Source organism: Puma concolor, chromosome D1, assembly GCF_028749965.1.
Source record: "Puma concolor isolate L17-30 chromosome D1, mPumCon1.1.hap2, whole genome shotgun sequence".
Lineage (NCBI taxonomy): Eukaryota > Metazoa > Chordata > Mammalia > Carnivora > Felidae > Puma > Puma concolor.
The window spans coordinates 74,982,139-76,135,571 of NC_141676.1; the positions used below are offsets into that span (position 1 = coordinate 74,982,139).

At 41.5% G+C, this 1,153,433-nt stretch overlaps 4 protein-coding genes across 8 annotated transcripts; 2 read left to right on the plus strand and 2 right to left on the minus strand.

Annotated features, from left to right (window-relative positions):
• Window positions 1-162,368: 162,368 nt before the first annotated feature.
• Window positions 162,369-837,132, plus strand: FAT3 (FAT atypical cadherin 3). Of its 4 annotated transcripts, XM_086678557.1 has the most exons (29): window positions 162,369-162,624; window positions 309,948-313,256; window positions 472,146-472,460; window positions 646,704-646,765; window positions 705,919-706,233; window positions 708,564-708,774; window positions 709,244-709,312; window positions 717,749-717,888; window positions 731,803-732,078; window positions 734,567-734,777; window positions 739,713-743,786; window positions 747,065-747,261; window positions 748,080-748,233; window positions 750,481-750,714; window positions 771,624-772,013; window positions 774,585-774,799; window positions 776,003-776,140; window positions 777,349-777,492; window positions 780,809-781,006; window positions 784,101-784,899; window positions 796,595-796,729; window positions 798,898-799,055; window positions 806,648-807,116; window positions 822,006-822,159; window positions 824,097-824,752; window positions 828,039-828,152; window positions 830,451-830,510; window positions 831,083-831,118; window positions 831,748-837,132. In XM_086678557.1, exons 2-29 carry the CDS (start codon window positions 309,965-309,967, stop codon window positions 832,368-832,370), a joined length of 13,839 nt encoding a protein of 4,612 aa, XP_086534683.1. In that variant the 5' UTR covers window positions 162,369-162,624; window positions 309,948-309,964; the 3' UTR covers window positions 832,371-837,132. The 4 variants fall into 4 exon arrangements, with proteins under 4 accessions (XP_086534683.1, XP_086534680.1, XP_086534681.1 ...); XM_086678554.1 differs by lacking the exon at window positions 709,244-709,312 and having other exon boundaries at window positions 162,492-162,624; XM_086678555.1 differs by lacking the exons at window positions 830,451-830,510; window positions 831,083-831,118 and having other exon boundaries at window positions 162,492-162,624.
• Window positions 837,133-854,586: 17,454 nt separating this feature from the next.
• On the minus strand, window positions 854,587-857,232 carry LOC112865315 (elongation factor 1-alpha, oocyte form-like). Its single transcript, XM_025928365.2, has 7 exons — window positions 857,089-857,232; window positions 856,719-856,898; window positions 856,161-856,457; window positions 855,896-856,046; window positions 855,320-855,576; window positions 854,924-855,158; window positions 854,587-854,798 (listed from the first exon to the last, which is right to left on the minus strand). Exons 1-7 carry the CDS (start codon window positions 857,230-857,232, stop codon window positions 854,680-854,682), a joined length of 1,383 nt encoding a protein of 460 aa, XP_025784150.1. The 3' UTR covers window positions 854,587-854,679.
• A 38,844-nt stretch (window positions 857,233-896,076) lies between these two features.
• Window positions 896,077-909,095, plus strand: MTNR1B (melatonin receptor 1B). Its single transcript, XM_025928836.2, is given in 3 exon segments — window positions 896,077-896,416; window positions 907,591-908,025; window positions 908,028-909,095. Coding segments are annotated over 3 exon segments (1,092 nt in total). The 5' UTR covers window positions 896,077-896,193; the 3' UTR covers window positions 908,462-909,095.
• Window positions 909,096-1,016,407: 107,312 nt separating this feature from the next.
• On the minus strand, window positions 1,016,408-1,068,903 carry SLC36A4 (solute carrier family 36 member 4). 2 transcript variants are annotated; one of them, XM_025928110.2, is made up of 11 exons: window positions 1,068,712-1,068,903; window positions 1,056,785-1,056,908; window positions 1,055,288-1,055,378; window positions 1,054,007-1,054,095; window positions 1,052,649-1,052,744; window positions 1,050,197-1,050,281; window positions 1,044,777-1,045,004; window positions 1,042,758-1,042,856; window positions 1,035,944-1,036,113; window positions 1,026,324-1,026,493; window positions 1,016,408-1,020,947 (listed from the first exon to the last, which is right to left on the minus strand). In XM_025928110.2, the coding sequence occupies exons 1-11, from the start codon at window positions 1,068,761-1,068,763 to the stop codon at window positions 1,020,640-1,020,642; spliced, it is 1,512 nt and encodes a 503-aa protein (XP_025783895.2). In that variant the 5' UTR covers window positions 1,068,764-1,068,903; the 3' UTR covers window positions 1,016,408-1,020,639. The 2 variants fall into 2 exon arrangements, with proteins under 2 accessions (XP_025783895.2, XP_086534684.1); XM_086678558.1 differs by lacking the exons at window positions 1,054,007-1,054,095; window positions 1,056,785-1,056,908; window positions 1,068,712-1,068,903.
• Window positions 1,068,904-1,153,433: the final 84,530 nt, after the last annotated feature.

A 1,153,433-nucleotide genomic window follows, 5' to 3' on the forward strand; every position in this document is an offset into this window, starting at 1 on the left:
TGAGAACCAACTATGCACCAGGCACCATGCTAAAATTTAGAAATATAGCTATTAACAAGCCCACAAAGAACTCAACACCTAATGTGGAAGGCTGAGATAATGCAAGTGATTCATTTAATAACTTCAAAGAAATCCTTGAGAACAGGTTTGCAAATTGATATTTGGGAGTAAGCAACTCCTTAGCCAAAACACCTTGGGTCTATACCTTATAGGATCTTATTCATGAGGTCATTCCACATTCTTCTTAGGTCACTTATGATACATATAATGAGATCTGAAGCCATAGTGTTTTGAATTTTGATCAGATGAGAGACCAGCTGGTATGAGAACAGACAGGAGAAATGATAGCACATTGTCCCCTCTGGTATCTAGTGGCAATTCAATTGTGTCTCATTCTCACCTCCTCTCGCTCATCAAAAGATAACTTCCCGTTAAAGTCCAATAAAAACAAATACAAAATTCCATTTTTTTGCTAACTTCACACAAGGCCACAGATGTTACTTGCATGAATGCCTAATAAATTGCTGACTTTCCACAATTTTGCCACCCTGACTTTGTCCACACGTTTTCCAGTTGCAATCTCAGGCATTATAAGAACATGTCCTGATTCCCATATTTTAAAGCAATTGTATATTTACGATGTAGGTTGCATATGGTTTCATGAAAATTTTTGCCTGAGGTAGAGAATGAAAATTGCCCTTTATTGAGGTTTTAATTTTTTTTTTAATTGAGATTTCTGTTGTTGTTGTTGTTGTTGTTGTTCCTCTGTTTCTTTCTGTTATGGTGAGTTTTTGATTAGGAGATTTGGTTTTGGTTTGCTGAGGGCTTTTCTCAGAAATTTCACAGTCCAACTCCAGGAGGTGGTGTCTTTCAGCATTTCCCATATGTCAATCCTCTGTCAACTTAGGACAAAAAATTAAAATTGAACCAGATGACTCACTTTTATCAGAAAATGAGCTACACTTTAAGCCTAACTTCTGTTAACTCCACTGGGAAGGGGGAGGTAAAAGTCTGTGAAGAAAGGCTTCTTAGAGACAATGAAAGATATCTAAAGTGGATCAACAGGACAAGCACACCCATACCTCGTGTTTTCTGACATGAACAGACACTTTTGCAGCACAATAGCTTATATTCACAAGATGTCGGGCTATTGAAAGATTTCTTCAGACTTTTTGAAATCTCTCTCTAATGAGAAATTAAAGCTAAAAGAGTGATAGTATCAGAGAGATTTTTTTCCCCTCGTTTCTTTAGCTTGAGAAACAAAATCCCTGAACACTCTTTTGTGATTGGACTTATTGACCATTTCTGGAGGCTCAGGGGAATTTCTTTACATGGCTGTTTAGAAGACTCAATTCAGGTGGGGAAGGTTGAGAACTGTCAGCTAACCCATCCTCCCTCAGGGAGCGTTCAAAAGGAAGAAGAGAGTGAACACTGATACCCAGCACTTAGGAAGTGCTATTCACCTGGGTTCAGAGGTTGCTTTACCTCGACAATACCTATTTTCATTTATTGAGCAACTGCACTCCATGAGGCACCTGATCAAGCACTGACCCAACTGAGATTTCAGCTCCTAAATCATAAAAAGGAGGCAGAAAGCACAAAGGTAGAGATAGATGAGAACATGCAAATGTAATTCACCTAATCATCCAGGAGTCCTAGGTAAGCCATAGGGAGCCCACATTTTGTCTCCTTCTCAGATGCATAAAGTATAAATGACCCACTGTAGAAATTCAGCTTACTTTTCTTCCAAGTAGATAAGCAGGCAACCATGCAGCAGCCTGATTTGTGGAAATCTAACATATTACAACTCAAATTCATGCATGCCCTCAGACTACATTTACGATTCTAAGGCTTCTTGTCTTCGAATCAGTGATATGACCTAGTGTCTGGGGCCTACTGTGTGACCGGGAAAGACCCTGACTGTCTCATTCATCATTATGTCCCCATACCTGGCACTGTGCCTAAAACACAGTAGAGTCTTGATAAGCGGGTGATGAATGAAGGAAAGAAAAAGGGAAAGTAAAATAACCCCAAATTATTAACAATATGTGCTGTATGTCACTTTTTTCTACTTAATCAGGATTCTGTTGGTTTCTGTTTTGACTTACCATTTTGTCTAATATGATAAAATGGAAGTTTGGATGTTAAGGAGTGTTTCTCTGTTTTGATTTTTAGATTAGGGCTGAGGGCAGACATCATAAATGTGGTATTTTTGTCCCTCCCGCTGTTAGCCTCCAGCAGGACTTTCAGCTTCCCTCTATTCCTCTTTTCATGTTATGTCTTCTTTCTGCCCCAACAATGTAAACAGGCCCATTTTTTTTCAGAAGGAAAAACCTTATATAAGAACACAGCTATCAGCACCTATTGGGCAAACACCTCCATGGGCCAAAGCAGTAACAGAACACAGGTGATGTTCTGGCCACCTCTCTTCTTCCACTGCTTCGGCACTCTGGGGACTCACTGTTATATCTCAGGGGAGTAAGGCAACTACCAGAGCCTGCTTCCCCTTTTTCTCATTCCATGTCCCCTACCTTTCCCCTCCCTCCTCTACTTTTTCATGCTCTTTCCTTTCTTTCTCCTTCCTCTTGGCCAGAGTGATTGCATCTGTTCTCAGGCATTCCTCTTCTCCCAGGAGGCTAGGGAGCACAGGCTGGTGCAGCTGTCTTTCCTAATCTCTGTTGCTCACCTCCCCTAAGTTGTTTACCTCATTCACATCAAAGCATGAGAGACTTAGGTGGCTATCCTAAAGATGAAATTTAGATTTCCTTAAGCCTCTCCTTCACAAAAATCTCTGCCCATCAAGCTGCCATGATAGCATGCTCTCTTCTTAACTTGCTCAATATTCTATCATTTCTTCCCTGAAGCAACACTGTAGAAGCCGATTATAGAAAGGTCCATGCAATCTGTGATGGAAGGATGGACTGCTTAATAGATTACTTCAGTGTCAACCAATATAGTATACTGGTAAATAGAACAGACTATGGAGTCAGACTGCCTGAGTTTTATTCCCAGATCTTTATTTATTAGCATTAATATTTTGAGCACATCCCTCTTTATTTATTAGCATTAAGACTTTGAGCACATGTCTAGGGGTGCCTGGATGGCTCAGTAGGTTAAGTGTCTGACTTCAGCTCAGGTCATGTTCTCACAGTTTGTGCGTTTGAGCCCCGAGTCAGGTTCTGTGCTGACAGCTTGGAGCCTGGAGCCTGCTTCAGATTCTATGTCTCCCACTCTCTCTGCCTCTCCTCTGCCCCCACCTCTGAAAAATAAACATTAAAAAAATTTTAAAAAGGACTTTGAGCATATTTCTCAGGTTCATCATTTGTAAAAGGAAGATAACTATAATACCTATCCTAAAGAGTTGTTGTGATCATTAAATAAGCAGTTAGATAGAAGATAGATAGATAAATAGATACATAGATACACAGATAGATAATAAAGAATAGTCCTTCACATTTGGAAGCTGACCTGGCACTCACAGGTAAGACCTGTTACTGTCCTATTGGGCATAAAAAATCTCAAAGAATACTAACTTCAGACAAAGTTATTCTGAGACCATGAGAGAGTAAGAGCATAGCCACTTCATAATTTTGTCTAAGAACAGACAAAAACAAGGTCACTGTGCTGCCCATAAAATGCTAAATATCCCCCCCACACACCACCCTTGGCTAAAATGAGTGACTGCTATTTCTTTACCAATGACAGCTTTACTCTGGCTCCAGTCTCCACTCCCCAAAGACAAGATTTAATGAGATACTCGATCGTAAAATTGCCCCTGCTTTTTGACAGCATTCAATTTAGCAGAAATTCCAGCTTTCTTAGACCTTCTCCCAAATCTCTCAATTGGATCCTAAATTCTTTAAGTTTTTTCTAACACCCTAGTGTTGAGACATCCTACCGTTCCCTTCTCATGTTCTCGCATGTTCTCCCTTTTTGGCAACTAGTAATAAACTCAACTTGTTCAGCTTCTGGTGTTCCTGTGGTCTTTGGCTGAAGGGCACTGATGATAGATGGATGAGAGGCACAGAGAAGGATAGTGCCTGCTCGGCCTGCTAAGCATATCACACGAAGTGTTTTAAAGTCTTTCCTAGCACTATCATTATCCATACCTTGAGAATATTAAGTACAGGACAGGGAAATCATGTGCAACATAAGAACCAAGAAGGAGATTCGGAAGGTCAGGCCTATCAATCAAATAATAAGAATAAAGCATGTGTCTAGGACAGAAAGTCAGTACCAAGGCAATGAGACAACTGGGTAAGCACCGAAGAGCAGAGAGGCATTTTTGGTCAATAAACAGAGCATACTAGAAGTGGTAACACAATGCCTCGCACATAGAAAGCACACAGAAATGTAGCTATTTTTTTCATCATTTTCATCAAATGTTTAGGAAACCACTTGGAAATAAGATGACGCTGGCCCTCTGTTTATATGGTAGGAGTCCACAAAGGACAAGAACACTCTTTCTACCCAAAACAGTACATGACTAAGTACCTGGAGGTTCTCCTTTCAGAAAGCTCTTGGCATTTATGTCTGTAACTGGAAAGCACAAATATGTTTTTGCACAGCAACCATATCACTGTCATTTGGCATTCTGTGGTACGGCCCGTGACAGCCATTTGCAGTGTAAATTCGAGTCACATCCCAGCAATTTTGCTATCACTCTTACTGTAAAGTCACCTTGCAGGTTTCCTCTATGAGGCTCTGCTTATTTTTCAACTTTATTGCTAAGCTGATTTGTTTTCCATTTGCTTATTGATGAATTGCACTGTTAACCAGAAATATTTGTTCAGTGGCTAGTAGCAAGTCCAGGGAATCTTTGCAGGACAAACCTTACCAGCTGGCAGGAGTAACAGGCAAAACTCATGTGGATCCAGCTCACATTGTTCATTCCACAGCCTGTGTTCCAGGCACTTATCAATTTATTCCACTGATAAGAATGGCAAGCTCACAACAGTCATGGGGAGAGGAAAACAATATATCTCTGTCCATTATTTATTCATGCCCAAGCCACATGGATGAAAAATACTAGCCATTAACACCAGAACAGCAATCTTTTATGATAATTGTGCCATTGCTTTCTGTACCATTCATTCCATAGTGTACCGCATACAGCAAAAAACGGTAGTTTGGTAATTAGTTCGCAGCGACTCCTCCAGAGCGTAGGAGTAGAGATCAGAGTTTCTGGCTTCTCATGTCAATATTGTTGGTCTCAAATAAACACATAGGGTAACTCACTTCACATTAGTTGCCAGGATTAACAGGAAAAAAAATTCTATTGCTTTCGCATCCCTCCAAAAAATACTCACTATTAATACCTTAATGTATTTTAAATATTTTTAACGTCCATGGTTTGTTTCACACATAAACATTTATATATACATATGTGTGTATACATATGTGTACGTATATGTGTATATGTACGTGTCGTTGTATTTTCATCATACATACAATTTTAAGAAAAACGTTTTCCCCATCTAATATATATGTTCTGGCCATATCTTCCAAGTGTTTGGCTGGAAACTCAGGGAATACCTTTATTCTACCCATATACATATTTTTTTTAATTTTGCTTTTTCTTCACATGCTTATTCCTCTTTTGTATTAAAAATGCAAAAGAGGGGCACCTGGGTGGCTCAATGAGTTAAGCGTCCAACTCCAGCTCGGGTCATGATCTCATGGTTCATGGGTTTGAGCCCTACACCAGGCTCTCTGTTGTCAGCACAGAGCCAGCTTTGGATCCTCTCTCCTCCTCTCCCTATCCCTTCCCCACTTATGAGCCTGTGCATGTGCGCTCGCTCGCTTGCTCTCTCAAAAATAAACATTAAAAATATATTTTTTTAAAAACGCAGAATTTTACTCTGCCCCTTTCATAATGTGTTATATCCCCAAAATACATGCAGTTTTGTTTCATTGTTTTTGTTTGTTTGCTTGTTTGTTTGGTTTGTTAGTAGATTTCATCCTTACATCAGTGATAGCTCCTGTTTCTCAAAAGACCTTACTTAACGACATCCCGGAGAAAAATCATTCACATAATTGCCAACACAGCGGTAGCAATTTCAGTACTGAAATCTTGTATTTCTGTGTGTGCCATTGTTTAAAGGAGGATAGTGTTGGCTAAATTTCCACATGGGTAGACGTGGAGAGATCCTGTAAGGGACACATGGAGAAACACTTATATCAAATAAGGTAGAGATCACAGTGGGAGATAATGTGCAAAGACTGGAGGGTGGGGGGGAAGTGCAAGGAAAAAGGTAGAACTGAAGAATAATTTATCAAAAAGAAATCTAACAACCCAAAGGAACACTGTAGCTTGTTACACAGGTTCCCATGACTGGAAAGGATTAGAAAAGTTCCTGTATAATGAAGGGGCAATTAGAGTGAGTTTAAGGCAGCCTTGTTATTTATGATTGAGCAAGGTCAACGTGATTAAGTCTCTTCCATTATTTATAAGTTTGTATGTAATTACTATAAATTCTAGGTGTTTTGTATATTATAATAGACCTCACAGTAATGTTATTTTAGATCCTCTTGATGTGTGCATCTGTTCCCCCCAAAATTTCAGTCATTAAACCAAAAATACACACAGTATATTCTGACAGTAATCAAGAGAAAGAGCAAATAATTTTTGGCAGACTCAAATTTTTTCAAAAGTGTATAGTATAATGAAAAGCATAATCACTTTGATTCTCTATCCTTTGCTTATGGAAAACAATTTATATATTTATTTTTAGAGAGAAAGAAAGAGAAAGTGCAAGTGGGGGATGGGCAGAGGGAGAGAGAGAATCTCAAGCAGACTCCATGCCCACTGCAGAGCTAGATGCCGGCTCGAACTCACAACTGTGAGATCATGACCTGAGCTGAAATCAAGAGTCGAAAGTTCAAGCAACTGAGCCACCCAGGCACCCCTGGAAAACAAATTTAAAAGCAGTTTACATCAAACTCTTGACTTGAATCTTTTTTGGAAATGTCTCTCTTGGTGGCCACTTATAATTTAACACACAACTCTTATGATTATTGTCAATGTTTGTGACTAAATGAGTCAATTGTTCAATCAGCTACAGCACTGAAATGTAGGCATGAACAATGAAGGAGCACTCTCCTCCAAATTTGCATGACTAACATTTCCACTTTGATGGGAGAGTTAGCTTATAGCATCTGTTTCAGACACATGAAAATTCAATTAAACTATCAGCTATCAGAACTGCCGTGGAGCAAATATCAACAGAGGAAACCATGACCTAATTATATTATGAATTTTAAACCAGAGATTAAAGCTACATTCCAAGTTAAGTCACATTGACTGACTCATTTCCCAGAAAGCTAACAAATATTTTTGAAATAAAATATTCTCTGGAAATATAGGCAAAGGAGAATCTTCTCTAATATATTACTAGTTTTTTTTACTAGTTTTTTTTTACCAGATCCTTCTAAAAATACAATTTATTATTATTTATTACTATTATTATTATTTTGAGAGAGAGAGAGAGCATGCAGGAAGGCATGAACGAGGTTGGGGGGAGGGTGGGGAGGGGCTGTGGAGCAGAGAAAGAAAAAGACTATCTCAAGCAGGCTCCAAGCCCAGCACAGAGCCCAAAGCAGGGTTTGATCCCACAACCCTGGGATCATGACCTGAGCTGAAATCATGAGTTGGACCCTCAAGCGACTGAGCCACCCAGGCACCTCTAAAATACAATTTATTATTAACAAATTTAAAGCTTTAGTAAAAGAAGCTCAGACATTGGAGCAAGAGACAAGAGGTTAAATTGGAAGACTGAGCAAAAATTTCTACAGTTTTGCCCTAGCTAGTAAGAAGGACATTGAATCAAGACTTTGACAGCCTTGAAACTCTATTCACACTAGCTCTGACTACAAAGGAAAGCAGATGTGCTATGCGTGAGATCAGAGAAATGGTAGATCCTAGCATGAGGGAATCCACCCAGGCAGAGCTAAAACTAGACAGTCTGTGTGAAGACATGCCACCATACTGGGAGTTTCTTCCATTGGAACTTAGCTAAAGAGTTCAAAAGAGGTTACCTGTCACTCTTCCTATTTAAATTATACATGTAGTTTGGTCACAGAGGCATTCAGCCAACACCAGGAAGTGGAAGCCTTAGAACAAGATAGAGCACCAGAGGCCGGCCACCATGCTCACTGAATATACCAAGTAGAGTCTTGCCTACCAAGTCTCAGACATGGAGTCCTCTCATCCTCCCTGACCTACAGTACTTAATGAATTCTACCTTATTTACTGATTGATGTTCAAAATTGTTTAGTCTCTTCCTAAAACAAATGACTAAAATAGTTACCTAAGGACAAAAGATTTTACGAAGTGACAAGTCTCAACCAGACAGAGTTTTATTCAGCATTAATCAAGCAATAAGACCACGAGTGTCACTATTGTACATACTCATCTTATGTCCCCAGTGTTCCAGCCAGACTGGACATTTTACATTGCTCAAGCACATATGTTTGTCTCCATCCCCAAGCCTTTGCTCATGCTGGCTGCTCGTCCTATGCCAGATATGCCCCTGTGCGTCTTGTGTACCCAGTCAATTCCCATTCTCGCTTTAATATCTAATTAAAATGTCTAACAGCACACTGTTACCTCACAAACTCTCTTATAGCCCCTAGTATACTGTATTTTGACATATATTTGTCCCTGTGCTTTTTTGATTGTGAACGCAGTGACAAAAGAGATCTAAGAAAGATGAATTAATTCATGTGATAAGGTCCTCTACAGAAGAATCTTTAATTGTTCTGGCCCTTAATTAGGGTAGGAGTATCTGGGGGAAGAAAAAGGACTTACTTCTATTTCCTTGCCTAGACCCTTTTCTTAAGAATGAGGAGATCAAGCTCCCATTCCACCAAGGAATAGGAGCAAATACACAGGACAGTCCATTATACAAACTGGATACACGTGAGGGGGAAAGCACAGTTAATACTCACAGAGGTACTCATGTGTTCAGTTTCTTCAAAGGACACAACACCATGAAAATGAAGACTGCAGACTAAATCCAGACTATTCACTCTGGGGAGTTTATCAGAGCTATAACAGACACCGGTTGACACCTATAACAATAACCTAAGGATGAAGTCTGAGCCCTGGGTCAAACAGAATCTTTAAACTTTGTGATCATGGCACACAGAACTGGATAATAAAAGTTTGTGCCTACTTCAGAACTGTTAACAAGAGCTAATGAAAACTTTTAGCATTTTTCCATTCCTGTATCATTCCATATTGTCCCATCTAGTATTTATAAGTCATTAAAAGAGTTGAACTGACAGAACAAAGCAGTTACCAGATTTCAATGGAAATAGATTAGGGAAAGCGAGAGACCTACCATCTTCATAGAGACACTAATATTTTTTTCTGCCTACATGTTCATGGCAAATCCTATTTGAAATAAGATCCCTGGAGCCAGCAAGCTTGTAGGTGGGTTGTGGGAATCTTAGCAATCATTAAACTCCATATGCTTCCTCGCTGCTGCTCATGTACATTGTATTTTTGTTACTAGGCAATTTTTTTTTCATTGAAGGAAAAGTGACTCTAGCTCCATGCAATTTTTAATATGTAAAAACCCAGAAAAAAGATCATTAAGATTTTGATAAAAATTCTTGTAAATATATGATATCCTGGGGCACCTGGGTGGCTCAGTTGGTTAAGTGCCCGACTCTTGATTTTGGCTCAGGACATGATCTCAGGGTTCATGAGATCAAGCACTGACAGCACGGAGCCTGCTTGGAATTCTCACTCCCTTTCTCTCTACCCCTCCCCTGCTTGCTCTCTCTCAAAACTAAAATAAATAAACATTTAAAAAAAATAAATGAATAAACATATGATATCCTGTTTTTTTTCTTATATATCTTTGATTACAGAGAGTTGTCTACATTCTCAGTCTATTATCCCTTTCCTCCCAATCTCTCCTAAACCCCACTCTACTCAGGGTTTTGCTCTGTCTTCCTCCATTCTTCTCAAAGTAACCAATGTGACCTCCATGTTTCTATGGAGCTAGTGGGCAATTCTTAGTCTTTATCTTACGGATTTGCCAACAATGTTAGATACAGCTGATCCCTTTCTCCTCCTTGATATACTTCCGTCACCTTGCTTCCCGAATGCCACCCTTCCCTTGTGTTCCTTCTTTTTCTCCTTTGCTAGCTACTTTTCCTCACCAGCCTTTATCACTGGAGTGGTTCAGGTGTTTATCAGCCTTTGCTCCTCTTCCCCTCTCTATTTGCACTCATTCCTTTGGCGATCTTACCTAGTCTCTTGAGTTCTATGTACCCTTTGCATGCCAATGAGTCTCAAACATGCACAAACATTGCAATCATGGCACAAAATTCTTTCCCAAAGTCCAGACTCATCTATCCCCTACCTATTCAACATCCCCCCTACATGTGTCTAATAAAAACGTCATGTTTAGGGGCGCCTGGGTGGCGCAGTCGGTTAAGCGCCCGACTTCAGCCAGGTCACGATCTCACGGTCCGTGAGTTCGAGCCCCGCGTCAGGCTCTGGGCTGATGGCTCGGAGCCTGGAGCCTGTTTCCGATTCTGTGTCTCCCTCTCTCTCTGCCCCTCCCCCGTTCATGCTCTGTCTCTCTCTGTCCCAAAAAAAAAATAAATAAAAACGTTGAAAAAAAAAAATTTTTTTAAAAAAAAAACGTCATGTTTAACATGTCTGCAGCTAAATCTTTGATCTTCTCCCCCAAATCTATTTTATCTTCAGCCTTCTCTCTCCCTGTTGTTAGCAATGCCATCTGTCCATTTGCTCAGGCCAGAACTTAGAGGCGTCTTTGACTAATTTCTTTCTCTGGCTCCCACATTCAATTAATCAGCCAATCTTTTTGGCTCTACCTTCAAAATATTAATCCAGAGAAACAATCATTCTAGAAATATCTACAGGGAACAAAAACATTGTTCATGGTACTGAAATATAATTTAAGAATCACTCCATGCCCATGCTTGCATGGATTTCTATGCCATGTAATGAACCCAGTAAACAAACTGCATATGGCACCTGGAACTATTGTTTTTGTTTCTTCTCTGAACATACTAAGCAAAAGAAAATTAAGTTTTGGTTTAATCTCTGCTTTATTTTTTTCTAAATATCTCTCTCCACTGATGCTAATGTACCACAGCTAGTTCATTATTAGAAATTGACTATTTTTTTCTCCCAGAAGAGCATAACACTATTCATTTGGAACTCCAGAGAGCCTATTAATACAATTTAAGGTATGTGAGGATAATCAAGGGCATATCATTTTTAGCTTAGTGTGCTTGCCAGGTAATTAGTAAGAAAGAAATCATTCGTTTCCATCTCTTACTACTGATGTATTTCTCCTTTCTCTCTTTCTTGTTTCCTGTTTTCCCTGTATATATAAAACACATTTTTCATCAGATAGGGGTACACAATTAAAAACAGCGGATAGTAACAAATTCACCTCCATGTTCTAATCTATTCAGCTAACATACATGATATGCCAGGCACTTTGCTAGGCACTGGAGATTCAACAGTGGTCAAGGCAGATGTAGCTTCAGTCTCTCAGTACAACTTAGTCTAGGGACAGCTACAGTCAGAGAAATAGTCTATTTACTACAGTTGAAGATCTGCTGAGATAGGTGAGGACCAGAGTGTCACAGGAACGCTGACTTGAGCATTTCAGCAATGGCCTCTAAGAGAAAGCAACTTGCAAGGTATGGTCTAAAGGATGAGTAGGAAGAGTCCGTTTGTCAGGAAGGAGAGACTACTGTTTTAAGGAAAAGGAATGTCACATGCAAAGACCCAGAGGTGAAAGAACACTAAAACACACTGGAAGTTCAGAGTGTTCAAAGAAGCGGTAAGGAAAAGAAACAAATTTGGGCCAATTCTAAGAGAAGGCAAAGGGCCTGCACTTGATAGTAAGAACTGCAGATAAACCATCTCAGTCTGCTCAGGCTGCTGTAACAAAACTACCAGAGACTGGGGGCTTAAACAGCAAACACTTCTCATAGTTCTAGAAGCCAGGAAGTTCAAGATGGATGCACCTACAGATTTGGTGTTTGGTGAGGGCCCATTTCCCATTTCAGAGATGACCATCTTTCCTTTGTACTCTTACGTGGAAGAAGCTTCAGGGGAGCTCTCTCCCTTTTTATAAGGGCCCTCATTCTATTCATGTGGGTTCCACCCTCATGGCCTAATCACCTCCCAGAGGCCCTAGCTCCAAATATCACCACGTTGGGGTCAGGATTTCAACATACGAATTTGTGGGACACACAAACACTCAGTCTCTGGAAGAAACCTTAAGCCTGAAAGTGAACAACCCAGTTGTGTTTCAGAAAGATCACTCTCACGTCACTGTGAAGAAGACACAAACAAAGGGGCAAGATTAGAAGTAGGAAAACAGGTAACAGCTAACATAATCTTGGAGAGAAATGATGGTGGTCCGAACAAAATGAATGAGAATACAGATAGAGATAAGAAACCAGAGAGACCCCACAAATTTGGATCATTGTCAAATAAAAGTGTGGCTCTCTAGGGGATTTTAAATTCTAGCACATTCCCTCAGCAGCACTTGTGGAGCACCTCTTATCAAAAAGGCAAACCATTATCTGGAAACTAAGACCCAAGGAAATTAATGAAATTAATTAAAGTCACACAGATAATTACTGGTATAATAGAGTCTAGTATAGGTCTTCCAGTCCAGTGATTACAGCTCAATGTTTTATATGTAACAATGCTCAAGCTATCTCAATAAAATGAATTCGTATCTATGCATCCAAAATGATACAAAAGCAAGGTTAGGAACTACAATGTTTAAAGTGAGCTTAATTCTGATCCTTATAATTCGCATTTTAGAAATGTAATTTGGTTGCACACCTTCCCTCAAACAGTCTAAGTCCCTTTGAATTAGGCTGTACGTACAACTGTATCTCCAACCAAGAAGAGCCTAATATTGTTTGCCAGAGACTGCCTCCAGCCATGCCACTCAATTTGGTACAGCCATCAGCAGACAAATTTATCACGTACATTAACCTGCTGCCTTGAGTGGAAGGTTACTGAAATAATGACTAGGAGTATCAAAATCATGAATAAAATATGGGAATTGGGATTGCAAGTTATAAAGTTCTCTTATCAAGTCTGCAGCCTAAATGTGCTCTCAGAGGTGGTGCTCCCACCTCGGGTGACACAGATGAATGATGACACTTATTTTAAAAAGAGAGAAGAGCAGATTCGCACCTTAGGTTGAATTTTGTTGGCGTTGTTATCAGTTGGATCCAAATAAAATGTGTTAATTTTTCTGTGTTTTCTCAGAGTTCACTTGTGAAAATGGAGATGTCTCATAGAGAAGAAAATAAGAAAAAAGTGAAGATAAAATAGGTCTTTTCAAGAGACAGAAGTATGGCAAGTAAAAAGAGAGGATATTTGGGCTAAAATCAAATTCTTCTTTGGACCAAGATATAGTCTTAGTTTTCTTAGACAGAGTGAGGCATGGAAAATACAAGGTAATTTGTTGGGATTATAAGTGGTAGGTGGAGAAGAAACTGGAGTATTGCCCTGTACAAAGTGGTGGGGCGGGGGTGGGGGGGTTAAGTTTAACATATAGAATGTATGTTTAGACTCCTGGGTTGAATTACCTAGATAAGCTTTGACAAAGCTGTTAAGTATTTTTTAACAATTCTGCCAAATCTCTCCAAATTCAGTCATGATTTAAACACTACAGAGAAGCTAGCAATTTCATAGGGCACCAAGTCTTACCGAAAGAGTCCAAAGTAAGCCAAATTTGACTGACCCTTGCCAAGAACCTTGCAGAGGTTTTAATCACAAGAAGGTCTACTGGAGATCAGCCCGACTTCCTGAGCAATTCTGTAGTGTTTCACCTGGGAATCGTCTTTTGTTTGCAAGTCAGTGCTGGGTAAATTTCTATTTGGCGGAGGGGGGGGTGGAATTCACCAATCCATTACTTATTTTGAAAGTGTGATTATTCATCTTTGAATTTGGATCTTTGTACTTAGTAAAGAAAACAATCAGGCAGGTAAAATAATCACGTGCATAAAATGAGAAAGAATGTTTGTATATATCTCTAGGGAACTAAATGCTTGCAAGCACTTTAAAAGCACCCCTTTGTACATTAACATAAGAATGTCAGAGTGGTCACAGTCAACTCAAAGGGAAATGTCCAGTTTTACTCCACATTACTCAGAACAGACCGTAAAAAGATACTTGCTCCTTCTGATATCTACCTCAAAGTTTATGGATTAAGAAAAAAGGTCCTAGATCCTGTTTTTAATTCAGGAGGAATTTGTTTCATCCCTTTAACAGTCTTATTATATTTTCATCTATAACTCATCGTTTAATGTTTCATTTAATCCTTATAGAAACACTAAAAAATAGGGATTAACTTATCCTCAGGCTGGAAAACCAGATAGCTTCATCTGGGAATTTATTCATTCAACAACTATTTATTTGTCTGGTTTTTTGGAGGTCATACAATGAATAGTTGAAATTGTTGCCAGATCTAGTTTGGAAAGTTTTGGAGTCAGACTGACTTGTGTTAGAGTCTCCCGGGTTTACTAACTTGGTGAATTGAACAAATTTCCTAAATCCTTTGAGTCTCAGTTTAATAATCTATAAAATGGGTTTAATAATAGTACTCACTACCTACCTGGTGACAAAATGTTTATAAATTGTTCTAGTGATGGCCTTCAGGCGCCCTTCAATTCTAGGAGCCCTTCAATTAATTGCACCCCAAGAGGAAAGAGACCCACTGTTGTTAGATCAGCATTTATAAGATTTTTTTGTTTGTTTGTTTTTGGCATTGAGCCATTGAAAGGAGTCATTTAGCATTAAATGATCCTTGTTCCTAGCTTGACCTCATTTTCTTCTTTATTTCTTCCTTTGGGGAAAATACCCAGGGTTTACTTGTTCTTATTATCATCCTCGCTTTGCCATCTCTCCCTCTCTCCCACCGCCACTACCGCATTCTCCTGAATGCTGCAACAGTGAGGAAATGAGCCTGGGCCAGTTCAGCTCTAGGATCAAGGGATGCCAACTCTCTTGGTTTGTCTCTAGCACCACTTCCCGTGCCTAATTTGTTTTTGGATGTTCTTTCCTCCCACTAGTGAGAAAGACAGAAAGCGCTGGTTTGGGCTTGGGGAAAGTATCAAGAACAAGTCTTGCATTGTTTTCTTTCTGGGCTACTTAATCTTAAGTAGCTTAGGGAAAAAACAGCCCTCTTTATGGTCCAGCTTAACTTATTGGACCAAAGTCTTAAATAATAAAGGGTTAGTGTGCCCTGCTTTGACTTCTTTTTGCATGGACCTCCCTCAAAGACTTCATACCAAGGAAGCAAGGCTGCACCAAAGCTGAAGTCTTGTGATCCTTAGTGTTTAGCCTAAGAACACCATAACCTTCACTATTATTTCAATCCCTGCTACAATTATTAATCAACTATTTGTCTCCTATTCTTAAGTTCTGTGATATGGAGGGAAACTCAGGAATTTAGTTTGTCTACATGTTTTATGATTTTAATGACTACTCTCACTTATAGGAGCAATGTTGTATAAAAACAAATTAATTTTATTCTTTTAAAATTTGTTTTAAGTTTATTTATTTTGAGAGACAGAAAGAGCAGAGGAGGGGCAGAGAGAGAGGTAGAGAGAGAATCCAAAGCAGGCTCTGCGCTGTCAGTGCAGAGCCTGATGCGGGGCGCAAACTCACAAACCGTGAGATCATGACCTAAGCCAAAACCATGAGTTAGACACTTAACTGACTGAGCCACCCAGGCACCCCAAAACAAATTAATTTTAAATCCCTCTTTCTTATTATCAGATAATTTACAATGTCGAACATATTAAGAAAGACTTTTCTCTGTATAATTATGTTTCACTGGAAATAATAATACTGTATTTTTATAATACATATTCAGACTTTTCACTTATTTACATGGGCCTTTCCCTAGTTAATCCTAAATAACATTGTATTGATTCATAGGCTTTTCTTTGACTTATACTCATTCTAATCTCAGCCTCAGTTTTCTTATCCCTAAAATAGGAATAACAGAAGAGTGCTTATTTCCTGGTCACTTGGAACTCACTAAATAAGAAAAAAAAAATGCTATGTTTGAATAAGATGTTTAACGTGACTGAATGAGGCATGAAGTAACAGCCATACACTTAGACCTTGAGTAAACAAAATAATACAGACATTTCAGTTAAAATTACCTTCTCATTAAAGACACTCTGCTGACACAAGCCGTGTTCCAATTGTGGCAAACTTGATTTTATAATCAAGTATTAGCCTTACGGGTTTTCCCAGCAAGCTATAAGATTTCAGAGTATCACTTTTAGGTGTATAATCAAATGCTATAACCCAAGACAGTCAAGCGGTTTTAAAAGGCATTCATAATACAAAGTCTTTCTAAATTGCTGTTTTTAAAAGATAACAGCTCTGAAAATGAAAGAGGCTCAAGAGATAAGATCTAATCTGATGGTGAAGAGATCCAAATGTCTTTCTAAAGATCAAGTCATTGAGGTACCAGGCATATAGCAGTGGTATTCTGAGATTGAGATATCCTTTAATTTAACAAGCATTTATTGAATGCCTAAACACGGCAGGCCAGAACTGAACTAGACTCCAGGGATACAAGAACCAACTCACTGTGACTCCAGGCCTCAAGAACTCCTAGTCTGGTGGACAGGGTTGTGTATAGTACAGTGGGGTAGGGACAACTATTCACTGTCTATGCCTGAGGACGGAGAGTAAACTGGGCCTAGTTCAGGGGAAGTTTTATAGCATGAGTCATATATTTCCAAATATGCTTTCCCAGGTAGTAAGAGAACTGATGTAAAATTGAGTAATTTCTTGAGGTGTGGAGAAACAAACATTCATATAATTTATCTCATTTAATTCTCCCAGCAAACCTCAGAGGCAGAATTGTTACCCCTTTCTATAGAGGAAGTGATAGAGATTCTGTGGCTAAAAGACTGTTCCTCACAATGTGCTAATATGTGGCAGGCCCAGATGCTTACCCAGATACAGCTGATTTCAAAGCTCTGTTCCTTCTGTTGTACCACGTGGCTCCTCTGCAAGGGTGTGAATATCAAGCTGTGTCTGAATAGTGTCTGAGCTTCCAGAAAGGAAAACTGACTCCTGCTTCAGAGGATAGACCTAGTAAGTTGCTCAAATTGGCTACAGCAGAAAAGACAGTCAAAACCTTAATATAGGACGACACACTAAGAGGTGTATGAAAGAAGTTGGCTGCCAACAGATGGACCATGTGCACTAATTTGCCATCCTTCCTTGTCCAGAGTGTTGTAACACACCGGGGTAACTCTAATTACACAAAGGGGTAGAGCAATGGTGATCACGGCTATGCATAAGATTGTCCATCACATGAGTCACAACAAATGTAAAGGTGATAAAATACTGCATCTCAACTGTTAGCTATGTATATAAGCCCTGGGTCTGTGTCCTGTTCACTGGTGTAAGCTCAGCACCTATCACAGTGTCTTCATACAATAGAGTTTCAATACTTGTTGGAGGAATTAATGAATGAATGATAGCAGCAGACAAAACTCCATATACTTAGTGCAAATTATAAGTCAGGTTTTTCTTTCTCAGTCTGATGATCTGAGGCCAGAAGGTGGGCCTCCAAGTAAGCCCTGGACTCTGATTGAGGAGCTCCTATTTACCTCCTGGGAATACCCACAATCTTCCAGGTGAATTCAGTGTCTTCATATAATTTCCCCAGAGCTCAGCTGCAGCACCTGTTCAAAGGGCAGCCTCGATGCCTGCCTCAGAATTTAAATACCTAGTGGCCCTGAGTATGCTCTGTAAGCTCTGCTTTCTGTCTATGCAACCTAGTCTGCAGATCAGCATAGGTGAATTAATGATGTAGTGCATTAGTGCAGAGATTCAGAATCTCCATCAGCACATGCTGTCTCTCTGCCTCATCAATTCCTAAAAATAAATCTGTCATGGTGAAGAAGCAGAGGACTCATCATAGGACCCACCTGATGTAAAAGAGAAGCGGGGGCGGGGGGGGGCAGTAAGGGAAAGCTGACAGGCAGGGTGCACATGTGTGGGGAGAGGTTTATGTATGCATTAGGAAGTATGAATCTCAATATATTTAGAAGAGGTAAAAATAAACATGTCAGTAAGGTAATGTGTGGTGTGGGAGAAGCATGGACCTTGGTGACCAACAGGCTTAAGTTCAAATCTTACCTCTAACATTTACTTTGTCATGTGACCTTGGACAGGTTATTTCACATCTCTGGGCTTGAGTGAAGTTATCTTCACATCTCTGGGCTTAAGTGATCAATTGTATATACCTTCATGGGTTATGGTAAAATTTAATTGAGAGAATTATGTAAATCTAATGACAAAGTGCCTGGCACTTCACAAATACTAGTGACTTTCCTTATTCTCCCTCCTGAAAGGGGAAACATCCCTTACTAGTATGCTTCTTAATTTGGGAGCCTTCTCCTCTCCATTCATCCAGAGCCATTTTCACCATTACCTAGTCATTAAGAACCATATTAACAACCCCAACCACCAGAGTGACTTTTCTGGTTCGCTATTAGAGACATCACTCATCCTGTCTTGACTGTATCAGAGATACTGAAAAAGCCTCCACCATAAAGCAATGCCATTATTATTTAGATTGTCACAGTACTTTCCTATGAGGCTGATCATGAGAGGAGTGGCTTCCATGTACAGAGTTGTGATGAGGGAGATAGAATTTCACAGTAATTAGGAATGTGGAATTTGGGGTCAGAACCCCTCTAAAATTTCACTCTACCACATTCTAACCATATGACTCTGGAAAATTTATTTGACTTTTTTTTAAGACTTTTTATTTAAGTAATCTCTACACCTAATGTGAGGCTCAAACTCACAACCCTGAGATCAAGAGTCACACACTCCACCAACTGAGCCGCCTTCTTTAAGCTTAAGTTTCTTTTAAGCTTCTTTAAGCTTTATAATCTCTATAATATAGGAATAATGATAGTATCTATTTTGCAGAGTTGTTGTGAGGATTAAATGAGATGTTTATGTAAAATAGCATTAGAGTCATACCCAACCCATGTTCGTTTTTATTGTTACATAGCTGATGCTCCATGGAGACTTTTCTAATGCAATCCTTTCAGCCCAGGGCAGTTGAGGCAGCTGAAACTCAGAGAAGTTAAGGAAGTGTTCCAGATTCTCACACTCTTTTCATTTCTTTATTGATTGCCCCTCCCTCCATAAGGCAATTCTGTCAAAGCTGCCTAGAGCACGGAGGCTCCTGCAGCGTGGACAGAGAGCAGGTGTAGGAGCTGCGAGAGACCATTTAAGCAGTCGTTACTCCACTTATCAGCTGCACAAGGGGGCAATTCACTTCACCACTCTGTAAATGAGAAGGTTTGACAAGGTGTTTGCTAAGGTCACCCCTGGCTCTGACACACAGATTCCATGTGACAGGTTTGGAGACAAAGAAGCACACTCATCTCATGGGACCTCAGTGGGCCTAACCGATAGTGATGACATTACTGGGATCATCGCCCTGCTTCCCTCACTATTCCATTCACCAGGATGGCCCTGTCATCCCTCTTCCCACAGGGAACTAAATGAGGTTCTCATTATAATTCAACTTCCTCATCTGGAAAAGTATATTCCCAAACACCAATCATGTTTCCATATGTACAAAGAATAATTCATTTCCTCTTTTTGCTTCCTTTGATTTGTCATCTTCAGTCTGGGTTGTCACAAGGTAGACTTCCTTGAATATTTTCAGGCCATATCCACTAAAAATGATCACAAGAGTCAGAGGTTGTAAATATTGAAATCATAAATAACATTTTGAATCCTAATTCTAAGGACAGACTTGAATTGCACTGTTTCTGGGAAAGGGTTCCCACATTTATACTGAAATGGCATGCATAAAAATAATATTCGATGGGGGATGGGCTAAATAAGTGAGGGGTTAAGGAGGGCACTTGTGACGAGCACTGGGTGTTGTATGTCAGTGATGAATCACTGAATTCTACTCCCAAAACCAATATTGCACTATATGTTAACTAACTAGAATTTAAATAAAAACTTGAAAAAAATAGCATTCAAGATATTTTGTTTAAATTAAAATTCTGATAATCTCATTACACTGGCACAAATATATCTATTCCTTTGCTATATTTAATATGTATCGATCCCTCACCATGTCAGGCACTGTGCTAAGAACTTCTTAGGACCTATCTCATTTAATCCTTAGAGCATCCTGGGGATACTAGAACTATAATTAATTCCATTTTGCAAATAGGGAAACTGAGGCTTCGACTGGCTAAGGGAAAAAAAATACCCCAGATCACACGGAGACAACGGAGATAATTAGATTCCTAATTCCACGGAGATAACGTGGGCCAAGTTTTGAACCCAGGTGTGTCATATTCTAAAGACCGAGGTCTAAATGGTTAAGCTATTCTGCCCCCATCTGTAGTCTTTCATATTTTTATATAGTGTCAATAACAGTGGGCATGAGGTTCTTTTCCGGAATCACTTGAATTAGTATTTAAAAATGAAAATAACAATGAACGTCAACATTGTCAGCACCGGGCTAAGTGCTTTACCATCACTCTTATTTGACCTTCAAAATACTGGTGTAAGGTAAAGAACTACGCATGTCTCCATTTTGTAGATAAAGGAGCAAGCTCCAAGAGGTTATACACCCGACATGGTCACAGCACTTAGACATGGCAGAGCCACAATTTAAATCAGATCTGCCTGACTGTAAAGCCCAAGCTCTTAACTCGAGCAATACACTGAATAACATTCTGATAACACTAAAATATTCTCCGCTTTCTAAAAGGTGCAGAGATAGCAAGAAGTAGTGGGACTTCCTCCAGAAGTGGTATTTCTTTCCATTTTCACCTGTTATTATTCAGGGACTCTGAGCTTTCAATAAAGGCCTAGGACCTCTGCAAACCACAGACGAGATTACAAGAAGCTCTGGTGAGAAAGGGGCTTGCGATGGAAGCCATGCACAGCACTGCTTCAAATGACGAGGCCACTAAGAACTGTCCACATGGAAGCCCCATGGAACTCAAGAGGAAGGCACAGAAAGTGATTCCCTCAGTTTGGCTCCTCAGTGACATCTTCTACCACTAAGCAAGCCAGAAGCTGCCCCTCGTGGATTTCCATGTGGGTTCTCTATTCATACCCGTTCTCTCCATTGGCAGAGATGGTCTTCCAACTATTTTTTCCAGAAGTTTAGGAGAAGAAAAAATTCAACAAATGCCCACTGATAGAGTCTTGAGCTCCACAGACAATGTCTGTGAAAGAAATGATAAAGAAAGTTGTAGATGTGGGCTTCCATCTCTGTTTTACCCCTTTCTAAGCATGTCACTTCACCCTTTGAATAGCAGGTTTGTCATCTATAAATATGGGCAGTAATGTCCCTCTGAAGACCTTGGAGGGAATGAGATAACCGACACAAGACAGTTGGAGCACTCTTTTCCCACTTTAACAAAGAACACAAATTCTGGGCCCTCATGCAATGGCTACCTTTCCTCACGGACACACATCTCTGAAATTAGAAGACATTCTAGTCCGAAAGACCACAAAAGCTGACTCACAGCCTTGAAAGCTGCCGAGCTATCCAGTGGTACTATACACTCTACATGACTTTATGGCAAGGAATATAGCCATATTCCTTGTAAAATCATCGGTTTAGAGCCTCCTGTCCAGCCCCTATTAATTTTCCTGCGCAGACGATAAAACGGAAGAGAGCTCGATAGTGCCAAGGCTTCAGACAGCAAAGGCAAACTCCTCCTCAGCTGAATTCACTTACACACAGATTATGCTTAAACACTGGTCATTATGCAGGCCTAGATAAGATTTCCAGATGTGCACATTTGGGAGACCAATCCTGTGTGTTGGAAGACTGAAGTGAACTGTGTTTTCACTGATGATAAATGATCTCTTCACCCATGGAATAACTCTCAGGAAGATAGGGACGAGCATGTCTGGCCACCACAGGGCTAATCCCCAGTTTTTAGGCACATGCGAGGCTCCTTTCTTGGCTAAGGCAAGACCCTCATCCATCAATGGAGGGAAATCTGTGTTTTTCAATACTTGAAGTTACTTCTGAAGCTTGGAATGCAGGATGGTGGGACGGCTAGAATTCTGCATCAGACCCTAGTGTTGCCTCGTGTTATGCAGGCTCTGAATCATTCAAGGAACAAAACACTACCCTTTATCTCCTCTGCTACTTTTTATCCCACTAATAAAACTGGAGTTGTAATAGTGATACCTGTGTCTAAGTATAGCAAGGGCTAGGGTTATGGAGCACAGTTCAGCCAGGATGGTAAAAGCATTTTTCAAAATATAGTTCATCCATTCTCTCAACCTTCTTCCACTCTCATAAGCCAATTCTTGAATGCTAAAATTATTTGAACAGGCACAGAGCATGGTGCATTAATAAATGATCAAAGGGTGTGCATTTTCTAATGTCCCTTTGGCCTCAATAAAGAAACTGGCAAATATTCCATTAACCACAACCCATGAAGTCATTTTTTAAACTTGAAATATATTTCCCCAATCTCATGCTGGAGGTGGGTCACCAGGATTGCTTACTTTATGCACTTGAAAAGTGGATCCTTAAAGAAAAAGGTTGAGATGGATTATTTATGAACATGTGTAAATTATGTAGTGACTTCATTGAGATTTCTGGGACTTCTATGAAGTGGAATGTCCCCTGTGGTGGCCACATCTCATTTAAGCCATCCGTTTCATCTTTTCCTTCACTTCAGAGAGTTCTCATATTTTAAGGTTCACTTCGAAACAATACCTCATTTTGAAATGTAATTTAGAAATATATTTATTATTATGTGTTTCTGTGTAGCATTAAATACTGCTATATATATATATATATATATATATATAGCATATATATATAAAGAATCCCACACAACAGGAACCAAGAAAAAGGAAGTCATACCCAAGAGTCACCTTTCATTTACGATAAGATGGGCAGGGGTTGGGGGGGTGGTGGGGATAAGAATATCAAATGAAATCAAAATACGGAAAAACAATGAGAAAAATTGGAAAATAATAGCCATGAAAACTATATGTGGCATCATTCTCCTCAGTGCTTTAAGGCACTTATTATCTTCCACAAAATCAGAGTATTACTAGTACTATAATACTAGTAAGTACTACTAGTATTACAGAGTATTATCATTTCTACTCATTAGCCATTTCAGGAGTAGAACACTGAGGAACATAAACTCACACATCGTACCAATCTTACATAAGTGAATCACTTACAAATCAGCACTAGAGATCTGCAAGAAATAAACGTAGTATTTTCATCTCAGCTGCAGAATTGGAAAACAGGAAGTCACTGTGGCCCTTGGTCAGTATTCCAAGGGACACAATCCACATAAACAAGAGAACATTCTAAAATGTATTTGTGTGGTTAAACTCCATACTTAATATATGCATATCGGTACCCTATTACACAAATAATATCTACATAGGTAATATATCAAAAATATTGTGTAAAATTAGTCATCACAATTTTTGGAAATGATTTTAATATTTAATAATAAAGGAGTATATCCATATAATAAAATACCAAGTAGAAAATTAAAAATAGCATTAGAGGCAAATCTTTATTAACATGGAAAAATGTTTTTCTTATATTGCTAAGAGAAAAATAAAACAGGCCTCAAACAGTACTTAAGTTGTAGTATTTTTATAAAGAAAAAGCATGGAAAACCCTGACAGATCATACATCAAACTTTAACAGTAGTTACCTTTGGTGGTAGAATAATAGCTGATTTTTGTTTCCTTTGTAAATCTCCATGTTTTATAATATTATCATGTTGAGCTTTACTATAGCTGTAATTAGGGAAAATTTGCAAACCACTTTTTAAAAGTAAAAATAAAAATACTTTGTAAAGAGACCACACCCAGTAGTGATTAAATGAATTATACAGATTCTGGGTACTCTCTTCTTGAACCAGTCAAATTTTTCACCATGTTAAATATGCATTTTGATGCCTTGATGGTCAAGTTCAAATTGGGAATATCATCATCTGAAGAAGCCTTTTCCTTAATTTTCAAAATGAACAGGGACTCTAACATGAACATTTAATGAAGGTTTATCTATAGTTCTATAACTCAAAAGAATTGAGATCTGAAACATATGAGGAGGCACAGCATAAGGTTTTGAGGTTGTTATCACTCAATGTCTAAGTTGAATCAACAGTCTAGTTTAATCCAACCAATATTTACTGAATACACAATATATGCCGGGTACTCTGCTACGTGAAAGGAAAACAAACATGAATAAGACATGGTCCTTGAAACTCACAGTCTAGTGTAGAAGGCTGTGTGTGCTACAGGAAAGAAGACAGTATATGAAATCAGAGAACAGGTATCCAAACCATACTAAGGACTGAGAGGCAATGAAGATTCCCTGAAGGACATGACGTTGAAGTGAAGAATAAATACAAAATGAAGCACATAAAGAAAAAAGGGAAGATCACTCCAGGCATAGGGAACTGCACCAAAAAAAAGGAGAGAGAAAGAGAGAATTAAAAAAAAGACAAATATTTGAGTTATGTTCTAGCAGGACTCGTGATGCAGGTAGTGGTGGGGATAAAGGCTGGACAAGTAGGCACAGGCCAGATCTTATACTTACTTGGTTATGAAGGGAAGGAAGGGCTTGGGATGGAGGGTGAGATTTATGATGACTTTCAAATTTTTTTTAACGTTTATTTTTGAGACAGAGAGAGACAGAGCATGAACAGGGGAGGGTCAGAGAGAGAGAGGGAGACATAGAATCTGAAACAGGCTCCAGGCTCTGAGCTGTCAGCACAGAGCCCGACGCAGGGCTTGAACTCACGAACCACGAGATCATGACCTGAGCCGAAGTCGGACACTTAACCGACTGAGCCACCCAGGCGCCCCTATGATGACTTTCAATATCTTGGCTTGGATAGGTGGTTCCATGACACCTCTCACTGAGATAAGAATAATAATAGTAATAATAGTGTACACTTCTTGAGATCTAAAAACTTGATAGGACCTGTGCTAAACACGTTCACATATTGGCTCACTGAAACTTCCTAACAAGCTTATGAGCCAGGGTGATGCTGAGATGCTGGGAGATAGTAAATAGAGGCAGGTGAACAGGCTGGGTGGGAAGAGCAGACATTGAAATCAGGTTTAAACACACTGAGGGGTGCCTGGGTGGCTCAGTCAGTTAAGCGTCTAATTCAGCTCAGGTCATGATCTCACAGACCATGATCTCAGAGATAGTCACCATCAGGCATCAGTAGGAATGGCTGTAGAAAAAGGCAAAGGGCATTTATAAACAGTGTTGTGCTCTTACTAGTGACCTTAAATTGTTTCCACAAAGTACATAAGCTATTTTGAAGGATGTGTGCTTTAGAAATAGTATTTTGATGGGGCACTGGATGGCTCAGTCAGTTAAGCATTCAACTCTTGGTTTCAGCTCAGGTCATGATTCCTTGGTTCACGGATTCGAGCCTGTGCTGATGGTGCAGAGCCTGCTTGGGATTCTCTCTCTCTCTCTCTCTCTCTCTCCCTCTCTCTGCTCTTCCCCTGCTCATGCTCTCTTTCTCCAAACAAACAAACTTAAAAAAAAAAAAAAAAGAAATACTATTTTGTCAATTTTGTAGAGAACAGACTGGGGGAAAGCCTAAAATGCAGACAGGTAGACCTCTGTGAGTACCTAATGTAATAATTCAAGGTTGGCTAATGAGGCTTGACCTAAAGAGATGAAGATGACTTAAAGTGAAGGTAAAGATTGGGAGGAATGGACATTTTAACATTATATAAAATTAGCAAAAAAGGAGAGAAATATCGAGTGGGCAACATGGTTCCTAAACATCTGATAATACCGTTCATTAAGAGAAGGGAAACAAAATAAAGAGAAGAAGTCAGCATGGAGTTGGAACAAGAATCGAGTATTGGCTCATATATGATTAGTTTACATGTCTATGGGTCATCTCACTGGAGATTTGCAATGAGAGGTATGCACAACTAGATTTCAGGAGACCATTATGGACAAAAGATGCTGGAAGCTATCAGAGTAATGGTTGATAAATCTACTGCTAGGCCTGTAAATGGTAGAACCGGAATTCAAAAACAGATGGATTTGACTCCAAATGTTCCATTCTTCCTTCCAAACACTCTCGCTCCCAGTCATGCTGTCATGACCAAGAGTAACTCTAAGCCTGATTAAATCATTTAAGAAATCTACACAAATGGGAAAAGAGAAGGCATAAATGAGAATCCCGAAGAACATCAATATTTAAAGCTAAGTGGAGTAAGGAAATACAGAAAAGAAAAGAAGGAAGACCAGAAAATGTGGTTTCACAGCCACAAAGAGCTTAGGGTTTCAACAAGGACTACTGCCATAGAAAGCGGTAACATAAGGACTGATAAGTTTCCATTGGATGGAGTTAAATGAAGGAAGGCAGTTGTGACCTGGGGATGGCCTTTTCCATGGAGAAAAGGGATGAAAGGCAGATTGCTTCCTGTTGAAGATTATACATGTGAGGAGAAAAAAGATAGCTTAGAGGTGAAGAGAGGGCAAGAGACAATTAGCAAAATAAGGTAAAGGAAAGATTTTCTTATGATTTTGTTTTATACTCATGGAGGGACATGAGATTTTTAGTGAGAGAAAAGGAATGGCAGAAGTTGGAGAAACAGGCCAGAGGAATTAACTGATGAGTTGAGTCTCTCAGGGAAAACAGGTGCCAGAACAAAAATGGTGGGATTAGTTTCCACTTCTTGGAGCCACCTTTCGTCTACCAAGATGAGAATGAGACAAAGAAGGGGAGAAGGCAGATAAGACTCTTCCCCCATATACAAGTTAACCACCACTAATGCCACATGAATTGTACTACACTCACCAGACCCCATGGGCTTAAAGATTACTTAAAAGAGAAAAAGGAAGAGACCTTAGGCATTATAATTTTCTAAAGCCTGTAACATGCGTAAATAAATTTGTTAAATTATTTCCTAACCACAGCATATTATTCTAATTGCTAATAGTCTAAGGAAAAAATCAAGAAATCAACAAGTCAACATATCAACTCTCTCATGAACCCTGCTGATCTTTAAAAAAACAGACATTTTCTGAGGCCAAAACAATAATTAAAATCATAAATATGTATTGCTACATCAAGTCAAACAATTGGAAAAGGCAAACTCATTAAGAACATTTTAATCATCTCATTACTTCTGTGTCATAGTTGTATATAAATAATTTTAATTGTTCTACAGTTTAAGTGAAACATTTCAAAAACACAACTTGTTTTTTGTGTGTCTTTTTTCCCCAAGGCAAAAGCAGAACTTCATTGAAACTGGGGTACTTCCTATGGGATAAACCTTTCACAAGGAAATAGGATATGGAAAGGCATATGGATGAAGTGACATTTTGGTTTAATTATTGAGACCACTGTACAAACAAATGCTGTGAATAACAAAACAAGTCTAATTCCAGGTTGCTATAAACAGAGAAATGAAAATCCCATCCACAGATGATACCTCTAATACATGATGCTGAAAGTGGCCTTGGAGATTCACTTCTCGTTACCTTCACCTCACAGAGTCACAGGCCTCTGAGAAAGGGATGGGAAATATACCCATTCATCCACAGTGCATCAGCAATCAAAGGAATGGATGGAGGCAGCCATACAAAGCATCCATACATCACCCCTCTCTCCATCTCTCTTCTCCTTCCTCATTGCCCCTCTGTAGGCCGGTCATCAGTCTTTGTTCCTGACCTCAGACACAGAAAAAAGGAGTAGTTTTCCAAAATGACAAATAAATATTCACACTGAGATTCAGTCTTTAGCTTTACAATGTATTGCATTATGTTGCACCACTGGCCTCCAGCCCGGTGCGACAAGATGTATTTTCAGAGGTGGTGGGCAGTGGGGATAATGGGAATGAGGCCTTGATTCACATTCACCAGAGAAACAAGCAAGACACCTCTCTTTCAGTGAACCCAAAAGGGTCACTGCCACAAATCAGCAGAACTCTCATCCCATGCAGAACAAGGCAAGTATTCATAGGAGACGAGTGGTTGATATATCTCTGTGCACACTGCAAGCCCAGATAAAGGCTTCTTGCTTTCATATATTTTTTTTAAAAATTCCAGTCTTCTCAGCAGCCCAAGGACTGTTTAAGAAATATGCAGATTTTAAGTTTTCTTTTTATAGACTTGAGAATAAATTCTATGTACATTAAAAACATATGTGGCCATCACTTTCCACCCCATCCCACCAACCATGCCTTTACTAATAAGCCAACACAAAGGCTAACCTAACCTCTGACCAGACCAGGGAGTTATTTCGCATGGAAAAATACGTTCAAGAATTAAAATTCACTGCTTCCTAAGGCAAGAAACCTGAAGGTGACAAAGGAGTTTAGCTTCCGATGGCAAAACAAAACATGCTTGTGCCAGGTGGGGAACAAAGGAACAATTTTTTTATTCAGTAGCCAAAGTTGCTGAAGCGCCCTATGGAAGAGATGGCAGTTCTATTCAAAAGTGCTAGTAGGCCCAACTTTGGCAGAAAGCTAGGCCATCCTGACCACCCTCTCAGAGCCATCTCACCCTCACACCTATGATCAGAGGACACTCACCCATCAACCTGAGACGACCTGCCCAGCAAGTGCTCTTCATTCCCGAGACAGGGCAGGGTCACTGTCAGCCCAGAATTGTTTACAACACCTAAGGAAAGCCAGAGGAAACCTGAACAGTGCCTTAACACTTGCTCATTCATTCAATCAGCCAGTTAGCAGACAATTCATCTGAAAACATTTACCAAATACTCATTACGTGCTTGTCACTGTACCGAAAACTGGTGAGAAGAAGAGGCACAACTGCTCCCCCCAAGGCTTACAGCTTAGTGAGATCAACAGGTTCTGATGTAGTAAAATAATTTGGGAGCTCTGCATGCTCAAGGCTGTGGGCTCTGCTTTTACCTGGGATGGAGTGTGGGGGTAGGGTGGTTTGTCAGCAAACACAGCTCTGAAAAAGTTAAATGTGAACTGAGATCTCAAAAAAGGAATAGGAGTGAAGTAGGAAGAGTGTCCCAGGCAGACAAAAGAGAGCATGGAAAAGCCCTGAGATAGGAAGGAGCGTGGGATAGGCAAGGAACTGACCCAAGGGACTGGAGAGCAGAAAGGCAGAAAGGAATTCAGAGTGGACACTCAGTAAATGTTTCCAGTGAGCAAATAATGGATGAGAGAACACATGAATGAACAGGTGTCCGGTTACATAAGCATCCAGCATTCCAGCCATTCATTCACATAAGGATACTCAGGCAAATTCCACCTGCTTATTTTCTTTTGACTTCTCCCAGTCTACCTTTTTAAAATTCAAGTTTAACAAAAGTAGAAAAATTAGAGAAAGAAAAAAAGAAGCAAAGCAGAGTCATCCTTTCCAATATCTCCAAACCGAGATCTACCACCATCATACCACAGGAGAGAAGTGTGCCAGGCACCTTGTTAGGGGCTTTTAATGCACATTATATTATTTAATCTCTACAACAACCTCATAAAGTAGCTATTATTCCTCCTATTTTTTAAGATAAAGAACAGAAAGGTTTATCTACCTTGCCAAAGTCCTGAAACATAAGCATATGCTCTAACCTTTAGATCAGTGATTCTCAGCCAGGGCCAATTTTGCCCTCAGGGGAATATTTGGCAATGTCTGAAGACACTTTCAGATACCACTGACATCTAGCAAGTAGGGGCCCAAGATGCTAATAAATGTTCCGTAATGCATATGGCACCCCTCACAACAAAGAATTATCAGACCCAAAGTATCAGTATCGCTGAAACTGAAAAACTCGGCTTTACACCATTCTGTCTTTGGAAAAAAAATATATACTTTTGCATCTCAATTCTTGCACTTACCAGCACACGTGGGGAACTGTAACACCATTAAATGGTGGTTTTATGTCAAACTGTTTACTCTCCCCAAGAGTAAGTACAGTACATGGCACAAAGTAGATGCCTAGCTATCATATGTTCTTATTGCTTTTGAAGTTAGGTAGTTCAAATATGGCAAAGGGAATCAGTGACTTCCACTGGAGAACGGCTATGGGCAATAATTTCAAGGCTGAGTGTCATGCAGTAGCCGAAGGCCTCGTCTCACCCTCTGGCACAGACCTTTCCTCCTTATGATCAGACTGCCTATAAACATTCACGAGAGGGACCTTGCCAAGACAGAAGGAAGAAAGCCAGGATGGTAACATTTAATATCCTCAAAAGGTAATGGATTTTTCAAAAATACACCTATAGGGACAACATGGTCTCCAGGGAAGAATCAACTTCTTCATCTACACTGGAGATTAAAAAGACATTATGTAAAATGGCACAGACACTTGGAAAAGCAGTTTGTCAGTTGACCCAGTATATACCCAAGAGAATTGAAAACATATGTCCACACGAAAACCTGTACATAAATTGTCACAGCAGCACTACTCAAATAGCCAAAAAGTGGGGGTGGATATTTTCAACTGGTAGATGATTTTTTAATGTGGTATATCCATACAATGATATATTTTTCAGTGGAAATGTACTACATATGCAACAACATTGATGAACCTTGATATCATTATGCAAATTGAAAAAAGCCAGACACAAAAAGACATATATTGGATGATGCCATTTATATGAGATTTCCAGAATAGTAAGCCCACAGAGACAGAAAATAGATTCACAGGTGCTAAGGGCTGGGGCAGAGGAAATGGGGAATGACTATAAATAGATATATGTTTCTTTTGGGGGTAATGAAAAGGTCCTAAAATTAGATAGTGCTAATGGTTGCACAACTTTGTAAATATACCAGAAAACACTGAATTGTACACCTTAAAAGGGTGAATTTCGTGGCATGTGAATTATATCTCAGTAAAGCTATTTACTAGCAAAAGGCGTTTAAAGTTTTTTACTTGCTTCAGTGATAGGATCCACCATTATTCATGCTATTCTTGGTACTGTATCTTAAAAAGTATTATTGTTTACCTTTGAATAGTAATTGAGTGATTACAAATTCATTCGGAGATTTCGTGACTAAAGGGCACTGCTTCTGAAGGTGACTTTGCCTGCCCACTTAAGAATGCAATGTTCTTCAAGATTTCCCTTTCTGGTATTTACAAAGTTAGGTATTCATTTGCTTTCCTCAAGAGTCCACCTCTTCAGCAATATCACCCATTATAAACTTGGCCTGGAGATGTTACAGGATCAGATTAGACAGAACTGAAAGCTAAAAAGGGGACACTTTATGTTATTTGATCAAATATCTCTAACATTTCCTTGCAATTTTTTAAACACTTCGCCTACAGTGAGAGTACCTGTTTTATTTTCTTTCTACATCAATGCTCAAATCCTTCAGGATTACCAGGAAAATTGTATTTTGAAAAAAACACATCTACTGTCAATTTCAAACTAATTCTAATCTCCTAATGTTACCATCCTAGTGTTCATTAACCACATCAGTGGGAAGAGCTTTAAAGATTAAAATTTGAAGGACACTAAGATCCTTCCAACCTTCACTCTTTCTCAGGAACCAGAGCCTTCCCTTCATCCTCCACCTCACACCCTCATCAGTCAAAACCATCCAGGGAGGGAACAAAGAAGAAATAGACCATTTGATTTCCTTAAGGTCCTTTTCTGAGCACAAAATGTCCACTTCTTCCATCCATTCAGCAGAAAAAGGAAAGTCTAGCACAGAGCAGGTAAGTGGATTCCAAGATTCTAATTTACTTCCATAGCCACAATAAGGACTACAGGCAGACACCAGGGCCAATGGATTTTGTGGACCCTTGGGCAGTTCCAGGATACCACCTGGAGCTCTAGAGTGCTTATGACATCTGTAGGCTCTGTGGTGCTTGAAGATGTAGGAGCTCATGGGACATCTTTTCACAAAAATACAGAATCTCATAGTTGTGAAAAAACTAAATACGAAGTTTTGAATTTCTCCTCCAAAAGTAATTATCTAGCCCTCATTTGCATTGCACCATTAATGAGAAGCTCATGACATGGAAGATAATAATTTGAACTTCATTCCCTGTTTTGGGATTAATGAAACCAAAATGAAGAGCATATTCTGGTCTAGACTATAATTGTAGTTTTATCTTTTATCGTGTGATTATTACCACTATTATTTTCCCCCGACTGCCTTTCTGTCATTATTCCCATCTTCCCTCTCAGCAAAGCATCATGGATCAGACAAAAAGATAGAAATGCTGTGTTAGACCCTCTTTCCACCTCGAGCCCTGAATTTAAGTACCCGAACAACAAAGCAGGGCAGCTGGTTAGCAAACACTAAAGAGTGCCACACATCCTTAAGGAAACTAAGCAGAGAGCTTGCTGCCCCCTAACATTTATCCAAGAAACAGAAAGCACCAAGCTATGATTGCCTGATGGTTTGAGTGCCACAACTCAGAAGCCTGAGTGCAATCCAGCCTCTCTCCTTGAGAGAAGGCCTTAAGTAGGTATGGGACAGAGCACACATGAGCACATAGAGATGACTCTGAGCTATGGCACCAATGCATATTATCGTGTTTCAGGATTTCATTTAGATTTAGGGAGAGGGAGATTATTTATTTAATTATACCTTATATTAAATGGCCCTAAACTGGATGAGTGGAAGGAAAGAAAAATCAATCTCATTTTTACTGAGAAACTACAATATGCCAGCCCTGCTGCGAGACATAGAACCATTCATTCTTCAGAAAAGCAATGACTACACCTAGAGATGGAACTGAAGCCTGGGAATTGAGCCAAAACCCAAGAACCTGCTTAGTTACTGACGTGCTCTCCAGTGTTCATTGTCCCCAGAGGGAGCAGTCAGACCAACTGGTGTCAGCTGCCCCATGGCTCCCTGGAAGTCTCTTGTTTTAAAGCCTGTTGCAAGTAAAATGACTTATGTAAGCATCCTAAAAAAAGCCCTAATTCTGAGATGAACAAATCCAAGAGGAATTCCTTCTACATGCTTCTAACACCAAAATGAAGCACAGAACCCCAAATTAGCCACTCCTTGAAACCAGTAAATTGAGCACCACATCAAGAGTCACTACTCTATCCCTGGGACAGTCTATGTTCTCTATATCCTTCAGTTAATATTTACTGAGTCCTACCATGTGTCACCCATTGTGATACAAATAGGGCATTTTATAATAGATAAAAATTAGTTTTGTGTCTTTAGGAATGTATACTCTTTTAAGGAGGTACAAACACACAGCCAGCTCTGCAGGTTAAGACGTTGCTGAGGGTTTTAATGGAATGCAAATGGCAACCTAAAGAATGGAGAGATTAATTACTATTTTGAAGCATCCAGAAAAGCTTCCCAGATCTGGACATTATTAAAAGCCCAAGATTTTTTTAAATCTTTTTCTTTTAAGTTTATTTATTCCGAGAAAGGAGAGTGGAAAAGAGAGAATATCCAGCAGTCTCTGCTCTGTCAGCACAGAGCCTGACGCAGGCAGGGCTCGATCCCATGAACTGTGAGATCGTGACCTGAGTTGAAATCAAGAGTCAGACGTTTAACTGACTGAGTCACCAGGCACCCCAAAAGCCAAATATTTTAAGGCAGTGTAGTACATCCCCTGTAGACAACATAGCATAATAAAGGCAGTGTAGTACATCCCCTGTAGACAACATAGCATAATAAAGGCACAAAAGTATATCGTATGTTTGAAAAAATCATGTGGATGAATTATTTAGGAAGGGAATGTCATCCTAAAATGTTCAGCCTTGATTTGTGAGGGGACAAAAAGCCAACAAAGCCCTTGAGCAGTGTGTTAACATAATCAACACTATATTCAAAGCTAATGAGCCAGGAGAACAAGGGAGGGCTTAACAGAGGAGGTGACTTTTCAGGTAGGTCTTGAATACTACTTCAGAAAATAAGAATACTGATCAAAAGAAAGGCAAAGACCCTTCCCTCGAAGATGAGTAAAGACACAAAGGCAGCAGAGCCCAGGGCACATTTTAACAACATCCTGGAATCTAGTTTACCCAGGTTTTAGACAGTACACATGACAGGAGGGTTAGAAGCAGATCATGAAACACCTTGCATCCAAAAGCAAAGTGTTCAGAATTTTTCAACAGATGCTGAAAAGCTACCAGTGTTTTTGCTTGGATTTTGTTCATTAAAGTTTTGCTTAATGAGACTGAAACTGACAGCCTGAGATAGAAAAATTTAGAGAAAGACAATGGAAGAGAGGAGATCAATGGAATGTTGTAATAACAATGGCTAACTTTTATCGAACACATAATTACCTTTATGTGCATTATTTCATTCTTCACCTATGGGGGTCAAAGCTTATTTTATCTGAGTTAAGGGAACTAAGCATTTGAGAGACTGAATAACTTTTACTATGGCTCACAGGTAGAAAACAGCAGAGCTGGAACACAATCCCATTCCATCTGAAACTGTATCTCCAGTACTTAGGATAGCTCCTGACATAACGGTAACTATCTAACAAAAAATGGGTGAACTACTTTTGTTGAACCATCTCAACTCTGAGGCCTAGATCCAATACCATCTATTAAAAAAAAATATTTTCCTAATATTTTCAGCTCAAAAACGATATGTTTTTTGGCATCCCAACTCTATGGATTATACTAATTTGGGAGTATGTCCCACTCCAAGTTTGGGTGGGTAGGCAAGACATGTACTTCATTTATCTTTGCAGTTCTCACAAGATGTCCACCACACTGTCTACTATAGACAAGAGGCTTGATAAATATAGAATTAATGAAGGGATGGATGAATGAGTGAGTAGCATTTGCTAAGTGGTCTCCTCTCCATTTTAGCACAGGTAAATTTCAATGACGTTTCATGAAACACCCAAGGCATATAATTGACTCAGGATTCTCAATCAGATATTTCCTTCCATTTTCTTTTCTGATGAAAATCTTTATTGGTTGTGACTTAATTTAATCCATTGCATTCATATTCTCTTTATAGAAGCCCAGGGGCTCTAAGGTGGTGGGTTCTGTTTAATTAAATTTAATCAAATAATAATGATCTTTAATTTCCTAAAATCAGGATCATCAAGCATATAAGAGGCCTTTATTTAATGCAATTTTATGACGATGTTCTCATTTCTGTGTTAAGAGATACATGGATCGACTAGGTGTCCTCACTGTGAGATTTAGTGGAACTAGGAAGTCTCTTTATTTAAAAATAACTCTCATACTAGCCCGCTCCACTCACTAAAATTCCAGCACTGATATCTTATTTCTTTGGGTCAGCAAGGGATTCCTTTTAAAATGCAAATGATTCATGTCAGGGAAAGCAAAACCTTAAGTGACCCTTTGCATCTCTTTTATCTTTTCTGTGCAGGGACAAAGCAAACTAGTATTTATAGATGAACATCTACACACCAGGCACTGTACAAGGCACTTTACAGACATTACTTCATTTAGTATTCACATCTCTGTGAAATATTTCTTCATTTGCAGATGAGAAACCCAAAACTCAAAGGCGATGAGAAATTGGACAAAATCAAACAGAAAACAGTAGAACTGGGATTCTGGATTTGCTATTTCTAATTCAATAGTTCTTTCTTCTTTTTTATGCTGCCTCATCTTTGAGAGAATGAAGTTGTGAAAGGAAAAGGGGGGCATTATGTTGTAATGCAGTAATATGGTAGGGCTATAACAAGAGACTGAACTGCCAGTGGGCAACGGGAGAGATCAAGGGGATTCTAAGAGAAAGGGGAGTCGTTATAAAACTTATTGGCCATAGAATGCTCTAGGCCAACTGACTATAGAGGATGGCTTATAGGTAACTAATTTCAAAGAAAATACTTGCTGATAAATGTCAGCATTTGTCCAATAAATCATATATTAGAAATATACAAATAAAAAGGTACTATTTTCTTTCCATTTAACCTTTGCTTTTAAACCAATAAATTGAGAGATTTTCCCAAAATGTTAACATTTTTGCACACCATCCATTATGAACTAAGTGTTTATGAGGGGAAAAAAAAACTTTAGAAATCTACAGCGTGGATTATGAAGGCAGAATTGGAAAGTCTCCAGCCATATGAAAAATTCACCAGGCTTTTTATCTGATTCAGAATCACAGACCTCTTAACCTGTTTCTGAATGATATGTGACATTTGGTCTGAGTCTTATGGATCAAACATGCCCCAAAAAAGGCTGCCCTGGGTAAAACACACACAATGTTACAGCTATATGTTCAACTTTAATGCCTTTATAGAGATGAATCAAATCAGTGTGCATTTCTGCCAACTGCAGTTTCTTGGCGGCTTTTCACCTTTAATTTTAGAAAAACTCACCTTGCAAAAAACTGTGATTTTTTTTTTTATTTTTCACTGCAAATTAATTCTTCACTCTTAATTTTTATGCTCACTAATAATTGTTGTAGGATTTGGGGGAGGAGAGGGATTGTCAAGAAACTAGTGAAATCAACAAATTTAGAGAGAAAGAAAAAACTAGATAAAACAGAATATAATTTCATCCCCGACTTGTATTTTACATCTGGATGAATTGCCTCAACTCAAGTCCTCCTGCAACACACCCCAATGAGTGGGAGGTGGCTCTATTGAAACACGTACATCTTTTTACGGCCAATGTACTGAGAGTTGTTGCTTATAGAGACACCACAGGATCAATATTGCAGGGCACCCCAGTGTACTATATTATTGTTAACATCCTGCTAGATTTCCATTTAATTGTGTTCTTATTTAAAATGTCTGCTGCACCTGCAGCTGACTTGATCAGTATTAGCTATTTGCCTGGTGTCGTGCACATTCATGAACAATTGAAAACTTTAGAAAAAACGTCAGAAAAGATACACAGATCATAAATCACAAGATGATAACATCTCACATGAAAAGAAAGTCTCTGAGAAAACAGCCCCAGTGATGTAAATATTGAATTTACCAGCCATGCCATATCCCTATGGAGGCTGGACAATAGGTTGTTTCTTAAATGGCAAAAGGGATGAGCTCTCTCCTTTATCTGTATTCACTTTTCCTTTTATTTCATTCCTGGGAAAGAGAAATGCCAGAGGAGAAGCTTAAAACAGATTAGACTGTGAGTACTGTATATAGGCTATTACATCATAACTGTCTTTGAAAACTCTCAAACAGCTGACCTGTTTATATTACAAGACAGGGTCAATTTCCATTCTAGCGACTCTTTTGAAGTTTGTGAATACTAATGGTCTCCCCAGAATGCTGGCTTTAGAATAACAGCAATTGAACCATTCAGCCTTCTCTGATGCAATCTTTCTGCAGCTAGATAGGATTCTATACATGGATTTCATTGAGCCACACAGCTTGGCATGATCAAAAGCTTTGCTGGAGCCATCAGTAAATGATGTTTCAAATAATAAAGTCACAATGATGCCTACAGTTTCTACTCTAGTCACTGAGGCTGTATGTATGAGCATGGATGTGTGTATGTATGTAACAACAATGCCACAGTTTTGCTTCTGTTGGAATGCAGAATGATTAAACATCAAAATGAAATAACAGGGTCATTTTCATAGTAAATGTCTGAGAAAGAGAGAGCTCCACAGCCACACAGAGTGCTAAAGAAACTGGTGTAGCTGTGGTGTGAGCAGGACATGGATTTGACTTCCATTGCTACATCTTTCCAACAATGGGAAGTCAAGCAATTTATTTGACCTAGGCCTCTGATGCCTTATTTCTAAAATGCAAATGACATCATCAACCTGAAAGGTCATAATGTAGAAGGGATTTATATACAGCAGCAACAACAATAATAATAGTGATTAACACTCTTTGGGAAATTATTACATGCCAGGCACTGAACACTTGACGTGCACCATCTCAAACCAATCTTTCTTCACAAGAGCCTCATGAAGTAGGTACCATATTTATCCCCTTCCACATATGAAGAATCTGAGACTTAGAAGATTTGTAGAGATGAGCAAAAGGCCATTAATACATACCTCTTAAGACAAATCAAATAAGCTATGGTTTTCTACCTCAACAGGTGCAAGTCGGCGCATATTTTTAATGGAAAGGCTGTTCTAATCAACATTTTACCTTTGAATATTAGCAATAGAAGAGACCTTAAATTACGTGCAGTCCAACACTCTAAAGTAGGAATTCAGACATCCTCATCCCTTGTCACCATCCTGGTCACCATCCTGGTCAACACCTTTAGCACCATGAAGCCCAGCCCCACAAACCAGCCTATTCCACGTATGAACAGCATTCCCTGTTACAAAGAATTTTCATCTACTTCCCTTTATACTCCACCCAATGGCCCTGTAAAGCTAAACACTGACCCTTCAAATATTGAAAAGTAGCTTCTTATTTCCTCTAATCCTTCATCAGGCTGAGCATCCCCAGATTCTCAACTGTTTCTCCTTAATCTCCTCACAATCCTAAACTTCTCTGGTTTGTCAATGCCCCCCTGAAAATATGACAACCGAACTCTGGGCACTTTAGTTTGTAAGGGTAGTTTACAGTTTTATAAAGGAAAGATATCAACTCCTCTTATTTGCCACAATCTATATCGAAAATCAGATTCCAGATATTCGTCCCTTCATAACTCAGCCTTCTATTGAAGATTTTACCACCACTTCCATTTGCAATAGAGAGGCCTTGCTATTCAGAGGGCGGCAAATTATGAATTATTTAAATTTTATTTAAATACTTTCCGAGTTTAATCTCCTTCAGCCAGCTGGGCACCAAATGCTTGATAGCTTCAGTTTTGTACTGGCAGGTGAATCAGACACAGAGTCTTCCAATGGAAATACTGACTCTAAAAGCTTAATCACTGAAATTATAATTTACTCCCTTTAGGGCAGGAAGGGGACCTGAATTAAAGACATTTCTTCCTGCAAAGTAAGGGATTCATTTTTTTATGGCAATGGTCTCAGGGTTCAAATTGATTAAAATTTTATAGCATTTTTTTCTTTCACTTTGATACAGTGAAATAATGCTCCAGCTCTATTGTTATCTGGACACATTACTTTGGGCAATTCCTCTACACGTCAAGTCCTCACCTGTGAAATGGGTAGAATATTTATCTAGCCAGGTGTGCTCTGATGATTAAATAAGAGAATACAAAGGTGTTAGTATGATTACCACTGAAAGGGAGAAGGGGCCATGGGGGGAAGAAATGGAGCAAGAGGAAGAGGAATAAATTAATACTCAGGAAGGGGAAGCCTATCCCTTTCTGTGGGAAAAGTCATGAAGTTAATTTTTACTTAACAATGAATTATATCTGTATGGTTGTTTTGCTTTCACTTACACCTCTCCATTCAACCTCAAAACAATCCTATGATGTATATAGGTCAAGATCCATTGTTACCACACTTGACACTTAAGGAAAGAGAGGTTGAGGGAGGGTGAGTACCAAACCTCCAAGATCACGCAACCCAATGAGGCAGAGCCCAACTAGAAAGATTTTCTAACTCCAGAAAGAGCTGTGGAGTAGAAAGAGCATGCACAGTCTGTCTACAGACCTGGTCTGCCACATACCAGCTGCATGTCCTGAGATAAGCTATTTGCTAACCTTGTTTACTTTCATAAATTGCTGATAATTACTACCTTTCCCAGTCAGGCTACTTCAGAGAATCACAGTCAACAGGATAAGAAGATGCAGTGGGTAGGGAGGATACAGATGCACGTGTTCAAAGAATGAAAGATTTATTTTAATGAATAGGCTCACACAACTGTGGGGGCCTGCAAATCCTAAATCCACAAGGGAGCCCAGTGGGCTGGAAAACCAGGTAGAATTTCTATGTCACTCTCTTGGGGCAGAATTCCTTCATCTCCAGGAAATCTCAGTTTTGCTCTTAAAGCATTCAGTTGATTGGATGAAGTCCACTCACATAACTGAGTGCATTCTCCTTTACTTAAAATTAACTGATTGTAGATGCTAAGCACATCTACAAAATACCTTCACAGTAACATCTAGACTCCTATCTGACCAAGCAATTGGACACCAAATCCTAACCAAGCTGACACATAAAACTGATTATCATGCTATTTCACAGAGTTTTTTTTTTTTTTTTAATTTTTTTTTTTCAACGTTTATTTATTTTTGGGACAGAGAGAGACAGAGCATGAACGGGGGAGGGGCAGAGAGAGAGGGAGACACAGAATCGGAAACAGGCTCCAGGCTCCGAGCCATCAGCCCAGAGCCCGACGCGGGGCTCGAACTCCCGGACCGCGAGATCGTGACCTGGCTGAAGTCGGACGCTTAACCGACTGCGCCACCCAGGCGCCCCCCTATTTCACAGAGTTTTTGTAAGTTTTAAAAGATAAACTACGCATCTCGTTCAAGGTGGTAAGCTCTATAGATCGGCACAGGGCGAATGGGAATCCAGGGGTTGCTTGATTCAGACACAGGATATCGGGACAGAATTCCCATAAGAAGTGAAGCTTCATTAGGTCCATTCACCTCTTCCCAATGTCTACTCGGGAATGAATCCAGGTATGTGAGGTTTGAAGCTTCTACAATTTGGATGTCCTTCTTTAATGGCCATAAAAATAGTCACAATCATTACAAATTTAAAGTGCTAAAGCAAGTGAGAAATTATACACAATTTGGCCAACATGGAAGCATATCTTCTTTGTTGTCTTATGTCTACTTATTAAAGAATGGAGAAAATCAAATTAAAAGTTAATGAAATATAAAAGGAAAGCACACAAGATAAGCACTGAAATCAATAGAAACTGGTTTGACATGAAGAAAATTGAAACTGTATTTTTCAGATCATACCCAAGGCAATAATTTATTAAAAGGAAGAGATGAATTTTGAATAGCAACCATAAATAGACTTCTGGGTTGTTTGATAATCCAATTAATGAAAAGGAGTGAATCATATGAAAACATTGGCAAAAGATTTTAATTTCCTGCTGATTTGATACTTAAATAACAAAACTATCATGCTATTTTTTTTCTGGGTTTTGTAATGCTTCAGCTATTCTTCAGCTTTTAGTCATTTGTGTTTAAAACTGTATACACTGCAGGGGCGCCTGGGTGGCTCAGTCGGTTACGTGTCCAACTCTTGATTTTATCTCAGGCCATGATCTCTTGGTTTCGTGGGATAGAGCCCTGCGTCCACCTGTGCACTGGCAGAGAAGCCTGCTTAGGATTCTCTCTCTCTGTCTCTCTCTCTCTCTGCCCCTGCCTCGCTTGTTTGCATGCTCTCTCACTCTTTCAAAATAAATAAACTTTAAAAAATGAAAATAAAAAAAAATTTGTATACACTGCATTATTAAGAAACTTTCTGATAGTAAAGGACTTTTTTGACCAGGTATCACTGAAAAATCCTCACATGGCTCATGTTTAGAAGGATTTTCCACAGACCACCTCTCAGCTCCATGCATATGAAATCTTGCTTCTTTTCCACTACCCATGTATTTCTAGTGGGTGCTGGGTGTACAGGGTGTGCTCTTACCACAATACCATTTGCAGTTCTGAGCTTTGGTTTCATGACACCAGTTGGACCAGCACAGTGGGAAGCAGGAGTGTTCCTGGGAACTGTTCCCACACCAGGGTGACTAGTAATTACTTAACTTTACAGAGAATTAACTGTGAGCTACATGTATATGACCCACTAAATTGAAACCAAAAGCATCCTCAACTTAGCCTCCTGTTAGCTAGATACCAAAAATGCCATGGCCTCTCCAACATCTCTGGACAAGAGGGGAAGATGGGGGATAGCTGGAGCAGAAATCCTTTTAGTTAAAATATCTTACCCTTCAAAATTATACTATATATAGTATAGTATATAAAAGATAGAACACCTGTGGAGTCCCAGGTGCTTTAATTAGAAGGCTTAGATGACATTTAAGTGTTGCCTTTTTTTTTTTCATTTTGTTTAAAACTTTTAAGCCTAGCCATTTTGTTACTAAATAAAATATTTATTGGGTGCCTATTCATTGCTCAAAACTGATCTAGTTGCAAAGGGTACAGAGTGAGCAGTAACAGTCCCTGACTTCATGAGGTTTATAAAAGGTGTGTTACAACCAGGTGATTGCAACCAGGCCGTTGAAAGTGAAGGGCTCTGAAGCTTAAGCTTCATTAGCTTCATGTAAATCAGCCTCTGCCTAGTGCAAAAATAATTTGTTTTTCCCCAAATGGAGAAGATTTTTGAAAAAGTGTGTGACATCTCTGCAACACACATTAGCTGGCCTCTTAGTGCCCTGTCCTTGCTTTTCATATACAGGTAGCCCCCAACCCTCAACTGAGCTCTAAACCTCATGAAGTCAGGTACTGCTCACTCTGTACCTCTTACAGCTACATCAGTTTTGAGTAAGGAGTAGGCACCCAATAAATATCTTACTAACAACATGACTAGGTTTAAAAGTTTTAAACACAATGAAAGGAAGGGCAACACTTGAAATGACTGTCATGACAGCCTTCTACTGAAACCTGGGGTTCCACAGATGCCGCAGTTTTTTATAACTGCAAACAAATTACTCTAAAACTTAGCAGCTTAAAACAATAATCATTTATTTTCACTCAAGGTTTCTATGGGCTGGGAATCTGGTGCAGTCAGATGGTTACTGGAGCTGGGTCATCTCAAAGACTTCTCCATTCATGTGTCTGGTACCTGGGCTGAAAGAACCCAACAGCTAGGTTGCAGCAATTTGGGCATCTCTCTCCATCTCCCTCTCTCCTTCTCTCCACCCCCCTTCCTCTCTCTCCCCTCCCTTCCTTTCCCTCTCCCTCTCTCTCTCCCGTCCTTCCCTCCATCATTCCCTCTCTCTTTCTCTCCCTGCCTTAGTGTCTTCCCCCGCTCTTCCTCACTCCCTCTCCCTCCCTTTCACAGGCAGACTCAAGTACTCACTCGTGCTCTCTGGTTTCTCTGCATAATCTCTCCAAGTAGGCAGCTGCTAGGGAGCTGGACTTAATGTTAGCTTATGTTCTCAAGGTGTATGGCCCAAGGAGAAGGGCCAGGTGGAAGCTATTTTGCCTTTTATGACACAGTCTTGGAAAACATGCAGCCTCACTTCCATTCCATTCTATTGGCTGAGAGGGTTACCAAGATCCCCCCAGTTTTAAGGGGTGGGAACATAGACTCAACCTCCTTACAGAGGCATATTAATGTCAGGCATATTTATTGTAAGTAGATCATCTGGGATAAGATATATACTGGTATGGCTATTTTAGGAAATATAAACTGTCCTATAGGAGATAGAGGTTTCTAAATTTATAAGCATTTTTTAAATAATGGAAATTTTTTGGGCTCTTGCTACTAGCTACCAGCTATTGTTCCTTTGGGGCCAGATCACTGGGTGCCCCTGCTAAGGAAACAAAGCATTGCACATAAACATTGAAATGGCCTTGCTTTCAGGATGCACACTGGTAGATGATGTTACACCTCAGAGTAGATGAAACATGTGATTTACTGTGGTTTTCGAAGTGCCTTCTAGAGTTCCACACAGCAGCCCTCTCTCTCTCTGTTGCCACCGCCATTCAATACAGGGTGGCCAAAGTGAATGACTAATATTAATACAACACAGCTGTATACTGTATTGTTTGTGTCTCCTCCAAATTCATATGCTGGAATCCAATCTTCTATGTGATTAGGAGGTGTACTAGGAGGTGGGGCTGTTTGAAGGTGAATATGTCACAGGTTGAACTTTCATGAATGGAAATGGCACCCATTTGGAGACCCCAGAACGCTCCCTTGACTCTCCTGCCATGTGAGCGCATAACGAGAAGTCAGAAGTCTATGAACCAGGAAATAGGCCCTCACCAAATAACAAACCTATCAGACACTTGCTCTTGACTTCTCAGCATCCAAAATGGTGAAAAATAAGTTTGTGTGGTTTATAAAACATCCAGGCTGTTGGTGGCAGCTCAAACTAAGACAAGCCCTATATTCTATTTCACCCTCTGAGGATATAATAGGCACATCTTATGGACCTCCTCAGATTCCTGGACTCATCTCCTTTGTTGTCACCTGGCACTGCTGAGGCAAAAACAACTATGCAGATCTGGGAGGTTCTGCCTCCACAAGCTGAAGAACCTCATTCCTCTAGTTGCTAACACCTCCCACCACTTCTACTTCAGACTCCAATAAATGGCCACGCAACAGGATATGGGATCTGACTTTGGGAGCAGCTGCCAGTTAATGCCCTGTGGGACAAATCGTGACCAGCTGCAGACAGGATACAGAAGGGAACCAGCAGATAAATTCCCTCTTCTCTCTTCTCACTGATGGTCAGTCTGTAAGCACAGTATTATTTGTCTGGAGAAATTCTGCAAGGCCAGACTGGTGCACCTGCCGTAGATCATGCTGTAGTGCCTGGCACAGTACTGCATTCTGTTACATAAATTCTCTTTCTTACCTGCTACACTTCCTTTTTCACTCTCAATGCTCTGGGATGACATCCCCCCCAAAAAACACAGCAACTAATCCTTTACTCAGGCTCTAACCTAGGCTAAGACTGAAACCATTCTTATTATCATCATTGTCTTCATTTTAAATACAAGAAAACTAAGACTCATAGAATTTTCTAACATCTCGCTGAGTGAAAAACAGTACTTGAAATAAGCATTTTTCCCCCAACTACAAAGTTCACATTTTATTTCCTTTTTCACCATGCTACTTTTTCAAGAAGTATAGCACATAGGAAAGCTGGAAAACAGGGTTGTAGTCCTAACCGCAATGGTGGATTAAATAAACACTGGAAGTAATATAAGAATAATATTAATAATTAGTAAATAATAATAGCTAACAATTGTTAAGTCATTACTAAGTGCCAGACTCTGTTCTACCTAATTTATACATAATTTCTTTAATTATAGAAGTTACTTTATGATTTAAGTAGTATAATCATCACTACTTTATAGATGAGGAAAATGAGACACAGAGGTTTTCTACCAAAGGTTCCACAGGTACTAAGTGATGGAGTCTTTGTATGTCTGTCTGCCTAGCTGTTAAATGTAGACATAACTCCTCTCATGCTTACCTCACAGCACTCTCATAAAGATTTGACAATGACATAAAAATGCTTAGAAAAGTACAAATATGAAGCAGCTTTAATATCTTATCTGTCCTTTTGATAAATGGAGTAAAATATCCATGTGCATGCAGCATCAGAAAGCAGGTCTTCAGGCATGATCTTCAGCCAACAACAGGCTCTACCTGGTGTGCCATCTGGCTCAGTCAGTAGTGCACAGGACTCCTGATCTCAGGGTTGTAAGTTCAAGCCCCACGTTGGGTGCAGATATTACTTAAAAATAAAATCGTACACAAACAGGTTGTATCAAGTAGAACCACATTCCCCAGTAGGCATTAACCAGGCATCCATACTCCTATGCGTAAAGGCACTCTCTCTCCTATCTTAAGATCTCAAGTACACACAGGGAGCTTTCTGTTCCTCCTCTGAGTTCAGCATACCCATTTCCTTTTGATTTCTATGTATTCTAAAGATCACATTATATCAATAAAGATCACTTAGAAGGAATCATAAATCACCCTCAATCTCATCACCCTCTCAATACCTAGGAGATTAGGTGTTTTCATACGTGTGATTTCCCTTTGTCCTTACACATGGACATTTTTTACACAGTTGTAACTATAATGCAGGAAAAATAGTTTTATTCTACTTAATATTACAGGATAATTTTTAACCTATCTCTAAAGAATTGTTGTTACCAACATTGAGTAGTTAGTAGAAAAGAATTTCATCATTAATTAGTCTATTTTCACCATGAATTTGGCAACAGACAAAATCAAGGCAATGGGCAATCCCTTACCAACCCATTTTCTAACTCCACTGAATCTGACCTCACCACTATCTTAATTCCCAACCCTACAAGTGCATCACTGCCTAATCAACCTCACCCTAATTTCTATGTGGGCAGGGACCATACCTGTGTCATTCATCTGTGCTTTAATAAATCACCTGAAAGTGTTCGACACTCAAAATTTCCCTTCCCTATACTTCAGAAATTGCTCAAAATCCCATTACCACAGCATTTTACATGGAATTTCCCTATCAGCTGCATCACCCAAAAGCACACAGCAGAATGCTCGATTCACGTTAGAAGTACACATCATGGGCTGACTATATTTGAAAAGAAATTAACTTTGAGATCACTGCTTAATTATACGTGCAACCTCATAATCTGGCTTAGGTGGCAATCACTATAGTTTCCTTCTAAAAATTGAAAATGTAACATGCAAATAAAATGTAAATTGTTAAGCTCTCTGAGGGCAGAGACTGTTTCTTTGGTCTAAAATCTGATAGTAGTACTGCTCCTGCTTTTCTTTTTTTTCAGCAATGTTTGCGTGGTGTAACTTTTCTTTCTTTCTCTTATAACATACCTATGTTATAATACTTGAAGTGAATTTCTTGTAGCCAGTGTATTGTTGGGTCATGTTTTTTATCCACTCTGGCAATTTCTGTCTTTTAAATTAATTAACTTTAAACTATTCACATCAATTAGTGATATGGTAGAGTTGAAGTCTGCCATTTTTTTCCTTGTTGTTTTCTATTTCTTCCATTCTTCATTCCCGTCTTCATTTTCTTCTTTCCTGTGGGTTATTCAAACTTTTTTTCTTCAGGATTCCATCTTGACTCATATTTAGTGTTTTTGATATATCCCCTGGTTTAGTTTTCCTCGTGGCAGTTTTAGGTATCACAATATGCATACATAATTTCTCTTGGTCTACTGGTATCCACATTTTACCACTTCAGTGACACAGAAATCTATTTTCAAACTTCCTTCTTGTTAAATATAATTATTTTAAGTATTTCCCCTATATACATTGAGAACCACAACAGATGTTTATAATGTTTGCTTCAATCATTAAATACTATTTAAGAAAATCTCATGAGGATAGTCTATTATATTTTGGTTTATTTGTACCCATGCTGATGGTCTTTTTTTTCCTTTCTGAAGCTCCCAGCCTTCTTTTGCTATCATTTTCTTTCTGTTCAGAGAACTCCCTTAACCATTCTTCCAAGACAGATTTTCTAGCAACAAATTCTCTGTTTTCCTTCATCCAAAATTTTCTTTCTTTCCCCTTCTTCCAGAGGACATTTTCACTGAATACAGCACTCACTCATGACTATTCTTTTCTTTCATTACTTGAAGACTGTTGCACTACTTCCTTCTGGCATTCAAGGCTCCAGATGAGTGACATACTGTCATTCTAATTGGTCCTCCCCTATAAGCAATGAATGCATCTTTTCTCTCTGCTGCTTTCATTTTTTCTTTATTTTTTAGAAGTTTAATCATGATGTGCCTTGGCATAGGTTTCTTTGCATTTATCCTATTTGAGGGTTGCTCACCTTGAATCTATAGGTTTTTGTCTTTTGCCAAACCTGGGAAATTTTCATCCATTATTTATTTAAATTAATACCACTCTTGTCTCTCCTTCTGGAACTCCATAATATAAATGGATATTACACCACAGGTTCCCTGAGACTGTTCATTTTTATTCAGTCTACTTTCTCCTTTCAGATTGGGTAAATTCTATTGACCTATCTTCAAACTCACTGATTCTGTCCTGTCATCTCCATTCTACTTTCTGATCTCATCCAGTGATTTTTTTTTCTTGGTTATTTCAGTGTTGTATTTTTCAGTTCTCTAATTTCCATTTGGTTCTTTTTTAGAATATGTCTTTCTTTGCTAGGTTTTCTATTTTCTTAATATGCTTCAAAATAATGATTGAGACTTTTTTTTAGTTGAAGTATGGTTGACACACAATGCTACATTATTATTATTTCTGAATGCACACTATAGTGATTCAACAACTCTATAAGTTATGTTGTGTTCACCACACACGTAGCTACCATCTTCCAGCATACACTATTACAGGACCATTGACTATATTCCCTATGCTATACTTTCATCTCCGTGACTTATGCATTCCATAACTGGAAACCTGTACTTCCCACTCTCCTTCATTTGTCATACCTATCTCCCCTATAAGGCAACCCCTCTTGGAACCACCAGTTTGTTCTCTGTATTTATGGGTCTGTTTCTGCTTTTTGTTTGTTTGTTTGTTGAAGCATTTTTTGATGGCTGCTTTAAAATCCCCGTCAGGTAATTCTGACCTCTGATTCACATTGGTATTGGTGTCTATTGGCTGTCTTTTCTCATTTATGCTGTGATTTTCCTGGTTCTTGGTATGACAAGTGATTTCCTATTCTGACATATTGGATATTATATTATGGGATTCTGGAGTCATTTAATCTTTTGGTTTAGTACTCAGTCCCTCTATTAAGGTGTAGCATGAGGACCAAATGGGCCCCACCATTACCATCTAGCAAAATAGGGGTACTGATTCACAATACCCCATAACAGAACAGTGGAGTGAACATTCAGCTCTCCCTTAGTCTCTGCTGACTCCTTTCCTTTAAAAACAAGGCACTAATCGTCAACTGCCTTATTGTCTCCAAGTGGAAGTGAAGATTAAGACCCCAATTGGGCCCAGCTTCCATCAAGTAGGAGTAGAAGGCTGACTCACACTTTGTTGCAGCAGAGTGGGGATGAGTCTCAGCTCCCCAGTGTATCCCACTGACATGGGGTGGGGAAAAAAGGAGAATGAAGTCCTTACTACCCTCAATTTGCACCACCATGTTCATTGATGTCATATAGGGGTAGAGACTCAACTCAGCAATAGACCCAATAACACCAACCTGGTGGGAGAGCCAGAGTCCTACCTGGGTCTGCTGGATTGGGGATGGAAGACCAGTTCACCAATACCATCTGGCGTGGGGGAGGTGGAGTACTGACACCTGCTCCTTCCAAGTAAGGAATGGAAGAGAAGGGCTCTGCTCCACTCAGCTGATATCAGCCAGTGGCAAATTGGTGCACAATATTTGCTTCCATGGGGAAGGGACTGAGAGGTAGAAAGAAAGATCAGTTCCTCTCTGGCAGGCTGAAACTATGGAGAAGAAATAGTACGGTTTTTCTGCTAGCATTTGACTAGAGTAAGGTTAAGTACTGCCAAAAAGAGTTCCTATTGTTAGGCTAGCCTTTTCTTGGTCCTTTAGCTAAGGGAAAGCTAAGGCCTTTCCTGGAGATTTTTGTCTGTGCTTATTGGTGGTTCTGGGATGGAGGTTTCTGCAGCACCCTGTTGAGGATATGTTGGAGGCAATAAGGAAACCCAGGGAACTTATCAAAATTTTGTTCCTCAAGTCCTAATGTCCCAAGGCAGTCCACCTTCTTCTTTCCACTTTGAGAGTCTTCCTGACCTTCTTTGTCATGTTATAGTCAGGGCTTTTAGTTGTAAGAGGGAGTACCTGTGAGGAATAAGCTACTCCACCTTGACAGGACCCAAGAGACTATTTCTTATTCTGCAAGTATCTTTGTATGTTATGAAAGTACTTGGCACACAGTAGATATTTTGACAAATATTTAGCCTACAATGAAGGAGTCACTAATGCAAAGATGGATATAGTACAATCCTTCCCTATAGTAGTTTAGAGCTGGATTCTCTCGGTTCTATGTTTATGTTTTACACCTGCCACTTACCAGTTTGGGCAAGGTCGTAAACTCTTTAAGATGTATTACCTCTAAAATGGATATTCTAATCATTTCTGTTGGAAGTAAATGGTTTTCCCCAATTCTTATGTTTCTTTCCATGTCAAAGTGGCTTCATTAACATGTCAGTCCTGGCCTCTCTTCCCAGTTTCTTTCTCTACCCCAAGCAAGTGGGGTGACTGCTTGATTGGTGAGTTTAGAAGGAGAGACTGAAAGTATATACTGAATTTCTAAATTATTCTAACTTATCTACACAGGCATCAACAGCACTGGTTGGGGGCATGTCTCACAGGGAGGATCAGAGAGGACTGTATGTCTCCACTGGGCATCACATGTCCAGGGAGACAGAAGGATGCGCTCTGCATACCCAGTGTCATTAAAATGGATTATAGGGGTGCCTGGGTGGCGCAGTCGGTTAAGCGTCCGACTTCAGCCAGGTCACGATCTCGCGGTCCGTGAGTTCGAGCCCCGCGTCAGGCTCTGGGCTGATGGCTCAGAGCCTGGAGCCTGTTTCCGATTCTGTGTCTCCCTCTCTCTGACCCTCCCCCATTCATGCTCTGTCTCTCTCTGTCTCTCTCTGTCCCAAAAATAAATAAACGTTGAAAAAAAAATGGATTATAAACTTCTGTCTCTCCTAATTCATTGTAAGGTTCTTGAAACTAGCAAGGAATATTCAATAAATACCTCTTAAGCAATGACCAAGAGCCAGAGATTGTGTCGCTAAACAAAGATGAATTATTTAAGGTGCCTGCCTTTGTGTAGCACATTGACTATTTGGGAAACTGAAAATATAAATAGTAACAAGCAAACAACCTCTTAAGTGCTATAACAGAATTATGAAAATATGGTGAATTGAAACAAAAGTGTGGAGAGCAGGTAAGCTTTCACAAACATGGTCTAATTAACCCAGCATCAGAAAAAAAAGAAAAAAACACCTGGGAAGTTAATTATAGTAATAATCACAATAGTAATAGTATTGGGCACTTACCATGATGAAGTGCTGAGTGCTTTACATGGACTATCTCCTTAATATCAAAGTAACCCTTTAAAGGACATACATCCCTACCCTCATTCAGGGAAGAGAAAACTAAAGCATAAAGGGGTGAACAAGCTTTCTTGAGATCACACAGGTAGTTAATGATGAGTCCACCCACCCCAAAGTCTATAATCCTAACCAACAGAAGACATTCTCCACTCTTAAAATGAAGAAATTAAGGCTTAATTTTATTTAGTTTTACATCTCCAGCACTTTACCACATGCATGGCAAACACCAAGCACTCAATAACTACCAGGGGATAAAAATAAGATAGGAAAGGAGAAAAGAAGGGAGGCTCTTTGACTTAGAAAAAAATCATCCATCAGAAAAACAGAATGATATATTATTGTGGCTCCTGGTAGTGGTATGACTGTTGTCACCAGGAAGCAGTCATTGAAGGACAATATATTTGTAAATATTTTGAGTTCTGATTTATTGTAAAAAGGGCAGGCTGAATACACAGCTGTGTGCACTCCTATATATTTGTTTGGTCTATAAATAATAGCAATGTGGTAACAGTCCAGAGGCTACTCAGAAAAAGCACTCCTGGGTGACTTATCTCACCCTAAACAGCCAGGCTTCTGAGACCAGTCTACATGACAAAGCAAGGGCTTTCCATTCTAGCTGACCTTAGCCAGAGAGTCAGGGCAACACAGACGACACAGGTCAGAGGAATGACCAAAGAGTTGGAAAATAGAAACAGTGGTCAGTATTTGATTACCGTTTTTTGTTTTTGTTTTAAACCATTTTAACTCTCTGGAGTTATATTCTCTATTTCTTCAGAAATATTTCTATTTCTTCTTCTATTCTAAATCTTCTATTTCTTCAAATTCTATGAATTTGAATTGTTAACACCAATTAGAATTAATTCTACCTCTCAGAGAAAATGTAAAAATAGTTTCATTATTTCTCAGGGCATTTCTTCTGCCATGCACTATATAGGTGTATTCTGGCATGTGCCTGTCTGATGTTCTAAATACACACACGTTATAGGTAAAGGCATGTTGTTTTTTAAATTTTATTTATTTCTTCACTCCTAGTTTCTTGCATAATAAAGATATAAAATGACACATGAAAACTCCCAGTAAATGACTGAGAAATTGGTAAGTAGTCATTAAACATTCCATTTTTCCTCATGCTACCCAATCTAGAGACTGAGTATTTTAGCCAGAAGAGAAAATAGGATTTAACCTGTTGGCAGCTTCCTCCCTGCTTCTCTCCTCCCAATCCATCCAATCTTCTCCACCTACTTCCTGTTTATCTTCTTAAAAGCACATTGGGCTGCTTATTTTCTAAAGCTGTGCTTTCCCATACAGTAGCCTCTGGTCATGAATGTCTGTTTACATTTAAACCAGTTAACATTAAATTAAAAATTCAACACTTCCTCCCCACTTGCTGCACTTCAGTGGCCAAAAGTCTCAAGGGGCTAGTGGCCACTCTACAGACAACACAGAGAACACTCACATCTTCCCAGATAGTTCCCTTGGATAACACTGCTTGAAAGACTTCCTTCTGCCCCCAGGTCTTAAGGTAACACCTTTATTAAGAGTCTGACTCCTGCTTACCCCGGCATACATCTATGTTTTAAAATGCACACACATATCTGCTGTGATTTCTCAGAATAATCTGGAGGCAGGCACAGGGCTGGTAGGAAATGTCTAGGGGACTGTTGGTAAAGGGGTTGACTGATGAAAGTGTCTAAAATGTGACTACGCCCCACATGAGAATAGGCTCCCCAGGACCTGTGCTATTTGAGCAATTACATGTCCAGGGTTAGATGATTTGCATTCTGATGGGGTTGAGGGGTCAGGTCAAAAAAACAGTGCATCTCTCAATTCTTCTCCTAGGATGTGAGGGATTGTGTGTGAATCATTTATATGCTCCCCATAAATATTTATAGAAGATAATATATATGTATAGATGTATGTATATATTTACTCTATGCATATGGTTAAAATTCATCTACATTAGACTTGAAAGACCTAATGTTTGCCATACTAGAACAACTGTTATGCAACTAGAAATCATTCTGCAGGAATGAGAGCAGGGAGGATGCCTTTGCCGAGGCAGAGCAGCCAGGGGTGTGCAGCTAGTGAACAATATGGCTTTTCTCCAGCCATTTTTTTTTTTCCATCCAGCCACTGCTGATGCAGAGATTCATTGCTGTGACACTGTAAGTCTTGCTGTCTACTTCATCGGGGGGATCTCTCTGATTGTCAGGCTGTTCCGTCCTCTCCATTCCCATTGTAGGAATGAACCACACCATTGTTTTTATCAACCCACTTAAATACCAGTGTAATGACAAGAAAAAATATCCTCATTGAAATAGGTTGATTTTCAATGTGCTTTTATCTGCCTGAAATGGAAATCTTGCTTCATTATTATTAATTTATTGAATGCTTACTGTATACAAGACTCACTCTATCCTTTACCTTATCTGATCATGACAATGCCCTACAAGAGCACCACCAGTAACATATCCATTTTAGAGATGAAGATATTAAAGCTGAACTAAGTTAAGCTCTTTTCAAAGATCACACAGCAGGTAAGTCTTAAGATTCTGGCTCAATATGAGGCACATCATTCTAAGAAGCTGGGAACGTGGGTGAATTAGGATGGAGGGAAGGGAACCTGATGTTGTACATCTTAGTGATTTATGTTTGCAGCAGAACTGCCACTGTCTTGGGATACTTGTCTATGTGGAAAGGCCATTCGTGCTCTAAACTTGACACTCACTCAGGAGCACACATTCCTGCTCTGTTATTTCCCCACGGACATGTTCATTTCCCAACTAGTCTTCCTTTTTGGCTCCAAAACTGGGATTGCGCACAGTAGCAGGGCTGGACACTAGGTTTTTAGATTGGTGAATTCCCTGTGTGCTTCCCTTAATTTCTTCGGCTTTCATTTTCACACCCTTTGAAAGAGGCACTCACAAATACTCAAACAGAGCAACCAAGAATTGAACCATCTATGGCTTCAGATAAGATTATTCACAAAGACAAAAGCCTGGAACATTTAACAAATGCAAGTGTAAGCAGCCAGTTCAGTCTACGAGGGGCAGAGAAAATAGATTGCAGTGTCAACTTAATCAATGGTTCATCGCTGTACTTTTTCAGTGCTTGAACCTTATTAGGATTGAGGCTGCATTGCTCAGCTGAAAATCAATCTGGAATTTTTCAAACAGCTACAAACTGTAGAAATAAAATTGCAAATAATTTGATGACTTCTCCCAGTACCTTGGGAAAATCCATGCAGAACTAAGTGGGTGTGGTACATGGATGTGCCTCTGGCTGAGGCTCAAGGGCAGGAAAAGGATGAGGAAGCCAGTGGAATCCATGTTGGGGTTCCAAATTCAGGGCAAATTGACTGAACTCCTGTCTGAGCTCAGTTTTGAAGATGCAGTGACTAAACATAGTGGTATGAATATTAGACTCTCTCAATACAAAAAGTGACTTCAGGCTAAGGTCGGAACAACAGAACATACACAAGTTCATAGAGTTTCTCTTTGGAACCTGACCTAGCATTTAGAAAGGCTTCAGGGATGATATGGATTGCCAGGACAAAGGGAAAGAAGAGAAGAGACACTGACAGATGAAAGGTGAGATAGTCTTAGTGAACCTAAGCAGGCCACAGTGTACAGAGACTTATATGTCTGGCCCCAATTAGCTTGTGGCTGAATATATGATAGAATGATGCTCAATGCGGACATTAGAAAATAATTTCTAAAGTTTTAAGATACAGGGAATCCCAAAATGGCTAATAGGCTCATAAGTATAAAAATAGACATACTTGCATTGTGGCTAAGAAAATGAACCTTCATATAAGTGAAATCTGGATTAAATACTGCTCCACCATTTAGTATAGGACCTGGCGAGAGGTACTCAACCTCTCTGAGTCTCAATTTCATAATTAACAATGCTAGCACTTCCCACCTCTCAGGCTTGTTAAGAAGATAAAAACGAAATCATTAAATGTCTAGGACCATGATTGGCATGTAATGCATGGTTCCAAAGGGTACAAGTTGATGCTATTACTGTGAGGAAAAGAAAAAATACATTTTAGACTAGGTCATTGTTATGAGTTGAATTGTACCCCTCCCCCAAAAATATATGTTGAAGTCCTAACCTCTGATATTTGTGAATGTGATCTTAATTCTAAATAGAGTATTTGCAGATATAATCAAGTTAACATGAGATCATTAAGGGAGGCCCTAATCCAGTATAGCTGGAGTCCTTATGAGAAGAAACAGACAGACATGCACAAAGGGAATATAGAAGAGACACACAGAGAAAATGACCATGTGAACCCGGAGACAGAGATTGGAATTATGAAGTCCTTGAGGATGCCAGCAGCTGGAAGAGGCAAAGTTTCACCCCACAGAGGTTTCAGAGGGAGCGCAATCCAGCTAGCATATTGATTTCAGACACCTGGCCTCTAGAATTATGAAAGAGTAAGTTTCTCTTACCTTAAGTTACCTGTTTTGTGGCACTTAGTTATGGCAGCTACAAGAAACTAATACTGTCATAATTCATACCCAAAGAAAGTCTGTTTAGCGGACATTTAATTCTCAGTCTTAACTAACTAGAGTCACTTTGGTGCAGTAGGAAAGCTCACAGAAATACAGAAAGACTGCAAAGTTTTGAATGCTGTAATTTTGAAAAAAATTGTGATTTTTAATATAGTTATAAGTTTAAAAGTATGGTACAGTTTATTGCATTAGTTAGCTCAGGCTACCAAAACAAAATACAAAAGATTGGGTGGCTTAAACAACATAAATTGATTTTCTCACAGTTGTGGAGGCTGGAAGTCTGAGATCAGGGAACCAATAAAGTCAGGTTCTGGTGGAGACTCTTCCTGGCTTATAGATGGCCACCTTCTTTTTTTTTTTTTTTTAATTTAAATTCTAGTACGTAACATATGGTGTGGTACTGGTTTCAGGAGTCAAATTTAGTTATTCATCACTTACATATAACACCCAGTGCTTGGGGCACCTGGGTGGCTCAGTCGGTTAAGCATCCAACTCTCAATTTTGCTCAGGTCATGATCTCACAGTTCATGGGATCAAGCTCCTCATCAGGCTCCTTGCTGAAAGCATGGAGACTGCTTGAGATTCTCTCTCCCCCTCTCTCTCTGCCTCTGCCCTGCTCTTTCTCTCCCTCTCTCAAAATAAACATTAAAAAAATAATTAATACCCAGTGCTCATTCCAACAAGTGCCTTCTTTAATCATCCCCATCACTTATTTAGCCCATCCCTCCACCTACTTCCCCTCCAACAACCCCTTCTTGCTGTGTCCTCACATGGCTTTTCCTTGATGCCATATGAGAGAGAAAGAGCAAGCTCTCTGTTGTTTCTTCTTATAAAGCCATTAATACCATCAGACCAGGGCCTCATCCTCATGACCTTACCTAATCCTAATTGCCTCCTAATGGCCCTGTCTCCAAATAAATATCATCACATTAGGACTTAGGGCTTCAACATATGAATTTGGGAAGGGATGCAATTATTTACTTCATAACATACGTGTTGAACCAGCATGCTATATATTATTCACTTTCTCCCTCAAATATATCATGAGATCAGGTTCACATACCACTTTGGGTGAGAGGGGACAGAATATGCCCAGTGGTTAATAAGACATGGTCTCTGCCCTCAAGCATCTTACAGACTAATGGAAAAGATAGTTTGTTAACAGAACACTACAATCTAATATGGAAGATACAGTGCTGGAGGTGAGCCTGTGGGACAGCAGAAGAGGTGCAGGGAAATGTTCCTGCAGTGGACCCCTAAGTCCAGGGAAGGGGTATGCCTCATTCCTTCTCATCCATTCAGAGCACAGCATATTGCAAGTGATATGATTAGTGTTTAATAAATACTCATTGAAGAATAAAGAATAAATGAAGCATATTGCCATTAACTAGAACACCAAAATTCCTTACCACCAAGGATGATATGCTAGAATTTCATTATAAATTCTAAAATGTAAATTGAGTTGTCGTATAGGAAAAAACATAGAACTAGGAATCTAAAGAATAGGTTTTATTCCTCACTGCCTTAAACTAGCCCGGGAACCTTGGATAAGAGACTGGAAAGAATACATCTGAGAACAAAGGGATTCATCCAGCCCCTGTTAGCTCTAAAACTATAATTCTGGGATTCTCTTCTTAGATTTCATCTGAGGAACATTATGAATAAGATCAGGATTTCTAAAAGTAACTCATTACTCTCTGTATGGTAAGAAAGGACCCAACGATCCAGATTATAGCCACAGACGTTTGCTGAATACAAACAGTCAAATGTTGGTTGAATGTTTATAAGTAGTATAATGCAGAGGTGCCAATGGATTTTATTCATTCATTTGAAAGTATTTATTCAACTATTACTAAGTATCACTCTAGGTACCAGGTAATGGTATATGAAATATATGTAAGTACATGTATATAATATTATATATATATATATATATATATATATATATATATATATATATATATAAATTTTTAAAAATACTAAAATATATTTCTCCTGAGCAACTTTCTAAAAGGCTTTTTAAACTTTTCAACCTGACTGCTCTGTTGCCACAATCTCACGTTAGCAGTGCTCTATGGAAAGGAATTTCCTCTAATGCTTTTAGTGTTTGGCTCTTATATCTGAACCATGTGGTTATTGTAGTTGATAAAAGCCAAAAATAGTTTTATAAAATGCAGCCTCTTTATTCCCCTTATAAGTTGAAAATTCTTAATAAAGTTTCATTCACTTCCAGTTTTTTTGGAAGAATATTTTTAAATTCTTCCTGAAGTCAAGTCCATCCCAGTATCAATGAAGGATCGCTTCCCAGCCTTTCCTACACCCTAAAGAGATAATGAAGCTTAAATATACAAAGAAAATGACAGCCCAAGTCTTGCTCCTCTCTGTCCTTGCCTTAGGTTCCAAAGAATCATAGAATGTTAGTGGTAGAGTGACCAGAGGGCTGATTTAATCCGACTCCTTCATTCTGCAGATAAAGAATACCTAGAGGAATGAATTGATTACCCAAGGTCTTTCAGCTAACTACTTTGTGAGGTTGAGACCATCTCCCAAGTCTCCTTACTTTAAGTTACAGTTGCTCCACTAAACCATGCAGCCCCATTGCCCAGTTTCCTTTTTGTCCTTCACATGGCTTAGCTCATAGATGTGGGCATTCTGAGATCTTTGTCATGCATTCAACTGGTTCATATCTGTTTAGATCAAGGGCCAGAAAACTTTTTCTGTAAAAGGCCAGATAGCAAATACTTTAGGCTTTGAAGGCCATATGGTCTCAGTTGACATCCTCTGTTGTCACTGTAGTGCAAAAGCAGCCATAGACAAAATATAAACAAATAACAGTACCTGTGTTCCAATAAAACTGTATTTACAAAAACAGGCAGTGAGCTGCATTTGGCCAGTGGGCCATAGTTTTCCAAACTCTGGTCTAGATAGATTTGTCTTCCCTACTCCTGATCCTAGAAGGCTACTTGTCAGGATGAGAATGAAAGATACCATCTTTCTTCCCTTATTGTAAAAACAAGATCTTAAGAATTTTATACATTAGTTCTACAGAAATCTATTGAACACCTACTTTATGGGAAAAGAACAAATGGTAAAATATGCTGCGATAATAATAATAAGGTATGATATCTGTTGAGCACTTACTATGTCCCAGCTGCCAGGCAAAGTACTTCATGCACATGCTTCTCATTATCCTTACAAAACCCCATGTTACTGCTAAGGAAAGTAAGGCCTAGCAGGAGTAGGAAACTCATCCACAGGCATACAACTAGAGAGTTGTAGAAGTAGGATTTGGATCCAGATATGCATGGCTCTTATCACTGTCACTGTCTGACTTCCTGAGATGTTGGGGAACCTGGTCTCATGTAACAAAGGAGGCATAGCTCTAACCTGGGGTCCGTTACTTAGGAGCAGGAATCCCCTCCCCCATCTATTCTTCCACCTCTGCTCTTGTTTGGCAATAATTTGTGTTCCCAGAGATAGCTGTGAATGGCGTGAGTTGTTGAATCAAAAGAACAACAGCAAACTATGGTGATATATTAGTCTAAGTTTCAAAAAAAAAAAAAAAAAAGGTTAAAAGCCTAATTATAGACCTTTTATTTTTTCTAAAGGTTTCTTTTTCTTCTGAAAGTTTATTTATTTTGAGAGAGAGAGAGCAAGCGAGTGAGCAAGGGAGGGACAGAGAGGGAAAGAAAGAATCCCAAGCAAGCTCCATGCTATCAGCATGGAGCCCAATGTGGGGCTTGAACCCATGAACCAGGAGATCATAACCTGAGCCGAAATCAAAAGTCAGATTCTTAACCAACTGAGCCACCCAGCCAACCCCAAATTATTGACCTTTTATAAATATATATCAATCAGTCTTTCAGTTTTTCCATAGGTGTGATTTGTCCACTCACTCTGCCCCACACAGTGCTAGGCACGGCTAGTCCCTCACACAAGGAAGACTTTGAAGTCCTAAGGTTTAGCCCTTACTCTTCAGCTATTTAGTCAAGAGAACTTAGTCCAATACCTGTGATCCTTACATTCCCCTTAAGTAAAATGAGGGAGTTTTATTTAACACTGACCAAGGCTCAGATCGTCTTCTTACTGAGTCTACACACATGCAGCCCTCCGGATTTGACTATTCTTCAAAGAACTATCTCTGCTCCATAAGGTTCATGTGAAGGACGTTTCTAGGGACCAAAATTTAACTAGGAGCACCAACTTAATACAAATGCAACTGCATTTGTGTGAGCACACATATGCATGTGTTTGCCCAACACTGTAATGCGATAGTTAAGAACTCTGGCTTGGGCATCAAATACCCCTGGTATCATGTCTTTATTTTATTGCTTTTTGATTGCATGGGCCCCTGCAAAGGGAGGGTTAAAGTGGACTGGACAACAGGTCTTCTCTAGCTAAGACATGAGAAGGGAAAGAAATGGAGGTGAGGGCACTGGAAGCTTCACAGCGTAATAAATTGAAACACTGGTGACTATAGGGGAGATGTCAGATCCAGATAAATAAAAAAAGGAAATGAAATGAGTAGGAAGGCAGTGAGCTCTCTGTCCATGGGAGGACTCAAATAGCAGCTGGACAATCACTTTTTGAAAATTATGAAAAAAGGAATTGAGTTACCAGATAAGAGTACAGCCCGATAGACTCCAAGATCCCTTCTCTGAAATTCTGTGACACTAGGGTGTATGAAATGGATTTGTTTGCTTATCCTCTGTCAAATATATAAGTAGTCCAAGGATCATTTGGGTTTAGTTTCCATTCTCTCGGAGTATCATGAAGAGCACTCAGTAGACATAGCCTTTCAGCATGCCCGAAGGGCATTTTCTTCCTTCCTTAGAACCCAGATGACCCCTCAAGTTATTTGTCCAGCATGTATGCAATGTCCTTGAATTCACTTTCTTTTCAGGCAAAACAGACTGAGAGTTGTCCAAGTCGCTCCATGGAGTTCTCAATGTTCCCTAACTTCATGGTCACAATCGACAAAAGTTTACATTGCTATTTAGAGTTTTCCAGTCACTAATCAGAACCCTCAGTGGAATGAGCTGCCTCTACAAGGTGTGGGCCCTCCTCACTGCAATGTAGTAGTTGGATAAATACTCTTTCATTCAATTAGCAAGTCATACTGTTGCACTTTCTAAATGACAGGCACCGTACAAACCACTGGAAATACAGGAGCCACTTGCCATTAGCCCTTTGTACCCCTAGTTCCCAGCATTAGTGCTGTGATTGATAATACCTTGTGTCTGGATCTCTGTGTAGGCAATGCCAGCACTGAATGGAACAGAGAGAAGCATCATTACTGGAGCCAAGTGTGATGTGATGAAATGGGATGCAGTGTCAGCAGTAAAAGTACATGAGATGATGTTCTCTCCAACAGGCGCATCTCTATTTCTGACTTTTTTTTAGCTGCTTTGAGAGGCTTAGCAATAAATTGTCCAAGAATGTATGTGTCCAAGCTTTTGCCATGTCCTTATCAAAGTCTGCCGTTTGAGCTCTGTTTTGGAACTTGTCCATTCCTCCCTACAGATCATCCAACTAAGTAACTCAAAATTCTTGAGGAAGTGTGTGGGGCTCACCTCCAGCTATCATATCCTCTGACTTCCCTCTCAGATTTCCCTTTACATGATTCCTAACAGAACAGAGCTGGAATAGCAATCATAATAATAGCAACAATAGTAACTGTGGTGTATGTTGTTGATTGATACTCAGTACCATCCCTACATTTCTCAGTTCTCCCCTCTATTTGCAAGGACCGAAAGCCTAGAACCTGTATTTTTGATATTCCTCTTCCTCCAAGATGTATGCTTAACCAATAACGCACTTTCACAAGATCTGTAAAACATAAAAAAAGAAATACAGGCATGGACAACACAGCACTTCGCCAAATGCTTTCTAGAAAATCCCTGATAATCACCCATTTCCATGATGCTGGCAGCTGAGATCACAGGTAGTGGCTTCTCTGTGAATCCTGAATATCAGTGTGTTCTGAAACCCAACAGCAGCCGTCCTAATCTTCTTGCCCCAGTTCCTCCAAGTCATGTAAACCTCTCTCTGGACCAAAACTATAGATCCTAGTGGGGCTCATCTAAACTTTGACAAGTCTCAGTCTTGAAGGAACCTAAGTGTCAGAAAGGACAGCATAGCAGGAACTCAAGTATGGGCAATAAGACTGGGATACAGTGACCATTTGAAGTGGTCAGAGTAGAACAATGACTGATAGAAAGTAAGAACCCTCTGGGGCGCCTGGGTGGCGCAGTCAGTTAAGCGGCCGACTTCAGCCAGGTCACGATCTCGCGGTCCGGGAGTTCGAGCCCCGCGTCGGGCTCTGGGCTGATGGCTCAGAGCCTGGAGCCTGTTTCTGATTCTGTGTCTCCCTCTCTCTCTGCCCCTCCCCGTTCATGCTCTGTCTCTCTCTGTCCCAAAAAAATAAATAAAAACGTTAAAAAAAAAAAAAATTAAAAAAAAAAAAAAAAGTAACAACCCTCAAAATATGAAATGTGATGGCATGCTCTAGCAGCTTCTTGGCTACCCCTTTTCACACCGTGCTAGAATCACACTGGGATTGTTCTCAGAGACTAGTGAGGAGATAAATTTTGATGTGGGTGTCAGGAGGCCTCAGTTTTAGAATTTGTAAAAGTGAGAAGACAGAATTTAGACAGTTTATCATTACCATGGCATGCTTTATTCTTTTCCCTTATCATTGAGCCATTGTGTTGTACAGAGAACCACAGGCTACAAAAAAAATAAGCAATAAAAGCTATAGGGTGTGTTAGGTAGGGTTCCCTAAAAATTTAGTCAAGCGATTTATTCAGGATGCATTCTTAGGAGAAGGATTAAAAACTAAGGATTAAGGATCAAGGATCAAGGATTAAGTCCTTCCTTCTGATGTCACAGGGAAGTTCTGGAGAACAAACTGTACCACATAGTTAGCCCCACCTTGCAGCAAGTGAGATGGCCTCTTAAATGACCATGCCAATGAGACTTCTGCCCCAAAAGAGGGAAGGAGGGATAGCCTCCAAGGTGAAGTGCTCCATGTTAGTCTAAGGTGATTCTTTAAAGAAGGAGATAGCCGTGAACTATTGCCAGCCAACACTCTCAGCAGGTGGGTTATGGGTACCCTTGGTGATTAAAAATATCTGGGCAAGGCCCCAACAGCATCCACTTCAGTTCACTGCTTACAGCACTTCGATCCATTTGTTTCCTACATTAAGTTCACTCCTTCTGAGTATAGATTCTTGAATTCTCATGTGTCTCAATTTCTTAGAGAACTTACAGGAAGATGGTGAATTGAGATGAACAACATCTGCTGCTGCTGCTGCTAAGGCGTAACTGATACTCATTATCTCTAATTTCTGATGTCTGTGTTAGATTTTGCTCCCCTTGGGCCACAGTTCTACTGGTCTAGGTGACTTGTCTGATGCCTTACCATGAATTCTCATCCCTAGGGCTCTAAAATCCTGGTTACTATGCTCTGATTAGACAATGGTTGCTCTATTTGTTAATTTGAAATTACAAGTGGGCATAAAGTACCAAGAGATGCCTAAGTGGATTATCTCTATGTTAGGCATATTCCTCCTTGCCTTCATTATGTATAAGGAATCCTATCACCTCATGATAATCAGGGTTAAATACCTCTGCCACTATGGTAGCTCCTTTCTTTGGTTGATGGTCAGCTGGCTTGAGGATCCCAAGGTGACCATGAGGCGGCCATAACTTTAGATTAGGAGTACTCTTACTATGTCTCCTGGTAGAAACAATCCCCTCTGGGACCTAAGACCTTTAAACCCACAGAGCCTAAATTTGCAGGAAAAGTTTGCAAAAATTCCACAAATCGTTTACAGGGAGTCAAAATGAATGGTGCCATTTTTTTTTTTTTATTTTTTTTTTCAACGTTTATTTATTTTTGGGACAGAGAGAGACAGAGCATGAACGGGGGAGGGGCAGAGAGAGAGGGAGACACAGAATCGGAAACAGGCTCCAGGCTCTGAGCCATCAGCCCAGAGCCTGACGCGGGGCTCGAACTCCCGGACCGCGAGATCGTGACCTGGCTGAAGTCGGACGCTCAACCGACTGCGCCACCCAGGCGCCCCGGTGCCATTTTTTTAAGCTTATTTATTCATTTTGAGAGACACACACACACGGCGGGGGAGGGGGGATGAAGGGAGAGCACACACAAGTGGAAGAGGGTCAGAGAGAGAGAGAATTCCAAGCAGGGCTCAAACCCACAAACTGTGAGATCATGACCTGAGCCGAAACCGAGTCAGATGCTTAACCAACTGAGCCACCCAGGTGCCCCAAGAATGGTGCCATTTCTACTTCCACTCTTTGCTTCTCAGTCCCATGTATTCTACCTATTGGGAACATAATAACATATAATACCATTAAGGTATATACTGATAACACTCCATCTTTGCAGGTGTCTTCTCAAAGCTGATGTTCCAGCTATGACATCAGGAGCTTATTTTCATTGTTCTCCCAAGCTGTAATCTTCTGGATGCTATAGTACAAGGTAGGAGCAGTGGATGCCACAGCCATGGGCTGCTTATGTCCAAGCTTTTGCAAGCCATCCCAGCACTCAAGGTCCTATGCCAAGGTGCTAAGTGCTATGTCACTTAGAGTGCCCCCAGTACAGATACACTCTCCTTATCTAGCTTTATATTCTATTCCCCCATGATCTAGCATTGATTCATTCACAGGTATACTCTCCAGTTCCTGCCAGTACATGTGAGCCTAGTCCTACAGCTATTTCAGCATACAGTCCTGTCCTGTCTTAGTAGGTTGGTTAGGTTATGCTGCAATTTGACTTTAATTATGCATATGGAACAGAGGAGGTAGGACAGATCCCAAAGTGTCTTATAAGGCTCCTGCTTCCTTTGAAGTCTCTCATAGTCTTCATTCAAGGGGGTTAGGGGGGCAGGATTCCAGCCCAGATGGTTCCAAGGAATTTGGTGATTCCAGGTTCTCAAGTGCATCTACCAGCTATCCCCATCCCAAGGCTCAGAGTCTGACTCATTCCCTAAGAGGGCCTTGACTTTTTCATAGAAGACTTGCCTAGGCTGAGGTTTCAGGCCTCTCTGAAGTTCTGCTCTCTTTTGATAAGTCTTATTCCTGACCCTCAGCTGTGGTTCCCCTCTAGCTGTTGGAGATGAGGGCTCTTTTTGAAAACTTCCAATAAAATTCCCTGCCTCTCACTTGGCTTTAAATTGCTGATGACTGCATCCAAGACTGTCACTTCTCTCTTGAATGAACTGATGATGCTAAGAACAACTATCTACTTCCATAGTCTTTGGACTGCTATTTCCCTGCACATCTCAAATGCCTAATACAATGCATCAGCTAAAGCAACTCTTCCAACCCCAGCTCACCTCAGGCAACCTATGCCAACCTATACCAACCCCAGCTCACCTCAGGCAAAGGTGAGCTACCTTTGTCAGAGATTATCTTAGCTACCTCATGCCAGAGATTATCAAGACCCCACTTACTACCAGTGACAGGAGTCCTCATTGCCATCCAGCCAGTGAGTGATCCAACTCCAGAAGCCCATCCCAGGGCCATCTGCGGTGCAAACTGACTCAGGTCTAGAAGCAGAGCCCAAGAACAAAAATTGGAGCGCTCTCAAGAGAAGTGCCAGGGAAGCAGGGTCAGGAATAGGACAATTTCTAAGCAAGAATGTTATCGCATCTAAAGATTAGCATAGATTTGATCCCACAGGCACACTCTGGAACACGAACTGCACCACAGAATCAATCCTATCCTGGGGCAAGTGGACCAGCCTCTTAAGCACCTATGCCAGTCTATCCCTGTCTGCAGTTTGCAGCAGGTGAGCAGGGGAGCACAAAGCAATTGCAGCTTACATTTAGCCAATGGTACTTCTCTAGAGGGAGAAGAGCTATAAACAGTGATCAGCCAACCCTCACAGCAGTTGGGGAATGAGGTAAAGGGGATCTAGGCTGGGCCCAACAGCATCCACTACACAGGAAAGGATCCTGCTCAAGAAAATGTAAAAGCTTCTAACTGAATTAGTTATTAATTTGTTTCTAAATTTTAATAAGCAGTCACCAGTATGGGGTGAATTCCTTATCACTAGAGAGGTATGATCTGAGCTGGCTGGCCATTTGGAACTGGTAAGGAGTCAGTCCGCTGGGTTCTGAGGTCCCTTCCACATCTGAGATGCTATTATTGCACTTCAGTGGGGAGAAAAGGAGTCGGAAAAATGAATGAGGAAAAAAGGGAGGTTAGAAGAAAAAAAAAAAGAAAGCAGAATCAAAGCCCTAGAAAAGAGGTCATTTAGCTGGAGCCATTGAGCATGGACAATTTTGGATTGCTTAGGAACCCCTGAATTTGTACGCAAACTTCTGTGTGAATGGGAGTGTGCTTTTTGCTAGGAAAGTAGTCTATAGCTTTCATCATATTCTCCAAAGGGTCTGTGCTATAAACAGAATTAAGTGAGAGAGAAAGGCTCCTTCTTAGAGAAGCAGAAATCCCTCACTGGAACTCCCTACATACTCCATGGCTGAGTTTTCCTTGTACTGTTTTGAAAATGCATTAATTGAATTTCTACAAGAGGAGATTGAAATCGAAACACCAGAGAGTAAAGACTGTACCTGATGTTCTGCCGCATAGCTTACAAGTTTTGGACTGACGTTTTTTCAGGACTAGTCTTCCAATGGAGAAAAGGAAACCAAAGTAACTAAAGACATTTCATTTGTGCTGAACTAAAACAAGGCCCTTCCTGTTGAGTGTCACAACCCTACCATAACCCGTGCCTTTGCCACATATATTTTGATTCTGACTCTAGTGAGAGAAAGTTCAAGTTTGGGAAGAAAATTACAAGAGGAATAAGGAGGAATCGCCTCAGAGGACAGAAAAGTCCTACTGTAGAGATAACATATTTCTCCGGAATCCAATAAACCTCAGCTCTGTGTCAACAGCTCACAAAACCAGGAAAAGACACGTAGTCCCTGTTACTCAGTGAGAAGCCCCCCCTCATGATTCAGCGGTGAGGATGGGTCTGACCTGCAGGACTTGCCCTTATGAGATTTTTATTATGACAGCATTGATTCGCTCTACTGGATAGACTCATGGAAGGGATTTTATGGTTTATCTCAACGACTTCCTCATTTTACCAATTAACAAGCTGAGGCCCAGAGCAGAGAAGTGTCATGCTTGAGAGTGGCAAAGGTGAACCTAGCCCCAGATAATATTGTACAGAGAAGACAGCTGAGATTCTTAAACTAAGTTGCCTCAGGCCAAATCCTGACTCTGCTGCTTATTTGCTGACCTGCAGCAAGCCAGGTAACCTCAGTCTACTTGCCTATAAAATGGGGACCAGGTTATTGCAGATGGAACGAATTAGTTCTTGAAATCGCTTAGCACAGATCTGGTATATGGTGAAGGCATAGTTAACATTAGCTCTAGTATTGTCATTTAAACAAAAGTCACCTGACTCTGAATCCAGTTTTCTGTTCAATGAAGAACAACAGGATTCAAATTTGGAATATTTCACCTATTAAATGGGACTTTTTGGACAGGTGACTTAATCTCTCTATAGACTCATTCCCTTATCTGGAAGGTGACAATGATAACATGTATATTGCATGCAACTGTGTGAGGACAAAACAAAATAATGAGTGTAAAGCACGTCACATTTAAGAAACACATCACTTCCCTGAAAGGCTTTGATTTAGGACTTCATATTGTGAGAGAGAAGAGGGTAAAATGGTAGAGAACTCAGAGACAATTAATGATTATATCATTTTTATGCAGTGGGTTTGCTTTTACCTGTATCATCTTCATTACCTTCAATCCAAAACCATGTCTACTATTAACCCAACTTTACAGATGAGGACAAGAGCGTCAGGAAGCTTAAGGAACTTTCTGGTAAGTCTGCAGTGTTAATGTGCACCAGCGTCGGGAGTCCTGCTGAGGTGCCAGGTCACAGAGTTTGTCCACCCCACTCACCAACGCTGGCGAAATGGGGAGTTACCACCACACCCCCAAGCCCCTTCCATATGCACTGCTCTGTGCTAGGCTCTGAGGGGAATACAGACACAGGAGGAGTGAGAACTACCATTGTCAGGTGCTCCTAGATCCAGGTTTTAACAATGTTATTCCATTTAGGAAGACATGACATCCTGTGAGCCTGGAAACCAGTTCCAAGAGGACAGCACAGTGTCTCACTGTCTTGTGTTTCAATTCAGCACTGTCTGATTTTTTTTTTTTTTAATACTAAGGTAAGCAACAGTGGTGAAGAGGCTCCTGGGTCTGTCCACACAAATGTTGACTCAGTCACCATCCCTCAAACAATTGTATTAAGTAAACTTCGAGGTGAGGAATGAACAGCCAAAATCAATTGGAGTTGCACAGTCCACATAGGTTATCTGCACAAATATTAAAATGCCTTCCATGGATTTGGAATTAACTTCTAATCCTATGAAGAGTGATGTCTGGAATTCATTGACCACCAGTCCAGAAGCCATGAGCTGGATGTACCAGCACCAACCCAGATCTGGCTGTGGACAAGTTGGGCTTAGAAAATCAGCTTATCTGAGCTGTGAAAGCATTGCTAATTTAGCCATTTCTTGAAGAAACCACAGTTGTTATAACTGTGATGATTAGGCTGATGTGCTCCTAGTGAGCTCCTTTCATATCATTGTCTACGTATTGCCAACACATCATTTTAAAGAGTAAAAAAATAATTATACCCACATCATTGGTGATTATTTTAGCTACACACATCCACATAAATGGCTTATTACCATATTAATAATAATCAGTACATGCATGTTACTTTTCCAAAGGACATTGAAATGTTTTCTTTTATCCTGACAACTCTGGAAATTGCACTTGGGTTGTTATTCCCAATTAACAGATGAGAATGGAGAGAAATTCAGTGATTTTACCCAATATTACACAGCTGAAAATTCAGACATACTTAAGGTGGTCCTGAGTGTTTTTACCTAAAAGCTACTGCTATGCTAAGATACCAGATGTTAATGTTCAAATATCAGTTTGCTCATCTGTAAAATGGGGACATAATACTATTAAATCATAATATTGTGAGGATTAAATGAGATCATTCAACTAAATCACTTAGAACAGTGCTGGAAACATTATAAGGACTCAGAAATTCTAAATGCATTATTAACAGTTCATAGATGTAGCAATGGACTCAAAAAGCAGGAAGGTTCAGGTCCTGACCTAATACTTTATAACTGCATGAGTTGCAGATATGCCTAAATATAATATATTAAATAGGATTAGGTTATTCTTGCACTACTAATTTCACAAGATGTGTGACATAAGTGGAAACGCTTTGAAATTTGCAAGGTCCTATGAAAATATCAGAAGTTATTATATTAGTGCATAAAAACTCATCAGGCAGCAGAAATAATACTAGTTAACAAATACTGGCTCCTTGCACACATGCGAGACACTGTGCTCAGTGCTTTATAAGCAGACTCCTTTGTCATTCTCACAAAGACCTCAAAGGGCAGATACTAACATCCCCATCCAATGGATGAACATGCCAAGGTTCAAAGCAATTAAGTAATTTGCCCAAAGTCACTCAACAATAAGTGATGGATGGGATAAGACCTAAAATGAAATCCAAATCTTAAGTTTAAGCTCTTAAGCACTATACTATAAAGATGAGCTGGTGAACTTTATAATGGTGAAGAAAGGCTCAACAATAAAAGAATAGCATTCTTTTATAAATGCAAGGATCATTTACAACACACCAGTGAGACTGAGTAGATAGGCTTTGTCTGGCCCTGAATGCATTGTCAGAAAACAATAAATTACATTTAGCTAAATAGCTTTGTCATCTTCACATATGGACATTCTCCCCACTTGGGGGTTCTACTGGGGAATCCCAAACTGATTTCTTTAAAAAACCTACCTAAGTATTTGTACCTCTTTCAACTAGAGCCCACCACTTTAAAATGAAAACAAGACAGTATTTAAACAGCGCCTCTCTCCCTCTCTGACCAGGGTATTCTAGAGAAGGAAATTAAAATGCCATTTCAATGGGGAAAAAATTTGAATCTTTAATCTTGGGTATTTCAATCTGTTCTTTTGGAGCTTGGCAGTATTACAAACTTATTGGCATGTTTTTTAAGGAAAATACTGTGGGAGGTCCGATTGGATTTATTTTTACATAGTCATACCCCATCACCCCTATTTAGATGAGGTCATTTTGGAGGGATATTTATCTTTTAAAACTCAAAAACAAATCAGAATATTTTTTCTTTAAAAAAAAAGTTTTCAGTGCATTTTAATAAGGCTCAAACTGTCTCCCTGTGAGTTTCCCTCAAGTTATCCATTTTTAATTGTCTTTAGATCTTGGCATCTTGACGCCATGGATAGGAATTGTGGCTCTGTTCTGCCAGTCTCTCCCACCCCCTTCCTTGTATGCTCACTGAAATAAGCTTAGCAGCCATCTGCATCTCCGTGTGGAGGCAGACTGAATGTCAGCCCTCCTGCAGGCTCCGCACATAAGAGAGCTCCAGAGGACCTGCTGGTCTTGCACCCAAACTGCCGTCCCCTTGCCTGGCTGTCTTTTCCTATGAATATTTCAGCGCTTGGGTTGCCTGGGCTTCGGAAGCCCTTTTGTCTCAGTAGGGAGCAGAAGACAAGCTCCATAGAGGGTCTTTTTCTTGCAGTTTGAGAACTAGTATTTAGATCGGACTAAAGAGCAGGCTCCATTATTGTCTCCTTGTAGGCTAGAGAGACTAGATATTCATGCTAACCTTTAGGAAAAGCAGAGGAGAAAAGTACAGGTTGGGCTGAATGTTAAGTAGAAGAGAAGGATAGAAAAGGGAGAGAGGACAGGATGAAGAAGGAGGCTTATGGAGAAACGGTTCAGAAAAAGGGGAGAATCTGAAGGAGGAATGAAGGTAGACAAAAAGAATGTAGGTACTGTGCCTAGTGTTGAGATTGCAGTTGTAGGTATATCTACAGTCAGGAGAAGAGAAGTCTCTGAGAAGAGACATGGAGGAAGGAAAAGAAAAATAAAGATACCTGTAATGCCTACTATGTACATACCAAGCAGGTGTTTGGGCTTTTATATCCTCTCTCATTTAATCTTTACTGCAGTCCTATCTGGTAGGTATAAAGAAAATTAGGTTCAGAGTAATTCTGAAAGTTATTTAAATTTTCAAAGCTAATAGCAGAATCCAATCCTTACTGGTCATTATGTCATCAAGCAAATATTTGTTGAGTACCTTATGAAGAGATTCCCTAGGCTGTGACAGTGGTCCAAGAAAGTGATGTACAGTTTCTGCTCTCCAGAACCTCACAACAAATTGTAACAGACTTATCTGACAATAGGATGAAGCCTAGCCTCAGGTTGACTTGGCAGGGCTCACAGTCTGAAGAAGTCCATATAATAGAAACCAGTCTCTGTGTTTCAGAATCAAGTTAGGAGCTTGTTCTAGGTTGGCTAGAATGTCTCTCAACTCTTTAGATTGTTGATGGAAGTTGCTTGGATGTAGGGCTCATGTGTTACTCAGTTTTCTCTTAATCTAGAGATATTTTATTGAGGTCAATGCTTCCCACACATACGAGGGCAAACATCAGCAAGATGATGGGCCAGGATGCCCTAATTCTTATCTCCCCTACAAAAACAACAAAAACAATAAATAAACTACAAACTGAAAAAAAAAAAAAGGCTGTGGCAAAGCTCTGGACTATGAAAGAGTAGGAGAAATCCTGCAAAGCTCAAAAACTTAGGATAGCTGCATAGACAAGTATGGGAAATGGTTTACCTGAACCACGGCAGTCCTGAGTCCAGAGCAGCTCAGTGTCCAGAAGGATGTCCACGGGGAGAGTTAACCCCAAAAGGAAAAAGGAAAGCAGGAGAAACACAGAAAACCTCATCGCCACTGTGAATGCTTGTAGCCCTTGCTACTGAGGACCTCCATGGTCTTTACCAATGCAGAATCCAACTGATGGAGCCGCCCAGAGTCCCCATCACTGCATTCCCACCCCAAGGCTGGAGTTGTTGTTACAGTGAGACCTGCTCCCAGAGACTCTAGTCGCTGTCGTGAACCACTGTCAGGTTCAGGACACCACAGCACATCGCCATCTATAGGACCAGAGTGGCCACTGCTTGGCACCCCACCATTTGAGCCCTAAGTCAAGGCTTTAACCTGCCCAAACTGAGTCCAAGCTGCCAATGCTCTGTATCTTGCCCTCTGGCTCCAGACATGAGGCTTCAATGGACCACTGCTAGGGCCATGCTGCTGCTATTCTATGACTGCCTCCTGGGTCCTAAGTCACAGCTTGGACACAACATCACCAAGCTGCACTGCCGCAGTTCAGTGCCCCACCCCCAGAGGTGTAAGTTGCAGCTTTGACCCGTCATCACCAGGGAAAGCTGACATTGCCCTGTGCCCTACCCCCTGGGTGTAGCTTTGACTCTCCAGCTTAAAGACTGTGCTGCTTTGCTGGTGCCCTGTCCCCAACTCACTGGGTTTTAAGATCTGGCACTGACCCACTCTCACTGATCTGTGCTATTCCATCTTTGTGTTCATCTTCCTGGGTCCTGAAGTGAAGCTGGGCCTAGCAACAATGGCCTGTGTTGTTGCTGCTCTGAGACCTACTTTCTGAGTCCTGAGCTGGGGCTTTGTCTAGTATCACTAGGGCCATACTGCTGATGCTCTGCACCCTGCCCATAGGCCTAAGCCACCACCACACTCTGTCATTCCAGGGTCCACGCTGCTGCTGCACCTCTCGCCCCCAGCCTGAATCACCGCAGAAAGCCCCAAAGCCCCAGGCCCCAGACCCCAGTTCCCAGGAGATGTACACATGCCTGCACTTCTGGCACCAGTACCACCACTGCAGCACGTGTACATGTACCCCTTCTCCAGACACCATGGTAGTTCCACATGTGCCTGATGCCAGGCCACTGGCTCCACTGCTACCTTGAGTACCAGCACACTAGACCTGGCACCAAGAGAGATGTCCTCATCCAGAACTTCCTCCCATGGACAATAAAGAAGAAGAGGCTAACCCACAAGCCTTTACCACTGAGGACACCAACAGCCTTAAGCTACCACTGCCATTCACAGGACCTCCACAGTCTTGGACACTGAAAAGACCCATCGTCTTTGCCAACACTGACCTAAGCTGACAGAGCTACATGAAGACTCTGATGCTACACTCTCCCCAGAACCAGAAACACTGCACTCCAGCCAGCCAGCACCCTCTCAGCCACTTTCAGGTGAAAATCTTTCCCCACTGAAGCCAGTCCAAATACACTGCACTCAAATGTGCAGATATCAACACAAAGTCACTAGGAATATAAAAAAAGTAAAAAAAAAAAAAAAAAAAAAAAAATGACAACCCCAAAATGCCAAAACAATTTTCCAGTTAATTGACCCCAAAGAAATTGAGGCCTGTGAGTTACCAGAAAAAGAATTCAAAATAGTTATGTTATGGAAGCTCAGTGACATTCAAGAGAACACAGACAATTCAATGAACTCAAGAAAATGATGTATTAAAAAATTGAAAATTTCAAAATACAGAGAAATTATAAAGAAGAATTAAACATATCCTGCACATGAAGAATACAATAAATGAAATTTAAAATGCAATGAAGAGCTTTAATAGTAGACTCAATCAAGCATTAGAAAAACTCTGCAAACTTGAACACAGGTATCTTGAGATTACCCAGAGGGGGATGGAGAGAAAGAAGAATGAAAAAGAGTGAAGAAGGGGAGCCTGGGTGACTCAGTTGGTTAAACATCTGACTTTGGCTCAGGTCATAATCTCACAATTTGTGAGTTCAAGCCCCACATGAGGCTCTGTGCTGACAACTCAGAGCCTGGAGACTGCTTTGGATTCTGTGTCTCCCTCTCTCTCTGCCCCTCCCCTAATCACACTCTGTCTCTCTCTCTCTCTCAAAAATAAATAAACATTAAAAAAAAAAAAAAAGGAAAAGAGTGAAGAAAACCTACATGAGTTATGGGACACCATCAAAAGAAATGATATTTGCATCATGGAAGTCCCCGAAGGAGAAAACAGAGAAGGGAACAGAAAACTTATTTAAAAAAATAATGGCTGAAAACTTTTCAAAGCTGGGGATAGATATGGCCTTCCAGATACAGGAAGCTTGGAGAATCCCCAAAAACATCCAACCCAAAGAATTTTTCACTGAGACACATCATAATTAAACTCAAAAATCAAAGACTAAGAGATTTTTGAAAGCAGTAAGAGAAAAAAAAAAAAATACTCATCATGTACTAGAAACCTGAGTAAGACTATCAGCAGATTTCTTAGCAGAAACCTTACAGGCCAGGAGAGAGTAGGATAATATATTCAAAGTGCTCAAAGAAAAAACTGCCAACATAAAATACTTTACCCAGCAAAGCTGTCCTTTAGAATCAAAAGAGAGTTAAAGACTTGCCCAAAGTTGAGGGAATTTATCACTACTAGACCTGCCTTACAAGACACAGAATTTCTTCAAGCTGAAATGAAGGGACACTAATTAGTAATATAAAAATATATGAGAGTATAAAATTTGCTGGTAAAGGTAAGTAGTGATATTCAAAATACTCTAGTACTGCAGTGGTAATGTACAAAACACTTTGAACTCTAGCATAAGTTAAATGACAGAATAGTTAAAAATAACTACAACTGCTATATTTTATTCATAGGCACACAATATAAAAAGATGTAAATTGTGATATCAACAACATAAGTGTGGAGAGTGGGGCAAGTAATGTGCAGAACTTCTGGTTGTTTTCCGCTTAAAATATGCTCATGACTATAAGATGTATTATGAAATCCTCATGATAACTACAAAGAAAAAAAATCTATATGAGACACACAAATGAGAAACAAAAAAGAACAAAAGCATACAACTACAAAAAAAAATCATCAATACATAAATACAGCAAAAGAGGAAGAAAGACACAAAAGACTACAAAACAATCAGAAAACAATAAAATAGTATAGTAAGTCCTTACCTAGCAAAATTACTCTAAATGAAAATTGTTTAATTTCTCCAATTAAAAGATATAGAGTGGCTGTTTTTTTTTTTTTAAAAGACCCAACTATATGCTGCCTACAAAAGACTTGCTTAAGCTTTAAGGATATTCATAGGCTGAAAGTGAAGAGATGGAAAAATACAGTTTGTTCAAATGGAAACCAAAAGAGAGCATGCATGGCTACAGTTATATCAGAGAAAATAGGCTCCAACTCAAAAGCTGTAACAAGAGACAAACTTCACTATAAAATGACAACGGGGTCAATTCATCAAAAGTATATAACAAAAATATAAATATATACATACCCAATATCACAGCACATAAAGATATTAAACAGATCTGAAGGCAGAAAGAGACAGCAATAAAATAATAGTAGAGGACTTTAACACCACACTCTCAACAATAGGCAGATTGTCCAGACAGAAAATCAATACAGAAACAATGGACTTGAATAACACCATAGGCCAAACAGACCTCACAGACATACAGAATATTCCAACCAAGAGTAGCAAAATACACACTCTTCTCAAGCATACCCAAAACATTCTCAAGGACATCACAAAATAAGTCTTAACAAATTTATGAAGATTGGAATCAGATCTATTATCTTTTTCTGACCACCTGCATGGCACTAGAAATCAATAACAGGAAGAAAGCTTAAAAAATCGTGGATATGTGGACATTAAACAACATGGTTCTGAACAACAAATGGGCCAAAAAAGATATAAAAACGGACATCAATAATAACTTGAGGCAGACAAAATTAGAAACACAACATACTAAAATTTATGGAATGCAGCAAAAGAAGTTCTAAGATGAAAATTTATAGTAGTAAATGCCTACATTAAGAAAAAAGAAAGACCTCAGATGATCTAACCTTAAACCTCAAGGAACTAGAAAAAAAGAAGAACTAAGCCCAAAGTTAACAAAAGGGAGGAAAAATAAAGATTAGAGTAGAAGTAAATTAAATGGGTACTAGAAAGACAATAAGAAAGGTCAAGGAAACTAGGAGTTTTTTTAAAAGTTAAACAAGTATGATAAACTTTTAGCTAGACTGAGAAAGAGACATGAGGCAAATTACTAAAATTATAAGCAAAAGTCAAGACAACTGATATCACAGAAATACAAGGGGTCATAAAATACTGCTATAAAAATGATATGCCAAAAAATTAGCTCATTTGTAGAAGTAGATAAATTCCTGGAGGCATAAAACTTAGCAAGACTGAATCATGAAGTAATAGAAAATCTGAACAGACCAATAACTAGCAAAGAAATTGAATCAGTAATCAAAACTTTCCCAAAAAATAAAGGACCAGATGCCTTCCCTGACGAATTGTACCAAATATTAATATGAAATGAATTGTACCAAAGAATTAATACTAATCCTTCTCAAACTCTCCCAAAAACTTGAAGAGGAAGGAACACTTCCAAACTCCTTTTTAGAGGATCAGCATTACTCTGATACCAAAGCCAGACAAGGGCACTACAAGAAAAGAAAATTATGAGCCAATATCCCTGATGAACACAGATGCAAAAATACTCAACAAAATGCCAAGAAACTAAATGCAAGAACTTCAGGAGCACATTAAAAGGATCATACACCATGATCAAATGGGATTTATCCCTGGTATGCAAAAATGGTTTCAATCAATAAATATGATTTACCACATTAACAGAATGAAGGATAAAAATCATATAATCATTTTAATAGATGCAGCATTTGACCAAAACAAATTAAAAAAAAAAAAAGCATTTGAAAAAATTGAACATCCTTTCATGTTAAAAACTCTGAACAAATTAGGTATGGAAGGAATGTACCTCACTCTAATGAAGGCCATACATGACAAGCTCATAGATAACATCATACTCTATGGCAAAAAGATAAAGCCTTTCCTCTAAAATCAGGAAAAGACAGGGATGTCCACTCTTGCCACTTCTATTTAACAGAGTACTGGAAGTTCTAGACACAGAAATTATGCAAGGAAAAGAAATAAAAAATATCCAAAGTAGAAAGAAAGAAAGAAAGAAAGAAAGAAAGAAAGAAAGAAAGAAAGGAAGGAAGGAAGAAAGAAAGAAATTATCTGTTTGCAGATGACATGATCCCATATTTAGAAAACCCTAATGTCTCCACCAAAAAAAGAAAAAAAAAACAAAACACTTGTTAGAATAATTCAGTAGAGTTGCAGATACAAAATTAACATACAAAAATCAGTTGTGTTTCTATACACTAACAATGAACTATCCAAAAGAGAAATTCAGAAAGTAATCACATTTACAATAGCATCAAAAACAATAAAACACTTAGGAATAGATTTAACCATGGAGGTAAAATTGACTTCAAACTGTACTACAAAGCTACAACACCCAAGACAGTATTATACAGGCATAAAAACAGAACCATGGACCTGTAAAACAAAATACATACACCAGAAATTAACCCACTCATATATGGTCAACTAATCTTTCACAAGGGCACCAGGAACACACAATGGAGAAAGGATAGTCTTATATAAATGGTATTAGGGAAACTGAAAATCCACATGCAAAGAAATAAAGCTGGACTTCTGTCTTACACCATTCACAGAAACTAACTCAAATGGATCAAAAAATTTAAATGTAACACCTAAAGCCATAAAAGTTCTAGAAGAAAACATAGGTGAAAAGCTCCTTGATATTGGTCTTGACAATGATTTCCTAGGTAAAAACACCAAAAGCATAGGCAACAAAGTTAAAGTAGGACTACTTCAAACTGAAGAGCTTCTGGGGCGCCTGGGTGGCTAAGTCGGTTGAGCGTCCGACTTCTGCTCAGGTCATGATCTCACGGTCCGTGGGTTCGAGCCCCGCGTCGGGCTCTGTGCTGACAGCTCAGAGCCTGGAGCCTGTTTCAGATTCTGTGTCTCCCTCTTTCTCTGACCCTCCCCTGTTCATTCTCTCTGTCTCAAAAATAAATGTTAAAAATAAATAAATAAAATAAACAAACAAATAAATAAATAAATAAACTAAAGAGCTTCTGTACAGCAAAACCTGAGAAGAGGTTAATGTCCAAAATACATAAAGAATCCATACAACTCTTGAAGGGATACATGCACCCCAACATTTGTAGCAGCATTATCAACAATAGCCATAGCCATATTATGGAAACAGCCCAAATGTCCATCAACTGATGAATAAAGATGTGGAATGGAATATTACTCAGTCATCAAAAAAGAATGAAATCTTGCCATTTGCAATGATGTGAATGGAGTTATGGTGTATCATGCTAAGTAAAATAAGTCAGTCAGGGAGAGACAAATACCGTATGATTTCGCTCACATGTGGAATTTAAGAAACAAAAGAAATGAATATAGGAGAAATAAAAAAACAAGAGACAAACCATGAAAACAGGGTCTTAACCACAAAGAACAAACTGATGGTTATCAGAGGGGAGGTGTGTGGGGGCTGGGTTAAACAGCTGATAAGGATTAAGGCGGGCACATGTTATGATGAGCACCAGGTGTTGTATGTAAGTGATGAATTACTAAATTCTACATCTAAATTCTACTAAATTCTACACTGAATTCTACAACCAATATCACACTGTATGCTAAATAACTGGAATTAAAGTTAAAACTTAATTAAAAGGGCACCTGGGTGGCTTAGTCACTTAAGCATCTGACTCTTGGTATCAGCTCAGGCCACGATCTCAAGGTTCAGGAGTTCAAGCCACGCATCAGGCTCTGCACTGACAGTGTGGAACCTGCTTGGGATTGATTCTTTCTTTCTTTCTTTCTTTCTTTCTTTCTTTCTTTCTTTCTTTCTTTCTTTCTTTCTCTTTCTTTCTTTCTTTCTTTCTTTCTTTCTTTCTTTCTTTCTTTCTTTCTCTCTCTCTCTCTCTCTCTCTCTCTCTCTCTCTCTGCCCCTCCCACATGCACATACTCTTTCAAAGTAAATAAACAAACTTTTAAAAAATGTAATTAGGGGCGCCTGGGTGGCGCAGTCGGTTAAGCGTCCGACTTCAGCCAGGTCACGATCTCACGGTCTGTGAGTTCGAGCCCCGCGTCGGGCTCTGGGCTGATGGCTCAGAGCCTGGAGCCTGTTTCCAATTCTGTGTCTCCCTCTCTCCCTTCCCCTCCCCCGTTCATGCTCTGTCTCTCTCTGTCCCAAAAATAAATAAACGTTGAAAAAAAAAAATTTAAAAAAAATGTAATTAAAAAAAAGAACTCATACATCTCAATAGCAAAAAAAGCAAATAATTCATTTTTTTAATGGGCAAAGACCTGAATAGACATTTTTCCAAAGACATACAAATGGCCAACAGGTACATGAAAAGTTGCTCAACATCACTAACCATCAGGTAAATCCAAATCAAAACCATATAAGATATTACCTGTTAGTATGACTATCATCAAAAATACAAGAGCTAAGCAATGTTGGCAAAGATGTGGGGAAAGCGGTAGTAGTACACACCATTGCTGGGAATGTACATTGGTACAGCATTATGGAAGACAATATGACAGTTCTTCCAAAAATTAAAAATAGAACTACCATATGACCCAGCCACCCCACTCCCCGGTATATATCTGAAGGAAATGAAATCGGTATCCAAATGATATCTGCACTCCCATGTTCATTGCAGCATTATTCACAATAGTCAAAATATGGAAACGACCTTAATGTCCTTCGACAGACGAGCGGCTAAAGAAAAAAATGGATAAAAGAATAGATAAAATGAGATACTCTTTAGCTACTAGAAAGAAAGAAATTTTGACGCTTGCAACAACATGGGTGAAAGTGGAGGGGATTACACTAGGTGAGATAAGCTGGGCAGAGAAAGACAAACAAATGCACAGTGTCACTTATGAGTGGGATCTACCAAAAAAAAAGTCAATTTCATAGAGACAGAGAATAGATTGGAAACTGTCAGGGGCTGGGGGGACAGGAAGTCAGAGATGTGAGCTAAAAGTTATAAACTTACAGTTATAAGAATAAATTCTGAGGCTCTAATGTACAACATGGTGACTATAGTTAATAATACTGTGTTGTATATTTGAAAACCGCTGAGAAGATATTTAGTGTTCTCACTGTAAAAAAAAAAAAAGTGAACCATGTGAGGTCATGGATGTATTAATTATCTTCTTTTAAAGTGTATTTATTTGTTTTGAGGCAGAGAGAGGGAGCGAGTGGGAGAGGGGCAGAGAGAGGGAGAGAAAGAGAATTCCAAGCAGGGTTCGCACTGTCAGCGCAGAGCCTGATTCAGGGCTCAAACTCATGAACTGCGAGAGATCATGATCTGAGCCAAAACCAGGAGTTAGAGGCTTAACTGACTGAACCACCCAAGAGCCCCAATTATCTTAATCTTGATAACCATCACAACAGATATGTACATCAAATCATCATGTTGTACACCTTAAATACATAAAAATATTACTCAAATATGCCCCCATAAAATTGGAAAAACAGAAATTTTAAAAAAGAATAGGAACTGAGTTGAGCTACAAAAAAATAAAGAGATCTATTTCATACAAAAATGAAGAAAAGAGAGGTACCTGGGTGGCTCAGTCAGTTAAGCAACCAACTCCTGGTTTCAGCTCAGGTCATGATCTCACGATTCATGGGATCGAGCCCCGTGTCCGGCTCTGTGCAGAACCTGCTTGTGATTATCTCTCTCTTCTTCTCTCTACCCTTCCACTCATGCTCTCTGTCTCAAAATAAATAAACTAAAAAAAAAAAAAAAAAAAAAATGAAGAAAAGCCAAGGGCTTTGGTATGCAGAAAGAAGAGCCACAAGCTCGACACTCTAGCACTTGTCATGTGCTAGGAAAGACAGAGGTCTGCAATGGCTGAATCTAAGAAAAGGGAAGAATCAGAAGGAAAATTATAGTAAGGATTTTAGATTTTTATCCTAAAAAGAAGCCCTGCAGAGTTGTAAGCAGGAGAATTATGTGATCTCATCATTCATACATGTTCAAAGGATGATCTAGGCAGGTGGGGAGAAGGGTAGACAGAGGAGGCGAGAGACTAGTTAGTTGACCAAGTCAGTAGTCCCGGTGATAAAAGATGACAGCTGGGACTGGTGGTGGCAATGGAGATGAGAAGTTCAGATAAAGAACGTATTGTAGTAGCATAGTTAGTGGGACTGTCTCATCAATTAGATATGGCAGGGTGGGCAGAACAGAGAAATAGATGATTGCTCAGTTTCTGGTTTGAACAATACAGTGGAAAGTGTTGTATTCACTAAGACCGGGAGGAGAGGTAAGAAACACAATTTTTCATTAAGTTATTGGCATGTAGAAACAATAGTTCTTTTTGGGAATTTTTACTTTGAGATACATTAATTAAATACACTAGTGGACACGTCTAATAGGCAGGTGGGTATATAAGTTAAAATTTAATGGAGAAACTGGGGCAAGAAGCACAAGTTTTCAGCACATACAGCGAGAAGTGTAAATAGATGAAAGAAGTCATCCAAGAACTAAGCCATGATGTATTTCAACATATAATAGGCCAAACGGAGAAGAGGGAGCAAGCTCAAAAGTCAGGAAGGAATGACCTACAAGGTAAGAAGAAAATTAGGAGAGTGTGATGTCAGGAAAGCCAAGAAAAGAGAGTGTCTCTATTGGAAGGGTCAGATGAGTTATCTACTGCTGAGAATTTGTGGAAAATGAGAACAAGAGGTAGAGCTATTGAATTTGGCCAGATAGAGGTCACTGGTGATATTGAAAAGAGCGGTTTCCATGGAGTGTTAGGTATAGAGGACTAATTAGAATAGTTTGAGGAAGGAAACAGAGAAGAATGAGAGGCACAACATGACTCTTTTGAGACATTCTGCTTTGAAAGGGAGCAGAGAAATGGGGCAGTTTTTAGAGATGGACCTCAGTCAAGAGTAGGCTTTTCTCCCCCCTCATAATGCGGAAAGTCTGAAGTTAGGTTTCCCTGACACGAGAATGCATGCGCAAGGACATTATGAAGGAAGTGTCCCCAAAGATAATAGTAAGGGAGTCAGGGAAACAAAATGGGGAGGAGAGGAGGCCCAGCAAAGGTGGGATCTCTGACATAGTCCTGCTGAGTACAGCTTCAGCCTAACGCACCAGGGGAGCTGTGTGGTGTAAGGTACCTTCAGAGCTCTCCATACCAGAAGCAGGGAATGCTGGACTCTCACAATCATTCCCCACCATCTGCCCCCTCACATTGCTAATAACTTCTAAGTACTTCTGGATTTCTGAGAGGACATTAGAAATGAACGAACAGGGAAGTGAGTAAGGAGCTTACTGAAGAAAAAGGAAAGAAAGGAGGAAGGAAGGAAGGAAGGAAGGAAGGAAGGAAGGGAGGGAGGGAGGGAGGGAGGGAGGGAGGGAGGGAGGGAGGAAGGAAGGAAGGAAGGAAGGAAGGAAGGGAGGGAGGGAGGGAGGGAGGGAGGAAGGAAGGGAAGGAGAGGAAGGAAGGGAAGGAAAGGAAGGAAGGGAAGGAAAGGAAGGAAGGGAAGGAAAGGAAGGAAGGGAAGGAGAGGAAGGAAGGGAAGGAGAGGAAGCAGAGCTGAGAAGTGTACCATCTAAGAGATGGCTGTTCTCTCTTGAAAAAAGTTAAGTGGAGACCTGACATAGACTCTGTGGGAACCTGTCTCCATTTTGCAGCATGAAATTTCATTCCAAAGATATTTACTGACCACCTACTTACTACCTGCTTGTCAAGAATCCTCAGTGTTGATTTGTAAGCAAGGATGGAACCTGGGCCTTTCTGCAATAAGCTGTGTGGTTTCCATAACGGACAGAAACTTATTATATACCATCCAAAGACAAAAACCTGTAAGTATTGAAGGGCTTTAATTATGCTTCAACAGTTATTTTTTTCAACCTCATACCCTGAGTACTTGCCTGGAGTTCACTAGAAAGTAAATTGTTTTCTTCCCGCCTCTAACCGGAAATAAAGATTTTGCAATGCAGACTATTATGACAGCTTAGTTGTTGGCATGAGCGAGATAATGGATTTCTCTGCTCCCACTGTTCTATTGATGGAAGAAGAATATAGCTAACACTCACAACTTGCAGGAAGAAGACAAAGGCATTACGTAGGCTGATTTCATATACTCCCCAGCTCTAAACATGTATTCAGTCCCCAGAATTGTCCATCCTGCTTGGTGCTGAGACTACAGAGATGAATAAGACAGCCCCTACCTTTGGTAGGCTGGACAAAATCCAAAAGTAATACAGAAACATAGAGCACCAGCAAACATCAATCTAAAATTATGTGAATTCATCCCCATTTCTCTTCCATCCTGACAGAATTGCTCAGCCCAGTAAATTAGCATTTACTCTGAGCCATATTGTGACATAAAAATTCCTTAGTGTCAGTTTTTGATACCTTCTTCCTTCTCCATAGCCAGGACTGTTGTTAGATTTTAAAATTCCATTTCCTTAAACAGGCCTGTCAAGCTGACAATGCACGAGCAGTAATAAGGCCCAGAACAGTTCGAGCCTACCTTGAGACCCAGCTCTGTAAATATACATGGTTTCATAGGCACCTAAGATTCAGTGTTTTCTGAGCACGTGCAGATCCCTCTTTCTTTGTCAGTTTCTGGACACAGCCTCAGGCAGCTTTATAGGACCAGGCATTTCATCACAGTGATATGTGGACATCATGAGAGGGAAGGACAAGTCCATTGCCTACTTCATAGAACTCTTTCAGTGAGAAACATGGCCCTACATTGGTCAAAGCTGGAACAGGAAGGCTCCTTCATCCCACAAACATCATGGAGTTCTGTTAGTAACACTGTGATGTGCATGCCCTCCCCCACCCTTCAGAGCTCAGGTATACACAGTCCCGCTGTCAGAGCACTGGCAACTACAATTGTTTCCCAGGACTCTTGTGACACAGTGTACCACAAACAACAGAATTGCATTGTCTCAGAGCTCCGGAGTTTGGGAGTCCAAAATCAAGATGTGTGTGGATTGGTTCCTTCTGAGGGAGGGCTGTGAAGGAAAATCTGGTCCTGGCCTCTCCCCCGATTTGCAGATGGCAATCTGGCTGGGTGTTCACATGGCCTTCCCTCTACACCTGTCTGTGTAAAAATGTCCCCCTTTTTATAAGGACATAGTCATACTGGATTAGGACCCACCCTAATCATATCTTAACTTGATCATCGTAACCTCTGCCAAGACCGTATTTCCAAATAAGGTCACATTTACAGGTATCAGGGTTTAGGACTTTGACAACTTTTGGAGGGACACAATTCTAACCATAACAGCAACTGAGCACTTGTCGCTAAAACGCCTCCTGAGATTGCCCTCAGCTAAAGACAGGGACCTCTCCTCCCAAGTCACTCTCCCTTCCCTGCTTCAGCCCACATCCTATGACTGATCAATGCAGAGAGTAAAAAGGCCTGAATCCCCTGCCCCAATTCAGGGCAACTGCAGGGTCATCCCAGCTCCAAGACTCCCTGTAGTGGTGGCAGAGATCTCTGCCTGGCCCTTCTTTCTTCACTTCTCCTACAGGCAGTAAACTGGAAAACACACCCCACTAAATTTCCTGCATGCAAATAACCAAATCAGTGCCCACTTCCCAGGTCATACCTCTTGTAGCAGGGACTCTCTGAGCCTGCCCTGGGCCAGTGATGCTGGTGAATCAAAGGCAACAAGACAAATGGCTGCCCTCCAAGACTTTCCTCGATGGCAGAAAATGTTATAAGGTACAGAACCAAAGGCTTACCTCAAACACGTCCTGCCTTTGGGACCTCCATTCTCTGTTTTGTGATTTGTCTCCCTTATCTGCTCCTCTCCCAAATCTCAAACAATGGTCACATTCTTCTCTTCATGAACTGTGCTTCTATAAGAAAAAAATAAAGAGGAAAAATAATTGTTAATTAAGTAGGATTGAAAGCTAGGTATTTTGCATATGTGATTCCATTTAACTCTTTCAACAACCCTGCACATTGCCATTACAAATGGAGAAGGTGAGATGCTTGGAGGACCAGTGACGACCAGCTCTTCTGGCTTGTAGTAGAACTAGAAGAAAGGAAATTCAGGGACTTCCAATGTCAAAGCCTGTGCTCTCTCTACCACACCAGTGGTTCCCAAACTTGCATTACACAGGTCAGTAAATTAAAAACAAAAAATTGGCAAACAGAAATAGAGCTGGCAACTTTGGATGATGCCAAAAACATTTATTAAATGTAGAAACTACCATTTCATAATCAAAGGGACATTCCAACTCAGAAACTTTTGCAAAGACTGAATCACAAAATAGAGGATAAGCACTTATAATTAAATGAATTTAGCTTCATGGAAAATACACCACATTGCCCTTCATTTTCATTTCGCTAAAGATTCGTGAAAATTTTCTCAAGAACCAGTACAAATCCTGAACAAAGAAAAAAAGGGATTAGAAATCATTTCTAATAGATTTGGAATTTGTTTACACTGAAGTGAAAATGACCGCTCTGGGTTACTTAGCAAAATATTTTGAGTGTTTCAGAAGATGTATCCAACCTAGCTTTGATGTGATCAAACATAACTAAGGACTACATGGGAATGTTACATTTGAAGAAACAAAGTGAAAGCAAAAGGAAATCATATTTTATAACTTGGCTATTTTTCCCCAGGTCTCAGAGCTCCATCAGAACTCAAGAGCTGGCAAGGGTCCAGTTTTCAATCAGAAGATTTTCTTTCGGCTCTATCCATTCACATTTGAATGCTGAAGTTACATTCAACAATTTTTATTCTGCCGTCAGTTATCTCTGACAGGGAACAATAGTTAAAATTCACATGTTAGTAACTGAAAGCTTGTAACATCACAGCTTGGGTTTGAAATGTATACATTCTATAATGCTTGCTGCACATTCTTTCTAATTATTTGGAGGCAGTGTAATGAGCTAATATATTCAGTAGCAGCAACAAACATGTCGTGTGCAGAAACACCACGGGCTTGCATTCACGAGCGTCCTTCATTCTGGGTGCTCTCGAAGCACCTCATAGATGTCGTAAGAATCAGCCGCCCACCAGCAGATGCCTCAAGGGTAAAAACCCTTGTGTCTGAGGTTTTAGCAGCGCAGAGAGCACACTGCAGCATTACATGGGATGAGGCCCTAATTCCCCAAGTATTACAGATTTAGAACTGACGTGAGGTATTTCGTTTGAAGAACAGAAGTATTTTAAGAAGGCTGAGTGCAATTCTGAAGTGGCAATCATTCCTTACAAGCAGCTTGTCATAGCAGAAAGAATGAAGTCTCAGGAGTTCATCAGAACTAAGCATGCGTCCCAGCTTCACTCCTTATCCAGCAGAGTGACCCTGAATATAACCTGCTTCCTCTTTGTAAAAGTGGGAGTGATAACGATACCTTCCCACAAACTTGCTGTAAATATCGAATGAAAGACTGCACCCAATACATGACAGTCATTGTATTTTATCTATAAAATGGAGGTATCCTCAATCTCAGATATTGTGAAAATAAAAATAATAAAGAACAGGTAGTGAGGAGGTACAATGTGCTGGGAAATGTGCACGGCGCTTTCCACATATTATCTCACTGAATCCTGACGATAAACATATCATTTTAACAGGCGAAGAAAGTGAAATCCCCGAGAGAAAGTGACACATCCAAAGTCACTGTGCAGTGAGGGTCAGGTGGTACCCAAATTTGTAGTGTTTAAGTGCATAGATGGACCAAACAAATGGTATTCAGCTGATCTCTTTAGAGAATCTCATCTCATCTCCCTACACCCATTCACATCTCTGGCAAATTATTCTGAAGGGATTCAAAGTCAAAGTACACACTGCACCCTTAAAATTTGCCCTCTCCAGAATAGCTCCAATTCCATACAATGCACCAAATCATCATGGGGCTCGGGCAGAGTGCAAACACTGTTGCAGGCACCGCAGGCATACCAATGTTTTTGAGAAGCAGGTCCAGTGCTGTCTTGTACCAAGGCTATAATCACAGCTAATTAACACACAGGTTAGACTGAGCTAAACATGATAAAAGAAGTATTACCAAAATTTTATGGACTCAAAGGAAAAGCAATTAATTCTGCTTGGGAAGAGAGGGAAATCTACAGAGTGGGAGGAGCATTTCAGCAAGCCTCAGAGATAGTACCCTCTCTAAGCCATCCCTGATTGCGGGTGAGGAGTTCATTCCTTCAGCTAAGCAGTGCCCTCTTCTAAAATGTAAACGCCTCTTCCTGGAAGAGGAAGGTATTACATCTCTTACACAGGCACTTTTTTTAGATCATTTTCAGCTGTGTCAGCAGGCTCTGGGAATGTCGGCACACAGGGCCCTGGGAGAAAAGGAGCACCAGGGCAGGAAGGAAACAGGAAACCACACACAGGTGAGAGGCACAGTGGGCAACCTTCAGTGAGTTCGCCAACATGCAGGACTATTAACGTGGAGCAGTGACCGCTGCTTTCTTGGCAGAGGCACAACACCCTTCCCAAAAGTCATGGGCTGGAATATCAGAAGCAGAAGTGTATGTTAGAAATGTGATGGGACATTTCCAAATGGCATCTAAGTTTTCAGTTCCAGAGTCCATTTACAGGAGTTTAACTGGAGTCGTCTGATTTCTGCACAGTATGCAAGAAACTGGGGCAATGCCCTGTTAGGGGTCTTCTCAGCTCTCCTTAGCATCTTGTTGCATAAAGGCTGTTCTCTAGGAAATTTACTTCATTTTCAGAGGGTAACCAACATATCATTTTTTATCAAAAAATCTGCCTGAAGCTATAATAATGTCATAGAAAGTATGAGTTTGGAAGCCAAACAGGTGTGGGAATCTATTTCCTCTCCACAGCTAAACCTTGCAGATTCCTAGCCGTCTGGCCTCTCGCAAATTAACTTTTCCAAGCTCCAGTTTCTTATCTGTAAAGTGTGAATTGTACTGTCTACCTAATAAGGCTAAATACAAGATATAAAATAACATGCAACACTAGAATATAAGTCACATGAGGGCAGAGATTCTTTTTTTTTCTTTAGTGCTGCATTCCTGGTGTCTAGAACATTGCCTAACATTTACTAAATGAATGAATCAATAATAACATCCACTCAAAACCCACTTGTGCTAGGTTTTGTCCTAGTAACTGGATTCCTGTAAACAAGAAATGAGATGGTATCTACAAAGCATTAGGTAGGCTAAATAAATGTTTCTCTTTACATCTCAAACAAGAGCAGTGGATAGGGAAGAGAGAATCAACCCAAACTTTATTAGTGCCTGCCCTACACTCTCACTAATGTTCTGAATTGATCTGGAGGAGGTTCTCACCCAGATCCCAACCCTTTGATTCCACCAGCTGCTGTCCCTTTATCAACAACTGAAAATCCTTAGATCCTGATTCGAGCACCGCCCCACTTGCAAATCAAAGTGAGCCTTACTTAAAGCAAATTCTAAACGTCTTTCCCATAAAAGGCTCACCTTGAAATAGAACTGATTTCCTGCCAATGCCTATTTTGAACAGACATATATTTTAAGCTCCTCAGGTATGTCTTTAAGTCTCCAGCATTCAGCAAGGCATTTAGCAGTGTTTTGCACACAGCGAGTGCTCAGTGAGTGGATTTTTTCTTAGGAAAGAAAGAGGGGAGGAGGAGGAGCAAAACATGGAGAGTGAGGAGAGATGGGGAGAAAGAAAAGAAGATGAGGGAGAAGGAAAGGCAGGAAGGAAGGATCTTACCCTTGCTTGTGTGCCTATCTGTCCATTTAAGTTGCTCAGGGCAGTAGTTCTTGAACCTCAGTGCACAGAATCACTCAGGTAACCTGTTGAAAATGCAGATTCCTGCCCCCACTCCCAAATATTCTAATTCAGCAAGGCAAATCTCCCCAGTCATTTCTGATGCAGGTAGCCTGGGGGCATTCTTTTGAGAAGCACTGCCCTAGGAAAGGCATGATAAAGGCTGCTGCAAAGAAAGGAAGTCGTTAAGGAATAGACACCCCATAGACTGAATTCAAAAACCTCAGGGACAAGGAAGGGAGTGGCTATTTTCTTTGAAATTTCACCACTGCAAAGAACAGAGTTAAAACATTGCTATTATTACCACGCTATATTCTTGCTAAACATTACAAAGTGTTCTCCACTGCCAGTAAGATAATTTTAGGAAGACACTCCATAATCTGGGTGCCACTACTTTGCTAGCTGATCCCTTTCCTCACGCATTGCAGGCAGAAGGATTCATGCATCATCCCTAGCATACTACAAACACCCCCTCTACATCTACGGTAGAATATTAAAGAGTTGACAAATAATTTCCACAATTGGGAGTGACTTAACACTTAGAATTTCTTCAAATCCAAGGACTGATGGCACCTCAGACTTTTGGACAGCTCCTGATATCCTGTCTCCTAAGGCCTCTGAGCCAGACTCTCAGGACTTCCCGGCAAGCCTATGAGTCCTAAAAGCCTTCAAATAAATTCTCCTTTGCTCAAGTGATTGAGAGTATTATTGTTGATTTGAATCAAAGAACCCTGACTCATACATATTCTTCCCTTTAACCTTTATTTTCTGTACCTTTCACTGGGCACCTTACATATACTGCGTTATCCCATTAATTTTTCATACACCTCTGAATTTTTCTGCAACTAAATGCAAGCTCTTTTGGAACAGAGGCTGTATGTTATAATTCTTTATGTGCCCCCACTAAAGGCCTAGGATAGTGTGTTGAATAAAACATCTGTGGTTTGGTTGGGTAATTGCCTACCCCCAGAGGTACAAAGTCACCTTTCTGGCCTCAGCATAAAGTGTCCCTAACATTCTGACATCAAACTAGTTCTGGAATTTTCCAAGTCATTAGTAATCCTTTGCCAAGCCAATCTAAACTGTGATGGACAGGAAGCATTCCTGTCTGTAACATTTCCCTGGTGCCGTTGCTTAATAAAGATTGCAGCCCTGTGAACATCTGCTTAAAAACAAAAACAAAATGCCTCTAGGGTAACTTGATTTCTGATCTTCATCAAGATGTCTTGGATTCCAGCACTCATGGGAGCATTAGCAAACCCCACACTATAATTACAGAATGCTAAGCTACCCTTTTCCCTGTTTGGGAGGTAAAGGGTGGCCTTTCAGTGACACGCCCTCTTGGCAGTTCTCCAGGCTCCCTTCTCTTGCCCTTTTCTTTCTAATTACCCAAAATATGTACTCTTCTGTACCCAGAGTACAGAATGCGTACCAAGGCTGCTTTTCATGAGTGAAAGGACACTGTTAAGTCAAATGGATTTACTGTGAACGTTGCCTTTCTAATTTCCACATGGAAAGCCCACAAAAACACAGTCTCTAACTAAAATACTGTTAGTTTGCCCTTGGCAATACAGACAGTCCCCAACATACAATGGTTTCACTTAGAAACTTTTCAACTTTACAGTGATGCAAAGTGATACGCATTCAGTAGAAACGGTATTTCTAGTTCTGAATTTTGATCTTTTCTCAGGCTGGCAATATGCGGGGCAATCCTCTCTCTCAATGTTGGGCAGTGGCAGCTATATCCAGTGCACAGTCAGCCTCATGACCAGGACGGCCAACACCTGATACACTTAGAACCATTCTGCACCCATACGGTTTTTCACTTTCAGTATGGTATTCAATAAATTACATGAGACAGTCAACACTTTATTACAAAGTTGACTTTTTGTTCAATGATTTAAGGTACTGTGAGTGTTCCGAGCACATTTAAGGTAAGCTAGGTGAAGCTGTGCTGTTCGGTAAGTTAGATGTACTAAATGTATGTTCGACTTATGGTATTTTATTGGAGTATAACCCCACCGTAAGTCAAGGAAGATCTGTAATTTCAGGTATTACGTAAAAAGCTATTTCTTAAGTAACTTCATGTATACTTTAAAAGTACCCATTTTGGGGGTGCCTAGGTGGCTCAGTCAGTTAAGCATCTGACTCATGATTTTGGCTCAGGTCATGATCTTGCAGTTTGTGGGACTGAGCCCCATGTCAGGTCTCTGCACTGATAGCATGGAGCCTGCTTGGGATTCTCTCTCTCTCTCTCTCTCTCTCTCTCTCTCTCTCTCTCTCTCTCCCTCTCCCCTGCTTGTACACACACTCTCAAAATAAATATATTTTTTAAATGTACCCATTCCTTAATATAAACTGATATTTGGGGAGGAAATGGTGAAGAGATTTGGATATAAGCAATTGCTTCGGAATCCTGTTCATATACCCAAAAGCTTACACCCTTTCTTTGCAGAGACTCAGGGATATAACAAGCAGATACATAGATATCTTTGCTGTATTCAGTCTTGGAATATACTTTCAAACATTTTTTAGTATTTTTCAGTGTAAGAATAATCCCCTTTCCTCCCACTTCTCGTCATTTTGTCCTTTAATCCCTGGGAACCCAAAAGAAGGGAGTCTATATGCATATACTAATAACTTTCAAGATTGAATTTAATTTTTTGACAAGAAAAAAATGTGCTCAAGCCTGAAGCAATCTCAGGGATATTTTCCACTTTCAGGTGACATTTCTTCTAGGATAACCTAAGAGAATTCAGCCTGGGGTTACATTAAGAATAAACAAAATATCTTCTAAAGATCTTAATGCTAAAACTCAGACAGTGAGTGACACAATTTAGACTTCATAAGAAATCTGTCTCTATCAAGAATTCCTTAGACAACCAAGTACTACATTTAGAGCTCTTATTCTCTCAACACAATTGAAAGTGTCACATGCACAAGAAAGCCAAAGTTTTTTAAAATCCTAAGAAAACAATGTGACAATGTCTTGCCTTCTACTTCTCACTGCTTATTACTATTATTATTGATAATAAGCATTTCTGTTCCACTAAAATATTCACATTACCCCTTACAGCCATTCTATCTATAAGCTGCCATTCAAACCCTACATGAGGTGAATTAGTTTTATCCTGATTTTATTAACAATAAAACAAAGACCTCAAGTAAATAAGCTGCTCCTTCTGAAATGCTTTTACTAAGAAATCAAAATTCATATTTTTATCATATGTTAATACTCTAAAAACACGATGTAGATAAAAGCACAAAAAATTCCACTGATAGTGGGATAATGATTTTTCTGCAAATATCCTCAAAGGTAGTCTCATAAATCTAGAGCTTTAATTTCTTTGCAATTGTATTCAAGGAAACAAACATTAACCTTGTATCCAGGCTTAATTTAACCCTCTTCAAGCAACTGTCAGAAACCTCCTTGGAAAGGTCGGGGTTTATTTCTAGAAATTATGACAGCTGAAGTCATGTGTGACAGAAACTTTCTTTTACTAAGAACAAGGTAGAATTCTAACTACGAAGTCAACTGTCCCACCAATGTATCACCAAAATACAGCCACTAGCCACAGATGATAGGTCAGTAATATATGGGGTGCAATTTTCAAACTTGTATATTTATTAATACATATTCCTAATGAAGCCCCTAATGCTAAGAGCAGAGCTACTGGGTTATACCCTCCCCCCTCCCCACCTTTTCAATGTCAGTTCATAATTGAGTGAAATACAAACCTTTGGAGAGGAGCTGGGGAAGATGGCAGAACAGGAGGACCCAAAGATCAACCCACACCCATGTTAAACTAGATATCACTCATATCTATGAAAAAAACAAAAACAAAAACAAAAACAGAGAGCAATCCGAAGACTGACACAATAAATTCCACAACTAAGTGTACAGAAGAATCTACATTCTGAGAGGTTAGGAAGGGCAGAGACAGTGGTTAGGAGCTGCCTGGAGGTGGGAAGGAGCTGAAAGCATAGAGAAAGGAAGGAAACGGTCCCTTGTGCCAGGGAGATCACAGAGGGAAGACACCTGGCTTTGAAAATCAGGGGCGCCTGGGTGGCGCAGTCGGTCAAGCGTCCGACTTCAGCTCAGGTCACGATCTCGCGGTCCGTGAGTTCGAGCCCCGCGTCGGGCTCTGTGCTGACCGCTCAGAGCCTGGAGCCTGCTTCCGATTCCGATTCCGTGTCTCCTTCTCTCTCTGCCCCTCCCCCCTTCATGCTCTGTCTCTCTCTGTCTCAAAAATAAATCAACGTTAAAAAAAAAAATTAAAAAAAAAAAAGAAAATCAGAGGGGCTGAATTCCATGAAGAAATGTATAAGGAGCAGGACAAGGAGCTTGGAGCTTTAAAAGTCAGCTGACTCCGCACTGGGTAAGCTAGTAAGGCAAGTGATAGCTAAGTTTCCACCCTTAAAAGGACAGCAAACCACAGAGATGCAACACAGAAGGGACAGTTTGCACGCCTGGGGCAAATGGAAGGAAGATCTATTTATACTGATTTTGGAGCATGTTGGGGGACTTCTCTCAGAACAGAGGAACTAGTTGGCAGGTGCTGTTTTCCTGCCCCACCCCACAACATAAATACAGAGCCACCAGCAGGAGGCAGCACTATACAGACACTTGCTATCCGAACTGCTGACCGTGCACCCATCCCATGCATTCTCCTGGAGACCCTCTCACTCCAAGCCTACTGGCCTTGGTCCTGGGCTAAACACAGAATTTGCTAATGCCATGTTTCCAAGCACCCTGCCCAGCCACTGTGCACACAGACACCACAGGACCCCACCTGCCAATGCTGTGACTCCAGCTTCAATGTTTCCCAGGAACCCAGACTAGGACTAGTAGCTCAATGCAAGTTTTGCTAACACCACCGCCCTGCTCCCAAGTCCTCTTGTGGTCACACCCTCTCAGAGCTGACCTGCCTGGATCTCACTAACACCACAGACAAAGCACAGCCCACAACAGGCAGAGAGTCAATGAACACATCTGGACTGAAAGAAGTAGTGAATCAGACAACAGCAGGACACAAGCAACACACACTACTCAAGTGCCAGGTTCTGGCGAACAGGGGGTACTACACTGCGAAGCACTACAGGACCTCTTCTTCATAAAGCCACTACTTTCTAAAGCAGAAGATATAGCTGATTTCCCTAACGCACAGACAGACAGAGAGAGACAAAATGAGGAGACAGAGAAACATATCCCAAATGAAAGGACAGGACAAAATCACAGCAGGAGATCTAAGCAAAACCAGTAATAAGTAATATGCCCGGTAGAGATTTTAAAGTAATGAACTTAAAGATACTCGCTGGACATCAGAAAATGGTGGAGCACATCAGTGAGATCCTTACAAAGAGATTAAAAAAAAAAAAAAAAAACACACACACATCAGAGATGAACACTCAATAAAAGAAATTAAAAATATAATAGATGGAATAAATGTATGCTACAAGAAGCAGAGGAACATATATGGGACCTGGAAGATAGAGTAATGGAAAGCAATCAAACTGAACAGGTAAGAGACAAACACTACATAATGAGAACAGACTTAGAGAACTGAGCAACACCATCAAGCATAATAATATTCACATTATAGGGATCCCAGAAAGAGAAGAGAAACAGGAACAGAAAATTAAATAATAACAATTAAATTAAAAATACAAAAATAAATTAAATATAAATATAAGATGGCAAAAAAAATGTGATAAAGCAAGAATTTTAAAGGTTGCAAGAGAAAAGAAGGCAGTTACATACGAAAGAAACTCTATAAGCCTATCAGCTGCTTTTTCAGCATAAACCTTGCAGGCCAGAAGGCAATAGTAAGGTATATTCAAAGCGCTGAAAAGGAAAAATCCGCAGCCAAGAATAATATATCCAGCAAGGCTACCATTCAGAACAGAAGGACAGCTAAAGAGTTTCCCAGGCCAAAAAAAAAAAAAAAAAGTTAAAAGAATTCACGACCACTAAGCCAGCCATATAAGAAAGGGGAACTCAGGAGTGGAAAACAAAAACCATAAGTACGAAAAAGAAAAAAAACATGAAGCAAAAAAGGGGAAAAAGTAAGTATTTCTGTAAAAATCAGCTAAAATAAGCACAGAATAAAATGATGTCAAAGATGTTCTCAAATGTTGAGGGGACAGGAGTAAAGAATGGGTTCAAAATCAAGCAACTATCAGCTTTATGTAGGCGGCTACATGCAGAAGATAATATAAATAAACTTTATGATAACCACAAATTAAAAACCAGTAATAGATACACAAAAAAATAGGGGCACCTGGGTGGTTCAGTCTGTTAAGTGACCAGCTCTTGGTTTCAGCTAGTTTGTAAGTTTGAGCCCTACATCAAGTTCTGTGCTGACAGTGTGGGGCCTGCTTGGAATTCTCTCTCCTCCTTCCTTTTTTTTTTTTTTTTTGCCCCTCCACCATCTCTCTCTCCCTCAAAATAAATAAACAACTTCAAAAAATATGTGCAAAAAATAAAGAGTAAGAAATCCAAGTATTCCATTAAATAAAGTCAACTTATGACACAAGAGAACAAGAAAGGAACAGAGATGAAATACAAAAACAACCATAAAAAAGTAACAAAATGGCAATAAGGACACACATATCAATAATCACTTTGAATGTAAATGGACTAAATGGTGCAATCAAAAGATACAGACAGAATGGATTAAAGAAAAAAAAACAATACCCATCTATATGTTGCCTACAAGCGACTTATTTCAGAACTAAAGATACATGCAGACTGAAAGTCAAGGGATGGAGAAATATTTATCATGCAAATGGAAGTGAAAAGAAAGCCAGAGTAGCAATACTTACATTAGACAAAATAGACCTTAAAACAAAGACTATAACAAGGAACAAATAAGGACACTATACAATCATAAAGGGAACTATCCAACAAGAGAATATAGCAATTGTAAATGTACATGTGCCCAAAATGGGAGCATACAAATACAGAAAGCAGCTAATAACAAACATAAAGGCACTAACTGATAGCAATACAATAATATTAGAGGACTTTAACACCCCATTTACATCAATGGATAAACTGTGCAAACAGAAAATCAACAAGGAGAGAGTGGCTTTGAATGACATAGGACTAGGTGGATTTAAAAGATATATTCAGGACATTCCATCCTAAAACAGCAGAATACACATTCTTTTCAAAGGCACATGGAATATTCACCAGAATAGATCATGTATTAGGCCACAAAACAAACCTCAACAAATTCAAGAAGATCAAAGTCATACCATGCATTTTTCTGACCACAAAACTATGAAACTAGAAGCTAACCACAAGAAAAAAAACGTGGAAAGCACACAACTACATGGAGGTTAAATAACATGCTACTAAACAATGAGTGGGTCAACCAAGAAATCAAAGACAAAATCAAAAAATGCATGGAGACCAATGAAAATGAAAACACAGTGGTCCAAAATCTTTGGTTTACAGCAAAAGCTGTTCTAAGATGGAAGTTTATACAGGCCTACCTTATACAGCAAGAATATTCTCAAATAAACAATCTAAACTTAAATCTAAAGGAAATAGAAAAGGGACAACAAACAAAATCCAAAAGCATTAGAAGGAAAAAAGAAATACTAGAAAGAGAAACCAAAAAACACAAAGAACAAAAAACAATAGAATGGATCGATGAAAACAGAAGCTAATTCTTTGAAAAGATGAACAAAATTGATAAACCCTTAGCCAGACTCATCAGAAGAAAGAAAGAAAGAAAGAAAGAAAGAAAGAAAGAAAGAAAGAAAGAAAGAAGAGAGAGGTCTCATATGAACAAAATCAGAAGTGAAAAGGGAGAAGTAACAACCAACACTACAGAAATACAAAAGATTATAAGAGATTATGAAAAATTATATGCCAACAAATTGGATAACCTAGAAGAAATGGATAAATTCCTAGAAACAAATAACCTCTCAAAACTGAATAGTCTAAACAATCTTGAAAAAGAAAAACATAGAGGAGGTATTACAAATCCAGATTTCAGATTATAAAACAAAGCTATAATAATCAAAGCAGTATGGGACTGACACAAAAATGGGTAGATCAATGGAATAGAATAGAAAGCCCAGAAATAAACTCATGTTTACATGATCAATTAATCTTTGACAAAGGAAGAAAGAATATGCAATGGGAAAAATACAGCCTCTTCAACATATGGTGTTAGGAAAATTGGGCAGCAATATGCAAAAAAAATGAAATTGGGCCACTGCTTACACCACACACAAAGATAAATTCAAAATGATTAAGCGCCTAAATGTGAAACCTGAAGCCATAAAAATCCTAGAAGAGAACATAGGCAGTAATCTCTCCTACATTGGATGTAGCCACTTTTCTCTAGATAATGTCTCCTAAGGCAAGGGAAACAAAAGCAAAAATAAACTATTAGGACTACATCAAAATAAAAAGCTTCTGCACAGCAAAGGAAACAATGAATAAAACTAAAAGATAGCCTATGGAATGAGAGGAGATATTTGCAAATGACATATCCCGTAAAGGGTTAGTATCCAAACTATATAAAAAAACTTAAAACACTCAACACCCAAAAACAAATAATTCACTGAAAAAAATGGACAGAAGACATGAACATACATTTCTCCAAAGAAGAAGTATAGATGGCCACCAGACACATGAAAAGAATGGTCAACATCACTCATCAGGGAAATGCAAACAAAACTACAATGAGATATCGCCTCACAACTGTCAGAATGACTAAAATTGAAAACATAAGAAACAACAGTTGTTGGAAAGGATGTGAAGAAATAGGAACACTCATGCACTGTTGGTAGGAGTGCAAACTGGTGCAGCCACTGTGAAAAACAGTATGTAGTTACCTAAAAAAGTTAAAAATGAAACTAGCCTATGATTGCAGTAATCACACTACTGGGTATTTATCCAAAAACATACAAGAACACAGATTCAGAGGGATACATGCACCCCGAAGTTTATAGCACCATTATTTACAACAGCCAAGATATGGAAGCAGCCCAATTGTCCATTGACAGATGAATGGATAAAGAAGATGTGGTATATAAATGCAATGGAATATTATTAAGCCACAAACACAAACACATACACAAATTAAATCTTGCCACTTGCATTGACATGGATGGAGTTAGAAAATATAATACTAAATAAGTCAGAGTAAGACAAATACCATATGATTTCACTCAAATGTGAAATTTAAGAAACAAAACAAACAAGCAAAGAAAAAAAAAAGAGAGAGAGACAAACTAAAATACAGATTCTTAACTATAGAGAGCAAACTGATGGTTACCAGAGGGCAGGTGGGTGGCGGGACAGGTGAAATAGGTGAAGGGGATTGATGGGTACTGAGTAATGTATGTAATATATGGAATTGTTGAATCATTATATTGTACATGTGAAACTAATATAACACTATACGTTAACTATATTGGAATTAAAATCAAAAACTTAGGCAAAGTAAAAAAAAATAAAATAAAGACAAAACTTTGAGAGAGAAGTGGTGAAGCAAGCTTTGTTCTAGATATCTCTTGTAGTGATGGTGAGCACTTTCCACTAGCAAGAGGTAATATATTAAGCATTTACACAGTGTATGACTTATAAAGAGTACTAAATAATTGATAGATAATTGAAGTAAAGTTGAATAGAATCTCAGAAAGTCTACTGTACCAGATTGAGTTATTTACAGTCTTTTCTGTTGTCTCTACCTGTTTCATGTCATGTAATCATTATACCAAGTATATTTGCATTTGTGAACAAAGAGAGGAGTCATACCACCTCTACAGCCCCCATGTATCTAGTCCTATTTCCAGTATAGACGACCAGGGCCACCCCATGGCCACACTGCTCACTGCACAACTCCAGGCAACCCTCCAATGGTCACCAATAGGAGTGGCCCTTCCTGGAGGCTCACCACATGATAACCCTACAAAATTCCTTTCAAGCATGAGGCCCTCAGGACAGATGTAGCTTTGATGACTCTTTCTGGATTAGGGTTCAGAGTCTGTCTGGCTTTTCCTGTCCTGAGGAGAAAAGGAGATGTAGTGTTAGGTCTTTGGGGATCATCTGAATGAATGTAGTGACAAATGTGAATGTCAGTCCCAGGCTGTGACAAGGGCTTAAAGCTTCATAGAGGACTCATTCACCACTTCCTGACTTAACTGGTCCCTTTCCCGGAGGCTATTATGCCTGCCATAGGGGCCTTCCCCTTACTGTTATCTCCTCCAAAACCTAGGGCAAAAGGTTAAGTAGGATCTTACTACTATTAGCTTAACTGCTCAGTCTTAAGAAATACAATAAGCTAATCATCATTTTGGTTAGGTCATGCTGACCAACATGAACAAATGGGGGGGGGGGGCGGGCGGGGTGGTGTTGTTCTATTCATCTGAAGTGAAGACAAACTATTTGAACCCTAAATACAGTGTTTATGACTTCTGTTACTCTTTGTTAGTAAGGAAAGATCATAAGAATACTGTGTGAGAACATTCTCAATATATAGACTGATACTTATATTGCTTTTCCTCATCCTCTAAGTTTAAATTCTTGCAAATAGAATTTTAAAAATATCTTTAAAAAAATTTTTTTTATATAACACCATACAGGAAACATTTGCTCACTCCACAAATAATGAATACTTTCATAAGTGCCAGGGAAATAAAGACGAACAAGACAGACACAGCCACTGCCTCAAGCTGATAATAGTTTGTCTCCAGGATCTTGAAAGGAATAAAAGATTTTTCCAACCTGTATACTTCCTGTAAGGAAAACCATCTCATCCAATGTTAATCCCATAGTAGGAGCTCAGCAATGGTTCATTTATGATAAAGAATAATCAGTCCCTCATGACACTGATTCAGTATTCCAGAAATGTCACTATTTAAACGTGTCCTCCATTTTTCCATCTCTTCATATCAAAGTGACAACTGGTCTCAGCACCTGCAAGGTGCACAAAGGTAACTTACTAAAAGTGTAAACATGCACTGATCAGCATGCAGAAGATCTAGATGCTGACATTTATTTTGTCTCTTCTTTCTGGGTGGCACTGAAGTCCCATAGAGAAGGAAAAGCAAAAGTCTGGGTTGGATTATAGAGAAATGGGAGCCTAAAAGTCATGAGCAAGCAATTGATCTCTCATCTACAACATTAATCCTAGCACTTAAGTTACTTAAGTAAAAACTGGGGACGTCTTTTAGGCTTCACTGTGGAGCCCCAGCACTCTAAGATCCCAGATATTTGAGATTCAGAGGTCTGTTATAGCTTAAAATATTTCTCAGTAAAGGGATGCCTGGGTGACTCAGTCAGTTAAGCATCTGACTCTCGGTTTTGGCTCAGATCATAATCTCATGGTTCATGAGTTCGAGCCCCGCTTCAGGCTCTGTGCTGCACTCTGCACTCTCTCTCTCTCCCTCCCTCCCTCTCCCAAAATGAAGAAACTTAAAAAAAATAATATTGCTCAGTAAGTTATAACCCCACATATAGGAAATTACCCTAGGCCTTCCAGTAGGACTCCAAGAGTTGAAATTCACTGAGGTCCAACTGTTCTGTTAAACTTAACAAGGGTGGCCTGTTTCTATGGCCAAATACCCTTTGTTCCAATAGGACTTATCTTCTCAATATATCATGCCCTTTTGTAATTCAGGATACATTTGAGGTTTATCAAACCCGATTCCATCACCACCACCATGAATACAAACACATGCACACACACCCCACACACACATTTTTCTTCCTATAGGAAATCCTTAATTATCCGTAAGGGCTCAGACCAAATATTCCTTCTTCTGTATCAGTGTCCTACAGGCAGAGCTCCAATATAATGCTGTTCATATTTCCAGTTTGAAATTTAACACATGATATTGTAAGATAAATATTTACATCCAGGTTCCCCAACTAATCAATGAATTCCTTAAGGATAGAGACTGAGACCTATTTATCTTCTTGCCACAAAGCCTAGAACACAGTAAGTGCTTAATAAACACTGAATAAATACAAACATGGTTGAATGCAACAAACCTACCCTATCCTAGAATATTTCATAGGCCCACCACCACAAGGGTCACCTGTCAGGACAACCATCCTCAAGTGGAGCCAGTTTACTTTGGATCTAAAGTTAATCCTTAAAGGGTCACTCTGAGAACATCTAACTCTCTATGGGTTTAGGGATATTAGTAGAAGGTGTAATTTTTTTTTTTTTTTTAATTATGATAGATAGATAGATGATAGATATTCCAAGAAGCTCTGGGGCTTTGCAGAGAAATATGTGGATTTAAAGGAAAAGAAATATTCCATCTCCGGCACAACCTCAAGTACCAAGAGCTGATTTTTCTTAATGAAGTGTTAAAGTGTCAGCACAGACCAGAACACTGCTGATTTGCATACTCCTTGGTTAATAGTATTAAACTAGGATTGCATGGATGTTAAATCCTGTTTATGTTAAAGAACTAAAATGCTTGTTAAGATTATTGATTCTTTTTGGAGACTCTTCATACAGAGTAGACTAGTAAATTAAAGGTGGATTCATTTGATTGCTCTGGAATGGTTATAATTCTAATTTTCCTTTTTTTTTTTTTTAATTTTTTAATGTTTATTCATTTTTAAGAGAAACAGAGTATGAGTGGGGGAGGGGCAGAGAGAGAGGGAGACACAGAATCTGAAGCAGGTTCCAGGCTCTGAGCTGTCAGCACAGAGCCCCACATGGGGCTTGAACCAGTTAACTGCAAGATCATGACCTGAGCCAAAGTCAGATGCTTAACCGACTGAGCCACCCAGGCAGGCGCCCCTGCAATTCTAACTTTCAAATAATATTTCTTCATTGTATGTTCACTGGATACATTTCTTCATTGTATCCAGAAACTAAAAGGTTGACTGGCCTTGAATTTTACAGACAACCTCTTGGTTCTGAAAATTCGAGATTTTGTGTACACCAGAGAGTTAATAAGCACTGGACCCAAAGTCACTGAACCCAGCCATTCACTGTTGATCACAGAAGTACTGGGAGGCATAAGTGCTAATGAACATACTGCATCACTGTTTTTTAAAATACAGTGTAATTACCTTCTGGAACATGCTGTATCAGCAAAGTACCTTAAACAGAAATGCAAATGTACAAATAGTTATATATATTAATTTAATACATAAATATTTACATAATATTATATAAAATCATATTATAGTGTATTTATTTAATATTGATATCTGACATTTAAATATTTAAACATATTTATATAACTTATAAATAATATATTTATATAAGTTATATATTAGCTTAATATATAAGTATATATTAAATTATATATTGTATATACATATTTATAATACATAAAAATATATAAATACTTGATACATGCATTTAACACAATGTACAATGAGGTTGCAAGCTGTACTGATGATAAATACAAATTCATACGTGCATTTTATTTTCCTCCTGTTAGTATTACACCCATATATTCATCTGGAACTTCAAACTTATCAACTCAACAGCCACAAAAGTTACTTTTCATCTTCTTTTTCCTCCTCCCATAGCCCTCTCCCTGTTCGGGTCAACAGCTACCCAGTGAACCTGCGAAAGTCATCCATACTTCTCTATGTCCCTCATTTCCCCACACTGCAATGAATTACTAAATAATTCCAACTTGACCTCTTTAATGTTTCCCAGAAGATACCTTTTGTTCTGTTCCTACAACTACTTCCCTGGTTTGAACCCTCCTCATATCTCCTGAACATCCCTTTCTCTCCAGAATCTGCCCTCCAACCAGTTACCACCATGGTTCATCCAAAATCCTGATGTTTCCTTGGTTTAAAACCCTTCAAGGGGCACCTGGGTGGCTCAGTCCAGTTAAGCACCCTCCTCTTGGTTTTGGCTCGGATCGTGATCTCCAGGTTGGTGAAATTCAGCCCGTGCCAGGCTCCATCCACACTGAGTGGGGAGCCTGCTTGGGATTCTCTCTCTCTCTGCCCCTCCCTCCCTCACGCACAGGTGCTCTCTCTAAAATAAAACGAAACAGAGTAAAATAAAAGAATAGAATAAAATAAAATAAAATAACCACACAGAACCTTCGACGACAGTACATTACTCACATGACAGGTTCAAGCTCCCTAACAAACCAGGAAAGAAGCGTCTCTGCTCACCTTTCAATCTCATCTCCAGGAACCGCATGTCTTGCTCTTTACATTCCAAAACACCTAAGTATTTATGCTCCTTTACACAGAGCATGACGGTTTTTGTTTGTTTTACTTTTCTGGATTTTTTTTTTTTTTTTTTTTTTTTAAATTCTGAGCCGTTCCTCAGCGTTCTTTCCTCATCTTGGCCTTGGGGATTTCAAGACGGAACTCAGATGTGTTCTCTATAAAGCCTTCTCTGACCTCTCAGGTTTCCTTCTAGGTATTCTTCTCCTCTTCACGCTTGGGTCTGGCGTCGTTCTTCTCCCTTACTGCTTCCTGGCATGGTGAGGGGGAGGTCAGACCCCGGATCAGGATGAGCCCTCGGAGGAGGCCCCTCTCCCACCCCTCTGCCCTCGGGGTGACCTTTCCGCTCACGCCTCGCACAGCCGGTGTCATTCTCCAGGAGGCGGCCGGGAGCCCGGAGACAGCAGCTTGCTATTGACACCACCTGGACAGGACACGTGACTCAGCCCCTTAAGGTGACTCAGCCCCTTAAGGCCTCCTTATAAGCGTTGAAGACTCTGGCGCGCAGGTGCAGAGGTTTACGCAAGTTGCGTCGGCCCCAAGACGAGCCCGCAGGTAAGTTCCCTTACTAAACCTGCCACGGACCTATCCAGGAGCAGCCTCTTTCTTTAGCGTGTCCTTGCCCTCTGGGTACGGGACCGGTTTGCAAACCAGCAATTGGTGAGCCAGCCGGGGTTGGCGGAAACGAGTCTTGGGGAAGAGGCCTCTGTGGGGGGAAATCCCGAGCTGGCCACCCACCTCTGTGTGGGGAGGGGTGGCCCGTACGCTAGAAGCTGTGGACCACCCTGGGACACCCCCAAAAACGCGCTTGTCTGAGGAACTGGGCCGAGCCCACTGCCGCAGAGAAGGGAAGCGCGTGGGGGCCACGGTGGGCTGGCCTCTAAGGGGGCAGCTTTGCGGGCTCCAGATGCCCCACTCGGGGCCGGAGCTCGCGTTAGAAAGGAGGAAGCGCTGAGGTTGGAGAAGGGCGGGTGCCCCCTACTCCGCTGGCTTTGGGGCCAGCAGACAAAGTGGGAGAGTAAGATAATCATCTGGGCAACTTAGCCTGCAGTTTTGCAAAGCTGGGCGGGCCCACGGGGGATTAAAGCCTGTGCATTTGGGACAAAGCCTGATTGAGCGGCCAAGACGAGGATCCCAGGCAAAGTGAAGAGAACCAAAGGAAGGATGTTGTGTTGATTGACAGCGAAAGGGAGGAAGTACCCTGTGCCATCGGACCCCTACTGCAAAGAAAATGTTTAAATAGGCATTATCCTTGACTTCTGATAATAGAGAAATATACCCCAAAACTCCTAGAAGACTTTCATTCTTTCTCTGTCCCTTGAAGATATAAATCTTACCAGGTCTTTGAAAGGTAAATACCCCAGGAGATAACTAAAAACACTGCCCACTGTTGCCTGAGACTAGACAATGTGCTTCATGAAGGTAAGAACTATATTTGTTTGTTGATCACATCCCCTAAACCTAAGATGTGGCCTGGGAGACACTTGTTGAATGAATGAATGAAGCCATTCTTGTTCACTTCTAACTTCCCTTAAGAATTTTTTTCAGCTCTTGGGGCACCTGGGTGGCACAGTCTATTAAGCCTCTGACTCTAGATCTTGGCTCAGATGAGGATCTCGAGGTTGGTGAGTTTGAGCCCCGCCTGGGGCTCTGAGCTGAAGGTGCAGAACCTACTTGGGAGTCTGTCTCTCCTTCTCTGCCCCTCCCCTGCTTTTGTGTGTACACGCACACTCGCTTGTTCTCACACACTCTCAAAAATAAATATTTTTTAAAAAAAGAATTTTTTTCAATTCTTAGGCAGGAGTGACCAAAGTTCTCGGAGCTGTTCTTGCCTCATTCTTTTCTACACTATTCATCTACTTCACAAATGCTTCTCTTATACCTTTCCCCTCCCTGCTATTTTATGGTTTTTAAAACTAATTTCAGAAATTAACAACTTCAGGATGGTCTCTATTACCTCTATTTCATTAGCTCTAAACATGGCTGCACTTAATTTCCTACTGCATAGGTCTGTGCAATCCTAGAATATACTGCTCACCTCTCTCACACGTACATAGTGAAAGTACTTGCTTTAATTTTCTCTCTCTCTGCTTAGTTGTGGAGGAAAAGGACCAAAAAAACATTCTTGGCTTCCTGATCTTTGTGACATGAGTTCCAACTTGAGTACATCCTGAGAAACTCCCCCACAAAGCAGAAATAATTACCTCCTCCTTAATTCTTGTATTGCATTATGTGACACAACAATGAACAAGATACAATCCTGCCTTCAAAGGGTATAGATGTGTGAAGAAATAAGACAAGAAACCAGACAACTGCAGCCCAGTTGTGGAAAACATTGTAACTCTCACCAGGGAGTTACTTTGAGAACTGGAGCCCCAAGGACAGGGAGCTGAGGTGCAGGAGACCTGCCCATCTCCCCCAGAAGTGGAATTCTGCTCCTGCAGTGCTGTTCTCCGCCTTGTGCCCAGCGCAGGGGTGTCTGCAGGTGCTCTGGCAGTGATCAGCATGTGTGTTTCAGCCCTTCAACCACAAAGCAAAATAAGCAAGTCGCAGGCACGGCCTTAACGGGATTGCCAGTTAAGAGGGTGGTTAGTTCTTGGGATAGAATTTTAGGCTACTCAAAAGGGATGCACGTCCTCAAACTCCTAAATGTACTTGTTTGGGAGAGTGTCAAAGTTATCAGACCTTGGTTCAACTCAGTGCACGGCTCAGAACAATAGCTCTCTTCTCTAAGAATCGTAAAAGCGGTCACAACTGAGCCATGCCTCAGAAAAGAGCAGGCTCACTTAAGTGTGTTAACCAGCTGGTGTTGCAGTTAATAAAACCTTGAAGCTGTTGCTTAGAAGCCTTTGATGGGAATGGAGAACTTAGTAAACATTTATGCATACCTTTATGTATGTATGCATTCGATAAACACATGGAGAAACCACTGTGTGTCAGGAAATGTACTAGGACATAGGGAGACAATCATAAATAAAACATAACCCCTACCACCAAAGGGTTTACCGTTTAGAAATTCGGGTAGCCTTCAATTATAATATGCACATGGAACATGTGGGAGGGTTTGAGAGATCCCCAGGTTTGAGAGATCACGGAAAGCTTCCCAGTCAAGTCAGCTTCCACACCCAGTCTTGAAGTGATTAAAAAAGGGGCTTAGGACCCAACCTCGCATTTGCTCTCAGTTAACTCAGACTTGTGGGGCACACCCCTCTGCCTTAACTCTGTACTGCAGAAGTTCTGGCGATCCTCTCCTGAGATGAATGGAGACGTGTGGTAGAGGCACAGGACAGGGCTGGATTCGTTGGCTCACATGTGTGATAGTCTTGCTAAATGAGTCCCAACTGCAGTGTTTACTGAATATATTCTTCATTGAGACAACAAACCTCTTCTCTAAACTTGAGGCATAAAAGTCTTTGTTTCACCTCTGGAAATCTGCATCTACTTGTGCATGATTGAGTGAACCCAGAACAACAGAGAATGAAAGTACTTATCAATAACCTTACTGATTGGTTCTGAAATGGAGACTATTCTATGTTCTGGAATGAATATACTTCATGTTTTTCATAAAAAAAAATTTTTTTTAATGTTTTTATTTATTTTTGAGAGAGAGATAGAACAAGGGACAGAGAGTGAGAGGGAGACACAGAATCTGAAGCAGGCTCCAGGCTCTGAGCTGTCAACACAGAGCCCGATGCGGGGCTTGAACTCACAAACTGCAAGATCATGACCTGAGCCACAGTTGGACGCTCAACCGACCAAGCCACCCAGGCGTACCTATGTTTTTCCATAGGAGGGTTTCAGTGTTGTTTTATTTGATCTGTTTCATTGGCTTTAAGTGACAGCTTAAAAACCAGGCATATACATTTAAAAGTACTTCACCAAACAGCTGCCTTCTTTCCCAGCACAAAATCTTTCTGTAACCATTTGAGTCACTACAATTATGGATATATTTTGTTTGTGATGGAACTTTAAATTGTTGAGACTAGAGGAGCCCAGGTGGCTCATTCGGTTAAGCCTCTGACTTTGGATCAGGTCATGATCTAGAGGTTCCACCCCATGTCCTGCTCTGTGCTGACAGCTCAGAGCCTGGAGCCTCCTTTGGGTTTTGTCTCCCTCTATCTCTGCCCCTCCCCCACTGTACCCTGTGTGTCTCTCTCTCAAAAATAAACATTAGGGGCGCCTGGGTGGCTCAGTCGGTTAAGCGGCCGACTTCGGCTCAGGTCATGATCTCGCGGTCCATGGGTTCGAGCCCCGCGTCGGGCTCTGTGCTGACAGCTCAGAGCCTGGAGCCTGTTTCAGATTCTGTGTCTCCCTCTCTCTGACCCTCCCCCGTTCATGCTCTGTCTCTCTCTGTCTCAAAAATAAATAAACGTTAAAAAAAAATAAAAAATAAACATTAAATTGTTGAGACTAAACATTAACCAAAATTTTTCAAAACGGATGCCTCACAGGGTGCCTGGGTGGCTCCACTGGTTAAGTGGCCAACTCTTGTCTGCTCAGGTCATGATCTCATGGTGGTGAGATCGAGCCCAACATTGGGCTCTGTGCTGAGAGTGGAGCCTACTTAAGATTCTCTCCCTCTCCCTCCCTCTGTCCCTACCCCACTTGCATGTGCGTGCGTTCTCTCTCTCTCTCTCTCTCTCTCTCTCTCTCTCTCTCTCCTTGCTCTCAAAAAAAAGCGGGAGGGGAGATGCCCCACAAAGTGATTACTTGGGTTATCCCCAAGGGAATAGTATTGAGGTAAGGGCGGGCTCTGTTTTTTACTTTGAAGATTTCAGAAGTGAACGTTTCGTTTTTGTAATACAAAATACAGTAAAGATGGAGGCTATAACTGCCAAATTTTTATTCTGTGATGAGACCCAGGAGAAAATAATATATTTCTCATGCCTGGGAACATTTCTCTTACAAAAGATATAATGATAAAGATATTCTATATTAACTAAGAGTCCAGGTGCAACATTGGATTAAAAATTAAGCTCATATGTTATTATCATAATCCCCCTTCTCCATGGGTGTCAGAGGGATAGCACATGGAAGCTGCTACATTGTCAGCAAGACAGTCTTAAAAATAAGTGAGCAGATATTGTACAAACATCAATTTAATCTCCCAAGTAAATGCCACCTGCACAGACATCACTCCATTTATGAGTCAAATAGGTGAACCTACAAAGCACATTCTGTTCTCCAAATCTTGGAACTATGGGCTCTTAAAAGAAGAACCATAAAAATTCATGGAAATATTTGTAAGAGCAACATAAATCATGTGACATAGGTATTGTTTTTAAATCAAGTCTACTCTCCATGACTGGGCCAAAGTCCTTGAAAACATATATTGATATCAGGGAAACTAGCTGAGTTTGTGGAAACAGACATCCAAAACGGGACTTTGTGACAGCAACAAGATTATTGATAATTTAATCTGTAATGGATTGAACTGGAAGGAATGGCAGAAGCAACATGCTGAAATAGAATCATGATTAGGTTGGTTAGGGGCTTAGGCAGTGCATACTACCATAAACATTGCTGGTCCAGGGAATCCGAGAGTGAAAGTTCTAGTAGTGCCTTTGTCGCTAACTACAGACTCAGGAAAGACCCTTCACTCTGTTATAGGAGGATGTGCTTGTCCTTGTTTTTGTAAGGCACAGAACTTGAGGGATTCAACCAAGGAGTTCTTGGCAAGCACTTGAGAAAAATCAGAGCTCTGTTGGAAGGGAAATAGCATCCCAACCTAAAAATACTCCTGCTTCCCAAGCCTCTGCTGAAATGGGTTGGCCCTCTGACTTGGCAAACGTATAAGTGAAGCTCTTTACTTGCGTAACATAATGATGACTCTGCCTCTTTCATGTCTAGTGTCTAAAGCATAAGGGTTTCACATTAGCCAATATCATGGAATAGTTGTTAGGGAGGTCAATCATGAGTGGTCTATGAGCCAGCACCTGCCTGCTGACAGCTAGCTTAAGCCATCTGATATTTGAAAAAGATGGTCTAATGGGTATGCTAAATACCCTTTCTCCTAGATTCTCCAAGCTCGCTGCATTTTAAGTTAGACCACCAAGAAGCAATGTGCTTGGACCAAATTATCTCAGTTCTCCATAGAAATGCCTTTGCTGATTGATGATGTAAGATTTTGCCCTGAGCCTTTACAGAGGGTCGATATGAAAACTGTCTCATCAGTATTTCTGTTGTTTTTGTAAAGCTGTAGCCAGGCAATGTCCCCTGTGCTTGCAAATATCAGTTTTTAAAGGCCCCACAGAAATTCACCTCATTTAACTTAATTCCAAGAAAAGGTTTGTTTTTGTCTGTAAATGTGTATGCTTTCATTTGTCTGTAGTGAACATTGGGTAACTAATGAGGTTTCTTTTTAGAGCTACATTCAGACTTACTTTAGAGATTAACTCACCCTAGGTTTATGGCACTATCTATTTTTGGGGGGAGGGCAGGGTTTAGATAGCATTTCTTCTGTTGCAGTCACCAACTATCCATTTTACATGATGTTTAACTTGGGAGCTGCTTTCTATCTTTTTCAAATTTTGGAGGCATATAGCTGAGAGGGTAAATACAAAAAGAACCACAATGCGCTGAACACTTACCCTGTGCTGGGTAGTTACATATATAACCTTGGGTGATATTAAGTAACACCATAATCTTTTTTAAAGATAAAGTTAGGGTATGTCAAATAACATAATCAATGTTAGAAAGCTAGTAAGAGTAGAGCTGATAATTAGCCCCAGATCTTTTCTAGGTTTGTTCAAAGTATGTGCTCCTATTGAGGACTCTACTGTATATTTATTAAATATAAATTCTTAAAAAGAAGCTTATTTTGAGCATGATTATTAAATTAAGTACCTAGTCTCCTTTGCAGTACTGTTGTGAGAGTAAAATAAAATTTAAGTATGAAAGTACTTTGAAAGAATTTTAAAATGGTACACAAATGTGAAATGTTTTATTGTCTGTTACTTCATTATACATATCATTGTAAGATTTGAATTTCTGTATTAAAATCTAAGGGTCATGTGTGAGTATGCAACTCTACATCGTGAAGCTCCCCAGTTCATTACAGTTGACCCTTGGACAGCACAGATTTGAATCATGCAGATCATCTTATACATGGATTTTTTTCAATAAATACAGTACCGTAAATGGATTTCCTCTTCCTTATGATTTTCGTAAGGACATTTTCTTTAGCTAACTTTATCGTAAGACTATAGTACATAATACATATGACATACAAAATATGTGTTTACCGATTATTTATGTTATCGGCAAGGCTTCTAGTCGACGGTAAGCTATTAGTAGCTAAGTTTGGGGGGCCAAAAGTTATGTGTGGATTTTCAGCTGCACTGGGGTTGGCATTCCTAATTCCCACATTGTTCAAAAGTCAACTTAACATTCAACAATGATTTTTAATCAAGTGGAAAGCCAAAAAGCGCTTTGATAAAAGTCCCTCAGATGTAAAACACTTTACTGAAATTCATTAACAAATGACATTCTAAATTAAACTTGAGCTCATAACATTCCTATCCTAGTATAAGAAATTATTCTTATACCATACATATAGCACCTTCCTATTAGCTATGTGAAACCATCCATTTGGAGATCCTACAGTGGTCTTGTGGTCTTGTGACCTGCAAACAGGTATTTCAAAGAAGACACATAGAGAAAATAGTTTTTTCCTATGTCTTTTTTATTTATTTATTTTTTAATGTTTATTTATTTTTGGGACTGAGAGAGACATAGCATGAATGGGGGAGGGTCAGAGAGGAAGGGAGACACAGAATCCAAAACAGGCTCCAGGCTCTGAGTGGTCAGCACAGAGCCGACGTGGGGCTCGAACTCACGGACCGCGAGATCATGACCTGAGCTGAAGTCGGACGCCCAACCGACTGAGCCACCCAGGCACCCTGGTTTTTTCCTATGTCTTAAGAAACAGCCTCAGACTTTATGAAATGATCAACCACCTCCAAACACAGATAAGAACAGTCCCTTCATTCGTTACCCCAGCCTGAATCCTCAGCCAATAAAGTACAGCCTCATCATGCTTGATCCTATTTCATTAATGCCTCTCTCTCTGTCTCTCTCTCTCCTTATTTCAGCACTTTATCCTTCCAGAAAATGACTTTTGCTATTTCAACACTTGATACTAATTATATTTTTCATGTTGTGTTAGTTCTACTTCCTCTGGCTTGTCAGTGAGAAACTATTTTAAAACATACTGCGTTATAAACCATGAATATTTTTCTAAGCATCAACTGCAAGTATAGCACAATGAAAACATCACTATAATGGGAAGAGTCTAGTACTGTTTCATTATTAAGAAGGTAAACAACTCAGGAAGTCGAATGCAGTACTGAGGAATATTTAAATAAAGCTTAATTCCTTCAGTAGGATGTTTAGCAAACTACAGACAAATTATCTTCTCTATCTTATTTTTAACTTAATGATTTGCAAGAATCTTCTCACCTAACTCTTGCCCATGCTTTGTCCTCACTGGTGGTTGGGGTGTTCATCTTACTTTTGTTTGTATTTTTAGAGGTGCTTGGACACCTGCCAGATCAGATATTACATGGTGAGATGTGTCATGGAGGCTTCTGGTGCTCTATAAATTATAAATACAAAGGAAATAATAATAATATGTGACCCTTATATCAGAATAACAAAGGCAATTCTCTTGCTGACACTCTGTTAAAGTGGTAGACACAAAGTTTGGGTTGCAGAGATGAGAAGTGCCACCTCTTTCTGAGGAGTATGTCTAATCCAAAAGACCTATTGAGGGACTACCTGTTGAGCAATGTTGGCATATTGGTCTGGGAAACTTCACGACTCCCCTGAAGCCAATGCAAATGCAGAAAAATAGCAAAGAAAAATAAGGGAAAATGTGACTATACCTGAAAGTTCTCTTGTCAGGAAGTAGAGCCTGAGGCACAGATTTGGATGCAATCTGTAAGTCAGAGAAGGAAGCAGAATGGAAGAGAGAAGCAAGCAAGGACATGGTGTCAAGTGAAGTCTAGCAATGCCCTGATGTGTTAGGGTTAGGCGAGACTCTAGAACAAAACCTGGCAGGATTTTTCAGTAAAGGGCCAGTTAGCCTTTCTTGCAACTACTCAGCTCTGCCATTGTAGCATGAGAGCAGCCACAGACAATAAAACAAATGAGCCTGGCTTTGTTCTAATAAAACTTTATTTACAAAAACAGTCAGTGGGCCAGATTTGGCCCCAGAGACCATAGTTTGATGATTCATTCTCTGAAGTATAAATCACACCACAGAATTGTCTGACCACCCCAGAGGAAGGAGTTTGGCCTTTACTACTCTGTACCCACCAGTCATCAGCTGTGGAGCCAGGGCAGGGGTGCTGCCTCAGCCCCCAAGGTAGTTCTCTCAACTAGGATAGTAGTTCCCAAACTTCACTCTGAATCAGAATCACATGCAGTTCTTTAGAAAACACATTTCTGGGCCTCACACATTAGAGTGATTCAGCAGTTCTGGATGAGAGTCTGAGAATTTGCATTCTGTAGCAAGTTTCCCAGGGAGGTTAATGCTACTTTTTGGGAACCACTGAGATCACCAAGTTCAGACAATTCTCCAGACAAGGGGCAGTTGTGAGCTGTTTTCAACCAACACTCAAAACAGTTAGAGGCCTAATGCACTGAGAGTAGCACAGTAGGACATCAACAGCATCTGGAACAACACTTTGACAACTTCGCATCAGGAAAGATACAGGCCTTTTAAAATGTACCTCTGATAAGGAAATGCTTATTCATGTCCGTTCTCTTTTTGATGGGGCTGCTCACTCTCGAGCTGCCTTTGCCTAGCCTATTCTGACCCAGTTATTTCTTACTACTAAGTTATATCCATCTGAGTATGTTACTTATTTATGTGTGTTTTCCACCATGTGTTTACTGATGCACTCACTGATATTGGTTGGCATACTGATCTTTGTTAAATTCTAATCTCCTTGAGAGCACAGACCATGTTTTCTCCTAATTTTATAGCTATCAAGGGAAAAGAATTCTATGCACTTCACGGCTGCTTTGAATCAATATTTCCCTAGGGAAAATGAAACTCATAGCACATAGAAAATAAGAATTTCTTTATTTAATTCCTCTCCAAACTTCTTATTCTTAACCTATATTTCTGTTATCATAAAATATTTTCCCAGGGGTGCCTGGGTAGCTCAGTCAGTTACGTGCCTGACTCTTGATTTCTGCTCAGGTCATGATATCATGGTCGTGAGATTGAGCCCCATGTCAGATTCCACACTGAGCATAGAGCCTGCTTTAGATTTTTTCCCTCCTTGTCCCTCCACCCCTCCCCTGCTGGCATGAGCATGCATGCTTACTGGCTCAAAAAATTAAAATTAAAATAAATTAAAATATATTACCAGACAATTTACATGAAGATTATAAACATTGACTCTCTCACTAAATTTGTCCTTATACATAATATGGCCCAAGGACTAATGCCTGCCTGTGAGCACTCTAAGTCTGGCTCATGGTTTCATTGTTAGAAGACCAAAGCAGAAAAAAAACCTCTTAATTTGTGCCTTATGAAGTCAGTTGTCTGAAACACATGATTTTGAGGGCAAAGAATAGATCACTGTGTGGTGAACTGTGTATCTAAATCTCGATTTTATCTTTCTTGCTATCCTTGAAGACAAAGTCGAGAAATGAGGCTTGCAGTTCTGACTAGTTAACTACTTACCCAGTTTCTAGAGTGAAGTTAAGTCTACCTAAAGGATAATGATTGATGGAGTTATTTCAACCTTAAGTGTTCAAATAATAACACACAAACACAGTAGGCCAAGAAGTAAATACTGAGGCAGGATGCTGGCTCATTTGGCCAGAGCAAGAGATGGGGAGTTGAGGGGCTAAATAAAATGTGGAATATTATATTCTATCAAAGCAATAAAAACTACAGTAGCAAATCCAAACCAAAATGTTTTGAGAAGCACTGAACTGAGGGTCAAAAATCAGGCAAATGAACTAAAAACATCAAGTGAGTAAGAGCTAGATCATAAGCCATAGGTGAAGCCAAGATTCAAATAAAAAACCAGTAGAATTAGAACTCAAGAGGTCATAAAGAAAGGAAGGCTAAACATAAGTGATGACCAAAAGAAAATAAGATAAGTACTCGTGACATGTGCAGCTTTTCTTCAGGTATGAAGGCCTAAATGAAAAGCCAAGCCAAAGGCATCATTTGTAGTGCTGAACATCAGCATATATACTTTACAATCCAGCAATACCACTTGCAGATGTATAAGCTAGAGAAACTTACCAAGGTGCACCAACAGGTATGATTAAGAGTGTTCAAAGCAAGGTTATTCATAAAAACAAATAACTAGAAACAACCTGAATGCCTATTTACGGGAAAATGGATAAATGATGCTATATTCACATAACAGAATATTATACATCAGGGGAAATAAATGAACTGCAGCTACATGCAATAATATAAATGAATCTTAAAAATATAATGCTGAGTAGAGAAAGCATATAAATCCTGCTTCCACTTAAGCTGTTGTTCCTGTCCTGATGACAATAACAAAAACCAGATAGTATACAAAATCATAACTTTTCTTGAACCCTTCAGGGAGCTGAGGTCACGAGGCAACCACAAGAATTGAATTTCAGAAAGAGACAAGCCCTTCCAAGGAGAAATAAGACATGGAAATTATTTTACCTTTGCCAGAGCACAAGCAAAACACAGAGCTGCTACAAAAAAAGGTAAGAAGAAATTAGCTAAAGTATTAACAAATTTCTAAAGGCCACATATGGGCAGCATATAAGTTTAGAATAAGTAATAATTAAAAGAAAGTAATCTGCTTGGATTAAGGCACAAAGCACCATCCATTTCCCTTGACCTGTCTTTTATAAAAAGTAAAAGCCTGGGACACCTGGATTGCTGAGTTGGTTAAGGGTCCAATTCTTGATTTTGACTCAGGTCACAATCTCAGTAGTTTGTGAGATCGAGCCCCATGTTGGGTTGACAGCGTGGTGCCTGCTTGGGATTCTCTCTCTCCCTCTGTCTCTGCCCCTCCCAGTTCATGCTCTCTCTCTCTCTCTCTCTCAATAAATAAATAAACATTTTAAAAAAGGTAAAAACTTTAAACCACTTGGGGAAGGGCAGCAAACCCTCTGTTCCTTGGGGTCACAAGGGAAGAGATAGAAGCAAAACCCATCCTTCTTTGAAGGAAGAATATAACACTTCCCTTCCTGCCACCAGAAACCTGCTTGGGGAAGAGGAGAAACAAGTTGTCTTCCCAGGAGAGAGAAAGGAAAATCTTTATGTCCAGGGTCCTGCACCAATATATAGCAGAGGTCTGCTACTCTAGGGAAAGGTCAGGAAACCCTTCTGCCTAAAACCTGCCACAGACACAAGACAGAGTGTAGTTGCCACAAGTGGAATTGGCAGGCACACTATACACACCCCATCCTCAAGGTCCAGGCACATAGATCCTGGCTAAAGATCAAAATCAAAAAAACCAAAATATCCCCCAGTCCCACAACCTAGCAACAAGTAACGAGCAATAGCAATCTACCCCTAAGGAAGGGAAAAGAGAGTAGAAAGAGAACTTTGTAATATAAGTATACAGGGACTGCTAAAAGCTGAGAGTAGAGATGAGGCACAGGAAATAACCCTCCAGTACTCCAGTCCACACAGTAAGATGAAGGTAATGGCTGTTCACTGCTGGAGGAACTCAAAGCCCATGGTGCACTAATAATAACTATAGCAGCCATGGCACAGAAACCCAATTGAACTAGTGACTAGATTGACTCAACCCCCAACACTAATAGTCTGAGAAGATCCAAGTCCATTTCCAGGAATAAATGCTATTGCCTCCAGTCTCTGCTGTCTACAAATGATGTAGCACATTCAATCAAAAATTATTGGCTGGCTGTGGGTAGAGCATGCGACTACTCTCGATCTTGGGGTTGTGACTTCGAGCCCCACATTGGGTATAGAGATTACTTAAAAAGAAAAAATATATATATTAAAAAAATTATGAGACAGACCAAAACAACAACAAAAAAGAACTATTGTCAAGAGATAAAGTAATAAATAGGATCAGAGAAAATTCAGGTGTGAGAACTCCTAGACAACAACTTTGATTAATATGCTAAAAAATCTAACAGAAAGGTTGAGAACATAGATTTAAAAATGAGGGATTGTAGGGGCACCTGGGTAGCTCAGTCAGTTAGGTGTCTGACTAAGGCTCAGGTCATGGTCTCTCAGTTTGTGAGTTTGAGCCCCACGTCAGGCTCTGTGCTGATAGCTCAGATCCTAGAGTCTGCTTTGGATTCTATGTCTCCCTCTCTCTCTGCCCCCCGCCTCCCCACCTTGTGCTCTGTCTCTCACTCAAAAATAAATAAATGTTAGAAATGGGGGATTGTATGTACCAGAGAGATGGAAACTATTAAAAATGTCAATTATATATTGGGGCACCTGGGTGGCTCAGTCAGTTAAGTGGCCGACTTCGGCTCAGGTCACGATCTCACGGTCCGTGAGTTTGAGCCCTGCGTCGGGCTCTGTGCTGACAGCTCAGAGCCTGGAGCCTGTTTCGGATTCTGTGTCTCCCTCTCTCTGACCCTCCCCCGTTCATGCTCTGTCTCTGTCTCAAAAATAAATAAACATTAAAAAAAAATTTTTAAAATGTCAAATATAAAAGCTATAAATAAAATTTTGATATCAGAGATAATTCTTTCAACAGACATATCAGGACATGGTATATGGCTGAGGGAAGAACCAGTGAACTTGGAGATAGGTCAAGAGAAATTAGCCAAACTTAAGACAAAGATGAGAGAGAGAGAATCAGAGCAGAATATCTAAGAGCACTGGTGGAATATCACATAGTCTAACATATATGTAGTTGGAGTTCTTGAATGACAATTGCAGACTTCTCTTCAGAAATATTGTGACCTAGAGAATATTGAGACCTGTGATAGAATATCATAATTAAAGTGCTGAAAGTGGGGCGCCTGGGTGGCGCAGCCGGTTAAGCGTCCGACTTCAGCCAGGTCACGATCTCGCGGTCCCTGAGTTCGAGCCCCGTGTCAGGCTCTGGGCTGATGGCTCGGAGCCTGGAGCCTGTTTCCGATTCTGTGTCTCCCTCTCTCTCTGCCCCTCCCCTGTTCATGCTCTGTCTCTCTCTGTCCCCCAAAAAATAAATAAACGTTGAAAAAAAAATAAAAAAAAATAAAAAATAAAAAAAAAAAAAAATAAAGTGCTGAAAGAAAACAATCTGTCAGCCCAGAATTCTACACTCAGCAAAGTTACCCATCAAAAAGGAAGGTGCCTGGCTGGCTCAGTCAGAAGAGCATGACACTCTTGATCTCAGGGTCATGAGGTCAAGCCCCACATTGGGTTTAGAGATCACTTAAATAAAAACTTTAAAAAAAAGGAAGGCAAAACAAAGACTTTTCCAGAAAACCAGAAGCTAAAATAACGCCAGTAGATTTGGATGGCAGTAATTTTAAACAAAGTTTTTTAGGCAGAAGGAAGATGGTATCAGATGCAAATTTGGATCCGTGTGAAGAAATGTAAAGCATCAGAACTGGTAAAAATGAGAGTAAATATAAAGACTTTTTTCCTTATTTTTAATAACTTTACATATATATATTGTTTAAAGCATGAAAAGTAGCAATATACTGAAGGGTTTGCAGCACATGAGAACTAAAATGTATGACAACAATAGTGCAAAGAGTGGGAGGGAAGAAATTGTTATACGGTTCATACACTCAATGTGAAGTAATATAATGTTATGTGAAGATACACTATAATGAGTTAAAGACTTATATTTTAAACCTTACGATTATCACCAAACACATTATAAAGGTGATTTAACTAAAAAAAAAAAAAAAAAAAAAAACAAGTGGAAGGGAAGTACAATCCAAAAAATGTTTGATTAATCCAAAAGAAGTCAGGAAAACGAATGGATGAAGAAGATGTGGTTTATATACACAATGGAATACTACTTGGCAATGAGAAGGAATGAAATCTGGCCATTTGCAGCAACATGGATGGAACTGGATGGTATTATGCTAAATGAAATAAGCCAGGCAGAGAAAGACAGATACCATATGTTTTCACTCATATGTGGATCTTGAGAACCATAACAGAAGACATTGTGGGAGGGGAAGGGGAAAAAAAAAGTTACAAAGAGGGAGGGAGGCAAACCATAAGAGACTCTTAAGGACTGAAAACAAACCAAGGGTAGATGGGGGTGGGGGAGAGGGGAAAGTCAGTGATGGGCAGGGAGGAGGGCACTTGTTGGGATGAGGACTGGGTGTTGTATGGAAACCAATTTGACAATAATATTAAAAAAAAAAGGGTGAGGAAAAGCAGAAAAAAAAAGAACAAAGAACAGATCAGACAAATAGAGAGTAAGATAGTTTATTTAAGTCAAACCATACCAATAATTACATAATATAAATCGAATGCTCTAAGAATGATAATGTACAAAAATTTAACTATAACATGATAGCATTTTTATAAACCTCAAAAATGAGCCAAACTAAATAATACCATTTCTAAGAATATATTTATATGTATAAGTATTTATTTATTTTTTTTAATTTTTTTAACATTTATTTATTATTGAGACAGAGAGAGACAGAGCATGAACGGGGGAGGGGCAGATAGAGAGGGAGACACAGAATCAGAAGCAGGCTCCAGGCTCTGAGCCATCAGCCCAGAGCCTGACGCAGGGCTCGAACTCAGGGACCGTGAGATCGTGACCTGAGCTGAAGTCGGACACCCAACCGACTGAGCCACCCAGGCGCCCCTGTATAAGTATTTAAAATATAGGGTCAACTGAGTGGCTCAGTCAGTTAAGCATCCAACTCTTGATTTTGGCACAGGTCATGATCCCACAGTCTTGGGATTAGGCCCATAATCGAGCTCTGTGCTGAGCATGGAGCCTGCTTAAGATTCTCTCTCTCTCTCTCTCTCTCTCTCTCTCTCTCTCTCTCTCCCTCCCCCTCCCCCTCCCCCTCTCTCCCTCTCTCCCTCTTTTCCTCTCTCTCTCCTTCTCTCTCTCCCTCTCTCTCTCCCTCTCTCTCTCCCTCTCTCTCTCCCTCTCTCTCTCCCTCTCTCTCCCCCTCTCTCTCTCCCTCTCTCTCCCCCTCTCTCTCCCCCTCTCTCTCCCTCCCTCCCTCCTTCCCTTCCTACCTCCCTCCTTCCCTTCCTACCTCCCTCCTTCTCTTCCTACCTCCCTCCTTCTGCCTCTCTCCCCAGCTTATGCTCTCTCTCTCTAAAATAAAATAAAATAAAATAAAATAATAAAATAAAATAAAATAAAATAAAATATGAATAACAAAATTCACAGAAGAGATTACTTACAGAAAGAGACCAAGAACATAGAATTTGAAGGAATAACAGCAGCTTCAGTGTTACGATAAAATTCTGGTTCTTAAATTGGGTGTTGAGTATAGATTACATTATTATGCTTTGATACTCATATGCTTTCTTATATTTTGTAATGTGTATTAAATAAAATATTTTCAAACAGAAGATTGCATAAACAACTAAATATAGGAAGGGACCTCAAAGTAAGGTAGACTGATTTTCAAAAAGTAAACAAAGAAAGCGTTTTTAAAACTATACTAAAGTGACAGGTCCCATAAGAATTTAGTTCAACAAAAAAATTTTTGAACATATATTCTGTCTGCAGGAAGCTGAGCTATGCAGTGGATATAAAATTATAAGTAAGACAGCATTCCCAAAATGGACCGCTTACAGCATAGTGAACAGTTTGTTGTCACATCTCTATCTGAATATAATACGTGGTTTGAACATACCTTAAAATGCCCCAGTGGTGGGAGCACAAAGAGGGAGTCAGTGAAGATACAGATGAGATCAATTGGCCATGAGTTGATAATTTTTGAAACTCTGTAATAGGTATGAGGTGTTAATCTATTTTTCCACATCTATATATGTTTGAAATTTTTCCTAAAAAATGGTTTTATTTTGTTTGTTTTACAAAACTATCTGGTTCCATACTTCTAAACTAAAAATAAGATGAGGAATTGGTGAACTTTTTGATCAAAAAAGAAAAAAACGAGGTGACAGTTTCATGATTCCAAAGTTCTTGACAGGCTAGAACAATAGGCTAAATAAAAAAAGAAGAAACGAAATAGAGATGCAAGAAAAAGAAACAAAAGACATACTCATTGGAAAGGAAGACATAAAACTGTCTCTACTTGCAAATGACATGATTATCTATGTAAAAAATCTCAAAGAAGCTTCAAAAAAGCTATTAATTAGAGAGTAGCAAAGTTGAAGAATACAGTGTTAATATAAAATGTAATCATTTCTGCATACTAGCAGTGAATAATCAGAAATTTAAATGTTTTGAAATACCATTTTCAATAGCACCCCAAAAATGAAATATTTATGTACAAATCTTACAAAATAAGTGCAAGATCTATTTGCTGAAAACTACAAAAGATTGTTGAAAGAAATCAGAGAAGATCTAAATAAATGGAGAGATACACCAGTTCACAGATTGAAAGATTTGAAATTGTAAGTAAACCAATCCTCCACAATCTGATCTGTAGATTCAAACATAATCCTAGTCAAAATCCCATAATTTTTTTTTTGAAATTGACAAACTCATTCTAAAACTTATATAGATAGGCAAATAAACTAGAATACTCAAAAACAGTTTTGAGAAAAGAGAACAAAGTTGGAAGTTTCATGTTACCCGAATTCCAAACTTACTATAAGAGTATATCTTTAGGTTCTGATACCAATTCCAATGTGGGTGTCGAGGGTCCCCACACATACAGCTAGCAGTGTTCTAACACCAGCTGAGTAGCCTACAATTTAACCCAACTCTGACAGTCTCTACCCAGAGATAGCATCAGACCCCACAGATTGAGAGGTCAGTCCTACAAGACTGCCCCACACATGCAACTTCAGACACCAGTCACAAGCCCAGATTGCTACCTATACTTCTGACTAACTGGCTATAAATAAGAGAGTCTCAAGACCCCCTCCTAAGGTTTGATTAATTTATTGGAGTGGTTTACAGAATTCAAAGAAACATTTTTCTTACTGGAAATATCAGAGAGACATTTTACTTATGTCTTACTTTACTAGATCATTAGATCAGATGCATAGGGCAAGGTGTGGGGAAAGGGTATGGAGCTGGAGGTGTGACACTGTCCCAGCTCCACGTGTTCACCAACTCAGAACATCTCCAAGCCCAGTCCTTTTGGGCTTTTTTGAAGGTTTCATTACATAGGCATGATTGATTGAATAATTGGCCATTGGCGACTAATTGAACTTCCAGCCTCTCCCCTCCCTGGAGGTGTCTGGGGCGGGACTGAAAATTCTAACTCTCTAAATGATATGATTGGTTTCTGTGGTGACCAGCCTTCATCCTCAGGTGACCTAGGGGCATTCCACAAGCCACCTCATTAACATAACAAAAGACACCTTTATCATTCTCAACACTTAGGAAATTCCAAGGATTTGGGAAGCTGTGAGCCAAGAACTATGGAGGAAAACAAAACATGCATAAGAAATATGTTTTAGTCCTCTAAATGACCAAATATATGTTTTTATAAATCAAAATATCACACTATCAAAGTCAAGAGAGTCTGGTGAGAGAGTACAGACATAGTATAAATAAATGGAACAGAAGAGTCCAGAAATAGAAGCACACACATAGTATCAATTTTTTATGAAGGTGTAAAGACAATTCAGTGGAGAAGGGAAAGTCATTTCAACAAATGGTGCTGAGACAATTGGATAATAATGGGGAAAAATTGGGTAAAAATGCGTTATGTTTTAAATGAACCTCAATCCATACTTCTCACCCTACATAAAAATTAACTCAAAATGGATCATGACTTAAATGTCAAACCTAAAACTATAAAATTTCTACAGGAACACATAAAGGAAAAGCTTTGCATTCTTGAAGTTAAACATGATTTTCTTAGATATAACACCCCAAGCACAGCTCATAAAAGAAAACATTTGAAAAATTGGAACTTCATCAAAATTAAGAACATTTACTCTTCAAAAGAAAATATCAGGAGAATGAAAAGATAAGCCACAGAAAGGGAGAAACCGTTTATAAATCACATTTCTAATAAAGAGCATATCCAAATTATGTAAAGAACTTTTAAAATCCAATAATAAATGGAGGAGATATTTGAACAGACACTTCATCAAAGAAGATATAAAGATTTCAAATAAATACATGAAAAGATGCTCAATATCAGTAGTCACTAGAGACAAAATAAAAACCATAGTAAGATACAACTATATACCTATTAGAATCAAATTGAATTTTTTAAAAAATCTGAAAATACCAAGTGCTGACATGGATGTAGACTAACAGGAACTCTCATACATTGCAGAGAGGAATGCAAAACAGTTCAGCCACTTTCTGGAAACATTTTGGCAATTCCTTGCAAATTCAACATACACTTAACAAGTAACATAGAAATCCCACTACAAGATATTTCTCCAAGTGAATGAAAACCTATGTTCAAACAAAAAGAAGGGCAAAAATGGTTATAACAGCTTTATCTGTAATTGCCAAAATCTAGAAATAGCACAAGTGTCTCTCTACCGGGGAATGGATACACTTGATTATAGTATATCTGTATGATGGGATAATAGCAATGAAAAGGAAAAAACACTGGGTACATTCAACAAGCTGTAACTGAGTCTCCAATGCATTATACTGAATGAGAGAAGCCATAGTCAAAAGCCTTTATACTAAATGATTTCACTGAAATGACATTCTTGCAAAGGCAAAACTATAGGGGCAGAAAACAGCAGTGGTTGCCAGAGGTGGGAGTGGGAGGCTGGTTGGCTACATAACTGTGGTGGGGAATGTCTTGGAGCAATTAAAGTTTTCTTTATCTAGATTGTGGTAGTGGTTACATGGCTACATAAATTTGTCAAAACGTGCAGAACTGTACCATAAAAACAGCAACCTTTACTATAATGAAATTATGCCTAATTTTTTTTCTGTTAAAAAAATCCCCCTCCCAAAATATAGTAGGGATAACTATAAAATATTTAGATTCACAAAATTCATGAATACAAACATGAAGAAGATATGATTTAATGTATATCCATGTAGAAAAGCACAAGAAATAATTGTAAAATCTATATGGATAAACACCTGGCATGGTTGACCAAGAGTCAGTTAACTCTTAAGAGATACACAGATTTCAAAATAAGGCAGGGACAAGTACCCTATTATTCTGTACTACTGAGACTCATCTGAGGCATTAATTCAAATCTAGGCCCAGGTGGTAGGAGGGATGTGAACCAAATACCACTATCTACAATAGAATGGCCTTTTTCCAGCCAGTGTGAATTCACCAACACTGTGTTCAAGTAGAGAACCCTGAAATCAATTTCCAAGTGACTTAATAAGCCAGAACTTTAGGAATTGTTTCCTCCCTCCTCCCCAAAAAGTATCAATAAAGCACCTACTGTGGGCCAAGGACTGTATAGTCATGGTAATATGACAGTAAACAGATAGATGTGTTTCCATCTTAGCAAAGACCTAGTTAAAGTTATGAAACTCTTTTCTCCAAACTGCAAAACCTATAGCTAGGAAAGTAGAAATGCAGAGAGCAATGCTTCCTATTTTATTTTAATTATGTCCAGGAAATCCTCAGGTGTTTTCAGTGGGAGGTGTAGGAGAACCACTAGGGATAGTGCCAGATATTACTCAGGATTAGTAATTTCAGAGCTGTTACCACTCCTAAGCTCAGAGACAAGGGAAGACAGGATCACCAGGGAGTCCTGCAGAAGACCATCTTAAGAGCAGCAGTGACTTGTGTTTGAGAGGGATAATGAGCCCAAAGAGACTCCTCAGACAGACCTGGGGGAATAAACACCCTGAGCCCACCCTTCTGCCTCCTTCCCATCTCTAACTAGGACTCTCATTGGCCAAACCAACTCAAAGGCCCAGGGAATGGGGAGCAGATGATATTATCTATCTTAGAAAATGGTAAATGGCGGAGAGTTAAGGTAGAGAGCAAAGAAAAGGTAGCCAGCACACCAACTATGATGCTTTTCATTTCTCTTGGTTAACACTGCTTGAGCTCTTTCCATCAAAAGACTTGATGCATCTCAGCTCTGGGAAGTTTTATTCTATTTCTTTTATACCTTCCTCCCTTTCTTTTCCCTTTGCTTTCTGAATGCTTTATTTTCTCATTCTGCAGCACTTCACTTGTTATCTTCACCAAACTGTAAACGTCTTGAGGGCAGAATCCACAAATTACTTACCTTTCTCTCTCCTACACTACCCAGCACAATAGCTTGAACATGAATGATACTGGGAAAATGAGTTCTAAATTGAATTAAGTCTAAGCAATTTTCAGTTTCAGTGTTGGTTGCTGTACAATATTTTATCATGAGACTTTAGAAGAGAAAGGCTTGCAACAGCATATACTTTTCTCTCTCTTCTGCAGTTTTGCTTTGATATCTGCACTGATACAGGGAAAAAAAAACAAACAAATGGGGTTTTGTTAGATTTTTAATTAGGATTAGGAATGAATGTATATTCCCTTTATTCACTTAAAATGTACACTACATTAAAACATCTAGCTTTTTAATAAGAAAGTAGTAAACAAACAGTAATGACTAACAAGTTATTGAATTTACACCTAATTTTCAATATACTGGAATTTTTTTAAAAGACACTGCTGAGATTCTGTGTTACAATTTTTTTTTTTAATTTTTTTTTTCTTCAACGTTTTTATTTTAGGTTATCATGGTGCAATCCATGGGTAGAACCCTTCATCACCATTTTGTTGCTGTTGTTTACAATTTTGAGTTTTTCAATGCCAAGATATAGTTAGTCGAGTTATTTCTATCAGAGGAAAATGGAACATGTAAATTCCCATACTGCTTGGAGTCAGAAAGACCAACTCCAACCCAAGCTGTGCATTCTAACTCTACCAACCACCAGCTGATTGAATATAGGCACAATATTACCCACAAACTTTACATTCCTTACCCACAAAATAATACCTTAGATTATTATGACAATTAATTGAGATAATTTTGAAAATACCTTACTAACAGTCACCATGCCAGGAAGACCTATCCTCACATATTTTACAGACTAATGGAGAAGATAGCCAATTAAAAAAGGAATCAAACTAAAAAAAATCTATAGAACATGCTAGATTGGGGAAATCTATGGATGTATGGGAGTAGAAAGTAAGAGAATATTATTTCAATGGAGGTAGAATGTATAATAATGAATATAACAAGTAGCCTAGGTCAGGAAAAGTATATTGGAGGCAGATGGAATCTAATGTGTCTGGCACTTGGTGGGTGCTCAAAAAATGGCAGCAAATATTATTCAAACACTTGATGCAGTACTGGGTGCCAATGCAACCAGTAGATTGGCTAAATGATACTCAGAAGCAATGAAGGAGCCCCTGTCCTCCAACTGGGCATTCAAAGCCATTCTGTGGGGGGTTGTTCTTCCCCTGCCCATTAGATGAAATCTAGGCAGTCTCCATAACTTGTTCATTCCCTCTTATATGTACATACATACATACGTACATACTACATGCACTGGTTACTATAATTTCAAAAAATAGTCTTATTTCAGTAATGTGTCTGTTTCACTATAATAAAGTCATCCAAAGTCAAAACTTCTCTCTTCCTCATTCAGAAGGATGGGTGTTGGTTCACAACCTAGGGAGTTCCAGGGTAAAATTGGAAACCAAGCAACCCCTCTGTACTTAGGGCAAGGAAACACCAAAGAAAACTGTAGGCCACTCCAGACTGGTAGGTGGCAGGGTTGGCAATTGGGAGAACTTACTTAAGAGACTTGTCCTGGGTGGCTGCAAGATGAGTAGATGTTCACACCCACCAGCCAGAATCTGAAAAGTTTATATAAAGACCTCAGTGGGGTTCAGTCAGGTATACCATCCAGAGGGTCTCAAAGCACATTGCTCTCTCAAGTCCTTCAAAATGGCTCCAGTGGAATGGTGGGTGGAGCATACAGGCCAGGGACATGGGAGGGAGGAGGAGCCTCCAGTTGCCAGGGCCACTCGAGGGTCTGGCTGTCATGTCCTCTTAATAAGCGACAATGAGGGGAGCACTTTTTACTCCCCCCCCCCCGCCACCCCCACCCCCGCCTTCTACCAACCCCGGGCTGCACATGCTTTTCCAAGTTGGAAGCCAAAGCAGAGAAAAGAGGTAGGGAGTAGGAAAGGTGTTACTTTCTGACATTACGAATCTACTTTTGGTTTGCTCTGGACTTGTTGCAAGTCTAAAATTAAGTCTCTTTGGGGTTGGCAGACGTTTAGACTGGATTCCTTGCAGACAGTGTCATTGCTGGGATCTTTCACTTCAGTTCTCACAACTGAGGCGACGCTTCATCTGCTTGTTCCCATAAAATCCCCCATCTGCATGATCTATGCCACGCAGACTCTCCCTTTTGAGGACACATCACTCTTCCTTCTTCAAGTCATTTCAGAACATCTCTGGGTGGATTTTGTCTCATATTGTCCCACATCTGCTCAGCAAGCAGTCATCACGCATCCTTTTGCCAAAGGATCCTTTTGACAAACTGAGAGTTCAGGCTTCCCTAACACAGCTGCCTCTCCTCTGCTGTGAACACAACTAACCAGCTACAACCTCATAACTGTGGGCCTCTCTACGCTTGGCCCAGGGCCTACAGAAGACTCGGGTCAGTTAGTCTGCATGGTTTCCTCAAAGCAATTCTCACTCAACGTGGGGTGAGTGGGTACAGAGTGGGGGGGGGGTCCCAGCCTTGGTGCTGCCATAGCCTTTCTACCTACATTCTCTAATTGCTACCTTATTATTCTTCTAAAGGTGGGTGTTGATTCAAGGGCTACATAGCTGGAGTTGGAAAACTCTTTTGTGGATCTTGAATAGGTGGCCTGGTACTTCACTCCATTATAGAAATAGAACGCAGCTGTTTGCCTCTGCCAATTTGGGGCCTCAGCCAAAACCAAGGCAGGAATGCTCCTTTGTAAAAGTCCTGCAAACCATAGTAGGGACTCAGTTGAATGATTGTCCAGCAGCGGTTTGTGTGGGCAAAATCCTCAGAGCAAGATAAGCAGATACTACAAAATAAAGTGACAAGAAGATAAAAATCTAACACACACAGAAAATAAGTGTTTCAACAAACCCTACTGGGGAAGACTTGAGATAATAACGGGATGATGAACCTGACCCTAATAATAGTTACTAGTTATTAAGGGTTTAGTCCTTTCCAAGCATGGTGAAAAATACTTTATAAACAGGATCTCTCTTACTGCTCAAGCAACCCTATATATTAAGTATTACTGTCTTTACAATTCATGTAAGCAAATCAAGGCTGAGTAACCTTTCCAAGGACAAACATCTATGATATTGTGTGTAGTTTGTTGTTGACAAGTATGTATTTAAGCTTATGTATTGGATGCCCTCCTGAGGTTCCCATAAAGAATATTTTAAGATATTTTTAGAGGGAAGATTGCATTTGTGAGACCCAAATGGCACTTACAATCCAGGTTCTGGAGCTCAGAGAGCACAGGTCAGGTTAGAGGCACAGTAACCAGAGAGTAACTAAATCAGGTCTATCCATATTTGAGGTGTCCCATTGCAAAAGGACTTTTATTTTTAGAAAAGAAACTGAAAGTTATCTTTACAATTTATTCAGAGGCCTCATAACTCAGATCATCTAAGATATAACTTCAATATAAGCTAAATCACTTATAACCAGGTTTTTCCCCATTTATAACACTATTTAACCCCTAGCCTCATTCATGGTTTAAGCAAAAGCCATTTTTAATAAGTAGGGGGAAAAATCACATACAGGAAACTTATAAGCTTCTAATAATTTTATGCCAATAACTAGCTAGTCCTTGAAGAATTTCATAACGTGGTGTTTCCAATGGTTCCTTGTGACTTGTCAGAAACCCTGAATTTTCCTTCTTTCCTCCCTCTAGTACTTTCCAAGTCTCTTTTGATTTTCATGTATCATGTTGCCTATCAGATATATTCTTTAATTTGCTCTCTGAGATTTTAAATTTGCTTTCTATGTTAGTTACCAGAAAATATGCAGAGAGATTCACCTCATCTTACCACACTTTGAAGTACTGAATATGTATAAACAAATTAAAAACAAAAACAGAAACAAAACCCGACATCCTGAAGCCTAGTCCTTCAAGGCCAAGCACCTGCCAGTCCCTCCAGTGGATGCATCCTCTTTGAAGAAGGAAGGGCTCCATCCACCTAATGGTTCAAGTCATTCCATCCATACCAAAGGACACCTCAGATATCTCCACCTACCTCTATCATCACAGAAAACACCCTGGTTCAAACCACCAGCATCTTCCCAATCCTCAAAGTGATCCCTTCACTTGTGTCCCTGCCTCGTCCAACCCTTTCTGCAAATAACAGCCACACAAGGGCTATTAAAAATATCAATGGCATTCCATGCACCACTATTTGGAACCTTCAAAGGCTTCTCATTACAATCAGAATAAAATCTAATCTTCTTAAAATTGCCTATAAAATCGTACATGGACTTGCCTCTGCTAATCCCTCCAATCATATGCTGACCATTCCACCCAGCTTTTATCCCAATTTTCAGTGTTTTCTGTGTAATGTTTCTCTCTCCCACTAGACTATGTGTTGCATGAAGGGGGCCCATGATGGTTTTATGCACCACTGATCATTTGACTGTCCCAAAATACCACCTGTAGGTTCTCCATAACTTTTTGTTAAATAAATAAATAAACTTAAGTAAAAATTGCTATAATCAGTAGGAAGTATTCTATTACATGCAGCCAGTAAAATGGAAATTACAAACACAATAGAGAAATGTTTACAATGATATTATGTGGGGAAAGCAGAATAGGAAACATTATGTAAAATACAGTTGCACATACCATTTACAGTATGACTAACATAATTTTTACAACATGTATATGTTGTAGATATGTATCATATTTATAATACAATTGAGCCCATTAGAACATAGAGTACACTTGCATAGTTTTTAAACTAATCCTGGTTTTAAAGAGAGGGAGATCTATGTAAACAATTATAAGAAGTGTCTGCATTCTGAGGTGGAAACTAGAGTTTATCTTTAGAGCAGATGATTCCTTTTGTTTGGAAGGAAATATTTTGGTGGCCCTTTTGGTTACACTCAATGAGGCAAAAGTCCTCTGAAATAAGAAGATGTGTGGAACATAACTGCTCTGCGTAATAATGAGTTTGCCTTTGATGTAGATAGAGGTGTATCTCTGTGGATTGCCTTTCCTTTTTGAAAAACCTCCTGAGCCTACGCTCCCCTCCTCCCCTGTGGGTAGCAGTGAGTGGAGGGGGGCAGTCTTTCGAAGATGCTGGAACATGAAACTGTGTAGAAACACGGCCTAGGAAATAGTATGCTAAGGCAGCTCATGACAGCTTCTAAGACCCAGCTGTTTAATTTTCAGGGATTTTGTGAGATCATTGTAAAGTGCAGACGTTATTAAAAACTCATTACAAAACCTTACAATTAAAAAATTTTTACTAACAAGGTAACAAATATTCAAAACCCACCACTTCCTGTTTTATTATATTGTACTTATGCTCTTCAAGTTGCTTACACCTCTTGTATCAGGAGGGTGGAAATATTGTACAATGTTTGTTTTCGTTGTTTCACTTTTGCTATATTCCTTTATGCAAACCAAAATACCAACCAACATTTATGTCAGGACCACACGTTTTGTCAGTCACAACCATATGTTTTCTATGGGCACAAAAGTTCTGCAAAAAACAGTGAAATCAGGGGCACTTGGGTGTCTCAGCTGGTTGAGCATTCGACTATTTCACTATAATGGTAATTGTATTACACATCCTTTATATCAGTAAATTTAATAATTTTTTTTTCAACGTTTATTTATTTTTTTGGGGACAGAGAGAGACAGAGCATGAATGGGGGAGGGGCAGAGAGAGAGGGAGACACAGAATCCGAAACAGGCTCCAGGCTCTGAGCCATCAGCCCAGAGCCTGACGTGGGGCTCGAACTCACGGACCGCGAGATCGTGACCTGGCTGAAGTCGGACGCTCAACCGACTGCGCCACCCAGGTGCCCCTATATCAGTAAATTTAATGATAAACTTGATATATGAGTTTATATATATACACATCCTTTTTTTTCCCTGGAGAGCCAGTTGTTGAACCAGCTGGGTCAAAGCCACTTCTGTCACAGAATGGAATATGTGAAAGACTAAGCCTTCTTTGGGATACATAGAAACTTTTTAGAAGGGGACCATAACAACACACTGCCCTCCCGACAACAGGGGTGAGAACTCCAACTATTGGTATTTGGGGATTAAAGGTGAAATTAAGTCCTGAAGCCTGAGACTATCTGGTTTACTTGTATTACCTATACATAACACGTACGTGCGTATAGACAGGGACTAGGCTGTGATTGGAATCATGGCCTATAGCATGGTGGGCTGGTGAGTGATTCTGTCTTATTTGAAAGTTTGTTTAATTATCTTGAAAATATATGAAACACAGTCACATGATTTTCAGAGAATCATTTGTCTCAAAGATTTAAGAGATATGCAAATTAAGATTTGAAGTCTAGCTTCCCACTTATAACTAATATGGGTTAAATAGTTGGCCACACTGATCCTGTGGCCCATCTCCAAGGAATAAAATCGCAGCCTGGCTCACCAGGTAATTATGGGGAATAAGCAATGCAGTAGCTTCGTACCATAACTTCTTAAAAGAATGACATATGGAGCAAAGAACACTCTACATTATAGAAATAACTAGAGGTAAAGCTAAAGTGTACTTAAATCTATTATGTTTCCTTGTGCTCAGTTGACATTCTTTATCAAACCTGATGCTTTGAAATATCTATGATCTGTCTCTGGACAATCCTTCACTAATTCTCCCAAGTGTCATCTCTGCCATTAACTTTGAAAGTAAGAAATGTATTCTAATGAGAGTGTTAATTATAGAAAGTGCCTTATGTCCTAACGTGGCAACCTTATAAATCAAATGCTTTGCACTCTATGGCAACAAAGCTACAAATTTGCTCATTTCACAAGGCCAAAATTAACAAGCAGAATCTCCAGAAGTGACACCAGGGGATGTGGGTCCTATCACTGCTCTGAGAAATCTGGAAGAGCTCTCCTAGCGTAATGACACTTGATTTCTCATATACAATTTTTACAGAAAATAAATTTGTGGCAATGTTTTAAAATAATTGCATTTTCTAGATGAAGATAGTGTCAAATTGACATTCCTATAGGTAAAGGAAGGTTACAACTCACCAGGGAAACTGTTATTTCTTTTAATAAGTGGCCTTTTACCCTCTCATTATTTTTGTTACCTCTAACTGGTGTCAAAATGAGATCAGTAGCACATCCTTACCTCATAGCACTCTTGTAACTATGAAGTGATATATGGAGTGCTTAGTATAGGCACACAATACACACTATAGAGATGTTGCTATATTATTATTATTATTATTATCATTATTATTATGAGGAGGAGGAGGAGGAGTATACATGTTGGCTATGAAAATTTGATGTCAGCTCTATACTGCCTGATGTTTTCCCAAAGTACATTTTTACTATCCATCTCATAACTTTATGGCAGGCCATATCTTCCCTAGCTATGTTCTCTTGTCTGACTTCTTTCTTTTTTTTTTTTTTTAATTTTTTTAATGTTTATTATTTATTTTTGAGAGAGAGAGGGAGAGAGAGACAGAGTGAGGGTGGGGGAGGGGTAGAGAGAGAGGGAGACACAGAATCTGAAGCAGGATCCAGGCTCTGAGCTGTCACCACAGAGCCCGACATGGGGCTCAAACCCATGAACTATGAGATCATGACCTGAGCTGAAATCAGATGCTTAACTGACTGAACCACCCAGGTGCCCCTGACTTCTTTCTTGTTACTTCATCTAGACTTCTCCAGGATTCACTGGGCACCTCATAGAAATTAGAAATAGATATTGAGGGGCCCCTGGGTGGCTCAGTCAGCTGAGTAGCTGACTCTTGATTTTGGCTCAGGTCATCATCCCAGGGTCATGGGATCAAGCCCCTCATGGGGCTCTGTGCTGAGCATGGTGCCTGCTTGGGATTTCCTCACTCTCTGTCTCTCTCTCCCTCTCTCTCTTTCCACCCTCTCCCATCCTTCCTTGCTCTCTCTATTTCTAAATTAAAAAAAAAAAAAAAAAAAAAAAAGAGCGTTTGAGTTCACTAGTGGTATCCAGGTAGCAGATCTTCCAGGATTTTGTGCAGTTAGATTTTTCTAAAGCTCTATAGTATGCACCTGATTGTTTCTCAGGTTCTTGTGTAATGGCCACCTAGAGAATGTTATTTTTGACAATTTTCTTTCCCTTATTTTGTTTCTTTATTCATTCTTCTTAACTCTAAATATATAATACTGTTTTTACTTGGTGTAATTTTAGAACAAATGGCAAATTGTTTTAGAATTGTGGAATGAAATGAGAAGAACCTGACACATTGAGATGTCAAGACTCTCACTGTGGCATTGCAAAGCTTCCATTGTGAATCTCTCTCAGCTCTCCACCACTTTATGTCATTTATACTCAAGTAATGGCCACATCTGCATTGTTGCTATTTTTATCTGTCTACCCTTCCCACTTGCAAAGGGTCAAGTGGCATAGGCTGTTGAACTATCCCATCACTCTGGATGCTGTCATGGTCTGAGGGTGGACATGTGACCCAAACAGAGCTGATTTGTGTTCTCTGAAGATTGAAATTGATGCTAAGGGAGATTGTCTTCTTATCTATGGGATCACTAGCAGTGAGAATAGTTCAGGTCTAGAGTCCTCTTCCTCCATGCAAAGAAAGCCTTGCCAGGGAATTCAGTAACTTTTAATTAAATGAAGACATTATCATTTGTTGTATTGGTAGGATATGCCAGGCACTGTGCCTGGTACTTCAGTCTTATTCAATCTTTGTAGCAATCTTTTGAAATGAATAATATCTTTTCACTGGTAGATGAGATATTCTGGATTCAGAGAAGTTGCTTGCCCCACACCGAATTATGCTTAACTGTCCATCACATGACATGATGATAAACAATCTCTATGAAAGTGAATCTCTCTCCTGCGGTGAGAGCAGCACTGGGAAGAGACCAAATCTAGCCCTGTTGCTGCCTGGAAGAGATGGAGTACTGCCTTGAAATGTGCCCACTCCACAGCTGTGACGACAGCTGCCACAGTCTAATTGCTAGGCTGTGTCACCAGATATGCTAGTAGGGGGAAGAGAGCCTGAATGTTGCATACAAGGATTTAAAGCAAATGCAGGCCAGCGCATAACCCCTGTATCCTTCAGTCCTCTAGAGCTACCAACACCATGGTCAAGACATATAAAAAAAAGCAGTGATGCAAGGAAACTGACAGATGCTGTGAATGAGTTACAGTATGCTATGGGTTTCCCATGAAGTTGAAAACTGCCTCCTATTCTGATTTCTATAATGTCATTCTCTTGGTTTGGGTTTTCCTTAGATAAAATGAGTGAATTCTCTTTTAATGAATTTTTCAAAATATAAAAATAAAACATCTTCCCCTCTAAACATGTACACGTGCTATGTGCGTGTATACACTACCCCCCTACATACACATACCTCTATTTCTCCTTTGTTCCTCTTTCATTGCTTGGTAATTGAAATTCTTCCAGACATTGCTTTGTCTAAGATTCTACTTGTTGTGCTTCCTTGCCTGACTCGGAGCATTGCTGAAGGCACAACTGGAGTAAACCAGGGGAAAACTTTGCCTGTCCCTTTCCTCAGCTCCATGCAAGCCCTGACCATAGAGCATGGCAGTGGTTTACGCTAGATAGTTCTTCCAAAGGGAAGGGTCATTCCTTTTCCCCTGCTCAGAATTCTCCTTTCAAAAGCGCTTTCCGCTGGGAGTTTCTCTAAACATCTCTCACCTACTTCAATTTTGTCCCATTTCAAGAGGACTCATTCTAAAGGTCTCTTCCGTGCCTCTCATTTTCTTCATCTGCTGCCTCACTGTACTGAAGCCTTCTTTCTATTGCCATTCAAGTTTCAGTGAAGAATATGCAAACAAAATGTATCCTCACTTGCAATGCTGTTAGCAGGCTGCCCATGGTGGCTCTGGACGAATGCTGCCCCTGAACTAATCTTTCCTAGAAAATCCTTACCTTACAGCATTCGTTATAGGCCAGCTGCTGTGCTAAGTACAACAGGCCAACTAGGGTGAACCTCAAATGATCCTATCTGATAGTTGTTATTATCATTTGCAGATTAAGGACCCATGGTTATAAAAGAGAAGCATCTTAATCAAGGTCACAGAACAAATGACTTTGTTTGGATCCTAACCTCAGTCTGTCTGATTCCAAAGCCCACGTTGGGGTGTGTGTGTGTGTGTGTGTGTGTGTGTGTGTGTGTGTGTGTTTGTGTTTCTTTTATCTCTTTGTTTAACCTGGGCATCTTGTGACTTCCCAAGGGAAATACTGGAAATTTGATATCGGAAGGCCTGAGTTAAAATCTCTGGTTTGCACTGTGGACTTGGATTTCATTCACCCTTTCTGAGTCACCATTAACTTCCTATACCACCTACAGTTCTCTGAGTCTGCCATGTCCTCTTTGTCTTTGCTCCTTCTTCCTGGAATGCCCTCCCACACACTCCATGCTTAGCTAAGGACTACTGCCCTTTAGCCTTCAGCCCTGATTTCCTCTAGGCTAGATTATCTCCACCTCAAAGAAGCTCTGTATGCCTCTATGCTCACCTCTGTCAGGTGCCCCATCAAAATGCACTGTAAGCATCTCCTCCCTTGCATGATGTCCACATTTGTTTGGTACCAGCATCTTATCAGTAAACCATGTTTTGATGTAGATCGAATGTGTTCTACCAATATATGTACGTATATTGTATTTATATATATGTACATATATATGTATTGTATATATATATGTATTTATAAATCATTTGCAGTATTATCTTTCTGACGTTTAATGCATATTGTAAATTCATACAGAAAATACAAACTTTAATATGAGAAAAATTTTAATGATGTGTTCAATATTTTGGTAATTATAATGTCTTCAGACTACCAATTTGCTAATAGTTTAGGACACAATTTATACTTGGGGCAAAGTTCATCATTAAGAGAGTGGAAATAAATCAGTATTTCAAATAGTCATCTTGGTATTGTATTTTTACGTGGCTTCTCAACACATCAGAATAGTTTGGCATTATTTTTAGCTCCTAATGTGGCTGACAAGAAAAAATGTCTGCCTTGCCATTTTTTACTCTTTGCTTATGTTTGTGTTATTAGTACTGTCTTCAATCCATTCTTTCTTTGAAGGGATCTTTTTAATCCAGTCATAAATCCACTTGGCAACACCCATTTGACACAGTAAATGGAAGCAATAGTAAATAAGTAAGGAAAGAACCTCTCCTGGCTCCTAACAGGTGTAGAACTACTACTCTTCCCACAGCACACTCCCACCTATCCATGGAACAGACTGAGGGCCCAGGAAGAGTCCACACAGCAACTGGGACAACCTGATGCATGTCCTTCTTTAGACAAAAAGTAACAATAAACAGGACACCTGGTGGCTCAGTGGGTTAAGTGTCTGACTTCAGTTTAGGTCATAATCTCATGGTTCATGAGTTCAAGCCTGGCACTGGGTTCTGTGCTGTCAGTGCAGAGCCTGCTTCAGATCCTCTGACCCCTGTCTCTTTTCCCCTTCCCCCCCTCCTCTCTCTCTTTCAAAAATAAATAAACATTAAATAATAATAATAATAATAAGCACCTGCCTCCACCTTCAGAAGACCACTGCTCTGGACAAGGTCCTAGAGGGCAAGAGCCATGTTTTCTTCAATTCAATCAGAGTTATTATTATTATGATAATCATAAATAGTCAAATTCTGTTACCCTTATTAGTTAATCTGTACAAGAAAACTACCACTTGGATATTGTTATGACTCCCAATTTACAGATGAAGAATGTGAGGTATTGAAAAGTTAATTAACTCGGCTAAGGTCACACTGCTAGCAAGTGATAGATTTGGAATTTGAACCCAGTTATGAGGCCTTCCAATCCCATTTTATTCTTTTTTTTTGGTAATGTTTATTTATTTATTTTGAGAGAGTGAGAGTGAACAAGCAGGGGAGGAGCAGAGAGTGAAGGGGAGAGAGAATCCCAAGCAGGCTCCACACCACCAGCACAGAGCCCAGTGTGGGGCTGTATCCCATGAACCATGAGATCATGACCTGAGCTGAAATCAAGAGTTGGACGCTTAACTGACTGAGCCACCAAGGCACCCTCGAACCCATTTTATTCTTAATGATTTTATTCTGCCTCATCTGTGTGTGTGTGTTATAATGCCTTACATATATTATATAATGTATATAATGTCTTACATATTATATATGTGTGTGTGTGTGTATCCATCCATCCAATCTTCCATCCATCTATCCATACATCTACTCATTTATTCACTTATTCAACAAATAATTATTCAGAACCAAGCAGGGACAAGGTGTTGTTCTAGGCACCGAGGATACACCAGTGAATAAAGCAGACAAACATTCCTGCCCTTAGTGGGGAGAGACAAACAACACATTTAATAGATAATTAACTATATTATGTTCAAAGGTGACAAATGCTATAGGGGGAAAAATCAGGAAAATAGGGATTTTAGAATATTATGGACGTATAATTTTAAGTAAGATAGGTAAGGAAGGCCTTGCAGACAAGGAACATTTGAACAAAGACTAGGAACGAGTTGAGTGAGTGAGTCACAGGATATTTCACAGGAAAGCATTCTGAGTAGAAGGAATAGCCAAAAGTGACGAGGCAGGAGCATGACCAGAATGTCTGAGGAAGAGTAAGAAGTCCACATGGTTGCAGCATGGTGAGTGTGGGAGACAGAATCATGAACCCCTAAAGACGTCCACGTTCTAATCCCAGGAATTTGTAACTATGTTAACTTACACAGCAAAAGTGGTTTTGCAGATGTGATTAAGTATTTTGAGATTGGGAAATTATCCTGGATTAGCTGAGTGGGTCCAATGTAATAATAAGGGTCCTTGAAAGGGAAAGAGGGAGGCGGAAAAGTCAAGAAGGAGCTGTGGAGGGACATGATTTAAGATACATGGGCAGCCTCAGAAGCTCAAAAAGGCGAAGAATGGATTCTAGAGCCTCTAGAAGGATGTTGGCTCTGCCCAGAGAGACCTCAGATGCCCAGAACTATAATTTGTATTGCTGAAGCCACTAAGTTTGTGGTAATTTGCTAGAGCAGCAATAGGAAACTAATACAGTGAAGAAGAGGGAGAACAGTAGATGAGATCAAGGACATCACTAGGGTCAGATCCTGTAGGGCCAGTTGGGCCATTTTAGAAACTTTAAGTTTTATTCCAGGTGAGAAGATGACCATTGGAGGCTTTCCACACAGAAGGTATGTGATCTGAGTTACATTTTAAAGGATTCTTATGCCTGGCTTTGTAAGAAAGTCTAAGGGGAAAAGAGCCTAAGAGACTAAGGGCAGTGAGGGAGGAAGGATGTCTAATTTGGAAGCAGGAAACCAATTGGGAAACCATTGAAATAATCCAGACAACAAATGATGGTAGCTTGTCCCAAGGTGGTAACAATGAAGAGGATGAGAAGTAAGCACATATTGGAAATATTTTTAACATAGAGCCCAAAGGATTTGCTAATGCATTGGATATGGAATATGGGATATAAGAAGGAATCAAAGATGATTTTAAGGTTTGGATCGAGCAACTGGAAGGTTGGAGTTGCCATAAATAAGCTGAAGAACACCTTAGGTATAGGTTTAGAGTGGGAGTAGGAAGGTCCAGTGAAGATCAGGAATCCATTTTTGGATATAATAAATTTCTCATTTGCAGTAGGCAGGTGGAACATTATACATTTATATTTACGGTGATTCCTGATACGATTGAAACTATTCCTATCATCTTCTGGTTTTGATAATTTTCACTTACTGTCTTTTTCCTTTGTTGTTCTTGTTTAGCCATTCTGCCTTCCGTTTGAAGTGATACTTTTTCTACATCCTTTTTAAAATTCTCCTGTTGTTATGGATAGTGTAGAAGACTTTTTTTCTTTTTTCTTTTATTAGACTTTTATTCTTTACTGTCTACCCTCAAAATTTTAGCATGTGTTTCTAAATACTTCTAAGAATGTCTTGCTATTTCTGTCTCCCAGCCAACTTGGGGACCTGGGTATGTTTTCTGTTTTAACTATATACTGAAGATCTTCTCTCATCTTGGCACTGCTCACCTTTCTTATTGTAGTTACCTAGCGTTTTCATTTCGATGTAAAAAAAAATTCAGTTATATTATAACTTCTAAATTTCCCAACAGTTTATCAATTTCTGTGTTTGTCAGTGTTTCTGGCTTTTCATTTCTTCCTTCTAGTTTCATTTTTCTTCTTTCTGGGATGTCGTTTTGATGAAAGTCTAAAAGTAATAAACCCAGAGTCTTTTTATATTTGGACGTATCTCTTTTTTGCTTTTATTCTGAAGTGGTAGTTTATCTGGGTATATAAATCAGGGTAGATAGTTATTTTCCTTTAGAACTTTGGGTTAATGTTCCAGTAGACTTTTGGCAAATAATTTAGCTGATGAAAAGTATTTTTTCAATTTGGTTATTGTTCCTTCTAGGTAATCTGTCTTCTTCTTGGATAGCTTTACAGATATTCTTCTCATCCTTAAAATTGTGCTGAGGTGCATATTTTAATTTTTATTCATCCTTGTCGTCATTCAAAGTATACTTCAAATCTGAGGACTCCTGTCATTTTTCTGACACAGGAAATTTCTCCCCATCATCTTTCCAAATATTGCCTGTAAGGCACACCCCCAGGGTCTCCTTTCCTCTCTGGCTCCATTCCATTACACAACAGGAATTGATTACCTGGAGTTACAGAACATAGACAATTTCCTTCCATTCTCTTTAGTCTCTTCTTTTGCAATTTCTATTAGGCATATTTTTGTTAAAGATTTAATTTTTAAGTAATCTCTACACCCTATGTGGGGCTTAAACTCACAACCCTGAGATCGAAAGTCACCTGCTCCTCTGACTGAGCCAGCCACCACCCCTCCATTAGACACAGTTCGGAGCTTTGTGATCTATCCTCTATCTTCCTTACATGTTTTCTTTCATTCACTTATTTTTATTATGAATGCCATACATACAAACGAATATTACTATGGTACATAATTTATAATATATTGGTACTCATGTATTAAATAATCTGCTTCAAAATATAAGAAATAGGGATGCCTGGATGGTTCAGTGGGTTGAGCATCCAACTCTTGATTTTGGCTCAGGTCGTGATCCCAGGGTCATGAGATTGAGTCCTGCGTCAGGCTCTGTACTGAGCACGGAGCCTGCTTAACATTCTCTGTTCCCCGGCTCTGCCCCTTTCCCCTGCCTGTACTCTGTCTTTCAAACAAAAATAACTAATTAATTAACTACTTAATGAATTAAAAAATAAGTCATAAACCTTTAAAACCTTCTATTACAATATTTTCCAGTTTTATTGCATCTCCCACAAGAAGTTAACTCGTATTATGAATTTTGTATGTATAAGTTCTTGGTTTTTCTTTACAATTTTACTGTAGATTTATATATCCCTAAAATAGTTTTGCACATTTCAAAAATGCATATAAATGGTATACCCTGTGTACTAGTCTTCTGTATCTTGCTTTTTTTTTACTTAATATAACTATTTGTGACATGTATTCACATTGATGAGTGTATCTTTAGTTTATTCATTCTCACTGCTGTATAATATTTCATTATGTAAATATATCACAATTTATTCATTTTCCCATCAATGTACGTTTGGTCATATGCTATTGCAAACAGTGCTGCTGTAAGTATTATTGTATAAGCCACCTAGTGAACACGTGCAGGAGTTTTTCTAAGGGGTATACCTTAGAATTGAAGTATCTCTTAGTGTATTAGAATTTCCAGTGATCTATATCCTCACCCACACTTCATATCATAAGCCATTTTAATTATTACTAATACGATAGGTCTGAAATCACATATTTTTCATTTTCCTGAATTACTGCTAATGTTGACGTCTCTTTGTATACATGTTCCTCATAGGTTTCTTCTTCTGTGAAGCCTATTATGACTTTTGTTTATGTTCTGTTGATTTGTTGCAGTTTTCTTGTTTATTTGTACAAGTTCCTTTAATAGTGTCAGTTTTAGACCTTTGTGGATTTGTTGCTCATACTTCCTCCCAGTTCATGATTTGTCTTTTCACTTTTTAAATATTGCCTTTGAATTTTAAAAGGAAGCTTTTAATTTCAATATTTGTTTAATCTCATTTCACTGGCTACTCTCCGATGAAATATCAAAGAGAATTCATGACAGTGGCACCTTTTTCTATTCCATATGTTTAAAAGAATGCCTTACTATTTTACTATAAAGTATGGTATTTTCTGTAAATTATTTTTATATCCACTTAGTTTTGTTTTATTTCTACTGTGCTTTAAAAATATCATCCTGGCGATGCCTGGGTGGCTCAGTCGGTTAAGTGTCCAGCTTCAGCTTAGGTCATGATCTCACGGTTCGTGGGTTCGAGACCCGCATTGGGTTCTGTGCTGACAGCTCAGAGCCTGGAGCCTCATTCAGATTCTGTGTCTCCCTCTCTTTGTCCCTCCCCAGCTTGTGCTCTCTCTCTCTCTCTCCCCCAAATATAAACATTAAATTTTTTAAAAAAAAATATATCATCCTGATCTTTTCTTCATAATAGGGATTTTTTTTTCATTTTCTCCTTTAAAAACCATGAGCACACTTATTATATAATCTTTATTCAAATTCTTTATTCAAATTCTTATTCCTATTTATCCTGTGGTAAATCCCTCCTCCATTTGTAAACTTTTGGATGTCCTTGTTAATTGTTCTGTTTGTTTTAAGTGTATTTTAGATTTGGGGTTGCAGCTTAAACTCAGTAGAGATGTTTCTGTTACTCTCTCCCTCTCTTTCTCCCTCTCATTCTTCTACTCCCTTTCTTGTTCCTTCTCCCATCTCCTCTTCCTACCCTACCCTGTCGAACCTTTGAATTTGCTTTCTGCCAACCCTTTGGCAGGACTGGTAGCCAGCTTGACTCCCTTCTTGGTCCTGAGGCTGCAACAATGTCTTCCAGCTTCCATAGCTGTGTAGCTACATATAAACTCCATCCTAGAAGACAGATGACATACTTTTTCAACATTATTTCACCAGTGGCAGAGGCACCTCTGCCACTAGTTTTAAGCAGTGAGTTTGGGGGCACCTGAGCCACTCAGTCAGTTAAGTGGCAGACTCTTGATTTCAGATCAAGTCATGATCTCACAATTTATGAGTTCGAACCCTGCTTTGGGCTCCATGCTGATAGTGGGCGGAGACTTCTTCTAATTCTCTCTCCCTATCTCTCTCTCTGCCTCTCCCCCTCTCAGGCTGCTTTCTCTCAAAATAAATAAGTAAACTTAAAAAAAAAAAAAAAAAGCACTGAGCCTGGCTTAGGTCTCCACTTCTCTGAGAAACATTTTCAGTCCAGCTTCCTGCATAAACTGGATTCCTGGCTGACTCTGCCTATTTCCGAACCAGAGGCTGGGAGGCCAACAGGACACCCTCTCCGCTTTACTTTTCATTTATTTTGCTTATTTCATTTGTGACTATGGACTTACCTTGTTTTCAAGCACAAAAATCTCTTTAAAAATTTCTCATTATATGTGTTTTTTTTTTTTTTTTTATTCCTATCTGGGGGAGAAGGTAGTATTTAAGTGCACAAATTACAACATTATATTGACATAAGTTCTCTTATCTTTGTCTTCTTAGTAATGAGCACAATTCTCCACAAATGATTGATGCATCAACGCAGACATGCAGGATTCCCTTCAAGGAGAAAATAATGCCTATCTTACAACACTGTCTTGAGGCTTAGAAGTAGTCGGCTCTGACTCTTGCCTTTGGTTTTTGTATTTTTCAGCTAGCTTTAAACTATCTGAGTTAGTACTCTGAGGAATGTCTGATTGTTAGACAGGAGTTTGTGGGAGGAAAAAGATTGCACAAAACCTTCCTAATCTGAGCTGGCTTCTGCCTGAGGGCAGATTTTGGGAGAGGAGTCAAGTGACTTCATAATTGGAAGAGAGGCGTGAATACCAGACTCATAAAGGAAGCCTCCTGGCTCTGGAAATGGGAGAAGGCTGTGTGGGAAGGTTAAAGCCAGATCTTCTGGGCTAGAATAAAGTGACATGTACTGTGTAAAAGAATTTGAAAAAGTATAACCCTAACCCTGTAATATGGGGATTAACAATCTGGAGACTTCCCTAACCTCTCTGTGGTCTGGTCTACCCATACGCAAATCAGGGGGAGAAAGTTTGTGCCGTCCACAACCCCATAGCGCATGTTAAAGAGTGGCTGAGAGTACCTGCAAAGCATTCTCAGCTTCCTGGAGGGAACAAGGGCAGCAGAGGGTATATTAATTTTTAAGTGTTTTTATATTAATATTATTAGTAAAAGGTTCAAAATATTCTTTTTATGAGCCCTTCTGATTTAGAGGTGTTTATTACACGTGCTCTACAATTCGGTTATTTATATTGCTTTTCTCTAATTTTATTTTTCTCATATGTAACTTAAAGAATTTAATAGGAGAACTTGGTTAGGAAAGGCACTAAAACTCACATTCTCTTTTTTACACATAGTAAAACTTAATCCTCCGGGGGTAAATATATTTTAAATATATTTGTATTCACCATAAGGCAAAGCTCTGTATTTGTCTCTACTCCCTCTTTGAGCCTGAGAGGAATCCCCATCTATGAGGTGTCTTTGGGGTGTTCTGAGCAGAGGCTGACCCAAGGCTGTAAGGACAGCCATGTCGAGCACCTGGCGTATCTGCCAACCTGTTGCTAAACCTATGTTTGGCTGCCAGAACCCTCTTCCAATAAATAAAAATAAATGCATACATGGAGGAACCAGACACCATGGAAATAATCTTGCTCAGTTTGAAGGGGGTTTTCATGAACTGCAATTTTCAAGAACAAGAATTTGCCTCTGAACCAGCTTTAATAATGGAAATTGAAATAGTTCTAAAGACGAGAGGAAGATTAGTGTGTTTGAATACTCACAGAAAGATGTATTTCCTAATGGGAGGTGACAGGTATGAAATGAGGCCACAAAATTGTTGGCATCTATAAATATATTATTTATATTTCTTCCTGAATCCAGGTACCATACTGTGATTTTTATCCAACAGTTAAAAAGCTGTGAACCCTGATAAATTTAACCAAGAGCTATTATACTTCTATCATTACAAAAAGAGACCCCTTTTATTGCTTGAGTTAAGGGTCTGTCCACTGTCATTTTCACCCTGATTTCTGTGAGGTTTTCATCTGTAAAACCATATAAAGGGTTGAACTTGACATAAATTCTTCAGAGTTGTAGGCTTTGTACCATTTTTTTTTCCTGCCCTTTAATCGCTTTCATATATTTTACCGTGATTCCCGCAGAATAAGCCAGTCTGATCTGAAGATCAGACTGTTCTAACCACTTGCTTGTGTTGCAGGAGAGGCAACATTCCCGTTGTGGGTCGAATTGTTAGTTGATTGGGCCTAAAGCAGGGGAGCTGGCTGTTAGGAATGTCTAGCACACACCACTCTTTCTCGGGTTGTGCATATCATTTGATCTTTACCACGGGCTTAGGAAACGGGAAGCGTCGTCTCCGTCTTAATAAATGAGGAACCACAGGCTCAGAGAGGTGAGAGAACTTGCCCAAGGTCACACAGTAAACAAGTGGTACGAAGGAAATCCCAACCCACATCTTCTCGACTTCAAAGACCCCACGAGATCTTCATTTTCCAGTATGAGGGCTCAGAGTGGGGCCGCTAGAAGGAGGTTTTCAGCTCTCTTTGTTCTTTTCCTTTCAAGTTCCTTGAACTTCCAAAGACAAAGAGCAGATGCTCAGTGTGTGGACTAGACCCAGAAGTGCACTTTAACTCACATCTTTGCCATGGGGACAGTTGGACTCTGCGAAAGAGCTTAAGTAGCCACTCTATCTCCTCCTGATGGTCCATTTCACCAGCCCTGTGAAATGCTCTCTCCCCACAACAGCAGTGCTCTCTTGCCACCATTCGGGTGTCCCGCTGGCCACCCCTCAGGTTTTTATTCTCAAAGAAAAGCCTCATCCTTTAAACCTCTATGGTCAGTCAACAGATATTTACCAAAGGCCTATACCAGCCAGAAACCATAGCAGAAAAGGAAGATGTAAGGACAGATAAATAATACACAGTTCCTGTCCTCCAGAAGTTTACAGCCTTGGCGGTGGGGGTGGGAGAGAGGTGTCCAAACAGGTAATCAACTACAATGTGACAAATACCTTAGGAGGGCCATGAAACAGGGAAGATGAGAACACGGTAGAGTGAGAAATGCACTCTCCCTATGGTATTTGGATCAGGCTTCTCAGAGGAGGCGAGATTTCTATTGAGGTTGGAAGGTTGAATAAGAAGTTAAATCACTGAGGAAGGGAAAGGAGAGAATTCCAAACAGAGGAGTTGTATAAATAAGGGGAGAGAGGAGTAAACGGGCATGGGAGTGGCGTGGCTGAGGTAGAGAGTGAGGAGCAGAGCAGAGGGCTGGATTGGTTTCTAATGACTCTTGTAACTGAGCACCAAACACTGGGGTGGCCCACATAGCAGAAATGCACTGTCTCACAGCTCTGAAGGCTAGAAGTCTAAAATCGAGGGGTTGCCAGGGCTACACCCTGTATAGTCTCTAGGGAGGATCTCTCCTTGCATCTTCCTAGCTTTTGATGGTTGCAGGTAACCTTTGGTGTTCCTTAACTTGTAGTTTCTTCAGCCCAGTGACATGGCCACCTTCCTTGTTGTGTCTTCAGATCGTTTCCCTCTGTGTGTGTCTGTCTCTGTGTCCAAACTCCCCCTTTTTATTAGGACGTCAGTCATACTGGGTTACAATCTACCCTAATGATTTTATTTTAACTTGATCACTATTGCAAAGACCCTGTTTCTGAATAAGTTTATGTTCTGAAGTACTAGGGGGTTGGTTAGGACTTCAACATATCTTTTGCGGGGGTATCCAGTTTAACCTATAACATAGATTTAAGACTGGAAAGGGAGGTTGAGAATCATCCATTCGGTAAACATTACCAGTCACAGACCATGTGCTAAATATTTTTCTGGAGAAAAAATAGTTCCTGTAAACAAGATGCTCAAACTTATTTGAGCTATGATACAATGATCTTAGAGTATAGAAACTCAAAGAGCATTGTGCCACTCAGCTATGTAATTGATCACTCCAAACTTGGCGGTTTAAAATAGGAATCATTAGGGGCACCTGGTTGGCTCATTCGGTTGAGCATCTGACTCTTGATTTCAGCTCAGGTCATGATCTCATGGTTCATGAGTTCAAGCTGACAGCACAGAGCCTGCTTGGAATTCTGTCTCCCCCTCTCTGCCCCTCCTTCACTTGTGCTTTCTTTCTCTTTCTCAAAAATAAATAAATATTTTTAATTAAAAATAAATAAACATTTTAAAACAAAAACAAAAAATGGAGCTTTCTAAAAAATAAACATAAAATAGGAATCATTAATTACTGATTATGCATCTGGAGCTCTCCTGGGGGTCAGCTGATCTAGTCTGCATTCATTTGGGGAAGCTGTTTCAAGTATCTCCCATCTTCCTTGGATCAGTGGGCCAGTTGGGACTTGCTCTTCTCCTGACAATGGTGTGGAACAAATGGAAATAAGCAGGAGCTTCACTTCTATTCATATACCATTGGTCTAAGTAAGACTTATAGCTGAGCTCAAAGCTTAGAGGGGACAACTGTAAAGTCACATGGCAAAGGAAACAAATAGAGAAAAGGTGAAGAATCGGGGGTGATTTACCATATGGACTCTGCAGTCAAATAGACCCGAAGTCATGTTTGATGAATGGAGATTAGGTAGATGGATAGACAGAGAGATAGGTAGGTAGGTGGATAGATATTAAATCCTTATTTTGGTAGCTGGTACGTATCCATTTTAACTTCCTTTATACTGGGCAGTAACTTGCTTTTGTAGAGTGTTTGATGTCAAATTCTGTCCTTTCTTTACTCCTTGTCCTCTTAATCTGTTGTTAATTTGTTGTCAAAGAAGTAAAAATATGACATTTAATTTAAATAAGGACTGATAATGGTATAATATTTTCCCAGGAGTATGCTGAGGGACTCTGCCTAACCTGGTGGTGGGTATCACTTAATCCATCACAGTGAGGTAATAATGGTGGAATTTCAGGCATGTCTGACAGACTGGGGGCTAGCCATAATCTTCTCACTAACCTAGATAGGCAGTCACCTACTGCTCCTGTATATAAAGCAATTATGATGCTAAGGATACAAAAAACTCTCTGTGCTTATTTCTCCTTATCAATCATCACCCATTGAGGGTGATGCTAAGGGCTGCCAGGATGCCTTATAGAAATGGAGATTAAATCTAGGCTTTGGGGCCATGTCTACCTCTGTGCTCTGACAACAGCTTTATGCTGTTAGGACTCACTCAGTGTTCTTCCCCCATCATAATAGTCATTAATGTCATCCTCCCACCAAGTGAATGTGTGCTCAGCCTCACTGCCATGGCACCTCCCACAGACCCAAAGTATGAAGACATCTCTGGGCTTCTATTGGCAATTGAATTACGGAATAAAACATACCAATTCTTGATCTGTGAAAAAGGTGAGGATCTGGATGCCACTGTGCTTCATCAGGCAGAAACACACTTTTGCTTTTATGGAGAAAAAAATTTAAAAGGAGGAATAAATGACTCTTTGTGTTCACTTCTAATAACTGGCAATTTTTTCCTTTAACTTTAAAAGTAAAGTATGGTCATAGACAATTAGGAAAATTCCAGAAAGATATATAAGAAGAATAAAGACCATCCATAATACCACCACCTGGAGATAATCACAATTAACATGTTAGTGGGTGGGGCCCCTGGGTGGCTCAGTCAGTTGAGCATCTGACTTCAGCTCAGGTCATGATCTCACAGCTCATGAGTTCGAACCCCGTGTCGGGCTCTGTGCTGACAGCTCGGAGCCTGGAGCGTGCTTCAGATTCTGTGTCTCCCTCTCTCTCTGCCCCGAACCCACTTGCATTCTGTCTCTGTCCCTCTCAAAACTAAATACACATTAAAAACAAAAACATTTAATGGGGTTTTTTCATGTCACCCTTACATGTACATAAATACACATTTTACATAAAATTAGGTCACAGGGAATAAATGGATTATTTTTATTCATCTTTAATATTGTGGACATGAACCCAGGTCATTTTCATTAAATATTTTTGAAGAATGTGATTTTTAAGTGTGTAGGCTAGTCCAACAAATAAATTGATGCCTTTTTACTTTATATTTCAGGTTATGACGTTTGCTATCCATGAGTCAAAACTCAAGGCCTAATTTTTTTTTTTTTAATTTAAAATTTTTTTTTCCAACGTTTTTTTATTTATTTTTGGGACAGAGAGAGACAGAGTATGAACAGGGGAGGGGCAGAGAGAGAGGGAGACACAGAATCGGAAACAGGCTCCAGGCTCCGAGCCATCAGCCCAGAGCCTGACGCGGGGCTCGAACTCACGGACCGCGAGATCGTGACCTGGCTGAAGTCGGACGCTTAACCGACTGCGCCACCCAGGCGCCCCTCAAGGCCTAATTTTAAGGAAATTCATTGCTAAGATGTTAAGCTTCCACTTTCAATGTTTGCCATAACCTATGTCCCTCAGGAAGTGGAGCCTGTGGCAGAGGGTATGTGTGCTATTAATTTATTGGGAACACAATTCAAGGAAGCAAGAGTTGGGGGGTGGCGGGGAGGGGGACAAGGAGAGAGAAGCAGAGAAGGAAGGAGAGCCCACACAAATGCATTATCAGGCTGATCCCCACAGTACTGTCCAGGAAGCTGTATAACCAGACCCTCAAGATCATCCGTAGGAAGATGGGAAAGAAGAGACTTTATCCACAGGTACCCATCTCCCGTTGGACAAAGATTCACAGCAGAGTGTTCATTCTCCTGTACGTCGGGGCTGCACCCGCATGGACACCCGGTGGAGTGTCTTGTCTCTGGCCTGAGGCAGTCTGCATGAAGTCCTGGGAGCTGGTGCAGAGTGGCAGCTGGAAAACACACAGGCAGATCTCAAGTGGTGTAGAAGAGGCGTCTGCCATAATGCCTCATCTACTCTGCACTTGCAAATTTATAACTATTTAACACACAAAACAAGATAGAAAAAAAAACAATAAATGTTATTTAAAAGAAATATTTTACTGTTAGTCTTATGATGTTAGGAGACCAAGGGAAGAGGGAAGAAAACCAGAGGGGAGGGTTGGTGTATCATATCCTGGTAGGGCATTTACAGCCACCTGCCATTTCTTTCCTTCAAAATCCTCCCCAAAATAACCTCTCTGGGATGCCTTTCTCTATTTATTCTCCCTGAATGAGCACTGTCTGCTTGGTGCTCCCCTGGCATTTTTGCACTGTCTTCATACCGTAGTCATGACAATATTGTAGGATGGATTCTCAGTTTAACAGGGTAGAAATTCCCAAGGATGACTGTTTAGTCTTTTACATATCTATGTGCACTTAAAATTGTGAAGTGATCGAAAAACAGAAGTTTAGAGCTAAGGGTACTTCATTTCAATACGTAAATCATATCAAATCCCCATCCTGTAAATAGCAACAGTTGGGACAGTTCGTGGTCATGGAGATAACTTTGATGTGGCAGTAGGGCCGGGAATAAGGTAGCACAGGTATACAAATGTTTTATCCAATAAATGCTGCTTGATCACCTGCTCATTCATGCTAAGCATGAAAAAGGTATACACAAGAATCAGATACAACTCTTTATTTCAAAGGTTTAACAGTGGAAAAAAGAGTATTCTCTACATTTGTTAAGAACTCAGAGTGCTCTTTAATAGATACTAACTAGATGTTTACAATAATTTTTTTTTTTTTTTAATGTTCAGGTATTTTTGAGAAAGAGAGAGAGAGAGAGAGAAAGTGAGAGGCACACGTAGGGGAGGGGCAGAGAGAGAGTGAGACACAGAACTCAAAGCAGGCTCCGAGCTGTTAGCACAGAGCCTGAGGCGGGGCTTGAACCCGTGAACCGTGAGACCGTGACCTGAGCCCAAGTTGGGTGCTTAAAGAACTGAACCACCCAGGCACCCCAATTAGGTGTTTATAATAAATAACTCTGGGGAATGAAGGGTAAGCCTCGGGGCTCCGGAGTAAGATGTAGCTTCAACTTTGGTTTTTCCAGCAGCGGTAGTGGGGTGGGGGGCATTCCAAGCTTCACTTCACTTACATAAAAAGGAGAATAGTGATAAAATGAACAACATTCACTGGGTTGCTCTGAGGATAAAATAATATATGTAAAGCACTTAGCACATTGCCAAACATATAGTAACTCCATGAATGTTAACTGTTTTTATGTTGTTCTGGTTTCCCATTGAATTTAAATGCATTGTTCAGGATCATATGCCACAGCCAAGACTGGAACTCCTGTTTTCTGCTTCCCAGTCTAGTGATATTTCCTCTGATATATAACAGGGAGGAGCATGGATGCTGGCTCCAGACTTTCAGCCCTAACATCTAGCACAGCATTTTGCGTGTAATGGATAGTTAGTAAATACTGGTGAATAACGGACTGGCAGCAGTTTCCAAGTAAAGATTACAGAGTTGCTAATGTATAAATAAAATAAAATGTACTTCAGTGCTTTGCTTGGCATTGCTTGGGAGCATATGAAAGACACCAAACATAGTTTGTTCTCTTGGTCAGCCATCTGGTGACAAAAAATGTAGGTGCTCAGATCATGAACAATTCCTTCAAGGCCACATTTTGCTTGAGCAGAGTGGACCTGTGCACAGAAGTGTTGAGGACATAATTCTAGTTCTCATCATCTAATCAGGTAGAAAGCATGAGGTGATGGGAGTGGCTAAAGGAAGAAAAGGCTTTTTGCTTTGGGCTAAGGAGAGACGTATGGCTGACTCTGGAGCCCAGGCATCTGGGGAGGAGAAGTGGTTCCTGGGTCACCAGGGTCTGACTCATGCAGGCAGGAAAGGTGCAAGTAATTGAAGTCCAGCCCAACTGGAACAGAGGGACAGATGCTTCTCTGAGAGAGAGCCAGTGGGATGGAATCCACATCCTGAAAGGTTTACCTGTGCTTATTCTCTGGAAAATAATGGTTCTGGAAAAGCACATTGTTGGAATTTTTTTCTATTTCATAACCTAAGTATGAAATAGAAATATAAGTATAGAATATAAATACCTACAGGGGACTTTCTAGTCACCATTTATTATCTGCTGTATGCCGTGGACTGTATATATATTACCTCATTTAATCCTCAATTCTCTTACTTTCTTGGGGCATTGGAGCTCAGAGTAGGGGATTTGTTTGTTTTGCTCACCACTATATCCCTGGTGCCTAAAACAGTGCCTGGAAGAGAAGGTTCTCAACAGTTTTTGCTGAATGTCTGAAAAGAATAGAGAACACCACTATATCCCTGGTGCCTAAAACAGTGCCTGGAAGAGAAGGTTCTCAACAGTTTTTGCTGAATGTCTGAAAAGAATAGAGAACACCATCCAAACCTAGAGCTCAGAAGGGTTAAGTGACTCGCACGTGCTTGAAAGTAGGGGGTGGAGGCTGGAACCTAGATCCACCAGCAAGTCCTGCCCTCTCAGCCACTGCCCAGTGTTGCCCAGCCTTCCCGTTTCAAAGCAGATCACACACCGCCACCATTGGTGCCCTCAACACTACCTTCATCTTGTCACTTCTGAATTAAAAATCCTCGATGTCTCTCAGCTGCCTTAATGTGACATTCAGACTCCCTTGCCTAGCATCTTGCCCAGGACCTTGAAAATCTGGCTATCTGTCACAGAAAAGTAGCCCAATAGTCTCGCTACCCCTGGAACACGGTTTATGCATTTCTGTTCTCAATCTCTCCCTTTATATATGTCATTGGACATTACCAATTCCTCCTGCCCACCTCTCTGGATCCCCTCCTGTCCTTCAGGTTTCAGCAAAAGTTGAACCTGTTCTATGAAGCTTTTCTGACTATCTCCATGTGCAGTAATTTCTCATTTCCCAGAAATTAAAAATTGCTCATCATGTGCCCTACTCTCTGGGCAGTTGGTAATGTTCCTTATGATTCTGGTCTTGGTTGTGTTCCTAACTGGTCTTTGTTATACTCCTATGTCACTACAACTCAAGTGTAAGCATACTGAGAGCAAGGAACTTGGCCAGAAGCAAGCAAAGCAAATACTATGTCTAACATATAAGAATTATAGGTTGAATGGTTAATGCAACTAAATATTTTAGGTTATGCTAGCTAGATGGCATATGTTTATATATACTTATATATGCAATATATATGTTATGTATGTTATATGTTTTATCATGTTACATGTATGTTATATGTGTGTAAGGTTATTGATTTAGAACAAAAAAGGGCTCTCTTATCCTGATACTGTAAAATATCCCTTCCCTTTCCCGTTCCTTTGCTTCCTCATCCTTTTTGGTTGGGAGGGTCCTTTATGGGTCCCTGTCACAAGGCAGAGACTGCCAATGTTGGACGATAGCATGCAGGGTCAGAGACTTTGTGAGACAAATGCAGGTTTGAGGCTGGACTGGAGTTCAAAGATTCCGGCCAAGATTTCAGGCGGGCTCCCTTAAGAACTATGGACATTTGAGTAGCAGATTATGCTGCAAGATTACTGCTGATGCAGTTTCTCAGTGACTTCAACAGGGACATGAAGGAGTGCCACTCAACATGCCAAGCCAAATTAGGGATTGGCGCTGTGAAAAGCAAGGGTTAGAAAAGATTGTTATTTCTCAACCCTTGTTAATGCAAAACCACAATGATATGCTTCTTATACTTAAGATGGAAGGATCATTCAGACTAAATACGACTGTTTCTTCCAAGTTAATCAATTGCTAGGCAAATGCTAATAAATCTGACGAAATACATGCTGTGTTAGAGCGGCGGTAGGGAGAAGCCATCTCATTCCTGCACTGGTGCAGGCTGCCACAATATGTAAAAAGCCTGCCCAAGTCTGTTCTCAGAAGGGCCATTTCTAACCCCTTTGGGGTAAGAGAATGATTTGTGCTGAGCAATCGCTCAGCAGCTCTTTCTATTCCCAGAGGAATCCAGTTGCAAGCACCAAGGGAAAACACATACCACGGGGGAAAAAAAAAACCCTGAAGACTGCTCAGGAAGCAGACTGGGGCCCCTACACCCTGAGAGACAGAGGCACACTCCTGAGATCCTAGGCTGTTCTGGAAAGGTCCTTCAGTTAGTTGTTCACTTAAAAAAAAAAAAAGGTCCCCCTTTCTCTGAACAACAAAGGCAACTTAGGGACCTAGAGACTCTCTGACAGGGAGAGCCCCTCTGGAAAGGCAGCAGGGTAAGTATTCGACTACATCAAATTACTGCTGACTTGTGTTCTCCAGCACGGTAGAGGTGACTAGATACAAATAGAGCGGGTGTAGGCTCTTTGAGGCAGGACTATGTTGCGTTAACCTGTATGCCCTCTGCTTCTGGAACATAATAGGCACTCATGAGTGTTTATGGAATGCATCTATGCTTGCGCAAGTCAACAAATGGGCTAATAAATGAACAAAGGTAGTTGTCTTTTTCTATCTTGTATCTTATTGAGTATTAGTCCAAGATTATCAGAATGTTGTTACAAATCCTCTACTGTAGCACTCAAATTTACAGTAATTAAAGACTAATGCTTCCAGAATTCTCTATAGCTTCCAAATATTCTAACCATAATGGACTAAAAGCATGCATGTTTACTCAAAGTTTTAGAATAAAACACTCCACTCCCTGCTAAAAAAAAGAAAAAAAGAAAAGGAAAAAAAAACAACAACTATGCAATTATGATGTGACCTCTAAGTGTTATTTGTCAGTATCGAGACCGGGCCAGCTTCCTTGACTGTGACCACTAATAAAAACACACTGTGTGCTACTACCTCTGGGAGCTGAAGGATGTTCAACAGATTTGCAGGAGATTTTCACACTGCTGTGGCCTCTCTGCTAGCTTCCAGGAGCAGCACTCCAATACCTTGTAATGCCATTACTGTCACTCCCAAACAAGCTCAGAAATATGTACTGAGAAATGAAATTTTCTTCAGACATTCCTTCACCGAAGCCTTCCAACTCAGAGAGATAGAAGGTTCTATCAGGCGAGTCGATTTTGTCTTAAAGGCAAATAAAAAGTTATTGGCACGAGGTTTCAAATATCGCAGGGAAAGTAATACTTGTAGCATGGCTTAAAAAAAAAAAGTTACTAGTTTGTTTTAGGCGCAACCTGGAGAAAAAGAAAAAACTTTCTGTGTAACTCCTTAAGCATTCTTTCATTTTTGGAGATGCCTAAGCCATGTAAGTAATCTGATTACTTCTTAAAACCCAAAGGATTACTTGTAATCACTTGCCTCAAAATTCCCGTCTGAAGGCTTCAGAAATTGTGTGCCCCCGTGACTCTGACGGCAACAATATACGTGAAAGCAACACACTTAAATCGTGCACAACTGCACTTGATGTTGACAGGAAAATCAAAGGTGCTGAGGTGACCTGCCCCACATCCCCTGCTGTGATTCCAACAATGGGGAAAGACACCCAAAGTGGACCCAATGCTGGGCTGGAAAGCACTTCCTTCTCTCACTCACATGCCACGTCATAGTAGCATCAATTGTAGTAAGGAGGGTGTAGGAAAGAAACCTGTGAAAGGGCCAAGTAGATGCAGGTACCGATTCTGTTTCCTTCCTGAGTGGTTCATTTCCCCTCCCTGGCAGGTCTCTGGTTGGCTTCAACCTGAGGGGAACAGACTAGAATGTTTTTAGGATACTTTGGATGGTTTTGCCACCAGCTGTGCTTACCTAAGCAAAATGAATTGGTTAATTGAAGCAATTACCTGGCAATTCAAGTCCAAACACCTCCCCATGAGAAGCAAAGGAGGATAATTTGGAGTATTTGCCAAATTAGGCTAACTGAATACATCCTGAGCACCAATTTAAAGGTTGAGTTAAAGAAGTGTGGCATTTCTGTCTTTGGGGACACAAAATCAGGCTTCACATGGGCTTACCCAGAACTGTGAGCACATGTGTATATGTTAAGAGTAAGGAAGATCTACGTACAGGAATTAAAATTCAAACACTTTTAAAAAGTACACCTGAAACTAATATAACACTATATGTTCACTATAGTGGAATTATTATTTTTTTTTAATTAAAAAAACAAAAAAAGGCGCGCCTGGATGACTCCGTCAGCTGAGGGTCTGACTCTTGATTTCGACTCAGGTCATGATCCCAGGTCGTGGGATTGAGCCCCATGTTGGGCTCTGTGCTGAGCATGGAGTCTGCTTGGGATTCTCTCTCTCTCTCTCTCTCTCTCTCTCTCTCTCTCTCTCTCTCTCTCTCTCTCTCCCTCTCTCTCTCTCCCTCCCTCCCTCCCTGTCTCTGCCCCCCTCCCTGCCCCTCTCCTCTCCCTCACTCTCACTCTCTCTCTCTCAAATTAAAAAAAGAACAATGAAATAAAATGTTTTTTGAAAAAAGAAAGAGTGAGGAAGATCTAGGCTAATGGCTCTCAAATTTTAGTGAGCATCAGAGTCACCAGAAGAATTTGTGAAAACTCAAATTGCTGGGCTCCACCTCCAGAATTTCTGGTTCACCAGGTCTGGTGTAAGGCCTGGGACTGTGCATTTCTAAAAAGTTCCCAATTGATGCAAACACAGCAGGTTCAGGGACCACATTTTGAGAACCACTGAATTAGGCTTCTCTCTTTCTCTCTCTCTCTCTCCCCCACTGCTCAATAAGATGAAAGCAATGTGAGCCTTCCTATGGAAATTCCATTCTCTCCCATCTCTTGAAAATCCAAACTACTACTAAGATGTATTTATTCATTCAACAAGTGTTTTGTTGAACATCCATCGTATGATGCTTATCTTGGTGATAAAGAATTAAAGACCAGTCTGTATCCTTAAGAGGTTTCCAGTCTGGTGGAGAGAGGGACAACACCAGATGAAGATGAGAATGAAGTAGTGTGAAAAGTGGTACAGAAGTAAAGACCGGGTACCACTGGGAACACAGAGCTCCACTTGGACTGGAGGTCATCTGCCTCTCTGCACATAGTAGGCTTTCAGCATATGAACGAATTATGTGCCAATTCAGCAATTGTACAAATACTATATAGTGACCCAATCTGCCCAGTGGGAAATGTACTGAAGAAGTAGCTTGTTTCAAATTGACTCCTGAATCAGAGCCAAAAGCAAAGAACTTTTAATCACTGCAAATCTGGTTTGAATTGAGGCTGGTAGATTTTGAAATGAAAAAAAACTGAATCCTATTATCGACTCCTTGAACCTGCTACTTCCTCATAATCTGTATTTTTTTTCACTTTACTGAAAAGCAACTCTATTTGGTAAGTAGTTTTTGGGTGAACAAAGTTATCAGGTATGAAAATAGATGATGTTCTTCCAGCTTCCTTTGACAAAAGCCCTGGGCAGGAGAGAGGCTGGTTCTCAGTGGCATTTTTGTTATGCAAATAGTCTGATGCAGCTCATTTCTTAAAAACTACAGTGACATTCATGGCTAACATTTGGCCGGGTGAAATGGAACAGGCACTAGCTTGCTTAGCTGAAGTATTCAAAAAATAAGGGTAAATAGACCTTTTTGTGAATCCAAAATGAAAAGGGGGGGGGGTCTGTGTTCCTTAATTTAAGGCAGTATGCCAATATTTATATTTAATAATACTTAGCTGATTCAATTAAGATCAAGTTAAAAAAATCAATTGCTACTATTTGTTCATCAACCTCTTAGAAAGGCTTTTTTTTTCCTTTGCTTTGGTTTTGGGGCTCTTTAGTTTAGGTGGATTTCTTTTTAACTTTCCTTTCTGCATTAGTCAATGAGTAAGTTAGAAGACCATGTATTTCTTCCTTTTAGCAAGTAGACAAAAGTCTCCATGTTGTGCCCAGATGATTTTTTGAAGGTATACTAGGGAAGTAAATAAAGACTGAAATAATAAGCAGCTGTGACATGTGGGCAAATTAAAAGACAGTGAGGCAGATAAATTCTACTTTTCTAAGATTTTATGGAACTTACAATAAATGATTACCTCATTTTTATATTACATAGCAACTTTCCCTTTTCCTTAAATTAAGACGTAAAGGAGTGTCTTAATTTACAAACAAGTAATGTTCCAAATGTCTGTAGTTTTAAACTTGGAATGCTTTTCCCAACAGAAATATGTTATAAATTGTGGTTAACTTGATTAGCCCACATAAGCATATTTCATTCATAACCTATCTAATGTACTGAAATATAGGGGCAGATAATAAGCACCCATAACTAATAATTTTAAAAGCAGTGATTTGTAAAACATTTTTCAAAATTATATTTTAGAGAGAGAGAGAGCTTGTGCAGTGAAGAGAGGGAGAGAGAGAGAGAGAGAGAGAGAGAGAATGAATCATAAGCAGGCTCCACACTCAGTGCATAGCCAGATGTGGGGCTCGATCTCACAACCATGAGATCATAACCTGAGCAGAAATCAGGAGTCTGATGGTCAAATGACTAAGCCATCCAGGTGCCCCTAAAAACAGTGATTTCGAATGAAAAATTCTAAAGTTTCCTCAGGATATTTGAGGAAAAGGTTTAATGAAAGGTCAAAAGGATAGATGAAAACTTTGGTGAGGATGTTGAAGTGAGATCCTGAAACTATTAATAGCTTAGTATTTGATGACATTCGTCATTTATAGGATTATGTCAAAACATGTATCAGGTGTAGCATTAGATATCCTGTTTACATATTGACCATGGTTAGTGTTGAACTTCAGTTTAGTATAGTTTATAAGTATAGCTTATAGAGAGAGGAATGGGAAGTCCTCCTTTCTGAGGTGGTGGTAATCATTAAACAAACAACTTGAAGGGCGCCATGGTGACTTAGTCCATTAAGCATCCGACTTTGGCTCAGGTCATGATCTTGCAGTTTGTGAGTTTGAGCCCTGCATCGGACTCTGTGCTGACAGCTTGGAGCCTGGAGCCTGCTTCAGATTCTATGTCTCCCTCTCTCTGCCCCTCTCCCGCTCACACTCTGTCTCTCTGTCTCTCAAAATAATAATAATAATAAAAACATTAAAAAAATTTAAGCAAACATCTTGAAGCATTCATTTGTAGCCCTGTGTCTGTTACATTTCTTTATATGATCATTTAATAAATGGTGATTCCCATTGGTTTCAAGATCCAAGAGAGCAGATATCTTCTACATTTTTGATAACCAATATATCCCCAGCACATAGCAGAAAGCCAATTACATAGCTATCTGAGAGTATTTTTTGAGTGAATGAATGAATGAATTGAAAAGAAAAAAAAACGATTGGCCTAAAGAATATACAATTGTGTTAAAAATATAGATGTGTTGGGGGTGCTAGATGGCTCAGTTGGTTAAGCGTCTGACTTCGGCTCAGGTCATGATCTCGTGGTTCCTGAGACAGCCCTGCGTGGGGCTCTGTACTGAGCATGGAGCCAGCACTGCTTGGGATTCTTTGTCTCTCCCTCATTCTCTGCCTGTTCCTTGCTCACTCGCTCTCTCTGCCTCAAATAAATAAATAAACATTTAAAAAATATAGATGTGTTAAAAGTGAGTGTCTGAAACTACATTTATTATTACTCTCTCTGTTGTCAAAGAGGGGAGAATCATAGGGCCAAAGATAGGGATATAAAAATAAATTTCCCCAAGGATGAGAACAGTTGGTAAGACAGTTTTATTTGGTGAAAATCAAGTAGTTATGTCTGTCCAATTACGTTTGGTTGTTGTTTCAAAATAAGGGGGATTGGGATGGATCAGCCTTAGGATAGTTCAGGAGCAAAGAAGGCCCCATGCAGCGGTGTGCATACCAACGGCAGGACAGCAGGAGAATTCTGTACAGTATGCAGGTGATAGGTGGGGTGGAAACATTAACTGTAGAGAATTAAAAGAGAAAATTTAAAGAGAAAAGTCAGTCTGCTTCTTGGTATGACTATATTCCTGCAATTCTAAAAGATGTCCGTGATAAAATATTCCTCTGCAACAAGATATTTTTTTGGTGTAATTACTAAAAAATCCTGAAGTTACTGTTGTTTTAATTTGGTTACTGTTGAGTTTTAGTTTGGAGTCTGTAAGCTCCAAATTAGCACATTTTAATTACTTATCTTTTAATAAGCTTTGTAGTCTATGTGGAAGTTAATTCAGAGTACTTCTGCTTGTATACTGGGTCCCCCACAAAGGTGGCCTTGCCGGCAAATGCTTGTTTTAACAGTGAGCTCTTAAGAGTTTGGAATTATCCAAGTTCATTTCAGGTACAATTTGTACTCCTAACCCCGGAGGTACTACATATTGCTTCCTTTAAATAGCAGACTTAAAAAAGCAATGTTAACTCAGTAAGTAAAAACTTGAGGAAACAGAATTTGAGCTCTGGACTAAATTTTTTCATGCACAACATTTTCCTTAATCTGGATTTTATGGAGGGACTTTGGAGGGACTTGAAACCTACTGAAACAGATGCAAAAACGTATGCATATGTGTGTGTGTATTTTTAAAACAAGATTCCATAAGTTTAATCAAAGAGATCTGTGACCCCCCCCCCTGCAAAAATAAGAGCCACTGGGATAAAGGGTATCCAATCTATCTTTTAGATTCTTCCATGTTTTATAAGGAGGAGGAATGAGCATAGTCAAATGAAGAAACATTTTTCTATAAAGTATTTAAGTTACAATTATGGTTATATATGAAGTATATGGTATATATTATCTTAATTATATGGTGTAATTTTGAAGGTGAATTTGAAATCTAAGGAGACTTATTTATTAAGGAAGAGCAGAAAAAGGACAAATAAATGTTCCCATCCGGTTAATATACAGATATAATGGATTGCATGAGACTGAATATCTAGAACATTGTTATTTTGCTGTATTTGAATAAAAGTCTGCCCTGCAGCTATGTGGATAAGAGGATGTCATATCACAATCATAAAATTTTAGCATGGAAGGTATAGTGATAGACTCTGAACTTTTTTCTGGCTTCTAGCACTGACTTTAAGCTCAGAAAAAACAAAACAAAACAAAACAAACAAAAAAAACAGGTGCTTTCTTTGTCTCTAAAAGAATAATAATAGCTAAAATTTGTTGGGTGCTTAGTATATGTTGAGCACATGCTTTTATGAATTATCTCATTTATTCTATTGTTATTTTTTTAATGTTTATTTTATTTTTTATTTTTTAATGTTTATTTATTTTTGAGACAGACAGAGCATGAGCAGGGGAGGGGCAGAGAGAGAGGGAGACAGAGAATCCGAAGCAGTCTCCAGGCTCTGAGCTGTCAGCACAGAGCCTGACGCGGGGCCGGAACTCACAAACCGCGAGATCATGACCTGAGCCAAAGTCAGATGCTTAACCAACTGAGCCACCCAGGAGCCCCTTTAATGTTTATTTTTGAGAGAGAGAGAGAGTGTGTGGGGGGGGGGGAGGGGCGGAGAGAGGGAGACACAGAATCTGAAGCAGGCTCCAGGTTCTGAGCTGTCAGCACAGAGCCCCACGTGGGGATTGAACCCATAAACTGTGAGATCATGACCTGAGCTGAAGTCAGACCCTTACCTGACTGAGCCACCCAGGCACCCCCTTGTTTATTCTTATAATACTGTTACCGGATAGATACAGTTATAGGTCCTCGATTACATTTAAGGAACCGAAACTTAGGGAAGGTGACTTATCCAAGACAATGCAGGCTGAAGGTGTAAAATGAGAATTCTAACTCAGTCTCCCTCCTCCAGGGCCTGCTCACTTAATGATCACCCTAAACTGACTCCTTGTTATGATATAACTTGAGTTTATCTGTTTTCAAAAAATTGTATTACCAGAGTTTTTTGACAGAAGCACTCAAGTTGATAAGCACCTATCCTTTGACTGAATACTTCCAGGGAAGGAAATTCCACCACTTTCCTCAGTGGACCACTGTGGTAACAAACTCGTCTGTGAAGGAAACCAGTACTGAATGTTTGTAGAAGGTTAACAATAAAGTGGGCATTGCCTCAGATATCCTGCTGGACAATTACTTCCCAGATCATTGATTTTATGAACACAAAAACAAAATGGGATTAATAAGAAGAAATCTGGGCAGAATGTAAGTGATCACCAAGAGCAGCCAGTGTGTGTGTGTGTGTGTGTTTGCGCGTGTGTGTGTGTTTGCGCGCGCTATGGGGCATTTTGAAAAATCATTTGACTATACCTTGATATAAATATTTCAATTGGTGGCATATGTTTAGCCTGGGATTGCCAGAAAGTAGAGCCTGCCTGATACAAAGACTTACTGAACATACTTTCTTGGGGGGGGGGGGGGTGTGATCCCAGGGATGGAACCAGCAGAGGATAAAGAACCAATACAAGGTTGTGTTGCCATGATGGCCACTGCCTTAGGTGACTGGCTGCTTAATTCAGCAAGACCATTTGAGAAGATCTATGTAACACACTTCAGGATCCTTTGTCAGAGGATAAAAGGGGGAGCATTTATCCATGGGCCCCCATCTCCCATTAGTCAAAGATTTACCATAGGGTGTTTAGTCTCTCATGCTTCTTTCTGGATTTTAGTCTACACCAAAGCTTCAACCAAGAAACCTCTGGGTGGGAGGAGAGATGTAAGAGAGGTCTAGGGCGAGGCACTGTCAGACTGTATTTGTGTGAAGCTGGCTGGATCCCACTTAGAACTGACTGCTTTTGCAGTGCCTAAAATAGACAGGTAGACTCAGAGGATTTGAAATGGTACATATGAGGTGTGATATAGAAAGTAACATTATTTTTTCAAAGATTCACAGTTTTTCACTTACTGGCCTCCTTTCCACATCTGATATGTCATACTCATTGGGCCTAGCAGAAGAGTCTCAAACTTTCTTTCTATGTTCATTCTTATAATATTTAATATTTACTCATGTTGATTGTGTCAGACCTTGTGTAGGGAACTGGCAATAGAAATATAATTTTGATCAAGAGATTCTCTGCTATCGTAAAGCCTACTGTATTCTCAAGTCTGTGCCTACGACAGTACTAGCACCCAGTAGGCATTTTTTAAGGAAATAAAAGAGTCTCCTAATACAATCAGTATTAAATGAGTATTAAGTACTATGGAAGTCTTAAAGGACCGGAGGGATGGCCCACTAGATAAACCACTCTATCATCCTGGTAGGAAATCTCTTACCCACTGGCTATAATGGCTTATGTCTGCCCTGGGAGTAAAGACTGTTTACTTTATTATCAATGTACTGCCTTGGGATAGGGAGGCTGAAATTTAGACAGATTTCTGTAGTTATCTGTAAGGTGCCTCCTAGGCATAAGAGAACATTCTGAGGAGCTGGAATCCGGGAGCACCAGCAGCAGCAGCAGCAGCAGCAGAAAGCGGTGGCGCCCACACCTACACATACCTGGCAGTGTTCCCAGGCAGAAGGTGGAAGATGTCCTGTCTCGTTGCCAGATCTCCTTCAACATCCCACTGGCCAAAGAACCATCAGCTGACTCCTACCCAAGATGCCTGTTTTCGGGAGCCAACTTGTCCTCGCATTCCACAGAGGCACTCAGGTGGGAAAGACACCGATTCATTAAAATTTCTGCTACACAGTTAGCTGCATTCTGTGGTCCAGGGGAAAATGCCATGCCAGAGACATATTTGTATGATAATGAAGTTTTCAATGCCTTAGGAAGATGCTGAAATAAAAATAAAATCAGAATAAAATTATTCAAATGATAACATTTGGGAGGGCAGGTAAGTCCTTCTGGCCTTGCAAGTGGTTCCCCTTCACTGCAGACCCATCATCTGACCCTCTGTGACAATGAAGCCCGAGGTTACATCATGCCGATTACCTCCGCGAATTAGCTGATGTATGGGGACCTGTCAGTGTTCTTTAGTATTCACATTAAACTCTCAGGGCAGAGTGACCAGAGCATGCCAGTGCTTTATGGAGCAGTCAAGGCAGCGAGGCTGCTGGAGGCTTTCAAGAGGAACTTTCCACCTGTGGGGAGTACCCGGGCCATTGTGTAGTGGCATCAGGGCAGAGGCCCCAGGCTGGGAGCTGGAAGGAAGGACAGATAAACTCAATTGGCTCTTCAAATGAAAGGGCTCACTCTAGTGACTGAGCACAAAGCGCCCCCCCCCCCCCCAACAACCCCTACCTCACTCCCCAAAGGGAATTTCATGGTTCAGAAGGAGTAAGGATTTCTTGTGGAGAATGGATCTGCAGGCCCAGCGCGCCTCTCCCCCAGGTACCAATGGTAGTGGAGTCGAAGAGAAATCGCCTGGGAGAGAGCATCTGAGGCAACTCCCCTGCTGGTGTGCTGCTTTAGGGACAGATGTGCATTGCTGTGTGTGGGGGGAGTAGGTGGGGAGGGGGAGGCTGGTGCTAAGACTGCCTCTCTGCTTTCAGGGGAAGAAAGGCAGAAGTGCGAGGATACACAGAGCGGGACGAGCTTGGGCTCCAGGGCAGCCGCGCGTGGACGTGTGGGTGTGGTCTGGGAGTACTAGGAGAGGTGCGGGAGCAGAAGTTACTGGAACAGGCGTACTGGCAGGTTGGAGTTGCAACTCAAGCCCCAGATCAATCACTCATTCTATTCAAAGGACTTTTTCTTTTCGACAAAAATGTTGATAAACGCTTTGGAGTCAGAGAAGGAGGTTAGAGAATGCTCCTCGTTACCTTTTTAGTCTAATCCTACTCGCTTCTCCACAGGGAATCAGAGGACCCCAGGATTCAAAAAGGTGCAAAGTAGTAAGTAGGAGCCCTGTCTGGGAAGCACATTCGGAATCAAGAGGCACAACCTTTGATTGTTTAATCCTCACGTTACAAACTAACCTTGGGATCTTAGATAAGCCACTGTAACCTCCTTGTGCCTCAGTTTCCCCATCTGACCTCGGAGAGTATGGTGAGCTCCATCCCCGCGCCTGGCTGGGCCACTGATCGGGCTGAAAGCGGTGTGTGTGCTCTCCCCGAAGCCGGCACCACGCTCCAGGCGAGGCAGGGAGGCACGTTGGTGTTCTCCTCGAGCCCCGAGAGACTGGTGGGGGAAGACTCGAGCTCTAAAATTAGTCCAGCTTCCAGGCCCTGCGCCGGGAGCGCCCTCCAGCTCGCCGCGCCTCTCCCACAGCCCCCTCCCCGCCCGCCCCCTCTCCCCCCTGCGCGGCGCTCCGAGATCGCGAGTCAGCCCGGACGCCGAGGCTTCTCTCCCCTTCGCCCTTTTCGCTCGCGGTTTGGGAGGAGGAGACAGCGAGAGAAAAGCGAGAGGGGGCGACGAGAGAGGGGCTTGGCTGTGCGTCGGCGTCGGCCGTGATGGGGAGCTGGGAGCAGCGAGGCGGCGAGCAGTAGCGGCGGCGGGGCGGCGGCGGCGGCACGGAGCAGACAGGAGAGCCGGCACTGCTCCCGGCAGGCTGCGCTGTGATCTGCGCTTCGGATTGGGAATTCGCGCCCCGTCCCCCTCCTCCCGCTGCCGCTCTCCTCCTCCCGGCTTCCCTCCTCCGCCTGCGAGCCCCCCGAACGCCTAGCGCCTCTGCCCGCGGCTCCAATCCCAGAGCGCGCGCGGCGGGCACTGCGGCGGCGGCGGCGGCCGGGTGGCCGGCTCGCTCTGGGCTGGAGCGCTCGGAGCGGAAGACCACGGAGGCAGCGCCTAGTGGAGCCGTGGATCGCCGGCGCAGGCAAGGGTGCGTGGGGATTTTAGTGTGATTATTTGGCTGCCGGGTGCACCGGCTGAAGCGCGCCTCCGGGAGCAAGCTCCAACTACCATGTGCAAATGGGCTGCGAGGTGGGCTCGGGGAGGCGAGAGCTGGCGGAGCGCGTGGGGGAAACTTTTCACCTTGTAAAGTTCCTGCCTCGGCACGGCTCCGAGCCGCCGCCGCTGCCGCCGCCAGGAGGGAAGAGAGGTTCGGTCCTGCGGCAGTAGCCGGGAGGTTGGCATGGAGAGTTGGCTAAGTTTGGGGGTGAGGATTTGGGGAGGGCCGCGAGGGGGCTTGCGGATCGGTGCACCTATCCCTGAGTCCCCCAAGCCCCGGCTGCCGGTTGCAGGTGGATGGATGAGAGGATCCAGGCGGCTAGCCTATTTATTAGTTAGCCGGTAGCTTTCGGGCGCAGTGGGGAGGTTCAGATGCCGATGGATGTACTTGGGCGACCCGGAGGCCAAGTTGGGTCGTTGCTTGGCAAGGTGCAGTGCGGAGCCGGGGGGCGGGGGCGGGGTGTGTGTGTGTGCTCAGACTCCACTTTCTCCGGGGAGAGGAAGGGGTTTCTTGGACAGTTCACAGGTCGGCTCCACGCTTGACTCCGGCTTGCGAGGGGTAGTGGGCAGGGTGAAATGTTATGAAAGGCAGCGGCTTTCGGACTAGGGCGACAGCTTTTTAACAGAGTGGCTGGGTGGGAGGATTTTTTCTGCTACCTTCACAGGGAGACGGAAACAGAGCGCCTGGGGAGAGTGCATGATTTTTGGCGGGCGGGCGGGCTTGCACGCGTGAAGGTTGCTTGTCTTTGAAAAGAAAGCTGCGCGGGTCTGAGGGTACTGGGGGTGCGTTGCCTCCTTCCTTGGGTCGGCAGGCGGGAACGCGACGGCGCGCCAGCTCCGCGCTGGGGGCCCCTTGCCGGGCGGGTGTGGACGGTCCCCTTAACCAGGACGAGAGTGGGTGAGGGGGCCGGGGTAGGGGCGGAGGGGAGCGGCCGGGAGGCGGCAGAGACCGCCGGGACTGTCTTCGCGCGGCGCGCAGTGCGCGCCAGGATTCCGCCAGTGGGGGTCGCTGAGCTAAAGTGCATCAGGCCCCCGGGCGTGCGCAGGGCTGCGAGCCCGGGTATTTTTAGCGGTGCCGTGGTCTAGTCCTCCCTCCTCTCTCCCGCTGACTTTTGTCGCGCGTGTTTTCCGAAATGGTTAAACATTGACCTCGATTAGGCTTCGCGGAAAGCAACTTTTATTGTGCAGTTTCCCCTGCTCCGCTGTCGTGGGCGGCGGCGCGCTTGGGGCTGAGATGCGGGGGTGGCGGGAGTTTGTCTGAGAGCTGGGGGAGCCTCTAGGGTAGCCTGCGACAAGAGGAAAGGGGGGCGCCCCGGACGTGTGTGTGTGGTGGTGGTGGCGGCATCCTGCGGCTTCAGCTCCTCGCAATAATGGGGGCCAACTAGGCAGTGGAAGGGTTCCCTGAATGGATATGAGAGAGCGAGGCTGCGGTGACCGGGTGAGGTCGCCTTTGGGGGGGCTACGAGAGGCTTCCCGGCGGGAGAGGCGCCTGCGGCCCGGAGCGTGGGCGGTCGGCGGTGGCGGTCGGTAGTGGCGGCGGCGGCCGGCGCCTGGCGAACTCGGCCCGCCTTGGTCCCCAGCCGGGTCTCCTGCCGCAGCGCGCCGACCGGGACTCCGCTTCTGGTTTGGGCGAACCTGCAGCAGCGGCGGCGGGAGGAAGGGAAGCGCGGACCTTGCAAATCATTGAAGACTCTTTTCTCCTCCCCGGCCCTCCTCCCGCTCCTCCCCGCCCCCAGACTCCGGCGCGTTTGTTTTCCAAGTTGGATCCCACTTCCATTTACAAGTGTCAGACGAACCCGCGCGAACCTCCCCCACTCACCCCGGCCCCAGCCAGAAGGGAGAAGGGGCGGGGGGCGAGCTGTCTCCTCAGCGCTGGGGGCTGCTCGATGCTCACATCGGAGGGTCCTCGGTTAAGAAGATACACATAAACACGAAACCCAGACCGTTCCTGGCCACTTTGTATTCCGTCGCTTTTCTCTTCCTAGCTTCGGACGTATTAATTTTCTGGCCCCAACGCTTGTTTTTTCAAAGGCGAGTCGCGGGCGGTGGGAGGAAGGGGGCGGGGGAGCAGGCCGACCAGTTCATCACGGTGGATTTGTGCTTCTGGCTTTGTTGCTAGGATTAGATTCTCTGCGCCCAGGCCGAGTTAAAATAGATGCGGAGACTGAGAACCGGCCAGAAAGACTGCAGACGACTTTGCCTGTGATCCAGGCGGCAAGTTCAGGTGGTGGAACGGGGAAGCCCGCCATCTAGGAATTGAGGACTGAGGTGCCCCCTTGCCGGTGTCGATCAAAGAGAGCCCAGATTTTGGCCCTACCTTCAGGCACTGAACTTCTCTTAACGTTTACCAAATGCTTGAATGATGTTATGGTTTGTGACGTGAAGATTTGAATCTGAGAAGCGTAGGAAGGGAGGGAGGGGCTGGAGGTGAAAGAAAGGGGGAGAAGAGATTGAGAGATGGAGATTCTGCAGAATCCTGGAAATTGCACAGAGCCAACTGTTTCTGCTTGCCTTTCTTTCTTTCTTTTTCTTTCTCTCTTTCTTTCTTTCTTTCTTTCTTTCTTTCTTTCTTTCTTTCTTTCTTTCTTTCTTTCTTTCTTTCTTTCTCTTTCCTTTTCTCTTATTCCTAAATTGGAGCAGTTAAGCATCGAGAGAATAAAGAACAGCCAAGAAAACCAGGGCGCCAAGAGACAAAGACAAAAAATGCATAATAACTTTAGCTTTGATGTGCCTTTTTCCCCTCTAATAGGATTCCGGTGGGGGAAGGGTTTTTTAACATTTTACAAGGAGAAAAGTTGTCTCTTAGAATTAAACCGAATGCTGATATTTAATCATGAATCCTTGTGGTTGTCTTTTTGTGACTTAGACAATGAATAGTGCTGGGGCCAGTTTCTATGCACAGTGCACTGGGATGAGAAAGTTCCCAGAACTGTCCAGTTATAATGTCTTCATATCTTAACCACACAGAGAACTCCACGTGAACGGCAGGCAGCTGGCTCAGAGATCAGAAATCAGTCGCTGCTGGGCTGGGTCCATCTCTTGTAGCTGCAGGATTTTCACAGCCAGTGTTTGTTGACCAGTGACTGGCTGTCAGCCCCCCACCCCGCTTTCTTCTCCCACATTTTATTTATTTTGGTTCTTGGCGGAGTCATTTCGGGAATTCTTTTAAATAGGACCCAGTGTATCTGTTAACTAGCAATTACAGTTATGCTGAGCTCCTCAGAAATGAAATGAGTAGCAATAAGCAGGGTGGATGCCCACTGACCTGTATGCTCTATGGTTATTTTGCCAGCTCACAGCTCTTTGTAAAGCGGCAGCTCTTCAGGCTGCTCACAGAAGAACATTTTGATGTGTCAGGTTATGTTATCCTTGCTTTCTTCATATGCTGCAGAATGACCTGCTGTAATCTGGCTGATGAATTATGTCAAATAGAAAGAAGTAGGCAATTACTGGTGAGGAGAGAAAATATAGTCATTACCAGCTGGTCCTAGGAGTGCTCCCAGTGGCTCTTGTTGTGTTGTTCTGCTATATTTATAGCTCACAATGCAAATAGGACCATTTGTGGAGTTGGGTGTGGCATTCGATGATACCCCACATCTGTCCGGTTAACTAGTGGGTGGGCTTTACCTCTGGGCCAAGAGGGAAAGGATAGTATTTGGGGTGTTTGATTTCTTCCATTTTGGGTCATTCTTAGGCTCCTTCCTTGGGCAGGAGCTTTGAGTGGGGAATCATCTGATGGGATCAGGTGGGCTGGGCCATTTGGATTGATTTCCTTTGATTGCTGGGGAAGGGCTATTGATGAACCTTTGTCTTTGCTGATTGTGAGAAACACCAAGGAGCAATAGAAATTTAAAAGAAGGGATGTGACAGACCTAGAAGGAGGGCCTTGTCTCCTGTCCAATCCTTCCTGCAGAGGAGAGAGCCCCTGATTTCCACTAATGTTAAAAGTGTTAAAGGAAGAAACGTGTATATTGCTTTGCGTATTGATTAAATTTTCTGAGTTTTCAGTCTCTAAATGTTGAAGATATCATTATGAGGATTTTTCTGCCCAGTTATGGGGGTTGGGTCTTTGTTTTGTGTTTGTCCTTTTGATAGATACTTGCTGCTTAGGTGACTTCCTGGGCAAAGACCTTGAGGGTACATATCTTTCTAGGTTTGGCCAACTTCATTCTACAAGCTTCTTAAACTCACTGATTTTCAGTCAGTTGAAGAATATCTACTTCTTTAATAAAGCTCTTCTCTTTCTTTGTTTACATTGCCTCCTTTTCCCCAAATTTCTTTCTTTCTTCCTAAAATTTCTAATAATTTTAGGACAGCTTGCCTTTCCTTAAAGAAATAAAAATAAAAAGATTCAGTGTAATGCCACAGGTTGAATTTACTGAGAACATATTTGACACTTGTCTAGTGGCTTCCAGCCAGTTTCTGGTCTACCAAAATAGTCTGTCAGTTACGTGTAACAGTGACAAATGACCATTCTAGTGGCTCTGGATTGGAATGGCACTCCCAGGTTAGTCTTCATTTTAGCTTGTTCTAGGATTGAGATATATTTGTATGAAATAGAAGGGTTGGAATTTGAGAATGGATTTACTGGCATGATGCTGGTCAGAGAAAATAGAGAACACATTTCAAAACGGAATGATCCAACTCCTTGTATAATCAAAGTGTGTTACTTCCCTCACTGGGTGGATGTGTGTGATTTTAGAGGCCTGGGAGGAGGCCTGGGGAGGGTTGCGGGATTGTCCTCCCTTAGATTATGTTTTATGAGAGTGTTGCCTTGTCTGGGCAGAAAAGTCTTGCAGGGGACATTGAGAGGGATCCTAGAAGAGAATTTGGTATTTCACCTTTTTGAACTTTCAGGCTTCCCAGACTGGATGACAGCCTCTATTTAATAAAGGAAATTTGTTTAATTAACTTTTGCTCTTGTATATCTTATATTTTACCCCTTTGTGTTTATTCTGTGAGGTCACATAGAATTTAAAGTCCTTTCCTTTATTTTTCCTTCACTTTTCTTTTTTCTTTTTCCTGTTTTCTTTCTCTTTTTTTCTTTTCTCTCTTCAAAAAGTTCATTTCTTTTGCGTCCGAGTCTTGATTTTGGTTCAGGTCATGGTCTGAGGATCCTGAAGTTCCTGAGATCAGCCCCATGTTTGTGGGGGCTCGTGCTGACAGTGGGCAGCCTGCTTGGCATTCTCTCTCTCTCTCTCTCTCTCTTTCTTTTTCTTTGCCCCTCTCCCGCTTGAACTCTGTCTTAAAATAAATAAACATTAAAAAATACATTTGTTTTAACTTTCTTTTCAGTATATTTACTCAATCTACCTCCCTTTACAAGGCAGTGGGCAGGATTCAGATATATCCTTCGTAAAAGTAAAATATATCCTTTGCTTCCAAAGGATAGATACCCATGTATGCAAACTAGAAATCAACACATGGCCATGTTTATTAATTGACAAAGAGTGTCACTGAACAGGGTCCTAGAGGACGAGGGAGAGATTAATATGAGCTGAAGTAAACTTTTAGGAGGAATATAAAGTGAATATAATCCACTTTAGTAATTCTTAGTGAAACCTAATATGGGCAAGATACTACAAAATTAATTCTTTCATTTCTTTAGGACAGGGCTCCTTCTCTGGAAGAACATACTAACAGAATAGGTCAAATAGGCTGTTGGAATGTTATTCAGTATTTTGGGAAGGTACCGGGAATTTATTCAGGCCCTTTTCTTCATTATCCTTTTGTGCCCCCCCCCCCCCAACTTCAAAGAGGACCCTTAGGTGTTTTAATTGTGTCTGGGAGCCTGCCTGCAGGTGCATGGGCATGCCCCCACTTCCTCTCCTGCATATACACACACGGGCTCTCTAGTGGTTGTATCACCAATTCTGGGATTTTTAGTGGACTATTGGAAGTATCTAAAAAGTATCCATGTAAATAAGCTACCTTTTAGGAGACCCTTTAAAGAAGCATTCATTTTTGCTGTTTTCATAAAATTTAATGGGTTGTTCCTGGCACTACCTATTATTATTCATAGGTGACTCCTTGAGGCCTCTCACACCACCCAGCACTCCCCAAAGTAGTCCTAAAACAGTTCTCAGCCTTGACTGCACTTTAGAATCCCCCAAAAGCTCTGACAACCACTGTGCACAAGCTGCATCCAGGCCATTTAAATCAAAATCTCTAGGGGTAGGGTCCAGGCATCAGTATCTTTTAAAGCCTCCCAGCAGATTTCATGGGGTAGCCTCCCTGGAGAAACTCCACTCTAAAGGTTGTGTCTCAGGTATGGAGTTCGACTCTTGGCCAGAGCTCCTGGACCTCAGGGAATTGGAATGAAAACCAAGAACACTTGTGGTCTTCATTCTCCTGCTGGGAATGTAGCCCCTGAGAATCTATGCTGAGCAGAAGTGGAGCAGGCCTGGTCCTGAAGGAAGTAGCTAGAGGTTCAGGGCCTCCCCCCTCCAGCGTGTTTTGGTTCCCAGTTTGCCCGTGGGTAACACTCCTGTTGCTAATGTGGGTTTATCCTCCATTTCACTCTGCTTTGTCTCAGTTCCTTCTCCGGATGGTAATCACAGCTGGTCCAGGAGCTGATAAATGACATTTCGAAGGCTTCAAACATCTCCAGGAATAAAAATTCTTCCTCCTTCTATATTGGACTCTGGCTCTGGGGTCTGCTTTTATGTACTTCTGAATTCAGGGGATGAATTTAATGTAATCCATTGATGTTTGCTCAATTCTCTTTTTATTTGTAGGGATTACAAGAGATGCGTTGGATTAAAATAAAAAAAATGAATCATGTCCTCCAGGAACTTACAGTCTACTTGTGGCTAAAGATGTGTACACCTAAGGAACAAACATTTTTAATGTGGGAGGTTGAAGGAAACCTACCAAGTTTAGCAGGCATGCTCCTGGCACATGCTCGGAAGAAACTTCATTCCTACAGTCTGATGTACTTGGCATATTCTTAGTTCTCTGTTTTCCTCTGAGGCTTCTTTAGGAATCTCAGAGTTAGCTTTGGCACAGAGAACTCTGAGGTGTTCTGTTCTTTAGGAATTCAGCATTCAGCTCTGTTACTCACTTTATAACATTAAAAAAAAAAAAAAGGTAAATAGTATGCATGCTAATGCTGGCTTCCAGAACGTGAGTGAAAAGGCTAGAGCCTTGGATGTTCAGCATGACTTGCTGATATCTGTACTTTGCAGGGCAGTTGCAGATAATATTTCGGTTATTCTTTATTTCTTTTCTTTTGTTGAGATGTCAGAGATAAGCCCAGCCGTTGAATGAGGCACAGATATGAAAGGTTAACTGGAAGTTTAATTGTAACTTCAGGACTTCAACTAGATGAAATTCCAAATAATCTGATAAAAATTATAGCCTTTCAGGACCGGGGAAGGTTAAAAAGTGAGCACGATGGAGCAGAGATTATGTTTCACATTTTGAAAGAAACCCCAAATTATTAATGCTACTAAATATCGTTGAACAGTACTTAACACTTATGAACATCTGAAAGCATGCCAGATAATACAGATTAAATCTAGTGACAAATGTGCTTAATGACAGTGTAAATATCATTTTTTTCTACCAGATAAACATGGCATGTGTGTGCCCACGTGTGTGTGTGTTGTTCTTCAAAGGCAGAATGAGACTGTATCTTTTTTTTTTTTTTAAGTTTACTTATTTATTTTGAGAGAGACAAAGATAGTGCAAGTTGGAGAAGGGCAGAGAGAGAGAACCCCAAGCAGGCTCTGCACCACCAGCACAGAGCCTCATGTGGGGCTCACACCCATGATGCCATGAGATGATGACCCCGGCTGAAAACAAGGGTCGGACACTCAACCGACTGAGCCACCTAGGCACCCCAATAGATTATATCTTGGAAGAAGTGGTAGAGGGGTACGTTGGTCTTTTCTGAAACCTAGACCATCTATTACAAATGACATTTTGTTGATTTTTTTAAGTCTCTAAGTGTATGATTAATAGTTTGGACATCTGAAAAAAACTATTTTGGGCATCTGAAATCTGTTTCTAAAGCTGCAGTTTAAAATGTTGTGTTTGGCTCTAAGTGGTGGCCAAATGATGGCAGTTGGTTCTGTGATTGGTTGAGGGGAGTGTTGTGTGATTCATGTGGTTATAGTTCCATGCCAGGCCAGGGTTTATGGCTACGGTTTCATAAGATTGGCCTGGGTGTAGAGACTCTTAGTGGAAAGAAATGTACACAGGAAAGTGAGCCACATACAGATAGATGACCTTAATGTTGCTAGAGTTATGGACAAAGTGGGGTGTGCATCGTTTCTACATTTCCAAAAAAAAAAAAAAAGTTTCATAATAACAGTTTCAATCAGATGAATCAGAATTCAGAAGTGTGTAGTAATCTCCTTTGAGAATTTGGTACCTATCTGATAGGACTGTAAAGGCATTTCAGAATGTCAATTAAATGGAAAAATATGCCTGGAATTGAATATAATTAAGAAATGTTGAAGTCTGGTGTCTACATATTCAGACACTGTAGTAGATGGTTTAATTAGTGAACCAGGATTTGGATTTATTGACAGAAGGTCTCTTTCTCATGGCATGTTTCACTCATTAAAAGCTCATAATGTCTTGGATCTTTTTAGCTGTTGGAACTTGATCGTTTGCCATTTTGTGCTTCTTGACTTCAGTGATGTGTGCTTTTTTTTGACTTTGCAACTGATTAGGATGATTTCGCTTCTCCCATTGATGCCCATCCCCATGGAGTGAGCCCATGATATTTTCTAACATTATGAAGTGTCACCAAAACATCAGGCAGGGCTTTGTACCTATGAAAAACAAGGAATGAGAAGTGAAACTAATAGTGGAATTTTTGCTCTAGCAGTTTAAAAGTAGTTTGTGAGATTAATTTCTTCTTTGTTAGCCCTTCATTGTATTTATCTGATTGCAGAGTTTACAACCTACATTTCTCAGTGTGCTTTTCAGTTTTATGGTTGATGGGTTACTGGTAAAATGATTTTTACTCCAGATTGTTGGCATGGAAAAGTTTCTAATCATATAAGAGATTGGGAATTGTTTTTTTTTTTATTTACTTTTTTATTATGAGAGGGAGAGAGAGTACACACGCAAGCAGGAGAGTGGGGTAGAGAGAGAGAGAGACAGAGGGAGAGAGAGTCTCAAACAGGCTCCATGCTCAGGTGGGGCCTGATGTGGGGCTCAATCCCATGATGCTGGGATCATGACCTGAGCCGAAATCAGGAGTAAGACACTCAAGTGACTGAGCCACCCTGGTGCCCCATTTCTTTTTAAATATACTTGTAGGATATATTTCTTTTGGAACTGCATTTGATAATTATAAATGCTTGAAAGTACCACAATTAGTAAAGAAATAACTTGGGAATGTTAACAAGGGAAGATGCGAGAAACACAGCTCACCAAATCCTTGAGGATTTGTCACTACCTGTTTACAATTTTAATTTTAGCTGTCTCTTGTAATGGTCTTAATGTGAACAGCTAGTTTCATAAGATTGCTTAATTCCTTGTCTTCCTAGGTACATTTCCAAAACTAGGAGCTTAAAAATACCCTATCATTCCATCTTTCTTGTAGATGTAGCAGCGCCTTCGTTGTCTGGGTGATCTAAGTACACGTTACGCTGTTAGTCTTTCTGAAGGCCTGTGTCAGTTCTTCAAGTCCACGCTGTTGTTGGCAAGAATGTATTGAGTGCTCTAATGACCTGGGACTGAATTTGTCTGAAGCATATTTAAAAAAGTGTGGTGCCTGACCCTTGAAAAGTTGGCTTTCTCAACTGGATGATGTTTACCCAGGTAGGCCCAGAAATGGAGAGAACACATGGGTGCTCTAAGTCAGAAAGACCACACAGCATCTTTTATTAGGTTGAAGTGACCTCATCTGCTTGGAACAGCCTGGATTAACAATGAGACATAATCCCTCATTTACATTCAGAAGGCAACTCCCACAATGAGGAAATTATGCAATGTAGGCAATTGATTGGGAAGTGTAAGATGAAAACATATTATATTGCCGAATCAATTTCCTAGATCTTCCTGAATTATCCAGTAATTGGATAATCTTCTTTTCCTTTGGAAGGTGTAGATTTCTGTATGGGTAATTATTTATGTTCGTCACTTTATAGCCAAGTTTTATTCAGTAGTGCACACAGTCTGTTCAGTTTATACTCTCTATATTTCTGTTAAGTAGGTAGGATTAATAACATATTATACTCCCTCTTCAAAGAGAGAGAGGGAGATACAGGTATTTTATGAGATATGCCATTTTCGTACAGCTCATCAGTGGTTATTATAATAATCAAGGTGAATAAGCCTAGATTGCTCTTATACAATAGATACGTTTTTAAACATGAGTGCAAATCATATTTTTCAAAGCAAATCACATTTTAAATGCATTCAATTAGGGAAAACTCACTATTTAAGCAGATCCCGGGGCACATTATCTTATACGAACATTTTGTTTCTCCTTAATTTGCCTTTTTTTTTTTTACTTTAAATTTTTGTATATCAAATTCCTTGGAGGCAGGAGTTGTCCACGTATGAGAAGTATATTTTATTTCAAATATGTGACGGTCTGAAAATTATAGTGTGACCTTTTCCTTCAGCACTACTTTGAGGTGAGGGATCCAATGAGAAGCCAGAGGGACAAGAGAGGGATGGGACAGAGTTAGGATAGAAAAGCCCACCTCATTTATGGAGAGGTTGAGGAAATGGTAAAGCTGAAGAGTTCTGGGGCCATTCCTACCCAGGATTACACTTCTGATAGTATCAGCTGTTTCATGAAGATACGAAATAAGGATCACTCCTTGTCCCAGACTTTGGAACGTCCAGAAAAGTATCCCCTTGTTGCTCAGGGCTTGTAACTTTCTACTGTCCACCTTCTTACCTTGTGCTCTCCTTGGTGCTTGTCGGCCCCTTTATATGTGCCCACCCTGCCCAACCCGTGTAGTCACTAGTCGGAGCCCTGTGAGCCCACTGCCATCTTGAAGATTGGATTAAACCTTACCTCCTGTATTGCTTTTCCACATCTCTGCACTCACGTCCCCACTACAGTTTGTATTACTGTTGTGGCACCTAATACCGTCTGCCTTGTGATGAAATTACCTGTGGTGGTATCTCTTCCCCACTATATACCATCATTCCCTGGGCTGAGGAGCATAACTTAGTCTTTAACCCCCACTCTTATTATTGCTGGATGTTTGAGGTCCATATAATATGTTTGAGGTCCACATTTTCTACTGAAAAGAAAGATCGTCCAGGCATAGACACCCAGGTTCTTGGTTGGCTGACCTGTCAAAGCTGTGGCTCTTTCCTGTGTCTGTCTCTCTTGTCTCTCTTCCCTTCCCTTCCCTTCCCTTCCCTTCCCTTCCCTTCCCTTCCCTTCCCTTCCCTTCCCTTCCCTTCCCTCCTCTCCTTTCCTCCCCTCCCCTCCCCTCCCCTCCCCTCCCCTCCCCTCCCCTCCCCTCCCCTCCCCTCTCCTGTCTTTATATTGAGAGAGAGAGAGAGTGTACACAGCAGTGGCAGAGAGAGAGAGAGAGGGTGAGAGAGCACTGTGAGCATGGAGACTGATACGGTGCTCGAACCCACAAACTGTGAGATCATTACCTGAGCTGAAACCAAGAATCTGCTGCTCAACTGCCCAAGCCACCCAGGTGCCCCTCTTTCCTGTACGTTTTTAATGAGTGTGGTGAATACACCAAAAAGGCATGTTAGATACATCCAGATATCTGGTCACCTTTCAGTAGCACCACTTTGTTTTCAAGGAGGTCTTGATAGAGGAATTTTTACGTAATGATACATACGCATGGAAATTAATGTTCACAAAGGTAAAATACACTGGGAGGTGTGAGCACATTTCAGTTTTGAGCCTTTTCTGTCTTAGAAAAGCATAAAATACATACATACATAAGAATGTTGTTATTACAGGGATCCTTGGAGTCTTTCTAATTTATATTTAAAAAATCAAGTCATTTGTAGACACTTGTGCTATAAATATTGTTATACTAAACTACAGTTAACACACTATTCTGATGTATACTGAGACATGAAGGTTCCCAAGGGTACTGTTTACTCAGTTCTGACCTTTGTGGGCAAGAGAATCTTGCTTTAAAGCATTGGATTTACAGTGTCAGGCACATAGTGTGTATAAATGAATGTATGAAATTACCTGGCACATAGTAATAAAATAGATTAAAATGCAAGTCTTGTTAAATTTCAAATACCGGGGCACCTGGGTGTCTCAGTCAGTTGAGCGTCTGACTTCGGCTCAGGTCATGATCTCACAGTTCAAGAGTTTGAGCCCCGCATAGGGCTCTGTGCTTACAGCTCAGAGCCTGGAGACTGTTTCAGATTCTGTGTCTCTGTCTCTCTCTGCCCCTCCCCCACTCATGCTCTGTCTCCTTCTGTCTCAAAAATAAATAAACATTAAAAAAAATCACATTAAAATAAATAAATAAATAAATAAATAAATAAATAAATAAATAAATAAATTCCAAATACCTACTTTTTGTTTTTGTTTTTTCCCCCTGTTATATTGCAGTAAAGCATTATTTGAGGGGCAGGCTGGTAAAATCAGCAGATGAACAGGTGTGCGTTTTGGGATTGTCACATATAAAAAATGCTCAATTACTATTTCTTGAATGAATGGAAATTGGAAAAGGCCGTGTCTGTCTTTTAGACACTTTGTCATTCTGTGAGCTTAACAAACAAAATCTCATTAACACCAAATCCACGGGAGCATGAGAAGTGTGTAATGCTCTTAATTTCTTATTAAGTGATTTGTGTTTATTGAAAATTGGCTTGAAGGTACACTGAACATAATTCATAATATTGGATATAGGTGGGCCTAGATTCTTGAATCTTTTCCACACTTAGAATGTGCTCTCACAGTTCAGTATTGAAATAGAGGGTGAGAAGAGTGATATCTTATTTCTGGAAGGATTTACTGAAATGAGAAGGTGACGAGTTAGACTTTGGAGACCCTTTTCTTATGCTCCTGTGTCTTTTAGGTTTGTGTGATTATTCCAGGCCTTTATTTCTCCAGGCACACTTTGTACGTACGTGTCTACAAGCAGATGAGAGAGAGCGAGGGCACTTAGGGGCTGGTGGAGGCAAATGTGAATCCCGTTTTTTCCCTATTAACTCATGAGGCCTGCTGGGTAGCAGCAGGCATTACCAGACATTTAATTGTGTGCTAGGTAAGGCTGGCACAACTCCAGCATCATGGTGGAGCAAGAATTACACTAATCAGCTGGGATATACTGCATATATTGATTAGAGTTGGATTTTGTTATGCAAAAAAAAATCCTTACAAATAGTGGGAAAGTAATTGAGAGTAATTAAAAAGGCAGAGAGTTAATTCACAGTTCTTTAGTTGAAAAGGCATTTTGATCCTTTGCTTCCATGCAGATTTCTGGGCAGGCCGGAGCAGTCTGAGCGCTGAGTCTAAATGGTGTGATCGCTGTCACCACTGAACTGGAAAGAGAGTAAATGGGCAGGCTGCAGAGATGAATCACTGGTGACCAGATTCCAGCAGTTTCTTCGTGGTGGCTCTTTGCTGCTGGAAGCCTTCTTCTTTGTGTGGGTCCGGGGGCTTTTCATTTCTTTTTCTTGGCCTCACTAATAGCTTTTGGTTATTATTAATATCCCTGATGGGAACTGAATTGGGACCCCAGTATCCTTGTGAACACTGTGGAGAACATTAAACTGTGCTGGAATTACCTGGGACACCAGCATGTTTTGTCAGTGGCTTCTGTCCTTCCCCCAACTGAGAAGGCTTTGTAGCCATTTGCTGTCATGGAAAACGCTTCATCTGTGAAATGATGACCTAGATGGAATGGTATATTTTCACACTCTTTCTTGCCTCCTGGACCCTTGAACTCATGGACAGTGCCTGCCACACAACATTTGCTTCATGAATATTTGCTGAATGGATAAATGAATGAGATGCGTAGATTTTTGATGCTGGACTGATTTAGCATCTTTGGGTGAAGTTCTAGGTGGTGGCTGGTAGAGTTCCAAGAGTCATTATGATCTGAGATCCTAAATAACCCATAGGAAAGGGGAAATGTCAGGGGGAGAAGAAAATGGCTAAGATCTACTAAACATCTACTGCATCAGGCTTTTTGTATATATACTTTTATCCCAGCTTTGACTGTGTCCTAACAGGTGGATGTTAGCATCAATATTTCATAGGTGACAAAGATATGGTTAGGAATTGAACCAAGGTCATGGAGCTTAATTGGCAAGACCGGGATTGGAACCCACAGCTCTTGTCCTCAACCAGAGCTCCTCAAATGTAGCCACACAAATCCTTGTACTAAAAGAGGAGGATGGTCTCCTACTCTCAGAGCTTGGTAGTAGGGTGCAAAGATAGACCATAGATATCAGTCAGATTTCTTTGAGGGCAAGTATTTTTTCTAACAATTTATGTGACTTTTACAGTCTGTTCATAATGTCTTTATTTCAACGTGAAATATTTTAAATCACTTAGTTATCAATATACTTAAATTTTCTACCCCAAATCTTTAATCAAAATTGATACACCTAAAAGTTGCTCCAAGTATATCCTCTGGGACATCCTTAGAATTTCCATGTAGAGAGAACCAGAGGTGGCAAGTGTATTGGAAGAGGGACTGGGGAACCTATTGTGAAGTTTTGTTTCCATAGCAAGTAGAGATTTTACTTCCATTGCATGCTTATTTGCCAGGGCCTAGGCTGTTAGAGATGGGAAGGTGCTAAAACTCCCCGTTTATGCAGGAACTCGAGGACCAGTGATGTAACTGCTCTTAATCCAAGTTTGAGGAGAAGCCCAGAGCCTTATTGCCCGGCATTATTTGGGTAATAATACGGACGACAATGACAAATACTATGCATATGGTTAACTACAAAGGGCTGTTTTATGACCCCAGTTTTACTGTAGGGATAATCAAGTGTATGGGAGAAACTTGAAAAAAGGAAAATGTGGATAAAGGATCCTGAAAAACAGAACACTTCCAGGCTTCCTGCTGGTCAGTAAGCATTGAGTCGATAGAGTATTGAAAAGAAGTTCTTGACAATGTTAGTAACTTACATTTGTTTATTTACAGTTTCTTCATGTGTTTTTGTATTTGTTAATAACTAACATTGAGGAGAGGCTTATGCATCTTACCTCATTTATCCCCAACAACCCTATGAGGCAAGAGCCATTATTATTTTTTTTAAATAAAGTTTACTTATTTATTTTGAGAGGGAGAGAGCAAGTGGGGGAGGGACAGAGAGAGAGAGAGACAGGGAGAGCGAGGATCCCAAGCAGGCTCCTCACTGTCTGTGCAGAGCCTGATGCGGGGCTCAAACTCCCGAATCCTGAGCTCGTGACAGGAGCAAAAATCTAGAGTCAGACGCTTAACCAGCTGAGCCACCCAGGCACCCCAAGGCAAGTACTATTATTATCTCTATAGATGAAGAAATTGAGGCACAGAGCTGGTAAATGACTTGACCAAGGTGACATGGCTTTTCCAACATGTGCTCTTTACTCCTCTGCTGACCCGACAGCTGTTTCTCTCCCTGGTGGAACTCTGAATTCCTGGCCTGTCCCAGCCTTACTCAAAGTTACAGTGACCCCATAGTGATCCTGCTGGAAGCTTGGAGTCTTCTCCAGACTACGCTGCCCGTGAAAACACCTGCCAGTCCATGGCAAATATGGTTTCATTTTTTAAAAGTTGAGTGTGTACCCAGGTCAGCAGGAAGCAAATTGAATGCATCCAGAGAGTCATGGCAACGGTATGGATTCTCCTTCTTAGAAATGACTTTTCCCTTCCAGGCTAGTCTGATAACACAAAAGAAGATGGAAATGTTAACCAATGCTCAGTAAATGCGGTTATTACGATGCTCTGCCTGAGTCATTTGCCACTTGCCGGAACTAACTTCAGAATAGTCGTCGGGATGTCCTAAGTTCTGTTACGTTATTTCTTGGAGTGGGCTGTCAGATTTCCAGTGACTGCCAGTCAGGCAGGTTTCCAGCGCTGTTCTTGAACAGGACAGGTTGGATCAAAAAGCCGGAAATCTGCTCTTTTCTGATTTTGGCTTCTCAGCTGAATGTAAATACAAAGATGGAAGATAAAATGTAGAAAATTGCATTAGCATGATTAGGGGTCTTATTTGCATAAAAGAGTCTTTGAATCACAATTACCCTCTGGCTTTGGACCCTGCTTTTCTCTCCTTTCCTATTATCCCGTCCAAGGTCATTACTAAAAGGCTTCCTATTTCATGGAAGAAGACTCACTGAAATATTAATTTCATTGCCTGAAGTAGATTCATATGGTTTGGTGAACAACTTGAGGTTCTCTTAAAATCACAAAATAAGAGAGTTATCTTTCATGCCTTTGGAAAGGTGGTTCAGGAGTTTGAGTAACAGGCAGCTAAAACTTTATTTTGCCTGTCTTTGTGATAGAAATGAGTAAAAATGTCTATGTTCTTTGGCAATTAATGCAGGGAAACAACCATAACTGGGTAAGTTGCATGTTCAAGGCATCAGGGAGGAGGTTTTTTGTTTTATTTTGTTTTTGTTTAATTGCACTGTGACTGGGTTTGAATTTGGTGTGTAGCACTCTGGGAGAGAAATGAACTGGTGACACGTATCCCCGCCCCCCCTTTTTTTAAAAAAATATAGATAGAGCTTGAGTCTTCAAGATTTTGTTGAATGCCTTTTTCATTTTGTAAATCCTTTAACACAAACACTTGATTTCAATTCTGTTTCATTATTTTCTTTGCAGCCTCAGCTGTATGTGTAATTTAATCCAGTATATTAAGAAGTTGCATTCCTTCAATGGTAGAGGGAAAAAGCCCCCAATTTCTCTTAGTATTAGCTAGCGATAATAATACTTGCAAGCACAATTCCTTAAAACAAAATAAGACAAAACAAAAACAGACCCCAAACTGTAACTGAAGGCTTTTGCATCATTATAGGCAACAGCCTAAGGCTGTTGTAACAGATACACTTTGATGAGAGAGTTTGGCTCATTTTATTGATGTTTTGTCTGTTGTGAGTAGACATGCATTATTCTTGGCCCAAGTAACATCTATCAGTTGACAAAAACCAGCAACCTACTTACCTGGTCTCACTTTGGAAATATCCTTGAAAGTTGTTATTTTACTGTTGTTGTTGTTGTTTTCAGATGGTTTTGTTCCCAGAGTGACTTAGTAGCTCTCTGCACAGCTACTTTCCAGTCTGTTTTATAATCTATACTTGTTCCCCCTTCCCCGCGCCCTCCCCCACGCCTGAATTGCTGGAATCGTTTCTGTTTTACTTTAAAACGCAGTTTGCTTAATGTCACAACAACATAAAGCATGGATTAGAAACAGCATTGCAGTTTCAGACTTAATGCCTTTGTGACATCTCATTGCTATGCAAATGAGATTCAAGGAGGTCATCCCTTTAGCAGTAGCTCTAGCCCTGGTATCTACTTGATATTCGTTGGCCAAACTTACTAAGCATTCATTACAGAACTAGCCTAGGTGTTTAACTCCTTGCTGGCTTTGAACCTGCTATTCTGAGGCCACTGAGCTGAACAGCTCCTCCCTCCGGGTGTGTTTTCATTGCAGGGACCTCCTTGCTTCTCCCCTCTGCACTGTGGGTACCTCAGGAAATCTAATAACTCATATTTGCAAGATACGCTTGTTTGTATGCCAAGACGTGTTGGAAAAGCTCATTTGTGATGTTTCCCTTGCTGTCTCAAGTATTTTTATCACTGTTAAATGTTGTATTTTTAGTTAGATGTTTTATTCACTTGCATCTGGGACAAGTTCCTGCAGGTATTTCGTAGAAAATGGGGGTCTGTGCTGCTAAGTGTTCATGTAATACTTATTTTAAAATTAATTGTCTGCAATTCAAATTTGATTTCATCTGATTTAACAGCTGTGTTAATAGTAAGTAGTTACTGAAGGTGGAGGAAACTGATTTTAATTCAGTAAGAACCAGCTATCTCTAATGAGTACAGATTATTGCTGGTGTTTCATTTGCTCAGGTAAAAGATTTTTTTTTAACTCACTAGTTTGCTAGGTTGTTTTTTTTTTAATGTGGTTATAAAAATATCCATTTCTTTTATAATGGCAGTTATGAATGAGCCTTTTGTGGTTTGAGCAACTGGCCATATATATTTTTTAATGTTTATTTATTTATTTTGAGACAGTGAGAGAGCAAGAGAGAGTGTGTGCAAGCCAGGGAGGGGCCGAGGGGGGGGAGAAAGAGAGAGAGAGAGAGAGAGAGAGAGAGAGAGAGAGAGAGAGAGGAAGAGAGAGGGAGAGAGAGAGGATCCCAAGCAGGCTGTGTGCTGCCAGATTATGACCCGAGCCAAAATCAAGAGTTGGACGATTAGCTTAATGAGCCACCTAGGCGCCCCACAACTGGCCATATTTAAATGGTTAACTCATTACATAATTATTCTTTTAGTGATTATTTCAGTACAGTGGATTTTCTTTACACACCTGCATATGCAGTGCTCTTTAGACACTGAGTTTGTTCTGAGATTTTGGCTAAAATAACCACCGACTTAAAGAGAAACACGTTACACTTGGGGTAGAGGCTTAGGAACTATGGAGAAGAATATTGATCGTACTCACTAAGGAAGATCTCCTCCACATTAAGAATTGAAACGATGGCATTGCTAGAAGGGATGATTCAAGCAACTTTGTGTTTTGGTACTGAGAATTCTAGAATGAGGTTTGACCCTTTTCAAGGGATTAAGAAGGTGTCTCTGGATTAAGGTATTGCATCAAATACAGATATTTTTAAAAGATGCTCCTTTGGCCTTTTATAAACCAGCACCTGACTAGAAGTGCCTTATCTGACTGCCTTCAAGGGATTAAGAAGGTGTCTCTGGATTAAGGTATTGCATCAAATACAGATATTTTTAAAAGATGCTCCTTTGGCCTTTTATAAACCAGCACCTGACTAGAAGTGCCTTATCTGACTGCCTACTGGTGTGAAGGACTGCTCAGACATCTGATAATGACAGGTTATCTTGAATTGTGCTGAGAGAGGCATTACTCCTTATGATTTTGATCAAGGGCAGTAGAAAACTATGAGTAGTTAAAATAGTGGAACAGTATTTGCAGGGCCAGTTAAGTGCAACTTCAAAGGGAAGGCTTAGAACCACCCTTTTATGTGGTTTCCCACCTCTTGTCCTCTTCTTTACTGGCTCTTAAGTATTCACGGAGACCCTATTATCCTGTGACCTCTTGCTGGCTGCTGGGAGGGTCAAGGAGATAAATACAACACTATTCTTGACCTCAGGGAATTTAAGGTGTGAGCATGAGGTAAGGCCTACTGGTAACCGTTGAGGAGTAGATAGTGATTTTGCTGTAGTGGGTGTGTTCTGCTGGTTTGGGCACAGAAGTGTCCTCTCTGAACTCACCAGGGACTTGGTTTGTGACCTGAGTCTTCCAGTCAGCTCCCGGAAAGCAGGACTCTCCGTTCACAGTAGCACATCCCGGTACAGGAGCCGAGGGTGGCTTGTTATCCAGTAATTACCACTTGAAAAGCCAAGGTTCTCAACTTTATGCTTCTGATATATGCTGGCAATTCTTATTTATTCACAGAACAAGTAGTAGAAGGAAATCTTATTGTCTTTAGTAGATGTGTTCTGAGAAACAATGTGTGGTTTGTGATGAAGTCTTTTCACTTAAAAAAGCCTTACAGGTTATACTTTTGTAGAGAAGCAAATATAATTTCTGAGTTGTAAATTTGGATTTACTGAAACAATGCTGGAATTTAAAGTCAAGGGGTAGTTAGTGGTATTCGATTTGCAGATTATCTTGGTACCTGGCAGCTGCCTTTTTGCTCTTGTCTTCCTTTTTCCACCTCAGCCAGATGTTGAGGGCAGGACTGGTTGAATTGAAATCAACCAGTATTGATTAAAATGAGGAGAGGAGACAGAGGTAGAGTATGTATTAACAAAAATGAGAGAAAGTCTGAATTTCATTTGTCTCTGCTGTCATTGTTTCCATCACCACAGCTGATTCCATGGACTGTGTTCAAGCGTGGGTGAGTTATAATAGCAGTAAGTTTTCTTTGGGGGATTTTGGAGAAAGTTTTAAAAATGAGTTTGCTCAGAGTTAGATGGAAATGTTCTCTGATGGAAGTCTTGATAAAAAAATGTTCATGCTCTATGTCTTAGGAAATTGTCTTTTTTTTTTTTTTTTCTAATTAGTAAGCTGTTAGAATTTTTTTTGTTTTTAATTGGTAGGTCAGACATTTTGCATCCTACCCAATTCATTGTTTTAAAAGACTACTTTCTTGTTACAAAGGATGCTGGTCAATAGAATACACTCACTTTTGTCATCAGAGTTCACAGACCCAACGTGGAAGAGTTCTTCCTGGAACCTTGGCTGGCTAATGGGGTAAAATACTACCAGATGAGCCTCAGTGCTTTGGTTTGTGGTCTGGACCATGAGCCAAGGACGTTAATTTTAGGTCCAGATTCCAAACCGTGAACTTTTTCACTACATATCGTTTTTTTAAAAAATGGACCCAATTTTTATTAAAATACCTTTCAATAGTAAACTTCAACCGTGTTACTGCTCAGTGTATATAAAGGTTGATAAAGATCACAGTTTAAAGAAATGAGCATCCATGCATATTTAATGTTTTTCTTATCATTCTATTGTGATTCATATCGCAGACTGTTTCTTATACACACACTAGATTAGAATGTTCCTGTCTGCCATACAACTTTTCCCTCGGTTCCACGCCAGGGTCAGAATCCCCTTTTCTGGGTACTTAGAAGAGGCTTTTGAAGTAGCTCAGCCCCCAAAGACTTTGCAGATGTTAACTGACATGAGAAGAGGGAGACAGATTTTTGAAATGTGAGATTTTGAGGTGATCATATTGTTTTGCACTGTGTTTGTACCATTGGCTTCCTGAATGAACTCTGCTACTTCTGGGTAAAAACTCCTTCGTGTTCACTTTATGGCGTGCATAGCATTGCTAGATTGAATAAATTAAAATACAGATCTCTAGTTAAATTTGAATTTCAGATAAACAATGAACAATTCTTTAGTATAAATGTGTCCCAAATATTGCATAATATACATTTTTATCTGGCACCTTGACTCCTGTACAGATCATAGCTCATCCTATAATGTAGAGAAAGGGTTTGTTGACTGAACAGGAAGGGGCCTCCAGGTGGAGGTATCAGGTAGTTGAAAATGCTAATTTCGAACACAGTAGAGCTTGCTTCAAGAGTCACCATCTCATGCATGTGTGGTACTTGAAGCCCTGGAGATTGTCCAGTGTCATCGTGTGGAGCGGTGGTTCTTAAATGGGAGTTCAGCATCAGTCACTTGGAGGGTTTGTAAAACATATATTCCTATGCCTCCCTCCATTATTTCTCATTTATTAAGCTTCAGGTGCAACTCAAGGACTATATTTCTAACACGTTCCTGGCTAATGTCAGTGCTGCTGGTCTGGGACCACACTTTGGGAGTCCCTGTGTAGACTGTCTAGAGAGGTATCGGCAGATGTTTTATGTAAAGGACGGGATGGTACGTATTTGAGGCTGTGGAGGGCATACCGTCTCTGTTACAACTACTCACCTCTGCCTTGGTAGCTTGAAAACAGCCATAGGAGATATGTAAATGAATGGGGTGCAGCTCTGTTTCAACAAAACTTTATAGAAACATGCTACTGGCCCCATTTGGCCCATAAGCCAGCGATGGTTTGCAGTCCCTGTTCTAGGGTGAGAATTGGTGAGAGTTGAGGTCGTTCAATTTTAAGAATGGGGAAGAGGAAAAGGAACCAGAGAAAGAGCAATCTGAGTACTGGTGGGATACCCAGGGGAGGGGAGCCACAAAGCCAAGGAATCCGATTTTCAAGAATGAGAGCACGAGTCACTCTCATCTTCTGTTGCGGGGCAATCGCGGATGCAGCAGTGGCTGGCTGCTGAAAAAGGCCCTTAGATTTGGAAGTTAGGATGTGATGCTGACTGCTGAATGGAGTGGTGGAGGGGGATGCCTGCCAGATGGCAGTGGGCTGAAGTGAGGGAAGAGGTGGAGGCCACATATTGGGAATACTCTTTCAACAAGTGTGGCAGTGGAGGAAAGGAAGGAGTTGGAGCTGAATGAAGCCTAAGAAGAAAGTTGGGTCTGGGAAGGTGTGTGTTTTTTTGTTGTTGTTGTTGTTTTTTCTTTTTAGTATGAACATAAGTGGAAAGTGAGTACAGTAAAACCTTGGATTGCGGGTAACTTATTCTGCGAGTGTTCTGCAAGATGAACAAACATTTCTAATAAATTTTAACTTGATAGATGAGCAGTATCTTGCAATAGGAGTAGTTCGTGATGCTGAATGTCACATGATCACAACTGAGCCCATGGTTCCTCTCTCTCTCACTGTGGGATTGTGAGTGATCATCTCCCATGCTCAGATGCTCAGTCTCAGGCTGCGGTGTTTGACAGAAATCAGTGATTTTTCAGAACGTTGGAAGGTGCCCACAACTGACACTAGTGTATTTTTTTTTTGTCACTTTAAAGCACCTATGGACAGTCCTTTGCTTTTCCATACAAGGGTAAGCTTAGGAATGCTTTGATTCATTCTAGGTGAGACTGCCTGTAGATATAGACCCTTTCCTCTGCTGCCTTATTGCCAGTTACATTAAATACAGTATATGACAAGAGTTTATTAATACTGTGCTGCAGTCAACATCTGTGTAGGCATGTACAATGGTCCCCATGCAGAAATAGAGTCCACTGAGCCAAATAGCAGTGGTTCTGTCAATGATAGTCAAAGTCGTCCTACACAATAACCCTCTTCTCTCTGGTCTTCCTCGCAGCAGCTACGAAGGTTTTCAAAGGTAACTGCAGGTTAGTTTGTTTATTTTTCTTTATAGTTTATATTTTCTTTATTTGTATTATGCTACAGTATTATAATCTTTTTTATATGAATATTTTTGGGTTGTGGAACGAATCATGAGAAATTTCCCCATAAATAAATAAGAAATAATGGAATCTTATTATTTCTTATGGGGAAATTCGCTTTGATACACAAATGCTTTGGATTACAAGCATGTTTGCAGAATGAATTATGCTCACAAACCAAGGTTTTGCTGTGTATTTAGAGGTAGAGAGGAAAGAGCCAGTAGAAACAGAAGCCTGGGCACCTGCTGTCTCCTAAGAAAATGGTGCCCCAGGAGTTGTGCAGGGTGCATTGAAAAGGGAACAGATGAAAATACAGGAGAGTGGGGAGAATTAATGAAGAAAAGTTCTCAAAAGACACAGGATGGGAAGGGATGAAGCCAGCCTTGCAGGGATTGCACCTTGGACTGCAAAAGGGGAAGTTCTTCTAAGACAAGAGAGGGTGAGGATCACTCCATGCAGAGGAAGGAAACTAAGAGCATTCCCAGAGGACTACCTCTGTTCCTTTGGGGAAGTTGGAAGGCTAGAGTGAAGAGATTATGGGAAAAGTAGGGATCTTAAGGAAATTAGTGAAGTAGACAATGAGGCACAGTGTGCCAAATAGAAGTATCAAGTTTGCCAGGCAGCATTGAGGGCTCTACTGGGGTTGAAGCTCATTGATCAGTGCACGTACATCACCCTGTTATACAAAACTCTCCTCTGAAGCTCTCCTCTGGTCAGTGGCAGCCTAGGAGGCCGTAGAAAACAAAACGGATGGAGGGGTTATTCAGAATGGCAGGTTGGCAAAAGTTATGGGTCAGAATGACATGGAGTGATAGAATTTAAGATGCTCGTGAATGGGAATATTAAGAAAAACTAGGGGTACAAGGGAATGAAAGTAAGAGTGGCTCCTGTGTCACAGGCTGAAGTCCTGATAGAGATGAAGGACAGGTTTAGAGAGAGATGTGAGGGGGTTGGAGAAGATTGGAAATTATGAGAGATGTTGGGATTTCTTACTGGTTTCAGAGATGGGGCATCTCCAAGGAATGACAGAGACCAGGCTGTGGCTGTGGAGTTAGACTTTGAAGGAGAGTTGAAGGCTGTGTTGTTTGGAATTGAGGTGAGTATGTTGGGTAGTTTAGCAGAGTGACCTTGAAATCATGGAAGGTGAAAGTAGGAGAGGAGAAAGCTCTTGCCACAGCAGAGAGACCTACTCCTCCACCTGCCTTAACCTTTGCTGCCTAGTTGAGCCTCAAAACCTTATCTTCTATTTTGATTTTTTAAAAAAATATTTGTAATGTTTATTTTTGAGAGAGAGAGCAAGTGAGGGAGGGGCAGAGAGAGGGGGACAGTGGTTCCGAAGTGGGCTCCACACTGACCACAGAGAGCCCGATGCGGGACTCCGATCCATGAACCATGAGATCATGACCTGAGTCGAAGTCGGATGCTTAACTGACTGAGCCACCCAGGCGCCCCTTCTCTTGTGATTTTTATAAGGCCCCTAATTTTTGCACGATTTTGTCTGCTTTTGCCATTGCTTGGTGTGACCTACCTCTTTCTGTGACTACCGAAGCAATTCGCCACACATTTTCACTCTCTCTTCATTGTTTCTACCTGGCAGAAGCATGAAGAAATAGTTCAGACATATAGGGGACCCTTCTGTTGGTAACTTGAACTTCTGTGACTGTCCTTTCCAGATCAGAAGGGAGTCATTTTCCAGTCACCGCTATAGAAGAGAGAGTAAGTCTTCCTGTCTACCAACGGTTACTGGTTATTAGGTATTGCTGAACATTTGCTATCAACTTTGAGTCCGTTATTATAGCTGACTTCTTTGAAGAAGTCTTTCTGTCCTAAAGTATTTGGACTCTTCTGTCTTTATATTCAAGCTTCTGATTTCAGATTACCTTCTAAAAACAAGATGGATCCCGTTCCATGAAAAAATTCAAGCTCATGTAGATGACAACTTTAATAAATGAAATAAGAATAGCACTCAAGTGAACACTTAAGAAGAGTTTACAACAAATGGTTAAAATGGTTTCACCAAAGAGGACCCTTGCTTCAAAAGAATTGGATTATCTCTGCATTGCTCTGGTCCTTTCTTCTTTTCCTCTCTCTCTTACCATACAACCATTTTCTTTTTACCTACAGGAAAGGGGACTAGGTTTTAAATTTGTCTTTGTCTTTGAAGCTTTCCTTTTTTTACAAGAATGGCTTGATTTATATCTCATATGCTGCTGTATCAGTTGGAAAATCACACAAAACGAATTGGAAGAGTGTATCATTTTTTTGTATTTGAATCAACACATCTCACGCTAGATTTCATATCTCATGCAGATGGCATTACCCTCCGCATATTTTCTTTCCAGTTTGGAATTGCCAAAGGAGAGATGTAAATATGAAAGGTAATGGATGTTGGAGAAAGATTATTAGAATAGCTGTCAGATGTTATGAATACCCTATCTGTTTTGCTGGAATATATACAAGTTTACCTTTTGACTAAATCTGTGCAGAAAAGTTTACCATGTGCTTGACATCCATCATTATTTTTGAGAGCTAAAACATTAAAAACAAACTTAAACTTAAAAAAGAAAAAGCCCCAAAAACCTCTAGTCAACTTTGTTTTTTAAATTGTCATTGTGGGAACTGATAGATATTGGTAAGAGAGGCACAGCGCATGGGGTAGTACTTGGCAGTCTGATGTAAGATCTCAAACCCTACTGTGCAAGGACATTTCCATGTACATTTTGGTAAGGCGTAGAGTTTGGTATTTAAATAACCTGTCATAGATAGTTTCTAAGGGGCAGAATGAATTTCATTTAACATAACTACATTAATGATACTGAAAAGATACAAGAATCATGGAGTGTTAGGACTGGAAGAATCTTTAGAGTGAATCTGATTTAAGCCCTTGTTTTACAGATGAGCTGAGGTTCAGAAAGGGCAAATGAATCGCCCAGGATCAACATAGCTAACTAGGGACCTAGCGAGGGGCTAGAATTCAATATTCTAAAATCCGAATTCTGTGCTTCATCACCAAATGGCTACCTGGATTTAAACACACCCGGCGTTTTCAGCATCTAAGGCTGGATTTTAAGGTTGCAGCGGGCATTTTGGAAGACTTGTTTGTGGTTTAAAAGTAAGTTAAAATACTTGCATTTTGCTTGTGAAACATGGAAACATTTTGGCAGCTGCGTCACTTTGGAAACAAACATTATCACCTCGGCTGAACTTGCAGGGAGTAATTTAGATAAAAATGATGAGCTGAAGGGGGGAATGGGAGATCGTAACAAGGCAGCCTGTGTTTGTAAGTACAGACACACCACCTGTGACTCAGAAGTGAAAGCGCAGAGGCACATGCAATCTGAAATGTGTCTCTCACTCATCAATCAGTGTTTATCAGAATTGGAGGTCTTAGTAAGTGAACTGAATGCTTTCAATCCAGGCATGTCAGTAATTGCCATCGACCAAGCGTTCTGTCACACCTGCCTGCTTTTCTTTCTTTTTCTCTTTACTTCATTACATATTGATTGACTTCTTGGGTTTTACAAGTTCATAAATCACCTTCTTTTAAGAGGCTTTTTGGCTTTTGTGTGTGTAGACTGAGAGTGCTGGAAAAGATGGATACTCGAATTGCAGTAACAAAGAACTTCATCTTCCCTCCTTCAGATTCATATGCAAGAGTAGAGCATCAAAAGGTAGTGTCATTATGATGAAACCGATTTAAAAGCAGTGCAAACACCTTGTAAAAACCTGGGGCACTGGCAGCAGCTCTCCTGTCCTCTTGCCTTGCACACATGGAAGCCATTGGAGGGGGCTGGAGAGACTTTACAACCAAGAAGAGGTTTTAATATTCGTTACATAATGAGAGGCCACCCTTGCTAATAATGGCGGATTATTACCCAATTGCAAATCTATAATCCCGGTACAGAATAGAATAGATTTTCATCTGTTTTGGAGGTTTACGTTTTATATTGCCTGCAAAAGAATAATACGTGAGTTGGTACCTATTATCTCTTTTCCTAAAATTTTCTGAATGCATAAATCCTAGGAAATGAAGTTTTGTTATCATCATTTTCATGAAAAAGTTCATTATTTTCTCTGCTTATAAACATTTTAAATTCCTGGGTCCTGGAACATTCCTTACTTGCTGTTTTGGGATACAAACTGATATACGAATCCTATTTTTAGTATCTAAGTGTTTTTGGTTATAATATAAACCAGTTGTAGGGCATTTTAAATTCTTGTTTTATAGATGAATCCTAAAACATTTGTTTTTTCCTGTTTACAAAGCAGACTTATATACGAACATTGAAGGGATGGTTTTCTATTTTCGACATCTAAGCATTTTTATTATAATATAAACCAGTTATGTGAGACTTTTTTCTGGCAAGACCTATGCAGTTATACAATATTAATGCCCATTGTCCTCTTAAATAACAAGGAAGTCAACTTTGTAGGTTGGTAAGTCTAGTATTAGCAACAAAAAAAATCATATTCCAGGCAGTTTATAACAGTTGATTTAATTTGGAGATACTCAGTCATTCCTTTCTGAATTAATTTAATTTCTGACAGCCAGTTTAATACATCAAAAGGGAAAAAAGAAAGAAAAACTGCATTTGAGGATGTCTGTAATTAATAGAGCTGACTTCTGAAGAATGCCAGACTGTTAAACCCTTACATGTGAGAAGTGGCTTATTCTGAAGGGAGAGTGCTTTGAAAGAACAAAACAATCGAAGCTTGAGGAGAGGGTCTCTGAACCGATTTCCACTTTGGTGATTCAGAGTCATTGCTTCTATGTTCTCTGTGGGGATGAGGCAGGGAGGAGGCCAGGAGAGGCTCTGAGAATAGCTGTCATTTCTTAACAGAGTTTGCAAACAGAATTTATGGGCATAAGTGTGTCTTTTGCACTAGTTTAGTAGAGTGACATTAACTTTCACAATGTTGCTACATAAAGTCAAATCAAACAAAGTGATGTGATAAAGCTAGCCATATTTATTGTGTATCAGTCAATTTCTACACTACATGTGGTGTTTTCTTGAGACAGTTTTAGTAAACACAGATCCAGAGAAATTCCCTTTATTTTATTAAAAAAAAAGTTTTTTTATGTTTATTTTTGAGAGAGAGACACACACACAGAGCGGGAGCAGGGAAGGGGCAGAGAAAGAGGGAGACACAGAATCCGAAGTAGGTTCCAGGCTCCGAGCTGTCAGCACAGAGCCCGATGTGGGGCTCAAACTCACAAACCTTGAGATCATGACCTAAATCGAAGTGGGACGCTCAACCGACTGAGCCACCTAGGCACTCCAGAGAAATTCCCTTTAAAGCACAATCTAAAAAACCCAAATGAAATATATTTCAAATACTTTATTTTAGTTTACTTATTTATTGAGAGAGAGCATGAACGGGGAAGGGGCAGAGGGAGAGGGAGAGAGAGAATCCTAAGCAGGCTCCACGCTGATGTGGGGCTCGATCCCACAACCCTGGGATCATGACCTGAGATGGTATCAAGAGTCAGATGCTCAACCAACTGAGCTACCCAGGTGGTACATTTTTCCAGTACATTAGTTAGTAGCAGGCAGCATGAGTGTTTACTGAGCGCCAGTACTGTGCTAAGTGCTGCATAGATGGTCTCATGTAAGCTTCCTCACCTCTGGCTTCTGAGGTAGGTACAGATGAGCAACCTGAGCCTCAGGGAGGCTAAGTAACTTGTTGATGGTTGCACACACAATTAGTAATAGAACTCAAGTATGTCAGAGACAATAGCTTTCCTGTACCAACTGTGATGTATGTCATGTTACACTAATTGAATTCATCCAGGTATTTTTCTTAATTTCTTCAGGAACATTTAGAATGGTACATTTAGACGAAAAAGCAGGTGCTTAGTTCCTACATCAATGAAAATTAGTTGATGAAATTATTGAACTAAAATGACCTCGTGGTGATCTGCTTGTAGATCTTCCACAACCAGGTATTTTTCCCATCCTAGTTACCTTACCTCTTACTTCTCCAGTAACGTGCTGAAGGAATTCATGTTTATAGTAGTATTAATTGAAATCTAATTTAACAAAGATAAGTCTGCTGGATTAAGGCCCACAAGTTATATTTAATAATTGCAAATTACTTTTTTCATTAATTTGTTGAGTAAATAAGCAAGGAGTGCCTGTTCTGTATCAGACTTTTTGAAGAAGCAGGAGATATGTGGGAGACAAAGACAGGCAAGGTCCTGCCCTCATGAAACTTATATTTTTTGCAGGGGAAAGATAGCTAATAAACAAGATCTGATTTGCTTTTATCCATTTTTGAATTCTCGATGACCTAGAAAGACCCTGTGAACAAACTTATGCGTCGAAAGTGCTGTTGGTGTACTTGTCTCCACCCATTTTGCTTTAACAAACTTGAAAGTTCCACACAAAGAACTCACTGATCACTTTCAACGATGTGGCTAGGTTATCTGGGGTTTTATATTATTCCATTTTTAACATTTATCACTTTATGAAATATGAAGGCTCTCAGGGCCTTGACCTGATCAGAAACGTGTAAAGGGATCAGAAGCCACTTGGCTGGAGGAAGCTTCCAGAGAGGCCCCAAGGAGTCAAGAACCACAGATCTGGGGAGAATGAAGTGCCAGAAGGAAGAATGAAGAAAAACATTTATTGACTTTGCCTAAGACCAGTTTTCATGTGCCATCCTTGGGACCGAGAGCTCGATCTACTACGTTGTGTATCTGAGTTGGTGTTGGGTAAGTGAAATGGCATCAGATGGGCTGAAATCCTTTAGGCTCAGCTGCCCGTGTGACCATTTCAACCACATTAGCCAACCGTGTTGCCCCAAAGTGACATCATTAAACAGCAGCAGAGTGAGGACTAGAACTTTAGGACCATTTTTCAGGAATCCTGTGCTTGCGGATGTCTCTCCTTTGAGGTGACATCAAGGAGAGAACAGTCTACCTCTAAATCATGTCACCTGAACACCTCGATGAATTTACTTGGCCGCAAGTACTGCATTGGGACCATGTATCATTTCCTTTCCTTCCTGCTGATGTTTCTGGACTCCATCCACTTTAGTCTCTAGCAGTCTCATGCTGTGAAAGCCATTTCCTAAGCCATGGCTTCCAAACCTGGCTGTGCCTTAGGACCAGGGGAGTTTTTATACACAGATTTCTGGGTCCTGCTGACTTAGGCCACTCATTTGGCTGAGAAGAAGCAAGTAAGTGCTGATAAACCTTCCTCCAGTAGCTATCTGTAGTAATTTTCTCTGAACTCCCCACCAAGAATCTGCCGGGAAGACCTCTCTTCACCAGCCCCCTTCCTCCCCTCTTGTCCTGTAGAACTTTAGGTAGGGAGGAGTAAGTTAACAATATTCCATTGTGCTTTTCTCAGGGACTTGACTGTCACCCAGACATCAGCAGTCAAGCCTGAGTATCTCCTGCTCTTTCTGTAATTGTTGCCCCACTTTTCTTCTACCACTGCTTTTTTGTCTGGGTCAAGCAGTGGTTTTGCAGGAACCTGGGCTCCTTGTAGACTCTCTCACCTCTCCCCCATTGCCCAGGGAACAGCCTTGCAGTGTATCTTTTATTCTCTTTAGGCAGTGTGGGGAGGCCCTGGGCAAGACCTTCATAAGTTTGGCCAAGTTTCTCTCTGTAATGCTGAAGCTGGTCCTCCCTGTCCCCTGTTGCTAAGTGATCTGGGTAATGTATACACACTCAGTGGGGAGCACAGTTGGTCCTTCACACGAGTATAGGGCTGTATTCCTTCCTATCCTCTCTCACCCTCTGGACAGCTTCTGCTTCCCTGTCTCCTACCAAAGCACTTCAGATTTGGTCTCTCCTCTTTTTTTTGGTTGGTCTCGTTAGTTGATCTGTCTTCTCCTTGGTACATTTAAACATGTCATGCAAAACACTGACTTCATGGTTGAAAGCATTGTCCTTTATTCTTATTCATTCTTCCTGCTTATTTCCTTGGTTTCTGCTCTGAGTTTTTCCTCTTTGGAATGGGCCTCATTTGCCAAGGGCACCTAGGACATATTTATTGGCTCTTTGGAAAGGAAACCAACTGGAAAGCTTAAGCATAATTATCAGTACTTGGGATTTATAGAGAGTTATTTCTTCACAGTAACTCACGTTTCTTTTAATGTGAGGTAATTCTGTTCTTAGACACAATTGTAACCATGATTTAGCCATATTTTTTTCCTCCCAGTTCTCGTTTAAGAGCTAAGTCTTAACAATTCCTTTGTGAGGAATTTGTTTACTGCACAGATGTCCAGGTAGTGGTCCAGGCTGACAGCAGATTCACTGAATTATAGAATCTCAAGTTGGAGGAGATTTAGAAAAGATTTCCAGTCTTTACTATCGATGAAGTCTGGACTGAAAAAGATCACATTGCAGATTTCTAGATCGCTCTGAGATTTAATTCATTTGGGTTTGGATACTTAGACTAATTCAAATCAGGTATTAGTAATTCTCTAACCTTTAAAGCAGTGGCATCTTTTCTTGACATTGAAATCCCCCATGGAAGGTACAGATTTGAAATAGATAAAAAATGAAGCTTCTCTGGTTGCAGGGGGAACGGGCTTTGTACGCTGGTGGGCTCTGGGTTAAAGGTTTTTACATTATCTCCTCATCCATTTATCTGGCATACTGCGCTTCTTTCTGAGAGATAGAAGGTGGGGGAGGCAAAGTAGAAATCCATGACTCTGCCCTCTCTCTGTCATCTCTTAAAACTATACTGCGTTGTCCACACCCAGGGCCCTATTCTCCACATCCAAATATGGGCAATACAATGAAACAAGATTAAAGAAATGTTAATATCCTGAGAAATCTCACAGAAGGATCCAAGAGCCTAAATTTTATTTTATTTGCCAGACTGTTCCTAAGATAAAACATTGTATTAATGCATTTTAGAAAGATTTTAAAGGACAAAGTATAAAAAAAGAAATTTCAAAGAATTAAGTTCCTGTTGGCTGGAAATACTAACCCCTGCCACTGAGCATTTGAGAAAAATAAGGCATTCCTTTATATTAGAAATTTATATATGAAAACTTTTAAATTATTAGGCAAGGAGGAGTCTTAGGTAAACTCCAAGGCAATGTTGGATGCCAGGTTAGAAGACAGCTGTTTAAAATTTGGGGGCCAGGGAAAGCATTTTATGACATGTTACCCTATTAAAATTTTGTAGGAACTTATCTAATTTCTAGACATACAGAGACAGCCAGAGAGAGGTAGAAGGAAGGTTGGCATTTTGAAACTTTATTGGCAGCCATCTTGAATATTAAAAATGCAGGCAGTTGGCTGAACAGTTTCACTGGGCAGGACTTGGGAATCCAAATGTTATAGAAACAAATCCAGTGGCCACTTTGTGTTTATAATTTTTTTTCAATGTTTGTTTATTTTTTATTTTTGAGAGACAGAGTGCAAGTGGGGGAGTCACTTTGTGTTTAGAGATGCCACGGCTAAAGTTAACCCTGGCTAATAGCCCTGTTAGCAGCACCAGAGATCTGTGTTTCCTTGTCCTCCAGATCAGGATGGGTCCCTTGCTGTATCCTTTCACAGGCTCCTTCAAGAGGTTGCAGCACTAATCCTGACTTTATTTACCTAATTATTTATATCATTTAAAATTTTAGGATTTCTTTGGTAAACTTTATTTAATTATGTGGATAATTTTTAATTTTGGATTTTTTAAAGTATATTTGTTTATTTTTGAGACAGAGAGAGGTAGGGAGGGGACAGAAAGAGAGACAGAGGGAGAATCCCAAGCAGGCTCTATACTGTCAACACAAAACCTGATGCAGGGCTCGAACCCATGATCCGTGAGATCATGACATGAGTTCAAACCAAGAGTTGGATACTTAACCAACTGAGCCACCCAAGCACCCCAACTTTAGGGTTTTTTAAATAAAAATTTCTCATTAGTTTATAAACATCTTGTGAGCAGATACAATGTTTGTCTTCATGACTGAATTCCTACTACCTAGCACAGTCCTTGCCAATTAAAAAGCATATTGAGGGGCGCCTGGGTGGCGCAGTCGGTTGGGCGTCCGACTTCACCCAGGTCACGATCTCACGGTCTGTGAGTTTGAGCCCCGCGTCGGGCTCTGGGCTGATGGCTCAGAACCTGGAGCCTGTTTCCGATTCTGTGTCTCCCTCTCTCTCTGCCCCTCCCCCGTTCATGCTCTGTCTCTCTCTGTCCCAAAAATAAATAAACATTGAAAAAAAAAAAATTTAAAAAGCATATTGAATGAATGAATGAATGAATGAATGCTGAAACAATCAGATTTTTACATTTTCATTAGTGAAGAGGAGCTATTTTGGGCACTTTGGATATTAAGGAGGAAGTTTAGTGGAGTAATTAAGTATATGCTGCTCTGGGTTGAGTGAGGCTCTGCAACTCCCCGAATCTTAGGAGACTGGGAATTTACTTAACCTTTCTGTGCTTTAATGTCCTTTTCTGTAAACAGGTGATAATAATAGCACCTACCTTTTAGAATTTTATGATTATGGGGCGCCTGGGTGGCTCAGTCAGTTAAGCGTCCGACTTCGACTTCAGCTCAGGTCATGATCTCACAACTCGTGAGTTCGAGCCCCGCTTCGGACTCTATACTGACAGTTCAGAGCCTGGAGCTTGCTTCAGATTCTGTATCTACCCGCTGTCTCTGCCCCTCCCCCACTCACACTTGGTCTCTGTTTCTCAAAAATAAATAAACATTAAAACTTTTTTTTAAATAAAAAAAAGAATTTTATGACTATGAGGGATCTGGCAAATAGTGGGTGTTCAACATTTGAGGAGTGGGTTAAGTATGAATGAACCTCCTTTAAAACTAGCTCTTGTCAAACACTGATCTAAAAAAATATAAAAATCTATTATTTTTTTCCTAGATACTGATGTGTGATAATGGATATATTTTTGTTGTTGAGCCTAAGTGACACTGAGTATCTTTGGTGGTTTTGTTTTACCTTCTTTCGTCATTCTGCTTTGAAAAGACTTGGCATCTGTTGGTGTAGCAAATAAATCCTTTGTGGAGTAGGGTGTGTTGCTTCAGGAGGAATGTGGGTATCTGGTAGGGACTACTCTAGGACGAGTGTATGTTTAATTCACACTTAGTGTTAAAATGCTCATGGTTTCCCTTAGCTACAGAGGCAATGCCTTAAATATTTGGAATTTATAGTCAGGAAATTTATAAGCGAGCAAGATTATATATGACTCATTTGTAAGCTTTATATAAAGCATTTGGGGTCATAAGATAAAAGATGTCCTCCAAATTTATGGTTGTTAACATTATAAACAAGTGAGGAGATAAATAAAAAAGGAATAGAGAATAAGAAAACTCAGTATAAAATTAAAACAAAACAAAACAAAAGTCAAAAAACAGCAACCTGGGCATCACTTGGCATGTGTGAATTGAGCCTTTTCTAAATACAAGGTGCTGTGGCTCTATTAGGTTTAATAGTAATTTAAGTGCATTTAATACCATTAACATTTACTATGGATTTACTCTGGGCTACAGGATGTTTTGTGGTAAGTATTTTGAAAACAAATTTTTAAAGCTTTTTAAAATTTTTAATTGAAAAACTTTTTTAAGTTTATTTATTTATTTTTACATTTTTAAAAAATCTTTATTTATTTTTGAGAGAGAGAGAAAGAGAGAGACAGAGCATGAACAGGGGAGGGTCAGAGAGAGAGGGAGACACAGAATCCAAAGCAGGCTCCAGGCTGTCAACACAGAGCCTGACATGGGGCTCTAACTCACGGACCGCCAGATCATGACCTGAGCCGAAGTCAGACGCCCAACTGACGCAGCCACCCAGGCGCCCCTTTTTTAAGTTTATTTATTTATTTTGAGAGAGATAGCACACAAATGAGGGAGGGGCAGAGACAGAGAGACAGAGAGAGAGAGAGGTAATCCCAAGAGGGCTCTGCACTAACAGGAATGCAGGAACTGAACTTGGGAACCTTGAGATCATGACCTGAGTCAAAGTCAGATGCTTAACCGACTGAGCCACCCAGGCGCCCCATGCTAAGTATTTTTTGTATGTGTTGTGTCAAGATCGTCAGAGTTCTATGAGGTAGGTATTATGATGCCCGTTTTATGGTTCAGAAACAGGTTTAGAGACATCACTTAATTTGTCTGAGATTATAAAGCTAATAAGTTGTGGGGCCAGAATTGGAACCCAGATCTGCCCTGATTCCAGTGCTGTTCTCTTGACTACAGTTAAGCTCTAAATCATACGGTCTCAGACTTTGGGCAATTTGGATTCTTTGTAACACTAGCAATAGGTTACCTAGGTTGCTGATCAAACCTTGCTCTTTTACCTTACTAATTTGTTGAGAATTTTAGAAGTTGGCAGCCTGCTTTTGAGCATTCTGGTGGTGAAGAGAAATTCCAAATGAAAATCTCAGGCCCTGGCTCAGAAGTTGTGACTCCTGAGAACGACGATACCAAAATTCGTGCGTGTTGAGGCTTGCTGGGGAGAACAGCTCTGGCAAGGTTCACTCAGAAATGCATACAAACCTGATGTGCTCTTTTCCATTTGTGCCTAGGATTGTTTTACCCCACTGCAAAAAGCAGAGATCCTGGTTTTCATAGCTGTTTGCAATTTCAGCTCAGGTCTTGTTATAAAGTTTACATTTAAAGCTTTACAGTGGTACCAGGTTCAGGCTAAATTTGAAAGTAGCTGTGGAGGAGGCCACTTTAACATTTCCCCAGGGAAGTGGACTGGAAAATTGCTGGAGAGTGAACTGTAGGGAACAGCCTTGAATTGGTCTCTTGGGTTGGTCATAATTACCTAATGGATTTTCCATCTCTCAAAATTTTAGGAAGGAAAAAAATTCCCTTTAAAAAGTAACAACAAGAAAGTGAAACCTACATGCTCATCCATTTCTCCTTAGAACTGTGAACTTCTGCCCTCCTGACTAGCCTTTGAAGAATGAGTGTGTACAGGGATAGACAAGTCAGGAAGGACGGGTGGAAGAGAAATCAGATTGATATGATAGAAAACTCACGAATACGTAGCCCCATTTCCCCCCTTTAAATCATTGTTGAATGCTAAGATTCAGCTCCTTTCAGGCTTGCTTTGGGTGCAGCTGGAACTGTATTTTAATGAACAATATAACCTAATTATGACTGAGCATTTTATTTTTCCATGGTCTCTAAAGGTATCGGTTGAGTGACTTAACTGTTTGCACATCAGGGTTTCCTGGTCAAAGGGGCCTATTATGTAATCAGTTTTCACCCAGAGCACTCCCCTCTCTCCACCCCCATCTCGCTTAGAAATTGTATATGGAACCAGGAACAGTGAAGCCAGCCCCCTCCACCTGTCCCGGATATGTCCCAATACCTTTTCTATTTTAATGTGGGTTTTCTTTTCTATTATTATTCGGACTGCCCCAGGATGACAAAGTATCTCCTCCCTCTTCTGCTTCTCTGACTTTTATTATTATCGGCTCGTGTGTGTGTGTGTGTGTGTATGTCTGTGCTTGGTGCCAGGAATAAATATACTCCTATAGAGGAAGCCAGCCTCTGGGATCCCAGATGCATCCATTGGAATGGTGCATGTGAGTGCTTGCTGTGTGCCTGATGTTTTGTTAAGTCTGAGATGGACCCACAGTGAAACAAACACTGACTCGCTGCTTTCCTGGTTGGGGGAAGTAAGTGAGTTAGAGAAGAAATGAAAACACCAGGTATACTATGGTAAGAGCTGTAAGGGATCAAAATGCTATGAAGTTCAGACAAGGGAGATTTCACCCTGGCTTGAAGGGTCTTGGGTGAGATCATTTCAATTAGCTCCGGTCCTGGTTGTGCCAAGAGATGTCCCAGCTGGGCACCACAGTGTGAGCAGAGGCCCAGGACTGGGGAGCACAGAGGTGACTGGCAGGGAGCAGGCATGGTTTCATTCGATTAGACTATTGGTTGCGTGGAGGATGGCATGGGGGAGAAAATTGGAGCCAGATTTTGAAGAGTTCTGGATGTCAGAGAGGGAGCTTGGACTTTATTCGTTAGACAGTAGAGCTTCACTGAAAGAATGTGAGCATTTTGGCATCATTATGAGAACCATGATCAGTGTAGAGTTATCTGGAGGTAATGTGGTGTAAACAGTGTATTGGAGGGACATGGGGGTAGAAGGAAACAGACACAGAAGAGGCAGGTGTGTTTTGATGAGGAGTATAAGGAATGGACCTAGAGCAGGTGGGATGGAGATGGGGATCAGAGTACCAAGGACATTTGGAGGGAGAGTGAACAGTTGAGCCACTGATGAGGTGTAGGGGAGGAGGATTAGAGTTTGGATGTCAAAGAGAACAATAGTGGTGTTAACAGAATTAGGTGAGAAAAGAGGAATGCAGTTGGTGTGTGTGTGTGTGTGTGTGTGTGTGTGTGTGTGTGTGTGTGTGTGTGTGTGTGTGTGGCGTTGGGCGATGTTGGGCAGGAAAGAACTGTGGCCGTGTGATCTGACTTTCCCTTAGCTGTGTCATCTCGGGCAAGCAGTGTCACCCTTCCTAGCATTCTCCTGCATCTTAAATTCATATGACTCACTATTCCAAATAGTATCTGTTTGAGAAAAGTAGAGGATGGAATTGTTCAAGTAGTTCTCAGAAAGTAAGAAAAGGGAAGAACAGGAAATACAGTATGGAAATCTTCTGAACTTTCTGCTGCTGCGTAAGATTTAGACTCTTGACATTTAAAGCGGAAAGATACAATTTAAATGAATGACAGAAGGGTCTGTTAATTAGTGAAGAGGACGTTTTCCCCTTTGACACTGAAGATGGCAATAATTGGGGGTAGCACCTATACTGGCCATATTTATAATCAAGGCTAATTGTTCAGTGGGTAATAAATAGAAGATGGGTTGAAATTTCTAAAGAGACCACACCGATGGACATGTAGTGAACATTACAAACTATAAAAAGAGAACTATAGGTCATGTTCCTGTCTTACCTTTACATATGGTAGATGACACAAGAAGTCTACCTTGCAGTGGTGGGATAGGTGTATTTGGTTCTCAGAACTTGGCACTTGAGGAAGAACCAAAATCTTTCTCTACATCTCATAACTTGCAAATTATCTTACGGTGTCTACATTACTTGAAATTTTGTTGATTTGAAATGAATTGGAAAGGAACCAGACCTATCATTGAAAACTAATGGACTGAGCCTTCCTAAATGCTGGAGGAGACCAGAATGGCCTGCCCAGTCTTTAAAGGAGAAGGTTTTCAGCGTGCTTTCATCTCTTCTTCCTTAGGCTCTTTGTCTTTTTTCTTTTCTTTTTGTTCCTTGGGCTATTTTTCGTGTACGGGATGGAGAGCAGAGGATGTGGTCAGGGTGTTTTTAAGGTGGACTTCAGTTTGCCCTCAAGTTTTTCAAGCATAAGACAGTTTTCCTTAACCAGGGATAGGATCTATTACACCCCGAGCTGCTACTATTTTTGCCTCAGGAAAGTGAAGCTGAAGTTGAAGAGGTTTGTACAGCTGTCATGCAGAATTCTAAGCACTCATTTTATAAAACCTGTCAGTGTCACCCGGTTTCTTGGGCAGATGCAGCCTTGGGCTATGGCCTCTTTTCCTGCTACCCCTCTTCCATCAGGTTTGTTTTGTTTCCTGTTAGGAATGTTTCAGATTTAGCTTAGAAGCCGTGTGTGTGTGTGTGTGTGTGTGTGTGTGTGTGTGTGTGTGTATGTGTGTGTGTGTGTGTGTGTGTATTTTAAACATATTCATTTGTGTGCTTGGACTTTGACTCCTGTTTGTCTTCCAGGAGTCAAATACCAAAAAACAAAACAAAACAAAACAGAAAAGATCCAGGGCTCTGGAAATTTTGTCCTACAGGGAAAAGGAAGAGCAGAAATCCTTATCAGCTTTCTTATCTGGTTATAAAAGTGGTAAGGCATGAAATTGGAACAGATGGCATAAAAATAGCTTAGACTTCTCTCCTTTAGTTGAGTTTTGCTGACAATTAAAGAAAAAAATCTTTGTAAACTCCCACTTGCAATGGTTCTTTTAAGGGCCTTTAAGGCCCTGTGGGTAAATGCATCAGTGTAACACGCTCTTATCCAGGTATGTTACAAGAAGAAGGCCATAAACTCCTTCAGGACCCAAGATCTACACTGGAAAGGATTTTTTATGTATCTGTAATAAACAGATGGTAAAGGTAATGTATCACCTGGTCCCTTATCTGTCCCGAAGTTGAGACAGTATAGTTCCCATCTTAGGTTGTACCTGAGGGGGGAGAGGCAATAAATGGCCTATCTTTGACGAGTTAAAGTGGACACTAGAATATCCTTTAACAGAAGAGGAGAGAAGATTTGCGAATTGCAGGCTGAGTGTGCCAGCATATAGGACATCAGATAGACAGCAAAATAACTTAAGTAGTGGGTATCCTATTTGCTTTTTGTCTGCACATATTAAGTAGTATGAATAGCTGGGAAAAATTGTTATATCATTATCTGTGGGTAGTGTGGTGATAGTTTATTATAGGGCAGAGTTACTGAAAGAGAAGGAGCTGTATCATTACTCATATTAAAAAATGCTGTGACAGTGTACTACTTCAGATGAGTGTTGTTTCCATAAATCATTTCAAATCCCCATACTCAGGGGATTTTTGAAAAGATAGTATTTTCAGAGACAAAATTACTTCACTTTCATCATGGGAGGAATTTCAGAATGTAAGGAGGAATTCACCCAAGCAAGAAAGCCATTTAATGAGTTCATATCATTAAATAGGAAAGGTAAGGAGGAATATGTCCTGTTTAAAGATGTCTTAAAGTAACTCTCCCCAACCTGGATCCTCAGACCTCTGAGTAATTGGAATGTGTGACAGACCTGCTTATTTGTAGACTGAAGGCATAAAAACTGGATTCTTCTCTATTTTTTTTTTTTAGTTTATTTTTGAGAGAGAGAGAGAGAGAGAGAGAGAGAGAGAGAGAGAGAGAAAGCACGAGTTGAGGAGGGGCAGAGAGAGAGGGAGACACAGAATCCGAAGCAGGCTCCAGGCTCTGAGTTGTCAGCACAGAGCCCGATATGGGGTTCGAACCCAGGAACTGTAAGATCATGACCTGAGCTGAAGTCAGACACTTAACTGACAGAGCCACCCAGGCACCCCAATATTTTGGCTGTTAAAATGACCTCATACCCACAGGGTTGAGAATTGTTCTCTAAGGTGAGGTATTTTAAGAACAAAGCTTTTGTTCGTTCTCACTCTGTTTGTCTTTTAATTTGGCTGTTTTCTTTTTTGTGGAATTTACCTCCAAGAATCTTACTACGTGACATTTCAGTCCAGCTGAGAATAGCACGGCCAAATTACAGCCACTGATTGGACCCAGTTCAGTGCAACATATAACCTAAGAGCCTTGTAGCTTCCAAGTGTTTGTGTTATTCCAACCCCTTGGTGGCTTACACATTAATACTTGATTCCTCAGGATATTTCTTTCTAAAAGTGGAAACGCCACAACTAAGAGTTAAGTGCAGTGTACTTTGAATCTCCAAACCATTAGCTCTTTGACCTGCTCATGCTGGCTGGATGCCAAGATATCTTAGCCATTCCTTTTATTAAGGATTCTTCAAATTAATGCCTTCTAATTAATATCCTGTTAAATTTATTTTTTCCTTTCCCCCCTGAATCCCAGGTTTTCTCATTCCTATATTGCTTCTTTTTAATGTATATAGACTTTTTTTTCCTTTGCCTTTTTTTAAATTAAAAAAAAAAAAAAACTTTTTAAATGCCTAAGTCTCTGGAAGGCTAAATGGACTCAGGCATTAATTTGCTTCTGTGTAACCGGAAGAAACTTGGACAAAGGCCACCATGTTAGATTAGCTTTTGCTTACCAGAGGCATCTGAAATGATGGAATAGTGATAAGAACCTTCTGAGAAGGAGCATTTAATTGGAAATTCTACTACTGAACAGATTATAAAATAGGAGACCTCTTTAGCTGCCTTCTATAGGTAATAACTGCTCATGGGTGGTTTTAATAGGTTTCAGAATTCCTTGTCTCTCCTTCTCTTGTATTTTTCTGAAAGTAGGCAGTCTAGAAGTAGTTTCAATGGAAGAACAAGTATACACCCACTTTTACTTGCGTTCAGAGATGTCTCTTCACATATCAAGCTCTTTCCATCAGCTGATGAAACCTTAGCTCAGAATTTGGGGAATCAAGCCCTAAATGGTTATGAGATACTTTTAAGGCATTCTTGGTGTGGCCCTTGTCAGAGCTCAGAAGAGGTCATCAGACCCTTTAATGATACATGGAGAATCTCAGGAAATCAAACAAACCTCTTTTTCCATCTAGTGGAATTTTTGCTGGTCCTTAATGAGTAGGGCAGAGCATGATATGTTTGAAATAATTTAAATGTTAAATAATTTAGTGAAATAGTTGAAAAAAATTTTATTTTTATAATTATTTGGGAATTTAGTACATAACCCTTCTTGAGAAAATTATAGATGATTCCACATGGGACTGTGATAAGACCAAGATCAGAAAACATCCCCATAAAAAGGGTTTGGGTGGTGATATCCGTGTCTCTGAAGCTACAGTACCTGGCCAAAAGGCAAATTATGTAAATGCTTCTGAAGGAGGACTGCCAGTTCTGTCCCATAAGCAACAGAATAATAGAGGTATAGAGAAGTAGGGACAGTCACTGTGGTCAGAGTAGCTACTAAAATGCAAGTATTCCTCTTTGAGCCCTTCTACGCCCATAGCAATGTCTTTTATCTTCCTCTTCTTTTCCTTCTTTATTCCTCCTTACTTCATAGCTGGTTGCTATGCCCCACATTGTCTATTGTAATAAATGGAATATTAGTCCCATGCACCTGGGAATCCTTGGTGGCCTTGTTCCCAGTATTCCCAGTGCAGTGCTGAGGGGCTGATCATTTGTGTGGTGGATGGAGCACCTCTGTGTTAACTCTGCCAGGTTTCGTGTGCTCCACCTTTCCCCAGGTTCTGTCCATCATTTTCTTTTTAATTCATTTAACTTGGTCTTTCTCAGGGTTTTGGGGTCATATAAGAGCCTGGAATTTTATATATCTTTATACACATACATACATACACACACACACTGTGTGTATATATATATATATATATATATATATATATATATATATGTATACACACACACATATATATACACATATATATAATTATATATACATATATATATACACATATACACATATATATATACACATATATACAATTATATATACACATATATATAATTAATTTGTTGAAAACTATTTCATATCACCAATACTGTGGTAGTAGTAACCATATCACTGCATATAAAGCTTTTAAACTGTTTAGCCTTCCTCTAAAATTTCCTTCCTGATGTCTGCACAAGATATGAAGTTTGGATCTGCTAAGTCAAATTCCATTTATTCTAAAATGTTGTGTGATAAGAGTGGTTGGTATTTGAATATAAGTCTATACACATGTTATAATTTTAATTTCTAATTCTAAATGCTTGAAAGTGAACAAATCATGAAACATTTCCCCAGTGTGTCACCTGTTAGTATTGATCATTTCCTACTTTGTTTTGCTTTTAATCTTCTCTCTCTCTCTCTCTCTCTCTCTCTCTCTCCCTCTCTCTCTCTCTTTTTTTTTTTTTTCATCTTGACTTAACTTTTCTAGTGACATTTCTCAAGCTCCCAAGAGCAGGGGTCTGCGTTTGATATTAGCTTTTAGAATGAAAGAAAGCTGACATATACTGACTGAACAGCCACTGTCTTCTGGGCATCGTGCTAGGAGGCAGTGTTCAGGGAAGTGCTGCAAGGCTGGTATCATTACCTCCATTTTACAGATAGAGAAGCTGACCAGCAGAGTAATTAAGTACCAGAGACACATAGTTATGTTTGAGCTACTGACCAGTCACTGCCAAGCCCACAGTCTCATTTTACCATTATGAGATTTTACCATTATGCCACTTTATCTTGTGTGTTCTAGGTGTCATTTTGTTGACTTTAGCTAATTTAATTATACAAATGATAAGTAATAGAAACTTAGGTGTCATTTAATTATACAAATGATAAGTAATAGAAACCAGGGTACTTTGACATTTACCCCTGTCTCATGACAAGCCGAGGGACATTATACTAATGCAGATATTTACTTTAGATTTGAATGTGGAACAACTTGAGACTTATATTTTGAGCCTTGTTTTCTTTTTTAAAATTGAAGGGTAATTGACATAGAGTATTATGTTAGTTTCAGGTGGGAAACCTAGTGGTTTGACATTTACATACGTTATGAAATGACCACTATAATTTTAGTTACTATTTGTCACTATACAAAGTTAGCACAGTGTTATTTGCCCATATTCCCTGTGCTGTGCATTACATCCATGACTTACTCATTTTATAACTGGAAGTTTACACCTCTTGATCTGCTTTACCCTTTCACCTACCCCCCAATACCTCTCTTCTCTGGCAACTACCAGTCTGTTCTCTGTATCTGTGAGTCTGGTTTTGTTTTGCTGGTTTCTTTTGGTTTTTTAGATTCTACAAAGAAGTGAAATCACATAATATTTGCATTTCTCTGATTTATTTTACTTACCCTCAAGGTCCATCCATGGTGTCACAAATAGCAAGATTTCATTCTTTTTTATGGCTGACCAATATTCCATTGCATATATATGCCACATCCTTATCCAGTCATCTCTTGATGGATACTTAAGTTATTTCCATGTCTTGGGTATTGTATATAATGCTGCAGTGTATGTAAGGATGCATATGTATCTTTTTGCATTAGTGTTTTGTTTTCTTGGGGAGAAAAAATATCCGTAAGTGGAATTTCTGGATTGTATGTGGTTCTGTTTAAGATTTTGAGGAATCGCCATGCTGTTTCACATAATGCTGCACCACTCACTTTACATTCCCACCGAGAGCGCATGAGAGTTTTCTTTTCTCCATGTTCTCGCCAACAGTTATTTCCAAACCTTGTTTTCTTTTTGTACGTGTTCCAGGAATTCCACATGTGAATACAACATGAAATATGGTTATTTATAGCATAAGTAAAATGTGTATTGAAATGGTTAAATTGTAGAAACCAATCTTGGGTTGTTTTAAGGACATTAAAGTGCTTTCTGCCCCTTGCCCTATAGAACAAATTGTGCCTTTAGAAGGAGCTTAACCAGTCATTCAGCAGACCCTATCACATACCATACCCTTACTGTGGGTGAATCCAGGTTGCTATGACAATGGAAATATTTTTCATTTTCTTTTTTTCAGAATATAAACACATGAAACTTGAATATTGCTTAAGTTTGCAATTTTCTATTTATCTTTTCTGACTTCGTGTGACAAAGACAAAGAGGTGAGGAAGACACAAGCCATTCATCTTCAGAGTTATGCAATTGTCTCTCCCTCCCACTCCCAGCTCCTAGTGGAGGTCCTGGCACTAAATGTGGCTGTCACTAGGCTACGCTGACATCTTAAGGGCAGTTATGGAGAGAGATCAGATGTCTTTCCTTACTGTTATTATTCAGAGATTAACGTGTGTTTATTTCAACTTGGATTTGAAACCCCACTCTCCTTGAGTAAAGAGGGTTCAGAGTCAGAGATGCTCCATGACCCTTTTAGATTGTCGGGACTTAATTCTGCGAGTATTCTGTGGAGAAAAAAAAAAGCAGAAGACAGGAGAAACAAAACAATTGCTAAGCCGAGAGTCTAGAAATTACCACCGCTCCCTGAAGGTTTTGGTCTTGGGATCCCTTCTTGGGGACCCACAATGCTACTGAAGATGACCACTCAGGAGTCAGAGAACTATAGATGGCTCAGCATGTTTTGGGGTGTCCAGGAGCTGAAACCCCATATTTACTTAAAAGATAGAAAACTTAGTGCCTTCTCCTTCACTAGGCTAACAACAAAAACTGTTGGAGATTTTAAAAAGAAACAACTCTGCCTTGTGCTTTCATGCATCCTCTCCCTCCAGTACACCCTCTCTTCTTTTCCTCCTTCCTTCTCCACCCTCCTGTTTTAACTGAGAGCCAGGCACTGTACTGGGCACCACAGATACAATGGTGAATGGGGTTGGCCTTTTTCTCTGTCTTCATAGGGCCCCAGTCTCATGGGGAAGACACAGGAGTAAACAGGAGGTTACAACCTGAGACCGAGATTTGTTGGACAGGGCAAGGGGTGCACCACCTCTGGGGAACACCTGTGGTCCTGAGAAGACTTCCCAAGGGATGGCTAAGGTCTTGGGGAAGGGCGGGAGGCTCCAGCATCTCTTCCCTCCTTCTTTCCCCTTTCCCTCCATCAATTCTCCCTGTTTTGGGGCATTAACTTTAGCAGTTGTCCCAGCTGAAATTATGGCTTCAATAACTACTTTTTATTATTAAACATAAGACATGGTTTGTAATATTCTCCTCCAAATCTTTAACTTGGAGGGAGATTTATCTCCGGTTCTAAACGTCTCTTTTAAGGAAATACTGACTAGTTTTTCATTAAGAGAAAGGGGTAATAAATAAGGTACATTTCTTTTCAAAATTTATCAAAGTAGCTCCCTGAGCAATTCATGCTGTTTATTTCATTCTCTAGTTTGGGAATCTGGCCTCATAATGAAAAATTGTGTCCAAATATCTTTGAAACTGTATTTTCTCTTTAGTATGGGCAGCAGCTAAAGAAGTGTCTTCAGAACCAAAATGCTATTTATTCCCTGTTTGACACGTACAAATCCTCCTTGTTAAAATGTCATTAGGGAGGCATATGGAGCTGTATGGTCTTGGTTGATAGGTACTTTTCAGCTTTTATCACTGTCTCTGTCAGAAAATTAAGTGCAATCGAGGGTGCTTTCATTTCTTTTTAACTCTAGTGGGTATATTTTGTATTAGGGAATATAGTACAACTTTTTGCCTTGGAGAAATGCATGTCCCTTTCCACTCCAACAACTTCAGCTCTCTGGTGGTTGTGGCTGAAAAAGCCTCTTTTGCCCGCCCTCTGGTTGAAAGCAAGAATTGTCTCAAAGACTCACCTCATTTCTGTTGTACAGAGAGACTGTATCTTCTATTAGTCGGGTGGTTATCTCCTAGAAGGTTTATGGAAACCCCATTTGAAAATTTGGGGATGCTTTTTGGGTGCCTCTTCCTGATTTCACCCTGATGATTTTCATTCTCTGTGATTCATGCTCATAATTCTCTGGTAATGCTGGCACCCACAGAGCTGTATTCCAATGGCAAATGACCCATCAGCACGGTCTGTGTGCCGCCCCATGCTGATATAAAGCTGCTGGGAGGACCTTGGACTTTGCCAGTGCCTTAATCTGGTGTGGAAGGGCATGGAAAGGCTGCCTGCCTGACAATGCCATACCTGTCACCCACCACTGCTCCCTGAATTCCCACCGTGCTGATTCTTTATATGACTCATTTATTGAAAACATCTACTGGAGAGGAGATCTACTTGGCACCTGTGAGTTTATCATAGTATTTGTTACTCAAGAAGGAAGAACTGGGACAGAAAACAAATCCTAATTTATTTATTTATTTATTTTTTGTATGCGCCTACACTTCTCAAAGATGAAAACGGTGTAGAGGTTGCTCATTGTAGGGACATTCCTTCAGGTGTGTAAAAAATTTCTAATCACATACCAGAAATCTAAATAGTTAATTAGTTCCAATGAGTTAACCTTAAGTATAAAAAAGAAATGGTAGGTTTCTTTGGACTGGGGACCGGGGAGAGAACACAGAGCTGGAGGTCTCCTTAGCAGCTCAGAACGTGCACAGAGTTTGGAGAGGGTCCTCGGGCTGAGAGTGGCAGCTTGGGAGCCATCATCACTTTGAGGAATGAACGGCCAAAGGGTTTGAATGTAGGGAAGAAAGCAGTGATGGTGATGGGGAAATGATCCCAAAGAAATAGATGTACCAGTTAGCCCTCTCACTTCCTGCCCATTTCTTGTATCTTCTGATTAAGTGGCTAAAACATAGTTTTACCTAGAACTATATTAAAAGAAAGTTAAAAAGTCATGTTTAATTCTGACACTTCTCAACAGAAGCCATTGGTTAACATTACTTATTTGGAGATATTCCTTTTTTAGGCTAGCATCCTGAAATTCTTAAGGAATCTGAGTCTGTGAAAATCCTTTTTGGGACTGCACAAGTATATGTGCCTTGCAGAATGACACATATGGGCATTTCTTTGTTAGGCTCTGGGGAGCAGGGTCTTCAAATGTTGTGCAGTTGCTTAGATGACTGAAAATTGTGGTCCTTCCCCCTTCCATGTACATTACCACCGGTATAGGCTTTTAGAGTATAAAGAGAATTTAGTTGTCTGCCCTAAATCCCTCATTTAAAAAAAAAAAAAAAAAAATCAGTTCAGAGAAAGAAAGGGACCAGGAAGAAACCCTGGTAATAAGCTCTGTTCAGGTTGTTAATTTACTTAATCCTAGCCCTGAGGGATACCTGTTATCCCCATTTCACATGTGGGGACACATATTCACAGAGTTAAGGAGCTTGCCTGGGGAGATGCGGAACTAGGCAGAGGAGTGTTTAAGTTTAGATCTTCCTTGGGGTGCCTGGGTGGCTCAGTCGGTTAAGCAGCCAACTGTGGCTCAGGTCATGATCTCATGGTTCCTGGGTTCGAGCCCTGTGTTGAGCTCTGTGCTGACAGCTCAGAGTCTGGAGCCTGCTTCAGATTCTGTGTCTCCCTCTCTCTCTGCCCCTCCCCCACATGCACTGTTTCTTTCTCAAAAACAAATAAACATGAAAAAAAAAAATTCAACTTAGATCTGCCTAGTGCTAATGTTCCTGCTCTTTCCACTACCAAAATTAAGGCCATTCTGCTAATTAGTGATCAAGAGAATGGACTGGAACCCAGGCATCTTAACCCCCTAAGCAGTGATCTTTTCAATACCTTGTAATACTTACTTGTAATACTTGGAAGAGTTTGAACATACATGCCAGTTGTCAAAGAGATTCGTATGGAATTCCTTTTCTTAATTTTATAAAAAACAAAAAATAATTTCCTTGAGACTGTTAATTCCACAATTCCCTCTCCTCTTTTTAAAAAAGTTTGGTTCTTTGCATAGAAGCTAATTGAACTTTCAGACGCATCAGGAACTCAATTTTAATCTCTGGTCACTCTTCAGTGTATATTTCTTTTCCGTTCAGATGGTAAGTATGCAATTGCGGTTACCCTGATTAATGTTTTACATATTTCCCCAGGCATTCATAGAGAATTGACTAAAATATAAGTTACCCTTGGCTTCAGAAACTTCTGGCATTTAGAAACATGCACAAACTATACCCCTTGGTGAACAGTGTTCCAACTTACAATTTTCTTCCTTTTAAGGAAGAGTTGGGGGGCGGAGAAAGAGAAGACATTTTCAGGGGAGATTTTGGTTACAATAAAGAGAGACTGTGGTTTAAAACCATTACTTTTTTTCCACCTCAGCCTTTTACTCTGTGTGGGAAAAATAAAAACTGGTTGTGTTCAGGTGTTTTTAACATGACGAGCTGGAAGGGGAAGCAGAATCAGCTCTTTTCTCCTCTTCATCTCACAGCAAAAATATCACCATATCTTAAATTGCCTTGGGTCAGAACACTGTTGAATTATTCAACGGTTGGAACTGGTAGAATTAGAAGATTCATTAGACTGAAGGTCAGAAGTTAAGTTAAAAACATTTCCTTATCGTTATGATATGACTCGCAATGTTGACAGATTCCAGAAGGGCCGCGGGAGCTGAGATGTGTGGTCTTAATGAGCAGGAAATACTCTCTTGCCTGGCCAGTTAGCCCCCATCCATGAAAAGGTGCCCTGAATTCAAATCATTTCAGTCTGTGTTCGGATCTGCAGTCAAGTGTGTGCTGAGTGAGATTCCTCCTGGTTCTTTTCATGGAACATTAGGTAAGAGTGAAAATATCCCATTGATTTATTTTCATTTTCTTGATTTTATCCACATCCCATGAAAACATGAATCTGGGTCATATGATTTGGACAAACAGAGCTTGTTGCTGTTCAGTTAATCTTCAGGTTATTTTTCAGAAGAGCCTATGGCTTGGAGTCATCAGATGGGAATTAGATTGAGTGGGATTTATCCTTAGAAGTGACGGCAGGGTCGCCTGGGTGGCTCAGTTGGTTAGGTGTCTGACTCTTGATTTCGACTCAGGTCACGATCACACAGTTTGTGGGATTGAGCCATGTGTCAGGCTCTGTGCTCATAGGACAGAGCCTGCTTGAGATTCTCTTTCCCTCTCTCTCTGCCCTTCTTGTGTGCTCTCTCTCTCTCTCTCAAAATAAATAAACTTAAAAAAAAAAAGTTCTGGCAAAAGAAAGGATATCAGTTCTGTGCACGTGCAGAGTACCAGGAGCTCTTGGGCAATGAAATATTTACCTACCTTCTTCCTCATTCATGTGTATGTAGTCGGTACTTAGTGTTGAGTATCCTCATATGGGCAATGGAGAAGATGATTTTCAGAAAAGAACACATGCACTCTGCTCTCTTGACTTGTCTATCCATGGTACCCCACTTTCCCTTCCCATTTGGCAGCCCACCAGGGAGGTTGGGCTTTGGGGGGCATTCTACCCCACAGCCTCTAGTGCCACCCGAGTATTCACTTCTTGCGGTTTGTTGACATCACTTCTTTTTAACATGTTAAATTATTAGTTTGAACGCTTCAGAAATAATTGATGGTGAAGCCATCTGAGGAACAAGATGTTCACTTATCACTTTGGCTGTGGCCACTTTTTTCTCCATTAAGACTCTTTTTCCACAGGTGATTGATGACATCTTGTTGATCCTAAGCTGCCAGAGGGGGTGAGATTTCTCGGCACCATTTGGTATAGATGACCGCTTCCTTCATCTTAAAACACTTTGATTTCCGGTCTTCACTTACTTTATCCTCCCCTGGTTTTTCTCCCACCTTACTGGCCATTCTGAGAAGGTCTTTATTGAGTTCTTTTTTGACCCTCCTCCCCATCTGTAAATATTGAGAGTATCTCAGGACTTGAACTTGGATCTTGTTCTCTTTTTATCTACATTCTTTTTCTTTACCTTTAGTGATATCATTTATTCCACTGGTTTTAATACCGTCTATAGATTAATTACTCTTAAGTTTATATATCAAATTGACCTCCCACTTGGATGTCTAAGGGATATCATCTACATACATGTCTACAGAGAACTAATGTTCTCTCCGTCACCGTCCTGAAACCTGCTTTCACCCGTCTTTCCAGCCTCCATAAATGGTACCGCTATCCATGCAGTTGTTCAGACTAAAACCCTAGGAGTCATCCTTGGTTTCTCTCATTTCCTTATTTCCCATATCTAACCCATTAGCAAGTCCTGTAAGTTTTACTTTCAAAATATATCCCAAACCTAACCACTTCTCACTGTGTCTGTTGTAACAACCCTTGTTCAAGCCATCTGTATCTCTCTCCTAGACTATTGCAGTGGCTCCAGTCCAGATGTGCACTACCTGCCTCCAGTCTTGCACTTTTATAGCCCATCTTCCACCCCGAGCCAGAATGCCTATCAGGCCGCATCACTATCTTGCTTAAAGCGTTTCAGTGGCTTCCTGTTGCTATCAGTCTAAGATTTAAATTGTTACCATAGCCATGAGGTCTCACATGACCCGGTTCCTGTGTGTCTCTCTGATTTCATTTCTCTCCACTGTCCTACTGGTTATTGTGACACTGGTCTTCTCTCTGTACCTTAAACCTCTGGAATGGCCTGCCCCCTGACCTTTGGCTCTGCTGCTTCTGCTTCCTTTTCCTTAGCATGATCCTATTCCATTTTCTTCATATACATTTCAGTACTTTAAGTGATCATGTTTATGCACTCTACCTTCAGTCTTCCATCACAAGAACTTCCTGTCCTTGCGGGCAGGGAATCTGTCTGTTGGATTCACTGCTATACTCTTAGTGTCTGCAACAGTGCCTGGAAAATAGTTGCTGCTCAATAAACAGTGGCTGACTATATTTGCCTCTGTAAATTCTGGAACTCTTTTGATTTATCCTTTAAAGAGAGAGGTAACAATTCCTTTGATATGCTGGACTGAGTGAATTGGATTTGCCCCATTCATCTGAATAAACTATCTTGCCAGATCCCATTAATCTTTTCAATGTGACTTGGCTCTTTCTGTCTTCCTCTAGGTACCCATTTTGGAAGTAGATTTACTTTGATGTTGCAAAACTCTTGTCCCATTTTTAACCCTTGAGTGACAACTCTTGGAAGAAGTGTATACTGATTCCTTGCACTTCTTTCTTGGCTTGGGAGTGGTTTGTCATGAGGCTGTGTTTTTTTGTTTTTTTTTTTTTTTCTTTTTTCACTATATGGCTGTATGAGAATTAAGAACACCTCTCCCAAGCAATAATTGGTCTCCACCTTACTTCTGCAGGGTTACAGAAGGAAAAATCCGTGGCTTATTCATCAAAGAGAGCCCTCTTTTGATGTTTTTCTAAATTCCTGCCCGTGTCAGATGTGGAGGTAATGATGGGAAGGAATAGCGAAGCCACTGAAACGGCATTAGAGGAGAAATTGGTGGGGCGATTAGTGTTGTACATTGTGCCCTGTGAAGTTTATGCTCCCATAGAAATGAGAGTCCCACCTGGTTGCAGATCACCAGGCAGTGTAGAAATCAAGTAGGTAAGTCTGTGCCAACTTTCTGGTTAAGGATTCTCTGTTCCAGCATAAACTTCGCATTCCCATGGCATGATTAAACTACTTTCCAAGTCCCTAATACGTGTGTGACATTTTGTGAGTTATTGAGTAGTGGTGGAAACAGTGACTGGAAAGATGAATGAGATGTGGATCATGTGCTCAGGGAGCTCTTAATAAATATGAAGATAGCTAACATAAAAATCAGAACACAGTTTGGGCCAGAAGAAGAAGAAAGAAATGCAGTGGCCACAGTGCAGCGGGCTTTTAAGGTGTGTGTGTGTGTGTGTGTGTGTGTGTGTGTGTGTGTGTGTGTGATCACATGTAGGTTGGAGGGGGATGGGAGAGAATGAAGAAGGAGAGCTGCATGGAAGATGGGTTATTGGAAAAGCACATGTTATATGGGGTTGGATAACCCAGGGAAAATGTGCTCCAGATGACTGAAATGTTAAAGGAAGGGTAATCCCCAGGCCTCCTTCACTTCTGTTCTTGTCCATGACCTTGGACAACCTTGTTAAGGAAAGGATCGCCAAGGAAGCCTGCTTAGACCTTTTGTAGAAGTAAGGTCTGTTGAGCCGAATGAGATATTCATCTGCAAACCTGCTGTCCGACTGCCAAATGGAGATCTGACCCTGTATATTGTCCAGTGTTGTGTTTATCCCAGGGAAACTGGAGGAAGCCCACCCCATGGGACCTGGGGGGCTGGTTTCCTGTACATCAGATTTTCACATCTCACTTTCTATCAACATGCCATCGCTTGGTTCCCCCTGTACCGCAATTACCTCGTACCTATTTTTTAATGTTAATTTATTTTTGAGAGAGAGAGACAGAGGGAGGGGGCAGAGAGAGACAGGATCCAAAGTGGGCTCTGGGCTGATAGCAGAGAGCCCGATGTGGGGCCTGAACTCACAAATTGTGAGCTCATCACCTGAGCTGAAGTCACACGCTCACCTGAGTGAGCCATCTAGGTGCCCCATCATACATATTTTTTAAATTGATCCTCTGTTTTACTTAAATCAATTCCCATCCCAAACAGTAGTATCTGTGAAATCACAAGTCTGATGTCTAGTGTTATGTTTTCCCAAATTATATACTACCTCTGTTTACCTCATGTATTTTATGCTGTTACATTATACTAACGTGTTGTGTTTGTTTATAGAGAACTTGTGTCTTCTGCCTTTTGAAACCATTTCAGTTTTTGGGGAAAAATAAAATTACTTCTTCAACATCTTTGTAGCATTCCTATTAAGACCTTCTCCTTCATCTCCCTCCCAGCTCATCCCCCACCCCAGCTTCCAGATTCTGTAACATTCTGAGCCTGCAGGGATTGTAGAGGACATAATAAAAAAAGATCTTGGGTATTTTAGGATTTGAAGTGCAATGAAAGGAAATTACCGACACACTGAATCGCCATTTAATGGGAGATGGTGATATCGATCTGGTAATGTTTCTTGCGGTCGTAGTTGTAATAACTGTATAATATCGTACACTTTATCAAAATAATTTAAAAGCCGGCAAATGAAGTTGTTATGGAGCCTCTGTGTAAATTGAAATGCAAGTCAGAGGGTCTAGAAGTTGGTGCAGGAGGAAGAACAGAAAGGCCTAGAGGACAAAATTAGAGGAAGACTAAAGCTCTGTAGCCAGATTATATTTCTGAGGATTCAGTAAATGCTTACGTGGGGCTTGGAGTCAAGGACCCTGTTATTCTACAGAGGGCAAAAAAACAATGCCTTCATCCCCTCATTTGTTTTAACCATTATTATTCTTTTGAGCTGACGGAAGTTAGCACACAAAGTTGCTTGATTTGTAGGATATGATTATGTTTATTAGAACATTTCTGGTATAATAAACCGACTTTATGAGGGGTCTGCTATCAGCAGGTTGCAAGTTAGTGCGTAGCTCGACACATTGGTTTTTATAGCCCATAATGAAATGTCTACTGTTATCAAAATTTTAATGAAAATTATGATGGTATTTCTCAGCTTCCTTATTAAAAAATCAGGTCTCAGTATTTCTAAAACTTTCATTATTACTTTAATCAGTTTGTACTCCCATTATCTTTCTTGGGCACTAAAATTCTTAAAATTTCAAATCTCTTTTAATATCCTTTCTTCACATGCATAATCTAGATCATGATTATAGATAGAGAAATGGTTGGGCATAATTAAGATTTGTCTTTCTTTTTTTTTGGAAAATTAGCATAAATTGGAGAAAACACTCTCCCTGTGTTCCTTTACTCGCACACGACTGCCCTGCCACCCTTCACTTTGTTTCTGACACCAGATGTGTGGGTTTTCTGCACACCAAGCAATTCTGACACCAGTTGGGTGGCCTCCAATTCAATTCCTGTAGGTTAAGGGCTCAGTCCCACAAGACAGCCCCCACTTGCCAATTACAAGTCTCAGATTGTCACCTGTCACCTTGGGTTCAATAATTTGTTAGAATGACTCAACACAGGGAAATATTTACTTATGTTTGTTTATGGGCTTATTCTATAATAAAGGATACAGATGAACATCCAGATGGGAGAGATGCATGGGCAGGTATGTGGGAAGGGATGTGGAGCTTCCTTGCCCTCTCTGGGTATGCCACCTTCTCAGCACCTCCACATGTTCACCAAGCTGGGGGCTCTCTGCACCCCATACTTCCAGGGGGGGGGCAGTTATGGAGGCTTAATAACGTAGGCATGATCAGTTATTAACTCAGTTTCTAATCCTTCTCTCCTTCCTTGAGTGTGGGGAGGGGGGTTGTGAATTACAAGCTTCTAATCACAGCTTGGTTTTTCTGGTGACCAGCCAGAAGCTATCCAGGAACCCACCAAGATTTGCCTCATTAGAACAAAAAACACCCCATCACCTAGGAAATTATAAGGGATTTAGGGATTCTGTGTCAGGAACTAGGGCCAAAGACCAGATATTAGAACAAAAGATATTCTTAGTGGTCTTATCACTTAGGAAAATTACAAGGGTTTTGGGGGCTCTGTGCTAGGGACCAGCGACAGAGACCAATATATATATTTCCTATTATTTCACAAAGCAGCTACTCTTGTTATTACTGTAACAATACTGCACAATCTTGATTTGGGGCACCTAAGTGGCTCAGTCTGTTGAGCTCCCGACTCCTGATTTCAGCTCAGGTCATAATCTCAGGGTTGTGGGATTGAGCCCAGTGTCAGGCTCCATGCTCAGTGTAGAGCCTGCTTAAGATTCTCTCTCCCTCTGTCCCTCTCCCTGGTTCACGCTCTCTCTCTCTCTCTCTCTCTCAAAACAAAACAAAGCAAAACAAAACAAAACAAAAAAAACCCTTGACAAAACCCTTGATTTGGTTTCCAATTAAAATTTTCTGATAACTTGGAGGTTCACTAATATTTGATTTTGAATTATTGATACAAAGCGGGGGGATTTGTCAGAATTGCTTGGTGTGCAGAAAACCCACTTCAGGTTTGACCACTTCAGGTTTGCTTTCAAATCTTAGCTTTTGTGAATGTGATACATTTGTTACAAAGTATTCTTAAATAATTAAGCTATCGAGGATTTATTCTTCTAGAAAACATTTTGGCTAAAAGTGGACATACATTTTTAAATTTTAAAAAACATTTTACACTTAGTGGAAAGCTTTATGTTATTTCATTAGATCTCTGTGCTTTTCTTTCCCCAGTTTAGGGACAGAGCTATGTAGTATATTGATCTTAATATTACCTTACCAGTCTAATTTTACTCATGTATTTAAACCCAGAGGAAAACAGAATGCTGAGTTCTTCACCTTTCCTGTGACTCTGTCAGTACTCACATTTTTCTAGCCTTTCTTATACATTTGTTTTGCTGTGCTATTTGCTTTTATGAATGTTTAATAGAGAGAGCTTTCACAGCTGTTGGAAGCCCTCACATCCATATGAAAGAACAGCGACTTTGTAATTGGGATTGTTAGGAGACATTTTTCCAACAGGGGCCCATTTGCACACATACGTGATGGTTACTTGCATATTTTAGTGTGTATGTCAAGTATTTAATGCAATATACATAAACACAGCAACAATACCAGGAAATTGTGCTGCAGTATGGGCCATGATTTCTTTAAAAATTATTTTGAGACCCAGAGAGAAAACGATCAGGGGAGGGGCAGAGAGGGAATCCATCCTAAGCAGGCTCCACACCATTAGTGCAGAGCCCGACGCGAGGCTCAGTCCCACCAACCATGAGATCATGACCTGAGCTGAAATCAAGATTCAGACCCTTAACTGACCGAGCCACACAGGCGCCCCGGATGGGCCACGATTTCTAAGCCCTTGCTGCTCCAGTCTTCCTTCCGGGCACCACCCTGCAAACAAGAGCCTCTCCACTCTCCATCTGTCCATGCGGCGTGCTGTAATCCGGTACCAGAACCTCTTTCCTTGTCTCATACTGCACTGGGGCCATCACCCTCCCCAAGATTTACCTTCTTTCTTTCTCCCTAGCAATCCATCCAAGTAACTTTTCAGTTTCAGCCACTTTCAATATTTAACTTTCTCACCATATCAAATTCAAACTTTTGTGTATGGATTTCAAATGATGCCGTAATGCTCAATCTCTTTTTCAACCTTTTTTTTTTTTTTTTTTTTTTTTTCTAAATACCTACAAGCCTCCCCGTTCATCTCTGGTTCCACTGATTGGCAAACACGCTATGCTTCTTCTTTCCATGCCATTTAGTTATGACTCCCTTTCCCCAGCTTTTCCAGAGTGTGTTTCTTTATTGTTCTTCATTTCATCAAAACCTGTGTATTTTCCAAAGTCTGACTTGATTCCTCTCTTCATCATGTATCCTAAATCACTGCTTTTCCTCACTTTGGAAGACAGCGTGTCTGTGCCACCAATTTAACATTTATCTACTAATTGATTACTTTTCGGGAGCACACATGCTGTGTAAAATAACTAATACCTCTGAATGTTCGTTTTGATGATAATGATTCTTAAAATTGAGACTTAAGTACATTTATGCTTATGAATCACAGCCTTTTATAAAGTTTCCTAATTCCACTTTTCCAGTAACCTTCCTAACTTGTAAAATGAAGGAGTTGGATTGGGTGCCTCATCTTTAGAATATTTTCATAATTAAAATTTGAACCAAATCGGGGCACCTGGGTGGCTCAGTCGGTTGGGCCTCCAACTTCGGCTCAGGTCATGATCTCATGTCTCATGGGTTCAAGCCCTGCATCAGGCTCTGTGCTGACAGCTCAGAGCCTGGAGTCTGCTTCGAATTCTGCGCCTCCCTCTCTCTCTCTGCCTCTCCCTGCTTGCACTTTGCCTCTCTCTCTCTCAAAAATAAATAAACATTAAAAAAATAAAAAAAAAAAACAAAACGAATCAAATTTAAGAGTGCATTGTTTGTCATATGTTTATGATACCATATGTGTAATAATACCTATAAAATAGTAGTATTTTCAAAAAGAACCCATATGTCATTAAATCAAGTTTTGAATGCTAAAAGAAGGCTACTTTGCTGTCATACTTCTTCTGCTAAATTGTAGTTCTCCTTGCTCAAATCTGCAAGGGCAGTAGTCCTGAACAAAAATGTTTTCTTTAGCGCAATCTGTTCAACAAAACAATATCTGAAACACTAATCATTTTTATTTCTATTAACATTCTCATAGTCTGCCAATACATTTTTATCAAAGTAGTCACAAAATTGTAATGCCATAGAAAGAGCTGAAAGTGACTTTGAATATCAGTTTTAACCAGAATTTTGACATATTCAAGACCCTAAGTAAGCATTTCGCTTTGGTCTGTGTGGTGTAGCAGATTATTGCTGAAAATATTCACTCCCTTCCCTCATCTCCACAGTAGTGTATTTTCTCATTTTGGGATCTTGGAATTGGCCATTTGACTTGCTTTGACCTCAAGGTTGGTGAAGTTGGCTACCTGTCCTTGAGGACTGGTATGGTCATGTGACTCCCTTTGACCAGTGGGACATTAGCATTCATGACACAAGAAAGGGCGTGGATGCTGTCTTATGCTTTGCCGTGGCCATGAGCAGAACTTCCCCTTGGATAGCTAATTCCTCTTGGTGCTTGGGTGCCTGAATATGTATGCGTAGGGCAGACACAGCCCAATCTGCAATGAGGAATCAAGCTTAGTTGACACACAGCTTAAACCAGAGGTGCTCACCTGCGTCGATCAGAGCTGACTTGGGGACTCATGAGCACAAGAATAAGATGCTTATTATATGTCACTGGATTTGGGTGGTTTGTTATGTAGCATTATTGCAGCCATAATATAGTCTCATAGAACAACCATATTTGTTATTAAATAATTTCTATTTGTGACAGAAACTTTCTTAACTAACCCACTGAAATTCCTTTCTGGGTTCATAGACACTCCCTTCCCAATATGAAATATTCAGACTGGTGCCCGTGACTCATTGATTGCCTGCAGCTGGTAGCTTACTCTTTGGTGTGCCCACCAGCTGTTAGGTGCTTATAAGAATAAGTTTTAATTGTGCTCAAACTGGCTGATACCATTTGGACTTAAATGTTTTAATTAAATATTATGTAAATTAGTGTACTGCATCTTCATAAAGATAGTTGTTTCTGGGAAACTAAGTGAAATGCTGGGAAAAAGATAGTTTCCAAAATATTTCTGTCAAATTAGGCAGGTGAGATAACTGTATGAGAAGGGAAAAGACTGTAACATCTAGAAGTTGCTGTATAAGTTCAATTTACATTAAAGAATGGCTATGGGGGGGCGCCTGGGTGGCGCAGTCGGTTAAGCGTCCGACTTCAGCCAGGTCACGATCTCACGGTCCGTGAGTTCGAGCCCCGCGTCAGGCTCTGGGCTGATGGCTCGGAGCCTGGAGCCTGTTTCTGATTCTGTGTCTCCCTCTCTCTCTGCCCCTCCCCCGTTCATGCTCTGTCTCTCTCTGTCCCAAAAATAAATAAACGTTAAAGAATGGCTATGGGGTGTGGGTGGCTGAGTTGTTTGAACATCTGACTTTTGATTTCAGCTCAGATTATGATCTCACGATTGGTAAGATTGAGCCCCATGTTGGGCTTTGTGCCTGCTTCAGATTCTGTCTCCCTCTCTCTCTGCTCCTCCCCAACTCTCTCTCTCAAAATAAATAAAGAAGCTTAATAAAAAGATAAAAAGAGAAAAAAAAGAATGCCTAACTGGGAATCATAAGGAGTGACCTATGTGTGTCATTTAACAGCTGAAACAGGTCTTGGTTCTTGTCAAATGATTGGTGAATAGAGATATTTATGTATTTTATGTTAGAATTGTATGTTAAAGACATTATTTTTTACTTTAATCACCTTTTTGGATTAATTGACCAACTATTGGATTAGAGAGCACCTTTGGGATATTCCCTTAGAGTTTCTTCCATGTGAAAAAATGTTGGTACATTCATGAAATGTTTTGACTGTATTCCTCATGTTTGTGCTTCACTGTTGTCCTGGTAGGTCTTACAGGTCAGCATATATTAGGATGTTCTGCACATTTAGAATTTGCTGATTCTCTTTGGATTTCTCATATTCAGTATTAAGGGTCATATTTTTTTGATTGTCAAATCTAGCAATGCTCATATCATCTGACTAATGGAAACTGTTAGGGGTGGACAACTTTATAAATATATTCTCTGTATATTCTTCATGAAGTACATAGTATGTGTATGAATGTATATATGTTATATATATATGTTATGTATATATATGTATATATGTTAACATATATACACTTAAACACATACTATGTACTTCATAAATTTCATTTGTCTATTTATATATACATATGCACATTTTCCCTATATAAGCAAATTATAAACAATGGTGAAAATAAGTGGAAGAATAAAAACAAAATGTGACTCAACTCTTTAGTTTTGAATCCTGCTTGCACAGAGTTAATTTGCAACATGCAATGATTCATGTTAGGTCCATCCACCCCTTACCCCCCAACCCCCACACCTCACCACAAGTGCCAATTAGAAAAGAGGGGCGCCTGGGTGGCTCAGTTGGTTAAGCGGCCGACTTCGGCTCAGGTCATGATCTCGCGGTCCGTGACTTCGAGCCCTGCGTCGGGCTCTGTGCTGACAGCTCAGAGCCTGGAGCCTGTTTCAGATTCTGTGTCTCCCTCTCTCTGACCCTCCCCTGTTCATGCTCTGTCTCTCCCTGTCTCAAAAATAAATAAAATGTTAAAAAAAAATTAAAAAAAAAAAAAGAAAAGATGGAGAGAGTTGCCTGGGTAGCTCAGTCTGTTGAGTGTCTGACTCTTGATTTCCGCTCAGGTCATGATCTTATGGTTCATGAGATCGAGCCCCTCATCAAGCTCATGCTGACAGCATGGAGACTGCTTGGGATTATTTCTCTCCTTCTCTTTCTGCCCCTCTCCCCCGCAAAAAGATATGGAGATAGAATGAGGGACTTTTTCTGGAGAACAGCCCATCTCAAAAGATAGTCTATCTCAAATATGATAAATATCGTGTTTGTTGATTCAGTGTGCCCTTTTTACTCCTGTGTGTTTACACTGTGGATGGCTTCCTGTGTTCTGGTGGGTACTATTGGATGCTAAGAACAACAGGAATGCTTGGAGAAGAGGTCTGAATTCAGAAATGTGCTTACCAGGCAGATGAAATCCTAGCATGAGTGGTGTAGAGGTGGGTCCAAGGAAAAGTAATATCATTTAAAATCATACTACTGTATCCTTTACCTGAGACTTTATAAGCCCTTTATACTGTGCATAAGATGACCTTAGGGCGTGCAGGGCCCATCTGCCTGCTGTCCAGGTATGACCCGCCCCAGTGTGTGGCTCAGGCTCTCCCTTTACTGACTGCTGGTGAGGCCATCATGGCCTCCATAGGTACAAAGGGAGGATGTACATTCATTCAGAGAAAAATCTTTAAGGTACTGAAGACATTTATTCTGTCAGAAGTAAGTGGGAGCGTTGATAATTTTTGACATTTTTGGAGAGAACCTGAAGAGCATATTTGACATGAAGGACATGTATATTCCCCCTATAACTTACATCAATCCATCTCAAATGGAAAGGGTCAATTATACTTCTCCCTGATAGGAGTACTTCACTGTCTTTGAAATCAGTGATCAGTTTATACATTCCAACAGTTTAATATCCTTTGTGTGTATCCCTTTTTGTACATTACCATTGCCTTGCTTCGGGCCGTTCTTAGTATGCTCCTTGATTATTACAGGAGCTCTCAAGGGCGTCTTTTCTGCTTCAGTGTATCCCCATCTGTCATTGCCATAAATGTGGCCTCTTTAAATCACAGATATGATCATGTCCTTCTTTTCCTTAAAATATTTCAGTTTCTCATAACTTACCCCACGATGGAGTCAAATCCCCACAACACTGCTTCCAAGACTATTTATGTTTATGATTTGGTTCTTGTCCATCTCTTGAGCCTCATCTCTGTTCAGCCACTCCCTTACCCTAACGTACACACCTCTTTGATCTACCTTTACTAAATTACTTGACGTTCCTGGAGGCTGTCATGCTGTTTTGTGACCATGAATCTTCATACACACTATTCCTTATGCCAACACTGCCCTCCCTTTCCATTACTTTACTTCTTTTGGTTCTTCAAAACTCAAGCCTATTTGAAATAAGCATGTTCTCTTTGACCTAATAACTCCACTTGTACGAGTTTCTTTTAATGAAACAATTTATGTGTAAATATGTTTATTGTAACTAGCAATAATTGTACTAGCAAAAATACTGTATTTGGACTAACTTAAATTCCAATAGTAGGGCAATGGCTTAGTAAATACTATTCAATATTGCATAGCCATTAGAGTGATACTTCTGTAGATTATTGATAACATAAGAGAAGATCTATAAAATAATATTAAAAGCATATGAAGCACAAACATGTATATATATTCTCATTTATATGTTTTAGTATATATTTCATGAGGAAGACGAGAGAGATTTTAAAATATCATTGGCAGGAGGGGTGCCTGGCTGGCTCAGTTAGTAGAGCATATGGCTTTTTATCTCACGGTTGTGAGTTCAAGCTCCACATTGGGACTAGAGATTACTTTAAAAAAAAAAAAAAAAGAAAAGAAAAAAATCACTGGAAGGAAATACCTTAAGAATGATAGAAGCTCTTCGGGTGGTAGGATTATTTTATTTTGTCTTTATATTATAAGTTTTTTGTATTCCAAGTTTCTCTAAGTGTATGTGTAGTTTACAATCAAGAGAACATTTCTGATTAAACACACACAAGTGGATTCAAGGATCCACCCACCTGGGAAGTCTTCCATGAACTACTGATTGGGATGCCTCTCTTCATATTCTGAGGGCAAGGATAAGTCTTAAATGACTTTTTCTCAGTGCCAAGCACAGTAATTGTTTTGTGGTAAGTGCTCAGTCAAAGGTAAATGAATCAATAAACAAGAAATGAAGCCTCTTCTGGAGTTAGGCAGACACCCTAATCACTCACTGGCCCCCTGTGTGATAACAGGAGCCCTGGAGAGCACAGAGACCTGTGGAAAGTGCTTGCTTGTCTGGATTACTCCTTTTCCTAGAATTTAAACTAGAGTCTTATATTCAAGGGTCCTACCGTTCTTTTTTTTTTTTTTAATTTAAAATGTTTTATTTATTTTAGAGAGAGACAGAGAGAGCACAAGCATGAGGAGGGACAAAGGTGGAGACAGAATCTGAAGCAGGCTCCAGGCTCTGAGCTGTCAGCACAGCCTGATGTGGGACTCGAACCCAGGGACTGTGAGATCATGAGCTGAAGTTGGTTGCCTAACCACACAGGTGCCCCGATGGTCCTACCATTGTAGTCCCTATCCCCCACCCTCTGACCTGTCCAAACTGCCCCTTTTCTCAGGTCTGTTTCAAATGCTGTCAGCTCCTTGAAGTTCTTCCTGATACCTCTCTTCTAGTGAGAGATTTTAAGTCTCTTTGGTTTGTCTCCTACCCTGTATCAGTTGTTTTTGTCTGCACCTTCTCTGTCAGAAGTCTGGAAGGATCCTAAGGATAGGAAGCATGCTTTGTTTAGATTTCAGCATTTTACAGTGCCTAATGATATTTTTGCATACAGCTGATGCTCTGTAAATGATGGTTACCTTGTGTCACCAATTCTGCCTTATGAATTTTTCTCACTTGGGCTTTCCCTGACCAGTCAATGTAAAATTGAACACTTTGCCCTGGAACTGCACATGTCTCAGATCTGGTTTTTATTTTATTTTGCTGTATAGTGATCATCACCATCAGATACACCAAGTAGTTTACTTACCAATTTCTTTGTCACCTCCAATCGATAATAGAGATGAATATTAGTTTTTTTCACACTATCCTGAGAGCCTATGATTGTGTCTGGTCCATAGAAGGTATCCAGTAAATATTTGTGGAATGAATAGTTGAAGGATAAATAAGTTCAGTTCCATTAACTTCAACAAGCAGGTACCAAATGCTTACTGTTTTGTAAAGCGCGACAAAAAGAACTGCGGATAAATCAAAGATGCTTCTCGTCCACAGAATTATTTTTCAGTCTCATATGAGAGAAAGTTTCAGAGACATGATACAGCATGAACTTTGATAAGTGCGATGATAAAAATGTTGATGGTGTCCAGGGGGAGTCTGAGGAATAGGAGACCTAATTCCCACTAACTCTACGTATAGAGACTTCTTGAAAGCTGTAAAACACGAGTTGAGTCTTGAAACATGGGTAAGATCTGAAGAGTAGTAGAGAAGATTGTGGACATGTGCATGGCCGGAGTGAGAAGCAAAAGAAGGAGCTGGCAAAATGAATTCTGAAGACAGTAAGGGGTCATTTGTCTTCCTTATAAAGAAGGGGATGGCAAAGAAAACAATTTGAAATTTTACTTAAACTCAGGCACATCCTTGTGGATATTGAGCAAGGCAATGTTGTAAAGCCTTGGGAAAGGTACTCTGTAGTGAGGGAAGAACCAGGGATAGGAAGAAGTACAGAAAGTAGAGATCCCTTGGGAAGCTACTGAAATCCGCCTCATGTTCCTTAGTAAAGGGCTGGATTCCGTGGTGGTGGGTATTGTATCTGTGAAGCTTGAGAGTTTACGATGTGAAGTGCTGCAAACACACGTTTTGAAGATAGAACTGGTACAACTCAGCTTCTTACTCTGTTTCTTCATTTATAGAACAAGAATAGTAATTCTGTTTGGCTGACTCTAATGAGGCTGTTTAGAAAATATAAATTAAACCTTGTTCAATATTAACTTTTTCTATGAATGTAGGTAATCTCAGCACTGGACAGGACTTCAATAACCAGCTGTACCTTTTACCCGCTGCATTTACCTGAAATTTACAATCCTGTTTAACTTCTACAAGTTAAGCCTTTGAGGTCAACATGCCTATTCTTGTTTTATAGATGAGAAAACTAAGGTATAGAGGTTGAATGATTTCTCCATAGTCACATACCAGTGAAGTTATAGGGCTGGTACTCGAACATGATCTTTGGAATCCTACTCCTGTGCAAATCCCAGCTCAGTGCTCTGTCTGTACAACCCAGACCAATTCTCTGGAAAATCTTGGTGTTATCTCCCCAGAAAATATCACACCGCTCATCATTTTATTTCCATTAAAGCAAAGTCATATCTGAGACCTCCTTATCAGTGGCAAGTTTGCCCCCTGAGTTGGGAGGCGGTCAGGTTTTCTACTTGACTTGTAGTTTGGAGTATTATAAAGTTCATCAGTCAAAAGTTTGGACATGAAACCACCACCTCAAGCATTAAATCTTAAATCATTCTCTAAAGCATCCTCGGTGCTGTGACAGTCAGGGAAGCCTGTTTCTATCAGGACACTGGCTCTGTTAACACCTCCTAGATTCTCCAATCATTAGTTTTCACGGGTTGGTTTCAGAGAGTTTTTAGCCAGCAGTCAGTGAATGCCCCAAAGAGTTGAATACAGTTTCTTTTGCGGCTTTTACACTTAATGATGGCCTATTCACTTGAATAAGCTTCTGGTCTCACCTTCAATTCAGGAACAGCTAAGTGATATACTTCTCCTATCCCTTCTTACTGAGATCGGAATCCTGGTGCTTTCTGGAAGTTTTTGTTGAAATGGGCTTGCATAAAGTGAGAGCCGCAGGGTGAGTTTGATATGTCATTCATTCATCCATGCCTTCATTCCTTTATTTCACGGACTGCTTTTTGGGCTAGTCCTCCTTGAGGGGCAGGAACTAGATACTGACCTTGCCTTAAAGTAGCTTAAAGACCAGAAGGGGTGCTAAGACCTCTTCCTTGAAGCCGTTGCTCACCCATCGAAGCAGATGATATTCTTTCTTTTGTGTCTTGGGACACAAAAGGGTTTTTGGGACTTTAATAAATCTCTCACCCTATTGTATTGCATTACTCTACTTCCATGTCTCTGTGAGTGTCCTGAGGGCTTGGAGCAAAGTCTATCCATTTATCTCTACCTCCCTAGTATCAGACACAGTACAGGATAGGTTTTTAATAACTGTGTGGTGGATAAATAAATAAATAGGAAGTTTAGGTGCAGAATAACCCTGGGAGGATAGGAAGGAGGTGGCATTTTGGCTTTCAGGGATAGATATATAGAAAAGGGGAAGTCTTCACAGCAATGGGGTGCAGTGTATCAACGATATGGAGACGGAGGTTAAGGCCTCTGTGATTCCAGAAGTGATTCCTTTCGGATGGACTGTGGGGTTCACAAAAGCGGGGACATGGAAATAATGTTGGAAAAGGAATATCTCATTTGTTTCTATTTCTAGATAGATTTCATTGCAAGGACAAACTATAATTTGTTTATCCACTCACATGACAGTGGACATTATTTGGTTGTTTATAGTTTTGACTGTTACAAATAAAGCTGCTATGAACATCAAAAGAAAAAAAAAAACATAGGACATAATGCTGGAGAAGGTGGTTGGGGTCCAATATGGGTTTTGCAGAGGAGGCAATGAATAGCCAATAATGTTACTGCTCACAGGCCTTTGTGCCACTTCTAAAGAGTCCATCTCTTGGGTTTTAAGGGAAAGAAAGGTAAGGGGAAGAATATCATGTTATGAGGATTCAGGCCTGAAAAAATTTGACGGAGCTTAGGGCTGGGGATGGCTAAGATGGAAAGGTAGCCAGGGCTCTTGGAATGGGCCCATCTTACCCTGGGGTTGTGTGTGTTGTTTTCAGTTGTCAGTCTTCAGGCATGCTATGTTTGGACAAACCTGTATTGGATGTTTTTTAGCTGAACTTTGCAGAGGATGAGTGCTAGGAGGACGTCACTGCTCTACCCCTTATTAGCTCTTTGCACATGCCCCCAGCATAGTACCTCAGCTGTTGTCCCAGGAATGACTGCAGGTCAGTCTTGGTGGCAGACGGCTGCCACTGGCTGATGCTTCTTCGTTTCCCCACTTGGAGTGCATTGTTGGCACATGGAAGAGCCTCTACAAATATCCCCTGAGTGGAATTGAACTGCTGAAGTAGAGCCAAAGATAGTTTTACTCACCTCGGGGACATCAGAAACAGGAGATTTGTCTAGACTCGAGTTAAATGCACACGGCTCATGGGTGATAGAATTTTCTGTTAGGAAAATAACATTACAGGTATTATCTTCCTGGTTTCTTTATGCAACGGGAATGGGAGGGAGCAGAAATAGGGGGGTAGCGGACTCTCATCAAATTAGTAGTTATCTCTGGGACATGAATTAAGGAGTGTCCAGGAAAGTTGAGGTTGTCTGGTGGAGTCAGAGACTGATGTCTTCCATTTTTAATGGAGTAGGAATGGGAGAGTGCAGAGTATTCAAGTCAGCTCTGTGGGCTCTGCTGGGAATTGCATGTGCACAGCTGAGATTACAACTTCTGAAAACACATGCAGTCTGTTTGTCTTTCCAATTAGGCACACACTTGTATGCATGCCCAGCTTTTAGGAAGGAGAAGCTGCTATCTATTAACAAGGTGGTATTATTGTTATTGTTATTGTTATTATTATCATTATTATTATTTTGCCAAATGGTTAGGCTTCCTAGAGTGGAAGTAAATTGACTATGCTGCCTGAGCTTTTATGTGTGGTGGGATGTGAAGGGGCTAGGAGACTGGGTAGAAATAGTACACCTTACAGATTGAGAAGGGCTGGCCATGTTCTGTTCAGAGGCTTCGCCCTTTTCTTGCCACTGCACTGCAGCTCACTTGAGGTGTCTAGTCAAGTGGCTGATCATCTGTGTGACATCTGGGGACCGGCAGTTAGGTCTCCTCTGTTTTTATGAAATTATCTATCTTAGCCAAATTTGAAATTATTTCCTTTATACTTAGAGGAAATCAGTCATCTTGGCAGAAGACTCCTATGTGGTTCCGTTGTGCGTGTCAGTGTTTTGTCTCCTAGAGGAGGCATTTGCATAGTTGTAATTCAGTGCCAAAATTAAGAAAAAAATCTTTTTAACCAGTTATATATTTTTGTATGTGTGTTTAATTGAGGCAATTGAGGATGGAAATGGCAGCGTCACTTATTTGGGTGCTTCTATGTTTTGTTTTCTAGAATGTTCCACCTTGCTTCTCCCTGCCCCTTCTCAGAAGATAATGGGTGTGGTGGGCAGGGTGGCAGGCAGTGGGTAAACAGCTTGGCAGCACTCTTGAGTGCCACTGCTAATGCTCTTCCCCGAGATGAGAGTGTTGGCAAAAATTGCTGCTTAACAACAGCGTGACTCCCCTCTTCTCCCTGGAGACTGACTGCTTCCCTTTGCTGTTGGCTCGGGGCTTTAGATCAGAGACGGTTCCTAATGGGAAACTCTCCCCAGTTTTGGCAGCGGGGATACACATCGCTGGTGATGCTTTGTCATTCTAGCAGCTGATTTATTGTAGAGATTCAGTATGCGGTGCCTGTGGATTGGAAAAATTCAGAGTTCAAGTCTGTTTTATTGACTCCTAGGCAGGCAATCACTGCCAGTGACAGGATCAGTCCAGGGTTTTTGATTATTCTAAATCTCATGTCGCAGAAGCCTGGATAATCTAGCAGTGAGTAATGGATGTGAGTGCCCAGATCCTGGAAATAGCTTTGAGAAGCCTTCCCTTATACACACGGAGGGAACTTATTACTCCATTTGCTCATGGAGTCCTTTGAGTAATCAGCAAATAGTTACTGGAGTGGAATGGGTCATGTTATTCAAATATAGAATGTGTTTGGGGGTAGCCGTTTTCCTGAATGACCACACTTGAATTAGCGATAGTCTCTGAAAACTAGTTCATTTAGAAAAGCCTCCCTATGCCCTTGTCTTAATAATACATAAAACACTTAAGGACACGGTGATGAGCGTTTTAGTATCGTCATAGCATAGAAGAAAAAAACCAGTCACTTTTTGGTTCTGCTCTAAGAGCTCGTTTGCCATTTGCTAGTAAGGCTTGTGGCATCTGTTAGAGAGAAGAAGCTGCTTCGTGGTTTGGGCTGCACGAGGGATGTTGCCTCAAGTACTCAATGCATCAGACTGTGACTTCCTGTTGCCTTGTTACTCCCTCTTGAGCGAGAGACAATATGTGAAGAATTCTGATTACAGCTCAGATCTTCAGCGTTAAGAAGTTGCCCTTTGAGCTTGCTCAGTAAATACTGATTAGTTGCAAACCTTCAATTTTGGCCCTTCACCACCCAGAATGGTGCCTAGGTAGTGAAGAAAAGTGCTTTTCCCACTGCAGAAGCACTTTAAACAGTAGATTCTTTTGCGGGGAGACGAAAATAGGTTTCCTATTGTTCAAATGGGTGTTTTAAGTGCTTTGCAGGTGTATCTTAGAGAATGGAGGTATTTATTTTTAATGAGAAGAACTGAAGAATAAAAACAATCACAGCCTTGGAGAATTGCAGATCAAAGCTTTTTTCATTATAAAACAAATGAGGGCCTCCGTCCTAGGAGCTAGTAAATTCATTAATTTTTAATAGAGGAATAGGCTATAAATGGTAATTTAATTCTTGTGGGAGAAGATCATTTAAGTGGTGTTTAAAAATCTACATACTTAGGTGGTTTAGAGTGAAAACCTGCTGTGATATCGAAGGTAGTAAATGTATGGTGCAGCTAAGCAACTTGTTCAGAAACACTAAGGGTCCTTTCTAACTGTTCTCTTCCTACTCTGTGTACAGTATAATATGGTGTACTATAAGTCATATTTAGCTCTTGTTTTGGACCTGGGTTTCCTGTCTTGCTGTTTGAATCAGAAATGCCTCTATCAAGAAGTAGAATTGTGTGCAGAAATAATAAGCAAATCCCAAACCTTCCAAATCTTACACATTTTTTTTTTTTTTTTTTTTTTGCAATTGGGCGAGATCCCTCCTCACCCTTCCAATACTTGCGCTCCTCTCTGAGTGATCCACATGCATTCTTTCTTTTAATCAACTAACTAACAGCCATGATATTTATTTAAGAAGCAAGCCCTGCTCTCCACGAGTGGCCTTGTTGAGTTGAATTCTGTAAGCTGCTTGTTTTTGCGACCATGGACTTACCTCCTTATCTTCGTCAATGTTGTGGTGCTGACTTGGAAAGAGTCTTTTGGCTCCGAAGTCCCACATGCGCCAGGGGGCAGTGGAATTTGGGGACAGTTGTTAAAGTGAACTGACTTTGGAGCCATCTGGCAGGCACAGAAAAGTTGCAGAGCAAAGGAGCTGTCTATGATACAGACATGTTCATGGAGGCACGCATTGTAAGACTGAAGGCGCTGCTGGTCTGAGAAAGGACTTTGGAGAGATAAGATGAATTGTGAAGTCAAACAAGTGTCGAGGCAGAGGAAGCCCTGAGATCCTCTGGTTCGGTCCCCTGTTTTGGAGATGAGGAGACTGTGGCTCAGAGTGTGTCAGAGCATCCCTGGAGCCTACGGCTAATCAGTACCCAAGTCTTCTGTCCTTTAGCTCTGCTGTTGGCTTATTTATGCATTTCCTCATCTAAAGTCTTCCCCGGAACAAGGCAGCACATAAAGAAGTGAATGAATTCACGCATTGTGTGTTTTAACATGCTCATCCTTATCAATCTGTTTGTTTATCCGTATTATAGACCTGCACGTGTTTGCCTACCCCGTTTGCCTTTCCTTTTCTACCCCTCAGATGTGGAGTTGTAGGAAGATGAGAACCTTGTTTATACTAAAACAAACTTACAGCATTGGCAATGCCATCATGTGCCCAAGAATTCTCAAAAAGTGTTCCTAGGGGATGAGTCTCATCCGTCAAATATTTGCATGTTTTATTTTCTAGGTTTGCTGGACCACACCGGGCTAGCTCTTTGGTGAGGGGTAGTTGGTGTCCTAGGTTACTGCCTTCTTTTCTGTTCTTGTGAATGTACTGACAACTCCACCTCAGAACCGCTGAAGCCTGAACAATTATCTGCAGTTAGCTTCATCTGTGCTCTCAGGGCTCAGGAGTCAGAGGGCAAGGTCAGGCCCCGACACAGAGGTGCAGGGTTGTGGAATCGATCATCGACAACCCTTCTGGCATCCATCCGAGAGCCTGTGTTCTCTAAATGATCTCTATGGCCGTTTTAGTCACATATGTTGGATGGCAGTCTGGAAACTTCCACTGTTTGAAGGGTTAATCTTGCAGGTCTGATTCCTAGGTTTGTCCAGGTGGGGGCAGTCAGTTTTCCTTGCCTCTTACCTGTGTTTGGCTCCAGGCTCAGGTTTGGGGGCCCATTTCTGACTCTCTTAAATCTTAGTAGAAACTTCTATTGCACTGTCTTCCTCCTGCATTCTTCTCTGCTTTCTCTTACTTCCTAATGGCATGCACATGTGTTGGAATGCCTCTCAACATTAAAAAACATCCTTCATTTGATTTTACGTCTCCCTGCAGACATTGTACCATTTTATACACCCCTTTTCAGCAAAACTGCTTGAAAGAATTGCTTATCCTTAATTCTTTCACTTCCTTTCCATCCAGTTTCTCCTAGCTCCCAGCCAATCAGATTTGTGGCCTCATCACTCCACTGGAACTGTCCTTGGCTGTGTCATCAGTGACCCTCATTGCCGTATCCAGTGGTCAGAATGCAGCCCTCTTCATTTGAGCCGTCAGTAGCATTTGGCACAACTGACCATTCCTTCCCTCTTCCACAAGACACATTCTTCATTGAAAGACATACTGGTTTCCTTTTTGACATTCTGCAGGGACCTTCTTGGCCTACTTGGCTGGTGTCTCCTGGTCCCCTTATCACTGACCATTGGAGTGCCCTGGGATCAGTCCTCTAACCCCTTCTCTTCTAAAACAAGACACACTCACATAGTGATCTCTTCCAGTCTCATGTGTTTTTTTTTTTTAAAGACGATTATTATTTTTTAAGTTTATTTATTTATTTTGAGGGGCAGAGACAGCACAAGTGGGGGAGGGGCAGAGAGTGAGGGAGAGGGAGAGAGAATCCCAAGCTGACTCCGAGCTGCCAGTACAGAGCCCGATGTGGGACTCGAACCCACAAAAATGTGAGATCATGACCCGAGTCAAAACCAGGAGTTGGATGCTTAACCCAGGCACCCCAGTCTCATGGCTTTTAATCTCATCTGTGCGTCCTAAATGTAGAGCTCCAGCCTGACTCTCTCATGCTCTAGACTCCTGTACTCAGGAGTTTATTCAACATTCAAATGGGATCCCTAAAGAGCATCTGAATCTTCACATACCAGTATGGGTCTCCAGGTCTTTACCCCAAATGCTTGACTTTTTCTGCCACCTTCTTTGTCTCATCTCAACAATGGAAGTGCTAGCTTTCTTCCAACTCAGCGTCTCCATGATATAGACATACTATAATACATTGTAAATTTCTAATCATATAATTAACTGTATACGATTGTAATATATTGCAAATATAATTAACTGGTTTTCTTGCTTCATCACTTCTTTGCTGTGGTCTATTTTTAACACTTCACTCAGTAATATTGCTAAACACTGGTTTGATTGTATCTTCCCTCTGCTCCAAACACTAATGGCTTCCTATCTAACTTCACAAGGCCTCTGCAGAATCTGGTCCCTTGTTTTTCGCAGATTTTACCTTTGCCGTTCTGTAGCTCATTGACTCTCGCCACACTGCCCTTCTTCTCATTCCTTGAGTGCACCAGCCTGTTCCCAGGCTGGTGGGCCGTTTGCTAGATCAGCCTGATGTGCTCTTCCCTCACATGTGTACATGCTCACTCCCTTACCTCCTTCATATATTGATTCCATGTGGCTTTCTCCATGACAACTTATCTGAATGGCCTGTTGAAAATTGTCACCTGCCCACAGTGCTGCCTATTGCTTTTTACTGCCCTCTTTCCATGCTCCTTATTAGCATATATTTTTGGTTATTACCTTCCTTTTCATTCTCCCTCTACTAGAATGGAAACCCCTTGGGGACAAAGATTATCATCTGTTGTTTGTCTGATCCTGTATCACTAGCTCCTTAATGGTGCTTGACCCATAATAAGCCATCAGTATATTGAATAAATGAACCAGTACTTTCCAGCAAAATCTGCCTTTTCATGGCCCAAAGGTTCTGTTTTCTGTGGCGTTAGTATTTAATGGGGGATACTCTAAGCTTACCAGCACAAGGAATGGATTTAGTTTATATGGCTTTCTTTAGCTGCACACCAGCCACCTTGGAACACCAATGTGATTTCTCTTGTGCAACTTATCAGAGAATTTTCACATAATTACTGTAGTGACGTTACAAATGCTCATTTGAAAGGCTTGGACTTGCAAAGATATATGAGAAGCTGAACCCCCTCAGCTGTCTTTTTAAGGGACCCGAGAAAAAATATCTAACATCTACTGAGAATTTACTCTGGGTTATGCTTTGCTAAATGCTTTTTATTATCTCTGTCTGTGTCTGTCTTTCTTTCTGTCTCTGTTTCTGCCTCTCTCTCTCTCACACCATACACCTGTGAGGTAGGTGAATATTTTTTCCATTTTGTACATGAAGACCCTGAAATTCAAAGGTTTAAGTAACTCGTCAAGTTCAAAGGTTAGTAGGTAGCAAAGTCAGGAGGCATCCAAACCACTCTGCTCTGTTGGAGGGATTGACTTTTCAGGTGTTCACTGAGGGGAGCTTTCCTTTCTTCTCAGGCGTGTGCTTCTGTGTTTTTAGGGAAGCCTGATGCTTGCACTTGGGAAATCAGACCCAGCCAGAAGAGTAGAGAGATGGCAAGGAGAGAATAGTGTGTCCTCAAGTTAAGTTAGAATGGCATCCAATCTGTACCCTCAGTCTTGGGGCCTACCTGTGTGCTTCAGGCTGGGGAGGGGAGGAACATTAGCTAGTTGGAAACCCAGATGGAAAAAGGAACGCAGAGTCTCTGTCTTTCCTGGACAGGGATATAGCGTGTGCAGACTACCTCTGTCTGGACAAAGAAATCTGGTCTAAATGCATATTCTACTCTGATGGCCAAAAATTATTTCTGCGTTCCTGGTCTGAGCCACAGAGAAAACCCCAGTGTATTCAGGTCTCCGAAATCACAGGAATTCAGAGCTGAAATGCATTTTAGAGATTGCGTAGCACTTCTCTTACCACGAGTGCTCCTGCCATGAAGAAGACATGAATTCTCTACCACATTGCTCTCTTCCTCTCCATGGACCTTTGCATGCTCTGCAGTCTCTCCTGTTAAACTTTCCCACCGTGCTCCATGGCAAAGTCTATTTGCACTCTAAGATTCAGGCCTAGCAGAGGGGCTTCTGGGTGACTCAGTCGGTTAAGCATCTGACTTCGTTTCAGGCCGTGATCTCGCAGTTTGTGGGTTTGAGCCCCATGTAGGGCTCTGTGCTGACACCTCAGAGCCTGCCGCCTGCTTTGGATTCTGTGACTCCCTCTCTCTGCCCCTCCCCTGCTCATGCTCTCTCTGTCTCTCAAAAATAAATAAACATTAAAAAATTTAAAAAAAAAAACAAAACAAAAGAATCAGCCTAGCAGAGAGAATACAATTGAAAATTTGCAGCTATTTTTTTCAAGAGAAAGGAAGGACAGTTAAACACTAGCATGGTTTGGGCTCAGGTCATGATCTTGTGGTTTGTTAGTTCGAGCTCCATGTCAGGCTCTGTACTGACAGCTCGGAGCCTGGAGCCTGCTTAGGATTCTGTGTCTCCCTCTCTCTCTGTCCCTCCCTCACTTGTACTCTGTCTCTCTCTCTCTCAAAAATAAACACTAAGAACAACAACAACAACAAACCAGAAGCATGGTTTGCTTTTATGTTTATGGCTTATTCCCTGAAGCAAAATGTTAATTTATGTAAGTAATAGTTTATGTGGATGCTATCATACAAAAGTATGGTCCAACTTTTAATCCCTTTTGTTTATTACAAGGCAGAATGTAACCAGGGATGTGAAACCCAAACAAGTGTATTTATGAATAGATATCGATGGCCGGTAATCAAAGCAGAGCCTGTTGGTTAAACATATTTTTAGATTAATAATAAACAGAATAATAATTGTTAAATATGCTAAGTGTGTATGTTTAGCATAAGTGTGTGACTATATCGTATGGGTTTATCAATATTATCCTTAGGGAGAGAGGGGATTAGGTTATTTTTTAATGAATCCAAATGTCCAGCAGTGTATTTTCCCTCAAATTTTAAACATACCTCCAGTGGTAGTACTAAAGCCAGGGCTGTTGAACATGACCATGGGGATGGTAAGTGAGGTGAAACAGCTGCTTTTGTCTGTGAGGAAACTTAATTTGTGTGACACTTATTTTCTGCCTTCTAGAAAATTAGCATGCATAGTTTTAAAACACAGAGTGGAGATGCTACAGTATTTATTAAGCAAATCTAGTTTATGTCCATGCATATCTGTGTGTATAAAAGATTTTAGACTATACTACATATGGCAAACATTTATGCACTTGAGATGACACTTTTATTTAAAAGGGACATGTAGGGGCCCCTGGGTGGTTCATTCAGTTGAGTGTTCAACTCTTGATATCAGCTCAAGTCATGGTCTCATGGTTCATGGGACCGAGCCCCTCATCAGGCTCTGTGCTGATAGCAGAGACTGCTTGGGATTCTCTCTCCCTCTCTCTGTGTCCGTCCCCTGCTTGCCCTCGCTTTCTCTCTCAAAATAAATAAGTAAACATTTAAAAGGGACCTGTAAGTGGTGGGGAGGTGGTAGGGAGGAAGGGTACTGGCATTTATGGTATCCATTGTGTATCCATTGTGTATCCATAATGGTATCCATTGTGTACCTGGCAATGGATTAGATGCATGCTTTGTGCCCAGGCCAGCATTTCCTACTGTGCTCCGAAATCAGAGGTATTTTAAGGGCACAATGATGGGCCTGGAATGTCCTCAACTCTTCTCAGTTAAATCAGTTTCCAGTGACCTGAACTGATGGAAGAGAGCAACACTTTGGGAACTGTGGCAGGTGATTTCTCAGGACCTTTCTGGTTTTCTGAGAGACGGGATGGAGAGCAGAGATGAGGGTAAGGCCTTGGAGGAGGGATGAGGGCTTCCACTTGCACTGTGGCCCACCCTCCTCTCTGTTCTTGCCTCTGGGAGGTTGCTGGGCAGGATTTCAGCCTTTTCTTTTGGAATGTCAAGAGTCTTTACCCTGTGTGGTTTTTTTTTCTTTCTCTTAATTCAAAAGTAATGCAATTATTGAAAATTCAGAGTAGATGAAGCAGATTTTAATCATACACATAACCACCTGACCCTTATATCACCACTGTTACCATTTTGAATTGGAGACTGAGATGTTACAGAGTTCTTTCCTTATCAAATTTGAAAATACAGTACATACCCTTTTACTTAACATATTAGCTATCAGTTTTCTTAATTGAGCAATTGAAAAATAATGGCCAGAGAGTGATGTCACCAAAATGGTGAACTACATTGTTCCTGACTTCATTCCCCATCTTACGAACAACTAACAAGAACAACTTACGAACAAGTTCCTGTTCAGGAACAGGATGTCATGGAGAGAATCCTAGAGCACGGGGTCAGGCTGCAGCATCCTCTGCACTACAGAGACCCAGACAGAGTGCATTAGAAGGGTAAGAGAAGCAGCTTCACATTGATCTCTTCCTCCCCAGACCAGTGCAGCACCTTGCAAAGAGATGTCCCCTGAATCTCCAGCTCCTCCAGTAAGAAAAGAGAACCCAGGGGGACAACCAACCCCTGTCCCCCAGTATTGGGTTTGCTTTGTGGGAGCCACTACTCTGATCTTGCACCATGGGGATTGCAGGGGAATCTCTAGGAACCACCACTGGGCATCTGACGGTGACAGAGAGGTGGGGAGAGGCTTATAACAACCAGCACTTGGATCTTGGCAAACTGAGTTCATGCCTGAAGTACTCAAGTAGGAATTCCAACCAGTGGCTTTGCTCATTTGCAGAACCAAATTGGGGGCTCACTCTGACCAGGGAACTTGGCGGGGTGCAGATCTGCCTGATTGTGATCCTTAGTAAGATGAGTTTTACAAGCCCTATATCTTGGTGTGTCCACACCCAGACAAGGAACTGAATCACAGCCCCACTCCCTGTAGAGAGTGCCTTCCAGCCCCATCTGACAAGAAGGACTGGTGACAACTTCTTGCAGGTGTGGAGTCTGGCAGTTTTTGAGCCCAGAGAAGGGCAGGCAGAATTGATAACTTGCAAAGCAACCCAGTGACCCTGTTCAGCCCAGGAACGTGGGGTATGGATTGGCTTGACCTTTACTGGCTTTAGAGTGGCTTCTCCCAACTGCACGAGGCCAGGGATTCTAATTCATAGCTCCACTCAGAGCTGAACACAGCCTCTCTGACCAGAGAACCTAACCAGAGCACCTGGGAAGCTGCTCATTCATCGCCTGATGTACAGTGGCACTTGAACAGAGAGCAAAACTTATGGCTTCCCTCATCTGGAAAGCAAAATCAGTGGCCTCATCTGTACTTAATTCCCTAATTAAGTGCACTCCCTGGCCTGATTTGGGCTCCCAAACAGGCTTCGGGTCCCATCATGTTGCCTGCCAGGGCAGAGAAGGTAATGCACAGACCTAACTATTACTAACTATAGTACCCAGTTCTGACCATCTAGTAAGCCTGACCAGAGAATCCATCCTACTGTAGAGCCCATCCTGCAGCCTCACTTGGGTATGGAACCAAGCCAGCATCCAACCAGCTGTTCTCAGCCAGATGTGCACTCCGCCATCCCCAACCTCAGAGTTCAAACCGTTGTCTCACCCCAAAATAGACCATAGTGGCATGTCCCAAAGATATTACCAACAGACACACTGAGAAACCCAAACTGAGTTGACTGGTAGAAAGTTGTCTCTGCCAAAGCAAACCTACAAAGACTGAAAGAGGAGGCCAATTACTCAAATGTGCATGTTATCAATGCAAGGAATCAATGATCACAAAAAATTAGGTAAATGTGACAGCACCAAAAGAAGCAAATGAAACTCCAATAACCTTTAAGAAATGGAGATCAGACAAAGAATTCAAAATAATCCCCTAAAGGACGTTTAAGGAACTATAAGAACACAGATAATTAAAAGAAATCAGGAAAACAATGCATGAACAAAACAGGAAGTTTGACAAGGAAATAGCAACCATCCAGCAAACAAACACTAAAAAGGAAGTCCTAGAGTTGAAAAATACAATAAATGAACTGAAGAATTCAATAGAGTTTCAAAGGTAGAGTCAACTCTGCAGAAAAAGAACTGGTGACTTGGAGGATAAGACATGAGAAATAACCGTTGGAGGACTCCATACACTCAGAGAAACAAACAGAGAAAACAACAACAAAAAGAGTGAAGAGGGGCACCTGGGTGGCTCAGTCAGTTAAGGGTCTAGCTCTTGACTTTGGCTCAGGTTGTGATCTCACAGTTCGTGGGTTCAAGCCCCACACTGGGCTCCATGCTGACAGCACAGAGCCTGATCAGGATTCTCTCTCTTTCCCCCTCTCTCTTTGTTTCTTCCCTGCTTGTTCTCTCTCTCTCTCTCTCTCTCTCTCTCTCTCTCTCTCTCTTTCTCTCTCTCAGAATAAGTAAACAAACTTAAAAAAAAGTGAAGAAAGCCTACAAGAATTATGGGCCACAATAAAAAGAAACAATATTTGTGTTATGGGAATTGCAGAAAGAGAAGAGGAAGAAAAGGGACAGAAATTATATGTGAAGCATATGGGCATGGAAATCCATATCCTTGAGGCCCAAAGGATGCCAAATAGATTGAACCTGAATAAGGCTACACCAAACACATTATAATTCAGTCATGAAAAGTCAAAGACAAAGAGTTTTAAGACCAGGAAGACAAAAGAGAGAAGTTATATATGAGAGAATCCCCATAAGAAATTGGCAGATTTCTCAACAGAAACTTTTCAGGCCAGGAGAAAATGGGATGACATACTCAAAATATTGAAAGAAAATAATTGCAACCAAGAATTCAATTTCTGGCAAAGCTGTCCTTCAGAAATGGAGGGATAAAGACTTTCGTAAATGATGGAAGCTGAGGGAGTTTATTACTACAGACTTGCCTTACAAGAAATGCCAATGCTAATTCTTTGAGTGGAAGTAAAGAGCACCAGCTAACGTCATAAAAATATTTCAAAAAGTAGTGTAAGTCTCATTGGTGATGGTAAATATATAGTCATAGTTAGATTCTGAAATATGGCAGTAGTGATGCAAAATTTACTTACAACTCTAGCTTAAAAGTAAAAAAAAAAAAGCAAAAATAATCATAAATACAATAATCTGTTATTAGATGTACAATGTAAAAACATGTAAATTTTAGAAACATGAGGAAGAGGAGAAGTAAAAGTATAAAGTATATGAATTCTATTGAAGTTGTTACCAGTTTAAAATAGGGTGTTATAAGTTTAAGATATTTTATGTAAGCCTATTTTATGTAAGATATTTCGCACAAGGGAGAATCCTGTAGTAATCACAGAAAAGAACATGATAAAGAAGTCAGTGCATACTGATACCCAAAGACATCAAAACACACAAAAAAGACAATAGGATAAGAAACAAGGAACAAGGAGTCTACAAAACAACCAGAAAAAAAATAACAAATGGCAATAGTAAGTGCTTACCTATCAATAATTACTTTAAACATAAACAAATTAGGGATGCCTGGATGGCTCAGTTGGTTAGGCATCCACCTTCGACTCAGGTCATCTCGTGCTTCTTGAGTTCGAGCCCCCTGTCAGGCTGTGTGCTGATAGCTCAGAGCCTGGAGCCTGCTTCAGATCTGTGTCTCCCTCTCTCTCTGCCCCTCCCCTGCTTATGCTCTGTCTCTCCCTCTTTCAAAAATAAACAAACATTAAAAAAAATTAAAAAAATAAGCAGATTAAATTATCTAATTAAAAGACGGTTGAATGGATATAAAAATCAAGATCCAACAGTATTCATCTTACAAGATACTCACTTTAGCCTTAAAGACACGCATTGACTTAGAGTAAAGGGATGGAAAAAAAAAAAAACATTTCAAACAAATGGTAACTAAAGAAAAGCAGGGGTAGCTTACTTATATCAGACAAAATAGACATTAAAAATGGTGGGAAAAAAAGGGACAACGAAGGTTATTATGTAATGATATAGAAGTCAATACATCAAGAAGATATAATAGTTGTAAATATTTATGCACTCACCACCAGAGCACCTGAATATATAAAGCAGAAACTCTAAAAAGAGAAATAAGCAGTAATACAATAATAGTTTGGAACTTTAATACCCTGCTGTCAACAGTGGATAGATAATCCAGACAGTGAATTAATAAGAAACAGTGAATTTGAACAACCGTATAGACCAAATGGACCTAATAGACATTTTCAGAACATTCTGTCTAGCAACAGAATATACATTCTTCTCAAATGCACATGGAACATTTTCTAGGATATCATGTTAGGCACAAAATAAGTTTTAGCAAATTCCAGAAAATTGAAATCATACGAAGCATCTTTTCTGACTACAGTGGCGTGAAACTAGAAATCAACAAGAGAAAAACTGGAAAATTCACCCATGCATGGAAATTAAACAATAGTCTACTGAACAGTCCATAGATCAGAGAAGAAGCTAGCGTAGAAATAAAAATGTTTCTTGAAATAAAAATGGAGACACAAGATACCAGAACTTAAGGGATCCAGCAAAAGCAGTTATTAAAGGGATGTTCATAACCTACATTAAGAAGCAAGAAAAGATCCAAATTAACAGTTTAACTGTATGCTTTAGGAACTAGAGAAAGAACAAACTGAGTAGAAGAAAGAAAATAATACAAAGTAGAGCAGAAATAAATGGACTAGAGAACAAAAAGACGTTAGAACAGTTTAACCAAACTAAGAGTTGATTCTTTGAATTAAAAAAAAAAATTAATGTTTATTTTTGAGAGAGACAGAGAGAGAGTCAGAGTGTGAGGATGGGAGGGGCAGAGAGAGAGGGAGACACAAGAATCTAAAGCAGGCTCAAGGTTCCAAGATGTCAGCACAGAGCCCAGCACGGGGCTCAAACTCATGAGCTGTGAGATCATGACTTGAGCCCAATTTGATGCTTAACCCATTGAACCACCCAGGTGCCCCTAGGGTTGATTCTTTGAAATGATAAACAAAACTGACAAACCCTTAGGTAGGTTAGCCACAGAAAAAGGACAAAGGGCCCAAATTAACAAAATTATAAATGAAAAAGGAGACATTACAACTGATATCACAGATATTCAAAGGATCATAAGAGGCTACTATGAACAACTATATGACAACAAACTAGACAACCTAGAAGAAATGGAAATTCTTTTAGAAATATACAACTACCAAGACTGAATCAGGAACAAATAGAAAATATGATTAGATTGATCACAGGAGATTGATCACTCACTGTGGTTAAGTAGGATTTATTCTGGAGATGCGAAGATGGTTCAACATACAAAAATCAATCAATGATATATCACATTAATAGAATGAAAGAAAGGAACCATATGATCATCCTAATAGATATAGAAAAAGCATTTGATAAAATTCAACATCCTTTCATGATAAAAACTCAAATTAGGTATTAAAAGAATACATGTCAACATAAAAAAGGCATATATGACAAGCCCACAACTAACATCATACTCATTGTTGAAAGGTTGCAAGCTTTTCCTCTACAGTCAGGAAGAAAGCATAGGTACGTACCCATTCTCACCACTCCTTTTCAACATAGTACTGGAAGTCCTAGCTACAGCAATCAGGCAAGAACAAAAAATAAAAGGTATCAAAACTGGAAAGGAAGAAATAAAATTGTCTCTATTTGTAGATGGCATGATTTTATATAGAGAAAATCTTAAAGACTCAACCAAAAACTGTTAAATCTATTCAGTGAATTGAATTGTTTTAGGGTACAAAATTAACATACAAAAATCAGTAGTTTTTCTGTACACTAACAATGAATTTTCTGAAAGAGAAATAAAGAACTTGATCCCATTTACAGTAGCATCAAAAACAACAAAATACTTAGGAATGAATTAAAGTAAGGAAGTGAAAGATCTCTATTCTAAAAACTATAAGACAATGATGAAGGAAAGCAAAGAAGACACATATAAATGAATGATATCTTTTGTTCAGGGATTTGAAGAGTTTATATTGTTTTAATGTCAACACTACGAAAAGCCATCTATAGAATCAATTGTATAGATTACAATCCCTATTAAGATTCCAATGGCAGTTTTTATAGAAGTAGGAAAAACACTCCAAAAATTTATATGGAACCACAAAAGACCATGAATACCCAAAGAAATCCTGAGAAAGAAGAACAAGGAAGGAGCCATCATACTCCCTGATTTCAAGCTTGTACTATAAAGCTTTAGTCATCAAACAGTATGGCACTGGCATAAAAACAGACACATAGGCCAATGGAACAGAATGTAGAGCCCAGAAATAAACTGAAGCATGTAAGGTCAACTAATTTTGACAAGAGAGATAAGAATAATCAATGGAGAAAAGACAGTCTCTTTATGAATAATGATGGAATAGTTGGATATTCATATGTAAAAGAATGAAACTGGAACAATATCTTATACCACTAACAAAATTAATGCAAAATGGATTAAAGACTTAAATGTAAGACCTGAAACCATGAAGTTTTTAGAAGAAAATGAAGGAATAAAGCTCCTTGACATTGGTCTTAGTAATGATTTTTTGGATATAACCCCTAAAGTCCAAGCAACAAAATAAAAAATTAACCAATGGGATAATTTGACAGCGGGTTAAGATCCAAAACATAGAAAGAGTACATACAATTCAACAGCAAAATAAAACAATTAAAAAATGGGCAGGTTGTCTGGCTGGCTCAGTTGGTAGAACATGTGACTCTTAATCTCAGGGTTGTGAGTTCAAGCCCCACATTGGACATGGAGCCTACTTAAAATTAAAAGAAAAGTAAAGAAAAGGAAAAGGAAAAAGAAAGGCAGAGGACCTGAACAGACATTTCTCCAAAGTAGATATACGAAAGGCCAATAGGTGCATGAAAAGATGCTAGTCATTATGGAAATTGAAATTAAAATCATAATGGTATACTACCTCACACCTGTTAGAACAGCCATCACCAAAAAGTCAGGAGATAACAAATGCTGGTGTGGATATGGAGAAAAGGGAACCTTGTGCATTGTTGGTGGATTTATAAATTGGGACAGCCACTGTGGAAAACAGTATGGAGGATCCTCAAAAAATTAAAAACGGAACTACCATATTCTCTAGGATTTCCACTTCTGGGACTATATCCAGAGGAAATGAAACACTGACTTTATTATTTTTTTTCAATATATCAAGTTTATTGTCAAATTGGTTTCCATACAACACCCAGTGCTCATCCCAACAGGTGCCCTCCTCAATACCCATCATCCACCCTCCCCTCCCTCCCACCCCCCATCAACCCTCAGTTTGTTCTCAGTTTTTAAGAGTCTCTTATGCTTTGGCTCTCTCCCACTCTAACCTTTTTTTTTTTCTTCCCCTCCCCCATGGGTTTCTGTTAAGTTTCTCAGGATCCACATAAGAGTGAAAACATATGGTATCTGTCTTTCTCTGTATGGCTTATTTCACTTAGCATCACACTCTCCAGTTCCATCCACGTTGCTACAAAGGGCCATCATTTATTCTTTCTCATTGCCATGTAGTATTCCATTGTGTATATAAACCATAATTTCTTTATCCATTTGTCAGTTGATGGACATTTAAGCTCTTTCCATAACTGGGCTATTGTTGAAAGTGCTGCTATAAACATTGGGGTACAAGTGCCCCTATGCATCAGCACCCCTGTATCCCTTGGGTAAATTCCTACCAGTGCTATTGCTGGGTCATAGGGTAGGTCTATTTTTAATTTTCTGAGGAACCTCCACACTGTTTTCCAGAGCGGCTGCACCAATTTGCATTCCCACCAACAGTGCAAGAGGGTTCCTGTTTCTCCACATCCTCTCCAGCATCTATAGTCTCCTGATTTGTTCATTTTGGCCACTCTGACTGGCGTGAGGTGATATCTGAGTGTGGTTTTGATTTGTATTTCCCTGATGAGGAGCTACATTGAGCATCTTTTCATGTACCTGTTGGCCATCCGGATGTTTTCTTTAGAGAAGTGTCTATTCATGTTTTCCGCCCATTTCTTCACTGGGTTTTTTGTTTTTCGGGTGTGGAGTTTGATGAGCTCTTTATAGATTTTGGCTACTAGCCCTTTGTCTGATATGTCATTTGCAAATATCTTTTCCCATTCCATTGGTTGCCTTTTAGTTTTGTTGGTTGTTTCCTTTGCTGAAACACTGACTTTAAAAGATGTCTGTACCCCCAAGTTCATAGCAGCATTATTTACAGTAGCCAAGACATGAAAACAGCCTAGGTGTCCATCAGTAGATGAATGGATAAAGAAATTGATACACACACACACACACACACACACACGCACACTGGAATGCTATTTAGCCATAAAGAGAGGATTTTGTGACAATATGGATGGCCCCAAAGGCATTATGCTAAGTGAAGTAAGTCAGACAAAGACAAATACTATATGATCTTACTTGTATGTAGAATCTAAAAAAGGAAAGGACCGAACTCATAGACAAAAATAGATCAGACTCTGATTGCTAGAGGTAGAGAGTGGGGAGGAGGGTCAAATGATACACACTTCCACTTTTACAATAAATAAGTAAGTACAAGAGATGTAATGTACAATATGATGACTATAGTTAACAGAGTTATAGGATATATAGGGAAGTTAAGAGAGTAAATACTGTGAGTTCTTATCACATGGAAAAATTTCTTTTTTCTTCTTAATTTTCTTTTTATTTTATATGTATGAGAATATGGATGTTAGCTGAACCTATTGTGACAATTGGACAATATATGTACATCAAATCTTCATGTTTTGAGGCATCTTTATGCCTTAAATTTATAAAGCGATTTATGTCAACTATTTCTCAAAAATGTGGAAAAATGAAGAACCTTGTTATTAAACATTTATAGTTCTTAGGAAAGAAATAATGGCTATGTGGGTAGAGAGAAGCCTCAAGAAGAGGACTGGGAGCCATTCTAGTGCTCACAGCCCCTGGAGACCGAGTATCAGAGCATGTAGGAGAGAACCCCAGCTCTTTTGATAACAATAGTGCCACACAGCCCTGTGTTCATATAGCTGTTTAATCCTGCAGAAAGTCCCTGATTCTTGTAGTGTTACTAACAGTATATAAAGGAGATTCTCTCTTGTCCATGTTAGAGATGAGGAAATGAGGCACTGGACTATAACCACTTATTTTTAAATTTAGTTATTTATTTTGAGGGGGCTCTCAGAGAGGGAGAGAGAGAATCCCAAGCAGACTCCATGCTGTCAGTGCAGAGCTGACTCTGGGCTCGAACTTACAAACCATGAGATCATGACCTGAGCCGAAATCAAGAGTTGGACACTGAACCAACTTAACCACAGCTCCTTACTTCAAAGTACCTAGTTGGATAGAGATCCATATTTCTAATTTTTTTTTTCAACGTTTATTTATTTTTGGGACAGAGAGAGACAGAGCATGAACGGGGGAGGGGCAGAGAGAGAGGGAGACACAGAATCGGAAACAGGCTCCAGGCTCTGAGCCATCAGCCCAGAGCCTGACGCGGGGCTCGAACTCCCAGACTGCGAGATCGTGACCTGGCTGAAGTTGGACACTTAACCGACTGCGCCACCCAGGCGCCCCTAGAGATCCGTATTTCTAATGCAGTAGCTTTTCTATGACATTATTACGTTCATCAGTTTCTTGCTGTCTTAGCTTGAGCTGTCATAACAGAATACCATAGACAACAGAAATTAATTCTGTCACATGTCTAGAGAGCTAGAAGTCAAGATAAAGGTTTTGATAAATCGGTTTCTGGTGAGAGCCGTTTTCCTTGCTTGCAGATGGTTGTTTCTTCCTTTGTTCTCCCGGGGGCCTTTTCTTGATGAGTGTACATGGAGAGGACAGAAGAGTGAGGGCAGAGAAATCGTGAGTTCTCTGGTGTTTTTTACAAGGACACTAATTCTACTGGACCAGGGCCCCACACTTATGATCTCATTTAACCTTATTTACTTACTTATAGACTCCATCTCCAAATATGACCACACTGAGGATTAGGGCTTCAGCATATGAATTTGAGGAAATACAACATCCAGTCCATAATACCTGTTGAACAAACATTATTAGGTATCTACTGCTGTTGTGCTAAGTGGTCTAAGGGATGACACAATATCCACAAGCAATTGCCACATCATGCTATAGTGGAATTAAGTGTGAACCCGCATAGGACTATATATTAGGTAGAATATCCATTGGGAAGAGATGTGTGAATTACACCTTGAGAGATGAGTATATCTCAGGCAAAAGAGGATATCGTAATCGAGGGTTGATTCTATGTTGCTGTCTACCGCTAGCACAAAGAAACAGAACTTTGTTTTGTCTTTGCCTCTTTTTTATTTTGTTCTGTTTAACATCATTTTGCTGGATTATATGAAATTTTGTGAATCATACAGGTGCTCTACATTGTCCCCCCCCCCATCCGTTTTGGAAAGGTGAAATATGAATAAATAAAATGCAGAGCCTGGAGTCCGGTGGTCATGATGATGTTAATTCCAGGCATGTACTCCTGTCTGTATCTCTCTTCTAAATTCAAGTATTTAGTAGAGCTTGCATAATCTCTGTCAATCCCTATTGATCCCTCGTACTTTAGTTTGCTTGCTTTATTCAGGGGCCATAAGCATGGCTTCTTCTCTCAAGGTCTTTCTGATCACTTTGCGAGAGCAAACCTGAAATCTTAGCTTGCTAAGAAAAGAACATCACAGTGCCGGAGATTTTCTGTAAAATGCATTTCTTGGGTCACTGTCTCATTTACTCATTCAACTCACATTTACTGAGCATTTACTACTTGACATAAACTCTTCTAGGTGGAAATAGTGGGTACAAGGTAGAATAAAATAATTCTTCACTTGGAGATGTGTGTAAGCTAGCACAGGGATGGAAAATACTGTTCAGCTCATACACAAACTTGGTTCCAAAGCTGTTAGGAGTACCTCCATTAAAGGTTTCTAAGGCTGCCTTCAGACTTATCCGGGAGGCTGTACTAGATTAGTGGTGTCACTGTGGGCCAGGGGCAGGAGTTGAGCAATGGACAGTAGTGTTATATGTTTGCCATCCTGGGCTGGGCAGTATCTAAAAACAGTTTTTTCACTGTATTATGGATGCAGAGTCAAGCAAAATGCATCTTCTCAGTTGGAAAAAGCATCTCTGAACATGACCAGTTATTTTAGTCTTCTGAAAAGAAGACTCTTTGTCTCCTTCCTGTTTAAATTTTGGGTTACAGTTGGGAAATTGTTCTCTTCTTGAGAGAGCAATCCATTGTCAGCAGAGATATATATTAATGTGTTCCACAAAAGTAGGAGATGAAGCCAGCTGTTGTGCTGCCTGTGAAAAGAAGGGGCCTCTCAAACCCTTGACTTTGTTTCTTTCAACACAATAATTACCATTCTTGGATGCACAAGAGAATTACTTTAGGTATTTTTAAAAACCCAGGTCCCACCCTGGACTGGTAGACTCTCTTGAGGCATGAGATTCTAATGGGCAGTCACGGTTGAGAGCTACCATCCTACCAGGTCAAGTTCAGGTTTGGTTGCTTGGATGTTGGTCTGGTGCAGTTGCTCCTGGCAAATGTGGGGTTAGGAAGGAAGGAGTAGAGGGAGAAGGCCATGTCAGTGGTTGTCCTGGTTCAGTGGTCAGAGGCAGACTCAGAGTATATAGATGTAATCGAGATATTTTTGTTCAGCTCTAGACCCACAGCTTTGACAGTATCCGCTGAGTTAAAAATTCAGAATTGTAGTCTTTGGGAAGTAGCACAGAGCTGTGGTTAAGAGCGTGTGGTTAAGACCATAGGCTGTGGATTGGAAAGAAGTGAATTCAGATCCTGACTTTTATACTTAGCAGGGGCATGGCCTAAGCAAGCTACTAAATGTTATCCTGGCTTAGTTTCTACCTCTAAGAAATGGTGGAATAATAGATGCATTTAAGGATTGCATAATGGTTACAATGAGACTGTGCCTAAAGCACTTTATCCTACCAAGTACACAGAGAGGGCTCACCAAACATTGGTTTTTGTGGTAGCTGCATATCTAGTGGAGGGTCAACCAGAGATCTTGGTCCCTGAGTATCTCCACAGCACCAGCAATGCTGGGGTGCCACAATCTATCTAATGACCAAGGGATGGGAAGCAAGTTTAAGAACGTGCTACTGGTTGAGTGCTATCAGGCCCAACTTGTCATAGCCCATGTATTTCATGGGCCTTTAACAATCAGTGGCGTAAATGGATGAAATAGTTAATAGATGTTTTGAAGCCCAGCATGAAATGGAGGTGATCTCAGTGGCTAGCGTGCTTTTTGTACTTTGTCAGCGACCTCCTTGTTTGTTAGGATGGTGTGCAAAGGGATAGCTCCATTACACATACTGTCCTGAGTAATGACAGTCCCAAGGCCATAGGATTCTCCAGGTTCAGAACCTAGAAAGAAGGTTCTGACTTCTTTCTTGGATTTGAATGTGCTTCCTATGCTAAATATTTAGACCACTCAATGACCCAGAGCAGTGCATACTAAGTGGTCCCTTGCTTTTGTTTTAGTAACGGAATATTCTGTACGCATCAAAATTACCCAGACTTCAAATGGGCAACAAAATTGGAGCTTGAATTTTAGTGATCTTGTTTCTGACCTGTTCTCCAGAAACAAGCAACACCAAGTATGAGGAGCAACCAAAGACTGGATGGTCTACAGCACTGGAAGAGTAGTTGACCAAATGTAGTTTATCAGTGGCAAATCCTTCTCCTCCATGAAGCTCTCCTTGAATCCCTGTCCCTTCTTCAGGCAGATGCAACATCTTGTCCCTGAAGTCTCATGATATTTTGCTGATATTTTGATGCCAGTTTTTTCTTTTATTGAAAGTATTTATGTACATATCTCTACAAACGTTTTATAGGAGAGGAGTTGTATTATTTTTGTATCCCCCTTAACATGTAATACAGAGCCTTTTACATCCTAAGTATTCAGTGTTTATCAACTAAAGTATATGCTTTGGATGCAATCACAAGAAATGAATTTGTACCATCAAGACTCATCACTATAATCCTGACCATTGAATGACAACTGTCACTTATCCTCTGTCACTTATTCTTCACATGTGTGTGTTGTGTGTGTTTAAGTAAGCTTCATGCACAGTGTGGAGCCCAGGCTTGAACCAGTGATCCTGAGATCAAGGCCTGAGCTGAGATCAAAAGTCGGACACTTAACCAACTGAGCCACCCAAGCGCCCCTATTCTTCAGATATTTAATGGCATTACTGATAATGAGACATTTTAGATTCTTAGAGTCTTTGATACTTTACTTTTTAAATGTCCACTCTCTAGACAAAACCTGTGGCTAAGAGCAGTGGAGAGCATCCACCATTATTTTTTTTCCTTCCAAATTCGCAACGGGTATGTAAGCATGCATTTGCAAACATACTGTTTTCTGTGTTCTGCTGGCATTGGAGTGTAGTTATCATTTAGAATTCTCCCACCTGCTTCCAGATGTCAAAGGGGGGAGGTGGATTGCTCTTGAGAGCTCATCAATTCTGCTTCAGTGGACGCTGGAAAGATGCATGATGTAAATTTTCTTTTGAAATCTTAAATTGTTCACAATCTGTGGTAACGCTTGCTTTATTTGAATATGTTGGAACGGTGGGATGGCAGTGATTTGAGTTAGAAATTCTGTCCAGCAGAAGCTGGACATAAAAAATGAGCATATGCCTGCCTGGTGGTAAGCTCTTTTTGGAAGAGTAAGCTTGTTTTTGTGTGCACAACAAGGAAATGGGGGTGGTGAAGACATCCAGGATAAGACAAGTGGTGATTGACAGCCCAGCTGGTGGAGATGGGTAATTGGAAATTCATGGCACATAAATCTCCCAACACTTATCTTGAAGCACAGGAAGAGAGGAGATCTGAGCATGGGAACGTTTAACTCTTTCAAAAGGATCTAATAATGTAGCAGATCTTTAAGTTTTTCATTTTAACTTTAATTAAATTATGGTTTTCTGTCTTACAGAGATAAATGCATTCTGCTTAAGGAAATGACTCTGGGTGCAGTAAATGGAAATCTGTAGAAATGTTGGAGAACTTCTTCGTTTGTTAGTTTCCCAAGAATATGCGGCCTTGTCCCATGGGTCCCCTTCCTTTAGAGAGCTGTGGCTTCCCCTCTCTTGATGGGTTTCTGATTTCTCTATGTACAGTGATATCTTTTTTATGTGTCTTAGCTCTCTGATTTCCAAACTAGTGTTTTATGAAATGAGGTGGTATTAAATCATTAGCAAATAACATGAATTAAAAATAGCATAGTGTAAGGGATCTTTGCTATGCTTGTTGAAGTCTCTTGCTTTTTCTGATGATTTAATTTTTGGTTTGACATCTTTGAGCTGGACAACTACTTTTCATTATCTTCCTCATGATAACACATTAGACTATTAAAGATGGTGATTAAGTTACCTCTTCTAATTTTCTTTTTCAAAGGGAGACAACCCCTTATCGCATACATAATTAAACTTTGTAAATCCAACAAAGTTGAGTGCTTTGGATTTATCAGGATATGACTGAGATTGGCAATCTCAAGAATGTCCAGTTCATATCTGAACTTACTCCTTTCTGTACTTGAGATGGATCTTTTAAACGAATGGATCTATTTTATTGGCTGGGCTTCCACTGTCTCTGCTCCATTTTTGTTAATATAAAGACACTTATCTAATCTCAGTGTCTTGTATGCTTAAAGATGTGTGGCCACATCTGTGTTATTTCTGGCTGCCAAAGTGTTGCATCTGTTGCAATGCCAGAGTTCCTGCTGGTGAACAGAGCTCCTCTGTAGGGGGCTGACTCTCTAGATGGCTTCCACGCTTCCATGAACATACTGCCCTGACATCTGGCTGAGGCCTGAAAAGGGAGTAAAGATTGGAGAGGTACACTTGGGTACACAAACAGAAATGAAAGTAGTTACAATGGTGGGGTATAGAATGGGTTAATTAATCTGAAGGAATGGATTGAGTTTTAGAAGTGTTGGATACTTGTGTTAGGCATCCTTGGAAATAAGGACAAAGTATGGTAGCCTGATGACCTGAAGCCAGGAAACCCAGGTTATCATCTGAGCGCTTCCAGCAGCAACCTCGTTACCTGGATTGAACTAGGTTTTTAAGATGAGTTGAGAAAGAGTTGGACTAGATAATAAAGTATAGTAGGGACAAAAATGCCATAAACTTTCTTCCCCTATTCAAGGCGACTTTATGATTCTGATGTGTGAAGAATATGTTATCTCACACAATGCTCCTTGCTGTGCACAGAGGAAGAAGACAATAGATACATATGGATTGACTGATTCAATGTGGAAGAGGTAATGGCAGGGGGGTGGGTAACAAGGAATGGGTGAAGACTTATATTTGACAATCACAGCAGGAAACCTTTAGTAGAAGTGATTATCAAGCTTTTAAAACCGTGTTTCATGTCTTAAAAAGCACTGTAATTAATATATGTCTCTTCAGCGAAGGAAACAAAAAGCCACATCTTCATTTAAACAACATCAGCAGCAGCTGTCAGCACTACCAATATAGGCTTTATATGGGAAGGCTTCCGGGTTCAATGGTAGGTTAAGTTCACTTTTGTCATCCTTAAGGTCTGTTGTGAATTGTAAAACCTTTGATGGTCCCCATACCTACAGAAAGAAGTCCAGTTCCATAGCCTTGTCCATTCCAACCTTCACAAACTGTCATTAACCTGTCTGTCTACTCCTCATCCCATTCATTCAACAGATATTAATGGGCTCTATGTGCCAGGCCTTGTACAAGAAGCTCAAGATTCAGATTCAAACAGATTAAGTTTCCTGTTGTCAATGAATGAGCATTCCAACCATGGATGAAAACATGAAACAAATATGTGCAATTAAGTGCTTAGATGTGATGAGAGTAATTTCTGCAGGGTGCAAATGTGAATCATGGATGTGTCAGACATTTTCTTATTCCGTCTCTTATTATATGTCCTGTCCCCAGAACGTTGCTTCCCACACTCAAGTACGAAGGGGACTTTATAGAAATCGTCATGGACTCTTCCCATTGGTGTTTGCGTGGGTGTTTGGGGGTGCCCTTGCTGTGTCACCGTGTCGGTGCTGCCTGCTACACGTGGGAAGTTTAAAGGCAGAGGATTTGTGTTGTTGGCTTTTGTGAAGAGTGGGAGCTTAATGAGAGTTTACAGGAATGCGGGCAGGCTGTTATGGCAGACTCTGCAAGTGTCCTGCCCTCTGTCTTGATTCTTCCCAAATCTTTGAATTAATGACTCAGTCTCAGAGAGGCCTCCGACTATGTTATCTAAAATAGAGACTTCTCCTTATCCAAGTGTCTATTTATCACTCTGTCATGTTGGTGCATAGCACACATCACTCTATGAAACCATTTCTTATTTGCTTTTTTTTTTTTTTTTTGCAACTAAATTTCAGCTTTCTAAGAGTGGAGATCTTGTTACTCTGGTTCCTCTGCTGGATTATGTGCAGCCAGAACAGTGTCTGACCCAGAGAAAGGCTTCAGTATGTATTTGTCTAATACATGAAAGACATTTTGTTTCCTTTTTTACCTGGTTTGTGTTTTTGATAAAGCGCATGTTTTTATTATTAAAAAATAAGCTGTTTATAGTTTTTCACAGTGTTTTCTTCTCTCTCTGGGCTTGAGTTCTTCTGCTTCCTTAAAGATAACGGTGGCCAGATGACACATTTGGCACGTTCAGCTCTGTGTCGCTGACCTTTCGTGGAGTTTTCCTCAACAGGTGCCACACAGAAAATGAGTTCTTTCTGTATCATGGAGTCCCTAACCCTCTTTTCCTGTGCTTTGGGTGTCAGGGCTGGGCTTCTGATTGCCTTTGTCTTTCTTGACTGTTTGTCTCCATCAAGGCAGCTGGCTAACCCTGATATATGAATTATATTTGAGAGGGAAGAGAGTGAGTTTCTTCTTTCCTCAAGAACTGCTGACCATTCCTTAAGGAAAAAGGACTTGGAATTGAAGGGAGTAGATTGGGTAGATGGCAAAGGAGAGAATGCTGTAGTGGATAAGCATGTGACTGAGAAATTCTGAGGTTCTAACCACTTGAGCGTCATGAGTCCCGAGGGCCCTGCTCACCTGACTGGAGTTCTCTCCTGACCCCTGTAGAACCTGCTTCTCCTCACATAAGGAGGAAGCAACATAGGAACAGAATGCCCCACTTCTGGGCCTGCAACTCTCTGCCAACCTGTCACCCTACTTTGATAGACTACATCTGGGGATGGACAGTGGGGTAAGGGTGAAGAACTAGCTTTGCTCGATGCTGAGTCCAGCACCATTCTCAGTGGGGTCAGTTGTACCTACTGTTCTCAGCTTTGGGACTCACAGCAACCAGTTAAGCTCTTATTTTTTTGTCTCCCTCTGCTGAGTGAGCTTACAGTGTGTTGCACAGTTATTACACTGGAACAGGAAATCACAATGATTAAAATGTCAGATGTCATGACCGGATCATCTTTTTGGGCCTCATATTATGTGTGTGTGTGTGTGTGTGTGTGTGTGTGTGTGTGTGTGTGTGTGTTACGCACGTACAAGAATACACAAAATCTCCCACCTCTTTCCATAGAACCCAAAGAAGCGCTGAATCATTCAGTGTACAACCTAACTCTGTAGAACCTCCTAGAATTCCACTGGCACATCCTAATGAAATGTCAGTGTTAACCTCTCTTGTCTGCTCCTGGGATGGAGATGCATGCAAACACACACACACACACACACACACAGACACACACACACACACAGATACATCTATACCATAATCCCCTTACATAAGAAAATATCTTTGCCTTAGTTTTCACTGGTGATCATTAGCATAAGTGGTACAGACTTCCAGACACAAGATGAAAGTATTTTTCTACAAAGTTTTAAAATACTATTGGATAACATTCAAATCTCCTGGTGGTTTTATGTCACAGAAACTGAAATTCTGAGGGAAAAAAATGGCCTTTGTCTGTAGCATGGCTATATAATGAACTAGAGTAGCATTTAGTCAGCTGAAAAACTCTGGCAGTTTATTGTGCAGATGTAAATTGTAATTATCCACCTAGCGTTTTCCCATGTTAAGCTTGTTATTGAAAAGGTTGTTTTGTTTCCTAAGTTTTTTTTTTTTTTTCTTTCAGTCTTGGCACCATTTATGTGTATATTAGGTTTAATTTAAGGAAAAGATGGAAAAAATGCTAAAACCAATTGGTAGAAATCACTCCTTTGTGGAATATTATCTAACCTCTATAGCAGAAAAGAAGGTACTGCATTTATAAACAGTCTCTACATTTATAAACATTTTTTTATGCTGGCAGGAAAATCCAAACAGAATTCATAGACCTGTTTTGAATGAGAAATAGTCTCAAGTTGGAATTTATTATTATAATCACTGTTTTTATTAATCATTTAACAAATGTATAGTGTTGATTAATTTTCTGGCAGCGTTATGTTAATAAGATTTCAGGGAAGGAAAAGAAGTCATTTCAAGAATGTGGGTTTAGTTTAATTTTATTCACCAAAATGGTATTTACTTAGTAACAACTATGGAAATCAGTACAGACTCGGGCGTTGTTGTCTTCTGTTTTAGTGCAGAGCTAATGAACAGAGCGGGTGCTTGTGGAAAAATAGGTTGGTAGAGCTATCCGGGGTGTGAGTCACAGGGGTGCGTTCCGACCTCATTAGAGTGTTTGCAGTTTGGATCAAAGATGTTTAGTTTCTACCGTAGTGTGATGTGTCCATGGATGCTTGGTTGAAGTGAATTAATGAGGAGGATTGAGAGCCCCTGTATAATTTCAAATTTGTGCTGATTCTTAATGCACAGATGAGGAAACACCTTTAAGTGGAAATCGGTTTACTGAGGAGTTTCTTTATAAATTTGGAGGTAAACATTTACTTTAAATTCGGAGTAGTCTGTTGGTACCAGTTTTTAAATTCTGTTGTGTTGTTTTCTCTTCCTCTCTTTACTACACGATGATGGGGATTTTCTTTTACCTGTTGGTAAGAATGCAGATCTAGATATCTTACACCAGCCCTTGTGGTTATGTCTTGTGAGTATCTTGAAATAAATACCATTTGGATATTTAACGCTTTGACGGCCTAACATAGTCTTAATCACTCTAAGATTTGAAGAATTGAGTCCTACACGTTGACATTGCTTAAGTATTTTGCTCTTGTAGAGTCTAGACAGGCTTTGAAATTCTGGTCATAAAAATGAATTTAAGAATAATAAATTTATTGCTTAGCTCAGAGTTCCAGTAACAGAGCTTAGGTGCTGAACTACCTTTCTAATTACTTTCTCTTATGAAATATTTATAGTTTGGGTTGGATAGTCAGAGGAACAGTGGTGTCATATCAGGGAGTGGGTTGGATTCACCTCATCACACAATCATTTCATTTTGGATGTAAGTTTCACACCTGGTGGTGCAAACCTTGAGTAAATGTTGACAGCCCATTGAAGTGTAATTTAGAGGGTTTCAGATTCCAATAATAAATAATACATATAGACTTCTTTTTAGCGATTGTATAGTTAAGTAAAGATTTCAATTGGAAGCCCATGGGATTTGACGTTATACTCTGGTGTTTCAGTGATTTTAAAGACCGTTTGTAGAGTATATACCTGGGAAGTAAGGGAGCTGTGTAATGTGGTTTTCCAGCCACTTTCTGACCTTTTCCTCTGAAGACTTTTTCCTTCCTTAATCCTCTCCAGGTGGTTTTCTGGTCCTCTGAGGCATGCCTGCTTGAGGAGTGCGCCTCAGTACACCTCTCCATCCCATCGGTGCTCAGAAGGGGTCTAGGTAGCTCCTTTGTCAGCCTCCAGTTTTCTTCCCGCGTAATAAATCAGGATTCCTCCCGGGTTGGGATGTCAATGCCAGAGTGATTTCTCTGGGAAGTGATTAACCAGTTTTTTGCTTCTTGCCCTTTCCAGCAGAGTGTGATATAGGCCCGAACTTCTGCTTAACACATGCGGGAGAAAGGATTGGTGAGGACTTGTGTACTGGGTGAGAGCATGCCCTGGTTTCGGTAACAGCTTGGTCATCTCTTCCTAGAATGAATATCTACCCTTTGCTTTCACAGAATTTCCTCTTGGCTGTTTATCTTTCTTCATGTGGTTTGCATGACTGAAGTTTCCATCTAAAGCTGGTATGTTAGATCAGCTCTACAGTTGTCTCTGTTGTTTGTAGATGTGAAGGGGCGAAGATGGCTGGTACCTGGCTCCTGTCTAAGATCTGGACACGCTACAGTGGGAAAGAGGAGGTCTGTCCTGTTCTAACTGGGAGGACATGATTTGAAGAATGAAAGTTAAGAGGACAGCCTCAGTCTGGGACTAGAGAAACTAGATCTTCCACTGACCTGGAGGGGGTGAGGTGAGGCAGGGCCAGGGCCGAAAAGAAGTAAAGGCACAGAGGAGGTCCAGTGTAGGTATGGAGGTCCCTGCGCAGGGAGATCTGATTATCAGATACAAGGTGTCAGTGGTGGCCAGCCTGTGGGGCCTTTTGTCAGGCAGTTGCATCATGCTGATCCTTTCAGTGGGTCAGACCAACCCAGACATGACAACTAAATGCAGTATGCATTGCTGAATTCAATTCTGGACCAGAAAAAGACATGAATGGGACAGGTTGGCCAAGTTTGGTTAACAGACATTTGTAAGAAAAGTTACCCATTTGTTTCAAAGTTCTCTCATTATAAACCATAGTTGCTAAAGGGAAACTGATGACATTTCTCTGTGCTGTGTTTTGCTCATGCCCTCTTCTTTACTGCAGTGGAGCTGCTGAAGAATCTTGAAATGCCACCAGAAGGTTGAAAGAGAAAGGTTCAGAATTTTCACATCATCAAAAAATTGGTTGGCACAGAGAGGTGCTATTTTATAGATACATCAACTGTGTCGGTTTGGGGGTAATTCAATTTTTATATATTTTTTTTCTTTTAAAAGTCTCTATTCTAGAAGGGACAGTTCATTCTTACTGTAGTATTCAAATTGATAAATGTAGACAGAATAATGGAAATAGGAAATCATCATTTGGCCAATACCACAGCAGTAATTATCTACAGGCAAGACTCATCAATAGGTATTAAAGGTAGTGGGTGAAAGCATGATGAGAAATTGTATGTGTGCATAGTCCCGAAGGGTTTCCCCACAAGGAATGTATAAGTTTAAAAGGGAAAATGGTAATTTTACAGCGGAGAAACCTAACAACTGTCACTTTAACTAAATGATCAGCCAATAATAAGACATATCAATATCATATACCTCTTGATATGATTCAGGAGAAAGGGAACATCATTTCTATGACATTCTTTCCGAAAATACACATCCTGAATTAATCATGAGAAGATATTGATAAACCCAAATTGAGAGCCATTCTACAAAGTAACTCGCTGGTACTCTCCAATAACAAGATCATGAAAGACAAAGGTAGACTGAAGAAATGTCACGGATAACAGGACACTAGGAGACCTGACAAGTAAATGCATTGTGGGTTCCTAAATTGCATTCTGGACCTGTGACCTGTGACAGTTGGCAAAAAAATGAGTAGTCTGTCGATCAAGTAATAGTATAGCATCAATGTTAATTTCCTAGAATTGCTATATGGTCAACATGCTAGATGTCAACATCAAGAAAAACTGAGTGACAAGTATATGCAAACTCTTTGAACTAATTTTTCTCCTGTTTTGTAAACTTGAAATTATTAAATAAATAAGAAAATAAGTAAAACTGTCCTTTCTTTAAGAGACATTAAGCTTCACTGAATGAATGGATTCATTAACTCCCTCCTATCTTGTCTCTGCACACACCCTCACCTTGCTAAGAAAATAAAAGCCCATGGAGTCTTCCCTTTGATGTTATCATTTTGAATATTCAGACTGTATTTTTCTAGCTGCTCAAAGCACTCTCTCCTCTTATCACCACCAGTAAGAAAAGGTATCACTCCAGTGTAGAAAGAAGGAAGTGCCTGCTTTCCCCAGGAGCTGGGTCTTTCCACCCTCGAGGTGCCTATGGAAGAAGGCATTGATAGGAGAGACATATTTACTGTGAAGTCATTGAAGCTTCAGCTTTACAACCCTTCATTCTCAGGGGCTTCTTCCAAGCTTCCTACTTAGTTTTGAATTCATAATTTCATACCTTTTCTTAAAGAGAAACCTCCAAATGGCATAAGCCTCAGGTCCCACAATACCTGGAATGCTCCTACTTAATGGGAATCTTTTGCCTGGGGCAGCTCCATAGAAGACCACACAGCCCATTTACATCCTGGCAGCAGAGAAGAAAACAACATCAAGCGGAAGCTAGAATAGAACATTTCAAAAGTTTTCCTTTGTTTGATTTGGCTCACTACCTGGCTAGGCAAAATTACAATCAAGTAAAGCAAAAATACATGCGAATGGAAAGCATCCTCGTAAGCAGGCTGAAATGGAGCACGTTTCATCAGAAGCTCAGCTGTGCCACAGCTGAAAGATCACTGTGCAGAGCAGTGCACTTTGGGACACTTGGAAACAACATTGCTTAGACCATGACTCGGAATTGCAACTGTAAACACCCGCTAATACTTGCAGGCTTGCCACTCCCCAGTGAGGCCGCCAGTTCACCCCTCTTCATTGTATCTCTCAGATTCTCTAACAGCCCAAGGTTCTTTAGCCTTAGATTTTGAAGTACCAGACCTCACAAGAAGAGTCAAATTATTCATATGCAGAAATCTGTGTTAAATAAAATACAGGATCAAGCCAAGGAGCATGAAATTTGGAGTTGGTGTTGACAGCCCCTCATTCCTATCACTTATTAATTTTATTTCCCTCCTCAGCTTGTGTCATTGCCTATAAATTATTTAAACACAGGTTTTCATAGTCTGTGCTTTAACTCTTTTAAGACCTTTTGTAACACATGGGAATTAAAGACCTCTTTCTCTATGAACAGTTTAAATTGAGCTTATTCTTATGGAAATGTGATCTTTAGTAATTTTATCAGAAATATATATATATATATATGTATATATATAGTGTTTCTTTTTTGTTTCTTTTTTTTTTTTTTTTTTTTTTTTTTTTGCTTGCTATAAATCTAGCTGTTCCAGCCCTGAATTTATCATGGGCATTTTATTTTTCTGGTCACGCACTTCTGAAATCAGAAGGTTGGGAATTACAACACCAGAAACAAGGCACTCATTTTGAAGTTGCCCTCTTGTCTCCTGACTTTCACAGTTTTTTTTTTCTGTGTGTGTATGTGTGTGTGTGTGTGTGTGTATTTTTGGAAAGTTTTACCACCATCTCTTTCTTTCACAGGGTTGGTTAAGTACATTTCCAGAGTAAGCAGAAATAAAAAATTAAACTAGTTGAGCTAGAAGTGAAGCATTGTTTTTTAAAAATCTTTTAATGTTTATTTATTTTTGAGAGAGAGAGAGAGAGAGAGAGAGAGAGAGAGCCACAAATTGCGAGTGGAGGAGGGTCAGAGAGAGAGGGAGACACAGAATCCAAAACAGGCTCTGGGCTGCTATCTGCTGTCTATCAGCACAGAGCTCAACACGGGGCTCAAACTCATAAGCTGTGAGATCATGACCTGAGCCAAAGTGGGACACTTAACTGACTGAACCATCCAGGTGCCCCAGAAATGAAATGTTGTTAAAGGAAGAGCTTTGGGGTTGGACGTCCCTCTTGAAAATGGTTTCTTGTTTCTTTGTTCTTTCTTTCTTTCTTTCTTTCTTTCTTTCTTTCTTTCTTTCTTTCTTTCTTTCCTTTTATGAAATAATTAAATCTAGCAATGTTGTTTTTGATATTGTTTTATTTTTGGGCTTTGGAAAAAAAAAACAGTGGTTTGATAACAAAATGAAAGCAGAACTAAAGAGAATGCCATTAAAAAAATTTTTTTTAATGTTTACTTATTTTTGAGAGAGAGACAGAGACAGAGACGGAGCATGAGCAGGGGAGGAACAGAGAGAAAGGGAGACAGAATCCGAAGCAGGTTCCTGGTTCTGAGCTGTCAGCACAGGGCCTGATGCAGGGCTCAAACCCACAAACCATGAGATCTTGACCCAAGCCAGTCAGATGCTTAACCGACTGAGCCACCCAGGTGCCCCAGAGAGAATGCCATTTTTAAGGGAGACTTATGAAAGTTATGAAAGTTATTGGGGGAAACCAAGTCAGGTTTACCAGACAAGGTTCTCTAAAATGTATGAGTGAATCATTTGCCAGAACATCAGAATTATGTTATGAAGAACCCAGTAGCCATTGGAGTCGCTTGTGAGTTAAAGCTTAGAAAACCTCACAGAAGAAACAGCGTGCAGGCCATCAAAGACTTGAGGAGGATACAGGAGAGATGATTACATTGACTTCAGAATTCTATTATACTTAAGGGTTTTTTTTTTTTTTCAAGTTTATTTATTTTCAGAGAGAGAGAGAGAGAGAAAGTGGGGGAGAGGCAGAGAGACAGGGAGAGAGAGAGAATCCCAAGCAGGCTCCCCACTGCCAACACAGAGCCCAACACAGGGCTTGAACTAGGGAACACTGTGATCATGACCTGAGCCGAAGTCCGATGTTTAACTGACTGAGGTGCCCCTATACTTAAGGTTTTAAAATACGTTCAACCGACTCATAGTGCCCGTATCTGTTCTCACTTCATGTCTGAGATGTGTGTGACTGTCTCCACCCCCAGCCTCCCCAGTTTGGCTGTCACTCTACAGAGGAAATGAAAAAGCAGCAGACCCAGTTTCCAGGCTGTTTTATTTTATGGAGATGCTAAAAGGCAGCTTATTTATATTGATCATACCAGGGAGCTAGCCAAGTATGGTGTTAATTGGGTCCTCTGGAATTCTAAACCCCTGGGACCAAAAGCTTTCTAGGAAGGAGGGGAAAAAACCCACTAGCTGTATAAAAATGAAATCCAGGAGCCCACGGTGTCCCAATCACTGGTGATTTGGCCAGCTCCTTTTGTATCCAGTCGCTTATTTCAATTAGCTTGTTTTGTGTCATGTTTCCCCACACCCCCCTTTCCTGCAAAGCTATGAAGCCTTGTTTTGAAAACTGCTGCCCCAGAGTGCACTGGTTTGGCTGTCCTGTCCTGTCCTCATTGTTCTAATGCTCATTCCATATGTGGGTCACATACTAGTGCTCTCCCCCACCCCCCACCCCTCCACCTCCCTCAGATCCCTCCAGCCACCTCCTCTTCTGTTTCCCTCCTAGTCCATGCACTAGCTCTCTGGCTCTCCTTCTCCTACTCTCCCCCCACCCTCCAGTCCTCTCTCTCTCTCTCTCTCTCTCTCTCTCTCTCTCTCTCTCTCTCACACACACACACACACAACTTTTCTCCTCTCAAGAGGCAGAGGTTGGGGCCAGATCCTTTCAGGAGCTTGCAGACAGAGCCATTCAAACCGAAAAAGCTGGCTGCTGTGCATTTAGTTTACGGCAAACACCACTTCACTGTCATGAAAGTAATTATTCTGTTCCTCTCCCTTTTTCCCTCTTCCCACCCCTTGCTCTTTTCCCCTCTCTTTTTCCAGGACAAAGGTTTTTTAAGAAACTAAGATTGCTGCTTCCTTCTGCCCTCTCATGTTACCGTGGTAGCGAGAATCTCAGACAGTGAAGGATGGAGCAGGCAGGCTGGGGTTTTGCGCACAGTTCTTTGGGGGCTGCAAAAGGAGTCCACCGAGAGATGTGCGTTGCAAGCATGCCTGCCGAGTTTCTTATGCTGGTTACCTGTCACTTACTCTGACGACTAAAATGTAAGGACTTCTGTAATCTGCTGCCGCAGAGAATTGGTACCTTGTTCTATTTCTAAGGCCTTCAACTAATTGGCTCTAGAGAGACGATTGGAATGAGAGTTTTTGCTTGACTTCTGTAGCTTATCCTATTAGATCTCTCTGATTCTTTGAACATCTGAAGGAAAAATAAGTTTGGCAATCTTATGGTTATTGACAGAATGTCTGTTTACATGTCTTTGAGGAAAAAAAAAAAACAACTTTTGATTCCGTGATGTTTCTTTTTTTCATTTAAAACTTTTCATTTGCCAGTGAAGAGATGTGGTATATATGTGGTCAACATTTTCAATGATTTCTGTAAACTTTGGGTGTAGGAGTTATCTCAAACAACATAAGAATATTTTAATTCAACAGATTGTATTTTTATGAATTAAAAATTATAGTGCATTTGAGTAGTCAGAGTAACAAAAGTCTGAGATTGTTTAAATGAGTAGTAACGTTTACAATGATTGGTCAGTTACTCTAGCATGGATAGATATTAATAAACCTAAATCACCATTGATGCCTCTTTTGTTTTACATATGTTTAGAGGAAATTTTCTTTTTTCTAAAAAAAATTTTTTTTAACATTTATTTATTTTTGAGACAGAGAGAGAGAGAGAGCATGAACGGGCGGGGGGGGGGTGGTCAGAGAGAGAGGGAGACACAGAATCTGAAACAGGCTCCAGGCTCTGAGCTGTCAGCACAGAGCCCGACGCGGGGCTCGAACCCACGGACCACGAGATCATGACCTGAGCCAAAGTCGGACGCTTAACCGACTGAGCCACCCAGGCGCCCTGCCCTTAGAGGAAGTTTTCTGAGAATTCAGACTGAACTACAGGCCAAAGAATCTTATGAATAAGAACTATTATAAAAGTGTATAGACCTTAAGTTTATTCTATTAAAGTCACCTACTTAAAGTACATGAAACTAGAATATCAATTGCCTGTTATCTCTGGGAAAATTTTACCTTTGGTTAAGAAGCATAATTCCAAAAACAGATTATACATCACTATGGAATTTGTACAGTTGGAAACCAGCTGAGCTTTATTGAACGAAATGATTACACCTTATTTTCTTTAGTGGTGGTAATTTATGGAGACTCTTTGGTAGAAGTGTAGGATGTATTTTATTGGAGATGGAGATCCCTTTAATGATATTTTCTTTTATGGCTGCTACTCAGGGCGTGGGATGTATGTTGCGATCAGGCTCTGTTTATCAGTCTGTCGCATGAGCCATAAATGAAGGAAAGGTATATGTTTGGATACCCAACTTAAGTCAGCTTATTTTATTTATTACTTTATAAAATTTGGGTCGAAGAGCATGTGGGAAATGTTTCCTTCCAAAGGGCATGCTGATGCATCTGCTTAAACCTGGTGATACTAACAAAACAAACTGGATTTTTTTTTTGTTAGTGATTGATTAGACTTTGAGAAGAGAGAAATAATGTGGATACTGAGGAAAGATGGTGTCTGTGAAGGAGAAAGGTTTTATTTTTTTGACCCTGACTCAGAGGTTCTTACTGGAACTACCAGAGATTGAGTAGGTACAGTAAGGCCTAGATTTTAAAGTTTCTGTGCCACAGATACTCACCCTGATTCCTTATTGTCCAGGGTCTTTGTCAGTACGTCCCTCTCCTTTGTGTGTCAGCGGGATGGCTTTACATTCCATTCAAAATCAATAGACTGTAACTCAGATGAACACATACTCATGGAGACCTTAAAAGTTTTCCTTCTCATGTTTTGTCCCAAATATCTCCTTCTTAATACAAAGAAAGAAAATGAACAAGAGAAAAAAACCCACACCAGATACTTCTTCATATGCAATTTTTCTTCTCTTCCAACTTTTCAAACTTTCTAAAATTCCAACTGGATTTATCCCTTCCATAAAAGGTGATACCTTTTCATGTGTTAAATCAGTGACTATCAACCAGGGGGTGTTCAAAGGACTCACCTGTGAAGTATTTAAATAGTGCAGGCTCCCCAGGGAGTGTGTTCTGGAAGTCTCTATCCATGCCTGATACATGGTACGTGTTCAGTAATAGTCACTGAATGTTGATTACTGAAATGTTTTCCAGGTAGATTCTAACAGGCCTCATTGGATAAGATACTGCAAAATCTTTCCCTCTTCCTCTTTAGTTGAAATTGGAGAGGAGCACTTTCTAGCTTCTGTGCTTCCTACTGAGAAAAGCAGGCCTCTTCTTTTACAGACGTTTTTGAAACTCTGAAAGTAAATGAATCACCCTTAAAAGGCTAGTAGGGCCTTCTGATCATTTCCCACTACCCAGACAAAAAGGATTAATGTGTACCCAGTCCCACGACTCTTAGGAATCTCAAAATAATATCATGGAGAGAACCCAACAGATTGAAAACATTGTCTTTACATATGTATGTTTTTGAGTTAGATGTATTTTCTTACGTGGACCAGTAGGAATGTGCTTCTTGGATGCTAATTATTGTGTGTCTCCCATATAACTCTTAAGGCACCCAGGTTGACAGTGTTCCCCATATCAGATGAGAGACTGGAATTGGTCTGTGTCCGGAGCATTTGATTTTCTAATCAAAGCTTCTCTCTTCCAGTATTTTCTCTTAGACTGAGTCTTGAAAGATTATTAGTCCCTAAGCTATAGGAGCAAGACCTTTAAAAAAAGACAGTTCAACACCCCTATGTTTATTTGTAATTTATTTGTAAAGCATTATTTGTAATAACCAAGAAACAGAAGCAACCCAAGTGTCCATTGATACATGAATGGATAAAGACAATATGGTATTATATACAATAGAATATTACACAGACGTAAAAGAAGGAGATCTTGCCATTTGTGACAGCATGAATGGACCTAGAGAATATTATGCTAAATGAAATAAGTCAGGTAGTGAAAGACAAATGCCATATGATATTATAAAACACACACACACACACACACACACACACACACACCAGAAAGAGATTCATAAATACAGAGAACAAACTGGTAGTTGCCAGAAAGAAGTAGAATTGGGGGATGGACAAAATAGGTGAAGGGTGTTAAGAGGTATAAACTTCCAGTTATAAAATAAGTAAGTCACGGGGATGAAAAGTACAGCTTAGGGAGTATAATCAATAATATAATAACATTGTATGGTGACAGATGGTAACTGTACTTACCATGGTGAGTATTGTGTAATGTATAAATTGATCACTGTATTGTACACATGAAACTAATATATTGTATGTCAAGTATACTTCATTAATATATATTAAAAAATGATGGATTTTTAAAAGAGAAAGTTCAAACAAGATACTAATATCTTAATATTATATGTAATATCAGGACTTGAATTAGAATAGATGATCCTTAAATCATTCCTAGATTTCTAATCTTTGAATTTTAGTCTTCATTTCTTTTACAAGTTTAATCAACTCTCAGTAGAGTCAGGTCTGCTATAACACTTGTTTTGAAAATGAGAATTTGTCACAAAGTAACTAATATATTAGAGAACAAACATAAAGCAAATGGTTTGCTTACGTGACATTTCTTTCTAGAGAAACATTAGATGAATGCAAGAAAGTGCAGCTTGTTGAAACCCACTAAGGACTACCCAAAATGCACAGGTGTGCACATCCCAGTCATCTGTAGCCTTAATTGACCTGTGTATTATGAGCCTCACCCACACCGACATTTGGTGTTACAGCTTTCTGTTTGGTATCAGATGATACTTGTACCATGCTTCAGAGTAACTCACAAGATGCACCCCTTTCTGCACCCAATTCTCGGTGCAAACTCTAGGTTTTTTAGTGAGGTAAAGTGCCAGTTTGATATGTGTTAGATGGTTAAGAAATACATCAAATACAAAACATTGTAGTTTTGATGTGTTTCTTAACCACTTAACACGTATAAAATAGCTACCGTTTTTATTAAATCCTGTTTAAAAAAAAAAATGTTACTCGTATCCTTTTGGACTGCTTTACCCCTAACCACATGTTCCCCATAAACCTTACAGTCTTTATTGCACAATTTGCATAGCACAGAGATTTTTAGGAACACATATGTTTTGTTGTAGCAGAATTGGCTATAATGGGTTTTGGCATGATACAATTCTTGGAAGCAAGGTGCTGAGGACATTTAGCATATCCTAGCTTTGTTTTCTGTGAATGTGGTCAACTTAACATGCTTTTACCTACTTTGCATTTTTTTTCCCAGTGGCTATAGGATGGCCTCAGAATAAACATTTTTGAAACCTCCAAACCTTAGGGAAAGTTGTATGACATTCTCAAAACTGAAGACCACTGCAAGATGATTAGATATCTGGTCCAACCCTAGAAATAAGAATTTTGTTGTCTTGGCTAATTAGAAATTAAGATCATTGGATCATATCATTTTTCACAGATTCTCAGGTTCAGGTTAAAAAATGGAGATGGTGGGGTACCTGGCTGGCTCATTCGGTAGAGCATGTGACTCTTGATCTCGGGGTTGTGACTTCAACCCCCAGGTATGGTGTGGAGTTTACTTAAGAAAATTAAATTAAAAATTAAAAAAACAAACAAACATGGAAATGGTATCATACTTTTTTGGTAAAAAACTTTATCAAATGTAATCATTTTTACATTTACCAAAAAAATCACTAACTCTTCATTGTGTGAAACCAGGAAGAACACTGGTGTGGTTTGGTAGAAGGGAAAGGAGATTTTAGCCTTCCGAAGTGAGAGAGAGGGAGTATAGACTGCAAGCTTGTTTGTTTGTTTTTAGCGTCTGCTTATTGTGGGCCTGGGAATTGGAGTTTGGGCTTTAGTTTCTGATTCTCCTCAGGGTTCTGACTTTTGGCCAAAGCAGTTACAGCCTGATGCTGTTCTGAGTATTCTCTTGCCACTCTCTGCCTGTTGATGTTTGTTTCCCCCCCTGAATTTGCCCTCCAGCACACCGCTGAAGTTCTCCAGGGAACGGAACGGGATTGGGGCTGAGCTGTCCTGGGTGCCCCGCTGGTTTCTGGCTGTGTCATCTGTCAGGCCACAAGGCCAGGCTCTTTTGTCCGGAGTTGTAAAATGGAGCTTCTCTCCACCTCCTCTGCGAGAACTTTTTCGTTTCAAGTGCAGCCATTTGAAAGCTTCTGGGCACATCAGGTTGTTAGGGAAGGTCAGAGGATCATGCTCAGAATTTATTCACTTGGCTGGTGTCTTGAGCATTATATACTTAGAACATGTTTATTGTTATTATTTTTAATGTTTATTCATCTGGAGAGAGAGAGAGAGAGTGAGTGTGAGCGGGGGAGAGGCAGAGAGAGAGAGAGGAGGAGGGAGAAACCCAAGCAGACTCCTCAGTGTCAGAGCAGAGCCCAACACTAAGCTCCATCTCACAAACCAAACTGCGAGATCATAAGCTGAGCCGAAGTCAAGAGTCGGAGGCTTAACTGACTGAGCCACCCAGGAGCCCCATCTCATGTTTATTCTTAAACATACCGTTAGGGGTTGTGTACTCCCCCAATTCATATGTTCAGAAGTTCTGACCCCAGATGTGACTGTTTGTGGAGATAGGGCTTGTGAAGAGATTGGTAAGAGTTAATGAGCTCATAAGGATGGAGCTCTAATTTGGCCTGGCTGGCGTCCTTTTGAAAAGAGGGAGAGACACCAGAGCTCTCTTTCCCCTCTTGTGAGGACACCATGAAGAGCTGGTTGTGGTCTGCAATCTCAGAGGAGAGTTCTCACTAGGAATGCCAAGAGCCGGCATTTTGATCTTGAACTTCCCGTCATCCAGAACCATGCGAAATAAATTTCTACTGTTCAAGCCACCCAGCCTGTGGTTTTTTGCTAGCGTAGCCCATGCAGAGTGAGACACATATACACACACACAGTTTCATTTGTAACCTTAATGGACTTCCAGTTGAAGAGAGGAAACATACGAAACATTGATGTTGGAATACAAATATTTGACAAGGAGCATGAAAATGAAAATCCAGCTAATAACCTTGAGATTGTCCTGGGCAGATGGATCCTTAAGCTGAGTGGATCAGGGTTCTTAAGTTGCATATCATATCAGTTGCTAAAAATAGAAAACACAGTGTCTACTCCATCCCTTGGCTCATTTGTTTTGTTTCTTAAATTCCACATATGAGTGATATCATATGGTATTTGTCTTTCTCTGACTGACTTATTTCACTTAGCATTATACTCTAGCTCCATCCGTGTCGTTACTAATGGCAAGATTTCATTATTTTTTTTTATGGCTGAATCATATTCCACATTTTCTTTATCCATTCATCTATCGATGGACAGTTGGGCTGCTTCCATATGTTGGCTTGGCTATTGTAAATAGTGCTGCTGTAAACATAGAGATACATGTATCCCTTTGAATTAGTATTTTTGTATTCTTGAGTAAATACTCCATAGTGCAATTGCTGGGTTGTAGGGTAGCTCTATTTTAACTTTTTGAAGAAACTCCATACTCTTTCCTAGAGTGACTGCACAAATTTGCATTCCCTCCAACAGAGCACAAGGGTTCCTTCTTGTCCACATCCTCACCAACATCCTCACCAACACCTTTTATTTCTTGTGTTGTTGATTTCAGCCATTCTGACAGGTGTGAGGTGACATTTCATTGTAGTTTTCATTTGCATTTCCCTGATGTAAGTGGTGGTGAACATCTTTTCATGTGTCTGTTGGCCATCTGGATGTCTTTGGAGAAATGTCCGTCTTCTGTCCATTGTTTAATTGCATTATTTGTTTTTTGGGGTGGTGAGATACATAAGTTCTTTATATATTTCGGATGCTAAACCTTTATCCAATATGTCATTTGCAGATATCTTCTTCCATCCAGTAGGTTGTCTTTAAATTTTGTTGTTGTTTCCCTTGCTGTGCAGAAGCTTTTTATTTTGATGTAGGTCCAATAGTTTGTTTTTGCTTTTGTTTCTCTTGTCTCAGGGGACATATATAGAGAAAAGTTACTGCAGCTGATTTCAAAGAGATTACCGCCTATGCCTTCTTCTAGGATTTATATGGTTTCAGGTCTTATATTTAGGTCTTTAATCCATTTTGAATTTATTTTTGTGTTTGGTGTAAGGAAGTGGTCCAGTTTCTTTCTTTTGTATTTTGCTGTCCGGTTTTCCCAACACTATCTGTTAAAGACATGGTTCTTTTCTCCTTGAATACTCTTTCCTGCTTTGTTGAATATTACTTGACTATATATTTGTGGGTTAATTTCTGGGTTTTCTATTCTGCACTGTTGATTTGTGTGTGTATATTCGTGCCAGTACCATACTGTTTTGATTACTACAGCTTTGCAATATATATAATGCCATTTAAATTTAAATTATAAGCATATCATTATTTTTCTTATACACTTAAAGGAAATTAAACCCCATATATTACTTATTAAATGGGGAAAGGTCAAAATTTGTCTTCATATGTAATGAATATTATTAAGATTGTATTAAGTGAACTTCTATGATAAAATCTTTAATGATGTATTGATCTCAGATGAATGCTTGATTTTAAATCCCTTATCATATACCATGCAAAAAGGATAAAATGATTAAAAGATTTCCTAAGGGGGTTCCAGTGATTATACACTATGGTGAAAACACAGAAAGAGTTTCTGAATAAAAAATGAATAGACAATGCTAAACTGAAAGAGTCCCACAGGCCTCTGTAGAGGCTTCAGTTTTCAGATATGTCGTGAACAAAGCAGATTTAGGAATACGAAAATGGAGAGGAAGAAGAGATTCCTTAGGAAGTGTAAACAAGACACCCACTTGGAGCTCAGTAAGTACAGAAGGTCTCATTCAGCTGAAAAAGAGAGAGGTTTCAGTTCTCAGACACAGTCTGCATCCTAAGATAACAGACTTGTTGGCAGAAGGGTAACTGTTGGATTTTGAAGAACTATGTACAGAATACATATTTATTCGTTGCTTTGATTAAAAACAAAACTAATCTACATGTCTGTTTTTCTATTCACAATGGTCCTCTTAATGTCATGCCAAAAATATGCCCCCAGCTAGCCATGCTTAACAAGTTGAATTGGGGATGGTTTACCTCTTGAGTACTTCACAATTAACTGCTTTGGTTAGTCTTGGCAAATTATGTAACCAAATTGTTGATCTGTTTTCTAATGTCTCTACAAAATCATGCTGAAAAAAAAGGCATGCAAAGTAAATTGCAGCTGGAATTGCATGATACCCACGTTCTCTTTGTGTGGAAGGGGGAATGATTACATCACTGTTTGGAATCATTCTATTTCAGTCAACTTTTTGACCATGGGTCTTGGTTAGGGGTTAGTATGTGGGACCTATATGCTGCTGTGTGCTAGGCTGAGTAAACTCTTTATTAGTCTCATTGGAGCTTTCAGGCAATGATTTCCCACATTTAATCTTTCTCCACTGCAGAGCCAGGCTTCTTAGGAAAAGAGATACCCAGGGTTTAATTTGAAGAAAGGAGGAATTAACCAGTAATTGTTCCAAGTAATCCTAGTGATAGGACATATGGAAGATAGAGCTGTGCTACCAAAAAGGTGGCACTTCTTGGTAGGAATTGGAGGAATTGGAACTTTAGGAATGATGATTCTGAAGGTGAGTAGGTGGGTGGGTAGGTAGGTGGGAAGGAATGAAGGAGGGGAGGAGGGAAAAAGGGAAGGAAGGAAGGAAGGAAGGAAGGAAGGAAGGAAGGAAGGAAGGAAGGAAGGATGGATTAAGAAAACTAAAAGCATGCAAGTTTAAAATGTTTCCCTCTTCCTCCAAACACAAAGCATAGAGATCCAGGCAAACTCTTCCTCTCCTTTAGTTGTATCTTTTTGTTCTAAGGAATATAATCGTTATTTATTTATTTTTAATGGAAGTTCTTTTCATTTTGGCTGCTATTACTGAGTGACCTTTGGCAATTTTGCTTGAAAAAAACTAAGGGGTTTGGTTGTTTGAAAGGGAGGTTGCCTGGTGTGTGGGCTAAGGTAACCTTGCCTAGAGAGGCTGGGTGGGTGGTGAGGTAAGATACTGTTTGGAATTTCAGAATGCAAGTGAGTGTTTGTTGAGCAACAAATAAATAAAGCCTTGCTCTCAGGTACCGGTGATGATCGAGTTCTCTTTACTGAGGTGGATGAAGTGTGTTCCAAGTGTCTGTGGCTTCTTCATGGCTGTTAGTAGCTGTATGCTCAAGACTGACCAGTGAGGCCTTACACTTTTTTAGGAATCACAACTTTTTCAAATCTTTTCCTGTCCTCAGACTTCAAGAACTACATGATGTATAGGGGATGTGGTAGAATAAAGAGTTCTGGCCCGAGTCAGGAGACTGGCCTTTGGGTGCAATCACTACTCTTAATGGACTGCTCTTGAGTAGCTCCCTTTCCCTACGTGACCTCAGCCTCATTAAGCTTTAAAATATGGTGCCTTGATTCTAGTAGTCCTTGCTATTCTGTTTGCATTTATGAAGCACAAAAGCTCCTGCCTGTGATGGCGTTTGGCCCGAAGTGACTGGAGTGAAAGAGTTATTCCAAGCCATCTGCCACGGCTGGAGTGTTTTTTCTTTAACGGCAATTGGCTGCCTTTACCTGGAAAATGCTTTGCAAACCCCAACTCTTATAACATCCTATAGTATAGAGGACTCACCATGTCGGGTGCTGATTTCTAGAAATGGGCAAACCGAGATGGAGAGGGGTAGTGTGGCAGCCTTCACGATGTCCCATCCTGTAGTGCCTTGCTGGTGAAGCAGGAAGCAGTCTCCTCTTTGAGGTTGCCTAAGAGAAGTTAGCATTTCCCTAGGAACTACATGGCCTTTTGTGCCTCCTCTTCTCCTCCCCCTCCTTCTCCCCTCCTTTTCTCCTTTCACTTAGTCATTTCCAAGCATTCTCCCAATTTTGCAGCTCTAACCTTATGTCCTTAGCCATGGCTGTGTGTTTTGAAAATAAAGGATATATGGAGAGAGGAAGACATGGAGAGAGTTTTAACCCAGTGAGATTTGTCTTTTAGGGTGTATAAAGTTCTAAGAGAAGATCCCTCCTTTTTTCCAGGTTGTTTATTTTAGCTCTAATTATCTGTTTCCCCTCTGCTCCTCGGACTCCTGGTAGACAGGCTCTTTGAAGAAAAAGTCCAGCTTATGGAGAGACGTTCCTTTGTTCAGAGAATGAACACATTGCAGTTTCTTGGAGTTGAAAGATCCATAAAGTAAAAGCACTATTTTTGCTAGAGGTATTCGACACCAGTGACCAATGCAAAGGTCTTTCCTGAATTAATACAAGCTCTGGGAGGTCTCTGTGGAGCTTCAATGTTTGGGGACACTGTCGGGGGACACTGGTAGTTTTGAATCTTGATTAGCCAGGAAAAGAGGATTGTGGTGAAAGCAGGCCAAGGAGGTACACGCTGGTCCTGTAACCACATCCCCAGCAAGAGCATGTGATCAATGTGGCATTCATTAATTCACTCATCTGTTCCCCGTGGTTCATGGAGCAGTGCCCTGGCACTCTCCTGGAGCTGAGGCTGCTGTGTCAGTAAACAAAAGGAACCCCCACCTCTTCTCCTCTCCTGGGACCTTCATTCTAATGGGGGAACTTTGGTCACTTGCTTGTATGTACACAGACACACAATCTAAAACAGGATGTACTCTAAATGGTGTCTGAAAAGAGCTGGGCAAAGGACACAGGATCTCTGCTCCCACATAATCAGCATGTTTCACAAATAAGGGGTAGACCGTCAAAAAAGTCTTCCCCTGGGTAGGTGTTAACGGTTTTCTCTAACTCTAAACTCTTCCTTGATAGGGTATAATTGGTTAATAACCTGGAATGGGTCAGGATGGCAAGTAGTGAAACATACACATTCAACAGGTGACATGAAATAATTGGAAACTTGCCAAGTTGTAGACCTCGAAGAGATTTTTGTTGTATGAGATTTTAGGCAACAATGAACCGTTTTTGCTTTAACTCATGTTGTTTAAAAAAATTTCTTGTAAACTGCTTTCATCCCTTCTTGGGTTCAGTCTGTGTAGTACTGTGAATCTTCATTTGAACAGCTCCAGCAACAAACATGGATTCGTTTCATACCCTGTGCAAAGTGTTGCTGATACAAAAATAAATAAGAAATGATCCCCACCTTTAAGGGCTTATAAAAATGAGGATTTGGAAGTATTGTGGAAATCTGCTTCTGAAAGTCATTTTTTTTTTTTGCACAATTCTGCAGGTGTATGTGTAGGAGACAGTGAAACAACTCTGTGTATATCCAGGGAGCCCTCTTGCAATAAGTTTGTACTATAAACATGTCTGCTGGTGCCACTTACCAAATCTAATCAAGTATATATAAAAATGAGATTCTAGGGGCGCCTGGGTGGCGCAGTCGGTTAAGCGTCCGACTTCAGCCAGGTCACCATCTTGCGGTCCGGGAGTTCGAGCCCCGCGTCAGGCTCTGGGCTGATGGCTCAGAGCCTGGAGCCTGTTTCCGATTCTGTGTCTCCCTCTCTCTCTGCCCCACCCCCGTTCATGCTCTGTCTCTCTCTGTCCCAAAAATAAATAAACGTTTGAAAAAAAAAAAAGTTTAAAAAAAAAAATGAGATTCTAAGAATATGAGCGTTATGGAAACACTGGATTTGCTTATATTAGTGTTTATTGAACTTTATTCAGTGGGAAAATGTTAATAGTTATGGGGGAGGGGGAGAAAGTGGGAAGACAGAAGGATTTTCCATCAATTGAGTTTGGCAAACATTGGGCTGAAGAAAGGAAGCACTTTTTTTTTTTTTAAATGTGTGATTTTCCCTAACTTTTAATTTGCTGATATGCCTTGCAAATCTCCAATATATGTGACAGCGGTAGTTTCCAAATCTTGCCTTGTAATCACAAATTCCCAGGCTCCATAGACTCACTGAATCAAAATTTGGGGAGGTGGGACCTGGGGATTTTCATTTAAAACACATTTGGGAGGCTACCTTTAGGTAGGGAATTAGTCTGCTCCTGCAGTGGTCTGAGGCACCTTTGAAGTGCAGAATGCAGTATTATGCCCCAGCTTATTTAATAGAACTGCTTTTATCCAAGAAATACATGTTGACATTTATGAACTAACAGTTTAGAAAATGCTGGCCCATGCATTCTCTTACTAAAGCCTGAAAGAAAAAAATGGTCCCTAGAAAATTTATTGGTTTGGGACTTTGCTTGAGTTGTGTATGTTACTTGTAGTGGTTGTTCAGATAACGCTAAAGATCAAGCCCATTTTCTGAACCCGCACTGATGTGTTTATTTATTATTTTTTAAAGTGATACTTATTTAATTATATTATCCTTAGACTTTTTTGTTTTTTTACAACAGACATTCCTACAGAGGTTGAATGGAATATGCAGTAAACTTTGTTTTGTTCTCTTACTTTGCTAGGGAATAATACTTAAAGTTGTTTTGCATTTAAAACCCAAATCCCCAGAGATAGGAAATTTTGTAATTAAGGCGTATTTGCTTAAGTCTGGGCATGAAATAGATGCGTCTTCAAAGAGAGGAGAGAGTGGAGGATCTTATTTAAAAAATGCTTGATCGTTTTTAGGACTGGATTCTAGAGTTTTCATTTATTTTGCCGGGGGATTACAGTGGCATAATTAGTTAGTGATAAAAGGAGGCAAATAGAATATAAAAAATACTAGTCCTGAAAAGAATTTTTCTAGGGGGAAAAAAAAAAAACTGGGAAAGCCCTCCACAGAGGTTTAATTTTCTCTTCATAAACACCTGCTGCCACATGTGAGAGCACGGCTGTGGAAAGGCCTCAGCTCACTGTAAATGGACATCCCGGTGTGTGTGGACAGCCACCACAGCACAGGGGTGTGACCGTATCTTGAATGGTGATGATAAACTGCGATGGTAACCCTGGTCACGACAGCCATTAGCATCAGATGAAATCTAAATACAACCTTCTTTTCATTTTGAGTGTTCTTCGGTGTGGGAATGTTTTTAGAAAACTCACATTTGAGTTTCTGCTCACTTCCTTCCAAGAGAGTGGAAACCAGATTACCGCTTTAGTTCAAGCGGCTGGACCTTTGAGATTATAGGTGCATGAAAAGGCTGTGGACATTTTTGTACGGCCATCATCAGAAACCTTAATTGGTAAGGTGCAGATTCAGGCTAAATGTAGGCTTTGTCTTAAGGCCCAAGGAAACCATGTGAATGTCAGATAACAAAGTGCCATAACCATACGTGAATGGTGGCCTCTAACCCATTTTGTGATGATTGTAATGGATCTAAAGATCCTCTGAAGAGAAGATCAGTTATTTCCGACAGTCCTGCAAGCTGGATCTCTCCATAGGTTAGACGGGGGTCCTTACTGAAGACAGCCACCAGGAGTTTGAAGATGATTCTTGCAGAGATATCTTAGGAACCAGGGCATTTAATCTGATGACATTTAAAGCCCATTTCAAGCATGTTAGGTGTATCATGTCAAGGCTCTGGGGAGGTATCTCCGGAATCTAAACAATCTCTGGGGATTGTTGTTTGACATTTTGGGGCAGGTGGGAGTCCTACACCTTGTGAAGTCATTAAGGTGCAGTTATGACAAGCTTGACTTGATCCTTTGTGATTTGCCTGCCAACCTTGACAGCCCCAAACAGTTGTAGGGACCTGGAGATACTTCTTCTCTGGCTCCTTGTCACACAAACAGTGGAGATATTCTGCTCCCTGTGGCTCATGCTGCACGAAAGAAATTTTTGCTGAGGAAAGGTAAAAGGCCCTCAGGTTGACAACTGCTGTTAAGTTAGAAACCTTGGCCCTATTATCGATGATTCCCTAGGTGCACAGAATGAGGATAATTCCTTTTCTTCTTCTTCTTCTTCTTCTTCTTCTTCTTCTTCTTCTTCTTCTTCTTCTTCTTCTGCTTTTTCTTTCTTTACTTGTGCTTTAATTGAAGGCAGACATTTTCCTCATGCTGACAGGTCGCTCCTTATCTTAGCTCCCATTTGACATGTGGCTGCAATGGTGCTTTTGGAAATGCAGGACTATGGCATGTCTGAAGCAGCTTGAGCGACATAGATGAAGGGTCATTCATTATTTGTGGGCATGTGTACATTTCTTTTGTGCATGCCAGAGCCCTTGTAACTTAGGGTCTGGCTCTGAAGCCATATCCATTGTTGGCAAAATAGTTTAAAATGGGCACTGCTTTTTGATCGGGAGCATAATATTACTATGATCACTGAGCACCAGGGTCATACAGGGTCCATCATAACTAACTATGTGATCCAGAACAAGTCATTTAACTTCTAAACCCCAGTTTCCCCAGCTGCCCATATGAGAAAACTGGCTAATTAAACCTACCCCATAAGGTTAACTTAAGGTGAAATGAGACAGTGATTTAAAACACCAGCGTCAGGTACATAATAAGTACTTTATAAATGATACTATAATTGTTGCTTCAAGTTAATGGCACTAACTCACATAAAATATATGCATTTTTTATCTTCTTGGAGAACAGGGGTCTTTTATTGACAGTCTTTGTGATAAATGATATGGATACGAAGGTTGGCTAGAATTTCTGAATTAATGCATCTGCTCTCAGGAAATTATCTTATGTTGCTGGCAATGATTGAAAACAATAAAGAGATTGGCACTTGTCAGATAAGCAAGGTTTAAATTACTGGAGGGCTCATTTCTTAAGTCTTTGGCTATTCCTTAACTTCTCTTTTTTACCTTGGTTATTGTTAGAGTTCTTTTCCTCCGTAGTTATATATAAATACATTTTATCTAATGCCTCATTTTGTAAGAAGATAGAAAATGTTTTTATTGTTTAGAAATGCATTTGGCAGCCAGTAATAGAAAACCCAACTATAGCATCTTAAACAGATAGAGGATTATCATTCTAATTTAACAATAGTCCAGAGATGAGTGGTTGCTAGCTTTAGTTCAAGACTTCGACAGTGTTAGGGTGAATGTTTCTTTGATTGTTGTAGATTTCCCTCATTTTTGTCTCCATCTGGTTGCAAAATGGCTGTTGCATTCTAGATATCACATCCCCATTCAAGGCAGGAAAAAAGAAAGCAGAGGGAAAGGTCATGCTTTCTGCCATCTCGTATCTGAAAAACAAAAAATTTCACACCCTCGCCTCCTTCTTCCATATATCTGCTAGTTTCATTGGCCTAAACAGCATGATTTCCTAGCTGCAAAGGAGAACAACAGTTATCATCACCTGGGGTTGGAGATAGGCTCTCAAAAGATTTATGGTATTATTTAAGCAGTAATAGGATAATGAATATTGGGTAGGCAAAAATAGTAATATTGCAGACCCCAGTTTAGTTTTATGCAAACTGTCTTACGAATTAGAGGAAGTAAACATCAGGGGAAGTGGCTGAGCCCAGTCCTTCCAACCTCCTTCCTGTGAGTTGAACATGCTTAATGTCTGTATTATTTATTTGGTGTGATGGGCAAAGAAGGAAATGTTTGAGCCAGCCACTTGCCCGCCCTAGTCTCCATCCTTGGCCTCAGGACAGTTTGTCTTCTCCTTATCACATCTATCAGGATGATTGTAGTTGATCGTAGATATAATGGATGTGATATTGCGCCATGTTTGATAATGGTTGGGTGATCACAAAAAGGCATCTGAACAAATAAATAAGCATGAGACCTGTTTTCCTGACCCAAACTCTTGGGACCAGGCACAGCCCCTGGTGTGTTCTCCTTGTACCATCTGTAGTCATCAAGCAAGAGCCCACCCATCCCCATCCCTACTCCCTCCCCTCCATCACCACTCCCCTTTCTGCTCCCATCCCCACTCCTTTCCCACCTCCACCCTCCCTACATTCCACCCCTACCCTTACTTCATCAGAAACTGGGACTTTATTTCCTTTTGGCTTATTTACTTCCAAGACTCACTTAGAAATAGGGACTGGGGGACCTGAGTGGCTCAGTCTATTAAGTGCCCAACTTCAGCTCAGGTCATGATCTTGTGGTTCACTAGTTCTAGCCCTGCACTGGGCTCTCTGCTATCAGCAAGGAGCCTGCTCTGGATCCTCTGTACTCCTCTCTCTCTGCCCCTCCCCCGGTTGTATACACACACACACACACACACACACTCTCTCTCTCTCTCTCTCTCTCTCTCTCTCTAAAAAAAATAAAATAAACTTAAAAAAATAAACAGGGACCTATATTGGCTCAATATCTAGATTCATGAATCAAAGTTGAATAATTCTGTAATATTTTTAAGGGCTAAAGCCTTCCTGGAATCAGCATTGAGTAGCCTAGGACAAAGTGGCTGCTTTCTTCGCCTGATACTGCATTTGAAAAGCAAACTTGAAGTTCACTTTTCTTTACTCAGTTATTGTTCAGGGCGAAATAGGCATAACGGAAACTTTCAGATATCCCTTGCGCAGTGCAGATAGCTTTCCAATAATATTTGTGAAAAGATATACAGTTGCTTTTGCTTATCATGCAGCTTGCTTCTGACTTTTTCTTTTCTGCATAGAAAGAAAAAAAATAAGACTTCTGTAGGCTTCCTATTAAAAGGCACCTGAGCTGAATGGAAGATTTCCTTTTATTATTATTTTTTTCTACTTGCAAAGCCAGGAGTCAAAACCATAGAATCAGAGAATTCAAGTTTCTTTATAGTTCAAGCAGAGGGAAGCAGAGAATGGACAGAAATAGGTCACATTGTGTTTGCAAGACCAGGACAATGAGGAATTTCTTGGAGTGGTCAGACTCTGATGGGTTCTTCTTTTGGGGAAGAATGTTTCAGAAAATTCAGAAGACAAGATTTATGATGTAGGGCAGCCTGCAAAATACTTAAAAAACACCAGTCAGTGGTTTTTGTGCTTTCGTAGTAAAAGGAAATTATTTGGCAATTTTCTTTAATCATTTGTCAAAAAAAAGACAAGTGCCTTTTCCCAAGATTATTAGAAGGTGGATTAAACATGTCTGTGCGGTTGCTTGCAGCCTTTAAGTGGCGTTCAGCTGTCACTAACTCTCACACGCTTAGGACAGGGAGAAGGCAGCAGTGCCCTTGGCTGAGAGCTGCACCTCTAGCCTCCAGTTTTGCCAGTTGCTTACTAGCCATTTGGCAGTACTTGGAGGAAGTCACTTAACCTGAGAAGGTTTTCACCAATAGAACAAATGGGACTGTTTGGCTTCTTCAACTTCTAAAATCAGGGTGTTGCCCTCACTTTGGGGGGTGCAGTTTCAAGATAATCTCGAATTCTTGGGTTATTGCTCGGGTCCTAAACAGATACAGTTAAACCTTAGTTTGCTAGCAGAATGCATTCCGGAAACATGCTTGTCATCCAAAGCCCTCATATATCAAAGCGAATCTCAAGAACCATTGGCTCAGCTGTGATCATGTGACATTCAGCATCACGTACTATTCATATTGCAAGACATCGCTCGTGTATCAAGTTAAAATGTATTAGAAATGTTTGTTTGCCTTGTGGAACACTTGCAGAACAAGTTCCTCACAATCCAAGATTTTCTGTAGTAAAAATGAGGAGAGGGGAGGTGGTGGCTTCCATGGGTCCCTGTATCTCCCTGTCTTTCCCACAGGAGGACAGGCTGGTACCCGTGAAGGCTATGCTTCCCAGTCTTTCATGGTCTCAGTGTTCCATGGACTCTCCTTCTGGTTCTTACTCCTCCTCCTCCTGGGATTTAGGGACATTGTCCCCTTTCCCTTTCTTCTCAGTTCTGCCCAGAGATGACATGCTTTTGAACTCTTCTAACCACCCGGGCATGCCCTCCTGCTGTAAAATGCCACTCCCTCCCCTGGCAGCTTATCCACTCCCTGGACACAAAACCAAACTCAGCTAGTTGCCGGATGATCTGATTAAAGTGTTGGACGTTAGGTTGTCAGATGGTGCTGAACTTCAGCAGGGGTTTCTGCCTTTATGGAGAGCATCGTGTCCCCCTGAAAAGGATCTCCAGTTGGTGGGATATGGGGAGGAGATAAGAACAACATCCTATAGACTCCTGCTAAGTGAAATAAGCCAGTCAGAGAAAGACAAATACCATATAATTTCATTCGTGTGTGGAATTTAAGAAACAAAAGGGGGGAAAAAAGAGACAAATCAAAAAACAGAGTCTTATGTATAGAGAACAAGCTGATGGTTACCAGAGGGGAGGTGGGTGGGCCGTGGGTGAATGGGGGAAGGGGATTAAGAATGTACTTACAGAGTTCAGCTCTGAGTGATGTATAGAGTTGTTGAATCACTATATTGTACACCTGAAACTGATAGAACACTGTACGTTAATTATGCTTGAATTAAAAAAAAAAAAAAGAACACCATATATGATGCTTTGTCCATTGCAAAGGCTTTCATATTCAAAATCACATTTATCACAGTCAGCCCGTTTTATCTATTCCATTTTAACCATCGAGACTCAGAGAAGCTGAGCTAAAATTTAGTTAAAAGTCATCTGCCTAAAAAGTGAGCAACCTAGAACTTGCACCAAGTCTCCCCACCTAGGGTGCTGGCCTCTGTAAGAGCCAACTCTCCACAAGTTCTTCATCCTCCTCTTCCTCTTCTTTGTCCCTGTTGAGTCAAGTGTACTGGCCACGGGATCACCATAAATTTCACAGACTTGCTGACCTTAGAATATGACTCCTGAGTTAGCCGCAGCTCAAGTATGTGTAGGCTCAGCTTTGCAGCCATAAAATATCTGCGACCATGTGCTTTTTTGGCTTTCCCCATCTTTAAAAAGTGGATTCAGTGAAGACAGGTGTTGAACCGTGTGGCGTAGAGAAACGAGGATATCTTATACCGTGACCTGGGCAGTTGTCCACTGGGTGACAGAATGTAACATGACAAAGAAGGACAGTTCAGTGGGGTGATACAGGACCAGCACCTGTTTTCATGCTCTAGAAGACTGTGTTTAAATCACCAGGTAATAAATGACAATTCTTCATTCTTCAAATAGCATTCTTCAAACGATTCTTTATTCTTCAAACAACAGACAATATGAAATACAACGTAAAATCTCTCTCTTACCCAATTCTAATCTCTCTCTTGGGTTACTTTGGAGTGCATAGTCTTCCAGATCTTTTCCTCTACCATGCCAATGTCTTTATGTATACATTTTAAATAATAAATCCCAGTTGCTTTAAAAAAATCTTTCTCTTTTGGTAAAAAGAGACTTACTTGATTTCTCTTAATGGGTACCTGATATTCACTGCATAGACTCACCAGAAGGTATTTACTTTTTCTTTACTGGAAAACATTTAGGCTATCTTCAGTTCGCCACTATTATAAATTATTCTTGCTAAAAATATCATGAAGGTATTTCTGTGGACTCAAAGAAGTGACATTGCAAGGCCAAAGACTATTTAAAATTTAAATTTTAAAATTTAAAAACTTATTTTGCTTATTTTTATTTTACTTTATTATTTTTTAAAGTTTATTTTTATTTATTTTGAGAGAGAATAGAGAGCAAGCATGAGAGGGGTAGATAGAGGGAGAGAGCAAGAGAGGATCCCAAGCAGGCTTCATGCTGTCAGCACAGAGCCTGACATGGGGCTCGAACCCACGAACTGTGGAGATTATGACCTGAGCCGAAATCAAGAGTTGGACCCTTAACTGACTAAGCCACCTGGGTGCCCAAGACCATTTAAAATTTTAATAAGATCTGTTCAATTATCTTTCAAAACTATCATCGCAAATTATCCTTCTACTAGCATTGTTTGAGAATCTACTAGAATCTTCTTTTGCCAACACTGAGGAAATTTTATATTCATTTTTGCCAATTTCATGAACAAAAATAGGATCTTCTTCTTAAATTTATGTTTTTCTTGTCCTGTGAAGATTGTACATTTTTTTTTTAATAGTTTTTGTTTCGTTTTTTTAGGTAATCGTTTTCCTCTTAGTGGTAACTAATGTTCTTTCTGGTCTGCTGTTAGTCTTCATTTAGTTTACAGCATCTTTTGCTGCTCATAGCTTTTTAATTTGCATGTGGTCAAATATATTAGCCTTTTCCTTTATGACTTCTTATTGTGTTGTCTTTAAGGAGGACTTCTCCCTGCCAAGATTATAGAAATATTATAAAATATTTTTTCTAGTACTTTTAGAGTTTTTGTTTTTTAAACTTTTGTTTGTTTGTTAAATTCCTGATTCATATCTAACTCCAGGGAGACATCTAATTTAACTTCAAAGTTCTAAAACGACTATTTTAGGGAAGAAAATAAGATATAAAATTCACCAGAAAACTAAGTAAACTTTCTGGTGGCCCAGGATTGGGAGAACCATTCAGGGTGGAGTTGGGGATCCAAATCACCCACAAAGTGCTGGAGTCCCCTGAAGTCACTTCCCCACTGAGCTCTCAAGTAGCTGTAGACCATCTCCTGCCCCTATTTTAAATTCATCAAAGCATATTTTTGGACTGGTCCACGTGTTTATTGATTAATGAGAGATACTGAGCCAGTCACTGGAGTTGGTTCCTCTGAAGACAGTGTACAAGAACAGCAGCCTTGAGGACCAAGAAGATGCTTGCTAGGGGAAGCACTTTGAGACGAAGGAGAAAGTTGAGTGGAGTACAGCAAAGACCCTCATTTCGGCTGGATTGCAGAATGTATATTCCATTTCACATGGATAAAACCCACCAGTAAGTCGATGTGTTGTTGACGATGAGGAATGGGAAGCCAGCAGAATTCACGGAAGATGTGTACAAGTAAAGTGAGTGCCTGAGTGGCTTAGGGATCATCCATAGATGATTGGCTTAGAGGACTGCTTGTGGAGGTAATGGGGTCAGGAAGAAGCTCATGCGGCGGGAATTTATCCTCAGCAAGTCTTGCTTAAAAAAACAGAAAGCAGCGGTGAAGTTTTGATCTATTTTGAGTCTCCTTCTCCTCGAGTTGCCTTTAGATCCATGAAAGGAAGCAGAAAAGGATATTAGGATGTGCTAGACGTGGCCATCCCAAAGGTCAGAGGTGAGCAGGGAGGAAACCATGAGTGTCGCCTTCTGTCAGAGTGGAACAGCCATACACAGATGTGTGTTACATCACAAAAAAGGCATTCAAAATTTGTCTTAAGAGAAATTTCCCAAGATTGAATTTTCACTAAAACATAAAATTATAATGTAAACTAAAATCTACTCAAGAGAAAGTAAACTTCTTCATGAATTACTGCGTGTCTTTTCTGTCTTGAAGCATAACAGAGGTTATTTTGTTTGGTGTCTGTAATAATTGGTGGCCATTCTGAGGCAAGATGTTGTGGGATGTTGTGTCCTTGCTTAGGGCCCTATGGGTTCATTGATTCGCCCAAGTCATTTAACCTTTCCTGAGTCTCAGCTTTCCCACCTTAAAATGAGAAATAATGTCAGCTTCTGAAAGAAATAATGTCAGCTGTGGAGAAAAAGCTAGCTAGTACATATAAAAATTAACCTGAATAATTTGGAAATCCCTGTGCAGATGAGAGGTTATAAAACATACTAGAGCTATAAATGGATGTGAACTTTTTAGGACATCTTTCTGATACAGGTCAAGTTGCTTCTGATAGGAGTAAAATATTTATCTTGATTCATTGTGCCCTGAAGTATTTGACATTATAAATACATTTTAGGGGCGCCTGGGTGGCTCAGTCGGTTAAGCGGCTGGCTTCGGCTCAGGTCATGATCTCGCGGTCCGTGAGTTCGAGCCCCACATCGGGCTCTGTGCTGACAGCTCAGAGGCTGGAGCCTGTTTCAGATTCTGTGTCTCTCTCTCTCTGACCCTCCCCTATTCATGCTCTGTCTGTCCCTGTCTCAAAAATAAATAAAAACGAAAAAAATATATTAAAAAAATACATTTTATTTTTTTTGAAGTTTATTTGAGAGACAGAAAGAAAATGCAAATGGGGAGGGACAGAAAGACAGAGGGAGAGCGAAAGAATCCCATCCCAAGCAGGCTCTGCTCTGCTAGCACAGAACCCCACGCAGGGGTTTGAACCCACAAACCATGAGATCATGACCTGAGCCGAAGTTGGATGCTCAACCAACTGAGCCACCCAGACACCCTATTATAAATACAATTTGAATTGTATTTTCTGTGCTATAAAGGAGGGTGTGGCAAATTAAGCTTTCCAGGGCAAAGATCCCATTGTCTCCTTTTGTTTATCCCTCGGTGTTCCGATAGCATAGTGCTTGTGTACATAGAAGACACTAAAGAGAGATTTGGTGATGGTCACAGGTCATCATCACTGAACTATGCTCCTAATTTATTTGCAAGAGGAGAGTTGAGGTATTGGTACCCCTCATAGTGCTGGTTGGAATCTCCTAGTGCTTCTGTATTGCTTCTGCACCAGCTCAAATTAAAATACTTGAATATCAAGGGGCTCCTGGGTGGCTCAGTCAGTTAAGTGTCCAGCTTCGGCTCAAGTCATGATCTCATGGCATGTGCCCACGTTGAGCCTGGAGCCTGCTTCAGACTCTGTGTCTCCCTCTATCTCTGCCCCTCCTCCGCTCACACTTTGACTCTCTGTCTCAAAAATAAACATTTAAAAAAAATGCTAGAATTCCAGATGGATTGTCATAGAGTTTCCCTCCCCCTCTCATTTGGGAAGATGAAGGGCTGTTTAGAGACCCACACTAGAGCATCTATCCAGCTTCTGGTATATTCTCAGTTACCTGCCACAAAGGCCTGTGACTCCGCATTTGTTCCAGAGCTCACATTTCTAAAAACTAGACCTTGGAGAGAGGGAAATGGATCTTGACAGGCAATTTCTGAATGAGTACTAGGCTTTTGGCTTTCTGCTTTCATACATCCTTAAGAATTATTTGTGCCTAACACAATCTTGACAGTTAAAACCTCAAGCCATCCGAGTCCTGAGGATGTTGCTGGGGGTGGAATACTGCCTCTGAAAGTTGGGGGCCAACTGAAATTCTTCCTGCTGTGCTTCCGTTGCTGGGCACCTATCTTTCTTTGTTTCCTGTCTGGGATAGTAAACAGAGGGTAATGGTTGCACAAGCATCCAGTCTTTTGTGATAGCCTGGGAGCTTCATGCAAGGAGTTCTGAACAGTTTGCAAAAGGGAAACTATTGTTGCATGTCCAACAACAGCAACAACAAACAACAAAACAAAACAAAACCCATGAAAAACAAAAACCTTTCCTGTTCTAGCTTGTTAGTTTTTTCCAAGCCTTTGTGAGTCTTGCCTATCTGTGAGTCAGAACCTTGATAGTTTCTGCAGTCATAAACTGCCAGGTAGTATTGAATCTTACACACTGGGTGATTTTGTAGGAGGTTCTCACCTGTGCTTAATAAACTTCAGCCTCATCTGAACACATTTCTCGCAGTTGGTAGAAATCAGGCATGTTCTGAAAGTCACACATTGAGGTAGCTTAGTACGTTTAATGTTTTAAAGGAAAGGTTGAAAATTCCCAGCATGAGCAAACTAACAGACTAACCCCAAAGCAGCTGTAGTGTGGAGGAAAGAGAACTGAAAGACAAAGTAGACCTGAATTATTTTCCTAGAGACCATTTATGACCTTCAGCTGCCCCAAATATAGAAAGATTTATGGCAGATTTCCTGTCTATAAATCGAAGATTTTTTGGAAATCTCACAAGACTCCATGTATGCTGAAATTAAAATAAGTATATTAAAATCAGCATTTCTAGATCGTATAATTGCAGAATTCCACATGCACTTATGGAAACCGCTCTCTCCCCTTCTCTGCTTTGTTGATGTCCTAACAGTTGCCGGGTCAGCCTGTAGGGGAATCAAGCACAACTATCTTGGCTCTGTTGCCCTCTGGCTTTTGACACTGGGCAAGACATTTCTCTCATCCTTGGCCTCCTTATCAATATAATGAGAGACAGTCTATGCATTAAATTTCAGGGTGTTTTCAGATACATGATTTCATAATAACTCCATGAGATAGATGAAGAACAGGATCGGATAGTAGGAAAAAAAACATTTTTTTAAATTGAGGTATGATTGACATATAGCATTGTATTAGTTTCAGGTGTACAACATGACTATTTGTATACACTGTGAAATGATCACCACCATATGTCTAGTTACCATCAGTCACTGTACAGTTACAATTTTTTTTTCTTGTGGTGAGAACTTTGTGGGTTTACGCTTTTGGCAACTTTCAGGTATACACTACAGTGTTTTTGGCTGTAGTCGTCATGCTACTACATCCCATGGCTTACTTATTTTATAATTGGGAGTTTGTACCTCTTGATCCCCCTTCCCTGTTTTTCCCAACCCCCATCCTTCCTCTGCTCTAGCAACCACCGTTCCATTCTCTGTACCTGTGAGTTTTGTTTTAGGTTGCTGTTGATTGGCTTTGTTCTTTAGATTCCACACGTATGGTATTTGTCTTTGTCTGACTCCTTTCACTTAATATAATTCCCTCAACTTCTATCTAGGTTGTCACAAATGGCAAGATTTCATTCTTTTTTATGGCTGAGTAATATTCCATAGTATGTGTGTGTATCACATCTTCTTTATCCATTTATTCATCAAGGGACACTTTGTTTCAATATCTTGGCTATTATGATAATGAAGCAGTGAACATAGTGAACATATCTTTTTGAATTAGTGTTGTCATTTTCTTTAGACAAATACCTAGTAGTGGAGTTGCTGGGTTATATGGTAGTACTATTTTAAATTTTTTGAAGAACTGCCTTGCTGTTTTCCATTGTGGCTGTACCAATTTACATTCCCACCAACAGTGCTCTATTCTCCACATCCTCCCCGATCCTTGTTATTTCTTGTGTTGTTGTTGTTGTTGTTGTTGTTGTTGTTGTTTTGATAGCCTCTCTGACAGGTGGTATCTCATTGTGGTTTTGTGTTGCATTTCTTTAGTGATGTTGAACATTTTTTTATGTGCCTGTTGGGCAACTGTAGGTTTGCTTTGGAAAAATGCTTAGTTAGGTCCTCTGCCTGTTTTTTGATCTAATTTTTGTTATTGAGTTTTATGAATTTTTACATATTTTGGTTATTAACCCCTTATCATATATATGATTTGCAAATGTTTTCTTTTAATCAGTAGGTTGATTTTTAATTTTGTTGATGGTTTTCTTTGCTGTGCAGAAGCTTTGTAGTTTGATGTAGAAAACATAGGCAATAAACTTGACATTGGTTTGGTGATGATTTTTTTGGACCTGGCTCCAAAAACAAAGGCAACAAAAGCAAAAATAAACAAACGAGAGTTAAAATGTGTTGTCCAGGGTCACAAGGCGAGCAGGATACAAGTCACATTTACTTTCCAAATTCAGTTTCTTCAGCTCCTGCTTTTCTGAGGTTTACGATAAACTGTAAGGACATGACATTGGGTATTGGACAAAAATATGCAAATAAATGGAATACTTTATTGCTTCATTGTTATTTATTTCAGTAAATATTCATTTGAATGTAGCTATTATGCCTCCAAAAATGTGTAATTGTTTTATTATTGAGAACATTAGCACTTTTGGAAGAAGGCTTTAAATATCTGATAAACATAGCAAATATTGAATAATGTGAAGTATTTTAATGAGTTTCCATTGACTTTAGTTTGCAAATTATTGTAATGTAGTAAAGTAAGGAATTTCTTGTTAGTGGGACTGACAGGAGTGTGTGTGTGTGTGTGTGTGTGTGTGTGTGTGTGTGTGTGTGTGTGTGTGTTTAAACATCTCCAACTATATTTACAGCTTCTCAGATGCTGTTATTGAATGCTATACACACTTGTGTAAATAAATGTTAAGAAACTAAAGCCTATAATAAAATACTTTATCGTGTCAGATAAAATGTATACTTAGGAGTGCTATTTGAGATAAGTTTTCAGCTTATCTCTAGATGTAGTAGATCATGAGTAATTTAACATTATTTAGCACTCCTGATGCCCAGTTAAACATTATCTATGGTTGAATGGATAATGAAATGCAGTGCACATAAGGTATGTTTTCTTTCTTCTCTTTTTTTCTAAATGAGAGTTCCTTCGAAACCTCTCTCAGATATTAAAAGTCCTTCTCTGATCTGAATAAATATTTTCTTTTCAGGCAGGTCATATATTCTAGTTTGTTTAACAAAATAAAAGCTTGTGGCAGAGGCATATGAAATGCAGATAATGGTAAAATAGCAGTGGACATTGCCCCCCAGGGCAGGTGCAGAGTGTTATTTTAGCAGTAAACCCCTCCTTATTAAAGTCTCTGTCACAAGGCTTTAGAAGCAGCTGATGTTCTTTTGAACCAAAGTGGCTATAAAAATGGCATCCTCAGGGGCGCCTGGGTGGCTCAGTTGGTTAGGCGGCCAACTTCGGCTCAGGTCATGATCTTGCGGTCCGTGAGTTCGAGCCCCACGTTGGGCTCTGTGCTGACAGCTCGGAGCCTGGAGCCTGTTTCAGATTCTGTGTCTCCCTCTCTCTGACCCTCCCCCGTTCATGCTCTGTCTCTCTCTGTCTCAAAAATAAATAAACATTAAAAAAAAATGGCATCCTCACATTTTTGCCTTGATCATGGGCTGAGATACTCCAGTAGTGAGATGCTAACCTTCTTGTTTTGGCTTTGTAAAATTAATAATACAGTGAAAACTAAGTGAATAAAAAAGTGAATTTGAACAGCGCCTTAATAAAATGGAGTTTTCTCTCCTGTATTTCTCAGATTCAGTCATTCTTTAATTTGTTGAACAAAGATAGTATTGAAATATAACAAGGGGGATTGGTAAATGGAAAAATAATACATTAAACAATAATGCATATTTAAAATACTAAAGGTGAGATGAATTAACTTGACGAAAGGCCATTCTGTTTTCTTAAGCTAGTCTGTTCCTAACTTGTTGTTCCTTATCAGACCTCCTTGCCTCTTTTCTATCTACTCCCTCAATTATATCCCTCAAGCACTAGCTACAAAGCTATAATTTTCCTGAAGCGGTTCTTCCATCATGAGTCTTCCATGGTCAACAAAACAGGGCAGGGAGCGGGTTCCACAATTGCCTGTGAGTTAAAGTTCATGGTCTTTAGGTTGATTTAAGGTTTGGAGACCTACCTTTGAATATATATATATATATATATATATATATATCTAGATATATATATCTATCTTTCCTCATATATATATTTCTTTCCTCATTATCTCTTCATGATGCCTTCAGCCCTGCTAACCTGGGTCAGTGATTCAGTGGCCACACACTTTCCCACATCTGTGTCATCTGTGTTTTGCTTCTTTTGTTTCCTCTGGAGTTGGAGCCAAAAAGATTCCAATCAGTCATTCGAATTTTTTCTGCCTCCTGTGACCCACCCCAGATGAGTGTATAATGCTGTGATGGGTGACAGCCTGGGCACTGAAGTCAGACACACTCAGTTTGGAAATTGTAGCTGTGCCTAAGTGAGAACATGGGCAAGAACCTTGAATTCTTCAAACCTCAGTTACCCCATCTGTAAAATGGACATGGTGATACTTCATGAATTTATTGTAAGAATTAAATAAAATAATATAGGTGAGGCATACATGACCATAATGCCTGGCATTTATTAGGCACTCAGTAAAATATTATTAAACGCCTCCTTATCCATGATGTTTCTCTGTTTTCCTACACCTGCACCGCAATTAGCAGCCCCTCTGCATCCCCCTAATCCATTTTATCCTTACTCTGTATTACTTGCCATGTTCTGTTCCATGTTTTCCTTGAAGTTGATCTCTGCTAGGTGGTTCACAAATGTTGAATTAAATTGAGTTGCTGCACCAGTGTACTTAATAACGGTGGGGTTTAAATGATTTCATTATAAAAGAAATGGGAGTTTTAGCTAATTAATGGTTCTTAGGTCATGCCCCAAACTCAAGAGTCATATTTTTATAGTATAATAACTGGAAATTGAGCTGAAAATAAGCAAAATTGAAGGATAGATACTTAAAGTGTAAATAGCGGGGAGGTCTGAAGAGGTCCAATAGCTGATGGAAAGTCATTCAACGCAGAAACATGTCAAGGGTGTTTGGACTTCGGCACCACTGGTTGAGCTGTGGCCTTTGTAGAGTTATAAGTATTTACTGTAACAGTGATTTCTCTGCGTTTTAGGTTCTCATTAGATCATACAAGCAATGTTATGTTTCTATTAATCAGCAGTTGACTTACCTGAATCATTGAAGTTCTATTAAAAGAGTGAAGCCATCCAGTGAGGCAGCAGCTGGCACTGGTGGCCAGTGGCCAGGAGAGAGGGGTAGTGAGTGCTCAGTGTTTGGCTGTCACCTCTATACCTCTCCTCCTCCTCTTTATATGGATGTGTTTTTTCTCCCAATCCCCTTATCTGGTGGGGAGTTTGGAGCCACAAGTCCTGGAACATAATCAGAATTCTCCAGATTCTCATCTTGGAGTATCAAAGATGAGGGGAACCATGAAAGTTTCTTTCCAACTTTGTGTTCAGATTATCAACCTCCTTACTTCTACCTCTAAATATATGTCTTAATGTAGCGGTCTTTTTTTCTCCACTGAGGCACCAGAAAGACATTTTTTGACGACAGGGCAAGAGTTCCGGAGTGCTCTCCAGTTAGGTTCTACACACTTGAGCCATAGAGCATTAATAATACTCCTCCTAAAGATCTCATTTTTAAAATTTTTTCTAATGTTTACTTTTGAGAGAGAGAGAGAAAGAGAGAGAGAGAAGGGGAGGGGCAAAGAGAGAGGGAGACAGAGGATCCAAACAGGCTTCACACTGTCAGCACAGAATCTGATGCTGGGCTCAATCACCACCTGAACCAAAGTCAGATCCTTAACCGACTGAGTCACCCAGGTGCTGTGTAAAAGATCTCTTTAATCATGACCCTTCCCTTATCCCTTTTCCCTCTCGAAAACAGTGAAAAGAGAGAAAACCTTTTTTTTTTTAATGTTTATTTATTTTTGAGAGAGAGAGACAGAGCATGAGCGGGGTAGGGGCCGAGAGAGAAGGAGACACAGAATCAGAAGCAGGCTCCAGCCTCTGACTTGTCAGCACAGAGCCCCACACGGGGCTCATACCCATGACCGGTGAGATCATAACCTGAGCAGAAGTCAAACACTTAACTGACTGAACTACTAAGGTGCCCTGAGAAAAACTTTTAATTTTGCCCCAGTTAATTGGTAAGACATTAAGGTTGAAAGTTGAGTCGCTAAGCCAAGTAGTTGACCCGTATTCCAGTATTTATATATTGCCTTTTCTTCTCATTCAGAGTTACTTCATGAACCCAGGAGAGTAATAACTTAAGGAAGTAACACTGGTATATTTGGTAGATTATGAGAACTGTTTTGCAAATGCCATGTGACTTTGTCGGGACCCACTTTTATCAGGACTCATTTTATACCCCCACTTAAGAGGCTCATCTGTTGCCTATGATTTTCTTTCTTTCATCATTTTTTAATTTCAGTCATCTGTAGAGGGATTCCAGAGAGTGCTGTTGATAAAGGTGTGATTCTTTCTATGAGTTTGGAGGGCACAGCCTCTGTTCAAGTAATACCATTCATATCTAGCTTATAATTCTTTCCCTGGTAGAATATGAAAACACCACCTTGAGGAGAAAAGATAGCTGCTTCAATTATGGGAAGACTTTGAAACAGCCCCAGGCGAGCATTTGTGAAACCTGTTCAGAGCTCTCCTCTTCTGTCAGTGAAGAGCTGACTCAGATAAGAATTGGTCACAATTAAATTAGGCTTATGTGAGGGGATGTCAAGCTGGAGGGACTGCCCTGTATGTTCACCATTGATTAGACCTGGTGGAAATTCTTATCCTGAAAGGACCGTGTGCCAGGATCTTGATGAACTCTGCATATATTAGAAAGGAGAAGCGCTTACCACGTTGGAAGTCTGAGGACGGCACGGCAGGAACATTAGACACAAAGCCATCTCTGTCACCTGCTTACTTTGAATATCCCCGAGAGTTACTCTTAGCCTATTTCCTCCCATCCCGCGTGCTGGATCCATCTTCTGTTGATCTACATGCTTGTTTTTGTTAAAAAAAAAAAAAAAAAAAGGCAAAAAGTCCCTAAATGTCTCCTTCCCTGCTCAGACACTGAATGTATGCAAAAATCCCAAACGACTTGAAATTGAAGGTTTTACTCCTTGAACTTTTTATTGAGGTTTCAGTAGTTGATTATGGTTTGCTTGACAGGCAGGGGAGTTTTGAAATTGATCGGATGATGGACGGAAGGTGATGTATTGGAGTTATTGTGTACTTCCTGGGGTTTGAGTAAGGTAATTGTTTGCAGTTGTGTAGTTTACAATAACTGCTCCTCCCACCCCTCCAAAAAGACTGTGGCTCCGCTGAAAATCCAAGATGTTCTGCATTGTATGGCTGAATGTAAAATCGGACTAAAAAAAAAAAAAAAAAAAAAAAACATAAAAGCCCTGACCTTGAAGAAGACTAATGTTTTATTAAGAAAAATTATTTTAGGGGCGCCTGGGTGGCTCAGTCAGTTGGGCGGCCGACTTTGGCTCAGGTCATGATCTCACCGTCTGTGAGTTCGAGCCCCACGTCGGGCTCTGTGCTGAGGCTCAGAGCCTGGAGCCTGCTTCAGATTCTGTGTCTCCCTCTCTCTCTGCCCCTCCCCCGTTCATGCTCTGTCTCTCTCTGTCTCAAAAATAAATAAACATTAAAAAAACTAAAAAAAAGAAAAATTATTTTAAATTGTGATAAAAAACATGTAACATAAAATTTACCATCTTACTTACGTGTACAGTTCAGTAGCATTAAGTATATTCCCATTGTTTTCCAGTTGTAGGCTGATGGCTTTGGCATGGTCCTAGTGCAAAATCAAGTGGGCACACTGTGCCACCGAAACTGTGACTATGTGATAGAGAAAAGTTGTGAGGAACTGAAACTAACGTTGAATCAGTGGAGAAGGAAGAGGTAGCTAAGCAAGGTCATTCTAAAATCTCCAAAATGAGGGGCGCCTGGGTGGCTGCAGTCAGTTAAGCATCCGACTTGGGCTCAGGTCATGATCTCAAGGTTTATGAGTTCGAGCCCTGCATCTAGCTCTCTGCTGTCAGCACATAGCCCGCTTCAGATCTTCTGTCTCCCTCTCTCTCTGCCCCTCCCCTGCTCACGCTCTTTCTCAAAAATAGTAAGTAAGCATTAAAGTGAATGAATAAATAAATAAATAAAATCTCCAAAATGAGATAGACCCCACGTTTCAAAAGATCGATCTGATACAGTACCTATATGGTGTTATGCCTACGTGATCTGTACATGAACTGTGAAGGGCAAAATTATACAAATAATTTATTCATTAGCTTCACATTTACTTAGTGGAGGGATTATGATGATCTATACCAGAGCTGATTTTTTTTTTGCCGTTTTTTATAAAAACAAATAAACAGTATCTATTCGGTTGTGAAGCCAAATAATCTTAAACTACCAAATAATGTTTCCTGACTGCTTCTTAGTTAGCGGCGTTTTGAATCCAAATAAACACTTGAGTGGGAAAGGTAGGGTCATAAACTCTATGGCTTACATCTAAGATTCTAGGAGAGTATGATACATAAGCATTCTCTCTGTACTTCTAGAAACTTGTTTTAAATGGTTTTTAATGTTTGTTTGTTTCTTATTTATTTATTTATTTATTTATTTATTGAGAGAAAGGGAGAGACAGAGTGCCAGCAGAGGAGGGGCAGAGAGAGGAAAACACATAATCTGAAGCAGGCTCCAGGCTCTGAGCTGTCAGCACAGAGCTCAATGCGGGGCTCAAACTCACGGACCGTGAGATTATGACCTGGGCCGAAGTCTGACACTTAACCCACTGAGCCATCCAGGTGCCCCTAAAAACTCATTTTAAAGTATAATAGTATTATAACTGTTGATTTTGGTCTGGAGCTTGTGTTCTCATCCTGGCCGTGCCATCAGCTAACCCATGCGATGAGTACTGAATTCTGACCACCAACATTTCACTCCCCGTAGCAAGGCGGCTGAACTGAACTACTTCTGAAATTCCCTCCTCTTAACGTCCCTAAGTCTGGAAACACCAGCTGTCAACTGATCTTAGATAACACAGCAATGCACAAGGTCTGGCAACGTGGTGCATAATCGTTCTGTGTTGGCTATCATTCCTCTTTCCCAAGTCAGCAAGTATCTATTGAATGCAGATTATATGGGAGGTCTTTTGTTGCCTAAAATTTTGGTTAGGGATATTTAATCCAAGTAATTTTTCACTAATCATATCGTTTGTTCTTTCACCTGAAAACACAGAAGAAATAGGAGGATGGTATGGTTACTCTCATGAGGCCGAGAAGTAGCATCTTTCTTTCTGACGTGGAAGAAGGAAGTTCTTGAGGACAATAGTGTAGCCTAGTTGATTCTTGGAATCAAGAATGAATGAATGAATGAATGAATGAATGAATGAATGAATGAATGAATTTATTTATTTATAAGTGCTTGGCATACAGACTTTTCTGTGGCTAAACTCTTTGTTAATAATATTTACTCTTGTCTGTTGGCATTTGCTAATAACACATGGACATTGAAAAGCAAACTTCTGGGCTTACATTTGTAATGGTGAAATGACATTTGCTCATAATGGTCAAACCACTAGGGCTTCTTTCTTTAGTTAAAAAAAGGGGGGGGTAGTGGGACAGGCATGTTAAACACAGCGACAGAAATCTGTTCTAAAGGAAAATTCAGATCTGAACCCCTTAGGTGCAATGGTTTGGTAAAGGTTAAACAAACCTTCTCTCACTCATGTGGGACTTTAAAATAAATTTCATCTAAATTCTCGTCAGCTTCCCTGTACAGCTGTCCCTAAACATCTGCTGTGGATGCTCAGAATGGCTGCTTCCCCCTTTCACAGTTTACTTAGGCTTGTGTAAACTCTTTATTTGTAATACATAATTAGTGGCAAAGTATACTTGGTTCTTAACTACATATACTCAGGGGGTGGACTAGAGAGAGCCCTGTTTACGTGGATTGCGAGCACGTGTTTGGTTTAAGGCTTGTTGGGGGTAACAATCACATTTACTTTCCAGTAGTTTCCAGCTGTTGATATTAAGGGGTGTTCGAAAATCTATTCAGGGTCTTGTAGCTTGGGGTACAACTGTGGGAGGTGTGTTTGGTCTTTCCATTCAGGGCAGGGTTTGATAGCCCTGCCTGTACACTGTGCTGCCCGGTAAAATGGTCCCCCCGCCAAAGCCGTGGAAAAGTGAGGCTGCTCAGATGCTTGGGAGGCTGTGGTCTTAGTAGTCATGCAGAGAAAATTATGTAAACCTCTAGAGAGGTGGCCCTCTATTGACCTGGAAAGATCCATCTTGCAGGGTCTTGATTTTGTTGGCAGAATAAATGCTTCTGTAAAGAGTGAGATCCAAGTCGGGTTGGTGGAAAACTGGAGAACATTAGTCCTTGGGAGCAAATGGGGATTCTAGCTGTCAAGGTGACTGATGGCCTTGCCACACGTGAATACTTCCTGGAGAAATCAGGTCAAATGGTTCCACCACTGAAAAGTGAAGGTTTCTTCATTCTGTGTTGTGGATGGGAGCTCAGAAAGCAGCCAGGTTCATATTGTGGGAATGGAAGCCATCCCAGCCCTAGCAGAGGGGAGCCCAGTTCTCAGCACCAATACCCAGAGCTGATCTCCCTGGGGCTCATCTGGGGACCATCTCAATGGCAGCAGAACAACTCTGTGCAGTGTCTCTACTGTGAACCATGCTCCTTGGGAAAGGTTTCTTTCTATATACTTGGCTCTACCCTTCTCGATATAGTTGCCCTAGTTCCTATAATCCAGTTGCAACATCAGCGTTATGGGTATTTTATTTTATTTTATTTTATTTTATTTTATTTTATTTTATAGTTTATTTACTTATTTTGAGAATGAGAGAGAGAGAGAGTGTGTGCATGTGTGAGAGAGAGTGGGGAGAGGCAGCAGGAGGGAAAGAGAGAGAATCCCAAGCAGGCTCCACACTACCAGCATGGAGCCCGATGCGGGGCTCAAACTCACAAACTTTGAGATCAGGACCTGAGCCGAAACCAAGAGTTGGACGCTTAGCCGACTGAGCCACTCAGACACCCCATTATTGGCTTTTTAGACCAGATAATTGTTTGCTTGGGAGGCTCTCTTGTGCCTTGTAGGATGTTTATCAGCATTCCTAGCCGGTAGCCACTAGACAACAAGCAACTTGTCCTTATTGTGACAACAAAACATATCTATTGAGGACAATTGAGAATCACTGCTCTAATTCTACATTTTCTGGGGTTTCCTAAGACATTTATAGTATATCCAGTAACAAATATTTATGGGGTACTTATTATATGCCAACCAATACATTTGGTGTGGAGCAACAAGGGTGACCGTAAGAGACAGTCCCTCCCTTCAGATAGTTTATGGTCCATTTGGAATAACATATTAATCGAATAGTCTTACTAAAATAATCAAAATGGTAGTAAGTGTATGAAGGAAATGTTCTGGGTGCTGTGAGGACATACAAGAGGCCATAGCTGATCTTGTGGATCAGAAAGGTGCGCCCTGAAGGGTATTGCAACTGAGATAATTGGGTGCGTGTGTTTCCGTGATGGGAACCAGGATGGGAAAAGAGCGGAACTCAGGTGTAACAACGTGAAGAAAACACCTGAGGCAGGAGGTGGGGTGCCAGGAACTGAGGAAACACCACTGCGGCTGGAAAGGAGAGTGATGAGAGATGATAGAAAAGAACTCAGGGCCAAATATGGCAGAACCTTCTCAAAATGTTGACAGTTTGGTCCTTTGTTATCCTGAAGGAACAGGGAAGATGTTGTAGTGTCTCATCAGGAATAGGACCTACTCAGGTTTTAAGTATGTCACTGGTTGGTTGTACTGGAACACCGTGGAAGGGCAGGAGTGATGCGTCAGCTGGTCAGGAGGTTGAGGCTGTAGGGTTACTGTCCTCTCGTGCCAGACAGCACCTGGACCTTAGTGACACTCTCCTTTTCCTCATGGGCCATGAACTTTGATCTACTCTGCCTCCAAAGCCCTGGATTTGAACTCACTGAGTTCTTACATATTCATTTTCTTTTTGAACTTAGTACATTTGGCTGCTTTCTCATGTCTGGCTTTTAGTTTCAAAAATGATACTGGGATTCCAAGAAGGGGGGTGAGGGAGTGTCTCAGGAAGCCATGTCATTAGCCACACCCACTCCACGGGATCTTAATTCTTTCACAGTTGCAGTGTGGTAGCATTTGCAGAGATGCTGAGAGTACTTTAGTAGGTCTTAGCCTGAGCTCACCTGGTCAGCCTTGTCTGTGTGTACGTGCAGGTATTCTCCAAAGATAGGCTCTGCCCGTGGCCTTTGCCTTTCCTTTGTGGCAGCGCCTCTGGAGTGCAGAGTTCTTGTCGGGCCAGCTGTGATGTGCTGAGTAGTCTCCCACTTGATCCACTTGTGGCTTCCTTGGGAGAGCAAGCCTGTCCTGGACCTAGTATATGAGGCTCGGGTTGGCCATGCTGAGAATTACTAACTAGGTCCTCGGAGGTTCTCTGATAACTCCTTCATCTCATATCTACAGAAATGTCTGCAAATGTCTTGCCCCTCTAAAGAAATAAGTTTTCTTCAGCGAACCTCAGGACCCCACCGATGCCTGATCCTGTAGCCTTGAGGTTTTAGTTGAGATGGAGAATCATTGGTGCTCACTTGTTCTTGTTTGACCTGCTCTAAGGAGTGGACCTGTGTGTCGTCCCCTGTGGGATTGAACCTGTGACCCTGGTCTCATTAGCACAGAGTACTAATCCAGGCCACGTCATCATAAACCATCAGTCAGTAATAAATAGCCTTAATGGGGAGTGCGGGAGAGCTGAAGGGACCAAATTTGCATTTTCGCCTCGCTTGCTAAGGCATGGTTGTCGGAGATGGCAACATGAGGAGACGTGACTGACAAGATTTCTGGACTGTCAACAAACTTCCAGACGGCATTTCTTAACTCACACGTGAGCTCTTTGAAATCCCGGCAACGTTTCTTGTTGCCTGGTTCCAGATAATCTTTGCCTCCTCCTATAATGTAATTCCTACCTCTCTCCATAGTGTGTTCCTTTCCCATATGTCAAGCTGTTTTGTTATCTCTTCTCCCTTTTGAGTTTATCGGGATTGCTGCCTGAGATACCTTTTCCAATTCTCACCCATTTCCTGATATATTGTTTCCTTATTTCCTGCACACGTATTCCTTGTATTCTTTTTCTCCCTCCTTATCTGCCTGTTCCCCAGCTTTTGTGACGTGACACACCGAGTGTTAGCCTGTTGTTCAGAGTTGCGTGTGTATCTCTCTTCTCATTATGTCCATTTAGCAATTCTATATTGTGTATAATATACATAGAGCTCAGTGCTGCTGCCTTACATTCTGGGGAGACATTTAGCCAGACACACAGACATTTCCAGAACTGCCCTTTGGAGCCTCTGATGTGTTTTGTCCAGAGTAAGAGCTGGTCCCATGTGTAACCTTGGAAAAATTAGGGATGGAATCATATTCTCCCAAAAGTCATCCACAGTCTTGAGGATGTTTTGTCATTTGTCACATCTTTTGGCAGTTCATATGTTTTGGGAAAGGGAAGCCTGATACCCCCATGACCTTATTTAGGTCCTAGCGCTCTGTGTACATCACCCCCAACCACAGCCTTTGCACAGATTCTTTTGCTTCCTTCTTGCCCTAATATTGCCATCACTTATCACAGTAGGAAAGGGGGGGTCCTGAGGGAAGCTCTTCCATGTTATGATTTCCTGATTCCTGTTTTTTCCTTGAAGGAGAATGACTTTTAAAGGAGAATGGCAGTTGGGATGGCTAAAAGGATGTTAACTCTTGGAGGCAGGACAGACCACAGGGACTTAGCACAGCAGTAAATGAGGATTGTGTCAGAATGTAGCAAGCCGAGGGCATCTTTTTCCTTCACCTGCATTTTGCCCCCCCCCCTAACTACTGGAATGGACACTGCTTAAAGACATTGTTCCATCTGAAACTATCTGGGTTCTTTTCTCTTTCAGGAAGTTATTCCATAGTAAACGGTGTTATTTGGAAAAGGTGTTTTTCCCCCTTGCTTTACTTCTTTTTTTTTTTTTTTTTTTAATCTTGAGCATAAGCGAATACTAATGTATTTACCCTTTGCTTTCTGTCAGCAAGGCCCACCAGAGAAAAATTGAAATCGTGCATTTTTCTGGAACATTTTCTCAGACAGCCAAGCATAGGAGCAAATTATATCCACTCCATACATTTTTTTTTCTTTTACCTCGTGACGAATTTCTTTCTCCAGAGGGAGAAATGATTTTTTAAAAGGCTTGAACAACATGCTAATCTTTCCTTCTGATAGCCCCTGGTTGAATTACCCCTGAATTTGAAGCATTTACTGATGAAATGATACTTGACATTAACCAGTGTTGTATGGAAATATTTCTCGCACCTGGGGAGAAAATAAAGGAGGGTATTCATAACACTGCCGCTGTGTGGCTGAATCTCCCATTTCCCTCAGAGCCACCTTGAATTACACTTGTTTCATGCTGATTGACTTTTCTCCTGAGACACTTTTAGACAATAGAAAGATTTGCACCACTGGAAAAAATTAGAATTCACGGTATTATAATAATGAAAAAGGTTGGGTTTGGGTAATGGTCTGCTTGGCTGGCTGGCAGAACCAACTGGAGGCTTTGGTGTGGGATTTTGTCCTTGTTTAGACTGACAGAAGGTGATATATCGTGTCCCTGTTCATGTAATACTCTTTCTGCTTGGGGAACTCTGCTTAGACTTAGGACTCAAGTAGACAAGCAGGATTTTCCAGGGAGGAGCAAAATATGAACGTGGTTTTAGGTTTTGCATCTCAAGAGTATTTTGGATTTGGCAAACTGCTTTTCAGCGTTGACTTTGGTGATAATAGATTGCAAAAACTATGAAGCTATGTGGTTCATTGTTTAACGTTAAAAAGGTTCTTCCCCTCATGCCAGTCTTTGTTGTTTATAGGACTATCAAAATTCTGTGTGTGTGTGTGTGTGTGTGTGTGTGTGTGTGTGTGTGTGTGTGTTTTAAAGATTTCATTTTTGAGTAATCCATGCACACACTGTGGGGCTTGAACTCTCGATCCTGAGATCAAGGGTCCCACGCTCCACTGACCGAGCCAGACAGGCGGCCATGTTTTTTTGTTTTTTTTTAATGAGAAAAGAAAAGTGCATAGCAAACCACGGAACAGTTGTCTCATTCTTCAGTTGGAACACGGAGATGTGTTTGTATAACAAGTATTGAAACCATTTCTTCAGGGATAACTCCCAGCTTATTTGAAATGAGAATCCATACCCTGTGATATGGTGTAGGAAGAATAATGAACTAGTCTGAAGAATCCCTGAATTGCATCCCACCTCCCAAGCTTTGCAGGCAGTCGTTTGACCTGTCTGGGCTACAGTATCTAGCTTGGACTGTGTCTCCCCAGATGTATTCCAGAAAACACTCTTTTTTCTCCTGCAGGTGGCTATTGTGGGGGTGGGGGGAGGAGATTCATGATGAAATAGATTTTAGAAGTTGTGTATGTTATATCCCTTGCAATCCCAGTTTACATAGTATATTTGTGTGTGCACCATGAATTCTGACCATGTGCCAGGACACTTTCCTTCTGCTAGTGCAAATAGACAATATACACTATGGTTTCATAAGGACACAGCAAAGCAGGGGAAGTTATTAGAAGTGACTAAGGATGGGGGCGCCTGGGTGGCGCAGTCGGTTAAGCGTCCGACTTCAGCCAGGTCACGATCTCGCGGTCCGTGAGTTCGAGCCCCGCGTCGGGCTCTGGGCTGATGGCTCAGAGCCTGGAGCCTGTTTCCGATTCTGTGTCTCCCTCTCTCTCTGCCCCTCTCCCGTTCATGCTCTGTCTCTCTCTATCCCAAAAATAAATAAACGTTGAAAAAAAAAAAAATTTAAAAAAAAAAAAAAAAAAAAAAAAAAGAAGTGACTAAGGATGGGGGACGGGGAACATTTATTTTGGACCTTACAAAAGACTCCAAGAAGTTCTAAATTAACAAATCTGTTTACCATTGCTCAAAATGCATTTCCTAAACTGTTTTTTTTTAGTTGCACACCTATTCACATGTCATGAAGTAATGTATCATGGGACACAGTTTGGGAAATGGTGGACCAGGTATTTACCCAGGGTCTGTGAGCTTTATAATCATAATTCCTGATTTGTCCAATGCTCATTTTGATCTTCTCCCTGGAGCATGTTGTGAAGTTACAGTGTATGCTGACCAGACACATTTCACTCCACATTGATCCAATTTTTGCCTTTTTCAAAGCATTTTGTTAGACAGATACTGCAAGAAGGAGATGAAATGAGGGAGCTAACTGTCCAGTATGTAATTTAAAGACACACGTAAGTAACTTTAATACAAGGAAGAACGTGCCATCAGAGAGGTACAGTTAGGTAAAATACAGGCAAAGTTCAGAGCAGTCGTTCTCAGAGTACGGTTGTCCTAGGACTAGCATCTCCAGGGAACTTGCTAGAATTAGAAATTCTTCACCAACTGGACCATAAACTCTGAAGTAGAGCCTAGCCCTACCATGATTCTGATGTTTGCTAAAGTTTAAGAAACACCACTTTAGAACTGGAGCTCACTTTTGAATGGGAATCTCTGGGATTGCTTCATAGAGTAGGCAGCATTTTAGTTTCATCTAAGAAGATGAGTAAAATGTGTAGACATGAGCAAATAAAGACCTGTATTCTTGGACCTGAGGTAGAGACCTGAGGTCCAATTTAAGCTTTTTTACTGGCAAGCTGTGTGACCCTGTCCAAATCACTTAACCCCTCGCAGTGTGTTTCCTCCACTTTAAAACCAGGGTGTTGGACAAGACAATTTTATGACCCTTTTGACTGTAAAACTCAGTGAGTTTACATGGCCCTGGTTCCATATATCATGATATAATCTGAATAATGGCATGACATGCATTATTTGAGGCCTGAATGCCTAGTATATGCTCTTCTGCACTCTCCAGCCACAATGGTTTGTATTAAGAGAACTACAGAGTAAACATTTTTTCTTCTCTTCAGGCAGCCATTAGCATCAGCCAGAGAGTAAAACTTTATTCCCAAATGTGTCATACAGGCAGTCTATAACTGATTTCAGGAGCAAGGACCCAGAACATCAAGTAGTGCCATGAGGACGGTAATTTGAGCAGTGTCAGAATAGGCTGCTCTGGAAGACAGGGTTTAGCAGTATCTGGCTGTTCTGGGACTCGTCACAGCAAGGAGAAATCCTGCTAGAACTCCTCAGGAATTAAATGCCAGGTCTGAGGAGGAGCTCACTAATGCAGCTGTAGTTTCCTGACTTTTAAAATATACACGCAGGCATTGGATATGTTACAGAGCTGTGGCAACAGCCCTTGACCTGTGCCACCAGGCCAAGAAAGCACTGACCCCAACACAGGGTGGGATTCTGGGGTCTGTGAAAGGGTGGCTTTCATATGAGGGTTGGGCTACCCCAGGGGTAGTCTCCCTCTTGATCCTTTATCCTTAACCCCGTTTTCATTTGTTTTCTGTTTTGTATCCCTGCTTCTGAACACCTTAATAATTGTAATGTCAGTTAATGTTTATGGAGCATTTACTCTGTCTGAGACACACTTGCAAGCCTGTTACATGACTGTGGGAACTCTTATAATCACTATTTTATTTTATTTTTTTTTAATTTTATGTTTATTTATTTTTGAAAGACAGAGACACAGAGCATGAGCAGGGGAGGGGCAGAGAGAGAGGGAGACACAGAATCCAAAGCAGGCTCCAGGCTCTGTGCTGTTAGCACAGAGCCTGCTGTGGGGCTGGCTCAAACTCACGAACCGTGAGATCATGACCTGAGCTGAAGTCGGACGCTTAACTGAGTCACCCAGGTGCCCCAATTTTATTTTTTTAATGTTCATTTATTTTTGAGAGAGAGAGAGAGAGAGAGAGAGAGAGACAGAGCATGAGTGGGGGAGGGCTGAGCGAGAGGGAGACATAGAATCTGAAACAGGCTGCAGGCTCCAGGCTCTGAGATGTCTGCATGGAGCCCAAAGTGGGGCTCAGACCCACAAACCATGAGATCATGACCTCAGCCGAAGTTGGACACTTAACGACTGAGCCACCCAGGTGCCGCTATAGTCGATATTTTAAAGGTAAGGAAGCTGAGACTTAAAAAGGTTTAATTATCACCCCAATGTCCCCCAGCAGTAAGTGACAAAGCCTGGATTCAAGTCCGGTTTCTCTGACCTTTGGGTCTACTATAGCAATCATTTGTTTTTAGTAAAGAAAAGACATCTTTACCTTTGATGTGGCTTTTGCTATTGGAAAAGAAAATGTCTGAGGAGATTGTAAATTCCTCCCCATCCCTATCTTGTGACTCACAGATTTTGTCTTCTCTAAAAACCGCCTTAGTTAATGATCTTAATAGCTAACCGTTGTATACTTAACCATGTGACGTGAACTGTTTTTTAGATGCTTTATATTTATTAACTCAAATCTTATTTGGTAGGCACTATCATTCCCATTTTAGGGTAGAAGAAACCGAGGCACAGAGAGGTTAAAGAACTTGCCCAACGTTACACAGCTAGTAAATGGTAGAGCTGGGATTCAAACCCAGGCAGTCAGGTGTCAGAGTGTGTGCTCTGGACTCACCGTGCATACAGCCCTTGTGTGGGTGTCACGGGCTCTAACACAGATCATCTTCATGCAGGACGCAGTGAAGGGGAAGCCCGGCAGATATGGACTTTGCTCTTTGTTTTACGGCCCATCCTGGCACATTTCCTAAGCACTATCTCTGTCTGCCAGTAAAACCCTTTCAAAATATGTAAGATAAGAAGAGATGGAGTGAAAATAGAATGTTTTTGTAAGGTGCCTTTTCTGCTGTTCAGAAACCTCAGCTGTTTAAGGAGGCCAGTTTAATGCTGGAGGAAAACAGCCTCACCAGGTGACCAAAGCAATCAGTGGCATGTGCTGAGTCAAGGCGCTCCCAGAGGCGTGGCCCTTGTAAGAGCTTTCTTGGCCCTTGGGGTCACTTGCATTTATTCACCCCTGGAAAGAAAAATCTGCATGCCCTTCCGAGTCTCGGTGCTAAGATCCGCTCTCTCAGAGCTCACTGGGCAGGGGGAGCACATCTGACTGCTCTGAAAAATAAATGTCTCCAAGATTGATGGCCTGATGATTTCTTTGGAGATGATATCAAAAAATATTGATTATGTTACTAAGTTGTACAAAATAGGCTCTGAGGTTGGGAACTAAGTGCTTTGTTTAAAATAATCCAGAAGCAGGATAAATCAATGTGCAGAGCATCTAAAATACCATAACTATCATATTGGCTTTGCAAACAGCTTGGCTTCAGTGTGGAAAGTGTACTATTTTTTTTGAAACAGCTTAACAGTTGTCTTAGCATGCTAAAAAAAAAAAAAAAAGAAAAAGCCAGAATCTTATTCTGGTGTTTACTTTGCAGAATTTTACAGAATCCCCCACTATCAGGCTTCATTTATTGTCTAAATCAATGGGTAAAACTGCAGGGTTTTGTTTTTTTTTAATGTTTATTTCTTTTTGAGACAGAGAGCATGAGTGGGGGAGGGGCAAAGAGAGAGGGAGAGAGAGAGAATCCCAAGCAGGCTCCACTCTGTCCGAGCAGAGCCAGACACGGGGCTTGATCCCACGAACTGTGAGATCATGACCTGAACTGAAATCAAGAGTTGGATGCTTAATTGACTGAGCCACCCAGGCTCCCCAGAAAACTGCAGGGTTTTTTAAAATCAGTTGGTGCCAGATAGGACTATTTTTTTTCCCCAAGACTAAAGATCCAAAACCTGATGACCCATTTTGGTTTCAACAACGGAATCTGACAAGCTTAGTCCTGCTCAGGTTTTTGGAGTTCAATCCAGATTTATGCACGCAGTGATACTGTTCCACTTCAGTGTGGTTTGTAGTATTTCCTATTCACATTGAAGACCACTGATTCTATTTTATAAGGAAAACATTGCAGCAGTGTATTTCGCTGAAAGAAAAACTCAGTCTGCGAAAGTACCACTTTTTGAATAGTGAAATCGAATGATATTTTTTTCATGTTATGACAGCATTCTGTGCTTTGAAGGATTTACCAGAATGGTTTGTAGAAGTAACTGTCCCCCAGGGCACTTAAAGGTTTATTTACAGTTAACTACTTAGAGGAGGGAGCAGCACCAGGAAAATTAATAAGGTGTCAGAAGACAGCCATCGCTGCCATGTGACGATAAACCTCATCACTAAGATTGTTACATAACTCAAAGCAAAACTAATTCAGTTGACACACGTTTCCATTTGGGATGAGTTCTGAACCTGGGAGTCCTGAGACCTGGTATGAGTGAATCTCTTCAATTTTCTGGGTCTTAGTGTCCTCATCTCTTAACTCAGGAGATCAAATCAGATGATCTTTAAGGCTTCTCTGAGTTCATATAATTTCTTGATTCTGTTTCCTGAGGTAAGACGTGCGTATTTTCTGGGATTTGGAAACGGACCATGTTAAAGGCCTCTGGGCCTCTGGTTACATCAGTAACTTAGTGCTCTGTTTAGCAAAGCGGTATGGTGCCCTCCTGCATGGCATGTACTATGCTGGGTGCTGTGAATAGATTGGTGCACAAATGCACCTCCTCTCTTCAGTCAGGGTTTAAAATGGGGGTGGGGAGTGAACTAAGAAAAGTTGATTTGAGCTGAATTTACCATCAGGGCTGTTTTCTTCCCTGATGACCATGGAGTCCAGACTCCATGGGCAAAGCATCAGCAAAAGCTGTGCCCTCGGCACAGACCAGCAAGTGAGAGGTGAGGCAGAAACAGAATTTGTATTTCCCTGGAGATACTGGGAGTAACCCCAGTTTTCTAGTTTGCGAGACTATACGTGGCCTTAGATCGTTCCCTAGAAGGGCCTTATCTCCTTCTGTTATGTCCCTAGTGAACCTAAAAATACCTCCTCTACTTTGGAGCGTTCTCCAATGATGAAATAGAGAGTCTATTGAGTGACATGGAGTATTAATAAAGCTTCTCCTGGTTTGTATCTGTGAGCCCTAAAGAGGGCTCTGTCACCCCAGGTGTCAGATGAGTGTGCTCCACGAAGAGGAAGCTCTAATTGCACTGGTCCCAGGGGGCTCTCCATTTCTCCTGGGTACCACATTTGAGCCTTGTGCATCCAAGCTGCTGCTTCTCACACTTAGCATGTGAACCATTTCCTAAGGACGGACAGCCAAAGCCATTGCACGTGAAATTAACTTCTCTCCTTTTATAAAAAGTTATCTCGTCTTTCTGCTTTTCATTTGTACTGTCTATTCTGCTCATGAAACCCCTATATTAAACTGCACTCTTTCTACTTGCGACTCTATTTCCCGACTTGCTTCAGCAGATGATAGCAGCAAATCATATCTCATTCTCAGTCAGAACCAAGAAAATACATGCCAAGGAATTTGCTTTAGAGTCTTCTGTAAGGCAGGGTTGGAAAAAAAGAGATGAGAAAGCCTTGTGGGGGTCTGGGGAGGGCTTAGGTTCTAATCCAGACTCTGCTACCAGGAAAATGAATATTCTCATCTACTAAAAGGGTGTTATAACGTGTGCCTTGCCAACCCTGGGTAGGAAAGTGTTCTATAAACTACACAAATAATTTATAATAGTTTAAGATGTTAAATTTCTGTGGGCTATTTTTCAGCTGATAGCCAGCTGGTAATTGTAACTAGTTTAGAAAGGAGATAACCAAATAGAGTCGTTAGATGGGTTTCATGCTTTTTTATCAATGATGAATGGTGACTAGTTCAACAGATTTAAATTATGTCATAAGTGCTTCTAGAGGGTCTTAATTCTTGGTTACAGGTAATTTAGAGAGAATGATGATGTGATGGGGAAAAGCATACATTTTAGGAGTAAGAAAAACCAGCGTTTGGGACCCTGCTCTGCTCCTTACCTGCTGGGAAACATTGATGGAGCCAGCGGTCCCACCGTGCAGGTTAACTTCTCTAACCTGCAGTTTCCTAACACGTAGGTGGGTAGAACCACTTAGGGCTGTTGTAAGGATTAAACACAACAAAGGGGAGATGCCGTATACAGTGCCTGAGTCAGAGAGTGGACAGAAGCGTTCATTTCCCATCCCCTCTTATCTCCACATTCCCTGCAGAGGAGAATGTGAGGGTCCCACAGTGGCTGTTTCTTGGTGGAAGAACTCCAAATTGGGGGATTCTAGAAACCGGAGCTGTGAGAGTGTCAATAGACTTAGCTGTTCCTTGTTAAATTAGCCCTTTATCCACCCTCTGTTTTAAATACTGGACAGATTTTATTGGTTAAAATAGGGAAGTGTTTTTATTTCTTAATCTATGTAGTCATGGGGCTGTGGTAAATATGAAAATTTAATAGTGACTGTTGAAATGAATTGGAAGCAATTTTTAAAATTAGTTTTAAGAAATAAATCTCATATAATTTAGATTTTTCTGGCACTTAATCTTTCTTACCTCCTGTGTTCTGGGTAGCATGGTCCACACATGGCTATCACTCAGATTATGTACCTCCTTAGGGATTGTCATCTCTTCTTTCTTTATTCAGCCTCACGGTACTGGATTATGCATAAATCTTGATCAGTTTTGAAGTCAGCACAACAAAAGATGATAATGCCTTATAAGAATTCTTTTAAAAGTTCAGTTGTAAAGGTAATTGTGTAACCATTGATGAGCAACATTAATTGGAAAAATATTAGAAAATACAAAAACCCCTAGCTCCCACAACTCAGTTAGTCCTTTTTATTTTTACTTCTTTAAAGTTTGTTTATTTTGAAAGAGAAAGAGCGTGAGCGGGGGAAAGGCAGAGAGAGGGAGAGAGAGAATCCCAAGCAGACTCTGCACTTAGTGTGGAGCCCGATTCAGGGCTCAGTCCCACGACCCATGATCAGTCCCACGATCATGACCTGAGCTGAGATCAAGAGTTGGATGCTTAGCTGAGTCACCCACGTGTCTCAGTTCTTTTTAACTGTAAATTTGAAATTGTGCATTTAGATATTTAAGTAATAATAGAATCATAACCACACATACTGATTTTTAAAATGTTTTATTTATTTATTTTGAGAGAGAGAGAGAGTGACAGCAAGGGGGGGGGGGCGGAGAGAGAGGGAGAGAGAGAATCCCAGGCAAGCCCCACTCTGCCAGCACAGAGCCTGACAAGGGGCTTTAACTCAAACCACGAGATTGTGACCCGAGCCGAAATCAAGAGTCAGATGCTTACTGACTGAGAAGCCCAGATACCCCCACATGAATTGTTTTATGATCTTTTTTTCCACTTAGCATTATATCTTACCATATTTGAAAATATACATTTTAAAAAGAATTATTTTTAGTAGCTGCGTAGTATTTCACTATATGAATGCACTAGAAACTATTTGATAAGCAGTTAGTGGCTTTTCAATCCCTTTGTCTTTTAAACTTTACTGTAATTTTTTATTGTTTATTTATTTTGAGAGAGACAGGGAGACAGAGAGAGCATGTGTGAGTGGGGAAGGGCAGAGAGAGAGGGAGAGAGAGAATCTCAAGCAAGCTCCATGCTGTCAGCACAGAACGTGACATGGGGCTCAATCCCACGAAACATGAGATCATGACCTGAGCCGAAACCAAGAGTTGGAGCCACCTGGGTGCCCCTAAACTGTACTTTAAATGTACACTTGTCTATTTCCACTGGATAATTGCCTAGCAGGTAATTCTAAGTGACAGGTAAATGCATTTTTTAAGGCTTCTAGTACATTTCTCAATTGACCTTCGGAACGCAAGAAATCTTGTCCCAACGAACAATTGCGGCAGCAGCGTAAAAGTGGGATTTAAAAACCCAAACAACATCAGGTTGAACCCTAGTGACTTTGAATTTCTTGCCGTCTAGTACGATGAGGTTTCTAACTTTTTCTTGTATTGATGTTTTGGTAAAAAAAAAAAATTATAATGAAGTTTTTAAAAAGCACTGTTTCTTCACGGTGCATTCCTACACCTTCTCCCACTTTTCTGTAGGTTAATTTATCTTTTCTCTCTCTTTCTCCCCCCCCCCCACCCCATTCCAGGATGGAGGTATGATACGATGGATATAACTATGGGATACTGTGTGGGTACACGGCCTCCTCCTTCTTGCCTCATTCTCCTGCTTCTCAAGCTTTTGGCCACAGTCTCCCAGGGGCTTCCGGGGACTGGGCCCCTGGGCTTCCACTTCACACACTCCGTTTACAATGCTACCGTGTATGAGAACTCAGCAGCAAGGACCTACGTCCACAGCCAGGGTAGAATGGGCATCACCTTAATAGATCTGTCCTGGGATGTCAAATACAGAATTGTATCTGGAGACGAGGAAGGCTTCTTCAAAGCAGAGGAAGTCATCATTGCAGACTTCTGTTTCCTCAGAATAAGAACTAAAGGTGGCAATTCGGCCATATTGAATAGGGAAATTCAGGACAATTATTTATTGATAGTAAAAGGTTCTGTCAGAGGAGAGGATCTGGAAGCATGGACCAAAGTGAACATACAGGTTTTAGATATGAACGATCTGCGACCTTTGTTTTCACCCACAACATACTCTGTTACAATCGCAGAAAGCACACCTTTAAGGACTAGCGTTGCCCAGGTGACAGCAACAGATGCCGATATCGGCTCCAATGGAGAATTCTACTACTACTTTAAAAACAAAGTTGATCTCTTTTCAGTTCACCCCACAAGTGGCGTCATCTCTTTAAGCGGGCGGTTAAATTATGACGAAAAGAATAGGTATGACCTGGAAATTTTGGCTGTGGACCGGGGGATGAAGCTCTACGGAAACAACGGAGTGAGCAGTACTGCGAAGCTTTATGTTCACATTGAACGTATAAATGAACACGCCCCAACTGTCCACGTGGTCACTCACGTTCCTTTCTCACTGGACAGAGAGCCGACATACGCTGTGGTGACAGTCGATGACCTTGATGAAGGGGCCAATGGAGAGATTGAGTCTGTTTCCATTGTCGCTGGGGATCCTTTAGATCAGTTCTTCCTGGATAAGGAAGGCAAATGGATGAATGAGTACAAGATTAAGGAGAGAAAGAAGGTTGACTGGGAGAGCTTTCCTTATGGCTACAATCTCACTCTTCAAGCAAAAGATAAGGGGTCACCTCAGAAATTTTCAGCAGTAAGGATAGTCCACATTGCCAACCCCCAAAGAGACAGTGTCCCAGTTAGATTTGAAAAAGAAATGTATGATGTGAGCATTAGTGAATTTTCCCCTCCTGGTGTTGTGGTTGCTATAGTAAAATTAAGTCCCGAACCGCTAGATGTGGAATACAAATTATCTCCTGGTGAGGATGCACAGTACTTCAAAATTAATCCTCGGTCAGGTCTGATTGTCACAGCACAGCCACTGAATACTGTTAAGAAGGAGGTTTATAAACTGGACGTGACAAACAAGGAAGGAGATTTAAAAGCACAAGTTACCATCGGCATAGAAGATGCGAATGACCACACCCCAGAATTTCAGCAGCCGCTGTATGATGCTTTTGTGAATGAAAGTGTTCCGGTGGGCACAAGCGTTCTGATGGTTTCAGCTTCTGATAAGGATAAAGGGGAGAATGGGTACATCACCTACAGTATTGCCAGTCTTAATCTGTTACCATTTGCCATTAACCAGTTTACAGGTGTTATTAGCACAACTGAAGAATTGGATTTTGAATCCTCTCCAGAAATTTACAGGTTCATCGTAAGAGCCTCTGACTGGGGTTCGCCATACCGCCATGAAAGTGAAGTCAATGTGACTATTCGAATAGGAAATGTCAATGACAACAGCCCTCTTTTTGAAAAAGTGGCTTGCCAGGGTGTTATTTCCTATGACTTTCCAGTTGGGGGTCACATCACAGCTGTCTCAGCAATTGATATTGATGAACTTGAACTTGTAAAGTACAAAATCATCTCTGGAAATGAACTTGGTTTCTTTTATTTAAACCCAGACTCTGGTGTTTTACAGCTTAAAAAGTCGCTGATGAATTCTGGCATCAAAAATGGTAATTTTGCCCTCAGGATTACAGCAACCGATGGAGAGAATTTTGCGGACCCCATGTCTGTTAATATTTCAGTCCTGCATGGGAAGGTGTCTTCAAAGAGCTTCAGTTGCCGAGAAACTCGTGTGGCTCAGAAGCTGGCAGAGAAGCTACTCATTAAGGCAAAAGCAAATGGGAAACTGAATCTGGAAGATGGATTTCTCGACTTTTATTCAGTTAATAGGCAAGGGCCACATTTTGACAAGTCATTTCCTTCTGACGTGGCTGTGAAGGAGAATCTGCCCGTTGGTGCTAACATCCTGAAGATCAAAGCCTATGATGCCGACTCTGGCTTTAATGGAAAGGTGCTATTCACAATATCTGATGGGAATACGGATAGTTGCTTTAATATCGATATGGAGACTGGGCAACTTAAAGTCCTTCTGCCTATGGACCGAGAACACACAGACCTCTATCTCCTTAATATCACCATCTACGATTTAGGTAATCCACAAAAATCTTCGTGGAGGTTGCTGACCATCAATGTGGAGGATGCTAATGACAATAGCCCAGTCTTTCTTCAGGACAGCTACTCAGTTAACATTCTTGAAAGTTCAAGTATTGGTACTGAGATTATTCAGGTGGAAGCCAGAGACAAAGACTTGGGTTCTAATGGTGAAGTGACTTATTCAGTCTTGACAGATACACAGCAGTTTGCTATCAACAGCTCAACTGGAATCATTTATGTAGCCGACCAATTGGACCGGGAATCTAAAGCAAACTACTCCTTAAAAATAGAAGCTAGAGACAAGGCAGAAAGTGGCCAGCAGCTGTTTTCGGTTGTCACTCTTAAGGTTTTTTTGGATGATGTCAATGACTGTTCCCCGGCTTTCATTCCCAGTAGCTATAGTGTGAAGGTTCTTGAAGATCTCCCTGTTGGCACTGTCATTGCTTGGCTGGAGACCCATGATCCAGATCTTGGGCTAGGGGGTCAAGTGCGCTATTCTTTGGTCAATGACTATAATGGGAGATTTGAAATAGATAAAGCCAGTGGTGCCATTCGCTTGAGCAAAGAGCTGGACTATGAAAAGCAGCAGTTCTACAACCTCACGGTTCGGGCCAAAGACAAAGGACGACCGGTCTCTCTGTCATCTGTTTCCTTTGTTGAGGTGGAGGTGGTGGATGTCAACGAAAACCTCCATACTCCCTACTTCCCAGACTTTGCTGTCGTTGGATCTGTAAAAGAAAACTCACGCATTGGAACAAGCGTACTGCAGGTGGCTGCCCAAGATGAGGACTCTGGGAGGGATGGAGAGATCCAGTACTCCATCAGGGATGGCAGTGGTCTTGGAAGGTTCAATATAGATGACGAGAGCGGTAAGTTTAATATTTTGTGCCACAAGTATTGTTTCACCTCTCACGAATTGTAACATTGGAGAAGAGAAGGAATATTCTCACACTGAAATAGAATGACAAATGAGGTTGCATTCGGTGCAGAGATGACACAAGTAAAAGCTTTATCTCAGAATGCATTGGTTTGTGAGAAGACATGTTTATACAGTGGTGCTAACCATGGTTTTCAATGGGAATCCCTGTGTTTTGTTTCTCTTGTTCTGCACTATTACCAGCTTATCTTTTGATAAGCGTAAGTAATTTTCACCTCTGTTGATTGCACTTCTGACCTTCACTAAATTAAAGGGCCTGATAAAGTAAATTACATTTGAATTGGCTTTAAATTAGAAGTGTGAAATGGATTTTCAGATGGATCTTATACACCAGTCTTTCCCTTTCTAGTAAAGCTTTGCTGGAGTGATATTGCAGTAGTTGCTTTCATGTTTCACAGGCACATCTGGCCTTTGAACGACAGGCATTCACACTGTGGATACTCAATTAATATATGGCAGTATGCTTCCGCCAGTGTTTTCGTGATCGGCTAGAGGGGGCATGTTGTGGATTTTGCTGATAAAAATTGATTTTAAGATTTTATTTGTAAGACTTGATTGTTGTATAGAGACATTTTAAAATATCGGGCAAATTTACCCCAATATTTTCATTGTCCCCCACCCATTATATTCACACACACACACACACACACACACACACACACACACACACATTTTCTGTTCTTGTTATTGTCATTTATCTTTAAATGTACATGTGCCCGGACATGTGCATATGTGTGTGTGTTTCACAATTAGCACTGTGCATTTTCTAGTGTTCTTCAGATTGTAGTCATCTCATGACAGGGGTTGTGTCTTCTCTATTCTTGTGTAAATGGTAATATTAGCACTTCACAGCTTTCGGGGTACATTAATATATATTAACACACTGCAACACTCACTGGGTGCTTTGCTCCCAGTAAGGATAATGATGATGAAAACAGGTAGTGATGATGAAAACAGGTGTTATTATAGTGATAGAAAAAGAATTTGAGGAATTGTATTAAATATTGGATAGAAGTTGCAAAACTGAATGTACCATCACAAATTTAAACTGTGATTTTTATATACATGGACTGTAATTATGGCCAGTGTAAATTGTAAAATTGATCTCCATAGCCGTAATGAAGGTAAATGTCAAGAAAATTGTGTTATGATTTAGCCACACACTCTATTTTATTATATATCACTTTTCATTCCACTGGAATGTATTTTCATTTTTGAAATACAAAATGAGAAGGGAAGGGCAGTATCTTTACTGAGTGTCTACTTTGTAGTAATACTTTGCACTGCTACCAGTGACTTCATGGAATACTTAAGGTGGGCACAACATTTTATGAAGACTTTTATAGTAAGGTCTTATTTAATTCTCCCAACCGCCCCATGAGGTACAACTAATAATCATCAATTCATGAACTGATAACGCAGAGAAGATAGATGATTTGGAGCCTCATTTCAAACTCAGCTCTAAGTAACTGCAGTATTCTATGCTATCTTCCATTTAAAGACATGTATGGACTTCCTCATGTTCCTAGATACACTTGAATTTGGTGTTGATCTAAAATCTATTAGGTAATAAGTGTTAAACTGTTTTCAAAGTCCTTACAGCCCTGGGTTCACTGACTGATGGCACTGGCCCTTAGTCACCCTTTCTTTTTCAAAACTCTCAGTCTCATTGTTGGTGGCTCTCCAGTGAGAGAAGCTTATCGTTGGGACTCAGGTGGATGTGTGTAAGGTAGGTCAAACAGGAAGGGATCAGGTGGAATCATTAACCGCTGCTCCCTAGAAGACTACATCAGCCACGTTGAGTTGTTTGTATTTGGAAGTTTCGTCTTGGTGTAGCTTGATGCAGGGAAGAGCAGCAGCAATATGGTGAGAGTAGCCTAGATTTTCCCTACTGGTACCATGTTATTTTGTTCTCATCTTGCGTGTGATTTCAGAAAATACATGTATTGTTTCGTCTGATGATATAGCTTCCTTTGTAATTCTTGACTCCAAGATTTTGGTATCCTTTGCCTCTATGTAAAATAAACAAACAAACAAAAACAACAACGCACTGCTCTTTGTTCCGTTAGATTCTGGATTGTATAAAATAAATTTTGCCATGGATGATAATATCGCTACTTATATTTTGACATTGCTTTGTTACTTAAAATGCTCTCACTGGTAAACATTAACTCCTTTGGGTGAAAGACTAGCTAAATGAGTTGTGGGAGGTCACAGACCCGTTAGTAGGATATAGATGGATCTAGAACCCACTTGTCTCCTCTGTCCTAACTCGGTGTTCCTTTCTTTGCATTCCTACACATTCTGATTTACTTCCCCAGAGAATTTTTAATTTTTAAAACTATTGCAGCAGTTTTTATTTATTTATTAACAAAATTTTTTTAATGTTTATTTTTGAGAGAGAGAGCCAAAGACAGAGCATGAGCAGGGGAGGGGCAGAGAGAGCAAGAGAGACACAGAATCCGAAGCAGGCTCCAGGCTGTCAGCACACAGCCTGACGCGGGGCTTGAACTCACAAACTGCGAGATCATGACCTGAGCCAAAGTCGGACACTTAACGGACTGAGCCACCCAGGTGCCCCTATTGTAGCAGTTTTTTACCCCCTTTACGGATTTTCCCCCTCTCTTAGAAAGTATAACTATGTTTTTCTTTCTGTTATAGAAAAAAATACATTATGGGACTGGGTGTTGAAATTTTTTATGAATTTCAGAATTTCCGTGTAATAATATCCTCAACCATCTTACTTTCTCCCCTTTCCCCTTCTGTTTATTTTAAAATGCAAGCCCAGAAAACTGACGAGGAGTGATTGCCAGGACGTGTGCCAGGGGGATTCTGGGGTTGAGGAGAATTTTGGCCAATGTATGTCCAACAGGAGAAGTCATCACCATGGTGCTGTTGGGTTTGCATTACCGTTGAAGCTTCCATCAGCTCTTTGCCTCCAAGTGCTAAAAATCATGGCCTGCACTCCTGACAAAATGAATGGCTGTTTAGCCCTGCAGCTGTTACTGAGTCTCAAGTCCAGACTCTATTGTCTTCCTTTGGTCCTTTTGGCATGGAGTGGGCTAAACTTGTTTGGGTTTTTGTCTTTCAAGAACCTTTAAGTTAGCTGCCAAAGGTTATTTAATGGCTTGCATTGTCTAGTGGTTCTCAAACTTAGGAGTGCACATGAATCAGCTGGAGAATTTGGTAACAAATACAGATTCCTGGGCCCTTTCCCCCAAGATTCCGATTCAGTAGGTGTGGGGTAGTAGCCCCGGGATCTTCATTTAAGCCCTCCAAGCATTCCTTCTATAGGTGCCTTGGAAACCCTACCCTGGATTTACTTGGACTCCTTAGAGACTGTCTCCCAGATTGTATCTTTTCTGCAAAATCTTTTTCCGTATTCTTTTGAAAGGCAGGAAATTGAGCTCATATTTTAGATAAATTTCCTTCCTAGTCAAGTTTTACAATCTGAATAAATCTTCTATTATTCATTAGTGGTGATAGTTTTCTGAATGCCTTCCCGATGGATCAAAAATCTATTTCTGTGCTTCGGTAATTGCTGTGCTCCTGTTTTGTGAAACTGCATATGCCGGGATTAGTTGATCCATTTAGTAGTTTTATGTTCTTGACTTTTTTTTTTTTTTTTTTTTTTTTTTTTTTTTGGTGCTCAGCGAACAAAACCATACCTTTGAAATTTTTTTACCACGCACAGGCATTTAATAAATGTTTAATAATGTTCACAGTAAATGGATTAACTGGGAGGCCCCCAGCTACAGTGGATTTGATCACAATTTAAATTACTAGTCTGGAAGATGCAATTTAATCATTTTTCCTTCACAAAGAATGCATTCTTATTCTTTGACACAACAGGAATTCATATTCTTGACGACTCAGAAGTTTTAGAAGGTTTAGAAAGAGCACATTGTATTTTTTTTCAACTGTGATTTTCTATTAGGTTCTTTTGTAAGCTGCAAACTAGAGCAATGATTTCATTGTTTTATTTATCTGAGGTTAAGGAAATATTTTAATTGGGATCAACACTTTCTAGTTCAGCGCATTAGTCATGGATGATTGGGGAGATATTTTTGCCGTCCATTATTGCTCATTATATATATTTTTTTCATTTACCAAGTATCTATTATGTGCCGGCATGATGCTAGGGGCTTTGTGGGTGCTGTTTCTAATTGTCACAGGAATCCAGCAAGGTGGGGGTTCATGAGACTCATTCAATCAGGGTGACATATCTAGGAGTTTGTCAGAGCTGGGACTGGCAGACTCTAAATCTCTTGTGAGCTCCTCTCTTTGCCACATTAGCATGCTAGAGTAACTTTGTTAAGCATGCGTATTAGGTTTTTTTGTATTATTTCTGTGTAACAAACAACCACAGAATCTAATGGTTTCTGGAAACAGACAGCTCTTCTCCTTGCTCCCAAGTCTGACAGAACAGTTGAAGTAGCAACTGTGGTTTGAATTCTAGCCTGCCCCACATGCCTGCTGATGCCAGCACCCGGGTGAAGGAGTACCCACATTGTCTGGGATGTGCTGTTTTCCTCAGGGTGGAGGTCAGGGCTCAGGAGGGCTGTTGGAAGCTTGTGGTGCCTCTTCAAGCCGCTGCTCAAAACTGACCCACATTCCGGTAGCCGAAGCAGGCCATGGGGCCAGGCTTGACACTGGGGTGGGGCACAGAATGTTTCTTTTATGGAGGAATGGAGAGGAGGGAAGAATTTCTACATACTAATGCAGCCTGCATCCTGGCATGAGATACAGCAGTTCTCACCACTGTCTCATAATCTAACATTAATCACGTGCTTACTTATGTGTAAGGACAGGGACAGGCACCTAGTGACACAGAGCTACAAGTGTAAGACTTCGGTCTTCTGTGGTGGGAAGTTTCCCAGGCCGTCTGAGAGGTCAGAATGCAGCTGCAGGTGGTGATGCTGGTGGCCATGGCCGCAGTGGTTGATATTTACTGAGCACCGTCTATGTGCCAACTTCTGTGCAGAATGCTTTATGATACTCCTGTCTCGTTCAGCCACACCACGAGGTAGGCACAGTTGTTTCCTTATTTTCATACATTTGGTGTCTTAGGAGAGGGAGTCACATGCACAACACATGTGCATCTATATTGACCTTTCTTTAATTTGAAACTCCAGCCAGCATTTCTCCAACGTATGTGAGCATAGAATGCTCTCTTTATTCCAAATGTTTGCATAGAATCGGCTGAGGCTTAGGAAACCTAATGTGTGGTTGGATTCAATCGGACACCCAAAAGAGGCTTCTCACACTTCTCGAACACTGTAAAGTTAATTATCATTTATTCCAGCAGTAAGTAAACATAACTTTGTAATTGCGTTCTGCGTCTGTACTAGCTGTCTCCCATTTACCTCTCCAGACCCATTTTCCACCCTTCTTTCTGCTTTGTGTCAAGGTGCCTCAGTTCCTTGGCCAGTGGGCTCTTTGTTCCCTGACATCTGTTGGTTCTGCCCCTGGGAACGTAGAGAAGAAGAGAGTCAGGGCAGGGGATATATCCCTCTGATTCTTTCCACCCCGGCTACTGTGGCCTGGCTGCATCTCTGTTGGGGGTAGACACAGCTCCCTGCTGTTCCTGACGCTAGAGACCGCATCATTGCCCCTAAATCCTGCCCACACCTTGGTAAATAGTCTGTTTACTAAACGCTCCCCAATTACCCTGTTGGAGTGTGTGCCTTCTGTTCTCTGTTAGGACCCTGACTGCTGCAATATTTTTTTATGTAAAGATTTCTAAAACAGATTGTAAGTTTAAAAATATTTCTGAGGCTGGTGTTTTCCAGCAAATCCTGTCCACCCCGGTTTCTGCGGTGCTGTGTGTCGGCACATTTCACTGGAGGCCTGGAGAAACGGTAGAGAGAGAGTAATTACCCACTGCTTTCATTTTGCGAGGAGAGAAAATGAAACCAGAGGACTTCGGGTCCCCATCTAGTTAGGCTTTCCATCTATTGTCTACAATGAGCAGACGGTTTTTGCTTTCCTGAAGACCATCTCCCAACAGACAGAGGAAGAAGGGATATGGCTGGATGGTGTGCTACCAGGATCTTTCAGGCTCTCAAATGTTGTGATGCTGTACCTTGATCTTCTCCAGTGAGAAGGACACATTTCAGCTGGTGGCCCAGGGAAGAATAATACAATACAGTAATAGGGTAATACAACTGAGTAGCTTTTGTTTACTTAGTTCAACTGAAGGGTTGTTTGCCAGCACCAGTGCTGAGCCCAGTACTCTTTTATCTCTAGTCTCTAATCATCAGGTAGTCCACAGGGGGTGAATGAAAACTGGGAAGGAGAAAATCTGTGTTGTGTGAAAAATGAGGAGCTTTTTGTCACTGAAGAAACCATTAGCCCTAGCCCACATATTTAAAGGGGTGGGTAATTCCCATAGTAGCACGTCTCTTACATAATGTAATAAAATATAAGCTTCCTTTTTCTTACATTCAGAGGTGCCAGAAATCCTATTTTATCTTCTGGATGGCTGTTAATCTTTCCAGCTTCTTTCCCCCAAACTTGCCTGTTAACTCCTCTTTGACAAGCTGAGCAGTAATATGGATGTTATTTGCTGACTTTGGTGCAATTCCTGATCATTCAAGACCAAATGGCATTCTCCGTCCTCATTCTTTTTTCAAGGCGATATTTTTACCTCCACCCACCAAGATCTAAAGAGATTCCCTGAATTCTGGCCCAAGCTTGCCCTGAAAATTTCCCCTTGGGATCAGAGCAAGCAAAGGAGGGAAGGAAGTTATAATCTGTGACAGCAGAAACTTTTCTTGGCTCTGGAGTTTTAACCTCAGCTCTAGACTTTTGATCATAATTATTTAAGAGAAAAAAAATGTTTCCCGGAGGATCCCTGAAGACTGTGCAACATTCAGATGAACTTAGTAGCTATCATATAAGCCAGGTGGGAGAGAGGATTAGAAGCTTCTGGAAAATAATGAACAGCATGTTTTTATGACTCTTTTCAGCAGGGGCCTTCTTCTTGACCTTTTCTTAACTGTTGGCTGAAGGCAATTTAGGTTTTAATGGAGGATTGTTGGTCCAAATCTGTAATTATGTCTGTGTTGCATATCAAGTTTGAGCTGCTGTTATTCCTGGGCAACTAGTAAATGATAAAAATAATGACCATGATGAAGAGGAAATACAAATAGTGTGGCAAACCAATGACCTGAAAATCTGTGTGGTTCTTTTCTCTGAAATCGGTCTTCCTTTTATATCAATAATGGAAGTTTTCAGTGGCTTACCTGGCCCTTCATGTCAGGGTCCCCAGCGCCAAGTGATGCTGAATTATTTTTATTTCTTTTTTTTTTTTTTAATTTTTAAATGTTTATTTATTCTTGAGAGAGAGTGAGAGAGAGAGACAGAGCATGAGTAGGGGAGGGGCAGAGCAAGAGAGGGACACAGAATCCAAAGCAGACTCCAGGCTCTGAGTTGTCAGCACAGAGCCCGATGTGGGGCTCGAACCCACAAACCATGATATCATGACCTGAGTCGAAGTTGGACGCTTAAGCAACTAAGCCATCCAGGTGCCCCTTATTTTTATTTCTTAAATTAACAGAGAGTAAAACTTGAGACGCCTGGTAAGCAGAGGTTACGAAAACTATCAAACGATGACTTCATCTATTAGTGGTTCTGATTTCAGATAGCTTGCGTTTCATATCAGTCTTCTGGAAATGTTTTTTGCAGGTGTTTTGTATGCACGTGAAAGATACTTTCATTTATCATTACATTTGGAAGAATTATAGAGTTTGATAAATATTTATGTGGTGCCACTACATTCACAATGCTTCATTGAAAAGAAAATGAAATGAAAACGAAAATGGGCTGTAGTCTGTATTTTTAGCTCGCCAGTTTTTCTGAAAGCATGTCTTATCGACAGACAGAATCTACAAAGAGTTCTGTGTAGGATTCAATTCAATTTATATTAAATTCTGGGCACCGGTATATGACTTACTGAATATAATAGGAGTCTCCAATTTTCTCTTTGGACGTTGGAGGATTTAGTGGCTCCTCTAGGGCCACTCTTTGTGATTAAGTTCACATTTTCATTTGCATAACATAGTTAATATTCTAGTTGCTTTTAAAAAGCAGTATGGTGGCGAGAATAATACTGAGGTAAAATAGCGTATGGATATGAAATGTCTTGAGTCAGAGTGAATAAAAGTGGGAGCAATTAAGCTAAAAAATTGAGGTGTACAAACACACACGCAAAGATACTATGGTAAAAACATAAAGCCTTTGTGGTTTACCCCCAATATCTATAAAATACAGCTTAAACAACTTTTATAGTTTTTTTTTCTCCTCCACTTGCTTCCTTAAAAATCTGCCTTTTCCCCGTTTCCCTTCTTCCTTTTTTCTTGCCACCTGTTTTTTTTCCCTCATTCCTACATTTGTAGTTCCCTGATTCCCTGTGGGCACTGGTGCTTAGCACTCGAAAAGGATGCTGAGATGATTAAGTCAAGGGCTAGCTGTACAGACAGAAAAGCATGTAATTGCAAACCGTGTGATGCGTAAGTGACACAAAGTAAGTGAGTGCCTTGTGGTAGCCATCCATCATGTTTATTGTGGCCTCAGCATCACCCTTTGGCATTGTGGGATGATTTTTACAAATTCCAATTGGAGACAAGACAGAATGAGAGATAACCAGAGCATTACAGTGAGAGTTGATGATGATATATAAGCAAGGCTTAATTGTCAAGGAATGCCTGACCCCAGAAACGGATCCAGGTTTTGTAAGGCTTGAAGTACCTACCTTGTATCATTTGTTGGTTGCCTGCTTTGAGAAAAAGTATAAACATTCATGACCATAAAATTACTGCATTTGTTTGAACCGAGGAAAGAAGTCACATCAGTTCTTAAGTTTAAAACTCAACAAATACCACAAATGTCACAAAATTCAGAAAAATAATATTATATTTTGTTGATTAAACTCCTGACATACCTCTCATACTTCCTTTCCCCTACATTTTTTGGTTGCATGTTTGGCTTGATTGACTCTTCATGGGCTAACAATTCTGTAATTGTTTCTATAGAAAGTGAAGAAAGATTATTTAGTTTTCCTCCAGTGCTAGTTGATTGAAATTTGTTTTTTATTGTTGAGAGTTTAGACATGTTACTCTGTGGTCATGACTTGTTACTGGTAATGCTATGTAAATTTTCTACGTTGGTGTCAAATTTGAAAAAAAAAATCTCGATCGAGTTTCTTTTTCATATGAGCTATAACAGACACATTTGCTGTTAATACTGCTACATGTCTGTGCTCGGTAAACAAAGAGTCCAGTAATTTCCATTTCTGGGAATCTAATCAACAAAAGAAAAAGATCATGTTGTGTTTATAATTTGTGTGCTGCATTTCAGGAGAGAATTCTCATTATGACTCTGTAGGCAAGAACCAAATATTCCAGTTACAAGCATACATATCTAATGACTGGGGAATTTTCCACAAGCTAGCTCTGGCTCCATACATTTGAGCTTGGTTTCTCCTCCCCCCACCGGAATTGTAGTCCCAATTCTGCCCACCACAAGATGTGTTCATATAGTGATGCAAGTTCTAGTCCTTCATGTCCATGCTAGACTGCCAGGTCTCTTGGTTCAGTAGGTGGTAGGAGTGTTTTTGGAAGCCATTCCTGCACTGGACGGCTAGCAACAATTTATCTATAGCTGGGACTGATGGGGAACCACATAAATGTATGTCACTGAATGCAAACCTAATGTATCTTTAACTCCATTTTCTCTTATGCCTGCAGCCACTCTCCTTGATGATGCAGAATGTAATAGAGGAGTTGGAGGGGAAAGAGAAAGAAATTTTAAATTGTTGTGGTTAAAATATATTACTTTTGCAAAAAATGAATAAAAATGTATAACCATGTGAATATTGCTAGGGTCCTCCCTGGGGCTTAAGGTTTGCCTCAGATAGCTACATGTTAAATGGGCATCTGCCTAACAATGCTGGTAAATGAACATTTTTCTGAAAGAAGTAAATCTTCAAGGTCAATGGAGGGAGTGACTGAGCTGGACCAGGCTGCAAAGGCTAGTCCTGACTTGAAGATTGGTGCCAGTGACACCCGGGCCAGGTTTAAGGTCTTTATCCCTCTTGGCTATTATTGAGGCAGTAGATAGACCACGCAAAGGATATAAGATCAAGGTTGCATGTGAGTGGATCTGGCTCCCTGGTGTGTCCCAGTATCTCAAGAAAGTGCTCTGGAAGTTCTGTAGCCAAAATCTGCAGGGTCAAGAAGTTTAGAGTCTTGGGCTCACTGCCTTTTTGGAACAGTTGGCTGGCGAGACAATTGCATTGTTCCTTGGGCCTACTCTGTTTCATAACACACGTTTGGGAATTGAATAGTAAGATACATCGGGATCCGGAAACAAATGAAAGGGGCCTCTGAGACCTGTCCTAGCAACTGTTGGAGTTCTTTCATTTAGACTCATTATCTATACCCTAAAAGCATGACTTGGAGTTTTCCCCTAAATCACGAGGGATTTTGCTGAGCCATAATGTCCACATCATTATTAAAATTGATTATGGATCATCGAATTTATGACTGTTATAATGTATACATTGGTAGCATATCTCACAAGTGGATAATTTTCATCCCCATGGCCTGCTGACTTTGGTAGTATGCTTCTGATTTCATTGACTAGAACGTTGATAAAGCCCTGCAATTATTTAAAAAACACATTGACTTAAGGTCAGTTTTGATAAGGAATTCTATACTTGGGATATCATATCAGACTTGAGGCAGTATGAGGCCCTGAGATCCTGAATGAGTTCATGGAAATGGAACACAAAGTTAAAAGTTTTCTCCTACAAATCCACCCTTGCCCTCATGCATATCCTACAGCTCTCCCCAGATCTGGGCGGTGTTCATGTATTTCTTTCTCAACCCTTGAGGATACTTCTAAAGGAGTGTTTACCACATGGTTAAACTGAATGAGCTTGGAGGGTTGCCTGGGTGCCTCAGTCAGTTGAGCACTTGACTCTTGATTTTGACTCAGGTCATGATCCCAGGGTTGTAGGACTGAGCCCCGTGTCAGAGTCCATACTGAGCATAGATGAGCATGGAGCCTATTTGAGATTCTCTCTTTCTCTGTCTCTCTCTCAAATAAAAACAAAACAAAACCCATGAAATTGGAAATGAAAACACAGTGATATGTTTTTGGACAACAACTTCATAAAACATTGTTGTAGTTGCTAAAAGTGTAGGTATAGTCTTATTTGTCTGTGGTTTTAGCCTAGAGGGCAAATACTCAGAATTGGAGTGAGTGAGAATTCCATTTATAATGACTAAATTCTTGTGTTTCTTAAGTAGGATAGTGTAGGCACTCAAGGGTGCTGATGCTAAGTCAGAATTCTGTATTCCACAGTCATACAGCATGACTGCAAAACTTATAATAATACCTTGCTAATTGAGAACTTCAGAATTTGGTAGGATACACTCAAGAACTAGGATGTAAGCAAAAAAAAAAAAAATTGCTGTTGGGGACCTTATAAATAGCCTATTGAAAAATAATTTGCACTGACATACCTGAACTCCTGTTTTTTGCCCAGACCTTATTTACTTTTACTTTGCACATAATTCTAATAGCTAGACTTCCTGATATCTATCCTACTGTATTTTAGAAATTGCAAGGGGGATATTGCTGTAGAAAGGCTTAGTAACAACAGTGAGAAGTAACCCTGGCAATCAGACAACAAGAGAAATAAGTAGCTAACCCCTATTGTGTGTTTGTTATATGCCAGCCACTAAAGAAGTGTTAACTCATTTACTTCTCACAAGGATTCCATGAGGTGGGTACTCTCGCTATCCACATCTTACAGATGAGGAATCAAAAGCTTGATTTTAAACGACTGTCTGAGTTTTCCCAGACCTGGTAGAGCTGGGATTTAAATGAGGCAGGCCAGTACCAGAGTCTGAGCTCTTAATCACTACACTTCAGACACTCTCTGGATAAACAGCCCTAAGTGTCTCCTTAAGGGCTGAAACCCAGAGGGAGCCCTTCGCTTCATTACTATGCGGTGTAATAGTTGATCATTACTGAATAGCCCCAGTCATTGTAGAGGCCCCGGTTCCCTAGAAAACAGACCCTGGGGCGAAAGTTACAGTGGAAGCTAATGTTTTATTAAGGGTGCAATCCCAAGGGAACACGGGTGCTTGTGGAAAAGGAAGCCAGGTCTGAAGGAAGGGACACCAAATACAAACTGGTACGTTATTAAATTGGTTACAGCTTCCCAGCAACATCCAGCACGTTTCTCAGTCTCCCCGTGTGTGTCCAGGGAGGCCACATAGAACTTTTGCATCTTGGACCGCTCGGCCTGGGCTCGGAGGGGAGGACAAGCGGTTCTTCTGTGATCTCTTTCCCATTTTTGACCTCTTACGGATCAGCTTCACCACCCTGGGCATTAAGTCCTCAGCTCTTCTGGGTTGTGCTTGGTGTGCCTGGGCAGCTGGGGAGCTGTGTTTGTTGGCAGGTCTCCCTTACCAGTCAGTGCCTTGGGGGAGCTCATTTCTCTGCTGTGGTAGTGGGAGTTCCTGTCCGGAGGCTAGGGAGCAAGTGGGGGCCTGGAGGGTGGTAGAGAATCACCACCCGAGCTGAGTCAATCTCGGCACCATGCAAATTGGGCTCAGGCAGCGAAGTTCAGTGCGTTTGGAAGTTTTCATCAAAACAACACGTAAGCAGAACAAAACTCAACCCATAAGATTGTGATGGCTACCTGGGCACATGCTCTTAGAACATGCAACCGCACGGAAGGATACGTCTCCCAAAGGCTCTGATTTGTCAAGGCATTACGATTCCCGTTTCTCTGGACCCTGGCGTGCTTAGATCTACAAGGGAAAAGTGCCAGCACTTTGTATTCTTCGATAGATGTGGAAAAAACATCTTTTTAGTATCTCTCCTTTCTTGTGAGCATGTGACAACTGAGTGCTATTCTATCAGATGTGCCTGCATGAATTCATGGGCTGGAAGTGCAGAGGGAGGCAGAGAGGGAACCAGATGTGGGAGATTTGTGAGTTTTGTCTGCTGAACTGACTGTCCTGTCTTCATTCCTCATCACAGTGTAATGATCACCTTCTTTATCCTCCTCATCAGCATCACCACCATCATCGAGTCCTTATGGAGAGTCTTTCTGCTAGATAGATACTCTGCAGGCTGTCTCACATACTTGAGCTCACTCAATCCTCACATTAAACTTATGAGGCAGGTACTCTTACTATCGCAGATTTATGGATATGGGAACTGAAGTTTAGAGAGGTTGAATAACTTGCTGGATTGCACAGAGCTAGGAAGTAACAGAGCCAAAACTTCAGCTCATGTTGTCTGACTCCACAGTCCTGACACTGCTCCTGTGGTCTGCATGTCTGGGCCCTCCTAGAAAAATGCCACCCTCACCCCGCTCAGTGCATCCCATTTTCTCACGGGCCTTCGTTGCTAGGAGCTTAAAGGGAATATCTGCAATATCCAATCATTTATTGTAATATATGTTGTACATTGTATATATATATATATATATATATATATAATACATTGTATGTTATATAACATATAATGTATATACATATATATAATATAATGTATATACATATAATACATTGTATATCATATAACATATAATGAACATGTAATATAGACTAAAGTGTTTTCAGCATAATAAATACATGATATACTATTATAATATAAGGTACATCATGCAAAATAACATAACATATCATAGTAGTATATATATTCTACATAATTTATGGTATATATTTGATATTACAATATATAATGTCATATGTTATGACATATCATATACAGTAAAATCTTGGATTGTGGGTAACTTGTACTGTGAGTGTTCCACAAGACAAGCAAACATTTCTAATAGATTTTAATTTGATAAATGAGCAATGCCTTGCAATGTCAGTAGTACATGATGCCAAACATCACGTCACCGCAACTGAGCCAATGGTTCTTGAAATTCGCTTTGATATACAAGTGCTTTGAATTACAAGCCAAGCCTGTTTCCAGAATGAATTATATTCACACACCAAGGTTCTATGTATGTTATATATGTTGAGCACCAACTATATGCCGGGCAGTGTTCAAGGCACTGAGTTAGACCAGTGAGCCAAATGGACAAAATCCTTTTCCTTGAAACATTCTAATGGGGAAGTAGATCATAGTCAAGATAAGTATAATGTGTAATATGTTACATGGGTTTAAGCGCTAAGCAGAAAAATAATGAAAGTAAGGGAGAAAGAAAGCATACAGGTGGTAGTGGATTCCAAAGAATGCATCACCAAGGAGATGACCTCTGGATTGCGTCCTGAAGGAATTTTATATCTATAAGCTGGTTATTTCAACTTGGGGTCAGACAACAAAAATGGTGAGCAAACTTGGTTGATTGCTTCAGACACCCTCAGCCAAGTACTCTTAGTGATTAACAAAAAAAACTATTGTGAACTACCTGTAGAAGAATACAATATAAAAGACAGAATTATTATAAATGCAGATTATTGAAACACAGAAGTATCCTGTTTAAAAGTATTTTCCAGTTAGTCAAAAGTCTTAATGTCAATGACCCTGTCTCAAATTCCCTTTCACTCCAGCTCGTCTGCCCCATAAGAGAAACAAGTTTTTCACTCCCCCCTCTCTTGTTAATTACACTTATTTCCTGTCTTCCTTCTGGAGTCCCATTTTTCTGAGTACTGTTTTGTAGCAATTATACTTTTATTATTGTCAGCTGTATTGTCTTTAGACCTATTGGAATGAACTTCTGGTGTGTCAGGTGTGATGTCCCAGCTGCTGAAGCACGGAGACTTACATCTTCATCAGGAGGGTAAGAAAAGTGCAAGTGTGTTGTCCTATTTAAAAATAAATACACATACACGTACTCTATGTAAATTACTGACTGTCAAGGAATTACAGTAATTTAGTTTGCTTTCTGCTAAGATTATAATTGAACTGGATTCTTTTTTAGAAGTCCAGTTACCTTGGAGTTTATTTAAACTAAGAGGAAAAGGACAATCTTTTCATGCAACACATACTTGATTCTTTAACAGTTGTGACAAATAAGAAAGAATTGTGGAATGCTGCACTTGGGATCCACACAAAACACCAACATTTTGGATTGCACATAGTTTAAAGAAATGTGACAAATACTTTTTGAAATACTGTAATAGCCGATACATGGAGGCATGCCTTAGGGGGGCACATGAATGTAATTTATCAAAGAAAGATAAATATGACACTGAAACTACTTAATTTCTTTAAAATCACTGAGCAAGAAAAGCGACATTGAACTTCCATACTGATTATACATCTCCTATATGATACCTTGACTTAAATCCAAGGGTAAAAGCTATGACTCTCCTCCTCTGTTTTTGGTACACAACTGCATGGTATGCTTGGATGACTTTCCCCCTGGATTTTACCCGGGAGGAGCCTTTTCAATGTTTTATTTGAAAGGACTAGGTTTGGCACTTTTGTAATGAGACCACGAATGTTCATAATTCTCGGGATCTCAGGGAGATTCATATTCTTTTTTTTAAAGTTTATTTATTTTTGAGAGAGAGTGAGAGAGCAGGAGAGGGGCAGTGAGAGAGGAAAAGAGAGGATCCCAAGCAGACTCCACACTGTCAGCACAGAGCCCGACTTCGGGGGTCGAACTCATGACCATGAGATCATGACCTGAGCTGCAGTCAAGAGTTGGACTCTTAACCGACTGAGCCACCCAGGCGCCCCAGGAAGATTCATGTTCTTTACAGCACAGACTGTAGCTCCCATTAAGCCAGCCTGAGAAAAATGTTGACTAATACAAAATAGGCCAGTGAAAACTATTACCTCAGATTTCTCCAGTTAATTTTGTGCATCAACTTGTGTAACCATCTTCTTCATGTTGGTTTCCAGTGCCATTACCCCAGTCACCATTTCTGCAAGAATACTGTGAACCTCGTTTACGTGGAAAATTAAATCCAGGTCATGGACATTTTCAAAAACTTGTCTAATGTTTCCATAAATACCTTGAGTTCCAGGGACATTATGAAAGGTTTTCAGTAAGCAGGGAGAGATGGGTTTGGGGGTTAGGTCTGGATACACGTGGTTAGGAAATCCATGAATCATGGGCTTCTTGCATGATTGAATTAGATCTAAAATGTCAAGTTCACTCTGAAGAATCTACACAGGAGACAAACTATAATGTTGCATAGTGTCTATCCATCAGTTTGTTGTCTGATCCTCCATTTAACAGTCCTCCTTCTATGAGATCACAAACATGTTCATCTCTCTGAAATATCACATGGAATGTTTCCCTGGAGATTTTCTCTTGCATGTCTTCACTGTAGGGCTGGTAGAACTTGGAGAGCTGTGTTTCCCTTAGTTGTTGAAGGTGAGGATCACCTTGGCCTTGAACTGGATTTTTAAAAACTCTTTGATGATTCTTTGGAGCATGGTTAGCCCAGTGCCCTGCGTTGACAGTTGAGGAAGCTGAGACTTACTGAGATACATGGCTTTTCCGTGGCCCACGGCTGGTCAGGGAGCTTTGAACTCAGAACTTGTAAACAGGAGTACTGTTTACTGTTGATGGTTCAGAAGATGTTTTTAATGCCTTCGGTTGTCATCATTAACCCTATTTATTACTGAGAGGTATGATTACTGGCTTGGCTGTAAGAAACACCACCTCTTACTAGAATGGCCGATGTCGAAGTTGACTATTTGTGCACCTTATACATGAGAGGTTTTTAGATGATTGTCCTTTATGGTATTTTACAGCTTAATATGTTACATTCTATTGTTTACTGACCTAAAAACATCATATATAACATTTGAAACAAAGATGAAAGCACACTTTTTTTTTTTAATCACACATCCTCAGTTTTTATTCACAGAACTATTTAAATTAAATCATTAGCATGTGCAAACACTCCTTTTCCCAAAGTGGTTTTTCTGCTCTGCAATTATTATGTTGTTTTGGGTAAGATAAATAAACCCAACATTAAAACATTAGACACTGAAATGAGAAACAGTAGCATTGTCATTATAAATTATTAGGGAGCCATTAAAAACATTTTCGAACACAAACCATCTCCCTGTGGCTCCTGGCAGGGTGTGCTGAGCAAAGCTATGCCCCGTGGTACTTTAGCATCTGCGCGTGAACTCTGGGTGTTAAAAATTCTCTGCTGGGATCAACTGGCCGCCTCTTAGCTTGAGGTGGGTGGGGAAAGAGAGGCTTTTGCTTTCTTTTGTTCTGATCAAAACAATGCACTTTCTCCAGCTGTGAGGTCAAATTTGCAGCCCTTTCATAAAATTAAATTGTCTGCTTTGTCTAATACTATTTCAGGCAGTTCTGTTTTCAGGCAGACAGAGTTGCCTTGGGAAAGCCACCCGTTTGGGGAGCATGCATGTGGGGTTGGCTCTTGGGCAAGTGGTCAGTCATTCTGGGGACCTCAAATGCTAAGTTAACATGCAGAGCTTGCCCACCAGGTTTGAGTAGATGGCTTGTCACTCTCAAGAAGATTCATCTCGTAGCAGAGGAATATTTCCTAGTCAGCACATGGGATTCTTAATAAAGAGGTCGGAAACACCAGCCTTGCTGTGTTTTGGCTTCTCAACAGAAGGTGAAGGAAGATCAGGAGTTATCTGTCTTTCTCAGATGGATCTTAAAATCTCTCATTTTAGGAAGTGAAGTGCATTTTTGTTTGCTTGGGTGTTCGTTGTTATTGTTTTCTGTCTTTTAGTGTTTCTGAGTTGCTCTGACTTGGCAACTCTTGAATAGACATATGAACCCCAAATAATCGTACTGAGAAATGCAGAAATTATGGAGCAAGAGGCTATTGGATTTCCATAAGTAAGCAAATATATCCTAAGAGCTCATGGGTGAAAATTGCTTTTTATTTAATGAGTCATTTTTATTGGAAGGTAATGATTATGTCCAGGCCATAAATACAGTGTAAATTCCCTTCAGTGGACATTAAAAAGATGACTTTCAATTGGAAGCAGCTCTAAAGGCTTAAGAATATTGAAGCTACAAAATTTCAAACCTATGCCTTCTGCACTGTATGTGTATGAAGAAATGCGTGAAACCCAGCAAGAGCTCATGTGCAGGAACAGATGTTTATGACCGGGCAGCAGCAACTTGAAGAGAACACACAGTGGTGTAATGGTGAAGAGTTGTTTTTTTTTTTTTTTAATTTTTTAATGATTATTTATTTTTTAAGAGACAGAGAGAGTGTGAGTGGGGGAGGGGCAGAGAGAGAGGGCAGCGGTTGCAGTGGGGGGCGGGGGGGTGGGCACGGACACAGAATCAGAAGCAGGCTCCAGGCTCTGAGCTGTCAGCACAGAGCCCGATGTGGGGCTCAAACCCATCAGCTGTGAGATCATGACCTGAGCCAAAATTGGATGCCCAATCGACTGAGCCACCCAGGCGTCCCAGTGGTGAAGAGTTTTAAAAAGATGATTGCATGTGTCATCTTATTTTATTGTTATGGGCACCCTATGAGTGATCTCTCTCTCCCCATTTTATAAATGAGAAAACTGAGCTACAGGGGGTGGGGGTTAGTGACTTGCCCAAATACCTTCTTGACATGTCATGCTGCCTCTTGTGTTTACGAAGGTGTGAATTTTAGCACTGGCAATTTGAGCAATTTGTTGTTAAAGTCTGAATATATTTTCTCTCAGGAGCATTCATCCAGGAGCAAGAGTTATTGCTGGTGGTTAAACTTACTCATTTGTATAGGATAATTTTTAAAAATTCTGCTGTGTTCCTGCTATACATGGGAAATAAAAAATGTCGTCCGGTTATTTTAGACCCTATTTAGACTATGCATCTGCGTACTGTCTGCGTTTTCTGTTCAGCTGCTCAGAGAGCAAATGGTAGAACTTTTCCAGTTGTGTTAGCTGAGTATTTGTCTTATTCCTTCTTGATCGTAAGCTCCTTGAAGGCAGGATTTATTTCTCTAAATAAGTACGCACCATTGTGTCTTGTGCCTTTCCCAGTCAGAGCTTGGTGCATGATCACTGCTCAGTAGGTACTTTGGTGTTTTTTTTTTTTTGTTTGTTTTGGTTTTTTTTTTTTTGGTACTTTGTTTTTTTAATGTAAAGGGGAGAAGTCTTTTTTTTTTTTTTAAAGTTTATTTATTTTGAGAGAGGCAGAGACAGCATGAGTTGGGGAGGGGCAGAAAGAGAGTGAGAGAGAGAAACCTAAGCAGGCTGTGTGCTGGCAGCTCAGAGTGCAGGACTGAAACTCATGAAACTGGGAGTTCATGACCTGAGCTGAAACCAGGAGTTGGAGGCTTAACTGACCGAGCCACTCAGGTGCCTCTTCAGTAGGTACTTTTGAAAGGAGGAAGAGTAGGAAGGGCTGGCTGTGTATATCTAGCCGCCGCTCTTTGTCTCTGTCTCATTCCTTTCCAAAGGTCGGATTAGATGGAGACATGTTTCCCAGCCGTCAGCTTCGCCTCTGAGCATGTGGGGATTTGTTCCATTACCTTCTTTGTTCTTGTGTGGTTCAAAGCTTTGAATAATGTATGTGTAGATAAAGGAAATTGAGACACAGATGATCCAGTCCAATACTGGAGTTTGAGGTTTATTTTTTTCCCAGCCACTTAAGGTAATGACAAAAATAATGATCACAGCTTACATTTAAAAAATATATTTGATTTTCAATGATTTGCAGTACATCTCATTGAGCCCCTAGTAAGTAACTTATGGCTTCTTCCTTCCTGCCCTAATAGACCCAACAAAATGTCCTCAGAGCTGCCCCTCACTTTCTTGTAAACTCAGTGATCTCAGATTTCCAGTGCTTTCTGGTCACCTGGCTTGTTCTTCTCTTACAGTGTGTTTAATGCTCTCTTGGCCAGTTCTTAGGCTGACTCTTTATATTTCTATTTTTGGACATACTGTGTCCTCAACATGCTTTTTCTTATTATCTTTCTTCTCTTCTATATTTCAACCAGTCCCCATAAACCGGTTATTGGTAAGTTCTGCTCACCAAGCAGGTCCCCCTTCAGCAGGTGCTACCTCCCAGATCCTGTTTGGAACTTTGGGTTCATTTCAGGCAACAGTTTTTCATATAAAATGTTCCATGCTCTTTTGACTGTGCCAAGGGCCTCGAATTTCACTACTCTCTTAAAGATTTTGCGAATATATTCATCTTCAAGTCCTTCATTTTCTATTTTATATGCATTGACCTCTTTTGGTATTTCTTTGCAAAAGTACTTTGGTGTTTTTCCAAGTTAGGTCTTTGGACTTGTCACTTCCCTCCTGCCCTCCCATCCATATGCTGTCTGTAGCCAATGCTTTTCTGACTTCCTTAAAAATATTCTACCTTCTTGGGACACCTGGATGGTTCAGTCAGTTGGGGAATCTGTCTTTGGCTCAGGTCATGATCTCGCAGTTTGTGAGTTCGAGCCTTGCGTCGGGCTCTGTGCTGACAGCTCAGAGCCTGGAGCCTGCTTCGGATTCTGTGTCTCTCTCTCTCTCTCAAAAATAAATAAACATTGGGGCGCCTGGGTGGCGCAGTCGGTTGAGCGTCCGACTTCAGCCAGGTCACGATCTCGCGGTCCGGGAGTTCGAGCCCCGCGTCAGGCTCTGGGCTGATGGCTCAGAGCCTGGAGCCTGTTTCCGATTCTGTGTCTCCCTCTCTCTCTGCCCCTCCCCCGTTCATGCTCTGTCTCTCTCTGTCCCAAAAATAAATAAACGTTGAAAAAATAAATAAATAAATAAATAAATAAATAAATAAATAAATAAACAAACATTAAAAATTTTTTAAAAATATATTCAATCTTCTCTTTCATTCAGTCTTCTTGTTCACTAAGAAATATTCTTTCTTCTTGAGAAAGCATAGTGTTTAGCTTATTGCACAACTGGTTAATTTGTACTAAATGAGTTATTTTATATACAGCACAGAGCACAGTGTTTCTATTCCTTGTATATTTATTCCAGGTTTCCTCATTCCAAAAGGAATGTAATGGGCATTACTGATTCTTGCAGCAACTGCCCCAATACCGTCAGACACTCATAAATTTAAACACAAAAGTATTCAGTTATCCAACATGGGCTCATTTACCAAGCCGTGGCTTCATTTTTCTTCTGGCACGTAGCACACATCACTTCTGACGGAGTTACCCTGTTGAATGGGGTGAGGAACATAGTCCCCATGATCAAGAAATCATCTCTTTTGTACACATCAGGCAATTCGAAGACTGTTTGGTGGTAATCCAGACCAAGGGGGATTATTCTGTTTTGCCTTTGTCAAGATCACTTCACTGGACTGTGGATGAGAAGAAAAAGCCTGAAACTTTGGGTTAAGACTGTTCATTTTCTGATCGCTGGGAGACTTTTATGGATCAATAACAGAAAGATTTGCAGGTCAGCTCTTGGCTTTGGTATCCATATCTATCTGTAGTCAGGGCCAGAATCTTCACAGATGTGACCAAAACTATCCTAAGTACTAATGAAGAAGAATCAAGCTTTTTTCCTTTAGGTTTGAACTTCATGTTTGCTACCATTCCAGAATTGCTAACATGACTAGAATAGGGTCTTTGGAGTGGAAGCATGTAGGCATCTTCGTTCTATCCACATGAGGAAGAAGCTCAACAAGAATCAGACTAGGTTCTGGAAAATTGATGTCCTAGAGTGGGGCTATGAGGTTAGGTGAGGTTGAAGGCCAGCTGGTTAGGTCATTAACTGGAAGAACATTTAGAGGAAGTAACTATGAGAGACAAGATGAATAGTGCTATTGCTTGGTAATGTCGTTGGGTTGGAATGCCATCATGTAATCAGATTCTGTGTGTGTGTGTGTGTGTGTGTGTGTGTGTGTGTGTGTGTAGGTGTGTATGTTTAAGGAGGCTGGCTACAGGTGAGGTTCTGTTCTCAAGATAATTGGTGTTAAATTTTATACCAGGGATTATGTGTAGGAAACGTTAAATTTAAAAACAAAAGTCAATGCACCTGTCGCATAACAGTGTCTCACCTTCAAAATCCCCATTTGTGGTTAACTTTTGATATTTATGGTGCATCTCACTAATGCCTGGAGCAAACAGTTTGGAGCTGGTACGTGAACATTTCACTTGCTCTGGGCGCTCGGCATTTTGTGGTCCTTAATGGGTTCTGTATGCCCGTCATTCTCTTCCAGCGAAACTTGGCCGTCTGCTTGATCTGTCAACTGTAGTTTACACAGCTGTTTCTTTTCTTGAGCAGCCCAAAGGAAATCATGTTGTGTATGCCCCACATGTGAGGTGGTGCCCATGTGACCTTCACACCCACCCTGTGAGGCATAAGTATTCCCACTTCAGAGACAAGGATACACAGCATAGTTGAGCTCTCTTCATAGAGCTGAGACCAAACCCAGATCCCTTCACCCTTAGGCTGGCTCTCTGTGGACGGAGAGCCTCGTGGTGGTGCTTCAGTCTTTGGTTTAGTAGCTAGAATTCTTCTGTAGGTTGGAAAAGGTACAGAGTCACATTTTCACGAGTGGATGGTGTAATACAATCCCACTGCATGCCCTCCTTTCCTAGCTGACTTCTCACTGTTAGTGAGCTGCTGATGAAATATTGTCCTTAGGGCAACCTTGGGATTTTCCTGCTTTTGCATTTGTTTTTGTTTTGTTTAGGTGAAATTCACATAACATAAAATTAGTGATTTTAAGTTTTATTTATTTATTTATTTATTTATTTATTTATTTATTTTTAATTTTTTTTTCAACGTTTATTTATTTTTGGGACAGAGAGAGACAGAGCATGAACGGGGGAGGGGCAGAGAGAGAGGGAGACACAGAATCGGAAACAGGCTCCAGGCTCTGAGCCATCAGCCCAGAGCCCGACGCGGGGCTCGAACTCCCGGACCGCGAGATCGTGACCTGGCTGAAGTCGGACGCTTAACCGACTGCGCCACCCAGGCGCCCCTATTTATTTATTTATTTTGAGAGAGAGAAGTAAAGAGTGTATGTGCATGGGGAGAGACAGAGAGGGGGAGGGAAGGAGAGAGAGAGAGAAGCCCAAGCAGGTGCCACACTGCCAGCACAGAGCCCGGTGTGGGGCTCGAACCCACAAACCATGAGATAGTGACCTGAGCTGAAATCAAGAGTCGGATACCCAACCAGATGAGCCACCCAGGTGCCCCTAAAATTAACCATTTTAATGTTATCAGTTCATTGGCATTTATTACATTAATAATGTTAGACAGCTGCTGCTTCAGTCTAGTTCTGAACTCCCCATTCCCCGCTTTCTCCAGCACCCGGCAGCCACCGGTGTGTTTTCTATCTTTGTTTTCGTTTTTTGTAAGCATGGAGTGTAGCCATACTAAAGAACAGGGTGCAACATGATATAATTACCCCAGTGTTAACAGAGAAGGTGGGATCTTAGGGACTGGGATTTCTTTTATGTTATCATAAATCGAGGAGGTGAGTTTGAAGAATAAATCCTCATCTTGATTTATCTTCCCTTTAGTGATAAAAGAAAGATGTTAATTTTCTAAAGCACCTTTGATCTGACTTTTAAAGAAGTAAACCCATATATTTTTGTTCAAGCGGATAGGCAGCTAGCTGAAAGATAATTAATTGATGAACATTTTTTTTTTCATTTTAAACTGTAAATTTCCTTTGGTGAATCCTAGTGGCAGTCTGGGAAATTTATGGATTGATCTTTCATTTGAAGTACCCTGTTCCATTTTTTTTTCTTTAAGGGAAATATTTTTGAAATATTGAATGTTCATTATGGGAAGATGAAGTTATCAGGTATCAAAAAGAGAAGGAAGGAAACCTGAGATGCTGTTTTTTTCTCAAAACATAGGAGGTTGTGTCCTTTCAACAGAATTTTTGCTTTATGAGTTTTTGTTGCTTCATTGTAGTACTAGTTACATTCAGAGGGCCTGATCTCATAAAATGCCAGAATATCAAGGAGAAAATTGAACTCTTTGGCTCAAATCAATTGCAAATTATGTTAGGAGACAGCAGACTTCCCCAAAATGCCGCATGTAAAGTGGCAGGAGCTGGGTTTTCTCTGATTCCCGATTTTAATATCAGCTTCCAGTATTTGATAGTAAAAAGAGGTGGCTTCCCACTTATTTTTAATTTCCTCACGTTTGAAAGTTGCCCAAGTCTTATCTGGCCCTTACAAGGGGATTTCAGAACTGGTTAAAATATAAAAATGACTGAAATTCTTCATGGGGGGGTGGTGTCAGCTGGCGTGTCATTTTCTGGAAGAAGCAGTATTTTATTCAGTTTTCATTTGGTAAATCTGGTTATTATTAAAGTGATCAAGCTCATGTAGTTACCTTTTCAGGTGCTCTTTCCCAGAAGGGCTTTACGGAGGGGAGACCAGTATGAGCTCCTGCCTCACAACCGGGACCCAGAAAAGTCGAACTGCCAAGTGTTTCCTTTCCACCCAAGTGTCATTTGGCTTTAATCCTTCTGCCACCACCCCCAGAATTGCCACCAATTCTGTCAGCCTCCAGCTTGAATTCATTTCCAGAGCTACTGCTTGTTTTTTTGTGTTTTTGTTTTTTGTTTTTTTCCTTTTCGAAACCATAACAATAACAACAACAGCAGTAGCAGCAAACTGCTTCCTTGTTTCTTTTCCTTCAGGTTTTGCTAATCTTGAGATAGCCATAGTTTGATGGCCTTCTTTGTGTATGTATCCAGAAGGATGTTTGGGGACACACCAGATTACAGGTCGGGATCTACTGTTTCAAATGACTGTGCTGGTTCCGTGTTTCTTAGAGTAGTCTGCCATGAGTCAGCAGGTGGGGGGGGCGGGGGGCAAGCATTTGCACTGTAAACCAGACGACTCACTTTAAGTCAGATGATCCTGATCTAGGTGATGTACACACCACACGTTGAGAAACACCATCCTAGCCTATTGAAGTCATTTAGGGCCTCGCTTTGTCATCCGGCATATTTCTTGTCCCTCCCAGTTCTGAGTCATGTGAAAATTTGGTGAGATGTCCATGACCTAATCCCAGTCATTAGGAAAAATGTTGACAGATACAAGACTGAATTCAGAGCCCTGAGGCAAGCCACTGGAGACTTCTCTCCAGGTTGACATTGCCTTGTGTGTACTGAAATTCAATCAGTTTTAAACCCCCTTTTCCCGGCTTGTCATTCAGCCCACATTTTCTCTGTCTTGTCCTCTGGGATCTCATGAGAGATTTTGTCAGATACCTTGCTGACAGCCAGCTAGGCTAGATCTACAGAATTTCCCCCACCCAACCAGTTTAGCAACACATTTTTTTTTAAAAAAAGGAAAGAAGTAAAGAGAAGGCAAAATAATATTTTTAAACAGGAGAAGAAAAATAAGATTAATTTGGCCAGCTATCCCTTTTCCTCTTGATCCAAAGATACAAATTTGAACCAGAACTTTGTTTTGGGTATTTTCCCTGGAACACTCAGTTTATAAGATACTTCTCAGGGGTCACTACAGCCTGACAAAGAAATGCACATGCACTTTACGGAGAGGTTTCCCCTCCCCACAGGAACATGTGCAGACATAAGTGTGACAAGTCATTAATACCAGCCTCCCTCTTTGTGTGACGGGAAGTGGGGGGTGGGCATCTTTAACCCTGCAGCAGTTATTCTGGGGAAGGGTACAGAGATGGGCATTTTCCAGCAAAAATCTCGGAATGCTTGAAACTGGTCATCTCTCTCTCTCTCTCTCTCTCTCTCTCTCTCTCTCTCTCTTTCTCTCTCTCTTTCTTTCTTTCTTTCTTTCTTTCTTGTTTTATTATTTATTTTTAAGAGAGAGAGAGCATGCATAATCAGGGAAGGGGCAAAGGGAGAGGGGGACAGGGGATCCAAAGTGGGCTCCATGCTGGCAGCAGAGAGCCCGATGTGGGGCTTGAACTCTCAAACCACCAGGTCATCACCAGAGCTGAAGTTGGAGGCTCAACTGACTGAGCCATCCAGGTGGTCCCATCCCTCACTTTCTTACCTGAATGCTTCCTCCTTCCATTATTGCTAAGTGGCCCTGATACTTTATCTGTCTCCCTTGTGCATCAGGGAGGAAACAGAGAGTTACTGCTTGAATGAGAAAGGGAAATCCTGTAGCACATTTCAGTGACAAAATTATATTTCTCAAAGAGTTTGTTCCTAGAAAAAGGAAAGAGGGCAGTGGGATTATGTGTGTCTCTGGATTTTGAGCGTGAAATCGCAGAAAAGAACTTTGACTCACGACTGGTTTAAGCTATTCCTCCCCGAGCCCTGACCCCTTGATGTGGTGATTCATTGTGAATATCTGAAGCAAGCTGGATTTAAGCACACACAGAAGCTGGACTCTGAGGCATTGGGGAGATCAGGCACTGCCATCATCCCTCGAACATCGAGAGTTCAAAAGCACTGCCCTTCTGATGTATAGATTTAAAGAGTGGGGGAAGCAAATTAACGATACTCAAAAGGAATTTAAAGTGGAATTAATCAGCGCATTGGAAGACACCGGGAACTGTTTATGGATGTGCTGATGTAGACAAAGCAGCATTGGCTTTGTCTGGAAGAAGGAGTGGCGGGGGGTGGGGTGGGGGTGTTCTTCTCTAGCTAATTAAAACGGACTTATCTGTAAATTTAGTTATTCATAAAGCTTGCTTCCACAGAGCTGCTGTTTCTCTAATAGGATGGGAAGGCTGGGTTTCTGTCAATGTGGGTCAGCCATGTGATTGAGTGACCCAGATTTCTACACACACCCAGAAGACAGAGCAGAGAGAGGAACCGCGAGCTCCAGGCTGCACAGCTGAGCGTGGGGGTGCACCTAGCGCCTACTTCGTGTGCTGGCGGCAGACCTTGAACCTGAATATTCTCACTGAGAAATCATGTAGTTTCCGCCTAAGAAAGCAGCACCGACCACCAGGTCTTCCTGTTTATTCTTGACCACGTTTCCGTCTAAATTCACGAAGGATCTTGTGAGCATTTAAATTATGGTAGCATCTTTATTGGCTGTGGCTGTAGCTGGGATAGCTAGCAGCATGGGGAGTGGGCTTGTGTCCCCGAGTGTCCAACACTGGAGAGTCTGGAAGTAGACTCCTGCTGACTGTAGACAGCGCATTGCATTAGCATTTTATTATCTCTCTGCACATTTTCTCTATAATGTAGCAACTGTTTTCACTGCGTAATCAGCCAGATTTTTTTGTTGTTGTTATAAATTAAGTTCAAGATCACGTGGCTCAATGTGGAAAAACTAGAAAACATGAATAAGCAAAAAAAAAAAAAAAACAGGAAAATTAGAAAGTGAGAAAAGAAAACGCATTCTTACTGCTACCACTCAGAGATAAACATTCTCGTTATTCTGAGGCAATGAGCAAGAAGATGGTTTTGTTCAGTGGTTAAAAGAAGGGGTTCTGCACCAGGTATTACATGGAAGTGTTGAGTTACTGTATTGTACAGCTGTTACTAATACCACACTGTATGTTAACTAACTGGAGTTTAAATACAAAGTTTTAAAAGGTGTGTGGGGAGGTGCCTCTGGAACCAGCTACCTGGATTTAAATCCTTTTTGCCGCTTCTCAGCTGTGGGACTTGGGAAAATTAATTGATGTCTCTGTAGCTCAGTTTCTTCTTTGATAAAATAGGGATGCCTTCCTCAAGAAAATGCCTTGATACACTTAAAAGACTTTGAACATAGTGAGCATTGAATACATGTCGCAAAAGACGCTGAATGATTGTTTAGGCAGGATATTTCCCGTGCTGTACGTGGTTGTTTATGTATCTGGTCCCTAGTCGATTGCCTACAGCAACACTGAAAAAACATAATGCGGCTTGCTGAACCCAGTGCATGCAGAGTAAGTACCATATAAGAATTAGTTATTATTATTGAATGGCGCATTATTGGTATTCATTAGATGTTTGCTGAATGAATGGATGCCAGTCACTGCCCTTGGGTAGTTTAAACTTGGGAGAGAAGAAAGTGAAGATTCATGAAGCAATAGTGAGCCACTTGGTATCCAATTGGAGGGGAGAGCTCTTGGGGAGCTGTTCCTTTTGGGAAGTTTCTTTGTTGTGTTCATTGGATTAAACTGTTCCCAGTATATCCTGACTGTTAGATCAGAAACCAGAGCTGGAACAAGATCGTTAAATCACAGAGTGGGAAATACGCTATGGTGTTATTCATTTAACCTTTTCATTTTTTTCTGCAGGCATTTCCTGAGTGCTTATGGAGTGGCAGGAACTGTGTCAGATTGAGCAGATCCAAAGCCATTAGCAAGAGGACACACTTTTGTTAGCGAAACTCGAAGGGGATTTATAATGTGCTGTGAGCCAACAGTGCCCAGGATGTGGGAGCTCATGTGTGTATGTGTGCATGTGCTCACACGCATGTGTGTGTGTTGGAGGCAGGGCTGTCAGAGCATTTGTCCCTCCCCTCACCCCAGAAGGTCCGGTTGGAGCCAAGTCCGAATAAGGGACTAGGTGTTAGCTTTGCATGGTAGGTGGGGCTCATTATAAACCAGACACAAGATTAGCATTTGCAGAGATTGAGGAGAAGAGAAAACTAGGAAGATGAGTTCTCATCCTTAGTTCAGTATGAACAGACATTTAAAGTGAGGCGGGGTATGGGTCTTTAAGTTCAACGCTGACTGGGGTTGGTAGCCATTGAATGATTATTAAGCAGAGTGTGACATGATTAGAGCTGCATTTTAGAAAACTAGCCAAAAACCATGTATGTGTGGAGTAGGGGGATGGGGTGGAGCCAGGAAGACTAATAGGAAATCCAGAAAGGAGGGGCTGGAGTAAGGGTGGGGTGAAGGAACTGATTTGCTAGGTATGACACAACCAATGGATGTGTGTGTGTTGGGTGGGGGAGGGTGGGGGAGGGGTGATTAAAAAGGAACTACTAATGGTTCTCCACCTTTGGCTTGTCCTGATGTGCACAGAATGGTGAGACTTTATTTAGATTAACACTAGAGGAGAAGGGTCAAGGCTAAGGTGGGAAGATGATGTCCCAGTGGATTGTGACAAGCCTCTGACATACCGGAAGGAGCTTCTGAACACGAATGGCAATAGAGGAGCAGCTAGTGTGGAGGCGGTGCTACAGAGCAAGGATTTCTTCATGTAGATGATCTTCTTTTAGTTGGATCAATATATTATCTCTTGATTTTTCCTCATTAAGTAGCTTCGGGAGTTACCAGCTTACATTAAGTTCTGTCTTCTTAGAGTAATTGCCCTGTCAATAAAGAACCATGGTACGCTGTCCTTGTTTTAAATACTGTACAAAGATCTTCTCTGGTGAAGGGAATTAATCTGAACAGCTAATTTTCATTTTTGGGCTTTTTGCCAGGCTATTTGAGGCAGCTTTGAGAAGCAGAGAGAAATAGATGAGCACTGACTATAGTTTTTGATGCTTTGGCTCCAAGCTGATAAGGTAATGAAATTTTTATGATTTCAGCATGGTTTTGCGGACATGTCACAACTATTTATCTATTTTTTTGAAAGTAAAGGAAATACCAGTTCTGAGAGTGAACTGTGCTCTCACCTTGTAGCTGCTGGATCTGGTGCTGCCCTTTAGACCCCAACACTTGGTCAGGTCATTTTAATACACTCTTCGGGGAGATGCCTCCTGATGTCCTGACCATCACTGAGCGGGTGGAAGGTAATGCTTACTGCCCATTTGTTCTAGACTGCTCAGTGCCTCCGTTCAAGTTATTTCCTGGAAGAGAAATGGTGGGTAAGCAAAATTCAGAAAAATGAAGACGGGACTATAACTTATTTCTTAACTATCACCAAGTTACAGATTTCAGATATGGCAGGATAGAGAATTAAGCTCATGTTTCAAAACAACATGTATTTAGGACTTATTCTTGTGTACCAGCTATCGTGGGAAGTTTCCTGCTGGGGGTATAAGAGGCTGCATATGTAAAATAGGAGGGGTTAGTAGTCCTGGAATGACTGGAAGGATTAATAGACTGAAGAAGCCTATTAATTTTCTGTGTAAGGTGGGTTTCCAAACAAAAAATGCAAAGCAATGAAAAAGTATTGTAATAGAAGGATATCCAGAAGAGTTTGGGGGTTCAGAGCATAACTGCCTGGAAAGTGCTAAGAAATTCTTTTCTGCAGGAATTTGGGCAGTCTACATGCTCCTTTACCTTGTTTGAACCAGATGGCGAACTTGTTGAAGGTCATGTCCCTTTCCCTGAACTGGACTTCCTTTGTATTTTATCTGTGCTTCTTCGAATGCCTTTGCTGCTTTGGCTTTGTATTGTATTTTTCAGTTAGGTATCTTTTCTCCTACACTCTCCTGGAACCTCTTCAGGGCAAGATTCCTATCTTTCAACTTTCTGTTCCCTGCCATGCCCAGCAAGTGCATACTAACCCAGGAAAGTTTTCATTTTATTCTCCAATTGCCATAGATGTTTTTATTAGTCCCACTTTTATAGATAAGAAAATTAAAATTCAGAGCATTGGAAACTTTTCCCAGGGTGTCTTAGTTTGGGCTCTCATATCAGAATACCGTAGACTGGGTGGCTTAAACAACAGAAATTTATTTTCTCACCATTCTGGAAGCTGGAAATCTGAGATCAGGGCATCAGTATGATCAGGTCCTGGTGTGAGCCCCATTTCTGGGTTGTCTTCTCTGTATGTTCTCACATGGCAGGGTGAGGAAGGGTGAGAGAGAGGAAGCAAGTTTTCTCCCGTCTCTCGTCTAGCACCTGTTCCCATGGGGCTCTGCTCTCATGACCTAATTATCTCCAAAAGTCCCATCTCCAAATACCATCCCACTGGGGATTAGGGTATCCACATGTGAATTTTGAAAGGACACAGTCAGTCCATAGCACAAAGGTCATGCAGCTAGTTAAGTAAAAGCCAAGACCAAACCCAGATGAGGCTTTAACTCTTAGACTCTTTTCACTAAACTGTCCCATTCACTAGCATCACCATACTTGGAGAGAGGTATGGGACTATCCTTGTGGAAGCTCTATGACAGTGGGCCAATACACATAGGAGCCCCTATACTTTAGCTTGCGTTTCCCAGAAGCTGAAGTCAGGGAGGTTATATGAGGGGAGCAAAGAGTGTTGGTATGGGGAGAGAGGAAGAAATTCAAGAAAGGAAGGCAACCAGTAAAGGACATTACTAGCCATTGACCACAGTGAAAAACTAGAGCTCATTCTGAAGGTTACTCTGGGAAATGGTATAAAACACATTTCAGGATTATTCTGTTCAAGGGTGAAGGAGTTGAGGTATTGAGGTGCCATGTTCATTGAGTCATTAGTTAAGGGCTGCTGGGGCATGGGGGAGATTGATTGCCTAGCACATTGAATCTGCTGTGAGGTGGGCACAGTGGCTTAATTAGTTCCAGAAAAAACCCTCAGACCCAGAGACGTAGCGGGAAGTCATCCAAAGAATTCTAAGATGGCCAGGTCACTAGGTTATCAGTGGGGGTACTGACAGTATCTCCTAGGCCTGCCACTCTCCTTGCATGGATCCAAGCTCGTAGATGTGTTCTTTAGGCACTTGGTTTTTGCCATAAGGGATGTAACAGTAAAGGCTACTGTTCCCTGGCCTGAAATTGGACTGAAATTATACTACCCCCATGAATGCCCACAACTTCACCAAGCAAGTTATTCCTATTCTTGTTTTACAAATGAGAAAAGAGTGGACCAACTTAAGGTCTAGGTTGGGAGAGAAGGGTTACATGCAGGGAAAGTGAAATAAATACAGATTTAAATAATAAAGATTCCTGGTATTAGATATACTTCAAGGCAGAACATGCTAAATTGTCAAGTGCGTGGTATGTAATAAAAACTAGTATTTAGTGAGTGTTATGCATGTGATAGTCTTGATGAAGCATTTTATAATAATTTAATCCACACAGTCACAGTTAGAAGTGACTACTATTACCTCTCCCTTTTCCTGATGATGAAATCAGCACAGAGACATTAAATGCCAATGATCACATATTAGTAAGCGTCAGAGTAAATGTCAGGACTGTTTGTTTCCAGTACTTAGTCTCCTAAATCCTATGGAATTACAGCAGTGTAACACCCTGAGATATAAAAATTTGGAGTTTTTCTTTTTCTCTCTGTCTAATGTATGGTCCTTCTGACCAGCTGATGGTTTTCACATTGCCATGTGGCAAATTAGGGACATTCTAGGCAGGGAGCAGAGGAAGCAGGAGGCATGTCCATAGAAAAGCAAAGAAAGCAAAGGGGGGAAGAAGCTGTTTTTTAAATTTTATTTCCAAAGTAGGCTTTTGAAGGCCACATCAACAATGAGAGTTTTAAAAGAAACATTTTTAACCTTAAGAGCTAACTTTTGTTGGCAGAAGAAAAGACTCCTGAGAATAAAAAAATGAAGGTTTCTGAAAAAGCTGGCCCTAGGATTATGCCATGAAAATAGATTGGAAAGGGGCTGGATGGAGGTTTAGGGGCTTTCCTCTCCCCTCTCCGTCCTCCCAGGACATGTAGAGGAGGAGCATGAGTCAGGACTTGAGCAAGGAGGAGGGGTCTGGAGCCTGCAGTGATGGGGCTGGACCCCCAAAGAAAGAAGTGCAGCCAAGTGTAGAGAGTGTGGCAAGCACCAGCCATGGCCATCTCTGGGAGCCAAGCCCAAACCTACTCTCTTTCACCTTTGGAATGGGCGCCATATGTCATGTGCGTCAAGGAGCCTTGGGGGGCTGCTCACTACTGCTTCTCGGGCCTTCACTAATGGCTTGAATGCATATTGCTTCTGGGTCCTCCCCTAGAGCCAGTATTTCTTGCCCTATGTCCTGAGAGTCCCCTGAGCCTTGATTTGAACCACCCATTTGGACATTGCCCTTTTCAAGACCCAGGATACTTAACACCTCACAAGGGACACATAGTTCTTACCTGTTTAGCACTGATTATATTTCAAAAGGAGAAGTGAAGGATATTCTAAGATGGCTCCTGGATGCAGATGGGATCAAAGCAGGACTTTGAAGGGTGGATAAGAGCCAGGGGGGACTAGGGGGTAAGAGGGGCTTTTGAGGAGGTGGAACAGAGTGAGCAAAGGCATGGGCATGGGAAAGCAGGATTAGTGCTATGGAAGTATTTACGTCCTGTAGTTACAGGTTGGGGCTAGAATCTGGCATGGGGTCTTGAATGTGATGTTATGGTTTAGATTTTAGCTTCTGGACACTGGGGAGCCATTGAGGCTAGATTTTGCTTATTTGTTGATAATGGCCTGGTGAAATCCTTTATGAAGCATTTTACACAGACCTATATTCAGTTAATATCCAAAAACAACTCCAGAGTCTAAGTAACTGGCCTAAGGCTGCATTTCTAGGAAGAGGTAGAACCCAGATTCGAATTCTGGGTTTCTCTACATGAGACAAAATCTTGTGCCTTTCCAGTTCTACCAAGCTTCCCTCAACCACTCCACCACCCTTGGTAATGCTTGACCCACAAGTAGTCAGACTCCAGACTCTCCTCCAAGGGGACAGATTGCTGAAGATCCCAGTGTGTTCCTGCAGCCTTGCCAATGAATGTAATTCCCAGCACCACCGTGAAGTTGTTTTAGCCTGGTTATTCTCAGGTGGTGTGGACCCTTATTCTCCTCATTTCAGTTTTGACCGAAAAGTGAAATCTGTGTCGGTCATCCATAAGTTTTGGCCCCGAGGCTGTGGGCATATAGTTCTTTATCTCGATATCTTAGTTTCTGGATCTGTGCTTTAAAACAGAACTGAATGTGTTATTTTCTCTTCTCACTTCTTCAGAGTAACTTAGTTCCAATGGAGGACAATTTGTATGCTTAACTGTAAGTTCTTATTATTTATATGTGGTTTAGATCTGTATTCTGTCAGCTCATTAATTTGTCTACTTTCCGTTCAGTTAATGACAAATGTGGACTATGCAAATGTTTGACATTCAAAACAGACAGCTCGGCAGTTTTGTGCTTTTGGATCATTTATTCACTCCATCTTGGAGATTTATCTAAATTAGCATGACAGTGACTGCATTTTCTTTCACTTGTACCTGTCCTTTCTGGAATTTTCCTTGGCACCTCAGAGGTAGGAATGGGATCCATTAACATCAACAGGCTTTGCGATCCACAGGACAAGTGTGCTAGTACTCTTCTTCATCGATGAAGAAAAACACAGCACACGGAAGGTACATTGCTGTCTAGTGGAATGGGGGTACTTGCTTGGAACGCCCAACTGTGTCCATTCCATTGGCATTCGGCATCATGCTCAAGTTGGAAGTAACTCAGACTTCTACCTTCAGATAATCCTACTCTTCTCCCTCCTCCCTTCTCCTCTCTCTTATCTCTTCCTTCCTCCCACCTCCCACACACTATATTCCGGTCAAACTGAACCATGTTAATTTTCCAGAATGTTCCGTGTATTTTTGTTTTTACCTCTACACATCTGCACATGTTGCTATTCTTGTTGTTATTAATAATAATAACTATAGTAATGACAATAATGACTATCACATATTGAGTCCTAAGTTCTTTACTCACATTTTCCCACTGAGTGTTATTATTTTCCCTTTTAAGAACAAAATTTCTGGCAGACTCTAAAGCTGTTCTCCCTGCGTCCGCTGTATTTCTCCCTAGTCACCTGGGTGATCACAGTTTATCTTTGGGACTCAGTGTGCTGCCTTTCACACACAGTCTTGCCACACACACACCCAGTCTTTACACCAGCCTATACCTTATTGTAGCGTGATGCACACTGTGTCGTGTTGGCCGGCTTATCTCGCTAACTGCTTTGCTAGAGTCAGGGTCCACATCTCTCTTGTTTGGTATTATGCTTCCAGGTTCAGCATAGTGCCAGGTCATCACTGCTCAGTAAAGGTGGAGTGAATGACTGAAAGTGATTCAGCACATATGGAGGGAGAATGCGCCACAGCTATTTTGAGGTTGTGACTCTTGAAGTTTCCTCCCCTCCTAGCCCATAGAGGGTGATCAATAAATATTCGTTGACCAGCTGAATGAGTCTGATGAAGATGAATCTGAGCAATCTGTGACAGGAGCTTTTGGGACCTGGCAGTGCTAGAGGCTGCCGGGGAGATGCAGGGGGCTCTGATTCCATCTCTCAGTTGCTAACAGGCCATCTTTTCTTTAGCTGTGAGTTCGGTGGGGGGCTGGTGGTGACTTCCTGTTATCTGAATGGGACCTAAATATCAGAATTATGCCAGCAAAGAACAAAATAGTTCTGCATTCGCTACTCCCTTTCTAGCTGAGTTTATACCATTAGCTGAGTTTATACCAAGGTAGACATCTGATCTGGTGTGTGCACGTATGCATGTGTAGGCACACTGGCACACGCGTGTGTGTACGTTCATGTTCATATGTTTGTCTGTGGGGATCGGCAAGGGGTTCTGTTTTGCCACCAGCCTCTCAGGGAAAGGCATTGCTGTCATCACAGTGAAACATGTGGCATCAAAGCAGCAGCGGCAATTATGCCACCATTTGGATGTCTGTGCTATGGCAGCATCTGCTGATGCTTTGAGACTCTTCCGCCAGGGTTTCGCCTGCCAAACCACCCAAACCATATGTTCTCATCAGCAGTAACACCCCCGTCACCAAGTCTTTTAAGGGTGAGGCATCATAGATCAATGGCCGACACATCTCGGTCGGGATAAGCACAGCTTGTACTTTGCTTGGCTTTGATAACTGAGGGGAGGGGGTGGGATGCCTTGCAATTTTGGCTTCAGAAATAATAGGTAGTAAAAAATAATGTTGAATTTACTTCGGCTCCACAATAATTGATAGTGTAATTTATGGATTAATTAACGCCAAAGACTACAGTATTTTTCCAAGACCCCATCTACTGTCTTGTTGTGGTTAGAAGCATCCCTAAAGCAGAATAACATTGAAGGACTTCACTTAGAAGTAGTTGTTTTTCCTATAGGGCAGAAGAGAATTTCTTAACTTCTGGTCGGGGAGGATTCTACTTTCCATGGGCACCTACACATGAGTTTTATATGCTACTGATTTGTTATCTTGCAGTATTTCAGGAATTGCTCTTGGTTGCTTTCTAGTTGTTTAAGATGTGTACGTTTTATTTTCTACCCCATCTTCCTCCTAAAAAAGTGATAAGCCTGTTAAGGTAAGGACTACATATTTTCTTCCTTTCCACTCCTAGGAACTCTTACAGAGTTGGGCTGAGGAGGTACCCAGTAAGTTACTCACTCAATGGAAGAATAACATTGACAAATAAAATGCATTTAGGAGGCGATACAGTGGGGTCAGGTCACCAACAGATTATAAACATTTAAGCTTTTATTGAACTACATGTAAAAGGAATTAAAGCAGAAAACTCTTTTATTCAGATTCAGTTAACAATCCTTCCGGAGTTTCTTGGATGATCTGCAATTAGTAGGAAAGTAAGTATTTTGTTTTTTGGTTTTTTTTTTAAATTAAAGTTCTTTAATATATATGCCATAGAGTATTTGTACCTACCTATACTGATGAAGGCTACTGGAATCTTTAAAAGGGGTAAAAAGTTTTTAGTACTTTTCCCCAATTTTTTAAATTAAAACACAATAAATACATCTCTAGAATTCACCTCTCATCAGGGCACGGATGTTGTGTTTTGTTTTTCCGGCACCCTCATTGGCTAGAAGGGTGCTGCCTGACGCATAGTAGGTATTGAGTATTTGCTGCATGAGTGACTGAACCCCGGATCCTTTCTAAAATTAGTTGAGAGTGGTATAAATAACCGTTTTGGTACTTAGTTTAATGCTATTAATAACAATATTTTCAAAAGTACTAAATATTTTTTCTCTATAATAGTTTCCCTACGTATATACCCTTTATATTCTTTACCAACTTCCTGTTTTGTCTCTCTGTAAAACTAAGACTAAGAGTTTAAGGAGGCATTTGAACCATATATATTGATATATTGGCATTAGCCAGCACTTAGAGTCCCACCTATTACCCTGTGGGTACTCAGTATATATTTGTTAAAATATCGCAGCCTGTCTGATTGATGGTCACTTCTCTTGTATACATGGACAGCTTTTTGTTTATTAGTATTTAGAAAATAAGACTCCACATGTAGGCCCAGGCCTTTACATCTTACCAATGCTCGCTAAGAGTCCTGGATTCTAGCTTTACCTTATTTCTCACTGTTCTACAAAGATGCTTTTTTTTTTCATGCCTTCTCTTTCCTCCCTACTTTGCATCCTTATGGCCCAGATTCAATGTCACCTTCTCTGGTCCTGGGCATCTGTGATTCTTTGTTTCTCCTTCAGTGGGAATATTTAACCAACCACACTGTCGTGTATACTCACCTGGGTGTCTCTCCCTTTAGTTGTGGAGCCTGGGCAGCCCAAGGAAACTAGCTTTTTCACCTTTGTATCCATTCCTTTCTCCCTTCCCTGACAACAGTTGCACACTGACACGTAGTCAGTCCCCTGGCACATTTGAGACACTGTAAATGTTTATAGAAGGAGGGGGTGACAGCTTCCCTCAGATACAAGGGTAAGTTTAAATCTGAGTTGCATGTAATAAATCCGAGGGGAACGGAGCATATCCATGAGCCAGGCATTTTACAGTTACCATCTCATTTAATTCTCAAAAACTCTGTGTCATGAATCCACTTTATTTCTGAGGAATTGGAGATGTTGGACTACTGAATATAGTGTTGGAGTGTGAATGCTTTGTTTACTTACCTAAACCCTTGTCACCCCACAGGTGTTTTATATGGGTGAGAGGGCAGAATTTAAGAGCCCGTCTGCATATTCTCATTCATCCTGGCAAGGGGAGATCCAGTTCACATGTAGGGATAGAGCCTGGAGTGGTTTGCTGCCAGTGAGTATTGGGTATTGGGGTGTGGTAGGAAATGGCCCCCTCTCCTAGCCCAGAATGAACAGCCAGGGACCCTGTGGAAGTCCTGTGCTTAGATGGAAAGCTGCAGCATGAATAAATCATGCTGGCATGTCTCATCTCAACATCCTGTTCTTATAACAGAATAAGTCATTAGGTTTCTCTTTTTTTTTTTTTTTTTAAGTTTTTATTTTTGAGAAAGAGAAAGGGGGGAGGGGTAGAGGGGGACAGAGGATAAGAAGCAGGCTCTGCGCTAACAGCAGAGAGCCCTGTGTGGGGCTTGAACTCATGTACCGCGAGATCATGACCTGAGCCTATCCAACTGAGCCACCCAGACACCCCTTTTTTTTTAAGTTTATTTATTTTGAGAGAGAGAGCATGCTCATGCGCGCGCGTGTGCGCGCGCGCACACACACACACACACACACACACACACACACACACACACGAGCAGTGGGGGAGGGGCAGAGAGAGAGAATCCCAAGCAGGCTTCACACTGTCAGAGCCCGAGGTGGGGCTCTATCTCACACACTGCGAGATCATGACCTGAGCTGAAATCAAGAGTCTGATGCTTAACTGACCGAGCCACCCAGGTGCCCCAGGTTTCATTTTGTTGCCCCTTTGACACATTTCTTGGCTACCTACATTTACAAATACCTGAGATTGGGTAATAATACAAGTTTCCTTAGTTAATAATATAATATAATCCTGTATTATAGGAATTTTGTGCCTGCCACTTAACTTGTGTCACAATATGCATTACAATAACAAGGCTAAAACTGTTTACAATGTGCTCTTTGATTTGGCCCCTGTAAAAAGAAAAAAAAAAATCAACTGGGATTTTTGGGATTTGGGCATTAAACAATACATTTGCCCAGATGTTAAAAGTTAATTTCTAAGGGATGGGGAGATCTTGTTTACGGTATGTGAAGGAAGCTTAAAGGGAATTAGTTTAATTGTGTAAGAATATTAAGCAATCTTCTGCCGTCTGCTGTCAACAGCGCATGGGTCCCTTAAGGTCTGCTTTTCCATTACTCTGATTTTCTCCCTGTCTGGATGGAGTTCCCAATATCATTAACACGCCTCACATAGTTTCTTTTGAAGCTTGGGCTGGGTTAAATCATCTTACTTATGCAAAGTGGATTGGCTAAAACCTTTTCCCAAATACCTGCCAAAACCAGCTTTTTTTTGTTTCTCTTGCAAGAGACACATGGCTGGTCTCACACAGTAAATTACCAGATCGTCAGCTTAGTCTATTTAATTGTGCCGCTCTTTTCACCCACCTTTCCAGAAAAGCTCATTTTGTTCAAGAACCACCCTCTATCCCCCACCCTGCAAACACTCCACCTCTCTTCCCTTTTCCCAGAATATTTCCTTTTGCCTGCTTCCTGTTTTAAGGGGATCGCCGGGCTAGATTTCAATGGCGGTAGATTTGCCTGTGTTATGGAATGCTGTTTTACAGACTTCTTTTGACCACAATCCACGGTAGGAATTAAATTTACCCTGTGGCCCAGAATACACACCCACATCCACACCCACACATGCTCCACAGAGGCTTTCATGAAACAGTATTGTATTAGTTTCCTAGGGCCATTGCCACAGTGTACCAAAAACTGCATGGCTTAAAGTAATAGAAACCTATTGTGTCGCGGTTCTGGAGATCAAGGTTGGCCTGGGCTGTGTTCTGTCTGATGACTCCAGGAGATTCTTGGCTTTGCCCCCACCCAGCTTCTGGTGATCTGTGGCTTGTAGATGCATCAGGCGGGTTGCATGGTGGTCTTTTCCCTCTGTGTCTTCTCATCGTGTTCCCTCTGTGCTTATCTGTCTCTGTGTCAGATTCTGCCCCCCCCCTTTTTTTTAGAATGACACCAGTCATATTAGATTAAGACTCATCTTAATAACTTCATTGTTACTTGACTACCTCTGTAGTGACATTAAATCCAAATACGGTCATATTCTGACGTTCTCAGTGGGGGATACCCCCAATTAGGGTGCCCCCATACCACTTTGGGGGGGGTCACAATCTAACTCCTAACAACAGCCAACCTTTAAATAATGCCTCAATGTATATTCCATTCTCTCATTAAAAAATGTTGGCTGCTGGGGTGCCTGGGTGGCTCAGTCGATTAAGCATCCGACTTCGGCTCAGGTCATGATCTCATGGTCCGTGAGTTCGAGCCCTGCGTCGGGCTCTGTGCTGTCAGTTCAGAGCCTGGAGCCTGCTATGGATTCTGTGTCTCCTTCTGCCTCTGCCCCTTTCCCACTCACGTTCTGTCTCTATCAAAAAATGAATGAATGTTAAAGAAAATTTTTAAAAAATGTTGGCTGCTTCTCACTAAATTGATTTCATGTCAGTTTGAAGATACCGGTTAGAGTACTTCTGAATTTGAACCATTTCTTCTCTGATTTTCTGTTTTCTCTTTAAAAACTGGAGGTTTAAATCCTTACTTTCCAGGCTTGTGGTGAGAATTAAGAAGAATATATGAAAAGGTACTGGGTAAATGAAAGATAGAAAAAAACAAAGTAAAAATGAATAGGAAATTGCAAGCAGTACCTTTCAATCTGTTCAGTGAAGCCACATAGAATTTGTCGTTTCTAAATGAAATGGACAGAATTCTTGAAAATGTATAGGTGACTAAAATTGACCCAAGAAGAAATAGAAAACGTGATAAGATAAAAACCAGAAAAAGATTTCTAGCTCGAGCTGTGACATGGGGGAAGAGGCTGGAAGCTGTTACTCCCAACATTATAACAACAACAAAACCCTGGACAGACTGGAAATTGATATTCTTGAGATTTGGTTATCTGGCACAGAAACCACCAGATGACATAACTTGGAGGAAATTTTTAATGGTAACTTTGACAAATTGCTGGAAGCTGAATGCAGACAAGTGGGAGACTGAAAAGCTCCTAGGGAACATGGTCTAAGTGGGTTACTATACTTTGACAAGTATGTCTGGAACCCCACCAGGTGCTCAGGGAAAGGATCCAAGTAAACTTCCCACATGGCGCTGGTCATGAAACCTTCTCAGACTCTTCTCCCTAACAAAGTTCTCATCTCCAGGGGAAGTTACTTCTCCAGAGGGCAATTCTGAAACCTTATTCCAGCCAAAGGAACAGAAAATAGGCCCCACTTCAGCTGCCTCCAGCCTTCCTGTTTTACCTAAGGGAAAAATCAATAATGGAAGCCATGGTCAATAGAGGAGAGAGTTTCAAGGAAGTATATTGGGAATGTTTTAGCTAGGAAAGGGACTGGGGAGGGGGGCAGGATAGAAGTAAAGTTCTGCTCTGGAGAGGAAGAAAATACTGAAAGTCACATCCTGAGACATAGTCATAGTCCACTAAGATGGAGACTTAGAATTTGAGAATACCCCCTCCCCCACACCAGTCCACGACACTAACAAACCTCCAATAATAACAGTGCAGTGCAGCTAAAAAAAACTGCACAACACAGCCTGTCTCTCAGAAGCAGAAAAAAAGGAATCCCCAAAGCCAAGAAGGGAGGAACAAAGAAGCCCACTATTGGAATTTGAAGACTCAGGAACCAGTAGCCACAACAGGCATTAACACAGGCCATCTCCCAGCCAGATTAATATAAATTCTCACACTAAAGATGCCTGTTTACTTCAGTTCTTATTATCCTGTACAACATGTCTGGCTTTCAGTAAGAAATTATAAGGCATTCCAAAAGGCAGGTAAAAGAATTTCTCCCTCTCTCTTTCTCTCTCTCTCTCTCTCTCTCTCACTCACACACACACACACACACACACACACACACACACACACAGTCTGAAGAGACAAAGCAGTCATCAGAGCCATACCCAGATGTGATACAGATTCTGCAATGAACAGAGAATTTGAAATAATTATGGTCAATATGTTAAAGGTTCTGATGAAAAAGTAGGCAACATGTAAGCTCATGTGTGGAATATAAGCAGAGAGGTATAAACTCTAAGGAAGAATAAAAAAGAAATGATAGGAATAAAAGCAGTAACAGAAATAAAGGATGCCTTTGATAGTCTCAGGTAGATGTAACATAGCCAAAAAAAAAAAAAAAAAAAAAAAAAGGAATCAGTGAAACTGAAAAGTCAATAAAACTTAAACATAAAGAGAAAAAAGAATAATGTCCAAAAACTGTGGGACAGTGTAAAAGATGTAACATACCTTTTAAGAGAAAATGAGAGAACAAGACAGAACTATTTGAAATAATAATGATTGAAAAGTCAAAACCCTTACACTCTCTTCCCACCTACAACCTTGCCTCCTTCATTAACAAGTTGCCATACCCATGTTTTACATGCAAATTTACCTAACTTTCAAGATGTACATAATCCATACACACACACACACACACACACACACACACACACACACACGTACACGTATTTTAAGTTTATTTATTTATTTTGAGAGGGGGCCAGAGAGAGAGAGAGAGGGACAATATCACAAGCAGGCTCCACATTGTCAGTGCAGAGCCTGATGTGGGGCTCAAACTCACAAACCGTGAGATCATGACCTGAGTCGAAGATAGACGCTTAATCGACTGACCACCCAGGCACCCCAGAGCAAGATGTCTTATTACATTGATCTTCTGTTTGGGTTTTTGTTTCTTTGTTTTATTTTACCCAGTCTCTAAATTTCCATCCTCAGTGTTTTCTTAAATTATTCCATTCCTAGATTCCTCACTGATTAGCTGGGTTTCCCTGAGCCAGTCTTACTCCCTCTTATTCCATAAAAAGGAAGATTGCTCTTTGGAACACAGAGAAGGCTTCCAGAAAAAGCAAGTTAAATACAAAGCATTGCAACATGTGATTGTCATGTGGATATTATAGGCCATAAATACAGAGATGAAAGCCAGGGGATAAGGTCTAGGAAATAAAATAAAGGAGTTAGATTTGAACTGGACCTTAAAATTTAGGGTTTCCATTTGCAGAGGTAGAACTGATTTCTGAGGGTGCTTTAGGTCAGGACCACAGCATTGTTAAAAACGCAGAGGTGGGAATTTGTAGGTCCTGGTCAGTTTGCTCCTGATGGAGGGAAAAATTTGTATTGAGGAGCTGTGTAAAATAAGTTTGTTATGGATTTTATACTCTAAAGAAAAACAAGTAACAGTATTAGAACTTTCATGTATGAATTTATTCATTCATTCCTTTATTCAACAAATATCGATCATCTCTTCTATGCCAGTCCCTGTGCTACCAGCCAGAATACAAGTATTAAAAGGACATGTTGCTTGTTTTAGGGAGCTTTGCAACTAGAAAGACAGATGCGTCTGTAATAATACACACTGTGACAGGTGCTATATGGTGGAATGTATGACTATGTATAGGAGACCCAGAAGAAGGAGTGATTAATTCTGTCAGGCAAGAGGAAGAAAAACAAAGAGCTGAGAGAATGTAATCCCACATAAACTACCCTGGATAACGGAGTAGATGATCCATCTTTGTTAAATCCCCAGCACTGTTTCTCACTGAGAGCTCAGGGGGCGTAGGAGGTCTTCCATCTGTGTTTGGTCAAAGCCTGACCCCACTGTGTGTGGGTCATGGCCTCAGAAGCCAGTATGGCAGGTGCATGAAGCTGGCTGACTGGCAGTTGCTCCATTTACTGCCTCTTTCTGTTTTGCTTCATGGCCATTTCTCTCCAGGCAGAACTTTCCTGTTTGACAGACAGGTGTAAAGGTTCCTCATGTGTATGTTTGTATCACTCTTATGGTGGGAGCCTTCCTGTTGCCTTCCCATGATGCTCTAGAGAAGCGAAAGGTCGAACATTGTTGAACAGTAACTGCTGTGCTGTGAAGTACACTGAGGCATGGCCTCTCGCAAGACTTTATGCAACCAAAGAGGTTTATTCGTTGGCAAGAACTTGCTCTATCATGTGGTCTCATCAGATACTCTTTTGAGTGGTATCTGAGGATGACATGAGAATGATGCTCCCATTCATACATTAAGATCCACTAATCAGGGGGGTCTGGGTGGCTCAGTTGGTTAAGCCTCTGACCCTTGATTTCAGCTCAGGTCATGATCTCATGGTTGGTGAGTTCGAGCCCCATGCTGGGACTCTATCAGCACAGAACCTGCTTAGGATTCTCCCTTTCCCTCTTTCTCTCTCCCTCCCCCACTCATTCACCCCCCCCCCCAAATAAATAAACTTAAAAAAAAAGATCCACCAACCAATTGGAGAACTCTTAGAAAAACATGTTTGAGGGGTAGTGAAAGTAGGGAAAGGAAGTGGCTAGGAATGTTTTGTCCTTAGGTAATTTGCAGAGATTTAAAATTTTTCTCTGACCAGTGACAGTTTGCTCTTTTTTGTTTTGGACATTCCCTAGTTTCCTAGTTAAACATATTAACATTTTGGAAACTTTGAATATTTCAAGAAATATTCTTGAAATTTGAAATATGCCTTGTTATTGCAAAAGCTAAAAAAAGAAAGGTTCGTGAGTACCTGTTGCTTGATTTATATAATTCTGCTTATATATTCTTCTTAGTCTCTGCTAAGAATTCCATTTTTGGTTTTTAATCTGGCAGCAGTAGAATTATAAAAGGACTCTTAACCATTTGAGCCATGCATTTTATGACTTTGTCTTAATGTTTCTACAGAGATTGTCTCGTTCCTTGAGAAATAAACTGCTTTAGGAGTTAGTGGTGTAGAAAACAGGAACTATTTTATTTCTGGTTCCTTTTGTTACTCCAGTCCCTGAGAAAAGCATATTTGAGTAACACGTTATACACTTCCTTTCTAATTGTACTTTGAGCACCTAAGGGATCCTTAAAAATTCCTTCGTAACTAATTGTTCCCTTTCTCAAATAAGTACCCTAGTGCCTCCAACATTAGAGTAAGCAAGAGAATAGCATCTCATTTCCCCAAACAGTCTGATTTCCTTGCTTCGTGAACCCCATTAGTTTGCTGGCCTGAAAGCTGTACAGGCTGCAGTGGACTTCCAGAATTATTTCCAACGGGAAAGATAACTTACGTGGCGTCCTTCCAAGCATACGCTCCTCTGTGTGAGCCTAGCCTGGAGGAGCACTTTGATTTCAGCCCCTTTTCCAAGAACCAGGAACAGCACATCATAGTACATCCCCAGCGTGCAGGTTCCAGGTGCCTCTAGAGTCTAAGCGACTGTGATATCAAATGTGGTTTACGTAGATGCATCCATATAGGCGACGACAGACTTCTCCAGGTATGTGCCTTTTACCTGAGTGGCCAAGGAATCCACCCTTCAGAGACTGAAGAGGCCCTGTGGCTTCCTCACGTTATCACGTGACTTTTATTCAACGTTTATTTATTTTTGGGACAGAGAGAGACAGAGCATGAACAGGGGAGGGGCAGAGAGAGAGGGAGACACAGAATCGGAAACAGGCTCCAGGCTCTGAGCCATCAGCCCAGAGCCTGACGCGGGGCTCGAACTCGCGGACCGCGAGATTGTGACCTGGCTGAAGTCGGACGCTTAACCGACTGCGCCACCCAGGCGCCCCATCACGTGACTTTTAAAAGTTTCTTTTCATATCTTAGAAGGCTCGACTCCTGGAGAGAGGCAGAGAAAAGGGCTACGGAAGGCTAAACTTTCTGAAGTTGAAAATTCTTCTAGCTGCCAGAGACCAGTCTCATGGGTGCTATCTCTGCTCAGGCTTACACCGGGTGATTTTATTTGATAGAAAAATTACTTGGGAGATGTTGCAAGAGAGCGAGAGAGGCAGATTGTGTGTTTAAGAGAAAGATAGGGAGATAGAGGTTGACTAGTAACACTTAAGGGGTACTTTGTGAGAAAATGCGTTCATCTGTCCCCCTTTGGTGAGGGATCAGATACCAACCACTTGCAGCTGTCGTGCTGGGAGATGAGGGTATAGTGGAGAGAAGAAATAATGCTCACATGTTATTACTTCGTAGGTCTCCAAAACATCTAGAACTCTGCCTAGCACATAGTAGGTATTTAACAAATATTTATTGAGGGAAAGCGTGAATAAATATTGAGAATATATTTCTCTGATGTCGACAGTGTGTTATTTTTTTTTTTTTTTTCAGTTTTTCAGGGATTTGTACCTTAGCTTTCATTCCTCTGTTTAGTGTCGTTTGCCTGCATAATCCTTGGTTGATTTGAGAGGAAATGCCCTTGATTAGAGGCCTATAATAAGTCAGGACTGATCAGATTGAAATCTAATGTAGGCACCTAATTTAATGAGGAGAGAAAAAATTACCCAAACAAGAGCATGTGTAATTATGCTAAATTTCATGACTTCGGGGTCATAAATGGATTTTTCTTGATGTTCATCTGACACGAATTAATTCCAGTTGTTGCTGACTGTTAAGCAGCGACTTGTAGGGTCCTTTATAATAAGAGGACATTAATTCCTGTTAAATTATGATGAGCCTCCTGCGGAATCATACATTTTATTCATATGGATGCAGCTAATAAGGAGACAACGAAAGACCAGGAGGATCAGAAGGAGGCTGTTGCTGCAGAAATCGAGGGGGAACGAACCTTTTTAACCCATGAGGCAAGGTGGCGGCAAGGGGCTTTAGGATGGTTGTCTTAGTCGGCTTGGGCTGCCAGAGCGAAATGTCACAGATTGCAGGGCTTAAGCATCAGACATTTATTTCTCACGGTTCTGGAGGCCAGAAAGTCAAGATCAAGGTTTCAGCAGGATTCAGTTTCTGGGGAGAGCCGTCTTCCTGGTTTGTACATTGTTGCTTAGCCCTCACATGGCCTTTCTTCTAAGCATGGAGAGAGGGAGAGAGAGGGGGGAGAGAGAGAGAGAGAGAGAGAAGAGAGAGAGAAGAGAGAGAGAAGAGAGAGAGAGAGAGAGAGAGAGAGAGAGAGAGATCTCATCTCACTTTAGAAGGATACCAGTACTATTAGATAAGGGTCCCATAGTTACTGACCTCATTTAATCTGAATTATTGCATTAGAGGCCCCATCTCCAAATACAGTCACACTGGCTATTAGGGCTTCAGCATAGGAATTTTGGGGACACAATTCAGTCCACCGCAGTGGGATAGCTTCCGGTTTTGAACTCCAGTTCTTTTCTGCTTAGCTGTTTGGACTCTGGCCAGTTGCAAAGGCTCTAGGAATCTCGGTTCCTCTACAAATGCCATTGGAGTAAGAATCACAGCTTGAGTTGGGAGAATACAGTGAATTAAATAAGTGTGTGGAAGATCTCGCCCAGGACAGGACCCATAATGTCCACTTTCCCCATGCCAGCCTCCACATTCTTTCGCCCCATGATGCCCACTCACATATTGTCCTTCTTTGTCTGGTGAGGCTGGGTTCCAGGTTCACATGCACATTGTGGTGTTGAGGTCCCTCTCGGTGATTGGTGGATCATATTCTGGGAGGGCAGACAAATCTTCAGAAGCATGGTTTAAATACAGAATGTGTGACGGACTCTCTGTGTAAGTTGTGGTGTTGAGAAAATGGGAGGATTAGCAAGCACATTAACTCCAAGGGAAATTATGGAAGGAGTGGCATTACGGAAGGCATTTTTAATGATTTGAGTAAATGAGAGAGTGACCTTGATTCCATTCTTTCAAACTATGGGATTAGGTTAAGGGCTCCCTTTGATGAGAAAATAAAATGGAATAATTTTCAGCAGACTTCCATTTTAAAATTCTGCTCTTTCAATATTTTTCTTTAATAATCCTGTCAACTGTTAATGAATTAAACATTATGTGTAGAAGTGTTGTTTTTATTTCCTTCGCTGCAGATAAGTCTCATGAGAAACGATTCTGCATCTTCTCTGGGCTTTCTTCTTGTGGCATTTCAAATTGAATTCCTCTGACCAAGTATATAATTCTCCTTATTCAGGATTTGAGGGTGGATGTTCATAAATGTCACTACAGTATATTTCCTTTCTTTATTAACTGGAACTAATGAAGTTTTTGTATATATAATATATATACATCACTACAGTCTGAACATTGACACTTTTAAAGAGATAAAGCATTTTTCCCTCCATTTCTTTGTGTTGAAGAAAAGAATTTCATCATGTGTTATTCCAGCTGCCTTCTAATAAATACCTATGTAGATTTCCGTTAACTATGCTGTTTGCGTCCCATGTATTAAGCCCTCTAATGAGCTAATATCAGTCCTCCACAACAGTTTATCTGGGGCATTTCCTCAGTTCAGCAAATGCATCTTCTTTCCTTCATTCAACCTCTGGAGTAGGTTGTCACTTGCTATTTAGTGTGTCAGGAGGGTGGAAAGTAAGCTGTGCTTTAAAGTGCTATCAAATTATTATCATTTTTTTTTTTTTTTTTGGTCCTGGTTCTTGTATTTGGTATTCAAAAGAAACCCTTTATTTTAGGGCACTGAGTACAAAATTAGATCAGTTCCGTAAGATAATGACCATATTTCACAGTTATGACCCAGTGTGATTGCTGGGTAGTGCTTATGGCATAGAGTCATATTTTTTATTTTCTTCTGTGTTTTGCCAGCCTCAGACAGCTTTTTTTTTTTTTTTTTTTTTTTTTTTTACTGGCGGTTGGGATAACAGATCTTTTAATTTTCCTGAATAGAGTGTAGTGGAATGGACATAATCTTTCTGACTGCTAAATCATGCTGGAGCATTGGTTCATCTATTCATTTGTGAGAAGAGGTAACAAAGAGCATGCATTATTTGATTCTAGGAAAAGGAAAAGAAAAATGGCACAGAATAAATAAGGGTGAAGAAGTAAGGAGTAATAATTTTATTTTTTTTTTTTTAATTTTTTTTTTCAACGTTTATTTATTTTTGGGACAGAGAGAGACAGAGCATGAACGGGCGAGGGGCAGAGAGAGAGGGAGACACAGAATCGGAAACAGGCTCCAGGCTCTGAGCCATCAGCCCAGAGCCCGACGTGGGGCTCGAACTCACGTACTGCAAGATCGTGACCTGGCTGAAGTCGGACGCTCAACCGACTGCGCCACCCAGGCGCCCCAGGAGTAATAATTTTAAAAGCCCACTCTTTAGATTTCTCTTACTTAAGGATCTTTTAACGATTATGACCATATCTGCTTTGTGGAGAGTGGTCAGTGATTTCTTTTTTTTAATCATCAGATGTACCGCAGGTGTGGGATTCCACAAATCCAGAAATCCTTTGTACGTTTTACTGCCCTGGCTTTCTCACCTGCATGCAGATTGCGTTATGTGGCTGTTTAAAAGTTCACTGTACTTGAATTTTTTTTATGGTGTGTGTGCGAATAATCACTCTGGGACTTGTCTGTTGGTGGGGAGAGTGGAGCACTCACCGTGCTTTTGAGGCACCTGAGGGATTATGATGTCCCAGAGCCGGGCATACGATCCGACACTTGACACTTACCTTTGCTGGGTCGCCTTGAGTTAACCTGAAGCCCAAGAGGCTTCCCCTGTTTTTCTTTTTCATTAGAGGTTTCTTGTTTTTGCTATTGTGTAAATTCTTGTGTCATATTTTTCTTTTAGTTCTTAGCCAATAAGTAAGCTTAGTAGCTGATGGGAGGGAGGGGTGAGTTTGCTGAATAATTTTCCAGATCAGTTTCTGGCCCAGACTTCAGCTGCACCCAGCGTGATTCCAGACATGCCAGGTCCTTATTTGCTCATTGACCTCCCTGGCCTCCCTGCCAGAAACAGGCAAAATAAACAATAAATAAAAAATATGGCTCTTTTCCTGCCATTTTCTTGGAATATAGTCTTGGGGACATAAGCCAAAAGTCTATTCTAATGAGGAAAAATAAACCTTGTGGGAAGGAAGTTTTCATACATCACACTAGATTTTTTTTTTCTTCATTTTGAACGTAAGGTACAGTTGGTATATGTGACAATTTCATATGCATAAACCGGCGGGTCTTAAAGCTGTGGAGTCACTTAGGCAAGGAAACAGGATAAAGAAATACATGAGAAATGATAAAGGCAGTGAAGATGTGTAGTCGAGTTAGAATGACCCACTTTTAAAGGAACATGTTAAAGATGGTCTTTCATAAGCCCGCCGTGTTACTGGCATCGTGCTAGGACCGTAGAGACATCAAAGTTGAATCAGACCAAAGTCTAGTAGGAAAGTACATGAAATTCTGAGTTATAGGAACAATGACCAATGGCTTGGGAAGTACAGATGCATTTTTATGAGAAGGAAGAGTAAGGAGCGATTGTGTCGAGGTTGTTTCTTTTGCAAATGTGTCTATGGGCCTGCTCCTTGCTGGAAATGCGATTTCACAGGCCCCACATGAACCTCTTCTGGGCTGGGGCCCAGGAATCTGTATTTTGATAAGCCCTTCAGGACATATCGATGCTCCCTCAGATTTGAGAAATATTGGTTCTATTCCATGTAGAAAGAATAAAGAGGTTGTTGGGGGAGGTGGCATTTACATTGGGCAAGGGAAGCCAAAAGAATATGAATCGGCTTTGCCAGAAGGCGAAGTTTGCACAGTCCTTAAACTGCCTCCGAGTTTATTGTCTCCAACTCTTAGAATGAAAGATCTATCTTATATGTAATCTAAATTCATCATGCTTTCCCATCATGCTGTTTCCTCTGTTTTCATTCTCAGTGGAATAGTGAATCATGGTGATCATATTTTGTGTAATAGTCTTTCCTATATATCAAGGAGAATATTAAGTTCCTCACTGTCTTTTCTTCCTCAGGCTAATTAATCCTCATTCTTCAGCCTATTTTCTTACCTTTGAACCCTTTTATCATTTTCACTGCTCTTGTCTGGGCTTTCCCCAAATTTTCCATCTTTCTCCAGAGTTACAAAGACCCAAACCAAAGTGGTGCTGTGTTGATGTCTTTGCTTCTGCAGGAGAGTGAATGGATATTTTAGTCCCCACACGTCATTTTCCTTCATGAGAATTTACCTAGGGAAGTAGCAGAGTATAGGGTACCATTTTTAACGTATCGTCCTTGGGCTCATGGGGGACTGGAGATTGTTCACATGGGATACTTAGATCCATATCAGTACCAGCCATTGTTTGGAGACTCAGTAACTATAATGGTTCCCACATAAATACACTCCTTTTTGTATCTTAATGTACTTTGCTGTAATGGAGACTAGTAAAACTCAAAATGTGCTGTTTCATCTTGTTGGATTTTAATTTTTTTTAATGTTTATTTATTTTTGAGAGAGAGAGAGAGATAGAGCATGAATGGGGGAGGGACAAAGAAAGAAGGAGACACAGAATCTGAAGCAGGCTCCAGGCTCCGAGCTGCCAGCACAGAGCCCTACATGGGCTCAAACCCATGAACCGTGAGATCATGACCTGAGCTGAAGTCGAATGCTTAACTGACTGAGCTACCCAGGCACCCCTGGATTTTCTTAAAAGAGTAAGAGTCCAACTCTTCTGATGGGAACCTATGCAATTTAAAAAAAAAAATGTTTATTTATTTATTTTGAGAGAAAGAGAGAGAGAGTGCACAGGGGTGGGACAGGGAGAGAGGGAGAGAGAGGATTCCAAGTAGGCTCCACACCATCAGCATAGAGGCCAACATGGGGCTTGAACTCACAAGCTGTGAGATCATAGCCTGAGCTGAAATCAGGACACTTAACCGACTGGGCCACCCGGGTGCCCCAGGATCTATGCAATTTTTAATGTCAACAGAGGAGCCTTTGTGTTTGAGAACGCATTTATTGGGGCGGTAGGTCAGACATTGAGCATGGTGGCCTGTCCTCATCTGTACAATAGGGAGAAAAGTATCTGCCTTTCATGATACTGATTGTGATGGTAAAGTGGTTACTGTATGTAAAAGAACACAGTAGGTGTTCAGCAAATAGTAGTTTATTAAGTATGTGTATTGACTGGTCTCAAATGTGACTTTTAATCCACCATGAGTAATTGTTTGGCTAGAGTATGTAGATAGTAACTGTCAAATGGGGCCACATTTTTCTCTAACTACGTGTCTGTGTTCTCATCACATTCTTGTGTTTAGGTTTCTGTGGGTAGGGGATGGAGGAAGGGTTCCTTTCTGAGAGTTTTCTCAGTCTGAGTTGGCCTTCCTCATACTGTATCTTGCCACCAGAGGCCCCTTCATACTCTACTGGATGCCTAGAATTTCTGCTTTTCCTGCTTGAACTAAAAGCAATAAAAGAGAAATAGATAGTATGAGATGGGTTTGCTGAACAGCACAAAGTTGAAAATTTAAGAGTTTTCTATATAATCATTGGAATTGTTGCCAAGAACATTATTTCCATACATGTTGACAGGCAGTAGAGGAAAATTTGTGACCCAGGAGTCTTCAGTGTGTTGAAGACTAGATAAATAAATGTTCTTAGTAGACTGAGGTGAAGGTGTGGTTTGTCTCAGTAGGGCCTCCTGTGAAGGAGATGCCGTTTTCTTGGCCCAATATCCCTGTCACCGTGGGATCTGTGAGTACATGCCGGTAACATTGGCATTGGTTGTCTTTTCAGCTGTTGCTGTAGACGCAGATGACGCCACACCTGTCTTCTTGGTTTGCCTTGCATTCTGTGTGAGGAGGTCTGAGAATGCCCTGGCATGTATGCTTCTTTGATGAGTGACTGCTCAGTTAGTGAGGCTCAGCTCTTATGATTCCCCTTACAACAGAATTCACCTGTCTAAACACAAGCTGGGTGAGAGCACGGTCATTCCCCATGCCTTCGATTCATGAGCAGGGAACGAAAACCTCTTAGGGAACCAATACTGCCCCAGAAAACTAGTGAACAAGTGACAGTCTGGTGTTTGAGGAGAGACTCGGAGAGATGCTCCTTGGTTTGGTGATCCAGCTAATACAGGATACTTGAAGTTGATTAGAAAGTTAGACCTTCTAGGTGATTTTGCTTTTGTCCAGCCCCAGCACTGGTGGTTTTCCATTGCAAAATAAAATGTAGTTACTTTCATAGAATCTTATTCTAACTTTAGCCTGTCTTTTCTAATTTCTCCTTTTTAAAGCATTACATCAGTTTTGTATTTCTCTGCTACCTCTTGGCCCATGAGAAATACAACACATGGGCTTAGATGGTTTTCTTGGAAACACGCTTGACAGAGCTGCATGTAATAAAAGCACAATTTTCTCCGCAAGAGAACAAAATACACTACCCTCTCGCATCTGGGCTTTAAAAATATCTAAAGAATACACTTACTTAGATAAATTTGGCTTGTGTTTTAATATTTTTGTGGTGACATCTTTGCTTCAGAACATTCCCAATTGAAAAATACAAAACTTTCTTTTCCTGACGCTCTGGGGCAAAAATAGATTCTTCTGCCAGTTTCAGTGTGAATAACTGTGGTGTCTATTTAACTTGTTCTCTTTGTGAGTTACAAGCCTAGAATATTTCTGCCATTTCACATGTTAAAATGCATTCTCATTGGACTTAATTTATTCAGCAAAGAGTGCTGATGGCATTCCCTGGACTGGTCAGCCGTTTGGCTGGTTATATGCCTTGAGTCCTGCATTCCTAGATGGTTGTGTGTTCTTGGCATGTCCAAATCAGAGTGGGTATAGAATCAGAATCTTTAGAGTGGGAACAGATGCCCCATGCCGTTAGCTAATCTGTCCTCTTGCATCATCACCAGGGCAGCAGAATTTCATTTTATTTATCTCCTGTTGGCCACAGTTTCGGGAGAGTGAAGTCTCACTACACCATATTCTCCCTCCATGCTTCAAATATCAATGGCTGTGGTTTAGGAAGATGCTATCATAGTTGAAAAAAAGACATCTGTAATGTCAGAAAGGAACAAAAGTATCACCGGGAATTAAGTCCATGTACCGGCAGGTGGTTCGAAGCATCTGGAGTCTAGTAGTGACTTTGGGGGTCTCCCTGGTACCATTGGCTTTGCAAGGTCGAAATTGGCCCCTGAACTGTGCTTTGTTTTAGCCTCTACCACCTTGAAGGTGAGAAAGGATGTGAATAACTGTATGGGTAAATGTACTTATCTTCTAGTATAGAGTTTTTGCTTTGTTTTGAATACTGTTCCTTAAAATTCAGAGCAAACCATCTCTATGCACACAGGATCCCTTGAAGCTTTATTTTTAAAACTTTCTATGTTAATGTTAATGATAATTTATGCAAATAAATAATTCAATTCGTGTTTCTTATACATTTTTCTCTAATTAGGAAAATGGATAAGCTGTGTTTACTTCAGGTTATGTAAGAAGAGCAAGGCCACCTGAATCCGATTATTTCTCAATTTTGTTAGTGCTCTATCCACTGCACAAGACTGTCTGCTGGAGATGCAAACAGTTCACATAAACAGTTGTCACCGGTCCCTTGAAGGCAGTTAACATTTTAGCAACCCACCCAGAAATTTTGCCTAATGGGTGAGATTTTAGTGAGGCATGAGGTCGCCTGTGAGATGCGCTTCTTATTAGGTCCCAGTTCAGAGGGCAAACACCCAGAAGATAAGACTCTCTCTTGCCCACTCCTCCAGCACCCTTCGCAGGTGCAGATCTGTCTACATCCTGCTGAGAAAGATTGATGTGTCTGAGCTTCGGTTGGAGCAGAGGATGGGACCAGGACAGATGCCGGAGGTTAGGCAGTGTCCTGGGGAACCTGGCCAAGGCTGCTTGGATGTGTGCCTTGGAAAATACCAGCGATGCAGAACGATCTCGGGGCTAAGCAAAGGAATGGAGGGTAAAAAGATATTGAGGCAATTGTTGGGTTCTGTAGGTTTAGAAATGACTTTCTAGTCATTATTGCTTTTGTCTGACCTACTGTTTTGATAGTTCTTAAGAATCTGTCATGATTTTTTTGTTGTTGTTCAGTTCCTGCTTTAAAAATGCTAACATATTGGGGCACCTGGATGGCTCCTTCGGTTGGGCGTCCAACTTCAGCTCAGGGCATGATCTCACGGTTCCTGAGTTCGAGCTCCGCATTGGGCTCTGTGCTGACAGCTCAGAACCTGGAGCCTGCTTTGGATTCTGTGTCTCCCTCTCTCTCTGCCCCACCCCTGCTCACACTTTGTCTCTGTCTCTCTCAAAAATAAACAAAAATGTTTTTAAAAAATTTAAAAATGCTAATATATTATGAAAGCTATTTCTAAGTCACAGCTGTGGGGAACAGTTCACTGTCAGCTAATGACAGGGTTGTGTTTCTCATTAGATAATTAAACCCATTGTAGGGATTCAATTTTGAATTGTACACACTCAAATTCATCATAAAAAATATTTAAACATCGTGTACCTCTTAGGTATCACACTGATTCTGGAAATACCAAAATGGGAAGAAATGGACTCTGTTCTCCCAGAAGTACCAGGAAGTAGGAAGACAGATAGGTAAACCAACAAGTACACTCCTACAGTAAAATAATACAGTGCAATAAAATACAAAAGCGTGGTGAGCGAGGGTAGCCTCAGAAATGCACAAGGTAAACAATTAGCATGCAAGAGGTCATGGTTGACTTTCCTGAGGGAGTGTGTGAACCAGAGACATCTTCAGAGAGGAACTGATATCCGAAGGGATTTGACAGGTGGACAGGAACTCACCGGAAGGGGAAGAGGAGATACACAAGGGAAAACATGCTGGTCAGACCCACAGCGTGAGCAAAGTTGCGTAGATGGGCTCTTCATGTACCCCATTCTTAAATCACTCTTGATGGGGAAGAATATTTAGAAATAAAATTATAAAAAAAAAAAAACAAACTGAAGTGATAGAATGACTTTAGTGATAATGGTGGATTATTTACTGCTCCCTGTGGATCTTTAAGAGATAGCTGTCCTTAAACTTAGGCGAGAACCATTTTTTTTTTTTAATTTAGGAGAGAAAACAATAGCAGGTTTAGCAGGTGCGCAGTGAATACCTATTGCGTGAGTGCCTGGGGAATTCTGAAGTGGGAATTGTGGCTTTCTGTCAGTCAATCACTGACTGGGGTCGTAGCCTTAAGCGTGTCACTTAGTGGAGTCTTGCCTTTCTCTTGATCAAAATGAGCTGTTTGTATGTATAAGTATCAAATTCTCTTCCAAATCTGATTTCTTCACCTATCAAAACACCTCCTAATAAATGTTGACACATCAGAGAGAATAATTCATGTGTCTAGAAAATTCCCTCATACTGGATAACTGAGGTATTATTCCATACCACTTAGTAAACTCATCACTTACTCAATGTGTTGTACATAATGGTAAACTCCTACCCCCAAAAAGCCAGCTTTCCCTAGGCTAGCAGAGACATTGATTTAAAAAATAATAGAAATAATTGCAACAACAACGGCAGCAACAAACTTCCGTGAATGAGTTCAACAACTTCCTCTCCCTCCAAAGGAGAAAGCAAACCTTTCCTTCCTAATAGCACCAGGCATCTCGTAGCCTCTGTGCCTTGCTCCAGTCCTCACTCCCTTTCCAAGCATGATTCTGCACGCCAAGTCATCAGAAGGTGATGAGCATCTTTTGCAAAAACACAACTTAGACCAAGTCAGCCTCCCTGTGCCTGAAGAAGGTGCCCCAGGACCGTCTGAAGTGCTCATTGACCCCACTGCCCCGGGGAGCTCACCAGCCAAGAGTGCTCATCCCTGCCTGTCCTGACAGGTGCATAATATGGGTTTGCGGAGGGAATTTGTTTGGATTTTGTTTTGAATCCAAGTTCTTTTTCAAATAAACTGGGTTTTTTTTTGTTTTTTTTTGTTTTTTTTAATTTTAATGGACCTAACTTTGGTGAGAAATGCCCTACTGGTGTGGGTGACTAACAAAGATAGAGCCTCTGCCCTCAAAATACTTTTGGTCTGCAGAACACAGACATGCCTGCTATAGTTTTAGCACACCGTTGGGCCTGGAGAGAAGAATGTTTTTATAATATCTGGACCTAATTGGCCAAACATCCATCTAGTTTTTAAAAATTATGAACAAAACAAAGGAGGTTTTGGAAGAGACTTTGGCCTTACTCACCAGACTCCTCATGTATTCACTGAATGAAAGAAAGCCCTTGAATGCAGGCTTCTTGTTCCCCTATCTCCAATTAATATTCTATCTTAATTTTATTAATGTTTATTTATTTTTGAGAGAGAGAGAGACAGAGTACAAACAGGGAGGAGCGGGGAGAGAGGGAGACACAGAATCCGAAGCAGGCTCCAGGCTCTGAGCTGTCAACACAGAACCCGACACGGGGCTCAAACTCATGGACAGTGAGATCATAACCTGAGCCGAAGTTGGACACTCAACCGACTGAGCCACCCAGGTGCTCCATATTCTGTCTTAAATTCTTAGTGCTTTCTATGGGAACTCCCTTGGAAATCAGAACCATTATTGTGACCACTGGATTTTATTTTCCTTATGTACGCATTCTAATTAAAAAACAGCTTTCCTGATAATGTCATCTTTTTAATCCTGTTAAATTTTCTTATGTTTCATGGTGGTGTGCCCAGGTGTTATTTTCATCTCTATGTAGCATTTTTTTGTTTGTTTGTTTTGAGGAGGGAGATCATCTTGTTTTTGTTTTTGTTTTTTTAATGCTTATTTCTTTACTTTTGAGAAAGAGACTGAGAACGTGAGCAGAGGAGAGACAGAGAGAAAGGGGAATAGGGAATCCCAAACAAGTTCCATGCTGTCGGTGCAGAGCTTGATGTGGGACTCAAACTCACAAACCATGAGATTATGGCCTGACCTAAAATCAAGAGTCGAATGCTTAATTGACTGAGCCAACCACGTGCCCCTCCGTGTAGCACTCTTAAAAGGTTAAGCGACTTTCACAAAAGACCTGGCTCCCAGGAAAACCTTGTAATCGGTTGCAGGTGATGGGCATTTATATTGACCTACAAAGATCCAGGAAATTCATAAGACCCAGCTTTTTAAACCCCATTTGTAAGGGTGCCTGAAGGAGAGAGTGTGGGGCTTAAAAACACTGAAGATCCCTATGAAGATTAATTATAAGATATAAAGCAGAGATAGGAGAGTATATTTCTTCTGGACTTTGAATTTCTTTAATCCCCAGGAGTGTTGGGCTAGTGCTTATCTTCATATTGGATTAGCCAACCAATGGAGGAATTTTGAATTTCTATTTTCTGCCTTTCAAATAACTCTATGTTTATGATTGGTGTTACTGGTGTATATTTGTTTACCTCCAGCTGTGTACCTGTCACCACAGCCAGGGTCCCTGATTTGCCGTAAATGAAGTAAGTGACAATCTGGAGCTAGTGAGTCAATTTTAGTTGTACTCTCTTTAATTTATTTGAAAGACTTCCTGCCATCCCTCTGGCTAAATGACAACATCACATGTAGACCCCAGGAGTACTCACCTCTTCGAGTCTTTAAGGAAGGGGGAAAGAAGCTTGGTTTACATGAAAGATCATTCTGTTTATGGTGGATGAAGCAGGAGAAACACGCAAAGTTCATTTAGATTTTGAGCCCATTCTGATTTCTGTAGTTGATTGTAAGCACAGGGATGAGCAGAGTCTAGTGTGTAGGCTGGCCACCTGATTTTGTAAATAAAGTTGTAATGGGACACAGCTTTTGCCATACAAGCGCAGAGATGAGTAGTTTCCACAGAAACTATGTGAATCATAAAACCTCAAATACTTACTATTTGGGATGCCTGGGTGGCTCAGTTGGTTGAGCATCTGACTCTTGATTTCAGCTCAGGTTGTAGTCTCACGGTTCGTGGGTTTGAGCCCCAGGTCGGGCTCTGCACTGACAGCATGGAGCCTTCTTGGGATTCTCTCTCTCCTTCTCTCCGTCCCTCCCCCACCCCCCACTCCCAGATAAAGACATAAACTTAAATACATAATTTTTAAAAATTAAAAATAACAAAATACTTCTTATTTGACCTTTAACAAAGAGGTTGACAAATCCATCGTAGAGCCCCTGCCCTCATCTCCCACCCAGTTTTATTACCTAGTGGGATTTCACATCCAAGTTCTGGCCCTGGAGGATTCAGCAGTTCCAGAAGACTTGGCCGGAATAGGCTCTGGTGGGCCTTTCCACCCTTGGATGGGGCATGGGGGCAGAGAGAACTGTTCGTCTTAACTAAATCCTTACTAATAATTTAAATTCTACCTATTCCAGGACTTTGGCAGCCTGATTCAGTAAATCTTTCCTGTCTTTCGTTTTTTTAAACAAGAGGAAAATACACAAACAGATTAAAGTACACTTAGAAACCCAGCTGCCTTGTTTCTATGCTCCCAGAGGAGCACTTGATTTCCAATTACACTATTTTTTCCTTTTGATCAAATTGCTAAGAAACAGTAACTCAATTGATTTAAATGATTTCTATCACACATAGCCTTTAAGACAAGTAATCGGTTTTATTATGCTCAGTCATAACGATGGTATTTTACTTCTATGAATCGTATTTTCAGCAGAGCTCATAAAATACCCAGTTTGACTTCATTTATTAACTTTCTCATTTTCTATGAACTGATGTTTTCCTGTCTCAGATCATTTTCATGCCTGTTGATATTGCATAACTCAACAGAAATGTGTCTTTCAAAAGAACAAACAAAATCTTCTTTCAGGTTTGGATAACTAATTTTATCTCAGTATATCTTGAAGAATAATTTTTTCAGGTTTTTGTTTGTCAGAGTTCACTTATGTTGTAACTTGAATATCATTTTGAATTGAATTGTATCAATTCCTGTGATTTGCTATTTAATGGTTTCTAACTGCTGAGAGCCTAGACATTTAAAAACATTTTCTATATTTTAGAACAGAAGATATGGTTCAGTTTTCATTCACTTGGCTCTTGTTGTCAACAAAATTAACTAGAAAAAAATGTCTGGTCCTATATTAATTAGTTTCAATTTGATGTTTAATTCTCTGTTGAGCCCCTTCCAGTCTGTTGCTGAAGCAGTGTAAGCCTGCATAAGGCATCTGAATTATATTTTTTTTTTTTGCTTCCTCCTGTTTTATTGGCAAGTGACCGTGCGTATGGTAATTGAGCAATTGTGTGCTTACATGGGTTTATGGAATTTGCATCAGCAACTTTTGGAGATCTTAGATTTTTGTCTCTAAACAGACTTGAAGGGAAAGCTTTCGGGAAACACTGTCTTTTGGTTAAAAATATAGCTTGCATTTTATTGAGTGACAGTCTACCTCAAAACATTGGAGATGCATTTCTCTTTTCTCTTGGCCATATCTTGTGTTTTTGTTCTCTTGAAGCTGAGGCAACTCGCCATTTATAAGGGGGTGGTGGATGAAATACAGATGAGAGGGAAAGTGTTTACCCAGTCCCCAGGCGGAGGGCCCACGGCAAGCCAAGCCTGTGCAATCATCATTAGAGCTTCTCTTTTCCCATAGCTGCTGTTTTCTCCTCCCTGTTGGACAAATGAAGATACTGAGTTAAGAGGGTGAATCAACCTTTGTCTGAGTCACCCAGCAAGTGCGACAGGTCAGAGTTTTGAAAGCGGATCTAACAGACCTTGCAACTCGAGAGCTGTTCCTATGCTCTTCACCCACCTGTAGCAAATCTTTATGTCACGTTTTCTTTGGGCTCGCTGGTCAAATTGGATTGTGCCATCAGGAAGGCCACCTAGTTCTCCTCCATGGGAGCCTCTTTTCACACTGATATTTCCTCCTTGTGTGAGTACCAGCCCATTCATTCCTGAACTCAACCGTGCTCCTGAACTCCTGCTCCCTGCTTCTTGCCTGTTCCACCTTGACTTTCCTTCACTTTTTCAATAAGAACAATGCTTGATGGGAAAGTGCCTGTATCAAACTTGGGCTCCTCTGGTTGAGCCAAATCTATCCTCAAGCTTTTGGGACCTGTTTGCAATACAAACATGGGATTTGGAGTTTATTCTGTTTGCAGCTGAGAGCTGCAGGGACTTGGCGGCAGGGGAAGTCATGTCTTGCCTGTGCCTGGCACAGGCAGACAGGAGATATTTACTTAGTGGCTAGTGATCAGAACTGGACTTTATGGGTCCTCCTGCCAGGGAATTAAATGGAGCAGGAGGAGAGTGAAGTTAGAGGCAGTGCAACCCAATGGGATGCTGGTATCGCCCATTCTCCCTCCTCTCTGTATGTAGGACTCAGGAAGCTGGAGATGCACTCCCGGAAAACACTCTAGAATTGTATTCCTACATGATGCCTCCTGTTTCCTTCATTTACGTTTAGGGGAAACAAAACCAAAGACTGTGTGGAGTACAGACAGAGTAAAATCTCTGATATGCATACTTCCCTCTTTCCCCTCCCTCTCACCAGTGTGTCCTGAGACAGGAATAAACACTGCAAGCCGGTCAGCCCTGCATTCCTCTAAGTCAGTGCTTTCCAAACTGAGTCATGCTCCCATCCATGGATCATGCAGTGAAATTACTGGGTGGCAGAGAGCATTTGAAATGGCACATTATACAATATAAAACAGCCCATGAAGGTCAGTTTTGTTTCGTGATATGAAGTATATTTCTTGTTGTGTGTCTCTAAGAAGTTTGAAAAACAGAATTGTAAGTGAAAAGAGCTCATTACTTTGGAATACCATAAATCTGTCTTTAACTCCGCTTGTAAAGTGATCGTGTAATTTTTCATCCCAGCCAGGACACATTTCAGAGGGAAAGAGGTGGCTCTTAATTACATGAAACAACAGGTGTAAACCAGGACTTCCTTAAACTACTAAGAAATATGGTTACTCTTCCTGTGTTAGCCAGGGTTCCCTAGAGAAATGGGACCAATGATGTATATACGTAGAGAGATAGAGAGATAGAGAGATATCTCCCACTGAGGTAGAGAGAAAGATAATAATTTTAAGGAATTGACTCACATGAATGTAGTGGCTGGCAAGTCTGAAATCCATACTTCAGGCCAGCAGCAGGCTAGAGATTTAGGTTAAGAGTTGGCGCTCCTCTCTGGAATCCACATTCCGCTGCAGGGCAACAGGCTGGAAACTCAGGCAGGGTTTCTATGTTGCAGACTTGAAGAAAATTCCTTCTTGAGGAAACCTCGGTCTTTTCTTAAAAAGCTTTCAACTGATTGAATGAGGGCCACACATATATGGAAGATAATCTGCTTTACTCAAAGGTTATTAATTTAACTCTTTATCACATATAAAAAATGCCTTCCCAGCAACATTTCGACTGGTGTTTGGCCAAAGAACTGCCCACCATAGCTTGGCCAAATTGTCGTATGAAATGAACCATCATACCACTTAAGCAGGAAAAGCAATGGATGAACACACATACACAGCTTTCTTTAGTGTCCAGAGGCTGTGCTGAGGCTGGGCACCTTTCCAGGACTTTTGTTGTGCTATTTACTTTCATTCCTGGTTATTAGCAATGAACCTGTTGGATATTGCCGTTGTGACCTTGTGGCTTCTTAAAATGATTAAAAAAAGGTTTCATATCTCACTTGGTTAATTTAGATAGCTTTTTAACTAGATGTGAACTATATGTAAATGCATTTAATTTTTTTAATGTTTACTTTTGAGAGCAAGAGAGAGGCAGAGCATGAATGAGGGGGAAGGGGGAAGGGCAGTAAGAGAAGGAGACACAGAATCTGAAGCAGGCTCCAGGCAGGCTCTGAGCTGTCAGAACGGGGCCCAAAGTGGGGCTCGAACCCATGAACCGTGAGATCATGATCTTAGCCGAAGTCGGATGCTCAACTGACTGAGCCACCCAGGTGCCCCTATGTAAATGTATTTAAAGTTATTTGAGTATTTCATAAAATGTTTTTTTTTTAATTTTTTTTTCAACGTTTATTTATTTTTGGGACAGAGAGACAGAGCATGAACGGGGGAGGAGCAGAGAGAGAGGGAGACACAGAATCGGAAACAGGCTCCAGGCTCTGAGCCATCAGCCCAGAGCCTGATGCGGGGCTCGAACCCCCGGACCGCGAGATCGTGACCTGGCTGAAGTCGGACGCTTAACCGACTGCGCCACCCAGGCGCCCCTCATAAAATGTTTTTATGAAATATTTCATGAAATATTTGGAGAAAAATGTTCCTGAATAGCTTGCCTTCTAGGGACACAGTTTATCCTACAGAAATTGCCACAAGAATACTTTATAAGTAAGTATTCAGCAACTTGCCATTTCTCTTGTTCCACGTTAAACTGTGAAGGGTCTGTGAAGGGTCCAGAGAGTTGTGAAAGCTTTGATTCTTATATAGTGGCAGGAACTAACAATTAGGCATCTTTTCCCTACATTTGACTGCCAACAGAGTAGCTGGTAAACGCTCAGCCGAAATTTGGCCTTGGTGAGGTCTTTGAAGAAGGAGAAAGAGTTCCTCAAAGTTCCATAGCAAAAATGTCAAAGCAAAACTCTTGTCCTTTCCTCGTTGCTGACCTGACAGTCAACCTAGGGCTGAATGCCATAAATTTTGCATTTTTTTTCTAGTGTTAGAAGGATTGCTTGCCAAGTATAGAAAATTTGGGAGCTATTAAAGAAGTGTGAAGACAGAGAAGAAGTTGAAAGTGATAATTCTGATCCTTTTGCAGTGTGATCATGCACTTTTGTTTTTTCCCTTCCATCTTTTTTCTGAGAATTTATTTATGATCGCATTGGTATGTGATGGTATGCTTCTATGCCTTGTGTTTGTCAGGTGACTTCGTAAGGTAACACTTTCCAATGACAATAAGTGCTTTATAAACATTAGGTGTATGGTCTGTATAATACTGTGACATATGGGCATGTCACACTTAAGTTGTGTAGAGTTCTTCCCTGTTGGACCTTCACATTGTTTTCTTTCTTTTTTTCTTTTTTCTTTTTTTATTTTTTTGAGAGAGTGTGTGAGCAGGGGAGAAGGGCAGAGAGAGAGGATCTTAAGTGGGCTCTATGTTCAGTGGAGAGCCCGACATAGGACTTGATCCCACAGACCTGAATATCATGACCTGAGCCAAAATCAAGAGTCAGATGCTCAGCCCACTGAGCCCCCCAGGTGCCCTCTTCACATTGTTTTCTAAGTATTTCCCATGGTTGTAATAATGCTGCAGCAAACAGTTTGTGAATGAAGCTTTTCTGTTTTGTTTTGTTTTTTTGGGGGGTGTGTGTGGGGGGTTTAAAAGATCTCTTTCTGGTTGCTTTCAAATATTAGGGATATGACATTACTACTGGGCCCTGCTTGCTTTGGGTCCTGACACTGGCCAGAGAAGGCCCAATCCTCAGCATCCTTGGAGACCTTCAAGGAAGGCTGAGCTACTTGTAAGTGGCAACGAAAAGCTACTTCATAGGGGAAGCCGTTAACTTGGGTTGAGAAGTTTGAACTTCAGAGGATGCTGGTCAGAGGAGAGGCACTATCAGTCTTGGGGTGGCTCCCCTCACCATGGAGTAATGGAGGCTGCTGAGTCCGGAACTCAGAGAACTCATAGTCCAGGAAAGTAAGGTAGAGTGCAGTGGAATTGCCTTACTGGGGCTTCTCATGGTCCCCACTGGCAGTGTGTCACAAATGTGATGTTTAACCAGGAGGACGAAGGGGATCTGTAGCTCCCTTAGAATCTCATGTACATGTATGTTTATATCATCTCTGCTGACAGCCAAAGTACAGTAAGGGCTCATGTCCTATGTGGTTCTTTCTACTCTTTATGAATGAGTGGTGAATGTAATCTTCAGCAGCAGCTAGTCTGAAGGACCCTCAGTTTGCCCTATTTCTATATCATGTGGTCAGGCAAGATTGTATTACCACTCTAGAAGCCCTTGATCATGATGCAATTTGGAAAGACCTTGAGTAGGATTCAAGTACATGGAATCCCGCCCACCTCTTCCTGCTGCTGCTGCTGCTGCTGCTGCTGCTGCTGCTGCTGCTGCTGCTGCTTTTTCTTGAGGTATAACTGACATACAACATTCTATTAGTTTTAGGTGAGCAACACAATGATTCTATGTTTATATATATTGTGAACGAATTACCACAATAGGTTTAGTTGACGTGAATCCCTCCTGCTTCTTCCAATCTAGAGGCTTTGTCCCATTCTGGAGACTTTGATGCTGGTTCATAGCACTGGTTCTAGAACCAGATAGATTTCGACTTAAGATCAGTCTCCACTACTGCCTAGCTATGTAACACAAGCTGCCTGATGCCCTGGGACTCCTCCTCTGTCGCATAGATATGTAACATCTACTTCTCAAAGTTGTTTCAGGGATTGTATAAACATAGTGTACTTCGAGCAGTTCACACATTGCTTGGAATATGCTGAGTATTTGTTAAGTGAAGCTATTTGTATTCTTATTAATGGATGACTCAAATAATTTCTTTCTTTCTTTTTTTAAGTTTATTTCTGAGAGGGGGGGGGTGGGGAAGAATGCAAGCAGGGAAGGGGCAGAGAGAGAGGGAAACAGAGAATCCCAAGCAGGTGCCCTGCTGTCAGCACAGAGCCCTATGTGGGTCTCAATCCCATGAACTGGGAGATCACGACCTGAGCTGAAACCGAGAGTTGGACGGTTAATCGACCGACCTACCCAGGCACCCCTGGCCCAAATGATTTCTAAATCAGTGCCACAGTGAGTGCTCTTCCCCAGTGTCTGTACTGTGACTGGTACTAACTGACATTAGAATCATAACAAACAGCCAAAGGTGAAAACACAGTTCTTGAGGACTTTATTCTTTAAAATTTTCTCTCCCTTCATATTTTATTTGTATTTCCATGATCTACTCTGTGTCTAGTACTGTGGTACGTGCTGGGGATTTAAAGTTGAATAAAATACCATTTCTGACCTCCTGTCATTTTTGCAGTTCAGTGGTTCCCAGATTACTAACATATAAATGTGTAAATTAAAGCAATCTGATGATGCTCTCCTTCACTTGTGACACACCCTAGCTATTCACGGTTCTGAAAGGCTCTTTGTCCTCTGTTTAATACTCCAAGTTATCTCAGCTTTGACAAGCATCCCTTCTTGAAGGAGTGGGTTCCCACCTTTCAGAGTTCAGACACTGACTGTCAGCTTCTCATAACTTCAAGGACTTGGCTCTTCAGAGCCCGGTTCCTTGTCACCTGAGTGATTGGACTGGCGTTAGGCACCCACTTTTCTAATGGGCAAAGAGGACCATCTGCTTCTCAGATCCTTGAGCAACGTCCCATCAAGAGAAGCTTCTGGCTTGATGCCCCGAGCCAGCTTTGAAGTCCATCTGTTCCATTTTGGCCTCTGAGTTCCCAATTTCTGACAGTCCCACTTTGATATTCAGGTTCCTGTTCTGTGTTGCTTTGCTTCCTGAGCACAGCAGCCCTCAAATGAAAAAATCACGAGGAGGCATATTTTTGCAATTGCTGTGGAAGCCTCTGAAAACTTCAGTCTTGCATGAAAAGTAGTTTTATGACACTAATTCCCCGATGCTATTTTCAGTGCTGTCTTTGCATTTTGGGTTAATATTTATGCTGCCATTGTTGTCATTGAATTGATCATTGAGAAGTAGTAAGAACAACCGCACTTATCCAGTGTGTTGCTTGTGATTTTTCATCCTGTCTCCAGTGAACTTCGAGAACAAAATCTTATTTACTTAAGTAATGTTCTGAGTAGGCAGCAAATAAACCCTCATCCTTATTTTGAGGGATGCAAAAGGCTTGAACTCAGATGCATGAAATATTTAAAAAACTCTAAAATCTCATAGCGTATTAGAGTTGAAAATACGTTCACGGTTATTTAACCTACCTTCACTCATTTTACCAGTGAGAACACTTAAAGCTAAGCTGAAGTTTTGCCTACTTGTGAAGTACATAGTGACTGGGGGCAGAAGGAATGGGTTTGAATCCAGCTCCCCCTCTTATTAACTATGTGACCTTGGGCAAGTTTTTTAACCTCTCCAAGCTTCATATTCCTCATCTGTATGAAAGGGGAAATTATCTCAGTGTAGCTTACAGAGCTGCTTTAAAGTTAAGTGAGATATGCTTGCCCCTGGTTAGGGCACTTTGGTAATCGTTAGCTATTATTGTGATGGAGTATGGAGAAGGGCAGGCACAAATCCACTCTGAGCCGCAGGGTGAAAAAGGAACACGTTTTCAACAGGTGTTAGTGGTGGGTGATGATATTCCAGGAAGGAAGGACGTACACAGAGGCAGGGAATTGAGGGTCTTAATGGGAACATTGGGAGTAATCCAGCTTGGCTCGGCTGTGTGGGGTCTGAATGCAAGAAAGGAGAGGTAAACTCTGAGAAAATAGTGGAAACCTGATCATGGACGGTCCTGAATGCCAGGAGGTGGAATTTAAACTTCAATTATTAGTTTGGGGGAAAGAGGAGGGGTTGCTAGCTGGCTTTAATGGCTGTGTGTGAGAAGACAGACAGGCAATTAGACTGAGGCTAAGGGAGAGTAATAGGGTGATGATATATGCGGGGGCCGGGGGGCAGGTTCTTTTTAAAAAGTGGAATTATGATTAATCTGGCAGTGTATGTTGAAAACTTAAAAGTTTTTTAATTGCCTTCCTCTGTCCTGGAAATTCTAGTTTTAGTAAAGTATACAGAAACAATGGTTTAAAATTAATAACCTAATATTCGATAATGGTGATTTGGTTAAATAATGATACATTTGTATAATTTAATATTATCTAGCCATTAAAAATGGTATTATTTATCAGCATCAGTCACTAAGATAGTGCTAAAATAATTTGGAAGGTATAAAATATTATGTTATTGTGATCTCATTTTAAAAATATATGTATGTGTGTAAAGGCCTATACTTTCATTCAGGCATCCAGAAAGGGTCTAAACCCAAATGGAAACAGTGGTTATCTCTGCGTGGTTGTGTCATAGTTGATTTTTTTTTTTTATTATAGTAAAATGTACGTAACAGGAAGTTTACCATTCAACCATTTTTTTCCAGGTCTTTCTTTTTAATGAAAAAAAATTTTTTTAATGTTTTTATTTATTTTTGAGACAGAGAGAGACAGAGCACGAGCAAGGGAGGGGCAGAGAGAGAGGGAGACAGAATCCGAAGCAGGCTCCAGGCTCTGAGCTGTCAGCACAGAGCCCGATTCGGGGGCTCGAACCCACGAACTGTGAGATCGTGACCTGAGCCAAAGTCAGACGCTCAACCGACTGAGCCACCCAGGCGCCCCTAGCATTTAACCATTTTTCAGTGTGCACCATTGTGGCACTGAGTGCATTCATGTTTCTGTGCCATCGTCTCCATTCACCATCTCTTGAACATAGGCTGTTTTTTGTGTGTGTTCTTAATACTTTTATGTGTTGTTTGAATTTTTAAATTTTGTAGCCAAAACACAATTTTAACTTAAAAATACAAAGTGAGGACTTGAGACTAGCTAGGATACTATTGCCTTGATGCAGAAATCATATCCTGACTCAAGATTACACAGTTGGAATGTAAAGGAAGTGCAGGAACTGAGAAGGCCAAGTTGTCCTAATGTTTTCATTTATGGTATTTTATCAGCCTAGATTAGATGTTGCTTTTCCCTGAGATAAGTTTGGGCTGCCAAGTTTATGGGGGTAGGGTGAGACTGAGGTGCTACTGGGGTGAGCCAGGAGATTGTAGCACGATGAAAAATGTGGCTAAACTGCCAGATCCATAACCAAGCTGGTTGGGTGCACAGTTGTACCAACTTCAGGAACCTGAGGGACCCAGACCTGGGTAAGGTTACGTCTATGATAGAGACATAGATAGAGGGAGAAGTCCCTGTGTTGGCGTATGGCTGACTGTGGGAGAGCCTTTCTTGGTGTTAGCATCAAGAATCTCACTGTGGATTTCATGCTGTATAATTAGATTCTCTGATGTTTAAATTCCTTCACCGAAGGAGCCTTTGTTGCACAAACATATACAAAAAGTCTCAAAGTAACAAAACATAAAACTATTTTATTTTTAGGCTCCATTTCTCCCCAGAAACCCAGTCCTACTCCTCTGTATCTAAATGGAGTCTGCATGATGTGCATGTAGGAGGAGGTAGGAGGAGATGTGATCTCTGTCCAGATGCACCAGGAATAAATCCTCCTGCATGCCTTTCTTATCCCCTTTTCTTCTCACACATCCCTAGCACATTATCTCAGACAGAGAACAGTTGGGAATTGGCTGGACCACTGGAGAGTTGTAAAAGTCGTGTTATGGAGGAGCATAGACAACGGTCTCATGTGAGTCTCAGTTGGCATCTCGGAATGCAGCTAACACTCATGAGATTCCTATAGTATGCCAGATAGATATTGTATACATGATGTGATTATTTTTAAAAAAGGATAAGCCAATGTATTTCAACTAAGAAAAAGTGCCAAAAAACATTTCACTTATTTCTCCCACCCCCTACCTCCTGCTGCTAGCAACCACCACTCTGTTCTCCATATCTGTTAGCTTGGTTATTTATTTATTTATTTATTTGCTTAGTTAGTTAGTTAGTTAGTTAGTTAGTTAGTTAATTAGTTATATTTTGGTTCCACATTAAGAAAGATCATACAGGGGCGCCTGGGTGGCTCAGTCGGTTGAGCATCCGACTTCAGCTCAGGTCACAATCTCGCGGTCCGTGAGTTCGAGCCCCACGTCGGGCTCTGGGCTGATGGCTCAGAACCTGGAGCCTGCTTCGGATTCTGTGTCTCCCTCTCTCTCTCTGCCCCTCCCCCGTTCATGCTCTATCTCTCTCTGTCTCAAAAATAAATAAATGTTAAAAAAAAAAAAAAAGAAAGATCATACAGTATTTGTCTTCCTCTGTCTGACTTATTTCATTTATCATAATGCCCTCCAGGCCCATCTGTGTTGTTGCAACTGGCAAGAGTTCATTTGTTTTTATGACTGAGTAATATTCCATTATATAACTGTGCCACAATTCATTAACTCATTCATCTGTCATTGGGCACTTATGTTGTTTTTGTACTGTGGCTATTGGAAATAAGGCTGCAGTGAACATGATGGTACATATATCTTTTAGAGTTAGTGTTTTCATTTTTGTTTTTCAAATAAATACCTATAAGTGGAACTGCTAGATCATGTAGTAGTTCTAATTTTAATTTCTTGAGGAACCTCCATACTGTTTTGCATTATAGCTGCACTAATTTACATTACTGCCAACATTGTACTAGGGTTCCCTTTTCTCTACATCTTCACTAACCTTTTTTGTTGTCTTTTCAATAATAGCCATTCTAACTGGTGTGAAGTGGTATCTCAATGTGGTTTCAATTTGCATTTCCCTGATGATTTGGAATGTAGAGCATCTTTTCACGTACTTGTCATCTGTATGTCTTCTTTGGAAAAAATGTATATTCAGGTCTTCTGCCCACTTTTAAATTGGGTTATCTTTTTTTGCTATTGAGTTATATGAACTATTTATATATGTTGGATATTAGCTCCTTCTCAGAAATATGATTTGCAATATTTTCTCCCACCCATTAAGTTGCTTTTTAATTTTGTTGATGGCTTCTTTTGCTGTGCAGAAGCTTTTGAGGTTGATGTAGTCCCATTTGTTTATTTTTGAGTTTATTGCTTTTGGTTCTGGTGTCAGATTTTTAAAAAATTACCACCAAGACCTCTGTCAAGCAGCTTATTACTGCCTATAGTTTTGTGTAGGAGTTTTACACTTTCAGGTCTTACATTCAAATTTTTAACCCATTTTCAGTTCATTTTTGTGTGTGGTATAAGATAATAGTTCAGTTTCATTCTTTTGCATGTGGCTGTTTAATTTTCCTAATACTATTTATTGAAGAGACTATCCTTTCATTATTGTATACTCTTGGCTCTTTTCTCTTTTTAATTGACCATATATGTGTGGGTTTATTTCTGGGCTGTCGATTCTGTTCCAATGATCTGTGTGTTGTGTTCTATAAGCCAATATCATGCTCTTTGAATTACTACAGCTTTATGATATAGTTTGAAATCAGGAAGCATGATGCTTCCAGCTTTGTTCTTTCTCAAGATTATTTTGGCTTTTCAGAGTCTTTTATGGTTCCATACAAATTTTAAGATTATTTGTTCTATGTCTTTGAAAAGAAGGGAATGTTGAGAAGGGTTGCATTGAATCTTTGGCTACCTTGGGTAATATGGACATTTTAACAATATTAATTCTTATACTTCATGAATATGGAATTTATTTGTGTCTTCTTCAGTTTATTTCTTTACTATCTTATAGTTTCAATATAGTTTTTTTATCTCCTCGGTTAAATTTATTCCTAGTAATTTTATTATTTTTTATGAAATTGTAAACAAGATTGTTTTCTTCATTTCTTTTTCTGATAGTTAATTATTGGTATATAGAAGTGCAACAGAATTTTGTATGTATTGATTTTGTATCCTGAAACTTTACTAAATTTGTTTATTAGTTCTAACAGCTTTGTGTTGGGGTCTTTAGGGTTTATATATATAATATCAGGTCATCTGCAAATAATGATCATTTTATTGCTTCCATTCCAATTTGGATGCTATTTATTTCTCTTTCTTGACTAATTGCTCTGGCTAGCATTTCTAATACTATGTTTAATACAAGTGGCAAGAGTGAGTATCCTTGTCTTGTCCCTGATCTTGGGGGAACAGTTTTCAACATTTTACCATTGAGTTTGTCATCAGTTATAAGCTTATCATATATGGCCTTTATTATGTCGAGATATGTTCCCTCTATACCTACTTTGTTGAGAGTTTTTATTATAAATGGTGTTGAATTTTGACAAATGCTTTTTATGCATCTATTGAGATGCGTAAAAGATTATATGATTTATATCCTTCATTTTGTTAATGTGGTGTATCACATTTACTGATTTTCAGATGTTGAATCATATTTGCATTGTTGGACTGAATCCCAGTTGACCTTGGTGAATGAGCCTTTTAATGTATTGTTAAATGCAGTTTGCATCCATTTAAGGATTTTTCTAAATCTATGTTTATCACAGATGGTGGCCTGTAATTTTCTTTTCTGGTAGCATTCTTGTCTGGTTTTGTTATCAGAGTAATACTGGCATTGTAAAATGAGTTTGGAAGTCTTCCATCTCTTCTATTTTTTGGAAGAGTTTGAGAAGTGTTGGTATTAATAATTGTTTAATATTTTTTAGTGTTTGATAGAATTCACTAGTGAAACTGTTCTGTTTGTTGGGAAATTTTTTATTACTGATTCAATTCCATTACCAGTAATCAGTTTGTTCAGATTTTTCTATTGCATCATGATTCAGTCTTGGTAGGTTGTATGTTTCTAGGAATTTATTAATATCTTCTGGGTTGTCCAATTTGTTGGCATAGAATTCTTCATAGTAGTCTTGTATGATCCTTTGTGCTCTCGTGCTATCAATTACAACATCTCTTTTAATTTTAATTTTATTTATTTGAGTCCTCTCTCCTTTTTTCTTGATTGAGTCTAGCTAGAGGTTTTTCAATTTTATCTTTCCAAAGAACCAGCTGTTAGTTTCATTCATCTTTTCTGTTATTTTTAGTCTCTATTTCATTTATTTATGCTCTAATGTTTTGATAATTCCTTCCTTCTGTTAACTTTGGGCTTTGTTTGTTCTTCCTTTTCTAGCTCCTTGAAGTGTGAAGTTGGGTTGTTTATTTGAGGCTTTCCTTGTTTCTAGGTATGGATCACTATGAACTTCCCTCTTAGAACTACTTTTGCTGCATCCCATACATTTTGGTATGTTACATTTCCATTTTTATTTTTCTCAAGGTATTTCTTAAATTTCTCTTTTGATATGCTCTTTGACCCATTGGCTGTTCAGTAGCATGTTGTTTAATCTCTATGTATTTGTGAATTTACCAAATTTCTTCATGTAACTAGTTTCTAGTTTCATATCATCGTGGTCAGAAAAAAAATGCTCAATATGATTTCAGTCCTCTTAAATATATGATCTGTCTTGGAAAATTTTCCATGTGCACTTGAAGAGTGTGTATTCTCTTGTTTTAAGATAGAATGTTTTGTAAATATCTTTTAACTCCATTTGATCTAACATGTCATTTAAGGCCAATGTTTCCTTATTGGTTTTCTGTCTGGATGATCTATCCATTGATGTGAGTATATATGTTTTTAAATTCTTTGTAACAGGCAGGCTCTAGTGCCTCTGATCTAAAACTAAGAGAATGGAGAGCATTTCAGCATTTTTCTTTCATCTACTCTTCCTTATTAGGTGTATTCATTATCATTCCACATTGTGAAAGCCAGGGCTCTCTGTAAGATAAGAAAATAACTCTGTAAGGAAGAATCTTTCAGTAAGAAACACATGGTTTTATTTAGGGATATTTCTTTTTTGGGGGGAATTTTATTTTATTTATTTATTTATTTTTATTTATTTCTTATTTTTTAAAATTTACATCCAAATTAGTTAGTATATAGTAAAGCAATGATTTCAGTAGATTCCTTAATGCCTCTTACCCATTTAGCCCATCCCCCCCTCCCACAACCCCTCCAGCAATAGGGATATTTCTAAAGTTCACCTGTGTTCACAGACAGTTAATGAATACTTACCACATAGAAGTACATTTGCTCTGTTGGAGGTGAGAACAGAGATGACAGGGTGTCTGCCCTCCCAGAGCTCATAATGTAGACCCCGGATTATAGTCAAAGTAAATATACATGTAAACTTTATATATGAGATGTGCTGGACTGTACTGTTGAGAGGTACACATTTCTATGGTTAGTGCAACTCTTCCTGGTTGATTGCCTAAGGAATATTGGTAGAGGTGAGCCTGGTCTTGAGCCCTGAAGGGTAGGTAACTTTGATAAGGTGGATGTGCGTAAAAGGTTTTCTGGATGGAGAGAATGTCCCCAGTCAAAGTGCAGAACTGAAGATGTACAACATGGCGTTTAGATAATGTTGTATCTTGGGTTCCCCCAGAAGCTCTGGGAAATAGCTTGCAACAGCCTCAGATTTATCTCACCTGAGGGTCAAGGAACCTGTGTCGACAGCTCTCACTGGTTGAGAATGACTTTCAGGGGCTGGCTCTTCCAGTTTGCCCTGCATAGGTGGAGGGTGCTTCTGTGACTAGAATAAAAATTCTCAGGTGGTGTGTGGTGTTTGTAATTATAACCTTTAGCGTGTAAATTAGAAAGAGAATAGAATATTGAAGTGCCACCATTACCTTAGTAGTCGATGGTGGAGGTGTCAACTGAAGAAACGGGGGGCAGAGACCAAGTAGAACTCCATTAGTGACTTGGGAGTCAATAATGGGGAGAATTTCAATAAGGAGAGAAAGTCAAAAGGACAGTAATATTTTACCAAAGGATAGTAATAATTGTGCTCTCAGACCCCAAACTATCTAAATATGTGTTAACCTGAGTGGTGTAATGGAACAGGCTTGCTCTGTAGGTTGGTTCCAGTTCTGGCTCTGCTCTTACCAAGCCATGTGATCTAACCCCTTCTGCATCCCAGAGAGGTCCCTTCACCTTTCCGGGTCTCAGGGTCTCAGGCTCCTGTTGTGTACAGTGAGGTGGTTGTTTCCAATCTCTCCTGGCACTAAGATGCAATTTGTATGGGTTCAAAGATGTGGCGTGACTCCTATCTCACTACTTGTCGTTTATTAAGTTCCTAAGTTTATTGCATGTTAAACAGAGAAGTAATCTAATTTCACAGTTAAATAAGAGCTAATTTAAATTACTTTTGAAATGAAAATGTTCATAGAATAAATTTGCTGGGTCTAATAAATGAACTCTCAAGCGTTTCCTCCCCACCCCCACCCACCCTGCCATCCTCCACTTTGTATCTTCTCTCTCGGTCTGCTCCTGTTTTCCTACCTCATTTTGGACTCTGGAACTATTTTTATTTAGTGTTGCTTTATCTTTATCTATGGCTGTTTTGGCAGCGGGAATTATATCCATTTTCCTGACAGAGTTTTACGTGGAACATGTGTTTGAAAGATTAATATAAGCAGTTGCTTCTGAAACAATTTAATCTTGCTTTCCATAGTAATGAAAAATGAATAATCAAAAGCAGTAAATTGTGTCTGGAAGATAATAAATACTTCTTCAAGCATTTGAGCAGTGACTGTGAAATATTGCTGACCCCCAGTTCGGGAGGGGTAAGTATGACCAATTGGGACTCCACAGTGGGTGCCAGCCTTTAATATCGGTCTTCAGCTGCTTGATTCATTTCATTGCTCCCCATGAGGAGCCGGGGAATCTGCTGTCTGTCCCACTGATTTAAAACTGAAAGTGGCATCTCATGCCAATTAGGGCCGTCTGTGTTTAAACTGCCATGAATGAAACAGTCTTTGTCTTTTTCTGTCCCTTGACAGAAGTGGACCTGGGTTAGGATTTGAAATATAGATAGTAACAAGCAAATTAATTGTAGATCCAGACACTACAGGCAGGTAAACTCCTCTGCGTGTAATGGGAAAAACCTCATCGATTTCTGGAGTATGGGTTCAAAACTTGACCAAACTCTAGAAAGATCCCTCAGAAGCTTACTTTACTTATAACTTTCCCATCTTCTGCCTGCACATTCATGACTCGGGGTTATTTTACAAATGAGATGTTTTACAAGTTAGCATACCTCTTTAATTAGGCATTCTGTGAGGTATCGAAGTCCTGGCTTTTTTTTTTTTTTTTTAATTTTTTTTTTTTTCAACGTTTTTTATTTACTTTTGGGACAGAGAGAGACAGAGCATGAACGGGGGAGGGGCAGAGAGAGAGGGAGACACAGAATCAGAAACAGGCTCCAGGCTCCGAGCCATCAGCCCAGAGCCTGACGCGGGGCTGGAACTCACGGACCGCGAGATCGTGACCTGGCTGAAGTCGGACGCTTAACCGACTGCGCCACCCAGGTGCCCCCTTTTTTTTTTTTTTTTATGCAAAACCTAGGAAACATATTTTCACATTGCTATGTGCAATGCATATATTCAGATTGCTATGTGCAATGCTACCCTAAATAATAAATAAATAAAACAAATGCATCTAGACTCTCTCTGTCTTGAAGAAACTTAAAATTTACTTGACAAATAAGGATAATGTACTTCACAGAGCAGCCATGAGGCAGAGACACCTAGAGTTTCCTGCAAAGCTGATGGCAGAGGAAAATGAGACATGACCGTGGCCAAGCTTCTTCACTACTGAACCAAATAGCAGGATGCATCCTCCTTGTCTGAGGAAGCTCGTCAGGCAACGGTCCGTGTCTCATGTAGTAAAAAGAAACCCAAGTTGCGTCAGGTTCAGTTGTTTCTGAATGCTACCTATTAGTTGAGATACTTGAACTGAGGTGTTGGATCTGAGCCTCAGCAGCCTTTAATATGGAGATAAAACTTCCTTTCTTTTCTGTTTTCAAAAATTATTTCTAATAAATGAAACAGTGTGATATATATAAATGCATTTTGAAAACTGTATAGTGATAGGCAAACACAAATAAGGGTCTGTCTCTTGATTGACCTGCCAGAAGTTGATTCCTCTTCTATGTCTGTTTTGGTCTTATTGTAATTGTAAACATTACTACTTAAAAGGTTTAGGCAAAGGGTGCCTGCGTGGCTCAGTTGGTTGAGTGTCCGAGTCTTGATTCATCAGGCTTGGCTGAGTGTGGAGCCTGCTTGAGATTCTCTCTCTCTCTCTCTCTCTCTCTCTCTCTCTCTCTCTCTCTCTCTCTGTCTTTCTCTGTCTCTCTCTCTCTCCCCCTTCCTCTGCCCCTAACTTTCTCTCAAAGAATAAAATAAAATAGAAGGTTTAGTCAAATATTTTCATGTCTTGTACATTTGCACGAGTTTGTGTTTCAAACCTACAGATGTAATTCTGAGACCTCCTTCATCAGTGAGAGGCAAATCAAGTTAGCAAACCAGTCTTTTGACAGAGGAGAGGTTCTTCCTAGTTTATTGTTTCTAAAAATAAGCTTTCCTAATTTGGTACAGCTGTTGGGGAGCAGAGATGGGATGTCGGTAGCCGAAAGTCCCCAAGTGCCTGCTATATGCACTGTATTGTCAAATGTTTGCAGAGCTACTGAGAAAATTCCTGGCATATGTGTTTTGTGCTAACAACTTAACACAGCATGTTTTTTTTTTTATTTTGTTTTTATAGAAATGTTCAGGTTCTCCTGGAGTCTTTTGAACTGTTGCCAGTATATGATTTAAGCCCTTGACTTGGCCCTGAGAACAGAAGTTGAAAACCAAAGATGAATAGCCATGTGGTCTCTTACACATGAGAATTGTCCAGTTAATATTTCAAATCACCAAGGCCAGTCTAGCAGGAAGCACGTATTTTATTTTCATTCTAAAACATTACATTTTGAGATATTTCCTGAAGGGCTTTTGCAAGAAATCAATCCATCGTATGTGGGAAGATGCTATTTCTCAATGAGCTCCTTATTTTTAATCACTTGTTCCGAAGTGTCATACTGATACTGGTCGTATAACAATAAGAAGAAGAAAAAGAAGAGAGCAGAAGGAGAAAAAGGAGGAGTTAGGAGTTGCTTATTTTATTGTATTTTACAAAGTGATTTTATGTGTTAGTAGCTAATTTAACACTTAAAACATCTCAGTGCGATCATTGATTTCACACATGAGGAAACTTAGCTTTCTTTAAAGACACAGTTTCTGAGGCACCTGGGTGTCTCAGTCGCTTAGGCGTCCGACTTCGGCTCAGGTCGTGATCTCAAGGCTTGTGAGTTTGAGACTTGTGTTAGGCTCTGTGCTCACAGCTCAGAGCCTGGAGCTTGCTTCAGATTCTGTGCTCCCTCTCTCTCTGCCTCTCCCCAGTGCTCTCTCTCTCTCTCTCTCTCTCTCTCTCTCTCAAAAATAAATAAATGAACTTTAAAAAAGAAAAAGATAATGCAAAATATAGTTTGTGTTAGTTATTAGAATCACACTGATTTTTAAGAACGTATGACGCAGTTTACAGAGGTCAGAAAAGAGTGCTCAGTGTATCTGTGGCAGTCATCAGCAAACAAGCCCTTTCCTTTCTCAAAGATACATCTTCAGGAAATTAGCAGAATGTGTGTAATTGAAATGTAATGACTGCACCCTTTCGATGGTTTCTGTCTTAGGAGGAAAGTGTTCTATCGGTTTAACGTACACAATAAAAATTCTAAAGTCACAGACTGGTATGGGTTGAATTCTGCCCCCCACCCCTGCCCCATTTGTATGTTGAAGTCCTGATCTCTGGTATCTCAGAATATAACTGTATTTGGACATAGGGTCTTTGGAGCAAATTAAATTAAAATGAGCCCTTGGGATGGTCCCTCATGCAAACTGACTGGTGTCTTTATAAAAAGGGGAAATTTTGCCTCAGACCCACATAAACGGAAGACGGTGTGAAGACACAGGGAGGAGATGGCCATCTGCAAGTCAAGGAGAAAGGCTTCAAAAGAAACCAGCAATGGCCTTGGACTTCCCAGCTTCCAGAACTGTGAGAAAATAAAATGTGCTGTGGAAGCCAGCCTGTGATACTTTGTTGTAGCAGCTCTATGAAGCTAACACACTGTTTTAAGTCAGTAGCTCTCAAATATGGGTGCATTTTAGAATTACTTTCCTCCTTTCAACAAGACTGATGCTCAGGACACCATTTCAGAGAAGTAGGGTCAGCATTATTAGGGATGGGACCCGGATGGCTGTGTTTTTCAAAACTATGCAGGAGATTCTAATAAAGTTTAAGTTGAGAATCACTGATGTACACTGTCCTTCCAGAAGAGTTTCCAACCGGTTCCTTTCAGGAAAGGAAAACGAATCTTTCGTTGGCTCCTTATTCACAGAGCAAAGGAAGACCCCTCACACAGGTCAGTAATGGTCCAACCTGGCTGATCTTTAGAATCATCTGAGGATCTAGGGTGGATGTGGGGTGAGAGGGAGGGGAGGGGGGTGATGGGCATTGAGGAGGGCACCTGTTGGGATGAGCACTGGGTGTTGTATGGAAACCAATTTGACAATAAATTCCATATTAAAAAAATACAGATTCATAGAAATTCTGGTTCATAAGTCTTTGGAGCTCTGGAACAGGGGACAGGAGTTTGTATGTTTGAGATGATTTATATGTGATTTATATGTGATTTTTCAAATTGAGAATGGCCTAATATTTGTTTTTATGCATGCACACATGATACACACATAAATGTGTGCATGTATGCACATACTGTCTTCAACAAGGAAAAATTACCTATAATGCCACCAGCAAGGAGCTGGTTCACACTTCTGGTCTGTGATTGTTTCCTTTGGTCTTTGTTTTGTTTTGTTTTGTTTTTCATTAGACATTTCAGTGATGAGAGTGTTAAGGACACTGGGAGTGATTTTCACAAGTAGATGTGGAATTTCATGGTTTGGTGTTTTGTAGTAATGACCTCAGGTTAATCAGTATTTTCTCTTTTCAAAACCTGCTGTTAGGGCAAAAGGTCTGATGCTAACAAATTATGTGGTTCACAACTGAAGTGTAAATTGAACTAATTCATTTGTTTGCTAATCATTCCTCCTTATGAATATAGTAATCAGCCTCTTTGGGGAATACACCTGTGCAGTCATGTGTACGTGCAACAATTCATTGACCTGAAATCACTGATCCCCAGCCAAAGAAGTTAAGATCAGATTGGAAGAAAAAAAAATATGGAAAGTTAAAATAAATGTTAAAATAATAACTGACCTGTGGCAGGAATGATACTGAATGCTATTATTCATAATCTCAAAACAACTCTGTGCGATATGCTACTCTCCCCACTTCACAGATGAAGAAGTTGAGGCCAGGTCCGAGTGCCTGTGCTGGGAAGTGGCCGTCAGTTTGATTCCAGAGCCCATGCTCTTAACAGTTATTCTTCTCTACTGACCCAAACCTTACCCAGCAACTCCTCCCTGGGCCCTTATCTAAATCTTTTTTATACTCTTTTAGACCTAATTCTAGCAAGCTTGATTTTTAGGTTTCCTAACAAATCTCAGGTTAGAACGAACTTCCTGATCAACATACTAAAGGCCAGCAAGTATGAAATAAATACTTTTAGGGTAATTGGTCCCTTTATATAGTTCTCTTGTCTTCACCTACAAAAGAGTTAATAATTATGATTTCCTGGTATATAGTAGATTTTTTTTAATAAACTTCTCGTGTATTAAATTATAAAGATATCCATATGTCCATAGACTATATCCATAATCTCATCCCGACACAAAAGCTATTTTTCTTTTGCTTACTGTCTTCTAGTCTTTGACTGCCTGGTGTTTTTATCTCATTGCAAATTGGCATATATGTTTTCCATAATCAGTTTTTTACATAGTTCCAAGTAGTTGTAGGTAGCCATCAAAGTAAATATCTGCACATGGTCCCTTGATATATCTGGATTTATGATCTTATGTCTTAGCATTGTAATGCTTTCTGTTGCCTAAAATCACGTAGAGTGCAAGCTTTCTGAAGCTGACTGCCCTTTCTAAAATTCTTCTGTAAATCTGCAGAACGTGGCATACTGCAAAACAAATTTGGTAGCCAGTAAACATTGAATGTAACCCAATAATTGTCACTAAAATACCCTTCAACCAACTGGAAATGCTACACATATACACACACATGCTTGATATATGTATATGTATAGATGTATACAGGCAGTGGTTTCCAGCACACGTTTCAGAATTATGCTCATTTGGAGGAATAACCTTGGTCCAGTGTTCACTCCCTGAGTCACCGGGGGAAGCGACTTAATTTTGTTGAGCCTCGGTTTTCTTTTCTCTGAAGTGGGGACAAGAATATCTACCTGCAGGTAGAGATTAGATCAGAATAAAGGTAGTGGCAGGCTAGCCCACTGGAACGCCCAGGAACAGCTGAACAGTGTTACACGGAAAATTTGATTTACCCCAATCTGAAACTGTATGAAGCAAGAATGCATGTTTTTATGGGCGTCTCCCAGCGAGAGTGTGACACAGAGAAAAGTTTCTCCGGCCCTACCTGGAAAGTGACAGAGACACACTTCCGGTGAGTCTGGGTGAGGTTTCCCTGTGTAATGTCACCAGAACAAGGGTCTTCATGTATGTGTGTCCACCTACTGCCGTGAGCCAGGACCACTACTCAGGGCTGTGGAAATGTTTCTGGAGGAAAAGTCGAAAGAAAAACACCAGAATGGTTTCTTTCACCCAAGGCTAATCCCATGAGCAGTAGGAGGGAAGGGTCTTCAGGCCTAGCCAGAGCAGTTTTAGCTTTGCCTTATAAAACCTTGCAAACATAGTGACCAGAAGGCAGGATTTGGAAATAGGTTCATGTCAATTTGAATCTGTATGAGTTCATTCTAGAGCTGAGGGAGGGCTTGTGGAAGGTGGTCAAACAAAGTCATTCTGGGACCACGTGGCCTGGGTTCGACTTCTGGTTTAGCCACTTAGTTATATGACCTTGGACAAGTTTTTGCTTTTCTGTGGCTGATTCCTTGAATTGTAAAATGGGGATAAGAATAGCACTTACCTTCTCGGGTTGTTGTGAAGATTAAGTAAATTAATTTGAAACTGTTTAGGACAATATATGGCAAAAAAAAATACATTCAGTAAATGTTAGCTATCGTAATCTACCTCTGGAGGGCTGAATGGCCAACAGTTTTTCTTGTCCCCTCTTTTTTTCATGATTGCACCTGGGTTTATGTGCATTTTTATTTGAGAGGTTTCTAATTTTCTGGGGGAAGATAAATATATGACATTATGAATGATAAGTCTTGGACCTGTTCTGTTATTAAATGAGAGTTGTAGGAGGGGCACCTGGGTGGCTCAGTGTCCAACTTCAGCTCAGGTCATGATCTCACTATTCGTGATTTTGAGCCCTGCATCAGGCTCTCTGCTGACAGCTCAGAACCTGCTTCAGATTCTGTGTCTCCCTCTCTCTCTGCCCCTCATCCCCTCTCAAAAATAAACATTAAAAAAAATGAGAGTTGTAGGAATAGTTACTTTATATATTAAGAATTGTTTATCGTCCTTACTAATCTTTAAGATGCAAAATCTGCACCCTATTGTCATGGGTAGCAACAAACACATTTGCAGGCAGAATAAAATTCTAAACAGGCACACATTTCTCAGATTAGAACGTGAGTTAGTTTTTAGCAAAGGTGTTTGCTCAGGATTCCAATTGCATCTCTCGTTCTCTGTGATAAATTCATCTAACCACAGCTGGGGTTTTGGGTAGGTCTGGACTCCCTCCACCTTCATTAATTTATTGTCCTTGTTGCCTGCTGAAAGTGTGCTGGAGGAACACAACTGTGCTTTCACGCTTCCTTTCTCTCTGCTCTTTTGCATTCTGAGTCTCGGGGATTTGACTTGTCACTAAGCCCAGTGCAGAGCCACTGATCTCTGAATTCTGCTAAGTTTTGCCTGCTGTTACTTGAAAATGTACTACAAGGCGCACAGATGTTGCTACCCAGGTAGTTCCCAGGGGCAGCGTGCCGCCCTCTGTCTTGAGTCTGGAGGCGTGTGTGCCTGGCTGGCACTGTGGTGCCAGCCTGCTCCGGTCACCGGTGCAGCGGGGAGTATGAGATTTCATTCAGCCAACATTTAGTGCGGTTTTACGCTGGGTGGGGCTTAATGCTAGGCGGCTTCACGTGCCTCTTCATTTAGCCTTGCAACATCCCAGTCCCTATTTTCCAGATTGTTGGGGGTGCTTGAGGGAGATCCACAGAGAGAATCAATCTCCTCAGCCTGAGTTCTGGACAATTTGAGAAGTAAAGCAAAAGAGCAAACATGGAGGCCAAAACATCATCTTTATTGTAGAGACACTACGTTGGCAGGTGTAAGTTAGTGTCAGAGCCAAACGAGCTTGCAAAGGTTGAATCCCAGAATTAGATAGATGTACACACCAGTTACAACATCAGTGGAAGCCTTCTCGCCTGTACCCCTGACCCCAGCCGCACCTGAGCTCTGGGATGGGCAGTTGGAATGGGCTTCACTGTGGGCAGCTCAGCCCCAAGAGGAAGAGGGGTAGGTCTGGTTGGAGAGCATCTAGTTATTCTCCCCAAATGTGCTAAGCCAGTGAATCCCCCCCTCCTAGAGATGAATGGAATGAGTCAAGGGTTGGAGAGAGGCCAGGAGTTTATTTACAGAAAATATGTCTTTATGAAAACCAGTGTGGAGTAAAGTTCAGATGCAGGAACTGGGGCACACGGAGACCTGATAACTTGCAAAAATCTTCAACAGCTGTGCAGCTGTGGAGCTGACATTTGAATATGGTTTTTGTACTCTTCCACCTTCGGCGGAGTTAGAGATTTTCTCCAAAGTGAAACATTAGAATTTTGACAGAGGACAGAACTGTGAGTCGTCATTTATTCTCTAGAATCCAAAACAAGATTTTACATAAACTATCCAAGAAGGATAGGTGGGGATTTTCTCCCTTAGGTATGCTGAAACCACGGTGCTTTTTGTTAACTCTCTGTTGAAAGTTCTAGTGGCCTTATCTTTCACAGTCTAGGCCACTTGCTTCTCAGGAAGATATCCCGACCACTGGACCTTTTCCTCCAGAAATGACCTGGTGGTACACCAAAGCCCATGTTTGAAAGACTTGTTTTCGGACCCCTGACTGTTTGGAAACCAGCTTCCTCCCCCACGCCTTGTCTTGCCCAGTTATAACTATCTCCTTAGCCCCAGGCAAATGCTGCCCCAATACCAGTGGGCTGGGACAACTGTCTGTGCATGAAGCCCCTGACCCGATGTGCTCGGCATCGGCACATCAGCTGAGGGCGTGCTCTCCATCATCAGACCTTATTTTTATTTTTATTTTATTTATTTTTTTTTTTTAATTTTTTTTTTCAACGTTTATTTATTTATTTTTGGGACAGAGAGAGACAGAGCATGAACGGGGGAGGGGCAGAGAGAGAGGGAGACACAGAATCGGAAACAGGCTCCAGGCTCTGAGCCATCAGCCCAGAGCCTGACGCGGGGCTCGAACTCACGGGCCGCGAGATCGTGACCTGGCTGAAGTCGGACGCTTAACCGACTGCGCCACCCAGGCGCCCCAGACCTTATTTTTAAAACAAACTTCTCCTTCACAATGTGATTATCATGATGTTTAGTATTTAAAAATTTTAATGGAATGTTTCAAGTTTTGGAATTGGATGGCTGAATGACATTTTCTTTTAGGGTGGCTCTCAGGGCTTCCTGCAGGGTGGGACCCTGCTCTTCAATTGTGTTCATATTAAGAGTTTGGCTTCCTTGTGGCTGTGTGTGTGTGTGTGTGTGTGTGTGTGTTTGGGAGGGTGTGTGTGTGGAGGGATTTATGGGTGCGATTCTGCTAGGAGGCTTCCTGGAACATCATTATGTGTGAGCTACATAGAGGCCCTGAAGGAGACAAACTCTCACAGCCTCTGGTTCCCATACAGGTCTTATGAACCATACACGGCTGGAAACAATTAGCGCCTGTGAGATTTGGAAAGTAAGGAGGAAAGAGGTAAATCTTGTACCCAGAGTTAGACACGGGAACTTGGAATTGTGTCTTCTTCCTGTGAATCCAAAGTTATATTCCAGAAGCCATGAATCCCAAAGTCTGCCTACGTCTTAGGTAATGATTTTAGGAACCTAAACTGCCCTTTGCCTTTATGGCTATGCTGAATTGGTAATACAAATCTTACAGGTTATATTCTCAAAATACTATTTTTTATTAATTTTTAATTTTTTTTTTAAATTTTGTGTAGGCTCCACACCCAGTGTGGGGCTTGAACTCATGACCCTGCGATCAAGAGTCCTATGCTCTACTGGCTGAGCCAGCCAGGCACACCCCCGTTCTCAAAATATTATTAAATAGATAGATTTACATTGTTTAGAAACTAGTCGTTCAGGATGGCCGGCTTTAGTTGCAATATTGAGAATCCTGTAAACTTGGGCTCCCAGACAGGTATTCCTCAAGAAGCCAAGAAGTTTTAAAATAGAATCGTGATCCCTGCTGGTCAGTCTCTTGAAATTTGCCCTACAAACAGTTTTCCCAGAAGTTGTCGAACAGCTTTTATTTAAAATTCTACAAAACACTTTCTTTCGTACTTTTTCCTCTTTCTTGTCCTTATGGGTGAAACAGTGGATAAGCAGGAAGGTTTAAGTGGTTTTGAAAGAGACTGTAAGCACTTGCCTGTCTGGCAGAAGCTGTGGCTTTGAGGGACTCGGGAAAGAGAGTTGACCTCCCCTAATGTGGCGAAGACATGTTTCCTATTTACGGCCAGGTTCATTGTCCGGTCACTCTGGGGGAGCTTGTCCTAAGCAATTTAATTCAGGTTGTGAAGCTAGTGAACCTTCAGCAGAGCTTCATGGATAAGGTTGTAACCAGCCTTCCATAACAAGTCCTGTCTCTGATTCCCTTGAGCTAGCGTTATTCTTTGGACTGTCAAACTAGCACCTTTGGATATTTCTATGACCTTGAAAATTAGAATAATTAAGTTTCCTCTGGCACAGCGGGACTTGATATGCGTAATTAACAGCAGCCAGCAGTCCCTGGAGACCAAATTTATGAACGACATTAAAGAAGGAAGAAGCAAACCTTTTTGAATGAGGGGAAGTGAACGTTAGTTATGTCAGCACGGCAGTATTTGGATGTTACTTCTATGCACGTAGATGTTTCTCTGAAATTTTGTAATGCATTTTTCCCGTTATTTTTCTGGTAGCACATGTCATATGAAAGAGAGGGAAAGTGAATAATTGGCAACTGAATTAATGAACAGAGGCAGGAACTGAGAAACTCCTTTATAGGGGAGAAAAAAGTCAGTTGCGGGCTACATTAACTTTTTTGCAACAAAAACGATTTTTAGACCATGGTAATTGTGTATTTACATTTTATGTTCCTAACTTGGGACCGTGTTTAGCATGGACTGGTCACAAGTACATGCCTAAAAAATGTGCAACAGATGTGTTTGAGTCTATGTCTTTTTAAAGATTTTTTTCAGACAACTCTGATTCTTTACAGCACTGTTTTCTCTGAAAATTTCTTTGAGGATACATAGAGAGAGAGGGAAGGGGGGAAGGGAAGGAGAGAGAGGCAGGACAACCAATTAAGATACAGTTCTTTTTACCTATTGGTTGCTCTGAGTATGGGTGTTTGCTTTTAGCCAATGGGAGTTGAAAGATTAGATAGTAGCTACACTCTCACCCAGTGAACATTAGCATTCCATCTGTAAATGCTGTCTGCTGATAAGCTCCTGTAATGATGAATTCTTCCTCTGGATTCACTCTAGCCTTTATTTCATGTTAGAACTAATACCAAAACGTATGCAAGTGATAGTGTCTGACTGTTCATGAAGATAAAAAAAAAAAAAAAAAAGAGTATCATTGTGACTGGAAAACCATGGATTTTACAGTGACTTCGGACACCTTCAAGCAAATGATCAGGTCTCCAGTAGTAAGACCAACAGGTGATTAGAGATTACTAGAAGTCCTTGGCCATTTGTTGCTCAAGTGCTGCTTTTCATATGTTCACTAATAAAACCGAATGCTCTAAGTTAAATATTGATCATGTACTATTATGTACAGTGTACGATGTCCTCCCTGTTCTTTGGGTCTTTTTTGTTGTGCTAGTCACACTCCAAATTCTCTGCTCCTAAAACGAAGACTCATCTTTTTGTACCTCTCCAGATTCCAAATTAAGAGTAGAGCCATTTCCCAAACTTTTTCTGGGAAAAAAAAAAGAGTTCTACAAGCAGCTCAACTAACTACCCAAATAACTAACTAAATGAAAATAGTATGATCTAATGAGTCTGAGAATCACTGACCGCTAATCTTTAAGAATCAGAATCCACATAAACATAGAGTAGTAGCTCTGTGAAGTCTTGGGTAAAGAAATTTGCTTTATTTAAACTTAAGTTTTGACTACCGTATTCAATATGATAAAAACTGTGTATATAAATAGCTAACATTTATTGAGGGAGTTTATTGGCCAAGGCATTATTTTATTGCCTCTCCCTGCTTTTTAATGTAACACCTATTAACCGTAAGTAACATGTGAAGCCATCAAATGCCCATTTAAGGAAAACAAACTGTTGTACTCTTGGGCATGACTGTGGAGCTCATGGTCTAAATCCACATTACCCAATAGATATATAACTGCATATGTAATTTTAAATTTTCCAGTGAAAAGGGCAAAAGAAAAACCCATGCGAAAATAATTTTAATAATAAAATATATCCAAATTATAAAAGTAGTTTTATACATGCTCTGTAAGAGCATGGGATTGCTATGTGCCTCTGCATCCAGGAATCTGCAACCTTCTGGGATCAGCTGACACTGGGCACAGTCGGGGTGGGGGGGGATGGCTGTAGACTAACCATTAAAGGAGAATGGGCCCTTTTGGGGGAATATCTCTGAATAATATCCTTGACACCAGGATAGTGTTCAAATGCTTTCTTCTTCTTGTGAATGTGAAGATTATAGCATTTCTATTTTAAAATTGGGGGATAGTTTGAACCTAGTCCTGGAGAGTCAAAATGATTCTGAGTGTAGTTTCAGTGTATCCACGCCTTGCAGCTTCAACATGATGACTTTCTCTGTTCCCTGAAATTGTGGCTCTGACAGGCTCCTGCTGCAGTCACTTCATTAATCTGCCTCTAGCAGGACACCTGTTCACTTCTGCGCTGTGTCAGCTGATATCATGCGGTAGTTATGCTGTTAATTCATGGGCTGGTGTCTTCCAGGCTGAAGCAAGTCTTCCTGTAGGTAGTGATCTGGGAAATCAAATCAAGGAGACAGGGAAAACATTGACGATTATCTGCTTCTGCTAGCTTGATTATATGATATGATTTTGGGGAGGAAAGAATACCGTTTGGTGAATATGGTCTCTTTCACTGGGCCACTATTCAGCAGAAATTTTGTTACTTGAATGGTAGTGTAAAATATGAACTCTTTTTTTTTAAATTTTTAATGTTTATTTTTTTGAGAGAGACAGAGAGTGAGCAGGGGCAGAGGGAGAGGGAGACACAAAATCTGAAGCAGGCTCCGAGCTGTCAGCACAGAGCCTGACGCAGGGCTCGAACCCACAAATCGTGAGATCATGACCTTGGCCGAAGTTGACACTTAACTGACTGAGCCACCTAGGCATCCCTAAAATGTGAACTCTTGAGTGAGATTTAACATGACTTAAATCTAGCCCCACTCCTTACTTAGGGATCTTGATGTTACTTAACCTCTCAGAGTCCTTCCCTGTGTGATGGAATAATTATAGAGCAGCGTCATAAGATGTAAACTCTTAACCCAGTACTCAGTAAATGTATTCACTGCTCTGTTATTTAGTAAATATGTATCAATGCCTGCTTTTTACTTAAAAATATGGAAAAGCTTCTTGAAGAAAATGGTGTTCTAGTTCAGCTTTGTGTGGGAGGAATAATGAAATAAATACAAATAATATAGAAGGGTGCTCCGGATGGGGGAGAATGCTCCATGTGTGGAGTGGTGTGGTTTGAACCCTAGAGCTCTGAGAATCTGCAAATGAAGATTTTTGGTTTTGAGTTCTTTTTAAAAATAAATTATTTATTTTGAGAGAGAGAGAGAGAGAGAGAGAGAGAGATCGGAGGGGCTGGGAGATGGAGAGGGAGAGAATCCCAAGGAGGCCTCTCACTTTCAGTGCAGAGCCCAACACAGGGCTTGATCTCATGAACCGTGAGATCATGACCTGAGCCGAAATCAAGATTCAGACACTTAATCGACTGAGCTACAGAGGTGCTCCACTTTTCAGTTCTATGTGATATTGTGATTTCTGAAGGAATTAGACTAGAATCTTGGCTCTAGTACTTCTTAACTGAGCAACTTTGGGGAAATACTTGACCACCTGTCTTCTTCACCTATGAAAGTGCAGATAACAGTAGTATCTGTTTCATCAGTCACTGTGAGGAATAAATAAATATAGCATATCAAGTACCTAAAATGGTACCTGGCTCATGGTAAATACTCAGCACTAATTAGCTACTGTCTATAATAATCATGTTATTACTTCGGGAATTTATAGTTTCACTGGGGAAGCATACTTTGCACATGAAATAATAAGTAAACTGTGACTTATTGCCACATGTGTGGTGTAACTAGCCCAAACCAATAATTTCCAACCTTTTCACCTTCAGATATCTTCTCATCTTTTTTTTCCCCTAATAGCAGTTAAAAAACAAAAACACAAATGCTTTAATTTTTTTCTTATTATTAAAGCAGTAAGGGGCCCCTGGGTGGCTGAAGTTGGTTAAGCGTCTGACTCTTGATTTCAGCTCAGGTCATGATCTCACAAGCCCCGCATTGGGCTCTGTGTTGGTAACATGGAGTCCACTTGGGATTCTCTCTCCCTCTCTCTCTGCCCATCCCCCACTCACATGTGTGCTCTCTCTAAAAATAAATACACATTTAAAAACAATGAAAGAACATTGTAGATAAATTATAAAATATGGATAAGCAAAGTGGGGAAAAATGAGGCCCATAGTGATACCACTCAGAGATAACTGTGGTTAATATCTTGATGTATATAGCTTTTCATATCTTTGTCTTTGTGTATGCATATAAGGATTTTCTAAAAATGGAATTATACTATCCATATTGTTTGTAACTATTATTCTAGTTCAATTTGTGAATGTTTTATGTGAATACATGTCTCTGAACAACAGTTTTTTTTAATGACTAAATACTACTCTATTGTATGGATGTTCACTCACCAGTTCCCACTGCTGGATGTGTAGGTGGTTTTGTGTGTGTGTGTGTGTGTGTGTGTGTGTGTGTGTGTGTGTGTGTGTGTATTTGTCATGGCAAGCAGCCGTATGATGAGACTATCTTATACTTAAATGGATGCGACTTGTTATAGTGCTTTGCTTGACCTACACTTCTGAGTAAAGACGATGGCCATGGGTCTGTCGTTGGGAGATAAGGGCCAAGATGGAGTTGTCATCCACTTCTTGGGCAGGGGAGGGAGAACTCAGGAGCAAGGCAATCCCAAGCAGCAAATGTAAGAGTGGAGGGCAGGTGGAATATAAACTGTATTATAGGAGAGAGCAGGCAGGACAAGCAAAACAGAGCCTGTAGTTCCTGTAGATGCAGACTAGAAAGAACCTCCGTTACCAGTCAGACCTATTCTCCAGTGCCAGTTCCCTGAGTCCTTTCCCTTTGGGTCTATGAACACCCTCTGTGCGCTGGGCTATCTAGAGAGCAAGTATTGTGAGTGATAAATACAGATAGGTCAAGAGGAAATGGGAGAGTCCCGGACAGGAGAATAGCATGTATGATCTGCCATGGCTTGGACCCATGAGTTCTGAGAAGCTGATAGTGCATCTTCAAGGTTGCGATCACTCTGAAGAGCTTCTGGTGGCTGCCTGTGAGTTGCTTTGCAAAGAGGACCCTTGCCCACCAAGGTTGCCCAGAGAAATGGGGCAGAAAAGCTGATCAGCAGACATCAGTGGATATCCTTGCCTTAAAAAAAGTTCATCTAAAATTGTCTTATCCAAATCAGTCTAATCTCCTAGAATAAGACTCAGTTTAATGTAATTATACATTAAAATGAGCAGCTGAAACATCTTAGGCCATTGGGCCAGAATTAAGCCAATAGTCTACCTCTCTCTCACCTGGCTAGTGGCTAAGAAAAAAGTCTCACCTTCTTCTTCAAAACCTCCCACTGATGACTAGAAGAACATCTCTTGTTTTTCCCAACATGGGACCCATTCCTAGGTGGCTTCCATTTTTTTTTCTTCTATCATAAGCAGTGCTATGATGAGTCTGTAGTATTCCAGCTCAGTTGTTTTTAAATATTTTAACTAATGGAATTTTACTGTATTTTTGCCCTGGGGACTTGAAGCACTATGTAGAACCATGCAGGGCTAACTGATAAATAATAAATGCCATAATGCCCATTAAGTTATATTTAGAAGCAGTGTTTCCCTTGCTCTTTGCAGGTTCTGACATTTACTTGTACTCTTCGCCTCTGTGTACATTGGTTTATTCAACAGCATTTTCCATGGAAACATTTTCTTTAAATTTCCAGACTCCTAACATATATTTTTCTCTGCCATTTACTCAGTAGGGAAGAATGCTCGCTCAAGAATGAGGTCCTGCTTGTTTTCTGTAATTTGTCATGAAACTTTGAGAAACCCAGTGCTGTTATCTGCACCCCTTATTTCTGCCATCCTCCTTCCCAGCCACAGCAGAGTGACCTTTGTCTTCATTTATGTCCCTTACCTGCTAGGTTTCCAAAGTGGTGTCAGCCATCGTGACTGTCATTTTAAGGATGGATGGCTTTGCATTGGCTTCTCTAAAGATGTTTTATGTGGTAGGCTTTTATAGCGTGTGATATACTAGTGAGAGAAATGACAAGAGGCAACACTGTTTTTGCATGGTCTTGAGCCTATGAGGCTGAGCTGCACCCAGGCCCATAGAGAACACAGGAGTCCTGGCTACGATACCATCAGTGTTTAGCGTGTAGCCTTCATTCAACAAGATTCATCAGGTTACAGTGTATTCGCCTTCCAGAGGTCAAACGCTGGCACTTGACTATGGTTTGCTAAATTTGAATGTGGACAAAATCTACATCTATTTTTGACAATGTGCGAAGACCATGGATTCTGTTTCCCCATATCAAAAAGGCATGCACAGACAACTTCGAAATGCAGCCAGTCCTGTGTTGCAATCCTTTGACCCTTTCTGCAGCCTGGTCTGCTGGCATACGGCCCTTGGGCCGTACAAGGATTGTGTTTGAGCACAGGTGCCTGAATGAGGCAGCCCTGGGGCTTGTGAGCGGGTAGGATGTTGGCTCTTCAGAGAGCCTGTTGGAGCCGTTTCAGACACCTGGGGGGCTTGGTGAGTCCCCTCACCCTGGAGCATTGCAGGGGGCCAGAGAGCTGCTCTTACAGTGCCCATGGGGCAAAAGAGCATGGAATAATGAAAAGTGAGGAGTGGCTTTCCATGCCTGGCTCAGCTCCTTGCTAGCTTTGCAGCTTGGTTAAATCTGACCATGTCTCGGAGCCTTAGAGTATTCTGGTAGTCTCTTATTACGGTGGTAACGCTCTCTCCTTGCCCGTGTTCCCGGGCTATTGTCGGGTTCTGTTAAGCAAGCTCCTCACGTTCTCCAAAACTTTCTCTGACTTCACCGTCTATGCCTGGAGCAGAGGAGATGCTCGAAAGCAGTTGACAATCGAATGAATGTAAACTCCTACACGGGTAATTTTGGTCAAACCTCTTCGAATCGGCGCAGATGTAGTCTCATTCACTTCCTGCCCCTTTGAGAGTAGAGCTGTCGCCTCGCTTGCTTAATTGGGGGAACAGCCAACAGTGTTTTGATGTCACCGTGCCTCTATCTGGCCAAACATCAAACCCACATTTCCCTGGGGATCAAAATGGGAATCTAGCTGTTGCAGGACATGACGTGTTTTTGCCATCGCTTCAAATGCTGGTTGATCTTTAACTTTGCGTGCCTCGTCTGCATGCCTGGAGCTCCTTCAAAGTGTGATATTGAGCAAAGAGGGGCTATGGCTAGTGCAAGGCAGAGAAAAAATATGTTTTCCTTTGTTTTGTCTTTAGCCCAGGCTTTATTGCTGCCAGAGACCTATTTATTAGCCAGCTTTAAAAAGCAGCTGTTCTTGGTTCTTCTTTTTTCCTCCAGTGATGCCTGCTTTGGATAGTTGGGCACAGCTTAATTTTAGCAATGCCCTGTAAAATGAGTTCTGGGAAATAGATTTTGTATCTCTATCAGAGGTTAGAGAAATGGAAGCATAAATATTGAATCCACATATTAAAGAGAGGGCAGATAATTAAGCTCCTGCCTGGTCCCTGGCAGCTTGTTGATGTGTTTTTATTTTCTAGTGAATAAGTGATGGTTTTCAAAGGGAGGTGCCATTTGGGAAATCAGATCTCTGCTGAAGCATAGCAGTGATCCCTGCATTGTCATGTTTCCGTACAGGTCCGGCTCTAACCCGCAGGCAGGCGGCGGCGAGGCCGGACTAATTACACAGCTGTCAGAATCCCACAAATGAATGGACCCGGAGTACTGCTTCCTTATCTGTGACAGTGTTTGTTGATTTGGATTCACTTTTTTAACCGTGGTATTTTAACAGGCAAGAGAGCATTCACATGCTGTTGAAGATCTTCTGAAAACCGCATTAGGCAGTATATTTGTACCTGCTTGTGGCCCCATGATACAGAGCTTGCGACCAGCCTAAAACCACCATTGCTTGTAAGACAAATAGATGACATTTAGAATCATGCTGAAGGGCAGTGACCTTAATACCCTGCAGAAACATACTTGTTTCAACACATACACCAACACATACTCAACAACACATACACCCAGTACCTGTACGCTCATTAAATGTATGTTACGGGTGTCATCTAGCTAAAGTACAGTTACGGTGTAGACATATAATGGGAAGCTTTATGATATAAGACGTTTTTCTGTGAGTAGCGAAGGGCACTCCTCTCTTGATAAACCATCCTCACTGCCCTGCAGATGTGTTGTGAAGTCATCCAGAAACCTTTTGGTTCTGAGCTGTATGAACCAGAGAATTGTTTGAAGGGCCATCTTTCACTTAGCCATATAGGAGCCTGTGGCTATAGGAAAAACTAGTAATGCTGACCCTATCTTTGTTTTTATATATATATATTTTTTAATATTTATTTATTTTGAGAGAGGAAGCATGTGAACACAAGTATGGGAGGGGCAGAGAGAGAGAGAGAGAGAGAGAGAATCCTTAGCAGGCCCACACTGCCAGTGTAGAGCCTGTTGCAGGGCTTCATCTCTTGAACCGTGAGATCGAGACCAAAGCCAAAAGAAAGAGTTGGATGCTTAACTGACTGAGCCATCCAGGTGCCCCCTGGCCCTATCTTTAGTTAAAATTTGATCTTTTGTTTATCGTGCATTGCAAAAATTTTTAAATATTACATTAGGACATTATCCATCTATGGATGATTATGCAATTGTGGGTTTTTTGGGGCACCCTCTTCAGTTTAGCACCTGGGACAGATACCTTACTTGCCTCACGCTTCCTGGCCCCTAGGAGGGTCCTCCGCATTTGTCTGTGAGGTAAGAGGACAGAGATAGGAGCTTTACCCACCTGTCCCTGCTGCACACTCTCTTTTGCTCCCCACTAAGCCTGGTCGTGTAATGTAACGAAATCACATAGTCCCCACAGTCATGGAGTTAATGGTCTGGAAGTAATGATAGGCAAAATCAGATTAAACATATTTATAAAATCAGAGTAAACACATTTGTAAGAAATAGTGTAAACACTTTTATATATATATATATATATATATATATATATATATATATATATATATATTTTTTTTTTTTTTTTTTACAAAATGCAAAGCACCATGAAAAAACAAGCACATTATGGTGAAGTGAAAAAGCATGGCAGGTGTAGGGATGGAGAACCCAATTCAGAGGGGTTAGAAAAAGCCTCATGGGGGCGCCTTGGTGGCTTAGTTGGTTGAGCATCTGATTCTTGACTTTGGCTCAGGTCATGATCTCACAGTTTGTGGATTTGAACCCCACATCGGGCTGTGCACTGGCAGTGTGCAGCCTGTTTGGGGTTCTCTGTCTCTCTGCCCCTCCCCTGCTTGTTCTCTCTCTCTCAAAGTAGATAAATAAACTTTTTAAAAAATAATAAAAAAAGAAACAGCCTCATGAAGAAGCTGACATTTACCTTGATACCTGATGGAAAGATGCCATCACAATACGGGATAAGGGAGAGAACTCCAAGCAAAGGACACTGTATGGTGTCTGGCTGAAGAGCCAAAGTTAGAAAAAAACAAAAGGTTGGCTGTTTCAGTGAGCCAATGAGTGGCAAGTGGGACAGGGGTATAGTGAAGGAGGTGGTGCAGGAGAGAGGAGGCAGAGTCAGAGCCAGAGCCAGGGGCCAGGTTATGGAGGTCTCTGAAGGTTGAGATCAGAAGTCTGTCTAGAGGAGTGATGGAGTATGGGAGTCATCTTCTCTGAACAGCTTTCACTCGCTCGCTCTCTCTCCCTCTCCCCATCTCAGCTTCTCCTCTTGCGGTACTGATCATTTACAGTAGAATAAATGCTTGTTTATGTGCTGGAATCCCTTCTAGTTTGAAGAGTCCACAAGGACAAAGAACGGGTCTTGACTCTTCACTTGTGTTTCCTGTGCCTGGCATGGGGGCTCTGTCAATATTGTGACATAAGCTAATCTTTAGTGACGTGTGGTAGGCAGAAACCAACCTGGCTGGAAAAAAAAAAGAAGAAGAAGAAGAAGGGGATGACCTGGTGACACTCTCACCCTTTGGAACTGAGGCAATCTGTCCGAAAAGAGATTTGGGGCTCAGGAAAGCTCCTTGCTGTATCGCCGGGAGTGTTGGGACCAGAATCCCATACCCTGCATAGCGCGTGTTTTTTTATACTGTATATGTTTTCTCAGTTAATCTTCTTTGCCCTGGCTTATAAAGAAAATGCCAGCTCATCTCAGCTTTAGGGAGATTTTATCTGGAGTGTTAAGGCAGATTCATCATCCTTCTGTGTTTAGAAATGGCAGAGGAAGGTGAAAGCAAATGAGCAAACACCAAGGGGAAGACAGAACCCAGAGGAAAGTGGAGGGCCACTTAGAGAACTCCCGCACCCTTTTTATTCTCTGAGAAAGCCCAGGATGCTTTGGGAACACTTTGCCAGTCACGCCTTTGCTCATGCTGCAGAGTTCAAAATCTAAATTATTCATTAGCTTTCAAGTTTTAACATCCTGACGCAGTGACTGATTCCCCTTGGTTAATGCTTTTCTTTAGGAATTGTGTTCTATAGCGAAGACATGGAAACAACCTAAGTGTCTGTGGATTGGAAAAGACCAATGAATAAGAAATTGTGTATGCGTAGATATCTAAAGAAAATACATATATAGAATGGAGTAGTATTCATCCACAAAAAAAGGAAATGCTGCCATTTGCAACAATGTGGGTGGACCTTAGGGCATTCTGCATAAGTGAAATAAGCCAAACATAGGAAAACAAATATATAGAATCTTATATATAGAATCATCTACGTCAACTCTAAAAAAAAAAAAAAAACTCATAGAAACAGAGAGGTGATTGGTGGTTGCCAGGGGCTGTGGGGTCGGGGAAATGGGGAGATGTTGGTCAAAGGGTACAAATTTCTAGTTATAAAATCAACAGGTTTTGAGGATGTAATGTACAGCATGGTAACTATAGTTAATGATACTGTATTGTATATTTGAAAGTTGCAAAGGGAGTAGATCTTAAACTTCTCACCACAGACACACACACAGACACACACACACACACACACACACACACACACACACACACACAAAGGTAAATATATGAAGTATGGATGTGTTAACCAACCTTCTTGCAGTGATCATTTCATAATATATAACATATATCAAATCATCATGTTGTACACCTTAAACTTCCATAATGTTAACTTTGTAATTATATCTCAGCAAAGCTGCAAGAAGAAAGAATTGTGCTTTAGGAATTGAAATTGTGACAGATTATAAAAGGTTAAAAGAGTATTTGTCTTATTCCCTGTCCAACATTTCATGTTCTCTTTTGTCTCAGAAAGAAATACTACTTTCCTGCAGCCAAATCTTTTGTCCATTTGGCACCTTTTGTGCCCATTATTTTTTCGTTCCACAAGCACATGTTGGTGTCTTCTGTGGGCTGAGAACTGTGCTAAGCACCGAGATCCACAAATCGCATGGCGTTCATGGAGAGGCCCCATCCTTGCTGGTTCATGGGGTGACAGAGAGGGTTTCGATGTGCTTGAATGCATGGTAGAGTGGGAAGTCTGTTTTTCATGAGTATTTTGGGAAGCTTCACAGAGGAGCAAATATCTGTGCCAGCACTTAAAAATCCCTAACAAATGTGTACGACTGGCCAAACTTATGTACTCTTTGCTAATATAGTCTCTGGAATAATGTAGCACAATGGTTAGGAGCCCTAGTTCTGGGGGAAAAATGGCCCATGTACAGTTTCTAGCTCTGTTAGCTGACAGCATGTGTAACCTTGTGGAAGATTCTGAAATCCGGATTCAGGTTCCTTCTCTTTAAAATGGAGGTAATGCTAGAAGCTACCTCGTACAGTTCCTGCAAAAAGAAATGAAATGGCCCATGTAAAGCACTTAGGGTAGTAACTGGCAATTAATGTCTTCAATAAATGGTAGTTATCTTTATTAGGGTCAAAACTGACCTGGGAATTTTGTTAAAATATACCAGCTCTTGGGTCCCACAGAGACTCACTCCATCAGCCTCTCTAGGTAATTTCTAGAATCTCTGTTTCCAACAAGCACCCCAGGTTCTTCTTACACAGGCACTTGGCACCCAAATCTATACTGGGGCTTGTCAACGCTGGGACTTTACAGTTAGCAGAACAGGGGCTTGAACTGCAGTTCTCAACCCCTTCCTGTTTGTGTGGCTTTGGACAATGGTCTAAATTCTCTGGTCTTGATTTTCTAACTTGTAAAAAAGAAATAATACGTACTGAGGTTTTGGTGAGACAACAGGAATGTCATGACACAATGAATGTCACATACTTAGCACATAGTAAATGTTCAATAACGCTTGGCTGCTAGTCTCATAAGTGTGTGCCATCCACTGTGTTAGAAGCTGGGGATATGAAGACAATAGTCATCTTCAAGTTTGCCATTACAAGAGCAAAGGATGACTAGTGCTTTAATGAAGAATGGCACCCAATAGTTGGAAAGGTGTAATAATTAGAGGGGCATTTAAAAATCACCTAGTCCTGGGGTACCTGGGTGGCTCAGCTGGTTAAGCATGTGCCTCTCTATCTCAGCTCAGGCCTTGATCGCAGGGTCATGAGTTCAGACCCTACACTGGGCTCTGTGCTGGGCATGAAGTCTACTTTAAAAAAAAAAAAAAACACACAAAAATCACCTAGTCCTATGTGGTGGAAGGATGACTCCTTTAACACTCCCTGCAGGTGCTGGTTATCTAAAAGGCACACAGCACTGTCACAGGTGCTCGCTCTTAAAGCAAGTCATAGCCTGCCTCATTGTGTATTGTAATTATTGTTCCTTGTGGATAGATTCCTCTGGGTCCCTGTAGAGTGAGTCTCATCTTGGTTGAAGTTGCCATCTTGAAATATCTGAAGAAAGATGTCATATCCCCTTGGATTTTAATTTTCCAAGTCAGTATCCCCAGCTACATCATTTTTCTTTCTCATATAGGATGATTGGGGCTTCCTCCATGCCTTCCTTCTTTCATTAGCAGGAAACCCTTTACCCACAAGGGAGGGTCAGGGAACAGCTTTCGTGGCATGGATGCCTCCACAGAAGTACATGTAGAGCCTCTTAAAAGGCCCACGTGAGAACTGTTTCTCACTAGAAATAATACCATGGCATCTGATGATCATGGATCGACCAGTAGTGCTAAAGTGGGTGAATCTGATGCTTGTGGAAGAACATTGAAAAGATGAACAGGAAAAATAAGTGCTTCTGAATGGTCCTTAGAATATCCCCAAGACTTAATCTAAGGCTCCGATTTCTGTTTAAAGTTATTTCTTTGGGATGGTGAAATATCTCGGGCATATAAAGCTCGTCTGACTTTGTTCTACTCACAACAAATAAAGTGTGCTCTGGGACCTGTTTGAGAGGACAATGCCATTTAAACCCTGGGAGCTAATGAGAAGGCCAAAGCATGTATTTGATAAGCTTTGTCATCTTTTTGTCTGCAGATCATAGACCTTGCATTTTAATTTACTATACATAATGCTTTCTTAATGAGTTCCAGTGGATGGCCATTGAAACATACCAGAGCAGCTGCTGACGTGATTAAGGGGAGGGAGAGGATGGGGGGGGGGGAGCATTTATTTGATTTACGTGATATGCAGTTAGGGTAACTAATATTTGCAGCCAGGGTACAATAACAGCAGGGAAAAAAAATCTTCAGTATTACTGTGGACAGGAGAAAGGTGCTAAATCAATTTATTTTTCCTATACGTGTGAAAACTACTAATTGCAAGCTAATGGAATTGCATTTTAAATGTTGAGTGTCTTGCTAGAATATGGTTTGCTTTATGCCAGGAAGTTCATAGTAAGCCAATGCAATTATCAGAATTATTTTTAAAGTGAAAATTGAGTTGAAGCATCCTAGTACTGATTTTGGCCATGTTATAAAGCACTGTCTTCAAAAAACAAGCGTGGCTTTGATGGAAGAGTAGAGAAAAGATTGGAGATAATTCCTGAGAGTAAACCATGAGCAAGGTCACAGATGTAATCGCCATGGTCACAAGCACTTGTTATGGGGCTTTAGTTTTAATAAGTGTTGAAAAGCACTTTAATGTGTATCACCTCATTTGATTCTGTTAACAAATCTATACAGTAGATATTATTGTTCTCATCTTCCAGATGAGAAAACTGAGGCTTTACTAGCTTAATTAATATCCAGCGTAGGGATCATCAAACGATGATTTGAACTCACTTTCTGAGTCTAAATTTCTTTTTAAGAGATAATAATACCTGTCCTTGGAACATTGTTGTCTCAAGAAAAGAAAAAGTTATGTTATGAAAGTATTTGTTAAACTGTAGAGTACTATCTATATGATTATTACTGTCATCAATTACTTGGTTAAGCCAGAAAATAAGAAAGGAAAAGTGGAAAACAAGCAATCAAAACGCGGAAATTGAGTGGTGTATATAAATAAGAGGAAAATGTTTCTGGATCTTGAGGTTTTAGAGTTTTATCTCTGGGTTCTGATGATTCAAATCCATCACTTCTGCCCCTGGCATCTCTCAGCGTCCCTCCCATTGTGCCTGTCCACTTGGCCTGGCCAGATTGCCATGTCTTTGACTTCTTCCTTAATATCTTTTGACATGTATAGTCTAATGCATAGTATAACTCTTCTCTTCCACGAACACACACACAGACACACACACCCGTGCACACTGGGGACCCTGTAATTATTATCTTGTTTCTTCCATTAATCCTTCCCTTCCTTGGGTTAAACAGAAAAGTCATGATCCCAGCTTCAGTCCCTACTCTGTGTAAAGATGCAAACTCATGACAGCCCACTCATGCATCCTCAGTGCCCTTATCCCTTCACCTGAAAATAATTTAGTTAAACACACCTGTTTCATGTGCCCAGAATGAGCCATTCACTTGACGAGTGTTGGTGAGGGCCAACCTTACCACCGTGCCCTCTAGTCTGGAGGCAATGGCATCGCAATTTTTAACATTTGCCTGGGATCTCACTGTTTCTCCAGCCTTAGGACTGCAGCATTTTCTTTCTCTTCCCCTGTTAAAAGAAAAGAATATACAAATGTTAACATAGGTTCATTGCCCTCTATCAAAATCCTTGGGGTCAAAATTCAGAATAATCCAGAATTTTTAAAAGGCAATATGGAGGGGGCATATACTGTGACATATGCGTGACATCCTCAGCAGGGTCTAGGGCAGCAGTATGTAATCAAATACTTTAATATTTCAGTGGCAAAACATATGGAGAGCCACTCTGGTGAACTGAGTATAATAGCCTCACATTGGATCAGGTTGGGTTTAATCATTAAATGGTTTCTGGTTGGATCAGGTTTTGCAGTTAAATGAGTTTTCAGAGCTCTTGGGATTTTAGAACTGTGGCTATAACAGGGATTGTAGCCCTGTAATAACAGAAGAATCACTATATATAGTAATTGTCCATACCGTTGTGCCTTGTTATAGAAATTTGACCTTCCATTTTCTTTTTCATTTTTTTAAGTGTATTCATTTATTTTGAGAGAGAGAGAGAGAGAGAGAGGAAGTGTGTGCACAAGTTGGGGAGGGGCAGAGAGAGGGAGAGAGAGAGAATCCCAAGCAGGCTCCACACTGTCAGTGGAGAGCCTGATAAGGGGCTCAGACTCAGGAACTGTGAGATCATGACTTGAACCGAAGCCGGATGCTTAACTGACTGAGCCACCCAGGCATCCCAACCTTCCATTTTCTAATTAGAAAACAGTATATATTTTATTATAATAAAATGTACCAAATTGGAATATGGTTGGCCTAATTTGGTGCTTTATGAACTTGATAGAAGTCCTAGAGAGTTCTGTCTATATACCCTTTCTTATAGAATCTATAATGCACTGGCTCTTGGTAGATTCAAGTAGAGAGGTGTAGCATAATACCCTACCCCTTTCTCTCTGAGAGACCGAGGAAGGGTCAGCACAAAGTCAAAAATGTTGGAGGTTGTGAGGGGTTTTAGACGTTTTGTGCCAATCTTTATAAATCATTTTTCTCCCCTGATCATTTCTTTCTCCTGGATGTGAGGCCACAGCCAAACTACCAAGGTGTCTTATCATTCCAAAGTCATTTTCAAATATATTCCGAGTTTTAAAGCTGAATAGTAATTTCTCAGCATGGTTTCATTGTCTATTAGGGTCATAGCTTAACGGACCAGAGGACCGATCAAGGTCATTGTATATGTTAGTGATGATTAAAAGAGAAAAAGCAGGCATGTGGGATCTTGATTGTTTCATTGAAAAACCCCAAATTGTTCAGGAACTCATAAATTAGCCCCATTTAATGTTTATAAAGATAATTAGGGAAAGATTGCTTCAAAGTAATAACTGTTATAAAAATGAGCCCTTTTTAAAACCCTGATTTATAAAGCACTTATTTGCCTTCAAGAATTTTGGGGGCTGATTTATAAGCTGATTCGCCATCTGTCTCTTCTTGGCAAAACCAGAGAAATGGTTGGATACTATTTTAGGAGCTAGATTAAAATATTAATTGTGTATTCTACATGAGCAAGAAACAGGAGGAGGTAGCATTTTTGCCTTTGACTATGGGTGACTCCTTTTTATAAAGTAGCTTTTAAATTGTCCTACTTTGTGATTGGTTAAGATGAAAAAATATATTCTAAATAGAAAAAATAAAGCTTGAAAACAAGTGGTGGTGTTAGTAAGCTAGCAACCAAAGCTTTAGAAGTTTCACTCAGTTTACATACTGTAGCAATTAAATGTCTGGGGCATATTATCTGTTGATGCTCCAGTTCTAAGTGCAGAAGAAACTGCTGTGTTCCCGGGATTAATATTTTCCATTGATTGAGTGCCTCCACCATGCCACACATAAGGGTTATTTTCACGATCACTAAAGGTCTAGTAGCCATGCAGGGTTGATACTGTCCTATATCACCATTCTGATGAGGGGGAAATTGAGGGCAAAGGGGCTGAGGATTGTGCCCAAGACTGCCCTCAGCTCTGTCTGACTATGAAGGATATTCTCTCTCTTCTGTTCCACACTTGACCTTGATTCTTTGAAAAGTTTGGATAACTATAAGCAAATATTTTATAAACTAAAAACAGTTATACCAATGATCCAGACCATCAGACTTTGGGATCCGGGTATTTTAAAATTGGTGTCCTCGGGGCACTTGGGTGGCTCAGTTGGTTAAGCGTCTGACTCTTGGTTTCTGCTCAGGTTGTGCTCTCACAGTTCATGAGTTTGAGCCCTGCATCTGGCTCTGTGCTGACTGCAGGGAGCCTGCTTGGGATTCTCTGTCTCTCTCTCTCTCTCTGCCTCTTCCTTCCACCTCCCTCTCAAAATAAACATTTTTAAAAAATTAAAAAAAATAAAGTTGGTGTTCTCATTCTGAATTGATGTCTTTTTACCATCAGCCACATAAAATATGTTCATTTTCTAACCCTCAGAATTCAGTTCTAGCTGTATTTTCTGCTCAACTCTGTCTTGACTCTCCTTAAACTGTCCTGAAATGTAAGCATAGACATAGAAACCATATGCCTCCTCCATGACTGGGGTACAAATTGCCTTTCCCATTCCTTGTCTGTTTGTCTTAATTGTCTCATCTGTCTTACTTAGATTGTAAACCCTTTGGGATACACTGAGGCCTGCTGTATGTGGAACCCACAGAACTTCTCGGGTTATTATTTTCCATTAGGTGAGACAGCAGTGATCTGAGGGTGATCATTTTCTGTGGGTTTGGCTGAAATATCTGGCCTGGGGATATGCATCGTGTACACACTGGTCTTATCTGGTGCCTCCACTGTTCCTTGTAATCTGGCGCTTTTCAAAATTGTCTCATAGGTTAATTTTCCTCTGATAGTCTAATTCTGAAAGAATCTCCCTATTATGTTTATGTGCATAGCTCTAAAGTATTTCATATTTGTAGAAATCTTAAAGAAAATATAGGAATAAAAAGAAGGAAATCTACTTTTACCTATAAACTAACAATAATTTCACTTGCTGTCATATTTTTCTTTGAGAATTTTTGCAACTTGCCTTTTTCATTTTATGTATTTTTAACATTCTTCTATACATTAAACATTTTCATATAAATGCTGGTTTTAATATCTGCATAAGCAGTGTATGGATATGTCAATCCCTTTTCTCTGCTGGAGAATTTCATGTTTTTCTTTTTATGGTTATTATTTAAGTATACTGCTTGTAATATTTGTTTTTATAAACAATACTTTGATGAACATTTTTGGAGCCTAAATCTTTTAACATAGCTTTTATTCCTTTCTTAGTTTTAATGCATTAAGTGTGATTTTTTTGATCAAGGAGTGTAAGAGTGGTTTAAAAGCGTTAATACATAGCCCTAATATGTTTTCTATATTTTTTTAAGCAAAGGATCAGGATCAACATGCAAAAAGAAATTCTACAAAAAACAGTCCAATGGAAAAATGGACAAATGTCTTGACTAAGCATTTTACAGAACAATAAACCAAAATGGTCTGTAACCATGAAAAGGTGCTCACCTTTAGTAGTAATCAGGGCAACAAATTAAAATTTCGCATCCATAAGGTTGGCAGAAATGAAATTTGGCTCTCACTAAGTGGTTTTGAGGTTATAAAGAAACTCACGCACTACTGGGGAAGGTGTAAATTGTTTCAGCTTTAGAAAACAATTCACCTACGTATCTCCTGAAGGAGATTAGAAGATGCACTTAGCTAATCAGTGCTGGAGAAAACTCTCCTGGAAGCTCATGCAAGTGTATTACAGTGTTGCGTCTCATAGCAAAAGGCTGGAAACATCTTATAAGTCCACCTCTGGACAAATGAAGAAGCATAGTGCAGTATATTAGTGCAGTCGAATACTATCTGTGTATATGTGAGGTGAATAAACCAAAGCTACATTTATCAGTACAAATAAATCTTTTTTTGTTTGTTTGTTTACTTGTTTGTCTACTGATTTATTTTGAGAGAGGGAGACAGAGCAAGCATGAGTGGGGGAGGGGCAGAGAGAGGGAGAGAGAGAGAATCCCAAGCAGGCTCTACACTGTCGGCCCAGAGCCCGCTGCGGGGCTCAAACCCATGAACCCACAACCGTGAGATCATGACCTGAGCCAAAATCAAGAGTTGGACGCTTAATTGACTGAGCCACCTGGGCACCCCTCATTACAAATAAATCTGGAAAAAAACATGTTGTTGAGAGAAAAAGGAGGCTTCAAAAAAGCCTGCTTTTTGTAGTTTATTTATATCATTTAAATAATATTTAAAACATACAGAAATTATTTTGTATTATTTTTGGAGATATTCACATTGAATAAATATATCAATATGCGTGCATGAAGATGAGAAATTCATGGTGGTGATGTATGGAGGGAAATGGTGTGGAACGTCTGCACACGGCTTTCAATTATGTCTGTGAAGTTTTAGCTCTTTCTTAAGCGAAATGAACAGTACAGAGTGTATGTTATATTACTCCTCTACATTTTTTGGTGTTCTGAAATATAAATGAACAATTTTACTTCCCCCAGCACTAAAGTGATTCTCCATTCCTCCTACCCTTCCCGGCACCGACCACCCCATTTCTGACAGCAGTTTGGTAACTTGGTCTCCACAGCTTAATTTGGAATATTTTCTACCTGTCTTGACAGGTTTGACCTGATGGATGGATCCACACTCCCTGGTTTAGACTGCCTTATGGTAACCACCAAGCATTTTGAAGATACTGGCAACAGCCAAGTGTATTTTCTCAGACCATAGAACATATTTTTCACTCTAAAAACTCCCTGGCCCTTGTAGACTCCCTAAGTGTTTCCGGCTAAGGTAATACAAGTCAATGCATGTTGTTGAGTGTCTATCATGGGCAATGTACAGGGCCCTGAAGCCCTTGTGCCACTGAATTTTTTGCGTAAAAACTGAACTGACACCTTTGTAGAGTCTGAATCCACTCTTCAGTGTAAACGGAATGTAACCATCATGACCTCCAGACTGCCTGCCACCTCCGTTTGCTTCCCCTTTATCCTGTGACCGGAGGCATCTTGGTAAAGCTCTTATCCAGGCATGCCAATGCCGCAGATAAACCCTTCTAAAGATTCTCGATGATGTTCTGCTACTTAGCTTGGTATTGGAGGCTGTCCCGATCTAAGCCCTCCCTGCGCTCCTACCCAGCTCCTGTACTCTATAGGCCATATTGTGCAATTTTGAGAAGGCTGCTTCCTCTCCCATTTGTCAATGACTTCCAGTTGGTTCTTCTGCACGTTTGAATTTTTTTTTCTTTTATCTATTTGGCAAACCCCACTTATCCTTCAAGATTTAGCTTCAGTGTAAATTCCTGGGGAAAGTCTTCCCTGTTGCTCAGTGTTTCTCCCTGGTGTTCCTGAGTCCCTGTGCATATCAACATCTGCACACTTTGCCCCTCACTTGTGACTCTTTGTGTGTGTATCTATCTCGCTAATTAGGATTATGAGCTTCTTAGAGTCACAGACTATGTTCTTCATGTTTGTACACTTAATTGGTGCAGTACTTACCATGGAGCAGGTGCTCAGTAAATGTTTGTTAACTTAATTGGAATTAGCAATAATCTCAGTTGTGTGTGTGTATGTGTGTGTGTGTGTGTGTGAGAGAGAGAGAGAGAGAGAGAGAGAGAGAGAGAGAAGGAGGATGTGCAGAGGAGGCGGGTGGGTATGGGAGAGACAGAGAAAAGAAAATGAGGAAGAGATGAAATGAGTCAGCATTTCATCTTTTTCCTCTGGGAAAAAGATCTTTCTTAGTTGATGACAATTATTTTCAAGTTCTTTCCACTCATTTGTCCTATTGGAATGTCGCCTACACATTTAATAAATACATCTTTGATTCCTTCGTCTTAGGCATCAATGTAGGCAGAAGCAGATTGCATTTTAAGACTTCTTCCCGCATCTCCAAGTGCCTGGGAGACACTTGCTTTCATTGGTTTTGATTGAGGTGAAATACTAACTCCTGTAGCCAGGATCCTAGTCATCATGTATTTTCTGTCCCATGAAGGAGATCGAGAGGGCTTTGGTCAGCAAGCCCTGGCACAGAGGAAACACCATGTGAACATTTTCTGGCAAGAAATTCACATAAGATAGAGAATGTATGCCATTTCTGCTGTCCTAGTCCTGAATGCTGTGAGTTCTTCATGGGCCTCATGTATAGAAAGACTGTTAAAGAGCCTCTCAGGCACCCGTAGGATTTTCTGTACCTGCTGTCACTTAAGGACGCTTCTGATGCCAGCATGCTCACGAAGCTGGGAATCCCGAACATGGCACAGATACCATGCTGTTAGGTGATGTTAAATCTAACTGGAGTATATAATGTTTGATTGTCAGAAGTTAAAGGAGCAGCCTTTTCCTTTGGGCTGAAAGAGGTTCTCCTGGATTACTCCAACGGTCTCTTAAAAACTCTGCCCTGAGGCTCACTAGTGGTTGTTCCCACACAAGTACAGTGTCATTTTGCATTGGGGAGGCTCCTAGCCCAGGAAATAGGCTCCTAGCCCAGGAAATAGCCCTCAGCTAAGGAGGAGTGGCTGTGCTAGGGACATATTTCTTTATTGGAAATTTATTAATGGGAGGAGACACAGTAGAGGAGATTCACATACATGATCCCTAAAAAGGGTATGTATAAAATATAAAGAATGATGAAGGATAGATTAACTCCTGTGAAATCCTGGAGTCACGACGGCTGACTCTGGGTCTGAGAGTCATGCAACGGCACAGATACTACCTGAACTCGGCACAACTCATGAGTGAATGTGTTCTCTGTGCTGGGAACACGGGGCCAGCGGGATGGGCATCGTCGCCCCTGCCCTGCAGGTGCCCAGAGTGTGGCCGAGGCCAGAGGCCTCAGACACGGGGTCAAGATATGATGAGCATCTGTCTCAGTGTCAACAGGAGACTCTGGATGTCTAGCACAGCATGGCTGCTATAAGCCAGGGGCCTTCAGAAGGCTTTCTAAGGCAGAAATCAGAAATCAGAGTTAAAACTCCAGGTCTGCATGGGAGTTGTCAACGGAAAAGGTAAAGAGAAGAGTGTTCCTTTTGAGTTATAGGTAGTGCCAAGGTTACGGCTATCAGATGACTCCTAGGCTGGTGACAAAAGATGGTTAAGAAGCTGAAAGGTGGGCGAAATACCGGACGTACCTGAAAATGTGCTTTGCTGTCTTTATAAGGTGTTATTCCTCACTAGTTCCATTCATTGTTGGTTCTATTTAGAGAAGTACAACTAGTCATGTCATTCCTATGACCTGCACCAGGAGCACTGCCCTTCCTGTGTGCCCACTGGTCTTAAATAAGTCTTCCTTTTCCAGCCCCACTTGGAATGGATGGCCGTTTTAGGTCCCATCTTTGTGAGTCTTGCTTGATCAAAGGCTATTTTTGTATGTGTACGTCTCCCCATTTTCATGGTGCGGTCTTTGAATGTGGGGATTGTGTCTCTCTAGTCTCTGGGATGCTTATGCCTGTCTCTATGGAGATTCTGGGATTCTCTGCATCTTTTCTTATCCTTGTGATGTTTCTAGTGACCCCTCCCAAGTCACTTTGTTCATCTCCTGGCAGAGAACTCCATATCCCAGCAGCACGCTGCTGGCTATTTTGTGTGGGCTGTCTATTTTTTGTCTTTGGGTCACTGATGAACAATGGACATGGACACAGCCTAGGATGCCTCTCTGGACTCTTCTTCTTTGTGGGAAGCCCAAGGTCAGGGCGATGGTGAAAGAGCTCAGAGAAAACCTACATTTATATGAGTGAAAAGCTGGCTATATGCCCCATACAGAGACAAAGCCTTACAGTTTTTAGTTCCTAACTTTACAAAATACTGACATTCTTTGTTACTTTTTCAGCAGTCATTTGTTGACCAGAGGAAGATAAAACAAGAAAACAAAAAGCTTTAGCATAACAAAGAATACATGACAATATCCCAATTCTTAAAAGTTTTGATTATTATTAGTTCACTTATTTCTGTCAATGCCTTTGAAGTGTGTTATGTAAAATCTAAAGATATGAGCTAGAATCATCATTGTCAAATACAAAATGAAATTTATTTTTAGGGAGGCATCTCCATAAAATCCTTATAAAAAGGCCTTTATTGAGAGAGCAGGTCATAAAATCAAGTGAAAAGGAAAAAATGAAAGACCAAAGGTTAATGTGAAGCAAAGGAGGAAGGTTAAGTGATTTATGAGACAACTCAAGTGAGAAATCAACTCCCTTTCAAGGTTCACATGTCCAATGGAGACACCAGGCCACCAGGAGCGATTAGTGAGCGTGCATGTACAAATGTGTATGCGTGCACTCTGGGGGAGGGGAGAGGGTTCCAAGATTGGAACAGTGACTGGACTGGGCAGTAAAGAGGTATCTATGGAGTACTGAGCATATGACTTGGAAGACAGGTAAAAAAGAGGAGAGTCTTTTCCCTCTTTTGTGTAGGCTCCATCACCATTGTTTTCTTGAAGTCACCTGACCAGTTCAGCTGAAAGGAGTTGATCAGATGGAAACGTCAGACTGATGATATCTCATTTATGTAAACCCCATTTCATTTTTTTTAAATATAATTTGTTGACCAGTTGGTTTCCATACAACACCCAGTGCTCATCCCAACAAGTGCCCTCCTCAATGCCCATCACCCACTTTCCTCTCTCCCCAACCCCCCATCAACCCTCAGTTTGTTCTCAGTATCCAAGAGTCTCTTATGGTGTCAACCCTGTTTCAAACGCGTTCATCAAAACCATCTGAATACATTTGGGTCATGAGAAGAATTACATAAAAGTCAAATCTGCCTGTGTGCTCCACGGGCTATCTCTTCCTACACAGGCAGAATGAGGGTTTGGAATTTTACGGGACTTAACAGCAGAGCAGCACATAAACCACACACTGCATCCCTGTAAGCCTGCAGAACGCACAGAATGAGGCGGTACAGGAGATGCTGTAGAAAGTGGGGACGGATGATTCCCTCAGAGTGTATTTAAATGGAAGACATTTAAATACACAGACTCTGTCAAAACACATTGAGTGGGCTGTGTGGTAGGTACACAGCTCTGTGAGAAGGAAAACCTAAGCCCTGCCCTCATGAAGTCCACAGACTTCATAAACTAGGACACCAGAAGAGCATGGGGTCTGGAGAAGGAAGTCACATTTGCTAAAATGTGCCAGGTGTTACGGGTACCCCGCACTGGAAGATCAAGTTGAAGAAAGTAGTACAGCAGTGCTAACAACTAATTATGTTTGCTCTGGAAACCCATAGGAATTTGCCCACTTCAAGTATATTTGCTGTGACATTCTCCTCTACTTGTTTATTTCTTCTGCCGCCTGGACCACCACTTGAGGCCTTTTGTGTAACCAGTTACTTCATATTTTTCAGACTGCCAGCAGCCGAAAGTACTAATGTAAAATGTAAATGGCATACTTTAATTGCACTGAAAATTCCTCCATATGCTACCTTTTTTGTTTCCAAATACCTGATGGAAAGTTCATTGATGAACTTTATTAGTGAATCCAAAGGGACCATAATTGGTCTTTCGTTTATTATTTTTAATTGAGACTGTCTGACAGCTTTATTTAAAATACTTTCCCACAGAAGAGCGCCGGGATTTCTGTGGTAACTTGAGACTGTTGGTTCTGTATAGCAGATGACAATGTAGATTTCACCGTTTGGGGGTTTCTGGTGTGAAGTGTGTTTTTGTTCATGCTCGATGTAAGTGGCAAACACGACATTCTAAAAATACAAACCGTCAGACTTTAGGGCATTGAATAAAAAGGTACAAGATGAGATAGGCGACCTAATCCCCAAGAGACTGTGGCTCCCCTCTCTTTCCTGGATAATTCTTGTACCTATCCTTTTGTAAGCACTTGCTCTTATAGATACGTCTTTACTTTAAATGTTCTACTTCGGTTTAAATGTTCTTTCCCTAAGCTTATTTATTATCTTGCTGGAATCAACTGCTTCCTCAGTCCTTAAATCTACATTCCCTGTAGCACTTAATGTGTGTTAGCGCACTTACTTCTTTTCTTGTCTATGTGCAGGCTTGGATGGGAGTTTCCTGAAGGGAGAAAATGTGTTATTCAGCTTTCTAGCTCTTATACTTAACACAGCTGGTGCCAGACCCCAGAGCAGATGCCCAGTGAATGTATAGGCTGAATTTGTTCAAGGTTCACTGAGTTCTTCTCTGTCTGTATTAGAACATGAGGTCAGTTAGACGGCTCAGGGTATGCAGGTCACGATCAGCGTCGACCTTCGGTAACTTACAAGAGAATGCTCGGGGAGGTCTGTCCTAATAGCAGCGTGGCATGGGCTTACGAAACCATGTGGCTCATTAGAAGTCAGTGGTACTGTCCCTGGTTATAGCCTTTAGTACAGAAGCTAGAAGGCCTCATATACCTATGAATAATCTAGCCAGGCACATTTCTTTCCTGAAGTGTCCTTGGGGGAAAAATTACCTTATAGAAAAGTTGTTTAAGGCAACTAGCTATAGGTTAAGCGCTGGCTATGTGAAGCCAGGCAAACATTTTAAAACAAACGCTTTCTTAGGCCTGGAAAATACTATTCAAGATATTTACATATTCAAGATACTTACTTTGAAGAGAACATTTTGAGCTGGTGACTGAATTCATCACTTGGGCTCTCTCTTGAACCAGCTTTACTCTTGACTCTAAAGTTTCTATAGATGATAGCATCATTTTCCCCATTACCCAGACTTGACATACTGGAGTCCTTGTTTTCTCTTTAAAAAAGAAAAAACAAACCTTACTAAAATTCTTTATTTAGTCAGGTACCATATTCTGTAGGTTTGAGTTCAGCATGTTGCTTGGTGTTTAGCTCTTTCTTCCAATTCCACCATTGTTGTCCTTTGGCTCAGCTGGTCCTAGTTGACTATCTGTTATTGCCTACACCATGAATCCTAACCCCCTTGCTTAGGTTGTAGCCTGTATGCCTGGAGTGTTACCACATACCAGCTGAGGGTTCATGGGGGTGTCTGTGAACATCTTTGAAACCCAGATTTTTTCCAACAAAAAATGAGATCAATAGTAATATCTAACTTTTGGAAATGTTGGGAGTATTCAATGAGATAATGTTGGAAAAGCAATGGTAACAAGACTGGCTCAAGTTTAGTAATTGGAAGTGATTGGAATCAACTCAGCCATGTCATTAAGACTCAAGAGATGGTGATTTGTTAGGACATAGTCAAAAATAGTTATTCATGGGGTGCCTGGGTGACTCAGTCGGTTAAGCGTCCGACTTCAGCTCGGGTCATGACCTCACAGTCTGTGAGCTTGAGCCCCACGTCGGGCTCTGTGCTGACAGTTCAGAGCCTGGAGACTGCTTCGGATTCTGTGTTTCCCTCTCTCTCTCTCTCTGCCCCTTCCATGCTCATGCTCTGTCTCTGTCTCAAAAATAAATAAAAACATTAAAAAATAGTTATTCAAAAAAACATATCATTTTTATTTATATACTTCACTGACCTTTAAGTGTATGACATTACATCTGTAATAATGCTATACAGTTTGGCTCAACCTACCCCTTTTACTGCCCTGGATTGCTAGTTTTCATTTTTATAGATCTTTTACTTTTTCCCAAGAAGATACAAAGTTCTTGTAGACAGAAACTGGATGTTCTACTTCCATTCACATGTAGCACATGAACTGGATGAACTTGGTAATATTATGTTGACACTAGACCTCCCAATATGGCAGTTTGGGTGGCTCAACCTAATAATAAAAAACCTGTATAGGCTGGTTGCTTGCTCAATAATTAAATCTGTATGTTTTAAATATTTCCCACTCATTTAATTTCAGTAGGAAGAACTTACCGTGTTTTTGTTATTGTTTTTTTTTTAATGCAGAATCTGATTCTGATGAATCTGGTGATGGGTCTGAGGGGCAGCCTGAGATTTGCACTTCTTTTTATCTTATTGTATGAATTTTTTTAATGTTTACTTACTTATTTTTGAGAGAGTGTGCACCTAGTGGGGGAGGGGAAGAGAAAGAGAGGGAGAGAGAGAATCTCAAGCAGGCTCTGCACTGTCAGCACAGAACCCCAAACAGGGCTTGGCTCACAAACATTGAGATCATGACCTGAGCCAAAATCAAGAACCTGGTGCTTAACCAACTGAGCTACCCAGGCACCCCTTTTATTTTTAATTTGAGAGAGAGAGAGAGAGAGAAAGAGAGAAGGAGAGGGGCAAAGGGAAAGACAGAGAGAAAAAGAGAGAGAGAGGGAGAGAGAGAGAATCTTAAGCAGGCTCCACACTTACCTTTGGAACCCACCAACATGGGGCTCTATTCCATGACCCTTGGATCATGACCTGAGCCAAAATAAAAAATCATTTGTTCAACGAACTGAGCCACTCAGGTGCCCTGGGACTTCCCCTGTTAAAAAGGGGAAAAATTTGGAGGCAAAAATACCTGCAAACATTTGTAAGAATGTATACATTGTTTAACTCCTATCAGTCCAGTTTGAAAAAACTATGTTAACTTTGCTTCTGGTCAGTATGGGAACCTGCCCACTTTAGTATTCACACACATACACACACAGACACACACACAGAAAAGAACACTGAAGGAAATGCATGAAAGGACCTATACATCTAGAGACTTGAATTTGACTCCAGCTGACTAATGATATAACTTTGGTCAAGTCATTTGTAGGCATCTATTTATTCATCTTATAAACAGAATGTTTAGACCAGATGACTTTCACAGCATCTCCACCAATGAGATTCCTCAATTTGTGTAGGACTCTTAAAAATACTGAGAAATTTTCATGGTAATCTGTATCTATAACAGTTGGGAGAACTGGTTTCTTATGGACTTTTGTGGCTGTGTTAAATTTCTTTTTCATTGGAGAAGAATAGCCATCAGTTAATACTGAAAATTTCCCTCTTGCTGTATGGGTGGTTCATATGGCTGCTGTGGCAGAAGCCAGCTCTTGGACAGAGAAAGGTAAAAAGGCATGAGTTCTGCCACCCACAGATCAGGTTTGCCCCCGCCTGGAAGGCTGACACCCCCACAGTTGTGAGGCTTGGCCAGGGGAGACAGACTGAAAGAGGGGGTAGTGGGCTCTTCCCATAATTAAAGGCAGTGGCAGGGGGTGCCTGGGTGGCTCAGTCGGTTAAGCGGCCGACTTTGGCTCAGGTCATGATCTCGTGGTTTGTGAGTTCGAGCCCCGCCTCGGGATTTGTGCTGATAGTTTGGAGGCTGGAGCCTGCTTCGGATTCTGTGTGTGTCTGTCTCTCTGACCCGTCCCCTGCTCATGCTCTGTGTGTGTGTGTCTCTGTCTCCCAAATATAAATAAACACCAAAAAAAATTTTTTTAAGGTGGAGGCAAAAGTCATCTGATTTTTCAATTGTGTGTAGTGCTTTTAACTTCTGAGTATGCTTTTAGTTGTTATCACATTCTATTCACTTACTCCGCTCCCAGACATTTGTTGAGCACTTACTGTGTGCCAGGCATTTGGAAAATATACAATAAACTAACAATTTCAGATGAGTTGTAGAAGAAGTTTGGGGTGCTCTGGAAGCATGTAAAGACTGTATCTTGGGATGCCTGGGTGACTCAGTCACTTAAGCATCCTGATTTTGGCTTAGGTCATGATCTCATGGTTTTGAGATCAAGCCCCATGTCAGGCTCCATGCTGACAGTGTGGAACCTGCTTGGGATTCTCTCTCCCTCTCTCTCTTTTACCCTCCTCCACACGTGCATGTGCACTCTCTTTCTCTCGCTCTCTCTCTCTCTCTCAAAAAATACAACAGTATATCTTAGCTTATGTTGTTCCTGTACAAAGGCTGCAAAGCTGCCTATTGAAAGAAGGCCAGTGTGCCTGGAATACGAGGGAGATGGCTACAGGGTGTGACCGGTACTCAGTAGAGGGTCTTTTAGGTCTTTTGATGGAACTGGGATGTTACCCACGTATGTTAGTGATTTTCTTCCCTCAGGCAACCTCCTGAGATAAACAGAAAAGATATTACAACTCCAGGGGTGCCTGGGTGGCTCAGTTGGTTGAGCATCAGACTTCGGCTCAGGTCATGATCTCACAGTTGACGAATTTGAGCCCCGCGTCGCTCTCTGTGCTGACAGCTCAGAGCCTGGAGCCTACTCCAGATTCTGTGTCTCCCTCTCTCTCTGCCCCTTCCCTGCTCATGCTCTGTCTCTCTCTGCCTTAAAAATAAATAAGCATTAAAAAAATTAGAAGAAAAGATATTACAACTCCCATTTTAGAGGTTTCATAAATGACTGTCGTACAGCTAACATGCTCAGTGTCTTGCTCAAGGTCATGGTATACCCCAAAGTTTTAGAATGCTCTCACTCTCAACTCGTTCATTCATTCACTCTCCTTTAGTAAATATTTATGAGTGCTAAGACCTCTGGCGGAAGGCCTGTGATGAAGGCTGAGTATTATATGCTGCATTCACAGAATCTGGTAAACATGGGAAGGCCTCGAATGGCCTAACTGGAAGTTTCTCTCCTACTCTGTTCATGCAGATAAGGTCCCCTGGTCAAACACTCCCCCTGACCCCCCTTATCAGAGGGACCCGGCACAGTTCCTGCTAATCCCGGCAAGCCTACAGAATTGCTCAGATAAGTCAGTCACATTGTGCTGTGAGAAACCAGGCATTCCACTTCCCTTGGTGCTACGAAGCTTGCCTTCCATGGCTGCTGGTTGTTCCCTGTGTTCACAAGTACAGCCCCCAGGAGGCTCTGCATGGCATCCAATATCCTCCTCCCGACTCTGAGTTTATGTGACTAATGAAATGTTGTCTATCTTGTCTGTCCACTGTTGAGTGTCATGTACCAGCCACGTCCATGACCCGAAGATAGGAATTCTTCCCTTACCAACACGGTGAATAGGAAGCCATTCAAACAGTGCCAGAAACAGACTTTAAAGCGAGTAAGTTTAAGGAGTTGATACATGTTGGTGTCAGCTGCCTCTGTATACCTTGAATTATGAAGTGAAGTAATAGTAGAAGTTTTGTCTAGAATTAAGGGAAGCGTTTGCCTCAGAGGACTCCCACTACCAAAACTACACTGGCGAGTTGTGTTGTTGGTGTTATTTGAATGCAGCCCACAAGGTGAAAGGCAAGAGGCACAACTGACTTTATGTTCTGTGTCTGTGCTTAGTTCACATGAAACCAATTTTCTCGTTTCTTCCAACAATACCAGCAAAAGGTAGCTAATCTGCCGTGCATTCTCTTTCAGTAGCATTATATGATGTAGGTTGGATTTTCTTAGGAGATCAGAAGGGCTCCAGGGTCATGTAAATGGAAGTAAAGCACATTTTATTATGACTCTAAGTGAATGTAAATGCTTAGTTATAGGCACAAGGGGAGGTGACCAGTTGTTGATTCTGACTTTAATAAATACTTTCATTGAATGCTGTGTAACCAAAACATACAAATAAATAAACCATGTGGAGTGAAATCATTACTTCATAGATGAGGTGCTTAGAGAATATGTTTAAGGAATTGCTGAAAACATTTGCTGTGGAGTGAAGTTTAGGGAAGCTGCTAAACTATTATACTCAGTCCCTTTTGTTCATCCAGACCAGTGACAAGATGCTATTGTACACTTAGGAGTTTCTTCCTCGAAATGGGTGACTGAGAGTGCGTCGTGGATAAGAAACTCAACTGATGATCAGGAAGGAAGACCGGGATTGTCAATGTAATCCTGGCTTCATTGTAGCATTTGTTAAATTGATGTCCCATCTGTGAGTATGCACTGCAAAGAAAACACTAAATTATTCCAATCAGTTAAACTGGAGTCCTGCTGTTTTCATCCCTTGCTCATCTAAATAAAGTATCTGGGCACTCATGATATTTAAATTATGTATAGTCAGGAAAATTATGTTTGTGTAGACTGTTTGCCTCTTTATATTATATATTGGGATCCCGTGATGTTTTTAGCTTTTCATTATTGCTTTAGAAATCAAATCCCAAGCCTTAAAAAAAAAAAAAAAAAAAAAAAAAAAAACAAGCAGAGCATAAGCTATGAGGTTATAGGAAGTTATAAATTCAAGGGAAGGGTGTATTACTTATTTTAGTACATTTGTGCATGAGTCCAGTTTATTTTATTTAAAAAATGTTTTGAAGAGCGTTTATAGTTGAAGGTGGATTTTGGTTTATTCATTTGATATTATTCTAGGAACACTGAAGAGTAATGTTATCTTGGTTCTGAAAATTTCTCAGGATTTTTAAGAGGCAAATTGACTTACGAATGAATTGAGCCAACGTCTAAAATATGTGTCTCATATTTGCAGCTCTTGTGCAGATTACTGTACCTTTTTGATTTCTCTCCTTTGTGAGATTGCAGAGCACAGGAGGCTTTAAGTTGCTGGCCAGGAAGTAGAAGAACACCAGATATTTGATTCTAGCGCCCAGTGGGACATGTAGGAATTGGACTCTTGGGAATAAGACTGTTAAGAAAACCTCAGCATCTCAAAATCTGCGACTTAAAATAATACTAAAAAAAATCATTACAAATAATTTGTTAAAACACACAAATATGCAAAGCATAATTTTCACTTTATTTCATTCCACAGAGATAACAACTTTTAATTACTTTGACACTTACATTGTTCAGATTTTTAAAAAATGAATTTTACTTAGAGAAATGGGATGATACTACTGTGAGTATTGTTGAACTTGGTCTTTTTACTTAATTATACATTTGGACATCTGCCATGGCCGTGCACAAAGATAGATCTCATTCATTTAAAAACAGTAAGGATACCATAAGCCCTGCTTTTGTTAGTGAACATTTGGATTGTTTTCCATTTTTCATCATTTTCCACATTATTACAGTAGGTAGTCTTTCCACTTATGCGTGTATCTCTGTGCATTAAAATTCTTATAGTGGAGGGGCATCTGGGTGGCTCAGTCAGTTAAGCGTGGGATTTCGGCTCAGGTCATGATCTCACGGTTCGTGAGTTCAAGTCCTGCATTGGCCTCTGTGCTGACAACTCAGAGCCTGGAGCCTGCTTCGGTTTCTGTGTCCCCCTCTCTCTCTGCCCCTCCCCTGGTCACGTTCGGTGTCTCTCTCTCTCTCTCTCAAAAATAAATAAACATTTAAAAAAATTAAAAACAATTCTTATAGTGGATATTATAATTTAATAATAACAGCAGTAGCTGTTGGCAACTTTTGGGTCCTTACCAATGCGACAAGGATCCTGCTGGGAACGTATATATAGTATTCCCTTCTGATCCTTATGACAACATTACTAAGCAAGTTCTTTTTTTTTTTTTAATTTTATTTATTTAGTTTGGGGGGGGAGGGGCAGAGAGAGAGAGGGAGAGAGAGAATCCCAGCACAGAGTACAAGGCAGGCTCGACCCCACAGACCATGAGATCATGATCTGAGCTGAAATCAAGGGTTGGACGTTTAACTGACTGAGCCACCCAGATGCCCCTTAAGCAGGTTCTTTGAGTTTCCCCATTTTACAGCTGAGGAAACCAAGTCTTAGGGAAATTCAGTAACTCCCCAAAGTTATGTAACAAATAAGAAACAGAATCGAGACTGAAACCAAGGTCTTTCTGATTTTACAGCCATCGCTGCCCTTCTGGCTCCCATCACCACGTCTGTATCAGTATTTAACTTGTTTTGTACAAATGCATCCTCTTTTCTCAGCTGGGGCTTCTGTTTCACATTCCTCTCTGCTCTGCCATTCTGGCAGCCTGGTATAGAAGTCACCATAACCTCTTCTTTAGCCCTCAGATCTGGAGACAAGCCAGAGCAGTCAGTTTTCTCGTTTGCCCCTTCTTCAACTCCATATCGGGCTCTGTTGCTGAGGCTGCATTCCTGGTAGAAGGCAGAGCCTACCTAGGTCTGAGAGAGGGAGAGGGAGAGTTCCCTGCAGGTTTCTTGGATTTATAATGCCTTTGCTGTGAGCCAACAGATTCCAGCTGACCAGCAATCTCTGAAGCAGTCGCAAAGAGCAGCTGTCATCATAAAACGGGAGGGGGGGGGAAGAGTAAAGAAAAATTGCTTCATGTACAACATGGAAAGAGTCATAGATACTCTTTGATGATTAGAATTATACTGGTATAACTGGGTAGTGGGGGCAGTCACGTAAATGAATTGGGAGACGCTAGCAGGTCATTTGGTAAAATTTATATGGCAGAAATAACCACCATGCTGTGCCAACATTTGGATGAGCTGCATGAACTACAGTATGCAGAAAATACAGTATTTGAATGACTTCTGGGCATCCTGTGGGAGGAGTGCATTTGTCTGGAAATTTTCTGTGTGTACATCATGATCCAGCTCCTTCTTGATCTTCCCCGCTTTCCACAGCAAATACTACTTCTACCTTTTATTTTCTTGTATTACTTCTAAACAAACTTGTTTCCTAACATTTATTTTTTTGGCTCACTGTTGGTTAGACTGTGAGGTCTGTGCGGGTATGAATCCTGTCTCATCCATGTTTTAGCCTCACCTATATTTTCCTCCACAATTTTTGCTTCCTTTCTTCCATTTATACCCATAGAGGTACAGTGATGTGTGTGGAAGATACATCAGCTTCTCTCACCAAGTCATACTCTGATAGAAATTTTTCTTCCAGAAAGACCTAGACTCTTGCATATAATCCGACACACGGATAATGTTTATTTATTTGTCAAATGTTTACAGATGAGGTAACGGATGCTCACAGTAGTTCAATAACTGACTTGTCCGCTCAGTCGTAGAACTCAAGTTGCGATCGTCTGTCGCCATGATACAATTCCCAACTCCTTTGCCGAGTGGAGGCAGGTACTACTATTCCCATATACTAAGATGAGGGGGGTATGCCACATGTCGTCATCCATGTTAGTGATCCTAGTCATTAGCTAGCGAGACAGATAGGTAGTCAGGGGCATACAGAGTTCTGTCACTTCTTCAATGTGAACAACTGCATCAATTTTCTACAAGATTATCTTTTGTCCCAAGGCATGTCTTCTTGGCATAGAGCCCCCAAGCTGGCCTTATGTCTAGGCTACATGAATTATACAAAGAATTCTTGTTACTTACCAGGCTCCATTGTGATATTTTCTCCCTAAGCAGTTTTATTTTTTCTTTGGTTTTCTATTTTATTTCCTTTCTTAGGCTAGAACTCTTAGGCTAGAATTCTCAGATTGGGCAACATTTACCCATGTCTAGAAGTTTCACTAGTATTTGACCAGTATAAGAAAGAGAGAGGGGTGTCTGGGTGGCTCAATTAAGGTTAAGCGTCAGACTCTCGATTTTGGCTCAGATCATGATCTCACTGTTGGTGGGTTTGAGCGCCATGTCGGATTCTGCATTGACAGCACAGAGCCTGCTTGGGCTTTGCTTCCTCTCTTTCTCCCTGCCCCTCCCCCACTTGGGTACTCACATGCACGCGTGCTCTCTCTCTCTCTCAAAATAAATTAAAAAAACTTGAAGAAAGAAAGAAAGAAAGAAAGAAACCAACCAACCTCTGGAAGATACCGCTTAAAAGATGTTGTTGATGAGAGCTCCTGTTAGCACCGGGTGCATAAATACAGGGATTGCGTGCAACTCAAAAGGGAATAGACCTGAAAGAAAAGGAAAAGTACTGGGGAACAATGGAATATAGCCTTCATTAGGCATCCTCAGAGAAGGAAAAACAAAGATTTAAAATGTTGGATGATGAAAGCTGATAATAAAAATGCATTCATTTTATCTTATGTAAATTACTGAGCTACAGAAAAAAAAATCAAATCATTTAATCTAAACCCTACAGCTTATTGGATGTAAATTCTATTAGAAGACTGAGTCACTCTTGCTATCTCTTTGCAGAGCAATAACTGTAAATTTCACCCTATATGTTTGCTTCTACATTGCTTTCCCGGCTAATAACCACCGTTAATAATATTCTGAAATCAGACACCCAGGTTGCTAGACTGTAGTTTGTCTATAGGTGAACAGAATTTATTTGTTCATAAAGAAGTTAATTGGACAAGTAATTTTTGAGAGATGTCTTTGGAAGTATGTGTGCATTGAAAGGGAATGAGCAAGTTTTCACATATATATTTATACAACCTAACAGTTTATCCTGTATGCAATTTTTGGAAAATAAGATATACAGGTCAAAGAATGTGGACGTAAGCTTATACGTGAGCTCCTGTAAGGGAAAAAAACCCGAAACGGATCATTTAAAATATCCCTTGACTCCAACTAAAGCAATTCTTCAAATTAAAAAGAATCTTGTAGGTGTCATGTGTAGTCAATACTGTAATGCAAATGGGGTATTTTAACTCCTTGGAATCCTAGTGTTGGGTTATATGTGGGCTCACTACTTACTCTTTGGAAACTGTGGCATGTAGTAATTTTTTAAATAAATGTTGAGGACTGAAGAAGTTGACTTGTCTCCCCTACACCCCAGCTGCTTATTGGCAGATTTCACTTTGGAAGACATAAGGGAGGTTGGAGCATCCCCAGTGTCCTGAGAAAAGCCCAGAGAAGTCATCTCTGAAGTAATGCTGCTCTAGAGACAGAAAAGGACCACACTGCAGTTGTAGTTAGACATTTGAAATAATTGGACCACATATTGACAGACTGGCTTATGTTCATCATCTTAATGGGGACACCAAATCCAATAAACTGCACAAAAATGAAAGGGCCCAAACACCAAATTAGCATCTGAACAGCTAATTCTATGGTCATGTATATATTATGGGGATGAAAACATTTGTCCCCATCCTGCCACCCCCCACACATAAACACACAAATTCATACGTGCTAAACAACCACAGGTCCCGTGGGAATTTTTGTCCGCTGCTGGAGCAAATCAGAAAGGCATGGAAACAGTTCTCGGTTATGAAGAATAAAATCGCAGCTTTCATGTACACTAAGAAGTGTACTGTTTTAAAATAATCATTAATGAGTTGATGAAAGGGCTTCTGATTGCATAACTGGCTAATTGCAACCTTATCAAAACTGTGGATCTTTTCGTAGATTCATACCGGTAGCTCATGAACAATTAATTCTGAACATATTCTGCATGCAGGGAATAGAAGGTAAGGCTCGTAACACTGTAGCTGTTGAACAAAGGGATTTTTAGGTTGACACTATACACTGTAGTAAGTAGGAGATATGGGAAAGATATGGATAATTTCCATGAATTCCTCTAAGGACTCGTATGTGAGATAGAGGAGAGTCTGCTGTTTTTTTGGTAGACTCATCTTTGTTTTGCTTTAATTTGCTCTCGGAATAAAACACTCCAGAATTGTCCTTTGGGGGGCTGTTACTACGGATTGGTTAGTTACTTTATTGACTGTGTATTAACATTCTCTGAACTACGTGTTCTGCCTGTTTCTTTACTAAATTATACTTTCCAAACTAGGCAGATGGCGGTGCCTGATTCAGAAGGACATTTTGCTGTGCTTTTGTTTCACACACGAGTCTGCCAGTTTTGGGGGCCATGTCCTTCTCCTGTGTCAATAGTCAGTAATGAGAGATCAAAGTACCAAGTAGAAGAGAAATAATACAGAATTTGGTTTCATTCATTCTTTAGTTTATTCTCTAAGCATTTGGTAAGCACTTTCTTTGTGCCAGATTCTATAATCAAGTGCAATAAAGAAGCCCAGATGTTGTGTCTTTCATCTTTGCCCTCCCCAAATAACATGACCCAGGACTCTATAACCGATAACTGTAAGCTTGCTGTCCTCTAGAAGTTTCATCATGTCTTCATCCCTGTTCCCTGAGTCTTTGTTTTGCCTTTGCAAAACTCATTCAAGGGATTTCCCTAGACAAAACAGTTTTCTTTACACAAAGATGAACCCTGACCTTTACCTTTAGGAGCACAGAGACCTGGAGGGGAAGTTAAAATTAGTTTTCCTGTATATTCTACCAAGATCTTGCCCTAGTGTCCAGCTCCCTTCTGATTCCTCCCGGCAGGTGTTCTCTTAAGTGCAGAGCTCTTTCCAAATGTTGGGGGAGTGTAACCTTGATTGGAGAAGAGGAAGGGGACAGGACAGAACAGAGGAGAGAGAAGGTCAGGGAATAAAAGAGTCATTCATTGCCTCTTTCCAGAAGAAGTTTCTCCTCCCCTTCCCCAGTGCAGTGATATATGGCCTCTGTCCCCAAGGAGTTTTTAGTCCAGTAAGGAAGATAGAAAATTAAGTTGACAATTACAGTATTGTGTGATAAGTGCCAAAAACCTAAGTTTCCACAGATTAGGATCCCCACTTAATAATTGTTTAGAAACTTCCCTCAGGGTGTTTGTATGGCTCAGTTTAATCTGCTATATATATATATATATATATATATATATATATATACATACATACATACATACATACAGGCAAGTATAGTTACTGAGCCCTGGAGGGTATACCAACCATTCAGGAAGTTCCATATGGAAGATGTTATTCTAGCAAACGAAAGGAGCCTGGTGGTGGCTCATTTCCAGTACCATAGGAGATTAAAAACACAACAACAATTAAACAGCAAAAAAAGCAACTCATAATTTAGTGTTGCCATTGCTATTCTAGGTAATGGAGAAAAAAATACACCCTTCTCAAGAGCAGGATTTTTTTAATCTATAATATTTGAATTCTTGAATCAGGAGTCATTTATATTATATGGTCTAATCTCATTTTACAGAAGAAACTGAATCCCACAGATGTTCGTAACAGTAGCCTACATTTACTGAGCACATCCTTTGTGTCAGACATCCAGACATAGTTTACACTGATGATCATTTAACTCTTATAAAACCCTAAATTCTAAGAAGTAGTTTCTATGGGAATGCCGTGATATACGGAAGAAAGCTGAAGCTGGGGCACCTGGGTGGCTCAGTAGGTTAAATGTCCAACTCTTGACTTCAGTTCAGATCATGATCTCATGCTGTCAGCGCAGAGCCTGCTTGGGTTTTTCTCTCTTCCTGTCTCTCTGCCCCTCCTCTCTCTCTCTCTCTCTTTCTCTCTCTCTCTCTCTCTCTCTCTCTCTCAAAATAAATAAATAAAAATTAAAAAAAAAAAAAAGAAGCTGAAGCTACGTGAGGTTCAAAAACTTTCCTGAGGCCACACAATCTAGAAAGTGGCTGAGACTTGAACCTGGATCTTACTGGCTCCAAAACCTATGCTCATGACCATTCTGTTAAACTGCACATGTAAGACAACTACTACAGCTCCTGGTTCTTTTGGTCTTGCCTTCTAAATGTCTCTCAAATCCATAATCTGGACTAGTGGTTCTTTTTTTTTTTATTTTTTTAATCTTTATTTATTTTTAAGAGAGAGAGACAGAGCATGAGCAGGGGAGGGGCAGAGAGACAGGGGGGCACAGAATCTGAAGCAGGCTCCAGGCTCTGAGCTGTTAGTACAGAGCCCCAGGAAGGGCTCGAACTCACGAACTGTGAGATCATGACCTGAGCTGAAGTCAGACACTTAATTGACTGAGCCACCCAGGTACCCCTGGACTAGTGGTTCTTAAGCTTGAGTATGCTGCACAGTTATCTGGAAGACTTGTTAAAACACAGAGTACAGGGTCTGTGTGGACTGACTCTAAGGTGATCCCCCACAGTCCTTGCTTCCTGGTGTTCATATCTTGATATAATCCCCTCCTTTTGTGTAAGGGATCTGTGTGTGACTTGCTTCTAACCAGTAGAATATAGCAAACATGATAGGGTGCCCCTCCCATGATTATGGTACATTATATAAGACTGTTTTGCTAACAGATTTGCTCTGGAGACACTGTAGGCCTGATGAGGTATGCATCCATGTGGAGCAAGCTCATGTGACAAGGAACTGTGGGCAACCTCTAGGAGCTGCAGGTGGCCTCCAGGACCTGAAAGTAGCCTCCAGATAACAACTAGCAAGAAGTTGGGGCCCTCAGTTCTACAATAACAAGTAAATTAATTCTGCTAACCAAGTCAATGAGCTTGGAGGCAGATTTTCCCCACTTGAGCCTCCAGATGAGAACACAGACTGCCCAACACCTTGATTGACACCTTATGAGACCCTGAGCAGAGGACCCACCTGGCAGTGCCTGGGACTCCTGACCCACAGGAATGACAAAATAATAAATATAGGCTGTGTTAAGCTGCTAAGTTTATAGTAATTTTTTACACAGCAGTAGATGACTAATATATCCCCAGAGTTTCTGATTCAGTAGGTTTGGGGTAGGTCCCAAGAATTTGAATTTATAAGAACCTCTGTGGGGTCAGTAATGCTGCTGGTTCAGAGACCACACTTTGAGAGCCATTGGCCTAGACCCTTGACAATTGCACTGTAGCCTACTTGTTTTCTCATATACCCTCTGAACCTCTCTGCTTCATTTTCCACACTGCAGCCAGAGGAGTTCTTAAACACAAATCATATTACTGCTACCTAAGAGCCTTTCCGTAACTTCCCACTGCTGTAAGATGAAGACCCAAATGCTCTGATCCTGCAGCCACTCAAGCCCATCTCCCTTCATTCCCTTATTCTCTCCCTAAGCACACACAGGGGCCTCCTTTCCTTTGTTCACTTTCCCTTCTCTGCCTACAACCCCTCCTTCCCTACAGATGAACTCTGTGCTCCTTTGATGGACTCATACTCACTTCCAGCTCTAGTGTTACCTCCTTAGCAAATCCTTCTCTGGCATCAGTCTGGGTGAGGAGTTTTGGTAATACGTTGACTTGGGGGTTAAAAGTGTGGCCTCTGCACTCCATCTGTCTGGGTTTGCATCTCAGCTCCACCATTTATCATCTCTGGAACTTGGGACAAACCAACCTCTGTCTGTCTCCATTTTCTCAACACTAAAGCATAACACTGAGTGTAGTTACTTCATCAAAGGAGGAAAATTAATACCTTCTACATTAAAATGAAGTTGTGGTAGTAGATTACCTCATTAAGTTAGAAAAATAAAATGGTTTTTTAAATGTTTTTAATTTTTTTTTATTTTTAATTTATTTATTTTGAGAGAGAAGAGAGAAATATGAAACAGAACCCCAAGCAGTCTCCACACCACCAGCACAGAGCCCAACTCGGGGCTCAAACTCACGAACTGCAGAATTATGACCTGAGCCAAAAGCAAAAGTCAGACACTTAACCGACTGAGCCACCCAGGTGTCCCTAAAGTTTATTTATTTTGAGAAAGAGAGAGAGAGAGAGAGTGCCCCATGCCTGCACATGGGTGGGGGAGGGGCAGAGAGGGAGAGAGAGAGAGGATCCCAAGCAGGCACTGTACCGTCAGAGCCCAACACAGGGTTCGATCCCACAAACTGTGAGATCATGACCCGAGCCGAAATCAAGAGTCAGACGCTCAACTGACTGATTCACCAGGCACCCCAAGAATCAAATAATTTAAATGCATAGAACCTGTCAGGCACCTAGTATACTCTCGGTAGATGGTGATAGTAGCTGCTTTTTGTGTTGTTATTACTGTCATGATTCTTATAGAACCATATTCCTTTACTTGAAATGTTGCATTTGTTAGTGTGAATGTCTATCTCCCCTTGTAGGTTATAAACTCCATGAGAGTAGGAACCACTCTTGCTTCTCATTTCAACCCTGGTGCTTTCTGCAGTATCTGCACAGCATGGACAGTCAGAAGATATAGTGTATATTTGATGAGTGAATGAATAAATGAATGAATGAATGAATGAATGGTAATGGAGTCAGGACCCCATTCCAGGAGGCCTATTCCTGGATAAATGTGTATTTTTTCCACTTGGGTGGAATGTAGTTTGCAATGTATTTCAGTCCCGAATTGTGCCAGTCCTTGAGCCTCACCCTTTGCCCGCTAGGTTGTGGTAAGATCATACAGAGAGTGTATTAGGCTTGTCCTTGAACTTGGGTTCCAGTGGACTCTGTGCCATCAGATATAATTTGCTTTTATCACGGAGCTTAGAGAAGAGGTGGTCTTGAGTAATTTTACTTAGGTCAAATACGTGAGCATCTTCCCTTCTTGAGATTTTCCTTCTCACTTCAGTGCCTTCCAAAGTAGTAACATGTACTGGATGCTAATAGGACATCATTGCTCTAAACCAAACTATATTAGCGTCTCTCTGAGGTCAAGTACTGTGTGTCCCAAGCTCGGCTTCTGTTCATCAGGGCAGGTCGAAGTGCCGGAACATACATTATACCACAGCTCACTTTGCAGTGTGTTGGAGCATAGCTCCATTCTGTTCTTCATTCCAGACAGAGAAATGCATTTTGTAGATTTTTTTTTTTTTTACTTTATCCTGAGAGCAACAAAAGAGCTGGCCCAGAAAACCAAAGTCTACAAGGTTCTCTGGAGACTTTCTCCCTCCCTACTTCATTTCATTAACCTTTCTTCTGAAACTACTTTTGCATGTCTGGGTTTAATTAAGAGTTTTTGCATGCAGAACTGGAAAGAGCCCATCTCTCCCCTTGGTTTATTCCTTCATCTGATTTGGGTTGAATGTACACATTTTTTGAGAATTAATTATAATTGCTTTTGACAAAAGAAATAGCTATTTTTTATGTCTACAGATCCTTAATGCTGGCTTATATGCAACTAATGATGATAGCCATCGACATAATCAGTTCTAATGGTCTCTACTGTCTACCTAGTTTTGCATATAGGAATGTAATTCAAATTTCAGAAAGCCTGGGCTGAATGGCTCTTTGTTCTGTGTTTAAAGCATTACTTCAGTGTTCATTGGAAAGAGGTCTGTTATTGCAAACTGGATTTGAGTCTCTACTTTCCAGCTCTGGGAACATGGGGAGAGCCTTTAGGTCTCTTAGGCTGTCTCTTCGCCTTTTTGGTAACACTGCCCTGAGCAGTGGGGGCCACTGAAATATATCATGTGTGTGAGAGGACTTTATAAACTGTGAAGTGTTCTTTACCTGTGATTATTATTCTAATTCATATTGTCCTCACAGGGATTTTCTGAATTTGCTTGAATGCTACATTCAGAAGAGAAAGCTCAATTTTTATTCCTGATTTTTAAAATTCTGATGGTAACACTTTGCAACGGCTTAGCTCTTAGAATTTACAAAGCATATTCTCACACATTAATCCATTCCTAACCTTTGGGTGGAAGGGGAAAGGGGTTCTTGCTAGGCAGCTTGATGTGTATATCTCACTTAAACCTTATAAGAAAGTCAAAATTAGCTCCATGAGAGTAGGAACATTGTAGATAAGAAAACTTAAGATCAGGTTATACAGCTTGAACTCGGGTCTTTATAATTAATCGTTCTCTTGTCCTTAGGCATAGTTCTCTTCTGTGAAGAAGATTGTAAATAATAAAGTACGAGGACTTGAGTTTGCCAGAGTGGAGCACTCACTGTACAAATTTAACTTTTTTAGATCTTAACCTTCATTTATATTAGCAGAGAAACATGGAACTAGAAAGTACCTTCAAGAATTTATTGCTCTAGGGGTGCCTGGATGGCTCAATTGGTAGAGCGTGTGACTTGTGATCTTGGGGTTGTAAGTTTGAGCCCCATGTTGGATATAGAGATTACTTAAAAATAAAAATAAAAATCTTCGAAAAAACAAACAAATAATAAGTTATTGCTCTACTTAAGATTTAAGGCTGGGCCACTGTAACCAAGATACAGAACTAGCCCAAGGATAGTCTAGCTCAGTGGTTCTTAACTGGTGATGACTGCCCCTGCCCCTGCTTCAACATTTGACTCTATCTGGAGACAGCTTTTATTGTTGCGACTGGCCAGGTGCTATTGACAGCTAAGTGGCTAGAGAGTAGGGATGTCACCAAACACTACAATATATATAGACTTCCCTACCTTTCACAACAAAGAATTATATGGCCCAAATGTCAATAGTGCCGAGGTTGAGAAACCTTACTGTAGCTGGTGGAGTCGGGGAAGACTTCCTGGAAGAACTGGGGGTTTATTTTTTAATTGTTTTTAAAAAAATGTTTGTTTATTTTGAGGAAGAGAAGAGAGAGAGAGAGAGAGAGAGAAAGCATGAGGGGGAGAGAGGCAGAGAGAGAGAGAGGGAGAGAGATGACTCCAAGCAGGCTCCATGCTGAAAGCTCCATCTCATGAATCACAAGATCATGACCTGAGCTGAAATCAGAGTCAGACACTGAATAAGAGTCAGACACTTAACCGACTGAACCACGCAGGTGCCCCCAGAACTGGGGGTTAAAAGACTATGAAAAATTCTCCAGGCAGACAAGGGAAGGAAAGGACATTCCAGATAAAGGGCGTGGCATTTGCATAAGGAGGGAGGCCTGAAGTTTACCTCCCAAGTAGGAAGTTTTTATCTCTTTGGCATTTTTGTAACATTTCTGGGAGGAGAAGTAGCAGGATGACACGAAGAGCAATGTGCTAAGATCTTTTTTTTTTTTTTCCGACAGTAATTCACATTGGGAGTTGGATTGTAAACTTATCTTGTTCCCCGGAATAATTCTCTCTGCCAGACAGCCTGTGAATATCATCACCAGTTCTTAAGAGGATCATGTGGAGATTACTCTACAGTAATGATACAGACAGATAATCAAGCCCAATGTCAGGTCTTTGAGGACCTGTGCTTGTTTCCCCTCGGTGGGTGTCGGTACGAATTGAATCACATGTAGGTGAACACTCGAACACCTGAGCTGAACACTCTTTCCTTGCCCCCATTAGTGTCTCCTGCGTGGTCTAAGTGCCAGAGAAATTTGATGGAGCAGTGTGCAGAAGTGGTACTCAGCGTGTTCTTATGTAGTAATCCAGGGCTGTGGGTCTCTAGCCAGTGCACTTTGCTAGCCTATGTGCCTTTGAACAATATACATATATACCTTTGTATTATACCACAGCTTCAATTCGGGTAAAATAAATTACTTTCAATGTATTGATTAACTCTGTGTGTGTGTGTGTGCGTGTGTGTGTGTGTGTGTGTGTGTGTGTGTGTGTGTGTGTGTGTCTGCATGCTAGCAGACCTTGGTTCGAATCCTGGCTTTAGCTTTTCCTTGCTGTGTGACTTCTGGCCAATGCCTTCATCTCTCTGGGCTCCAATTTCCACATCTCTAAAATGGAGATCATAACACTCAGCAAGGTTGTATTTACGATTAGATGGGATGCAAAGAATCTAAAACAGTGAGAGTAGATATGCTCAATAAATATCAGCTTTATTATTACTGCTGTTGTGGTGGTCACAGTGTCACAGCATTGGAATCTCTGCTGTGGAGGATATGAAGGTTGACAAGATGCATTCCTACCCTTTGGTGCTCATGGTGAAGACACCCCCTCACCAGCCCGCCAAGACAGTTGTTAATGCATAATCCTGCCATCTCAGTCTCGTAACAACCCTGCAGCAGCAGTGGCTAAGACTGAGCTTTGTGACCTTGGGTAAGTTACTTAACTTCTCTGAGCATCACCTAAGGATTTTCAAGAACTAAATGAAATAAAACATGTAGAATTCTTGGCACATGGTAGACACTGAACAAATACTGGTTCCCCTCTCCCTCAGGCAGTCATCACCAAGATGTTCTGTGGATTTTACTGCTGGCAAAAACAAAGGAGGTTAAGTAAAAGTCAGGGGTGAGAATAAGGGGAATTACACAGTTTTTGTTTTGTTTGGCTTTGTTTTCTTTAAGTTTTGCAAAATATTCAGAGATCCTTCCGTCCCTTAAGCTTCAGTGATTTCAGATGACTTGTCATTCTCCAAGGTGAAATTTATTTTTCTGCTTTGACCTCTAGACATCTCCAGACATTTCTCAGAGATGGTTTTGACCGTGGATGGAGATGTCTCAGCCCCATCTGCACCAATCCTGATTATGTCCCCTCCAATCCCAGCTTGAGCACCGAGAATTTCTTCTCTGGCTCAGTCGCTTCTGCCGTGGCCTATGGGTGTCTGCTTGCACTAGACCCCCAGAGATGGACAGAATTTTCCTGTTTATGCCCAGAGTTCCTGCCATTTGGCTCCTGGCCTTATTCCTGAACACCTTGTACTGCTTACTGTCCCTTGAATATGTGAATGCTCCATTCGTTCTGAGTGGATTACCCGTCCACCCACAAGAATGTCATTTCCAAGCCTCAACCCAGAAAACTTTGCTCCCTCCTCTAATTATAGCATGTGTGATCATTTTTATTGTAATACTTATATCGCATGGTTAGTTTCATGCATGTCCCCAGCAAGGTTTTGAGGTCTTAGGGCATAGGGGCCATGAAAAATGAATCTTCCTTGAATCCACAGCAACTGGTACAATGTAAGTGTGGAGTGGGTGTGTCCTGATGCATCAAATTAAGGAGACTGGGAGTGAAGCAAAAAAGCCACAGAAACATGCTGAAGGATAATGGCAGGAATGGGACTGTGATAAGATCCCTTAGACTTCATGCTCCTCTCAGTGCCAGTGGGAACTGACCACATAGGAAGTAAAGATACCAGGGATTCCAGGGTTTTCAGAGGCGGAGCCAGAGCCCATGGTGGGCTGGGAGAGTGGTCTAGGGGAATGAATAGGAGCCACACAGGCCTGGGGGCAACCTTCATCCCATCACTTAATAGCTCTGTGACCTCATATAGCTTGTTTTCATTCTCTGATGCTAAATTTCAGTTTGGGTAGCGGTGTGGTTCGTATCTTCTACTTAGAGATCGTGCATTTGGCTCATAGTAGACACTCCATGAACTTTCATGAATATCCGATGTGGGAGTGACTTCCCGTGTCCCATGCCTGTATCTGTTGCGTTGTCCCCGTATACTGCATCTACCCTGTTGTTGCCATTCGTGTCAAGCACTGTGGTGAGCACTTTCCATACATTTGCTCGTTTCAGTTTGCCCTCAATAGTCTTGTAAGATGAGAGCTTCTGTCGTCATACATATTATACTGAGGAAGAAACTTGGGGATTGGAGGAAGTACATGACTTGCCCAGAATTTCCCATAAGTAATGAAAATTTAAAACCAACTAGTCCTGGGACACCTGGGTGGCTCAGTCGGTTCAGCATCCAACTCTTGGTTTCATGAGTTGGAGCCCTGCGTCAGGACTTACAGTGTGGAGCCTGCTTGGGATTCTCTCTCTCCCTCTCCCTCTCAGCCCCTCCCCTGCTCATGCTCTCTGTCTCTCTTTCTCTCTCTCAAAATAAATAAATAAACTTAAAAAAAAAAGCAACTAGTCCTAGTGTAGCACCTGTGTTTCTTGGCATTATCCTGTATCTTCTATTCCAGGTTGTCAGGAAATACCTGTGTGTTTTTGTGAAGCTGTCTGAACTCTGCAAGCCTTCACAGAACATGTGGAAAATACAATTTCTATCTTTAAAAAACTCTGTATTTCAGGTCCCCAAATCTAGTCAGGAATGGACCACAGGGTTCGGTAATTCTAATACATTAATAATCCTAATACATAAATTATATGCTTAAATGATGAGACATCATTGAGCATAATTTCAGGGCAGCATGAAAACTGGTTTAGGAGATGGATTTTTGATGTTGTTCTTTGAAGTTCTCAGGTTAAAAGAAATCTATGCCATTTTGCAATGTAAAAAAATCAACAATCTAGTATGGTTTTTTTTTTCCTACTGATCCATAACCTCCTCAAGGATAGGTCCTTTCTTCCATTTAATAATAAATCATTGTATTTGTCTAGCAAATTATACTTTCCAAAGTGCTTTTGTAAACTCATCTCATTTGCTTCTCCTAGCAACCCAGCAAGGTAGGCAGGGCAGAGGATATTCTTCATGAATAGGTGAAGTGGCTGAGGCTCTTAGTGAGGGGAGCTATCCAAGGTCACAGGAGTAATTGGTGACAGAGCTGGGGATAGAATCCAGGTCTCTTGGCTCAGTGTGCATCTTCTCCCAAATGCCTATTTCAGTAAGATCAGACAGCTGCAACAATTTGTACACAATGAAATCTTCAACAAATGTTGACTGGCTGATTTGGCTCAAAACAATTGAAGAGATTTTTCACCATGATTTCCATTGTTTTTCTAAAGTAGCTTAGGAATGCATTATCTGTAGTTTGCCCGTGTGCAGAAAAGCAGAAAGCAAACCACTGATCAGTCTTGAAAGTTGTTTCTTCAGACATCTGAAAAGTTTTCAGAGCAGGGAAGTTTGTGGTTTCTGTTCAATGGCACTTTCCTCATGCCATTTATATCACAGGCTCTCGTCTCTTCAGTCATCACTGGAGATAATCTCCCTGTAGCTAGTACAGTGGAGTCCAGCCTCATATTGGAGAGTATGTCCATTCGACCCCAGGGACTTCTGAGATATAATGTCCACTAGAAGGTTCTGAGAGAGTAGTAAAATTAGACATCCAGTACACTATTTTTTTCAGACTCTTGGATAGAGTAATTTAACAGAGTTCTTTGTGGTACGAGCCACATGAACTAGGGATGATTCACTCATTAGTGCTTAGCTATCTGAACCAAATTAGCTGGTTTAAATCAGAGTTCAAGAGACATTTCCAAGTTTTTTGTTTTTTTTTTTTTTGATTTCTATTTTGGTAATATAAAATCTTCATTAGACATCTGTTTTCTCTGGTGTTGACCCATACACAAGATTAACACTGACAATTTTCAATGCAAAAATTTGGGGATTGTAGATCAATTAAGTCTGTTGTGCAGAGTATTGGTGAAGGTTTGGATTAGGGGCACTCTGCCAACATATAACCATGCTGTCCAGCTGTCCCATCTGACAAATGGATATTTAATAAAAGCCAATGGATTATACATGTGTAGCCTTTTGCTTAAAGAATATTGAGGCTGAATGAAGATTTTGCTCATGATTCTATCCCCAGTGCCCGGCACACAGTCAATAAATTTTTGTTGCATGAATGTAACGTTGTGTTGTCGACCTTTGCCTTCTGCTCCCCCTGCTTCTCCGCCTCACTGGTGCTGCCCCGTGCCCAGTTTTTAACCCTGGTTTTCTCCATTACAAACATGTCATCCTTTCTATTGCTTCTTAGAAAATCTCTTCTCCTGCCGCCCATCTCCTACTTGGTGATCTTATTTACCCTATGAACCCAGATCACATGTTCTTCCTCTGTGATACCTTCTGTGACACCTACTCAAGTCAGTTTGTAACGTGCCTCTCTTTGCTAGACACACACTTCCATGGCCATGGCTATGACTGAATCACTTCATTGTCATATATCTGTGGCAGTGTTACTGGGTGGACTGGGGAGACCTTGCACCCGGTAGCCTCAATCCAGCTCATCCAAAAGATGTTGCCAGAGTCTCCTGGTCTAGTCATGAGAAAGAATTCAAGGACAGACACAACACAGTGTGTAAGTAGCACAAGCAGGAAAGTTTATTAAAGTGAAGGTATACTCTTGAGATATGACAGCAGCTGAGTTCAAGGGAGAGATGTGCCCCTAGGGTTTGGGTTTCTATCTTTAATGGACAGTTGTTAACAAGGGGGTGGAATATTCATTAACTGAGGCAGGGATTTTTTGGAAGTAAGGTTACAAGCTTTCTTTTCCTTATTTGGTCAAGGGTTTCCTGTCAGGGCACACTTGGGGAGGAGATTTTACTATGTTCATATAATATGATGTAGGAATAATATGAACTTGCACATACTTTGTCAGCCATCTTGGTCCTGTCTGATTTGATCTGGTTTCTTGTGGAGTGCCTCCAGGACAGGCCTCTGACTTCCTCATCATTGGCCATGACTTCCCGTTGCTGGCCTTCAGGTCTCTGATTAGAACCCAGCTAACTGTCTACTCTAACAGTGACTGTAAGTTCTGCTAGGCTGTCCCCACGAGTGCAGGACCTCTGTTCTACTCACACTGGAGTTCTAATTCAGGTAGTGGTGGGCACACAGTAGACACTTGCTAACTCCTGATTGGGTTGAAGGAAGGAAGGAACGTATTAGACTTGCAAACAACTTTACGAATGGAGAAAGGGATTTAGTCTTTTAAATTCTGAGAGTTAAATTTGATGAGACCCTCCTGGGCCGTTGGGAAGAGTCTTAAGAGAGCACTGAAGGCAACACTCCAAAGCTGGGAGACGGTCAAGATTCAGCCTGACATTCGCGGTGATAATCATAAAAATGATTCACATCTATTCCATATTCCATACCCTTCACAGTGATTATGATAACACTTAGAATGCCACAGCCTGGCCCATGTTCAGCTCCTTGCTTGGTTTGAGCATGTTTTACACTGAACCTGACTTTGCTGATAGAATTCAGTAGCATTTTCCTAGACTTGATCTGGAATTCTATAGCCTAGTTTGGGTCTCTCTGGTGCTTGTTTCCATAGGACCCTGGGCTGCTTCTTCCATAATGAAATAAGTGTGTTTCTAGGGTCACACTTCATTGCACTTTGCCACAGCAGCATGCTAAGTTTCTGCATCCCTCTCCCCAGCCTTCTCACAGCATCAGAGAAGGGACCATGGCAGGCTCTGTGCTGCCTGGCCCCTAAGCCTGAGAGCATTTTTGTTAGATAAATGAATCTGTATCGGGAGGGTTATTTTTATAGAGGGAATGCAAATCAATGCTAATGTCCATGCATTTTAAATACTACCAGGGGGTGCCTAGAGCAGGGCTTTGGCTGGAAAAAAAAAATATTTTAGCATGGAAAATTTTACCCAAATAAAAACTAAAGTGGATGCAGCTTTTGCACATACATTTCTCTTAACTCCCCTGTGAGGTGGGTGTCGTTCTCACCTCAGTGTTATGAAGGAGGAAACCGAGGAGGCTCTTGAGAAATTTTGTTGTTGGCTGGAGGTCACACAGCTGGTCAATGACAGCGCAGACCTTGACCCAAGTCTGTCTCCGGATTTTATGATCTGACATCATCTGGTAATTATTGAGGTGACACGGCTTCAATTGGTCAGACACCATGGATCAATAGGACAAGGATGCTCTGTAAAGGAATCCAGGTTGTGGTCATTTTTGAAAGGTCTTACTTAAAAGCAAAAGGTGGACTAAAGGACTTTTTTAAGTTTCTTCTCTCTCTCCTGCTCTGCAATTCGATGCAGCTTTGTATGACTTGCAATCTTGAATACAGCTAGTGTGCCTACAATGGAGACTCTTCTACAGGTAAAACACACATGAGCACTAGAGAATCTGGTTCTGTCATCCCTTTTAATACTTTTAAGTTCATTGCACAGCTGTTTAGGAAGGGCCTTTGTTGTGCGGGGAGCAGTCTGCAATGCCCTCGGGAGCACAGCTGTGCAGCAGGAAGGGGCAGACAGACCTGCTTCTGCCCCCAAAGAACTTGCCCTCTAACATTTTACTTACTATAGCTGGAAAGCCTACTGTTAAAAAATAACATTAAACTTCCCATGTTTATAGAGTAGTAGTCATCGGTGCTATTCTTTTTATATTCACTTTGTCTTTTTCTTTTTGTGCTATTTTGGTATCATTTAATTAGGAAACATTTGTTGAAGATCCACTGTCTTCTTGACACACAGAATTGATGACTACGTGACCTGTGGCCTCGGATAGATATGTACAAAGGGAAAGTAGCTGTATAGTCTGTGAGTGCTGTATGAGTGGTTTGCAGAATTTACTTTGGAGGTCTAGTGGATGGAATTACTAAATCTGCTGGGGTGGGGGCAGGGGGCAGGGAGGGAAGATAAGAATTGGGAAAGTCCCAAAATGGTGTGAGCCGACCTAGTCATTTTTGGAGTGGTAGCTCAAGACCATATATTTTATCACGTAATATAAAGTGCAAATGTCACTTAACTATTCAGATGTTAATTTTACATGACACTGAATAAAGTTTTGCTAAATAGTACCCAGCAGAGTATACCTTCAGTATCTGTGGATTTAACATCAATGATTTTGATTAATCAAGAACTATTTTATGGGTTCCTGATAGGAACACTTCCTAATCTTGCTGGGAATCCATGCATAATTACCTGGCTTTGGAATGCTTCATGGAGGCAAAGGACTTGGGGAGTGAGTGTGTCCAGCTGACTGTGCAGCTGTCACATCTGAACTTGTCTCTGTTGTTCCCCATGTCATCCTGAGTTGTCTTGTGCATGAGCAGAGCTGTGATTGCTTTGTTGAAAATGACCATCATTTGAAATATTAAATGCTGAAAAATTTAGAAAGGTAGTTAACTTGTGTTCGAAGAGAATGCACAAGGGATGTCTTTCCTCAGAAGAGTGCTAGCATAGAACTAAAAGAGCCTGTAAAATCATCTGAAACTTGGGGTGTTAATGTAGAGTATCCATTCTTTTTACATTGTGTCAGGGGGCCGATGGACGTAGAAATTTTTGGTGTTAGATTGGGACTGTACTGAAGCATAAGGAATTTGCTGTAATAGAGTAAATAATGTTGTGAAATTCAAAATGCCTTTAAGCTTCCTTGGGCTTTCATATTCCACATTATATCCACAGACTGATACAGTGCCTATAATGTAATAAATGCTCAATATACATTTGTTGTCTGGAATTAAAAAGTCTTATGGACATTAAAATGCTAACACTCATCACACACATTACATATTTATTTTTCATTAAAGGATCAATTCCCAAAGATTTTTGGGGGGCTAGATAGCATGTCTTTAGATTAAATGGTTATATAATTTAGTTTAGTTTGAGATATCTTATTATTTAGAAGGTATCTGTTTTCTTCTAGGAACATATTTGTGTTGGAGATTAAAAATATCTGTATCTATTAGGACAGCATTGACGGTCTAAAATTCTGGCCACCATGATTAGGCAGATTGTAAAAGAAATTTGGAGGAAAAAAATACAATGAAATGTTTCAAAATAGTGACATCTGTTAACTCACATTCAGTGCCTAATGTACATTTTTCCTTTATGTTTCTCTCTCTCTCTCTTTTCCTGAAAATATCCTTCCCTCAAGTTTCCCCCTTATCAGAACAAAGTAGTAAGAGGTAATTTTTTCAAGCCAAATGACAGAACACACATCAGCATTCAGGAATGAGGTTTTTGCACTAGGTAATAGTGTAATCGGTTTTGCCAGCAGCAGAATGTACAATCCTATTAGAGATGGGGAAAAGGAAAAGTATCACCTTAATTTACCTCTAGGCAATAGAGCAATAACTTGGGGTGCCTAAGGCTGCCTGTGTAAAGATACTTTAATCATGCAGTAAAAACATTTTTAGTCTGCTGCCTGCTTTAGATGAGGGAAGACTCTCCTAAGTTAATAAATGAAATTCATTCAGCATACAGTCTGGCAATGATGATATACTATTCTTAATCTTTGTCAACATTAAATCTGTTAAAGAAATTTAGCAGACTAGAATGAGATCAGTTTCCCCCACCACATTCCCTTTAAAAATTGGACTGTGGTCTTTGGATTGGGCTGATACTGCACAGGAAGGAATTTCTCCAAAAGGAAGGGAAGCCAGGGTTTCATTCCACAACCTTCAGACAGAAGCTGCTTTCTATTGTCTTGTACCTTTGGGACTGAACTCATTATAGTAACCATCAAAGTAGAAAGTCTTCAGCTGGGGGTATTTCTCATGTTTGCTTTCTGGCTGTATGGGGAATGTGATCTTTAATTAGTTCAGGATATAAAATATTGCAAAGAATTTCCCAGGCACACTCTGCTTTGTCGTCTAGGTCAGCAAATGCAATTCTGTTTTAATTGTGGCTGAGCTATTGTCTTAGACTGGTATTCCTAGAGTGCCTTTTACCAATTAATGGTAATATACTACTGGGAAATCATGTTGCTTTGTGGAAGCTCGTAAATAGCAATACCCTAATAGGCTGTCTATTAATAGTAATACAAAGTCAAGGACCTAATGCCATTAAATGGTGGTATTCATGTGTGAAAGCCTTCTAGCAACTACTTTAAGGAATTTCACCAGTCAATTGTGTGTGTGAGTGTGTGTGTGTGTGTGTGTGTGTGTGTGTGTGTGTGTATGTATGTATCCATGTGCACATGCGTGTTTTCTTCCTGTCTCTTTCTCTCTTCTTTGTCTGTCTGTGGGGCTCTTTTCTACTATGAATTTCCATTTTCTGTCAACTCCATGATTGATTGGGTTCAGGGAAGCAACACGTGCCAGTTGTTGCCTTTGAACCTACACTTCAGATGTGTGGCGTTTTATTTCCTCTCCTGCCTCTTGGCTTATCATCAATTCTAGCAGTGGATTTTGACATGTGCAAATTAATAATCATTCAGTAAAAATGAATATGGTGACCTTTGTGCCCACACAGTGTACTAAAAGGAGAAGGATGTGGTGCTCATGAACTCGAGGAGTTTACAATTTAATGAGAGAAGCAAAAATGGATGCTTTTGTGTGTATCTATATATTTTTCCATCTGTCTCTAATAGTCTGTCAACTTATTATAGTCTAATGTAACCAGATGCTTTTTACATTCGCATGTGATATACTCCTGAGAATAGTAGTTAATTTTATGGAAGACAGAATTAAGAATTGAAGTGACCTCTCTAGGCTGGAAAGCTGAGCCGAGAGCAAGGCAAGAAAATATTACAGGGATAAAAATAAAACTTTAATTGAGGCTCAAAAATGTGATTATACAAATGCAGGATGGAAAGATGGCCCAGCGGTTCATATGAAAAACACTTGGATATTTTAGTGACCAGAGGCTGGAGATGAAGCAGAGTATGAGATGGTTTCTTTCCAAGAAGCCTAATGCAGCCTCTGAGTACAGTGATAGACAAGTGTGGGTTTTAAATGAACTGGTTTTCCACAGCTCTGTCCAAACAGGCCACATGTGTCAGGGGTATTGCATTAAGGGAGATTTTCAGACTCAGTACCATCTAGGAGAAGATCGATAGTATAGGAAGAAATGGATAACAGCTATCTCACGAGAGTGAAGTTCAAAGACAACTCAGAATGTTGACTCCAAAAGGGAAAAGGTAGAAAGGAAATAAATTCATTTATTGTTTTAGGACTTGTGGAGTAGAAGAGGCTTAGTGCATAAGCTGTGTTATTTCAAGGAGTGAGAGTGAAGACAGGCAAATGTATGAACCCAGTGATCACAACTGCCTATTGGTAGCGTGCAAAGGCTTGGGAAGTAGGGAGCTCATGGGTAGTGAGCCTTCAGATGAGACCGAAAGGATACTAAAAGTTGAGGCCTGCCATCGGTAGATGCTTGCATTTGATGATCGTAATACACTTAACTGTGTTAAGGTTCTCAAGACATGCTACACTCAAAAAAAAAAATAAACTTAAAAAAAGAAAACCCTCCCCCACTCTCTCGCTCTCAAAAAACAAACCTAAAAAAAAAAAAAGACATGCCAAATGGACATGAGAGCAAAGCCTGATTCTATTGCTTACTAATAACGTGATCATGAAAAAGCTACTTCAACTTCACACCTGTTTCCTCATCTTTAAAATAATTGCCTTGGGGCACCTGGGTGGCTCAGCCGGTTAAGCATCCAACTTCAGGTCATGTCATGATCTCGTGGTCTGTGGGTTCAAGCCTTGTGTCGGGCTCTGTGCTGACAGCTCAGTTCCTAGAGCCTGCTTCCGATTCTGTGTCTCCCTCTCTCTCTCTCTCTGCCCCTCCCTTGCTTGCACTCTGTCCCTCTCTCTCAAAAATAAACGACATTTAAAAAAAAATAAAATATCCTCTCCAGCATCTATAGTCCCCTGATTTGTTCATTTTAGCCACTCTGACTGGCATGAGGTGATATCTCAGTGTGGTTTTGATTTGTATTTTCCTGATGAGGAGTGACGTTGAGCATCTTTTCATGTGCCTGTTGACCATCTGGATGTCTTCTTTAGAGAAGTGTCTATTAATGTTTTCTGCCTATTTCTTTACTGGATTATTTGTTTCTCAGGTGTGGAGTTTGGTGTGTTCTTTATAGACTTTGGATACTAGCCCTTTGTCTGATATGTCATTTGCAAATATCTTTTTCCCATTCTGTCGATTGCCTTTTAGTTTTGTTGATTGTTTCCTTTGCAGTGCAGAAGCTTTTCATGTTCATGAGGTAGCTCATTTTTGCTTTTAATTCCCTTGCCTTGTACCCCAATGTTTATAGCAGCATTTTCAAGAATAGCCAAATTATGGAAAGAGCCTAAATGTCTATCAGCTGATGGATGGATAAAGAAATTGTGGTTTATATACACAATAGAATACTACTTGGCAATGAGAAAGAATGAAATATGGCCTTTTGTAGCAACGTGGATGAACTGGAGAGTGTTATGCTAAGTGAAATAAGTCATACAAAGACAGATACAATATGTTTCCACTCGTATGTGGATCCTGAGAAACTTAACAGAAGACCATGGGGGAGGGGAAAGAAAAAACAAAAGTTAGAGAGGGAGGGAGCCAAACCATAAGAGACTCTTAAAAACTGAGAACAAACTGAGGGTTGATTGGAGGTGGGAGGGAGGGGAGGATGGGTGAGGGGCATTGAGGAGGGCACCTGTTGGGATGAGCACTGGGTGTTGTATGGAAACCAGTTTGACAATAAATTTCATATTAACAATAAATAAAGTAAAATTAAAATAAAATAAAATAAAATAAAATAAAATAAAATAAAATAAAATAAAATAAAATAAAATAAAATAAAATAGATTGCCTTAAGTACAGTGTAATAAGCACTCAATAAGAGGTAGCTATTATCGCTCTAACCTTTTGTACCAACTCGTCCTTCTTTACTTTAACCTGAGAAGTCAGTTGAAGGTCAGCTGGTGAAATCCGGATGTAGTGCTCAGTTCACATTCCCTTGGTAGTGTTAGCCAGGATTCAATCTGTCAGCTGAATGTCAAGAAGTTTGAATCAGAAACTGTGGCAACAACAACAAAGTTCCAATCTGCCTTCATTCATTCTATCCACAGGACGTGGAAAGTGATATTGGAATCTTGCAACTTCATGAAAATTCCTGAACTATAATACTCACATTGCCTTATAAAACAATAGTAATGATTTTAAAACAATAATGTTAACAGCCGTAATTGCTAACATCTAATGAGTGCTTATTGTGTACCAGGCACTGTGCTGAACCGTTTAAATACTAAACAATTAGTGTTCCCTACTACTTGCATTATAGTAGGTGGGTTAAACATATTATATATATTCTTTAAGACTCACGTACCTTCAGAAGGTGTCATCCCCACTTCATAGATAAGGAAACAGGTGGAGAAGTTATTACTTTGCACAAGGGGACATCACTAATAAATGTCAGAGATAAAATTAGAATTTTCACCTGTATTTTCACTGTGCTTCCTGACTCCAGAATCAGGTCTTTCTAGTCAATTCATCAGCTGTTTTCCACCTGCTTTGGCCATGACCCTCAGTAAGAAATATATTTAAATACGTGTTGTGTCACAACACACTGCTTGCTCCCTCACATTCTGTCACACTTACAAAGCACCATTCATCCTTTTTACACACGACACATTCCAATGTTTCCTATTCTGTTGCATTTCATTTTAAAAAATACACAAGTCAGACCTATTAAATTGATTTTGCATCTTACTAAGTGATCTTTACTAACTGTAATTTTCAAAATAATGCACATGTGCTCTTTGTCTTCCTGTAGGAATAAAAATTCTCTGCATTGGGTAAATTATAGTACTCATATATGTAAAAGGATTTACTTCTTACTCTTTTAGATGGTCCAATGAAACGGTGTCATTTCTTAACGGCAGAGGTTATGGTGAAGGAGAAGCACATTATATGAATCATGTTGTCCAAATGAATTACTGCTGTCATCTGAATTAAAACAGATACGTTGTTCCAAATCAGAGTCCTAAGTGACTTGAACATTTCCATTGGAGATGGTGAATTATTATGTAATGGAAGCTAAATAGTTGTAGTTTTTCATTTTAAAACACCCATAGCTGTCAGGTTCAGATCACACACAAAAGCCAAGTTGTGCCATGAAAAATACCGTGTGAGGCCCGGAGAGCATACCGATTCCGCCAACGAGCCAGACATCTTGTGAGGTCAGTGCTCAGACGCAGGCATGGAGGGAACAAGTTTAACTTACTTTTGTGATTTTTTTCCATTCATCTCTTTTGGATGCTTCCCAGCGACTACGCCTATTTGTTTAAGGGGCATTTGAAACCTTTCTGGTCTCTGCTCGAGGCTCAGCTCTGAGAGCAGAAACAGAAGGAAGGTATTCCAAAGGTCCGTTGGGTGTGAACAACTGTTACTTTGGAGTTTAGTATTCATTCTCTGTGGGAAATCAGGCAAATGGCTGATGAGCTCTGCCCAATAAAATAAAGCTTTTTTATAGCTGATTTTAAAATCGTATGTTGGCCATGTCTTTGAAGCATTCCCTTAACTGGCTAGGAATACATATATTACACTTTTGCCTCTTCTTCCTTGCTCTAATTTCTTTTTGTACAAGGACAGTTATCCTGGTGGGCTCGAAAGTCTTCCTGACAAGATTTACTTGTTAGCATGTTCCCTGGCAGGACATTTCTGTGAATGGCTGCAGTTCAGGAACATTTATTTCCCTTTCATCCAGTACACATTTGCTGAGTGATTACATGTGTCAGAGGCAGAAAGCACAGAAGATGCATAAGACATTGCCCCCCTTTAAGACACTCGCGGAGGGGCACCTGGCTGGCTCAGTCGGTGGACCATGCAGCTCTTGATCTTGGGGTTGTGAGTTCAAGCCTCACGTTGGGTATAGATTATTTAAAAAAAAAAAAAAAAGACTCACAGAGGTATCCAATTTATAAAGAAAATTGCAAAGTAGTGTGTTAAATGCCATAATAATGGTAGATATAAATATACCGGTGTGAAATAATGGCCATGTCTATTTGGGAGGTTGATGGCTTCAGAAAGCAGGAAGTGCTCAATTTCTGTCTTAGAGGTGGGGGAGGGTGGTTCTTCCAGGCAGAGGGAACAACATAGAGCAATTGCATGCTCTGTGAGGCAGGGAGAGGAAGGGGACAAGGGTGGAGAGAGGAGTGAAAGCCTCGTGGAAATGGCCGTGGCCGTCCAGTGGAGGTTGTCCACGTTCACTTGCTACCTTGTTTGAATTGGCTCTGGACGCTGGAGCACCCGTCTGATCACTTCCAGGCCAGGTTTTTCTGCAGAGACTGACTCTGGCTGGCGCTCCCTTTTATAGTTGTCCTTGGACTTGCTGAGACTTGCTGTTGGAGACTGAGCAGATGGTACACTGATTCGTGACTTTGGGTGTCCGTTTACGTCTCTGGTCCCAGCTCCCGTTTGTGCAGCAGATGCATTTTTGAGGAGCCGAAGCTGAAAGTGCCAGTGCGCTGCTGCTGTGCCGCATTGCCTTCTCTATGCCGCCTCTGCCGCGAGGCCAGGTTACAGACCCACGACTGCTGCAGCTTTGTATGGCTTATGTGAATACGGTGCCAGTTGGTGACAAGCTTAGATTCTCTCAGCTGGGCCTCATGCTAATTTAATTAAGCTTTGCTTTTAGCAGCTCTTCCTGTTTCCACTCTCCTGAGAACTAGGTGTATTTTTTTTTTTTTTTTTTTTTGGTTTTCAACTCGTTGCCACATGTTGCACACTGTTGATGGATGTAACAAATTATAATAATTCTTGGCTGGGCTCTTCGCGCACAATCATCCAAACTCCGTTGGTGATAGAAACACCATGCAGTCATTCAACAAATATTTATTGTTCATGTACTGTGTGCACAAGCTGCCAGGTGCCCTGTAGGTGCTGGAGTCTGTGTTGAGTAAGGCAGGCAGAATCCTCTCTGCGCTGGCAGGGGGCGGGGGGGGGGGGTGTATTACAGTCCAGTGGGGACATAGACATTAATCCCATAATCAAGAAAGATCACATGTGATGAAACCCACTCCTCAAGGAATACTTCTATGACTAGAGAACATGCCTAAGTTTTGAGCAGGCAGCTGGTCAGAAGTGGCCCTTAATTCAAGAATTCCTTCATGCAACTTACAATCCGGAGTGATCTCCCAAAACTCCAGGCTACATCTGCAATCTCTTTTAATACCACCTTTCCTGTGTTGTTCCTTTCTGTTGCAACTTTCCATAGGGACCTGGAATTTCATCTCTGTTGGACTCTGAAGAGTTAGATGCACGAAAGAAGGAAGGGTGGCTATAGCAATGTCCCGTGAGAATCCAGGAGCCATCGTTTTTTGGACACCTTCCGTCTTTTCTCTTTCATCTTAGTTTATCCGTATTATCTGACCAAGAAGCTATCCTAAGTTTAACCTAGAACTGCTTGGGTTGAATGAGACCCTCTGGATACCAGTCTCATACATCTTTATTTTAGTGAAGCAACTTTCCTTTAGATATTGGATATTTATCAATAATGTACATACACTGTCTGTACCTAGCCTCAGAACCCTTCATTCGACTATTTGCACACATTTTTAAAAATTTTTATGTTTTTATTTTATTTTGAAAGAGAGACAGAGTGTGAGCAGGGAAGGGGCAGAGAGAGAGAGGGAAACACAGAATCCGAAGCAGGCTTCAGGCTCTGAGCTGTCGGCACAGAGCCTGACACGGGGCTCGAACTTACGGACTGTGAGATCATGACCTGAGCCAAAGCGGGACGCCCAACCAACTGAGCCACCCAGGTGCCCCTGTTTGCACACATTTTTATTTTTTTTAATTTTTTTTTTTAACGTTTATTTATTTTTGAGACAGAGAGAGACAGAGCATGAACGGGGGAGGGGCAGAGAGAGAGGGAGACACAGAACCGGAAGCAGGCTCCAGGCTCTGAGCCATCAGCCCAGAGCCCAACGCGGGGCTCGAACTCACAGACCGTGAGATCGTGACCTGAGCTGAAGTCGGACACTTAACCGACTGCGCCACCCAGGCGCGCCATGTTTGCACACATTTTTAAACAGCATGCTAATATAGTATCATACTATAATTTTTATATTATCTTGAATTTTAACAGTAGTACAGATACCACATTGTTACTCCCTTTATTTTGGAGTTCCTAAAAGAGTGGTTTCTGATTCTGTGCATATTACTTGCCTCACATTGTGGGCCTTGTCTCAATTAATGTTCTTACCAACAGGAGAAAAATCAACATGATTTTTCATCTCCGTCTTGAGGAAACTGCATAGCAATTTGTTCACAAATCTCAATAATTTGTTCTAAAACTAACATTTACCTGTATTGCTATTTACACAGCTTGGAATTGCTAAGCACATTTAAACCTAGACATTCAGAAAGAGCTATCCTATCTGCAGCATAAAAGTAGCAACAGACTCATCACACAGTTTTCCCCTCCTCTTTTACTTTCCTAGTGCAAGTCAACATATTTACCCAAAATGCAAGCCTTGTGCATAAGCAACCTTAGCTGAAGGGCTATAACTACTTGAGGAGTTGTCTTTTGTTTTCTTGGCAAAGCCGGGCTAACAGAGTGAGTTAGTATTTGCCTGTGTCTTGTCAGTGCCTCTGGTACTGTCCGCAGAGCCAGTGGGCACATTTCGTCTCAATTACAAATAGAAGATGAATGCAGGGTGGTGTGTGTGTGTCAGAGGTTAGAACCATTTAGTAGGATGAAATGCGAATGAAAATTGGAAAACAATCCAACATATCTATAGAAGATGAGAAAGGGAGAAACTCAATTAGAGAAAACCATACACTTTCCTCCTTCTGGGCCTGGGTTTCTTTGCACTATTGAAGTTGCTTATTTGGTTTTAAATAGGAAAGCGAAGAGTTTATTGTTTCCATTGTGCAGAAAGGTAAGGTGGTTTCAAGGATTTCATTCATGTGCTCTAATGCTTATGTATAGTCTCTATAACCTAATCAGCCTGACTTAATTACCTACGTATGGCATTGTCTGTGCGATTTTGACAACACTGGCCAAAGGAAAAAGCAATTTTGTGAGATTTAACCTTGAAAGGGTGAAAGAGAACAGAAGTTCTGTGGGGTGCTTTTCCCATGATAAGCTTTTATAAACTTGTCATAATAAAATGCGATTGTGGGTTTTTAGCCCACAAATAGGAAGAACAACAACAATGCTAAACTTAGACCTGGATCCATCTTCTTTGTTTGGTGTGTGTTTCCCTTCCATTACCTAGAATGTGTTTTTGCCAAGGGAATAAATTCAGCTATTTTGGTATCAGATGTGCAGTTATCTGTGCAACCTCAGTAAAAATATTTTCTTGGTAAACATCAAATCAGCTGTGAAAGTCAAGAGTGCATTCACTTGAGAAAAGAATAAGTGAGCTGTATGCTTTCATTATTTTATTAGGAGGTTACTGAAGGCTGTGCTTCTTCTGGGGTAGTAGGAATGAGATTTCTGTCTGGATGGATGGATGCGCCTTACTTACTTTTCATATTCGGATATAGGAGACATAAAAAAAAAATAATATGAAAGCGTTCTCTCTGACTTGGAGACAGAGATCCCCCAAAAGGAAAATTTCCACAAAGCTTCAGCATGAAAGGAGAGAAATTCCAGTGGATCAGACCCATTTTAAAAAGTGGACTTTGGGGCGCCTGGGTGGCGCAGTCGGTTAAGCGTCTGACTTCAGCCAGGTCACGATCTCGCGGTTCGTGAGTTCGAGCCCTGCGTCGGGCTCTGGGCTGATGGCTCAGAGCCTGGAGCCTGTTTCCGATTCTGTGTCTCCCTCTCTCTCTGCCCCTCCCCCGTTCATGCTCTGTCTCTCTCTGTCCCAAAAATAAATATTGAAAAAAAAAAATAATAAAAAAATAAAAAGTGGACTTTGGTCCAGCCTACACTGCTTACGCATGATCTTTTGTGGACACGTGGGTGTGCACACAGACTCCAAAGTTTTTACCTTGGTCACCTTGATGTAGGGAATCTTTATTGGAGTCTTACTTTCTTGAAGGTGAAAAGCCTTTTCCAAGCAAAACTCAAATTCCCAGTCCAAATGAAGACTCGTGGTAGCTAGTCTTCTAGAGACCCCAAATGTTCTTTGTGCTGAGTTAGAGTAAATAAGAGTAAATAGAGTAAATAAGTCTAAATATTGGATTAAAGTATGACTAATATCTGACAGCACATCCACCTGAAAATATTCTTACTTGAGGAGCTAAAGGTTATGTTCTGACACTTGATTGAAAAATCCCACGGCACTTTTCAAGGCTGAAGACTTTGATTTTGTGGACAAATTTTAATTTAATTAAGGTTGTGCCTTATGTACAGTCTGTCTTGTCAACAACATTTTCAGCACCATCTCTCTGTCGGCAGTGTTTTGTCTTACCACAAAAACATGGCCTTTTGTTGTTGAGTCAAATCATTAAACTACGATGAGGAATGGTTTGAAGATTTTTATTTACAAGGTCTGCTGCCATCTCCATAGATGATAAACTTGTGTATTGTTTTTTACTTTTTCATTTTCCTCAACAGTAATACAAATCTTGTAAAAATTTAGTCAAAGATAGGGATCAGAAACCACCGGTGGGTATATAATTGGTAGAAACTTTGCGGACGGCGGTTGATTCTCTTTGAGCCACCAACTCTACTTTTAGGAATTTATCCTAAAAGATAATTTAAAAAAAGATGTAGTTACAAGGTTATTCATCTGTACATGAATTATAATAGTGAAAAATAAAATACGACCTAACAAATGACCTAACAACAGGGGCTTCCTTGAGTAAATGATTAGCATCATGCATTTCAGCATTAGCATACTTTTAGGAATTTATCCTAAAAGATAATTTTAAAAAAGATGTAGTTACAAGGTTATTCATCTGTACATAAATTATAATAGTGAAAAATAAAATACGACCTAACAAATGACCTAACAACAGGGGCTTCCTTGAGTAAATGATTAGCATCATGCATTTCAGCTCAAGCAATATTGTTTGAGCACCTAGTGTGTACTAGGTATGCCACAGTGCTGTAACGGGGAAAATCCTTGCACACAGAGAGCTTACATTTCCTTGTGTTTGTGGGTTAGTGGCAAGTGGGCATCACTACTAAACAGTCATTAAAAGGCAATCTCATGGAACTATAGCTATTGATGTGGAAAGATGTTCAGTAAGCAATGGTGAACAAGGATCTACAATTACAGAGAAATAATGCTGCTTTAAGGTGACAATAATATAGAACTAAGGCAATGCACTAAGGATATTAACAGTTATTATCTCTAGGCCACAAGTGAATGAGTGTTTTTTTTTAAAAAAAAATATTTATAGTGTATAATTTCTTCTTTAATGGAGTGTTAAACATTTTTTAAACACAAAGATTTACCTAATTACCAATGTGAATGCTACAAAACTTCCTGCGAGGCCAAAGATCGTTCCTTTGTTCTTTGTTCCTTCTTTCCTTTCTTTGTGACTATCTCTGTTTTCCTTCCTTCTTCCTCCCTTCTTTCCTTCCACCTTTCTGCCTTCTCTCTCTGTCTCTCTCTCTCTCTCTCTCTCTCTCTCTCTCTCTCTCTCTGTCTCGTCAATAACTGAAACATGGAAACAGAAAATAAGTTCAGTTTCCCTCAGATAGCTATTCCTTTGTTTGTGTACCATTGCTAAAAGAAAATATTTCTAGGAGCACCTGGATGGCCCAGTCTTAACCGACTGACTCATGATTTCAGCTCAGGTCATGGTTTGTGGGATCAAGCCCTGCGTTGGGCTATGTGCTGATAGTGCAGACCCTGCTTGGGATTCTCTTTTTCCCTCTCTCTCTCTCTCTGCCCCTATCCCACTTGCATGGTCTCTCTCTCTCTCTCTCTCTCTCTCTCTCTCTCTGAATATAAATATATAAATGTTTTTTAAAAAGAAAATATTTCTAGATATCTAACCCAAATCCTTTGTAGTGAAGGTTGTGCTTATTTCTTCTTCTAAAGAAATAGAATCTAGCTAATTGCTGCCCTTCATGTAAATGTAATAAACCTCCATCTTTTCAGACCCTTAACAAAACCACTTTTCTTGACTTTATTTTTTTATATTGTTTGAGAGCATTTTCCACTGCTTTAGATTTCACCCTTCTATTCTAGTCAGCTGTGAGGCTCTCTATCCTTGCGCTGTGTATGGTACTTATGCTAATTAGCACAGACCACAGACAGGGTTTGAGGCTGGGAATAATCTGTGTTACAGGAAAGGAAAAAAAACAACAACAACACTGAATGCAAGCTGATGTATTGCTCACAGTCTGGTATGCTGTCTGCTTCCTGTTTCCAGGCTGTTGGTGCTTGGTGGCCCACTACACAGACTAGAATTACTGTACAGAGAGAATAGGTACGCATTTTGAGTCTGTTAAAAACTGGTCCCGAAAAGTTCATTTTTTTAAAAAATCAAGTACCAAATATATGTTTACCAAGCCCCTAGAACTTCCTGGCCAGGGAGGCTATCAGGCATGCAGCTAAGATTTAGAATTCCTGAGTTCCAAACAGACAAGGAGAGCTGTCCATTTTCATTAACTCCAAAGAAAAGCTTGAATTCAGCCCACAGCCCTTTGCCTTAATCCTAGGAGCAGCCCTCCAGCTTCCAGTCTTGGGAAATAACATGGAATGAAGGCGGCTTGCATTTCAGTACATAATTGTTCCCAACAACTGGGTTGTGGGTCTTTCTTCTCCTCCTGCAAAGATGAAAGATGTCTAATCAATAAGAGTCGGCGTGAAGAGGAGGGAGCAGAGTAGAACAAAAGTGTCCAGGGTGGATGCCAATCTGTGGATGAGAGCCCGCGGAGAGGGAGCGCCTTGCTGACGTTTTATCTGGGAGCCTGAGGCTTTGATTCTGACTGCCTACAGTGTGTACCTGGGAGCAGTGCAGCATTTATGTGCATGATAAAATCAACTGATGTCTTCATCAAGCTTTGTTTTTGCTTCAAGTCTTGGGGATATTACCATGACACCGTCTGCATTCTAGGTAGCAAAGGGACGACCCCAAACTAGACGTAGTTTTTAAGAAAAATTTGTCTTTTAAATGGGATAATTCGCAGATGGAGCATTGAATTTCAGAGCAAGTTAACTATCAATTCTGCGTATACATTCAAGAAGTCTAAAACCAATGACAAACACAACCTATTCCCATTTTATTTTGCCTATGGATCACAAGGTAGCAAAAATCTAGTTGACTTACGTTTTTTTTGTTGTTGTTTTTGTAATGTAGGTATTTTTCAGCCTGCTTGTCTAGAAAGACTCTGATATCCCAACTTACCCGCCATTTGCCAAACGTTACGATGCTATCCTTCATTTACTTACTCAATGTTTATAGCATTCCCTAGGATAAAGGGACAAAAAGAAAGTGCTAAGGAAGAGGCAGAAGAGGTAAGTCCCAGCCCTGGCTGGCTGAGTGGCGGGGGTTTCTCGGAACCTGAAACCTCCTTGAAGCATGAGGAGGACAGAGGTCATTTGTGGAGGCATGGACGGAAAGAGCAGCACGTGCAGGTGTACACAGAAGCAAAGGAGGAGTGGACATTCAAGGAAGACTCGGTCCTCCAGTGCATTCTATCTCAAACCAGTCCAACATCTGAGAATCTTCTGAGAAGATCTGAAAATGAATTCTGAATAACGCATCACAGCAACTTTTAGAAATTGAGGAAAGCAATGAAACTATTGAAGTTCTTATCATCAAAGAGCTGATACCATCCCACTGTGAGGAGCACATGGGCATGGAATTGCCTTCTTTTTTCATGATAATGGACACATGTGGATAGATCAGCGGGCAACTCCTGTAATGAAAAGAGTGTGTGACTCCTTTTCAGTGCTCTAGATTCCCGGGCTGACTTTGCCACTTGATTAGCTGGACGATTCACTGAAAAGCCCCAATTTAAAAAGGGCATTGAAGTGTATGTTTACATATGTTATATGCCAAGCATGTGATGTAGAAGGTACATAATATATATAAGATATATGCATGTATTATATGTCCACACTAAGTGTATTTGAAACATTTTAAATATCTGAGATTCTCTCCACTCACAATTTCTCTGTTCATCTTGCCTCATCCCATTTCAACTCATTTCAGTTGTGCCGTATATTTCAGACTGGTGGCAATTATAGATACAACCACGGGAGTGCATTGAGTGACCCTGGTTGGGCCTATGAGGATAAAATCCCCATTCTTCCCTAATTGTTACCACCCTCTGCTCAGAACAATGATGCCTGTTAAGGCATTAAGAGCCTTATGCCAGTCCAGGGGTGAATCAGAACAGAAAGAACAATACTGTCCATATGATCCTGCTGCGGGCAAGCAAGGGTTGGATAAAAATGGTTATGGATTCCATGAAGAAATCCCATGTGTTCTCAGAAGTGAGTCTAGCAAGAGTTTGATTCTGGAAGGAATAATCAGTTTAAAAATGCCCTTAGATGCGAACCATGGGGGTAGCTGGGTAAAGGGTGTGCAGGAACTCCCTGTACATTCCCGTGTACCATCCTGTGATAATCATTATTGCAAAATAAAACAAAAAGTTAACAAAATTTTTAAATGCACTGAGAATTGGAAGGTAGTGTTTTGACTAATCAGAAATGATAATTAAATGTATAGGCACAAATAAACAGACTCTGAAGGACATCTACAATGAATACGCCATCAGGTTTGTTTTTTTTTTTTTTAAGTTGCTTTGTCTGTTCTTGTTTTTGGGTTTTTTTTTTTTTTTGGTTTGTTCTTTGTTTTTTAACTGTCTCAGAATCTACATTACTTACCTTGGTAAGGGGTTTTTCATCATGTGATAAGCTCCCCACACCCAAAGCATCCCCCGAACCATTTTTGACAGAACTGTTGGGGGCTTGGGGGTGTCATTTGTTTGGAGCAAGATGTCATGTGAGACCTAGGATGTGGCCTATGGGGATATGGCTGGAAAGTAGATAAGGTGAGTAACCTAGCATGTAATGGTCACCTGATTATGAACAGCTCCATACAATTGTTCTTTCATATTAAATATTTAGAGCTTATTCAATGAGAACAATGTGTGTATGTGTGTGTGTGTGTATGTATATATATATATATATATACATATATATATATATACACATATATATGTATGTGTATATATATATATGTATGTGTATGTGTATATATATATATATATGTGTGTGTGTGTGTGTGTGTATTTTCGAATATTTTTGAATGAAAAGGAACAATTATAACTAGCATGTGATTCACGCTGGGGTCAACTAATTCCAGTTTAAGCTGTGCACGGTTCTGTAGCAATTAATTAATTACTGTTTGTGTATCTGCTTCTACAACTAAATAAACTAAATATTAAGATGCCCAAAGAATTCCAGTCCTCCATTGCCCTTATTATACATCAAAGAAAGATGAAATAAGAAGAGAAAAAAAATGTATAAACATGAACATATCTCAAAAATTAAAAAAAAATTTAAAAACCCCAATTGTATTTTTAAAGAATTTTTTAAATGACATTTTCATACGTATCAGCATAAATTCAAGCATCTCCATTGAATCTGCTTTTAGCATTTCCGTGGTAGATGCAAATGGGAGGGTAGGATGTATCCCCATCTGGAATATTCCACCTGAGCTCTTGCCACTGAACTGCACTATCTGGAACATGCTAAAAGCTCACTGTGGATGGTTTATCTTTTTTTATTTAAAGTTTATTTATTTGTTTTGAGAGAGAGAGAGAGAGACAGAAATAACACAAGTGGCAGAGGTGCAGAGAGAGAGGGAGAGAGAGAAAATCCCAAACAGGTTCTACACCACCAGCACAGAACCTGATGTGGGGCTGGAACTCAGGAGCTGTCATGATCATGACCCGAGCAGAAATCAAGGGTTGGATGCTTAGCCAACTGAGCCACCTGGGTGGCCCTGGTTTATCTTTTAAGTAAGATTTATTAACCGCCCATTTCTACCCCCCCTTTGGACACACTTGTGAATGGACAGATATTCATGTCCTATTGATTTCAGAGGCAGAGATGGGGAGGCAGAAAGGACTAGAAGCCTACATGGCACATGAGGACAGAGTTCATAGATTGGAGAAGAAAAACCCTGGAAAGAGAGGATCATCTTCTGATATTTGAAGACCTATCACAGGTGAATGGTGGTTTGCGGACCTGTTTTGGTTTATTTGATATCTGAGCAGGGGTACAGGTAGAAATAGCATTCAGAACTAGAGAGAGAGTGGCCTCAGTTTGAAGAACTTCCTGTTAGCTGAAACTCCCTAGTAAATAATTAGGGCCCTGTCACCAGATTCAGAGCAGAGGCTGGGTGTCCCATCAGAGATGTTGTGGGAAGGATGCTTTCACTAGTGGTCAGTAATACCTACCGGTCTTTGAAGTCCCTTGCAGGTCTGATCAAGTGAGACTGATTTATCTCATCAGTGAATTAAACTAACCTACTTTTGATTGGATGTCAGGAACTAAATGCCTTCATGAAAACAAATTTATTGGGGTGCCTGGGTGTCTCAGCTGGTTAAGCTTCCACTCTTGATTTGGGCTCAGGACATGATCTCCTGGTTTGTAAGTTCGAGCCCCGCATCTGGCTCTGCATTGACACTACTGACAGTGTGGAGCCTACGTAAGATTCTCTCTCTCTCCCTCTGCTTCTGCCCCTGTCCCCCTATCTCTCACAATAGATAAACAAATTTAAAAATAAATAAAAACGAAAAAAAAACAAATTTATTGCATGCCTGCTCTATGCCAGGCACCAGATAGAAACTCTCATAGAGCCCATTTTCTGTAATGGGCAGATGAAAGGAGGCTCCTTTGTGGAGATCAATACTGCTATCTGTATTGAGATCAATTAGCTAACAATACTGTGTTAGCTAATGGACTAAGAATATGCATTTTTTTATACATCAAAACAAACAGACTCTCTTTGCAGAGAATTGATACTTTTTTAATATTCTGTAAGAATAGACCAAGAAGGACCTTTTTAAATAATTTTTTATAGTCAATATGGAGGGAGACCTCAAACAGGAAGGTATAATACTAACTTAATATGGTTTGCTCAATTAATAACTCTGTCAGTGGGAAAAATATCTTTGGACATGAAATACTATGTGGATTTGATATGTTTATGTATTAAGAAGACAATATAATGTTTTGGTTGACAACTGGTCTCGAATTTGACAGACCAAAGTTTGAGAACTAGATTTTCTATTTACTGGCTGAGTGATCACTGGCAAGTTTCTTAACCTAAATCTGTTTTCTCATCTGTAATAAGGAACTAGAAATAGTAACTACTTTATGAGTGTTTGGCACTAATAAGTATTCGCTGAATGAATGAACAGCTAAGACATTTTAATGAAGAATGCATTTATTGTACCTTTTATAGTTCCAGGCACACAATGATCAAACAGTGATAGCTATAGAGGTGTTGATAGTGATGACAGGGGTTGTAAAATTGTTCCTATTTGGGGGTAATGTGATCATCTATATAGAAAATGACATGGAATTTGTAACAACTCCTTACAACTAATAAGTGAGTTTAACAAGGCTGCAGGATATAAGATAACATAACAAAAATCAATCATATTTAATATACAAACAACAAACAATTAAAATTAAAATTAAAATAATAACATCATTACAATAGCAATAAAAATATGAAGTTCCAGGGGATAAATTTGGCAAAAGATGTACAAGGTCTGTGTACTAGAGCTCTAAAGCATTGTTTAGAGAAATAAAAGAAGACATAAATAAATGGAGAGATACACCATTTTCATGGATCAATGGACTCAAAGTTGTTAAGATGTCAGTTCTTTCCAAAATGATCTACAGAGTTAACACAATCCCAGTTAAAATGCTAATAGGTTTTCTTAAATTTTATATGGACTCTAAAGCTGATTCTACACTTCATATGGAAACACTAAGGATCTGGAATAGCCCAAACAACTTTGTAAGAGATGAGCAAAATTGAAAGAGTTAACACTTCCTGATTTCAAGACTTACTATGAAGCTACATTAATTAAGACAATGTGATACTGATGCAAACATAGCAAAATAGATCAATGGAACAGAATGGAGAGTCCAGAAATAGACTCATATATACATGATCAATTGATTTTTGACAAAAATGCAAAGGCAAGTCAGTGGAGGAAAGATCATCTTTTCAATAAATATGGCTGGAACCATGAATATCTACATACATTAAAAGAAAAAAAAGAACTTAGACCCATATATTGCACCATATATAAACATTAACTCAAAATTGATCATAGATATAAAACCTAGGACTATTAAATTATAGAAGAAAATGTAGGAGAAAATCTTTATGACCTCTTAGATGATTTCTTAGATGCACCAAAAGCATGATCTATAAAAGAAAAAAAAATTTTTGATTGGATATCATTAAAATTAAAATTTTCTGTGCTTCAAAAGCTATCATTAAGAGAATGAAAAGATAAGCAGCAGCCTGGAGGAAAATATTTGAATATCACATATCTGATAAAACACTTTTAGCCACATATAAAGGACTCTTAAATCTCAGTAATAAGAAAACAAACACCCTAATCTGAAAAATGGATAAACAATCTGAACATTTATCCAAACAAGACATACACATTGAAAATAATCACTTTTAGGGAGGGGTGCCTGGGTGGTTCAGTCGGTTAAGAGTCCACCTTCTGCTCAGGTCATGACCTTGCGGTCCGTGGGTTTGAGCCCAGCGTCAGGCTCTGTGCTGACAGCTCAGAGCTGGAAACCTGCCTCAGATCCTGTGTCCCCCCTCTCTCACTGCCCCTCCCCCACCCATGCTCTGTCTTACTCTGTCTCCCAAAAGTAAAATAAATGTTAAGAAAAAAAAAGAAAAGAAGCAATTTTAAAGATGCTCAATATCAGCAGGAGGATGCAAATTAAAATTACAAGCCACCACTGCATAGCACTGGAATGTCAGAACTTAAGGAAACTTACCACACAAAGTATGCCAAAAGTGAGAATGTGTAACAACTGGTATGTTCCATATTTACTGCTAGTGAAGTACTTGCACATAAAGCTTGCATAGGAATGTTCTTAGCAGTTTTATTTGTAGTATCTAAAAACTGAAAGCAACCGAAATGCCCATCAATAAGTCAATGATTGAAACGAATCTTGGTATACTCATACAATGGAATACTTTATGATTTGTCAGTTATACCTCAGTTTTAAGAAATTAACGCATGGTGGTTATCACAAAACTAAGGGCTCATTACATGGTTTTGGTGATCTTTGGGCAATCTCAAAAGTGAGTTTTTGCTTAATAGGAAAGGTCATGTGGGCTTACATTTTTAGTTCTGACCATGTCATAATTAGCTATGAGAACATAATAGAAAGCAAGAAAATGCTGTCACTGGGCATTTGTTGTATTAGTCAGATTAATGTGGAGCCTTGGATGAATCTGAGAATAATGATTAACACATTTCAGGATCATTCTTGTCATTTTTTCCTCAAAATTTTAGAGCATTGGCCTGATCTCTGAACATTTAAGTTCCAAGATACTCATCCCCACTTCTAGTTAGTGACTAAATATAGCTGTAAATATTGTATTTTAATCGGAAAGAATTCTAATTTCTAGAGGATATATCTGATCCTTTATTTAAAAATGAAGTAAAGTTCCACTCATATTTTAATTGGCATTAGTGGATGTCTTTCATCTAAGGACTTATCAAAATCATTTTGTAAAATATTTTTTAATGGTTATTTATTTTTGAGAGAGATAGCATGTGTGAGCAAGGAAGGGACAGAGAGACAGGGAGAAAGAATCCCAAGCAGGCTCTGGCTGTCAGTGCACAGCCTTCCGTGGGGCTCAGTCACATGAACTGTGAGATCATGACCTGAGCCAAAATCAAGAGTCGCACGCTTAACCAATTGAGCCACCCAGGCGCCCCTCAAAACCATTTAATGTCCAAAGCCTGTGATATACTATCTTCCAGTTTGACAGGTGCAAGAAAAGGGAATTAAGTGACTTCCAGAGATCACAAAGCAGGTCTGTGTGTGTGTGTGTGTGTGTGCACCCGCGCATGTGTGCATGTGCTTATACATGCATGTGAGTGTTTGAGTGCATGCGTGGTAGGTAGTCAGCCAAGATACAAACAAAACTGACCCAACTTCTTTGATTTTGTTGTGTTGTGTTCTCTTTTTAGTGGTCTTATTTTACTATTTCCCAAATAGGCCAGTTATTTTCACAAAAAGGTATGTCATGGGCAAGTCACAAAGACTAAGAAAGAATGCCACATGAACAGAGAAGAGAGAAATATCTAAGACAACAGTCCATGCCAGAAGTCTCTCCTCTCAAAATTGTCCCTTGCTTTTGAATGTGGTTACTATTTGTAAGGCTTCCAGTACTGCTTTTGATTCACATTTACATAACATATTCTCAGCATCTACTGTGTTACAAGTATTTTGCCGGTTTCTTGACATACATTTAATTACATGACCACTGGTTACATGTAATCATGATTACATGATTAAGCTAGACTTCCTTGGTTTAAACACCTTGTCCATGGCCAAGTTTGGTAGTACTCTACCAAACAGGTAGATTTACAAAACAGTAAATTCAGGAGTCTGGATTTGAAATTAGAGCTTTTGAAGCAAACAGACCTGAGTTCTACAATTAGCCCTTCAATCTTGGACAAGTTACCTACTCACACTTGAGACTTCCTGACCCATCCATAGAAGACAATTATAAAGATCATATTACAGAGAAGCTGTGTTGCAAGCTTCACAGCACATTATAAATGCTCAGTAGATGCTATTTCACTTGCCTCCTACCCTCTTCTGGTGCTAGGTTTTTTGCCCTTCCTAGTATATCAGTCCAAACCAGTACAAAACCAGAGAAGACAGAGTCCTCCTGGCTGTTGGCTGTGCAATTTTCCCCTTAGAGCATATCTCCTCATCAGAGATCTGTCTTCTCAGCAAAATTATGAGTGCTCTGAAGACAGAGATCTTCTCTCAGTTATCACTGTTCTTCCAGTGTCCAGCACAGGGTCCGGTAGATGCTTATGAATTGAATTGACAGATCTCATGCCCAGCTTCTCAGTGCTTCCCATGCTTCCCATGCATCTTTAGAGCATTCTTTGCAACCCATGTCCTGCATCCCAGGTCCTGCCAGCCTACTCTATGTCTCCATTCCAGAGACTGCTTGCTTTCATGTCACCTGACCATCCTCTGACTTGAAAAGCTCTAATCCCCCTGGGTGCCAGTGAAACCCATGTCTGCACAGTGTCTCATGGCTGTGACTGCTGTGAGTGTTCCAGAAAGCTGGCCACGGTGTCTGTGGTAGGCCTGAGCCTTATAGAGGTGCTCATGTCTGACCCAGTCTCCGGCCCTCTAGCCTCTCTGGACCTTAATGTCATGTTGACGTTCTACACTGTCTCAGCCCCTTTTATAAGGCTGCCTGTCACTCATTTAGTCAATGGACACATAGCATTATGTTTATACTCATTGTGTTTTACTCTTCCTGCTTTTCTCCCTACCCTGTTATCTGCTATCTGTCCTCCTAATGCCATATTGGCATTTCTATTTTGACATTGAGATAACACCCATGAATCTATAGGAACCCATATTGTCTTATATATTTCCATTGAGAATATTTAAGATTATCTAGTACTGGGGTGCCTGGCTGGCTCAGTTGAGAGAGCGTGTAACTCTTGATCTTGGAGTTGTAAATTCGAATTCCATGGTAGATGTAGAGACTACTTAACAATAAAATCTTAAAAAAAAAAAAAAAAAAAAAGATTATCTTTTGTCCCGTTGCATAACAGTATGCAGGGTTCTTACCTGGATAACTTTGGAGCTGAATCTTCACCATCAGTTAGGTTCTCTCCTTTTGAATAGTTTAGTTATTCTGAGTTTTGGGCAACTTTGAGAATTACAGCCCCACTGTTTCTGGACAGATTCCCTCCTCTCTTCCAATTGCCGTACTTGGCATTTTGCTTACGTAGGGTCTGTAGGTCAAACTATGTGCCTAATACAGTCTGAACTTTGATGGGAATACAGAGGACAGAGGATCCAGATCTATTAGAGATTAGAGAACGATTTCTTGACTTTTTCCATGGCTTTCTTTTTGGGTATAAGGATTTACATGAATTGCATGCCTTCCACAAGTATCCTGACTGCTGTTAGAGATTTTATAAGCCAAGCCCAAGTTTTCCCACCACAGTGAAAATGCTTAGGCACTCCTCTATTAAGTTTCTGTAGCCTGGTGATTTGAGTGAGGGCTGTGAAGATATTCAAGAGCACTGTGTTTTCTCTCCAGCTTTTCTGGCAGACATCTGATTTCCTGGTTGGCACTTGTTTCCACCATGAAATGGGAAAGGTGAAGGGAGCAGATCGGGCATTTTTCTGCTTCTAATTTAAAATGATTGTCCATGAGTATCTCTCAGAGTAGCTCAGAATTTATTTAGCACCCTCGGTAGAGTTCTTGAGGGGGTAAAGATCACTTAGAAAGTGTGCTCATATGGCTTCTTCTCTCATTCTTTTGGAATAACTGTGACATTTGGTTTTCAGGGAAACCGTGTGAAGGAGGCTTATATCTTTGCATGCAAAATATTTTCCATCCTTACTGGCAAAAGAACATTTGAAAAGTCTTTTTCATTTTTGTGAACGAACAGATAAAATAATTTACCCTGGGAGAGCTTTCCCTTGCATGAGAAATAAACTCAGTATCAGGTCAAATGGAGATACTGACCTGATATTGCCCTGATTTCCCATGCATCACGGGAAGTGTTCTGACCTCTGGCCTCCTCCCTTCCCATTGCCCCCTATTGTCTTCTCTGTGTGTGTCTTTGCATGTGCATTGAGATATGCCTATTCCCCCAAATTCAAATAAAGTATTTGTGAATGTAATTAGACTTTTCAAATGGAAGAGGAGCTATTTACTTAATAAGGTTTTGTGGAAACTAATTTTCTTCTGTAAAGAAAAACATCTTAATTGAATCTTGTGTTAAGGACTTTTTTTTTTGTATGCCAAGATTACTTACTACCTCCTCCCCCCGCCCCCAAATTTGGGACAGTTTACTTCATCTCTTCCAGTTTACTGTAGCAGTCATGTTCTCTCTACTTTCTTTTAGGAGTCATCTCTACAGCAGACATTCTTGATCGAGAGACAACAGGGTCATACTGGCTGACCGTGTATGCCACAGATCGGGGCGTGGTTCCACTTTATTCCACCATTGAGGTCTACATTGAAATTGAAGATGTGAATGACAATGCCCCACTGACCTCAGAACCTATCTATTATCCTGTTGTCATGGAAAATTCTCCAAAGGATGTATCTGTCATTCAGATCCAAGCTGAGGATCCAGACTCCAGTTCCAACGAGAAACTGACATACAGGATTACAAGTGGGAATCCCCAGAATTTTTTTGCCATCAACACCAAAACAGGTAAGGAAATGCTCATCTGACTTTTTTTTTTCATTGGTTGTCCAAATTTTAAATCCATCAGCCTGACACTTGCTTATTTATATTATTTTGTTTTTCCCCTTAACTTATTTTATTGTGTGGAGAACAACATTCTCTTTTTTTTCTGGAGGTAGTTTCTGAAAAGGTGTGCATTCTACTTGGTATGTTCTGGCTGGTATTGTGTTAACTTTAGCTGATACCAAGGAGAAGTGATCTAATGGAAATTAGAGGCTTTCACATAAAGCTTTAGATTTGCTTTACTCATAATAATAAAAAGGAGTTCCCAGGCCACTCAGTAGACCAATTGCCCCCTTTGTCCTTCTTGGGAAATTACGTGGCCCATGCTGGGTTCTGTGGGTAAGCTGGCCTTGTGACACCTCTACTTCTAAGAACTTCTTTTTTGTTGGACCTAGCTTGCTGTAAATTTAAGCCCCAGATTGTTTGCAATTCCTAGACTACCCAAGAGTGAAGTATCAAAGTTTAGAAAAACTTCCAGCGTCTCAATCTTTACATGAAATGTACCACCTTTAAATTTTCAGGTCTTTTGATTAAAAAATTGTACTGACAACTTAGTTTGTTGGCTAAGGCTCCGAAGGGGCAGGTGTGTGCATTCTGAGACAAGTACATATACCCGGAAAGGTCCCAGACGTTCCTTGTTTCTCTTGTGATTTGCCTTGTTGAGATCTGAGCGGGAGAGTCAAACACTCAGTGAGAGTTGTGATGGGTAGAGTTTGAGTTAATTGAAACTTAGAAGATTGTAAAGCAGGTGCTATTACTGCCTCATGCTGGGCAAGTGCATTGACAGTGGTCATAAGTTAGGCTAATTGATGTTTGCTGGTGTGGATGGACATACTCAGCGTTCCTAACAAACCACTGATGGAGCTGATGGTTATTTCCCCTGCTTCTGTTCGTTTAAGTAGGAACATACAGCTGACCCCATGCATTTTATAAATGTCAGCTTCCCATGAACATAATTTGGAGAGAATGCCAAGTTTCTTGGAAATAATTGATTGTCTCTAATTATGAGTGGGTCGGTCCTCTCATTAGGCAGAGCCTCGCATTCTAATGGTGTTGAGTCACTGTTTGACCTGCATTTCATTATTAGACCAAGAGTGGTCATCAGCTATCTGTGTCGATTGAAGTCCACTGGAACTTGAAAGAGAAGACTCAGAGGCCAGCCCAGCCTTTATGAGCCATGTTAAGTAGGGGAAACTGCCTGGGCATCTGAGGGACCCCTGAGCTGTGCTGGGAAGCTTCTCCTGATTCACTTTCTCACTGTAGCTAAGGGCTGTGTGGAGTGTGGTGACAGAGAAGTGAATGCAGATACTTTAGAAGGTCAAGAGAGAGTGAGCACATTGACAAGGTGTGACAGTAAACATGTTGAGGACACAGAAATCTTCACAATTCACAACCCCCGTGGAATCTGAAACACCCCCAGTCACATTCTGTCTTCCCTCTGATTCCATTGCTACTTGAGTCCCTCATGGTGAGTGACCACCCTCTTTTTCATAGGTTAAAAGACACGGTAGAAGGGAGGATTCAACTGTTCTCCTCCACTTACTGCTAAAAATATTCTAGAATAAAGTCACAGGGAAGAATGTGGGTTGCATGTGAAAAACATAGGCCACATTATATACGGAGAAGAGCATATAGACTTATGTAACTAAAGTTGTCTTCTGTGCAGCTTTTAGAAGTTTACATGAATTGTCAGAAACCCCTGTATTATCACAGTTTAGCCTATAATGTGTAAGAAGGCCCTTAATCATATTTATAATTTATCTGTCCCTGCCATAGATTTAAAAAAAAAAATTGTGCCAGGAATGACATTTTAGACTAACATCTAATTGTTTAAATCTGTAGCATTACTTTGTAATTCTCAAACACATGATGAGAAAATACTGGATTTTGTTACTTCTTCATTCACCAAACATTTATGGTGTCTTCTAGTCTCCAAATATAGTCTAATAACTAGAGATATAAACTTAGGATATGGTCCAAGCCTTTCCAGGACCCAAAGATATAAAAAATTGAAAAAATAACAAATATTTATTATATAGTGAAGGAGTACAATAATTGATTATGTTGGAGGAATTTCACTCAACACGGTGTTGGCAAGAGTGATGGTCAGGGAGTGCTTCATGGAGGAGGTAACATTCGGGAGTAGAAGTCCTGGTGCTTCATTCGATAGCTGGGAAACACCATCAACCACAGCAGGGGAAACAAACCAAATCAGACACTCCTGACCTCACCAGCTTTTGTGAACTTGGGAAAATTATGGAACCTCTCTGAACTTCAGTTTCCAGTAAGAAAGGATTGTTACCAGGAATCCTCTGTGAAGTGCTTATCACAGTGCCTGGAACATTGAAACTCTGCAAAAAAGGTGGTACTCCATCCAGTCCTCCTTAACTCTGATTACAGACGCACCATTTACTTTCCCTGGATCTCTGGTTCTTATCTGTAAAAGGAAAATGGCATTGCTTACTTCATTTTTCCCCCTTTTTTTTTAAACATTTTTTATTTTATTTTTGAGACAGAGCATGAACAGGGGAGGGTCAGAGAGAGAGGGAGACACAGAATCTGAAACAGGCTCCAGGCTCTGAGCTGTCAGCACAGAGCCCGATGCGGGGCTTGAACTCACGGACTGCGAGATCATGACCTGAGCTGAAGTCGGCTGCTTAACCGACTGAGCCACCCAGGTGCCCTGGCATTGCTTACTTCACAGAGCTTGCTCGTGAAGACTGAAAGTCGTGGTATGTGTGAAGGTTGCTGGTAAACTACCGAGCTCTGTGAGAGTCATGTTGTTACTATCCTTATTTCTATTAAGATTCGCAGAACTGCAAGCCTGGTGAAGCTTCTATGTCTACTGAGCAATCTTTAACCAACTCAACAAACTCTCTACAGAGACGTTTTATTCTTTAGCATTTCTTCCTGTCTTTCTAAAGCCATTTGTCAGAGATAGTTATTTCTCCAGTATATTTAGTAAGGATCTTTGCTTTAGATTTTTGCAACTGGATGTAGACTGACCTTTTATTCCTTCCTTTGTGGTAGAGCTGAAATTTATATAGAGTTTCGTTTTATTTTGTCAATGTGCTACATAATAAATAAGATTTAAATGATTAATGCACACCCAGATAATGTCAATACTTTCGGTCCATAGCTTGCAGTAGATAACAGATGTCCACCCAGGAAGGGAGAGAGATTTCTCTGTTGAACACTGTTCTCTAACCCAAAAAGCCTTTTTTCCCCCCTATCATACTAAAACCATGTAAAATCAGTGGTCTGTGGACCTTCTTCAGTAATTTCTGTGGCTTAAGAGGAGAAACCAAAGCAGTAATACTCTGAGGTCCTTTCTGAGCTGTACAGAAAACCCTTGATTAACTCGAGGCTGAGCAACTGAGTTCAATCTAATGCTGCTTCCTTGTATATGTATGCCTTAGCTAGTAGCTGGAGCCCTACCAACATGTTCTGAGCAGGAGACACCCATCAGGCTGTTGTTCCCTTGCCTCTTTGGGCAAGTAGGAACTCAAATGCTTCCTTCCAGCCCTTGTAAAAAAAAAAAATCCAGGCTGGCCATTGACTAATCTTCCAGGCTCAATTGGGAAACAGGTGTGAGAAGTTCCTCTATGGTTTTAGAATGTTTACTTTAGTTGTATCTATAGTATGGAAACCATTCGTGCCAGCATTTAGTAGAGCACTCAGTAGATGTTAGTTGTTATTGTTACTGTTAATAGTCATCCTGTATTCCCCACTAGAATAAAGTTTGTGTAAGTTGCACACATACTGCTTTACAGCTCCACTGGATTTTGAGGAAGGCATACTTGAAAGGCAGCAGTGTTTTTCCTTACTACGTGGTGTGTAGCACTGGAACCTTCCATTCATGTTTATAAAGTGTATTATTGTCTACTGCTGCTGCTGTTTTATTTCAGTTTTTTTTTAACGTATTTACTTCCTAATACAAAGTCACTTTTTAAAAAATTTTAATTTATTTATTTTTGAGAGACAGAGAGAGATAGAACATGAGTGGGGGAGGAGCAGAGAGAGAGGGAGACACAGAATCCAAAACAGGCTCCAGGCTCAGAGCTGTCAGCACAGAGCCCGACGTGGGGCTCAAACTCACGGACCGCGAGATCATGACCTGAGCTGAAGTCAAATGCTTAACCAACTGAACCACCCAGGCACCCCATTTTTCACAGTTTTTTTTTAATTTTTTTTAAGGTTTATTTATTTTTGAGACACAGAGAGACAGAGCATGAACAGGGGAGGGTCAGAGAGAGGGAGACACAGAATCTGAAACAGGCTCCAGGCTCTGAGCTGTCAGCACAGAGCCCGATGCAGGGCTTGAACTCATGGACCGCGAGATCATGACCTGAGCCGAAGTCGGCCGCTTAACCGACTGAGCCACCCAGGCACCCCCACAGTTTTTTTAATGTTTATTCACTTTTGAGAGAGACAGCGAGAGAAAGAGCACGCAAGCGGGGGAGGGGCAGAGAGAGAGGAAGACACAGAATCTAAAGCAGGCTCCAGGCTGAGCTGTCAGCACAGAGCCTGATTCAGGGCTTGAACTCATGAACTGTGAGATCATGACCTGAGCTGAAGTCACTTAACCGACTGAGCCACCCAGGCGCCCCTCTACTGACCCTAGGTGTTGCAGGATGGGAGATATAACAGAAGCATAAGATAGTTTCTCAGAGATTTTATTCTTATGGGAAAAACAGGACCGTCACACCTACTATGTACTTTAGCAAGAATATAAGGCAGTTTGTAATAAATAAAGGGTCAGACTCCGTGGAATATAAGGTGTGAATAGGGTAGCATGTCAGAGGGGGCCTGGAGCAAGGACTTCGCAGACCTGAAGTGAGCCCGGAAGAATTGGTCCACCTGCAGAGAGAGAAGCCAGAAAACTACCAAGGGAATATAAACAAGTTAAGCTGACCTTGAGAGCCCATCTGCTGCTTCTTGAGCTGGCTTGAGAGGCATTAAACCATTAGAAAAAGATTTTTTAAAAACTCATAAATGTCTGGAGTGTTCTAAGATATTAGAAGTAACAAACATGTGTATCTCTTTCTTCTGGTTTTTAGTTTGGTGATACTTGGATTTTTAAAAACCTTGGGTTGTGTATCTTTCCTTTGAGAGACCGACTTAAAATAATACTTTTAGAGGGGAAAAAGCATACATAAGACCCCTTTATTGTCTTCCTTTGCCTCTCTTAAACGTGCATCCAGGATTAGGATATGCTGCTGTGAGCCTGTGTCTGAAAATGATCCTTGCTTCCTCCAGATCTTCTGCTGGTTGATTATCCAAGGCATTGGCTTTCTGAATTCCCTCTTGTGCTTGTGATGTCTGTCTCCCTTTGACCCGTGCTTTGATCACTGGCATTGCCACCTGTGTTTCAGTGGTGATGGAGCGGAACTCTGATTTCCTTTTGAGCATCTTGGGATTATCCTGACCGAAATGCACTTTATGTGTAGGTACACATACCTACGCATAGGTACCAGGGCACCCACCAGGTGGGTGGAGAGGAAGAGCTCCTCTTCAAAAGTGTGTCTGCTATAGGAATACCTCAAATTCTACTTTCATCCATCGGTATCTTTGGATCTAGACATTTTTCCCCTATTAAAATGGGAGGGGTAGCTTATTAAAATACTGGGTGTCCTCCGTTTTTTCGTCAACCTCAAATTTATCAGCCTGCCTTTTGGCATATGGTATTAAGACATGGTGGGTAAGTAAGCAGGAAGGATAATAGAGGGAAAAGTCTAGACCACACTTCGGCTTCATAATAATCATCGGGCAGTCTTGTTAGGCTGCAGATTTCTGAGGTGGAGCCTGATAACTTGCATTTCCAACAAGTTCCCGGGTGAGGCTGATGTTCATTCCCTGGAGAGCCTGGTTAGCAGGGCTCTAGACTTTAGTATCCCAAAAGAAACAAAAGAGGGCGGTAACACAGTGCTGAGACATAGAACTGAGGACAAGGGAGCCCATCTTGTAATTTATCCATACACTCTTGCCTCATAGTGCTGGAGTTTTGAGGTGTGACTATGAATCCAAGGTGCTCTCTTTACCCACCCCCAAAATCAACTCTCATAACCTTGCTTATCCCTTGTGTTTTATGAAGTGGAGATAAATGAAAATCCAGTCTTTTTAATCATCCATGGGGAAACCATCACTGATTCCTAAGACTTACGGTTAATGAAAATCTGGGTTGTATAATGTCTGGATACACTTGTATTATTTCCAAATACACAGAATGCAAGCAGCAGTTGTTACTAAGTGGAAGTCAGACCTACTTTAATGAATAAACAAACATTTGATGTTAGTATGTTGTTAGTTCCTAAAATAGCGGTACTCAGAAATAATTTATTGTCTTAAGTAACCTAATCCTTACGTTTATACACAGCCCTGATTGGTGGTAATCTGCTTACAAAGCTACCTTTTCCTGGAAAGCAGGACCCTTGCTTTATGTATAAAACCAGGGACTAAAAGGAAAAATCACAGAAGGTGAGGGACAAGGGTACAAATATTAGTGCCTTTTCTTCAGAGTGAACACTGTAAAAATCTCTTGTTGCCATCTCTTATTCCTTATTCCTTCCTAATGGAAAACTAAATTCTTCTGAATGGGTAGAAATGGCCTGTAGATGAGGAGTTGATATTCACAAGTACAGGCACAAAGCAGATAATGTAGCGAATGAGTATGTATGAAACTGTAAATCACCCTCGCTCCTTCTTTCAGCCATGAAAGGAGGCCTTGTCCTATAGAACATTAAATTGTGTTCATTTAATCCAACAAGTCCAGTAGAACAAATCGGGCTCATGCAGATTTATCACAGGGGGTTATTTAAATTCAGCGGTGACCTTTGCATCCCTGTGAATGTGCTCCAAATGAACAAGGACAAAGGGAACTTTTCTGCACCGTCATTATGTTCCCTGGGAGGCTGTGGGTTTCCCATTTTGATCAACTCACCACTGTGGGCTGAAGGGTCGGGGTGGGGGTTCTGAGGGTGCAAAGGGCTTGGTCAGGGCTGGCCATCGCACCGGAGAATATGTTCTTTCCTGTTGTGGACTCTGCCTCTCCTTCCTCTGGCTTGATTTTGTTTGCATGCTTGGCTGTGAGTGTAAGTGCTAATTTCAGAGTTTCTCAACCTCAATACTGTCAACATTTTGGACTGGACTAGTCTCTTGTGGTCTGGGCTGCCCTATGCATGACTGAGCAGGACAATAGCTGTGACAGTCAAAATACCTCCTGGCATTGTTGAATGTCTCCTTGGAGTAAAATTGCCCTCTTTGAGAACCACTGAATGAATGCAGAATATTTTGCAGGACTCTTCTCCATGTGACCCTTACGAAAGCATCCTGTACAAAATGAATGACTGGTTAAAAAAAATAGTGTGTACATCTATACCTATACCTATATATATATATATATATATATACACATACATATATCTCATTAATAGTAAAATGAAGTAATGTAAATATGGGAAAAATCGAAAGCTGCCTCTTACTTCCATCTGACTCCAGGTTCTTTGTGTCTTAAAGGCTCTGAATATTTGAAATCAACTCCATTAGAAAAAGAAGAACAAAACAATAACAAAACTTCAAACAGAATGAATGTGGATAAAGTTATCCTTTTCTCTCCTCTAAGTCTTTGGAGAGGATTTGACTGAAACAAAATTGTCATCAGAGTCAGTTTTGAACAGCATTCTTCAGAAGGCAGCATGAAGAGATTATTTTGAGGGTTCCAGGGTTTATTCCCTTGAAATGCTTACACAGCTCCAAATCCTGTTTCTGCTTAATGTCAACCTTCAGATGGATAAATATGGGGATAGTTCCTTCCCTGGAATAAAGGTGGATGAAAAAGAAAAGAAAAAAAAAACCTTTAGACTTCCGTTGAGGATTCTGTAGTCATGTGTGTACATTAGGGCTTTCAGAGGTGTCTGGCATCCCTCATAAGTATGCCGTGTTCGTTCACAAGCCCCCCAAAACTGGTACATTTGTGGGGACTCAGACCAGTATCCCAGATCACCGTCTTTGGATACATCATAGGATTGGAAAGACTTAGCTAAATAGGAACTGGTGCCCCCATCAGTAATAAAGAAGGAAATCTTTGACCTCCACCTCCCCCCAAATTAAGTCAAGTTTCAATGGACAGGATTGCTACTTAGGCAACAGTATACATTTTTTCCCATTTAGGACATTCACATCTTTGAGTTAATGCAACTGTTACTTGGGAAAAGGACTTCATAAAACCTAATGACAGTGAGGGATGGGGAGATTTGGTAAAAGGGAGAGAGGCTTGAGCAGGCAGACCTGGAGGGAAGAGGATGATGCCGCTGCCTGGTTAGGGACCCACCAGCTGTGTAGGTGGCTCAGAGGTGCCCCCCACCCCCAGGGGGCAGGGTGCTGGTCATTCAGTGTGGCTGGTAGTGTTGCTCAGTCTTCCAGGCTGCTCCCCTGTCCTGCTAACCCACGGAGGAGGGGCGGGGAGGAGGAGTGGGGCAAGGGGCAGGGAGGAGAGGTGGGGCTCCTAGATATCCAGCCTGCCCCTGGGGCTCAGCTGTTGGCATAGCTGCACTGAAAATTACAGGGGATTATTTGGGAGGGAGTAAATAAAGCAGATGATAGAGTTGTATATATATGTATTAAAAAAAGAGATTGATTAAGGTCATAAATTTCTCTTTTATTTCTTCTATCTGGGCATTAATTCCACAGCACTAATTTACAGCATTGGTTTATTACTTTCTTCTGTTCTGAGAGAAACAGTGAATTTTAATTGAAACCACTGTTTGCTTCTCTGCATTCTTCCCCGCCACTGTTTGGGAGACTCTTGGATACTACTCCTTGGGCATGTGCCTCTCTCTCCCAGGTATGATGGGATGGTGTGGGAAGAGGAACCTTCACCCAGAGCATAGGTCTGCTCTGTGCCCCCAGCCATGCTGGTGTTTGTAGCTTCCACCACAATCCTGGAAAGAAACTGGGGCTCCGGACTCCTGGGCAACTTGCCAGGGTCACCCAGCTGGTCAGCGCACAAGTGTTTGTCTGATTAATGATCCATAATGCTAAAGACAAAGGCTATGTAATTTGAAAAAATGGGAGCAAATTCAAGAAACACTTTAATGACCCTAGAACCTTGGGGGCTAGGGAAGTCTTTCAGATGATTGTACGCACACTGTAAAAACAGGTGTATTACGGGTTGAATTGTGTCCTCACCCCCACCCCCTACACACACAAGATGTTGAAATCCTAATTCCCCTGTGTTTATGAATATGATTTTATTTGGAAAGATGGTCTGGGCAGATATAATTAACTTAAAATTGGGTCACACTGAATTAGGGTGGATCCTAATTCAGTACCCAGGATCCTTATTGGGAGAGGAAAATCCGGACACAGAGACACAAACACAGGGAGACATTGTGAAGATGGAGACGTTGGCATCATACTGCCACAAACCAGGTAATGCCAAGGATTGCCAGCAACCGCTGGAACCTAGCAAAAGGCAAGGAAGGATCCCCTGCCCCCAGAGACTTCAGAGAGAGCATGATCCTGCCTGGGCCCTAAGTTTGGACTTCTAGCTTCCACCGCTGTAGCTTGTGGTTCTTTGTTACAGCAGCCGTAGCAAACTGCTACAAACTGCTGCAAGGTGCAGTCTTGGGGAACAGATGGGAAGACTGAGCTCTCCTCAGGGGGTGAGGGTGGTGGGCAGAGCCAAGGATCCCTGATCCCCAGTGCAGCGCCCTGCAGCGCCCTGCTTACTAGACCAGATGTTAACACTATTAGCAATTTTTACACTAGTCAAGCCTGACTTTCAAGTCAGACAGTCCGTTTTTGGTTTGTTTTGCAGTTGTGATCTAGTTAAGTTTATTTGGTGATTCTAAATGGGATGAAGATTTTTTTTTAATTTTTTTAATGTTTACTTTTGAGACAGAGAGAGACAGAGCTTGAGCGGGGGAGGGAGACACAGAATCCAAAGCAGGCTCCAGGCTCTGAGCTGTCAGCACAGAGCCTGACGCGGGGCTCGGACTCGTGAAATGCGAGATCGTGACCTGAGCCGAAGTCGGACGCTTAACCGACTGAGCCACCCAGGCGCCCCGGGATGAGGGTTTTGATGAGGGACTGGTGTGACATCACATCACTCTAAAAACTTCCAGGTCTTCTGGGAGATCATCCTCCGGTGGCGCTTTCATGCTCCTCAGGGCCTGTGAGGCCACCTGGAAGCTACTGTTGACTGGCACCTGGTGTCCCAGTGGTGAGTCAGGAGCTCATGAGTCTCACTCATTTTGTCATTTCTCAGTCTTTCCAAAAAAAATGTTTATTTATTTATTTTGAGAGAGAGAGAGTGCATGCACATAGGAGCAGGGGAGGGGCAGAGGGGGAGAAAGAGAGAATCCCAAGCAGGCTCCACACTGTTAGCAAAGAGTCCCACGCTGGGCTCCATCTCACGACCGTGAGAGCATGACCTGAGCTGAAACCAAGAGTCGGACGCTTAGCCGAAACAGCCACCCAGCGCCCCGCATTTCTCAGTCTTTTAAAGCAAATTCTCTGGAAGCACTGTTCTTTCAAAGCGCTGGAAGTTTCTACCCGAAAAGCTAATACAGGACAAAACATAGTTTCACCATTAACCTTGAGAGCCTAAAGTCCAGTTCTAGTATTGTTACCACTTTGTATTCTAGTCTTGTCATTTCCTTGTCATCTTTGAATGACTTTGTTCCTAGCTTCTGGACATCCTTGCAAAAATGTTGAAGTGTTTCAGAAATCTATACATTTTATTCACATAGAGGTAGATCGTTCTAGGAAAGCACATGGACCTCAAACAAAATTATAAACCCAGCATGTAGTGAATTATTGATCGCAGTCTGATTCTATTGTGGCAAACTGACAAATGTTTGTTTCGCGCTTTGCTATGCATAGTCGTAGTTAGGGTTCACAAGAATGCAGGGGAGGAGACAAGCCAAACGGAGTCGTGCTCAAGAGCCTGGACACTAGAATCAGATGTCTTTGCATCTGAATGCGAGCTCTACCATTTCTTAGCTGTGCGATGTTGGGCACATTACATAACCTCTCTGAGCTTCAGTTTCTTCCTCTGTGAAAATGGAATAATTCTAGTAACTAACCAATTGGCTTGCAAGCAAGATTAAATGAGTTAATATATATAAAGTAGTTTAAAAAGTACGCAGCATGTAGTAAGCTCTCAATAAATGTTAAATGACGTCATTTTCACGTATAGAGTTTGTTTTACTGAAGTCGACGTCCACATTGTATGATTAAGGCCTTAGAAAGTTGATGTTTTCAAAGTACAAATAAATGTAACACTTTACCTATGGATTCATTAAATTTCATCTTGTTAGATTGTGTCCTTCTGCCCTGTTAACTTCTGTATATGTGACTGTCTAAGATGTAGCTGAAAAGTGAACTGTGATGGGGCTAAATAGAGAGCACTCTCTTAGGTTTCTAGAAGCCTCTCTCCCTATTTTAGATATGTCTACTTACCAAGAATAAACTAGCAAATGCCTTGGAAAGAGCCCAAGTAGCAGTAGTTGGGTTATCCAGATTTATTTTTTTTTTAATGATTATTCATTTTTGAGAGAGAGAGACAGAGTTCGAGTGGGGAAGGAAGGGGCAGAGAGAGAGGGAGACAGAATCCAAAGCAGGCTCCAGGCTCTGAGCTGTCAGCACAGAGCCTGACACAGGGCTCAAACCCATGAACTGTGAGATCACGACCTGAGCCAAAGTCGGATGCTTAACTGACTGACCCACCCCAAGTGCCCCTGGGTTATCCAGATTTAAAAATAAATAAATACATTTTAAAAAATTTATTTATTTATTTTGAGAGAGACAGAGACAGCGCAAGTGGGGCAGGGGCAGAGAGAGAGAGAGAGAGAGAGAGAGAGAGAGAGAAAATCCCAAGCAGGCTCTGCGCTGCCAGTTGCAGAGCCAGATGTGGGGCTTAAACCCAGGAACTATGAGATCATGACCTGAGCCGAAACCAAGAGTGGGACACTTAACTGACTGAGCCACCCAGGCACCCCCCTTGGGCCCAGCCTCTGCCACTAACTCCTTTTATAACAGTGGACAAGTTTACCTCATTCCTATAGGCCTCGGAATCCTCACCTGTAAATCAAAGAATTAGAACAAGAGTCGAAAGTATCAGTACCTGACTCACGTGCTGATACTCTGTTTTTTCCTGTCCACAGACATCATTAATTGATTATAACAGCCTTTCATATAATGCTCGCACTTGGCATCCATTTCAACCTAACACCGATGGGAAGCCGGTATGAGGAAGGTATTTATTTGCTGTTGAGGGCTCTGAGACCCTCTCTACCTCTGATAGTCCTGGTGTCTATAAAGGACCGTGGCACTGAAGAGAAGGGAAGGGGTGCTGATGCCAGGGACGGAGTAGAAGTAATTACCCAGGACTTGGTGGCTCTGAAAAGAGGTGAACGTGAGAGGTGCAGACAGCCTTCACAGAGAGGATACCTTGTTGTAAATAACTTTGGAGATATCTGACCAGCCCATATCATCACCCCTTTTCTCAATTCCCTCAATCCTTCCTTCCCTGACGCTGGATCAGGATTCTCTCTTCTGAGAATCTGTTATGGGCATTCAGAGATAATCTCTTGAGGAGCTGTAAACCTGAGAATTACAGGTGCATGTTTGTGTCCCTCCAAAATTCATACGTTGAAACCTGGTGCATGAAGGTGGGGCCTTTGGGAAATAATTAAGTCCTGAGGGTGGAGCCCTCAGGAATGGGCTTAACGCCCTTGTAAAAGGGACTCCAGAGAGATTCCTCTCCCTTTCTGCCCTGTAAGGACACAGCTAGAAGATGCAGTCTTCAAGGAAGTGGGCCTTTACTAGATACTGAACCGCTGGCATCTTGACCTGGACTTCTAGGCTCCAGAGCTATGAGGAATAAATTTCTGTTGTTTATGAGCCAGCCAGCCTATGATATTTTGTTAAAACAGCCTGAATAGACTGATACAGTGGCTGTGTGCAGCAAACAGCTGAGGCACAGACAGGCAGACAGACAGGCTCTGATAGGCTTGATCCTGAAGACTTTTTGATAACTGGTTCTAGTGTTGGTGAAACTCAGCTGTGCTCTTTGCCGTTAGGTTCTCTAATGTACCGTGTAGTAATAGCACAAACTTTGCTATCAAAGCTTGAAATGGGTTTCTCTTTATGCAAAGGAAAGGGCCATGAGAGACTGTTGCTGTAGAAACGAAGTCAGGAGAGAGGCTCAGAAAAAAGGAATGTTCTCTAATGTTGGTTGCTGCACAAAGGTTAAAAACTATAAGAGCCCTGTAGTTTTGGTAATTAGGAGTGAGATCAGTGAAAGGTATTTGTCTTTATAAGTCACGTTATTTCTGGGATTTTTCATGTACATTAGTTTGAACGTTGACCAGCACTTTTTATCTTTCGTTTATGAAATTCTGTGAGTCGGGACCTAAAATATGTGTGATCTCCAGCATGTGTTTGAATTAAGCCCTGTCTCTATTAATAATTCTTAGATAGATATGTACTGTTTTAAATTGTATCTATAGGATTCCATAGGAAAAGTAACCAACGATTCTGTTAAAAGTGAATTATGCTATTTTAGACAACTTTACTTATCCTTAACCTGTCTAGGAATTCACCCTGTGAAATTCTCCCAGTACAGCCAGGAGAAGCATAGATTTACTTCTCATTTGGAGCCCCTATCTCACTCACCTATCAGCCATCTGACAGTGGACAAGTTTTTAACTTCTTATGGCTCAGGTTCCCCGTCAGTAAAATGAGATACTAACTGAGTTGTGAGGACTCAACGGGCTCATGTATTTTATAAAGCATTTAGCTCAGCCTTGTACATATGAAGTGTTCAACAGATACTATTATAGTTAATATTAAATGCATTCAAAATTCTTGCCTCTCAACAGAATTTGCTCGTAAAGAATCCTTTCTTGAATTTGGATGAAGAATATGTCTGAAGAAATGTGTGAAGGGTCTCAGATATATATTACATGTTTATGTTTCTTGAGTGCCTTCTGGATACCAGGTACCATGCTAAGCAGGGAGGGTCCGATGATGGTAACGCAAGGACCCTATCCTGTAAGATCTCATAGTCCAGAGTCGTTTCACCATGAACGGTTATTTATTGCTATTGTCACACAGCTTTAAAATGAAGAGATTAAGTAAATAATATCAAGGTTCTTTATGGGATTTTTTTCTGGCAATAATAAATGGTGATAATATTTATTGGTTGTTTCAGGAAGGAAAACATCTGAGAACATGAGCGAGGAGATGTAAAATAAATCCATCATGTTAGAAACAGACTGTTACATGCCGACAGTGCTGAGCCTTTGCCAATGCACCATTTTTAAATATGGTGCCATTGCCGGTTCTTCAGTTAAGCAAGACAAATCCAATTTTACCTCCTACCACTTAAGTTAATTTCTCTTCTCAGTAAAATTTCCCATTTTATAAAGACATACTTCATCTTGGCTATGTACATACTAAATTGTTCATTTTTTACTTAGTTAAATTGTTTTCTGTCATAGTGAGAAATGCTTTCCTCTTGAAGAAATGATGTTCATGCCCGGGAAATAGGGGTATTTATTAAAATGGTTTATTACAAAACTAGATTTAGACATATTTCTGTAATTTTAGTATTTAAGTAGTTTTAGTGCCCAATGAAATGACTTTCGGTGTACCATGGGCTTTGATAATCAGAGTCTCCAAAGTCTCGCTCTCAGACTTTAATCAAATGTAGTTGGTAGATTTATATTTGCATGCATGTGTTTAGAAATATTAGAGATGTTTTCAGTGGATCTCCATTAACGCATTGCTGGGTTGTAATGACTAGTGGGTGACTTAAATTATCTTGTGCTTCATCTCTCTGATCTAATAAGCTTTTATGGATTTTGGATTCTGTGCATAGGCATGGGAGGGACGTAAGGAAATAGAAAACGTCTGGGACCTAAAAGAGCAAACAGGCTTTTTACAAGACAAAAACACTTCAACAAGTCAAAACCTGGGTGGAAGGTGCATCCTGGGCTTGTCACTGAAGTTGAGTGCTGGAATTTTAATGATATCTGGTAGCTCCTGAGATGGAGGAAATATACATAAATGGTTTTCTCACATAACTGAAAGTCAACATTTTAAGTGCCAAAACAACAATTTAAGAAAGCAACTATATTTCTGTACCACTTTCCAAAGTGTAGTAAATGTGTCTTCCACTTTTCCAGAGTAGCATACCGAGCATGATGGTAAAAGCAGGTCTGGCTTCATAGGCCTGATACCTTTACAAACATAATAGGACCCGTGCCCAGAAGGGCCACATGCTTGGTTTAATGCTCTGCTGTCATTGTCTGGAAATTTTTAATAATTTTTTGAACAAGGAGGCTGGCATTTTCATTTTGCACTGGGCTCTGCAAATTATGTAGTTTATCATGGATACCGAGTTTCCATTTGGACTGTTAATTACTGTGAGGGGCCATCAAATGCAGGAGTGTTTGGGTCCCTCACTTGAGCTCTCAGCTTCCCGAGCACTCACTTCTGTTATCAGTATGCTTCTCTCTTCCAGGGCTCTGCCTTCTAATTTGCTGCTTCTCATCTGCCGAGACATCATATAAATAAGGTATTAGAATAGTAAGTAGGCTGAGAACCACTAGGCTCTGGAAGGTGACCTTGAAGGCTCCTCCCACAAAGAGAAAGTACCACACCATCAGTACCCAGGCTCTGTGGCATTTATTTCAGGGGTCACACACTATTTTTCTCCTCTCCTGCATTGACTGCATTGGTGAAGAGGCTGTGTCTGTATAAAAACCGGGTGGGACCATACAGTTCTGGTGCATTTCCATTAAAGGAAATGTTGTTATAATAGTTGTAAAGAAACTATTTTAAAAGCCCACTTTTCTTAAATTACTCACAGACAGTAAAAAGGTAAATGAAGTTTCTTTTGATGAGATTCCTTTATATAACTCATATAAACTATGAAGGCTTTATTGTTGACCATTGGATTCCAGTGGTTTGTGTCCCTTCAAATTGTCCATGTATCTTGAAAGTAGGGCTCTTGCTTGGCATCCCCTTGTCCTGAAATGAACCATGGCATACCTTTCTGACACAGGTCACAATTGTTAGGTTTTCTCTACAATTACACAATTTCATTTTTCACTGTCTATTTAGACTCCTATTGGCTAAATACGTGGATGTTTTCTGCCTTCCAACATTTAAGCTACCTGCAGCAAAAGGAAGGAAAACCAAATAAATGTTTTCATTTTCAGGCCATTCATGGTATAGGAAATGTGCTGGCATTTGTATAACAAGAAAATAAGATTCTTCAGAGTGGGGAAAAGGTTGTCACTAACTCATCATCCATTTACTCATATATTTATTAAACATTCAGTGTTGTTTATTGAGCACTTACTGTGTACCAGGCACTATGGCAGGGGAGTAAGACAATTGATACTCATTTCAAAAACAGCGCTTTACACACAGGGATGCTTTAAGGAAATAATGAATGAATCAATGAATCAATGAATGAATACATGCTTTGGAAAATATGTGTCACTTATTAATATTGCGCAGGGATTTCTGAATTCCTTTTGTAACAAAACCGCATGTGCAGCTTTCTGAAATCCAAACAAGGCTGAAATTTCCTTGACTAGTTGCTTTGGTTTAAACTCCCATTTGGCATTTGAACTGTTTTCAAAATGTCATTCTGGATTTACTTGCCTCTGAGGAATTAAAACAGATTTTACATTGACATAGTCTGCAAGTTGTCAGAATGAACACAGTACTGGAAATTTCCTAAGTGTTCAGATGGAAAATTAAGGGGGCATTAGTCACTTTTTCAATCAGTTTATCCTAGGTTATGAAAGCACTTTGTGTATTATAGCATCAATTCTGCCAAGACTTACTTAACATTAACCGCAACGGTTAAAGGTGTGGGCAGGACCACAACAATGTCACCGTGAGCTTCTACTGCCTTGCCACTGTCCTTCTAATATGTTTGATATTAATGTGACTTGATATGTAGGGGAGAAAGCAGGCAATCATTTGGGAAGTGTCTGCTACTTTCATAAACAGGAAAAATATGGGAGTTGGTCTTTGCTAATAGATGTCAGAATAATAATTGCTATCCTAATTGTAATTTACATGATACTTCACAATATTAAAACTCTCACATACTTTATCTGTGATAAGTTTAGAATAACATCTTCTACAAGATGAAAGTCTGCCTAGGGAACCTACAGAAAAGTTCTGTAGAATGAGAATTTTATATCTCAGAACGAAAAGCAACAGACAAATCTAGGTTACTAAACTACCCTACTTAGATCCTTTATTTTCAAGGAAGGCCAGCCATTGTATTGATAGTTAAAATAAAGAAAGGAGTGGTGGTTTAAGTGGGACCAGATTTCTATAAAGCTTTTGAAGAACCAAATTTTAAAGTAGTGGATTGGGGCGCCTAGGTGGCTCAGTTAGTTAAGCGTCTGACTTAGACTCACGTCATGATGTCATCGTTCATGTGTTCGAGCCCTGCATCAAGCTCTGCACTGTCAGCTCAAAGATTCTCTCTCTCTCTCTCTCTCTCTCTCTATCTCTCTCTCTCTGTCTCCCTCTTCCTATGTCCCTCCCCCAATTGTGCCCGCACACGCTCTCTTTCTCTCTCTCCCTCTCTTTCTCTCTCTCAAAATAAATACATAAACATAAGAAAAAATGTAGTGGATGGTGTGCTTAAGAATTCAGTATGATGAACTCATAAATAAATTCAACATGTTCTGGCCTTTAATGAGTTGATGAGAGTGTGCCTTGTCTTTTGTATTAATTATGAATTAATTCAACAAACACATATGAAAAACTCTACATCAGGTACTGTGCTAGGTCCTGGGAATACAGGAGGAGTAGTATGTCATATCTCAAGGTAGGCAGGGTCTGTCTGTCACAGCTCACTTCCTGTGGCCTTTTGGTTCAATTTTTGAGGTGCTTCATTTCATTTTTATTGATTCATACTGAACAAATGGCTCCTTACCCTTTATGGCTTTAATTTCCCCTGCATCCTAGGTTCTTTGTTAAGACAAGCGTGATTGTAAGTCCACACCATGATGCACTCAGGGAGCTTCTCTATGTGTGAGCCCCACTAGCCGTTTTGCAGAGAGAGGAATCTCAGATGGGTCTGTTTCGGTGCACAATTAAAATTTAAAATGTCCTCGTCTCTGAAAGGCTGTTGGTAGGGAGACCCTGGCTTCTTTTTAAAAAATGCCGAGCCATCAGTCTGTTATAACTGCCAGTCTTACATGACAGGGACGAACTGTGCTATCATCATCTGACCTGCCCCTTCCCAACTTAAGAAGGAAATTGCATTGTGAGAGCTGGGCTTTGAACAGGCTTGCCCTTAGTAGAGGTGCTCAGCGCCCTGTGCCCAGCCAGGAAAGCTCTCAGGATTGGCAAAGACTCCTGGCGTTTCCAGAACACAGAGCCCTCCTCTGAGTGCAAGAGGGACTCCCCAGCTTTGTCAGCCCTCAGGGAGCTCCTGCTAGAGTGTGGGTGGCCATTCACGTGGTTAGGCTCTCCTAACTGGTCTTCAGACAGATACGTGCCAGACGCTGTGCCAAGGTCGTAACAAATCTTCGCGGTGTCAGAGGCATGCACTGTAATTCATGTTCGGTGTTCTGCAGATGCTCCAAGAAGTTCAGTCTCACTCTGGCAAAGCCCAGGTTCTTCTCTCAACTGCTGTGGGCGGGTCTGATCTGCCCTCTCTTCCCCCCTTCCCCCCCCCCCCCCCGTTCACAACTCACTCTTCACTGCCCTCCTTAGGTCACCTGAGCACTGAGGCACATTCTTGGCCGTGGCTCCTGCTGGCTCTGCTGCTTGGAATGCTTCTCTCCTTGATCCCCACATGACTGGATCTCTAGCTGCCTTCAGGGCCTTCCTTGTATGTTACCCTCTAACACAGCCTTTTCTTGGTCACCCCACATGCTATTGCAATTCTCGTTCCCCAGTGCCCCTCCCTTGCTTTATTTCTGTCTTTAGTGCTTACCACTAGCTAACAGCCTGTATGTAATCTCTTTAGTTTGCTTGTTCTTTATTTCTCCCGCCAGAATGGAATCTCCACGAATACAGGGCTTTTGTCTTTTTTTGACTGTTGTATATTCTGCCTTGAACAGGGACTGGCAAATAGTAGGAACTTAGTAAATATTTGTTGAATGGATGCATGAATGGATGGATGAACTAGTCAAAGAGTAAATTTGCCAGAATTCTCACTCAGAGATTACAAGTAATGAGGTCAAATTTGACTCACTCTGTCTAGAAGCTATGCATTAACCTTCCACACCAGGAGGCCAAGGAGTAGATAAGATTTTAAACTGGAGCTCAATCTTTTTTTTTCTGTTATTTTTAAAAATTTATTTTGACAGAGACTGTGCAAGCAGGGGAGGGGCAGAGAGAGAGGGAGGGAGAGAATCCCAAGCAGGCTCTGCACTATCAGTGCAGACCCCGATGCGGGACTAAAAACTCATGAACCATGAGATTATGACATGAGCCGAAATCAAGAGCCGGACGCTTAACCCACTGAGCCACCCAGGCACTCTTGAAACTCAGTCTTTAAAAATGTGTATGGGGCACCTGGGTGGCTCAGTCGGTTAAACATCCGACTTCAGCTCAGGTCATGATCTCACAGCTCGTGAGTTCGAGCCCTGTGTCAGACTCTGTGCTGACAGCTCAGACCCTGGAGCCTGCTTTGGATTCTGTGTCTCCCTGTCTCTCTGCCCCTTCCCTACTTGCACTCTGTCTCTCTCAAAAATAAATAAACATTGAAAAAAAATTAAAAGCGTATAGATGTTGGCAAGTTGATCAGGGAGAGAAAATACAAGGTACATATGAAGGTGTGGAAGAAGAGGCCTCCAGGTGCATTCCTTTCTCCACTGTCTTCGATTGGTTTGGGAATTTGCTTTGACAAGCATCTATTTAAAGACAGCATTTTCCCTGCTCAGTCATGGGTGTTCCATTGCTATATACCCAAGTCATTTCAGAGCCAGCTCTGGACGTGTTGTTGCTTAGAAAATAACCTTTCCATCTTGAGATTATAACTGATAGTTGAATGTGACCAGGCATTTCTAAAATTAAGCGTTTGATCCTGGAAACATTCACAACTCTACTTAGAGAAATTGTTACTTTTTTTTTCTCTCCTCTTTCCACGTGCCTGTTAGATTTTTCCATACGTTGTTTATAATAACTTTTCCCTGTGGTTGAAGATAACAGATTTTTGCTTTTAATTCAAGAAATGTCATCTGCTGTAATGTTTTGCAACAAGATACTTTCCAAGTTTCAAAGCGAGAGTGTGTTGTCGGATTGTGTTTTTGCATGTGAAACTCCAGCAGTGGTGAAAATTCCCTGGGACTGCAGTGTGAGGCAGGTCTGCCCTTTCCATCCTTGTCAGTGTGTATAAGTGAATGTAAAGGGTTTTTTTTTTTTTGTCATTTTAATTTAAATTCAGAAGGAGTCTATTTGTATGATAATCATAAGCAAAGGAAAACAGTGTTTCATTCCTCTCTGGGATTTGTTTTCTGACATCTCCACATTCCCTAGTACTTTAACCTGGCAACAGCATATTAACAGCGATTCATTCTCCGTATTTTACCATGTAGAACAGTACCCAGAAGATTAATACATGATGAAGAGAAGGAACTAAGAAGGGATGGTGAGGCCATAATTAATTTTGCTTTCATACACCATATGCTAGTGCTTCCTGATCTAAACCGAAATTAGAGTCACTGTAGAGTTTTCGATATCAAGGAAAAAAGGATCGTACACAGTGAAGCACAAATAACATTGACCTTTTTTTAATGTTTATTTATTTAGTTTGGGGGGGGCATGCTCAGACTTGGGCGCAAGTGGGGGAGGGGCAAAGAGAGAAGGAGAGCAAGAATCCCAAGCAAGCTCCACGGTGCCAGCACAAAGCCTGACTCGGGGCTCAATCCCACAAACAGCGAGGTCACGACCTGAGCCAAAGTCAAGAGTCAGACGCTCACCCACCTGAGCCACCCGGGTGCCGTGTAACATTGCCCTTCTTTCAGAGATTAAATTTTCAAAATGAGGGTGTAAATGATATTCTCATTGTTTGGATTCATTATTTTTCAACAAGGATTTTTCAGGGGGTAATTTTCTTTCTGTGAGCATAATCAGGAAGGAACCCCCCTCACTAACTGCTTGTCTGGCATGCCCTGAACTGAAGGAAGACAGACAATTAACGAGACTTATCTCCCAGTTCAGTTGTTACTGCATGTTCTTGTCTTAAGTGAGAGAGTCCCGAGGACATGGGTTATATCTTCAGTCACACCAAATGATACTTATTTGTTCACAAAACCAGCTCAATTAGATTAATTTCCCTGGATGATCCACGAATACCTAAAGGTTTCCTCAGATCAGGGGGCTGGTGCTCAGATGCCTCCATGGGCAGAGAACTGACGTAAAGGAGTGATATGGATCCTGGTCAAAGAGCGGTGTGGAAAACAGGGTATGGGCTCTGCAGTTCTAGTGGAAGCTTTACGTTCAACCACTGAAGGTGGCCAAGTGGACATTCCCTCCCTGTTTGAAAGGAGGCTACTGCTGTTTAATCCCAAAGGGTGACTGAGTCTAGAATGCTGTCCTGGAATGGCCAGATGTCTTCCTTTAAGAGATGCTACAAATTACTGTTTTCATGCAAAATCCCTTGATTGATATAGTGTTACTTCAAACCTAAAAAGAAGTAGTCCTTTGCACCAATCTGATGAATAATGCCTATGGCATTAACATTGACAGGTCTGAGATGGAGAACAAATAGAAGCCACCTACAAGTATAAATATTTAAAAATAAATAAAACTGTTAGTAAAGTATGTTCCATCCTCCACTTTGACAAATATTCAAATCTGAAAGGCAAGATTTGAAACTAGAGTTCTCTAAGTCCTGTAATCACCAGATGAGGCAGCATGGAGAAAGCAGACCCTGCCTACTTTCTCTTCTCTTCTGTCTCCCAGTGCATGTGTGTGGACAACCCAGGCCACATGTCCAAGCTCTGGTCTCCTACCCTCTAACTCTCTAACCCCATATGAATGGCTTTCTTTCTCTCTCTCTTTTTTTTTTAAGTGTGTTTATTTTGAGAGAGAGACAGAGAGCAAGCATGAGTGGGGGGGGGGGGGGGGTGGGCAGAGAGGCAGGGAGAGAAAGAGAATCCCAAGCAGGCTCCTCACTGTTAGCACAGAGCCCAATGCAGGGCTTGGTTCCACAAACTATGAGATGAGCCGAAATCAAGAGTCAGTTGCTTAACCAGTTCAGCCACTCGGGTGTCCTTAAATGGCTTCCTCTTAACCAGTCCTGGGCACTGAGCAAGTATGGCCTGCCCAACGAGAGTGAATTCAGCAAAGAGAGTCACTCAGGCCCTAGAAACAGGCCAGGTAGTCATCTGGGCAGAGAATTCCAGAATACTTAGAGTTAGTGCTCAGTCTAGGATCTAGACTTTAGAATATGAGTGGATGGCCATGCACGGACACCAGGTGGGCACATCTCCTTGGCTCCTCGGTCTCCTGGTTTTGTGGAGAGAGGCATAGCCAGAGGACCAAAGATGTCTTCTGCATTGTGGAGGCAGAGGCTTTGGTGGTTGGGATCAATGGGCAGTGTCTGAGCCCTTGATTTATAGAATATTTGCTCCTGATGAGATCTTAGACATCACCTTATGAGTCCCGAGCTATGAGAGGCAGTACAAATTCCTCTGGAATCCCAGGCTTTTTAGTCAGACATATTAGATATATCTGAATCTAAACCCATTTCCAAACAGTTGCAGGTCAGTGACATGTAACTTAGCCTTGGTTTGTTCCTTAGAAAAATGGAGATGAAGTACATTTTATTCTGGCATATCAAGGGCTTTTCTGATCAATGGTGGTTACTACTTTTGCGTAATGGTTCATCCTAATGGAACATATACCCTGGGGAACATATATTTCATGTAACTCTCTCTCAGCTACAGCTGTTTGCTTACGCTCTTCTGGTTAAATTCAAGGACAAGCTTAGCTTGCCTTTCTACTTCTTGTACTTATCTTTCTTGTACTTTCTACTTATCGTTCGCTTTTCCATGAGAAAAAGAATGACAGAGAAAGGAAATTACCAGGACAATGTTGTTAAACATGAAAAATTTCGTGGCTTTTCTCTGAATCTGATGGTGATAACTTCAACTTCTAGAATCTTTATTTTCAGAGCTATGTGTAATTTCTAAAATTAATTTGCTCATAAGACCTGGCACATAGATTCTTGCCTAAGTTTCCCTGGAAACTTGCATGCATGTAACTTTTTTGAATCACTTCAATGAGAGATTTTTTTCAAAGATAGCTTCTTGTTTTTGTTTTAGAAAGGAAGGAGAGAAGAGACGGAGAAAGGATTTCTTTACTAAAAGGAAAATATTTTAAACACAATTTAAACCAAAGGTCTTCATAAATTATAAGACTGGCTATTTCAGTGTGTGGTTTAGAATGTAATTCTGAAGTAAGAGAAGTTGGCCTTCACAGCTTCCATTGGCCATCAGCAATGGCCATTGAGTGTTGGCATCAAGCATATATTCATTTTATGTAGTATATTAAGTCAATTCCTTAAAAAGGAAAGTCTGGCTAATTAGCCTGCCAAGATCATAATGCTAGCTGTCTGGTTCTAAGGCTGTACACTCCTGAAAACCCCATTATAGAATACTTCTTTTATGTGCAGAATAGTTGTAAATGCCTAAAAATGTCTTAATTGCCTTTTCATCTTGAAAAGGTAATAGATATTATTGGATACCCACTTCCTCATAGACTAATTTACGTTTTTCTTATCTTAGGCATTGTTCCCCTCCGGGACATCTTGATTTTAAGACAAGCAATAACCCATATTTTGGTACAAGCAAGAGATATAGTTGTATGTGAGGATATTTCAAAACAAAAAGCCTGTTAAAAATGTTTTTTACTGCTTTAATTGTAGAGGAACCATTTAGTTTTATTATATTAGAGATTAAGATTTTATTTTCATTCACTATCAGCCTGTCATTGAAGTACTTTTCTCTCTTCATAAGTTGCATGGCTCCAGTGCTTTGGAAGATGGATTATGTAGTGGATCTCAGATAATGGTAGGAGAAGATATATGAGAATGTTATGATTTGGGCATTTCATGAAGGTATAGGTTGATGATGATGATGATGATGATGATATGGTAATTTTTTAAATGAGTTTTTTAAAAATATTTTTTAGCATTCATTCATTGTTGAGAGAGAGACAGAGCTTGAACGGGGGAGGGTCAGAGAGAGAGGGTGACACAGAATCTGAAGCAGGCTCCAGGCTCTGAGCTGTCAGCACAGGGCCTGATGAGTGGCTCGAACTCACGGACTGCGAGATCATGACCTGAGCTGAAGTCGGACGCCTAACCGACTGAGCCACCAAGGCGCCCTATGATGGTATGGTAATTTTTATTCTAGTATATCTTTGCCAAGTATTCTTAACAACAGCTATTTTATACTCTGAATAACACACCAAAGTTTTTGATGTTAGTATTATTGTGCCCAGTCTATCACCAAAGAAAATGATGTTCAGGAATCTAACTTGCCAGGGTCACTGAGTTAGTAAATATCAGGGTCAGGACTCAAGGTCAGATTCACGGACTCCAGAGCCTGTGTTTTTGTCCAGCATACCACGGACAGAAAGATAAGTGACAGCCAACATATTTTAGTAATAGGAACTGCTTTACACATATGCTCTCATTTCATTTCATTCCAACAAGCCAGAGAAGGGTTTTATGATTAGCTGCATTTTATAGATTAGGACACTGAAGCTCAGAGAGTTTTACAAATGTGCCCAAGTCATACAGCTTGTAAATTCAAGAGCTGGGACATACTCCAGAGCCTCTAGATTGCTTTGCCTTTTGACCAGAAAGTAGAAAAACCTTCAAGAATTAAAAGCCAATTTTTGTTTTAAATCACTTTCTATGCTATTTAGCAGATAACACTAGAGAATTAAGCCATACACAAAAACAGACACATAGACCAATGGAATAGAATAGAAACCCCAGAACTAGACCCACAAACGTATGGCGAACTCATCTTTGACAAAGCAGGAAAGAACATCCAATGGAAAAAAGACAGTCTCTTTAACAAATGGTGCTGGGAGAACTGGACAGCAACATGCAGAAGGTTGAAACTAGACCACTTTCTCACACCATTCACAAAAATAAACTCAAAATGGATAAAGGACCTGAATGTGAGACAGGAAACCATCAAAACCTTAGAGGAGAAAGCAGGAAAAGACCTCTCTGACCTCAGCCGTAGCAATCTCTTCCTCGACACATCCCCAAAGGCAAGGGAATTAAAAGCAAAAGTGAATTACTGGGACCTTATGAAGATAAAAAGCTTCTGCACAGCAAAGGAAACAACCAACAAAACTAAAAGGCAACCAACGGAATGGGAAAAGATATTTGCAAATGACATATCGGACAAAGGGCTAGTATCCAAAATCTATAAAGAGCTCACCAAACTCCACACCCGAAAAGCAAATAACCCAGTGAAGAAATGGGCAGAAAACATGAATAGACACTTCTCTAAAGAAGACATCCGGATGGCCTACAGGCACATGAAAAGATGTTCAGCGTCGCTCCTTATCAGGGAAATACAAATCAAAACCACACTCAGGTATCACCTCACGCCAGTCAGAGTGGCCAAAATGAACAAATCAGGAGACTATAGATGCTGGAGAGGATGTGGAGAAAGGGGAACCCTCTTGCACTGTTGGTGGGAATGCAAATTGGTGCAGCCGCTCTGGAAAGCAGTGTGGAGGTTCCTCAGAAAATTAAAAATAGACCTACCCTATGACCCAGCAATAGCACTGCTAGGAATTTATCCAAGGGACACAGGAGTACTGATGCATAGGGGCACTTGTACCCCAATGTTCATAGCAGCACTCTCAACAATAGCCAAATTATGGAAAGAGCCTACATGTCCATCAACTGATGAATAGATAAAGAAATTGTGGTTTATACACACAATGGAATACTACGTGGCAATGAGAAAAAATGAAATATGGCCTTTTGTAGCAACGTGGATGGAACTGGAGAGTGTGATACTAAGTGAAATAAGCCATACAGAGAAAGACAGATACCATATGGTTTCACTCTTATGTGGATCCTGAGAAACTTAACAGGAACCCATAGGGGAGGGGAAGGAAAAAAAAAAAAAAAGAGGTTAGAGTGGGAGAGAGCCAAAGCATAAGAGACTGTTGAGAACTGAGAACAAACTAAGGGTTCATGGGGGGTGGGAGGGAGGAGAGGGTGGGTGATGGGTATTGAGGAGGGCACCTTTTGGGATGAGCACTGGGTGTTGTATGGAAACCAATTTGACAATAAATTTCATATATAAATAAAAAAAAAAAAAGAGAGAGAATTAAGCCATAAAAGAGATGCCAAAGTGTCTGTATGTGAGCTCACCAAACCAAAATTTCCCAGTGGGTCCTTTTATCTGGTTGTGTGAGCTGTGGTGCGGTGTATTACCACCCAGCTTACATGTATAGACTTCCTGCCAAACAAGAAGAACCATCAGATTGCAAGCTGTGCTTTTCTAAATGTTCAGCGATGAGAGTGGATAATTATTAATATTATTTTGTGATTGATTTTTCAGAGGATCTATCTATCTATCTATCTATCTATCTATCTAAACACACACATACTGTCTGAAAATTCAGGAACTTTTTCAGGGAAATTTTCATAGGTGTTCTCTTTCTCAGGTTTCTCTCTTGTGACTTCTCTGCATTAAGCAGTGATGGCCACTGGGAGTGTTGGCCAAATCTGCTTCCCTGCTGACCTGAGTAGCCTCTCTGCAGAGTCCCTGCTAAGACAAAAATTCATAAACAATAGGTGGCCATTGCCAGCAATTTTGAACACAGCAGTCCTGGTCCTTGGCAGCAGTAACCAGCAATTGGCAAGCTATTACCCAAATCCCCTGCCAAGAGAAAGCTAGGACTTTTGAAATTACCTTGTTCCTTTCACCTGGTTGCCACATTTCTCTCCTTTAAAAAAAAATAGGTTTTGTGTGTGCAAGTATGTTACTTTATATCTTTCATGCTCAAACTGTCCTTGGCACAAGTATATTTGGGTCTTTATGGTTGCTTAGAAAAATGAGTGCCCTTCTATTCAGAAATGCAATTCTTTACTTGGGTATGGGATTTGATTTGCGAGTCCTTGCGTTTTGATATTTTATCGGTGCCTTAATTGAAAATTATAAGAAGATAGATTGTATATGTGGGTCTGTGCTGTATATCAACATGTTAAGCGGTAAATCATACTTGATTTTTCCTTTTAGTGCAAGCATCGAGTCAAAGGTATTTAGAGCTTATGCAACATAGCCTTCCCATGTTACAGAGAAGAAAACTGAGATATACAAAGTTTAATCGACCCACCAAAAGTCATGAACCTATTTTAATTCATTGGGTGTTCATTGACCCCCTGCTATGTGTGGAAGGGGGTGACACTGAGGTAACAAAAAATTAAAAATATTTTGAATATGGTATACCTATATTTGTTCAGTACATAAAATATAGCATAACTCTGGGTGTAATTAACAAATAAAATAGTAGAGGTAATAGTTAATTTAGTTGAGCAGAGGAGAGCTCAACATGGTCCAAGACATCATGGAAGATATAGAACCTGAACTCATTCAGTCATTTATTAACTCACCATGGATGTACTCATTGTTTACCATGTACCAGGCACTTCCCAGATTTGGAGGATAGCCCAGCAAAAAGGTGCATGTGGTTGCTACCATTATGGAGCTCAAGGTCCAGTGGGGCACACAGGTAGATGGGGAGAAATAGTGATGAGTACTCAGATGAGACAGGCTTTTGTGAAACTACAGACTTGGGGAGCGATGAACCCAGATTCCAAGAGGCTGGGGATGGGTTATGTATAAGCCAATGGAGGTGGGATGAAAGGTATTCTGGGAGGGAGCCAGCATAAAGAGGAAGAAAACATGAAATGTCTGGGGAAGAGCCATGTGTTGGGCACTGTGCTAAATACTTGCTATGCGGTGTCTGTTTTAATTCATACAACAGTGTGAAGTGGTGTGTGTATTGTTAACTAAAGTCAACTGACTTGCCCAAGGTTACATAGCCAGCAGATGGAGGAGCAAGATTCTGAGTTAGGTCTGTATGATGTAGGGGTGCACCTTTAAGAAACCACGTACAGAGAGGCACCTGCGTGACTCAGTCACTTAAGCATCCAGTTCTTGATTTTGGCTCAGGTCATGATCTCCAGGTTCCTGAGATTGAGCCCTGCATGGAGCTCCATACTGACAGTGCAGAGCCTGCTTTGGATTCTCTCTCCCCTACTTTATATGCTCCTATACCTTGTGCCCATGAGCACACTTTCTCTCTCTCTCTCTCTCTCTCTCTCTCTCTCTCTCTCTCTCTCTCTCTCCCTCCCTCCCTCCCTCCCTCCCTCCCTCCCTCTCTCTCTCTCTCTCTCTCAAAATAAATAAATAAACTTTAAAAAAAAAAAGAAACCACTTACAGAAAAGGATTTTAGTGAACATATGAAATGAGGCTTTCAACATGGCTTGATGTGATGATGTGTCTAAGACAGTGGACCACTGGAGTATCCAGGACCTTAGATGTTCCAGGAGACAGTCTTTTTGGCCCCAACTGGGAAGTGCCCTTGAGTGCTAGTACATCTTGCTTCCCTCTCTGACCTCTTTCAGGGGCATTCCAACTAAGTCACTTCTGTAGTGCTAAGGTCCCTACCCACCCTCATTTATTGCTTGTCACCTGCTCTATGAACCAGCACTTGTTTTCTGCTCTTTTCCTCCTGAGCTACCACTTTGATCTGACCTCTGCTCCCTCCCCCTCTGAGAGTTCACCAGCCTCAATCTCCGAACATGGCCTGGTCTCCAGATTCTTAAACTCTGTGGCCCAGATGGGGCTGAACATCAGACAAAGTGTGTTTACCTGTCCACCTGTTACCTTCTATGTGTGTCTCCGTCTGATTCGTTGGGGACAGGGGTCGGCCCCGGTGGTTTCTACAGACCAATTGGAGGCCAGCAAATACCTGCAGCTTCAGCAGATGTCTGGGTTCCGTCTGGGGGTCACCTCTGAAAGAATCTGTCGTTGAAATACAAAGTTTAAATCTGTGTGCTTTGAGACTTTCCAAATCTCTCTACTGTAGGAAAACTGTTCTGTCAGTGCCAACCCTTTAAAACGTGGGATCAAATTCTCCCCTGCCATAGTATTTAAAACAGGGAGACCTGTTCCTTTGGTTTCCTCACCCCGATCTGTTCTATTACTGCAACTGGTCTAGGTGATTGTGGTCCCTATCCAGTGGTGTGTGTGTGTGTGTGTGTGTGTGTGTGTGTGTGTGTGTGTGTTTTCTCAGCAGCAAACTTTTCTTTAACCTCTCTTCTATAATTTGGATAAACAGAGTTTTCAAAGCCCTTGCAGTCTAGGCTCCCATATTTTTCCATATTTTACAGTGACTGCTTGATATTGCAGAAACAGAAGGCAGGCAGGGCATTTTTCTTTTACAATTTTGTATTATGTTGGAACACTCAAGGAAGCCATTTCTTAGTGAAACTGCTACACTTGGTCATGTTATTACAGGAAGCACATTATGGGCTTGTTGTCTTGACAGTGAAGCATCTTTAGACTCAAATTTTAAATTACTCATGCAGGTAGGGTTTGTTGCTGTTCAATAATAGTTCTCAGGTATTGTTTCAAATTTTAGGATTTTTCCTAAACTCTTACCAAGTCAGAGTAGAATGTGACAAATTTAGGGAGGTGTAAGATACGCCAGTTTTCATGTCTCAGGGCAAATCATATTTTGTCTAAGTGCAGCCCTCTTGCCTTGGTATGCTCAAAGAAATTAATTTGACTGTTTACGATGTTATTTAATTTTCAATAATTATTCAAGCATATATAACTACAGACATCTATGTAGTAGGCAGATGGATCAGCAATTGTGCATGTAATTAGAAATAACCCTTGAAATACAAAAGTAGATTTTAATATTCAGCATCTAAAGAATTGCTAACATTACAAATTGCCCATACCCTGGGGTTGCAGCCAGTGATGTAAAAATTTAAATGTAAAAATTTAAATGAAAATTTCAGCCTTCTCAGCACTAAACAGTTACTGAATTACAGTGGAAAATCATGGCGAAACCACTTAAAGGGACACTCGTTCTTTAACATTAAAATGTGATGTTTGTAACTAATTAAAACAAGTAATTTTAAATAACTTAGATTTGAGTGTCTCTTTTCATAACAAGTCACACACTGAAATGAAAGAAGTCAAATTTAAGAATCATATTAGTAAATACCAGCTTACTTGAAGATTCTTACAGGGAGAAAAACAAAATAATTCTGTTTTCTGTTTTTAAAATGAAGGCTAGTGCTCTGATTTACTATTGTCAATAAATATAAGGAGTGTACTTCATTTCTTGTTGAAAGAGAGAGACAGAATCCTCTGGTGAAATAAGTTCTGGTTTTAGATTAGTGGGTTCTGGATTCAAGTCCATGGTCTTCTGTTTATAAGATGAATAACTTGAAGCAAATCCCTTAATCATAAAGTCTTAGGATTTGTTGGTATTTTTGCCATACTGGCTATTGTTTTCTTTTAATAATATCTAACATGGTACTTAACACCCTCATAAGGTACTAATAAAAATTTAGTGAAGAACGGAAAGAGGAACTAGAAACCTGGAGGGGCATGAAAAAAAGAGACAGAAAGAGAAAGAAATAGAAAACAAAAACAAAAACAAAAAAACACCCCAGTCTTCAAGGAATTAATACTACCACTTTATGGCTTTGTATAATATTGTAGCTAAAAATTAATATTCCAGTTGTATTTTTGCAACTATAAGCATCACCCCTTTATACTTCAGCCAAAGGCTAGATCTTGCTCTTTTACCAGATGTTTTCCACTTTCTCTTCTCGAAGTAGTTTGTGGACTTCCTACTTTGTGCCAAGAGCTTTGTGAATTAACAAAGATGAGACACAAATACTGACTTCAAAGAACTTAGAGTTTGAAGAGGTTGATTCTTCCAGAAAGAAATTCAGAGGAGGAATACTCTGATGTTGGGGTGACCAGGCATCTGTTAAACTTTAGAATGTGGGAAAACCAGAGGTTTATGTGCAATATAATGAATGAAGCTGAGCTTTTTCCACCCTAGGAACAGATCTAAGCCCTAGGGGCACTGATGGAGACCTTGAGAGCATAAATTCTAGAATCCACTATTTCTTTATCATTGTGCGAGGCAGGGTATGATTTGTTTCAGGAAAGAAAGAAAATGGAGGACTTCGCAGCATTGTCTGTTTCAAATCCTTAACTAGAAGAGGCAGCGGTACAATGCAAGTAGAAGGAAGCCACCACTGGCTTAGTGGATGATGTCAATGCTTGTAACATCTACAACCTAACTCTAATCTTACCTCCACTAAACATAACCTGTAAGTCCAGAAGTATGTCCTGCTAAGCCCTGCTTTTGTCCCAGACCTTGTGTTTTCTGTGGCCCTCATGTGCTGGCTACAAGGCAAAGAAGTCCCCTTTCCTTTAGAGGAACCATGTGCTGCCATGTGTCATGGTGTGCTGATGCCAGTCTCTTTGCTGGCTTTGTGCACTTCCATGACCATCACTGGAGAAACATCTCTGTGCCTTCTGATCTGGCGTGTCTCTTGCACAGAGGCTCATAATTTGGGGGAGTGTTACCACTGGGAATTGTAGACCTGGGAACACCGTTTTATTCATTCATCTGTCTATGCTAACGCACCAGTATCTTAGAAAGAGAATATCTAAAATTACAGAGGCATGTTTTCAATCCTGTGGTCATAATAAAAGCTGTGAGACTAAAAAAAAAATCATCATTTTAAATTTTTCCTATGATACCTAGAACCAGTTGTTTCTTTAGACTGAAAATTTGTAGGGATTCCACCAATCCAGATACATTTTCTCTACCTGGAAAACAAGATGGTTTGGTGAGATACTTTTGAGATTCTGCCCTGATGCAATAGGGGTGGTGCTGCAGCATTAAAGATTTAAGTAGCTGAGAGTGTGATGAAAAAAAAAGGTTTCCTTTGCTTACGGTTAGGAGTAATATTCTTGTGCAACTTTACATTGGAAATAACTTGAGCTGCATGCCATAAAATTAGTTTTAAATGGAAATGGGAAGTTCTGGTTGTTTGAAGACATTTTCCTTTTTTATTAAGCCAAGTGCCGTCTGGGATAACAGTTTGTGCACCTTTAACTCCTGGGACAAATTTGTTTTTTTCTTTAAGGCTTGTATTGCTTTGTTCATTCGGGCATGTCCAGGCCACCTGCTGGTCAGTTCATTCGCAGCTAACACCCACAGCCCAGTGGAGCAGGAAGCTGCTCCCTTATCGCTACCCCTTTGTGCCTTGTGTTCTGAGCAGAAAGGGAGAGCAGTGGCCTGTGTTGACTAATCCTGGCAGCCTCTTGTCCTCCTCAAGGCTAGTCCAGAGCGAGACTCAGCTCAGTCATTTGCAGAGTCAGCAGTATTCACAGATTCATTTGAGAAGTTTATGTCATTTTATGTCTCTAATCAAAAGCTCACAAATACACGTAAATTACCTCACTCACCCCAAACCCTACATTTTATCATCCTTTTCTGTAGCCTGTTGGTTAAGAATTTGCACTTTGTGTTGACAACCTGGCTCTGCTACTATGGCTTTGGACCAGGCAAGTTAAACATAAACCCTGAAAGCCTCAGTCTGCTTATTTAAAACTGATACCAAAAATAGTATTGTCCATGCTGGGTTATGGTGAGGATTAGGTGGGGCAATGCATCATAGTGATTAATTCAGGATATAGTAAGGACTCAACAAATTTTATCTGTGATTATTGTTGTCTTTCTGAGTTTAGCCATAGCCAGCTCAGCCCACTGTAGAGGACTTCACTTTTCTGGAAACCATCTCAAAAAGAGGTTATTCTATTCTGCATAACATGGAGGAAGAGGATTCAAGGTTAACTTGTACTCAGTCTTTTGACCTAAATTACCTCCTTTTTTTTAGTGGTTATCTATCAGTCTCTCAGATGTTTTCTCACAAAGTGTGCTCGCTGTACCTAGCTTATCATCATTTTCTCTATACTTGCCCTCATCATTACTCTCAGGGCCTACATTATTTTCATCAATGATTATCAAAAGTTCATCATTTCAAATGAAACCATTTCTCCACTCTTTAATTCATTTACATGCCAAAGCTAGTGTGTTTTCATCAAGTCCTACCCCTGAAGCTGAATTCTCACAATCCTTCCATTCACATGCCTCCCTAACCCCGGCCCCCACCCACCGCCCCCCCTCCCCTCCCAAAGTATTAAGGTCTTACACAGAGCCTGGCGCTCTCCAAGGTGCTGAAACACAACAAAGAACAATACCATCATTTTATGAACATACTGCTTCCGACACATCAATCCATAACTCTGATTGACTAAAGTCATCAGCTTTGTCTGCTACTTTTAGGCTTCCAACCCCATTAGGGGAAGGAAAAGGCCACAGAGTTGGTAATAAGCTCTATTACAGATCATTATTCATAAATGTCCAATGTTTGGCACCATCAGAGCATTCACCTTGCATTGGATTGTAACTTTCTATTTATTTATCTGTCTGCCAGCTAAACGCAGAGCTCCATATACTGTTTCGTATGTTTCTGTGCCCCTTAGCCAAATTTGCCTTAAAGTAGGGATTTAATTAATATTTGTTGAATTCATGCCAATTAATGCATTTTCCACTTTCAACTTTGTAACTAGTTTCTGACTGCTGCTTAGCAGACTCATTTTTTATATTTTTTAATTTTTATTTTACCCTGTATCGTATTTCTTCTAGTTTTACTTTCAAGCTTTTCCACTGCCCTGCACTCTTCGCCTCTCCATCTCAATTTGTGTGGAGGAATTGGCTCATATTTATCAAGGGTGTTTATATCACTTATGTGAGTTCCCTCACCCTCCCTTTAAGTTGGTTCTACCTTTACGTCACCCCACTACCACACATTATGAGAGGCACTGATAGGGATCACAGGGTCCCTCTTCCTCCCAGTACTATCCTTCTTCCTGATGCTTCCTGCTGTGCTTAGATCAAAGACCTGCCAAATAGCACAGGTGCAAAGAAATTTGTTGCATTTAACTTTTTTCCTTCCCGAGTTGCTGTCCAGAGGACTGACCTTTAAAGCAACTAAAAGTCTGCATTTTGAATCTGCATCTTCACTGCCTGGTTTGGGCCTTTTGGACTGTAACCAACCCTCAAGCCAGACATCAGTCCTGATTTCTCTCCTATTTAACCTCAGCTTCCTTATTTCCACAACCCTACACTTGACTTTCCAAGATGGGATTGGTTCATTCTTGATCAACTTGGTGTCAATGTCAGGCCTACCCTGAACCCAGCTACGGTGTGCTGGCAGTCTGCAGTTCTCTGCCCCAGTCAGACTGCAGGAAGCCTTTATAAATTCTGGAGCAGCAGAGGGGGTGATAAAACTTGTGCTTTGGTAAGGCTGTCCTGTTTTGGAAGGGAAGAAAATAGAATCAGATGAAGCCTTGAGAGGTCTTGAAATCTTGGTCTCTGATGTGCTAAGAACCTAGAAATGTTCTGAATTTAATGCAGAAAATAAAAAAAGCTTATCCTCTGTTCCTGAGGGGTGACTTATTTTGGGGTAAAGATTCACCAGGATTGCCTTTACAAAATGTGAAAGTTTCATTGGCCTGAAGGCTCTTACCACATATTTTATGGGCCTTGTTTTGGAACGGCTTCTTTTATTTGGCCAGAGTATATGTGTCATGCTATCATATCAAGCACTTGCTGCCAGCCTCCGACTTGTGAGAAATTGTTCAAGATATGGAGCATTCCATAAAGTGCTATCATTCTCTAAGACAGGCCTGGGCTTGTCTGGTGTGCAGAAGACTCAGATCTCTGGAAGAGACCGGGGTATTTTCTGTCCTCCTAAAGTACTTGGTAGTCAGCGTGCTTATTCCAGGAAGTAGAATATTCCTAACCACTGGTAGGAATTTATTGTAATAACTCCAGAAAATGTTTGTTTAGGTAAGAGGAAATTTTATTTTCCTGGAGATAAGCTCTTGACTAACCAGCATTAAATTACATTTCAAATGGTCTCTCAGAAGCCAAATTGTGAATGTAGTGTGATGTGTTCATATGTATAAGAGCGTGTGTGTGTGTGTGTGTGTGTGTGTGTGTGTGTATGTGTGTGTATCTAAGCTGCTGAGTGTTTAAACCTGCTTTTGTATTTTGAGGGTTATTTCTAGTAGGAGATGAGCCTGTCCAATTTATCTCTGGCACTGAGCAAGCCCTATTTGTCTCTGGCATGAAACAGGCTTAGCTCATCTGGTGCCGTCTCTGGTTATCACGCTACTCAGCAGGGGTAATTTGTTTTGTTTTATTTCTGTCCCAAAAGGTAATTAATAATACAGGGACAAAATTGTTTGTATGGTGTTTTTATATCTTTGATTACCCAAAGAAGAATTTTTTAGGAGGCTTTCCAAATAGCTGCTTTGCACCTGACTGGAAAACTACTCTCCTCGATGACAAAGAGCTCACTTTTGGAAACCTTCCAGTGCCTATTCCTTCACCTTCACACATCTCTAAGCCCCGTTTAATGTGGGTCAAGGAGGATTTCAGAGAGTATTAAAACACATATCAGTGAGTAGTCTTTGGTGCATAGTAACACTGAACCAGAGTCTTCATTTTCCAGCACAGTTTTCTGGCTTCCACCAGTGATTTGAAGAAATCCTTCAGAATGCTATTACCCACTAGGTAATTGTGCCCTATTCTTTCCATACATCTGATTTAATCTTTCTAACAAAACCAGGGAAGTTACTACTGTTATTCTCCATTCCAGAGGTGGGGACAGCTGGATGTTGTAATATAGTGTTTAAAACTGCTTTGGGGGTGCCTGGGTGGTTCAGTTGTTAAGCATTTGACTTTGGCTCAGGTCATGATTTCATGGTTCATGAATTCATCATGTGAGTTCGAGTCCCGCTTCAGGTAAGGAAACATGAGCCCTGCTTCAGGTGAGCCTCACTTCTCTCTGTCTCTGTCTCTGTCTCTCTCTCTCTCTCTCTCTCTCCCTCCCTTCACCCCCTGCCGTTCACTCCTTTGTGCCCTCTCTCTCTCTCTCAAAATAAATAAAACCTGCTTTTGCATTTTAAGAGTCTTTTCACCCAATCATAACATCTTAATCACTATTCCAGGAGCGGCAGACTCCACGGTCTGTGGGACCTATAAGTTGGGGTTGTAGTTGATTGGAGAGCGTCTACTTCTCCGTTAGGGGGTGCCTGGTGGTTCACTTGGTTAAGTGTCTTACTCTTGGTTTCATCTCAGGTCATGATCTCACTCTTGTGATTTCAAGCCCTGCGTTGGGTTCTGTGTTGACAGTGTGGAGCCTGCTTGGGATTCTCTCTCTGCCCCTCCCCCACTCACACTGTCTTTCTCTCTCTCAAATAAATAAAATAAAACTCAAACAAAAAGCTGTTAGTATTCTGTACTTGCTGGTAGTTGCAAGGGAACAGTGTGGACCACTGAAATCAGATAGTTCTGAGTTTTCAATACAAACTGGAAATCAGGTACTCTTCATTATAATTCTGTAAGTTTGTTATAATTGTTACTCCCTTTTTTCCAGAAGAGATAAACTGAAGCTTAGAAGGAATAAGTAACTTCCCCAAATATTCAATCAATAAGTATTATAATGGAGGGCACCTGGGTAGCTCAGTCAGGTGAGTGTTTGACTTTTGATTTCAGCTCAGGTCATGATCCCCAGGCCGTGGGATCAAGTTCCATGTTGGGCTCCATGCTGAGTGTGGAGCCTGCTTAAGATTCTCTCTCCCTCTGCCCCTCTCCCCACTTGTGTTCTTTCTTTAAAGTAAAATTTAAAAACAAGTATTATAATTGGAATTCAAACCTATGTTTGTCAAGTTCAGAACCCTATTATGTACTTTGTTGTGTCCATTTCTGTGACGTCATGTATATTTTCACCCTCACCCACTGGCAACCTCTAGCTTACTTGTTTTTGGATAAAAACTTTATGAAGATATAATTCACAAACCTTACAATTCACCTATTTAAAGTTGTATAGTCAGCGTGTTTGTATTCACAGTCACACAACAATCACCACGATTTAAGAACATTTACATCACCTCAAGAAGAAACCCTGTAACTTATAGCTATCACCTTGCAGTCCCTTTGTGCTGCCAGCTCTATGCAACAACTAACCTACTTTCTGTCTCCATATATTTGTGTATTGTGGATATTTCATATAAGTTAAATCGTATAATATATGGCCTTTTGTGATGGACTTCTTTCTTGAACATAATGTTTTCAAAGTTCATTAATGTTGTTACATGTACCAGCACTTTCTTTGTTTTTTTGGCTGAATATTATATGCGTGTACCACATGTTGCATATCCATCAGCTGATGAACATTTCTGTTGATATGGTCATTATGAACAATGCTACTATTGATGTCAACTTTTTGCATGAATATATATTTTCATTCTCTTAAGAACATACCTAGGAGTGGAATTGCCAGATCATATGGGTAGTCTATATATAACTCTTTGAAGAATGCCCTCTTCTTTTCCAAAGTGGGAAATGCCCTCTTCTCTTCCAAAATGACCATTTCACATTCCCACCAGCAGTGTATTATGCAAGTTCCAATTTCTCCACATCCTTGTCAGCACTTACTATTATCTGACTTTCTGTTTTCAATTATCCAACTGGGTATTATGTGGTGTCTCATTGTGGTTTTGATTTAAATTTGCTTAATGCCTAGTGGCGTTGAGTATTTTCTCATATGCTTCTTGCCTATTTGCACATCTTCTTTAGAGAAATGTTTACTTAAGTCCTTTGCTCGTGGTATTGGTGTCATATCTAAGACAAATTGCCAAATCCAAAGTCACAAGAACGTACTCCTGTGTTTTTTTTACTTACTTGTTCTAAAGCATATATTTTGATGGGTATATCCCATGATTCTAGAATATTGAACTATCTTTTAGAGTACTGTTCTGTTACACATAAATCATAGAAACTTAGGTCATCCAGTTTTAGCCGTGGAGTTTTAAAGGTGTCTTTACTTCACTTCAGACATCACTTTTGTTCATTAAGTGCACTGAGTGTCTCTGCTTGGGGCTTTGCTGTTGTTCATTGGGTAAATTTTAAATGAGTTCTACATTTTACCTTCTGTGTTTTATCTAACGTTTATTTTTTTTTAATTTGTTTCTGTGTTTGATATTTCTATTGTTCTCACAGAGTGGCCTTCTAAAAACTTTTGCAGAAATACAGAAGTATTTACTGCAAAAACTTTTCATGTTTCAAAACTTTCTGAAAGAGGCTTTTAGAAAAGGAAGAATACCTATCAATGCACTACCTTCTCATAGTATCAACTTTTTTGACAGAATCTTTAAAAGGTGTTTTCAGACTGATTAGAAAGCACTTATCAGTAGGAAAGAAAATTTCTCTTTCAGTTACTTAATAGCCAATCTGAGGCATTTGTAAGGAAAAATCTCCTAGTTTCACAGATGTTTTTGCCACTGCAGTACCCTAGAATGTACAGTGTGGCTGACACTTTTGTAGTTATACTTCTTCAGTGTTCACAGTTTTCCCGATCCTTCTACTTTTTGTGTGTATGCATGTGTGTTTCCATCATGATGCTTTTATCTGCTTTATCTGCCTTATGTGTTACTAATGTCCCGAGAGCTCTTTGAAGCAAAGTATGTCATTGACTAGGATAAAGAGTCAACTTTTATTTGTTTAATAGCCATAAAATTTCCACCAAACTCCATGCAGTTCAAAGTATCTTAGAGTGTTGGCCTATATCTTCACATGTAGGACTTTATCCAAACCCATACAAGATCGCCTTTCAGAGTTCCCACAAATTTGTTCTTTTGTTCTCTCAGAGAGGGTAGTAAATTTGTTTCCATTTGGCATCAACCATTGGATAATTTTAAATGTCTCTTGCCCATGAAGGAAGAGTATTTGGGGATGTTGATTTAATTGTGTCTATATTCATTCACTAAGTTGGGTAATTAAATCCCCTGTCCAGGGCAGTCATTACCTTTTATTCCTCTGCCCTGTTATCTGCATGCTTTGACCTCCCCCCAGCAGTATCAACTGAGCCCTACCTGGCTCTGTTTAACTCTGATCCCCACTTTTCAGACTTTCACCAGCTAACATTAAGCTTTTACAAATACGAGTTAGTCCTTGGATATTTATATTCTTATGTAATGTGTGTATATGACTGCATCCTATACAAGATAAATATTTACTTCTTATTTTAATTAATGTTCTCCCAATTACTCCAGTGCTATCCTGAGTATAAATTGAGAGAATTCCTATGAACAGCTTTGATGCCTGAACTATATTTGGAAAGAGCTGGCGAATGGGGCTTCTGTCTCCTTTTTTATTGCAGGTTCTGCCTCTGCTGTCTTCCACCCATAGATGCTTCTCCCCCAGTTCCAATGGCATCTGCAGAATAATTGCTCAGGAAATGTTTTCTAATGGGTTTCTGGGAGCTTACTTTATTCTTTGAATATAAAAATAATCCTCTGTACATAATACTGGCTATAGAGACGCAACAGAAAATCTGTGAGTTGGAGGGACTGGAGGTAATCATCATGATTTATGAATGTGACAGTCTCCTAACTTTTGATCACATACTCCTCTCAGTGAAACGTTTTCGAGCAGGCACCCCAGTATTTTGTGATTGGTTGAAAATATCTGTCAACCAACCTCGAAAACTAAAGGGGTAACCAAATACATTGTTTATTATTATTAACAGTAATAGAAGTCCCAGTTTTCTCTAAGTTTCAGCCAAGAGATATGAATAGGGATAGGCATCATGATAAATTACTCATTTGAACTGAGAAACTAAAGAAATTTTTAAGACTGACTTTCCCTCAACCTAACCTACTTTGAAAAAAAATTTTTTTTTCAACGTTTATTTATTTTTGGGACAGAGAGAGACAGAGCATGAACGGGCGAGGGGCAGAGAGAGAGGGAGACACAGAATCGGAAACAGGCTCCAGGCTCTGAGCCATCAGCCCAGAGCCCGACGCGGGGCTCGAACTCACGGACCGCGAGATCGTGACCTGGCTGAAGTCGGACGCTTAACCGACTGCGCCACCCAGGCGCCCCCTAACCTACTTTGAAACGCAACTTAAAACTGAGCCTATTCAGTCAATACAAGATATTACTGAGTGTCTGCTTGGCCATTTGTCACTATTCTTAGCACTGAGAATACAGCAAAGAACAAATAAATACAGTATCTGTCCTTAGGCAAATCATCCAGTTAGTACGGGAGCAGCAGAGTGGAGCAAGCAAAATGCATTTTGTAATTTCCAAATATGTGTATTTAACACCCCCACTATCAGAAGAATATAAATTTTACTGATATTTAATATGCAGATTAACATTGGCGCCAGCTCCAGTCCATGAGTTAGGAGGTGATCTGCCAGGAGTTGTATTTACAGTGTCCTGAAGGCATCATCAGACACTGAGGAAGTGGACTATTGAGCGATTTTTATATTGTGCATATGCTTCAGAGTGAGCCAAAAATGTATGTGATGATGCATCGTTGTGGTTAATGCCAGCAATGCAAAGAACAGAAAATGTGTCCCTATCAGGCCCCCATACACAAAACCGTAACAGAATCCTAGGCCGCAGTTAGATCATTGTGACCAGACTGATTATAACGTGGTCATTAAAACCTTGAGTAGCTGTCTGTTGTTAACAGGATAAAGTCTATACTCCCTGGCCTGGCGTAAAGGAAACTTTGTCCTCTGGCCTTAGCCTGCTTTCTAGTTTGTTAGCTCCTTTTTTACACTTGCACATGGCTTAAATGTCTTCCTCACCCTGTTTACCTGATGGTTTCCAACTTGTCCTTCAAACCTCTGCTGAAAGATTGTCTCCTCTGTGAAGTGATCCTGGGCATTTCCAGACAGTTACTCACACTGTGCTCTGACCTTCAGTGATATCTCCACCTAGATGCCTGTCAACCTTCCAGTCAGTGTATTTCAGTGATCTTTTCTCTTCTCTTGTGAGCTGGTGGCACCACCCTCTTCACATGAAACAAAAGTAGTTTTGCTTTGGGCGGCATTGTGGATAGAGCCTGACTTCTTTCTTTCTTTCTTTCTTTCTTTCTTTCTTTCTTTCTTTCTTTCTTTCTTTTCAAATTTATTTATTTATTTTGAGAAAGGGAGAGAGCACACAGGTGAGAGTGGGGGAGGGGCAGAGAGAGAATCCCAAGCAGGCCCCTCACCTGGCAGCACAGAGCCCCACGCAGGGGCTTGAGCTCACGAACTGTGAGATCATGACCTGAGCCGAAACCAAGAGGTGGATGCTTAAGGCTGAGCCACCCAGACTTCTCTGGATATATCCTGATTTTCAAGAGTTAAAAGGTCTTTTTACCCCAGTGTGTCTACCCCACAGCTGTCACTTGGCTGAAATTCACTGAGCAGATATCCAAGCCCTCTGTTTACAAACAATGGATAAAGAAGATGTGGTGTATATATATACAATGGAGTATTACTCGGCAATAAAAAGAATGAAATCTTGCCATTTGCAGCTACATGGATGGAACTGGAGGGTATTATGCTAAGTGAAATTAGTCAGTCAGAGAAAGACAAATATCATAAGACTTCACTCATATGAGGACTTTAAAAGACAAAACAGATGAACATAGAGAAGGGAAACAAAAATAATATATAAATGGGGAGGGGGACAAAGCATAAGAGACTCAAATATGGAGAACAAACAGAAGGTCACTGGAGGGGGTGTGGGAGGGGGGATGGGCTAAATAGGTAAGGGGAATTAGGAACCTACTCCTGAAATCATTGTTGCACTGTATGCTAATTTGTATATAAATTAAAAAAATAAAATAAGATAAAAAACAAATAATGTAGAAGCTTCTAATGGATGCGGTGTGACCCAGACGCTAAGGGAGGGTTGGTGTCAGTCAGCCTGGGAACAATCCTAGCTCTACCGCACACTACTCCATAATTATGTTACTTAATTGCTGTGTGCCTCAGTTTCCCTTTCTGTAAAATGAAGAGAACAGACACACCTATCATACAGTGTTTTTACGTGGTAGGAGGAATATGATATTAAAGGCAAAGCTCTTAGAACATTCAAGAAATGTAACTACTATTGTATTGTTACAATGCAGAGTCTATGCAAGTGTACCTAAGTATACTTAGCCTTCAGTCACAGTACAAGGGATATGGCATTTATGTCATTATGTTCTTGCTTGTTTTGAATAAGGACGGAGAGAAGTGTCAACCATAGGAAGAAGAGTAAAGAAATGTGAGACTGGGACACCAAAAACACTATTGCCCCCATTTTCCTGTTGTACCAGTGGGAAGTTTAGCTAAAACACTGCTTTTCATGTAACTTTTGTGGTCACAATTCTTGTTTTATCCTACAGAAGTGGTTCACTTTGCTCTTGTCTTCCTGAGAAATGTAGTGGACACATCCCTGCTCAATTAAAGCCCCCCCCCCACTTTTGTTTGATCATTTTGCGTATTTAATAAAGCTAGAATGCTTGCTGCTTCATTAGGAGCCTGGTATATGCTGTGGGAATTGTAAGCCTTTACCATCTCAGTGGCTCATCTCAATAATTGGTTGGAAAAGTGATTTCCAACAGCTCATGCTTTCTGGAGCCACGACTGAGCATTTCATCTCACCACAGGCCTCTTCGGCAACCTGTGATGTGTTATTGCTCTCTTTTGTCTGACTATATGAATCCTTTAATGTCGCCGGCAAGGTATCTGAAATCCATCATTTCTGTTGGAGATGGGCGTTGTGGTTCGTGCGTCCTTAACAGTTGTTTTGACACCATGTAGTAAAATTGGATATGGACTGTTGAGTAAGGGACAAAGTGAATTTGCAATAGTTGTCTAGAGTTAAAGACTGTAACTGATTTACGTTGAATTCATCTGTATTCAATGGCAGCACTTTTCAGATTTGCCCTGTAATACTACTAATAGATGCACATGTTGTTTCTCTCCTCTAGACTGTAAGCTCCCTGTAGGCAGGCCTGGTCCTTGATCATCCTTATGCTTGAACACAAAACAGTTTCAGCGTATATTACTCCTCCATAAATGTCTGATGGTGGACATGAGTGAGAATCTAAGCATGGTGTTGGATGGTAGTTAGTGTTGTTACCTTGGGAAATTTTCATAAAGCTTGATTATGCAAATTGGCAAACATGTACAAAAGGAAAGAGAATGGGTAATGAACTCCTATATACCCATCATCCAGCTTCAGCAGCCGTCACTGGGTAATCTTGTTTTATCTGTACCCCTGGCATTCCTTTCTCCCATCAGACTATTTTGCAGAAAACATACAGGAAAGATTTTGACACTTATGTGCAGATAATTTAGTAAATTAAATAAATACACAGCTTATTTTGCATTGTCAGCTTTCCAGAGATATTTCCTAAGAGCAAGCTGTGCGTTGGCATTTTAATGCCGCTGATTCAAAGAGTCACTGTCCCTCTCTATTTGGTCCCTGTTAGACCACACAGAACCAGTCTTTTCTAAGGTTTCTCAAGATTCTCATGGTTGAATAGCTAGCGGAACTAAACTACCAGCAAGGTGTAATTTCAGTGTCAGAGCCTGGAAGCTTGTTCAGTTGTTCATTCCTTCATTCTCTGAGCATGAAATTCCTGTCATCTATAGGGTGCTTGATAAAGGTTGTTGATTTGTAATTATTCTATGCCCAGGGCTGTCCTGGGTGCTCAGATTAAAAAAGCAAACCTCTTAGCTCTTTTTGAAACTCTGTAGCTAGAAGCATTAAGATCTTTTAGATTCTAGCAAGAGAACCTTGAAGGAAAAACTGAAAGGAGGGGAAAGAGATAAAGACTAGAGCATAGAAAAGGGAACAGGATGAACAAGCTAGGTGTAGTTGAAGGGAGGCTCCCGAAGGATTCCCTCTGCTGTTCCTTAAGGATGAGGCCTCTTCCTCCAGGCCTGTGCTGCTCAGTTCTGGGACACAGGCAGTCATGGCTAAGAAGCACAGGTGGCCAGTGGCTGCTTTGGGGGCTGTGACAGTCTGTGACAAGGGCCAGCCATGGCCCACAGGACCTGTACCCCAATCCTAGCCCACAGCAAGTGCCTTTATACTACAGTGGAGCTCAGCTCAGCCTGTGGAGCCTGAACATAAAGGTTGCCCTTCCTTCCTTCCTCCCTTCCTTCCTTCCTCCCTTCCTTCCTTCCTTCCTTCCTTCCTTCCTTCCTCCCTTCCTTCCTTCCTCCCTCCCTCCCTCCCTTCCTCCCTTCCTCCCTTCCTCCCTTCCTCCCTTCCTCTCTTCCTCCCTTTCTTCCTTCGAGAGAAAGAGAGCAAGAGTGCAAACATGAGCGGGCGAGAGGGGCAGAGAGAGAGAGAATCTTAAGCAGGCTCTACACTGAGCATGGAGCCCAAAGAGGGGCTCGATCTCCCAACCTTGAGATCATGACCTGAGCCAAAATCAAGAGTCAGCCGATTAACCGACTGAGCCACCCAGGCGCCCCAGGGGTTGCTCTTTCATAGAGTGAATGTCACTACCGTTCAGTAGCATCTTGTTTCTCTTTGCAATTTTCACCATGACTTCAGATAAATTTTGTAAAATGTCACATTTGAAATTTGAATATGTGATACTGTTGCCAACTCACTGTGTCTTTTGCACAAGCCCGGTAAGACAAGCAGGCGGCTGTCACTTTTCCCACCTCCATTTCTCTTTCCTTCTCCATCGGTATTTAGCTCCTCTTTTCTGGTTCTTGGTTTCCTTTCCCTGACTCTTGCTTTTCTTTTGTTGTTCCTTCCCCGCATTGAACTTGCTCCCACATTGAATTTTGTTCTTTTCTCTTCCTGTCCCTCTTTGTGTTTTCTCCTGGCTTTTTCGTTGGGTGACTCTCTGAAAGCATTACGGGGATGGAGCATTTATGCATGTCTGAAAATGTCTGAGAACTTCAGCATTGCCTGTCATATATTTGCATTGGAAGGAGAGCTTAAATTGTTGCTTGGCTCTTAGGGCCCTAATAGGTACCTGACCATAAATTCCCTTGTTCATTCAGTGTTGGCTGAGTGTCTCCTGTGTCCCCAGCACTGGAGATTCATATGGGCGTGAAGGAAACACAGCCCCTACCCTTACAGGGCTTACACCTACTGTGTCTGATGGTGAAACATAATGCCCCTAAAAGATACCATTCACTGTAAAATTTAAATTGAATGATCATACTAGAGGTATGCAATTTTAAGGATATTATTTACTTAAGTTACTGTATCATTCCATCAACAAGTTTCATGGGTAATTTTTATGGGCCAAAAGCTGATAGATTCTGAAATGAGATTCAGCCTGAAGCCAGTCAGGATGAAATGATAACCCTGAGCATCTGACGATGAAAATAAAATGAAATAAGCACTACAGAGAGTTCAGCATTTTCTCATCCACGCACTAAATGTCAAGGGATATTTTCAGGAATATGGCTCTCTGTGCTACTCGAGCGGAGTATTAATATCTGACCATGGTTTTTAAAAATCTGTCAATACTGTAACCTTAATAATATAGTTAAATGAAAGACAGCATGTGGCGGTGCCTCATCATAACCACTGACGTGTCAGGAGAGGTCTAAAAATTAAAGACCTCATAGGAATAAAAGAAATAAAATGACTGTGTACATTGAGGCACTTTTAACTAGTTAACTAGTAATTGAAGTAGCTAATTGCTAAACGGGTGAGTTGTCCTTGTTCAGCCCGTTCTGTTACCGTGACAACGGAACCCTTCATCTTCCTTGATATACGTTGAATTCTCAGTACTTATAATGTACGCATTTGATTTTCTCATGAGCTAACCGATAAGCATGCAGTATCTTGCTAACCTAATTAAGAAACTGATGCCGTGTAAAAGTGCCTAGAATACAGTGAAAAAGAAAAGGCAGATTGTTGGAAATCGATTCATGTCAAAATTGAGAAATGCCATGACTTGGTTTTGGCAACCATGAATCGTACAAAATTGAGCTGGTTTTATCTTCTATCTTCTCTTCCAGTTCCTGTAACTTTTCCCCACCTTCCCTGTAGATTCACTGTGTTAATTATTGTGTTCCAGGACCTATGCAGGTAGGAAAGTTACAAAGATGAAAAAGAAGGCCCCTGTTTCTCATAAGTCAACAGACAGTGGGGAAGCATCAGCTCCATTACTGTCTTGGGTTATTGATGTTTATTTTTTTTTCAACGTTTTTTTATTTATTTTTGGGACAGAGAGAGACAGAGCATGAACGGGGGAGGGGCAGAGAGAGAGGGAGACACAGAATCGGAAACAGGCTCCAGGCTCTGAGCCGTCAGCCCAGAGCCTGACGCGGGGCTCGAACTCACGGACCACGAGATGGTGACCTGGCTGAAGTCGGATGCTTAACCGACTGCGCCACCCAGGCGCCCCAGGGTTATTGATGTTTAAACACATGTGCTGCATGCGCTGCAGAGCAGCAACCTCTGCCTCTCCTCCCTGGCCCCTAGGAGTGACTATGTTGGTGGTGAATAGAAGTTTCCCAACGAGATTACATGGTATCCCAGTGGGAAGATTCTCCAGGACTCCTGGAAACATCCCTCTGCTTTCTGTTTTGTTGGAAGGGAAGATGGGCAGCCAGTCATTACTGGTACATGTCCAAGTCCTAACCCCGCTGCCTGTGAATGTGGCCGTATTTGGAAGTAGAGTCTTTGCAGATAATTGAAGTAAGGACTTTGAGGTGAGATCATCGTGGATGTAGGGTGGCCTCTAAGTCCAATAGAATGTTCTTACGAGAGAGAGAGAAAGAGAAAACATAGAAACATCCAGAGAGAAGAAGGTCATGTGAAGACAGAGCCAGAGACTGAAGTTAATGCAGCGCCCAGCCAATGAATGCCAAGGGATGCCATCCGCCGGAGGAAGCCAGGACAGAGGTACAGAACAAATTGCCCCTCACAGCCCCCAACGGAAACCACCCCTGCCGACATCTTGACTTGGGAATTTAGCCTCTGGATCTGCAAGAGAATACACTTCTGTTGTTTTAAGCCTCCAAGTTTGTGATAATATGTTGCACAGGCCAATTAGAAAAACTAATAAAGAAAATTGAAATCATCTACAATGGAAGTTCTCCATTTAGCCACGACATAGAACTGGCACATTCCTCTCAAGGCAATTTTAATAAAAGAGCAAAGGTTTTCGTCAGGCTGACATTCCTTGAACCGTCCCAGGGGCCTTCAGAAGAAAGAGGAATTTAATTTATGTCTCCATGCCGGTTGAAAATAGTGTGGCAATGGGTGAGGCTGGTCATCACACAAAAGTGCCACACTCCTGTTTACAAGTGTTAGGGTCTCTCAAGACCAAAGATACACAAGTATCTGAGATGCCACTGTATTCAGAGAGAAACAGGAAATACAAATTGTACTCCGAACTCCCCATTCCCACCTCAGACTTGGAAAAGAGTTTGAAGTGTGTTCATGGTGCATGCAAGAGATGACAGAAGTTTCCGCTCCTGTGAGGGTGGGCCCCTGAGTCTCTCACTGGACTAGGTGGCTTATGTTGGAAATGAAACGAGTCCTGTGTCCTGCTCAGCCTCTAATTTGCACCTCTGAACCTGGGGTTTAACTTGGCAGGACTTTGTTGCTTTGTCAATAAAATGGGGATAATAATGCCCACCGCAGGAAATATTGCTCACTGGCCTACTTCACAGGAGGGGAAAGCAGCTGTATTTCTTTCTTCTCCACGGTTGACTTGTTTTTCTCTAATACGACCTGTAAATCTTGAAGTGGATCTTTTTTCCTCTTACTTTTAATGGGTTTGAGACTGTGCCAAATTGTGGTGAGCTCATAGCAAATGCCCTGGGTCTTTGGCATACCTCTGTATGTCCTGTGCGTCATGTACTATTTTTAGTGTTGATGGCTAGCATTTGGGGAGCATGGCTTCATTTTAGGCACTATGCTAAGTATTTAATGTTTATTTTTTATTTTCTATCTTACAGCAACCCTGTGGGGAGGGGGGAGTGATGCACTCATTGTCCTCTCTACTCGGGGGGTGGGGGGGGAAGGAAACAGGCTTTGAGCGGTTCTGTCATTAACTCTAGATCCCACCCCCATGAAAGGAGTGAAGTTGCTGGCCTGCCCTTGGGCTCAAACCTGCTGGGTGGTTCCAGAGCCCAAGCTTGAGCCACAGAAAACAGATTATTATAATGCCTACGACTTTTTTTTTTTAATTTTTGAATTTTATTTTGAGAAAGAGATAGAGAGCAAGCAGGGGAGGGGCAGAGAGACGGGGAGACAGAATCCCAGGCAGGCTCTGCACTGTCATCACAGAGTCCAGTGCGTGGCTCGAACTCACAAATATAAGACCAAGACCTGAACTGAAGTGGAGAGTCAGATGCTTAACTGACTGAACCACCCAGGTGCCCCTACGACTTGCTTTTTAAAAGTGGCCTATCACTGCTATCTTTTTACCTTGATTTTTCTCCTCTATTAATTATTTCTACTGTGATTTTCCATGTATATCTTTCAGCTCCTTCATGAATTCTGAAGGACAACATGTAAGACTAACACAGGTGATATAAAGATTACTTGAGGATAATATAGAGAAACTCTAACCCAGCGTCTGACCCATGAAAGGCACAGAATAAACCCTATCCTTTTGGTTTTCCATTTGGTGCCACCCCCTCCCCCCAACTCCTGTTCAGTTTCTTCTTCATGTCTCAGGCAACATGATAAACTGATTGCAAATCATGTGGCAGAAACAATAATAATAATGATACATTGTGTGTGAGTCTGTAATTAGATGTTCTAAAATGAATCAAATCTACATTTAACACTGTTTCTGTATTTTGTCTCTCCTACAATTTAATTATCTAAATATAAAATATATATAGAAGTCTCTTCTAAAGACCTTGCAAAGAATTTTTTTTTTTTTTTTGGAGGATGGGTGAAGGGGTTTTCTCTTTGGCAATGTTAATGTTTCTCTTCCATCGTTAGGCCTGCTTCCTATCTGTAAAATGGGGTTGATAATAATTACTCCACAGGGTTGTCATTACAGTCTAGCGATAAGAACATATGCTAATAGCCCCATGCTTGGCACTTGCAAACAGTACAGTTTTATAAACAACGTGGATAAATCTTACTTGCCTCTCTCCTCTTCTTCCCTGGGAGGGTCTCCTGCCCTCCTCCTCCTCCTCCTCCTCCTCTTCAACAATTAAATGAGGCAACTAAACAAACAATTAAAAAGAATTAATTGTTTTTTAATTCAAATGTGTTCATAAGCAGAAGGAAGAGGCTTTTCTCCAGGACTGTTAGCAGTTTTTTGAGACGAGAAATGAAAAGCTAAAAGTTGGGAAGAAAAGATACTAAAAGAAAGATACTTGTAAGAATCAGAGATCTTGCCTTTTAGGTTGTACTAAAATGTGCCACACTTAGTTTGAGGTTTACATACTAATTACTTAGTCTAATAATTGGTTGTCATAAAATGAATTATTAATTGGGAGTTTAAAAATGCGCGCTGTTCCTAAGTACATCTCTGCCAATGTAGGTAATTGCTTAGACCTGGCATTAGATCCTAAGGCACATGCAAATTATCAGGAGTAGTTTCTAAAGGGAGGACTTGAGGTCCTCGAGTAGTGACTGAGACTGTAGCACCCTTCCCTGGTAGGCAGCTTTGTCACAGAGTTGCAGCCACTTGTCTGTGACTGGGGACTCCTTACAGTTAATTCCTCGCGAATATTTAGTTACCTGGCTAGGATTCAGTTACTTGTTGGTCTCGACCTTAACATAACCTTGCCTGTGTTACTAAATAGCCTCTTGCGGTGAATTTTGGGGGATGGTTCATACAAACGGGTGGATTGTATCACAAGTAAATTTATAAATATTCAGCCTGAGAGGAGAGGTCATATTTCTGTGTCATAGATCATGTGTTCATTCTCTAGAAGGATGTACACACTGTTCTTATTTCAGTAAGTAGTTTGTGAAACACTTCTATGCCATTGGGATAATCCATTCAAATTCTAGCCTCTGTGATCAAATACTAAAAATTTGGGCAAACGCAGATTTGGGCAAAGCACCACTCTAAGTTTGCATACTCTGAAAACTGTCTTCTCTGAAAGTTGGCAGCAACTTCAAGGCAAAAGTTCTAATCATTTGAGCCCTTGTCACATGGAGGAGGGAGCAAAATAGGAAGAACTACCCCCTTCCTGCACTTGGTAAAAGAACAGCTTTAAAAAAATACCAACGTAAAAGCTTTTTTCTACAACTTAGATCTTGCTTTTGATAACCACCAAGAAGTGAAAGAAGGAAGAAACAGGACACTAATTACAATAAAAATTTTTAGCTTTCTCAAGAAAGAGAAGATGCTTTAGAAAAAAACTTAATATTGTGGCACAAAAATTAATGTTCCTGCAGGCAGGCTCGCTCGAGCTCCACAAAAAAATTCATAGGGCATCAGAATGTTGGGAAGTAACCAGCCACTTACGAAGGAGAATGCAGATCTATTTGTGATACACATTTTTTTTCTTCTTGCAATATAATTTTTTGATTGTTTCATTTCCTTCAGTTGTGTCTTCTGGGAAAGCTGGGAGAGAAAGGAATTGAGATTTAGAGAGAGAAAAGAAAGAATACTGAACTAGAGAACACACTGAAAATTAAATCACTTGCAAGTAATATATATGTGTGCATATATATATATATATATAAATATATATATATATAAATATATATATATATAAATATATATATATAAATATATATATATATATATATATATATATATATATATATATATATATAAAATAAGTCAACAGATACTGATGGTATACCTATAGTATGCACAGCGTGATGGGACACATAGGTAGTTTGCAAACTCTAAGCTTTGCATTTAAAAATTATATGCAAGCTAATAAACTGTTGACTCAAACAGATACTGAAATAGTTGCCAGGAAATATCTATTTGAATATTAAATGTCAATGACAAGAAAAAAAAAAAAATGGTAATTTGACCAACACTGACTAGTAGCCATTGTTCACAGGATTATCTCACCAATACTGCCTAATAGTATTCATAGGATTACTTCTCTTTATTAACAGATTTTATCTGTGCTAAGTAATTTTATTTTTTAAATTAATTTATTTATTTGGAGAGAGAGAAAGACACAGCGAGCAGGGGAGGGGCAGAGAGAGAGGGAGAGGGAGAGGGAGAATGCCAAGCAGGCCCCAGGCTGTTAGTGCAGAGCCCAATGTGGGGCTCGATCTCACAAACCATGAGATCATGACCAGAGCCAAGATCAAGAGTCAGATACTTAACCATCTGAGCCACGCAGGTGCCCCTATGTGCTAAGTAATTTTAAATAATTATATAGTGCATTAAAAATTCAAGGGCATCATGGTGGTTTGCTCATTCATAGTGATACCTTCCATACCCAGTTGGGAAGTGTTGATTTACCCCATGAGTCACATATTGTTATCAAGACTATTTTGCAAAACAAAAACCCAGAGAATATAAGTGATCAAAGTCACACATCTAAGAAGTGGTGAACAGTGTCTTTAGATTACAGACCACATGGGCTTTCCATCAAGCAATGTCGCCTGCAATACAGTTACACAGTAGTTCCTATTTTGATAATGGACTGAAAATTTGAGAAAGTTATTACATAGCACTATCCCCCAGCTGCATTAGGTAACAAACAGCCTGGGATATGTACCCCAATTCTTGCCCCTGTGTTAGCAGTCTGTCAAACCTTAATCATGTTATCTTTAGAGGCCTCACTTTCCCTGTTTATAAAATAAGGAATAATAAAACCTTCCATCTCTCAGGGATGAGTGTTATAAGGATACATTAGATCACTTATGAGAGAAGCTTGATATTCTTTAGAAGAAAAGTACATGGTGAAGTAACATTTTTCACCATAATCATCCAATATGTCATAAAAACCAATGCTGGAGATGTAATTAAGTATGTGGCTTTGACAGAGGAGTTGAAAGGAATGAAAAACTGATGAAAATAAAAATAGTTATCTTGGTGACTGGAATGGTTATTACCTTATAAGGGCATTTCTGAGCCCTTCGTTCACTAAGACAGTTCTTTATTAAAAACCTGATGAGTATCTGTAGCTCCATTAATTGCGTTGCAAGCTAAAATCCAGACTAATCTGGGAGTCAGATTTGTAACATAAATATCAGTGCTCTGTTCTTATTAAATTGCTATGTCAGGACCCTACAACAAATGAAATATTTGGAAAAGGTCAGGAATGGATCAGTGAAAATGATTCAAGAACAAGGAGGCAGAAGATTCTTCGGGGAAGGTTGGAAAGAGAGAATAAAATAGAAGACAAGGCTGAAGGATGAGAGAGAGATAGGAGAGGAGGATGGTGACGGGAGGACAGAATGAAAAGTAATTGGTTTAAATTATGACCAGAGGATTATAGCTAGTGCCCAGGGGAGAGTCTGATGCATGTGAAGGTTGTAAGCTAACTGGAAAGTACTATTGATTGAATTCATGAAATCTCTTTTTTTCCCCCTGGATATATATTTAATAATAGGCCACCTTTCCATCTCAGCAAATTGCTAGAGGCTGTGGATAAGAGGATACGTAGTTATGCCCTAAGACAATTAAATTTGGAGACAGAGCTCTTCAGTATGTGGACTCTGTCACTAGAAGAGCTGTGGTGTTTCAGGACCCCAGTCAAATACTATTTGGCATTAATTAATGAAAGATGTATGTTCCATTTTCAAGAAAAAAATAACACAGTTACTCTTTCTCATAGCTACAGAATTCTGACTATTTTAGCAATGGCTCCAGACAATTCCACCTATAATAAGCACCATTATAGAAAGATATTGGAAGTTATGGGATTGTTTATATGGTATCACCTTATGAAACAGCTTTGTCCGTCAAATGGCAAAGAGTATTGGATGCCTTCTTTGAAAATCATCAAAAGTTTCTAAAAAGTAGTAATTATATAATCTCTGAATATTTCCATATAATTAATAGGCTTTAAATGCACCAGTAGAGTTAGGGTAAACAAATAATTTGGCATGGACTAGAGTATTACATAAGCATAGTTACTCAGGGTACATTATATGCCTAATAACTGCTTGAATTGCTTAAGGCATGTAAAGCAGCCTTTAATCTTGTTTTTGTCATTTTTGATAAGTTGGCATGGAAAAAACATAGAAGCTTTTTGTTTGTCTGAAGAAAAAGATTAGGTCAGGCCGAATCGTGACTCATATCTCTTAGTGAGGTTTCTGCTTCTCCTCTCACCTCTGGTTTTGTTTTTCCAGCAAGTTCCACAGCATCCTTACTTAGATGCCTTGGTACATTCTGGAAACAGTGTGCCGTTTCATCCACTGACACTATGCTGACTTTTTGATGTCACCTTTGTTTGAAACGCTCTTCCCCCAGCACTAGCTAAGTCTATTAAAATCCTACTCTTTAAGATCCAATTCAAAAAACCCATCTCCAGTTTCCTCCTCACCCCCAGTTTGGTTAAGACAGTTTCCTGCCTTGAGTGTATCCATAATGCCTAGCTCATGCCCTCTCCTGGCCTTATCAGAATCTGGCTGTTTATCGTTCTCCATCTTTTGGGTTTTTTTAAGCATTTTTTTAAATGTTTATTTATTTTTGAGAGAGACAGAGCACGAGTGGGGGAGGGGCAGAGAGAGCGAGAGACAGACAGACAGACAGACAGACAGACAGACAGAATCTGAAGCAGGCTCCAAGCTCTGATCTGTCAGCAAAGAGCCTGACATGGGGCTCAAGCTCAAGAACCATGAGATCATGACCTAAGCCAAAGTCAACTGCTTAACCGACTGAACCACCCAGGTGCCCTTGTTGTTCTGTGTTTTATCCTCAGTCTTCCTCCTTTTGATAAGGAGCATTTTGATGTCTTACTTATATTTGCCTTCTTTGCAAAGCCAGGAACATTATATTGAACATAATTAGGTGCTCACTTCTCTCCTGTCTCCTCTATAACCACTGTATCTACAGTCCTGTTTTAACGTTTTATTTTTATTTTTCAGACAGGGAGAGACAGAGCCTGAATGGGGGAGGGTCAGAGAGAGAGAGGGAGACACAGAATCTGAAACAAGCTCCAGGCTCTGAGCTGTCAGCACAGAGCCCGACGCGGGGCTCGAACTCACGGACCGCGAAATCATGACCTGAGCCGAAGTCAGATGCTTAACTGACTGAGCCACCCAGGCGCCCCTACAGTCCTGTTTTTTTATGCCTTTAAACTGGATGTCTTCTGGCTGTTCTCACTTTCATTATGATGGTCTGGGCTTCTTTTGGTGATTCATAGCTCAATTCTTACCCCAGCTACCTCAGTTGAGCCTGTTTGGATTCCTTGGCAGTCTTGCCCTGCTGCTAAGCTTTGGGAGCCCATCAAAACCCCACAGCTGCAATTTGGTCTCTCAGAGAACTTGTCCAACCATTGCCTTCTCCATCCTATTCCATCTTCCCATGTTTGCTTTGAGGTTCCTAGTTTCTAACTTGTTTCCACATGCTTAGGTTTGGCCTCACCAGCTGATTCCATCACGTCTTTGCTGCTGCTGGAAGCTCTCGGCTTTGTCTTCCATTTCAGTTCTGCCCAGCAACTGCTCTTGGCTCTACTTTGCCTGCATTTGTTTCAGCCCAAATGCAAGTCACCATCTAGCACTCCCCAGATCCTAGCAGATCCCAGAAGTTGGCTGTCCTTCTTATAAGAAAGGGGATTATGGCCCCTTGGGGCGTAGGAAGTCAGCTTCTACATTGGCATCCAGCACCCAGTATAATCTGCCCTCATCCTATCTGGGAAATCTTCTTTGCCACATCCTGTCAAATAGGCCTCTTGTCTCAGCTGGGCTGTTCTTGATGACCCTTGAGGATGGCAGGCTCATTCCCCCTTGGGGCGGCTGCTTACACATCTAGAACAGTCTCCTTACTCTCACTTTTTCAGCAGTTCCATTAGGACTCAATTCAAGATCTGTTCTATGATTGTTTTTGTCCAGCAATTCAGGCCATCTGATTTTTCCCCCATTCTCACCCACACATTGCGTTTATGATTTGGGCCTTGACTGAATTGCCATCCTATGTTTGTTCCAGGAATGGGTATCTCATCTCACCAGCTGGTTTATAAAGTGCAGGAGGAGACGCACTGAACTTCTCGTTTGCCATTGTAGCTTCTTCATGATACTAGATGTTCTACATGCATTATCTAACTTAATCTACACAACTAGGGTTACCAGGTAAAATATACGATACAAATATCAAATTCTGTAATATACTCAGTGACTATCCTAAATATTATTCGGCGTTTATCTGATATTCAAATTTAACTGAGCATCCTGTGTTTTAGTTTGCTAGATCTAGCAACCCTTTACACACATACCTAAAAGATCAGTATTTACCACATCCATTATTTTGTAAATGAGGAACACAAGGCTCAGTGACATTTAGTGATTTGCCCAGAGCTAGATTTCAGGTGAAATTGGTTGGCTACAAAGACATGTGTTCCTTAAGTGTTATTCGTAGCTTAATAAATGGAAAACAATATGATGGAGCATAAAATGACATGACACCCTTCAAGATAACCTAAGTTCCACTTTGTTTTAAAGGAATGAATTATATAAGCTCTGAATCATCTTCAGGTCTTCTGTTGCAAGGATAAAAGTCCTATTCAGTAGCTGGAAAATTCATTTCTCTAAATATTATTTTAACATTGGAATGAACCTCTTCTGAGCATAAAAGCAAAACCCAGGTCCAAAACTTAGCCACAATAGGTGCTGTAGAAAGCAGTGGAGATAAAATATATTGTATATGACAAGGCACCTTTTAAATACTCTTTAACAATTTTGTGTTTCACTTAATATATTTCCTGTAAATACTGGTTTCCTTATTGGACTGTTATTACAGTGAAATCACATTAGCACTTTGCAGAATTTTTTTTTTTTTAACCACCCATCTCCTACAATTACATTAAATTAAATTTAATTCTGGCTCCCTGTCTAAAAGAAAATACCTTTGCATTTAGTGGATCTAATTAGCATTACATAGACCTTTCCCATTCATGGAGACAACTTGGAATATTCCCTTTGAATAGAGAAACTCTTCTCTATTAATGAAGAACAGGGAAAAAGTCCAGGGAGCTTTACAAGATAGGCTTCTCCTTTCTTTATCTTTCTTTCTTGCTGGGTGAAGGCAGGTATTGGGTGGAAAGCTTTGCTCCGGGCTGGTCTATGGAAACCAGAGTAAATGCAGGAAAATGGAGATCTGGAGCTTCTCAAACTAAGGTACTAATATGTTAGCTCAGATATGACCAAGCTAAGATAACATTCATCTGACACATAGCCTGCCTTTAGGATCTTTAACAAAACCACAGAGTGTAAATGATACATCTTTTCAGCCTTCTTGCCTCTTCGAGTCTTTCCCTCTTTTTGCCCACAGCTCTGATGATGACTTTTGGTTTGGAATGTTACTCAATTCACCCAATCCTATCTCTAAAGCTTCCAAAGGACCTCATGTACTGTTCAAACTCAGACCACGCCCCCACTGTCATTGTCTTCAGCCTTATCTGAAGCCAATGTTCTGCCTAATTTGTCTAAAAAATTTTTTTAATGTTACTTATTTTTGAGACAGACAGAGCACAGGACAGGGAGGGGCAGAGAGAAAGAGGGAGACACAGAATCTGAAGCAGGCTCCCGGCACCAAGCTGTCAGCACAGAGCCCGACATGGGGTTCCAACTCATGAACCACGAGATCATGACCCAAGCCGAAGTTGGACGTTTGACTGAGCCACCCAGGTGCTCCAATTTGTCTAAAATTGTAATTAATCCCAGGCAGTTCATCATCTGAAGATTTTCCTTCCTTCCTTCCCTTCTTCCTTCCTTCCTTCCTTCCTTCCTTCCTTCCTTCCTTCCTTCCCTTCTTCCTTCCTTCCTTCCTTCCTTCCTTCCTTCCTTCCTTCCTTCCTTCCTTCCTTCTTTCCTTCCTTTCTTCTTTCCTTCTTTCACTAGTTGGAAGGAATTTTAGAACTGGGTTACCTGACTCTACTTGCCTACAGAATGTGGTTTCAACAGCATACTGAAAACCAGACCATCAGTAGATGAAATATTTTAATTGAGACATTGAGGTTAGACAAAGTTCTTACCGATACTAGGCAAAGAAAAATGCATTTCTTATAATGATCACCCTCAGATAGAAAAGGGTTTGAATTCCAGCTCTGCTTGGTGCTATCTGGGTGGCCTCAGACAATTTTCATGAACTCTTTCTTTGATTCTCCCTTTCCTTGTCTAAAAAATTGTGATACAATACAGCTGCCTTTCTGTATTTCTGCGACTATTAGAGGAAATTATGTGGCTTGGTTAGTTTTAAATCTCCATAGATAATAGCTATCATTATTGTATTTATTATGTGTGATGCTTGGGATCAGATGTATTGTTGCCCTCAGCAGCCATATGGTTATAGCTTCATCACCTCCCTCCCAGGACACAGCCACGTTACTTTCACAACATTGTTCATCATAGTGGTGGTCCTTGGGTGACCCAATCTCTTTATGTTCAGTCATTTTTAAAAATGATTTTAACTGCCAGGCGCCTGGGTGGCTCAGTCGGTTAAGCGTCCGACTCTTAAGTTTCAGCTCAGGTTATGGCTCATGGTTCGTAAGCTTGAGCCCTGAGTTAGACTCCAAGCTGACAGCACAGATCTTGCTTGGGATTTTCTCTCCCTCTCTCTCCCTCTCTCTCCCTCTCTCTCTCCCTCTCTTTCAAAATAAATAAATAAACTTTTTTAAAAAATTGGTTTAACTGGGATTCGTGGAATTTATTGATGTGGTTTTTATGGTACGGAAAGCTTCTTTTGCCCCTTGACATGTAGCTAAGTCAGCTTCTGAAGGCTAAGCAATGCATTTGGGGCAGCTTTTTGGCCTTATCATTTTATCACCTGAATGTGCTTGTCTTAGTCTGCTCAGGCTGCTGTAACAGAACCCCATGAACTGGGTGACTTATAAACAACAGGTATTTATTTGTCACAGTTTGGAGAAAAGAAATATGGGAATTCCAGGATCATGGTGCCTGCAGATTCAGTGTCTGGTGAGAGCTCACTTCCCCTTAGCCACCTTCTCACCGTAAACTCACAGGGCAAAAGGGCAAGGTGTCTCTCATGTCTCTTCCTGTTAAGTCACTAATCCTCTTCATGAGACTCTGCTCTCAGAACCTAATCTCCAACCAAAGTAAACATCAGCACGTGGGGGAAGCATGTACAGATTTTGCGGGTACACCAACATTGAGTCAGTAGTACCTCCTGTGCCCATTTGTGTGGCAAAGGTGAGAGCATCTGCTGAGTGAGTATTCCACTCTGTGGCCATGCTGTTGCCATCAATTAATGAAAGTTTTTTCCAGGAATATGAAATAGAGGCTGTCAAACAGGTCTTCAACAGGCTGCTGGCATCGTGGTGATGATGGTAAAAAGGGAAATGTTACAAAGGAGTAAGAATGCTTGTATTTTGATTCTTTGATAGTCCCTGATCCTCACAGAGGGGTGTGTGGTAACTATTTATAAATTATAATATGTCTTTAGGGACCACTTTATTTTTTAGGCACGCTGAGGAATAGTTTCAGTAAATTGGGGAGGGAAAAAAGACTGATTGGAAGATTAAGTCATTATCTCAGCTGGAGGACAGTATTTTGCCTTGAGCTGTGTTGTGAACAGTCTGTGGAATTTACTTAGATTATTTAAGCTAGAGATTTGTAATTTAAATTGATACCCCTTTGTATTTATATAGCGGTTCTCATTTTAGGAAAGCTAACTGCTGAAAGAATACCTTATTTCTAGGAAAGAAAATAATGAAAATGATAATAGCAGTCATTGACAATGAAGTTATAAGTAAGAATAATTAATATTTGCAAATCTTTGATAACCGGGAAAGCCTAGCTTTTTGCTAACGGCGTGGACACTCTACAGAAATGAGAGACAGGTTTGAGAACAAGGAGTTAGGGATGGATAGGATGATGAGTCTCATTCCCAGTGTTTCAAATTCTGGTGACTGTAAATTTAATTTTGCACGATCTTTCTATACTTTCCAACAGCTGCACTCTTGCCAGGACATCTAAAGGTAGAAAGCTTGGTTGAACTGATTTGTGTCTTAAAATGGTTGTCTCAACGGTGACATCTTTTATAGTTGTGCCTTAAGGAGAGAAATTATGAACTTATATAGATAAGTAATAAAATAGTTAGTGTTCAGTTGTTCTGACAAAGTGCCAGATGCTGTTCTAAATGCTTTAAATATATAACATATTAGTCCTGTAAAATAGGTGCATGATTTGTGTTTTAAGGATAAGGGAAAACAGAGGCTCAAAGAGGCAGAGTCAGTTTCCACATTTTTGTAGCTAGTAAGTAGCAGAATCAAGACTCAAACCCAGGAAAGTTGATTCCAAAACCCATATTCTTAGTCATTATTCTCTGCCATCTCTTTTCTCTTCCTCACCTTCTTCTTTTTTCCTTTCCTACCCGCCACCAATTAAATGCATCTACCGCTACAAATTTTTCCTTCCTTCCTTCCTTCCTTCCTTCCCTCCTTCCTTCCTCTTTTCCTGCCATCTATTTCAGTGGAAAACAAGCAGGCCTACCTGAAGTGAGGTGACTGGGTGGGACTGGACTAACTCAAGGAAGGTTCCTGATCAAGATACCCCACTTGGATCAGAGATGGAGGGAGGAAGGAGCTGAGAAAATCAGTGGCTGGTCAGGTCAGTAGATGAGATTGGTGGCATATAGGGTTATTGAACAAATAAGTAAGTGGATAATGGGAGCCTGTTTTGTCTTGTTTTGTTTTGTGTTTTGGGGGTTGTTTCTGTTTTTGTTTTTGTTTCACTATGAAAGGAGATGAGAGGATAGTGCAAATAAGAAAAGTGGAAGGCTACACTGACTCTATGATGTTGGATTGTAACTAGAGGTATCAGTACATTTTCAAGGTATATACTGGCAATAGGCATACCTGAGCCCAGTCTGCATCATCAAAAATGATAAGGTCATGGGACACCTGGGTGGCTCAGTTTGTTAACTGTCCAACTTCAGCTCAGGTCATGGTCTCACGGTTCGTGAGTTCGAGCCTGTGAACTCTGTGCTGATTGTTCAGAGCCTGGAGCCTACTTTGGATTCTGTGTCTCCCACTCTCTTTACCCCTCCACCGCTCACTCTCTCTCTCTCTCTTTCAAAAATAAATAAACATTTAAAAAATGATAAGGTTGTGAAGGTCAAGAAGGACTGAAGAATGTCTTCCTGACTGAAGAAGAGGAAGGAGTTGTGACCACTAAGTGCCACATGTGATCCTGGATGGGATCCTTTTACTGTAAAGGAAATCATTAGAACAATTAGTCATATTTGAATGGGGTCTCTAAGTGAAGGATGTAAGAGAGTTCTTTGTACTCTTCTTGCAGATTTTCTGTAAATTAGAAATTATTTTGAAATCAAAATTGAAAGAAGGAAAGAAAGAATAATGGCCAGGATAATAGTTGTTACTTGCTAGTTCTTTTTGTCAGTAAATTTAAAATTTTGGAACTTAACCAAGTCCCCAGAATCAGATATTATTAAATTCCACTGACTGTGGATTAAAATGAGTTTCTGTTAATTACAAATAATGAGTCTGAAAATAGCAATATTTTTATATCCTTTCTTTTGGGAACACACTTTGATTCAGTGAAATACCATGCTTTTAAGAGATGGGCTGCATTTCAGCGACTTCTTTCCCTGAATTGCTTTTGTAAAACCATGTTTCTGAATGATACTAATTGGAGAGATTTTTAGAACAGAAGCTCTAGGTAATTAAGGGAAAGGTGTTTTCCTGGTCTTAGAATAATTTCAAATATTAAAGGTATGGCAGAAGTAAATTGTACCAAGCTATACAACTGATTTTCTATTAGTATATATTTATCTGGATGTAGCCATGAGAATTTCTACAGCTGATTTTCTTTTCATCACTTTCTTCCAGAGATGGGAAAATCCCAATATGATATTTTCTAAGGCTTTTTTAAAAATGTTAAATTGGGCTCACTTTTGCAATCCTCTTAAATTCAAATGAATTCATTAAATTATATTTAGGATCCTCAAGACAGGGACCCTGATCTGCAGAAAGTGGAATATTTAATCACACTAAATTGGTTATTAGTATAATTTTATTACAGCAGATCCCATGTACCTCCTTTTCTGTTGTGTCCAACAGCCAGAGTGATTCTGTTTTTTGTTTTTTTGTTTTTTTGTGTTTTCATTTTTTACTATTATTAAAAAGATGCTGTGGGGTGCCTGGGTGGCTCATTCGATTAAGCATCTGACTTCAGCAGGTCATGATCTCACCGTTCCCAAGTTCCAGCCCCATATCGGGCTCTGTGCTGACAGCTCAGGGCCTAGAGCTTGTTTTGGATTCTGTGTCTCCCTCTCTGTCTCTGCCCTCTCCTTCTTGTGCTCTGTCTCTCTCGCAAAAATAAATAAACGTAAAAAGAAAATTAAAAAACAAAGATGCTGTGATCATCATCTCTGTAAACAAACCTCTTTTTATTTTCCCTTTGGAATAAATTGCTAGAGACAGACTTGCAGGTCAAAGAAAGGCACGTTTTTGAGGCTTTTGATAAATAATGAAAATTTATTTGTAGTCACACAAACTAAAATGTCCCCTATTGAGGTTAGCTATTTGTATTATTTTCAATATTAAAAATATTTAAGTGTAGCCTATTTAACTTACCAAAATAAAACCTTGATTTTGAATATTTCGTTGTGTTTTTAGAATGGTGAGTCTGTTGACCCAGACCCCATCATGGTACCTGAGAGCCTAGAACTCCTCATTCGTGGGAAGGCTTCACAGAAGTTGGGAGTGCAATCTCTGACCCCTGAAGAGGGCCCTGGAGGGCTAATGTGGGATTTGATTCTCCTTCCTTTAATAACACTTGCCACTTCTTGCCAATTCTTTACTTATTTGCTCTTTTAGGTATAGGCCTAAAATTAGAGACCAAATCTCCCCCTTTACATTTAAACCTTTACCTAGCTCTATCTAAAGCCCAATCTCAACAAGGAACAAATGTTTATTTTTCCCCAACAGTGGAACTGTAGCAAAGCTGGCCAGGAACATTGCCTAACAGCCATCCACTTACTCAAAGTCTGGTGTAAAATCCCTCATCACTTCTGAGTCACCTAAAGACTTCCAGGACTTTGGCAGTCGGCTACCCACTTTGCTTCGTCCTCAAGAGGATGACCATTTGGGTGTAAGAATCTCTGTGTTCTGATCTTTTCCAGTAGATTTGTGCCCAAGACTTAGAGAAAAAAAATATTTTCAACAGTAGTTGAAAACTATTTACCTTGCGTCCATTTTTAGAACAAGAATGTTTCTAAGGATGGCCTCTGTTGCTAATTTTTTATGTCATTTTAGAACAAGTGTCTTAACCCTTATTAAGACTCACAGATTTTTCATTTGCTTTTTGCAATAAGCTGCTGTTCCAGGACAGAGATGAAATGTTTTCTTTTTCCAGTAACTTGCTAGTGCGGTACATCCATTAAATCCAGTTACACATGTACTATTGTTATTGGCAGTGACCTCATTGATTAATTACAGGCTGACCCTCCTGACAAGTTCCTACTGATTTTACTTCCTGAGTCATTAGTTCCAGTGTTTCTTATGCAGTTGGAGTACAGGAGGCTTACAATAATAGTCCTGCTTTGGAACACTCTGTTCTACCAACATTAATTAACAAAGCACTTCATTGAGGAAAATGGGTAAGTATTCTGTCACAGATGAAAAGGTTTAAGAGACTGGTTCCAGACCATTCAGCAAGTCACTAGTACCCATCAGAGGGAGGAGAAAGAAATCAGTTATTCTTTTTTAACACATCAGCCCGATGAATCTGAGTGAAGGTAGACAAAGATCTACAGAAGAGCAAATAATATGTGGCACATTTCCCATAAAATATGATCGTAGCTTTGTCCCCATTCTGAGGCTAGACAGAAAGGCTAAATGCAGCTACCTTCCTTCCAATAGTTGGAGGGCGATTTATATTAGGGAGTTAATGAGGAATTATATTAGTCAGGATAAAAGTTAAGCTGACATAACAAAGAAACTCTCAGGTACAGTGGCATAATGAAGACAGAGGATTTGTTTCTTTAATGTAACAGGTATGAGGTGACAGCCCAGGTAGATGGGGTGGCTCTGTTCCATGTAATAAATCATGCACTAAGAATTTTCCGTCCTGTGACCCACTGTCTCCTTGGGGGTATTCTTTATCTCCATGTTTGAAGCTAAGTCATAGGCATGTCCATGTTCTAGCTCACAGAAAAAAAAGAAAGTCAGGAATTTCAGGGCATATGACTGGACTTTTACGATGGAGATGACCTGGAATTTGAATTCCATTGGCCTGAACCAGCCATCCCCAGCTGTAAAGGAGGCTAAGAAATGCATGTGTTTTGGGGCTGAGTGGCCGTGATTTTCCATTACTGTGGAGGAGAAGAGACAGTGGAAAAGTGGCAGTCCCCACCATAGGTTCGTTTCCTAGAGCACTTCTCCTGGACTATGGAAAGTTTTGTCAAACGTCCTATCACCAGCGCGTGTAAGCACTCAGTGTATTTTCACTGAATGAGTTGATTCAGGTGTGAAGACATATGGAAAGTTCTAATCTACAGTTACCAAGCCCTGACCCTCCCCCTATGTGGGAATACACATCATCTAAGTACAACTGTCTCCTCATTTATTTGCATTGCTTTCTTAAGCCTAAATCTGCTCACTTGCTCAGCAAAGTGGATATATCTTATTTTCTGTACTCGAGTAAGCTTATCTTTTTGAATGACTTTTGGTGGTCTCTCTGTCTCTCTGTCTCTCTCTCTCTCTTTGGTCACATAAACGGTGTTCCTGATCCCCTCGGATCTCAGTAACAGAGATGTGACACGTATAACTGAGGCCTAATTGAGGCTATTCATATTGTGAGGCTGCTGTCTACTTCTATATCAACCACCGTTTGTCATAGAAAGGATGCTTAAATACAGGAAATCAATCTTGTACCATCAGCAAGCACATGGAATACAAGCCCGCTACATAAGACCAATATAAATGGATGCCTAGATGCCCCTGCTTCTCCCAAATTCAATTTTAGAAGATTTTCTAAGTGAGAACAAACGTCTCTCCCTATAGAACCTCACCTTTTCCTTTACTGTGTTGTTCTGGTGTCATTTCACATCTCCTAGGAAGTATTCTTCAAGCAGCTGCTGTGATTCACGTGCTATGTATGGTTCAAGTGCTCAGTGCATGAAAGCTGACACACACAGAATTTATTTTTAGTCCAGGGAACTTACTCATAAGTGATATAATTGCCATATACACAATATGCTTTAGGAGCATGGAGGAGACACAGGTTAATTCAAAGTGAGAAAGTGGCAGAGGCTTCTTGGGAGGAAGAGTTGAACTTGACCTTTAAACCTTAGAGGAACACATATAGTAGGAAGGTTGTTACTGGTTCAAGAGCCCAGCTACAGAGATGCAGAAAGTTTGGAGAGAGTGTGTGAGCATGTTTGGAGGTGGTGGAGGGTAAGTGAGACAAACTGTATTAAGTAGGTAGAAGCCAAGTCATAAGTGGACAAGTGTCTGGAAAGTTATATAACAGAAAGTGGTCAGGTTCATAAAAGTACAATTTCTCATCATAAAATCAAATTCAGATTTTAACTGGCCATCGCTCCTTCTGCAATACCCTAAACACAGCCTATATGTAAAAAGGTTAGACGAAAGAGTGCTCAAAAACTGTTTATTTATCCATAGAATAGTCCTCTGTGTTGTGCAGTAATCTTCTAGTTTGGTCAGTGCAAATGTGTCTGTCTTTCTTTCTTTCTTTCTTTCTTTCTTTCTTTCTTTCTTTGTCTTTTTTTTTAAGTTTATTTATTTTGATGGGGAGCACGCATGAGGGAGGGGCAGAGAGAGCGAAGGAGAGAGAGAATCCCAAGCAGGCTCCTCACTGACAGCACAGAGCCCAACAGGGGGCTCGAACTCACGAACCTGAAGAACATGACCTGAGCCTAAGTTGGACACTTAACCGACTGAGGTACCCAGGTGCCCCTGCAAATGTTTCAAAAGCATTTGCTTATTGAGCATTCACTACAATAGCTTATCTGCATTCAGTGTATGCTGGGCATGGTATGCTGATAATTGAGATAAAAAAACAAGGGGTGCCTAGATTGCTCAATCAGTTGAGTGTCAGACTTCAGCTCAGGTCATGATCTCACGGTTCACGAGTTCAAGCCCTGCGTCAGGCTCTGTGCTGACAGCTCAGAACCTGGAACCTACTTTGGATTCTGTGTCTCCCTCTCTCCCTGCCCTTCCCCCACTCATGCTGGCTCTCTCTCTCTCTCTCTCAAAAATAAGCATTAAAAAAAAGAGGTTTGTTTGTTTTTTTTTACTTTTTCCCTATGACCTTTCTTTTTCTCTATGTCCTTTCTTTTCCTTAATCTTTTAATAACAATCTTCCTCCATCTCTGCTTCTGTGGTCAGAGGAGCTAGGATTTTGACACAGACCTAAGTGTGCTAAGTTCGTTACAAGGGAGAAGGGCGAGAAATCGGGAAGAAGTCAACACAACACATTTCCACTAGGAGTAATTCAACCATAAGCCCAACTGGGTTGACCTCTGTGTGAGTTCTAAATTGAGTACAAAAGAGGGGAAGCTAAAGGCCTGCACTTTTTAGGGTGGAGTCTCCAAACTGCTAATTCAAATTCAAGACCTTTTGAAAGAATTCTATTACCAACCAAATGTAAACTTACCTGCCTTAAGAACAAAACAATAGGGGCGCCTGGGTGGCGCAGTCGGTTAAGCGTCCGACTTCAGCCAGGTCACGATCTCGCGGTCTGGGAGTTCGAGCCCCGCGTCAGGCTCTGGGCTGATGGCTCGGAGCCTGGAGCCTGTTTCTGATTCTGTGTCTCCCTCTCTCTCTGCCCCTCCCCTGTTCATGCTCTGTCTCTCTCTGTTCCAAAAATAAATAAACGTTGAAAAAAAAATTAAAAAAAAAAAAAAGAACAAAACAATAAAACCCACTTAAGTACTTGGGATGGCCTGCTAGCTTTGACAATGTGGTTTTGGTGACCTCAGATCCTCTTAGGCTGAAGTTCAGTATTCCCTCATCTCTGAAATAAGTGCCAGAATAATTTAACAGTTCCTAACGGGCCCTCGTGTTTTCACAAATGGCTTCTGCGTAGGGTTGGCTTCCACAGCACAGGCCTTCCATACATGGGGCGCTATAATAGAGGAACATTCTGGGAGACGTGATTTTGGAAACATTCAGGAAAACCATGGAATCTATTCATGTATTTCTATCAATCCGAAGAATCCATTAGCTTAACATCGACAACCACATCACAACAACAGAAGCATAGCAGTGAAGACAGTGTGTTATTGACGTCACTCTTAATCTCCTTATTTCACCTATAATGTTATCTTCTCGGAAAGTTTTTTAAATGCCTAATGCAGTTTTGCTGTTGCAGAGGCTAGTAGGGATACCAAGGCAATTTTGGCTGCCCTATAAGCACACCAGCTGTGTGCAAAGCTCATGACAGGGGCTTAAAATATTCTCACCCCTAAAAAGGTATAGAATTTTATCATTTTAGCTGGAGGAAGAGAAGCGAGCATCTAGCTTCTGACGTGTGAATTGTCACAAAGGAAAATGAACGGTTTCTATGTTTCTTTGGACTTGTTTCAACAGTAGTTAAAAGGAGAGCACACTATCTGGCCGTTTATTCAGCACACTTTCTTAGGCTTTGGGCAGGCAGAGTAGGACAGACATAGTCCCTGCCTTCAAGTCCTTCATAGTCTTGTGGTCAAGGAACATATAAAATTTTTAAACTTGTCTAGTCACTAATTCTTTCCTAGACAACAATATTGCCTGGAATAGATCAGGAATCTTATCATTCGTATTTTTAAAGAGTAGCTATATTTAAAACATTCATTATATTTTTGGGACAGTTGGACATTTGGCTACTGACAGATATTTGATGACATTAAGGAATTATATTTCTTTGGGTATAAAAGAAATCGGTTTTGTTTCTATGGACTTGATGTTTTTAATTGTGGCAAAATACAGTAACATAAATGTCACCACCTTAACCATTTTTAAGTGTATAGGACAGTAGTGCATTCACATCATTTGGCACAGACATTCAGAACTCTTTCCGTCTTGAAAAATCGAAACTTTATACCTACGAAGCAGCTCTCCATTGCCTTCCCCCACAGGCCCTCGGCAACCAGTATTTTACTTTCTGTGTCTATAAATGTAGCTCTTCTAGGTATCCCATGTAAGTGGAATCATACAGTGTTTGCCTTTTTAAGACAGGTTTATTTAACTTAACATTATGTACTCGAAATTTATCCGTGTTGTAACATGTTTCAGAATTGCCCTCCTTTTTAAGGCTGTATAATATTCCATTATATGGATATAGGCCATTTTCTTCATCCATTCATAACGTATGCTGACACCTGGGCTGTTTCCACCCTTTGGCCATTATGAATAATGCTGCCCTGAGCATAGGTATACAAATGTCTCTTGCAGACCCTCCTGCCAACTATTTACCCAGAAATGGGACTTGTGGATCATAAGGCAATCCTATTTTCAGTTTTTGTGAGGAACTACCATACTGTTTTCTATAGCAAGTTTACCATTTTATATTTCCACTAGCAGTACACGAGGGGCCCAGTTTTTCCACATCCTTGCCAACTGTTATTATTTTCTAGGTTTGTTTTTTTTTTTTTTTTTTTATAGTAGCCACTCTAATGGGTGTGAGGTGGTCTAATTTGATTTTAATTAGCCATTTAGCAAATGTTTATGGAGTGCCTACTGGATAAAAGAACCCGGGCTAGGTTGTGTGGAACTCTGAGAATGTTTCCTTTATAATCAGTTGACTGATTGACCGTTGTCCAGTGGCTTCTGCCAATAGTCAGGTACATTCTGTACCTTCTACATCCTAGAAGAGTAACTAACATAAGGTTAAGGATTTGCAACGCTGACCATGTTGCAAGAACTAGCCCCCTGTCTTTTTTTTTTTTTTTAATTTTTTTTTCAACGTTTTTATTTATTTTTTGGGGGACAGAGAGAGACAGAGCATGAACGGGGGAGGGGCAGAGAGAGAGGGAGACACAGAATCGGAAACAGGCTCCAGGCTCTGAGCCATCAGCCCAGAGCCCGACGCGGGGCTCGAACTCACGGACCGCGAGATCGTGACCTGGCTGAAGTCGGACGCTTAACCGACTGCGCCACCCAGGCGCCCCAGTAAATACATTTTAAATATAATCTCCTCCTAGGCTTAGGACTCTTTTCTCATGTATATAACATGAGAAATATATACTGTATACTGTATACTGTATACTAAAAGTATACTGTATACTTTATACTGTATACTTTTCTCATGAAGTCTTAAGACAGGGGGCTAGAGGGTGGCGCAGTCGGTTAAGCGTCCGACTTCAGCCAGGTCACGATCTCGCGGTCCGTGAGTTCGAGCCCCGCGTCGGGCTCTGGGCTGATGGCTCAGAGCCTGGAGCCTGTTTCCGATTCTGTGTCTCCCTCTCTCTCTGCCCCTCCCCCGTTCATGCTCTGTCTCTCTCTGTCCCCCAAAAAATAAATAAAAACGTTGAAAAAAAATGTTATTAAAATGTATTTACTTATCTCTTACTGGAACACATGTTCCAGTTATATAACAGTGTATATAACTGTTATATACAGTTCTGTATAGGCCAGAAAAGCCAACTGCCACAAAAAATGATGACCAGGTTTGATAGGTTTTCTTACAAAGCACTGTTTCAGCCACGTGTGTCTCCACTTGTTGGTCGTGATGTCAGACACACAAGGTCCCTACTCTACACTGCATGCACACCCTTAACAAAAACAGGAGGAATGGGAACCCCTTTCCCTGACTCTCCTTTCACCTCTCTTTAAGCAGTGGGATGTACCACAGTGAGGGATCAGCACTTAGAACCAGAATGGGTGTAGAGGCAGGAGTCAAGGACCTGGGGGTGGGTGCACACTCTGGGAACTTCTAGATGTCAATCATTTAACTTGTATATCTGCATAAGAAAATGATTTGATAGTCTTCCTTGTTCCCTACGTGTTCAGAACGTGAAACCGAGGTCACTTTTCACCTCTGGGTACTAACTCCCCTCATCCCTTAGTCACCCTTCACTTTGTCAGTGAGCCAGGCTTGTACTGAACACATCTCTGCTGACAGTTGGTATGGGTCAGGCACTGTGCTGGGCACGGAAGATACGGTGGTGAAAAAGATAATAGCATCTGAACTCATGGTGGCACTTAGGGTCTGCTGGTGTTTATGGATTACTTATAAGGAAGAGCCTCTTAGTTGAACGACAGCCTATACATTTTGCGGTAGTATCCCAGATTGCTTTACCATAAAACTCAACCCCCTTTCCCCATCCTTGATATTTGTTGCCAAAATCCACAGTATGCTTCAGAACTCTTTCTATTTTGGTAATGCTTCTAAATGGGTATGAGGAGAATTGCTAACAGGAAAAAAAATACATATATACGTATATATACAAATACAGATATATATCTGTATATGATAGGGTCCACTTTCTAATATACCATTAGAAAAAGCACGCATATTAAAGTACTCATTCATATATTTATTATTTCTTTGGAGCTAGGAATAAGGATCATCTTGAGGACCACATATACTCCACATAAACCATGTGGGCTCCTTAATTTCACTCCCCCATTCCCTTGTAAGATGAATGCTTCTCTTCGGTAGGAAGGATGGGACTTGACAGGGATGTGAACCTCTTGGTTGAATCTGATTTTAACAGCGCATGAGCTCAGAAGGGCTCAGAACAGGGTGGTGGAGGCAGAGTCTGCGGTGAAGCAAGTATTGAGGAGCCACTGTCCCCACTGAGGCTCCTCTGAGAAGCTTCCGCTCCCCAGCCTGTGTGTCCTCTTTGGCTTCACCTTAGATTGAATTTCTGAGAAGGCTGGAATCTGTTGAATTGAGTACAGGGATGTGGGCAACTGAACAAAAAGTGTTTTATTTATTTCCTGACAGACTTTTAACAGGCTGTGGTTATAATGGGAGAGAAATGCATTCTGTCCACAACACAAATTGCTTTTCTTCTCGAACATTATAGTGGTACTTCCTGGCCCAGGATTTCCATGGTTGTCGAATTTGGTCTCTCTTTTGTTGGTTTGTGAACGAAGAAAGAAAAGAACAAGACCTTTGTAACCCAAATAACGAAGTAATAATTAAGTCCTTTATAAAGGCAAGCTTATTCCCACATCTGATTCCAAGGTACAGGACATACTTTCTCATTAGGAGGCATTTTAAGTACTTAGTGTAGTGTATCAGGCATTAGAAAGATTAAATAAGTATGATCTCATTCATAGGAAGCTTCACCCCCGAGACAGACACCTTATGCACATACAAGCATATTCTCAAATGGTGTTAATGTTAAACAGTAATGGTGCTGGTCAGACCCCTTAGACTAACTGTCCCACCCCCACTATCATGTTCTCATGTTTGAGATGCACGTTCCCGGGGCCTGGAGAGGGAATTGACACTCACCTTTTATTGATGAACCTAGAGAAAGAAAGAACTTTGAGCAGAGTTTGTGTGTGTGGCCCAGGAAAGATTTGGGGGTCAGGGTGGTTAGGAGCTCATTGGTGTGAGAAGGCTCAGGAGAATGATGTTTCCCAGGTCATCCTTACAGGGTGACCACTTTTTGATAAGAAATATACTATATTTTAACTTATATTCCCCCTTAAAACTTCATGGGGCACACCTAGCCATGTCAGGTCGGTACATGGGCTCCCCCCCACGAATGTTCTGAAAAAGAACCTAACTCCTTCTCCAACCCCACCTCCCACCACCAAATCTCACTTTCTGAGGAACACCAGCAGCAACTCTAGAACTTTGGTATAGGTTGGGTTTATTGAGAGCATTCAGATTGGTAAGGACTCTAGGGACTTGCCTTGGTCCATAGTTTTAGAAGCCAACACAACATTTTATTCAGATGGCAGTACATTCAAGGCGACTCATGAGGCTGATGGAGGTTGTGAGCACCATGCTTTGGTGAAGTGCTCTTCTGAACTGGGTGGCCTACAGACATTATGCTTTAGCACACCAGTCCAGCACCTATTTCCTCTCTCACGAGAAAGGTAGCCATCTTGTTTTGACCCTCTTGTGCAGAGTGCAAGAGAGCGAGCCCTGGGTACAGTAAGAATGAGCTTCTTTCTCTATTCTTTTGAGTCCCATACCATGCTCTTTGGTATCCAATTATGAGAACAACAAACTTTCTTTCCTCCCAACTTCTAAGCGATCATGATTATCAAAAAGTTTTGATGAACAACCGACATCTGGCCTCAGTTCTGTCAGACATCTAGCCCTCACAGTACCACTGGCTGCTGGTGCTCTGTTCCCCCCAGTCAGGCCATCTGGGTTCTCATGAGTCTGATCACAATTACTGTGTAGTTCTTTCTTCGTGTGCCTATCCTGTATTACTAAGATTTTGTGAGTTTCTTTCCCAACACTCCTCCTCTTTGTCACTTGAATGACCAACCTTGACATCTGTGTGTTTTGTGCCCTTCACTTCTTAGCTTAGCTCTTCTTTTTTTCTCTGTGCCTTTTCCTTACTTTGCTCTGTCCCCTCTGTCACCTCCTACAACCTCCTCAATATTCTTTCTCCTTATACCCGTCTCATTGCATCCTTTTGGATGTACTGATGGTTTATAGAGTGTTTTCATAAATTAGCTCGATTGCTGAAAATTTGTGTGATGTCACATATAACTGGGTCATTTATGGGTAGTGTTCTGGTTAGAAATAGACTCAAGAGAGGTCTTATAGCTGCTTCAAACTAAAGCTTAATGATAGATTTTACATGATGATCCATAAGATCTTTTCAAAGTAAACAAACACCCCGTTTTTTCTTGTTAACATTTTATTGAGCACCTACAAGTAACAGACAATTTATAGGATATCATTTTTCCCATTTTATAGCTGATGAAACTGTGAGTCAGAGTTTAAATTGTTTCTCTAGACTTACACTACTGGTGAAGGGACAGAGCCGGGATTTAAACTCTGGTCTTTGTGGCTTTAGCCAAGTCCTACCATCTGTGTTATGGAGGCCTGTTCATGGATAGAGAATTCTTGGTTTTTAGAAGCCCATTTGACTATTTCTCAAGCAATCTTCCTTAACTGTGTAGATGCATGAAAAATAGGAGTAAAGAGTTTAAATATCCCTTGCCTCCCTGGGAGATTGCTGAAGATGTTGACTCAAAGTATATTCTGGGAAATGTAGGCTGTTCCTCTGAAGTAGTACATGTTATTGATAACGGGTTACAAAACTAAATGACACAGGGATGCATGACTAGTCTTAAGTTTAAAACTAAGTCTAACATGCCAGACCAATATGAATCAAAAGGAGAAAGGCCTTTGGGAAATTGTTTGAATTATTAAAGCAAAAAGGAAAAAAAAATGCATCAGTAACCCATGGGAATAAAAATGGCCTCATTCATTTAAAAGATTTGTATTTTATTTGGGAGTTTCCTAAGAGAACCATCTCTGCAGGAGGAAGTTTTTCTTAGAAGCTCATGGTTGGAGAACAACTTTGAAAATCCATATTGAAGAATCAGATAGGGGGGAAATAATCAAGCGTGTGAACTTGCAGTATAAAGGCTAGATAGGACTTTTCTTTTTAAATGGGTTTCTGCCATTTCAGAGAAGCATGTTTTTTCTATGCCGTGAAGATGTTCACATAGAATTCATCTGCATAATCAAATATGTAGAGCTTACTTTGGTGCACCCTGTGTAAGTTTCCACAGGGATTTGAGGCATTATTTGAGCTTCACAAAACTCTGTGAGGGAGAGAGTGCATATATGTATTTTCACCTAATAGCTGAGAAAACTGAGGCCCAGGAAGTTTATGTGATTTGTAAAACATCCAATTAGAAAGAGGCAGGAACAATAGAAGCCAGGCTTTGGGAGGTATCATGGTGCAATGGAGAGGCTGAAGGACTTCGGATTTACACAGTCTGCAGTTGAGGCCTGGCTCCTCTGTTTACTGTTGGCTCACCTTAGATGGTGATGATGATAGTGATGATGATGATAGAAAAGACCTAATGGAATGATTATTAGGTGAAGAAATGATCAAAAAATACACAGCATAGTTCCTAGCCCAAAATAAATGTCAGCTCTTCCTGCAGTGGTTTTGACTTCTAACCCTGTGCTCTGTCCTCCATACTGTCTTGCACCTGTACTGGCCGGAACAGATGCTTCCAAGAATAAGACATGCCCTCCGGACTGCTTCATATCCAGAGACAAGAATAGTCCTCTGCTATTTCTCACCTCTCCGTTTGGTGTTACTATCCAGGAAGTTAATTTCTTTCCCAAGAGAATGGTCTCGATATCCCAAGAAGAAACATTAGTATAACTAAAGTTCACACTTCCCAATCACCAAGCATCACCCCATCACTATCCCAGTAAATATCAGACCAAACTGTTGTCCCTTAGCAACATGACCCAGTGATTGCAGAAATTAAATTACATATCCTAGGCTGGTTTACCAAATAAATAGTACCATCAGTAAAATTACATGTCCAGCCCTGTGCTAAGCATACAGTGTAAGAATGACTTATTTATTTGACCTCATTAGGAAAGAGGTGCCTTACCAAAAGAGGGGAAATCTAGACAGCTGAAATCTCTACCTTTAAACGCATATACCTCAAAGAACTATCTTTGATTGTAACCCTGTCCAGGATATATGATACTTTCCTGGGGCTTTTAAAAAAAAAACTTTTTAAAAAAAAATTTTTTTTAACATTTATTTATTTTTGAGACAGAGAGAGAGCATGAACAGGGGAGGGTCAGAGAAACAGGGAGACACAGAATCTGAAACAGGCTCCAGGCTCTGAACTGTCAGCACAGAGCCCAACGCGGGGCTTGAACCCATGGACCGTGAGATCATGACCTGAGCTGAAGTTGGACGCTTAACCGACTGAGCCACCCAGGCGCCCCTCCTGGGCCTTTTAAAACTAATCATGTTCTTGTCAGAAAGTGCCAAGTTGCTGGAATTGTTCCTAAAATAAGAGTATGCCGATGCTTAGTGAGGCCCAAGAAGCCTCTCTTCCAAGCTAAGTGCATGAACGTCTGATTCCACCTGACTTGCACAGCTTAGAGATGGTCAAGGTTGCTGCTCTCAAGGGATTTAAAAGCCAGCTGGGGAGAAAAGACATATTTCTACAGCTGAAACAGGACAAATAGGTTTATATTTTGATAGTAAGTATATTAGGAATTCAGATTAGGTGAAGCCATTGGAGAAGGCTTCATAGAATAGGGGCTAGCTAAGCTAGACTCCAAAGAACTACTTAGAGTTATATATTCACTCACATGCTCACTCATTCATTCATTCCTTCAATAACCATGGAGTATCTGTTAGGAGTGAGGCGATGTTGCAGAAGACATAATAAGGAAGCCAAGCAAGGTTTCTGTTCTCATGGAATGTGTATGTGAGGATAGAAAGACAATAGACACATAAACAAAAAAGAAACAGGAGCATATCAGAGGGTCATAGTTGCTGGAAACAAATGGGGTAGGCAACTAGTATACAGAGAATGATAGACCAGGTGAGGGCATCATGGGCTACACTAGGGAAGGTGGCTGGGAAAGGCCACAGCAGAAGTGAGGTTTTAGCTGAAACTTGAATGGTCAAAGGAGAAGGCCATGGGAAAACAGAGAAACAGAATGCCAGTAAAGGGAACACAAATGCAAAAGATTTGCGCTGGAGTGAAAGCTGCTGAGACAGGAGCCGGGGAGGGGAGGGATCTCCAGAGCACATGGGAGTTTAGATTTTATTGTCAGTGCAACAGGAAGCCAGAAGGTTTTAAGTGGAGAGTGATGCAAACCAACTGGTTTTTTTTTAATGTTTATTTATTTATTTTGAGAGACAGAGAGTGAGCAGGGAAAGGGCAGAGAGAGAGGGAGAGACAATCCCAAGCAGGCTCGCACTGTCAGCCCAGAGCCAGAGGCAGCACTGGATCTCACAACCGTGAGATTATGACCTGAGCCAAAATAGAGAGTCACACGCTTCACTGACTGGGCCACCCAGGCACCCCAAAAACCAACTGTTTTTTTTAAAGGTTGCCTGGTAGCTATGAGGAGAAGAAGGTGGGGGTGGGGGCAGGAGTGGAGATGTATGTAAAGACCAGCAGAGCCATTCCAAGCAGGCATCTTCAAAGAAAAAAAAACAGAGAGAGAGAGAGAGAGAGAGAGTTGTGGGGAGATAGTCTTAGAAGAATGGCAAGGGATATGAAGTTGGAGGGAGGGGCATAAATAAGTGTGTAGAATCTTAGAATGGAATCTGGTCCATGTAGAATAAACTTCTGTAGTTTACAGGGCTACATTTCCCTGTTTATCCTTCTGCAAAACAGCTTAGGGTTGGTATTCACACCGTTAGTGCCAAGACTTGATTGCCTCTGAAAGTTCACATAAAAGAAATTACACAGCACCCAGTTTTTCATTCCAAAACAGCCAGCTATTAAGCTCTCCTGGCCTGTGAATATCGGGCTTTGGAAGACAAATCTGGGCTGATTCCAACCAGGTATTTAGAACACATTTGATTCTGCTTCTCTCTCAGCAAGAATAATAGCTTACATCTATTGAGTTTATACTGTGTACAAGGCACAGTCCTCCATGCTTATGTGTATTATTTTATTTAATGTTCACATCTCCTTCATCCTGCTTTTGCAGATGAGGAGACGAGACGGACACAGTCGGCTGGTTAGCCTGTTCAAGGTGATAGATAATGAGAGGAGGTGTCAGGATTTGAACCCAGGGTGCTTGGCTACTGAGTTGGTTCTATTCACCACTCTCCCTCCCTCAGGCCTCATTGGCTGATGCCATGTTTCTGTGATAATATTTAGGGATATAAGTGTGGATAAAGCCTGTGGCAAATCAAAGAGATGGACACGAACTGCCACTCAGTGCCCCTGGAAAGGGCTTGCCATTCAGCTCAGCCCCCATCTGCTTATTTTTCTCGTTGTCAAACAGCTCCTGTAATCCACTCCGGCCACAAAGTGGCTACTTCCTTAATAGAAGTATGGCAGATGTTTATTAAAATAAATAAATAAGGGGAAAAAAAAGAATATAGAGCAAGCTTTCTCAAACAAAAGACTCATTGGACCCAGTGTCGGGGAATTTTCATCTCATTTATTTGTTGGCACTGACAAGGTATCAGCCAAAAAATAAAAGTAATCATCCTGGCAGCTTCTACATGCTTTTCAACAAAGATTTTATAGCCTTGTGCTATCAGGAAGGTTCATATTGCAAAGACTTCATTACTTTCAGTGTGCACACTGTGAGATGGGGTGATAAATCATTAACCCAAACTTCGCTAATCAGACGAAATGTACAGAAGTCATGTTGCAATGGCTTGTGTTGTCTCAGTAATTCCCAAAGTTAAGGTAAGCTTCACTGGGCTTCCAGGTCATTAGTGAGAATTGCAGGCTCGCTCCAGCTCTCTGCCCCTGCCAGTCTGCCCCTGCGGTGGCTATATGCTCGTCACATGCTGCTCTGGGAAAAGCATTGCCAGGACCATGCAATTCCATTGTAACTTCTGCTTCCTTCCAGATGACTAGACTGTATGTGAGTGAATTAGGCCAAGAGCCCTCAACTCATCAAACTCAAAATGACAGGAGAATAATGAACTGTGTTTGTTCATCTGCAGTTGTCAAGGTTAATTCCTTGGTCATTTCACTAAAAGGTTTTTCCTTTTTATTAGAGCCCCATGAAAGAAAACTGGGCCTCTATTTCAACAAGGAGTTGGAATTTCAGAAGGGCCGCGTTTCTCATAAAGATATAAATTGAGGGGGCGCCTGGGTGGCTCAATTGGTTAAGCATCTGATTTTGGCTCAAGCCTTGATCTCACGGTTTGTGAGTTCAAGTCTCACTTGGGATTCTCTGTCTATCCCTCTCTCTCTCTCCCCCCCTCCTCTGCTCGTGCTGTCTCTCTCTCTCTCAAGATAAGTAAACTTAAAAACAAAAAACAGGTATAGATTGAACGTAAATCATTAGACATTTGGTTCGAAAGCTTCTTATTTCTCCCCTCAGAGCCCTCACTGGGATCTGCTACTGTCCCGCTGATCTCTCCGTGCACCCAGGTCTTACTTCATCTTTGGGTTGTGACAACAGCTAACACCAAGCTTTGGACGTAGTCCATGTGTACCGCATGTTTGTGAAATTGAACACTTTTGAGCAGCTCGTCAGATTGCACTTCAGTAACTAGCATTGGATGTAGAGTACCAAAGAGAGGCACGGTTTATGCTTTTAGCATCCATTTTTTCTTCTAGACTTGCAGCTATTCCTAGGTCTCTGTTTTCACGTGGACTAGATTCTCGCGTTCTGCATCCTGAAAACAATTTTTTTCTCAATGCTTAGTCTCAAGGTACCCTCCCACCCACTGATATTTAAAAGGCCGTGATATGCCTCATATGTGGCATTTAAGAAACAAAACAGATGAACATAAGGTAAGGGAAGGAAAAATAAGATAAACTCAGAGAGGGAGGTAAACCGTAAGAGACTCCTAATGATAGAGAGCAAACTGAGGGTTGATGGAGGGGAGGTAGGCGGGGAGATGGGCTAGATGGGTGAGGGGCTTTAAGGAAGGCATGTTTGGGGATGAGCATTGGGTGTTGTCTGTAAGTGAATCACTGAATTCTACTCCTGAAACCAGTACATACTATGTGTCAACTAACTTGAATGTAAATTTTTAAAAAAGGAAAAAAAAAAAAAAAAGAAAATGCTGTGATAGGCATCAGAATTCTCTTATGTGGAGGAGCCCAACACGGTTTTCACTGACAATGAAGTGGATATCGTATACATATTTCCTTGAGGTCCCCCTCAGTATTTGCATGTGCTCAAGGGTTCTGTTTAGTTCTGTGTGTGTGTGCCCATCCGCTGTCCTGATGAGCTTTCAGTATTCCAACCAGAATATATCTCCCAGAGGAACACTGCTGAATAGAGAGTAAAATGTTAAAAAAAAAAATGCTTTGTTAAAAAGTGAATGGTAGTATATAGCGGCCAATTTGCTGGTTAAGGACTATTTTCTTCCTTTTTATTATGACTTTGTGCTTGAGGAGTACAGGTTAACCTTACAAATTACATTATATTTAATTATACTTTAATATCTTCTGCATCTCCCGTTCTAGGCTGGGAATCATGAAGAAATCCATGCCACAAGAATTGTTCTTTCTGTGGGTGATTAACTTATAATCCTCCCTGGGTGGCCTCCAGTCCCACAGTCTTTCCCCCAAGTTGAACCATGCTGTACTTCATAACCACATCACTGTTCCCAGAAGGATGTTTCCTTCCATGACTTAAGCTGTATGTGGGGATTTTGGCATTCACTGCCCTGTGGTAACTGGCCCTGTGCATATACCCATCCTATATCATCTCACCCTGCCCCCAGCAGTGGCATGGGGCTTCAGGAGGACTGATCTCTGCTCCCTTGCACCTCTTACTGGCAAGACACCCCCATTCCTCAGACAAGCTGAGGAAATACTCAGGTCCCATATGGTTGGAGCGGAGGTCTCATTGGGAGGCAGTCGGGGTTCAAATTTGGGCTCTGTTATTATGAACTGAGTGCCCATGAACAAGCTATTTAAACATTTTGAACTTGGTTTTCCTCATCTGTAAATGCAGTGCTTCCTACAAGATGTTGATGATGATGGAAAGGAGGTGAGTATGTAAAGTGTCAAACACAGTGCCTGGCCCACAGTACCTGCTTGGCGTGTAAAACTTCCAATTTGTGAAGCTTTCCCCAGTGCCTCCAGCATTGTTAATGCGTTCTCCCACCAACTCCCACTCTCAGATCTGAGTCATGAACTTCCTAACAGGCAGAAGCCTGGATTTTGTCTTCTTTTGAACTCCCGCATGCCACCTAGTCTGATAGACAAGAGGGACCTGACAAATACTTACTGACTCTTATCTAAGTGACAAAAGCAATCCTGCCTCTTCCTGCTGTGGGTATAAATCAGCAGCCTGTGCTTCAAAGGAGGCCATCCGGGAGTACCCATGACCGTGCTTCTCTAACCTCTGGCGTAGGCTCTGCTGTGGCTGGGGTCATGGGGCTTCCTCCCACTGTATTTACCAGGCACTGACTCTTACCAGCTGTGGGCATGGCCCTGCAGAGCAGTGAGGAGCCTAACAGGCACGACATCTGCCTTCTGACAGGTTAGCATCTGGAGAAAGGGTGCTTTAGTGTATACACGTTAGTGTATGTATTGAGGGAAAGGAAGGGGTGCCATGGGAAAGAAAGAGGGCAGAGAGGACTAATACGGTTTGGAAATTCAGAGAAACCCCCCTCTGAGTGGTTCAGATGACATACTGATAGTTAAAATGACTTCGAGGTTACTCTGTGTACTCTGAACACATCACAGAAATTAAACCTCATGCAATAAAATTGCTACTATTACCGTTTTTGCAAATGAGAAAACTAACACTTCTGGAGAGTAATTCTTACCGAAGGCAACCCCTGTGAAGAGGCCGAGCCTGGGCCTAAGCCTGAGTGACCCCAGCCCCGGGCCCACAGTTCAGGGATCAATCAATTTGTAATGCTCTTTGCCAAGGCCTGCAAGCACAGGTTTTGGAACAGGTGACCTGCCGGGGAAGCCCGCTGGAGGGGAACACACTGGAAATTCAGTGAGTGCAGAACGTCATCGTTTTAACCAACCACCCCTGTTCTCTCCCCGTTTCCAAGCTGAATGAGTTAGCCACGTGACGAGGCTTCTGCTTTCTCCCCTCATTAGGCTGTCAACCACTGGTGACTGCTTCCCCTTCCTGAACTCCGTTCCTGTTTACTTACTTCTGTTAAAGTCAAGACAGCATCAGGGTGGTTTCTCTGTTAAACCAGTTGTGCGAGTTCTGTTACTGTGCCTCCTAAGTCCATCCAAGGAGCTTCCTAATGAGGTTTTTTATCTTTAAAAAATTACCAAGCAGAAAAGTCTGTTCTAGTTTGGGATGGATACGCATCATCCCTTCCAGGCTCATCCAGTGTGCCATCATCCCTCCTCCGACCTGGACCGGAGTGCCACCCGTGTGTCTTGCACGAGAATGGAAATGTCTCTAGGTCAGAGACCTGGCACCCCATAGAGCCCAGTGGTTGGGCATCGCCCGGAACTCTGCCAGGCAGAGGTGGTCTGCTCTGGGCTGCTCCTGCCTCCCACCTCTCCCTTCCAGCTCACCAGTGAGCAAATATTTGCTGAAGATGATAATAGCAATAATGAAAACACGTCCATTTGTTGAGTGCTTCCTCTGTGTCAGTCATTCCATTACCTGCTTTATATGCATGGTCTAATTGAATTCTCGCCACACTTTTCTGAAGTCGCTATTACTAAATCACATTTTAGAGTTGAGGGAACTCAGGGAACTTAGAGTTGAGGGAACTGAGACTCAAGGCGGTCAACCAGTTGGCTCAAGACTCAGACCTGGCTCTATCTGAATCCCAAGGCTGGTTCTCAATCAGTTTTTGTGGGCTTTGGAGCAGACGGGAGTGGGAAGGACCCATGCATACCTCACTTCAATTTCTTATCGTTTGGTTCACTGTGGGTACCCCTTCCCAAGTGAATGATGAAGCGGGGAGAATGGAGGATATAACAATGACCCTACCACGTTGCTATTACAGAGAATCTCTAGGAGCTTCCTAGGTCTTCGTGCTGTCCCCTCCAATCCACCCCACCATTAGCAATGGAGAGGTGGAACCTATAATCACATCCCACTGATGTCCTTCATTTTCACCTGTGTAGTCTTTGGTAATGTTTCGTGTCTCTTGGTTGAAAAGATTTCAGTGAGAGCCCCATTTGTGTTTTTGGTAGAAGTGAATTTTTCTGTGATGTTAAGGGTTTTTGTTGGTGATCAGTGAAAGTACTCACTGAAATTTACCATGCGCTATTTTCCCACAGAAACCCATTATTTCTCTTGTTGTCTCTCCCCTCTTCCTGCTCCACCCTCGTGAGTGGGGCAGGGTGGCTGCTGAAGTGGAGACTCAGAAAGACAGGGAAAATGGCTCTAACTCAGGCAACCAGCTGACTTCATCTGTTACCCGTTTGATCCCAGAAACATGGCAGCAACTCCATTGATTAATTTTAGTATTAAAATTCACTTTTAGAGAAAACTTAATATACCATTTGGTTAATAACAGAATATTTTATCTTCTTACGGAGGTTTATCTGTTCCCCCCACCCCACCCCGCACTGTTTCCAAGCCAGCTTTGAAGCAATTGTTTAGGAATTTCTTGCATATATGAAGGGATAATTATTGCTTTGCTGTTCAGTCTTAAAACAAATTAACCAAGCAGAACTATATTTTAAACATGTATTTAACTGTGAGATAAACAATTCAAATGTCGAGAATCCTTTTGAATACCACGTGATTAAAACTGCCCTCATATTTTATGTAGTATACGTTATTATAATCTTGTCTTCGTATGTGAGTCACATTATTTAATCAAAAAATGATTTACTGGTTTTTCATTTACCTTTAAAATGGAAAAGGCAACAGTTTACTTTTCTTGCTGATTCATTTTTGAGGCAAGTTTTCTGTATACCCATGACTAAACATGAGTATGTGTTTGGTCACCCTTAATATTACTGGTTTCCCTATTCTGTATGTAGCTCTGTCCAATTTCCTTTATCCTGATAAGACTTGGGAACAACATCTCTCATATCTACCTAAATTTCCTTAGATATGTTGGTCAAGTAAACAGAGTGCCATCCATTTTTGAACGCTTATTTTTTTTTTTTTACCTTGAAATGAAATACCATGACATCTAACATTGTGGTTGAGGTTTTAAGTACGCTCAGGAAATTAAAAGCTGGGATCCCTGCAAGAACCATGAGATAATGATACACGGATGATAAGTATTACAAATTTCCACATATATCTGAAAGAGCTGAATCATCACTGCCTTTTAGCTGTGAACAAATACCAATTCCCTGACCTTAAAATCTTCAAACGTTAAGTGAATGCATTTTATTTCCATTTCCAGTGAGTTGTTTGAGGCAGTATTACACACATGGGTTCTGATGGGTTTTATATTACCAGGATATTGATACTTGCCAACACTCAGTTAATTTACTTTTCATTTTCTACTCCTTACGGAATGATATGCTGTTAGTTGTTACTTTTCAATCTTGTGTTCACGCTTTCATATTGCAATTACTCAGCTTTTAATAGAAAACTAAATGGAAAAATCCTGCCTGGGTGTGAAATATGTGAATTTGCAGGTAACATATTTTCTGCCTGTTTCTTCTTCTTTTATCATACCTCAAAACTTCTCCAGTCTATCTCCTCTCTTCTGACAGCACAAAGACAGCTTTTCGAATGGGCTACTGATTGCATAGTAGTTTTCCTGGGTAATTATGCCTGTAACAGGGGCCTCTCTGTGGCTCAGTCAGTTAAGCATCCGACTTCTGCCCCAGTCATGATCTCACAGTTTGTGAGTTCCAGCCCCGCATCTGGCTCTGTGCTGACAGTGCCGGAGCCTGCTTCGGATTTTGTGTCTTCTTCTCTCTGCCCCTCCCCCACTCGTGCTCTGTCTGTGTCTCTCAAAAATGAATAAATGTTAAAAAAAAATTAAACAAATTATGCCTGTAACAATCAGAGAATTAAAAAGAACCTTGTAAGGGTGCCTGGTGGCTCAGTTGGTCGAGTGTCCAACTTCGGCTCAGGTCATGATCTTCCAGTATACGGGTTCAGGCCCTGAGTCAGGCTCTGTGCTGACAGTTCAGAGCCTGGAGCCTGCTTCTGATTCTGTGTCCCCCTTTCTCTCTGCCCCTCCGCTGCTTGAGCTCTGTCCCTCTGTCTCTCAAAAATAAATAAACATTAAAAAAATTTAAAAAGTATAAAAAGAACCTGATAGTGCAATAATGTTCTCCATGAAAATAGAGTCCTGAGTTCTGCAATTAAAAACGCCTCACAGCCAGGGCACCTGGGTGGCTCAGTCTGTTGAGCACCCGACTCTTGCTTTCAGCTCAGCTCACAATTCATGAATTTAAGCCCCCTCATCTGTGCTGTGCTCTGACAGCATAGAGCCTGCTTGGATTCTCTCTCTTTCTCTCTGTCTGCCCCTCCCCTGCTCTCTCTCTCTCTTTCTCTCTCTCTCTCAAAATAAATAAATAAACTTAAAAAAAAGTCTCATATCCACCCCGGAAGTGTTTTAGTGCAGCAATCAATGCCTAGGATTTGAATAGCATCATGGCTAGGGAGGTGGTAGTAACAGGGAGCTAGTCAGCCAGGGAATCCTGAGAACCTCCCGTTTGCAAGAGCCTGGTGGAAAGATGGGAAGCAAACTGTTGCCATGGCCCCGGTTTCATGGCACAGAGCAAGGAAGGGAGACTATTAAGATAAATGGGAAAATTTCCCGGAGGTACCTCCTGATTTTTCATTTTTGTGTCTGCGGTTTATGAATGCCACTGTTTATGAACACAGCTGTTTTGTTTTGCATACATTTTGAATGATGTATCCTTGAGCACTGACTGAGCAAAGAGGTCCTTTCTTTCCCACTGATATCTATCTGTGATTGCTGAATAATTAACTGTGGGTCATTCAGCTCCCAGAACTCTAATGCACTTGCTCCATGGTGTTTCTCTGCTTCTTCCAGAGCAGAACTTTTAAGTAATACCTTCATAGTAGCCAAGCACTTACAGGGGCACAAAATGGGGATGGGAGAGTTTCTAGCTAATAATCAGCATAAAAGTAGGTTACAGCTTGCTTGGAACTTGCACATGGCTGCACGTACGTGCTTTTTAGGAGTGAGAGTTGCGTGTATGTTTGCTGTGATGCACATGCGTCTGGAAACTGTTTCAAATGTGTACTTCACAAATCCCTGGTTGAGTCTCAGTTTGGATTTGCTTTATGAATTCATGAAAAACAAGTGCACCAAAAGCTCATTATAGCTCACGTTACTGTCTAAGCTGAAATAAACAGTGAGCAAAACAATGTATTTTGGTATCAAAGCTTATTTGGGGATTTTAAAAAATAACAACTAGATATCAGATGCACAAGTGAAAAGCAACAATTATCAGGGCTGAAAGTCAAACATTGCTCATCTTGGGAATAAAAGACACACCAGAAAGACACACACACACACACACACACACACACACACGTGCGTGTGTGTGTGCGCACATGCGTGGAGAGAGAGAGAGACAGTGTGTGTGTGTGTCTGCAATTTAAGCACATCGTCCCCTAGTGATGCCATTTCATTTGCACTGTACAAAAGGGCCCAGAAACTATTTCATTTGTTACCAGTTTGTAGCTTCAGACATTGGATAATTGACATTGAACTAGTTAAAACTGGCAGACTAAAGTTATCCCTTCTTCTTAGTAAGTGAAACAAAGGAATATTTGTTAAGTTTGAAACTGTTCATAATTCTAGAAATAAATTCCCATTCAGGCTTATTTTTTTCTACTAATGGTGCACAAAGCATTTTTAAGCAGAATCCTTTTGAAATTTTTTCCCTTCATTCAATGTAAACTCTAGCAAGTCAATGTTAAGTGAAAATTTGAGGCAATTTAATTGTGATTGAGCTGACATTTACTGTTGCACTGTTATGAAGGATTGCTCACTAAATTAAACTATTATACTATGTTAGTAGTAAAAACCATATAAGAAGCAGTGTTTCCATCATCCTCTCAGGAAGTGTTTATTGAGCATCTAGTTTATGCACAGTTTTTTGTCAGGCATAGATTCTTTCTAAGGATGTTATCTTTTTAAATTTTGTTTTAGATTCTAATGGGATTCTGTAGAGTAATTCTAATGAGTTCTGTCTAGTCTTTAAAATAAGTTTGTGTGATCTCTGATAACATTTATTTATGCTGTAATATATGTTTGAAAAACATGCACCTATGCTTTTTAAAAAATATTCTGAAGTTCAATCATTTCTATATTTCAGACCAATATTTAGGCCTAACTTCTCTTTGTTGGTCTGTTGAGCGTCTTTAAATGTTTTTTTTCTTCCTTTTAAGATACAGGCTTCAGATCTTCCTCTTTTTTTATTTAAACTTTTTTTTTTTTAGTTTATTTATTTTGAGAGAGAGAGAGAGAGGGAGAGGGAGGGCAAGCGAGCAGAGGAGGGGAAGAGAGAGGGAGAGAGAGAATCCCAAGCAGGCTCCACACTGTCTTTGCAGAGCCTGCTGCAGGGCTCGAACCCACGAACCCATAAGATCATGGCCAAAATCAAGAGTTGGACGGTTAATGGACAGAGCTAACCAGGGGCCCCAGATCTTCCTCTTTTTATATGCAAAATCTCAGTGTAAGTATCTCACCCTCAGGGAAGTTTTCTTTGGCATCTCAGGTCAGGTTGGGTTTCCCTCTTTATGATCTCACAGCACCCTAGATTTCTTTACACACTTACCATAATGGAAATTATGGGGCGCCTGGGTGGCGCAGTCGGTTAAGCGTCCGACTTCAGCCAGGTCACGATCTTGCAGTCCGTGAGTTCGAGCCCCGCGTCAGGCTCTGGGCTGATGGCTCAGAGCCTGGAGCCTGTTTCCGATTCTCTGTCTCCCTCTCTCTCTGACCCTCCCCCATTCATGCTCTGTCTCTCCCTGTCCCAAAAATAAATAAACGTTGAAAAAAAAAAAATTTAAAAGAAATTACATAATTAAAGATGTTTGTTTAGTGCTGTCTCCCCCTCTATCCTAAAAGCTTCATAGGACAAAGACCATGTTTATTTTGCTCACTGACAGTGCCTGGCACATAGTAGGCACTTAATGGATATTTATGGAGGGAATAAGCTCATGAGCGAATGTGCAAAGACCCTAGTGGGCTTCAGTGCTCTGCCTCCTTCACATGAGATGTTCTTGTCTGAACATACTGAGTAGGAGAATATTTCAAAATCCAGATTTAAGAATAGGTTAAGCCAAGTTTACTTTCTTAATTGACTTTAAATCTCCAACATGTCCTATCCTGATGGCCTTTTTTTTTTTTTTTTTTTTTTTTACTTCTGATCTTTAATAGGCTTTTTCTTAATTCAAGGAAAAGTTAGTGACCATCCAAACAAGACAAAGTGACTGCCGTCTTTCTGCCATTTGATATATTCCTGTGCGGTAGGAATAATTGGGTGGGGAGAGAGACCACACTTCAATGGTCTCAACAGAGGTTATTCAGAAAATATCATGAGGTGGCCCAAAAGCCAAACATCAGTACACCTCCTAACAAGAGTTGAGATTATACCTGAGACTGTGTAAGAAAGACTCACGAGTACATTTGCTCTCTCTGTGTGACTGTCAGCATGTTTCTTAACTTGCTTGTGCCTCAGTTTCCTCATCTCAAAAATGGGGAAAAACGTTAAGACTTACTTAGTACAGTTTAGGTTGTAGTAAGTTGTAAAGATGAAAAGAGGGAATATATTAAAAGTGCTTAATTAACACAATGGAAAACCAGAGAGTTCATTTCAAAATTGCTTTGCTGAGGATGAAAACATGGAGCCCAAAAGTAATGAAGTGTGAACAAATGAACTGAGTTTACAAATATTACAGTTAACTTCTAAGCCAACTTTGGATTGATTTTAAAAGCAATGAGAAAGAAAAGGAAACACCTGTAACTCTTAATCACTGTTTTTTATTATTCATTTTTTAAAATCCCATGAACATGCACGTGTATGAGAGCGTGCACACACATCCATTTAACTACGTACCAACTCTTCTCTTTCTTTACTCCTTGGGGTTACTCTTCAAACCGCATCTTTCAGCCTCTCTCTGGGAACTGGCCAACAAAAATGAGGTAGCTGATTCCCTAAGAATTTTCTTCATTGAACGTGTCAGACAACTTGATTAAGAAGCTTATAATTGGTACTCTGGGCATAAAATGAGTGAAGGAGTATGCCTCTTGTTTGTTTTTTTAAATTGTGCAGTTTGATTGTTTTGAGTATATTCACAGAGCTGTACACCTGTCACCATAATCAGTTTTAAAACATTTTCATCACCCACAAAAGGAACCTTGTACCCATCGTCGGTCACTCCCCATTTCCATGAAATCTCTTCAGTCTTCAGCACCAGATATCTACTTACTATCTTTATATTTTTACCTGCTCTGAACATTTCATATAAATGGAATCATACAATATATGGTTTTTTATGACTGGCTTTTTTCAGTTAGCATAATGTTTTTAAGGGTCATCCATGTTGTAGCAGGTATCAGTTCTTAATTTCTTTTTATTGCAGAACAGTATTTCATTCTGTGGAATATTGTATTTATCTATTCATCAGTAGATGGACATTTGGATTGTTTCCATGTTTTTGTTAAAATGAGTAGTCCCTGTAAAACTTTTTGTGTGAATGTATATTCTCACATCTCTTAACGGCTATACCTAGGAGTGCATGTGGTCATACGGTTACGCTATGTTTACCCATTTTGAGTAACTGCTAGACTCTTTTCCAAAGGTGCTATGCCATTTTACATCCCTATAAGAAATATGTGAGGCGAGTTCCAGTTTTCCCACATCCTCACCAACACTTGTCATTATCTGTTTATTTTGATTCTAGCCACACTGAATTTGAAGTGGTATCTCATTGTGGTTTTTATTTGCATTTCCCTAATGGCTAATGCTGTTAAGTATCTTTGCATATGCTCATTGACCATATGTATTTCTTTCTTGGGGAAATGTCGATTTAGATTCTTTGCCATTTTTAATTGAATTGTCTGTTATTTTATTATTGAGTTGTAAGAGTTCTTTAGGTATTTCAGATACAAGTTTTGTGTTTTTTTTACGTTTTTATTTATTTTTGAGACAGGGAGAGACAGAGCATGAACAGGGGAGGGTCAGAGAGAGGGAGACACAGAATCCGAAACAGGCTCCAGGCTCTGAGCTGTCAGCACAGAGCCCGACTCGGGGCTCGAACACAGGGACCGCGAGATCATGACCTGAGCCGAAGTTGGCCGCCTAACCGACTGAGCCACCCAGGCGCCCCAAGTCTTTTTTTTAATCATATATGACGTGCAAACATTTTCTCCTAACCTATGTGTTATATTTTAACTTCCTTGATTGTGTTCTTTGAAGAACAAAGGTTTAAAATTTTTATGATTTCGAATTTATTTTTTGTTTTGTTTTGTCACATATGTTTTTGATGTCATATCTAAGAAGTGTTCACCTAATCCAAGGTCACAACGATTGAATCTGTATTTTATTCTAAGATTCCATTTGAGTCTTTTTCTTTTTTAGATAGTCTTAGTAGAGATCTAACTTTATTCATTTGCATGTAGAGATACTTGCCCCAGAACCATTTGTTATATAGATTGTTCTGTTTCCACTAAATTATCTTAGTACATTTTCTTTCCTGATATCGAGATTAATTGTATTTACTTATTTATTTTTATTTTAAATCTAGTATAGTTAACATACAGTGTTATATTAGTTTCAGGTGTACATCATAGTGACTCAACAATTCTATATATTACTCAGTGCTCATCATAAGTGTACTCTTAATCTCCATCACCAATTTCACTCATGCCCCCACCCACCTCCCCTCTGGTCACCATCAGTTTATTCTCTATAGTTAAGAGTCTCTTTTTTGGGTTGTCTTTTTTCTTGGTTCATTTGTTTTGTTTCCTAAATTCCACGTGTGAGTGAAATCATATAGTATTTGTTTCTGACTGCCTTATTTCACTTATCGTCATACTTTCTAGATTCATCCATGTTGTTGCAAATGCCAAGATTCATTCTTTTTTTATGGCTGAGTACTATCCCAGTGTGTGTGTGTGTGTGTGTGTGTGTGTGTGTGTGTGTGTACACATATATACCTTTTTTATCCATTTATCTACCAATGGACAGTTGGGCTGCTTCTATATATTGTCTATTATAAACAATGCTGAATAAACATAGGGGTTTTTGAATTAGTGCTTTTGTATCCTTTGCGTATACCCAGTAGTGGAATTACTGGATCATATGGTAGTTCTATTTTTAAATTTTTGAGGAACCTCCATACGGTCTTCCTCAGTGGCTGCACCAGTTTACATTTCTACCAACAGCACACTAAAATTTCTTTTTTTCCACATTCTCACCAACACCTGTTGTTTCTTGTGTTGTTTTTAGGTATGAAGTGGTATCTCATAGTTTTGATTTGCATTTCCCTGATGATGAGTGATGTTGAACATCTTTTCATGTGTCTTTTGACCATCTGTATGTCTTCTTTGGAAAAATATCTGTTCATATCTTCTGCCCATTTTTAACTGGATTATTTGTTTTGGGGTGTTGAGTTGTTTAAGTGTTTTATATATTTTAGATACTAACCTTACCAAATATGTTATTTGCAGATATTTTCTCCCATTCACTAAGCTGTCTTTTAGTGTTGTTATCTGTTTTGCTGTGCCAACGCTTTTTATTTTGTAGTCCCAATAGTTTATTTTTGCTATTGTTTCCCTTCCCTCAGGAGACATGTCTAGAAAGATGTTGCTACAGCCAATGTCAGAGAAATTACTGCCTGTGCTTTCTTCTAGGATTTTTATGGTTTCAGATCTCACATGGGGTCTTTAGTTCATTTTGAGTTTATTATTTTTGTGTTTGGTGTTAAAAACTGGTCAGTTTCATTCTTTTGCATGTAGCTTCAACACCATTTGTTGAAGAAATTATCTTTTTCCCATTGCATATTCTTGCCTGCTTTGTCAGAGATTAATTATCCATATAATTGTGGGTTCATTTCTGAACTCTTTTCTGTTCTATTGATGTAGGCATCTGTTTTTGTGCCAGTACCATACTGTTTTGATTGCTACAACTTTGTAGAGTATCTTGAAATCTGGGATTGTGATATCTTCAGTTTTGTTGTTCTTTTTCAAGATTGCTTTGGCTATTGAGGTCTTTTGTGGTTCCATACAAATTTTAGGACTGTTTGTTCTAGTTCTGTGAAAAATGTTGTTATTTTGATAGAGATTCCATTAAATATGTAGATTGTTTTGGGTAGTAGGGATATTTTCACAATGTTTGTTTTTCCAATCCATGACCATGGAATGTCTTTCCACTTGTTTGTGTCATTGTGAATACCTTTCTTTTTTTTTTTTTTTTTTTTATTTATATATGAAATTTATTGTCAAATTGGTTTCCATACAACACCCAGTGCTCATCCCAAAAGGTGCCCTCCTCAATACCCATCACCCACCCTCTCTTCCCTCCCACCCCCCTCAACCCTCAGTTTGCTCTCAGTTTTCAACAGTCTCTTATGCTTTGGCTCTCTCCCACTCTAACCTCTTTTTTTTTCCTTCCCCTCCCCCATGGGTTCCTGTCAAGTTTCTCAGGATCCACATAAGAGTGAAACCATATGGTATCTGTCTTTCTCTGTATGGCTTATTTCACTTAGCATCACACTCTCCAGTTCCATCCACGTTGCTACAAAAGGCCATATTTCATTTTTTCTCATTGCCACGTAGTACTCCATAGTGTATATAAACCACAATTTCTTTATCCATTCATCAGTTGATGGACATTTAGGCTCTTTCCATAATTTGGCTATTGTTGAGAGTGCTGCTATGAACATTGGGGTACAAGTGCCCCTATGCATCAGTACTCCTGTGTCCCTTGGATAAATTCCTAGCAGTGCTATTGCTGGGTCATAGGGTAGGTCTATTTTTAATTTTCTGAGGAACCTCCACACTGCTTTCCAGAGCGGCTGCACCAATTTGCATTCCCACCAACAGTGCAAGAGGGTTCCCGTTTCTCCACATCCTCTCCAGCATCTATAGTCTCCTGATTTGTTCATTTTGGCCACTCTGAATACCTTTCATCAATGTTTTCTATTTTACAGAGTATAGGACTTTTAACTCCTTGGTTAAGTTTACTTCTAGGTATTTTATTATTTTTGGTGCAATTGCAGATGGGGTTGTTTTCTTAATTTCTTTCTGCTGCTTGACTATTGGTATATAGAAATGGAATAGATTTCTGTGTGTTGATTTTCTATCCTGTGACCTTATTGAATTCATTAATCAGTTCTAGTTGTTTTTTTTGGTGGACTCTTTAGTGTTTTCTATATATAGTATCATGCCATCTGCAAATAGTGAAAGTATTTCTTCTTACTTACCAAATTGGATGCCATTTATTTCTTTTTGTTGTCTGATTGCTGTGGCTATGACTTACAATACTATGTTGAATAAACTAATGAGAGTGGACATCTTTATCTTGTTCCTGACCTTAGGGGAAAGACTCTCAGTTTTTCACCACTGGATATGATGTTAGCTACGGGTTTTTCATATATGGTCTTTATTATGTGCAGGTATGTTCCCTCAAAACCTACTTTGTTCAGAATTTTTATCACGAATGGATGTTGTACTTTGTCAAATGCTTTTTCTGCATCTATTGAAATGTTTTTTTATCCTATCTCTTGTTGATGTAATGTATCATGTTGATTGATTTGTGAGTATTGAACAAACTTGCATCTCAGGAATAAATCCCACGTGATTGTGGTGAATGATTTTTTTAATGTATTGTTGGATTCAGTTCGCTAATATTTTGTTGAGGATTTTTACATCTATGTTCATCAGAGATATTGGTCTGTAGTTTCCTTTTTATGGAGTGTTGTTTCAGTGTTATGGAATGGTTTCAGTATCAGGGTAGTGCTGATAGGCCTCATAGAATGCATTCTGATGTGTTTATCCCTCTTCTATTTTTTGGACTAGTTTGAGAAAAATAGGTATGAACTGTTCTTTAAATGTTTGACAGAATTCACTTGTGAAGCTGTCTGGTTCTGGACTTTTGTTTGTTGGGAGTTTTTTGATTAATGATTCAGTTTATTGCTGGCAATAGGTCTGTTCAAATTTTCTATTTCTTCCTAATTTAGTTTTGGAAGTTTATATGTTGCTAGAAATTTCTTCTAGATTTTCCAGTTTGTTGACACATACTTTTTCATAATATTCTCTTATAATCCTTTGTATTTCTGTGGTGTTGATTATTATTTCTCCTCTTTCATTTCTGATTTTGAGTCCTCTCTTTTTTTTCTTCTTTCTTTTTTTGAAGAATTTGGCCAGAGGCTTATCAATTTTGTTGATCTTTTCAAAGAACCAGCTCTGTTTCGTTGATCTGTTCTAGTGGGGTTTTTGTTTGTTTGTTTATTCCATTTGAGACATATTCCTCTCTTTCCTCATTTTGTCTGACTCTCTCTGTTTCTGCGTGTTAGGGTAGTCAGCCACATGGCCTTATGAAAGAGAGGTCCTGCAGTGTGGTGTCCCCTGCTCCCCAGAACCTGGCACTTCAGGGGTGTCTCCTATGTGTGATGCATGCATCTTGCTGTTGTGGCTGGGTCACTTTGCCTTTAGTCCAGTCATCTGCAGTGGCTCTCTTTGCCTGCAGGGGCAGGGTTTGGTCCCTGTACTGTTAGTTGACCAGTCTGAGGTCCCCTGGGGCTTCATTTGAGTAAGAGCAGACGTTTGGCAGACATGCCATAACACTGAATGCAAGGTGCTTTTCTTATTTTGTCCCCTGAGAAGCTGTCATTTATGGACAGGACCTGCAGTCAGACCAGTTTCGTGTCCCCAGCCCACTGCTGGGACTGCAGTCTGACTGGTATTTGTGGTTATCTTTCCCTCTTCGTGGGGCAGGAGTCACTCTGGCATGAGGCTGCCCCTGTTGGAGCTCCTTGAACACTGCCAGGCTTGTGGTACCACTTTGGGTGGGCTCTGGGCAAGAGTGTGTTGGAGGAGATGGGTCAACAGAAGCACGCAGGATGAGGGTGGATCACAGAATGTTAGGAAGGTTGAGTCGGTCCGCTGAGGGAGGAGACCTGGAGCTGAGGCCTGGCCAGAGCGGGCAGGTCCATAGGGGAATGTGAGGATGTGGCTGTGGTTTAGCAAGTTAGGTAGGGAGTGTCATCAAGGGCCTGTTTGGGCTGGGGGGGTGGGGAAAAGAAATGGTGCTGACAAGGTCCTTTGTTCCTAGAGAAGTCTCTTAAAGATCCCTGCCCCTCTAGCACGTGTTTGAGATTAGTAAACAAATCTCTTTTGTTGAGTGCTGCTTCTATGTTGTATTTCCCAGTAGCTGTTTGTTGTGCTGTCTCTTTAAGTGTGGGGACTCAATTTTCCCTGCCCCTCTTGGCTGTCCCAGAGCCAATTAGCAGGTTTTCAGTTTGTTGGTTGTAAGAACTCATGAAATTCAGCTTCTTTGGTTTTCAAACCAAATGTTATGGGGATTTGGCTTTCCTGTGTGGCCTCCCCAGTATATGAAGCTATTTCTCTTCCTCTCTCCTTGCCTGAGGTGTCCCTCCCTGCCCTGGACAGTCCCACAGGTGGAAGTGCTAGTCTCTACCCTTCCTGCCCTCCTCTTTGCTGCCTCTTTTCTACATTTAGCTGTGGAGGGTGTGCTTGATGGTCTTCAGGTATTTTTCTGGATTATTTACACTAATGTGAGTGTCATGTGAGAAGGTGAGGTTAGGATCCTCCTACTCTGCCAGAAGCCCCCTGTCTTGGCACTTTTGCTGCCAATCAGTTGGTCATTAATGTAAGGGTTTATTTCTGGACTCTCAATTCTGTTCCATAGCACTGTAAATCTGTCCTAATGCTAGCGAGTTTCAAGGTCAATTTGTTAATTTCTGTTTTTTTTTTTAATGTACTCTTTTTTTTTTAATGTTTATTTAGTTTTGAGAGAGAGAGACAGACAGACAGACAGACAGACCGTGAGCAGGGGGAGAGGAAGAGAGAGAGGGAGACACAGAATCCCAAGCAGGCTCCAGGCTCTGAGCTGTCAGTACAGAGCCCTACATGGGGCTCGAACCCATGAACTGTGAGATCATGACCTGAGCTGAAGTCAATGCTTAACCAACTGAGCCACCAGGTGCTCCTCAACTTGTTAATTTCTTGAAGAAAAAAAAAAAAGGAAAAGAAAAGAAACAAAAAAGAAAAAAGAAAGAAAATAAACCAGCTGGTATGTATTGTTTGAATCTTTAGGTAATTTGGGGGAGTATTGCCATCTTAACAATATTTAGTGTTCTGATCTATGAACAATGTATATCTTTTCTATGTCTTTAATTTATTTCAACAGTATTTTGTAGTTTTTAGAGTACATGTCTTACGCTTATTTGTTAAACTAATTCCTAATTATTTCATTCTTTTTGATGCTACTGTGGCTGGAATTACTTTTTTAATTTCATTGTTGGATTGTTTAATTGTAGTATGTATAGAGAATTGATTTTTTTTGATATATTGATCTTGTACCCTGGAGCCTTGCTGAATTCATTAAACTCATTAGCTCTAATGTTTCTTTGTGGATCCCTTTGGGTTATCTGTATATAAGAATATGTCATTTACAAATAGAGATAGTTTTACTTCTTCTTTTCTAACCTTAATGTCTTTTATTTCTTTTTCTTGCTAATTACTCTGGCTAGAATCTCCAATAAAATGTTGAGTTGAAGTGGCAAGAGCATATGTCCTTATCTTACTTCTGAACTTAGAGGGAAAGCATCCAGCCTTTCACCATGAATTTTTATGTTAGTTGTGTTTATGTTTTTTATAGATGCCCTTTATCAAGTAGAAGTCTTCTCTTCCTAATTTGTTTAGTATTTTAATTATGAAAGGGTCATTGGATTTTGTCAAACCTTTTCTCTTCTTTTTAGTCTATTGAGATGATCATGTGATTTTTTTTCTTTAATCTATTGAAATAGAGTATTTTATTGATTGATTATTGGATGTTAAACCAACCTTGTATTCCTGGGATAAATCTCAATTGGACATGTTGCATAATCCCTTTTATACTTTGCTAGATTCAATTTGCTAGCTTATTGTTGAAAACTTTTACATATATATTCATAAAAGATATAATTTTGTAGTTTCTTAATGATGGTTGGTGTCAGGGTAATACCACCCTCATAGAATGAATTGGGAAGTGTTCCCTTCTCCCATAATTTTTGAAAACAATTGTGAAGAATTGGTATTAGGTCATTTTTAAATGTTCAGTAGAATTCATCAGTGAAGCAATTGGAACTTGGGCTTTTATTTAATGGGAGGTTTTTTTAAAAAGTATTAGTACTATTAATTCAATCTTTATACCTGTAGGTGTATTTGGGTTGCCTCTTTCCTCATCTGTCAGTTTTGGTAGTTTTCTTCAAGGAATTTTTTGTTTATTCTAAGTTATCTATTTTTTGAAATATATTTTTAATTTTGGAAATGCCTTGGAAATCTTCATAATTCTCCATTATAAATCCTTTTGTTTTTGTAAGGTCAATAGTAATGTCCCCTCACCCCACCCCCACCCCTGCCTTTCATTCCTGAATTTTGTAATTTGAGTCTTCTCTGTTCTTGTTCTTGGTCACTCTAGCTAAAGGTTTGCCCATTTTGTTGATCTTTTCAAAAAAACAGCTTTTGTTTTGTTTTCCTTATTTTATTAATTTACACTATTATCTCTATTGTTTCCTTCCATATGGTTTTAGGTTTAGGTTTTAGGTCTTCTTTTCCAGCTCCTTAAGGTAGCAAGTTTAGGTTTGATCTGAAATTTTTCTTTTTCTTTTTTATTTATTTTTTAAAAGTGTATTTATTTATTTTGAGAGAGAGAGAAAATGCGAGTTTGAGAGAGAGTGGGGGAGGGGCAGAAAGAGAGGGAGAGAATCCCAAGCAGGCTGTCAGCTCAGTGTCTGTCTCAGGGCTTGATCTCACAAACCATGAGATCGTGACCTGAGCCAAAATCAAGAGCTGGATACTTAACTGACTGAGCTACCTAGGTGCCCCTGAAATTTTTCTTAAAGCACTTTTTAGCTGCATCTCACACATTTAGTCTGTTATACTTTTGTTCTCATTTATCTCAACGTACTTCTAATCTCCTCTGCGATTTTCCACTTACATAAGGAACTCCAAAATTCCCTTCTATTTTTTTTTTCTAATTTCATTCCTCTTTGGTGAGAGAACATATTTTGCATGATTTTAATATTTGTAAATTTATTGAATGTTGTATGGCCTATCCCAAAGAATGTTCTTTGTGTTGTAGAGAAGATTGTGTAATCTGTTGCTGAGTGTTATGTAGGTGTCTCTCTTTTTTTTAATGTTTATTTATTTATTTTGAGAGATAAACAGATAGAGAGCAAGCAGGGGAGGGGCAGAGAGAGAGACAGAGAGACAGAGAATCCCATGCAGGCTCCAGGATGTCAGTGCAGAGCTCAATGCAGGGCTCAAACTCACACACTGTGAGATCATGTCCTGAGCTGAAAGCAAGAGTCTGATGCTTAACCGAATGAGCCACCCAGGCACCCCAATTTCTCTGTCAGTCTCCAGCAGTGAACTGTGTGTCAGACCCAGCACCAGGCTCTCATGTGTCTCTTTTTATAAGGGCACTAATCCCATCATGAGGATTCTACCCTCATAACCTAATAGCCTCCTAAAGACCCCACCCCCAAATATCACATTGGGCATTAGGGTTTCAACATACAAATTGGGGGGGAGGGGGGCTGGGGTAGATACAAACATGCAGTCGATTACAATTACCATCCTAAATCAAGGCTGTATCTTGAAAACTACTCCCTGATATGATCCCAAAATTTAATTCTGCCTTTTATCCCTATCAGAACGCCTCCTTCCCAGTCAACCAGAGAATGCATTTACGTATGTGGTAGGTTCATCTGGGAATCAAGAGTACCCAAAAAAAGAGACATAGAGCAAAAGAATTCTTTGTCTTGTGCAAGAAGTCAGAAGAAAAGAAAAATTAGTGTTAAGATCTTTGGGAAATAACTGTTTTTCCCAAGGGATTAAGTCACCAACTTCATACAAACACTTCTTGTTTGTATTTCATTCCCAAATCCTCCTCCTTGAGATGTGGAAGCTCATTCAACCAGATCAATTCTTTTGTGGAGGTAGAGAGAATCAAGTGTCCCACAAAGACTTTCGGCAGAAGCTTCACTGTGTGATCTGGCTCACTCCTCCAGATGCCGCTGCAACATCATTAGTTTCCACAGCACATGTAGCTCCTGACCATCTTCTTTCCTTTACCCTTACTGATCAGCATTGTTCCTCTGCTTGTTTCTGTGGGTTTTTTGGTTTTGGTTTTTTTTTTGGGGGGGGGGGTTTGGTTTTGTTTTTGTTTTTTAACTGTGAAGATGTATCCTTCTAATCCATGCTGTTCTGTGAGTGTTGTGATTCCTAAAGTCTGTGCTCTGAGTTGCTTGGGTTCACCTGATACGAATGGCATGAAATTTGTCGGAGCATATAAGAAAAACCAGCCTGAATGAACATTCAGTGTTGTTTCTCATGGCTTGATCTGCAGAGACATTCTATCAGAAGCCCCTTGGGTGCTTATTTAAAAATCAGATTTTGGGGGCACCTGGGTGGCTCAGTCTAAGCATCCGACTCCGGCTCAGGTCATGATCTCGCATTGCATGGGTTCAAGCCCCACATGGGGCCCTGTGCTGACAGCTCAGAGTCTGGAGCCTCCTTCAGATTCTGTCTGTCTGTCTCTCTCTCTCTCGGCCCCTCCCCCACTCACACTGTTTCTCTCTCTCTCTCAAGAATAAATAAACATTAAAAAAATTAAAAATCAGATTTTGGCACAGTAGCTTTGTGTTGCATGCCACCCACGAATCTGCATTTCAACAACCCACATAATTCCAAGGTATTGAAATTTTATTTTTTTAAGTTTATTTGATGTATTGTGAGAGAAAGAGAGAGAGCATGCTTGCACAAGTGAGGAAGGAGCAGACAGAGAGAGAGAGAATCCCAAGCAGCCTCCACACTCAGTGCAGAGCCTCACACGGGGCTCTATCCCACGAACTGTGACATCATGTCCCGAGCTGAAATCAAGAGTCAGATGTTAACCGACTGAGCCACCCAGATGCCCCAAAGGTATTGAAATTTTAGACCCACAGATTTAGGGGCTTGTTGAATGGGTACTCCGTTGTAAGTAACAATTCAGCCCTTCTCGTTAGCCCCTGGTTAGTTTTCTCTTAGCACCTTAAAAAATTTGGTAGAACATAAGCATGAAAGAGTTCCTGAAATTGGCGTCTCGTATTAATGCAGTTATCTTTTGTAGTAAATATTATTTATTGGTCATAGACAGTATTCCCAAAACTTCCTTGCTGAGCAGTTCTTTGTAGGCAGTAGAGGGTGTATAACGCCAGGTGTTTACACAGGCAGAGAGACGGAGGGTGAGACCATTGTTTGAGTGAGATTTGATTGTGAATCCACCTCGCTGCTTCCTCAGCCTTGACTCCTGGGAGCATTTGAGGTTTTGCTTTGTGATAAGAACCACGCATGCTGTGTGTATTTATATATCAACCTTCAAGTGGAAGCATCAGACATCAGAAGTTATGCGTGACCTGTTTTCACAAGATTTAGGAAGAAGTAGAGAATAATCAGCTAAAAGAAGAGGAAGGAGGGCTTCTCAAGTGCAGGGTCACGTAGAGTTCTCGTCTGAGTCCTAGTAGTTTCAGAGTGAAGCCACAGAGGTTAATAAAAAGGAGTTTAAATCTTCTGCCTGAAATTATATTCTTCTTCCCCAGTACTCCCCGTAAGAAACTTGGCTGCAAAAGTAGCCTCACGTTTGCTTCTGCTGTGTGAACCAGCTTCCTCCTAAAGACTTAAAGGCCCTGTTCCTGGGTGGTTTCCATGCTCTGTGGGACCCTGACCAAGTGCTGATCCCCAGTGGCCTCCCAGCAAGTTTGGATTCAAAGCACCTCCCCTAACAAGACGGTCCCCAGGGATGTCTGGGTCTCTCTCACTACTCGCTCTGGAAAGCCTTGGCGTGCAGCCCTGACATCATCTTCAACATTTAGAAAAGAATCTGAACACAGTCTGTCTCTGTCACGCCGACCCTCCTCAGTTCCATGTAGCAGCCTAATTAAATATCGCAGAGAAGGAAGTATGCTTCCCTCAGTGATCTGTGAGCTTACTGAACAGGGGGATCTTTCTTATTCACTTTCATAATTTTCATCTTCCCCCTACTACCTGCCTTCCTCACCCCCACCCCCTCCAATGTGCACCATACCGCAGGACTCGCAGTACATACGTGCTTCTTAGAATTACATGGAGTTGACTTGAATCCGATTGGTCCTAATTAGTCTGAAGTCAGATGGATCCACAGAGGATATGTGAACTCATGTTTTTTGTTATGTGTACTGTAAGAGAATGAGAACATGCCACATCCGTGTTGTATGAGGACAAGATAATCTATCCCTCGTTTACTGCTCTCTAAAGCATCCTAAATTGTGGCCGAGGGGAGAAAGATACTGTGATTATTTTTGAACTATAACATTTTGAGTGTTACAGAATTAGTATTGCCTGCTTTTAAATATTACAGCTTTTTAGTGTATGGAACAGATATGTGTGAAGCTCTTACCGTGTGCCCAGCGCTGTGCTAGATGCCAAAACAAACAGGGATACATAGGTGCACAAGTCACAGCCCCTGCTCCTAAATTGTTCACAAGCAAGACACGATCACAGTGCAGTCTAGTAAGTTTCTTGACAGAGCTGTGCACAGGTGCTGTGGGGGCATTTGGAGATAATAACTAAGCCCAACTGGGGTCAGAGAAAGCTTCACAAAGAAGCCCTTGAAAGTGATGACCGCTGGCTGGGGGTGGGCAGTATTTTGCTTGGTGAAGAACAACAGGGAGGGTGTTCTCTGCAGAGAGAGGAACATGAACGAGTTCATGCAGGTAGATGAGCCTGGCAGCCTTAGAAAACCATGTACGGATGGAACCATGGATTTGAGGGAGGGAAAATTACCCGGATGAAAGTCTAGGAGAAGTTGTCCAAATCAGATCCTGAACGGTCTAGCGTGCAGAGTCTAGGCCAAGCACACTGCCTCGATCCTGCTGCCAGGAGGTACACATTGAAGGCTTAGAAACAGGTCTGCATTGTAGAAAGACCACCTGGGCAACAGGGAGAAGTGGAAGATGGAGAGATGCGAGGCCAGCTGACCCGCGGGAGGCCTGTGGTGTGATCCACATGAAAGATGATGTGGTCTGAACCAAAGTCTGACAATGGGGTAGAGAAAGTGAACAGAGTCTAAAAATCTCTCTCTCTCTCTCTCTCTCTCTCTCTGTTTCTCTCCCCCCTCTCACACCCCTACCTCTTGAGAGAGACAAATTGAGAGAGGAAATGCCACTGTCTGGCTTGGTGGGTGTTCTAGTTTTCTAGGGCTGCTGTAAAAAGTGCCACAAACTGGACGATTTGAACAGAAATTTATTGTCTGGCAGTTCTTGAGGCTAAAAGTCTAAAAGTCTAAAATCAAGGAGTCAGGAGGATCATGAGGGAAAAAGCCTCTCTGCTTGGTGTGCAGTTGGCCAGCTTCCCTTTTCGTCCCTTCATGTGCTTGTTCCTCTACGTATATCTGTCTCTGTTTCCAAATTTCTTTTTTAAGAACATCTCTGGGTGGCTCAGTCGGTTAAGCGTCTGACTTCAGCTCAGGTCATGATCTCACAGCTCATGGGTTTGAGCCCCATGTCGGCTCTGTGCTGACAGCTCAGATCCTGGAGTCTGGTTGGGATTCTGTGTCTCCCTCTCTCTCTGCCCCTCCCCTGTTCTTGTGCTCAATTTCTCTCTCTCTCTCTCTCTCTCTCTCTCTCTCTCTCTCGCTCTCTCTCTCTCTTCCTCTCTCTCTCTCTCTCTCTCTCTCTCTCTCTCTGTCTCAAAAATGAATAAACATTTTAAAATTTTTAAAAAAAGAACATCAATCTTATTGGATGAAGGCCTACCCTACCGACCTCATTTTAACTTGATAACCTCTGCAAAGACCCTCCGTCTCAATAAGATCACATTTTGAGGTACTAGGTGTCAGAACTCCCAACATAGTTGTTTAGGTGGATATAGTTCAGCCCATAACAGTGGATGTGGGGCCATGCACTGAGAACGCAGGAGAAGGAGATTTGATGGATGAAAATCAGTTTCATGCTATGCTGCCCATGCCACATTTTGCTTAAATATATTATAGTATCATAGTCACATAAGCTGCTTGCTTTTATGACTTTTACTTTATGCCTTTGCAGCACCTTCGTTTCTGTGTTTATCTGGCTTTATTGGCTTAGTCTTATTACAGTGCCTGAGGGGGTGGTGCTGTGGAGAAACCATGGGCTGTCCAGCTTACATATGGGCTGTCACATTCTATGGCATCGGAGACATTCTTCTTGGATGACATTAATCCATGTTTCAAGTCCCACCACCACCACCCCCCCCCCAGGATAGTGACTGTCATTGCTGAGAATGACACCTGAGGCCAGCAAAACCAGCTTCTAGAAGCTCTCCACAATCGTATTGTCAGCTGGAGCTCCCAACAAAATGCAGCCCAAGAGCCCCGAGAGCAAAGATGTTGCTGTCAAATTTAGCAGCTAAATATACTCAGACACCACACTGATTCTATAGTTTCCCCAGTTGTCATCGGCTATGGTCATTCAATGCTCTTTGGGGCCAGGTAGGGTGGGTAGATTGTCAGCCCCTAAGTCAGTAAACCAAGTATCTGTCCTTCACCTGTTTTTGGTGTTTTGTTTTGTTTTGTTTTGTTTTGTTTTGTTTTGTTTTGTTTTGTGGTAAAGCCAGATACTCAGTATTGCCCAAACCTGGAGACATACTTAGCTTCACCCCAGGCCTGAGATTCCTCTCCTCTCTCACTTTGAAACATTGGGTCCTGCTGAAGGCAGAGATGAATTGTGACCCAAAGAGAAGAATCACATCGGGTAGAGGACTGCCTGGCTTTAATTAAAGCCCTGAAATTGATGAACACTGTGAGCGACTTGCCAAATTACCTGACAAAATGATTTCCACAGGAAACTCGTTGTTTTCAGAAAAATGCAAGAAAGTAGTCAGAGCTTTGAAGCGAACCAAACAAATGACATCCTAATGGAGGATTAGCTGGAAGATGCCTGAGGTTTGGAAAATGACCAAGTGTTACTCTGGAAAACTCCTTTTATTCTAGCCCCTGGAGCAGCCCCAAGGCCTGAATTGAACTTATCTATGGTAGTTTTTCTCCACAACTGAAAATAAGTGCTGGAATTGAATTTGCCTAAATTATTATTATTGAGAGTTAATTTTAAAGAAAGAAAATTGAGATTGTAGTTTCAAAAGTTGGGATTGAACTTGGTAGCCTGATGTGATCGGGGAATTAAAAACAAAAACAAAACAAAACAAATCCTGGGGCTTTTTGGGTTAGAGAGGTGCCAAAACAGAATGTGTGTATATCAATTTTCTGGTTAAGCAGAAAGATTTTTTAGATCAAGGGAAAGGGAGTTTGTCGTATATCCCAGTTTTTTTGTTCTTCCAAAAAAGAACCTTGTGTTTTCCTTAATGAGTTCATTTGCCAAATGACTCCATGGCTTCTTTTTCCGATACTTGCTTGGATTCTTTATTGGGCTGATTATTACATCCCATAAGACACTAAAGTTTCTCGTACATGGCAGCTTCAGAATGAATGGGAAGTCGTTCAGGAACTTGGTCCTGATGGAGACGACCTGGAATGATGGTGAAGAGGTTTGGATTTTTCTCCCCAGCCCAACAAAGCATTAAGGAGCGTGTGGAGGAAATGAGATTGTGGTCACGGGACTGGCATGGCAGGTCTCCTCCACTCCGTTGGCTCTGCCACCTGTTAAGGTTGCTTATTTTATTTCTCCTGGTCTGTGTGCATGGTACTTGTTCTGATATGGAGGGTGCCCCATCAGTAACGCTCTCCATGCCAGTAAGAGTTACTTGATGCAACTACACTTTTAATTCATCCGGTGACATATACTTAAGAAGAAAATGAGTAAATTTTACTAATGAAGCTGCTGCATTGCTGAGATAGGCATGGACCTCCTCACCCTGTGAATTTTAATCAGTCTGTAAATCCCCATTTATTAGTGATAGGTAATCTACAGATGTCTTACTTTTTAATGGCCCTCTGAGAAAATTGAATGTTGTTGAATCATTGGGGTCTTCTTTGATATGCATGTAACTCATGTTCCCATTAATCACTGCTCGTCACAGATTAATGAGAGAGACCTCTTTATACAAAGATTGGTAAGGAAGACGCACACAGTGATTTCAGTGGCCCTCAAAGAGCAAAAAAAGTCAGTGGCTTGAGTCCGAGGGGAAGGTTCTGTTGCATCCAAAAGATAAATACAGCCTGAGAAGTACAACTTTGAGATGGGCTGGGGAAGGGTGGGAAGAGGCAAGTGCCTCCTCTACAAGTGTCACTATATGACAGTTAACAGCAGGGAATCCTTTAGGAAACTGTTCCCTGGGATTTAAAAATTTTATCATGGGGCGCCTGGGTGGCGCAGTCGGTTGAGCGTCCGACTTCAGCCAGGTCACGATCTCGCAGTCTGTGAGTTCGAGCCCCGCGTCGGGCTCTGGGCTGATGGCTCAGAGCCTGGAGCCTGTTTCCGATTCTGTGTCTCCCTCTCTCTCTGCCCCTCCCCCGTTCATGCTCTGTCTCTCTCTGTCCCAAAAATAGATAAACGTTGAAAAAAAAAAAAAACTATTAAAAATTTTATCATGTACAGGCATCTGGGTGGCTCAGTTGGTTGAGGATCCAACTTTGGCTCAGGTCATGATCTCCCAGTTCATGAGTTCAAACCCCATGTTGGGCTCTGTGCTGACACTCCAGAGCCTGGAACCTGCTTCAGATTCTGTGTCTCCCTCTCTCTCTGCCCCTGTCCCGTTCACACTCTGTCTCTCTCTCTCTCTCAAAATTGAATAAACATTACAAAATTTTTTTTTAAACTTTGATCATGTAAAATGGCCCTTAAATCTTGAGGAATTTATAGCTGAAAGATGTGAAAAGAGGGGTAAGGAAGAAGGGATAGAGAGCCCACTTAGGAAAATAATTTATCAACAATAAATAACAAGGATTATAGGTCACAGAGGGTGTGGGGTGGGAAGAAGCTGTGGTTTGAGAGCCAGACCAGCATGTGATTCAATTCTCATTTCTGTGGGTGGAATTTACTCTCTTTGGACTTTGGTTTTCCCAGCAATAAAATGACTTACCTGGACAGGTTTTCTTGAAGTCTTCCCTTCCTCTAACAGTCAGTGCTGATAATGTAGAGAACAAAATGCGCATGGCATTGATAAATAGGGTGACAGCATTATGAGGATGAGTTGACATTAATCATGAAAGGATTATGGGAAGAGGTCCGGTATGAACAGCTTCATAAGTGGACAGACCTGTGCAGGAGGATGACAGAGGCAGTGAAGAGAGCGAGGGCTTTGGAGTCAGAGAATGGGTCTGAATCAATACTTGCGCCTACTGTGTGTCCTGGGGAGTGTTTTTTGCATAGTCACCATTTCTTCATTTGACCCACAGGATAAATACAGCCTTCCTTATTTGGTTGTTGACCAGGATAGCTCAGATATTGGATGTCCGGGGCACAGCACGGTGTCTGCACATAGTGGGCCATCAGCAGTGGGGCTTTAACTTCTGAGTAATGCATATGTGCCCTGTGTCATTGTCACATTTAGCAAATATTTCCTAAAATTGTTGTTGTTTCTTTTTGAGAAAGAGCACGCGAGCAGGGCAAAGGGGCAGAGGAAGAGAAGAAGAATCCCAAGCAGACTCCCTGCTCAGCTCAGAGCCTGACACAGGGCTCAATCTCACCACCCTGGGATCACGACAGAGCCGAAAACCCAGAGTTGGATGCTCAACTGACTGAACCACTCAGGCGCCCCTAAAATCGTTGTTTAAATAACTCTTAGAATGTAAATTTTATCACACATTCAGTAGGGAGCTTACTATTTCAAAGGAATCTAGCTCGATTCTCTTCATAAGGGGATTTTTATAATGCTAATTACCTATTCATAATTTTATCTGGCTTATTAAGTTTGGCTTCTGTTCTTTGGCATTTTTTTAAGTGGAGCGAGCCTGAAAGCTCACTAATATCTTGCTTCATTCACATTTGCCCTCTTTTGTGAGCAGCTGTGATGATATGTGATGACTGACTTCAAGAAAAATGCCTTTGCCCTCCTCTCTTGAAACATTAAACTGGGGGAAGCTTTTCTTCCAGCGATTATTCTCACAGGTTGAATGTTCTTTAAATTGCAATTGACAGAGTGCTTAGTGAAATGCTATATTTAGGAACTATTGTATACCTATGTCTATTATCTGTGTTTCCATTTCTTTTCCACAAGGCGGGTGTTTCCATGGAAAAAGTGCATTTGTTGCTTAGGAGATTGTCCACTCTTGTCTTCTTGCTTATCTTTCCCATTTAATCCCAGACAGGTTTGTAATATCACTCACAGTTGCTGTGGAGACTATTATGATGTCATGTGTGTGGAGCTATCATTTAAGGTGGTGACTTCGCAGCCAGATCTTCCAAAACAAGAAGGGTGAATGCACATGCGTGTGTACACACACATACACACACGCAGTGCTCTCCGGAAGTCTTCCTTGAAGTGATAGTACCGTAGACTTTTTGAAGGGAAAAGTGCATCAGATTTTCTTTTCATACTGTAGTCGAACTTCTATTCTGTTCTCAGACAGCTTGGCTTCTCAATCATTCAGGATTAAAATAGTGACAAGAGAAAGGATGTACAACTTTTCTAACATAAGATACTTCTAAAACTGCAGCACTCGATAGCAGACCCAATTAATTTGTAGCATGCACCCAGATCTTTCCCTACAAGCTGGTCATTCTTTATTAATCAGTTTAACTGGAAATGAATCAAGATGTGGATTCAGTGAGAGAATTCAATTACTCATAACTGTGCTAGAAATTTCATTCTCCTAAAGGGAAAATGAAAGGAGAAAAAAGACTAACATTTTATTGAGTTCTTACTATGTGACAAGTAGTTAACGTGCCCAAGATCTTCTGCCTTTTCTCTCCTGACACCATGACCTCCCCTTTAGCTCCCGCCTGACACCAGCCTATAAATAAGCTTGAGTGTCTCCCATGCTGATCCCTGCTTTCCACTCCCATCTAAATCACATTCCTGCCCCATCTCGCTCCTTCTGTTTGTTGCCATGTGTCTTGAGACAATAGTCTGTTCCCAACCAACCTTTACATCAGAGTCACGAGGGGAGCCTGAGAAAGCATGGATTCCTAGGCTCCCCTTCAGAGGTTTTTGATTCAGAAGATTCAGAGTGTGGCTAAGATATCTGGTTTCTTTTTTAGCAAGTACCCTGGGTAATTCTGCTGGGCTGTCAAGTATTGGAACGCTAATCTTTACTCATTCTCTCTTATTTCCTCTCTTCCTATTCACTCATCAGCCCTCCTCAGTCTGGCTTCCATCACTCTCCTGTCAGTGACAGTGTTTTTGCCAGGGTCACCATGGTCCTTCCCAGCTGCTGAGTACAATGGCATGTTGGCCCGCTGTAGAGCACTGGACATGGTGGACCACTCCCACTTTGGAACTCTCTCCCCATTTGGTGGTTGTGACACTGTTCTTGCCCAATCATCTCTCCAGCCTCTTTGTTGTCAGTTCCTTCTTGGTATCCTTTGTGGATTCTAATTCTTCATCCTATCTTTAAATGTTGGGTTTCCCCCCGCCACCCCAGGATATTATGCTCAGCCTTCTAATCTTATTTCCCTACAGATGCTGAGCAGTTTCATCTATTCTTGTGGCTCAACTACCAGATACATTGACCCACATGTACCTACAACCCCACCATCTCTTGCCTAAACTTCATAGATACCTTTGTGTCCTAGACACATGTGTTCCAATGCCCTGTAAGCTCCTTACATTCAGCTTGTTCAAACCTGAGCCTATGGTCTTCCTCACTAAACCTTCCACTGCATGTTTTCTCCCGGGAGAGATCCCACTGTCAGTCAAGCCAAAAACTTGAACTCACCCTGCTATAATTTTTCTGACCCCCAACATTAAATATTACCAAATTCTCCCAGTTTTTCTCCAAATATATGTATACGTATGTATGTACACAAACACACACACACATACACACACACACACACACACACACACACACACACACACACACACAGTGGTTTCCTCCAGACTTCAGCCCTTTATTACCCCTTGCGAGAGTCTTCCTCCAGGTTCTCCCAGATATCTAGCAGGAATTTATGTTCTCGGTACCCTTGTTAGATGGTTAGCTCCATGAAGTTAGAAATATGGTTTCTTCATGCTCTATTCTCAGCATCTAGCTGAATGCCTGGCAGGTGATCAATAGAGTTAGATAAATGAAAGCATGAGCCTTCCAGCACACAGCCTCTTTGGAAATTCTTACTTACAGATCAAACCTATAAAGCAATGAGCTTGAGGGCTAGAGTGTTTAAACCCCAAATTGCCAGCAACCATGTTGGTATTGGTATTAAGTTGAGAATTTTGCAATTTATTTTCCTCCTTCGGGTCCTCAGCACCAAACTAGGTCAGCTGGAAACTTTTCCTCACACTGAAAGAGCCAGCTATTTTGTCTCGAAGTGACAAAGTTCACTTTAGAGAAAGTGTGGATTCATTGCCACAACTCTCATCTTTACAGTGAGTTGCTCAGATTTGTATATTCTCTCCTGATCTATTCAGATTAGCAGTGAATTACAGGCATGGTCAGTGTGGCTTGAGTCTTCTCTGTCACAAAGGGTCACTATGGCAGTCTTGTCAATGAGCCTCTGATTTCCCCCGTTGGATCTTTCACAAAGTAGGAATACTTCTGTAATAAAATATCATTAAAAATTAAAACCTGTCATTCCGTTTCCCCCCGGGTACATCACACACAGGCAGAAAGCAGAGCTCAGGACAGTGGGCACTTATCCAATCAGCTGATGACTTGGGAGCACTGAGAGCCTCCATTTTCTTTTTTGACATTATGGAAGTCACTCAGCTTCCCTCTGACTCTGTGACACCATTGGTAAAACCTGCTGAGTTTTCTGGCCCTTCCCTGGATATCTGCATTATGTATAAAAGCATTTGTAGTTTCTTGGAGGAAATATGTCAACCTGAATAAGTGGTGATTAGTATAGCCATGGGTGATAGGTGACATTTGAAAGTCTGTGTTTACAGTTACTGTTTTTAGGATTCCATTTGCAGTGTTTTTCTGTGCTTCAGCCACTCCCTGTGAAAGATCATGGACATGGAACATGTGGGAAGACTTGTAGGCTAGTTTGCTGCATAGCCTGCCATGTAGTAAATATAACCATCCTAGCAAGACCTTGACTAGCCATGCTAATGAGGACTAGGCATGGTATGGATAATTTAAACCTACAGATAATGTAAAAATCTCAAGTCACTCGGTCTTATCTATCTTTTCCTGCTGTCAAATCGGCAGTCATTTGAATTTTACATTCTATTCCTTCCCAGTACGCTTTCATGAAAGGCACTAATGAGAGGCAAAATGGCCAAGAGGCAGGCGGGTTACTGGAGAAGGAGCTGTAGCTGGGGGATGAGCTGAGGCAACCACTGGATAATCAGCTCCTGAAAATCAGCTTCAAAAAGCATTATTAAACTCGTCTTGACTGCTCCTGAAAGTTAGACAGTCATTCTGTTCTGCAAGGCATTAACTGAGGCCTCCTCAGAGTCAGGTTCTATTCAGGGGTATGCAGGAAGAGAGAAGTCGAGAAGGTAAACGAGACCTACACAAAAGTGTACATCAATTCCTACAATAGAACACAGCCCCTGCTCAGTGTCATAAGGGAAGTTCCATGTGTTGGGGGCTCAGAGGCAGGATCCTGGCAGAGTAATATTGACGGATTTCACCTCCTGGCCTGTAAATTTATCCTTCCAGATTTCACTATGGATGTGTAATCAGAGGTTAATTCCTATTCTGGGCCTAAGGTCAGAAAGCAAACACCTCTCTTATTCCTCAGTCTTTGGAGAAACACATGTCTTAGAGCACATGGTAGCAGGGTCCAGTAAGTATGTACAGTTTTTCTTCACTGCCTCTGAAAAAACATGTTTTAATTTTTTTAATATGTGTTCATTTTTGAGAGATGGAGAGGGAGAGAAAGAGAGAGACAGATAGAGACAGAGCACAAGATAGGGAAGGGCAGAGAGAGAGGGAGACAGAATCCAAAGCAGGCTCCAGCCTCTGAGCTGTCAGCACAAAGTCCAACACAGGGCTTGAACCTACAGACAACAAGATCATGACCTGAGCTGAAGTTGGACACTTAACGGACTAAGCCACCCAGGTGCCCCAAAACATTTCCTGTTTTAAGGGACATTACCAGCTATGCTTATTCTTTCCACATTTTTCCTAATTTTGCACCTGCTGCCTTCACTGATAGTAATTAACCAAAATCTTTGTTTTACAATTTACTGGGTTTACTTAATAAAGTAGTTGTATGTTCCTGGTTATTTTCCTTCCTTGTCTGATACTTTATGACACATTTGTGGGTTGACTAAATGTCACCAACTCTATCCATAAGTAGCTTCACAAACAAAAGGAACTTTTCACTTATAAGGGGATTACAATTGAGGGGGTTTTAGTCTCTTGTGGGTCAGTAGTTTTTAATATAAAAGAGAGTTTTCCCAGTTTGGTATAAGAGAGTCCTGGCTCCATATGGTCTTAGACAGCCATTTTTTTGTCTGCTGAAAATTTCTAGATAATAGTTTGATGGTTATATTTTCCAGGCCAAGATAAGCCAAATATGTTTTCAGAGAGTGACTTTAAATGCATTCTTCATTTTCCAGCATTCTAAAAATCAGGATAATGCTCCTGTGAACTCTACAAATGTCAGTGATTGAGTGGAGAGTCAAGGTAGCCAATAGAACGATGAATAATTTCACAGGGTATCATTCCTCCTCTCTGTCCTCAAATTCGGGAGACTGACACGGGGAAAGGAGAACAAAAGGTTTAGGCCTAAGGATGAAAGGCAATGAACTCCCCCTTTTAAACACGACATTGGTCAGCAAACCATCTTCTATCAGCCTTTTTGTTCATCCTGCTGATGAGCCTTGGAGGTAAAGGAGGAAATACATCACTTGATAAATATGAATTTGATCTGCTGATCTCCTTTCCAGTGATGTTCTTCCAAAGAAATCATCAATGGGTGAAATTTAAAAAATAGAGTAAAATTGAACATGTCAGGGTTCAGTTGGGTTCATCATCTGCCTGTGGAGGTCACTATTTTTACTCCCAGAAAGAAAGATTGACTTATCTTTGTCTGTATAGATGGGGTACTATGCCAGGTGCTGTGAAATGAACCATTCTTCCTCTCAAGGAGCTTGGACTAAAACAGACAGGTACAAGAGCATGTAATGATCATGGTATACCCATAACTTTGTATCCCTTCTGCCAAGGAATCGAGGCCCTCTGTCCCCTGCTTGCTGGAACATTATGTTGTAAACAGCCATTTTTATGACCATGGGAACCCTGCACAGCCCAGGGCAGATTTGGAAATGCACAGATGCTAACAGTAAAGTCTTAAATGTGTAGCGTTTCAATACAGCAAAGCCCTAGATAAGGACTGGTGTGACAGACACTGTGTTTCTAACCTACCACTATTTCTTCCTGCCATTTGGAACCCCTGCCTATTTCTTATACCTGCTGAGAGCTCAAGTCCCCCTTTATGATATGTTTTCCTATCTCATAACCCTCACAGTCAGGCAACAAACTTGTACTGTCAGGAGTGTATCCATTATATCTCATTTAAATCTCTATCAGTGTTGCAGCTTAATCCTGTTTCCTACTGGCTGACCTCCAGTAGCATAGACAATTGCCAGCCGGAATTCTGTGCATTGGTATCTTTTCCTGTGTTGAAGATTATTAATCATCACCATCTTCTATCAGCTATACAATTCATGTTCCTTTGATTTTTCCTCATAAATTTTATTTTCTAATCCTTGAATTATGTCCTGCTCATCTACTCCAGTGGGTAGAGTGTAGTGCTGTACAGGGCCTCAGCAAACCACGTGAGATCTTTCCTAGGCCCTCTTCAGCCGGTGCCAGTCATGCACTCTGAGGACCTGGCAGCCCGCACAGAGCGGGAATGACACAATATGAGCAGTGTTAAGGACTGGATGTTTGTGCCATGCCAAAATCCTAATCGCCAATGTGACAGAATTTGGAGATGGGGTCTCTAAGAAGGTAATTAGGTTAGATGAGGTCATAAGGTAGGGCCCTAACCTGGTAGGATTAATGCCTTATGAGAGGAAACACCAGAGAGGTCACTGTCCACTCACGTGCACTGAGGAAAGACCATGTGAAGACACAGCAATAAGACAGCCATCCACAAGCCAAAAAAGAGAGTCCTCACCAGAAACCAACCATGCAAGCACCTTAATCTCAGACTTCCAGGCTCCAGAACTGTGAAAAAATAAACTTCTGTTCTCTTTCCTTTTTTTTTTTTTTTTTTTAATTTACATCCAAGTCAGTTAGCATATGGTGCAACAATGATTTCAGGAGTAGATTCCTTAATGCCCCTTACCCATTTAGCCCATCCCCCATCCCACAACCCTTCCAGTAACCCTCTGTTTCTTCTCCATATTTAAGAGTCTTTTATGTTTTGTCCCCCTCCTTGTTTTTATATTATTTTTGCTTCCTTTCCCTTATGTTCATCTGTTCTGTGTCTTAAAGTTCTCATGTGAGTGAAGTCATATGATATTTATGTTTCTCTGACTAATTTCACTTAGCATAATACCCTCTAGTTCTATCCACATAGTTGGAAATGGGAAGATTTCATTCTTTTTGATTGCTGAGTAATACTCCATTGTGTGTGCGTGTATATATATATATATATATATATATATATATATATATATATGTATGTATATATACCACATCTTCTTTATCCATTCATCCATCGATGGACATTTGGGCTCTTTCCATACTTTGGCTATTGCTGATAGTGCTGCTATAAACATGGGGGTGCATGTGCCCCTTCGAAACAGCACACCTGTATCCCTTGGATAAATACCTAGTAGTGCAATTGCTGGGTTGTAGGGTAGTTCTATTTTTAATTTTTTGAGGAACCTCCATACTGTTTTCCAGAGTGGCTGCACCAGTTTGCATTCCCACCACCAGTGCAAAAGAGATCCTCTTTCTCCGCATCCTCACCAACATCTGTTGTTGCCTGAGTTGTTCATGTTAGCCGTTCTGAGAGGTGTAAGGTGGTATCTCGTTGTGGTTTTGATTTGTATTTCTCTGATGATGAGTGATGTTGAGCATTTTTTCATGTGTCGGTTGGCCATCTGGATGTCTTCTTTGGAGAAATATCTATTCATATCTTTTGCCTGTTTCTTCACTGGATTATTTGTCTTTTGGGTGCTGAGTTTGATAAGTTCTTTATAGATTTTGGATACTAACTATTTATCTGATATGTTGTTTGCAAATATCTTCTCCCATTCTGTTGGTTGCCTTTCAGTTTTGTGGATTGTTTCCTTTGCTGTGCAGAAGCTTTTTGTTTTGTTGAGGTCCCAATAGTTCATTTTTGCTTTTGAAAATAAACTTCTGTTCCTTAAGCTACCCAGCCTGCAGCCCTTTTTGGCAGCCTGAGCAGACAAATGTAAGCATTTCTTGGACAGTCTGCACTGCTTCTCTGTGACTCAACCCTTACAGAGTTTGTTCCCGAGCAAGCCTACCATGATGCTTAGATTTCTTCTCCCTATCATTCTGACCTACTTCTCTGGCAGACTGTTTAAGACAAAATTTTCAACAGGACATCTTCTGGTCACTGATATTGAGGAATCCATCATATGCAAGAGTTTGTTGAACCAGGCTTTTACTCTGTGCTGTCATTAGCCTTCCACTGGAGTTGGTTTAATCTGTAGTACCTTTGAATGTATTTCAGAGTAAGCCATATCATGAGGGCATTCTACTTTATTATTAAAATATCAAGAATCACTGTCTGATGAGGTCTTCAGCATTATGTTTTAATTATATATAGAGAAAAAAGAGTCAGGGTGTAATTTAAAAAATGTATTTAAATTGACTTTGAAGCACCTTCCAGCCATTTGTTCAACAGTTAAACTCCCCAGAATGCCTGCTGTTTTTGCTCTAATTTTTGACATTATTATCTTTCTGGAAACAGAGCTGCTATTTAACTCAGCTAGTACTGAACAGAAACTGATTATTCTCTTTTGATGTAACTGGAGTGACTTAAATACTCAGTCTTTTGTGTTAAGGGAAAATTAAAGCAGAGGAGAAAAGTGTTCTGTCTTACAGCTCAAAATAAATATTTCAATATGAAGTGGCTATAATTTCGTTAGGAAAAGTGCATTGGGTCATTGGGTGTTCTGTAACAAAGCCTTAGAGACAGATGTTAAGCGGTTCCTACCGGGCTCTTTGTTCTTCAGAGATGCAAAGGCATACTTTGACTTTGGTCGGGATACATGATGGAGCAGAAGGTGAAGCTAAGTTATACTGAAGACTCTTCTTATAAATCAGAGACTTGTCATTACCTTATCCATAATCCATATTCCTGTCAGAGTTCTTCAGAAATTACAGTGCTTTTCAGTCATCACATCTTAAAGTACTTACTATATCAGGGACAACTGTGGCTTCAGAGATTCAGGTAGAATTCAGACAATTAGATCATCCTGAGTGTTGGGCAGTGAGTTGTAGCCTCTCTCAAAACATCCTTGGGCGTTTACTAGTTTCTGAGGAGCAAAGATCCAAGAATAAAGATGAAATAAATGAGTTATAAAAAAAAAAAAATGATAAAGTCAGCAAGATTCACAGAGCCCCTTGGGCTTTCTCTTGATAGCACAGTTTGGAATTCACTGAAGACTAGGCTTCAGAACTCTTCCTTTTGTTTAGATGAAGGGTGCAAACTGGGTTGCTCATAAGCCTGTTTCATTCAAAAGAACCACAGTGACAGTCCAGCTGTATCCTTTTCATTCTTCAGATGACTTAATGACCATTCCTAAGTAAAATTGAGTTATGTTGGCTACAAATATCAATATCACCCAGGACTTCGATGCCAGTCCCATCTAGCCTCTCTACTTCGACATCTGGCTGTTGCAGCAAACTCAACACGCACCGAACCATTCGTGTTTTCTTCTCAGAGCGATCCCTCCAACCTGGCCATTTCTGTCAGCATTCAAAGGATCTCTCACTCAACTACAGCAAACCTTTACTGAGTACATATTCAGTGTCAGGTATTACATCAGGATAGTCAGGACCAAAGTGAGAAAAGAGATAGGGCACGAAGATACATGAAAAGGAAAAGACAGGCCCTGATCTGATGAAGCTGACAACCTGTCGAGTAGGTGGTGTGAGGCATGCAATGGATAATTGAACAACCAGTGTTCCATTGAATATTGGTTTATGACAAAATACCAAACTTCTTACACATCCTTTCTTCTTAAAGCCCCATCCAAATCTATTGTCTTGTCATCTTAGGATAAAGACATTTGCTTTACTAACAACAAAATAAAGACCATGTACCCTGCCTCCTATCTTGCCGGAAAGATTGTTGCTTTCTCTCACTTTTACAATGAATCATGACAAAGAATAATGATAACTATATGATATCTCTGTCATTAATGGCACTGAAGTCACCGATGCTTTCCTCACAGCAGGCCTTGACAAATAACAACACAATTTTCATTTTCACTGGGTAGCCAAGCAACTTACAGTCTGGCATCAGCATATGTTGTTAAGAGCTGTAAGAGCTGTGGGCATTTTGTGAGTGTTCACCTCCATGTGGTTATGAAAATCTCCCAAGAAAACAAGAGCAAGGTAACTGTGAATAATGGGGTTTATCTTACCTTGCTGAGCTCCTGAATATTTTCTGTACTGTGGAAATAATTCAAACTCTATTATATGTCTGGGTAATGATACCTCCTTATTGTACATGGAGCTTTTGTTTTTAATATAAATGAACTAGCATGTCAGGAATATGAAGCAACTGGAAATAAATGTGACTGTCCGCAACAGCTGTGAGTTGTAAGAATATTCCCTTTTTTACCTTAATATATTGGAAGTTCCTCCTTCAGGTGACAGGTACTATTGAGGTTTGGGAAGCCCATGTCCTTCATGTTATGTTTGGCACATTTAGTGGTATGGATCACAGTCCGGTGAAAATATGAATCTTATCACATGGATTTTATTGACCTCAATTTGCAATAGATGTTACTAAAATGCTTTTCTGAAAAGGTTGAGAGATACTCATTTGATTGGGTAAGAGGGTGAGCATTTGCATATTAAATTTAAGCTACATTAAATACTATGGACAACTGGGGCGTCTGGGTGGCTCAGTCGGTTGGGCGGCCGACTTCGGCTCAGGTCATGATCTCGCCGTCTGTGTGTTCGAGCCCCGCGTCAGGCTCTGTGCTGACAGCTCAGATTCTATTTCAGATTCTGTGTCTCCCTCTCTCTGACCATCCCCTGTTCATGCTCTGTCTCTCTCTGTCTCAAAAATAAATAAACAGTAAAAAAATTAAAAAAATAAATAAATAAATACTATGGACAACAAATGGGCATGTGTATGCAAGTATATACATAACCCTGAACTCAGTGCAATAAAGTAGTCAGAGTCCTAACCTAGAACTTTTTTTATGAGCATTCTTTACTCTTGTTTCCATGTCAGTTTGGCTGTTCTAAGATCTCAAGTGTGTCCCATTGTGACTGTCCATCTTGATAATATCTCTGTGATTCTCCCTTTACCTCTAATTGAATTGAGTAAGTTATGCTGTGTCATAAGTTTGGATTTCATGAAGTTCGTATTTTATAAGTAGGGAAAGCAATGTTATGCATTGTGGTGTGTAAATCTAAGTGAACAAGAGTTCTGAAGTCTGGTTTCTTCTACCTCTTTCTACGCATTTGGACCCACCGTTGACTTTGCAGTTGAATTGGAAACTTATTTAGCATGAATCCCATGCTAAATAAGTGTCAGTGACAGTTTTAAGAAGTCATGAAGACGTTCTGATGTGAATTTTGCTTTTCTGGACTATACCTATGAAGGAGTAAGTGAAACTGGACCAATTGTGTACAGCTTATCTGGTTTCTAATATTCATTAATCCTTCATCCAAATGGTCATCCTGATACAATAAAGCAACTCAATGATCATTGGTCTGGGGGTGACCAGTTTATTTCAGACTATAAGGGCACTCGTTCATTGATTCATTATTAACCTCTTAGAGCCCCTACTAGTAGGATATAAGCCATGTCTAACTAAGAAGGTGCAGATCTCATACTCCCAAGCACAACAGCAAATCTTCTTCCCCATGTACCCACATTTCTTCAGATGATCCCATTATAGTTATTATAACATGATAAGTGTATTCATACTAATAGCCTGAGGCACAGACACAAATGAATGAAGCCAGGCTGCCTTCCAGATCAAATCCCCTCTTGTCCTGGAATCAACTCTCTAGCCCTTTCCTAATATGTGAATCAGCATCTGGATGTGAGGGGGAGAAATGGTAACAGCAGTGCCATCACAGGATCCTGAGAGCTTCAGATTTAATATCTACTACTCTAGAGCAAGATTCCCTGACACTGTCTTTAAGATCTCCCCCATTCTCCTTGTGTTGGGGAACAAATGAACCTAATTGCTCTGATCTAATAAATTATACTTTAAGGATCATGAATACCCACAATACTGGATGCCTCTTCCTTCAGATCAGATAGCATGATAGCATCCTGTAGTTCTCAGCAGATAGCTCTGCAGTGTGGTTGTGAAAAACCCAGTATCACATCTCAGTGTTTGGAAAACTGGACAGCAACATGCAAAAGAAAGAAATCGGACCACTTTATTACACCATACACAAGAAATTCAAAATGGATTAAAGACCTAAATGTGAGACCTGAAACCGTAAGAATCCTAGAACACAGGCAGTAACCTCTTTGACATTAGCCATCGAACTTTTTTCTAGATCTGTCTCCTGAGGCAAAGGGAATAAAAGCAAAAATAAACTAATGGAACTACATCAAAATAAAAAGCTTCTGCACAGCAAAGGAAACAATCAACAAAACTAAAAGGCAACCTACAGAACGGGAGAGGATATTTTCAAATGACATATCTGATAAAGGGTTAGTATTCAAAATATATAAACAGCTTATACACTTCAACAACCAAAAAACAAATAATCCAATTAAAAATAGACAGAAGACATGAACAGATATTTCTCCAAAGAAGACATACAGATGGCCAACAGACACCTGAGAAGATGCTCAACATCACTCATTATCAGGGAAATGCAAATCCAAACTACAACAAAGTATCACCTCACTCCTGTCAGAATGGCTTAAAAACACAAGAAACAACAAGTATTGGCAAGGATGTGGAGAAAATGGAAGCCTAGTACACTGTTGGTGGGAATGCAAACTTTGCAACCACTGTGGAAACAGAATGGAGGTTCCTCAAAAAGTTAAAGAGAGTCCCAACCTATCATCCAACAATATACTACTATTTACCCAAAGAATGTAAAAATACTAATTCAAAAAGATATATGCATCCCTATGTTTATAGCAGCATTATTTACAATAGTCAAGATATGGAAGTAACCCAAGTGTCCATCCATTGATGAATGGGTAAAGAAAGATGTGAGATACACACACACACACACACTTACAGGCACATACACACACATATAGAATATGCAATGTGTACAATGGAATATTACTCAGCCATAAAAAAGAATGAAATCCTGCCATGTACAACAACATGGATGAAGTTAGTATAATGCAAAACAAAATAAGTCAGAGATAATTACCATATAATTTCAGTCATATGTAGAATTTAAGAAACAAAATAAACAAGTAAAGGGACAAAAAAAGAGAGAGGGAGGCAAACCAAGAAACAGACTCTTGTGTGTAAAGAGATAAACAAACTGATGGTTTACCATAGGGCAGGTAGGGCAGGGAAATGGGTGAAATGGGTGATGGGGATTAAGAAGTGCTCTTGTGAGCTCCGGGTGATTTACAGAAGTGTTGAATCACTATATTGTACACCTGAAACTAATATAACACTGTATATTAACTAACTGGAATTTAAAACAAAATATATATATTTTAAATCAGTATCACTTCCAGGGCACCTGGGTGGCTCAGTCAGTTAAGCATCTGACTCTTGATTTCTGCTCAGGTTGAGATCTCACGGGTTCATAGATTTGAGCCCCTCACAGAGCCTGCTTCCTGTCTCTGCCCCTTCCCTGCTCGTATGTCCTCTCTCTCTCTCTCTCTCTCTCTCTCTCTCTCTCTCTCCCCCTATCTCTTTCTATCTCTGAAAATAGATAAAAATTAAAAAAAAATAGCATCACTTTTTTCTTTCTCTTTCACCCTCCCCTCCCCCTCCCTCCCCTCCTCCTCCTCCCCCACCCCTCAGGCTGACCCTTCTCTTCCCTCTCTGTCTCCCTCCCTAACCCACCTGTCCTCCCCACTCTGCTGAGAGCCATTTGATATCAGAGCATGGTGCCTGAGGATATACTTGGGTATAGAAATACCTCTGCAACAGAAATGTCTAAGAGTTGTGTGAATCTACTCAGCCAGAAAGGAGCATGAGTTTGAGGGCCTCAGACGTAGAAGGTTGGGGGAAACTTCTGCTTCTGAATGTATTTAGTCTTTCCTTCTTTACTAGCCAGTTGTGGTATAGAGGTAGACTCTGTTATTGTTGAGAATTACCACGTTGTCTTATGAGCTACATGGGTTGTATGTACTCACACTTAACCACTTTACAAGTGTGTTTTCTAAAGTGGAAGTTTAATCATCTTTAGGAAAGGGCTTGGCTATCCTCAGACTCATGACCTTGACATTGGAGTCTTTCATGGTCAATACCAGAACACATTCCTCCCACGCCTACATATTCCTCCTTGCAATGCCCATTCTGTCACTCCCCCTGTCCAAACCTTACTCACTTCTTTAATACCTCCCAGTTCCCGGAAGTCTTCATTTTAGTATCGTGATTGTTTTTGTCGTTTTCAGTCTTCAAATAAATTAGGGCAGGGAGTTTGGAGAGGCCACATCAGGAGTCCTGTCACCGATTATGAGTACACAGGAGAATTCCACAACAGATTTCAGGTTCTCCCTGCCCCCAGGGCTACTATGTACTTGTTAGGGTCAGGAGCTTGGAGCCTAACAGCTGAGGGGCGGAGGCCAATCACTCCTGTTTATTGTAACAAATGCCAGCTTGGATGAGTCTCTTCATCTCACTGAACATGACATTTGCTTCTGTATCTGAAAAATAGATACAATGATACATTCCTGCGGGGAATTCTATATGGACTTGTTAAATGAGATAGTGCATGTAAATAGTTTCTCCTGGTCCAGAATCATGGTAAATGCTCAGTAATTATTAATTATAAACATTATGGCTGTTTATTTTTTTGTTATTGATAGAACAGATTAGAAATATATAAGAAAGTTTTACTCTAAATTCATATGAATATAAAATAAGGACATGGAATTGCAAAACAGATTATATGAACCATTACTCTATGTCCCATGCCACATCTTTTTGTATATTTAAAAAAAATTTTTTTTAACATTTATTAATTTTTGAGAGACAGAGACAGAGCGTGAGTGGGGGAAGGGCAGAGAGAGGGAGACACAGAATCCAAAGCAGGCTCCAGGCTCCCAGCTCTCAGCACAGAGCCCGACACAGGGTTCAAACCCACAAACTGTGAGATCATGACCTGAGCCGAAGTCAGACGCTTAACCGACTGAGCCACCCAGGTGACCCTATCTTTTTGTATATTGAGCATACTACACCTTTACATTAGAATGTGTATTTTATTAATATAGGTAGCTCAAATTCTTTTAGGTAACCTAAGCTAATTTAGTATTTAATGATTCTTCCTGAATAAAAGATAGCCCTGTATTATTGTCATTCTACTCAATTCACATGTTAGGGGCCCAGTGTAATTATTTCTTTCCCCCACATAAGCCGCAGTTGTTGAATGCGGTTGATGAATGGGTCACAACCTCTTATTTTTCAGTCCCACTTGGAAGCCAAGAGGATGAAGGAATTTATGTCCCTTGTGATAAACCAACACATTCACCATGTAACCCACACATTATACTAGACAGACAGATAGATAAAGATGAAGACATAAATACAGATTAAAAAGGTACATGTTATTAACATACTTGGGGCACCTGGGTGGCTCAGTCAGTTAAGTGTCTGACTTCTGCTCAGGTCATGATCTCACAATTTGCGAGTTCAAGCCCCGTATCAGGCTCTGTGCTGACAACTCAGAGCTTACAGCCTGCTTCAAATTCTGTGTGTGTCTCTGTCTCTGCCTCTACCCCACTCATGTTCTTTCTCTGTCTCAAAAATAAATAAACATTAAAAACACACACACAAAACACACACACACACACACACACACACACACACACTGCATTAGTTTCTTAGGACTGCTGTATTAAATGATTGCATATCTGATGGCTTAAAATACCAGAAATGTATTCTCTCACAGTTTTAGAGGGCAGAGATCTCAACTCAGGGTACGGTAGGACTCTGTTCTCTCTCAAGGCTAGGAGAGAATTCTCCCTTGCTTCCTTCAGCTTCTGGTGGTTCTGAGTTCCTTGGATTGTGGCTCATAACTCCAATTTATGCCTCTGTTTCCAGATGGCTTTCCCCTTGGTGTTTCACATCCCCCCTCTGACTTTTTCTTATAAGGACACTTGCCATTGGATTTAGGGTTCAGATAATTCAGGATGATCTCATCTCAAGATCCTTAACTTAATTATATATACAGAGATTCTTTCCCCAAATAAGGTCCCCTGGACAGGTTCTGAGGAGTAGGATATGGACCTATCTTTTGGGGAGCCAGCCTGCTATACACAAATTCTAACCATTCTGCATACCTGTCATAACCACTCTGATATTCTATCATTTATGTTAAGTTTGGAAGTGAAGTGTGTTACTATTAGTTTTAAGCACAAACAAAATGACAGCTGTTCGGGTGGCTGAAAAGTTGCTTCAACATACTGATTACAAGTAAGATGCTTAGATGTAAAACACCTGGGGTTGAAGAAGATCACAAAGCACATCCTGGGAGTCTTTGGAGGAAGGCTGGATTCTCATGAAAAGCACTGGTCCACCTGGGATCGCATGTCTGTCCTCCCAAAGGCGGACGGCTATAGAAAGTCGTGAGATGCATCTGTCTGCAACAGGGGCCTGTGAATCTTCCTTTGTGATTTGCCCCTGTGAGACCTCAGGAACTAATCTGAGACAGCCCTAGGTGCAGTGGAGAAAAGGTTTCCTGCTAGATCTGCCCTGGCCGTAAGCCTCATCCTCTTTCCCATCTTCACCCGCACCGTCATTGCCTTTGGGCCTCTGAGTCCCGTGACTCAAAGATGCCCTCACGCAGGGGCAGGGCCAGCCTTTCGTGGTTACCTGCAAATCCCAACAAGTTGACAGGTTGAGTCACCATGAGGACACAGAGCTGATACAATTTGATATTTGAACTTCTGTGCAAAACTGAACTGTCATGTCAATTATTGCCCGGCCCGACACACCAGCTCGACGGGCAGGAAGCCCACTCTGCTAGGCAATGTTAGAAGGTTATGTGGATTTCCTTCTAACCAGAGAATTGAGACTACATTTAAATCAGCAAGAAATGCTTGTCATATTGCAGGCCTGGTTGCTATTGTTTTTCCCCTTTCATTTGCAACTTTAGACAAGGGCCCACAGTGACACAGTACTGACTATTAGAGGAGAGGATGGGTTGAACATGTCCATATGGCACGGTGACATGGCTTCTCCTACCTCACTCTTGGGAGGCAGCAGACTATCTCATGCCTGGCACGTCCTCCTGGATTCCTCCCTGACAATTAGCCAGAATAAGGCTTTCCCTAGATGCCTGGAGTTCTGGAGTTATTCCCATGGGGGAAACTCTTAAGAACACTCTCCTTCCCCTTTACAGAATAGAACAAAACCCAGCTGGAGAGGGGAACGAAACTAACCCTTACCCTGGACCAGGCTTTGCACCTGTGTGTTAATACATTCCATCCTCATAGTGACCCTGTGAGGAGCTATGAATCAGTAAACGAAGTAGAATACATGATGTCAGCGTCAGGGTGCTTCTGACTTACTATCAATTGTTACATAGCCTCAGGTATGATTACCTGTGAGGGAGCCAAGTCCCAAAGAGGTTAAGTTACCTGGTGAAGATTTTCTGGGCCAGGCTGAGACTTGAACCTATGTTTGCCAACTCTTTGCTCTTTTTCCTGTATCAGGTTGCAGGTTAATTAATGCAGATATGTTGGTCCTGCCTGGATTCAAATTCCTGAGCTCTGGACCTGCAACGTCAGAAGCAAGAGGGACATTCGAGATGTCAAGCAGCCTCTGTCAGTCAGAATACCCTGCAGCGAGCTGCCTTGGCACCCAAGCTTCTGTTCAGAGGCTTTGGCACAAGCCCCTATTAGACGGTGCAGTGTCTGGAAAGTCTGAGTTTGTAGGGTGAAGACCGGGTGTGAGTCCTGCTTAGGCTTCTTACTTGCTGTATGGCTTTGGGCAAGTCCCTCAATGCCTCTGATAAGTCTTGTGCATCTGTAAAATTAGAATAATACACCCATCCCATGCTTCCAACAGGAGGCATGATGGTGGCATAGATACAATGTAAGAATTGCGCTCCCTGGGGGGCCTGGGTGGCTCAGTCGGTTAAGCATCCAACTCTTGATCTCAGCTCAGGTCACGCACGATCTCATGTTCCTGAGTTCGAGCCCCACATGGGGATTCTCTCTCTCTCTCTCTCTCTCTCTCTCTCTCTCTCTCTCTCTCTCTTTTCCTCCCTCTCTCTGTCTCAAAATAAATAATAAAAAAAAATTGTGGTCCAAATGTTCAAGTGCTATTATTACAAGGAGCTGCGTGGACTCATAGACTCTCTTGCATTACAAACCCCCAGCCATGATCACAACTGTGAACGTGTCAGGCGGGCACAGAAGCCCAAGATGCAAAGTACACCACAGCGGTGCGCACGCCCTCCAGGCCATCAGCACTGCTCTGTGCACTCTGACTCTGGCCCAGTCTGCATCTCTAATGCCTTTTAACAATGACAACAGTGTTTGCAAGGCCGGTGTTTTATTGACACCTGAGCTTGCATAAATCACCTTCCACGGTGCATAGCACTAAGTCGATGCCTCGGAAATGTTTGTTGAATGAATAGAAGAATGAATGCATGCCTCCGAGATTCTTTTCAGTGAGCTCCGAGGTTACAGCTATCATATCACGGAGGCTAATGTGCTGACCTAGCAGCCATCCTTGTCAACGCCTGGGTGCCTGAGCTGCTGCCTGCCAGGTCAGCCCAGGGCGGTCTCCGGGCTGGAGGGCCAAAGTGGCAGTCTTAGAGCCATCCTTATGTCAGGCGCGCCGGGGTGGGGGGGGGGCATCTCTGAAGCCTGCGTTGACATTTAGCCCCCCTCTGTAGTAAAGTGCCTCCCTGGTGCCAAGCACCCACTCAGTTGCAGTCCATCATCTGGATTTTTCCCTCTGTCAACTATTTTTGTATTTTGCCCTCTGGACCAGTAATCATGATGCTACGTTTTGAGATGTCAGCCAGACATTCTGAATATTCCTGACCCTCCTCACTGGGAGCTGTTGCAGGAGAGGTGCTTCCGGATACCTGTCACCATCCATGTTTCGTCCTGTCACGGAAGACACACGTACCCCCTGACAACCTCTAATCCTTGGCCTTGCGCCTGAAATAAAAATGATTGCTTCCTAACACTCCTTCTCACGGACCTCTCGCCGGAGATAGATTTTGATGAATTCTCTATTATGAGTTGACTGGCACACGATTACGTCTCCTGCGCCTTGCAGTACAGAGATGTTGTTACCATGTGACTTGACTGTCCCGAGGCCAAAAATCCAATAAAGATGGCACGCCAGCCTTGTTACGTGCACTGCTACTTTCCCACAGCCTGTCGCCAGCCCAGGTATTGCACTTTGGGGGCCGGGTCAGAAGCTAATTGAAATGGCTACCACATTGCACCTTGCAGAAAATCCTTTCTCTAACGTGTGTGACTGGTTATGCTTCCATGTAGAAGTCCTTCTCTTCTGCTGTGCAAAGCATAAGTGGAAATATAAAGTTTCAGGGAACGGGGACTTTATTCTTGATTGGAGTGAAAATGTGACAGAAACAGGACTCTCACGAAGAGAGTGCGTCAGTGGATGTCAGCACTTTCCTCTAACAGAGTGATCCATTTTTAAAAAATGTTTTTTGTAGTCCTCCTTCACTTTATTTACTTCAGTCCGTGTGAAGAAGTTTTCGGAGTAGATGGCAAAGAACAATTCTTAAAATGTGTGAATACCAAATGTAAGATAAAAAAACATAATTGCAGTTTAGACTTCAGATTTATTTGAAAAGGGGATAATGATAGTAATTACCCAGTTTGAGTTTTGTAGAAGGCTAATTAGATCCCCAAAGCATTTGTATGCACAAGGAAAACCATAAATACAAAAGACCATCTGGTCCTTATCAGCTTACAACACTAACACTGTCTGTAATTATTTTTTCTATATTGTTTTGATGTTGACATTTTATGAAGCAATACATTTTACCCTGGTTAGGGGTAACCTACATTTTTGAAAACCTGGGGGGCTGCCCCCTTTGTCCTAATAAAATTTTAGGACTCCGCAAGAAAAAGAGATACTGTTTTTGAGAAACAGGTAAACATCCTTTCATCACAACCATTGTTCCTGAAACGTGTTGTTTATAAATTTCTCTGGCTTATCTGACTTGTCTTGTTAGTAACTAAGTCTTCCAAATACTTGGATTCAGTTAAGTTCTTCGGCTGTTGTTTTGTTTTAGGTGAAATTGAGAATGACACATTTAGCTGTGTTGTGCGAGAACAGAAATGCAACATTCATTAGTCACTTTCTATAGTTAACACTGTTCCTGGCAATTTGAATATTACAGAAGTAATGTTATTTGTTTTCATATTCATTGTCTGCGCCTCCCACTAGAATGGTAGCTTTAAAAGGGCAGAGACTTTTATCTTACTCGTCTTATTGTGTCTCTGGCTCCTACATGGTAGGTCCTGCGTGGTTATTTGTTGAAGTACAGGAGTGAATGAAATAGACTACATGATTTCAGCCCCAGGATGATATGATTTGCTATCAGCTGTTATGTAATAAACCACCTCCAAAATTCAGTGGCTTAACAACTAACATTTCCTTAGGTCTCAGGATTTTGTTGGCCAGGAATTTGGACACGACTCATCTGGGAATGAGTGTTGATGGAGCTCACTTGGTGGTGTTCAGTTGGCAGATAAACCGATCTAGAGGGTCTGAGAAAGCTTCATCATATGGCTAGTCCTTGAGAGAGATGGGTAGAAGGTTGGGATCAACTGGGACTGTTGATCAGAGCACCAACCTGACCTTCCCATGTGGCTGAGGCTTCCCACAGCATGGTAACCCTGAGTTCCAAGAGGGCAAGACAGAAGTTGCCAGCTGTGTGAGAGGATGGGCCTGGAATCGGTGTAACATCATTTCCACCATAATTCATTATTTAAGCAAGTCACAAAGGCCAGCTCAGATTCAGCGAGAGGGTAATTTAACCCCTCCTCTCAATGGGGGAAGTAGCAAAAATAACCACAGCCACCTTTAACGTACCGTACCGTCTAACTGATGAGAAAGGCATGCTAACTGAACAACCTTAAAACAATAGTTAGATAAGAATGGGAAGTCCCACATATATAAACTGTCCCGTGGATGCAGAGTAAGAAAATCTGCATGATGAAGGGAGGTTTTGTGGAAGCGACACATGAGTTTTGAACTGAGCCTCGAAGAAACCATGAGATTTCAAACCCTGAAGATAGTAGAGGGGAGGCATTCTCAGAAAAGCATGTTTTGCTTAAATCTGGGTGTAGAACCAGGATTGTCAACACTGATGACATTTGTGGTTCTGGCAACTGTCAGTTTGCAGTAGAGATAAAAGCACGTGACCGTCACCATTTATTTTGGAAAGGCACTGTTGGAAGCAGAATATCCAATTTCCCATTGCAGTTCTCTAAAATGCTGGTTACATTTCTCCCTATGCAATCCTTTGTTGAGAGTTACCTTTTGGAATCATGCTAAGAATAGATTTGTGTTAGATCTGTTCTGCCTTCTTCTTTCCGATATGAACTAGGACAATTCCTCTTTTCTTTTTCCTATTGGTTTCTAGGAGGCTTAGACCCCAAATTGAAACTCAGGCAATTATGTCGAACCATCCATTTGACATTTTTGCAGTATCTCCGTGACTTTGATCCTAATGTTTTAATTCTCCTCCTGCTTTGCTAGTTCATTGTATGAAGTTTTGGCTTTTAATCTGCCTCAAAAATTGCCCACAAAATAAATTCAGCAAACGTTTACTGAGAGCTTATGCTAATCCTTAGAGTTAGAAAAAAATGATATATAAATAAGTATGAACAAATGACTTACCTATAATTATGAACAAATGATCCTTACTTAAAAAGAATTACATAGTTTCACTGGGGATCCATGTAGAGGAGGATGGGAGGAACAGCAGCAGATTTGAGGAATGGACTTTAGATGAGGTCGTTTCTTTTTTCTTTTTTTGTTTTTCTTCCAATTTTTATTTAAATTCTGGTTTGTTAACATATAGTGTCATATTGGTTTCAGGGGTAGAATTTAGTGGTTCATCACTTAGAATAGGACACCCGGTGCTCATCACAAGTGCCCTCCTTCATGCCCATCACCCCTTTAGCCAATCCCCTGCCCCCTCCCTCTGTCAACCCTGTTTGTTCTCTATCATTGAGTCCAAATGAGGTCATTTCTTAAAATAAGATGAACAAGGTGAGTTGTGCTCACCTGACTGAGTTCTTTCATGCTAGAATAAAGACTCTTTTCCTAATTGGAAAATTTAAAAAGTCCTGGCATCAATATGATGAAGTATTTCAAGCTCCTACAATGTGCACTTTTTTTCTGAAGAGTTGAATTTTTCATGGATATTCTCTTCTAAATTGTTTCCTCACTTAGAGAGTAGGTCAGAATTCTTATGACATTTTTCAGTTCATCAGCATTGAGGGCCCAACGTGAACAGCAACTTCTGCTCGGGGTCTGGGAGGTATCAGGACCAGTAAAATACATTTTGTACTTCCAGCAAGCTTACTGTAGAGTTGGAAAGACAGTTCTTTAGCTTATTAGCAACCAGGAGCTCATCAAACTGTATTTCCCCTATCATATTTCTGGATCTTAATTCCCCTGGCTTTCTAAACAAGGAACACAGGAAATAGTAGACATTCGTCTTATGTTTGATGAGGGAAATAGACTGCTCCAGCATGCGCAGGGCTTCTTAATAAATGTTAAATGTACAGAACAGGAAATTACTGAATGAAATGATAATATGCTTATTTCCCATGATATACATTCACCCTGTGAAAAAGTATGCCCAGTGTCATTTCATTGGTACACCTGGATTTCAGTAGGTTACTTTCACCTCCCAGGGATAGAAATGGCCTAAACAGAGATTTCAGTAGAAAATTTGCCTGGCCATGTCTCAGGAAGAGAAAAGTGGTCAAGAGACCAAGGGGGATATTAGAGGTAGAGAAGACATTTCTGTCTTCATTCTGGTGGTTTGGTTGGCCATACTATGTTCTGATGAGTGGGGGGTAGAGAAATCAGAAAATTCTTTCTGGGTTGTAGAGCAAATAGCAGATGAATCAAGTAGCCATATATTAGTTTGGAGGCATGTTGCTTTCTGCAAAGAAGGTACATGAGGATGGTTACTTGAAGGGTAACTATAGTCATTGACACCACTGAAAACCAGACAAGGCACTATAAAAAGCATGCACATGGGTGACATCTTTGACTGCTCGGAACTATGGTCTATAGCTGATGCTACGATGTGCTGTGCAGCCCCCATTTCTTCTGCTTCCGGGAGTGCTGGCAGCTGATGACTCCCTGTTGACTCCAGCCCTAGGAATAGCCTTAGCTAAAGAGATCCGCCTCATCCTCTCCAGGGACAGTCCACATCCAGGGGTACACAAAGGCCTGCCCCCGCCTCAAGGACAAACAACTCCACAGGGTCATCCTAGCTCCCAAGAGCTCTTTGGATCAGCAGAGGCTTCTGTTGCATTTCTGTTCTCCCACCTGCCTAATCCCGCTCCCGTCACAGCCCCACGACTGTTTGACCCCACCATGCCCTCCAGTGAACTTCCTACCCACGGATCCTTATCTTGGTCTGCCTCCTGGGGTAGCTGAGTCCAACACATAGGCTATCTTCCAAACTGTGTCCCATGACCAGGATCCAGCAAACAATGATAAAGTCTATGCTTTTTGCCAGGGAATCACGGCAAGGGCGCAGATACACCTTTCAATAAAGCCTGTGGCTTCAGACTCCACTGTCTGAAGCTCTCAAGAAACAACAGGGATCAGCCAGGAATGCTGCAAGCGTCTCTGGATTACTTCCTCTGGAAACGAAGGCTGGCTCTCCTTTCCTTCTGTTCCCATCCCTTTTCTCCACAGTCCTGTTCTGAGTGTCTCCACCTCTATTTGTCTTTATAACTCAGCTTCATGTACCTGCCCAGTGAGGCAGAAATGATGATATTTGTCTTTTATATCTACTGTGTGGAAAAGTGTCTGGACGCATGATGAAACAGGTCCCACTCTGGGTTGTGATGAGGACCGGCATTTCTCACTAATTATAACGAATATAGGATCGCTGGATCTATTGATTTCCATTAACTTGTGCAGAGTTATGAATTTCAAAATGGAAATCCACAGCTATAGATACCTTAAGACACTATTCTGTAGCAAGCAGGACTCTAGAGAGCACCATAAAAATCAGCTTTTGATGCTCGTCGGAGGGTTTGTGACTTAAAAAATTGCTTGTGCTCTCTGCAAGTGCTCCCCAGTCGTACTTTGCAATACTGGGCTGATTGAGGCAGAGGCTACTACTGAGTTTAATGCAGAGCTCTAGAACTCTCCTAAGGTAGGCTACTTTCTTCCTTTACTCCTCTTTTCTTTTAGCTGTTGTTGAGGAATGATCTCCTTGTCATATTGCCAGGAGGTTCCTGTTCCGGACATACATCAGCCATGTTTTGGAAAGATCCTTTCCAAAGCTACAAGGCGGGTATTGGCATCTTGGCTGAGTGCTTTGTTTGACCCTCATCTCAGAGGGCTACACAACTTGCCTGTAATGCAAGGAATATCCAAAAGAAAGGAAAATGGGCCTAGAAATGTCCCAATGACACTAGGTTGGTGTGTCTTAGATATGTTTTGATGTCAGAGATCTAGATATTAGATGGCTAGAGATCAAATTACAATCATGGGTTCTTTCTTCATTATCATATCTCATCTAGTCAGAAAGTATTTGTTGAACACTCACTTTGTATCATCATACGTATGTGCCTCCTTTCCTTTCCTTTCCCCTTCTCTTTCTCCCTTTTCGCTTCATTTCCGCAACAAATAAATGAGGAAGAAGTCAGCCCCATCCAAGAAGACTGCTGGTTTCTTATCTTTGTGCATGGAGAAGGGCAGTTTTATTAGTACACCGAGGAGAGATCAGACATTAGAGACCTAGTGGCAGGTCCACAAGGAGCTGGTAAGAGTCATTTTCTGTCATTACAGTTGAGTATATACCTTTCTAATGACCAGAAAGCTGGGGTCTGTCCTTCCACTCGGGTATGAGAATGCTGCTAGAAAACAGAGAAGGGGGCACCGGATGGTCTTGAGAGATACTTGTTCCAGCCTCTGGTGAAAACTAACGACCCATTCCTTGTGCTTTATGAGAACATACCTTTCTGTTGGCTTGGGCCTTCCAGACACTGTGTTTGTCTGCTGTGTGCTGACAAAAGTTCATACTCAGTGTTCTTTTTCCTAGGCTCCCCACATACCTCCGTCCTTCTGTTTGCACTCATGACGCATTGCCCTTCTCATCTCAATGGATAGCTGTCGCCAAGTCCATGTACTATCGTTTATCGATTAGGTATGGAATAGTGGTTATTAGCACAGACACTTTAGAATCAGACAGCCGTAGGTAGTTGGCATGGCCACATTCGTGCTACTCAAGTAAAATCACTGAACACAGAGTAGGCGAAAAATGAGAGCGGTTGGTTCTCATGAGCTGGTAACAGACGTCATCGGCCCTAGGATTGAGCCCAGGATCCATCCCTTGCCAGCCCTGGGGAACATTACTTATCCTCTCTCTCTCAGCTTCCTCATATGTGGCATGGGGTTGATATGAAAATAATTGCCCTAAAGGGTTAGTGTGAGGATTCGATGATAATTCACATATAGAATTTCACTTTGCAGGGGGAACATCCTAACCATTCAGTGAGGGATAGTCAGTCGCCCAGGCACACTGGGCACCTTATCCGCATCAGTAATCCAGCTTTCTCCCTGGAATAGGCATTCCTTCTGGTGAATTTCCAGTGTAAACCAACCCAGTTCATGATGTTGGTTCCAGATGAGTAAAGGGACTGACCTCCTTTGAGTTAGGGGACACACTTGGCTGTCAGCCCTGCTCATGTCCTGTAGCTCCCTCATCCCATTTAGTTATTAGCCAAGAATTGGTTGTTAAATGACTGCTGTTCATAAAAGAGTATGTTGTGCTAGATAATGTGAGGAGAAATACCTGAGCAGGTGTAGACCTTGCTCAAACAATACAGCCTAGTGGAGGGGGGCAGACGTGTACAAGTAGCACAGCATTGGGATGCTGGCTGGGCTGAGGTAAGTCAGGGCAGCCCTGTTTGTGCTACAGGGTGATTCCTCCCAAGAGGGCCCCTGGGCTTGGTCAATGCACCCATCTTCAGAGACAGGCAAAACGTGGAATATTTGCTGGTGTGTGAGCCCTGCCTCAGTGTGTAGTGCAAAAGCCCTACTGCTCTCCTAATTCCTTCCAGAGCTGTCTGTTACTTTAGACTAGGGACTCCATGGTGTCTTTTAATGTGAGTGGAAACTGTTGTTTTTGTTTCAAAATCAAACTGCATGCCCTGACTCCACAGAATTCCAGCCCAGCTGGTTAGGAGTCGAGAGGTGCACACTAAATCCTTTGAAATGATGCTGACGGTGAGAGCAGATGTATCTGAAGAAAGAGTGGTGGCTCCCTGCCCACTTCTGGGTTTCCCAGGTTCTCCTCTGGTCTGTTCACCTGGTCTGTGTTGTGTGGGGAAGAATATCTAGAAGGCCAGCATTTGTCTCCTTAGGCCATGCCAAAGCTGTCCTTGCCAACTTTTTTCTATCCAAACTCTTGAATTTCTTTCTTTTTTAAAGAAGTTTATTTATTTTGAGAGCGAGAGAGAAATTGAGAGCATTGGAGGGGCAGAGAGAGAGGGAGAGAGAGAGAATCCCAAACAGGCTCTACACTGTCAGCATAGAGCCCAACACAGGACTTAATGACCTGAGCTGAAAGCAAGAGTCAGATGTTTAACTGACTTAGCCACCGAGGTGCCCCCATACTTTTGAATTCTAAGAGAATAAATACTGTTGCCTGACATTCAGGGGAGGCTTTGGTTGAAAGGAATGAAAGTTGATTTTCATCATTTTAATGGTTTGTCTTCCTGTCCAGACTGTAAACACTTTGAGAATAAGGGAAGTCACTCTTGTCTGCCCACCCCTAAGGGCCATTATTGAGCACAGGGACTCACTATAGCCATTGCAGCAGTCCTGTGACTGAGGTATTGTTAAGATGCCTCTTCCATGACTGCTGAAACACAGGCTCTCTAACCTCCCCGACTCTCCACGGTTCCGTCAGGGCTGAAGCCAGGGTGGCCTGACTGCAAAGCCCTGTTCCCAAGGCCTGTGCTCTGACCACCCCCCCCCCCCCCCCCCCCGCCCCGACCCTGCCGCTGGACAGCAGCCACTGCCTCTGACTGCTCAGATCCAGCCTGAAAGGACCTTGGCTCTCATCAAAGCTATAATCCAATCACAGACATTTGCCTGTCTAGGTAAGGAGGTCAGATATTCAAATTAACTTAATTTTAAAATATTTAATTTCACTACGCTTTTAAAGCTATCAAACTGATTTTGCTTTCAAGAATTTACTAAGCCGCTTTGAAGAGAGAAACGTATGCAAAACTCTGGTCCACATTTTCCAATAAAACTCGTCCCGTGTCCCTCAGAGCTACGAACGAGGCTTTGATTAAAACTCAGAAGCGAGTAGCTTACCTGGGATAAAGAACCTCCCAACGCTATAGCTTCTCCTATTCTCTCCTGGTTCCCCAGGAGCCTGTCTTCTTCACATGAATGTTTCCCTTCACTTTAATTGCTCCTCCGAAACAGAAAAGGAAAATGGGGGTGGGGATCTGAAAGCACTTGGCTGGGAAATGATAGCTCTTCTCTGGTATGTATGTGTATTGGTGTAACAATTTTGCATCTTCCATTGAAATGTTAACGTTGGGAAAAATTCTCCCCGAAGTGCTTGTCCTATCTCTTCTGTCCCTGGCTCCTGCCTCTCATTTCCTCTGCTTATGTCCTGTGTTTGGCTCACAGGCTGCTGAAAATCTCCTTCTCTGTTTGTCATCAAGTGTGGGTTGTGTACATGTCTTTCAGGATCCTATTAATATGTCCTCCTTCATGAAGCTTATTCTCATCCCCAAGCCAGAAGTTATTCAACCTGCTACTGTCCCAATGGCCCTGTCTGCCACTTCAGTGGCCCTCATCTGCTATCTTGTGGTATTACCAGTTGGAGGTACTTCCTGAACACCACTCTAAATGGATGGGTAGGCTCCTTGGAGGCTGGAGTCCTGAATCATCTACGCAGCTCACCTCCCTACCCATATGATGCTTTGAATATTTTAGTGCTCGGTAAAGCTATCAGATCAGATCTCTGCTTTCCAAAAATGTTTTAAAGTATAAACATGCTGAGGAACATCCAGAACTCCCTCTCCTAAAGCCATTGGGTGCTCTTGCAGTATTAAGAGACAACAGGATCTGGTTCACAATAGATCTTAAATCATTACCTTGATCAGTGTTTCTGTCTATTGTGGTTGGAAAGTCCGGTTCCTTGTTATTCCTTCTTGCTAGGAACAAACCTAACAAATTGCATCTCTTCTTGGCTGCCAAAGTATGGGCCTAATTAGCATTAATTCCTCAGTGAATTTTAAGTATAACCACTTTCTTTTTTTATTTGTCACTAAAATAGATTATTTGTGCTGCCTCTAAAACAGGCCTCTTGTGGCTTTAGAAGAAAGGACTCCTACGCATATTGCCCACCACTACTCAAAGCTTTCCATAAATCTCATGGAGATATTGCAAAATTTCTAAACCTTTTGATATTTTGTCTTAAAATTGCTTATAAATTACTGAATTATTCCACTTTAAGCCATTGTTTCTTTCTTTTCCTGTGGCATATTTTCAGATTAGTTTAAATATCTTTCTTTGCCAGTGATGGCAGAAATCCACTTACTTAAGGAACTTTAGATATTATACCCTCTGCAGCATTCAGGAGATAAATTGATGAGGAATGAACTCATTATACATTTCCTTGGGAATCCCAACCCACTGGAAAGGCAGCAACAGTATCAGTTTTGTTAAGCTACTTATACCCAGCACCTGGAACAATTTCTGGTACTTTGTAGACACTCAGTAAATATTGGATGAATGAATCAGTGAATGAATGAGTGAGCCAGTGATGACTGACCTTATCACTTTGTGCCCATGGATAGATTGCTTACTTCTTTCTTCTACATTTATTTCTTTATCTATGAATGGGGTTGTTGTCAGGACAAGTGTAATAGTTGTGCAAACCTCTTAGCACAATAAGAAATAATAAATGTTTGTTATTTCTGTTGTTATTTCTCTCCGCATTTTTTTTCCTCATCATTCCATCTGTCTGCTCCAGTTCATTTAGGCTCAGCTGTCATGTTAAATGGGAAATGCCCTCACCTGTCTCTGACTTTCCAGAGTGTTTGCCTTGAACATGGCATTTACCGCTCTCTGCCTTGCATTCAGCTAGTCAGCATTCTTTTAGTGCCCACAAGATACTGGGCATTGCTCTGGGTGCAAAGGTATTTAATTTTGTAAGCTATTATTGCTTTGTTTCTGAAGCTTGACTGGAAGCTTCTTGAAACTAGGGCCGATGCAGCATTGTAACCTCACATTGTCCAGCAGGACACCTTGCATTTATTCCTATTTCATATATGTTGAATTAATAGGTGGATGAGTGAATTACCCTAACTGAATCTTAAGGAACTAGATGCACTAAATCTATCCCATTCTGTCCGTCACTGCATTTCTTGGGGCCTCAGGAAGGACTGGGCTGTGAGATGCTTGAAATCTTTGCCTACACAACAGCAAAGGCCTGCACACCTCTGAATTGTGGGTGTATGAACCCCTGGAGTTGAGTTGCTTGACCCCACATTTGATTCAAGCCATTTACTCTGCTCTCCTTGACAAATGTTTCTACTGGAACATGTGATCACTAGATAATCTTAGGTATAGAAACAAAATTATAGTGTTCAGTGGTATGAAGATAGAGCTGGGTTGTTCTATTTCCCTTTGTCTCAACTGTAGTATACAGAGAACCCACTGCTGATGATTTCGATCTGTTCCATTAAAGTCCACTCTATTGCTGGTCTCATGACCTAGTGGCTCCAAAGTGGTTCCTTGCCCTGAGCTAGGTCCATCAGCCACCAACATATAGATGTCTTCTTTTTTGCTTTATTCTTTGCACCTTGCAGGCATGTACTTTTTCCCTTCATATTTGTTTTTATATTCCAAGCCACATGCTCATTGGAGATAGCCTATCTTTTTGATGTAATGACACAACCCAACCACCAGATACGGACATAAAACTCCCACTGTGATGGCTTAGACCACCATTAGTTCTGCTATTTTGCCATCCCAATAATGGATTCTCAAGTTTAAATTTACTTTCTAATTCAGAGCAATCATAGTTTTGCTAATTACTTTAAATGGTTTCTGTGTAAGAAATACTTAGCATTAATGGCATTCTTTAGATTTTTAAGAGTGAGTTACAGTCATTAATTAGCCAATTAATACAACATCCCTGGGTGGGAGACTTTATCAGCCTGGATTCCATTTTATAGATGGAAGAACCGAAACAGATTGACTCAGGCTTGCCCATTGGAGCTCCATCATTTACCATTTATTTCTCTTCCCCTCCTCCACTGCTTATTTTACCACATGTTCCTTCCTCCTAAACACCTGGCTTGCAGATTGCACTGTGTGTGTTTCTTTGTGCGTGTGCATGCGTGTGCGTGTGCGTGCATGTGCGCACATAGTGGGGTGGGGCAAAAGGTAGGGAATAGCTATGGCACAAAAGAAAACCTGATGACCACCACCAAGAATTAAGTTAGAAAAGATCATACCCTAGGAGAGAAGATGGGTTGAAACAAGAACTTATATTGCCACAGGGAAGTCACATTGTTAAGCATTTTTCGGATCTCTTTGTATAAGACATGCCTGTTTTCCCGTGGCATTGCCAAAAGACCCACTACCACCTCCAGAATGAGATTGGGCTGATCCTCTATTTGCCCATCCCCAAAATACATCTCCTGTAGTGCGTCCAGTCATGTGCCTGATAAACAGAGTGAGAAAATTTTGCTGAATGAAGCACGAAAGGGTAAATTTATCCATTTGATGTTTCTTGAGTAATAGTTTTGCTGGCAAAAGCTCAGTAGGCAGCATTTGATTATTATTTGCATAGTGGGTACATAGAAAAGGAAATAGTGGGGGCAGCCCTGGACTTAGAGGCTTCTGTTGAGTTTATGGTGAGGGCTGTGCAGTCAACATCTAGAGTATAGAAAAGCCCCTTCAAGGCACCTGGGTGGCTCAGTCCATTGAGCATGCCTTGATTTCAGCTCAGGTCATGATCCCGGGGTCACGGGATCAAGCCCTGGGTCAAGCTCCGTGCTCAGCATGGAGCATGCTTAAGATTCTCTCTCTATCCCTCTGCCCCTTTCCCCAGCTCGTTCTCTCTCTCTCTCTCTCTCTCTCTCTCTAAAATATAAACAACAAACAAGTCCCTTCAGTGAGACTGTGAGAGGAGATGTCTTCATTACAAATGATGGCAGGAAGTTGGAGTGTGGTGTGGAATTTACACGTCTTCTTTGAAGCCTTCCCAGATGCATTTCATAGCATTTTGTCAATTTTGTCATTCAACCAAATAGTAGAAGACATATTTATCAAATTTTCAGAGGGTACAAAGATAAAAGGGAAAGCAAATACTTTGGAATACTGCATCAGGGTTCAGAGAGACCTTAGACAGCAAAAAATAGGCTGATGATATCTAAATTAGTAGAAGCCAGATTCAGATTCAGCTCTTGGCTCCAAAGCATGTACCCTGTTAGACCTGAGAAATCCATCACAAAGGACCTGATATTCCCAGTACATTTTTAGTGGCCAGATAATATCTGAAATTCTATGTCCATTTCTGGAGCATATAGACCAGTGCTGTCAAATGGAAATATAATATGAGCTCACTCTATATATTTTCAAATTTTCTACTAACTACATTAAAAAGGTAAAAATGAGAGTGCCTGGTGACTCAGTTAGTTAAATGTCTGACTTTGGCTCGGGTCATGACCTCATGGTTTGTGATTTTGAGGCCCACATCAGGCTCTCTGCTATCAGCACAGAGCCTGCTTTGGATCCTCTGTCTCCCTCTCTCTCTCTGCCCTTCCCCCACTAGCACTCGTTCCCTCTCTCTCTCTCTCTCCCCCTCCCCTCAAAAATAAACAAACATTGAAAGAAGGTAAAAATGAACAGAAAACATTTATTTAATAATAAATTAATAATTAGTTAGCAATTTTATTTAGCTTAATGCACAAAGCATAATTTTATGTATAATGATTATAAAAGTACTAATGAGATTTTTATATTCTTTTTCATGCTAAAAATTGTGTCATACATTAAGTTTCTACCCCCAAATGCGGGTACGTACAGTCATTAGTCAAAATTCAGTGTGCATTTTACATTAATGGCACATCTCAATTTCAGTGCTGTTTTCATCAGAAATACTTCATCTGTATTAAGATTTCATAAAATTTATAGTTGAAAAAATGGATTCATGTATCCAAGTTGTTCCAAACATATTTAAAAGTTTTCCCAAAATGGAATCAAATGACAGTTTTTAAATTTATGTTGAAACTATTTAAAACTAAGTAGAATTGAAAAGACCACTGCTGAACCGGCTACACATCGCATGCTTAGTAGCCACGTGTGGACGGTGGCCGGCATATTGGATGCTGAGGGCTGAATTCAGAAGCACTCCCAGCGTGGGTGTTCGACTGAGGCAAGGTCTTAATCAGGAACACAAGGCAGAGCAGAAGGAGTTGGTTGGCATCTGTCAGGGACACAGTGGAAGGAAACTGAACTGAATAGCCGCTACCTTGATCTGAGTTCATCCAGTTTGGCAGAGACCCCATCCGGTGGTCTTGATGTGCTGCCTTCCCAGAGGCCTTTGCCCCAGTGCTAAGTTAATAAAACAGGGCCTGAACATCTCACTATGCCACTTGTTTTCTCAATTTCTTCTCTAAAAGTAGACATGATTATCACTCCTCAAGGACCCATTCCATTTTCTGAATAGATAAACCCTCTTTTGGAGAGACAGATGGCTAGACCTGTTCCATCCGCTGAGCCTATCTACCTTTTTAAATGAGTTGTGAGTGCCTTACAGGTAAAGTGCTGGAAGCAGTTCTTGCCTTCATTGTCTTGGCCATTGTCCTCATCCTCCTCCTCCTCATCCATGTCTCTATCTTCCCTTTCTCCCTATCAGTCTGTCAGGCCCTCACTATCCAAATGGAACTCCTGTTCTGGGGTAGAGGAGACAGAATTCTCACCTATCTAGCTATGGAGTTTATGGAAAAGGAAAAAGAAACTAAACATACCAGGCATTTTTACCTAACCCTCATGGAGGGAAGGCTGGTAGCTCTCCCTTCCCTCTTTTAGAACAGTCGAGAAAACTGAGATTCACAGAGGTGAAATAGCCCAGGACTGCACGGCAGGGCTCAGATGTAACCCCAGGCGGAGCCTGACTCCCAAGTCCATGCTATTTCTGCTATACATTTCTATTGGAATAAAGCTCTTAGGGAAGGTAATGACACATCATGTCCTCATTGTCATATGATTGTGTCATACATTAAGTTTCTACCCCCAAATGAGGGTACGTACAGTCATTAGACAAAGCAGCTGGTACCAAAAGTACTTTCTCGTTCCTTGGTTATAACGTCATATCCCTGAACATCAAATAAGAATTCTGCCTTCACCTTCTCTTCCTAAGAATGCTCACAAATATTATATCCTAGTTTTCCTCGTTGTTTCCTCATAATTACCCCTATTTGGCTGATGAAAATTTCAGGAAGTTTCTGAGAGGACAAATAGTCCAGTGTTGGTGTCGGAACATTGGTTTCCTGAGGAATAATATCTCAGGAGGGCTGCTTGCTGCCTGGGTTCAGGCTCCCTGTTGTAAAGTCAAGAGCATAACAGGAAAAAAAAAAAGTGTGAAGCTGATGGTAAAAGATGGCCTCGTTCCCAAAACGTGAGTGACGAGTGCTGATTGACAGTGATGAAGACACATTGCAGGGAGTAGCCAAGCGGGAGAGATGATGGAGCACCTGCCAAGTGCACTCAGAAATCTCAGACTGGACCTCCTGCATGTGTGGACACCAACCCTGGGCACATGGCTACTCTTACATAGTAACTGAGGAACTGGGAACGTACGAAGGAAAAAAAATAGAAGCGGCTGCCAAGGCTTAGACCAAGAAATGGGGCTTTCATTCAGCCACACGTTGAGAGTATGGTTGTAACCTCCAGGTGGCATATCGAAAAAACATGAGAGGAAAATGAGGCAAGACTTAGTGTAACAGTGATATGCACCACTTAAGGATTTCTTTTGGGGGGAGGGGTCTGAAAAACTGTAGGGAGCTCCATATGGGTATAGCATATAATAATAAAAACCCAAATAATTCATTGGATTTCTACTGCTGTTTATTTATACAAAGCGTTTTAGCATCTAACCTAAGAGTAAATTGCTGATTTGAAATAGATGAACATTTGTGCTGAGGGGCAGGTTTTATAAGGTGTCCTTAAATTTTGTTTTTAATTTTATTCATTTATTTTGAGAGAGAAAGTGCACACAAGTGGGGAAGAGGCAGAGAGAGAAGGAGAGAGAGGGAGTCCTAAGCAGCTCCATGCCATCAGCACAGAGCCTGATACAGGGCTCGAACCCATGACCCATGAGATCACGACCAGAGAGCCAAAACCAAGAATCGGATGCTTTGCCGACGGAGCCACCCAGGCGCCCCTATAAAGGTGTCGTTAAATTATGAAAGAGATGATTTCCTAGATTAATGTTCGACTGGATAAAGATACCAAGAGCATTTAATTTTCTTTGACATCTTACCACGTGGTGGGGGCTGGGGTAGCAGTGGCAGCAGCCGGCAGGGGTGGGTAATGAGATAAGCAGGCCTTATGCTTTTGAGGTTCAGAGCAGAGGTGTGTCCCCTAAGATATCCAAAAGTGATAACCAGTCCTATAGCCAACAGCAGTCATGGTTACCCCAGACTCCATCCCACTTGCTAATGGTAGTCACTTTTTGAGAGTGATGGTAATTTTTGTGAGTTCGTGTTATGCCAGAGGAGAACGGGGAATGAGAAGTTTGGTTCTCTCATGCTGTGATTTAAATTGTGGTCTTAAACTGTGGACTTGGCCCTTCCCTCCTCTGTGTTTCACAGCTTTGAGGCAAAGGTAAATAATAAATTCAACTGTCGCTGACCTCATGGGGTGAAAGGCTTTCATCATATAGGTTTCACCCAAAATTTGCTCTGAAACATCATAAAATATATCTTGTTCGAGATTATGCCTTAAACAGCAATAGCTGTCCTCACTGTGGGGCTTCTTTAATATTTAGATCCAGTGACAATAAGAGTGGTATCAACAGACTTAGTAAAAGTTAATCTTTTAAAAAATGTTATTCTTGGGGCACCTCGGTGGCTCAAGCTGACTTCAGCTTAGGTTAAGATCTCACAGTTCGGGTTCGTGAGTTTGAGCCCCACCTTGTGCTCTGCATTGAGGGCGCGAAGCCTGCCTGGGATCCTCTTTCTCTCCCTCCCTCTCTGCCCCTCCCCCACTCACGCTTTCCCTCTCGGCCGTCAAAGTACATAAAAATTAAAAATAAATAAAGCTAACTAATTTGGATGTAAATTAAAAAAAATAAAATTGAAAATAAATAAATACATAAAAATAAAACGTTATTCTACTTTCCTTTCTATGTCCACATATATATTTTAAGCTGGGCACTTCATTATATAAGTACATGATAACGAAGCAGAACTAGTCATGGGATTGAGCTGAAGAAATGTGCTGAGTGATATTGGAAGTGGCTCAGAACCCAAGAGGAGCTGCTTGGAGTTAGGACAGGAGGCAGAGGTGAATAAGGGTAAGGAGAGGTAGGTCTTTAGGGAGGGCCTATGTGGTAAGCTGTTCAGGCACAGATTGTCCAGGTTCACATTCAACGCCCAATTACATCTGAGTCAAAAGTATGAATAAATATTAATGGAATAAATTTGATAAATTGTGGCCGCATGAAGGGGATAGAAAGGTGTGTGGTCTTTTGAACCTTGGTCGTAGTCCATAATGTGTCCGGAACTGCCCCACAGCTCTGAGGGGAGATGTTGTTCCCATATGTGGTGAAGCCTTGAAATGAATGCAATTCCAAGATCCACATCCTGCCTGCAAGGACCCCCTAGAGTCATGAAGACAGTTTCACACATGGATTCCGAGGCATAATGGATAGGCATTAAAAGTGTGTGGTTGGCAATGCTCCTATATTGCACTGGTGGTTTGTGTGGTTTTTTTTCTTTTTCTTTTTTCTGTTAGAGCATGTTGACACATGTCCACTCAAATAAATAAACGTTCCCATCTCCACCGATCTGTTTGGAAGCGTCAAGAAATTCACATGGGGGGGAACTCATTTGTCTTTAGAAATTGAAAAAGCAAATGTTTCAGAAAGAACTGGAGAGACAGGAGGGGCGTTTTACAAATGGTCAATAAATCAGCATCTAATTTTTTACTAAAATAAGCACCGGCTCTTTATATAGTCCAGTCGGAGATTGTGAGAAAGGAATTATAAGATGGAGAGACACAAAGAATCTTTGTGCTTTGTTTGACAGCCGGGAGATCTTCAAGCAGATGTAAGATGCGTGCCCTACACATCTGTGAATGTGGGTGATCATTATACAGAAAAGTGGCTCTCCTTGTAGCCAGGCAGATGATCTGTGTTTCTCTTACCTCTGTACCGATATTATTACTGCTATTACTGTAATTATTAGAATGCCATTAAGAGGACTGACCAATATAAATATGGAAGGAGCTATATTTTATGAGCATAATCCAACGACATAGCTATTCATGTTGACAGTCTGCTTCTAAGTTGCTAGTGTCTTGTCAACTAATGTGGAGTGCGGAGGGCATCTGATACCCGGAACCATTATCAGGAGCAGACACAGGTGTGGTATGAGCCTTGCACAAGCAGAAACTAGGCGTAAACAGTTGGGGGCATAGAGTGCGTCTTCCTCCCTGTTTCCACCTCCCTAACTCTTAGGTGGTGAGAGAATTTACAAAGAAATAGCTGCCTCTACTCTGAGGTCCACTCCTGTTTAACCTGATCCCTTTAGAATTAGAGGCTGAGTTACGTTGTTTTCTGGGAAAGATAGTAAACTATTGACAGCTGAGGTGACAGCCTGAATTTAGCCGTCCGTGGTCAGGGTTGCAAGTGCTTGGGCTTTCATTCAAGGAGCAGTAATCGTTTTTAAAACATTTAATGAGTACACAAACACGAAATCCTCATGATTAATTTGCCACAGAACACACATTTCCCCTCTTCATGTGCCCTGCACACGGAAGTCTTGATCCTCGGGTGTGGCAGGAGGGGTCGGGACCAGGAGAGAAGCCGGATGAGACCAGAAAAGAAGGAAGGTCTAATCTGTGCAATTTTGTCAGTTCACTAAGTCATTTGTCATGTTTCATCACGTCACCCGGAGTTCTCTGTTCCTTACGGGGCCCGAGTGATCAGCCCTGAAGCTTTTAGCTTCCAAGGTGATAGCAAGACTCTGTGTAGCCAGGAGCAGAACACAGATGTCATATGCTCTAAGCCCAAGGAGAGAGCCATTTCCACTCAGCATGCCTTTATTAACATGTCCTATAGGGATGGTCCCGCTTCAGATAAACCCCCAGTCCAGCACAGGACTGTGACTTACGAAGACGGCGGTAGGGCAGGCTGGAGAGGGTAACGTGCATCAGAGGCGTGAGCTCCGTCTTCTGGGAACCCAGAGGAGGACGTCGTTTATCATTGAGGGGTGCCATTCGGGGAACACATAAGGCCAAGATGGGATTTGGGATGAGACCTGTAATGGGTCAGATTTCAATCAGCGGAGTGAATGCGGGCAGGAAGGGAATGTTACGCGGAGGAGGTGGCAGCCACTACCTAAGGATGTGTTCAGGAAGCAACGAGTGGTTTACGTGGCTCGAGAATCCAGGTTTAAGGCGCTAGGCTGGAAAGAGGTGGAGACTAGACCACGGTGGCCTTTGAAGGCCTAGATGCGGAGTCTGTGCTGGATTCTCTGGGCGGTGGAGGAGCCAAAGGGGGTTACTGCAGGAAAGTGACAGACCTGCAGCTCGGGAAGAGAGCAGCTGCTGGCGGACTCCAGTCCCACCGCCACCACCACCGCCTGCTCTCCTGAGCTGGAGACCTGAATGTCTAACTGCCTCTGGAGTAGCTCGATCAGGATTTCCCATGGAAAATCTTGCGTCCACCATATCCCAAAGGTTTTACCACTCTAAACTTAATCCTCCTTTTTGGAAAACAGCACATCTACCCACCCAGTTGGTCAAACTAAAAGAAAAAAAAATCTCTTGGGGCGCCTGGGTGGGTGGCTCAGTTGGTTAAGCGTCCGACTTCGGCTCAGGTCAGGATCTCACGGTTCGTGGGTTTGAGCCCTGTTTCGGGCTCTGTACTGTCAATGCAGAGCCTGCTCGGATCCTCTGTCTCCCTCTCTCTCTGCCTCTCCCCTGCTCATGCTTTCTCTCTCAAAAATAAATAAAAACATTTTTTTTTTAATTTTAAAAAAAGAAAAAAAATCTCATCATCCTTCAGTTCCCGTCTCCCACTTCCCACATCAAACCAGTCATCACATCTGTTAGATTCTCACTCCCACTTCATGAATCTGTTTAATTCCTCTTACTCAAGGCCACCCCGTTGCCTCAAAGCCGGCCTGCATCAGCCAATTCAGTTTTGGTTTTTTTGGTTTTCTGGTTTTTGGTTTTTGTCCTCCCCAGTTCAGGCTTCATGAGGCTGCTAGTCTGAAGACAGATAAGCTCATATAACTTGGAGATTCTAAAATCACCACTGGCTCTCCATTACCAAAGGATAAAATCCTGCTGTTTAGGGTATCAAAAACAGCCAATTCAATTTGGCCTCCTCTACCTTTTCTCCTTTCAAGCCTGATACCTCTAATCAACTCACCCGCGACCCACGCGTGCGTGCGCGCACGCGCGCACGCACACACATCTGGCCTTGTGTTTTCCATTTGCACGTGCTTGTTTGTGTCTTCATGCTTTCATATAAAATGCATGCTCAGTATGACATGCCCTTTCCCTGCTTGGCAAACTCTTATGCATCCTTCATAACCCAACTGGATTCTTTCCCTGTTTCCTCTTGTTAGTAGTTCACTGCTGTATGCTCCAGCAGCACATGGTGAACAGAGTGGGTAGGTTAGCATTCTAAAGCTGTTGCATTTTAACAAACTAATTCTTCATATCTGTCTCTCCCACCAGGCTATGAACTGCTTTATGGTAGTGATTCAGTCTGAGTGATATTAGTTCTTTTGTCGTCTAATCCACAGGAGACGCTAATAAATGTATGTGGAATGAATGAAGGACGGGGGTGACCACAATCAGAGTCTTGGCGTGTCATTGAATATTGATGTCCCATTTCTTAACTAGGCTCTCAAGTCTCCTATAAGTTTACTTCTTATTTTTTTCTAAAATGAATCAGAGATAAAATATCTAACACATTGCACTTGGTGACTGTGTCATTTCCACCAATACTCACACACACACACACACACACACACACATTTTTAAGAGATAATTTACATTTCTTTAAAGACTAATAATGACCGGGGGTGCCTGGATGGCTCAGTTGGTTAAGCGTCCAACTTCAGCTCAGGTTGTGATCTCATGGTTCATAAGTACAGGCCCCACATCAGGCTCTGTGCTGACAGTGCAAAGCCTGCTTAGGATTCTCTCTGTCCCTCTCACTCTTCCCCTCCCCGACTTGTGCTTTCTGTCTCTCTCTCAAAATAATAAAATAAAATGAAATGAAATGAAATGAAATGAAATGAAATGAAATGAAATGAAATGAAATGAAATAAGATACAATGTAGCTTACCTATCAGGAAATATGTAATTAACTTGATATATATTTCCATCCCAGAATTTAAGAAAAAAATTGTTTTAATGTTTGTTCATTTTTTGAGAGAGACAGCATGAGCATGGGAGGGGCAGAGAGAGAGGGGAGCACAGAATCTGAAGCCGGCTCCAGGCTCTGAGCTGTCAACACGGAGCCTACCGCGGGGCTTGAACCCACAAAGCATAAGATCATGACCTGAGCCAAAGTCGGATGCTTAACCGACTGAGCCACCCAGGCGCCCTTCCATCCCGGAATTGTAAACACGAGGTTGACTTTTGAGCCTTTAAGAAAATATCTTTCTTATACAAAATATTCAAATATTAGAATGTTTACTTATTCGCTTGCCATTTGAAGTGGGCATTCTTATTCATTTCTGTTAGTGCCTTCCCCATGCCTCCCCCCCACCACCTACACTCCCAACAAGGGTAGATGGCTTATTTGTTTTGAATCTCGTTTGCAGATTTTGATTTAATGAAGAAGGAACAGTATCAATTCGGTCATATTTTTGGTCTGAAATTTCTACTCTACAGATCCCCACCAAGGAGTCACATTTGCCTCATTTGTCACCCATGACAATTGCCATGCTGAGTTGTACTCAGACTCCTCCAATACCTCGTTAGGTCATTTTTATCCAATTATGTTCTACAGTGAAAATCACTTTAATGCTGTGACACAGGAGAGCTTAGAAGAGTCTCTGTTTGCCTCAGAAGTAGAATGAAGATCCCCCAAACCTCCCACAAATGTACGCAAGCATTTGTTTTGACTGCCATGGCCCCACCATACCTGACCTCACGTTATCACTACTGTGCTGTTGCCAGAGAGGAATGGTTGACCAGATGCATCTCACGCCATGACGTTGTCAAGTACAAAAGAATGATTCAAGTAAAAATCACAGATTTTTGAAAATTTAACAAGTACCAGCTATAGTTACATTCATCTGGTTCAACTGACAGCAAGGTTTCTCTTTTTAATTAATGAAAAGAGGAAAGAAAATACCCAAAGTAGGAAAGGCTAGTGATAGCAATGGATACATTTCCCAGAGAGCCCCTGAGAGAGTTCTAGGGTTTCTGTCACTTGCCTGAACTGAGTTGTGGCAGAAGTGATGTCACCTCAGTTGCTGGTCCCCGAAGCCCTAAAAATTAATGACCAGAGATCGGTCAAGTGTGAACTCAGTTGTCCTCACGTCCTGGTGTGAGCTCCAAAGTCCTGGGGGATGGTCTGTATGCACATATCCTCCTTTCTGACTCAGTATGGCCCTCCCTTCTCTGTTCTTCTCCACCATGCCACCCTGAGAACCTCCCATTCGTACTGTTATGTAGCCCCAATCTCTTGAGGATGCTGGCATTTGCTGTGGTGGGGAGATGCAGGTTGCTGTAACTGGGTCTTTCTTTTCTTCCACTTCAAAATCACTTGTACTCCAAGCTGACCTTTTACCTTTTAGCACTGTATTCTGAAACACCACGTCTGCTTCATTTGATGCGAATTTTATGACATTGCCTGTTGGCAGGTTGCTGCTTTAAAAAGAGGCTCAAAAATAGTTGAGTTTTAAAAATAGTAAAAATAGTGAACCAGGAACATCAAGGTCGAGAGGAGTCTAGGTAAAACATCCGTGTGTGAAGATGGAATTGATAAGCACATTAATTTGGCAAGATATAGATAATGCTTGGTAGATTGATTTATCCATATTTCGTTTCTAAACAGATAAATCCTAAGGGCATTCAAGATATATCCTTAGGGGGCAGGTGGCTGGTGCAAAATGTTCTGTAAGGTAAGAGATGGCAGTATGACACAGCACTTGTGGGGGGGAGGTAGGAGAGCTGAGAGGTAGTAGTCCAGCCTTGTCATTGACTGCAGGAAGCCTGCAGAAGGGGCAAGAGCCTGAAGCCGAAGCACAGAGGTTATCCTGGGTCAGCCCGAAAGTGGCCCAGACCCCAACTGCTCACGTTCCGTGGCCACCCAGAACTGCACGGGAAACTGAGGTGCCTAGCCCAGCTCTGTGCCCAGGAAGAAGAGGGAACCGGCTATGGTGAGCGGCCGGCTATTGCCAATGCAGGACCAGGGGCCAAGACGCATCATCTCTGGGCCTCTGTTCACTCACCTGTAAGACGAAGGAGTCATATCCAAGGTTCTGTTTGTAACTCTGATGTCTGCAATTCCAGCTCAGTGGCAGATCTGATTCTGCTTCGCCATTTGCAGTGCCTTCTTAGAGGAATTTTCCAACACTTACATTTAAAACATCAACTAAAAGCTGCTGAGAAGCGGGCTACAGGGCTTGCGTTCCATCCGACCTCTTCCCTATTCCCATCACGTGGGATGAGGTGGGCTTTTCTTGCTCTCCCCTCCAACCCCTTTGCCCTTTCCCCTCTTCTACTTAACTCCAGCAGCCTTGTAAACAAACACGACAGAAACAGAAAACCAAGAGGACATCAGCACATCACCATCACCCCTCCCCTCCAAGGTAGTTTTGAATACGGGCCAACCCCCTTTAGGATGGAGGCCAGGCATTCTGGCAGATCCCTTTGGAATTTTGAAGCCACAGTGCTGACAGTTGAGCCTGTGGTGAATGGGCCTGCAGAGGAGCCAGTGCTGATTAACGACATACACACAAGCTGCCCAAAGAATGTTGGCTCTTGCTGGGGCGGTGATGTCATCCCTAGCAACAGGTGGCAGCCCTCTTTCTCTGAGCGCTCCTTGAGAAGGTCCTAGTGTTCCCAGTCATGAATGAGGAACAATAAGGCGACCACAGGGTTAACTGCCACTTTCACTTGCTCTTTTGTGGAGCTGGGGCCTTTCCCATAGAAATGTCATTGGCTTGAACTGATTTCTTTTTTTTCTGCTGCCCAAATGTCAGACGCTCATATAAAAGTGGATCATGAGCAACTTTCACCACCAAGGCCTTTTCAAAAGCAGCATAGTGATGTGTGTGCTTTCCTTGTGCAAATAGAAGTGAAGCCGCCTCTGGGAAGGGTAGTGGGACGTGAGCCTGCCTCAGGCTCCCCATTAGAAAAGATCATCAGGGCAGCATGAAACCTGCATTGATTGCTAGGCCGGGATTTTGCCTTTCTGTCTCTTCTGGTTTGGGAGCACAACATGTCTCCATGACTGGGTGGCAGGACAACAGAGTTAGAAGAATTCCCTTGGAGTTCTTACAGACAGTTGCCAAATGGGACTTCCTCATAGTAACCTGTGTTAAGATTGAGGTTGGCTGAACGTGACCTAAATTGATAGCTCTCGATCCTGTTACACCAGAGCCTTTTACAAATGTGCACATCCCTGGTACCTTCCACGTACTCAGGAAGACGCAAGGGAGAATGAGACATGATCCTTCCCCACAGAAGATTTCGTATGTCAGGGATTTGGTGTGTAGGCCTGGGAATCTCTGTTTATGGCAATCTGGGTGGTTCTCCTTCACACTGGCCTCAGGAAGTGGTCTGGGCCTTCTCGGCAGAAACAGAGATTGCAGTCAGGGTGGAAAATAGCATGGGCCTTAGACTCGCACAATGAGGGTTTGAATCTGGATTCTACTGTCTGCAAGCTGTGTGACCTTCTCAAGTCATCTGAGTTTCCTGAACATGGCTTTCCATTATCTGTAAACAAGGAAAATAGTTTCCTCCTCGGGGATCATTGTGAGGTTTAGAATAGATGTGTGTCACGCTCCTCGCCTGTGCCTAATGGAGGGTAAATGTCTTAGCAAGTAGGTCTGTCTTTACACGAGGCCTGTTTCTTCAGTCTCTTATCTGTAAAATGTGAGGGTTCGACCACATGACTTCTGGGCACCTTCTAAGCTTTAACATTCCGTGGCACTACCCTGGCATTGGTGTCGGTTTTCAGAGGGGGTTGTGTCCAACACGTTCCCCAGCCTGGGAAGGAGTCCCTTGGCTACACTGAAATGTGGAAGGCATAAACCAAGTAGCGCAATGAGGCATCAACACCGAAGGCCGTCCGTGTGCGGACATAACTGTCTTCCGTGACTTTCATTTATAAGATTATCGGGTTTCTGTAAAACCTCCCTGGATTTCCAAGACACCTTTTAAAGTACCAACAACCATGATTTATCTGGATCCTTTTTCAGCTTTTTTATGGTTTCGCTCTATTCAGTGCCCTGGGATAAAGAGTCGAAGTTGACTCTTGCCATCTCAAGTAATACTTTCTTTTACTTGTTGTAGGACCCGTTCTTTCCTCTTTCAGAGCTCGAGCTTGGTTTCAAACACACAGATCCCGGCTCCAAATCTTTCTGGCTTTGTGATCTCACACAGTCACTCAGTAAGCTGAGCCTCTAGAGTGGTGACCACAAAATCTACATTGAGCAATTGCTGTGCAAATTAAATGAAATAACTTGTGTCCTGTGCTCTGCAAGGGAGCTCAACACACAAGAGTCCCCTTCTTAATTTCATGTCCATTGTGAATCTACAGGTTTTGACCACATCCCTTCTTGTGCCTGTTTCTCCCAGACCTAGTCTGTCTTACACAGAATTTACACTTTGGACCCATTGATCACCAGTTCCTCAGTACTTAGCCTGTCTTTGTTACGGCCCACATGAGCAAATAGCCCATTTGCCCATTCTGGGTTAGGATAAGATGATTAGCCCTCTTAATCAGAGGCTGGGTGGCAGTATGACAATGTAAAGAACATGTGCTTTGAAGGCAAGCAACCCTGGCTTCCAAGGTTACTGGCTACCAGCCTTAGGGAAAATCATTTAACTCTGTCCCTGATCCATAACATGGGAACAATCATGCCAGCCTTGCAGTGTGATTGTGGAGATTACATAAGAGCATGTAAATGAATTAGCAAGGCAGCTGGTATTAATGCCATTCAAAACAGGCAGCATGGGCTATAGATGGAAAATAGATCAGAAGTGAAAGACACAATGTAAAAAAATTGTTTCAATGTTTTTATATCTTGAGAGAGAGACAGAGAGACAGACAGAGCGTGAGCAGGGGAGGGACAGAGAGTGAGGGAGACACAGAGTCCGAAGCAGGCTCCAGGCTCAGAGCTGTCAGCACAGAGCCCGACACAGGTCTTAAACCCACAAGTGAGATCATGACCTGAGCCGAAGTCAGAGGCTTAACTGACTAAGCCACCCAGGTGCCCCTCAAAGACTCAGTGTTACCAACATCCGGCCACGTGACTGGAGAAGAACCATTTAACCCTTCTGTATCTGTTTTCTTGGCTGGCAAAAGGCATAATAATTCGTCTCATATGGGTACCATAGTGGGGTTTTCTGGCAAAAAGGAGATAACATAAAAGTGGTGTCAGAATTTTTATTAATGCTCTAATTCTTCTTTTTGGCACTTCCCAGAGGTGGCTTTTCTTCCTAATGACTTAGCATCTGCTTTAGAGACATGCTTTTGAGGCATGGGAGGTCTCCAGTATATCTTCAATGAATATGTTTGTGGTAGGCATTTTGGTTGAAATTACTGCTTTTCATTCTGGAGCATTCCTTCAAAGTAGACTTCCCATTCACAAATTTCCTTTGACTCGATGTTAATCAATATGAAAACCAGTTAGACAAAAACACTGTGCAGCCTTTGCTAGATATGGATCTGCAAACGCCTTACATGTTTCTTTATTAATGAAACACAGCAAATCGCATCCTTTTAGAGGATACTCGAATTACCTCTGGGAGGAAGTACTTTGTTAATGAGCTGAACTGCCTTGCTTAGGAGGATGAGTTGTGTTGACATATCAGATATCCTTTTGAGCCAACGCGCCTGAGTGCCTGGTTATTGAGGCCAGACAGCGTTTCATGACACAAGTTTCCTGAATTCCATCGCCTGAAAGTATCTGTAGCAAAGCGGGAACTAGATTATTTACACTGTGATAACATCTGCTGAAGAAATGGCTTGAATTTCAAAAGAGAAAAAGTGTTTTATAAATGGGTCACACCTGTGGCAGGAAAGCGAGACAGGTTGGGGTGGAAAAGTGTCTGGACACAGAAACACTCTGTGTCTAGTCAGAGCTTACTCACTGGACAACAGGAAGTATCAGGAAGCCTCCAGATCCCATGCTGATAATCAGTCACATCACTCCCTTCCTCAAAAACCCTTAAGTAGCTTTCCATTGCTGTAAAAATAAATTAAAAATAAAAAACCCCTGAACTCAGCATACAAAGCCCCTGCCTGCCCCTCCAAGCCTCATCCCAACCCATTACTCACTGGCTTGCTCTTCTGAAGCCACACTGGCCGTCTTGAATTTCCACTGATTCAGCAAGCTCTTTCCAGCCCCAGCTCGTTACCACACGCTGGTTCCTACCTACGATGTTTTCTCCCCACTCAGTTTGACTAAACTGTGGCCCAGCCTCCGGAACTCACCTGTAAGGCCTCTTACTCAAAGTGGCCTTCGTTGTACACTCCAACTTATATGAGGTCTTCTTTTATCCATTTTAACTCATTCGCTGGTTTTCCTTCCAAGCACTTACTGTACTGCCCAATCCTGTATTTGTGTGCTTATTTGTTTCTGACTAGACTGTATTTTCTGTGAGGGCAGGGATCGTATCTGTTTTGCTCCTCATTATATCCCTTTTTATCTGAGTAAAATGCTTATAGCAGCAGTGGTTTATTAGTAACTCTTAGAATGAATTAATGAATGAATGAGATATTTGGCAAACAGGACAAAATATACAGTGGGTGCCCTCTTATCCCCAGACATATCAGCCATCTAATCATGGTTCACTTGACCTGGTATCACCATATTTGAGAGACCCCTTTAGGGTCAGTCATCCTGCCCATTGTTAGATGGAAAGTCTAACAGAAGCATCTTGATAGCAGAAATGGATTTTGCAATGTTTCCAATCATTGGAAACCCTGAAGTAAATACTGCAAAGACTGCCCTTTGCTTCAAATGGTTGTGGTTTCTGATGGATCGAAAGTCTCGGGCAACCATATTGTTGTTTAGTCCCCAGTAACCTACATAACCTGGAAGAATGAGGGCAGGTCTCAGTACTTAATTAGAATTGCAAACAAACAGGGGTGCCTGGGTGGCTCAGTCGCTTAAGCGACCGACTTCAGCTCAGGTCATGATCTCACGGTTCGTGAGTTCAAGCCCCGTGCCGGGCTCTGTGCTGACAGCTTGGAGCCTGGACCCTGCTTCAGATTCTGTGTCTCCCTCTCTGTCTCTGCACCTCCCCCGCTCATGCTCACACTCTGTCTCTGTCAAAAATAAATAAAATTTAAAAAAAATTTTTTCAAACAAACAAAAAATGCCAGTTGTTCCCACATCTTATACAGATTGGAGACCTTGTTAAGAGGAGAATGGCCACAATGGAACATGGTCTGAAATCCTTGAATCAAAGTGAGGAACTGGAACAGAAGGATTATTCTTGAAAGACAAAGGAGAAATCTAGTGTTTGCCATTAAGTATTCAAAGAGGTACTGTGTAGAACAGAAGATTTCTCTGTGTTTTGCTGGAGGGCCACACTAGGAGGACATTACAGGCATATGCATTTCAATCACTACAAGGAGGACTGGTGGTCCCTTTTGGGATTCAGAAGTGAAGGATGATCTGTCTTGAAGCTGAGAGAAGAATTCAAGTAGAGGCTGGTTGACCATCTGGTAGGAATATTACAAAGAATATTCAGGTATTGATTCCGAGATACGCTCTAAAGGTCTTTCCAGCTCTAGGAGTTGGTAATTCTTATTCTGCTTGGGGTTATTGTTAAAAACCATTTGTTAGTTTGATTTGGCTTTGGATTTAGGTAAATTTAGGATTTGGGATTAGAAGGTCAGGCTAATTTTCTAAATTTAGTTAAAAGGGGACTTAGATTGAAATTAGGGGCACCTGGGTGACTCATTTGGTTGTGCAGTCAACTTTTGATTTTGGCTCCATGATCCCAGGGATGTGGGATAGAGCCCCATGTCAGGCTCTGCATGAAGTGTGGAATCTGCTTGGGATTCTCTCTCTCTCTCTCTCTCTCTCTCTCTCTCTCTCTCTCTCTCTCTCTCTCCCCCTCCCTCCTTCCCTCTGCCCCCTCCCCTATTCATGCTCACTCTTGCTGTCTCTCTCTCTCTCTAAAATATTTTTTATTTAAAAATAAAAAAAAAAAAAATGAAATTAGATTATTTCCTCAATGTTACATAAACAACTCATACTCAGTACTCTACAAATAAGTCATAACCTAGAAAGCTTTTTCCAAGTGTTGTTTTTATTTGTATTTTTACTGTTAAGTAGTCAGTTATGTTCAGTTAAGCAAACACTGATGAATGCCTACTGTGTGTGTTCATCCTACAAATCTTTATTGCATATTGACTCTGGGCCAGACTGTGTTAGACAATGAGAACATAGTCCTTGTCATTAGGAACTCACGGTCAAGTTCTAACAAGTATGTCAGCAATAATAATTCCTGCACTAAGCGCTCTGATAGATGTTTGCATATAGCAGTATGTGAGTGCAAAGAACATTATAGAAGTCACCCTGTGTGAGAATATGGGATTAGGATGTCTTCCCACTATAGGTGAATTTCTAGGAACCCAGATGAAAAGAAGGATGAGACTTTTTTTTCTCTTCCATAAGTTTGCAATTAAATTGGTATTTTGTCCAGATGATGCCTAAATGTTCACAAGGTGTTACGTTAGTTCTTTGTGTTAGACTCTCACCTTATTTTCTTAGCTCTGATGGGATCACTACATATTATCTTTCTACCTAGTCTGGACTCTAGTCCTAGAGCACTCCACAGCTCCCAAGGGCTCTAAGTTCCTGACATTTAGGACAAGAAGAGAAAGGAAGAGATTTATTGGTGTGTGCTGTAGTGCACGGGGAAGCATGCATCTTAGTGCAAAAACATTGCAAATATGGGGTCAATATGTGACTACTCTCTTTTCTCCCTTACCCACCCCAGTGCTGCCTCTTGGTTCTGAATTGTGCTACTTTACCTTGTTTCTTAAAGGTACCAAAGGATCTTTAAAAATATATAATCAAGGGTTTTGGAAAGAGCAAGATAAATAAGTTATGTTCATTAGGATGTCTTTATAATTAGCACCTCTTCTGGGAATGAGATCTGCTAGGTTTTATTCCTTTTTCCTCTTCTGAAACTGATCTTCTGACTCAAGTTTTCTTATCATTTTAATGGTGTAAAAATGTTACCCTGACAATGGAAAGAGATGACCTGAGAATTTATTTCCTACAGCTTGAGTAATTGAGAAATGTAATTCTCAAGCAGGAAGCATGAATGTTACTCTCTTTGTGATCCTTGAGAAACACTTATCTTCCATTTGCTCTACTGAGAAGCCAAACGAGCAGTACGAAAAACCCTTCTCCTTAGGTTCAGAGAGAGTCTCATTCGTTCAATTGGAGAAGGGAAACAGTTCCTAAATGCACAGCTAGGTCATTCAAGAATGTACTCTTTGTGTTTGTGTAGTGGTGAACTTCTTGGTACAGAATAATAAGGACCTCAAGTCCATCTCCGCAGAGCACTTAAACTTAGAACTCAATGGGTAGCAATTAGGAGAAATTTAAAGCATACCTGGGAGGCTCCAAAAGTAAATATTTCTCTGGGCAGATGTGTTATAGCTGAATTAACTGGGTGTTTGTGCAACAGCAATGAATCGGAGAGATAACAGTCTTTATTGCCTGTAGATGTAGTGATTTCAAAATACAAGTGGTGTTAAATGTTCCCAGTAGAGGTTCAAGCAGTTTGCTGAGCAAACCATTGCCAATGCCAGGTTATAATCATACTGCCTTGGGTTATTTGTCCAATTCTAAGTAATGAGGTTCCCATCACCCTCCATTTGAGGTGTGTTTATCTTACAAGAACTTGGGTCAAGTTGAACTTAATTTTCACTTGACCGTTCTCCACTAAGAACCCATTCCTAGAGGAGTAAAACAAGATTCATTTCCCTCATATTATTCCTTGTTTAAAGTTTTTGCAGGAGAAAAACAAATGATCTCCCCCTTTAGGTTGATTGGGTAATTTGGGGTCATGCCTTCAGCCTCTTACTGATGAGAAAGCTATAAGCAGGGTGCTGCTGTCTGGATGCTCTGATCTTTTCTGCTTTCATCCGGAGACCACTTGATGGGAGCAGCCTTTTGTGAGATCCCTTTCAGGGTATAGTAACGGGAGAGGGGGGCAATGAGTGTAGAGATTGAGGCTACAGGGGCCAGAGAAAAGAAATAGGGAATGCCTGTAAAGCAGTGAGCAGCAAATGTATGTACTGGTTTCCAGGAACTGCTACCTTTGCCGTAATACAATGCATTTCAGCAAGATAAAGGCTGTACTGTAACTGGAAGCGGTTTAGTTGTGGTCCGACCGAGGCCAGGATAAGGCAGGTATTCACATGGGCTCATCACTGACTATGCTCCAACCCTCATGCTATGTATGGTCGTGATTGATATTTCTAATAATCCTGTAAGGTTGATATTATAGGAACAGATGAGGAAACACAGTGTGTCCAATGTCACATGGAAAGTAAGTAACAGACCTTGGGCTGGAATCGTCTCTCTGATTCTGGTCATCTTAATGTAGATATGGCTGAGGTCAACATGATTGCCATGAGGGCATTTCACACTCTGGCACATAAAATAGCAGGCATTATACCCAAAGGGTCACGCATGAAAAATTCCTGATGGTGATGATCCCTGGTGCATAGCCTGGAAGCATTCACTGCATTTTTGTGGAGTGAATCAGTGAATGGGATGAAATTTAAACCAGGTTTTGAAATGGGGAAGGCTAGAAGTATGTGTTAATCAAATCATGACTATTTCACAGATTGTGAAAAGGTTGGAGAGTTTATCATTACATACCCTTTTTTATTTACATCTCTATACTGAGACCTGAAGTATACGAGACTCTAATCACTATCCTATTCTTGTTAAAGTACTACTTTTTATTTGAAATAGCTCTTTGAAAGTTGTCTTACTTGGATCCTCCCATTTTTATTACTTCTCTCAACTGGTATCTGTGAAAGCACTGTGCCCAGGCACAGTACACAGGAAAGTCAGGGCTAGTAAAAGGCTGAGCTCTGATCACAAAAGACCCTGAACATCAGGTTGAACTGGGGTTTTACTCAGTAGGCTACTAAGTAATGGTGGTAGAACAGTCATGGATGATGATAAATGGATGAGCTGTGTGGTTAGATAGCTATTATTATACTGTTACAGATGCAGACATTGAGTCACATAGTGGTTGTATGACTTACATGAGAGTGTAGAGTATCGACGGGGCAAACTGAGAGCCTTGTTCTCTGCACTCTGGAGCTTTCTCCACCGCCTTCAGCTGCCATCTTCTTACCAAATGCCACAAACACCTTACCGCAAAACAAGGATAGGGCAAAAGAAAAGAGATACTTGGAAACTTCTGCCTATTGAGTTGCTGCAAAAGACCCTCGTTTATCCAGGTGGAAGAATACAACTGAGTAAAAGGGGTGTGGAAGCAAGTGATGCTTGCCCTGAGGAACAGAGAGCTGTTCTAATGATCTCATGTGCAAGAGGTTGAAATGAACTCTGAGATTTGAATTCCATCCTTTAACTCTAATAAGATCAGATTTCTTACCCTTCACAGTAACCTCTTTGGTGTGATGGTAGAAGTTACACCCATCTCCCTCAAATTTCCTGCCCAGCAGGGTGCTGACCTCCATGCACTGCTATGCAACCAAACTTCTAACTGACCTTCTCTGTCCTGGTTCCTGGGTTTTTGAAAGAGAATAGAAAATTCTTAGGTTTTCCTGAACTTCCATACATCCCAAGCTCTCTATTTTCGAACTAACAAGTTCATTGCTTAGCAGTTACAGGTAATTAGGTAAAATTCTAAAAGTGAAATATATTTAATAGCGACATGAGAGAATACTTGGTAGGTGCCTTTGTCCACATCTCATTTCATATTCACAGTGGTCCCATGACACAGATAGGAGCATTCCCTTTTTTTGGGCAAAGAAACTGAAGTTCAAGGTGACTTGAGTCACCTGCTCAAGATCATTTAGCTGGAAACTAGGAAGGCTTGGAAACAAACCTGGATATTTCTGGACTTCTGTCCACTGTCCTTCAGACTAGTTCCCAGATGGAAGGCTTCTTTTAGTCATAGACTCAAAACCAATACTGAAAACATTTACTATGAAAATTATAAAAGAACAAACAGAATGCAAAATATTTAAGTGCAAGGACAGGAGGACTTCAGCAATGTATTTTGCACCAAGTCATTCCTTCTTCCATTCAACAGTCATTTATTGAGGACCTACTATGTGCCAGGCACTTTTCGAGGAACAGCAGGTATGGCGGGGCATAAGACAGGGACTCCTATTTTTTGTAAGACTGGCCTTCCAACAGAAGGAGATAGACAATAGATAAGTGAACAGGGGTGCAAATAGAATAAATTCAGACAGATACTGTCAGAAGAAAATAAAACCAGAGGGGAGAGATTTTTGTCAGGGTGACCAGAGAAGAGAAGTTTTCTCTTGCTGAAGAGGGGATATTTGAACTGAGGTCCATGTGATTGATAAAGAAGATATCAGCCATGCAGACATGGGCATTGGGTACATGGAGAAGGATGCTGCTAAGGAAAGGCCAAGGTTAAAGGCCTAAAGCAGGAATAAGCTTTCCATGCTCAAGGAACAGAAGAAATTGCAGAGTAGCTGGAACCTGGTGATAAATATCAATACTTTGGTGCATTGAGTTGAATTTGTTAAGTATGAAGACTTTATTTTCAAAAGAGTAGCAAGAGGGGAGCTGATGGAGGACCTAACCTAAGGAGAGAAAAACTCAGAGAAGAACTAGAAATCCAAATGGTGAAGGTCTTGGCAGAGTTTTTAGGAGAAGCATGACATTTGGATTCCTTTAGGATCTCCTTCGATTGATAGGGGCTGAGGGCAGGGTGGGGAGGCATTGACATTTACCTGGTTTGATCCTACAACAGCAGTTCAGTGGCTTAGGACAAAAACACTGTCCACACATCAAATTTGCATTTTTCTGAAGCACTATTTTAGTGGAAAGGTTGGATGTGGCCCCAGACCCACTGGGAACTAAAAAGCAAGTGTAGACTCTGTATCTGTAGATACTTTTCCAGTAAGTGAAATAATGAATGGGAGGTAGAATAAAATATGGAGATGAGAAAAACATTCTGTGCTTTTTCAAATATTTTTGTTAAATGACCAAGTAATTTTTAAAATTTTTTAAAAATTTTTAATGTTTATTTATTCTTGAAAGACAGAGAGAGAGCGTGAGCAGGGGAGGGTCAGAGAGAGAGGGAGACGCCGAATCCAAAGCAGGCTCCAGGCTCAGAGCTGTCAGCACAGAGCCCAATGTGGGGCTCGAACTCACGAACCACAATATCATGACCTAAGCCAAAGTCAAACGCTCAACCGACTGAGCCACCCAGGCACCCCAATGACGGAGTAATTTTAAATGAAATGGCAGAAGATCAAATCAAATAGGAAGAGGAGTCTCGTATCCTCATAGTTAAGGATAAGGATTCTGGAATCAGATAGCTTGATCAAGTTTCAAATCTTTCTCACTAACTGTGTAGCCTCTAGCAGGTTTTCTTGGTTTTGCTAAGACTCAATCTCTTACATCTGAAAAACGGGGGTGGTAACAGTGTTGAGCAGTTTAGTAATGGACATTTAGAATTGTATTATAAGTATTGCCTATAAAGTGTTAAACGTATCCTGGTCACATAGAGAGTAATCAGACAGTGCTATCAGTTGTTAGCTAGATCAGGGAGAAGCTGACAGGAGTTTTTAGAAATGTGTGATTATGTGAGGAAGACAAAAAGAAGCCATAAAGCAGTTTCAAATGTTTTTGACCAGTTATTACCTCGTCAGAGCTAAGCATTATGGAATCTGATAAGTTGCTGCCTCTCTCTGCACCTTAGTTTCCCCATCTACCAGCCAAAGCAGATGCCAGGGCAAGAGAGCAAATGCTCTCACATGCATCCTGCCTTAACAATCTGTTTGATAAGTTAGTCCCATAGAACTGGCACTCGGGTGCGATCTAAAGCTAGGGTGACCAGTCCTCCTGGTTTGCCCAACACTGAGGATTTTTGTGGAATGTAGAACTCGAATTTTTAAGGCTAAAATGGGACAATCTCTGGCAAACTGGGATGGTTGTTCCCTGTGAAAAAGTATTGCTTCCAAGAGGAAGCAAAGGGAGTGGTGAGGAAAGACTCTATTTCAGTGGTGCATGACTGGCGTTCTCCTAGCATCCCCTACCCATTTCTTTGTTAGACTCAGGTACTGGCTTATAATGTGGTCTTGGCCTCTTTATTGTGAGCCTTACAGGGAAGGAGAGGAGACTTTTGCCATTGGCATCTGCAGTGCTGTTTCGTGACATGTAAAAATATAAAACACTTCCATGTTAACAGTTAAGAGAACACCTTGCAGTGCTGACTGAGTGACCACAAGGTATTACTTTCCTTCTGTTCCCAATCATAAGTAACATAAAATTCCAGAGTTTCCCCTAAGGCTTCTTGAAGTAACTCTGAGACATAACTAGGGTCCCTCTTGCCTGTATGTTTTCCCTGTCCCACCAGAATATGGTGAAAGGCTCGCCTATCTTTGTCCACCTCACAAACTTCTCATTCCAACCCAAGAGACCCCATCCTAGGAGGCCTCTCCCTGTACCTCCCAGGTTGAGTTCAAGGCAGACCCCTCTGTGTCCATGTTACCTTTTCTCATAATTCTACCTGAGCCTTCAGTGCGTTGGCTATAATTATGTATTCGCTGCCTGCTCCCCATGACTCCCAGCCTTCTCTGAACGCGGGTGCCCTGGTGCAAACTCAGCAGTGGGACTAGACTATACGTGCTTCGTGTTATGTTACAAACCCAGAGCCCAGAATGGCTATTGAGACTGTGGAATGCATCCTGCGCTCTTTCCCATCCACCACTTTGGTTTGTTAATGCAAAGCCTTCTAACAATTTTCTTTTCCATGGGAAAAATGAAACCCATTAATATAATTTCAAACCTTAGTCTCTCCAGCTTGCGCCCCAGGTTTCCAGGTTTTCTAGTGCCAGGGCACAAATGTGGCTCAAAAGAATTAAAATTGCAGCAAAATTAAATAATCTTGTTGAATGGATGCTAAACCAGGCGCCAGTTCCGTGACATGTAGCATCGAAATGTACAAGTAGTAATTATCCACTAATTACAACCACAGTAGAATTGAGCTCATTTTCACTGAGAAAGGACTGACACGGTGTTGTGAATGGTTTAAAAATCCAATCTCAGACTCTGTCTGCACAACCATTTGTTCAAAAGATACTGAATTTCTCCAAGTACCAACAAAGAAGATGACATTTTCTTTTCATCTGGGTGGCATGTTTATTTGGCTAGTTGGTCTTTAAATGGGTCCCTCTTGTATACCCACCCATTACAAGCTGTTAGCCCCAAAGGGGGAAGATGTAGAAGAAACATTTGCAACTGTGCTTCTGGCCCCTCTGCTGACTTCATGGGAACAGATGGCAATCAACTTTGGCATGACAAGGAAAGGAGGAAGGAAAGAGAGACAGAGGAGCCTGAACCTAAGTGCCCAGCAGACCCACCAGCAGCGACAGCCCTTAATTTTCAGTTTGCCAGGTCAGGTGCCCCATTTCAGGTCAGCCATCTCTGTTCTCATCCCTGAAATAGGAGGAAAACCTCAATAAGCTTTTGCCCCCTGTACTAAGGGAACCTGTAAAAGGAAACCAAGCAAATAATTATGGGATATGCTGGTGAAGGACACAAAATTAGGAGTCACACACAGCTAGCCACTTAGTAATGGAGCTCTCAAATGACATATATTTATGTTGGCTTTCTGGATAAATATGGAATAAACAAGCTCTAGGGACAGATTCTGTGGCAGTCTTCAAGACCTCCCACCTCCCCCACCTCCCCTCCCCAACCTCCATCCCCCAAGCCATCATTTGCTGCCCTTTGATTTTTCCCCAACCTTACTCCTTCAATGATTCTCTCTTTCTTCTTTTCATTTACTGAACAAGGAGCTAAAATTGCCACCCAAGTCACCCTTTGGATAAGACAGGGCTGAGGTAGCCTCTTAGCACACTCCTTACTAGATTAATGGTTGCATTCTCAAAGAATTAATTCATCAGATTCTAGCCAGGAGTGTGATCCTACAAGAACCTTTGACTTGTCCTCCATTTTGATATTCACTATGGACCTAGAGAAGTCAGGGGCTGGCTGCTTTTTGCAACCTCCCCCTCTCTGTTTCTCCCTCCCTCCCCCCCCCCCACACCACACTTTCAATGTTATTTAGGAAGTGAAACATGGGCTGAGCCCTCTCTGACAGACAGGTTAGCAACCCTACTTATATGTGACAGGTTCTTGGATACATAATATAATTTAGTTAAACAAAAACTAAGGCAAAAGAGAAATAAAATACATATTAGAAAGAGTCAAGAAAAACTCATTAGCATTGGCAATCTGCCATTTCCCCCCATTAACCTCAATTAACCACACAGACTCCAGACGGCTGACATATGATATAAAATAACATGGCTTTATGAACTTGTAACATTTTATGTTAAAAACCCAAAATAATAATTATCACAGCACATAATTCCATTTTGAATTTATTTTTAAGGTTTCTCCAAAAGACATGGGAGCTTTTACAAGCTATATAATATAAATGCTGAGTGATCATTCCCATGTATATAGACCGTTACCTGCTTGGGGTGGTGTTACATGTGCATACACTCACCCATTTCCATACACATTTTCAGTAGTATGGTTTATTCATCCAATAGACTAATATTGATTGATCACCATCCATATACCAGACACTGTGCTAAGCATGGAAGATACAAAAATTAACGTAGGTTCCTATATTCTTTTAATGAACATTAAATGAGTAAACACATAGTTGCCCTAGAAGGAGACAAACATGTAAACGGAATACAAAGTGATAAAGCTATAATCATTTATTTACAAAGTCCTCTAGAAAAGACCATAAGGAGTGTACAAGTCTTCACTGAATAGATATAGCATTTTTCCCAAAGAGTTCTAAAAGATTCTAACCCCTCCTTTATTTCCACTTATATTTATAAAGGAAAAAAAAATATTGTACATTGCTCCTAGTGAGAAAAAGGCAGTTGCCCACCCCATTAAGTTTTGCTGTTACAGAGGAAGAAACTGAGGCACACGACATTTTTAAAGACTTGCACAAAGTTGCTGTACTGATGAATGATTACACACAAATTTCAGCATTCTTGTAGGAGTTGGGATTTTTTTAAGTTTGTTTGTTTGTTTGTTTATGTGAGAGACAGAGCATGAGCCAGGGAAGGGGCAGAGAGAGAGAGGGACAGAGAGTCTCAAGCACTGAGAGACAGATTCTGTGATGTGCTAACAGCACGGAGCCCAACATAATCTCAGTCTCACCAACTGAGAGATCATGACCTGAGCCAAAACCAAGTCAGATGCTTAACTGACTGAGCCACCCAGGCACCCCAATTGCAGGAGGTGGTACTTCTTCCCAAAGCACAGAAAAAAAAAATGAAATTCCATTAATTCATATTCTCATTGAAAAGGATTTTACAGCATTTGAAAATGCAGATTCTAGAATATTTCAGGAAACAAGCATTTACTGTTTGCAAATAAACACATAAGGTCAATGCAACTATTAAAGTGTTGCCAAACAAAAGACCTGGTTGGACGGACTCTAATGAACAGTTACATAGGCTATTTGCAATTAGAACATCAAAATGGTGGCTGTTAAAATTAACTTGCTCTGCAAATGGTTTGTCTCAAGTATATTAAATATTCCCCTGGGACCTTTCCACCCTATTAATTTACCTAGGTAATACAAAGCTAAACTTCAACCAGCCCCAGAACTATTACAAATTTCATATAGGTGGAATGAAAAACAGTGAGGTTTTACAGTGTATTTGTAAATTTAGGACAAAAAGAAAAGATTGAATTACGTGGAAATTAACTGAAAAATGTGTGATATAAAAAAGGCGGGGGTGTGTCAGTCTTCTGATAACATTCAAAGCTCTCCATGACAAGTGATATTTTTCCTGGATTTTTAAAAATTGGATTTCAAAACATTGCTCCTACCCAAGACCTTGTATAAATCACAGAGCAAAGAGGATCTTAAAGAATGCATGCCTACAAAGCATGTGTGTGTTTTCAAGACTTTGCACATCCTCTGAGTAATTTGCACTTGATCCAACCTTCTGATTTTATCTGTCATGTGAAAACAGATGTGGAAACAAATTATTTGCAGTGAAATCATTTCTAAGGGAAGTGCAGTGGTTGTTTTCACACCTCTAGAGTGAGTAAGAATTAAAGAACTTTATGGTGTTTGTTTGAATAACTGGAAGGGAACTTCAACTTCCATGGACTTGGTTATGAAATTTCTAGACGTTGTCAGAGGTGACCAATCCGAAGATAATAAGGTCTCCCTCTTGAATATAATTATTAATAGCATCCCGGTGCTATGAGGACTTTTAATAAAAATGAGACATAATTCACTGCTTTTTTATAGAGTTACTTCAGTTTTGTAAACAGCCCGCTAAGTGCAAGGTGCTGTGCCAAGAATTTCATCTGTATTGCTTGCTACCCAGACTGTGATGGAGTTAAACCTATCCCTGTTTCAGAGACCACAAGACTTAGATCAGAGAAGTTGCATGACTTGTCCTTGGTCACACAGCTGAAAAATAGGAGAGCCAGGATTTAAAACCAGATTTACCTTTTCTGTTAATCTGTCATCATGCTCACCTACAGATTTGCTGCTTTAACTTTTTCTCTAGCTTTAGAGTCTTATTCTCCATTTAAGGCTCAATACGAATTCAGCATTCAGTTTCTTCCCTTATCTTTTCCAATCCCACAATTCAGCATTAATCTTTCCTTTTTCAGGGCACCCCGACTTGTCCAGGGTATTAGCTCACACCATGTATCTCGTAGTTATTTGTATATGCATCTCTCGCCCTCACTGGATGTCATGGGGGCCAACATAAAGGCTAATTGCTGTATCCTCTGGTTTCTTCCCAATGTGCCTTCTGTCCAAACATGCTTTTGTGGTGAAGAAGTGGCCTTACCACAGAGGAAGTGTTTACCTCTGCTACCTGAGGGCCGGATGGAGCTGGGAGAGGTGTAATGTGGCACAAGAAGTTGCCAGAACAAAGAAGTCAAAACTGTAGCTGAGATAAACCACTGTATTAAGGGAAGAGACAAGGCATTCATCCAGTATAAATCAGAATAAACCTGGAAGTCATGTGGTTTATCCTTCACTGGGTGGATTCAGAATAGAACTTGTAGAATTCACTTGATGACACACAGGAGACTAGGTGTCAGGGGCCCCATTTTATTGGCCTTTAAGTTCTTTTATATTTTAAAATTGAGTATTTTTCATTGTGGGGGAAAACTAGACAATTTAGATAAGCCAAAAAAAAATTAATTACCTTAACCCCATCATCCAGCAATAGCAACTACATATACAGTGATCCTCACCCTTGGCTGAATGTTAGAATTGCCTGGAGTTTTCAAAAAATCTCTGTGCTAGACCTCTGCCCATCCTGAATCACTCAGAACCTCTGGATGTGGGACCCTGGCATCTGTGTATCTTCATGCTCCCCACATGATTCCAAAGCACAGCCGAGTGTGAAAACCGGCAGCAGTCTAGGGCCAGCCTTCTCAAAATGTCGCGTCTGTACAAATCACGTAGGTCTGGGAGGAGCCTGCAGCTTTGCACTTTCAGCCAGCTCCTCCGTGACGCTGATGCTGCTACTCCTTGCCATACTTTGAGCTGCAAGTATATATAATATCTTCTCGATAAAATTTAATAACGTGTGGATGAAGGATTTCTGATAAGTAAGTTTTTGAACAAGATACGGAAACTGTAGGCATCAGTTTCTTCCTCTGTCAGGTGATGGGGTAAGTAGTAGACATTTTACAATTTCTGTTTCCCAAATGTTTAGACACCTTTGAGGAGAAATCTCAAGATGGGAAGGAAGCACAGTTAGACCTTTGAACACATACGAGGCTATGGGCGTTATTTCTGGAGATAATAATAGTAACATTATTTGGGCATTTAATATGTGCCAGGAACCAAACTAAGCATTTTAAACCAATCATTTAACTTAACAAGCCTCATTTTACCAATGAGGAAGCTGATATTTAGAGAAGCTAATAAGTAACATGCTGAATACCGTGCAGTTGACTAGGAGTGGGACTGAGATGCAAAGCCGGAGGGTCTGATGCCAGAGCCTGAGCACTGGTTAGAGTCCTGCTCTGCACCATGATGCTTCCCAGACTGGACAATCCCTAAGACCCATCCAGATAGTGTCATTTAGATTTCCAGCCAGTACTTCTTCCTTGTTTTGATCATCTAATATTCAGAATTCTTCAAAAAAAAAAAAAAACTCTTGGCAGAAAGAGAAAGGGGGAGATGTGCACCATATTGCACATCTGAGCACACACATCAGTGGTATGTTAATGGCACCTAAATATGGCATCATTTTATACAACATCCTTAATATTGGTTCACCATCTGTAGCTTAATTTCTCTGAAGAAATCCAATACGGCATTCAAGGTTTAGCTAAAGCGTCTAGAGACTTCTTCAGGTGCATAAATAACTTCTTCATCTAGGCCAAACCAGAAGGCAGAGCCAGAGGGCTGTGTGAGGTTGGGAGGGAGAGCCATGAGGATTGGTGATGAGGAGAGACACTGAGGGAAGAACAGATGGGACTGGGAAGTATCCAGGTATCCTGGCAAAAAGTAGACTCGCACACAACGCCTCTGGTCCTGTGTGTGTGTACATGTGTGCATGTGCATATGTGGGTGTGCGTGGCAGAACCACTTGGTACAAGAGAAAATTAGAGAAGATGCCTTTGGAATATTCTCCACCATACAACATCTTCATTATTCCTCCCTTGTTGGCCACTATCTTATCCTTCGCCCTGATGACAAGTTGCCTTGACCCAGATCCCCTAATCGACCTTGTCTGTAATGAGTGGTACAGCAAGGGGGCAGGGCTTGCCTGAACCCCAAAACTCTCCCTCTGGGCTGTGGGCAACAATATCTGTCAACTAGGCCTGAGCTAAAGGTGCAAGATGTGTGCCCACATCGATACTTTTCCTGCACAAGCTGGATTTTTCCCCTTTGCTACCTGTAGCTGCTACAGTGTCCTGTATCCAAGGAGGAAGTATTTCTGGCAGAAGAATCCTGCCTGCGATTTCCCTGCTGCTCAGGCAGAATTGAGAAATGCCATCCGTTGGCTTACAAAGAAAATGAAACTTACCTGTTAACAGAAAATCAAGAGCTAGGAACCACGTTTGACCCACAGGGCCTTCATACTTGAGATGCATCCTCATTTACACAGTTTAAAAGCTTATGTTGGCATGTCAGAAACCACTATTTATAAAGAAGAGTTCAAGTTGCAGACGAAGGCCCCATCAGTGATTTCCCTGTCAGATTTTCTTAAGAAAATTTAATCGTAGCGCTGTGCGCTCAGTCAAGCAACTCCAAAGCTTTACACCTCATGAAACCGCTCTTACTTAAGAAGGTTGTCTGATGGAGCCAGTTTCCAGATTATTTTTTTAACCCCCTCATAGCTGATGTTTGAGCTCTTATATATTCTTCATTTCTGTTGGTTCTTTTTAAAGAAATACTGTTTAGTCTAAGAACACATATTATCTAGTTGTCTGTGTGTGTGTGTGTGTGTGTGTGTGTGTGTGTGTGTGTGTGTCTATATTTTAGAAGGGGGAAAGGCAGAGGGAGAGAGCAAGAGAATCTTAAGCAGGCTTCAAGCATAGTACCAAGCCCAGTGCAGGTCTCAGTCCTGTGACCGTGCGATCATGACCTGAGTGGAAATCAAGAGTCAACCATTCAACTGACTGAGCCCCCGAGGCGCCCCCTAGTTATCTTTTTAAAACAAACTTAATAGCTGTCTTCACTCCAACTTTAATTTTTCCCATAAAAATTTTTCTGTTTGAATTTGCACTTGCCCTGAAATTTGCACTTATTGTGTGTGCATTTCATTCTCTCCAAATTCAGTGCATGGCCTTATGTCCATGTGTAAATACTGCAGGCCACATTTTAAGGCTTCCTGATGAGCTGAATTGAAAAGTAGAAATGAAACAGAAGTTTTAGATTTTGGAATCTTATGGAAAACACAACACACGTGTGGATAACTAAAAGGTTTTTTTTTTTTTTTTTTTCACTTGAAAACATACACTCAGAGTTAACTGTATTTTTATTTTCCTCCCTTTGAGAGATATGTGGATGCTTCAGTGCTGATTTTGGGCAGTGAACAAAAACCATCAACAAAACAAAAAGACAATCTATTGAATGAGAGAAGATATTTGCAAATGCTGTATCCAATAAGGGGATCATTTTCTAAAGATGTAAAGACTTTGTGGATAAATAAAAATCAGAATCCTGCCTGGCTGACTCGTCCATGTCCTGCTCAGCTGGGCTCAGGCCCACCGAGAAGAAAGTGGGGTCAACGAAAGATCAGAAAATGATCTCCTTTTAATGTTTTTGTGTTACAGAGTCCTCATGCTGAAAACAGACTTAGGACATTCCCAGATGAGGAGAACAGGCCCTAGAGAAAATATGTGATTGCCAGGAATCTCATATCCAGTAACTGACAGAGCTGAGACTAGGGCCCAGATCCCCTGGTCCCCACGCAGGTAGCTTTGCCACCACTGCACAGACTCATCTGCTGTGGAGCCAGTGAGAAAGCTTCAGAGTTAGCATCACTGGGTGGGGAACGATGGCTCAGTCATTGACGACCTTGCTCAAATTATTTAACTCCATTTCCTTCTTTTTTTTTTTTTTTTTTTTTTTGGTTTCTTTCAGGATATTTTTTTTTATTTATATATGAAATTTATTGTCAAATTGGTTTCCATACAACACCCAGTGCTCATCCCAAAAGGTGCCCTCCTCAATACCCATCACCCACCCTCTCCTCCCTCCCACCCCCCATCAACCCTTAGTTTGTTCTCAGTTCTCAACAGTCTCTTATGCTTTGGCTCTCTCCCACTCTAACCTCTTTTTTTTTTTCTTCCCCTCCCCCATGGGTTCCTGTTAAGTTTCTCAGGGTCCACATAAGAGTGAAACCATATGGTATCTGTCTTTCTCTGTATGGCTTATTTCACTTAGCATCACACTCTCCAGTTCCATCCACGTTGCTACAAAAGGCCATATTTCATTTTTTCTCATTGCCACGTAGTATTCCATTGTGTATATAAACCACAATTTCTTTATCCATTCATCAGTTGATGGACATTTAGGCTCTTTCCATAATTTGGCTATTGTTGAGAGTGCTGCTATGAACATTGGGGTACAAGTGCCCCTATGCATCAGTACTCCTGTATCCCTTGGATAAATTCCTAGCAGTGCTATTGCTGGGTCATAGGGTAGGTCTATTTTTTTAATTTTCTGAGGAACCTCCACACTGCTTTCCAGAGCGGCTGCACCAATTTGCATTCCCATTCACAATTGCACCAAGAAGCATAAAATACCCAGGAATAAATCTAACCAGAGATGTAAAGGATCTGTATGCTGAAAACTATAGAAAGCTTATGAAGGTAATTGAAGAAGATTTAAAGAAATGGAAAGACATTCCCTGCTCATGGATTGGAAGAATAAATATTGTCAAAATGTCAATACTACCCAAAGCTATCTACACATTCAATGCAATCCCATCAAAATTGCACCAGCATTCTTCTCGAAACTAGAACAAGCAATCCTAAAATTCATATGGAACCACAAAAGGCCGCGAATAGCCAAAGTAATTTTGAAGAAGAAGACCAAAGCAGGAGGCATCACAATCCCAGACTTTAGCCTCTACTACAAAGCTGTCATCATCAAGACAGCATGGTATTGGCACAAAAACAGACACATAGACCAATGGAATAGAATAGAAACCCCAGAACTAGACCCACAAATGTATGGCCAACTAATCTTTGACAAAGCAGGAAAGAACATCCAATGGAAAAAAGACAGTCTCTCCATTTCCTTCTAAGTGAAGTCAGAATAGTTCTTGTTTCTTGTCACTGTGAGATTAAATGAGAGCATGTATATGAAGTATTTAGTACAGTGGCTGACACATAGTACTCAACAAATGTGGGATACTGGGATACTATTATTTGTCTATCTCTCTCCATAAACTCGGTAGAAGCCAGGATGTGGGAAGACCATGGAAATGGCCACAAAGCCCCTGTGTATAATACTGAAGACTAAAAATCTTTAATCAGCAGCTAAAAAATAAAAAACTAAAAGGCTGTCAGGAATTGTTCTCTAAATACCTCCAACTGTCAGTATAAAAGAGGGTTCCAAATGTTGGGAAAACATTGAAATTATTCAAAGAATGAAATAGAGTGTTCAGGTAATTTTAACTCCCTTGATTTGGGACCATTATGTCCCTTCTGTATAAAACACTATTGAGAGTTCTAGATGCATTCAAACAACTTTTGCTTGGTACCTACAATGTGCTAGCTTCTATGTTAAATACCAAGAACACAAGGCAAATAAAATCTGTTTTTAACCCCTTTACTTGTATTGTGTTAGGAAAAATGCCCTAACAAATGGAGCTTGGTAGTATTGGGTGCTGTGATAGTAGTATTTCTATGTTGAACAACTGTGATCAGCACTAATCTAGGTTCCTGAGCTCACCTGGTGAACTACCCAAAATCTCTGCCTTCTTGCAACTGTGGTCTAGAGGGGGATCCTGACCACAGATGGGTTACATAAAACATGGAAGAGGAAAAATCAGACAAGGCTTCACCAAGAAGGTGATGTGCCAACTGTCTGGAAGGATGGCGAGGGGTTTATCAGATAGCTGGGGGTAGACACAGGGAAACGGAAAGCAGAGGAAATGCAGAGGAAAAAGACAGACTAAGCACTAATTGTGGCTCACAGGGCTGATCATTCTAGTTGTATTTTTAATACGAAACTCAGCTTCCAACAGTCCTGGAAAATTATGCTGAAGCAGCTAAGACCTGCACTGCTTCAAGTAGCACTTAAAGAAAATGTGAATGTCACGGCAATAGATTGCACAGCTGTGACCCAGGACACCCACAGGGAGAGAAAGCCGGGGAAAGATGTCATCTTACAAGTATCACTCCTCTGACCATAACTGCTTAGAACACTGTTAGTTCTCTTTGGAACAGGCAGCGACATTTTTGTGCTCAGGCTGTTTCTCAGAGAGCTTGTGAGAGTCTCCTGTCTCCACAACAAAAAATCAGAACTAGTCATTTTTTAAAGTAATTGCATGGTTGCAGCCATATGCTCTCCCCCCTCTTTGGTGAGTATCATTCATTTAGGACTGGCGTAATTCCCCTCCTAAATTGGAGGTTTGCATATGTAATTATATCAAATGATGTGTTTGTTTATATCTCCAAACCACATTCAAAAGCTCGCCTATGATTTATCTTTGAAATTCAATTTCTTCATGTCAGTCCCCAATTTACTGTGCCCAATGGGTCTATAGTTACATGTGTGATGTACACGCCTCTCTCCTGCAGAGATTCCACAATGGGGTTGCCTTCCACGGTGATGAATCAGAAGAGCTGAAGAGAGGGGGTGCTCTGTTTCTATTTTAAGGCCCAGCTACGTTCAACTACAACCGTTGACCATTTTGATGAATTCCTCTGGACTGTGAGGATGGCTCAGTGCAGTCCTTTCTGACTATGAGAAACAGTGCTGCTAAGGACCATGGCTCATCCAAATGTGTACCTTTTAAGAGAAGAGAGATTTTGCCACTTCTTGCTGTAGGTGGTCCTGTCTTGATAACGGGGATTATTTCTCAGTACAAGTAACTACCAGTTGTGGCTTTGACCTAAAAGTGTTCTGTTCATTATTTTTATGTTCCTGACTCCCCAGGGCCAAACCTGATTGCTTCATTCATTCCAGCCCCTCTTCATGCCTGATTCCTAAAGTAACTTATCCATCCATTCCTTCATTTTTAAGTGTCTGTCTTCTCCAAACATGAGAGGCTTGTTAAACTCTAAAAGGCAGAGCTTATGATTTTTAAACAGCTTTACTGACATGTAATTTACATGCAATGACATTTACCCATTTAAAGTATACAAGTCAGTGGTTTTGAGAATACTTTGGGAACTGTGCAACCATCACCGCAACCTGTCATGGTAGAGCATTTTCCTAACCCCCAGAAGAAACCTTGTACACTCTAACAGTGTTCCCTGTCCCCCACCCCACCTCATCGGATTTCCTACTGATTTTCACTTTTGACTTAGATTTTCTTTTACCTGCCTCTTACCTTATATTTGTGAGAATAGAGATGAGATAATGGAAACACAGAGCACTAAAGCCTACAGAGGTTTTCCTGCCTTTCTTCCAGGAACAGAAGCTGCTTGGCTGTCTCAGAGCTCCAGGTTTACTGTTGTGTATACTTTAGACTTTTCAGGAAGCCCATCTCCTTCTCTGTCAGCTGATAAATAGGTGAAAAACACATCCTCCTGCTGGCAGGCAGATGACAGGAGAGCCACACTGCTCTCTCAGTTCCACATATGCATTGTGCAAATAAGTGGCTTTCCTTAAAAAAAAAAAAAATCACCCTAAGAATAATCAGGAGAGGAAGCTGACCTCTTCCCCGTGCATAGCACATCACAACGGGCTGTGGCTGAAATGACACAAGTGTCCTCAGGGGAACATAGGGCAAAGGGCTCCTGGTCTTTTGTGCCTGGAAGAGCAGCAGGCAACCAGCACTGCCAAGGCTGACAGCCCTTTCATCCATTTATAGCCTCCATATAACAAGTGTTTCTCATTCCCATTGTGACCTCTAACAGAGGATGCCCCCTGAGGAGGTAGTGAGGTTCCTGAAAGCCTCCTTTCCCTTTCCGAGAAGACACTTACTTCTCACTTGGAAAGAGCCTTCGTGACATATGACCTTGTCGGATAGGATGGTCTGAAAATGAAGGCATCACATTTGTGTGTTAGACCCCCACTGGTCTGACCACATTGACCCTTAGTCAATACAAATCAGAGAGCTGTGCCCCCTTTATTCCTCCTTTATCACCTCACCCACCAGTGCACTCTCACACCATCTCCGCCTCCCTCTGGTTCACCCCTTACCCCCTGCGCACACTGATTCAGATGCTAAAGCATTTCAGTATATTTCATTTTTGGATGTGGCTTGGCAGAAAAATTAATGTCAATAAAAATTCACAGTGAGATTCAACAAAGGATAGTGAAATTGTGTAGAGCCATCTTTTAGAATTAGAGAATCATCTCAGGCATCATCCCAAGAGACGTGGACACAGTAAAGGAGGGATAGAGTGGGGCACAGAATCTGAGTTTTTTAATTTCTCAGGAGGTTCTGATAGGCAGCTAGGGAAGAGAAGTTACTGATTCTCCCATTTAAAACTTTTGATATCAGTCTTCTCTCCATAATCTTGGACAGTAGCTCATCTTTGTATCCCAAGAGTGCCCAGCACTGTGTCATTCACATGGAGGCACTCAGTAAGTGGTTTCAAATGAATACTAAAGGCCTACACCCCCAGTCCACCTACAAATACTCTCTCTACACACAAAACAATACCTTCCTGGGGCACCTGGGTGGCTCAGCTGGTTGAGCATCCAACTTTGGCTCAAGTCATGATCTCACAGTTCGTGGGTTCAAGCCCCATGTTGGGCTCTGTGCTGACAGCTCAGAGCCTGGAGGCTGCTTCGGATTCTGTGTCTCCCTCTTTCTCTACCCCTCCACTGCTTGCACTCTGTCTCCTTCTGTCTCTCTCTCTCTCTCTCAAAATAAAACATTAAAAAATTAAAAAAACAAAACAAAACAATTCCTTCCTAAACAAACACATTCTGTGTCAGCAGCAAAACTGAAGATTAGTATATAAGTAATCTCTTCCACAGCAACTTTTGTTAACTGATTATTAATGAAATTCCTATTCTTTGTTTTAGATCAGGGGTAGGTGGGCACCAGGGCTTCAGAATAAAAAGGGAGACCCTTCTCATGAAGGAACTCTGTCCACTTGTCTAGTGGGAAACACACACGCATGCACACACACACATGCACACACACACACACACACACACACACACACACACACACACACAGGTGAGCAATGGATTATAGCATGGAACAAAGAACAATGATGGAGGAACATACTGGTTGTGTTGGGACATAGCAAATGGGCACCTAACCCTGGAAGACAGGTCATCTCTCTAACATCTGAGCTAAATTGGAAAAAACTAGAGGTGAAGCAGTGGGGTGGGACATGCTCTAGAAAGAATTTATGGAAAGCCCGCTCATCAGGGCCGTGCAAACACAGGTTTCCCTCCCATGAGGAGTGTGGACAGATGAGAGTAAAGGGGAGTGGGGCCATTTTGTAAAGAGCCATGCCACCCCCAATGGGATTTTATTAGGAGGGTCCTTTAGCCTCCTGTGACCTCTCCTTAGCTTTCTCTAAAATCCACATGCACCCACCACCACATGTGTTAGAACAAAAGCTGGTGATTACAGCTTTATAGTGGAGGCTGAAGTCTAGGATTGTGATGCTTCCTGCTTTGGTTTTCTTCTTCAATATTACTTTGGCTATTTGGGGTCTTTTGTGGTTCCATACAAATTTTAGGATTGTTTGTTCTAGCTTTGAGAAGAATGCCAGTGCAATTTTGATTGGGATTGCATTGAATGTGTAGATTGCTTTGGGTAGTATTGACATTTTGACAATATTTATTCTTCCAATCCATGAGCATGGAATACTTTTCCATTTCTTTGTGTCTTCTTCAGTTTCCTTCATAAGCTTTCTATAGTTTTCAGCATACAGATCTTTTACATCTTTGGTTAGGTTTATTCCTAGGTATTCTGTGGTTCTGGGTGCAATTGTAAATGGGATCAGTTTCTTTATTTCTCTTTCTGTTGCTTCATTTTTGATGTATAAAAATGCAACCGATGTCTCTACATTGATTTTGTACCCTGTGACTTTGATGTGGTGTATATATACAATGGAATACTACTTGGCAAAGAGAAAGAATGAAATCTTTCCATTTGCAGCAATGTGGATGGAACTGGAGGGTATTATGCTAAGTGAAATAAGTTAGTCAGAGAAAGACAGATACCATATGTTTTCACTCGTATGTGGGTCTTGAGAAACTTAACAGAAGACCATGGGGGAAAGGTAGGGGGAAAAAGTTACAAATAGAGAGGGAGGGAGGCAAACCATAAGAGACTCTTAAATATAGAGAACAAACTGAGGCTTGATGGCGAGGGGGGAGGAGAGGGGGAAATGGGTGATGGGCATTGAGGAGGGCACTTGTTAGGATGAGCACTGGGTTTTGTATGGAAGCCAATTTGACAATAAATTATATAAAAATAAATAAATAAAAGTAATAGTAGCAAGGTTAAAAAAAAAAAAGCTGGAGGTCATGAGCTCCTCAGCAGATCTTGGCAAAATGTCTTTTCCATACTTCACGTACCTCACCAATGTTGGGAGTGACCTTTTCACGTGATTTTCTCTGCTCTTTTCTGTCCATTGGCTTAGGTCATGAAGCCAGCCCAATCCATAGTCTCTTGTCTTCAGGGACAGTGTAGAGTCAAGAAATGGAATATAAATTTGACCTCCTAATTGCCATTTGACAATAATAATAATAAAACCTGCAAAAGACAAATTGATGCAATAAGCTGGGCAGCCTTGAAGATTCTGTCTTCTCATTGCCTTTTCTTTGTCTTTATACTCAAAGGGCTGATTCATTTATGGGAAACTCCATTCGAAGGAAAGATACAGAGATATTTCCCATGTGGATCTTATTTTGTGTAAAGATTTAAACACATAAAACACAATGATAAAATTACGGTGTGAGGTCTTCCATATATAAGAGTTATTAAATTTGAAATAACTATGTGTACAAGGAGCTATTACGGAAGTAACCTTCTTTGTCAAGTGTAACAAAAAATTATATAAGCATAAAAACGTTAAATAAGAAAGTGCTGTTTCACAGACTGATTCTAATCAGCATCAACAACCTATTAATGTTCAAGAACTCTGAAATCTTTAATGAGGTTCTTACTGTAGAATTTCAGTCATATGCAAATGAATCATTGACATTCCTCATTATCGGAAAAACAATGGTTCTTTAGTGAATTTTTACATCCCCAGAGTGATGACAGTATCTCACTGAGGTAAGCAGAGCCAGAACAAATTTTGCAGGTTTTCTTTGTGTAGTTTATTTTGTTTTAAGAATAATTTGGAAACATCTCGATTGTCACTGGGGATTGGAGAGTTACTGTTCCCCATCATTTTTGCTTTTCCTTTAACTGAATTTGCTTCCCGTGCTCAGTAAGCTACTTGCCCCAGATATTTAAAAGTCAAATATTCTCATTTCTACGCAGGTCTGATTACAACAACTTCAAGGAAATTGGATCGAGAACAGCAGGCAGAACATTTTCTGGAGGTAAGTGCGTAGAGGGAACTGGCATTCATTAAAACTGACTTTCACTAAACTTCTTTAACCTTCAACATAAACTAGAACTTTAATACATTTGAACAGTGGATTCCAAAATGAAGAGGTCTCTGTTGGGCTGATTGGTTTTGAATGTGGAGATTTGGGGTGCATCCCTCTGAACGCACTCGTGAGTGCCAAGCAGGGGTGGCAGACTGGCCTTCTCCTAACTCTGAAAACAAGCAGATGCACCAACATCTCTGCCTTGACTTCAGCCCCTTTGTCAGCCATCAGAAAGGAAAGTTCAGGAGCAAAGCCCCGTGAGCCTCCGGGGCCTCGGATGCGGAGAGAAAGAGCAAAATGCTGTGATCAGAGTGAAGTACATCATTTGTGAAGACGCGAGTTGCTTTGCTCCTCGTTTCTTTTCTGGGGAGAGGGTTGAGGAGGGGAAGTCTGCTAGTTGATTCACTGCCCGAGACTACTGTTTCTGAAACCATAAAATGTACTCCTATAATTCATTAAGACAGAAACAGCAGCAATATAAACTGTAAGAGCATTATTTCTGGAGGAAAAAAAAAAACGCCATAAGGCAAGAGATGAGAAAATAGATATGAAAGCGCTTCATGGAACATTCTTTCTATACATATCGAGTATTTTTATTGGGAAGCTTGAAGTCTGGGTAGTGTGTGGCACTGTGATTTAGGTGTGACGGTCTGGTACAGAATGGATGACAATGCTTGGAAGTTAGGGGGTTGTTAAGGTTTTAGCACAAATCTGTGCTTCTGAAATGATCTGTTAGTCCCTAAGAATCATTTACTGGAGTCCACAGATCCTACACACACACGCACACACACACACTCTCACACCTTTCTCTCCTGTTGTTTTCCTTTAAATCAGTTAACCAGCATTGATTTATTCAACAAGTACTGCACTAAGAATCGGTGCCTGTGGATGCTGGGACTGCCTTGCCATGATCATGATTAGCTTGAATGGATAAAAACTGTTTAATTGCGCTGGACCTCAGTTTCCCCTACTGTGAAGTGTGACAATTACTGTTCCTTATACCTCAAAGGATCGCTAGTGGGATCAGTCCTTATGTTTTATGCCAAAGTACTGTTATCTTAAAGCATTACACATAATAAAGGATTATTATGATGATCATCAGCACTGTGATAATCCTTTTAAAACATTGCCATCATCTCATAAAGATGAAAGACTCCGGGCTGCCAAAAAATAATTATTATAATTCTTTTTTCAAAATCATACCGCTGGGCTGCGGTTCGTTTCTGGTCCAGAATAGAGAACATTTGCCAAAATAATAACACCTTATGTTGTATTTATGCGCTTCTTTTCTTTGCAACAGAGTCCAGGACTCCTGGGGAGGTTGTGTTCTCAGACAGTTGAACCCATTACCTCCCAGCAGGGAAAAGGAGGGCGTCTCCTTAGCTGGGGCCTCTGCCGAGGTCACTTGCTGCCTTGTCCCTGGAAAGGCGGTGTCTTCAGGAAGATGTGGTGCGGAGTGTGACAGGAGGGAAAAGTGCTCTCCAGGCATCTGAATTTACTTCCCAGAAGAATCCTTAACAGTTGTGCATCCTTTACAGACCTACGTAAATACTGACCAAACATTTTCGTTCTTTAGATTAACACAGATGGATCCGGAACATCATTTCTCAGTACCTGGTATTAATCATCCTAGGGAGGCAGTGCAGCATAGCAGTTGGCAACCTCTTAGGGTCGTTGGGGAAAATAGGCGTATAGCATCCCATCTGGTGTCTGCACTAAGAAGGTGCTCGGTAAAGTGGAGCTGTAACCATTGTGGTTTTAGTTATTATCGTGTGGTGTCATGACACCTAAACCTCCTGAACATTCTGTTTCATCTCTACACTCCAGGATAGTAGCTCCAAGGCAGCTGACGTGCAGAAAGGAACCCCAGACCATAGCTACTTGATTTGGCCCAGGTCTCAGTGTCTGCCCTATGTGCTGGGGATACAGAGTAAACAGGAAGGGACAGGGGGCACATAATAAATAAATAAAGGCTATAACTCCAAATACAAGCTTTCTGAGGCCACTCAAGGAGGGTCCCATGGTAGTGCCTGAAAGTGGGAGTGGGAGGCAACGTCTGGTTAGGAGAGCCTCTTGAGTAGGTGACATTTAGTGACAGGAAGCCAAGATTCTGTTCAAGGCCAGTATGAACACCTAGGCCGGTGTGATCAAGAGTTTAAAGATGGAGGTGGGTAAAGGTGATAGGAAATGGAAGTTGCAGAAAGCAAACAGGGCTGTAGGAAGGATTATGCATCTTTTCCTGAGCACAGTGGAAACACATTAGCTGGGAGTAATAAGATATGCTTGCCCGCATAGCTACTCAGCTGAACAGAGGTGGGCTGGGGCAGGGCACAAGTAGCAGGGAGGTTCTGGGGGTGCTTCTGTAGGGATCCACATGAGAGATGATGATGTGTTTGGATGAAGGTTATTAAAAAATAACTAGAGAAGACAGAAACAAACGTAGAAACAAACTTTGACACCTCTCAAAGCAGACTGTCTCCACTCAGGTAACTGCAAAATGGGGTGGAAGGCAGGAAGCTTTTACAAAGTGAAGGATAAAGAACACGGAAGAGAAAATTTAAAAATAACTGACTGGCAGGGGCCACATGGCCAACGTTGTTTGGGATAAGAAAGAACAAAGAAGTAAGGAGAGAGCCCAGCATTGGCTTGGCTTTTGGGGATCGAGTGGCTGGATATACTTGGATTCTGGTCAAGCGAAGCATTTACAGGGGGCACACAAGTTATCTAAATTTCAGTTTGCTGATGTGGCACCTCGAACAACAGTGGTTCCATCTTGGGCCCAGAAATTTATTTCAACCAGGGTGAAGGCAGTGGCTCAAAGCAGCAAACTGGCTTGTCTGAAGTTTCAGGGTGGAGATTTGAAAACTGTAGGTCAGCTGAACCATTTCAACTTGCCCTCAAGCACCCACCATTTCTCTGCCCATCACCCAGGATCCTCATCATTTGTGCCTTTTCTTTTAGTCACCCCTCCCGCTGAGGTTTTCAAACACTAGATAATCTGTCTTCCTCTCTCTCCGTGTCTCTCTCTCTCTCTCTCTCTCTCTCTCTCTCATATGCACACTCTCCTGCTCTCGCTTTCTAAATTGTACAATTCTTGGTCACAGTATTTTTTATATTACTTTGCTGTGATGGTTTCAGTGACATTCATTTCTTTTTTCTGAATGGATCATGGAAAAGATATTGCTTTAACTCAGTCCTCCAAAAACTGAGTAAAATAACATCATTCAGAGTGCAGAATCGAGTTCTCTGCTGTACACAGATTTTTGTAACTGCTGTTCCATTGTGTGAGTTGTAAGTGCTGGGTGTGGGTAATTAACCTCCTGGAGAGCCTTTAATTGCCAAGATAACCCTATGCTCCTCTTAAACTCATATTAACCTTCTGGCTCTATTTCATATCTCTCCTTCCCAATAAAATAAAATTGACTCTTCCTGAAAAGGACCCATTTAGAGGCCGACCTGGCAGACAGGTTCTTTGCTAAGTTAAATTCTGAATAGGTAACCAGGAGGACATTAGTGATTTGTTTCTAGTTTGCATTCCCCATGATAGAAGGGACTTTAATTGGATACTGCTGGTACTCTGCCTGTACATTGATTTAAGATGTTAGCTTGGCCATCTATAGGCTGTAAGGGTTTTTTGAGTCTGTAAGCATTCATCTTACATCTCTGACTATAAGAGGACAGTTGCCATGATCAGAATCCAAGGGATTTGCTAAAGAAACAAGACCAGCAAAGAACGGTAGAAAGATTCACAAGTGCAGCTTCCTCTTCTTTGGTGAATTCTCCACATTAGATCTTGCCTAATTTCAGGTCTGTTATGTGTAAACATTGGAGTGATCTTCTCTCCTGACCATAAAATATGGAATTTTTACCCCACTTGTTCAAAGGAATATACATTCCTTCATAGCCTTTTATGATTGTAACAGAGGTAGAAGGCTAATTCCAGCAAATAGGTGCAGAAAGTTGATAATGGATGCATAAACTAAACGGTGAATTAATGTTTTAGCTTAGTGGTTACGACTTTAGCCCTGATTACCTCATTATTAGAGAAGGCAGCTGCAAAAAGGAAGAAATGTACTAATTTCTCTTACGTTATAATCATTTATGTATATGACCTACTAGGTTTAAGCCCTTTGTGGGCGTGACATTTGATTTACCAAGATGGTGAATAGATGTAGTGTGGGAGAGCAGAGATGTTAAATTCAGGCAGGCCTGAGATTATAGTTTGGGACTGCTCACAAGGCTTAGACACCTTCTCCTCACGAGCAAAGTGGGGATAATAGTCCCTAACACAGGTGTGTGTTAGTCCCTAACTCTTCTTGGTATGAAGAGTTAATAACTGTCGGGTGGAAAGGCTCAGGATGCTGACTGTCAGAAAGCAATTGGTCCATAATTGTCAGTCCCAAGTACCTTACTTACTTCTCTCTGTATTCAGAGTATCTGGTCTAGCACCTGGGAAACAGGGAGCACTCAATAAATGCCCTATGAATGAATGATGATTACTCTAAGAGGCCTTTGTTTCACCCTACATGAGGTGATGGACAGCAGTTTAGCACACGATGACGTCCATGGGCTTGGAGACAGAAACAATGGAACACGCTGTGTCTTCCCGTCTGCCTTACCAAGTTAACTTTGATCCCCCGTTTCCTTATCTGTAAAGCGGGGGTCAATGATCCCTACTTCTTCCGATGAACTACACAGAGGGCCTGGCACGCATAGACACTGCTGAACCATTGTCTGTCCCTCCCTCTTTCCCATCCCCTCCCTTCTCGCCTAGTCCTCAACAAACACCTTGTCAATTCCCTTTCTTTTTCAGTCCTGGCCCCAGTATTTTGAATAGCTTCTCACAGTTCAATTATTCTTAAAAGATATATCCACTTAAATAATCCTATAGTCCCGGTTTAATTATGTGTGAATCTTTATCTTGCTTGCTAAAAGAGTATTATTTTCCTCCCTTTTGATCTTAAAATGCTTCTCTGTTCAGGGCTGGATGGTTCTGATAAAAGTCTTCCAAAGAGAACAGAGAGCGTATTTTATTTGCAAATCAAAAAAGATGACAAGGCCCAGTCACCAGTATAAAGACACAGGATGGGAAATTACGTTGTGTGTGTGCGCATATAACTTGAAGTAGCCCAGAGAAGGCGGTGAGATTTTAGAGTGCAGTCGGTATTAATAACAAAAAAAAATTACAGACTGATACACTAGATCTATAGGAATGTAAATTATTTAGTACCTGTCCCTGTAGCATACTCATCCGTTGTCCTCTGTGAGGTACACCTCACATGACCATTTTTTTCTTCCTGTTTGAAATTCTCATCCCTTTTTGTGGCTGTATCTTCTGAGAAAAAAAAAATCATGTTCTTTGCTAAGTTTTTGTAACATTTCCTCTTGCCTTAGGATGCAGATTGATTTTTTTGTCGGTGACTACACATCCTTACAGGTTTCTTCCTTTGTCAAGCTTCTGCTCTGGAGATGATGGCCATTTCTGGTGGTGAAGGATTGCAGGCCTGTTTCAACGCATTAAGCAGTCCGCAGTTGGGTAATTTACCTATGAGAGAAATGGAAGTTTCTCTCAGTAGGTCCTTCTTTCTGCCTCCTTCATGAAACTTTGCAGGAAGTACCGGGCGGCCCTTCAAAAAAGGTGGTGTGTCCAACCACGGACACAGCACCTGTAGGACACACTGGCCTCGGAGGGAGGGTTGGTTTCTTCTCATAGCCACTTCGAAAAGTAATGAAAAGTCACTGGTTTCCTCCTGTCTGGCAAGCTTTATCCCATGCTTGTTCTGGGCCCGGCACTGGGCTAGGCACAGCTTCTGTTACTGGACCTCACATGTTTTGCCCCCTGAGCATTTTTTCTTCACCTTTCACACCGAGGTCACTAGAGTCTAACCTGCCGATTATTCGTGAGCTGCTGGCTTGGAATTAAGGGGCTGTTTTCCATTCGTATCATCCAGACACTTCTCCCGCCCGCATTCTACAGATGCAGAAACTGAGACAAGGGACGAGAGACCCAAGATCAAATAATCACTTCATGGTGGCGTCCAGTACATGCCTTCCTCGCTTTGTAGAACAGTGTGGCCCTGAACATCCATCAGCACATTGAAACATGGCAAATCAAATCATCTTTTCCCACTCTTGTTTTATTTTTTAGAGTTTATTTGTTTATCTTGAGAGAGACAGCGATGGTGTGAGTGGGGGAGGGGCAGAGAGGGGAGTGGGGTGGGAGGAGAGAGTGAGAGAGAGAGAGAGAGAGAGAGGGAATCCAAGCAGGCTGCCAGCGCAGAGCCCGATGTGAGGCTCGAACCCATGAACTGTGAGACCATGACCTGAGTTGAAACCAAGAGCCGGTCGCTCAACTGACTGTGCCACCCAGGCATCCCTCCCACTCTTGTTTCACACCAGATTTACCCAGGTGTCGGGTCAGCCCACCCTCAGGCATCAGCATTTTATGAGCATGAGAAGAGAAGGTTTTCTCTTCTGCTCTTCAGGTATCCATTGGCTCCTCCCTCAGCTGCTCCTCGGTGCCTGCGGAGCTCTGGACAGGGGCTGTCCCTGCGGGGCACTGCCCCAAGCCCCACGACAAAGTCCGCCTGAGAGGATGCTGTGCCCGCACTGTGCGCACCAGCTTGGACTCCAGCAGAAAAAGAGACCAAGGGTTACAGGCTGAATTGCCTATGTTGAAAGTCATACATTGAAGTCCCAAACCCTGCCACCTCAGAATGTGACTGTATTTGGAGTCTTTAAACAGGAAATTAGTTTAAAATGAGGTCATTAGGGGAGGATCCAGTATGACTGGTGTCCTTATCAGGAAAGGAAATTTGGACACGGGCACATTCAGAGGGGAAATCATGTGAAGACGCAGGGAGAAGACAGCCATCTACAAGCTGAGGAGAGAGGCCTCATAAGAGACCAGCCCTGTCAGCACCTTGACCTCAGATCTCTAGCTTCCAGAACGGTGAGAAAATAAATTTCTGTTGTGTAAGCCGTTCAGCCTGTTGTCATTTGTTACAGCTGCCTGAACACCCTACTACAGCAGGCAGACTCCAGTTACTGGCCCACTCCTGCCCCTTTCTCCTCACACTGCCCCCTCACAAGCCTACTTGATTTACCGAGGCACTGGGGCAACTACAAACCCAGTATAGGAAGAAAAAGCCTCCACCTAACTATGGTTATCTCCACGTTCCACACTCCGTAACTACGATCACAAAGCAGCCCCAAGTGAAAATTCCTCAGAGAGAGCTCCCTCACGGCATACGTTGGTTTCTACCTGCTTCCCTGCCCTCAGGTACCTACCTTTCTGAGTGCCTGCTTACTCCACTGTCTGCAGTGAGGGTTTCTGGCCCATCTTTCCCAGAAATCCTGTCTCTTAGCTCAGGAACAGACGTGCCCCTTTCGATTTTGCTAAACCACCGTCGTTCTTATGTTTCAAATAATGCCCCAAGAGGGTGTAAGCAGGCTAGTCAGGGGTGGCCTTTGGCACTGCAACTCCAGTTAAATAAGGAGTACTGGTGGCGGCAGTGATGCTGATGGGTGGTAGTGTGCTGGGGGTAGTGGTCCTGGGGCGGTGGCGATGGTGGCGTGATGGCGGTCAAGGCGATGGTGATGGTGGTGGTGCGTGTGCATGTGTACTTGGTGCGGGAACACGTGCAGCTGAGGTGGGAGCAAGGGTTGCCATTCCAATTCCTGCGGGACAGTCCAGGTCGGTACCAGCCCTGAAGAACGATCTTACGTGAGATCTTCCCGGAAGTGTGAATTGCGTATATATCAATGTGTTTTCCCAGCTGACCAAAGAGTACATATTGAATGAGACACACACACATTTTTCAAAGCAAATATTAGTGCTCAGAGGTGGTTTGCTCAACATGGAAATTGCGGGCTAGCCCCACGACTGGTAATTGAGAGGCACAGCATGTATACGGGTGGGGGTGGAGAGGGGAAACGTGGCAGGTCTCACCTGCCCCTTCTGAAGAGGCTCAGCCGGTGACAAAATGGAAGCAGGCAAATCCGGTTTCATCAGAAATTCTGATTTTTCCCAAAACAAAACAAGGAAAAACCCCCAAATCAGATTTATATGTCAAATCTCCCTATACGAAAGTTGACACCTCCATTTTATTTAACACCGTGTAAGGCAATGAGCTTCTGGTTTACAACATTTGATATAAGGGAGGATTTCTTTTCTTACTGCCTCATAATTTGTAATCCTCTCACAATAGAGTAAATAATTCACATATATTGTAGAATGCAGTTTGTGTCTTATCCTCTCTTTGCTGCACATTTTTTTTTTCACAACGTGCCCTTTTGAACCCATAGAAATACAAGAAATGAGCCCAGGGCTGTGTCTGAAGAGACCCTGTTGAGGTTGGGAATGACAGCATGTGAGGACTTGGTTAGGATCTCAGTGGAGGGCCACCTTCCCACCCTGTCTTCATCCGAACCGGGGAAGGGAAGCATTGCTTTGGCTCCTTGGATTACACAGAGTCGCGAGGGCATCATGCCTGCTTCGTCTGCCGCTGGCAGTTTTTTCCTTCTTAGCTTCATTTGTCTGTGTCCCTGGTTAGCCTCCAAGTTAATAATCTGCAGTCACTTTTGTACACTAGGAGACTCGTCTGGAATGAGTCCTTGATTCTATAAATAGCCACCTCTAATTTATCTGGTTTTGAAAGCTTGGATTTGTTTTGTTTCTCCTCAAATCTGAACACTAATTGGTCGATCAACAGTAAATGAAACCTGTTCCCCTGGACCTGGGAAGGTCTGTCCATCCAGTGGTCCGTCCTACCTGGAAATGGAAATGAGACTGCTTTTTGCTCCCAGCTCGCTGGTGGTGCAGGCGGGCAGATAACTGCTCCAGGCGGGTCACAGCTTGTTGTGCTGGGCCCACAGGCCACCGGGAGCTGGGGCTCTGTTTTTGTTTTCCCTTGTGAATGGTTTCTGAGTGTGATGCTATGCTGCTGCTTCCTTCCTGGGCAAGCACTGATTGGGTCCTGGCAGGGGAGGGGGCAGGAAGGGGGGGCAGGGGAGGGGTAGGTGAGGGAAGAGGGGTGGCGGAGAACCTCTACCCTGTAGATCTGGTGTCACACAGATCCTTATCCCTTCCTCACACGGCTCGGAACAATCATGATGACTCTCCACGTGAATCACACATCCCAGAAGCCCGGGCTGACTTCTCCCCCTAGTGCAGTGATGATAAATTGACCCTCTGCCCTGTACTTCCAAAGCTCCTTTTCGCTCTTTTTCCCTTGTGTTGCTTTCCTAGTTTGTTTTGTGCAGCACACTCTCTGAGCTACAGAATGATCTGTCCAGTCTGATTTCATTTGGGCCCTTCAGAAATCATCCAAGCTTGTGCCTAACGCCAGAGGTGTATGACCCAGTTGGGCACGTTAAGTCTGTCTGCGGGAAAATAAAAATATAATGGCGGCAGGTTCAGAACATGAGATTCCAACTCAAGTGCCTCTATTAATAAAACGGAAAAACTACTTTGGCTTGCTTCCTGCTTGCTGCAGACAGCTTTGTTCAAGTGAGCTGTGGTTTCAGGACCTTCCAAATGACTTGCTTCTGTGACAAACCGGGGGCTACCAATCTCATCTATTGTGTGGCAACGTTGTTTTAGCAAAATGCGGAGAGGGCTGTCAGCAGGATGCAGATCACTGTAAGGAAGATAAGTCAGGACAGTCCTGGATGTCAGAACCAAGGAAAATAGGTCGATGTGTTAGGGCAAATACCATCAGTTCCTTTGAAAGTGAGAAAACCTATAATAAGTTTGGTTATTTCATCTTCAGGGATGTAGCACTGTATGTATTTTACAATTATTCAACCTGACTTAGAAATAAAACATCTCTTATAAAACAATGCCCTTTGTACTACAAATGTGGATAGAGACAGTTAAAGCATAGGATTTGAAGACAGACCTCACCACTCACTCACCTTTCTTTATCTAGCCTCAGTTTCCTCACCCGTAAAATTGGGATGACGGTGATGATGATGATGCTAATAATAATAATAATAATAATAATAATAAAACAGGGGCACCTGGGTGACTCAGTTGGTTAAGCATCCAGTTCTTGATTTTGGCTCAGTTCGTGATCTCATGGTTCATGAAATCAAGACCTACGTCCGTCTCTGTGTTGACAGTGCAGGGCCTACTTGGGATTGTCTCTCTACCTGTCTCTCTGTCCCTCCCCCGAGTCATGCACTCACTCGCTCTCGCTCTCTCTCTCTCTCTCTCTCTCCCTCCCTCAAAAATAAATAAAATTTTTTTAACAATTTTATTTATTTTTGAGAGGCAGAGAGAGACAGAGCACGAGCAGGGGAGGGCCAGAGAGAGGAAGACACAGAAACCCAAAGCAGGCTCCAGGCTCTGAGCTGTCAATACAGAGCCCGATGAGGAGCTCAGATCCACAAATCGTGAGATCATGACCTGAGCCGAAGTCAGACGTCCAACCGACTGAGCCACCCAGGCACCCCTAAACTTAAAATCTTGAAAAATAATAAACAACAACAACTTCCTAGGATTTTGTGAGGATTGGCATGTTGCATGTATACTGCACTTGTTAAGTGTTTAGCGTACAGTAGCTCTTATGATTAGAAGCTTAAAATTTTTCCTGGTGATTCCTGAAACAGTCCTCTTGTGGCAGAATCCCGAACACATGCTACACTATGTGAGGCCTTGTATCTTGAATTTTCTCATGGTTGTTGAATATACTTAAGGTTCTTTAATGAGACGGCATCTGTAAATGTACCTAGCATAGTTCCTGGTGCATGGTATGCACGTAAAAGAGTATTAACTCCTTCCTTCCTTTTCTGAAGAGGAGCCCGAAGTTTCAGAGCCTTCTGTGTGCCAGTATCCGTTTAACTGGATCAGGACTGAGTAAGTTGGAACAGCTCATTCTCCTAAGATAGGCTGTATGAGCAGTCAGCCGTGGGTCTGGCCCAGCTGTGAAGAAGGTCACTGGGCCTCTCGTCTCCAGGAAGGAGAGTCTCCCTGGCTTTCTGAGTCAGAATCTGAGAGGAAATGAAGGCACCCAAGCTGAGAGCTCTAGCGGTCCTGGAATCCAGGGACTCCATAAAGTAGTTATTCTTGAGATTATCTTGGGACAGATAGCTAATTTCTCTGGTTGGCTGTCTCTAGGCCCACCCGGTCTTCCCACTAACTCCCATGCTTTCTGTGGAATTATAATCCTTTTAAGGCTTTAAATTGTGTTTAGTTGTTGAGAGAGTAAGTGTGTGTTTAATGTTGAAACACACATTGAGATTTTTTTTCTGCTTTATTCAGATGTCAACACGTCAGCTGTGAGGAAATCGTAAACCGGTCAAGAGTAGTCAGGAGAATACCCGGTGACAGATACCGTAATTCCAGATTTATTGCCCTTAGGCATTTCAAGCTGTGTCCCTTCTGCAGGCCGTCCTCATCTCTCTTAGCAGGCTGCAGGATGAGCTCCCCAGAGATTCCGCATCATCTACCTGCCTGGCCCTACCTTTGACGAAGGTCCATGGTAGGCTGGAGGGCCAGAGCTGAGGAGAATGCTCTTTGTAGTCCCATCACCTAGAACAATACCCGGGACATCACAGGCACTCTGTGACTGCATGGTGGTTGAACCTTCAGTTTCAGGCTATAGGTAACCCCCAACCCGGATAATCCACGCCTGCCAGGTTACAGTGATCGGTACTGCCCAGAATGTTCCTCCGTGAGAGGTTTGCAGGCCTCCTGTGGAACCAGCTGACATGCGGAAAGGGGAAGGGCCTCACCCCAGGGCCACTTGCCAACCCCGGTGTGCTTGGAGCCTAAAAGCAGTTCCTAAATCACATTTACCTCCCTGAAATCTATCATCCTCAGTAGGTCGTAAATATATAATTCAGAAGGAAGATCATAGATTTTTCATAAGGCACCCTGTTATAATTCCTGGCATGCCACTGGACACTTTTAAAGACGCTGATAAATCTTAAAATTGGACGTGGGGCTAAGCTCCGTGTTAATGTATACTTTGCTGTGATGTGATTGAGATACACCCTACTTCTAGGATACTACTTTCCAATAAAATTTTAAAAGTTCAATATTTTTAAAAATGTAGGAGTTCTCATTAATAGCCCTCTTAAGAAGCTTTATGAAGACATTCTGAAGTAGGCAGCGAGGACCCACGGAGCAAGGGCCTTCTGACCAATCGAGCCCTGTGTTCTGAAAAAGCAGAATGTCCTCTTTCTCCACATAGACAGGGTCTTAATTTGTTCTTGTCCTGTTTTTCAATTGAATGCAGTGAGAAAAACTTTTGGTATCCCTTAGCTTACCATATAAATGACTGTGTTTTTCTCTTCTCGGTGTGGGGAACAGCCTCTTTGCCATTTGAGAATAAGTTTGGGGAAGTTTCACCTTTACATATTCCATCATTACCATCCGAAGGCCTTAGATCTGTCATTAGGTGAAAGAGAGGTCAGAAGGTCTACAGGTAAATTTAGGGCAACATGACAGCCTTTCCAGCAGAGGGACAGGGCTGCAGCAGATGCTCTTGTGGAATGCGGGAATTAGAGATGCGCTCATTTGGTTTCAGCTAGAGAAGATGATAGGGTTTTTATGTAGCGTTTTTACAACAGGAGATGTTCTGTCTCTATCAGCAGTAGCCAGGACATGCTTGTGCCACGTTGGGATGAAGAATTACAAATCTCTCTGTGCGAGGCCGTGACAGACCCATGATGTGTGCTTTGATACATGCACAAAACCATTTACCCATCTTCAAAAATGATGCTTCCAAGAGCAACTTATTTGAAAGTTCCTGTCATATCACAAGGACATCAGTATGTAAGGAAGAATGAACTCAGTGTACAATGGTTTAAAGCACGTGTATGTACAGCTCAGCGAAAGGAAGAAAATTAGGGTCTCTTTTAAAACTCTTCTTTCAGAAGTTACATAGGGCCTGCAATAGAATTATTAAAATATAGGTATTTCAGGGGCGCCTGGGTGGCCAGTCGGTTGAGTGTCCGACTTCAGCCAGGTCACGATCTCGCGGTCCGTGAGTTCGAGCCCCGCGTCGGGCTCTGGGCTGATGGCTCGGAGCCTGGAGCCTGTTTCCGATTCTGTGTCTCCCTCTCTCTCTGCCCCTCCCCCATTCATGCTCTGTCTCTCTCTGTCCCAAAAATAAATAAACGTTGAAAAAAAAAAATTTAAAAAAAAAAAAAAAAAAATAAAATAAAATAAAATAAAATATAGGTATTTCTAATTATACATTGATTAGAAACATGTAACTATGATGTGCTAGAAGCATGTAATACATAATACATGTTCACTGTAAACCACAGAGGCAGGGAGAGAGGAAGAGAGAGATACAAGCCAGAAGAAAATTTTAACGCTCATAATTTCCCCATGCAGTGATGATCACTTTTTACATTTTGGGGTGTGAACTTTTAGAACATGTTTTGTATTTATGGATATATAAGACAATACTGCAGAAAATTTGTCAAAAAGATTGAAATAATATTACACATATTATTTGTAACCTTTCTTTTGCATTTTCCAATTTATTATGGGCATTTTTCTTCTTTTATTTATTTTGAGAGAGAGAGAGCAGGGGAGGGGCAGAGAAAGGGAGAGAGAGAGAGAGAGAGAGAGAGAGCGAGAGAGAGCAAGCCTGATGTGGGGCTTCAACTCATGAACCATGAGATCATGACCTGAGCCAAAATACAGAGTCACATACTTAACTAACTGAGCCACTCAAGTGCACCTCTTGTGGGCATTTTTCTATATTACATGTGTTATTATTACTTTCTTTTGTGCTTGTGTGAGATCACATTAAACAGCAGTCTGTGGTTGCTTTCTAGTGACCTTAAGGAAATGGACCACCCATCACTTTTTCTGGAAGACTGCACAGGTACAGCCTAGCCCCTAGCTCCCCTGTTCATACTTCTGTAAGTTGATTTGGTGCCCGCTTACAGACAGGCATTTGCTTACCTCCCTCTGCTTATAGACTAGCTAAAAGAAAAACCCTGTACGTGATCTAATATCATTTAACAGATGTTTTCATACACTTGACCAGACTACACACAAATATGAGCAAAAGTCCTTCCCGTGGCTAGAGTTGTGATATTCTACCTCATAGCATTCACTTATAGAAGGAAAAATTATACAATGTAAGACAATTTTTACAAAAATATCTCTGAAACACTTGAAGAAAGACTACTGCCTATTAACCCATGTCGTTTAGAAAATTATATCAGAAACCTGATCACAAAACCTAAATATGGAACCTTAGACATCTGAACACCTTACCCACACATGTGATCTGCTTTCCTCTCTTCCACTCTAGATGCATGTTCTACCTTACAATACTTTCTCACTGAAAGCAAAATGGTACCCTGTAAGCAACTTTTCCACAAAAATGCAGTAAATCCCACAGAAGCATAAAATTTCAGCATTAAATAGTACCTTGGAAAATATCTAATAGACGATGGACTATTTACATCCCAAACTAAAGATCTGGGCAAACATTTGCCAAACGGGGGCACGCAAGCAGCATTCACATTTGGCATAGCTGTCTGCATTCTCTGCTGGTGGCAAGTTGTGCCGTAAAAAGAGGGAAAATATCCAAAACAAACTCTAGCCAAGGCTTGACATGTCTCTGAGAGGGCACATACGCCTTCCCACGTGGAAAAGCCAACTCCCATCAGATGTGCACGCAGACCCAGTAGCAAGAAGGGCCGCCTGCTTACACATACCACATCACTTCCAACTTGGAGCTGTTCAGTAAAGGGACTCTGGAAAGACTCTGGTGCGCATGCCAAGAGTAAGCCATCTCTGTACTTAGAGACACTCCACGTTCAGATAACCCCAAAACGTGGTTGCTGGTAAGAAAGGGCAGTAAAAATAATATGCTTCAATGAAATATCCCATTCCTAGGATAAGTATGTAAATAAATATGTAACTAATGAATATGCATCTGTTGTGAGACTGTGGATTATAGGGTCCTTAATGACTATTTTTGTTTTCCCCCTGACACTTAGGTTATACTTATTAGACTCACAGTAAGTACTGGCTAGATTGTATTGAAAAAAAATGTTCTTGCCCCTCCTCTTTGTTGTGGTTACACAGAGGAAGGAGAAAATGAATCTCAACTCAGTTACAGTGAGTTCTTATTCAGGAGGAGCTTTAGTGGTTATATAAGGCCTGTGTCTGGCCATTTCCAGCAGTCTAATATGTAACATTAGACATCTGACAAGTGGCAAGTCTAGTCCAAAAACTGTAGGAGGATGGACCATATATGAGGCTGCCTGCCAGGAAGACAAATGTATCTTGCTCCTCTGTCTATACAGTTCAACTTCGTTATGTCATTCACGCTAGTGTCACTTGGCCCCAGAAGGACAGAGGACATTGGACTCTGGTTGCTTCATTAATGATATTATCTGGAGATGCCTACATTTCCAAAGGCCAGACATAGCATACGAGGTTGACATCAGCACTCTGACCCGTTTGCATGTGACACTGAATGCTGCTGATTTCACACAGGTGTGCAGGAGTAGGGTCTAAGAGCAGATAAGGAAGGCAAGCCAGTGAAAAGTGCAGCTGTGGGCAGGATAAATAGGCCCAGAGATGGCTCCTAGGATCAGGAATAAAAGGTGAATCTTTGAGAAGGGTGCTGCCCTTGACTGCCACAACGGAGGTTTGAAGCAAGAGTTCAAAACCACAAAGAATTTAAGCAGAGGAAAAGCATTGTTCCCACTGCTTTTCTGTTCTCTCCTTGATTGTCATACATTTCAATGGCATCCAGATGTTCCATTATTTTAGCTACCAACTTGGGAAATTACGTTGTAGTTACTTTCAAAGTTGTCAGAACACTAAACTCAACAATGACAGTTTATAACCCATTTTCTCTAAAGTGCTTAATTTTTTTTTTCTTATAACCCTGATGGGCTGGCATTTAAATAAAGAAAGTCAGGATTCTGAAATTCAATTAGTTTCTGTATATGCAAAGTTATTCTTTGAGCTCATCCACATGTATATTGGTTCTTGCACACACATATTGAGTGTACCGTACTTTAACTCTTCCTCCATTTGGGTCTAGATTCGTTAAAGATAGGAAATTTGCTTCATGCTTTAACTTCGGATAGTTACGCTCTTTAATTTTAGACTAAACTATTTAAATTCTTTTGGTATTCAAATGTATGCATTTTTTTTCAGAAAACTGAAGGCTAGTTAAAAAGCGGTATTATTAATTTTGAAAATGCATATTCCCCATTTGAATAAAAGACATACTGGTATGTATATCATATTTTACAACTGATTTATTTAAGATTTCTCAGAAAACTCCATTTGTAATTTCCAGTTGCAAAGGGATGAAGTTCTTCAGTTTAGTGCCTGCAGCATTCTTATGGTAATTTGGAAAATGGGAGACTTGGCCACATTCATAAATGGTAACTGTAGAAAATCGGCCACTTTCAAATCAAACAAAAGCATAGAGGACCTTGCGGATACTTTTGAAAAGAGGAGACTATTTCTAACAAGTCTAGTTACACTGTCTATTCCTGAAGCAGATGAATGAGAGAGTTCTTATAAGAGTATTGCTGTTGCTTTTTGTATAGACTGCTTGTATTATCCGTCTGCACCATACTTAGCACCCTGTTGAACTCAATAAATATGCAGTGGTGATAATATTATTGCTCAGAATTCATTTAGCACTTTCACATCTTTTAAGTGTCACAATGTTCTGCCTACTAGGTGCAGGGAATTTTAATTTAATGCTCATTCTGAGGCTCAAAGCTTGGAAGTGTAATGACCCATGTGACATAATCCTCCGTTCCAGCAGGACAGTTTTGGAGCAAAGCCATTGGGTTTTCCAAGGATTCATTACAAAGCAGAGAAATCTTACTTCCCACACTACAGTTCAGGGGCTCAGTGTACTGGCTTTCCCAATCTCTACCTTCCAAGCCATGCACATTGTAATTCTTCAACAGACACACACAAAAAAGAGAAATTGAGAAAATTTACGTATAACTTTGACATTAAATAGCTCTGACCTGGGGCGCCCGGGTGGCTCAGTTGGTTGAGCGTCTGACTTCAGCTCAAGTCATGATCTTGTGATCTGTGAGTTCGAGCCCCACGTCAGGCTCTGTACTGACAGCTTAGAGCCTGGAGCCTGTTTCAGATTCTGTGTCTCCCTCTTTCTCTCTCCTCCCCTGCTCATGCTCTGTCTCTCTCTTCTCAAAAATAAATAAACGTTAAAAAAAAATTTTTTTGATAGCTCTGACCAGCTTCAATCAAGCTGTGCCCATGGTAGAGGTTGAAATCAAAATCAAATGGAACTAGAATGAGTTTGTTTGTTTTTTATGTGTATTTGTTTATTTTGCAAGAGTATACACACATAGGAGCAGGGGAGGGGCAGAGAGAGAGAGAGAGAGAGAGAGAGAGAGAGAATCCTAAGCAGGCTCTGCACTGTCAGCACAGAGCCCAACACAGGGCTCAATTCCACAAACCATGAGCCAAAATCAAGTCAGACACTTAACCGACTGAACCACCCAGGAGCCCCTGGAATGAGTTTTTTTTTTAATTTTTTAATGTTTATTTATTTTTCAGAGAGAGAGAGAGAGAGAGAGAGAGCATGAGTGGGAAAGGGGCATAGAGAGAGGGAGACATAGAATCCAAAGCAGGCTCCAGGCTCCAAGCTGTCAGCACAGAGCCCAAAGTGGGGCTCAAACTCACAGACCGCAAGATCATGACCTGAGCCAAAGTCGGACGCTCAACCGACTGCACCACCCAGGCACCCCATGAAATAAGTTTATTTTTTATCAGGACAACCAAGTTTGCCTAATTCAACTGTTATGAGACTTTTGACAATCTGACAGTTTTCACCTATTTTTTCCAATTAAATTGCATTTCCTTTTGGCTTAATACAAACTATCCACAAAGAGTTTTGGTACCAATAATGTCCTTGATACCTGACACAGTACTTGGTATCTAATAGGCATCCTGGAACTCTTTAGTTGAATGAATGAATGAATGAATCAATCAATCAATCAATCAATCATCCATACGGGGAAATTCCCAACTGTTCTAGAAACCCTGGTCTTGGTTATTTTATTGCTTCTTTGAAAAGAGAAAACTGTCAGGGTTTCCTGACAAAATCCTTAACTTTTTCTTGTATCTCATTTGAGGCTCATAGGACAACTAGCCTACTTTTTAGAAATCTAATTTAGCAATAAATATAATAAAATTCTCTGAGAATATCTAAGTTGATAATAAATCTATGTAAATTATCATTTGTGAAAATACACAAACATTTTGTGTGAGATTTGTTTAACAGGCCACGGTCAATGCAATAAATAAATAACTATGGAGACATATGTGTGCCTATGTACACACACATGTGAGTACTTACAACACATAAAACATAGTAATGACACTAAAGGTTACCCAAAAGCAGTTGGGGACACCAGAATAGCACAGTGAAGCAGTAGTTAACTGTAGGGCAATACATAATAAAATTACATGCCTAATTGTGAGAGACAACCTATATGTCCAATAAGAGTTAAGGGTGGGCTGTATCAGGGAGGACTTATCTGGAAAGACGAGAGACTTGACCTGGGCTTTGGATAAGAGGAGGAACAATGTAAAAGAAGAGAACACGCATGATTCAAGTGCAGACCTAGAGAGAGATGCACATGGCACCCTTGGCCGACTGTGATAGAGCAGCCTAACTGCCAAGGGAAGTAAGATCTGGAGAGGAGTGGGGGGCCGGGGGAGACTGAGGTTATAGTTTGGGCTAGAAACATGAAGTGCAGAGAAATGAAAGGTTTTTCGGCAGAGTGTTGACATGATGTAAATCTCCTATACAAAGATCATTTACCTGGTGAAAGAGGTCTTTGGAATAACAAAGAGACTAGGATCAGACCAGCCAACTGGGAGGCAGATCCAGATGTAAGGGAACTACAGGTACCGGTGTATACAGGTGATACTATCCAGTCACAGGAGGGGGTATCTGTAAGATGAGAGACATGAGAACATGGGCAAAGCTTGGGGACTGGATGGGAGACTTAAGGGAGGAACAAGGGTAGTTATTTTCCACAGATGTCAAAAGCTGGTATTTAGTTGTGGGCCTGTAGAGATACCGTAAGTGTGGTTGGCTTCATCTGGTTTCTTCTCCCTTTAAGTAAAGTGACATGCCATCACGCCAGCCACTACTTGCTTATTTAGCTGCTTCTCATTCACCATCAGAATATGACCTCAGGGTTGATCTACCCTTGTGCAAAAAAGAAGACTTCCGTAAGCATTAGAATTGTCTTCTTTTTTATTGCAAGTTTACACGATTTTAGCTTTACTCATTTCTGTAAGATTCTTGACTCTGCCTGCTGTGACCACTCTGGCAACTGCAGTGTTTCTAGCACAGATGAGTTTGACTTAGGGTCCATATGTTATAATTTTCTTCTTCACTGCATGTGTACTTGGGACTTGACCCTGAGGTGGAGACGATTCACTCGCCACAGCCACTCTGTCTGATGAACCCATCATCCCAACTGAATCGCAGTCCTGTAGAGATGGAATCTAAAGAGAGATTCATTGAGGGGAGGGAAGGGAGGGAAGTTTCCCTTTTATAACTCTAGGAGTGGTCTAACAGAGAAGAGAAGCCAGTGGTACATTTGCATAGCTGGAAGAAGCCCTTTGTTATCAATTGGAAAGAGCCTGGGTGTAAGTTCAGGCTGGCCAGGGTCTGAACCAAGATTCCTGCCATCTATTTGCTGAATGACCTGGAAAAATTCATATTCTATGACAGTTTCTGTATCCTCGGCTGTAAAGTAAGGGATAATAGCAGCCACCTCATCGGCTTGTGGTAAGTGCTATGTAAAAAGCGTATGTAGACGGAATAGCAGAATGCCTTGCATATAGGAATATATCAACTATTATTAGTTTCCTTCTTCTTTAAGGCAAAATCCCTGCCTGTTTCATTGTCCCTCACACCTAGCACAGTCCTAGCATAGTCAATAAGCATTTTTGCTCAGAGGATGCAAAAGCAGAAGGGCATTTTGAGAACTACACAGAGCAGCAACATCCATAGTCAAATACACTTATTTGCCTTCCAATGAGGAAACCCGATGCCACACTTCAGCTAGCATGCATCCCTATAACTGTGGGCGTACGCATCGTGCTTCTAAAGGTGAGCCGTCTTATCCCATCTCACAAGTCTGTCAGGACGTTCATGATGACTCACCCTCCTACAGATCGGGGGGCTAATTATGTTATTAGAATGTCAGAATTATCTGCAATGGCTCTGTCACCCACCTAACAAGAGAACTAAGTTGATACTGCTGTGTTCAAAACGACTATAAAAAATGTGAGTGATGTATGAGAAGATGTATGAACATATATGGAAGATTTTTTTCAAAATGTTTTATGACAGACTTTTTTTTTTCTTTTATCCCTGTGCCTTAGCTATTATATTGTTCTTCACTTAAAATTCAGTTCACTGCTACAATAATTCCTTCAGTGCCAAGGATAGATGGGTTCTGTGCTCTGTGTGATAGGGACAGAAGGTGAATAGGACTTGGCCCATTGGGACCGCTGGCTCTCACTTCTTATACGGTAGAGGAGCCCTTTCTCAGGACACAGTTGGCAATCATAATATTCATCCAAAGATTTTTTACTCACATTATAATGAAGGGGGTAAACTAGGCAGTGCAAAAATGGATTCAGCCTGATAGTCACGGTGGATTGTAAAAATGGCCACAAATGTTGGCAGTCCCTCTTTATCAAGAGGTGGAGACTTGGCTTGGTGACTTTTGCCGGGACCAAAAGCATCCAGCAGAAGTGATGTGAAGTTTCTGAGCCTAGTCCCAAGAGACTTTGCTTCTGTTCTTACTGTGTTTGTGTATGCTGAGACTTTGCCCTATTTTCATGATGCGATCACTCCTCGAGGCAAGATGGACCTTCCATCCAAACTTTGGTTTGAATGCCAACTTGCGATGCCACGCAGGCACCAAGATAGTATGAAAGGGCTTACTACCCAAGTAATGCGCTGCCTGGAGGCAGAAGGTTGAAGTGCCAAGCTGGTTCAAAAATGGCTTGAGAAAGTAGGGAAAGGAGACTGGCTCGGGGTTATATGGTGGTTGGGCCTGGGGTGAGGTCTTCTGCCCTGGCTAGACAAACAGGATTTGAACTTCTTACATGCACCAAAGGTAGGAGTACCTGAGCTTTCTTATCAGCTTGCCTAGAGGGGAAGACAGTGTGGTGGGGCCTGCAAGCTGTCAGCAGTCAAACTGAAAAATGCAATCAAGTTCTTTATTACTCTTTTTTTTTTTTTAATTTTTTTAACGTTTATTTATTTTTGAGACAGAGAGAGACAGAGCATGAACAGGGGAGGAGCAAAGAGAGAGGGAGACACAGAATCTGAAACGGGCTCCAGGCTCTGAGCTGTCAGCACAGAGCCCAATGCGGGGCTCGAACTCACAGACCGTGAGATCATGACCTGAGCCGAAGTCGGACGCTTAACCGACCAAGCCACCCAGGTGCCCCTCTTTATTACTCTTTATTGCAGGTGTCTTCATAGCCCTTCTCACCTGAAGTTATCTTGTTTTATCTTATTTTTATTTATTTAAAGAGAGAGACAAAGCGCATGCAAGCAGGGAGAGGCAGATAGAAAGAGAGAGTGAGAGAAAGAGCGAATCCCAAGCAAGCTCCCAACTGTGGAGCCCTATGCGGGGCTCAAACTCACAAGCTGTGCAATCATGACATGAGCCGAAATCAAGAGTCAGATGCTTAATTAACCGACTGAGCCACCCAGGAGCCCCTGAAAGTATCTTTTTTTTCTAATTTATTTTTATTATTCATATGTGTACCCTCTACAGAGTATAAACTGAGTAATGGCTGGAACCAAGTCTATATTGTTCTCCACTGAATCTTACAGCCTCTGGATTAGTGCTGGATAACATAGTAGATGCTCATTAAATACTTGTGTCTGAATGAACTTCTATAAGTGAACATTACTTTCTCTGTATCCAGTCTTGATGCCCAGGGGCTTATTAAAGAACAGTTGCATGGCAGGTGATTCTAATATTCTTAAGTTTGAATGTCCTGCTCTGCATCTCTTGTAAGCTGATACCCCAAAGGAATGGTTGAGAAATACTAGCCTTGGGTTCTTCTCTATGCTTTGAGCTATATCCTTATATGGAATCAGATTGCCAGAACACCATATACCTGGATCCGGTTGCTCCAGCTTCCCATGGAACTATGTGTACAGCATTATGTTTTTTGGTTTTTATTGTTGTTATATTACACAGCCATGTCCACCTGTCACTGAATATTTTGTAAAAGTGTCCTCCAAGTTATTTACCATCTCCTAGAAAAGACCCTTGCAGCAGAATCTCACAGATTAGAGTTGGGGCTAAGGGGCTTCTCCTCTATTCCATGAGGAAGTTGGCCTTCTATTATAATGTTTATTTTATTTTTGAGAGAGAGCAAGCATGAGCAGAGGAGGGGCAGAGAGAGGGAGACAGAGGATCCAAAGCAGGCTCTGTGCTGTGAATGCAGAGCCCGATGCAGGGCTCCAACTCACAAACTGTGAGATCATGACCTGGGCCTAAATCAAGAGTGGGCTGCTTAACTGACTGGGCCACACAGGCCCATCTAATGGCCATCCAATATAAAACTCACTGCTATGCTAAGTGGTGATAGCTTCCCTTAACCTAGATGTATGCCTTCATATTATCATCCCTACCACACTCACACCCCCAGCTCTTGTCATTGTACTTTTCTTTCATTATATACACATTATATACATATATACACACACACACATATACGTATACATATACATATATACACATATATATATGTTTGTGTGTGTGTGTGTGTGTGTGTGTGTGTGTGTGTGTGTGTGTGTGTATAAAGATGTTTTCTCCAGAGACATATTGGAAAAAAGTCCAAGGAAGACTTTCCTTTCCTTTGCCCTTCCCCTGTTTAAGGGAAAGCTGGTGCCTGGGGAAAAGCTGAGAACAATGCTGTTAGGTGACTTCATCAGAGAAAGAAGTGTTATTCACCCTTATGTCTCCCGTAGCAAGTTTTCAAGTGGTCAATAAATATTTGTTACATTACTCTCCCTTGAGGTTTTTTCCATACCATAGGGGCTTAATTAATGTCATTTAGGGCCAGAATGTATAGAATTTATGGATCTAGAATTTAAAATACATCCATGTTCCAGAGATATTTCAGCGCTATCTTTTGAGAACAATAGAGGTTGATTTTCTTTTTTGAGTGTTTTTCATTTATTTTTGAGAGAGAGAGAGAGAGAGAGAGAGAGAGAGACAGCGAGCACGAGTGGGGGAAGGGCAGAGAGAGAGGAGGACAGAGGAGCCTAAGCAGGCTTTGTACTGACAGCAGAGAGCCTGATGTGGGGCTCGAACTCAACAAACCGCGAGATCATGACTTGAGCCAAAGTCGGATGCTCAGCCGACTGAGCCACCCAGATACCCCCCAACTTTGTTTTTAATGTTTTTTTTTAAAGAGAAGTTAATTTTCATCTGTATCCTCTCACTACTTAACATAGTGCCTGACTTTTAGGTCCCTAAAAACTTCTGGAGTCATTATCTGTTGACCTTCAGGAGTACTTTAATATCTCTGAAACTATGGGATTGGTTCTCTTCTTGGTGGTACATGGAAAATGACATAAGAACTCACTGCGAATGTAGTTGTTTTAACCTATGATTTAAAATGTGTTAAAATGGAGCACCTCGGTGGCTCAGTCAGTTAAGCATCCAACTTCAACTCAGGTCATGATCTCATGGTTTGTGGGTTCAAGCCCTACTTCAAGGTCTGTGCTGACAGCTCAGAGCCTGGAGCCTGCTTCGGATTTTGTGTCTCCCTCTTTCTCTGCCCCTCCCCTGCTTGCACTGTGTGTGTCCCTCTCTCTCTCTCATAAATAAATAAACCTTTAAAAAAAAAACTTTAAATGTGTTAAAATGCAATCCAGTTGACCTTTTCTTTAGGAAACAGGTGGGTACCCATACAGTGAGCTATTGAGAGAGTTTCCATAAAATGAATCTATTGGCCTGATTTTTCATTCCATATAGTGGGAGCTATGTTTTCTTTTGAGATGTTGGGACTGTGAAGCATTTATGAAGAAGGACTTGCAGTTTGGCAGGGGTGCAGCCTGGGGTGGGGGGAGCAGAAGTGTTCCCCGACACCTTGAGAATCTGCAGCACATCCACTGCTCTGCTCCTGTGTCCCGTTTTCTTCATCCCCATTTCTAGAGTCCACACCCCAGCTTCTGGACCTTAACTCCTCTCTACCTTAACAGCAACTTGAAGCGTCTTGATAGCCATCTAAATTTGCTTAATTTTGTTTTGTAGTCAGTAGAAATGAATTATTATTAAACTATACTGGGGCTTCAAATTTGAAATCTGCTAAATAACCTCTTTTTTGAGAGACAGAAAGAGAGCGTGTCCGGATGCGCAGGGGGAAGGGCAGAGGGAGAGAGGAGTCTTGAGCAGGCTCCGCGCTCAGAGCAGAGCCCTGCCGGAGGCTCTTTCGTACAACCCTGAGATCATGGCCTGCGCTGAAATCAAGAGTCAGATGCTCCACTCACTGAGACATCCAGGTGCCCCAAAACAAGTTTTCTAAGGCAAATACTACTTAATCTCAGCATTTGTTATCCTCTTAGGATTTCTGGGTGAGAGTCCAGGATTCTCAATGCCATGGGATTGCTTAGTAACAAGACAGCATGTGTGTTGCAACATGGGCTAATTGGGCTAATGCAGGAAATATGTTATTATCAATGAAATAGGATGTTCAAGTATCTTATCAGGTACTGATGACAGAAAAATAGGAAGCAAAAAGCTAAGTCTTTTTGTGGGGGATGAAAATATTCAAAATTAGATTTTGGTGATTGCACAACTCTGTATATATACTAAAAATCATTTAATTGCACTGCTGAAACAAGGGAACTCAATGGCATACAAATTCTATCTCGATTTCTATCTGATTTTTTTAAAAAAACTGTATTCTGCTAAAGGAATAAAATAATGCTTTAATTTATATTTACTTATAAAGTCATCAGTGATCCCAATAAACCTTCAGTTGAAACAACTAGTAATTGTAACATTAGAGGTATAAACATCAACTGCCTAAGGAACTTTCTTAAAGTTGTGGCTTGTCTTTGGCTGTGGCCGCATCTCATGACATACAAATACTTCACCCTTGATGTTCATGCCAAAGGCAGGTGTTTACCGAGAGCCATTGTGATAGGAGCCGCTCCTTGTATAAAATGTAAAGCACCATTGCATCAGTTGACCTATTTCCCTGTAACAAAACTTAGTGGCCTAAAACAAGAACCAACTTATTTGGCTCACAATGTTTTGCTTTTTGTTTTGTTTTGTTTTGTTTTTCTTTTTCCAATGCTCACCAACTGGGCCACCCAGGGACCCCCTGGCAGTTTTATTTTTAGGATTAACAATGGGAAACAAAAAGCACCCCTATCAAATGTCCTCAGATATTGAAAAATTAAGTTTTCATTAATTAAAAGCAAAATCCACATATTTCCCAAACAGCATCTATTTTACACACCCCATTCATTATCCAAACTTGACATAAAACATTAAGAAATAGAAAACAAAAACAATGCTTAGAATAGCCCATATTTCTCAGGGTGCCTGGGTGGCTCAGAGAGTTAAGCATCAGACTCTTTTAATTTTTTTTTATTGTTTATTTATTTTTGAGAGAGAGAGCACGAGTAGGAGAGGGGCAGAGAGAGAGCAGGAGACACAGAATCTGAAGCAGGCTCCAGGCTCAGAGCTGTCAGCACAGAGCCCTCTGAGAGGCTCCAACTCGGAAACAGCAAGACAATGACCTAGGCCGAAGTCAGACACTTAACCAACTGAACTACCCAGACACCCTGAACATCAGACTCTTGACTTTGGCTCAGGTCATGATCTCACAGTTTGTGAGTTTGAGCCCCACCTCGAGCTCTGTCAGGGCAGAGCCTGCTGGGAATTCTCTCTCCCCTCTCTTTCTGCCTCTACCCCACTCATGCTCCCTCTCTCTCTCAAAATAAATAAACATAAAACATTTTTTATAAAGATGATTTGCCCTTGAGTGTTATTAAAATACAGTCATAATATTACACATGTATTAAATTTTGGATTAATCACCCCGCTGGAAGTGGCAGCAATAACAGCAGCTATTGCTAAAATTGTTTACATATTGCTTTTGAGTTTTGCCACAGATTTATCTAACAAAATTTCTTTGTTCTCCTAAATTGCACATCATTAAAGGGGAGCCTAAAACTACAGGAGCAGGGCGAACTCAAGATGGGATTAAAATTATGCTGTGTTTAGTACCCATTGGGCTATTGAGGATTGACTCCATTATGATTTGTGTTCTGATTACGGTCATTTGCCAGCTAGAACTCTTCTCACAGCAATGGGAAAAGTTAAGGAGTAATTCCAAAGCATTCACATGAATATAACAAGAAACATAAGTCAAGAATGGGAAATAACACCCTAAGCCCTATTGACTCATGTCAGGAAAGAAATTAATAAAATCCACAGTCTTGGGTAAGCTGCCCATCAAAAGGAAAATCAGCAGCAGGAAATTGTCAAATATGATCTCACAACCTTTATTAAAGATAGGAAACCATCATCCCACTGCCAATTGTCCCTAAGAGAGGACAGTCTATAGGTTGAGAGCAGAATGCCCAGGTCTGGGCAGAAAAACCACTCAATTCCACAAACATTTGACATTAGCTACGTCAAAACTAAAGACCTGTGTCCATAGCCATTGACATTTTCTACACTCCAACTCTGAAAATCCTCTTCAGGTTCAAGCTTGAGTCTCAGAAAAATCCATCCTCTAACTGCTTGTAGTGTTCAGTTTGATTTCCTGTCCCTAGGCATCCATTTTCGTTAAACACAGCTCCCACTGTGATGGTGTTAAATTAAATGCCTGCTTCCAAGCTCTCTGATAAAGGAAGATAAAAAACAAAAAGTACCTTCTTATTTTAGAAGTGTTTTGTGGGGCAGCGGGGCTGGTGGTGACTGGGTGGCTCAGTTACTTGAGACATGGACCCTTGATTGCCGCTCATCATGACCCCAGGGTTGTGGGATCGAGCCCTGCATCAGGGTCTATGCTGAGCATGGAGTCTGCTTAAGATTCTCTCTCTCTCTCTCTCTCTCTCTCTCTCTCTCTCTCTCTCTCTTTCTCTCTCCCCCAGTCTGCCCCTCTCCCCCACTAGTGTTCTTTGTCTCTAAAATAAATACAAACAAAGGAAAAAAGAAGTGTTTTTTAAGTGATTCTATAGCTATAAAAGTCTTGTATCTTAAAAAGTATCTTAAAGGCCACTTTCTGTGTGTAATTTTACCTCAGATATAGTTGTGATGTTTCTAATAAAAGCATTAGGCAAGTTGCTTAGAAGTATGTTAGGTTAGGATTATCAAATGCTTTTATTTTTTCTTCAAAACAGAGATTGCTTTTCTATGCTGTAATCTTCAGGTTAATAGATTTATAGAGACTCCGTTTCAACATTTCTGTCTCCTGAGCCATGAGTGCAACAGTGACAAAAGCCTTGCCAGGGTACCACACTGAAGATATGTGCTATCCCTCCATTATCCCACTATAAGCAGACATTTTTTTTTTATTTTAAAAATTTCTATTTAAAAATTTTTAATTAATTACCAAAATAACTGGTATCTAGAGCCTTCACTCACTTCACCAAATTTACTAAAATGCTCGCTATAAAGTTTACAGACCTTCACATTGGATGGAATTGTTATAACAGCTTTGACAATTTCTAAGAAGTCCTAGTTCAGAGATTCTCTTTTCTGTATCCAGCATTTTAAGGATAATTTACCTTCTCAAAACAGGTAAATTACAGGCTGTTTGATTTCCTTATCAATGTGCTTAGTCTTCAGAAACATACGCTATAGTCAACAACCACAATTTCAAGGTAACTTCCCATATATTTGTCCTATTTAGGAATTTATTGAGGAAAGATCCGGAGCAACCATATCAATAGGAAATTGTGACATTTTGATTACCCATTGTTAGAAATGCAAATCTTTAGCTGATTTACCCTTTGAATAATTGGTAAAAGAATAATAAAGTGCCTAATTTGAAATATTTTTAATGACAGTGGAAGGAAGACACTCAGATGCCCAGAACAACCTCTTGACACATGATATGATCAAATTTAACAAGTGAGTTGCCAGAAGCACCAAATTAGGGCCGATAAGTCATTCCGGTTGAGAATATAAGAATCGTTAAACTCTGAAATAATAGAAAATGACATTCAAAAACAACTAAAGAAATCTAGAATGTCTAAAGCCATTTCATCTCAAATGAGAAGCTCATTTGTTATTATCTAGCAACCGGGGTATATAATAAATGGGATATGTCAACTTGGTAACAGTGGGTAGACAAGATTCAACATGAAAAGTAAAAAGTGCCCAATGCAATAGAAAGGAAATAAGGATGGGATTGCTCAAAATATCAGGACACTATCAAATTTATCTTAATATTAAATCTATTCAGTAGAAGTCTAAATCACTCTGGTTCTTAAGTCTCAGTGAAATGAACATTCACTAAAATGCTGCTCAAGGCAAAATGTTAAAAACAGTCATCTCATCAAATAAACGTTACACAATTATTTATCTAGAGTTGTAATAAGTACTTTTTAAAAAATAAAAAGTGTGGTGTGAAATGAGAGGGTTATTTATAGAAGAGGCCCTCATTACTAGAACTTTTTTTTTTTTTTTTTTTTGAGAGAGAGAGATAGAGGACGAGTGGGAGAGAGGCAAAAAGACAATCCCAAGCAGGCTCTGTGCTATTGGCATGGAGCCTGACTTGGGACTCGATCTCATGAACCGTGAGATCATGACCTGAGCCAAAGCCAAGTTGGTCACTTAATCGACTGAGCCCCAGTTACCCCACTAGAACTTTTTATGTTCAATTGGTTTGCAATTGGAAATTCTGTAAAATAGGAAATGAGGTCTCTGCCTGCTGAAACAGACCAGAAGCCAGGAGTCCAGTGTCATCGCCACACCAGGTGTTACAGGTGGCAGGTTGGGCAGGGTCAGGCACAGACCAATGGCCAAGAGGGCACTGACAGAGGACCAAGGGTGGCCTTCTTTAAAGTCTCTAGTGTTCACCTTGTGCAGGAGCCCTTTCTGGTTTTCTCACATGACCGAGAGATAATCTTTGTCTGTAAAGTGACACCCTAGACATCCCACATGTACCCCACCTGTGGCTCCTAGCTTCTCTCTGCCTGCCACTTGCTGTTCTGTGACCACTTGCCAACCCCCCACCCCTGATCCTATTATCCTACTTCCCTTTTCTTGTCCTCTTGATTTTTATCCCTGCTCTCTGTCACCTGCCACACTTCTTTGGGTTTTCAGCCTTTGAGAAAATTTGCTGGCCAGTCACAATATTGCTATGCCTCTATAGGGAAGGACCGAACCCCTAAAATTCATTAGATATTAGCCTTTGGGTCTCTGACACTTTTAAGGGAGCGTCTTCATGTTACTACAGTGTTCTAGAGCTTTTATCCCCAGGTAATCTTTTTTAGAAATGTAAGGATTGTCAGAGTGTAGATTTGAGGACACCAACATTTGACCTTAATTAATACTAGAAGACAGATTATCTGTATTATTAAAAGGCGTCTTGAATATTTAGGGTTTGTTGGGAGAAAAGATAAATGAAAAACCAGAGATAAAATCATGTATACAATGTGAATAAGACATATCTATATCTATATCTATATCTATATCTATATCTATATCTATATGCGTATCTATATATACACTCTGTAAATAGCTATGTTAAAAAAAAAACTCCTGATCAAAGTCATCGAGAGGAAAATTATTTTTATTGAATATGGAAATATGTATGAGAAAACTAATTGATGGCTTGCTTTCTGGTTGTTCTCAAGCATAGAAATATTTCCAAAGCATGGCGTAGATCACTGGTTCTCAACCAGGGTCAGTTTTGTCCCCAGGAGACATTTGAGAATGTCTACATTTTTCGGTTGTCATCAGATTAAAGGGTGGGGGGGGGGCTCTGGAGAGGATGGATATCTAGTGGTTAGAGGCTGAAAATGATGCTTAAACAACCCCAAATGCACAGAATAACCCCCCAACAACAAAGAATTATGTGAGCTTAGATGTCAATACTGCCCATGTTAAAAAATGCAGGCATAGGTAAGGACAGCTGGGTGGGTCAGCCAGTTGAGCGTCCAACTCTTGATTTTGGCTCAGGTCATGATCTCACAGTCGTTGGATCAAGCCCTGCATCAGGCTCTTTGTGGAGCGTGGAGTCTGCTTAGGATCCTCTCTTTTCTCCCTCTGCCCCACCCACACTCTTGCGCACTTGCACTCTCTTTCTGTCAAAATAAAAAAATAAACTTTAAAAAAAATAGAAAAAATTGCAGGCATAGGTCAACAGCACCCATCTTTCATCTCTATCTTGTAGATAGTCCCAGCTTTTTTCTCACTGAGGGGCACAGAGATATGCAGGCTTTACAGCATGTACATTTAAACCAGGAGGTCCAGCATTATTTCCAGTGACCCAGTTTCACTCTTACTTCTTGGTAACCTTCACAAGGCAAATGGCTTTCATATCATCTCAAATCTAGGGTAATGAAAGCAGCTTGCTCTCTCTCTAGTGGCTCAAGGATTTCTATGAACCCTTAGCTTCAATCTTCTGGGAGAAAAAAAAAGGATTATGGACTATAAGAGGACCCCCAAGGGAACAGTTGGTGTTCCTTCATCTGTATCCTCTTTTTATATCTCTAGCTGAATAGGAGTTTGCTTTTTTATAAATATAATTTAAGGGTGGTATTTTTGTCTCCTCAATAAATTAAATTAGGGCATAATGCCAGTACCTAGCATAATGGCCACACATAAAAATCAGGTAATAAATGTTTGTTGAATCAATGACTTTAATTGTATTGTCCAGAGTTTTGTATACAAGTTATAGATCATAAATTCTAGTTGCCTGTAGTTTCTTGTCACCTTCCTCAGAATTATTCTGTCATCTGAATTCAATTTTACTTCTCCCATTGGTTTTATCTTCATCATCTGGGGATCTGTTTTTCACCCAGTTAGTCCATTCATCCATTTACTAATGGATGAATTAGTAATTCATTCTGGTAGCCTTGCCAGAAACGTGCAAGAGACCTGTCTTTCAGGAATGTCGAAGTAAGACTTGAGTAAAGACAATATCTATTTCAATTATACAGAGAATATGTGGATGTTAGAGGAATCTATTCGTTGAAAGATTGAAATAGAATTTGAATCATAGAGGAGGAGCTTGTGGAAGTGAAATGGCTCTGGGTACGCTCCTGAAAGTTGGGTGGGGTTGAAACAGGTAATTTTTCGTCCATCATTCACTCATTCAGTCATTCAGTAAGCATATCTTGAGTGTCTTCCATGTGTCTAGAGATACAAAGATGAGTAAAAGAGCTCCTGATTTAATGAGGGAAAAAATGGACAGTCAACAAACCTCCCAGGATAGTTTGATAAGTTCCATCCAGAGGATTATAGAGCAGGCTTGCTTAACTGGTGGAGAGGTGAAGGACAGCTTCCTGGAGAAGAAAACCACTGAATTTATTGTCTAAAATGATTGGAGTCCATCCCAGGAAGAAACTGAGCAGAGTGTCCCAGCCATAAAAATCAGCAGGTTCATTGAGGAGGAGGTAGATGAATGGAACCTAGACGAAGGAGAGACATGAGGTCCAGAAAAGGGCAGGGACAGAGGGAACCTAGAGTGGCAAAGAGAGGAGCAAAGCTGTATGTCAACAGGCGTCATGTGCCAAGGAGAGAGTTAGACTACAACTGGGAGCCACTGGAAGAAACAGACTGCTTGGTAAACTCTTGGTAGATGAATAAATAATCCTGTGTTCCAAAAAGTTCGGGATGAAGATTCAAGTGAACTTGGTATATTCTGGGGTTATTGCACCAGGCCAATGTTTCGAAGTTCAGGAAACCAATCTGAATAGGTAGCAGAGATAAGACTATAATGTAATTTGGTAATCATGGTGGCCTTTTACCTGCAACCTGATAGAGCATTTTAGCACCGTGTGTACAATGTCCTAAATGAGGAACAGACTTGAAGCTTGTACACCAGATATGTGAGTGTTATTTACTTACCAAACCATAGACCAGGTCTAGGGGAGAGCAATAGGCACAAATGAAGGGATGGATAGCAGTCTTCTCCGGAAGGAAGAACCGACAGAATGAAAAGGAGGAGGGAGAACTTACAAGGGGCTGTCAGCTTAGGTGAATGAGAGTGTGGTGGTTCCTGGGTGAAATAAGCAGACGTGGTTTGAGAGAGAGGAGAGTTTGATGCATTATGTGTTGATGCAAGGGAGCCAAACAAGTGGAACTTCCCATTTGGACCTTGGAGGTGTGTAGCAAGATTACATGTAAGACATTGAAGCTGGGGCTACAGATTAGGAATTACCAAAACGTAGATGATTCTTTCAAGAGCAAGTAAATGCTTCCCTGTCTTCTTTATGTCAGTTTTTGAAAGTTTTTGTAGTGTTCAAGAGCTGCTTTAGTCTGACATTTGCTTAACAGAGCAGCACTTGTAAGTATCCTTTTTTTTTTAAGTTTATTCATTTTTGAGAGAGAGAAAGAGAATGGGGCAGGGGCAGAGAGAAAGGGAAAGAGAGAGAGTCCCAAGCAGTCTCCATGCTGTCAGCGTAGAGCCCGATGTGGGATTGAACTCACAAACTGTGAGATCGTGACCTGAGCTGAAACCAAGAGTTGGATGCTTAACCGACCGAGCCACCCAAGCACCCATCCTGTTTCACTGGTGCTACTACCTCATAAGCCAGCATGTTCTTAGCCCCATTGTGATAAATTGACACCTTTGGAAGCTACGTGAAATTTCCTAACCTCCGAAGCCCCCCATGAGTGTCTGATGTTTTCATGCACAGAGGAGCATCAATAGTTTAATTATGGTGGGAGATCTTAATACTGATCCCTGTGTGGGGAATCAACCTGCCTCTTCTGGAGAAAGAACAATCTCTAGTGGGGAGAGAGAAGCAAGCTGAGGTTCAGTATGGTGTCACTTATGTCAGTGAGACCCTCACATATTTGAGAGCCTTACATGTTTTAGACACTGGATTAAACACTGAGGACACAGTGAGTTCTTAAGGGGCCAAGTCAAGCAAGTAATCACATGGGCATGGATAAGGGCTCAAAGAAAGGTCTGTGCCAAAGGCTATAAAAGCACCAGAGGAAGCAGAGGCCAACCTCATCCAGGGAATTAGTGTAGAAAAACCAATCATCTGAACTGAACCCTGAAGCTGAGTAATATATGCTTCAACAGTTAAATGAGATACTGTCAGTTGGCACCAAATGTGTATACTGAACATCTAGTCTGTGTCAGGCACTGTTTGGACACTGAGGGTATAGCAGAGATGAGACCGTCACAGTGCCGGTCCTCATGTAGCTTGGGTTGAAGTGGGATGAGGTGGACAGGATACATGTTGAGAAGTAGAAAAATGTCGTGGAGTGACTGAGGCTGTTGCTTTAGCAAATGTTGTCAGCAAACGGCCCCTTTGAAGAGGTGTATTTGAGGTAAGATGAGAAGAAGAGGGCAGGTAGGGGATGAGATTTACAAGTTGAAGCAACAGTAAGTACAAAGGCCCAACCAGGACTGAACTTGGTATTTTTCGGGGAAAGAAAGGTAGCCACTGTGAGTGGCTGGAACCAAGTTAATGGGTAAGATGGCAGCAAGTGATAGAGTTGGGGGAGTGGTAGAGGACTGGCAGTTTATGTAGGGGACATACGAGACATAGTTAAGAAAAACTCTGTATTGTACTCCAAATGAAATGGGGAGGCATTAAAGGATTTTACACTCAGAATTGGCACTCTATCGAAAACTCCCAGGCTGGAAGTCGAAAGCTGGGAGTCACTACTCCATGGATAGTTTTTGAAGCCACGAGACAGAGTATGTACACAGAATAGAGAAAAGAGCTAAAAGCTTCAGGTGGTCCAACATCCTAATAAGACTGCAGAGGTGGAGGTAGTGAAGGCAGGGGCAAAACATGCAAGTGATGGTGGGAAGACAGTGTTTCAAAATGGCGGTAGTCAGAGGTGTCAGACCTCTGACTTGAGAAGCCAAGTAAGATGAAGACAGAATGGATCATTGGCTTTGGCTAGTATAGGGCATAGACGACATTGATAAGGTCTGTGAACATGGACCTGTGGAGGCAAAAGCTCAGTTAAATAGCGGAGGATGGGGTAGAGGAGTTAGGAAGTAGAGATAACAAGTAGACCAACTCTTTTGAAGGGTTTTGCCATGAAGGAGAGTGAAGAAATGAGGCAGTAACAACAAAGGTTTGAGTTAACAGCCAAAGGTTTGAATTAAGGAAGGTTTTCATTTTTTGGTTTTTTTTTTGTTTTTTTGGCTTTTTTTGAGGTAACTACTATGAAGGCATATTTTTGTTTCTAAACGAAGGATCCAGTACTGAAGGAGTTACGTTGGTGATCCAGGAGAAACAAGGAAATTGCAGGGGCAAAGCCCTTGAGTGGGTTGGAGGGGAGTCCAAGCTGAGTCGGGAGGGGATGAATGAGGGGTGTGGCAGGTGGTGAATGTGTGCAGAGAACTAATGCATGCGGGCTCATGAGTAACGGGGCTGTTTGAGCAGGAGTCCACAGGAGGTTGGCTGGGGTAGGAGATGATAATCACACAGGGTTATGTTTGAAACTGAGATTCAGAAGTGTTGCAGTTATTGGTGACGTCCAATCTTGGTTTTTATGTTATAAATAACATCTAGGCTACATCTACATTTATATCATAAACTTATTTACCTAACTTGTCATGATTAACAAAATATTCATTCAGCATATAAATGGTAGTTGCATTGCATGCAAATTTCTGAAAATTATAGTAGTTGTAGAGGTTATGGTTCAGGAATGTCAACACTTGGTATAAGAGAGTTCTAAGGACCTTACAAAGGCAGAACCCTTGAGCTGGAAAAAAGAGGAAGGAAACAACAATGAGATACACACTACACGCCTATCAGAATGACTAAAATCCGAAGCACTGACAATGGTGTTTGTTGGTGAGGATATGGAGCAACAGGAGCTCTCATTCGTTGCTGGTGGGAATACAATATAGAAGAGCCACTTTGGAAGACAGTTTGGAAGTTTCTTACAAAATTAAACTTAGGATCCAGCAATCATATTTCTGAGTATTTACCCAAATGAGGTGAAAACTTATGGCCACATAACAACCTGTACATGGATGTTTATAGTGGCTTCATTCATAATCACCAAAACTTCAAAGCAATCAATATGCCCTTCAATAGACGAATGGATAAACACACTGTAGTACATCCAGACAATGGAATGTTGTTCAGAGATAAAAAGAAATGAGCTATCAAGTCACAAAAAACACAGGGAGGAAACTTGAGAGCACATTGCTAGGTGAAGGAAGCCAATCTGAAGAGGCTGTATGCTATATGCTTCCAATTATATGACATTCTAGAAAAGGCAAAGCTTTGCAGACAGTAAGATGTTCAGTAGTTGCCAAGATCTTGCAGGGAGGGAGAAAGGGATGGGTAGGTAGAGCACAGGGAATTTTTAGGGCAGTGAAACTAATGTATAGAACACTGGAACTGTGGACACATCAATATTCATCTCTCAATCCATGAAATATACAACATAAAGAACTCTAATGTAAACGAGGGACTTTAGTTAACAGCAACATACCAATATCGTTTCATCAATTGTAGCAAAGGCACCACACTAATAAAGGATATAAATAATAGGGGAAACTGGGAAGAGGAGGCAGTATGTGAAAACCGCACTTTTCAAACAACTTTTCTGTAAACCTAACATTACTGTGAAAAAATAAAGACTACTATTTAAAGAAGAAGAAGAAGAAGAAGAAGAAGAAGAAGAAGAAGAAGAAGAAGAAGAAGAAGAAGCAGCAGCAGCAGCAACACGCTTGTTTCCTTAGAATATAGTAAGTACTCAGAAATGAAAAAAAAAAAAAAAAAAAGCTGACCAGTAGGCAAGGAGAAAAAAAGAATAAAGTGTGTTTATTCCACAAAGAAAGGGTAAGTGATGTGTACAAAAACAGAGGAGGAGTGGGCATGGTGTGCAGGTTTGTTGGGCAATCATGCTGAAAATGTTGGCAAGCAAACGATCATATTTGCTTCACAAAATGCTCCCTGAGCCTGCAGTGAAGAATATGGATTACAGCCGGAGCAAGACCACATGAAAAGAGACAAGTCAAGAAGCTATTGCCCTGGTCTAGAAGAGAATGAATGGGATCTGAACTAAGGTGGGAAGGGATAGAGAAGCGGAGGTGCCTTTTAGGTTGGTTTGGATGGTAGAGTTCAAAGAACTTGGTGGCTGATTGAATGTGTGAATAAGCAGGCACAGATTCTAGAATGCCAGCATTTAGGCACTCCCAGCGGAGTCTGAGCAAATCATGTCTGACTCGGGGCATGCATATCTCACCCCACTTACTGCTGAAGGATGAGCCTGATTTTTCCAGCACCAAAAATGCCCTCCTAGATTGTTTGCTTGACACTTTGGGAAGTAGCATTAACACTTTCAGGTCACTAGGGGGCTAATCATAGCCATTTTTATGATTGTAAAATGGAATTGCAGTTCTGAGAGAATCATCCCTGCAGTTCACGCAGGGTTCTTTCTTAGAAGAGGATTTTGCTATCTTATAAGGACAAAGCCATTTACGTTAAGACCATTCCATGAGGCCAGTATCATCAAAAACATTATTTTTATGCAGCTTTTGCTCTCAAATTCTGAGCCACCCAGCCCAGAAGTCCTCTGAATACTAAATCCCCTATTCATTGCAGAGGCTATGTGTTAAACTAGTGGCCGTATGAATGAATGATTAGAAAGATTATGGATGGACATAGATAGATAGATAAATAGAGATGGATAGAAATTGATAGCAATTAATGTTCTGTTTCCATAAACATGTTAATAATTTTTTATTTTTTTCATGTTTATTTTTGAGAGAGAGAGACAGAGAGCGTGCGAGCATGAGTGGGGGAGGGGCAGAGAGAGAGAGGGAGACACAGAATCCGAGGCAGGTTCCAGTCTCTGAGCTGTCAGCACAGAGCCTGATGCAGGGCTTGAACTCACAAGCCTTGAGATCATGACCTGAGCCAAAGTGGGACGCTTAACCAACTGAGCCATGCAGGTGCCCCAAACATGTTAATAATTTTAAAGGAAAATTACAAAAATAATTAATATAATTTAAAAACCACTTTTAAATTATTTTTTAACTGTTAAAGGAAAATGATTCAGTAACAAGCAAACTTAAATTTATTAAACATCAGCTGCATGCAGGGTACTGTTTTAGATACTTACATACACTACTAGACTCACAGTTCTTGGCTGTGCCAATTTACATTCCCACCAACAGCGCACGAGTGTTCCCTTCTCTCCACACCCTTGCCAACAATTGTTACCTCTTGTCTTTTTGATGGTAGCCATTCCAAAACACATGGGGTGATAGCTCATTTTGTCTCTAATTTGTATTTTCCTGATGATTAGGGAACATCTTTTCATGTACCTGTTGGCCATTTGAGGTTCTTCTTTGGAAATAGTATATCATATACTTGGAAGTCGCTGAGAGAGTAAATCTTAAATATTCGCACCACAAAAAAGAAAGGGCAGTGATGTGACGTGATGGAGGTGGGGGTTTAAGCTATGGTGGTAGTCACTTTGCATGTCGAGAGGGAAACAAGCTCTCTCCTGGGAGCAGAGCTGGGGGATCTTTTCCCTTTGTATCCCCAGTGCCTACCGGGGAGGTAGTTGGTGCTCTAAAAATGTCTGCTGAATAATTAACACAATATTTCATTAATTCTAGTAAAATCTCTGTGAGATGATATTGCTCTTCCCATTTCACAGCCATAGATATTGAGGCATAATTTAAATAACTTGCTGAAGGTTAGTGCAGCTCAGAAACAGTGGAAGAACTTGGACTGGAACCCCAGCCTATGTGATCCAGAAGCATTGTTTTTCTCTCCACCATCATGGAGATGGCTCTTTGAGTGACAGAGTGATCCTACTTAACTTCGGCACAGTTCCCTAGTTGGGGACCAAGTTACTCTTTCAGACCATGGAGAAGTCTCATTATTTTGGCAGCCGACTTGTATGTGCTGGCTCTGACAATTTCATATCTCCATCTGGAGCTGCCATTTGAGAAGAATAAGCAGAGAGCCTGAGCCCAGGTGGCCCCAGCCTACCAGCTTCATGAAATGAACGAGATAGTGATTTTCATGACCCCTGCTTGGCAAGATGCTCACCAAGTCCAGATGTGCACCCTCCGCAGGGCACACTGTAATTCCTCACCCACTGGCCACCAGACTGCGTTCAGATAACCATGAAAATGATTCCCATTGATTCAGTAGAACCCAATTACACTGCTAAAGAGTGAAATGGAGTAGAAGAATGGCATTTGGAGGCAGAATTGTTAAGTAATAGAAAATAAATAATGCCAATTGACCCTTTAGGTGTTTGGTCAGACCCTCATACGACTGCTAAAAGAACGAATTCATTTCAGAGACTTGCACCTTCATCTCTGAATCACTGCCGGAGGTTATTAGCATTGTCCCACCAAGCTCTCCAGGAAGCACCCAGGCTTCATTTAGCTACTGACACTGTAGAAATTTGGGCTTCATAGAGAAAGTCATAAATATAGCAACACCCTACCCTTTTGAAAGGAAAAGATTCCTACTATTTGAACTATAAAGTCCATTTATTTAAAAGATCTGTCACTCAGATGCAATTTCAGTCACTTTAGGGTGGTCTTTTATGTTTTCCTCCTTTCGTACACGTAGAGAGGAGCTACGACCCTCCCACCCTTACCCATCTCATTGATGTCTTTAGAAAGCTGGAACCAGGCTCTGATTACAGACCTTTGTTGCCATAAAGAGACAACAAAATGTGGTTAAGGAAGAAGAAAGAGCCTTAACTATGAATTATTTTCCGCTGATGGCTAATTTTTTTTCCTCTTATACCTTTCCAAAAAGGTGGCAAAATGACATCCACTTACAGTGTATTTAATTGCAACTTTCAAAAGACTGAAACAGTAATACCTCACCGACTTCTCAGTCACAATTCAAAATGTTTGGAAAAGCAGAAGATGAAGTGTACTGTCAGCAGAAGGGGAAGACACTGGAATTTTGAGTAATCTGCCAGGTCCACTGATTACACTCCATAACAAAGAGGATATACCGGCCCTTGATTTTAGCGTCTGATTTCTATTCAGCTGGGGTCCTTTCATTACAAACAGGGTTTCTCTCTGGGTAGCCATAGTATTTATGGGCTGAAGAATAGCAAAGAGCATTTTGTTCTTTTATAATGTGGTGATGTCAGATGCAAGTCATTTGATCCTAATCCCTACCTGCAGAAATCCAAAGGCACATTAAGGGTGTCACCCAAAGCTTCTTCCCAAACCACTGGGTATGTGCATGTCTACACCACTGTGTGTGCCTGGAAGCATATTCATAAAGGAACACATGGTATAGCCATGTGAATAACAAAAACTGATGACCCAGCCATTAGATAGGAATTTACCTGCTTAGTTTAATTTTTATACAGACTTACTAAAAACGGGCAGTCAGAATTCTCAAGTCTATTTCAGGAAGCTTTTTAAAATTCAGCGGAATAGGGGCGCCTGGGTGGCGCAGTCGGTTAAGCGTCCGACTTCAGCCAGGTCACGATCTCGCGGTCCGGGAGTTCGAGCCCCGCATCGGGCTCTGGGCTGATGGCTCAGAGCCTGGAGCCTGCTTCCGATTCTGTGTCTCCCTCTCTCTCTGCCCCTCCCCCGTTCATGCTCTGTCTCTCTCTGTCCCAAAAATAAATAAACGTTGAAAAAAAAATTTTTTTTAAATAAAATTCAGCGGAATCAATTACTGAAGTTTGGGAAGCATAAACTCGAAGTCAGAGTATGCATTACTCACATAACTCACATAACTGAAGTCCAGGAGCAATGCCATATTAGGGATAGCTCAGCTGTGTAACAAGGCTGAAAAACCTAGTCTTCTGCCCTGATGTCCTCAGTGTCAGGTCACCCAGAAACTGGCACCCCTCTTGATTCTAAGAAGTGAAAGAGAAACAACTAGAAGTACGTGCTCCCTTGTTCACGTCGACCCAGAGATTGTGGGTCAAGGGTGCTGAGAATAAATGGCAAATAAAATTGGTTTCCTATAAACCCATTAAAAAGGTGTGCAAAACCTATGATTTTTTCTTCTATAGCATTTTGTGAGAAATACAGGTCTTAAGGATAAGCAGAACCTTGAGAAATCTTCTGGGCAGCCCTCCAAAATGATACAAATACATCACTCCAGATAGATTTGAAAACATCCCATTTTATGAAGAAGAATTCCATAATCACCCTATAAAAAGAGAAATCAATGATACGTATTCCTTTTCCAAGACTTTGATTTTCTAAAAGTAGAGGGCATTCTTTTTTTTTCAATTTTTAAAATACATTCTTTTTTTTAAATTGTTTTTAATGTTTATTTTTGAGAGAGAGAGAGAGAGAGAGAGAGACAGAGAGCGAGCAGGGGAGGGGCAGAGAGAGAGGGAGACCCAGAATCCGAAGCAGGCTCCAGGCTCCGAGCTGTCAGCACAGAGCCCAATGCAGGGCTCAAACCCACGAATTGTGAGATCATGACCTGAGCCAAGTCAGACGTTTAGCCAACTGATCCACGCAGGTGCCCCAAGGGCATTCCTTTAAAATACCAGGTTCCCCAGGATACTTGGATGGCATTTAAAATGACACCATAGCATAGACTGAGTACTTTTGTACACAGCCCACATAGAGAGCTGTCCCCACTTCCGTTATCCCTTCCTTATTTGTCAACGTGCCTATTATCTATCTCTTCTAGGCAGCAAGCTCATGTAGGGGCTGAGACCATGTTTTCAGTCATGTTCATCTCTCTCTCCCCCACAATGCTTTCACATTGCAGGTCCCCAAGAAATAATTGTTGAATATACAATATGTATTTCAGATTGAGACTAGTGAATTCAAAGTATTCTGATACAAACAATATAATACTTTCATATATGAAGACACGGTACTTCCTCACTGTTCGCTGGTTTTTCCTAGGAGTGTTGATGAATCTGAGCTCATGCCCTATGAGTCTATGAGGGTGTGGTAGCGTTAGCCTGGATTTCACAAAGTGCTAGCTCTTCTGAGACCACACTGTCACCTACGAGCAGAGTGACTTTAGGGAAAGCTTTTGACCTTGCTGCGTCTTCCATCGGCTGTCAGATGGGATTAATACTGCCTGAACAACTTCCCTCGCCAATTTGTTGGGAGAAGCCAATGAGATCACAGGTATGAAAGTGCTAGGAAGGTGTGGCATGAATGAGGTGATGGTTAGGATGGTTAGGGGCCCAGGATATGAAGAATCCCTGCCACCCTGTACTTTTCAAAGATAAATCACCTTGATGGCAGACCCACAAACTCAAAAGCACTGAGAAAGGGCATTAAGACGTGAGCTGGCATGAGGATCTGAGGGGGCAGCTGTATGAGAGCACACGTCATCCACACTCAGCCTGCCCTGACTGCAGTGATGTGTCCTGGGCCCCTGACCATCGGATTTCACAACTAAAGGACCAGAACCCAGATAACAGTCCTACATCATGCCTGGTAGCCTTCAGCTGCTGCCAACACAATCACCTGATGCCTCTTGTGATTTCTTGTTTGTATAATTTCTAGAGATTTCTGGGCAAGGCTGTGAGCCTGTATGTTTTGGTAATGGGCCTATTCATTGGAGAAGGGAAACCAATAACTCTTTATGATCAGTAGAAATCCTCATCGCCTTTAAGTCTATTCAAAAATCATTTTTATCATAAGGTTTCTGCAGAGTTTCTCATTCTAGTAAAAACCTACTCCGTTTGGGAGCTTTATAAACTTGTTCCTATTACTGCCATAGAAGGCTTCCTAGGACATTTTCCATATGTTTTAGTGAATTATTTTTTCTTACATTGGTCGAGTATTGGGATCCCTGACGTACTCCTTTGGCAAAGCCAAAAGGAAAAGAAAGCTGTTCATTCACAAAGTTACAGGAGAGCTTTTAGAATCGGAGCAAATAACTCAACCTTCCGTGAGTGTGCATTGTAGTGGTAAATCTTGCCAAGTGCCTAGTGATCTCTGCTGCCTCTCACACATTGTGAAACGTGATTTGGGAATATTTCTCCCCAAGAGCTTTTGCCATAAAGTAAAAATAGTCTCAGCTGCCCGCTAAGTAGAATCTTACGAAGAGATATTCATTATTCATGACTCACTTTTCTCTAGTGCTGCCCACCAGGGATCTCTTTCACACATAGGTACTTGTGGACCTGATCTTCTGAGAAGAAAGTTTTGGGAGAAAATAGAAAAAGAAAGAAAGAAAGAGCTGTCCTCACAATGTTACGCCCTGCTTCATAAAATGATTGGGGAGGGTAGATCTGTTAAGCTACAGGAACGACTCTGGCCTGTGTGAGTGTAGCACATAGTGGGGAGTCATATTTGATCATCATAATAATACTCTGAGAATAAAAATCAAGATAGTAGAGTGACGTCTATAAAAACCACTGTATTATATTTTCACCCAGCAGAGAAATTGAGTGCTTGTGGAAAGTCTTTCATTTCAAAGGACTTTTCAACATTTTTGTCTGGGTGAAATGACTATTTCTAGAGTTTACAAATGCACAACTTGAGTTATACATTTTTTTTTTAATTTTTTTTTCAACGTTTATTTATTTTTGGGACAGAGAGAGACAGAGCATGAACGGGGGAGGGGCAGAGAGAGAGGGAGACACAGAATCGGAAACAGGCTCCAGACTCTGAGCCATCAGCCCAGAGCCTGATGCGGGGCTCGAACCCACGGGCCGCGAGATCGTGACCTGGCTGAAGTCGGACGCTTAACCGACTGCGCCACCCAGGCGCCCCAAGTTATACATTTTTAATTGACTCTGGGGGTAGTGTGATGATCATTTATCTTCCATGATTTAACACATTTCATCTGTTTTGCTATTGACATGGGCAGAATGTCCACTAGCCCCTGTTTTTACATTACTTAGGCTTGGTGGTAAGGGCTGCCTCTGGGGCATAATGATGAGAATATGCTTGCTTAGCCCTCTGCCTCCAATGTTGAAAAAGAAAAAATGGAGAATCTTTTTAAATAGAATTTAAACCCATGAGTGTTGACTGGGAGCAGAGTGCAAGCTTTAGGCTTTTATTTTTTTTTTAATTATTCTTTCAGGTGATTATTCAATGTCTTAAGTTATTGGATTTCTGGGTCTATTTGATTTCATGGCCAAAAGATAATTTGGCTTTTTTTCTTCCTTATCTCTGGGGGAAGGGACTGAAAACACACACACACACACACACACACACACACACACACACACACACACACACACTGGGGTGCCTGGGTGGCTCAGTCAGTTGAGTGTCCGACTTTGGCTCAGGTCATGATCTCACGGCTCATGGGTTCTAGCCCCACTGTCGGGCTCTGTGCTGACAGCTCAGAACCTGGAGCCTGCTTGGGATTCTGTGTCTCCCACTCTCTCTGCCCGTCCCCCACTCACAGTCTCTGCCTCTCAAAAAATGCATGAAAACATTTTAAAAATTTAAACACACATGCAAATGTAAATGCTTAAAAAGAAAATGTTGCATTTTTTATTTTGTACCAGTCATTCAAATATTCAAGGATTTATAACAAAAGGGGTACTAGACCACCCATACCACTGTTTCTGTTTTTAATTCCTTACCACATTATTAACATTTCCAGGCTTTTCATTCAATGGATAGGATTCATATTTTATATTTGTGGTAGGTTTCCTTTTCTGGACACAGTATGGAATTATGTCATGGCTAATGTTTGTCATATCTGAGTTTTCATATCTGCCAAAGGGTAGTTCACTTGTCCCCTACATTGCTTTCATTTATCCGTTCTAGGTACCGAGAATGAAAAGTTCCTGCCCTCAGGGAACTCACAGACAATCAGTGGTTTGATAGAAATGAGCATAAATTCTGAAGAGGACTATAGTTTAGACCGGGCACTGGGTATATGCATCTTACATTCTCCTGGAAGGCAAGAACTGGCCTTCTGATAAATGTGCTGAATACACACACATGATAAATACTTCCTAAATATTGCACATTGACCATTATGCTCATTCTCAAGTTTGTCCTTGTGAATCTATTTAAACCTACTGAATTGATCTTTATTTAAAACTTACATATACTCCCTTTTGTCTCGTGAAACTAATTAAGATACTTTAAGTATCTAAGATGACCCATCTTTCTCTTTCAATAGCCTTTATCCCGAGACATGTTTCCCCAAGGATTTTAATTTTATTATGTGTAAAGAACAAACCCTACCTGTTGTGTGATTAATATAAGAGTACACAGGACTTTTAATAGCTCTGTTAATGGGATAAGGAATAATGTTTGTTTCTAACCAACAGGATATCTGCCTAATTTATCCTAATTTATTAGCAATCTAAGATCGTTGCTATGACTCAAAATTAAAATAACATGCTATTAAAAGTAGGAAAACAAAGCAAGATAAGTAATTCCTTTACCAGTTAAGAGCCACATTCCTGATGCCTCTTATGAAAACCTAAAGGAACTGATGTTAGTTAAGCATATATTATCATATATTATGTATCAGGACATCACGCCTGATGCTGCCAATATAGTGACTGATGTGGTATTGTCTTTCCCCCCGGGGAGCTGCCAGGCTAGTTCAATGTGAGAGTGTTAAAGAGGACAAACATAATAATTAGATATGTGATCAGTGAGATGCCAGTATATGAATAAAGTCAAGTGAATCATGAAAAGGAGGGATTCTCCCAGAATGTGGTCTCTGCAAAGGTGTCATAAAGGACCAGATATTTGCATCTGGCCTTGGAGGATTTTATAAGCTCTATAAGAATAAGGGAATAAAGGGGATCTTGTGCAGTGGGAACCTCAACTGAAGGTGGACAGGCATTGAAGTGCATGTCCCATGTTGGACCCAAGTAGACCGTGAGCTTCCTGAGGGAAAGAGGCTCATCTTGCTCACCACTCTACACCCAGTGTCTAAAACACTGCACAGTGTAAGTGCCAGTATATGTGTGTTGAATTAAGTGATCTGGTTGTGTTGTGATTGAAACTTCAGATATAGAGGCTGAGAGTAGCCCAGTGAACAGGCTGTCTCAATACTAAAGAATCTTGCAGGTTGATACTGAAGAGTGTGGGTTTTATTTTGTAATGAATTCAGCACCTCCCAAAGTATACTCCTTGAAATATCAAATCTAAAGGATGTTAATGAGCATCACTCAACAAAAAGGTGTTGTTGTCAAATCAGCTTGGGAGATACTGGTTTAAACAAAGTGAAATCAGCTTCTTCGCTTTTACTTTACTCTGATCGACATGCAGTGTAAAGCTCCAAGAAAGTTGTATGGTGCTCTTCAGACTCCAAGGATCCTGGACTCTCTCTTTTAAGGCAAGCACATTGCAAGACTGATGTTCTCCATGACACATTTTATAAAATTTGCTTGCAGCAGTGAGCAACCATTGAAGTCCTCTCAGCAGGGGGCTGACATCATCTAAATTTCATATTAGAAGATTTTCTGGACTTCTGCAATATGGACGGTGATGAGACAAGACCGGAGACAGGGAGACCAGGTTGAAGACCAGGGCAACAGTTTGGGCTGAGACGCTGAGAGCCCGACCCCAAGAAGAGAGAAGAAAGAGCTAAGAGATACAATTGACATTTCAGAGGCAGAATTGTCTGGGCTGCTGCTATTAGAACTGGATAGGATGCAGCCTGCTCAGGGACACCTGGCGGAGTAGATCACAGGGCACTGAATGTGGCCCATGGTCTTTGTTACCAAGCTGGGCCTCCAGGCACATCCTGAGGAGGGACACCTATTTCTGATTCACAGCCAGCAGTGTCCCTCATTAATGGCTGATGAGCTATGGGAGGAAAGCAAGAGAAGGGTTCAAGATGATTCATATCTGTTGTTTAGATGATTATAGGGCTAAAGATGCCTTAATTGTTTTTGAAACTTCTTTTTGATTTTTATAAAATGATAGTACCTGAAATCAGAGTACCCGGAGAAAGGAATGATAGATGTGTCACTCTTCTTACTCCGAACGGTCTCTGCCAAGAGCAATGGTTTTACCTGTGCCACACATTGAAATATGCATCCTGGCGTTACAGAGAGATTTTTTACCAAGACCTTGAACCAAGGGTTACAAGCTCAAATGTCTGCAGAGCCTACTCTGACATCATAAATGAGTATGGTAGAGCAGGCTGAGCTTTTGCATACAAAGCCTACCGGAATCTACTTCACTTACAAAAAGAAATACGGTCTCTTCCATTTGTCTTTGAATATGAACTTCTCCATCTATCTTTTAGAGCCATTTTTGATAAGAATGTGGATTGTGAGGGGCTCCTGGGTGGCTCAGTCAGTTAGGCATCCAACTTCGGCTCAGGTCATGATCTCACGATTTGTGAGTTTGAGCCCTGCATCAGGCTCTGTGCTGACAGCTCAGAGCCTGGAGCCTGCTTCGGATTCTGTGCCTCCCTCTCTCTCTGCCCCTCCCCGGCTTGTGCTCTGTCTCTCTCTGTCTCTCAAAAATGAAAAAATATAAAACATAAAAATTAAAAAAAAAAAGAATGTGGATTGTGAGAAGTATTTCTCTATTCCAAGAAAAATCTCTGCCCAATATTGATGATGAATGACAGCTCACATGTTGAAGCATCAGGAACACAATAGAGAGCGGTGGGCCCGTCCTGAGTTTTCAGGAGAAGCTGGGAATTTGAATTTTTATATGAAACCTCTCTATTTATAAATGTTGGCAGAAATTTCTAAAATACACTGCATGGGCCCCCCAAAAGCCTGTCTCTGGGCCGCCAGTTTTCATGATTTTTACCTTGGTCCATATGTGCTCTTGTCCATACACATGGGCCTAATTTTTTTAGGTTGATAGATTTACAATTCATTTTTTTGAGGCAGATAAGGTGTTAAATGACCTGCTAGGTTGCCAGGCAAACCCGTGTTGAATTGCTGAGTGAGAGAGGTAACGCTGTTGCCGGAGCTAGTAATTAGAACAGTGTCTTCATTTATTTATTTATTTGCATTAAGTCTTTATTGTGGGAAGAAAGACAAAAAACCTGGTGTCTGGTGGAAGTGTTAGTGCTGAAATTCAAAAAGCATCATCAGTGGAGCTAAAGGTGTGAGCGTCCGCCACGATAAAAGTGTGAGGTCCAGTGCCAGGAAATAGGGAGGCTACCAATACACCATATTGTAATTCGTACCTGGGGGATTCTTTCACGGAGAGGGGAATGTGGAATCCTATATCGACTAAGGCCTGGATGTCAGGGGAATTACGAAACAGTACAGGGGTATTTAGTCCTGGGGCTCATGTGATGTCACCTCTTAGTTCATAGCAGAACTTTCTTAATGGCCCACATGTGAGCACATAGATTGGACCCATCTGTTTGAAAGGGTGAGTTAGCACATGTGTGGTAATCACCATCATTCTAAAGAAACTTTGAGGAGGTGTTTAGTTCCTGCTGATAGGAAAGATTAGAATCAAGCAAGTTTTATGAATAGAAAATGATGAGCAGATGAGCCTGGAAGGAAATGGAAATGTGATGAGATTAGTAGCTGATGTATACCTCTCTGCAGGCAAAAAAGCTTTAAGAGATGTCAGGCTGGGAAATGCTTTATTTCCTGAAGTGCAAAGAAGAGATTTGGACAAAGCTATAATCTTAGCAGCCACTACCAAAGTGAATTGGTCAAGGATCTTTCTTAAAAAGCTGCCATTTAGAAATGGCTGGGTCTAAACATGGCAATGAAAAGGTACCTTTGTTGTCTTGAGATGCGAGGGTCACACATGCCTCCAACCAACAAACATTTATTGAGGACCCACTATGTGATAGTGTAGACTAGCCCATGGAGTGGCTCACAGACTTGCGGGAATCCATGCCCTGCCGAAGACAGACCACGAGTGCTCAGCAGGGATCTCTGGGTGGATCATGGGCAGACTTTGTCCTAAGATTCCCCAATAGTGGCAGCTTGGGCGAAGAGAGAGATGGCAATAATGAATGACACAGTTCAGTGGCCCCAAGACCTAGGTTCCATGGTTCCGTAGATCACAGAGCACCTCTGGTTTGTGTTTTTAACTGTTTAGGACAAATGAACTTTCTGGAAGATAGTTTAGAGTAAACTCTCATCAGATTTATATCATCTGTTCCCCAAAGATTGCTAATTGTAGCATTTAGTGAATAAATTTTCTTGTTTCCATGCCTTTGCAAATGTCCTTCCATACACAGAAGGGAATGCACCCCAATTCTCTTCAAAAAGCTACCCCCCACCCCGTGCCTCCTAGATTCACCTGTTCCCATGACATTGCCTCCATGCCTGCCTTTCTTTTTTTTTTTTTTTTTTTAATTTTTTTAATGTTTATTTACTTTTGAGAGAGAGAGACAGAGTGTGAGTCAGGGAGGGTCAGAAAGAGAGAGAGAGAGGGAGACACAGAATCTGAAGCAGGTCCAGGCTCTGAGCTGTCACCACAGATCCGGACGCGGGGCTCAAACTCACGAACCAGGAGATCATGACTTGAGCCAAAGTCGGATGCTTAACCGACTGAGACACCCACGCACTGCATTTCCTTGTTTACTTTCATTCGTCATCCCTTCCTTTTTCTTATTTCTAATGAAGTATGTAAAATAAGCCAGTCCACAAAGGTATTCAACCCAGTAAGCATACACGTCCTGAAATATCTAACTTCCTGAAACTGGAAATAGCAGGGACATGAATATTCCACCGCCCAGAGAATATGTCCCTCAACTGTACCTAGGGGACAGCAGCGTGGGATGGGGAAGGCAGGATGGTAAGTGACTGGAGGACCTATCCATCTTCAGGTGATTTCTTAATGCCAAATTATGGGTCAAATAAGAGAAATCACATGGAATAAAGCCAAGGGCAGGTGGTTTAAACCTGGCTTTTTATTTCCTTCCCTCCATGGAAAATATGGGTGATAGTACAGGTTAATTTTAGTTCAGTGACTTCACCTTTCAGAAGGTTTATCTTTAAGAGTTGTTCCTCCTTAGAGACCTACCCTTTAATTTACTGTTTGTACGTAGTTTTCTTTCTAGAAATGGCAGGAAGCACTTGCCTTTCCAGCAATGCAGCTGTCTGAGCCCACCAGCAGACAGGTCTGAATTCCAGCCGCCACGTTAATATCAACCCCTGAGTAAAACTTTGAGAAGGTCGTTTCTCTATTCTCTGCTTGTGGAGAGGAGATAAAGTTGTTTTCAACTTCTCTGCTATCGTGGGAGGATTAAGTATTTAATGTTTGTGAAACATTTTGAAGATAAAAAGTAAACATAAAAACTAAACATAACATCTACTCTAGACACATTTCTTCCTTTTTTAAAGGGTTTAGCATTCTGAAAAATACCTAAATTAAACCTGTGCAATATTGAAATCACACAGCTGAGAAGGTATGAACAGTAGGCCTCATTTAAAGCTCAAAAGGCAGCTTGGAATCCTGGAACCAATGTCTTGGAAAGATTAAGGTTATTGCTGGTAATATGATGTTGGTCTAAGAAGCCCATCTGTCTAGACCTGTTTCTTCATCTGTAAAGCAAGTGGAATGAACCAGAATACTATCTAAATTCTCACTTACTCATGAGTTCTCTTCAAGTCTAGTGACTCTATACTTTCCCGATTATAATAGGGGCAAGTTTTCCTTTACTCTGAGGCTCTTTGGTGCATGTGAGAATGTCATAGGGATAAGAAAATATTCAACACTCAGTCCCTTCATCTGTTTGCCTACCTGTGTGGTTACAAAGAATGGAGACATAAAGAGTAAGAACATTGCTACCCATAACTGGTCTTGTAAGAAAATAGTGAAAATAGGTGAGCATCCTCACTGGAATTAATTGTCAACAGCCATAGCATCTAAAATTCTATGCATAGAGGGGCGTCTGGATGGCTCAATCAGTCAAGCATCCAAGTCTTGATCTCAGCTCAGGTCATGATCTCACAGTTCATGAGTTCAAGCCCCACTTTGGGCTCTGGGGTGACAGTACAGAGCCTGCTTGGGATTCTCACTCGGTCCCTCTCTCTCTGCCCCTCCCCTGCTCACATGTGCTCTCTCTCTCTCAAAATAAATAAACTTTCTAAAAATAATAATAATAACATAAAATCCTATGCACAGAGAGTGTGTCCTCTGGATCCAGTGACCTCCCTAGGCATATTGCTTTAAAATACAATCAGATCCAAGAAAGGATAATGTTATTAGTAATTTGTTACGGGGCCTCATAACCTTTATCCCGTTATGGTGCACACAGAAAATGATTATATGTGTACAATACTTCTAGGTTAAGAGAAAGGCTAACCCCAGCCAGAGATCACCAGCCGTGGGGGTCCAGCTGTATGAGGTCACACTCATCTACCCAAGAGTTAGGAGGTTCAATATCACAGTATATCTGAAACTTATTTGTTACATGTGGTTGGAAGCTCTGCCTTAGTTTAAATGGCTTTACCTTTAGATTTCTTCCTTACACAAATCTATTAGGTAGGCCTTGAGACGTTTGATCATGAGATGGAGGAGGGAAAAATAAATACCTTTGAGCTTTGTCTTCTGCTTTAGAAGAGTATCAGGTGCAAAATAGCTCCTGGAAATCAGGAGACTCAGAAGAAGGAGCGTTGCCAGGATAGGGAGAAAGTATGCAGCAGCCAAGCGTGAATGCCGAAAGACACCGCATTTGGGGTGTGATCAACCTAGACAATGGCAGATGGATCGGTAGTAACCGTGCCCCATCTCCGACGTGCTGAGGTCCCACCTGCAACATGAAGAGTAAACTGTTGGTGTCTTGCTAGGATGTGCTGAGAGCATTGATAGGGCATGTTTGAACTGTGTTCAGAGGAAGAAGAATGTGGCCACACCCACTAGTTGGGGCAAGCATTTAGGAAAGATGCAGCATAGGGTAATGGTTGGGGGCACAGACTCTGGATCAGGTTGAATCCACTTCCATCACCTTTTTGTGCCTGTTTCTAACCCATAGTATGAAATAATCACCCCCTCCCTGCTTCCCCCAGGACTCATGTGAGGATAAATGGGTTAGTATCTGTTAAGCACTTAGAAGAGGGCCTGCCCAGAGTAATGACTTGAGGGCCTGATAAGAAGAGATAGCAGGGAAGTGAAAGCCCCCCCCCCTCCCTCCTGCCTCCCAGCTCCTTTATTAGGGAGAAGGGTAGAGCAGATTTTGAGCGGGGACTAAAGATGTAGAAGTGTAAGAAAATAGCAGAAGATGCAGCTGCACTACATAAGTTTGGGTGTTAAGTCAGAGAGCTGGAAGAAGTCACAGCTGCCACCCAAGACCTCGTGGCAGTTTTTAAGCAATTGAGGAGAACAGGAAAGGTGCCAAAAGACCAGAGACAGTCAAAGATGGTCCCAGTTTTCAAAGGAGGGAAAAGCTTGACTCTCGAAGCACCGCTACAAGCTTGGTGTTGATCCACAGCCATGTTTGGGGAGGGAATTTTCAACAGATGGTTACCAGATGCTTCTACATAGGCTGTTTAGGTTAGGGAAAAGAGCATGAGCTGTGACGCCAAATTGACTTGGGTGAGAACCTGTGTTTTGTCACTTACTGGCTGAGTGGCCTTGCAAAAGTTCCTTAACTTCTGAGCTTCACTGTCTCTAGCTGTGGAATAGAAGTGGCAATGTCTTCCAGGTTCCTGTAAAAAAAAAAAATATATATATATATATATATATATAAATTACCATGCAAAGGACTGAGCAAAGCAGGCAAAAGAGGCAGCAGAACATAACGTAAGGTTTACAACAGAGGTCAGCAAGGGGCACTGGGTGGCTCCCCTTTGTTAAGTATCTGACTCTTAATTTCAGCTCAGATCATGATCCCATGGTCCTGAGATCGAGCCCCACATTGGGCTCTGTGCTGACAGTGTGGAGCCTGTTTGGGATCTACTCTCTCTTTCTCTCTCTCTGCCCCTCCCCTGCTTTCTCTCTCTGTCTCTCTCTCTCAAAATAACTAAACATAAAAAAAAAGAGGTCAGCAAATTTTTTTACATAGAGAGCTGAATAATAAGTATTTTAGACTTTGTGACTCTGTCACAACCACTCAACTATGCTTTCATCGCAGGAAAGCAACTATAGGTGATATGTTAATGAGTGGGCGTGGCTATATCCCAATAACACTTTATTTACAAAAACGAGTGGCCAGGTTTGATCCATGGACTATAGTTTGCCCATCCCTTGTTTAGAGAAACAAACTGCCAGGTTTAAAACAAACTCTGCCACTTATGAGCACTGTGACCTAGGACAAATTCATAAATTCAGTTTCTTTATTGAATAGGTTTAATAATAGTACCTATCTCATGAGATTGTTTGAATGATTAAAGGAATTAAAGGAAACAAAGGAACAGTTAAAGGAGCAAGAGGTGTGCCTCTCTCAGTTGGTCCTTGCTGCTTGGTGAGCTCCTGAATAATAACTTTTTAATGTTTATTTATTTTTGAGAGAGAGTACAAGCAGGGGAGAGGCAGAGAGAGAAGGGGTAGAGGATCTGAAGCAGGCTCTGAGCTGACAGCAGAGATCCGGATGCGGGCCTCAAACTCACAAACTGTGAGATCATGACCTGAGCCAAAGTCGGACATTCAACCGACTGAGCCACCCAGGCGCCCCTCCAGTAAGATGAAATTTAATAGGGACATTTAGAAAACTCTGCTCTTAGCTCCGCCCCAAAACAAACCACACACTTAATAGTTTATTGTTTTTGACAAGAAAAAGACCTAAATGGTTTAATTCTTTCATATCACAGAGCTGTGTGCTGCCCCCCACCCCCACAACTATACATGATCACAGACGGAATAAATAGAGGTGAGATTGTCTCTAGTACAGTGGAGGTAGTTTGCACAGGCCTGAGTAAGTGTGGTATGTTGTTGTTTCATTGTTTTGTCCTGGCCATTGTATTTCAAGAAGCAAGCTGATATCTAGGAAAACATACTGAAAGAGGTAACCAGTGTAGTGAATAACAACTCATTATATGCAATGAATGACCTGAGAGATGATTATATAAATTAGAGCTTTTCAGTCTGAAATGAGGATTCTGAAATAGCCCTATGAATTTTATGAGTATGGCAGTTTTAAAATGTGCCCCCCCCCAAATTAGGTAATTATTTAACCCTTCGTGCAGCTAGATGTGAGGTTTATGCCCCCACCGCCCACCCTGCTTAAATCTGGACTCTGGGACTGTTGGCCAATAGAATGTGGATCAAGTGGGGCACCTGGGTGGTTCAGTAGTTTCAGCATCCAACTTTGGCTCAGGTCATGATCTCATGGATCATGAATTTGAGCCTCACATTGGGCTCCAAGCTGACAGTGCGTAGCCTGCTTGGGATTCTCTCTCCCTCTCTCTGCCCCTCCCCCACTCATGCTTTTTCTCTCTCTCAAAATAAATAAATAAGCTTAAAAGAAAAAAAAAAAGTGGATCAAGTCATGCTGTGCCAGTTTCTGGGCCCAGGCCTTAAGAAACTGGCACTTGCCACTTTCTGTCCTTTAGCCTACTTGCTCCTAGAATCCAGCCACCATGCTGCAAGGAAGCACTATTGTCCCAGCCAATGGCTACCATCACCCAACAGAAGTGTCCAATGACTTCAGGCCCAGTTCCCTGTGACTGTGATTGCACGAGCAACTCCAAGTAAGAACTTCCCCACTCAACCCCTGAAATCAGGAGAGATAATAAAAGCATTATGGTTATTTAAGCCACTTGGTTTTGCATTACATAGTAGTAGATAACTGGGAAAATGTGGAAGAGGAATTTGATTTTTCCTGTATAATTTTAAAAACAGGAAAACTAGTCTATGGGAAGCTGCGAACGGTCTAGGCTAATGATTCAGGTAGATTCGGGTTCGCTATTAAAAAAGAGCTTTGAATAAAGCAAACCTATCAGACAACAAATGAGCTGCTTCATAAGGCATTGACTTGGTCTTACTGAAAATATCCAAACAGAGGCCAAATGATTGCAGGTATGGAATAGGATCTGGGGCCTGTGGGAAGGGTAAATTTAGTATGAATCCATGTTTTCTGTTGATTGGTTCGTTGGTTGGTTTATCTCCCAATGTACCTTGAAAAGAGTTTTGTAACTAGAAGGCACCGGATGAATATTTCATTTATTTAATAAATATCTGTTGAATACCTACTGCATCTATTGTGGCAGGCACTAGGAATACATCTCTGAACAAAATAGATGAAAATCTATGCTTTATGGAGCTCATATGCTGATGGAGGAAGACATGCAATAAATAAGAATATGAATGAAATATATATCTGATGATAAAATGTCAAGAATAAATATAAAGTATAGGAAGGGGGATATGTAATCCCTGAAGAGAGGTGTACAACGCTAAGGGTAATGGCCTGGAAATAGCCATTTATGATGAATTAATAGGTAAGGAGAATGCCAGAATTGAACTCTCCATTTTAGAAATATTAAATATATTTTCAGAAACTCTCAATAATCACTGGTGACAAAGCAGTGGACAAGACACAAGGTCTCCACACTCAGGCAGCTTCCATGCGTATATTCTACCATGGGGAGAGAGAGAGCAAATATAAATACATCAAGTAATTTCAGTGAGTAAGAAGCCTGGCCTTCCACCAGCTGCCATAACTCCAGAATTCTCAATGTCCATCCATTTTTCGTTTTATAAAGCTTTGCATCTTCCAGAGATAGGCTTATAAACATGTTCCTCTTTATGGTTTTATTGTTATACTCCACTGGGTCCTGTTGATTTCCTCTGGTTCTGCCTGATAGACACAAACCCCAAGGGCATGAGAGAAAAATGAAATGGGCTGTACTGTACTTTAAAGTGGTAGTGAACTATTTGTGATTCCTTTTGTTAGGTGCTAGCCAGAAGCACCTGAAGAAATTAATCTTTCGGGTTTTTGATTAATTGCTGAACCACTGATTATTGATCAATGGTGAGAACAGAAAATCCAGGTTGAGATGACTCAGTATTCCCTGTCAGATTGTGGCAAGAAGGGATAGTTTCAAAACAATAGCTAATTAATGGAAAATGATGCAGAGGAGTAGATGGTGGGGATTTATCTCAGTTAGTTTTGCTTTAATCTCCAGTGCTGTTACTCCTTTCCCATATAGACGAATTCCACCTGGTGGGTTGAGGCCTAAGGCAACATCAAGTATGAAGCCTAAAAGACTGATTGAATCATTAACGATTCCTATTCCAGGTACAAACGTAGCTGGACACATGAGTGGGTCTAGAGAAATAAAAATGGAAATGAAGACTTTGAGGTCAGAAATGATGTAGTTCAGTTCAGCAAGCATTATCAAGAATACACCAGGTTCCAGCAAAGATGAAAAAGACAGACTCCCTGACTCTGAGTGGCTCACAGCATACTGAAAGAGCCAAATACATGAGTAGATCACTTCAGTAGATTGTAGATATGTGTTCGCAATGACCAGCACGATTTTGGAAGTGGCTAGAAATCATTATGGGTAATCATGGGATTGGTAGTGTTCTCAGTGATGCAGGGTGGGTATGAACCCCATGGTGCAGGGTTAAAATTGTGTCTAGTTCCACCCGACCTCCATTCACAGACTCAAAGCAAGAAGCACTTAGGAGATCATGTTATCAGTCTTAATTTCCTTCAGATGAAGAAACAGACTCTTCAGTGTCTAAATGTTCTCTCCACTTATTATCTTAGGGACAAGTTTGGGGTAAATTAATTCTTAATTTCATTTAACGATGTTTATTTGGCACTTAGGGCTATACCAGGTGCCAGAACACAACAATGAATAAGAGTCCCTGACCCAGGGTTGTTCTAGAAGGATTGAGTGGAGACCAACAGGAAACAGAGACTTGAAAAATGCAGTTGATAGGGGTGCCTGGGAGGCTCAGTCAGTTGAGCATCTAACTCTAGGTTTCAGCTCAAGTCATAATCTCATGGCTTCGTGGGTTCGAGCTCCACATCAGACTCTACACTGGCAGCATGGAGCCTGCTTGGGATTCTCTCTCTCTCTCTTCTCTCTGTGCCTCCCAACTCGTGCTGTCTCTGTCTCTCTCAAAATAAATAAGTAAACTTAAAAAAGAAGAAGAGGGAAGAGGAGGAGGGGAAGAAAGAGGAAAGGGGGGGTGCCTGGGTTGTTCAGTCAATAAGTATCTGACTTTGGCTCAGGTCATGATCTTCTAGTTGGTGAGTTCAAGCCCTGTGCCATTCTCTGTGCTGACATCTGAGGGCCTGGAGCCTGCTTCAGATTCTGTGTCTCCCTCTATTTCTGCCCTTCCCCCCTCACACTCTGTCTCTCTCATAAATAAGCATTTAAAAAATATTTTTTTAAAAAAAAGAAAATGCAGATGATAATTAGTGTCCTAGAGTTATGCACTCAGTGTTTTGGGAACATGGTGGGAACGCCTCCATCTGTCTGCAGGAAGCAGGAATGACTTCACAGAAGGAGTATTTGAATTGCAGCTTCTAGAATGAGTCAGGTATATTCCCAAGACTGGGCATTCCGTGGGACAAACAGCTGTGAGTGGAATAGTGGTGTAGAAACATGACGACCTCGGAACCTCCCAGGCTCACATTGTAACTGGGTATAGAGGCTGAAAGCGGTGGATGATACAAGATGTTAATAAGTCTGGCCAGATCCTTGTCCTCAAGGAGCCCCTGAAGGGTGTCATACAAGGTCAGTGGCATGATCAAATTTTTAAGGCAGCAATAACACTTTACAACAAGGATGGAGGCAGGGAACTCAGCAGGCTACTGTGGTGATCCAAACAAGCTGCAGAGGAGGCCTGTCCTGGGGCAGCATGGCCAGGAACGTGCACGTGAGAGATACCTGCTTGCCTCCAAGCTTGGTTGGATGCTGATAGTTAGAGCAGAGACTCTAGGTGGATGCCCAGGGTTCTGGGACAGCCCAGGATGTGAGTAGGTAGGAATATCATTCACTGAGAATGAAAATAGGAGAAGGGGAAGGTTGAGGGTAATGATTTCAGTCGGTGACTTTTGGGGTATTGGGGGTAAGAGGTCCAGAGAACAGATTGCTAGTAAGTAGTTGAACATGTTGGTTTGGTATGGGGAAGGAGACTAGGATACAAGAGTACGTACTGGGGAAGGATCAGCTGTAGGTGGTGGAAGAAACTGTGGATAAGGAGATGGGGGAGTTACAGGATGCCTGCATGGGCTGAGGGAGCAAAACAGCTGGGTGCTTGAGGTGAGGCGGGGCCCACAGCTGTGTGGCTACCAGCCTTCCAGGCCTGTAAGCAGACACCAGAGGGTCTGGGTTTGCAAATCCAGCTGTCCTCCAAAAGAAAGCGTTTTTACCGCAGCAGGATCCTCAAGTGAGTGTGAACACAGCCAAGAAGGTCTCTCTCCTTTCCTTGGCAGCCCCCTGGCCCCAGCATAGCCCCAGAGCCCCTCACAGAGCCTGCTGCAGGGCATTTATGGAAAAACAAGGAGGTGATTTTGTGCACAGTGAAGGCAGTGGGAGTTGTCTGGATTTGGAAAGAGGCTGTTCGAGGCGAAAAGAGAAGCAGAGAAGCTGAGCGGCCAAGAAATCAGTGTGTTTTGGTCAACATAACTCACCCGGGAGTATAATATTTTACTTCAGCAGCAATGGCAGAATGTGCCTCTTTAAGAGCTCAGTGTGTCCGGGAAAATCTCAAGAGTCAAAATTCAGCCCTGGCACATATTGGTCCTGACGTGTTTCTTTTGTGAAACATAACAAACCAATTGGGAAAATAACTTTAGAGGGAAACTTGATTGATTTTTCAAAGAAAGCAAGACCTCCTATGAAAATTTATCTTAAGTCTATTAAAGCCGTTCTCCTAGGCGGCTTGTAAGAGAAACTAAACTAGATTGCCGTCCCATTTTGCAAAAAGCCTTTAATTTGTTTTCCCACATTTTTGGCCTTTGTTTCCATTATTCCTGTCAGTTGCTTTATTAGGTGAAAAACTGGATGACCAGGTGCTGTGATTCACTGTTGTTTTTCTCTTATTGGTGCCGAGTACGTCTTTATGTTCCTTCTAGCCTCCCAATATATATTTTGATGTAGTAAGCTGTCTTATTCCAGGTAATGATTTAAAGACGAAATATAGGTTCTTCCAGGTTTGTGGTCACATGGAATATTAAGAATTGCGAAAAATTGAATAATATCTGGCTTGGCACTTAGTAGCAATGGGACATCTATTTACTCATCTGTGGAAACAAATAAACCTCCACTTCCTGAAGAGGGTGTTTGGGAAAGTGAATGATACAGCGCATGCAAGAGTGCTTTATTAACTGTGTCACCATCTACACGTACAATTATTAATATGATAGTAACTATTACCACTATGCCCAAAAATATTATTCACACTAAGACTCAAAGACTTTACATAGGCCATGTAAATTCTTTATATACCTGCTCTTCATTCGTTCCTCTTTCTTGGTCTTCCCAGATACTCATAAGAATAGCATCTCAGAGATGTGGGAAGAAGTGTCCATCCCCCTCGGGTTTCCCAGAGCCAAGAAAAAAAAATTATTTTGCTACTGTTAAAAATATATTGTGACTGTCAAATGCACTTACAATGAGCCATCAAAATTATGAAGCGTATAGCTCAGTTTTCTTTTTGTACAGTGACAATGTAAAACTCACAAATTTTACATGACCATGGAAACGGAAAAAGAAAAGGAAGTGAATACTGAAAGAATTTAGATGGTGATACCATTGTCCAAGAATTAGAAGAAATACCCACTGGTTAACATATAATAATGATTATATATTGCTTTTTGTGTCTCTTAGGGGGGCATATTTTATGTCCACTAAGCTTATACAAGCGGTACATTTTGTAAAGTCAATCGTATTTTTCCCCCTCTCCACACCACAGCACAATGGGAGCTCTGCCTCCCTCTTGCCCTTTCAGCAATGATTTCCATTACTTGATGTAGGGCAATCCTTACTTTTACGGATGAACTATGAAAAGTTATGCATTGACCATGAACTATACGGGAATAAGAAAAGTTGAGATGCCCTAAGGCATAGGAGAGACCTTTTGTGGGGTGGGCAGAGGGAAGAGTGGCAAGAAAAGTTTTTCTCCGTTCTGATTGCAAACTGCTTTCTCTTTCAAAACTCAGGTGACTGTGACAGATGGCGGTTCCTCTCCAAAACAGTCCACCATTTGGGTGGTGGTTCAGGTTTTGGATGAAAATGATAATAAGCCCCAGTTCCCAGAGAAGGTCTACCAGATCAAGCTGCCAGAACGTGATCGAAAGAAGAGGGGAGAACCCATTTACAGGGCTTTTGCGTTTGATAGAGATGAGGGCCCCAATGCAGAAATCTCCTACAGTATCGTGGATGGGAATGATGATGGAAAGTTTTTTATTGACCCTAAAACTGGCATGGTTTCTTCCAGAAAGCAGTTTACAGCAGGGAGTTATGACATCCTAACGGTAAGATTTTTCTGAACCTCAATAACATGCATGGGGGGGTGGGAGTTACTTTCTTATTCATGTATATCCCTTTGAGTAATAAATCTTTAGAGTAATAGTTTAGAGTAACAAGTTTGGAAGGCTGCTTTCTGCCTCAGTGATATTTTTAAATAATGAGATCATTTCCTTTGGTTGTATCCTGTCAGCAAACCTCCCCCATTCCCAGTACACAGTCTGTACTCAACCACACTTCCTGTAGCCTTACATCATTTTAAGGTACTCAGCATAGATAGAAACTGAGGGTAGAGGAATAGCAGAGTGAAATATCACATCCACCACTCAACATATCAGTCACTCAATGTGTCCCCAACACTTCCCAAAGAAACAACTCTTGTAATTGTTGACAGTGTGATAGGACATGAATTTAGCTGTGTAAATTGTGAGACACAGACCACAGCTATGTTTGTTCTGCAAAAAAAATGAAAACGCTTAAGTTAAAAAATGACTACATTTTTTGCCATTAGAAAATTAAAAGCAAAAACAAAAAACATGAGCACTATCTCAAATAGAGATTTAAATTCCTGTATCTAAAATGCCAGCCTGCTCCCGCCACCCCCAACCACTTTAGAAATATAGCACCTATGCCAGAAAGGGGACTGGTCATCCTTACAAGTGATGGGCACTTTCCAGGGTCCCAACAAGAGTTGGTCAAGAGTTAGAACCATCTGCTGTCCTTCTCTTAGTTTGCAGCCTTCTCTGCTGTATAAAGTCAGTCCTTTATGATTTTAAAGGATGGTCTGAGTCCCTTGATTTGTCTGTTCATTCTTATGGTGTGGATTTGGTTTTCTTTCCCTACTCAATAACATACTCAGAACAGTGGGCAGAGAAAAGTGGATAATAAAATACTAGCTCTGTGTCTGCCATTAGTAGCTCTGATATAATGTGTGCTACTATAGTTGTGTGAGATTTGACAATGGGAGTCTTTAAGGACTGAATGGACTATAGTAGAAACTGTTGGTGCCTCATACAGATCCCCTTTACCAGGCTGGGGCAGCTATGCCCCAACTGCTGTGCGTGTTGGCTGCTAAGGGCTCACAGATGCCCCCTTCTTGAGACAATCCTCCTTGGCTAAACTTCTTGTCCCAGGAGATTCTCCACTCCCGCCCCAGCCCAGCAGCCCATTCCCAATGAATAACTGACACAAAAGTCTAGCCCCTTGCCTCCAGATGTCTCCAACACAGCGGTGGGATTGATGATTCAGAACTCCCCATGGGATCAAGCTGAGATTAAATTTCAACTGAGACCACGCCTTTACTTACCATCTTTCTCTGTTCATCTGCTTCATTCAGTCCCTTTCTCCTGAGAACACTTCCCCAACCCATAAAATGACATGTACTCAAATCGCTGTCTCAAGCTCTGTTCCCAGGAAACCTGACCTAAGACCTGTATCTTCAAGGGGTCTTCAATCTCACAGGAATTTTCTGGGGCAAAGTGATCATCCATGAACATATAGCATTTCGGTGCTGTGAGTAATTGCTGTTTTAAAGGCTGTGATGATTGGCCATGCACCTATACATGTTATTTTTAATATGTGATATTTAAAAACTCATTTTTAAATTTCCCATTAGTGGTTTTTGCTTGTTGAACTTGAACCCTCATTGAAGTCCAGGACACCATAGCTGTTGACCCTGCACAGCTGGGTGAGGAGACATGCTTTCTTCAGTTCTTAAATAAGATCACAGAGGAGAGTCATTGGTACCCCTCCTCCCTATCCTGCTGTCTCTGGGAGCCCATGCTTTCACCAAGAGAGTCCTTCACCCCTTCAGAGTTGGTGTAACTCAAAGGCTTCTGAGGCAGTTAGAGCAAGGCTGCTGCCTCTCTCACACCTAGCCCATCACCCTCCTGGGATTCTGAGTGAATAGAATGCTTCTCCAGAATAAAGCAGAAGGAAGGAGCTGCACAACACAACCACATACACACACACACACACACACACACACACACACACACACACACTCACAAATGAGCTATTCCTGTCTATGTAACTATCATCTGTGCCCATAAAACACTAAAAATGATAAGCGCCACTTTTGCTTTTCAAGTTGTCCACATCTGTAAAGTTGGCGGTGGTTCAGATCACCTTCTGGTGAATGCGGTGTGGGACCCCCAGGTGACTGAGTTGTCTCCCCCAATTCCTGAGCTCATTCTCCCCAGATCCACTCTCCCTTCCCTTTGCTGACACTGATGAGGATGGATTCTTGGGCCAACAACAGATGTGTGACAGACCTAGATTTCCACAGGGATCTGACTGAGCTCTAAGACCTCTTTCTCTGTTCTCTCCGTGTGAGTAGATAAAGGCAGTGGACAATGGGCGCCCACAGAAATCTTCCACGGCCCGCCTCCACATTGAATGGATTAAGAAACCACCCCCTTCACCTATACCACTGACTTTTGATGAGCCGTTTTATAACTTCACAGTAATGGAAAGCGATAGAGTCACCGAGATTGTGGGGGTGGTGTCTGTGCAGCCAGCTAACACCCCTCTGTGGTTTGACATAGTTGGTAAGTTTGAGTCCCCCAGAGCAGTACTGGCCAACGTAATCATTGACTGGAGTAACTAGCAAAAAAAAAAAAAAAAAAAAATCAGAAACAAAAACAAAAAAAAATACAAAAAATTTAAAAATTAAAAAAAAAAAAAAACACTAACAATTAGTGCTAAGACGAAAAGATATATAGTGCTGGAATGCAAAAGAGCCAGTAAAATGAATAATCGACCTGTGCTTTCGTTCCAACTCTGTAGCTAAGCTGAACAGAAAGTGCTCTCTGGCTGGATTTTCCATAGTATGTTATTTACTGCAATCTTAATGTCTTTCTGTGTGTCATTTAAATTCTATTGTCACACTTGGCTAATCTCATTTCTAAATGTATTGATGGTACTAGACTTTGCTGTCCTTCATTTCTCTCTTTTTCTTCACCTTTTTTCTGCATTCTGTTCTTTTTTTTTTTCTGCTCCCGACTGCCCTGCTTCAAGGTGGCAAGCATGCTCGAGAGATGTTCTATATTCTACAGACAGCTTGTGGGCAGAACTGTTCAACAGAAGGTACCCTTAGTGCAAACACATTTGCTAAAATACAGCTATCCAATCTGCCTTTTACGGTTTTTTTTTTTAAGCAAATTAAATTACATCTTTCATAACTGCCTGTGACAGGCTGAAGTGCAGCCCACAGATTTCATACATGCCTCTAACAACTATTGCATTACTCGTATCCACTGACTCCTTTGTTTGAGGTTTGATGGGGTTTGAATTTGGGGGGAGGGGTGGTTTTGATTTCTTTAAAAAGATTTTTTTCTCTTTGCTTTTGAGGTATATGGGCTTTTTGTTGTTTTGTTTTTATCATTTTGTAGGTTGGTTTTTGGGCCTTTTCCGATTGAAAAATAAATTAAAATTTATCCCAACACCTCTGTTTTGCCGCGGTAGTGCCATTCATAGACCAAAAAGCTCCACCAAGAGGGGTCCCTGGCTGCCATCCACAAAAGTAAAGACAGGAAATGGAACCCAGATATATAGCCAGTGAGAGCTTCCTACGAGAACAGAATAGAGAAAGCAGACGGAAGCATGTAGGACAGACCTTGGGAGCCAACCTTTAAATTCTTTGAAAGAAAATGAGCAAGCAGGCTGCAAAAGGAGAGGGCAGAACAGCAGCCCTGCCCTCCACACATAGGCAGGGAGAGGTGGTGCAGGGGAAACCAGTGCTGAGGACGGCGAAACAAAACAGCCCCTAGCCTGGAGGACAGAACGGGGAGAATGTGCCAGCCCTGGATCTGACACCGGGTTGAGCTGGGTCTGACTTCCCACGGTTCTTTGTGGGAGGCCGGGAATCCAGAAACCTGGTCTGTGGGAATCATTTCCCTCCATTTGTCATTGCCTGGATCGGATGGGCAGGAACCTACCTCTGTTCCCAGGAATGGCTGGATCTGGAGAAAGCATTTAGAACATTCCACATCTGTTTTCATGAGGCACAGGAAAAAGAATGCCCCGTGGCCTCCAACCAAACCTCAGTAGAAGGTCCTGTGAACTCCCCCAAAACGGGCGTGTTTTCTACATATTTCATCTTATGGAATGCTGGTAGAATGTCTTTGCTTTCCTTAGTTGGCATTAGTCACGCCATCCCTGTACATGACCATCATCATTCTGAACTTTCAACTCCTTCTTCGTCTCCACTTAATGCATTAGAAGTGGAACCTCTTCTGATCCAGGAAAGATGTCTTAGATTCCGTATCTTCTCACTAGTTGTCAGCCCACAAAGTTATTATCTCATGCAGCTTCTTCTTTCTTGGTGGCACACGTGCCTCACCTGGTTGTCTGCGCTGTCATCCTTCGTGGTTCCTTCACTGCCGCCCCCAGTCAGAGTTGTAGAAAATGCATCTTGGTTTGCACATGTGCCCCCTGATACCAGGCCTCCAGGGGCATGTGCAATAATGATTGATTTCTTTTAAATATCCCAGAGAAGAGTGCAGTCAACCCTCAACAGGCAACAGGGCTCCTGGTGTGCTGTCCTAAGCTGTGGGAGGGATTGCTGTCTCTCATCAGCCACCAGCGTACCTCCTTCCTCCCCTGACGCACCAGTTCACAAGCACCTCTACACCCCACAGCACTGCTTCTCTCCCTCATGTGATCCATGTCTGCAACCTCGTGCCCCACAACACAAACTGCTACCATCTCCACCCACCCAGGAACCCCTTATTTGTACACAGCACAAATCCTACAAAGCATACCTTTCTCTGACGCTCTGACCCCAGATATCCAAGTCAGTTTGGAATTCCTTAGCATTTCTGTGTGTGTGTGTGTGTGTGTGTGTGATTGGGTGGAGGTAAGCATGCCTAGTAATGCTGCATGTAACATTACCTGCACATTTTCATGTTCGCATTGTTAGTGCTATTGTGCATTTTCATTTCTGTTGATCAATGATCATTCTCTTTTTAATGTTTATTTATTTTGAGAGAGAGAGAGAGAGAGAGAGAGAGAGAGAGAGAGAGAGTGTGTGTGTGTGTGTGTGTGTGTGTGTGCATGAGCTGGGAAGAGGGTGCAGAGAGAGTGGGAGAGAGAGAATCCCAAGCAGGCTCTGTGCTGTCAGCTCACAGCCTGATGAGGGGGCTCGAACTCACAAATCATGAGATCACGACCTGAGTCTAAATCAAGAGTCAGCCACTTAACCGACTAAGCCACCCAGGCACCCCAATCCAATCTCATTCTTAACCCTTAGGTCAACGTCTTTTTCTCCTCATTCCTTCCTCCTGCCAGTGCTTCTGTTGATTGCTTCAGGGAGAGTGGAATAAACCATGGTGATGGAGGAGATGCTCCAGCCAGCCAATGCATTAACCCTACTAATGCCTCTTGAGATGACCCCAGAGTCAGGGTGACCTTCCAGTGTCTTTCCAGCCATAGCAACCATAGCCCCTTGGACAAAATGAGAGCTAGTCCAAGAAGAGAGGGGCAGTTTACAGATGACAGCCCTCCCTGGAGGCTGCTCCAAATCCACATCCAGAAATCATTATCAAAAACATAGCAGCAGTTTCCATGTTTCACCACCTTCGTGCTTCTAAATGCCATACTCTTCCTAAAGAATCCTCCCCGTATCAGTACATGGAGTAGTTCTCTACATGAAGACCTACAGGGTTGTCCCTCTAGTCTAGATGCTTCCACCACAGAGATTTCACTGTAGATCTGGTATCATCTAGCTGAGCTTCTCTTACAGATTGAGCTTACTGGGCCCAGTGCCCAAACAGAATGTGGTTTTATTTCCATCCCCACATCCAGCCAACAACATCTTGAAACACCAACTCTATGTCACCACCAAAGTTAAATCTTTCCTCCAGATGCTGGGGTTGCTTTCAGTATCAGTATGGTCCCCTTTCCACCAAATCCCCCTTTTGAGAATCCTTTCTTATCTAACAGAGTCATTTTTTTTTTTTTTCAATCTGCTGACAGTGTCTTTCCCCTTCTCTGAAAACCTATTGTTTTCTTTATTGTATTCAGATGTTTCCTTCTCACTTTCGAGATTTCTTGCTTATTTATCCTGGGCCATCCAGACTCTCCACTCTCTTCCCTTTCTCCTTGCCTAAGCATCTTCCTTGGGCAAGCTAACACAAAGGGAAAAGAGAGGGAATCGTGCTTCCCAATGCTTGAGAAACTTGACAGTATACTGTGGTTGAGTGTTGACATACACTGTCAGCATGGCTCTGGGATGAGATGTCGGGCGTATTTATCGGTCTTGCCCAGGTAAATACTCTATGACTCTTCCAGTGGAGTCAAGATTTGGTTCCATCATAGACCTAGTGTATTTAGATACCTATGCAGACACTCAAGGTTACAGAGCATGCGACGTCCTGGCCTAGCACTTAACAACTTACAAATGCTATAACGAATGAATTCTCATTAGGTAAGCAGAAAGAGTGTTTCTGCATGCTTTTTCCCCTGAGAGTATTGTCTCCTCATTTCCATATTTCCAGATCTACCTGAGTGTTGTTTAACTTCCTTCGTTTTCCTCCCACTGTAATAGGAATTCACAAAAACTGTAGCAAGCAAGATTTTGTTCCCAAGTCTGGCCCCCCGTACCACTGATCTGCCAGTCACTTTTCTGTTCCTCCAAAGAGACCATTGCTTACAGTATTATGTAGCTAGACCCTCCTCAGCTTCCAGAAACAGAAGCTCCACTTGTAACCCAGTTAAGAAAGCTGTAATTAAAAGGAAACATAATAAAGTTCAGCTGTTCCGTGTTTAAACAGCCCAATGCACAGCATGTTCATTTTCTGTGTTAAAAGGGAAAGAAAACGAAGGGAACAAAAATAACCCATAATCCTCTGTGGCTTTGTCACATATCTTCACACTTCTCAGGAGACTATGATTCAACCCAGCGGCTCCTTGATTTACATTCTTTGTAATGTGCACGCAATCTGGTTCACAGTTCATTCCCCGCATCTTTATCCCGATGGCAAATGTCTGTATGGAACGACCACCGCTATTACATACTTCAAACAATGCCTCTCGACCCACAGTTGATGGCGGACACTGCCACCCATTTTGCTAGCTTTTCACCTGATACTTCGATTAGAAAAATGGTTGTTCTTCTCGAGAGTAAACGTTTAAAATGTCTTTGCTTATTTTATTTGAAAACAACTCTCTGACAGTGCAAGCTAGCACATAGGTCCAACTCTAGCTGAAGTACTTATCTGTGTTGCAGGTATACAAAGATCACCTTGGCTCTTAGTCTGTCATAGGTTCTTTGGGTTCTGGGCTGCTTCTGTCTCCTAAGCTTACACCTGTCCTTCTTGAACCTTGTCCCCAGTGGAGCCATCCCTTAGGATTGGATCAAGTGGGCAAGTGAACTCTTTAGCAGCAGGCCTGTTCTCTGACTATAGATTGGGTCTTTTCTAATCAAGTGGCCGTATTTCTTTATCACAAAACTCTTATTCATCCCTTCTGAGAGAAGCCATGTCTGTCTACCATTTCTAATACACCGGTTTATCCATTCGAGTAGCGTTTGCTCAAAATCATTCAATTAACATCAAATACTTCAGTTCTCCTATTCTGCACTCTGTCCCTAATTTGCTCCCAAATGACCCTCTCTTTTCTCTGTCACAACAACATAGACCATGAAGCACATCTGAAGAGGTTTCAGGGAAATAATAAAAAGCCTAAACAACACTTTGTATATTCATTATTTTAAGAAAATGAATTTTAAACCAGATTGTAGAAGGCATTTTCCTTCCTACCACTGTTTCCTGACCTCCACCCAGCATCTCCTGCCTTCCATGTAAATATCCTTTTCGGCCCTATACTGTGCTTGCTTCATTCCAAGACAGAAAACTATTCATGATCAAACCGTAATCGGTGTTTAGCATTTTTCCTTAAGTTTGCTGTACATGCTGAACTTGAATGAACAGCTTGTGAACGACTCCCTTAATTCATTGACATTCAGCAGCTCAGTGTTTTGGAAGCTTCTCACATAACACTTCCCCCTTGGTGACTACTAGATTTTGGTTGGTGTTTTTATAATTACACACAGAGTGGAATGGAATCGTGTGCTAGGGGAGGAGCCTGGAAACGTCTCTAAAGAGGACAGTGGTGTGATACCCACCATTGGATCTCATTATGGAGAGATGGTGGTACTTTGGACCCTTCTTTAAAGAAAGACTTGACCAAATCATGATCCAATGCCCTGCTGCCCAAAATATGCAAGCAGTAGCTGCTGGCTTAAAGTATTTTCACTCTCGTCCCATTTTTGAAGCTTTTTAGGACATTATGACTTGGTACATTTAACTTTAGAACCCAGTAGAAATCCAACCCTCCTCTTCTGCTCTCTGTTTACTCTGGTATACCCGTCTTTACCAAAAATGGTCACAGAGGAATGTCCCTGACATGAACTATCTGTTATGTGGGCTGTTCACAACCTTGCTTTTAACCATCTCTGCCGCACACCCCTGCAGCAACGCTCAGGCTGTGACTTTTCTACTTTCCCACTTTGTTGAAACTCAGACCAGCTCGGCGGTGTTCTCCCCTGCCCCCACCTTTTGTTTAGCCTAACGCTGCTGCACCAGCATACTCTGGCTTTGCATGTTGTGTTACTGGCTCTGAGGAAGCACATCTTGTTTAAACGGAATGCTGCTAGTGAAAATGGACTCCTACCATTTGATACTCTCACCCCAGATGAATTGGACATGGTTTCCTATGAAATGAAATCACCTTTCAGGCTAAAAGGGAGCCTGAGAAATGAGCCCTGGGGGAGAGATATGGCGTCGTTTATGAAATGGGATGCCTAAGTGGTAGGTTATTAAATTGCGTGAGGGTTGATGGTGAACTGCTGGTCTAGATTCTGTGTCCCTTGTCAGAAATTCATTTTAAAACTCAGGCAAGATTTTGGGAACCTTGTTTCCTGTGATATCTTGGTTTAACTGGGAGCACATGCCCTGGAAGTGACTACCAGAGGCTGCTCGCCATATTGATGGACTGAGAAACACTTCACAGACTCTCTCTCTCTCAAGTTCCCCTTGATATGCTTTCCATTTGTCTACCTCCTTTAGAGCTTTCTGGCCCAGAGCATTTGAAACTGTAGTAGTGGATGAGGGAGACACACACACACACACACACACACACACACACACACACACACACGTGCACGCGTGCACACATGCAGAGGAGTGAGAATTATAAAAAATTACAACCATAAAACTAGCCAGAAATGCTTTTTGATATAAAAAATGAGTAATAAGAAAACACAATCTACATGTCATATGTAATTTATGTAAATTTTATGCCACTCAGCCCATGAAATGATTATGTCTTTCATCACGAGGCCCTGAGGAAAATGTGAGTCTCAGGCAGTGAGGGAGAGCACATAGGATTTCCCCATTTAAACAGGAACTGAAACTGGAAATCTTTGCTTGGGTGTTCTCTAAATTTTATTTTCATTCATCTTTAAACTGGAGCACACCAAAGTTTTATAGTTTGCATAATTTCTACTTTGCCTCTACCTACAAATTTCCACCTTCTAAAATAATTTCCTTATCCTCTATCCTTACCCTGCCCACCCCCCACCCCCACACACACAAAAAAATGTGTTCTTCATATTTAAGAAAGCCAACAACCCGGTTAGGAAAACATTCTGAAGATGATTTTAAGTCTGATTTAAAATATGAAGTAGTCCTCACCCAAAACAGCACAAAAAGTGGCACTCTACGCTTCCTTCTACACAAGTCTGACATATTTTATGTCGTTTCTTTGAAATTTTCCATGGCAAAGTGTTTTTGTTTTTTTTCCCTCAGAATGTACCAGTTGATAGCAAATTATTTTCCTTTGCTCATTAGGATGGTTATTCAAAATCCCTGAATCAGCCTTACGCTTTATTTCATGTGGTTATCAACAGGAAGCACTCCCTTTGAAAGAGACATGGTGACCTGAGGCTTACTTCCCTGTTCAGCCCAGATTTCCTCCTTTTTCTCCTTCTCCTGTTCTTCAAAAGATTTTTTTTTTTTTTTGGAGTGCTCCTCAGTAAATCAATTAAAGATATTAATTGGAAGATGAGTCTCTTTTTAGATGAAATTTTTGAAAAATATATCATCTCCAAGCAATTCTGTGGTCCCCTGTATCTCCATAACTTTAATTAAATGTCAAGGGCAATTATGTTCTCTCTAGCAATTAAGTAATCCTAAGTGTATATGACAGCTGCAAGCAATAAGTATTGAAATATATATGACCAGGGTTTTTTTTTTTTAGTAAACCATGTGATTTATTCTGTGTCACTGTATATCAAATTCTACTAATTCAGGTAAAATTCTCCTTTCCCTTAACTCATCCACTCATTTGGAATTGTAATATCATAGATATTGTATACGGTATTGTTCACTGACCAGCAAAATGAAATGTAAAGTATGTTGAATGGAAGAGAACCCAAGATTTCTTTTCTAAAATATGAAATTCAGTAAGTGAATCGCCCCGTGTGCTATGGCTAAATAAAATTACTGTCCAAGAACAAAAGTAATTGACATCATGGAATTTCAGACTGAAATAAATGGAGCTTGTGAACATATAGTGATATTTAATTAAAATCCATCCAACGTTTGTACCATTATCTTCTCTCCTCCTTAAAACAACAACAACTTTCATTTGGGGAAAAATCATAAATCACATTTTAGTTCACAGAGATGAAAACAGCTACAGTAATTTTAAAAAGGCCTGTGTTGTCTTAGCACATTATCAGGTATTCCTAGTCCAACAGAGAGGGAAGGAAAGTTTTTTAAACTTTCACACTGATTGTTTCATAAGTTGATGTCACATAAGCTGATGTTTTCTTCTACTTCCTTCCAGATTTCATTTTGTAAATGTCCCATAAACTTTCTACCTTTTGGGGAGAAAAATAATTTGCACTGTCAGGATGGCAAAAGACAATTTTTCTGTAAATATCCCAACTTACAGATATAGAATTTTTATATGAAACTCAATTTTTTGGCTTTTTCTTATTTTCTAGTATTTATAATTTTATTTCTGACATCTAATGGAGGGGATCTGAACTCTACCAACCAGAGTTTACCATCAATCCTAAAATAGATTCAAGAGTGTCTACGTAGTGTTGTTAATAATTGAACTATTTGTTTACTTAGAATTTAATCTACTTTAGAAAAGCAGAAAGGTCTACAAATCCTTAGCATAGAAGCCATAGCCACAGGGGGTTGGAAGGCCTGCAGTTTTCTAAATATTTTACTGACTCAGTTTATGCTTCACTTCTGTAACATTAGTGCTGAGGTTTTTCTTTGCAATACATTCTTTTTTGTGACATTTGTTATGCATTGAAGAGGCTGTGTTTTGTAATATAAATTAAGTTGGAAATAGAGGTCCCATTTAAGATGTACAAAACTGAGCCAGAGGGATGCCTGTCAAAAAATATTTCTATATAAGAGTTCCCTTTAAAGCTATATGCTTCAATAGACGTAATAACTTCTCAGATATGCTAATTTCATGTTGTTTTTGTGAAATCATCAGGGGGGAATTTTGACAGCTCTTTTGACGCAGAGAAGGGTGTTGGGACCATTGTCATTGCCAAACCTTTGGATGCGGAGCAGAGGTCCATCTATAATATGAGTGTGGAAGTCACCGATGGGACAAATGTTGCTGTCACTCAGGTAAGATGTCAAATTACTAAATGGTGAGAATGCCAAACGATCTGCTAAAGTCAGTGGTGCAAGTGATTAGACAATGTGTTGAAAGTAGTAAATTATGTCCACGGATTTCTACCGTATTTAAAACAATCGTCTGAGGGGCGCCTGGGTGGCGCAGTCGGTTAAGCGTCCGACTTCAGCCAGGTCACGATCTCGCGGTCCGTGAGTTCGAGCCCCGCATCAGGCTCTGGGCTGATGGCTCAGAGCCTGGAGCCTGTTTCCGATTCTGTGTCTCCCTCTCTCTGCTCCTCCCCCGTTCATGCTCTGTCTCTCTCTGTCCCAAAAATAAATAAACATTGAAAAAAAAAAAATTTAAAACAATCGTCTGAGAGAACAACCTAGCAAAAAGATTGTATCAATGGTATTGTATAACTTAGCCATCTCCTTCAAGAGATTGTGACTGTTCATGCATGGAAGAGGGATATGTATTTGCTTCCTGATCATTTACTGTAGATTTCTCTCTTTGACAACAAAGTCAGCTGTCCTTGAATTTACAAGAAAGAGGGCATGTATATTGTCTGAGTCAACACATCATTATATTCTTCACCTTTTCACGTGTCGGTCTCAGAGAGTTAGAGCTAGAGGCACCTAAGAGTCCAAATTCATTTCACAAACTAAGATGAGTGATATATCCACAGCCTTACTTGAGAACAAGGACTGAGAGTTAGATTCCCTGCCTCCCATCTCTTGTTCTAGCCTCTATGCCATTGGTCCCTTATCCTGGCCGCACAGTAAGGTGCGCTGGTTGTGGGGGCCCAGGGTGTTGAAACCACTGAAGCCTGGGCCACACCCTCAGAGATCCTGCATGATCCTGCTTGTTAGCAGCTGGGGATGAGGACCATTGCTTGAACTCTGGTATGTGAGTGTTTATGAAAGGGCCTTGAGAGCAAGGAGGAGGAGAACATATGTGGGTGAGACTAACACGATGTTAGATATCAATATGGGGCAGATTTACCCTAAATATGAGAGGATTTTTTTGGTTCTGTTTTAGCATCGGAGACCTTAGGCTAGTTATGGCAGAGGACTGGCCCACACGCATATCCTAAAATCTTTCCATTCTCCTTACTTCTGTCTCCTGTTCTCATGACCCCAGAGGCCATCACTAGTTAATCAAGGTCCTTTTTCCGGCTCAGCCCAAATGTGCCCTGAGACTCCTCAACACAAAGGTTCAGGAAGTGAAGATGAAATTTTTGCCAACCCTAAAGTAAGCAAATGTTGATTGGTTTAAAACTTGTTGTAAGCTTGGGGTGCCTGGGTGGCTCAGCTGGTTAAATGGACAGCTCTTGATTTCAGCCCAGGTTATGATCACATGGTTCATGGGTTCAAGCCCCCCATTGGGCTCTGCACTGACAGCCTGCTTGGGATTCTCTCTCTCTCTCTCTCTCTCTCTCTCTCTCTCTCTCTCTCTCCCCCTCTGCCCCTCCCCTACTCTCTTGCACACTTTCTCTCTCTCTCTCTCTCTCTCTCTCTCTCAAAATAAATTTAAAAAAACATGGTTTAAATTCTTGTAACTATGTAGTTTTAAAAAGGAGAAAGGAGGATTATTTCATGCACTGCCTCTTTGTTTGAATTGGTTTCAAAAATAGTATGAGACTTTCTCCTTTGACGCTGTTCATAATCATAAAATGGTGGAATTTTAAAGAAACACGAGAGTTCATCTTTACTTTTTACTTTTTTACTTTACCTTTTCCTTTTCACTCAAATAAACTGAAACCCAGAAAGGGGACATGACATGCACATGACAGGGCAGCCATGTGTGGTGACTCCTAATCCTTCAACCTGTGTCTTTCCCTAGGATGACCATAATACCCTAATTGCCTGAGAGAGACCCATTTACACCTGTTACACTGGTGTAACTCCCATTCACTCTTAAATTGCCTCAGTTGGGACGATAAATTCTACGGCCACCTACTTAAATCTGTACTGCTTCAGAGTATTTTCTTTTTTTTTTTATTTTTAAAATTTTGGGGGGAGGAGGGGGAGAGAGACACAGAGTGTGAGTGGGGGAAGGGCAGAGAGAGAGGGAGACACAGAATCTGAAGCAGGTTCCAGGCTCTGAGCTGTCAGCACAGAGTCCAACACAGGGCTCGAGCCCATGAACCACGAGATCATGACCTGAGCCAAAGTCAGATGATCAACCTACTGAGCCACCCAGGTGCCCCCAGAGTATTTTCAAGACTAAAATACAGATTCCTGGAAAGGACACCATGGTTGAGATCCTATGGGAATCACACAATCTAAAAGCAAGCCCCAAAGACTGATACAAAACAACCCACTTGCAATATTTCTAAGTCTTTATTGCTAATTCACTTTTTAAATTAGCCATTCCTTAGCAAAGCCAACCTCAACTTCTTGGCATCACTTAAAAATACAAGAACAATTTGAGTAAAATACAAAGAAAGCATGGAACCATATTCATTTCCATACTTTTTTCCAGGGTTTTATAACAATTGGATTAAATGGCAATTCAGTGTGCCTAGAATGTTACAGATACACATTAAGTATGTTTAAAATGAGTGAATGGATAGCAGGTGGTAACATATTCAGCGGGGCCTACATGGCAGGTATGCTGGATCTTCAAAGCACAGAACTGATTCATGGTAACCAGAAAAACAAAAAAATTATCAGTGAGGCTTTTCTTGTAGAATTTTTTTAGGACCAGACGAGAAATCATTTAACAGTATGTATTCCGCAAATATTTCTTGGGTTCACACCATGTGCTAGGAGGTGTGCTAGATGCCTGAGGTCACGGTGACTCAGAGTTTTAAAACCAGATGACTGATGTGCACACCCTTTTTAAAAACTAACTTGAAAGCGTACATTATAAGATTCTGAATGTACACATTGTTCAAGTTCTGCTTTGGTTGATTTTCTATCAGCCTAATGTGGAATTAGACCTCTCTCCAGAGCAGTTGGGAAGAGGTGGAAAATCCAGGTGAACTTAGATGTTTCCCTTGGCAAGGCCAAACTAAGTAGGTTGACGAAGGGTATCAGGAGATTTTGTTTCAAAAGCTTCAAAGCCACTCTGTGTCTCCAGGGCCATGACCTTCTCAGTAAGTGAGAACTAACCGTTTCCAAGGTATAAACTTGTGCACGATCAGTATTACCACCAGAAAACCATTACTCTGTCCATAAGGCTGCGTTCAGGCCTAAGTACCAACCCCCCCCCAGAGCCCCTGTCAATCCAGGCCTCTGCTTCTCTTTGCCACAGCCCCTCCGACAATAGAGAGAAAAGAGGTTCTCTCAACTAATCCAAGCCCTCTGTATCAAGGACATGTTTACAAAAAGATTATTTTGTAAAGAAAAGGCATTCTAAATCTCTTTTAGAAACCACCAAAGCGCGTTCCAACCCATGACCCTAGGCAACTTAATGATTCCACCATCAAACAGACACCCTTCACCATATAACTAAGTAAATGTTTTGTAGCCCCAAAACACCTGTCCAGTTTCCCTTTGGGAACTTTCCTCTACTTTGTTCCTTTGGAATCATAAAATATCCATGACAAGGGCTTCAAATCAGCCAGAAACAACATGTTGAATTTCACTTCACAAATGTCACACAAATCAGAGCCTCGGGGATCTCCGTGTCTACATGAAAACTCTTCCTTCATCTTCAGTTTTGTTCTGTTGTCCCAACTTGTAGGATTCTTGTGCCTCAGAGCTACAATATCTGGTGGCAAATAAACATCCTTTTCCTCACTGAGATCCCCTAGCGTGAGTACAGAATAGAAAATATATAAAATGGTCCTGTGGATTTCACGTTGCAAAGATTCAGATATCCTAAATGAGCCTGTAAGCAGGTGACTTTCTCCAGCTGGAATGGGAAGAGAGGCGGCCAGAGGGGATGTCAGAGATTCCAAATGTGAGATGATTGGAAACATCGTCACTAGTTCAGGTACAGAGGGGGCGGTGTGACAAGGAACGCAGGCAGCCTTGAGGTGCTAAGAGGTGCTCCAGCTGACAGCCCACAAGGAAACGGGGACCCCGGGCCTAGAACCTCAGGGAACTAAATTTCATTAACAATCTAAATGAGCCTGGAGCGGATTCACCCCCAGAGTTTCTGGAAAGGAACACAGCCCTGCTGACCCCTTGATTTTGGCTTTGTGAGACTCTAAGTAGAAAACACAGGTGAGCCATGCTATACTCCCAACTACTGACTTACAGAGCGAGGAGGTAATAAATGCGTGTCGTTTTAAGCCAAGTTTGTGGTAATTTGTTATGTTAGAAATAGGAAATAGAAATAGGAAACTATTTTGTGGGAAAGGCAAAGCAGGGTTTTGTAACTCGAGTAGGGCAGAGTTCAGACATAAGTAGTTGGATTCCAGAGCCTGCTTTCTCAACCACTGCCCTGTGCCACCTTCTCAAAGGCAAGGCTAAGTCTTTGCTACCTTTGCTAAATTTTTGCAGGAAGAGAAACTTACCTGGCTCTGCTAATTATGAGGGGAATACTTTTTTTTAAATAGGTTTATTTATCTACCTTTGAGAGAGAGAGAGTGCGTGTATACAAGTGGGGGAGAAGCAGAGAGAGGAGAGAGAGAGAATCCCAAGCAGGATCCACGCTATCGGCACCATCGGCGCCAAGCCCATCACAGGGCTCGATCCCGTGAACCGTGAGATCACGACCTGAGCAGAAATCAAGATGTGGATGCTTAACTGAGTGAGCCACCCAGGTGCCCCTGAGGAGGGCACTTCTTAAGATGGCTGCCTGGGGAACATAGTGCCATCTGTGGCCATTAGAATGTCTCAGAGCCAGCCATACATCCTGGGCATGGAGCAAAATACCCCAACCTCCTTATAGCCTCCACTCAAGCGGCTGAGTTTATGGGCCACAGGGGCGCACATCACCAAGGAGGAGAAATTATGGGTTTTCACAACTTTCCCCATACCTCTATGCAACCCATATGAGCTACTGCATCTTCACAGCAAATTTAAGAAAGTCTAGAGCATGACTCTTCCAAAGGATCAATGGATAGAAATATGTAGTAATATATAATGCCTGCCATTTGCATAATAAGACTTAACAAGCTTCATTCTTAAGTTTCATTTCCTTGTCTTACTGGGAGTAGTTACATCAAATATTACCATCACACTTATTTTTCTAGTAAAAAACTCACACAGATTGCTTAGGTGGACACCTTGGGTGTACACAGGTAAAGAGGTCCAAACCCACTTTTTCCTTCTCAAGATCAGATATATCTTAGAAACTCCACCCTACACATCTATATATACAGAATATACAATTCACTAGAGGAAGCATTTGGTATAAAGGAGGGAATACTGACCTTGAATCAGGTGACCCAAGTTCAAGTCAGCACTTAACCAATTCCTGTCTATGTTACCAAATAGAAGGTAGTTCTCTCTCTGCGAGACTCAATTTTTTCTGTATAATGGGGATACTACTTTACCTACTTCATGAGTTGGTGTAAGAATAAAATAAGATCTTTTGAGATATTTTCAGATCTGTGATGTGCTGGGCTCATGCAAGTTTTATTAGTAGTCTCATCCTCAACTTAAAATTGGAATACTATACCTGATAACTATAAAATATTGTGCATGTGGCTTTCATTGTTATTCATGAAAGACAGCAGAGATATTCATGCCCAAATAATAATCTAAAAATTACATTGATTTGATTCAGAGACTCATGATGTGTGCTTTTGTGATTTTAATATGCTTTTCTTATTCAAGTCCTACTTTGATTTATAAACATATGAAAATCAGCTTGTATTCATATGCTCCACAGCCAAACCTGAGATTAAAAATCTCTTTCAGATAATCTCCAAAATTCTTAGGCCCCACAAAGGCAGTTAGTTGAGTTAATTAGCCACAAAGGCTTTCTGCCAAAGAGAGTGTATTCACTGGGGCTAAGAGGTCTGGGACCTGCATTCTTCAGGTTAACCTTGCCCTTCACAGCCTTGAGGAGTCCATTCTTCTTTTGTCTTTAAGCCATGTGCTGGAAATTCCTCACTGGCCTTCTTCTTCAAAAAGCAGACTTTATCTTCAAGATTTAGACTGTGTCTTCTCCTTTCCTTCCACCTTTGCACCTGCTTAAAGGCAGGTGAGGGTAAGAACAAATCACTTTTTTTTTTCTCTTAAAATTTTTCAAGAGAGAAGGTGACAGAATGCGAGGAGGGGAGGGGCAGAGAGAGAGGGAGACACAGAATCTGAAGCAGGCCCCAGACTCTGAGCTGTCAGCACAAAGCCCAACACAGGGCTTGAACCCACGAACCACGAGATCATGACCTGAGCTGAAGTCGTACACTTAACCGACTGAGCCACCCAGGTGTTCCAGAAGAAATCACTTTTGCTAAAGCTGTTCCATGATTCCCTAGTTCAAGGAACTCCCAAGGATCTCTTCCTTTGTCAGGAGTTTTTATCTTCCTCAGCACCTTCTCCCTCTTAGCAGGTGAAAAAGAAAGTAGCCCCAAACTTCCTTCTGTAGTTAGGTTAGGAAAATGCTGGAACTAATACAATTATATAGAGATAAAATAAAGCAGCAAACCAACTCTGAGGTAGGATTTCCTATTAAAAAAACAATAATAATGGTAAAACTTCATTGTTTGTAATAGATCCATGCCTAACAATTTGTGAGTGAATCGATTTTTGAAAATGGATTCCAGTTTTAAAGGCAGCAGGGAACTTTCTGCTTAGAATAATGTTCCTGAAATGACAGCGGTCACGTCTGTTGTCTATTGTGTCAGTTAGGATTTCGGTATAACAAGGTACGTGCTATGTACACACGCACTTGTTCACGTATATTAGGTGCATTTATAATTAGTGTGTATATAATTTCAGTGCACATGGAGATGGCATAATGGAATGAATGTAGAACTTGGCTCCATATGACCTAGTTTGAGTTTGGCCTTGCCGTTGTCACTTTGGGCACACCCCTTAACTTCTCTGATTCACATTTTTCCCATCAATAAACTAGAGACGATAAAGGTTAAGAAACAAATATGATACAGGTTTAACATAAACTGACATGATTTTTTTTTTTTTTTTTTTACTTACACATCCAAAAATAAAACTTGTAAGCTTGGGGAGAATCCAAGGAGCATTACCCTTGAAATCACAACCATAGAATATTTTAAATATGGTTTCAAAATGCCAACAGAGGCGGAACAGAGTGTCAATACTTTGGGACTTAATTGATTCTAATGAAAGACCGAGGCCTTCCCCTGTAACTCACCCCAAGGACACTTCATGCCATGAGCCTTTGTAAAGCCAGGCTTGGCACGTACCCAGACTTAGCTTAGATGAGCTTGCAAAACCCGAAGTGTTTGTGGTAGGCACCATTGGATCCAGCGCTGAAGAGACTTCCTACATTCAGGTTTCCTCCTGCTTTGATTCCATTATACTTCTTTAGGCCTTTCAATTACCATTTTGAGCACAACATCTTTGAGAGTTACTTTGCTTTGTTTGTTAGTTCAGGAGCTCACAAATGGCCCCAACTGTGGGAAATAAAAAGCAAACGAGGAGAAGGAAGTCTTTTACAGAGAAACACTTGTTCTGACTGTAGATTAGGCACAAGACAAAGCAAGCAGAAAGAGGCAAGCTTTTCAGGAGCACATCAACTTTGAAACTTCATGAAGGTCAGGGCAGCCTTGCTGGCTGGAAAGGCTTTTTTATCCCGTTAATATAACTGCTTCTGTGCACACAAATATTGTAGCATCTTGACTAAGTTAACTTGAACTTTTTAAAGGAAAGAATTGGCATTCAAAGAATCTAGTATGACCTTCCAAATACAGTGGAGATAAAACAATACCTAAAACTCACAGGCACACTTCTTAGCCCTTTTTTTTAACCATAAACTGCAAGCAAATCTTGTTCCCATGTCAGGCTCACTCACTGGGCAAGTCTTCTGGGCACAGAGGCCGTTGCACTGCCCTTTTCTCTTCCTCAGAAAAGAAAAAGCACATGTGCGTCAACATGAGTGACAATGCAGCTGCTTATAAGAATAGCCGTGGTCTGACCACATTTTAAAAAGTAAATAATTTTCTAGAATGCAGCCAAATGCCTGCATATGTAAAAGCATTCCCATTAGTCAGGAATAAGACAGGAATGTCACCCGCTCCAATACTATTTAACTTGTGCTAAAAGTATTAACCAATGCAAATAGGTAAGATAAAGCAAGTGGTGTTATAAAAAGGAAACGGTAGAACAAATGTAATGCTTCAACATGGACTCCTTGGCATTTGCATATTTTGGATATATGCGTTCGGGTGCTTTTGATAATTAAGACGGTCTGCAAATTCAAGAAAACCCAACAAAGATAAAGAAGCTTTTTTAAAGTACTAGAAAAATATAAGGAAATATATGGTCATTGATCTAGTTACTGCTACTATTAACATTATTACTATGTCCAGTGGTTTTACTGTTGTCATTGTTGTTATTGTTAAATTATGCTCTTAACATTATGATCATCATCTTTATAATCATCGTTTTACCTGGATCATGGCCGAAGAGACTAAAATCTGTGGTATCACATATGTCTAAACTCTGTGTACAAAGATACTAAACATTTAACTATGACATTTATTGAGTAACTGCAATTCATTGTGTCCAGCCCTGAGCTAAATGCTGGGTATACCCTGATGATCTCTGATATTTATCTATAATCCCCAAGTCAATATTCTCAGCACCTTTGTGGTCATTCCTGGACATGCACAGAGCAGCAAAATATTTTCCCTGCTATGGTTGAACAGAGTGATGCTCTGCCTTCCTGTTTGAGCTCTTGTACTCTATACAAGTGTCCTTTTTGCAATCTATTTAGTGCCACATTTTTTGCATTCTTGTGTTCTTTGTCAGCAATCTCACTGTTTAAAAGATCCCTCAGTGTAGGACTGAAATGCAATTCAGTGTTCCCAAGTGCAAGAAGGACATGCTGATGTGCCTTATAGACAAAATATGTGTGTTCCATGAGATTCATTCAGGCCTGAGTTATAGTGCTGTTGGCTATGAGTTAATGTTAATGAATCAACAGTATATATTAAAGTGTATTTAAACAGAAAAAAAAAAAGAAAAAAGTAAAACTATCTCTCCATTTGCATGTAGTATAATTATGCATCTGTAAAGTTCAAAGGAGTACATAGAAAAGCTGCAAATGATAGGAAACTTTAGTAAAATAACAGATTATAAATTCGGCATACAAATCAATAGCGTAAATAGCAAAAAAAATAAAAGGGAAAAGATAAAATGGAAACGAAGACCCCACTTAGGATATAGCACATGCATAAACTTTAAAAAGTGTGTTTTGTTTAATGTTTTATTCATTTTTGCCAGAGAGAGAGAGACAGAGTGTGAGTGGGGGAGGGGCAGAGAGAGAGGAAGACAGAATCTGAAGCAGGTCCCGGGCTCTATGTTGTCAAGCACAGAGCCCAACGCAGGGCTCACACTCACAGACTGTGAGATCATGACCTGAGTCCAAGTCAGATGCTTAACCCACTGAGCCACCCAGGCGCCCCAAAAAGTGTTTAAAATCTATTTGAGGAAAGCTAAAACTCCCTGAAAAATAAAATGGTAGGTCTGAACAAATGGAAAAAGAAACTATGTCCTTGTATAGGACGACTCCATCAGAAAGGAATTAGGTCTCATGTAGTTAAACTATACTCTCACCGTAATCCAATCTAAAAGGCTATCAATTTTTTGTCAGTTGTTATACAAGCTGATTATAAAGTTCATTTTGAAGAACAACAAACAAGCCTGGCCTGGAAACTCCTTGAAAAGAACAAAGGGGCTAATTTTTGCAATTAAAACACACTATAAAGCCTTTTTAATTAAAACATTTTTATATTGACATATGAAAAGACAAAGAAACCAATTGAACAAAATAGAAAATTCAGAAATATATCATGTGCGTATGTAAACTTAGCATACAATAAAGGTGGCCTCTCAAATCAGTGGAATTTGAGTTTTGTAAAAAGCATTGAAGTAAATGGAGAACCCTGTAGAAAAAAATGAAATTCAATCCATTTCTCACATAATATAGGAAAAATTCCAAATGGAGTAGAGATGTAAATGTAAGAAAAGGGTACGTGTAAATGCTATTTTTAAAAAATGAGTGTATTCACCTATAACCTGAAAAATATAAGTATTCTAAACTATGACTTAGCATCCGGTAACAATAAGGGAAAAGACTGATGTTTTCAATTTCATAAAAATAAAAATAAAAGCTTTTGCATGGAAAAAAATCACCATAGCAAAATAAAGTTAAATAACAAAATTGAAATCATATTTGCAATTTATATCACCATGCTACCAAAAATAAAGAAGGAAAAGACCATCTAACTCATAAGGAATGAGCTGATATAAATAATTTTCACATAAAAAGAAACGCAAATGACTCTTAAGCATATGAAAAGATGCCCATCCTCGCTCATAATAAGTGAAAGGCAAATTAAAAGTACACTGAAATGCTATTTCTTATCTATCAGATTGGCAAAAGATTCAAAAGTTAGAGTACATACTTTGTTGGCAAAGCTGTGGAAGACATTCATTCGTATATATTGCTATGGGAATGCAAATTAATAAATTTTTTGGGAAGAGGAATAAGGAAATAACGAACAAAACTATATAAGCACTTATCCTTTGATCCAGCACTCAGAATTCTAGGGACTCAAATATATATGGTAGCAAAAAAATAAAAAGACCTGGACACAAGGCTCTTGATGGCGCATTTTTTCTAAGGGTGAAAATTGGAAACACCTGACATGCACATCGATAGAGGAATGGTTGAATTAACTGTGATCCATCTACCCATTGGAAGAGTATCTCTATATTGCTGTGGATTGTCTTTGGAATATGATGAATTCAGTTTCTCAACAGCAACACTGTTGACATTTTGGTTCAGGTAGTTCTTTGTTGCAGGGGACAGTCCTGTGCATTGTAGGGTGTTTAGCATCATCCCTGCCCCCCTACCCACTAGATTCCAGGAACACCCCAACACCCAGTTGTAACAATGAAAAATATCTCCAGATATTGCCAAATATCCCCTTAGGGACAAAGTTATCCCCAGTTGAGAATCATTGATATGATGTTAAGTTAAAGAGCATGAGGTGAGGTGGCCGGGGGGGGGGGGGAGCTGTATACAATAATGTTTATGTTAACAAAAGAGATGGATAAAATGTAACATTAATCTTTAAAAAATCATTACCTGTAGGAGAAGAAGGGAATAGGGTGAAGGGGAAAGAGAAGCTAAACTACTTTGACTATACCTTTTTTGTAAATTTGACAGTGGTACTTTTACATGTAATATAAAAACAAAATTAAATGTTAAGACAAGTTTAAAATTTTAAAGTAAAAAATGAAAGCCAATAAACTTAAATGTGTTGGTGGCATATCTACACAGAGAAGAGCTCTTCTGTGCTTTAAACATACTAATTTGACTGTATATCCTAATTTATCCTAGTGGGATAAATCTCAAAATCAAAGGAACTAAAAATAATATTAAGTTGTTTTTGAATGATCATAGTTGTAATAGAATTACAGCACCAAAGTTGTTATTGTTATTCTGAGACTTGTGTGCATGTATTTCATATAAAACTGAGTAATTGTGATGATGTCTTTGAGCATGAGAAATTTCAACATAGGGTCTTAGCCTGGGATACAGATATAAAAAGAATGAGATTAAGTAAAAACCTTGATGCCCTAATTTTGAATTGGATGTGTCAGTATGAACTCATGAAATAATTATCAACAGCAAAAAACTCTCGCTGACTCTGTCCATTGAAGCAAACTAAACACAATAGTAAATCCAACAGCAATGATCATTCCTAGCACCACTTCTAACTAAAAAGATATCATTGTTTTTTGGAGAAATAGATATTACAGGACTAGGTCAGAAAATGTACAAGGTGACCCTGGAAAAAAATCACCAGTAAAAATTATTAGAAAGCAAAGAAGCTATCAAAGACTACTAGGATTGTGTCAAAAGATCTCATGAGCCAACTTGAAGAGGCTCCCATTGGCCGAGGAAGGGCCATTTGTTCATCAATAAGTATAATAACTGCAATGGACAGAAACATCAGCTGTGATTAAATTCATGAGCTCGTACTGACACTCGAGAAAAAATGCTTCGTTGGTCACTTTGGGAAGAGCTGAAGAACAAACTATCATTTTGAGATGATAAATAAAGGGAAAGAATTAAGTATTCATTATGACTTCACTATCTGAATTGTCCTTCAGAGTAACGAAGTATTTGGAGAGAAGTTTCTTTTTAGAACTATTCTAGCTAATAAATGAGGAATAAACCATAGAATTAAAACCTTACCATTTTGTATTTTTAATGAATAAATGCCATCTATGTAATGATCATCAGGGGTTGCCAATGCCACGTAACAAGAGTGAGAACTAGGTATTGCAGACAGAACTACAATATATATCCAGATGTAAAAAAAAAAAAAAAAAAAAAAAAAGAAGGAAAAGGAAATTGAGCATGAATCTTACCAAATCTCCTAGATCACACTATCAGTTTATAAGAAATACAGGGAACAGAGGCACATGGAGAACAAAACCAAGGGGAAGCAATGAGCAAAATTCAACCTGTGGGAATTAAAGAGAAAATGGTGGAGTTTACTTACCACCACGAGCAATGATATAATATAAAACAATATAATATAAAAATTGCAAGGAAATAAAAGGAGACAGAAGGAGAATCTATACATTAAAAGATAATTAAGGGCACCTGCAGTTAAGTGGATCAATTCTTGATCTCAGCTCAGGTCATGATCTCATGGTTCGTGGGATCAAGCCCTGCATAGGGCTCTACGCTGACAGTGCGCAGCCTACTTGGGATTCTCTGTCTCCCTCTCTCTCTGCCCCTCCCCCCGTGTATGCGCTCTCTCTAAATAAATAAATAAATAAACTTAAAGAAAAAAGATAATTAAAGGGCATACCAACCAACGGCAATGTTTGGACCTTATCTGAATAGTCTGATGTTTTAAAATACGTTTGTAAACATACATGACACAGTAAAAAATTATAGAAGCATAAACACCCTGAATATTTAATATTAAGGAATCCTTGTTTTCTCTGTTTAAGGGCAGTGATGGTAGTGTGTGTGTTTATTTTAAGGATCCCTGTCTTTCGGAGTTACATACTGAAATTATGGGATTTGCTTCCCACTAATATGGGGAGCAGATGGAGGTGAACCGCTATATATAGGAAACAAGATGAGCCATAAATTGATCACGGTCAAAGCCGAGCTATAAATATGTGAGGGTTCATTAATCTATGACCTAGCTCTTTTATTGCTGTTTCTTACTTATGTCTGCCTGAAATGTTTTATAATGAAGTGCCTGGCAAAAGAAAACAACCCGGGGACTTCCTGTTTCAGCTGCCATCCATGCAGTGTTCTTCGCGAGACCCCTCCCATCTGAAGGAGAGCCACTGTGTGGGGCCCCTGCAGCTGAGGAGTTCTGACTGCTCTGAGGATGCCGCATCTGTGTCCACGCCTCCCCTTCTTCTGCCTCTTTGTTACTCTTCCCACCCTGTCACTGCTTCCACTGCACCTCCACCCGGAGGAGCTCATAACAGAACTTAAGACAACAGGAACTTAACAAACTAAGGTCACCTTGTGATCTCTTACATTGTGCCTCAAATAGGCCTGTGGAATTATCACCCCCAGGGGGCTGTCTCAGCTGTTCAATTAATAGTGAGAATATTGATTAGCTCATAGTTTATGTTCCTGCTAATGTGAACCACTGGTTTATTGTCAACCTCTAATTACAGAGTGTTTTCATATGAGATCTTCCTACATATTGAGAGAGCTGCTAGAAGCTGGGCTCCAAGGACACGGAGGGAGGGGGGTGGGAGGGGGCCTCTTTATTAGCAATGAGTGAATTGGCATTAGTCATCACTCCTGTCTTCTTTTAACTATAGGTATTTATCAAAGTGCTGGATAATAATGATAATGGCCCAGAATTCTCTCAGCCGAATTACGATGTGACAATTTCCGAGGACGTGCTTCCAGATACAGAGATACTGCAGATTGAAGCCACCGATAGAGACGAGAAACACAAGCTGAGCTACACTGTCCACAGCAGCATTGACTCTGTCAGTATGAGAAAATTCCGGATTGACCCCAGCACCGGTGTGCTCTACACGGCCGAGAGGCTGGACCATGAGGCCCAGGACAAGCACATCCTCAACATAATGGTAGGACCAAACTGCTGATTTGCTCTCCTAACAGAGTCGTTGACCGTTCAAGACACATTCCTTGGTCTTCAGGAGTACAGGGCCCTTACGTTTTGTAAGTAGTAGTACATTTGGTCTTTTCACAGCAGGGCTGCATTCCTTTTTTGCTTTTTTTTTTTTTTCAATGAGGAATTGGCTATTGTTACCGAGTGACTCGACACTTTTGCCAAACTGAAACATTAGATGAGTTCTTCAGACAGTGGCTTCCCAGGAAATGCTGCTGACAGGCTGACTTGGGAAGGAAGGAACAGGCCATGTTTCTGTAAATCTCCCAGGCTATGATGTTGGTTTGCATCCAGAAGATTTTTGTGGATAAGTTTAACAGAAGTTCCTTGAGAAGTTAATTCAAGGGTGATCATTTACTCACCCTGTGCAGTGCTCAGTCCTGGGAGGCATGTAGGGAACTGAGTCATTACCTACTGCACAGGCATTGGACCAGTGAATACTGGCACCCAAGAGAGATCTCAAAACACTCCGAAGCCTGCAGAGAGTGTTAGTTAGGTCTGAGGTGGGGTTCATGGGGCCTCCGAATTATGTGGATGGAAGTTGCTTTAATTTTAAAGTGGAGTTGCTCGAGTTCACATAAGTGGGAAGTAGAGATGAAGAGAAACGTCCTTGATTAGCTTATGGCCTAAAATCTGTCCCTTTGACCACCCAAGTGCCTGTGGGCCATTGCATTGCACAGCTACTGCCTAACAGACCCCCTGAGTTCCTTAAGACCAGTAGGAAGACACAGACTAAATTTTGTGTACTGACTGGCTTTCAAACACACTAAGACGCTACCAGTGTCCTAGCAGCTGAAGGTGATGTTCCACTGAGTGCTACTCTTCCTTCCCAAGTCTGGAAACCCCCTTGGGCAAGAGGAAGCTGGAATGCCATGCCCTTGGCTGTGGTTTCCAGCTGTGACACCAGGGGCCGAAGAAGAGGGACTCATAGAGACCATCAGATCCACCCTCATTCATTCAACAGATATTTCTCCAGCACCTACTGTGTACCAAGCCCTGCTCTAGGCACTGAGGATACAAGAGACACGTTCCACTGGATGTTCCACTGGAACAGACCTAGATTCCAATAATCTTCATATACAGAGCTCAGCTCTGTCCTTGGGTGTAGGGGGCCGGTCTACAGACAGGAAAATTGAGCACATTCACTGGAGTGCTTCTGCATGTGTTTTACTCAGGGGCAGAAACCTCACGCCAACGACTAACTCCATTCTCACTAGTCAAGTCATTTCTGTTCATTCTTTCCTTAACAAACTCAAAATTCAGTTTGGTCACCCTGTATCATTTATCATTTCTGTAATTGATTATTTAGAGCAAACATGTCCTTTGTGCTGCCTTTCTCCCAGCAAAGCCATTTTAAGTCATTTTGCTTGTTCCTTCTAGGTACTATTTCTGAAAAGCCCTTTCCCTTTGATGGCTCTCTTCGGTCTATTTTCTAATTTCTTCACATCCCTCTGAAGTTATGGAGTCTATAATTGAACAAATGGAAGGCACACATTTGATTAGTGCTACAGCAAATTATAGCAAAATCATGTGGTTAGGGCTAAAGAATTGATTATTTGCAAGCTCCTGGCATATGCAAAGCAGGGGAAACTTTGAAGCGGTCAGGCAAGTTTCCTTGGTGAAGTCACAAGGCGGGGGGGGGGGTTCTCACATTTTAGGAGGATTTGGTTCATCTTCCTGGGAATCAGGGCTCCCCCTCGGTCTTGGGCCTTGGCATTGGTTGGCTCTTGCCTGAAATATGTGGTGGCCCACGCCCCCCTTTTACCACTCGCACTTGCTTTTGTTAACCTCTTCCAAGAAGCTGAATGCCACCTTAACTTCTTCTTACTCCTCACTCCCATTCTGGCACTTACCACCAGGCCTTACACCTGCTTACTGATTTCTATGATCCTGTTAGCTTCTTGAGGGCAAGGACCAAATCTGAATCGCTGCTGAAGTCAGGAGAGAGTGAAGCCAGGACTTGACAGATAATAGGTGACAATAAATGTTTGTTGAATGAATGAATAAATGCCAGTGCCTGCTTTGCATTTGTTAATTCTTTCATTAAACTTTTTTGTTTCCCTCTCAGAAGAGCCCCTGTCTGCCATTCCATTAGCAGCTATATATACACAAATAAGGGGGTAGTGGCGGTGGGAGGTGGTGCAGAGAACAGTGCTGTGTCGGTGATGCTCAGGCATCAGCTCCACACACACACAGACTGAGGATGGACCGTAGGTCAGTCAGAATGCTGAGCGATAAAATGGATGGGGCCCTTACTCTCAATTTGTTCGCAGTTAGTGTCCTCACTTGATATACCATCATTTACTGAGCACCTACTGTGTGCCCGGGATTGCATCAAGCACTTGGTGTGAGTGACCTCCTTTGGTATTTACCACAGATATAGCCATGTGACTTCCTTGCAATTTAAGATTTTAGTCCTGCTGCTTCTTGTATTTTGCCTGAAGGTCAGAGATCAGGAGTTTCCTTATCGAAGAAACTTGGCCCGAGTCATTGTGAATGTGGAAGATGCTAATGATCACAGTCCTTATTTTACCAACCCACTGTATGAAGCATCTGTATTTGAATCGGCTGCTCTGGGATCAGCTGTTCTGCAGGTGACGGCTCTGGACAAAGACAAAGGGGAAAATGCAGAACTCATATATACCATAGAAGCAGGTGAGAGCTGTTGCACAGATTGTAACATAATGCATGGCATTTGCCCCTCCGTAGTGTTGATCACCATGTGAAATTCACATCGTTACCACTGGAATGTCTCCCAAAGAATTTCTTGGCCAAGCAACTGCCCGATTTGCGTGATGATGCTGTATAGAATTCTTGGCATTCCTGTAATATGTTTTCCATCACTGATGGTGAGGAGAGAGTTCCCTCTTACTGTGTGATTCTCAGATTTTTCTGGAATGAAAGGGAGAGAAGAAATGAGTGGTGAACTCAGTGACTTTCACTGATGGGTCGACAAGCCATGGCCTTGGACTAAAATAACCAAAGCCTTCCACCTTTTGAGGGCTGCCAGGCTGTCCTATGAATTGGATCCCACAAGTCTTTGTTTACTTGTCAGTGGGCAAGCGGTGGGCTTCAAAAATACCTACACCCCCACTGTTTGCAAAAATTAACTTCACCCGAGGGGAATCAAGAGTAGCGCAGTAGGTCGTAGGCACTGAAATGTCCACTTAACTGGACAGATAAATAAATACAGGCTCAAATTTTGTGAAATTTGAGATTTTTAACGTTTTTTAAAGTTTGTTTATTTATTTATTTTGAGAGAGAGAGAGAGAGAGAGAGAGCGCGCGTGCGGGGGAGCAGGGGTGCAGAGAGAGTGAGAATCCCAAGCAGGCTTCGCTCTGTCAATGCAGAGCCCAACACGGGGCTTGATCTCACGAACTGTGAAATCATGACCTGAGCCGAAATCAAGAGTTGGATGCTTAACCGGTTCAGCTACCTAGGCGCCCCTTAAATCTGAGATTTTTAAAGTCAATTTGACCATCTATAAGGCAAGACCATAGTTCACTGATGGTTTGAAGATAGAGAAAGGAAGAAAACACTTCTGACAGAGGAGAGGAGAATCCAAGCAAGGGATAGGACTATGAGCCTAAAAATTACAAATATCTCTTACCTGTTCTATTTTCCTTTCCCCTCTTCTGTCGTTCTTTGAATATTCAAGCCACATATTTCCAAAATGTTCTACAACATTATGTCTGTCGTGCATAAAAGCCAAATGCTGTCTCTTTTTATGCCAGCGCTGGAAAAGCTTCTTTCCCGTGATTTAAATGTGGAGCATTTTTGTGAGTGGTTGAATTAAAATATGAATGCTAGGACGACAGTTTGGGGCTAAAAAATATTAGAAAAAGAAAAGCCAACAGTCTTCTTTTTTTAAAAAAGCCACTGCATCCAATGCTAATCTAAAACGGTTTCCTGTATTAGGCACCCACATTTTATAGGAGTCTAAGCTAAGCTCTATACAAAAAAAATAATAAAATGAAGAAATAAAATACATTGGTTCACAACTCCAGGTGCCCCAAGCAACTTCACCAATAGTTTTTCTAGATTTTTATGGAATTTCCTGCTAACGTAAAGCCTGACCAGCACTTTTCTTTTAGATGCTATGGTGCATCTGTTGTTTACCCCAAGAACGTTTAATTATTTGATTATATAATCTTCGTTCTTCTAGTTCCACAAATAATATAGGGCAACTTCTTTTTAAAGACACAAATATTTAAATAACGTCACAGAAAGTGTCGCCTGATCCAACAACTCTTTAGTCTTTCTACGGTTTTTTTTTTTCCTAATCTGATATATAGCTTCCTTTCCCCGGTATTCACCCATGCATATGCATCGTTTCATATCATTGTGATCATTGAGGTATGGAGTCCTACTTCTGTTTTTTTTACTTAACATTTTCTAAGTGTCGTCTATGGTGTCTACTTGCTTTTTGTATTTGTCATTAAGGCTACTACTTATACTGTCTTAGAGAGGCAGATAATTTCTAAACCAAGAGTCATTTCCCATCGGGCTGACAAGACTGCTTTCCTTATCTTTCAGCAGCCACACGCTACAGCCTGGTGCTGTGCATAGACAAGGGATTCCATCATTCCTATAACAGTAGGTTAAAAATAGAGAAGTTATTTCCTTAAAACATCTTTTATAGAGAAAAGTTGAATTTTCCAAAAACCCATAGGAATGATTGGTATCTCAAAAAATGGAATCTCAAACAATGACCCCCGATTGTATGTGTAAGAAGCTGATGAGGATTTCAGTGTGTGCACAGTTAAGTCACAAGTGGTGATGGGGCTCCTTCATGGACAGACAGACCTCACTAGCCCCTGACTGCTCCCGACCAAGCCAGTCCCTTCCCAGATCATGCTAGGAAAGAGGGAAAATCCAGATGCTTCCAACATTTTGAAGCAAACGACAAAGTGGTTATGGGAAGAGGACATTTTCCTTAAGTTCTCTTACAAACCTCAGATAAGCAAGATTTTACTCTGGTTACTGGTGGGCCATAAACTTCCTATCCCCTGTCTGGCTTCTAAAATAACTACTGAAGCTTTTATTTTGACCCAAAGGACTGAGGTGGACTTTGAGTGCAGAACTTCTAATTTAGCTCACGTTTCTATTTGGTGCAACAGTGGCTCATGGGTGGGCTTCGAAACAGGAGAGACAAAGACTAAGAATTGAGTTGTGATGGGGGCATATTGGATCCCAAGATGCATACAGATAGAGAATTAAAAATCTTTTGTAGCTCTACCTGTCCATCCAATCATTTAATACATATTTATTGAACACCTTCTTTGTGCCATGACTGTGCCATATGCTAGATAAATAATGGTAAGTAAGATAAGTTCAGCTTTTGCTCACTTGCCAGAAGTCTACAAGAAACTAACTATAGATTCCAAGAAAACAAGCAGAGGTTAGTTTCCAAGGATTTGAGGATAGCAGGAGAGAATAAGCAGGAAGTGGATTCTAAGAAAATGGGCAGGCAGTATGTTAAAGAGGGTAAGAGACCGAGAGCCCACTTTGGACATGATCAATGAGCACAGCATCCAGGCAGGTGTGACAGGCAGGTCAGTAGCCCTGGGACAGCAGGGCTGTGAAGTTCTACTCGAGACCAGAAGCTAGCTCCCCATCATCCCTGCCATATATCTTTCTGGGCATGAAGGAATGTGCTGGGCCTACAGCGAGGGAGGACTTAGCTGGAGACTCCACAGAGGGAGTCCACAATCAAGGAGCACAGAGACATTTGGCTCTGTTGCATTCGTCATTTGGGGCTGAGTGTTGGTGACCATTATCTCTACAACCTCTACATCTTCCTCCTCTGAGATGCTGAAGCAAAATGATTCCCGCCTCCTTGCAAGGGTCTATGAATCAAGTGTTGGACTCACGCTCAATGCCACTATTTACTGAACGTTTGGAAGCCTGCTCATGAGATCCTTGAACTTCATGCCGTCCTCACAAAGTGCTCATGTAGAGGTGACAAGGAAAAAAATCATGCTGACACCAAAGATGACATTGTTAAATACTCATATTTGGGGGGCTGGCATCAAATCCTTTACCTCTTTATTAAATTTCTTCTTTAAAAATAAGCAGTTTTTTTATGAACATTACTGTTTTATTCTCAGACACAGAGAAGTTGATTGAATAAGTATGTAGTAAGAAGTATGTATACCACTGTATTTGCTGCATATTTCAGGAGACACATGTAAGTGCCTCCCAATGCAGGAGTCTGTCTTAATAATAATGACATTGAAGCTGTCTCTATGCCTGTCATCCTTCAGTACTTCAAACAGAAAGAAAAATCCAGGTATAACTGAATAACCACAATTTTTAACTTTGTTTTTAAAGAATCTAGACATGCAGGCCTATGCGTTCTTTGAGAAGTATCAGAAAGCCTGATGAGAGAAACAAAAAGCGACTTGGTGAAGGATTCTTTTTTTGTTAATTTTTTTTAATGTTTATTTATTTGTAAGAGAGAGAGCACACGCGGGTGAGGGGCAGAGAGAGAGGGAGACAGGATCCAAAGCGTGCTCTGCACCGACAACAGAGAACCCAACACAGGGCTCAGTCTCACGAACCGTGAGGTCGTGACCTGAGCCAAAGCCGGACATTCAACCGACTGAACCACCCAGGCACCCCTGAAGGATTCTGCTTCACACTGTCCACTGCTTTTCAGCCAGCTTCTTGACATCCTTCAGTCTTGCGTTCCCCATTCTTTACTCCTCTCTTATCCTCATCCTCGGCAACCTCAGATTTCACACCACTCAATGTTTCAGAGGCAGGGCTCTCAACTTCTGGAGTGTCGTGGGTCGCAGCCTTCCCACTCCAGACACATCAAAGTGGGGTACCAGTTTCTCAGTTTCAGATGGGTGATGCCTCAGGTTTTCGGTTTTAATGCTGGTGCAGGTGATCAGCAGTTTGCTACTCCTCTGGAAGCCTCTCCAGTACTTAGGATGGTTACAGATTGGAGGGACTGCCTTAAAATTTATGTCTAGTTTTAAGTCTGTGTGTGCATGTGTGTCTTTTGGGGTGTGTGGGAGTGAACGACAGAAGGGTAGTCAGAAAAAAGTCCTCCCAACTTACAAAGCAAACAGGGACTTAGGAGGAATTCTTCAGGCCTGAACAAAAGACCCCCCCCCCACCAAAGCAGTGTTTGGAGTGAAGTTGGTTTTGATGGGGTGAAACAATGCCAGTTCCATGTAGCAAAGCCTATCTTTGGGATAATCTGCAATCAAATGCCTGTGGTATACTGTTCTGAAACAACTCTCACAACTATCTTTCTCATTACATAGTACACAGAATATGGCACTGGTTTAGGTAAAAATGCCTTTCTCACAGTGGCATTGTACACAGTATTGTATTGTTGTTGTTAACCTGGATTAAGAAGATACCAACCCGAAATTTACAATTTTACTGAAAAACTTATTTCAGTCACTTTTGAATTCCCCTAAAAGCAAAGTCTTTCATTCTATCTCAGAATGAGATGGAATGGATAGAAATAATTGCTTTCCCCTTGCCATGTTGCAGTAAAGTAGACTTTAGATGAAGAACTAATCTTCAAAACATGACGTGTAACCCATTTCCCCATTGATTTCTATATTTCAGGGAACACTGGGAACACATTTAAGATTGAACCAGTCCTGGGCATCATCACCGTTTCCAAAGAACCAGACATGACAACGACGGGTCAGTTTGTACTGTCGGTCAAAGTCACAGATCAGGGTTCCCCACCAATGTCTGCCACTGCAATTGTGCGCATTTCCGTTACCATGTCTGATAATTCTCACCCCAAGTTCACTCACAAAGACTACCAAGCAGAAGTAAATGAAAATGTTGATATTGGAACGTCAGTCATTTTAATCTCTGCCATCAGTCAGTCTACCCTCATTTATGAAGTCAAAGATGGAAACATCGATGGGATCTTTACCATAAATCCGTATTCTGGAGTCATCACCACCCGGAAGGCACTGGATTACGAGCGTACTTCCTCTTATCAGCTCATCATTCAGGCCACTAACATGGCAGGCATGGCTTCCAATGCCACAGTCAATATTCAGATTGTTGATGAAAATGATAATGCCCCAGTGTTTCTCTTTTCTCAATATTCAGGCAGCCTAAGTGAGGCTGCCCCAGTCAATAGCATCGTCAGGAGCTTGGATAACAGCCCACTGGTGATTCGAGCCACTGATGCTGACAGCAACCGGAATGCTCTGCTGGTATATCAAATTGTGGAGTCCACGGCCAAGAAGTTCTTCACAGTGGATTCCAGTACAGGTGCAATCAGAACAATTGCCAACCTGGACCATGAAACTATTGCCCATTTCCATTTTCATGTGCATGTGAGAGACAGTGGCAGCCCCCAGCTGACTGCAGAGAGTCCTGTTGAAGTCAACATAGAGGTGACAGATGTGAACGATAACCCGCCTGTTTTTACTCAGGCTGTGTTTGAAACCATCTTACTTCTGCCCACCTATGTTGGAGTAGAGGTTCTGAAAGTTAGTGCCACAGATCCTGACTCCGAGGTGCCCCCTGAACTGACATATAGCCTAATGGAAGGCAGCTTGGATCATTTTCTAATTGACTCCAACAGTGGAGTACTCACCATAAAAAACAACAACCTCTCCAAAGATCACTACATGTTGATAGTTAAAGTATCTGATGGAAAGTTCTACAGTACGGCCGTGGTCACCATCTTGGTTAAAGAAGCCATGGATAGTGGCCTCCACTTTACACAAAGCTTTTACTCGACCTCGATCTCAGAGAACAACACTAACATAACCAAAGTTGCTATTGTCAATGCCATTGGAAATCGCCTTAATGAGCCCTTAAAATATAGCATCCTAAACCCAGGAAATAAGTTCAAGATAAAATCTACCTCAGGGGTCATTCAGACCACCGGAGTCCCCTTTGACCGTGAAGAACAAGAGTTATATGAGCTGGTGGTGGAAGCCAGCCGCGAGCTAGACCATCTGCGTGTGGCTAGAGTGGTGGTGAGGGTTAACATTGAAGACATAAATGATAATTCCCCAGTCTTTGTGGGCCTCCCTTACTATGCTGCTGTGCAAGTTGATGCTGAGCCTGGGACTCTGATTTACCAGGTGACAGCCATTGACAAAGATAAAGGTGCAAATGGAGAAGTGACCTATGTCCTACAGGATGACTATGGCCACTTTGAGATCAACCCTAATTCAGGGAATGTTATTTTAAAAGAAGCATTCAACTCTGACTTGTCTAACATTGAGTATGGAGTCACCATCCTAGCCAAAGATGGTGGAAAACCCTCTTTATCCACATCTGTGGAACTTCCCATCACAATCGTCAACAAAGCAATGCCTGTGTTTGATAAGCCCTTTTATACAGCATCGATCAACGAAGACATCAGAATGGATACCCCCATTCTAAGCATCAATGCCACCAGTCCAGAAGGCCAAGGCATCATATATATCATTATTGATGGGGATCTTTACAAACAGTTTAACATTGACTTTGACACCGGGGTCCTGAAAGTTGTTAGTCCTTTGGATTATGAAATTACATCTGTTTACAGGTTGACGGTAAGAGCCAGTGATGCCCTTACTGGTGCCAGGGCTGAAGTCACCGTTGACTTGCTGGTTAATGATGTAAATGACAACCCCCCTATTTTCGATCAACCCACATATAACACAACATTATCAGAAGCATCTCTCATTGGAACACCTGTTTTGCAAGTTGTCTCTACTGATGCAGACTCGGAAAATAATAAATTGGTACATTATCAGATTGTCCAGGACACTTACAACAGCACAGATTATTTTCACATAGACAGTGCAAGTGGCTTAATCCTGACAGCACGGATGCTGGACCACGAGTTAGTGCAACACTGCACTTTGAAAGTCAGAGCAACAGATAATGGCTTCCCATCACTGAGCAGTGAGGTCCTGGTTCATATCTATATCTCAGACATAAATGACAACCCTCCCGTTTTTAATCAGCTCATTTATGAATCATATGTGAGTGAATTAGCCCCCCGGGGCCATTTTGTAACCTGTGTTCAAGCCTCTGATGCAGACAGCTCTGATTTTGACCGCTTGGAGTATAGCATTTTATCTGGGAATGACCGGACGAGCTTTCTGATGGATGGCAAGAGTGGCATCATCACACTGTCCAACCACCGGAAACAGAGAATGGAGCCTCTGTACAGTCTCAACGTGTCAGTGTCTGATGGGTTGTTCACTAGCACTGCACAGGTGCATATCAGGGTACTTGGGGCTAACCTGTACAGCCCTGCCTTTTCCCAAAGCACCTACGTAGCTGAAGTGAGAGAGAACGCAGCCGCTGGGACAAAGGTAATTCATGTTCGAGCTACAGATGGGGATCCAGGGACATATGGACAGATCACTTATGCCATCATCAATGACTTTGCTAAGGATCGATTCCTCATAGACAGCAATGGACAAGTCATCACAACAGAAAGGCTTGACCGGGAGAACCCTCTGGAAGGAGATATTAGTATTTTTTTGAGGGCCCTTGATGGTGGAGGGAGAACGACTTTTTGCACTGTAAGAGTGATTGTTGTGGATGAAAATGACAATGCTCCCCAGTTCATGACAGTGGAGTACAGAGCCAGCGTCAGGGCAGACGTTGGAAGGGGCCATTTGGTCACTCAGGTTCAAGCCATGGATCCAGATGACGGCGCTAATTCACGGATTACCTATTCTCTATATAGTGAGGCCTCAGTGTCGGTGGCTGACCTCCTAGAAATCGATCCTGACAATGGCTGGATGGTCACTAAGGGCAATTTTAACCAGCTGAAAAACACAGTGCTGTCATTCTTTGTCAAAGCAGTAGATGGGGGCATTCCAGTAAAGCACTCCCTCATTCCTGTCTATATCCACGTCCTGCCCCCTGAAACATTCTTGCCTTCATTCACCCAGTCTCAATATTCTTTTACTGTTTCAGAAGATACAGCCATTGGGAGCACGGTGGACACACTGCGAATTTTGCCCAGTCACAGTGTCAGATTCAGCACAGTTAATGGGGAGCGGCCAGAAAATAACAAAGGGGGTGTCTTTGTCATAGAGCAGGAAACAGGCACAATCAAGCTTGACAAACGCCTTGATCATGAAGTCAGCCCAGCGTTCCACTTTAAGGTAGCAGCCACCATACCCCTGGACAAGGTAGACATTGTGTTTACTGTAGATGTAGATATCAAGGTACTGGATTTGAATGACAACAAACCAGTCTTTGAAACTTCCAGCTACGAGACGATCATAATGGAAGGGATGCCTGTCGGCACCAAACTCACACAGGTGAGAGCCATCGACATGGATTGGGGAGCCAATGGGCAGGTCACTTACTCCCTGCACTCGGATTCCCAGCCTGAAAAGGTAATGGAAGCCTTCAATATTGACAGCAACACAGGCTGGATCAGTACCTTGAAGGACCTGGATCACGAGACAGATCCAGCCTTCACCTTCTCTGTGGTGGCCTCCGACCTGGGAGAGGCCTTCTCTCTTTCATCCACGGCTTTGGTCTCTGTCAGGGTGACGGATATAAATGACAACGCACCAGTCTTTGCCCACGAGGTGTACCGAGGGAATGTGAAGGAGAGCGACCCTCCTGGAGAGGTGGTAGCCGTGCTCAGCACATGGGACAGAGACACTTCCGACATTAATCGCCAAGTGAGCTACCATATTACAGGTAAGTCAGCCACCTTGGCTTTCACTGGGTGCTCTGCTTTCTAAAGAAAGGTAGGAAGAGGCAGAGGATAAGAGTAGGAGAGAAGAAGGAAGATGACAAGGGGGCTGAGAGTCATAAAACCTTTCTGGGGCTGAGTGAAAGATCTCCAAGTAGACTGTTTTTCAGTTTTTGGTTGTTGCTGACTCAGCCCTAGCTTGGAGTTCATTGGTTGGCCTATGACGGATTACCCAGATTGGTATCCAATCTTTGCATCCCCTTTTATCATTTAAAAAGGAGTCCAGCCAACTATCTCAGTTAAAAAATGAAAATTACAGCTTTTTGGGGGAGACGGGAAATGTATTTTAACTAAATTCCTACTTTTTGTATTGGTAAGGAAAATAAATCCCAGTAAGCTTCATTTATTTATTTTTTTTAATATGAGATTTATTGTCAAATTGGTCCAGTAAACTTCATTTACAAGTTCCTCCTGGTAGTGAAAACTCCTACGCACGCACACGTACCCACCTATACAAATTAAAGGGCATGGTTTGACCTTTTGCTAAAAATCTTAAGTCGTGATTCCGTAAATCAAAGAGTGTTTCTCCAGAGAACTCCATTTTCTCAGATCTCTGTTTTGTCTTTCCAAATAGTAAGTAGCAAGTCGGTGGAAACGCCAAGGTAGACAAATGAGGTCACCCAGAGTGGACAAAAAATGTCACCATTGCTCTGAGGGGCAGAGGATTTCATGTCGGTGTCACTGATCAGGGGTAGCTTTATGGGGAGGTGACTGGCTTTAGACTGAAAATGGGAAGGTTGGTGGTATAAGAACAGTCTTCCTAAAAACTATTTAAGGGTTTTAAAGCTAATATTTTGATGTTGTGACATTCAAAGGCAGAACATAAGCAAAGTGCCAAAAGATTTTAAAGAATCCATCAATACTTGTAGTCAGGTGGCTTCCCTTTAGAAAAACTACATTATTCAAAGTGAAAAATGAATTAATTAGAATGCCCTCAGGACACAGAATCTGCTTAAGTACGTTACTGGGAAAGTTAATTAATCACTGCAGAATAAGATCCACAGGAGAGCATATGTGTCAATGCCTGGGATTGCCACTCTTCTCCATCACTCCTCTCCTTTTTCTTTATAGAACTGTTTTCTTGATGGTGTTTTCTGTTTAAACTATTTATGCATTCATACTTTATCTGATACCTTCCTTTTGTTTTCATTAAAATGTACATTTCTGCTGAAAAGACATGAGCGATAGTGGTAAGGAAAGAAAAGTTGAGTAAAGCATCACTTAAGTTTATTTGCATTCAGTTGCAGACAAAAAGCTTCTTAGACATTCTGAGGGCTACTTTTCTATTGGGAAGAATTGCTCAATTTTCAGCTTTAATTATTTATACTTTGTCTCTGGATTGTCAGTGGATGATTTAAAGGGACCATCCCATCAACTTTACCGAAGTAATGAGAACAGAGTAGCTTAAAGCTACTGTTACGATTAGCAGTGCCAACCACCAACTGATTTTAATTAGGTTTAACTTTTTCTCTTGATGTAACACAACTTGGCTGCGCTGCCGCAGATTAACAAAGGACCATTAATCATTTTATTTAACAAAAGATGTGGGCCCGCACTGAAAGCATTTAATGGAGAGGTGAAATTTGTGCATGCTAAAATAATATTCAACGGAAGCATAATTGAATCGTAGCCAGTGGCAGAGGAAAGTGATATCCCAGGGAGGACCCTGAGCCTCAGCAGAAACAGGTTTCTCCACCTCAACGCGACTGACATTTGGGGCTGGAGAAGTCTCGTCTTGGCTGTAGGTGGCCGTGCTGTGCATTGTAGGATGACAGGCGGCATCTCTGGCCTCCACCCAGGAGATCGCAGCAGCAGCACCACCACCACCCTCAACGTGACATTCAAAAATATCTCTCGACACTGACAAATGTCCTGGTGTGGGCGTGGCACACAGCCACTCCCGGCAGAAAACCACTGTCCTTGGGGAATGTGTGGCCCTCACAATTTCTGTGCTTTCTGTTCCCAATATGGTCCATTTATCCCAGGCTTGTCCCCCACCGCTGAGGCCCCCGGACTGACCCCTCCCCATACCTTGAAAGTGCGTGTCCGGCACTAACATTCCCCTACTTCCCCCTCAGTCCCTCTGGCAGGACCACAGTCTTTGCCCTCCACTCTTTTAAAGATTCACTTTTTCAACAGACCAGCAGCCAGTACGCAGTATGCTCTCCTTAAATAAGGAGATGGGTGTACTGTCGGTCGTCCCCACTGGGACCTGAGCTCCCCTGTGGGGGCAGGGGTTTCTGCCAGTTTTGTCTGCGGCTGTGGCCCCACTGCCCGGAATAGTGCCTGGCCCAGAGCGAGCAACAGATACTTATAGAATGCCCGAACCAACAAAACAGTGATGATCTAACCGGATTCTGGGCTTCTTGCCAGTTTTCTTGTCCAGTCTTCCTCCATGTTTGAAAGTGACAGTGTTTCCCTCCTCAGGACTAGAAGGTCAAGGCAGTTTTCTTCTCTCCTCCTCTTCCTGTCTCCTCCAAGATGCTTTTGTCTCCGTGTAATTTAATGATGTGGGAAAGCAATATTGCCGGGCCACTGTCGATGCTTCGGCCTCATAAAAACTGTTCCCCCTCATCTCTTCTCCTTTCCTTCCGCTATCCCAAGCTTCACTCTGATAAATTCGACCTAATTGCAGTGCTTATCTTTGAACTGCTCCTGAAATGACCCCTCTTAGGGCTACTTAATACTAATGGGTCTTCCTCTGTCACGCCAACTTTTCTTCCCCAAACTCCGGTCCTTGCAAGATGAGCGCAGCTGTATGATGAAGCCTTCATTAAAAGATTCCTTAATAGAACTGACTGCCTCTCCTTGATTGCATAATCAACAGCTAATGAAATTGTCTCGGTAACAAGAGCTATAGTGTACTACATCCTCTCTCGAGACCAAATGGAAAGACAATTGTATCATCCTGAGAAGAGGATTCATTGTTCACAGTTTGAATTTGATTATCCTTCAGGGGGACTAAACAAGAGATCATCCCCAGTTTCTCTAAGTGCATTTTATTCTCTTGGAAAGTTACTGTTTTACATTCCCCACAAGCCAAGCATATAAATATCTGCTTTTGTTGCAGGAGCATCAAAAGGAAGTAACTGCCAATTTTTTTCCAGTTTTGTAAACGATACAGTTGGAGGGGCAGCTGGATGACCCCACACGGGCCTCCCACTGGAGGTGTAGATCAAAGCTCTTCATTGCACATCTTCAAAAAACACTTTTTTCTCTACAGGAGGGAACCCCCGAGGAAGGTTTGCTCTGGGCCTGGTGCAGAGTGAGTGGAAGGTCTATGTGAAAAGACCTTTAGATAGAGAAGAACAAGACATTTACTTCCTCAATATCACTGCTACCGATGGGCTTTTTGTCACACAGGCCATGGTAGAAGTGACTGTCAGTGATGTGAATGACAATAGCCCAGTGTGTGATCAGGTAAGATCTGTGGGTATATCAGATATATTGCTGCTTTTTACTCTGTTTCTCAAAAATTAAATCAAAGCCCATTTCATTATTCTCCTGAAGGCCAGGTTACTTTCTGCTCTTGTCTCCTTAATTAGTGAGCTCCGATTGGATGCAAGAGGGTAGATGGTAGAGTTTAGGATGAAACATTATAAACAAAACAAAGCATAGGTAGCAACTTCAGGTACCTAATTTTGCCCGACCCAAAAAAAACACAAAAAGAAAATCATGAGGTTTTTGTTTTGTTTTGTTTTGTTTTGTTTTGTTTTGTTTTGTTTTAAGAGAGAGAGAGAGAGCTGGGGAGGGGCAAAAGGAGAAGGAGAGAGAGAATCTTAAGCAGGCTCCATACCCAGCACAGACCCTGACATGGGTCAGTGGGTTCAGTTTCACCACTGTTAGATCATGACCTGAACTAAAATCAAGTGTCAGATGCTTAACTGACTGAGCCACTCAGGGGCCCCAAATTGTATTAATGCATTTTTTAAATTTTTTTAAATGTTTATTTATTTTTGAGAGAGAGACAGAGTGTGAACAGGGGAGGAGCAGAGAGACAGGGAGACACAGAATCCAAAGCAGGCTCCAGGCTCTGAGCTGTCAGCACAGAGCCCGATGCAGGACTTGAACTCACAAACCGCGAGATCATGACCTGAACCGAAGTCAGATGCTTAACCGGCTGAGCCACCCAGGCGCCCCAGTATTAATGCATTTTTAAAGAAATCATTTGTAATGCAAAATGTGGCAATTGCCTCACAAATACCAATGATTCAATTACCTTTCTTTACCTTTGCCAGGTTGCATACACAGCATTATTTCCTGAAGATATTCCATCAAATAAAATCATCCTGAAAGTCCGTGCCAAGGATGCCGATATTGGATCCAATGGAGATATACGATACTCACTCTACGGATCTGGAAACAATGAATTTTTTCTAGATCCAGAAAGTGGTAAGGTGAAATTTATTTTTTTGGGTAAATGCCATTGTTAATCCATGAGAGAAGTTAAACTCTCATATGGCCTCGTCACTAGTGGGTAGTTAGCGTACAAGATCATCGATATGATGCCCTGCTATCTAGGACTCTAAAAAACACTAGCTGCACATGGTGTCTGATGATGGATGCCCTGGAGCGCACAGACTTTCTTTGGCCTACAAGATTGCCCTGACTTTACCTACATTCATTAGCATCAAGTAATCAGATGTGTCTATTTGGTTCTTCTGTTTTTCATATCTGTGAGTTAAGGCACCTGCCCTATAAAGAATATAGAGTTACATCACAAATGCAAGTTGCAAACCAGAGAGCAATGCATAGTAAGGAGAGTTTTTTTCTCTCTTGAAGTCCCTTTTGGGTCCCTTCCTGAAGCTTATTAACACACTTTTCTGGTTTTTATTAAATATTCCCACCTAGTTTCTCCAAAGCTGTGAGCCCTGAGATTAGTTTATATATTCAGGCAAAATTTATAAGGTCAAAGGTTATGTATGCCAAAGGCAGATGCCCACATTGAAGGCCAGAGCTAACGGAAAAGACATTTTTATGGAGGTAAATTATTTCAGTGTTGTGTACCGGATGGTTCATCCAATGGCAATTTGTAAATGAAGTGTAAAGATTGAATAAGTTGCATATTTCCAGTGTTGTGTTGGTCCTAATGAATAATGACTAACTATTGAGTCTCCAAAGATAATGGCTCCTCCCTGCTCCTCTCCCGTGTCAGCTGCGTCCTACTAGGAAGCACTTGGCTCCACAGAAATATACGACTTGGCGATATAGGTCTAGCAATTACTTATTCAGTAGCTAACGTTCATTGAGTAACTAGTAGACATAAAAGATATTATGGGATATTAGCGGTGGGCTGCAAGAGGAGTAAAACAAGTCATGCCTGAGGGATATTGAACCCAGTAGGGGGAAAAATTTTTTTTAAATAATAATAAAAGGCAGAATGAAATAAGTGCCCAGGAAGGATATCAGGGGAGTAATATCTGAGCACAGAGGAAAAAGTAGCTAATATTCTGATGAAGGGGAAGAGCCGGTAATTGAACCAAGGCAGGATTCTAGTAGCTGAAGCAGGACACTTCAGGCCCTGGGGTCAACATGAGCAGAGAGCATGGCACATTCAAGGAAGGGCATGTACAACACTGTCACTGGTGAGAAAAACTATAGGATGGCCTACGAGAAAAGCAGTGGGAGAAAGAACTTTAGGCTGATCATGGAAGGTCTTGAATGCCGAACTGAAAAACCACTGGAAGTTTCTGAGAAGGAGAAGCAAATAGTCCAAGCTGTATTTGAGAACTGGCTTACAGCAAGGAAGCCATAGAAGGAAAGGCTTTATAAGTATAGATGGCTTGGTCTGAATAATGTCTACTAATTTTATTTAAGAATAATAGTATTTCATGAGTCATGCTTTTCAGCAAATAGCATTTATTCAGGTCTGTCACTGTGCTTGTTGCCATTGTCTATTGAAATTTAAACAACTAACTCTCCACAGCGGCTGATACCTAGCACTGTTCCAGTGGTTAAAATAAAGATATATCTTAGCTCCTGACCTTGCTAAATTCCTGCTGATCCAAACCCCTCAAATATTCCCCCACTGGAACCCTCCCCAAGCAACCATAGGCCCTTCCACAGTCCAGCAAGTCGGGTTTACAATGGCACAATAGGATTCCTTCCAGACCTTTTTTTGCTAAAGTCAGCCTCTGTTTTGATTGTTTTCCTTTAAAAGATGGGGTGAAACAATGTTGGAAGCAGCTCTGGAAGCAGAGAAGACTGCTCTTTCTGGGTCTGTGGATTATTGACATGACTGACTACCAGAGAACTAAGGATACTGTTGTCAATTCTCTATGCTTTTTCTGGAGATATAGCAGAAATCCAGAGACACACATAGCTGATGTCCAGAGCAGGTCTTGAGAGGTTTAAAGAGCTACGGAGCTCTCCAGGTAGCCAAAGGAGGGAAATCCTGATACCAGGAGTTTCACAGTGGGATTAATTAATTTGAAGGCCATGCAGTTGATTTGTTGTTGTATCCAGAAATTCCGTAGATTTTTCCCTGATGCTTAAAATTGGATTTGCTGTTTTTCAAAGTAGGAAGCACTTGAGCCAAATGTCATTGGTCCTTCCCGTATTGGGGATTCTTTATATACGTGATTCTCTGCTCTTCAAAGAAAAGTGGTTTTTGAAATGTGAGGCCTTTTATTTTCACAGGTGAATTAAAAACATTGGCTCTTTTGGACCGGGAAACGGTCCCCGTGTACAACCTGATTGCCAGGGCCACTGACGGTGGTGGCAGGTTCTGCCAATCTGACATCCACCTGATCCTGGAGGACGTGAACGATAACCCCCCTGTGTTTTCTTCCGAGCACTACAATGCCTGTGTCTATGAGAACACGGCCACCAAGGCTCTCTTGACCAGAGTTCAAGCCGTGGATCCTGATGTTGGTAAGTCAGTTGCACTGATGCGATGCCTCCTTGTTCATGCTCTTGACATATCTTCAGTGGTTACCTCTCCTTTGGTTTTACCAGCCCACCTTGGTTCCTTACCATGAGAACACATGTGTTAAACCAATGACCACGTGTCAGCTTTTCCACTGATATGCTTTACATGTATGAGAGAACACTACAGGGTGCCCCCCCCCCGCCCCTCCTCTTTCTAGGGTTTCAAAAAGCTATACTCTGAATTTCCTTGCCTTCTAACAAAGAGTTTTGAGCTTGTTTGTTCTTTTTTAACCTTTAGAGTAAAAATAATAGCTTGCTTACTTGCCCATTCCTCCTGAACATAGTTAAAATGGTGTGTTGTGTGGCAGGGAGAATTCATTTCCATTTCTATAAAGAATTGCATCACATGCTTCAGCTGAAATATGACAATCTCGATTTATGGTAGTGCCCCACAGTGCAAAGAACAATTACTAAATGTGCTGCCAGTCCAATGTGAATTTTTTTTAACTGCCATTTTCCATAGCCTTTTGGTCACACATACACTGACGTTACTAGGCAGAGTGAGGGTGGTGGAAATAAGACAGAATGCGAACTAAAAGTTGCTGCTGATAAAGTTTGTGTTCAGATCCACTTTGCATAATGAGATGGTGAGTTAGAAAAGCCTGGAGTTAATTGCTAGGTAGTCCTTTCAAGAATGCATAAGTTATTGAGGTGACTGTGTGATGGGATGTACATACAAAAGGGCATATAGACAGCCTCTTGGTTGTGCATTTTAAGAGCTGTAAATCAGAGGACTAGGGAATGATGGGGTGTGTCTGCTATGCTAAACAGGCCTTTATATAATTCAGTGTCTTATTGCTTAATTCTGAATTGAAAGAAAAATTATTGGACTAATGGAAAAGTAAATACATGATAATTAGTCGAAAACAAACGTAGAGCCCAGGGTCTCTGCATATTTCCCCTTCGAGAAATTAGTGGCTACTTTAAATTATTGCTCTTACCTCATTAGCATAATTTTCCACGCTGAGCACCAACCCTTTAAAAGTCTGCATATTATGTGAAGCTTGGTAAAAAACGGTAAACAGGAAAAGACTCATTTATTGATTTGTAATTACGTAATACCTACGAATGTCCTTTTTTTTTTTCTTTGTAATTGTATTTCAAGGTTTTTCCAAAACAAGGCCCAGGAATCCCCAGGTTCAAGTATGCCCCTGAGCTTGGTCCACTGCTGTCTTATACAAATATGCTTTTTTAAAGCAGCATTGGAAAACATCCTCTGGACTCTTATTAGCAGGCTTTTGGAGGGGAGAGCAGAAATCATGCAAATAAATCTTTCAATTATTTAAATTAGAGAATGTGTAATGGAGCCATAGGGTGAAACTTAAAAAAAATTTTTTTTCATGTTTATTTATTTATTTCAAGAGTGGGGAGGGGCAGGTAGAGAGGAAGAGAGAGAATCCTAAGCAGGCTCTGTGATGTCAGTGCAGAGCTTAGCAGGGGGCTCGGTCTCAGGAACCACAAGATCATGACCTGAGCTGAGATCAAGAGTTGGAGCTACCCAGGTGCCCCGAGCCATAGATGAAATTTCATGATTTAATTTTTTGACTTAAATTAAAATCCTGATTTTAAAAAAATGAAATTTTTCTACTCCCTTCCTTCCTGAAGGAATTGGGTATGCTCTAGCTACCAGAGATTGAAGACAGAAAGAGGCTGCTTGGCGCTCATGATGTTGAGGACAGTGGAGGGATGTTACTGGCTCACAGATGTGGCCGTGGTGAAGAACATGCAGTTAGTTCCATCCTTCTTTTCACTTCTTCTGAGTCAGCTGTTCGTGTTGGGAGTTGGGGAAGAAAGGTGACTAGAATCTGGGCCTTTAGATGGCAGAGATGAGAATGCCTTTAAAGGCCCCAAACCAGAATAATGACCCCGTCAGCACCTGCCTCTGCTCATTTGCACTAATTCTCCAAAGGCTTACATTCAGAGCTTCAAGCAGACACAGAGGTAGACACAGAGGCTGTGAGTGCGGTGCATATAAAGTGTATTCACCAGACCATTGCATCCGCCTCAGGAAAGCTCTAGTGTAAGATACCAGATCCTGGCTCCTTTTCTCAGTTTCTGTACAACTCATTTAGCTTTTCTTAATTATTATTATTGTTCCGAAAGAGTGAGCAAGAGAGCATGCACATGAGAGTGGGGGAGGGGCAGAGAAAGAGAGAGAGAGAATATCTTAAGCAGGCTCCACGCCCAGCATGGAGCCCAACATGGGGCTCAATCCCACAGCCCTGGAATCATGACCTGAACCAAAATCAAGAGTTGGACGTTCGACCAACCAAGCCACCCAGGTGCTCCGCACTTAGCGTGAAAAAATAAAGGAACTGAGATAGCTGGCAAGAACAAACGAACACTTGTAAAAATGCAGACGAAGCACCCGACCGTGTCCGGGGCACAGGGTGAGGAAGTGGCTGCGAGGGTCCTGGCCAGAGCTTGCAGGGGGATGCCAACAGCAGAGGCGTCAGTCGGAGCTGACATCAAAGCAACATCCTCCAGAGTCCCTGGGTGTCACTGAAATAGCTTACACCATCTTCCTTAGTTGCCTGCTCAGAAAACTTACTTCCTCAAGGGGACCCAGCTCTCAGTCTTTCAGAAGGGACCACAGAGGAGCGTGAAATGCATATTGAGATTGCCAGGTCATCACGTGGGCAGTTCACCTCAGCCCAGCTCACCTGGCCTGAAGCTGAGTTTGCATGTCATTAGACTGCATCTGGCCCTCATATCTTTAGTTTGGCCCATTATATAGTGTTCCAAAAAGGTAGAGTTCATTGTCAATAAAATTCAGGAGATTTTCTTTTTGAATTTTCAGTTGTGGGTATTTTATAAAAACAGAAGCAGCCCTCAGAAAACAGCAAATCCAGACACACAGCCCCACCATGGTAGGAGCTGAAGACATAGCAGCTGCCTTTATGAGAACAGCCAGAGCTCACGCTCCCTGTTCCCAGCCACTTTGCTTATTTATGTTACTGCCTGACCTCATGAACCCCTTTGTGACAAGAAAATAGTTGAGTTTTTAAAAAAGAATTTTTTGGAACTGATAATAGATTCCCAGGTAGCCACAAAAAAATGCGTAGAAGATCACATGCACCTTTCACTCGACACTTTCCCCCAGTGACGACATCTTGTGTTAGCTGTAGTACACTGTCAGATTTGGCGTGTGTCACATGTGCGTGCGTGCGTGCGTGTGTGTAGTTCTCTACAATTTTCTCACCTGTGCAGCTTCATGTAACCGCCATTACAGAGCTCCCTCCTGCTGCCCCATCATAACCACACCATCCTCCTCCTGACACTTCCTTCCCAGTCTCTAACCCCTGGCAACCACTAATCCCCATATCTATAATTTGATTATTTCAAAAAACATTATTTGAAAGGAACTATGTGGTGTATAATTCTTTGAGACTGACTTTTTTCACTAAGCATCCCCTCGAGATCCATCCCACTTGTCCTTTCCCTTGGAGATTCACCCGCATTGGTTTTTGATCCTAGTGAAGATCGTTGGCTCCATTTGTGTAGACAGCAGCGTTATTTCATTCATGAAACTTCTTTTGTTAAGCATATTTCTTTACCTGAATTTATAAATTACTTCACCACCATTTTGCTACAGTATAAACAAAGTCACTATAAAATACAGAGAAACAACCAGGATATATTCATCTGAAATCTGATTCCATAACTTCATGAATTCAAAGCTCTTATAAGGACTCACTGAACTTTCATATCCTGGTTTTCTAATTTTAAAAACTACTATTGCTTTTAGCCAAACACCTCTTTGCTATGCTGAATTCGTTATTCATAATAAAACCAACACTGTTAGAGTAACTGCCTAAGTTAGGAATAAAATCAAAACAGAGGAGGACAAGATAATTTCAACACCCAGTTTATGAGCTCTACGAAATAGCATGGCAACTGTCTAGATTTTAGCATTAAAGTCTTAGTCTTCCTGTAAAATGGAAATGTCCTCAATTCCATAAACTAGTGACATGATTTTATGACCTAACATGTATAAAAAATGTAATCCTTTCAGTAAAGATCAGGGGACCTTTTGTTGTTACACTTCGGGGTTAATATCTTCCTAGTTAGTCTACCTCTCATAGGTAGGATTTGTGTCCGGCTTCCTAATTTTGAGGGTCTTCTAAGCTAGCAAAGGAAATATGCAGAGATGAAGATCAGAGCTGAAGTCTGTGACCATTTTAGGCAAAGTTATATGAAAATAAAATGTAAACACGCTCTGCAAAATATGCTGTAGCCCATGATTTATTGAGAGGCCAATTTTGAGATATCTGAGATGCAAAAGGACATATTTTTCCTCTTATGGACCAGGGACACAAGGCAAAGAAACGTTCTAATAAGCAACTCACTTTCTCCTCTCCTATAAAAGATTTCCTGCAAGGTATGGAACTTCTTTCAGGGGTTTCAGAGAAGCTTGGGGCTCATAGCACACATTACAATTTTTTTCCATTCAATTTAACAGAAATTTAGTGAGTGGCTAGGTAGAAGGCACAAGAAGGGACTGCAAGATTCTCCAAGATGAGGACTGTGCAGTGACAGGCCTCAGGTCATGTGCAGCAGTGAAGAGCTTGAATCAGTAGCACACATACTTTTCACAAAAGGCGGAGCTCCCGGAATAAATAGGATTTCAACAGGCAGAGGTAGGAAGGTATTCAGGGAGACAGGAACCATGAGGATAAAGTTGTAAAGCTGGGAATGTGTGGCCCCAACTCAATGATTGGGAGAACATCGTGTCATCCAGGATGGAGAGAAGCAAATGAGATGAGAAAAGTAGTCTGGGCCTGACTGTGGTGGTTCACAAAATCCAGAGATTATGTGCTTAAACCAATAAGTAGAAAACAGCCACAGAGCACTTGTGAGAAAAGAAATGATCAGTTCTGGGTTTGGGAAATGCTAATCTGATAGAAGCCTCCAAAACGAGGGTGAGGAAAGGTCCTAGGAGAGTACTGTAAAAGAGTACAAGGGCCAAAATTAGAGTGGTGGCTTAGGGACTTTAAAAGAAAGAGCAAGGACACCTGGGTGGCTCAGTCAGTTGGGCGTCCGACTTTGGCTCAGGTCATGATCTTGCACTCCATGGGTTCGAGCCTCATGTCGAGCTCTGTGCTAACAGCTCGGAGCCTGGAGCCCACTTCAGATTCGGTGTCTCCCTCTCTCTGCCCCCTCTTCCCCTCTTGCACTCTGTCTTTCTCTCTCTCTCAAAAACAAATAAACATTAAAAAATAAAAAGAAGGAGCAAAACCATGTCTAATACCTGCCCAAAGTGACTCCCATGGAACAGGGGGGTGCAGGGAGAGGGTTGGGGGAAGGAGCCCTGCCCACCGGCACACCAGCAAAAGCCTCAGCTGAGCCTCTCAGCCAGCCACAGCGGTGCACCCACAACAGTTGTGACCCAGCCACACAGCCCACACAGGAGACAGCCCTGGAGTGCCTGGTCTGGACACCAGTGGGGATTGAGCTTCTGGGCCCTACAGGACCCTCTACATAAGGCCACTCCCTTGAGTCTGGGAGACACAACTGATCTGCCTAATACATAAAAACAAACACAGAGCCAGACAGAATGAGAAAGCATGGGAATATGTTCCAAATGAAAGAATAGAACCAAACCTCAGAAACAGAGTAAAAGAAACAGAGGTAAGCAATCTACCTTATAAAGGATCCAAAGTAATGGTCATAAAGATCCTCACTGGACTGAAGAGTGGATGAACAGAGGTTGGAACTTAAACGAAGAGATAGATGATATAAAAAAGAACCAATCAGAGTTGAAGAATACAATAACTGAAATGAAAAATACTCTAGAGGGAATCAAGAGCAGATTAGATGATGTAGAGGAATCGATCAGTGATCTATAAGACCGGATAATGGAAAGCACCCAAGCTGAACAGCCAAAAAGAAAAAAGAATTTTAAAAAATGAGGATAGTTTAAGGGACCTCTTGCACATCACCAAGCATGCTAACATTTGCATTATAGCAGACAAAGAAGGAGAAGAGACAGAGAAAGGGGTAGAAAACTTATTAGAAGAAATCATGGCTAAAAACTTCTTTAACCTGGGGAAGGAAGCAGATATTCAGGTCCAGGATGCACAGAGAACCCCAAACAAGATGAACCCCAAGACGTCCACACCGTGACACATAATAATTAAAATGTGCAGGGAGTTTTCTTCAAGGGCTAGAGGAAATGTGAGAGGAAGTCACCAAGAAATGAGGAAGAATGCCTCACACATGGAGCGCTCTGTAGGTATTGCGTGACATTAATGAATGGACACAACTGGTAGAATGAATTACGTTAATAGAAAATACAGAGATTCTCTCTAAGACTCTTCCAAAATGATGCCTTCTGCTTTCAAGTGAATAGTTAGGTCCTCACATTAATCGAGAACAGGAAAGAGACAGAGAAGAGTTATCTTGTGGCAGAACTTTCCCATTTCCACCCAAATGTTTGTATTTGCACAGCCCTCAACATTCTTAATTTTGCACTGTCATTCACTGTAATAATGTAAACTTGCTGTCCATGGTCAGGATTCATTTTCTGAGTATTTAATGAGGGAGTTGGTATCATGACCCCTGCTGTCCTCTCATGGAGCAGGACCTGCAGTGAACTTGCTTTTCCAAAGCACCGATCTTGTCAGAGGAAATAAATGGCTGGCCTAGTATTGTGGAGCATTGTTTGTTCTGAGAGGGTAGCTCCTTATGTAGGAGCAGGAGATTATTTATCTGAGAGTCATGTTCATTAAAATAACCCCTGAGGGTTGTTAAACAGAGATCTTTCTGACCAAACCACATTAAATGAGTCTATCCAGTTGTTTGTTATCTCCTTTGACTCATCCTAGGCTTGTGTATGTGTGCCACTTACTGAAAGCCATGAAAAGGGCCTTGGGAAAAAAAGTGAAGACAGGAGATAAACTCTCAGCAAAGTGCTGTGGATTAGGTGCTGGCACTATGACAGAGAAGCATGTCAAGAGCTCTGGGTTAGCAGTTTCCTGCATCTTCATGGGACAAACTCTATGGGAGTGTCAATCATACCAATCTATAAGGATCTCACTGCCGGCTCACATGGCCTTTCCTTGGTGTGTACAGCAGAGAGAGAAAGAGTTCTCTCTGTCTTCCTCTTCTTATAGGCTATGAGTCTTGCTAGATTAGGACCCCATCCCTATGATCTCATTTAACTTAATATCTCCTAAAAGCCCCATCTCCAAATAGTCGCATCAGTGTTAGGGCTTCAACATGTGAATCTGGGGCTGGACACAATTTAGTGCTCAATACCCTGGGGAGGAGAGCTATGATATTGTGAGGCAGGCCTGTGAGAGGCCCACATGGTGAGGGACTGAGTCCTATTAGCAGCTACATGAGTGTGCTTGAAAGTGGACCCCCACCTCCGTTTGAGCCGTCAAATGAAACTGCAGCCCTGCTCAACAGGACACCTTGGGCCACAGCCGACCAGCTAAGCCATGCCTGGATTCCCACCCCCACAGAAACCATGAAGTACTACATATTTGTTGTTTCATGCTACGTTCTGGAGTAATTTCCCATGCAGCTGTAGAGAACTAGCACATTCATGCAGGTTTATGGGCGTTCTGAATTCTGTCCATGTATCCTTAAGAATCTCATGCCATAGCCATTATCCACCCACAGACTCCACTGTGTGAGGAAGAAGGGCTGTCATGCAGGTCAGTGGCAATCAAAACAGGGCCCTCCCTGAAGGAGAAATAGTTCAGCCGAATTGGGAACACGCTGCTTTGATGTGGTGGAGTGAGTGCTGATTCAACAGCGTCAGCCGCTCCTTGTTGCTGCTCTTGTGGTTTCCTGAATTCTCCCTGGGGCAGCAGGCCCACTTTGTTGGTGCATCACAGTCCTAGTAGATGTTCGGATGTTACACTGGCAAGTCCCTGAAAAAAATCCAGTCAAAACCTTTCTTTTCCCAAGAAGGAAACGGAGGCCCATAGACAACGAGATGTACCCAAGACGACTTTGTGAGTGGCAGAGCGGGATCTAAAAGGAAGGGACCCTGATATCTCAGTCCAAGGCTCTTTTCTGTATTCTAATAATTTCCACCAGAAGGTGTTTCAAGAAGGATTTGATTCTGATTCAGCCGGCCTGCTCTTAGGTACCATATAGTCTTCTCTTTCCTAATGCCTTGGAGCCTCTTGCCTCTAAGCTGCATAGGTCAGCGACTTAATGTGGTTTTTTTTTCTCCCCCAAAGCTCTGTTATTCTCTAAAGTATTAAATCTTTAAAGGCGGCTGAGGAACTGTTAAAATGTTCATAAAAATTAAATAATCCCCCGAAAGACTGAGACATGGGCCATTTCCGGAGCATGTTGTGGCTGAAACCCTTTGTCTGTTGTGAATATCAAAAAATACAATCTTAAGAGAACCCCAAACATTTACACAAGTAATCTTGCTGTGGCACAAGAGCAAGTGGTATTCTTGCCTGCAGATGGAGAAACTGAGGTTCAGAGAGCTAGCTTGCTCCCCTCCAGCCATCTGTCAGGTGGTCCTGAGCAAAGGTTTCCGTGGCCCCATAAACCCCTGAATTCTTGACTTGCCACCTGCACCAGGACGCTTTCTGCAGTGCTCGCAGTACACGTGGCTAAATGGTGGACTGTGGCACCCCATCACCTCCTTGTCACATTTGCCTGTCACTTTGGGAAGCAACAGCATGCAGTGGTTTGGGGGGGGAGACCAGATCAAATACCTCTAGTCTAGCCTTTACTAACTGTCTAACCTTAAATAAGTTCCCCAGCCCTTTTCAATTCCACTTCCTGCCTATAAAAATGGAGATATTAATTCCTTGTTTTCCCATTAGACCATGAGCTTCTGGAGGGCTGGGACACCAATCTGTTCATCTCTGTGTCACCAACACTGGCATGGCACCAGGCACCCAGTACATGTTCCATACATGTCTGCTGAGCTGTCGAGTGGTTGGGAGAACGAAGTTAGACATTCCATGTTAACTCCTTGACATCATGTCTTGTGCATAAATGGGTTCCTTCTGCCAGGGACTTTTATCCTCAGAGCTGGGCTCCCTCATGTAGGAAGCCTCAGAGGCTAAAAATTCCTTTCTCCAGGCCCATTGGACAGAACGTAAATGCCTTCTGTCACACAGGGCTTAATTTGGGAACATGAAATAATCCTCTATGCCTAAGAAATTAGAACCCCTTCAGTTGATTAGAGCAGTACAAACTATCCCCTCACAAATTCCAGGATCCAACAGCAGAGGAAAAATAACGCACAAAAATCAGACAAGCTGGTTATCAGCCCTGGCTGTGCATCAGAATCCCTATGGGAGCTTTTAAAAATAAACAGACAAAAATAAACACAAACAGGTGAAGGCTCCGTCTCCAAAATCTGATTCAGAAAGTCTGGGATAGGGCTCGACATACATTCTTTTCCTCTTTTTGACTGTGATGCCTTGCCTGGTTTAGAAGTGTCTGCGTTTGATACACAGAAGTTATTATCGTTATTATGCCTTTTAAAATCCAATTTCTTCCAAGCAGGGGGTCCAAACAAATGAAATAGCGAGTTCCTTCCAGGAAGGGATGTCTCAGTGAAGAGTTTTAGCACCACCACCCATGAGCAGGGAATTCTGATTTCTAACTGTTGATGGCAGTGACCCATTCACACACTGCTTCGTTCCTGGATGCCACGAGGGTGGTTAACAGGCCTCTGTGCTCCTCCGTGGATCAGTCCTGATCCAACATGCAGCAACGCAGAGGACAGGATTACAGGAGCGCTTGTCTCGAGGGGAATTTCCACCTACCCCTGGGAATTTTGTGCAGACTCCAAGGACCCCCAGCTTTGGCTCCCTGCCTCTATGTTGAATGTGCTCATCAGCTTTGTCACAGGATACTCACTCTCATTTAACCTTGTGAAGCCTCCTTGATGGGCACAATTTTGTTGTCCATGACCTGTGGGGAGCTCTCTAAATAACTTCTCACATATCACAGAGTGCTTCCCGCTCGGACACCCTCTTCGTCCCCCTCCTCCAGTCTTCCTTCTCTCTCTCTCTCTCTCTCTCTCTCTCTCTCTCTCTCTCTCTCTCTCTGCTAATTCATCCATCAACTTATGCTTTTCATTTACTCTGGCTATAATTGTTTATAACAGCTTTGGTAATTTGCTAGTGGTTCTGAAAATAGACAGCTTTAGCTCCTGCCATTCTACGCTTATAATTTAGCAACACTGAACCCCTTACCCTTCCCTGAGCACCCGGTTTCATCATTCTTAACTTCACATGTGTTCATGTCACCCGAAATACCCTTTCTTTTTGTCACTTTTCCACTTTGGTACTCCTGACAACTCCTGTTTTTCCTTCATGACTCAATTCAATTGTTTTCTTCCCTGGGAAATGTCCCTTGGCCACCCCTCACCAATAATCCACTATATATATGCTTGTCTCCTGAGACATGGGAGATATTGAGGGGCTGTGATTCTGTGCATCCTCAGTGCCTGCCAAGAGGTGGAAATCCTGTGAAGATTTATTGGATGGAGGTGATTTATTGGATAGATTAATGACTGATCCAATGGCATACATAGTGACCCACTTAGGAGACATATTTAGTATTATTGCTGGGTAGTCCAGTATAGAAGTTCTATACACCAATAAAGACGGAGCTTTAAATACTTTGATGAATTCATTTACTTACACTTGACTCTTCCGGGCTTAGCAAAGTGCCAAGCCATAGATGGGAGAGCTTATGTCCAGACGAGCTGAAGTCTTTGAGGTATCGCGAAAGATGGTATCACCCACCAGCGGGGCCAACTCTACGGAAGGACAGCCTTTGCAGGTATACAGGCCCCTCGCTTAGAAGGGCCCCTGTTGGTTTAATACTCTGCTCTGGCTATGTCCAACAGGGGGCCCTGCTTTCTTCTATGTCTTAGAACCTCACAATCATGTTGCCAGTGCTACCCAGCAGAGCTGGTGCCAGCCCAACTGGTGAGTCCCCAGGAAGTCTATGGTATTGCCAGGATCTCCCTGACTCTGTGACTGGGGCTGCCTTGTCTCCTTTTTAACTGTTCAAAAGGCCCCGGGATTCCTGACCCCAGAGTTGGTATTTTGCCCAGGGGAATGTGCCAGGGTTAGTCATCACCCAATGAAAAACTTGTAAGAGGCACTTAAAACAGAAATAATCAGAGAGTCTATTTAAAGTCTAATTTGAAAAGTAATTGCAATTCCATGGACCTCCTAATGGCAACTTTCTTTTATTTTACATCATCTGAAGGCCTATTTTAAAGATAGAAAAAAGTGGTCAGTTTGAGCTCTTTAGCTATAATGGGATTTTACTTGCCTCCCACAGACAATGACATGATGCTAACCATTTTCTTCTACAGCTTAATTTAAGGATATCAAATAGCTCAAAACGATGTATCACTTGAAATACCTTTATAATGAGACCTTGACAAAAAAATTTTTTTTTTAAATTTTTTTAATGTTTATTTTTGAGAGAGAGAAAGAGACAGAGCACGAGTGGGGAAAGGGCAGAGAGAGAGGGAGACAGAATCTGAAGCAGGCTTCAGGCACCGAGCTGTCAGCACAGAGCCCAGTGTGGGGCTCGAACCCACGAACCGTGAGATCATGACCTGAGCTGAAGTCAGACACTTACTGACTGAGCCACCCAGGCACCCCCCAAAAAATATTTTCTATGTAAAGTCAGTGTCTTTCTGAGTACACACACACACACACAAAATAAGGAATGGAAATATCCAGAAAAAGAATGCTAATATAATACATAAGTATCATTTTCTACAATTATTTCAAATGGTATGTATGTTGAGAATTAAACTGGCCTGGAAAATAACTCAGAAATTTGACTGCTCTCCAAAATTGGTGATAAATTTTCCATTACATGATGTTTGTAATAGTTCGTTTACTTACTAGAAACATGATCTGTGTCCACTGTAGAAAATCTAGAAAGACAGACAAAAGGAGAAACGAGTCAATTCTAACCACTGTTGCTATTTCGATGAAGTCCCTTCCACCATTTTTCTTTCCAAAAATGGACTCATAAACTAGATATTGTTTTGTAACCTGCTTTTTTCACTGGCTCACAAACATATTTCTGTCTCTATGTTCTCTTTTATACTTTTATATGGCAACGTATACAGTATTCTATGATTTGAGTGTCCTATAACTTATTCAGTCAGTTCTCATTCTTGACAAATTGGGTAGTTACCAATTTTATTCACAAATGCAAGCATCCAGTTAGCAATAGTTTTTTATATATGAATGTTTTTATATAGTTTTTATATATTGATGTTTTATGTACATTTTTGATAGTAAAGATTCCTGACTCCTCTGTGTTGCACCCTTTTGGGGTCCTTCATTCTTTAACACATATACTTGTAGTGGCCATGGATGTGTAGAGTGCTTATCACCTACATTTGTTGTGTTAGTAATACTCTCGCTTTGATCCCCTGGTCACTTCTGCAGTTCAGTGTTCATTACTCTCTGATGTGGGGCCCGGGACTCAGCATTGAACTACAGAAATAATAAGACACAGTCCCTCTGCGTAAAAGATACATTAATCTAGTAGGAGAGAGGCCATAAGTAAAACTAATGATAATGTAAAAATAATATTAAGGGAGCACACAGAAAAGAATAACTGGGAAATTAAGGAAGCTGCGGAGAGGAGACCCTTCACAGAATAGGTAGGAATTTGACGAGGGAGGAGGGGAAGAGAGCATTCTGAGCGGAAGGAAAAGCATGTGCGGAGGACTGGGGAGTAAGTGTGCATGGAGTCTTGAGGAGTAGCTGGAATAGAGAACACACAATGGAAGGAGAGCAGGGGATGACACTGAGAAGGTGGCTTGGGACCAGAGGGCAAAGGATTGGAAAGCCATTCTTAGAAGTCTCTACTTCTGACTCTAAGAAGTCAGAAGTCAGAGCCTGTCTTGAGCCACTGAGGCAAAACTGGATCCAGAGCTTTAGAAACCGACCTCTGGTTAAGTTTGGCCAGGAGAAGAGAGAGTCCAAGGCAGCCTGCAGGTTGGAGTCTCTGGCAACAGTCTAGGTGAGAGAAGATGGGAGCCTCACCTGGTGGTGAGAGCTGGCCATAAGATAGCAAGGAGACATCTCCAAGGCAAATCTAAAGAACTGGTGGTTCTGATTCAGATGGGAGACAGAAATTGAGGGGAGATGTGCAGCAAACTCCGTTCAATTTAAATAATTCCTCATCGGGGCGCCTGGGTGGCTCATTCGTTTGGGCACCTGACTCAGGTCATGATCTCAGAGTTCGTGGGTTTCAGCCCCATGTTGGGCTCTGCACTAACAGCATGGAGCCTGCTTGGGATTGTCTCTCTCCCTCTTTTGCTGCCCCTTCTCCACTCATTCTCTCTCTCTCTCTCTCTCTCTCTCTCTCTCTCTCTCTCTCTCTCAAAATAAATAAATAAAACTTTTCAAATAATAATAATTCCTCATCAAGTTGTCAAACTCCTGGGTTTGGAGATGGCATCTTTCAGACTCCACTTTCCCTCAGTGCAGTGCCTAGAGTAGGCAAACAGGTGGAACTTGGCAAGCCCTTATGAAAAGGAAGGGTCGTGTCCAGTGTCTCCTGTGAGAAAGACAGAACCCTTCCGCTTCTCAGAAGTAACTACTGTCTTTGAAGGATGAGGCCGTAACCAAAGAATGCAATGACATAGTCAAGAACCGAAGCTTCATTGATCATTTTTCTTCAAAGGATAATCCTTATTGCTTAAATAAGAGCGTGCCTTAATCACCAAGCTTGGGTCATAGAAACTGTGAGATCTAAATATACTTGCGGGATTTCTGGTGCTAATGAATACATATGAATGAAAGCAGGAAAAGTATTGGTTCAAGAACAAGTTATTAGGGGCTCCTGGATGGCTCAGTTGGTTAAGCGACAGACTCTTGATTTCAGCTCAGGTCATGATCTCACAGTTTGTGAATTCAAGCCCCATGTCGGGCTCTGTGCTGACAGCTCAAAGCCTGGAGCCTGCTTCAGGGTCTGTGTCTCCCTCTCTCTCTGCCCCTCCCCTGTTCATGTGCGCTCTCTCTCTCACTCTCTCTCTCGCTCTCACTTTCACTCTCACTCTCTCAAAAATAAATAAATAAACAGTTTTTTAAAAGTTACTAGATTGCCTGGGTGTGGAATCAGGGTATTGACCTAAATGGAAAATGGAACATGAGGAACCTTTAAGCAGTGATTCAAATGTTCTATATGTCAGTGAGGGCCATGGTTCCCCGGGGGTATATGTACATGTTTAGAATTTATGAGCTGGACACTTAAAATCTGTCCATGTTTTTGTACATAAATTATGACACCTCAGTATACCAATAAAGTTGATTAAAAAAAAATAAGTGAGAAGAACCAAAATTAAAAGGGTTACTAGAGTCTGATTGTTGAAATTGTTTCAGATCATTCCTTCCCCTGGATATCTATTCCATATGACTTCAAATCCCTTTATAAAAGCCAGTTTACAGGAACGTAGCACAGCCCCTATTTTTACTGTGTCACCTACAGACCAGACCGTGTACAGTTGCTGGAGGATATTCGTGTGAATGTCACAGACAAGGCCCTGCCCTGACAGAGTCACAGCAGCTGCTGACACAAAACCCCAAAGCCAGCCTAACAGAGCTCTCGTGGGTTCCTTAAGCTCAGAGAGCTCGATGTTAGGAGGAGGGCAGGAAACATTTTCCAAAGACCACGTTAAAAAAAATCTCAAGGTACTTCTGTGTTGACTGCTCACGCCATTTGGTTTTGGTGCTGATTCTAACACCTGTAACAATTTCAAACATAAAGCTGAGTTCTTCTGACTCTGGGTTAGATCCCTGGGAATGATCCTAGCAGAGAGCATTATCTCTCACCGAGGTAATAATGCCTTGCTGTAAGCTGTATGTGTGAACTCTGAACACTTAACTGAATGGTATGAATCTGCTGCACTGAGCTTTCTTCCCATCCAGAAGATTCCAAGAGCTGTCAGGATAGGCTTACTTTGGACTTTGGTGTTACAGCCCACTTATGCCCAGGCATGGCAGCTTAATGAGCATTTTGAAGGTGGGGAGATGATCCTTTGGAAATACAAATGAAATGAGCTCTATTAGTTTCATTTGGAAATGAAGTACAGTCTGAAAGATCATCTTGGACCTCACCTGATCTGGGTTCTGTCATTTTAAAATTAAAAAAAAATTTTTTTAGTTTATTTTTTGAGAGAGAGGGAGCAGGGGAAGGGCAGAAAGAGAGGGAGAGGGAGAGAGAACCCCAAGTAAACTCCACACTGTCAGTGCAGAGCTTGATGGCGGAGCTCAAACTCACAAACCACGAGATCATGACCTGAGATGAAATCAAGAGTCAGATGCTTAACCGACGGAGCCACCCAGGTGCCCGGTCATTTTATTTCTTTATTTTTTTAATTTTTTTAATGTTTATTTATTTTTGAGACAGAGAGACAGACAGAGAGAGAGACAGAGCACAAGCAAGGGAGGGGCAGAGAGAAACGGAGACACAGAATCTGAAGCAGGCTCTGAGCTGTCAGCACAGAGCCCGATGTGGGATTCAAACTCACGAACCGTGAGATCATGACCTGAGCCGAAGTTGAACAATTAACCAACTGAGCCACCCAGGTGCCCAGCCCCCTGTCATTTTAAAATTGAAGAGACCTTGGGGCGCCTGGGTGGCGCAGTCGGTTAGGCGTCCGACTTCAGCCAGGTCACGATCTCGCGGTCTGGGAGTTCGAGCCCCGCGTCAGGCTCTGGGCTGATGGCTCAGAGCCTGGAGCCTGTTTCCAATTCTGTGTCTCCCTCTCTCTCTGCCCCTCCCCCGTTCATGCTCTGTCTCTCTCTGTCCCAAAAATAAATAAAACGTTGAAAAAAAATTTTTTAATAAAAAAAAAAAAAAATTGAAGAGACCTGAGGCCCAGTGAAGAGGTTAAATGACCTATCCAAGCACACGGGTATAGCTTGGGCAAACCATGGGCTAGAGGCAAGGTCTCCTGTCTTCCAGAACTGGACCATATTGCCTTCATTTGAAAGTACTCAAAACTTCGACTGTTATGTGCTATCCGATGTCTAAAAAGCCCGTCTCTCTATTTGGCTGAATTGAAAGGAACCTAACCTCCATCTAGAAACCTTCCAAGAAGGGAAATATAGATACCCTTGGCAACCCACCTCAGAGTTTCACTGGCTTCCCATACTGGGAATGTTTCTGTGCTCTTTCTTTCCTCCAACCCCACCCTCCAAAATGCCACTACCTATTGCTTCCTTTCAGCAAATAGGGATTTTAATCATTCTCTTTTTACTTGATTTTAATCCTCTGAAGACCTGCCTGCTCCATTTGCCACAATTATAGCATGCAGAAACTTCACTTGCAATGAAAGTCATATATCTCTTGGTAGCCTGTCATTTCAGCATTTGGGGAAGCTAAGTAGCTCCGTCCTCATTAAATTAGGCTCAAATTGGAGAAAAGAATTACATACTTAAAAACACAGACGCAAAATGATAGATTAGTGTTATACCTTAATAGAACACATCGTGGCACGCAGTAAAAGCATTAGACCAATTAGCAAGCAAGTTTTTTACTCAGGTTCATCTTTTTTGCTGGGTATGTAGCAAAGGGATGGTGATTTGAAGGATGGAATTTATAGCATGCCCTTGGATACAAAGTTACCACTTTAGTGGCATGACCTGCATTCATTTAACAAAGATAGCACCCATCACCTGGTAACACAGCAAAGATCCAAGCGCTAGACCAAATGTACTGCCTCCAAATTGGCATTTACCTGTCCGGCTTTATTTCTAGAAATCATTGAAATCCATGGCAATTGGGTCTAAATGGGAATGTTAATACATTCCAAAAATATATTCCGCTCTTGAGAGCTACGAGATCATAAGTGATGGCATTTAACAGGGTTGGTGGTTTGAGGTTGTTTTTTTTTTTTTCCTCCCCTCCCCCTTTTCTGGTCTCGCTTCCCTATCAATCTGATTGGTAACAGAAAGGAGAAGGAAACAATAAATCTCCCAGTTCCTCCTGGTGTGAATGCCCAAGATATTGTCAGAAGCAGAATGTATGGGAAGGGGGGGGGGGTTTGGGTCAGCAACTTGGTGGGGGGAGGGGATGCTTTTCTGCTGTGGTAAAGCAGAAAAACCCTGCCTCCGAATCTAAATTAACAGAATCTGCCCAGAGGGGAGCCGTGGTCTTTGTGTGGCTGATTAATGTCAGCCTTGTAAACGCAGTGCTCAGACAACAGGGCTAGCCCGCTGAGCAGGAAGCTCAGAGAACACAGCATCTCCTGCTCTGGGATGTGAGCAAAGCCGGTACCTCTGAATAGGGCTGAAAGAGAGAGAGGTAGACCAGGAACATAGGTGATAGTTTTAATTAGATTTCAGCTGTCTGTCCTAGTGAAAGAAACACAGGCAGCCATTAGGGGCACCTTCCCTCCAGGCCTTGTGGCCACAGAGAACAGCAGCGTGCAAATCCGACCCCTGCCTCTCCTAACACTCAGCTCTCAGCCTGAAAGCCACCGCTTTCACAACAGTCGGAAGTGCTCTTCTTCCCAAATGATCTTTAGGTCTGAAGGGGAAGCGTGTCCAAGAGCACATCTCCAGAAATCCTTAAAGGGAACACAGGAGCTTTTCCCTCATGCTTACCTAAAAACGCTAGTGGCAGCAGGCAAGCCATCAGTCCTTGGTTTATGCATCTGCGAAGTGGGTCTTGTCAGGAGATGCTCAAATGAAGGATCCTGCATGGATCTCCTGCCCCAACTTATTGTTCCTAAGAGTAGTGTTTCCTACGCTGGGGGTGTAAGTCAAATCCACAGGCAATGTGTGTGCTTTGAAAACCTGCATGGTATATTGATGTCAGTCGCTGATGTATTCCCATAAATCTGTTTCTGTGACTTTGAGGGGTGTCCTGAGAGCCTCTAATCAGTCACTGCAGCTTCTAGGCACAAGACCAGCTCTGCCCCCTTCCTGTCCCTCCCCACCACCACCCCCCCCGCCCCCCCGCAGGGTTATTGCAACACTATGTATATTCACCCCAGGAGTTGATGTTGAAGAATTTAATCTTAGAGAGCTAGAAGGCATCCTTAAAAGGTCTGCTCTGGGGCCTTATTTTAAGGGGCAGTGAGGAAGAGGAGAACCTTCTTGTTTTTAATCCCAGCACCAATAAAATCAGAAGCTGATGTGTATATATCACAGGGTAGTTGTTTTGAAAGAGAAATAAAAGTAAATGATGAAACTCTGGAAAAAATGGACTCTCTGGAATGGAACCAAGAACAAGCTCTCAGTATTGACCTTTTGGTTAAAGCCACATAATGCAATTTATGTCATTCCCTCCAGATAGATGATTTTATTGGTTTGCTGGGAATTTTGGCTTAAGGGAAATTACATACTGGGGGAGCAAAGTGTTTAACTCTTATTACTGCCGAATGTCTGACCCCATGGCGAGGTGTTATAGTAGAAAACAACACAGAGTTAGGCCCTCCCCTCTAAGAGCTTACATTCTAAGTCTGTGATTTGTAAAAGGCATTTTTAGATCATGGTCATAGCTAAAAACCCTTGATTAATGACTGTCTTCATTAAGGCATTTAGGATCAAAGTAATGCTTTTTCAGCCTACAAAGATGTTATATTTTGCCTCTTAGAAATCTTAACACCTAGTGAATTGGGGGTGCGTAAATCATTTTGAAGTCCTAAGATCTTCTGATGAAAACAGTTCAATCAGTCTTCAGAACCAGAAGTCAATCTGATCATCAACCACTAATTTGTTGGTTGTTGGTGGACGTCTCCTGGCTGGTATGTTTTAGCTTTCATGTATATGAAGGTAAAATGGCATCTTGATAAATAAGTGCGTTTCTTTAAATCACAGAGCTGGAGGCCACCCTCTGAGTAGATCTTCCCCCTTTTTTGATGGAGTGCTCCAGGCTCACTGGCCATTGGATTTCTTTTTTCTCTTTGCATTCTCTTATGGCCCCAGCCATCCTCATGGCTCCGCGTGGCCCTGGAACCAGGTAGCACTCACATTCATAGCTCCACGTGGACTCTCCTCTGATCTCCAGCCTCCTGCACCGGCTCCCTACCTGAGTATCCGCTTACATATAAAATGCCCATCTTGAACTTAATCTGTCCAAAGTGGGGCTCCTAGTCTGTGATCCGAATCCTGGTCCTCCTGCAGTCCTTCATCCCAGCCGACGGCAGCTCCCTCTGAGTCATCCTGGGATCTTCTCTTTCTCTCACGGCGGAAAACAGTCTTTTCTCACCACCTCCAAGTTGACAACACACCGGGGATCGCTCCCTTCTCACCACCTACGTGTTCAGAACAGGGCAGAAGCTGACCTCTTCTCACCACTCAGAGGCCACCGCCAGTGCAAGCCACCACTGTCACGTGCCTGCGTTCCCACGGGCGTCAGCCAGCTGTCCCTGCTTCCTCACTTGCCGCCCTTCCTTCTCTTCACAACCAGCAGCCTGAGTGATCCTGTTAAAATCTGAGGCACACCCCATGACTGCCTGCCTCAGAGCCCTCGGCTGGCTTCCTGGCTCAGCACCGCAACCCCACGTGGGCTGCTCCCCAACCTGCTGTCACCCTGAAACCATCTTCTCTTTCTTGCTTCCTGACTGTAGTCACACCGGCCTTCCCGACAGTGCCCTCCAACACGCCAGAGGGGCACTCTGCACTTGGGGGTCTCTCTGCCTGCCACGTTCTCTCCCCAGATTAATCTGCACTGTTCTCTGCCTCCCCTCCTTTGGATTTTTATTCAAGGGCCAAGGCCTTCCCTGAGCACCTTATTTAAAATTACCACCCTCCCCTCCATCTCCCAAACTCTCTCTCCTCCAAGCACTCCTGGTCCCCCCTGTGGCTTTTTCTTCCTTTTTACCCCCTGACCTGCCATTTGTTTTACGGATTCTTTATTGTTAATTTATTACTTACTCCCACTAAGTGTAATGATTTCCTCAAGAAATGGTTGACTCTTGTCCATTGCTAAAATCTCTAGCATCTAGAGTAGTGACGGATAGATTCCAGATAAACATTTTTTGAAGTAATTAATTTGTATTTCTCTTTTGGTGGCACATCTTTACCCCCGTATTTATTGGCACCTTAGAGTTTTTCTTAAAGATGCATGGGGTTCTCTAATATATGAAGAATACCCAACTATTTATGATATCTGTTGCCAATATTTTATGTTTTTTTATTATTTAAGTTAGTTGTATATGTTACTTACATACAATGTTTTTTTTTTTTTTAACGTTTATTTATTTTTGAGACAGAGAGAGACAGAGCATGAACGGGGGAGGGTCAGAGAGAGAGGGAGACACAGAATCTGAAACAGGCTCCAGGCTCTGAGCGGTCAGCACAGAGCCCGACGCGGGGCTCGAACTCACGGACCGCGAGATCATGACCTGAGCCGAAGTCGGACGCCTAACCGACTGAGACACCCAGGCACTCCACATACAATGTTTTTTTGAGAGAAAGAGAGAGGGCGCACACACACATGAGTGAGGGAGGAGCACAGGGCGAGAGAGAAAGAGAGAGAGGATCTCTTGGCTTTTTAGTTTTTAAGGCATTTATTTATTATTAATTTATTTTGAGAGAGAGACAGAGAGAGTGAGTTGGGAGGGGCAGAGAGAGAGGGAGAGAGAGAATCCCAAATAGGCTCTGCACTATCAGCACAGAGCCCAACTCAGGGCTCAAATTCATGAACCGTGAGATTATGACCCTGAGCCAAAATCAAGAGTCGGATGCTTAGCTGACTGAGCACCCAGGTGTCCCTGTACATTTTTATGCTTTTGTAGGACCAAAGCTGTTGGCTTCTGTCATTACTGATCTTCTTTCTATGAGTAGCCATGATATTCTAGTGCAGACCGTCATCGAACAGCATTCTTCTCGCTAACGTTCTTGCGTCTCCCGCAGGCATCAACAGGAAGGTGGTGTATTCCCTGGCCGACTCTGCCGATGGGTTCTTCTCCATCGACGGCTCATCAGGCATCATTATCCTAGAGCAGCCGCTGGACCGAGAGCAGCAGCCCTCCTACAACATCAGCGTCCAGGCCACCGACCAGAGCCCCGGCCAGGCTCTCTCCTCTCTTGCCACGGTCACCATCACTGTCCTGGACATTAATGACAACCCCCCTGTGTTTGAGAGGAGGGACTACCTGGTGACGGTGCCTGAGGACACCTCCCCTGGCACCCAAGTGCTTGCTGTTTTTGCCACCAGCAAAGATATTGGCACAAATGCCGAGATTACGTATCAAATCCGGTCTGGGAATGAACAAGGGAGATTTAGAATCAACCCAAAGACAGGTGGGTAAACAGCAACCTGCTTAGAATTCACAGCTTCACTTTTCCCCTGCTTCTCCTAACCATCTAACTGCCCTCTGGGTGGCCTCTGCTTCTTCCTCTTCCTCCCTCCCAGTGGAAGCACATCACACAGACCCCAGGGTGCCTTCTGACACTCTGCCTCTGCGCCTGCCCCCTGCCAAGTTGTAAGCTCCTGGCTGTGGGCTCACTGGGCAAATACGTGACCTCCAGGTGGGCTCCAGGATTTCTTGTAGGAAGGCTTGGGAGCAGTAAGGTGGTTCATAGATGGGGACAGGAAATAATAATTGCGCACCGAGCATAAGGGTTTGCTTCTTTCCCTCTCTTCTCTGTTTTTGCTCGATTTCATTTTGGGTTGTTTTACTTGGATCATGTGTTTATGTGTTTGGAAGTGCTCCTGGAGATGAGCATCCCAGTGCCCCTGTCCACGCTCAGGCTGCCACTCTCTGGTCACCTGCCAAAGAAGACATTGCTAAGTGGTGTGCGTGGTGATATGCAGGCCTTCTCAACTGTGCACCCCAGTCAGCTGGAACCGGCTCTGTATGAGTCCTGTCCACAAATCCCAGTCAGGACACTGTCCTTTCTCACCACGCCCTTTTCAAACTCAGGGGCCATGTGGCGTCACCTAGGGAAAACACGCCTGGAAATAAATCAAGAGAACAAAAGGAGAACCCTAGGCCTTTCTTTCTATTAGGGAGTTAACTATTGGGAGCATTTCGGGTAATAAAGATGGTAATAAAATAAAGATGGTGATTCAAGAAACAAGTTGGGATATTCTTGGGAGAGTAAACATACTCACCCTTTCCACTATGTATTTTCCTAGTGTTTGTATTCATATTTTTACACTATGTATTTTCCTAGTGTTTGTATTCATATTTTCACAGCACTTTCATGGATAATCTCATTCATTTACCTATTTCCCTATGAATAGTCATAATCAAAGCCATCCCATTTTTCAGGTGAGAAAGATAAGTCTCTCGCACTTTGCGTCCATTGGACGCAACTCCCTCATCATCACATGAGAAAAATGCACTTGCTGAACAGGAAACTCATAATTAGCAACATCTATTTAGCAGGTTGAATACGCCAGACTCTTATTAATTCATTGGTTATTTCTCGCATTTTCCATATGAGAAAAACAGAGCTTCGAAGAGGTTAAGTAAGTTCCCCACTGTCCACTGTGAATCAGTAGAGGACCCAGGATTTGAGCTCAGATCTTCCTGATTCTAGAATACGTGCTTTCACCTCTGTAGAGCACTGCTATGCTGGGGTCGGGGGAGGTGCAAAATAAGGAGATACCGTTCCTGCCCTTAGGTGTAGGGAGGTGGAAATAGCGATGAAAGAATTGCATTAGCAGCTTCTCCCAGCAGTACCTCTGTTTATTAAGGTCATTACTTCAAATTAAAATGTATGGGATTTTCCTCATTTAAATACGTGTTAGACTTAGTCTGTCTAGTTATGGCCATTGTATATGAACACCACGGGGAAATGGTTAAGTACTGTTTAAATTTGGCACTACAGAACGAGACTGGGATACAAAACAAAGCACTAAGGGTGGTAATTGCTAAGAAAACTTAATTATGGGGAGAAAGAGGCTCTTGTTATAGGTATGACTTCTGTTTCTCACCTTAAACAGAAGGGCAGCTTTAGCAGCTAGAGAAGGTGCCTGTCTGGAAATGTGAATGGATGTGACATACTGACCTTGGTCCTAATGATTGTTTTCCAGTTGATAGAAATGCCCATGAATGCCCTTGAGATCTGCTCTGCAGGCAGTACAATGACCAGTTACCAAGTGCAGAATGCAGAATTGAGTCACCTCACCAGAAAGGGATAGAATGGGAAGGAAGAGCACTCATAGAGCCCCTCCTAGAGGTGGCACCCCGCCAGGGCCTTTCTACTTGTTCTACTGGCTTAACTTAAATAGCTTTAGGACGTGGACGTTCCCTCTGTTCTGTAGTTGTGGATGTTGAACTCACACTTATTAGTTGGCCACTAATCCCAGGTATTTCCTTTTCATTAGGTCACTGTACCTTGAGATTTCTGAGATCTTTGCCCTCTTTGTGCTGTCATGGTTTTAGATAAGCGCACTGTAACTTGGCAAGGCACGTTCGTGGTTAATTGAATTCAGTGAAGTTTGCAGATATTCACTTGCTGACCTGGGACAGGATCGTGCAATCACATCCACACATCTCAGCTCATTTTCCATCTGCCTGGGTCCAGTTAAGGGATCATCAGGAGACGCTTATCAGGGATGCCGGTTTCTGGCCCTTCTCCCTAGAGGCATGTGGGTGAATAATGCCGAAGATTTTCAGGCTGCTTGAGAGAAGTTCAGAAAGTATTGTAGAAACATTCAAAGACTTTATTTCTTCAGTGTTGCATCTGATGGATAGCTATGTTTTAACTGACAGCATTAATCAGACTCTGAGATGCTTTCAGCAGGGCATTAAATAAACAAATTCCTGAATGTCTAAAATTCTTGGCTGGAGATGATGTGATAAATATTGTCATGATTAGGGAACCGCTGACCAATCTTTTTTTCCTAATCTCTCTTCAAAGGGGGTATTTCTGTCTCTGAAGTGCTGGACTATGAATTATGCAAAAAGTTTTACCTGGTGGTGGAAGCCAAAGATGGGGGCACCCCAGCTCTCAGTGCCGTGACCACCGTCAGCATCAACCTCACGGATGTGAATGACAACCCTCCCAGGTTCAGCCAAGATGTCTACAGTGCCGTCATAAGTGAAGATGCCTTGGTCGGGGACTCTGTCATTTTGGTAGGTGCCAGTGGGAGATCCAGATGTCTGGCACTAATAATTCTACTAAAGAGAGTGAAAAACGTGAGCAAAGTCTGTCTCGGATTCTTGTCACACTCTCTCTTTATGGGTCCTTTTGTCCCCGAAGACTCTAGTCAGTCACCAGTCTTTCAACAGTTCTTTCTCCTTCTGTACATTGGAAGGGTCTGATAAATTCATTTATACCAAAGTTTAAGTGTCTGATAATTACTTTCTTCCTGAAAGTGTATGTTATTCAAAAAAACAAAACAGACCACAGAATATATTTCTAATGTCGGCTTCCACTGGTTTGTGACCTTAGATAAGAAGGTACTAGGTGGCTAAGGATAAAAGAAAGTCTGCCTCCCACCCCGCGCATGCGCACACACACACACACACATACATGCATGCACTCACACACGCACACAGAGTAGGACAGTTGCATATGGGAGCAAGATTAAGATTGCTTGGCCACTCTTAGAGAAGCTCTTTCTGGAGGGAATTTTTTCTAATACCAGTAAGAGCAAGCCATGTAAAGAGTACATGGGCTCTCTCAGACTTACAAATTATGTTTTGGAAACAGTGAGTTCCATCCTTACCATCATCACCACCCCTACCGGACAGGTCCCTTCCATCCATCCTTATCTCTGGCTCTTGCAGCACCAGGTGTCGGTGTGCATTCTTTAGACACCAGAGGTGGACTTCCCAGGACCACTTTCACGCATATAAATCCCAGCATCACCAATACGGAGCAGCAGAGCAGTGTGTTTGCCACGTGAGAAAGGGAATTTTCTCAGGCTTTCTTAACACAGAGGCTCATGAATTTAGAGAATGTCGGTCTCAGTGGCAGAGACCACGGTTTGCAAAATTGGGAAAGAATCACCAAACTCCCCCTATGAGCTTTAGCTCTATCCTCAGTGGCTCAAGGCCCAAGGAAAATCATGCCTGACAAGCATCAGGCTGTAGGCAGACAAAAACTACTGGAAAGGAGGTGGCTGCTCCAGTAGTGGTGCCTCCCTCCTCCAGCCGAGCCATCCGTTCTTCTGCCGGGGGCATGATGGCTAGCACGTGAGCATAGAGAGCTCTAAGAAAACTGCCAGAGCTGTGCCCAGTTATAAGACCCGGGACCCTTAGAATAAACCTTTTCTCTGTCTCTCATGGCATGCCTTTTGTTGTTGTTGTTGTTGTTGTTTGTGTCCCACGAAGCTGATAGCAGAAGATGCAGACAGCCCACCCAATGGACAGATTCGTTTTTCCATCGTGAACGGAGATCGGGACGATGAATTTGCTGTGGAGCCTGTCCTGGGACTTGTAAAGGTTAAGAAGAAATTAGACCGCGAACGGGTAAGCTGGTTTAGGCCAGCCCCCTCCCACCCATGCCCATCCCTTCACTGGAGTCCACTCAGGCTCCATGAGTAAAAGTAGGAAGATTCTGCATTCCAAATAATGAGAGTGAATAGGATAGGCTGAAATGCAGCGTGACATATTTGGGTTAGACCTTTGAAAGAATTTTCTGCCAATAGATGCTAGCAGCTTCTTATTTATGGGTGTCTTAAAGGAGAAAGCAAAGATGTATCTTTCTCTTTGTGTAATGTTTATTTTTTAGAGAGAGAGAGAGGGAGAGAGCGAGTGGGGGAGAGGCAGAGAGAGGGGGCAGAGGACATGAAGTGGGCTCCGTGTTGACTGCAAAGAGCTTGATGTAGGGCTCAAACTCACGAACCTATCAGACCATGACCTGAGCTGAAGTCGGACACTTAACCGACTGACCCACCCAGACACCCCCAAAGGTGTAATTTTCTGGATGCTTTGAATTTTGGTCCTTCCCAGAGCAAGGAGGCAGGAAAGTACCTTCAGCATTGGGATCCTGTGGTCCTGGTTTCATCCACAGCTTTAGCACTAGGTGAGCAGATATAAAAGGAGCATCTGAAGGAATTTAGGTCAGAAAGAATGATCCAGAAAACTCCTCTGCCAACGTTAAACAAAGTTTCTAAACATTGTGTTTTGTGACCCAAAATATATGTCTTCAAAGTGAAATTACAGGAAGAGATGTCATAGTAGTGGTACTCAAAAGCAGGAAAACCTCTTTAGGTGATATATCCCCATCACTCCTGAAGTTCAGAACTCATAAGGAAGATCAGGGTGACAACCGTCGTGTTTGAACACAGGATGAGAACTGTAGTTGTAACCAGGGGTTGTTTTGTGCGTCCCCACCCCCCACTTCACCCCCGCCCCCCATCCAGGGGACACTTGGCAATGTTTGGAAACATTTTGGGCTGCCACAAATGGGCAGAAAGTGATACTGGCTTCTAGTGGGTAGAGACCAGGGATGTTGCTAAACATCCTACAAAGGCACAAGTCAGCCCCCGGCAACCAAGAATTACCTCGGCCCCAGAAGTCAGGGGTGCCGACGTTGCAAATCCCTGGTCTCGAGTACCAAGAGGGAAGGTGGCTGATCTTCAGCAAAGCACAGCCATTCCCGCAGCTCTTCTGAGTGTGTGCAGACTGAAGGAGATGCTGTCCGTCTTCACTGTTGGCCCTCTGTGCTTTGGCAGGTGTCTGGATACTCCCTGCTCGTCCAGGCAGTAGACAGTGGCATTCCTGCAATGTCATCAACTGCCACCGTCAACATTGATATTTCTGATGTGAACGACAACAGCCCGGTGTTCACCCCTGCTAACTACACTGCTGTGATTCAGGTGAGCCAAATCTTGCCTGCTAGTCACCTGTCCTTGCGTGCCCAGCCTTCTTCCTCTGCGATGGTTTACTTACCATTTTTGTAAATTAGTCCTTTAAGTTTAATTTATTTTTTGAGAGAGAGAGAGAGACAGCACAAGCAGGGGAGAGGCAGAGAGAGAGGGAAACAGAATCAAAGCAGGATTTAGGCTCCAAACTATCATCACAGAGCTTGATGTGGGGCTCAACCCCATAAACCGTGAGATCGTGACCTGAACCAAAGTCAGATGTTTGACTGACTGAGCCGCCCGGGCGCCTCATTTTACTCACAAATTAAAACAATGGTTTTTGGGGTTTTTTGCCTGATACCAATTCATGCCATCATGAGACGGGTATGAAGAGAGCCTGATTCTTCCACAGCTACTGACTAATAAATAGTCATAAGCACTGTTGCCGACGGGGCTCTCTCAAGTGTCGGGTGCTTTACATGAGCCACTTGTCCCCCCCACAGCCTCGTGAAGTGGGAGGCTGGGGAAGCCCCCACTTTATGCTGAAGGAGCTAAGGGCCTGAGGGGCTAAGTAGCTCACCCAAGATCCTGCAGCTGCTAAGTGGTAGAATCGGGGTTTGAACTCAGGTCAGTGTTCTGCAAAACCCATCCTCTTCACAAGGACAGGCTGCCTTTCAGCTACTCTGTGCTATTCTGGCAACAGCAGGAGATTGATACAAACCGTCTCATCTCTCCAAAAGAGATTGGGCATCAGGATAGAGCTGCTACTCATTAAAATCAATCTTCCATAAGCAATTTGTTTAGCACTTTAAATCCACCTGCTCCTTAAAATTAGTTTGCAAGATGGAGTAGCTGGCATTCTATTCTCAGGGGGAATGACTCTTCTTCCCATCTATTTTTTTTTTTTCAAAAGATGTTTCGGGGTTGCCTGGGTGGCTCAGTCAGTTAAGTGTCCAACTTTGGCTCAGGTCATGATCTCACGGTCTGTGAGTGCAAGCCCCGCATCAGACTCTGTGCTGACAGCTCAGAGCTTGGAGCCTGCTTCAGATTCTGTGTCTCCCTCTCTCTCTCTCTGCCTCTCCCCCGCTCATGCTCTGTTTCTATCATAAATAAATAAACGTTTAAAAAAAAAAAAAGATGTTTCATGAGCACAGTGCTGGGTGCCGAGCTATCTCCTCTTCCTGACCACTGGAGGCTCCGGGAATCCAGTCCAGGAATGTTGTCAGTGTGGAGGACATAGAGGAAACAGCGATTGATACACGTGTTGTGGGGGGCCTCAGAGAGTCCTGAGAACCGGCTCTTGCCTGATCCAGTTTGGCCTCAGAATCACCTCCCACGGGGTCTGAAGGCTTTGAGGGGAGAAGGTGAGATGAGAGTGAGCCAGGTCTTGAGAGACCCCTTTGGAACAACATCAGGACTTAGTCTGGCCGTCACGGCCGGCTCCCCAACTCTGAGATGTCCAGGAGTCAGGCGGAGCGGAGAGGCGCTCGCTCGTAAAGCAAGCAGCCCCGGCCTCTTTCCTGCCACCTTGTCAACGAAATCGGATTCCTTCAGCAATGGTATTCAGGTCGTCCTCTCCTCTCTGATGGTCTTTCCAGCGGCTGTGCACTCTTGTCCCCCTCCTGCTTCCGCACAGCTTCACCTAGGGGCTGCCCCTTCCTGCATTTCTGTCTCTCTCAGATGGCCCTTCTCCAGGACCGCCTCCCACGGAGGCACTGTCGGCCTCGCACAGCCGGTGTGCTCGCCCCAAAACAAAATGGGCTTTGCCCACTCAACATTCGGTTTTATGACACACATCGATCAGCTTGACAGCCTGTTTTCACATGCACAACAGGAAGCCAGCAGTGAAAGAAACGAGAATCGCAGCCATGAGCAGTGACCGCGGCTCCTATCTGCAGCGCCGGGGCCTGTCCGTGTTCTCTTTCACCCTTCTTTCTCAGATGGTGACCCCTGGGGCACACATTCTGTCTCTCTCTCTGTGTCTCTCTCCTGTAGAGGAAATGGCCTTTATAAAGTGAGCAAACAAATCAATAACTCTCCTATTTTGTGTGGTGCTGAGCATGCTGTCACTGTGAAATAGTAAATCTACATGGGGCTGAGGCGGTGCCATGGCTGATTCCAGAGGGAAACAGGGTCTAGTTCCTGATGACCAAAAGGCCACTTGAGAGAAGCAACAAAGTAAGACGTCTTTTGAGGTCCTTTTCTCTTTCTCCTTCAAAAACTGTTCCTCCCTTTTCCCAAGCCAGGACAATTTCCTTTTTCCAACACATGGTTTTCATAAGACTAATTCAGCACAGCAAGCTGAAGCGTGCCCGCCCCGTGCACGACTCCGTCCAAACTGCCGTGTATCACGGTCTCCATCTCTGTGACCCAAACTTATTTAATGCTAAATCAGTGTCATCAGAAGGCCTGAACTAATGAAACTGACTTCAGGCCCAAGCTGTGGTAATGCCGAAGTCTAAACAGAATGGGGCAAGAAAACCAATGCCTGGGCTCCAGAGGAATTCAATTTGGCGTTTTTGGAGTGAGGAGAACCTTCAACCCAAGAAGAGCCTTTGTGTTTCTATTTTGGGGAACAGGCAGGAAGGTTCTGCGAAATAATCCTTGAATAAAAACATCAGGGTTTCCAGAAATTCTGATGACTTTAAGGGTTTTCTTTCTCTGCATTCTCAAGTCGAGAAATAGTGTGCTCGCTTTCCCTGTCCTCAAGAAAGATGGGAAAACTGTGTTCTGAGGGGTGAGATGCAAAGCCCTAGTTCTACCTGGCGTATGCCTTTGTGTGTTTACTGGGAAGTTGCTAAGATGTGCCCCCGCCAAAGTCTGATGTTGTGACACTGCGTCACAGTGTTAGGGCTCAGCATGATTGTGTTGTGACAAGTGTGACGAAGTGCCTTCCTGTCCCAAAAGGTCGATGTTTCCTTGGCCCGAGAGGGTTTCCGACCTAGTCACAGAGGCTCGTGGGCACCACATGTTCCCAGAGCTGCTTAGGTGAACCCAGGGCCTTTCCAGCCTACAAAGGACAAGATGGAGGCGACACCATCCTGGGACCCTATGAACCTGTTCAATGCGAAGTTCTTGTGTTCTCTCCCGCAGCTCATTGTCTCACGGGGCGGTTGTGGGGAGGCAGCCAAGGATGCGGAGCATGACGCTTACAGACTCCAGCATATTTTCAGAAGACAAGATAATATTACAGGGAATCCCTTCTGCTGAAAGCCCTGTTTTCTAGCCAGTAATGACGGGGTTTTTTTTGGTTTTTTTTTGTTTTTTTTTTTTTTTTAACGTGAAGAGAGGTGTAATTTTATCTTCCTTTTTAATATACTCTTTTATGCAGGAAAACAAGCCAGTAGGCACCAGCATTCTGCAGCTGGTGGTGACAGACAGAGACTCCTTTCACAATGGGCCTCCCTTCTCCTTCTCTATCCTGTCGGGAAACGAAGAGGAGGAGTTCATATTGGACCCACATGGGGTCCTGCGGTCAGCTGTGGTCTTCGGGCACACGGAGTCTCCGGAATATGTGCTGTGTGTCCAGGTACGGCCCCATCCTCTGTCCACATCAGGCTGGCTTTCTCTTTTGCTGGTTTCCATGCCCCGTGGATGGTTTTTCTTTGTGGAGCAAGTCAACATAATTCATTACCATGCAGGAATGTTCCCCTTTTAATCTCAAATTCAATTTCACACCAATAAAAGCTGCCTCTTTGTGTGAAATTGAACAGGAAGGAAGGGAAGCGTCATTGTTCAGAAGGGACTTTCCCATAGGGTGTACCAGGCAGACAGTCACTGGGCCCAAATCTGCATTCTCAAAATTCCTAGGGTTCTAATTGACCCACAAAGACAACTAATTGGTCGAGGCTTGCTGCTTTATACTGAGTAGACTTTGCCACATTACTCTACTTGGCAAAGCTTCCAATCTTTGTCCTAATATGATTGAGACATAGCGTGGCCTCTGCTTTTGAAGAGACCTTTGCTTGGTAAGTTTTCCCAGTGAGGCAGGAGGGGACCAAGCACTCAGATGGCAGTGGTCTCCCAACATTTTAGCTTCCTCAAGGTCAATGGCCTTGTAAAATGAAATGGGACAAAGGGACAAAAGTGGCAGGTATGCAAGGGGTGTGGATAAGAGCAGGAAATGAGTTCCCAGGAATTAATTTTGCCAGTATCAAGATTTGGGTCCCATTAGTGAAACCAAGTGACTTTTTACTCACTGTTGCCACAGAGGGCAACCTAAAGTCATTATTAATGGTGGCAATAATAACAATAATAACCCTTTATATGTGTGTCACATTCCATTATGTTCATTATTTCTTCTGGTAAGTTATGGCTTGCACTGCTCCATGTGACCTTCCAAATTAATGACTCTTGGCTCTGAGCATGCCAGTGAATGCTTTGGTTGCCACTCAGTCCTGCAACAATGTTGAGTGAATATTTTTTAATGTTTATTTAGTTCTTTATTTTTGAGACAGAGAGAGAGCACGAGCAAGGGAGGGGCAGAGAGAGAGGGAGAAAGAGAACCCCAAGCAGGTTCCACACTGTCAGTGCAGAGCGTGATGCAAGGCTCAAACCGTGACATCATGACTTGAGACAAGGTTGGACGCTTAACTGACTGAGTCACCCAGACACCCTCGTAAATAATTTTATATCACAGTATAGGTACCAAGAGCAAGGAGAGACTTTCAGTGCCTTGTCACAGGAGCTGGTATAGTTTTTTACCCTCTCTGATTGTTAGAGAATAGATTTCACATCTCAGACCTTAGAAACACCATAGAGAGCTTTCTCCTCCTAGTCCCTAATGTTAAATTACCACCAAGTCCTGAGTTTCTGCCTTCATAAGGTCCCCATATGCGTCAGTTACATGTCGTTTGTCATCGCCCCACTTCATTCACTACCTCCCTGTTCACTCATTGTTGCAGGAGCCTCCTGGGTGACTCCTCTGGCTTCAGCCTCATTCTTTTCTGATACATCCCTACACCCCTCCCTGAGTAATCATTCCACTTTGGTTATATCGGCCCCCCTGAACCAGGGCTCAACCAACTACAGCCCCAAACACATCATGCCCTTAGCCTGTTGTTATCAATAAAAGTTTATTGGAACATAAGCTTACCTATTCATTTACATATGCTCTGGCTGTTTCACACTGGAACCATAGTTGATTAGTTGATAGAGATCATATAACCCCCAAAGCCTAAAACTATTTCTATCTAGCCCTTTACAGAAAAAATATACCAACTCCTTCCCTAAACTAAAACCATCTGTGGCTCTCTAGTGCCTGAAGATGTGGGGTCTGCAGGCCGAACTCCGGCCCCATTCTCTCCCATTTTCAATTTTGACGTCCTTTGGCAGACATGGTTTTCCAGTCCTGCTCAGTCCACAGGTCCTCTAATCTATCACCTTCCACCCAGCAGCTCCATGCCTTTCTGTCACCTCTCTGCTCTCTGACATTTGAGTGGGCAACCCCTAGCCTATGAAGTCTATACTTATCCCTGTCCTTTGAGGCCCTCCACAGCCTGACTTCAAGTTGAATCTCATTTGCTAACTTATCTCATCCTACCTGACTTTTCCATGTCAGCATCTCTGGTTCATGTGGTTGATCACATAAAGTATGTGGTGATTTTAATAGTAAAAATAACAATCACATTAACTCTGAGGTACAAAGTACTTCCGTGGGTCAGGCCTGTGCTAAGCACTTTGCCATCATGGTGTCTTTTCATTCCCACCGTAGTAGAATCCTGTGAAGTAGGTTCTACTATTATAGTCATATTAAAGGCGCAGACATTTCAGTTCAGAAATGTTAAGTAACTTCCACAAGGCCAGGCACGTAGTGAGTGCCTGAGTCAAGATTTGAACTCGGGTCCACGTGATGCCCAAGTCCCTGCTTTTACATTGCCTTCCACATACGAGGACATATCTCCTCAGATTTCATCTGACCTCCAAGGTCCACCGCATCCCTCCATCCTCAGACACCCTCCCTGGGGACCCCGTCCACAGGAATCTACCCGTGTCTGAAGTTCGACAGCACTGGCTACCCCCAAGCTGCGCACAGAAGGGTTCAGGAAAGATGTGCCATCGGGTGCTTCTTCTGTCAATTCTTATACGTAGAAAGAAGGCGAAGCTTTTCCAGGCTACCTATCTTTCCCTTCTGCATTCCATTTTTTTATTCTGTACCTTAATTTATGCAATTCACACCTCATGTTATTTCTTCAGTGTACAGAAAGATGTCCTCTGGCCCAATCCAAAGGAAAGAATTGCAAAGATTGTTCCTTCAAGTAAGAACACCACTTTATGTACGATGTCCCCTGTGGCTTCTGTTCAAAATGAAAACAAGGCCAGTGTGTGGTGGGCATGTGGATCTCAGAGCAGCCTCCCTTCTCCTTCCCTGTTCACCCCCAACGGCTATACTGTGTGCATATATTTTATCGTCCATAACAGAGTGTGCATGTAAGGACCAAAGCTGATAAATCACTCCTCTTACTTCAATGCACGCTCTCAGCATTTTGCAGAACAGTAACAGGGGACGGAGGAAGAAGCAAACACGGGTAGAGGAATAGACGTCTTCTCTCTGAATTTTGTTGTTCTTAAAAGTGTTGTGATTTTTCTTAGTTCCTTGCCTTTCTCCCTCTTGGTTGTTTTAGGCAAAAGACTCCGGCAAACCGCAGCAAGTTTCTCACTCCTACATCCGCGTGCGGGTCATCGAGGAAAGTATTCACAAGCCCACAGCCATTCCCCTGGAAATTTTCATTGTCACCATGGAGGATGATTTTCCTGGTGGGGTCATTGGGAAGATCCATGCCACAGATCAAGACATGTATGATGTGCTCACGTTTGCCCTGAAATCGGAGCAGAAAAGCTTGTTCAAAGTGAACAGTCACGATGGGAAGATCATCGCCCTGGGAGGCCTGGACAGCGGCAAGTACGTCCTGAACGTGTCAGTGAGTGACGGCCGCTTCCAGGTGCCCATCGATGTGGTCGTGCATGTGGAGCAGCTGGTGCATGAGATGCTGCAGAACACTGTCACCATCCGCTTCGAGAACGTGTCCCCTGAGGACTTCGTGGGGCTGCACATGCATGGCTTCCGGCGCACCCTGCGGAACGCGGTCCTCACCCAGAAGCAGGACAGCCTGCGCATCATCAGCATCCAGCCCGTGGCGGGGACCAACCAGCTGGACATGCTGTTTGCGGTGGAAATGCACAGCAGTGAGTTCTATAAGCCAGCCTACCTGATCCAAAAGCTGTCCAACGCCAGGAGGCATCTGGAGAACGTCATGCGCATCTCGGCCATCCTGGAGAAAAACTGCTCGGGGCTGGACTGTCAGGAGCAGCACTGTGAGCAAGGTTTGTCCCTGGACTCCCACGCACTCATGACCTACAGCACGGCTCGCATCAGCTTTGTGTGCCCACGTTTCTACAGGAATGTGCGCTGCACCTGCAACGGTGAGTGTGGCTTGCAGCTCCCTCCCACCTCCCATGATCTGAGTAGGCTGGGCCGCCATTCCTGGTAAGCATGCGTTCGTTCGTTCCCTGATCCAACATAGTATTTCCTGACCACCTACGATGCACCAGGTCACCGTGAGAGATGCTGGGGCCAGGGGTAAATGGGACGAGCTCAGCCCCTACTTCCACGGAGCGTACAGCCTACTGAGCTGCCCAGGCGAGCAAGCCAGCAGGAGCCCGTGTGTTGAGTGTTATTAGGGGAAGTACCAAATCCTGCCAGAGAACCCATCCAGAGGGAAGGTTTCCAAATGGGCTAGGATAAAGGAAAAGTAGGAATCAGACAGGTGGAAAGAGGTAGGGGAGGAAGAATATTCCAGGCCGGGATGCAGCTCGTATGAGGAAGGTTCAGGGCAGGAGAGAAGCCCCCAGCAGGGGAGTGGGAGAGAGGTTCTGTCGCTTGAAGGCAGGGCACGATGACAAATGAGACCTGTGAGCAGGCTCAGGGTTCACACAAGAGCCATTAGCCGGGATGAACACTGTAGGAGTTGTCCCAAGGCAGGAGGAGCCATGGGCCGAGATGCAGGGAAGAAGTGACGTGCTCTGCACAAAGAGCACGACGGCTGCAGAGGGGACAGACCAGCCGGGGCCAGGCCAGTGGCAGGGCAACGAATTAGGAAGCTATTGCAGAGGGTGCAGGCAGTTAGATCTGCTTCAGTGAAAAACAGGCGCCACGTAGAGGAGCACAGCCAGGGGATGGACTCTGCCGTCAGAGCAGCAGAGATGGAGTGGCTCAAGTTTGCTGATGTAACTAGAGTCCCTGAGCCTTGACCTCTCCTGGGCAGAGGCCATAGCTGCAGAGTCACGTGTCCACGGTGGTCAGTGAGAAGTATTGCTCTCTGCCTCTTTTCCTCTTGACGTGTGGAGCCATAAATTCACTGCTCTCTTCTAAGAAAATTACACCCGGAATTTTTCTAGCCAGCGTGAACTCAGCCCAAAGGGACTGTGGCCAAAAGAGAGGCCATTTGTAAAACATCCCTTTAGGTAACTGGGGACAGGTAGGGCCCCTGGCCTTTTCTCTTAGAGAAAGTTCTTCGTTGCAGTTTGAAAAATAAGCTCATCAGAGGAGGGCTCCGGAGATCACAGCTCCTTCCAAGAGTCATTTTGACAGCTTCCAAGCAGCCCAAAAAGTGCCAGCCACTCACCGGGTGGTACCCAGTGAATTCTGTCTGTGTTTTCATCAGGTAGATGCAGGGACGTCTGACCTGTTGAGTATGTAAATTAGATCCAAAGTAACTCAAAGCATGCATGCTAGATGCAACGTATTTCTGGCAGATGCCACGAACATGCAGGATTTATGAATGCCAGCTGTCCCGGCTTTCCCTAAATTTCCTTTGTAGGCAAACTGATTTATGCACTAAAGCTCTGCTATGGCCTTCATGCAGTGATTCACGGCAGGGTTCAAAAGAGGTTTGAACAGGACAGGGCAGACCCTGCAGGAGAAACTAAACCAGCTAATTAATCCTTGTGCTCTGAGAACTCATTTCAGTCAGCAAAAATCTGTGGCGGCAGCAATGTGCTAGGCACTGAAGATTCAAAGTGGAGGGGTGCCTGGGTGGCTCAGTTGGTTAAGCGTCCTACTTCAACTCAGGTTGTCATCTCACAGCTCGTGAGTTAGAGCCCCATGTCGGGCTCTGTGCTGACAGCTCAGAGCCTGGAGCCTGCTTCGGATTCTGTGTCTCCCTCTCTCTCTCTCTGATACTCTCTCTCACTCGCGCGCGGCGCTCGCTCTCTCTCTCTCTCTCAAAAAAATGTAAACATTAAAAAAAAAGTTATAAAGATCCAAAGTGGAAAAGATTCAGTCCCTGCCCTTAGGAGCTGACTACTACAAAGGCAGCTTGCAGGGACCTATTTGCAATAATGGTGTCATAAATGCTAGGAAGTAGAAAGGACAAAATCCCTGCTACGTATGGCCAGAGAAAAGCTTTCTGTGGACATTTCTGTACCACGCACTGTCTATGTCCTGGGTCTTGAGGGATGAGTAGGAGTTAATCAAGAGAAGACAGAGAAGGGCAGACATGGCAGAATTTCTTGAAAGAAGGAATTTAGAGGGGTGATTTTTTTGGAGAGAAGGAGGTTTTTCATGAGACAATAATGTTTTAAATGCAGTAAGTTTTTAAGGTGGTGACCTTGCCCAGAACTCCTATTCTCTGATCCCCACAAACCTTTCCACTCCCGGTAAAGCCAGAGTGCCAAAAGGTTTTGTGATTTAACCCCCAGGCATCCCACGAAGATGCCTTCTTGGTTTGAAAAGTGAGCTTTTCCAGGGCACCTGGGTGGCTCAGTCGGTTGAGCGTTCACTTCGGTTCAGGTCATGATCTCACAGTTCTTGAGGTCAAGCCCCACATCGAGCTCCCTGCTGTCAGGGCTAAGCCTGTTGGGATCCTGTATCTCCCTCTCTCTCTCTACCCCTCCTCCGCTTGCATTCTCAAACATAAACCAAAAACATTTTTAAAAAAGTGAGCGTTTCCTCAGAGAGGACAGTACATAGTTTCAGGTTCACCTCAGAGCCTCTCCTTACCTTCAAGTCACTCTTACAATTAAGCTGTAAAATAAAATACAGGATTTTAGTAGTAAAAAGACTTCAAAAGGTCATCTGGTCCAGCCCTATTTTCAGCAGGTGATGGACACTAATCTCCACTTGAAAAATGTGGTAGCTCCGTGCCTTGCCCAGGGCCGTAAAGCTGGCGTACTGATACAATAAAGGCTCTTCTTGGACCCCGATTTTATTATCTGCATATTAAGAATAGAAACTCTTCCATTTCTTATGTGAATCATTACCCCAGAGCTATGTGCTCTGTAAGAATACTCAAGTGACCCATTTTCCCTGGCAGACTGATCACCAGCCTCATGGTGCATCATGAGGGGCATGATACAGGTGCATCATACAGGACATCAGAGGGGCTCTCAGACACCAGCATGTGTGGGGCTTACCAGAAATGCCCATTGCTGAGCCCCACACTCAGATGTAACAGTAGGTTTCAGTTGGAGCCTGGCAGTCTATATAGACGTAGCCTGGGTGATCCTAATGCTGGTGGTCAGGAAAGCAAACTTGGAGACATCTCACAGCAAGATAAAAGAGGAAAAATTTCCTGCAGGTTCAGGGGGCAAGCTCTTAGTTAGAAATAGAAATAGCTCTCACTTCTTCTAAAGTGTCCTCTAATAAAAATACAGTGAGAAACTGTTAAGGAAAGCATTAGACATTTGAGGCATTTTCTCATTGATTGGATGGAGAGGCAATCGAATTCAATAAATGCCCCCCCTTAAAACACATGCACACACGCATGCACACACACACACACACACACACACACACACACACATGCACAACTAGTATTGACTGTTCATCAGTTTACTCTGGAATCTTGGCAGATACAATAAATGGACTTTTCCACCCCTTGGCGGAATAATTATGATGATAAATAGAGGTAGCTGCCTATTCTGGACTGTGTAGCAATATTTATACAGATCTGGCCTCAATATGCTCCTTCCAACTTCCAACTCATCTTTCTCTCATGCATCTTTTTTTGGGGTCCAATTAACAAAATTAGCATCTTGAACCAAAATGCTGAGTTGCTTTAACAAAATGAAAGCAGAGTTGAGGTTTAGTGCCAGAAAGGCTCATTAGATCTAGCATCTAGCATCACATTTGAACAGGACTTCAAGAGATATGAAGTCCTGATGTCATGACACGGTTCCTGGTAAACTTTACAAGTTCACTGAACACTAGCACTTCAGCCTGACACGGGTGTCAGGGAATGGATGGATGCCCTTGAGTCCCTAGAAGGGAAGCAAGTGGACAGAACACCAGGGACAGTCCACAGGGCTGTGCTGACTGTCTGTTTCTTAAAAATTGCATTGACGTTTCAAAAGTCTGATAGAAAAATCTATCAAAAAGGAGACACTTGTCCAGGAGAGTGGATTTCCTAGGAGAGCAGCAGAGTTTAAGAGCGGGGTGTCGATGGGAGTGACAGCCGGAGCTCCAGGTAAAGCGAAGGGAGCGTCGGCCACAGGGGAATCATGGTACCAGCTACACAGAGTGTGTGCAATGGCAGTCCTGCCCTCAGCCACAGGCTATGGCACTATCACAAGAGCTTGCTCGGCCAGGTGAGAGTGACACCGAAGCACATCATTAACGGTGATGCCCGCTGGGCTAGACCTGAAAGGAGGCCTAAAATCAGGTTGGTGTTGGGTAGAGTGCTCCAGGCAGAGGAGCACGAAAGCCGAGGCATGGAGGTGACAAACTGCACAACTGAAGGCAGAGACAGGCGCAACAGCTAGCATTTATTGAGCTGTGACCAGTTACCATGCTGTTTTTCAAACATACATAATTGCATTTAACCCTTATGATAAAGGAAGGGTATTATTAACTTTCCTCAAAAGTGAAGGAAACTGGGGCATCTGGCTGGCTCACTTGGTTGAGCATCCGACTTCTTCAGCTCAGGTCATGCTCTCACGGTCTGTGAGTTTGAGCCCCACCTGGGGCTCCCTGCTGTCAACTCAGAGCCCACTAAGGATCCTCTGTCCCCCTTCTCTCTGCCCCTCCCCCACTTGCTCGCGCGCTCTCTCTCTCTCTCTCTCTCTCTCAAAAATAAGTAAACATTAAAAAAAAGTAAAAAGAAAAGTGGTATCTTGTTTAAAAAAAAAACTTAAGGAAACTAAAACTTGGGAAGATCAGTTGACTTTCTCAAAGTCACGGAGCTAAGTAAATGGCCACGCCAGGACTCACACCTGGCAGTCTCAAGCCCCGCGCTCTACTGCGTCTCCACACTTTTGAAAGGAACTTGAAAGCTCCCAATTCACCCTCCCACCCGTGACAGACATCCTGTTAACTACATTCCTGGCACAGTAATTCAGCCGGCCTCACAAGATGGACCTGAGACAGTCTTCTCCCTTACAGTGCACCAGAATCTACCTGCTGGTGATGTCCCCCAGCTTTGTCCATTAGAGCCACACAGAACCTGACCTGTCTGATGCCTCCTATACCAGCTGCCCTCCAGATATTAGAGGGCAGTTGTTATCACCCCCCAAATCCTCTTTTCCTAGACAAAATGCTGAAGTTCCTTTCCTCGCTGAGTGCAAACAAATAGACGCTATAGACAGTTGTAGGGAGTGTAGTTAGGGCCCAGAGGAGGCCCAGATGAGGGAGTCCCCGGTCCTCCTGGAGGAGTCCGTGAAAGGCACTGGAAGCAGTGAAGCTTCTCATGTTGAGTCTTTGCCAGGCAAGCGATGCTGTGTAAGCAAAGACAGCAGTGAAGAGAAGGGCCCAGAGATTTGGGGCACCGCCCCCCTTTCATTTGCTCATCATTCAGAGTGCAGTAGATCCTTTGCCAGGCCCTGGGCAGGGTGCTGGAGGTATAGTGGTAAGTGAGCCTGGCGTGGTCCCCACCCTCACGGTGCATGGACCTGCAGCCTGCAGGGGACAGACCAGGAGCTCAGCTGGACAGGATAGGGAGGAATCAGGACAGTCCAGGGGAGGAATGAATGCCTGGTGACAGCCCAAGGAGCCTGTGATAGGCAGTCATAGTAATACACATCTAATAAGCGCAGTAAAATAAAATGACAGAGGCTTCTGTGATGCAGTAAGACGCTTAAAACGTAACCTTGAAGAGTTTTTTTTTTTTTTCAACGTTTTTTTTATTTATTGTTGGGACAGAGAGAGACAGAGCATGAACGGGGGAGGGGCAGAGAGAGAGGGAGACACAGAATCGGAAACAGGCTCCAGGCTCCGAGCCATCAGCCCAGAGCCTGACGCGGGGCTCGAACTCACGGTCCGCGAGATCGTGACCTGGCTGAAGTCGGACGCTTAACCGACTGCGCCACCCAGGTGCCCCAACCTTGAAGAGTTTTTTAAAGGCAGAGGAAAAAATCTGAGATTTGGGCTTACACTTGGGCTGGGGTTTGTCAGGGCTCGTTCTCAGAGGAGAACCCAGTGGTTTCAAAGAACTTTCAGTGTAGCCTCTGAATCTTAACCAGGTTCCCCCTGCAAATGGGGAAGTTTCCATTTTCCACTCATAGCAGCTGTGTCTCTGCAGAGCCCTCATCTCCAGGACCCTCAAGTTCCAACATGCCAAGAGAAGTTTAGGGGTGTCTACCCTAGTGATGACACCAGCTTCTATGTGTGTGGATATTCTCTTATATATTCCACCCACACGCAACTGCCCCAGAGAGGATGTCATGAATGAAACTTTGCTCAGCCTTCAGCGAAACCATCCAGAAAATATGGCTGAGCCAAGCAAACACCATTCCAGATGATTCTGTGCTTGTGGGAGAACCACAAGAGACCACTTTGCATCCAAGACCTCTGGAGAAGGTGTTTTAAAACTTCATGGGGGCCAGTAATTAAGAGGGAAGCTTACTGACTTATGTGACATTTGCCAAGACATGGCATCTTGGCAAAGTGTGTGAATTCAGGGGGTAGGATGTTTACCATTAGTTACTGGACAGTATAATGAGGCAGAGACATAAATCAAGAGGTTCAATCTGCTCAAAGTGATGGTGATAGAAATCACAGCTAGACACTGATGTATTAGCTAAAGGCAGAGACTTAACCCAGAGGGTTGTGGGAATACTGGGGAGGCAAGGAGAGAAGAGCCATAAATATGTAGCAAGACCCTCCTAAAACCTCAAGAGGGTCACCTCTCTCCTCTGTGCAGGTCCCAAAGCTCTAAAGCTTCTGCTCAAATGAATTGTATGTTGTCAGCTCTGTAGAAAGTGACCTAAATTTGCACCTGAGCAAGACTTCAGAACGTGGAAACCTCCTTTCAAAGAACAGTCACATTGTGTGCACATTTCTCCTGCTGGAAAGGCTGTATAGAAAAAACACATCTGCCCACAACAACGTGGCCAAGGGGCTGACCCCACAGTAGCCAGGGACACTGATTAGTAAAAAGCTCCAGGCCTTATCTTAGACGCTGCTATGCACACAGGGTTTCATATCATCTATCAATTTACAAATCATGAATCTGACCCAAAAAAGACAGCAAGGAAAAGATGACACTTGAGTTCATGTTTCTGGCATGTGGCTGAGTCAAAACAAGCATCTCCAGTTTTGAGACCGTATAGTAATTTGTTTTTACTTTAAGTTTTTCCCTTGAAAAATTGTTTTCACAGGGGCACTTGGTTGGCTCAGACGATTGAGCATCTGAGTCTTGATTTTGGTTCAGGTCATGATTTCCTGGTTCATGAGCTGGAGTCCCATGTTGGGCTCTGTGCTGGCAATGCGGAGCCTGCTTGGGATTCTCTATCTCCTTCTTTCTCTACCCCTCCCCTGCTCCTACACACACACACTCTCTCTCTCTCTCTCTCTCTCTCAAAATAAATACACATTTTTTTTAAAAATTGCTTTCACATACATAAGCCCATTTGAATCTCACAATTCTATGAACGAGTATTATCCTCATTTTTCAGAAAAGGAAATCAAGACTCAGAGAAGTCAAGTGACCTGTTCAGAGCCACACAGTAAATAAGTAGAATAACTGGTCAGAGCCAGAATCCAGGTCTACTGTTTGTCAGCGCAGACCCTTTCCTGTTGCGCTACACCGGCTTCTTGAGGGGACGTGGGGATGAGGAACAGAGTTTTCTCTGCCTGCTTTATGTTCTCTGAGTTGCTGAAAACATCTGATCCTTCTATCCTTCCCTGACACGCAACACATGGCATCAGTTGGTTTGATAAAGTGCAACCCTTCTCCCTTCGTGCTAACTCTGGCACAAAACTGATGGATGCCTCGAGATGCAGAACATGTAGGTCTACAGCCCCCACCCACCCAAGCTGTCACTGATCACAGCACGAGTTAATTAAACCTGGATTATTTAATGAGAGTTAATAAGATAAACTTCCTACCAGAGGCCAGTGGGAACTGACACCGTTGTCTCTTAACTGTTACTACGATAAGGCACTCTCTGCCACCAGAATGGGGGTCTTTAAGACTCTTAACAATAGTAGGTGTATGTACTTCCATGAAAGGGGGACAATATAAACGTATTTCTAAAAACAAGTTAACCACTCAGCATCCATCTAAAGTATATAGGATTTTATGTCACTAGAGAATTTAGGGCTTTGTCTGGAAAGAGGGTTATTATCCCCAGGAAAGTGTCCCCAGGACCCAAACATATGGGTATACCTGATGTCAAGGGACACACAACATTGTTCTGAGTTAGCATACAAAGGTCAAGTCCCTCTGACAATATATATGTCAGAAAGGACCTAATTTCTTATCCTTATTGATGGTGAAGAACTACAGTCATTGTACATGGAGAATATTTACTTTGGGGAAACCTCGTTCTCGTAGCTAGAAGTCTGTCTCTATTTGGAATCGACTGCATTTTGCACACATGCTCACATCTGTCCCTAGCTAAGGAGTACCTTACATTTACACTGACCTCCAGACTCTAATCTGCCTTCCTGCTCTGTGGAGCCACGGGTGAGCAGACGTGCCCTGAGCAGAGGGAACTGACAGCAGCAGCTGGAGCCTGCGTGTTTATGGCTGGGACTTGGTGGGGGAGGCCCCCGAGGGTTTTTAATGCATCAGGAGACAGATCACTTGCCAAGAACTGTCCCCTTTGCCTTAAAAAGCCTACGAAAAATAAAAAGGATGAAAAAGAACCTATCAAAGGCAATGGCTGCTAGAATGAATGGAAATATACTTATTGTACATCTAATATTTATTAGTTTGAGAATGCACATATTATAATACTTAAATTAATGTATTTTTTTATATATCCTCCAGCTTGAGTTTTCATAACGGGCACTGGATCTAACATAATCCATTAATTTAGTGGATGCAGTCAGGTGGGTTCTATGGTTATGGCATGAGGAAAGACAGAGAAGCTGTGAGTTTGAACCCCCAGCTGCTGGTCTGAATGGCTTTGTCTTTAACCCAAGATAAGAGATATGGTGACAGAGTAAGAAGCCTGTGCCAGCTACCAGGGCAGGGCTAATAATAGTAAGAGAAAAGGTGAAAAAAAAAGTGGAAAAGTAACTCAAATGCTGTATTTACTCCAAAATACTGTGTTTAGTTTTTATTATATATGCTTACAGCTGTTTTTTAGAATCGTGGCATAATTCCTGTATTGTCATGGGTCTGAAATTATCTAGCCCTCCTTTGCCCTTTTGAAATAGTGGCTTTTCATCTGGAGTTTTGATAATGCATGGTTTCTTAGCAATGTGGCCATTGCACCAGAGCAGAAAAGATACGAATGTAGCACAAGTAGCTGTACCTCATCAACATAGAAATTTAGAGGAAGGTTACCCTTTGACTGGCTAAAATAGGACACGGGAAAAGACGTGTCCATGGAATGGGAAGCAACCGATTTCTTAAATACCTAGATTACTGTTTCTATGTCTGATTGGAAGGTGATGCCCAGAGTTACATCTATTCGATGGGATGCATTTTATGTTTCATTTATGCACATTGCCACCTTCATGTGGCCAAGGTTAGCATTGGGCTGAGTTTGCATCTTAGAGCATATACGAACTAGTCAATCAACATTTAGGAGAGACCTGGAAGAGTGCAGGCCATCTGCAACTGAAATGAAGCCAGGCATGGAGACAGCAAAGAGTCAGCTGGCAGAGTTGTGAACTTTTCATGAATGAGCCTTAACGCATGCATGCAGTGAGCCACTAACCATGGCTGGCTCATTCCCTTGAAACACAGTCCCTTGTTACTCGAAGGATCTCATCCTTCAGGCCTGAGTTTAAAATACTCCCTTCTTTTATTTTTCCTTTAAAGTTTATTTATATTTGAGAGAGGGAGAGAGAGACAGAGCATGAGCAGAGTAGAGGGAGAGAGAGAGACACACACACACAAAATCCAAAGCAGGTTCCAGTCTCTGAGCTGTCAGTGCAGAGCTCACGCGGGGCTCAAATCCACAAACTGCAAGATCATGACCTGAGCCGAAGTCAGACGCTTAACAGACTGAGCCACCCAGGCGCCCCTAAAATGCTCCCTTCCTTTGTGAGGATTTCTGACATTGTCCTAGGAAACACAATCATCCCTTCTCTGGTTGCACTCACATGTCACTGTCTAACTGGTTACCTTATGGGATTGTAATCATGTGTTTGCTTGTTGTTTCCTGGAGGGAGGGAGGGGCGGTGTTGTTTCCTTTCATCTTTATATGTGCAGGCTTATCACTTCAGTGGCCCTAAAAAATTATTTATTGAATGGATGCACCAAGAATTATAAATTATTTAAAAACTGGTTATCAAAAGCCCTATGAAACAGATCAGAAGGTGATAGGTTGCGTAAATATTGATGACTATATGGCAGGAGTAAAGATTTCTTGGGACGAAAATAGGACGATGTATTTTGGGGCACTTGTGGCTTTTAGAACCATTTGTAGAGATCATTCCAAATTTTCAGTTAAAAATCCCTTCATCTTCCAAGACTTTGTAAGCTGGCTCGTTGCCATGAGTATGTTTTATGGCTGAGCTCTAAACCAGTGGAAAATAGGATTTATGAATTCTGCATTTGCTAGTGCTACTTTCACTGCTCTTCTGGAAGATTACAGTTTTTAAATGTTTATATGCAGTTAGCATTAAATTTCTGCTTTCTCCTAGACAAAGATAGGACTCTATAATGGGATAATATGCTTAATGATGAGGAAAGAGTTAGGATGGCAGGGAGTAATGGTAATGGGTCAGATCTTCCCGAGGAAAGAAGTTGCTGATGTCCGAACGTTCTTGGTTCGCAGAGGAGTGCTCCTTTTGGCCACTGCTAACCCAGCTGTGGGTGGTTGTTCATTTGTGTCTCCTTATCTATGGTCCTTTTACCACTTAAACTCTCACCACGTTGAAAGTGGCCTAATGACATTTGAAATATACAAGATTTCTGAAACGTGGATCTTTCAGTGGATCCTTCAGTGGACCTGCACCTGCCATCACCACACTTCTGAAATGACTCACTTGGGTCCTGAATTTTGCCTTAATCAGTTAATCTGCTTTCCAGGATTTTCTTTCTGAGGGATTAACCTTTCATCTCACTGTGCTACGAACATCGAACACGTAGAAAGCAAGCCTCCTTTGCCAAGGATAATGCAACTGTTTTTGATAGGCGGCAGGGCACATTTACAGCTAATCAATACAATAGCAGGTAGCAGAAGGGATTAGGAAACAATGTGAATTGTGCTTGCCCGGTTTGGAATTAGTCCTACTTTTCTTTAGGAAAGTCTTTTTCTTTCTCCTCTGAAAAGAACAACTAACATTTTCTGAAGTCTACCCCCTAAGTTTTTCAGAGCAGGGAAAGGGCATAGGAGAAATCTAAACTCCGGTGATGCATTCAAGTGGGCACCCGTGTGCAGGACCCGCTCCAGTCAATACGACCGGAGCCCATGTGGTGTGATCTTTTCTCAGCTAAAGTTGGCCCAATTACAACCTTAGCATATTGTAACCTGAAAGGAGGAGCTCCGTGTATTCTCTGCAGCCAGCCTACTTCAGTCTGCCAGTGTGCTTTTGACAGAGGCAGGGACGTTTGACAGGCACTCACACCAGGAAAAGCCCCTCAGGTGCTCCTGCCTCTGGATGGCCTCTTTGCCTCTCAGCTCAGAGCCTGCAGAGTGCAGCCCTTGAACTTTTTCTGCACTCCCTGGAATGTAGTGTGAGTCCCCGTGTACTGATCATGTGTGTTCCCTTTTGTCACAGGAGGACTGTGCCCGGGGTCCAACGATCCTTGCATGGAGAAGCCATGTCCAGGGGACATGCAGTGTGTCGGTTATGAAGCCAGCAGGAGACCATACCTCTGCCAGTGTCCACCAGGGAAGCTCGGAGAGTGCTCAGGTGCAGAGTGGGGTGGAATGATGAGGGTCTAAATTCATATTCCTGAAGCACTTGCCCTTGAGTAAATTACACTGCCCTAGCCCTTCCTGAAGACATATCTGTCTGCATGCAACATTTACCTTCAGAATGCACCACAGCTGACATCCACCCTCAAACATACTTGGGATTTATTACAGCTTTGGCCTGTGCTAAGGAAGCATGCAATGACCGTGGACTCCTTGCATAACAGGAAGACCACAACATGTGTTTTCAATCATGTCACATGGATATTAAGAGTGTACAGTGGAAAATAGAAGGCCGTTGGTTAGGCAGAGGAGTCAGAGTATCTGTGGCACGGCCTTCGATGTTCAGAGGGCTGCACAACCCATAGCCACAACACAGAGATCAACAGAAGGTCCAGCTGAGCCAGTCCCGTAGATCTTCCATAGAGCAAGCCCAGCCTAGAGCACCAAGTAAGCAGACCCTCCACTGGAAATACATATGATCTACTACATGTTCCCAAAAGGAGAGGTGCTTGCCTCTGTGCCCTGAAGGAAAGAAAGAAAGAAACAAAGAAAACGGAAGCGAAAGAGAAAAGAGAGAAAGAAAGGAATGAAGGGAGGGAAGGATGGGAGGAAGAAGGAAGAAAGGAAGGAAGTGGGGAGAAAGGAAGGGAGGAAGAGGGAAGGGAGGGAGGGAGGAAGAAATGTATTTTGTTTCTGAATGACCAATAACCCTGTTACCGATTTTCACTCAATTGCAGTACTTTGTTTGATTCACATATTCTCTATCACTTCTAAACTCTATGAAGAACTCTTTTTGGTAGAGGATGTATTTAAAATACAGGCACACTGATACCCTTTTTGGAATCTGAGAAGTACTTATTAACAAACAATTATGCCTACTATGTGCAAAGCACTTTGCTAAGCATTGGGTTTTAGAAATTCATCCTTTGCAAAGAGAAGCACTATTTTCAAAACATGGAAGCCAAAGCTGTTTCACTGTTGATTTCAAGAAAAGAGCTGCCGGTGAATGAAGAGATCACCAGCCTACTTGACTTTGAGGTCACCTAGGGCTTAGATTTAAAAGATACATGGGGCGCCTGGGTGGCGCAGTCGGTTAAGCGTCCGACTTCGGCCAGGTCACGATCTCGCGGTCCGTGGGTTCGAGCCCCGCGTCGGGCTCTGGGCTGATGGCTCAGAGCCTGGAGCCTGTTTCCGATTCTGTGTCTCCCTCTCTCTCTGCCCCTCCCCTGTTCATGCTCTGTCTCTCTCTGTCCCAAAAATAAATAAACGTTGAAAAAAAAAAGAATATTTAAAAGATACTTGTGCTGCCCCTCCCCCTGCACCCACCATGTGCACAGAGCAGGTGGGTATGTGGGGTGCCAACAAAGCCAACAAGTGTCCTAGCTTTGGATGTCACTTTCTACCCATCTTCCTTCTCCTTTCTCTGTAGAAAACTTTTGATTGTCCATGCTTGTCATCCATCTAGTGTATTTTCGCACTTTCCACCTTTCACCCCAGCAAGACAGCTTTTCGGCATTACTTTGCTGGTTAGAACATTAAACTGGAGTCAGTAAAATAGAGGGTGACTGCAGAATTGAGTGATGTGGGTAGGACTGAGGATTCTGAGAAGGGAAGCCTTGAAATTAATGGCCAAAAAGTAGAATTTTAACAGCACATGAATAAGACATCAACTCCCTTCTGTCAACATTAGTGCAAATTATGTAAGTTGGCTATTTGGCATTAGGGTACTCAGGGAACGTGGATATTCTTTGAAAAGAATTCTTTGTCTTTCCTCTGTTTCATGGAGTGGAAAGTGTTTTGGTATCTAAGTGATTGGTGGTGGGAATGAAGGGGTATCTTTTAATGGTGCTCATTTTATAAAGCAGGAATTGGGACATTAAGAAAATTCAGGATATAGAATTTACCAAGTTTCCCTTGGCATGAGACAAGTAAGGTTTTAGGGTTGTTTTTTTTTTTTTTGTATCTGATGAATTAATATTTTTTTCACATTGGAATTAGAGTGGGGCCTGAAGTGGAGAACCAGTTTTTAATCAAAAAATGCCTTCTCCTCAATGCCTTCATCAACTTCCCATGGTCCTTAATCAACTTGCTTGGTAGTTGTTGGGTGATTTCACGTTTCTGGGTGTTAACAGTAGATATGTCTTCTCATAATGGCCTTTTCAGGGCACACTTCTCTCAGCTTTGCTGGAAACAGCTACATCAAATACCGGCTTTCTGAAAATAGCAAAGAAGAGGACTTTCGGCTAGCTCTGAGGCTGCGAACTCTGCAAAGCAACGGGATTATAATGTACACCAGAGCAAATCCCTGCATAATTCTGAAGGTAATTAAAATGGGTTATCTTTTCCTGCAGTGAGTTCTCATGGTAATGTTTTGGCTCTGGGATTGGGGACTGAAATCTTTTTTGTCTTTTAAGTTCAGAAGACCAGAAACTGGCTTGAGGGCAAAGAGGAGCAGCAGCAGGACTGGGAAGTGTGCCAACACCCCATTTCCTTTTCTACACCCGGCTTCAGAATTGGCTCTTCGGATACTGGGGCATCTCTCTCTAGAGTGGGTTCAAGGACTGCCCTTCTTTGAGCCGTAATCAGGCAACAGTTTGTTAGAATGCACTTCCTAATCAATTCCATGGCAGGGGTGGTTTTTTAAAGAGATCAGCTGTGTCCTTTTCTACCATATGGGCCTATCCCCACTGACCCCTGAAGGTGACTTCTGTTCTTACACAGGGAGGAAGTTGGAGATCTAGGGTCTAGAAGGTTCCATATGTCCTATTGTGGCCCAAGCGGCCCAATTTTTAAATCATTCCCAGAATCAGAAACTCTCCAACGCAGCCAGATTTCCTTTAGAGCAAGTCTGGCATGTGTATCCAGCTCAGAACTTCTGGGGCCTTCATGAAACCGACGACAAGACTAATACTAACAGTGTTTTGTGCCTCATTTGTTTTGATTACAAAGTTAACATAATAATGTATTATATATGATCTTCCCCATCTGATCAAGGAGAGAACAGAGATTCAGAAAGGTTTGGTTCGTTACCCAAAGTTGTTCGGTTAACGAGCGCCGAGGCCTGGACTTGTGTTCCAGTTTCTCTCACCCCGTGCTGTTATTCTGCATGCTCTCTCCAGCTCTCAGTCTTACCGCTCTAATCATTTTATAAAAATCCCACTCTGGGCATCTGTAGATGAGATGGAGCCTTCCAGTATGGGAGGAGAAAGGAGAAGAAGGAGGGAGATGTTTAATCTAACATTGTTTTCACAAGGTCACTTACTAGACCAGCCCGTTGGAAGTATATTCAGAGGCAGATGCAGTCTGACCAGTATGAAGTGCCCATACAAGTGGAAATGGCTGGCATTTTTTTCCTTCCGAGGGTTCTACCAGTAGGCTTAATTGGGATCATGGTGGGCCCTTATAGCTTCCGTCCTTTGATTGTTTGATAGGTCACATCCAAGTTGATTAGGTGACCCAGGCTTTAATCCTGGAGGGAGAAAAGTATGTAGGGCATTAAATGCCAGTGGCTTCTCCTGTCACATAGTCTTTTACTTACCTGCTTCTGGTATTGCCAGGCACTACGTGGTGGCCAGAGGGAGTGAGCAGGGAGTTGGAGTTTAAAAGTTGGCTACTTTCATAGGGAATCCCCCATTATCTGTAAACATTCAAGAGAATGATTTCAGCTCTGGGAGAAAAAAAAAACAGTGTTTTTAAAGAAAACAAGAGAAGCAAAGGATGCAGTTTTAGCAAACAGTGAATTCAAATCCGATATTCATGGTGGAAGAAGAAAAATTCAGAGACCTAAGTCCTATCTTTACAACCTTCTGGCCTCTGAAGCACACTGCCTTGGGTCAGTAGATCACTGTCTTTATTATTTTATTTTATTTTATTTTATTTTTTATTTTTATTTTATTTATTATTTTTACTGAGAAAGAGAGGGCACAAGTGAGTGAGGGTGGAGAGAGACAGAATCCCACAAGGCACAGAGAGAAAGAGAGAGAGAGAGAAACGGGGCTTGAGCTCTCCGGATACAGGATGCAGGGCTCAAGTTTTCCGGATGCGATACTCAAGCTCACCATATGTGGGGCTCAAGTTCACGGGATATGGAGCTCGAGCTCACCAGGTGCAGAACTCGAACTCATGAATCACCGAAGTCTGATGCTAAACCAACTGAGCCACCCAGACACCCAATAGATCACTTTCTAAATAGCCCTGAGAGGTGGGGTTTTGTATCATTGCTGGGAAAGTGCTCTGCCCATCCAGAGGTACCAACTACCAGGAGCTCAGCTTAGGTGCCTCTGACCTTCTTGTCCTCCTTCAAGCTCTAACAGGACTCGTGAATTCAGAACATCCTTATGAGGCAAATACTTTCTATTAGCAAATCTCTTATATAGCATTAAATTTGAGAGAGAACAAAAATATTGGGCCTGAATGGCTTGATCCTAAAATGGAGCTTGTCATTTGACACTTCACTGGCAAATGTCTAAAATGTGCAGATCCCTGGGGATGGGAAAGAAGAATAATTAAACCTTTTAGGCAGCTCTAGCTCCTAAGGTATATTGTATTTCATGAAACAAGCGTGTTTCTGAAAGTTGTGTAAATTGAATCTCTGTAAATGGAATTCTAATAAACTATGGACGGTTGCTATTTGAAGGAACCCTTCCATTAATCTCTTTGTGATGTGACTAATCACCCCCAATCTGTCTGTTCGGTAAGTTTGCTTTTCCTATGTCGAGTTTGCCTACAGCAGGACACAGCTGTACTGAACTATCGCAGATACTCTACAGTCGCCAGGAATATCCACTTAGGGGATTTGAATCTGTTTGCTTGACATTTCCAGCCTCATGCAAGATTTAATTTCATTGGCTTTAGGTACAGTATGTGCCTTGTACTTAGGTTCAACGACTACACTGAAAAGCTTTGTTTAAATTGTACCTCTTGGTTGTTTATATTTTCCCAGTTAGAGCACATTCTCTAAAAAGTATTTGAGACAATCAATAGGGGTGAAGGGCATCCCTTGAAGACAGTCAAAGAATTGCATTGGGATCTCAAGAATTGAAAATGTTCATGGACAAGGGGCACCACAATCTCTTAGCAGCAATAAAGGCGCTCATTCTTCTGTTGACCAATGATACCCTGTCTTCTTCCAAAAGAGATTCTAGGCTTACCATAAACACCAAAATGCAATAATCTCAGAGCACTATTAAGATGAAAATGAAAGGTTAAGACCCAACCAATGAAGTGAGGAAGAGCAGAATATCATCACTGAAAACTCTAGATCAAGGGTTACTATATCAGTTGAACACCAATCATAACTCTGAATTTTTTGACAGCCAAATAAAGAATAAAAATGGTGGGACAGGTTCTCTGGCTCTCCTCAAACCTGTGAAAGAAACATGTCAGATCACCAGGAGAGATTTGTAACTTTTTCCATATATCAGTCTTTCGGGTCCCATATTATAGCAAAAGCACAAGAATCCTTGCTTGTTAATCTAAAAATGTCATTATTTCATTTTGTGGGGAAGAGATGACACATGGCTTTATTTTGATGGTTCTCAGACATGGCTAGCTTAAAACTCCAGGAATGAAAGGAAGATGGTCAGCTTAAAATTCCAGGAATAAGAGGAAGATAAAAAAGCTCATTTGGTTTGTAAAACAGCCCACTTGGAGTGACCAGATCTTTCCAACATAAAAAAGTAACAAAGAAGTTCCCACAAGATTCTCAAGTTTCAAGGATCTGTGTAACAGTATCACTGAGAAGTGAGTCAAGTTATAATGATTGCAGTATAATGGCAATAAAATACCTAAAAGTTTACCAAGTACTTTACAAAATACATACATGTGTTTTTATCCTCACTCTCTTGTGCCTAGATATGAATGCCTACTTTTTTTGCCTCTGAGGAAACAGGTTCAGAAAGAATCAGTGGCCTTGCCGGAACATAGCTGGTCAGCAGTGGATCTGGCCTTCTGAAGAGGCAAGCCACTCAGGAGTACGACAGGTGTTTATTAAAAGAAGAAATTTGGAGGGCTGGGATGATAATTTATTTATTCATCTAAGGTATAAATTTTGAGCTAGATAGCAATTGATGGCTATCAATAGATAGCCTTGAAAATAAGTTTTCAAAAAGTTCCCTTTACAAAGAATATTTAATAACCTTCTTACACGTTTGGGGATGTTAGTGCATTTGCTAGAGCCACACCAAGGATCTGAAGCAGTAACACTTTGCGCCATTGTTTATACTTTTTTACTCAAAATCCTAGTTTCCCACAAGATGACTTCTATTTTTTTTTTTTATTTGAGAGAGAAAGAGAGAGAACGTGGAAGCAGGGGAGAAGGGAGAGGGAGGGAGAGAGAGAGAATCCCAGGCAGAAGAGGGAGAGAGAGAACCCCAGGCAGAGGGAGGGAGAGAGAATCCCAGGCAAGCTCTATTCTCAGCAGAGCCCAATGCGGGACACAATCCCATGACCCTGGGATCATGACCTGAGCCAAAATCAAGAGTCAGATGCTCACCCAATTAAGCCACCCAGGCACCCCCCTACAAGATGACTTCTTACAGCTCTGATATCTTGTCTTCTAAGCCCCAACTCCAAGCCACTCAAGATCCAGGTTAAAGCACATCACTGATTTCAGACAAAACTGAGAAGCTAAATATCTTTCCCTGCTCTCTGAATTATGCATTTTATTGAACAAATTGCCCACCTGCCTCCCCCAACTCAGCACATCATTTCAGATCATTTGTGTAGATTTTTTTTTTTTACAGTTTCATGCACAGTGCAATTTCTATTAAAATATCTTACTCTCTTCTGCCCTTCTCTTGCTCGCACGTGCACATGCTCTCTCTCGAAAAGAAATAAAAGAAAAAAGAAAAAAAAAGCTTGCCCTCTGATTTGAAAAAGCTTTGTCCTCTTAAAAGAGAGATCCTTTCAAACTGGGTAAACCCTATTCTGAAGACAGAGAAAAACTAAATATGATGAGAGCATGAGTTTCCAGTATGAATGGACTCAGACATGAAAGTGTTCTCTTACGAAAAAAAAAAAGAAAGAAAGAAAGAAAGAAAGTGTTTTCTTCTCTCCCCGGCGTAATATGCCTGTAAGATAGGAAAAGATGAACTTTTGCAAGGTAGCCTTTGATTATCAGCACTCTAGTGTGTCATCTAAACAAGGCTTATAATTCCAAACGCCTAGAATTTTGAGGCTACAAATCGCTTTTGTTTTCAAAAGGCTAAGGATGATGTAGGCACCTGGCTTTCTCTTCATTCAGCAGCTCGCTGCTGTTATTTTTTTTTTTCAACGGAAAAGAAAACTGTACTCAGTTTAGTACAGTTTAACTGTACTGTTAGTATGGGATCGTTTTCTGTTCCTTAGTTAAACAACTTTGATGTACCTGAGTACATTAGAGCTATAATGGTTCTCCCAGATGAATTTGCAACCTGGTTATTATACCAAGAGGTAGGGAGTAGGGTTGGGGAGGGGAATGGACTGAATAACATATTAATTGAAGATATCCTTTTACAATATCTTAGATGAATTGCACCCTCACCACCAGATTTTCCTTGATAGTCTGGGGACACCACTTTGTAGCCACGGAGCATAACGGCAGCTGGACTGTGCTGGAAGAAGGAAGTCCCCAAAGTCGCATTTGATCATTTTATTACTTACATTGAAATAAAAATATGGATATTACCTAGGAGTTGTTACTGAGCAAGTATGCTGGTATGATTTACAATATCCATTCAGTCCATTTTGTTGAACCAAAAAAATGACCAAGGCAACAGCACAGATTACACATGAAAGCTCTCTGAAAAGAAATAATTATCTGTCTCCAGTCTTTTTCCACTTCTTTATCCACTTGTGTTTCTGAGTGGAGTACGTACATATGTGTAGCTAACCATTCTAGAGTGGACATGGTCTCCTATCGCTGTTCTCCACAGAAGGAGTCCCAGGCCCAGAGAGGCCAGCTGGTTCTCGCCAGGCTACACAACAAAGCCCGAGTTAGAGTCCTCATTCACAAATACCCAGGGCTCAGGGGATAAATTCACACTGCCCCCTGACTTCCACACACACATGGTTCCGTGGTGTAAACTTTCTATGCAGGAAGAGAGGGTGCCAGAGAGTCCACAGAGGCAGAAAGGAGAGTCCCTTAGAATCAGTTGTCTGTGGAACACACCGAAGCACAGGTAGAGAAATACCCATTTGTGAGAATGAGTGATACCGTGAAAACCCCCATCAGGCTGTTGTAGGTCAAACACATTTTGGAAAGAGTGGGTGAGTCTGTTTCTGTGCATCAGTTTGACACTTATGCCTCCTTAGCTCTTAGAGACCTGCAAGGTCTGTCTTCCCTTCCCTTCCCTTCCCTTCCCTTCCCTTCCCTTCCCTTCCCCTTCGCTCTCTCTATAAGTTTGTGTTCTCTGCCCAGGTTTTGGGAAAAGACCAATGTCAGCAGATCCTAAATAAAGGCCAGCTGCCTTTGCATGTCTCAGACGCCAGCCTCCACAAGACCTTTTTGCTGGGTCACACACAAAGGCCAGAAAAAGGACTTTTATTTCAGTCTCGGGAGGTGAATCCTTTCAGGGCCCAGTATCGGTTTGTCATGAGGACGGGGGTCCAGCATCATTCCCTGGATCCTCAAGCCACCTTGCATTTCTGAGAAATGCAGATGAGGGTGGACGACGGGGTTCACAGACTGGCCCGTGTCCTCAGCAACAGTGGAACCTGGGTCTCCATGGAGGACCAGTCCCTGGCCAATGGCTCTTCACCAGCCACCATGTTCAATAACCCACACTTCCTCCCTGACTTTGATGTCAGTTCAGTTAGTTGGCCTCCTGGAACCGACTTGGATGCCCTCCCTGCACCAGTGCAATCAAAGAAGCAGGCAGGTCTCTGTTGTAGCTGACCCTAGGCCAGGGGCTGGGAATAGTTAACCAGAAAATCCTTCTGGAAGGCCAGATGTCATTGAACACATGTAGCTATATTCTAAGCAAATGGCCAAACCCTGAGCACTTTGTGAGGTAATCCTAACGTAAATGATGAGCAGCAGTCCTAAAGAACTGTTTTAAGAATAGGCTAGTGTGTAGGGGCTCCTGGGTGGCTCAGTCGGTTGAGTGTCTGACTTCAGCTCAGGTCACGATCTCACAGCCTGTGAGTTCAAGCCCCACGTCGGGCTTTGTGCTGACAGCTTGGAGCCTAGACTCCTTCAGATTCTGTGTCTCCCTCTCTCTCTGCCCCTCCCCCGCTCTCTCTCTCTCTCTCTCAGTAATAAGTAAACAATAAAAAATGTTTAAAAAAAAAGAGTATGCTAGTATTTAATGTAGAAGGGTTTTAAAATCTTAATTATGGATGAAGCTGGGAAGTAGATCTTTTATTTCTACCTGGCCTCTTTCTCTCTCCCGTAGCACACTCACACAGACTTACTTGTGGAATATATACATATTTCTATGCTTATCTGATTTATGGCAATCTGCCCCCTAAAACATAAGCCCCAAGAGGTCAGAGGTAGTAACTCTTTCTGCTCATGGTGGTCTCCAGAGCGCTTAGAATACTGCCTACCAGATGTTCAATAAACATCTGTAAATAAATATAGAGTTTACAGAAATCATTCCTGTGGTGGTAATAACTAAGAAGGGTGCAGGGAATAAACAGACCCCTCAACAAGATATTGCTGTGAGATTCCGAAGGGCAGAGGTCCAAAGAATATGAACACTCTGAAATATAATTGTGGATTTGTGCAGCTGTGCTCATGTTACTAGTTGCAAGATTTGTGACATTTCAGGCGTGCATTTGCATGGCATATAATGGGTAGAGATCAGACCGTGCTAGATTTATGACTGGATCAAAAGCACTGTCCATCCTAGAGCCTTCCTGGGAACAGGGTGTCCGGGAATATATTGCCAGATGCATACTAAAAAGCTCTCCCGTGCTCGTTCCCACGCAGATCGTGGACGGCAAGCTGTGGTTCCAGCTGGACTGTGGCAATGGCCCGGGAATCTTGGGCATCTCGGGCCGCGCCGTCAACGATGGGAGCTGGCACTCGGTCTTCCTGGAGCTCAACCGCAACTTCACGAGCCTGTCCCTGGACGACAGCTACGTGGAGCGGCGTCGGGCGCCCCTCTACTTCCAGACGCTGAGCACCGAGAGCACCATCTACTTCGGGGCGCTGGTGCAGGCGGATAACATCCGCAGCCTGACCGACACGCGGGTCACGCAGGTGCTGAGCGGCTTCCAGGGCTGCCTGGACTCGGTGGTGCTGAACAACAACGAGCTGCCGCTGCACAACAAGCGCAGCAGCTTTGCGGAGGTGGTGGGCCTGACCGAGCTAAAGCTGGGCTGCGTGCTCTACCCCGACGCCTGCGAGCGCAGCCCGTGCCAGCACGGGGGCACCTGTACCGGCCTGCCCTCCGGGGGTGAGTGCACTGCACCCAGGCACCTGCCGGGCGGGTGGGGGTCGGGGGGCGGGCAGAGGGGCTGGACGACCCGGGAGGGACTCCTTTTTACAGGCATAACCTACTCCTCAGTGACAGGAGTATTCACCCAAGATGCTGGCCAACCTTCCTACTCCTCTTTGGGAAGGTCCGGGAGCTTGGCAATTATAGGAGCGTGCGGTTTAACGCTTTTGCAGCAACCCACAGACACGGGGCGGTGACCTCAGGAGTCCGGAGATGCTATCACGGCTGCCCCCTCCCCTGGGCCCTCCACACTCTTCCAGGCCTGGGGAGGACTAGGACCCCCTTTTGAGTATTTGCCCCCTGGAACCAGCTGTGTGTCACTGGAGAATGACTGGCTGCAGTCTGAGTCACTGACATCCCCACACAATCCTTTGTCGCTCAGACATACGACTTCACTAGAAGCTAAAGGGAGGGAAGAGTGGAACCCACCACTCCAGAAATGGAAGTACAGTGGGGATGTTTTGGAGCATGCCTTTAAAATATGTATATTGAGGGGCACCTGGGTGGCTCAGTCGGTTAAGCATCTGGCTCTTGGTTTCGTTTCAGGTCATGATCTCACGGTTTCGTGGGTTCGAGCCCCGCATGGGGCTCTGCGCTGACAGCACAGAGCCAGTTTGGGATTCTCGTCTCCTCTCTCTCTTGCTCTGCCCCTTCCCCACTCGTGCTGTCTCTCTCTCAAAATAAACTTAAAAAATTTATTTTTTAAATAAATTAAAAATGTGTATTAAAAATAAGTCTAGTGGCACTTCTATAAAGGGGTAGAAAGGAATAAAGAAAGGGCACTTTACGTGAAATCTCAGGGCGGAAAAACAGTCAGTGACGCCATGATGATTTACCCCAATAATTTTTTTCCCCCAAAACATATATCATGAAAAAGAAAGAACAGGGTAGGTCAAGAAGGCGGGGGAAGGGTACTGAATGTTTCTATCATTTCTAATGTTTCTCCAGGCCTGGGAGTCTGAAAATGAAAGCGTCCCTGACTTCCCCAGATGTGGTCTCTGTGCTAACGTAAACTAGGTCAGGCACTCGGCGAGTCGAAGGCTCGCCTTCCAATAGCCCAGCCACCGATCACACTTCAGCTCCTTTGCAGAGTCTCTCAGCAGTAGTGTGATTAGCAAATTTAAACCTTCCTCACAAATCACTTAGAGATTCTGCTGTGTGCATTACCATCTAATGTTCGTGAAGCCCAACTCCAAATTTAGAGTCCATTTTATTATTAGAATGTTATAAACTGTCCATGAAATGATGCACTGCCGAAATACAGACACCAAAGTTATTTAGACTTGCATATGTTACTGCCACAATGAGGGCCAAGTGCCCTGGGGGGAAATTTCTGCCGTCTCGATTTAAGAAATCTATTTGCTGTTTTTACTGTCTCAGCAGTATATGTAAATAAAGGGTTGTTATGGTGCCATAATTCCCGAATGATGGGCAGTAACTATACTTCAGTGGTTCTATAAACCAGCCCATTATGACAAGTCATGGCCAGTTTTTCACCAGGCAAAACAATTCTGCTAGTATGAGCCATCCACGATATATAAAAGGAGCATATAATTAAATTGGGTTGAAATAGAACACCACTCCATGTCAAATGCTGGGTACATAGCCACAAATTGTAACATACTTTTAACGATGGCAGGACATTGTTTTTGCTGGCAAAGCTATGGGCTTCCACGATAGGTTATCTTTAAAATAATAATAATCACTGTATTAAGGAAAAAGACTAAGGAATCTTGCTCTTCAGCGTGCATTTTAATTGCCTCAAATCGGTAAGCTAAATATTCTGTGCAGGTATGTTAATTAAGTGAGTGTGACTCATACCAGCACAGATTTCCTCTACTTTTTTTTTAAATGTTTACTTATTTTTGAGAGAGAGAGAGAGAGAGAGAGAGAGAGAGCGCACATGGGGGAGGGGCCGAGAGAGGGCAACAGAGGATCTGAAGTGGGCTCCTTGCTGACAGGCTGACAGCCACAAGCCCAACGGGAACCCACGAGATCATGACCTGAGCTGGAGTCTGATGTTCACCTGACTGAGCCACCCAGAAACCCCTTTTCTAGTTTTTAATCTCTTTTAGTTTAACCAGATTTCAGTGCTGAGGACCTACCTGCTGTATACTTTTCACATGGCCTAAAGAACTTGCTTTCCTCTCCCCAGAGGCCCAACCTGGCCTACAGGTTACATTCTCTCTCATACTCCTCTTTGTCCCCTGCTCCCCACTTGGCCCACGATTGGGGTTGAGATTGCGATTCCACGACAGGTGCTCTTTCTTCCAAGGTGACAGAGCCGTTCAGCAGTGCAAGTCTCCTTTGTACATGGAAGCTCATGTTTTTCTAAAACAGAGAAAGTATCTTTCTTCATCTCCTCATCTAGGCACCTCTTCTCTCAAGCTTACTATACCTGTGGAGCTGTGGAGGCCCAGTGGCTCTTACCTCAGCAACCGCCAGGGCATGGTCCAAATGCAGCCGTCCGGGGGTCTCATGCACAGCAGTACTGAACCTAGGGCCAACAAACTTCTCACCATTCACCGGGAAATCCAAGAAGTGGGTTTTTGTTGCTTCCCTGGGGAATCAAAGGCACAGAATTCCACCTCTGATGCGTGAGGAGGTATTTACCTGCTTCCTGGCTATGAGGATTGAGACCCTGGCTTCTAAAAGAGGAGAGGGAATCCATTTTCTTGCCACCATTATCTGCTCATATCAGAGGAATTTTTGTCTAGGTTCTCGTATCCTCTGCACATTCCTGAAATTGGTGCCAAATAGTAAGGGGGGATAAAAGCAAGAAAAGAAACAACCAATAATTTGGCCTTTAACTCATCTGTGAAACTGCAGCTAATTATAAGGTTATTTAAAAAAAAGGGAGGGGGAATAATCATCCCAGTTGTGAGTGATGATTTAAAAAGAATAAGACTTGAGTCATTAATGAAAGAATATTCATGCCTTGAAGAATTCCTTCTGGCTGCAGGGGTGTCTAATCACAGAGAGAATCTTGCTTCCCCAGATCAAAGGCTAAGATGCATGCAGTATTCAAAGAGGGAAATAGGGCTACAGAAGGTAGAGTGAGGTGCTTCAGGTATGCCTCTGTGCAAATGCTGATGACACATTTACTTGACTGGAAGTCTTGCTGCTATTTGAAGCCTGTAGTCTATGTTGCTTTTAAACTCTGGAATGCATAGTTTAGTATAATCATCCCCTTGACTATTGAATGCTGGAGTATTGGTCATTGGCTCTCCTGGTGACAGACTTCGCTCTTCAACTGTGACTCTTCTAGCGCATTATTCCAGAGCCTTCCGAGGTTGTTGGTTTTTTTTTTTTAAGTTTATTTATTTATTTTAAGAGAGAGAGAGAGAGAGAGAGAGAGAGAACGTGTACCTGAGCAAGGCAGGGGCAGAGACAGGGAGAGAGAGAGAGAATCCCAAGCAGGCTCCATGCTGTCAGTGCAGAATCTGACATGCGGCTCAATCTCACGAAGGGTGAGACCATGACCTGAGCCAAAATCAAGAGTCAGACGCTTAACTGAGCCACCCAGGCATGCCCAAGCCTTTAGAGTTTTTAAAGCAGACAACCCACGGCAAGAGGCATTTTCTTTCAGAGAGGCAGGATTCTGTGCTAACCACCCCCAAACCCAATCAAACCCTCGGTATGAAGTGGCAAGGGAGCTGCGTCTGCTGGCTTGGAATGACACGGTCGGTGGCTTTGACCAGTGTTATAACTCTAGCTGTCCCAAAAGCAAGCCATGGGAACCTCAGGGCACTTAGAGCCCAGAACACTAACTTGTAATAAGAGTGTAAATATGACTCTGTAAATCAACCACAGAGGGAAGGCTCTCTCTTGTTAAAGCCTTAAAATTATATGTATTTCATAAACATGAACTGGAAATAGCAACCACTGTGGAGAAGAAGTGGCCTCGTCCCTCTCTGACCCCTGCATTTCCAGACCCAGTGGGTAGGGAGCAACCCACTGAGGACCCACAGTCTGGATGAGGAGTCCTCAGTCCTCCATGCCTTATCCTGTTCAACTCAAGCCCCTTCCTGGAAAAACCTATTTGAAGCTAAGCTATAATTTGGCAAAGCAATGCAGCTAACCAGGCAGTCACCAGGCCAGGAAGAATCATTCTGCCTGTTTTGCATGAGCTTAGAACCCTAACTCTTAAAGTAAGAAGTTGGTAAAATTTTAAATGGTAAGAGTTACCATTTAATAGACTCTTGCTATGTCTTGGTACTTGCCGACCTTGTAAGTGCTCATGCACTGTGACAATTCTCACAGTGCTCTGGGGTCGGTACTTGTCTTCCCTCCTCTTATCCCCATTTTACAAAAACACAGGCCAGAGAAGTTAAGTACCTAGCCCAGCATCACACAGTAAAGTGAGGAAGCCAAGATTTGACCCAGGTTTATGGAACCACCCCTCCCCGCCCCCCGCCAGCCTGTGCTCTTAACCTTTGTTACTTAAAATGTGTTCCAAGAACCAGCAGCACTGGCATCACTACAGATGTTAGAAGTGTAGTGTCTCTAATCCCAGCCCAAACCCACTGAATCAAAATCTGTATTTTAACAAGATCTCTAGGTGATGTACTGATATCTTTCTCTGTCTCTGAACTGCTCTTTTTTGTTTGCACGTATCATATATAGTCGTTCTCAAACCCTGAGATGCATCTGTATCACCTAAGGACCTTATTAAAATGAAACCTTGTTATAGAAGAGTCTCTTGATTGTTAAGGGAAAAGGAGAATTTCTGTACTTGCCTCCATCATTTGTTGCCCATGTCAGAGGAGCCTTCTGCCAGATCACTGAATCATATTCACAAGTTCCTAAACTTACTACCAGGAAAAGTTTCCCAGTGAAAGTTTTGGGGGGAAAACACACACACACACACACACACACACACACACAAATCTACAAATCAGAATCTCAGAATCTGCAAGGGTAGAATTCAGACATCTCTGTGTTTAACAAGACTCCAAGGTACTTCTATGCACATCTGAGTTTGAGAACGACTGACATTTGGGAATCCCAATAACTCTGTATTTGCAGGAATGTGAGTTAGTGAATTCCAGAAGAGTTAAGCAGACATTGGATGTTTAGGAATCGAATGTCAGGTACACAGCCTGCATTTGTTATCATTGCTTTAGTGTAAAGATTGAATTTTGCTCCCCAGATAGTCAGGAGTTTGATGTTACCCTGTACTCCCCTTTGAAGAGAAAAGTGATAGTGTCTACTCCCTCTAAAAAAGTTGCAAGCGACAAGTTCTTGGATGTTGCCAAGAGTTGGCCATAGAAGTGTTTTCAGCAGTAAAGCTGCCCAAGATCTTTTGGGTGGTGTCTTACTGAGTATTTTGTGTCCTTAACTTGTAAGGGTCTAGATAAACTCAGGCCTTCAAACCTTAAGTAAATTCTGGGGTCCCATTGGTCTCTGTGACCAATGGATTCCACTTGTGTGGCCACACAGCTGGCTTAAGGGAATTGAACAGGGTTCCTGGATGTGCTCAACCCACTGGCCCATTGAGCAGAGCGGGACAGACAAGGGAGAAGCCAGACTCCCAGTGAATATGCTGGATAAATTTTTTCTAAAGATTTTATTTTTAAGTAATTTCTGCACCCAATGTGAGGCTCAAAACTCACAACCTTAAGAGCAAGAGTCACGTGCTCTGGCAACTGAGCCAGCCAGGCACCCCTATTGTGGGCATAATTTGAGCTTTGCAGCTGATGGGGAAAAAAAATTTTTCAGGGTGACTCTCTTCTAAATACTGAGGTACCTTTTTTTGGTACTTTGGAAAAAACCTTACGGTAACAACATTAATAATGTAGATACTGATAAAAAGGAAAAAAATACCATCAAAACCCTGAAACAGTCAGGTTATGGGCAAACACAAAAGAACATGCTGGAAGGTGAGAATTTACTGGGTGCCTAATGTTGTTAACACACTGCATGTTTCCAGATCCTCAAAGAAAATGTTAGAGGCTCAGCCCAATATACAGTGTATGAGATGTGAGCAAGCTTTCCTGGGAAAAGTTACAAGTCTCCCCTTCAAAGGTCATTATGTAAAAGAGAAAGAGAAAAGTCAGGTAACTATAAGTTGAGATGGCAAAGTCCCGACAGAGGCCATGATCTACAACAGGGCTCACCCTGCTTATGATTAGCATCTCATGTAGTAATGCGTCCACCAGTCTTCTCAATACTTCTTGAGATTCACACAGACTAGAAGTTTCAGGATTTTCCAGTATTCAGCCTAAAAGTCAGAGTAAGAAATTCCCATGGCTTTCAGTTGTTTGGTGGATGGGTGACACAGAAATGAAGCTGATTTCAGAATCCATAGTAATTACAATAATGACAACAATGAAGCACCTAATGTTTGTGTGCTGCATTGTGGTTGATGAATCCAAAAGCCTTATCATCCTCTATGAAGTGGGGATTAGTGAGGTTCAATTATCAGATAAAAATAGGGAGGTTCCTGGAGGCCAGGTGGCTCAGCTCTGATCATACCCCGCTGGTGGGTAACAGCCAGAACTTAAAAGGATGCAGGGCCTCACTGCCACCTCACAGCTGCCTCCCCAGATCATGGGAGCTCTTGGAGTTTCTAAACGAAATCCGTAATCCAGCGAGCATAGTGGTTGATGCCGACTTCAGATCCCAAAGGCCAGTTCACGTTTGTCATTACTTCCACCTTTGTGCACCAGGCAGATGTTTCCTTATCGAGGCAGCCAAACCCGATCAGAATCGTGTCACCAACACTGGAGAGGAGGGCCGAGGGTTGAGGCCATTACCTGGATGAATCGGGTTGGAAAACGACTAATAAGTCAAAGGAGTGAGATAGAAATGATCTTGATTATTTGCCTACACAGCTCAAACTTACTCTATAATTGCTTAAACCGTTTCTATTTTTTGCATTTAATAGGTTTTGCAGTGTTCTTTGCGCAAGGGAAGGAGGGGGCATGTTAAGTTTGTCCGGGTGCACATTTCAAAGCCATCTGCATCTGCTATAGCTAGAAGGATCGTAAACAAGAGCACAGCTTTGAGGCAAAGCTTAAAAATACACTTCTCCTTTTGCCAGGATTGGGAGAGAGAAGCGATCACATTATCTTTTTTTCTTTTTAACATGCATCTCGATGCTGAGAATATGATTGTCTTTTTTTTAAATCTGGGAACTGGTTTTAAGTGGTGCCTGCCAATTATTGACTATGTAACTTTGAGTAAACCATCTTAGTTCCGTCATTTATAAAATAACTGTAATAATAGTACTTACAGGGTAGGGTTGTTATCAAGAATTAAATGACACAATGCATTGACTGTCCTTAGCATTTTTCCTAGTGCGTAATAAGCTATCGTTCTCACTAATGATTTCCTTATGTGACAATTCTCCCCCGACCCAGAAAAAAAAAAAGTACTCTTTTTAATAACACTGGGATGTTATCCACTGCATTTTATTTTTCTTTTACATCTACAAAGTGTTACAATATTATTTGTGGTCAGAGAATGCCTGGCTATCTCTTGAAAATCTGTTTCCTTGATTTGTGTTTTATACCAACAGACGGTAATCTTGGGAAGAGCAGTAACTTTATTATGACACTATTTTACTATTTAATGATTATTTGGCTCCCAAAGGAGGGTCTGATGTTGTCCATCTGTATCTCCTTAGCTGCCTGGCGAGTTGTGGGGACTAACCCCAAGCCCCTCCTCATTCCTAGCAAGTGATAAGTTCCTGCTCACTGTCAAGCTTCAGTGCCAATACCGTCTTACAGATGTATTTGAGGATCTGGAAGCCTGGACTTAGGCTAAAACTCTATCACTTACCAGCTATATGTACTTGAACAAGCCACTAACCTCTCCAGCACCCTCATGGCGTTGAAATGTTAATGGTGCTGCTTATTTTTCCTTCATAGGGTTATCGTGGCCCTTCATAAAGTGACTGAGAGTGATTTAAACCACTATCGTATCACTATGGCAGGGGTATTGATATTATAAAATTATTAATAATAGGGCCTAGACCAGGATAATGAGATGAGAAATAAAACCTTGTGATAACAGGTTACATTGATCAACAAGCCTCTTTTGTTGTCTATCTAACAATAGATATCACTCTTCTTTCTTTTTTTTTTTTTAAATGTTTATTTATTTTGAGAGAGAGTGGAAGCGGGGGAGGGGCAGAGAGAGAGGGAGAGAAAGAGACTCCCAGGCAGACTCTGCTGTTGACATAGAGCCCCACATGGGGCTCAATCCCATGAACTGTGAGATCACGACCTGAGCCGAAATCAAGAGTTGGATGCTGAACCAGCTGAGCCAGCCAGGCACCCCTCATTCGTCTTTCATTAAAACAAAAATCTGACCACCTTAAAATAAAGTCCAATTGCTTTTCCCTCTCATCGTGTCAACATAAAAGCTGCAAATTTAAAGTTGTAAAAGCAATATTTTTCCAAACGTTCTCTACGTCCTTTGCCCCGGGGGTTTGAGATCGTGAGAGCAGGTACTAGACAGCTTCCCTCTGCTTTTGATAAACAGAAGATCCAGAGAGAGTGTGTCATGAAGCACAATTGTTAAAAATGCAATTCAGGACGATACTGAGCAGCTTAGGTGTGGAGCCAGATCCGTAGTGGCATCGCGACCACGAATAAGCCATCAGCTTCTTTGAACCCTAGTTTCCTCATCTAATCAGCTTCTCTGAAGCCCAGTTCCCTCATCTAGAAAACAGAAATAACAATCGCACCTTTGACGTAAGCTTGTTTTCAGAACGTATGCGTGAATACACAGAGAGTGCCTAGAACTGTCCCTGGCACAGAGTTTCGTACGAGTGTTAGCTGCCGCCATCATCATCTTCATCCTCTTCTTCCAAATGGGTAGCAAGTTTTCTCAGATGTCACACAGAGCTCCTCAGTCGGGCATGGTTTCCTCCAGCCTAGATCCAGCGTCCCCACTCTGTGCTCCCCTCACACCCTGTGCCTACTCGCAAGGTAGTTTTGTACTTGTCTCTGTTTATAGATGGTGTATTTCTGTCTGTCTCCGCGGGGACTGCCACGGTCCTTATTCCAGGGTGTGCCGGTAATCAGCTCTCTAAAAATAAAAGCCGTGATTTGCAGTGTCTGTTGATTTCTGTGATGTAAATACTCCCACCACGGCTGATGTCAGGCTACCAGTGGTTTAATGAGTGGCCTGCCAAATTCCCGAATATTTTACGGTCTGTTCTCACATCCCTTTGAGCTGGCTCCGGCACACCACTGCCTATGGCTTAGGCACTCAGTCAGTGAATAGGTTAATCAGTCAGGCTGGCGCTGCATCCAGTAGCACTAGATATCCCACAAAAGATAATGAAAATGACAAAATGCAGAAGGAAATGTGTGGGAGTAAAATAGTGCACTAGAGGTATTGCCTCATTTTAAATTCTGATTTTCCAAGGCACTGAGACATCAAATCAAAGAAATCAAACCCATGACCTTAGTTAGAATCCAGTTTCCATGATAGTAATTCAAATGTCCCTTATTCCCAGACACTCCCTCTTTGTGCCTCCCCTGCCGCCTGCCAACTGCCTCTGCTATGGCTTTATTTGGGAAATTGTCAGGAGCTTGCCAAATAGAAGCTGGAGAGGGAGGAGTTTTACCTGCAGTGACCTGCCTTGCCTTAGATTCCCCTTCCTGGCTTCCCTCCCACCTCATCATCGATGTGCTTTCGAGTCCTATCCTGTGGTTGTGTCGCCCCTCCCTTTAGTCAAGGAAGGAATCTAACTCAGCCTCACAAGTGCCTCTACCTCTAAGCAGCATGCTGTTCTGGCCAAGGACTAGCCAGGTGACATGAAGAAGCATTTTTCCCAGTTCTCACCGCTTTCATCAAGCCTATTCAATTCCATTAAGGCGAGCGGCTTCCCAAATTGGAAAGAAAACAGCTTCCAAGTCAGCATAATGTAGCTCAATCATACCTCAGACTACTACATCCTGTCCACAGACATCAGGCCGGCTGCCTTTGGACACAATAGTGGTCTTTCCTTAAGAGGCCATTCCCTGATGTTTCATTGGTATAGCATTCAAGAGTATTTGTGTCTCTCTGAGCCTCCATCTCTGGCCCTTTGTGTTTCTTGGTGAGACTACTCAGTCCTCCTCTTGTGAATGGAAAGATTTCTCTCTTGCCTCCTGCACCTGCCTCCTGAAGATGAGTCTTTCTTTCTCTGAACCTGCGAACACCCACACGATTCTAATGTTCTGCTGTACATGAGACTTCTCTGTAGTGTGGGTTGAGTAAACATAAATGAGCACGTACACTCTTTGAATCTATCGATGTTTGACTGTCTTAAACCAATAGAAATCAATCTATCGGGGCATCTGGCTGGCTCAGTAGGAAGAGCATGTGACTCTTGATCTCCAGGGTCATGAGTTCAAGCCCACGTTGGGTGTAGAGATTACTAAAATAAATAAATAAACTTAAAAAAAGAGAAATCAATCTATAACATCCCAACATCAGTCACTGGGGAGCAGAGATGAGCCCAAGAACCCTTCAAATAAGAGTGAGAATGGTTATTTACAGCATTTACAAAAGATCTTAGCAATGAGGAAAGCCTTATTGATTACTTCCCAGTAATGGTGGCAGCTTGCTGTCACAACACCACTACCACATGAGTAAAAGCATTTTTTTATTTACTGTTTATTTATTTTGAGAGAGAGACAGAGCATGAGTGGGGGAGGGACAGAGAGAGAGGGAAACAGAATCCGAAGCAGGTTCCAGGCTCTGAGCTGTCAGCACAGAGCCTGACATGGGGCTCAAACTCACAAACTGTGACATAGGGACCTGAGCCAAAGTCAGACACTTAACCAACTGAGCCACCCAGGAGCCCCTGTGTAAAGGCATTTTAATAAGCCATAAGCTGGAGGAGGGAGGGGACCTGAGAAGGAGACAACACCAACACAAGCTTTGAGGGTGAGAAGCAAACAGAGAGGTGGTAAGGAAGAGGGAAGTGAAGCTTTGTTTTCTTTTTTTCAGCATTTATTTATTTTTGAGAGAGAGAGCATGTGTGTGAGTAGGGGAGGGGCAGAGAGAGGGAGACAGAGCATCTGAAGCAGGCTCTGCGCTGTGAGCATAGAGCCTGATGCAGGGCTAGAACTCAGAAACTGTGAGATCATGACCTGAGCTGAAATCAAGAGTCGGCCGCTTAATTGACTGAGCACCCAGGACCCCTAGGAAATGAAGTTCTGAGAAGCTGAAATGCTGACCAATAAAAGGGGATCTGGGAACTGAATCCCCAAAAGGCTCAGGAATTGGAGGCATTAGCCACTTCTAAAAGGGGAAGGGATAGGGAGAAGGCTTAAAATAAGAGTTGTTGAAAAGTGAGTTTAAGAGGCAGTCAGAGCCCCAGATTCCCAATCTCTCTGCATGGCCACAAAACCACTCCCCCCACATCCTGGCAGAGCCCACAGGTGATGATGAAATGCAGGGGTGAGAAGACGCCGAGCAGCCGGCACTTGGGGGACAGGGAGGTAAAAGTAAATCTGATGTGTTCATTGGATGCTGAGACCCACAATCAGCCCTCCTCTACCACCACCCAGTCCCCTGAATGTGAGAAACCAGGCCTTCACTCTCCCTCTGAGCAGGTGATAATGGTCATTACTGGCGAAATTCCCCAAACCGATGGTACTAATGCAGTATCACAGTTGACAAACCCCATTCATGTGCTCAGAGCTTCCCATCAGATTTCTGGTTTCCTACCACTCCCCTCTGCAATCTGAGCTGATAAGGAAGGATTGCCGGACAAGATAGAAAATCCTCTAATTTGGAAGATACAGAATGTATCAAGCTTCTCCAGAAAAACAGAATAGGTAGGATGGATGGATGGATGGATGGATGGATAATAGATAGGTTTTAAGGAATTGATTCATACAATTGTGGGACTGGTAAGTCTGATATTTAAAGGGCAGGCCAGCAGGCTGGAAAATCATGTAAGAGTTGATTTTGGAGTCTTGAATTTGAAATCACAGAGCAGGCCAGCAGGCTGGAAACTCAGGCAAAATTTCTATGCTGCAGTCTTGATGCAGAATTCCTCCTTCTTAAGGTCATCAACTGGATGAGGAAGGGTAATCTGCTTTACTTAAAGTCAGCTGATTGTGTTAATCACATCCACAGATACCCTCACAGCATCATCATAGATGGTGTTTGCCCAACATTTGGGCACCATAGCCTAGTCAAGTTGACACATAAAATTTACCATCACAGAGACCAAAACAAAGAAACAGAAAAAAAGAACTTGGAGAAAACTATGCAGGAAGAAAACTTCATAAATATATTAATATCCTCAGAGAGATAAGAGAAGATATTATAACCACAAAACAGAAGCAGGATGCTCTTGTTTAAAAAACAGAAACACACACACACAACCTCAGTGAACAAAAAAAAAAAAAAAAAAAGCCCTTGGAAAACGACAGCATAAATGAAAATCTCAATAGAAGTTGTTTCAGAAGATGAGAATCTCTCAGAAAATACAGCAAAAACCCACAGAGATGTAACATAAGAAAAATAATTAGAGGAAGATTCAGGAGATCTGAGATCCAAACCATAAAACTTCCATAAAGACAGAACAAGGAAAACAAAGAAAAATAAATCATCAGTGAAACAATGAAAGAAATGTCCCCAGAGTTAAAGAACAGGACTTCCCAAAGTGCCCAGTGTTGGTTGAAATAAACCCATACTAAAGTGTATCATTGTGCAATCTCAGAAAGCTGGGGGCCAAGGGAAGAACCTCCACGTTGTCGGAGAGGAAAAGAAACCAGGCCATGTACAAACTTCAGGAACCGAAAGGGCCTGGGATTTCTCAAAGGCCACATGGAGGCAATTACTCAGAATTTTGTACGCTGCCTACCAGAGAGGGGAAAGAGTGGAGTAGTAATGTAGGGTTCAGCTATGCAGGGTCTCACAACATTGACCTCCTGTAAACCCTTTCTCGGGAAGCTACTGTGGAATGTGTCCTGATGAAATAGAGTCCGCCAAGAAATTAGGAAAACAGGTGATACCACAAACACTAGCTCCAGCCCAGGAGAGGGCATTCCCATGACAGCAGCCCCACAGCAGGGCGAGGGGGCACTATTCAGGATGAAGCCAGTCAGACCTTGAGGAAAGACTTCTCCAGGAGATGAAAATATAGAACACCAGTGAAACAGAGATAACACAGAAAGACCTAGTCCATGAAGAGTTTGGTGTTGAATTAACGGTAAGTACAGTTGACCATTGAAGAAAATGGGGTGAGGGGCGCCGAACCCCCACACAATTGAAAATCTGGGTATACCTTTTGACTCCCCAAACTTAACTCCTAATAGCCTACTGTTGACCAGAAGCCTTACCAATAACATAAACAGTTGATTAACACGTAATATGTATGTTATATGTATTATATCCTGCATTCTTACAATAAAGTAAGCTAGAGAAAAGAAAATGGTATTAAGTTCCTGAAGAAAATAAATTCACAGTACCGAACTGCAAAAGATTCACACATAAGTGAACCTTCGAAGTTCAAACCCATGTTGTTCAACGGTCCACTTTTCTGTTCACTGGGATGCGGAGCTGCTGTTGTACTAAACAGAACTTGTAGAACTGACTCCTTACTATGTGGATATATAGCTTTAATTTAAAAAAAAAAAAAAAGGAATTTAAAATGTAAGTAGGGAGAAAGAAAGTCCTTACTAATTATTCATCCCTTCTATCTCTGAGAGGTAAATAATGCCATTGCCCTCTTAGAATCTTATCTACTCTGATATTTGATATTCTTTGCAGTAGGGATATTACTATCTCTTTCCTCATGATGGGTTCAGGAGTGGAGAAAGTTGGCAAAGATGTGAAAATCGGGATCCAAATATGGGAGCTGGGTAAAGGCTGGGATTCTTCCATCTCCCTGTGCGTATGTCAAACTGAGGCTCAGTTGCTATATATTTAAGTTGCTATATATCATTTTACCTGTGCTCTCCTCATTTCCTCTCCAGGTGGGGGAGTGGGGTGGATTGCAAGTGTTCAGCCAAGGAGAAAGGGCACGGGGGTGAGAAGAGGTCTTCCAGAAGCGAACTAGCATTGTACCTATGGTAGACTTCTCCTCCCTGGAAACATCCTGCCTTTTATGTAGTCGTGTGCTGGGCAAAGCATCTTCGCCCTGTCTTTGTCCCTGCTCTTGGAATCTTGGGTGTCTCTTACCATTCTCGCTAGCATTTAGGTATGTGGTTAATTCGGTGCAATTAACTAGCGGGGGATCCAAACCGTTACTTGGCATTTTTGTGGCAAATGTGTCCCAAGTTCAAAATAACAATTTGAGGGGTGCCAGGGTGGCTTAGTGGGTTAAGCATCTGACTCTGATTTCAGCGCAGGTCATGATCTTACAGTTCGTGAGTTCGAGTCTCGCATCAGGCTCTGTGCTGACAGCACGAAGCCTGCTTGGGATTCTCTGCCTCCCTCTCTCTCAGCCTCTCTCTGTCTCTTCCTCTCAATTTCAAAAATAAATAAGCTTTTCTTTTTCTTTTTTTTTTTTAACGTTTATTTATTTTTGAGACAGAGAGAGACAGAGCATGAACGGGGGAGGGTCAGAGAGAGAGGGAGACACAGAATCTGAAACAGGCTCCAGGCTCTGAGCGGTCAGCACGGAGCCCGACGCGGGGCTCGAACTCACGGACCGCGAGATCGTGACCTGAGCCGAAGTCGGACGCTTAACTGACTGAGCCACCCAGGTGCCCCCAAAAATAAATAAACTTTTAAAAAGTAACCAATTTGAAAATCATCTTTGGAACCCGGGCCATGCCAAAGATTTGGTTTAGGAGGAAGTAGGAGGGCGCATCGTGGCCGAGTCACTGTACTCTGAGCACTGCCAGTGGCATCTGTGGCTCATGAGGTCCTCTGTCTCCTTAGGCTATCAGTGTACCTGTCTCTCACAGTTCACCGGGAGAAACTGTGAGTCTGAGATCACAGCCTGCTTCCCAAACCCCTGCCAGAATGGAGGCTCCTGCGACCCAATAGGGAACGCTTTCATCTGCAATTGCAAAGCTGGGCTCACTGGAGTCACGTAAGTGAGATTGTGCAACAGTCTTTCTCCCTGCCGCTTCTTGTCCCCAAGAAAGCAAAACAGTAAACAACTAACTGGGATAAAAGATTTACCACGAGCAGGCCAGGCAAAGGGTTAATATCTCTACGAAAAGAGTGCTTACAAATGGCTTAAATCTTAACTGGGATTATCTCTGGGTAATGGAGTTACTGGTAATTTACATTTTTTACCTTATACTTACCTATATTTGCAAATTTTTACATAATTGCCGTGTGTTCTCTAATTAGGAAAACCATTCTTTTAAAGGGAATCATCCATGACCCCTAATAATTCCAGTATCATTCTGAGGCAGACATGCTTACCCGTGTCCCCAAAAGTCATTAACTGGACTCTACTGCCTAACGTTTTATGACCATTCTGAGAAACTAAAACATACCTCTCCTTTGCATACCTTTTTTTCCCCCAAGAAATGAGGGAAATTAAAGTGTTAGCCAGATGGAAAGGGAATGGTTTAAGCTCTTAGTAAAATGCCACTTCCAACCATCCTTGATCGTTTGAGAAGTATATATATGTAATCTCAAGCAAGTGATATTCTAATTACAGATCAGTCTTATGTATTCATTAAAGCAAATCTCCCGAGGACTTTACCAGGAAATACTTAGCTGACTTTGAATCGTTGGATGTAATTTAAAGTAATAAAGCTGCATTTATTTTTAAATACTCTGTGATTCTAATTTCCAAATGACCTGGCCTCAATCTGTTCAAATTAGGGACGTTTGACTACATTTTAAAAGGTGGATTACCAAAGATATAAGTGATCGTGCCTTTTAAATGAACACATCAGATCAATTGCTGAAGCAGAGAAAAATGAAGAAGGAGAAAGAAGGTCCATGTCCTCACATAATGTTAAACTAAGAAAGAGTAAGACTCAGATGTTTTTGCCTTGTAATTATACTTGAAGTGAGTCGTGGATTGCTTTAAAGAGAATAAAATTGATTTAATTGTTTTTCATTAGAATGTTTTAATCATTCTTTCCTGATAATCTATATTAGCATTAACCTTTATCGTAAGCACAGAATCTGTAAAATACATAGATGTGTAGCCCTGTACCTACCCACCTACTCCGTATTTTGCCCACGCCCTCTAATGCACCTGTGTGTGGGTGCACACACACACACACACACACACACACACACAGTTCCCAGAGAGACCAAAAATTACAGTAACTGTTGAAGGAACATGTCAGAACCAAAGATTTCTTCCTCTTGGGAAACTCTACATAAGGTATATAGGTTCACTGCTCTTTGTCTGCAATTCTACAATCCCAAAAGCTCAAAGAAATAAAAGGGGTAAGGATAAATTAGTGGCAAACTAATCTGGTGGCAAAACCAGCCAAAACTGCTCTGAGACTATTTCTAGTCTTTATTTCTCTCACTGAGAATGAATATCCGTATGTTTTATTGTGGAAACACTGGCGTATTTGGTTATGGGTCCCGTGCCAGCGCCATGGTTCCAGCAGTGGGGCGGGTATCTGCCAGAGCATGAAAGCCATGTACTGTATGACGTTTCTAAGACTGCAAAAATTTAAATTCTGAAACGCACCTGGCCCCGAGGATTTGAAAACCAGTACCTCTCCAACAGCATCTGTTCTTTCTTTCTGCTCCTTCTCTCCTCTCCCCCACCCCCACCAGTCTTTGCCCTGCTCCCATCTGGCTAGGGTCTGGGAGCCATCCCCTTGGGAGAAATCCCTTAACGTCCCATGACAACTCAGGTCACCCCCTCCCCCCCGCCCACACACACAGAGGTGCCCAGCCACCTCCCACGCACTCGCACACCCTCACTCTGTTTTTGTCACGCTCCACGTGCCCTTTGCGCTCTGTGCTTTCTGATAAGGAAGGCGGTTGGGAATGGAGGTGCGCGCCTTGCTGTCTGAGAAGGAGTCTGTGTTTTCTCCCAAGGTGTGAGGAGGACGTGGATGAGTGCGAGCGGGAGGAGTGTGAGAACGGGGGCGCCTGCGTCAACGTGTTCGGCTCCTTCGTCTGCAACTGCACGCCGGGCTACGTGGGCCAGTACTGCGGGCTGCGCCCCGTGGTCGTGCCCAACATCCAGGCCGGCCACGCGTACGTGGGCAAGGAGGAGCTCATCGGCATCGCGGTGGTCCTCTTCGTCATCTTCATCCTGGTCATCCTCTTCATCGTCTTCCGCAAGAAGGTCTTCCGCAAGAACTACTCGCGCAACAACATCACGCTGGTGCAGGACCCCGCCACGGCCGCCCTGCTCAACAAGAGCAACGGCATCCCGTTCCGCAACCTGCGGGGTGGTGGGGACGGCCGCAACATCTACCAGGAGGTGGGGCCCCCGCAGGTGCCCGTGCGCCCCATGGCCTACACGCCGTGCTTCCAGAGCGACTCCAGGAGCAACCTGGATAAGATCGTGGACGGGCTGGGCGGCGAGCACCAGGAGATGACCACGTTCCACCCTGAGTCGCCGCGCATCCTGACCGCCAGGCGCGGTGTGGTCGTGTGCAGCGTGGCCCCCAATCTCCCCGCCGTGTCGCCCTGCCGCTCTGACTGCGATTCCATCCGCAAGAATGGCTGGGACGCAGGAACCGACAGTGAGTAGGAAGCCATAGTGTGTCTGTTCATCCCTCTAGGGTCACTGGGGAAGCTGTGGTCTGGCACTGTGGAAGGAAAGCAGGGAAAGGAGAGAGAACCCACCTGCACAGAGCACTCGTTGTGACGTGTCCTGGCATTGACTGTTCAGAAAAACTGATCTGGTTCTTACCGCATTTACAGATGGGGAAAATGAGGCTCGGAGAGCATGCATAAGGTCCCCAAGGTCACACAGCTAGCAAGAGGCAGCAGAGCGGGTGGGCCAGCCCAGAGCTGTCAGCTCTAAAACCCATGCTCTACTCATAATGGCACACCGTTGTTGGTAATGCAAGCTGTGTAATGACCTAAGTGATAAACAGAAAGCGTGTTGCTCCAGGTCGGAAGAAGAGAGTATTTCTCAGCTTAGGGTGAAGACTTGAGAGGAACAGAGGGATATTTGAAATGGACCATGGTACATTAAAGGTCCGGGGAAAGGTGGAGGGACCCAGACAATGAGAAGACAAGCAAACCGTTCTGTTCGGCTGGAATGCACGGTCCATGAAACAAGAGGGTGAACCGCAAGGCAGGAAAAGTCCTCTCCAGATAGTGGTATTTCCCTCTCCTTTAGGCCTCATGCAGCAGTATTGTAGCCAAAGGAAAGAGCCACAGGTGCAAAGCCCCTGTGGTGGGAAAGACCTTGACATGTTGAAGAACAGAGAGGAGATCAAGGTAGTTGGGGATTGGTGAGCAACAAGGGAGAGTGAATGCATTTTAATGGCAACATCAGTGCAGGTCTTTAAGCAGGTGAGTGACATGATCGAACTGACATTTTTAAAAGATGGCTCTGGCTGATCCATGGAGACCAGACTAAGAAGGACCAAAGAGGAAAGAAAAGATGCATGTTGGGGTAGAGGGTACAGGGGAGGCTGCTTTCAAATGGAGCTGGAGAGCATATGCAGCCCCAGAGGTAAGGGCATCTTTGTAGAGAAAGGGGGAATTTCTGCTGTGTATTCAAGCATAAGTAAGATTTGGGTAGGAAACTATTGGAGAGGGCCTTCCAGAAGCAGGAAGCAGCTTGATGAGTAGAAAGGGCACATGAGGGTTACCTGACAGGTGTCTGGCTGTGTTATTCAGGAGAAAGGTGAGGCTAGAGATGAAAGTTTGGACATCATCTGCATGCAGGGTGATTGAATCTCTAGGAGGGGTGAACTCGCTGAGGGAACAAGAACAAAGAAAGGATGGTCAAAATGGGCCTCCAAAAGAATTTGGAGATGCCTACGTGTGGGAGGTGACAGAAGGGAGAGGCCAGGAAGGGACAGAAAAGAGAGCAGAGGAAGACGACAGGGCAGCTATGTGGAAGCCAAGACCATCAATAAGGTTAGCAGGGTTGAGTACTGTGAAACCATCAGGAAAGACACAGCCTTGAAAACACAATATACTGTACCTGACACCTGGAAGATTCTTAGACATCAGAAGATATTTCAGCAAGTCATCAGGACAGAATCCAGAATGCAGACGTTAAGGACGAAGAGATTTGTTGAGAAGACAGAGGCAGCCCATGCCACCATCAATGTATATTGGGTCTCCTTAAAGCCTCACACATGCCCACATGGGCACCCAGGGGGAGGAGGGGAGGGGTGAAATGAACAGCTTGAGAACAAGGAGCTAGTAAAAAGAGGGGTGAGGACTAGGACCTGGCGCATCCGGACACACAGCCTGTGCTCTTACCAACACCGCTCCTGGGAGCTTTAGCAGGAAAGAGGGAGAGAGACTCCTGATGATCGAGGAGGGGGCTTCTGTTCTTTTTAGGGCTGCCCCAACCACACTATCTGCTGATTCTGCCTCTCTGTGAGACACTCCTATATTGTCAGTCATTGCCCTTGGATTTTAGTCATTCCCTGCCAAATGATCTGTAGAGTTAGTCTTTAAGAAAACCTCACCAATCCACCAGCTATTAGAAAGGCTCTTTTTTAATTTAACAATGAAGAAAGAGGAGGTTGAATAAAGGAAGTGGAGAAAGAAGTTACATACACGGCATTCACCAGGGTGGATCATTTGTTGTTTCCTTCCTAGTGTCCGGGGTTAAGCTGAAGGGCCTCACTCTGTGCTTTTCTGAGGCACACCTTCGTATGTTTTTGCGGTGTGGCTGTTGGGAGGCAGATTCTCTCAGGCGTCTCTCTCCACTCACATCAGCTGTTTATCCACCTCATCGTTCTGCTGTGGCTTCAGCGTCTGACAGCAGGTGTGGAGCCCCAGTGCCCGATACTGACATCACCTTTTGTGGAAGAAACAGTGATTTCTGCACTCACAAAGAGGGACAACTGCTCCCTCAATCACAAGTCACCGTCTCTTCTTCCCATCGTGTTACGCGATGATTTGAAGGTTTTCCTGGTGACCATTTTTCCTCCACTCGCTTCATAACGTGACAGCTTTATTTACAGAATCTACCTCAGGCCAAAACTCACATTTCCCCCCGAAGTATTGTTGTGTTTTTATTGAGTAGATTCCCTTCTTTGTTAAGCAAGGCAGGGTTAGCCAGCGAGACAATCTCTAGGCGACTAATTCATTTTTTACTTGACAACTTCAAAATACGGGTTGTTTTTATTGCTTCCTTTAGTCCATCAAATAAGAAAATAGCCCTGTAGTGTGTGTGTGTGTGTGTGTGTGTGTGTGTGTGTGTGTGTGTTGTTCAGGCTGTCTTTGCATAGCCAAAAGGAGGAAGTGTGTAGATAAGAGCACGTCCACACTGCTGGCTGCCCCTCTACCACACACAGTGCAGAACCGCCGTCATTCCCAAAACCAATGTGACGCTGCCCTCTAGGAGGCGAAGCTGAGAAAGCCACTTGCTCCCCAGAGATGGAAGTTTGGATGAATGGAATGGCATTCTTGCCTATAAAATATTTATACCCCTATTTTATAAGTAATCTCATTTAACCTGGTGTTGACACCACGTCGGTTCATGTAAATGATTTAAATTAACTCTGAATGGCAAAGAGCAACACAGCCACTTCATCCTGCCTTCAACTCTTCACTTAGTCGCCTCACTTTGAGGAGGGAACAGCCACTTTCAGCTGTCAGCTCTTTGCAAGCTCATTTACCACGGGTTAAGGGTTCCGAATCCATAATGTAAATCACTTGATTGACAGACCTTTGCCCCCAGTGGCACAATCAGTTTTCTATTGTGGAGCTAAATTATTTTCTCGAAGCAAATGAAAGAGCTCTGAGAAGTGAACTCTGGGGGTGGGAAGGCCAGAAATACGCACAAGGTAACCAGTGTCATTTCTGCTTTCTCTCCGGCTGTCCGCAAAGACAAAGGGGTTGATGATCCGGGAGAAGTGACCTGCTTTGCAGGCAGTAATAAAGGCAGCAACTCTGAAGTTCAGTCTCTCAGCTCCTTCCAGTCAGATTCTGGCGACGACAACGGTAAGCAGTCTGTAGATGTGTTCCCCTAGGTGGGTTCTGCCTTCTGTGTGGGCGGTCAGTGGTGACCCGATCATGGACTCGTGAGCGCGTTCATCAGCGTTTTGGTTGACCCCGCTGTTAGAGGTCATTGCTGAGGGAGGACCTATTGAGCTGCAGCTGTGGGCAGGCCAGGGGTCCATATCAGAGGGTGACAAAATTCCCTGACCTCTGATAATGCATCCTCTGACTTTTTTTTTCATAATGGAGCCACCTCATCCCAGATGACACTCTCTAGAAAACTGACTTTTTTTTTTTTTTAATTTTACTACTGGTGATCTCTTCACTCTTCACTGTATATCCAAATTCCCCATCATGAGAAATTAGGAGTAAGACCTCCTTCCCACACACCCTCATTCCATGGAAGTGGCATCCTATTTCACTTGAATTCTCCTGATAATCATCTAGGGTCATGGGTCTTTGGAGTATCTGTGAATACTGTGACTATGGACCAGCTCCTTAGAAAAATGCACATACACCCAATACACCCAATATGTCGCACAAAATTCCATGTGGTGCCTGGACCTCACTGACACTCCAGAGCTGCTACCACTACCTGTTGTGAACTTACATTCACGGAGAGGGTACCACTGGGTTTTCTGAGATGAGGAACCAGCTTTGGAGGATGGCTTGGCCTCTCCGGGCCAGGAGATGAAGCAGAAATGGTCAAAAAGCAGTGAGAGCTCACTATATAGCGGTGAATCAAGAACAATTTCAAATGGTCATCCTCAGAGACAGTTAGCATTACCGTAGCCTACACCTCACTTCATTTTCCCATAAATAAGCAATTGGCAAAAATGTAATATTTATTAATTAATGTAATCATACAACCCATAAACCCATGCTGAGTTTCTCTTATGTGCTGCACCCTATGCTGGGTATTTTGTACCCAGAAGTACAAGATGAAAACAACATAGTGTTTACCCGCCCTCCCACGCAGGTAAATATAGGAACAGGTGAGCTCCAAGGCTATAGAAGCAATCTTAGAAGTAAAATAGTCTACTTCCATCACCCTCATCCCCAAATGTCTTCCACTCTAATACCCAGCACTCCTTAGAGGTGCAGAAGCCTAGTGTATGTAACTGCTGGGATAACAAACCATAGAACAGTGGATCTCTTCTAACCATCTTCAGAAAGTCAAGGGCACGCCTCCAGATCTGTTTGCCTTTATGCTTACTCTTTCCCTCATCCCAACCAGAAGATAAGTTATTGCTGGTTTGCATTTTTTAAATGTGTATTTATTTTTGAGAAAGGGACAGAGCATGAGTTGGGGAGAGGCAGAGAGAGAGAGGGAGACACAGAATCCAAAGCAGGCTCCAGGCTCTGAGCTGTCGGCACATGAACCGTGAGGTAATGACCTGAGCCAAAATCAGACGCTTAACCAAACCCAGGGGCCCCTGGTTTGCATTTTAGAGAGAAGCACCCAAGAACATACAGTTTCCAAACTCCAGGCAGAGCTCCAACATGATACCTGGTTGACTATGCTCACGGGCTCTGCTATGTGTGCCCTTAAGCTCACACATTTGGCCTTTCCTGCTTAACATTCTGGGTTGGTCCAGACTAAAGGGTGTGGTGTTAGGAATTGTCAACAAGTTAATTTTAAGCAGGATCACCTCTCCACGGGCTGCTGCCGTCAGGTGCTAAATCAACCCGTGCAGATCACAGAATTCCCCTTCCCAGATTCTAACTATTTCGGAGGCCAGACACTGACTTCTGTTCATGCTTCACTGGTAGAAGCTGGGCTCTGGATTGTTCTAGGCTATCAGTGGCATCATGTAGAGTGTGAAGCCTTCAATCCTGCAAAGGTTGTCCTCCATCACTGGCATTTGGTTTGGAGCAGCATGGCTGACCAACAAATAATTATCCGTGGGAATAGAGAGGTCCTCCCTGGAGAGCCTTTGGGAGTTATTAATGAGAAATTAGCATGAGCTTGACGAGCCACTGCCTTCCTAGATTGATTTCGCCGGGCCATGGGGTGTGAATTTGTGATCCAGCAATCCCTGCCGATCATGCCTTTCAAAGGCCTAGCCCCGGATTTGCTGCTGTTTCCCTTCTGTTCCAAGTACTGGGAGTCCCAGGACTCCCAGATAAAAGTGTCCGCTGGAGCACTGCCTAATGGACGGACTGGGGAGCCTTTGGGTGTTTGCATGCCACGTCTTTGTTGTTGCCATTGTTGTGAAGAGAAGTTCACTTGTATCTGAAATACGTGACTAACCTGAAACTGTCCTTCCCTTCCCCCCATCTTCTTTTCCTGGCCACAAGCATCCATTGTGACTGTCATTCAGCTTGTCAACAATGTAGTTGACACTATAGAGAATGAAGGTATTTACTTTTTTCTTCAATAGCATTTCTTTGTGTAGAGTTATCCTTTTGGAAATAGGGCTTCCTTGTTACTTGGATCTAGGGGTGATTTTAATCAACTGGTAACTGAGGGGACACCGGATGTTTCTTTAGAGATTGGAGTGAATTTTACAATTTTGAAGGAAAAAAAAATCTAGTTCATAAGTTTTTAAATAGTTGGGGTAGTCTTTTTTTTTTTTTTTTTTTAATAAAATCCCTTCTAAGAGAAGAGCACCCAATCATCTGGAATCCAGATTGCTACTAAATTCCTTCTTATATTCAACATGTATCCAGTGAGCACCTATTATGAGCTGGAAATACTTAAGGTCTCATTCAAAGCTATAATCCTAGGGGGATTGGTTTCAATCAGGTAACTTTTATCAGTGACTTAATACAATTGGGGCCAGGTATAGATGGGATTTATCTTTTTGTTTCCTAAATAACAATGAGGAGAAACAGGAGCATGTTTTTTTTAAGTCATCTAAGATGTTCTGTTTTACCCTCTTCACATGGCTTGGATTACCAGGTTTACCTCTTACTTTGTATTTAAACAGTGTCTGTCATGGATCAAGGACAAAACTACAACCGAGGTGACTCTGCCATGACCCCAGCATCACATTTACTTAATGCCTTTTGAATTGCCGAGTTTGTTCTTACTGTGTCTCTTTGCCTCCGTCTTTCCTGTTTCTTTGATCTGAATTTTGCATGTTCCAGGTGTCTTGTGTGCTTGGCATCGGGAGGTGAAAGCCCCTCCAGCATCCCACCCCCAGCCTCCCCACTGCGCGTGCAGTTCATCGATGTGCAATGCATCTCCCTGCCTTCTGTGGACCACAGTATGGCCCATGTACCCCTCCCTCTGGGAGCATGCTGCCAGCCTCGCTCTGCATTTAGCGTGTGGAAAGGAAGAGGGAATAGAGGGAGGGGGTGCTGGAACTATGTTTCCTCAGCATGCCCTGGCTGGCCGTCCCTTCTGGCATGGCTGAGTGTGAGGCCTTGCAAAACCAGGCACCATCTCTTACAGTCGCCATCCCCTCATTGTCCCAGGGCCAGAGCATGGCTGGTCCCTCATAGAACCCTTGTAAGGAGCATGCACTTGACCCCCGGCATCTCAGGGTCTCTTGGATGTCAATTGCATGTCAGGTCCCCACTCTGCTCCTTTCCGAGCCCTGCCGCGGCTCCAGACTGGAGGAAATTAACTGTCACCGCTTTTGTCCCACAGCCTACCACTGGGACACCTCTGACTGGATGCCCGGGGCCCGCCTGTCGGACATAGAGGAAGTGCCCAACTATGAGAACCAGGAGGGAGGGTCTGCACACCAGGGCAGCACTCGGGAGTTGGAGAGCGATTACTACCTGGGCGGCTATGACATCGACAGCGAGTACCCACCCCCCCATGAAGAGGAGTTCCTGAATCAGGACCAGCTGCCCCCTCCCCTGCCAGAGGACTTCCCAGACCAGTACGAGGCCCTGCCCCCTTCCCAGCCCGTCTCACTGGCCAGCACCCTGAGCCCGGACTGCAGGAGACGGCCTCAGTTCCACCCCAGCCAGTATCTCCCTCCCCACCCATTCCCCAACGACACGGATTTGGTGGGCCCGCCTGCGGCCTGTGAATTCAGTACTTTTGCCGTGAGCATGAACCAGGGCGCAGAGACGGCCGGCCCAGCAGACAGCGTGTCTCTATCCTTGCACAATTCCAGAGGCACCTCGTCCTCGGACGTGTCGGCCAGCTGCGGCTTCGACGATTCCGAAGCAGCCATGAGTGACTACGAGAGTGTGGGCGAGCTCAGCCTCGCCAGCCTGCACATTCCTTTTATGGAGACTCAGCACCAGACCCAGGTGTAGACGGCGGCGGGGCGCCGTAGCCCTGTCTGTGGCTGAACCGCGGAAGGAGGCTGGCCGGGCTCGCGTCTCCACGGCCTGCAGCAGGAAAGAAACACATTGTTTGCCGCTGGGAACTTCTTCACAAGTCCTGCTGTCACGGGCAAGCTCCACTCCAGCTGGGCAGAAAGAAAGGCTCCGATTGTTTCTTGGGGGTGATGGAGAGCCTTGCAGTAGGTACCTGCGTTCACAGCCAAGACTGGGCACCGAGTTTCTACAGGGCGAATCAACTCCACCCGTTGGGTTATACAGCCTGTCTTGTATGGCTTTGTGCAGTATTTGGGACCTGGAAAGGGTTACGGCAGAGCCGGCAGTATTAACGACTGGCAAGCAGAAAGAGGCATTGTTGCATGTAATTTTGAGCCAATGGGGGGTGGGGGGTTAAAACAGTAGTTATGATGGTCAGAAAAGTTAGTCTCTTAGGCAAAAGAAAAGAGAAACAAATATTAAATAAATAAAAAAACAGACAAGAAAATGGGCTGAAGCCTTTAAAATCAACTCTATTTTTCTTTAATAAGCTGTCCAATTTTCAGCTATAAAATTAGGTTTGGGTAATATGGTTTGTATGCTTAGTTATTTTTGTTTGTTTGTGTTAAGCATCCAATATAATATAGTTGGGCTTTATGATCTTTGAGAAGGGTATCAGTGGAGGGAAATATGAGGATATGTGGGCTCGCTTTTGTGGGTTGGGGAGAAGGTTAACAGTGTTCACACATTAGAAAGAATGTGATTATCTGTTTTGTGTTTTCCAGAAATATTCCTGGCTCTCGCTACAATTTTAATATTGCTGCAGACATTGGCCTTTGTTCTGAGAATCAGGGAAGAAAAAGAAAAAACAAAAGACAAAAAAACAGACAAAAGGTGTACTTTAGCGCATTGTTCTCTAGAATGAGAGGTATTCAGAGGTTTAAGCAGAATTCAAATTCAGGAGGAAAAAGGGAAACATCCTTTCAAAGTTTTCAGCTGGATAATCACAATTCTTGCTAATGCAGACAAAAATCGAAGTGTTATCCTAAATTGGTAGCATCCTCACTATAAATGCAATTATGTTTGGAAAAGGAGAAAGTAGATTAGCTCTTGTGTACAAATTATAATAGTGCGTGTGTCTGGGCCTATGTACAAATATGTGCTTGCACTCAATAAGGCTGCTCTTGAGGAAAGCTGACGTGAAGAGTTTAGGATACAGATCGTGTTGAACACCCTGCCAGCAAGGCAGGTCTTTCAGTTTCTCCGATCTCTACAATGTCAGAGAAACGCAAAATGCCATATTTTGCTCCGGTTCAGTTAACTTTATTTTGGTACCGCCATTTATATTAACTTAAAACAAAACTGTGCTTTTTAAACAATAATATTTTGTTATCATTTTCCAGAACTAAACTCTTATTTGAAAAATGTGTAATGCTTGATCACACCCTGGGGTTCTCCTCTCTTCTGACACGTGGGCTTGAGCCATATGAGTTTCCAAAATTGACAGGAGAATCATTCCACCAGAAATAGAATAACCCAGTACTCGAAGCTTAAAGTTACCAAGTTGACGGACTTTCCTCTTTCGCTTCAATCAGATTATGGCCACGTGCACAGTGGCCGTGGTAAATAAATGCACATTTGCACTAGCTGCTTCATGAGCAAATCTCTGTGTCCACAGTTTCTGGTGACATATGGCATTGGTGTGTCAATTGTACTGTCCTGAATCCGTGTATCATCCACTCAGACACATCTTTAGTTGCTTCAGTTGTGTTTAGTAGGAGTCAGTGTTGCTGAAGTTCATTGTAAAAAAAAAAAAAAAAAAAAAAAAAAATTCCTTTCCATTCCCAAGCTTCCTGAGTACATGAGACACCTCACAGATTCCTCGGCTTTTCTCCTCTTCCCGTCTCTTGGTCAGACCTACTCGTGGAAGCATTATCCGCACTGTGGTCTTGAAATAAATGAATTTCACTGAGGCTGCTTTGGAGAATAAAGTCTTTGGTATTTTTCTTATAGAAGAAGCACATTTGCAAGAATCACGGAGAAAACGATGAACTAATGGTCTAGAATAGAATCACCGCTACACTGTTAATAACGCAATGACATAAAAACCATCAAAGTAAAACCAACAATTCATTTCTTGCCCCCAGGAAACATTACAGCGACATTAATGCCGACGGCTCACTACTGCTTACCCAGCATCTCCTCCAGGGAGAATGCCTGACTGACACGGTAATGAAGGAGTAAATAGATCTTAATGCAGTCGTGAAGTCACCCAAGAAAATTGTGCCCACTCTTTGCTCTGGCCTATATAAAATACCTCTTTCTTCAGCATATCTTCCCCTGATTCTCTGCAGCTAAATGTATACCACACGAGCATGTGTTATGTTGTGATTCATTACCTTTAAACACATGGCATCTTTTCCCTTTGGGGATAACTGGATTTCCCTGTAGGTTACAAAATGGTTTGTAGTTAGGCCAATGTGGAATTAGGTGGGGTGACTGCTGATTCAAAGAGCTGGAAGGGTCCTTAAAATCCGCTTGCCTAACCCCCTTGTTTTATAAAAGAGGAAACATGGCTGGAGAGGCGACGAGACTTGACCGAGCTCACGCAGGAAGTTAAGTAGCTGAACAGGGACTAGAACGCATCATTCTGCCAAGATGCTTTCTATAGAACACTGCTCACCACTAACCTTCCTGGGATATGGTATCTGCCTGCTTCTGTTGGCCTCCCACAATCCTGCTTTGGAATACGCTAGAAAAGAGAGTTCATGGAAGCCTTAGGATCTCCTCTTGCTTGCAGCCCCCCTAGGAAGGATGCAGTTACAGAATTCACACTTTTCTTTGGACACTTATCAAAATGCTGCTTTTACCAAATGAATGTTTTCTAAAGTGAAGCTGGAATGATAATTACAGAATGGAGCTCAGACCAGGCATCAATTATAGTGAAACTTTGATTATAATGTTACCTACTGGATGCATTTTTGTTTTTCTTTTCTCTTCCCCCCTACCAGTCCTGATGTTTGTTCCTGCCCCCTCCACCATGATGAACCACATGGAAAATATGTAAGCCAGGAAATGTCTTTCCCTTTTTTCTAACATGTATGTGCTACCTCCTAGAAGCCATTTTCCATAGCCTGTTGTAGGCACTTTATCTGTATTGCACACATTCTGGTTAGGTTGAAAGCAGCTAATGTCATAGCATTGTCGTAGCAGAAGCGATGGGGCTGTAAAAGATGAGTAATGTACGTGTTGGTTTGCTTTCTTCTGCAAGTATTTTGCTGCTGAGTTCCATACCGTGCCAGCTTTCCGTTTACTCACGTCCTGCCCATTCGTGAAATGCCATTGTCGAAGACCCAGTAGTAGCAGTTAGAGCAGGTCAAGTCTATGCATTTGAGGTTTACCCCGTCAGACAATCAGTTTGAAGGCCTGGAAAGGGAATTTATGATGCATTCCTGGAACGTGTCTGGAGCCGCCCTTGGGAGTCACCAGTGCAGACTGGGAAAAAGCTAGTAAAAGATCTATACCACTGGCCAACTCCTACTTCTTCCCACCCCCACCCCACCCACTGCCCCTACTAATGCCGTGTCTACGTCATCAAAGTCAGGGGACTTGAGAAAAGAGATCACCACAGTGAATCGCACAAGATGCAGAACTCACCTCCCTGGCAACGAATTCAGGAAGATGTAGCGTTCGTTTTGCAGGGGCTGTCCAGGTAATTGTCTGGTTTTTCCCCACTGCTGCCCTCCCAGTGCACGGATACTGCTAACGTGGTTAGGCTTTTATGTTTCATGTTTCTAGTTTCACACCATGAGAAATGGAGGTTCGAAGAGGCCCTACTCCAGAGTCCTCATTTTGTGTGGTCTGTGAGAAGGCGGTTATGTGTTTATGCTGGTTTTTGTCCCGCGACCTTCAACTGCACATTATTCTGGTGGAAATCCACAATGGCTTTAAGCTTCTGGCTGCGTAATTCTAGGGTTTAGAGTCACCATTTGTGGATTTGGCATCAGTTACTAGTTAGCCAGCTGGCTAAGAGGTAGGAAAAGAGTAAGATTTTCTTTCCTTATGTAATAATGAAAAGCAATAATTACAAGTATGTAATAATACACAAAGGCCATAATTAGTCTCTTCCAGTGTTGGAGATGCACTGGAGAATCGTACAGTCATTCGAAGCGTGTTGGGACCCATTGGTATGGACCGCAGCACCCTTCCGGCAAACAAATACCTGAATTGCTACCACGTAACAACTCTGAGCCCATACTACTGCATTTGGGGAGGTGACAACCATGTTCAGGAAATGGAAGCAGTTCTTTTTAAGCACTGTATCAGAGAGATTGTCTTGTAAATTTACCTGTTACAAACAGGCTGGTTTGTAAAAGATGTATGTTTTGGTGTTTCAAATGTTTATAAAATTGTATATAATGGTTTCAATTTTCCAGGCTTTTGTAGATACTGTATTTGATGCCTATCAGGATGCTTTAATTTCGGGGGGTCGAATATAATTCTAAGTCACCCATGCTGTTGGTCTGCCACTTTTGAGATAACCACACACACACACACACACACACGCACACACACAGGATTTTAGATTTGCAAATGATGTTTTTTAATCATTTCAAAATGTACTGTAATCTTTCTTTGGTTCTACTGTTTTCATTTAACTTTCTCTGTTTCCAAGAAGATGTTTGTAATTGACATTTTTTAAAACAAATGTGTTTTGCCCAGTTACTAAATACCTGATTTTTACGTCATTTCAAATTCAGATGAAGTATGTCATTTCTTTACATACACGCACGCGCACTCCCCTGAACTTGCACACATCACATACCAAACCTTATGCAAAGGGGGAAGCTAGCACTTCAAGTGAATCTTGTCCCTTACGGAAATGGATTGTTTCTGCATATATTGCTGTTGGCAGTATTCAGTCTTGTGTTCTTTTTCTAAAAAAAAAAAATTAAAAAAAAAAAAGAAGAAGAAGAAGAAAGAAAGAAAGAAAGAAAGAAAAACAAACATCAGCAACAACAAAAAGACGGCCAAAAACAAAAACCACAGAAAAACAACCCAACAGTGTACAGGTTTGTAATTGCCAAAATTTGATGGTTAAAACACGTTTTCAAGTAAAAAAACAAAAAAATGAAACTAGCAATTGTGTTGACCCTTTTTAAGTGCTTCCTTTTATTCGCCTCCATTACTTCCATTATTCGCCTTAATTACTCATGTGGAACTCAGTCATATTTTGCAGGGGATGGCGTTTTCTTCAGACACTTCTTATCTCCAGAGAGACTTCCACTGGTTCTGGGGCACATGTGTTGGAATCCTCTGTAGCGACTTACTGGACACATACCCTGTAGGGATTTTCCCTGGTGAGAAAGAACACAGCCCTGGAGGCTTGGAAAACAAGGGCCATTGAGCTCCACCTCTGCAGAAATACCTCCTAAACACCTCCCCACACCTTCTAGACAGCTTCTCCAGTACTTGTCTCCCTAAACAAAAAAGTCAAAAACTTTGGAGCACAATTAGTACTTGAGTTTTCCTCCAAAAAGCTCTTGAAAATTTTCCAGAGTAAACGTCAAAATATATACAGAAGTTGAGGGATTGGGCAATGAGTTTTTGTTTCTGTTTTGTTTTGTATTGTTTTTCAGAGCGAGAGACCAGGGGGGACAAGAGTGCATGGGCAGGGGGAGGCACAGAGAGAGAGAAAGAGAGAAAGAACGAATCTTAATGAGGCTCCACGCCCAGACCCGGTGCAGAGTCTGTCATGGGGCTCAATCTCAAACGTGAGATCATGACCTGAGCCAAAATCAAGTCGGATGCTTAACGGACTGAGCCGCCCAGGTGCCCCTACAAATTGATACTTTGAAGAGGAAGTGACATTACAAGAAGTTAGCTTGCAAGCAGCAAGGACTCCAGAAGGGGAAGGGCACTCTCTGCCTTGCGTTGGTGGGGCAGGGCTGGGGCCTCCTGGCAGAAGGCCCTGGCTGAACCCCAGCAGCAAAAAGGCCCCTTCCCCAGCCCCAGGGGCTCTCGCTAGATGCTAGAGTGGGTCCTGCCTACGCCTGCAGCAAAGTGCCCACCCCACCCCTACCAGAATCCTGGAGCCACTCAGCAGGGTGGGTCCCAGCTTGGCAGCCAGGGTCTCCTTACTGGAAATCCTTACTGTGCTGGCAGAGTTAGGTGTACTGAGATCCTCTGGTTCTTCGTGCACCCCACAGTGGTGCCCAGGAAATACTGAACCACTAACTGGGTAAAAGAAGGGTAAAAGAAGGCAGTTTGGTGCACTGGCCACTTCCTCGTTACAAATGCTCCAATCATGGCTGATTTGAAACTACTAAGGTAATGTGAACAGGCTTACAAATTCCCGGGAGGCTAACCAACAGTGGCTCTCACAAGCCAGTATGAGCCAGTCCCAGTTTTTACCTCCTGCTCCCGGACTAGACCATAAGCTTCTTGAGAGCAGAGTCCTGTCTTCACTCTCTTTGTTTCCCAGGTTCCCAGTACAATACTGGCCTTCGCTATTATGTTCTTGCTTGAGAATTTAATCGATGATGTTTCCAGCTGAATCCCCTTGACCTCATAAATCCTCCCTCATTCTGCTGAATGTAGCAACTGTAGTGAGAAGGATTTCAAGACAGACAAGCGTTGAAAATACTCCAGGTCTCCTGCCTTTCAACCCAACAGCACAGTGATACGATCATGACTTGAGCAACAGGAAAATATTCACCTCCTTGCCTTTCATGTGGCTGCCCTTAGCACACGGAGAATCTGTTTACATCTCCATCCATGCCTCAAACAGGACAGAGCAATCCAGACCTGTCAGTTAAGAAATAGCACTGGTCTGTTGGGGAAACGGGAAAAGAAAGACTTTTCATTTCTGTCTTCGTTCTCTGCTGGTTCTTTTTCTGTGCCTGGGTCAGGAGTCCCTAAGACCACTCCCAGTTGTGATGATCCCCAGGACTCAGGACTCAGTATATAGTTGTGCTCACAGCTATGAAATATTGCCAACCAGGGGAGCTCATTAGACAGTCTGCCGGCAGTTTTATTGGAGGTTGATGTCCCCTGCAGCCTCTGCCTGGGATTTGCCAAAATTCCAGACTCCGAGAAGAAATGATACTAAAATAGTGGGGGCCCCTCCCAAAGCTCCAATCCCAGACACCAGCCAAGGGCCAACCTCGTAAGAAGGCCTTTCAGACCATAGCATCAGACCTGCCAGTCCCTGCAGAATCCCTGTGAAATTTCTACCACATGGACACTCCTCTGATTTGAGCAAGAGTTATCGTCACCAATCACTAGCTTTGGATAACTGCTAGTTTGGGTCCACAGCAGGGCAGTTTTCCAACCTAGATCTTCATCTTAAAGCATTTGGCCCATTTCTCAAAATTCTTCCATTTATGTCTCCATTCTTTTTTTTTTTTTTTTTTAAGTAAGCTACACATGCCCACATGGGGCTCGAACTCATGACCCTAAAATCAAGAGTCACATGCTCTACTGACTAAGCCATCCAGGCACCCCTTGTCTTCATCTTTTTGCTTGTTAAAATCTAATTAATTTTTAGCCAATTATGCCTGTTTCATACTGTTTTTAATAAAGAAGATTTGGAACAGCCTAAATATCAAACAATAAATGATAACTTGGAACAAACTGGCATAAAAACTAAAACAGCCTAACAAACCAAGCAGGAACAAGTGGCTTAAAAATAGAAAATTCTAGAACAAGTTTTTAGTGTTTCTTTCATTGTTTGTACTGCCCTTCCTTCCTTCATTCCTTCCCTTTTTCCTTCCTTCCTTCCTCTTGCTCCAAACCAGTGCAAGTTCATTACATAAATAAGAAAATGAAGACAGGGAAAGAAGGGCATGAAGAGCCCCTCTAGATGTCCCCAAAAACAATCACTTGTATTTTATCGGAGTATATTCTTTCAGGCCATTTTTGATCTAGATACACATCGACATGCTTTTTTTAAGGGGAATTTTTATAAATACAATTTTGGGAATTTTTTAAAATACTACCCTATGTAATACATGACTACTTTCTCACGAAAAGACAGACACAATCCAAAGGCATCCCAAACAAAGCATGGAAGGTCCCTTTCACTTTGCAACTGACAACCCCACCATCTCTTCTACCTTCAAAATACCATTTCTTTAAATATGTAGGGGGCATTTTTTAACACTTTATATTCAAATCATCCCGATTGAGTGCTCTTTTGTGATCCTCCTTGATGATTGCCTTTTTACATTTTATGATCTAGCTGCCCTTCACTGGCCCTTGGAATTCTATAAGATTCCAACACCTCTCCCCTGTCACTTTCTCCGGCTTCAGGAAATCCTGCGCTGTTTGCCAAAGGCACCTGTCATTTAGTGCCCTCAGGACCTTGCACGGAATTGGCACTACGTTTCGGGAACCCACAGTCAGCTAGAGCCAGAACAGCACAGATATGGACTCCAGGGCTAGGCAGGAAGAGAATTGCACTAGAGAATATTTTTACAGGTTTTCAGTTCATTGGTGAATACTTTCTTAGTGTGAATACCTTCTCTCGCTGCCCAACCTAACAGTAAAGGGTTCAGATGATGAAGACTCCCTGTATATGTACAAAAACATATATGTAGATGGGAGGGAGTTATACAATGGGATCCGATTGCCCTGAAACTTGCTGTGTTTGCTTTACGATCTGTCTTAGACATCTTCACAGGCTAGTGCTGTATTTTCTTAATGGCTACACTGTTCCCATACGATGTTCATTCCATAATTTATTTAATCATGCCCTTATTGATGGACTATTTTACTGTTCAGATATTACAGATAATGCTCCCATATACATCCTTATGCCAGTGTGCACATGTGTTAGTGTTTCTGAAGGATAGATGTCTGGAAGCAGAATAATTATTTCTAATTTTTTTTAAGTTTATTTATTTTTTGAGAGAGAGACAGAGAGAGCGAGCAGGGGAGGGGCAGAGAGAGAGAGAGAGAGAGAATCCCAAGCAGGCTTCACACTGTCAGCACAGAGTCTGATGCAGAGCTCGAACTCACAAACTGTGAGATCATGACGTGAGCTGGAACCAAGAGTCTGATGTTTAACAGACCAAGCCACCCAGGTTCTCCTCTGGAAGCAGAAGTTTGAAGTCAAAGAGTATGTCCATTTTTAAGTCTGAGCATTTCTCCTATTTTAATTGCCTCCAAAGTAGTTTCACCAAATAATAATCCTATCAATAGTTACACATAGTGTGCAGAAAACTATAGAACTTTCTCTGTCAAACAAGTCTGTGGAGCTGGCTTAGCATTCCAGAAGCCACGCTGCTACTCCCTAGATTCTCAGGAGATCCTAGGTTGGAGACTGCTAGGCAACTTACCACCACCATGAGAACCAACCCTGGGAGTCTCCACTTCTATAGATACTGTCACTTGTGCTACTTGTCCGCTGGACAGGGCTCACAGAGGAGGGCTGGACTACTGGCTAAGAGCACCGAGAACTCATTCTTTCTGAGACACTAACCGTCCAGCTCTCAGACCCTACGTTAGGACATTTCCTTTTACCAAGGAAAACATAAGCAGTTTCTATAGAGACTGAATGCTGATGTCCTTATAACATCAGGCCATGTCTGAACCATCATTATTCCACAACTTTTAGCTTTGAAATTGTCTAATCTCTGTGCTATAGAAAAGCTCAAAGGAATCCTTAAAAGGTGACTTTCCATATGAGCTTGCATCAGTTGAAAGCAAAGAAGGAACATTCAGAGGAACCATAATGTGTCACTCTGGAGGCTGTTAGGGTCTACCGCTTGCTCCTCAAATTGTGGTCCACAGACCAGCAGCATCGTTCTCACCAGTGATCTCACCAGAGATCTCCCCAGCATGTTAGAATACGGAGTCCCAGACCCATTAATGCACATTAATGTCTGGGAAGCACAGCAAGACTTTTGACTTAGACTCTAATGCACTAGCCTAGTGTGAACTTGAGTGAGTTACTTAATCTCTATGTACTTTAGTTGCCTACTCTATAAGATAGGTAGGTTATAAGAAACAGGAACGCAATTCATGCAAAGAGCTTAGTACAGTGTCTGGAAAATAACAAGCGCTCAAATGGTAGCCACATATTATTTTTCCTATTTTCATTCAGGTTCCACTGCACAGAAGGGGCTTTAATCATTGCCGGGGGCCCATCTCATCTGGCTACTAGAGACACAGTTCAGTTCAGAATGATTAAAACTATTAATGTAAAAGAAAAATCATTTGCGTTCAAGCTCAGGTGTTCTCTGGAGTCATGCTTTCTGAGAACACTCTTCGGCACATTATCAAGCATCTTGTTTAAATAAATGTGTTTTGCACAGATGGGGGCTTTGATGCGGACACCTATCGGTACGGAGGTTCTTCATCTTTCCCGTCTGGTCCGGGCATTTCCTAATGAAGTTGAGTCCCTGATCAATCCCGGGTCCTACTTCTTGAGGCAGAGATTTTAAGGCTGTATCATTTTTGTGACCCAGAAAGAAATAGCATTTAACTGGGTCACAAAGGAATTCGGTGACAGGTGATAAGACCTTGGTGTGTGGAAAGACTAACAGTGGGCATGCTAGTTCTAAGTGGTCGGAAATTGGCTCTGAGAGGAATGAGATTAAAATGACCAAAAGGGCAACAACTTTGGGGACAAAACTGAAAGGCCATGATAAGATTTACCGTGTAAATAAGTCACCTAACACAGAAAAAGGCTTGGGCTCTCAGCACAAAGGGACTTTTTGCATGTCTCAGAATATAATTAATCAAGAATTCAGGGTACAAGGGAATTAGAGAAACCGTAACCTGGAGGCATGCTGCTGAATTATTCTGATTATTTTTAACAATGAGAAAATTTAATTTTCCCATCGTGTGGCATAGATTTGAAATTTGGGTAATGTGGCGAGCAACGTTCCTACAGTGCAGTCAGCAAATTAAACTGTTTCTTTTGATTTGGATTTTCCAGCAAAAATCAGGATCACGTGATTGAATCTGAATCACGGAAATGATTGTCAGAGCTGGAAAATACTTGAGAGAAAAATGTACAGATTACAATTGATTCTTGAGTCTTAACACTAAGCTGCCCTTTGTAATTAGTGTGAGTGTGTGTGTGTGTGTGTGTGTGTGTGTGTGTGTGTGTGAATCTATTGCATTATTTGATGTTATGTACTGGGATCAGGGAGATGAATAAATTATTCCTATATATATAATGGAGGCAAGGTCAAATTACCAACAAATTACATTTTCTTTGACAGGAAGAGGCTGTCAACACTTTTTAGTCTCCAATTAGTACTCATAGAGTTAAAAATGAAGAGCTGAATTCACTTTTTGATGAACCCAGCATTCACAGAAGACAGGCTGCAACCCACTGCTCTTGAATTACCCATTTTTCACATTATTTCAGGCATTGCTTATTTAAATATTTCCAAGTGTACTTCTCATGCTTTTTATTACCACATCAGTTATTCAATACGCATTTGCAGACCATTACGGTAATTTTCCAAATATCTATTGCCTCATTTTGTACCTGTAATATCCCTACTTTAATTGTGCTCTCAAAATTTCTGAGGGCCTCACCCAAAGCATAGTTTTGGTTTCAGAGAGACTCGGTGTGACTTCCTCTGTTGTGGGTTGAATTGTGTTCCCTAAAAAGCTATGTTAAAGTCCTAGCTTTGGGAGCCTGTGAAAGTGACCTTATTTGCAAATAGGCTCATGGCAGATATAAGCAAGTTAAAATGAAGCAGTACTGGATTCGGTGGCCACTATTCCGATATAACAATTGTCTTCATAAGAAGAGGAAAACAGACACAGACACACACACAAGGGAACATGCATCTGAAGGTGGGGAGAGACTGAAGTGCCAGGTCTCAAGCCAAAGAAGCCCAAGGATTGTCAGAACGACCAGAAACTAGAAGAGAGGGTCAGAACAGATTTTCCCTCAGAAATTCCAGGACAAGGGGCACCTGGGTGGCTCAGTCAGTTAAGCCTTCAACACTTGATCTCAGCTCAGATCTTGGTCTCAGGGTCGTGAGTTCAAGCCCAGAGTTGGACTCTGTGTTGGGCATGAAGCCTACTTAGAAAGAAAGAAAGGAAAGAAAAGAGAAAAGAAAAGAAAAGAAAAGAAAAGAAAAGAAAAGAAAAGAAAAAAAGAAAAGAAAAGAAAAGAAAAAGAAACTCCAGAAGAAACTAACTCTGCTGACCCTTAGATTTTGAAAACTCATGTTAACAAACCATATCTGCCTTGCAGAACTGGGGCAGCATTTAAATGAGATCCCTCTACTAGGTGCCGATAGAAGTGTTGTGCACGCTGATTCTAGCTTCAGTTCAAGGAAGCCTAGACAAGGGGTACCTGGGTGACTCGGTTAAGCGTCAGACTTCGGCTCAGGTCATGATCTCACGGTTGGTGGGTTCGAACCCCATATCGAGCTCTGTGCTGACAGCTCAGAGCCTGGAGCCTGCTTTGGATTCTGTGTCTCCCTCTCTCTCTGCCCCTCCCCTACTGGTGCACATGTGCACACGTGCTCTCTCTCTCTCAAAAAAAAAATACATATTTAGAAAAAAAAAATTTTAAGGAGGCCTAGACGTTAAGAAACAAGCCCAGCGGGGCGCCTGGGTGGCGCAGTCGGTTAAGCGTCCGACTTCAGCCAGGTCACGATCTCGCGGTCCGTGAGTTCGAGCCCCGCGTCGGGCTCTGGGCTGATGGCTCGGAGCCTGGAGCCTGTTTCCGATTCTGTGTCTCCCTCTCTCTCTGCCCCTCCCCCGTTCATGCTCTGTCTCTCTCTGTCCCAAAGATAAATAAAAAACGTTGAAAAAAAAAAATTAAAAAAAAAAAGAAACAAGCCCAGCAAAGATAAACAACTCTGTCTTCTTCAGAAAAAAAGATCTCACCTGTTTTTCCATTTTGATTGACATTTTTTTGACTGACAAGCAACAAAAGCAATACTAAATCAGCTTTTGCTGGGGGGAGAGGAGAACTCCCCATACTTCTACAACCCTAGTGATTTCTGTTTTTATTTTCCATTTATTTTCTTTTCCATTATTACTTCACAGTAATACAGTAATTCAGCCATTCATTTGCATAATTTTTTGCAGCTGTAATCACAGTGTTGACATCATTTTTATATTCATATCCTATTCTTTCATTCTGTGTATTTAGATATTTTTCTTGCTTTTACAAAGTTATCGTATCTAACTTTTCATGATTTGCTTTCTTTTTTATTTTTCTTTTTGTCTTGCTTTCTGTATATTTGAGGGCCATTGATGAGTTCAAGGAAGATAGAGCTTCTAAGTTTGGAGACCAAATGGGGGAGGAGATGGGGATCCTTCACCTGCACCCCCTTCCCCGGGACATCCCCAGACGGTGGGCCTATCCACTAGGGTGGGAGGGTCTTAGAGAATGAGAGGCCTTGGGAGACCTGGAGACTAGGGCCCAGCCCCTGTTGGTCACAAGGAATGGATGCTTTCCAAATCTACATACCTTTTCTCCAGAGGAATTGGCTCATGTGGCTGTGGAGGTTTGGTGGGTCCAAAGTCTTATGAGGTGGGGTAGGATAGGCCAGGAGCCTGAAGACTCAGGGAAGAGTTGCTGTGCAAGTCCAAATGCAATTGGCTGGCAGAATTCCCTCTTGCTCTGGGGAGGTAAGTCTTTGTTCTGTTAAGGCTTTCTACTGGTTAGATGAGACCCACCCATATTATGGACTGTAATCTACTTTAGTCAAAGTCCACTGATTTAAATGTTAATCTTATCCAAAAACACCTTCAGTAAATAGTATCTGAAGGGTGCCTAGCTGGCTCAGTCAGTAGAACATGCAACTCTTGATCTTGGGGTTGTGAGTTCAAGCCCCACATTGAGTGCAGAGATCACTTAAAAACAAAATCTCTAAAGGGGTGCCTGGGTGGTTCAGTCAGTTAAGTATCTGACTCGATTTCAGCTCAGGTCATGATCTCACGGTTCATGGGTTTGAGCACCACATGAGGCTTTGCGCTGGCAGTGTGGAGCCTGCTGGGGATTCTCAATCTCTCTCTCTCTCTCTCTACTCCTTCCCCCATTTGTGTGCCCTGTCTCTGTCAAAATAAATGAATAAATTAAAAAAAATAAAAATAAAATCGGGGTGCCTGGGTGGCTCAGAGCCTGGAGCCTGCTTCTGATTCTGTGTCTCCCTCTCTCTCTACCCCTCCCCTGCTCACACTCTCTCTCTGTCTTTCAAAAATAAATAAATGTAAAAAAATAAAAAATAAAAAAAATAAAAATGTAAAAAAATAATAAAATATTTAAAATAGAAAAGAATATTTTGCCAAAATAATGTTTGACCAAAAATATTTTTATTTTAAGTAATCTATGCATGTTTTAAATCAGAAGATGAAGAAAGCTAAACTCTTTCTTATTCCCAACATAACTTCCCCGATATATAATAATATACAATAATGATCTCAAATGTAATCGTTTGGCGCATATCCTTCCAGCCTTTTTTCTATAATGAAGTGTAAATATAAATGTGTGAAATTTGTTATACAAACATGGGATCCAACTGTTCTAAAACTCGCCTTTTCGACTTCACGGGAGTCCCTGGATTCTTTCCTGTAATCAATACATTGTTTTAGCAGCTGCGTAATATGTATGGAAGCACCTTAATTTACTCTTATTGATGGTCCTCTTATTGATGGATATGTGGCATAATTTGCAGTTTGGAACTGTCACAAACAACACTGTAGTGTATGTTGCGGAACATATCTTAGCAACCCTGTGCAAGTATATTGTACAATAGAGATCTAATAGTGAAATTATCATATCAAAGCATATACCCATTTTAGATATTGTTGGATATTGTCACATAGATGCTTAAGAAGTGTTTGTGGAGTTGAAAGACTCAGAGTTCTAAAGCAAAGACAGCAGAGAAGGAAAGGAGAGAGGAAAGGAAGGGGAAGAAAAGAAGAGAGATTAGAAGAGACACAATGTTTTGATACCGATTACATTTGGCCAAGCTGGTGCTGTAGACAGTACATTGTGTCCATGAGGTAGACTCTAAGAAGACAGGGCTCTTTTGTCATTGATACAACCCAACAGAGCCTGATAAAAAGAAGATGCCGGATAGATAAATATTTGTTGAATAAATGGTACAAAGAAAATCAAGACCCACTGAGTTTAAGTGAAATAAGACATGAAAAGTATGTTGTATGTCTTACGCCCTCAGTACATGGTGGCTGCCTCTATAATAGCAGATACTAAATTATGCTGTCACTAAGCATTGGAAGAGTAAGTGGTTTTCTAAATATTTTATCTAGTTTTGAAGGAGTGCAAGTGGGGGAGGGGTAGTGAGAAAGGGATACAGAGGATCTAAAGTGGGCTCTGTGCTGACAGCAGCGTGCCCCATGCAGGGCTTGAACTCAGGAACCGTGAGATCATGACCTGAGTCAAAGTCAGACATTCAACCGACTGAGCCACCCAGGTGCCCCTACGTATTGGAATGGTGAGTAAACCCCAGTATGATGCCTGCGGAGCAAGTGACTTCCCAATGCCTCATAGAGGGTGTCCTTGGCTGAGGGACATCATCTAGAAAAAGTAGGATTCGGCCTCTATGCTTGGATTGAAAGTCACACAAGGACAGGGTCAAATACCCGACAGCAGCCTATTTGGGAGTAAGCAAGGCAAGGGATCCTCAAAGACTTGAGTGTGGTCTCAGCCTCCATTTTTCACTGAGGCTCTGATCGCCAGCTTTATGTGGCGTAAAGGGAGGAACACAAATGTTTTCTTGTGTACGATCTCCTCTTACAATGAACACCCCAGTGTTCGTCACAGTATGAGAAGAAAGTGGCACAGCCGCTGTGCGGGGTGTGCCCCACACCCTGGAGCTGCGGCAATTACACCATTTCGGATAATTGTCTTGTAATTGCTGCTGTGATTTAAAATCTAACGCTATCCTCCAATTGTTCTGATGTCTTCTCATGAATAATGCAATCGTCTCGGGAGCCCTCCGCCAGTTTCTCATTTAGATTGGCCCTGTGTTTGAGTTATGCACCATTGTCTCACACACCATTGTCTCTCAAAACTAATGTGGCAGAGACAATACAGGGAATAATTAGGACTTGGCTAATTACGGGAAATGGGAATGTAAGTGAGGAAGGTATGAAGTTCTTCCTCTGAAAATATTTTCCACCCCCACTTGGCCTCTGGGTAAATAAGAGGAGGGCAGATTTCTCTTTGAGGGCCTACTGCTATTTCCAAATGCTGGCCATGCTCCTTCTGTCTGATATGGTAAGAGCTTTCTTTTTGGAACGGAAGGAAAACAGATTTCTCCGTAGGGTGACTTCTCTCCGTGGCACTGTGTTGTCATCAAATGCAAACAGCTCTGTAAACATGAGCCGGCACATCTCCCTACAATGCCAAAATACCAATTGTTTCAATGAATGGGCAATGACAGCTTGGATTTCTGTTTCTGGAATCTGGGCCTTGGTTTAATAGAACCAGAAGAAATCAATTGTGTTCAGACAAATGACAATTTGGTCATTTTAGAATTTCAATTTAGCTTCCATCAAGGGAAGGGACCATCTCAGTCTGGTAGAGTCTTGATCACTTATTTCCATGTCAATGACATGATGCCCTCACTATGAGGCCCTCTCAGCCCTAATGAAAGTGGCAGGGTACCTCGACCACCTCCCAGCAAATGGAAGTAATCAGGTCATGTGTAGTCACTGTGGGGCTTCTCATGTTAGGGCCCAACGTGAGTATCTCAGTCAGTTCAAAGCCTGCATTTCTCATTTAGAAGAAAAGCATTCACATGAGCACTTTATGGCTACTCTCTGCCTTCATCACATCAAGACCTGCCCACCTTAGCATTCCCAATCTGCACACCGGCATACTGCCCTCCTGCTCCCCTCTGGGCCTTTGTACATGCCGTTTTGTTTTTTCAGGTCAGTACAGTATTTAAGAAGTTTTTTTTTTTTTTTGATTCCCCAATCTCTGTTGTTGCCCTTATGTTCTTCCATAGCCTCCCGAAGTTAGCCATATCATAGATTTCTCGCATCATATTATAGTTTTCTATTTACTTATTCTCCTTGCCAGACTATGACATGTGGGTGGGCAGGACTAAGTGTTCCATCCAGCTCGGCCATGTTTGTCTTCAATGAACATCTGGTAAAAGACAAGATGAGTAAAGAAATACGTGGGCTGGGTTAGGCAGCATGACCTCCCAGGAAAGGGGGTGCCCAAGGACTTCAGAGTGTTTTGATGTGATTTGTGGTCTGTAGGATAGTTTTATTCTACAGAGTAGAGGTGGCTGTTTAATGTCGGAAGGAACCTAATTGGGGCTGCACACGCTAGAAATGGTTATTTAATGTTTGATCGAGTACTCCGAAGCCCCCGCGGCAGGTGGAAGTGGTTGGAGGGCAGGGGAAATGGCTCTTACCAGGAGCCTCAGGCAAGTCAGGCTCACCCTTATCTATCTCCAGTTAGCACCAGAGTTTGTTGTTTGTCGTAAGGGAGTTTAGTGAAGATTTTTCAGTGGTGAAACCGGTAGAGCTGATGTAGAAGTTGACAGGAGCTATTACCTAGGCACCTTCCTGGATGAACAGGTGAGCCCAACAGCCTCTACCCTTTGAAGTGGCAGCCAGGGCCTAGGGACTCTATCCTATATTGAGTCATTTTCGGGGGATTCTGTCCCCCACTAAAAGCCTAGCTGAAGCCTACTGCCTGCGTGCAAGGTGCTTGTCAGGAAAGACAAGGACAGATTGCTGGCGCTTCACTGTAAGGCAGGCGCGCATGCCTGTTCGATGCCTGCTAACAGGTGTATGTGCGGGAGAATTCCGTGCGAGGCCTGCTCCATTGTACTAACCTGTCTCAGGACCAGGCGCGGGGAAATCCAACAAGGGGAGGCCCCCCATACCTGCCAACAAAGAACCGAATAACTGTGACTGACCAATTATTAGATCCATTTGCAACTTTGTGTTAAGGACTAAATGAGGGGGTCCTAGACCAGGAGGCTTACTCTGCAGGTAAAACGCCGGAGCTCTCACATACTGGTGCACTGCTACAGCCAGGGTCAAGCGCAAAGCCTCAGCCAGCTCTGGCAGTGCTCACAGAAGCGCTCTTGGGGTTTCTAGCAGGACGAGGTTCCCTCTACGACCCGCAGCATTTCCTGCCACCTCAGTGAGGAATTACTGAGTAGCAAACATAACATAGTACTTGGGAGGGTTCATCATGATATTTTTAGTTTTCTTTTCAAACTGATTTTTTTAAGGCATTCTTGAGAAACAAGCATGATTATTCTTGAGAACTGAGAGTAAATTGGCATCCACAGTCATTCACTTCTTTCAACAGACATGTTGACACTCATTCATTCACTATTCAACAAGTATTTCTTGAGTATGCATCAGGGACCCACACGCTGCAAAGTTGCAACTTGAGCTCCCTGATCACTTGAAGCAAAGCTGCGGTTGTGATTCGTAGAATTCTTAATAAAGACTTCGAAGGACAGAAAGGACTGGCCATTTTGCACAGGCAGCAGGAGTGGGTGGGCAATCTGCATTCTATCTCCATAGCACCTTCTGAACACGTCTGGCTTCCCCAAGCCAGGCGGGGTGGTCTTTGATGACACTGACAGGCTTGAGGTGCTCCAAAGCTTGGTCCAGGTCCCATTAAGCAGATTTGTGCTGACAACAGCTGGCATTTGACAGGTTTCTCAGCCTGCAGACAGGTGACTTTCTTGATGCCTGATGCGGTGACAGCTCTGATAGGCCATCCTGTTATTTCCAGGTTTGTGCCAGGCCTGGGGTTTCCCTGGGTATTTGCACTTGAGAGGGAACCAACTTGACAGGCATGGACAGGTAACGTTATTGATCGGTGAGAAGAGGCCACTACACTCTTAGTCTAAATCTTGGACATCACAGTCTCAGGGAAGGGCAGAAAGTAATATTCCCAACCTGGCTTCAGAAAGGGCTCCATAGGAAGAAGTAAAACTTTCACTGTTTGCAGGTGACATGACACTATATATAGAAAACTCTCAAGACTCCACCAAAAACTACTAGAACCGATCGATGAATTCAGTAAGGTCACAGGATACAAAGTTAATACGTGGAAATCTGTTGCATTTCTATACACTAATAATGAAGCAGCAGAAAGAGAAATCAAGAGAAGAATCCCATTTACAATTGCAACAAAAATAATAAAATACTTAGGAATAAACTTAACCAAAGAGGTGAAAGGCCTGTACTCTGAAAACTATAAAATACTGATGAAAGAAATTGAAGATGACACTAACAAATGGAAAGATATGCCATGCTCATGGATTAGAAGAACAAATATCATTAAAATGTCCACACGACCCAAAGCAATCTACGTATTTAATGCAATCCCTATCAAAATACCAGCAGCATTTTTTTTTTTTCACAGAGCTAGAACAAACAATCCTAAAATGTGTATGGAACAAAAGAGTCTAAATAGCCAAAGCAATCTTGAAAAAGAAGAACACTGGAAATATCACAATCCCAGATTTCAAGATATACTCCTCAGCAAATGGTGTTGGGAAAACTGGACAGCGACATGCAGAAAAATGAACCCAGACACTTTCTTACACCACACACAAAAATAAGCTCAAAATGGATTAAAGACCTAAATGTGAGACCTAAAAGCATAAAAGTATTAGAAGAGAGCACAGGCAGTAATTTCTCATATCAACCAAAGCAACTTCTTTCCAGAGCTGTCTCCTGAGGAAGGGAAACAAAAGCAAAAGTAAACTACTGAGAATAGCTATATGTATAGATGGACATCTATGGCTTCTGAGCAGCAAAGGAAACAACAAAACTAAAAGACAACCTACTGAATGGGAGAAGGGGAGAAGATGTTTGCAAATGACATCTCTGATAAGGAGTTAGTATCCAAAATCTATAAAGAACTTCTATAACTCAACACCCAAAAACACAAATAATGCAATTTAAAAAATGGGCAGAAGACATGGATATTTCATTTCTCTAAAGATGACATCCAGATAGATGGCCAACAGACACGTGAAAAGATGCTCAACATCACTCATCATCAGGGAAATGCAAGTCAAAACCACAATGAGATATCACCTCACACCCATCAGGGTGACTAAGATCGAAAACACAAGAAACAACTGGTATTGGTGAGGATGGGGAGAAAAAGGAACTCTTGTGCACGGTTGGTGGGAACGCAAACTGGTGCAGCCACTGTGGAAGACAGTATAGAGATTCCTCAAAAAGTTAAAAATAGAACTGCCATGCGATCCAGTAATTCTATACTGGGTATTTACTCAAATATGAAAACACTAATTCAAAAAGATACATGTACCCCTGTTTATAGCAGCATCATTTACAATAGCCAAGTTATGAAAGCAGCCCAACTGTCCATTGATAGATAAATAGATAAAGATGTGGTATTTATATGCAATAGAATACTACTCAGTCATAAAAAAAAAAATGAAATCTTGCCACTTGCAACAACATGGATGGATCTAGAGTTTAATGCTACGTGAAGAAAGTCAATCAGAGAAGGTATTAAATCTCACTCATATATGAAATTTAAGAAACAAAATGAACCAAGAAAAGGGAAAAACCAAGAAACAGCCTGTAAACTATAGAGAACAAACCAATGGCTACCAGAGGGGAGGTAGGTGGGTAGATGGGTGAAACGGGTGAAGGGGATTAAGAACACCCTTACTGAGTACTGAGTACCATCGAGTAATGTATAGAATTGTTGAATCATGACATTGTACACCTGAAATATAATTGTATGTTAACTATACTGTAATTTAAGCTGTTAAAAAAAAAAAAGGACTCTACAGTCCTTCCAGGCCCTGACACGTTTTACGAGCACTCTCCACGTTTGTAAGACTAATGGTTTTTCTGATAAAGGATTGATTGCAATCACACAGTTGATTATTTCCTTCTAGCAGGCAGGGTCCACATGCCTATCCTGGAACCTCCAAGTGGATGCTTATGGGCAAGGAATTGTACTTCCATGTCTGGAGGACTCCCCCCCTGACTATCTTAGCCTCTCCCTTCTCTTCACACCAGCATCTTAGCTGGCAATCCACCTCTATTCTCATAGAAGCTCTACCATTCTAATCCCTCAGGCCAAAAACCCAGATGTCAACTGACTTCCCTTCTGCATACCGTCCACTCAATTTTTAGAAATGCATCAGCTTGTAAGTACTTTTAGAACCTTTACAAAATACTTCCAGAACTTACCACTTAACCCCATGATTACCAGCCTGGTCCAAGTCACCACCTTGTTTGCATTGTTGGAATATAGCCTTTACTGTGTGTCTTTCGTGGTCTACTCCCCAGCTCTACCATTCACCATTTGATAGTTGCCTCTGCCTCTAACTAGGTCAAGTCCACGGGGTGAGAGCAGCATCTCACATACGGGAAGGGCCAGTATTTAATAAATGGATAAAGAATGTTTACCACTGGCAGACCTTGGGGACCTGACTCCCAGCAAATGTTGAAAAGAACACATAATTTAGCTTAAGGTCCATGAGATGTTATCCTGTTGCGTTCATGAAGTTAGGAAGCAAAGACCACAGAACTATATCCCTTCACACCTTGCCCTCTAGGCATATTAATATTGACCTGACCCAGACTAACATGTTGGGCAGCAGCTTGAGCCCAAGCTTCCAAAGGAGTGGCTTGGGGGTTCCCACCCCATTCTTGGCTGAGTGATCTTGATGTTTACTCTTCTATCAGGGTTTTGGGTAATAAAGCCACTAGTACCAGGAACCACACAGCAGTGCTGGACTGACCCACTGGCACTGAGATCCTGTCCTATGCCATTGTAAGTGTACTTTTCACATCCCAGAACAATTCAACTTCCCCACAGGGAGAACAGGTCAGAAGCGATTAAGTTTGAGGGAAATGAGAAAGGACAGGATGGAGCCCTGCCTGAGAATGAGGGACAGGACCCTGAATCGTCTTCACAACCCAGGGCGTAAGTGCTTTGAAGCCAGTGGGCACTATCTTTTTTTACCGTTTGAGAGAGAGAGAGAGAGAGAGAGAACAAGTTGGGGAGGGGCAGAGAGGGAGAGAGGATCCCAAGCAGCTGAGAATCCGCGCTTGTCAGCGAGCCAAACACGGAGCTCCGATCTCATGAACTGTGAGCTGAAACAAACACTTAACTGACTGAGCCTCTCAGGTGTCCTGGAAGTCAATGGGCTTTAAACTATAGTTCATTCATGTACCTAGAGCTTCCTTGTTTACCTCCTCAGAAGAAACCAGGAGCCAGGACAGCTACTTCAGTTTTATTAATCTCATTCGGTAAATACATAGAATTTTCAGTAGCTTTTATAGTGGAAGATTGCTGAGGAAACCGCATGCCTCACTTCTTACTGGCCTTTGCCGCTGACTTGGTGACCTTGCCAGCAGATGACTTCTTATCCACAGCCTTAATAACTCCCACAGCCACTGTTTGTCTCATGTCCCGCACGGCAAAACGGCCTGGAAGAGGGATGAAGAATGAGGTTTCTGGAAAGTGATATGCAAGGAAATGCTCTTTAGTCTGTACCCTGCCCACAGGAGATAAAAGCTTTCTTCCTAAGACTCCGTAGCAATCCCTGGCTCACCTAGAGGTGGGTACTCTGAGAAGGTCTCCACGCACATAGCCTTGCTGGGGACCATCTGAACAATGGCTGCGTCACCCGACTTCAGGGCCTTGGGGTTGTCCTCGAGCTTCTTGCCTGAGCGCCGGTCAATCTTTTCCTTCAGTTCGGCAAACTTGCAGGACACGTGAACTGTATGGCAGTCCAGTACTGGGGTATAGCCAGCATGGACCTGCCCGGGGTGATTCAAGATAATCACCTGGCCCGAAAGCAGGACAGAATTTGTAAGAAACATGGCACGTGATCTGGGGCCACATCTTCATGAACCTGGGGCCTAAGAAACCAGAGCTGATCCATAAGGTAAGAAGTATTCCCACCAATGCCAGTGCCCTTAAGGTTCTTGGCGTCCTGGGCACTCACCTGTGCCACAAAGCTGGCAGCCTCCATGGGGGGGTCATTTTTGCTGTCTCCAGCCACATATCCACGGCGTATGTCCTTTACGGACACATTCTTCACGTTGAAGCCCACGTTGTCACCGGGCAGGGCCTCAGACAGGGCCTCATGATGCATCTCCACAGACTTGACCTCTGTGGTGAGGTTTGTGGGGGCAAAGGTGACCACCATCCCAGGTTTCAGGAAGCCGGTCTCTACACGGCCCACAGGCACAGTGCCAATGCCTATCCAAGGGAAGGGAAATCAGAGCTGTCCCACACACCTCTCCCTGCCTTGAACAGGCTTCTTGGGGGGCCCCTTGGTTCTGCATTCGAGGACAAAGGGCCACCTGTGGAACTAGAATGACACACTGCACGGATCACGAGCTATTTAAGCTACCTATGGCATTAGCTGGAAAGGCTGGGTGCCTTTGCATGTTGTCCTAGCTCAGAAGCTGTGGATTAAGTCAGGATTTGAACCCTGGCAGTCAGACACCAGAGCTCATTCCTAACTTCCCATTTGCAGAGTGAAAGGTCTCCTCTCCGCCCCACCCAGCCCCTTCACCTCCAATCTTGTACACGTCCTGCAGAGGGAGCCTCAGGGGCTTGTTGACTGGGCGAGTGGGCGGGAGGATGGCATCCAGAGCTTCCAGCAGAGTCACCCCGGTGGCATTTCCTTCCTTCCGTTCCACCTTCCAGCCCTTGAACCAGGGCATCTGCCGAGAGGTAGAGCGCACGTGAGTCTGGGGCACAGGTCCCGGAGCGCCCCCTCCAGGACTGACTGCACCTTGCTCCGCCCCCCACCCTCACCCCCCCAACCCCGCACTCACGTTGCCGCTGGGCTCCAGCATGTTGTCGCCGTGCCAGCCGGAGATGGGCACGAAGGCCACGGTGGCTGGGTTGTAGCCGATCTTCTTGATGTAGGCGCTCACTTCCTTGGTGATCTCCTGGAAGCGTGTGGCGCTGTAGGCGGGCTCGGTGGAGTCCATCTTGTTGACTGCCACGATGAGCTGCTTCACGCCCAGCGTGTAGGCCAGCAGCGCGTGCTCGCGGGTCTGCCCGTTTTTGGAGATGCCAGCTTCAAACTCGCCCACGCCGCCCGCCACGATGAGCACGGCGCAGTCGGCCTGCAGGCAGGACAAGGGGCTGGAGCAGGGGGCCTCAGACAGGGCCGGGAAGCCGGCTGGCGCTCGGCAGGCCCAGATCCCTTTGTAAAGCTGAGGGGCGTGCCCCCAGAAACTTACAAAAAAAGGCCCCACAGGGATTCATGGACTTTCCTGCACCACCCCAGGTCCTGCCTCCCAGTGAAACTCATCTACTCCCACAAATGAGCTTTTAGTTCCTCCTTCCAGGAGCCCAAGGAGGCGCCTGAGGGCGTACTACTTTACCTGGGATGTGCCAGTTATCATGTTCTTGATGAAGTCCCTGTGGCCTGGGGCATCGATGATGGTGATGTAGAACTTGTTAGTCTCAAACTTCCACAGGGAGATGTCGATGGTGATGCCACGCTCTCTCTCCGCCTTCAGCTTGTCCAGCACCCAAGCATATTTGAAGGAGCCCTTGCCCATCTGGGGAAGGGGAGGGGAGGATAGTGCATTGATGGTGAGCAGAACGGTTTATTACAGCCAACTTCAGGGCACCTTAGACCGCAGAGTGCACCCTGCTTTCTGCACTCTGCAACCTAGACGCCCCCACCCCCACCCCCCCACCCCCGCCGCGAAGGGGGACAGCCACTCCTACACACAATAGGCACCTTACCTCAGCTGCCTCCTTCTCGAACTTCTCGATGGTTCTCTTATCGATACCCCCACACTTGTAGATGAGGTGCCCGGTAGTGGTGGACTTGCCAGAGTCCACGTGGCCGATGACTACAATATTGACATGGGTCTTCTCTTTGCCCATGGTGCGGCTTCACTAGTCACTACTGGACAGACCGTGGGAGTGGGTGAGGCCAAGGTATTCCGAGCCTGCCTCCTTCCTTTATTTCCCTCCATTCTGCTTGGGTCCAACACCCCTTTCCACGTCAGTGCCTAGTCCAGAGTTTAAGACATGGCAGGCATAAACTGCAAAGTAAAACTAACCTACCCAGGCTCACATGCTGGGACTAGTCCCAGGGCCCTGGTGGGCACTTCCAAAAAGTCCTAGCTCATCCTTCCTCCTCAGTGAGCCTTCCCCAAATGGCCAGGGCTCAACCAACCCCTCCTCCCCAACTCCCTCCTCCATCTGATTCACTTCTAACATAAAAGACCCCGATGCTCTGTAGTTTGTTTGTTCCTTACAAGAACTCACCTCTAAAGAAAAAGAAGCAAACTAGCTCCAAAGACCAGCAAGAGCTACAGCAGCTGTGACGATACCCAACGTCTTGCCTCTTGCTTTTATAAAGCTAGCACTGGACCCTCCTCCTTCTGGTTCCCACCAAATCCAAAACCAGAGCCAAGTGTTTAAAAAATGCCACTCCCTAACCCCAGTCCCAATTTAGAAGACTCCTATCTTGATTGATTGGATTTTTGGATGAAGAGAGGGTAGACCAGGCCCACTAATCCTTTTTTAAGTAGGATTACTGGGCGTGGGGAGTGGGAGAAGGGAAAGACTGGATAAGATATAGAATACATGTGCACATTACCGGACTTTGTGCAGATGTTCCCTCAAGACTAAGGTACAGAATGGTTGTGGCTCTTCATCCATTTAGCATTTACTGAATACAGCACCCAACACCATACGGGAGGATGAAGACGCCCAAATTAGGAAACAGTCAAGACCTCTCTTCTGAGAAGCTCTCAGGCCCCTGGAGACATGGCAGTCGCTTCTGGGTCTCCTCCAAGTCAGCCATCTAAGATCTCTTAAAGAGACTGCTGCTTGGACTGAATGGGGACTGGCTGTGGCTCTTTGGAGCCTTCTCTGAGGCCAAGTATGTCCTCATCCTTCCCCTAGAAAGTCCTTGGCAGAGCTCAGTCATGCACAGTAAGCGCTCACTCCTTCCCCCAGCTCCTACTTGGGCCCAGGAGAACAGGAAGCCTTTGAGGAGTCTGCCCTTCCAGGGGTCCTGGTCCCACAAGGGCCATGTCCCTGAGCGCTGCCTGCTTCGCTCATTTTTTAAGTCATTATTTTCCACCTTTACTCCTAAAGAACCAAGAAACTAAAATGTCAGAGAAGTGAGGTCCTTAGGAAACATCAAATTCCTCCCTTTCCCCGTTTTGCAGAATTATCTGAAGTCTCAGGTGATAAAATACTTCTCCAAAAGGCTCAGCAAGTCCTTGTTCCCCACTATCAGTATATTTTCCTCACCCAGTCATCTTCTAGGAGGAACGAGGCAGACCTATTGAGCCCATTTATCCATTCCACTTACACCTAGGAGTAACCACTGCTTGTCTCTGCCCAGGGAACGATAGATGCAACTAGGAGTAATACAGCCCGTCTTTGAGGGGTTCACACTCCAGTAAGGGAGAGAGACCACAAGAAACATTTCGATGTGAGGATACAGAACTAGGAACGCTATCAGTGGGGCTGGTTCAGGAGAGCCTCAGGCATGTGGGGAGGTGAGGACTGCTTCATAGAGAAGCTTCATGGGGTCTTAGACAGTGAGCATGTCAGGGTCCACAGGTGATGGGGGGCGGGGGCTTGCCAGGCAGAGGAATCAGCTGAGCACAGTCCTATACTCAACTTGCAGAGAGGTCAGGGAATGGATTAGAGAAAATGGTGGCTAAAGGGATGAAGAGGAAAGATCATTATGCATTAACTCCTCAGCATTTAATTTTCCTCAACTGTAAATCTAATTATGTAATCCCCCACTTAAATCTCTTGATTACTCTTTATTGCCCTCAGGGGGAAAATTACTCGTTCATTACATGGTGAGAAGCTCTGGAGACCTAGACTGGAGGGGGCGGCCCTTAGGAGGCTAATAATGTAGCAGTCGTGGAGGGAGGTGGGGGGGGGGCCCAGCCAAGCAGTGTAGTTGATGTGCATTTGATGTCAGTGGAAAGGGGATCAAAAGAAAGGGAGGGAGACCATGAGTGCTCATGGGAGCCCTTGGGAACACAACTTGGTCAACATCTTCTCCCTCATCCCAAAGACAGGCTCCAGCCTTCGAAGGAGCTCCCAAAGGACTATGCCGTGAGCTCTGGGGAGTCAGAGTCTGGGCCCCTCCCTGACTCTGCAGCCCGTCCACCAGGTGCAATTGAACTGATCACCGCCTGTGCTGTTTTAACATGCCACTGTAATGACATTTCATTCAGCCTCTTTGAAGAAGCACAGAGGCAAATTAAGCACATAACACAGTGCCACTGCGGAGTCAGCCCTGAGTCTAAATCCTGCCTTGCCTACTTAGACCGCTACGTGAACTAGTCTTTCTGAGCTTCAGTTTCACTCTCTGTAAAGTGGGGGGAAATACCTACCTCCTGCGTCTAGTGAGGATAAAATGAGATCATCCTGTACAGGGCCTGGCACGTGGCAAGTCGTAAATAACTGGGACTTCCTAGCCCTACCTTCCTCTCCCTGTCTTGCGTTGCCAGACTCATATTACTGAGAGGTGAAGCACCTCCACAGAGACAAAATGATTTGCCCAAGGTCACAGAATACATTAATGAAGAAACAGGATGGTACCTCTCAGTCTCTGGGTTTCCAGGCCTCTTCTGAGCCAGACTGTCTCCTCATTAAGAATTATGGTTACCCTTCTTCCATTTGAGCCATTTACATAGTATCTCTGTGGTCTTGGCTGACTCAGGACTGAAGGGATAATCAGAATTAAGAGGTTTTCTGACATTGAAATAAGCTGAAGGGTAAGTGTTCCTGACAGAATGACTTTTCCTGCCTCGTGTAATTGGCTGTTGCTAGCGAAATATCCCCATTATTTACAAATTTGGAGGGATCTGGCAATTCATTATCAGCTTATTGGAAATAGTATTTACAATTCATAAACATAAAGTCATCAGAGTTTCTGGAATGGGACAGTTAAGGATTAGAAATGAATCTATAATGACGATAATGCAGGCTTCAGACAGGATGAAATAAAATCATTTAGACTGACAAGCACAATGCAGTGAGGAGTTGCTGAGATAAATGAGGTTATATGGTCAAGAGGTGTTTGCCAGGCAACTGTGTAAACACAGGGAGAGGTGACCTTGGAGAACACCACACTGGGAGGGTTCATTAATTCCTAAAAGATTAAAAGAGGTCTCCAATTTTGGGGTATGAAGCAAATACATTTATCCATTAGTTTATCTATCTACATAACTATTAATCAAAGCCCCTTGGTGGTGCTTTGATAGGTGGTGAGTAGAGGTAGATATATTTTTTAAAGTTTACTTATTTTGAGAGGGAGAGAGAGAGAGAGAGAGAACAAGAGTGGGGGAAGGGTAGGGAGAGAGGGAATCTCAACTAGGCTCCACGTTGTCAGCACAGAACCCAATGTGGGGCTCGATCTCATGAACCGTGAGATCATGAGCTGAGCTGACATTAAGAGCCAGACACCTAACTGGCCGAGCCATTCAGGCACTCCGAACCAGTATATCTTAAAAGGGACAAATGAAACAAACTGGAGTTAGCGATGGGGAACTTTAAAGATAAAAGTTTAACACCTAGTATCAACAAATCAGAAGAGCCACCCGCAGTCTGTCTTTGGTAGGCGGTGGGATTAGACCTAATTTGAACAAAGTGGATTTACTGCATCTGTCTTCCATGTCCCGGGTAGGTATAAAGCCATTCTCTTTGGGGGGAGTTTAGGTTAGATTATGGGTGTCTTCCACGAGGGGTCAGGCTGAGGCGGGTATGTGGAAGATTCCTTTTCTGGTTCCTTCTACTGACCCAGCTCCTTGTATTCTAATTTATAAAATGGAATTTTTCCAACTAAACAAGTGTTTTGACATAGTTCATCTCAGTTTCAAGTGTGCAAACAAGTAGTAGCTAGAGGAAACTTTTCCCCAGGGTCTGATCACCTGAATAAAGAGATATCCAGTTTGCAGACATGCAGAAATAGGAAATCAAATCCTAAGTAGGAAGGAGTCATTTCTTTGCAGCGAATATTCATAGAACACGTTTTATGTGGCTGTCTTGAAAGAGGAGACAACCTCTGATATCTGCTCCCGCTGAGCCAACAGCCAAAGGGGGAGACAAGGACGGACTCAGCCCCCACCCCACCCAGGAGCTGGAGGAAACAAACAAAGCCCCAGAGGAAACAAAGGACTTAATGTTGGAGCGACTCTGCATTAGTGACCTTTCTGCTCAAATAACTCTGGCTCTGGTTGGGAACAGAGACAAAAGAAGAGGGTCCTTTCCTTTATGTTCCGGAGCTTGACAACTTTAGAGGAAAATGGCAGTGTGGGACGTTCTGGCCAAGCCCCATGAAAATGGAAAGCTTTTCCTGTGAACTATCCAAGCATCATTCATTAAAGAAAAATTTCTTGAGCACTTTGTGTTATTGAACCCCTACCCTGATGCTGTGGATGAGTATTTTTGCCTCACCTACCTTTTAAGGGTCGCTCAGAGAAGTAAAACAAATTGTTCAAACCACACATCTAGTATGTAGGTGGGAGTGTGGGGGGTGGGGTGGCATGAAATTTTAATGAAGATGTGTTCCTTTTTAAAAACACCATTCTTACCCCAGCCAGAACATGCCGCCTCTTTAGAAGTTCCCTAGGCATCATTCTAGTACAGCACCTTCATCTGAGATGTGGAAACTGAGGCTCAGGTGTGATTCAATCTGATTTGAGTCCATAAACATTTATGTGCCCGGCACCTTGCAAAAGTGACCTACACTTCCAGGAAATCCCAGGTCAGCTAAGGGGATGCACTCCCACCTACACGTGATAGGCTTTTGCATACAGAGGTCTGTCCACAGGCAGGAGGAGCACAATCCCTCAGGAGCCCCTGCTGGTTCACTTGACTGTAGGTGCCTCTGCTGAGCAAGCATCCATCCACCAATGGAAGCCCCTGGTAAGATTTACGTGATTACTTTTCCTCCTCTGGTACTCTAAAGGTAGCTTAACTTCTCTTTCTGCCAGGACTGCAGTTAATTTTAAATCTCCCAATCTGGATTCACTTTGGATCATAGGCCAGATTCAACAGTGAGTGGATTTTGAACTTCAGCCCAGAGGCAGGGTGGGGCACGGGATGGTGACTAAAATTGTCAAGGCTGCCCTCCTCCAGCCTCGGGGCCTGCTCAGAGAAGTGTCTGTCAGGGGAAGAAGGGGGGAGAAGCAGAGGCTCCTTTCCTCTGTGTTTCCAGGGGAGAGAGAAGGGAGTTGGATGAGGTGAGGGTGCTAGTCGAGGTAAGAAGAGGATGCTAAGGACGTAGCTAAAGTTCAATGTCCCAGGGGGTTTCCTTTTGAAAACAGCAAGTGACGGGGCGCCTGGGTGGCTCGGTCGGTTAAGCGTCCGACTTCGGCTCAGGTCATGATCTCACGGTCCGTGAGTTCGAGCCCCGCGTCGGGCTCTGTGCTGACAGCTCAGAGCCTGGAGCCTGTTTCAGATTCTGTGTCTCCCTCTCTCTCTGCCCCTCCCTTGTTCATGTTCTGTCTCTCTCTGTCTCAAAAATAAATAAACGTTAAAAAAATTAAAAAGAAAAAGAAAACAGCAAGTGTCTGGGAAGTGAGTAGAGGGAAGTCAGCATTATAATTGCCCATTCATTCATTCAATTCAATTCATTCATTCATTCAGCAATGGGAAAGTACCTATTTCCAATTCTAACTTTTTTCATTGTGAAACATGTAATGTAGGGAAAATCAGTACGTAGGTGTCCCATATCTTTGAGCACCCTTCCTTCCTTTGATTCTGGAAATTTTAGTTGAGTTTCTGCCTCTCGTTTGTCACTGTGTGACTTTCCAGAAGCCACTGATACTCTGGTGGGCTCTTCACCTGTAGAATAGGACTGATAACCATTCCTGCCCTGCCCTCTACCAGTCCTTAAGAGAATCAGATAAGGAGTTAGAAGCAAACCCATGAGGGATCCACACGCAACTACAGTCAGCGAGTAGAGACCGAGGGCTTAAAATTTAACTCGGCTGTGCTGGCAAGAACAGACATAACACCCAGAGCACTGGAGGAGAAAAGTGATTATGTAAATATGGCCGAGGGCTTCCTTTATTTGATGGATGTTCAGGGATCATGACAGACTTATTCATTGCTGTTTCCAAGATGTCATTCACAGTGATTTGCACCAAGTCCATTAATGAAGGATCAATGAAGTACTCAGGATGTCTATTCAGTGTCCATACATTAGTCAATATTTAAAGCACCTATATATCTTGAACTCATGCTGTTAGCCCGTGAACACATACGTGTGTTGTGAATACTTTGGCTTGCTTTCGAAATAACTTTATTTGGTCTACCGAGAGATAGGAAGATACAGAAAAAAAATTGTAAGATAAAACAAGGTTCTCCTTCCTCTGGGATGCTTCTAAGGCAAGTACGCTCTCCACTCCCACCCCACCCCACTCATATATCTATCCTAATCCAGATGTCAGTGCTCTAGGGTTGACAGTACATCAGGTGAACAATTAAAATATTATCCCGAGAAATGTCAGATTCCACTGAGTATGTTGATCATTTAACTGTTATTTAGCATTTATGGATAACACACATACTTGCAAATTGTTTTACAATCATTTTATGGTTGCTCTGTGTGAGGTAATTAAAGCAAAACAACTTTAACCGAAGCGACTCAAAGGGACAAAGTTGTTGCGCCAATAATGTGCTATATAAATGCAAACTATCAGGACTTGTATTATAGTGAAAACGGCTTCTATCGTTTTTTCATGGGACCAACATGTAAATACTTTAACAGTTCCCTGATTTATAGATCACTTTTCTCCTTAAAAGATAAGAGTACCTAGCCATGCATTATTTAACAGATCTCCCCAACTCCCAGAGATGAGTAAATCCATTCATTCATTGATCCCTTCAATCAGATCTCACAACAATGCCCAGCTCCTGATAGGTCCTCAGTGTTTAACAACTGAATGAATGAGGTGGCATTTTAACAAGGCCCATAAATGTTTGTAGCCTTTATGCAGAGAGTGAGTGTTGAGAGGGATGGTCATGAAGTAGAAAAGGTCAAGGTCACAACATTTGGTGATGCACTGAAAAGTCAGAAGACTTGGCAGGGGCTAAGGTTAGGGAGGTGAGTTAAGGCTACCATCAGCACATGGAGAAAAATCTATTTTTCTAACCCTCAGAAAGGGAAACTGAAAGAGAGGAAGGGATGAGAAAATTCACTAGTAATTGGTGAGGTTAATGTTCTGGAGAAGTAACCCCAACTGAGCAATAATCTGTACATTTTAAGTGCCCGAGAAGCCAATAAAAATGTAATCTTGGGAGAATTGTGTCTTCATTAGTATGGATAGAATAGCGGCCTCATCAGTGGTGTGTAGAGAGCAATCCATGCTTTAGATTCTACAAGAATCTGGTTTTATGCAAAGAAAACCTATCTTGGAGTTCACCACATACATTTGATTGGGGAGCCCTTTTTGGAAGCACGCTATTAACCACTTGTGGAATAAAGTACTGAGGAATATGCTTTGGAAAATAGTGGAGCATAGAAAAAATAGGACAGAACAGCAGTCCCATGGTGGTAATATCTCTCATAAAGAAACAAATCACACTCCTGTTTATATTTTGGCGCTTAATCACAAGAGAAGTCCCCAAACCTTAAATCCCCAGATTTCTGAATACCACCTATAGCATACCATTTCTTCCATAGCGGGAAGTAAGAATATAACTGGAATATTTAAATGACCCCTTTCATCCTTGTTGATTTTATCAACAGGAGAATAAGGTTTTTTCAGTAGAGTTATTGCTGTCAATTTTTTTTATTTATTTATTTTTAACTTTACTTATTTATTTTGAGAGAGGAAGAGGGAATGCAAGCAGGGAAGGGGCAGAGAGACAGGGAGGGAGAGAGAATCCAAAGCAGGCTCCCACACTGCCAGTGCAGAGCCTGATGTGGGACTCAAATCCACAAGCCCTGAGATCATGACCTGAGCCCAAATCAAGAGTCAGACACTTAACCAATTGAGCCACCCAGGCACAAACACCATTAAAACATGAAAATGCGCCCTTCTCTGTTGGACTCACATGGGCTATGGCTAGGCAGATCTATGGGTCCTAAACTCAAGCACTACACAGCCTCCTTGGGTTTGGACTGGGAAAATAAAAGACCCACAATTCCCATCGATTGTGATGGTGATTAAACAGAGCAAGACCCTGCAAAACAAAAGCCTATAATCTGCAAAGATCATCACTATAGTTGCCACCCCAAAGACTTGGTTATCTGTAAAATAACAAGAATCATTACGAATACGTGCTGATCTTCTGACACAGTTTTGAGCACTTTCCATGTACTGTTTCATTCTGTCCTCACTATAGCCCTACAAGCTGGGTACGACCATAATCCCTGTTTCACAGCTGGAACCACTGAGATACAGGAGTCCCATTAGAATACTGGTTTCCAGATACAGGGTAAGTGCATCTCATTATCCCCAGGTCTTTAAAGTAGAAGTGGAATTTCTTCTTGGCCTGGGAGAGAACATTGGATAGTTTCGATCGTAGTAAATAGGCCAGGACTCTAAGCAAAAGGAGCTTTAAAAGGCCCTTGAGCCTAAAATGAATGTCACCAAGTCAACTTTGGAAACTTTCTCAATAGTCCTCTGCCCTCTAATATCTTTATCAATTTGTGGCACAGACCTGATAAAACAATTTCAAGTTCAAACTCATAACACAGGATGGAGAAAACACCTTGGTGATGGTGGAAAGAAAAAGGAAGTTTTAATTGAATAGCAGTATTTTAAAAACATAAAGGAAAGGAAGGAGGGGACTTAGTACTTTATAATGACAGTGAAAAAATGGTGAGGTACACTTGTGACTGCAAGATTGTGGGGCAGGATTGTTAGAAGTTAGGAGGAGGCTCTGGAGTCAGACCGCCTGGGTCAAGACCTCCCTCTACTGGGGCACCTGGGTGTCTCAGTCAGTTGAGCATCTGGCTCTTGATTTTGCCTCAGGTCATGATCTCAGGGTCATGGCTCTGCACTGAGCACAGAGCCTGCTTAAGTTTTTTCTCTCTCTCTGTCTCTCTCAAGTAAAAAAAATGAAAACAGAAAACAAAACAAAAAAAACCCAACCCCCCAAAACGTCACTCTATTACTTCCCAGCTAAATGACTTTGAACCAGTTAAAATTTCATAAGCACCCTGGTGTGAACCACAAAATGGAAATAATACTGTCATCTACCTACCCCCTTACCTTTGCTTTGATGCTTTCATGGGAGAGTCCATAGAATGATGCCTGGTATATATTAAGCTCTCAGTAAATGATAGTCTTATTATGCCTCCTTTCTCAACAAATCCAAGAACAAATATGAGGCAAGGTGTCTGTCCTGAGGAGTAGATCAGATTCAGTCATGGAAACAAACACTAAGAGTGGAAATTCAAAATGTTTTCTGGTGCAGGACAAATGTGACTTGTGAATGATACATGAGAATGTAGGCAATTTCTTTTATGGGTTTGAAGTTACTCTTCTGAGAACTTTGTGCTATTTGTATGCCAAAGCCTGGATTTTATTACCTGCTTTGAAATCATTGGGAATATCCCAAGTTTGCGATCTGGTTTATTTCTATCACTCCAGTTTGGAAGCCTGGAAAGGGAGGGTGTCATCCTCTTACGTTTAGCCATTTTCTAAACCTTTCGATAAATACTCATTTTTTAAAAAATTTTTGTATATGTATATAGGTAGTTTTATTTATTTTTAATGTTTATTTATTTTGAAAGAGAGAGAGAGAGAGAGAGAGCACGGGAGGGGCAGAGAGAGAGGGAGAAAGAGAGTCCCAAGCAGGCTCCGTGCTGTCAGTGCAGAGCCTGATGTGGGACTCAGACTCACAAACTTAGAGATCATGAGTCAGATGCTTAACCCACTGAGCCACCCAGGTGCCCCTCCAACCATTTTTTATTTGTTTTTTGTTTTGTTTTGTTTTGTTTCAGCAAACATGTTAAATGTCTACCCATGTGTTAGGAATTTTTATGTTATGTCATTTCACTAAATCATCGTTACTAGTAAATGGCAATTGTGTTGAAGGAATAAATGCTTTATCTTGTTTTATTCATGTATCAACCCTGTGAAATATGGGTTTGTCAATTTCAAAATGGAAGAGCAGGATGAGAGTGGAAGAGGAAAAGAAAATTGACATTAGTCGAGTGCCAGTTACAGAATTCCAAAGGTGGGGCGCCTGGGTGGCGCAGTTGGTTAAGCGTCCGACTTCAGCCAGGTCACGATCTCGCGGTCCATGAGTTCGAGCCCCGCGTCAGGCTCTGGGCTGATGGCTCAGAGCCTGGAGCCTGTTTCCGATTCTGTGTCTCCCTCTCTCTCTGCCCCTCCCCCGTTCATGCTCTGTCTCTCTCTGTCCCAAAAATAAATAAACGTTGAAAAAAAAATTAAAAAAAAAAAAAAAAAAAAAAACAGAATTCCAAAGGTGTTTCCTTTTTTTTTTTCCTATTATGAAATATGTTGCAGAGATTAACACTGAAATAAAAACATCTTGCCATGCAAAAATATTCATCTAACTAAACTGTTGAGTAACACAGACACTGTTTGAAACTACTCTGTATTCCTCTAGTGGCTTCTAAATGTCCCGTGGGGAGGGTGTATAGCAATCTGACACTGAGCCTGACCTTGATAACGCCCTGTTTTCCTCCCACACAGAGGAGACTGTGAGCATCTATTGAAAACATGTATTTGGAGATGTAATACTCTGGGAGCTCCGTAGCCTGCAAGTCTGAGCCCCATCCTTCCTCCCTTCTCTTGCCCCCATCCTAGTTCTCACACTCCCCACCCCTCACCTGGCTTAGCCTGGCCCTTGGGGTCCTTGGAGCTGCTGCTGGCAATTCTCTGCAAGAAGGGGATCCTCTTTGGGATTTGGGCTTTCCAAGTGCAACAGTGGAAATCTACCCAGCTGGGACTAGAGCATTTACAGAGAGTCAATATTCTTACGAATGGAAGTTTACACCATGTGAAAAATTCACCTTTAAGGAGCTATGATTTATTTTACCAGCCAAGCCCTTGATGTCATGATTAGCAAGTGAAAATCCAATAACCTTCTTTACCTCGAGATGGTCTTTGTCTTATCTCTCATTCCTCTAGGCTACAAGAGGAGATAGTGAATGTAGAAATTGGACAGAATGCTTCCCTGTGAGATTAGTCGTCCTACTGACAAAACTCCAAATGTAATTCTTATCATTTCTCACCCATTGCAAAGGTGACTCAGCATTAGGGAGTGTGGCCCTGACACCATAGATCCAGGCTCAGACTCCAAGAGCCCCCAGGGATTAATAACGATGGGGCATAGGAGGGGGCATAGGAGGACCTGGGCTTCTGCACACAACATAACACAACATACTGAGCACAGGCTGCCTGAGAACCTACCACTAGCTTTGCTGCTTACTAGCTGTGTGACCTCAGGCAAGTCCCTTAACTTTTCTGAGTCTCAATTTCCTCATCTGTAAAATGAGGATGATAACTACTTAATTCTTAGGATTTTGAATATTAAATGAATCAATCCACATAAAGGGCTTAACACAGTGCCTGAACACAAGTGCCAAATAAATGTTAGCCCTTGTGTTTACTTACACTCGTGATTGGAAAGAAGCATCCAAGTCAGAGCTTCCCTGAGAAAAACGATCTCACCCTTCATGGACCAATTTTACTTGGCATCTGAGTCCTCACTTTAAGTAAATAAAATGCATTTGCTATTGAGGGGATGGATTTGCATGAACCAACCATGTATTTTTCATCTAGTGACTCCATGCGGTAAATGCTGAGATCCCAGGATAAAATCTATTCATGTATTTGTTCTTTCGATAAATACTCATTATCAGGCTCTGGGCTAAAGTAAAAATAGTGGCCCATATAGCATGTGTCTAAACATTTAACAATTGTAAGTAAAGGTAATAAATCATTATATGAAATGTTTTTTCATGTTTTGACAAATAGACTTTCTTTTTCTTTTTAAGCTTATTTATTTATTTTGAGAGAGAGAGAGAGTAAACAAGCAGGAAAGAGAGGGAGGGGAAGAGAGAATCCCAAGCAGGTTCCACACCATCAGCACAGAGTCCAACTCAGGGCTTCATCCCAAAAACCATGAAATCATGACCTAAGCCGAAGTCAAGAGTCCGTCCGTTCATGAGACCCAGGAAAGAAGTGCACGTAGGCAGTGGAAGTGGATTCCGGGCCATTGGGGTAGATAATTCCAGGGTCCTGGGCATCTGCAAGGAGGACACCGTCCTGGGTGAACAATTCCCTTGGCTCTGTAGACTTCTTACCCTGTGGGAAGAGGCACCCCTGGAGGAGGGCAGGAGCACAAGCCAGGCAGGGGCCTCTTGTTTTCATCTAAGGACAGTACCACTTAGCAAAGTCCCTGTTGTCTCCACTGTCCCTGACACTGGAGATACCACAGTGAGAAGACAGACACGGCATGAAACAGATAATATGAATAAACGTTAAGCAATTACTTAAATAAATAATGACTCCAGGTGTGACAAGGCCATAAAAGACAAATCCAAGGTATGTGAGCGTGTGGAAAGAGAGCTCTGACCTCCTCTGGGGTTTGTGGGAGATTTTCCTGGGAAAGCTCCACGAGCAGGGAGCTGGAGGATGTGGAATATATAGAGGGTATGAGAGAGTCTTCTAGGTGAAAGAAGGATCATGCACAAAGGCCCTGAGGTGGGAAGGAATTGAAGAAGTTAATACATCTGGAGTGCAGAGAAAGACAGAGAAGGAACAGGAAAAGACTGGAGATGTAGGGAGGGCTGAGGTACTTCAGAGTTTGAGGGTTTTTTTTTTTTTTTTTTTTTTTTTTTTTTGTGAGGACTTATCTAGGAACAACAGGAAGGCATTTAAGGATTTTAAGCAGGGTATGATTTGATGAGAAGGGATGGGGCGGGAGGTGCAGGGGTGCATGTGGTGAGCCATTTGGGAGGCTAGTGCAAACACACTACTAGCTTCAAGAGTATGTGGAGAGAAGTGGACAGCTCCAGGGCATGGAGCTAAGTGAATGTGGAGGTGAAACAGGGGAAGTATCCAAGATGAATTTCCAAGGGTCTGGTTTAGCAACTGGGTGGGCAGTGCATGTCTAGTGGGGCAAGCCATGTCGAGCTTGAGGCAACTGTGAGAAACCAGTTGGAGACATGGAGAGGGAGCTCAGAGAAGATGCCTGGGTTGGACCTATCAGTGGATAGAAGGCAGTGGAGCCATAGGAGGAGATGGGGTCACTTAAATGACATCTCACTCCAGGGCTCTCTACTCAGGGAGAGAGGTAAGTGTTGGCTGAGCCCTGGAAACTTCCACAGTGCCCTGTTGGACTCCATGACTTCTCATCCTTTTACCTAAATCATCCTCGTCCAAGCCACCATCATCCCTCTTCCCCACAAGACAGTCAGATTGATCCTTTTGGAACACAGCAGATCATGTCTCTCCTTGGCTCAAAATCCCCCATTAGCCCTCAGCTCATTCAGAGGGAAAGCCAAGGTCTTCATGGTGGACCACAGGGCCCTGCACAATTCAGCACACATGCTTCCTCCACCCCATCACTACTCTCACCTGATGGTCAAATGCTCACCCTCTCGTTCTGCATCAGAGCATTTTCACTGGATATTCTCTCGGTCTGAAATGCTCTTCTCTCAGATGCCTCCATATTAGTTCCATGTCACCTTCTCCGGGAAGCAACTCTGATCACCCTATATAATCCTGACTCACACCTAGCACTCTCCATGTGCCTTCCTCCTCGAGTGTAAGCTTTGTGAGGGCAGAGATTTGTATCTTTTTATTTATTACTGTAATTTCCCAGCACCTAAAAGAGCCTCTGGCACATACTTGGTCCTTAGTAAAATTTATTGAATTAAAAAAATGAATGAAAAAATTAAAAAGTCAAAGGAAGCTGGGGCACCTGGGTGGCTCAGTCGGTTAAGCATCCAACTTTGGCTCAGGTCATGATCTCACGGTTCGTGGTTCGTGGGTTCCAGCCCCGCGTCGGGCTCTGTGCTGACAGCTCAGAGCCTGGAGCCTGCTTCGGATTCTGTGTCTCATTCTCTCTCTGCCCCTCCCCATCTCATGCTGTCTCGCTCTCTCTCTCAAGATTAAATAAACGTTAAAAAAAAAAAAAAAAGCCAAAGGAAAATGAGATGTATCAGCCATTTGAGAAAAATCATGCCCAGTACAAGGTATTTCAAAAGTAAGTGAGTGACCCTGCCTCCACTGAAGCTGAAATAAAGTGAAGCCTGACATGTGATCTCTACACTCCCTACATGACCAGCTGGTAAACCACATGAAGACAGAGATCTTTGCTATTTGTTTACAGTGTGGTGCCAGTGCCGGGCACCGTGTCTGCGGCACAGTAGATATTTCAATGCATACCTTGAATTTAGGAATAAATTGACACAGAGGTCACTCGTTGATGACCTTGGTGATGGCCACGTTGACTGTGTCGTGAGGGTGGGAGGCAGACTGAGGGAGTTGTGGGGGAGGAGAGGTGAAGACATGGAGTGCCGTGAACTTGAGCAACCCTGGAGACAACTGGCTTCAATGAGGAAGAGAAGGATAAGGGAGTAGCTGGAGGGAAGTGTGAAATTCAGGAAGGTTTCCCTTGGCTTTTAAGATGGGAGAGACAGAACCATGTGCAAGTGCTGAGTAGAGGGAGAGGGACATGTGCAGTTTCATGAGAGAGCAAGGAAAATCAACATGGAGTACATTCCTAAGGAGGCATGGCCCCCAGACATGGCGCTGGGAGAGACCCCTCTTCTCCAGGGCCAGACAAGGAGGTGGGGGGTTGGTGCAATGGTAGATATGTCTGTGGAAGTTATGGTATCTCCAGTCATGCCTTCCATTTTCTCTGCACAGTAAATAAAATGGGAGGTCATGGGCTAGGACACAGCAGCAGGGAGGGCAGGTTGGAGCTTTGCAGTAAAAGAAGACCTGACATTTTGGACACAGAATGGCAGATGTTGGGAGGTGGTGGTGTTAATAGTGGGGAGAGCATGTTCGGTGAGGCCCAAATGAGGAAGTCTCTGTTTACTACATGGAATAGATTAACAAGAGGTCAGGGGCCTAAGTTCCGAATCCATGATCTTTTTCTGCATTTACATTTTGTAACTCTGTTGGGCCCGTGCAGGTACCAGAACAATGAGGTTGACTCCCAATAGCATCTTAAGGTAACTGAGAGACTCGTTCAGTTCCAGAGAGAGATTTCATTAGACACAGGGCTTTTGTCTATTCCCCAACCTCTCTAGGAAGCAACAACGCATTATTTTATGAACTGGAAAAAACCAGCCCGAGAGTCTTTGCTGTTTATATTTGAGAATACTGTGTAGGTATTGAGCTCCAGGGGTCACCCCAGGGATTCAGAGCTTCCAGTGGAGGATAAATTACTGTGAACTGCATAGCCCCTGCTCCCAGGAGACCTTGTTGGAGCACAGTGAAAAGATTACTGGATCTGGAGTCAAAATCTGGTTTCCAATCCTAGATCTTCCACTTGGGGAAGAGAAGTCATGCTGATGGAGGGAACCTTCTCTGAGTCTCTGCTTCCCTAACAGAGGAGGACAATAACATGGCCAGCCAACTATACGAGGACACTTACTGGGATCCTTAATATTCTATGAGTCAGTCACTACTGTGAGCATGTCTTATACTAAGTCATCGTGTCTTCACAATCCTCTGAGAGCCTGCTATTTTCATCCTTCTTTGACAGATGAGGCAACTGAGTCACAAGGATGCTAAATAAGTTGCCCAAGGCCACCTAGCTAGTAAGCACTGAACCAGTCTGAATGCAGAACTGGTGTGTTCACCCACCCACTGCAGAAGCCTCCAGCCACCAGAGAGATTTACCACTTATTGTGTCTTGCCCACCTTACAGACGTATTATACTTAATCATCCCAATAACCTTCAGCATCATTATGACATCTCTTTCTTGCATGAGCCTGTGGATGCTCTCAAAGGTTAAGTGACTTGTTCAAGAGCACAGAGCCACTCGGTGGCAGAGCTGGGTGTATGTTGAGGTTTATGGCTCCCAAAGCCCGCTCTTGTCCTTTCACATCAAGGTGCCTGTCAAAATAAAGTCGCACAAGGAAATTCTTGGCAACTTGCAAAATACTCTGCAGACAATGACAATGGTATTACCTTTCTCAGAGGTTCTGGCTCTCTCTCTCTCCAGATCTTGCAGGTTCACAACTGCTTTTACTGGTAAGACAACTGTTTCAGAGCAGTGAGTTAATTTGCCAACATCACGCAGGAAACAGGAGAGCTGGGATTGCAAGCAGTGAGCCCCGCCCCACGGTGGTCACCATGGTCTCTGTGCCCTTCTCACTGGGGACCCTGAGGCTCAGGGGTAATGGCTAAGGTGCGCTGCATAAAGAATGGTGTATCCTTCTACAGAGTTGATTTTATTCAGAGATTTGGGTGAAATACCATTTTTATGTTAAACATAGCAATATTGGTGCACTGGAATGCAACATTCACATAGGTGTTTATAATAAAACGTGAAACTTCAAAATAGTTTTGCCTTTGCTCCCGAAGCTTAGGACCCCAGACCCCCAGGGACGTAGATTAGTCCTCTCAGCCAGCGCGGGTACTCGGGAAGCTTGAGAAGCAACTCCTACATCATGCACCAGAATACTAGGGACAAAATAGAGACAGAGCAGGGACATTGGTACCTTACGCTGGTCGGTTTTATACTGGTGGAGGAGCTGATTGCTTAGATGTGATTAAAACTGCTCGGAACATGAGGTGAGATGGAGAGGTATTTTATCATTGTATACTCTGTGTTGCTTTCACTTGCTGTACGCTGTGTAAGCGGTGCCTCTGGGACTCGGTGAGAGCCTCTTCCTTCCCGCCTCTCAGACCTCCCTGCATGTATTTCCCTTCTCTACCACTGGGGGTCACAAGTACCCACAGTAATTCTCCGTCTCTTTTTTAAGGAAGCAGAGAAGCTACCTTTTCCCTGAAGCAAGGGAGTCCTGCCTCTTGGATAATGGAAGGGGTAAGGGCTGGGGACGGTGCGGGTTGGGTGGGTGGGGAGGGATTGGGGAAGGGGAAATACGGAGCAGGCGGAGCTTGAAGCCACCGGGTTGGAGGGCTGGAGCTTGGGTCTCCTCCCGGGGAAGCTGCCTGCCGCTGACCACCTGGGGGTATTAAAAAAGCAGGTGTAGGGTGGTGGAAAGAACTACAGGATGTTAACCACACCTCCTTCACCTGCAGGCGAAATAGCCTGCCTGTGTGCTGCTAATGGGCAGGCAGGATTAAGAACTGGTTTAGGATGAGGTCATATTTTACAGGCAAATAGACAGGAAAAACATGGAGTAAGGAAAGAAAGTTGAGGAAATCCGTGCATATGGCCAAAGGGTAAGTGACTGAAGCTTGGGAAACATTTTGTTGGGTCTTTCTCCTCCAAGGGGCTGGAAACTCCGTGTTCTCAGGCTTTGTATTCCCAGCTCCTGGTGCAGCTCACAGGGAGTGCTAGAAAGAAGTAAGGAGGGAGTAGAGGAAGGGCAGGAAAAAGAGAGGGAAAAAAGAGTGGAAAGCATGTGTGGTAAGACACGGTTTGTGGTAGATGGCCCCCAGTGATTTCCATCTTCTGGTGTCCAGGCCTTTGTGTCACCTCCTCCCCTTGAGTGTGGGCTAGTCCCTAGTGACTCACTTCTAATAAACAGAATGTGGAAAAAGTGATGGGGTGGCGCTTCCAAGATTAGGTACCAAGAAGGCCGTACCTTCTGTCTTGAGCATCCTTTCTTACTCTCTGGCTCATTTGCTTTGAGGGAAGACCGCATGGCAAGGAACCGCTGTCTCTGGCAACCGCTGAAGAACTGAGTTCTGTCAACAAGCACGCGAGTGAGTTTCGAAGCGGGTCTTCCCCTGTGAGCCTTGACATGACTGCAGCCCCAGCTGACATCCCTGCCGTGGCCTTGTGAGAAACCCCAAGTCAGAGGCACCCCGCCAACCACACTGGACTCCTGACCCACATGACTGTGACGTAATCAGTGTTTGTTATTTTAAGATGCTGATTTTATGGTGAAATTGTTAGGCAGCAACAGGTCACTACCAGAGATTTCGGTACCTGAACACTGGGGTGTGGCTGTAACAAATTCCTAGAAAAGTAGAAGTGTAGGTAGTGGGTGGGGCCTGGAAGGATTTTAGAGAAATCCTAGATTACCTTGAACAGACTTTTGTAGACATCTGGGCTTTGAGGTCACGGCTCTCAATTGTTACACTTCCACGCCTCTCAGGAAACACAGAGACTCTGCATATGTACAAGAATCATTATGCAAATATTTGTGTTCCTCTTCTGCAACTCTGGAGAAGTTCATTGCTTTTTATGTTTTTAAACATGAGCGTGCTATCACTGCAATTACCCCAAGGATACTTAAGCTCCTTTTATGTGCCTTGCACCATGCCAGATACTGGCAAGACAAAGGTGAATGAAATCATTTTTGTTCTCGAGAACACAGTCTAGTCAGGCGTTTTTATTTTTGTTTTTTGTTTTTAAAACTGGATCCCAGGTTGAGAAGTCCTTGCGTCTGAGAGCTATATGTATTCATTTTATTGATAGCAGTGATCATCCCAAAGGCTGTGTGCCATTTGAGATGTGATAGACTCGAGTCAAGTGCACACACAGAAGCTCTTTTCTTAGTAACCATCTTCTCTTTACAGCCATAATATAATGTCAACATGATCAGCTCCAAGCGATATGTTGAAGGCATGTTGTTGAGACAGGCTCACTGAAAAGTGCCTGATGAGCTTCTGTGGACCCCATTTGACTCAAGGGCAGCTTACCAACCATGCACACCCTGCAGGAAAGAGAACTGGGCTGAGAGCCAGAAGTAGGGGGTTAAGTCTTGTCATTGCCTTTGACTGAGTGATGTCGGGCTAATCACTTGGATTTTCTGTACTTCACAGAATCACTATTAATGGAAACACACACCTACAGAATTCTCGTGAATATTACATGCAACCGTATATGTGAAAATGCCTTGAAAAATGTTGTGTTCCTCACGTGTATGGGGATAATCTTGCAATATGATGGAAATTAAATGACAATTTCCCTTCTCTTTTTTTTTTTTTTTTAACCTGGTAACCGTTTTCTATGTTCTGACAACCTTTCCACAAGTATTTCAGAGAAAAGTAACATTAGCCAGAGAAAGATTTTAGATTTAGCATTAACCTTATACAATTTATGAAAGCAAGTAAAATACGTCTTGTCCCTTTTTCCTTGGGGGACCCAGCCAGGCATATTTTCATTTCCTTCACATGCCACCTTCTTTTCTTCTTTTTGCACCTTCCCTCTGTCTGTCTTTCCTAACTTTCCCTGAAAAATGGGGGGGGGGGGGAGGCTAAGATACATTTTGCCAAATAAGACATATAAATAGTCTTTAGGGTTAGCAAGGCAATAGAGAACAAGACACTTTCATACCCTGCTGTTGGAATTACAAATCGGTGTAGTCTTTTTTTTTTTTTTAATTTTTTTTTTCAATGTTTATTTATTTTTGGGACAGAGAGAGACAGAGCATGAACGGGGGAGGGGCAGAGAGAGAGGGAGACACAGAATCGGAAACAGGCTCCAGGCTCTGAGCCATCAGCCCAGAGCCTGACGCGGGGCTCGAACTCACGGACCGCGAGATCGTGACCTGGCTGAAGTCGGACGCTTAACCGACTGCGCCACTCAGGCGCCCCTAAATCGGTGTAGTCTTTTAAGAGGACCAGGTGGCTGTATTTCAAAATCTTTAAAGTATGTGCCCTTTGACCCTATAAAGTCCACTTCCAGGAGTTATTTCTCTAAGAATTACTGGCATACATGTGTATTTTATGTAAAGAGAGGTGATCATAACAATGCTGTTTAAAATATGAAAAATTGGAAAGAGTACAAATCCCGTAGGGTGTTGATTATGGTACACTGATACCATGGACTGCTATGCAGCCATTGAAAAGAATCCGATAGATCTATGTATGTGCTGGCATGGAAAGATCTCTAAGACATTATAAGCAAGAAAACCAATGTACTGATGCATTTTAGTTATAGAACGAATATTTACTGAGCACTCAATATATCAAACACTGATATTGATGCAAGAAATACGGCAGGGAGCAATTCAGGCAAAGTTCCTGCCCTCATGGGGTTCGCCTTGTAGTTGAAGATTAATGTTTAAAATGTGACCCCGTTTAGGTTAGAAAGAACCATGTACGGATATGTTTGTTTTTTCTTTCTTTCTTTTTTTAATGTTTATTTATTTTTGAAGGAGAGAGAGACAGAGTGTGAGTGGGGAAGGGGCAGAGAGAGAGGGAGACACAGAATCCGAAGCAGGCTCCAGGCTCTGAGCTGTCAGCACAGAGCCCCACGCGGGGCTCGAACCCACAAACTGCGAGATCATGACATGAGCCAAAGTCGGACGCCCAACCAACTGAGCCACCCAGGCGCCCCCAGATATGTTTCTAAATGGGTAGAAAATGACATGAAAGATGTAAAGATGAATCTGACTTCGTCTCTACTCTTGTGGCTTTCAGTGAGTAGGAAGCACATTCTTAACTCAGAAACAGGGACACAGGGACTGGATGGGCACAAGCCCATGTGTCTGAGTCACAGGGACAGAAGGAAGAAGTGTGTTCAGGCAGTACTGGACTGGCAGCAAGAGGACTAGATGATTATTTTTCTCTTTCACACATGCATTTTACAAACAGACAATATACAATCACTGAATGGTCTACTACCATACTATCAGCAACCCAAAGAGTTCTGCAAACCCACGCTCATGATATACATGACTCCGTGCTCATCACGATAAGTGTACTCCTTAATCCCCGTCACCTATTTCACGCATTCTCCCACCCACTTATCCTCTGGTAACTATCAATTTGTTTTCTGTAGTTAAGAGTCTATGTTTTGGTTTGTCTCTCTCTTTTTTCCTTTGTTTTGTTTCTTAAATTCTACGTATGAATGAAATCATGTGGTATATTTATTTTGCTTAGCATTATACTCTAGATCCATCCATATTGTTGCAAATGGTGAGATCTCACTCTTTTTTATGGCTGAATAACATTCTATATATATATATATATATATATATATATATATATGCGTGTGTGTGTGTGTGTATACCACTTCTTTTCCATTCATCTATCAATGGACACTTGGGCTGCTTCCATGGTTTGGCTATTATAAATAATGCTGCAGTAAATATAGAGGTGCATGTATCGTTTTGAATTATGTTTTGAATTACATTTTGAATTGTTTTTGTATTCTTTGGGTAAATATCTAGTAGTGCAACTGCTGGATCATAGGGTAGTTCTATGTTCAATTTTTGAGGAAACCCCACACTGTTTTCCACAGTGGCTGCACCAGTTTGTATCCCCACCAACGGGGCATGGGGCGCAAGGGTTCCTTTTTTTCTGCATCCTCGCCCACACCCTTTGTTTTTTGTGTTTTTGATTTTAGCCATTCTGATGAGTGTGAGGTGATATCTCATTGTGGTTTTGATTTGCATTTCCCTGATGAAGGGTGAGGTTGAGCATCTTTTCGTGTGCTGTTTACCATCTGGATGTCTTCTTTAGAGAAATGTCTGTTCATGCTTCTGTCCATTTTTTAAATTGCATTGTTGTTGGGGGTGTTGAGTTTTATAAGTTCTTTATGTATTTTGGAAACTATCTCCTTATCAGATATGTCACTGCAAATACCTTCTCCCATTCAGTAGGTTGTCTTTTAGTTATGTTGATTGTTTCCTTTGTTGTGCAGAAGTTTTCAGTTTTTTTTTTAATTTAATGTAGTCCCAAATAGTTGATTTTTGCTTTAATTTCCCTTGCCCCAGGAGACATCTAGAAAGAAGTTGCTACAGTCGATGTCAGAGAAATTACTACCTATGATCTCTTCTATGGTTTTTATGGTTTCAACGCCTCACATTTAGGTCTCTCATCTATTTTGAATTTATTTTTGTGTATAGTGTAAGAAAGCGGTCCAGTTTCATTCTTTTGCATTTTGCTGTTAGTTTTGGACATTTTGTTGTCCATTTCTTGAGGAGGCTGTGTTTTCCCATTGTATATTCCTGTCTCCTTCGTCGAAAATTAATTGACCATATAAGTGTGGGCTTATTTCTGGACTCTCTATTCTGTTCAGTTGATGCATGTGTCTATTTTTGTGTTACATGTACCATACTGGTTTGATTACTACAGCTTTATAGCATATCTTTAAATGTGGGATTGTGGTATCTCCAGTTTTGTTCTTTTTCAAGATTGCTTTAGCTATTCAGGATCTTTTGTGGTTTCATACACATTTTAGGAATATTCTAGTTCTGTGAAAAGTGCTGTTGGTGTTTTGATAGGGATTGCATTAAATCCTTAGATTGTTTTCTTCCCATTAACTCTTTATTCTGTAGAGCATGGAATTCTTGTCTGAGCTGTCACTTACTAGCTATTTAACTTCTGGTTTTTGAGTCTCAGTTTCTTCATCTGTAAAATGAAGAGAAAAATTTCTGCCCCCAAAGGCCATGAAGATTAAATCAAATGACATAGATGAGAGAGATTTGCCATCTAGAAGACATTGTGAAAATATAAAATAAGCTTATTATTAATAAGAGGCCAGGTTGAGGAACCAGGGGAAGCTTTCAAGCAGATTTTCAACATGCTTTATTTTTAAAAAATTTTTTAAATAAATGTGATTTATTTATTTACTTATTTTGAGAAAGAGAGTGCAAGAGAGAGAGAGAGAGCGAGAGAGAGCAGGGGAAGGGCAGAAGGAGAGAGAGAATCCCAAGCAGGCTCCATGCTGTCAGAGCAGAGCCCAATGCAGGATTTGATTCCATGAACTGTGAGATTGTGACCTGAACCAAAATCAAGAGTGGGATGCTTAACTGATGAAGCTACCGGGCGGCCCTCAACATGCTTTAGAAAGAGCTCTCTGGTAGCACATAAAACATGCCCGAGAAAGGGAACGCTGGGATAGAGAGACCAATGTGGTTTGTTGGAGCAGCGGAGGTGAATGGTCACGAAGGACATTGACACTGGCTATGGACCAAAGGATTCTCCATGTGAGAGGGAGTGTGGAGAAGAAGGCAGCAATGGTGACCCCGAAATTGTAGTCTGAGTAGCTGGGAAGACAAGGATGACATTAACCACAGCGGGTAATTTGTGTATTTGTTTGTCAGTGTTTACTGAGTGCACGTTTCTTCGCAGGCATTGGTCTCGGGACCTAGGGTATATCCATGAACACTGCACCAATATTCCCTGTTCTCATGGGCGTACATTCTGGAGGGGTGTCGTGGATCTTTGCCAGCTGCTAAAATGAGGTATCCATAGCCCAATCCAAGGATGAGCTTGAGTCAACATGATCTGAAATGCAGACAGTGTGTGTCTGTCTATATGAAAGAGGCTTCATGTCTAGGAAAGGTCTCTGAAACTATAAGAAATTTTTTCTTTCTTACTTTTCATTACAGGAAATTTCAAACATTGGCCCTGGGGATTAGTATAATGAACTCTCAAGTACCTATCATTCAGCTTTAATAATTATCAACCTACAGCCAATTCATCAACTCTCATGCAATTTCCTTCTCCCGTTGCTCTGCCCCGATTTATTTTAAAGCAATTTTCAGATATTGTTTCTTTTTATTCATAAATATTAAGTATTCTAATATGTATCTCCAAAAGATTAAGATTTTAAAGGGGCACCTGGGTGGCTCGGTTGATTGAGTGGCCGACTTTGGCTCAGGTCATGATCTCGTGGTCCATGGCTTTGAGCCCCGCATCAGGCTCTGTGCTGACAGCTCAGAGCCTGCTTCAGACTCTGTGTCTCCCTCTCTGTCTGCCCTTCCCCTGCTCACAGTGTGTCTGTCTCTGTCTCTCTCAAAAATAAACATCAAAGAAATTTTTTTAGAAAGACTTTAGATACATAATCACCATACCATTGTTATACCAAAACAAATGAACAATAATTCTTCAGTGTGCTAAGATGAACTACTCTGAGGTTGCTGATGTGAATATTTAGAGGAAAGAGTTTGTGTAATCGACTATACCTTTTAGGAGTCCTCCCACCAAAAGCAAGGATCAACTCAAAACAATGTAGCTGGAACCCTGTGTGCTGTTTATATCTTGCTGCACAGAAGAGGCTGATCAGCAAGTAAAGGAATAAGTGGGTAGATCATTGCAGTTACTACTAAGTGCCAGGAGGAAAACGAAGCAGGGTGGTGTGGTGGTGCTCACGGGAAGGGGTGTGCTCCTCTCCTAGGAATGTGGCATCCATCGATTCAGGGAGAAGGATCGGTGGGAGCAAAGACCCTGCCGATGAGAGGGCTGGTGAGGCTGGAATGTGGGAAGAGATGGGGATACTGGTAGGAAATGCGAGGTCAGATCACGCAGTCACGGGAAGGAGCGTGGGGTTTTTATCCTGGGTGGGAAAGACCCTGAGGGCTCTGAGAGGGAGAGTTAGCTGATTGGTTAAGAAAATCTAGCCCAGGCCGTTGTATGGAAAACGGATTGGAAGCAGGCCATGGGGGCTGCCAGGTGGAAAAACGATGGCAGCAGGGAGACAAATCAAAGGCGCCTGCAGCTGTCATCCTATATCTTGTAGGGTAGTAGAAACAAACGGAAGAATTGGATGAATATGGGAGAGATTCTTAGAAGGAGATGAAAGAGAACCAGCAGGTTTGGAGATGGCAAAGCTCATTTTTAAAGCATTCAGGATAAGGTGCCGATGTACTGGTTTGAGATATGGTGTGAAGATATTTGAGGGTACCCATCAGAATGGCTGGGTTCACCCTGCACAGTTGCACTCAGGGACCTGGCCTCCAGCCAGCCGTTCCGGTGAGCTCACACACACAGCACAATGTGCCAGGCAGTAATGATGCAGTGAGGCCCGTCCATCCCCCACCCCCTTCATAGAAAAAAAAAAAAAAAAAAAAGAAAGAAAGAAAAAACTTCCTGCATGAAAAAAAAATCTGACCCAACTACTGCCTCGAGGAAGGTCTTCCTCCTCGATCTGGGGGGAAGTTTTCATGCATCTTGTAGATTTTGGATAAAATGAGCAGAAATAAAAGTGGGGAACACTGGAGGCAGGTTTGGTTCTAGTTTATTCCTTCCAATGTCCCCATCCTACTCAGAGTCTCCCTCGGTGTTGAGGAGGGGGCAGTGAGGGATGGCGATGAGACAAGAAGGGGAGCGTGATGGTAGCTGTTTCAGTATTTCACTGTAGTTAGTCATTTCCATTACGAGGTCAAATCATTGTCCTGGGTTCCATTTTTGTTCCCGCTGCCTCAGTTCTACTTGGTCTCAATTCCCTCTTCGTATCATTTGTTTATCTCCTAAAACACTAAAACGATTTTTTTTCTAATCTCTAGTTCTCATTTCTGTGTTGAATAACACTTGTCCTTTTTTTTTTATTATTAAATTTTTTTTTTCAACGTTTATTTATTTTTGGGACAGAGAGAGACAGAGCATGAACGGGGGAGGGGCAGAGAGAGAGGGAGACACAGAATCGGAAACAGGCTCCAGGCTCTGAGCCATCCGCCCAGAGCCCGACGCGGGGCTCGAACTCACGGACCGTGAGATCGTGACCTGGCTGAAGTCGGACGCTTAACCGACTGCGCCACCCAGGCGCCCCAACACTTGTCCTTTTTAAAGTCGATATTCAACATTTTTCTTGACTTTGGTTCTGTTTTCCTTGAAACAACTGTTAGTGTCAGGTGTTTTCTTTCTTTTTTTTTTTTTTCTATTCCATTTAGAATATCCTACAGCTATACACTTAGACAAAAGATTGCATCTACATCTACCATTCCAACTCTTTGCTCTATTAACAGTGACTAAGTGCAAAGCTGTATTGTGTTTTAGGAAAAAAAGATCCTCATAACTTCATCTTTAGGTTTCCTCACGTTTGAGATAAACACACAGTAGAGCATTTGTATATACCAGTTTCTTGAAGAACACAAAACATTTGTTTCCCCCCTAGGGAAACCATTTAAGAGCCAATTAAATGAAACAGTTATTTTTTAATGTAATTATATATTCCTAAGCAAATGTAAACTGATGTATCTGTTGCACGTGCAATGTAATTTAATGATAAACAGTGCTAATTAGCACAGAGCCTGATGCGGGTCTCAAACCCACAAACTGGGAGATCATGACCCGAGCAGAAACCAAGAGTGGACGGACGCTCAACTGAGTGAGCCACCCAGGCACGTTCAAGGAGCAATTTAAACACTTACTGTATGTTCCATTCTAGTTAAGACACTAAAGGGGCTAAAAGAGGAAGAAGAAGGTACAGTCCATTATCAAACTGTTTCAGTCTAACAGAGGGAGAAAGTGCCAATGTGCCAGGCAGTAATGTATTTATTAGAAACTAATATGGAGCCAAAAAAGGTATGAAAGAAAGGTGGAGTGGAGTATAGAGAGAGGTAGATGTAAATGAGAAAGAAAGTCAGCCCCCTGTAAGGACACTTGAGGAGTAGTCCCTTACTCCCCCAGCCCTAACATCTCACCTTCACCTTAGCCACAGGATTCTGTCTTTTTCAGGAAGTATCTGTTTTATTGGGAAAGGAGCAGTATAGTTTTAGCCACCATATTTCCTAAAGCAAAGAATCTGGACAGATGGTGTGACAATGAATGTTTTCTCCTGAATCCTTAAAAGTATTCATACAAAGGGGCGCCTGGGTGGCTCAGTCGGTTAAGCGTCCAACTTCAGCTCAGGTCATGATCTTGCGGTCCGTGAGTTCAAGCCCTGCGTCGGTCTCTGTGCTGACGGCTCAGAGCCCAGAGCCTGTTTCGGGTTCTGTGTCTCCCTCTCTCTCTGACCCTCCCCCGTTCAAGCTCTGTCTCTCTCTGTCTCAAAAAGAAACGTTAAAAATTTTTTTTAAAAAAGTATTCATACGAAAAGATTTACAAAGCCATAACAATTAGATCACATTTGATTATCCAATTAACAAATTTTCTTTCCTGACAAAAGATATACTTAGGTGTACTGGAAAATCTGGGACGGATGTTTTCTCATATATTTGCTGCATCCCTAATCCCAGGCCTTGGCAAGACTGGCAAAATTTGGCCTGTTCTCTTGAGAAAGGGGACCTAAACTGAGTCCCCTAAAAATTATCAATGGGGGTGCCTGGGTGGCTCAGTCCTCAGCCATTTAAACGTCCAACTCCTGATTTAGGCTCAAGTCATGGTCTCATGGTTTGTGAATTCGAGCCCTACATCAGGCTGTGCACTGATGGTGGAGAGCCTGTTTGGGATTCTCTCTCTCCCTCTCTCTCTGCCCCTGCCCCGCTGGCATGCTCTCTCAAAATAAGTAAACATAAACACTTAATTTTTTTTTTTTAATTTTAAAACTATAAATGAGTTTCTGGACTAAATCGGCTGATTCACAGAACTGTGGGCTGTTCGTTTCTAACGTAGACTTGGCTTAGCACAACCTGTAGTTGGGAACTCTCAGCCATGGTTTACTGATACAGAACTACTAAGGTATTTTTGAAATATTTCCTCTACTTTCATGGCCATTGATATTTCAGAAGATTGAGGACCAGCCAGGGCCCCAGGAGGCCCTCCAGGATTTGTCCAGGCGTTGGGGAGGGGTTACTTCGCCTGGGCCATAGCAGAGAATTGGGGGGAAAAGAGCATTAGAATGTACTTTAAACAGCGAGGCTTCCTATAGGATTTATTCCATTCATTCCAGTCCATCGGAATGAGGGGACACCTGCCCCACTTTGGCACCAGTGCCACCGGGAGCTAAAAAAGAAGAACTCAGTGAGGTGGGCTCCCAGATGCAAATGCTTACGGGGAGCAGGCAGATAAGACCCAGAACTCGTGGACAGGTGCAAGGAGCACATGACCTCCTGTCTCTGTTACCTACCTTCGTTTGGATGTTTAATTAATTAATTAATTTCTGTTTTAAGGTTTATTTATTTTTGAGAGAGGCGGGGGGGGGGGGAGGGTCAGAGAGAGAGGGAGACACAGAATCGGAAGCAGGCTCCAGGCTCAGAGCCGTCAGCACAGAGCCTGATGCGGGACTCGAACTCATGGACCGTGAGATCGTGACCTGAGCCCAAGTTGGACACTTAACCCACTGAGCCACCCAGGCGCCCCTAATTTTATATTTATTTTGAGGAAACAGTAACGAGAAGAGTTGCCGATGACACTTAGTTTACTTTGGTATCAAGAACACAAAAGACAGTGGTGATCCCCTGCAGAGAGCAGGCCTGATGTGAGGTGCAACCAGGGTGGTGCCCCAATAAGCTCTCGCCAGAGTCAGGCCAGGCAATGCCGACTCTCCATTTTTTCAAGAGAAGTCAGACATCAATATTTTTATTCATATTTCCAACTTTGGGCATTCCATTAAAATATTTAGAAAATACCTTCTGAGCCATAATTCTGCAGTCAGTTAAAACTGGTTTCATTCCAGGGCGCCTGGGTGGCTCAGTTGGCGAAGCGTGGGACTGTAGCTCAGGTCATAATCTTGCAGTTTGTGGGTTTGAGCCCTGTGTCGCATTCTGTACTGACAGCATGGAGCCTGCTTTGGATTCTCTGTCTCCCCTTCGCTCTGCCCATCCCCTCCTCTCACAATCTCTCTCTCGCATTAATAATAATAATAATAAATACATTTTTAAAAAAACCTGGTTTGGGGGTGCCTGGGTGGCTCAATCAGTTAAGTATCTGACTTCAGCTCAGGTCATGATCTCGCGGCTTGTGAGTTCGAGCCCCGCATCAGGCTCTGTGCTGACAGCTCAGAACCTGGAGCCTGCTTCGGATTCTGTGTCTTTCTCGCTCTGTCCCTTCCCAGCTCACACTGTGTCTCTCTCTCTCTAAAAAACAAATAAACATTAAAAAAAATTTTAAAACAAAACCAACCTGGTTTCATTCCCTGAAGAAATGGACCGTACCTCTTAGTAACCTGCCATATTCCTGGATGGATAAAACACACTAACTTGAGCATGAAATGAGAGTATCTGTGGTATATAAAGGGTATTTAATATGTGTCCAGCCGCTTCCTCTCCTTCCCATTATAAAACAATATTTGTGTGGTAGAAAAAAAAAACCAATCATAGGGTTTCCATCTCTTTCTTACTCCTTTCTGAGAAGGGTGAATCCCTTCCTCCAGTTGGAGAACAGGCAAGAAAAAAAAAAACACTGAGTCTTTGCTGATGAGGGGGATGGGAGGGAAGTGAGCAGAGGCCTACATTTCTGTGCTCCAGAATGGACTCACAGACAGAAGAGTCTGGAGAAGAAGAGAAAGGTTGGAGCAAAGGGGAAAGAAAGACTATAGAGAGAGATTCAGGGCATTTGCTTAAGGGAAAGCAACTTCAGGAAAAGAGAAGGGAAGAATTTAAAGGAACCTTAAAATATTCCACCATGTAGTATATACATAACCCTCTGCTCTGTACACACGAGACCTAAAACAAAGACAAAAACATAAGTCAGAACCAAGAGTGCCCCTCAACGTATTTGTAGTCAGATCTGTGTTTGCTCTGAGAAGAGAATGAGGCAGTCAGGTTGGGTCACCTTAGGCTGTGCCACAAAGAACAGTCATGACTAAAGGTGACAAAGGTGTGCTGACCTCATTTTACCAACCGAGGACGGAGGTCTGACAATGGGATAAGATATTTTGACCATAAAGGAATGTCATGGAAAATCCAGGTCTTAAGGCCGGCTATTATGGCAAGAAAAGAAGGCTCACCGAAAAGTGGGGAGGTGAGGGCAGAGGCGGTGGCCAGTGGTGGGGGAGGAGGTAAGGGTGCATGGTGCCTCCAGGCCCAGGCCAGCAGGTGCATGGTGGGGGGGTCAGCAGAGGCTTTATGCCGGGAATACATCTTCTTTTCAAGTTAGAAGTGGGACCTGGGTTGTCATTAGCCGTAATTTATCTTTAGAGCTACTCGAGGCTACAAGCTTTTCCTTCACTCTTAGCGTGTCAAAGCAGGTAAGACCCTGAGCATCACGTCCAACATAGTCGCTCCGAGGTTTGGAATTTAGAAGCATTTTTATGTGTGCAGTGGGCAGCATTTTTATGTGTACCAGTGAATTTGTAACTTCACTGGTTATACTTTTCCGTGCTTGTAGAATGTGGGTCTGGACATTCAATGCAGGAGCTAGCCTGCTCTGCTGAGTCTGTTCTCTTGTGAGCTCGGCTCATCCCAAACTCACAAGGTTGGATCCTGAGGAGAGGTTTTTGAACTCGGGGTGGGTCACCTATCTCAGTGTGCTCATAAAGGTGAGAAAGGGAAGGAAGAGCAGAGGGCTCTGGAAATCTGGTTTTGCCCCTGGTGTCCCCACTGGCTCTCAATTCCTGGGCAGGTCAACTAATCTCCAGGGACCTCAGTGTAAAATGAGAATGTTCCTGTCTTTGCATCTGAGGATAGAATGAGATATAGATGTAAAAGCCCTCGAAAGTGTAATAATACCCCCAATTTACTTAGTGCTAACTTACGAGCCAGGCACTATATTGCTTCATTTCATCCTCTGATGGAAGCAATATTAGCCCTATTTTACACATGAGGAAACTGAGTAACAGGGAGATTAAGCAGCTTGCCCAGGGCCACACATCTGATAGTCTGACTTCAGAGTTAACTACCACAAGGTAGATCTCAGAGATATTATCCACAGGCAGACCGTCATGGTCAGGAGGAATCAGACTAACCTGGTTCTTAGCTCTCTGGCCTTGGCAAAGTTAGTTAATGTCTCTGTGCCTCAGTTTCCTCATCTGTAAAATATGGATAATGAATTTCTCCACCTCAGAGGACTGTTTTTAGGTAATGCATAGGAAATCATCACACATTATCCAGATATGTCCAACAAATAACTGTTATTAGATGAAGCCCTGGCCAGGGAACATGGATGCAGAGGGAAAAAGAAGAGGTGTGGTAGAGGGCGACCATGGGAGGTCTGGGGACCCCACAAAAGCGCCAAACTTGTCTTGATTTCCCCTAATGCTGAAGGTAGGTGCTGGGTGCCAGAAGGATCCTGTGTAAAGGAATGGAGTCCGGGACTGATGGGCCGCAGGCATGTGTTAGATGAAAAAGCAGGCAATGAATTCTCAGGAACTTCAGCCAAGTGCTCATGTACTTCTCTGATGCCTGGGCCCTGGACGGAGAGTCCAGTCTCCTCTGAGGTTAGACCATTTTGCACATCTAGCCGTCCATGCCCTCAGTGATGGAGTTTCTGAGGGAGTCAACTAATTGACTGGTGGGTGGCAGTCCTCTGTCTCCTGCTTTTGATGGAACAGGTGATGACAGGCCCTTACAAACAAGCTGGATATCTATGTTCAATCTGCATCTTCAGTGACTCACAAAGCTTGGCTGCGATGGGTGGCTTTGGGGCCAAAGATATAGACGTTCTCACAGGGCACTATTGAGAACTTCTTCTCCAAGCATAGAAACAGACTCTAATCCACAATAAAGAAGCTTCAGCATGGCCGTGGACATTCGTTTAGGGACCAGGCCAAGCCAGGCCCTGGCAAATTAACTTGGGAGGAGGAAAAAAAAAAAAAAAATAGCTCAATTCTAGTTAAATGACCACAAGAAGAACCTAGAATGGATCACTCATATTTAAAATTCTGCCCTAGGCTGAGATTACTACTCACTGGCATTGGAGACAAAAGTACATTACTGGCTGAGGCCCTTGTGGGCTGATAGCGGCCAGTCTCTGGGGAAGAGGCCTGGGCTGATAACATCATCTCTGCAGGGCAGAATATTCTTTGGTAATGAAAGTGCTCCCAAGAGACAGGAGGCTGGTTACACATCCCAGCCAGCTGAGGCTCCAGGACCATCTGGTAGCACCTTTTCCCTGGGAGACAGAGTCGGCATTGGTCCCCAGGCCCTATTGTTCTTTCCAGTGTCTCCCTTCCCAAATAGCTTGTCTTTGGACTGATTTCCCTATGACTAGGTCCCCTTGTCCCCAGCTTTTAAGAACAAGCATGAAGATCCCCAAATAAATTTCCTTCTGTAACAGTTAAAACCATCAACATTGGTATAGCTCTTACCCTTGAAGCTTTCTGCTTATGATTTGTAGCTTATGGTTATTTATCTTTTCTAGGAAAGTAATACTGTTCTGGTAAACATTAATCCATAAACAAAGAACTTCTAATAGAGCCAAAAATTAAACAACTTTAACTCTTTATATTTTTCCCCATAAATAACCTATTCTGGACACTGTACGATAATAGAGAGGCACTGACCTGGTGTTCAGCAGACTCTGAGGGAAGGGTCAGCCCCTTCTGCTTGAACATTGAACTGTTAGGTTAGATTCAAGTCTGAAATGACCAGGGCAATAACTCTCGCTCTGAGGTTTGCCCTGAAGGGAACAGAAAAGTCAGAAAAGGTAAAGATCATGAAACCATCAGTAGAGACAGAGCATTTGCATCTTTGACCCTGCCCTGCCCCACTAGGTCATCGGATCCCCCTACTGGTCTCTGCCGTGGGGGTGTGCTGGGTACCAGGAGGAAGACTGGCTGGTTTTTTGTTGTTTTGTTCGTTTTTACTCTTTTGTGGTACAATATCTCTCTTTCCAGACTATTCTTCACTTCAGGAAAAGAGTAGGACATCTTCCCATTGCTAGGCAGCGGTATATATATCTTCTAAGTGATCTATATAAAACCCATCTTTTTTAAAACTGACAGAACCATTTTCTCCCAGGGTTCACCCTGCGTGACATCATCAAGCTTTCCCATCCTTCTCTTGAGGTGGAGAAGGATTCAGAGGTTGTAATACTCCCTATGCCAGAGCAAGACCACCCGCACCAGGTGTTGGAATAAACCTAGATTCTAATTTTAGCTCTGAGATCCACTAGCTGGGCAACATCAGGCAGATTTCTTAACCTCTCTGGATCTCAGTTCCTTTACCATGCACAGTAATAGTATCCGTCTCATAGAGATGTGAGGGTTCAATGAAAACTCCATATGTCTCATGTGTCTAGCACACAATAAACACTCACTTTTGGCTGTGGCTGCTGTTCTTGTTTACAAGGGCAAGTGGCTGTTGCAAAGTGATTACCTACAGAAAATTTTGATTATGTTCTTTGTATATTTCATACTGTGGGAGCAAAAACCATTATGCATTCAATAAAAGAAATGGATTCTGTTAGACAGCTGGTTTACAGACTCATCTTGGCCACTCATCAGCCACCAACCTTGGCAAGTGACTTATCTCTGAGAGCCCGTTCCTGTCTTTTCCAGCTGGACCAATCATACCTGCCTCCCGGGCCTCACGGAGCTTTACAAAGGGGACATGAGATGGTGTTTGTAAAGTGGTTTGGAAAAGGTTTCAAGTACTATCCAGATTGAAAGGTATTATTGTTGGGATGTGAGATGCTGAACTCCTGTGAGCATATTTTGATTTGCATTTGGACTTGGGGGCAAGTGTAGGGAACACCAGTCCTGCTCATTTTTGTCACACTAGGACTCTGTATAGGTGTCAACATGTTGATTTATTTTGTTGAGAAACTAGCTAGGAATCTTGAACCTCTCTCCTTTGTTTCTCTCCCCTTCCTCCTCCAGGGTTTGATTTTTCTTCCCATATAGTTTCATTTCACTGTTGGCAGCCACTGTTGGTTTCACCTATTGTGAATCGAATCCTCTCACATTAAGAGGCCATCAGCGGGGCGCCTGGGTGGCTCAGTCGGTTAAGTGTTCGACTTCAGCTCAGGTCACGATCTCACGGTCCGTGAGTTCGAGCCCCGCGTCGGGCTCTGGGCTGATGGCCCAGAGCCTGGAGCCTGCTTCCGGTTCTGTGTCTCCCTCTCTCTCTGCCCCTCCCCCGTTCATGCTCTGTCTCTCTCTGTCTCAAAAAATAAATAAAAAAATTTTTTTTTTAAATAAAAAAAAAAAAAGGCCATCAGCTTGGAACACCGAAGCCATCTCTTCTATGCTTGAAACAGTCAGCGTGGGAGCTGCTTTCTGTGGCAGACATCCTCTCTGTATTAGAAGGGAAGCCTGCAAAGTAGGGCAGGGTGCAGATGTCCGACAAACCCCTCCATGGATTTCACCACATGGGGACAAGTCCAGAGTCCTCAAGGTGGCTTTGAGGCCTACCTAGACCAGTTCCTGCCCACTTCTCTGGCCCAGCCTAGCCTCCCCGCCCTGAGTTCACTCCTTCTGGGATGTCTTCTTAGTTTCTGGAATGTAATAACCCTCTCTCTCTTTTTTTTTTTTAATTTTTTTTTAAGTTTATTTATTTTTGAGAGAGACAGCACTAGCAGGGGAGGGGAAGAGAGAGAGAAGGAGAGAGACGTAGAACCTGAAACAGGCTCCAGGCTCTGAGCTGTCAGCACAGAGCCTGACATGGGGCTTGAACTCATGAGCTGTGAGATCATGACCTGAGCTGAGGTCAGAGATTTAACTGACTGAGCCACCCAGGCGCCCATAACCCTCTCTCTTAAATCAGGGACCTCACTCCATCCCTTGGGTGTCCTAGCTTCAACCTCTGCACCATCATGACCTCTCTCTCTAGATTTGCTGTAGTCTGTCTTGTTGATAGTGGGGTGGATTCTGTTTTGGCTGAGGATGTGTGAGTCCTGGGGCATTTTTACCCTCCCTGGCAACAACCCTCCTTCTTCCCTTTCCCTCCCCTTTTAAGTAGACTATTTTTAATTTTTATTTATTTATTTATTTATTTATTTATTTATTTATTTATTTATTTATTATTTTAGAAGGTGGGGAAGAGGAGCAGAGGGAGAGAGAGAGAGAATCCTAAGCAGAATCTTCTTAGAGAAAATCCTTAGAGAATCCTAAGCCCCAACAAGGGGCCCCATCCAACAACCCTGGGAACATGACCTGAGCAGAAATCAAGAGTCAGACACTCAGCTGACTGAGCCACCCAGGCACCTCATGAGTAGACTATTTTTTAGACCAGTTTTAGTTTCACAGCAAAATTCAGGGGAAAGTACAAAGTGTTCCCATACATCTCCTGCGCATACATAGCCTCCCCCGTTACCAATATCCCCTGCCCCCCAAAAGTGGTACATTTGTTGCAGTTGATGAACCGACATTGATACCTGATTATCACTCAAAGTCCATGGTTTACATTAGGGTTCACTCTTGGTGTTGTATGGGTTTGAGCAAAAGTACAATGACACCAATTCACCACTGTAGTATCATACAGAATAGATTCACTGCCCTAAACATCCTTTGTGCTCTGCCTATTCTCTGTATCTCCCCGAATCCCTGGCAACCACTGATCTTTTTACTATTGCCATCGTTTTGCATTTTGCAGACTATAGAATATTCTATATTATATGGCTGGAATCAAATAGTATGTAACCTTGTTAGATTGACTTCTTTCACTTAGGAATATGCATTGAAGGTTCTTCCATGTCTTTTTTGTGGCTTGATACCTCTTTTCTTTTTAGTGAGGAATAATATTCCATTGTCCCTATATAACGAAGTTTATTTATCCATTAAGCTACTGAAGGATACCTTGTTGCCTTCAATTTCTGAAATTATGAATAAAGCTGCTATAAATATCCATGCACAGGTTTTAGTATAGAGATAACTTTTCAACTCCTTTGGGTAAATACCTAACAGTGTGATCGCTGTATTGTATGGCAATAACGTGTTTAGTTTTGTAAGAAACCATCAAACTGTCTTCCAAAATAGCAGTACCTTCCCCTGCCTTCTAAGTACCAGCCTGGTCAGCTGTGCCAGGATATAATACTGACTTCTTAAGCAGAGAGCACCCCAATTCCTGGTGCCCAAAGATCTCTGATGCACTGTTGTGGATCTGTGCATAATCACATCCCAGGGCAGTCCAGGGCCGTTTCCCGTTTCAGACTCAATTAACCAAATGTGTGTTATTGATGTGCTGAACTGGGGCAGTTTATCTTGTATTCAACTCATCTATTGTCATGAGGGCTGCTCAAAGCTGATGTGCCACGTTATGTTTGCTCCCTATGCGTCTGTAAGAACAAGGAGAGCTTGGTTATCCTCTCTTTGGAAATGGCTGGTGACATTCACACCATCCTGCTGTCTCTTCTTTTTCCTCTTTCCCGCAGCTCTCTTGCCCACTGGTCGTTCCTCTTCATTCACTGGGATTTGCTCCCTGACTCAGTTTCCCTTTTCTCTCACTGCCCCTTGACCTTGCCATTTCCAGTGAACTTTCCCTCACATTCTTCCAGCCACCAACTCCAATCATCACACTCGGAGCCCTCACTTCAAACAGAATCTGTACTCTTAAGAAATCTCAAGCAAGTGTCAGTCAAGTCCAACACCACAAGCTGTTTTCTTTTTCAGATTCACCTACAATTCTTTGAATTCCCTCCACTTCCTTGATCCCCTCTTTCTCAGCCTCCTCCTGTTTTCTCCGCATCTCTCATTTAATGTAGATCCTAGGCTTTGTCTTCCTGTCATGACTTGAACTTCCTTCAGTTATTTACTCTGGCTGGCCAACCCCAATCCCTGCTGAAATTCCCCCGCCCCCTCCTTGCCTGTCCCCAGCAGATCCAGGTTGCTGATGGACAATCCACCCCACGAGGCTGACTGGCTTCATTTAAAGCCAGGATCTTAAGCTGCACAGGAGCTTACTCTCTCTCCTGACACATTTGCCATGCTCCTAGTTAGTGTACCTATTTTCTGAAATGACGTTTCATACCTTCTCCTGTCTTCAAACCTCTCATATTCTCCCCGCCCTCCCCCAGTCCTGCCTAATGAGGTAGCCTCAAACTCCTTGAGATTAGGGCAGCCAGAGTGCAACTCCCTCACTTGCTCACAGCTGTCTAGAAACACTTGGCAACTTACCCCTGGCTTCTGCTTCCTTTCTACCACAGGGGAGGGGCCTCTCCATGCTAGCAAGAATATTCATTCATTCCTTGGGCTCTGGCTGTTCTCCAACTATCACATCCTTCTCCTGAATCATCATACCAACACTGCCTCCCTCTTCACTGAATTCTCCCTTTTGTTTTTGGTTCTTGGGGGTCGGGACAGGATGGAAGTGGGAGAGTATGATTTACAGAAAATAACACATTTTTTTAAATTAATGTTTTTTATTTATTTTTGAGACAGAGAGAGACAGAGTGTGAGGAGGGGAAGGGCAGAGAGAGAGGGAGACACAGAATCCGAAGCAGGCTCCAGGCTCCCAGCTGACAGCACAGAGCCCGATGCGGGGCTCAAACCCATGAACCATGAGATCATGACCTGAGCCGAAGTCGATGCTTAACTGACTGAGCCACCCAGGCGCCCCATAGAAAATAACACATATTATATTCACATGAAATACCACACACATCACATCCCAGAAATTTATTCTATGCTCTGTCCCAGTTGATCCTCACCCCCCCACCATAGGCAACCATTGCTCTAATTTCTATCACCATAGATTAATTTTTCCCAACTTCATATAAATGAATTGTAGAGTGTGTACTCCTTTGTGTCTGGCTTCTTTTGCTTCATAGAGTATTTCTGAGATTAATCCGTGTTGTGTATATCCGTAGTTTTTATTGCGGAGTGGTAGGCTATGTATGAATATACAATGTGTTGACCCATTCACGGGCATTTGGGCTGTTTCCAGGTTTGGGCTACTATAAATAAGGCTGCTCTGGACATTCTGGCACGAGTCTTTTTTGCGGACATATGTTTTATTCTCATTTCGTTTCTGGTCAGAGGATGGATTACGTCTAACTCCATAAGGAGCCCCCAAACAGCTCTTCCAAGTGGCTGTACCATTTTGTATTCTCGTGGAAGCAGTGTGTCCAGGCACATCGCCTCCGCCTCATATTTAAAATTCTCATTTTAGGGGCGCCTGGGTGGCGCAGTCGGTTAAGCGTCCGACTTCAGCCAGGTCACGATCTCGCGGTCCGTGAGTTCGAGCCCCACGTCAGGCTCTGGGCTGATGGCTCAGAGCGTGGAGCCTGTTTCCGATTCTGTGTCTCCCTCTCTCTCTGCCCCTCCCTGGTTCATGCTCTGTCTCTCTCTGTCCCAAAAATAAATAAACGTTGAAAAAAAAATTTTAAATTCTCATTTTGATTTTAATGACTCTGATGATGTGAAAAGTGCTTAGGACAGCACTTGGCATAATACATACCCTCAGAGAGGGTATCGTTTCACTACTGTTATTATCAGAGTAAGTGCTCGAACTTTTTAAATAAAGAGCATCTAAGTTCCTTGTTTCCAGGAGTCACCTTTCACTCTATGTTGTTGTCGTTGTTATTCTAAACCCTCCCAAACCACATAATAATAACCTCCAGTATTGACCATACATCTGTTTAAGTATTGTCATAATTAAATAAATGTTCATACATCAATAGATGTCTTGGTTTATAAAAAGGGCAGGGCAGAGACATCATCAATATCTCCCAGGATAAACAACAAGTGCTCAATAAATAGCACAGGTTTGTTTTTCTCCTGTAGCTGCCTGGAGCAACCCTCTACCCTACTCTGTCCTGGGATCTGTCCCCATACGCTGGGGAGGGACTATGTTCTCTTTGGAGCTGCACAGCCCCATGGGGACTGCAAACCTTGCCCTTCTGACAACAGGTGGGTAGGTCCCCACCACCAGCACCTTCTCCAGTCTGCAAACCCAGGTGTCCCTTCCTGGGCACAGCTTCTCTTGGGGGTTGAGGGAGGAAGGAATCTGGGATCTGGGCGTGGAGGTGCGCTCAGGGACGGAGACCTGGGCTGGGCCAGGCACAGTTGGGCTCTGGGTCTCAGTTGCCCCGGAGCCAGCCACCGAGGAAGGCGCTCCTTTGGGCAAGCCTGCACCCCAAGTCGTCCTCCAGTTCCTACATTCTCTCCGCCCCCTGCCCACGCTTAATTATTTCCTCTGGGTCCCTCCCTACAGGCCTCCTCCCTCGCCCGCGCAGCCGGGACACAGAGGGGAGGGCGAGAACTCCAGGCGCGGCACCGCGCTCCCTGAGGCGACGGCGGGTGGCGCGGTGGCTGGCGCGCGCGGCGCGGGAGGGTCCAGGATGCCTGAGAACATCTCCTACGCCAACTGCTGCGAGGCGGGCGAGCTGGCCATGCGCCCGGACTGGCCGGGGACGGGCCGCGCGCGGCCCTCGGGGACCGCCCGTCCTCTCTGGGAGGCGCCCGCGCTGTCTACCGTGCTCATCGTCACTACCGCGGTGGACGTTGTGGGCAACCTCCTGGTCATCCTCTCCGTGCTCAGGAACCGCAAGCTCCGGAACGCAGGTGAGCGCCACGCCCGCTGCTGGGGCTGGCGTCTGGTCTCGACCCTGACCCCGCCATCCGCCTCTTTGCGCGTCCTCAGTCCCTGGCGCCCCGGTCCCTATTCTCTAACCTAGTCCCCAAGTTTGGTCCTCAGCTCAAAAGTTAGGGTGAGTTCCTGCCCTTCCCCGACGCGAGGCGCCGGCGTCCGCCTCTCGCAGCCGCCGGAGGGCACTTGGCGGACCTGTGCCAGCGTGAATTGCACAAAGTTTTTCTGGCGCACTTGTTGGCACGGCGCCGGCGCTGTGGGAACGCACGTGTCTGGAGGCTGCTGTCATCCGGGGTGCTCCAATTTGTGCGGGTCCAGATGGTGCCCCTATCTGGCCACAGAAATCTCAGGATCTTTGACACCTCTCTCCCTCCCCTGCCGAGCACAGGGGTTCACAAAGCAGGTGCCAAGAAGATGAATGAATTCAGGGAAGCTCTCGGGTGAGCTTTGGGTTAGAAACCTCTCCAGTTCACCGAAGACCCATTTCCAGCCAAGAGAGCGTAGATGCAGAAATCTGCAGGGTCTGCTTCGGTGGGAACTACATTGCTTTGAGATAATGGGGTCCTTTCTGGAGACAGAGAATTCGTGGGATTCGGTGAAGATTAAAACGATGATTTGGCAAAATAGGGTTGCAGTCCTGAAAGTATTTTTCCCTTCTGCCCATTCTCATTTCAGTGTTTCCACTCCGGGGCTCTACAAGGGCAGGGGTGAGGGAGGGAGTCTCTGAACTCTGATCCTGAGAGATCATTGGAGCATGCTGAGCACCTCAGCCTGCAAAGAAGTTCAAAGCCCTGTTTGTCAATTTGTAACTTCCTAGTTTGGGCTTAAGGGCCCTTCAAATATTAGAGTGAATTAAAATTAAAAAGCAACAGCAAGAAAGCCAAGTATGTCGTTTAACTGTGCTTTTCTAAGGAGCCAGACCATTCAGAAAGGCCAGTTGTAAATGGGTATATATATTTTGTGCGGATCTGTGACTCCAGTGTTTTTACGTAAAGAACAAACAAAAAATAAAATTAGGAGCTACTGTTCATAATATGGGAAACAACACTGCTAAGTAGAAACACGCTTTCTAACGCCATCATTTCAGTAGTGGTGGTTAGTATTATCTGGAATACCTTTTTCAAGACATTATTACATGCTCTGAGTAAAAGCTATATATTATGAAAGGGCAGGTTGTGGTTAGAAAGTGGTATTTGAAATTTTTGATCACATTGTCCCTTTGCGGGAACCACAAACTTGCTTCCCCGGCACAGAGGGGCAGGAGGGAGGTGGGGCTGCGTCCTCCAGGTTCTGACACAGGCGACTTCTCTCCCCGACTAACCAGGTGTTTAGAGATAGCCTGGAGGGCTGTGCTTCCCTGGTGAATAATCTGGGCAGCCCGCTAAGGAAAAGGAGACTTGGGGGGGAGCGGGGGAACTGCTTTTTTTCTTAACCTGAAGCAGACAGGCATCTTCTCCCCTCCTCCATCCCGAGGGGCAGGGGGGCGCTCCCGGAAGCCTTACTGATTTGGGAGTGTGGCCGGGGTGTGTAATGAGCTTGTGACTTGCTGGTACATCCCCTGTTCCTACTTCCTGTTGAGTTCACACCAGGAACAAATTTTGACACTATAGCTAAATGACGTTAATTCCTGACACATTGGTGGCTGCTCTAGTCATGCAATTCAACCAGCTTTGATTTGACCATTGCATTTATTGACGAGGGTCATGAAAAAGCATACCATTGACTTCAGTTAAACCCTAGCAGGGTGAGGGGCGCCTGGGTGGCTCAGTCCGTTGAGCGTCCGACTTCAGCTCAGGTCACGATCTCGCAGTCCGTGAGTTCGAGCCCCACGTCGGGCTCTGGGCTGATGGCTCAGAGCCTGGAGCCTGCTTCCGATTCTGTGTCTCCCTCTCTCTCTGCCCCTCCCCCATTCATGTTCTGTCTCTCTCTGTCTCAAAAATAAATAAAAACGTTAAAAAAAAAATTTTAAACCCTAGCAGGGTGAGATCTGAAAAGGTGCTTAAAAACTGTCAGCACTTGGAATTTGCACTCATTCCACTAGGAATCAAGTCTCCTCTACTGAGAGTTTGGAGTGACCTTAAGAAACACTCATGTCAGACCTTTCTGTAATTAAGTTTGGTTCCTTAATTCATTGGTGTTGAGAAGATAGGACTGTGGCAATGAGAACACTCAGAGGTCCCATAACCAAGGCACACAGCCCATATTAAGATCATAGAACCTTTCTTAGCAGACAGACGCCAGTATCCTTTACTTGACTATTACAGACGCAGTTCCTCTTTCCATTCCTTTTGTAAAAAATGTTTATTTATTTATTTTTGAGAGAGCCAGAGAGAGAGCCTGAGTGGGGGAGGGGCAGAGAGAGGGGGACAGAGAATCCCAAGCAGACTTTGCACCATCAGCGTCAGCGCAGAGCTGGGTTGTGGGGCTTGAACTCAGGAGTTGTGAGATCATGACCTGAGCTGAAACCATGAGTCGGATGCTTAACCGACTCAGCCACTCAGGTGCCCCAGTTTCTCTTGTCATTCCCAACAGGGATGATCCTGGTGGCAGGTAAGTGGTTAGATTAATTGTCCTTTTTTCCTGGAACTACCCTATCTGTGGCTTCTGTTGCTGCGTGCATTGGGTTGATCTTTTCAGAGACAGCAGTAAAGAGAGGGAGGGATGGAGGGAAGATGGGAGACAGATCTGGGGCATTGACCCACCTTGGAAGGGAAGACCAGGTGTTTGGTTCACTCTTTTTTTTTTTTTACATGGCACTGGGTTGGCGGTTGACAATTCTCAGTGTGTGCTTCCTGGGGACCTACCATGTTTGAGGCTTTCCTGACAGCATCTGAGGACATGTTCTGTGCCTGCCACGGCCATGGCTTGCCCTGGTCTAGACTTAGCCAACAATAATCTCTGCATTTTTGATTTTTATCTCTTCCTTTCCCTGCTTTTCTGGAACCTTCCCCCATCAAGTTCTTTCTCTCTTATTTGTGTTTTCAATGTCTGTCATAGACATACACGTACACACACACACACACACACACACACACGCACACAGTCACACAGGTATACACACAAATAGGCACACATACCCAAGGGTCTCTGGTGTTTAAAAAAAAGTGGCTCCTGGGTGACTCAGTCAGTGAAGCATCTGACTCTTGATCTCGGCTCAGGTCATGATTTCACCGTTCATGAGATCAAGCCCCGTGTCCAGCTCTACACTGACAATGTAGAGCCTGCTTGGGATTCTCTCTCTCTCTCTCTCTCTCTCTCTCTCCCCCTCTGTCAAAATAAATAAATAAAATAATAAGATAAAACAGAATTTCCAAAAAAAGAAAAAGAAAAGAATCTTCCCTTGATTGTGTGTCTGCTTCTAAGTTCATTGCTATTCTCTGTCCCGTCACAACCAGACATCAATTTCCACCTGCTGACTACCTCACTGCTCCCCATCTCCTCCTGAGTGTTCTGCAGCCTGGCCTCAGAAATGCCCCTCTGTGCAAATATCTGTCATCGAGGCCTACTCCCTCCTTGAAAACCTTCTTTCCTTGGCTTACCAGATGCCAGTGTTTAGACCTCCTTCTTCTCTCCTCCCAGACACCTGATCCCTGGGAGTCATTCCTTCATTCCCCAAGTCCCCATGAGTTTTGCCTTATAATATCTCTCACTATTCCCCTTTTCTGCCCTCCCTACTCCTACTGCACTACCTTACACACTCACCATCACTTGAGGAAACTATATCCATAGGGTCCAGTCAGCCTTCCCTGCTCAGTCCTGCAGTGGCTCTTGCCACCAGTGGAGTCACTGCCATCCGTTACTGCCTTGGGTCTATACCACAGGTGACTCGGGAGCGCGGCTCACACAGCCCTTCTCCAGGGGCTAGCCCCCGCTAATGCAATAGCCTCTTCTCTCCTCTCATCGCACTTGTGAACTACAACCATTCCCACACAGTCCACACGTGCTATGCACTGCCTCATCTCGGGGAGCCCCCTGCCTCTTCCTGCTAGTGAATGTCCCGGTGCGGTTGTTGACGTTGCTTATTAATAGCAAGAAAGGCGTGGGGACTCTGTCTCCCTCTTCGGGCTTCCACGGGCCCTCCCCAGACAGCTCCTGCCTCGCTGTCCTGTTGTTGGTCTTTCTCTCTCCCTGTGGGACTATGAGTTTGTTGAAGGCTGCGACTTTTAGTCCATTTCTGTCCACAGAGCTGAGGGCATACTAAGGACTGAATACGGGTGTTGAAACAAGTTGAAAATGGACACGGCAACAGAAGGCAATGGGTCGGAAGGAATTAATCGTGCTTCACAAGGTGGGGCAGGCTCATCACGGCACTCAGAACTGCACGTGCCATCAGTGGAATTCTTACGGAACCGAATTGCTTTGAACACTAAAAGGGCACAGTACACCTCACTCTTGTCCTTGAAAGCTGAGTGGCACCTCTACACAAAGGTGTGCCTGCTCCACTTGCTCCTGTGTGGCCGGCCGCCTCCAGCCATGCCTGGGCTGCCCCAAACTGTGCCTCAGTGGCTCCTTAGGGAGTTTGCCCCTTGCTGGTCGGGGCTGCCTGTAGAATGTGAGCCTCCTGCCGTTACCTTCACTGTCCAGTCGGCCACACGGAAGAGAGCTGAGAGACTCATGTCCTTAGTGTCATGTCAAGATGATCTCCATTAAGAGAGCTGAAAGCACGACAAGCATCAGTTACTCCTGGCCCGTAGGCACAGTAGCCTCGATTTCCCAGGCGACAGTCAGGAGCTGTGGGCTGACAATGGATTCTTGTGCTGCGTCTGAGTTAGAGGCTGTTGGGGAAGACAGTTTGGTGATATGTAAGGAGAAAGGATGTGAAATGTTTGACGTTGGGATTGCCCAGGAAAACATGGAGGACTTGGTTGCCGAACACACAGGTCCTTGTCCAGAGTCTGCTCTGTCCTCCAGGCACCCAGTGATGCTCAGCCTGTACCATCTTTTTCCAGGGACAGAGACCGCATTGCAAGCTTCCTGATGGGAAGTTCCAGCCCGGCAGGGGTTTTGCATGCCCAGTTAGACTGGAGCAGAGCCTGCCTTCTCCTCCCACTTGTTGACCGAGGGTGTAAATGATGAATGAATAGATAGGCTGGCTTCACGCAAAGGCTCTTGGGAGGCTTGGAGGAAATGCTTAGTAGACCCACAGTCCCTGTGCACTCCAGGTGTTATAGGTGAGGTGGATTCCACTTGGTCCAGGCATCATCCTACCACCACCAACCACTCATGGAGACGCGCCACTTGGTGACAGGTGTCCTTTGACCTGCTCAGCCCGCAGGGTTTGCAGTGCTTATCAGCTGAAGACCAAACTGGGCTAGTTGGGACTCTCTCCCTGATGTTGCCTGAGCTCTCCAACTTCAGGTTTCTGCTCTGAATACTTTCTTATCTCTTCACCAAGCAAAGACAAACACATTTTAAATCCCATAATTATGTTTTTAGCTGAACAATCAAGAAAGCTCATAATCCTCTTTAATTCCCTCTCTGTAGCTCTCAGTAGCCCAGGGGCATGGAGACTTCTGTGTTCGACTGACTTTTTATTTTTTTCCCCGTAAGTTGGGTTCTGTGTTTAGCATGATATATCACAAAATTCTGAAGACACCAGTGCCACTATTAGGTCTTACAGTTCAAAATACTTATTGCTGAAAGAGTAGAATTTGGGGAGTTGAGAAGTAGAGTCCCCAGTGCTGAGGGAGTTTTCATCTTGGGGTCAGTGTCCTACCTTCTATGCTGTCCTTCCTGAGCTGTGACTTCTCATATCTTATCTCCAGGAATTATAGTCCAAGATTGTAGTTGACAGTCTCTTTCTTGTTTTTTTCTATGCAACTAATAATAATATAAAAACAACAGTAATAAATTCGAGCTAATATTACTGTGTGCTTATTATGTGCCAGATAAAAGTCTTTCCCATTTAAAAGAGACAGAAAAGGGAAAAGACTCTGTACATCCCCCCCATCAAGGGGATATCCCTTGGCAAGGACCCTTCCATTTCTTTCCTTGTCTTGAAGCCAGAGCTGATTGGGAGAGCCAGCTACAGTGCAAAAGTTTGTTCTCCAACATTTGACAGAATTTGCCCTTGCTAATGTCACCTCCTAATGGCCAGGTTAAATGGGCACACTTTCCTGTTCTTTCTCACCTTGGTGGATGACCAAGAAACTACACCATTGCCCTTGGCATTTCTTTTTCCTGATTCCCTCCAGTGCCCCTTCTTTGTCACTCTTTCTCTGTTAGGGCTATTGGCAGTTCACATAATCTTAGTGTCAGTTTCTTGAAATGGAAACCATGCTGTCAACTTTAAAGGATTCTTGTGATAGACAATTCAGCCAATTTATGTAAAGGCACATTATAAACTCCAAGGTGCTATAACAAATTTTTGCTTTGTTGTTAGTATTAAGTGTAAGTGAAGTAATAAAATGGTACCATAAGAGTCTCCAGATATCTCTATTGATGATTATGGAACAATATTTTGTAACAAGAATCTCATTTTTTAAAAAATAGATGTTTATGCTCTTGGCATAAGAAGACAAGGACAAAGAATACGTTTTCTTCTTTTAAGTGGTTGAAGTACCCCCATCATGTTTTTGTTTACACTATTAGCTTGCCTAACAGTCCTTTTCTTTTTTAATTAAACCAAAGTTACATTTCAACTTAGCCCTTAGACGCATCCACACTCTCTAAGATTTTCATAAATAATGTCATTTTAGTGGAAAACAATCTCTGCCACCAAAGAATTTGGAAACCAAGTTAGGAGCTTACATTAATGTAAAAGCCATTTGTTTTAGTGTTTGTAAGGAAATCAAGTTTTTTTTTTTTAAGATTTTATTTTTAAGTAATCTCTACACCCAATGAAGGGCATGAACCCGCAACTCCATGAGCAAGAGTCACATGCTTTACTGACTGAGCCAGCCAGGTGCCTGAGGAAATCAAGTTTTTGATAAATGATCTGCTCAGTGATTTCAGATGCTTATCCCCAGAAAGGAACTGATAAAAATAGTTCAGTTTAGTTTAGAGATGATTATTATTTCCTCTGCCCTTTCCCGTACAAATCCCATTGGAAGAAAACAGCCATTCTAGGAAGGAGGCAGGCCTGTTGCAAGGGTCTTTGTGATTTTGTTCAACTCCTTGGTGAACTTTCCTTTCTGACCAGCCCCATCTCCTGCCACTGCCCCCGGCCACAGGCCACCTGAGTACTTCCTCACTGCTCCCTTAGCCTGGCCTCCCTCCCAGCTCTCACCACACTGATTGGCTGCTGTTTTTGTATCTGTTTCCCCAATAGCCCTGTTGGCCTCTCAACAGCAGGGGCCATGTCTTTGACCCACACACGGTAGTACTCAATAGACATATTGTATGTTTGAATAGGTAAGGGATAGAAGATGACCCCGAGGCACAAAAGTTTAACCCTGTTAGAAATGATAGACAATCTGTTTATTTCCCTATTTTAACCTTTCTACGTCTTGGTTTTTTATTTATTTAATTGGCTTCTCTGAGACCATGAGCTTTGTGTGGGGAGGGAGTGTGTCTCTTGTTTACCATGCCTCCCTCGGCCCTGGCAAAGGCAGAGCTGGTGCCTGGTAGATACTCAGAAATATTTACTGAGAAAATGATTCCATGACTATTTGTTTCTACATTGGCTTTTAGCTCAACGACCGAGGACAATTTAAATCCAACAAACTCTTTTTTCGGGCATGCAGGGTGGGCACAGGGAGGAGGGATGCAGGGGGCACACAGGAGGAGGGGCAAGGGATGGAGATAGCTTTACCTTCTGGAATTTTCTTATCTGATGAAGACTAGATAGCTCGATGTGTGCTGGCTTTCTTTTTTCCCCCTGGATTACCAGGTCCTTGTTAAGTAGAGTTCCCAGAAAAAAGGACAGAGGAAGCGAGGAGGGAGGGGATTGTGGTGGTTGTGTGTGAGGGATGTGCTCTGTGTATGAATATGAAAAGGGAATCCCGTATTAGTGAACAAAGCCCTGTTGTTGAAGGCTGTCTCCGCTAATACACCCTGTCTGATGGAGCCAGATGGAAATAAATCACGCCAGGACTTGTGATGTAAATATTCATTAGAAGCCCGTGCACTGGGGGATGAGCAGTGTTGTGTGCACCCTGATTGATTTCTCACCTGTCTAGGGGAAGAAATGGATAGAGAACTAGATCTCCCTTGAGTATCCTCCAGAGAGGACCTGGCTTCCTACAGATGGGAGACAAAACAAGAATTTCATTTGCCTAATTTGGAATTGTGTCAAGAAATCTGGGAGACAGTCTGATGTTTAGGCAGATGAACCTACAGCGGGAACTGGTTGATTTCAGCCTTTTAGGAACAGCCGGAGCAATAGGGGAGAGTAATTGAATCACTGTCTACGTGGAGTTGAATGTGTTCTTCCCACTATTTACAAGCTGTTTGCCAGCCTCTGGGGCATTATTAGGGGATGAGCCACATTAACATGGCAGAGCTTCACTGGTTTTTGGGGGAAACAGCTGGCTGAGCTGGCACCAGCTCCCAGCAGCCCTTGACTTTCTCCGCACGTGCTTGCAAGTGCCAAAAGCTTGTTTGCTGCTCAATCAGGAGCCCAGAGGGCCCTGCAGAGACCAATATTCCTATGTTGGAAAGAAGTGATTTTCTTCACAGAAACAGCCAAGTGGAATGCATGGGAAGAGAAGGAAGGAGGACCTCAGAAGAAAAGGAGAGAACCCATGAAGGAACAGTCACGGAGAGAGAAATTCAGTAACTTGCCCAACCTCAAAGTGACAGAGCTGAAATTACCCATGTCATTCCGGCTTCCAGCACCACCTCCAAGTGTCAAAAAGACACTTAAAATTCTGGGAAGAGACAAGGGCTCCTGATTCAGCTGAGAACAAGAACTTTGAGAGAAGAAATACCTCGCCGTCTTGGAGCCAGGTGAGGTCTGAGCAGGAGAGCCAGAGACTGAAATCCACCAGTGGAGACAACAAACATGACTGGGAATTGAATGGAAAAGCAGGAGACCCACTCCACACCTCAAGCAGGTCCTCAGATGTGCATTTCCTGCCTGGCCACACTCAGCAGTAAGAATGTGACGGGGGGTTTTATCCCAATTGTATCCCATTAAGATGCCTAATTGTCCAAACGATGTTACATCAGTTACATCCTATCTCCCTTGGGCCCTCACATAGCTCTGACTCAGGAGTGGTTAGGTCCTGACGAGTCCCAGGAAGCTAACAGGCTTCTTTTCTATTGGTTCTGAGTGAGGTTGACTACATGCCTCTAAGGCCAGAATAGGCACTTCAAGAAGACTGCCTGGGGGCACCTGGGTGACTCAGGCATCTGACTTCGGCTCAGGTCAAGATCTCACCATTCCTGAGTTTGAGCCCAGCGTCAGGCTTTGTGCTGACAGCTCAGAGCCTGGAGCCTGTTTCAGATTCTGTCTCCCTCTCTCTCTGCCCCTCCCCCACTCGTGTTCTGTCTCTCTCTCTCTCTCTCTCTCTCTCTCTCTCAAAAATAAATAAACGTTAAAAAATTAAAAAAAAAAAAAAAAGAAGGCTGCCCGGGGGTCTTCTGTGTTCCCACCCCCATCTGGAGCGCATCCTGTGGAAACTTCTTTGAGACGTGGTAAATGTGCGTGGGGAACGGGCTGGAAACAGCCCTTTCTCTACCTTGGGGGTTTGTAACTGTAATTGTGGAGTCTACCTTACCTGGGGGTCTGACTCAGAAGGATCCCCAGCCAGGTGACTCTGAGCCTCCCTTTTTCTGTACCCCCTTGAAGCCAGACCACAGCCAGACCTCTCTCTGATGGCTGCACCTTTTGGACCCTGCCTGATGCTTTGGACCCCTGAGGTGGTCACATCAGCCTCTGCCGCATACAGAACACATTCATGGTGGCACTGGAGCCAGTGTCCTTGCCTCCTTGGGGAGTCCCTCCTGCACACGTATTCCATCTGCCCTCCGTGTTCAGCTGCTCTAGGGCCGGCAGCTTGCACCCCACCATGTGGTAAGAGGCTAGAAGGCTTGAAAGATGACGTCTAGTGCCCACTGCATTCCCAAGGGTCTCTATGGCTGGAGAGGATATCATCTTCTGAGCATGTAGTTGGTGCTGCAGCAGTGCACTCGGTGAGTGAAAGAAGTGGCATCAGGGATGGAGCCTCTCACGTTCTGAGCTTCATGTCGGCCAACCTTTCAGATTCTTGGTGCTTTATTCGTGAGTCAGTGTTTGTTTTAGAATGCAAATGTTTTAGCCATAGAAATGAGTTCTTTTGGATGTAGCCCCCTCTCTTCCCTAGGGTTCTGGCCCAGAACACGTCCAACGCATATTAATCAATGGCTGCTGTAGTTTCCAGAGGTTCTCTCTGGCTACGGAGCTTGGTGACGCCAGAGAACACTCCATTCAGCAAAGGGAGGCGGCTCAGGCTGCTTTCTAAGTGTCTTTAATTCAGTTTTCTAAATGTGAACTGCATTTGGCAGGTGGGATAGAAGAAAGGTTGCAAGAGGAAGAACCATGTACTCTGGTATTCCCCTGTGTTGCCTTGCCTGGGGCCTACGCTCCCAGCCACGTGGCCATGTCGGCAGACGCCCGGCCTGGTGGCATGGAGTCCAGTCCTTTCTTCTTTTGCATATAAAAGCCAGGGAAGTGGATTCACTACCACCCTCCCTGCCCACACGCCACCTTCCTATAAATCTCTCTGATAGTCTCCTTTTGCGTCTTCTCCTGACTGGTCAACAGGCTACTCTCTAAGTGTCGTTAATTCAATTTTCCTGATGTTTGGATCCTCGTCCATGGGAATCCTTGTTGGAGTTTAAACAATGCCAAGCCCCCGAGCATCTGTGCCTCTCATGAAAATTGTCATCGTTTGTGAGCGCCCACTGTGTCCCCAAGCACTCGGCACCATGATTTAATTCTACAGCTATAGTGTAAAGTAGGTATCATTATTCCCATTCTGCGAATGAGAAAGATGAGGCCTGGAGCGCCTGCGTAACTTGCCTCAGTCACACAGTGAGCAGCAGACATGCTGTGTGAGCCCTGAACGCTGTGCCTCCAAAAGCCACTGTTCCATCCCCAGTACTAATAGTTAGCTCAGTAGCTTTTAAGTAACTGTTTAAGGTAACTGGATAAAGGGGAGGATATTCGACAGAAGAGAAATTGTGGGGTCTCTTGCTGACTCTTGCTCCCTATTTCCTGTTCCAGGTAATCTGTTCTTGGTGAGCCTGGCATCAGCTGACCTGGTGGTGGCCCTGTACCCCTACCCGCTAATCCTCGTGGCTATCTTCCATGACGGCTGGGCCCTGGGGGAGGTGCACTGCAAGGCCAGTGGCTTCGTGCTGGGCCTGAGTGTCATTGGCTCTGTCTTCAACATCACTGCCATCGCCATTAACCGCTACTGCTACATCTGTCACAGCATGGCCTACCACCGGATCTACCGGCACTGGCACACCGCCGTCTACATCTGCCTCATCTGGCTCCTCACTCTGGTGGCCTTGGTGCCCAACTTTTTCGTGGGGTCCCTGGAGTACGACCCACGCATCTACTCCTGCACCTTCATCCAGACGGCCAGCACACAGTACACAGTGGCAGTGGTAGTCATTCACTTCCTCCTCCCCATTGCTGTCGTGTCCTTCTGCTACCGCGCATCTGGGTGCTGGTGCTCCGGTCCCACAGGAAGGCCAAGCTGGAGACCAAGCTGCGCCTGAGGCCCAGCGATGTCCGGAGCTTCCTAACCATGTTCGTGGTGTTTGTGATCTTCGCTATCTGCTGGGCCCCGCTGAACTGCATTGGCCTTGCTGTGGCCATCGACCCAGAAGGAATAGCTCCCCAGGTCCCGGAGGGGCTCTTTGTCACCAGCTACTACCTGGCTTACTTCAACAGCTGCCTTAATGCCATAGTCTACGGGCTCCTGAACAAGAACTTCCGTAGGGAATACAAGAAGATTGTCTCAGCCCTCTGGAACCCTGGGTGCTGCTTCCGGGATGCTTCCAAGGGCAGCCAGTCCACAGGGCCTCAGAGCCAAACTCCACCTGTCGTTAATGCCCAGCATCCTGTCCAGGTAGACACTCTCTAGACTGGATCACTGACCGGGCGGCCGGTTCATTAAATGGTGGGGGTGGATCTGCTCCGTGCGTGAGATCAGGCAGCCTGCTGGGCTATGCCGTCCTGTTCGCGTGACAGCACACGGCTTGTGGAACTTCATCCTGTGGACAAGAAGACCATCAGCACCCTTGGTTCGGGCTAGTCAGAGGATACCTATAGGCACTGGGGGCCACATCCAAGTGAGCACGGCATCGGCCCTGGCAGACACTCTCACTGCACTGGAGGCTTGAGGCACACATCAACCAAGGAAGGGACAGAATGAGGACGGGCTTGGAACAGAAGAAGCCAGTTACTTCCTATGAGCTGTCCTCTTCTCCCACTTTGGCCTCCTTTCTGGTTTCTCTCTGTTCCCCAAAGGGCAGTAAGAATGGATACCTTCCTGTTGGCATTGAGGAGGGCACCTGTCGGGATGAGCACTGGGTGTTGTGTGGAAACCAGTTTGACAATAAATTATATATATATGTATGTGTGTGTGTGTATATATATATACACACACACACATACATATATATGTGACATATATACTGATACACACACACACACACACACATATATGGGAACATACCTCAACATAATAAAGGCCATCTATGAACCCCCCCTCCCCCCCCCACACCAATAAAAAAGAAAAGAAAAAGCTCTGTAGTGCTAGGAGCTAGGTAGCTCTGCAGGGCTGCAGGGGGCTGGCGCGTCCAGAGGGCAAGTGTTCTGCACGCTCCCCCACTGACTCCCTGCGCATACGTGCACGTGCACACACACATACACACCACCGTGTATACACCGCACGCACCACCACCTCAGCCACACTATGCACATACCTCAAGCACACACACACCCCCTCCTCAGGCATCTGGAGCATGTAGCCGGCCTGGCTTCCTTTCCCGGTTCCACCAGGCTCAAGTTGTGTGACTTGGGGCAAGCTCCTGACCTCTGTATTCCTCGGTTTATTCACCGGACAATGGAGATCGTGCCAGTACCTGTCTCCCAGGGCTGTTGTGAGGGTTCCTTGGGATAATACAGCCAAAGAGCTGAGGGCAGTGCCTGACGCATGGTGATCATTCAGTAAACACTAACTATTATTATTATTACTACTACTACCTAAAATGAAAGATAATCTTGAAGGAGAGGAGAGGAGACAAAGACCGGAAGTGGAGGCAAGTGAGTGGGGGAGGCGTGAATGGAGGTGGGGGAAGGGCGCCTCACTTCCTGTTTTAGCATGTCTGCCTACAGGCTTTGTATTTGCAGACACTTCAGGTCTTAGCACCAATTTGGCTTCCTTCCTTTGAATTTGGCCTCCTTCTTCGGTTCCACAAACATGACCGACTACTCTGGGGCCAGGTCCAGCAGGAGAAAAAAAAGGCATGTTGCCTGCCCTCTTGGAGGTCACAGTCTGCTAATGAAGAGTATCGGCTGGCACTTAGCGGGTGCTTGCTTTGTATCAGGCACTATATGCACTCTCTCATTGAATCCTTAGAAAATTCTTTGAGGACATATCATTATCTATATTTAGTAAGTGACTAAAACTCAAAGAAGTGAAATGATTTCCTGAGTTTCCTTGGACAGAGTCCAAGTCTGACAACAGTATCCTGTTTCCTTCCCCACCCCTGCCCATACCTTAGAAGGTGTGGCAGGGACAAAGTGGGGTAAGTACCCCCAGGACATAAGTTGCGTGGGGGGTTCCAAGGAGAGAGAAAAGTTACCTCAGCCAGCTGGCAGCTTTGCAGAACAAAGAGCCCAGAATGCTGACCTCTCAGCATTATTCTGGATGCTTTGCCTTCCCTTGTCATGTGAGGAATCAGTTTGGGTGCTGTGGCTAGTCATCTAGTTACCTGGGAGCTTGTGAAACATTCAAGTGCTCTTAGCTCCACCAAAAACATTTTGAGTGTGGGGTGTGGGGAAGAGCCCAGTAATCTGATTCAGACCCCGGAGGTCCTCTACCAAACTGTTAGGAATGCAGGTGTTTCAGCCCCGGTTGCCTACCTATTGGGATCCCGTTGCTGGGTGCGGAGAGTCCTGTCCAGGGAGGCCTCCCAGTTCAGACCTCCGTCTGAGAGTGAAACACAAGGAACCTACGGCTTCTCGCTGAGCTGCAGCCACTCTTCTTGGTTCTGTGCAGAGCCTGAGCTCATCAGACCAGGCATGTGTTCTGTTCTCTCTGCCTCCTCTCCCCAGGCACCAACTATAGGGATTTGCCCATCGCTCTTGACTTAGAGGCAATGGGTGTCCCCGACTGCTCCTCTTATTTCTATCTTTTAACTCTGAGCTGAATGCATGGTAAAGTCTCAATAAATACGGATTGAGGAAACAAAAGTTCTCTTCAGTTTTCTGGGCCCACAGATGTTACCTGATTTGCCAGTTCTGACAGTTTGCTAACCGGAACCTTATCTTGTTTCCATAGGTTTTGGTGATGATCCAGGAACCAAGAGAATGAAAGGGTATAGAGAAAACCCAGGATACTGGGGCCATCTGTGTGCTCATGTGGAATGGCCTCAAGCTACAGACCCTGATCTTAAATAAAGACAATTTTGCTGCAAAAGTGTGGGAACTCTATCCATCCTCCACCACCTTGCTGTAAATTTCTATTTAGGAACTTGGATTTATTTTTTTAAAAATCTTTCCATAAAGATAACTATTGGCCCATGTAATTTAACTTGTGAATTTTATCAAATATTTAATAAAGAAATAATACTAACCTTACATACACTCAGAAAATAGAGGAAGAAAAAACATTTCTCAGTGTATTTTGTGAAATCAGCATAACACTTCCTTATAGCATTGCAATTTCATTTAAACAAAAGAAAAATTACATACAAGAAAAGAAAAATTATGTCCCTCCTGAACAGAGATGCAAAAATCCGTAACGATATATTAGCAAATTGGTTCCAAAAATATACAAGAAGGATTCTGCATCATGACCAAGGTGGTTCCCCAAGAATATAAGGTTAATTTTACATTTGAAAATCAATGTAATTTGTAATTTTAACAGAATAAGAGAGAAAATTATGTCGATACATGCAAAAAAAAATCATTTTACACAATTGAACATTCATTCATGACAAAAAAAATTTTTTGGGGAAACCAGGAATAGGAGTAAATTTCCTCAAGCTGGTAAAGAGTATCTTTGAAAAAACTACAAATGATAACATATTTAATAGTGAAATCATTAATGTTTTTTTCCCTGAATTGAAACAAAGATGTATGCTCCCACCATTTCTTTCAATATTTTACTGGAAGCCCTAGCATTATAATAAGTTAGAAAAAGAAACAAAGGACACACATTATTAAGAAGAAATAAAAAGTAAAACTCTCATTCTCAGATTACATGATCCTATATGTAGAAAACCGTATAAAATCTTTAGAACAAACAAACAAACAAACAAACAAGGGACACCTGGGTAACTCAGTAGATTAAGCAGCTGACTCTTGATTTCAGCTCAGGTCATGATCTCACAGTTCATGAGATCAAGCCCTCTGTCGGGCTCTGCACTGACCGTGCAGAACCTGCTTAGGATTCTCTCTCTCCCACTTTGCCCCTTCCCCACTCATGCTTTCTATCTCTCTGTCTCTCTCAAAATAAAGTTAAAAAAAATAAACAAAACAAAATAAAGCTACCAGAATTAGTAAGGTCACAGGATGCAGGGTAAATTTTTAAAAAACTATAGCTGTTCTTAAAGTGAAAAAAATAAATAAAAGCAATAACAATACCACAAAAATGATCAAATATAGAATTAACCAACCAAAAGATGTACAAAGTCCCTATGCTGAAAACTCCAAAAGATTGCAGAGAGAAAGTAAAGAAGACCAAAATCAATGGAGAGATATACCATATTCGTGGATTTGAAAAATATTAAAATATCTACTTTCCTAAATTCATCTATGGAGTCAATGAAATCCTAATCAAAATTCTAGCAAGATTTTTCTTTAAAAAAATTTTTTATTACATTTATTTATCTTTGAGAGACAGAGTGAGACAGAGCCCAAGTGGGGGAGGGCATAGAGAGAAGAAACAGAATCCAAAGCAGGCTCCAGGCTCTGAGCAAGCATTCAGCACAGAACCCAATGTGGGGCTTGAACCCACACCACAAACTGTGAGATCATGACCTGAGCCAAAGTCAGACACCTAACCGACTGAGCCACCTAGGCACCCCTGTAGGAAGATTTTTTGAAGATTTTGCCAATCTGATTATAGAAAACATATATAAATGCAAGTGATGTGGAATAACCAAAATAACCTTGAAGAGAACATATTTGGAGAACTAACAAGATCTGATTTCAAGATGTATTCTAAAACTACATTATAAGAAGCAGTGTGGTTTTGGCATAAGGATAAGCAAATAAATCAATACGACAGAATAGAGTCAAGAAATAAATCCATACATATATGGTAAACTGATTTTTAACCAAATCACCAAGCCAACTCAATAGGACAGTAGACTAGTTTTAAAAAATGGTGCTGGAAAAACTGGATATCAAAAGGAGGGGGGCAAAAAACCTCTTCAATCCCTCCCTTACTTCATACACATAAATAATTCAAAATAGATTATAGCCTTAAATATAGAAGACATAATGATAAATATTCTAGAAGACTACACAGGAGAATGTCTTCATGCCCTTGTAGTAAGCAAAGATTTCTTAGCTGAGATATAAAAGCACTAACAAGGGGTGCCTGGGTAGATTAGTTGGTTAAGTGTCTGAGTCTTGATTTTGGCTCATGGTCATGAGATCAAGCTCTGCAATGGACTCTATGCTGGGCATAGAGCCTGCTTGAGATTCTCTTCCTCTCCCTTTGCCCCTCCCATGCTTGTACTCTCTCTCTCTCTCAAAAATAAAATAAAATGACATAAAATTAAATTAAATTTTAATTTAATTTAATTTAATTTTTTTATGGTAAAGGGAAGATTTTGTTTGGTTGATTAAGTCTTGCAGTAGATAGGATTCAAACCTTTTGGAAAAGTCAAATGTCTCCATGAAAATGTAATCAACAATCTCCTACATCAAGTGTCTGGATATGATGTATAGGATGTTTTAACTTACTAATATTCACAGAGAGGACATAACAGTAGAAAGCAAGATTTTTTTTCATAAAGGCATTTTAAGAGTAAATGTGTAAATAAAAGGCTGATCACTAGACTATACAGTATATGAATTTTTGGAAGGTTTCACAGACATACATCATGATTTGATTTGTGGCTTGAATTGCACAATTTAATTTAATTTAAAAAGGAACCATAGTCTTCATCATGGTACATTAGACCTTATTGAAATTAAATTTTTCTGTTCATCAAAAGATACTGTTAAAAAAAATAAATAGCTTGGAAAATATATCCACAATACATTTATCTGACAGAGGAGTTGTATCCAGAATACATAAAGAATAGATACAATTCAACAACAAAAAGATGATCAACTCAAAAAAATGGACAAAATAATGAATCTTGACTTGAACCTCATTACTTACACAAAAATTAAGTCAAAATTGATGACAGATTTAAATATAATATGTAAAACTATTTTTAGAAAACAATAGAAAATATTTGAGATGTAGAGCTAAGTAACAAGTTCTTAGACTTGACAACAAAAGCACAATCCACAAAAGAAAAAAAAATGGATAAATTGGACCCATCAACATGAAAAAGGTTTGCTCTGTAACAGATCTTGTTAAGAGGATAAAAAGATAAGCTACGGACTGGGACAAAATATTTGCAAACCACACACCTGACAAAGGATTAGTATCGAGAACATATATGAAGAACTTTCAAAACTCAAGAGCAAAAGACTAAAATTTCAATTGAAACATAGAAAAAAACCAGAAAATTCACGGAAGAGGATATACAGATGGCATATAAGCACCTTAAAAAAAAGTTCAACATCATTAGCCATCAGAGCAATGAAACTGAAGCCACAATTATATATCACCACATACCTATCAGAATAGTAACTAGTGAACACCCAATGTCGGTGAATGTGCAGAGAAACTGGATCCCTTATAAACTGCTAGTGGGAATGTAAAATGATACCACCACTCTGGAAAACAGTTTACATTTCCTTAGAAACAAGCCATGCAATTACCATATGGCCCAGCAAAAAACCTATACGAGAATGATCACTTAGCTTTACTCATAATAATGAAAAACCGTAAACAACCTATATGTCTTTCAGTGGGTGAACTGTTAAACTATGGAACATCTACACCATGGAATACCACTTATTTAAAAAAAAGAAGAAGAAACAAACTATTGATACAAGCAACAACTTAGATGACTCTCCAGGTAATTATGAGTGAAAAAAATCATCCCAAATGTTATGGACTCTATAATTCCATTTCTACAATACTTTTCAAATGACACAGTTTATAAATGGAGATAGGTTAGTGGTTGCAGAGTTTAGGGATGGGTGGATATGGTTATGAAAGAGCCACATGAGGGCTCCTTGTGATGACGGAACTGTTCTGGATCTTGACTGATGGTGAACATGGGAATACGGTGTATACGTGTTATAAAATCATGTATAACTAATACATATGCACAAATGAGTATATGGACAAAGGGGTAAATCTGAATGTGATGACGGTAGCAATGGTGGTAACTGGCTGTGATATTGTACTACAGTTTTAATTTTTTCTTAATGTTTATTTATTTTTGAGAAAGACAGAGACTGAATGTGAGCGGGTTAGGGGCGGAGAGAGAGGGAGACACAGAATCCAAAGCAGGCTCCAGGCTCTGAGCTGTCGGCGCAGAGCCTGATGTGGGGCTCAAACCCACGAGCTATGAGATCATGACCTGAGCTGAAGTTGGACACTCAACCGAATGAGCCACCCAGGCGCCCCATGTACTACAGTTTTACAAGGTGTTACCCGTTGGGGTACACTAGATGAAAGGTACACAGAATGTCTGTATTATTTCTTACAACTGCATGTGAGTCTACAATTATCTCAAAATAAAAAGTTTACCTAAAAAAATGGGTGAAAGATTTGAATAGTCACTTTGCAATCGAAGATATGTGAATGGCCTATAAAAACAAGAAAAAATGGGGATGCCTGGGTGGCTCAGTTGGTTAAGTGTCCAACTCTTGATTTCAGCTCAGGTCATGATCTCACAGTCATGGGATTGAGCCCTGCCATCAGGCTCTGTGCTGAGCCTGGAGCCTGCTTAGGATTCTCTCTCTCTCCCTCTCTCTCCGCCCCTCCCCCACTTGTGCTGTCTCTCTCCTTTTCTCTCTCTCTCAAAATAAATCAAAACATTTAAAAAAAAACAAGAAAAAAATGGTCAGTATTAATCATGATGGCAATGTAAATTTAAGCCATAATTACATCAACGTTTATACTTTTGAGAGTGGCTAAAATCCAAAAGCCTGAAAGTATCTAATGTCGATAAGGAAGTAGAGCTCCTGAAACTCTCATATATTATAGGATGGAGTGTGAAATTAAATATTGGAGGACATGTTGACAGTTTCTTGCAAGCATACATTATTATACATAGCTTTCATTAAAAAAAATTTTTTTTAAATGTCTATTTAATTTTGAGAGACAGAGAGAGCGTGAGCAGGAAACACAGAATCCGAAGCAGGCTCCAGGCTCTGAGCTGTCAGCACAGAGCCAGACGTGGGGCTCGAGCCCACGAACCATGAGATCGTGACCCGAGCCGAAGTCAGACGCTTAACCGACTGAGCCACCCAGGTGCCCCCTTTCATTTTTTATTATAAATAGTCTTATGACTCAGCTATTCTCCTAGGTATTTATGCAAAATAAATGAAAGCTTACATCTGTACAAAGACTTGCGCATAAATGTCTATAGCAGCTTTATTTACAATTACCAAAAACATAGCAGCCCAAAAGTTCATTGATAGAAGATGAATGAGCAAGTGACAAGTTTTATATTTTTCTAAATGGTCCCCTAAGAAGGTACATGTTTATTCTAATAAGAATGGTTCAAAACAATTCGGGAGTTGCTTTGGGAAACTGTAGCACTTTGTTTTTTCTTTCTTTTGGTGAGTATTTTCAAAGTTGTTACATTTCTGTCTTTTGATGATTGATTGAAATTTCAGAAGCAGTGAAAAAAAATCATTCAAAGAGAAATAGGGTGTGTCTGTTTGTTAAAAGAAGAGGAGTAATTTTCAATCCTTGCTGCATATTAGCATCACCTGAGAAGTTAGAAAAACCTGTGAATGCCCAGCTATGCTGATGTAATTGCCTTATGGTGAGCTAGGCATTGGTTTGGGTTTTTAAGCTCCCTGGCGAATCTAAAGTGCAGGCAGAGTTGAAAACTAAGGCTGGAATTGAAGTTGATTTTGTTATAAACTTACAGCCTGACTTCTAATGATAGATCCCAAAGAGGAATTTGCACACATCCCTGAGACCACAGGCTTGTAGGAGCAAGTATACAGTGTCTCAAGAGCACCATTGTGAAGAATAACGCACATTTGAATGTCTACGTTTCAGTAGTTTCCTAACAAATGAAGACATGGCAGAGGGACAGTAAATGTGAAAGATGTATCGACTTGCCAATTACCTTAGCAATAAGTTCAGATGGTTAAATATAAAACTTTCAAGAATGTGTTTCGTTCTAAAACAGATTAAGGATTACAATTCTTTATCTTTCCAGTTTGGGACACTGAAAAAGCCTATAATTATAATACAGTTCTCTGCTTCTTCTCTTTGGAAAATCTTACGGTGACAAGTTATAATCTGAAATCTGAAAAATGATCTGAAATATACTCATAGAGCATCAGTGCACTTTCTTTTATAGCAGTAAGGTATCAGCTTGGTGATCAGCAAGCCACTTGAAATGCTCTTGGATGAGACCAAACTGTACATGATGGCTGACCCCACCCTGAAGCTAGGTCAACGAAGAGTCTGGCTAAACAAAGCAGTCTGCCAATGACCTGCTTCAGGTGGCCACTGTGCACGGCCAAGCCACAGGCCGGGCCAGAGAGAGGGACGGTGGCATTGATTAGCCACATGCCAAGTCAGCTACACTCAGAGATTTTTTCACAGACTGCTTTACTTTTTTTTGAAGAAGGAGGTACAGATGGGAGTCACACGTGGTCCCTGCCCTCTGAGAAGCTTAAGGTCCTGAGGAAGAGACATCAAAACAAGGAAAAAACTCTTCTCTTCTAGGTTTGCCTGCTAAACCCCTAATAACTTGGTTTCTACCACATCTGTGGTAGAGAGAGTCAGTGATGGTGAGGGAGAGGAGGAAGAAGACCACAGCAATAGATGCAAAGTCAATTATCATTGTTTGAGTTCCGGTTGAAGGGTAGATCCTATGGGAGGGCTTTAAACTCATCATCACCTTTATTATTTCCATGGGTTAGGGGTTGTTATTGCCATTTTATGGATGCAGAAACAGAAGCTCAAGTTCAGTAACTTGCTTAAATGTCTACATGAATCCACGCTAACTGAGTTCATGTGGGAGAATCTGGGACTCTCTCCATGTCTCAGTTTCCCCATCTATGAAACAAGAACAATTACATCTGCCCAATACCACGGGAGCTGGTGTAAGACTAGACTCATTAGCCATCAATCCATTAAGAGGTAGCAGGTGACTCCTGAAAATAAACTCTGTATCGTGGGAAGCCCCACTGTGTAAATGTTTCATAATATACCTATTTGTTTGACAGGTACACCAATACTGGTATTCATTTAGATTGCCTCCATGCAAGCATTTTTTCCTTCAAAATATTCTTAACTTTGCTTTATTATCAAATCAGAGTATCTCTACGGGAGCTCTTTCTTCCCAGGAACCCCCAATCAGGGACTAATTGCTTTTCAATAGCACAGTAACACATTTTTCTAATTGCATATGGAAGCTTAAAAACAGAAACTTCTTTTTGAAGAGAGAGGGGGGAACAGAGAGAGAAGAGGGACAGAGTGGGAGGAAGAGAGAGAATCCCAAGCAGGCTCCATGCTTAGTGAAGAGCTGGATGCAGGGCCCAATCCCAAGACCCTAAGATCATGACCTGAGCCGAAACCAAAAGTCGGACGCCCAACCAAGTGAGCCACCAGGTGCCCCCAAAAGCAGAACTTTCTTAATGTTTGCCCAAACTGCAATTTCCAAATCAAGTTCTGTATCTCCATCGCCCCACAGGCTGAGCCTGCACACTGCTGTTGATGAATACATTCTAAAGGAAGGCTTTACTTCAGCAGGGAAACCCATCCTGACATGGGGCAAGAAAATTCCCATGTTTCTTTGGCTATTTCTCTTCCTTAGGATGGATTGCAAATCACATCATTTTCTTCTTTACTTGCAAAAAGAAACTATAGCTCACCCCAGGGCTGGCATGACACACTAGGTATGGCGGTAGCAATTCAGCATACACAGCCAGCATCACTCATATGAACAAAGCCCCACCTGGGCCAGGAGAAGAAAATAAGTGAGTTTTACCTTCAGGTCTCAAAGATGCCTGCCTGCCAAGGCTCTTTCCCCTCCCCTCCCCTCCCTTCCCTTCCCCTCCCCTCCCCTTCCCTTCCCCTCCCCTCCCCTTCCCTTCCCTTCCCCTCCCCTCCCCTCCCCTTCCCTTCCCTTCCCTTCCCCTCCCCTCCCCTCCCTTCCCCTCCCCTCCTTTCCCTTCCCTTCCCCTCCCTTCCCTTCCCTTCCCTTCATTTCCCTTCCTTTCCCTTCCCTTCATTTCCCTTCCTTTCCCTTCCCTTCCCCTCCCTTCCCTTCCCTTCCCTTCCCTTCATTTCCCTTCCCTTCCCTTCCCTTCCCCTCCCCTCCCCTCCCTTCCCTTCCCCTCCCCTCCCCTCCCTTCCCTTCCCCTCCCTTCCCTTCCCTTCCCTTCACCCCCTCCCCTCCCCTCCCCTCCCCTCCCCTCCCTTCCCTCCCCTCCCCTCCCCTCCCTTCCATTCCCCTCCCCTACCCTCCCTTCCCTTCCCCTCCCCTGCCCTCCCTTCCCTTCCCTTCCCCTCCCCTCCCCTTTCCTTCCTTTTCTTTTCTTAAGTAGGTTCCATGCCCAGCACAGAGCCCAGTGTATGGCATGTACTCAGGGCCACGAGAGATTGTGACCCTGAGGTCAAGAGACAGATGCACACAGGCACTCCCGGGACAAGGCTTTCTGAGAGCAGCCCTGGTTTGCAGGCTCAGTGAGTCTTACCACCTTGCAAAACACATGCTCTTTCTCCTTAGCTGCGATGGCCGGTTTCAGTAGGATGACCATGTACTTTTGGCGATGAAAGAAGGAACCGTTAAGGATTGTGTAAAGATTATGTCCAAATCAGACTATCCAAGGCAAAGTGGGCCTTCCCTAGGTTTAGGGAAGACCTGCTGATAGGAGGAAAGGCAGCAAGAAAACGAGATGACAGGTCTGTCAGAACCAGAAACGGTCACATTAGCTTCTGTGAACAGGAAGTCCAATGCTTGCAAGAGAAATGGAAGAGTTCAGCCCATTGATGGTTTAAACTGAAGTACTTCTCTAAATGCCTACCACAACCCCACACACCCCCGGCGAGGCTTGCTGTGAACCTTCAATGCAGTAATGTTTGTCGAGTGCTTAGTTGAGCCTGACCCAGAGAAAGTGTTCATCATGGTGGCCAAAGGCGGTGGAAGAGAAAGGACAGCCTGAGTAGCTGCGGGAGTGGTAGGACGGTGGTGTTGCTGTGCCGTCTGGGAGGAAGTGTGAATGCAAGGCCTCTCCAAGGGGCTAGAAGGTCAGCATGAGCAACCTGGTCCCCTGAGGAAGGAGCAGGAACAAAAGGATGGGGGCGAGTTGCTATGGAGTAAGGTGGAGGTACATGGGACCCTCTGCGGTTTGGGTTTGCAAATTTAGCTCCCCATGGGCAGCATGGGATGTGGATCAAACACACCTGAAATTAAATACTGACCTGCTGCTTCCCAGCTGTGAGAACTTAGCATCATTATCTAAATTTTCTGACACCACCACCGCCCCCCCTCCAGGGGCTCCTTATTTGTGACACGCAGAGGATAAAAGCCACCTCTAATGGTCTCGGGGAGGACTGAATGACTGCATGTGGTTAAGTGGCAGGCACAAAGTACTTGCTCAGCAAAGTAGTTGTCGCAACCCCAGGATTTCACATATAATGAGGGGGAAACTGCAGTAGGCAAGATTGAAAGAAAACACACATGCTTCATACTCTTTCTTGAAACCAGGTTGTTGTTTGTTTGTTTTTTAATGTTTATTTTTGAGACAGAGAGAGCACACACGCTGGGGAGGGGCAGAGAGAGTGGGGGGCGGGGACAGAGGATCTGAAGCAGGCTCTGTGCTGACAGCAGCGAATACCCACAAACTGTGAGATCATGACCTAAGCAGAGGTCTGACGCTTAACCAACCGAGCCACCGGGCACCGCTGTTGTTTTCAATACATTGAGCACAATGCTTAGAAAGCCACTTGTAAAGAAAACAACATCAAAAGCACACTAAACCCTAAGCATCATGCATTGATCTCTATTTTAGACTTATTCACAGAGTGTGCCTTTGTAACTTACACCCTTCAACTCGAAGGCCAGACCCTGTCCATGGTGTCCTCGAGCTCTACAGTTTCACTACATGTGAAGGCCTATGGCCAAACCCCAGGGTGACGTCAGAAGGCATGATGGGTCCTCGTGGACACACAGGACAGTGCAGGAGCTGGAAGTGTGGGGAGGGTCAGGCCCTAGCAGAAGTTACTTCCTGGAGTCCAACAGCTGTGTGATGGGGGGGGGGGTGACGTGACCCAAGTTATATGTTGACAAGATTACTCTGGAAGCAGCAGGTAGGAAGCGTGCCAGGGAGAGCCCAGAGGATGGGGGTCATTTAAAGACTTTAATTCCAGGGTGGCTGGAATTCTACCTGGGTGGCTCAGTCGGTTGAGCGTCGGACTTGGGCTCAGGTCGTCATCTTGCGGTTTGTGCAGAACCCGCTTTGGATCCTCTGTCCCCCTCTCGCGGCCCCTCCCCCACTCATGCTCTCCCTCTCCCCCCCAAAAATATGAAAATAAAAAGACTTTAATTCCAGGAAAAACACAGAGAAAACTCTACTTGCAGTGGCAGCAGTATAAATAGAAAGCAGGTGGTCAAAGCCAGCAACATGGCAGTGATAAAAGCTACAGATTTCAAATAGGTTATATCAACTTAATAGTTCATTCTCCCACCTGGCTGTGTCACCATGGCTCGGGACAACCCGCCTTCAGGCTTCAGGTCCCGTTATCTTCCACCCCGTCCCAAGTGCCAACCCGGAAAACTGATGTACCTGCCTCCTCTTGGCTTCCCTGTAGAACAGCAAACTGAGACCACCCACGTCTACACAGCCTCATCGTTTGTTCTGTGAAAATGTTTGCCCAGGAAGACAAGGGCTTACGTCAATATCTCATGTCACTGTGTGCCACGGGAAATCCCGATCAACTGATAAAACGATTGGTCTTATCTAAGCAAACGGCTCCGCTATGGGAACAATACGCTTTGCTCATCTGCTCAGACAGCTTCTTCGTAGACAAGTTTCCTTCTCAGGAATTGCTCATTCCTATAACGTCACAAAATTTGTCACCCCAAATTAGTTACCCATCATCAAAGCCTACCCTAAACCACTTAAACCCAGACCCCCACACCTTGCAGATGCCCTCCCTGACCTCCCCCTTCTGAGTTACTTCCAAGACTGTCAGTAGGAACTCTCCCTTCCGGCGGCCAGCCTAATGAACCTAACTTGGGCCAAGAGGCTTTGTGGGAACCTTCTGCAGCACCGTGGGGCATCAAGCCAAACCCAGCAACTTGGGGGCCACAACCACACACCATTCCTCCTGTTTTGGCTGCACTGCCCACTTGAACCCCGCCATTTTCAGAGGCCGTGGTCACGCATGTTCATATATGTTTCCCTCGAGCTGTGAGACCTCTCCCTTCTCCGAACACCCCCTCCCCCCGCCCCACACACATGCTCTTCGTGTTACTTACTTTCCTCTTTCTCAATTTTGAGCTGTTTGTGCATTTTTTTTTTTTCTGTTTGTTTGTGGTACCATCTGTATTTCAGGTGAGGATGCCAATACTGTGCCTTGCACGTGACCGGGACACAACAAGCTCATTCTAACACTGTTTTTAAAGATTCCCAAAGCACTTAAGGTGAACCAGTCAAAGGAAATGTAAAATCTAAATTTTTCCCCCTTAAAGCAAAATTCAAAGAGTAAGATCTCTCTTATAATTTAGAGTTGTATTTGATTTTACAAAACGGCTCCTTCTAGTTCTTTTCAGAGTGCTTGACGATTATGTTTTGGTCTCTTTCGTGCTGTTCACACACACAGGCTCACGCACACACACCCTCACATCAAAGTGTGTCAGCTGCCGTGCACCAGGATTGTCCTTTCCTGTTGTGACAACTATCTTCTTTCTCTCTTGTCTTCTGTACCTTCTATTGGGTGTTTTGAGATATTTATCTGCTTCTTTCCCTTATCATAAATCCTACTAGAAACATGTCCCAGGCACTGTGCTGGGTCCTCTATGCATGTAGTGGGGATCCTGCCCGAGGGGAGCCCAGGTCTGGATGTGCTGCTGAGGGAGAACAGGTTTCAGCACACCACCAGTATCTAGACAGATTCCTTATTTTGCACAAGCACCCTGTTTCTCATTACAGCTTAGTTATAAACAGATGAAGACTGATGGATCGGTTTGTGATGGAAGCAAAATAGCATTACGGGACGACAAACCTGGAGAGAAAAGTCATCAAAAGGAAGTACAACAAGTCAGGCATGGTGGGACAGACTCAGCAAGAATGCCTGTGTGCCGGTGGCAGGGAGGAGGGGAACCAACCCTAGATATCCTTGGCCTCATGGTGGCAGCCGGCTATGTACGTCTTAAGACCTGAGCAAGATAAATACGAACAAACAAACATGCCCAAAGCTCTCTTACCTTGCCACATTTCACTCTAGTGACAAGGTTCCCCTCTTCCACGTTGTCACCATAACAACCACATCCTATACCAAGCGACAGAACCATCATCAGGAAAGACGGAAGAACCAAATGCACCCAATGACTCTCCCGTTCAATTTAGCCTCAAATTTCCTGTGTCATTCTGTTTCTGTGAGCGTTAGTATCCTGAGATACATGATAACCTGCCTGTGAATCACTGACAACTTTCCAGCTGAATATGAGCTTTATTCTACATGTTACCACAAGATCAGGGGAGTTTCTTTGACCCTCTGCAAATATTAACTGATCAACTTGATATTAAGTGAATATAAAATATAAATTTGGATGAAGACAAAGTGAAAATTGCTAAGACAATAGGAAATGCAGAGGGACAGTGGGTATATCCCAGGGGAAATAGGGATGAACGCTTTCTTTCTCTCTCTCTTTTTTAATGTTCATTTATTTTTGAGAGAGAGAGAGAGACAGTGCATGAGCTGGGGAGGGGCAGAGAGAGAGAAGGGGACAGAGGATCCGGTGGAGGCTCTGCATTGACAGCAGCAAGCCTGATGCGGGGCTCGAACTCACGAACTGTGAGATCATGACCTGAGATGAAGTTGGAGGCTCAACCAACTGAGCCACCCAGGCACCCCAGGAAGAACTCTTTCCAAGCATCTTGGCTTCCAGACTTCTGCTGTAGGGAACACCCTCTACCCCAGTCTAATTGGAAACCCTTTACAAGAGTACTTGAAGAGTACTGTTGACCTGAACAGTTACCCTCATACCACAATTAGAGTCATTGCTTAGAACTGGTTGGACCTAAAATTATGTTTTGGACTTCAACAGGGTGGATGGCCCCTCTCAAAATTTTAGTCAGGAGAAGATTAAGTTGGACTCTTGATTTTGACTCAGGTCACAATCCCAGGGTCGAGGGATCTAGCCCCACATCGGGCTCCACACTTAGCATGGAGCCTGCTCGGGATTCTCCCTCTCTCTCTCGCTCTGTCTCTCCCCCTCTGTCCCTCTCCCCCACTCACTCTATCTCTCAAATAAAAAATAAAAAATAAAAACAAATGAAATGTAACCCGAGATTAAGTGTCCCTTATCTTAATGACTCAAAAAATATTCTTTAGAAATTTATTTGTAAGCAACTTTTACTGCCCAATGTTCTGTTTATGCACATACTGTTGCCCGGTCCACCCCATTATCAATAAAAATCTCTTAATAGGCTGCCAGTGCATGTGTGGGTTAATTATTTTGCCTTTTTAAAATAATGAATCATTATTAATGTGACTTGAAGGGACAACAACATGGCTATTTAACACATTACATGACCTGCAAACACCTCGTTCTCAATCTATCTACAGACAAATGTATAGATACACTGTATACATAGATACATCACTTTATACATAGATATATCACTACATATATCTACCCATCTCACAATAGCCCGGATGTTGCAACCACCTCTCGAATGTCTCCATGATTCTCTCCTCATTCTCTTTTTCTCTCTTTTTCATACTCCAACCAAAGTGATTTTCTGAAAATGTAAAAACGGTAATTTCATCTTCCTGTGAAAATCATTCTTGTGACTCTTTACTGATGAAGTTCAAGACAGCTTCCTGATTTTTTTTTTGCTTGTCTCTCCAACGGGCATCATCTGCTGCTCCGTCTCCCTCTTCCTCTCTCCCCCAGCCCGTGGGAGCCCTCGCCATTGCCTCAGTGCTCCAGGCTGACTCATGGCCTGCACCCGTGTCCGTGCTGGCTGTGCTGGACCACCTGGCCTGCCGTCTGCTACCTGGTGAGCTCCTGTCCACCCTTTAGAACCCATTCTGTGTCCCCTAATGAGGCTGTAAATTGTTTGGGGACAGGGTGTGCGTCTAGTTTTATCTTTCTTGTGCTTAGTACAGTATACATGGTATATAATAATTGTGCAATATGTGTAAACTGATGAGTGAATCAGTGGAACTCTTGAGGATCTTTTAATAGACTATAGGGAACCTGGAGAACAAACCCTTTAGGTTGTCCTCAAATTTCAGATTCATGTAATTTCTTTTCCTTATGAACTCCTAAAGCTAATGGAGAACCCAAAGGACGAGTGTTAAAGAAAGCCACTTCCAAATCCTCTTTTAAATATGTTTGCCAAGCACTAAACTTGTATTCATTAGTATGAAACAAATATAAATTAAGAGCAACCATCCTCTCTTAACAGAATGTGAGCCATTTAATCTTGGGTTCACATAAAGCTCACTGCAGTCATATGTAAGTAGATCAATGGACCAGAAACAAGTCCAAGGACAGAGGCATATATATTTAGAATTTAGAATACAAAATCTCTTATTACAAGTAAGGAAACAACAGTGTATTTAGTAAATTGTAAGTAAGTAAGATTTCTTACTCATACCATGTACAAATATGAATTACAGAACTAAACATACAACAAAACTATACCTAGAGGAAATGAACATTTTTTATAATTTGGGATGGGGAAGGCTTTTCTAAGAATAACATGAAATCCAGAAGCCATAGGGGAAAATATTGACAGATTTAACTACATAAAAATTTAAAACCATTGTTTGGTTAAAATGTATTACGAATAAAGTTTAAAAAGCAAACAACAGATTGGGAGAAAATATTTGCAACACATTTAAAAAAAGAATAATATCTAAATTATGGTTTATAAAAAAGTTACAATATAAAAATGTAAAAAAAAAAGGTCAAATAGACAATGCACAGAGGAAGAAATAGAAATGACTATTAAGCATTTGGAAAAATATTCAGTCAAAAGTTTAAAAAAATACCAATTAATGAGACACCATTTTCACTCACTAAATTGGTGAACTGATAAAGGTGGAAAGTACTCACTATTGGCAAGGATATGGACATTGTCATTCACTATTGTAAAACGCAAGTTTTTATAAAATATTTGTGAAATAATTTTTTTACTGCTTATTAAAATTTTATACATGTATGCCTAATGATTTAACTTGTGGAAGTATCTATAGCATTTGATGTAATAATGTATAATACCTTCTTATTTGGAGTGCTGGAAAATTGGATTCAGGTTTAGTATATATCAACAGAATCGTGGTAACATAGAAAACTGTACCTATAAACTATGGGATACTGTGTTGGCGTTCAAAAGCATAGATAGATCTATATACTAACGTGGATTGTTACATAGAGTGAAGTGAAAACAGCAGACTGAAGTCCCCCCCATATTATATCTTCTGTGTACATATGTATGTTCATCTATTTATTTATTTATTTATTTTTTTTTTAATTTTTTTTTTTAACGTTTATTTATTTTTTTTGGGACAGAGAGAGACAGAGCATGAACGGGGGAGGGGCAGAGAGAGAGGGAGACACAGAATCGGAAACAGGCTCCAGGCTCTGAGCCATCAGCCCAGAGCCCGACGCGGGGCTCGAACTCACGGACCGCGAGATCGTGACCTGGCTGAAGTCGGCCGCTTAACCGACTGCGCCACCCAGGCGCCCCTATGTTCATCTATTTATAATGTGTATATACATAATACAAAGTCTAAAGATACATTTACCCAATTTTTACCTTTGCGGAAAGGGATGGATTGTAATTATGGGGAGATTCTTCATGTTTGACTTTATCTACTTCTTTATTATTTTTTTTCTTTCCAACGTGAACATGTCTTATTTGCAAGAATAACAGTTAAAGATAAAAAACTTTTGTAAGTGTACCACTAGCTAGGACTCTTGTGATCTATCATGATATCACTGAACAAAGATGGCTTAACCACAGCAAAAGAAGGTGGACAGAACAGGGTCTGGATGAACTCTTCAAGGCTACTGGTGCTCACGGGGGGGCAGGGCGAGGCAGACTTTGTTGCATCAATAAGACTGGGAAGAAGTACACTCAATACCTAGAACCAAGTATTCAGGGACAATGGTGAGAGGAAAAGGTCATGGCTAAGAGCCAGTGTCCACAATCCCAGAGGTTTACAGGATAGCCTCACCCCAGGTGGCAGACTAGGACGGGAAACTCGAATGTGGTTGGCGGCAGGAATCAGAGGACCAGACAAAGTCCTTGAGTGCAGGGGATGGACCTCAGCCCCTAGGCTGGGCCACGGGAAATAGCAAGAACAAAAGAGAACCTCCAGAGCACTCATCAACCTGAGTCAGAGGGCATGACATAGGCCACAGCTACAGACCCATCAAGAGAAAGGCAGGGGCGCCTGGGTTGTTCAGTTGGTTAAGCCTCTGACTTCAGCTCAGTTCATCATCTCATGGTTCATGGCTTTGAGCCCCATGTCCGGCTCTGTGCTGACAGCTCGGAGCCTGGAGCCTGCTTCAGATTCTGTATCTCCATCTCTCTCTGCCCCTCCCACACTCACGCTCTGTCTCTATCTCTCAAAAATGAATAAACGTTAAAAAATTAAAAAAAAAAAAAAAAAAGAAAGAAAGAAAGGCAGACCCCAGTTTTAGAACAGTGGTAATTTTACATTTTAGAACAGTATCCATTTTACATAATAAATCATGACCACTGACCAGTGTGTGGGGCAGGCAGGGCCAGGCCTACATCCGAGTGTCACATGTTCTGAACTCTGGGAAAGAAGGCTGTGGAGAGGAGGGCACACAGGCAAGTGTTGGTGCCATTCAGGGTAACTGAGAAAGTGCTGCAGACCTTGGCCTCTTAGGTGGCTCTCTTAAGTTGTACAGTCAGTCAAAATGTGTTGGTCTAGATTGTGGATCAAACACAGGACTCTGCAACACAATCTGAAGAAATATGAGAAATAGTGCTGACTCAAACTGAGCGTTTCTAGAATTCCTGATAAATATTCCTCAGAAAAGTCTTCTTATTTTGTGGGCCATTAGGAATTGAGAGATGGGTCACACATCTCCACTTGAGGTCTAAGCCCGTCGATCTTGACGGTTCTCTCTCCTGAACTTTCTGGAAGCCAGTATTTACTTGTAATTGATGGAGTAGCAAGCAAAAGGAAGAGACATCAGTGCTGTCTTAGATTTATGACCTCTTTTTTCACTCAAGGTAAGGACTCCAGAATTCAGAATACTATATTCTTATCTGATGCACAGGACTAGATTAAATGTTGAACTACATGATCGATGAAGCTGAATTAATTAACGTCAGTCCTCAAATAAATTGCTTATGATGAGAAACAATGAAATTTAGGAAAGTAGATGTGATACATCATTATTCCTCTTCATTTAACCCAGCGAGAGGTGGGCCAGAGGAAGACACATCACATCAATGAGAAAAATGGGCAGACCTGGTGATACATTTACCTTCATTTCCTTCTCAGAGTTGTGAGAAATGGTTCTCATGAACCTAAAGTTCATATTTAGTGTACAAACAATCTCCATGCTTTCATTTAAAGGCAATCTGGCTTGTTCTGTCTGGCGATAATATACCCTTCATTTTAGCAACACAAATTTGCATGGAAAATTGGGGAAAGTTTTCAATGGCTGGAATGTTAAAGCTTTAACATATATCTGGTTAAGTCCTGGATGGGATAAGCTCCCCTGAAGCCTGGAACACATGACAGCATGGGATTCAGTTTTCTTCCAACTTGGCTCACGTGCATTCAGAAGTCAAAGCCAGACCATCCCCAGGAAGCACAGAGTCTTGTCTGATGATCAAGTCCTCGGTTCTTTCCTAGTCACCATCTCTCTGTTCTCTGCGAGGAACGGGTGCTCAGTGGCCAAGCAGAGAAACATCCTGACTTAGAGAGATTCCAGGGTGCAAGGCATCACCCAGGTATGTCAGAGAGGAGAAATTCCTTCAGAATGCAAAATTGTAGTTTGCTGATCCTGTCACCAACTGATATGCAACCAAAATATTTTTTAAATTCATTAAACGAATACACATGTGCTAGGTTGGGTGTTGAGGACACCATAGTGAGTAAGTCAGGATTCCAGTCCTGGAGAGATTAATGGTCAGGACGGTAGACACCTGAACAAATAATGGAGAAGGTGCAATAACAGAGAAAAATCAAAGTGCTGTGGGAACATTTCATATGCGTGTGGGAGGTGGAGATGTCCTCCCAGAAAGAATGCCTTCAGGCAGTGCTCAGAATAGATAGGTCACTGGTCGGAGGGAGAAGGGTGTGTGAGATAGATGGAAATGCAAAGGAAAGGCATAGAAGCCTGCAGTATAGGCTGATTCTAGGCCTATCAGATTGTCAATTATTAAAAAATGTATATGATACTGTGTGGGCAACAGTGTTGGAAACAAGCCCCTTCACATTTGCTGGTACAAGCCCTATTGAGGACAACTGGGCAGATCGCTCATGACCACAAATGCACCTATGCGTAATTTAGCAATTTGTCCTTTAGGAAATTGTCCTAGAGATACGCTGATGCAAACTGTAACAGGTCAATCACTGTAGCATAGTTTGTGACAGCAAACTATGGGAAATAGTTTAAGTGTATGTCACAGGGAACCGGGGAAATGAACTTCGGCGTAGTTTCACAATGCTACACTACGGTGTCATAAAAGAATGAGAAGGCTCTTGGGGTGCCTGAGTGGTTCAGTTGGTTAAGCAAATGACTTGATCTCAGCTCAGGTCATGATGTCATGATTTGTGAGACGGAGCCCCGTGTCGGGCTCTGTGCTGACAATGCAGAGCCTGCTTGGGATCCTCTCTCTCCCTCTATCTCGGCCCCTCCCCCACTTGCGCATTTTCTCTCTCTCTCTCTCTCTCTCTCTCTCTCAATAAAAATAAATAAACATCAAAAAAATAAAAATTAATAAAAATTAAAGAGAAGGCTCTTTATAATTTGTGTTGGAATGATCTCTAAGACATATTACTAAGGAAAAGCACAAACTATAGAACAGCAGGCATGGAAGACTACTATTTATATAAATAAAGTGGACAAAATAAATAATAAATACAAACATTCAGTAATGTATGCATATAATATTTCTGAAATACAGAATTTCTGAAATACAGAAATATTTCTGAAATAGGAAACTTATAAATGTGTTGCCTCAGAGAGAAACTGGGAGGAATGCTCCTCTCCCTCCTCCTTCTCCTTCTTTGTGTGTGTGGTGAGAACACTTAAGATCTATCCTCTTAGCAAATTTCATGTGTGTAAAACAGGATTGTTAATTATAGTCACATTTATGTATGAGAGATTTCCAGAAGTGTTCACTGTGCATAACTGAAACGCTGTACCCTATGACCAACATGTCCCCATTTCCTCCTCCCCTTAACCACCATCCTACTCTCTATTTCAATGAGTTTGATTATTTTAGGTTCCATATAAAAGTGAGATTGTGCAATATTTGTCTCTCTGTGTCTGGTTTACTACACCTAGATTCATCATTGTTATCCCAAATGGTAAGGTTTCCTTCTTTTTTTAGGCCAAATAATATCCTGTTGGGTATGTATACCATATTTTCCTTATCTATTAATCCATCAACAGAATTTACATTGTTTCGATATCTTGACTGGTATGAGTAGGCTGCTGTGAATGTGAGAATACAGCTATATCCTTGATGCCCTGATTTCATTTTCTTGATATATATATATATATATATATATATATATATATCCTTCCATGACTTTAAAGTGTATGGTTTGTTTAGCAAGTAGTCTACTGCAGGTGGGGCTGTGGGAGATGAGCCCAAAAAGGTTGGAAGTAAGGGCTTGTTACCCCAACTTAAGAAGGGAGGCCTACTGGAGTGGCATATAGTGTTCAGGACATTGGCCTTGGTGGCAGACAGACCTAGCTTTAGAATCCCACCCAGCACTTCCTGGCTGCCTGTGGAACAGCACCTTGCCCAGTTCTGGCCACAGTAGGCTCTCGATAAATCCCTCTCCTCCCTTCCTTTTCCTTTCTTCTTTCTACTACGTCCTGGTTTAGCTGGATAGTAGGGTGTTCACTGAGGCCGATTTGAAGAGGGGGGCATTTACCTCTATGGCGCCCAGTGCTTTTCCAAGCCCTTTTTCTATATTAGAAAAAGCAGTTAAAAAACGAGAACTGTTGTTTTAATTATTTGTTCACCAGGGGACACATTACCACAGTTTCATGCATCTCAGAGGGAGGTCTCATGAATCAATATGGCACAGAGAAAACAAAGTGAAAATGGAATTAAATGTGAGAGGGTAATTCTGAACACAGAAGTGCACTCAGATTAGCTCAGGCAATTCCATTTCCCACGGCCCTCACCATCAGGAAAATATCATTACTCTGTACTTGACTTCCTTCCCGGAATGACTAAGTGGATGAACAAGGCTCAGGTTGTCATGCAAGCAGTTTATCATCATGGTACAAAAGAGGACAATTTGGTTCAGAATAGTGTGCTTTCTAAGGGACAAGGAGACCGGAGCCAGGTGTCAGGAGCCAGAGCCCTTGGTGGCAGGACCTGAGGACAACAGGAACAGAAGCCCCTAACACCACCCTGAGAGGGGAATGACAAGGGGTGAGAGTCCCCAGGACTTACTCATTTATTCTGGCAGGAAGTAATAGTTTGGTGTCTACATTTTTATAAATTAGAAAGTGCCTCTCTACTTCTCTGATTTTCTTTCCCTTTTGGTTTGTTCTTTCATTTACACAACATATATTCATTAAATGCCTATTATTTGTTCAACATTGTGTAAGGCAATCAGAAGACATAGAAAAATAAGACAGTTCCCATCCTCAAGGGACACTTGAGAGTCCAGAATATCTCTCAGTATCAGCATCAAATATGCACACACAAGCAGACACACACACATAGCTGTTGTTGCTAGGAGCTTGCTAGTGTAAAAATATAATAAAACCTTCAGTTTTTCTCTGGAGAAATCATCCCAGGCCTTGACATGTGATAATAGTGAATCCAAGACTTGGTATGCATACCAGACTACCTGAACTAAGTGGCCAAACTTAGCATGGCTGATGACAGAACAAACTGACAGGATGCACCTCTTGGTACCATTCAATGGGAAATATACATTATCTGCATCTAGTTAGAAGGAAATAGCCAGACAAACCCAGAACCTGGGCATCCCACTGGCCTGGTCTTTCCAAAAATGGCAATGTCAAATGTGGTAGCTAGCTTCCAAGATGGCCCCCAATAATCCTAGCCTCCTTGTGCTCATGCTCTTGTGTAGTTCCCTCCCACATTGGACAGAGTATTGCAGAATTAACTGTGCATGGCTTCTGAGGGTAGGTCATAAAAGACACTGTGGCTTCTGATTTACACCTTCCTAGATCAGTTGCTCTGGAGGAAGCTAATCATCATGACCTGAGAAGAATGCGTAGATATTCCTATGGAGAGGTCTTTTGGCAAGGAACTGTCCTACCAGCCATTAGAACCATCTTGTCCGCCATGTGAGTAAGCCATCTTGGAAGTGATTCCCCAGCCTCAAACAAACCTTCAGATAATTGAATTCTCAAGTGAAATATTGACCACCACACGTCAGACTCCAAATCCGAAGTGTACAACTAAGTCATTTTCAAAACCCCAATCCATAGCAACTACAAGATAACAAATGTTTGGAGTTGTTTTCAGCCACTAAGTTTTGTGGTTATACAGCAATTTATTTTTTTACTATACAGCAATAGATGACTAATACATCACGAAAGAAAATAAAAGGCAAAGAATTAAAGGAGACTAAAGGAATAAGACAACCAAAGGTAAGACATAGCTTTTCACTGAATCCCGGAAAGGTGGCGGGGTACGGCTAGCAAGATATTTGGAGGATGATTGGGGAAATTTGGATAACATTGAATCAATGTTAAAGTTTTGGGGTGTGATAATCACATTGTGGTTAAGCAGGTTAATGATTTTGTTCTTAGTAAATGCAAGCTAGAATAGTTAGGTGAATTGTCATGACCTTTGTAGTATTCAATACTTTCCAATAGAAATTTATAGAAAGCGGGAAGCCTGGGTGGCTCAGTCAGTTGAGCGTCCAACTTCGGCTCAGGTCAGGATCTTGCAATTTGTGAGTTTGAGCCCTGTGTCGGGCTCTGTGCTGACAGCTCAGCACCTGATCTGTGTCTCCTTCTCTCTGCCCCTTCCCTGCTCATGCTTCATCTCTCTCTCGAAAATGAATAAACATTAAAAAAATTTAAAAAAAAAAAAAGAAATTTATAGAAAGGGATAAAGCAAATGTGATGAAATGAATTTTGGTGAAGGTTATGTATTTATTGTTCTATATCTTTGATTTTTTAATACATTTTAATATGTTCAAGATAAAAATTTGGGAGGAGATGTACATACAACGTAAGCCAGTAATTACCTTCCAAGAAATCATCCTAGTGATGTAACTAGAGATAAGCACAAAGATGTAACTGTAAGAATTTTTATTATCTTTTTTATAGTAGTCAAAATGTAATTTTCACATGCATATTTTTGTGCTATTCTTTACATGTTTAGCTCTACTTTAAATATGCCGCCCCCAAATTAAGAAATTCATTTATCAATTCTCTAAATATTCACCAATAGAAGACTCATTAAGTTACATCAATAGTATGGAATACTATCTCACCATCAAAAATGATGTTGGAAATTAACATTATCAATATTTTTTAAGAACCCGGTCAAGTGAATAAAAAGCACAATAAATCAGCAGGAGTAGCATGATCTTATTTTTAGAAAATGTGTGTGTTGAAAAATATGTAGAGGGATAATTCCACAAGAAATTCCACCAGGGGGCTATTTCTGGGTCATGCAATAGTGGATATTATTTCCTTCTTCTACTTGTCTGCATTTCCTAATTTTCTTCAACATGCACTGACTTTGTCATAAGGCAAAAAAAAAAAAAAAAAAAAAAAGATTTATTGTTGTTTTGAAAAGATGGAGGTGCTGTTTCATTTTGATGTCCTATCCTCGTATACAAACTGGCTGCTACTCTCACAAGAAAGAAGGCTAACTTCTTTCATGTCAAGGACGCAAAGCGTAGACCTAAAGGGAACTTTGATGAAGTTAAAAAGAAAAGTCCAGTGTCCCCAACAAATTGACATACACGTGAGTCCACCAACCCTAATGAGTAGAGTTTCTTCTCCATAGTTAAGCTGGACAGTTCAACCCAAGGGTGACCCTGTGCCCTTGCCCCAGACACTGCTGTCTCAAGGGTCCCCTTTTTGGGATTCCTAGTGAGGTCACTACATTTATCCTACTTTCACCCCCTCTGTAGCTCCTCCTGGAAGGCCCTCATCCTGGCGACCCCTCTCGAGGACCACTGTAATTCCTGGCTCCTCCTCGATTGCACACTGTCCTTGTCAGTGCCATTGGCTTTCACTGCTGCTACTGCTCTCTCCCGAAGACTACAGGGTCCTCTCTCCCCCTTTCTCAGAAAGGAAAAAAAATCACTGTCCCCAAGGCTCAGAGTCAGACCTCATTCACACCAGCTATTTCCCAGCTATTTCTCAGCCCAGGGGCTGAGACAAGAAGGGCTCTGAATCACTGAGACCCCCAGGCCTCGTGCTGAGATACATCCATAGCAGGTTGCAAAGGCTGCAAAACTAACAATGCCCCTCACTTTGCCCAGTCCATGGGGAACTTGCCTCTCAATTCTAAGTTGTGGTCCAAGTTTCCAGCCACTGGAGGCACACGCAGATTCCCTGGGGTTAACATCCCTGACCTCCTGTGTGTAGTTCAGGCCTGAGAGCTTTGGAGTTGTCAAAATGCCTTCACATACACTGTCACATTTGGTCATCACAACTACTATGAGATCAGGTACTCCCATTTGAGAGAGGAGGCGCTCTGGGCTCAGCAAGTGATGGTAATGAGACCCTCCTTGAAGGAGCCTGCAGATACAGAAGGCGTATGGACTTTTCAGCTGGACCTGGGTGAGAATCCTGACTTTGACATCTATTCACCACTGGGCACTGGGTAAGTTGTTTCATCATCTAAGTCTCAGAGTTTCCTGAGCAGTCAAATGAAGATAAAAGTATTTGGCTAATGGGGTTGTAATGAAGATTACTGGAAAAGGGTAGGTGCTCAGTAACTTTTAGCTTTCACCCTGCAGGTCAGAGTTCTGGCTACACCATACAGTTTCTCTTAACAGAAACATTCCAGCCCCTTCCAGCCCAGGGAATACCACTCTCATTTTTTATGAGATATGTTAATGACAGAACAGTTCATTGCTGGGAAATGCAGTCACAGTTTGAATTCCTATGAACGGCTCCTTAATTCTAGCACAAGCATATGCTGCTGCGGCTTGTTCGCAGCAGAAGTCACCTGGAAGCCGGGGGCCCAGCTGTGTGGACCATTAGTTAGCCGAGCTGCCAAGCTGTGGGATGTCAAGAGCAGAGGCAAGGCTGACTTTGAAGCAGGCAGTCGCAGGCTTGTCATCCATCAGAGAGCAGCTGAAGGAAGACAAGCAGGGCTCGAACAGGTTCTCTGTCTCACTCAGGTCCTGGAATACTGTTCATGCCACCATTAAATTACTGTGCATTTGCATAGGTTATTTCCCAAGGGGAATTCAGAGAGACCACCTACTCTGCACTTGGGGGTCCTGGGAGGTCTGTGAGGAGGCCTTCTGCGGGACGGGCAGGTGATGGGAGGGCCTTGCAAGTGGACACATCCCCCAAGGTTTGCCCCTCGTCCCTTCCTGGGTGGTGAGGGGGAGGGGGAGGCTGCTGGCTGGGCCTGCAATGACCCAGGTCTGGGTTCAACTGGCCTGTAGAACAGCATGTGGGGTGGAGAGGCAACCACTAGATGCAGCCTTCTGCAGGCTTCCGGGTCAGAGCCCAGTTGCGGTCTGAGCCTAATCTATACATCAGATGAGAATGGATAAGGGGTTAAAAAGCAAGCAGGTGGGGAATTTCAGAGAGCTGATGTGTGATGGCTCAGTGGATAGAGGGAAGAGGAGCTTGGAGAAATTGAGCCAGAATTCAGAGGTGAGCTGTAACTTTTTAAGGGTCAAGACTGAGCCATGACCCGTTAAGGAATCCAAAAGAAAGAGCATTATTTATTTTTATGATTCCAGTGTGGTTCCTGATACATGGTCGCTACTCACCAAATTCTGTTAAATGAATGGATTTGTTTAGTGAAGGCAAAGAAGAAACGTTATGTTTCTCCTGAGACCTGGTGAAAGGGGCTGCTGTGGGAAACTCTGGTCCCTCCTAGCCTCTGCAGGTATAAAGAAAGAAAGTCAAGAGGTTATTTTTAGTCTTTTCTCTACACATTGGGGGCCGTCGTTAATCTTCCCAGATAAAAGAATAATCTAAAATATCTCTAGTCCTCACCAAAGATAAGTTCTCACTTCTTTAAAGTAGCGCCAGAATTCTCCTAAGATATGCTCCAAGCAGTGAAGAGCTGGATTTAGGAAAAACAGAATACTTCCCACTTGCTGCCTGGGGGCTGTAAATTACTGTGTAGGATCATGGGCTCTGCCACTGGAACGTTGCCATGCAACCGCTGCTAGAGGAGAAAAACCACCCGCTCATGTTGTTGGGGCAGTGTAAGGTCATACGGGGGATTTTGCTTTTGACCAAAAGCTCCCAGTTTCCTCATGGGATCTGCTTTGGCTAAAAAGGTGTGCACAAAGTCAACCGTCAAAGTCCGGCACAGACAGATTTGTAGAGAAAGCTATTCCCAAGGCTTTTCCTCCCTGAATTTTTGCAATTGATTTTTGTTTACTTATTTGTTATTTGTTTTAACCAAGTTCAAAATCAAAAAATAAAACCACATCATGTTATTGTATTAGATCTGACTCGTCTCCAGCCTGCCTAATAATCTTTTGTGATCCAAAGTATGCAATAAAATATGCAACATTTAGGGGCACCTGGGTGGTGCAGTCGGTTGAGCGTCCGACTTCAGCCAGGTCACAATCTCGCGGTCCGTGAGTTCGAGCCCCGCGCCAGGCTCTGGGCTGATGGCTCAGAGCCTGGAGCCTGTTTCCGATTCTGTGTCTCCCTCTCTCTCTGCCCCTCCCCCGTTCATGCTCTGTCTCTCTCTGTCCCAAAAATAAATAAACGTTGAAAAAAAAATTTTATAAAATATGCAACATTTATTGAGTGTCTACTCCATGCCAGGTGCTTTGTGGATTGGCTTTAATTTCATACCAAGCCTGAAAGTGAGTGTTCTTAACATCTTCATTTTACAGGTTATGAAAGCAAGGCTCATCAATGGCTCGCCCAAGATAACATGCTAGTACGTGGGCGGAGAGAGGGAGTTTGACACCAGTATACTTCACTCCCAGCCCATGCCTTGTCCAGATTATAACATACCGCATTAGCCACTTTGATGTAGATGCCTTTGAGGTCTTCACTGAAGCCCCTAAGGGAGATGCTGAGCCTGGGGCCAGGGCCTGGGACTGAGCACAGCCCTGCCACTCTGAAATTTTCTCTGGGTCACCGTCGTGGCCTAAGGCACAGTCTGAATGTCCCTGGTGCTTTGCTATTAGTACAGATTTCTCCATGCTGACTCCAAAGGGTATCATGGCACTTCATGTAGGGTCTTGCCCAAACAGAGGTCCCTATGCCACCTACCTTCCTTATCCATTGGTTCAAATATTAGATTTGTTCACCATGACTTGTTACTTAAAGAAACCCTGCTGAAACCTATCATCGGGTTTCCTCTTCCAGGTTTATATCCCCTGCTTCTCTCTCTCTTCCTTATCTTGTTTCACTAAGGATTTGAGGTGTCTTATAGGGAAAACCTATAGCATAACAGTAAAGCACAAATAAGCACTGTTAAGCAGGACCATGGAGTTTTAAATCAGAATGGGAAGACCTACCAGGGTAGAAAATACAATCCAATTATGCAGACTGTAAAGGTTTTCATACTTGATCTGGTTGAGCCTGAAGCTATTTGAGACAGGCCATGACAAAATTCTTATCACAGTGGGAAGAAAAAGGTTCTTTCTGGGTACTCAGGAGGGAAAAAAGCTTTGTTTAGTATTTAGTTTTACAAGAAAATGTTCACACCCTTGTTTTGTTCAGAGTACTAAAAGCAAATATGCTTTCATTCGACTCTTTCCAGAATCTCGCTTGGAATTGACCTCATCCTTACCTGTTGGAGGCTTGCATAATCTATTTTCTTCCTCTTTATAAAAAAAATGGAATTAATTCTTCTGGTGTCTAGTGCTTTCAACAACTTCTCCAAGTCTGCAAACAGGCTTCAGGTGCTCCTTAAAATCAAGGGGGACATTTCCTATAAAAGAAAAGACATTGGTTCTGCTTACTGAAAAGGATTGTATGCGTGGGTTATACATGCATTCTACCAATCTGAGCACCTACTATGTGTGGAATTAAAGGATAGGCACGAACTTTGTATTAGTCTTTGAAAATACTGAAGGAAATTATGTGACCTTCATATTTTATAGAGGAAATAATTTATTGCTTAGACTGGAAACACTGCAAACTCTGCTTCTCTTTCAGTTGTGAAATGTAACACATGTGACAGAGTGCGTAAAGTATACAGGCAGGACTGAGTTATAATTATGCGGCAAATATCCGTGTAACTACTACTCTAGTCAAGAAAAAAAATCTTGGGGCGCCGGAGTGGCTCAGTCAGCTGAGTGTTCAGCTCTTGATTTCGGCTCAGGTCATGGTCTTAAAATTCATGAGTTCAAGACCCCGCATCTGGCTCTGCGTTGACAGCAGGGAGCCTGCTTGGGGTTCTCCCTCTCCCACTCTCTCTCTGCTCCTTCCTTGCTCATGCATGCACGAGCTCTCTCTCCCTCCCTCCCTCTCTCTCTCTCAAAATAAATTTAACGTTTTTAAAAAAGGAGAAAAATTGTGTCAACACTCCAGAAGCTTCCCGCGTGCCCATTCTCCATCACAGATATCTCCACCCAAAAAGTTAACTACTGCATTAGATTGTGTAATAATTATTTCCTTGCTTTTATCATTTTATGACCAATGTTTATAACCTAAAGAACATTACTCAGCTTTGCCTCTTTGAATCTACTATAAAGGAATCATGCTGTGTGTCTTCTTTCATGCCATGGTCATCCGTGCATCCTGGTGCCCAAGTGTGCATATTTTGCTAGAGTTTATGGCCAGGAGCAGAGCTGTGGGGTCTTAGGTTGCGTGCATCTTCAAATTTGCTGAATAGTATCCAGTTGTTTTCAAAGAAGTGATGCCAGTTTTTACTTCCTCGCCTGGCCACCGTTTGGTAGTGTGAGATATTTTAATTTTGCCAGTCAGGAAGATAGGCAATGTTATCTCCTTAATTTGCATTTCCCTAATAACTAACATGTTGAGTGCTTTTTTTTTTTTTTTAACGTTTATTTATTTTTGAGACAGAGAGAGGCAGAGCATGAACAGGGGAGGGTCAGAGAGAGGGAGACACAGAATCTGAAACAGGCTCCAGGCTCTGAGCTGTCAGCACAGAGCCCGACGCGGGGCTCGAACTCACGGACCGTGAGATCATGACCTGAGCCGAAGGCGGGGCTCAAACTCAGGGACCGCGAGATCATGACCAGAGCCAAAGTCGGACGCTTAACCGACTGAGCCACCCAGGCGCCCCTGTTGAGTGCTTTTTTATATGCTTATTATGCATCTGGATCTTCTCTTTTGTAAACTACCTTTTGAGGATTTTTATCTAGTCTTTTCTCTTTTCTTATTGATTTGTAGGAGTTTGCCATATATTCTGCATGCTAGTATGTTATGGTTTTATGTGATAAGAATATCTTTTTCCTCTCTTTGGTTTACCTTTTTATTCTCTTTATGGTGTGTCTTGTTTTTGGCTTTTTTTTTTCCTGTTTATTGTTGTTCTTGTGGTGGTGGTGGTTTGTTGTGTTTGCCTTTGGAGGAATAGAAGTTCTTCATTTGATGTGGTCCAATTTTTCAAACCTTTCCTTTATTATTACTTTTTTCACCTCTTGAAAGAATCATCCTATATTCTTTAGAATCTTGCTTTCCCTGTGGAATCAACTTTGCGCAGGGTATAAGGAAGGAGTGCAACCCCATTTTTATTCATATCAATATGAAATGCTGTCTCAGCAGCATTTATCGTACAGACTGACCTTGCCCCTTGAACCCTCAGTGCCTCTTCTGTGGTATCAGTGTTGCTCTGCCCACATATTAATAGATTTATTTCAGAGCTCTGTACTCTGTTTTACTGTTCGATTTATCTATTGCTGCACTAAACCACATTTTCTTAAATATTGTAGCTTTAAAATTAGCCTTGATTTCTGGTAGATCAGATTCTCTACACTATTCTTGACCATTTTGGGCTCTCAGCAGTTTCCATAAAAATCTTAGAATCACCTTGTTGAATCCTACAAAAATCTTGTTAGGACTTTGGAATTACAAAGATCGCTAGACAAATTTATGGAAAAATTTACATGGTAGCAATACTGAGTCTTTGAATGTATGATTATTCAATGTACTTAGGTTTATTTTCTTTCGGTAACATTCATTCTTTCCTCTGTAAGTTCTTGAACATAACTTATTAGCTGTTTTTATTTTTTCAAGACATTTCATTTTTCTGAATAAGGAAACCCAGAAAGTTCTGCTCCATGTGTCCTTTGTACCTGGGACAGACACACGTGAGCTGGGCCACCCACCAGACTCACTTACATGAGATTTCAATTTATTTATTTATTTTTAGGAGATACAGAGTGAACAAGACAGGGAAGACTCTTGATTTTGCAGAGCTGACATTCTCCAGCAAGGGTTGGCAAACTGCAGGCTGCAGGCCAAATCTGCTCTCTCTGCCCTTGTCAGCTGCCCGGACATGCACGCACAGAGTGACCTTGGAAGTCCCATGTGAACATGGCGTCTCTCTGCTTGGGCCCTTGGTTAACAGAAAGGAGACACCCCCCGTGAAGGCAAAGCAAAATTCTATTCTGTTATGTTGTTTACATTTTAGTAGTGTGGACACACACAGTGTGTGGGTTCCAGATGGCAGATGATAGACCATGATACACTGCGTGGGACAGATGCAGAGGAGGGGGGCAGCAGCAAGCAACAGTTTTGGGGGGGACACAGTGATGAACATGTGTGAGACACTGGAACTGGTGGACAACAGGGAGATCTGTCGGGAGCTCAGGTGAGAGTTTCTGGCTGGAGAAAATTGACCCAGAGCTGTCATTATCCTGGAGATAATTAAAGCCATTGGCAAGTAGGAAGGCCCACAAAGCAGGTGAATGTTTCCTCTCCAGACACAGAGCTGACGTGCAGCGTCCTATTGTGGTGTCCTGGCACTTTAATTCTGCAAGGGCTATGTATTCCGGAAAATGCTTTTTGCCTCTGAACTGTACTCGAAGGTACGTATCTCCTTTGGAAACGTGGAGTGACTCTTCCCTTTCCTTAGCAGGGCCTGAGAAAGCAGGTGCAGTGATAGCCTCTGACTCACATCGCAGCTGGTGAGTACCAATGAAAACAGCTGCCTTCAAACACGAGGAGACGCATAACCCGGCCTTTAGCTGTGCTGCCCGGTGGAGAGAGGGAATCGGGCTCGACGTCAACCAAACTCGTGGAGATATTCTTCTTCCCAGGGGGGCCGGGGCGGCGGGGGAGTTCTGCTGTTGGGCCGTTGGGCTGAGTGACACTGTGAGGGAAACACACTTTTCTGATGGATAAACGCGGTTAACCTGCAAATGGATTTATACCATATTGTTAATACTGAAGTATTTGGAAACAAATTACCGTGTCGAAAAAATATACTGGATTTTCTAGAAGTATAACGTTTTCACAAAGTCAAACTCAAAGTTCTCAGCACTGGCCTTTGATGATTCCGGCCGCTGCTGGCGGTACAAATACGCTCCTCCCTGTTCCTATACCACTACAAAATTTAAGTGTTCCAAAAGAGAGAATAGTCCTTAAACCCAACAAAACATCCCATAAGCATACTTATCAGTCATTTTAGACATGATTTTTAGAATGAAAGGCCTTGTGTCTATAGATCCTGACATAGAAATCCATGAATGAGATTACTGTGGGAAGGCTTCTAATAGCTCCCAAGAGTCATTTCTGCTACTCTAAGTACTGTTTTCATCAGCTTTTGGGGGGAAGGAGTAGTGAGTTTTATTAATATGTTTTGTCAACAGTATGTAGGGGTAACTCAACAGGAGAGGGTAGCATCCTTTGATTCAAAACCAAATAAATAAACAAACGGATAAAGGTTTGCCGGCACTACCATGGGTAGCGTAGTTCTAAAGGCGCATCCTAGGGGAATGACCTTGTTATCAGGATCATAAGTTGCATCAAAAGTCAGATAGTGTAACGTCGGTCTCCCGACATTTACACTTAAGCATTTAGAGCTTAAGAAAGAAGCTCTCTGCGTGGGCTGTGTCTCTGGACCTTAGAGCGCAACTCCAATGGGATTCAAATCTTCAGAAAGAACACTGAAGCCAAACAGACCCCTGGGGAGGGAGGGGGAATCTTATCTGGGGACATTAGAATGAGGGGCACTTTGTGGCCTTGAACTTGCGCAGATGCGTCCTTATTCCTCAGGCCATGGTAGAGGAGTCCTTTTCTGACAACCTAAGCAAGACTCACAAAGATATAGATGGTTTGGGTGGTAACTAACCTGGTGTTTGGAAGGAGAGATGTGCCTCTCCATGTAGCTTTCACGTTTGCCTTCGGGGGACTAACTGGAGCCCAATTCTTTTCTTTCCACTTTAGAGGCCACATGCCCATCTCATAACCCCACCGCATCCCCCCGATTGATTCCTGCACCTCACCTCACCTGGGCCTTACAGCAATCTGAAGTAAATATTCTGGGAGTGAATATGGTGATAGTTCTTACGTGGTTGAATAATGCATGATAGGAAAGAGTGGGAAGTTTTTCACTCCATCGGATTATACCTACCACACAAGGTTAGGTGAAAACATTTTGTGTTTGAAGGTCAGCAGGAAAATATGTTTACATTGGTTATGTATACTTAAAAACATTTTTTAAATGATTATTTATTTTTGAGAGAGAGATACAGTGTGAATGCGGGAGGGGCAGAGAGAGAGAGAGGGAGACACAGAATCCAAAGCAGGCTCCAGGCTGTGAGCTGTCAGCACAGAGCCCGATGTGGGGCCCGAACCCGTGAACTTTGAGATCATGAGCTGAGCCGAAGCCAGACGCTTAACCAACGGAGCCACCCAGGCGCCCGTGTATACTTTTTCTTTTTTTAAAGAAAACGTGTTTTTTGACTCATATTCCTGTCTTCCATATAATGGTGATGGTTAGTGTATGAATATACGAGAAGCTGTAATAAAAATGGGGAAACAGTTGCCAACACCACCTCTAATCCTTCCCTAGGTGCACAAAAATGTGTAAGTTGGTAAGCCTGCTAAGAGTTGGAAATTGTGACACAGGCATGTGTTTTTGGAAATTTATATATATAATGTATGTGTGTAGATTGTAAGATCGGTGTATTAGGACTGAAACAAAAAACAAAGAACCAAAAAAACCCAGCCACTTTACTGTTAACATAGCATGGCTGTCATCCATCTTATTTATTTATTTATTTATTTATTTATTTTGACAGAGAGAGAGAACAAGCATGTATGAGTGGGGGAGGGGCAGAAAGCGAGGGAAACAGAATCCCAAGCAGGCTCCACACTGTCAGCGCAGAGCCTGAAACAGGGCTCAAACTCACAAACTGTGAGATCATGACTTGAGCTGAACCAAGAGTAGGACACTTAACTTCCTGAGCCACTCAGGTACTCCCTGTCTTGAAGGAAGTGTATAGATGCTTAAAACAATAGAATTGAAGTTAGAAAGACAGATTTTTAGGAAGATGGCAGGTGATGTTAAAATGACAATGTTTACAATAGCCAAAGTATGGAAAGAGCCCAAATGTCCATCAAAAGATGAATGGAAAAAGAAGATGTGATATATATACATAGAAGATGTGTGTGTGTGTGTGTGTGTGTGTATATAGATATACACACACACATATATACACACATATAGATACACACACACACACACACACACACACAAAATGAAATATTACTTGGCAATCAAAAAGAATGAAAGAATGAAGGGGCACCTGGGTGGTTCAGTTGGTCAAGGGTCCAATTTTGGCTCAGGTCATGTTCTCGTGGTTCATGGGTTCAAGCCCTACGTCAAGCCCTGTGCTGACAGCTCAGAGCCTGGAGCCTGTTTCGGATTCTGTGTCTCCCTCTCTCTCTCCCCCTCCCTGGCTCATACTCTATCTCTTTCTCAAAAAATAAATAAACGTTTAAAAAATGTAAAAAAAAAAAAGAATGAAATCTTGCCATTTGCAGCAACATGGATGGAACTAGAGGGTATTATGCTGCGTGAAATTAATCAGAGAAAGACAAATATGACTTTACTTATATGTGGGATTTAAGAGACATAACAGATGAATGTAGGGAAAGGAAGCAAAAATAATATAAAAACAGGGAAGGAGACAAAACATTAAAGACTCTTAAATATAGAGAAGTAACTGAGGGTTGCTGGTGGGGGATGGGCTAAATGGGCAAGGGGCATTAAAGAAGACACTTGTTGGGATGAGCACTGGGTGTTATACGTGGGGGATGAGTCGCTGGATTCTACTCCTAAAATCATTATTGCACTATATGCTAACTAACTTGGATGAAAATTAAAAAATAAAAATAAATAATAATGACGAAAGGACAACGTTTAGGAAGTGTGTGTCCAACAGCCCTGAGGATTTGGTTGAGGCCCAACTGCTGGCTACCTGATCCTATTTTATGTTTTGCTCCCCTAGATCCCTCAGTTCCCAGAACAAAGAGGGTGTCTCTGAATCACACAGATCATTCTTCAGACTGATACAGCCTGTAGTGGCACCAACCGCCAGGGATTGGCCAGCCTTCCTGAGACCCTGGGGACACGGTCTATACAGTCCCCGTGGAGAAAGCAGCTGAAACAGAGGGCGCTGAAAACATGCACGAAGTGTGGCAGGGGGTCCAAAGTAGAGAAGAGTAATGATGGTGAAGCTCAAACGATTTTCCTTTTTAAAGCAACTGAGAATTCCTATGTGAAAGTTTTATAGTGTTGAATATAATCGGGAATTCTGTTCTCTAAAGCAGATGCTGTCTTTTACGGAACCCGTAGGGAGTTTTCAGAGACTCGTTGGCAGAACAGAGCCTAGAAGTTTATACCCAACTCCAGTTGTCAAGAGAAGGTAAACAGCCACTGTCCTCGCGGAAGCCAGAACGCCGTGAGGTTCCTTGTTGCAGTCACATCTTGTTGGTTTTAGACTATGAAAATATCATGATGGTGGTTAAGAGTAAGAGGAGAAGGGGCATAGAAATTTTAAATCTGTTCTTTGTCCTCAGGTGAATCATTAAATGTAGCCGCAGAGACATGCATTAAAGTCATTAATAATCACACACAGGGGCGCCTGGGTGGTTCGGTCAGTTAAGCATCGACTCTTGATTTCGGCTCAGGCCATGATCTCACGATCGTGAGAATAAGCCCCTGCATCGGGCTCTGTGCTGACAGTGCAGAGCCTGCTTGGATTCTCTCTCTCTCTCTCTCTCTGTCTCTCTCCTTCTCTCTCTGCCCCTCCCTGAGCTTTCGTGCTCTCTCTCTCTCTCTCTCAAAACAAGCATTAAAAAAATTTCTTTACATAATCGCACACATGTGGCCACTTTGAAATTTCTTTTCCACCTTTTTCTTTGCCCCCACAGTCTTCCTCACAAATAATGGCCCACTGCTGAACAGCAAACCTTGAGGGTTCATTTTCCCTTTCTGTGATAAGTAAACCTGGGTCCTCTTACCTGTCAAAATTAACTTTGCTGCTCTTCCCAGCATTCAGTGTCATACCATTATTTTGAACATTGTCATGTCTTAGAGCTGTAACACTTGGGGCCTGCAGAAATCAATGCTAAGTGGGAGGACCAGGCACCACATCACTACAATGTTCACCTGGGTCTAGTACCTACGGATGAATTCTCCTTGAGATGCTGAGGATCTCAGGGCCACACGTCAAAGCCATCTGCTCTCTAATTCCTGTCGTGGGAGAGACAAGTCTAAAGATGATTTGCTCTAGTCCATGTGGGGCGTTTGGCATTCTTCCAACATCTCTGAATTTTCAAGGGGACATGCTTTGATAGTTACCGACGGTTACAAGCTCGCAGACTTCTCACTGAAATGGATATTTGAAGGATTGGGCCATCATTCAAATGTACCCCTCCAGCAGCAATCTTATTAATATGCTGGGGGTTCAAAGCAAATACTCTTTAAAGCAACAGTCCTCAGTATATTGTGTTTACTGTCTAATTATTTCACCCCAGCCTCCTGCTTACGGTGGAGGTGGTGAACACAATCGTCACAAAGCTCTGAGGGAATGCCTTATGCGTTGAAAATGGCAAACTTCAGGGGCACCTGCGTGGTTCATTCTGTTAAGTGACTAACTCTTAATTTCAGCTCAGGTCATGATCTCATGATTGTGAGATTGAGCCCCCTGTTGGGCTCTGTGCCTACAGCGCACAGTTTGCTTGGGATTCTCTCTGTCCCTTGCTCTCTGACCCTCCCCCCACCTCAAAATAAGTGAATAAACAAATATTTAAAAATTTTTTTAAAATGCCAAACTTTACAAATCTCGGGAGCGTTACCTGTCACTTCGAGCACTGCATTTACTCCAGCAGTATTCTACAGCACAGCAAGTCCCTTCTATGGCTTTATACCTAGAGGGGTGGGTTGGTTGATCTTAGCCTGGGTGCAGTAAAGAGCAAATATTAGCTTTCCACCCCTCCTCAGGAGCAGGCTAGAAAAACATGTCCATGACGGTAAATACGATTTGGCTTTTTTCAGATCAAAGTTTGATAGGCAGCGATACACTTTAATTCTGGGAAAAGCTGTGTATGTGTGAGATAAAACTAGTGGGACAGAGAGTTAGGATGTTATCAGAAGTTTCTTAGCAAATTGTCTGGAGCTGGCAGTCTTTACACAGTAAGCATCTCGCCTTTCCCACTCATCTGATCTATGGAGCTGCAATATTAAATGTGGCAAGGCAGGGGCTCTGTGAGCACGTTGATATGGACCATAGTGAGCGTCAAAAAAGGCCTCACCAAATATGTCATGCTAGCTACCATCACAATCCTTAAACTTACTTGAAGTGTGTTCTGACCAAGGCAAGAAAAACTACCTGTCAATATCATCACAAGATACGTAGTTCTTTTTATCACCTGCCTAAGACAAATTAAGATACCTACATGGGCCAGATCGGTATACTCCAGCCACGTGTGTTTCCTTCTGGAAGCTTCCATGGTGCTGCCTGGTTGTCCCTGCAGAGGCCTCTGGCTGAGGTAGATACACTTGAGACTCCTCAACATATTGATTCCTTGACGAAGTCCCCCTGAGAGCAGGTGTCTGAATCCAGTTGGCTGCTTCTGAAGGTCTCAAGGAGGTGCTCATTCTGGGACGCCGAAAGGAAGGTAATCTTGCAGCAATCTGTGGTCACACACTTCTGCACTGTGCAGACTCAGCCATGCCTGATGGCATGCTACGGGATCTGAACCTACTGAAATTACTTACGTGGGCATCCCCCAAACAAAGAAAAATACAAATAATTTAGTTCTGATCATCTTGGAAATTGCCCTGGATACACTGAAGGATAAAATACTTCTATCAACCCAACCAGGTCTGCATTTTACTTATTTTTATTATTTTTTGTTTATTTATTTTTCAAAGAGCATAAGTCAGGGAGGGGCAGAGAGAAAGGGGGACAGAGGATTGGAAGCGGGTTCTAAGCTGACAGCAGCGAGCCTGATGTGGGACTTGAACTCGCGAACCCGAGATCATGACCTGAGCTGAAGTCAGATGCCCAACCGACTGAGCCACCCAGGTGCCCCCAGATTTGCATTTTAAACAAAAGTGGGTGCTGACTGAAACTATAATAAATAAGATTCCTTAACTGTTTGCATGTTCTGTTCTTTCCCTGGTTCTGAGAATTCTGACCAGTTGTTAACAGAATATAATAAGAAGTTGTATCTGGTGAAATGCCATCAGATGGAACAAATGAAGAATATACTTCTACTTCCTCTTCAGAGGAAAATATGATTATTATCTGTGTCTACCATCTAGACATGTCCTGGTCAGTGCAGTAACCACTAGCCACATAGGGCTACTGAGCGCTTGAAATGTGGCTGGTCCAAAGTGAGATGTGATGTAAGTGTAAAATACACACCAGACTTCAAAAATATAGATTTTTAAAAGTATAAAATGACCCACTAATGAATTTTTATATTTATTGAATGTTCAACTAATATTTGGGGTATATTTTTAAATTAGACTATATCATTACACTTAATCACCTGTTTCTTTCTGCTTTAAACATTTGTTTTCTTCTTTTTGCTTTAAAAATATGACCCTTAGCAAATTTTAAATTACAAATATTGCTTGCATTTGCATCTCACATTAAATTTTGCTGCACAGCACCAATAAAGAAATTTCATCCTGCTCTGATTGAACAGCAGGGGGAAGAGACACTCAGAGGCTGTGTTCTAATACCTGCTCTGGTCTAACAGTGTGGTCAGAAAGAGGAGACGCTTAGACTTGTTTTTCCCAAGGGCCAGTGTACCTCCTGCCCGGCTTTGCATGGCAGGAGCACCACACACGGCTTACATGTGCAGAAACCTCGGACGATGTGAATTGATGCTGCAGAGAAAAGTCTGTGCTTCTGCTGAATTAGATGCAGCAGCGTAAGCAACGTGAACCAAGTACGCTGGGAGGTCAGAGGAGGGTGATGGGAGTGCATCCTGTATGTTAGCACTGACCTGGACTGCTTTGCCAGGCGACCTGGCACAGACAGGCCCCTGTCCAAGGTGGGGACATTTCCAACACGGCTTTATCATCCGACAAATTCCATTGTTTGTCCTGAGGAAACACGGAGGCATGGAAGGATAGGTGGCTTCCCAAATGCTCAGCTGGGGAATCTGAGGAATTAAAAGTGATTCTGGGGGCGCCTGGGTGGCGCGGTCGGTTAGGCGTCCGACTTCAGCCAGGTCACGATCTCGCGGTCCGTGAGTTCGAGCCCCGCGTCAGGCTCTGGGCTGATGGCTCAGAGCCTGGAGCCTGTTTCTGATTCTGTGTCTCCCTCTCTCTCTGCCCCTCCCCCGTTCATGCTCTGTCTCTCTCTGTCCCAAAAATAAATAAACGTTGAAAAAAAAAAATTAAAAGTGATTCTGATGTGGAATGAGTATAGCTGCTAATGTAAGAAAAGCCTGACATTCTGCAAAAGGAAAGAGTGAATCTATGCATCCTGATTTTCTTCTTTTAAAACAAAGTGAAATAAGTTTCTTAGTTTATTAACATGGGGGAATATGTGAGCATGAGAAAAGGGTGAAAAATCACCCATAAGGAAACACAAGCAAAATACCCTGAGTCAGCTTATGACTGACCAGTTAGAATCTTCTTTATTACGACGGTTGATGGAACTCCCGTCTGGAGGTAGACGTCTGTAGGGAGTGGAAGATGGGCAGTGGTGGTCTATTTTTGCACTCAAACCACTTGTTCTATTTAAAAATAAATAACCATTCTGTTATGCAGACAGAGGAAGATGCAATATATATTTTACATTCTGGGCAATAAAAGATAATCCCTGCCAATGGTAGTATAAGAAATAAACATTGTTAAAAACAAGTGTGATACAGCCACGTGTTGCGGATTGTGAAATATTCCTATTCTGAAATGTTAACTTCAGAATGCTTGAACACAGATGATGAAGCCTTTGGGGAAGCTATCATTTAGGCAAGTGTCCAAATAAGTGAAAAAAACAAATTTACCAGTTGCTTTACAGAAATGAGCTTGCAGGGGCCAAAATTTGCAATCATTTTAATATGAAAAGCTGATTAACCATAACACATCAGATTAAAAAAAAAAAAAAAACTACAAACCACAATGACCCTCAAAAAAAGGAGGGAGGGAGAAAGTTCTTCACAGATATAAAGTTAATGAATATCAAAAGAATAACGAAATTAGGGGCGCCTGGGTGGCGCAGTCGGTTAAGCGTCCGACTTCAGCCAGGTCACGATCTCGCGGTCCGTGAGTTCGAGCCCCGCGTCAGGCTCTGGGCTGATGGCTCAGAGCCTGGAGCCTGTTTCCGATTCTGTGTCTCCCTCTCTCTCTCTCCCTCCCCCGTTCATGCTCTGTCTCTCTCTGTCCCAAAAATAAATAAACGTTGAAAAAAAAATTAAAAAAAAAAAAAAAAGAATAACGAAATTAGACTCAGCAGTTTGCAGACTCCATTATAAAAACTGATTCAGGGGGCACCTGGGTGGCTCAGTCGGTTAAGCATCCCACTTCGGCTCAGGTCCTGATCTCGTGGTTCGTGAGTTCAAGCCCGGCGTCGGGCTCTGTGCTGACAGCTCAGAGCCTGGAGACTGCTTGGGATTCTGTGTCTCCCTCTCTCTCTCTGACCCTCACCCATTCATGCTCTGTCTCTCTCTGTCTCAAAAATAAATAAACATTAAAAAAAATTAAAAAAAAACTGATTCAGACAAGCATCAGCAGTGGTTGCTCAAATAAGTACGTGAAATTTGGTTGAGGAACAGGAAATCTGAGTGGTGCTGAAATATCAGCCCACAGATTTCTCCCAAATGTAAAGAAGAAAATATGCCTTTGTAATGAAGGAATCTGATGATTGCCCCCTTAATCAAATGATAAAACTTACTAACCATGGGATGCCATGGCACCCTGGGCATGAGATGTGAAGTGTACAATTAGAAGAATGCAGCACTGTCTGTGAAGCATTCTGGCCAAAAACGTTTATGTCCAATGAAGCCTAGAACTACACTATCCAATCCTGCCCTATGTGGCTATTGAGCAAAATTGAGATGAGGCTAGTCTGACCTGAGATGTGCCACAATGTAAAATACTGGATTTTGAAGACTTTAGATAAGAGTGTAAAATATCTCATATTGATTACATGTTAAAATGATCGTATTTTGGATACACTGGGTTAAATGAAACATATTATTAAAATTAATTTCATCTGCTTATTTTGCTTTTTTAAAGTAGCCTGAACATTTTCACAGTTGTATCAAACTTCAATACTTCAAGAATCTTACCTAATTAAAAATTGGAGAAATTGGCTTTTATGTCATTCTCCCCACCAGTGCTTGAACAGACCTGGACATAGATGATCACTGTAATTAAGTAACAGCTCAATACTGGTCCCTTAAGGGTGGCAAATGTTGCTTTGGCTGATGGGTCAGGCTCACAGTTAATTAAGAGATGGAGTTATTGACTAGGCCCCCAGAAGCTCCTCCATTAAAATCTTCCTTCCTGATTTCACAAGACAGGAAGAACAGATCCTCATTCTGATAAACCTTTATCATTGCCAGTTACATAGAGTTCAAGGGGAGGAGGAGCAGGAGCAGATATTCCTGTGGGCTGTGCTTTGTCACAGATGCTTTTCCTCAATGCACATATGTGTGTGCTGTCTCAGAGATGTCCCTCTGACATGGTTCATTTATTGGGCTGTAGCATATTTAAAGGCCATCGTCACTATTTGTGATGTGTGTGTATGTGTGTGTGTGTGTGTGTGTGTGTGTGCGCAAAACATACTGAGAAAAATCCATGGAGTGATGGTGTGGCTTTCCGTGGGAATTCTCTACAGCTTAGTATCACCTTCTCCTTTTGCTGATACATTGTTTGAGTCTTTTTTCCTTTTTATATAAAGTTCCCTCCTAAGTTTCCTCTTACATTCTGTACAAGTCCCATCCCCTTTGATCAATTTCTTTACTGAACAGTCTTTTAACAATTCCTCAATCCCACATTCACAGTCACACTTTCTAACTGTCCTGTGAGGCCTAAAAATAACATTCCTTTCTAAAGAGATACAATCTTTCAAAATAAGCCAAGGAAGCTTCTCCCCACCATTGACTCAATCACCCCTGAGGCTCCATTAAATTGTATTAATCCCAAACCATCATGAGTCCTCTCTTGCCTTTCTATAGTTTTCAATTCCTGTCCTCTTTTTAGAAAACCATCTGTTTCTCTTAAATAGACTCATCGTTCAGGAGTCACAGGTGCATCTTCACAATGAAAATGAGAAAGACAGTTTGTCTATTCAGCACTGACCGGGGGGCTCCTAGTCGGTGCAGCAAGGCAAGGGAAATATATGCAGTGTAAAGATCATAAAGGGAGAAGTAAAGCTTTCATTATCACAGATGAAATAATTCTTTATAAAAATCCAAAATGCATATATGATTAGACAAGTTATCAGAACTAAGTAGTGATTTTAGCATGGTCCCTGAACACAAGACAGTATACAAAAATTAATTGTTTTTCTATGCACCAGCAATGAACAGTTGGGAAATGAAAATGCCATTTACAACAGCATTGAAACCCACCAAATAAATAGGAATAAATCTAACGAAAGATATGCAATACCACTGTACTGAAAACTATTGACCGATACTGAGAGAAATTTCTTTAAAAAAATTTTTTTTAAATGTTTACTTATTTTTGACAGAGAAAGACAGAGCATGAGCAGGGGAGGGGCAGAGAGAAAGGGAGACAGAATGGGAAGCAGGCTCCAAGCTGTCAGCACAGAGCCTGACACAGGGCTTGAACTCACAGACCGTGAGATCATGACCTGAGCCAAAGTCGGGCGCTCAACCCACTGAGCCACCCAGGCACCCCAAGAAATTTCTATTTCTTTTTAAAAAAAATTTTTTTTTAATGTTTATTTATTTTTGAGACAGAGAGAGACAGAGCATGAACGGGGGAGGGGCAGAGAGAGAGGGAGACACAGAATCGGAAACAGGCTCCAGGCTCTGAGCCATCAGCCCAGAGCCTGACGCGGGGCTCGAACTCCCGGACCGCGAGATCGTGACCTGGCTGAAGTCGGACGCTTAACCGACTGCGCCACCCAGGCGCCCCAAGAAATTTCTATTTCTAAGTCAGTGGAGAGATTCTCTCCAAAAAGGGGAGGAATAAGATATGGCTGTTCTTTACATATATAAAGTTAACGAAAATAAAAGAAATAATGGATTTAGAACCAGTAGTTTCCAGCCCCCGTTACAATAATTGCTGCAGGCATCAGCAATGGTTGCTAAAATCAGGAGGTGAGGTTTGGTTGGGGAACAGGATGTTTGCATAGTGCCAAAGTATCAGCAAATGGGAAGATTTCAACATTGTTAAGATGCTAATTATCTTCAAATTGATCTGTAGATTCAATACAACCTCTGTCAAAATCTCAGCAGGTGTTTTATTGAAAATTTAAAAGCCGATTTTACAGTATTTAGGGAAATGCAGAGATCTAGAATTGCCAAGAATTCTTTGGGAAAAAAAAAAAAAGAACAAGGAAAGATAAAGGACTTACCTACCACCTTTCAAAGCTCATTATAAAGCTATAATAATTAAACAGTATGTATCGTACGAGGATAGACAAATAGACCAGTGGAATAGACCAGCATGGAATAGAGAGTTCAGAAACAAATCTATCCTTACACAGTCACTTTATAATAGACACTGCTGCAATTCAGGAGAAAATATGTTCCTTCAAATAAATGTTCCTGGATCTTTGATCTCTTCTTTACACTTACACAAAAATTAATTTCATATGGATCATAGTCCTAAATGTTAAAAATTAAAAAAATAAAAAATTTAGAAGAAAATAACTTCATGACCTCGGGGTAGACAGAATCTTCTTAAACAATACATAAGAGGACTAAGCGCAGAAGAAAAGATTTATTAGTGCAACATCCTTACCGTTAAGAACTTCTGTTTCTTAAAAAAAAAAAAAAAAAAAAAACACTATTAAAATGAAAAGTCTTGATGAGGGGTAAAAGCAGAAAAATGTTCACCTCTAGCCAGGAAGGCTAATTTATAGCCTACATAGTGTTGATAAAGATCAAATATGTACTGGTTGCTACATTTTTTTAAATGTTTATTTATTTTTGAGAGAGAGAGAGGAAGAGAGAGAGAGAGAGAGAAGGAGCCAGAGAATCTGAAGCAGGCTCGGCATTGTCAGCACAGAGCCCAATATGGGGCTTGAACTCACAACCATGAGATCTTGACCTGAGCCGAAATCAAGAGTCAGATGCTTAACTGACTGAGCCACCCAGGTGCTCCTGGTTGCTACATTCTTAAAGGGTCTCATGACTGCTGGTACACCTCATGAATAGTTAATATCAAAGTGAATGATAAGCACCAGAGAAATCGTGAGAAAGTAGTTTTACAAGTAGAAATTCTAAGACATTTATGATTTAATACTGTCTGCACATCTCCTCCCCCGTGAACACTAAGTGTAGAACCACCTGCTTCACACAGTGTAAGTATATTTCTTCCTGCCCACAGGTCCTGTCCCTGTGCTGCTTAAATGTACTAAGTTGCACCATAAAACATCTTCAGAATTCTATCCTGGGGTGTCTGCTTGGCTCAGTTGGTAGAGCATGTGCCTCTTGATCTCAGGGTTTTGAGTTCAAGCCCCAAGTTGGGTATGGAGCCTACTCAGAAAGAAAAAAAAAAAAATTCTTTCTTGACCGTCTCACTCAATGATCCTGGGAGAAGGTATTTGCAATAACGATATCCAACCAAAGACTTATATCAGAATACATAAAGAACTTCTAGGAGTCAATAAGGAGAAGACTAACACCTCAATATAAAAAATGGGCCAAGACATAGGCTCTTCACAAGAAGAGGTGTCCAGATGGCCAGTGAGCATGAAAAAAGACTCAGCTCCGTGACTTTTCAGAGAAATGCACATTAAAGTGACAAGGTACAACTACGCATCCACCGCAATAACTAAAACAAACAAACCCGAGAATTTCAACTGTTGATGAAGACGTGGAGCAACTGGAACACTCATATTTCCCCGAACTGGAAACAATGCACATGTTCATCATCAGGGAAAAGGATAATTGTATACATTCATCCTGTGGAATACGACGTAGTGAAGAAAAAAACCAAAGACGTGCTACACACCACGTGGATGAATCTCACAAACACTCTGCGGGATGAAACAAGCCAAACTGAAAACAACACGCAATGGGATTCCGTTTAGGTGACGTTCAAGAACAGGTGAAATCAATAAACGCTTAGAGCGGTCAGAACAATGGCACTGCTTGCAGGAGGGGTTATTGACTGCGAAAAGAACAGTGGAATTTCACTGAGAGCTGAAAATGTTTTATGTCTCCATCTAGATGGTGGTTGCATGAGCATTTACATGTGAAATAATCCAATAAGCTATACATTTAAGATTAGTGCATTTTACTGTGATCTTTGTACCTGCTATACAAAATATTTTCTTAAAGCAATAAAAATGTACATGGTGGAGTTGGCGCCTACTAGAGGAAAATTTTGCAAATGCAGGAACATTTTAAAAATTGTCTTCATTTTGCCATAGCTCTTCAGAAATACAATCCTTCTAAAGTCAGAACAAACTCATTTGTTTTTAAAACAAACGTAAGGGGGCGCCTGGGTGGCGCAGTCGGTTAAGCGTCCGACTTCAGCCAGGTCACGATCTCGCGGTCCGCGAGTTCGAGCCCCGCGTCGGGCTATGGGCTGATGGCTCAGAGCCTGGAGCCTGTTTCCGATTCTGTGTCTCCCTCTCTCTCTGCCCCTCACCCGTTCATGCTCTGTCTCTCTCTGTCCCAAAAATAAATAAAAAACGTTTGGAAAAAAAAAATTAAAAAAAAAAAAACAAAAAAAAACAAACGTAAGCCTCATGGCCATCTAATTGAGACATTTCCCAAATGCCTCGGAGATTGTCTACATGGACAGCTTCTATCTTAAAAGGATCACATTTTTGTTGTGGCCTAAATGCGATGGCAGATACTGCCTGCAAAAAAAAAAAAAAAAAAAAAATGCCTTTTGGCATTTTGCCTTTATTTTCCTTTATTTCTTGCCAGCAGCACCTCAGTTTTGCTTAGTGTCTACCAGTTCTCGTCCTGATATCTGAGAAGGGGATTCCATTTCCTGCTCCAGGTAAATCTTGGTTCTGTGAGTTATGGCAAATCCCCATTCCCTTGGCCGGGTCTGGTGTAGGAGTATGTGATATAGATCAGTTCCGTCATGTGCAAGGAGAGAAGTGCTCTGTGTGTGTGTGCATGCATGCATGTGTGCGTGTGTCTGTGTGCGTGAGTGCACATGTGTGCATGCGTGCGTTTGTGTTGGAGAGGTGATTCTGAGAAATATTTATTGTTCCTAAGGAGACCCCAGAAGGGAGTTCATTTCTGCCTCCGGATGCTGTTTCTGGGACTGAGTGCAGCTTAGAGCTGTTAGTAGCAACGTTGGTGAAACCCAGTCCTGAAAGAAAACCGATGGGGATGATGTGGATGTAAGGTCTCTGAGCCCTTTATGACCTTAAAGTTTATGTCATGTCTCCTGTTCTACCTCTGGACTTTTGCTCAACTGACTGAGGTTTTTTATTATTGGCAGCCAAAGTCGCTAGTTGACAATGAGAACTATCTGCCATTTTAGATTAGTCTCTTCGGGTGTTTGTCATCAGATTCCAGCCAAACTAGCCATTTTAAGTGCCTCAAACTTATTTTTGTTCTGCCTTTCACCTCAGGACGTTTGCATATGCTTTGGCTTTTGCCTAGAATATTCTCCACCCTCCCTCACCCCTTTTACTACTTAGCACCTACTCATCCTTCAGATATCAGCCCAAGTATCATTTCCCCAGAGAAAGATCCCCGATTCCTCAGACTAGGTCAGGCTGATCCTCTTTTCTCTCACCCGGTATAGTCCTTCATTCACCTCATTATGTCCCAATTTTCACACAGGGTATTGCATTTCAAAACATGTGAGCCTTGTTCAGGTTGTAGTTGTGCACATAAAGGACTGTGTCCTATGGGTGAACCATGAGGTGTCCAGCAACATACTCTTTTCATATTTGACCTGTTTCCTCGCCCTAAAATTGTTCCAATTATTACTTCAAGGGCTGAGATGAGTTTTGTCAGAGCCCTCACAGACACTAAGCCAATCAATCACCTCTAGTGCACTTGATACTGCTACAGTTTGATTGGACGTGAACATGAATTCTTTTTTTTTAATGTTTATTTATTTTTGAGAGAGAGTGCACTTGAGCAGGGAGGGGCAGAGGGAGAGGGAGACGGAGGATCTGCGCTGAGAAAGGATAGTCCGATGTGAGGCTCAAACTCATGAACTGTGAGATCATGACCTGAGCGAAAGTCGGAAGCTTAACCGACTCAGCCACCCAGGTGTCCCTGAACGTAAGTTCTTTATAGCCTTGAGCCCTTGTATCAAGATTCCCCAGGGGCGCCTCGGTGGCTCAGTCAGTTAAGTGTCCAACGTCTGATTTCTGCTCAGGTCATGATCTCACAGTTGATGAGGTCAAGCCCTGTGTTGGGGTCTGTGCTGACGGTGTGGAGCCTGCTTGGGATTCTCTCCCTTGCTCTTTGCCCCTCCCCCACTTGCACACGCAGTTTCTCTTGCACTCTCTCTCTCAACATAAATAAATAAACTTAAAAAAAAAAAAAATAGATTCCCCAGACTTGTGCATCTTCCTGGAGCCTCACAGCAGACCTCTGCCCAAAGGGTAGCTGAGGTACCACTTGGTGGGGTTAGCAACCTGACTGCTGTTTGCTGATCACAGGCCATAAGCCAATGGATGGAACTGGCACTTTGACAGAGCCTTCCTTGAGTCTGCGCCTCCAGAGGGCCTTCTCTGCACAGCTAGAAGAGCAGCTCTGTGAGACCCGAAACAGGCAGGACAGCGTTTTTCTCTTTTCAGCTTGCTACAGGACTTCCTCGAGTCCGTGACTTTCACCTCTGTTCTACATTCAGCCACTTCCTCTCAGGCCATGACTCCATTTTCTTCTGAAACTGGCCCTCTCTAGTATCTCAAACTGCGCCCCCTTCCTAATTAAACACAACTTCTGACTTTCCCCTACTCTGGTTCTCTTCCTCCCTCAAAACACGCGTAGGTCCCCCAGGGAACTGGCCCACGTTCCCCCCATCCCCCCCTTCTCCTTCTCCTTCCCCTCCTCTCCTGTCTGTGAGGTATGTGGCATGTGCATGAATTGCAGATGTGTGACTTGTTGATTGAGAGACTCATTTGCTGATTTAAAAAAAGTATTTAACAAATACAAATACAGGGGCGCCTGGGTGGCTTAGTTGGTTAAGCGTCCGACTTCAGCTCAGATCATGATCTTGTGGTTTGTGGGTTCGAGCCCCGCGTCAGGTTCTGTGCTGACAACTCAGAGCCTGGAGGCTGCTTCAGAATCTTTGTCTCCCTCTTTCTCTGCCCCTGCCCCGCGCGCTCTCTCTCTCTCTCTCTCAAAAACAGACGAACATTAAAAAAATAAAAATAATAGACCAGAAGAGAGAAAATGTTTACAAATTATGTTTGTTTTTAGGATGGTTCTACTATAAGTAAATAAAACCAAACTTAAGATGGCTTTAAAAAAAGAAATAAAAATAAAAACTAAGCAAAAAATAGTAAATGCACCATTCAGCTCTCTGTTAACATGGTCAAACCAGTTTTATATGCGGACAGTTTCCAACCGTGGCTTCCAGGTGTTGGGTTGTCTTCCCTGTGGAGTGGAATACAGAGGCCTGGAGGGCTCGATTCGCAACACAAACGGGCAATGGCGAGTTCATCAGCTGAGCCGGAATTTCATTTTGTGCAAAGACAAAGATGAAAAAGAAACTCATGCTAGAAACTGCACTACAGGTCAGTCTGCCTTCAGCCTTCGGAGTATTGGGAGAGACTGCAGGTCAGGAGGAATGTCAGAATATGTATTCTCGGTGTGTCCTTGGAGAAAAAAAGACTGTATGAGCAAATTACATGAATTTCCTCGTTGGTACCCCAAGTCTGTAGTTCAGTCATTTTTAGAAGAAAGGAAATTTTGCTGTATTTACAAATGCGGAAACTGTTCTTGCCTCTGGAACCCCAGAGGCTGTTATTAAAATGATAAATTCCCAGCCTAGTCAAGTAAAATGACACACTGGGTCACGATAAGGAACGTCTTTTCTGAATAATGCATAACACAAACTTGTTTACTCCTGACTCTGGTGGCAAGACTGGGTTTTTTTTTTTTTCTTCCTGGGTTTAAGTGCTGTCTGTTCTCTGGGGAAGACTTTGTCCTACACTCCTGAAGATATTTTAATTCAATACTTTCTTGGATCCCGTGGTTCCCTTGAGGAATCAGCCTTTGTACCAAGAACTCCCCAGGACCCTGAACAGTCAAGGTGACACGGAGACCCAAGTTTGGCCCCCTTGGTCGTGCGCCAGACCTAGCCTCACGCTGGCCTCTGCCCCTTTCTGAAGTGCCGCAGAAGGGTGGTGATGATGCTTAGTCAGCGTGCAAGTGTGGTCAGTGTGAAATGCAGTGTAGATGGAAGGCACGCTGGTACTCCTCCAGGGCAAGCGCACTGCCCCGGGGATGATTAGAATCTAGTAGCTGCTTTGTATGGAACAAGGACACTGGCGTTCTTAGCTCCTTTTCTGCTTTAGATACAGTGCTCCACCCCCACTTCTGCAGCCACTGGGCCCAACTGAACCCCCACAAGGGCAACCACGGTAAGCCACTACGGTGTGACAGACGCTGGGGGGATACATGGTTCCTTCGTTCAAGGAGCTTAGAGTGTAGCTGAGGAACGAAGATACACGTATGTGAAAAGTTTATGGCGGGCGGAATACGATTGATTAAAGCCTTTGCCTGGTGTATTAGTTAGCGACAGCTGCCTTCACAAAGTACCACAGACTGGGTGATTTAAACAAGAGAAATCGACAAGGTCACAACTCATTTTATGACCTCATTGTAACTGAAGCATGTCTTTAAAGACACTGCCTCCAAATAGAGTCACATTCTGAGAAACTGGAGGTGAGACCTCAACATAAGAATTCTCGGGGGTACACGATTCATCCTACAACACTTGGTTTCCAAATGTTATATAATCTCTAAAGAAATTGTCTAATTGCAGCTCTTCCTTGGGTGTCTAACAGGCATCTAAACCTAACTTATCTAAAACCCAGCCCCTGCTCCTCTGCCCGGCTTCCCCATTTCTGCTCACCCGTGAGTCTATCTTTGCGATAGATGGTACCACTCACCCCCATTTACTGTCCTCTCGGTGGACCTGATTACATCTGAAGTTGGGCTTTCATTTTCTTATGTGCTTTTTGCCCGAATCCCTGAACTAGAATGCCTGATGCATAGTAGGCACTAGACACATGTTTGCTTGAATGAATTGTCAAAATAAATAGCTAGTATGTGCACAGAGAGGGAGATTTCCGTGGGCTGGGGAAGGGATGGTAGGGTCCGTGCAGGGGGGTGCTGGAGCTGGCTTCAACCAGCTCACAAGCACCAATTGTCAAATTTTCAGTCGTTAAATACAGACGTTATTAAAAATTAAGTTAAGGGGCGCCTGGGTGGCTCAGTCGCTTGGGCATCCGACTTTGGCTCAGGTCATGATATCAGCTCGTGAGTTCGAGCCCCATGTCGGGCTCTGTGCTGACAGCTCGGAGCCTGGAGCCTGCTTTGGATTCTGTGTCTCCCTCTCCCTCTGCCCCTAACCCACTCGCATTCTGTCTCCATCTCTCTCAAAAATAAATGACCATTAAAAAAAATTAAGTTAAATAAAGTTACAGCTCAACTATACTGAAAATAAAGGTGATAAATACTGGACTCAGCGTTTCTTAGTTACTTCATTCTCTTTTACTATTATCTATGCTCTGGAGGTTGCTTAACTTTATTGTATCTGATGATAGAAATAATTTAGATTATTTCTAATAATAATATGTACAACTGCTCGTCTCTTCCAACTATTCATCCAGTGCCATCACTGGTAGATTGAAATTGGCCATAGTGGGAATATTTACTCTATGGAAATCAGTAAATGCCACAAATCAGTTTGCCTGCTTGCTTGTGTGTGTGTGTGTGTGTGTGTGTGTGTGCGTGTGTGTGTGTGTGTTCCTGGAAAGCTGTGAAATATTTACCAGCACACTACAGCTTCCTTGTAACAGGTGTCCGTAAAGCATGGTGAAGATCCATATGTAGAGGGATGGGAGGAAGATTCTAGGCAGTAGCCCGGGAATAAACAAAGGTCCAAAAGAAGCAATAGTATACATGTTTGGAGTGTGTGTGTGTGTGTGTGTGTGTGTGTGTGTTGGTAGGAATTGAGGGAAGATGGGGAATGGAACCACCCTAGCAGGGCCCACAGTACTAGGCTCAGAGATTTGGATTTGAGTTCTATAAGCAATGGAACACCACCAAGAAATTTTTGGTAGGCATGTGATGTGATAAAGCAGATAGTAAATGCTGAGGGAACAGCCAAAGAACAGAATGAAAGGGGGTACTTTTAGTACAGGAAACACTCTTCAGGGGCCCCTGGGTGGCTCAGTCATTAAGTGTCCGACTTCGGCTCAGGTCATGATCTCACAGTTTGTGGATTGGAGCCCCAAGTCGGGCTCTGTGCTGACAGCTCAGAGCCTAGAGCCTGCTTCGGATTCTGTGTCTCCCTCTCTCTCTGCCCCTCCCCCACTTGTGCTCTGTCTCTCTCTCCGTCTCTCTTTGTCTCTGTCTCTCAAAAATAAATAAACATTAACTTTTTTTAAAAAAGAAAACACTCTTCATAGTTCTTTCTATGCTTTACCAAGTCTGTAAAGAATCTACACAATCATTCCAAATGTGTGAGTGAAGGTGCTCCCCAGGGAGGAAAATTATTCTTTCAGCTAAAACTTCTCCAGATCTTTGTGAACTGAATGAAATCAAACTAAGGCTGCCTTTAGGCTGTAGATTGAGAACGCCTTCTCTGTGAAGAGACAAAACTCATGGAAAAACTAGAATCAAAATGTGGGGCAAAAATCATGAGTTTCATAACATTTCAACGTGATTAACTGTTCACAAGACAAAAGTCACCATGACTTTTGCTGCCAATAAATCTGTGAATATAACCCCTCCACTGACCTGAAAAGTGGTTTTCAGTATATTTACTGAGGGGGTGTATGTGTGTGTTTTTTTCCACAGTGGAAGCTCATTAGCAGCAGCTGAAAATAATTAGAGGGCTAATTAAAACAGTAATGAGGCGACTAAGCATGAATGATATGGTCCTCATTGTTATCCATTCAATGATGCTCTTTGTGTCTCATTTGTGATTGGGGAACAGCATGTGCTCTGCTCAATACAAAAGGGTCCTGCCATTTTTGTTATAAAAACATCACAATCATGCACCCAGAAAGAAACTGCTGGAAGAAGGTAAACCTGCTGCTTCTCCCTTTCCATAAAGTGAATGTTACATCTGACAATGGGAGGGTTACCTGGGCCCTAATGGCCAATATTCTCATTTTGATATGAAGACGGGCCCATATGGAAAGATAACAAACAAGTTAAAAGCTAACGGAAAAACACAAAGACCTTAAAAATGACACAAGTGTATTTGTGAAAGGAAAAAGAAGACATAAAAGCTTTAATAAGCAACGTGAACACCTTTGGAAGGACATGTTCAATCTCAAAATAATGAGAAACTGAGAAACTTTTTTTCATTACTTTTCAGTTGAGCCCATTCGGTAATATTGAAATGGCCTGGTAAAAAGTGATGATATTGCAAATATTGTTTTTCTGAAAATGATGAGTGTAGTAGAGAAAATTACACCATGAGTTCGAATTTCAAAACCAGTGTTCACATATACATTTCTATAAAAACCTGCCAGAAAATTTGATGGTGATGATGAAGGGGATGTCCCTATTGAGATGTCCAAGGAAATGTATAGAATATGACGTAAAGACAGAAACCTACCTGTTGTAAGACTCGTTCAAAACCAGTCAACACATGGCCGAAAGGGAACTCTGATGGAAATCCCAACTAATAACCTCACTTGAGTTGAGCCAGATATACCCAGTAATTAATCTACCACAAGTGTTTTGAGTCTTATATTGTCTTGACAAGCAGAGAAATCCCTGATGAATGGTCAGTTTAATCTGTCTAACCTAGTTCAGAAGACCTGATAGATTAGGAAGACTGTAATCTGCTCTCCACTATCTCTCAGCCACAGGCAGACACTGTGCCTAATCGCACTTCCTGCCTCTTGTTCAGCCCCAGTTGTTTTCCCCATGGCTCTCAGTAAAAGCTTTGTCACGTCGCAGGCTGGCCATGAGACAACTCTTTGGTTGCTTCCCATTCCTTGACAATTGTCAGCCAGTAGGCACACAAGGCTCTCTCTTCCTGGGCGCTTCTCTCACGTTGCCTTCTGACGTCTTCCCTTCTGTTTCTTTTACCCAGCCAGAGCAACACTACGGCAAGCTGCAGTTTTTAGAAGAACTTTGTTCTTTCATGCGTTCGCATACCTAATACTCTGTTCAGAAAGGCTTCTCCCTTGGGGCACCTGGGTGTCTCAGTCAGTTAGGCGTCCAACTCTTGACTTCAGCTCAGGTCATGATCTCATGGTCTGTGAGGTCCATGAGTTCGAGCTCTGCATCAGGCTCTGCACTGATAGTGCGGAGACTGCTTGAGATTCTCTCTCTTTCTCTCTCTCTGCCCCTCTCTCACTTGCTCTCTCTCTCAAAGTAAATTTAAGAGAAAAGAAAAGAAAAAAGAAAAGAAAGGAAAAGAAAAGAAAAGAAAGGAAAAGAAAAAAAAAGAAAAGAAAAGAAAAAAGAAAGGCTTCTCCCTTACTTTTTCTCATGCAAACTCCTATTCATACTACAGCACTCAGCTCAAGTAACATCTCTTCCAGCTTTCCCTTATATTACCCTGTCTCTAGTTTGAATTCTCAAATACCTAACTCTCCTTGTGTTTTCTGTCTCTGGCCCTAGATTGTTGGAGACTTGAGATCTTTCAAAATTCAACAAATATTTATTGAGTGCCTACTATCAGCCAGGAATTACTCTAGGTGCTGAGGATACAGCCATGATAAAGTAAAACCCTGTCCTCACAGAGTCTCCATTTTAGGGGGGAAAGGCAGGTTAGAGCAAACAACTACGTAGTGTTTCCTAACATTAGTCAACAAAGATCTAGGAATTTTAGATTCAGAAAAGAAGCAAGATAAAACCTTTAAGAGTTACACCCTAAATTAACATCAGGATACCTTTTCCAATGACCCTATTTTCATTGTGAGGAAACCAAAGGCAGAGAGACGTGTGGGGCTTTGTTGGAAGGAAGTCACATAGTTTATTGGTGGCAAAGCTGGATCCTCACCCCCTTTCCCTGACTCCTGGTTGAGTGTTGTCTCAGTTCTTCTAAAACATGACAACTCTCAGGCAACTCATTTACGGTACAACCTTGACTGTGATCGAATCTATTTCTGCCTTTCAGCTTTATTGAGATATAATTGACATATAACCTTGTGCCTGTTTAAGGCATACAACAGTGTGATTTGATATTTACGTGTTGCAAAGTGACGACCCCTGTGGCATTAGCTAATACTTTTACCAATGTCACATTATTACCATTTCTTTTTGGGGGTGAGAAGATTTAATATCTACTCTTTTAGGAACTTTCAAGTATATGATACAGGATTATAAATGACTATGACCATGTTCTACATTAGATCACTAGAACTTATTAATCATATAGCTGGAAGTTTGTGTTCTTTGATCAAAATCTCCCTATTTTCCCCCTCCCCAGCCTTTGGTCACCACCTCTCCATCACCTTTGGTAATCTCTGTTTCTATGAGTTTGGCTTTTTATTGGATCCCACATTTAATTGATATCATGGTATTTGCCTTTCTCTGTCTGACTTGTTTCAGTTAGCATAAAGCCCTTAAGTTTTGTCCATTTTTATTTGCATTTTGTTGCAAATGGCAGGATTACCTTCTTTCTCGTGGCTGAATAATACTCCATTGTATATATATATATACTGCATCTCCTTTATTCACTTGTTCATTGTTGGGCACTGAGGTTGTTTCCATATCTTGGCTATTGTGAATGATGCTGCACTGAACAAGGGGGTGGATATAAAATCAAGTCAAAGTGGATTAAAGACTTGAACATAAGACCTGAAACAATAAAATTCCTAAAAGAAAACATAGGGAATAATCTTCTTGACATTGGTCTCGGTGATGATTTTTTGGATGTGACATCAAAAGCAAAGGCAACAAAAGCAAAAATAAACCAACAAGGCTGAGTCTTTTTAATACTAACTGTGTAAGCTTATTTGCATGAGTTCAAGCAGACCAAAGCCCAGCTGATTTGCCAAGCTACGGTTTAGCTAGAATGACTGGCTTTCTGTTAAGGCCACTGCTCTAGAAGGTCACCTAGTTTCTAGAGGAGACACTAATCTAGAAGGTAGCACTCTGAAAAGGTAGCTGCATTTGCGGCATCTACCCTCACCATCTGAGCTTTTTCTGACTTCAGAAAAATGCTGACTGACATGACAGATAAGTCAGAGATATATCTTGTAGGGATATCTTTTTCCTCATAATAATGACAGGTGGTTGTGAGAGATTTCTTGTAGAAATGTAAACTGAATCGAGACTCATACTTGGCATTTCCTTTCTGACTCAGTGATTTACAGCATCTCTGTGAGGGTTTGGATGTGCAACTTAGTAATAAAGCTAGAGAAGGAGACAAGCTCTCAGGGCGCCTGGCTGGCTTAGTTGGTGGAGGATGTGACTCTTGGATCTCAGGCTAGTGAGTTCCAGCCCCACACTGAGTGTAGAGATTACTTAAAAAAAAATAAAATCTTTGGGGTGCCTGGGTGGCTCAGCTGGTTGAGCAACTGACTCTTGATTTTGGCTCAGGTCAGGATCTCACGGTTGTGAAATCAAGCCCTGTGTCTGGCTCTGTGCTAAGTGTGGAGCCTGCTTAAGAGTCTCTCCCTCTCTCTCTCTCTCTGCCCCTTACCCAAGGGGCTGCCCTCTCTCTCTCTGCCCCTTACCCAAAGGAATGCCCTCCTTTCTCTACTCATTGAGCCAAATGTATTCATCCTTCCAGGACTCCTTCTTCACAGTGTGCCCAGACTAGTCTTCCTCCCTCTGAATCCTTCATAGTTCTTAGAGCATAATTTTTGTTTTTATTCAAAATGAGGCGTCTTCACCTCAGCACCGTTCACTGTTTTGACCAGATAACTCTTTGCTGTCCTGTGCCTTGTAGGATGTTTAGCAGCATCCTTGGCCTCTGTCCACTAGATGCCGGAGCACTGTTCCCAAGTCGTGACAAAAATCTTTCCAGGCATTTCTGAATGTCCCATGGGGAACAGATTCATACTGGATGGAGAAGCATTGATTTAAACTCTCAGGGGCGCCTGGCTGGCTCAGTCAGTAGAGTGTGCAACGCTTGATCTCAGAGTTGTGAGTTCAAGCCCCATGTTGGGTGTAGAGATTACTTAAAATAAAATCTTTAAAAAATGAATAAAATGAAACAAACTCTCTTCCCTTTATTGGTAACAACAGCAACAATAGTACAATGGGAGTTTATGTACTAGGTCCTTTGCCAAGCACTTTACATAGACTGTCACTCTTGATCCTTAGTTAAGGAATATCAGATACAGGATACTAGCCCCATTTTATGCATGAGAACACTGAGGCTAACTTGCCCAAGGTCACAGAGCTAAAAAGTGATGGGGCGGGGATGCCAAGCAGTCGTTCTGACTTTAGGGCCGTTACTTGTAACCACTGTTCTACACAGCCTGGCCTCCCTTCCTGCCAGCGTCCCCCAGCCACGCGTCTTCTGGCCCCTGGAAGTGGCAGTTTATTCCAGAAGCAGCAGCTTTCCCAACACTCACAGAGCCAACTTCTTGCACCACCTCAGATTCCAGCACCAGTCAGTCAGTGCCCATTCCTCACACGTGTGGGTCTCGGATTCTTGGGGCCCCTCTGCTAAGCTCAGAAACGCCAGGATCAGCTGAGGGGTGCCCCCTCGTCAGAGATCTGAATTACTGTTCAAGCTTCTAAATTTTAATAATCCCAACCTCTTCCCTTAGTTTCCCCAGCTCCAGGCAGTAGCTGCTTCCCGCATTTGCTACCTCTGTGATACCTTATCGTTCTCTTTCTGACTTTTAGTCACCTAGTTAACAATTCCTGATGCCTCGCTAACAGCCCTTTATATAAAACCCTATTATAAAAAAATAACTGGTGTGGTTGCTACATCTGGACTGGACCCTGATCAATACAGATCTCCCTAGTACTTATCAAAGTTCATTGCTAAATATGCCCAAAAGAAAAAGCAGAACAGATCATATTTATTCTACATAACTCAGATGATTATCATATATATTCAGAGCTTTGAATGTACCTCCTGGATTTGTAACATTTATCAAGAATGTTAACATATCTGATTATTTTGTGTGTATGATGAAATCACGGAGGGAAATAAAATAGAGACTCTGGTACAAGCAATGATGGAAGTGATTTATCATCTAATTTTATCCTGCTTTTCATGTGGGGCCTCTGAATATGCAGACAACAGGCGAACACAATATACTGAAGAGGGCAACTGAATCTGTATGAAATGAACTTTAAAGAAAGGTACGTTTCATATAGCAATAAGCTACTGGTAAGAAATTAAATGGAATAGAAGCATGGGAGTTCCTTGGGGGAGCTTTGGATCAGCACACTAGGGAATTTCTTTAAGAAAAGAGATCAATGGGGAAGAGTCTAGGATGATAAATCCCACCAGTCCATTTTGATTAACAAACGCTTAACAAATGTGATAGGATGTGAACGTTAATGAGTTTTAGTCGTGGAAAGAGCACACTTCATGCTTATATCCCCAGCGTGGCAGTTTTAATATCTTTTCCAGGTACTGTGCTGTGCCTCCGGAAGGTCCGAGGGCTTCAGTCACACAGTTTTTGTAATAATCCCCAACCTGATTCAAAAGGCAAAACATGCCCAAAACATCCTAAATTATCTTGAGTCATTTTTATGTTAGCTGCTCCCAAGGGTTTCCATAAGCTCTCTGTAGGACTAAGAATCATGTGTCAGAGAACCCGAGGCTTACACAGAAAGCCAGCTTCCTGAGGGGTGACCCCAGCCCCTCTGACTTGAGTCTCAGGATCCCCGCAGCTCTGGCAGAGATTATATACCCATCAGGGGCATTTGCTGCTCCAACAACTACTCAGACTCCCACAGGGACCCTGTTTCTCTGAGAAAGAACCACTTCTCAGTGGATGAGCCAAGGTTTCCCCCCACGTCTTCTCAATATTTCCATAATATTTATTCTTCTCCTTTAGAGTGTGACATTCACTAAGTTTCACTGTTCACAATTTGACAATTCTCAGGGATATATCTGGGGTTCTATACTAAGGACAAAAGTCTGTCCTTTCCTGGCCAGTAAACCTGTGTTTACTTGAATTTTCTGCACAGATTCTAACAAGATTTATTAAATAAACAGATAAAAATCATGGTCTAAAAGAAAGGGCCTAGGGATCTTACACTAATACTATTACCAGTTAGCTCTGGAGACTATCTAATCTGCCTCAATCATCTCAGTTGTAACGTGGGAGAAACAATATTTTTAAAGTCCTGAGCTCCTCTTTGGAGAAATGGCTGATTCTAGACCTGGAGCAGGAAATTAGATAAGCCTGTAACACTTCATAGTACCAGAAAATAAGAAAGTAGTCAAACACACACACACACACACACACACACACACACACACACAAAACTACATTGTTGGGATATGTCAAAGGGGCATAGGAACCAACTGAAAGTATTCCCAATGCGTTTGAGGAGCAAAATTAGTAGGAAGGTATTACAAACCCAAAGTATACATAAATAGCCAGGAGTCCATAATGATATAAATAAATAATTGCACAAATAAATAAAGGAGAGGATATGAATCTGCCTTGCATCAGAATTTCAAATAACTTATGTAGATAACTCTAGCCTCAGGATGGAGGGCCTGACTCCTTCCTTCTTAAGTGTGGGTTGCATGGAGTACCATCAGGAAAGGGAGAAAACAAAAGAGTAACTTTGTAGTTGAACACTTGACAAACTCTACCTCAGTCAATGTCAAGGTCAATATCAACAGTGATAAATCATGCTGATAGTACATACCCTTGATATTATGTGATGAAAATGGCAATTTACCTCCGTCATCTGCCTTCTAGGAGTGAATTACCCCAGGCTAATCATGAGGAAAATGCCAGACAAATTCTGATAGAAGAGCATCCTAAAATGGACTCGAGTAGCAGTACTCCCCCACACTGTCAAGGTCTTCAAAAACAAGGAAAGTCTGGGAAACTCTCACAACCAAGAGGAAACTGAGATATGACAAATAAATGTAGTGTGGTGTCCTGGGTGGGATTTAGCACAGAAAAGACATAAGTAAACCTAAGGAAATGTGAATAAATGATGCAGTTTAGTTAGTAACAAAGTATCAATATTATTTCATTAATTGTAACATACTATAAGATGTTAAGGGAAATTGGGTAAGGAAGTACATAGGAACTCTGAGTGCTATCTTCTCAATTTTTCCATAAACCTAAAACTGTGCTTTAAAAAATCCTATTGAAGATAGTATAAAAATTTCAGAAATCCCCTAGGCACACACACTCACACACACATCCTGCCTTCCTGAAATTCACTGAAGGTGTGGAATAAGGAAATTGACATGTCTTACTTTTTTGTATTAAGTTAAAGAGGTCAAAACTGTGTGGCAAACACTGTTAATCTGCACCCAATATCCTTTCCTCCTCCCTTATTTACCAACAAACACTCAGTTTTGTTTGGGAAGGAACGTCAATATGCTCAGTTAGAAATATTTATTTCTCTAGGCTCCCTTGCCTCTAGGAGTGGCCATGTGGCCACATTCTGGCTAATGAGATATAAGTGAATGTGAGGCTCTTAGAAAGCTTGTTACAAAGTTCATGCATCTTTTGCCTTTTATCCTTAACCCTTTGTCCTCTGTACTTCTTCCTGCCGGGAACACAGACACATACCTAGAGATGAAGTATCTGTCTTCGAAAGATGACGAAACAAGCCACACACTAAGGATGGTAGGACGAAAAGCTGGAAAGAGCCTGGACTCCTGTTGTCACGAAGCTGCCCCACCCATGATGCTCTCCCCAACTCCAGATCCCTTTTCCTGTGAAAACAAGCAAACAAAACTTTTTTTTTTTTTAAATGGAGAGGGGACAGGACTATTTGGATAAGTTGCGTCCCTGTTGCATGCAACCAGATATCTGTCAAAATGAGGGTGTGGTTCTGATCACATTAAATGAATTGGTCAGTTCACTTCAGCCCAACAAATAAACAAACAAACAAACAAAAACCCATCAACTAAATGTACAAAACAAATTTTTTGTGTGAGCACTGCCCTGAGAAGTTATACACACTTTTTTTATTTCAGTCTTTGGCCATATTGTGTGGGGTTGGTTGTGAGCCAGCACTGAGGGATTGTATTTGACCTTCCAGGATTGATGAGGGGGTGAGAAGGTCCAGCCCAGAGCACCATACAATCATCAGTGGATTCTTCCATTCTTCCATTCTAACAGCCTTACAATGGGTCTTTTTTCTTTTCTTTTTTTTTTTAAGAGAGAGAGAGAAAGAGAGAGCAAGAGTGCGACCAGAGAAGGGGCAGAGGAAGAGGGAAAAGAGGGAGAGAGAGAATCCCAAGCAGGCTCCATGTCAAATGCGGAACCCAACACAGGGCTTGATCCCATAACCCTGAGACCATGGCCTGAGCCAAAATCAAGAGTCGGGCACTCAACTGAATGGGCTACCCAGGCGCCCATGATCTACTTTCAAATCCTTTGAAGAAATAGGTGGAGTATAACTACCTTTTTTCTACATAGTTTGGTTAAAATTACATAATAATTCAAGGTGGCTGCATCCGTCTTGAAGGATTATTTCAAAATAATAGGAACTGTTCTTATTATTCTGTGAAACTTCCTTTTTATGCCATCTGTTCTCTCATGGTTGTCATTCAGGAGACAGTGTCGCAAACTTCTCCAGAAGTGATGAAGTGAGCTGGTTGGGAGTTTCCCTGCAGAGTTGCGCTCCGAGATTTTTATGTGATTTTTCTGGAGAACAAGAAGCTACTAACATCAATAAATGGCATTTATTTTCCCAACTCAGGAATGAATCAAATACATTGCTGTTGTTCATGATCAAACTGTGAAATACTGTTTCAAATATTTCTTGGTCTTCTTGTATGGTTGTTTTTTTTTATTATTATTCACGGTTTTATATTTGAAACAAGATTATGGTAATCCAAGCTTTGAAATTCTCTAAGGGCCCTGACACAGCCAAATAAATGCCTTAAACAAACAAGCTTTAAAGCTCATAGTTAGAAAGGTAGAGAAGTGGAATCACACATTTCCCCAAGAAACTAAAAGGTAGCGGCTGCGAATACAGAATCATCTTTGTGTTCCTTCTCGTAGGAAGTTAGTAATTTGGTTTCCAGACAAGTGTAATGATTATAAGATTTCTTGTTTTGGGGCGCCTGGGTGGCTCAGTCGGTTAAGCGGCCGACTTCGGCTCAGGTCATGATCTCGCAGTCCGTGAGTTCGAGCCCCGCGTCGGGCTCTGGGCTGATGGCTCAGAGCCTGGAGCCTGTTTCCGATTCTGTGTCTCCCTCTCTCTCTGACCCTCCCCCGTTCATGCTCTGTCTCTCTCTGTCTCAAAAATAAATAAATGTTAAAAAAAAAATTAAAAAAAAAAAAAAAAAAAGATTTATTGTTTTCTCATTGCCAGCCATTGTGCTAAGAACTTTGCAAAGCTGGTTCAAACGTCATTCAAAGTACTTAGTTCATACAGATTCTATGCTCTACCGGCCTTAGTGGGCGGAGCCAAGCAGCTGAGTCAAAGCTGGAGGTCAGAACGCATTTGCTGATCTCAAGTAGGAATGAACCCGTTACACCATTTCCTGTCACACGGACACTCGGCCCTCATGCCCTCCTTCTGCTCAACGCAAAGCTTGAACTGGCTTTATTAAAAAATCTGCCCTTATCTGTGTTTGACTGGATGCCAAGAATTGTGGAACCTTTTTTAATAGTTGTAAGAAGTCATTAATACGTTGTGTATATTATCCATTACTTTAGATGTAACAGAACTTCAACCGAATTTATTGGACTTTCTTTTTTTCTCTGCCTTTGTCTCTCTTTCCCTTTCTCTCAATTTCTCCCTTTCATTCCTTGCCCAGAGCTGAACTCATTGTTCTTTGACACCATAAGAAACTCAAAATAATTCTGGTATTTTATTTTATGTTATTTTTAAATTTTTATTCCAGAGAAAGAGAGAGAGGGTGGCACCTGGGTGTCTCAGTCGGTCGAGTGCCTGACTTTGGCTCAGGTCATGATCTCCCCGCCTGTGGGTTCGAGCCCCACATTGGGCTCTGTGTTGACCGCTCAGGGCCTGGAGCCTGCTTGGGATTCTGTGTCTCCCTCTCTCTACTCTTCCCCTCCTCATGCTCTGTCTCTCTCTGTCTGTCAAAAATAAACATTAAAAAATTAAAAGAAAAAAACCCGAAAAACAGAGAGAGAGAGACAGTGGGGGAGAGGGGCAGAAAGAGTCTCAGGCAGGCTCCACACCTAGCGTGGAGCCTGCTGCAGGGCCCAATCCCATGACCCTGGGATCATGACCTGAACCAAAATCAAGAGTCAGTTGTTTACCAGATGTCTAACCGACAGAGCCAACCAGGTGCCCCAATTCTGGTATTTTAGCTAAACCACCATTTTGTTATCTCTGGCCTGTACTGGTTCAACATAGATATGCTCTGGTAATCTTTAAAAATCTAAACCAAAGAGCACCTGGGTGGCTCAATTTGTTGAGCGTCCAGCTCTTGATTTAGGCCCAGGTCATGATTTTGTGGTTCCTGGGATCACGCCCTGCATTATTCTCTGAACTGCTTGGGATTCTCTCTTTCCTTCTCTCTCTGCCCCTCCCTTCCTTGCACGCGCTCTCTCTCTCTCTCTCTCTTCCTCTCTCTCAAAATAAATAAATAAACTTTAAAAAAATTTAAAGCAACACAAAGTTTTGTCTATTCTTTTTTTTCTTTTTTCTGTTTTAAAGGTTTGTGTATTCTTAAACAGAGTTAAATTACCCAATTGAACAAGCAAAGGCCTGGAGAAGAATTTTGAGAAATTCACATAGTTAGTAGATGACAGATGTGTAATTCAAACCCAGATCAGCCTGACTAGAAAACCTATGTTTCTGGCCAAAAAAACAAAACCTACATTTTACAGAATTTATCATTTGTAAATGTATCATTTATCCTTTTACATTTATCATTTTACCAATGGGATGATAACAATAAATAACAACACCGAGAGCTAATACCTATTACACTAATGATTTAAATATGTTAATTAATTTAATTCTCACACCAACCCCATGTGGTAGGTGCTATGATTTTCTCCATTACACAGATAAAGTGGCTAATGCACAAAGATGAGATTAAATACCATTCCTAAGGTCGCAGAGCAAGGGGTAAACTGTGGATAGTGGATAGTAGGGCCCGGACTGTAACCACAGTGTAATATATCTTGCAACAATTCATTTATATCAGCAATAACCAACTGGGAAATGTTATAACAGTAACACAACTATCGTTTAGATGAATTAATCCAAGAAAGAATTATAAGATAACTATGGAGAAAACTCCTCGAAGATAATTCTGTTTTTAAAAAATCTCAAAAATGACTAAGATGAGAAATAGTTTACATTCACGGGTGCTACCCCACAGGGCTGTGGTGAGGATCGAATGAGCTCCTACTTGTAAAGCCCCCAGACATAGGAAGTGCCCAATAGTATTAGCATAGATTTTTGGAATCAAACTCACCACTTAGTGGTAGTGTGACCTTGGGGAACAAATGATTCTCTCTGAGCTTCGATCTCCTCATCCACGAGGGATCAGTAACCAATGTCTTATTGCTGCAATGAGAATTTGATGAGCTAACAGGTCAAACCAGACTTGCCCAGAGCCTGGTCCATGGGAGGGACTCTACTGAGGTTGTTTGCCTTCCTTCTCTGGAAAAATACAGTCTCATTTTTCTTCTGAATCTGCTTATCCAGTATTCCCTGGGTTTTGAGATTTTAGGCACCAACAGTTTCTTCTTTGTTTGTGTATTTGTTTCCCAGGGCTTTCATAACCAAGTGCCATAGAGTGGGTGACTTAAACCACAGACATCCATCATCTCACAGGCAACAGCTCTGGAATCTGGGCATCCGCAGGTTGGTTTCTTAGGAGGGCTTGGAGGGAAATCTGGTCCAAGCCACTCTTCTAGCCTCAGGCATTCCCTGCTTGCACATGTCCTTTATGTAAAGACAGTCATATGGTACCCACCCTAATAATATCATTTAAATTTGATTACCTCCCTAAAGGCCTTATTTCCAAATAAGGTCACATTCTGAGATCCTGGAGGTGAAGACTTAAGCATCTTTTGTGGGGGGACACAGCTCAACCCATGAAAGTTTGATAAGCTTTTTTTATGTTTATTTTTGAGAGAAAGAGAGACAGAGTGGGGGGGTGGGGGCAGAGAGAGGGAGATACAGAATTGGAACCAGGCTTCAGGCTCTGATCTGTCAGCACAGAGCCTGACGCCAGGCTGGAACTCGTGAACTGAGAGATCATGACCTGAGCCGAAGTTGGACACTTAACTGACTGAGCCACCCAGGAGCCCCTGTAGGTTTTTGGTTTTGATTGTTTTAATATGAGAAACTGATGTAAAGTTGACAGGTTTTTTTGTTTTGATTTTTTGCCAAGCCATTTTAAATATAACATAACTGGTGTCTATTAATTTCATCATTGTATTTAAAACCTATTTAATGCCTAAACATATTATCTCTCCATGCAGCATCCATTTGGGCAATATCCTTTACAAAAGGCATCTGAGATGGAAAAGTGGGGGACACAATGCTGTATGGGTTCTGGGCCATTTTCTTCACTAAAATCAGACAGGTCCTGTGTTTATTTATTTCACGTACAGGGTGGGAGTTCTGAGAAAGATTGAAAGATTTTATTAGACACTCTGGATGTTTGCTACTAAAACAACAACCTCTTGACCGCCACTGCTCTAGGATACTTGTAGGAAACTCACTAAATTCTTCTTGAGTAATTTGTCCTGTGTTTCTCCTCACATTACGCCATTCATGTATTAATAAGTGCTATAAATTGAATGTTAGTGTCTCCCTCAAATTCGTAAGTAAAAGCCCTAACCCTTCGTGTGATGGTCTCTGGAGATGAGGACTTTGGGAGGCAATTAGGTCATGTCGGTGAACAGAATTAGTGCCCTGATAAGAAGAGACACAAGAGAGGTGATCTCTCTCTCCACCTTGTGAGGACACAGCAAGAAGACACCTGTTTTGCAAACCAGGAAAAGAGCTCTGACCAGGCACCAAGTCTCCTGGTACCTTCATCTTGGGCTTGTCAGTCTTCAGAAGCATGACGAAGCCGCCCAATCTCCAATATCTTAGTAAAACAGCCTGAACTAAGGGCAGTAATCCCAAAGAAGAGTTTGCCTTTAGTGTCCTTGCTAATGCATTAGTAACGTCAGCATATCCTGCTTAGCGCATTTCTTCCATCTTTGCCAATGTTTTATCCCAATGAAGTAATTTCAAGTTTTTCAGTTAATCTCTTGGGCAAGCCATAGGAGGGCTGATTTACCAGCCAGCTCCAAATTAGGAAACAGTGATTTAGTAGTAGTCGGATTTTCTATACCAAAGAAAACAGTCATCACTTTTGCACCTCTGTCTCTGTTTCTCTTTCTCTTTCTCTTTCTTTCTCAGTATTTTATACCGATAGTTAACACATAGTGTTGTATTAGTTTCAGGTGGACAATATAGTGATTCAACACTTGCATACATCACCCAGTGCTCATCACGACAAGTGCTCTCCTTAATGCCCATCACCTGTTTCACCCATCCCTCTACCCACGTCCCCCCCTGGTGGCAGGGGCAGTTTGTCCTTTGTCGTTAAGAGTCTGTTTCTTGCTTGTTCTCACTCTCTTTTTTTCCCCTTTATTCCTTTGTTTTGTTTCTTAAATTCCGCATATGACTGAAACCGTATATTTCTTTTTCTCTTATTTTGCTTAGCATTATACTCTTAAGCCCCATCCATGTTGTTCCAAATGGCAAGATTTCATTCTTTTCTTATGGCTGAGTAATATTCCATTATATATATATACATTACAACTTCCTTTTTCCATTTATCAACTGATGGACACTTGGGCTGCTTCTATGTCTTTGTCATTGTAAATAATGCTACAATAAATGTAGGGGTTCGTGTATCCTTTCAAATTAGTGTTTTCGTATTTTTTTGGCAAATAGCCAGTAGTGTGATTGTTGGATCATAGTGTAGTTCTATATTTAATTTTCTGAGGAACTTCCACCCTGTCCTCCACAGTGGCTGCCCCAGTTTGCATTCCTACCAACAGTGCAAGAGGGTTCCCGTTCCTCCACATTCTCGCCAACACCTTTTGTTTCTTGTGTTTTTGGATTTAGCCATTCTCACAAGTGTGAGATGATATCTCACTGTAGTTTTAATTTTCATTCCCCTGATTATGAGTGATGTTGAGCATCCTTTTATGTGCCTGATGATCCTCTGTACATCTTCTTTGGAGAAATGCCTGTTCATGTCTTCTGCCCATATTTTAACAGGATTATTTGTTGGTCTTTCTTTTTTCTTTTCTTTTCTTTTTTCTTTTCTTTTCTTTTCTTTTCTCTTCTTTCTTTCTTTCTTTTTTTTCTTTTTTTGGTGTTGAGCTGTGTAAGTTCTTCACATATTTTGGATACTAACTCTTTATCAGATATGTCACTTGCAAATACCTTCTCCCATTCAGTAGGTTGTCTTTTAGTTCTGTTGGTTGTTTCCTTTGCTGTGCAGAAGCTTTTTATTTTGATGTGTTCCCAGTACTTTATTTTTGCTTTTATTTCCCTTGCCTCAGGAGACATGTATCTAGAAAAATGCTGCTATGGAAAATGTCAAAAAAAATTACTGCCTGTGCTCTCTTCTAGGATTTATATGATTTCAGGACTCACATGTAGGTCTTTAATCTATTTTGAGTTTATTTTTGTATATGGTGTAAGACAGTGGCCCAGTTTTATTCTTTTGCATGTAGCTTCCCAGTGCTCCCAACACTATTTGTTGAAGAGGTTTTTTTTTCCCCATTGTATAATCATGCCTCTTTTTTCAAAGATAAATTGACCATATAATCAATGGTTTGTTTCTGGGCTCTTTATCCCGTTCCATTCATCTATGTGTCTATTTTTGTGCCAAGACCAAATTGTTTGGATTATTATAGCTTTCTGGTATAATTTTAAATCTGGAATTGTGGTATCTCTACTTTTTTTTTTTTTTTTTTTTTTTTTTTTTGAGAGACTGAGACAGAGCGTGAGTGTGGGAGGGGGAGAGAGAGAGGGAGACACAGCATCTGAAGCAGGATCCAGGCTCCGAGCTGTCAGTACAGAGCCTGATGCAGGGCTCAAACCCACGAACTGTGAGATCATGACCTGAGCAGAAGTCAGATGCTTAAGTGACTGAGCACCCAGGCACCTCTGTTTTTCTTTTTCGAGGTTGTTTTGGCTATTTAGGGTCCTTTGTGGTTCTGTACAAATTTTAGGATTACTTATTCCAGTTCTGTGACAAATTCTGTTTGTAATTTGATACAGATTGCATTAAATCTGTAGATTGTTGTGATCGCTTCTCGGCCTTTTGGCTAAGATCAAGTGAAATCTGTAGATTGTTTTGGGTAATATAGATATTTTAACAATATTTGTTCTTCTAATCCATAAGCATGGAATATCTCTCTGTTTGTGTTGTCTTCAATTTCCTTCTTCAATGTTTTATAGTTTTCAGAGTACAGTACTTTATTATACAGTATTTATTATTATACAGTATTTTATTGTTTTTGGTGCAAGTATAAATGGTATTGGTTTCTTAATTTCTTTTTCTGTTGCTTCATTATTAGTGTATAGAAATGCAACAGATTTTGAATCCTGCAAACTTATTGAATTCATTTATCAGTTCTAGTAGTTTTTTGGTGAAATCTTTTCACCATAGAGTTTTCTATGCATAATATCATGTCATCTGCAAATAGTGAAAGCTTTATTTTTCGCTTTTGTTTCCTTACCAATTTGGGTGGCTTTTATTTCTTTTTCTTACTCTATTGCTATGTCTAGGACTTTCAGTACTGTGTTGAATAAAAGTGGTATGAGTGGACATCTGTGTCTTGTTTCTGCTCTTAGGGGGAGAGTTCTCAGTTTTTTCACCTTTAAGTATGATGTTACCTGTGAAATTTTCATATATGACCTTTATAATGTTGAGATATGTACCCTCTAAACCAATTTTGTTGAGGGTTTTTCATCATGAATGGATGTTGTACTTTGTCAAATGCTTTTGTCTGCATCTATTGAAATGATCGTATGGTTTTTATCCTTTCTCTTATTGATGTGATATATCACATTGATTGATTTGTTAATATTGAACCACCCTTGCATCCTGGGAATAAATCCCACTTGGTCATAGTGAATGAATTTTTTTAAAAATGCATTGTTGAATTCAGTTTACTAATATTTTGTTGAGATTTGCATCTATATCCATCAGAGATATTGGCCTGTTGTTCTCTATTTTTTAGTCTCTTTATCAGGTTTTGGTATCAGGGTAATGCAGTCCTCATAGAATGAATTTGGAAGTTTCCTTCCTCTTCTATATTTTGAAATAGTTTGATTCTTCTTTAAATGTTTGTTAGAACCCACCTGTGAAGCCATCTAGTCCTGGATTTTTGTTTGCTGGGAGTTTTTTGATTACTGATTCAATTTCATTGCTGGTAATTTGTCTGTTCAAATTTTCTATTTCTTCCTGGTTCAACTTTGGGAGGTTATATGTTTCTAGAAATTTATCCATTTCTTCTAGGTTGTCCAATTTGTTGGTGTATAGTTTTTCGTAATATTCTCTTATCCTTTTTATTTCTGTGGTGTCAGTTGTTATTTCTCTTCTTTCATTTCTGATGTTGCTTATTGGAGTCCTCTCTCTCTCTCTCTCTCTCTCTCTCTCTCTCTCCCCGTGTGTGTGTTTTTTATGAGTCTGGCTAGAGGCTTATCAAAGAACCTGCTCCTTGTTGCATTAGTCTGTTCTATTGGATTTTTTTTAAGTTTCTATATCATTTATTTCTGCTCTAATCTCTATTATGTCCTGCTTTCTGCTGGGTTTGTGTTTTGTTTTCTCTTCTTTTTCTAGCTCCTTTAGGTATAAGGTTAAGCTGTTTATTTGAAATTTTTCTTGCTTCTGGAAGTTGGATGGTATTGCTATAAACTTCCCTCTTAGAACTGCTTTTGCTGCTGCATCCCAAACATTTTGGATAATTGTGCTCTCATTTTCATTTGTCTCCATATTTTTTTTTTCCATTTTGATTTCTTGGTTGACTCATTCATTGTTTAGTAGCGTGTTATTTAACCTCCATGTATTTGTGCTCTTTCCAGATTCTTTTCTTGTGGTTGATTTCCAATTTCATACCATTGTGGTCAGAAAAGATGCATGGTGTGACTTTGATATTTTTCAATTTGTTGAGACTGGTTTTGTGACCTAATATATGATCCATTCTGGAGAATATTCCATTTGCACTTAGGATGGAATGCTCCAAATATATCTGTTACGTCCATCTGGTCCAGTGTGTCATTCAAAGCCACTGTTTCCTTATTGATTTTCTGTTTGCATGCTCTATCCCTTGATGTAAGTGGAGTGTTAAAATCCCCTACTATTGTTGTATTATTATTGATTGCATTCTTTGTGTTGTTATTAACTGCTTTAAGTATTTGGGTGCCTTCATGTTAGGTGCGTAAATATTTACAATTTTTATATCTTCTTGTTGTATTGTCCCTTGAATGATTGTATAGTATTCTTCTTTGTCCCTAATTAAAGACTTTGTTTTAAAGTCTGTCTCATATTGCTACACTGGCTTTCTTTTCACATCCATTTGTGTGGCATCCGTCCCCTCACTTTCAATCTGCACATATCTTTAGGTCTGAAATGAGTTTCTCATAGGTAGCCTATAGATGGATCTTCTTTTTTAATCCATTCCATCACCCCTTGTCTTTTGATAGAAACATTTAGTCCATTTACCTTCAAAGTAACTATTGATAGGTATGCATTTATTACCATTTTATTACTTGTTTTAGCAGTTATTCTCTGTTCTTTTCTTCTCTTGCTCTCTTCTCTCAGGATTAGTTGGATTTTTTTTTGGTGATATGTTTGGATTCGTTTCTCATTATTCTTTGCATATCTATTACTGGTTTTTGCTTTGTGGTGACAGTGCAGTTTGTATATAACATCTTCTGTATATAGCAGTGTGTATGAAGTTGATAGTCACTTAAATTTGAACATATTCTTTACATTTTAGGTATGTGGTGTTGTACTTCACACCTTTTGTTTTGAGTCCCTTGACTGATTTTTACAGATATGCTTATTTTTACTGCTTTTGTGCTTCCTACTTTCCTTACTCTTGCTTATGGCCTTTCCTTTCCACTCAAAGAATCTTATTGAACATTTTTTGTAGGGCAGATGGATAGGTCATGAATTCTTTTATCTTTTGTTTGCCTGAGAAACTATTTAGCTCTCCTTCTATTCTGAATGATAGCCTTGTTGTATAGAATATTCTTTTTTTTTTTTAATTTTTTAATGTTTATTTATTTTTGAGACAGAGAGAGACACAGCATGATCAGGGAAGGGGCAGAGAGAGAGAGGGAGACACAGAATCTGAAACAGGCTCCAGGCTCTGAGCTGTCAGCACAGAGCCCGACGCGGGGCTCGAACTCACAAACCGTGAGACCATGACCTGAGCCGAAGTCGGACACCCAACCGACTGAGCCACCCAGGCGCCCCAGAATATTCTTGATTGAAAAAATTATTTCCTGTCAGCATTTTGAATATATCATGCCATTCCCTTCTGGCCTACAAAATATCTGCTGAAAAATCCATTTATAAGCTTATGAGTTTTCCCTTGTATGTGACTGCTTTTTTTCTCTTGCTGCTTTTAAAACTCTCTATCACTACTGTTTTGCCATCTTAATTACTATATGTCTTGGTGTGGACCTCCTTAGTGGATTTCGCTGGGGGATCTCTGTGCCTCCTGGATCTGATTTTCCGTTTTCTTATGCAGATTTGGGAAGTTTTCTGCTATTATTTCTTCAAATAAGTTTTTTTCCTCCCTTTTCTTTCTCTTCTTCTGGGATCCCTATAATGCAAATGTTATTATGTTTGATAGTGTCATTGACTTCTCGGAGTATATTCTCATTTTATTTATTTATTTATTTATTTATTTATTTATTTATTTATTTTAAAGTTGATTTATTTATTTTGAGAAAGAGGGAGAGAGAGTGGGGAGGGACAGAGAGAGAGGGAGACTGAGTATCCCAAGCAGGCTCTGTGCTATGAGTGTGGAGCTGGACATGGGCCTGGATCTCAAGAACCATGAGATCATGACCTGAGCAGAAACCAAGAGATGCTTAACTGACTGAGCCACCCAGGTGTCCCTTTTTTGGTATTTATTTATTTACTTATTTTAAAAGTTTATTTATTTATTTTGAGAGAGAGTGAGAGAGCTGGCGAGGGGCTGGGAGAAAGGGAGAGAGTTGAGGTATATTCTCATTTTGCATAATTTTTTTTTTTTTTCTCACCTCAGTTGGATTACTTTCCATTACTTGGTCCTCCAGGTCACTGATTTGTTTTTCTGCTTCATCTAGTCTCCTGTTTATTCCATCTAGTGTATTTTTAACTTCAATTATTGTGATCTTTGTCGCTGATTGGTTCTTTTTCATATCATTGTTAAGGGTCTCAATGATGTTCTCCACACTTAAGTCCAGTGAGTTTCTTTATGATCATTACTTTATTATTTAAAAAAAAAATTTGTTTTAATGTTTATTTATTTTTGTGAGAGAGACAAAGCGAGAAGAAGGTAGGGGCAGAAAGGGAGGGAGACACAGAATCCGAAGCAGGCCCCAGGCTCCGAGCTGTTAGCACAGAGCCCAACGCGGGGCTCGAACTCACAAACCAGAGATCATGACCTGAGCCAAAGTCAGACACTCAACCGACTGAGCCACCCAGGCGCCCCTTTGATCATTACTTTAAATTCTCTATCAGGTATATTACTTATATCCTTTTTGTTTAGGTCTCTTGCTATGATTTTGTCTTGTTCTCTCATTTGGGACATATTCCTCTGTCTCCTTATTTTGTCTGTCTGTGTCTGATTCTGTGTGTTAAGAAAGACACACACTCCTGTGCTTGAAAGTGATGGCCTTATGAAGAGGAACTCCCATAGTGTCCTTTGTTCACCAGAATCTTGCGCTTCAGCGGTGTCTCCTATATTTCATGCATGTGCCCTGCTATTATGACTGAGCTACTTTTTCATTCAGTCCAGTCATTTGTAATGGCTCTCTTTGCTTGTTGTTGGCCATGTTGGGTCCCGGTGGGCCAGTCTGGGGCCACCTTGAGCTTGCGTTGAGTCAGAGCAGGCATTTGCCAGACACAGTGGTACCAGGCTACAGAGTGCTTTCCCTGCATCATCCCCTGAGAAGCTTTCATTGTTGGGCAGGGCCCGTGGTCTGGCCAGTTGTCTGCCTCTAGTCTAGCGCTGGGTCCTCCATCTGACTGGTGTGTGCGGTTATCTTTCCCTCCCCTCAAAGCAGGAGTTACTTTCGAGTGGTGCTGGCCACTGTAGGTGCTGCTTACACACTGCCAGGCCTGTGGCATCGCCCTCTATGGGCTCTGGCCAAGGGAGTATCGGACAGGGCAGATTCACTGAAGCACAGGATGGAGAACAGGGTAGGGGGCCATGGTGCTAGAAAGTTTTGAGCACTGCTGTCCTCTGCAGGAGGGGCTCTGCAGCACTGGGACTGGGGCAGGTTACCCAGAGGTGTGGATTGCTGGAAGCACAGCAGGAGGGGTGTGGTGGTTGTGCTAGCAAGTAAAGTAGTGAGTCCTGCAGATGGGGACCATGGGAGGGAAATGGTGCCTGCCAGTTCCTTTGTTCCCAGAGGAGCTCCCCAGCGATTTCTGTCCCTCTAGACATGCTCTGAGATAGTAAATACTTCGTCCTAGGTGTGCCCCAGGTGCCTTTCAAACTGCCCCTTCCATGCTGTATCTCTGTGGGCTGTTTGTTGTGCTGTTTCTTTAAGGATGGGGATACAGTTTTCTCCAGCCCACCAGTTCTCCCAGAACTGAGCTGCTGATTTTTTTTTTTTTTTTAATTCCAGGTTTTAAGTCCCACTGGCTGTAAGAACTCGCAGCATTTGGCCCTTCTCATTTTCAAAGCCAGATATTATGGGGATTCGTCTTCCTTGTAGGCGTCCCCAATGTGGGGGGTTATTTCTCTCCCCTCCCTGAGCCCACAGTGTCCCTCCCGCCTTCAGACATTCCCGCGAGTACCTTTAGCTGCCAACCACGTCTCTGTCCTCCCTACCTTCTTCTCCACATTTAGTTGTGGAGTTTCTTTTGCCAGTCTTTAGGTCATTTTCTGGGTTATTTACCCTGATGTGTTATCTAGTTGTATCCATGGAACCAGGTGAGTTTTGGGGTCCTCCATTCCACCATCTTTCCCAGAAATCGTACATTTCCCATTTCCCATACTTTGTATTGAACTTTGAAACTTTCCAGCAAAATGTATCCCCAAAGGGTCAGCTCATTTGACTCTCATTTCATGTTGAAAGTCTCTTTTTTTTTAAATATGAAATTTACTGTCAAATTGGTTTCCGTACAACACCCAGTGCTCATCTCAGCAGGTGCCCTCCTCAATGCCCATCACCCACTTTCCCCTCTTTCCCACCCCCATCACTCCTCAGTTTATTCTCAGTCTTTAAGAGTCTCTTATTGTTTGGCTCTCTCCCTCTCTAACTTTTTTTTTTCCTTCCCATCCCCCATGGTCTTCTGTGAAGTTTCTCAGGATCCACATAAGAGTGAAAACATATGGTATCTGTCTTTCTCTGCCTGACTTATTTCACTTAGCATCACACTCTCCAGTTCCAGCCACGTTGCTACAAAAGGCCAGATTTCATTCTTTCTCATTGCCAAGTAGTATTCCATTGTGTATATAAACCAGATTGAAAGTTTCATAAACAAGCATTGTTTTAGATCATTTGCCTTCAAAAATAAATGATGACTCTTTTCTCCCCCACTTACTTTTCTTCTTTCTACTGGTAACTATTATTCACTTATGCTCCATTTGAGTTTTCTTCACCTGGAGAAAAAAAATATCAGCTACTTGATCCCAAGAGGCAGTGGGCTTAAGATATCTATTTAGTATCCTTTGATGTTAATGATATTGCTAGCTACACAGTAAAAATGTTGTAATTTAGCAGTGCCTGGGTAGCTCAGTCGGTTAAGCATCCTACTTCAGCTCAGGTCATGATCTCGAGGTTCATGAGTTCAAGCCCCACATCAGGCTCTGTGCTTACAGCTCAGAGCCTGGAGCCTGGAGCCTGCTTCAGATTGTGTCTCCCTCTCTCTCCGCCCCTCTCCTATTCATGCTCGCTCTCTCTCTCTCAAAAATAATCATCAAGAAAAAAAGAAATGCTGTAATTTAATAGTCTGTAGCATTTAATTAAGAAATAAAGTGTAATGAAATGTGGTTTGTAATGTTCATTAAACATGCTATACAGAGTCTAGTTGGTCTTCTGATATACATTTTCATCTCATAATACATGTCTTTTTAATGAACTCCAGCCCCAGAAGATGTTTGTCAAACTTTGTTTTTTGTTTTTTTTTTCAAATCTAAATACCCAATGAAACAGCATTTTATTAAATGGCTGTACCCTTGAATAAAATTCCAGCTTCTGGGGCTCTTGGGTGACTCAGTTAAGCGTCTGACTTCAGCTCAGGTCATGATCTGACAGTTAGTGAGTTCAAGCCCTCCCTCCGGCTCTGTGCTGACAGCTCAGTGTGGAACCTGCTTCAGATTCTGTGTCCCTCTCTCTCTCTCTCTCTCTGCCCCTCCCCCTCTCGCACTCTGTCTCTCTCCCAAAAATAAATAAACATTAAAAAAATTATAAAAGTGACTGAGATTTCATATGGTAGAGATGCTAGGCAGGCTTTTGTGATAAATTGAAATTTGTATCTGGACTTAGCCTGAAATTTAAATCTGAATCCTAGTTTCAATGCATATTAGTTTGATCTTGGGGAACTCATTTACACTCTAAGTGAAAGTTATCTTTCATATAAAATGGTTATAACAGTACTCATCTTACACAGGTGATGTAAACATTAAATTATACACAAAATGAACTAAAAGATTATTTGGACTATGTCAAAATTAAAGATTAAAAACATTTTTTTAAACAAACAATACTGTCAAGAAAGCAAAAAACAACCCACAGAATGGGACAAATATTTGCAAATCACGTATCTGATAAGCGACATGTGTCCAGGATATATAAAGAACCCTTACAACTCGAAAAATGAAAACACACATCTACAAAAATTTGTACGTGAGTGTCCACAGCAGCATTATTTGTAAGAGCCAGAAAGTGCAAACAAACTAAATGTTATTCAACTGATGAAAAGATACACTGGGCACCTGGGTGGCTCAGTCAGTTGGGCATCCAGATCTTGATCTCGACTGCTCGGGTCATGATCTCATGGTTCCTGCAATCGGCTCCCCCATCGGTGGGCTCCAAGCTAACAGTGTGGAGACTGCTTGGGGATTTTCTCTCCCTCTCTCTGCCCCTCCCCCACTCACGCTCTCTTTCTCTCTTAAAATAAATAAAGTGAATTAATAAAAAAAAGATAGACAAAATGTGGTACATCCATAAAATAGAATATTATTCAGCTGTACAAAGGAATGAAGTGCTGATCCATACTACAATGTGAGTGAAACTTGGAAACATTATGCTAAGTGAAAGAAGTCAGACACGAAAGACCATATTGTTAAGACTTCATTTATACGACATGTCAGAAAAAGGCAAATTCATGAAAAAAAGTTGATTTGTAATTGCCAAGTCTTGGTTGGGAAGGGGAATTTGAGAAGGAATGGAAGTGACTGCTTAAGAGGATAGGGTTTCTTTAGGTGGGGACCAAAATGTTCTAAAATTAGATTGTGATATTGGTTGTGCAGCCTTGTGAATATACTAAAGTCCCTGAATTTTATCCTTTAAGCAGAGGAACTTTATGGTATGTGAATTACATCTTAATAAGGCTATTTAAAAAGAATAAAATTAAATAGCATTTTTAAAGACTGTGCAGACTGGAAAGCACATAACAGGCATGCAGTGTATCTCAGTTCCTTTCCCTTGGGCTATCAAAAACCACGTTGGTTTTATTGATGTAGAATACTTTTCTCCTATTTCGTTAATTTCTGTTCTCCTCATTATTTCTTTTCTTCTATTTCTTTAGTTTGTTTACTTTTTAGAGAGATAAAGAGTGCCAGTGAGGGAGGAGCAGAGGGAGAGAGAGTGGGGGAGAGAGACAGAGGGAGGGAGAGGGAGACAGTACGAGTGAGGAAGGGACAGAGGGAGAGAAAAAGAGAGAGAGAGAGAGAGAGAGAGAGAGAGAGAGAGAGAGAATCTTAAGCAGGCTCCATGCTCAATGAGGAGCCAGACACAGAGCTCAGTCCCATGACCCTGAGATCATGATCTGAGCTGAAATCAAGAGTCTGAGACTCAACTGACTGAGCCACCCAGGTGCCCCAATTTCTTTCGTTTTAATTTGCAGTTCTTTCCCCAACATTCTAAGTTGAAATCTGAGCTCATTAATTTTCAGCTTTTCTTCTTTTCAAATATATGCATTTAAGAAATATTTTTCGTCAAGCATTGCATTAACTATTATCCCATTTATTAGTATGTACAATTTTTATAATGTGATTCGAAATATCCCTAATTTACCATTTGACATCTTCTTAAATGTTTGGGAATATATTTATTCCTATCAGAACATAAAAGAAATTTTCTATTATATTTTCTTACTGATTTTTAGCCTGATTGCATTGTGGTCAGAAAATACAGTATATATCTTGATTCTGAGACCATTTCTGACCTGTATGTGCGTATGGTGGTGGGGTTCCTTCTCCATCACCAAGCATTTCTCTGGATACAAGCTGGGTGTCTTACAATTCAGCTCAGTTCTGACGCTATGTACCTGGGGGTAACATCAGGTGACACAGGTTAAGGGTTCCATCCTACAAGCCTAGGTTGTTACCTGCACTTCTGACCAATTCCCCAAACCTCCTCCTTGGGTTTGATTAATTTTCTAGAATGAGCGGTTCATAGAACTCAGACAAACGTTTTACTTACTAGATCGCCAGTGTATGATAAAAGGGTGTAACCCAGGAACAGACAGATGAAGAAATGCATGGGGCGGAGTATGGGAAGTGGGTACAGAGCTTTCATGCCCTCTCCAGGCACACCACTCTCCCCAAATCTCCACGAATTCACCATCCCAGGAGCTCTGTGAACCCTGTCTTTCCGGGCTTTTATGTAGGGTTTTTTACATTGGGATGTTGATTACATCATAGACCATTGGTGGTTGATCTCAATCTCCAGCCTCTCCCCCCTCCTGGAGGTCAGGGGTAAGACCGAAAACTCCAACCCTCTAATCCTGTGGTTGGCTCCGGCAACCAGCTTCCATCCTTAGGTACTTTCCAAAAGTCACTTTGATAACGTAACAGACATCTTTTATCACTCTCAACTCTTAGGAAATCCCCTGGGCTTCAGAAGCAGAGTTTCCAGGAATCCTGGAGGAAGAACATATATCACAATATTGCAGTATGACTTCCACTGTAAAGTTTGTTGCAACTTGCTGTATTACTCATTAGAAGATCTATCTGCATCTGTGATGTGCAATGTTCCAGATATGTCCATGAAGTCATTTATCATGTTCAAATCTTTGATACTCTTAGCAATTAGTGTGTAATTATTCTGTTACTGAGAGAGGTATTCTAAATCTTCCATCATAATTGTGAATTTATCAATTTCTGCTTGTAGTTCTATCAGTGTTTGCTTTATATATTTTGAGGCCATGTTATTTCATCCATACAAATTTAGAATTGTTACTTTCTACCTGTAAACGGAACCTTCTATCACTATGAAATGTTTCTCTTTCATCTCTAGTAATGCTTGCAGTCTTAAAATCTATTTTGTCTGAAATTAGCATAGCCACATCTTTTTTCTATGTTTTGTTGGTTTGTTGTTGTGTTCAACTTTCTGCCTCCACGCATTAAGCTATGCCACTGGGAAGTAGCATGTGTTTGAATTGTTTCTTTAATGTCTGATTTTTTTTTTTTTGTCTTTTTGTTAGTCTACTTATGTTCAGTGTACTTACTGATATATTCAAATTTATATCTATCCCATATATATTTGTGCACACATAGGCATGTATTTTTTATTTGTTCCACCTATTCAATGTTACTTCTTTTTATTTTTCTTTTTTAAAATTCATTATTTTTTATAATTCTTTTCTTTTCCTATGTTCATTTAGAAGTAATATACTCTTTTACTAGTCTCTCAGAAACTATACTATGAATCCTTGAATTATCAAGGATCAAGTTATCTTCTTGATAAGTTATCTTCTTGATCAAGTTATCTTCTTCCCCAATAAAGCAAGAAGCTTAAAATAATTTAACTTTATTTACCCTCTCCCAACTTGTGTGCTTTTGTTGATGTAGATGGTATTATATGTTTAAACTTTTTCTATCAATTCTCCTTTCTCCTTCTCCTCTCTCTTTCTTTCCCTCCCTTTTAGCCTTCGTCTCTATTCTCTAACACATGGTTATTTGTCACAGTATATTACTATTATTATTACTTTATTCAAACAATGTTCATTTATATTTACTGATATATTTGCCTTTTTCCATTGCTCATTATTTATTCCAGCATTTGCAAACTTCATGTAGGGATAATATTCTTTTTGCCTATGGAGTCTGCTGCTGCTGATTTCTTTCCATTTTGTATATCTGAAATGCCTTTAAGTCACTTTCATTCTTGAAGGAAATTTTTGTTAGGTATAGAATGCTGGCTGACAGCTTTTCTTTCTGCCAAATTGCCTGTTTTGACTTTCAGTGTTTTTTTTGAGAAGTCAACTCACAGTCTTGGGCCCACTAATTCTCTGCTTTGGCAACTCCCCATTGCCTTCAGGAGATGACTTTATTTTCGCAACTCTTTTTAATTAAGAAAATTCTTTTTTCTTTTTAAATGTTTATTCAACTTAGAGAGAGAGAGAAAGAGAAAGAGAGAGAGAAGGGGAGGGGCAGAGAGGGAGACAGACAATCCAAAGCAGGCTCCATGCTATCAGCGCAAAGCCCAACGTGGGGCTCAAACCCACAAACCGTGAGATCGTGACCCCAGCCAGAGTTGGACGCTCCACTGACTGAGCCACCCAAGTGCCCCAGATGACTCTTGAATTGTACCTTTGTTTCCTGCTTCTGGATGGGGCTGCTGGTCTACCGATATTATTGCAACCTGCCCCAAAGCAGAGGTCCTTTTTAAGTGGTCATGTCACTTTTTACAGTTCCCAGGTCTTGGCTGAGAGTTTCAAACTTGTCTTTTATCTTTGTGAACGTAATAAGCATGGTTTATGGTAAAGGTTGCATCAAATAACTATGGTTGTCTGGAGTCACTGCCTGTCTGCCTCTGTTGTCTATTGTTTCTGCTGGTGTTTGTTCTCATTGTCTCATGTTCTCGAATGCCTAGTTAGCATTGATTTTGTGCCAGGCATAGTATTTGAAAAAACCATTTTGAGTCATATTTTACAGCCTAGAATTGTTATCTTCCTCCAGAGGAGATTTTTGTTTGCTTCTGACAGGTGCTAAGTGACCTTAGTAATCAGGATCGTCTTAATCCAGTTCCAAAGACTAAGATGTCTTTGTCGTCCAGTTATTTGGATTTGGTGTTCAATCCCTGCAAGGGTTGGTTTGCTTCTTTCTTATTCGTATGCTTGTGGAATTTTCCTAACTGGATTCAGAAAGGGACATAAATCCTTTCCAGTGAGAGAAATAATAAGATATAAAACCTAAAAGCTATCAGTAGCAGTATCTCCTGCCATGTAGAAAAAGCCATTTCCACCAGAAAATGAGGTTGCCGTGAAGTCAGCAACACAGTAATCATAATAATAGCTAATACTTGTATGGGGTTTGCTACAGACGTGTCTGTTTAAAGCACTACTCACATCAACTCATTTATTCTAACCCCAACCTGGAGAGGAAGATGGCAAGTCCTGTTCTTGTTTGAGACCCCGGCTCTAGATGCTCCGAGTGCCTAGCCGGACTCCCGCCCTTCTTGGCAGAGTCAGAGAGATTGAAAGGCGAGTTTCCTCATCTCACAGCCTTATGTTTGCTCAGATGCTATAAGCTGCCTCAGGAGTGACGCCCCCCCCCCACCCCGTCCCTTGTCCCATCTCTGAGTCTTACGGCTGCCAGCTCTATCTTTTTTGTAAAAATGGCATTGCCTGCCAACCTCTTCATTTCTGTCTGTCGATCTAGCTGCTACTGACTGGCAGATGCTGCTGCAAAGCTTTCCCGAGAGCACACTCAGAGACCTTGTTGTGCTAGATTTGTTTGTTTGTGTTGAACAGTTCAGCCATCCTGTCTTACACAACGCCCCCAGAAAGGCACTTTATAATTCACATGTATTGCACATAAAACATTATACTAATCATAAATGAATTTATAAAGGAAAGAAATCCCTCACGATCCCAGGATCTTGACAGTTCTTGAACTTTCTCTGTCATTCTTATAAACACTTTTTAAAACATGGCTGCCGTCATTCCACAGGCACATTAACCGTGCTTTACAATGAATTCGTATTTCTCAAGTTACTGATTAGAAGCCCCCAGAAAAAAAGTGGTGGGTACGTAGCAAAGAGCCGTAAGAACTGTTCCTTCTCCAGGGTGGATTAAAGAAAGAGGGGAGGTGAAGCCTGCAAAGGCACCAAAACTCGCCCAGTCTCCATCATCTGTCAGGAGCCTAACTTCCTTCACCTTGTATGTAACCATCAGTCTGGCCCAAGCAGCACATATCTGTGGCACACTCATACCCATGTATTCTTTCACTCCATTTCATATTTTATTTTGGAACAAAGCAGGATATAAATAATTATCTTATCTAATTGTTTTTAATTAATAAGAGAATGAGTCCCATTTAGAAGTTGACATTCACAAGGTTACATGATTCGCGCTTGTTATGAATGGCAAACCCGGTGTCTGATGCCTGGACCGAAAGACAAAAAAGCATGCTGTTTAACCACTATCACTTCCTTGGCCCCCAGAGTAGACTCCCTCAGAGTGCGCCCAGACAAGGCTGTCAGATTTAGCAAAGAAAAATATACATCATCCAGTCAAATTTGAATTTATAGAAATAAGAACAAGTATATACAGATACAGAATATAGAATAATATAACATAATTCTATATAACATATATATTATATATAATATAATAATAATTCTATATAGAATATAGAATAAGAAGTTTGTTTTTAGTATAAGTATGCCCCAAATATCGCATGACAACCTTATCCCCGTAGCCCATATCGACAAGATAGGCCAAAGTGACCACATTTGTTCCAGGAGAAGCCACCCTGGCCGCACAGCTAGCTGCTCATTCTCTGGCTTTCTATAACTAAGTAACTAACGGCATAGGAAGTGTGGGCAGAGAGGGTCTTGAGTGTGGGAGCTGGGATCAGAGGCAGCACCATGGTGCACCAAGCCGTATCCAAGCTGAATCTATGGGAGTGTAAAAAATGCTTTTGCAGAGAGGAGCAGGAGTGCAGAGAGAACTCAGGGTAAGAGGTCATGAGGTCACAGAGAGCAAGGCAGAGAGGGCAGCTGCCCAGCAACTTACCAGACCCCACAAGGCACAGTTGTGTATGTTACACTAGGGGCCAGAAGATTCCTCTTTATTTACACTAACTTGAGAGAGTTCCTGTTCCTTGCAAGCCGAGTCCCGACTTGACCTCCTCCCTGCCTCGTGGGAGTCCGTGCCTGGTGGCATGGCTCAGATTTCTGGGGGGGTCTGAAAGGTGGGAGCCTCCACGGGCTTTGTGATGGAGTGTGGTAGGCACTGTGTGCATGTGGGTGCCATGTGGGGAATACCATCTGCTTCCTTCCTGCTCACCCTTCTAGAAACTTAAAGTTCAGGGGACTCGGACCTGCAGACCAGATTCTTCAGACAGACAGAAGAGGACCAAGGCAACACAAAAGGTCAGGGAACTTTCTGGAATGTGCCAAGAAGTAGACCCCAGGAGTCATTTATCAATCCACCTCTATACGTCCAATCACACGCATATACACTCACACATGCATGCACTTACACAAGCACACATGCACACACAATGCACACCTAAGTGTTACACACTCCCACATGCACACTGGCACACACGTACACACTTACACACGTACACAAACACAGGTGCACATGCCAGTGCATGTTCCAGCCATTCTTTCCCCTCCTTTCTTTTGTGTTTATTAACATCCCTCATCCTCCCCTGCCCACCACCACCCCCCCACCCCTCCACCCCCCCCCACCCCCCCGCCCAGCCCCTGCTAGCTCCTCCTCATATATTAGAAAAGGACAATGAGGAAACCCAGGAGTGATGACAGGGTGAAGTCCTTCTCAGGACACAAAGTGGCCCAAAGCAGAGAGGTGGGTACCAGGTGGAGGAGGCGGGAACTTCTTCAAAAAATGCCTTCCCCAAGGTGCCTGGGTGGCTCAGTCGGTTAAGCCTCTGACTTCAGCTCGGGTCATGAGCTCATGGTTAGTGAGTTCGAGCCCCACGTGGGGGCCTGTGCTGACAGCACGGAGGCTGCTCGGACACTTTGTCCCTCCCTCTCTCTCTGTTCTTTCCCCGCCCTCCTCAAAATTAAAGAAATATTAAAAATAATGCCTTCCCCAGCTCAGGACTTCTTTCCCCAGGTCAGGGTATCGCCACTTAGCATAAGCACTTCTCTGACCACTGAGATCTCCTTAGGAGCTTCTTTGGTACAAAGAGGCAGGATCTCAAGTTATTTTCCCTCAGTCCAAGGAATGCAAATCATCCAATACAGAGCATCGAAGCCCCAGGAGCACAACGCTCTGTTCTTCCTAACTTTCATCCAAGGTGCTTAAAGCCCCGGGGAAAACTACCCCACCAGTGGAGAAGTTTATACTCAGCTAAGGCATGATTTCAGATCTGACTCCTAAAACTGAAGGTTTTTCTGTCTACCTGAAAATAAACGGGCCTTCACACTAGTGACTGCCCTCGGCTCTAGGAAGAAATGCCCACAAAACTCACAGCCAGCATCATTCTATTGATACTCAGGGCTTCACTCAGTCACTCCTAGATCTACGATCTCCCTTAACCTCACAGTTTCCATACAGCCGACTTAGTGGACATGTATAGGGGTCCACACGACACCTATTGTAGACCCTCCCTCTTGCTTAGAGTACCCAGGTTTCCACTCCTGCCCTTGCAGACCCTACGCTTGCAGAGACTAGCCTCCAGGGCATAGTGAGCCTGGATAACAAGGGCTGAGCAGCACATGCTCTGTGAGACTCTCTGCATCATGTTCATTTGCACATGATCTAATCGAGCCCAGTCCGGATTCCTGCTGCGATGCTGGGGCAGAAGCCATGCCTTCCCTCGTTCAAGTCTTGAATTAGAAGTCAGACAGCTTCCAGTCCTTTGTGATCCACTCATAAATGGAGCTAGCATTCCTCACAGCAGAGCAGAAAGAAGTGCAGAGAAAGTGCAATAACACTGTTGAGCTGCTGGATCGGTCACCCTGATGCCTGCTCTTCTCCTGGACTTTCCAGGCGCACAGACTAACAAATCCCCCTTCTTGTTTGTCCTGGTTTGGATTGCATTTTCTATTATGAGCAACTCAGGACACACGAATGTGAAACATGAAAGTGAAACAAGTAGCAAACATTCTAGTGCGTAATGAGACAGTAGCCATCCCAAAACATTCCAAAACTGCTTGTGTATATGCATGGTGCACCCTAACATTGCGCAGTGTGCAACCTGCACAACTACACTGGAACGGCCCTGGTGTAGAAGCAGTGTATCTATGTTAAAGCTGCATTTACACAGTGAGCCTGGATAACAAGGGCTGATGAAAACAAGTAAACAATGTTTACATTTGGACTGCTTATATTTGGGTGATTTGAGGGGTGGACTAATAGAGATTATACCCCCCCCCTTCATTTGCTCATTTGTTCATTTAATAATTTAATACAATATTATTATTGAATGCCTAATATATGCAAGGCCCTGACAGACAAGCAACAAGACAAGGTATTGCCCCCAAACTGTTTTTTTGTTTGTTTGTTTGTTTTTAAGAGACAGAGAGCAAGCAGCAGAGAGGGGGGAGAAAGAGAAAGAGAGAGAATTTTAAGCAGGCTCCATGCTCACTGTGGAGCCCAACACGAGGCTGGATCCCACAACCCTGGGTTCATGACCTGAGCCAAAATCAAGACTCAGACGCTTCACCAACTGAACCACCCAGGAACCCTTGCCTTGAAACATTTTAACGAGGGAAATTGATCATAAAGAAATTAATATAAACATAAGGGCAAATGAGGACCGTGTTGTAAATAAAACTAAATCAAGACAGGGGCGACTGGGTGGCTCAGTCAGTTAAGCGTCTGACTCTTGATTTCGGCTCAGATCGTGATCTCAAGATTTGTAAGTTGAGCCCCATGTCTGGCTTTGTGCTGACAGTATGGAACTTGCTTGGGATTCTCTCTCTCCTTCTGTCTCTGCCCCTTCCTGGCTTGCGCACATGTGCGCGCTCTCTCTCTCTCTTCCCTTCCTCACCCCCCACTTAAAATAAATAAATCTTTAAAAAATAACGTGGAGCTAATAGGAGCTGCATATTCCTTGAGCAGAGGGCCGAAATAAAAAGAAATGGAGATGGGACAAAACTAAGAGAGAAGCCGGGCTGCTTGGGAAGCAGGGGAGGCTGACCGCTCCAGACCCTTCCAGCCCTGCCGCGCCTGTGCCCCGTGGCGGCAAGAGGTCTAGGTGAGGGTCTTCGAGGCAAGCTCAGAGAACCCGTGTACCACGAACTGGAAAAGAAGCCCGACTTCTCAGGGCTCCGGCTCCACAGGCAGTCTCAATGCCCTGCCCTCGGGCAGTCCTGGGGGCACAGTGAGCCTCCTCCCTGTGGGAGAGGGTTTCCACTCTGATTGCTTATTCCGGGGACACTGGAGTGGAAACAGAGGAGAAAATGAAGATTCGGGAACCAGGGGCGGAAAAAGCATCTTTTGCTTTTTCTTTTTTTTTTTTTAATTTTTTTTTTTAAGGTTTATTTTTGAGACAGAGACAGAGCATGAACGGGGGAGGGTCAGAGAGAGAGGGAGACACAGAATGTGAAACAGGCTCCAGGCTCTGAGCAGTCAGCGCAGAGCCCGACGCGGGGCTCGAACTCACGGACCGCGAGACTGTGACCTGAGCCGAAGTCGGACGCTTAACCGACCGAGCCACCCAGGCGCCCCTATTTTGCTTTTTCTCATAAATAATTCCCTTCGTAACGGTTTTTAAGTAGTGTAAGCGGAGAAAGGAAGAATAAGAGCCAAAACAAACCCTCCAAAGCAACACAACTAAACAACTTCAGGAGGGGAAGAGAGGGCCCGTCACCTTGAAGAGCTGCTCGGCCAAGGTCGAAGCCACTCTTGGGCCTTCTGAGGGTGCTCTGACCCCTTCTTGGTCTGGAGGGACAGTTCTGATCATCTGGCTGGTGCAATGGGAGCCAAATGAGGGTCCCCTCCCTGCTCCCACCCAATAACTACTACAGAAGGAGGCAGCCCTCAGCTCTGTGGCTCCTCCTGCTTCCCGTGGAGCAGCCAGGAGGACCTGATGCTGGGGCCCTAATTTAAAGCTGAAGACATGGGGCGCCTGGGTGGCTCAGTCGGTTGAGCATCTGACTTTGGCTCAGATCATGATCTCATGACTCTTGAGTTCGAGCCCCGCGTCGGGCTCTGTGCTGACAGCTCGGAGCCTGGAGCCTGCTTCGGATTCTGTGTCTCCCTCTCTCTCTGCCCCTCTCCCACTCTCTCTCCGTCTCTCTCTCTCTCTCTCAAAAATAAACACACACAAAAAAGCTGAAGACAATCAGGGTTCTTGCGGGGATCATTAAAACAGGTTTTTTTTTTTTTTAAATTTTTTTTTTTCAACATTTATTTATTTTTTGGGACAGAGAGAGACAGAGCATGAACGGGGGAAGGGCAGAGAGAGAGGGAGACACAGAATCAGAAACAGGCTCCAGGCTCCAAGCCATCAGCCCAGAGCCTGATGCGGGGCTCGAACTCACGGACCGCGAGATCGTGACCTGGCTGAAGTCGGACGCTTAACCGACTGCGCCACCCAGGCGCCCCAAAACAGGTTTTGTGTATATGTGTGAGGACCGAAGTGTTGAAGCTCCTTCTCCCCACTCTCTTTTCCTAAATCACACTAAACTAACAATCTGATCAACCCTAATGATAGCTACTCTTCCTCCCTACATTTAGTGATCACCGTCTTTGTGCCAGGCACAGTTAAGTCATTTCCTTACATTAATTCATTTTGTCATCATAACAACTTTGTGAGGTGGGTATCATTATCTTTATTTCACATATAATAATGCTAGCCTACATGTATATGAATCTTCCCATCTGCCAGGCACTGTGCAAAGGACGCGTGTTATACATCTCACTCGCCATAACACAGAGGAGGAAACATACTCAGAGAAGTGAAGTACCTTGTCCCAGGTCTTACAAGCATCCAGATCGGGCCTGAGATGCCCAGCAGGTTCCCTGGAAAGGCTCACATCCTGGGACTTCTCGGCCATCGCAGGCCAGAATGAAGGTGTCCAGGAGGCCTCCCCATGGGCATTTTCCCCATGGGCTTTGTGCAGATATAACTCACACACCATCGATTTCATCCACTGACAGCATACGATTCCAAGGCTGTTAGTATATTCACAGAGTGATGAAACCATCCGTTCAATTTTAGAGCATTTGCATTTCCCCAAAATAAACCTCTCATACCTTAGTCATCGTCCCCCCCCTCCTCCCCCCGCCCAGGGTTCTCCATCCCCACAAATCAGGGCAACTGCTACTTTCTTTTCTCTGAGTTTGCCTGTCCTGGATACTTCATACTAGAGGAATCATACAATATGTGACTTTTTATAAATAGCAACAAATGGTAACGAACAGTAACAAAAGTTTAGGCACCAAAGAACGGGACGTCCTTAATGTTTGCAGAACTGACATGAATTTTAATTTTAAATCCCATTTTACCAAAGCTGGCTGAAAACTTTCATCAACCTAAAAAAAATTTGTTTTTTACATTTATTCATTTTTGAGAGACAGAGAGAGACAGAGCACAAGCCGGGGAGGGGCAGAGAGAGAGGGAGACAGAATCTGAAGCAGGCTCCAGGCTCCGAGCTGTCAGCACAGAGCCCGAAGCGGGGCTAGAACTCACAAACCGCGAGATCATGACCTGAGCCACCCAGACGCCCCACTTTCATCAACTTTAAAGTACACACCCTTCACGTGGAAATCTTGTTAAAATGAAGATTCCAATTCAGTAGATCTGGGGCGGAACCTGAGATTCCGCATTTCTAGTAAGCTCTCAGGCGATGCTGCCGTGACGGCTGGCCCACAGCTGGAGATGTGAGGACCCACAGGGGTTCTGGTCTAAGATGACTAGGCCTGAATCCATTTTCTCCACAGACACAGCAGTCTACACCTATTATAGAGCAATGACTCCAGAGAAGAACTGAGAGCTGACCAAACAGCTTCTGCACAACAAAAGACAGAGACCACATAGAGAAGGGAGAAAGAGACATGCCAGGTGAGGAAGAGAACCAGCCCCTGACACTGCTAACTGCAGTGGAAAGGGATAGTACTGAGGGTCTGGGAGTAGATTCGTCCATCCTCAAAAAAAGATGAGCTTTGAAAGGGCAACTAGAATACAAAGAACCGGCTCCCCCAAACATTGGGGGGCCTGCTAGAACTCTCTATAGGGCAGGAGGGGCTGGCGAGCGCGAGGTTTCTGCTCCCTTTCCACCTTAAAACATGAATTGGAGCAGGGTTCCAGGGCCCCTCACCCCGGAACCAGCCCTGATGCCCTGGGGCACAGAAAAAGCAGCTAGGATATAGAAGAACTAGCCCCAGAATCCTGCCAGCGGCTGGGGAGCAGCTAGAACTCTCTGTGGGGTGGAAGCACTGGCGAACTCCACGGTTTACATTCCCCCTCCACCTGGATAGCAGGACGGGAGCAGGGTTCCAGGCACCAGAGCCCCTGCTGCCTCAGTGGGCCCCAGGCCCCCGGCCCGCCCCAGCTCACCCCATCCCACCAAGGTGACTTCAGCACAATGTACATCAGGACACCCCTGCTCAGTACTCACTACAGCTCCAGCGGTTACACCAAGGTGACAAGTGCAAAGCACCTGGCACACTCCAGGCCCACACCTCCTGGGCGCCAGCACACAGGGTGCCTGCCTTCTGCACAAAGCACCCTCAGGAACCCTGGTCGGTGGCTGCCACAGTTCCAGCCACCCCACAAGGGCACGCTTTCTGCTGAGCACCCCAGGACACCCTGGCCCGCACCCACTTCAGCTTGAGCTGTCCTGCCAGGGTGCCCTCTGTGCAGAGGGGGGGGTCCCACACAGGCATGGGCTCCCCATTATCAACAATCGATGAACCTGCGTTGCCACATCGCCATCACACAAAGTCCATGTTTACATTACTGTTCACGCTCTGTGTTGTGCGTTCTGTGGGTTTTGCAACTGTGTAAAGGACATGTATCCGTCATTATGATATCATGCAAGGTTAAATATCCTCTGAGCTCTGCCTATTCTTCTCCCCCAACCCCCAGACCCTGGCAACCACTGATCTTTTTACTGTCTCCATAGTTTGGCCTTTTCCAGGATGGCACATGGTTGAAATCCCACAGTATATAGCCTTTCAGACTGGCTTCTTTCACTTAGTGACATGCATTTAAAGTTTCTCCATGTCTTTTCATGGCTTGACAGCTCATTTCTTTTTGTTGTTATTGTTGTTGTTGTTAAGTTTATTTATTTTGAGAGAGAGAGAGAGAGAGAGAGAGAGTTGGGGAGGGGCAGAGAGAGAGGGAGAGAGAGAATCCCAAGAAAATCGCATTCCCAATGCAGGGCTCGAACTCATGAACCATGAGATCATGACCTGAGCCTAAGCCCAGAGCTGGACGTGTAACCAACTTACCCACCCAGGTGCCCATTTTAGTGCCAAACAATCCCCCATTGTCTGCATGTTCCACAGGTTATTTATCTATTCCCCTACTGGTGGACATCTTGGTTGCAAGTTTCGGCATTTTTCATGTCTATAACTGTACGTGCACACCCAGGAGAGAAAGAAACACAATGGCTGCTGCTGTGGGGAGTTCTGAGAAGCGGGGAGAGGGACCCTGGGCGAGTTCCCATGTGGTATCTCTGTGCTGTCGGTGGAGTCAGAGGCACGTCTGCCTGAGAGACACAAACAGACAATTCAGTTCGGTTCTGGTCACAGGAGAGGGGGCTCCTTTTCCAGCATATCTGATTCTTGCTCTTCCTGCTGGATGACATACCCGACCATCCCCGCCTCCCGCAAGTGACAGAAACCATGGGAAGAAGGAGGGTCCGGAGAATCAGTTCCTCACGCAGGCTGCAAGAACCTGGTCTTTACTGGCCTCCTTGACCCTCCTAGTGAGAATGACGGGTTGAGGAGTAATAGTGAAGCTTTCTTCATCACAGCTGGGCTCAGTTTTCCAAAAGTAGACATGGCTCCCCATTAGTTCCCTGGCAAGTAGGTGAGTAGTAGAGCTGTAAAGGAAAGGAGATTGTTTCTCAAAAGTTTCCCACCTCCGGGGGCCTGGGTGGCTCAGTCGGTTAAGCGTCCAACTCTTGGTTTTGGCTCAGGTCATGCTCTTGAGGCTTCATGGATTCAAGCCCCACATCAGGCTCTGTGCTGGCAGAATGGAGCCTGCTTGAGATTCCCCCCCCCCACTTGTACTGTCTCTCTCTCAAAATAAATAAATAAACTTAAAAAACGTTTCCCACCTCTCTCTCTGTTTCACCTCTTGGTACAGCTGCCTAGGACTCAGAAACCACATCTTTATCCTTCCCCAGGACCTTCTATCAAAATGTCCAATGTCTTCTGGATTTTACCTGGGTGTTAGAAAAGAATTAATTGGTTTACCAGTCATTGATGAACCTCTAAGTCCCTCTAAGAAGTTAGAGTTTTTAGAGAGGATATTTAACAATCCAGAAAAATCTTAAATGTTTGTTTTTTTTTTTTTTTTTTTTTCCAACTTGTTATGTCTCCTTTCTTTTAGCCCTTTGGTCAACAAACATTCTGAGTACCTACCATACGCTAAGGTACTCTAGGTGCTAAGAATATACATAGGTGCATATGTAGGGGCAAGATGCAAATCTTGTCAAAACAGATCAGTCTGGAGGAGAAGGTAGTGGTGGGATTCAGGCAGAGGAAAGTAAGGTGAGAAGGTTTGGAGTTCTGTTTTTGTACAATTCTACAGTTGTGGCAAAGCGAAGAAACTTTTGTCTGAACTCTAAAAAGAACTTCATGTAGCTTGTGACCTTGTATGTCGGGAAAGCAGGAGACGTGGCTGCTTAGATATTGATGCCTTTAGGATATCCAAGCCCAAGAAGTAAGCATTTCCCAGCTCTGCCTTCCCCACTTGGCTTTCTCACCAGCTGAGCTAAAAAATTGTGCCTTGATCTTAGCTCTTACAGCCCTCCCACTCATGTGTGAAGTCTAAGGAAGTTCTGCGTACAATCTTATTTAACGGTAGGATTTTTAAGAGTATTAAATGAAAGAAGATAATGCTACTTAGCATGGTTCTGGGCACATAGTAAGGACATAAATAAAAGCTGGCTGAGCAAGTTACTGTTTGAAAATTAGGGGCCCCTGGGTTAAGGGGCACAGTGGGTTAAGTGTCTGACCTTGGTTCAGGTCATGATCTCACCATTCTTGAGTTCTAGACCTGCATCCGGCTCTGTGCTGGCAGCTCAGAGCCCAGAGCCTGCTTCAGGTTCTGTGTCTCGCTCTCTCTCTGCCCCGCTCCCCACCTTCTCAAAAATAAATAAACATTAAAAATTAAAAAAAAAAGAAAAGAAAATTAAAATGCATGGGACTTGCATTGCAGACATAAGAATAAATTCCTAAAGCAAGTAAGTCAACTGCATGTCAATAGTTTAAGGAAACTGCTTCTCAGACGCCCCTGAATGTCCTCTTACGCTACTTGCGTTAAACCAGACCGGCTCGCCTTCCCAGTCATCTTCCTGGGCTTCTATGGCTTGACTCACTGACATGGGAGAGCATGCTTTTTTATTACAGGGGGACATAAGTGATGGGAATAATTCATATCTTAAATCCCCATTTTCATTTGCTACAGTGTATGCTCTTTGTAAGCAAAACATATTTACCACATTTGCATTTTGTTAATAGTTACTGAATTTCTATTTGTTGCCTTAGATAACCAGAATGAAGTGATATTTACAATATCATCCTCATGATTATTAAAACGTATCTGTTTTATGTGTTTAAAAAAAAAAAACTAAATACAAACTATGAAAGAGATGTGATTTCCCAGAGGGGAGTGTGGGGGAAAGATGGGTGAAATAGATAATGGGGATTAAGGAGGGCACTGGTCCTGGTGAGTATTGGGTGATGTATAGAATCGTTGAATTGTACACCTGAAACTATAACATTGTGTGTTAGCTATACCGGAATTAAAATTAAAATGAAAGAAAGAGATGTGATTTCTTTCTGTGTATTTTCAGCAAATAGGTTCTTTATTCTGCCTTCCATAATTGTGCCAAGGCAGGATTATAGTTTTTATTACTGTATAGAAAACCTTAAGAATTTGGAAGGAGTGAGAAATTACTGAATATCCTTTCAATGAAAGGCTGAAGGCTCCAGAATTAATTCCATATAGAGGTGACTCTATCTAGGCTTTTACAACTCTGTAGAGGTAGAAGTTAACTTAGTAGCCAACTGACAGCACGGCAAAAATTCCTGTCTACAAGAATGTAAATTAATGTAAATATCCACTGGAATAAAACTGGCTATTGCTCTATGCGCAAAACGAGTTTTGCAATTCATTTCAACATTTATTTGCTGCATTATAATTTGTGCATACAATGAGTTAAAATCTTTGACACATGTTCGTTTTCTCTCTGAAAGTCATGATTCTTATTAATTCTTGAAAATTACCCTTTGACGTCCCATTTAATCTGCACAAATTTTCAGTTAGTAATTGTACTGAATTGTGAATTCAGCAAATTAGTAAGATGTGGAATAGAAATGTGACCTTTTGCCGTTTTGGTTGGCATAGCAAGACAGGCAGGAAATATTTAGAACTTGAAAGCTGGAAGATGCCGGCCTAAAATCCAACCCAAGTAGTAACAAGTTCCTTTCACCCAAATTTCCAATTTATTTGATAGTAATTCATGGGCTTGTCTGTTCCGCCTGTTGAGAGTGGTTAACAGGTAAGTAGGCAGCAATTGTCATGGGGAGCCAGAAAGAGTTTACATAACAAAAAGCCACTGGAATGTGAGTGAGATTTCAGTGAGTAAATAAGTACAAGACGTTGTGTGGGGGGGAGGGGGGAGACAAAAATCAACTATAAGGTAAGCTTGGGTAAAAAAACATTTCACGGCAAATCGCAAAATGGCTTTTACCGTACAAAAAGATTTATTGCGCTTCAAAAAAGAAGACCACAAAAGGCTAACCAGGTTCTCACCAGATTTACAGCAAGCTCTACTCTGATAAGCTGTTGGTGGTCAGTGTCCAGAGGAGATATTTCCTAGAGCAGTAGAGCACACTGGAGAGGTTGCCAAACAAGGTTGAATGCAGAAATCTCGCTGTAACACAGCCCATCACAGTATGTCGGCCAGAATGAGGGAGCAGGAAGTATTTATTGAATGAAGAACAAATGAACAACCTGGTGACCATCCTCAGGAGTTGGAGCCTCATGATCAGATCTGCAAGCCATGGCACGCATCGACCATGGTTTGGAAGGCTATGTGCTTCATGCATCCACCCATGTCTGCTAATTTCCAGGGTAGTGGTGATAACGCGATATGAGTTTGCTTAAAAGTGCTGAGGTTATTGTAGTGTTTTGCTATTTGCATTTTCCCTATGGATAAACGTAAGAGTATGGCGACTGTAATGAGGTGGCCTCATTATAGTTTTAAAAGAGGAATGTCTTGCTCAAAAAAGTCTGATATTATTATTTCTTCAAATACTCTGAGCCCCACTCTTCCTTCTTTCCTTTTGGGTCTCTGTTATACAAATGTTAAATCTATTGTTCCACCAGCCTCTGAAGTTCTTGTTCACTTCTTTTGCATCTCTTTTCTTTCCATTGTTCAGATTCGTCATTTCTGTTCTATCATCACGTTCCCTGATTCTTTCCTCTGTCGTCTTCATTCTGCTATGGAGTCCATCCAGTGAGTTTTCCAAACGTCAGTTATTGTGTTTTTCTGTTCTAAAATTTCCATTTTGTTCCCCTATACTTTCTATTTCTTTGCTGAGGCTGTTTTCGCTATTGTTTCAAGCATGGTCGTAATTGCTTATTTTTTGGCAGCTGGTTAAAAATCCGTGTTAGCTAATGCCAACAGCTGTAATATCTCAGTGTGGCATGTGTTGACTGTCTTTTCTAACTCAAGTTGAGATGGTTCTTGGTTTGACAAGGGATTCTTGTTGCATCCGAGACAGTTTGGATATTACGTTGTGAGATCCTGGATCCTATTTTTCTTTTTTGCAGGCAGTCATCGTGTTTAGGTGTAGCAGACAGGTCTAGATGGGGCTGGAAGTTCAGTTCCCTGTTCGGTCCCAGTAATACCTCCTGGTGAAACTGCAGCATCAGCTCTCACTGCCTCATTGCCTTTGGCAAAGGGTGGACGTTCTGCTCCCCATTGGGCCTTTCTGATGGGGGTGGGGGTGGAGGGATCTAGAATGTTAACTAGCTGTACCTTGTTCAGTCTCAGGTTCCCTGGTGGGGAAAGCAGAGTGCCTTTGGGTAAATTCTGTTATATCTCTTATTTTTTCACTTGTATTTCCCATTTTCTTATACTCTTTTGCTTCATGATCTGGGAGATTTACTTGACTTGAGCAATCCTTCTGATGAATTACTTTATTTCGGCAATAATTTTTAATTTATTTTATTCTTTGTCATTTTTCACAACATCTTATTCTCGGTTTGTAGCAGCAGTATTTTATCAAGTCTTCCTAAGTAACACTGACTAGATTTTTTTTAAGTATAATCTGTTCTCAGAATTAGGTCTATTTCTTCTGGGCTCATTCCGCCCCCCCCCCCCCCACCTGTTTGCTTATGTTGGCCTTCCTCTTCCATCTTGATGTTTTCCTCATTTGTCTGATGATTGGTTGTCCACTCATATTTAAGAATGATTATTGGAGGTAGATGGGGTGAGTTTCTTTGCCACTGTATAGGAGATCCATTTTTCTAATAAGTGTCTCCTTATTATTCTAATAAGTGTCTCCTGGTAGCTCTGTGTATGTGGCCAGGGCATTTGAGAAGGACAGTAACCTGAGAAATGACCTGAGAAGATTGACTTTTGGGTTCCTGGGAAAGAATTTGGCTATTTGGCTTGCTCACCAAGTACCAGAATGAAGAGGACTAGACTGCGGCAACAATATCCCTTCCAGGGAGTTTCTTATATTTATTTAAGAAAATTCTTTCTCTATCTTTCTTTCTGTGTGTGTCTATGCATGTGTATGTGTGTGTGTGTATCCTAGATGCGGTAGGCATATTGAAATAACATAGAAATTCTCATTGCAAAGCTCACTTTGTACTCTTCTCTGGAGGTCTTAATTAGCAATAAAATGTTACAAAAATCTTAATTGTCTAAATAATCCTCGAATTTAGGGAGATGTGGGACTGTTTGGTCTTCCCTTGTTATAGCCAAAAAGATTTTCGGCATATGTTTTCAAGGATCTGAACTTTGGTTCAGAATGTCCTTAATAATGAAAACCCTTTAAGATTTTAAGAAGTAATTAACTCAATCCTCTTGCTCTGGGCTGAAATCTTTAAACCTTTTGTGGACATTTTAAGATTATGCATTCCCTCTCCCAGTAAAACATTTCCATACCTATTACACTATTGGGAATTTCTCTTTTACATCTGACCTGCTCCACTTTGAGCCTGTCTCCTTTCTTTTGTCTCCTGACATTTTTAGGGAGGGTAGAACAGCCTGGAAGCATTCACATAATTACCTAAAGAAGTTACTACTTCATTGTCTGACTTTTGAAAAATGCCAAAAGCTATTATCATTAAAGTTGAATAATGTCATAAGATGATAATTAATTTGATCCTTAACCGTTCAGTGTCATTTCCCTCCACAAAGAAGCAATCAAATATAATATGTACTATATTAGTTGGGAGCATGGGGTTTCATGTTGGTCAGACCTGGGTTTTCATCCTGGCTTCACCACTTACTAGCATTGTCTCCTGAGGTTACTCGTTTAACTGTCTTAGGACTCAGTTTCCTCTTTTGTGACGTGGGATAGTAATGCTGTCTCGCTTATACGGCTGTGAGATTTAAACACATATTGCCTATAAAAAGGGCCCCACACATAGCAGGTACCCCAAAACTATGTATTTTTCGTTTCTTAACTACAGTAGACCCATTTTATTAAAACTGAGCAATGAAATATTGTATAATTGGTAATTACCCTTATGAATTAGCTACGAGAGAATTTGTCATTCTCGTTGCTCCACGTGGCCAAATTTGAAAACAACAAAGGGAATTTTGCTTATTTATTTATTTAAAAAAATATTTCTTTAAATCCGGAAGCAGAGAGAATGCGTTGAATGTCTCTCTAAAGTTTAAGCAATTTTTATCCTCAATTACTTCTGGCTTTGCTCATTTCACAGAAGTCAAGTGACCTTAAGTCTTACTGTGCCTCACTGTGAAAGACCTTCAGACAGTGACGCTTGCGGGGGGCAACTGTCAGCTACCATTGGCAAAATGGTTATCAGAAGTAATTTGAATAATTCTAAAATATGTTTTTCTCCGCATTGGACGTCCACTAATGGAGTCCAGTAGAGAGGCAAAGTAGCCGTAGAGAGCTGGCAAGCAAGATATAAATCCAAGGGATGAGACAGCACTACAGTCAGACTGTCAAAGGACACCATTCTCAGGGGTGAGAAGCTATTGGAAGCAAGGACAAGGCTCTCCATCTCTTTCCGCTAGTCCCACTCTGTTAGGCTACCTAGCTTGGACACCAAAGGATGACACGGAACCTTTCAGAAATAAAGGAATATAATCGGCATAAACAAAAAATGATCACACAATGACCTCTCACATTTGTTGTTCCTGCAATTGTGAGCAGATAACTAAGCTAAAAAGTCTACTAAAAGATTGTTAGGGGACACAAGATTATTCTAAAATTTGTATGGAAAAGTAAAGGCACTAAAATAGCTAAAACAATTTTGTACAAGAGAAATAAAGTTGTAGAAATCAGTATATCAAGTTTCAAGACGTATTCTTTTTTTTTTTTTTAAACATTTATTTATTTTTGAGAGAGCACAAGGGCAGAGAGAGGAGGACAGAGGACCCGAAGTGGGCCCTGTGCTGACAGTCTGACAGCAGCGAGTCTAATGTAGGGCTCGAACTCATGACCCCGAGATCATGAACTGAACCAAAGTTGGACGCTCAACTGACTGAGCCACCCGGGCGCCCCTCAAGATATATTCTATAGCTGCAAAAGTCAGGGCAATGCATGTGTTAGTGGAGGAATAGACTCATAGATTAGTGGAACAGAATAGAGAGCCCAGACATACACCTACAGATAACCCCAAATGATTTTTAACAAAGGTGCAAAAGCAATTCAATGGAGGAAAGATAGGCTTTTCATGAAATGGTGCAGAGCAATTGAACATCCACGGAGGGGGGAAAGGAACCTTGACCTTAGTCGCACCTTAGGCAAAAACTAACTCAACATGGATCATGGACTTAAACGCAAAATATAAAAATATAAAGCTTTTTTTTTAAAGTAGGAGAAAGTCCTTAGGGTTTAGGTCTAGGCAAGGAGTTCTTGGATCTGAAACCAGAAGCGTGATCTATAAAATAAAAGATTTGTAAATAGGACTTCATCAAAATAAAAACTCTGCTCTGCAAAATACTCTGTTATAGGATGAAAAAGCAACATACAGTCTGGGGGAAAAAATAGGCGCAAACCACCTAGGGTTAATCTGTGACTTGGTGAGGTCTGCACTCTGTTAGCTTTTTTCTTGGTTTGGTAGTTTTTTTGTTTTTACCTATTATCTCCAGAGCCTTTTATTCTCATACTGTTCTAAACTGTGCTTTTTACTTAAAAATATGAAGCCTTTGGTATTTACTTATATCATAATTACACATTTAATGCTCTTGTAATTTCAGGAAATTATTTCTCCTTAAGCAAGCATGGAGATTCAAAATGGCAAGTTTAATTATTGACTATCTTTTTAATGAAAAATGATAGCGTGTTCCATTCAAGAGTTGTCGGTACTGCAGTATCATTCTCTACCTCTGCTCCGCCATTCACCAAATGTTTCTTACTACATTGCTGTGTTCAGAAGGGACTTTTAAAATTAGTGCAGTGGCTGCATTCCATGGATGATGCTCGCTTGGTTCTGACCCCTAAGGTTTCAAGAGAAAAGGTACATGGTAAATTTCAGAAGTGAAATATAATTCCATATTCTCCCCATTGCTGATGTTTCTTCTCTCTTTGTGTGAATGGGAAAAGCTGAACAGACTGAATTCCTTTCACCTTTTTTATAACAGCAGTTAATCTTCCATCATTGCCTCCTTTTAGGTTCCCAGGTTGAGGCCCCTCAGTCCTGATCGCAGTGCTAATGAGATCAGCAGCCCAGCTGTTTCCATGTCTCGTATGAGTCAATTATCTCCATTAAGGGAATGGGGAGGAATGTGTGAGAAGAAATTTTGTCCTAAATGTGCAGATTGCATATCTGATTCTCTCTGATGTCGATCACCGAGCTGAAAATGACAATGTGTGGATAGCTCAGTCCAAAAACATGGCTACCAACTTCTCCATCTTCTTTACCAAGATACCTGTTAGAACAGCAGAGTGTGACTGTGCTTTCTCAGGTGTCCGCAGTTTAACCCAATTTGAAATCCTTAAACTCAGAATTGCTTGAATGCATTGTGCTGTATTTTAAAAATTCACATGCTTTCTGGATCTTATAGCATAGTTGTTTTGGTTTGTTTGTTAGTGTAAAATACTACTTTCTGTTACTCATCTCCAGCTGAGACTTGCTAGATGCTTACCATTCTCATTTCATCTTTCTGGGCATACAGAATGCCTCTACAGTAAAACCTTGGATTAAAAGTAACTTGTTCTGCAAGTGTTCCGCAAGAGAGCAAACATTTCTAATAAATTTTAACTTGATAAATGAGCGATAGCTTGCAATATGAGTAGTACGTGATGCTGAACATCACATGATCACAACTGAGCCAGTGATTCTTCTCTCTCTCTCACTGCGGGATTGTGGGTGATCGTCTCTCATGCTTAGGTCGTGGTGTTTGGCAGAAATCAGTAATTTTTCAGAATGCTGGAAGGTGCCCACAACTGGCACTAGTGTATTTTTTGTCCCTTCAAAGCACCTATGGACAGTTCTTTGCTTTTTTGTACAAGAGTAAGCTTGGGAATGCTTTGCTTTATTGTAGGTCAGACTGCCTGCTGATATAGACCTTTTCCTCTGATGCTTTATTGCCAGTTACATTAAATACAATATATGACAAGAGTTTATTAATACTGTGCTGTAGTCAACATCTATGTGAGTATATACAATGGCCCCCATGCAGAAAGAGATTCCAATGAGCCAATAGATAACAGCAATTCCATTAGTGATAGTGAAAATCGTCCTACACAATAACCCTCCTCTCTCTGGTCTCCCTCACACCAGCCATGAAGGTTTGCAAAGGTAAGTGCAGGTCAATTTGCTTATTTTTCTTTACATTTTGTATTTTCTTTATTATTTTGTATTATATTACAGTATTGTAATCATTTTTACATGAATATTTTTGGGTTGTGGAACGAATCATCTGAGTTTCCATTTTTTTTTAATGGGGAAATTCACTTTGATACACAAGTACTTTGGATTACAAGCATGTTTCTGGAACGAATTATGCTCTCCAATCAAGGTTTTACTGTATTTCCAAGCCTTTGTTGCAATGAGTAACATAGGGCCAATTGATTAGGTTCTGGGCGATGGGATGTGGGTGGCAGTGATATTATGCCTCTTGTAGGCCTGGCCACAAAACTCTATACACAGTAGCCCATGCTTTTTTCTTTCCCTTCCAGGGTTACCGTGGAGGTTATGTGTTTAGTATGGTAGTGACACAAGATGTAATCAGCCAGGATCCCAGTATCTCCACCTGGAGGAGGGAGGCCCAATGTACAACACTTCGTGACTTGGGCAAGAAATAAACTTTTATCATGTGAAGTCACTAAGACTTAGGGGTGGTTTGTTATAGCAGCTGTATTACTTGTGCTGACTAATGCACCGTCAGAGCAATATTTTCCTACTAGCTGTACTCCTCAAGATGTAGTTTCATGGACTCAATTTTGAAACGGACTGATTATCAGATTTTGTATCTAGATCACCTCTCTCTTCTTTCTTGCTGTCATTATATTTCTAGACCTCAGGCTCACAAAAATATGTGGATACCAAAAATAGTTGTCCTTTTATTTTTTTTTTCCCCTCAAAGTTCAGTGAGCTCTGTTAGGGTAATCGTGAGAGAAGATGTCCAGAATACTGTCCAAAAATGCAATATCGGGGGCCCAGTTTGGGTTGAAATTTTGGCAGGCAAATCTTCCTGCCAAGAGGAAAATCTGTGTATCATTTGGCAGATTTAAAGGGTTTCTGACCTGTTGTCATCCTGCTAGTGTCTTCGTTTTTATTGAGAATGGTTACCAATGATGCAATTTATCTTACGCTAATATGATCATTTCCATACGTTATATACTTGTCCCCTCTTGTTCACGAGTTCACTTTCCAGTGTTTCAGTTACCCACAATCTAGCATGATCTGGAAGCAGGTGACCCTCCTGACATATGGTCAGAAGGTCAGAGTAGCCTAGCACTACGTCGCCATGCCCACGTCACCCACCTCATCTCAACACAAAGGCATCATCACAAGAAGGGTGAGTACAGTACAATAAAATCTTTTGAGAGAGAGAGAGAACCTACATTCACGTAACTTTTATTACAGTATTTTGTTGTAATTGTTCTATTTTACCATTAGTTATTGCTAATCTTTTACTGTGTCTATCTTATAAGTTAAACTTTATCATGTATGTGCACATATAGAAAAAAAAACAGTATATATAGGGTTCATTACTTTTCACGGTTTCAGGCATCCATTGGGGTCTTGCAATGTATCTTCCATGGATAAGGAGTGGGGGAACTATTGTATTTTAAGAGTCTTAAAAGATTCAATCCTCAGGGGCATCTGGGGGGCTCCGTCGGTTAAACGTCCGACTCTTGATTTCAGCCCAGGTCGGGATTTCATGGTGGTGAGATCGAGCCCCTGTTGGGCTCCGTGCTGGGTATAAAAAGCCTCCTTGGGCTCTGCCCTGCCCCTGCTCCCATGCGCACTCTCTCTTTCGCTCTCTCAAAATGCATAAGTAAACTTCAAAGAAAAAAGATCCAATCATCTCCATATTGGTCTTCATCAAATTCAAATCCTAGGATTTGTAACACTCCCTCCCTTGTACCAGTTCTCAATATTTATTTCCAATATTCCATGGCCTTGGCAAGGAAAAAACCCCTTGCGGATTCTCTTTTGTCACTGTCAGGCTTTATGTACCTTAGACAATTCCCTCGGCCACTGATTCCACCAACAATCTCTCACCAGAGTTTCTCAAATTTTTATTATCCCCAAACTACTTAATGGTTTCCTCAGTGTACTCTTGGGCCATTAATTCCAAGCGAATAGAAAGACACAGAAGTATTTAAATTATAAAAGCGGAACATAATATTAATGGTAAAAATAATTGCTTCATGTCAGTGGAAGACGGATGATCTCATTGCTAACCTTTCACTAAGCTTTGGCTCAATTAATTCAAACATTCACTTCTATATGCGGTGTGTTTCTCCACTGTCTCTCCATCGCTACTAAATTGGAGGATTCAAATTAAAATTATAGATGATGGGGAATTTCAGCAAGTGTGTGATGGCCCCATCTGATAATTCTGGATATTCACACCAAATATGCACCCAGAACTAATAGGGAGATTTAATAAGTGGTGCCTTGAAAACTCTTACATCCACAGGGGGATCAAAACCTGGCAGTTTGGGTCCAGTTATGGGGAGTGACAAATAAATTCCTAATCCACTCTTTGCATTGCATTCTGTTGAACAATTCTTTTTTTTAAATTTTTTTTTAAACGTGTATTTTTGAGACGGAGAGAGACACAGCATGAACGGGGAAGGGGCAGAGAGAGAGGGAAACACAGAATCGGAAGCAGGCTCCAGGCTCTGAGCCATCAGCCCAGAGCCCGACGCGGGGCTCGAACTCGCGGACCGCGAGATCGTGACCTGAGCTGAAGTCGGACGCTCAACTGACTGAGCCACCCAGGCGCCCCGAACAATTCTTTATGTCTTATTGCAGCATCCTGATGTGGCTTTTCAACATACCTAAGATTTCTTCGCTTTCTTTTTTCTAGTGAGAAAGCAACCGAGACATTTGTACCGCAGCTTGAAAGCGACCGAGACATTTGTACCGCAGCTTGTTTTGTTTTGTTTTAATCCTGACACTGTATCTTCATCATTGAAAACTGGCAACAATTCATCCCTGCAGTGATAAATTCAGGCTTGTCAGGATAATGGAGGATATCGCTGAAAGAGCCCACATATTTGAAATGATAGAAATGGTCATCGTTGGCATTAACGATGTCATGAAAGAATTTCCCCATCCCATAGTTCACAGCTCCTGAGAGCACATGTCCCTCTGCCAGCCAGCATTTGTCAGTAGGGAAAAGCAGTGTCTTCTAATCACTCTAGTCTATTCCTTGGCAGAATGGGCTAAAAATATGCACAGGCAATAACTACAAGCTGATCAGACTATAATTGTCACTATTTCCTTAAACATAAAATTGCAATCAGAAGGCTCTATGGTAGATGGCTAATTAACTTCTGAAAACCAAGCAAGGGTATGGATTTGCATTTAGAGGCCACTCTTCTAATCTTGTAAGAATCTGGGCCTCTGTCAGAATTGAGCACAACACATGTCCAGTCTATATAATGGCTCCCAAATAACTTAAAAATCCCTTCTCCTGTGTGGCTTTTCTGTATTGTAATAACCAAAAGTCACTGAGCACGTCCTTCATATAGGTACTACACAGCATTAGCTGAATGGTGAAATCGTTCCTGGAATACCCATTTGATGAGGACCTTCCACATCATACACCACTGATATTATGTGATTTCCGACACTTTTGTTATTTACTTACTTATTTATTTACTTATTTATTTCTCTGTTTGTTTAGAGAGTGTGCAAGTGGAGGAGAGGGGCAGAGGGAGAGAGAGCATCTTAAGTAGGCTCCACACTCATACAAGCATATCCTAAAGAAGGTGACCTGAATTATATGAGAGTAATCTTGAGGCCTCTTGTCTTTTCCTAGTGGCAAAATCCATCTATTTCGTACTGAAAATTCTGATGGCAGTCCTAGAGCACACTCTGCTTTCTGTGCCAATAATAGACATGGGTGAGGTCTCATGAAAGACACTGTATCGACCAATGGATCTTTGGTTAATTCCAATTTCCAGATAGCCATTGCTTCTTATTTTCACTTTTCATTTCTAGCTATTTCTTTTTTTTTCTTCTTTTTTTTTATTTTATTTTATTTATTTATTTTTTTTTTTGGGACAGAGAGAGACAGAGCATGAACGGGGGAGGGGCACAGAGAGAGGGAGACACAGAATCTGAAGCAGGCTCCAGGCTCTGAGCCATCAGCCCAGAGCCTGACGCGGGGCTCGAACTCCCGGACCGCGAGATCGTGACCTGGCTGAAGTCGGACGCTTAACCGACTGCGCCACCCAGGCGCCCCCATTTCTAGCTATTTCTACAAAACAATCATCTTAACAGTCCCTTTCCCCAACACTTACAGATTCCCACTCACTTTTTTTCTTTTCTTTTCAAATTTTTATTTAAATTCTAGTTAGTTAACATACAGTGCAATATTGGTTTCAGGAGTAGAATTCAGGAATTCATCACTTACATACAACACCCAGTGCTCATCAGAACAAGCACTCTCCTTAATGCCCATCGCCCATCTAGCCCATCCCCTACCCACATCTCTCCATCAACCCTGAGTTTGTTCTAAATCTTTAAGAGTCTCTTATGGTTTGTTTCCCCCTCTCTCTCTCTTTTTCCCCTCCTCCCATATGCTCATCTGTTTTGTTTCTTAAATTCCACATGAGTGAAATCACATGGTATTTGTCCTTTGCTAACTGACTTATTTCACTTAGCGTAATACACTCTAGCTCCATCCACATTGTTACAAATGGCAAGATTTCATTATTTTGATGGCTGAGTCATATATATGCGCATATATATATATATATATATATATGCATGCTACATCTTTTTTATCCATTCATCAGTCAATGGACATTTGGACTCTCTCCATAGTTTGGCTACTGTTGATAATGCTGCCACAAACATTGGGATGCATGTACCCCTTTGTAGATTCCCATTCTTGATTTTTACTGGGGTCTATTTATGGCATATGCTGTGACGCACTTGACAATAGGTAGCTTCTCAGAATAGCCAAAGAATACTCTCCTTTGTGAGAGGATCCCCAAAAACTACTGAATGCATGACTCTTCTACAAGCACGGAACTTTTAGGCATCAAAAGTTCAGGAAAGTACTCTCAGATATCAAGACTAGATGTCATACGTTAGACAGATACTTCTTTTTATACTTTTTTAGACAGAAATGGACTACTTGCATTGTAGGTCATGTGTAATTTTTTAAACAATGGGTAGAAAGTGTAACCTCTGATTTTTTTCCTACAAAACTCAATATGTTTATGTATAACATGAAGACATCAAAGCTTTTGAGGAAGAGTTTTCAGCTTTTTCTTTCTTATTAGACTTCATGTGGTCTACCAGGAGGTCCTGAATATGTTAAGGTTTGACAGATTCATAGGATTTTCTATAAGACACTCAGAATTGGGGGTCTTTGCTTATAATATTGCAGCCTGCTGGGTTAGCATACAGAAGAGGGTTGGCTACAGTCATTAAACAAACAGGCATGGGGTACAGGGGACAGTATAACTAGTGTGACTTTGCCCCTGTGCTTGGAGATGTTATTATGTGCCAGAGATCAAATATGGGCTTTTTGTTGTTATTTTTTCAATTCATACATTCATTCAACAAATATTTTTTAGGCATCTACGATGTGCCCAGCCCTCCTCTAGGCACTGGATTTTCAGTAGTGAAGACAACTGACAAAATCACCTCCTTCGTGGAGCTTATCCTCTCTATGGGTGGACAGAGAAGAAGCCAAACAATGAACATATGTAGCATCCTTGTAGAACTCCCAGTTTAGTGGAGAGACACAGAAACTGGATTGTCAAACCATGTGGAAAGTGTGATAATAAACCCAAGGTCATTTGCTAGCATGAAAGAAGACACAACTCACTCTGAACAGGGGAGAGGAGAGGATGGAGAGGAAGGCTCGCTGATAGAAGGGATGTGTCAACTGAGCCTTACCAATAGCTAAGGGTTGCCCAGAAAAACACAGGGGTGGGAGAAGGAAATCATAGCGTGATGTGATGGACTTGTGCAGGTGGAAACAGAATATGCACTGTGGGGCAACCAGCATGTGGGCGTCACTGTAACTTATAGGGGAGGCAGGGAGTGAGACCTGCCGGTGAGCCACGTTAGGGAGTGTGGTCTTTGTATAGCTGAGATTGGGGAAGGAGAGAAGATTTAAGGTAGGAGAGTGGCGATATCCAATTTCCTAGTACCTATTCTTTTGCCCTTTAGAGCACTGTGAAAAGCTGGAGCTATAAAGATACAGGAGACCCTGTGGCTCTGTGATCTGAAGGCACTCCTTCTACAGTTTAGTTTTTTGTCTGCGTTCTTGTTCAGCTCTAGACCTGCTCAGCCTGATCCACACTCGACCCCCCTTTCCTCTCGGCTTAGTGCAAGTTAGGCAGGGTGTGTGTAGGGGGCAGGATGAGTTCTGGGTCCAATTCTCATCCTTTAGCCCAGATCAAGATCCAGGAGGGAGGGAAATGAAATTACTCCCTAATTCCTTGGCGAGACTAATGTATCAGCTTTCGTTTGACGAGCATTCTGTCATCTGGTACCAATGAGTCCTGTGCTTCATGGCACCAGAAAACTCTGAAGACCAGAAGACCTGATTCCCTCCCACCATTTTAAGCCTTCAAACAAATCTACACTTAAAAGGAAACTTCAAATCAAACCAGTCCTTTGACATGTGAACCCCACCAATTTATGTGCAAAGTTTTGAGGCCATGTTGCATATGTTAGAACCACCATTCTAAATCTTTTGCATTAAAAAAAAAACTAAAATTAATTTTACGAAGTGGTCATATTTGATGTTTTCCTTCAGCAAGTAGCCCATGGGGCTTTTCGTTGCATTTATCTCTCTCTGTACCTTGTTCTATCCCTACTGTATGTTTATTGTCTTTGTCCTCCTGTTCCTTCTGTTGCTGGCTAAGAGCATGTACTCCTCCTAAGGTTTTACAACTTTATTCCTCTTTATTTCTCTCACAGTCCTTCCTTTACTATTCATTTTAAAATAGTAACCCATCTTTTTTCCTAACACTATGGTTCCAATTTCTGTGTATCTCGTCTCAGTTCAAAAGCATTATTTTTACAGAGCTGCAATTAAAAATTAATTTTACATATGTATTCTTTCCAAAATTATTCATCTTTGGTATGACAATAGTGTAATTAATACAATCTGCATTGTATTCTAGGTGAATATATCACAATTTATGATTTCCTTATTGTTGAACATTCAGGTTGTTTCCAAGTTCTCACGACTAAAGCGTAATGCTGCTGCTGTCTCTCTTCTGATGAACTATGGCCTGCTCTTACATTAGGTTCACAAGAGCAGGATTACTATTAAAGGTATAAATATCTTCATGATCTTTGATATGGTGAGTTGGCATAATGCAAGCAAAGCGTATTAAAAGTGTGAGTGATACATATTCTTGACCTAAGAGAATGGGACATTAAACCACGGAGGCAGCATGGCCAGACTGTTCATTCTGTGTTCACTCTGTAGGAAGCTCAGGTCATGGTTTGAGTATGTTCATTTTTCATCAACTTCTGCTCTCAAATCTTGGAGGCACATAATATCAACTTCCAACGCTGAAGATCACACATGACAAAGATTTAACCACAAAGACCGATTAAAATGTTATTATGAGAATATGAGTGCCATTTTCAGCTTATGACACTTGTCAATATCACTTAACCTTATAAAAGCCAAATTCATTTAAAAAGGCATTTGCAAGCAAAATAATTGTATTTTATTGAAAATTCAGAAGAGTTACAGTACTTTAAGACAGTTTTCTTCATATAATAAAGAAAAATAAGTTAAAAGAAAAAGAACTCAAGTGCAACGATAACTTAAGTTTTCAAACTAACAAAATCATTTTGAAACACAAAAATCCACAGCTTAATTTATTCACGATATAAGCATGTAATTTCCTATCTGTTATCAAGAAAACTCTAATGGAATAATTTCTGGAGTGATCTTTCAATGAATGCATTATCTTTCTGGACCCAATTTAAATGGTATATTCACATTAGTATCTAATTCACATAGATTACTGGTGTGTGTGTGTACACAAGGACTAGCTAATTTTAATATGAAATTTTAAGAATGAGAGTTGTCATTTATCAAAGGGCAATAAATAGCATTTCTAGTCATTTCTTAAGCATGTTTTCCTGTCTTCTAGGTGGAAATCAGCCACTTTCATTAAGGCATTTAGCCGAGTGAGCACTAGTGGCATAAACAAGATAGTCCATAAGAAAGCATCACTTATTACAGTTGGCCATGTCATGTTAGGAAGTGTCTTATTCCACCTTTTAGATCAAAGTTCTCAAATTTTCTTATGAAGGAGGAGGCTAGGTAATCCAAAATGAACAAAATACTCCTTAAAAAAAAAACAAAACTCATTTTACAAGATCAACGGTATTTTCACTGATTTTTTTTTTTTTTTTTTATTTCTCAACAGAAAATATTCATTGAGCCACGGGTATGATTTTAAAATTATTTATTATTTCCATTATCTTTATTCTGTACACTGTCCTTTTTAAAAAAATTTTTTTTCAACGTTTATTTTTAGGACAGAGAGAGACAGAGCATGAACGGGGGAGGGGCAGAGAGAGAGGGAGACACAGAATCGGAAACAGGCTCCAGGCTCTGAGCCATCAGCCCAGAGCCTGACGCGGGGCTCGAACTCACGGACCGCGAGATCGTGACCTGGCTGAAGTCGGACGCTTAACTGACTGCGCCACCCAGGCGCCCCTACACTGTCCTTTTTAAAGAAAGAAAGAACTGAGGTGAAAACCTAATGTGGCTGTATACTATCATACACAAATGTACTTCAGATGCTGGGCTGACATCTACAGTGACCAACTGCCCCAGGTAAGCTAGAGGCAGACCTGCACTTCGCCACAGCTAGAAATGGCACTAATGTGGAACTTTAATTAATGGTCCAGTTAATATTTTTATAGTGCTTTGCAGTTAGACAGCTTTCCTGTAACTATTCTGAAAATACTGAATGAAATTAGGCCCTGTTAGGAAATTTACAACATGCACATTGCATAAAATGCCTATAAAAATGTTAATTTAAGTGCACTGCTTAGGTGGGAGGCAGAAATGGTTTTAATAAAGGAGAATCCAGCAAGGACAGAATTAAAACATGATGTGGCATTTGCTAATACATCGCACTCTTTTATTTGATAACATAATACCAATTGGTCTTTACCTAGGGAAAACAAACCCTAATTCTTATTTAATTGTGCAGAAATCTGACCATGTGGGGAAAAGAAGAGCCTCCGATACGAAAGGTCTGAAAGCCAGCGTTCTGACAAGTGGACTCGAGCTGGGAAAACCCTTTCGAATGCAGGGTGCAGATGATGACTGGCTTAGAGCAGAGGTCAGCAGAGGTGAGTAAAGCTCTCCTTTCTCTCCCCTACCTCAGTGGTGGAAAGGCCTCTCAGGCACCTGACTCACTTTCAGAGAGGAGGGTTTTTTACTGCAGTGGCGGGTGAAATGCTGAAGTCGCCCTAGCCATCATGTAACGGACCTAGACATCAAGTACACAATTTGACAGGTGCAACCACTCTCATTTTTCCAGGCCCCCAAATAAAAGCAACAGCTGTTCTAATCAAAATATCTTCTCCAAAAATCTTTTGAAACGTTGTAACTTGTTAAAACTAAATTTTCAGAGGAAAAATATGACACTGATTTTTTCGCAAAAAATATGCTTCATCAAAAATCCTTAAAGAAGAGTGCATATATCCTTTACATCTAAATAGTTTCTTGTTAAGAATTGGGACTAGTCTCTCCCTTTTTAGCCCCTCTTCCACCATCTCGACTTTCCTCTCATATTTAAAGTGTTGATCACTTAGTGAACTAAGTACTGGATGTCGATTCAGCACTCGCTACAATAAGGAAGCCTGGCTGATAATGCACTCAACATTCTGTTCATGCTAAAATTCATTTATTGCTATAATCAACTATTCGAAATTCACTGAATTTGATGAATAAGGAAAATAAACAGGTCAAAGTATAAAAATAAAATTTCATGCATAGACTAGAAATATCTGAAGATACCTGGCAAAAAGTAATAGTGCTTTCTATTAAATAATGGTTTTCAAGTCATTTTATACCAAGTTATACATTTCTTTTTAAAAAAAACCTAATTTATTCTTAGAAACACAACTCTGTAACAGTTTCAATGACGATTACTTTTCCTGTAACTTCTTCCACATTCTCGCAGTGTGACTGAAAGCTCAACATAATAGATTTGATACAAAAGTGTCACAAAAAATTATCGGTGATATCTAATGTAAATGTTTAAAAAAAGTTTGATTCTTATGAATTTGTACAAAAATAAAGCTTCTGAGACTTTGTTAGAGTTGTACTTGATGACTCATTAATGATGTAAAGCAAAAAAATACTTGAGCTAAGTTCACATTTACATATAAAAATATAGAATACATATACTACAGTGATCTTGACGATATCTTGTAGTATTACAAATTACCAGCCTGATTAAAAATGTTTTAATGTATGAATTTAAAAAAAAAATCAAGATTCCTAATGTTTTAAACTTAAAAGTTTTCATCCATGTCAACTGAGCTTGTTTTCATTAATAACTGGGCTTGACAAATATGAATACAAGGTATTTCTCTGCAAGAAACCTGGAGTATCTCAATATTTAGTAGACAGTCTATTATTGCCTTGATTTTTCCTCAGTATAAATTTATGTTTTTTGTTAATTCTGCCCATTCAGACTGATAAAAGGCTATAATCAGGAAAGCCACAGGCTGGAAATACACAAATCCTGTATTTTGTCAGATACCTATTTTCTGCCATTAAGAAAAACGGTGCCTACAATCCCTAGAAAGAGAAGAAATAATGAGAGTTCCAGCCATAGACAGAATGGCTGGGCACCTCCAACTCACCAGCAGTTAAACCAGAAAGTGCTTTCTATTCTCTAAAACAAACAAACAAACAAACAAACAAACACTTTCTTTCTCTTGTTTAGGTTTATGTACCGGTAAGGCATCCTTTTTAGAGTTCTCTGATTTTATGCTCAGGTCACATATATTACTAAAAGATCACCGGCTTTCTGAGCTTTAAAATATAATTATGTAGATGCAACACTAAAGGCTAAACTGAACATACTTTATTTTTCTTGGATGTGATGTGAAAAGTAAAAAATCTTGGACTGGGGTAAAAAGATCAGATTCTCTTGCTTGATCTCAAAGCTAAGTGGCCTTGACCAAGTTACTTACCCTTTCTGGACATCAAGGGAATTGTGTTGGATAACCCTTAAAAAGTCTCTTCCAAACGTGTCTGAGACACTAAATCAGGATCTCCACAGCACCTCATAATTTTCATTGTGCAGGTCAACTACCATCATAGAATGGTGTAGAACAATTCTGGTTTAGGGATTTCTGATGCTTAGAGTTTTCTATCCTTGCAAGGGTGATTCGTAAGTATTTGGCTTTCTAATAAAAACACAATTGAGATATTTTTACATTATGCACAAGGTACACTTTGACATTCACCGAGATGGTCTGAAGATTTTTGTGAACTATGTCCTTCTCTGATTCTCTTATTGTTGGAACTTTGTTCTCTCCTCAGCTGGGTGGGGAAAGAGGAGCATGGGCATAAAAAAGAATCTTGGTTAGAGTATTTCTGATTGAATGAAGAATAATGGAAGTCTTTTTATTCTTTCATTCTTCTACATTTTAATTTATAGTATTTTCAAAACTAACATTTTTTGAAATTATTACTAATACTCAAAACAAAGAATCTGTCATAGTTTACCACTACTGGTAAAGAATTACAGTTTACTACTGAAATGTCATTACTGTGCCAAAAGAAAAGAGAGTTTGGCTCTAATTTTAGACATATGGCAATGGACTCTACCAGTTCTTATTTTAATAATTTTCAGAACTGAGACAAAAGGAGAAGACTCGTAATTCTGCTTCCACTATTTCAACCCAGACATAAAGCATGTTGAATTCAAATTTAGAGGAGGACTTTGTGGAGTGCCAGCTCTAACTTTGGGAGTAGGATAAATAATTTCTTCAACTGTTACATATGTACCTAAGAAGAAACCAACAACACCAGTGAATGCTATAGAAATATTTTTCAGGATCATCCATATATTGTAGTGTTCCTTAGAAAATGTAAGAATTTCAACCAAAGGTGGCAGGATCAGAGCCAATGTGCTGCTGCTCACAGCTCCAACGAAGGAAATCACAATGTCTAAACGAGGAATCAGAATTGCTCCAGCACCTAGAAAATGAAAATACGTATTTTCTTTATTTAAATATATACTGCTTAAGTGAGCACTAAATGTAGATACATAAAACCTTGGATTGCAAGTAACTTGTTCTGCAAGACAAGCAAACATTTCTAGTAAATTTTAACTTGATAAACGGGCGACGTCTTGCAATACGAGTAGGACATGACACGGAATGTCACATGATCCCAACCGAGCCAATGGTTCCTGAAATTCACTTTGATATACAAGTGCTTTGGATGACAAGCATGTTTCCAGAATGCATTACGCTCGCAAACCAAGGTTTTACTGTATTTTCAATACTTCAAAATTAATGCAAGTAGGCACTAACTAAATTGCTGCCTGTTGAAGACTCTGTCAAACACACAAGGAAACCAAAACAGTGAGTGACATTTCTTGAACTGTGACTTTTCAACAGATTTTCTTACGTAAACAACTTTCATAACTTTTCTACTCTACTTTCTTTTATAACTTTTCTAAATTATTTCAAAATGAAAAATGAAAACAAAATAATGTACTACTACTACTGTCGACAGGATTTTCTTCCAAACTATTGGCAAATTTCTGAAAGTTCTGATCTTGCACTTTCTTGACCTCACTTACCCTCATCATAACAAAGGTATCAACAGAAGGTCTGTAAAAACTAAGACCCCTACTCCTGCTTCAAAATGTCCTAAAATGGTTCACTGAACGGCTTGCTGAGGGTCTGGAGCAGCTAGACAACGGAGTCTGCTCACACGTACCCCGTGACAGCCACGTCAGCCCTGCCACCACGGAGGACTCCACCCCCAGAGTCCCAGCTTTGAGGACCCCCTTGAGGTCTGTGGCGGCTCTAACTTGTCTCCTAAAGCTACCATTTTTTTTTTATCCCTCTCTTTTTATTTTTAAGTTTATGTACTTTTGCTTTCCTCATTTCTAGTCTCTCTGTCTCCTGCCGACCTTTCTGTGGTGGGTATATAATTTAACTTGGGCTCTTTGCAATGAAGTCTTCAGGGTGCAGCCTACTAGTTTCTCCACTTCTTAATTTTTAGGTTATGGGTGTTTTTTTTCCTTCCCCTATTCTTTTTGTGGCTCTCAATGTTTTCCAGGAGGACATGGGATTAGTTTGGAACTACTAGGTTTCTCGGAAATATCTGTTATTTCCTATTTAAATTCTTTTGAAAGCTAAAACCAAAAATTATTTTGAAATTATCAACCTAGCCTCACACCTAGAGGACTGAAGTGCAGCAAAGTTTCTTAAATAAGATAAATGACTTGGAAGAAGTTGAAACTCTAAACTGGAAATGCTTCATAGAGTAGATTCCCTGTGGAACGGACGCTTGCTACGTTCTCTTAACATTTTTCTCAAGGGCACTATAAACATAACTCCCAAACACAATTAGGACCTCGCAAATTTCAGTGACTACATCCGTTTCATGGAGACACATTTCTACCTATTTACAGCAGACGGCAGTGTAACAGACTGGCTGGATAAGCATGACCAGAACAGAGCCATCTGAAGAGGCTTTCTTTTTGGAATTCATCTTTCCTCATTAATGTTTTTCAATAATCCAGCTGTTACTAGGAAAAATCAAGTGAAACATGGCTGAAAAAGCATGTGGATGAACACTATAGGTTTTTAAAATCTATTCAGACATTTATCAAACACTTTTGATCATGAAATTTATCAATTAGCTGAAGTCATCCTTTAAATGTTATATAATTGGGGCGCCTGGGTGGCACAGTCGGTTAAGCGTCCAACTCTTGATCTCGGCTCAGGTCATGATCTCACAGTTGGTGAGTTTAAGCCCCACATCGGGCTCTGTGCTGATGGCATAGAGCCTGCTTGGGATTCTGTCTCTCCTTCTCTCTGCCCCTCTCCGCTGGTTTGTTCCCTCCCTCTCTCTCTCTCTCTCAAAATAAATAAACTTAAAATAAATGTTATATAATCAGTGGATACACGCTAGTAAAAAATGGCTTGAAGTTTTATTTTATAATGCTATTAGTAGACAAGGAAGATAAATATGTACACTTTAGGCAAAATCAATATATAAACACTCAAAATCACAGAAACAAAGGATAGTCTAGAATATGGGCAATTTATTCATTACAAATATTTACTATAGGATTACTGTAAATAGGCTGCCCTATGTCCTTTATAGACAGGTATGATGAGTAGATCTATTAAAAACCAATTAAGCTTATTCACTATTTGCCAAAACTACAGTATAGAGAAAAAGAAAGTATCTTTAAGGCACAAAGTTTCCTCTCATAAAAAAAAATCCTATTTTAAGTCCATTCTTGACAACTGTAGGGTGAAAAAAGATGTACCAGAGAAAAAAACAAAATACTTGATATTTAACAACAAAACTGTAAGAAATACTCCAGCACATAAATTTTAAATTTTTTTTTTTTCAACGTTTATTTATTTTTGGGACAGAGAGAGACAGAGCATGAACGGGCGAGGGGCAGAGAGAGAGGGAGACACAGAATCGGAAACAGGCTCCAGGCTCTGAGCCATCAGCCCAGAGCCCGACGCGGGGCTCGAACTCACGGACTGCGAGATCGTGACCTGGCTGAAGTCGGACGCTTAACCGACTGCGCCACCCAGGCGCCCCTCCAGCACATAAATTTTAATCACACAAATAATTAATGGTACTCCCCAGATACCTCCTGACTCTAAGATAGAATATGAGGTTATGAAATTGTATCTTTCCTCACCTGAAGTGGCACCTAACTTAAATGAAAGATTTTAGTGTATCTTCTCTAGTATTCTACAAATTGGTAAGATTTCTATTTTTTGGTGCTTTGTAGTCATAATCTTCTAAAACCAGAAAGCATGCTCCCAAAGCCAAAAACTTTCCAAAATAAAAATAGTAGAAAGATCAATGAATTGGATAACAAAAATAAATAGTATTTAGCATATTTTACAGATTCAAGTCAAACATGGAATCAAAACATTGGTCTCCATGTTCATTACAATTCAAAACTTAACAGGTTCTTTCTATAGATGTGCTCTTAAAGTAAAAAGTATCTGTTGTAGTCGATGGTGGCCACTGGCCAGCTTCTACTCACTGTTCTCCCTCACCTGTGAGATGCCTCTATAGCAAGTAAGGTGCCTACAGGAAACAGCTAGGATGAGTCTGGCCCATCTTTCCAAGCTTTTGAGTTCCATAAGAAGATACTTTGAAATGATGCTTCAAATGCTAAATAGAGCCTTGGACAAACCAATGCAACCCAAGCTGATAAGCCCACTACTTTGAAGGCCAATCCTACAAACCCAGATTCGGTACTTGGAAAGGATTATGGAACACTGATAGGTTATTCAATTTTCAAAGCACCTCCAGCTGAGCCTCCACTCTCACTGCTAGTGGTGAACAGCCTGCTCTGTGGACACGATGAGGTCCCAACAGCTGTGTACACATTCATCAGCGAGGAGCCTGCCCCAAAAGCTTGTCAAGTGCTCTAGAGAACAGATGAAAAAACAGTCCTTCCATGAATATCAACTGGCCTTTACCAGGATGTGCCTAAGACTCAAATGAAGTTCAGCGTCCAATGATGTGTCCCAATGAAGTAGAAGGGAACACTGCCTGGTCTGTGTTCTCTTTGTCCAAAGACAAATATAACCCTCATATACCGTTCAACAGCTTTCACTATTTTTAACTAAAAGACAGAAGCAGGAAAGAAAACTGGCAACTCTCTGTGCCATGAACTCAGCTCTTGAGAAAAAGCCCGTGGCTTCTGGGAATAAAGTCATGGTAGCGGATATGCAGTGTGCTCTGTGCTTCAGCAGATGGGCAGCTTCCACATAACAATGGCAGCCAATGTGCAGAAACGGATGGAGTTCTCAAAATATCAGAAGTGTTAAATCCCGTTAATGTTTTCCTCAAGCTCCTTCAAGTGAACTTCAGTAATTTTTTTTTTTAACGTTTATTTATTTTTGAGACAGAGAGAGACAGAGCATGAACGGGGGAGGGTCAGAGAGAGGGAGACACAGAATCCAAAACAGGCTCCAGGCTCTGAGCTGTCAGCATAGGGCCCGACGCGGGGCTCGAACTCACAGACCGCGAGATCATGACCTGAGCCGAAGTCGGCCGCTTAACCAACTGAGCCACCCAGGCGCCCCGAACTTCAGTAATTTTAAAAGGAGATATACTCTCAGAACTTATAGTCTTACATCTATATTACAAGGACTTTTACTGAAATCAGTCTTTTTATGTAGTAGTCAAAATATCAATAAAAACAATGTGTAAGAAATATTTCAAATGTCTTAAAATAACTTTTTCCTACTGAATGTTTTATTAGTCATTGGAGTAAGGGCTTACTGAATTCATTCCTCAGCGTGATTTTTGATGATTGTTGTTGATACAATTCACTTAAATGATTACTTTGGAAAACAGGTTTCATCTCTTCTTCCCAGCTTTGTTTCTTCTTTACATCTAGGCATAAGATCCACCCCAAATTGCTCACTGCAATTTATAGAGTTGCCTCGAATTTCTAGCTCTCTCGTTTCTCTCACCTTGAATGGGCCAAGATGGTTTTCTTCCACAGAAAGGTGACCCATTTCTAATGGGTCATTCTAGGTCTACGCAATCCCATTAGTTAGTTCAGTGTTATGGTCATCTTATATTTGTGGTTACAATAATAATGGTGACAATAATAAATACTGGCTACTTTATTAATATTCTTGAACTCTATAAAAATGCCATTAAGGAAATCTTATCTTCATTTCAAAGTTGAGGAAAGACGGGTTTAAAGATGCTATGTAACTTGCCTAAAGACACGAGCAGGTGAGTGGTAGGTTTCAACCATCAGGTCAGTATGACCCCAAAACTCATGCTATTTCTAGTATATCACTGTACCACAATCAAGTTTCTTCTCCACAGGTCTCCATTTTTAATGCTTTCTGGTGGAGGCATTTTATATTGTGAAACCTTAATACAAGATTATATATTCCTTCAAACAATATAAATTAGCCACTGAAATAATTAAAGACCAAAAGAAAATAAAACCCATTTCTATAGGTAGTCTTAGAGAATCAAACTGTTAAATACACAAAAGTTAGTGGAAATAAAAAACCTGAGGAAAATGAAAACCAATGTAAAATGTGTATGAACAATATAATGAGTCCCTTATGCATCTGATTTAGATATATTTTAATCACCATTGATGTAGTTTTCAAAATAATAATCTGAGTAGTTCTTTTAAGTATGATAGGATCTGGTTTGTGTTTTTCTTATATAGTGGTAGAACAACAGAATTTTAACCCAAAAAGTATCTCAGCGAGGTGAATGAATTGTTTTTAACATATTAAAAAATATAACTTAAGTAGCTTAATTATAAGCAATTCAACAAGAAAAATTATAATATAAATATGTAGTAATACTTACATGTAATACTAACCAAGAGGGACCTTACTGCAAATTCACAAATTTGTTTCCATTTAGCATGAAATTTGGATGTGATCACAGGGATGATGATCTCTGCCGGAACATAGAACTGAATTGAATATGTCACAAAGATGCCAAAGGAATATAGAATTTTCACTGATTGATATAACCTGTTAAAAGAATATTTCAAAATTCAGTTGATTCTTTTCCCCTCAGATTTACTGAGGTATAAGTGACAAAACTGTAATATGTATAAAGTGTAAAACATGACTTAAGTATACATTGTGAAAAGAGTCCCGTAATTGAGTTCATCAACACATCCGTCACCTCACATGTTTGTCCTTTTTCTTTCTTTTTGGTGAGAACACTTCGGTTCTACTCAGCAAATTTCAGTTAAACGCTACAGTATTATCAATTATAGTTACCACATTATACATCAGATCCTTAGAACTTCTTCATCTTACAAGTAAAAGTTTGTACCCTTTTGTCAGACTCTTTTTCCCTATCCACCACTCCCTAGGAATCTGGCTTTCTTCCTTTTACCTTTAATGTTAGATAGGTAAGAAATTAACACAAACGTAGGCCAGTATCTTACTAATTAAATGCTTTTTTATCAAAAAAAAAAAAAAGCTAGCTGATCTCTACTAAATTTCTAGATGACGTATGGACAGTTCATTTTGACAAGCCTAGAGAGCTTGAATGTGGCAATGCAAAGATTTCAGAATATTGCTGGAAATATTTCATTTTAGGCTAAGCCAATGTTTAAAAAAATTTTTTTAACGTTTTTGAGAGAAAGAGACAGAGTGCAAGCTGGGGAGGGCCAGGGAGAGAGGGAGACACACAATCCAAAGCAGGCTCCAGGCTCTGAGCTGTCAGCACAGAGCTCAACGTGGGGCCCAAATTCCCAAACCGTGAGAACATGACCTGAGCCAAAGTCAGCCACTTAATCGACTGAGCCACCCAGGTGCCCCGAAGCCAATGTTTTAAAGGCTAGGCTGAGTCTCATGAAGAGCTAACGTCTTTTCTTAACTTTCTTTTAAAAACTGAGCATACTGTTTGTCTTTTTACTGATCTATATATAGAAGAAAAACTTCACATTGAACTTTGAGTTATGCTTCTCCTTGCTTAAAAATCTTGGTATGTACGTCATTAGTTGCAGAAATGTCATCATTCTTAGGTCCACAAGGAGGGCATCTAAATGGTTTCAACTTGCAAAGTCCTCTAGATTACACAGGAATTCCACTTATATAAAAGTTACATTAATAGGGAAATAGAGTTATTAGGCTGGGTTGATGCCCAGTGCTTCAAAACAGCACCGCAAGTTTTAGAAATTCTTTAGAATTTCTACATGGTAGATGGTGTCTTGTCAAAATCAGTATACATGTCCCTATAGAGACTTTGGTTAACTACCTTTTGTCTGGACAAAGAACACTTTTTAAATGTTGATAATGGCACACAGAGAAAACTAGAATCATAGGACTCAGAAAATTATAGAATCTACTCTCTTAGGTTACAGATAATAAAATTATGTGTTGTGGTTTTTTGAAATTTTGAATATTTTGCAACAATTAAAAAAAAAATTGCTCTTGTATTCTTTAAAGAAAACAAACAAACTGGAGAGGAGACCATGGATGGAAAGTGCTGCAGCATTAACACACGTCCTCTTTAGGCAGAAACATCATTGATAGCCCCGATCTTCCCTTTAGAGCTCTGCTTTCCCACCTGCAAGGCCTATGCACAGGGAAGAGTGTTTCTTCCTTAGGAGAAAAAATACAATCATTTTAAAGGGATATACAATATTCCACTTTTGGTACAGAAAGTCCTAAATATTAATTAGGCTTTAAGCTTATTTCTGATGTCTTAAGACTTATAGTAAAGATTATCAACAGTTCTCTAAACTGTGGCCAAGCAAGAGGGAATTCATAAGTCTCCTTCTATAATATATGCATCATAGGAAGTAAGAGGAAAGAAAAACAGCTGAGTAGGAATAGCTTTGAAAATACTGCACACAACATAATTAAAGAAAGAAGGAACTCCTTAGGGCTAGCAACAATAAAATCTTAATATTAAATGCTTTCAGGATATATTTCTCAGCTTGAGGCTTGAGATTTAAATATAAACGGTCAAATTACTGCAATGTACAGAATAAAGACTCCTGCTTCATTTACTCTGATATATAATTATAGACAATTAAATATTCTTACCAGTTTACTATTAGAACATTCCTTTTGTTCTAATAATCTTTTAACTTATATGTTTTTAACAATATATTTTAAAATACATCTATGCATATAGGTATAATTACTTTTCTATTGATTTAAAACAAGTTATACAGGCTAAGGATCTGGTTATTATTAATGCCAGTCAATAATACTGATTATATGCAAATATTATCATTTGGTATTACACAGAGTACAAATGGGAAATAAAATGATATGAATCTTTTAAAGGCTAGTATACTTCCAATTATCAACCACAGAAGAGTAATATAGAAATAAGAGTGCTTAAGAAAAGCACTGCAGTCTTTTAAAATCAAGTGTTCCATTTTTACTTCTTTTCTGTTTTAAGAATCTACTAGTTTCTGTTTGACATCTATATTTTCTAAATTTTTTTTTTTTAATTTTTTTTTTTTTTAACGTTTATTTATTTTTGAGACAGAGAGAGACAGAGCATGAACGGGGGAGGGGCAGAGAGAGAGGGAGACACAGAATCGGAAGCAGGCTCCAGGCTCCGAGCCATCAGCCCAGAGCCCGACGCGGGGCTCGAACTCACGGACCGCGAGATCGTGACCTGAGCTGAAGTCGGCCGCTTAACCGACTGAGCCACCCAGGCGCCCCAGACATCTATATTTTCAATCACCCTAAACTTTTTCTCTCATCATCTTTTCTACAGGTATTACCAACCTTTGTTCTTAATTTGGTTGTAAGCAGGCATCTATGTACTAAGTTTTAGAAATGAAGAGTTGAAAGAACAATCTACTCTTAAACTATATGTCCAAAGGACAAAAAACTTTCTTAAAGTTATAGGAAGTTGTTTTGAAGATACAGATACCATATGGTTTCACTCTTATGTGGATCCTGAGAAACTTAACAGGAACCCATGGGGGAGGGGAAGGAAAAAAAAAAAAAAAAAAAAAAAGAGGTTAGAGTGGGAGAGAGCCAAAGCATAAGAGACTGTTGAGAACTGAGAACAAACTGAGGGTTGATGGGGGGTGGGAGGGAGGAGAGGGTGGGTGATGGGTATTGAGGAGGGCACCTTTTGGGATGAGCACTGGGTGTTGTATGGAAACCAATTTGACAATAAATTTCATATATAAATAAAAAAAAAAGAAAAAAAAAAAAAGAAGATACAGAAGAATGTAAACAACTTTTAAATAACATTTAATGCACATTAAAAATTACCATGAAACTCACTGCCAAAGTTCTTGAAAGTTAGAGACCATGTTTTATTCTTCTCTGTATATTCTTAGCAGGTGGCAGATACTCATTAAGTAAATGTTAATAATAAAAAATGGGTATGGATAGGTAATTCTTAGAAACTATATCTATTAAATATCACAAATAAAAATACTTCAAAGAACAAAATAATTCTTGCTTGAAAAAAACACTATACTGGTAGCAAAGAAATTTAATATCTCAGTAAAAAACATAAGTGTGTGTTTTAAATAATTACTTTGCAGTCAATATATGAAATCTATGAAATCAGATTATGGGGCAACTAAATGTTCCAATGAAAACATTAGTTTTAAAAGCACAGCATTTCAAAATTTGCAATGCTTCTACTCTTTTCCCCACATTGGCTAATAAATCAAAACTCACCCTAAATTTACAGATACGAATATCTTAAAATTTTTGAAAAGCCAACCTGGGATATAAGCTGCCGACTGACTGTCTTTCTCTCAAAGCTGACTACAAAGCTACTCTTGGGATGACTATGATAATTCACTTTCCATCCCAGACCCTTGGTGATACTCAGGTTAAGAATCTGAGCTTAGTTCTGGGGCGCCTGGGTGGCTCAGTCAGTTGAATGTCCGACTTCGGCTCAGGTCATGGTCTCACTGTCCATGGGTTCAAGCCCTGCGTTGGACTCTGTGCTGACAGCCCAGAGTCTGGAGCCTGCTTCGGATTCTGTGTCTCCCTCTCTCTCTGTCCTTCACCCGCTTGTGTTCTGTCCCTCTCTCTGTCTCTCAAAAATAAATAAACATTAAAAAATATTAAAAAAAAAAAAGAATCTGAGCTTAGTTCTGTTAAGAAGAGACAAGTCTGAGGACTAACTACAACCCTTACCAAGAACCTCACCTCATGCTAAGCTGAAAACTAAGACAAGGGTTATTTACTCTTCACAACTGGATTGAATAATGTAAACCACTCAACTTTTAGAGCATATTCACTAAACTAAGTATCATGAGGAAGAGATTTTTCATCTGTTCACCACTAGTTCCTGGAACAATACCTAGTACATAAAAGGCATACAATTAAGTATCTGTGAAATGCCCTTCATTTTGAATTTAATATAATTAGTAACAGTCATTCTGATGAGGAAAGTCAGAGGCAGTTTGGGCAGGCCAGGATTCCCAGTTACAGGCAACTTTAATATTGCAAAAAGATAATTAAATTTGTCACAGAATGTTGACACCCATTAAAACAAAAGTGTAATGAGGAAAAAAAAAAAGAATTTGTGAGGGAGAGGACAGAGGGATTAGTCTAGGATATATGAATCTTATTTTTCCAGTTTTCTTAAATTTATTTCTCTTACTGCTTTTTTATCGTGCCCTCTGGTGAGTCCATTCCTGCCTAAATATTTTCACTGTAGGTAACAAGCTCCTCAGAGTTCAAACCGTTGATTGCCTGGTAGGATCCATTAAGACATGGCTTGATTACCTGCCATTACTTGTCAGCTTCATTTCCCAGAATATTCATGTTCATAGCTTGGGTATGCTACAAACATGGGCTTAGACTTGGGGTTTGTTCTGTTTGGGGAGGAAAATGAAGTACCAGTTCAATTATCTTAATAAATCAAAATGCCTGCCCTATGCCTTCCCTGTTCTTATATGGTTCTTCTGTATTTTTAAAAAATGTTTATTTATTTATTTTTGAGAGAGAGAGAGAGAGAGCGTGAGCATGAACAGGGGAAGGGCAGAGAGAAAGAGAGAGAGAGAATCCTAAGCAGGTTCCACTCTGTCGGCATAGAGCCTGATAAGGGGCTCGATCTCACAAACCATGAGATCATGACCTGAGCTGAAATCAAGAGTTGGATGATTAACCTACTGAGCCACCCAGGTGCCCCAATTATTCTTCTCTATTTTTTTAACTGAATTTTTCCTATTCAATACATGCTTCAGAAAGAACGCCACATGTGGGACAGCAGAAGCACCTTCCTGCTTCTCAATATTTGTTTGTATGAAAACCTAATACCCTTGATATTTAGTGGAAGTGCTATGTGTGCTGAATGAATGAGTAACATGTGAATTTATTCTAGGCCAGGATTTTTCAAACTCTAATCAGGAACCATTAAAGGGGCTATGATATCAATTGGGTGAGGTGAGTTGTGAATATGTTTTTTCCTAATATATAGACTGGAATAGAGAATATCAGGGGACACTGTATGCAGAAAATATGTGTTTTTATTTAGCCTTATACTTATTTCAGTTATTTACATGTGTGTGGGTGGTGTGTACCACAAAAACGCATATACACACAGACGCACATACACTTATTTCTATGATGGTTTTTCTATAAAACATTTTCCTTTCTTACTATAGGTTCTAGTTTGAAAAGTTAAAAAGCCACTAACTGGAACCAAATAAGAAGGCACGGTAACTGTGCTGGGGAAAAGGTGAAGGGGTATGGAACAGACCTCGTGTTTCGGGCTAGTAAAAAGCAAGCAACATAACAAAAGTGAACAAAGGAAACCGCAACAAAGAGAAAGATGTTTGTTCCTATGATGTATATACCATCACTCAGAAGGACGCAGTAAGACAGAACCCACATAAACACTCTGTGCTATTTTAAGTCCTCTTGTGAACTTGTTCTACCACCATTGATGCTCAAATCTCCACACCTTCCCTTACAACATTGACTAGAAATCTTCACCTGATGGCTTACATTCCAGAAATTGCTATTAGAGGAGGTAGAGAGACATGTAATCTAGGAAGATTTTACAATGAATGTGGTATCCATGCTCCAACATAAATACTGTTCGTCTGCCAAATTCCAACATTCCAGTATTTTCTTCAGGCTAATTTCATGCACACTTTTCCTATTTGGGACCTCCTTGATGGTAAGAAGAGTCTAGAAGTTAAAGTAGTACACAGCAATTTATGTCAACCCCTGGGACCACGGTGTGAAGAACAGAATCTACATAAAGTGATATGAAAAATTCTTCCTATCGATCCAGACAAAAAGAAACATCCTTTTATGGCCTGTGTAATGTTATCATGGTGGCTTCACTTGTATAGTGTTTTTAAATCAAAAGGTTATTTCCTCTTGGTTCTTTTGCTTGCAACTGCACTGTGCCTTTGCTCTTCAGAGGACACATTCCTTCCTGGGTGGCAGTGTGCTGGGGGTTCTCAGAGGATGGGCTAAACACAGTGGGTCGCTCTGAAGTACCAGTTTCAAAGGTTTTTTGGAGGGAGAACTATTTTTACAAAAAGCAACATCAAGATTATGATTATGTAAACAGAGCAGGAGCTGATACTATGCTTGAGGCAGGCTACTTGGGCAAGTCTATTCTCAAGACTCCCAAGGGAACACTTTTGTCTTTTTCTCTCCACTGGTAATTGGGTTACGTTAGTGGAAGTCTTGGAAATACACTGCTAAAACATCACTCAACTAGGACTAGTAGTGGTGCTTTGGTTATATTATCAGGTAACGTGGGAAATGCTATTAAACCTAGATTCCTATTTAGCAATCATTTACCAAAGGCCTCTTAAATGCTGAGCAATGTGCTAGATCACGGAGCTACATCATCAGCCTAAAAGATGAAGGGTTCCTGCCCTTACAGTGCTTATATTTTAGCTCAATTATCATCTCTAAGACACATTCTTTGCTTAAAAATCTAAATGTGATCCACTGAACAATACAACTCATAACTAGTTTTAAAAGATGTCACCTCAAACAATAAATAGTTAATAACCTGGAGCCTCTCTAATTCATACTTTCTTTATCCCGGGGCTGCTTTCTAATGCAATATTTTCTTGTAGGAATACCCATTATGAATTCTGACAATGTTAAGTCACATGACATCAAAAGCCCTTTACAGCTCCTCATAGCTAGCAGCTACGGGTTCCCTAGGCTCTTACGACAGCCATCCGCTTTTATACCGACAGTAAAGAGTACACTGCACATTCTCGGACTTCCTAGGCCTGTATCGTCCTAAGCACAGGGAAGGAAAGGAAAAGACTCATACAGAGCACAACAAGAAAAAAATCTTAGATATAATCCCATGATCATTCCAGTCCAAACTCCTCCTTTTACAGAAGACTATCACTATAACAAGACAAGCATCTCCTCAGCAGTCTTTCTCAGTCTTGGCTATTATCTTAACTGTCCCAGCTGCAGAGACCATAACGAAATGGACAGTAGGCCACACAAGGCTTATCTCCACAAGGAGAAGGAACTACCTAACACAAGTTCTCTAAAGGTGAATAGCATATCTTCACTTGCTTTCTGTTTTCTCTCAGATCTTTGTTTCTTAGAATACGTGTAACTAGCCTTTCTTCTAAATGAAAAGTGGGTGACTTAGCTAAGCTTTCTTGAATAGAAATGATGATGCAATGGTCCCTTTTTAATCAATACTTGCAATTAATTCTGTTCTAAGGGTAAAGCCATAGCAATTAGGGATAAGGTGAGAGCAGGAAGGGGATGTGGAAAAAGGGAAGGATTAAATAGAACTATTGAAGGGACAGTATTGCTCCCACAGGATTTACTGAATACAAGAAGCATTCCCTACTCATCTTTCCCACTGTTCCTTCACCATGCTCTTAACTCTCTGGGGACAGGAACATCTGAACTTGATGTGCGTGCTCCCACTTCAGTCCCTTCTCTCTGGGAAGAATTCTGAGACTGTTTCCACCTATATTTTAGTTTTGACATTGAAAGTCGCCAATTTTATTTATAAAAATTCTTAACAGTTATTTATCTTTTTTTGAGAGAGAGAGAGAGAGCGAGCAAGCATAAGCAGGGGAGAGGCACAGAGAGGGAGACAGAAGATCTGAAGCAGGTTCTGCGCCATGAGCACAGGGCCTGATGTGAGGCTCACACTCTCGATCATGAGACCATGACCTGAGCTGAAATTATGACTAAGCCACCCAAGCACCCCTGTATAAAATCATTCTTAAGATTTATTCTAAATATTATTCTAAGTGCAGAAAGATATCACTGTTTTCATTATATGGTATCTGAAAAGAGGACCTATGATACCATAATTTTTAGCCTGATTCTTATATTAAGCTGTTTAAGGTGCTAGTCCATATTAAATTGTTACAAAAAGAGGTGTATTTGGAGGAAACAAAATTATATAATCAACTATAATGTAGATTAATGAAATAAATGCTTAAAATTATATATCTTGTTTGTAGTCCTGTCTCTAGCCTGAAACAAACGTATAACATTTGAAACAACATGCTTCCATCTTGAAATACATTTATAAAATGGGTCATGGCTAAAGCAGAACTATAATTTTAAAAAATAAACACACTGCATGTGTGTCCCTTGTGCAGCCTGGAAACTATTCTAGGTATATTCTTTCTACCAGAAATGACTTCCTATATGCATTTGGTCTTACAACATTTTCAACTCCAATAAAAACCCAGGACTTGTCTACTGAATGGTAGACAAACTCCCAAACTACAAACAGAAAGCCAGAGTATATAATATTTTAAAACATTTCAGGTTTCACAGACTTCTATCCAAGCAGCCTGAGCAGTGTGACATTAATTAAATCAGCAATTTAAAATTTATTCTTTGTATTTATCAAAACTAAGGAGTTATCTTCCATTTTATAAATAAGGGTGCACGTCTACATGGTCATCACTAGCAATAGCTTTTAAAATCTCCAGGGACCAATCTCTGGAAGAAAGAAAAATCCTATATAATTCTTCATTTTGCAGAATACGGTTCTAATATTAAGATAATATTAAGATGCACCATATTATATTTTTATAATGTGTCCTACTTATGCTCTGAAAGGACTTGGGGTACGTACAAGATTAAAGCTTACCAGTAAAATAGTGAGGGTCATAAGTGATGGGTTATTTTATCAGGAACCCAGAGTGTTGGATTTTTTGGCATCAAGTACATGTATTACAATTTTTATTATAGTGAGTCCATATTAAAAGAATCCATGTTTTACTTTGATATTTTACTCAAATGTGGGATATCCTATAATTTTTAATCTTTTCAAAGAATCTCAAAAGGACCTATAATATACTAGATGGTCTCTGAAGATTGTGAAATCACAATAAAATAAGAAATCACAAATAAGGTTATACAAATAAGGAATCACAAAAAAATTTTAAATGTTTAAACCATAAATCCAAAAATACATCTTTGTCATCAAACATTGGTAAGCTATATTTATAGAGTATACAAGCTAGGATTAACAAAATCAGGTCCACCTACCACACATCCTGGGGAAGATTTAAAGTTATGCTGCCTTTAATTTCATCACGGAAACACATATATCCTAAAGTAGCTAATGTTACATACAAAGTTGTAACAATTCCCATGCCAATATTCAATGCTTGGGGGAAGCGTTTTGATTCTTTCATTTGATTTTCCAGTGGAAGGACCTACAAAGAGAATGTAGATAATACAAGTCATTTAAAATGATCTGTCTTATATATACACAAGTATACATATATACTTGTCTTACATATACACAAATTAATCTTTCTATAGTTTATATGCAAATTTTATTTCCTTTTAAAAAACACATAATAAATCACTGAATATTTTCCTTGGTGTTATATATATTATTTACACTACAGATTTTTAAATCCTTGGGGCGCCTGGGTGGCGCAGTCGGTTAAGCGTCCGACTTCAGCCAGGTCACGATCTCGCGGTCCGTGAGTTCGAGCCCCGCGTCGGGCTCTGGGCTGACGGCTCAGAGCCTGGAGCCTGTTTCCGATTCTGTGTCTCCCTCTCCCTCTGCCCCTCGCCCGTTCATGCTCTGTCTCTCTCTGTCCCAAAAATAAATAAACGTTGGAAAAAAAAAAAATAAATAAAATAAATAAATAAATAAATAAATAAATAAAAAATAAATCCTTAAAAAGGTCTGAAATCAGCTCTTACTAAGCAAACCTGTCAGATTTTTGTAAGTAACTTCTTATTTTGGAATAACTTCAGATTTACATAAAAGTTGCAAAGACAAACAAAAAACTCCCATACACCCCTGACCAGTTTCCCCTAATGTTAACATTTTATACTACTAAAGTACATTTGTTACAACTAAGAACCAACATTGGTACATTATTAAACTCCAAATTTTTATTTGGATTTCATTAGTTTTTCCACTAATGTCCTTTTTCCGTTCCAGGGTCCCTTCCAGGATGTCACATTGCATTTTGTCACCATATCTCCTGTCCCCTTAGTCTTCTCTTAACTGTGATGGATTCTCAATCCTTTATCATTGTTCATCATCTTGACAGTTTTGAGGAGTACTGATTAGATATTTGGTATAATTTCTCTCTACTGGGGCTTGTCTGATGTTGCCTGATGTTTGTACACTGGGATTATAGATTTTAGAATAAGATACCACAGAAGTGAAATGCCCTTCTCATCACACATACTATCAACATGATTTATCACTGGTGAAATTCACTTTGATCACTTGGTTACAGCAGTGTTTGCCAGGTTTCTCTGCTTGTAAAGGTCTTTTCTTCTTTCTCATCATACTCTGCTTGTTGGAAGCCAAGTCACTAAATGCGGCCCATAATTCAGGGACTGGGGGGGGGGGGGGTTAAGCTACACCTCCCGGAGAGGAATACCTACATAAGTGATTTGGGAATCCCTCTATGTACAAATTTACTTAATTGCTCATTTATACTAGTATGCATTCATGTATATTGTCTTATACTTTGGGTATGAATCCAAAGCATTTATTTATTTTGTTGCTCATATTGTTCCAGCTTTGGTCATTGTGAATCCCATTAGGTTCTCGTATTCCTTGTAGTCCTTTGACATGCCTCTGTTCTTTTGTTTTTTGAGCACTTCCATACTTTTTGGCACTACAAAACACTCCAGACTCATCTTGAATTTCCTGGTTTCAGCCCCAGAATCAGCCATTTCTCCAAGGAAATTTCGTTCTTTTGTTGTAGAATGGTACTTAGAAATCAAGATCTGGGTGCTGAGCAGGCTTGTAGTGACTGTGTATCTCTGCTAATAGGACTTCTTATCTGATGGTGCTAGGAAATACATGTGTGCATACTAACCTATGTATATTCATGTCATAACTGCTTCTGTATCCATGTGTATCTACTGTGTGTCAATTTTGTGAGATGAGTAAGTTATGTTTATTATGTAAAAAAACCTTTAAAAAAAAGAAAAAAAAAGCTAATTGAAGAGTTAAGCTACTTTAGACAATTCTTCAGAGGTTCTGGCCAGGTGATCTGATCATACAGTAAAAGACACTAAGAAATAATAACAGCAATTATTTACCAAGTACTTACGATTTACCATTTTTTAATTGAGATAAAATTGGCATAGAACATTATATTAGTTTCAGATGTACAACATAATAATTTGATATTTGTATACACTGCAAAGTGATCACCACGTGTCTAGTTATCATCCATCATCATACAAAATTACAATTTTTTTTATAATGAGAACTTTAAAGATTTATTCTCTTGGCAACTTTCAAATATGCAATAAAGTATTACTGCCTATAGTTGCCATGCAAAATTTACAAACCTTTAGCTAGACTCACCAGTTAAAAAAGAGAGCACAAATAAACAAAATCAGAAATGAAAGAGAAGTTACAACTGATACTACAGAAATACAAAGGGTCATAAGAGACTACAATGGACAACTATATGCCAATAAACTGAAGTAGGATAAATTCCTTGAAATATATAATTCCAAGACTGAATCCTGAAGACACAGAAAATCTGAATAGAAAGATTACTAGTAAGGAGACTGAATCAGTAATCAAAAAAACTTCTAACAAACAAAAGTCCAGGACCAGATGACTTCACAAGCGAATTCTACCGAACATTCAAATAAGATTTAATACCTATCCTTCTCAACTTCTTCCAGAAAACTGAAGAGGAGGGAACACTTCCAAACCCACTTTACGAGGCCAGCATTACCCTAATATCAAAACTAGACAAGGATACCAAAAAAAAAAAGAAAGAAAAAGAAAGAAAGAAAATTATAAGCAATATCCCTGATGAACACAGATGTAAAATGTAAAAATCCTCAACAAAATATTAGCAAACCAAATTCAATAATACATTAAAAGGATCATACGCCACAATCAAGTGGGATTTATTCCCGGGATGCAAGGAGGATTCAGCATCTACAAATGAATCAACATGATACACCAAATTAACAAAATGAAGGAAAAAAATCAAATGACCATCACCACAGATGCAGAAAAAGCATCTGTAAAATTCAATATCCATTCATGATAAAACCACTCTACAAAGTATGTACACAGGCAACATTACTCAACATCATAAAGGCCACATATGACAGGCCCACAGCTAGTACCAACTCAACAATAAAAAGCTGAAACTTCTCTTCTAAGATCAGGAAAAGTCAAGGATGGCCATGCTCACCCTTTTGTTCACTTTAAGAGCTCCTTCAATTCCAAATGACAACCCTGCCAGGTAGAGTACTCCTGGTTATAAGTTTTTGGTTTGTTTGTTTTTTTTTTTCCTTTCAGCACTTTGAATATATCATTCCACTACCTTCTGTTCTGCAAAGTTTCTGCTGAAAAATCAGCTAACAGCTTTATGGGGGTTCCCTTGTAGGTAACAAGTTGTTTTTCTCTTGCTGCTTTAAAAATTCTCTCTTTAACTTTTGACATTTTAATTACAATGTGTCTCTGTATGGGTCTCTTTGGGTTCATCTTATTTGGAACTATCTGTAGACCTGCATGTCTGTTTCCTTCTCCAGGTTAGGGAATTTTCCAGCTGTTACTTCCTCGTTATTTTTTATGCCTTTTTTCTCTCTCCTCCTTCGAGGATTCCTATAATGCAAATGTTATTCTCCCGGATGTTATCCCACAGCTTCCTTAAACTTTACTTTTTCAAAGTTTTTTTTTTTTTCTTTTTCTTTTTCCTGCTCCATCTGGGTGAATTGCATTGCCTTGTCATCGAGGTCACTGATGAGTTCTGCTTCATCTGGTCTGCTGCTAAACCCCTCTAGTATATTTTGCAGCTCAGTTAGCACGTTCTTCAGCTTTGTGACTTCTGTTCGGCACTTATATTTTCTCTCTTTGTTGAAGTTCTCACTGTGTCAATCCATTCTTCTCCCAAATCCCATCAGCATCTTTATGACCATGACTTTAAACTCTTACCCACTAATAGACTACTTCTATTTCAGTAAGGTCTTTTTCAGAAGTTCTGTCTTGTTCCTTCATTTGGAACACATTCCTCCATCTCATTTTTCCTGACTTTTTGTGTTTGTTTCTGTGTATTAACTGAAACAGCTACATCTCCCAGTCCTGAAGGAGTGACCTTGTGTAGGAGATGAACTTCATCATTCAACCTTGACCTAGGTCTTGGCTGTCTCTTGAACCTTTGTGACTAAGCAGCCTGATTTAATCTTGAGAAGTTACAGCTGTTGAGGGCGTGCCAAGACCTGCCAGTGTTCCAGTGTGGGGATTTTAGTCAGTACTAAATTTCAGAACAGTTGAAAGCCAGATTCCTGGGCAGCAGCGTTTAAAGTATGGAAATATACAGTATGTAGGGCTATAATTGTTAACCCTGATGGCCTCTAGAGTAGGAGATCTGGAGGGGTCCCCTGGATAACAGTTGCAAAAATTGAGGCTTCAGACAACACTCTAAGCTCCTTTCTGGGAGGTACCACCAGGCTGTAGCAAGGCCAAGGGAGAGCACAAGACGGTGTCTCCCTGTGTTCCTTCAGAGTGCTTTGGTAGCCTCAAGATGCATGGCAAACCTGAAGCCTGTCCCTCAGGTTAAAGCTTCAGAACTTGTAAATAAGCCTTTTTTGCTGACAAACTGGAGTACATTTCAGTCAACTGTCTGTACAGCACCCTGGGCATGGCAGCCTGCCAAGAACAGTCTTTCCCATTGTTACAGTCCCATGGGGCCCTGGAACATAAAACCTCCTAGCCACCAGGGCCAGGGATCAAGGGGTGTCCCCTGTGTGGACTACACTTGCCCACAGCCTTAGTATGGCAGGGGAATAGCACTGGGGGCAGGGCACAACCACCATTGTTAGCAAGGCCGAGGGAGGCTGCTGTGTTTTTGAGTGTCATCCTGTGCCAGCATCACAGAGGGAGACTGCCAAAATGGTGCCCACCAGTGCCTCCATCCCCAGAGAAAGTCCCAACATGTCCCTGCCTCTCCAGAAGATTCTTTAAGATTCACAAATAAAATCTCCTCCACATATAGCCTAGGCACTTTTCAAACTGCAGCTTTTATGCTAGGTTCTGGGGCAAGTGAGTCCATATGCGAGCCCTTTAAAAAGGAGTTTCTCAGATCCTACAGTCCTCTGGATCCCACGGATGTAAGCCCCACTGGGGACTTGTCTCTCCAGTGCAGGTCTGAAGGGTTGGGATGCCTGATGTGGGTCACAAACCCCTTGCTCTTCAGATAAAAGCTCCCTATATTGGGTTGCTGCACTGGGGATGGGGTTTTTGGTGAAACCTCATCTCTGTCTCCCTCATCTGTCTTGATGGGGTCCTTTCATCCTCTGTTGTGGAGGAACTCTTCAGCTAGCATTCAGTTCTTCTTCAGGGGGATTATTCCATATGTGGCTGTTGACGTGGTGTGTCCTTGGGAAGGGGGGAGTTCCGGATCTTCCTACACTGCCATCTTGGACCAGCCCCTGCCAGGTATTTTTCTAGATGCTTTGAATGCAGCATCTCATGTGGTCCTCAAAATAACACTATGAGATAATAACTCTAGTAATATCTCCACTTTTGAGGTGATAGGTCCATATGGGAATACTAACTGGTTAACAGAAGAGAGAATAATTTGGATGCTGTAAAGATCATCCAGACCTGAAATAAAGGGCTACAGTCAAGAATGGTGCTGGTGTGGCTACAAAAGGAGAAAGGGAAGGAAATTCACATTTAGATAGGCTCCTTCATATCTAGATAGGCTCCTTCACATTAGATAGCATTTGGGTGTTTCAAATGTATTTTCATTTATGGGGAAACAGGAAAGAAAAACAGACATGCCTTCATTACTGATGGAATGGGGGAACCAGGGGCAAAGTGAAAGGAACTGTTCCAATGTTTCAAGCTTGAGCAACTGCAAAAAAAAAAAAACCTGAAAGTAACAGGACATGAGAAAGTGAAGCTGGTTTTAGATAAGACAGTCTATGTAGTGCTCTGGAGTTGCTGAACTTAAGATGTCAGAGGAACAACTTAACTGGAAATGTCCAATAGTTAACTAGAGCTTGCTGGTTAAAGACATAAGTGAAAACCTGCAGTTATTTCTGTAACAGTGATAAGTGGAACTGTAAGAATATGTGAGAATTCTCTAAAGGAGAATTCAGAGAGACAAGGAACGCAAGCAAAATGCTGTAAAATTGTCTTGTAGATCTATTTCATCTGTAGTTCACATAGATGTATAAGTGGTTTTGCTCCTGTACCAAACCATCTGACAATGGAACATACGCTGCAGAGCAGAAAGCAATCTTCTATTTTCCCCAAATCTACACATTTCAGGCTTTAAATAGACTGGAAGCATCTTGAATGGAAATATTTAAGATCTTAGAATCCTCAGGGTACTTGTATTTCTTGGTATTAGCTTTATGATATTATCATTTCTCAAAACAAATATGACATGTGCAAATCTAAAGGGAGAATTTATATTTGATTCTTCTATGTAATGGCAACTTTGTAACAATTTCAATCCACTTCAAATCATCTAGTCTATAAAATATGATGTTTGGGGCTTGTCTGAATGTAACTTGGGCTTGGCAGAGTAGATGGAATACAGATAAAACAAAGTCGGCCATGAGTTGGTTTTTAAAGCTGGGTGATGCTTATACAAGAGTTCATCATACTATTCTCAAGATTTTATATCAGGCTTGAAATTTTCCTTAATAAAACATTAAAAATCATCTAAACTAAACTATAATTCAAGTCTACCCTATCAAACTGCAAATAGTGTTCTGGTAATGAAGAAAATAGAAACAAAAAAGAAAAGTGCATTTTAAATGTAGTCTGACTACATAAATCTTTGCGTTAACTTAAAATTTTTATGAACAATAATAAAGAACAAATCCTTACCACTCCTATGCCTTCAAAAGCAAACACAGCAGTACCAAAAAAAAGCGGGTATTTTTTCCAACCAGCCACTATTGGAAGATTGTGGGGATTTGGCATATTCTGGAAAAAGAAAAAAAAAAAAAACAAGAGAAGTTACATCTTTACTTATTTTAAACAATGTAAAACGAAAGCGTGACATCATATACTTCTGAGCTTCACAGTAACAAATTTATGTTATAAAAGTGAATAATTCTTTCAATAAACACTTTAAGCACCTATGTTAAATGTAGCCAAGCTGTTAGAATTTCACTGCCAAAAGCCATTGTTTCCCTCATGCCCACACATTCCATCTGAGCTCAATGCTCCCGATTACCTGTTTCCACCTTCAAGTCCCAGGCTGTTCACACTGGGTATGGCTCCTGGCACAACAGGAAATAACATAAGCATACTCAGTCTGAACTGAGTGCCATATAGTCAGTTATCAACCACTGCTCATGGTGTCCAGTGAAATTCATTTTCTACTCTGTTTTGCTCTTTCCATCTCCAAGTCACCTGGTTCCTGATTTTGGCTTTCTACCTCATAACTCTGCTGCTTCCTCGTAAAGGTCTCCTTGATGCAGTGTCTTACACTTTAACCAGCCAGTTGCCATCACTCTTCTTATTCGTACATACTCCTTGACCCTGGCTTTGATTACTCAGCCCCCACCCACAGCCTTGTTCCAACTTTTGCCATCCGGAGACTCACAAACTGTACATCTTGTTCAAGATCTCTGGTTCCACAACGACTATATCTTCCAGCTATCCCAAGTCTGCTTCCTACTCTGTTTACCACCCTGTGTTCTCTGCCCTCCTTAATTGGAAGTGGAATTCAAGATCAAGAAAAGAGGATGAAAAAAATAACCTGAAGTGTAAAAGCACATGGATAATTTGGGTAATTAAGAGGTCTAGAATATCAGAAGCGTAGGGAGACTTGTGTGATATAATGGTTATCCATGATGGAAAATACAAGTTATGGTCAAAATGAAAGGGATATTTAAGTGTTTGGGTCATCTGAGAATACCTGTTATTCAAGACTCACACTGTTCCCTCTACCTAAGGAACTACCTTTTCTGCTCCACTAATTCTTACATGTTCAGGTAAGGGGTCGTGAACTACAGCCTTATGAGATGTTCTTGCCTGTTCCCTTCCATCTTATGTACAATAAGAAAATGTCTACAGGTTTTAGAATTCAGGGCAGGGGGAATGAAACAGACCCATCATAACAGAGTTTGTGATAAACTGCCAATGGAGGTTTTAGGACAATTGCAACAGCAATATACAAAATGGATTGGCTCAGGAAAGACTAGAGCAGGCATTCTTGACCTTTTCTGAGTCCTCAGCCCCTTAGAGATGAAAGCTATACACTGCTCAGTAGAAGAATGCATATATACATACAGAGATGCTAAATCTTGCAAATAATTTTAAGGGATTTGCAGATCCCCTGAATCCCATGAACCAATGTTTTTTTAAGGATAGTCCTTGTAGGGTTAGGATCCCCAGACTTCAGACAATGAAATCAGCTGAGGTTGCATACTTCAGACAGACAGGCTACAGATTAGTAGAGTGGCAGTGAATGGAAGTGGTGGCAGCAAAAACAGGTTCAGAAGTCAAAGAAAATTATAAAACTACATCTCGAGACTGGTTCAAATCTTACAAGAATAAAGAAAACACTAGTGAGTTCTTTGTTTCCTGTTACACAGTGTACTGAGGCACTCCTAAATCTTACAACTCAATAGGGTAGGTATCATTATCTTCTGCAGCAGTGTCACAAAGCCCAGAAACAGATTTACCAAGATTCAAAACCAAGCCTGAAGACAAAGCCTGCGCTCTGTGTCACACACTCTGCCAGCTGAGCAGGAGCCCCAAGTTTACTGATTATCTCCTGTGTGCCACATAACGAAGTAGGGGTCTTCACACATCATTACTTTTACCTCCAAAGTGAACAAAGAATTAGTTATAAGAACCATAGGTTAAAAACGGTTAAAAACATGTTATACTTACCCTAACGACATACTGATAAATTATCACAAGACTGACAGCCATGGAAAGGTTGGCGAGGAATGAAAGCACAAACAGATTCTTTAGCTCACGAATGAAGACCAAAAGAATTATAAATGGAAGAAAGCAAAGCATATATATCCTTAGGTCAATACTTCTTCTCTCACATGGATTTGATGAATTGGTACTATTCAAAAGTAACACTTTACTCTCCAGGAATCCTTCATGAACCTACATAGGATTACCAGGAGAATAAGGAAGAGGGGGAGAAAAAAACTTTCATCAACTTATAAGTGACAAAATATCAAGAAATTACCTATACACTCTATGATAATTCCTTTACAATAAATGTTTATATTTTTTCAAGATATTCTAGCTTCCTAGAAATACATATTTATCAAATTTAAGGATAATTAAAATAGGATAATTCTTTGCAAAACAACTTCTTTTATCATACTGTAAAAATAAAGTTCACTAGAAAATTATGAGGATGAATTTACCAATTTATTTTGGAGCTTTGTGCTCATGATTCCAGCAAAGGCTCAACCTGCTTCTGAGATAATCAAAAGTGGATGTATACTTGCCTAGAATGACCATATTCTACTCCAGATATCCTACTCTGACTTACTCTCTTCAGAGAAGGTAACAAGCTCATATACCTCTTAGAAATGTACAGTAGTCAAGATAAAGTTTAGAAATCATAGCCTAACTTTAAAGCTGTTTTATAAAACAACTGTTTATAAATTATCATCACTATCAAAGGGGTGCCTGGCTGGCTCAGGCAGTTAGAGCGTGTGACTCTTGATCTTGGGGTTGAGTTCAGGTTCCATGCTGGGTATAGAGATTACTTAAAAATAAAAGCTTTTAAATAAATAAATAATCATCACTATCAATACATGCATGGCCATGTGCTAGATGTAGATAAATTTTTGCTAGAGCAAAAAACTTCAATAAATCAACTTTACCTTCAAATTAATTCAGCCACTTCTATATACCAACATTCAGTGTTCAAGAGTTACAGTAATTTGTAGGTTCCACATATTAAAACTTGTCTCATTCAATTAATCACATAATCCAACTTACTAAAACAAAAATGAAATTATACAGGACTCTACAAACACTCTTACAAACTCACAGCAGAGGTATATAATATTATAATTTAAATGCTAGGGAAAATCTATTTGCCCACAAACACTCTACACCCTCCTTTGAACACAATGACATTATCAAGTCTCTAGATACTTAAATTCTTAAGAACAAGATCCTATAATAATAATAGGGAACATTTTTTGAGTACTGAACTAAATATATACAACATCTCATCTAATCCTCAAAACAACTGTCTGAGATGGGTAGTAGTATTAATGTCAACTTATAGTTGAGGAAACTGAAGTTTAAGGAAGGGCCTTAAAAAAAACCTTACATAATATCAAGCCAGTAAGTGGTAGTTCTAGGATCCAAACCCGGCGGGAGACACTAGAATTTAGCTTATGACCGCTGCATGTTAACTGGACCAAAATACTGCAATTTGGAAAGGGGAGGCCCCTTGCTCAAGTAGCCACCTGCCCTCTACTTTGACATCTCTCTCTCTAAATATAATAAGCATTCAGAGGCCCATAAGTCAGAAGTTTAGAAAATTATGATTAACAATTCAACTGTTTCCTATATACTACATAGAAACAAAATTATATAGAAGTATAATTCTATACTTCTAATTTGTGATAAACAATGTTTAGTATCACTACAAATGTACATATCACCTTAAACTGCAGGCAATGTATTTACTAGTTTTAAGTTAGATAGGCAATTTGTAACTTGTACTGGACTAACAAACTCTCAGGTTATACCATGAACCATTTAAGAAATGCATACCTCACATTTATCTTGTAATTGGCCATCAAAACTTTGTATTTTAATTTTTTTTTTTTGAGAGAGAGACAGAGAGAGAGAGAGAGAGAGCGCGCGCAAGCAGGGGAGGAGCAGAGAGAGAGGGAGACACAGAACCCAAAACAGGCTCTAAGCTCTGAGCTGTCAGCACAGAACGTGATGTGGGCCTCAAACCCACAGACCATGAGACCATGACCCGACCCAAAGTCAGTCGCTCAATCAACTGAGCCACCCAGGCACCCCCAAAACTTTCTATTTGAGAATCTGAAATTAGAAGCAAAATTGGTAATTCACATTACTTGGCTTTTAAAAACATATTTTATTTGTTGACTCGTTTTCCCAGTAACAAAATTATTTACAGCCAAATTCTTCTGTATCAAAGAAGTACCACCCATAATCAGATTAGATAATGATCAACATTAAGCTCTAACAAGGATACCTGGCAAGAGAAAATCAGTTATATAACCAATTTTAAAAAGGGTTGTTTGAATGGTGAGATGGTTGGGAACATGAAATTAATTCTACCACAAATATCTCATAATAATTTAGTATTCTTTGCCAGAAAAATGATTATAAAAATCATCAGGATTAAAAAATAAAATAAAGTGTAGATACATACCCAGAGCAAGATTCAGGTAAACATTTGAGTCCTTTGGTGCCCTCTAGAGACAGATATTGGCTATCTAATAGGACTTCCTATGATCTCACATGTTTACCAAAATGCAAAACACTGAAATAAATATTATAAAATAAAATTACTAAATTCAGTTGTTTCCATTTAAAGCTTAAATTTACTAAAATCTACTACTTATTAATTTTCAATGATTCAGTAATTTAATGGTTAAAATTCCAAAGGTAGATTATGTTCTTCAGCAAAGTTAAAATAAATACAAAATTAAAAAGCCTTAACACCCTATATTTGTATACTGCTTTACATTTTGCAAAGGCTTTCACAAACCTTTTGTCACCTGAGCCTCATGATAAGTTTAGGAGGAACAATGGGAGATTTTGTTATTATTCCCATTTTACATATAAGGAAACTGAAGCTTGACCAGGGATAAGGAGATCTTGCCCAATGTGTGATTTAAAACTGAGAGAGAAGCAATTTGAATGTGGATATTCTGTCTTTAAAATACACGGTCTTAAGTATCACTATATCTTTTTTTCTCTCTTAATATCCCTTCCTCACTCTTCATTCCCAAAAACACTACTTTATCTACCTGAAATGTTCTAGAGTATCTTCGAGTAGGAACAGAGGGGAGCTACAATAACCACGACGGATTAAATCATTGGAGGTACTATCCATTCATTTTCTCCTGCCAATTGTCCACAATTACTTAATGGGACCAAAAACAGTCCTGTGGCAGTCAGAGTAGGAGGTTCACACATCTGTATGGCAACTAACCCCTTACTTCTCTGATCTGCTAAAATATTGCAACTTTGATTTTATGTAGATTAATGTGGTAATAAACTTACAGTTTTTAACTCTAACAATAGTAATTGGTAACGTATAATCAACCAGTGTGTCTACTCTTGGAGACTGCTATAAAATGTGAGAGAACAGATCTGCAGAGAGTGAAAACCTCTGATGCTACTGTTTCAATAACCATCTGTCTGCTCTGCTGAGGTGAAGTGTTCACCATTGCTTTCAACTTTTCTCAAGTCTGCGTATCTTTTACCATGTTGCTTTTTATAACTCAAAGGACTTTCATTGTTCCATCTATAGCAGGCATTCTTCTCCCAGAGAGTCACTTTTTCTGCCTGGTCTTCTTAGAACATGTGCAAATGAGTTAAATTCTTCCATTCAACTTTGGAAGCAACTGATAATATCTCATAGGAGAAAGTCACCAACCCTAAGCTTATAGACATTTATTGTATGCATTTACATACTCTATGTCATATGCACACACACGCACAACTAAAATCAGACAAGGTCCTGTCCAGTGATGAACAATTAATGTAATGGGTGGCACCAGTGTGTCATAGACCTAGTTCTCAGTTTAATCTGCATGACTTAGGGCACACTGCTCATGCTTTTTGAGATTTAGTTTACACATTCAAAAAATGAGCATTGTACATGACAGAGTAGTGGTAAAAACTAAATGAAAAACTAAATGAAAAATGCAATACTTTATTAATATAAGATTATTAGGCATTGCTAGCATTATTCTTAAATTCACATCAAGTTTGTGGTGGCTCTCTTAGAACATAAAAGAAAAGATACATGACTACCGTGTTGTATAATCCTGGAAAAGGATCATTTTTCATCATATTCTACATAAATGACTGGTAAGATGATATGTCTTATCAGTTCTTGACAGCAGTCTCTTGACTGAGTTAGTAGTCAAAAGAATATGCAACTTGTGGAATTAAATACTTGTAAGTCAAAAAGCACACTGTCTATAATGAGTAATGCTAACGAAAGCATCTACTCTCCTATTTGTAAGGAAGGGTTGACTCCGTGAGCCTTTCCAACATTAAAAATCTAAGCTAGGGGCTTTAGCAAATTATGGCCCAAACACCAGATCCAGCCTACCACCTAAATTCTTGAAATAAGTTTCATTGGAATATTGCCATATATATTTGTTACTATCATTATTGTCTATGGCTAAGTCAAGAAGACCATATGACCTGCAAAACTGGAAATACTTATTATCTGGACCTTTCCAGAAAATTTGTCATTCCTGGTCTAAATATAAAATGAAGCATACTTTATACTTGAAAAAGTGAGTCAAATATATACTTATATATCTACATATAGGTTCTTTAGAAAACATATTCATATCATTTTGCATTAAAATACCTACAAGTACTGTATCTTACTATGTAAGATGTCTACTATTGTACAATGCACATATGGATAGTTAACAAATATTATTGATTAAAATAATGATTAAAGCAGAACAGGGTGTAATGTACTAGTTACAAGTTAAAGTGCATAAAGAAATGTATTTTGGCGCTGTTTTGATAGGGGAGCTTTTTTATTTCAGTGCTTTGCATGTTTGTTCAAATTGACAGTCTCTACCAAGACTGCAAACCACTTCCTTTAAAAGTGAACCCTTAAAATATGGAGAGAATTACAAAACACTACACATTTTTGGACATGGTATCTTTTTAGACAATAGCAAGAATTACTGGATTTTAGTAATGCCCTCTTTTTACTTCACTTTTTAGGTTGCTGGCTAAACCAAATATGTTTACTTATAAAAAAATCAATTTAAAAATATGCTTCCAAAACATCTGTGTATCTGCTTTTGAGGCCTAAATTTCAAGTATGTAAGAATCAGTCAAATTATGTCTGGTTCTGATCTGACATAACAAACATTACTGATATACAATGGCAAGAAAAGTAAAATCAACAACAGCAGCAGAAAATCCAACTTACAAAAAAGAAGACTAAAGGAAAATTTACAAAGGAACATGCTTTATGAAAGCAACACATTTTCATATTCACCATGGTTTACTCAAAGGAAATATGATGCCAAAACTATGGAATGGGAAGAAACTGATCTCCATAACTGAAGAGAAATACTTACTTGTTTTACATTTTCAGCTAAGAAGACAATATAAACACTACAGAATCCCAGCTGTGTTATCACCAGAAAAAAGTCAACCACACTCCTGAAAAGAGATACCCACAAATAAGTATCAATAAGAGCTGCTGATATATTAATATATTTTTCTCTTTTTAAACTATTTGAAAACATTTTATCATAGCTTATATTCTTATCATTTCCTTAAATAAAATAAGTAAATAAAATTTATTTCCTCAAAGACCACACATTTGCTATCAGTATGTGAACTAGTGAAGTATTACTCACCAAAAGGATGTTCCATTCAGCTAAAAGGCCAACATTTCCCTATCATTTATTTCTGAAATTCAACAGTCTGAGTATATGCTTATAAAATGATTTCATGAAAAAATTTCATCTTTTAGATCAAGCCTATCTCCTCTACTTCTTGAGCCTTTTCTGATTAACCCAGTGTATTTCCCAGCTCTCTTGGCTTCATGTCATTTGCAAATGTTATGAGTGAGCATGCTCTCCACTATCCAAATCACTAATAAGAACATGAAATGGGAGAGGACTGGGGGTGTGGCCCTAAATCATAAACCAAAGACTTATCCAGTAGCTTAGCTCTGAGTAAGCTCCAGTAGTATCTCTTAATGAGATAACTTAAGAAAATTCCAGCTACAGGGGCACCTGGGTGGCTCAGTCGGTTAAGCATCTGACTCTTGATTTCGGCTCAGGTCATGATCTCAGGGTTCATGAGATGGAGCTCTCCGTCGGGCTCCGCACTAACAGGGGTGCAAGCTGCTTGGGATTCTCTCTGTCCCTCTCCCTCTCCCACTCATGATCTCTCTCAAAATAAATGAACAAACATTAAAAAGAGAGAGAGAGAGAGAGAGGGAGAGAGAGAGAGAGAGAGAGAGAATTCCAGCTACATAAAATAGCGTACAGAAATGAGAAAGGGATGCCACCAGTTAAATTTGCATAGTTTGGGTATTGTGTTTAATCAAGTTATAAATCTGCCTGCATATTATTAATATGCAGCCCATACGTCTCTATTTTGTCCAGGGAATGATGAGTAACTACAATAGCATTCACCTACTAATTCATTGTAGTCTTTGCTTGACAATCAATGTCAAGCTGTCAAACAATCTGGTCTACAAGTCTACAGACCTTCCTTCTCTCATTTGAAATTGGATGGGTCCTTGCTTATTTTCATTCTTGCCATAACTATAGTTCTCATGGTTCTTCAGGGATCTCCTTATTGTAAAGAATCTTACTACCCTGAAATGAATTCAAGTTTCTTCTTTCTGATGAATTACGTTTAATTATGTTTAAGTATTCCCTTAAGATCTTTTCATCCACCTTGGATTTTAGCATCTTACCAACAATCATTCCAGCCACATCTACATGAAAGTCATTCTTCTTGACAGAAAAAATAGACTAAAGCTGTCTCTACTCTGGGGCAGAAGAAAGAAGAAGATAGGATTCTGGGGCAAATCCTAGGGCTTTTAGTCTGCTTTCCTCCTTCTTCTACTTGACATATCAAGAACTCTGAGAAGCTCATAAATAAACCGAACTTCCTGCAAATACCCAGAAAGGTCATATTTAACCATAAACTCTACTAGCACTCCACTGTTCTTTTCCTTCTTTTAATTTCCACAGCACATATCATTTGTACCACTGTCAGCATTTTGTTGATTACCTATGCCTATTTTTCCAGTCCTATTTTCAGCTGGCTTTGATCAGCCATGTCTACCAACGATGAAGTTACATTTAAATGATAAGATAGCAAAATAAGATTATGCTAAAATACACACTTCAAATGTTCTATGAGCATGAAAGCCAAACACCACAATTTTATCTAAAATAATGAGACTGCAACATTTTTCTTGCTTTTTCTCCTTTCCTCAAAAAAAATATTAACATGACTATATCATAGGTTAGCCAGATGCTTTATAAATATCATTTTATTTAAAATACTATGATAATCCTGGGGCACCTGGGTGGCTCAGTCAGCTAAGCATCTGACTTCGGCTCAGGTCATGATCTCACGGCTGTGGGTTCGAGCCCCTCATTGGGCTCTGTGCAGGCAGCTCAGAGCCGGGAGCCTGCTTCAGATTCTGTGTCTCCCCCTCTCTCTGCCCCTCCCCTGCTCACACTCTGTGTCTCTCTCCTTCAAAAATAAATAAACATTTAAAAAAAAATTTTAAATACTATGATAATCCTATGAAGTAAGTATCACCATAAAGTCATCTGATAACGTGAAAACTAAAACAAAATGATAAATCATTTGACTCAGTTCATAAAATTGAAAAATGGCAGAGTTGAGATTTGAACCCAAGCCTGTCTAACTCTAAAGATTATGTTTATCCCCCCAGCTTTATCACGCTTCTATTCACGTATCCTGTCAACTTAAAACACTTGAAAAGTAATGTGATTTTGATAACCAGATACTAGAAACATAGTAAGTGCTTACCGTCCCCATGCTGCTTGCTTCTGAAGACAACTCCAAGGACTTACTTCCATAGCAAAACTCACAGTGTCACTATAACCCAATGTTGACTTTTTAAACCTGCAATTTAAGGACGTACATGCACATGAAAAAGGCAAATTTTAAGTTGGTCCGTAAATCCAACCCTTGAAAAGAACATCGAATACATAGAAAATAATAAATGTAAGGGTATACAATAACAGAGGAGCTTTTGAGATTTCAAGACCTGCACACCCTAAGATATGTCTCATGAAATTTTAAGTCTTTTTACTAATATATTAGCTTTTATCTACTGTTAAAGTTTATAAATTTGGAAAAGTCATATAACATAAATATTTGTGCTTCACTGATTTAAATTACCTAAAAACATCAACTACATTGTTCAAGCCTAAATTATTCATTCTTAAAAGAACATTATTTTATGCATCTGCACAGGGCTTTACAACATATTTACACATAAACTATCTTATCTAATACTTAGCCCCATGAGGTAGCTATTATTTCCCTATGTTCTCTTTCCGACTTTTTTATAAGTATCATTATTATTTAAAGACGATAAATGACTTGCTCAAAGTTTTAAGAACATTTAACAACAACAACAAAAAGAGTTAAAATCAGAATATTAGTTTATTAGAAAAGGCAATATTTATTTTTAAAAAAGTCCACTGTGGGGGCGCCTGGGTGGCGCAGTCGGTTAAGCGTCCGACTTCAGCCAGGTCACGATCTCGCGGTCCGTGAGTTCGAGCCCCGCGTCAGGCTCTGGGCTGATGGCTCGGAGCCTGGAGCCTGTTTCCGATTCTGTGTCTCCCTCTCTCTCTGCCCCTCCCCCGTTCATGCTCTGTCTCTCTCTGTCCCAAAAATAAATAAAAACGTTGAAAAAAAAAAAAAAAGTCCACTGTGCAGTAGAAGCATTTCATGATACAAAAATAAAGAAAAAGAATATTATTTTATTGACTATTTACCAACCCACATATCAGCAAAGAACACCAAAGGCACTATACCCTAAAATGAAATCCAAACAAATTAAGGACCATTACTCTATAACTAAAAGTAGTGCTGGAGCCTCCATTTCCTCCAGGTCTTTCCTGATTTTTTTTTATTCATATGAAAAGAAATCATTCCATTTCACTACTAAGGTTATCATTTAAGAGGAATAAATATATTCTGACCAGATTTCAATCACAGGAAATATCTTTTTACATATTTATTATTTTAGACTTGCCTATATAACAGGTTAGAGAAAATCAATTATTAGTTGTAAAGCACAGTTAAGACTATCTAATGTTTTAAATCAATACATAGCTTTAAAATAAATAAAATACACTTAACAAATTTACATTTACCTCTGACACAGAAAGTGACTGCACCGTACCAAAATGTGCATACAGTGAACAGAAATAATTCCTATAAATACGAGGCTGATTGGTCCAAGCTGTGGGGGGAAAATGTATAAGGTTTAAATATTTAAGTTTAACAGAAATTAAATTGCCTTATAAGCAATGAGCCAATGGACTACTCTTTTGTGGAAACAAATTTGTTGGCCAAAATAATTAGTCATTTGCATAAAGGGAAATTCATAAACTTGATACTGAAAGAATTTCAGCAATACTTACAACAAGGACATAGGACTTCATCTCATCAGCTTGCCTATCCAAACCCATGAATACAGAGTATAGCTATGCAATAAGCTAGGATAGCATACAACATCACAGTTAACTTCAGATGGTAAGTCTATGACCATCTGTCCCACCATTATAATTAAATGCAACTATGAATCACTATCTGAATGACCAGAAAGCACTATGCCAATCTGGGATGGTGATTGTTGAGCACTTACTTTGTGTGAGGAAGTATGCCAAGAAAAAGATTATTTAAGAAAGTGGTACATAAAAAATTACAAGTATTTGTTTACTAAAATCAAAGTAATGCCTGGGTTATTGAGAACCCAACAAAATATTGTCAAAACTTATTTTTATAATCAGAAATTTATACGTCTCTCTAAATTAGGGTGGACAACATCAACTGCAGGGAAAGGTGGCAGTTAAAACTGTTCTTAGAAAACTGGTAAGGGTTTAAGACTCTGAAAAAAGGTTAAATATAATTCCATTACTTCATAGGTGAATTCTCCCTTCCTGAGAGTCTTACACTAATTGGTTATAATAATACTTTGCATATTTGTTTTCAAAACATATTGTTATTCCTTTTCTTAACTGTTAACTCTTTAAATCTGAAAACTAGATTTCATTCTCCATTTTAAAAACTATAAAATTTCACCAATACAAACAAGCTACTCTATAAATACATCTCTTGATATGAGTACACTGCTTAAATCTCTGAAAAATCCAAAAGAATAATAAGATGTAACCATACTTGGAAAAATCAAATACTATTTTAGGATCTTTCTGTCAAATGCTATAAATAAATAATTAAGCAGAGATTAAAAAAGTAATTAATTCTCATTTTTTATTAAATGTTACTATTATTGTTCACCCAATATTATCAATACAAACTCACTGTCACCTGAACAGGTTATGTGTGAACAGGCCAGAAGTTAGCCTGCAATTTTTGCTGTAATCAAGACTGATAACTGTAATTTAGCTAGAGGACACGAAGAGAAGTCTTACCACTATGCCTGCGTTTTTTATTGCCAGTGGAAGCCCTAAAAGGCCAGTTCCAATATTTCCTTTAAGAAGATGCATAAGAGTTTGCACAAACCTGAAAAGTAAAAGTTGTAAGATTTAAACATTTTAGGAAAAAAGCTGATAAAAATCACATGATCATTGTTTTAGCATTGGAAGGGAACCGAAAATTAATCTAGGCAAAGAATCAAATAGCACTCCACTCAACCAGAAGTTGAATTGGCCAGAGATCATATTTGGTTCAAGTCCTATCTTTGCCATTTAAAAGTAGAACATGGAAAATTATTATGGAGATTAAATTAGATATTTGAGTGAAAAATATGTTTGTACATTATTAAAGAAATACAGAAAAGGTAATTTTCTCCTAAGATTCTTTGCTGCTATGACATTCAGAACAATACCAAAGATTATATATGGCTAGGCTGATAAGACAAAGCAATTTATTGACACTGACTACTGTCATCACGGTATATGTGATCTATGATTATCAACCTAACAGGGGCTTAATTAAAAGAAAAATCACACAAGTTTTAAAACTATGCGTATCATCAGGTAAGATAAATACTAATTAACATTTAGACACCGAGTACTCCCTAAGGTATTTCACCTAAGTTTCCAGGAGGCATTTGAAGGAAGTCTCTTGACCAAGAAAAAATAAACTAGGAAGAATAGCCCAAATTTCAAACGTATAAAACAAACATGCTTGCCTAATTTTTTTTTAGTTCATACTGTTCTTTTATGATCACTTAAAATGTAACTTTGCTTAACAGTTAAATTACTATTGCTGTAAGAACTTACTCAAATCTATTAATGATGACAAAATAACAAAAAAGGGTTCTAAAAGGTTCCACTGCTTTCTTACCACCACTTTGTTTCACACCATTAACTCAGCATAAAAAAAGTGTTTACTACCCCTCACCGCCTAATTCGTAACTCCTATTTCAGAAGCCACTGCTCTTAAAATTTCTGTTCCTTTCAATCAGATCTCCCTTCTTGCAGGATGCATAGCATTTAATAAGTATTGCGGCAGGGGCGCGTGGGTGGCTCAGTAGGTTAAGCGTCCGACTTCAGCTCAGGTCACGATCTCACGGTCCAGTCCGTGAGTTCGAGCCCCGCGTCGGGCTCTGGGCTGATGGCTCAGAGCCTGGAGCCTGCTTCCGATTCTGTGTCTCCCTCTCTCTCTGCCCCTCCCCCGTTCATGCTCTGCCTCTGTCTCAAAAATAAATAAACGTTAAAAAAAAAAATTAAAATAAAAAAATTAGTATTGCGGCAATACATATCAATTGCAGCAATTCCCACACATGGCTCCGTATTTTAGATGTATTTCTTCTTCCCCAAACAGACTATAAACACCTTGAGGGTGGGGACAATATCTGACTCATCCGTGTGTCTTCTGTAGTATCTAGAAAAGTGCTTTACCTATAGATTACAAAATAGACACTGAATGAAAAGAAAAGGACACATATAACCCGTAATACTTACGAAATACCCTCTTGATCATCAAGCTGGTAATGCTTTTGAACAGGCAGCAGCTCTTGCTCGTGCTCTTCATCTGATGTCCCATCAAAATTCTGCTCATTTATTAAGGGCCTCATTACATCCATATCTTTAAAAAGAAAAGCAAAGTGCTTCACTATGATTTTAAAAACTGAGTTAAAGTGGTAATAAATGAATTTTTAAAACACAGACACACCGCTTGTACTCATCCTTACTATTTCCACTCTGAGTTAATTCACATAAATACTTTTGAGTTTTAGTATATTTAAAAAACAACTGGACTTATTTGCTGGATATTGTTTGGACTAAGCAGTGCAGAGTGAAAAGCTTAAGTATTCAATGCAAAACTTTTTCTGCTTTGTCCACATGAGGTTTATAGCAAATGATCCCAGAACTATGAGATGAAAAAAAATGTAAATAATCAAATGATTTTGTGTCTCTTGTCTTCAAATCACACTGTATCATAAATAGCAATCACATTTTTAAATACTTTGAGTTATAAAGCCATTCCAATTTTTAAAATTTAGTATCAAAATGTACTCTTATATTTAACAGTTTTTTTTTTAGCATGACTGAGGATGACAACTCTAGAACAAGACTTTTTAAATAAAGTTATTTATTTATTCTGAGAGAGAGGGAAAGAGAGCATGTACATGCACACACAGGAGAGGCGGGAGAGGGAGAGAGAGGGAGAATTCCAAGCAGGCTCCATGTGCTGTCAGTGCAGAGCCTGACGCAGGGCTGGAACTCACAGACCATGAGATTATGACCTGAGCTGAAATCAAGAGTCAGACACTTTGAGCCACCCAGATGCCCCTGAAGTATAGGATATTTAAAAGAAATGAAAAGTTGCTCCCTTCAAATAAACACAATAAACCTATGAAACAGAGAACTGGGGTAACATAAATAATTTAGTTAGGAATGACGGTCATATAATTTTTTTAAGTTTTTTTATTTTGGAATAATTTAAAACTTACATTAAATTTGCAAGAATGGTACCAAAAAAAAAAAAAAACCCTCCTATGTATCCTTTCCAGACTTACCAGTTTTTAACATTTTGCCATGTTTGCCTTTTGTTGCTCAAATGTTTATCACTTTTTATGAACTATCTGAGAGCAGGTTACATATATCAAAGCCCCTTACCCTAAAGTTAGCATGTATTCTCTAGGCACAAGAAGATGTTCTTGAATATTCACATTACAGTTATTAAACTCAGTTTAATATTGATGCAATACTTTAAAGACTTATATATACAATTGGTAATATTAAATGTTTGCTGTCCGTCCTCTGCCAAAGTGTTCTCAATCATTCCTTGGCTGGAAGAAGTTCATTCTTTTGTGGACTGTGTATCACAATGACCCGTAAGATTTGAGAAAACACAAATTGATGTACCTCACCCCAAAGCTTCTGATTCAGCAGGCCTGGGGTGGGTCTGAGAATATGCATTTCTAAGTTCCCAGGTGATTCTGAAGCTTCTGGTCTGGGAACCACACTTTGAGAACCACTGCTCTACTATATTCTCTAGGAAGAGCTCCTGGATACAGTATTTTCCTAAGTTCTAGCATGCTTTAAACTGCTGTTCCACAGCCTTGCTATGAAGGACAGCTTGACAGAACACCTCTGGCTTACACTTTATATCTTTGAGTTTCTTGAAAATGCTGCTCCACTCTTGCCTTGCTTTATAGGCTACTCTAGAGAAGTCTGATGACAAACTAATTTTCCGAGCCATTACATACTTTGCCCCTTTTGCTTGAGGTCCTGAGGAATTTTTGCCTTTAAGATCTAATGGTTTTACTATGATATGTCTTCAGTTTAAGCATTTTGAGTCAATTTTCCCAGGGACACAGTGGGCTTTTTTGATTATGTAGATTTTGGCTTTCTTATTTCTGGACATTTTTCTTGGATTAATATCTGTTTAGTTCAAATATTTTGTTTTTCTTCTTTAGAGATTCCAATTATATGTCAAATCTCCTTTGCCTGTCTTCCATTTCAACCACTTCTTCTTTGATCATTTTGATGTCTTTAACTCATTTAAATTCTTCTTTGAAATTCAATGACTCTATTAAATTTTCATTTCAATATGTTCTCCCTTGGACACCTTGTACTCTATTATTTATTTATGATTTTTCCTACTGCTAGGCATTTCATGGACAGGGATCCTAATTTGAAAGTAGTGCCTTCTGTTAGCAGGATGAAGTTCAGTTTATGTAATGGATGATGTTCACTGACTGGGGTTATAGGGAGCAACTGGTATCTTTCTGGTTCTCTTTCATTTCTGCAGGATATTCAGTCCCCTACCTGCCCCCCTGCCCCTTACTTCCTTCTTTTTTTTCACCTCCAGGTATTAGAGGGACATCTGGATTGCTCCTTTTATCTCCTTCTCCTCCAGAAGCAATGTTTTGCCAAGGTTACTGTACTTCTAGACCTCCTAATCCCCTCTCCTCTTTTCCAGAGATTCTAAAGAACCCTCCCCACTTTCAGTGCTTGCAGCAGCAACAGGTACTCTGAATTTTGCTGTTTATTTTTCTGCTTATAGAAAATTTGAGGTTTGTGGTATCTTGGTCTCCTACTAATGCTAAAAGAGTAACTTCATGAATGGTTTACGGGTGCTCCTTTTTGAATTAACAGGTTTTTAAGGGAGGACATGTAGAGAGATTAGGATTTAGGCAGCCTTCATTATCCCAGTACCAAATGGAACTCATTACAACAGTTTTTCGTAAGAGTAAAGTTATACTTTAAGATACTGGAAGGTGCGTTAGCTTTGTAATATATATTTTTGTAATACATTTTGAAATCAGGAAGTATGATCACTTTGTTCTTCTTTTTCAAGATAGTTTTGGGTATTGGGGATTTTTTTGTAATGAAAATAGTATGATATTGGCATAAAGCTAGGCTTATAGACCACTGAAACTAAATGGAGAACCCAGAAATAAATCTATGTATATATGGTCAACTGATCTTTGGCAATGGTGCCAGGAATACACAATGGGGAAAATCTCTTCAACAAATAGCCGTGGGAAAACTGAATATCCACATGCACAAGAAGGAAAGTGGATCTTTATCCACATGCACAAGAAGGAAAGTGGATCTTTATCTCAATCCATACACAAAAATCAATTTAAAATATATTAAAGACTTAAATACTTGAAAAAGCCTCAGGCATTGGTTTTGGCAATGATTTCATGGGTATGACACCAGAAGCACAGGCAACAAAAGCAAAAATAGGCAAGAGGGCCTACATCAAACTAAAAAGATTCTATACAAGGAAAGAAACAATCAACATAGTGAAAAGCCAACCTACAGAATGGGAAAGAATATTTGCCAACTTTGCAAACTATATTATTTGATAAAGGCTAATTTCCACAATATATAAGAAACTCCTACAACTCAAGAGCAAAAAACCTAGTGATCAGATTAGTAAACTGGCTAAAGATCTGAACAAAGATGATACACAAATGGCCAATGGATTCATGAAAAGATGTTCAATGTCACTAATCATCAGAAAAATGAAAATTAAAACCACAATGAATGTCACTTTACACCTATTAGGGTGGTCATTATAAAAACAAATAAAAAGGTGGGGCACCGGGATGGCTTAGTAGGTTAAGCGTCCAACTCTTGATTTTAGCTCAAGTCATGATATCATGTTTCATTGGACTGACCTCCACATCGGGCTCTGTGCTGACAGCATGGAGCCTGATTGGGATTCTCTTCCTCTCTCTTTCTCTTTCTCTTTCTCTCTCTCTCTCTCTCTCTCTCTCTCTCTCTCTCTCTCTCTCTCTCCCCCTCCGCCGTCCCTGCTCATGCTCATTCTCTCTCTCAAAATAAACTTAAAAAAAAAAAAAGGCAACAAATATTGGTGAGGATGTGGCAAAACTGGAACCCTTCTACACAGTTGGTACGAATGCAAAATGTTATAGTTGTGAAGGAAAACAGTACAGAGACTCCTCAAAAAATTAAAAACGGAAGTACCATATGACTCAGTCCCACTTCTGAGAATTTACCCATAAGCACTGAAATCAGGAGCTTGAAGAGATGTTAATACTCCCGTGCTCAGGTTAGTGCTACTCACAACAGCCAGCATGTGGAAACAACATGCACTGACAGAGAAATGGATAAAGAAAATAGGATATATACACACAATGGAATATTATTTAGCCTTAAAAAAGAAACTCTTTAATATGCAAAACATGGATGAACCTTGAAGACATTATGCTAAATGAAATAGGCTAGTCACAGTTCAAATACCACTCAATTCCACCTATTTATGGAATCGAACTCATAGAAACAAAGACTAGAGTGGTAGTTGCTAGCCAGTGTGGAGGGGAAAACAGGCAGTTGCTAACCAACATGTATGAAATTTCAGTTATGCAAGGTAAGTAAGTTCTAGAGACCTGACATGCAACATTGTGCCTATGGATTACGATACTATACTGTACACTTAAAAATCTGTTAAGAGGACAGATCTCATGGTAAATGTTTATATAACATAATTAAAAAAAAGATATTGGAAAGTGCTTGAAAATAGCCTACTCTTCAGTAATTTAAATATTCCTCCTCTAATAATGTTACTAGCATGTGTAAAATAAAATCAATGAATTAGTAAACATTCTAAATGCATGGAATCTAAATTAATGAGGATTTTCTATAATAGGAATACCCTAACTTTGCCTTTGGGTAGTTTTTCTAACCCTTCAATCTTCAGGACATTCTCCATAGACTATTTTGCAGGATTTCCTAGTTTCTTGTTCTTCAGTATCAAAAGTGGCTCAGCTTAAACCTGTGCACAGTGAAAATTTAAGTAAATTAAATGTTTCTCAGTATTAGAGAGCTAATGCTGGGATACCTACCACATCACTTTACTCTGATATCTATTAATATTATAAACTATGTTCATCTTTTGTTTGAACAGATCCTATATCTTTTCTGTTATACTCTATACAAAGTAAATTAACACTTTATCTTGTAAAACCACGGTATTAGTTTGTTAGGGCTGCTATAACAAGGTACTACACAGTGGGTGGCTTAAAAAAACAGAAATTTATTATCAATTCTGGAGGCTAGAAGTCCGAAATCAAGGTGTTGGCATGGCTGGTTCCTACTGAGGGCTAGGAGAGAGGGATCTGTTCCAGGCTCTTCTCCTTGGCTTATAGATGGCTATCTTCAAGTTCATAGGGTATTTTCCCTGTATGCATGTCTGTGTCCTAATTTCCCCTTATTATAAGGATACAAGTCATACTGGACTAGTGGATCACCCTACTCCAGTGTGGCCTTTATCTTAACTAATTACATTTACAATGATCCTACTGCCAAGTAAGGTCACATTCTGTGGTACTAAAGGGTTAGGACTTCAATATATGAATTTAATTGACAACAATCATCATTATTCATTGCATTATCTTTAAACAGAAACGTGTTAATATTTTCATTCCAAAATTTACTCCATTGCTCTTGCTGACTCTTAAGTTCATTTGCATTTTTATTCATTCAGGTATTCAAATTGTCATTATTTGAACTAATTTCTGCCACAGGATGTACTATACACTTTGTGCATTACTAAGTACACTATTTAAGTTCTCTATAAAGACAGTTATCACTGCCAATATTTCAAACACTGAACAATCTATTATTTGAAGCATACCTCCCAAGAAATCATAGCAGCAATGTAAAGTCAGAAAAAAAAAGTTTTCTCACAACTTGTAAGTTTACTTTTAATGACATCATCAGATCACTTTTTAGTATCTTTTAGTTAAACCTGAATATCTAGAGTTGTTAATATAATCTATAAGTACTCTACTAGTTCTATCATTCACAGAATCAAGTTTTTAAAATAGGATTACAATGTACAGTCAAATTCCCAACTAAAAGTTAGTTGGGCTCACAATTAGTCTTAACGAATTTATACTGCATAGCAACTGTCTTATTTAATTTTGTTTAACACTGTAATGCCTTGTAGTTTAAACTTTTCCCTCATTCTTAAATTCATTATTTCTCAATTTTATGTGGTCTAGGAAACATTAAATATGAGTTACTGTGAAAATAACTTTTCATATATATTTCTTTGCTTTAAATCCATTTGTCTGAACCCTCACCTTTAAAACCTTAATAAAAATTTAATTATCTCAGGAAGCTTCTCAAATAACAGTGAGATTAAGAAGAGCTATTTTTTTAAATCCGAAACTATTTGAGATAAAATTATTCTTAACAGTGTTAGCAATTTAAGAAGTACACGTTTCTAAATTGTTTCTCATCTACCATTAAGGCAATATGATACATTATTAGTTAAATAACCATATGCTTAAACGTATTTTTAAAAGCTACACTTAAAAATATAACTCCCTAAGACCTTTTCTGCAGTTTCAGCCTGTATTATTTAGGTAACATTACATAGTAAGAAATATGTATTTGTTAAACTAAGTAAACTAAGAGTAGGTGAAGCAGTCAGGTTTTAGGGCCGATTACATTATCATGATTTTGAATCATGATTTGTTTGTATGAAGTTTGAAAGATACAAGATAGTTACTGAATCTAAAGAACACATTAAAATGCCTTCTGATTGAATGTGCTCATAAAAGAGGTTGCAATCCTTTTTAATTCAGTTTCACAAATATTAACACCCAGTATGTGTTGGTATTATTAGATGCTGGGAATTAAGCAATTACTAAAACTAACAAAAATTCTTGCCCTCATGGAGCTCAAATTCTAGTGAAGGAAAGAGACAATAAATAAGTAAAATAGAGAGTATGCTAGTGTTAAATGTTAAGAAGGAAAATAGGGATTGGGAGGGACAGTCTATGGTTTTAGATAGGACAGCCGAATTAGGCCTCACTGAGAAAGTAGGGTTTTAAATTTTTTTTTTTTTCAACGTTTATTTATTTTTGGGACAGAGAGAGACAGAGCATGAACGGGGGAGGGGCAGAGAGAGAGGGAGACACAGAATCGGAAACAGGCTCCAGGCTCTGAGCCATCAGCCCAGAACCTGATGCGGGGCTCGAACCCACGGGCCGCGAGATCGTGACCTGGCTGAAGTCGGACGCTTAACCGACTGCGCCACCCAGGCGCCCCAAGAAAGTAGGGTTTTAAAGAAGAACTGAAGGAGGAGGGGGCGGTGAACAATGTGGTTATCTGGGGGAAGAGCAATTAGGCAGTGGAAACAGCAAAGACAAAGGCTCTGAGGATGTAGAGAGCCTGGTGTGTTCAGGAGAAGGAGGCCAGAGTGAGCAGAGAGGGCAGAGCAAGGGGGGAGTAAGCGAGATCAGAGGTAACAGAGGTAATAGAGGTAACAGATGGTACACAGCCTTGCAGACCATCCTGAGTGACATGAAAGCCACCTAAAGCAGCGTTGTACAACAGAAATATAACATGAGCCACAAACATAATTTAAATGCTCTAGTATTCACATTTTTGAAAAAGGAAACTGTAACAGACAAAATTAATTTTAATAATATATCTTATGTAAGCCAATATATTCAAAATACTATCATTTGAAAATGTAATCAACAAAAAAATTAGTAACAAGATACTTTACATTTTATTTTTCATACTAGGTCTTGGAAATCCAGTGTGCATTTTACACGTACATCATATTTTAACTTGACAAACAACATTTCAAATATACGTACAGCTGCAGATTATCACACTGGACAACACAGCAACAGAGTTTGGTGCAGGGGAGTGACCTGATTTATACTTTAACCAGGGTTCCTGTGGGCCTACCTCCTCATGTGTAAAATGAGAGCAGTAACTTCTCCCTCACAGGGGTTTTATGATAATGAGATGAGGTAACATTTATGAAGCACAGAACCTAGTTCTTGGCACAGAGGTAGTCAGTAAACACTAGTGTTCCTCCCCTTCCTACATAATGATATATTAGAAGCAATCATGCTGCACAGGATTTTAAATGTAAATTTCTGACAAGAAATTTATTAATTAATTTACTATCAACAATTAATAATTTTGAGCATTTATGAGGTGCAAACTGTGTGTAGGCAAAATGTGTTATGCTGGTTAGAAGGAAATAGAGACTGGGGCGCCTGGGTAGCGCAGTCGGTTAAGCGTCCGACTTCAGCCAGGTCACGATCTCACGGTCCGTGAGTTCGAGCCCCGCGTCAGGCTCTGGGCTGATGGCTCGGAGCCTGGAGCCTGCTTCCGATTCTGTGTCTCCCTCTCTCTCTGCCCCTCCCCTGTTCATGCTCTGTCTCTCTCTGTCCCAAAAATAAATAAACGTTGAAAAAAAAAAATTTAAAAAAAAAAAAAAAAGAAGGAAATAGAGACTAGCAGAAGAAACAAGTACTTAAAAACCTAACACGGTCACGGTAAATGCTTTAACAAAGTTTAGAAGGGTATGGAGTAAATCAGAACACTCAAACAACATAATTAAAAGTTACAAAATTACAATTTATATTATAATTTACTATTATTTGCCAATGTCCTGCTGTAATTTTTGGCCAAGTACTGAACTGGACAGTTCTAAAAAGTGCTATGTGATTACTCTAGGTAAGAGTTAACAACGCCTTATAAAATAAAACACTATTAAGCAATGGATAGCAAACTACCTAAACACAGTTATTTCTATTTACAAATGGAAAAACCATATGAATAAGAAACACCAGCTTCATTCAGTATTATACATGATACATAACATACCGTATGTATACATGAATAGGGCAGAAAATCGGAACATTCTTAAATTAGGCAGTACTTGTATATCTTTTATACTGCCCAGACAATTGTTTCAACCTCAATTTCTTAACCTAAAAATCGACCTAAATTTCTAGTTGTAGTCAGAATTAAAGAAAATCACATTAATTTACCAGTATATCTTGAAACCTTAAAAATGTTTATCCTTTCACCTAGTAATTCCACTTCTGACAAGCCAGTATATAGAAAAAAAAGGATTTCTGCACAAAGATGTTGAATGAAACATTATTTATGTTGAAAATTTGGAAACAACCTAAATGTGCAACAATCAGGAAATTGCTAAATTAACTACAGGACCTCCACTTTATAAAGCATTACACTGACATTAAATTATAGTTTTGAAGTCTGAGTAAAACAGGGAAAAGTATATCATGCTGAGTGTGAAAAAGCTGGATAATCACAGTATGAATTCAATGATGTTTTAAAAAGTTAATTTAAAATGAAAGCAAGGAAACATATCAAAAATGGGGAATAAGTTAAGGATAGAGATGGCCAATGGGATCATGAGTGCTTTTTACTGTCTTCCTCTGGAAAATGTAGAAAAGAAATAAGAAGAGAGTAATAAACTAGCATTTCTTTTATAATAGCAAAATAAATCACTTTTATTTTGACAATGGACAAACTAAAAATAGAAATAACTTCTTTTAATATAACATAATGTGGTCTTCTAAATCTATAAACTACTATCTGTGCAATATGGGAATAGTAACTGTCTTATTCATTTCTGAAGTGGTGAAAATATGCACAGCAAGAAACCTTCCAGAGTTGTCCACTGCCTATGAAATGAAGTGTAGACCTTAAGCTGTACAAATGGCTACTTACATACCTTAAGAAAATCTGTGTCTTAACATCTCTACCAGTGCCTTTTACATAGACATCCAAGTTTTAAAATCTGGTCATTGTAGAAAATAATATTTTGTCATTGTAGAACATCAGAAAATATATACATAAGCAATATTTTTAAATTAATATTACCTCACTAGCCAGAAACAACCACTCGTAACATTTTAGAGTGCAAATACATGCAGTCACTCCTGTATGTTCTCCTTCAGTCCCATGGCTTTTAATACCATCTAAATGCTGATAACTTCCAAATTTATATCTCCAGACCAGATCTCTCACTAGGTCTAGACATAAATCTAATTGCCTACCTACTTAACATCTGCTTGGGGCTTCCCCCCAAGTGAATGATCCAGGAAAGAGAGAGCAAGGCACAATGCCTTTTCAGACCTGGCTTGGAAGTCACATATTATCACTTCCACCATCATCTGTCCGTTGGAAGCAAGTTAGTAAATACAATCCACACTCCAAGAGAAGGAAATTAAGTCCTCCTCTTGAAGAGACAAACATCAAAGAATCTGGAGACATTCTATAAAACCACCATAACATCTGAGTTGATGGCAATTTCATTCTTCCAAATACTCAGATCCCTGGAGTCATCCCTGTTTCCTGTTTCACTCTCAACCTTCATCTAATCTGTTAGGAAATCATTCTGCTTATACTTTCGAGTATATCCAGAGTGTAACCATTTCTCTCCAAGCCCACGGCTACAACCATACTTCTGGAAAGGACATATCCATCTCTTTCCTGAATTTCAGAAAAGAAGAGTGAGATCAAGCCCCACGTCCACACTGGGAGTACGGAGCTTGCTTGGGATTCTCTCTCTCCTCTCTCTCTGCCCCTCCTCCATGCACACACACACCCTCTCTCAAAATAAATAAATAAACATTTAAAACATGTATGTGGCAAACATCGTCCCATATTACTTTTAATGGCCTATTCAGTATATGGCTATATCGCAATTTACCCAAACAATTTCCTTTAATTGGACATTTAGATAGTTACCAGATTTTCTCAACTATAAATAACGTAGTGAACATTTCCTGACATAAGTATTTGTTACATGACTTATTTCTCTGGGAAATATTTCTAGAAGTAAAATTGCTGGGTCAAAGGATATGTGCATTTTTAATGATAATTACATTACACTGTTCTTACCATCAACGCATGAGAATGCCCATTTCCCCACATCCTAAGAGGCGTTATTAGTGAATTTAAAACAAACTGGGTTTGTATCTGGGTTATGCCTTTAATTAACTTAAAATTACTGTACCTATAAAATGGGGATAATAATAGCATCTACCTCACCCAATTGTCTTGAAGGTTAAAGGAAACAGTGCGTATGTATAGCACTTAGCACACGGCTTGACACAAAGTAAACAATCAATAATGCTAAGTTTATTTCTACCATTATTAGGACTTGAAAGAAATCACCGGCAAAGTGCCCTGCCCATTATTACAGGAACACCAACCTATTAATTACTATAATGAAGTGTTTCTTTAAAGCTCAACTTAAAAAAAAAATAATAATCATTCAGCATCGAATTAAAACTATTCCTAAATATAATTCGTACAACTACAGGAAACAATGACAAGACTACCCCGACCCTTGCTTTTGTTTTCCTTGTGACAGCAGGAAACCATAAACAGTGTTGTACTTGCCCTGTCGCCAAGGAGATAAGAGACCAGAGGAAAACAGGAAAACAAACTTTGGCAATCCAGCTGGCTACAGGTCTCTCCTGTCCAGTTAGGTGAACTCGGCGCGCTCGCCACTCCTCGGTGGCACCCGGTAAATTAAGGATTCACCTAGGACTCAGAACGGGGCTGCTGCTCTCGCAAAGCCTTAAAGCATCGCTGGGGGAAACGCGGAGAGTCACCGCGCAGGCTCTCGCTTGCCATTGACGTGTTTACACAACGCAGCCCACCCCCAACGCGCGCGCGCGCACACACACACGCACACGCACACACACACACGCACACACAAACACATATACCCACACACGCACGCCCATTTGACGCCCTTGGTAGGCCGGGCTTTTCGCCGGCCCAGCTCTCCGGTCAGACAACCCGTTCCTGCGCTGGTGCCATCCCGGGGTCAGTCACCTCCCCGAGCCTCAGCTCATCCCACGTTCCGCGGAGGTTTGCTCTGCCGGGTTTTCAATTCATACCCGTGCCAGACCCATGACCCCAAGAGCCCCCGACCATTCCAGGAAAGCCACCCGCGACTCTCCAGGGCCACGCGCGTGCGGATGAGCGGCAGCCGCGGCCCGGCGCCAGCTCCCGCCTCCCCGGCCGAGGCCGAGCGCCGGCCCGGAGCCCGGGCGCATCCCGAGGGCACGCGGCCTCCGCCCCCGCCGGCACGCAGCACCCACCGAGCTCCTCGCGCCCCGCCGCCTCGGCCGCCGCCGGCGCCGCCGCTTCCATCTCTCGGGGGTCTCCAGGACGCCGCTCCCCCGCCGCTGCGTGGCCGGAGACAGGCGGAGGCCTTCCCGGCCGAGCGCGACCCACGCCCAGCGCCCGCCTCCCGGCCCCCAGGACCCCACCCGCGCGGCGGGGAGCATGCGCAGTGACGCTGCCCGGCCCGCTGCGGTGCTGGCGCGCGAGGGGCCGTCCCGGGGCTCGCCCGGCGCTGCGGGCGAGCGGCGCTGGCGGGGGAGGACGCGAGGGAGCGGAGACCCGGCGGAAGAGGGCGGTATAACGGGACACAAGGGGCGGTTTGGAGGTCACTGGCATGGGAGCTCAGAGCTGGCGGGGACCCAGGCCTGTAGTTCCCTGGAGGACTTAAAAGGTGACCACGAACTTAAATTTGAAGGGCCCATCTAATTTGCAAGGCTTCAGCATTCTGTAAGGCACCAGAGAGAATGCAGAGTAGGAGGGGATTGTCCCCTCTCCATGCGGGAGTTCTGACTTATTCCTTGGTTATCCGTCTTCCTATGCCCCTGTTTAGAGATTCAGGATGCACTCAATTTTAGGATTTCATTTAGTCAAATAGTTTCACTTTAAGGATTTTTCAGTGCCCTCCAAAAATATTTGGCGTTAATCTCACGGCTGAAAGAAAATTAAGGTTAAGAATAATTGTACTGATGCGTCAGACACTCTTAAGAACTATTCATAATTCTGATGACAATCCTGTGAGATAATTCTAATGTTTATATCCGTTTTACTGATGAGGGAACTAAGGCCCACAAAGCTAAGTAACTTGTACAAGGACAGGAAAGTAATAAATGGCAAAGATGGAATTCTATCGCAGTCAGAGCTGGGGCTCTCCACCAGTATACAAAGCTGACCTCTCAGGTGCCTACCAATTAATATTTGATCAATCAATAGATGAAGCCAGCTTTTGGTTTGAAAGGAAAATATTTTAATTTTGAAATCGCTTTCCTTATCTTTCACTTCATCTTTCTTTAAATTCAGGACACTAGACACTTTTGGTCTTCTCCATTTCAGTGTGGTCTTTTTAGGAAAGCCTTTTTCTGAGGGGTGTCTAGGTTCTAGGACCCCTGCTATAACTACATGGTGGTGGTGTTAAAAATTTTAAATTCTGAGGTTATAAAAGTACACAGCTACATAATATCTATATCTCTCCTCCTGTTGCATCCTTTGTAGGTTTTACTAGTGAAAATGACAGTTTGCCAAAACCATTTATTTTACTACATATCTACCCCCAATCACTCACACACATACGCCTGCAAACCCCGAAGAAAGGTTTGATTTGAAATGTCCCTGACAAGTAACAAAGATGTATGGGAAGGTAGAGAAAGAAGAATTCTATTCTAGGTCGTAGCTAGAGGAATAGTCTCTCATCTGCATTGATGGAGCACTAGGTCAGAAATCAGTGGGAGAGAAAATAGGCGTCAGACTGGTGATTGCCCAGAAAACCATCCATTGTAATGAGAATACTTGGGGCAGTGTTGTGAAAGAGGAACATTAGTCTTTGAGTGTTAAAAGGGATCAAAGCCATTGTCCTCTAATCTCAGCATCAGGAAAGCAGATCTGGCAGTGCGGAAAGAAAAAAGGCTTGACCTGTGATACAGGCCTGGGCTTCTTTGGAGAAGCCTGGGCTGAGGCAGGCAGCCAGACTCAGTATCTTTGCAAAGTGATGTGGAGATAAGCCAAATGATAGGGATGATAATAAGATTCAAGAGAATTGTGGTTTTCACATACCATTACTTGAGGAGATACTTGCTGTCACTTCTGCTCCAGGCCTTATAATTTGGAAGAGGTTATGGGGAAAAACTGCATCAGGATAAAGACATAAAGAATGTAACCATTTGAATGGCAACCCTGGCAATTCCTTTCTTTCCTTTCCTGTTTTGAGCTTCCTGGATTATATCCCAATTATTTCCTCCTTTGTAACCATGGAACTTTGTTTATATCTCTGTTGTAAGTCTTCTCCCCTTATATTATAATTGCTTGAGTCTCATGCTATGCTGTGAACCCCTGCTGGGGAGAAGCTGTATCTTTGTGTCTTTTTCTCAGCAGGGCCTGGCAGAGGGCCCTGCGTGTACTACTCATGTAGGACTAGGTGTGGCAAGTTGTGGACTAGAGCCTCATAGATACGTGAAAGAAAATATTTAGAAATAGTTAAGGGGCGCGTGGGTGGCTGAGTCGGTTGAGCATCCGACTTCGGCTCAGGTCATAATCTCGCAGTACATGAGTTCGAGCCCCACATCGGGCTCTGTGCTGACAGCTCAGAGCCTGGAACCTGCTTTGGATTCTGTGTCTCCCTCTCACTCTACCCCTCCCTGGCTTGTACTCTCTCAAAAATAAACATTAAAAAAAGTTAATAAAAAAATGAAATAGTTAATGTATCCAAACACATTTATGGAGCAATTTCCATGTGCCAGGGGTGCACTAGATGCAGGGGCTATAATGGCAAACGATACTCGTATAGTCCCTGCCATCATGGAGTTCATCGTCTAGTGCAGGAGCATGCAAAAGAAAAGAACTATGCAAAATACTATGTAATTACATTGTTGGTGAAAAAAATAAGGTGTTGTTGAGGAACCTACCTTAGATTGTGTAGGCAGGACAGTGTTGTCTGAGAACATTTAAGCTGACACCTCATGGTAAGAAGGAATCAGCTCGGTGTATGTAGGGAGAAGAGCCATTCGGGCAGCAAGAACAGCTTTCCCCATTTTATAGATGGAGAAATGGTGTGTTTTTGATATGCTGATGTATACCAAGGAACATCTAGATAGTGGTGTCTATTATATAGCAGTTGGATGTGTAAAGTTTCTTCATATGTAAAATAATTTTACCAACCTCACACGTTGTTGTGAAGATTCAGTGAGGTAACATGTATAAAACACTGTGCCTGGGTGACTCAATCCATTAAGTGTCTGACTCTTGATCTCAGCTCAGGTCTTGAGCTCAGGATCATGAGTTCAAATCCCACATTGGACTCTGCACTGAGCATGAAGCCTACTTTAAAAAAAAAAAAGTTTATAAAGCATTAATACTTGTCTAGTTCATAGAAAGCATCAAATAGTTACTAAGCCTATTAGTTAGGAATGCTTTGTTGTAATGGAGAAAGAGGCCAATTCAAACTAGCTTGAGCCAAAAGGAGAATTTAATGAGGATACTGAGATACCTAGGATAGAGATGTGACTTAGCTCGGAAGCATCTGATCCCGATGCCTCTGACACTTTATCTCCTTCTCCATGAATTGCTTTTCTCTGTGCGTCTGCTTGTGCATCTGTGCTAGTTTTTGCTGCAGAACTCCTTGGCTTCTCAGGTTCACCTGGCAGGAAACATGGTTCCTAAGAATTGTGAATTTCTAGAGCTTGTGGTTTGCATGTCCAGAAAAATACTGGTCTCTTTCTCAGTTTCGAATTAAAATTTTCCCAGACAAAAATTGTGATGGGATCATATTGGATCGGGTCCCTACACCAGACTGGGCAAGTGAGTGGTGGAGAAAGTCATACATCATGGCGGGTATCAATGGAACCATGTGGATGACAGTATGGAAAAGGGAACAGTTTTCAAAAGAAGCTAAGCAGACCTCAGACACTGAGTAGGTGTCCACCCTACTTTGATTCCCCTCTATGTAAAATATTACTCATTATGTATCTTAAGGCTGTTTTCCTCTCTTATGTTTTCAATGGATATAGAGACAAACTTCTCACCATCTTTTAAATACTATCTGCTTAAGTGACCTCTCTATTCTGTTAATGAACTTAGGAAACATGATGACATAAACATGAGTAAACATAAAACAAAAATAGAATGTCCTAGAAAAAGAAGTGTTTAGGGAACATAAAGTAGAACAAAGAAACAAAAAGAAAAATAAGAAAATTAAAAGATCCACCCAGAAGATCTAAGATCTCAATGAAGAAATTCAAGGACTAAAAGAAAGAAGGAAAAAAAATCAAAGTAATAATACAACACAAATTCTCAAAATTGAAGGACATTTGTTACCTAACCAGTAGGATCCACTGAATGAGCAATACATTAGATGAAAACAGACTTATGCCAAGATATACCATCATAAAATTTTAGAGCACTTAGCATAATAGGAAGATCCTAAAATCTTCCTGAAATGAAAAAATAAAATAAAAGGGGAAGGTGCTCACATTCAATTCAATACTGAAATTCAGCAGCAACATCAGAAGCCAGAGGATAATGGAGCATTGCATTACAACTTCTGAAGGAAAACATGTCCAACTTCACATTTTATATCTAGCCAAACTGTCAGTCAAATGAAAGGGTGAAATCAACACATTTTAAGATATATGGGAGCTCAAAAGAACTTTATATAAGCTCTATGCAGAGTTTTACTCACTTCTCATCTTCCTTTTCTTAGAAAGTAGTAGAGGAATGCTCTATCAAAATTAAGGAGTAAACACAGAAATAAGAGGACTTGGGATCCAAGAAACCAGGGGTTTAACATGGGAGAAAAGAATCTCAAGAGGATGCCAAAGGGAAGTTCCAGTATCACAGTTGTGCAGAAGGTCAAGGAGAGCAGTTGGTCCAAATGGTAGCTGGAGGACGGAAGGCACCAAGGAGAGAATAATCCACAAACAAGATTGACAAAAGAAATACAGGGATAGTGCATCATTTTCCTTGGCAGTGAAGAATACATGCAAGCCACAATATTAAAATATCAAAATATGACTTTAACAGAGAATGGGAGAATGTATTACAACCTGTTTGAAAGTGTGGTTGGAGTGGGGGAGAGATATTCTGTATGAAATCTGTGCAAAAGACTAAATTCTCACTTTTGTAGTTACAAGAACATAGTTTCTAAAACTGAAACATTAATAGTGCTATAAGTATATAAGTAGAAATAAGTAGAAACATGGAGGTAAATACCAAATGAATCTACCAAAGTTCAAAGTGGTTGCCTCTTGAAAAAGGGGCAAGGACTTGTTTTTTGTTAGAAGTCTTATTTGACTCTTTAAGTACACAATAAAAATAAACACTAAATTTAAAAAAGAAAAAGTCATGGTCCCTGCTAATTTCTAATTTTTATTAAGTCAAATATCCCAAAAGTCATCTATAATGTGAAGTTCACTATTTTTATATTCCTGTGTTTTCCCTATGTGTAGTTCTTTTTATTTATTTTTTTTTTTTTAATTTTTTTTTTTTTCAACGTTTATTTATTTTTGGGACAGAGAGAGATAGAGCATGAACGGGGGAGGGGCAGAGAGAGAGGGAGACACAGAATCAGAAACAGGCTCCAGGCTCCAAGCCATCAGCCCAGAGCCTGACGCGGGGCTCGAACTCACGGACCGCGAGATCGTGACCTGGCTGAAGTCGGACGCTTAACCGACTGCGCCACCCAGGCGCCCCTGTGTAGTTCTTTTTAATGCCAATCAGCCCTATGACTAGAGAAAGCAGTTTCAGAACCTACATTTTTAATGAACGGAAAGACTCTGAATAAAGCAGATTTTCTAAATAGTCTTTTGAAATTTTATAGTCAAAATAAGAGGGAACCTTCTTATTAAAGATTACTGGCCCACAAGAATAGATTTAAACATATTAATCTACCCAACCACTACTCCATTCCTCTTTAAAATTATTTATGTGCAAAATTCCATCATCAATCATAAATTATGTCTTTTTTTTCATTTGGATTAGGAAAAACTAAATTCTTCATACAATGTGGCATTTATCAAAACCACTGAATTGAAATGCCATTTGTTTCATTAACTGACCTGAAGAAGGTTCTCTAGAGAAGTGTGACACTCCAGAGAAAAAAGAAGTTCAAACTGAAGAACCAATCGACAGAATTACTTTTATTCCCAGTCTTACCATACTTAATGTTCATTTCCCCAACATTTTGGAGCAAAACATTAAACTTGTACTTGCAACATGTACAGCTGAGCATACAAGACAGTGTTATTGGAAAAATCCTCTGCACAATAAGTAGACTGAAACATATTTATGAGATGTTTCAAAAGTTTATAATTATAAAGCTTTGAACATTTCTTAATGACCTCTTAAATTATCTGCTAGCCAACCCCCAAAGATGGAACTACAATTTGAAACCCGGTCTGTGTATTCTTTCCTTTTATTGTAATACTTATAATTCCTATCTAGGTGCCAGGAAAAATACTGTGTACCTGATGATGTTCTCCAGTTGTCTTCCATTTTACCCCCCAGATCTACTTTCCCTCCTTTTCCATTTTGCTCTGGGCCCTGGAAAACTACCCTGTAGAGAATGGTTCAGTGCCTGAGCTCTGGTCTCCAATTAGGTTTGATGATTGGAGATAGTGGAAGGAGATCAGAAGAGGTCAAATTGGTAAGAAATTCATTCCTCTGGTGCCCTCCTGTTGGTTGCATCCCTCTACCAAAGCCACACCTTCTGTTGAGCAGCCCCCTCTTGGGTTCCTGTAAACACTCCTTCCCATTGCCTGTCCAGGCTTAGAGGCAGGAACGCTTCTTCCCACTGCCTGCTTGAAGGCACTACATCATCCCCTGTTGGTTTTCCAAAAAATATGTCTGCCCATCCCCTTGTAAATAGTTCCTTTAATTGACTCCCTCAATTAACAATTTGTGTGACTTTGTGCCATCTGTTTCTTAGAGGACCCTTGTAAATGCCCACATATAATCTTATTTATTTCTCTAAAAAAAACAAAAACACACTCCATTTCACAAATAAAGAAAGTGAGATTAAGAGAAGTTAAGCAAGTTGCTGAAAATCCAATTATACTATCTCCAGAGAAAATTTATTCAGGCAAAGAGAAATCATATCCCCATCCCAGAAAGTTCTCAAAACTTAGAATCTTATGGGCTTTCATTGCCACCTTGATAACTTGTTGGGGATCATTATTTACACAGGCCAATAATGGTCAGTCAGGAAGACAGCAGTCACTGAAGCAGCCATGGCCTTGATTTTGGCCAAACCCTCAGGCCTCTGGCCAAAAAAATTAAGCATGGTACATAGGTCCAACAGAGGCGCCCCTGTCATATTCACTCACTCTACCTCGCCATCTATCATCTCCAGCCCCTTCCCTTTTCTTCAGGGCTAATTGGGAACAGAAGTTTCTGCAGTCCTTCTCCTCCCATCCTCGCTTCCCCTTGTCCAGTCCCTGGAGGGCCCTACTGAGGATATACTGTCTTAGGGCAGGGCCATCAGATTGTAAATTCTCTGGGAAAAATTGTCCATCAAGGTTCCATGTTTCTGCCACTTGGCAGTGGGGCAGGGATGAGGGTTAAAAACGGGGTAAAATGAGAAGAGCAGAATTAGGTTAGCTCAGTATAGTCCCCTTAAGTAGATTCTTGTTCACCTTTTCTTGATAGTCATAGGGAAAAGGTAAGACAATAAGAGTTTTCATATCACAGTGGTCCAGTTAATTTTGTTAAAAGTAGTAATAGTAATCAGCGTAACAACAAAATCTAACTTTCGCTGAGCCAGTCCCCATGCTAAATGTGGTTCAGCATTACCTCAATCCTGCACGACAACCCTGTAAGGCAGGTGTCAAGTGACTTCCTTTTTTAGTTGTGAAAACAGGCTTAGATACACTAAGCAACTTGCCCAAAGTAAAGTTCAGTTCTCACTCTTGAATGTACGCCCTACATCTCTCTGCCTCACAACTGCTTGGCCTGAACTCCTGAGCTGGCAGGTTGTGGATGCCATTCCACACTGCTGACCTCCGGCTGGTGGTGGGATTTAGTCACTACAACACAGTACATGTCTGCCAAGCCATTCTCATATAGCTAATCAAAGATGAGGAAAATCATCAGGAAATCAGATATCTGGGCTTCTCTGTTGGGCCTTAACTGTGACATAAATATCAGTACTGACATATTTAACATTGTCCTCTGAAAATATTGCTCTTTGAAGGGCAATAGAAAAAGTGAGTTATGGCAAGTGCTAAGAAGCACACCCATATTTCCCCACATGTTATATATTCCTCTTGTCATTTAACATCAATGATAAAAAAAAAAGGCTTTAAAGCTTGTACTTAAGTAAATCCCCAGTGTATTAATAAAGTCTCAAAAGAAAATGAGTGCTTTCAGAAATTTGCTCCTTTCCATTTTAAAGATTATGTATCGGTTAGGCATTAACCCACAAGGAAATTATTCAACTCGATTTGTCTTCTGAGGAAAATGGTCGTGCCGAGTATAAAAGTCTCTGTCTCTCTGGACGCTGAGAATTCATGATCCTCACATGTAAGTTTAACTTGATAAGTCCTCTGTTTCAGGCTTTTAACATCAAGGCTGGTTTGGGGTTTAATTTGACAGGCTGTACCTGTTGGCTTTTGTGTAGCCTACTTTTCATCATAGTTCAAAGAGAGTGTGTGAAAGATTTGCTTATGGTAAGTAGGTCACTGGAGACACATGTTATGCATGAAGAATCCTAAAATTCCTGCTACCTGGAACACTCTCCATGGTGATTTGAGGGACTTGCTCACAACTTAATAACACTGTTGAGTGATACCAGCCTCACTGGGAAGGAATAGAACGATTCCTCATTAGGGAAGTCTGCTAGGAGATGCCAATCTCCAGTGGGCCTCATTAGAGAAAATAAACACAAGCCGCATAACCTGCTTTCTGGTAATAAACAGAAGTGACATGGAAGTTAGAGTGTTCCACTCAGGAGGAAAGAGCAGTTCCAGATAGAGGGTTTCATTCCAGCTCATGCGCTCAGAAGTTTGAAAGACAAGAAGTCCTTGGGAAAAGGTACCATTTTAAAAAGAAAATGTCACCAACCTGTCTCCTTGAAGGCCAGGCTGGTAGACAATCACATTATGCTCTAGTTATATGGTACTGTTCCTGTCAATTTTGTTTTTCAGTCATAATAACACATAATTGTTCTTTGTCTGATTTTTCTCTCATGAAAACAGCTAAGCACTTTGACCTGATTTTCTCAATAGACTGCATTCATTTTACAATAAGTTAGATCATTGATTGATTCCTTAAAGATGGGCCATTACGTTAAATCAGAGAAGTGAGAAACTGACCAAGGAATAGTTCACTTTGCATAATATAAATGTTCCTTAATTCATCCTCCAGTCCACTCTTTGGACCTCCATTAGTTTTTTGTGTATGTTTTTGTTTTATTACTATTATTTTTAATATGAAGGTTATTGTCAAATTGGTTTCCATACAACACCCAGTGCTCATCCCAACAGGTGCCCTCCTCAATGCCCATCACCCACTTTTCCCTCCCTCCCACCCCCCATCAACCCTCAGTTTAGTCTCAGTTTTTACCAGTCTCTTATGGTTTGGCTCCCTCCCTCTTTAACTTCTTTTTTTCCCTTCCGCTCCCCCATGGTCTTCTGTTAAGTTTCTCAGGATCCACATAAGAGTGAAAACATATGGTATCTGTCTTTCTCTGTATGATTTATTTCACTTAGCATAACACTCTCCAGTTCCATCCACATTGCTACAAAAGGCCACATTTCATTCTTTCTCATTGCCAAGTAGTGTTCCTTTGTATATATAAACCACAATTTCTTTCTCCATTCAGCAGTTGATGGACATTTAGGCTCTTTCCATAATTTGGATATTGTTGAAAGTGCTGCTATAAACATTGGGGTACAAGTGCCCCTATGCATCAGTACTCCAGTATCCCTTGGGTAAATTCCTAGTAGTACTATTGCTGGGTCATAGGGTAGGTCTAGTTTTAATTTTTTGAGGAACCTCCACACTGTTTTCCAGAGCGGCTGCACCAGTTTGCATTCCCACCAACAGTGCAAGAGGGTTCCCGTTTCTCCACATCCTCGCCAGCATCTACAGTCTCCTGATTTGTTTATTTTAACCACTCTGACTGGAGTGAGGTGGTATTTCAGTGTGGTTTGGATTTGTATTTCCCTGATGAGGAGTGACGTTGAGCATCTTTTTATGTGCCTGTTGGCCATCTGGATGTCTTCTTTAGAGAAGTGTCTATTCATGTCTTCTGCCCATTTCTTCACTTGATTATTTGTTTTTCAGGTGTGGAGTTTGGTGAGTTCTTTATAGAGTTTGGATACTAGCCCTTTGTCCAATATGTCATTTGCAAATATTTTTTTCCATTCCATCAGTTGCCTTTTAGTTTTTTTGATTGTTTCCTTTGCAGTGCAGAAGCTTTTTATCTTCACGAGGTCCCAATAGTTCATTTTTGCTTTTAATTCCCTTGCCTTTGGAGATGTGTCAAGTAAGAAACTGCTGTAGCTGAGGTCAGAGAGGTTTTTTTCCTGCTTTCTCCTCTAGGGTTTTGATGGTTTCCTGTCTCACATTCCGGTCCTTTATCCATTTTTAGTTTATTTTTGTGAATGGTGTAAGAAAGCTGTCTAGTTTCAGTCTTCTGCATGTTGCTGTCCAGTTCTCCCAGCACCATTTGTTAAAGAGACTGTCTTTTTTCCACTGGATGTTCTTTCCTGCTTTGTCAAAGATTAGTTGGCCATACTTTTGTGGGTCCAGTTCTGGAGTCTCTATTCTATTCCATTGGTCTATGTGTCTGTTTTTGTGCCAATACCATGCTGTCTTGATGATTACAGCTTTGTAGTAGAGGCTAAAGTCTGGAATTGTGATGCCTCCCACTTTTGTCTTCTTCAATATTACTTTGGCTATTCGGGGTCTTTTGTGGTTCCATACAAATTTTAGGATTTCTTGTTCTAGCTTCGAGAAGAATGCTGGTGCAATTTTGATTGGGATTGCATTGAATGTGTGATTGCTTTGGGTAGTATTGACATTTTAACAATATTTATTCTTCCAGTCCATGAGCACACAATGTTTTTCCATTTCTTTGTATCTTCTTCAGTTTCCTTCATAAGATTTCTATAGTTTTCAGCATACAGATCCTTTATATCTTTGGTTAGGTTTATTCCTAGGTATTTTATGCTTCTTGGTGCAATTGTGAATGGGATCAGTTTCTTTATTTGTCTTTCTGTTGCTTCATTATTAGTGTATAAGAATGCAACTGATTTCTGTACATTAATTTTGTATCCTGCGACTTTGCTGAATTCATGTATCACTTCTAGCAGACCTTTGGTGGAGTCTGTCAGGTTTTCCATGTATAATATCATGTCATCTGCAAAAAGTGAAAGCTTGACTTCATCTCTGTCAATTTTGATGCCTTTGATTTCCTTTTGTTGTCTGATTGCTGATGTTAGAACTTCCAACGCTATGCTAAACAACAGCGGTGAGAGTGGACATCCCTGTCGTGTTCCTGACCTCAGGGGGAAAGGTCTCAGTTTTTCCCCCTTGAGGATGATATTAGCTGTGGGCTTTTAATAAGTGGCTTTTATGATGTTTAAGTATGTTCCTTCTATCCCAACTTTCTTGAGGGTTTTTATTGAGAAAGGATGCTGAATTTTGTCAAATGCTTTTTCTGCATCGATTGACAGGATCATATGGTTCTTATCTTTTCTTTTATTAATGTGATGTATCACATTGATTGATTTGTGAATGTTGAGCCAGCCCTGCAACCCAGGAATGAATCCCACTTGATCATGGTGAATAATTCTTTTTATATGCTGTTGAATTCAATTTGCTAGTATCCTGTTGAGAATTTTTGCATCCATATTCATCAGGAATGTTGGCCTGTAGTTCTCTTTTTTTTGCTGGGTCTCTGTCTGGTTTGGGAATCAAAGTAATGCTGGCTTCATAGAATGAGTCTGGAAGTTTTCCTTCCCTTTCTTTGTTTTGGAACAGCTTGAGAAGGATACGTATTATCTCTGCTTTAAATGTCTGGTAGAATTCCCCAGGGAAGCTATCTGGTCCTGGACTCTTATTTGCTAGGAGATTTTTGATAACTGATTCAATTTCTTCGCTGTTTATGGGTCTGTTCAAATTTTCTATTTCTTCCTGTTTGGGTTTTGGAAGTGAGTGGGTGTTTAGGAATTTGTCCATTTCTTCCAGATTGTCCAGTTTGTTGGCATATAATTTTTCATAGTATTCCCTGATAATTGCTTGTAGTTCTGAGGGATTGGTTGTAATAATTCCATTTTAATTCATGATTTTATCTATTTGGGTCCTCTCCCTTTTATTTTTGAGAAGCCTGGCTAGGGCTTTATCAATTTTGTTTATTTTTTGAAAAAAAAAAAAAAAAAAAACCCTTGGTTTCATTGATCTGCTCTACAGTTTTTTTTACATTCTATATTGTTTATTTCTGCTCTGATCTTTATTATTTCTCTTCTTCTGCTGGGTTTGGGGTGTCTTTGCTCTTCTGCTTCTATTTCCTTTAGGTGTGCTGTTAGATTTTGTATTTGGGATTTTTCTTGTTTCTTGAGATAGGCCTGGATTGCAATGTATTTTCCTCTCAGGACTGCTTTTGCCACATCCCAAAGCATTTGGATTGTTGTATCTTCATTTTCATTTGTTTCCATATATTTTTTAATTTCTTCTCTAATTGCCTGGTTGACCCATTCATTCTTTAGTAGGGTGTTCTTTAGCCTCCATCGTTTTGGAGGTTTTCCAGACTTTTTCCTGTGGTTGATTTCAAGTTTCATAGCATTGTGGTCTGAAAGTGTGCATGGTTTGATCTCAATTCTTTTATACTTATTAAGGGCTATTTTGTGACCCAGTATGTGATCTATCTTGGAGAATGTTCCATGTGCACTTGAGAAGAAAGTATATTCTGTTGCTTTGGGATGTGGAGTTCTAAATATATCTGTGAAGTCCATCTGATCCAATGTATCATTCAGGGCCCTTGTTTCTTTATTGATCCTGTGTCTAGATGATCTATCCATTATTGTACGTGGAGTATTAAAGTCCCTACAATTACCACATTCTTATCAATAAGGTTGCTTATGTTTGTGATTAATTCTTTTACATATTTGGAGACTTCCATATTCGGCACATAGACATTTATAATTGTTAGCTCTTCCTGATGGATAGACCCTGTAATTATTATATAATGCCCTTCTTCATCTCCTGTTACAGCCTTAAAGTTAAAGTTTAGTTTGTCTGATATAAGTATGGCTACTCCAGCTTTCTTTTGACTTCCAGTAGCATGATAGATAGTTCTCCATCCCCTCACTTTCCTTCTGAAGGTGTCCTCAGGTCTAAAATGAGTCTTTTATAGACAGCAAATAGATGCGTCTTGTTTTTTTATCCATTCTGATACCCTGTGTCTTTTGGTTGGCTCATTTAGTCCATTTACATTCAGTGTTATTATAGAAATATATGGGTTTAGAGTCATTGTGACATCTGTAGTTTTCATGCTTGTAGTGATGTCTCTGGTACTTTGTGGTCCTTGCAACATTTCACTCACAGAATCCCCCTTAGGATCACTTGTAGGGCTGGTTTAGTGGTGATGAATTCCTTCAGTTTTTGTTTGTTTAGGAAGACCTTTATCTCTTCATCTATTCTGAATGACAGACTTGCTGGATAAAGGATTCTCAGCTGCATATTTTTTCTGTTCTTCACATTGAAGATTTCCTGCCATTCCTTTCTGGCCTGCCAAGTTTCAGTAGATAGGTCTGCTGCTACTCTTATGTGTCTACCTTTGTAAGTTACAGCCTGTTTATCCCCAGCTGCTTTCAGAATTTTCTCTTTATCCTTGTATTTTGCCAGTTTCACTATGATATGTCATGCAGAAGATCGATTCAAGTTACGTCTGAAGGGAGTTCTCTGTGCCTCTTGGATTTCAATGCCTTTTTCCTTCCCCAGATCAGGGAAGTTCTCAGCCATGATTTGTTCAAGTACACCTTCAGCCCCTTTCTCTCTCTCTTCTTCTTCTGGAATTCCTATGGTATGGATATTATTCCATTTGATTGCATCACTTAGTTCTCTAATTCTCCCCTCATACTCCTGGATTTTTTTTTATCTCTCTTTTTCTTAGCTTCCTCTTTTTCCATAATTTTATCTTCTAATTCACCTATTCTCTCCTCTGCCTCTTCAATCCGTGCTATGGCTGGCTCCATTTTATTTTGCACCTCATTTATAGCATTTTTTAGCTCCTCATGACTGTTTCTTAGTCCCTTGATCTCTGTAGCAATAGATTCTCTGCTGTCCTCTATACTTTTTTCAAACCCAGCGATTAATTTTATGACTATTATTCTAAATTCTTGTCCCATTATATTGCTTAAATCTGTTTTGATCAAATCATTAGCTATCGCTACTTCCTGGAGTTTCTTTTGAGGAGAATTCTTCTGTTTTGTCATTTTGGGTAGTCCCTGCGGTAGCTCCAAACTGCAGGGCACTTCCCCTGTGCTGTCCGGAGAAACATGTGTTCATGGGCAAGGCTGCAGTCAGACCCAATGTCTGACCCCAGCCCAACTCTGGGGCCACAATCAGACCGGTGTATACCTTATCTTACCCTCTCCCAGGGGCAGGACTCACTGTGGAGCAGTGTGGCCCCTGTCTGGGCTGATTGCACACTGCCAGGCTTATGGTGCTTCTTCGATGGGATCTGGCCAAGGGCGTATTAGCCAGGGTGGATCTGCAATTTGCACAGGGGCAGGAGGGGTTTAGCTCACTTTGCTGTCGGTGGTCCCCTGCGGAAGGGGTCCTGCAGCACCAGGAGGGAGGCAGGCAGACAGTCAGAGGGATGGATCCACAGAAGCACAGCATTGGGAGTTTGCATGGTGCAAGCGAGGTCAGTGACAGGAACTGGTTCCCTTTGGAATTTCAGCTGGTGGATGGGAGAGGGAGAAGGCACTTGCCAGCGCCTTTGTTCCCCCACGGAGCTGAACTCTGTCTTCTGGGGCTCAACAACTCTCTCTCCTGGCATCCTCTTGCCCTCCCCACTCTGCAAGAGAAGAGCTGTTGACTTTTAACGTTCCAGATGTTAAGTCCCACTGGCTGTCAGAACTCACAGAGTCTGGCCCCTCTGCTTTTGCAAGCCAGACTTCGGGGGCTCTGCCTTGCCGGGCGGGCTGCCCCCCCTCCCCTCCCCCCTCCCCCCCTCCCTCCTGCCAGTCCATGTAGCACACACCACCTCTCCACCCTTCCTACTCTCTTCCATGGGCCTCTTGTCTTCTCTTGGCTCCGGAGAGTCTGTTCTGCTCTCCATTAGTTGTATCAAGAAACATTCTACCGTCTAACAAGCTTGACCTTATCTTCACTGGAAATCATTCAAATGCGGCTCTTTAAGGAAATACAAAACAAAGTTATTTGTATCACAACATTTAGGGTTTTTTAATAAAGCTCTAATGTACCTCTTTATTTTCATCTTAATTACCAAAACTTGATCCTAAAATATGCAGCTCCATAGGAAAAATTTACTTGACCTTATATCTACTGGACTTAATGGGACAGAGTGGATGTTCCATTCATAGGGGATGTGTTTTTCACACATGAGAGGGTGCTTCCTGGAGTTGACCATAAATTACAGCCTCATGAACTAAATAGTGTCACTCAACTGCTGCTCATGTTCCACAGCTTGATTTCTTTGGATTTGTTCTGGAATAAATGAAACTTCTAGCCAAAATTAGGCTGAATTCCAGATTGTTATAACTAAGTGATCAAAGAATTAAAAAAAAAAAATGCTGCTCTCCTATATACTGGGATCCAAACCAGTAGAAGAGCACATTGTTAACTGCTGCTATAGATAGGAATTGATTTCTTCCTTAGAAGACTCTGGAAACACCTTTAACTGTGTTTAAACATCTACCGTCTTTGTAGCTATCTTCTGTTACTGTTGAAAAACAAATATAAATCAGGAAACATTTAAATGAGGTGCTTTACAACAGAACTTTCCACCATGTCAAGAGTAACACACAACCGTATCTTTATGCCTTAAGTGATTGTTCTTCAAGCAAATTGCTATCCCCATGCCCCTATTTTCCCTCTCTTTTCAAGAATTTGTGTTACTATCATATCTGCTATAGCAGAGATTATTCATTGTCTCTTCCCTTCTTTTATTGACATATAACTTTTAGGGGCACCTGGGTGGCCAAGTCAGTCAAGCTTCGGACTCTTGATTTCATCTCAGGTTATGATCCTAGGGTGGTAGGATCAAGCCCCACATTGGGTTCCACACTGAGCATGGAGCCTGCTGAGGATTCTCTCTCTCTCTCTCTCTCTCTCTCTCTCTCTCTCTCTCTCTATCTATCTCTTTCTCTCCCACTCTCCTTCCCTCTCCCTCTCCCTCTGCCCCTCCCCCTGCTCACACACACACATACTCTCTCTCTCTTTCTCTCTAAAATAAAAAAAAATACAACTTTTAGCTGTACACATGATAGCATAGTCATTTCTGCTATATGACTAGACTCTGGTCAATGAGACATGATCAAAGAATATGTGCAACATATGAGTCTTGCCCTTGTACCATTAAATAAATGCAGCACTCTAGGGATTGTGAGTCAACAGAACAGAAGGAACCTGGACCCTTGATGATTTCCTAGAGTAAAGCTGCTCATATCATTGTATATTTTTATGTGAGAAAGAAGTGTTATTTAAGTCATTGTATTTTGGATCTGTCACACACAGATAATGAATACAAACTTTCATTTGGATTACAACAGGTTTAGGCTAAATCATATGAAGAAAAGATTACAGACTCTTCCTCAAGTCTGTGTTACCCTAATAGGCAATGTCAGCAGAAACCTTCCTCCACACAAACCCTTTGTGAAATTTTATATGTTCTTATCCAGATCTACAAAGGAAATAAATTTACTCTGCTAGTAAACTCTGAATTCACAGTGATATCTACCAGAATTCTTCCTAGATATATGCCTCATTACTTGGACAGCAAAAGAGTTTGGGCAGTTTTACATTCTATTGACTTACTGCTCAAAATCAGGTCCATGGACAAACATCATTCTTATTTTTTCAAACTGTAGAATCTCAGATTCCACCCCGTACCTACTGAATCTGAATTCCTATTTTAAAAAGAACACCAGGTAATTAGTGTGCACATTAATATTTGAAAATCTTTGTAATAGGAGATAACATGAAAGAGCATGATGGAATTTCTATTCTATAAAAGTAGTTCTCACTGTGTGGTCCCCAGACCAGCAGCATCAGCATCAGCTGGAAACTTGTTAGTAGTACAAATTCTTCACCAGCTAATATCATACTCAATGATGAAAAGCCAGAGGTTTTTTCTCTAATATCAGGAACAAGACAAGGATGTCTGTTCTTTCCACTTTTATCCAATGGAGTATTGGAAGTCCTACCACAACAATCAGACAAGAAAAAGGAATAACAGACTCCAAACTGGTATGGAAGAAGTAAAACTGTCACTATTTTAAGAAGACATGATACTATATATAGACAACCCTAAAGACCCCACCAAAAAACATAGAACTAATAAGTGAATTCACTAAAGTTGCAGGATACAAAATCAATTTACAGAAATCTGTTGTGTTTCGATGTACTAATAATGAAATATCAGAAAGAGAAATTAAGAATACAATTTTATTTACAATTGTATCAAAAAGAATAAAATACATAGGAGTAAACTTAGCCAAGTAGAATTTAGTGAGAGACAAATGGAAGATGACACAAATGGAAAGACATACCATGCTCATGGATCAGAAGAATTAATATTGTTAAAATGTCTATACTACCCAAGGCAAGCTACAGAGTCAATGCAAACACTATCAACATCCCAATAGTATTTTTCACATAACTAGAACCAAACAAATCCTATAATTTGTATGGAACTATAAAAGACCTCAAATAACCAAAGCAATTTTGAGGAAGAAAAACAAAGCTGGAGGTATCACATGGCAGATTAAAAACTATACTACAAAGCAATAGTGATCGAAATAGTATGCTATTGGCATAAAAATATACACATAGATTAATGAGACAGTTTTGAGGGCCTAGAAATAAACCCTTGCTTATATGGTCAATTAATCTATGACAAAGGAGGCAAGAATATGCAATGGGAAAAAAAAGTCTTTTCAATAAATGGTGTTGGGAAACTGGACAGCTACATGCCAAAGAATAAAAGTGGACAACTCTTTTATACACAAAATAAACTAAAAATGGATTAAAGACCTAAATGTAAGATCTGGAATTATAAAACTCCTAAAAGAAAATATATACAGTTAACTCATACACATTGGCCTTAGCAATATTTTTCTGTATATGTCGCCCAGGCAAGGGAAATGAAATAAAAAAAAAATTAGTTGGGACTACAAAAACCAAAAAGGTTTTGCATAGCAAAGGAAACCATCAACAAAACAAAAGGGCAACCTGCTGAATGGAGAAGATATTTGCAAGGGGATAATATCCAAAATATATAAAGAACTCATTTAACTCAACACACACACACACACACACACACACACACACACACACACACACCCCAAATAGTCTGATTAAAAAGAGGGCAGATGACCTGAATAGATATTTTCCCAAAGAAGACATACAGATGGGCAACAGGCATATTAAAAGATGCTCAGCATTACTCATCATCAGGGAAATCCAAATCAAAACCACAGTAACGTATCACCTTACACCAGGCAGAGCGGCTACTATCAAAAAGATGAGAAAAAGTAAGTGTTGGCAAGGATGTAGAAAAAGGGGATCCCTCATGCACTGTTGGTGGGGATGTAAGTTGGTGGAACCATTCTGGAAAGCATTACGGAAGTTGCTCACAAAAATAAAAATAAAAGTATTGGGGCACGTGGCTGACTCAGTCGGTTGAGCATCTGACTTCAGCTCAGGTCATGATATCACGGCTTATGAGTTTGAGCACCATGTCAGGCTCTGTGCTGACAGCTCAGAGCCTGGAGCCTGCTTCAGATTCTGTGTCTCCGTCCCTCTCTGTCCCTAACCCACTCACATTCTGTCTCTCTGTCTCTCAAAAATAAATAAACATTAAAAAAAGAAGTAAAAATAAACATAAAAGTATCATGTAATCCAGTAGTTCTACTTCTGGGTGTTTATCCAAAGAAAATGAAAAAACATTTGAAAAGATATATGCACCTCTGTGTTTATCACAGAATTATTTACAATCATCAAGATATGGAAGCAACCTAAGTGTCCATTGATAGATGAATGGATAAAGAAGATGTGGTATATATATATACACAATGGAATATTACTCAGATAAAAAATAAAATAAAATCTTGCCATGTGTGACCACATGAATAGACCAAGAGGGTATTTTACTGAATGAAAGAAGTCAGAGACAGGAAGATAAAAACCATATGATTTCACTTATGTGTGTATTCTAAAAAACAAAACAAATGAACAAACAGCAAACAACAAAATTGAAACAGATTCATAAATATAGAGAATAAATTAGTGGTTGCCACACGGGAGCAGGTTGAGGGCATGGGCGAAATAAGTAAAGAAGATTAAGAGGACAAACTTCCAATTATAAAATAAGTCAAAAGGATGAAAAGTACAACATACAATATATATACTGGAAATATAGTCAATAACATTGTAATAACTTTGTATGATGGCAGAAGATAACTACACTTATCATGGTGAGCATTTCATAATGTATATAATTGTCAAATCACTGTTTTTTTACAGCTGAAGCTAATATATATGCCAACTATCCTTCAATCTAAAATATAATAATTTAAAAAAAAAGAAAGATTGGGGCCCATTGCAGACCTACTGACTCAGAAACACTGAGGGCATGTCCCAGCAATTTGTATATGAACAAGCCCTCCTGGGTGATTCTGATGCACACAGCTGTTTTAAGGCAATATTGCCTGAAATTTATTTTTTGGAATAGTAAGGTCTCTGAAGACAGATGTTATGTGAAAGAGTTCCATGGTCAATAAGTTTGAGAAACACTGAGTTAAACAAAACTAGATAGTTTAAAGTCCAGAATTCCTCACAGTCTATAACATGTTAATGTGTATGGCTATCTCTAAGAGGGTGATATATTGGGGCACCTGGGTGGCTCAGTTGGTTACGCATCTGACTTTAGCTCAGGTCATGATCTCATGGTTCATGAATTCTCGCACCACATCAGGCTCTGTGCTGATAGCTTGGAGCCTGGGGCCTGCTTTGAATTCTGTGTCTCCCTCTCTCTCTTCCCCTCCCTTGCTCACACTCTGTCTCTCTCTCTTGAAAATAAACATTAAAAAATTTTTTTTAATAAGGGTGATATAGAATGCAGCATTTATTTTTCTTTCTTTTCAGATTTTGAGTCAAATAGTTAACATACAATGCAATATTGGTTTCAGGAGTAGAATTCAGTGATTCATCACTTATATACAACACCCAGTGCTCGTTATAACAAGTGCCCGCCTTAATGCCCATCATCCCTCTAGCTCATCCCTCACCCACCTTCTCCATCTACTTTTGATTTGTTCTCTACCTTTAAGGATCTCTTATGGTTTGTTTCCCTCTCTCTTTTTTTCTTTTTTTTCCCTCTTGCCTATGATCATCTGTTTTGTTTCTTAAATTCCACATGTGTGTAAAATCATATAGTATCTGTCTCTCTCTGACTTACTATGCTTATTATGCTTAGCATGATACACTCTAGCTCCATCCACACCATTGCAAAGGACAAGATTTCACTCATTTTGATGGCTGCATAATATTTCATTGTGTGTTTTGTGTGTGTGTGTGTGTGTGTGTGTGTGTGTATTGGTTTCAGGAGTAGAATTCAGTGATTCATCACTTACATACAATACCCAGTGCTCATCATAACAAGTGTCCTCCTTAATGCCCAATATCCATCTAGCCCACCCCCCACCCACCTGTGTATATATTAATAATACCACATCTTCTTTATCCATTCATCACTTGGTGGACATTTGGGTTCTTTCTATAGTTTGACTCTTGTTGATGCTACTGCTATAAACATTGGGGGGCATTTACCCCTTCAAATCTGTATCTTTGCATCCTTTGGGTAAATACCTAGCAGTGCAATTGCTGGATTGTAGGGTAGTTTTATTTTTAACTTTTTGGGGAACCTCCATACTGTTTTCCAGAGTGGCAATACCAGTTTGTATTCCCACCAGCAGTGCAAGAGGGTTCCCCTTTCTCTGAATCCTCACCAACCCCTGTTTTTTCTTGTGTTGTTAATTTTAGCTATTCTGACAGGTGTGAGGTAGTATCTCATTGTGGTTGTGATTTGTATTTCCCTGATGATGAATGATGTTGAGCATCTTTTTATGTGTCTGTTAGCCATCTGGATGTCTTCTTTGGGAAAATGTCTATTCGTGTCTTCTGGCCATTTCTTAACTAGATTATTTGGGGGGGGGTGTTGAGTTTCATAAGTTCTTTATAGATTTTGGATACTAACCCTTTATCAGATACGTAATTTGCAAATATCTTCTCCCATTCTGTAGGCTGCCTTTTAATTTTGTTGATTGTTTCCTTCACTGTGCATAAGCTTTTTATCTTGATGAAGTCCGAGTAGTTCATGTTTGCTTTTGTTTTCCCTTGCCTCCAGTGACATATCTAGTAAGAAGTTGCTATGACTGAGGTCAAAGAGATTGCTGCCTGTGTTCTCCTCTAAGATTTTGATGGTTTCCTGTCTTGTATTTAAGTCTCTCATTCATTTTAAATTTATTTTTGTGTTTGGTGTAAGAAAGTGGTCCAGTTTCATTCTTCTGCATCTTGCTGTCTAGTTTTCCCAACACCATTTGTTGAAGAGAGTGTCTTTTTTTCATTAGATATTCTTTCCTGCTTTGTCAAAGATTAATTGACCATATAGTTATGGGTCCATTTCTGGGTTTTCTATTCTGTTCCATTGATTTGTGTGTTTGTTTTTGTGCCGGTACCATACTGTCTTGATGATAACAGCTTTGCAATACAGCTTGAAGTCCAGAATGGTGATGCCTCCAGCTTTGCTTTTCTTTTTCAGGATTACTTTGGCTATTTGGGGTCTTCTGTGGTTCCATGAAAATTTTAGGATTGTTTGTTCTAGCTCTGTGAAAAATACTGGTTGTATTTTGATAGGGATTGCATTGAATATGTAGATTGCTTTGGGTAGTATTGACATTTTAACAATGTTTGTTCTTCCAATCCAGCAGCATGGAATATTTTCCATTTCTTTGTGTCCTCTTCAATTTCTTTCCTAAGTGTTCTGTTGTTTTCAGAGTACAGGTCTTATACCTCTTTGGTTAGGTTTATTCCTAGGTATCTTATGGTTTTTGGTGCAGTTGTATATAGGATCAGTTCCTTGATTTCTTTTTCTGCTTAGAATTCAGAACTTAATAAACTCATTTGACATCAGAACCATTTTTCATGAGTTAACCCTTAGGACAGGTGTTCCATGGACCAAACTTTGGGGAACATTCTTCTAAAATTTCTAAAAATCACTGAAATAATTTCAGGCTAAGGATACAGTTTATAAGTTTACATTTAACATGAAAGTTTCCAGAGAAGCCAATTCAAACTTCTGAATCATCATTTCTGTACAGTGCTCCTTTCCAGGCATCTGGCAAGTAGAGTCACTAAGATCCTGTCTTCCTCTTTTTCTCACAGCTACTCCCATCCTTCTGTCCTAGAATTATAGGGTTTGGCATCCCCTAAACCACATCAGTGGCCCATTCAGTTTGAGAATTATCTAACATTTACTGAGCACTTACTCTGTTAGAACAGAATTGTGCTATGTGCTTTCTTATATGTTATCTCATTTTATCTTCATACCAGCCCGGTGAAATAGATGTTGTTATCAATATTTTACAAATAAACTGTAGCTCAGAGAGGAAATGAATCTCGAAGTTCCATAGTCAGTAAGCACCAGACCCAGGTCCCCAACTTTGATTTGATAGATTTCAAACCTTCTACTCATTCTACCATTTCCACTGCATACTTAAGGCTTCTAGTATCACCCTGTGGGCTAAACTATTGACTGCATGCCCCTATCTTTTTAAGAAGTATGATCTGAATTCCGGATTAGCATAGACCTGGGAAGGGTAATATATTCAGAAATGAAGGGAAAGACCAGGTAAGTTTTGCTAAAGTAAATAGCTCTTCCTTTTGGAACAAAACCAGAACAGTTCTACATATAAAATAAGTCTTTCAAAAATCACTAAGTATTCACTGATAATTGAATCATGTGGATGGAAGGAAAGACAGTATATGACTTGCATGCCCAATCAATTTGGGTGGACAGAACAATCCCTGTAAAAGAACAACACAAGGTCACATATGCCAAGGGCCAACTGCATTGAATGATTTCTCAATGCTACTGGGGTTAAAAATAAGTAGAGATACCTTCTTTGGCTGGTGAAGAATTTCAGCTCAAATCTCAAAATCTATAGTAGAGAAGGCTGAGCAGTAGTTCTGAAGAAGGATAAAACAATGGGATTTGGAAGACAGTGTGAATGCTTCACAGAGAAGTTCTCCTCTTAAGGAGCCTTGATGATAAGGCAGGACTTTGAGAAGCCCTGGGACAGTGACTTGACTGGAAAGTCAAGGAGATGTCTTGTGCAGCAGTGTGACTTCCAAGTTTAGAATCAGCCTCAATTCAGGCAGAACTACGCCTAACCACCATCACAGGGCCATATTTACAGGAGAGGGCTGACTCCTCAGTCAATGCAAACACGACTTGCTCTTTCAACTGAGGGGCCGGCTCTTACGTGAAGTCATAATGCAGGGATCTATTGGATTCATCCCGAGCAACCACTTCAGAATTGATTCAGCACATCAGAGTATCTCTGTACTTGCTCTCAGGACTCGCCCCTTCTCTTTTGTCACTTATCTGGAGTTGAAAGAAGTGGCTGTGACTGACTCCATTCCCAGTGGGGGTAACCCATGCTCTAATAGCTGAGACCCTAGTTTGCCAGAGATAGTCCCAATTGACTCTGTTGTTTCAGGTGCCCCAGGTTATGTGGCTACCCTACTCAAAGCACTGGTTTCCTTCCAACATGGGAGCTTGTGCCCAGAAAGCCACTCTTGTCCCTTATGCCAGCAAGGCAGATCACATCTCGGGTACTATTCATGGAGACATAATGCCATGAGCCAGAAACCTCACTTTCTGGAGTAGTTTGGATTTGGTAAGGTCACTCTCTTTTTATTTATTTATTTTGAGAGAGATTATGTGTGTGAGTGCAGGGGAGACGGAGGGACAGAGAGAGAGGGAGATAGAGAATCGCAAGGAGGCTCCATGCTGCAAGCATAGAGCCCAATATGGGGCTTGAGCTCACGAACTGTGAGATCGTGATCTGAGCCGAAATCAAGGGTTGGACACTTAACCAGCTGAGCCACACAGGGGCCCCAGGCCACTGCTCTTTGCAACTCCTCCTCTTTCTATGAGCATTTAGACAGCTACTTGACTGATAATAATGGCAAATTATCCAGATATTTTTAGTTTTAACAGTACATTATATTTTTAAAGAGTACTGCTAACACATGGTCATGGATTCTGCCCTGCACAACAGCTTGGTCCTAAATATTCAGAGGAAAAGTTGAATACCTGGTGTTGTCACCCAGCAAACTGTTTCCTCTTTACAGTGCTCAGAAACAGCTGAAGAGGTGTGCTAAGCAAATATCAGACATAGATGTTACATTAAGCAAACAATGAGAGGGTACAATACAGGATAGGGAAGCAACCCCATGCAACACAGCTGTTCCAAGAGCAAATAGACCTGTGGGCTTGCAAAACTTGTCTGTAACAGGAATGAATACATTAACTTGGCTAAACAGAGTGTGTGTGTTAAGAAAGAGATTTTGCGAGCTAGCAAGGTGTAGAAGAAAAAAACAGAAGTCACTAAGGCCAATATTAATAACACCCATCTCAGCATGTACAAGAGAGGCAGTGACCTGGCCAGTATTTCTGGTTCTGTGAATGAGGCACTCTTCACCTGATGTGGTCGACCTGATGTCAACTTTACTCTTAGTTCTTATGCTCTGCATTTGGAACAACCTTTTGATTATGGTTAAGCTTCTCTCTTTTATTTTTTAAAATTTTTAAACATTTTATTTATTTTTGAGAGACATAGAGACAGAGTGCGAGCAAGGGAGGAGCAGAGAGAAACAGGGAGACCCAGAATCCGAAGTAGGCTCCAGGCTCCGAGCTGTCAGCACAGAGCCCCACACAGGGCTCGAACTCACGAGCTGTGAGATCGTGACCTGAGCTGAAGTCAGACGCTTAACTGACTGAGCCACCCAGGAGCCCCGTAAAGCTTCTCTCTTAAGGAAGACTGTGTTTTGTCAAATGGAACTTTACATTCTGTTCCTCTGCAGTAACTTCATCTTGTGAAGGAATTAGTTGGCTTCTGATTTTGATTAGACACTTCATGGAGTTTGGTACTGATCATAGGGACTCCAGCATACTGATAGTAATTTCTTATGGAAATTAATTAACACCCTGTTGGGGCAGATACTGCTAATTGCTTATGCCATATCCTCATTTAGTGACACATTGTCACCATTGGTCCATGCTTGGATCTCTTTTATTTACTAATTTTATTACACCATTGACAAATAAAAATAAAATTAATAAAAATTAAAAACTACAAAATAAGATATACACTGATTCATGTATCTCCCTAGTAAATTTGATTAATATATGGAACTAATCCTGAGAGATAAGCTTTCTCCCCATGAATGGAAAGAATTAGGGTTCTTGATCTGTGTGGGTAAATTGAGGTCATAATCCCACCTTGGGAGGCCTGTGAAGGGTCATTAGTGGCCTCTTCCTGGCAGACATGCTCTTGACATCATTGCTTGTTCTCTGTGATAACCAATGTGGACGTGAATGCTTATCTTTCCATACTGCCTGTTTGGATGGATGAAAATTCTGGAACAAGCACAAGTAAAGAAATCCTTGACTTTGGGGCGCCTGGGTGGCTCAGTCGGTTAAGCGGCCGACTTCAGCTCAGGTCATGATCTCACAATCTGTGAGTTCCAGCCCTGCGTCGGAGCGCAGGCTCTGTGCTGACTGCTGGGAGCCTGGAGCCTGCTTGGGATTCTGTGTCTCCCTCTCTCTCTGCTCCTTCCCCACTCGCACTCTGTCTCTCTCAAAAATAAAGATTAAAAAAAAATTTAAAAAAAGAGAAATCTTTGACTTTTACTCTCCTGCTTCTATACCAGGGGAAATCAATTATTTAATTTTCAAGGTTGCGAAAAAGCTAAAGATAGCTCCCATGTTTAGCTGTGTACAACGAACAATGCTATGCATTCATTTGCATTACCTGCTTGACTCCTGCTGCAATCTGCCTAGCACCCAGGAAGAATAAGCTCCTGGTACCTTGGCCATGTGCAGAGTCTATGTCTTGAGCTCTTTGAGTTACCCAGCTGTGACCTCTATTTCCTACGATGCCCCTGATCTTGGCTCCTCACCCTCCATTCCCAGCCCAGGGATCCAGGTCTGACCCTGATCCTTCTGAATCACTTCAGCTGTGATTACTCCCACCTGTCAGACTCATCTGGGGATGAGTTGTCTGGGTCCAGGCTGGGCACAGGTGGACAGCAACTGTCCTGGCTGCAGCCCCAGAAGCCAGCACCCCCTCGAGGCTCACCCCAACCCCTCCACAAGGAGGCTCACCCCTCCACCTCACTGGCACACCTCTCTCTGTTCCTCTCACACCTCACGTGGGGCTGGCCACCTCTGCGCTCTCCTCTGGGGATCAGGAGGACCAGGTTTTTACTACCTGACATGTATCAAGCAGCCCAGCTTCTCTCTCCTACCTTCTTCTTCATTGGAATAGCCAGCTTCCTGATGCTAGTCCTCAGTGCTCTAATTTTTCTGTTTTAAACTCATCCCAGTGGTGTTTATTTTTTATTTGCTAGAAAGTGCTTTAGAGAAATGTAGTTCCCTTCTAAATATGGTTTATTATTATTATTATTGTTACTCTGATTGAGATGAGGATAGAATGACGATGATACCTGTTCAGTCAGCAGGGCTCTAATGATTTTCTTTGAATGCTGTTTTTGTCCTCTGAAGAGGCCTGCGTGATCAGAGAAACACAGGAAAGGAACAAAATAACACCATGATCTAGGGTGACTGACTTGTTTTGATTTGCCAAGAATCTTCCCACTTTTAGTACGGGAAATTCCTTATCTTGAGACCCCTCAATCCTGGTCAACTGGGGACAGCAGGCCGCCCATCACCTCTAAAGAAAAAAGCAGTGAGCTTAGAAAGATCATCAGATAGTCATAGAATTAACACCTTAATCACTCAAAAGTCTTTTTTTTTTTTTAAGTTTATTTATTTTGAAAGAGACAGGCAGAGAGCTCAAGTGGGGGAGGGGCTGAGAGAGCAGGGGACAGGAGATCTGAAGCAGGCTCCACACTGACAGGGGAAAGCCTGATGTGGGGCTGGAACCCACAAACTGTGAGATCATGACCTGAGCCGAAGTCAGACGCTTAACTGACTGAGCCACCCAAGCGCCCCTCAAAAGTCTTTTCTAAAGAAAGTTTCTACTTTGTGATCCACTGAAGGATACAACAACAATTATGAACAACAGCTATAATAATAGCACATTTATTGAGTGATTACTACATTCTGGGCAATGTGATTAATGCAACAATGCTGTGCAATCAATGTCATTATTCCCATTTTCAGATAAAGAAAGCCAGAAGTCCTACAGCCAGGCTTTCACTCTCGTATGTTTGATTCCAACGCCCATTCTTTTTATTATTTATGAAGTTAATAATTTATGTTAGGTAAGAGGAGAAAGAGATGAAAAGGTTGAATATTTGAGTAAAGTCTAGTTCCAGTGCCATTTATCTGGACATTTATCTTGATTTTTCAAGAAACTGACAATTTATTCTGTAAATACAACCAAATAATTACTTTGGTAAACTTAGAGGAGAAGGATACTCCCCTCACACAGATTCCTGTCCTAAATCAACAGAGCACATCATTTTTTATGGTAAACTACTCAGGGCATTCCACTGAATCAGGAAGAAGACAAGTTTATTATCACCGTCATTATTTAATTTCAGCTTAGAAGTTTTAGAGCCAAAAATATGAATATTTAAAAGATTAAATAAATAAATATTAGCAGAGTGTCGACATAATTACTGTTTGCAAACCCTGGTGGTCTACCTGGAAAAGCTATGAATAGCAGACGGGAAACTGCCGGCTCTAATAAAAGACTTTACATATATATCCAGAAGATACACTGTCACAACATTAACCACTGGGAATTTCTAACTGGGGATCATGAGGGAGTTTTATTTTCTTATTTTTCTTGCGTTGCACACGACATGATAGGGATGAGACAGGGGCCAAAAGAATCATCCTGCGAAGTGACCTTGTTCAGCAGTAACTCACCCTTGTACCACTTACCGAGTGCAGATCTTGTTTGAAGGAAAGGAATACAGGGATCGAGGGCAGCCAGCCCTGGAAGGGAGGCCAGGGAGTTCTGTTGTCTGGTCTGAAGGTGGAATTAGTGGCCCAGAAACAGGGGGCTGCTAGATCCAGAAGGAGACCCGGGAGGAGAAAGCCCACCCTAGCTCAGAGCTCTGTAATTGTTACAGCACCCTGAAAAACATGAAGCACAGAGGGGCTGCATTGACCGTGATCATACCATTTATCGACAAACTTTGCACATTTCTTGAGACTGGAACAGGACTCTTAATAATCACGCCAGGTGTCAACTCAGACTTCCTGGGTCAACCAACCCACGTGCTTACTCTTGTGAATGTACCTTGGGCCGGTGCTAGGGGCTGGGGTGTGCTTGCCAAGGCTGCTCTGGTGGCTCCTTCTGGTGGTTCCAGCTGACATTGTGGGGTAAGATTCTGAGTGACCATAGGAGTCTCAGCTCCTTTCTCATGGAGATATTGTTTGCCAATGCTTGGGTTGCTGTAAGACTTGGAGACTAGAGCTTGGGCTCCATACTGCAAGGAAGAACTGTAGCACATATATATTTGTATGCAGTAAAACCTTGGTTTGCAAGCATAATTTGTTCCAGAAACATGCTTGTCATCCAAAGCACTTGCATATCAAAGCAAATTTCCCATAAGAAGTAATGGAAACTCAGCTGATTCATTCCACAATCCAAAAAATTCATATAAAAGGATTACAGTACTGTAATATAATACAAATCATAAAGAAAATACAAAATATGAAGAAAAAGAAGCAAATTAACCTGCACGTACCATTGAACACCTTCGTGGCTGGTGTGAGGGAGACAAGAGAGAGGAGGGTTATTGTGTAGAATGACTTTCACTATCACTAACAGAATCACTGCTATCTATTGGCTCAATGGAATCTTTTTCTTTTTGTGCAACTTTAACCTTTGGGTATGACACTTTCGCCTCCTTTTGAGGATTTCACCGAAATGTGACATTGCACTGTCGTTAAACAGCTGCATTGCTTGCACTGCTACAGCCTTATTCGGGTGGTGCTTTTCTCCAAAATTGTGCGCTGTTCCCCACATGTTACACGTCTCCCTAATCTCATTTGAAGTGAGAGGTTCCTCTCCCTATTTATCCTCCTCCTCTGCAGCAAGGGACAGAGAGAGAGGGAGGGAGAGAGAGAGACAGAGAAGAACCACTGGCTCAGCTGGGATCATGTGATGTTGGGCATCACATACCACTCATGTTGCAAGGCATCGCTCGTTTATCAAGTTAAAATTTATTGGAAATATTTGCTCGTCTTGTGGAACACTCACAGAACAAGTTACCTGCAATCCAAGGTTTGACTGTATATGGAAGGGCATAGATAAGTATATGCACTTGTGTATGGATTTATATGCACTTCCTGATGGAGATATACTTACCTGTGTTTTTAAACTTTCATCTGAGAACATAGGCCATTTCTCTAATAATAGCACCCTGAATTTCCCTGAGCCACACTGGCCTATGGGTACAAATAAGCCACCCTGCCATTGATTTCCAATTTTCCGTGGCTCATTTTCCCACGTGGTATGATTTCCTAGCCCCTGAGAATCATCAAGAGGTGCCTGCCATGTGCTTAACAAGCTCTGCTATCTGAGTTACCCTAGCCGCTGTGTCAGGAGCCAGTACCTTTACTGAGCCTCAAGCAAGCACAGCAGAGTACAATCAGGGTATCAAAGCCGGGCAGCACTAGAAACTATAACTGCGGATACAGTGGATTCCTGTAGGGAACAGGCGTGGGAGGGAAACCTTACTTTTTAACCGTATGCCTTTTTGAATTTTGTCTATGTTCTTGTAGCCTTCTTTCAGGGAGAGAAATAATTTTAAAATGTAAAAAGCTGTATAGGCAGCTGTGTAGGAGCCTGCTAGAATGGCTCTCTGGTTTCTATGTAACAGTGTGATAGAAAAAAACACAGCAAGCCTGCTTATGCGCCAGCATGTTCCAGGCAGCCCAGTCATTTTACTTCTCGGGCTTTGCTCAGGTCCGAGGCAAGCCTTCAGGGGTCTGGGGACAGAGTTGTATGCCAGCCACTTGCTCTCATTCCCACTGTCCCCTGATGGTTAAGTCTTTGCGCTGTGGTGATCAAACTCATTCTGCCTGGCTTCTCAGCCTCAAGCCCTGAAAAAAGACTCCGCTGGGTCACTCAGAAACTCACCAGACATTCCCAAGAGAAGCGGACCACCGACAGGGGACCCAAACAAAGATTGACATGAGTCTAAAGAAAAAAAGGTTGTAAAAAAAAAAAGAAGGTAAACGCTCTGAAAAACGCCAATTAGAACCGACAATTGTTTTTGAAACCCTGTAAAAGGCCCTTGACTAAATTATGAACATGTTTTACCAACTTCCTCTTCTGTGCAGGGCAGTTAAGCCGTGAGCACATATTTATGTAGTTAGTGCTATGGTTACAGGAGCTGGGCGGGGGGAGGCTTAGCTCTTCACTGAAGGACACTTCTAAGAAGTGCTATCTCGGGGGCCAGCACATTTATAACAGTGCCTGAACACAGTAAATGCTTAATAAATGTTAGTTCTTTTTATTATTATAGCTGTTTCTATAAATTCACCTGACTTAGAATGTCAAAAACTAAAATCCATTTTAAAAATCTGGAATTTAGTTATCTCGGGAGAGCAACAATGACATCTCAAGGCCGTGTATCATAGTCTTAGCAATAATTCCTCTCTCCGGAGTGGCAGGATCTTCTTTTAGAAGGTGCTCAAACACGATTCGTTCAAGGGGAAACAACGATTAAGATAATGCTATGGGCTCTGCTGTCACCTAGTGGAAAATTAGATTATGATAAAACTGTTCTCCGTGACCACCTCATCGTGATAATTGCCAGCTGACTTCCACTGACTCGCGTTGCACAATTCATCACAATCGGTTCTGAACCACAGCCAGAGTCCAGGGTGTCTGTGTTGATACACCTTACCCTCCTCCACCCCCGCCTCCCCACCTTCCCACCCAGACAGCAAAGAACACGTGATCCTGTGTAGCTGCCTAGTCAGAAACCGGCAGCTGTAGAGAACATTCTTGGCAACCACCAGGCCTCCTGGTCACTGGAACAACGCCAGATGAGGAGAGCAGAGGGTCTGGCACATGCTAAGCCCTTGATGAATAATTGCTGAGAGAATCTTTTGCCGCAATAATTACAAACAGACCCAAACAAACAAAACCACTCACAGTAAAAAAACAAAAGACAAAAAACAAACACACACACACACACACACACACACACACACACACACACCAAAAAACAAAAGCTACCTCATCACACTTCCCTTTAGTGTTGTTGAAAGTGTTTTCATGTATTATCTTAATTTATTCTCAGAAAAGCCTGTGAAATAGGGCACATCTTCCCATTTTTAACATGAGGAAATTGGTGTCAGGAAGTCAAGCAAAAAATGAAACACACACACACACACACACACACACAAAGCTGTCATCAGACTCCAAATTCTGAGCTCTACCCACATCAGTACAATGCTTTGCAGGGTCCTGTGGTGGCTAATCAAAGGAGATACTAGGAAAGACGGGAACACTCTGGTCTGTTTTTGAGAGAGGAGAGGAGAGCTGTGTAGGGAAGGAAGGGCCACCAAGCAAGGTTCTGGGGCCTGCAGACCACTGGGCAGGAGGAGAGATTCTGCCCCCTGCTGGGGCAGAGCTGGGCCCACCAAGGTGTCCAGATCCCCTGCTCATTAGTTCCTCTGGGCTCTTGCTAATTCAAGCATCTCTCTTTTCTGCTTTTCCAACCTCCCCCTCTCCTCAGGCCACTCATTTTCACCTTTAAAAAAAAAAAACAATTTAGTGTTTATTTATTTTTGAGAGAGAGAGAGAGCAGGGGAGAGGCAGAGAGAGAGACAGAGGATCTGAAGTGGACTCCATGCTGACAGTAGAGAGCCTGACGCGGGACTCAAACTCATGAACCATGAGACCATAACCTGAGCCAAAGTCAGATATTTAACTGAGAGACCCAATCACTTCCAGCTTTAAAAACAAAAACCAAAACTCTGCCTTCACTCAACTGTTGCTATGGATGCTGTCATATTTTCTCCTACTCTCCAAAATAGGCTTGTCAGAAGAGTGTACTCAGCACATTTCACCCCCCATTAATTACCCTTTCGTGCAGTGCAGCAGGGTTTCATCTCTGACCCCAGTGGAAATTGCTAATTGCACAGGTCACCAAGGACCGCCTAGTTGCCAGATCCAGTGGACTTTGCACATGTCTGTTTTACTCCTAGGGGCGTTTCATATTCTTGACTTGCATACTGTGATTCTGTCCTTCCACGCCCCGCCCCGCCCCCCCCCCCCCCCCCCCCGCCCCGGCTTCCCCTGGGACATGGCTCCCCTGGGTTCTCCCACCATTCACTATTAGTGTCCCTCATAAGTGTCAGTCTTTTTTTCCAAGCTCCTCCCAGAAGTCTCAAGGAGTAATACCACCTGACAAATCCATTTCTTTAGCCTAGACTTCTCCTCTGAACTCTTGTCTCATGGGACCTCCCTGGGACAACTCAGATGCACTGATTTCAAATTGTGCCCATCTCCATCCCTCAACCAGCTGCCCAAGCCAGGGAACTAAAGGTTATTATTAACAGAAAATGGTAATAGTAAAAAAAAATACTGGGTTTAAAGGGAAAATTATATGTATGTGTATATATATATATATATATATACACATATATATATATATATGTATATTTATGCTGGCTAGTTAGGGAGAGGAATTCACCTAAAGACTTAAAAAAAATTGTTTCAGGGGCACGTGAGTCACTCAGTCAGTTGAATGTCAGACTCTTGGTTTCAGCTCAGGTCATGATCTCACAGCTCGTGGGTTCAAGCCCCATGTTGGAATTTGCACTGACAGTGTGAATCCTGCTTGGGATTCTCTCTCCGCCCCCTGTCTTTGCCCCTCCCTCATCTCTCTCTCAAAATAAATAAACTTTATTATAATGTTTATAATGGTGATGCAATAGTATTAGGTAATATTCAGTTCATTTACAATTTTTTTCCCCACTGTCACAATAATATCTTTATAGCCATGTAGAGATTTTCTTTCCTAATTCAGCATCCAATAGAGAATCATGTGTTGCATTAGCTCTTTAATGTCCTTTAATCTGGAATGGTCCCCCAGGCTTTCCTCATCTCTTCTGACGTTGATATTTTTGAAAAGCACAGACCAGTCTATAAACTATATAAATTCAGGTTACACATTTTGGGCAAGAATGCTACATAAGTGATGTTATATCCTTCTCAGTGTTTCTTCTCAGGAAACATGGTATCAGTTTGTCAGTGATCACTTAGCTACGGTGTTGTCTGCTGTAAAAGTACTTTCTTTCCTCTTGTAGTTAAGAATCTAGGAGGAGAAATTTTCAGATGTGTAAACATGCTTATCCCCAACAGACTTTCACCTAATGGTTTTAGCATTCCTTGATAATTCTTACCTTAACCAAATATTGCTATGATGGTTAAAAATGGGGACTTTCTGGAGCCCCTGGCTGGCTCAGTCGATTGAGTTTCTGGCTCTTGATTTTGGCTCAGGTCATGATCTCACGGTCATGAGGTCAAGCCCCACTTCGGGCTCTGTGTTGGGCATGGAACCTACTTGGGGTTCTCTCTCTGCCCCTCCCCCACTCCTACTCTCTATCTCTCTCTCTCGAAATAAAGTAATTAATTAATTTTCAAAAATTAAGAATGGTGATTATTCTTTCAACATTTGTTAGTTGATATTCTGTTATAAAGAAAAGCTATCCTGTCATCCTTCTTATTTGTTTCTTTCTGCTTTGCCGCCCCCCCCCCCCCCCCCGCTTTTAGTTCATTAAGGACTCATAGATTCTTGTGGGTTTGTTTTCCTCCAGTGTCACAATTCATTTCTGTCGTTATTCTTTATTATTATTTTGCTCAAATTGTGAGTGGTTTGGCTAGTAGAAACCCCTCACTAGCATGCTTCCAAAAGTCAAAACCACACACAAAAATAGCACACTCAGAGAAAATGTCATTCTGTCTACTGTCCTCTCAATGATCACTTGAGGTAAACAATTCTATTAGTTTCTGGTTTATCCTTCCTAAGTTTCTTTTTTGCAAGAAATGGAGATATGTGTGTGTATTCACGTTTATGCTTCCTTACAGAGCAGGCAGCATACTAAATATGTTCTTCTCCGCCTGTGGAATTTGATCAAGGAAGGCTTTGTACAGAGTACGAGTTGAAACCTCTCCTTGTTCCTAAGGGTGGAAAGCCAAGATGGATGGTTCTTGTGTGAAGAAAAACAATTTAATAATACTTTTATAAATAAAAAACTTAGGTTGTAGTGCTAGAATTGGGTCCCAACAGTCTGTCATTTCATAAGCCCTCCAGATAATTCTTATGTGTGCTAAAGTTTGAGAACCACTGTTCTAGGCTAGTCTAGAGAAAAGGAGAAAGTTGAGAGAACAGCATGTACCTTTCACTGGCTGCTACCTTTTTGCCAAGAACGGGTGTGGACATCTTACATGCATCTATTTCTCATGCAGCCCTCACATAGTCCCAGCCAGGTTTATAGGTGGGGCAGCCGTGGTACAGAGAGAATGAGTTCACACAGCTAGTCGGCCGTGAAGACCAGATTTGAAACCTGGGCAGACCGCCTTTGAAACCCATGATCTCAGTCATTCCTCTGTGCTACTTCTCAGCTCAGTGTCAGATAAAAGAACTAAATTTTTCCATAACAGACTAATCGACTGGCTGCCTGGAGGACAGTTAATGAGCGCGTCTGGTACCGAGAGAGTTGAGAAGAAACACTTGGCCAGGAGGAGGTGAAACAAGTCCAGGAAATGATGGCAACCGGGGCTTCGTGAAAAAGCTGAGAACGTCCACAAGTGAAATAATCGTTGTGGCAGGGACAGCAGAGCGTCTTTAAAGTTGGTGCCTTTCACCATTTGATTTCACGTTGCCCCCCATCTTGTGTTTTGCTGCACCCCCTTGCCACCACCCCATATCCTTCAGGAAGAGTCTGCTACACGTCGTAGCCCCCGTTAGTGGTGCTTCAGGCTGGAAGGCAGAGGGGTGGGGTCCAGGCATTCGGAAAGCAGTGCGGAGAAGCCAGCGGCTGCAGAGTCCAGGGCGTGAGCAGGGGTAGAGAATGCACGGGAGGCAAGGACTTAGTATCCAAGTTCTCCCAAAGGGTATATTTAGCGAAGCCACGAGACTCACCAGTGGCTTGATTGGGCGTATATCACGTATGGAAAGTAAACGCAAACCACCCATTTTCCAGGCCCCGGCATTGGTGGGGAGAGGCAAAGGTAGAGGGTGAGAGGAAAATGATATGTGGGCCTCCTAATACCCCTCATTTGGGGCTGGACTGGGCTGACTCACTAGGTCAGTTAGAGTGTTACTGCCCTTTCTCACTTAGCTCTCTGGGGCAGGTTTGATAAATCTCATGGTGTGGTGTGGTCAAGCAGAGGCCCTGACATTTAACTTTCCTGAGAACTTTCAGTTCCCACGTTGAATGGACACTAAGTACAAAGCGAGTGGGTCTTCTGGTGGGTCGGCCATGGCAGGGTGAGGTGACCCTCACAGCAGAGATCGGGAGCAGATTTTCAGGCCAACAGGCTGGAGAGGGAATGTGGCAAAGACCCAAGGTGCGCAGCTCGCGGAGGTATTGGGGAGGCCGAGCCAGCCAGGGATTAATCCCAGGGTCTGACCAAACCAAGAGAAAGACCTGCGTCCGGGTGACACCGGCCCCAGTCTTCAGCAGCACACAGGAAGACAAGAGACGTTTGTCTGGAGACTGAAAGAGGGAGAGGACACGCAGTGTGAGGACCTCAGCTCTTCCCCCTCCGCCTCACATCCTGCACTTCCGCATCTGTTTTGGAGGGAGGAGAGGACCACCTTTGAGCATTGCCTGATGGAGAATTGTTTCAAGTATTGGATTGGAAGGAGTTTAAAGGTATTGGACATTTTGGGGCGCCTGGGTGGCTCAGTTGGTTAAGCATCCAACTCTTGCTATCGGATCAGGGCTTAATCTCACGGTTCATGGGTTCGAGCCCTGAGTCTGTGCTGAGAGCACAGAGCCTACTGGGATATTCTCTCTGTGTCCCTCTGCCCCTTCCCTGATGCTGCTTGCTCTCTATCAAAATCAATAAATAAATAGATAGATAGATGATAGATAGATAGAAAGATAGATAGATAAACAAACAAGACATTCAGTTAATGTTCCCTCTGGCTAGTAGTTGGGGATTTGTAAGGGCAGGAGGATAGCAACTATAGACAATATGAAACATTTTACTTCTTTTCTGTTAACATAAATTAAATTCTGTGTGGTTTATTTATTTATTTTTTAATTTTTTTTTTCAACTTTTATTTATTTTTGGGACAGAGAGAGAGACAGAGCATGAACGGGGGAGGGGCAGAGAGAGAGGGAGATACGGAATCGGAAACAGGCTCCAGGCTCTGAGCCATCAGCCCAGAGCCCGATGCGGGGCTCGAACTCACGGACCGCAAGATCACGACCTGGCCGAAGTCGGACGCTTAACCGACTGCGCCACCCAGGTGCCCCTCTGTGTGGTTGTTTAATTCCTACCTCCCTGACGAGACTGTAAGCCCCCGTGGGCAGGGAATGCCTGTTTTACCCCCTTGCTCTAGCCCCAGTGCATGAGAGCAGGGACTTGTCTGCCCCCATCATCTCTGGCATCTCCAGCGCCTAGAGCACTCCTGGCACATGGTAAGCCCTAGATAAATATGTTTTGACTAAATTTTGCTTGTAACTGAGGTTTGGATGATCTAATCGGAAGGAAATGAAGGAATGAGGTGAAAAAGACACCAGCCAGCAATCCCCCCGGCTGTGTGGTGTAGCAAGCAGAGACGATGAGGATTCCACAACATAAAGGGACACCTCTGTGGAATCACTATTTCACACATGTTTCGGCATGTAGCACTTAATAAGAATAATATTTTGTGGCTTTAAAGTTTACAAAGAATGGGGCACCTGGGTGGCTCAGCCAGTTAAGCGTCCGACGTCGGCTCAGGTCACGATCTCATGGTCCATGAATTCGAGCCCCGCGTCTGTGCTAATGGCTCAGAGCCCGGAGCCTACTTTGGATTCTATGTCTGCCTCTCTCCCTGCCCCTTCCCCACTCACATTCTGTCTCTCTCAAAAATAAGTAATAAAACATTAAAAAAAATTTAAGTTTACAAAGGACATTCAATATACCATTTGATTCTTTCAAGAGTCCTGTAAGATGGTTAAGGTATTTTCATATTTATTCTGTAGGCAAGCTGAGGTTCCAAGAGATTAACCAAATCAAATCACCTGAGGTCTAATGCATAGGATACATTGATTCAGGGGAACTGGGGTTAGAACCCAGTTCTTCCTCCTCTCAGTGTATCAAGCCACACTGTAATAATCGCAACAGAAGTTTGGAGGAGTTTGGCCAGGACGTTCAGTGAGGAAGGTGCCCTGAGTGCTGGCACATTATTCCCGTCCAGGGCTGCTTCTCAGAGCTGACCAGTTTAAAGCCCCCTAGAGGGGAGAGATGAAGCGACAGTGATGAGGGCAATGTCTGTTAAGGCATTCCACGTCCTGTGACAGGTGCATCTGTTCATGCAAGGTGGTTGCTAGAGACTGAATGTCTGTGTCCTCCAGCCCATGCCCTGAAACTCATATGTTGGAGCCCTAATCCCCGGTGTGATAATATTAGGGGTGGGGCCTTGGGAAGGTTGATCGGGTCATGAAGGTGGAGCCCTCATGAGTGGGCCTAGTGCTCTTATAAGACACATAACAGAGAGCATCTCTCTCCGTCTCTCTCCATGTGAGGGCAGAGCAAGAAGATGGCCATCTGCAACCCAGGAAGAAGGCCCTCACCAGAACCTGCACCGTGCTGGCACCCTGATCCCAGACTTTCATCCTCCAGAACTGTGAGACGTAGATTTCTGCCGTTTAAGCCACCTCCTCCGTGCCATTTAGTTGCAGTAGCCCTCACTGAGTGAGTGCGCAGTCAACGCGACACTCTTCCAGGGCAATGGGAGGGATGGAGCCCTCCTCTCCAGCCTATCCACGAGGAAGGGAACGTGACACAACTTCTCTGTGTCCCCAGAGCTGGGCCATGAAAATGCAGTTCAGTTTTCTTACCTGGCCTGCCACTTTTAGGAGAAAACTGCAGGCCCTTGCTTTGCAGAAGGGCTGGCGGTGGTCAGAGTAAAGGGACCATGAGGGTGGGAGTTCACCAGCCCAAAGCCGAGCACCGAAGCAGGGGGTTCGTGTCCGCCCAACCCTGGCACTACCAGGACTGCCCTCACGGGGGCGGTGTAGCCTCAATAAGCAGGTGCTTATCACCCGGCTGCATGGAAAAGGGCATTGCAGTGGCACCGCTTAGCTAGACGCTAGCCTGGGCCCTTTGTCGCTGAGCCCTGGCATTTCTGCCACACGTGCCTCCGGTTATTCATTTACTCATTCATTCATTCCATTTCTTTTCTTTTCTTTTTTCACCTAGCAACTGTGCGTTCAAAGCCTACTATTTGTAGAAGCAGTTCTGTGAAGGGTGTTGGGGATACAGAGATTTTTTTAAAAATAATAATAATAATTACTTACAATGGTCCAAGACCTCCAGGAGCTCAGTGTTGAGTGAGAGAATGTACAATAGTGAAAACCGCGCAGCCGCGCTAAGTGCGTAACTTAGTAGCGGTGAAATGAAGTGCTGTGTGATACAGGACAGAAGCCTTCGGATCGCAGCTTACATGTGGCTTCTGTGGGGATGCCTTCCCGGGCCCGTAGACCAGGTACGTAGCCCTGTTCCCCGGTGCGTCAGATCCCTGTACTTCTCTGTTGTAACACTCAGCACACTCGTGTGGTTACTCCTTGTTTAATTGCCTGTCTTTCTTGATAGATGTAACAAGCTATTCGGGGGGACAATTTCTGTCTTTTTTCTTACTGCATCCCCAATCCCTATCCTAGAAGGTACGCAATAAATGCTCATCGAATAAAGACTAACCCAGGTACAGTTGTTCCATGACACCTCAAGTGCAAGAAACTTCACGTCTTTATATTTCTAAATCAAATCAAATCTCAACTTATCAAAATTAGCCACACGTCTAATATTTTTAAATTATTTTTTTTTAAATATCCTTTCATCTCCTATGGGTCATACCCACATCCCAGAGTTATGAGGGTTATGTAGCTGAGGGAAACAGAGGTGAAGAGCCCTCTGGCCCTCACCCCTGCCTTTATGCTGTCCACTGTGGCTCTTGAGCTCTCGTCTTCTGCTGTCAGGTAGGCTTGCTGCTCTGCGCGGGGCTCTACCTGTCACAGCCGTCACTCTGGCCCCTCACAGCTGCAATCCCATCTAAGGCCTGCCATTCTGGAACATTACCTACACGTGGTGTACGGGTGTACAAGGTGAGGCCCAGAACACATAGGCACTCCCCCCACCCCTTCCCAGCCCCTGAGGAGTCAGCTCCAGGGAGGAACCACCCTCTACTTTCCCTCTCCTCCCCACTGGAGAACCATCTGAAGCACCTTTGTGTCCGTCCCTTCTCTCACGTTGGAGGAGGAGAGAAACCTACTTTCCGAATTAATACTCATAAATTACAGCTTCAAAAAGGCAAGGTACCGATTGATTCTCAACAACTCTCCCTGTGTATATGTTCGTTCCGTGAAAAACATGTGTTTTTGTGGAGATGTCTTTGAATACACTTTGGGAAGTAAGAGTACTATACAAGTACAGAATAGTGTTGGTATTAACAAGTGACTTATGTATTTTACAGCCAGAAGAGAGATGACATGATAAATGACCTCTTTGGGGTCCTTTCCAATTCTCCCTTGATAGGAGGGAGGGAATTATTTTGCTAAAAACTGTCTTTCCACTATCCATTACATACTGTACTCCCTAAAAAAAAGGTTCACGTATCAGTGTTGACTTCTGTTTCGTTCTTTCTCACTGGGTCCTAATTCAAACCTGCAACTCTGAGGTGCTCAGGCTGAAACCACTTGTGAGAGAAATAGACAAAGGGACTTTACGGGTCCCTTTTACTTCTAAGATTCCATGATTTCTATATGTTAATAATACCAATACTTGATTTCTCATTCATTCATTCATTGGAATAGTATGTAGTTAAAGCTTTGTTTAAGAAACCATGCTAAGCATTTCTTCGGGGCGCCTGGGTGGCGCAGTCGGTTAAGCGTCCGACTTCAGCCAGGTCACGATCTCGCGGTCCGGGAGTTCGAGCCCCGCGTCGGGTTCTGGGCTGATGGCTCAGAGCCTGGAGCCTGTTTCCGATTCTGTGTCTCCCTCTCTCTCTGCCCCTCCCCCGTTCATGCTCTGTCTCTCTGTCCCAAAAATAAGTAAATGTTGAAAAAAAAATTTTTTTTAAAAAAAGAAACCATGCTAAGCATTTCTTATATTTACAATTGGCTGCAAACATACCTGTTTACTAGTCTGATGACACCTGAAATTTAGCATACTGGATTTAGCTTCTGGTCCTCCCCCCACTCCACAGTCCACTGTACATTTTCATTCAGAGCCCTGCTCACTAGCTACTTCACGCTTTTCTCCGTTTTATCTCGGTGTTCTTGGATGCCTTGCTGCTAATGTGCCTCCACTTGTATATCAAGGTCCTTGACTGTTACACTGTTTATTGTGTTTGTATTGGTTGTTAGAGGAGAGCATTCAAAAACTCTGAGATAAAACAGTGAGAAACAGCTTAGAGATAAAAGCAACAGAATAAAACCTCAATGAGATATAAAATAAAATAAAAGTGTTGATTTCTTGGGGTATGACCTGTTTTTTTCTTTTTCTCTAACTGAAGAAATATCCGTCTTGACCTGGCTAAGCGCAGAGTCAAATCTGGGGCAAATATTCAGGGTTAATGTTCACTTTGACACCGTGTGTGTAGAGAGGGTTTAATTTTGAATAAAGATGGGCCACCAATGTGTTGTTCGTGCTGTCTTCCTCTTACATGATCTGCCAAGCCATTCCCTGCTTCTGTTTCTCTGGAAACTGACTAGCTCCCCCTTTTCTTGAACGCATAAACCCCCAATTTTTATAGTTTGGTTTGAGTGGTCATTTTTACAGTGAACCCTGTTCTCATAGCTTTTATATCCGGGGGACGTATCTGATGTGTGAACTTTGGAACTAGCCCTGGGGAAGACACGATGGCCTCTCTGCCTTCCTGTAAAGCTCGGGAGCAGTGGGCAGCCACGTTCCAGCATATGGATTGTGAAAGCAAACGTTAGTGCAGATGTAGTAGTAACCATAACAACATGTGCTGAGTCCCCACCACGGAACAGGTGCCGCTAGGAATGCTTAGCAAGTATCACACTTTGACCTCTCATGTGCATTTATGGATGAGAGCCCTGAGGCACAGAGAGGTTCGGTAACCTGCCCGATGTGAAACAGAAGTTAGTAGATCTGGGCTGTCAGTCCAAGGATTCCGGCTGTAGAGTTCACGTGTAACCACTGTGCTATAAAACCTCTCATGCTTTCTGGGTGTTGAACCCATCGGTTTCTGCCTCCTTTGTCACCACCTAATTATGGCCCCACTTATTTGGGAACTATCTGCCTTCTTCCAACCTTGTTTTGTTTCCCATTTGGAGAACAACTTCATCCCCCCTCACCCACATGCACACGATTGCCAGCTTCTCAAGGAAACAACTCTCCCAGCTCAGTGTGGCCCCTAAGACTTTCCTGGTATGGAACAGCTCTCCGAGGAAGTAAGACCTAATAAATACCTTGGTATTATAGCAAGTGGGAAACTTTATTAGGAAAAACCTTTTTTAGTTAAAAAAAGGAACACAAGTCATAAACGGGTAGCTTAATGAATTATCACCCAATGAACACAGCTATGAAACCAGGTCAAGAAATAGAATGTTACCAAGACCCCAGGAGTCCCCCTCATGCCTTCTTCCAAATACCATCCCTCCCTCCTACCCCAAAGTGAAGCACTTCAAACTCTACATTAGCTTTGACTAGTTTTGACTTTTATAGAAATGGAATCATATTTTACACATTCTTTTATATCTGGCTTCTTTTGCTCATTAGTAGCTTGTAAGATTCATTTATGTTGTTTCGTATACCTATGGTTTGTCTACTTTCATGGATCTATAGCATTTAATTGTAGGAATATACCACAATTATTTGTAAATTCTGTTGTTGATGGACATTGGGGTGTTTCTAGTTTGAAGATATTATGAATACTGCTATTATATACATTTAAGCACACATCTTTGGTGAACAAGTGCATAATTTGCACTGGGTTTATGCCTGGGAGTGTAAAAGGAGAACTTTTTTTTAAATGCTTTTTTAAATTTATTTATTTTGAGAGAGAAAGACAGAAGCAGAGAGAGAGGAAGAGAGGGAATCCCAAGCAGGCACCATGTTGTCAGCACAGAGCCCGATGTGGGGCTCAGTCTTATGAACTGTGAGATCATGACCTGAGCTGAGATCAAGAGTCAGATGCTTAGTTAACTGAGTTACCCGGATGCCCCAATGTTTGTTTGTTTGTTTGTTTGTTTGTTTTGAGAGAGAGAGAGAGAGCAAGCACATAAGTTGGGGGGGGGGGGAGGCAGAGAGAGAGAGAGAGAGAAAATCCCAAGCAGGCTCTGCACTGTCAGCACAGAGCCCAATACGGGGCTCAAACTCACAAACTGTGAGATCATGACCTGAGCTGAAATCAAGAGTTGTTTGCTTAACCAAGTTACCCAGACACCTCATGTAAAAGCAAAACTTTTAATCCAGGGGGCAGGGGACAGTGAATGGGACATATTTGACAATGAGATCATAGGAAAAACAATTTCGGACTCATAAGGACATTTTCAGGCCATAGCCACTAAGAAATATTCTTTTTTTTCCATTTAGATTCAGGAAGCTTATAAAACCATGATTCCTGGAGAACAAGAGCTTGTGTAGAAGATGTTCATAGGCAGAGAGAATTTTTTTTCAGAGTACATTTATACTCGAGGGATCCTAGCCTGCCATTATGTGGTTTCTGTCATAGTAAAAAGGAATAGAACTAGAGAAATGGAGCCACATGGGTTGGGATGTGTACAATTATAGTTCAGAAGCCTGACATTTCTGCCACAAAGCCTGAAAACCAGCTGGACTGCAGGGAAGCAATTCATCCAAAGAGACTTGCATGGGTGGAAGCTTGGGAAGATGGCGGCATAGGAGGACCCTGAGCTCACCCGCCCCATGTTTTCAACTAGATATCATCCACATCCAAGTCAACAAACCACAAAGTGACCCAAAGGCTGGCAGAACAAACTCCACAACAAATATAGAGAGGAAGCTGTATCTGAAAGGCAAGGGAGGCCAGAGAGGTAGAGGGAGGCTGCCTGCAGGAAGGAGGGAGCTGCACGTGCAGAGGGGGCAAAGAAATGGGCCCTCGCACCAGCAAGCCCACATGGGGAAGACTCATCTCCAGAACGTTCGGCTTTAAAAACCAGAGGGGCTGAAATCTGTGACTTTGTAAAACCAGTGGGACCTGGAACCGGGAGTTTTAAGAGTCAACTGACTCAGTACTGGGAGAGCCAGGAAGGCCAGCAATAGCCATCCCTGCCCGTAAACAGCAGCCAATGCAGAAAGGCAACATAGAAACAGGGGTTTTATACAACGCTGGGGACAAATGGAGACAGATCTGCTCGTACTGATTTCGGAGCATGTTGGGGGGGCTTCTCCAAAAACGAGGGAGCTGGCAGGCGCCATTTTCCTCCCTCATCCCTTAGCATAAACACAGATTCCTGTGAGAGGCAGGGCTGCACAGACACTTGCTTCCTACCCTGCTAGCTGTGCACCATGCCTCCGAGTTGTCCAGAGAACTAGCCCACTCTGAGCCTGCTCCTCAGCCTTGGCCTCAGGACAAATCCCGCTGAGTATGTGCCCTGACCAGCTGCCGGGTGCACAGTTGCCACCATGTGCCATGGCCACATGTACTGCACTGTGCCCAGAGGTGCGCCTCCAGCCACCATCATGCACCATACCTACCCACGTTCCCCCAGCCTCCTTTACACTGCTGCACTGTACCCAGCTGTGGCCCCAGCCGCTGTTGAAAACCAGGCCCAACCACACCCAGCCATTGTCTTGTGCCACGCCTGCCTTATGCCTCTGGCAGCCCCAGCACACGGCCCCCGGCTGGCACAGTGCTTCAGGGGATCCGGCGTAGGACTCGTGGCCCAGCACACATTTTGCCGATACCACCACCCCGCTCCCAAGTTCCCCAGTGGGCATACCCCCTCAGAGCTGGCCTGTGTGGGTCTCACTAACACCACAGAGAGCAAGCACAGCTCATAACAGGCAGAGAGTCAGTGAAGACAACGGCACGGAAGGGAAAAATGACTCTGAGACACAACAGCAGGGTGAAAGCAACACAAATAGGATACTCTTCTGAAGTTCCAGGTTCTAGTGAACAGGAGACACTGCACTGCAAGATACTCCAGGACCTCTTCTTCATGAAGTCACTATTCTCAAGAGCAGAAGGCACAGCTGACTTCCTTAACACACGGAAACAGACACAGAGAGGCCGACAAAATGAGGAGATAGAGAAATTTATCTCAAAGGAAAGAACAGGACAAGTCCACAGCCAGAGATCCAAGCAAAAAAGAAAAAAAAAAAAGATATAAGTAATATGCCTGATAGAGAATGTAAAGCAGTGATCATAAGGATAATCACAAGACTCAAGAAAAGACTGAAAGACATGAGGAAAATAACCCTTAACACAGAGATAAGGAATAATATAACAGAGATAAAGGGCACAGTAAACAAAATGAGAAATACACTTTCTACAATGAACAGCAGGATGGAAGAAGCAGAGGCATGAATTGGCAAACTAGAAGACCAAGAAATACAAAGTAATCAACCTGAACAAAAGAGACTGAAAAGAATTATGCAAAATGGGAATAGACTTAGGGAATTCAAGGACTCCATCAAACGTAATAGCATTTATACTATGGGAGTCCCAGAAGAAGAAGGGGGAGAAAGGGGGCAGAAAGTTTACTTGAAGAAATAATAACCGAAAACTTCCCTGATCTGGGGAAGGAAACAAATATCCAGATCCAGGAGGCTATAGAGAACCCCCAACAAAGTCAACAAAAGCAGACACACACCAAGACATATTGTAATTAAACTGGCAGAATATAATAATAAAGAAAAAAATTTAAAGCAGCAATACAGAAGTCAGTAACTTACAAGGAAAAACCCATAAGACTAGCAAGAGATTTTTCAGTAGAAACTTATCAAGTCAGAAGGAAATGGCATGAAATATTCAAAGTGCCAAGTGGGAAAAATCTGCAGCCCAGAATACTGTATCTATCATTCAGAACAGAAGGAGAGGTAGAGTTTCCCAGGCAAACAAAAACTAAAGGAGTTCATGACCACTAAACTAGCTCTGCAGGAAATATTAAAAGGGATTCTTTTAGTGGGAAGGAGAGACCAAAAGTGAAAGTATAGAGGTAGAAAACACTAAAACAGTAAAAATAAATATTTCTGTAAAAAAATCAGTCAAGGGACTCACAAAAAAGGATATAAATATAACAACATATACCTAAAATGTGGGAGGAGAAGAGAAAAGAATGGGTTCAAACTTAAACAACACTCAACTTAATATAGATTGCTATATGCAGGAGAGGGTATACACAAACCTAATAGTAACCACAAAGCAAAATCCACTAATAAACATGCAAGGTATAAAGAGAAAGAAATCCAAATATATCAGTTAAGAAAATCAGCAAAACGTGAAAGAAAGACAATAAAGGATCAGAGAAAATCTTCAGAAACAGCCATAAAACAAGTAATAAAATGGCAATAGATGCTATCTATCAATAATTACTTTGAATGTAAATGGACTAAATCCTCCAGTCAAAAGCCCTAGGATGATGGAATGGATAAAAAAACAAGACACTTCTATATTATGACTACACGAAACCCATTTTAGACCTAAAGACACCTGCTGGTTGAAAATGAGAGGATGAAGAAACATTTATCACACAAATGGATGCCAAAAGAAAGCCCGAGTAGCAGTACTTGCATTGGACAAAGTAGACTTTAAAAAGAGACAAACTGTAACAAGAGACAAAAGAAGAAGATATAACAATTGTAAATACTTATGAACCCAACATGAAAACACCCAAATAGATAAAACAGTTAATAACAAACATAAAACAACTAATTGATAATAATACAATAATAGTAGGGGACCCATTACATCAATAGACAGATCATCTAACAGAAAACCAACCAGGAAATAATGGCTTTGAATGACACACTGGGCCAGATGGACTTTAACAGATGTATTTAGAACATTCCATCCTAAAGCAACAGAATACACCTTCTTTCAAGTGCACATGCAACATTCTCCAAAATAGATCATGTATTAGCTCACAAAACAAACCTCAACAAATTCAAGAAGATTGAAATCATGCATCTTTTCTGTTATAAGGCTATAAAACTAGAAGTCAACCACAAGAAAAAATCTGGAAAGACCACAAATATATGGAGGTTAAATAACATGCAACTAAACAATGAATGGGTCAACCAGGAAATAAAAGAAGAAATAAAAAAATATATGAAAAAAATGAAAATGAAAATACAATGGTCCAAAACCTCTGGAATGCAGTAAAAGTGACTCTGAGAATGAAGTTTATAGCAATGCAGGCCTATCTCAAGACGCAAGAAAAATCTCAAATAAACAGCCTAACCTTGCACCTAAAGAAGCCGGAAAAGGAACAAGAAACAAAACCTAAAACCAGATTAAGAGGGAAATAACAAAGAAAAGAGCAGAAATAAATAATAAAGAATCTAAAAAAACCCAATAAAACATATCAATGACAACAGGGGCTAGTTCTTTGAAAAAAAAATCAATAAAATTAATAAACCTCTAGCAAGACTTACAAAGAAAAAAAGAGAAAGGACTCAAATAAATAAAATCACAAATGAGAGAGGATAAATAACAATCAACAACACAGAAATACAAAGGATTGTAAGAGAATATTATTAAAAACTATATGCCAACAAATTGGACAACCGAGAAGAAATGGATACATTCCTAGAAACATATAACCTACCAAAACTGAAACAGGAAGAAATAGAAAGTTCTAACAGACTAATAACCAGCAAAGAAATTGAATCAAAAACCTCCCAACAAACAAAAGTCCAAGACATATGGCTTTACAGGCAAATTCTACCAAATATTTAAAGAAGAGTTAATACCTATTCTTAAAATATTCCAAAAACTAGAAAAGTTAGAAAAACTTCCAAATTCATTCTATGAGGCCAGTATTACCCTGATACCAAAAACCATATAAAGACATCACCAAAAAAAAGAACTACAGTCCAAAATCTCTGATGGACACAGATACAAAAATTACCAACAAAATACTAGCAAACTGAATTCAGCAACACTATTTTTTTTGAGAGATAGAGTGTTCAAGTGAGCGAACGGCAGAGAGAGAGAGAGAATCCAAGGAGGGGCAGGGAGAAAGAGAGCAGCGGGGCTCACCTGAAGCGGGGCTCATGTTTACCCAAAGTGGGGCTCATGTTCACCTGATATGGGGCACAAGCTCACCCAAAGCGAGGCTGGTGCTGGCTTACCCGATGGACTAAACTCATGAACCGTGAGATCATGACCTGAGCCAAAGTCAGATGCTTAACGATTGAGCCACCCAGGAACCCCTGAATTTAACATTAAAAAATATCATTCACCACAAACATGTGGGATTTATTCCTGGGTTGCAAGGATAGTTCGATATTTGTAAATCAATCAGTGTGATGTATCACATCAATAACAGAAAAGATAAGAACCATATGATCATTTCAATAGACACTGAAAGCATTTGACAAAGTACAACATCCATTCATGATTAAAAAAAAAAACCCAACAGAGTAGGTTTAGAGGGAACATACCTCAACATAATAAAGGCTATGTATGAAAAATCCACAGCTCACATCATATTCAATGGGGAAAAAACTGAGAGCTTTTCTCCTAAGGTCAAGAACAGGACATAGATGTCCACTCTCAGCATTTTTATTCAACATAGTACTGGAAGTCCTAACCACAGCAATCAGACAACAAAAAGAAATAAAAGGCATCCAAATCAGTAGGGAAGAAGTAAAACTTTCACTGTTTGCTGATGACATGATATTGTATATAGAAAACCCAAAACAACTACACCAAAATACTGCTAGAACCTATTACATGAATTCAGTAAAGTTGCAGGATACGAGATCAATGCATTTCTGTACACCAATAATGAAGCAACAGAAAGAGAAATTAAGAAAACCATCCCATTTACAATTACATCCCAAATAAGAAGATATCTAGGAATAAACCTAACCAACGAAGTGAAAGATCTGCACTCTGAAAACTATAAAACACTGATGCAAGAATTTGAAGATGACACAAAGACATTCCATGCTCAGGGATTGGAATAACATTGTTAAAGTGTCTATACTACCCAGAGTAATCTACACATGTAATGTGATCCCTATCAAAGTACCAACAACACTTTTTACAGAACCAAAATAAACAATCCTAAAATTTGTATGGAATCACAAAAGATCCCAAAAGCCAAAGCAGTCTTGAAAAAGGAAAGCAAAGCTGGAGGCATCACAATTCTGGACTTTGAGTTATATTACAAAGCTGTAGTGATCAAGACAGTATGATACTTGCACAAAAACAGACACATAGTTCAATAGAACAGAATAGAAAATCCAGAAGTAATCCCACAAATAGATAGTTAATCTCCAACAAAGCAGGGGATATTATCCTGTGGGAGACAGTCTGTTCAACAAATAGGAAAACTGGTCACAAACATGCAAAAATAAATTGGACCACTTTTTTTACACCATACACAAATTTCAAGTGGATTAAAGATCTAAATGTGAGACTTGAAACCATAAAAATCCTAGAAGAGAACACAGGCAGTAATTTCTTGGACATCAGCCATAGCAGTTTCTTTGTAGATATGTCTCCTCAGGCAAGAGAAACAAAATCAAAAATAAACTATTGGGGTTATATCAAAATACAAAGCTTCTACACAATGGAGGAAACAAACAACAAAACTAAAAGGCAACCTACTGAATGGGAGGAGATATTTGCATATGACATATCTGATACAGCGTTGGTATCGAAAATATATAAAGAACTTACAAAATTCAACATTCAAAAAACCCCAAATAATCCAATTAAAAATGGGCAGAAGACATGATTATATATTTCTCCAAAGAATACATACAAATGGCCAACAGACACATGAAAAGAGGATCATCATCACTAATCATCAGGGAAATGCAAATCAAAAAAGATAGCATTTCACAGCTATCAGAATAGCTCAAATCACAACACAAGAAACTCCAGGCGTTGGTGAGGATGTAGAGAGAAAGGAACCCTCATGCACGGTTGGTGGGAACGCAAACTGGTACAGCCACTGTGGAAAACAGTATGGAGCTTCCTCAAAAAATTAGAAATAAAACTACCTGATCAAGCAATCGCACTACTGGGTATCTAGTCCAAGAATACAAGGACACTAATTCAAAGGGATATATGCACCCCTATGTTTATAGCAGCATTATACACAATAGCCAAGTTATAGAAGCAGCCTAAGTGTCCATTGATTGATGAATGGATAAAGAAGATGTGATATATATATGTATATGTATATGTATATATCACATCTTCTTTATATAGACATACACATACATACAATGGAATATTATGCAGCCATTAAAAAGAATGAAATCTTGACATTTGCAATGACGTGCATGGAACAGAAGAGTATAATGCTAAGCAAAATAGAGAAAGACAAGTAACATGATTTCACTCATATGTGGAATTTAAGAAAGAAAACAAGCAAAGGGAAAAAATGAGAGACAAATCAAGAAACAGATTCTTAACTATAGAGAACAAACTGATGGTTAACAGAGGGGAGGGGTAGGTGGGGATGGGTTAAATAGGTGATGGGAATTAAGGAGTGCACTTGCTGTGATGACCACAGGGTGTTGTATGGAATTGTTGAGTCACTATATTGTACACTTGAAACTAAAATAACACGGTATGTTAACTGGAATTAAAATAAAAACTAAAACAGCAAAACAAAACAGACTAACACGGGCTGGGACAGAGCAGTGCTTAGGGTGGAACATAAAAGTACAAACCTAACAGCAGAATGAGAGCAAACCATGGACAAAACTCCAGGCAGGAACCAGCACAGGCAGGATGCTGGGCACCCCAGCTAAGGCACACACCATATTTCTTCCACTAGAATGTAAGTTCCATGGGGGCAGGGAAAAGAAAGCAGAGGTAAGAAATGGGAAGAGCAGCACACAGAGGTATTGTATGACATCCCAGGTAGAGCTGTTCCTCAACCAGATGCATCCTGACTTCCCAGTTTCATGAGTAATACAGTTCCAGCTAGGGTTTCTACTGCTTGCATCCAAAAGGATCTTCACTAACAGTGAGATACCTCAAGTGTTGGAGAGCCCATGCTCTTACCTCCTATGCTGCACTGCAGGAAGGGGCAGAGTTAGAGATGGTTTTGATAAAATATATGTTTAAAATTAATGAAGACATGGACTATATTTGAGAACCTGAGCAATGCCCAGTGCATGTGATAAATCGTAGACAAATAATGGCTGCTAGAGAAACAAAAGGGATAACATCCTGAAAGAAAGATAATGAATTTGGTCCCTCCTAGGTATCTGTGTGGATAGGGATCACAGATAAGGCATTCGAGCCTTTTTATCTGGTGTGGTGAGATTTATGTCCCTTTAATTTATTGGTGTGAAGTTCTCAGTGTGGAGACCAGCATAGAGACATTGCTATGACCAGATGATATAAATCAATGATTCTCAACCTTAATACCACAGACCTGTGCTGAGGGTACTGAAAAATATTGCCTGGGATGCACGAACTGACAAGTATAGTGTCTGGCTAGAGGTAGGTCTCTATAAAGCTTTGTTTCTGAATGAATGAATGAATGAATGAATGAACGAATATGTACATAAAGCATTACTAGTGAAATTGCAAATGAAAAATTTGGCTCATACAGATATATTCTAATGCTTTAGATGATGTTGTGATTAATAAAATAATAAAATAAAATTTCACTAAAAGGCTTTATTGATCTAATAAAAGCTCTTTCCCCCCATTAATATATCGTCAAGTACCAGCTACTAAAATACCTAATACCTAATTCTTATTTTAAGTTAAAAATGTATCATTAAATATGAACACAGATGATAAGTTTTTTGAAGTTAGAAGTCTGTCCCCCAGTGCGTCTACTACAGTAGAGTATGTACTCAAAATTATATAATGAATAAAATACAAGGTGGATAGTAAATCACACTACATGAGAATACTCTGCTTCTCTCATCACTTAAAATTTATACTTTAAAATGTCATTTTATTGTTAAATAGAGGCCACACTTATACAAGGGCATATATGTACATCTTTACACTTATAAAGTGAACAAACACCCTTTAGTTACTTGTGAGATAAGAAATAGAATATTGCCAAAATTCCAGCTCCTTCCCCTATATGGTCCCCCTGATCCCTATGTGATCAGGTATATCTTGATCACAAACCCTTTCTTACCCCTAAAAGTCAACCATTATCCTAGCTTTAATAATAAGGATATCATTATTTTTAAATCTATATAGGCATCCCTAAACTAAGTAGCTTAATTTTGCCTACTTCTGAACTCCCTAAATGAACATATTGTATGCATTCTTTTGCCTCTTGCTTTGTGGCTCAGTATTAAGTTTGTATGATTCATCCACACTGTTTTGTACGCCTGTAGTTTGTTTTTTACTATTCTTTTTTTATTTTTTGCAGTACAATTCATATTCCATAGTTTGTATTGCAGTTTATCCATTATCCTGTAGATTGACATCTAAGTGGTTTCTAGTTTCCACTATCACAGTTTTAACAGAAGCATTTAGTTAATTTGTGATTCGTGGAATTGCTGATATGTGCAGGTTTAGATTTACCATTTAATTTTGTTCTTCTGCTGATCTCACCGATCTCTTTATTTTCTCCTTTATGTATTTTTTGATTACTTTCTATCATTTCTAATTTTTTCTACAACTAGTTTAGAATATATACCTGCTGTTCTGTTCTTTCAGTGGTTCCCTAAACATTATAAAATTTATAGTTAAATTATAAAACTAAAATTAATCAACACTTTGCCCCCCCCCCTTAGGCATTATTAGAACTGTAGGATATTTTAACCCAATTTTCTTATCCACCTAACTTAGGCGTTATTATTAGCATGAGTTTTAGTTCTCCTTTTGTTGTTATTAACCTAGGAATGTATTATTGTTTAGATAAACTCACGTATTTATCACTTTCTTTGCTCTTCATTTCTTCTAGCTTCTCCATCTGGGATTACTTTTCTCCTGCCTCAAGTACATTGTTTAGAATTGCCTTTAGTGATGTTCTGTTAGTATTAAACCTTATAAGGTTTTCGTGGACTAAAATGTTTATTTCCCCCTCACTTTTGAAAGAAAATTCTAACTGGGTGTATTCCTAGATTTCCAGCTTTAAATATATATATATATGTAAATATAGGTATGTATATAATATGTACAAATATATATGTATGTATATTATGTTATATGTTATATATATTATGTTATATATTACATATAATATATTAATTTCTAAAAGTTTCATTTAGTTCTTTTTCAAATAAGAATGTTAGATCACATTTCCCTGGAGATATTTTCAAGTATGTCTTTTATTTATTTTTTTTTATGTTTATTTACATTTGAGAGAGAAACAGAGTGCAAGCAGGGGAGGAGCCGAGAGAGAGGGAGACAGAATCTGAAGCAGGCTCTAGGCTCTGAGCTGTCAGGACAGAGCTTGATGTGGGGCTCAAACTCATGAACCGTGAGATCATGACCTGAGCCGAAGTCAGATGCTTAGCCAACTGAGCCACCCAGGCACCTCTAAACACGTCTTTTATTTCTTTTAAAATAGTTAGCATAGTTGTTTTATTATCTCTATTATCTCTATAATTTCAATATCTGAAGTCCTTGTGGGTCTGTTTCCCTTTTCTGGATCTAACTCAAGAAGCCTTCTTTCCTTAGATGCTTGATTATTTGTGACACTATGCTGGTCATTGTCCTTGAAAAATTATCTGTAGGGGTTTTTTGAGACCTAGAATGATAGTGTCTTCCACCAGAGAAGATATGAACTTGCTTCCAGAATGGCTAGGAATGCACCAGTCTGCAATTATTTTATTTTAATTTATTTTATTTTATCATTAATTTTTTTTAGAGAGAAAGTGTGTGAACAGGGGAGGGGGGAGAGAGAGAGAGAGAGAGAGAGAGAGAATCTTAAGCAGGTGCATAGCCCTATCCAGGACTCAGTCTCATGACTGTGAGATCATGACCTGAGCAGAAGTCATGAGTCAGATGCTTAACCAACTGAGCCACCCAAGTGCACCAAGCCTGGAGTTAAATTAAACCAAATTCGTGTCTTGGGGTATTTTGTGCCACCTAGAGATAATTAATTTGGGCTGCAAAACCATGTTAAGGTCCATTAATCTGAGACTGTTTCCTCCTGTTCCTGTCCCACATGCACATTCTGATCAGCACCAAGGCAACCTGCCCATCAGTCCCGTAGGAAGAGTGATGAGAATGGATTTACTCTGGTTTACCCTTATTCTGAAGGTATAACCCTTTGGGATTCTAACTTAATATTGGAGCAGTCTCTTTAGATACCATACTTGGGACAGGCTCTGGGCTTTTATTGGCACCCCCCTCCCCTTTGTGATACATTAAAAGCGAAGTTCAAGTTTTCATGGATTGCCAAATGTCCTTAAGATAAAAGTGGCATGGGACACCTGTGCAGCTCAGTCGGTAAAATGTCCGACTTCAACTCTTGATTTCAGCTCAGGTCATGATCTCACTGTTTGTGAGATAGAGCCCTGCACTGGGCTCTGTGCTGACAGCTGGAGCCTGCTTGGGATTCTCTCTTCCCCTCTTTCTCTGCCCCTCCTATCCCCCCCTCTCCAAAAAATAAAAATAAAAGATAAAAGTGGCTCTCATGTTTTGTAAACTTGTCTGGGTTCTTGTTTTCTCACAGATTTTGGTCTAATCATTTCATACAACCTTGTTAGATCTTTAATTATTTTTTTTTAATTATTTTTTTTAACATTTATTTATTTTTGAGACAGAGAGAGACAGAGTATGAACGGGGGAGGGGCAGAGAGAGAGGGAGACACAGAATCGGAAGCAGGCTCCAGGCTCTGAGCCATCAGCCCAGAGCCCGACGTGGGGCTCGAACTCACAGACCAAGAGATCATGAGCTGAGCCGAAGTCGGACGCTCAACCGACTGAGCCACCCAGGCTCCCAGATCTTTAATTATTTTAAACAAGATTTAAAAACCATATCCAGCATTTCTATTGTTTTCAGTAGGTAGGTTGGTGTGAATAACCTATCCAGTAGAAGAGATTTCTACAATCACCACAAATTTCTCTCATTCATATGTAAGCCCCTTTGCAATGCGTTTTTGTCAATTTTCCCATCAGGAGATAGACTCTGTTTCTCCTCTCATTGAATCTAGGCATGGCTGTGTGTCTTGCTTTGGCCAATGAAACATTAAAAAAAAAAAAAAAAAAAAGGAATGCAAATAGAGATTTGAAAAAGACTTGTGCCTAAGGACTTGCCCTCTCTTGGCACTCTTGGGAAATCTATGATCACCATCATATGAATGGGCCCAAGCTGATTTGCTGGATATTGAATTCCTTCCATCACCCCTACTAGCAAATAGCCCTCATCAGATGTATAGGTGATCCCAGATGCATGAATGAGCCCAGCCTCTGCCATGTGGAAATGAGAAAGTTATCTCATCTGAGCCCAGTCCAAACTGCTGACCCACAGAACTGGCAGCAAATAGTAGCTTTAGGATGACTTGGTACAGAGAAAAAGCTAACTGATATACCCTTTGGTGCCTGAAAGAGAAGTCCCTGAGTACAATTTTTAAAAAGTGTTTAATAGATACACATGATCATTAAAGAAAATTTGGATATAGGAAAAGAAGAAAAATTTAAGAACACTTAACAGAAATAACCATGATGACGTTTTGATTTATCTGTGTGAAGATGTGTGTCTTTATGTATATGTGTTGTGGGGGATGGGCTGGCAGTTACAGTGTTTATAGGATGACCATATACAACGACGTATACACACACCAAAATATAATACACACCTACACATACGTAGTATAATCTTTAGAACAGCAGATGTTGCCTATGTGATGTCAGAGAACTGTACTGAATTAACTAAAAACAGTTGTTTTAACATGAGGTGGACAAAACCTATACCTGTAAAGATTTCTTCCCTTGATGTATACCCAGGAATCATTTGGCATCCACTATTTCAACATTATTTTTCAGTCCACTGATGGAAGTCAGTGTCCTTAAGGAGTATTTTTGAGGGAGCTAGCATTGGAAAAAAGGAAAAGATAGTTTGGAGCCTCATTTTCCTTGAGTCTATGAAGAAAACTACTGGGCAACTCCTGATGGAGGAAACTATTCTCAAGATGCCATCTCTGAATAACAAAGGTGCAGATTTTACACCTACAAATTATATATTTAAATCTAGCCTGATAATATAGTGAGGCTTGTTTTCTGTGTGACTCATTTAAATAGTCTTCATTGATCACAACATCAGTTTCTTCAAGTAGCTCTGATAAAGGAAGCCAGTCAAGCATTTTGTTGGCAAGTCAAAAAGGTCCAAAGCTTGAGCTCTGAAAATAGTTCTAGAGTAAATATACTATATTTCTCCCTCACCTCCACCACCTGTCCTGCTCCCCAGGACATTATTTTTTAAGTAAGCTTCATGCCGAGTATAACCCAATGTGGGATTTGAACTCATAACCCTGAGATCAAGACCTGAACTGAGATCAAGATTCGGACACTTAACAAACTGAGCCACCCAGGTGTCTGCAACATTTTTTAAGTGATATGTTTCCAATTAAAAAAAATCCAGATTTCAAATATTTTTCTTATAAATCAGAAGCTCTCCCAACACAGAACCTGAATCATCCCATCTGGCAACTGACTGGTTCCTTCCTTAGAGGGCGCACACACTTACAGTTAGCCTGAGCCCCAGCACTCTCTACTGCCTCACTCAGCAGCTCTATATTCATCTTACATTGCATCTCCTGGGCTAAATGTTTAATTAATAAATTAGTAAAATGAACTGTAGCCAGCCATTTGCAATCCTCAGTCCCTCATTCTTCAGGCTGCATCTAGGCCTTTTGCCTTCTCTTCCCCTTCAATATCTTCTCTTAAAGCTAAATTTCCGAGTCTTTTACCCAGATTTCAGTGACATGACAATTTTGGCTCTTGGGAAGCCCAAACACTATGGTTTATACTGAGACCTGCATCTTCTAGAAATAGCACCATCATCTTCTTATGAATTTCAGGGATTTATATTATTCTTTGCATAGGCCAAGAGAGCTATGTGAGTCTGGTAAGTACATTCCCAAAATAAAGGAAACTGAGAGAGTAATTTTTTTAGCTTTAATGTTAATTCATGTGATCTTTATGTATATCATTATCATTCCAGGTAATTCTGTTAAAAGAAATCAGACTTTGGCCCCCTGATTATTCCTTGGCCATTGATGAATCAGAAGAATGGGATTCAGCTTTGTAAATGTTACTATTTTAGAGTTGAGAAGATATTTCTTAAGCCTCCATCTGGATGAATTATTGGGCGAAGCAGCCCAATCATCATAAAACAGTCTCCTGACCTTTAGCTTTGAAATTGTGTACACAATGCTGAAGAACAAAGAGCTCTTTTTCATCTGCATTTTATATTCAATTTGAATCACACTACTGATAGACTATTTTAAGTACATGATTTGGTTGATGTATTATGTTCTAGTTAATTCAAGTTGCTTCATCTGTGCATGTTTTATCTCCCTCACATGGCTAGTGGTTACTTAGTACAGTTCTAGACCATTGATTTTGCTCAGGTCTGTGTAAAAGATCGAAAGTGAGAGAAACTTGAGGGAAGGTCACTGGTAGGAGACGATTGCAATAGTCTAGGTTTGCAGGATCATAGTGATTTTGGCCAAGCTTAAAGCAGTGGGAATGGAAAGAAAGGCATACATTCATTACCTGCTTAAAGGACAATCAATTAGAAAAATCCTTGAGAGTATTACACGAAGCAAAATAAGTCAGTCAGAAAAATACAAATACCACAGGACTTCACACATGTGAATTAAAGAAACAAACTAAATGAGCAAACAGAGGGGGAGAAATAGAGAGGCAAACCAAGAAACAGACTCTTAACTATAGAGAACACACAGAGATGGTTACCAGAGGGGAGGTGGGCAGGGGGATGGGTGAAATAAGTGATGGGGATTAAAGAGTGCACCTGTGATGAGCACCAGGTGATGTATGGATTGCTGAAACACTATATTGTACACCTAAAACTAGTATAACACTGGATGTTAACTACACTGCAATTAAAATAAAAAATAAGGAAAGAAAAATCCTTGAGAAATGAAGCCAAGAGGAATTTCTTCAAGCACTGAAAGATCTTCAGCAAAAGGTTTTTTTCTAGAATTCTAGTTCCACAAACTGTGAAAAGAAGGAAAGTTTTGAAAATACTAACTTTAGGAATCAATTTGTTGCACTTAAGTCATCTCAGAAATTTTAACATGTTAGTGTGCTTTGTGAACCTGCCAGAGTGCGATAAATTAGGTCACATTCACCAAATTCCTTTGACTATGGAATTCTTTTTGGTAGGCATCTCATAATATTAGTGTTCTGTGGAACACATTTTGAGGTAAGAGAAGACAGCTAATACACTAAGGGCTTACTAATGAAGTGCTAGCCTGGATTCAGAGGAGAGAATTTTCAGATCGCGCTTAAGTAACTTCAGAGAAGGTACTTTCAGTATTGTAGTGGTGCCATGAGACAACACCCAGATGTCCCCTTCGAAGTCAAGGAACTCACTTTTTCAGCTTTGAGGAGTGTTGCCAGTGAAGAGCTTACAAGTGAGGGCCTGTCCAGAAATGGCCCTCAGATGAGGGTAGTAGTTGTCTTACCCAAACACACAGCCCTTCCCGAGGGGTAGCCTGCATCCGATGGTAGTTGATATGAAGGTACAAAGGCTCAGCTCCTTGCTTTGATTCGGATTATCTCTGATGAGTCATTGCAGTTCAGAGCTCCCACTGGGGCTGACTGAGGTCTCTGGTATGATGAATTTCCATTAGGTTTCTCCCTTTGTCTTATCTGAGTCAACTTTCAGTCTAGAAAGCCATCAGTGAAAGGAGAGGCCAAGTCCCCATAAGTAAGGAACTTGAAACATTATGGCAAGTGTATGGGAGCAGTGATTCCCCTGATTCTTCCCCCAAAGGGATCTACAGCCATTTATTCAGGCTACCATATATTGGAAGGAGAATATCCAGACATTTGAAGGACTGGTGGACACTGATTCCAAGTTGACATTGATCCCTGTATGATCAACTGAAGTCTTTTTGCAACTATGTCATAATGGCCCCTTTATAGAAGTGGGGTTATGTGGAGGTCAAGTAATAAATGGAGTAATGATCTATGTCCTAGTTCATTGTGTGTTCAGTGGCTCCGTGGACCCACCCAGTAATCCCGTAATCATTTCTCCAGTACCCATGTTACAGTTTTCATGGACATCTTGGTAAACGGCTAAATCTTCGTATTTGTTCTTTTGCCTTTAGGGTAATATCTTTTGTAGTGGAGAAAGTCAAATGGTATCCTCCGAAACTTCCATTCTTCCCAGACAAGACTATAAAATCAAAAGAATATCACTTCATGGAGGGAATGGCAGAGATTAGCACTACCCTTAAAGACCTTCAGAATATAGAGCTGGTAGTCCCTATCGTATCCTTATTCATTTATTAAAAAAAAATTTTTTAAGTTTATTTATTTTGAGAGAGAAAGAGTGGGGGAGAGGTAGGAGAGAGAGGAAGAAAGAGAGAATCCCAAGCCGGCTCCATGCCCAGTGCAGAGCCTGATGCAAGGCTCAATCTTACAACCACAAGATCATGACCTGAGCTGAAATCAAGAGTCAGACACTTAACCTACTGAGCCATCCAGACACCCCTCCTTATTCATTTAATTCACTAGTCTGGTCCCTATAAAAAACAACCAGATGCTGAAGGATGAAAATGGACTATCACAAACACAACCAAACAGTAGTCCCAGATTCAGCTGCTGTGTTAGTTGTAGTATCTGTGCTAGAAAAGATTAACACGGTATCAGGTACATGGTAAATGGATGTTGATCTAGTGAACGCTTTCTTTTCCACCTCCAACATGAAATAAGATCAGCTGAAATTCAGGTGGGATACATAACTAAACATTTACAGTCTTGCCACAGAGCTATGTTAACTCTACCACCTTCAGTCATAATACAGCCTGAATGGACTAAAATGATCTAGATGTTTCGTGGTACATCATATTACTTTACCACATCTATGATAATCATGTTTATTGAACCAGATAAGCCAGTAATGGTACATCAGAAACTTTGGAAGACTTGGCAAGACATATTTTCACCAGGGAGTAAGATAAACTCTTCAAAGATTCAAGGACTCATATCAGTCAAGTTTTTAGGAGTCCAGTGGTGTGGGCCATGCTGGCACAACCTCTCCAAAGTGAAGCACAAATTATTTCTTGTGCCTCCCACTGTTGAGAAAGAAGTGCAATACCCGGAGGACTTCCTCAGATTCTGAAGGCAACAGCTTCCATACTTGACAATATTGCTCTAACCTACTCGTCAATTAACATGGAAGGCTGCCAGCTCTGAATGGAGACTAGAGTGGGAAATGGCTTTGCAGCTGTTCAGTTTGTGAGACAAGAAGCCCTACAACTTGAGCCACACAACATGGCAGATCTTAGGGATTTTGATGTATCTGGTCATAGAGAGGCCATGTGAAGTTTATGACAAGCCTCCGTAGGAAAATCACAACAAAGAACACCAGGGTTCTGGAGCAAGGCATGCCAGAGAACTATACATTATTTGAAAATGAGCCACGATAGAGCCTGGCCATAAGATGAAAGTGTTGATGTGACCAAAACTGTCTATCATGAGCAGAATTCTGCCAGTGTCATCAAGTCATGAAGTGTGGCAGCTCCAGAAGCAATACTCCGAGAGATGGAAGTGGTATATCTGGGACCAGCCTGAGCAGAGCCAGTGGGCACAAGTAAACTGAATAATCAGGTCATTCAGACTCCCATGCCATCCACCACTATTGCACTGGTGCCTCTCCTACACCTACACCAAGGTGGGTCTATTACGACCTGTGGATGAAAGGACAAATAGGATTAGCTTGGTTTATTGGTAAGCAAACCCAATATATGGGTGAAGCTGAAATTAGACTCTTATTGCCCTGCAGCCCCCATCAAGAATGGCCATAAAAGACAGCAGTGAAGGGAAATCCTCCCAAAGAGCAAAGGTTCAGAAAATGTACATTGTCATACACTTAGTATAGAAAGAGAATTGTCCTTAATTAAGTGTGTGTGTGTGTGTGTGTGTGTGTGTGTGTGCGTGCACGTGCGCATACTCATGGGCTAAGGTAAATGTCTTGGTTGGTTGGTAAGAGACATAGGAAGGAGAGAAATTAGAAGATCACAGCCCAGAAGAAGTGGGAAAGAGGCATGTATATGTCTTAGGGAGTGGGCACAAAGTGTGAAGATGTTTGTATGATGTGTTAATTCACACCAGAGAGCGAGGATTCACCATGGAAGAGGCACTAAACCACCAAGTAGGCAGAATGACTTGGCCAGCCCAATACTAACACAATGGGTGCATGACCAGAGAAGCTATGCTTTCAAGGAATAAGGCTACGCATGGGCCCTGTAACATGGGTTCCCACTCTCCAATGCCAATAGAGCTACTGTTGTGAAGTGTGTAATCTGCCAGCAATAGAGATGAGGACTGAGCTCGCAATATTATACTGTTCTCAGAAGAAATTAACCTTCCATTTGATGGCCAAATAACTACATGGGACCTCTTTGACCCTGGCATTTCATCTTGACTAGAATTGACATATATTCTGGCTATGGGTTTTTGCTTCCTGCCTGCATGACTTCATCCAACACTATCTGAGGGCTCATGGAATAACTGATCTGTTGACATGGGATCCCACATAATATTGCAGTTGACCAAGGGACCCACTTACAGCAAGGGGTTCATACCAGAAGCCATTAATCCTATTTTATATTGCACCACCCAGAAGATGTTAGCCTGATAGAGCAGTGTAACTGCCTTGGGAGGCATAATTAGGACACCAGAATGGAGATGATGTGTGATGAATATAAGGCACATCCTTTAGAGCCCAATATATATCCTAAAGCAATGATCATTATAAGGTGCCGTGTTCCCAATATGTAAGCTATGTGGGTCCAGGAACTAAGGAGTGGGAGTAGAGGTAGTCTCGCATATCATCACCCTCATTAGCCCACTTGGGAAATTTGTGCTTCTATCTCCATAAGGCTTAGCAAGGCTAGAAGTTCTGATTCCCAAGTGTAGACTGTTTCTATCAAGGGACAAGTAAAGGTCCCATTAAACTTTAAGCTATGACTGTTATCTGTCTAATCTCTTTGGGGTTTTTCCCAGGCCAGTAGGCAAGGAAAGGAGTCACCAACCTGCCAGGGGCAATTGACCCTTATTATGAGGAGGAGAGAGGACTGTTATTATACAATAGGAACAAGAAAGAATATGTTTAGCACCCAGGTGAACCACTATAGTGTTTTGTTATTTTCTTGTTTAATTGTAACAGTAGCCATGGCTGAAGAATTGCATGTTGATCAGGGGATTCAAACCCCAAAGGAATGAGAATCTGAATCACCCCACCAAGCCATCCTCCTAGACCAGCAGAGGTGCTAGATAGGGTGTGGGGAATTTAGAATGAGCATTAGAGGAGGATTACTAGCAGCCGTATGACCATTTGTAGCTTCAGGGGCTTATCGTTTGGCCTGCTAGCTTTCCTCTTGTCAGTTTCCCCAAGAGAAGAAACCAACTAGAATCCTCAAGTTGTTGTTCCAAGATGGAGTGAATTTATAAGAAGCAAATGGGTTCATACTGCACAAGAGATGGACTTGTGTGGATGCTGTAATATGCTACCCACATCCCCTCTTCAGTACTGAGCAGCCATTCCCCACCCCCCCCATCACCCCCACCCCCCACTGCCAGAAGGCCTTCCCCAGGAATCATCTCTGGTCAAAGGGAGCTGTCTCACTCAAGGTTATGCCCTCTTCCTGGGGACAGCTTTTGTCCTAGTCTATATGGGGAATCAAGGTGTTAGGCCCCTTGCTCAAACAGGATATCTCTAAGAAGCCATCTCAGCGCTAGAACTTCCCAGATAATCAGCTAAGCCTCTGTTGCAACTGCATTACAGTTGAACCTCTCCTTTTGTTTGATCCGGCTTTCCTCATTTGCTGACAGCTGCTGTAACTGAGAGTCCTCCCTGTAAACCACATGCACATAAATCTTAGAGTCTCTTTCCAGGGGAACCGATCCTGTGACAGATGTGAAATGTAAGGGTTCTCTCTACAGCTTAGGCAGCTTGATGTAAATCAAATGTCTGATCACAGTCTGATAATTATGTTACACTAAATCAAGCTGGGTTTAATGGACACTCTATGTCCTTATCAACTTCCTGCTAATGTGGTTGGAACCCTGAGATTTCTCTTCAGTGTGGCAGAAGAGCTGTGTGCTTCAAACGCTAAGAGACTGTAATGTGAATAGGAAGGGGTTTTGGACAAACGTTAGAGGGATCATCGTCCTGAAGTTGTGATCTAAGAAGGATGATTCTTGAATATCAAGGAACTTCTATTAGCTGACAATCCCAACCTCTTCCTGGGGTAAGAGGTATGCCAGAAGAGAAGCAGGTTTAAAAAATGCCCAAGATAAATTTTAATTATTTCTTCAAATGGAACAAAGGCTTTTTGAGAAAAACCCCTGTGTCCTATACTTTATATGCTTGTGATGATCATGCTAGCTTATTACTTTTAAACCAGACTTGGCCAAAATTGTACATTTTTGATGACCTTCACCATATACAACTCCAAACCAAACTTAAAAATTCTCATGATCCAGTAATTCCATTTTTGGTAGACACCCCCCCAAAAACTCTTATACATTTGAAAGAATGTTTACAGCGGCGTTCTTCACTGTATCAAAACTCTGAAGCAGCCCAAATACCCTTTAAGAGAAAAATGGATGAGTATTTATGTGATGGAATATTGTCACTTCAGCAATAGAACACAACAGTTGAAATGAACCATAGTGACATGCAAATACACGGATGAATTTGGCAACAGAACATTCGATGAAAAAAGGAAGAACTATAGGATTGTGTAAGAGTATAGAAACTACTAAAACATTGTTTGAAAAGGTACTTTGTGGGAATACAGATAGATACAATGAAACACGAAATGCAGGTGATGAGTTCCTGGGATAAGGGAGTGTCAGGAGATGTTTGGTTAGATGTAGGCTGTTGTCATGGACCTAGATTATGCTGGTGGTGAGTGGGTCTCTGATGGTTGTTATATTATTAAGTAGTTTGGGATCCATAGTAAATCACTGATGTGAGTGTATCATGAACCAAAGATTATGATTAATACAATTCCAACCCTGAAAGGGGAAAACGATAAACCCAAAAGATGATGACCATATCTGATTTATTCCTGCAATGTTACTTGAATTTTCAGTATGTTATCTTCCCCACTGTATTCCCAGAGTATGTGCTCTAAATTGGTCCATCACACCCCATTCTGGACCCTTTTCAGCATGTGGAGGCCAGAAAGCTAAAAACTATAGTCCTTGGACTTCCTTGCACTAGAGCTTCACAAATCAAGTATAGTCAAATGAGGCTTTGATTTAGAACTAAGCCACATGGGAAGAGAGACAAGACGTCACACTGTTGGGGTCCGTGTGGAGACTGTCATTAGCAGAGAAGCAGGCAGCTGCTATGTCAGCTTCCTAAATCTGAAGCTTCTTGACCATTGCAGAGGCAACTGCTCCCCGGACCCAGATTCACAGTTTGTTTTGGGAAATTGTTCCTGGAAGTTCAGCCCAGGGGGTAATCCTTCACCTCCCTATGGTGCAATAAACCATAAAATATCCTTTAATAAATCCCAGTCTCTTAAAGTTCCTGAGTAGAAAACTTAATCCTGGCTGATACAATATCCATAACAGAAATTTTCCTATTTCTCTATTAGTAAGATAATATTAAAAGAGAAAAAAGTGTTTTTTTACTCAAAGCTTTCTTCTTACGAAAAAAGACCTAACCTTTCCTGTTCTTCGCTTTAAATAGGAGTCATACATATAAATGGGAAATGTGACAGATAAAGGTTTTTTGTATCTCAGAGTTCATCTCATCGGAGCTAGACAATATATGTCTTAGTAATACCAGATTGCCATGCACCGATCATGCTTCTCTATAGTGAAACAATATGGTGCTTCTTGAGTATTGAAATTCTACAAATGGATAAAGGTGTGTGACACCATGATAATTACATAAAATTCAACTTGCTATTAAAGTCACATCTACTCAGATGTTCTTAATACATAATCGTTAATGAAGAAGGCTTATTACAATCTCCAAGTGACAGGAAGTGTATGTGATGTGGATACTTAGGTCACTTCTCCAGCAAAAAAAGAGACTCAGCAGGGTATCTGTTCATCTTCAAAGAATGGCTTAATCTCAAGGCAGGAGTCCTGCCTCATTATGCAATGTGGCTCTTCTCTGAGACCTTCCTAGATTGGACAGTCTCGCAAATGACATTTCCTGGGGAGGACCCTTCAGTTCCCCATGTGTTGAATACGTGGCAAAATGGCAATCAAGGGCATGAGAAATTATAATAATGTAATTGGAGTAAGACCACTACTTACTTCGGGGTTCATCTTCCTGTGATTGTTTTCTGCTCTGTGTAATTGAGCCATAGTAAAACTATATCGTAGAAGACATTTCATTAGCTGCCACAACTGAGTTTGCAGAAGGGCCAGTCATACCTACAATGGGTATTGAGGGGCATGCAGAAGTGTGGGGGGAAGAACAAGAGGGGGAAGATCAGTTACAGCTAATTTCATCTATGTTGAACACTTAACTAGAGGAAGCTCCAACAGAGTTTGAATTCAGATGCACGAAAACCCAACATCGGTGATAAATCTGATGCATATTTGGGGAAGGAGACTATTGGGCCATGTGCAAGAAGTTCACAGGTAGAAAGAGCCAGAGTGAAGCAAACAGAAGCAGCCCAGACATGAAGAGGAAACATAGCATCAATCTGCATTCTACTAAGAGAATATCATCTATTCTAAACAATGCCTCAAAACTATGCATAAACACACATCATCAGGCAACCTGCACAAGGCATCTGCTTGGATACTGACCGGTCACCACATTAAATAGATAATAATTAACACAACCCCGTTATGATTTTCATGGGCTGTAGGTACTTTTGCCTTCATGGGTCCCTTCTTCCATAAAATATTATATATATTATATAAATATATATATAAATATATATATAAATATATATATAATTTTATATGCATATATATGTATTATGACTGCCTTGGTATAAAGGCAAATATAATCTGGGCTGGATTCATTATTATATATCTATTATTATCATCATCATCATCATTTTCCCCTGATTTTAAAAGACATTAAAATTAAGACATCTTTATGAGCCCTGAAAGCATCATGGGCCATTTGTGCCTAGTAACAATGTACTATGTACCTAATGGATAAGTCAGCCCTGTGAATTCCGAATAATTTTGAGGATTAGGTATAGGGACTTTTGTAGAGCAGAGGTTATAATTTCGATCGTCCCTATTCCTTTTAGTACCTCTTCAGTTTTCCTTTTAAGATAGACTTTAAATTCTTCACATACGTCATTTGAAAATGCACGGTACTTCCTGTTCCAAATGCGTCTGTGATTTGGCTGTCAGTTTTTAAGTGGTTGTCCTTCTCATCTCATGCATTTATTTTCCTGCCTCACTTGAGGAAGTATGTGACTTTGAACTGAGTCACCTTAAAGACATGATTAGCTTTCCAAAATGGGACTGTCTCCTTAGAGTATCAACTGAGAAGTATTCAGAGAAGAGACAGAGAATTCATCAGAGGAAATTGCAAGAGACCCAGGACAAAATTCATAGGGAAAACAGAATATATGTGACCAACTAGTTCCAGATTTGATAAATTTTGACTAAGTGACTTGGCCGTTTTCTGCCATCATAGGATGGCAGAAAGGCCTGGAATAAAATAAGCGGAGGCCACTTAGCACTATTCACAGGGTAAATAAATAGTAAATATCAATATGACTGTTTGTCAGGAATCCTTTATAGTAATAAAATAATTATAATTTTTGTTTCAGTATAGTTTTTAGTGTTGATTTTAAGTTATGTTCAATAGTTTAACTTCCTTTTCTTAGTCCTTCACAGGTCAATTAGAGTATACAGCAGAGTTTCTTAATATTTGGGGAGTCTTTGAGAACCTGAAACAATGGTGAGCCTTCCCTCTATAAAAAGGGAAAGAAAGAAAGAAGAAAGAAAGAAAGAAAGAAAGAAAGAAAGAAAGAAAGAAAATGAGAAAAGAAAAAGCACACACAGATCTCCCGAAGCTAGTCCAGGGATCACCCATTTGAAAAATCTAAATAATTTAACTAATGAAATATTTAATAAATATATGTAGAATTTATTAGAATTTCACACTTTTCCTTTTCATGTGTTTAGAGTATTGACAGAAATCGATCATCTAGTAAACCACAAAGAAAATCTTAATAAATTCCCAGAATAAAAATAAACAGAAAATTTGTCATCCATATTCTTTGATCAGCATACAGTAGAGGTAGGAATTATTGACACAAGTGTGGACCAAAAAAATCTAACATCCTGAAAATTTTAAAACTTTCTCCAAAAACTTTGATCAAAGGAGAACTCAAACCGTACTGACCACTTAGAAAATAGCAGATATAATGCTGTATATCAAACACTTGAGATACGGCCAAAGTTACACCACAGGCAGATTTGTGCTTTTCAATTATTTCATTGTTAAGTAATGATAAATGGAAACAGGTAAATTAAGCATTCAACCCAAGAAATTAGAGGAAGAGAACAGCAGAACAAGCTTAAAGGAAACAGAAGGATGGAATTAATAAAAATTTTAAAAGAAGGCAATGAATTAGAACACAAAAAATTAATAGAATTTACATTTAAATACACACTTTATTTGTATTTGATGAACATTAGTAAATTGCTCTGGCTGTTATCATCCTTAATACGTTCCCGAATGTCTGTCTTTTTATTGTTTCCATTAGTACTGAGGGAATTATGGTTTACATTTTGAAGCTAATAAAAACAGTAACTAATAATTGTAAGCCCTTTAGTGGCTTACGAAACAATGTTCTCTGCATTATCTTACTTCATTTAACACTTACAACAGCCCTGGTGGATAGAGATAAGCATTGATATTATTCCCGTTTTACAGACGGGGAAATTGAGATTGCAAGAAGCTAACAAACTTGCTCTATAGACGATTTCTTTAAATTTTATTTGTGATCATCTAACCCCGGAGAATGAGGAAAGGTAAAACAGAGGTCAGTGTACGTTTGGGAATTATCCTGTTCCTACCATTATTTTGTCCATTACCCCTAGAAAGAGGGGTGTATGCGTGCTGTCGTGTTTAGAATCAGACAGCAAGTACGTTTGGGCTTAAGACTCTATTAAGAAGCAGATAGTCGGCCCAGGAAAGTGATGTGTTTCATCCACCTTGTCTTCCCGACAGAAACTGTGAGCCAGTAAAAATCAGACCTTTGCTCTTCGGTTGGGTACGAGGAGAAAATAAACCAAGGAGAACGAATGAGGGTACTTGTGCCTGTAATCAGGATGTTGCAGAGGTGCAAGGCAGGGACCCATGGGCAGCCCCCCAACCCGGTGGACTGTAGCTGGGGGGTGCACAGGAGGAGGGCTCCATTAAAACTCAGCAGTCTTCTTGTCACATCCGTCCTGCTTAGGGCATACCCTGAGACACAGACCTTCTTCCTTTTGCAGTGCCTCATGGTATAAGACACTAGTCCTGGAAAGATCATGCCATCTGTTCCCATTCACCTCAAAAATAAGAATGTCTGCCCATAAGAATACAAGGACGGTGTATTCTAGAGCCAGGAGTGAAACCGTGTGCCATTAGGCAGCTGGTCCCATTTCTGCTTATTCCTGTTTGTCCATATCGCCCAAATTACAATAACGCCCCTTATCTTTTTTAGGTGTCTTCTCTACAGGGTCCCTGATCTGATGACAGCCTATGAGTCGGCAGGCAAAATTTTAAAAGCTTGTCTGAAAATGACTTGCACTAAACCAGAAGACATTCTGTCCACCTGCCAGAGATTACACTGTTAACAAAAAGATGTGCTGATTTTGGATCTGATGTTCTTTCCACTTTTCGCCTAGCCCTCTACTACATGAATAATTCCACCTCAGATGCGAAGCCAATCTGACTGTGATTCTCAGAGTCCCTGGTTCCTGCTATTCCCCTCAAATTTCTCATCACTTGTGCTAAATAAAGGGTACTAAAAAGGCTTCCTGTTCCCAAAATATCTTCCCCATGTGCTTCCTCAAGTGCCAAGTTAGAGTCATTTAGAGGCAAATGAAATGTAACTTTTGAGTCTTGAAGCAACAGACAATTTTATAATGGAAAAGACAGATATGATAAAAAAAAACAATAAATATATGAAAAACAAAAATAAAAGAAAGCAGAAAATATAAAAACACTTTTTAAAAAATGATAGACACAAAGAAGAATAAGATCTGCTCTTAGTCTGATGGGATAGTTAATATAATAACCAAATTATTATAGTTTTAGAAGGTAACCTGCCAGTACGCACGAAGACCCATCACACGTTCACCATAACGACCAACTCTGATTTAAATTCTGCAACACCACAGCACAGAGAAGTGCGGGAATCTGCTCAGAATCATACAGCCGGGAAGTGGAGCAGCTGGCATCTCATCCTGGCTGGTCTGACTCCAGAGCCTGTGCTCAGTATGCTCTGTGCCCCTGGTAGTCTTTGGCCCAATCATACTACTCCTAGGCATTCCTTCCAAGAAACACATTCAAAACTTGAACAACAAAAAAAGCCAAATGCACAAAATGTTTGCAGCAGCATATTTGGAACAAAAAACCAGTAATACACTAGATGTAAAAGAGACTCTGAGGCACTAGTAACAGCCACCGTTTACGGAGCAGATATCCTTACATGCCAGGCGCTGTCCTTGTGTCCTTTTATTTAATCCTCGCAGAAGAGCGATCTTCCTCCTTAGCAATGAAGAAACGGAGGCTTAGGAAGGTGAAGTCATCTGTCCAGGTTCATAGAGCAAGTAAGTGACACAGCAACGACTCAAATGCAGGCTGGCTAATTCCAAATTCCCCGCTTTCAACCTCCACTTAGTCTTGTCTCTAAGAGCACTGAGGAGTGCTTGCGTCTTTCCCTGGCCCTGGCCTTACCTAACTAAAAGTACCTCAAGCGGCAAATCCAGGCAGGCGGGGCTTTGGGAAAAGCAGAATTAGAGTCAGGCCAAGCAGGTTCCCTCCACTCCCCAGAGGCAGAGTCAAAGTGGCTCCCCTCTGTCCCAGCAGGGACTCCCTATACCATTTCTGGAATGTTCTACAGGGGACTTGCTCTGTTAGCCAGTGTCTGCAGTGGAAGTCCCTGAGGGTAGGGGCTGGCCAGTGGAGAGGGGAATAATGGAGAAGAAGAGAAGAGAGGAGAAAGAAGAGAAGAGAAGAGAACAGGAGAGGAGAGGAGAGGAGAGGAGAGGAGAGGAGAGGAGAGGAGAAGAGAAGAGAAGAGAAGAGAAGAGAAGAGAAGAGAAGAGAAGAGAAGAGAAGAGAAGAGAAGAGAAGGGCATCCTCCCTTCTGAGCCTAAGGGGGTCCATGTCTTCCTATGTCTATACTGTTCTGGATGTACAGGGACATAGAGTTGCCAGATCTAGTGATTAAAAACACTGGATGCCCAAGCGACTTTGAATTTCAGATAAACAACAATTAATTGCATATTCCATGCAATATTTTATCTGGCAATCCTAACCAGACAGCACATTTTTATTTAATAGGAATGGGACTGCCACTTTCAAAAGATCATCCGTACATATGACATTGCTCTGCAGTGTTTTGCCTGCAAGCCTGACTTTCTCACTGGAGGGTCAAGGCTGATGTCTTATTCTTTTTTTTCTTTTTTAATTTTTTTTTAACGTTTACTTATTTTTGAGACAGAGAGAGACAGAGCATGAACAGGGGAGTCAGAGAGAGGGAGACACAGAATCTGAAACAGGCTCCAGGCTCTGAGCTGTCAGCACAGAGCCCGACGCGGGGCTCGAACTCACGGACCGTGAGATCATGACCTGAGCCGAAGTCGGCCCCTTAACCGACTGAGCCACCCAGACACCCCTGATGTCTTATTCTTAAATCCCACTTCTATGCCTAGCAAAGTGCCTGCCACACAATAATCATTCACTAAATTCACACGATAATCATTCACTAAATTCATCTGAACCCTAAGTATAGGTTGAAATGAATGAATAAATGACAGAAGAAGTTATAATTTATAATTATAAAGTAGAATATTTATTTTTTTTTAATTTTTTTTAATGTTTATTTATTTTTGAGACAGAGAGAGACAGAGCATGAACGGGGGAGGGGCAGAGAGAGAGGGAGACACAGAATCAGAAGCAGGCTCCAGGCTCTGAGCCATCAGCCCAGAGCCCGACGCGGGGCTCGAACTCACGGACCGCGAGATCGTGACCTGGCTGAAGTCGGACGCTTAACCGACTGCGCCACCCAGGCGCCCCTAAAGTAGAATATTTAGAAATGATTTCAAAACCTCTGAAAAGTGACCTCCTCTACCATGTGAGCCAGAAGACAAGAAAAAAAAAATCAATATCTGAGTTCAAAGGCAGTCAAGTGGGAGGAATCCCCTCTTATTCTGGGGAAGGTCAACCTTTTTGTTCTATTTAGACCTACAATTGATTAGAGGGGGCCCATCCGCATTAAGGAAAGCAATCCACTTGGCTCAGTCTATCAATTTAAATGGTAAATTTATCCAAAAAACACCCTCACAGAAACACCCCAAATCATGTTTGACCGAATATCTGGGCACCCGTGGTTCAGTCAAGTTGACACATAAAATTAGCCATCACTTTGTCCCCAAGCAGAATTAGTTGTCCCCTATGGCTAACGTAACAACACTATGAAAGACAGGAATAGTTAACGAAATGTACAAGCCATTGGTCTAGGCACTAAGCACTCACTGATAAGTTATTAGCAGCACTTTAAGTGTTGGCAATTCTTATTCCTCTACTGGCAGAGTCTTCTAGTCTTCTTGACTCTTGGCCCATGCCCCTGTGGTGGCTACATGTCTGTGCCCCCAACTCATTTTGAGTTCCTTCAGAACGGAAACTTAGTGCCTCGTACAAAAGAAGACCCCAGGGCACGTGGGTGGCTCAGTCTGTTGAGCAGTCTGACTTAGGCTCAGATCATGATCTCCTGGTTCATCAGCTCGAGCCCAGCATCAGGCTCGCTGCTGTCAGCATGGAGCCCGCTTCAGATCCTATCTCCTTTCTCTCTGCCCTTCCCCTGCTCACACTCTCTCTCTCAAAAAACAAAAAAAAAAATTAAAGAAATCAGACCTCAACAGTGGTTGATTTCAAAAATCTGTCCTCTTATTTGGGCATTGCCTTTTTTTTTTTTTTTTTTACATTTAGTTATTTTTGAGAGACAGAGAGAGACAGAGCACAAGTGGGGGAGGGGCAGAGAGACGGAGACACAGAATCCGAAGCAGGCCCCAGGCTCTGAGCTGCCAGCACAGAGCTTGACGTGGGGCTCGAACCCACAAACCGTGAGATCGTGACCTGAGCCGAAGTCGGCCCCTTAACCGACTGAGCCACCCAGGCGCCCCTGGGCATTGCTTTTCTAGATAAAATGCATTTGGGTCAGTTGTCCTCGGTGAGGAGGTACCAGAGTGTTCTGAGCATGCAGAGCAGACAAGCTGCCCCAGAGACCTGCCGTATGGCATGGGAGAATCATGACCTGGTGACCACAACCTGTGCCCACTGCTGCCACGTCCTCCCACGGGATGGAAAATCATCATTATTTTGTTTATTTAAATTTCAGTTAACATACAGTGCAGTATTGGTTTCAGGAGTAGAATTCAGTGATTGATCACTTACCTACAACACCCAGTGCTCTCATCATTATTTTATAGATGCCACTGCTTACGTGATACATACCAACCCCATTTGAGGGCACCTTGCAAAGATATGCTGATTTGTGGGACACTCTTTGTAGGGTGATTTAGACTTTTGCTTCCTTTGGCCCCCAAATCTCCTCCACTTGTCCACCAGGAGGCTTGAATTTTATCAATAATCCCACGTTAGAACAATGCCTGTAGGTGTAGTCCATGGACTACCTAGGTCAAAAAGTTTCAGGTGATTGTGGGAAATACAGATTCACGAGCCTAAACCCAGACATATCATATCAGAATGTCTTGGGTAGAAATATTTCTTATTTTATTTTATTTTATTTTGTTTTATTTTATTTTATTTTATTTTATTTTTAAATATATTTTTTAAGTAATCCCTACACCCATGTGGAGCTCGAACCTGCAACCCCAGGATCAAGAGTGGTGTGCTCTCCCAACTGAGCCAGCCAGGTGCCCCCCAAAATCTCAATTTTATTAAGCTCTCAAAAATGATCCTTATACCACTAAGGTCCAAGACCCATAGCTTTAGGGTTTTAAAAACACTTTCATATATATTATGTCTTTTAAAACTAGCATCGAAGCTTCTATTAGCCTTGCCACCAGTAGTCTATTACAAACTAAGAAACAGAAACTTGTGTTAATTTCCAAATGCTGCTTTAATAAATTACAGCTTGTTCTTTCGTGGTTCTGGAAGCCAGAAATCTAAAATCAGTTTCACTGGACTAATATTAATCTGTCAGCCGGGCTGGTTCCTTCTGGAGGCTCCAGGAGAGTCTACTTCTTGCCTCTTCCAGCTTCTAAATATTTTCTTATGTTATTTATTTTTGAGAGAGAGAGAGAGAGAGAGAGAGAGAGTGCACAAGTGGGGGAAGGGGCCGAAAGAGAGGGTGATGCTGAAAGCAGGCTCCAGGCTCTGAGCTGTCAGCACAGAGCCTGATGCGGGGCTTGAACTCGCGTACCTTGAGATCATGACTTGAGCCTAAGTCGGACACTTAACTGACTGAGCCACCCAAGCGCCCCTCCTCCAGCTTCTAGAGACTGCCTTGGCTCATGGCTACATCACTCCAATCTCTCCTTCTGTATCCACATTGACTTCTCCCACTTTATCTTCCTGCCTGCCTCCTGTCAGGATTCCTGTGATTGCACTGGGCAAACCTAGATAATCCAGGATAGTCTCCCCATCTCAAGATCCAAATGTAATCACACCTGCAAAATTTCTTTTGCAGACAAGGTAATGTGCCCCGGCTCCAGGGATTAGGATGTAGACATCTTTGAGGGCACAAAACAACTGGCTGAGATCCCTAGCTAGTGAATGGCAGAGCGAAGATGCACACTAAAGACTTGTTTTCAAATTGAAGCTACCACATTAAACTGTGTTGTCTATGGACACGTTTTTGAGGCTGTGTTCCCCAAATTAGCTTCAAGTGGAAACTTGAATGGGTTGGGTGCATGAGAGGATAACTCAGAGCATAGGAAAGGGTATGCTCAAGTGGAAGGCCACAGTCAGAACCCTGAGCTTCCGTGAGGTGCCTTGCAGAGGGCATCCGGAAGGATAAAGGGGGATGGAGATCCATCAAAAACTGTAGCTAACCTAGGTGCAGGGCTCAGATGCAACGCTACCAGCCTGTGGAACTTTTACATTTACTAGAGATGAACCCTCTGCAGACTCCAAATTGGAGCACTTAAGGATGCCCAGGGCTACAGAAGAGGGCTTATCATCTTCCTATTCAAACTGTGGGCCCAGGCCAGTAAAACCAGCAGCACCTTGTTAGAATACAGAAGCTTAGACACCGCCCCAGACCCACTGAATCAGAATCCACATTTTAACAAGATCCCCAGTGACGTGTATGCACGTTGAATTTTGAACAGCATTGGCTTCTGTCACAGCTTATTGCCTCCACGCCCATGGAAAAATAGAGCTGTTTACACATTTCAGGCTCAGGGCATCGCTATTATCTGAAACTGGTCATTCTTAAAGGGATGCTATGAACTCCACACAGGCTGACTGATGTAAAACACAGAGGAAAGCTCTGAGTCAAAATGCCCTCAAGGTTATCTGCTGTAGAGTTGGGGTAGACACTGGGTTCATTAAAAGAAACAATTCCAAGCAAAAGAGGACAAGAGTCAAGGACATTCTTTGAACATAGCCTCTTTTCAATTTAAGAAATCTGGAAAAATTCCAAGTATGATCTTAGAGCCGTCGCCATGCAATGCTGAAAGCTACTGCTAGGTCAGAATAAACTGAAAAGAAATGTAAATGTCACCTGAATATAATATAAGAATGTATGTCATCCAAAGGTTAGCACGTTAGTAGAAGAGCAGATGTAAAATATGAGAAGTAATTATAAAGCTTTATTCAATTATTTCTAGAAAAATCAATTATTTGAAAAGTTATAAATGATCTCTGTTCTAATTTGGCTAAGCCTGACATGGATACATTTATTCATTCAATTAGGCAAACATGTGCTGAATCCCTCCTAGGAGTCAGGTACAGTGGATATAAAGATAAACAATACACAGTATTTGCTCTCAAGAAATTCACAGAACAGGGATGCCTGGGTGGTTCAGTCGGTTAAGCGCCCGACTCCTGAACCTGGCTCAGGTCACTATCTCATGGTTCATGGGATCGAGCCCCAGATTGGGCTCTGTGCTGACAGAGACAGTCCTGTCTCTCCCTCTCTCTGTCCCTCCCCCGCACACACGTGCTCTCTCTCTCTCTCTCTCTCAAGATAAATTAAAACTTAAAAAAAAAAGAAATACACAGAAGAGACACATATGGTTTTGGTTTTTTTGTTTCTTTGTTTTTTTAAGTATGAAATTTATCGTCAAGTTGGTTTCCATACAACACCCAGTGGTCATCCCAACAGATGCCCCCCTCAATGCCCATGACCCACCCTCCCCTCCCTCCCATCCCCCATCAACCCTCAGTTTAGTCTCAGTTTTTAACAGTCTCTTATGGTTTGCCTCCCTCCCTCTCTAACTTTTTTTTCCTTCCCCTCCCCCATGGTCTTCTGTGAAGTTTCTCAGGATCCACATAAGAGTGAAAACATATGGTATCTGTCTTTCTCTGTATGACTTATTTCACTTAGCATAACACTCTCCAGTTCCACCCACGTTGCTACCAAAGGCCACATTTCATTCTTTCTCGTTGCCAAGTAGTATTCCCTTGTATATATAAACCACATCTTTATCCATTCGTCAGTCGATGGACATTTAGGCTCTCTCTACAGCTTGGCTATTGTTGAAAGTGCTGCTATAAACATTGGGGTACAAGTGCCCCTATGCGTCAGCACTCCTGTATCCTTTGGGTAAATTCCTAGCAGTGCTATTGCTGGATCATAGGGTAGATCTATTTGTGATTTTTTGAGGAACCTCCACACCGTTTTTTCAGAGTGACTGTTTGTTTCTTAAGGCGCAGTGGAGGGTAATAAGTTCAGGGCAGTAAGTATCAGGTATCAAATGTGGGTAGTAAGTATAGGGTAATAATAAGTGTGAGTAATAAGTCAAGATAGTAAGTGCAGGGCAATAGCTACAGGGTAATAAGGCACAGTCTGTGACAGAAGCAAAAAGGAAGAAGCAACAGGGTCGGTGAGTAAAGTAGAATCAATAGAAAATACAAAAAGCAGGAAGTAGAAAAATAAAAAGCGTATACAGACTCACTGTAGGATTTCACAGTCAAACCTTTGCCATGTGCCCTTTGGGACTTTTCCCCATGCACATACATCTTATATTTACTTCTGATTTATATGTAGGCTGAACCATCTGGAATTGCTCCTTTTGCAGATGAAAAATGATGGACGATCAGCAGCTTCCGATGGTTCAACCTACCACTTTCAAAAATGTCTGGAGATAACTTATAATAGTAAAATACATAAAATAGGTCACTTTTGAAAAAAATGAGAACAAAATGTACTTGAAACAGCAGGTGTATAAATGGTCCCAGGTATCTGAGATCCATTAATTACTGCCTTTGCCCGCTATACTGTGGCTGCGAGTTTCCTGGCAGCTAATAAAAGGCAGGAAGCCTATTCTGTTATTAAAATTCTCTTTATAATTAAAACAAGCATATGTTGTTCACCTGGAAAAATGAATTTTTCCTCTCAGGGAAACAAAAGTAATTTATTATTTTAAATGATGCTCCTTACATGACTCTCTTCATTGGAGCAAAAACTCGAATACTAAATCTTTACTCAAAGGTGGCCTAATGTAATGCTGGGAGAGAATTTCAAGAAGCGGAAAGTCTGCAAAACAAGTCTCTCAGACTCAGTCTCGGAACCTGCTTCCAGTAAGCTTTTAGCAGGTGTCAGTTAAAAGTCAAATTAGCTCCTAAATTCTCTTGAAGTGCTGGTAATCCACGTCATTAATTAGAGAGCACTTTGTGCATTTTAGGAGTCAAGACTATTGTCAGAGTTAACTTTCTTCCCTGACAATTTATTTAGGAAACTGATTCTTACCCAAGCAAAAGATCATTTCTGTGTTACTTAGGCTTGCTCAGGGAGCAAGGGCCAGAGATGTCCTCAGGTGACTTCTTTGAGGACATGTTGTATTATCAGCCCTAATGAAAGCTGGAAGATGGAATGTCTTTCAGAGTCATTTGGTGTGTCCAGCATTTCTGTGACCTTGCCTCAGCCCTAGTGACATAGTTGTCTTCGTACCCTTCCTGGTTTCTGCCAATGCCCATTCACCTAAACGTGTTCTATCTTTACTTCTTTTTTTTTAATTAATTTATTTATTTTGAGACTGAGAGTGAGAGAGAGAGCTTGGGAGAGGGGCAGAGAGAGAGGGAGAGTGAAAGAATCCCAAGCAGGCTCCACAGTGCAGGCCTGATTCGGGGCTCGAACTCAAGAACCATGAGATTCCAACCATGCTGGGCTCCAATACCTGAGCCCAAACCAAGAGTCAGACACTTAACCGACTGAGCCACCCAGGCACCTCTCTTTACTTCTTTTATATTCTGTTGCTTCTACCCTTTTTCTCTGTAAGTATCACATTCAACATGTAGGAAGAGAGGATTTGACTGAGTTATAACCATATGGAGCACCCTTATTGAGCAGAAATGAGGTGACCACACAGGCTATGTGTTAAGAGTAAGGACTCTATAAGCGACTCTTGATCTCAGGGTTGTGAGTTTGAGCCCCACTTTGGGTATAGAGTTTACCTGGAAAAAAAAAGAGTAAGGGATCTAGCGTCAGAGTCAGGCAGACAGAACGATCCTGGGTTCAAGTCCCAGTAACTCCAGTTACTAGCTTGTGACATTAGACCAGTTACTAAGACTCTCTGAGGGTGTGGGCTGGTCATGAGACACGTGTTTAAAGTTGGATGATTGTTGAGAACTTTTTCAATCCTGTCAGGGTATCTCTATAACTACAGGCATATTATTATCAAGATGCATTTAATAATATTCTGACCAACCTCATAAGACTGTTGTGAAAATTAAATGAATACCTCAGCATAGTGCTTGACTCACAGTAAGTGCTCATTAAATATTTAGCTATTATTATCATGGTCAGTTCTTGACAATTACTTTTGACTTTGATTTCTGGGTCAATCAATTATGTCCAGAAAACAGAGTCACATGCCCCCACTCTTGGCAACTTTGGATGCAAGGAACTATCTTTTCTTCTCAAGAGACAATAAACATGTTTTACATATTTTTCAGGAGGATCCCGTTTTTGCATGAAATGGGATGCATTTAGCATCATAAGCCTGGATGATATTGCTTGGGCTTTAAATAATTAAAAACGTTGTTACAAACTGTTTTCCTTGACCATAGAAGGAAAGAACCAGTAGAACAGCATCCTGAGGGACTGGCCAGGATTTATCTCATTTGTGTCTTAATTATTTTCTAAACATACATCTTGACGCCACGGCCAGATTGGGAGCTTAACACAAAGCTATGTATTTTTATTTCTGCTTATTTCCCCCAATTCCTAGGCAAACAAATTATAGGTTCTCCAAAAGCACTTGTGGCCTGTCTGACTGAAGACAATTAAACGTTTACTGAGTGGTAAGTGGAAATCACCTGCATTTTTGTTGTGGTTATTTCTGATGGTGGGAATGCAAACTGCTGCATCCACTCTGAAAAACAGTAAGGAGGTTAAAACTTAAAAATAGAACTACCTTACGGTCCAGCAATTGCACTACTAAGTATTTACCCAAAGGTCACAAAAATACTGATTTGAAGGGACACATGAACATAGTAGCAAAATCTCCAGTAGCCAAATTATGGAAAGAGCCCATCAGTCCATCGAGCGGATGAATGGATAAAGAAGATGTGGTATATATATATACAGCCATAAAAAAGAACAAAATCTTGCCCTTTGCAATGACATGGATGGAGCTAGAGTGTATTGTGCTAAGTGAAATCAGTCAGTCAGAGAAAGACAAATACCCTATGATTTACTCATATGTGGGATTTAAGAAACAAAACAGATGAACATATGGGGAGGGGGGGAAAGAGAGAGGCAAACCATAACAGACTCTTAACTATAGAGAACAAACTTAGGGTTGATGGAGGGACGTGGGTAGGGGGGATGGGTTAAATGGGTGATGGGTATTAAGGATGGCACTTGTTTATGACTTTCGAGGTCTGACTGGAGGAGAAATTCTCTTGGAGTCTTTTGAAAATTCTGTGCCCTCCTCACTCTATGCCCCCAACTCCACCGCATGTATCATAGTGTGTAGCCAAACTCTACGATTGCTTAGAAAACACAACAAGCCCAGATCACTTCCATTTTTTGTGGCTTCTGCATTAAAAAAAAATTTAAGTCAAAAGAAGATTATAAAACACAAAAACAATGCAATATAACTTTTATTTATAAGAGCAGATTTATACAAATATTAATGAAGGAAATAAAAGAAAAATAATTTTAATGGTCAGATAACAGTATTTTTACAATTTAGATTTTTCTCAAAATTATAAAAGGAAAAATACAGTGTGATAACTATATTAACTCACAGTTTACTACAGATGGTGTGGTCTAGCAATGAGACATATTTTTAAGTCGTATGATCTTTGACAACTTTTTGACTCTTGCCAGGGTGTCTCTACAACTATATGTGTGTTACTATTTGTAAACAGTGTCTTAAGGTCCAGCCCTGACTCCCAGCCAAGAACATAACAATTTCACCAGTTGCTACATGAGTAGCGTCTACTTATAGATGCTCCAAAGTCTTGGAGTCTTGGAAGTCTTTTTGCCCAACCCCAATGGCTTTCTTCTCTTCCCTCCTCCCTCCCCACTCTGCCAACATCTGCTTCTAATGTTCAGTGAAAATGAGTCAACAGTTCTGATAATCAGCACAGTGATCCAAACTCTAATTTTTTTACAGCACATCTATGATGCAACCCCTCCTTGCATTCTAAAAACCATGCAATGCAGAGGGACTGTGCTCCTGTAGGAGCATAGTATAGGAGTCCTTCATACTCCTGAAATAAATCCGAATCCATTTTATCTCCTATGCCAGAAACCTTGCAATCCCATTTCTTCTACTTCGTTCTCCTCCTCTGTTATCAATCTGACATCAAGCCTTGGCTATTCTTTCTATAAAGTGTTGATTTTTATCTTTTGGGTAATAGACCCCTATAAAATAAAAATAATTGGACACAGGAACTTTACATTTTGTTGCTTTGTTGCTTTGCTATCTACACAAGTTTAAGTAACGTGTCTGAGGTTTTTAAGGTGTCAAAGCCTGAGTGCTAGAGCTGGTGTTTGAGCCTAGATTTCCTAACTCCAATGCCAATGATGTTAAAACACTATGCTATATATAGTGCCTCCACAGAGAGGTTAGTGAAACCAACCAAATTTACTATCCTTAGAAAAATACATAGGTAAACTATACACAAAGTCTAACTTTGAGTACTAAGAACTGCTAAGGTTTACCCTTGTATCCCCAAATGGATCCATGGTCCCCACATTAAGAGGTTTTACTTTAAAGTATTTCTTGATTTCACTTTCTTCTCCCTATTCCCACTACCATTGCCCATGCCCAGGTTCCTCAAAACACCTCACCTTTTCAATCTCTTCGGCTGCCAACTTAGTCATTTGAAACACTGGTTTCATTATATCATGCCCCTGTTGAAAAACATACAGGAGCACCTGGGCGGCTCAGTTGGTTGAGCATCCAACTTCAGCTCAGGTCATGATCTCACGGTTCGTGGGTTCGAGTCCCGTGTTGGGCTCTGCGCTGGCAGAGCAGAGCCTGCTTGGGATTCTCTCTCTCTGCCTCTCTCTCTGTGTCCCTCCCCAGCTTGCTCTCACACTCTCTCTCTCTCAAAAAAAAAAAAAAAAAATATATATATATATATATATATATATATATATAGAGAGAGAGAGAGAGAGAGAGAGAGGCTATTCTGGAAAAAAAAAACATACAACAGTGGTGGAGATGAATCTACACATTTTTTTCAGTATGAAATTTATTGTCAAATTGGTTTCCACGCAACACCCAGTGCTCATCCCAAAAGGTGCCCTCCTCAATACCCATCACCCACCCACCCCTCCCTCCCACCCCCCATTAACCCTCAGTTTGTTCTCAGTTTTTTAAGAGTCTCTTATGCTTTGGCTCTCTCCCTCTCTAACCTCTTTTTTTTTTCTTCCCCTCCCCCATAGACCTCTGTTAAGTTTCTCAGGATCCACATAAGAGTGAAAACATATGGTATCTGTCTTTCTCTTTATGACTTATTTCACTTAACATAACACTCTCCAGTTCCATCCATGTTGGTACAAAAGGCCACATTTCATTCTTTCTCATTGCCACATAGTATTCCATTGTGTATATAAACCACAATTTCTTTATCCATTCATCAGTTGATGGACATTTAGGCTCTTTCCATAATTTGGCTATTGTTGAGAGTGCTGCTATGAACATTGGGGTACAAGTGCCCCTATGCATCAGTACTCCTGTATCCCTTGGGTAAATTCCTAGCAGTGCTATTGCTGGGTCATAGGGTAGGTCTATTTTTAATTTTCTGAGGAACCTCCACACTGTTTTCCAGAGTGGCTGCACCAGTTTGCATTCCTACCAACAGTCTTTGCACATTTTAATCATTTACTTAACAATTTATAGATGCTATTTTATCCACTATACTATAAAATCTGTGAAAGGCAGGAATAATGTCTGCTTTATTTACCATGATACAGTAATTTGTAAACATACAATAAATATTTGTTACTTGACTAGATTTTTGGACACTCTTGTACATGAACAGTGGGAACATAATGTGTAGGGAAATTCGCCAGTGTATTTATATGCATTGAAAAACTGCTGGGGAAACATAAATAATATTAATAGTGGATATCTCTGAGAAGTGGAATTATGGAAGGCTTTTATTGTCTGGATCATCTGAAAACAAAAATAGTTCCAGTGTTTTCCCTTAACCTGCTCAAACATACCTTTCCCTCCCTTCATTCCTTCCTTCATTCCTTCCTTCTTTCCTTCCTTCCTTCTCCTCTCCCTTTGGCTTATCTTTTAAAAGGGACTTCACTAACACTGCTTTATGATATATAGAAAAGTTGTTAAGAGAATATATCCTGTGGAGAAAAAGGAACTTTCATGCACTGTTGATGGGAATACAACTGGTGCAGCCACTGTGGAAAACACTATGAAGTTTCCTCAAAATCTTAAAAATAGAATTACCATATCATCCAGTTTGGGTATTTACCTGAAGAATAAGAAAACGCTAATTCAAAAAGATATATGCACCTCTATGTTTATTGCTGCATTATGTACAATAGCCAAATTATCACAATAGCCAAATATATATATATACACATATATATGTATATATGTGTATATATATATATAGTTTACCCATAAAAAAATGAAATCTTGCCATTTGCAACAACACGGATCTAGAGAATATAATGGATCTAGAGAGTATTAATGCTAAGTGAAATAACTCAATCAGAGAAGGACGAACACCATACAATTTCACTCATATATGGAATTTAGGAAACAAAACAAATGAGCAAAGGAAAAAGAGACAAAAAACCAGACTCTTAACTATTGAGAACAAACATATGGTTACAGAGGGGAGGTGGGGGGGGATGGGTGAAACAGGTGAAGGGGATTAAGAGTACACTTATCATGATGAGCACTGAGTAATGTATAGTGTTGGATCACCATATTGTACACCTGAAACTAATATAACACTGAATTCAAATTTTAAAAAGAGAGTAAATCCTCAGAGTTCTCGTGACTAGAAGAAAATTTTTTCCTTTTTTTCTTTTCTTTTTATTGTATCTGTGAAAAACTGGATGTTAGCTGAACCTATTGCGATAATCATGTCTCAACATCTGTAAATCACACCATCATGCTGTATGCCTTAAATTTATACAGTGATGTATGTGAATTATTTTTCAGTGAAACTGGGGAAGAAAACGTCCTTGAAAATCTAAACCCGGGGCGCCTGGGTGGCGCAGTCGGTTAAGCGTCCGACTTCAGCCAGGTCACGATCTCGCGGTCCGTGAGTTCGAGCCCCGCGTCAGGCTCTGGGCTGATGGCTCAGAGCCTGGAGCCTGTTTCCGATTCTGTGTCTCCCTCTCTCTCTGCCCCTCCCCCGTTCATGCTCTGTCTCTCTCTGTCCCAAAAATAAATAAACGTTGAAAAAAAAAATTAAAAAAAAAAAAAAAGAAATACATGTGTCTGTTTTACGTAGGGTGAGCGACCGTGTGCCTGGATCACAGGAGTCCACAGGCATGAGCGACTATCCAAACGCCTTAAGTCCTGTTTCCTCCCATAAGCCTTCCTGGTTGCTCTTGGTATCCTGTGTCCTCTCCCTTCTTGCAGACCCATTGCCCGATTATTTGGCACTTGATTCAAGACTACTTTTATCAGCCTCTGATTTTTCTCCCACCTGGTTTATTTCCATCCAACTTAAGAGCAAAGAATATGCCTTCTGTTTGTTTCTCTGGTATCTACTTCAGCAACTGATCAATGTACCATGGTGCATAGTAAGTTCTTAAAACTCATGGCTGACCAATAGATGGGTGGCCCTTTCGCTTCTCTGTTCCCAGCCACAAGGCCACTTGAATGGTTAGTTCTAATTTTTTTTAATGTTTATTCATTTTTGACAGAGAGAGAGAGAGACAGAACATGAGCAGGGGAGGGGCAGAGAGAGAGGGAGTCACAGAATCCGAAGCAGGCTCCAGGCTCTGAGCTCTCAGCACAGAGCCCGATGCGGGGCTCGAACTCACAGAGTGTGAGATCATGACCTGAGCCTAAGCCGGACACTCAACTGACTGAGACACCCAGGCACCCCCTGAATGGTTAATTCTAAAGGTGACTGACTAGAGCATTTTGCTATACCACTGGGATAAGTACCGGCACGCAATCACCCCAAACTGTCTTTTGAATCTTCTCTCACAGTAGAAAGGGCAGGTCTACCACTGGTGCAGAACCAGAGTTTCTGTAAATAAGGCCTGCTGTGATCCCATCAGACCTTTCAATACTGACTGAAGAGCTGGCAGTGTTTACTAAACTCCTGAGATCACTAAAGTCTGAAGTAATCTCTTATGCCTCATTAATCTCCAATGTTTGAAGTAATCGCTAATGTATAATAAATCTCTAGTCTCTGAAGGTTTAGATCACACAGATGTGTTGTTTCAGATGAATAGCGACAGACGTGATTTTGTCGTTCGGTCATTGAGCCCACACTTAGGGAACCTGCCATGTTCAAAGCACTGAACTGGATTCTTTTCCTGTGATTCACGCTTCTATGTCCTAACTGCTCCATGTCATAGTGAAAAATGGACTAATTTAGAAAAAAGTGGACCAGAAGTTCTATGAATGCAAAGTAAGTGATTATTTTAGTGTTCAAATAGATCAGGGGAACTTGTCCCATTAGTTTAAGGTTAAAGACGAGATTCTTTCATTCCTCCTTCCGTCCTTCTCTCCTTCCTTCAACACGGTCATAGAGAACCTGATATGTATGAGAGAACCTGAGAGTATCTGATATGATGTATCAGATACTCTACTTGAAACCAAAGATACAATGATTTAAAAAAAAGACGTGAAAGATACAAACTTCCTAATATAAAATCAATAAGTCCTGGGGATGTAATGTACAGCACAGTGACTGTAGTTAAAAATACTGTGTTGTAGGGGCCCCCGGGTGGCTCAGTCGGTTAAGCATCCGACTTCAGCTCAGGTCATGATCTCACGGTTCATGTGTTCAAGCCCCGCGGTGGGCTCTGTGCTGACAGCTCAGAGCCTGGAACCTACTTCGGATTCTGTGACTCCCTCTCTCTCTGCCTCTCCCCCACTCATGCCCGCACTCTCTCTCTCTCTCTTCTCAAAAATAAATGGACATTAAAAAATAATAATGCTACATTGT

Coding starts and splice junctions, on each gene's coding strand:
- LOC112865315 (XM_025928365.2), bottom strand. CDS start 857,232: ATGGGCAAAGAGAAGACCCATGTCAATATTGTAGTCATCGGCCACGTG. Junction 856,899..857,088: donor TCGAGAAGGAGGCAGCTGAG/GTAAGGTGCCTA, acceptor CCCCTTCCCCAG/ATGGGCAAGGGCTCCTTCAA. Junction 855,159..855,319: donor CTGCCAGCTTTGTGGCACAG/GTGAGTGCCCAG, acceptor CTTTCGGGCCAG/GTGATTATCTTGAATCACCC.
- FAT3 (XM_086678557.1), top strand. CDS start 309,965: ATGGATATAACTATGGGATACTGTGTGGGTACACGGCCTCCTCCTTCT. Junction 717,889..731,802: donor CAAATGTTGCTGTCACTCAG/GTAAGATGTCAA, acceptor TTTTAACTATAG/GTATTTATCAAAGTGCTGGA. Junction 828,153..830,450: donor AGATTCTGGCGACGACAACG/GTAAGCAGTCTG, acceptor CCTGGCCACAAG/CATCCATTGTGACTGTCATT.
- SLC36A4 (XM_025928110.2), bottom strand. CDS start 1,068,763: ATGGAAGCGGCGGCGCCGGCGGCGGCCGAGGCGGCGGGGCGCGAGGAG. Junction 1,036,114..1,042,757: donor CTTTTGAAGGCATAGGAGTG/GTAAGGATTTGT, acceptor TTCTCTTTGTAG/GTCCTTCCACTGGAAAATCA. Junction 1,020,948..1,026,323: donor CCTCTTGGTTAGTATTACAT/GTAAGTATTACT, acceptor TTCATTTTCTAG/GTGCTGGAGCAATTCTGATT.